This window comes from Eublepharis macularius, chromosome 4, assembly GCF_028583425.1.
Source record: "Eublepharis macularius isolate TG4126 chromosome 4, MPM_Emac_v1.0, whole genome shotgun sequence".
Lineage (NCBI taxonomy): Eukaryota > Metazoa > Chordata > Lepidosauria > Squamata > Eublepharidae > Eublepharis > Eublepharis macularius.
Window position 1 is genome coordinate 20,004,649 of NC_072793.1, and position 1,153,433 is coordinate 21,158,081.

General features: G+C 44.3%; 7 protein-coding genes across 12 annotated transcripts; 3 read left to right on the top strand and 4 right to left on the bottom strand.

Annotated features, from left to right (window-relative positions):
- Positions 1-204,750: 204,750 nt before the first annotated feature.
- Positions 204,751-716,009, bottom strand: SLC39A11 (solute carrier family 39 member 11). Of its 2 annotated transcripts, XM_054978292.1 has the most exons (10): positions 715,936-716,009; positions 713,294-713,427; positions 710,306-710,344; positions 671,476-671,634; positions 552,880-553,024; positions 428,505-428,675; positions 316,063-316,132; positions 211,822-211,920; positions 206,690-206,848; positions 204,751-205,268 (listed from the first exon to the last, which is right to left on the bottom strand). In XM_054978292.1, the coding sequence occupies exons 2-10, from the start codon at positions 713,399-713,401 to the stop codon at positions 205,190-205,192; spliced, it is 1,029 nt and encodes a 342-aa protein (XP_054834267.1). In that variant the 5' UTR covers positions 713,402-713,427; positions 715,936-716,009; the 3' UTR covers positions 204,751-205,189. The 2 variants fall into 2 exon arrangements, with proteins under 2 accessions (XP_054834267.1, XP_054834268.1); XM_054978293.1 differs by lacking the exon at positions 715,936-716,009 and having other exon boundaries at positions 552,901-553,024.
- A 47,807-nt stretch (positions 716,010-763,816) lies between these two features.
- On the top strand, positions 763,817-813,360 carry SSTR2 (somatostatin receptor 2). 2 transcript variants are annotated; one of them, XM_054977848.1, is made up of 2 exons: positions 763,817-763,848; positions 803,802-813,360. In XM_054977848.1, the coding sequence occupies exon 2, from the start codon at positions 803,898-803,900 to the stop codon at positions 805,014-805,016; it is 1,119 nt and encodes a 372-aa protein (XP_054833823.1). In that variant the 5' UTR covers positions 763,817-763,848; positions 803,802-803,897; the 3' UTR covers positions 805,017-813,360. The 2 variants fall into 2 exon arrangements, with proteins under 2 accessions (XP_054833823.1, XP_054833824.1); XM_054977849.1 differs by lacking the exon at positions 763,817-763,848 and adding an exon at positions 797,682-797,764.
- A 9,401-nt stretch (positions 813,361-822,761) lies between these two features.
- COG1 (component of oligomeric golgi complex 1) lies at positions 822,762-840,073 on the top strand. 3 transcript variants are annotated; one of them, XM_054976211.1, is made up of 15 exons: positions 822,762-823,145; positions 823,460-823,701; positions 828,622-828,803; positions 829,730-829,900; positions 830,017-830,173; positions 831,548-831,758; positions 832,547-833,335; positions 833,897-834,043; positions 834,384-834,554; positions 836,446-836,573; positions 837,205-837,313; positions 837,527-837,636; positions 837,734-837,812; positions 838,379-838,419; positions 839,665-839,824. In XM_054976211.1, exons 1-14 carry the CDS (start codon positions 822,771-822,773, stop codon positions 838,394-838,396), a joined length of 2,889 nt encoding a protein of 962 aa, XP_054832186.1. In that variant the 5' UTR covers positions 822,762-822,770; the 3' UTR covers positions 838,397-838,419; positions 839,665-839,824. The 3 variants fall into 3 exon arrangements, with proteins under 3 accessions (XP_054832186.1, XP_054832184.1, XP_054832185.1); XM_054976209.1 differs by lacking the exon at positions 838,379-838,419 and having other exon boundaries at positions 839,665-840,073; XM_054976210.1 differs by lacking the exon at positions 838,379-838,419 and having other exon boundaries at positions 823,469-823,701; positions 839,665-840,073.
- Positions 840,074-840,180: 107 nt separating this feature from the next.
- Positions 840,181-850,467, bottom strand: FAM104A (family with sequence similarity 104 member A). Its single transcript, XM_054976212.1, has 3 exons — positions 850,283-850,467; positions 845,739-845,835; positions 840,181-840,827 (listed from the first exon to the last, which is right to left on the bottom strand). The coding sequence occupies exons 1-3, from the start codon at positions 850,327-850,329 to the stop codon at positions 840,585-840,587; spliced, it is 387 nt and encodes a 128-aa protein (XP_054832187.1). The 5' UTR covers positions 850,330-850,467; the 3' UTR covers positions 840,181-840,584.
- Positions 850,468-851,603: 1,136 nt separating this feature from the next.
- Positions 851,604-859,037, top strand: C4H17orf80 (chromosome 4 C17orf80 homolog). Of its 2 annotated transcripts, none has more exons than XM_054977818.1 (5): positions 851,604-851,904; positions 853,551-855,041; positions 857,234-857,341; positions 857,588-857,704; positions 858,640-859,037. In XM_054977818.1, the coding sequence occupies exons 2-5, from the start codon at positions 853,559-853,561 to the stop codon at positions 858,666-858,668; spliced, it is 1,737 nt and encodes a 578-aa protein (XP_054833793.1). In that variant the 5' UTR covers positions 851,604-851,904; positions 853,551-853,558; the 3' UTR covers positions 858,669-859,037. The 2 variants fall into 2 exon arrangements, with proteins under 2 accessions (XP_054833793.1, XP_054833794.1); XM_054977819.1 differs by having other exon boundaries at positions 851,604-851,860.
- A 22,274-nt stretch (positions 859,038-881,311) lies between these two features.
- Positions 881,312-913,503, bottom strand: CDC42EP4 (CDC42 effector protein 4). The gene is made up of 2 exons (XM_054975286.1): positions 913,402-913,503; positions 881,312-884,074 (listed from the first exon to the last, which is right to left on the bottom strand). The coding sequence occupies exon 2, from the start codon at positions 883,941-883,943 to the stop codon at positions 882,918-882,920; it is 1,026 nt and encodes a 341-aa protein (XP_054831261.1). The 5' UTR covers positions 883,944-884,074; positions 913,402-913,503; the 3' UTR covers positions 881,312-882,917.
- Positions 913,504-941,111: 27,608 nt separating this feature from the next.
- Positions 941,112-1,045,797, bottom strand: SDK2 (sidekick cell adhesion molecule 2). Its single transcript, XM_054976827.1, has 41 exons — positions 1,045,652-1,045,797; positions 1,031,993-1,032,126; positions 1,024,038-1,024,149; positions 1,023,326-1,023,516; positions 1,022,857-1,022,940; positions 1,020,805-1,020,999; positions 1,019,949-1,020,065; positions 1,016,473-1,016,640; positions 1,014,249-1,014,351; positions 1,011,043-1,011,219; positions 1,009,360-1,009,496; positions 1,008,382-1,008,529; positions 1,007,861-1,008,001; positions 1,007,487-1,007,668; positions 1,006,722-1,006,837; positions 999,657-999,852; positions 999,183-999,281; positions 997,178-997,369; positions 994,058-994,179; positions 992,110-992,219; positions 990,288-990,438; positions 988,857-989,094; positions 988,562-988,677; positions 986,940-987,129; positions 985,466-985,564; positions 984,373-984,567; positions 983,015-983,216; positions 982,062-982,165; positions 978,436-978,506; positions 976,162-976,297; positions 973,825-973,926; positions 973,027-973,142; positions 968,620-968,806; positions 960,537-960,674; positions 959,123-959,284; positions 956,946-957,071; positions 953,014-953,178; positions 952,730-952,874; positions 950,578-950,712; positions 950,321-950,447; positions 941,112-943,328 (listed from the first exon to the last, which is right to left on the bottom strand). Exons 1-41 carry the CDS (start codon positions 1,045,795-1,045,797, stop codon positions 942,975-942,977), a joined length of 6,129 nt encoding a protein of 2,042 aa, XP_054832802.1. The 3' UTR covers positions 941,112-942,974.
- Between the last annotated feature and the right edge of the window lie 107,636 nt (positions 1,045,798-1,153,433).

The window sequence follows — 1,153,433 nt, forward strand, 5'->3', positions numbered from 1 at the left end:
TCTTTTTTAATTACAGCAAGCATTCTGCAAGACTGGTGCACAGAAACATTCTTACAATCACATCATCCTAGAAAAACTAAAAATGTGGATCATTTTAAGAGCAGCTGTGCTGGATGAGACCAATCGCCCATCTAGTACAGCATTCTGTTTCATACAGTGGCTGAACAGATGCCCACCTCCCAAAAGGTTTATAAGTAGCGTAGAGGTTTAAGCCTCCCTACTAGAGATGGGCACAAAATGAACCACGGAACAAAATTCTGTACGGAACGGCCGGTTTGTTTGCAGAGAAACATGTGTTCCACAGGACCGCGTTTTTATAGAACAAACAAATTTTTCCAGCTGTTCTGTGGCCGGTTTGGAGTTTCACAGAACCCCCCCCCCTTTGCCGGTTTCAGCCCATCAGCTGAACCCAGCACGTGGTCTGTGAAACTGACAGCCCGGGCAGCAGGAAAAGTGGCTGTCAGTTTCACAGACCCTGCAGCTGGACCCAATGCGGGGTCTGTGAAACTGACAGCCCCTTTCTCCTGCTGCCCAGGCTGTCAGTTTTACAGACCCCATGCTGGAACTGATGAGGGGTCTGTAAAACTGACAGCCCAGGCAGCAGGAGAAAGGGGCTGTCCATTTCACAGACCTTGCACCGGTTCCAGCATGGGGTCTGTAAAACTGACAGCCCGGGCAGCAGGAGAAAGGGGTTGTCAGTTTCACAGACCCCACGCGGGTTCCAGCATGAGGTCTGTGAAACAGCCCGGGCAGCAGAAAAATCTAACAAGTTTTAAAAACTGATAATAAAGATCTCCCTCTATCATTGTCTTCTGCCAGCAGGTGAAGATTTTTTTGCTTCATTTGTTGTTCCCTCACTAATTCTTATTGGTCCTCCACCCTGTTTGTGTTTTTGTATGTTTATATATGTTAAATATGCCCTGAGGATATTATGTTGGGTGGAAAGATGGCTTACAGAGGTTTTAAATAAATAAATAATGACTCTGTTTGCTGCTAGTGCAAATTCCTTCTAGCTAACACTAAGAAGAAACAGAGGCCACCATGTTTTTCTAGTAGTAGTCCTGAATGTACACAGGTAGCTAATATAATCAGTAGCTTTTTAGTTCAGTTGTAGACAAGGCACATCACACTAACTGAATCCAAACACTAACACAAGATATAGTGCCAGAAACATCTGGCATGAAATAGCCCATCCTAAACTCACTAGAGCTGAATTGAAGCGGTTAAAGATTTTCTATTCCTTGGCTCAATCATTAAACAAAAGGGAGACTGCAACCAAGAAAACAGAAGAAGACAGACTTCGAAGAGCAGCCATGAGGGAACTAGAAAAGATCCTTAAAGTTAAGGATGTCTCTCTGGGGACCAAGATCAAGATAACCCAAACTGTGATATTCACGATTACTATGTATGGATGTGAAAATTGGACAGTGAAGTGAAGAAAGCTGACTGGAAGAAAATTGATTCATTTGAAACGTGGTGCTGGAGGAAGATTTTGCAGATACCATGGACAGCCAAAAAGATAAATAAGTGGGTACTAGATCAAATCAATCCTCCCTAGAAGCTAAAATGACGAAATTGAGGCTGTCATTCTTTGTTCACATCATGAGAAGACAAGAGTCTCTGGAAAAGTCAATAATGCTAGGAAAAGTTAAAAGCAATAGGAAAAGAGGAAGACCTAAAGTGAGATGGCTTGACTCAATGAAAGAAGCCACATCCTCCAGTTTGCAAGGTCTGATCAAATCTGTTAATGATAGGCATTTTGGAGGTCTTTCATTCATAGGGTCACCAGAGATTCGTAGGTAGCACGCACACACATACACACACTCTCACTAGCGAGTTCCTATTGGACTCTATAGAATTCATTTCTGAGTAAAATGGTTTGGCTCAAGCTGCCAGAGTCTGAAATTCTTGATTTTTGCTTTATTCCGAGTTTCCGATTCTGTAACACCGAAAAGATCTTCTTCACTGAACTCCCCTGAATATTCCTTTACAAACTACAGGCAATGCACATCTATGGAACTAATCTCACTGAGATGACTCTGCCATTTCCCTAGCCCCTTACATCATCAGGCAGAATGTGCGGAAACAATATTCACTGGCCATTGGCTTACTTCAAGATCGCATCAAATGCACTGCTGAATATCCTATAAAAGTAGCAAGGAGTGATCATCAGACATACAGGGCTTGCGGAAGCTTAAGCAAACTCTTTGTTTCCCAGAATACTTTTTTGCTAGTAACTTGTTAATGAGTAACCATGTATTCCAGACAGGTGCTGTCGGCTAAGCCTTCGGAGTTCTTGTTTGGATGAAAGGTGAGTCATTTCCCTTTTATGTTGGTAAATGAATGATGTATCATGGAAAAGCCAGGTCCTCTTAATAAGAAATGAAAAAGTAATTTTTTCACACACTCACTGTGCATGTTCATACACACCAATTCTATAGGGAGCGACGTTTGGAAATGGTCCTTTGGCTTTTTAACATAAAAAGACCATAAGAATAACTTGATTCTTTTTTTTTAATTTTAGAGAGTTGGTGTGATGTAGCAGTTAGATTGTCAGATGGGGAAATGAGGTTTAAATCCTCACATTCCCGTGAAACTCTTTGTGCCACCATGGGTCAGTCTCTTTCTCTCAGGGTTGTTGTGAAGATAGAAAGAAGGAAGAGAGGACCATGTATGCTGCCCTGAGTTCTTGGAGGAAAGGTCGGATAAAAATGCACTAACTATGCATTTGAGCCAGTAACTCAGTCCTAATTCATTCTTTATGAAATATATAGGCATGATCACGTGTTTGTGTACAAGATGTTTACCACAAGCTCCAAACTTATGTCACTGCTGTTTGACTTGGACCTTTATGAAATTTAACTGCAAGGCACTGAGTAGATCCCTGCAGTATGCAATGAAGATAATTCCTCCCCTTATTAGGGGCCTGAACGTCTCTTAACAAAGACTTAGGTTTGAAATAAGCACCCCTACCTGTTTCGCTCTCTACTAGAGATGGGCACGAACGGGGAAAAAATGAACTGTGTGGTTCATGGTCCGTCGCATTTCACGAACCATAAACCATGAACTTTCATGAACCTGCCCCGGTTTGTGAACCAGTTTGTTTGGTTCGTGAAAACGTTACATCCGGGTCAGCAAATCATCACTTCTGGGTCAGCAGAAGGCTACTTCTGGGCCAGCAGAAGGTCTGCAGGAAGTCCATCCCTGTTGCCTAGGAAACTAATTGATCAGCGCCAGGATGTCTGCAGTGATGAACCAAAAAATGAACCAAACAAACCCGCCTAAAGTTCATGATGGTTCATCAGAAATTGGCTCTGACGAACCACCGGTTCACGAACCACAAACTGGCCTGGTTCATCACAAACTTTGGTTCGTATTTCGGTTCGTGCCCATCTCTACTCTCTACTGAACAACAGCCGTTTTGAACAGCCACTGTGGACAGAATTTCTCCAATACCATGGAGGCATAAGGGACAAAATATATCTACCAAGAGCTAACCAAGCCTTAGGTTCTTTGAATGCAAAAGGGTGCTCCAGAGGGATTATATGACAGCTATCCCAGGGAAAGACAATTCTCCTTGATACCTCCACCTGCCCCTTCAAATCAGGGCAACACCTGAAACTTCATTGGCATCATAAGCTGATGCGGATCAACGAATCACTCTTTTCTTCTGCCCTCTTCAGGATTGCCAACCCAGTGCTGGCACCCAGTGGGAGACTGTGGTGAAGGACCACCTTGTCAAGCAGTGATGGGAAGTGGGGGGGTCCAGGGCATGAGTCCTGGAAGATCTAGCTTCTTCTAACTATACATACATTAAGAGAGATGGTATCAAGAAAGCCAGGACTCAAATTCCCAATCAACCATAAAGCTCACTGGACAATTTTGGGTGAGTCACACATTCTCTCTGTCAGAGTATTGTGAGCAGAAAGATAACTCAAACTATGGTAATTCCCATTACCATGTATGGATAGGAAAGTTGAACAATGAAGAAAGTTGACCAGAAGAAAATTGACTCATTTGAAATCTGGTGCCGGAGGAGAGTTTTGCAGATATCAGGAATGGCCAAAAAGACAAATAAATGGGTTCCAGATCACATCAAGCCTGAATTCTCCCTAGAAGCTAAAATGACAAAACTGAGGCTGTCGTACTTTGGTCACAAGACTCTCTGGAAAAGTTTGTAATGCCAGCTGGAGTCCAACTCCAACACATGCATTATAGTCTAAATTTATTTGTATATTCACAAAATAATAGAAGGGACATAAAATATGCTCTCAACTTCATAGCAGTTAGATTTTATAATTTTTAACTTATTTTTTTAAATCATAAGACATCATCAGTTTCCATCATATTGAAATTTCAATTTTAACAAAGCCAAAGTATTTTGTAATTAATTCCATCCTCTATTACTTAAGAGCTCACACAACTTCACACCTGAAGTTTCATAGGTCAAACCCAGAAGATTGGTTACTTTTCTAATGCTTTCAGTCAATGGAACCATTGAGTGGCTTGAGGGAGCTGCCTAGTGGCTCTGGGATCAACCCAAGATGCAGTTTTCATACTTTTTCGTTTTTGTGTTTAATTAAATTGTATTTTTGGAAAGATGCCGTGGTGCAGAAAAGCAGGGTAAGCATGCAAAAATAAATAGATATGCACACATTTCGTAGAAAAAGAACAGCAGGAACTTATTAGCATAACTCATTAACATATGCCACACCCCTTGATCGGGCCAAAGTGGCCAGGATTCGGCTGCTGCCAGATGGAGGAGTGGCCTGATCAGGGCTGTTTTGCCCCCAATCGGGCCAAAAGGCCCAAAATGGCTCAAAATGGCCATTTTGGGCACGTTTTGGCCTGGATCAGGCCCAAAACCGCCCGGATTGGGTTGGTGCCAGGCAGGGCAGCGGTCCCCCCACCAGGCACCAACCGAATCCTGGCAGTGTGGGTCCTGACCCCGGCCAAAAAGGGCCCCAAATGGGATCCACCCAAGATGCAGTGTTCATACTTTTTAGTTTTTGTGTTTAATTAAATTGTATTTTTGGAACGATGCCGTGGGGAGGAAAGCAGGGTAAGCACACAAAAATAAATAGATATGTACATTTTGGATACAAGATTTCAGCTTATTAGGACCATTTTTTAAAATAAAAACGTCCAAGTTGTTTGTCCAAATGGCTGGTTGTGTTCCTGCCTTATAAGGGATGCTTCAGAGGAAAAACATGTAGACAAACTTCCAGTGAACAAACTTCTTTAGTTTTTCACACTTTGTCAACAAAGCTTTATGAATGTTCTAAACATTACGAGCTCGATGAAGACACCAAGCTCCAGCACCCACAAAGCTTATCCTTTGAACAGGAGGGCCACGCCACTGCTTTTAAGAGTTAACACATCCCTATGGGCCAAGCTACACATGACGAATGACACTTGAACGGCAAGTGGATTGAGTGGAGGGCAAGTGAACAGGGAGAAATACACTTGCCGTTCAAGTGTCATTCATCATGTGTAGCTTGGCCCTGAATGAATCTTTTCGATATAAGAGTTTCTGCAATCTTGTACATTCAATCTGTCTGGCAGAACAGGCTGCCGCAGATCGAGAAGGGTAACTTCCAACCCGATAAATGGCAAGTCTTCAACAATATTAAGGCTTCTCTTCCCCATTCCAGCTTCTGCCATCCACCTTTGCTATAATGACTACTGCTCCTTTAAATAAGTACACGTCAGATCTGACCTGACAAGCTGATTAAAGAATGAAGAAAATCCCCTTCTTGGTTTCTACAACAAGTTGATAAACACCAGGGAGATGTTAGCACTGTCTAAACCACAATGGGTCTGGAGACAGCTCATCTTGACAGAACACCTTGAGGGCTTCTTCATTAACCCCCTTCCCATCTACAAGGAATGGGGAGAGTTTCAATTTAACAGCCGCAGGCATGTCATTTTAAAATTATCTCCCTCCTCTGGAGTCCTGCCTCCCCATCGACATGATGCTTTCTTTGTCTACAGACACCAGTTGAACAGAGAAGTCTTGCAACCCAACTGTCGCATTCCTGTGGCATCCAGCAAATTTTAAGAGAATTTATGATGTTTTCATCAATCCGTTTAGCATTGCATTCTAGCTTCATTCACGTTTATGTGTTTCAGAACCTCAGTATGTGCCACCTCCATTTTTTCCCCAGCCACATTTGGGTTTCATCAAATAAACCTGCTGGTTCTATAATGATTGGTCAATTTACAATGTATCCCAGCACAAAAACCGATATCAGACAGAGCCACCGTCCCACCTTCTATAACAAAGGACAGTAAGTAGAAAAGAGCAAGAGTCCAGTAGCACCTATAAGATGCAAAAAGTCATCCCCTACCACAAATCTTGTTAGTCTTCTAGGTGCTATTGGACTCTTGCTCTTTTCTACTGTACAGACAGACACAGCTATCCATCTTGATCTATCTCCGTGGGAAAAGGACAATAACGTAAGCCTACTCTTACTTAAAATAAGTGCAGAAACGCTGCGGTCTCAGCAGGAGGAGCTTCCAAGTTAAGTAAGAGGGTTTATTTCTGTATTATGGGGAGGGGCTGTGGTGCAGTGGTAGAGCATCTGCTTTTCTCGCAGAACATACCAGGTGCAATGCCCAGCATCTTCAAAGGATCGGGTAGCAGGTGACATGAAAGACCTTGAGACACTGGAGAGCACCTGCAAGTCAGAGCAGACAATACTGACCTTGATAGAAGACTGGTCATGTGCTCATTTTCCTCTTAGGCCACAGCTCCCATGTTTACCATTCCATTCCTTTAGAATCATAGGGTTGGAAGGTACCTCCCGGGTTATCTAGTCCAACCCCCTCCACAATGCAGGAATTTCACAAATACCTCCCCCACACACACACACACCCCGTGACCCCTGCTCCATGCCCAAAAGATGGGGAAACACCATCAGGATCCCTAGCCAAACTGGCCTGCGGAAAATTGCTACCTGACCCCAGGCATTACCCTGGGCATATAAGAGGGGGCCACAGGAACTAACCACTGACGTAACCCTTCCTGCCCTCCCTCTCCTGATCTGCCTAGGCTCACAGAATCAGCATCGCTGTCAGATGGCCATCAAGCTTCTGCTTAAAAACCTCCAAAGAAGGAGAGCCCACTACCTCCCAAGGAAGCCTGTTCCACTGGCTCTAACTGTCTGGAAGTTCTTCCAAATGTTTAGCCAAAAACTTTCAGCCCATTGGTTCCAGTCCAGCCTTCTGGGGCAGCGGAAAACAACTCCGTGCCATCCTCTATATGACAGCCCTTCAAGTACTTGAAGATGGTTATCATATCACCTTTCAGTCGTCTCAGTCATCATGGCCAGTAACTACTCATAGACCTCTCCTCTATGAATTTGTCTAACCTCCTTTAAAAGCCCATGCAAGATTGTTCTGCTATGCAGAGTCAGGAAATCTGGTGCCCTGATTAGGCTGATATAGAGATCTTGTAGAACTTCTATGGATGGCGGGGGCCCCTACAACATGATCAGGAATGGATATAACCCTAACAACCCTCCACTCTCTTCCTCTATGATCTAGGTTATAAGGGAATCAGGTCGGAATAATGTGGCTCCTCCCCTCTGAGCACGCTCAGTCTATGGCCATAGGGAAGAGACTTATGTCAAACTTCTAGTTTTCAAATCCTAGCTCTGTGCTGGTGCAAAGCCCATCAGTGTGATGGCAACAGAGATTGTGAGGAAGCAGCATTTCAAATATTCCACATACATGTAGGTAATACTCGCTTTAGCTAATTGACAAGAGACATTTTAAAGAAAGTTCTGTTGATCGTTTTGGAAAGTTCTATGAAAACATCAACCAGGAGTTAAATCACCCAAGGACCCTAAATACATCTGTTGTTCTCTCAGACATAGTGTGTTCTGTCTGGAATTCTCCCTTAAGGTGCTTCGTGAAGCCACATCTGCCCCCACAATGCCGACTGGAAAATCCCAGCCAGGGAGGCATCACCTTGGACAGTTTCACAATCTAAACTGAACTGCCTGACTCCTCAAATATAAAGAAGGATGCCTGCCCGCCTGCCTTCCTCCTTTATCCTCAGGCTGTGCTTAAATGGAGATGGTTCGTAGCGAACTCACTGAGTTTAACATGTCCATATGAATCACAGAATCTGTGCTGCTTGCACACTTATTTCCTTAATGCTATAAACTACTAAACCCAAGTCAGTGATTTTATAGCAGTCTACGAGAGGGTTAAAATTGAGAGACTTGTTCAAAAGAATGCGAACACAGAGTTAACTCCAAAATAAAAGCGTTCTGGGCTGAATCTTAAGCATTCCTCACCTCTTTCAAACTTATATATAGGGCAGGAGATGGTGGGCACAATCCTAGGTCATTTTCACACTGCTTACTGGCCACAGATCAACATGCCAACCTCCCGGAACGACAGCGTCTTCCTGGCACAATTTTGCGTGAGAACACTCCTGGCGAAATCACGCCAGGAAGACGCTGTCGTTCCAGGAGCTTGGCACGATGTTCTGTGGCCAGTAAACAGTGTGAAAACTGCCCTATTCCCTCCCATGCATACACTGACACACAGGCCACTCTTGTGTCTATTTTGCGAAGGATGAAGGACATACTGTAAGCAATTGCAGAGGAAGGCAAGGCCGCATAGCATAAAAAAGTTTCAAACCACAAGGTACAGGCACAGAAAATGGACATAATCAGAGGTCAGAGCTATATATGTTGGGGGTTCCCAAGCATTTCTCTGAGATAATCATTGTCCTTATAACTCAGGGCTGAACTTTTCTCAATGGCCCAGTCAATTTTTTTTAATAAGTGTATTGCATTAATGCTCGGTTAGCCTCTCCGAAAATTAGCATATTATGTGCAGTATTCAAACCAATGATCTCCTGTGTCCCTCTGAAAATCAGGATCGTTCCAGATATTCAGACAAGAAGTCCATAACCGTGTAAGATGAAAACGTGTAATCTCATTGCTTTGCAGCAGGTCAGGATTTGGAATCAGTCTGAACTGAACTCAGAATTCTCTCTGCTAGCCCTTTAACTCTCACTATCCTACAAAAGAAGGAAAAACGGCCTCCTTATTTCATAGCTCTAAGCAGAGGATTACCAGCCTAAGCAGTATTTTTCCTGTAGGCTACAAGTTGAATAACTTTCCAATTTCAAAATAGGGCCAGCAAATGCACAAGACTATACAGGACAAAGAAGAAAACTACCGTTAAGGGAAGAGAAATAGCCACTGGACACAAGAGAAAGTCTTCCCTTCACACGTATCTTGATTCTTTCACAACCTGGGTTCCCTGGGTAGCAAGACCCTGTGCGTCTCTGGCAGCCTGACTTCCTTGCACCCGTGTGCGCAATGGCTGGGTACCCAAATGATACAGCACACTAACAACTATACCATTACCAATTATTTTTCTTCTTGGTAGTATTATTTCTGTTACTATTCGGCAGACAAGTTAAACAGTGTCAGTAACGTTAGTCACATTAAACACAGAGAGTTAGTCACAACAGACATTTAATCCCTACTTGTGGTTGAGAAGACCCACAAGTCTTAACACAACCAAAGCTCTACCAGCTTTGGAAATCTACCCTTCCCATGTGTTACCGCATTCTCCTTTGAGGCCCAAATCCCTCCTCAGAAATCTCTCAAACACCCCTAATGTTCCCCCTTCATTAGAGATAGGGATGCCAACCCCCACCTGGGGTGGGAGATCCCCTGTTTCCACCTCCTTCCCCCGACCCAATTTACCTGGCCAGCAGAGGGCGCACCCCCAGGGTGCTCCCCCAGCAGCGCAGCGCGCCCCCGGGTGGTATGGCGTACCTCACCATGGTGTGTGCTTCTGTGACCCACAACGGGCCTGTTTGGGGCTGAATTGGGCCTGCGGGGAACGAGCGCAGGAGCGCACGCCGAGCTGCCCTTTGACCTGCATGATGATGTCACTTCCTGGAAGTGCTCTCATCACGCACACCGGGAGCGTGCGTGGACACCGAAGGGCACGGAGGGTGAGTGCCAGGTTCCCAGTCCCCCGTTGGGGGACTCAAGGGACCTGGCAACCCTAATTAGAGATCATGATCTTCTTGTAGGCCTAAGAGTTCTCTTCACATGTCTGGGACCCTCTTCCCCTGCCCAATCCGTCTCTTTCAGGGTTTTACAAATGTGATCTTAGTCCCACGCAATTTCCAGTCTTGAAACAGTCTTCTGGAACATGCCTATGTTTATGTGGCAGTGGCTAGCAAAAAATTGGTTTTACTCACAGGTAGTGGTTTACCTAACAGCTTTCTGGCATAGCAAATTATAACAATTAAGTGCAAATTTAAGCTACCCATCTGAACAAAGCGTCTCTCTCCCCCTCACTCCAACACTTTATCTCCACAATATTTAGAACCTCAATACATCACTAAGAGTAGGGTTGCCAAGTCTATCTATCCTCTCACTGGGAGGGTTGGGGACTGGGCATTTATCTAATGCCGGCAGCGTGTTGATCTTTGAGTGTGTGCACTCTGAAGCCGGCGTGATGATGTCTTGTCCGGAAGTGATGTCACCATGCCGGCCATGAAAGAGCTCCCATGCTCTGGACGGGGCCAATTTTGGCCCCAAACAAAGTACAGAAATGGGCCCGCAGCCAGTGTGAAGACATCACTTCCGGAAGTGAAATCACTATGCTAGTTGGGAGCATGTGCGGTGCACATTCTTGAGGTGCCTGCTGGTGGTGGGCAACCTCCAGGAGCTTGTTCCCTCCCACCAATCACTGGGGAAATTGGCAGACGAGGGGGCAAATCCCCGGGAGTTTGCCTGCCACCAGCAGGCACCTGGGAACCCTACTAAAGAGGCAATTTATATGGAGGCCCAACTTCTTACTGAAAGGTTAAATTCAGGCACTGGAATTAAAGGAATTTCAAACTAGTCAGTCCAGTCAAATCTTTGGTTTATCTTGTTATTACATGAAAATTAGAATCTGGTTTCTGTTACTAGTAAACATTGCCCTGACCTGGATAGTCCAGGTGAGCCTATCTCATCAGATCTCAGAAGCTAAGCAGGGTCGGTGTTGGCTAGTACTTGGATGGGAGACCTCCAATGAAGAAGCAGGCAATAGAAAACCACCTCTGGTTTCTCTTCAGATTGCATACATCTTTCGCCTTTTACTAAAGATGAAACCACCTCTGTTAATCTCTTACCATGGAAACCCCAACAGGGGTCGTCATAAGTCAACTCTGACTTGAGGGCACTCTCCACTACCACACTAGTAAGTGTTAGTGAGGAATTTATATACTGATAGTAATACAATTTCAGTAACTGGATTTTATCCATGAATAATCTGATCTCTATTCCAAAACAATTTATATTATACAACCTAGGACATTTCTACACGGCTTACCTTGTTCCAGAAAACAGCGAAATCTCGCACAAAATCACGTGAGAAGACGCTGTTATCGTGTGAAATCACGCGAGAAGACACAATAACAGCGTCTTCTCGCGAGATTTCGCGTGATTTTTCAGTTTCCCAGAACAAGGTAAGACGTGTGGAAACGGCCCTGGAATTGTGCTAACAGCACACAGTTCTGTACGCCACAAAACTCTCTACCCAAAGTAAATTTCTACTTCCTTTAAATTAGCTGCAGTTAGTCAACCTTCCCCTCATCAGTCATTCGTTTTTTGCAACTTAATCACACCAGATCAGGCAATGGTGAGGCATGGGGAATATCAGACTATATTTAGTAATTTGTTAACAGTAAAGGAAGTAATGGTCTTCCTGTATTGTTTTTCCAAAACCAGACCATTACTCCAACTTTCACAGGAAGATTAAAGACTAATGGAGACATTCTGACGTTACTAAGGGACTATTACAATCGTCTCACCTAGCCAATTTACCTGCAAGAGGATTTTTTAAAAAACCATTTCTTGAGCTTGCGATGACCTCATACTAATGCCTGTCAAGTGAGCCCAGGAGCAGTGGGAAGAGGAGGGTGAGTTCTGATCATCTAAAGTACACACACACACACACACACACACACACACACCTTTTGCAATGCAACAGGAAAACCATGCATCACACCCAACCCTATAAACAGCTAATTACACAACCTGATCCAGTAAATTAGCACAGCAAAAGACAGTCTAATTCTCACAATGGACTCCAAGAGCAGATCAGGAGGTAAAATTAATTCGCATCCTCCATGAGACAGGCCCGCAGGTGAGGATTAGAGCCAACTATGGAGACAGGGTGGAGGAGAAATTTCAAAACTATCCCCACCCTGCATTTAGCCTTTGGATAGAGGCAAACTGGAGCTCTTCCACTACCCTGCCAACATGCAACATATAACGCATTGAATGAGAACAAAGCTTCCAACCTGGAAAGCTTGGATGTTTAAGTATAAAACACAATGATAAAAACACAATTTGCATTCACGTTCTCCAATTAAAATTACTTCCTTTTGGAGAACAAAAGATTCTCCATGGTGCCTTCTCCCTGCTATTACTATTTCTTATAATTGTGCCTCAGAACTGCCTTAGTTCATGCACAAAACATCATTTTTTTTCCTGGAAGATGTATGACCTAATTTCACACGGATAGTTTTATACAAGCACCTTCACATCCTCTGTTCCTATTTGTAAAATCAGAAAAGTCACAATAGCCCTAGAGGTTACACAAGTAGAAAAAGAGGAGATAAGACATTGGCTGATTCTGCACACGTTGGATAATGCGCTTTCAATGCACTTTATCAATCGTTTGAGGTGGATTATTTGTTCCGCACACAAAAAAATCCGTTCCAAATGATCTATAAAGAGGATTGGAAGTGCATTATCCAACGTGTGCGGAATCACTCATTGACACCAATCTTAAGCTTTGGGGAAAGTATACAGGTTTCAAAAATAAAACACAAAAAGAAATCCAGACATGCTTTGGAAAATGCAAGGCAACAGAAACCATCCTGCTTTCATTTTAGTTCTGGTGCAGATCCAGACTGACTCTGAAGCTTCCTACTGGATTTGGGAATCCCCTTGTTTTAAAAACCTTTCTCAATATATGGAACCTCATAAGGTCTAAAAGGCATCCTGAACAACAGTAGGAATCTGAGATCTAGAATAGTAATAATAATAATAACATTTGATTTATATACCGCCCTTCAGGACAGCTTAATGCCCACTCAGAGCGGTTTAGAAAGTATGCCATTATTATCCCCACAACAAAACACCCTGTGAGGTGGGTGGGGTTGAGAGAGCTCTGAGAGAGCTGTGGCTAGCCCAAGGCCACCCAGCTGGCTTCAAGTGGAGGAGTGGGGAATCAAACCCGGCTCTCCAGATTAGAGTCCCGCACTCTTAACCACTACACCAAATTACACCAAACTGAAGCCTTTGAGCTGTGGAAATTATGCATTAAAAATTGTTTTGGATCCAAAATATCTGCCCCCCAAATTAATTTCTTTTCAAAAAACTGAAAACTTGTGAAGAAAAGCGTGATTATGGCCAGGTTGCTCAATTGGTCGTGGGGTATAATAGATAGTTTAAAAAGTGGGGGGGGGGGGAGCTGTCAAGTGCACACGTGCAAGAAATTAATTTATTTTTAAATGTCCAACTTGCATGTGTTTTAAGACCTGCCCTTTCTTTAGGGAAGTCTGTATTGATCAATAGCATTTATATATACAATATCTGAAAACAAGACTTTTAAAATAATAATCTAACTTATAACACTAAACAAAGCTTGTCGTGGGAAAAAATACAACGGGCTCTAGAAAGGAGAGGCCAGGCAGGCGGGTATAGCCTCCTCTTCCATGCTTGATCCCAGCCGGATGAAGGAGGCAGGCATTGCCACCTGCCCTGCGCCTGACCCCAGCCAGATGAAGGAGGCAGGCATTGCCACCTGCCCTGCACCTGATCCTGGCCAGGCGAAGGTGGGAGGACCAGCATTGCCCCCTGATCCGCACCTGATCCTGGCCAGGTGAAAGGAGGGTGGACATTGCCACCTGCTCCGCACCTGAGTCTGGCCAGTTGAAGGGGGGTAGGCAATGCTTCCTGATCTGCTCCTGATCCTGGCCAGGTGAAGGGGGCAGGCATTGCCTCCTGCTCCATGCCCTGATGGCTGCTGGGTGAAGGCGGGGGAGGGTGCTGCCACCTCCTCCCTGCTCTGATCACTGAAGGCAGGGGGGTGGGAGAGAAGAATGAGCCACCTCGCCTGGGCTTCCTGCCATGGCAGTGCCCTCTGGAGGTGCATCAGGATAAAAAGTGAGTCGTCAGCAATACGGCTTGCCTTATATATTTAACAGGATATCTATATTCCCTATAAACTGCTTCACCTCTGCCAATTATAATTTGTTTCAATTGATTAAAATTTACCCGTTTCTAACAGTCACCCTTGGGGTAATACATTGGAGCAATACTACTTCTATATGCTGACCCACAGAAATAGAAGACGGAGGCCAAAACAAGAGGCATGTTGTGCGGGGGGGAAATGCACACAAACTTATTACTGCCTGTTTTTGCTGCAATGCTTCAGTAGCCTTCCTAGTTTGCAAGAAGCCAAAGTTTATTGGTACCTCCAAACCATAAACTATGGTTTCTTACAGACAAACCTAGATTCAAACCATGCCTTTAATCACTGGCACTTCAGTGACCCAGCCATGTTCTTGTCTCTCGTGAGACATCCAGGTCCATGTTCTCAGTCTCATATTCAGCCATTATCAAGGCAATGCCACAGACACTTTCTTCCACTTGTGACAATCTTGTACTGAATCTCTGCACTTCCAGATCCTTGACATTAACATTACCATCACTCAAGTGTCTTCCATTTAGCCATGTTGGTGGGTACTGCTCTCCAGACTAAAAAGAGAGATCAGAGGCCCAGAGCACCATACACCTACTAAAATTCCCACGGCAACCCGCCCCCCCCCGCTACTTTTCCAGAATTTTCTTCAACTTTAACTTTAGTGATTTCCACATCGAGACATCTTCAGACAACATCTCCCCATGTGAAACCGTGAAATGAAGTCGTTACAAGGACTTTACTCCTCTTAAAACAAAACATGATTTAGTTCTTCAGTAATGCACGAAGAGTACGGGAACCTTTTTTGTAAGTGTATTTTAACACACACAGCCACTCAATATAGCAGTCTTAGAATGGTCATAGCCTTTCCAAAAGTATTTGGAATCCACTGATTTATAACTTCCATTTGGGAAAAAAAGGCGTTTGTGCTTTAAAGCAATGCCGTTTTATCCACACACAGTTCTGCCCAACTGAGCAACACTTTTTCATTTTTACACACTTAATACAATGTGGCAGACTGACATGCTTGCCATTTTATTTTTGTTTGTTTTAATTGTGATGAGGAGGGGAAAATGTTAGCCATATATTCACTTATGTGTCAGTTTTCAGGTGCCTTGATTTATTGATTTGGCCAATTCCCATTTAATAGACTCTTACAGTCCCTAGTCAATAGCATTCCTGAGAGGGTCTGCTCTCACCTCTACAGACTCAGGGGAGGGGGAACCAAGTAAGACAATCTGCGCTTGGAGGCCCAGGTTTGATTGATTGATTGATTGAGACCGATTACATTTGGTTTTACTTTTTCAAAATTAAAAGTCTGCAGCCTCAAGATTAGCAGGAAGCAAAGTCCAGTCCAGTCCAAAGGCAAAGCCTGGCAAATAAAACTGCGGACAAAGTTAGCCAGAGTGACAAAAAAACATTCCATTATTTCTTGATGGAGCTACTCAGAAGTCCCCAGTACTTGACCTTTCTCTGCCTTTAGCGAGTTCAGCTGTATACTAAGGGAACACTTCACTTCTTGGTATAAGACTGGTGTAATTTGGATCTAAGTGTGAAGTTTCAGCTATGAAGTCACTACATGTTCTTAGGCAAGCCCGTCTCTCTCTGCTTCTGGGACCTCATCTCAAAATGAGTTCTCTTACACGGGTATAGTGATTATTTAAGGGAGATGCTGGACACATGAGATACATTCACCTATGGTTTGGTGAGGATGATAGTAGATTTGCTTGGATTGTCTTAGATGGCATGCAGAAGTTCCCAGGTTCAATCCTCAGCATCTTCAGTTTAAAAGGATCCGGTAGGAGGTGATGTGAAAGCAGGCCCAGTGCCGGGTTTTCTGGCACCTGAGGCCGGGAGCAGCGTCAGTGCTGTTGCTGCCCCCATGCATGCGTGCACCTGGACTGCATGATGTTGTCATGTGGCAGACAGCTGGGATGGCGTGCGTGCATCCTCCCAGCCATCCCACGCAGTTGCTTTGCGCACTGCCCTGGCCACCTGCTGTGCCTGGCCCACAGCTGCTGCACCTGGCCAGGAGCACGTGCTGGTGGTGGTGGTGGCGGCGGCAGCAGCAGCACGGGGCAGCTGAATGGGAGGGCTGGGAGGCTGGTGTGGCAGGTGGCCAGTGCGGCATGTGGGTGTGGCTTTCCAGCCCTCCAGTGCTGCCGCCGCCAGCTCCACGGTACATGCCCCCACCCCCAGCTGTCCCCAGCTGTCCCCGGAGCCCCCTACAGTGCCTCAGCACTTGAGGCAGCTGCCAGACCTGCCTCTATGGATGTGCAGGCACTGTGTGAAAGACCTCTGTCTAAGACCCTTAAAAAGCCACCACTAGTCAAAGCAGACACAACTGACCTTGAAAGACACATGATCTGATTCAATATGACACACAGAAAAAGAAAGGGCATTGCAGAACACAACAGAAAGCAAAAGATCTCAGACTTTCCGCAGAGGAAATTACCAATTTGCGAACGTTCTGACAATTAAAGTGCACCGTGCCAAATTCTACTGTCATTCATGATTCTTAATTCAGGTAACAGACAAAGTGCATAGTGCTCATTCATGAATAAATACAGCAATAAAAAGATAATGAATAGAATATCAATAGCTGTAGAAAACCAATAACCTCATGTCAAAATCAGCCTGGTAGTATCCAATTAATAAACATACGTAGTTCACATCCAAATCAATTAAACAGCAAACTATTATATACAATGGGTTGTCCTCTCCAGAGGATCTCTCTCTGTTCCTCACTTTCACTGCACTCGTAAACTTTAGGCTGGAAGCGCTTACAACACGAGATAAGTATGATAGAAGGTAAGTACTTGTCACTTCTTTCCTTATATTTGTCTTTGTTCTCTTTCTTTCCAGAAGTAAAGCCTACATTCCGGGAATGATCCAACGCATCAATTATTCCACCGGAGAGAAGCTTCCTGAAGCCGCATGCCAAGCCTCTCAAATGTAATCCACAGTCCAAATAACGCCCAACAGGCTGCTAGCTACAGTCCTGTTTCGAGGTGATCTTTTTCAAGAGCATGATAAACTAGCAATAAATTCCAACTCTGTAATGTTTTCAACACTAGCAGTAGTGCTATCAGGACATATCAGTATATCAGTATCAGTATATCATTTATATCAGTAGTTCTAGCTGTTCTAGGTTTAATTGATTTGGATGTGAACTACATATGCTTACTAACTGGATATTACCAGACTAATGCCGAAACAAGGTTATTGGTTGTGTAAAGCCATCAATATTCTATTTATTATCTATTTATTGCTGTATTTATTGATGAATGAGCACTATGCACTTTGTCTGTTACCTGAACTAAGAATTATGAATGACAGTAGAATTTGGCACGGTGCACTTTAATTGTCAGAACGTTCGCAAATTGGTAATTTCCTCCGTGGAAGGTCTGAGATCTTCCTTTGTTTTCTGTTCTGATTCAATATAAGACAGCCACAGGCTTTCATGAGGCATAGCGCAGAATGTGAATTAATGCATTTACCTCATTTAAAGGATTCCAGTTAGAAAGGTTGGGAAATTCTTTTTTTCCTGCAACCACATAGAGCCAATTCTTAATGGATGTCTAACTCATTATGAGGCAATATCCTATATGTAGGGCCGTATTATCCCATGGCCAAGCCTCTAGGCTTTCAGGTATTTTGGGCCCCCTCCAGCACGTCAATCTTTCACCCCACTACAGCTGACAGCCTGACCCTGGTACGGTAGGTACTAGACCACAGTATACAGCCCTATATCCATTTCAAGTGTCTCCTGAAGAATTCTTTTCACAATTTTCAAAATATGTTTATTGCACAAGTAGAACTCTTCAGGAAAACACATTTTGGGGATACAGTTGTTCAATACTGTAATATTTTGAAGGGAATAAAATTATTATTTATTAAAAATATATAATGTCCCATTTTGGTGCTGATTGGGCCCATTTTGGCGTGGATCGGGCCCGTTTTGGACTGCTGCGAAGTACAGGAGCGTTCCTGTGCTCCGCAGCAGCCCCCAACGGCGCAAGCCAGGGGGCTGCGTGATGATGTCAGTTAAAGTGACATCATCACGCTTGGAGGAGCGCGCACGTGTGCTTTGCACACGTTGACTTCCACATGACCCAACATCATTTTCTAAGGATTCTTAATTTGTATGCTGCTTTGGACAGTATTTGAGTGCCAAGCGTGCATGCAATGCTCACCCAAGGATACTGCTTCTGCACGCTGAGCCATAGAAATGTAAGACCAGGGCCAGGAGAGTCGTGCCTTAAGAGAAGCCGGGCATGCAAGCTTTGCTTTGTTTTCACTGCAGTACTTCCCAGTGGCTGAACTCAAGTGTAATGGGAAACTGTATAATGTTTTAAACCCCTTCAATCACACAACCGGAGTATGTATATTTTTGTGACACAGGGCCAAGCTACACATGCTGATAATATCTACTGTTACATAATGCCTATTGGGGAGAAATCAGGTGCATTCAGGAGGCATATCTGATCTCAGGAGCAAACAGAGAACTGAGGGTTCATTTCATAATGCAACCCCCACCTACCCACGTGGGAAGACGGGGCAGCCCTGGGAACAACGTGGCTTCTGCACTTAGCGCTGCTGGACTTCTATTGTCCACCCAAAGTTGGACACCCAGGATGACACCCAAGGGGAAAATGCACAGCACTCCACAGAGTGCGCCAGTAGATGCCAGGGCCGACTCTGAGCTACACCATCTTTGCTAATGAGAGTCAACCACCTTCTCTGGGAGGCTCATGAACCACAGAGACAATGCTGCTGATGCACCAACCCAGTTGATCTGATGCAATGATGGATAAATATTCTGTACAAGAGACTGATACATGGCAATTTTTTTTAAAAAAATAACCACTTTAATGACTACTTACATCTGCTTTAAATATTTTTCACTTTTTGCAAAAGTGCTTAAAAGTAACACACATGCTTCAAACTCTGTGAAAAGATGGGAGTGTGTGGTGTTCTGCACATTCCTATGTCAGTAGACCAAGTAGGGAGAACAACTCCTGCTAAAAGAGTAAAATAGCGAAGAGTCCAGTAGCACCTATAAGACGAACCATCTTCGTCAGATGCATCTGACGAAGAGAGCTGTGATTCTCGAAAGCTTGTGCTACAATAAAGTTGGTTAGTCTTAAAGGTGCTACTGGACTCTTTGCTATTTTGCTACTGCAGACTAACACGGCTAACTCCTCTGAATCCTTGCTAAAAGAGTACATACCAATATAACAGAAACAGCAGTATCTTGTGCACTCCCTTGCCCGAGTAAGCCTGACTGCAGAGCAAGGGAGGGAAGTTTGTTTAGCACTGAGGCTCACACAGAATCCACACCAATGCCTTACGTGCAACCTACTACTCTAAGCAGTGAGAACTTACAGGGGTAAGATGGCCAGATACCCTCTGATTCAGAGGTCAGTTGTCCTTTTTTTGAGACCTGTCCTCTGAAATGTCACAGTTCTCCTTCTATTAAAATCAGCTGAAATGGCTATGTGGAGTCTCAATTTCTGAACATTCATGGGGTACCCAAAACTACCTGCAGATGGAAGAAGGGCTTCCAAAGCAAGCCAGGTTATTTGGGGTGAATGGTATGTGATGAGCGGTAAGAAGGGAAACACAGCAAGGGCCTTGAAAATTTCTCTATCAGCATGTAATACTTGGATAGCAGAAAGAACTGCCACTAGACAGACAGACGAATTTATTGTATGTGGCCATAGGCCTTTACAAGTTAAAAACATACTTACAGTTCTAAAATTTTAAAATTTCTAAAATTACATTTTCCCTTAAAAATTCACATCCGGACACAAAAATTACCTTTCATTTCAACAGACTGCTTTCTTAAGAACCACATTTGCTCTAGTTTTTCTGGCAGGTAGAGTAAAAAGTACCATCCCGTTGGAAAGAGCTGGCACTATTGTGAGCAGTAAAAAGGTAGTCCCCTGTGCAAGCACCGCATCATTCCTGACCCATGGGGGGACGTTGCATCACGATGTTTTCTTGGCAGACTTTTTGTTATGGGGTGGTTTGCCATTGCCATCCCCAGTCATCTACACTTTACCCCCAGGAAACTGGGTACTCCTTTTACCGACCTCGGAAGGATGGAAGGCGGAGTCAACCTTGAGCTGGCTACCTGAACCCGACTTCTGCTGGGATCGAACTCAGGTCTTGAGCAGAGCTTGGGCTGCAGTACTACAGCTTACCACTCTGCACCACGGGGCTCACTATTGTGAACAGTATTTCTATTTAAATTATAGTAGTGAATGATGTTTCAATCTGCGTCTATACATGTAAATCAGCATATGCAACTTTCGTCCTCTATTTTTGGTCACCCTAGATTTTTTTTTTGTACTGAATGTTTAATTTTTTCAACATTAATTGTTCTGAAAGTTGTGGGGTTTTTTATTAGTCTTCTTGACCAATGTTGTAAAGGAAGAATAGCAGCCTCTTAATTACTACACCATTCTTCAAAAAACAGCTATTTTTTAAACATCTTAATATGCAAAAAAAAAGAAAAATCCAGATCAATCCAAGAAAGAGTTCGTTTATCACTGAATACACCTAGCCAGGGCCCTATCAACACTGCTCTCGTCTCCCACATGTTCTGGGCACAGCCCATCCAAGAACATACCTCAAAACTTTTTGCAATGTATACCAGTTTCATAGCAGATGTGTAGCAGGCAAATCTGGGTGGAAAGGGTTTCCTGAGGGCAGGAAGCTTGAAAACCACTGCTTTATCTCATTAGAATATACAAATTATTTTAACCTCAAACTAATATATCATTTTAACATGAGTAATGCCAAGCCAGTATTATGCGAACGTGTTGCATTCATTTTACTATCTAACACGGGCCTTTTGGGGGGGGGGAAAGAGGTGGTAGAACTCAGTGGGTTGCCCTCCGAGAAAATGCTCACTTGGCTGGTGGCCCTGCCCCCATGATCCCCAGACAGAGGGGAGTTGAGATTGCCCTCAAACTCCCCTCTGTCTGGAGATCAGGGGACGGGGCCACCAGCCATGTGACCATTTTCAAGAGGTTCCGGAACTCCGATCCACTGTGTTCCAGCTGAAAAAAAGCCCTGATCTAACATCACCTTTGCATGTGTGATGTCAGCTCAGACATACAGACCAGCAGAATTCTGTTATTGGCTTTGCTTCCTCCGTTGCTGGCATCTGGTTAAGAGAGCAAAACTCAAGCCATGTCTGTGATATATGGACTGGTTGGCAACCGTAGCATCTAGCGACGTTTGCAATTGGTTTTCAGTCATTCATAAACCAGTTGCTGAAAGTTGGCACAGAAGTCCTCTTCCCAAAAGCATAGCGAATTATCAGAGTCTCTGGTACCAGGGCTTGCCTCTCCCAACTTCTCCTCCACGGGTAGTCAAGAGAGAAGATACAAAATTACTGGCCTCTGAATAGAACCTTCCCATCTCAGGAGGGACAGCTGTGGGAACGGCTTCGTGCTTGGGAGAGTCACATTCCACCTGTGCCCTCCAGGGGTTCCTGGTGACGCTGACAGGAGCAAGTGGCTTCCAGACTTGCATTCAGACACATACAGAAACTATTCAGTCTGACCTCTTAATCCTTAATGGGTTTCCTCCTCTACAAGTTTGGTGTGGCTTCAACCACAAAAACCACACTGTGGGAGAGAAAGCAGGCAAGACCGGCCCAGCAGCCTTATACATTGGGACACATTGCAAGGCAGTCGCTCCCAAACATTTCATTCTAGGAAATAAGAAAAGACTCCAATCAATCACCCTCGAGAGCCTTAAGCCCCACTTTGGTTTGCTTTTAACAACTGCAGTGCTTTGAAGAGGAACCCTGCTTAGTTAGGAGTGGTCAGCCAGAAGAGGCGATGTCTGTGCCTCCACAGGCCTGAAAGGGACTTGCATGAATATCCCACTTCCCATTCCTCACATAGTACCATCTGAAGAACACTCTGCTGTGAGGAAGGAGCCTAAGTGGGAAGGGTGAACTGTGCAAAAGCTCCCGCAGAAGAGGACACCTCAGCAAGCACAGCTTGACATGCGGGTATAGGGAAAGCTGCCCAAACTGAAACTTCCTATTAACATCCTTCTTTCTCTCTGGTCATGCAGAGAGCAATGAAGAAATCAGTACAGAAGGTGATGCTGCAGAACTAGGGATCCCAGACCCCCCGGTGGGGGCAAGGGATTCCCCTGCCCCCCGCTCATACTCACTTACCTGAGCACCGGGGGGACATGCACCTTCCTTTCACACTCCCCCGTGGCGCAGCACGGTCCCGTGCCCCGCAGCTGCCGGGATCGGGCCCATTTTGGCTCAGATTGGGGCCTCTGTGGAGCGCAGGGGCGCTCCTGCGCTCTGCAGCGCTCAAAACAGGCCCTATCCACGGCAAACCAGGCCGTTTTCAGCAGCTGCAGAGCACAGGAGTGCTCCTGCGCTCTGCAGCACCCCATAACAGGCCAGTTTCGGCTTGGATCGGGCCCGTTTTGAGGCGCTGCAGAGTGCAGGAATGCTCCTGCACTTCACAGCACCCAAAAACGGGCCCGCCCAGGGGCCGTACGATGATGTCACTCCTGAAGTGACATCATCGCACCTGTGGGGGTACACGTGTATGCTCCGCACGCTCTCACCCCCCTCTCCCCAAAGGTAAGTGCCAGGGCCCTGTCCCCCGCCGGGAGGTTGAGGGGGCCTGGCAACCCTATGCAGAACAACAGAGGGCAAGTCGGAGAGGAGGGCAAGTCAAGGACCTCAACGAAGGTGAGAAACTTCAGGAGGAGCTCCAAATAAAAGAAGAAAATCTAAGAGGAAGAGAAAGATGAGTCAGAGGGTGCAAGTGAAAAAGAACTGAAGCTCTGTACAGACTGGTTTAACCCAGCTTGATTATAACCTGGTTTGATGACAGTCTTCATAATGTGAAACCCCAACAGATGAGGGTGGGGAATTCACATGGGAGAACAGTCCCCTGGACTGTTCCTGGTACCTTAAGCTTGGTCCCAATTCATATCTGCTCTGAACCGTCCAGAGAAAAATCATTTTAGGAAAAAGACATCTGTGTCTTTTCCTCCCAAAGATAAATTAATATATTTCACTTTTGAAAACCTTAATACCAAGAGCAGGATACATCTACATTTCTTTGCAAACCTCAAAACTTTTAGGGGGAAAAAACAGAGATGGCTAATGTACTAACTATTCTACTATGGGAGCACAAGATTAATTCTGAAGCCCAATTAATTCTATGTTAAAACACTTCGGGCAGCGTTACCAATTGGTTAGTAGACTGTATTGTGTGCCCTTGCCAAATGACGTACCTATCTCTGCATGGTGAATCCGGCAAATTTTCCTGGATTCATTGCTAAATGTGCACGGAGGGGGAACTACAGTGCTTCTAATTGTTGAACTTCGTTTTTCTTTTTTAAAAAAGGGGGAAGAATCCTACAACGATTAAACACATCTTTTCTTTATCTATAGTAACTTCAAAGAGAGACTAGGAATGGATTTTATTTATTCCTCTATTGCATTATTCAAGGGTGCTGGTAGTAAGAACACTGAAAATGGAACTGAGAAGATGGACTGAGAAAAAAATGCGGACCGGAAAAAAGGGGGAGCAGAGCCATGCCCAGGTGTTGAGTATGCACATGTTGTTTGAAAGCATGCTGAATCACAACTATTTCCTCCCATTCCGGGGTAGCCAGTTGTCAAACTACACAAGCCCTTCAGCTCCTCAGGCCCACCAGGAATCCTAAAGCCAATCTAAGCTCCTAATGGGTTAAATAGATGCCTTCGAGCATATACCTTAAAATATACAGGGCCCACCTGGTTAAAATTTCCAAGACAAACATACCATGGAGCAAGCCTACTCTTTTTGCAGGCAGACCACAGCTGTTCAAAAACACTGCTGGTAAGGTTTTGTGCTCCTGGCACCTACCCTGCTTTCAATTTTATACCTTTTTAAAAATGCATGCATGAGTTCAGCAAACTGTCATCAAGGCTCCAAAAAAAAATTGTGAAGTATGGCTCACCAGCAAGGCTGGGTGTAAAACAAACAACCAGCAAGAGCCACTGAGTCTCAGGCGGTCGGTCTATGAAAGCTGGATAGTGAAGAGGGCTGGGCAGCGCAGATGGAGAAAAATCGCACTTGCAGACCTTCTGCCTATGCCGTACGAGGCTGCAAACTACTGAAGAATACATGGAAATAGCTGAAACAGAGTCACCAACTGCTGTCCACCAGGGGGCAGGTGTTCAGTCTCCTGGCTGAAAAAGTATTCACAGAAGGCCCAGTTTGGAGGGCAACTGCATCTCCATAAGTGAACAGGAACCCCTTGCGGCTCGGAGTAAGCAACTTTAAGCTGGAGAACAGTAGAAGTCAAGAGGTCAGAGACTGGATTGTGTCCAGCTGTTTAACATGGATGAAAGAATGGATCTTGCTAAAAAAACAGAATATTGGATTTAGAAGGACATGAACTAAGATTTTGGATGGCATAGGTATTTGTGGTATGATAGAGCTAAGTTTAATGCTGAATTTAATAACCATTTTGTTCGGTGTGCCATTTTGAGAATATGGAATAAATATAAATGGAGAATTTGCACAGAAATACTCCTGTGGGTATCGCCACAAGAAGCCCACTTTAGAAGGGAAACAACAACAACAACAACAACAACAACAACATTGAATTTATATACCACCCTTCAGGACAACTTAACACCCACTCAGAGCGGTTTACAAAGTATGTTATTATTATCCTCACAACCATCACCCTGTGGGGTGGGTGGGGCTGAGGGAGCTCCGAAAGAGCTGTGACTGACCCAAGGTCACCCAGCTGACTTTAAGTGGAGGAATGGGGAATCAAACCCGGTTCTCCAGATTGGAGTCCTGCCGCTCTTAACCACTACACCAAACTGGCAAGTACATTTAAATGGTTAGTGTATCGAGATATGTTAGAATTTTCACAAAGTGAAGTTAAAATGAAATCAAGAGATTTATCAACATAGGGAAATATCTGTCAATGGTTTTCTTAAATGCAAATTATATGATTTTGAGCAGGGCTCATTTCGAGGGGGAACGCACCGGAACACAGTTCCGGCAGTTCTCCAAAGAGGTCACATGTCAGGTGGCCCTGCCCACCTGACCGTCGGCCATTTGGGGCCCGTTTCAGCCTGGACTGGGGCCAAAATGGCCCAGATCAGGCCTCTGTCAAGTGGTGGATCACGCTCTCACTCAGCAGCAGCCCGATCCTGACCATTTTGGGCCCCCTTTTGGCCATTTTCAGCCCCTTTTTGCCATTTTGGGCCCAATTTCGACCCTGAATGGCCGGGATTGGATCCAAAGCAGCCAGGATAGGTGATGTCAGGGGGTGTGGCATATGCAAATCAGTTATGCCAATGACACACTTGCGGGTGTCATTGTGTGGCATATGCTAATGAGTTATGCTACTGAGTTTTGCTAATGAGTTCCTCCAGCTCTTTTTCTACGCAATGACCCCTGATTTTGAGCAATCTAAGACTGAATCTGAGAAGGATTTGTATACAAATGATGAACATGTTATTGCCAAAATGTATGAACTTTTGTTGAAATTTGAGACAGAGGAAGAGCAAGTGAAAGAATGTATGATTACATGAGCAAAAAAATTGGATATGATATATTAATGGAACAATGGAAAAATACGTGGTTAAAAGGGCTGAAATTTACATTCTCCAAAGGAGAATTTGGTATATGACTCCTGAGGAACTGGATAGAATATACAAGAGTTCTTCGAACTTATGCTGAAAATGTGCTCAACATGAAGGATCATTTTATCATATGTGGTGGACCTCCAAGAAAGCAAGGACTTTTTGGACACAAATACAATTACTAATTCAGAAGATTAAAATACAATTGAAACATGAGACCTTTTTGTTGGGAAGAATGGATATGAAGTTGGAAAGAAACTATGGAATATTGTTCTTATATATGGCAACAAGAATAATATACGCACAAAATTGGAAGAGTCCAACCTGTAATGCCTGTAATGGACAAATGATTGATAAAGATGTTGGAATTAGCAATGATAGCAAAACTTCCTTCACTAATCAGAGAGCAGACGATAAGTTCGTTTGTTGTTGAATGGAAACCCGTTATGGATTTTTTAAATGAAACAGATTATAATGATTTGATGACTTGTGGATTTATGGATGAAGGAATGTGGACATCAGAAAAGAGAGCATTTATTTTTAACTTAAGAGTAAGAGAAAATTTGAAAATAGTAACATTTGTCATAGAGAAAATTGGAAGCCTTCTTTTAGTTTATATAGTCTTTCTTTTCTTTTATATATATATAAAAGAAAAAACTATATATATTCTTTGCTCTCTTTGTATGGTTATTGTCTGCTAGCTGATTTCTTTATTCTGCTAGTTTTCGTGTAATTGTATCTTTATGTTTTGTCTTTTTTGTTTTTATTATATAAAATGGTTAATTAAAAAAAAAGAGACCAGAGTTTGTTGTGGTTTTATCCCTCTTAATAAACTGGAAATTCTACCCTCTTGACTAGGGTTGCCAGGTCCAGGTTGGGAAATTCCTGGAGATTTTGGGGGTGGAGCCTGGAAAGAGTGGAGTTTGGGGAGGGGCCTCAATGGGGTATAATGCCATACAGTCCACCCTCCAAAGCAGCCATTTTCTCCAGGGGAACTGATCTTTGTGGCCTGGAGATGAGTAATAATTCCGGGAGATCTCCAGCCACCACCGGGAGGCTGGCAACTTTACTCCTGACACCCCCGAATAATGTAATTAGAATATACCATGCAAGCCAATCTAACTTTAATTTCCACCTTGTTTGTATATTTTGAGCTATTAAGGTACTGCTCCACTTCCATTAGCAAGTATAAGGAAGGTTGATATAAGAGAAGAGAGGCAGTAACCATCTGTATATCTCCTCCAACCATGATAGACATGTAAGGTGGGCATGGTTACATTGCTTTAAAACCCCTGTGCATGTCAAGATAAGGAAGAATAACACAAAATGTCTGCAGAGTAAATGTTTGTTTATATATTCATTTTCCCTCATCAAACTGATTCCTCCTCCCCGGTTGTATTTTAAGAAGTGAACAGTTTGTGGTATTAAAAATCTTACATTCCTTTTAAGATTGCCACAAAGGTAACACTATTTTAAGTGCCAGAGAAGTATTTAAAGCAAAAAGTACATCCAATACCTCTGTGTGGAGTCTGAAACCACAGGTCTTTCGTGGCCTCTAAAAGCCACCCCAGCCATCTCTCTGGCAATCTAATGAGCTATTGGCTTCTTACCACATGGATTAAGTTTTCCATCTGTGTTACCATTAGCAAGCGATGGCTGCAGGCGCCAAAAAACCCTCCTTTCCATCCCCGTTTACACCAGCCTCCATTTTTAAAAAATGCCTCAATATTTGCCTAGACTGTTTTATTTTTTTTTTAAGTGTGTGGCAGAATTTGCTGGATCCCCCCACCCCTTTCCAGAGCTAGTCATCTAATGCCAAACATCTTCACATCCTTGCGGCCATCCCCAAGGCAGAGACCACAGAAATCTTCAATCAACTCCTGTGAACAAGATGTTCCTAGTGCTTGCTTCGTCTCCTGCCCCATCTGCTGCTCAATTCATCCTCACAGAATACTCCGCAGAGCAAATGTTATGTTCTTGGGAGTTATCCAAAAACATACTTTGCTCAAAACGGTGGTCAACTAAGAGGGGAACACCTATAATTTACTATTCTGGGGAGGATACAAGCCTAATAAAACCGTAAAAATGATTACTGGAAAACTTAATGGATTCGGGACCCCCCACCCACCGCCATTGTATAGACAGGAACTCAGGATGCCAACTGCGAGTTGTATCCAAACTTACGTTTCATGAATGGCAGGACACTTCTACTCATACAAGGAGAAGGATAGTTTTTACTAGCTACCACTAGTAACATACATATCCCGATCAGAAAAGAGAAAACTCTACCTTTGAAAGAATTTTTGAATAAAGCAATATGTCTGCTTTTCACTCTTTGCATAATTCAGCGTCTGGTTTTGACAGTTCTGTGCTCAATGAGATCCAAAAAGGTCCTTTGCAAGGAATCCAAGTAATGTGATTCCTGAAACAGGTAACGGAGAGAACAAATGATCAAAGACCACAACAGCCAGGATTTCTGCCCACAAAGGCATCATTCCTGATCTCTGGATAAAACTTATACCTTGAAATTCAGCTCAGTTCAGGTAACACGTGTCTCAGCAGTATTGAATTCCACTGTCCTGCTTAGATCTTATCATATGTGGATATGTAGATAGGGAATCTATCAAGGAAGCACATTATGTTGGTATGCCAAAGAAAGAAAGAAAGAAAGAAAGAAAGAAAGAAAGAAAGAAAGAAAGAAAGAAAGAAAGAAAGAAAGAAAGAAAGAAAGAAAGAAAGAAAGAAAGAAAGAAAGAACCAACGAACCAACGAACCAACGAACCAACGAACCAACGAACCAACATATGAGCAAACGAACGAACACAGTTCTAATGTTTGTGCCAAATTCACAAAAATGTTAATGGGGAGTGTATTCTAGCATGTATTTCTGAAGACAACTTCTACCTTGAGGCTGACTTTATTACTGACGCTGGGAGTTTTGTCACTACATCAAAAAAATGCAAGGCTAGCCCAAAGATGACTTTGCATTCAACAGGGCCAAACTGTAGTACAAAATACTCATACTGCTAGGCATGTTGGCATCTTGACAGGGTAATGGAAATATCAGCTAATAGGGAAAATCATCATACACAAAAGCGTATCACAAAAACAAAGTTACCAGTGAGTGAGTGAGTGAGTTCTCTCGTCACGGCTGAATTCTCCAGTATGGTCTTTGCTCACCTCAAACTGGTCAGGTAAGACGATGCCTACATAAACAATGCATATATTTGCTCAAAAGACTCGTGCTCATTATACACAAGAAGATGTTGGCTCACTGATCTAGCTTGCCATACTGAGTGGGAATCAACCGAAGCCGCCTTCTCAGACCCAAATAATCCGATCTAAACTCAACAGGACGGGAATAACCTATTGTTGATTAAGAGCTGCAATGATTTCTCCAAGAGTTGATCAGAGCATGCTCTATAGCTATGGCAGTTTCCCACTGAGTTTCCTTTGCCCTCTTCTTGGCCTTACGCCGCTTATCCCTCCCCTCCTCCTGCTACACTCTCTCAGCCAGCACTTTCTGTCCAACCGGTTCTACACTTATTTTTGTTTCACTAAGGATTATCTCCATGGTGATGTCCAGGTGACAGCAAGGGGGGGGGACCCACCTGCACTGAGACTTAATCCCTTACAGTGTGTCGAAAAGGAGTGTAGCTATTGTCCCAGAGCCTAGATGTCATCAAACCAACTAAAAATTCAGAGTAAAATAAAAACAGAAATACTCAAAACTGAAGAACTCAAGGACAACGGACCTGATTTTCAAGAAAATGTGGATCCTAGAAACAAGGCCAGACTGGGTTTTTTTGTCCCCCTCCCTATTTAGGCAAAACAACCATGCTGTACTTTCCACAAGTGTTGCATTTCTAATAGCTCTTCTCTGTTATGGACTGATTTTGTCACAAAAGCTCAGTATGCGAGATAAATGGGAGCCGAGTTCTTTTGCAAATAAAACCTTTCTAATGGTTGCTTAGAGCTTTGTGGAATGCTCTTCTTTTTCAAAACTGTCAGAATCATAGCTACAGAGGAAACTTGGAGTTGGAAAATTCAGAACTCCCTGAGGGTTTCTTAACTCCCAAACACAATGCTCCAAGTTCATTACCTGCGATGGAAAGGGGAAAAAATTCAAACGTTCCTAGATGCCCAGGCCACTAGAGAACCTGGGATTATTCCATCTAAAGAAAGAACCTGCGGATGGTGCAGCTTTACACAATAATAAAACATGAGTAAAAGTGACTGGAAACTAGACTACACTGATGACGGATGTGGGATGTTCCCCGTTGGTTCCGCAGCAGAGTAAGAGACTGAAAGGGGGATACGGACCCCGCCCCATAACCCTCAGGGACCAGACATGAATGTAAGCCTTGCCTGCCAAATATTAATTGTGCAGATGTTGGATTCTTGGCAAGGAAGGCAACGTACACTCCCCAAAGTAACAAATAAACACCTCCCAAGTGCATCCTCCAACCAGGAAGTCGAGGATGCCCACAGCCCTTATCTGCTACAAAAGTAGGTGGCAATTCTGCGTCTTGAGCTACATTCTGCACCTGTGGAGTTCCTCCGTTCAGTTCTCGGTCTTTATCTTTCATTGGGGATAGGAAAGCTGTACCAGGAGGGAAGAGCAAGCGCTATTGGCCTGGAAAGCAAGAGAGGGGGATTCTTTAGATGGAAAAGGCCATTTTCCAAGAAAACAGCTAGCTCTCAATCATTAGTGCTCTATTTATTAAGCTTTCTCTCTGTTGCTAACTGCAGTGTAGTAGAAGGATGATCAGATATTCCGTGTCTAAGCAAAATACATTACTGCACTGGCCTCCCTTTGGGGGATCCAACAATGATGGATTGGATCGTGCATTTGTCGCAGCTGTTTTGAATGATATTATTGCATGAGGACGCAAGATTTCTGTATTATTTAAGCATGTTTGATTGGAATCTTTGTAGTCACATACAATTAAGTGCAGCTTTCATTAGATTTTTTCATACTATTTCTGTCCCACTATTTTTTTCCCTACGTGTAGGCTGTTTTCACACGGCCACGCACCTGGAAGATTGCACGAAACTCACGGCATAGAAGCATCTTCCTAGTGCGATTTCCCGGCACGATCCCGTTTAATGGCCCTTTTTCTGACGTCATCGGGCCATTAAAGGGGATCATGCCAGAAAATCGCACTAGGAAGACGTTTTTATGCCATGCATTTCGCGCAATCTTCCGGGTCGCGTGTGAAAACGGCCATAGTACTGTATAATCATTATTACACTGAACTTTTTTTGCTCGTAGGGTAAATACCTACCACGTAGATCTTGAGCGATATGGATATGTATAAAGAAAAACCCCATGCACCTGGCCAATCTGATCCAAGAAACCCTTGTAAAGCCATGCAAAAGGCAGGTACTGCCAGCCAGTGGGGTGGATCATGGTCACACAATGTAAGAATAATTCACAAAACTTACTGAAAAAGCAGACATCTCCCACCAGTTAGTGGTGTTTTCTTCATAGGGACAAGTTTCTATAGTTTCCCTGTTGCTCCTCTGGCGGCAAAAACAGCACAGATGCAACCAGGCTCCCACCCGACAGGTGTCCCCACAGTTTCTCAACCCAGTCTTCTAGCAGAAGTTATTCCTCCTCTGCACCACTCATTTTTAAAAAAAATAATCAGCAATTGAATATTGTCACAACATTATAGCAGTCTTTGTATAAAACTTGCTGAATTCCCAGCTTTCTTTTTTTTTGTTAAGTCTCTAGCCTTTTCATTGCAGGGATACACCGGATCCTTTATATCTCTGCAATGAAAGGTGCGAAAGGCTTACTTTTTTAATAAGTGAAAACTGGGAATTCAGTGAAGTTGATATACAGATTGTTATAACATTATAACAATATTTGATTGCTGATTGAAAAAGCAAAAAGCACTGCACTGGGGGGCGGGATGGAATGGTTACTGTAAGTCAAGGGAACAGCTGCTGTGTGGGCTGGACCATTCTAGCTTTGCAGTGATCTTTCTCAAAACTTCACAACAAAGTAGCTTTGGGAAAGATCGGACTAAAGTCAAAAAGCCTCTGGAGCCCCATAATGCTTTGGGTAAGTGGGGCGGGGGAAGCCCACTTTCTGAACAACATTGAACCTAAGGCTTTATTTACTCTATTTTTATGTCATTTCTACCTCCTCCTTTCTTCTCCATTCTGTTCTCACAACAACCCTACAAGAGAGGGTGTGACTGTGAGTTTCTATGGCAGATTCGAACCCGGATCTCCCAGATCCTCATCTAATACTCTAACCACTACACCGCACTGGTTCTCCACCCACGTGAGACAGATCCGTGTCTGCCCAAGACATTATATAGCATTCTGGGCAGCAGCCAGCAGGAACACCAGCAAAACTGGATTTTTCTCTCATTTGGTTTTACTCTTATTAATGATCGAACAATCGACCAAGCAAAATCTGTCAGTTATCTATGCACTAAATGAATTTGTTTATTAAAATTTCAACACAATACAATCACATTCTGCTTGCAGGCAGTCCCTTCTCTACCTCTTAGAGTTTTATTGCACCTTCATGAATGAGGATTCAGGATTAAAGCTATGAACTCAGTTGCCCTGAATGACCCTCCCATTAGGCAAGGGCCTGAGATAGAAACTCCTGGATAGCAATTTAGACCCCATGTGATCATTACTGCTACCATCCTGATAGGCGATGCTAAGAGCAATGCACCACATGCTTTGAGAAAGTTGTCATTGAAATAGAACTCCATGGCTACCTGTCAGTCCCTGGCAGGTAGACCCCTCAAGCCCATCCACAGTGAACACACATTGGTTCCAGCAGAAATATCTTTATTAGAGTCTATGCAGCTCAGGTCTGTACCCCATCACCGAGTTTGGCAGAAGTGACAATTCAAATCAAGCAATCTTTGTTATAGTTGATTTTCCCGCACTCCAAATGATAGTTAAGGTTTCAGCGCACAAGCCTACAAGAGTTCTGTGAGAATCTATTCAGTTATGACTATGCATCAGGTATACAATACATAATTCCCAGCATCTTGGAAAAGGAGTGAAAACTGGCATCTAGACACACCAAGGTCACAGCTAGCCGAAACTCGCATATTTCTCTAAGATAACTGGGGAGGCCCTTTCTGGGTCCCAAGGAAATAACGTCTGCAATATGGTTACAGATGATCAGAGAGAGTTACACATCGATTTAGTAATAATGCAATATTGCTTCAGCATATTGTGGCACAAGCAACATAACAAACAGACAACCATGGCATGGCTGTACACAGACATGACACTACTATGTAGATGTCCACCACACACAATCACACACACCCCACCTGGGGCAGTGCTTCAGATTAAAATTCGGAAGTGTTAACCACAGGCTTAGCTGTCAAGCAGCGGTCGAATTCTTCTCTGACTTCCCTACTGAAGACAACTTTCATTCCAGCCCCCACACCGTGATGTAGTTGGTTAGCTGGGGTGGAAGTACTTAATGTGCGCGTGCAAGCATAGCCACTGAGAGCTAAATGACAGGAGACTCCCTACATGTGGTGGGTTTGTGCATGTTTACCTGGGAAGTGTAGTCAGCAGAATGATTTGTGACGGCTGCTGCTGCTGGCTTCCTCTGGCTCTTCAGCCAGCGAGGGGAGCCTGAAGCTAGCAGGTGGCTAGCAGCAGCAGTAGGAGGAATTGCTGAGGCTGCGACCGCCACAGCTACTACTCAACCAGGGCTTTTCAGTGGGAATGCGGTGGAATGGAGTTCTAGCACCTCTTGAAAATGGTCACATGGCTGGTGGCCCCGCCCCCTGAGCTCCAGACAGAGGGGAGTTTAGATTGCCCTCCACGCTGTGTGGCGTGGAGGACAATCTAAACTCCCCTATGTCATGAGATCAGGGGGCAGGGCCACTGGCCATGTGACCATTTTCGCCGAGGGTGATTTAAACTTTTAAAAACTCCCCCCTTGTTCCAGCTGCCCCAAAGTGACATCATTGTGCGGTCCTGAGCTCCACCACTGAGTTCCACCACCTCTTTTCCCAGGAAAAAAAGCCCTGTACTCAACCATCTGTTCTCACAGAGAGGGGAAGGAGTCTCCGACTACACCTCCCAGGTAAACATGCACGAACCTGCCACATGTAGGGCGTCTCATGTAGTTTAGCTCTAAAAGCAGGAAAGCAACCAGGGAACTTCTTAAAGCTCTCAGTAAAACTGCTGCTTCGCTGTGGCTTCAACTATCCTAAAGGGCCTACAATGGCCTTTCCTCTCAAGATTCCTGTTTTTATTTTCCCTCTTGGGAGGAAGACGCTTGTTCTACCAGCATTTCACCTCCTCTGTGTCTGGGACACAAATGGAGCCAAAGGAGAAGCTCATAGCAAAGGAGGTGCCAGCATCTTATCAAAGAAAGTGGAGCCCCAATTAACAGTTGACTGAATTGAGGGAATAAACCACAGCCATTGACCTACTGAATCCAGTCCTTGGTGTTCACCAGTGACCAGATTTATAATCTCTCTCAATAAACTAAATAACATTTCTAAGATACATTACCACTATTCCAATGATCAAAAGTACAAGAAACTCTTCATACAAAGTATTAAAAACTATTCTTCCCCCCCCCCCCCCCCCATTCTCGAGGAGAACAGTTATTAAAATCAACCAAATCAAGTTATGATTTCAAGTCCCGGGAGGGAAAGGCTCCCTCCACAGCACACAGCTTGAACAGTCTATAATAAATGGCTCACCAAGTTTTGCAGTATTTTATGGGCACAAATTATTTTTCGGAGCAGCCTAAGTGCTTCGCCCCACCCACTGCGGAGGGAAACAGGGCATCTAGACTTATCCATGGTCACTGGCAGTGTTAAAAGACTTTCCGCACACCTGGCCAGTTCTCCAAGTGGCATTGCCTCCGTTCTCAGCAAAGGTATGAAGTTATCTCTCTACTTGCTTTGCAAATATTGACCTAAGTAGCAGAGGAATTTATCCAACTTTAATGCCAGAACATTTTTTAAAAAGATCAGACAGCATGCATTAAAGGGGTGGGGGGTGGGGGGGAGAAATGAAACTCCCTATTGGGAGGGAAATCTCTTTACTAAAACATTCTCTTTAATCTGAAGTAGACTACAGTCTTAAAGCCCGGCATCCCAGATTCAATCTGAATGTTTGAGTAATTTCTAATCTCATATGTGTGTGTTAACCAGAGGCTTTGGTGCACTGGAGGTAGCACTGGAGAGCAAACCGAGCCCTTGAGCGAGAGAAGCAAAACATGATCCTCTCATTATGTAAAAACTCTTGGCAGCCTTCCTCCATCTATGTATCCTCTTAGCAATTTTGTATCCGGTTTGGGAATTCCAAGAACATCTGCAATTGTCTTTTGCTTAACCACACATCTGCGAGACGAGGCGCATCATGTCCCTACCTGCAGTGCCCTGTCATTAGAAACGAAGCATGCATTCCCTTCTCACCAACGAAACGTATAAACCCCTGGTGCTAAGCCACACCTGGAGTGCTCACCTCTTAACCCTAACCTCCCCCTGCAACTACTGACAAAATAACCCATCACATTCCTGCCGTTAGCTGGGGAGGCAGCAGACGTTGGGAAAAAGAAACATCAGACCATACTGAAGAATGGCTCCCTCCCCAGCTCCTTATACCATATATAGAACCTCAGCCCAAAGAACACCATATCCTTTTAGGAAATTCAGCCAAGCTAAAGACTAGAATTCATGCCTCTACATGCTGCTGTAATGATAAAACATTGTCTGAGATCCGGGCATATTACTGATCTCAGCCAAGTGACAGCTAGAAACACACAGATTTCATTAAAAGCGTTGCGACAACGAGCCACATCACAGAGACAACCACAGCTCCCATTAGGCAGACCTGAACCCAGCCCTCCATCAAGGAAGCAACCAGTGGGGGAAAAAAAGGTTTAACCTTCAAATAGCATCAACGGAAGGCATCAACGGAAAAGGCGGGGTGAGGGAGAAGATAATCCTAAATAAATATCCGAGAAGAGGTGATCGATCAGACCAAAGTCCTAGCACTTAAAACAGGGATTGAGAATACAATTCTCACAAAATCCTTATGAGGCCATAGAGGAAGTTGTGAAATGCTTAACATAACAATAGGCCAGGCCTGCAGCCAAGGAGACTAGTGGGCACTGTCAGACCGCACTGTTTTTCTAAGGCTATCGTGAATCCAGCCTGCTGTCAACTCAGTGGGCAAGACGGCACTGCAGCTCGAAACATGCAGTAGGATTCACGGCATCACGGTCTTAAGCGGAGGAAAGTGAGAAGAGGAGGCGAGACGTTTAGGGCAGTGGACTTGCACACTATTGTCCGCCTTCTTCATCAGGGCCTTCTTAAGTGCCCGGCTCCTGCTATCTTCTTTTCCCTGTAAATGGTTCTGTGCTTTTAGCAGCAACAATGGCAAACAAAACCTCAGCAAGAGAAGCAGTCTCCACCACTGCTCACTCGACTGAGTTTCTGCCATGTGTCTTTTAAAGGCATAGAAACTGTCAGAGTAAGATGGCACCCTTGCTTGCTGTGGTGATGAAGAGCAACACAAGCCAACACACTTTGAAATGGAAATCCTGGGGTCAAACTTGGCAGGTCACTGGGATTTTGTGTTCTGAACTCTCCCTCCCTTTTTTTGGTAAATAGCCCTACTGAACTGTACAATGGAGCAAATGACCACTCTGGGGGTCAGAAAGAACTGCTCTCACAACAACGCCTAATCTGAATTAGGTCCCCGGTGGGGGCAGGGGATTCCCTGCTCCCATCTTCCACCACCACCCGCAACAACTCACCCAGCCGGCAGGCGGGAAAGGCAGGGGAACAGGCCTCCTGGGCATGCTTCTGGGGCGGTGCAACAATGTCACTTCCTGGAAGTGACATCTTCACGCTGTTCTGGGAGCATGCGCGAAGACACCAAGGAAGATGAGTGTTGGGTCCCCCCCTACTGCTGCGAGGGTAAGGGGACCTGGCAGCCCTAGGACTGGGTCAATGCATGGCTGCTGTTTAGAAAGACAAAAAATACTTGGGAACTCTGAACACAGCATTTCTGGTGTTTCATCTAGCCTTAGCCTTTAGACTATTCTGAAAACCAACATTTAAACTATTCAAATAACTTTAGGCCCATTTTATATCTGGGTGGGGTTTATGTATGCTAATCATTTTCTGAATTATAACATAATGGTAATGATAATAACTATGCTTATATACAGCTCTTCTAGACAGATTAGTGCCCCTAGAGTGGTGAACAAATTAATGTTATCATTATCCCCACAAGACAGCTGGGGAGCTGGAGCTGAGAGGAGGGGCTTACCAAGGTCACCTGTTCAGCTCATGGCAGTAGTGGGATTCAAACCAGTGGAGTGCTGATTCGCAAGCAAACCACTTCACCACTGTGCTACAGCAGCTCTCTTTTGTACAGTCATAGTGTTCAGCTGTATTACTTTAAGCAAATACCCAATTAAGGTTACTTTTGATTGAAATAACATACTTTGTAAACTGCTCTGAGTGGGCATTAAGTTGTCCTGAAGGGCGGTATATAAATCAAATGTTGTTGTTGTTGTTATATATCACTCCAGGAAGTGATGTCATTGTGCCAGGAGCACGTGCTCATCAAGCACACTTGCAAAGACCTTTGAAACTTGAGTGCTGGGTTCCCCACCACTCCCAATAGGAGGGAGGGACCTGGCAACTCTAGTCCCAAACAAAAAGCAAGAGAAGGTGTACTGCAGGAAGTGTTTACTGAGTTACAGGTCCAGATGGTGCACATATGTGAGCCAGGCCAGAAACTGAAAAGAGAGGTTGACAACAGAATCACAGAATCACAGGGCTGGAAGGTACCTCTAGGGTCATCTAGTCCAACCCCCTGCAATCATCCCATTGTTTCAACTAAGGGGCAAGGGGAGGTGGAGAGATTCCTTCAGGTACAAAATTGGGCAGACTGCAAGGATGTAGAAAAGTGTGGAAGAAGATCCACCACCACATGACGGGACCACCACAGAACTCTATTTATAACAGTAATAATAACAGTGTACTTACATATCACCCTTCTGGACAGATTAGTGCCACTTTCAAAGCAGTGAAAAAGTGAGTGTTATTATTATCCCCACAATACAGCTGGGGAGCTGATGATAAGAGGGTGGCTTACCCAAGGCCACCTGCAGAGTTCATGGCAGTAGTGGGATTCGAACCAGTAGAGTGCTGGCTCAGAGCCCAGCCACTTAACCACTATGCTACTCAAGGGGAAGTCACCAAGGGAGTTTTGCAGAAGGTTCCTCAAAATGTGGAGTGAGCACGGGTTAATGGCCAAAGCATCCTTTCTTGCATACAACCTCCAGCAGGTCTCTGGAGAGGTGGCATATAAATTTGCTAAATACGAATTTTCTGAAGAAACCTGATGCTACGAACCAGGCAGAGGGACCTTGTTTTGCCCACCCCCAGAGATTTATGTCATGCATCCCCCCACTTCCACAATTTGGCTGCTAGTAAGAGGTGACACTGAAAACCAGTTACATCCAGAACAGCTCATCAAAAAGTGCTGGAGTATCTCAGGTCTGCAAGCCAAAGACAGTCCACAAAGGCAGCAGGGAAAATTAGTGCAGACGGCATAAAAGCAGAAATATCAAAGTCAACCAATCTGAACCAAGAAACAGGAACCAACAAAGGGGAGGATTTCCCTTCTGCCAGGAGATATTTGTGGGTCCCCTGCCTCCAAAGAGGCTAGCCTCCAGACGCTTCTGTTGCATGTGGGACTAGGGCTGCCAGCTCCAAGCTGGGAAATTCCTGGAGATCTGGGGGGTGAAACTTGGAGAAACCTGGAGAAAGTGGGATTTGGGAAGGGAAAGGACCTTGGCATGGCATAATTCCATAGAGTCCATCCCCCAAAGTAGCCATTTTCTCCAGGTGAACTGATCTCTGTGGCCTGGAGACCCGTTGTAATTCCGGGAGATCTCCAGCCACTACCTGGAGGCTGGCAACCCTATGTGGGACTGGTGCGAAGTATCTGCCTAGATAATTGAAACTGCCAGATTAAAGGGTGAAATGACCCGGTATGCTTCTTTCAAACATACAAATTCAAACTCCAAAGACATTAATATGAGCTATATCGGAAAGGAGCTGTTTATTGTTTCAGATTCTCTCATGTCTTTACTATTTTGGTGTTCCTGCTCAGTCATACCAAAAAACAAACAAAAAACACCCTTCACCTTGCATCCCCTTTGCTAAACAGTACTGAGATTGCACCAGAACTACAAAGAGCAAAAGAAGGGCAAGAAGGATTATTTATATTCCTCGGAGGAGCATTAGCTAAGGAAATGATCCAAGATGTTGACTATTACCAAAGCAACTGTGAAGATTTGCTGGAAAGAGTTTAAATGTAGTGCCCCCAGCCCAGTTTAAGGGGAGTCATAAACTCTGACCTTAGCATAGTAACTCATTGTCACTACCAGCCTCTTTTCCAACAGGGTGAGGAGACCTGTGTCTGCATGTAAACTGCGCAACAACCCTCCCCTCCTCCAGTGTAATCTTCCTTGAGGGTCTTAGTAAGAGGTTAAGAGGAGGACAACCCAGGAAGCAGGGAGAAGCTGAAAAATGGGTCTGTGGGGGCAGGATCACTGCACGCTGGCTATAAATCAATAGAAAAACAAAGAAGTAAAATCTCATTTTAAAATCTCATGTGCAAATGGGTGGCTTTGTCTATTGGTTAATATTAGGGATTTAGTATTATGCACAGCCTAAGCGAAGCATTTGATACATTATTAGCAGTCTAGACTCCACTTCCCTCCCCGTCCACTCCCAAACTGCAAACTCTTGATTGCGCGGGGAGACTTGCCAGATTCATAAACTTGCTTCTTGGCGTGGGCATTTCGACTGCTGGTGTGATGTTTGTGGCCATGCAAGTGTGATGTGCAGTGGTGGTGCCCGCATCTCTTTAGCTGGGGGAAGTCTGTGCGGTCTAGGAATCTTGACAAGGCTTTATAGCCACTCAAGTGAATGAATGAAGCATGAATGGAGCAAGCAAAAGAGAAGGTAGAGCCAGCAATGAAGACACGGCAAGGTTAAATGTTCTATTTTATGGATCAGATCTTGTGGCAAATCTGGATGGAAATAGTAAACTAAGGTTCAGCAAGAACTACAAACAATTTCCATGATTAACCATCTTCCTTCATTCGTTCAGATTCTTAATGGCTGTAAGGGCAGCCTTCGTTAAAAGCACAGGAGTACAAGACGGATAATAATAAGTATAAGATTTTGGCTTTCAAGTTGGCTAACACCCAGTCTCAAGACGAGGTCCAATTAAATCCACTGCTAACATAGCCCATGCCGCTCACATCTAAGCCAAAATAAGACTTTCTGTTGTATCCTTACATTGAACAAGATGTACTTGACCGAAGGAAAGTGGCTCTGCCAAATCCAAATGAGTTATGCAAGGTTTGGGACTCCATGAAAGCATGCCATGGTATTATCGAGACTAGACTACTGCAATGCATTGTACATAGGTCTTCCCTGAAAATCAACATGGAGACTCTCATTGGCATAGAATGCTGCAGCTCGGTTATTAACTGGAGATAGGCAGAGCGTGCTTATGACTCCATTGGCTGCCCATCAGTTACCAGGCCCAATTTAAGGTCTTGGCTACCACATATAAAACCATTAATGCCTCGGACCCTCATATCTGTAAGACCACCTCTCCAGCTATGATCCTCCACAATAATTTTGTTCATCTGAGCAGAACCCACAGATGGGCAAGATCCACAAATGCCTATACATGTGCATTCTCTGTAGTGGCCCCTACCCGGTAAAATGGCCTGCTTGCAGAGGTCAGGAAGGCTCCTACACTCCTGGTACTTCATAAACTATGAAACAGAATTGTAGAACCAGTTTGCTGTAGCAGTTAAGAGCAGCAGGACTCGAATCTGGAGAACTGGGTTTGATTTCCCACTCCTCCGCTTGAAGTCAGCTGGGTGACCTTGGGTCAGTCACACCTCTCTCAGAGCTCTCTCAGCCCCACCCACCTCACAAGGTGATTGTTGTGTGGATAATAACATACTTTGTAAACTGCTCTGAGACTGACATTAAGTTGTCCTGAAAGGCGGTATATAAATCGAATGTTATTATTAGTATTGTTATTATTTAGGAGGTCATTTTTAAATGGAAATAGGGCTAGACCACAATAAACAGGCCCAGAAAAATGTAGCATGTTTCTACTGATAAAATCGAAAAGAGTCCAGTAGCACCTTTAAGGCTAACCAACTTTACTGTAGCATAAGCTTTCGACAATCACAGTTCTCTTCGTCAGATGCGAGAGAACTGTGATTCTCGAGAACTTATGCTACAGTAAAATTGGTTAGTCTTAAAGGTGCTACTGGACTCTTTTCGATTTTGCTACTACAGACTAACACGGCTAACTCCTCTGGATCTTTCTACTGATATAATACCATTTTCTGCATTGTTTAAAATGTTGTTTGTAATACAACTCCATTTCAAAATTTCTTCAATTCCTACTATTATTACATTGCTTAGTAAATGTATCATCTTATCGATTGCATTATTTTACACTGAGTAATCGGCCTTGAGTCTCAGTGAGAAAAGCAAACTATAAATAATGTAAAGAAAAGAAAAGAAAAATAAATGCACAGGGTATGTAAAATGTAGCACAATTGCACAGCAGCCTAATCGATTGAGACAATACTACTGTTATGTGTGTGTTACGTGCTGTCAAGTCGCCTCCAACCTATGAAGGAAAGACCTCCAAAAGGTCCTATCATTAACAGACTTGCTCAGATCCTGCAAACTGGAGGACATGGCTTCTTTTATTGAGTCAAGCCATCTCGATTTAGGTCTTCCTCTTTTCTTACTGCCTTCCGCGTTTCCTAGCATTATTGACTTTTCCAGAGAATCTTGTCTTCTCATGATGTGACCAAAGTACAATAGCCTCAGTTTTGTCATTTTAGCTTCTAGGGAGGATTCAGGCTTGATTTGAACTAGTACCCACTTATTTGTCTTTTTGGCTGTCCATGGTATCTGCAAAACTCTCCTCCAGCACCACATTTCAAATGTAGATGACACTTTTTCAGAGTAAAAATGAGCAAAACAAGATGGTTCTCAAGGAACCTGCAGTCAAACTTCCAACAAAGGGTGAAGACAGCAAAGGGACCAGCGGGGAGCTGAGGATGAATGGGCGGCATAAGGATAAAGCAAGCATATGGGAGATGAGGGCTGAGGGGTTAAATGTAAGGCTTTACCGAACAGGTGGCCGAAATGGAAGGAGTCCCCAAACCAGGAATAGCTACACTCTACGACTATGGCCATCGTCATAGGTTCTACCTGTTGAGTGACATTTTTTGCAGTACAGCTCAATAGATTCCACCCTTCATGGCGTTCCAAAAGTTCACTTTGCATGCTTCAGTGACTTAAGTTGGGGTGGGGGGGATGATGGAGGTGACTAGTAACCCATGACTTTTATCTACTTCCAATATAATTATATAGTTTGACATACAAACGGAACAAAGCAACCACCACCTTACAACATTGTACATAATCTGTTCCAAAACACTGAACCCCACCCTCTGCTAGCAAGTTCCACAGCTTAATTTGTATAGGCCATGACCCTGACAAGTATCAGCCAAAATACGCTTCATATCTAGTAGTGCCGATACCCCAAAGAACCTCTTCCTCCTTTCTGCAATGTCATTAAGGCATGTGTGTTCTCCCGAGGAACCTGAACAGGCTCTGTGATGACAAATGGCATCGTAGTTATAGTACAACTCCAGATATGGGCTGCAGGAATAAAAGCAGCAAGATAGATTCTCCAAAGAGCCATAAAACGCTATGTGAGGAGGGGCAAAGTTTGATCTCTCCTTCATCAAAAGCAATAGGGAGGGCGAGACACTAAGAAGAGGCCTGAATTCCCTGCATTGTGCAGGGGGTTGGACTAGATGACTATAGAGGTCCCTTCCAACCCTATGATTCTATGTTGGTCACAACAACAAGACAAAACAAGCAAGCAAACTTATGCTTACTGTGTAAATTAAGTAAGACAAAAGGTTAGATTGCATAATTAAATTTGCAACTAGGCTTTGGAATTCCTTGCTAAACAAAAACGCAGGTGAGGTCAAGAATTTGGTGAGACTAGAAATAGTACTTGGCTACACCCACAGATGGGCATGTATGGAGCAAGTTAACTTTATTTTCTTCTTCCCAAATACCAGCAGAGCTTTCCTTCGCTTCTTGGCACCCACTACAACAGTCCTAAAAGTGAAGCATGATTCAATATAATGCCTTGCTCCATGTCATGGAAGACATATTGATCAAGCCCCCCTTCCTGTTCATTTTTTTCAGAGGAGCAGGCATGTTGATTTGTCACAGTAAAATAGAAATGTGTGGTACTTTAAAGACTAAGGGCCAAACTACAAGAGACGAATGACACTTGAATGGCAAGTGTATTCCTCCCTGTTCACTTGCCCTCCACTCGATCCACTTGCTGTTCTCGTGTCATTCGTCACGTGTAGCTTGGCCCTCACAGACAACTTCTTATGGTAGCTTCTTACAGATGCATGAAGCAAGTCCTTAGCTGTCATGCACATATATAGCTGGGGTATGCATGTGTGTACACACTAGGGTTCCCAGGTGCCCGCCAGTGGTGGGCAAACTCCCAGGGGTTTGCTTCCTTGTCCACCGATTGGCCAATGATCAGCAGGAGGGGGCAAGCTCCTAGAGTTTGCCCACCACTGGTAGGCACCTCAGGAGCACATGCCACACACGTGCTCCCAACTGGTGCAATGACATCACTTTCTGCACTTTGGGGCCGATTTGGGCCCCAAATGAGCCTAATTGGGCATGTGCGTAGCCAGCATAGTGATGTCATTTCCAGAAGTGATGTCCTCACACTGGTTCTGGGGCATGTGGGCTCCCAACCAGCACAGCAATGTCACTTCCAGAAGGGACGCCATCACGCTGGCCACAGCAGCATTCTCCTGCTTCATTTGGGGCCAATTTGGGTCCCAAATGGACCGAATCGGCCCCCATGAAGAGTACGGGAGTGGCATGGTGACATCACTTCCGGAACGGATGTCATCATGCTGGCCTGCAGCCAAATAGACTAGTGGGCTGAAGGTAAGTGCAAGGGACTCCACCCTCCCGACAGGAGATGCGGGGTACCTGGCCACCCTAATACACACAGCATATAGCTATATGCTATAGATATACAAATGCATTCATTGTGTGGGAGGTTGGAGGAAATGGAAGGTACAGTCTAACATTTCTATGTAAACAAGATAAAGACAGTCACAGTAACCATCCAGAATAGAAGTAACAGAAAAGATCACAATCTCCTAGACTTGTTAAGCTAATTTAATACCAGTAATATGATAGGAATCCATTGTTCCAGTAGAGGTTTAATGAGACAGAAATGTATCAAAAAGACTGGCACTAATTTAGCAATTTCACACGGGAGTCCCTCTCCTTGTAAAGCTTTGCTGTTTAAAAGAGTGGTGACTGGTCTTGTCTGCTGGATCAGAGAGAAGGCACTAACATAAACTTGGTCCAGGATGGCCCATACGCTGCATTTCATTGCACCAATCGTGCTCTTAAGCAGGACCCTTGCTACTAGGCAAGCAAAACCCTGCTGTGAATGGAGGCAGTTCACAATCACTCCTAGAGTCTCTCTACACGAGACACCTGGACATGTGTGTCACGTGTCGGAAGATGCCATGTCAGCCAGGAAGCATAGTTTTGAAAGACAGAGCCGGTGGAGATCCTCCAGAGGGGACGGATTCTCTCACAGCCCTCCACTGCCTCTGGCATGCTGGACTGTCTCCCCTTCCAGAGCTTTTACCCTGACACCCTCTCTGCTTAAAACTTTGAATTAACCAAGCCTCGGCAAGGCAAAGGCTCTGGAAGGGGAGACACCAGAGGCGGCAGAGAAAATCCATCCCCTCCAGAGTGATCTCTGCCAGCTCTGTATTTTTAAAACTATGCTTCCCAGCTAACATTGCGTCTCCTGACACGTGAAGAACACGTGTCAAAAGTATTGTGTAGAGAGACTCGAAGATAAGAATGAGGGCAGCTATCTAGTGATTGGAGGGGATGGTGGAGTTTCATGGTATGACCCTGGAGATCCCTTCCAACTCTATGATTCTATGACTAGCTTTCACATGTCGACTTTTCTCTGGAAGTTCCTTAAGACAACAGTATACATCGAAGATCCCAAAAACACACCAAACGTATTAATTTGAAAAAGTGTGTAAAGATCAGCTTAGGCATATTAAGAAATATTCTGATGTCATGTAAGCAGCAAATGAGAAAGTGTTTCCAAGCTGATGGTCAATAGTTCAGACATTGACGGTAATTTCCGCTATGGTACATGTTTTTTGGACCACCCTGTAGAAAAACAACATGTATATTCCAAGCTGTATTAACTCACTCTACTGTCATGGGAGTGAATCATCCCCACAGCCACTGAGTGTGAAGAATTTGCCCCTAAATAGAGGCATTATGTGTCATGAACCTGAACAGACCATAGCATTAAATTTAAACCTATCTACTCCGATATAATGCTGATTACCATATTCTTTTGTTAGAGCTATTGTACTTTTAGTAAAGAATGCAGCAGAAGCGACTGGTTCACTTAAAGCCACTTCCCCAAAAGCAAGAATATTAATACTATTGAATATGAACAGACAACCCATTGTTGCATTCAATGCCATCAATCAAATACAACATTTCAGGTAGTAAAGAGCAAAGGAAGGCAGACTTTTAAACACCCAATTCTCATGTTCCTTGCTGCTGTCTAGTCTAGTCACCACCACCCAACCTGGAAGCACTGATGTGTACCATCAACGAATTGCTTGTGGGATTTTTAAAAATATGGACTTTATGACATTTCTGTTTAAAGAACAAGTGCTTCTTTTAAGAATGGTGGTGGTGGGGAATTCGGCCCACCTGGACGGCAGCACTGCAGCTTGGACAGGGGCCGCGTTTGCAGCCCTGGAAGAAGGAAAGGCAGTTGGGCATTTCCTAGGCATCCGAGGGCTTTGCTGGATGGGCGGAGCCAAAGGCATATTTGCCTGCTCTGTCCTTCTCCGTCTTTGTTGCTCGGTCCACCCACCCTCCCTGTAGCAGTGAAAGATTAGCCAGTTGCTGTTTATCAGGGCCAGGTAGGAATTTTTTCTCCTCTTCCAATTGGCATAAAGAGAGGTGTTTTTTTGCCTACCTTGTACTGCAGGATGGAGTCCTAGTAATTGGTACGGTGGAGCTGTAAATATTTTGACCACTGGCAGGTTAGGATGGGAAAATGAGTGGGACGGTGACCCCCTTGGCACATCCCCATTGGTGGGGAATTGGGGTCTGTTGGGAGCGACTGGTGTGGCTCCACGGCAGCCAGTTGTGAGGGCAGACTGCCACGTGGCTCCCCTGTACAAGTAAGGCCCTTCTGCTGTACGGCAAGGTGCTGCAGGCTTGGAGGGGGAACCATTTGCCTGGCCGGTCAGGTCACAGCCATGCGTTGTATGGCTCACCCCCGCGGCAGTGGGGGCTCGCCCAGACAGGTCAAGGCGGAGGTCATGGGTGACCCCAGGGCTTAACCTGTACCACTAGTTAGTTAGATCCCTTGCTGTATTGACAGTTTATGTTGAAATTAATAAAGTGGCCCAATTTTATACCCAAGCTTTGTGTCTGCCTTTTATTTCGACTGGGGGGGGGGTAATCTGGTCTTTAAAAAATGAGTGGCAGCTGGTTCCCTTCGTCATTTCTTTGAGGACCTATCTGGAAATATGGTAGCCCTACCAAGTTAGGATGGAAGACCAGCTACAGACGTCAGCCTCACAGCCATCAAGAGCAGATACTTGCTGGGAATACGATAGTAGGCTAGAAGCGGATTATCACTAGGGAATTCCAAAGGCCAGTCAGGATATGGGAGACCGCTGTAGAACAGGCCTACTAGAGTATTTCAGTGTACCTGCATGGATCGAATTGTCCTCCAAGGACCCAAAGGAGCCTTAAGTGGCTCTTCCATTGGAGGAACTTTGCTCAGTGACAGGATCTGCCTCAGAACTGTGCTTAGGAGACATTTTGGAATAATCATGAACACTAGCAATACATCTGTTCAGGTTGAGCGGTGACTAGACAGATGTCTCCCCACCATTTTCACCCCACTGCCTGCTCCAACATACCCAAGCTCTGCTCTCCAACCATCACTCTCTGACTGCTTTTTCTCTTCCTCTAGCTTCTTACCAGACAGAACACAACGGGCCAAACTACACAATGCACACTAATTTGTGTAACATTCTTATATCAGGAGCTTTTTGTAAAAAAAACAAAACAAAACAAAAATCAACCAAATATTAATTCAGGAATCTGCATTCAGGATCACAAGAGTAATGAAGAGAGGGTGTGCTTACTAGAGATGGGCACGAACCGAAATAAGAACCAAAATTAAGCACAAGCCGGGCCAGTTTGTGGTTCACGAACCAGCGGTTCGTCAGATCCCATTTCTGATGAACCGCCACGAACTTTAGGCTGGTTCATTTGGTTTGTTTTTTGGTTTGTCACTGCAGACAGCCTGGTGCCAATCAATCAGTTTCCTAGGGGGGATGGACTTCCTGCAGACCTTCTGCTGACCCAGAAGTGACCTTCTGCTGGCCCGGAAGTGACCTTCTGACCTGGATGTGACATTTTCACAAATCAAATGAACCAGTTTGCGAACCAGGGGCAGGTTCGTGAAAGTTTGTGGTTCATGAAATTTGACAAACCACGAACCACATGGTTCGGTTTTTTCCCGGTTCGTGCCCATCTCTAGTCCTTACTTCTCTGTGCAATACAAAGTATATATATCACAAGTCAAGTCACATATGACCAGATCAGGACATTCCTAAGCTCAAAACTACATTTGGAGAATGTTACATATATTCATGATTAACGTCTAAGTTTGGCTCTGATACCATCGTAAAGTATAATTTGGTTTAAATCTGAACAAGCTATGGCCTAACTCCATGGAGGGATGAATACCGAAGTAGATGTCAACAAGAACTACCACAATGGATCACCTGCAATGCAGAATTGAGTCCAGTGGCACCTTAGAGATCAACAAGATGTGTAAGCCGTACACAAGTAGGAATGCAGATGGCTCAGGGATTTCCATTTCTACTTGTGTCTGAAGAAGGGAGCTCTGACTCTGAAAGTCTTGTTGGTCTCTAAGGAGATTCAAATCCTGTTGTTCTACTGCAGACCAACACAGCTACCCACTTAAATTATCCTACAATGCTGAGACCACCCAAGAAATACTGCTGAAGTAGAGGGCCTTTTTTGGCATTTAATGCAGGGGTAGACCAACACACACACACCACTCAAATGCTGATAATGGCACACCAGATCCTTTTGCTCAGCAGCCAGGGCCAGATCTCCACCCAGGCAACCGGGGGCCAGTGGTGCAGAAGGGAATAAGAATGGACCCCATTGCTTCACTAACCTGCACAGCCACCGGCCAAGCCCAAGCCAAACCCCCAAATTGCCAGTGGCACTGCTGGGGGCTTAGTTTGCTCCAAATACAATTCTTTTCTTTTACCTCTATTTTTTTGGCTGGCATATCAGCATCATCACAGGTATCATTGCTAAGTTTGCCAGCATCAGGTTGGGAAATTCCCGGAGATTTTAGGGGTGGAGCCTGGGGGCAGCGTTTGGGGAAGAAAGAGAACTCAGAGAGAAGTCCACCCTCCAAAGCAACCATTTTCTACAGGGGAACTGATTTATGTCATCTGGACATAATCTGTAATTCTGGGCGATCACAAGGCTCCACCTGGAGGTTGGCAACCATAGCAGCTACTTTTTTATAGCACTTCAGCCAAAAAAAGTCAATAACAAGCAATCGTTTTATCCTGTTTTGCTTTACATTAACCCCTGTTCCATGCCCCTGCCTAAAATCAAAAACAAAGCCCGCCAGACCAGAGTCACCACCTATTTACCTGGACAGGTGTTAGTCGTACCGTACAGACATCAGAGAAGTTGGGAGACAGCCAAGGCCTCTGATTAAGATGCCGGGGAAAATAAAACAAGATGAGAGAAACTTTGATTAATAGAGAAGCAACAGCCAGGCCCTGTTTGCCTAAGATTACACAGTGGAATGTGGTTCTCCTTCTTAGCATACTCATTCATTGGGGAAAAAATGAATAAAGGCAATGTCTGGCAAAGTGAACGGAAGGCAAAACAAGGATCTATGTACATTGGGTCAGCATAATCTGGGACAGTGATATGGGAAAGCAGTTCAGAGCTAATCAGCAAAAGGTTTCCGCATTAGACACGAAAGCACAGCCAACAGCACTGCCTTACCTATGTGAAAGTACAACTAACTGGCACAGCATAGCTTCCTGCTAACCCCCTCCATCCCACAAATGCAATTTTTTTTTTAAATCCCTTCTGCGTACAGATATTTGTGGCTTCAGTTGCACTGAGTAGCTGAAAAGCCATTCAGTAGCAGAGATCAAGGCTGAAAATGTATCATCCTGGAACTCTTTGAATGTTGACACGGCCACATCAAGAGTGTATCTTAGCATATATGCAGGGTCTCTCTATCCTACTGAGAGAGAGGGAGAGAGAGAGAGAGAGATTACAGGCACAGCAGTACAGGTCCCAATCTGGAAAAATGTTTGTCCACACAAATGGACACAAGAAAAGTAATGTCAAAAGTGATCTAAAAAACAGAGTTTCAGAACTTAAAGGAAGCCATAATTCAGCCAATTTCCAAGTACTATGGCTTAGCGCTGGAACACATGAAATAAGTGTATGAGCCTTAAGCATCTGCCACGTTCATCTCTCTCACAACTAAGTAATCAAAAAGAGCACAGATTTCAGGTTAGACAAAAGGTCTTCTAAATCATACAATGTGACACTCAACTGTGCTTAAAATCTCTGTCCTTCATTTTACCAGTTAATCCTTGTACTGCCTTTGCATATGGTGTACAAGCCGCAGGTCTTCCCAAACCCCTATGCAAAACACACACACTAAGAATTCAATAGGCCCTGACCTGGATAGCCCAGGTGAGCCTGATCTCATCAGATTCCAGAAGCTAAGCAGAATCAGCCTTAGTTAGTAATTGGATAGGAGACCTCCAATGAAGACCAGGGTTGCAGAGGCAGGCAATGGCAAACCACCTCTATTAGTCTCTTGCCTTGAAAACCCCACCAGAGGTTGCCAGAAGTCAGCTATGACTTGAGGGCACTCCACATTTTTTGCTGATCTTATTATTTATGGACCTGGCATTATACAACCACAGTGCTGGAGGGAGGCATTTCATCCTCTTAGCCCCACAACCAACATGTCTTGGGATGGGGTGCAGGTTGGAAGGACACCAAGCCCGACCACATCTCTGTGGCTTTCCTTTCCAACCCCACGCCCCTACTGCCCTACCTCCCTCGACCCCAGAGCACTGGGATCCCCAGCCCCACCCCAGTCTCCACTGTCACATTCATGGACCTCTCCCCCCTCTCCACCTCATCAACTAATACATGGCAATAAACAACCTAATATATACAATCTGAACCCATGTTGGTCCCTAATTACCCTCATTACCTCCCTCGACCCCCAGCTTACCAGGCATAATTTCCAATACAGCCCCAATTAACTAAGACATAACACATCATGTCATCAATTCACCTCTCCAATTAATATTAGCACATCCTACAATCAGTTCATATCTATAGTGGACCACCCCACCCCCACCCCCAAAAAACAGAGTGGGGGCAAAGTGATAATCTGCAGCAGGAAATGCCAATCAGCAAAAAATTGCCTTCCTTTACGAACAGAAATGACATTCTCTTATAGGAACTGCTGTTGTGCCAACGGAACGGCATCTGAAGATCCAAGGCATTGGGACCAGGGTGTTTTTTCAGCCAGAATGGCCCCGACCAGCATTCTGGCACCTCTAAAAAATACCCACATGACTGGGTATTTTAAGGAATTTTTTAAATGGCCGTTTCAGCCATATTGGGCCTGTTTTGGCCCAGTTCGGGCCCCAAACGGCCAGGATCGGGCTCCTGCTGGGTGGGGGAGGGTTCCCCCACGTAGCAGCAGCCTGATCATAACCGTTTCAGGCCCTAACCAGGCTGCTTCGGGCCTGTTTCAGCCATTTTTGGCCTGTTTCGGCTCAGTTCAGGCCCAAAACGGCCCGATCCTGGCCGATTCAGGTGGGCCCGTTTCAGCCATTTTGGACCTGTTTGGGCCCAATTTGGACCTGAAACGGCCAAGATCGGGCTGCTGCCGGGCAAGGGAGTGCTCTCCCACATGGCAGTGGCACATTCCAGGTCGATTTGGGGCTGCATCGGACCCTCTGTGGAGCGCGGGAGCGCTCCCAGGGTGGCCACAGCCAGCATGATGACATCAATCCCCAGAAGTGACAATCTCCGGGAGCACGCACGCACTCCACCACCTCTTTTCCTAGAAAATAAGCCCTGACTGAGACCATGTATTCTGACACTATCAAACTACTACTAATTAAAAAAATTAAACCTTTCCACCACTAAAATGCAGAAGTTTGCAGGAGACCAGAAGCAATATGTTTTTAAACCTAAGAATATCACATTTCCTAAGCAAGGAAATTAGTTCTTGTGAAAGTGGCTCATTCATTTAACTTGAAATCTACCATCCAAGCTTCACTTTCAGATAGGTGAACCAGTTTTTCTCTGGCCAGAGATGGATTAATGATTTGAACATTTGGAATTGCCACTTATAATCCTGCTCCATAGTACCAAAGGGAAAGTATGTTCTGGTATTGTAACTGATAACCCTTCAAAACAGTAATCGTGCCAGAGGATTGACCCTGTTAGTCTGTGGCATCCAATGAAATGAGCTCTGGCTCTCAAAAGCTTATGCCAAAATAAATTTTGCAAGTATTTAAGGTGCCACCGGACTTTGCAATTATTTAAGGTGCCACAAAATGGGTTTCAAGAGCACGGGCACTTTGTGCAGCAATAATGCAACAAATGTCCCTTATCTGCAAAGGTTGTACATAGATCCCAGTCAGACTGACTGATACAGCTTTAGAGAAGAAGAAATCAAGTACCTGCTTCTTAATCGCCATCTGACTGGTTGTATACACATGCACAATTTCAGACGTCAGATGTGAGAGAATAAGGGTCTAGCTTATTATTACTTCACATCTTGCAGTAATTTGGACTGCCAAAGGATTGTTGCATTTGTAAGCAGCATACTGGAGGAACCTTGTAGCCTCCCAGGCAGCCAGCAGCAAAGGGTGTCATTTCCACCTAAAGCTAACTTTACTTCTAAAACAGAGATTAGAATGGCAAACATGGTCCCAGGAAAATCACTTTAGAAACAGAATCATGATGGGCTTAACTCAATTACGGTCTATAAAATGCAAACTGAAAATTTTTCACTGTAAGAACCTAACAAAAGCCCTGCTGAAAAAGTCCAGGGGGACATCTAGGTCAGCCACCTGTTTTATATAGCAGCCAACCAGCTACCCTGGAGGGCCAGACTGAGTAGGAATGCCAGCCACCCCACCAGTGAGGGCAGGGGATCCCCTGCCCCTACCTTTTACCTCCCAGACCCATTAACTTGCTGGCAGGAGAGAAAGGAGGGAAGAAGCAAGCTAGGAACCTCAGAGCATATGGCAGAATGGTGCACACATGTTAGAGAGACCTTTCATTAATAACACTTCTGGATGAAACATAGCAAAAATTATGTGCTTGTGGCCAATTTGGCACCAAACAGACGCTGGAGGGACTCTGGAATGTGCATATGTGAGAAACACAGATTGGGCCCACCAGCTACACACCACTCCCAGTTTCAAGGTAAGGGGAGGCTGGCAACCCTTAAGCAGGGCACAGAGTCCAAGCCCGTCCACTCATATTGCCTCCAAGCATTGATATTCAGAGGCTTATTGCTTCCCTTTAGCCTTCATAACTAGTAGAGATGGGCACGAACCGAAATACGAACTAAAATTAAGCACAAACTGGGCCGGTTCACAGTTCGCAAACCATGGTTCGTCAGATCTCATTTCTGATGAACCATGAACTTTTAGGCTGGTTCGTTTGGTTCGTTTTTTGGTTTGTCACTGCAGACAGCCTGGTGCCAATCAATCAGTTTCCTAGGCAACAGGGGATGGACTTCCTACAGACCTTCTGCTGACCCGGAAGTGAACTTCTTCTGGCCCAGGAAGTGACCTTCTGCTGACCCAGAAGTGATAGTTTTCTGAACCAAATGAACCGGTTCACAAACCAGTGGGGGGGGGAGGTACGTGAAAGTTCGTGGTTCATAAAATTTGACAAACCACGAACCACATGGTTCGGTTTTTTCCCAGTTCGTGCCCATCTCTAATAACTAGTAGCCACTGATGGACCTCTATGAATCTGTCTAATCCCCTTTCAAACCATCTGTGCTTGTTTGTGTTACTATATCCACTGGCAATAAAGAAGATGTCAATACCGGGCCTCAGTCTCAAACGCATGATGCAATATATACATGAAACTTCTATTATCATTTGCAGGATGCCTTTCCTGCAGCACTAACTAGAAAGCTAGTAAACGTGATTCGGGAAGACTCTGGTTCAAATCTGACACATACATTCAGCAACCTAAGCCAAGCCTACCAGCAGTGGGGGAAAAAACAATACTGACTCACCTTACTGAAAGATTGCTGAGATCATTAATATGATTTACTTTGAAGATTCTGTTCAGTTTTTACTAAGCAACTGTAGGCAGCAGCACAACGCATCAGGCAAGCTTGATCTGTAACACTTCCCAATAAACAAATGCATGACTGACTGTGGGTGATTCCGCACGAATGGTTTTCCCTGCTTCAGGTTCAAAATGACCTCGATTTTTCTTGTGTTTCCACACGTGGGAAGCCAATCCTAGGCCGATTCCAGATGACTAACCTTAAATCGCTCCATGCCGCCCTCTTCCGGATCGCGACGGGGAAAATGCGAAATATCACGTTTCCTCGCGCGAGTTTTGCGCGTCGTCGCGCAAAACTCGCGTGAGGAAACGCGATATTTCGCATTTTCCCCGTCGCGATCCGGAAGAGGGCGGCATGGAGCTATTTAAGGTTAGTCATCTGGAATCGGCCCTAGTAGCAGATTCAAAGTCACTGCATGTTTTGTCCGGTTTTTTTCCATCCTGCTTTCCCACGACTTATTTGTCCATGCGCAGCAGATTAGGGATTTTAATCATGCGGAATTCTTTATCCAATGTTCTCCCCACCCTTGCCCTTTTCTCTCGCCCTTCGAATCAACTTAATTTGATTGGCCAATCATGTTTTCTAAGCTACACCCACTACCCTTTCCCTTCCCCTCTTTTTTAAAAAAAAAATGTAAAAAAACGTTGCAACGTTTCTACAAATCTATGCAGAAACATATCCTGTGTCACATGACAACAGCTGACCAATAACGGGTCCATTTTACAACACGCCAAATTTGTTACTTGTTGCTCGTTGACAGCTGACAGCTTCTGAGGTAGAGTGAAAGTGTGATGGAGGGACTTCAGCGTTCAACTAGTGGTCTAGGCATTTCATGGAGGGAGAAAGAGACCATCCTCAACACAACACCTATCACTAAACCACACTGCTCACGAACAAAGCGAGAAAGATAGATGCGGGGTCATTGGTAATAATTTTCCCTGCAAATGTCAATAGCCAATACTCTTCCACAATATCAGCAGGAAGTGCTCTGGCCTATCCAATATGTTTATTTGATGCAATGTTTATGTGTAGCAACGTTTTTTTGTGAGAAATTTTTTTTGTAATGTGTTGGTTTGATGCAACGTTTATGTGTAGCAACGTTTTTTTGGGGGGGGGAATGAAGATGTGCATCATTCGACACTTCCCCTGGAAAAAGCGATGAGGAATCGATTTTTATCCTGTCAAAAATTCCGCATGATGGACTTTGAGCCGATGAAATGTATGAAACAAAAGCCTAATGTGGAATCGGGGAGAAATGGATTCGTAGGACTCCACCGCAGCATGACTGCTCAGAAAGTCCGATCAAAATTGATCATGTGGAATCCCCCTAAGTCAAGAGGGCCAGCTAATTAGATCTTTGATTGCTTTGTCTGGATTTTGAGCATTCACTCAGCATAGTAACGTGTGTGTGCACATGTGTTGGTAACAAAAACTGTAGATAAACATTTTATGTATCTGGCAAAAATGCCTCAATGGACGTCTTTAAGAAGCCAGTACTGGCTGTTCCCTTATACACAATTAGTACTGCTACTATTCACTCTGTCAGAGGCTATCAGGGACGTGACTGATTTGAGGAAATTTTTCATAGCTTTTAACGTAGAGCATGTAATGTTCCGAAATGTTCAAATTTTATTTTATTTTATTTTTAAAAACCTCTTTCGTGATTAGTAAAAGAAAAGCCGGGGATAGCCAGCGCTTTCATTGCATTTGGCAAATTCCACTTATTTGCTTTCAAGACAGCAGAAGATGCGTAGAGCAAACTGGCTTGCCTTTAAACACTTAATTAGGCATCCTGAAATAACAAAAACTGTGACAAAAGACTTACCCCCTATTCAGTTTGGGCTTAAGCTCCAGGTCTTGACAAACCTGGGGAATGCCAGAGATTGGTCCTCAGATCTCCTATCTGAGATGGGGGAAAAGAGGCTCCCCTGGACTGAATGAGAGTCTTTTATTACCATTTTTAAAATGCCTCATATTCAGCATTTGCGTATATTAAAGTATGTATTCACGTTTTGATAGCCAGAGGACATAGGAAACTGGTGCAACTGAGGGCCAGTTCACACAATACAGAGTCCCTGTGGTGGCCACGAGGAATTTAGATCACACATGCGCTGGGAGTTCCATGCGTCCCACAAGCTTGGAGCCTAATTCTGAGCAGGATTGCAGTGCACTGTGAGAAGGGCTTCACCTGACATGAACCCAGTGAGCCACCCTTGGTTCCACTGAGAAATGTATGAAGAACGATGGCTACATATGTTTTTCTCCACAGAACAAATAATGGCTTCCTGGGGCCATTCCAGGTGGGGAAAACAGCATTGGAACTGGGGGCTGAAGCTCCTTCTCATCGCTGCAGTCCCAATCAGAATTCATCCCCATTCACCTAGGAAGCATGGAACTTCAGCACGTGTGTGGTCCGAAGTCCTCATGACAGCTGTGAGGATAAGCTTCCTTTAAGAGATGGGTGGGAAGAAACCACCAGAGAAAGACTAATGGAGTGGTGTGGTTATCAGACAAGAGCTTCAGGAAAGCAAGCCGAAAGTCTCTCCACAAACGTAGTCCTCGGGTTCATAATATCAATAAAGTATTGCTAATTAGGAGAGTTTTGAGGATACCATGGACAGCCAAAAAGTGGGTGCTAGATCAAACCAAGCCTGAATTCTCCCTAGAAGCTAAAATGACAAAACTGAGGTGATTGTACTTTGGTCACATCATGAGAAGACAAGCTTCTCTGGGAAAGTCAATAATGCTAGGAAAAATGGAAGGCAGGAGGAAAAGAGGAAGACCTAAAACGAGATGGCTTAACTCAATCAAAGAAGCCACGTCCCCCCCCTCCATTTGCCACGTCCCCCCCATTTGCAGGATCTGAGCGAGTCTGTTAATGATAGGACCATTTTGGAGGCAACTTGACAGCACATAACGCTCACTTTGCTAGAGAACCGTGATTCCTGCATAATTTACCAACCACAGAACAGCACAGCGGCAGCGAGGAGTTTGTATCACGTGAATCAGCCCTCAACAATATGCTATGTACATGATCCGGAGGATAGAGAACACACCTGCATTTCTTGTAGCTATGGTAAATACCCATATCTGACTGGAATTTCAAGGGCTCTACAATGTTGATAAAGGGAGCTTTGGCTCTCAAAAGCTTATACTCTGAAAATCTTGTTAGTCTTTCAGGTGCTACTGGAGTTGAATTTGGCTGTTTTACTGGGGACCAACATGGCGGCCTGCCTGAAACATTCTTTATGCCACTGAATTTCTGCACAAGACACTTGTGGCTACAGATCATTGAGTTTTCAGGCTAAGAAGCTTTCCTGGACTGGAGATCCCCCTCAGTATCCGTGGGTGGAAGTTTGGCTAGCAGGGTTTAAATCACTTCCTTTTCTTCATGCCTTTCGTGCTGTGTCGCTCCAAGGCCTCTCCCACTGTTCCTTGCACAGCCTAAAACTTCCCCTCAGTGGCTACTAATGTTACATCCTGTATCAGAAGCAGTCAAAATTCCACAACAAGGTATCATATGTTTAGTAAAAAATGTTCTTAGTGCCCAGTTCTAGGGGCCCTGAGAGGGCTGCCAAGTTCTACTGTTTATCTGAGGCGCTATCCCATGAGTCACTGGTTCATAAAAACAAGTTATGACAGAAAGAATGAGTTTGAGGGGACAGACTGACCCCAAGCCAAATATTACTAACACGGCCAAAAGCTCTGGGACTTCAGAGCTCCATCTTACCCCCCCTGCAGATCAAACTGGTATCCTCAGGCTGAATTTTATTGCCACCAATTTGCTGTTTTAAAACGTTGAACCATTTCATACAATTTTCCCTCTCCATACATATCCTTCTTGTGACTTGTACTGCAATTCCAAACCAATTAAATCTATCAAACAGGTTCAATTATGACTCAGTCTATTTAGACTGGGAGTGTGCAGGTGGGATCTGTTTAGTCTGTCACCTGTGTGCAGCTTGTGGCACATTTTAGGCTTTACTAACAATATGAGGGGGATGACTTTCCAAACCCTAAAGCGGTACTCTACAGCTGGAGTCAGCTGTCCAAGGGGAAGACGCCCTTTGAGAAAATACTTTATCCTATTTTCACCCTCAAATATTTCCCTAGTACTACCATTAACAGTAGCACAACCAAATGTTAAGTTCTTGAGAGCCGCTACCAGTCTGAGCAGTCAATACCGACCTTGATGGATCACTAGTCTGATTCAATATAAGGCAGTTTTATGTGTATGTAGTTTTTTGTGCAGGGCTTTTCTTCAGCTGGAATGCGGCAGAACGGAGTTCCGGCACCTCTTGAAAATGGTCATATGGCCGGTGGCCCCACCCCCTGGTCTCCAGACAGAGGGGAGTTTAGATCACCCTCTGCGCTGCGGCACGGAGGGCGATCTAAACTCCCCTCTGTCTGGGGATCAGGGGGCGGGGCCACTGGCCATGTGACCATTTTCGCCAAGGGCAATTTAAACTTTAAAAAACTCTCCCCTTGTTCCAGCTGACCCAAAGTGACGTTATTGTGCAGTCCCGAGTTCCACCACCTCTTTTATCAGTAAAAAAGCCCTGTTTATGTGTATGTACAACTGTATTAGATCAGCTAAAATGCACTTTCCCCTCTCGCCAAGAATAGCAGGAAATTATTTCTACCTAGGGATGCCAAGTTGCTATTGCTGCACCCAGCACACTCTGTCACAATTCCAAATGTGTCTGTTCAAAAAGGTCTAGACTGAAGATTAAAGGTGAAAGTAATTTCTAAGTCAGGATTAACTAGGATTGCCAACCTTCAGGTGGTGGCTAGAGATCTCCCAGAATTACCACTGATCTCCAGGCAACAGAGACTAATTCCCCTGAAGAAAATGGCTGCTTTGGTCCCTCCCCTCTTCAAACCCCGCCTTCTCCAGGCTCCACTGCCCAAAACTCCAGGAATTTCCCAACCTGGAGCTGGTAACTCTAGGATTAACAGCTGTAAGAAGAGTTACAGCACTGACCAGGGTAGTTCCAGAGTTTTTCCGCACATGAAGATAAGATCTCTTTTCCACACTGAAGTGCAAACAAAAATGGAAAGGTGGGTTCCAGATGACATTTCTTATACCCACTATATTCCCCTTAAAATCTGGCAATGTCTGCTCTAAGGCAAGATCATATTATATATCTACTCAGAAGTAAATGGTCAGCAAAGGCCTTGTTCTTCCTGCATTCTCCCCTTCCACTCTTCTCTTTCTAACCTAATTAATGACTTCCTGTTCTCTCCCCACTTACGATTTCTCTGACTGTACTCATGAATCAGTGGTTAATGATCAGCTAGGGAGGTTAGTGACTTTTTACTTTGTAGCAAGCCAAAATCACCACTCAGGACATCACAGTTTATTAAATTATGTTCATAAAAATGATTTAAAAATCAGTAACTTAGCCTGCAAAGTTTTAAAAAGTTCCTTGGTGCCCCCACCACCACCACAAGAGCTAATAATTAACCATTTAACCCTGATCAATGAGAGCTAAATGACTAGCCAGCAGAGAACAGTAAGTAAATAAGGCGGGAGAGAGAAAGGATTTTAAAAGGGTCAGTCTTCCTTGGGGAACAGCAATAGTTTTTGACTGTCCACATGGGGCACTCTTGAGCTACAAATGTGATTCGTTGGTTTGTTTAGAGTCCACCTTTCTTACTGAGAGCCAAGCTACGAGTGATGCCTGCCACAGGTTGGACACTTGTCAGCTTCCCTCAAGTTTTGATGGGAAATGTAGGCATCCTGGTTTTACAGCTTGGCTCTCCATTACAGCTGCAAGACCAGGATGCCTACATTTCCCATCAAAACTTGAGGGAAGTTGACAAGTGTCCAACCTGTGTCAGGCGTCACTTGTAGCTTGGCTCTTAGATTCAAGGCGGATTATGCTGAAAATGAGTGCAATCAATAGGGTGACACGTCTGAGAGCAATGTAATAGGACTAGGATTGCAGAAATCTGAAACAAGTAGAAATCTGAAACGAAGCACAAGTTCAACATAACATGATAAACAAAGCCAAAAATGGTATTACATAGGTAGAAATGCAATACAGTGAGAGCAAACCAATATATACCCCCGATAGAAAAGAGGCATAATGAAAACATTAGTGGATCGTGCAAGACGGATATGTGAGCCGCACTTTCTCAATGAGGAAATTAATCATCTAAACCACGCAATTCAGGCAAATGGCTACTCCAGAAATGAAATCCGAAGAGCAATCAAACCCAGGATGAATCAAACAACCAAGGAAAAACAGTCTCCTACAGGAAAAGTGTTTTTGCCATATATCAAAGGAATTACTGATCAGATGGGAAAGCTTATGAAACAGCATAACCTTCAAGCAGTATTCAGACCCACCCGAAAAATACAACAGATACTACGATCAGCAAAAGACAGTAGAGACCCCCTCACCTCTGCAGGAGTATACCGTATACCCTGCAGCTGTGGACAAGTTTACATCGGGACCACAAAGCGTAGCATCCAGACAAGAATAAAAGAACATGAAAGACACTGCAGACTTGGACAACCTGAAAAATCAGAAGTGGCTGAACATAGCCTAACTCAAACAGGGCACAGTATCTTATTCCAGGACACCAAAATACTGGACAACACTTCCAACTACTTTGTCAGACTGCACAGGGAAGCCATTGAAATTGACAAGCATAAGCAAAACTTCAACAGGAAAGAAGAAACCTTAAGAATGAACAGAGCATGGTTTCCAGTTCTGAAAAACACCAGGCTAACAAAACACGCTATACTCAACAATAGCCCTGCAGAGAAGATTAGCACATCAAGCCCCAATCCATATGCAAAAGAACCTCCTCAGGATACAGTGAAGCCTCCCGCCATTAGCATTCCACACCCTGGGAAACTCTTACAGGATGACTCAGCTCAACCCCACCCCTCCTGACTAGATACAAATGACCTGCCAACATCTTTTCCACACTGTGACACTGAGAGATCTCTGTCTTTTGGTGCCACACCTCGAAAGATGCCAGCCACAGCTGCTGGCAAAACGTCAGGAACTACAATGCCAAGACCACGGCAATACAGCCCGGAAAACCCACAACAACCATTGTTCTCCGGCCGTGAAAGCCTTTGACAATACATTAAACCAATATATACATTGTGCACGATAGTATTAGGCGACAGTCCCATTCTCTTTATTAATGCATCTTCCTGAACCATTCCATGATGATAACCCTACTATCTTTATAAAAAGTCCCCCAAAACAATTCTGTTTTATATAGTCTGCAGAATGCCAGAAGCATTCTTCCTATCAATTCAACCCTTTCTTTTAATGACTGTGGACTTCCCAAAGCTACGAAATATGTCAATGGAGAGGGGCATTTACACTGTTTTGGCTCGAGACCTCTGCCCGTGTGTCTTTAGAAGCCACTAGCAATAACTTTTTATGGTAGAGGTTTATCGGAGCAATACTATTATTGGGCGGCAACTGTAGCTTATTTTTATAAGGAGCGGCAACAGCCCATCTAAGAGACATCAGTCACTGACAGCTATAGAAAATGATCAGAAAAGGAAGCAGGGGGGAAACCTGTCCACTTTTAGTGCCTTTTCCTTGACGTTCAATATTGCTATCTGTACAGGTGCATTATACAATATTGCTAGCAGGAACTTTGTATTGCCAGAAGATGTCTATGCAAATGAAGGAACACCGCTGTCATGTCTGCACCTCATCCATGCCATTATTTTAAGCTGCAACAACTAAAGGGAAGCCCCCGGAAAAGGACATGTAAATTACAAACCGGAGAGCAATACAAGTAATTGTATATGAAAAAAATTTTTATATATACAGAAGTGCAAAAGTGCAAGAATGTGCAACACAGTTTACAATAGTTTCATGAATGAGGTAGAGTGGTCTGTCGCCAAGAGCAATTACAAAAATTCATATATATACAATGATAAGCTCAATCGAAGGTGGAGAGTGCAACCAAAGGAAAAGGCAGTCCATGTGTCTATAGATGGAATCAATAAGACAAAACTAGCCGACGGGCATCAGCTGTTATTCTCAATTCCCGTTTCGGGTCTTCTTCTTCCAGGGCTAGTCTCCATGGGCTATTAAATAAAACTGCACTAATAAATTCTATTTCTATATACAATGCACCAATCAAAAAACAAGGTCAAATAGTTACTCACTTTCCGTTGCCATCTCTCTTCGCGCCCCACAATCAATTATGCTGAGCACAAGTTAATCGACAGATGATCTGCTCAACGACCCGCCTCGTTATTTATAGTGCCTCTCTTGGGTTACATCATATGTATAATTCTAACAATGGGCATATCTCTGCGAACACTTACCCTTATTTAAAATGTTAGGACCCGCTATCAACAATTACAGAGTGTTATTAAGAAACAAAGCTGGAGGAGCATAAAGAGGGTATCCTAACCCAGGAGGCAAAAATAATCAATTGACTGGTTCAACCCAGTAGGACTCAAGCTCTTCAGCTCAAAAATCCATCTATTTTCGGATTGCAAAAGTTTAGTGTTGCATTCTGTGTCAAGCACCTCCAAAACTGAAACTGACGAGTCTCTTGGATCATTATGACTGGACAGAAAATGTTCCACAAGGGGAGCCTCCCTGACATTATTTTTGATCCTAGACAGGTGTTCCTGAATCCGGATACGTAATTGACGTGTGGTGCTGCCGATATAATTAAAGCGGCAGCCACATTGAATAACGTATACAACGTAGGAGGATTTACATGTAGAGAATCTCAACGGGGGCATCCTCTTGAGGGTTATTATGCTCCGTAGGTCCACCATCAACTTACATACTGAGCAGTCCCTTTAAGGAATCAATCGTCTTTTACAAACGATATATAGATGACGTCATAGCCATTCTTGACTCGTTGAATCTCGCGGAGGACTTTGGGCACTGGCTTAATACTCTTGACCCTAACATACAGTTCTCATGGGAGGGGAATGAACATTGTATTCACTACTTAGATGTTATCATTTATAAAAGCACACCGAGCTCTCTGGGTGTGCGGCCATATAAAAAACCGACGGACAGGAACTCATATCTGCATTATGACTCCTTCCATCCCAGGTGTTTGAGGAACAACATTCCCATTGGCCAATTTTTGAGAATTAAAAGGAATTCCACCAATCAGCTTGACTTTTTCCAGCATAGTCGAGATATGAATCTAAGTTTTGCCTCTAGAGGCTACCCTGGAGCAGTGAGACGATCAGCTCTTAGGAGGGCGGAGTCTACCTCACGTGAAGTACTTTTGCAGCCCAAAACTCAGCAGGGAAATACTAGAATTAAATGGTCTTTGGAGTACACTTCCATGACAGGGGCTATAGATAAAATTATTAAAAAACACTGGCATTTAGTAAGTGGGATTGTTGGATGTGAACAACACCCACTAGCGGGCCTTAGAAGAACTAGAAGCCTCAAGGATATTCTTGTTAGATCCGAATATTGTAGACCTACTCCCGTTTGTTCCTTACCCACAGGACATTTTCCATGCGAGGACTGCTCAGTATGTAATTAGCTTTAGGATACGCAGCAGGGGGGCGCACCAAAGGGCATGGCAGCAGTATCTTACACAAAAATAACCAACTCACTTAACATCAGAGAATCACCCCAAAATATTGCTGTCAAAAGCACTTTATTTCCTTAACTGCTTTAGGTTACACAGTAGGAAGGCACAACAGGGCATGAAAGCAGTGTACTACATAAAGCAGTGTACTACATGGGAAAATGCCTCCCCCAGACGTCCGGGAAGACGGAGGCATTTTCCCATTGAAAAGCTGAAAGCCGAAAGAAAGCCGAAACAAAGCTAAAAGCCGAAAGCCGAAACGGCTGGCCGTTTCGGCTTTCGGCTTATTCGAAAGAGATTCTTCTTTCGGCTTTCGGCTTTAGCCGAAATTTTTTGGCTTGCACACCCCTAGTGATCACTCATTATTATTATTATTATTATCATTATTATTATTATTATTATTATTATTTACCAAATTTAATACAAGAAATGATAAAACCATACAATACAAACAGGAAAGGGATTAAAACTAAACCATAAAAGGCATTATCAAAACCACTCTTGGCAAATTGTTAAAAACCCAAGAATTACAATAAACAAGCATTTAAACTTTGTTGCATTGGGGGAATTACTTCTTTGGCATTTAAAACATCTAAAATAGGTTTCCATATTTCATCATATTCAAATAAAGGGACTGACAACTTATTATCAGGTTGTGTCACTGAAGTATCCAAGAGCTTTAAACCGTTCATTGTCAAAGAATGTTGCGGACAATGACTAGAAACTGAGTTCTTATCAGCTCCTTCCACACACACGTTTTGCTCTAACTTTGCTTTCAAACTGCAGTGCTTTTTTTTAGCATCCATACAACATTATTCTGCTCCTTCCACTTTCCAGATTTTCCCCTGCTTCACTATGATTTTTTTAAAAAGTGCCTTTGCATGCTGTCTGAACAGGAATGTGCGAATTTTTGAAGGTCCAGCCTACATTGATGCCATTTTCCTTCAGTCGGCCCCTTACCACCATCATTTTCACAACTGGAGGGCTTTTAAAAAAACAGCAATTGCTATTGTGCTGTGGTGTGACAACATTATAATGATCGACTGAAATGATCCACTAGTTCCTCTGTACTCTGAGATTTCATTTAAAATAAAAAAGTCTCTAGACTTTTCCATTATCTATTTAGAAAATTTGTATACCACCTCTCCAGTCCCGCTTAAGGTAGATCACAGTTTAAATAGTAAAAACAATAAAATGTTATATTCATAAGAATAAAAACAAAATCAATTAAACCGTTTTCAATCAAAATAATTGCGAAGCTATAAGGGGAAAGATGCAGACATTTTTTGTCCAGGTTGCCTTAAAGGAAATGGTAAACACAAGCTGCAAAAGTGTTGGAGTAGGACAACAAGTTCACCTCTCAGACATAGTGTGGATACCCCACTGTTGTTGTGAATGCCTTTGCATTCACAGTGGCAATGAAAGCAACATGGAGAATTACTGTCAAGTAGATGTATCCATTTTCATTTATTAAAACGTTGCCTTTCTCACCATGAATGGCAATTCTGCTGCCATGTACAGTTAATGTAAGAGCAGCAACAGAACACCCATGGACATTTCTGCAACTTAAGAAAAAAGAGCTCCAATTGATCTAGTCCAGAACTCCCCGACAGGGTGCCCACCAACACCTTTCCTTGTGCCTAACAGATGTTTTTATAAAGTGGGCAGGACCAGGTTGGGCTTTTGCCCAGCAAGGCTCCTGATAGGCCACTGGAGGTCTAATGGGCTGTACAGATTTTTAAACAAATGTTGCTTTGGGAGCAGCTGACACCACAGCACTAGGATCTTCACTGTGTGACTGAAGATAAGCTCTGTGTAAGCAAGAAAATATTTTTAAACAATACGTTCATTTTAAAAGGCATCCTATTAAACAAACCTTCTGCATGAAATGTTGAAGAGCTATTATTAGAGCTTGGCACCACCTCATTTCTTGGGCATTTTTTGGTTGGCTCTGTCTCTTGTGGCAGTCATTTTGTGGCTGTGTCCACCACATGTCATCAGGGCTCATTTCGAGGGGAAACGTGCAGGAACGCAGTTCCGCAAGTTCCCCAAAGAGGTCACATGTCAGGTGGCCCTGCCCACCTGACTCTTGGCCATTTGGGCCCGTTTCAGCCTGGATTGGGGCTGAAATAGTCCAGATTGGGCCTCTGACAGTGGTAGATGGGCCGTTCTCAGACCCTTTTTGCCATTTTGGGCCCTGAATGGCCAGGATTGGGTCCAAAACAGCCAGAATAGGTGATATCAGGGGGTGTGGCATACGCAAATCAGTTATACTAATGACACACTTCCGGTGATGGCAAGGGGCGTGGCATATGCTAATGAGCTATGCTAATGAATTTCTCCAGCTCTTTTTCTACGAAATGACCCCTGCATGTCATGATTCCAAAGGTGTTTGAAGGTTCAAAAATTAGGGGAACCCTCGTCTAGTCACAAAATCTACACATGGTAGGAAACTTCAGGGGTTGAAGTAGCCGGAGAGTTTGACCTGCAAGGATCTGTAAATTCAGCCTCCTTTGGGCTAGTTTACATAGGCAAATTCTCCAGCAGGCAACATATCCCAAGCTGTTTCAGTTTATTTTATTTATTAACATTATTTATAGTCAACCGTATGTGTGATCATGATCACACACACATGCACAAAAGTTCACATGTAATCCAACCTCTCATATAAATGTCCCCAAACTTACACTACCGTGTGTTATTTTGGTTGCTCTTAAAAAGCAATATATGTATTCTGAGATTTTACTTTGGACCGACATGGCTATATCCAGCCTCATGTAAATGAAGTAAATATGCAATGACTTCCACAATCATAGCTGCACTTTCTAAAACTCACAAGAATCACAACAGTGGCTGCACTAGGGATGCCAGACCCCCGCCCCTGCCTCCCACACACCCCTGCTTACCTGGTCAGTGGGGGGAGTGCACCTTCCGTGTGTGCTCCCCTGCGGTGCTGCATGCTCTCATGCACTGCAGCCACCGGGATTGGGCCCATTTTGGCCCAGATCAGCAGCTCCACAGTGGTACAAAATGGGTCCGATCTATGCCAAAATGGGCCCGAAATGAGCCTGATCTTGGTGTAAATGGCCATGGTTTGGGCTGCTGTGAAGGGCAGGAGCACTCCTGCGCTCCATAGCAGCCCCAATCCAGGCCACTGCAGAGCGTGGGCACACTCCCAGGGGCTGTGTGATGACATCACTTCCCGGAGGTGACGACATTGTGCTTGCGGGAGTGCACGTGTACACTCCTCCCCCACCCCCGCAAGTAAGTGCAAGGCCCCAATCCCTCGCCGGAGGTTGAGGGGGCCTGGCAACCCTAGGCTGCACAGACAACAGCCTTCATGCTACATATGTGCAAGAGGACCATTTAGACTGCATAAAGCACAGGATCAGTACACCTGGGGAAATCTTAAAAACAGGTTTGTATGCCTGACCCTATAACCTTGAGTCTCAGGGAGAAAGGCAGACTATAAATAACTTAAAATTACATTAGATAAAATAAACCATGGGTTGTACTTCCTGATTTTACAATTATTTGAAATATAGAACTATTAGGGTTGACAGGTCCCTAATTAGGGTTAGGGTCCCTAATTAGGGTGGATTAGGGTTTCAGCCTAGGATATGAGAGACCCAGGTTCAAATCACCACTCTGCCATGGAAGTTCCCTGCCTAACCTTGGGCCAATTACACTTTCTCAGCCTAACCTACTTCACAGGATTGTTGTAAGGACAAAATGAAGAAGAGGAGAATGGTGTAAGCTGCTTTGGGTCCCCATTGTGTAGAAAGGCTGGGTATAAATGATATCAATAACTACAGCTGAAGATGGGGGTCAAATTAAAGACAGGTTGGTGGGTGGGTAGAAAAGAGAGAAGGAAGCAGGAAAAGGTTTCCAGGAGAAGGGGGAAAGGGAATAGTTTGGGGAGGAGGATAGAGGGCAAAGAGAGGTGACCCCTGCAAGTCATTGCAGGTTCCCCACCATGCAAGTGGGTCCAGCCACTGACACTGCACAACTGGGTCATAATTTTCCCAGGTAGAGACTAGAGATGGGCACAAACCGAAATACGAACCAAAACTAAGCATGAACCAGGCCGGTTCGTGGTTTGTGAACCAGCAGTTCGTCAGATCCCATTTCTGATGAACCGCCATGAACCGCCGTTCGTTTTTTGGTTCATGACTGGAGGCAGCCTGGTGCCAATCAGTTTTCTAGGCAACAGGGGATGGACTTCCTGCAGACCTTCTGCTGACCTGGAAGTGACGTTTTCATGAAACAAACGAACTGGTTCGCAAACCAGGGCAGGTTCGTGAAAGTTAATGGTTTGTGAAATCTGACGAACCATGAACTGCATGGTTCGGTTTTTTCCAGTTCATGCCCATCTCTAATAGAGACTGCCAGGAGGAGGGAAGGAGGGAAAGCCAAAGACAGTGGGAAAATAAAGATAGGTTGGGTGGTGGATGGGAAAGAGAGAAGGAAGCAGAGAAAGAGGAGAAGCTATGGGGGCTGCCAGAGAAGCAAAAGAGGAAGTAGTGGGGAAAGGGAAATGAGATACCCCCCACAAAGTCCTTGTGGTTCCCCCATGCCTTCATGGACATTGCAAAAAAGTTGAAGGCGATGAAGCTTTTTGTCCAAGTGCAGGATGCTAACAGCTTAGACAGGCTCCCAAAGGCTAGACTTTAAGGCCATCTGCATTACTGACTAACAGGACACAAATTAGGCAATTTCCCAAGCCCCGGGAACAAAAGAAACACACACTCTCAAGTCTGTCTAATCAAGCTCAGGGAACCTTTCAGACCTAACTAAGCTAAAGCCTAGGCAGTCTTCCGAGACCCTTGAAAACCCGTCTTTAGTGGTGTTTGTATGCTTCCCTGTAGCATCCAGAGTTTGAGAGAAAAATAAATGAAAATTAGAAGGGGCCAACGGAAAGTACACCAAGAAGTAGAGTTGACTTTGTCAAAATGAGAAAGCTAAAAGGACAGTTTTGGCTCATTTGTAAGCTAGCATTTACGCTGACTGAAGAATTCCCCACATTGGCACTCCGTGGAAGTGAAAAAATGAAGAAAGTTACAGGACACCGAGGACTGATTGGCCTGCAACTTGGTCAAGGTCACACAGAGAGTCTCTGTGTTGGAGTTTAACTTGGCCAGTATGCAAGACCCTTCCTGCTGGAGCAGCCTTCCTTTACACATTTGTCAATACAAGGAGAGACACCGAGTGCCAGAACTCTGAGGCAGCTTCTACCCCAATACACACCTGGATAATATACGCAGCAGAAGTCTGTGCACCAAAAAGCCTGACTAGTTTTACCTCAGTGTTTTCCTACCTAAACCAACAACTGTGCCTGAGGTTATTTGGGGAGTGGGGGGGGGTGCAAATTACAGGGTACATAGTTTCAACACTGACACTTTCTCTCAGAACAGGACAATAAGAAATATTTCCTCACTCTTCTATGGAAAGACAGAAGGGAATGAAAATAAGAGGCTGGAGGAAATGGAAATTCAGTAGAAAGCCATCTGGAATGTTCCCTATCCCAGCCAATGATTGGCAACTGCCAGCATTAACCAGAGGAGGCAGCCATTTTACAGGTTCTTGCTTGCTGCTTTTGTTAACTAGTTTGGAGGGCTAAGATTACTCCCACGGGACTATGTTATTACTGGAGGTGCTGGAGTTTCTGCGTGTGGGGGATAGTGCAGTTTATGTTCACGACCAACGCTCCATCAAAATTTAAGACTGTCGGTAGCTTTCTGGGGAACAAGGGGGTTCTGTCCGGGCAAAGGAGAAACAGTTGCTCTCCTATCCCCTGCACCGCCAGAAGTTTATTACATGTTGCCTATCTGCAGCAGCTTCCATTGTTTTTAAGACTCCTTTTAAGACTGTACAAAGTTAGGGCTAACAGGGGCCGTTTCCACACGGCTTACCTTATTCTGCAAAATAGCGAAATCTTGCATGAAATCTCACAAGAAGACGCTGTTATCGCGTCTTCTCATGCGATAACAGTGTCTTCTCGCGAGATTTCGCTATTTTGCAGAATAAGGTAAGCCGTGTGGAAACGGCCAGGGCCTTTCCCTCTCTCTCGCATGCACACACACTCACCAGAGGAATTATGTCAGCCAAAGAGATCATGGAGCTTTTGACGTTTGTGCCTGTGAGACGGCCCATAGACATTTAGGCAGCTATCTCAGACATAACCATTAGCAACATGCAGAGGGTCCGAGGCTGGCTTTAATTCTGAATTGCAGGTTTATGGGACAGCGTACACCCAAGGCAAGCAGGAGGTTTGTTTACACCACTGAGGGACACAGTTGTTGGTATAGAAGAACACACAGTTCTGTGGTCATTTCCTGTGGTCTTACTCCAAAGAACAGGGCTATAAGTACTCATTTTACTATGCCTGGGACAGCCAGGATTTCCATTTTAGGCCATCCTCTGGGGGAATCAGTCCCTGGGTGAGTTAAAAATGGCAGCAGACACCTGGAAGGCTAAACAGTTTCTGCTCAAAGCTAGCGTGCTGGATTGTTGCTGTCCAAGATCACATCTCCAGTTTTCTGCACCAGCAGTATTCTGCATATTAATACATTTTATGATGTTATACGGATGCTGAGAAAGCTAAGGAGAAGTTGCATCCCGGGTGTCTGCCAGTGCTCCTTGCCCGCCGACCCACTAGTGATGGGCAGGAGGTGACAAGCTCCCGGAGGTTGCTCGCCACCGGCAGGCACCCCAGGAACACATGCCGCACGGACACTCCCAGCACGCACAACGACATCACTCCCAGAAGTAACGTTGTTGCGCCAGCTGCAGGAGTGCTCCTGCGCTTTATTTGGGGCCAATTTGGGGCAGAATCAGCCCCACATGAAGGAGTGCCATCTGCTGGCACGAGGTAAATGCCAGGTCCCGCCCCTCCCAGCGGGAGGGTATAGGGACCTGGCAACCCTAAGTTGCAACCACATGCCACGCTCTGGCCTATTGCTCTCAGTAAACTTCAAGACAAGATGATGTGAGGGGTCTGATCCCACAGAGGACTTCCATGAACAAAAGGGGACAATGTTCAACAATTCCTCGCTCATGTGGCAGACTTCTGATTCCCCTCTCATGCTGTCCCCAGAAGTTCCCTGCACACCAGAAAGAACATTTGCAAAAACATTTTTGGGCTGCAGTGTGAGGGAAGAGGCAAAGAAGATCTATTCCACTGATGGAAATCGGTCAGTGGAGATTTTCAGTGGCCTTTAAGTCACGGCATTTCTTTCACCACCCTGACAAAACGCTTAATTATCCCCAGGGGTCATTTTGTAGAAAAAGAGCTGGAGGAACTCATTAGTATATGCCACGCCCCTTGCCATCACCAGTAGTGTGACATTAGTATAACTGATTTGCATATGCCACACCCCCTGACATCACCTATACTGGCTGTTTTGGACCCAATCCTGGCCATTCAGGGCCAAAATTGGGCCCAAAATGGCAAAAAGGGGCTGAAAATGGCTGAAAAGGATCCCAAAATGGTCAGGATCGGGCCGCTGCTGAGTGGGAGAGTGATCCACCACCCATCAGAGGCCCAATCCAGGCCCCAAAATGGCTGAGAGTCAGGTGGGCGGGGCCACCTGACATGTGACCTCTTTGGGGAACTGCCAGAACTGCGTTCCTGTGCGTTCCCCCTCGAAATGAGCCCTGATTATTCCACTCTGAAACTTATGCATTGCATATTTTACTACTTGGTGATATAGGCTAATTAACAGTCTTCGATGCACATTTTGTGATGCGCACTTCGGACAGCTGTTCCTCACATGATCCTACAAGCTTATGAAGCTACCTTTCGGAGATCCTGACTATTGGCTCAAAGAGTTCAGTATGGTCAATTCTGCCCGGCAGCAACTATCCAGGGTCTTGGGGAAATCCTGCTACTGGATATTATTTTAACTAGAGGAGCCAGGGATCAAACCTGGAATCTTCTATATACAAAGCATGTGCTCCACTGAGTCCCAGCCCCTCCCATCTTGCCCTAGTTACACTAGTTCCAAGACAAGTCAAACCATCTCTCAGGACATTCAAAATTCATCCTTGAAATGCTTTTGAAACCACCTGGAGTGAACTGAGAAATTTCAGAAGAAAAGACACAAGAAAAGCTTAAAGCGACCATTCAAAAACAACAAATCTGTTGATTTTATGTGGAAAAAAATAATAATAATTCCGCAATATACATACATAGAAAACAGACACAGTTCTGAGGGGGGAAATTTCGTGCTGGGGAAAAAATAATAATAAAAGCTGAAATTCCCATTTACTTAATATCCACAATCAAAGCAGGGTGGAAGGAAAAGAAACACAACATGCTGTTGATGAGTTTTCCATTAAGAATGAAAATTTAAACCCCCTCTCTTTGTAATCCAGCCCTTGCTCTTAGCCACGAATTTCTCCCTCCTTAATAAAAATAAGAATAATAAAAAAGTTATATGACTTTAATTAAATGCACTTATTAAAAGAGTGAAATATTTGGAGAGGCTGGCTTTCTTTTTTTAAATGCTAAAGGCACATTTTCCAGCGTGCTGCAGAGTGTCTGCATCCGCCCGCCCCAGGCCATTTTTAATGCACAAATAAATCCCCACCTGAAGTGCTGACAGATTATTATGCAGTGTGGCAGCCAACTAAAGTAAACACCGGGGCAAAAGTTTTAACCTCTTGTAGTCACAGAGCATTCCCCCCCCCCACTTCCTGCCAGCTACTCCAGCATAGATTTAATCAGTTGAGCAAATCTCCCCCACTGCCACCTCTTGGTCTTTCAGGACTCCTGCAGGAATTTCTTCCTCATCCACCCGACTCCCAGGATAAGCGATACACTCAAGTAGCATGGCTTATAAATATTAAACAGACAGACAGACAGATAGATAGATAGAGGGCTTTTATCTGGAAAAAGAGGTGGCGGAACTCAGTGGTGGAACTCAAGACCGCACAATGACGTCACTTTCGATCACCTGGAACAAAGGGGGGGGGGTTAAAGTTTAAATTGCCTTCGGCGAAAATGGTCACATGGCCGGTGGCCCCACCCCGATCTACAGAAAGAGGGGAGTTTAGATTGCCCTCTGCGCTGCACGGCATGGAGGGCAATCTAAACTCCCCTCTGTCTGGAAATCACTGGCCATGTGACCATTTTCAAGAGGTGCCGGAACTCCATTCCGCTGCATTCCTGATAGATAGATAGATAGATAGATAGATAGATAGATAGATAGATAGATAGATAGATAGATAGATAGATAGATAGATAGATAGATAGATAGATAGATAGATAGATAGATAGATAGATAGATAGATAGATAGATAGATAGATAGATAGATAGATAGATAGATAGATAGATAGATAGAGTTGCCATCTCCAAGTTGGAAAATTCCTGGAGATTTGGGAAGTGAAATCTGGAGACCACAGGGTTTGGGGAGCAAAAGACCACAGCATGGTATAATTCCACAGAGTCCACCCTCCAAAGCAACTGTTTTCTCCAGGGGAACTGATCTCTGTGGCCTGGAGATCAGTTGTAATCCTAGATCTCCAGCCACCATCTGGAGGTTGGCAACCCTATATATATCTGGGTCCCTTACTACCATTTATGTATATTTTGTCAAGGAAGGCTGCGATCCATTCAGTAGGCCTGCCCCAGAAACTGGAGATCCATGAAGAATCACAAGGAGGATAAACGCGTACGATTTTTTCTCTGCGCACTGTACAATAAGTAAAAGAGTGTTGAGCTCTGAGGTTAGGAGTAGGCATAGGCAATCTTTTCGACCCAAGTGCTGAAGAAAGCGCCATGCGTCTCTCTGTGAAGATAGCAATGTGCTAGCAAACAAAACAGGGTGGGGACTAGGGTTGCCAGCCTCCAGGTAGCGGATAACAGCTGCCCGTTTGATATTGGATATTGTTCAGACTTTGTACTTCATGTTGATGTCTGTCTCTTTAATAACTTTGTAGCACTGTGCACTTTGAAAGAAATTTTGAATACACTCTTGTTATATAATTGATTAGTCCTGTCATTGCAGTTTCCTTCTGCTAGTTTGCTGTGTTGTTTTGAGCCTCCAGGTAGTGGCTGGAGATCTCCTGGAATTACAACTGGTCTCCAGGCCACAGAGACCAGTTCACCTGGAGAAAATGGCTACTTTGGGTGGCCAATTCTATGGAATTATGCCATGCCAAGGTCCTTTCCCTCCCCAAACCCCACTCTCTCCAGGTTTCTCCAGGTTTCACTCTCCCAATCTCCAGGAATTTCCCAACTTGGAGCTGGCAACCCTAGTGGGGACTGTAATTTGACGGACGAGTCCGAGAATTAATTTTGGACTCAAATAGTGGCTGGACAGGACTGGGAGGCAACGACATGCATAAGCCATGCCTGTTGCCTTCTCTTGTACTGTTGGTCTCAGCAGTGCCTTAGGCAGAGATGTGGCCATGGCTACTAAGCAAAAGTGGTCTACGCATGCATGCGTGGGGGAAGGGGTGCCTATCTAAAAGCTTTACCCAGAACAAGATTTACCCAGCTCTAAATCTCTTACTCCTGAGGTGCTGAGCTAAGTAAGCAGAAAAGTGTTCATTTTGCCCCAAGCCCCGTGAAATTTATGGGGAGAGGCACATTTTATCTCATTCTCCCTATGTTGTATGGGGATATATGCCCTGATCCTGTTTCTGCCAAAGTGCCACAACAGTTTAATTAATTTATTTACATCATTACTTCATTTATACCCTCTCTTTCACCCCCATGGGGATGCAAAGCACCTGACGTTGTTCTCCTCTCCTCCATTTTATCCCCACAGCAACCCTGTGAGGTAGGTTAGACTGAGAGTGTGTGACTGGCCCAAGGACGCCAAGCACGCTTCCATGGTAAAGCAGGGGTTTGAACCTGGGTCCTCCAGATCTGAGTCTGACACACAAACCGCTACACCACTCGGGCTCTCCGTTTAAGCTGTTGGAGTCTGACCATTTCACAGTCGGAAGATCTAGAAGAGAGGAATGTGATTCATCAGGAATTTTCCTCCAGTCCCAAATAGTTCTTCCACCTAGATTCTCATATTAAAAGCATTCTGGACTGATGGACGGGAGAAATTAGGGCTGGGAGGATGAATTCCTCACAATGATGGTTGCTACTGAGGAGCCAGTTTGGTGTAGTGGTTAAGAACGGCAGGACTCTAATCTGGAGAGCCAGGTTTGATTCCCCACTCTTCTGCTGAAGCCAGCTGGGTGACCTTGGGTCAGTCACAGCTCTCTCAGAGCTCTGTCAGCCCCACCCACCTCACAGGGTGATTGTTGTGGGGATAATAATGACATACTTTGTAAACCACTCTGAGTGGGCATTAAGCTGTTTGGAGCGTACAGTTTTGATTCGAAAGACATAGGTACTCTCCCTACTTGGGACAAAACTGGAGTCATCTCCCCCCTCATGGTACTATCAAAATTCAAGAGAAATGTTACCGTTATAATCGGTGCCCACTGAAAAGAGGTTTGCCAGGGTGTCAGAACAGGCTGGAATTCAAAGTACACTTCCCAGAAGTAAGTTTTATTGATTTAAATGGTAATTATCTGCAGTTAGACAAAGTTAGGGCTGTATATACAGGATTAAAGTTTTCAGGCTGTGAGTCACGCTCCTGGCCTTGAAGAAAATACAGATCAATCATGCTTTGCTACCACCGCCAGCCAACCCATGCCTCAGCTATATGCACTTGGATTTTGGATTTTCAATCCACTCTAGCAGAAGTCTTATTTAAATCAGTAACACTAATGAAGAGCAAAAGCATTTTTAGATTGTTCCTAAATTTCTGGAATAGTTGTAATGAGGAAGATAGTGGCACAAATTGATCAGTTCAGAAGCTGCCCTGCAGTTTTTTAAAAAATTACAATTATGCGTAAATATCTACTAAAACAAAATAAAATGGGAGACTGGCTGTCCTTCAGTATCTTAAGACTATGCTAGAAAAAATACCTAACGTGAGGTGCCAATATTGCTATCCAAACACGAGGGATCCAGTTGAAATTATTATTGCCCAGAATTAGATGAATAATACATTGTGAGGAGACATATCATGAAACCCAACGCCACACAACCAGCTTCTTTGAGACTTCCTAAAGGTTATAGTTATATTAGTGGTTGTACTATGAGTGGTTTTCATTCAAATCCAAAGCTTAAAACACCCGAAGGATCATTAATATCCACCTTCATAAGTACCAAGGGCCTACACTTCCAAATTTCTTTTATTTTAAATATTTTATACTACTTTTCTGCTAAGGTTAGGCCAGCCTGTTAATGTGTAATTTGTTACATGGTCAATATTATAGCAGAACTCAAGTCTCAACATCAAAGCAGAACTCCTGTCTAGGTGCCCTCTAGTGGTGGGCAAACTCCTAGCGGTTTGTCCCGTTGCCTGCTGATCACTGGCTATTGGTGGGAGGTGGCAAGCCACTGGTGTTCAACTGCCACAGGCAAGAGACCAGGGCAAGCCCCCAATGGAAGAATTCTGAAAAAAATCTGAAAGAATCAGCTCCATGGGAAGTGCAGGAACTCTTCCCATGTCAGCATGATGGCATCATTTCCGAAAGTGATGTCATCACACGGAGTTCGGGAACACTCAAGGAGCATGTGTGAGGTAAGTACCAGGCCTCCCCTCCTCACGCTGGGAGTATCTAGAGATCTGGCAACTAGAGGTGGGCACGGACCGGGAAAACCCCACGGACTACTGGCCCATGGTCCGTCGATTTTCACAGACCACGAACTTTCCACAGATCAGTCCTGTTCACAGACCGGTTTGTTGGTCCAAGGTCTGTCACTTCTGGAAGTCCTGTCTCTGCCCCCTTCACACCCAGAGAGCCCAAACTCACAAGGAATCATTGGTAGCCTCTCCTCCAACCACCTTCCAAGTTTGGTCAAGATTGCATTTTGGATGTCTGAGTTACAGACCCACAAAGTGGTCACCCCCAGGAAACTTCGAGTAGATACTGAAGTCGCAAATGCCAATGGACTTGCATTGACTAGCAGCACCAAAAAGTTGCAGTGAGGCAAAATCAAACAGAAAATGGTGGGGAAAGAGCCCCCTCACTCACCATACAGACATCTTCCCAGCCATTGACTAAGAAATTCATTCTTGCTCCTTGCTCGCATAGAGAAGAATGGGAACTCTCTAGTTGGCAGGTGGAGCTGTCTATCTACATTTTGAGGGCTAAGATTGGTGTTGCCATGGCTGCAGAATGTCTACCCCTCCATCGCCTAGGGAATTCATTCTTGCTCCATAGAGCAGAATGAGAGCTCTCTGGTTGGCAGGCAGAGCTGCCTATCCAGTTTTTGAGGTCTAAGATTGGCTGCAGAACATCCACCCCTCTGTTTCCTAGGGAATTTATTCTTACTTCTTGCTCCATAGAGCAGAATGGGAGCTCTCTGCTCGGCAGGCAGAGCTACCTACCTATTAAGTTTTTAAGGGCTACAAAAGATCTGCAGACAACCTCTCCATTGCCTAGGGAATTGATAGATCAGCATCAGGATGTCTGGACTCATGGACCATGGAACAACGGACCGGCCCAAACGGACCAGCATTCGTGGAAAAGGTGAGTCCCACAAACTGTGTTCACGAACCATGAACTGGGCCGGACCATGCAAAATTTTGGTCCATTTTCCGGACCATGCCCACCTCTATCGGCAACCCTACTCAAAAGTACCCTTCCTGTTAGTATCAACTACAGACATCCTATATTATCACTCAGTATTCAGGCATGATAGCTAAATGGAATCTCTATATATTCAGAGGCACAAAACATCTACTCTTGTTATTCTTAGAAAAAGAATATGCTGATTTAGACCATCATTTACAGCTCAGTATTGTCTACTCTGACCAGCAGTAGCTCTCTAAAATCTCAGGCAAAGAAAGGTATTTTCCAGGTGTACCAGGAGTGAACATGGGGCCTCCTGCATGCCAATCTTCTGCTCTAGCATTGACCTATGGGCCCCCTCTTCACAGCTGGATTACACTGCTGGACTCAAAGGATCGTGGTTTGATCCTGTAAGCGAGTTCTTATCTTATTAGGTGTTTACAATCTTCTATTAAGAAAATAAAAGTCAAAGAGATTTGACTACCCATACAATATGATGCTAGAGATTTATACCATGAGTAAAATTAGGCATTTCAACAGCTTAGCCATATGTCTGTATGAGTGATTCCGCACATGTTGGATAATGCACTTCCAATCCTCTTTATAGATCATTTGGAACAGATTTTTTTGTGTGCGGAACAAAAAATCCACCTCAAATGATTGATAAAGTGCATTGAAAGTGCATTATCCAAAATGTGCGGAATCAACCACTATTTATAGTAGGTGCACTTCCATATATGGACAGTGGGATGATCTTTTTCAAACGGCCACTGAAGTCAACCCATTAGCTAGTCTAAAACTTAGCTAATTTTTTATTATAATATTTATTGGATTTCTTTTAGTCACTGCTCACCTTAGGGTCTCAAGGAGACTTATGACATTTAACAATATAGGAAGTTAAAAACAACAAAAGAACAGATAATAACAATAAAATGAAAATTAAATTGAATATTAAGATATGTTAAAGAACGATATCAGCATTCTGGAAGTCCCCATATCATCTGCTGTAACCACAGGGTTTAATAAAATATGGGAACACATGGCCATGGAAAAAATCACTGATAGGCTACAACAGACTTCACAGTACCCCAAACCATCAAATTTTGTGGAAAAATGGTATCCATTTATGGACTATCTGACTGTCACTGGCTCACAATCAGACACATCAATCTCCCACAAGTTGTTAAATTTGGAACCTCGACCTTGGGATTTGAAGGGTTTGTAATGTATTAGGACAAGCAGCAATTTGAAGGACTAGTATGCTTTAAACGCAATATAGTAAATAATCATAAAGGTTGGTAATGAACATCATTTAGCAAATGTTGGCATTTTGTCTTGGAATTAATAACTACTGTACTACATTTATGTGTATAAGTATTTACCTCTCTTTTGTTTAGGGTTGAATTTTTAATAAAAGTTTGTTTGAAAAAGAAAAAAAGATACATTAAAGAACATGGCTCAGCACCATGCTGGACTCGAAGGGCCAACCCAAAAACATCTGGCTACGCTCCAAAGGCCAACTCGAACAATTCAGTCTTGCATGCCCTGTAGAAACTAATCAAATCCAACAGGGCCTGGGCGTCATCAGAGAGTAAATTCCATAGGGTAGGGGCCACAACTGAGTAGACCCTTACCCTTGTGACAGCTAACTGAGCTGTCTTGGGGCTGGGCACCTGCAAGAAGTCCCAAGAAGATGATTGACAAGGGCATGGGGGGGTTATAACAGGAGAGATGGTCCTGTAGGTTCGAGGATCCCAGGCCATTAAGGGCTTTAAATGTTAGCACTAACACCATGAATCAGATCCAGAGACTAATTGGAAGCCAGTGCAGCTGCCAAAAAAATTATAGTAATATGAGCTGACCGTGATGTTCTCGTCAGCAACCTGGCAGCTGCATTCTGAGCCACCTGCAGTTTCAAGGGTTTTCAAGAGCAAATTACTGTAATCCAATCTGGAGGTGACCATTGAATGGATCAATGTGGCAAGGTCAGACCCAAACAACAGGGAGCCAGCTAGCAGGCCTGGTGTAGGGGGAAAATGCCAACCACACTACCATGGATGCTTGTTTATCCAAGGATAGCACAGAATCCAACCTTACCCCAAGGCTCTTTACAGAGTCTATAACCTCCAGGTGAACACCGTCGCATCTCAGGAGTGACCCTCCAGCAAGCATCTCAGTCTTTCCTAGCCACATGACTTCCATCTGAGATGGATTCATCTTCAGCCAGCTCCCCTTTAACCAATCAACTACTGTATCTAGGCACTGAGATAGAGCCCTGCTACCAGCCACTTATCCGGCAGAAAGAAGAGATGAGTATCAGCAGCATATTGATGGCGCCCAATTCCAAAATTTCTGATAATCTTGGCAAGATTAGATATAGGTTATAGATATAGGTTTAGATATAAAATAACATGAGAGAGAGGATCAAACATGTGGGATCCCACAATAAAGGTCTCACAGAGAAGACCTCTCGTCTCTGATCGCAACCCTCTGAGAGTGTCCCTAGAGGAACAAAGTGAATGGTGTCCCTCACTCCCAGGGAGGCAAGGCGGCTTTTCATAGACAATACAAAACCAAACTATTCAAAAAGGCTTTTTACTCAAATGGGAGGGCTGCATTGTAGGGATGGGGTCTCCGGTGCTTCACTAACAAGTTGAGGATCATAGACTTCATCACCATTTTTGCCTCATATATTATCTGCTGCTTTAAATATGTACTCCTGTGTACAACCATCGCTCCATGCTGTCTAATGTTAGTCCTAGAATTGATTATGTTTTGCTTCAGTATCTCTGCTATGTCTTGGATCCTTGCTAATGCTATGTCTTTAAACTTGTATACGTTTACCTTATGGTATTGTATTGAAATGTACTTGATACTGATTGGATTAACCTCATACTGTGTAATCCACCTTGAGTCTCAGTGAGAAAGGCGGACTATAAATGACGTAAACAAAATAGATAAATAAATAAGGCAGTCGATCAGAACTGAATGGTCAATTGTATCAAAAGCCACTGAGAATCAACAGTACTGGCATGTCTTTGTCTAGAAGTAAACAGAGATCATCAACCAAAGCGACCAGAGCTTTCTTGGACCCAAAACCAGGCCTGAAGCTAGGGCTGCCAGACCCCCGGTGGGGGCGGGGGATCCCCCGCCCCCACCCTCCCACCCCCGCCCCCACCTACCTGGCCAGCGGGGGGATGCGCACCTTCAATGCGCACCCCCCTGCGGTGCTGCACACCCCCGCGCACAGCAGCAGCCAGGATCAGGCCTGTTTTGGCCTGTATCGGGGCCCCTGTGGAGCACGGGAGTGTTCCTGCACTCCACAGGAGCCCACAATGGGCCCAATCCGCGCCCAAACGGGCTGCGTGGTGACGTCACTAAGTGACATCATCGCACTTGCAGGAGCGATGGGCCCGTTGTGGGCTCCTGCGGAGCGCAAGAATGCTCCCGCACTCCACAGGGGTCCCGATCCAGGCCAAAACAGGCCTGATCCTGGCTGCTGCTGTTCGCGGGGGGTGCGCAGCACCACAGGGGGGTGCGCATTGAAGGTGCACATCCCCCCGCTGGCCAGGTAGGTGGGGGCGGGGGTGGGAGGTGGGAGGGTGGGGGCGGGGGGTACCCCCCTCAGGTAAGAGCCAGGCCCCAATCTCCCGCTGGAAGATCGAGGTTGGCCTGGCAACCCTACCTGAAGCCCAAGTGAAAACAGTCGAGGGCAGATGTCTCATCCAGAAAAACCTGGAGGTTTTTAGCCACTGCTGGTTCAATTGCCTTCCTCAATAAAGGAAGATTAGGCACTGGGCAGTAATTAGCCAGTTCATTTTTATCTAAGAAAGGTTTCTTTAACAAAGGTCTAAAAGGAAGCCTCCTTAAGAAAACTAGGGAAACAGCCCTGTGAGAGAGACATATTAATAATCTGTCACAGAAGACCTCTTGCCACTTTTCCACATGATTTTACCAGGCATGAAGGGCAAGGATCCAATGAGCTCCATAGCTATCAGGATCCTATCAACATTGGCAAGGACGAACAGGCCAAAGGAATCCAAAAAAGAACCAGGTGGTGCATGCAGAGCCCCGTCTAATCACTGTCATCAAGAGCCAGCCCTGGTCAGCCAAGTCTCCTGCCCTTCTTCCCCAGGCCTCACTGCTGCTTGGTGGTGCAGCATGAGCCTGGACATGATGTCACTGCATCAAGGTGATGCTCTAGGATTCACCTAAAACAGGACAGGACTCCACCCTCCACCCTGCATCTCCTGGAGGTTGCCCGTACGAGACTGCCAACCATAGCCCAGCCCATGTTTTCACTTTTGACAAGATGCCACATGCTTTGATAATCCTTGCAGGAGATTTGTTTTTAATGCAACATTCCTTCCTTTTAAAAAGTGGCAATTATGAAGTTATGTTCCCCAAGCTCCTGGTAAAAAAAAAAAACTGGCAGGAGAATTTGAGCTGGAAGCTATACTATTTTTTTGATTTCACAATAATGGAAATCTTCATTGTTATCACATTTAGTAGCAGAGGTTTCCCAACAAGGTGACAGTCTACCTATCAACCCTTTCAGAGAGCTACAGTCTGTATTTTAATAGAAAAGAGTCCAGTAGCACCTTTAAGACTAACCAACTTTACTGTAGCATAAGCTTTTGAGAACCACACTTCTCTTCGTCAGATGGATCTGACAAAGAGAACTGTGGTTCTCGAAAGCTTATGCTACAGTAAAGTTGGTTAGTCTTAAAGGTGCTACTGGACTCTTTTCTAGAGATGGGCACAAACCAAAATACGAACCACCAACACAAAGCCCAAGGGTAGTTCAAGGGTCAAAAACCAAGTCCAAACTGTGGTCAGAGCACGAACTAAATGCCAGGAGTGAGTCCAAAGTCCAAGAGCCAGGTCAGGTACAGTCCAAGGTCAGTTGCCAATAGTGTCAGATCCAAAGGCAGGCACAAGCAAAGTGCACAGCAGGTGGTTGCAGGTAGTTTGACACTTTGCTTCCACGCCTGGCAGTTCCCCCCCCTCCCCCAGCTCAGCTTTTATAGCCAGGCATGGGTTACAGCCAGCTGCTGGGGCTCCATCCTACCGCTACTCATCATTACTCTCCAGCAGCTGGCGTCGGTTCAGCTCCAGCCTCAGCCTTTGTCTGCGGTGTTCTTTAGGCATAGGTGAACCTGGGAGGATGGTAGCCCCTGGCTGGGCTTGCCCTGTGGTGTTAGCAGGCCCTGGCTGAGCTTCCCCTGTGGAAGTCCCTGGCTGAGCTTCCCCTGTGGTGCTGGGGCTGGAGAGTACTGGTGGCTCTGCCTCAGCTGCTGGCTGTAGGCTCCGATTAGCCAACAGCTGTGGCTCCTGATTACCAGCCTCTGCTGAGTCAGGGCCGGCTACATGGAGCTCCTCTTCTCCTGAGGAGTCCTGGCTGGCTACACGAAGCCCCTCTCCTCCTGAGGAGTCCTCGCTCTCACTGAGACCAGACTAGGCCATGACACCTACCCAACATTTTTCATCCTGTGCAATCCCAGTGAAAATTACTATTTCTGGCCACAGAAAATATGCTGTAATTCTAGCAACAAGACTATATATAAAAAAGAGGTACCTACTACAACCACGAAATACAAGGGTGTAAACACAAGAGTGGGTTGACCCAAAAGTCAAACGTAGTCAAGTATTCAAAATCAAGTAAAAATGTAATCATCCTATAGAGAGTAAAAGTACTCCTCACATAAGAAAAGAAGTCACAAAGCAATCAATTAAGTGACAAAAAGTAATTTCTATCAGGAAGACATTCAACAGGTAAGTGAACAATATAGCTGGTGCAATACTAAACTCTAATGTCATACTAAAATGACATTCCCAGGAAGACCTTCTTCAAGTAAGCTTCCACAGTATCATTTGAACAGGTAAGTATTGTATATGTCTTTTATATAATATATCCTTTTATTTTCTCACAGGTGTAACCATTGGTTGCGGGATGCAACCACATCCTCACGAGAGGACACTGTGATTGACTCTCTTACTCGATGGTGTTATAAGTCGTTTACTGTCTTTATTTTTGTATGGTGGATTTAATCTTCTCCCCTGAAGAGGTTGTTACAACAAAACATCGGGTTTCAAGCTGGCGCTGTATGTTGGGCGATATGGGCACGCTTGCCAGCATCCCGCAACCATCGGTTCCACTGTAATTCTAGCAACAGCAATCCAAGGAAGGATGTTTCTGCTAAAATTAAACAAAAAAATCTATGTCTGTGTTAATAACCACAGAGGAATCTGATCACATGAAGATGGACTCACAAGACTGAGGCAGGCTGCAGCCGCTGGAGCAAGTTCTTGGGAACCATAGGCAGCTGTTTCCACTCAAGACAGACAAAAAAGAGAGAGAGTGAGTATAAATGTGACACTCTAGCTGTGTTAGATCAGTGTATATGAAACATGAGGAAAGATGCCCTGGAATTTAGGAGAGCAGCAATCTTCTCCATATATTAAAATACGGGGAAGTATACCAAGTGCCAATAACTGTCAGAAGGCATTTCTGCTTGCAGAAGCTTTGGCAAGACAGACATAACTAATTTAGTGCTGCCTCACTCAGGTATATTAAGCTGTCAGTCTGGATGATAGGAGTTTAATCATCTGCAATAGATCAAAGCCCCACTCACCCCTTTGGTGGGGGGCCCAGCTCTAACACACGCATAGACCAAGGAGATGATCTCGCAGAGAATATATAGCAGGAAAGGCAAGAATGAAATGGAGCTAGTCCAAAATATTAAAGGAGATAATACCTTCCTTCTCATGGGGGTCGTACCTCATACCTTTTCATGAAGATAATGAGAGATCAAAAGTGTCGCTCTTCTTTCCTTCCACTACCAGAAACGCGATACTCACTAGTGCAGGCAAGAACCTTAGTAGACGTGTCAGAGGCACAGGCAAGTTGCGCGTGACTCTTTATTCTTCTTTTTAAAAGAAGGGTGGGTGCTCTCGTCAACAGGAAAGGACTACTGCAGGCTCCAAGCCTGGGAAATGACAAACAGAAGCTTGACAATAACGGCTGGTGGAACACTGTTTTAAGATGTTGCCACACGGGGTCCTCCCTTTACTCGTTCCATCTTATAGTTCATCCATGTCACTGTTCCCAACGAGTGCAGGCTTTTCTCTGTAATAGGCACATTGGGAAAGATCTGCTAATCCCGCCTTCTCATCATGACGACCTTACACACTGTTGGCATCCTATCTGTACACAGGTTTCCAGGCATATCCCCCAATACAGGAATGTGTTCCATAATTTTGAAAAATGATGGCTATGGATCCTACATTTGGGACCAACACACAACCACAGGCTGGTCCTCCAATATTTGCATGTCAAACATGTTACGAAGCAGGCCAGCAAACAATATTCCATCTTTCCCATATAAACAGTAGTATCAGTTTTGCGTTTGTTTACACAGGTGGTTCACAATTAGAGATGGGCACGAATCGAATTATGACCCAAAAACACACAAACCAGGCTGGTTTGTGCTTCACAAACCAGTGGTTCATGGAAGCTTGTTTCCACGAACTTCCACAAACTGATCTACTGGTTCGTTTGGGTCATAAAGGGACAGTTTAAATGGCCATTTCCCCAGGGAAATGGCCATATAAACTTTTCCTCTTGGGATTTGGGCAGTTTAAAGGGCTCTGCTGCTTGCAAACAGCAGGTCCCTTTAAACTATCAGCTGGTAGGCGGCGAGGGGGATCCCCCCCCTCACCGCCTGCCAGCTGATAGTTTAAAGGGACCTGCCACTTGCAAAGGGACCTGCCACTTTAAACTCTCAAATGCCCCTTTCCCTGCTGCTCCTAAGCGGCCAGAAAGGGGCATTTAAACCCCACAAACCATGAACCATGAACTGGTTCATAAACTTGCCCCAATTCGTGCCAGTTCGTGGTTCCTGCTTCGTGAAAACCCACGAACCACGAACTTCATGGTTTGTTTTTTTGTGGTTTGTGCCCATCTCTATTCACAATCTTGTATTACCAGAACAAATACAATGGTTTTCAAAGGTATGGAACACTTTAGTAACTCTCCATCCTGATGAAGAGCATTTTGCCACACTGTCATCACTCCCTCAGAAATCTGGGGAAGTATGAAAGTGGTGAAATGCTTGCCACCACTTGGCAGGATGCGGTAAGAGGACCGGCTTACTCAATGGCTACATACACATCACTGGTTAAACTACCAATCATCTTTGTTCTCCATCCATGTATTCCTGCAATAGTTCCTATGAGATAGGGAAGGCTGCTTCGGCAGGGAATTTTACTAAAGAGGCAACAAGGGAAATACCACAATTCCAGTACAACGTAACATTGGATACGACAGCTCAGCCATCTTCCCCTGAGAAGCACGCTGGTATTTTAACTCAGTATTTGTAATATAAATTTAGCAGGAGTTACAGAGATGGAGAAAACTCCATTACTCGAGGTGTCTGGAAGTTTCCTAAAACATAATTGCTTTTCCTCAGGTTCACACCACCAGTCTATGTTTTCCAAGAACCTCAAAGTAGCCAACCCAACAGAGTAATTACTCCCACACAAGTCACACATGCATATGCCAGCCCTCATGGAAGATGGGAGAAAGGGCCAATAATAACAACAACAACAACAACAACAACAACAACAACAGTGCTTATATACCACTCTTCTAGACAGATTAGTGCTTCACCCAGAGCGGTGAACAAGTTAGTATTATTATTATCCCCACAATACAGCTGGGGAGCTGAGGCTGAGATGAGTGGCTTTATCCAAGGCCACCTACTGAGCTCATGGCAGAAGTGGGATTCGAACCAGTAGAGTCCTGATTTGCAGCCGAACTGCTTAACCACTGTAATAACCACCATACTCATATTTTCTTCAGGAGGTCTTGCCAGCCCCTGACCTCAGCTTTCTGTCAGTCTATCAGGTGTTTTGAGAGAAATAGTAAAGTTATCACACACCCTTTTGTGTGAATCCCATTTGCCACTGTTATACCAGTTAGAGAGTCCAAGGTGTATGAGATAATACAGGAAGGCTGCATGTGCAATAGAGTTCATGGGCAGCAGAATCAAGCAGGAATAAGCAGGAAAACAACTGGAAAGCACCCACAGACTAAAAACAGGAAGATGTTGTACCTCCTTGTAAGTGTCCATCTCCCCACCGTCAAGCACTTTGAGGAACACAGGAAAGTAAAAGGAAGCAGAAGTAAAGGAGAGCTATAAAGTTGTGCAGCAGCCCCAATAGGTTTATGAGTGACTGCAAGGTGCAGAAAGACTTGGCTACATGCCAAACTGAACACCCAATCCGATTGTCCCACAGCATGTCTCTGGCCAAATTCCTTCACCCTTATTTGCACAACCTGCTCATAGTTCCCTCTTTCAAGCATGCTTGAAACAAAGCAGTTTATCCCCAACCATCAGCGTCAGCACCTCACTTCATCTTCTGCTTTCCACCACAGCAGAGAAGATCACAAGACCTCACTGTATTATGCGATCAATCAAGATGGGTAGCCGTGTTAGTCCGTCTGTAGCAGCAGAAAAGAGCAGGAGTCCAGTAGCACCTAGAAGAAGTAGCGAGCTGTGGCTCACGAAGGCTCATATACCACACATTTTGTTAGTCTTATGGGTGCTACTGGACTCTTTTCTTATGTGATCAAGTACCCCTGTATCGGCTGCCACCCTTCCTCAGTAATAAACATAAGCACGAGAAGCGCCAGGAAACTTGATTTTGTGCAGAAGGCGGATGAATTCTGCCACCTGGAAATTGGCATCCTGACCTGCAAATCTAACAAATGTCAAATGGGCATCACAAAGAATTGCCACTGTTCCACTACTCCTACTTCAAAGGCCATGTCTGGAAAGTTACTTCCTGCCCTTCCTGGCACTAAATTGCAGTAAATTGGATCATTTGGCTGCCCTGTAAGTGGTACAGCTGGGATTCCCATGTTGTCTCAGTCCAGGTCCAGGCTTGCTTAACTTCCAAGGCGAAACCACAGAACTTACCTTCAGGCACTTCTGCTGCCTGAAATGTGTAAGGGTATAATAAGCTGCATGGATTGTGAGGGCAATTCTGCTATGGCTATATGCCCCCCCCTCGTCAAACCTGCCATATGAAGGTTCGAAAGCAGTCAGCTTCGAAAGCAAGAGGTGTACAGTTTGACCAATGATAATCATTAATTATTTCAGGAGCCACCTGCAGCTCTTTAATAAGCCTGTGGTGCTTTCCCAGTGTGGCACCGTTTCCATTTTCCAAAAAAGAGGGTGAAGTTGTTGTTAGGGAGCACTTTGTGGTTCTCTCCTTAAAACAGGTGCTGCTAGAGGAACTGGAGGAAAGGTAAGCTGTGAGCTGCAGGCCTTGTGGCCAGGATGAAAGTAAAGGGCCTCCTCTCTCCATCCCTGTGGCCCCCACCCTGTGGAACGGCCTCCCTGAGGAGGTCAGGAGACCCCCCGCTCTCCTGGCTTTCTGCAAACAAAGCAAAACTGAATTATTCAAAAAGGCTTTTTACTCAGATAGGCCGATAATGAGTTAGGAACCAGAGACCTCACCACTAGAGATGGGCACGAACCGAAATATGAACCAAAATTAAGCACGAACCAGACTGGTTCATGGTTCGCAAACCGCGGTTCATCAGATCTCATTTCTGATGAACCGCCACAAACTTTAGGCTGGTTCATTTGGTTCATTTTTTGGTTTGTGACTGCAGACAGCCTGGTGCCAGTCAATCAGTTTCCTAGGCAACAGGGAGACCTGCAGACCTTCTGCTGACCCAGAAGTGATGATTTTTTGACCCAGATGTGACGTTTTCACGAACCAAACAAACTGGTTCGCGAACCAGGGGCAGGTTTGTGAAAGTTCATGGTTCGTGAAATCTGATGAACCACGAACCACATGGTTCGGGTTTTTTCCAGTTTGTGCCCATCTCTACTCACCACTATGTCGTATTGGCTTCCTACTAATACTATGTCTTTGTGAAGCTGTATCTATTTACCCTATGGCATTGTTTATGGAAATGTTCCTGATATTGACTGTACTAATCTCACACTAATCCGCCTTGAATCCCAGTGAGAAAGGCGGACTATAAATGACATGAGTAAAAAATAAAAATAAACCTCCCCTTTGCAACCTCCACATTCATGTCCCAACACTGGGGCAGTTGCTGGAATGTGAGTAACCTTTCTGCAGATAAGAGCGAATAAAACCACCACCACGACAGCCACCCCCTCAAAATGCAAACTGGCTTCATTTTACACCCTCTTCTTCTCCACAGCCAGCTGACCTTTCTGTTGGAGCCTTCGCAATCTCACTCTGCCTGACCTGCTGTGTTTCAGGCTGAGGAGAGAGCAGGAAGGAACAGGGGGAATCACTGCAGATACAAAAGGACTGGAGAAGATTCAGCCATGAAGAGGAGAGAGAGCACTACAAGCACAGATGTATTCTGGTAGTTTAAAACATTATAGCTATTAATATTAAATATATAACTGTACTAGCTTGATACCCATGCTTTGCTACGGTATTTAACTACTTTAAATCTAGTTATAATACTTATGGGTATGTAACATTTTTTGGTTTGTGTGTGTGTTTAGTTGGTTTTGTAGTATAATAGCCTAGTACCCGAGCTTCACAAAGGTGTTTGAATAAAGTGAAGCGTGTTATCCCTATTCAGGAGTCTTGTACCATCTTTCTTCAACTGTCTGCAGTTTCCTTGACCTGATTTTTACCTCAGAACACAGAGTTCCACAGCTGACCAATCAGAGAGAGGGGGGTGCAAAGGCAGGAGCCTGCCAGCCACACAGGAAAGCTGGGCTCCACAGGGAGACTGGCAACCCTAGTCGACTTTGAAGGGAAGACTGGGAGGTGCATTTGACCTCAGAACACATTCAGTGACTCCCAATAGCAACTGCATGCTGTTTCAGATTTGGGAGGTGAGTACCAATCAGGCCGCATACGCAAATGACCTCTGTGTTCCAACTGTCTCCGGGGGGGGGGGGGGATGAGCTGTGGAATGTTGTGAGCCCCAATCAGCCCACATATGCAAATGACCTTGAAAGGCTGGCCCAATCAGGGAAGAGGGGCCAAGCTGGCAGTGGGAGGGAGCGCAAGCAGGTAGCAGCCTGCCAGCCACACAGGAAAGCTGTATCCCTTTGGAAAACACATTTTACCCCTTTTGACCCCCTTAGGGGTGAATTTCTTAAAATCCCTTCTTAGTGGATGTTTACATCATGAAAGGAATGTTCTGCCCAAATTTCATGTTTCTAGGTCCAGCAGGTTAGACTGGGTGTTGATGAGTCAGTCAGGACACTTGTCTTTATGTATAGACAGATCTTACAGTATTGCATGTGTGTGTTTGATGAAGTGGTACATAGGGTACACACACAGTAGTGATGTCATGTGGCTCTTGTGGATGCTGGTAATTGCATGACTCTCCCTGAACCAGTGTGAGGACCACTGATTTATATATTTATACCCAGCTTTTCTCCCCAATGGGAATTTAAAGTGGCTTACAACATTATTGTCCCCTTCTCCACTTCATCCTCCCAGCAACAATTCTTTGAGACAGATGAGGCTGAGAGAGAGAGCAGCCCAAAGTCACCCATGGCAAAATGGGGATTTGAACTTCTCTCAGATCCTCGTTGAACTACCACGCAACGCCATCTGTGCTATACTCATTCCATCCTACGTCACATATTTCAGGAAGATTCATAGCAGCTTATGAAAAACCAACACACTTTTCTGGAACACATGGTGCTCCAGTTTCATGTTCTGGAGCATAGGTCTAAATTCAGTTTGTTCCAATCCAATTCACTTGGAACCCCCAAAAAACCCTTTTAATAATCGCCTAAATGCCCGTTTTCACATTGGTTGGGTCAAGGTTCAGGTAACAAAACGCACTGTGAACCAGTTTCCAAACTCGATTTAGCCTGTGTTTCTAACATATCACAAAGTAGGAAGTCCTGACTGTATGCCAAGAAGAGGTTGGAAAAGTCCCCCTCGCAGTGCAAAGTAAAATAAAATAAAATACAGGTGCGACTTCATCTTTAGGTGGTGACCAATGCTTTTATTTGAAATCTTGGCAAATGAAGTGTACAGTGCATTTAAGAACACTGATTAATCAGGCCTTGAAAAAGTTTTGTATCATTCTTTTCACTTTTAAATTAACCTGAAATCAAAGCTTGTTCTTCCTACACTGTCAAACAAGAATACAAATGGATCTGGGCCATCTCAGTGAAATCAAAGAACATCTACTGTGATTGTTCGTAATGCTGTCCTCTACTCAAATTGCCGATGTTTAATGCAGTCTCCAAGGGGCAGGGCAGGGGAGAGAGCAGAATGTGTGTAGTAGAGGACTGATGATAAGGCTACAAGTATGTCCTTAAAACTCTGAACCCGGGCTGCTGAGAGCCACCATGGGCCCCCAGAAAATGATTCTGACCACCAGTCCATATGACTCTTATTCACACCAAATTATCATACCAAAACAAATCACTTGGCTTCCTGATACCGTGAACAGAATAATAATTGTTCATTAGGTAAGAAATAGTAAAGGAAAGGGAAAGAATTATTAAAGAACAGATTTAACTTATGATTTATGCTGTGCATAATTTGATTTATACTGTGCAGATTGCAATAGGATAGGGAGCAAAACAAAGAGCAAGCAGAATAAAAGATTCCCCAGCTAGGGGAGCCAGCTGGAACACTGAAGTGTGCATATTATCTCTATACTTGCTCAACGTCTATGCAGAGCATATCATAAGGACAGATTTAGAAGAAGGTGGAGTGAAAATTGGTAGAAGGAACATTAACAATTTGAGATATGCAGATGATATGTTATTGGAAGAAAATAGTGAAGACTTGAAACAACTACTGGTGAAGGTTAAGGGAGAAAACTCTAAAGCAGGATTACAGCTGAACATCAAAAAGGCAAAAGTAACCACCAATGGGGAATTACACAATTTTAAAGTTGACAATGAAGAAACCGAAATGGTTCAAGATTTTCTATTACTTGGATCAATCATCAACCAAAAGGGAGACTGCAACCAAGAAATTAGAAGATTGAGACTTGGAAGAGCAGCCATGAGGGAACTAGAAAAAGATCCTTAACAATAAGGTTGCAAAATAGTAAAAAGTCCAGCTGCGCCTTTAAGACTAACCAACTTTACTGAGGCATAAGCTTTCAAGAACCACAGCTCTCTTCGTTAGATGCATCAATAAGGTTATCTTTCTGGAGACCAAGATCAAGATAATCCAAACTGGGGCTTTTTTCTAGGGAAAGAGCTGGGGGAACTCTCACCTGGGGCAACCCCTGGGAGGAGGTGGTGCGCGCATACACTCCGGGAACTGCATGATGATGTCACTTTCAGAAAGTGACATCATCACGCAAGCCATGGCCACCCCAGAAGCACTCTTGTGCTCCATGGGGAGGTCCGATTCAGCCCAGATAAGGCTAAATTTGGCTCAGACTGGGCCTGAATCGGCACGGAACAGGCAGCTCTGCTGCAAGGGAGCACTCTCCCACCCGGCAGTGGCCGGATCTGGGCCATTTCAGGCCCAAAACAGCCCAGATCAGCCTGGAACAGGCTGCTGCCACATGGGAGAGCACTCCCCCGCCTGGCAGCAGCCCAAACCTGGCCATTTAGGGCCCAATCCTGGCCATTTTGGGCCCAAAATGGTCCAGATTGGCCTGGAATTGGCTGCTGCCACACGGAAGAGCACTCCCCTGCTGAGCAATGGCCCAGTACTGGCTGTTTTGGGCCCTATCATGGCAATTTCGGGCCTGAATTGGGTCCAAAATGGCTGAAAGGGACCCAAAATGTCCAGGATCTGGCCGCTGCTGGATGGGGGAGAGTTCCCCTGCCGGGCAGCGGCCCAATCCTGGCTGTTTGGGGCCTGATCCTAGCCATTTGGGGCCTGAAAGGGGCCCAAAATAACCAGGATTGGGCTGCTGCTGGGAGAGTCTTTCCCCACCTGGCAGGGGCCCGATACTGGCCGTTTTGGGGTTGATATTGGCCATTTGGGGCCTGAATTGGGCCCAGAATGGCTGAAAGGAGCCCAAAATGGACAGGATCGGGCCACTGTCAGGTGGGGAAGTGTTCCCCTGGCAGGCAGAGGCCTGATCCTGGCTGTTTTGGCCCTGAAATGGGCCCCAAATGGCCCAAACAGCCTGAAAGGGCGCGGATTGGGGCCAAAACCAGCCTGGAACGGACCGCTGCCAGGTGGGGGAATCCTCCCCCGCCCGGCACCAGCCCAATCCTGGCCATTTTATCCCCACTCCGGGCTGTTTTGGCCCCAATCCTGTCCATTTTGGGCCCATTTAGGGTGACACCAGTCATGTGGGTATTTTAAAGTGGTGCCGCAATGCCGTTCCGGGGTGTTCCAGTTCAAAAAACGGCCTGATCCAAACTATGGTATTTCCCATCACTATGCATGGATGGGAAAGCTGGAGAATGAAGGAAGATGACGGGAAGGAAATTGACTCATCTAAAATGTGGTGCTGGAGGAGAGTTTTGCAGATACCATGGACAGCCAAAAAGACAAATAAGTGTGTACTAGATCAAATCAAGCCTGAATTTTCCGTAGAAGGTAAATTGACAAAACTGAGGCTACAATACTTTGGTCACATCATGAGAAGACAAGATTCTCTGGAAAAGTCAATAATGTTAGGAAAAGTGGAAGGCAGGAGGAAAAGAGGAAGACCTAAAATGAGATGGCTTGACTCAATAAAAAAACCCCACATTCTCCAGTTTGCAAGATCTGAGCCAATCTGTTAATGGTAGGATGTTTTGGAGGTCTTTCATTCATAGGGTCGCCATAGGTCGGAGGTGACTTAGGCACAGAACACGCAGAACACACTATAAATTAAATACAGATCGGACACAAATTACCTGGAAATAAGCCCCATTGAATTAAGTGAGACATCAAGTCACTCTCAAAATGTACACAACTGGAAAAAGTTTCACAACATTTCTATTCAACAAAACAAAAAAAAGGAAGTTCACAACAACTTAAAGATGCTTAATGGGGAAGGAAAAGTGGAAAGATGCGAATAGTATCCTCATACCCTCCACAGAGAGGAGACGGGTTTGTGGAATTTCCAGATGGTGTTTGTTTTTTTTTTAATTATCATTATGGTAGCACAAGATTCCTTTTCGGTTTTGCAAGAACAGACCAATATCACTACCCCTCTAGAATCAATCTCTATTACTGTTGACCTGCTTAGTTTGTGCCAAGATTTCTCTACATCTTAGCCCAAAAGTTTGTTTTCAAGGATAAGGCTGCAATCCTGGAAGAAAAATACTTCTGGGCATGCACAGAATGCCTTCCCCTCATCACTGGAAAACTGCGGTCTCCTTTTTTCCCATATACTGTAATATTTGAATAGCATACTTAAAGATGTTGAGGAAGCAGTGAAATCACTGAATTGTATTTTGAAATCCCACTGTGAAAATAAGAATAAGCTAACTTCATGTGCTCTACCTTTCATAAGAATAAGTTTCTTGAGAGATCAAACCAAAAGTCCGTCCAGTCCAACCTCCTATTTCCCACACTGGCTTGCCAGATGCTTCTGGAATCCCACCAGCAGAGAAGAAACGCTGCAGCCGCCTGCTCACAGCTGCCTCCCACAAGATGTATTTGGCCTCTGAACATGGAGGCTCTATTTAGCCATCGTAGCTAACGGCCACTGAGGGAGCTGACCACCTGCATGATTCCTGTCTAACTCCTTTTAAAGCCTTTTAAACCAGTGGATGTCACCTCTTATAGTAGTTTATTCAATAAATTAATTGTGAAGCATATGATATTGAATCTACTGCCAAAAGCAGTAATAATTAAGTTTATTACGGACAAAGTGTAGCAGTGAGGGAGAAAAAATTCTCTTTATTATTAGCTTGTAAACCTCTATGTTTATATAACTTATCTATCTATATAAGCCTTCATAACACTGTAAAAAGAAGCAGGGACAGCTTTCCTCACCTCTCTCCAGCTAAGCTGATCCTGCCAAAATACCTTACTCTTCTGTAAAAGATCCCGGAAACTTCTCTGTTATCAGCCCTTGATGATTCCCGCTACGTCATCTACATCCTATGCCTCTCCGTCTTTCTCTCTATAGCCATGTGTCTATTTTTGATATTTTATATTTACACACACATACATACATGCCTACTATACAAGATACACTTCTTACATCTGATAAGAAGTTCACAAAAATTCCACGCCGGCCGCAATAATCTTTAGTAAGCAAAATGTCGGCAATCTATCTCAGTTTATCCTTGTACCTTTATCTAACACAAAACCAAAGACAAAATAGGGTGCTGCTTATACCTTGTTGCTGAATGAGAACAGGATTATTGGGAACAGGGCTTTTTTTCTGGGAAAAGAGGTGGTGGAACTCAGTGGGTTGTCTGCATATGGAGCAACTCCTGGTGGGAGGTGGTGCCCCGGTACCACATGCTCGCGCGCAAAGTGCGCACAGGCTCCCAGGACCGCACAATGACATCCCTTTGGGTCAGCTAGAACAAGGGGGTAGTTTTTAAAAGTTTAAATTGCCCTCAGTGAAAATGGTCACATGGCCGGTGGCCCCGCCCCCTGATCTCCAGACAGACGGGAGTTTAGATTGTCCTCCGTGCCACTCCAGCGGTGCAGAGGGCAATCTAAACTCCCCTCTGTCTGGAGGGCGGGGGCGGGGCCACCGGCCATGTGACCATTTTCAAGAGGTGCGGGAACTCAGTTCCACTGCATTCCAGCTGAAAAAAAGCCCTGATTGGGAATGATTTTACTGACATATCTTTTTAAAAGAGTGCCATAGAACATGACACGTAAAGTAGCAAAGTTGTACAAAAGGCCAAGAATCAAATATCGTACCAATACAATAATAATAAAAATGGATTGCTTGAACAGTATTTAAAATGTAATTAAATAAGTCCTAATGATTGGGGGGAGTAGTTCTACCAACCTCAGACTTCATTTATGCTTTAACTAAGAGTGCAATCCTATGGGGCGTTATGCCAGTCTAAGCCCATTGACTTCAGGATTTTCCCCACCCGTACAGCAGCTATTTTTCCTAAGATTATCTTCACAGTGGTTATTTCCTTTCCCTATCACAGGAGGTTTTAAATTGGAACTAGAATATCATAATATCAATATAATGTTATAACCAGGGCTTTTTTTCTGGGAAAAGAGGTGGTGGAACTCAGTGGTGGAACTCAAGACCGCACAATGACATCACTTTGGGTCAGCTGGAACAAGGGGAGAGTTTTTTAAAGTTTAAATTGCCCTTGGCGAAAATGGTCACATGGCCGATGTTCATACCCCCCTGATCTCCAGACAGAGGGGAGTTAAGATTGCCCTCCAAGCCAAGCGGCATGAAGGTCAATCTAAACTCCCCTCTGTCTGGAGATCAGGGGGCAGGGCCACCAGCCATGTGACCATTTTGAAGAGGTGCTGGAACTCCGTTTCACCGCATTCCCGCTGAAAAAACGCCGTTGCTATAACATACATGTGCACTAGTTTCTCTGGATTTCCAGCTCTCTTTTTTTTAAAAAAAAAAGTAAACCTCTATCCTGTTCCAGAGATACAAGGGGAAAGGTATACATTAGCAATGGAAAGCATAACTTAAAAAAAAAAAAAGCTGGGAATTCAGAGAACCTGATACACATGAGTCCCTAGAATTTTGTCCCCCCTCCTTCCCCCCCATTCCTTTGCAGCCCTGTTGCTAATACTGATGGGCTTCTAATATGAAACTAGAATGTGAATTCTAAGCATTCAAAGACTGAATCTTTTCCAGTAAATAATTACAAACTTGTGATTTCTTGCCTGACAAACTATCAGTACATTGAGCTATTTTGGAGACATTTTTTAAAAAAAATCATACCATTCAACAGGTACAAAAATTAAAGTCTGTTGTCTGCTACAAGCACACAGAAAACCTGTATAAATACACACACATATTGTCAGTTACATAAAACTTGGAGAACTGGTTACGTAAACATAATTAGCAGGACTTCACTTTCAGAACAGCAAAAGACTCGTGCTAATCCTGGATTTATATATTCTCGAAACTAATCAGCTCAACACTAGCAAGGCACTTCATACATTAGGGCAAGGAAGGAAATGTTGCAGAACAGATTAATCCAGCCCCTCATTGACCAGCAACTAAAGATGAAGTAGCCTCATTTCACCTGAGATTCTTCAGTGTCCTGAAATGCTCCCAGAGAGAAGTTACATCTCCACATAATAGATAGGAACCAGAGCAATGTAAGAATACAGTCATTGTTGAGAAAGACATAAATATCTTCAGGGAGCTAGGAGATTTTAAAAAAATACTGTACATGAGGCTCAAGTAACATGGATCACGCAGATTAGATGGAAAGCATGATTAAGAGCAGAACTACAAGTGACAAATGACACAGGTTGGACACTTGTCAGCTTCCCTCAAGTTTTGATGGGAAATGTAGGCATCCTGGTCTTGCAGCTTGGCTCTCCGACTGCTGTCCAATGGACTTTTCAACTGTCACTTGTCCAACATTCCGCCAAGCTGCCTACATTTCCCATCAAAACTTGAGGGAAGTTGACAAGTGTCCAATCTGTGCCTTTTGTCACCTGTAGTTCCGCTCTAAGTCTAAAATTGTTAGACAATAGACAGTCTTGCTGTGGAAGAACCAGTAAGGCTTTTACAAGGGGAAGTTGCCACCAATATTTTTGAATTCTCTGATGGGGGAAGAGGTGGGGGAAATCTAGCTGCCATTTTGTGCAAAAGTCCTTCACCAAAGATTCCCAAGAAAACTTAGCAGTCATGGGAGGATCTGCCATCTTATATTATAGACTGGTGACTAGAGAAAACAGGAAGTGGGAAATAGGAACAAAACAAACCATTTTCAGAGCACAGGGAAGTAAAAACTGGGAACTTCCAGGAACTTGTTATTGGGATCAGTGCAATTCAACATTGATAGATTATATGGCAACAAAGTTTACAGAGGACAAATGGTTTAGAAAAGTGAAATCCAGTCCAGATTAGTGTCCAAAGAGGTTCTCTCTAAACTGGATGAGTAGAAAACAAGAGAGAAGACACTAAGCAGAATTACACCCTTCTACATCCATCAAAGTCTTCAAGGGTACAACTGTTTAGGATGGCTCTATATGTGCAGTTCAAAGCAAAGCAAATTGGGACAAAGACCCAACCCAATAGCAACACAGAAGACACAGATGAGCTCACAGTTAGAGCACTATGTATAGTTCTAGTTGGCCCACAGATACAAGAGCAATATTCAAAACAGGGCAATTAAAATGATCAAAGGAGCAGATCACCTGTGTTTGGGGATACTGACTTTGGGGGAAATGAAAATTGGCCGAGGACAAAAAGTTTTATACAATTATGAAACCATATGAGAAGTAAAGTATTCCACACTAGAGATGGGCATGAACCAAAATACAAACCAAAATTCATGACAAACCAGGCTGGTTCATGGTTCGTGAACCAGCAGTTTGTCAGATCCCATTTCTGACGAACCGCCACGAACTTTAGGCTGGTTTGTTTGGTTTGCTTTTTGGTTCGGTACTGCAGACAACCTGGTGCCAATCAGTCAGTTTCCTAGGCAACAGGAGATGGACTTCCTGCAGACCTTCCGCTGACCCGGAAGTGATTTTCTGCTGGCTCGGAAGTGACCTTCTGCTGACCCAGAAGTGATGATTTTCTGACCTGGATGTGATGTTTTCATGAACCAAACAAACCAGTTCGCGAACCGGGGGCAGGTTCATAAAAGTTCGCGGTTCATGGTTCATGAAATTTGACGAACCATGAACCACATGGTTCAGTTTTTTTGCAGTTCGTGCCCATCTCTATTCCACATACATTGTAATAACGCTAGAACTCACAATCATCCAATAAAAGTGATCAGCAATAAGTTCAGGATGAACAAGAAAGGACTGCCACTTCACACAATGTATAAACAACAGATAAAATGTATCATCACAAAATGCAAGAATGGCAATATATGAGAAATGAAAGACAGATAATCAGATCTCTCTAGGTCTTTAATTTTCTTTAAAAACAGCCACGGCTCTTAGCCTATGGCTAGTAGCCCATTTCTTTGGACAGACCTTTGGGTTGGACTAGATGACCCTCGTGGTCCCTTCCAACCCTATGATTCTATGACTGAGCAAATGAGTTCAGGACTGGCCCAAGACATAGTTTACAGGGGGAGGTATTGTTTTATAAAAATAGATAATGCTGGAGAAATGGCTACCTCCCCAATGACACCATGGCCTCAGTGGAAATCTCAGCCACCATATCTCACAGTTGCTTTTATAGAATGGCCATTCCTGGCCTGGGGGTTGAGTTCACGCAATGCAACTAATCTCAGAGGGTCAATACCTATGAACATTTAAAATTAATATAAATCCAGGCATCTGCTTGTCATGTATACAAGATTAATAATCACTGATAAGGAGAGAAAGCATAGTTCACAGGTTAGAAAACCATGAAGGCACTGGGAAGTCCCCATACTAACAAGTAGGAAGAACTCCCATAGCTCAAGATAAGTGAGTGATTCAATGCCTAATCTCTCAAGTGTATCCAGTTCACTTTCCACTTCTTCAATCAAAGGGGATCTGCATAAATTCCTAAGCTCTTATTGCGACTTGCCATACCTCATGCAAAACTTATGAGGTGAATTACCAAAAGTGTAGCTAATTGTTCAGCTAGCATTTGCTTCCAAATCAGCCACTTTTACAAGGTCCTGCCTCAGTACTGGTGAGCATCCCGTTATTAAGAAGGACACTCACAAATCTGTAAAGGCGTTTACTCCTTGATCTGAACACAGGGTCTAGGGAGGGTTGCATTTGGCATGACGAGAACAACTTCCCTATGGTTTTTAAGTATCCTTTTGAGGCACTGCTCATAGCAAAAACACAGAGGATACTGGGGTCTCACACAACTCTCGTACACATTTATTTTCAGGGCGCAAAGCGTAACTCCTCTCATTTCCTCTTCTTCGGCCTCTGCAGCAGTGATGGAGACTCCCTGAAAGAGACTCTTTCAGCAGGCACAGTAGGTAACCTGAGCCACAGGAAGGAAAGACAAAAAGGGATCTAACGCTTAGCAGCCTGGAGTTTTCACCTTGGTGCCTGAGACGAGTTCATGTTATGGTGCTAAGAGCAGAGGGGTGAGCTGCTCGGCGCCCCACCCACCCCGAAATGAGGCAACTAGATCTTTCCAACCGATAGCGTCGCTTCCATTCCTGCCCCTTGGCAGCCAGCCAGAAGCCACTGAAAGCCTAGCTGCTAGGGATACAGGAGGCAGGAGTGTTTGTTGAAGGGATGTACTGTACAGAGTAGTGTTTTCGTCCTCCCTCAGCAGTTTGAGGCCTGTCAGTCTCATTTACTCTAAGCATTAATCTTGCCAGCAACAGGAGCTGTATGAACAAAGCACTGTTACCTTGCCTCCAGAAAGCAACGCAAGTGACCGGATTGTTATCTTTGGGGGCTGCAACGTCTAGGACGAAGAAACGTTTCTATCTTTCAGATTCCTCCGTAGAGCATGGGCTAAAAGTTTGACTTCATCTTTTTCTAAAGGTCTCTTTCAAGCTAAGGAAGCAAGAAAGAGCATGTGTTCATAAGACAAAGTACTGAGAAACAGTGCTACTGCGCACGGACCTATGGTGATAAGATGGAAGAATCTATGATGCGCAAATTGCTTTCAGTAAGACCATAGTACAGTGTAATGAATTAAATTTCATTCAAGAACACCACCTGGCAGCTCTGTTAGAAGGTAAATCTAACCCCCAATATTCCTACCAAAATGTTTACTTTTACATACTCGCCAACAAAGATAGTATATTTACAGCAATGAGATAAAAGCGACCAGAATATAGCATATATAAAATACAGGAAGAGTGTAACAAGACTATATGTGGATACATAATTTCATAACAAACACTAACTTGCAAAATTAAAAGAAGTCCATCAGGACCAATCAAAAACTAAAACATACTAGTGCAATGCTACTAAAAGGCCAGAATATGCCAACTAATATCTAACCATTTAAATCAGGACTTACTATAAGTGGAGATAAGGATTTGCACAACTCCAGACAAAGTATGGCTAAGATGACGTGTTAGATATTACAATCAATTCTTCATCAACATTGCCAGGCAAGATGTGAGAAGATCAAAGTTTAATTGCTTGGGAGCAAAACTTGGCTATCCGCTGAGTGGTCTCTGTACTTTCATCAGACAGAAGCCTATTTATGTTGATCAACTCAGAAGTGTCTGTAGAACGCTCCAGTAATGGAAGGATATGCACAGCGTGGATCACATTATAGAAAGGACAGCAAAAGAGCATATGGGCCGTCGTCTCTGTCTCACCACTATTGCATGGGCATAGTTTCTCTGCCCAAGGGATCTTACAGTATCTGCCCTCGATGATTGTAGATGGCGCCTCAGGTCCTCTTCTACAACATAAGGATAAGACAAAGACTTTTTTTTACTACACAGGTACCTTTCTATGAATCCAGCGAAACTGCCAAGCAGATGTCATTTACAAATCTGTCCTTTAGAAAAGCCCATTAAATCCTCATCTTAGAAAATCAATAGTGGAGCCAAGGCCTTAAGTAAATTTATAGCTATGTCCTGGGCTTTTTTTCTGGGAAAAGAGGTGGTGGAACTCAGTGGGTTGTCCTTGGAGAAAATGGTCACATGGCTGGTGGCCCCGCCCCCTGATCTCCAGACAGAGGGGAGTTGAGATTGCCCTCCGTGCTGCAGCGCGGAGGGCAATCTCAACTCCCCTCTGTCTGGAGATCAGGGGGCGGGGCCACCAGCCATGTGACCATTTTCAAGAGGTTCCGGAACTCCGTTCCACCGTGTTCCTGCTGAAAAAAAGCCCTGGCTATGTCAGACCCTTCAGACCAGGGAGATTTGCCCCAAATGATTAAATGGTAGAGGGAAAAGGGGAACCTGTTCCCGTCGTTTCAGCCACTGAACCATGCTAGCTCTCCCGATAACAATTCAATAATGTTATTGAGAATATGTTGATTCTTCCTATGTCTCTCCTACATTCCTATTTTACCAGAGCTGCCCAGGGAGGAAATTACAGGATAGCAAACACACCACTGCCTATAACAGAAGAATTGGAAAAAAATGAAATCCTGCCCTCAAGTCATAGTTGACTTATAGCTATCCCTGGTGGAGTTTTCATGGCAAGAGACTAAGAGAGGTGGTTTGCCATTGCCTGCCTCTGCAACCCTGGTCTTTGTTGGAGGTCTCCCATCCAATTACTAACCAAGGCTGACCCTGCTTAGCTTCTGAGATCTGATGAGATCAGGCTTTCCTGAGCTATCCAGGTCAGGGTCCAAATAAGAATTAGCTCTCAAAAAATAAATCTACTCACTTATATGGAAACATTGCCACATACAGAAGATGCATTCTGACACTTTGAGAAGCACCACAGTGAAAACTGGTGTCTGGTCATCATAGCATGACAGGCCTACTTCTTGGATTATTTGTTAAACGGAAGAAGTTTCAAGATGCATTCCAATGGTATAAGCAAAACATCAGTTTGTTTGCCACAAACACATCCTAGTTAAATGGGCTCATATAATCCCTTGTCCTTCCTCTTGCAGGGCACACCAAGCTTAGAGATGGAAATCTTCATGGCATCCAAATGAACAAATTGTGGAGACTTCTTTGATCCCCAGTAATTGGGATTCTCAGCCAAGGTTTAATCCTGAATAAGGATTCAACCTTGGCTGAGGACTACTTCTGCAGGATCACAACAAGACCCATCTATTCAAGTATCCTGTTTCTGATAGGAGACAATCACCCCCTCAAACAGAGCATGCGGATTATCCCTCACTGTTCGTGCCCAAGTATCATGTATTCAGAGATACGCCACCTCTGAGCATGAAAGTTCATTTAGCTATCACAGCCAATGGTATGGGACAAAACTATCCTTCATGAATATGTCTAAAACTTTTGAAAAGGATATTCAAATGACTAAGACGAGACCTACACTTTCATTTGTGATTGCAAGTTTTGCGAGTTAATCACACACGGGAGCCAGTTTGGTGTAGTGGTTAAGAGCACGGGATTGTAATCTGGAGAGCCGGGTTTGATTCCCCACTCCTCCACTTGAAGCCAGCTGGGTGACCTTGGGCCAGTCACAGCTCTCTGGAGCTCTCTCAGCCCCACCCACCTCACAGGGTGTTTTGTTGTGGGGATAATAATGACACTTTGTAAACTGCTCTGAGCGGGCATTAAGTTGTCCTGAAGGGTGGTATATAAATCAAATGTTGTTGTTGTTGTTGTTGCAGAGCATTGTTGGCAAATTAGCATCACATTGTGCCTGAGATTCAGTTCATAACGTGAACAAATGTTGGATTTGGTTAGGGTTGCCAGCTCCAAGTTGAGAAATTCCTGGAGATCTGGGGGGTGAAACCTGGAGAAACCTGTAGAAAGTGGGGTTTGGGGAGGGAAAGGACCCTGGCATGGCATAATTTCATAGAGTCCACCCCCTAAAGTAGCCATTTTCTCCAGGTGAACTGATCTCTGTGGCCTGGAGACCAGTTGTAATTCCGGGAGATCTCCAGCCACTACCTGGAGACTGGCAACCCTAGATTTGGTTGATATTTCCTGAATTATTTTGGTATCTCAGGACTCCTGCATCTAAGACACACAAGGCTCTCAAGAAGGTTTTCATTAAGTTTCAACTGCTTCAAATCCTGCCAGAGGTACTGAGAGCTGCCCTAGCAATGCTCTTGCTTAAAAGGGAGCAAACAGGCAGGCAAAAAGGGTCCCATAAAATGAAGGACTTCTGACAATGCTTAATTGGGACCCGTTCTGGAAAGGGATCGTTTGAGAGGGGGAAAGCCAAAGCAGAGAAAGAAGGGATTGCAGGGGAAATTCCATGGAGAGATTAAAGAGCGGCACAAAGACAATCCTGACAGGTTAACAGACAGGTAATATTATGGTCATGTTTGCTTAACTAGGCAAACAGCTCATGCAACCCCAGAAATGTCATATCCTTAATTGCCAAGGGCTGTTTGGGGGGTGGGGGAAGAGTTCAGCTTCCAAACTCACTCAGTAAGCTACAGCCTAGTTCATTGGCCCACAAGCTGTATAAATATCTCAACAGGAGGGCCAGGAGGCCTGTACCACAGCTGATCTGAAGAGACGGGTGTTTCCTGGCCCTGGGCAAGTCAGTTTGTTCCTTCCCCCACAAATTCTAATACTCAAAAGGAGGCATAATTGCCTTCTCAGTGCCCTCACCACCACTATATCCTGGTTCACCAACTTTGTTCTATAAGTGGATCTGCAGAATTCCCACTGATGCTTGCTACCCAAAGCAACTACAGAATGCAATCACGAATACATCACAACTACAGAATGCAATCACGAAACTCAACATCTGGGGCACCTCAGTTAAACAAAAAATGCTAGCAAATATCCAGGTTTTTAAGCCTGACCGAAGAGATGATGCTAGGTAAAATCTCAGAAGCCATCTGGGGCACGGAACTGTGGGTTGGATCGAATACCAGAAGAAGGGAATTTTCATCAACCCTCCTTCCTCTGTAGACTGCCAAATTACCCCTCATGCTGTTCCTGGAGGTCTCTTGCACCCCAGGGGCAGCAATTCAAAGATCCTTATGGGCTGCAGTGGAACAGAGGAGGCAAGAAAGCTTGGTCCACTGACAGAAATCCCTCCACACAGTAGATATTACCATTGGATCCAACTAGAGATGGGCATGAACCAGAAAAAAACGAACCATGCGGTTCGTGGTTCATCACGTTTCACAAACCACGAACTTTCATGAACCTGTCCCAGTTCACGAACTGGTTCGTTTTGGTTTGTGAAAACGTCACTTCTGGGCCAGCATAAGGTCTGCAGAAAGTCCAAACCCTGTTGCCTAGGAAACTGATTGATTGGCACCAGGCTGTCTGCACTGACAAATCAAAAAATGAACCAAATGAATCGCCCTAAAGTTCGAGACAAAGCAAAGATAAACGTCAGAACTACCATTTTGCAACTTCAGCCATGATGACAAGAGATACACAATAAACACTGCCAAAGGGCTTCTGCAGATGCGTGTACAAGCAAGCATGTGTGCATGTGTATCCATAAGGTACCACAAAACTGCAGAATTGGAGGTCTGCCATTCTCTATGAAATACATCTCTTCCAACGGACATTATCCAGGTTCCAGAACCTTACCCGATGAACACTGTTGCCTTTATTATGACAAAGCCAGATTCCATTCCTGTTTGTTGTTGTTCCACCCATCATGGTTTTGCCTAGGGAATTCTTACTCCGGTATGTGAACTTTTGGTTTTCTTCTTGCTGCTATATTTACCAAATGTTGTGTTCCAATAGGTGTTCTATTAGCTCTCATTTAGAAACCTGCCTGACTTATAAGAATAAACATAGAGTTTCTCTACACAATACCTTTGACATGTGTTCTTCACGAGTCAGGAGACACAGTGTGAGCCTGTAAGCACAGTTTTAAATGACAGAGCCGGTGGAGATTGCTCCAGAGGGGATGGATTCTCTCACACCTCTGGCATTTCCCCTTCTGGAGCCTTTGCCCTGCCGAATGTCAGATATGCCTTCAGCATATCCGCCATGCTTCAAGTGTACCATGCTATAGTATTGTGCCTCTGAGTACATGCAGAGTAGAGCCAGAGTTCGTTGCTAACCACTTATCTTCCAGACAAGGTGCTTTGGTTACGAGTTCCTGCCGAAGCTGAGAACCTGACCTTGGATTTAACATAGAGACTGAGCTGAGCTCCTTTTCTCCCCCTTTCCTTCTTCCCAGGCAATGCGTGTCAAAACTCCTAATGGCCTAGCCTTCCCATTGGAGAGTGGGGACACTGACCTATAATTGATCTTGCATTCCAGCCAATTCCATGGTCACAGCATCTTGATACTGGTATCTTTCCTTAACAAAACAACTTTAACTCATACCCTGGAGTGATGCAGTGAAGTGTTTGGGGAAATACCTGGCAAGACCTGACACAGAGGCTCAATTAATTCAAAGTTTTAAGCCGCAAGGGAAGCAGGGTAAAAGCTCCAGAATGGAAGACAGTCTGGCACACCAGAGGCGGCAGTGGGCTGTAAGAGAATCTATCCCCTCCGGAGCAATCTCCGCCAGCTCTCTGTTTTTCAAAACTATGGCCGTTTCCACACCGCTTACCTTATTCTACAAAATAGCGAAATCTCGCGCAAAATCTCACGAGAAGACACTGTTATCGCGCGAGAAGACACGATAACAGCGTTTTCTCGCGAGATTTCGCATGAGATTTCACTGTTTTGCAGAATAAGGTAAGCCACATGGAAACGGCCTATGTTTCCCGGTTAACATTGCATCGCCCGACACTTGATGGACACATGTCCCAGCATCTTGTGTAGAGACACTCATAGATACTACATAGACAACATCATGAAAATGAAGCCTGCAACAACACACACACACTGTTGTGACATTCCGACACTCGCTCTCCTTTCCCCTTGACTACCTTACAAAAGCCACCTAACTCGCCCCTTTGCTTTATGAGTTCTGCATAGTTTACTTTGAAAAGGCATGTTTTACTAAGAGATAAAGGGCGGTAGCCTTGCTTTTTAAACTTGGCCATAAATTCACCTCAAACTTCATTTTCAAGCATTTGCTGGGTTTCATTTCCCTCTTTCCTCCAGTCTCTCAACTGAAGACAAGATTTATAGCTTGTCAGATTTAATCATTTTGCAGCAGGAAAAAGAATCTTTTTAAACCCCTCAGGATAAGACGGGCTTGCCAGAAAACATCTATGAGAATGTTAAGTTGGTCTCTGTAAAAAGGGAGGCACAAGAGACTAAAATCAGATGCCCAGGCACCGACACGTAGCAGGTTTTGCCCTCAACAAGGCCAGGTGAGCAATTTAAATATTAGCTCCACATGTACACTGTTTGCTTTTTCTTTTCTTCCGACACCTTTATCTCCTTCCCTTTCAAGAGTTCCCAGAATCACAATTCTTGCCCCAAATGAGTCTTGCCATAGGTCTTGCAATTAAGGGTGAAGACAGACATTTAAATGTACTACATATTTAAATATAGCAGAAGAGATCTGAACACACAGATCCCTGCCCTGAAAGCAAATTCCTTTAAAGGTAGTGGATGTGTTCAAAACCCTTCCAGCACGCTTTAAAAAATCTGTCTCTCATCGCCGTCCTTAGGGCAAGGCCACAATCCAGTTTCTGTTGAACAAATGAGGCTTGGGATTTGCAAGTATTATACCTTCATTCCTACAGTGCCATAGATATATGCAGCATTTTAAAGTCAGAACGTGAGCAAAAGAAAAAGAAAAAAACGTTTTCCCAAGAAGTCTGCAACCTCAGTAGTGAGAAGATGAGAAAACAGTGGGAAGGAAGAAGAAACAAAACTAAAACAAGGGTAACTGGAAAGAAATGTAGTCAAATGCAATCACACATGCTCATGCCCACTTTCTGTAATGGAGATTTACAAGGAAACTGAGAACCAGAAAAGTTCTAGTGGTTCCCCAGAACCCGTATCTTTAGCAGCCCAGACCCTCCAGGTATCTCCTGAACTGCGGCCATAAGTCATCCACCTACCCCCACACCCCATTGGGACCAAACAGGTCAGTTTTTCCTGGAACAAGAAAACTTAGATGGAATAATTCCAACGGAATAATAATTTCAACAGAGATGGAATAATTTCAGATAATGTGTTGTGCTGAAGTACCCTATTAATCCATATGCACCCACTACACTACAGCTATGCTCCGCACAGCATCACCAGCTGGGTCTTTCCAGCAGGTAAGCAAAATGTATGTCAAACTAAATTCTTGCACTGGGGCACCTTAATAAATTGACTTCAGAATCATCTCTGGAGCTCATGGCTTGCTGCTGGAGGTACCTTGCTAGCCATCGTGAGAAATGGGGTGCGAGACTTAGATGAGGCCTGAGCTTTTCCTCCACCGTCGTTCTTGTGGTTAGCACTATTATTATCCTTTTCAGATAACAACTAGTGGTTTAAGTGTCAGAACGTAAAAGGAAAACACACAGCTAGATAACAAGGCCATTTTATATAATTATATATTGTTGTGAATGTCCATGTTTGACACAAAGCTTCTGGGGTTAAAAAGATTGTAAAAACTCCTCCCCTGCTTTGTGCAATAAACATAACTTCATCTGTTCTAGGTCACTCGTTATTAGCGTTGCCAGGCCCCCTCAAACTCCCGGCAGGAGGCTGGAGGCCTGGCACTTCCCTTGCAGGTGGGTGTGCATGTGCACTCTCAGCAAGCACGATGACATCACTTCCGGGACGTCGATGATGTCACTTCCGCACTCCGCAGTGGCCCAATCGGGGCTGAATCGGGCCTCTGGGGAGTGTGGACATGACATCATCAATGGGCCGAAACGGGCCTGAATCGGGCAGTTGAAGAGGGCGGTAGCGCGCTGTGCTGCCCAGGAGCACACTCAGAATGCTCGCTCTCCGCCCCCCCCCCAGTGGCCAGGTAAGCAGGAGCGGGGGGGTGCAGGGTGGGGGCGGGGAACTAGCAACCCTATTCTTTATTGTGGCACTAAAACAGCTGTGATATCCTGAATCAATATATTTTTAAGATCCAAAATGCTTTGTCGTCATTCATTTTCAGGGAGGAAAAGATGGCTCTGCCCCCTTCTTCCTGCTTGCTACAGTCTCTCAGCCTGGGTTGCCATTTTCCCATGTGGGTCCAAGTGCCAAAGGGAAAAGCTTTTCTGCTATTGGAAATGACTGCTGGGGGGCGGGGGAGAGCTGGAAAGACTGGGATCCTTAGCCAATCTGATTAGTCCTCGCTGGATCCAAACTACCGTCTCGTGGCTTGCACCTGTTTACTGTTGAGGATGCGGGGGGGGGGGACATATGCCCTGCAGAGAAAGGCCGTATGAACACTGGATAGATGGCATCAAATGTCAGACTCTCTTAAAACGGGTTAGGAAACCTCTGCTGCAACTGGGAATTTTGCTTCCTTGGTTAGTAATCCTATCATACTCACAAACCTAACAACCAGTCCATGGCAGGCGGCACCAGCGTGTAGCGACTCTCCGATAGCCTACAAAGCGGGGTTTTGTTTGTGCATGAGGCTGTACCAGCCCTACCCTGCTCCAGTTAAACAAGTACAGTTTACAAGGGGCACCATCTTGCAAATCAAGGCAAGGCTCTTTTAAGACGACCTAGATTTTCCTTGCCTTCCCTTGTCGCGGCAGACGCCTACTCACGGCCCTGTGATTATTTGTTATCATTGGGCGATTTCATAATCTCCAGCATATGATGTCACTGCAGAAACAACAATGTTGCACATTTTTAAAAAAATCCCAGGCTCCAAAGTGATGTGGGAACATGCTGCCTAATATAATTTTTTAACAATCTGTGTATGGGACAGGAATTGTGCTTCTCTCCCATAAATACCACTTGTGCTAAAAAGCTTGAGCCACAATGAAAACAAGAAACCAGAACCAGGTTGTGACAGACTAGTTAACAAAAGCCATATTCCCTAGCTTGACTCTCCCCCTTCTGGATCTTTTCAGGGTCAAAGAGGAGATCTCAGCAACATCTGCAACATTTGTGTCCTCTGAGGGGCATATATTTTCTTTAAAACCCTCAAATTTAATGTAACAAGTTGAGAAAGCCCTACTGACTGTGCCAGTAGATTCACTGGAGAAAAAATATTCCTGTGCAGAAAATTCAAGGATCATGGCTCAAACCTGAGAGTGAGGTTTTAAAAAAATCCACCAAGACAACACCAATGTGTGCTAGCAGTTGCTATCAAGAAGTCTCTCATCTCAGAGCCAAGCTACAAGTGACGCCTGACACAGGTTGGACACTTGTCAGCTTCCCTCAAGTTTTGATGGGAAATGTAGGCGTCCTGGTTTTACAATTTGGCTCTCCATTACAGCTGCAAGACCAGGATGCCTACATTTCCCATCAAAACTTGAGGGAAGCTGACAAGTGTCCAATCTGCGTCAGGCGTCACTTGTAGCTTGGCTCTCAGTGTGGCAGGTCAAATGCAACAGGAAGAAATGTAAATGTGCTTTTAGAGCCAGCCCAAACCATCAGCAGGGTATGTGGCACAGTCCTTATGGAGTTATACCATTTCAGATATGAACATAAAAGGATTACGGCCATTTCCACACGTCCTTAAAAGGACGGGGCACTTGCAGAACGTTGGCAGCTTCTCTTCATGGCTCCAGTTTCAAAGTGGTAGCAGGCTATTTGGCTTCCATTTTTTTGGCGCCTTTTGGGAGATGCCGAAATTGTGGGAAATTGCGTTCTCATAAAAGGCACTGAAAAATGGAAGCCAAACAGCCTGCTACTGCTTTGAAATCTGAGATATGTGGAGTGAAGGAGAAAAAGCCGCCAGCGTTCTGTGAGTGGGCCATCCCTATAAAGGACATGTGGAAACGGCCCATGTATTTGAATTCCTGCCCCCCACCCAATGCCCCCATGTTAAAGTCTCCCTGCACATGCAACTCCCATGATTGGGGGATTGTTGAGCTAGAAGCTTACTGTCTTAACATTCTAGTTCTGAACATGGGCGATGTTAACATACACAACCCCCCCACATGAATATGAGATATCATACAGTCAGTCCCGCTATAACTATACTATATAGCCTACAGATCATTTGGGTCACCTCTTAAACCACATCAAGCAAAGGGAGGGAGGGACCATCACTTCAGCTAGTGCCATACAAGGTTCACAGCTTTCTAGATTCGACGAATAACACTGCACAGCTATGGAGCCTATTTAGCTGCATTATATAGCCAAGTATCTGACGATGCCTGCAACACACCAAGGGTTGATTTCTTTCTGGGGGTACACTCAGGATACCCAGGCCTCAAAAAGATAGGGCAAGCAGTTGCTGGCAAAGGATGCCTCCTTCCCGAACCCAGTTAAGATTTTAAGAGCACCTACAAACTCACCCACCATCATGGGACTCGTTCACTTTCTGGAAGGAAAAGAGATGGGCAGCGATGATGCTAAATGCCCTCCCCAGGTATATTTGCAAGGACCCAACACTACGGGGTTCCAGAGAGTTCTGGTGACTTCGGGCCAAGCTACAAGTGGCGAATGACACAGGTTGGACACTTGTCAGCTTCCCTCCAATTTTGATGGGAAATGTAGGCGTCCTGGTCTTGCAGCTTGGCCCGCCGACTACTGTCCAATGGACTTTTCAACTGTCACTTGTCCAACATTCTGCCAAGCTGCCTACATTTCCCATCAAAATTTGAGGGAAGCTGACACGTGTCCAACCTGTGTCACTGGTCACTTGTAGTTTGGCCCTTAGTCTTTCAGAAGCTGTTCATTTGCTGTTGTAGCGCTGCCACATGCTACTGTAGTGTTGGATGGCGCACTGATCTACTGATATCCTTTATAGGTCTTTTAATTGGTTTCATTGGTTTAATATTTTATGTTTTATTGTGAACCAAATTTCTGCTGGTGGAAATTTAGTCTTGAGCCATAAGGAGGTAAACACATCGGGCGGTCTACAAAAACATTGAAAGAAACTCATCAAGAAAATGGCAGTTGGGGTGGGGGTGAGGTAAGAGACTAATGGTGACAGGCCTGTTAATGGGTGAAGTATATTGGTTACAGTGTCCGTATGGAACTGGGAAGACCAATGTTCATATCTCCAGTCAGCCACACAGCTCACTGGGTGGCCTTGGGTCAGCCTCTCTCAGCATAATTTACCTCACAAGGCTGTTGTGAGGATAAAGTAGAAGAAGAGACAAGTGACGCCTGACACAGGTTGGACTCTTGTCAGCTTCCCTCAAGTTTTGGCGGGAAATGTAGGCAGCTTGGCGGAATGTTGGACAAGTGACAGTTGAAAAGTCCATTGGACAGCAGTCGGAGAGCCAAGCTGCAAGACCAGGATGCCTACATTTCCCATCAAGACTTGAGGGAAGCTGACAAGCGTCCAACCTGTGTCGGGCGTCACTTGTAGTTTGGCTCAGAGATTCATCTACGTGTTCCCAAGCTACCTGGAGCGAAGGCATGATAAAAACATAACAAGCAGTAAGGAGAAAGCTCTCTTTCAGACTCCATCATCTAGCTCAAATGCGTCCGATTATACGAGTTAAGATGGCTGTATCACGAGGCAGTTACTGTAAATCCAGAAGCGAACACCCCCACACAAACTCACAGAGTTAAGGTTCAAGCTTTCTGGCTTTAAAAAAAAATACAGAGATAAAGGAGAGAAGAACTTTTACTTGAACTGTGAGAATTACAGCTTGTTCCCGAAACCTAACAGCCTGATCCTTTGCTGCTCGCAAAATACTAATCGGAAGAGCCTGAAAGCTCAAACAATCGTAAGGAAAGTCTCTTGCCAAAGTTTCTCCTGGCGACGTGGGGCTGGTTTTGTTTACGACTTGAGAGGAAGTGGTTACTGCTCCTGTTTGTTCTTCTCGAGAAAGTTGCCGGGGGTGGGGAGGCCAGAGAAAGATTTCAGGGCTTTTCTTCCCCCTCCAAAAAGAACTTTTTATTAGAAACACCCTGGAGATTTTGCCTTAGATTACTCCGTATCTGGCTTTCTTTTTTGTTTGTAGACCCTTCTGCTGAATTTTAAGCTTCGGTTTTAGAGAGAAAAGGGGAGAGAAAGAAGGGGGCAGGGCTTTTTTTAAAAAGAAAAAAAAACCCTTACTCCTTTCAGCCATAATGAGGACATTCCTCACACTACTTTTCTAGTACAGATGCTCCAAATAACTAGGCTAGAAGAAGGAGGGGGATTATATGCCTAGGGCAAAGAGCCTTTGGGTAAGAGGAGAGTATGCTGCCTACATTCCATCCGACTCCCCATGAAGAATCAGAAATCCCTGGTCCTGCGTATAAAACAACCTTGCCAGCTGGGTATTTGCAGCAACGTAGCCCCCAAACTTGCCTGGGAATCCAGCCTCCAGTCCAGACCCTCCCCAATGCAGGCTTAAATTCTTCCCTCCACACATTGTCTTCTGCAGCCTTTTCACTCTCCCCTATTGACAGAAACAGGTGACAGGCAGCCTCATTTCCTCCAGAACCAATTTTGGCTCTTCGTGAACTGCAGAGGCAGATTTGAAATGCTCCACGTAAAGGTGGAGGGGAAACCTTGCCCTACAGAAGAGTTTAGTGACCAAGTGAAACAGGTTGCTAACAAAACATGCAGGTGCCCATATGATAAAACTGAACGCATTGAACATATGGTTATAGAGTGTCCCTTATTTAATGAGTTGAGGGTTAGCTTTAATTACCCCTCTGCTTAAAAATATGGAACTACCTAATATGAGAGTGCAGGCGACATGGTTATAATTGAATACAAATGATTCTGCTACTTTTTCTGTGGCCAAATATAGAGCCAGTTTGGTGTAGTGGTTAAGAGCGCGGGACTCTAATCTGGAGAGCCGGGTTTGATTCCCCATTCCTCCCCTTGAAGCCAGCTGGGTGACCTTGGGTCAGTCACAGCTCTCTCAGAGCTCTCTCAGCCCCACCCACCTCACAGGGTGTTTTGTTGTGGGGATAATAATGACATACTTTGTAAACCGCTCTGAGTGGGCATTAAGTTGTCCTGAAGGGCAGTATATAAACTGAGTATTGTTGTTGTTGTTGTTGTTGTTATATAGAGGCAATAATTAAACATCAGAGAAATGGTACTAAGGTTCTTCCCATTTTAATTTCTGCTTAAGGCAATAGCCGTATGAGCAGTACTAGACAGACAGAGAACAGGTTTGCATGAATTTCTCCCAACCCACATCAGACAAAGATACTGCACTGTTAGCCAGTTTTTAATTTTTTTTTAAAAAAAGGTTTCTATCTCTCATGCAGTCCCCATTGCATGGAAAGAAACAGAAAAATTCCAAAGTCTGCTTTTCCCTTCTTCCTATTTTCTCTGGCATCTCCTAATTTTGTTAAATAAATAAATAGCCTACACCACTCCATTCTTTAAAAACTAGAACGGAAACATGTTATGAAAAACTGAGGAAATGCATGCAAATATTGACATAACATTGTGGTTCTTACACAAAATGGAGGAATGTTTTGTGCACAGAACATAGGCAGCTCCTAATACAAACAACCGGGCACAGTAAGCAAAGACAGAAGGGGTACATTGAATTGTTTCAGGACCTTTAGGTTGGACTCCTTCCTAAGTTAGCCACTCCCTGAACTGAGTCAGGATTTCAGAATTGCCAAACATCACCGGCAACGCATCATAGCAACAGCAGGTAATTCCCTTTCACCAAAAATGCAAACGGGAAAATCCTTTCATCTTGATCTAAAAAATTATTGGAGAAGCTGTAAACAACGGAAAGGATGGGGGGGAAGATACTCTAGATGATAGGACACAATCTAAGGATGTTCACATAGTATATGTAAATGTGTGTGTTATGCACATTTTGTGCTAAAAAATTAGGCTCTTGTCTTTGCACCTTACTCCACATGCTAGTCACAACTCAGGATGCAAACAGTATCAGTGAAAAAAGCATAAGAGAAATGACATATAAAAATGGCATATATAAACCACTAAAGAGTGATGGTTGTTGTGGATTTTCTGGACTGTATAGCCGTGGTCTTGGCATTGTAGTTCCTGACGTTTCGCCAGCAGCTGTGGCTGGCATCTTCAGAGGGGTAGCACCAAAAGACAGAGATCTCTCAGTGTCACAGTGTGGAGAACATGTTGGCAGGTAATTTATATCTACTCAGGAAGGTGGGTTTGGGCTGAATCATCCTGTAAGAGTTTCCCAGCATACCACACCCTGGGAAACTCTTACAGGATGACTCAGCCCAAACCCACCTTCCTGAATAGATATAAATTACCTGCCAACATGTTCTCCACACTGTGATACTGAGAGATCTCTGTCTTTTGGTGCTACACCTCTGAAGATGCCAGTCACAGCTGCTGGTGAAACATCAGGAACTACAATGCCAAGACCATGGCTATACACCCCGGAAAATCTACAACAACCATCATTCTCCGGCCGTGAAAGCCTTCGAAAATACACTAAAGAGTGGTTTCATTACGTTTCCCCAATACAATGGTTTTATTTCATGTGTTTAAATCCACATATGAATTTAAAATTTTAAAAATACTTTTCTATCTTATAGGTATCAGAGGGGCTTCTATAACAGAACTACAATATAGGTTCAAATACCACCCTTATGCTTATTATTCCAACACATTTCCACATATAAACTCTTACTTCCAGAATACTGTGTACAGTATGTTTGTTTAGTTAAATATGCTATGTTCCATACACTATATAGATATCTTGAGATTGTATGTGAATATCTATATGTTCCTAGTAAGCTCCAATACATATCTGCACAGCAGTTGATAAATTTAACACTGGTTCAAGAATACCCTCTAGTACTAAATATTTTAGATAACAGAGTAAAACTACTATAGGGTCCTGGGGGAGCCTAATAATTTCATTTAATAGTTCCAATGCTGAGGCCCAAAACTTCTCAGCTCAGCTAAACCCAATCCCTGGCTGCCACGCTCCCCCTGACCTGGGTCAGGGAGTCGATGCTGGGAGGTTCTGCTTGCCCCTCCTGCTTGCCTGCTGCCGCTCCTTGCTTCACCGCACCGGAGTTCGGGCTCAGCTACGCCCCAACTCCGGCCGCGGCGCTCCCACCTGACCTGGGTCAGGGAGCCGGTCGCTGAAGCGTTTTGGCTTGCCTCGCGTCTTCCTCCTTCCTTCTCCCTTGCGTCTTCACTCGCTCGTCGTCTTCGCTTCTTCGGTCGGGCTTGCACCGCGTCTTCTGCCTTCTCTCTCGCTCGCCGTCTTCACTCCTTCGTGTCCCGGCGCAGACTGCCAGGTGACGGGGCCGGGTCTGCTTAAAAGCAGAGCCACCGGACCAGAGGGAGAACTTCGCCCTCCAGGTCCGGCAGCTGGCCCCGCCCCCCCAGCAGCCCCCCCCCCAGCTGCTCCGATTGGGCAGCCAAGGTTCAAACTGATTGGCCGCCCGGACCAAGGAGCATGCCGGGGAGGAGGAAGCTGGGCTAGCAGACGTTCCCCCCTCCGCGCCGCCGGCCGCAAAGCCTCCGCCCGGTAAGTCGGGTGTCGGTTCCTTTCATTTAATAGTTCCAATGCTGAGGCCCAAAACTTCTCAGCAAATTCCCAAATTTATCATGGGCCCTGAAGAGTGTTTTTAAAAGACATCTCTTCTAGGCTGTTAACAGGGCTAATACTTTGTTCTATCACTAGGTGTCACTATTTACACTGTCTTATAACGCAGTGTTTCCCAACCATTTAAAACCAAACTGAAATTGGAGGTGCACTTCACATTTTTATGAATTAAAAGGTTTACTTTTAAGCTGTGTTAAAATAAACTACTGGTTTTCAAAAGGACCCACCCTCTATATTTCTGTAAGAGTCATTTTTCTGAGATTATGTCTACTGAGAGCTAATGATTTTGTTGCATATTTGTAAACTAGATCACTGAAATCAAATGTATTTCAGAGATGCAACAGAATGGACTCTTGCCCATGCTGGCTAACTTTAAAAAGCAAAGACAAAGCAGTTATAGTACAGAAAGGACAGGAATAATCAGTCCAGGACTTTTTAGGCTACCAACAACATATATTCATAGCAAATTGTACAGGATCTTAGCAAGAGCATCAGAAGAAATAATCGGGGGGGCGGGGACAAGGTCACACCTCCTGCTGATTAGATGGAAGTGCCGGGTGTAAGGGTTAGGTTGCCAGCTCCAGATTGGGAAATTCCTGGAAATTTGGGGAGGGCAGAGTTTTGGGAGGGCAAAGTTTAGGGAGGGGAAGGCCCTCAACTGTGTCTAATGCCATAGAATCCACAATCCAAAGTAACCATTTTCTCCAGGGGAACTGATCTCTATTTCCTGGAGATCAGTTGCAATTCTTGAAGATCTCCAGCCACTACCTAGAAGTTGACAATCCTAGTCAGGAATGCATTAAAAATTCAGTAAATTTAGGATTTCAGGAGGACCAAGCACCTCTGTGCTGTCCAGCAGACACTCATGGGTTTTAAGGAATGCATACGTCCATTGCCATTAAAAGTAGAATCTTGCACAATAGACGGATGTTAACATATTTTAGCAACCAACAGAGGCAATTAGAAATATTATTTTTTTATACTATGGTGGTTTCTGACCTTCAACCATTATTGTGGCTTTTGTTTAAGTGAAATGCAAACTGATGTTTAACTTGCACACATTTATGCAGTTTAAAATCTATTGAAGTGAGCCAAGACAGTTTGTCGCTGCAAGAGAAGGGCAACTTTTTTTTTCAAGCTGGGGTTTTATCAAATCTCTTTCTTAACTTTTTAAGAATGCCATCTTGAGAGAGTGAAATCAATGCCCCCCCCACCCCCACCACAATTTGCCATCTTATAACAAAGAAGAAAAGTCCATGTTTCCTCTTCAACGAAGGGATCGTTTCTCAAGTTGCTACTTTATTCAGGCAGATTTCTGTTTACTGCCACTCTGCATTCTCCCCACCACGGCTGCATAGCTTTTGCCTTTCAGACCTTGCCAGTTTTGTTCTCCCCTAGAGAACGGAAGCTGGGTTTTGCGGAGAAGAATTTCTGCTCAATTTGCTCCCTATTCTTCATCTCCCTCCACCCCCAGCCCTTCACACTAGAACAACTCTTCTCAGGCCAGACTCAGATTTGATGAAATGGTAAGACAAGACAAAACGGTAAGTTTCTGTCTGAAGAGGCCACTCCTTCAGAGAAAGAATAAAAGCCGTGAACGTGAAGATATTTGTTTGCATGGTCAATCAATAGAGGAATAATCTGACAAGGGGTTAAAAAAACTAGAGGAGAAATCAAGGGTATTTATTGCCATGGGTCCTCGTCCAAACAGGAAACATGAGTGACAGGAATAAAGGGGGGTAACCTTCATCAGAAAACAAAGAAATGCGTGCAGAGGAATGAGATGTCCCTTCGGTATGTCCTCGATCAGGCTCAAAAATTAGAATGGGTGCCTAGCTCTAAGGACCTGCAATCTCTTTCTTTCTGCAATGCACATAACCTGTTCTGAGCCCCTGGAACAAGCTCAAAAACTACATAAAATTGTATTCAGGCTTAGAAATGCCCAGCTGAGTATTGGATTGTCCCCCCTTTAAAATTAAAAGGCCCTTTAAATCAATGGAGAAACAGCAGAGATGTAACCAATAGCAAGACTGAAATGAAGTTCGCTTATTTCAGTCTGAGAATGTTCTGCCAATTGTACGATGAGAACAATAAATGGGTGCCCTAGATGCCACGGAGCGGGATAAACCAGTACCCAAGCAACGCAGAGCATTCTAGAACTCTCCCATCCCAGCAGTGGAGCAATACTGCCCCCTAGTGGCTATAGCTTTATAACAGCTTGCAAAATAACTGATAGTTTGAGCCAATCCCTCACAGATATCCCAGAAAATATTCATAAAGCAGAATCATTAGTTTGCCCAACGATCCAGAAAAATAGGTCAGTATTATCCTCTGATTATGAAGGAGAAGCTGGGAAATAGACATTTGCCATATTAGAGCTGCTTCTCACAATTCAGGAGCATTGTGAATTACATGACGGAAGCAATTAGCTTAACTGCATTTTTCAACAGCTTGGATTATCATTTCCTTCTGCTCAATTCAGTGTGTGATGAAAATTAATAGCATTGTTTGGCAGAACCGTCAGAGTGCTATTTTGCTACTGTGGTAGCTTATGCCATGCATTTTCCTCATGCTCCATTATCAAACCGGGGCCATTTCCACACGCCCCCCCCTCCCGAAAAATGGCGTAAAACTTACGGAAGGGCACGCCTTCATAGCGCGATTTTCCAGCATGAATTCGCTTCGTGGTGCATTTTCTGACGTCATTGCACCACGAAGCAAAATCATGTTGGGAAATTGCGCCATGAAGTTGCGACGTTCCGTAAGTTTTGCGCCCTTTTTCAGGAGTGGGAGAAGATGTGTGGAAACAGCCTGGGTCATGCGAACCGACCCCGCATGACCACTGCCCCCAAAGTATTCTAACCTGAACATTTGCAGATTTCGACACAGACACCAAACTTAACAGATTTCTCTCTGCGGTGGATTTATTTATTTCATTTCCAAATAACCAGAGCATGAAGGAAAGAACTGGGCTACAGCCAGCATGGTAGTAAGTAGATCCCTGTCTACTAGGCAGTTTCTAGGTTGTATTGTACTTCTCCTGCAGCTAAGGACAGCACATTCCACCAAAATTGGAGTATTTTGTGTTGCCACCTCATGAGACGGTTCAGCAAAACACTTCTGAATTTCACAAGAAGGACCAAATTTTCAGAATCCCTTAAAATAGATAATTTATTGGGGTCTGCATGGAGAAAATTTCCATTTCAGTTTCAGTTTTGGGGGTTCCTGAATAATTCTGTTCTATTATTGGTTTGTTCCGTCTGGGCCAGTGCCAGCTCGGATCTGATCTGGGTTTTTTTGTCCTGTTTTCATGAGTTTTGGCCCATTGCATGCGTGCAAGGTGGGCACTGATTGCACATGAGCAGATGCACACTGTCCTTTTCAAGGCGGGTGGGAAATGACGCACTGAGGAAGCTGTTTTCACATACAATCACACAGAACTCCTTCTCGACCATCGACCTACCGAGTTCGAGATCATGCAACACTGGGGTTCCGTGTTTATGGACCCTGAAGAACATTTGGGGAAGGTGCGCATCAAAACAAGTGCTGGGTAGCTGTGCATGCACGCACACATTGTTCTTTTCGAGGGGGAGTTGGAAATAAGGCTCTGTTTGCGCTTAAACCACGTTGTCCAAAAACCCATTAATCCAACGAATTTCTCCTCAAGCACATGAAAATTCACACAACAATGGACCCCAAAAAGGCAAGTATCGGAGGGCACACACAATGGTAAAGTGGCAGTGGCATGGTGCAAAAGCAGGTGAGCACTCCATTGCCAACTGGCGCATGGCAGTGAAGTTAAAAAATAGTCAAAGCATTCCTACTTTAGAGACAAAGCCAATAAATTATTACCTTTGAGTCCCACTGTTATGCCACGTTTCCCTATGCCTTGTAGTTTTGTTCTGAGGATGAAATGCAAACCTTCCTCACCCTAATCTGCTTTTCAGCAGCCTGTAAGTTCTTGTTTAGATACACCTCTGGACTGGCCTTGCACTGTGCATAAAAGCACGCAGAATGGGAGAACTACAGGTTGGTTTTTCCTTCACAGGAACGGAAGTAGAGGGAGGATGGCCTTTCCCCCTACGTTTTACTAGTAGTCAGAAAGGGAGCCTGGCTGCCGGTCTCCCTTTCGAACTAAAATGGTTATCCCAGAGTTTAATGGGGGAGGGGGGGAAGCAGCTCCCTCAGTGCAGCTCCCTTTTAATAATTGCTTTTTTCCACTAAGTTTCATCCCAAACTGCATAACATGAGCCTTTGCAGCAGCCAGGGACCTGGACACTGAAGGAGGCTTCGTCCATCCTCAAACCCACATGTGCAGGTCTGCATGGATGTTCTCTGCATTGTGGGTAAAAACACACAGAAAGGGGTGGTGGCAATGGCAGCACCAAGCTGTCTGCTGCTCTCCTCGCTGGCGCAAAGCAAACCTTTCGCAATTCATTCCCTACAAGCCACTCCATGCCATTGCTCAGAAGCACCAAAGAAAAAATGCACTCATTGGCGTGACGCACATCCCATTCCCACCAACGGAGCTAATGCTAAGGGCTCAGGGTCTCTCCAGACATGCAAGTTTTTAAAGAGTTGGGGGTTCCCCCCCCCCCCGGTTTTTCTGCTCCACGTGGAGAATTCTGTACACATGAAGCAGTAAAAATGGAGGGGGGGGACCTCACCCATGCTATTGTGATATGGGGAAATGACCTGAGCAGGGAGGAGGCAGAGGCACTTTGAAGCCTTTTGGGATCTCCTTTATTTTTTAACAGCTATTTCCCAAAGCTGCAGGGAATTCCAGCTGGGTCTGGGGAACTCAAGACTAGAGATGGGCATGAACCGCATTACGAACTTCAAAAACCCACGAAATTGGCGATCGCGTGATCGCGATCTGGCAGTTCATGATCGTCCACGGCCAACGAACCAGCATTCGGGAGAGGCCTGGTTCGGTGCGTTCGGCCACGGTTCAGGAAACCAGACACTCAGGCGCCATCAATCAATTCCCCTGGAAACGGAGCTGGGGAAATGCCTAAACTCTGTCTGCACTCCTTCTGTCGCCCTGGAAACCCAAATGGAAGACCAGCTTACCTTGATTGGCAGGTCTTCCTTCCAACCACGGAGCTGCAAGGCGGTTACAAGTTGAGAGAAGACACCCAGGGGAGGGAGGGGGAAAGGGGTGTTCAGTAGCCATGGGCACTCCAATCTCATCCTTGCAAACCCTGATAGGCAGCTCTGACGGCCAAACACAGACCTCCTGCATTGCTCAATGGGACCTGTGCTTATAAATAGCCGTGGGCTGGGTTTCACGTTCAGCAAGCAGCAGAGTGGGACAGAGCTCTTGCTTGCCACTTTCTAGCCTTTGGGGAGAGAGACTGATAGTATAATTCATCTTGGATTTTTGTGGGAGTTTCCTGGGGGGGCTTGGATTGGAGAGGGTATAACTCCAAGATCCCTTTTGCAATCTTGTCCAAACTTGGGTGATGGCTGTAGGAGAACCTGCAAAAGATTCCCCAGGAATATGGGCTCTCTAAGTACCACGGGGGCCATTCCGTGCCCAACGAACCACGAACCGCGAACTGGTTCAGCAACAGAAAGTGTTCGTTGCGGTTCGTGACTTCAGGATCGTCGTCAGCACCGAACCACGAACTGCTGGTTCATTAAATTTTTTGGGTTCGTGCCCATGTCTACTCAAGACCCAACTCTTTATAAAACCTGCACTTCTAGAGAGACCCTCAGTCTATCCCCTTCACATCCAAATGGTTGCATGATGAATGCAAACAGACTTGTCATTAAGGAAAACAAGATACTGCTGAACTGCCTGCATGTCTGCTGTGCGATTAAAAACCAAACGACATCAGTACAGCCCCATTTCCCAAATTTGTTTTACCACTCCAGAAGCCTCTTTAATGTGCAGAACCAGCAATGTCTGTATTTTCAGCTCATTTTTATCATTATGCAAACCCCTAATTATTTATGTGTTCATAAAATAACCAGAGAATAATCCCTTTTATAAGTGTATAATACAATTGATAGACTCACAGGATATTTTCCTCACCCTCATGTACCAAAAGTAGTCCATGCAAAGCCTGAAAGGAAACCTATGGGTGGGCTAAGAAATTCAAGCTTCTCTGCTCTTTCCTCTGGTTGCACAATAAATTGTTATGATTTACAAGAACTGCATTTAGGCTACAAATGCAAATAGAAACAGAGTGCAAAGGAACTCGGGAGTTGCTTATGGATTACTTAACAAGATCCATACGTTGTTTCTGTAGCAAGCTTTGCAAAAAGATTTTGATAATCGCTATCTATTCAAAATATAGGAAAAAAATTATTACTTGGCAATCTAGTATACTGCAATGTCCCATAGCTAATCTTCCTCTAACCAGAACATTCACCTAACCTGCTCATGGTGGCCTCTCTTCCACAACCAAGAACAGCTGCCAATTCATGGTCAACATGAGAGCCAGTTTGGTGTAGTGGTTAAGAGCGCAGGACTCTAATCTGGAGAGCCAAGTTTGATTCCCCATTCCTCCACTTGAAGCCAGCTGGGTGACCTTGGGCGAGTCACAGCTCTCTGGAGCTCTCTCAGCCCCACCCACCTCACAGGGTGATTGTTGTGGGGTAATAAAAACATACTTTGTAAACCGCTCTGAGTGGGCATTAAGTTGTCCTGAACGGCGGTATATAAATCGAATGTTATTATTATTATTAACTGACTGACCTACCTGAACTGGAAGCTACTATCTCGTACATCAGTGCCCAGATCACATTGACATAACTTGAAGCAGCACACAAAACAGCCATGACGCCGGAAAGGTGTCCCTTTCCAGAGCTACAGTAATACAGCATGGAAGGGCCCGTTTCAATTAGTGGCGTGGAAGGATTGAGCTCCTCCTCCTCTGCACGGCTACTTAATAATAATAATAATAACAATAACATTCGATTCGTATACTGCCCTTCAGGATGACTTAACACCCACTCAGAGCGGTTTACAAAGTTTGCCATTATTATCAATCCAAATCAGGGCCCCATAAACTGCTCTTAGCTTTTTAAATATGCCAGGAAGCACCAGTAACCTGTCTTCCAGCATCACACATTTTTTGGCCCTTCGGCATCAGGGCGTGCCCATTTATCACAGACAAAGAGAAGAATCAATTATCATTTCTATTAGTCTACAAGCAGTCCTAAAAAATTACAACATGTAGTTTATAGAATACTATTTTAACAAAAGTGCAAAACTGAGCTTTCCTCTGGTCTCTCCACTTTTGCTTATTTACAGCACGCAGGCTCTTTCTTCACACACACTCCACACTTTCCAAGCCCTGCAGCTTTCTGTTCCTGGGCTGTGCCAAAGATTGGCCCCCACTCTTCTACTCCCACCTCAGACCAACAGTCCCTCCCCTATGCCTCATGCTACCAGCAACGTATCTCTTGTCCTAGACCTTGTGGGAATTCCATTTCCAAGCCACACCAACATTTCTAAGACCTCACAGCTTTGCTGACTCTTCCCCCTCAGCAGATAAGATGTCCAACAACATTCCATAGCAGCCAGTGGCCATCATAGGGCAGGGCAGCCTCACCCATGGAGCACCTAGATTTTATTTCACAGATAAAGAAAAGACTGGCTGCTTTACACCTATGTCACATTTCCTGCTATAAACTCAGGGGGGCTCTATCACTTGCTCCTCTGGTTTACCCCCCCCCCCATCAACCCTCGGCTGAAAGATCAACTAGCCAAGATCACGCAGCAAGCTTCATAACCAAGTGGAGGTCCGAACCCAGGTATCCCTGAAGGTTGTTCACCACTCTAATCACTCAACAGCTATTCCTCATTTGTATTTGTTTGTTTGCTTGTTTACTTGCTTGCTTGCTTCAATTTATATTCATTTCAAGAAAACTTAACAGTTAAGAAAAATTTAAAACCACAATAAATACAATATAAATATTTAAAAGTACAAAAGCAGCACAGAAAATCCATTGGTCTCTCACCCAAGCGTCACTGAAAAATACTTAAACAGATAAAAGACAGGTGGTGGGTACTTCTGATAGGGAGGGCCCCCGTTCTTCTCCAAATCGGCCGGCAGGGGCCCAGCTCAGCCCCGACCACACACCTGGTGGAACAGCTCCATCTTACAGTCCCGGCGGAAAGATAGCAGATCCTGCCGGGCCCTGATTTCATTTGACAGAACGTTCCACCAGGTTGGAGCCAGGACCAAAGAGGCCCTGGCTCTGGTCGAGGCCAGGCAGGCCTCCCTGGGGACAGGGACCATTCGTAGATGTTTGTCACCAGATCGAAGCATCCTCTGGGGCACATTTAGGGAGAGGCGGCCCCACAGATACACTGGTCCCAAACCGCATAGGGCTTTATAGGTTATTACCAAAACCTTGAATCTGATTCAGTTCTCTACTGGCAGCCAATGCAGCTGGCGCAGTACTAGAGTTATATGTGCATTACTAGGCACCCCAGTAATGACATTTTGGATCAGCTGCAACTGCCGGATCAGACCCAAGAGAAGCCCTGCGTAGAGCTCGTTACAGTAGTCTAGCCTAGAGGTGACCATTGCCTGGATCACTGTAGTAAAACTGCGGGTTGAAAGATAGGGAGCAAGCTGCCTGGCCTGATGGAGATGGAAAAAGGAAGACCTGGCCACCGCGGCGACCTGAGCCTCCATTTTCAAGGACCAAATACAAAAGAGGAACCCACTGGAACAGAAATCTATATAGAGGGTGATTACACACCAGTAGGCAAGAAACAAATCACAATTGTATCAAAAATAATATAACAGAGTACAATACTCACATACAATAATCACAATCAATGACAAAAATCAATAATGAGTATAAAAACAGGTGCACTCTAACCAGTCATGTGCAGCTGTTTTACATATACTAAATACTGGAGATCCAACAGGAAGACATCCAAAAGGTAAGTCCAAAAGTTCATATGTGTAAATTAATCAGTCAATGCACAATGGATTCTATATCCTTCCAGGTGTAGAAGTGTTGAAGAGCTGTCGCGAAGAAGCCCACGAAGCCTGACAGACAGTGCCGGCTGAATTCCACTGTTTCGTGTTACCACGTCATCAGGGGCAACATCTACCACCTTTAACAGTAATTCAGTCACATTCTCAAGATTACAAAGTCACAGCAATGAGTCAAAGCAATCAGTCAAATAGAGTCTAATTCGGCGTCTTTTCGCCACCTGTTTTTATACTCATTATTGATTTTTGTCATTGATTGTGATTATTGTATGTGAGTATTGTACTCTATTATATTATTTTTGATACCATTGTGATTTGTTTCTTGTCCATTTTCAAGGAGGCATCGCCCCATGGACGGTAGGAAGCTGAGGTCCCATGCACCCGCACCTGTGACTTAAGTCCTGCCCTTCTCCCCAGCGGGAACCTGATGTAACTTAAGCCATTCTTTCCTGGAACAAAAAAATCCCCCAACCCCAAACATATGCTAACTTGCTGAGACCGAGAGAGAAAGAGACCTTGGGATTGTAGTACAGAGCTCAATGAAAGTGTCAACTCACTACCAGAGAAGTGAAAAGAGCAAACTCTATGCCCAGAAAGGGACTGGGGGAAAAAACAGCAAATGTTATGATGCCCCTGTATAGATCTATAATGCAGCCTCATTCGGAATACTGCGTGCGGTTCTGGTCACTGTATCTCAAAAAGGACATTGCAGAGCTGGGGAAAGTACAGAAGAGGTTGCAGCACCTTTTCTCTGAGGAAAGGCCGAAGAGTCTGGGACTTTTCAGTTTAGAAGAGTGATGGCTAAGGAGAGACACAATAGAGATGTATAAAATTACTAGCAACAGAGCCCGTTGTGTGGAAAAATACAACAGGCTCTAGAAAACTGACTTGGCGGGCCCCCACTCTGGGGTCTTGGGAGAGCCACACCACTGCACCTGCCTCCACGGCCCCTCAGAGGCCTGGCACAGGAAGCAGGGAGGCCCAGTGCAGCCCTCCCAAGGTCCTGCAGCGGCTGCACCGCCACACTGGGCCTTTCCACCGGTGCAGCAGCCTCCTCGGGACCTCCGATGCAAGCCGTGTTGGCGACAACTCATTTTTTATCCCCGTAGAGGGGCCTGAAAGTGTGCTTGCACTGGGATAAAAAGTGAGTCATCACCAATATGGCGTACCTTTTATATAGCAGGATGCCCAGAATAGACAGAGTGGATAGAGATAACTTTTTCTCCCTCTCCCATAATACTGTAACTTGAGGGGATTCACTGAGGCTGACAGGCAAAAGATTCAAGAGAAACAACATTTCATTACACAACAAGCGATTAAGATATGGAATTCGCTGCCTGGAGATGTAGCCATAACCTCAGACATCGACAGTTTTAAAGGGGGGTTGGACAGAGTCATGGGGGAGAGATTGAATTATTCGTGACTAATAACCATGGTGATTAAAAGGAATCTCCACATTCAGAGGTTGTAAAGCTCTGAATATCAGAGACCAAATATCAGTGTGAGGAGGCAACTTCAAGAGGCGGCCTCGGCCTCCATGCCCTGTTTTTGGCCCTCAGATTAACCGGTTGGGTGCTGTGTGAGACAGGGTGCTGGACTAGATGGATCACTGATCCAGCAGGTCACTGCTTACATTCTTACGGTCATGTTGCCCTCACGACATCCCTGTGAGGTAGGTTAGACTGGGGTGACTGGTTCAAGGTCACACAGCAGGCTTCCATGGCAAAGCAGGAGTTCACCTAGATCCTAGCCCAACACAACACTGCCTTCCTGCTAAATAAAACCACTGGTTGGCTCTGAGAACAAGCACTTCTGCTGTATATATATATGTGTATTTTAAATTGTGTAAATTTGGATGTTTTTATGGTTTTAATTGGTATTAACTGTCTAATGTATTTTAAACTGTGTATGGTTGTAATCCGCCCTGATCCTGCTGGTATGGGGGAGGGCAGAATATAAATCAAATGATAGATAGATAGATAGATAGATAGATAGATAGATAGATAGATAGATAGATAGATAGATAGATAGATAGATAGATAGATAGATAGATAGATAGATAGATAGATAGATAGATAGATAGATAGATAGATAGATAGATAGATAGATGGATAGATGGATAGATGGATAGATGGATAGATGGATAGATGGATGGATGGATGGATGGATGGATGGATGGATGGATGGATGGATGGATGGATGGATGGATGGATGGATGGATGGATGGATGGATAGATAGCCAAAACAGATTTGTGGCAGAAGGCTCAGCAGCAACCCGAAAATTTATTGGCAGAGTTCACCGCTGTATCTCAGTCCTGGAAACCAGCCTTAGAGTGTGTCTGAAGGATACGCTTGATCTTACGCCTCTGTTCAGCCTCTGCAGCTGGGCTTGCTCCTCCTCACGCCTTGTTTCACTCGCAGAAACGAGGCCGAGTGTTTGATGGATGGGATTATCTCTGCACTGGCACAAAACTAGTTCGGCACCAAGGGCTAGGCACCCGGGGAAAACATTTTTACTCTACCAGGCACTTCCATTTTTAAATTTCAGAGCAGGAGTTGTCACAATGGTTTGATGCTAGCTCTGTCTTCCTGTCTGTTTTTATCTTGTGGTTTTAACTGGCCCTTATTTTAAATGCCCAAGGGTGTTCTATAGAAAAGCAACATACATTTTGGTTAATGTGTAATACTTCATTCAAGAATCCCCCCGAAGGAGGCCTCTGGTAAAGCCCCCGCTGAGAGAGGTTCCAGCAGTTGCAAAATAAACCTTATGCTTATCAACCAGTTAGGAAATTAACTTCTTCTAATCCATTTCCCAACTCTGCTATGTCCACTGCTGTCGTGGGTTGCTTTATATCCAGGCCAGGGCTAGCACAGTATCAAACACGGCATTCAAAGCATCAGTAACAAATTCCCAGCTCTAGCTGAGTAATCAAAACCATCCCTATTGACTTCTTTGTACCCTGTACAATTTCAGAAAACAAATCTGGTTCCTGGACCAGAATCGCCTCTTTCATGGAGGCTTCTTATTGAGATGTTGCTTATATTTCCCCCTACAGCAAGTCTCTCTAGTCCATCCGAGCTCAGTGCCTTTCCATTTTTCTCTTTCGCTTTGGAAACTATAATCCTTTTAAGAGCTCAGATAGTTGCTTTTCAACCTTGGGGACACTAGAGGGCAGGTTTTCTGGTCTTCCATATCAAGAGGCATTAGGTGGCAGCAGAGACCATCTAATGCAGAGAAATATACTGCGTTACATATACAAGTTGTAACCGTACAAGTGGATGATATGGAAACCGATTAAAAAGGGAAATCCAAAAGAGATCACTCCTTTTGTCTTTTTAAATTTTATTTGTTCCAGGTAAAACTAGAAGATCCACACAGAGGTTTATTTTTTTTAAAAAATGAAGGAAAGATCAGTCTTCTAAGCACAGGGGACAAATTTTTATTCCAATGTATTTCATGGGACCAGTTTAAGCTTTGTCAGCTTGCTCCAAAAGAGCAGAGGCAACAGCAACAACAAAAATCCAGCAATGAGTCAAATTGTATGCTGACTCCAAGAAGGGAAGAGAAAACTTGTTCACAAATGACATTCCTTACGATTTTTTGAGAGCTAGCACAAACAGAATAGAAGCTGGAGTGATGAATGCCCCAGGGATTTCTGCCTTTCTCACTAATGCCTACCTTATTCCTGGAGACTGGCCTGGATTGCCCAGGTAAGCCTGATCTCATCATATCTCAGAAGCTAAGCAGGGTCAGCCTTGGTTAGCAAGTGGATGGGAGACCTCCAACGAAGACGAGGGTTGTAGAGGCAGGCAATGGCAAACCACCTCTCTTAGTCTCTTGCCATAAAACCCCAACAGGGGTCGTCCTAAGTCAGCTATGACTTGAGGACACTCTCTGCCACCACCACCATCCCTGGAGAACCCACAAGGGCTTATCACTTCTTGTTCCCCTGTATCCCCCTTCCCCCCATTAGTTCCTCTTTTTCTCATACTGGCAATCCCTATATCCTCTCCCTATTTCTTTCTCTCCTGCCCACTCACCGACCAATCTTTTATCTGCTGCCTCTCCCCCCACCCCTCCGTCTTCAGCTTTATTATTTATTTGCTTCATTTATTCCCCACTTTTCTCCTCAATGGGGAACCACGTCAGCTCACATCATTCTCCTCTCCTCCATTTTATCCTCACAACAACCTGTAAGTTAGATTAGGCTGAGTGTGGGTGACTGGTGCAAGGTCACTGAACACGCCTCCATGGCCAAGTGAAGATTTGAACCTTGGTCTCCCCCCAATCCTAGTCCGACACACTAAACACTACCCCACTCTGGCTTTCCCTACTTCGCTCCCCCTGGCAAAAGTCCAGCCAAGTTACAGAAGGCATGCCATAGCAAGTTATTAAGGTAAGTTGTGTAATGGCCAACACTGGGCCTATCCAAGCTGTACAAGATGCACGGAGGCCCACCACCTCACTTGAGTGTGTTTTGTAAACTGTTTGCTGCTGGGACTGGCCCCAAAGGGCAGGAAGCAAGGAGCGGAGGATTGAGAGGCCCTTCCCTCTGCCTTTTATTGAAAGAAATCAAGGTGTAAAGGCTGACAGTATTGTTGTGGTTTCCTAGCAACTCCCACAATGGCCACATAGATCTCAAAGGGCATTCATTTCTTAACAGTACAGGTGCTGCTTCTATTACTTGGAGATGTTAACCCCCATGTGTGTGTGTTTTTTTTAAAGATTTCAGCTTTTCCTGCAAACTTGGAGCTTTTCTCAGATTTCTAGGAAGACCTGTCTCATCAGTTCATTGCTCCAATGTCTGGATTTAAATATCCAAAGATGGGTCCACATTGAGAATTAGATATATTGATTCTCTCTCCTACATATAACATTCCTGGAGGGTCTCAAATCCAGTCTCATCCGCTTCAAGTGCGCATATATCTTTCAGCATATTTATCTACTTACACAATTCCTTTCTTTATATACATTGGTGGTACAGAATGTCCTCAAGTCAAAGCCCTGAAAACCCGAATCGAAGCCCAGCTTACCTTGATTGAGGACATTGCCATGAAAACCCCAGGTGGGGTTTTCATGGCAAGAGACTAACAAGAGGAGGTTTGCCACTGCCTGCCTCTGCAACCCCGGTCTTCATTGGAGGTCTCCCATCCAATTACTAACCAAAGCGGAACCTGCTTAGCTTCTAAGATCTACTGAGATCAGGCTCACCTGGGCTATCCAGGTCAGGGCATATACATTAATATAAATTAAATAAATTAAATAATGGGAGAGGAAAACTTTAGGAAGACCAGTCTTGGTTTATTCTTCCAGATGCACTACACAAGGGAGAAGGAACGCCAATGGTGCTATGCAGAGATTGACCTGTAAATAGGCAGGTGTTTATTCAAATCTCACCCATGAATTCAATGGACTGTTGAAAGAAAGCTACCGTCCTTAACTTCAGGCCCTCGCTCCCATTGTGTAAAATGGGAATATACAACAGGAAGGATATAAATAAGTAGCTTGGAACTCTTAGGAAAAATCTTATATAAATGCTAACGAATATATTATGTTCATGGCTGCGGGGCCTCAAATTCCTCGGTGTTAAGTAGTCAGCATTCTAAGCCATGAGAGAGTTACTTTGCTTGCCTGCTGGAGGCAAGACTGGCTTCGATTCAAAGCAAACAGCTCCCTGATGATAGCAAGGAGTTTCGCCACAGCAGCCCCTGACAAGGTGGCTCCCCTGGGACAAAGAAACCCTGGAAGGAATGTAGAAGCCTAAAGGGGGAGGGGGGTGCAAAGTACTGGAGGGAACAGACAAAACAGGAGAGGCACCTTTTACAACAAAATGTAGTTTTTATACAAAGGAGTGTACAACAGAAGCATGTCCTCTGGGCAACACCATATTGGGACAATTTATTTATATAATGTCACATTTATAGCCTGCCCTCCCCACGAGCAGGCTCAGGGCTGCTAACAAGAACGAGAACATTAAAATCATCAACATCTTTAAAATCAGTACAATATAATGCAGATACTAGATAGATGCCATACACAAAACGCATGAATACAGCAATGATATAAGCCTGGCGCAGCCTGTGACGGAATACGTGGGAAGGACAGGTGGAGGACAATTCGCCGGCTCTCAACCAAAGGCCTGGCGGAACGTCTCCATTTTGCAAGCCCTGCGGAACTGTAACAAGTCCCGCAGGGTCTGAATCTCGATTAGGAGCGTGTTCCAGCAGGCCGGGGCCAGGGCCAAAAAGGGACAAGAGAAATATTGGCAACAAATATCTTATATACATTTTTTGTACAATCGGAGCTAAAGATATGAAGACCCAAAACAAACATGGGTCTTTCCTCCAAAGATTCTTCCCCCAAAAAATTTCCAATGGAAAAAATTAGAAAGTTTGAGCACTGAAAAATATCCCTATGAAATATTCCCTTTTGGAATCAGTGGAATGCTTTTTTAAAACCAAGTTTTACTCACTTAATAGGTGCAACATGACGATTTTTACATAAAACAATCGACAGCATTAGAAAAGTCGCCTTGTACTAAGTCAGCTCCTGGGTCTGTCAAGGCCAGAACTCTCTCCTTCCACCCTGGCCCTCAGCAGTCTTCAGTCAAAGTCTTCCATATCACCTGATTCCTGATCCCTTAAAAAATTTGAGATGCCTGGGATTGTAGCTGGATAGGGTTGCCAGCCTCCAGGTGGTGGCTGGAGAGCTCCCAGAATTACAACCGATCTCCAGGTGACAGAGATCAGTTGACCTGGAGAAAATGGCTGCTTCAGAGGGTGGACTCTGTGGCATTATACCATACTGAGGCCCCTCCTCTCCCCAAACCCCACCTGCTCTAGGCTCCACCCCCCAAATCTCCAGGAATGTTCCAGTCTGGACCTGGCAACCCTATAGTTGGACCTTCTGCATACAAACTAGACACAAAGTCATGGCCCCTCCAGTCTATGGTTTTCAAAGCCATTTATTGTTCCAGTGTAAATAACTGTGTCTACAATTTATTTTTATTTTACAAAACTGTATCCTGCTTTTTAGCCCTCATAAGCAGACATGGGCACAAACCGCATTATGAACGCAAAAAACCCACGAACCGCCTGATCGTCTATTCACGATCCAGCAGTTCGTTAGTGTCCATGGCCAATGAACCAGCGTTTGTTGGAAGCCCGGTTTGTTGCGGTCGTCCACGATTCGTGAAGCCAGACAGTCAGGCACCATCAATCAATTCCCTTGGAAACGGAGCCGGGGGAATGCCTGAACTCTGTCTGCACTCCTTCTGTTGCCCTGAAAACCCGAATCGAAGCCCAGCTTACCTTGATTGGCAGGTCTTCCTTCCAACCATGGAGCTGTAAATTGGTTACAATTGTTTACATGGGAGAAGACACCCGGAGGGAGGGAGGGGGAAGGGGGGTGTTCTGTAGCCATGGGCACTCCAATCTCATCCCTGCAAACCCTGATAGGCACCAAGATCCCTATTGCAATCTTGACCAAACTTGGGTGCTGGCTGGAGGAGAGCTGGCTAAATACTCCCTGTGGATATGGGCTCTCTAAGTCCAACAGGGGCCGTTCCGAACCCCACGAACCACAAACCACAAACAGGTTCATCAACGGGAAATGTTCATTACAGTTCGTTAGTTTGGGTTTGGCAGTGGCACCGAACCATGAACCATGGGTTCGTTACTTTTTTTTGGTTCATGCCCATGTCTACTCATAAGGCCCACCAAGGCAGCTAACAAATTAAAACCTACATAATAAAATCACATTTTAAAACCATTAAAACCAACCCAAAAAAGAATACCGCCACATCATTAAATCCGCTTACACCAGAATTAAAATACAAACAAAGGCATAAAAACAACTATTAGGGCAAGAGGACGCATCACTAAGAGAACACCAAACAAAAATGTCTTCAGCTATTGGTAGAAGGCGGCAGAAGGGAACAGAGGAATCTCCCTGGGGAGAGAGGTCCAGGAGTTTTGGTGCCATGAGATTCACTTTTTCCTCTGACTCTCAATGTTAGGAGGCAACATCAAGGGAAGGCCTTGGCTTCTGCCCTTCAAATTTTATTGGAGATAAAGAAAATTATGGGATATAACTTACCAACTCCACCTGAATCAGTTTTGCTATCTTACTCTCCAACGTTGAATTGCTCCAGAATAAAAGCCGCATTAATTACAACTCTCCTAGCCATTGCTAGAATCGCAATTGCAAAATAATGGAAGGAGAAACAAGGGCCCGACCCTACAAATGTGGCATAATAGCTTGTGGGAACGTTTCATTCAAAGCAGAATTATGAGTTAGGCCAAATTTGGAAACATCAAAGGTCATTCCAAGAATGTTGGCTCCCAGTGGTAGATTACCTTTCTGAACAAAAAAGTGGTTCCAGCAAATTCATACTTTCGAGATGCGAAATTCTATCAAGAAGAAAGGATACAATTACTTACCCACTACTCTATAGATTTAAACCATTAGAGTATTACATGGATTTTAGTCCCGAAACCCTTTGGGTATATCTTTTAGAGGATAGCCAGAGAACTGTATCTTACGCAGATGCAAAATTCTGTGTGATAGCACTCAGAAAGCAGAATCATTTGAAGAAGGAAACGTCAATTGCTGGGAAGCGAATTAACGAAGTGAGTGAGATTTTACTGTTAGATATATATACATATATATGATTTTATCTTTTATGTATTTACCCATTTTAAGAATTTAAAATCAATGTTTGGTGAATTGTGACTAGAGATGGGCACGATCCAAAAAAAATTAACGATCAAGTTGATCGTGGATCGGCGCCGGCGACAATCCCAGTTTAATGACCTGCACCAAGCATCTCCCATTCCCGATCTGTGGATCGTGGATTGTGGATCGTGGAGGCAAAAGCGGAGGGGCGCCCCACTATTCCCAGCGATACAGGAATGGTGGGTGATGCCGGCGGCATCTGTGTTTGTGTTTGGCCGTCTGTGTTTGGCCATCAGAGCTGCCTATCAGGGTTTGCAGGGATGAGATTGGAGTGCCCATGGCTACAGAACACCCCCTTCCCCCTCCCTCCCTTGGGTGTCTTCTCCCAACTGGTGACTGCTTTGCTGCTCTGTGGTTGGAAGAAAGCCCTGCTGATCAAGGATAGCTGGGCTTCCATTCGGGTTTCCAGGGCGACAGAAGGAGGGCAAACACAGCTCAGGCATTCCCCTGGCTCCGTTGCCAGGGGAATAGATTGCTGGCACCTGAGTGTCTGGATCCCTGATCTGAGCCCGATCGCCCCGATCCAGGCCCCTCCCGATCACTGGATCGTTCGCCATGGATGATAAAGATCTGCTGGGTCACGACTGCGCGATCACCATTATCATGGGTTTTTTTCGATCGTAATGCGGATCATGCCCATCTCTAACTGTGACGGCCTATGGCTATAGACAATAAACTCTTTTGATCTTGACCCACACCTATCATTGCTTACACCTCCCACCCCAATGCAGTCCTTTCTGGGCAATACTTCCTTCTCACAGGCCTGAAGTAGTAAACAGACCCCTATTCTCAGCCACAGGGTAAGTGGATAAATTGGCCAACCACTTTGTAAATAAGTAGGCTCAAACTTGACATATACAGCGGAAACATTCAAAAAAGATATGGAAGGCCATTTTAGTCTTCCAGGAAAATAATTCTAGAGAGGTTACCAAGTTAGGCTGTTGTAGCAAAAACTAACAGGAGTTTTGTGGCACCTTGAAGGCTAATGAGATCATATTCCAACATCAGCTTTTTCAGACTTTTTTTTTTGCACATAAATCTTAAAGTGCTACAAGATTCCTGTTTATTCAGTCTTCCAGGATATTCAGTGGCAGACCAGAAAGCCAGCATTCCAAAAATGAACTTCAAAGGGACAGTACAAAAGAGAATCACGGAATTAGAATGCATCAGTACGTTTGATGGTATTAACCAAAGTTCAGCAGGTCTGACAATTTTATGAGGCCCAACAGGTGTTAAATTGCTTAACGCAATTAAGAAAGCTTTACTGCCAATTACGTCATGCTGTAAAAGATCACTGTGTTTATCTGGGTTCTTTGAGTTTGACAGAAATGCCACAAACCAGGTCCTTTAATGTAGTACCCATTTCTCTTCTCCCTGTATATAACCACCTCGCTGACTGAGAGTTCACTATGCTGACTTCCACACCAAGCATTATTTTATTTATTTATTTATTTATTTATTTCAAATTTATATTCTGCCCTCCCTGCGAGTGGGCTCAGGGCGGATAAAAACATATTTAAAATACAATTAAAAATTAATGTTCATTAAAAACAACACATTTAAAACAGAAGGGTGGACAGCCTTCACAGGGAGGGTTAAGATTTATTCACTCCTTTTTTCCAGGCCGGCGGAAGCCCAGCCTCAGCCATATGCCTGGCAGAACAACTCTGTCTTGCAGGCCCAGTGAAAAGATAGTAGGTCCTGCTGGCCCTGATTTCAGCAGACAGAGCGTTCCACCAGGCGGGAGCCAGGACTGAAAAGGCCCTGGCTCTAGTCGAGGCTAGGCGGGCCTCCTTGGGGCCAGGGACCACCAACAGCTGTTTGTCCCCTGATCGGAGCGTCCCCTGGGAAATATATGGGGGGAGAGAGTCCCATAGATATGCTGGTCCCAGTCCGCACAGGGCCTTATAGATCAATACCAGAACCTTGAATCTGATCCGGTTCTCCACTGACAACCAATGCAGCTCACGTAAGAACGGTGTTATATGCACCTTATTTGGCACTCGTAATAACACGCACCACTGCATTTTGTACCAGCTGTAATCTCTGGGTCAGGCTCAAGGGCAGCCCCGCGTAGAGCGAGTTACAGTAATCTAGCCTAGAGATGACCACTGCTTGGATCACTGTAGTTAAGTCATGGGTGGTCAGGTAAGGGACAAGTTGCCTGGTATGCCTCAGATGGGAAAAAGAGGACCTGACAACCGCTGTGACCTGTGCTTCCATTTTCAGGGAGGCATCCAAGATCACCCCCAGGCTCTTAACCCTCGGAACTGGCACTAACAGTGCCCCATCAAGGGCCGGGAGCCGGAGTCCCAAACCTAATCCCCCGTGGCTCAAGTACAGGACCTCCGTCTTCGTCGGGTTCAGTTTCAGCTCACTCTGCTTCAGAGTTTGGATTTGCTGCTGATAGGAATTGGGTTCTTTGCTTGCGTACACATAGCATTGTGGTGCTCTTATGCACCTTCTAGTAATCACCTCAGTACATCAACTGCCAACTAAAACCCACCAAAAAGCACTTTGTGGCAGGGAAGACTGGGGCAGGGGAATCGCAAAGAAACCTGCCACACGAAAGCCCGGTTGTTGTTGCTGGAACGAATCAACAATTGCAGCAAGAAAATCACAGATCATCATCATAGGGAAGTCATCTTTAAGCACCTAACAAGGATATGGCGATAAATTTGACAGGCTTTAAGGTACTACCAATAATCTTCTCTTGTTTTTGTCTCTCTCTAAGTTCAGTTCAAACCATTGACTAAAGTACTTTTTCATATGTTGCAAGTTCTGTTTGAGAAGATCAGAAAATCAACAGTTCTCTTTAAGAAACCTTCCGTTTATTGAAAAAGGTTTTCTACACCGTTACCCACCTGGGCCCTTTTCACACTACTTACTTGCTTCCAAAACATCACAAAATGTAGCACAAAACCCGCAGAAGATAACGTCTTCTCGTGAGAGTTTTGCGCGACATTGTGCAAAACTCTCGCGAGAAGACGCTATCTTCCACGTTTTTTGCACTACATTTCGCGATGTTTCGGAAGCAAATAAGTAGTGTGAAAAGGGCCCTGTTTCCATTTTTCCACCATGTGATAAAAGCATTGACAGAGGTGTTCCAGCAGAGGTCTCCGCAACACCACAAAGTCATTTCCCTTCCAACAAACTCATTTGGTAGCTCAATTTGTCAATTCCATCAGCTCTTTTTGCACGAGCATTGTGCCAGGAGTGGATAGAATCAGTTTGCCAGGATGCAACAGCTCTTAACCATTGTAAAGGTACAACTTAAACACTTTTGCATTTTTTGTGAGCCTTGCCTTTGGCTCAGCTTAAAAGGGTACTGCTGGAATGGATCCAGGGGACATAGAAAAACAGATGAAGCCTTTTCTAGTGACTTCGTGTCACAATTGAGCCGCAAGCAAAGATTCATGGGCTGAAGTTTTGCTTTCTTCCTTAAGACAAGTAACAACATTGACAAGGAAAGTATTACTTATCTGAGTTTTAGAAGTCTGCCATGGTCCACAAAAGTAGAAGTTATTCAGCAGAAGTATAGCAATGATAATATTGGCTGGGATTTTTTTGTGGGGGAAAAAATATTTGGTTCAATCCAGATCCGGGTATCAGGAATAACATGAATATTCAGCGTCCCTGATATCTGGATCAGATTCTTTAATCCGGTTCGACAAAATCAGAGAATCCCGAATTTCTCGAACCAGTACTCACTACGGGGAAAACCATCTGCAGGGCTGGAGAGGGTATTTTTCAAGCAGACTCCACCAAATTTTACAGGGAACCTACTCCTTCCTGTCCACTAAAGACATAGCCAAGTTTCAGGGAGAGTTGACCCCAGAATCCAATTCTATGGGCCACTGAACACGCTGCCTCCATCCCCTTTCCATTGTTTCCTATGGGGGAAAGAAGTCCATGGCTTTTCAGGGCAAAGAAACCTTAAACAAAGACAATCCCTGGCCAAAAGCCACTCCCAATGCAAGCAGAACCAACCAAGCCCACCAGAATGAAACTGAAGCAAGAGGATGTCAAGCCAAAGAATCCCACCAGAGCCAATGTCAAACCAAAGAATCTCAATGCCATGCTAGGGAATACTACCTAAAACAAACTGGAGCAAGGGGTTCCTTTTCTAACTGAAGTTAATGTGGGGTCACCAAGCTTCCAGAAGTCCTACTGGATATAAACATGGCCGGGCTGGAGGGGATGATGGGATGTTGCCGGGGGGGGGGGGGTGAAGCTCACCAGCCAAGCCACAAAGTTTAAAAGGCAATCAACAGCTTCAAGTGCTCTTTTGGAACTCTGACATGGAGGAAGGAATTCATGACCTTCACAGAGAAAAGCAAAGAGCAAGAGTCCAGTAGCACCTATGAGACTAACGAAGTTTGTGGCAGGGTATGAGCTTTCGTGAGCTACAGCTCACTTCTTCAGATGCAAAAAGCAAGTAGCAGAGGCAGAGCAGCAGGGAGAGGGTGGCTGCATGAGGTATAAAGAAGCAGTGACTCAAAGCACCAAGGCAAGCTCCACAGTAGAGCAGCAGTGTGAGGCCAGTAGGGGGCAGTAAGCAAGGAGGCTGGAAGAGGAGCCATCTTGGAGTATGGGGAGCCACTACACATGAAGGCAATGGGCCAAGGGAGGCAGTCTTGCCTCCCCCCCACACACACCCCTTCATGCCTGGAAAGAAAAGGATTGAAAAAAGTTTGGAGAAGCCAGCTAGCCAACATTTGAAGCCAGCCAACAACTGAATAAACTTAGTTTTATCTGGGCAATCAGAATCCAGTCTCTCGATCAGATTTGGGATTCTCTTCTTTGTCTCCAGTATAGCCAAGTTATGCCAGACGTACATCCAGTTTTTCATTCAGTACATGGATATTGAATCCTTCTGATCCATGTCATTTTCGCTCCCATAGACTTTGTCCATAGGCATTTTGTTTGTGTGTTTGTTCTCTGGTTTTCGCTTCCATGTCCCCTTGTACTGCCTCCTCTTTCATTTTTATTTGCAGATTTTTAGATTCCAATTTAGATTCTTATTATAGGTCTTTTCAGTGGTCATTTTGTAGAAAAAGAGATGGAGGAACTCATTAGCATAACTCATTAGCATAGCTCATTAGCATATGCCACGCCTCTTGCCATCGCCGGAAGTGTGTCATTAGTATAACTGATTTGCATATGCCACACACCCCAACATCACCTTTTCTGGCTGTTTTGGACCCAATCCTGGCCATTCAGGGCCGAAATTGGGCTGAAAATGGCTGAAAAGGTGCCCAAAATGGTCAGTGGTGGATCATTCTCCCACTCATCAGCAGCCCGATCCTGACCATTTTGAGCCCCTTTTCAGCCATTTTCAGCCCCTTTTTGCCATTTCAGGCAAAAAGGGGCTCACTGCCGCCAGCTCTCCTCACTCCTCCTCACAGCCAGAGGGAGCCGAGCATGCGGGCGGCAGCAAGAGGGAGCCGCTGGCAGTTAGAGGGAGTTAGCAGCAATGATAAGCTCCTTGTCTCTCTTGCTGCTGCCAGCACACTTGGCTCCCTCTGGCTGTCAAGTGCATTTAAGGGAGTGAGGGGAGCTGGCAATGACGAGAGGGAGCCAAGCAGATTAGACGAGATGCCTAGAGAAAGAACCTCTGCCAGGGAGAAGAGGGATTCTCTCCCTCTTCTCCCTGGCAGAGGTTCTTTCTCACTACACTTCCCATGGAACCTTGCAGGAAACTGACGCGTGTCCTCCACGCATCCGGCATCTCGTCTGTTTTGGTTCTCAGAAACAACAAGAGCCCCACAGCCCCACATGGTGAGTCAGCATTCCAGTTCATTTACCTATCCACACTTTCATGGGTTAAGACGCCGGACTTCGATGCCACTACTATTGTTGCTTTAAAAGTTAGAACTGATAGTAATCAAACAATATCACATATTTAATGCAAACTGTCCCAGGAAACTGAAGATCATGTAAGACTCTGGGGTTGTAAGTTTATGGAACAACTATTAAGCGATGTCAACAGCATGAGACGGAAAAACATTTGGTCTTAATATATACATGAAATATTCATCTGTATTGTGACTAGTTAGACACTTTCCTATGACATTTGCACCATTGCTTAAAATCCTGTGTTAACTTTTTGAGAACTAGTATTCTGTACCTATAAATCCGCTTGAACTGGGTTAAAAGATATAAAACCAACAATTCCACTGTCATTACTCCAGCAGTTTGAGCCAGCTGAGAAGTTCGAGAAGGAGCTGATGGAGCAGTGCTTCCTCTTGCCTTTCTCTTTCTCAAGCAGCCTGCTCTTTGCTCTGAACTTTGTCAGATGGTCAGGAAAACCTTGCCAAGAAAAATCATCACAGTACATGATCCTATTGAATTTCCGACAAGGGAAAATCAAATCAAACTGCTTCACTCTCGTTCTTCTACTAGCAGTTCATGTCAATGGAAGAGAGAGGAGGCAGCAATTTTACCTGATCACTAAAGATCCCCAAAGTGGGGTACATTTTCGTCACCAGGCTCTTGTTTCCTAGGGTCATTTCGTAGAAAAAGAGCTGGAGGAACTCATTAGCATAACTCATTAGCATAACTCATTAGCATATGCCACACCCCTTTGCCATCGCCAGAAGTGTGTTATTAGCATGACTGATTTGCATATGCCACACTCCCTAACATCACTTTTCCTGGCTGTTTTGGACCCAATCCTAGCCATTTAGGGCCGAAATTGGGCCCAAAATGGCAAAAGGGGGCTGAAAATGGCTGAAAAGGGGCTCAAAATGGTCAGGATCAGGCCGCTGCTGAGTGGGAGAGTGATCTACCACCCGTCAGAGGCCCGATCCACGCCATTTCAGCCCCAATCCAAGCTGAAACGGGCCCAAAATGACCGAAGGTCAGGTGGGTGGGGCCATCTGACATGTGACCTCTTTGGGGAATTGCCAGAACTGCGTTCCTGCACGTTCCCCCTTGAAATGAGCCCTGCTTGTTTCCAAGATGATTTTCAGAACAAACAGCAGACAATTTAGGGATGAAGGAGAAATATCCACTTTCCAAACACTTCCTGTAAAGTTTTGCACTGGCTCTAACACCAACTGCTACTCAGGGCTAAGCTACAAGTGACGCCTGACACAGGTTGGACACTTGTCAGCTTCCCTCAAGTTTTGATGGGAAATGTAGACATCCTGGTCTTGCAGCTTGGCTCTCCAACTGCTGTCCAATAGACTTTTCAACTGTCACTTGTCCAACATTCCGCCAAGCTGCCTACATTTCCCATCAAAACTTGAGGGAAGCTGACAAGTGTCCAACCTGTGTCAAGCGTCTCTTGTAGTTTGGCCCTTAGACTTTGTGGGACTCCAGGATTTAGGAGCCTGAACTAGCACTATCCTGCAGCAGTTGGAATCACTTACCCGAGGGCAACAAAGACAAGCCATCCTCTCCCACCTCAGCCTCACAATAGTTGCAGGGGAGGTGGTGTTTCCTCCTTCCTATGCTGGTCATTTTCTTTAATGAAAAACTGAGAACTCCTCAGTGGCCTCTGTATCCATGCTGGGACTCAACAGCCGTGTTGGGACAAATGAAATACGCTTACCATGTGCTTCACCACCTCTGCAGCCACACAGTCAAGGTGGGTGGTACCAGGTTAAAGATAAAAACTGGTGGAAAAAGAAAGTTGCTCGGCTCCCTCCTGTAAGAAGGGCACCACTAGGATTTCCAGTTCGCAGAACAGGGCTTTAGTTTATGACAGCCAAGCTGTAGCTCTGGGCCAGCATGCACACATATTGATGTCAAGACCTGAAATGCAGCCATGGGGGAAAAAATCCCCTAAACTATTTACTGTTACAGCAAGAGCATTCCAAACCATTTAATGTCATCAAGTCCCTCTTCAAATAGATCAAACAATTTACAGAACGTTTGACCCATCCCAGGTATCACACCCAATTTTTAACAGTGCCAAATCTGAGAATCAAAGACATGAAAAGAAACTGTGACCTGCAAGCAATAAAAAGATTTTCCTTTTAGCTTGATTGCCAGTCCTACAAATGACATTGGCTGAGAAGGTCCTACTGGCTTTTGGGGGCAGCAGGCACAACAGTTGAGTTCTGCCATTGCTAGCTGATACCTGGAGCAGGGCCAGATCGACGGAGGGGCAGGGGGGTGTCTACCCCTGGCGCCACCAAAGATGGGGCACTGGGTGCAGCTGCCAGCCGCCGGGAGCACGTGGGTGGCAGCACAGGGGCTGGGAGGCTGCCTGCACCATTTGCCTGCCCTGCAGGACAGGGGGTGGCCGGCTTGCTGCACACCCCTTGTCCTGCAGGGCAGGTGAATGGCAGCGTGGGTAGCTGGAAGTCCAGCTGCCCCCTGTCCTGCAGGGCAGGTGAATGGCGTGGGCAACTTCCCAGCCACTTGCGCTGCCTCTGCCAACTCCACGGCACGCTGGGGCAGCCAGCGAGCCATGTGGGTGGCACACACAGAAGTGACATCATCACGCAGCGCTGCGAATATGTGCAAGCTGCGCACATGCGCACGTGTGCACATGAGGAGCCGGACTTGCGTTGCCCTGGGCGCTGGCAACCCTAGATCCGGCCTTGATCAAGAGCTCACCCGACCAACAGAAAATACAAGGAAAGGGGGAACTGCAGAAAAGAGAAGATGGAAGTATGGAAGATATTATAAGAGTTACAAGCGGGAGACCCACCAGACTCACAAGATGGAATCTCTCCCGTCCCTGGTCTCTGACCTCCTGCTTCCCGGTCACCACCAAAACTTCTGCCTGCCTGCTTCACATGCAAAAAAATACCACCGTGAAAACTTACTAAATAAGCATCAGTATACTCACGAACAATGCAAAAGTATTTTATGTGTATTGTGTACAAATAAAGACAGACATGCTAATATACTATGTGTCATATATACCAAACTATTATTAACTCCTACACACTTTCATCACAAAAATACATTAAGTGCTAATCTAGTATTATTATACATTGAGTATCCCATGGAGCTAACAAAAATACACAAACGTAGCTCTTTAGAAAATATATGGAAAATAGGGGCTAATATATTTCACTGTATGAGCTGGAAATGTCCACTGATATTCCCCTTATGTAAACATAGATGAAAATTGCTCATTACTCTGAAGGAGAAGCAACCTTCCCGCAGAGAGCATAGTAATTTATATCTTTGGAAATGCCCCGAGGAACTCTGAGACTGTTTAAGGAAAATTCGCCTTTTCCTGGAGGTGCACTAAGGAAAATGTTGTGATCCTATTGCTAACAGAGAGCCAGCTTGAACACTTGGTTTCAGACTTCTTTTCTCAAAGCAAGAATCACACAGACCAATTCTTCTTTACATAGTTTGTGAGTATATTGATGTTTATTTAGTAAGTTTTCACGGTGGTATTTTTTGCAGTTAGTGGCTTTCGTTCCGTGATGTTCTCATTTGACATTGCCTGCCTCACATAGCAGCTCCTGCTCCCCCGCCCCCGACTTGCGGGATCATGTTCTCTTCCTGAGTGGCTCATGGGATGGGTGGGGGAAGAGGTTGCTCCTACCACCCCTAACAACATAAGTGCTACCTACCTGGCTATGGAGGCATCTCCTCCCCCCACCACCAAAGTGGATGCTGAGATCTTGAAATGTAGCATCTCGCGATCTCAGCTTTACCCCCTACAATTTCAGTGGTTTGTCTATTTTTGTTTTTCTGAATTTTTTTTGCAAATCTGTGGGCTGACCCAGGTTTGTAGAACATCCTCAGAGTCTGTACCTGACCCCAGTGTCTGGATTTAGCAATTTGCATGCTGAAGTCCCAGTTCAGAATTAGATACAGGATGAAGCAATAAAGCAGTCTCCATGCCTCCCTCTGCCCACCCTTGTGTGTTATGTGCCGTCAAGTCGTCTCCGACCTGTGGCGACCCTATGAATGAAAGACCTCCAAAACGTCCTATCATTAACAGACTTGCTCAGATCCTGCAAATTGAAGTACATGGTATCTTTTATTCAGTCAAGCCATCTCATTTTAGGTCTTCCTCTTTTCCTACTGCCTTCAACTTTTCCTAGGATTATTAACTTTTCCAGAGAATCTTGTCTTCTCATGATGTGACTAAAGTACGATAGCCTTAGTCAGGGTGGATTTGATTTAAATCAAACTGATTTAAATCACTAGTCATTAAGGCTTGATTTAAATAATAGTTTTCTACATAAAGACTAATTCTTGCTGGTATAACTTTAATATGCAAGTAGATGCCTGCCTTACCGATAGGTAAAGGAACTTCATTAAAGTATTCCAAAACTGGGTCTCTTTTACGGCCTGCTGCCATTATAGGTTTTTTCCTCCAAGGAAAGAATGTGATAAACCTCAGGTCATACACACAAAAGATCCAAAGACTTGTGCAGTATTGTGCTCAAAAAGTTTCACTTTCATTTTGTACTGCTTGCCCCTCCCTCCTCACACTTGGTTTCTTCTTGTGCAGATCTATTCCACTCCAAACAATCAGAAAAATATTGTTTCTATTCACTGGACTTCTTGAAACTTAGCACTGAAGGGGTTGATTCTGTCTTCATAGGTTTGTAGAACAATAGGATTAAGGTCTTTTTCTTAACTCTGTTCATGTTATAACATTTTTGCTGTGAAGAAGAGGCATGTGATCTCTGCTGAGCTGACACAAATTCAGTTTTGAGAACTGCAAAACCAAGCATCTGTGATAATATCTTGTAGGCAGAGAAACTGCCCAATAATCTTACAAAAACCTCTGGAAGAGCATGACATTGTGAATGGATTAATGGAATTTATTTACCAAAAAAATTAAATATATACAGCCTTATTCTACATAATTAAAAACTAATCTTTATTTCATGATGGAATAACCTTTGGATGGTAATATATTTTCCTCAAAAAGCAATTTATTTAAAAAAAATCCGATTTAAATAAAAAAAATCCGATTTAAATTTAAAAAATTGATTTTTTTATTTTTTTTAAAAAATCATTGATTTTTATCCACCCTGGCCTTAGTTTTGTCGTTTTAGCTTCTAGGGAGAATTCAAGCTTGATCTAGTACCCACGTATTTGTCTTTTTGGCTGTCTACGGTATCCGCTAAACTCTCCTCCAGCACCACATTTCATATGATTCAATTTTCTTCCTGTCAGCTTTCTTCACTGTCCAATTTTCACATCCATACATTGTAATGGGGAATACCACAGTTTGGATTATCTTGATCTTGGTTCGTAGAGAGACATATTTATCTTTAAGGATCTCATCTAGCTCCCTTCCATCCCATTGCCTTTATCCATCAATATATCTAATTATCATTGTTGCCCCATCTGTGAATACTTAAAAACAGAGACTGGAGTCATAGACAGACAAGATAGATCTTTTTACAAGCCTGAGACAAAACCTCCAAGGTTGCAAAAAAAATCTAAATCTAATCAAAGTAATAGAAGCAGCACCTATAGCTTTAAGAAACTAATGCTCTCAGTGACTGTTGCCAGGCAACCACAACAGTATTGCTAAGCCTTCTAGCCTTGGTTTCCCACAGGAAAAGGTGGGGACAGGACTGTTTGCAGAGAAGTTTGTTTTGGCCTTTGAGGGGCTAGGCCTGGCAAGTACTAGCAGGTGACTTGCACCATGCAACTTGACACCTTACCAAGGCCTGCCTGCTTGCCAGTAGTGCGAAAGCAGTCACCCCACAAAGCCAATGTAGTGTACTGGTTAGAGTTTCAGACTAGGATCTAGGAGACTCAGGTTTTAATCCCCACTCTCCTTTGGAAGCTTGGTGGGTGATCTTGAGCCTGTCACACACACACAGCCTAATCTACTGTACAGAGTTGTCATGCGGATAAAATAGAGGAATGGAGAATGCTGTAAACTGCTTTGGGTTCCTATTGTGGAGAAAGGTAGGGTATAAATGAAGTAAACACAATATATATAGCTGAAGATGGGGAGCAGATAAAAGATTGGTGGGGAAGAAAAATGGAAGCGTGCAAAGGTGAAGATATGGGGGTTGCCAGAAGGAGGATAAGAGGAAACAGTGTTGGGAGAGGGCACAGGGGGAAGAGAGGTGCCCTCCCCACCCCCCCACCCCGCCTCACATAACTGTGGGTTTCTCATCACATAACTGGGTCTGGCTTTGTGGCCAGCACTGCACTACAGCTGGAACTGGACAAAGTTTGCCCTGAGGAGAGGCTGCAAGAGGGATGGAAAGCTGAAGCCAAGGAAGCAGATAAGAAGGAAGAAGAACGGGAAGAAGAAAAGCAGCAGGAAAAGCAGAAAGGCTACAGGGGCTGCCAGGGAAGGGGAAATTCTGGCCAAGGGGGAGGGAAGGAGGGAAAGATGAAGACAGGGAAGCAGATAAGAAGGAAGAAGAATGAGAAGAACAAAAGCAGCAGGAGGAAAAGAAAGGCCACAGGGGCTGCCAGAGAAGGGACAATTCTCCCTGAGAAAATTCTGGCCAAGTTTAATACATTCAAAAAAATTACATGCCACCTTTCCATCTCTATAGGGTCCCCAACAACAGGTATTAACACAGGAAGGGGGGCTAATAAGAGTTTACTGGGGGTACGCCAAAAGAAACAAACAAAAAAAAGCCTTCACCCACTGGCAAAAGGCAACAACAGAGGGCGACAGGTGACCCTCCCTGGGGAAGGAGTTTCAAAGCTTTGGTGCCCCTACTGAGAAGGCCCTCTCATGGGTTGCCCCCCATCTCACCTCAGATGGTGGGGGCACCCCGAAACAAGGCCTCCAAAGATGAGGAAAGTGGATGGGTACGTTCATAAAGGAGAAGCAGTACATGATGGTTGGAGAGGGTCCTTCCTGAACCCTGGCCCTAAGTCATTTATGGATTTAAAAGCTTGCCACTGGTAATTTGAATGGAGCCCAGCAAGAAACCGGCAGATAATGCAGTATTGGAATCTCTGTTCCCTGCTCCGGTCCTATTAGGACCTTTACCACGACATTCCTCACTGCTTTCTGGACATTTTCTAAAGGCCGCCCCGCACTGTGCAAGTGTAACCCTCATGAGCTAATTGGTTTAGCCCTGTAGGGCAGAGTCAATATCTGCAGCCCGGCAGCCAAGAAAGAGGCTGGTGCTGAAGAGCTTGATAACATTTTACGTGCATTTATCACCTTGAATAAGATAAACAGAAACACGTTGTACGTGAACAGTAAGTGACTAAAGTGGTGTTGTGTGTGTTAAATTTAGTTTGGTATTATTACTGGGATCGTATTATTCTTGCAGGGCTGTAATTCCCAAGCTGAGAGCAGAAGCCTGTGTTTTAGTTGCTTCACAATCAGGAGGACTGTGGCAAAGGACTGGTGGGATCCAAAAAGTTGAATCTTGCTTTCCCTGAATGGTTTCAAAGACAACCAGTTACTTGACAGAACATAAAGATATGGGCCCTTTTCACGCTGCTTACCTGCTCCTGGAACGTCGCGAAATATCATGCAAAAAATGCGGAAGATAGCGTCTTCTCGTGAGAGTTTTGCGCGACATCGTGCAAAACTCTTGTGAGAAGACGCTATCTTCCACGTTTTTTGTGCGATATTTCGTAACGTTCCAGGAGCAGGTAAGCAGTGTGAAAAGGGCCATTGTTGGCTGCAAGGTACTGTTTTTGTTGCACCATACTTGTTGGCTGAAAGGTACTGTTTTTGTTCGGCTAAAAAAACAATAGCAGTATGGTTCTGATTACTGAAAGTTTTGGTGTAAAGAAATGGTCTTAACTTATATGTGTGATGCAAGTTTGGTTCCTAAATTAACCCCCTAGAACCCATACAAAAAAGAGGTCATACAAGTTAACAGTGTTTTATCATGGATGTAACCAACACATGTGGCCAGATCCTTCTCTTTAGGAAAGACTGCAACAAGTGAACTGGACTGAGCTGACCAAAAAGCACTCCTGGCCCACTCTGCAACCTGTTCTTCAGAAACAGAGCTAAAGCCAAAGGCACTTCTAAGCTAGCGCCTTGTCCTTCTGCAGGAGACCAATCCCACCCCAAACACATTGCGTATCTAGTCGAAAGCTCGCTTTATTACTGATCAGCAATATGTTCGAGTTCGACTTCTCGAGTTGGTCTGACCACATATAGCCCTTTACCAGCCCTTGGTACTGGTTTAAAATTAACTTCCGTATTATAAAAACGATGTATTTTGTACGGGGCCCAGTGCAATGTTTCCGGGTTACATGGATTTGGCAACCAGTCTATATTACTAGTCCAGTCTGTTATGAGGCATGAAGCAGGGCTTTTTTTCAGGTGGAACGCGGGGGAACGGAGTTCCGGAACCTCTTGAAAATGGTCACATGGCTGGTGGCCCCGCCCCCTGATCTCAAGACAGAGGGGAGTTGAGATTGCCCTTTAGGCAATCTCAACTCCCCTCTGTCTGGAGATCAGGGGGCGGGGCCACCAGCCATGTGACCATTTTCTCCGAGGGCAACCCACTGAGTTCCCCCACCTCTTTTCCCAGAAAAAAAGCCCTGGGCATGGGAAGATTTACTTCAGGAAAAAGACTGGATGGGAGTAGCGATTTGCGAGGGACTCCCCCCCCCACACACACACACCCTACCATCCGAAGAGGAAAGAAATACTTGAATTCTGCTCCTATTGTGTCAGTAGGAAGATCTATGACTTGGAATACTTCAGTGCAAAAAAGTAGATGACACAGGTTTTAATCCAATAGCCTTTTCAAACCGCCCCAACCCCAAAATAGGCCAAAGCTACATACCAGGTCATTTTCTAGCCACCTGTCCCCAAACTGAATGGGTCACCAAGATACACACTTTAAAAGACCAAAGCTTGAGCATCCCACTTGCCAAGCCCTTTACAAAGAAAGAAGTCTTGATTTATAGCTTGTCTGACAAATTTATCCCGTTATCATACAGAGAAGCGTCACCAATGATTTTATTATGGGGATATGAGTACACACACTACTCTGTTTTGTTAAGATTGCTACTCTTCAGCACAAAGTCTGTATTTGTTTCCCTGCAGGGGTGAAAATAAAGGGGGTTTTGTTGTTTTTTTCCCTCCCCCACCCCCACCTTCGTCCTCTCTTTCGTGGCTTTGAACAAGTTTATTTGACACTTCAGTGAGCTTTGTGAGCAAAGTGCCTGAGGATAAATGCTACCGTAAGAGTTACTTGGCACTAGACAGAGGGACCCTCTTCAGAAGAGAATGGGGGGCTTGTTGAGATGAGGTGGGGAGGGAGGGGTTATGCAGCAAAGAAATCCCAAGCAGCCCTCACAGAAGGGTCTCTGTCCTGGACTTACAATAGAGCAAGGTCTTAAAGACACCAAGAGCTGAAAGGGGGAAAGGACATTTCCCTCCTTTTTAGAAGCATTTTCTTCTTTTTGAGAGAAACAATGGAGTAAGTTATAGAAGAAGAATTTTCTCTATACATTTGTAGGAAGCACAGCAGGAGGGGAAAGGGGGGAAGCAGTTTCATTCACAAGTCTTTGCTGGGAGATTTGTACCTCCCCCAGCCCCACAATTTATGTATTCAGAAGAAATCACCCTCTTTCAAGACCAAGCGTACTTGAAATACACAATGTGAGATGAGAGGCTCTGGTAATAGAGAAATAATCCCATTTCCAGCTGTGAGGAAATCAAATATTGTCCCCCATTTCAAAACTGGCAGATGGACCCTTCAGCTAGAGAAGGTCCTTAGTTTCCCATTATCCTAAGAAATGTGCTGGATAGGAGAGACACTCTAACTTCTACTGATGGCAGGCCCAACTTTGTAAGCACATGTGGATAATGGCAGTTTAAAGGACCATCTTGAGGTAAAAAGTTGCCTAACACAACTTGGGCCGGTACCATAAGCTAAGCAGTCTTCTTTACAAAAATATGGCATATCCTCAGGTATGCATTTTAACTGAGAAAAACAGTGTGTGAGCCTGACATAACCATAAATGCAAACTGTTACCCAGTAGCTAATCCATGATTTTTTTAAAAAAAGTTGGGGGGGAGGGGAAGGAATCCATGAAAACTACCACCAAGCTACAGTTGTATCTGCCACTGCACTAAACCATGTGTTCTTTACTCCATACAAACATCTGAGAGAGTAACAGAGAGGGTTACATTTGGTGACAAAAGTTTTTTTAATCTATGAATTTTCCCTGAGGTGGCAAGTGGGTTATAAACCAATTAACTGTTTAATAATAAGGCTATCCATGAGGGTAGAAATCGATTGCAGCAAGAGTGAAAGAAAGAAAGAAAGAAAGAAAGAAAGAAAGAAAGAAAGAAAGAAAGAAAGAAAGAAAGAAAGAAAGAAAGAAAGAAAGAAAGAAAGAAAGAAAGAAAGAAAGAAAGAAAGAAAGAAAGAAAGTCCAGTGGCATCATAGAGGCTAACTAAATGTATTTCAACATGCACTTTCTTGAGTCAGAAATCATTTCATCACAAGCATCTGGTGAAGTATAAGTTCATGCGGGGGGGGGGATTGTTCTTCTTTAAGAAACCATTGTCCTTTTTAATATTACAAATACCAGGGCTATGTTCATACCAAAAAAGAAAAATAAGCATAACCTATTTCGTAGCACTCCAAATGAAGATGCAGACTGTTCCAGGTTTCTTCATGATAAGGGGAACAGGTCAGAACAACTGCAGGCAGGAGGAATCTTGCTCAATACCTGACATTTCCAGATTTTTTTTTAAAAAAAAATTGTAGATAGCATGTGCTAAGAAACATGATTCTCGGCCTGAGATCCTGGACAGCTGCTTCTAATCGGAATAGAAAATCCTGAAATAGATGGACCGACAACTTGAACTGGTATAAGAAGGTTTTGTATAGTCACATGAGGGCCGCCCTGATAACGGCAGCTTTTTATTTAGTATCAAGCGGTCAGAAACTAAGAAGTGTCAAACAGATGCCACAGATGACTGTCACTTTGGACAAGGCATCAAGGAAAGCACGTGTGCCTCAATGGATGAAAAGCGGAACCCTTCGATCTGTTTGAGGCAAGGGAAAATTCCAAGTAAAAACCAGCAACTGAGCATATTCTCTCCCAGGTCTGCTGCTGGAGCCATCAACACCACCTGAATCTGACTATGAGCAGAACCACAAGTGACAAAAGGCACAGGTTGGACACTTGTCTGCTTCCCTCAAGTTTTGATGGGAAATGTAGGCAGCTTGGCAGAATGTTGGACAAGTGACAGTTGAAAAGTCCATTGGACAGCAGTCAGAGAGCGAAGCTGCGAGACCAGGATGCCTACATTTCCCATCAAAACTTGAGGGAAGCAGACAAGTGTCCAATCTGTGCCTTTTGTCACTTGTGGTTCTGCTAAGTCACTGTGCAGATGAGTGGTGGGGTTTTATATGGGGCCCTGTAAGCTCACTCTTCACAAAAGACCTTGGCCATTTCCACACGGCTTACCTTCCCTCGTAACGACCCGGAACATCGCGCAAAAACCGCAGAAGATCACGTTCTCACGTGAGATTTGCACGACAGTGCACAAATCTCATGCGAGAAAACGTGATCTTCCATGTTTTTTGCGCAATGCTCCGGGTCGCTACGAGGGAAGGTAAGCCGTGTGGAAACGGCCCTTGCTAAGATTTGATTGTAACTCACACTGTCTACTAAACAATACAGACACAGGGGCTTTGGAGAAGGAAGCTGATATTTCTTAGACAAACTGTTTCATCAGCTGTACCTTATCTACATGGGAAGAACAAACTAAATACATTAAAATATAGTCTGACCTAACACTGACACGTGGTGTATAGGAAGGAGAAATAAAATAATATGCATTGAGCACATACATGCCCCTTTGTATAGTGACCACTACCAAAAAATGACATCATAAGAGTGCAGTGTCCTACTCTATGCAATGACTTCACTTTTTAAATTCATGTTATTAACTCTCCCAACCCGCACTCCCAAAAGGCAGCAAGGAAACCTGATTTCTTCAGTATCCAATATATTTTGCTCACTTGTTTTACTTTCATAATCAAAGATTTGGAGGAAAGGGAAAGATTTACTAGAAAGCAGGGCTTTTTTTCAGCAGTGGAACGGAGTTCCGGCACCTCTTGAAAATGGTCACATGGTTGGTGGCCCTGCCCCCTGATCTCCAGACAGAGGGGAGTTTAGATTGCCCTCCGCACCGCTCCAATCTAAACTCCCCTCTGTCTGGAGATCAGGGGGTGGGGCCACCAGCCATGTGACCATTTTTGCCAAGGGTGATTTAAACTTTTAAAAACTCCCCCCTTGTTCCAGCTGACCCAAAGTGACATCATTGGCCCTGGGAGCATGTGGTACCAGGGACACCACCTCCCACCAAGAGTTGCCCCCTGTGCTGGCAACCCACTGAGTTCCACCACCTTTTCCCAGAAAAAAAGCCCTGCTATAGCTAGAAGTCAATGAAAGGACACAGATGTCTCAAAACTGTGACAATAAGTGATAGGAAAGTGCTACATTCTGGGAGATAGTTGCATTTAAACCCATTAATTTCTTTGGGGTTAGGCATAAACCTGAGTTTCATGGAGGGACAGCAGCTCCCTAGACAATTTCTGCAATAACACAATAATCCTGCAAACCAACAGTGCGGTGTTTGTACAAACACAGAAGTATGCATGCATAAAATTACCACCTTTCTATGTGTTCCTAATAAGGATTTTATTTTTTTAAAGAGAGATGTGCATATAGTACATTAAGATCTAGATAAAAGGATTCTAAACAAAAGGTCAAAATAACAGGAGACAAAAACTGAAGAGACAAGGCTCATAATCAACAGTCTAATTTCAAACAAATGCAGATTGATCACAGCGACTGCAACCAACAATCGTGTTGCTGCCACGCCTTCTGACATCCTGCCCCATGGCTCAATAGACACCATAACCCCCTCAACACTGTAGGGGGTAAAGTGGTGGTCAGCAATGGAAAGGGGGGAACTGGCAGAAGCCACCACCACCCTCCCTTTCCACAGAGTTGTGTGTGTGTTATATGCCGTCAAGTCGCCTCCGACCTATGGCGACCCTATGAATGAAAGTCCTCCCAAACGTCCTATCGTTAACAGACTTGCTCATATCCTGCAAACGGGAGGATGTGGCTTATTTTATTAAGTCAAGCCACCTCGTTTTAGGTCTTCCTCTTTTCCTACTGCCTTCCACTTTTCCTAGCATTGACTTTTCCAGAGAATCTTGTCTTCCACAGGGTTAGCTAGGATCTAAGCCATTGCTTGAACTCATTTTAAAGTGATTCCCGGATCCAACTGGGTGGTCAGAAAGCTGACTGAGGAGCCAGAATGGCTGATGGGCAATAAAGAACAGATCCCAGAGATAACGTTGCATTGACGACAAAAGATTCCAGACAACAGAAGCAAGATTTTCATAAAATGTGCTTAGATAGATGTATGGCCTAAAATAACCATACCAGACAAGCAATAAAAAGGTGAACAAATTTTACTGGGGGGAGGATACGCAAAAGAAATGAAAGTTTATCGCCTCTCATCTTCAGGCAGCAACATCTCCAATTTGAAGCCGTAAGATCCAGCTAGAGACTACATTCTAAGAGTACAAAGTACGTCAAACCATTTGCTCAGAAAATAGGCACCTTTACAGAAACTTCTGAAAGGAGTCAAACAGGCACCCGAGGACTCTATTAATTCCCTGAGACGTTGGAAGACCTGGTCAATACATTTCAGATTTTCCTTGGAACTACAGAACTTTTTCATGGTCAAACTTTTTTCCAAAAAAACCAACATGTGAATGAATGTTTGTGTATAACTTAAACTGTTTTCAGAGAGGAAGCTCTCTTGATAAATCATAGAATCATAGGGTTGGAAGGGACCTCTAGGGTCATCTAGTCCAACCCCCCGCATAATGCAGGAAATTCACAAATACCTCCCCCCTCAAACGATTTGAGAAGCTGAGTATACAGTGTCTTAAGCAATATAAAAGATCTATTGTTCTGCAATGTCTCCCTTTTATTAGTATGTATTTGAACACAGATCCCTTTGCATCGTAACACCAAGGGTATAGCCTTGGACTAGTCAATGTCTCTCAGTGTCTCCTACCTCATTGGCCAGTTGTGAAGATAAGAAAGGATAAATCCTATAAAGGATCCAGAGTAGTTTATATGCAAATGCAACCTATAAAGATAAAATGAAGTCGTAATTGCTCTAGACAGGCTGTGGCTCAGAGGAAGCACCTCTTGCTTTGCAGGCAGAAGGCTCCAGGTTCAATCCCCAGCTTCTCCAGTTAAAAGGGCCAGGCAGTAGGTGATGTGAAAGGCCTCCCCGAGTCCCTGGGGAGCTGCTGCCAGTTTAAGTAGACAACACTGACCTTGACGGACCAAGAGTACTTCATGTGTCATCCAGAATCCTTGAATAAGGATGAATATGAACTCTTCTAGTGGAAGATCTCGATTCAAGACTTGGCTGATACATCCTATTGTCAAGGAAGGCACAGATTAAATCTGTTCTCCTGAAACCACAGGCAGTGGAACCAGGAATAAAGAGCAAGTTAAGAAACTCACAATTAAGAATTCACTTTGTTTCCCATTTCAGTTTGGAATTGCTAATGTAGCACAGGGAGACAGTAGGGACTGCTGATGACCATAATCCACACCGAGCACCTTAACCCAAGATACTTCTCAGCCAGTGATTTTGCTCCCTGAAATGAAGTTGATTTGGGAAAGCCGTCTACAGCTACTCTTTCAACCTGGTATCCATCTCTACTCACATGTCTCCCAAGCACCTGGCTTGATACATTCATTCAATGGTGGGGGTGTGGGGAGAAATGGGGGACTATATAGCTTGGTAGATATTTATACCATGTGCAACCTACTAATGTGAACCAGTTTAACTGCCTCCCTCCCTCTCTCCAATTCTGGTAAAAAGCCAAGGATGTCAAGCAGAAATGTTGGAATACTTGGACAACTAGCCCAAGGGTTCTTTTACATAAAGGCGTATCCACACACCCTGCCTTGTTCTGATTACTTTCCTTCAAAAGACACCTCCACTCCCTCGTATCACCAACTATCCATAGATCCAGAGGAGTTAGCCATGTTAGTCTGTATAGTAGCAAAATAGAAAAGAGTCTTTAAGGTGTCACAGTATTCATCCCCCACGTATCTGACAAAGAGACCTGTGATTCTCGAAAGCTTATGCTACAGTAAAGTTGGTTAGTCTTAGAAGGTGCTACTGGGCTCTTTTCTATTTTGCAACTATCCAGAGTTTCATAGCATCAGCAACTTGGAATGGGCTGGGCTTCTGTCATTCAAAAAGCAAGTCAGAAGTACTGCTCGTTGTGCCTGAGGCCCTGAACATGTCCAGTTAGCTGTTTGGATCCCAGCTAACATGCAAGAGATTGTCAAATGGCGCCAGCCTCCTAGTGCCACCTTCTGCTCTCTGTCTTCATACGAACAAGGAACTAGACTGTGAGGGGCACAAAAAAGCAAAGAACTTAAGACAGGCCACCTTTTTCTAAAAGTTCGGCTGAAACCTATACAGTATGCTGCTGCTAAAAGTAGTCAACACACTTAGGCTCAACCAGGGCCTTTTTTTCCCAGCGGGAACACAGTGGAACAGATATTTATCTGCATTCACTCCTGCGTCATGCTGCAATTTCAATTGGTGATTCCTCAAAAGGAAGTATGGTGTCGCGAAGGACAACTCATTGCCTGCATTGCCCAGTAAAATGGGTCAACATTAGTTTGTTACAACCCTGGACCCACACAGATGTCTCAAGGAAGGGTATCAATGCACAAGGGGAAGTTTCACAGACACGTGAACTGCAGAGCTCAGACGAGCTACAGAGATGCGAGTCATTTGCCAAATAAAGGCATGTGCAGATGTCCCCAGAATGGTTCAGAGGTTCTTCCTTGTATATATCCTAACATGGCCTTTCCATAATTTAAGCCTCTTGAATGCTGTAAAGAGAACTGTTTTGTATTCATTAAGACAACAATGTAAATATTAGGAAAAGAACGAAGAGCATTCGTAGCACAGCAAGAGACAACAAATGTGAAGGAATCTATAAGAAATATTTATATTTGCCTCCAGAGAATGAAAGGCAGCAAGTGTGTCATATAAAACTATAACGTATTCCTAATGCTGCCCCAGGTTGCATTGTGCCATTCTTCTGGGGCGGAGTGGAACCGAACCCCAAATTTTTGCCAATTGTAAAAATAAAAAATAGCCCATTTATTCCTGCAAATATGTCAAGTTTACACCAGTTGCCATAGGAGCTGTGTTGCCTTTGGAATCCTTATGAATCAATAAAAACCATTCCTTGCAAGTTTTTCTTTTTTTTAGGAGGGAGAAATCATATAATGGAGCTGGTGTTGTCAGGTAACTTAAGATCAATCACCTTTGCCTCTTGGGCAGGTGAGTCACTGAAGTGTGGCGCTCGTCTGAGAAGGGAATTCTAGCCTCGCACACACCTTCGCTAGAGGGTGCATGAAAGTATACCCTAGTGGGAACCAATTGCTGAGTTAAGAGAGACACCTGAACGAGGATGTGTTGGCTGCATGATGAAAACAAAGACCAATTATATAGAGAGGTGCCTAAAGCAACCATTAGAGCCCATTTACTCGGAGGCAGGGACCTAGTGTTAAGTTACAGGGCAGGATAACAGCACCTGTACCCTCAGGGACAAATCAGAAGGCAGAGAGAAGACAATTAAGACTTATGTTGTACAGGGAGGTATGAAATATGTTGCGGCGGGGTGGGGGGGAGAACAAGACTCCACAACCATCACAACTTAGCAGAACCAGGCTTCTCTGCTCTTCTCTATTAGATTGGACGTTTACATAATTACAATTTCGCCCCTTACTTCCTGCATTTCATAAGCCATAAGTATTTCCTTCCACACATCCGATATAAAAGACCTCGCTCAGGAAGACTGGATGCGCTGCGTCTGACGAATGAACTCTCCTCCATCAATGCTTATATTGGAAGAAAACCATCGGGCTAGCCTTTTAGGTGCCACGAGAGTGCTGTTTCATTTTTTATATTAACTAGATAGAGCACAGGCATTCACACCAGAACCCTTCCACACAAGACCCTTTAATCGCTAGGGCTACAAGATCAAAGCCAGCGTGCGGTTAACAGTCGTACTGAGAACAATACAGAGGTGTCTGTTCTCTGTAGGGTTCTAAAATAGAGCCTTATTCCCCCATTATGAAGGGCTGGCCTTTCAAACGTGGGCCATTTGGCCGCTTCAGCCTTTTTGGATCTTTGGCTGGAAAAGTTTTAAGTAGTCAATAGCCTAGGCTGTTGAAAGATGGCTCACCCCCCCATTCCCCCCTCCAAGCAAACCTGAAAACACTTCAGACTCAAACGCAGCCCTTCAAAGTCTTGCGTGAAACTGGCCCAAGCTATAATTCTTCCAAGAGATAGATCGAGATAGGTAGCCCTGTTTGTCTGTAGCAGTAGAAAAGAGCAAGAGTCCAGTAGCACCTAGAAGACTAACACAATTTGTGGTAGGGTATGAGCTTTCGGGAGCCACAGCTCACTTCTTCAGGATGGGTAGCTGTGTCTGTCTGTAGCAGAAGAGCAAGAGTCCAGTACCACCTAGAAGACTAACAAAATTTCTGGCAGGGTATGAGCTTTCGGGAGCCACAGCTCACTTCTTCAAGATGAGTAGCTGTGTTTGTCTGTAGCAGTAGAAAAGAGCAAGAGTCCAGTAGCACCTATAAGACTAACAAAATTTGTGGTAGGGTATGAGATTTGTGAGCGCTCAAGAAAGCTCCTACCCTACCACAAATGTTGTTAGTCTTCTAGGTTCTACTGGACTCTTGCTCTTTTCTGCTCTTCCAAGAGAGAATCTCCAGGAAGTGACTTTGGGATTTCGTTTCCCTGAAAACCACCAGCTAACCCGCAACCTCCAAGAAGAGGCTTCCCCAAAGAGAGATTTCCCTCCCTCCCGCACAAAGCGGCGCCTCTCCGGGCACCAGGGCAGCGTGCACCGGGTTCGTCTGCTTCACCGAGCGGTTCCATCCGGGTTGGAACTTCCCCTGCGGTGGGTCGGCGCTGTTCCCCAGCTAACGCAGGGACGAAGCTAACGGATCCTGGGAGCAAGTCAAGAAGCGAAACTTCTTGGCTCAAAAGGAAGAGAAAGGGGGTGGAAAGAGGCTTCCCCGCTGTTTGCGCACACTTGCCTGGGGGGTTCGGATGACCCGTCCATTCACACATGCAGGTTTAGAGAAGATCCGTGTTCACATCACTGGAAGGGGGGGCGCTCTTAGAGAAAAGCAGGGCAAAAGGGTCACTGCATAAGAACCATTTTTAACCCAGTTTACTTACCTTCAGTGCATCAGCCACGAGGAGAAATTGGGGGGGAAATTGGCAGCAATAAATATATTCCATATATAAAACCCGGGATAGGTGTCCAAGAGGAATCCGGTGAAAGGGGGAAAAAAACCATCCCTGCGAGGCAGTGAGAGAGTAATCCGAGGGAGGGGAGGCTGCACACGCTGCACTGTTGTCTTCTCTTCCTCTTATCCTGGCGCGGGTCAAAACCAAAGCTGTGCGCCTCCAGCGCTTGGATTCCCTAAGAGGCATCCCTCCCACGCAGGTCTGCTTGAAAGGGAAAGCGACGTGGAGAGAAAAACGCGAGATACGCCCGGGAAAGCGGCGCGAAGAGAGCGATGGGGAAAGGCTGGGATCGCCCTCCTCCGCTGGGAGAGGGCGGCAGCTGTCCGTTCGCAGAAACGGCGGCCGAGCCAGCCTCCTCCTTTGCCATCTCGGGTTAGCCCCCACGGACCGAAGAAAACTTCCATCGGACCATCCAAGCGGAAGATCCCAGAGAGATCCCGGCGCGGCTCCTCTCGCCCTTTGCAAGGAACCAGCGCGACGGAGCTCCGCCAAACCCAGCAGCCCTCGCCAGGGAGCTGCTAACCGCGCCGTTCCGCCGGCCGCACGCCCGTCCGCCTGCCTCCGATTAGCCTGTCCCGAGCCATTCCTGCCTTTATATATCCCGCAGCGGCAAGCGCCTCTGACTGCGGCAGGCGAAGCCAGCGAGCATCACGGGAGTCGTAGTTTTCTTTGCTCCAGAAAGCCTCGCCAAAATGAGTGTTGCCGGCTGTGATGCCTGGAGATCTGGGTATAATGAAATACAGTCCACCTGCCAGGGCACACCTTTGCTCCAGATCCGGGTCCAACAGACCCTCAAAGGCCAACTGGTAACGAGTCCAGTAGCACCTTTAAGTCTAACCCACTTTATTGTAGCATAAGCTTTCGAGAACCACAGCTCTCTTCATCCCCATGCATCTGATGAAGAGAACTGTGGTTCTTGAAAGCTTATGCTACAGTAAAGTTGGTTAGTCTTAAAGGTGCTACTGGACTCTTTACTATTTTGCAACTACAGACTAACACGGCTAACTCCTCTGGATCAAAGGCCAACTAGATTTCCAAGATGGGTAGCCGTGTTAGCCTGTCTGTAGCAGCAGAAAAGAGCAAGAGTCCAGTAGCACCTAGAAGACTAACAAAATTGGTGGTAGGGTATGAGCTTTCATGAGCCACAGCTCACTTCTTCAGATCTGAAGAAGTGAGCTTCAGATCTGAAGAAGAAGCTCATACCCTTCCAACAATTTTGTTAGTCTTATAGGGTCTACTGGCCTCCTGTAGATTTCCAAGGTATGAGCTTCGACTCTCAAAAACTCATATTTTGAAAATCTAGTTGGTCTTTAAGGTGCTGTTGGGTCTGGATCTTCCTTTTTGACTGCAGACCAACAGGGTTACCCACCTGAAACTCTTTTCTTCGGGGGAACTGAGCCCTGCCCTCTGGAGATCAGTTGTAATTCCAGGAGATCTCTAGCCACCAACCTGGAGATTGTCAACCTTACCATCAACCCAAATAAGCCTGGCTTGTTCTATAAAAAAAACCCTGCCTGACTTTGGTCAGAAAAGATACTGGCCTTACAACATCTTTATCCTCTCCTCCATTTTATCCTTACAACTACCCTGCAAGGCAGGTTAGGCTGAGACTGAGTGACTGGACCAAGATCCCTCAGCAACCCTCTATGGCAGAGTGGAGATTTGCACATAGGTCTCCCATACCCTAGTCTAATGCTCTAGTGGATCTTAATTTTTAATATCATCATATATTCTAATAGTCCGTTTGGCCACAATCTGCAGATACTTAAATTTGCAGACTAAGGCCAGGTGGAAAGAAAGGAGCTTTTCTCCACAAACATGAGATTCCCACTCAGTTTTGCAGAAAAATCTAAAAACCCAAAATGGATGGTGCCCCCCCCACCCCAAAGGAACTTCTCTTTCTGCTCTTGTGCACAACGGACACTGCCAGCTCCGCTATTGGTGCCTCTCCTCAATTGTGACACTGTGTGCAGCAGATCTAGTGGCAGCACTGTGGGAGGGGTAGGAGGGGGAACCACCACCACTGGCCCCATCATCACTGTTTCTTTGGTGGAGGAGGAACTGCTGCTGCCACCAGGTGGTGAAGCTGAGGGCAAGGGTGGGTGGAGGAGGAGTCGCCCCCACTGTCATTGTTCAGGCAGTGAAGCTGTAGGCAGCAGGAGAGGAGTTGTGGCACTGCCGTTCAGGCAGTGAAATGGCGAGCAGATGGGCGGGTGAGGAAGAAGTCACATGAGAGGAGGAGAGGGGGTAAGAGTGATAGAGAAGGAATGGGGGGAAAGGGAAAAAAGTGACAGAGAAGGGGTAGGGGAAAGGGGAAGAAGTAAAGGCACAGGGAATGGGATTTCCCCCTCCCGCAACTGCCTTGCAGGTCTTTGATTGTCGTTAGTATGTCTAATTCTCAATATGGCCAGATCTGAGGATACTAAATGCAGAGACTAGAGCCATGAACACACAAGACAGATCTTTTGACAAACCTGAAAAATGTCCTACATTTGCAGAAAAATCTGAAATCTAAAAAAATTCATTGGGGGTTTAAAAACTTTTAAATGTCAATAGGACTGGCTGTAGCTTTAAGAAATGGATGCCCTCAGTATCCATCGCTAGGCAACCACAGCAGTCTTGCCAGAATTCCAGGTTTGGTTTAGGGGCAGGGTGCTTTCTGGGGCAATTTTGGCCTTTGAAGGAGGACACATCAGAGCCAGGCCCAGCAGCAAATACCAGGTGGATGACTACCATCCAAATTGTGTAACTCAAGGCAGTTCTGCTGTTCTCTACTATTCAACAGCGACCACTCCATGAAAGGCAATGGTGTATAGTGGTTAGAATTTCAGACTAGGCTCTGGGAATTCCAGATTTGAATCACCACCCTGCTGTGGAAGCTTGCCAACCTAAGGCAAGGAAGATGATGAAAGCTCCATTGGGTCCCCATTGTGGGAAATGAGGGGCATAAATGGAATAAATAATAAATATAGCTGAAAGGGGAGAGGGCAGATAAAAGGCAGGTTGGTGGGTGGGTGGAAAGGAGAGAAGGAAGCATGGAAAGTTGAGGCCATGGATCTGCTAGGAAGAGGGAAAGAGGAAACTGTACGATGAAGAGGATATGGTTAACGATATGCTCCCTGAAAGTGTGTGTGGATTTCCCACCATGCAACTAGGCTAAGGTTGCCTGGTCCCTTTACCCTCCCAGCAAGGGGCAGAGCACTTGGCACTCACCTTGTTTCACTCCTCACACTCCCGGGGTGGTGCGATGACATCACTTCCTGGAGTGACATCATCACACGGGCTGGGAGCATTCCCGTGCTTTGCACCAAGCCTTTTCTTCTGGGAGTGACGTCGTTGCATCAAGCCAGGAGGCCTGTTCCCCCACCTTCCTCCCTCCCGCCAGTCAGGTGAGTGGCGGGGAGGGGGCAGACACTGGGAGCAGGGAGTCCCCGCGCCCACTAGGGAACTGGCAGCCCTAAACTACGCCCAGTTCAGTGGCCATCACCACACAGCTGAGCCATACAGGCTGCCTGGGGGGAGAGGGAGGGAAAAATCAGCTACTGTGCTCAGTTCAAGGTATTCGTTATTACATACAAAGTTCTTCACAGCTTTGGTCTGGCATACCTACGGAACCTCCTCCCTCCCTATGTTCCTCCACGGCAGCTTCGCTTATCTGAACAGGGTCTCCTGCAGGTGCCAGGCTGCACACGGGTGAAGTCAGCAGCAGCCCGTACACGGGCTTTCTTGTGGTGGCCCCTACGCTGTGGAATGACCTGCCTGAAAAAGTCAGAAGGGCCCCCACTCTCCTCGCTTTCCATAAATGATGCAAAACCGAATTATTCAAAAAAGCGTTTTACTCAAATGGGAGGTCGGTATTGTAGGGATGGGGTCTCAGATGCTTCGCTAATGAGTTAAGGGCTTTAGACTTCATCACTATATTGCCTTACATATTATCTGTTGCATTAAATATGTATTCCTATGTACCACTAGTGCTCCATGTTGTCTAATGTTAGTCCTAGAATTGATTATGTTCTGCTTCAGTATTTTTTCTACTCTGCATTGGATCCTTGCTAATACTACATCTTTTAAACTTGTATCTATTTGCCCTATGGCATTGTTTCTGGAAATGTTCTTGATCTTGTATTGAAATGTACTTGATACTGATTGTACTAATCTCATATTGTGTAATCCGCCTTGAGTCTCAGTGAGAAAGGTGGACTATAAACAAACAAACAAACAAACAAACAAACAAATAAATAAATAAATAAATAAATAAAAATAGGAGCAGATAAAGGAAGGTAGGTGGGAAAGCGAGAACGAAAGGCAGAGAGTGGGAAGGGAAGGGAAGGGAAGTGGAAACATTGGGGGAGGGGGAACTGAGATGCCCCCTGCAAGTCCATTCTTGTGAAAACTAATTTGCATTTACAGGACAAAGCTATGCATGTTAACTCTGAAATAAGTAACACTGACTTCAATGGGACTTACTCCAGGTGTCCCTTGTAGTTTTAATCAATGGCCTTTGTCCCTAATTTGCACTGAAAATTAACTTCTTATATCACTGCAGCACAACACAATTAAATGAGGGTTAAGCTAATTCAAACTTTCATCTAAAAAAAAACATGCCTTGATACATCAACTTGTGACATGGGCCCCAAATCACTACCATACTGGCACATTTTAATGATATAATGTCGTAATAGACGTGGTGGGTTCAGCTACATATCAAATGGGACTCCTTGTTCACCTTAGCCATTCTGATTTTATGGAAATGTTTGATCTTTGGGGAACTAAAGAGATTGAAGCATAACTAAACACAGTGACCAAAGGAGGTGCGTGGAATATAACTGGCTTTGCACAAGTAAGAAATCTACTTGAACTCCCTCTTATATCCCGACCTCTGTTCTTGCAAGTTGGCAAAACTTGCGGATGCGATTATCTTCACGCTCTGTCATCATTAAAAAAGGGGGGGGGGGCAAAACACTAGCTGCATTATCTCTCTGGGTTTCTCTGAGTCATACAAAAGTGGATACAAAGTTCTCCCCTATTAACCCCTACATCAAGTCTCCAGCTTGGCTCTGGTTGGTCTTTTCTTTCAGGAATCATTTTACACCTAAAATCGCTCAGCTTCCAAACCACAACAGCAACCAGTATAGTAAAGACGCCCCCAGTGCATGCACTGTAAATACAAGACAGCAGCTAGGAAGCTGGGGGGAAATAACGGCATGAACTCTAGAAGTGACAGACGATAATCTGATATTTATATTTCTCCTCTAAGGTTTTAGGTAATGCTTAGGTAAGAATTTCTGTCATTTACCTACAGCAAAGTATTTAAATCTTTTTTAGAGCTACATCTCTAGCAGAGTTCCAAAATGAAAACAACCAGATTTTTCCATCCACTGCAAATCAGTGATAGGTATAAAACTGGCCGTGGAAAATCTGCAGACTTTATTGTGTTGTTGTTGTTTTTAAGGAGCTTATAGATCAACAGTGTAGAAGTCAATTCACTTAAGGCTGATGGTTGGAAGCAGGGCTTTTTTCCTGGGAAAAGAGGTGGTGGAACTCAGTGGTGGAACTCAAGACTGCACAATAATGTCACTTTGGGTCAGATGGAACAAGGGGGGAGTTTTTTAAATTTTAAATTGCCCTCGGCGAAAATGGTCACATGGCCGGTGGCCCCGCCCCCTGATCTCCAGACAGAGGGGAGTTTAGATTGCTCTCCATGCCGCTCCAGCGGTGCGGAGGGCAATCTAAACTCCCGTCTGTCTGGAGATCAGGGGGCAGGGCCACTGGCCATGTGACCATTTTTAAGAGGTGCCGGAACTCCATTCCACTGCGTTCCTGCTGAAAAAAAGCCCTGGTTGAAAGAATCCAGCAAATGGATAGCATGGCGGTGATAGAAGTCCATGGCCTTCGTCAGAAGAGTTCGTATGAAATAGAAGAAACAGACTATGACACTTAAAGACTAACAAACGTACTGCAGCGTAAGCTTTCATGAGTTTGAGCCCGCTTGGTCAAACAGTGCAATAATTTCTGACCGGAGTTAGAACAGATGAACGGAACCAGAACCTGTTGGGGCAGAGTAGCGCTCCATCTTGTCCAGTATACTGTTTCATGCTGACCTAGAGGGCCAAAAAATAGGCCGCAGAGGCCCAGGCCGATCCCTGCTGCTGCCTCCCAGCCTTGGTATCCTGAGATTTGCTGCCTCTGTGCGTGGAAGTTGCCTTCAGTCACCAGTGCAAATAGCTGTTGATAGGCCTCTTCTCCATGACTCTGTCTAACCTCCTTTTATCACTAACTATGAGCCAAGCGACAAGAGACGAATTATACGAGGAGGAGCATGTGAAGGGAGTCAAAAAGTTAGCCGGGAAGCTGAGTTTTAAAAGAGATCGGAAGGCTTTGTCAATTTCCCCTCTCTACAGAGCCAGGGAGATGGCTGCTCAGAGGGTTTGTTAATTTCCTCTTTGCCTCCAGAAGACTTTGTCAGTTTCACCTCCCCTTCTAAGCGGCCAAGAGGAAATAAACAAACCTTCTGAGCATCACTCCCTGGTTCTGTAGAGAGGGGAAATTGGCAAAGCCTTCCAATCTCTTTAAAACTCAGCTTTCCAGCTAACATTGCAACTCCCTTCATGTGCTCCTCCTCATGTAATTCATCTCTTGTAGTTTAGCTCTATGCCTGCGGCCATCACTAGCGCCATTGGCCATGAATGCTACAACTTAATTACTCATTGAATAAGTGTTTCTTTTAGAGTCTCTCTACACAAGACAAATTATATGAGGACACTCAAGTGAAGAAAGACGCAATGTTAGCTGGGAAGCCGAGTTTTAAAAGACAGATGGGAAGGCTCTGTCAGTTTCACCTCTCTAGAGATGGAAAAGATCACTCCTCAGAGGGTTTGTTTATTGCCTCTTCTCCTCTCCAAAGGTAAGTGAAATTGACAGAGTCTTCAGGGAGGCAAAGATGAAATAAACAAACCCTCTGAGGAGCGATCTTTGCCAGCTCTAGAGAGGTGAAACTGCCAGTCTTCCAATCTGTCTTTTAAAACTTGACTTTCTGGCTAACATTGTGTCTCCCTTCACTTGAACGTGCACATGTAAGAGGTCTTGTGTAGAGAGGCTCTTGTTGTCAAACAAGATGAGATGCCAGACACGAAAATGGCATGTCAGTTTCTCACAAGTTTTGAAGGGAAATGTAGTGAGGCATCTCATCTGGTTGCCGCCTGCCCCGTGCTTGCTTCTCTCGCCCTGCGCCTGCTGCCTTCCTTCAAGCAGAGGAGTGAGAGCTCTGGGCCTCACCTCACTCACACCGCACAGCTCCTCAGCCACAGAGCAGCAGGTGGACTGGCTCCCTGGCTCCTTCCCATGCGCTCTGCCTGCCAGCAACCCGGGCACTGGATGAGACAAGGGGGGAGCCGTGGCTATTCCCTCGGGGCTTCTTCTTCAGTGGCAGGGAGCGGTGTTCGGCTGTCACTGCCGAGGAGGAGCCAGCCAGCATCAGCCACACCCTTCTGCAGCTGCCATATGGCGGGCTGACCCACTGCCCCATTCTCCACCCTGCTCGGACCTGCACGGCATGCTGCCTCACCTGCCCCGCACCTACTTTGGCTGGCCCCGGTGCCCTCCCAGAAGGGCACTTTCCCAGCCTGGGCTGGGAGGGGGGGCATGTGGGGCTGCTGCACCTTCCTGGGTGCAAAGCTTTGGCATGGCACCGGGCACCCTTCTTCTGCCAGGGCTGGCAGCAGCCGTCAGACAAGAAGCCTCACTACATTTCCTGTCAAAACTTGTGGGAAATTGACACGTGCCGTTTTCATGTCTGGCGTCTCGTCTAGTTTGACTGTTAGTCTACCAGTTTCTTTTAGTCCCAACAACATCCTTGTGCCCCTTAGTGCAAGAGTTACAGGAGAGGGTGAAAATGTCTCTCTATCCTCTTTCTCAACCCTATGCATAATTTTATAAACCGCGAACATGTCTCCCCTTAGCCGTCCTTTTTTCCTAGGTTGAAAAGTGTATACTCTCCCGCCTTTCCTCTTGCTTGCCCTCTTCCGTGCTGTTTCCAGCTATGCATCATCTTTTTTGTGATATAGCAACCAGAACTGCGCACTATTACGCTCACTGATTAACGTCTGAAGAAAAACAAACTAGCCGGTAGCACCTTAAAGACTAACACACTTTTATTCTAGCATGAACTTTGTGGATGAGAGCTCACTTTATTAGATGCATGTGTACACACTCATATTTAGGACTCATCGCATGTGTGTGACACAGTGAGCTCTAGTTCACAAAAGCTCAAACCTGAAGAAAAGCACGTGAGTCTTTAAGGTGCTACAAGACTCCTGGTTATTTTTACTGCAACAGATTAACACTGTTATGTCTCCGGAATTATTACCAAAGGAAAAACAATTGTCTTGGCTCAGGTTCTTGGATGCAGACAATAGTCAAAATAAGCAGGGCAGTTTTTCAAGAAGAAAGTTAATTTAGAGTGTCAATAGCTGCCCAGGGAAATGTTAGGACCCAGGGCAAGCCCTTATGCTGCCGATCACTCGGACATTGTCCCACCCACAGCTTGTGGGGAGCACACACAAGCAGTAGCACAGTCCCACTTCTTCCCAGATCACACTTACAAGGCCCCCTCTCTCTCCTTTACCATATACCTTCCAGGCTTGCTGCAATACGGGCGATTCGTCTGTTCATGGCATGACCCAACACACACACATAACTGTATCCCCCACCCCCAGCTAGGTCAAAAAGATACGTTGCACAACACTTACTGGAGCCCATCTAAAATGACGTAAAATGATGGTCACGATAGCAAACAAACTGTTTCTCAGCCCAGTTTTTAAGGCTGTGATCTAAACTCTCTAGCAACATGCACCGAAGTCAACCGGACAACTTCCAAGCAAATGTGTTGAGGATCAGGGTGTGAGACGAACTTCTATATTCAGCCCTCTCCTAGTTTTCATACCACCCTGAGTGGTATGCTGCATCTTCCTTCCCTTGTCCCATTGGTTCATGTTTGTCCTGTGCTTTTAGCATATGAAAATCTGTTTGGTTAGGCTTTACTTAAAGGGGCTTTTTTATTTTTTGCTAAGCCTCATTCCTACAATGCCTGCAGCCTCCATCATTTCACCGGCCTGACTCTCTTTATACTTAAGCTTGCATGAAGAGACCCAGGACTACCTCTTTCCTGCATATGACAGATATGGGCGCTGGACTGCGACGCTCTCGTTTTCCAAGGAGACCTCCAGGTTAAAGAGAATAAAGGATGGCTTTGAATTGCTCATATGGGCCTGTGGAGAAACCAACCACTGCTAATTCTCTGTTTCTTAGACACATCTGGTTGACATATTCTGATGCCCCCAGGCACTTTTTTGGGTAACCATCCTTAATTTACCTGTTTGATACACACTTTATCTTGCTTTAGCAGCAGTTCTGGTCTGTCCTGCCAGCCCCATCCTGGCCCAATGTAATAATTAAAACATTCACTTCCTTCAGCCCTCCCTTTCCCTTTCCCCAAAGCTCCCCCACCCCATCTCAGCAGTGGTTAAGGAATGCAGAAGAGGAATGCTGTCGTCTTACAAGGAAGTTGGAGAAGGGGGGGGGGGAGGCTATCCCATTTAAAACAATGAGTTTATGTTTCCAGCCAAAGCTGTAGTCACGCAAGACTGTGTGTGCATACGAGTGACTATACTGAAATAGATATAGATATATACACACCCTTCTGAAAACCTTTCAACTCTAAGTATACACTGCAGGCATCCAGTTCGTTGCAATTGGTTTGACAGACACAATACCGTGTGGAATTTGAGTCCATGTATATACAGCTTCTCCTTATAGCACACTGCAAAACTTCAACCCTCTCTCTCAGTTTACTTGGCTAAAACTCTGGTTCATGCTCTGGTCGTTACTGCATTGACTACTGCAATTCCTTGTTGCACAGTTGTGTCGTTTCTGTCTTTACACGGCTGCTGAAATCATCAAATTTATTTTGCTTCTTTCCTAATATATCCTTTCCCATGACCCCTTCTTTTCAGCTCTGTTGCTCTCAACCACCTGAAGATCTGCTGTACCTTTATATTACCCCACTGTTTCTCCTCGTTGCCCCATATGCTTGGAACGCCATTCCAGAACTCATATGTAGTATCACCTCCAAAAATTTCTTCAAATCCTGTATCTTCTGGGAAGTCTTTGACTTATTCTCATTAATTCTCATCCCAGCTCATCTGAACAGGGTCTCCTGCAGGTGCCAGGCTGCACTCAGGTGAAGTCAGCAGCAGCCCGTACACGGGCTTTCTCTGTGGTGGCCCCTACCCTGTGGAATGGCCTGCCTGAGGAGGTCAGGAGAGCCCCCATGCTCCTGGCTTTCCACAAACGATGCAAAACTGAATTATTCAAAAAGGCTTTTTACTCAAATAGGAGGGCTTTATTGTAGGGGGATCTCAGATGCTTCACTAATGAGTTGGGACCATAGACTTCACCACTAAGTTGCCTTACATATTATCTGTTAATTTAAATACGTACTTCTATGTACTACCTGGGCTTCATGTTGTCTAATCTCAGTCCTATAACTGATTATGTTCTGTTTCAGCATTTCTTCAACCCAGTATTGGATCCTTATGTCTTTGCAAACTTGTATTTATTTACCCTATGGCATTGTTTATGGAAATGTCCTTGACAATTTATGGAAATGTCCTTCATACTGATTGTCAGGTCTTGCCAGGTACTTCTTCCAAACACTTTACTGCATCACTCCAGCGTTTGAGTTAAAAATGTTTATTAGATGAAATACCAGTATCAAGACGCTGTAACAAGGGAATGCCTAAAGGAGGTAAAGCAGGATCAATTATAGGTCAGTTTCTTCTCCCCCATTTGGAAGGGAAAGTCAGTTAGGATTTTGGCACTCATCGCCTGGGAATGAGGGAGGGGGAGAGGATGAGCTCCATTCAATCTCCATAATCAGTCCAAGGTCACATTCTCAGGCTTCTGCAGGAACTCGTAACCAAAACACCTTGCCTGGAAGATAAGCAGTTAGAAACAAGCCCATACAACTATAGATATACTCTGCATGTACTCAGAGGCACCAAAGCAAAATACATACGATGCATGGCAGGTATGCTCAAAGCCTATCTGACATTCTCACACTATGTAATCTGCCTTGAGTCTCAGTGAGAAAGGTGGACTATGAATGAATGAATGAATGAATGAATGAATGAATGAATGAGAGAGAGATTTTGACTTCGACTGGGAAGACCCAGATTCTACTTTCCAATCAGCCATGAAATTTACTGGGTGACGTTTAGTTCATCTCCCATTCTAAAGAATCTGTAGTTCTGATGATAAAATGAAGGAGGGGAGGAATCATTCATGGAAGAATGGAATAAAAATTAGATAGATAACCCATAGTTATCCCATTCCTATAGAAAAGAGTCCAGTAGCACCTTTAAGACTAACCAACTTTACTGTAGCATAAGCTTTCGAGAATCACAGTTCTCTTCATCAGATGCCTCTGAAGCCTATCTCTTGTATTTTGCTACTACAGACTAACACGGCTAACTCCTCTGGATCTATTCCCATTACTATAGCTCCTCTCTTTTTAAAAGCCTGTACTAAATAACCTTCTATTCAACTGTTGGCCCAACAGTAGTGCTTTCACTGGCAACAGTGAGAATATAGGACCTTGGTGTCTTTAAAGGCTACTACTTGTACAGTGGGTCCTTACCCATCTTAGCTGTTAAAACCATGTAAGGACCACATAAATGAACCCTTGAGGTCGATTATAAATCTGTCACTAACTCAGGGCACTTTCCCTCAGCCGCTCAAACAGGCTGTTATCGGTCCACTAATTTTTTTTAACTTTATTAAGTTTTTTTTAAAAAAAATATGACAATACCAAACCAACACCAGTGTATATACAAACTTCTCCTTTGTACACATTAACTTAAAATGGAACAATACAAAACCCAAAATATAACAATTCCTCAGGAGCTCCATACGTCTAGAAATTCAATAGCTCTTGACAACGAATGTTAGAAGAAACCATTTCTTTTTTCCTGCAAAAATCGCACAATAGGAAACCAAATTGCTTGAAAAGTTTTTTGATAAGCTTCCAGATTCTGAGTGCCTATAGAGCAATCTGTCCACTAATTAAAAACATCCCTAGACAAAAATGATGAGTCCAATTATTGCCCAGTCTGCAACCACGTTTCCCAGAAACGTGGTTGAGAGAGCAGTAGCTGACCAACCCCAGGTCTTCTTGAGTAACTCTGGTGCTTTGGAACCTTTTCAGTCCAGATTCAGGTCATGCTATGGGACAGAGACAGGTCTGGTAGCTTTACCTGATGATCCCTGCCCGGATGTAAACAAAGGCAATGCTTCTTTATTGCTCCTCCTGGATCTTCAGCCTTTGATACAGTAGACCATGCCGTCTTGCGGAGGCATTTGGAGGCAGAAGTGGATATCAAGGGACGTGCCCTGGACTGGTTTAAATCGTTTCTCATGGAATGTACTCAAAGGGAATTATCTTGTGGGGTTCCACAGGGTGCAGTCTTGTCCCCCGTGCTAGTCAACCTCTATGTAAAGTCTTTAGAAGAACACATTGGTAGCAATCGAAGTGGATACTATCAATATGCAGATGACACCCGGCTCTATATCTCACTGTCCAAATCATTCTGGGATGCAGGAGAGATCTTAGGTCGCTACCTGACAGCTGTGATCAAATGGCTGGACCTTGTTTCTGTACTATTTTGTTTAAACTAGGCCTTCAACCTTTTAGAAAGAGTGATTTCAGCTATCACTCCCAACTTGAGCTAGTCGGGAGTGATGGAAGTCATTCCTGTATTATATTGCCTTCACTCTTAATCGCTGTTGGGAAGCAAGAGGGCCTCAGCTACCACCTAAGCAGCCAGAGGGAAGGGGGACTACGCTGCCATTGCTGAAGCAACGTAGCCAGTATTCTCTTCACTTGCCAGCCTGTGGCAGTGTAATCTCCCACACTCACTGTTAGGTTGGGGCAACTGGACTTCCTCATTGCAGCCGCTTCTTTTCCTGTGCCCCTGCCAAGCCCCTCTGCCACACCCGCCATTGCTAATAGGACAGATGCCATCAGCACTGGACAGCGGAACGCTGTCATCCTCTCTTGTCATCTCCCTGAAAAAAATCACAAAGGGATGGATACTCTCCATCACTGCAAAAAAGTTTTGTAAAAAAGCACACTTCTTTTGCGTCCAGCTCCACATTCCCTCTGTTATCTCCCCGGCTAGGATGTTAAGACTGCAGGCGCCTTGGGGCAGGGACTATTCCAGTTTTTGCTTATGCTATACTCAGGGCTTTTTTTCAGCAGGAATGCGGTGGAACGGAGTTCCGGCACCTCTTGAAGATGGTCACATGGCCAGTGGCCCCGCCCCCTGATCTCCAGACAGAGATCTCCAGACAGCCACCAAGAGTTGATGTGAGTATCCCTGGTGAACTGATAAACGATAACCATCAGTCACTATTAGTAATCCATTATGGCGGCTTTTCCTTGGGCAAGGACTGTTCCCAGACAAGACTAGCTCTTGGCATATCCCACTCAGGATGCTTCAAATATTCCTGAGCTTGCTTAAAAATGATTGTCAATTGGTCAGTTTTCTCTGCTATATTATAAATGGATTCAGAAATTGGAACATACAACTCTTGTAGTGTACTTTTGAGAGGGGGCATGGCTAAGTCATATATATCAAATCATTGCTGTAGCCAGGGGTCATTTAGTAAAAAAAGAGCTGGAGGAACTCATTAGCATAACTCATTAGCATATGTCATACCCCTTGCCATCACCAGAAGTGTGTTATTAGCATAACTGATTTGCATATGCCACACCCCCTGACCTCACCTATCCTGGCTGTTTTGGACCCAATCCTGGCCATTCATGGCTGAAATTGGGTCCAAAATGGCAAAAAGGGGCTGAAAATGGCTGAAGGGGGGCCCAAAATGGTCAGGATCGGGCCGCTGCTGAGTGGGAGAGTGATCCACCACCCGTCAGAGGCCCGATCTGTGATGTTTCATCCCCAATCCAGGCTGAAGCGGGCCCCAAATGGCCGAGAGTCAGGTGGGCAGGGTCATCTGACATGTGACCTCTTTGGGGAACTGCCAGAACTGCATTCCTGCACATTCCCCCTTGAAATGAGCCCTGGCTGTAGCAAGGTGTTTAGCTAATAATTCATCATAAAATCATAGAATCATAGAGTTGGAAGGGACCTCTAGGGCCATCTCGTCCAACCCCCCACACAATGCAAGAACTTCACAATTACCCCCCCTCACACACACACACACACACACTACTCATCGGTTGTATGCCCATGGAGGGATTAATTGGTAGTTTCCTCCAATAGCATATCCCATTGGTTAGGTTTGTCCTTTTCTCCTCCATTTGCTGCAAGGAGATCTTTAAAAGGGAATTAGGGTTATTCATGGAGGAAAAGTCTATGTTATATACTAATAGCCAAGTGGCCCTGACCTGAGGATATTTAAATCCAGAGCCATGAATAGTCAAGACAAGTCTTCCTACACAGCTGAAAAATGTCCCAGGTTTGCAGAAAAAGCTGAAATCTTTTTTAAAAATGGGGGGGGGGGGGTAAAAAAACCCCAAATGATAACAGGAGAGCCTGTAGCTTGAACTAGATGCTCTCGGTGTCTGTTACTAGGCAACCATAAGAGTTTAGCCAGTATTCTGGACATGGCTTCTGTCAGGAAAAGGCTGGAGGAGGGGGCAGGGCAGTTTAGGCCTTTGAGGGGGGATTTATTGGGAACAGGCCCAGCAGCAACCACAATAACACATGACTTGCATGACTCATCCAAGCCTGGTTGCTTGTTACTGTTCAACAACAGCAGCAGTGTAGTGTAGTGGCCAGTGTTTCAGAATAGGATCTGGAAGACCCAGGTTCAAATTGCTACTCTGTTATGGAAGCTCACTAGGTGACTTTGATCCAGTCACACAATCTGAGAGTAAACTACCTTTCAGGGTTATTGTGAGGAGAATATGGAAGCAAGGAGAATGATGTAAGCTGCTTTGTGGAGAAAGGCACATCAATGAAGCTGTTTAGTGGGTTTGAAGGAAAGAATAACATAGGGAAAGGTGAGCCTATGGAAGCTGCCAGGAGAAGGGAAAGAGGAAATAGTATGGGGAAGGGGTTATGGGGAAAAGTGAAGTACCCCTGCAAGTCTTTGCAATTTCCCACCATGCAACTGGGCCTGGCTCAGGTGGCACGATGCAACTGGGCCATACAGGAGTGGCTGGGGGGGGAGGTGAAAAGGGGAGCAAATAAAGGTAGGTGGGAAGCAGAAAAACAGGAGAGGGTATGGGGGGGACAGGGAAGGGAAAGAGGACATGGTAGGGAAAGGGAAAATAAGATGCAAGTCCTTTCAGGTCCCTCACTTGTCTGTGTCCATGGCTTTTTTTCAGGGGGAACACGGGGGAACGGAGTTCCGGAACCTCTTGATAATGGTCACATGGCTGGTGGCCCCGCCCCCTGATCTCCAGGCAGAGGGGAGTTTAGATTGCCCTCCGTGCCGCTCAGTGGCGCGGAGGATAATCTAAACTCCCCTTTGTCTGGAGATCAGGGGGCAGGGCCACCAACCATGTGACCATTTTCTCTGAGGGCAACCCACTGAGTTCCGCCACCTCTTTTCCCAGAAAAAAAAGCCCTGTCTGTGTCTATTAGCCAAGATATCTAAGTGGACTATCCACGTTCAGAACCAGTCACTTCAGGTCAATAACTCCACAACTCCATAACTCCAGGGGCCTCTCATTGGCCTCTGTGGAAAACAGAATGCTGGGAGGAGAGATGGCGTGAAAGAGCTGTGGGTCTGGACTGCCAGGACTCTTCCTCTAATTTTACAAACAACCTGTTTCTGTGTGGTTAGCTTTGACAACTCTCTGAGGAAACAAATACATTAGGAAGCATGACAGCCTGGATTAGGACATGTTTAGGGAAGCTAAACACATTTCATTCATAATACCAGTCCCCTTAAGTCCTATTAAGGTCACCTTTGTAGTTTTAAGAAGTCATCTCTGTGTGTATATGTTTCAATAGTATTGTTGGTTTTTTTTATCCCATGAGTATTAGGTCACTTTTGGGAGGGGGAAGTGCTATCTAATTTAACTTAAAAGGAATTAAGGGCTGTTGAGAGGCACCATATGAACCCCCTCCCTTCGGATTACATAACAGTGGTAATTCACACTGATGTATAAATTAAAAGTATACATTCCAGGTTTCCTTCGTTTCTGAGATATGTAAATAGGGACATGCTAGCAATATCAAGCATTTGACATATGCTGGAGAAAAGAATCTTCTTTATATCCTGCTTCCATATCATAGTATGCATATATCATTTCTTTGATATTTATCAGCTGTATGACAAGGTGCACTGTATGTAATTTAAAGAGATCTTGAACACTGAGAATTTTTTTCCCCTCTAAGAAGTCCTCCTCAAGCAAAGTTAGGAGTTTAGACTTGAAAGGTCGGGGCTATTATGAAAGGGGAATTTGAAAAAAAAATAAAGGGGGTGATTTTCAAGGAGCTCGGTGATTTAGCGTCTCTTTCTTTGCCTCCCTCCTCTCTTTTGCCTCCCGCACAAGGATCTATTGAGAAGCCACAGAACAAACGCTCCCTTATGCAGCTCCAAAAAAAGTCTTCTCTTTGGTCTGTCTGAAACAGCTGCCTCCAAGCACGCTATAGTTACTCATTAACTGGGGGGGGAGAGAGAGGAGACAGAGAGGGAAGGAGCAAAAAAAATTAATAGACCCTATATAAGCCCCCTCCCCCAAATAAATAAATCAGGTGTCCTGGGAAATAAAAGCAAAGAAAGCAGGTGGCCTCACAGCTACCTTGTACGATTGGAGAATGTATAGGAAAGGTGGTCTGATCTTTCTCTGGTGCTTGGCAGCTATAGAAGCAGAAGGGAATGATAACATTGAGGGTAAGAGTAGGGAGAGAGACAAAGGAACCTGATTATTAAAGGGAAAGGGAGACAAGGCCGGACAGAGGGGCACTTGTGTTCGGTCTCGCTTTATGAACTCCGGATGGCTCTCCTCTAGCAAAGTTGTCTCGGCTCTGCCTTGGCTGGAATTTGGCTCCCCCCTCCCCATGCAGAAAATCTCAAACTTTGTCTTAATGACGGAAGAAAAAAGCAATGTAGAGTTGTGGCCAATTGGTGTGAGAATTCGTCAGGATTGTAACTGGATTTTTTTTTTTTACCACAGAAAATGGCTACAGGCAACTGTCCTCCTCAGGCATATTCCAACCCTTTCCCTAAAGTGCAGCTTTTATTTTCTAGTCTCCAGCTTTTTATTAATGAAGATTAAAAAAGTGCAAAGGGTGTGTTTTGTCCAGTGGCACAGAAAAAACAACCCCCAGCGCCCTGCTTTGGGCCAGCGTTCAGCCCAAAGGATGCAAAAACACAAAGACAACACATATTAGGTTATTTGCATTTAGTTTCTTGTTGTTCTGCACAGGTTTATTCCTTAGATTTTAATACTGATAGCTGGTCCATCACTGCATCTGACTTGTAGATCCACTCCATAAGTGGGAGGTTGTGGGCTGAGACCCCTAACAGGTCATCCGGGATGGTATACCTTTGGCAAATGGTGGATAGAAAGCCAGGCCGTGTGGGGTCTTTGAATTGTAAGTAATTTACTGATTGGCAGCTTAAGGAGTCAGAACTGGAGAATTTGATCCTTTTCCAGTATTTTAAAACTGCAAAGACTGGTTTATTCTGTCCCAAGGGTTCCCTATAATCACCCACCTCCCTTATTTCTGATGATCAGCCTGATATGGATTTCTGAATGTGGACTGAACAAACTCAAATATACAAATTACCTGAGCATTATTTGTAAGGTCATGTCCATATTGTTTTTTCCACTTCACATTCATGTCAGAAGGAAAACCACTTCTCAAAAGTGCACATTTAAAGTCTATTTTTCTGTGAAAATTCTGAGGGAAGAGATTTGAAGGAACTTCACTGCCCTGAGAAATACATAGGAAATTTCATGCCACCCAGCACCTCTTGAATGGAGAGTATTGTGGTGGGGATTCATACATAATTGTACCACCTGCTACCTTCGTCCTCCCTTGAAGATTGTTGGCGAGATGTTCATTCGGTCCTTCAAAGTGACAGCGCTGATGTGCATGAGAAAACACGTTTGAGGTTCAACTACGCTGTAGCATAGTGGTTAAGTGGCTGGTCTGCGAATCAGCACTCTGCTAGTTCGATTCCCACTGCTTGCCATGAACTCTACAGGTGGCCTTGGGTCAGCCACTCCTCTCAGCCCCAGCTCCCCAGCTGGATTGTGGAGATATTAACACTGATTTTGTTCACTGCTCTGAGTGTGACACTAATCTGTCCAGAAGGGAAGTACATTGTTGTTGCTGTTGCTGCTGCTGCTGCTGCTATTATTATTATTATTATTATTATTATTATTATTATTATTATTATTATTATTATTATTATTATTTAATGGCTGCTGGTTACTCCAGAGGAAGCAAGCATTGCCCAACAGGAGAAAACAGGGAGGAAAGAGTTCATTCTTTGAGAAGGCTGTGGGAGTTTTTAGAGCCCAGTTTTGAATAGTATTAAGGCCTGATTTATTATCACTGTTATGAACTGCATTCTGCACATTACTAGAAGTAATAATTATGGTTCTCAGACCGTATCTGCAGAACATCACACACCAGACAATTCATCTGGCAAAGAGCGTCTCCTCAAGCACCCTCTTGCTTCATGATAAATAAGCCCACCTTGGATTGTTTATATGTACCTCTTAAAGCCAGTGCTCATTCTTCTCCCACATCAATTTCATCAATAGTTAATTCACTTCAGTCAGGGCTTTGTATGTTTCCAGTTCTATACAAACATCCTGCAATTGATATTGATCGCAAAATCCAGGCCCTTTTCATACTGCTTACCTGCTGCTGGAACATTGTGAAATATCGCGCAAAAAACGCGGAAGATAGCGTCTTCTCGTGAGAGTTTTGCGTGATATCATGCAAAACTTTCGCGAAAAGATGCTTTCTCTGCGAATCAGCACTCTGCTAGTTCGACTCCCACTACTTGCCATGAACTCTACAGGTGGCCTTGGGTCAGCCACTCCTCTCAGCCTAGCACCCCAGCTGGATTGTGGAGAACCTACTTCCGCCATCCTTTTTTTTTCCTTTTAGAAGCAAGTTTCTAGCCCTTGTGAGAACATTGTGGGAAATGTTTGATGAAGTCCCAGAGGACAGACCAAGTCATTGAATGAGATTGCCAGTTCCTCAGCTAAAACAGAACAGAATAAAAGGGGCCAATTAAGCAAGCCTGTACAATGGTACTCAATGCATGTATTTTCTGCAGGTCACAAAAATAAGTTTTTCTTGGCTCAGGACATTTGACCTTGATACACAATTTTATTTTTTAAAGCACATAATACATGAAGCTCTAGCTTCAATGAGATTGTGGGATCTCATGGTACAGTTCGCAGCTCCTGGTTCTTTACTTCCTAACAAAAAACACTGGAATTACAAGCCGGTTCATCCTTGAAGACTGCTTTCTTCAGGGTCATAGACGGCCAGAATATAGGACACTTTGGGCACTAGTTCCACATAGATAGAACTCTAATTCCTTCATTTAAAATATGTTTTGATGCAACATAGATCTATAAACTGGCTAACATCAGTAAAAATCACCACACTAAAACATATCAAACCACATCAAAACACATAAATGTTAGATTGGATATATATGCAGGGCAGGCCCGCCCATTGAGGCTGGGCCGGCAGCCGCCTCGGGTGCTAAGGTGCCGGAGGGGGCACCGACCCGGGGGTGGGGGCACGTGACATGGAGCCCAATTGCCCTGTGCTGCTGCTCATGGCCAGAAGCGTGTGCTGGTGATGGCAGCACGGGGCCACTGAGTGGGCAGCCTCCCAGCCCTCCCCATCCAGTTGCTCTGTGCTGCCGCCACTGCTGGCACACAGCTGCGGGCCAGGCACAGCAGGTGTCCGGGGCAGTGCACAGAGCATCTGAGCCGGAGGGCTGGGAGGATGCATGCCGCCGCACACCACCCCGGCCGCCTGCTGTGGCTGGCCTGCAGTTGCTGCGCCTGGCCAGGAGCATGTGCTGGCGGCGGCAGTGTGGGGTAGCTGAGCAGGCAGCCTCCCATTCAGTTGCTCTGCAGGTGAGGTGCAGCCGGCGGCATCACGCAGTCCGGCACGTGCGCATAGCGGCAGCCTTAAGCTGCCTCAGGCACCAGTGAGGCTGGAGCCAGCCCTGTATATATGGAACTTTTATCAAATTCTACAGGGTATGCACGAAGCGTGAACAAATAATAAAATCAGAAACACAACAGACCAATAACAGTTCAAGATGATATTTGGCAGTCGACAGAAAACAGCAATAAAATAAGCAGAAAGCCTTCTAAAATAAAATAGTCTACATTTGGGTAAAGGAGGGAACAGTTTTCATTTCCATTTTAGCCACTGCCATTGCGAGGAACTGGTGAAAGAGAAAGAGTCTGCTACAGACCAAATTGTTTTGTGGGAGGGAGCTAGGAGAAGCAGATGTGAAGATAAAAACTGGTGTGTGAATTCATACAGGAAGAGGCGCACCGCCAGATAATCAATGCCTTCTGCAACATCAGTTTTCACTTACTTTTTAACTGTTAATAATAATGCGGCATCCTGATTAACTCCTCTGTGGAGTGTGATGCCATTGTCCAAAAGGCTTTGTCTCAAAGCCAAGCTACAAGTGACGCCTGACACAGGTTGGACAGTTGTCAGCTTCCCTCAAGTTTTGATGGGAAATGTAGGCGTCCTGGTCTTGCAGCTTGGCTCTCCATTTAATTGAAGTTTACAGAGCGGCAGTTTATGGGAGAACATGCAGTCGAGAGGAGAGTGCAGGTGTCGGGCTCTCGCCAGGTGCCTCCCTTCCCCTCTGCTGGGTGTGTGTGTGGGGGGGGGGGGGTTCTGTAAACTTCAATTAAATGGAGAGCCAAGCTGCAAGACCAGGACACCTACATTTCCCATCAGAACTTGACGTAAGCTGACAAGTGTCCAACCCGTGTCAAGCGTCTCTTGTACCTTGCTCTCATACAATCACTCCTACACCTCTAACAGTGAGGGTACACAGAGCAGAGAGAGCCTCCAAAGACAGCGTAAGCATTAGCAAAGTTGGAGAAATAATTAGGGGTGTGCAATCTGGGTCCAGGAGCCACAATGCCAGTTCCCTAGGACAAACCCTAGATCCGATCGGGGCAGCCAGACTCTGCTGGGCGAAATTACTCAACATTTCACATCAATAGTACATTAAAAGAAGTGTGAAGAGTTGGGAGACAGAGTCCTAACGGAGAGCAGTTTTAACACCAACAGGAACTTAAGTCTACATATGCGTGTGTGTGTGTGTGTGTGTGTTGAATTATCAACCTTAGGTTCCAAGATGGTGTATAAACATTTTTTTTTAAAAACCACCTCTCTACAAAAAAAATAAAAATATAAAAAATAAATAAAAATATAAAATAGAAACAAGACTTAAATCAGAAGCGGAGTAATATATTAAAAGCTACTAGAATCACTAAGAACCAGGCTGATTCCGCACACGTTGGATAATGCACTTTCAATGCACTTTATCAATCGTTTGAGGTGGATTTTTTGTTTGCTCCAAGGGTCAGAACATTCTAGTGGAGCATATCTGGGTTGGTTCTCTTTGGAGGAGAGAGCACAGGTGGTGGTGGGGTTTGCGTGTGTGCAATATTTGCTTTGTTTAAAATATAAAATTCGGCACAGACGATGGCAAAACGGCACTTCTACAGGGCAGCAGCAGAGCTGCTCCCCCACCTCAGAAATTTGACTCAGGGGTTTCAGCCAATTCACAGCTGTTTGCTTCTTTCTCCCCCCAACGTCAGATGTCAACGCCAGAGAAATGCTTTCTCTCTTCTCTTTACTAGGGGGCTCACCTCCCTCAAGCCCTAACGGCCCTTTTAAAAGAGCCACCAGAGGACCATCTCCTAGTATAATTGCTAGGAGATGGTCCTAGGAATATTGCTATTGTTTTGGTCAAATCACAGAATTTATGGTGATTCCTATTGCAGTATGATGTCACTTCCAAGTTTCCCCGGAAGCAATGTCACACTTCCATCTCTGTGCTCCCACACCATTTCATTGGCTACCACTTGCAGTGTGCTGATTCCATATTAAATATTTCTAAATTATTAAGCCCTACTAGAGACAAAGGGGGCATTTGCACAGTTCAGAGCCAATTCAAAAACAGTTTATGAACACCCTTCGCTGGCTCTGAATAAAATAAGAAATCATTTTCTGTTTAAACCTGTTCCCGTGATGGAGATCAAATGTGGAGGTAGGCTTCAGCCAAAAAACGATTTATGTTCTGATTTATCCAGGAAATGAATAATTTTATCTGGACCCAATTGAAGGGGTTCAGGGTCAGAAGTCTCTTCAACATCCCCTCCCTCGCCAACTCCTGGGCAGGAGCTGCAGCCCTCCTTCTCCAAAATTTATCAGTAGCGGAAACAATGATTGTAGCATTGAAGAGGAGAGATCCCAGTGGGTCTTGTTAGGCCCTTTGTAATTTGTCTGTCTGTCTGTCTGTCTGTCTGTCTGTCTGTCTGTCTGTCTTTCTGTCTTTCTGTCTTTCTTTCTTTCTTTCTTTCTTTCTTTCTTTCTTTCTTTTGTCCAATTTATAGCCCTCCCTCCCCACAAGCAGGATTAGGGCAGGTTACAAGAATATCAAACATTACATCAAATACAATTTAAGTTACAGCATAAAATCACCCTGACCTTGGTAGCTCAGATGAGCCTGATCTTGTCAGTTCTCAGAAGCTAAGCAGGGTTCGCCTTGTTAGTACTTGGATGGGAGACCTCCAACAAAGACCAGAGTTGCAGGGGCAGGCAATGGCAAACCACCTCTGTTAGTCTCTTGCCATGGAAACCACACCAGGGGTGGCTATAAGTCAGCTATGACTTGAGGGCACTCTCCACCACAACACAGCACAAAGTCACATGAAAACAACAATCCATAAAAATATCAGATAAATACAACCAAGAAAAGGTGTCAGCTAACACATCTGAATAAGATGGCTGCAGAGAAGGCAATCAATAGAAATAGATGCATATATCCACCAAAGAAATCCGGGCAGGCAGGGCAGGGCAAAGTGGGCCAAGGAGGGCAGATCACCTCAGCCATAGGGCTGGCGGGACGTCTCTGTTTTACAGGCCGTGAGGAACTGGAACAAGTCCCAGAGGGCTTGGATCTCCACGGGGAGCATGTTCCACCAGGCTGACAAAACAGCCAAAAAAGCCCTGGCTCTGGTTGTAGGGTTGCCAGATCCAGGTTAGGAAATTCCTGGAGATTTGGGGGGTGGAGCTTGAAGAGGGTGGGGTTTGGGAGGGGAGGGGCCTCAGTGAGTTATAATTCCATTGAGTTCACCCTTCAAAGCAGCCATTTTCTCCAGGTGAACTGATCTCAGTTGTAATTCCGGGAGATCTCCAGCTATCATCTGGAGGCTGGAAAAGGAATGCCGGGAATATACAATCAACAAGGTCTTCAAAATTTATAACCAAATTTTTAGTGCAAAGCATGCAAAAGTGCAGTGTGCCAATCAAATAAATATAAGTTATACATACAAGTAATAAATATGAACATTCATTAGTCCGTATTATTCATAAGCGAGCAAATAGATGGGAGCTGCAATAATGCTCCCGCTGGAAATAAGTGGAGAGTCTTCAAAGAGAGGGAAAAGTGATCACAGTCCAAGTCAAGATGAAAAACTGACGTGCCGACAGGATTATGCTTGCATATTATACCATTCCCGTTTCATATTGACAACCTCCTCCTGGGCACAATTATTGGTATTCACATTGCTGGCATAAATTACCCTTTATCACAGACATCCGTGATAAAGGGTAATTTATGCCAGCAATGTGAATACTTTATGGTGAGCTGTTTAAGCTGGAGACTATCATGACGGTGATCTTCCAATAATTGTGCCCAGGAGGAAGTTGTCAATACGAAACGGGAATGGTATAATATGCAAGCATAATCCCGTCGGCACGTCAGTTTTTCATCTTGACTTGGACTGTGATCACTTTTCCCTCTCTTTGAAGACTCTCCACTTATTTCCAGCGGGAGCATTATTGCAGCTCCCATCTATTTGCTCGCTTATGAATAATACGGACTAATGAATGTTCATATTTATTACTTGTATGTATAACTTATATTTATTTGATTGGCACACTGCACTTTTGCACGCTTTGCACTAAAAATTTGGTTATAAATTTTGAAGACCTTGTTGATTGTATATTCCCGGCATTCCTTTTCCAGCCTCCAGATGATAGCTGGAGATCTCCCGGAATTACAACTGAGATCAGTTCACCTGGAGAAAATGGCTGCTTTGAAGGGTGAACTCAATGGAATTATAACTCACTGAGGCCCCTCCCCTCCCAAACCCCACCCTCTTCAAGCTCCACCCCCCAAATCTCCAGGAATTTCCTAACCTGGATCTGGCAACCCTACAACCAGAGCCAGGGCTTTTTTGGCTGTTTTGTCAGCCTGGTGGAACATGCTCCCCGTGGAGATCCAAGCCCTCTGGGACTTGTTCCAGTTCCTCACGGCCTGTAAAACAGAGACGTCCCGCCAGCCCTATGGCTGAGGTGATCTGCCCTCCTTGGCCCACTTTGCCCTGCCCTGCCTGCCCGGATTTCTTTGGTGGATATATGCATCTATTTCTATTGATTGCCTTCTCTGCAGCCATCTTATTCAGATGTGTTAGCTGACACCTTTTCTTGGTTGTATTTATCTGATATTTTTATGGATTGTTGTTTTCATGTGACTTTGTGCTGTGTTGTGGTGGAGAGTGCCCTCAAGTCATAGCTGACTTATAGCCACCCCTGGTGTGGTTTCCATGGCAAGAGACTAACAGAGGTGGTTTGCCATTGCCTGCCCCTGCAACTCTGGTCTTTGTTGGAGGTCTCCCATCCAAGTACTAACAAGGCGAACCCTGCTTAGCTTCTGAGAACTGACAAGATCAGGCTCATCTGAGCTACCAAGGTCAGGGTGATTTTATGCTGTAACTTAAATTGTATTTGATGTAATGTTTGATATTCTTGTAACCTGCCCTAATCCTGCTTGTGGGGAGGGAGGGCTATAAATTGGACAAAAGAAAGAAAGAAAGAAAGAAAGAAAGAAAGAAAGAAAGAAAGAAAGAAAGAAAGAAAGAAAGAAAGAAAGACAGAAAGACAGAAAGACAGACAGACAGACAGACAGACAGACAGACAGACAGACAGACAGACAGACAGACAAATTACAAAGGGCCTAACAAGACCCACTGGGATCTCTCCTCTTCAATGCTACAATCATTGTTTCCGCTACTGATAAATTTTGGAGAAGGAGGGCTGCAGCTCCTGCCCAGGAGTTGGCGAGGGAGGGGATGTTGAAGAGACTTCTGACCCTGAACCCCTTCAATTGGGTCCAGATAAAATTATTCATTTCCTGGATAAATCAGAACATAAATCGTTTTTTGGCTGAAGCCTACCTCCACATTTGATCTCCATCACGGGAACAGGTTTAAACAGAAAATGATTTCTTATTTTATTCAGAGCCAGCGAAGGGTGTTCATAAACTGTTTTTGAATTGGCTCTGAACTGTGCAAATGCCCCCTTTGTCTCTAGTAGGGCTTAATAATTTAGAAATATTTAATATGGAATCAGCACACTGCAAGTGGTAGCCAATGAAATGGTGTGGGAGCACAGAGATGGAAGTGTGACATTGCTTCCGGGGAAACTTGGAAGTGACATCATACTGCAATAGGAATCACTATAAATTCTGTGATTTGACCAAAACAATAGCAATATTCCTAGGACCATCTCCTAGCAATTATACTAGGAGATGGTCCTCTGGTGGCTCTTTTAAAAGGGCCGTTAGGGCTTGAAGGAGGTGAGCCACCTAGTAAAGAGAAGAGAGAAAGCATTTCTCTGGCGTTGACATCTGACGTTGGGGGGAGAAAGAAGCAAACAGCTGTGAATTGGCTGAAACCCCTGAGTCAAATTTCTGAGGTGGGGGAGCAGCTCTGCTGCTGCCCTGTAGAAGTGCCGTTTTGCCATCGTCTGTGCCAAATTTTATATTTTAAACAAAGCAAATATTGCACACACGCAAACCCCACCACCACCTGTGCTCTCTCCTCCAAAGAGAACCAACCCAGATATGCTCCACTAGAATGTTCTGACCCTTGGAGCAGTGAGGATCATGTAACATCACGAGGGTTGCCAGTCCCCCGTTGGAGGCAGGGGGTCCCCCACTCCCATTCTCCACCCCCCGCCTCCGCTTACCTGTCTGTTGGGGGAACGCACCACCCAGGGTGTGCTCCTGGGCAGCGCAGTGCACTCCCAGGGGGCATGGCACGCTCCTGGGTGGCACAGTGTGCTCCCATGCACTGCAGCGGCCGAACTTGGCCCAAATCGGGCCATTGTGAAGTGCAGTAGTGCTCCCATCCTCTGCAGCAGCCCAATTTGGGCCATTTCAAGCCTGAATCTGGCCCGGTTCAGCCCCCCTGAAGAGCATAGGAGCGCTCCCAGGGTGGCATGTGGCCTGCACAATAATAGCACGCAAGTCAGGAGCGTGAGCTCACATAGCGTGCATGCAAGAAGGACACCAAGAGGTAGGTGCCATGCCTCCAACTTCTGGGGGTTGGGGGACCTGGCAACCCTAAACATCTCATGTCAATGGACCTGGACAGAAGATGGCAACTTAGTAAGTAACCAAGATGAAGGACTTGAGAGGAGGAGCACCGCATGAACACATCCTAAGATACAACTTCTGACATAATGATGCCTTTGAGCGTGCAGAACCTGAAGTAAGCTAAAGTCTTCTGTTTATTCCCTGAAGCAACAAGGGTAGTCTTTTTGAAGAAGGAAAAGGAGGGAGAGAAGCAGCAGCTACTGCTGCTACAGTACTCCAAGGGAAAAGAGAGACATTGATGAGCTGGGTTTTCCTTTGAAAACTGCAGCCCCAGATTCTTTGGCATAGATGAGATGAAACAACGCACCAAGTCCTAAATGAGCCCTCTCACTATTAGGCCATTGAATCAATATAGTGTGCGTATTCATTCATTGCTGCAGCTTTATTCAAACAGGCCAGCAGGGTCAACCACAGTGCACAAGGAGGCACACAGCAGTCTGCAAAACGCAAAACGTACGTCTAGCTGCATGAGCAATACTGAGCACAATACTTAATGTGAAAAACTCTGTGATTTCCCTCCTGTCCAGCTGGTGCTTTAGTGAGACAGGTACCTTACGGTTACATTCTCTTGAAAATGTTAAACATCTGGAGCCCAGTATTACAAGGCAGCCTTTGTGCAACGGGTAAGTTATCTGCAATAAACCAGCACTTGTTGCTGAGAGCTTCAAGTGGAAGTTTTTAAAAGAAGAGAGAAAGAGCATGAGGAGGAGAAACACAACACCTTCCCCTGTAGCATATTTCAGACCTCGGAGAACTTTCAAATGTTTCCCAAAGATCAGTAGATGGCTTTCAGGAGCCGCCTCCCACCCCCAGCGCCTCCTTCTCCCAGAAACAGCAGAAAGCAAAAGTGGAAGAGGTCACCCCAAGAAGCATCTTTACAGAAAATGGGGGGGGGGATTTGATGGGTAGCATTATACTTTTGCAACTGCCTGGAACATCACTTTACCCCCATGCAATTGATGGGGAGGGGGTAATCTTGCAGCAAGGAAGGAGAGCTTTGTTGGAGAGAGAGGCCTGCGAGTGTTTCTGTTTCCCTTCTCTTGCGATAAATGAAGCTGGGGAATGCCCTCCCTAAATGCTTCTTTTTGTCAGTTCCACTAGGGCTTCATGAAACGTAAGGCAGTGGAGAAGCTCATTGGTTTTGTTTTCAAACTAATGATGGCTAACTGCCAGGGCTTTTTTTCCACTGGAAGGTGGTGGAATGGAGTTCCAGCACCTCTTGAAAATGGTCACATGGCCAGTGGTCCCGCCTCCTGATCTCCAGGCAGAGGGGAGTTTAGATTGCCCTCCGTGCCGAGGGCAATCTAAACTCCCCTCTGTCTGGAGATCAGGGGGTGGGGCCACCAGCCATGTGACCATTTTCACCAAGGGTGATTTAAACTTTAAAAAACTCCCCCCTTGTTCCAGCTGACCCAAAGTGATGTCGTTGTGCGGTCCTGAGTTCCACCACCTCTTTTCCCAGAAAAAAGGCCCTGCTAACTGCTGTAGAGGTTTGGTATTCAGAACGGCCAGGGAAATGTCCCTGGAGAACTGTCTGAAAGCACAGGTTTATTGCTGAAGCATAGCAGGCCAGGTCCTATTGGGAAGAGAGAGTAATGGAACCATATGCAAAGAGTTTTGAGGCCCCTGGAGGAAGTATGTATCCCCTATCAATGGTATTTTAAATCTTCTTGGAAGCTTCCTTCCAATGGTGAAAAACAGTACAAGTATTAGAATGGGGAAGTTGTGATGCTCATCAATGTCAGAGACAGTCCTTAATATTCCCATACAGGTTTCCATAACAGGAATGGGTGTGGTAGCTGGAGAAATAATTATGTTTTCTCACTGACAAACTTTCCATGGACTAAGGAAATGCATTTTCCAACACAATCAAAGTACTTTCTTAATTTCTGGATTGTCCACAATTTAGTAGTAAAAGCTGGATGTGGCAACCCAATGGTGCCCCTAAAGGGAAAGGACTCAGAAGAATGGCCAACTGCAACTCCATGGGATTAAGTGATTAATTAATTAATCTATCCATTAATTAACTGGGAACCCATTATCTCATCGCCAGCTGTGCTGCTGAGCACTAAGTGTTTTCTGTTTACACAGTGATATATAGACGGGGATCTTCTCATCCTTCCCTACAACTGGGGCTATTTTAATTCTGTCCAGCATCACCATTTGTATCTAATGCTGGCCCAGTCCCAAGGATTAGAGCCGTAAGTGCTCAACCAAGCTGCTGGGATTGTCGAGGGTGAAGGATACTGTCTTTGCCACCAGCTCTGGATAAACTTTGCATCCATCAGCTGCTGCCCCAGCTATTCTGAAGGATCTCAGGGGTACACTAACTCTGCCATAACCAACTCTGCATCATTTTCAATGGCCCATTCTGCACATCACACTTTAAGCCATTGATGCTGAGCGTTCATGCCAATTGGTGCTGAAACGGCTTGGGGTTCCATCATTCTGCACTGCAGGACCTCAAGGTGATTTGGTGCCTGCTGATGAGTTGTGTCTGTTTGGAGCTGCATTTTGTGGGGGCTGGAGCTGATGTCATTTTTCCACATGCATGGTAACATTGCAATGTTGGAATCCACCCCCCCCTTCATTTGCTGATTGGGCTGTGTCATGCCCACTGGAGAGGCAATTGGTGGCAGAGTTCTGGGGGGAAACATACTTTTCGTACTTGTTTCACTCTCATTTTTTTTAAAAACCAAGCCAGGAAAGGGTTAATATGCTGCTGCTTCATTCCCTCCCTGCAGCTTCCCTGTCACTTTGTTTCACAAATGGAATTGCAAAATGCTTGTTTTTTTCCTCTTTGACATTAAAAGAAGCCTGAAACATGCCAGAAGGGAGAGAAAAAGCAGCCATTTAACCCTTTCCTGACATTTAAAGCCAGGAGGAATGAGCAGTAATGTTACAACTCATTCCTAGTTTTGAAAAAAAATGAGTGTGTGATCATACTACCAAGGGAGGAAGGGAAAAAGCAGCCACTTAACCATGCGGAAAACACCAATGTGTCTGTGTTTGGGTGCATCAGCAGCAGCATGCACCTAACAAGGTCCTGAGCTGGTGCGGTTCCACCACACTAGGGATATATTGCACCAATAAACTCTAATTATTTGAAAAGATCAAAACATTTAGCAGTTTCAAACATAGCACTGGTGCATTTATTGGGAGACAGCCAGAAACAGGAAGCCTAAACATTTTACACTGTGCTTGACCACTGACCTTATCCAAAAAATGAACTTTTGCAGACACATACACACTACCACTGAGAAATATACATGCAATCAGCAGAGTGCACATTTCCCAGGCGAGAGATATAAAGGTTCTATTGCTTACTAGATAAGACACTGAGGAATAAGAAGAGTGAAACAATTGCACGACCTGCTTTCTCCAAATTTATCCCATCCAAGACCAATCTCAGTTGATGTCTGTAGGCTATTCGCATAGTTTCATAGCTTCTTCCCACTTTCCCTACCCTCTCATTCTGAAAACATCTACAAAGAAGCCAGACAAGTGACAAAAATGCTCAGCTTCTGCAAAGTAAAATGTCTAGATAGATGTCTGACAACTCTGTGGCAAAGTTCCAGGAACCTGGAAACTGGGCTATGGAAAGCATGTTGAATCTCTCCAAGAATTGTTTAGGAGACCTCTGGGATCTGGTCTTGTGAAGAAAGTGATTTCTGACCCAGCATATCTCCCCCTTGAGAGCTGTAGATTCACGATGGCAATTTATGTGGATGAAGTCGCTGAGGGGGAAAAATGGCCTCGCTCCAATGACGTGCATTGCTGCTATGAGGCAACAGCTGCAATAAGGATCTCACTGGCTCAGACTTTACTTCCTCCATTCAGCTATTTCCATAGGTTGCTCCATGTGAAGAAATGTTCAAGGGCCTCAGACTCACTTGTGACCATTTGCACTTTGTAAGGACAGGTATTCTTGGCTGCTTCACAGAAGAATTTTCCTTCTTCTGTTTCAAGAATACAAGGAAGGCAAACCAAGCCACAACCACCACTACCCAGCTTTGTCTGGTGGCCTCCCAGTGATTGCCCATTTGCCATTCTTGACAGATAAGGATGTAGGGCTGATGGGCTTTGTTGCGCTTGGCTGATCTGAAGGAGGGAAAAGCCAACCATGGAAGCGCACCCCAAAATGAAAACAACGAAGACCTACTCCACTGTGTTTTTGTGACAAGTCCAGAGAAGTGTTGACAGTCTGTGTGCATTCCAAAGGAGATATTTTTAGTAGGATTTGGAACTGAAATGTACACATTTGCCAAAAACACACGGGCAGTGGGTAAATTCGCTCTCTGTCAGATGTGTGCCATTTTTCATTTCAGTGCTAAACTCTGATCCATGAGAACAGAATGTCAGGAGGGGTCTTGGTAATGAGGGAGCAGAGCAGAGCCGGGTGTCAGCTGCAATTCAGTTTCAGATGAAGTTACAACTCTGACACAAACTTCAGAAGCTTAGAAGAAAAAGATAGAATAACCAAGGGAGGTGAAAACTTGGCTGCTGCTCTGTTCTGTAGCGTGACCATAGTACGATACACCTGTCTCCGTCTTTTAGGTAACAGGCAGAGACTTGCCCTGCCAAACAATGGCTCCCATTGTACTGACAGCTTTCACAGTAGTTCCTATTGACTGGGAAGCCCAATCCGTCAGCATTTGTCAGCGCCTATAATATACACAGGCCTCGTTAATTCACACAGGCACAAAATGAACCATGGGACTCCAGGGCCTTTCTGGTCGGCACTCCTTGACACACACAGTTGTCTATCACAGCAACAAGAAATGTCAGGAAAGCTTAACAACCAGGCAGAAAAAAAGGAGTCATATTTAAAGAGGCATTTAGAAATGATGTTTAAAATACTACTCAACTTCGAGCATACTTTCTCCCACACCCCCTGGGGCTTATAGTAGTTTGGGGGCAGGGAATTTCTTTTGGGGAAACAGTGGGCAGTGGGGGGAGAGTTAACCCCCCCCGTACACACACACAAACACACCATGACAATTCAGATCGCTTCCCTGCTACTGCAGCCTGAAATGCTCCCCCCAAATGATGTTCCTAATATGCAGGGGGCCAAAACAAACAGCACGAGGGGTAATTTGAGGGGGGAGGTTATATGTTACTGACATTTTAAATGTTGCTTAATGGAAACAAAGATTGCAGTGGTTATGAAGGTGATATAGGAGGAAACAGGCTGAGAAAGATCTCCTCCTTATAGAAACCAGTTGCGATGTGTTCCTAGCGAATATAATAATATTCGATTTATATACCATCCTTCAGGACAACTTAATGCCCACTCAGAGTGATTTACAAAGTGTGTTATTATTATCCTCACAACTGTCACCTGTGAGATAGGTGGGGCTGAAAGAGCTCTGGAAGAGCTGTGACTGACCCAAGGTCACCCAGCGGAGGAGTGGGGAATCAAACCCAGTTCTCCAGATTAGAGCCCTGCCACTCTTAACCACTACACCAAACAGGGCTCACATATATTAGTTACGGCATTTGGTGGTATGATCCTGACTCCACAACAGACCACCTTGAATCATGCAGACATCTATTCGAGGGGCAGAATAAGTCAACTCTTATGAGAGGAAATGGGAAACCAAGGCAGGTAGTTGGAGATACAGAGAAAACTCACTAGCAAAAAGGCAAAGGGCCACCGTCTGAATGGTGCAGTACGAGTCTACTTCTGAACTGGAAACAAATGATAAAAACCATTCACACAAAAGGTAATTAAGTCTTGGCGAACCCTATCCAAGGAGATGACAGTTAAGACTTCTAACTGTGGAAGGATTCCTCATTAATGAGGTGCTGTGGCTCAGAAGAACTAGAGCACATGGCTTATATGCAAATCCATCCTTGGACTTAATTAATTAATTAATTAATTAATTAATTAATTAATTAATTAACTAATTTATTTTCTGCCCTCCCCACATCAGCAGGCTCAGGGCGGATCACAACCAAGTTTAAAAACATATTTCATCATACATACAATTTAAAATCATAAAACATCCTAAAACATAGATTAAAATACATGTAAACATATTCACACACACACATACACACACATATATATGTGTATGTGTGTATGTAAACACAGCGGCACATAATCCCGACGACTCCCTATTTAGCCATCTCCAGAGTATTTTGCCAGGGATGTATGAGAGATAGAGGTGTCACTAGTAGGGAGGGCATAGACTGTGCTCCCCCGGCTAGGGGGCACCGCCCACCATCAACCATATGCCTGGCGGAACAACTCCATTTTACAGGCCCGGCAAAATGCTAATAAATCTCGCTGGGCCCTGGTCTCCTTGGACAGAGCGTTCCACCAGACTGGGGCCAGGACTGAAAAAGCCCTGGCCCTAGTCGGTGCCAGGCGGGCCTCCCTAGGGCCAGGAATCTTTCCAACTACAAGAATCAGCGAGCAGGGCTGAGAATGACTTCTCTCTCACCAAGACTCTGGAAAGCCGCAGCATGTCAGAGCAGATAATACTGAGTGACTTGCATCAATGGCCAGTATTGGTATAAGGAAACAAATCATGCTCCTGTATTATAGTTCATTCAGTTCAGTCTTCCCTGATCATGCACAGAGAACATCGAGACATACAATGCCCCAATGGGAGTCCCTGATATATACAAGTCCATCATAATGACAGGAAACTTGTCAGTAATGATTATTATAGTTTGCATTTACATACAAACAACGTACCTTTTCCAAAGTGCTTGAAACAAATACATTGTCTACCAGGGCCAGATCTAGGGTTGCTGGCACCCAGGGCAACCCTAGTCCGACCGCTCGCGTGTGCGCACAGCACAGGCAGCTCCCAGCGCTGTGTGATGATGTCATTTCGGTGATGTCATCATGCAGGCTGGAGTGGCGAAGGCAGCGTGCGGGGCTGGGAAGCCACCCGCGCCACTCACTTCCCTGCAGGCAAACGGCATGGGCGGCCTCGCAGCCCCCTGCGCTGCCTTTTGCCTGCCATACAGGACAGGGGGTGCGCGGCAAGCCGGCCGCCCTGTCCTGCGGGGCAGGTGAAAGGCAGCGCAGGAGGCTACGAGGCTTCCCGTGCTGCTGCCCACGCACTCCCAGCAGCTGGCAACTGCTCCCGGTGCCCCCTCCCTGCCGGTGCCAGGGGCAGACTACCCCCTGCCCCCCCTCGATCCAGCCCTGATGTCTACTTACAGCCTTGTTTAGGAAGAGAGAGAGTCATCTAAAGGGCTGTTCAGAAAATTCACTGAAGAACGAAGATTTCAACAGGGGGATTTTTCAGTCCAGCTCATCTTGATCTAAACAAGGCTGAAGAGAGAGGAAACTCAGGGAATAAAATTCCAGGAGCATGAGTCACCCTGGAGTCCCAGAGAGCTGGGCAAGGGGTCACTTATGTACGGCTTAAAGTGATCCTTTTAATGAGGGGAGAGTTGAAGATAGAAATGTGACCTACAGCCAGCCACTCTCTCAGCCTAACTCACCTCACAGGATTCTGTTTTTCATAAGATGTTTTGGTTAGGTCTACACAGGCTTTCTTTGTGGTGGCCCCTACCCTATGGAACGGCCTACCTGAGGAGGTCAGGAGAGCTCCCATGCTCTTGGCTTTCCAAAACAATGCAAAACCAAATTATTCAAAGAAGCTTTTTACTCAGATAGGAGGGTGGTATTGTAGGGAGGGGGTCTCAGATGCTTCGCTAATGAGTTAGGATAGACTTCACCATTATGTTGCCTTACATATCTGTTGCTTTGAATATGTACTTCTATATACTACCTGCGCTTCATGTTGTCTAATGTCACCCCTAGAATTGATTATGTTGTTTCAGCAGTTCTTCAACCCCATATTGGACCTTTGCTATTGCTATGTCTTTGTAAACTTGTATTCATTTACCCTTGACATTGTTTATGGAAATGTCCTTGACCCTGTATGGAAATGCCTGCCCTTGTCCTTGCTACTGATTGTATTAATCTCACATTATGTAATCCGCCTTGAGTCTCATTGAGAAAGGCGGACAATAAATGACATAAACCAACCAACCAAGAAATGATGCGAGGTAGGGTCCATTGGGATTTTATTCCTGGGGGCTCATAGTGGCTCTTGGCAGTGTTGGACTCAAAGGCAACACCTTGAAAGGTGAGCATCCCCCCACCCCCAAAGCTCTCAAAAGCTAAGGAGACATTGAAACATGGCCTTGCCACCAGTAACAACAACAGTCCATAAACTTGTTATATATTTTTGGTTGAATATTTTTTTTCTCCCAAGCATCACTTTTGGTAACAATGGCATATGAAGAGATGAAAGATACATCATGGAAATCCCAGGTACTGTCCCTATTGTCTAAATTAGGATTATCCGAAGAATATTTAAGGAGTTATGACTATATAGCTGCTAGATGTCTAATTAAACAAAGATTATTGGACATAAGTGCACAACAAGATCAGGGGTTGTTGAGTTCAGCAACTCTATATAAACATCTTATATCCCATCCTATAACCCGGCCAGCTTATTTTGATGACCTAACGGTCACAGAAGATAGGACGTCGTTTACTAGGGCTCGGTTGAATATACTTCATTTGGCAGTACTGAAAGGCTGTTACAACAAGACCCCACTCGCTGATTGTGTGTGCTCCTGCGATCATGAATCCATTGAAGATATGTCCCATGTTATGTTTCGATGCCCAAGATTTGTAACTATTTGGGAGAAATATCTTAGAAATATTCTGCAACGGGTGCCAGGGAAGTCAGATCAAGATAAATTGGTGGTGCTGCTGGCAGATAAGGATAAATGGATTACAATGCAAGTGGCAAAGTTTGTAACATCGGTAAACAAAATACAGTTAAGACTATGGAAGTAAGTTTTATTTTACTTGAAGATATTAATAAGTTCCCTTTAGTAGTATGGATGGTATGTTGTTATGGATTTTATGGACTTAAAGATCTTGATGGAGTTTTGTCAATTTTGGTTTAAATTTTATGATGTAGTAATTTGTATTAATAATATTGTACTTTTCTTGTTATTTGCTATGGCTGTGCTGAAGCAATAAAGTATTGAAGTATTGATTGAAACATGGAAAAGTGCACACAACAGGAATTTGATGGTGATGCTTCCAAGATTACAAAGGCCCAGGCATAGGATATTTGTGGCCACACTAATCCAGCGACTCTTCTGGAAAGCTAAACTGCCCAGCCATAATTATGTCAGTCTCTTTGGAGAAAGTGAGGAGAGTGAAAATTGATTTCTTGAACAGGCAGAAGAGAGCAGTTGGGTGAGGTGTCAAACGACTGGCGGGAGTCATCTTTTCTGGCAAGCCTTTGGCTGTTTCCACACATGTTGAATAATGCACTTTCAATGCAGTTCAGCAATCCTTTAGAAGTGGATTTTGTGTTTCACACACGAAAGCCCAGTTCCAAATGATCATTAAAGAGCATTGAAAGTGCATTATCCAATATGTGTGGAAGCAGCCTTTGTTTAAATGAAGTGGAGCAAATTGGTTGGAGACAGCTCTCACACCTAGGCACAGGGTAGCCCCCATCTTAATAATAAGCCAAATTATTTAATGATTCAGCAGACCCCTCCTGACCATTATCTGGATATTCTATGCTCTTGAGAAGTGTGGTTGCCTGTAATGCTGGCAAGATGGGGAAATTGAGACATAAAGACTATTCACGTGAATAATACTTCTCTTGAAGCTCCAGCATTTCATTCTGGTACATTCATTTTATCCCCAGGGCACATGGTGCTTTGTAGTACAATATAAGGGGGGAAAAGTAGGTCTCTGCCCTGAGAAGCATGCAGTTTGAATTTAGGCAGTAGAGGGAGAAGGACAGGCTCAGATTGCAAGTAAATGCAGTGACATAGGCTTTGCTTCAGTGGGGATGATGGAAGCCAGCACTGAATTAGGGGAGAGGGGGTTGAGGAAGGCCTTGAAGTCCAATGGCACGATGCAGGAGCATTTCATGATTGGTTTCTATATGTGTGGGTATGTTTGAATATAAATTGTTTACAATTGACCACTGAGGAAGGCCTTAGGGCCGAAACGCGTCTGGTCAATTTTTACTGTACCTTGGTCTATTTGTGTTGGTCATTGCACTGTACCATCATCTGTACCTTGAGATGTTTTAGCAAGTTTTAGCATATACATATAGCCTGCCATTCAGGCCTTATGTTTTCAACTTGTTTTTAATCTACATTTGTGCACATTTATAATAAATATTTTCTAATATATTTTCAGGTTGTTACTTAACCTCTCTATTTTGTTCCCTTACGACACAGGCATTCCATTATAGATTGTTTGGTCTCTCTTGTAGAGATAGCAGCAACAAGGGCTTTTTTTCAGGGGGAACGCGGTGGAATGGAGTTCCGGCACCTCCTGAAAATACTCGACAATAGTGCTTGAAAATAATATTATTTCAAAGAAACCTGTGTGTTTCTTCCTCATTTCCCTCTTGAGAGTTCCGCCACCTCTTTCCCCAGAAACAAAACCCTGGCAGTGACTAATGCTGTTGCTTATACCAGTCAAAAATTATTTGTGCCAGCATGTAGAGAAACAACAGTGGGCTTTTTAAACTGAGGGAGCAGATCAGGATAACCACATCATCTCAGTGAACAGTCACAACTGTATGAGAACCTTCGTGGCTTAAAACCATGATACAGGAATCTTCTTTTGACGAGTACCATTCTTTATGGTAGTTGTCTAGCAGCAGGAAGCCCTATGGAGGTAATAAGAGAAACTGGAGGAAGAGGAGAAGCCCATGAAAATCACTTATGTCTCCCCCACCAAAACTCCACTCAAGAGCAGAGAGGCAGTTCTGACTCTGTGCTTGTGGCCACCACAAAATAAAATTCCAGGAGGAAAGCACAAAACTTAAAAGTTGATATCCATAATTTAAAAAGTGTCTTACAGTGTCATTGACTTGATCATTCTTGACCTGATACCTATATAGTATTAAGGGCAATTTCCTCTGTTCCTTCTTTATAAGAGTGTGGAGGATGAGGACGGGGAGTTAACATATCAGTTTCCCAACTCCCCTTCTTATATTATTCTTAATTTAGTAAGGCTGTGTTCAGGGCTTTTTTTCTGGGCAAAGAGGTGGTGGAACTCAGTGGGTTGCCCTTGGAGAAAATGGTCACATTTTCCACTGAGCAGCGTGGAGGGCAATCTCAACTCCCCCGTCTGGAGATCAGGGGGTGGGGCCACCAGCCATGTGACCATTTTCAAGAGGTTCTGGAACTCCGTTCTCCCGCGTTCCCCCTGAAAAAAAGCCCTGGCTGTGTTCCACGTTAAAGATTTGTACTCATTGATGGAGTTTTCTTCCAGCTTTGGAATATTTTTTCTCTCCAGGCGAGAGACTATTGTACACTGTTAAGTTCTAAAGCAAACTCTGGAATATAAACAGAAGCACCTTTGAGTTACAGCTGGTAATTTTGTAAAATGGCATAATGACCTGAACCTTCAGAGCAGAGGTTATCAGGAACGTGTTATAGCAAGAAAAATCTGACTATGCACCGTTATTGGGATAGCTACACATCCTATGGGGAGGAGGGTAGAGTATTGTGTTCCCGGCAAAATTGACTGGGATGATCCTGTTTGGCAGGAAGAAGGAGTAACTGTTCTGGTTAGGCAACATCCTTGTCATGTTCACATCCCTGCCATGTTCACATGTCTTTTCTCCTTGCTCTTTTTCTGCTACGCAAGTAAATGAAAGCAGACATGTTCACCAGGCTAACGATCACGTTAGAAGGCTTCCACCTACCCGGAACATTGGAAATTTTGGGGGGAGGGGGTGGGGAGCATGTGTTTACAATTGGGCACTGTTTGGGTTGTGTCTGTTTGGTAATTATCTGCCTCCAAGTGGCAGACGGTGTTTTCACTCCAGGTACCACAAATACAAAAGGAGTAAGAAAATGAGGAAGAACGCTTGGGTTCAAGCATTTCAGAAGCTGACCACATGAAGTTGCCTAATACTGTACCAGACCAGGTCTATTAAAGTTAGTCTTGCCCAGGGCTTTTTTTCTGGGAAAAGAGGTGGTAGAACTCAAGACCACACAATGATGTCACTTTGGGTCAGCTGGAACAAGGGGGGAGTGTTTTAAAATTTAAATTGCCCTCCGCGAAAATGGTCACATGGCCGGTAGCCCTGCCCCCAGATCTCCAGACAGAGGGGAGTTTAGATTGCCCTCCGCGCCACCGGTGCAGAGGGCAATCTAAACTCCCCTCTGTCTGGAGATCAGGGGGCGGGGCCACCGGCCATGTGACCATTTTTAAGAGGTGCCGGAACTCCGTTCCACCGCGTTCCCACTGAAAAAAGCCCTGGTCTTGCCTACTCTGACTAGCTTTCCAGGGTCTCAAGTGCAGGTTTTTCACATTGCCCACTGCCTGATTCTTCCAACTGGAGATGCTGGGACCTTCTGCATGCCAAACTACTGCTCTGCCACAGAGCCAGGGTAACTCCTCGTGTGAAAGTTAAAGAATGACAAGTCCTTGTCCACTTTACAAGAGCAGCGGTGCCCGAACTGAAATACTTTCACCAGCCCGAACTTAAATACGTTCACTTAAATACTTTCAACTGGGGCAAGTGAAACAGCAGGCAGATACTTTCAATCCTGTGGCCTAATCAGGCATTTACTCGCACCACTGTTGAAACCTAAAGCAGGCGGGAGTCTCACAGAGCACTGAAAGCCATCCTCGTTTGACCTTGTGTTTCTCAAACTTCCATGCTACACTGCCCGTGGATGGGAGTTTCCAAAGCAGGGAGGCCAACTATTTAAAATGGAAAAGATTCTCCTAAGTTAGCGGAAGGGGGGCTTCCCATCTTTTCTATATACGTCCAGCAGATCAGAACCTATTCTGACTGGAAAGAGAAAACATTTCTAATTGTAGGAATGGTCCTTTAACATCCCAACATGAACCATTCCCGTTCCTTTTTGTGTGTTCTTTCCTTTAACTTGATGGAAAGGGGCATCATGATTTCCAAATATCCAAAGGAGACACTCCAGAGAACTCTGCAGTCAAGCAGTGGAGGACGCTACCTTTGCCCTCGAGTCAGGAGACAGAAGCCTTTGTGTGTGTGTTTTGGTTTTAATTGCTACCATATTGCCAAGTACAGCAAAGGACATTAAAGAAAAGAATAGAAGGCATTTTGTTTGTAAGTTTCTCTTCCCCCCTCCTTTCCCCACCGCTGTTGAGTGGGGTTAACAGGTGAAACCAGCATGCCTTTATGAGCCGTGACTCAGGGGGTACAATCGTTTTCATGCTGCACAGGGCTTTATGGCATCAGTTGTAATAATGAGATTATTGTTTGGTTGCGTGCAAAGCTCTCAACTCAGGGATTCCTGTTGCTGCCTCCTCCCTAGAAACCGCAACCACGTTAAGCTGCACCTTCCTCCCCCCGCTTCCCTCCCTGGCAGGTAAACATTGGGTACCCACATGAAATCCCTGCAGAGGAAGGCTCCGCCTGAGCCTTCGGTGAACCAGCCACCCAGGCAATGGGGAGAGATAGTGCTGCCTTCAGCATTCCTCGTCACTGACTCAGCAGCAAGAAGAGAGAAAGGAGACGTGAGCTAGGTCATGCCGCCTGGTGAGCGAGGTGATTCACCTGGTGCCTCTCTCGTTTCCCTGTTCACTTCCTTTTCCCCCTGGTGTGCTTAAATCAAGAAAAAGGACAGGTTAATGGCAATTTGGGAGGTGGAAGTAGGCTCTCCACTCTTTCCCCATTGCAGTGGTTTCTTCTGGCTCTATTTCCAATCAGATGGTGGGGGGGAGGGGCTTGCAGGGAAAAGGAAGATCGCTGCAAAAGTTTCTGACAGTCAGGCATGGCAAGGGAGAATGAGCAAAGGCCTGGGTTTCAACTAAACTAAAAAGGAGATGATTGAGACCTATCTCAACGTCCTGATTCTATAGCTTGGACTCACCATGCTTTAGGGAGCCCTTCATGCAATATGAACCCTTCAAGATTAGCAAGAAAGCCCTTGCTGAAAGAATGCAAGGAAAAGTCTAGTTACAAATTGATGCTGTTGATCAAATTCCGAAACTTTTTTTGGGGGGGTGGTGGAAAAGACAAGACATCTGCATGCTTGTGATCACCCTTCTCAACAAAAAAGGAAGCACCCGCTCAATGAGCACAAAATGGGCGTGGGATACCAAAAGCAGGGTAATACGAAAGAAATAAATAACAACTAATTAGCAATGTTACAAGATCAAGTCAAGACGTATTCTTCATATATACGTATTCAGCCAATTCAAAACATTTCGTAAAGCAGTCACAGTATCAGTAACAAATAATCTTTCAGGTAGGAAGACAACCAACAGGTAAGCATACAAGACAGCGAGTGCAACAACATTCCAATTTAGGAAGACATCCGACAGATAAGCTTCCAAATTCTCATAAACAGGTAAGTACTGTATAAGTCCAGAATTAATGCGTATCTTTCTTTGTTGTAGGTGGAGATAATAGTAGCGGGACACTGGCAAACACCCCCACGGCACTCGACATACAGCGCTGGCTTGAGACCTGATGTTTCGGATCACAGCCTCTTCAGGGACAACTAGATCCACCGTACAAATTGTTAATCATTCATAGCACCTACAATTCAATAGTCAAATACAGCGTATATGAAGAATACATTTTGACTTGATCTTGTATTATTGCAAATTACTTGTTATTTATTTTTCCGTATTGCCCTGCTTTTGGTATCCCACTCCTATTTTGTGATCACTCTTTGGTAGGATGGAGTTTGGCCTTTAGGCACAAGATCTGGCGGCAACTTCAGTGCATTAGAACTATCAGACTTCTTTACTAAAACACCTTTGCATTTGTAAAGAAATCTTTAGAACACCTGGGCAATGGTCTCAAAAGCTCAGAAATGAAGCACTCTGGACCCAAAAGTCGTGCGCACGCACGCACACGCACAGACTAACCAATGCTATTTTCTGTGGCTTCTCAAAATCTCCATTCCTAGGGTCAGCTTTGGTTAGTAACTGGATGGGAGACATCAAGGAAGGCCAGGGTTGTTACACAGAGGCAGGCAATGGCAAACCACCTCTGTTAGTCTCTTGCCTTGAAAACCCCAGCAGGGGTCACCGAAAGTCAGCTGTGGCATGATGGCACTTACCACCACCATATAAATTACAATCAAAGGTCCCATATATATCACCTCCCACCATTGCTTGCCAAAATATGAAATACAAAATTAAAAATCCTGCCCACCGCACTGCGATGCCCAGACACACTAAGGCTGTTTCTACAGATGTTTTATCTCTGTCCTGCCTTCCTGGCTCTCAAATTGCAGCAGGTTTGGTTTTTTTTTAAGCATCCACATGTTCTCCTCCTATTGTTCTGCTTCCCCCATTTCCTCAGGTTTGTTCCAATGATTCCCAAGCTCACACTGCTCTGATCATTCTGGAATGATGTCAAAAAGGATTTACCCACTGTGTGGTCAGACAAATATGAATTTCAGACCTTGGCCGAATCCACATTACCTCCGCGCGTCCCGGTGTTGCACTAAATGTCCACGAAACACCCGGAAGTATAGCGTCTTTCAAGCGCGATTTCTGAATCACGCTTGAAAGACGCTATACTTCCGGGTGTTTCGCGGACATTTAGTGCAACACTGGGACGCGCGGAGGTAATGTGGATTCGGCCCCTTTGTGCACATTGGTGCTATTTTCCTCTGTATTCCCTCACATCTACTACCTTCGATCCACTGCCAGAGGGGTTTTGCCAGCTTTTAAAATAATTGGTAGTTGCTTTGCTGCTACAGCATCTGTGATGGAATGCACTTTAAGGAAGGTTTCCTAAGTGCAGCAATCAATTGATTTGTATATTGAGTTGTATATTGATTTTAGTTCTTGTTTTTATCGATTTTAACTGTTCACCGCCCAGAGCCCCTGGGGGTGGGCGGTATATAAATTGAAATATAAATAAAATAAAATATAAAAATAAAATTGCCTGGAATGAGAGCTTGATTGACAGGTTGCTTCTTTCTCTCTGATTGGCCAGTGAGAACCAGCCTTCAGGCTGATAGTTGGTTGCTGACAGGATTTTGTCTTCACAGAGAGGTGTGTGTGAGAGTCCGACAGGGAAGGTTCCCCTCTGAAGGGAGGGGAAAGGAATCTTTTGCTCTAACTGTAACATCATTGTCCTGGAAGAAGAATTCTAGTTAAAAATTCAAAGTATATGTGTCAGCGTACGCTGATGCCCACTTGACACAGACACTACAGAACTTGGAGTGGGGGTGTTTTTGCCAAGAGTGATTAGGTAGTAAGTGGAGACTCTCTTTCAAGCCACGTGAAGAAGGGTTGTATATTCTTAGAAGGAGAAGATTAATTCCTGCTCATTGTCTAAAGGAGGTTCGGCTCTGAGGAGGACCCCGGGACTTTTGTGAAAGGAAAATAGTTTTGAACTAACGTTAGGAAATCTTGAGTTGTCAAAGGGAATTCTGTGAAGAAACATTGTTGCTGTAACTAAAGAATTAAGTAAAACACCTCTCATTATTAAGAACCAAGAACATAAGAAACTAAGCTTCAAGGAAAATATTTTGCCCATTACTTATAGTATAATAAACAAATTCTACCTCAGCCCTTTCATTCCCTGACTACACTTATTCCATCCCTGCCTGTTCAATAAAGTTGTTATTTCTTTTGAATGTTATATAATCTTTAGTGCCATTTCCAACACAATGGGAGAGGGCTCCTGCTTTCCTCCCATCAAGTTTCTGGGCTGGGCTAAAAAGCCAAAATTATAACTGCTTATCAGGGTGGGACAGACAGACTTTCAAGCCACAAATAGAGACACACTACTTGGGGCTGCTCAGCCAAAGCAGGCAAACTTGATTTTTGGCAGGAAAATCCACCTCATAGTGGGGTAGTGAAGGGGGGTGGGGAATTCATCATAGCATCGTAACACTATAGAGATATATCTAGTAATTTTTTTAAAGCAACAAAAAAAAAGGAAAGAAGCCATCTAGAGTTGGGGGGTGGAAAATGGTGGACTGAAGAGGAGACAGAGACTAACATGGAGAATCCCCTCCCCCCTCCAATGATCAGTTGCCACAGGGAATTTTCTCTGTGTAGAAGCAGCTTACAATTTCACACACTAAAACAATGTGTCTAAACAAATGTTATTGAATCCACAATTTCCTGGTGGCTAAAAAAATGCTACCTGAAAATTTACCTCTTCCACAAAGTATTTCTGGCACATTTCTGCATGTGCCAACAGGCTGCTAGGCCTTAGAAAGCACTAAAATGGCACAATCCCCTCTCCAGTGACCTAATCCAGGAGGTAAACACCTGCACTCCTGAACTAGCCTAAAGAACTGAATATTTAGTTTCGCTATTGTCTTTGTCATTGTGTTAATGGGCAGTTACCAAATAATTTAATGTACCACATTCTTACCAGCAACTAAACCTCTTTATAACATAACATTTCAATCATGCTTGTGTAGGGAAATGCCTTCTATTTTGGTTTAAAAAAACAAACTGTCACATTTGTAACAACAACACACCCTCAATCAGTGTCTTTAAGAAGTTCAGTCTATGAATGGGTTGAGGACGCCTTGTGGTTGCTTTGTCAGGTAATTGTTAGTAATGTTGTCAATAAGACATACTGGGTATGTGCTAACTAGACAATGTTAAGATGACTTCCCATTTAATATGGTCATATTGGTAATCAGATTAACACTGGGATTATATTGAACAAATGAAGCTGCCTTACTGAATTAGATCCTTGGTCTATAAATAATAATATAATGATAATAACATTCGATTTATATACCACCCTTCAGGATGACTTAACACCGACAGTCCACTGTATCTAATGACACATGACTGAAGGTATCAGCGTCATTCTCCAGGGTACATGAATGAATTGTATTAGATACGGTGGACTGTCGGTATGCCCCTGTGGAAGTCCGTGGGACGAAATCTGCATTGCAAATAGCCGGCCCCAGTTTGGGCTTGGAATTTTCGGGTTCCCATACACCAAGTCAGCTGTATAAAGCAAAGAAGAGAACATCATTAAAAGATTTGGAAGATCAGTTTGATACTTACCTGGAGACTTTACCTGCAGTCACCTCCTTGACGTTTTAAGATTTTTGAACTTTAGGGGAGTGTGGTGTTATTGATGTAATGCATTAATAATATTGTATGAATTGTTCTGAATCGTTTATTGTATGAATAATTGTGAATTGTATATGACAAATTAGCTTCTGAGCACTTGGACACTTTAAATGGCATGAATTGATGATACAGTTATAAGTGTGTTTTTCTCCCGGGTGGGATATTCCTCCTCATTGATTGGCTAATTCGAACCAGGAGTGCTTCTGTTAGATTTAAGGTACACAGAATAAGGCAGGTGACCATGCCACCAGACTCTTCAGTTCAAGATCCCTGGCATCCTAATGTTCCCATCTTAGTTGTAAGATACCTCTGTCAGGTTCCGGCCAACCTCAACCAGGTCTCTGGAGAGGTGGCATATACATTTTCTAAATAAATAAGTAAAATAAATCAACTGCAGCGCCACACAGAAAATGAATGGCAGCACACTGCATAGCATTAGAGGTTATGAAAGTATAAATGGTGGTCATTAGATCTTTAAAAAGTCACTTCACTGGACCATCAAGAGGTAAGCAAGCTACCACCAGCATTCCTCAGTCTGAGAAATCTCTTCTGATAAATCATGAATAAATGCTGATTATCAGGGGTCATTTTGTAGAAAAAGAGCTGCAGGAACTCATTAGTATAACTCATTAGCATATGCCACACACCCTGACCTCACCTATCCTGGCTGTTCTGGACCCAGTCCTGGCCGTTCAGGGCCAAAATTGGGCCCAAAATGGCAAAAAGGGGCTGAAAATGGCTGAAAAGGGGCCCAAAATGGTCAGAATTGGGCTGCTGCTGAGCAGGAGAGTGATCCATCACCCGTCAGAGGCCCGATCCTGGCTGTTTTGGGACCAAGTCTAGCTGTTTTAGGCCCGATCCTGGCCATTTTGGGCCCAATTCAGGCCAAAACGGGCTCAAAATCAGGTGGGCGGGGCCACCTGACATGTGACCTCTTTGGAGAACTACCAGAACTGTGTTCCTGCGCGTTCCCCCACAAAATGAGCCCTGCTGATTATATATGCTCAGATCTTCCCTTTTCCCTCTCTCCTTCTCCTCTTTTCCTTCAATCAATCCTGTGCATGTTTACTCAGAAATAAGTCCCACTGCATTCAACAGGGCTTTATTTCAGATACATGGTGCATCTACTGGACCGTAGTTTCTCTCAGCAAAAGCCTCTAGGTAGACAATTCAGGTTTTCTGACAGAAAGGCAAGCCTTGATCTCCAATGAATATAGTTCAGACACAAACTCAGATAAGAGAATGACCACTTAAAAGTTCTCTAGGGTAAGTTTCCGCTTTCCTTGTAACATTTCTGAGTTTAATGAGCATGCCGGAACTTCATTTCCAGCTACAAATTAGCGAAGTTTGGCAGAATTTCTAGATGAAACTGGTTGAAATTCCTTTCGGCCAATCCCCATATTCAAGGTATACCAATGAGCTCGTGATATGGAGGCTGTGGTCAGTAGTGTATGTTATGTTGTTCACTCCACAAGGTCACCTCCAGGGCATGGGTGGTAGATTTCCTTGTATTTACAATCAGTGGCGTACACAACAATATCAGACATTTTTCTGTTAGGTTTGGTTGTACCAATTACAGAGAGTGTTGTGGGCTTTTATCACTACAGTAAAGAAGCAGATGTCACCAGAAGCAACACTAGAAAATGGGTCAAGAATCTGATGACGCATATCCAGCTTCAGCTGAACTTGAACGGTGATGCTTGCTAAGAAGATTCATAAAACTTTGGCAGGATAGTTTTCTTTTAAGAGTAGGAATTAAACAGCAGTGTTAAGGGAAAGAACTGAGTCAAATACAAATTCTGGATCTTCTCTTTTATTCAGCCTAATCACGTTTAAGGAGTCAGATCAGTTGCTAATCATTCTGCACGAACCTGTGCCCATACAAGCAGGTACAAACAAAATCTCTAAGGTGCAGAGACAATTCTGTGCAGGGCTTTTTTTTCAGCCGGAACGCAGTGGAACAGAGTTCCGGCACCTCTTGAAAATACGTGTCCGGTGGCCCTGCTCCCTTGATCTCAAGACAGAGATCAGTTCCCCTCATTTCCCTTGAGAGTTCCACCACTTTTTTCCCCAGAGAAAAACCACTCTGATTCTATGGATTTTGGCTGGTAGTAACCGACTCCTGTGTCACCTCTCTTCAACCTTCTCTCCACACCGGCCCTTCCTGAAGCCTGGAATATGGGTGTGGGGGTGTAAACCAAGCAGATGTTGCTTTGTGAGCTTGGGAAGGACAGCATTCTTGGACCAGAAGTTGCTGACCCTTGGATTAGGCACTAATAAACAACAAGCATCTCTTGGGGAACCCTATGGCAACAAATGGGAAGATGGGCTCCAGTCACATGGATTCACAATTCTTTGGGTTTTGTTTGGGGAATAGATGCTACAGGCATAAAACCAGAAGGTTTGAGCTCCTAGAAGTATGTTATGTGCTGAGGCAAGCTCTCTTAGTGGACCTGCCAAGGTGCCAATCAATTCAATTCTCTTTCCGTGATAAAGCACAGCGGTCATCTCTTTTGCTGAGAGCCTTGATGCCTATAGTTGATATGGGAGATTAATACAGAAGAATGGAAAATTCTCACCCGATAATACTCCCTTGTGTCGATCAAAAAAAAAATAGCAAACTGCCTGTGGAGTGTTTAAATGGCTCCATTTGTTTGTGTTGACAGTAAAGGGTAACACAAACATTGCCACAAGCTCTGATCTGTCTTCAAAGTGTCAGCAATGAACTTCGCTGGGTGTGAGATGTCGGAAACAGCACAGTCGATTCTGCCAAGAGAGTAAATTAGTATTTCAAAGAAGCCCTTTTCTTTCCTCTAGAGGAACAAAACACCATAAACCTAAAAGAGGGGTGTCATTTTTCTATCCAGATTAGACATCTTAAGAAAGGAATGGACCTACAGCAGACTGTGCACTTCAAACATTTGCCACAAACACCCTGCCATTTGAAAAATGATGCTCCTTTCCTCTTCAAAGAGGCTGCACTTACAGTATCTACATAGAAAGTTCATGCCCCCATCTCTAAGAGCCCATTTGTGCTACGGATTAAAACTGTTATTACCTATTTCAACAACTAGAATAGCCCAAATTTTTCCAAAGACCTGAAGAACGCATTGGTACACACCATTCCTGTAGAAGGGTGCCAATAGCGGCACATAAGACTTTAATCTCTTCAAGATTGCACCTTTCAGTTTATAGCACATTACAAAATTTGTTTACACACAGCAAAGACATTCACAGATTAGATCTGACCTTTATGGATATGAAAACCCGCTTCAAAATTAGGAAGAATAAAGTGTTCCTTGCAGCTTTACCAATATGCTTCCTACTGCCAACCCAATGGAAGAGGGGGGAAAAGGGGGGGAGGAGAGTTCTACTCCCATGTTTCCTTAAGCCATCAGCACAATATTATGGCAAATAAAAAATGTCCATATAATTAAAGGCAATCAATATCAACCCAGATCAGTACGATTATGACATATACAAAGTTCCAGTTCCAATATCGGATGTGCATTTTGCCCTGACCAACCGATTCTGAAAGTCAAAATGAGGGGAAAGAAAGCATCTCCTGTTATCCAAGTCCAACATCCAGAGACATCATGACCACAAATCCCAAGATGGAGGTCCAGGAAGCCAACTTCCCATTGCCACTGCGAGGAAAAAATGAGAAATATTTCAAAAGAAATCATGATTCCATCCGCTCACCCTTGGAACCAGATGGGCATGAGAATGACACAAGGTAATTTTGTTTCCAGCAAGATCGCCAAATGGACTGCACTCAAACAACGCGGTCCTTGACAGTACATATCACCCGGGCTGCATGTGCAAGCATAACCACTTTCGATATATTGTCGAAGGCTTTCACGGCCGGAGAACGTTAGTAGTTGTAGATTTGTAGGCCATACAGACCGGAAAATCTACAATAAATAACCACTTTCCTTTGCTCATGCAAGTTACTCTATGGGTAGAACTCCCAGTCACAATAGAAAATCTACAACATTGCTAGACTGTATTCGCTATTGCTATTACTGAAAAAATGAAGCATTATTTCCAGTTTGTCTGGCCAATCAGGGTTGGTTGCTATGAGACATGGTGTTTTTCTACCCTGCAGAAATGCTGAGATATTAAGTATTGTCGGTTCTGAAGGAATGGCCTCCTTAACATTCAGAATCAAATCACTTAATTATCATCAAGACAAGCTCTCTAAAGCATTGAAACAGCTATGGAAGTGAGCCTGCATGCTTTCTACCAATCTGAGATACTTGGATACTTAAAGGGCAAACAAGATACGTTCGTGGCAGAGCCATCTCTTTAAGCGTGGGTTTACCCCATTCATGTATGCAGAAGGAACCCAGATTCTGCTACAACCTCCCCCTCCCTTGTTGACCAAGCTTGCCTCCCTTCAATCTATTCCTCGGGTGTAGAGGAATACGAAAAAAGAAGAAAAACAGCTGGGGGCCTGACTGAATGAAGGTAAGTTGCATTTGGGGGGGAAGTGTAGAACAGCCTGTGTGTCCTTGTTCTTAAATCAACCCTCCATGCCTGCACATTATCAGCGACTGTGGTAGACTCATTTAAAGAGATGGGCCTGTTTTCATATCTTGTTGATCCTATTAACCGAAATTTCGTTTTCAAAAGCTGAGTGAGAGGGGGTGGGGGGGAGATGTGTTGAATCCCTGTTTTTATTGCTGGAAATCTGATGAAATTTTTCCTTCCCCACAGTAAAAATTAAACTGAGAGAATGTAACTTTTGATCTTAGAAACAGGCCGATTCAGCCCCCTCCGCTTCCTGAACAGGCTCCTCTCTTCACCTCACTTGAGGCACACTGATGTGAACAAGGGCCGTTTCCACACGGCTTACCTTGTTCCAGAAAACAGCGAAATCCCACGTGAAATCGCGTGAGAAGATGCTGTCATCATGTCTTCTCTCGCAATAACAGCATCTTCTCACGCGATTTCGTGCGAGATTTCGCTGTTTTCCGGAACAAGGTAAGCTGTGTGGAAATGGCCATGGTGAAGGAAACAAGTTGGAACAAACAAATTGGAAGCCGTGGAAGCAGGAGAACCTCACCTGATCTGAGCTTCTGGGATGATGTCATCCATTACCACGTACACCATTGCGCCAGCAGCAAACGCCAGGGCATACGGGAGGAGAGGCTCTGCCAGTCCCATAGCCACAGCACCAAAAACGCCAGCTAACGGCTCCACCATACCGCTCAACTGGCCATACCTGCAAAGGAAACAAATGTCACTGGAGAAGCTCTAAGCAGAAATGGGATGCTTTTGTTTGATGCACACTGGCTCGTTTCTCCTTGTTTCCCCTCAGTCTGCCGCAGTCTAAAAGGCACAAAGTCAACACAAACCAGCTCTTCCCCTCCTCACTGCCAACTCCCCCTCTGGGGTCGGACCAAAAGGGATGTTTATCGGCCTTGCAAAACAAACAGAAGCTTCTCTAAGTCCTTCATGAGCAAACACAGAAGAGGACAATTCCTGTTCTTTAATCTGGAAGGTGGCAAAATGGCACCTGTATCTGTCAACAGTTTATACAGTTTTAGAGTTCATGCATAAAACACTGCTGACCATCCTTGAAATGGAGAAACCGCAGAAGTTGACACAATCCTGTAACAACTCAGGCTTCCTGCTGAGAGCCTAACTAGCTGCACCCCGCTTTTTGCAGGAAGTCCTCAACTCATCCCTAATTTCACTTTGGTGAACCATTTTGATGGAGCATAATGGGATAGCTGCCCCAGCTAAACCAGAGTCACATAGTCAGAACACAAAATACCAGCAAGGTGATCCTTAGGGCCAAGCTACAATGACGAATGACGCTTGAACAGCAAGTGAACACACATGTATTCTTCCCTGTTCACTTGCGCTCCACTCGATCACACAGTGATCAAGTCAAGTGGAGTGCAAGCGGAGCGCAAGTGAACAGGGAGGAATGCATGTGAGTCTGTTCACTTGCCATTCAAGTGTCATTCATCACTTGTAGCTTGGCCCTTAGTCACATGCTATCCCACTGCACTTACAGCAGGGATGGACACAACTCATTTTGCTGTAGTTACATAGGTCAGGGAAGAGTGACAGCAGCAAGTAGAGGAATCGGGCTGTTGCCTTGGAGGGCCAGCTGCCCACTGCAGAGCAACTCCTGCTGCAACCACAAAATTAATAGGGCGGGTTTGCAGAAGAGGTTACCAACTCCTCCAGCAATGTGTATAGAGAGTTACATTTGTCGTTAGATTGAGAGTACGCTCAGTATAACTTTGTTCAGTTCTGCAGTGAAATAACCGCAAAGCTTCCTTGAGGAACTAGACTCGGGGGTCTACCACTGTAGGCTTCAAAGCTGTGTAGGGGGTGGGGGAAGACATTATCCTTCCCTCCTGACACTCTGACAGAAGTTTTCTTTTGGTTTTTATGTGCAAGCAAACCGATCAGGCCTACCACCAGCGCTTTCAGCAGACGTGCCCCCCAAAGCTTCTTTGCGTCTTTAGGCTCAGAGTTTAAACTCCAAGCTCTTCTTCAGAGATCACTTCCACCCTAGCTTTTCAAAGAGCAATCAGAACGCCAGGCTGGCCCAGGGGAAACAGAACGCCACCTCTACCCCAGAAAGAGTTTTAAGTCTGGCCTCTCTTTTTCCTCCTGAGGCACTCAAATCCTCCCCGGAGCTCTTTTGAACCATATCGAGGGGATAAGCTGGCTTTTTAAAACATCCCTGCTTGACTTGAACCTATCCCAATTGTAGCTGTCTTGCTCAGGGTATTCTTTTTTTCCTGCCTTTCCAAGGTAAGCAAGAAAAATACCTTCTCGCTTTTCTAACTGTACCAACTTCTCTGCGTTAATAAGAACTGGGCTGCCTGCCACACCTCTGAGGAACTGATTCAGATATTCTTCCCCCCCCCTCCCTTTAGGTGGACTTTATTTGGTTTGAAAAGAACACTTTTGAAGCAGATGTTCCCAGCATCCTCTGCCCGAGTTCTCTCATACATCATAACACTCAGTATACACACATAGGCGGTAATACATCTTGACAGCTCCCGAGTTCATACCCTTGGCTTTTTCACCTCCAGCGGGGGGAAAGTGGTTTTGAAATCCAGCCCAGAATGAAGGGAAAGGAAACCATTTCTTTAACCAAATTACATGAACTGTTCCATAAGCACATCAAAATGGAGCAAAGAGAAACCACTGGTATGACTGAATTGGTTTAGCATATTATTGCCACATTGATTTCAAGAAAAAGACCCACGGAAGAGTCGAGGAGATTTATTATTTAGAACTAATATTTAATAGTAAGAGTTTTCAAGCTTTCAAAGGTCTACAAACAGAATGAAAGTCATAAAGGTGAATGAGTGTGCACGCATGTATGTAACTGGCCCCTCAAAGTGTAACAACTGAAAGACAACGTCAATGTAGGAGCGTTTTGAGACCTATACAGTGTTGATTCATATGAGACATTTGTGTCCCAGTTAGCCAGGATCAAATAGTAGAGTATATGCATACATACATATACAATTAATGCATACACAATTATATATATATATATATATATATATATATATATATATATATATATATATATATATATATATATATATATATATATATATATATATATCTCACAAGAGAGAGAGAGAGATGCTATTGTACTTATTAAGTGCATAACCTGTGATATAATCTGTGATTGCAATGAGGAGTGGCTTAGGGCTGGGATCCCATAGATATTTCCATGATGGAAGGCATCAAAGTCCCCTGATCTTGAGCTGCGGGGAGAGTTGGATGCCTGCAGGAGAAGTCGGGGGTGGGGAGAATCACCTCCCATTCACAGAAATCACAAGTGGACTCCAGCTCTCTGTCAATACATAATTTTTTGCACTTGAAACCAATTCTAGCCTTTAGTTCTCTGGTACACCTTTTAAAAAGTTCATTTACAACTTTTCCTTGGGGATAGACACTGTAAGCCTCATGAGTGTGCTACAGGGCTTCTCTTCTATGGTCCATACTGAACAGCTTCAGTGACATGTACAGGAGAGCGAAGGAGCCATCAAAGACCACCGATGGAAACAAATGATTTCCCCCCAAGAAGCTGAAACCACTAACAGATGGAGGTATTGTTGCTTATGGTGCAGTCCATGCATTTGCCCCCAGTGCCTCAGATTTTTGCAGACTTCGTATTGTTTCAAACAGCTGCCAAACCTGTCTGAATGGAGACAAGTGTGCACAGATGAAATGTGTGTACGCACCGGGAAAGAGATGACCCTCTTTAATCACTTTTCACTTTCTTAAAAACTATTGCCTGTTTGTCAATCAACCTTGGAAAGAAAGAAACTTTCAAGAATAACTAATGTGCTGAATTAACATGCTGGGTACCAGCAGCCCACACGGGGATCCTTTCACGGTTACAGTCAGTTCAAACAGACCAGCGGGATCACACCAGTGTGACAACCAATCGTAAAGCAAATACCAGTATCTGTAGCATCAGTCACTCATTCTAGTTGCTACCTCTAACTTGAGGTATCTCACCACCCTGATCATGTACACTTCCTATTTATTCTAACTCCTGAATTTTTATCCGGTCCTTCCTCCAATAAGTTAGGCCAACACACGGTTCTCTGTTTCTTATTTTGCCCTCACTGGTACTTTGTGAAAGAGTGACTGGCCCAAGGTCAACCACTGAGTTTCATGACTGAATTTGAACACAGTGCTTTTAGATCATCTTTATGCAGACAGGGCAGTTCCAAGTGGGGATATATGTTGAGCGCAACTTCAGCAAAGCCTGACTGAGTTTGGAATGCATAACTGATCATTCAGATGTGGTGAGTTGGAGCCTGGAGTTATGGAAGAGCTTAAGTGGGTTGCTCAGTGTCCAGCTCTAAAACAAGGCTCCAGACTGGGTGAACGTAGCAACCCCCTGCCTCCTTTCCGCCCCCATCCAGGAACGCAGCAGTGCAGTTTCCAATCTGTCAGTGAGAGGACATGTCCAGGGTCCCCCTCCACTGAGAAATGCAGTGGGGAAGACACGTGGCCCAATACTTCCACTGAAAGAGTAGACATGGGCATGAACCGAAAAAAACCTGAACTATGTAATTCATGGTTCGTTGTGTTCCACAAACCACGAACCATGAACTTCCACAAACTTTTCCTAGTTCACGAATCAGTTTGTGGTTCGTGGCATTTCAAATGCCCAGTGCTGGCTGCTGAAGCCGGTGAGAGGTGTTTGAAATTGACAGCCCCATTCTCCTGCCGCTCATGGGCAGCAGAATGGGGCTATCACTTTCACACACCCTGCACCGGCTTCAGCCGATCAGCTGAACCCAGCACGGGACATGTGAAAGTGACAGCCCCCTTCTCCTGCCATTCACGGGTGGCAGGAGAAGGGGGCTGTCACTTTCACACACCCCGTGCCGCCTTCAGCCGATCGGCTGAACCCAGCATGGGGTGTCTGAACAGACAACCTCCTTCTCCTACCACCTGCAGGCGGCAGGAGAACGGGACTGTCAGTTTCACACACCCCATGTGGCTGGCAGTGCCAACCTGTCTGGCTTCACAAACTGCTCACAACTCTCACAAACCAGGCAAAAAAGTCGTGGAGTTTGTGGAAAATACAACCCCACGAACTGCCTTTTCATGAACCATGAATCGGCCCGGTTCATACATTTTTTTGCTTCGTATTGCGATTCGTGCCCACCTCTACTAAAGAGTAGAAGCTGTGCCAGCAGCTGCATTTATACCTGGGTGGCATGATGCAAATTCTTCCTCAATGTGCCGCCCACCCATTGTCACTCTTTCTTCTTCTAGAGGCACCACACAAAGCACTCCACAGAAACAATTCTTTCCGTTCTCACAGCATGCCTGAAAAGGAGGAAACTGTCCTGCTTCCTCTTTTTCCCGGAACCTTGCATCAAGGGAAAGGTTAGGGACCAATTCCTCCTTGCCACAAACTTACCAATTCTTTTGAGCTGGGATGTATGAGACAGGGAAACAAAGTAAGTAGTTTTCAGTTCTGGCCAAGGATTTGGACAAACAGAACAGGAGGATCACAACCAACCAACCACAAAGTCAGTTTACTTTACGTTGAATCCACAGATACCACTAGCTCCTTTTAGTGTTAGGGGAAGGATCGCTGAGAGCTATTTAAGTACATTTTCAATTCCACTTAGAGGACAGTGCAAAGAACACCCAAGGACAAGGTTTTTGAGTCTTCCTTACCAGAATGCTTTCCATGTTGAAAACCCAGCCCCACGTAAGGGAAGGCTGACAGCAAGCCCTTCGGGAAAGTTCTGAATTCCAATCCCAATAGCTAAATTCCTGTGAGAATAAAACAAAAGCGATTGTAGATACTATACAACAGAGATTGTCTTTGTATATTATGAGGGGAGGAGGAATAAGAGACGGTAGGTTGGGATGGTTGGAGAAGGGGAAAAAAACCTTGTTATTAAACACCCTTTTTTAATGTTCGCATTTTCAGCCCTTGGGGCCTAATGCAATCATGCTAATGCTCTGGCATCTAACTCACGATTTTCATCTTCAAAGTGTCTTACATAAGTTACTCAACCTTAATGATGCCCTTGGGAGGCAAGGAGGAACAGAGGTGGGTGGAGAAAAGACTTGTCAAAAAGAGGCAGATAGCAAGTTTAAAATAGCCCTCTATGTCGAATTCCAAGGAGCAAAAACACACCAGAGGCAGTAACATTTTCTTTCAGCGGAGGGTAGCGTGTTAATCTCTGCAGTCTGCTTTTGTTTTGTACTTAAAAAAAAAAGCAAAACACTAACATTGGCTACTCCCATAGAATTCTAAGGCACAGTGGCTTTACATTGTACATTGATGAGCTGCTCGTTGCTGTATTTGGATCAGGACCTATTTAACAAGCATCTGAACGAAAGGCAGATGTAAAAACAGAGGAAAAAATGGTCCCTTGAGCCAAACTGAGCCAAGCAGCTGACTCAACTTGTTACTCAGACTAAAAGCAGGCCAGATCTAAAAACTTTGATAGGACGTAGGGACTGTTCTGATGTGTTGCTGATATGACCCTTCCTTGCTGATCATGCGTGGTTTTCTCTAGAACAACCTTTCTTTGGCCAGAGTTCAAAGGGAACTCCTGTCTGACTTCCCACATGCGCCTAGTTCAAGATATTTGCAACAACTGAGGTCTGGAAAAAGGAATCTCGTTCCCTCCCACGAATATTTTGTGCTAATTATGGAAGCTTTATTTTTGTGGTGTTATTGTCAAAGTGGGAAGCAGTCAGATTTTAAGAATTTTAGACTTCTGTTCCATCTGGTCATGTACAGTCTTTAGACCAAGAAAGATTTGCATTCCTGGACTGCCAGAGAAGGATGCATTGTTTCCAAGTAAAGTGATTCGTTCTCATATTTTGAAAGCGTCTCTGTTGTCCTTGCATCTCTTTAAGGCAGTACAGCAAAAAATGGAAGGCAAAAACATGCCAAATCACCCAACCGGTGTTAGTAATTTCGTATAACAGAAGAAAATAGATGCTTGGACCAGAAAATGTAACATGCAAAAGTGTCTTTGCCGGTATAAGATAAAGCACTTGCTTACCTTTCAAAGGGGTTAGGAGGTCAAGTATGCTTAGGCTGCATGACACTCCGACATACTGAAGTGACAGTCAATTTGCTGACTGGCTTCAAAGATTTCCAAATGGGTCAAGAAATATAGCGGTTGGGACAGGCACCACTTAGCTGCTGAGCACCATTCTGTTCACCACTGAGCAACATAATAACATAAGAAGAGATTAGATCCTGTTGGATCAGACCGATGACACAGTGGCCAACAAATTACTCTGGAGGGCCGATAACAAGGCAGAGAGGCCGTGGTCTTCCCCGGATCTTATCTCCTGGCATTGGTATTCAGCGGTTTAGACAAAACTAAAAACAACAGATTAGCATTAAGCGTCTCTGAGATGTGAACGCCTAACATTTCCCTGGCACGCACAGTTCAGTGCTCAACTGCTGATGGACAGCAACACAATCTTGCATCAAGGGTGTGTCAACCAACCAAGACTGTATTGTCCTTAACAGAGACAAAAAGATCATAAAGGTGCTGCCTTGCAGTTAGGATGATGTTTTACATGAATGCCGTGTTGCGGATATGATACGGCTCTTTGATCTGAGAAATCCAGACTGAAATCCCTCTACAACCAAAAAGTCAACTTGGCAAGTATGGGCAAGTCGGCAGCTCTGAGTCCAACCTACTTTATCTGTCGTACAGAATCTCTACCTTTTTGCACGCTTTCCCAACAGCAGTACTCTAGCATTCTTCTCACTGCTTTCAGTGGCTAATATTTCTCTAGTCTGGATTGCCATTTTTCTACGCGAGACAGGACAAGTGCATAAACATGCATTATTCTAAAAAAACAGCAGCCCAAAATGAATACACACATAAACACGCACAAAGTTGCCTTATACTGAATCAGACCATCAATCCATCAAGGTCAGTATTGTCTACTCAGACTGGCGGCAGCTCTTCAGGGGCTCAAGCCGAGGACTTTCACATCAACTGGATCACCAATGGTCACTGGAACCAGTAGCAGAAAGGTGACAGCCAGAAGTCAGCTGTCCAGGAAAGGTTCATTTAATGCCTGGTAACAAAACGCCTTCAATACAGCAATACAATGCAATGATAACATGTGGTTCCTAGCATATCAACTAAAAGTTACATTCTGTTTCTTGAGGCTTTCCCAAATCATTTGAAAACATTTTTGCACATCTTTTGACCCTAGCTTTATAAAAATATATGGTTTAGAAATAAGTCCAAAGAAAGTTTCTGTGCTTGAAAATATCAGAAAGGGCTTTTTGTTTCACTCAATCGATTGATAGGATTGGTTTCCTCATAAATAGTCACGAGATTTAGAATAGCAAAATGCTACGAGGGAAAGGTCAACTTGGGAGTTTGCAATGAGCGTTTCAGCCTATCACGACATACCAGGCACGAGAAACAGGCTGCAGACTGGACAAAAATCTTGGCATGGGCACTGCTGAGGTGTTGGTAAGAAAACTGTGGGCTCACCTGGCATGTGTTAAACTATCTGCCTGTTGAATCTGTATCTGCACAAACTTGAAAACGAGGCATTTGCTCTCGTGCAAGAGTCTCCTAATATGGAGACGAAAAGGAAACAAAACCTTCCCTTATTTCATTTCTCTGTTTGATGATGGAATTTACTGATCACAAACATGAAGGATTAACAGCACCAGAAGGCACAGACCGGAGAAGGGCGGTAAAAATCTTTCTGTTTCCTCCAGAGATCTGCCAGTAAGTCTCAGCCATGCCCTATTGTAACCCTATGCCACCCACGCACTTGGGATACATTCTACAATTTCATCTGCAATGGCAGTCTAATGATCCAAAGTGCAGCACAATCTTGGCAGATGCAGTACCCTCCAAAATCTTGGCATTTTAATCAATAATTACATAGAGATCTCAAACTTCAACATAGTGAGGCCCCCTACATTTACAAGGAGAAAAAGACCCAGCCCTCAGACAGTCTGAGCAGTGCCTCAGAACAATACTAATAAAGAAACAGCTTGAATCAGATCACAAGTCCAGCATCCAGGTTCCACAACAGCCGTCCAGATGTCACCGGGAAGAAGGCACACAGGACCGTGGACATGTATCCCTCCTCGGCTGATACCCTGCAATGACGGCTGTTCAACAGTATTCTGCATCTGAATATGGAGGCTGCACGGATAAGAGATGCTGACAGACTTTTATTCATGGACTTGTATTCCATGAATTTGCCTAATTCTATTTCAAAGCCATACAGATAAGGAGATGTTATAACATTTGTGAACTGAACTTCCCCTCCAGAAAATTTCAAAAAGAAATTTTAAAAAAATCAAAATCTATTTAAAACATCATATTAAAAAGCACATTAACAAAAATAGCTAAGACTGGGAACACAAACAGTCACCAGCAGCTGTCTTTCTTTCTTTCTTTCTTTCTTTCTTTCTTTCTTTCTTTCTTTCTTTCTTTCTTTCTTTCTTTATTTATTTATTTATTTATTTATTTATTTATTTATTTATTACTTCGATTAATAAACCACCAATCCTCAGGGGCTCTGGGCGGTGAACATCAGTTAAAATCAATAAAAACAAAAAAATAATAATTCTAAAATCAACATACAATAAACAATAATAAAATAAATTAACCAAGTACATTAAAGTGCAATGGTGGGAAAAAACCCCACCCCAAAGGTGGGAGGCTGACATGGCACCGCCCCCTTCAACCACCGAACGCCTGGCAGAACAGCTCTGTCTTACAGGCCCGGCGGAACGATAATATGTCCTGCTGGGCCTGGGTCTCCACTGACAGAGCGTTCCACCAGGCTGGGGCCAGGACTGAAAAGGCCCTGGCCCTGGTTGAAGCAAGGCGGGCTTCCTTAGGGCCGGGGACCACCAGTAAACATTTATCCACTGATTGAAGGGGTCTCCGGGGAACATACAGGGAGAGGCGATCCCGAAGATATGCTGGTCCCAACCCGCGCAGGGCTTTAAAGGTAAGAACCAACACCTTGAACCTGATTCGGAATTCAACCGGAAGCCAGTGCAGCTGACGCAGGATAGGTGTGTTATGTGACTGGTAGGATATACAGGTCAGGACCCACGCTGCCGCATTCTGGACCAGTTGTAGTTTCCGGATCAGGCCCAGGGGTAGCCCAGCGTAGAGTGAGTTACAGTATAATTGATCAGTATTTCCAAAAGCCATGTTTACCAATGTATGGAAAGCCAGCGGAGACACAGTCAAACCAATTGCCCGAGGGGGGACATTCTAAATTTGCAAAGCTCTGGGTGGCTCCTGAAAAAGCCCCCTTGTTCCAAGGAAAGGCCAGCCTTTCCTCTGAATGGGCTGGCTGCTGAGCTCCCTAGTGATCTCCCGTGTCAGCACGGTTCATATGGGAGCAAGCATTCCTTGAAATCTCCTCTGGAAAAGTCAATGATGCTAGGAAAAGCGGAAGGCAGCAGGAAAAGAGGAAGACCTAAAACGAGATGGCTTGACCCAATAAAAGAAGCCACGTCCTCCAGTTCGCAGTATCTGAGCAAGTCTGTTAATGCTAGGACGTTTGGGAGGTTTTTCATTCATAGGTTGGAGGCAACTTGATGGTGCATAACATATACATCCCTTGAAATGCACTCGACCCAGGCGATTCCATGCCTTATAAGTTGAAGTCAGTACCTTGCACTGGGCCCAGAAACATATTTGGTAGGCCCGATGTGATTTCATCTGCCTAAACATGACACCACTCCAGCTGCAGCAGTTTCTGAACCATCTTCATGGGTCCCATACACAACCAATGACAATTCAGAGGTCATGAGGGAGCAGATCTGTCTCTTCCATTAGTGGACCCAGCGGGCACAATAGCTGAAGCTAACAAAAGGCAGTCCAAGTCATACCTAACACCTAAGAATGCAGGAGAAGGGTTGTTTGCAGTAATACTCTCAAGTTGCAGACTTAATCTTTTAAGGAGAGTGTATCCCTATCTATGACAGCTCTCTACAGTCCTTTCTATGTCTGCTCCATGGGGATTAATTTATTCTCTGTCATCCAGCCCATTAAGCACAAGTTTATGACTGAAGAGACTTCAGTTAGAGAAGACAGGTCTGGTTTCTAGGAAGGAACTACAGTACTGCAAATGCATTTAGCAAAGGGACAGGGACTGTAGACTATACTACTGCGTACTGTCTGTTACTGTAACTGGGTAGTTTCTGCATTCCTTAAAATGTCCTGCTTAACTGTTTGCCCTTGTTTCAGCATTGTTTTCAGCACTGTATCGGGTTTGTGCTTGTTTCCCCTTTCTGTACACTGCATTTGCATAGATGTTGTGAACATCCGTGAATTGCTGGGAACATCTGAAGTTTCAGGTCGGCCACTAGTGAGTGCACACCCCAACAGCCAACACCACATGACGGGGAAAGACAAATCTTATTAGATTTTTATCCAGCCCCTTCCTCCAAGGAACTCAGGCACTGCGCGTGCCCCCCCCCCTCTGATTTTATTCTCAAAACCACGACACTTTCAGGCAGATTAGGTTGAGAGGGAGAGTGGCTGGCTCAAGACCACCCAGATCATTTCATGGCCAAGAGGGAATCTGAACCCCCGTCTCCCCAGTGGCACTTTAACCACTGGGGTCTCTTGAGATACAGACACAGGGATGTGTGTGTGTGTGTGATGCCCTCAAGTCACAGCCGACTTACGGCAACCCTTGGCACAGTTTTCATGGCAAGAGACTAGCAGAGGTGGTTTGCCGTTGCCTGCCTCTGCAGCCCTGGTCTTTGTTGGAGGTCTCCCATCCAATTACTGACCAAGGCCGACCCTGCTTAGCTTCTGAGATCTGACGAGATCAGGCTCACCTGGGCTATTCAGGTCAGGGCATAGATATAGGTACAGGTATAGATATAGACAAAAGCTTGCTGGGTGACCTTAGGCTGGTCACATACTCTCAAACCTTCCCTCTCAGGATTGTTGAGAGACGGGGAAATGGTGGGGAGAAGAAGAATGTAACTTTCTTTGGGTCCCCACTGGGGAGAAAAGTGGAGTATAAATGAAGTAAAATAAAATAAAGTTCTTCAGCTCCATTGGCATGAGCCATTCGCATGACCAATACCACAAGCAATCGTATCTCGGCATCTCTCCTAGAATTATTGTGGCTGAAGGAACTACTCATACCATTAATCAGGAAATAAATGCTGTTTGTAAAATCCTTTGTCTGTCACACACACACATAAATGGGTGTTAGGACAGGTGTGTGTACATATTTTCTTAGAGCGTTTGTGCCGCACAGCATCTAGTCCAAATGAGAACATCTGTGCTTGGACTGGTAGGCAGAAAAAGGACACTCCGATCAGACCACAAAACACATTAGGAACAACTCTCTAAGCCGTATTTTTCTGCCAGCCGTGGGTGACCAGGAAAGTCCACCAGTTTTGATGGATCCCTCCAGAAGAGCAGGGCCTCCTCCTGCGTCCCTCTTAAAGCGGGCTCAGATCTCTTCACAAAGACTGCCTTCATTCCTTTACTCTGAGAAAACTCAGCAGCTGTGAGAAAGATCCTTTTCTGATGCATTAAACACTCGTTTCCTCTTAGTAAAATCAGACTAGTGATGGGGGGGGGCATGAAATCCCTCTCTGAGTTGTTTAAACTTTTTTCAAGGGCTGAGAAAGGAGGAGGCACGGCTGTGAATTTTCTTAACCAGGACAGGCAATTACAATAAAGGGAAGAAGGAGGGAGACACCGGGGGAAAGAGAGTGTAGAGAAAACATCTCTCCTAGAAAACAGTAGAGCCGCTGTCTGCGAGCTTCCCCAGCCCCCACCCCTGCCTCTCCTTAGCACAAAGCAGCTATTACTAGCCCCAACCACAACAAATTAATGGGTGGGAGAGGGAAGTGTGAATGGAGGGGTCTGTACAAAAAGAAACCACAAAGTTGCCACCAAGACTTCCTCCAAGAGAAGGGAAAAGCTATTCTGACCTTTCCCTACAAGCCTGCCTTAAAAGCAAAGAGGTGAGATTTGTATCAGTTTCTATTGGGTTGGTGGGCTTCCCCCCCCCCCCTGGAGAAAGGATGGGTGGTCACAGGTGCAAATTAAGAAACAAGAAGAGATGGAGGAACTGGAGGAAATCTAGGAGCCCCCTAGTTGCTGTACTTTTAGGTTTTTTTAAAAAGTGTATTGGTCTTTTAAAAAATTATATATATATAATGATATATACACACACAAACATACAGGGCATAATATATATATACACATACATATGTATACACACACACACATACAGGGCTTTTTTTCAGCAGGAACGCAGTGGAACGAAGTTCTGGCATCTCTTAAAAATGGTCACGTGGCCGGTGGCCCCACCGAGCGGCGTGGAGGGCAATCGAAACTCCCCTCTGTCTGGAGATTAGGGGGCGGGGCCACCGGCCACGTGACCATTTTCACCGAAGGCAATTCAAACTTTAAAAAAATCCCCCTTGTTCCAGCTGACCAAAACTGACATTATTGTGCCGTCTTGATTTCCTCCACCTCTTTTCCCAGAAAAAAAGCCCTGTATATATATAAATATATATAAAATATATAACACAATCAACCAATCCTTTCCTCCCATAAAACCACCCTCTTCTCGAGGCCTAAACAGAGGGGAGTCTACAACATAGACAACAATTTATTTTAAAAATAAAATCTGACTTTTTGTTTTTGAAATTGGGGCAAAAAAACAGCGCATAAAGTGGTAACAGTTTTGGAAGTGTCTTGGGTGTTTGTGACACAAATGTTAATAAAATCACATCCCTCTTAAATAACTGTTACTAGGCTTGTTAGGTGGGACTTGGCACTTATCAGGGGCGATCTTCTCATGACATCACTCCTGGAAGTGATGTCATTGTGCCTGGCAGTGGGTATGCTCCCAAATTGGCCCCTGTGACATGCAGGAGCATGCCCACTGCTGGTCGCAATGATGTCATTTAAGGAAGTGATGTCAGCTTGCCTGGCAGGAGGCCCATTCTGGGCCCATTTCTTGGGCCTTCCTCCCCACTAGCCAGGTGAATGGTGGCGGGGGGCAGAGGCTGGGAGTGGGGGATCCCCCTTCCCCAACAGGGGATCGGCAGCCCAAACCATTACGATAAAATGGTCCAAGCGTTTTGGGAACTTTGTGATACCCCTTGGGGCAAAAAACCCCAGGGTTCTTCTTTCAGTATCTATGCTAGCTTGTTGTGTATCATTCATAAAACCACTAGAAACATTAAGACGATAGATCTCTCTTAAATGTGGGATACAGTGACTTCTGGTCTGAAAACTTTTTTCTGGATTTTAAACCAGAATGAAAAAGAATAGAGGGTAAGAAGAATTTTAGAGATTAATCAGCATCCCTAAAGAGTATTACCCAAATTGTATGTAGAACAGCCCTAGATTGTACAGGCCCCAAAATCTTTAGGAAGTTTATTGGTTTTGCTGTACATAGGGGAATCAAATGATAGTGCTTTACAGGGTTTCAGCATCGCTAGTGGCTTAAAATCCAGGAAAGCAACTGTGGTTTCTTGCTCCTTTGCTCGCTCACTCAGTTGATCTATCTATCTATCTATCTATCTATCTATCTATCTATCTATCTATCTATCTATCTATCTATCTATCTATCTATCTATCTATCTATCTATCTATCTATCTATCTATCTATCTATCTATCTATCTATCTATCTATCTATCTATCTATCTATCTATCTATCTATCTATCTATCTATCTATCTATCTATCTATCTATCTATCTATCTATCTATCTATCTATCTATCTGGCTTGTTATTAATCTATGCATAATAAACTAAAAGAAAATTATGGGTCTTCATAACAGTTAAAAAAAACACCACATGTTAACTGGGAATTATGTGTGAAGCTCATTGACATGAGATGGTATGAAAAAAGATGACAAGGAAGAAAAAGGGGGTGTGGGGAAAGGTCCCAACAAACTCAACCCAAACAAGCAAGGGAACAAAATAGAGGGGTTAAGTTACAACCTATAATAAAGTATATTTAGAAAGTATTTATTATAAATGTGCACATACATAGATTAAAAACAAGTTTAAAACATAAGGTCTGAATGGCAGGTTATATACATATGCTAAAACTTGCTAGAACATTCCCAATGTATAGATGATGGTACAGTGCAATGACCAATACGAACAGACCATGGTACAGTACAAAATCCAACCAGATGCGTTTTGGCCCTAAGGCCTTCCTCAGTGGTCACTTGTAAACTATTTATAATCAAACACACCCACACATACAGAAACCAATCATGAAATGCTCCCAGTGTTCACTCATTGTAGTCCGCAAAGATGTGAGCCACCTGCCCCACATACATGGTGCCTCTGTATTCACATCAATGCAATACACACTGCGACACATCTATAGAACTGGGATTTGGGAGGCAGGATTACAGGAATCTAAAGATAAATCCCTAAGATTCCCTTTCCCAAATTTCCTTAGTTTCGTTGAATTCTTTCACACCATGTCACTGTTTGAACTGCCACAGGCTAGTCTTAGCTAGATATGGGCACGAACAGAAAAAAAAACGAACATGATGTTAATTGTTCGTTGCCATCCACAAACAGGGACCCACGAACAACCACAAACATGGCCCTGTTCACAAACATATTCGTAGTTGGCTGTTCGTGGGGGCCAGCAGGCTCTCCTCCAGCTATCATCCAAGTTTGATCAAGATCTCTACTGCACCAGTCCCAGAAACCTGATCTGAGCAGGCACCAGGAAAGGTACCAATAATAAATAACAACTTGGTCCAAGAGCCTGGCAGCAGCCCTGGAACTTGAAGAAGTAGATCCCTACCGCACCACTCCCAGAAACCTTACCTGAGCAGGCAGCAGGAAAGGTACCAATAATGAATAATAGCTTGGCCCAGAGCCTGGCAGCAGCCCTGGAACTTGAAGGGATAGATCCCTATCCCACCGCACGCAAAGAAAATTCAAGCTTCAATGCACTCTCTCTATCAAAAAGCCAACAGCAGTTGTCTCTCCCTCTCCACTGTCTGCAAAGCCAGAGCTGGGAGCCCCCCTCCCCCCTGGTCTTTGCTCCCTTGTAACAAATTTGGAGCTCCACACTTGAAAGGAAGACCTGCCTATCAAGCTAAATTGGGCTTAGATTGGGGTTTCCAGGGCAACAGCAGGAATTCAGACGGAGTTCAGACAATCCCTGTCTAAGTTGCCAACGGAATTGATTGCAGGTGCCAGACTGTCTGGCTTGACGAACAGCAATGAATGAGGGTTGCAACAACCACCTGTTTGTTTAGAATGGGGCCTCACGAACAGCTTGTTCGCGCACAGCAGATTGGGCTGTTTGTGGCTTTTTTTGGTTTGTATTGCTGTTTGTGCCCATCTCTAGTCTTAGCTTATCCCTTCATTTTCAGGCCATTTCACAGATTATTCAGCAGTAAAACCTCTAATTATACACTCAACAGGGGCCATGACAAAATCCCAGCTTTCTGAAGAGGGTATTTGAAGGATACACCTGTGCAAAACATACATCTGCTACATTCACATTTTGTACATCTGAAAACAATACGTCACTTGATCCAAGCCCAAAAGCATGAATCTCACTTAACCATGCAGGCTGGGATATTTTTTTCCATAGATCTGCAAATTCTACCAGACTACAAACCGTTCAGATGAAGGTGATAAAAATGAAATTAAATCTAGACAAGGCAGCATTAACACAACATGGTTCTAGAAGAGATTGATTTGCCTATGATTGATCAGGTGAACGGATGCACTTAGAACTCAGATTACTTCATGAAAAGGTTGCTGAGAATCTTTGCAGGTTTTTACTCCTTCTAGGTGGATTGGGGAATGCTAAAGTGATACATTCTTTTATAACTTCCAGGCTTCACTACTGCAGTGCGCTATACACAAGACTTCCCTTGAAGACAGCTCAGCTGGGACAGAACACTGTCATATGGCTACATGCTGTCTAACAATCTGCCCACATATAGATAGGGTTGCCAGATCCAGCTTGGGAAATTCCTGGAGATTTTGGGGGTGGAGCCTGGAAAGAGTGGAGTTTGGGGAGGGGCGGGGCCACAATGGTGTGTAATGCCATACAGTCTACCTTACAAAGCAGCCATTGTCTCCAGGGGAACTGATCTCTGTGCGCTAGAGATCAGTTGTAATTCTGGGAGATCTCCAGCCACCACCTGGAGGCTGGCAACCCTATTAGCCTTTCTGCACTAGCAATACTGGTTGCCAATTTGCGTCCAGATTTAATTCAAGGTGCTGACTTTAATCTTCCAAGCCTACAACATGCATACCTGGGGGACTCCCCCCTTTGCTAATGAACGCTCCAGTGCCAACAGGCCAATTCAAACCAGGTAACAGGGCTTGTTGGTAGTTCCTTCAGTCTCTTAGATGAGAACAGCTGTGGTGAGCAATAGGGCTTTTTCTAACGGCTGCCCTTTCTTTCCGCCATTTCTCCTTCAGGAGGTATAGACAACCACATCACTTCTGTCTTTCTGTAAAAGTTATACAACATTTTTATTTCATTTGATGAATAAGGATTTATAGCTGTTCTGTAATTGGATGATTTTACAGCTTGCCATAAACTGGTCATACATTGCTGTTTTATTATTGTTTATTTGTGGCTTATATTATGTTTATTAAATATTTTAAGAGTTTTGTTGCTAAATCACTTGAAGTGCAGGAAAAGCACAGTACACATTTTAACATAAAAACATAAACAAACCTCTATGGCAGAGAACACTGAAATATATTCCAGGGTTATATGCCTAGTTCCCACAGGGCTGTGTTTCTGAACTGCAAATGTGCTACAAAACAATGTGAACATTCATGACAAACTACAAACATTTGGTTAAAAACTGCAGAGGAAAATCAGAGACAAGATACAGCTTGAAAGCAACTAGTAAATCATATTTGGTAGTTGATATGCAATGGTATTTATTATCTGCCAGCATTTGCTAACATGAAATCGTAATTGGCTTTGGATAGAGGGCCATTTGAGATTACACAAGTGAAGCCTGCAAAAATTAACCATCAAGAAATCCCAAGAAGATAGCTTCAGGTGGACAGCCATGTTGGTTTACAGTCAAAGAGCAAGACCAACTAGATTTCCAAGGCTTCTGAGAGTCAAATCCAAGGATCTTTAACATGCCATGAAATTCCAGCAATCTCAAAGAATTCAAGTTAAAAATGTCACATTTAAAAAACAAATTTGCATTATGCTTTGAAATTTCACACTCCAGAATCTGAATGAAAGACAGCAAATCTAATTAACCACACATTTGCAAATATTTGTTTCATTTGTCTGGGCATGTGATATGTAGATCTGTGCCTTCTGGCCCATGCGGGCAACAAAAAGAGGTACAGAGAAAGAGACATCTCACGAGAACTCAGGTTTCATAAACCTGGTAATATATGTGCAGGCTATTTCCACAGACACCACCCAAAGGTTACCATATTAACAACCTCACCTAAGGATACTAGAGTCCCCCCCAAAAGGATAGGAAGACTGACCTACCCTATACCACTGAGAAAGGAAATTCATGGTAAGTGAACCCATTTTCCTTTCTCTGGTGATAAGCGGTGGATCGGTCTGTACTTCTGGGATGAAGAAAAGCAGTTAATCATAGGAGAGGCCCACGTGCCACTTGAGCTACGCTTAGTAAATACACCCTTCTGCCAAGGAACAGCATCTGAAGAAAGCAAGGTATTAGATGCCAACTGCCAGGAGAAGATACAAATTGATTTGTAAGAGGCTGCTCCACATACACACGCCCACTAGGAGAAGAGCCCTGTCCTTAAGGCAGGATGAAGCAACTGTCTCTAGCGGTGCCAAGTCTCTAGGCTGATATCACATGTCTACAGTGCCCATAATCCAAAATTGTGACGGACAGAATGACTTGTTGTAGGAAGAGCCGCAAAAGAGGCAATCAGTGACCTTCTACGAAACTGCATGGCGGACACAAAGGATTAAAGCCCCTTCATTCCTTCAGGCGTACCGAGCAGGACCGAAGGAGAAAAAAGAATCCCCTCCATCTGATGAGAAGCTATGGAGACTGTAAAATTAAATGCAGAACGTGTCCCCGAAGGGTCACTTGGTGCTAATGGGCAACAGACAAAATTAAATGGGTATTTAATGCCAAATGATGCCTGGCGACCAGATCACCCGCAGAATGGTGCGTCCACCTCTAAGGAGGTCTGTGTAATAGAGAAGTCTGAAGTGGAGACATCTATGAGGGGGCAGAAATGACTCCTTTTGTTGCCGACTCTTTATAACCTTCAAATCTACTTCCACCTGGCAGCCAGTGAGCTTCCTCCCACAATAGCCTGTCTGGATCTAATGATCACGTAACGTAACAACAACAACAACAACATTCGATTTATATACTGCCCTTCAGGACAACTTAATGCCCACTCAGAGCAGTTTACAAAATATGCCATTATTATCCCCACAACAAAATGCCCTGTGAGGTGGGTGGGGCTGAGAGAGCTCTGAGAAGGTATGACTGGCCCACGGTCACCCAGCTGGCTTCAAGTGGAGGAGTGGGGAATCAAACCCGGCTCTCCAGATTACAGTCCCGTGCTCCTAACCACTACACCAAACTGGCTTTCAACATACACACTTGTACCTTCGTAGTGCTATCTCTATTAGAAAAACACAAGCTACAAGCTATGTGAGTCTCACTGATGGCCTCATGCTAGGAACTGGGCCTTCTTAAGCATCCAAGTGCTGTCATGAATGATGGCAAACTACTAGCTGTAGGGGTGGGGGGAGGCTCTCACTTGGGCAGAAAACAAAAGGAGACAAAGAAGTAATGTCTCAGAACCACAGAGAGGGTCACTAAATTACAAAAAGGGACACTATTTCTCCCAGATCCAATCCTTCGCAAGGATGATCTGTATGAGTGGGATCATGAAGTACTCATAGCCATCAGCAGGCTAGCAGAATAGCAGCTTACGTGACACGTCCCTGGAGTGGAGACCTGTCATTTGTTGGACAACCAAAGGACACTAAAGAAACCTTAGTGACTACTTCTAGAAGAATACAGATGAAACTAATGACCCCAAGACAGGCCATCCGTACAGGAATAAATTGGAGAGCATCCAGCGGAAGTGACCAACACTGCTTCTCAAGTAGTCTTGCTGACATGTTGACTGTAAGAGTTGGAGATTCCCTTCCCTCCAGGTGCCCCTGGAAGCTGAAAAGCCCCAGCTAAAACCACACAGAGATTCAGGCAGCTTGCTTCCCTCTCTCAAGTTTCTAGAATTGTCACTGTCTAAGAATGTCACCCCAGCCAGATTCCAAAGCTTGGAACCACTGGATCTACCACCTCATACAGTCTTACATAGGAGAAGCTGTTTGTCCTAAGACAATTCCGATAGAGTTTCCAGCAGGGTCCAGGAGCATATGAGGATAAGATAATGGAGTCACCTCAATGATCAAGAAAAAGGTAACCCACATCCTGTAAGCTCTATGGAAAGTTGGTCCATTTACTTGGAATGATAAGGAAAGTGAGATCTTTCTAAGTCAAGGAACGTTCCGTTGCTCTCACGGCTGAGCAAGGCTTCCCTTCATTGGGAAATCATGGCAGGAGAAAGGCCCTTTCATTATATAAGATTTTTATTTATTTTTTTAGATAGAAAATAGGGAGTAGAAAGTAGAGGGAAGGGGGATAGAAAGAAAAGAAAGAACGAAAAAAGAAGTTACATATCTATTACATTGCACCATTCACTCTAATACATGTCATAGTATTCTGCCAGTCAGCTCTCTATTTGCAAGTTTTTCCGTTTATCTTCTATATTGTCCATAAAGGACCACATCTTAATTGAAAATTAAATTTCTCCAAACTTATCTTGTATCCATTTGTAAAAAGGCTCTCAAATATCATTATAGATTGTACTGTCCAACTCCTTCAATAAACTCGACAATTTGTCCATTTCAGCCGTCTCAAGAATTTTTTCGACCGAGTTTTCTTGTGTTGGGATAGTTGTCATTTTCCAAAGTCTCGCATATGCAATCCTAGCTGTTGTGATTGTATTCAGCATCAAATGCTTTTGCTCTTTATTGACCGGGACCGATATGTGGTTTAATAAAAAAAGTTCTGGTTTCAAAGGTAGTGGAGTCTTGAGTATCTGTTGTAACATTGTGTGCACCATCTTCCAAACTCCACTGCTTTTTTACATGTCCACCACATATGATAGTAAGATCCCGGTGTCTTCTCACACTTCCAGCAATTATTTGACATATTTAAGCGAGATTTAGCTAACCTAATTGGGGTTCAGGAGAAAGGCCCTTTCCAGGGCTACACTGCCTACCCCTGACCATTTCATTGCAGCCCATGCTCACAAGGGATTCTTCACATAACCAACCCAGCCAAGACACATAGTGGCTGCCAGCCATTATCTTGAGCTGCCCGCAGCTATTAATCTCGGACGCTTCTGCCTTATTCTTTAGTAGCCTCTTCCTGCTGCCTCAATATGCTTCTTGCCTCTCATCTCCATTGCTGCTACGTAGTCTCCAGTTAGGGCTGCCTGCTGCTTACTTCTTGCCACCACTGTTACAGGTGCAGTCCTTGGCTCAGGCCCCCCACTGCTTCTTGCCTCCCACCTCTTGCTGCCGACAACAAGGGGTTTAGGTGCAGCTTCTGATACTGAATCACACCAACTCCCAGCTGGAGTGAGTAGGGGAATGTGCAGCCACGAGGCCTCATGCCTTTTTTGAGAAGCAGGCCTAGACTCCTTTCCGCCATCTTCCGGGGCCTGCAGTCATTGCTGCTTCCATTCACAATCTGCCTCTCAACCCAAGCAACAGGCTTTACGCACAGTCTCGTTTGTGGCCCCTCACACTGGCCATGTGGGATTGGGTGTGGCTGCTTGCCGCTTGCCCCAGGCAACGGGCTCAGGTGTGGCCTAGTGCTTCAGCAAGGCCTTCAGATGTAAGTAGGGTTGCCTTGAGTCCCCCAGCGGGGGACTGGGAACCTGGCACTCACCCTCCGTGGTCTCCTGCGCCTCTTATCACGCGCATGCTTTGTGCGTTCCCGGTGTATGTGATAACATCACTTCCGGGAATTGATGTCATTAGGCTGGTCAAAGGGCACCCTGGTGTGTGCTCCCACGTTCACTGAAGGGTTGAATCCCCCCCCCACAGGCCCGGGGGAGGAGGAGGTGGGAACAGGGGAACCCCCGCCCCGGGCGGGGAATTGGCAGCCCTAGCTGTAAGCGTTCCATTGCTCAATTCTCGCAGTTGAAGCAGAAAGGTGAATTAGCCCCTGTGAGGCCTTCAGCTAAAACACATCTTCAAAAAAAAAAGAAAAGAAAGAAAAGGCTGTGAAAATATAATTAGATCTGGATACTCCGCATCCTGTCTTGCTTCTTTGCGACACCCCTCCGGCTTCTGACAGGGATATAAGGATTCAGCTCTCCATTCCTACTAGTATCTGAGAAAGGGAGCTTGACTCATGAAACTCTTGTTGGCCTTTTAGGCGCTGTTGAACATGAAACTTGCCTATAACCTGCTGTCTGCTAGCCAGACAGGCCTGGACTGGGGATGGCTGAGGAAGTTCCTTCTTCTAGAGTCACCAAAAGCCTTTTAGTCCCGCCTGTGACGAAACGGCACTTTCCCAAGAGTACAGACTGGCCCACTCCTTACCACCGCATTACTGCTTTCCCAGGCCTGTGATTCGTTAAAGTCAATTAACTGAAAATGTTATCATTGGCTTCGACAAATTTGTGGTTATGGCCTACAAAGGTAATATCTATTTATTTTTTTAAGAAATTGAGAAGGAGTATAGTATACATATACTGAAATTATTATTACAAAGAGAAAAATACTTGCTTTGGAGTACTACGGTTGCCAACCTCCAAGTTGTGGCCTGGTGCTCTCCGAGAATGTATAGTGATTAAAGTGTCAGACTAGAACCTGGGAGACCCAGGTTTGAATCTCTGTTTTACCGTGGAGGCTCACTAGGTGACCTTATGCCAGTCGTACTCTTTCAGCCTAACCTACCTAGAGTTGTTGTGAGGACACAGTGAAGGAGAGGAGAATGTAAGCTGCTTTGAATCTCCATTGTTCTGAAAGGCTGTTATAACAAGACCCCGCTTGTTGACAGCGTGTGCCCCTGTGATCATAAATCCATTGAAGATATGCCCCATGTTATGTTTCAATGCCCAAGATTTGCAACTATTCAGAAGTCTCTTAGAAACATTCTGCAACAGAGATGTATAGAGAATATGTAAAAGCTTTACCTTTTATAATAGGGACAAAGTATTTGAATAGAGATAATAATAAGAAATAAAGGGGTTATAGTGCTGTTGGGAGTCAAAAACGGGAAAGGGGGAAGGGGAAGGGATGGGGGCATATATATCGATTTAAAGGGTAAATGTAGTTGTATTATGTATTATGGAAATGTATGTTAACCCATTCAATAAAAAATGATATTTTTTTTAAAAAAAGAAATATTCTGCAACGGGTGCCAGGGAGATCAGAGCAAGACAAATTAGTGGTGCTGCTGGCAGATAAGGATAAATGGATTACAATGCGAGTGGCAAAGTTTGTAACATCGGTAAACAAAATACAGTTAAGACTATGGAAGTAAGTTTTATTCTAAAGGTAACAATAAGTTCCTCTTAGTAGGACTTATTACACTATATTATACGCTGTATGGATTTTATGGATTTAGAGTTCTAGATGGAGTTTTGTTAACTTCGGTTTAAATTTTAGGATGTAGTAATTTGTATTAATAGTATTGCACTTTTTTGTTATTTGCTATGGCTGTGCCGAAGCAATAAAGTATATTGGATTGATTGAGTCTCCATTGGGGAGAAAGGTTGGGTATAAAGCAAGCAAGCAAAAAAACCAAATCTCCGGACTACAGAAATCAGCTCCCCTGGAGAAAATGACAGCTTTGGAGATTGGACTCTATCATATCCCACCCAAGCCCCTCTCATTCCCAAATCCTGCCCTCCCCATTCTCCACCCAAAAATTTTGTGGAATTTCCCAACCTGGAGTTGACAACCTTAAGGGGAACAGGTAGTAACCCTATTCCTGTATCCCCTCTGCTAGGTCATTGGCATTGATTGGTAAGGTACAGTAAGAAAATGTACTGATCTATAAGCCTTGCCGCTCTTCTTGATTTAAAGAAATCTTCCATTATATGAATTATTGCATGCCTTAAATGGAGATCTATCCACTGCATCTTATAACCCTGCGTGGCTTGTCTGCCAATTGGCATGGTATCCCCCTGGAAGCCTCTAGTTTACTTTAAAAAAAAAAACTGGCATCTCTGCATATTTGCAAGGTCGAGGCACAGAAAGCCTTCTATAAACCTAAACCCTTGTTTTGAAGGGCCTATTCTTTTGCAGAGCGATTATGAAAGTAGGCTACATATTCTTAACAAGCCCCCTTTCACTGCAGCTTTCAATTCCCTACAGTGTATAACGTGCATGTGTATTCTTGCATGGCAGGGCCCTTAACATACTGTTTTGATTGTTATCGCCTTGCCATGAAAGGACTGATTGTTTTGGGTTCCTAAGATTACATCATGGCTTCCCACTCTGGTTGCCTGTCAAGGTGTTTGATCGGAGCGTGCAGGTGGGAAGGAGTCCTGTGGTAAGCCTTGAGCACTTCCCCATACCTGCCCTACCTGTTAAACACAGCCGCCTTAGCACGCGAAGGCTCTATTCCCCCATTCCTTTCACTGTGAACTCTCATGAAGGGCAGGCAAAGAAAAAGAACCAGGGAGAGGTGATAGGGAAACAGGCTATTTATTTTAGATTCTGAGTTCACAGAATCTGGAGGTATATTTCTGGCTACCTTCACCTAAACTGACCTTTAAAGGCTGTTGGATGGGGGATCTTCTCCAGGACTGAAAGGACATTACTGAAGAACAGTCCCAGATCTCTCCAAAGTAGTCTAACATAACGTCAAGCTGTTTTAGAGTTATCTTTCTTCAGTCCAAAACAAGACCAGTTCACTGAGCCACGTTAAAGTGTATCCTTTGGGGCTGAACAGAAACGAAGGGAAGGGAGGAAGAAGGATACGTTTTGTGAAACTTTTACAGTGTCAAAAACACTCCCTTTGGGCAATTGTTGGGATGTGGCTAAAAGCAGCTGAAAGTGTTCACAGTAAACGTGAGCAAGGAAACCATGGCAGTATCCGATATAGAATGGAACCTTCTTTTGGAAACTTTTGCATTCAAACATCAAGCAGGAAAGGGAACCCAAGAGACAGGTCATTTGACAGTGCAATGATTTAACTCTACATTTCATGTACGTCACACACACACACACCCTACACGAGGACACACACTTAATGGCAGAACTCCTTGCATTTCCTTTAAGCTTCTAGGAGGCGATACAGTTCTGTCCTTCCCATATGCAGTTCTCTTGAACACACAGAAGCTATAAGGAGCCCTACTTATTTCCCCCATACCTCTCATATTACATTTTTATCAGGCACTACGAAGCGCATAATAGGGGCCCTGCGAATCAGGCAGGAGATCTGTATCATTGGGAGCATCTTTATTTCCCAGCGTGTGGATGCCCACTTCCACAACCCGCCCTAAAGAACCACATGACTGCTGTATGCCCTATGTGCTACCCCTCCAAAAATACAGACAAGAAATAACACACACTATAAAATAACTATTAATACTGAACAAAGTGGGAACCCACAAGATATTGCTGGGGGGCACCTCATTTTCTCCTATATCCTGCTCCTCACACTATTCCCTCTTTTTTGTTCTCCTGGCACCCCCCCCCCATCCTCTCCCTTTTCCCTGCTTCATTTTTGCCTTCTATCCAGCACCCAACCTACCTTTTATTTGTCCCTGCCCATCTGCAGGTATATTGATTAATTCTTTACTTCCTCTATACTCCACCATTTTCCACAGAAGGGACCCAAAACAGATGACAAAATTGTCTCCTCCATTTTATCGTCACAACAACCCTGTCAGGTAGGTTAACTTGACACTAGGGGGGGGGGGCGAGGTCACTCACTGAACTTCAGTGGTAGAGTGGATATTTTCACACGAGTCTCTTGGATCCTAATCTAAAATTCTTACCCCTGTACCATGCTGGCTTTCATGTGGTGGCTGCTGTTGAATAGTAGCAGGCCTGGGTGAGTCATATAAGTTGCCTGGTTGCAAGTAGCCCCAGAGTTGCTGCTGGGCCTGGCCCCAATGGGTCTTCCCGCAAGTGTTAAAAATAGGGGAATGCGCCGGGGAAAAAATGACTGATGTAGATCCGGGTTTCAGGGATACCAAAACAATTCAGTAACCCTGAAATCCAGGTCAAATTCTTCAGTCCAGTTAGAGAATCCCGAATTTATCCAGCCATTATTCCCTATGGGGGAAACTATCCGGGGGGGTTAGGGAGTATTTTTCAAGAAAACTTCTCCAAACTTGCAGGGAACCTTACTCCTTCCTGTCAACTGAAGAACCTTCAAGTTTCAGCAAGACTGGGTCCAGGGTCCAATTCTATGGGCCCCTGAACAAAGTGCCCTCAGCCACTCGCCATATTTTCCTATGGAGAAAACATTTTCAAGCCTTTCCAAACAAAGGTCAGCCTTCAGCAACGGCAACCCCTGGCCAAAAGCCAGTCCCGAATGCAAGTTCCAGCTGCAAGCTGAACTAACAAAGCCCAACAGAACCAAAGTGAAGCAAAGGAAACGACGTCAAACCAAGGAACCCCAATATCAAAACAGAGGATCTTCCAAAACTGAAGCAAGGGCCGGGGGCGGGGGTTGATGCTCGCTGAAACAGCCAAGTTTAATGAAAGATTCTTTTGGAGCTCAGGTAGGGATGGAGGGGTGGGATGGGAATCCATCCACTCGGCCTGCCGCCTCCTATCTCCTGCCAGGCTTGCGCCATTCTCCTGCCACGGTGTGAAGCTTACCTCTACTTCACGCCACTTCTTGCTTGCTGACTGCTCTGCTCGCTGCCTGCTTTTTCTCCATGAAGGTGGTGTAGCAAAATACTCTGGCCCATCACAGTTCAGATCCCTGGATCTAATCTGGGATCCACCAATGTGATCCAGCATAACTGGATTATGCTGGATTGGCATAAATCCTGCTTTTTTTTTTGCCAGTTTATGAATCTGTGATTGCACACCTCTAACCAAAACAGCCCTGGAAAGGATCGTCCCTTGCCTTTTGACAGAAACCAAGGCTTGTAGGTTGGCAATACTGTGGTAGGCTAGCAACTGCCACAACAACCACTGAGATCTCAGTGGGCATCTGTTTCTTAAAGCGATAGAAGCTGCTTCTATTGGTGGGTGGGTTAATCCCCAATGTTTTTTTCAGAATTTGTGTGCGTGCGTGCAAACCCGGAGCTTTTGTCAGGTATGTAGAAAGGTCTGGTTTGTCCGTTCATGCGCCCAGGTTCCAGATTTAAGTATCCACAGATGAAGTCATTTGGAGAATGATATATATTTATATGTAATTATAACCTCTTTAACGACCTTATCTGAGCACGTCAGGTTGGACCCCCCCCCCCCGAGCTGAACCTTAGCCAGTCTTTGCATACTTGGAGCAAAGGGAAGGGCTTGTAAATCAGAGATATGCCAGTTTCAAGTTCTCCAGAACTTTTTTATTAGGCTAGAAGTTAAAAAAAACAAAAACATTTCCCTATGTTAAAAGTTCCCTTCAAGTTGCAGGAGACGGGGTTGATTAGAACTTCTTTCTACTACATTTTCCACTTGCATTGAGTTCCATTTGGCATTTAGCAGTGGTGTGCCCCATTCCACCAGACTCCTACACAGAACCCCTACATCGCCACAATCTTTATTTTTAATTTTTATAAACTTTTATTAGGCATTGGCTGATTCCGCACATGTTAGAAAACACTTTCAATGCACTTTATCAATCGTTTGAGGTGGATTTTTTGTTCCGCACACAAAAAAATCCGTTCCAAATGATCCAAGTGCATTATACACCGTGTGTGGAATCACTAATTAACAAAGTACTACAACAACAATAAAACAGTTAATTACAAAATACAAGAACAAACCATCTCAAATAATTAAAACCGTTTTCATAACGATTTCTTAATTTCTGGAATAACAACATTAACACTAACACTAACATAACAATTTCTTAATTTCAGTACATCTCCACAACCTTGATCTAATTATAACCAACAAGTTGTGTTTTAAAAATGAGTTTTACCGTGGCCCCATATAAATGATGAAATTATCCCAAATTCTCCCACCTTTCCTCCCCATCTTCACCACCCAGGATAGGGCTGGATGGCTTGAGAACTCACCAAGCCCAGAGATCATGAAGATACTGTGTCATCCTTGACATGTTTACTTAAAAGTCAGTTTCACGAGACTCAGTTCCAGGTAAGTGTGCATAGCATTGAAGTCTAAGCAACAAACCCTGCAAAGGTGTGCAGGTTTAGAATCTACCTGAAGCTTACAGCACTGTTGGCCAATGAAGTGCCCAGCGAGCTCTGCAAGGGAAGGACGGGCAAACTGCCTTTACTCTGCAGAACCCACTCACTCCCATCTGACCAGCAGCTTCAGGAGCCGTCTCCACCTTGTGCTGGGAAGTCAGCGAGAAGGCAGAGATGGAAGGAAAGGGTGCTCAGACTTCCCTCTGCAGGGGCCTTCCCAGATCAGGCCATGAGCTTTCTGAATGGAGGCTCCAAGCCAGTGCTGCTGGCTGGCTCAGAGCAGGCTTCTGCATGGGAAACCTCTGCAGCCTGTACTTCCCCCGCTTTCTTGTTCCCTCCCTGGAATGAGGCCTGTCGCTTGAGAGAGAGAGAGAGAGATGGGTAAGGCTACTCTGTACTGGGCAAGGAAGAGAACAGGGTAACAGCAAGGAGGCTAAAGGAGGCTCAGGCCTCCCGGTGCAGGAGACTGCTCTGAGCCGGCCAGCAGCATTGGGGAGCCTCCCTTCATAAGAAGCTTGTGGGCCTCTCTGCTTTTCGCTCTCTCCTCAGCAGAAGGCACAAGGCGAAAGGATGAGATGGTCAGAGATCCTAGGGGAAGACAAGCCGGCCATGGAGAAAGGGGAGCAAAACCATCGCCCTATGGTGGCCAGCTCTCTCTTTTCCTGGGTGGCTGCGCATCGTGGTAGTCGTAGTTTTACTCTCTCTTCTCTGCATCCAGCTTGCTGTCATCCCAGCAAATGCCCAACTGCTGAGATAAGTGGAGAGGATGCATATAAAGATGCGGGTGGGGTGGGCGTGTTTGGAGAGGACAGGCCCTTTACTTCCATCCTGTCCTCTCTTTTGCAGCTCAGGGACGGCTGAAGTTCACCCCCCCTCCAGTCCCTCTGGTGACGGCCGTTTCAAGGTGAGATCACCGGCCAACCACAAGCCCCACCAGGCACTGGCCTTGCCCACTCTCCTGGAAGACGGTGCAAGTGTCACCTTGGGAAATGGTGCTCCAAAGAGCCATAGGTGGCATATCTGGGAGCCAAGCTACAAGTGATGCCTTGCACAGGTTGGACACTTGTCAGCTTCCCTCAAGTTTTGATGGGAAATGCAGGCATCCTGGTTTTACAGCTTGGCTCTCCATTACAGCTGAAAGACCAGGATGCCTACATTTCCCATCAAAACTTGAGGGAAGCTGACAAATGTCCAACCTGTGTCAGGCGTCACTTGTAGCTTGGCTCTATTAGCCACTTATGGCTATTCCATAAGGAACTCAAAAGTGGGTTGCAATACAACAGAGACAGCAACTAAAAATAATGAACTGGCCAGCTAACATTGCTACCTCCTCCCCTCTATACAATTCTGCTTTACTTAACAGCCCATTGAAATAGTTTGGCCTTCAATAATTTGTGAACACATGATAGAGTGAATGCCCCCACACCCAGCTCATGTTGTAAGAGAGGCTATTCCTCTCCCTGCCACTGCTCAAAAAGGCTATGCATGGATGGAGCCTGATAAGGGAATAAGGAGAAACTGTTGGATAAATGTAATCGCCACACAGATAGATACATACAAGAAGAGATGGTCCTGCAGGGGCACAGGTCTTGGGCCATCAAGGGCTGTAAAGGTGAGAGCCAGGGCCTTGAATCGAACCTAGAAACGAACAGGTAGCCAATGCAATTATCTTAATAATGAGTGCTGTAGTTCCTGTCAATACACAAACAGCCACATTTCTGCAACAACTGAAATTTCTGAGTTGTCCGAGTGCAGCCCCATGTCAAAAAATAGTCCAGCCTCAAGGCTACTGCAACACGGATCAGTGTGCACAGAACAGCTATGAGCCAAGCTACAAGTGACGCCTGACACAGGTTGGACACTTGTCAGCTTCCCTCAAGTTTAGATGGGAAATGTAGGCATTCTGGTCTTGCAGCTTGGCTCTCCATTTAATTGAAGGTTACAGAGTGGCAGTCTATGGGAGGGAGAACATGTGGTCCGGAGGGGAGTGCAGGCGTTGGGCTCTCATCGGGTGCCCCCCTTCCCCTCCGCTAGGCGTGTGTGTGGGGGCTTCTGTAAGCTTCAATTAAATGTAAAATGTATTCTTTGCCACTGACCCCTACCAGTTTTTTGTTTTGTTTTTTTAACAAGAGTGCTGGGGTCTGATATCTTTTACCTCTCAGCTCCCTTTATATTTGGGTATACATCAGCGTCCTTCAGAAGCCTTTGTTAGCAACAAATAAATGTTAAATATCCTTTTTTTAAAAAAGGTCCACTTTCCATTGCATCTCTGGTGGTCTTTGAGCCTTTGCAAGCCAGACAGCTTTTGCACACTATCGAAATGCCCTTATAAAAAGAATAGGCAAGATCTTGTCTTCGAGGCTTAATTGGCCTTGAGGCCAACATAACAATTCCTGCGTGATGACATGACAATTCCTGCGTGTTCCGCATAACAATTCCTGTGTGAGTGGGAATCAACTAAGTATTATTCTTGTCAATCAGTTGGTGTTGCCTCCTGCCTTCCCCCTTGTGAACAGAGTGCTGGCTAATAAGGTGACAGCAGAAAAAACCAATCCTGGTATTAAGTGTGTGTGTGAAGGGGACCAAGGCAGCACATAGGTATAGCGTGAGCTCTGGCAGTTGCTATGTGTGGAAGATCTCTTCAGATCTCTACAACTTAAATTCAAGGTCCTTCTCAATAATGTAGGCAAAAATGCACATGAGAAGAGCATGGCACAGAATGGATACGGTTTTCTCTTTGTGAACTCATCTAGATTCACAGATTGGCCCCAAACTCCTTTTATCAATTGCTCATCCTGACAAGGATGTACAGTATGATGAGAAGGAAAATTATATCTGTTCAATAGAAGTACATATCTGAACACCTTGCTAGTCTTCTAAAACTTCTGATTCTTCTAGAATGCCTGTTAACATTTTCTATAACGTGTCTCCTGTTCTCTCGTTTGAATGATACCTTCTGCTTCTGAAGTTACACCTTTCTAACCTGAATAGCATTTTCCACGTTGCTATTATTCACACTTTCTCTTTGATTTGGGACATAACAATATTTGGAATCTCATTCTAGGCAGATCACACCTATATTTAAACTACCACCTACTTTATCTTAATATCTTTTTTTCTTCTGGCTTCAATAGCCATCCATAATTGGGTCATAGAAGCAATTTCCTGTTCTTGTAACTTTAGAGGAGGTATCCATAATGATCGATACAGAAAACACAAAAGGGAGTAACGTCGTTTTCGCCATGGGAGCTGATGATGTGGTACTTGACTAACAGGCTCCCATGAAGGGGGTATGGGTGGGGAGATACACATCATGAAAGCCCCTAGCCAGATTTCCCGGTTCCTATCCATCAGACAAAATTTTACCCCTACCAATGAGATCAGAGGCTGATGCCACTCCCAATGTGTCCATTGCACACGACACATAACATGGCCTTGATGGACTCTTACATTCAGAGAAATGAGAATCTGTAGCTCTAGATGTGAAAGAATTTCCTGAGCTCATCCAGCTAGGAAGCAAAAAATTCAAAATAAAAATGGCAGTCCGGCAAAGGTCCCTTTTAATTCCATGTTTATTTAGGGCACATAGCTAAAGATCCCTCAGATTGCCCATTTTCTCTTATAAGGGAGAAGGCCCAGCCAATACAACTCCTTTTCCTAAATGAGGAATTTGGGAACACCTCATTTTGGACTTAGGGATGGGCTTTGGCTCAGTGGGAGAGTATCTGCTGGGCTTACATAAGGTCCCATGTTCAATCCCTGCCAGAGCAGGTAGTAGAAGATGTAACAGACCCTGGGGAACCACTGCCAGTCTGAGTAGACAATATTGACAATACACTCTTCCCACCTCCTGACCAAGGCTTTTTTTCAGCAGGAACACGGTGGAACGGAGTTCCGGCACCTCTTGAAAATGGTCACATGGCCGGTGGCCCCGCCCCCTGATCTCCAGACAGAGGGGAGTTTAGATTGCCCTCCGTGCAGCAGCGAGGAGGGCAATCTAAATTCCCCTCTGTCTGGAGATCAGGGGGCGGGGCCACCGGCCATGTGACCATTTTCCCCAAGGGTGATTTAAACTTTAAAAAACTCCCCCCTTGTTCCAGCTGACCCAAAGTGACGTCACTGTGCGGTCCTGAGTTCCACCACCTCTTTTCCAAGAAAAAAAGCCCTGCTCCTGACTTTGATATAAAGGCTCAGGGAGTCTTCACTCCTACTTCTATCTGAAGGAGGAAGCTTTGACTTTCAAATGCTTATGCCCTGAATGTGTTCTTGTTCTCTAAGGTGGCAATGGACTCTGTGACAATTAGCACCTGGTGGTCTCCACATTTGGTATATATTGTGACTGCATGGCTTTGCTGGCACTGATTTTAGTTAGGGTCTACCCCTGATAGGGGAAGGAGGAGGAGGAAGAGCTGAGGGGGGAGAACTCTGAGGAAAAAAGCTTGCTGGACCGAATGCTGTCCTATTACTTCTGCACTCTGGCCTCTCATTCCCTTCTGTTTCAGCCCCAGCAATATTATTTAAAAGAGGGGACATAAACTTCTATTAACTGGATGGTAGCATGTAGCTCTATGTTCCCTAAGAGGTTTTTATTTCTGACCCTAATAATGTGGTACTCGATATTGAGGTGATTAGAAACCCCTTTCCCACAACTATTTTTACTGGACAGACAGCACACAGATGGAACAGAACAACCAAAGATTTATTTACAGGAAATGTTGTAAGAACAGTTAAAGATATATTGTGGAATGAATAATAAGCCCAAATGTACAGCTGGTTTGCAACTTCACTCCTCAGAGGTTTTGTTTTCCTCACTGGGAGCTACCTTGTTGAACCTGAGCCTAAGTTGAAAAAACAGGCACAGTGGGAAGAAATTAACGGTTTTCATCCAGACAGGGTGTCTCAGCATTTAAGGTTTCTTTGCAATAATTTTACCACAGCTGACAGACTGACAGGCTTCTTTTTAAGTACTTGGCCACTCTTTTGAACCTTCAGAGAACCTGGTCTCGGTACCAGAAGATAGCAGATTGGCCCTTTATAGGCCACTTGTTTAATTCCTTAAAACAAGTGCCTATCTTACCCTGCCCCTCCAAATCCTAAAATAAAAAGCCTAACTCAGCTGACACCGTTGTCCACAACCACAATCTCCAGTCTACAAGAAAATTTAAGACTTCTCCCCTTTATAAAATAACAACAACTGTGCTTATATATCACTCTTCTAGATATATTAGTGCCTCACCCAGATCGGTGGACAAGTTAGTGTTATTATTATCCTCACAATACAATTGGGGAGCTGCGGTGGAGAGGAGTGGCTTACTGGAGGCCGCCTACTGAGCTCATGGCAATAGTGGGATTCGAACCAGTAGAGTGGTGATTCACAGCCGAATCACTTAACCACTGTGCTACAGCAGCTGTGACTCACCCCCCCTCCCATCCAGGGAAGTTCCAGGGGCTCTGATTGGTTGGCCAGTCTCTGGGATTTGCTTGTCGGCAAAATCTCCAGGATCGGTTTAGATCCTTAGAAATAGGCAGAAGTTTGGGGTTGTTCACCACAGACTCAGATCGTGCTGTTCTACCACAGACCAGCACAGCTACTTACCTGAATACTGATCTGGATGTATTAATAGTCTGTTAAAACAGCTTTATGTGTTCATGTGAATCATCTAAGCCCAACTGAAGTTTCATAAAGGCAAGAGTGCTGAATTGCTCATCTTAAGAAAAGCTTAAGGGGAGAGCCTCAGTTCATGTACTTTTAAAAACAAAAGATCAAAAAAGGCTCCGAGGCTGATTGGTAGAAATTTGTTTTGTTAGGAATAGTTGTCTCACTCAGACCATATAACCCAGAGTTCTCTTATTGTATTGTGACTTTCTTTTAAAATGGCTTTTTAAAGCTTCAATTCTTATATGTCCTCTTTTACTTGTATAACTGCTTGATTTATGAGTCATGTACATGCTGAGGGTAAAAGTTCACGTTTCTGTATCTAAGATATACATAAAATTTATTTCGGTAGCTATTTTCCCCAGTTTTCTCTTAGTCCTTTTTCTCCTTGCTTGTTTTTAAACTTAGTGGGTTGACATGGGAGAAACTGAATTTCTTCGCAAGGAATCTATTTTGTCTAGAAAACTACCAATTTGTTTCACTTCGCAAAATGGTGGTGGCAGCATAACAGAATTCTTGATTTCACACCCCTACCTACTGAACCTTCAGTTTCTTTGCCTGAAGGCTCCCCAAATCTTATAGCTATCACTGCTTACACAGCTTTAAGTAAGTAGCTGTGTTGTTCTACAGTAGAACAGCAGGATTTGAGTCCAATGGCACCTTAGACATGAACAAGATTTTCAGGTATAAAATTTCCAGAGTCAAAGCTCCTTTTTTCAGATACAAGGAGTGGAGATCCCTGAGCCTTTATATCATGATCAAGAGTAGGGGGAGGGGTGAAACAAGAAGGGAGTCGGGATGTAAAGTATAACGCAGCCTGATTACAACTGAAATTAGCATCTGCAGTGAGATAAGAATCCTGTCTCTATTTAGCCCTGGACGTTCCATTGTTCTGAACTTGTAAATGAACTCAAATTCAGCAATTTCATATCATAATATGCCCTTTACAGATCTCTGTTTGAGGACAGCCACTTTTAGATCAGCAATGGAATGTCCTGGAAGATTAAAATATTCTCCCACTGGTTTTTGAGTGTTGTGATTTTTAATGTAAGCTTTATGTCCATCTATTATTGTGCGTAGGGACTGACACATTTGTCCCATCCAGAGAGTAGAAGGGCATTACTGACACTTGACATTGGAAGATGAACAAGTGAATGAACCTGCCTGAGATGGTACAACTGGTGTTGTTAGGTCCGGGTTCCAAAGATCACGTTCGTGTTAGGAAGTACATTATTATGAGTGAGAAGTTGTTTAAGATTAGGGGACTGGCTGAGGGCAAGAAAAGGTTTGCCTCCCAATGCTTGCAAGAGAAGAATACCATTGTCCATCATAGGCTGCAAGTAGAGGTGGGCACGATTCAAAAAAAAAAATGATCCAGCTGATCATGGATTGGCGCCGGCGACGATCCCGAATTAACGATCCACACTGATCATCTCCCGTTCCCGATCCGTGGATCGTGGAGGCCAAAGCGGGGCACGCTGCTATTCCCAGCTATGTGGGAAGGTGGGTGTTGGCGACAGCCGCCAGGCCCGGCGGGCACGGGGAGAGGCGACGAGCTGCCTCCCCTCAGGGGGCGGGGGGTCTGGCCACTCACCGGTGGCACGCCCCATGTGCCCGCCCGCCAGGCCAAAAAGGAGCATGCTGGTATTCCCGGCGCAGGCCGGAAGGTGTGTGTTGACGGCGGCCGCCGGGCCCAGTGGGCCCGGGGAGACGGCGATGAGCCGCCTCCCCTCAGGGGGCGGGGGGTCTGGCCGCTCGCCGGCAGCACCCCTCATGTGCCCACCTGCCAGGCTGAAGAGGAGCACGATGGCGAGAAAAGAACGGTGGGTGATGACGGCGGCCGCCGGGCCTGGCGGGCACGGAGAGATGGCGATGAGCCGCCTCCCCTCAGGGGGTGGGGGGTCTGGCCGCTCGCCAGCAGCACCCCCCATGTGCCCACCCGCCAGGCCAAAGAGGAGCGTGCTGGTATTCCAGGCAAGAAAAGAACGGTGGGTGATGACGGCAGCATCTGTGTTTGGCCGTCTGTGTTTGGCTGTCAGAGCTGCCTATCAGGGTTTGCAGGGATGAGATTGGAGTGCCCATGGCTACAGAACACCCCCTTCCCCCTCCCTCCCCTGGTGTCTTCTCCCAACTGGTGACTGCTTTGCTGCTCCGCGGTTGGAAGGAAGCCCTGCTGATCAAGGAAAGCAGGGCTTCCATTCGGATTTCCAGGGCAACAGAAGGAGGACAAACACAGCTCAGGCATTCCCCTGGCTCCGTTGCCAGGGGAATAGATTGCTGGCGCCTAAGTGTCTGGATCCCTGATCCGAGACCAATCGCCCCGATCCAGGCCCCTCCCGATCGCTGGATCATTGGCCGTGGACGATCACGATCCACCGGGTCAAGATCGCGCAATTGCCATTATCATGGGTTTTTTTCAATCGTAATGCGGATCGTGCCCATCTCTAGCTGCAAGCTATTAATGTGGCATTGAATGGGTTTGATCTGAGAGCTGTGCGAGACCACCTGTGGCATTCTGTTGTTTCGTTTGGGCTTGTCTTATAGCAGATTACCCCTTGGTATCATTTTGGTTTGTCAGTCTGTTTCTTTACTACATCAGGTGGGGATTGTAATTCCAAACGTGCCCGTTGTAGATCCTGCGGGTGAGAATCTGTCAGAGGGATTGAAACAGATGTGGTTGTAACGTAGAGCCTGGCTGTAGATAATGGATTGTTTGGTGTGTTTTGGATGGTGACTGGAGGCACATAGGCATGCTTGCTGGTCAGCAGGCTTCCTGTATAAAGTGATTCTTAAGCTTCTGTCATGTATTTGTACAGAGGTGTCTTTAAAAATGTGCTTCCTATATTAATGGTCGGGTTGATGGTGGGGTGGAAGTTCCTGAAGGCCTGGTGAAATTCCTGCAGTGCTTCTTTCCCATGCGTCCAGAAGATAAAAATATCATCAATAATCTCAAGCACACGAGGGGCATTAGTAGGTGGGCGCTGAGAAAGAAGTGTTCCATGTCCACAATGAAAATGTAGGCATCTGATGGTGCCATGTGAGTTCCCACGGCTGTGTTGTTGTTCTGAAGGAATAAATCTTCACCAAATCAGAAATGGTGTGGGTGAGGACAAACTGGCAGAGCTTGGTAGTGAGATCAGCAGTGGTGTTGTCCGTGATGGTGATCCTAATGCGTCCAGAAGATAAAAATATCATCAATAATCTCAAGCACACGAGGGGCATTAGTAGGTGGGCGCTGAGAAAGAAGTGTTCCATGTCCACAATGAAAATGTAGGCATCTGATGGTGCCATGTGAGTTCCCACGGCTGTGTTGTTGTTCTGAAGGAATAAATCTTCACCAAATCAGAAATGGTGTGGGTGAGGACAAACTGGCAGAGCTTGGTAGTGAGATCAGCAGTGGTGTTGTCCGTGATGGTGATCCTAATGTCTTGTAGTCCATCTTTGGGGGGGGAAGCCAGTGTACAGAGACTCAACATCCATGCTGGGCAAAATAGTGTTATCTAGAAAATTGGCAACAGATTGTATTTTTCTCAGGAAGTATGTGGTGTTTCACCCGCAATGGGGGGAATTGATGGCGTAGGGTCTGAGAATGGAGTCCATGTATGCAGACACCCCAACAGTGATGGTGCCCATGCCCAAGATAATAGGACATCCTGGGTGGTCAGGCTTGTATATTTTGGGCAGAAGATAGAAAGTGCCTGGTCAAGGTTCCTGTGGTGTGTCCATATATATTTGTTTTTTGTATGTGTTTGGGTAATTCCTTTAAAATCCTATATAGTTCTCTTTGGTGTTCCCGAGTCGTGTCTGAGGTTAGTTGTTTGTAGAAAGTACTGCTGGAGAGTTGTCTTTCAGCTTCCTAAATGAAGTCAGATTTGTCCATGATGATACCTGCTCAGCTTCTTATCTTATCTAACTACAGATGCTAATTTTCTGCTGGGATATAAGGGCTCAGGGATCTCTACTCCTCCTTTTATCTGAAGGACGAGAGCTTTAATTCTCAAAAGCTTATATGCCCTGAAGGTGGCACTGGATTCAAATCCTCTGCTCACACAGCATATTTTAAGGTTATCTGCCGGAATAATCTTGGGATATCAATGCAGGAAATGCAACATAAACACATTCTAACCTCTTTCCCTGAAAGAAACACACCTTCTTCTTTTAAAATACAGTCTACCTCTATTTCTAAAAATGTGAGATGCAGGAGGACATACACTTTGCAGATCTTCAAATTCTGCACTTCCAGCAGCCAGAATAAGAAATATAAAATTCTTGGAATTCTGAGAAACAAATGGACATTTATAAGAACTTTTAGGAGACTAGATTTTTATTTTTTACATACAGTGTGCTGATTTAAAAAACTCACCTTGGCTGAAAGACCACTGTTTCTAACCAAGGGAACAGTGGAAGAATAAGAATTGTCTTAGATATGCACAAAATATCATGTATTTGTATCTGGAAATGTATGATAAGTCGAGAACCTGGCATCTGCGAAGAAAGTCTCTAGGAAAAAAAAGTCTGGAATGTTGTTGAGGTCAACACAATATAATCATTCAGAGAAGAAAAAAAGGCATTTGTGTCACAGGACTTTCCCCCATGAAACACCAAGATAAGTTTACTGAACACGCTCCATCCTAGACAAAGAGCGAAATTGTATTCCCAGCCCTGTAGGCTGTTACTTGCCGAGCCTACGAAGGACTTGAATGTGTGCTCTGTTGCCTATGTGTTTGCTCAGTCTTGTAGATACATCCTCATGAAATCTTTATGACTGTGTTCAGGGAGAGATCCCTTTTTTCCCTTCTGAAGTTAAAGGAATAAAAGAGGAGGGGATAAATTATGGGCTTCACTAGGTAGCAGTAATTACGTCATTTTTTCCTGGTGCTGCAGCACTGACAAGTGAAGCAGTCTGAAGCATCAAATACCATTGGAGGGTACAGTCCAACAAACAGCAACCACAGGTGGGCAGGATCAGCATTAAAGGCAACCACCGTATTTCTTCAGCTATCAGTCAAATCAGGCCTTTCTGCTGATACTCATTCATCCGATATCTTAAACAAAACGGGCACTTCTGGCACAATAGCTTCTGAAAGAAGCAGACTAAACAAGAATGATGTGTCATAGTAACAGGATTTTTTCAGGGGGGAAGGAGGTCAAAAGCACCATGCAGCACGCAATGACTATTCGTGAGTAAAGGGAAACAAAGATCCTCCTTTAGGAAATATTGTTCTAAATTCCCAGTGTGGCTTAAGCCAAACCCTCAATTAGTAAGACCCATCAAGACTGCTGCTGTCCCCTTTTGGTAGTAATGGGTTGCATCCTCCAAGGTCTGCCAGTGGGGTTCATGGAGGTGGACTTGTATACCTGCACATTCTGCTGCATCTCCCTCCCACTGCAGCCCATTAAGACCCCCCACATTTTGTTCCTGAAGTCAGGGTCCTTTCATGAACAGAACAGGAAGCAAGGCGAGGCTCTGCGGTGGGAGACGGAATCAGAGCAAGTCACTAATCCTACCTCCATCTGCTGCTCTTGGAAGTGCCCTTCCATCCTCTGTAGAGTTCAGGTATTATCAACAATTATATCAGTAAAAAAAAACCAGAGAAATATAGCTCTTGGGTTTGTTAACTATTGGTTGTGCCACTCCCATATGCAGCAGTAATATTAAGGGATGTCTGTGCCAGGCTCAAAAATCTTCTCTATATACACACAAGATACCTTGTTGTAGTCAGGGCTTTTTTTCTGGGAAAAGCAGTGGTGGAACTCAGGACCGCACAATGACGTCACTTTGGGTTAGCTGGAACAAGGGGGGAGTTTTTTAAAGTTTAAATCGCCCTCAGCAAAAATTGTCACATGGCTGGTGGCCCCGCCCCCTGCTCTCCAGACAGAGGGGAGTTTAGATTGCCCTCTGCGCTGCTGAGCGGTCCGGAGGGCAATCTCAACTCCCCTCTGTCTGGAGATCAGCGGGCGGGGCCACCAGCCATGTGACCATTTTCAAGAGGTGCCAGAACTCCGTTCCACCGTGCTCCAGCTGAAAAAAAGCCCTGGTTGTAGTGCACCAAAACATCCACAGCGAGCGTCAGTGCTGATGAATGGAGCATTTGTTGAGACAAAGATAATGGGGGAAAGAACAGCACATGCCTCAAGCTAATCTCAGTGTATGCTTTGCATTGGCATTAGAACAAGGGATTCCAAAAATAGAACACAAACACCTAAGCAATCACACAAGTGTTAGAGAGGAATTAGAGACACTGCCAAGCCTTCATAAATCTATCAGTCTTCCTCAAGACCAACTCAGGGAAATGGGAAACGGGTAAACCTCCTGGAATCAGGGAACAATATTTCACATAAAAAGCTGGTATAGAAATCAGCCCCAACACTTCTCAGTCTTCTTATGTTTATTATCATGCAGCAAGTAATTTCACAAGGTGTTACAGAGAGTGCTTCTGAACTTCCCTGATTTTGGACGTCAAAAAGAGGTTTTAATGTATATGTGTGTTATGTGTGGGAGAGAGAGAAAGAGAGAGAGAGGAATATTACACTTTATCCAGTGTTGTTTACTCTCAGGTCATAGTGCTCAGCAGGGCTCATTTTGAGGGGGAACGTGCAGGAATGCAGTTCTGGCAATTCTCAAAAGAGGTCACATGTTAGGTGGCCCCACCCACCTAACTTTTGGCTACTTTGGCCCTGTTTTGGCCTGGATCGGGCAGTTTTGTCCCAAATTAGGGCCAAAACGGCCCTGATCGGGCCACTACCAGGTGGGGGAACACTCCCCTGTCTGGCAGCAGCTGAATTCCGGCCATTTCAGGCCCGATCCTGGCCATTTTGGACCCAATTCAGGCCCAAAATGGCCAAGATCGAGCCACAAACACCCAGGATTGGTCCTGAAACAGCCAGGATCGAGCCTCTGAGGGGTGGTGGATCACTCTCCCACTCAGCAGCAGCCCGATCCTGACCATTTTAGGCCCCTTTTCGGCTATTTTCAGCCTCTTTTTGCCATTTTGGGCCCAATTTCATCCATGAATAGTCAGGATTGGGTCCAAAACAGCCAGGATAGGTGATGTCAGGGGGTATGGTATATGCAAATCAGTTATGCTAATGACACACTTCCAGTGGCGGCAAGGGGTGTGGCATGTGCTAATGAGTTATGCTAATGAGTTCCTCCAGCTCTTTCTCGATGAAATGACCCCTGGTGCTCAGCATTGCAGCTTAAGGCAAGCTACTCTCCCTCATTCTCCAGCCATTAATAAAGGGATATTTGTACTGGCCTACTTTATATAGGTATTCAAAAGATTATTGCAAGCTTGTATGCTCTGAATGCATGGAATTGTATGGAAACATTTTCTAGAGGAGCCACCATGTTAGCCTGCTAAAGCCAAAATGGCAACAGTATGTTGTGGTACATAACAAGTTGATTATGGCATGCGGTTTTTTTGTGAACTAAAGAACACTTTGCTAGATCGTGTTTTTATATATGATTGATAAAGGAGCAGTGACTGACATAACTGTGCGAGCTGGAATCATGGTACTGGTTAGGGTTGCCAGCCCCCCTTACCCTCCTAGCGGGAGGTGGGAGACCTGGCACTTACCTCTGCGGTGCTGTTCGGCACGCGCATAAAGCGCGCACTTGCTCCCAGCCTGCGCAATGGTGTCACTTCCAAGAAGTAATGTCTTTGCACAGCCCCCCCCCCCTGCTGGCCAGGTAAGCAGGGGCAGGGGATGGAGGGTGGGACCTGGGGATCCCCTGCACCCCACCGGGGGACTGGAAACTCTAGTACTGGTACTTTAGCATTCTAGATCTATTTGCCCAGAATGAGGCTGACATCTAGCCAATAGGGAATGGAACATACACATTTCACTTTACTAGTGGTGGGACAACCAAAGCTGTCACATAAAACCAGCTCCTCAGTGCATCTTCCATAATGACTATCCCAAACAATACAAATTTGGTAGGCCAAGGCTTGTTCTTTACACAGCCTGCATCAAAGTTCTCATGGAGACCTGCAGGGGTATGCCAATCCCAACTCACACACTCCTTGCTGCTTCCCTAGGTCTGCTTCAGATAGTCTGTTGCTCCTCAAAACCCACCCTGCTGTTGCAGTGCTTTCCATAGAAGTTATTCCAGCTGCAGACAGCCACTCAAAACATTCTGCTGATTCATTAGAACTCAAGGGAAAAGACATGGAAGCTGTGATCAGGAAAAAGGATCAGGCCCCTGCTTTCATGTACTCTGCCAAGAAAAATGGCAAATCAAAAGCATGCGTGTTATTTCTCAACTGAAGTGAAGCATGTGCATCCCATAGGACTTTCTATACCAGTGGTGGCCATGGTTTTTGAGTACTGGGTCACAATCACTTTTGTGATAAGTGTCACACTAGTGCAGGGCCAGATCAATGGGGAGCAGGGGGGTAGTCTGCCCCCGGCGCCACCAAAAAGAGAACGCCGGGCGCAGCTGCCAGCCAACAGGAGCATGCAGGTGGCAGTGCGGGTGGCTGAGCAGCCACCCATGCCATTCGCCTGCCCCTTAGGACAGGGAGCGCACGGCAAGCCAGCTGCCCCCTCAGTGGGGCAGGTGAGTGGCACGGAGGGCTGAGCAGCCGCCCACGCTGTCACCGCTCTGCTGGCGGCACGCTCCGCCCCACGTGATGACGCCACGGAATTGATGTCATCATGCAGCGTTGGGAGGATGCGCGCAGGGGGGCGGACTTGGGTTGCCCTGGGTGCCGGCAACCCTAGATCCGGCCCTGCACTAGTGTACCTGTACGCTACACCTCCATATGTGGTCATGTGCGTCAGGGTATAATTGGGTCTCTAGTCTATTAAACCAGGGAGAAGCACAGTATGGATGAAGCAGGCAGGAATGCAGAACTGATTCTATGCTACAGAGAGGCCACCAGGTTCTTTCTTTCAAACATTTTTACGCCACCTTTTCACCCAGCCTGGGGACTCCAAGGTGGCAAGCAGTCAAAATATTAAAGCAACTTAGAACACACACACACAGAGATCTAGAGGAGTCAGCCGTGTTAGTCTGTAGTTGCAAAATAGTAGAGTCCAGTAGCGTCTTTTAAGACTAACCAACTTTATTGTAGCATAAGCTTTTGAGAACCACAGCACTGTGTTTCTCGATAGCTTATGCTACACTACAGCTGGTTAGTCTTAAAGGTGCTACTGGACTCTTTACTATTTTGTGACACACACAATTATACACACACACGTGGTTAGATAATCATATATAACAATTAGACAAAACACAAATGTGAAGAAAGGCCTGAGAGGAAACATGACATTAAACAGAAAAATCTTCACTCGCTAGCAGAAGACAATGGCAGAGGGGGACAGACAAGGGAATTCCATAAATCTGATGCCAGGACCAAGAACGCCCTTTCTTGGGTTGCCACCCATCTAGCTTCAGAGGGCAGGAGCACCCAAAGTAGGGCCCTGAAGATGACCTTAGTGGTTGGGTAGGTTTATGAGAGTCTCTCTACACGTTACTAAGTACCTAGAAACGCTTAAATGAACCTAATTTCACGTGACCCCCCCCCCAACGTTCCATGCACTTGATCGCACAGTCACACTTCAATTTGCTCTGTGTCATATGTTTGATCAGTTCCCCCTCAACTGACTAAAGTATCCCAGCTTCCCCCACATCCATTAATTGAAATGCAGATCTTGACACTTTCTCACACCTTAAAAGAAATGCAAGTTGGCAATTCAAAGGTGCCTACAGTACTTGTTCTTGCAGCAAAAACAGAGCTGAATTGGCGCTTTGCCCTCCGGAATCACTTGCAGATGCAGCCACACAAAGGGAGCTCCCGTGAAAGCAGCATTCAGGTGCACTGAGGAAGAACAGCCTGCATGTGAATTGAGGACTAGACACACAATCCTGCACTTGAGCACTTAGTAACATGTAGAGAGACTCCCAGAGAGCAGGCTGTCCTTAAGGTCTGCTGGCCCCAATTCTTACGCTACAACCTCCATTACCACATTGCCACATACCACGTGACCCAGCACTCAGTGCAAAAAGTATCAATCCTGATTTATTACATTAGAAAATTGGAAAATACAGTTATTTCCTCTCATGGCCCAGAACACACACTCTCTGGCTTTTGGTTGTAAGCCCTTCCAGCTTCACACCATCGTTTGAAAATTTAATATAGCCAAGCCACACAGACAGAACGGGGTCAAGTGTGCAGCTTGTACTATTTTTGGAAATGCCTTAAAAAGGAACCTTCTTTTGAGATGTTGCTAATACCATGTTAAAACACATAGCCTCTACAGCATGGTCACGCAAAAAACTTTATTTTTAATAGAAACGGCACATTAGCATTGGCAAAGCCGCACACAAAGTACACTTTAATGATGCCGCAACCTTAATGCCAAGCAGGTCCAGAGCTGGAGGGAGTTTTAAAGCCTTATAAATGTTATTAAAATACTTTATTTCCACAGGAAAATAATACACATATTAAAACTGGGTGGTCTAAAAGCAAAATTTGGTGTCTGGCCCATCCAGAAGGATTCTCTGAAGCACTTGTGATTTGTTTATTGCTTTGTACTCTGTCATCTGCGCCTCAATCATAAATACATTGCAAATAAAGAAAATGAACTATTTGATGAAAAAAACTGAATCCTACAGCCTGAATTTTAGCAACTACTGGTGGATAGGTTTGGAAAGTAGTGAACGGGACATTTGGCATAGAATTTTTGTGTGTGGAGAACACAAAAACTCTTCATCAGCAAGCACTGGTCATTCTGTAGAGGAAGTGGTTGGCTGATTTTCAAACTACATGGGAGACCAGAGCTACAGATCTCTCTGGTGCTGCGATAGAGTTACTGTATATCACTGAGCTAATATATGTGGGTAAAGAGAGTTCAGGTGTCAAACCCACTACATTAAATGGTTACTACATATAACATTTAATTTAGCAAAAAATTCCCCCTTCCTCCGTAATTTTAGGGTTTTCCAGGGCTTTTTTTCTGGGAAAAGAGGTGGTGGAACTCAGGACCACACAATGATGTCACTTTGGGTCAGCTGGGGACTTTTTAAAAGTTTAAATTGCCCTCGGTGAAAATGGTCACATGGCTGGTGGCCCCGCCCCCTGATCTCCAGACAGAGGGGAGTTTAGATTGCCCTCCTTGCTGCTGCGCTGCCGTGCTGCTGCGTGGAGGGCAATATGAACTCCCCTCTGTCTGGAGATCAGGGGGCGGGGCCACCAGCCATGTGACCATTTTCAAGAGGTGCTGGAACTCCGTTCCACCGTGTTCCCGCTGAAAAAAAGCCCTGGGGTTTTCTCTGTAAAGTTTCTGGGATCATTTAAAGTTCTTCCTGGCCATCACATACAAAGTGTGTTATGGCCTTGGACCCTCGTATCTGCAGGACAGGGTCTTCAACAGGTGCCACCCTGCAAATGGGCAAGATCAACAACTGCCTGTACACCTGCTTTCCCTGCTGTGGCCTCCACTCTATAGAATGGTGTGCCTGATGAGGTCAGAAAGGCTCCCAGTTTTGGTTTTCTAGAAACTATGTAAATGAGAATTGTTCAGGAGAGCATTTTTATAAATGAAATAAGGCTACACTGTGACCGAACGATTCAGGAAGATGCTTCTATTGAGATAACAGGCCTGTGGACGACATTATTAATATGTATTGTCAGTTACTGTATCTTGCTATCATTGCATTATAATTCTACTTATGTAATACCGTTTTTTACATTGTTTATCATGTCGTGTTGTGTAACCCGCATTGAGCCCGCCTGTGGGGAGGGCAGGCAAGAAATGTAAAAAATTTAATTAATAAAATTAATACGTATGCCTTGTTTCCGATTTTTGCAATTCTAGTCGTATTGGATGGCTCTACATCACATTGATTGCACTGACTTACCATGTGTAATCCACCTTGAGACTCAATGGGGAAGGTGGACGATAAATAACATGTATCAATACCACCCCCCCCCCACACGAATATATATCATTCAGGCTAGATAGTAAATATTTTGGAACCCCGCCTTTGAACAACGTGTAATAACTCTGTGTCTGCTTGTTCGTTTTCAACAAAGGATGAAGTGGTCTAATGTGTGCCTGTTTCCAAACAAGACAAATTGGACTACTGTACTGCGAAGCATTCAACAGTATGGACTGCCAAGCTCTGAAAACTCTTTAGAAACTACAGCTTGTCCTGTTGAGAGAGGCAAGCCACTAGGAGCATCTTACTCCAGTATTAAAAACAGCATCACTGACTTCCTCTTAGAGTGTGACTACAAGTGACTTTCTTCACGTGGAGAACACTAGATTTTTCTCACAAGGTTACCTGGGAAGTGAAGTCCGAGTGGTCCTTCCCCTCTCTGTTTGAATCGCTGCCTGAAGAGCCATAAGAGGGCTTCATTTGGGGGCGGGCAGCTGCTACTTTCTCCCAGGGCGTCCTGCGGGCTGCCTACTCCCAGGGAGCAGCTCTGGAGAAAGCAGCTGCGTCGGTGAAGCTTCAGCCGCGGTGACAGTGGAAGAAACTGCAGCCTCTTGTGGCTCTTCAGGCAGCGATTCTAACAAAGAGACCACTCGGACTTCACTTCCCAGGTAACCTTGCAAGAAAAATCTAGTGTTCTCCACATGAAGAAAATCACTTGTATCTTTGCTCTTAGTTTGCAGGACCAGTTTAGGGTGCAGGCTTTTAGTCTGCACCTATGAGTCATTGCCAAATCAACATGACATTCTTAGGTAACTGCCTGCTTTAAAAAGCATATAAAAGAAAGCTCAACCCTGTCCAATGTACAATAATCCCTTCTGCAGCATTACATGAAAATAGCCTTAAAAAGGAACTAAGAATACCCCTACCACCCACACACACACACCAAAAAATGGCCTTCCAACTCACCATCTGAAATAACAGTTTAATTTTTGCTAAGCTGTTGGCCATATGACTGAACGCCTTTAAAGCAAAACAAATCAAAGGGCCCTTTGCTGTAGTCAGCTGAATGAAGAGAACCTGATCGGCTTTTCTTTGGTCTTCAGTTCCCCTCCTGCCACATGCACGCGAGGGAGTCTCCAAGATCATCAGTGTTAGCAAAGGAGGAAGCTCTCATTGCAGAGTATGTGACAATGCCCTTCCAGTGGCTACTAAAGGGCACTGAACAGTGGCTCTGAACAGCCACTCATCGGCTTGTCCAGAGAGAGAAATGCTGCTTCCACATGGGGATGATTCACTGTTGTGCACTCAAGGCCACTGTGGACTCAGGGGCATTCTCAGCAGCGAACAGAGCATCCAAATGCAGAGATTGTCTGTGCTTTCCTTGATATCTCAGTCTACGTGGTAGGTAAGGTAAAAGTAGTCCCCTGTGTAAGCACCGAGTCATTACTGACCCATGGGAGGACGTCGCATCACTACGGTTTCTTGGCAGACTTTTTGTTACGGGGTGGTTTGCCATTGCCTCCCCCAGTCATCTACACTTTACCCCCAGAAAACTGGGTACTCATTTTACCGACCTCGGAAGGCTGAGTCAACCTTGAGCCAGTTACCTGAACCTGGGTTCCGCCAGGAATCAGGTCATGAGCAGAGCTTGGGCTGCAGTACTGCAGCTTACCACTCTGTGCCACGGGGCACTTGCACCATTCTGCGCCACATGGTAAAAGGCATCTAAACTTTGAAACAGCAACCTTAGGGTTAGGCAATAGCTTACACTAAGGGAACTCTGCAGCAATAGGAGCCCAGTTTACTGTTTTCAGGGCTGCTCACGTATCCTGCAGGGGGGGGGGAGTTACTTTGAGTCATCCGCTTACACCTCAATGTTTGCTCTCTTTTAAAAAAATATATAGTACCTGTGGATTTTGAACAACAATCTGAAACTGGGCAGGGAGGCAGAGAAAAGGGGCAGAATAAATCTCAACATTTCCCTCACTTAAAAATGAGTACAATTGTCTGCCAATGAGAGAATGCAACAAAGACTTAGGGCAGCCAGAGTTATGCAACCTCTAAAGACCTGGACCTAGACAATTTACTAACAGATGTAGCTATAAAAGGATCTTTTATAGCATCTTGTACAGTAACAATGTGTTCATTCAAATTCTCTCTCCTCCTCTGAAGGTTTATTTTTAAAACCCCAATGCTGAGGAGGTGAGGAGAGAGAGAACAGGCCACGCTGGCTGCAAAAGACTAAGTCTCTTGTTCAAAGCAAACTTTGCTTAGCATTATCCTGATAAGATAAATACGGATAATGGCCTGTCTCAGTTTTTGTTTTGCTTTAAAAAAAGAAAAAAAAAAAGAACATTAACAGAACAATATCTGAAAGCAGGGAAGAGGCTAAAACTGCTCCCAAATATGAGATCCTGCAGGCTATGACTGAAGAGAAAACTTACCCCACAAAGGCGTAAGCAAACAAAACAGCGTAAGGTACAGGCATTCGTTATGCCTGATGTGAAATTTGGGTTATACATATTTTGATACAGGTCCTGATACAGGTCTTGTATTCGTTGGAACAGACACAGCAACGTAGCAGATAGAGTTAGTTGACTCTTGCTCTAGAGTTAAGTCACTGGGTTGAGAATCAGTGACTTGTGCCACTGTATCCAGGTAGGAGGAGGTCTTCCTGTAACTTGGTTGCTTCTCCCAGCTTTAGACCTGACAATTTGATGTCTCCTTCCAGACTTTAAGTAGTTTCATTCTGTTCTCCCTTGCAACTTTTTCTGCTCATCCACCACAGTCAAGCACTGAGAGTCACACTCCCTTTCTTCTCTAACTGTCCTGGCTAGTGCAGCAAGCATTGGCAAGGAAGCTGGGTAGAGTATTATTCCTACTTCTGGGTCAACAGGTTGTGTTCCTGAAGCTGCCTCTTCCCTAGCCTTTTAAATCTGTCACAGGTGCTGCTGCCATGGCCAGGGGGAAGAGGGGCAGGCATCCACCTTCACCAGTGACCGGACAGGGTGCCCAGAATAATCCTGATGTAGGGGTGTGCAAAGGCACACTGTTTCGGGATTCTCGTTTCGGGTATACCCAAAACGAGAATCTGTTTCGGCAACAGCTAAATCCGAAACGGCAAGCCGTTTCGGGTTTAGCGGTTCAGGTATCGTTTTGGGTTGTTTCGGGTTTCTTTTCGATGGGAAAATGCCTCCGTCTTCCTGGACGCCTGGGGGAGGCAATTTTCCCACCGAATCAAGCCAAAATTGGTGGGGACCTTCCTCTAACTCTGCTATAACAACCCCCAAGTTTCAGACCGATTGGACTTTGGGGGGGGCATGTTATGGCCCCCCAAACCAGGTCCCCCTATCCTTGCCTAAAAAAGGGAAACGTGAACGTATTTTTAGCTTCCTGCTGCTAATCTTCATTATTTCCTATGGGGAAAAATGAAGAGGCAGGCTTGTCTTGCCAGGCCCCCAACCCTCAGCCCCCAACCCTCAGGGGCCCTTCTCCCACCTTTCCTCCCACCCCCCACCAAGGCTCAGCCTGCTCCCACTTGGGGGGCCATTTCATGGCCTCCCCAAGTAGGTGCTCTCAGCCCCCAAAGTCCACCCCCCACAGCCCCACACAAACCCAATTCCCCCCCAGCAGCCACACACAGACTCAAATCCCGATTCCCCACATTAACCCCTCACAGACCCAAATCCACCCCCAGCAGCCCCACACCCATAACCTCAGGAACAGGCTGGCAAAGGCCAGCCCTCCCCCTTTGTTCCCTATGCTGGGAACTTCTAAACTCTCTTTCCCAGGGCAATTCCGCACAGCCCAGGGGTGCCACAATGGTGGGCTCTGTCCCTGGGAAAGAGCACCTGACCTGACACACAGACAACCACCCCCTGACACCCCCACCACCTACAAAGAAGCCTGGCCAGCCTGCCGTACTGTTTCCTATGATGGGAACCAACTGCACATCAAAGAAGAAAACACGAACAACACAAAATAAATTTTTTAAAAAATAATTTTCTCACTTTCAAAGTACAAGTAGGCAAAGCATTATGACACATTACACCAGCAGTCCCCCACACAGAAAAATAACACGACTCACTTAACATCAGAGAATCACAAAAACACAATTCCTGTCAAAAACACTTTATTTCTTGAACAGCTTTAGGTTACACAGCAGTGGGGCACACCAAAGGGTATGCCAGAAGTATCTTACACAAAAATAACACCACTCACTTCACATTAAAGTATCACCCGAAAACACAATTGCTTTCAAAAACACTTTATTTCTTTAACTGTTTTAGGTTACACAGTAGGAGGGCACAACAGGGCATGAAAGCAGCGTACTACACAAAATAATACAGCCCACTTCACCTTTTTTGACAGCAATTGTGTTTGAGTGATTCTCTGATGTGAAGTGAGTTGTGTTATTTTTGTGTAGTAGACTGCTTTTACTCCCTGTTGTGCCTTCCTACTGTGTAACTTAAAGCAGTTAAAGAAATAAAGTGCTTTTGACAGCAATTTTTTGGGGTGATTCTTTAATGTGAAGTGAGTTGTGTTATTTTTGTGTAAGATACTGCTGCCATGCCCTTTGGTGTGCCCCCCTGCTGTGTAACCTAAAACTGTTCAAGAAATAAAGTGTTTTTGACAGGAATTGTGTTTTTGTGATTCTCTGATGTTAAGTGAGTTGTGTTATTTTTGTGAGGTGGAATGCTGGAATGCCCTTTGGTGTGCCCCCCTGCTGTGTAACATAAAGCTGTTCAAGAAATAAAGTGTTTTTGACAGGAATTGTGTTTTTGTGATTCTCTGATCTTAAGTGAGTAGTGTTATTTTTCTGTGTGGGGGACTGCTGGTGTAATGTGTCATAATGCTTTGCCTACTTGTACTTTGAAAGTGAGAAATGTTTTTTAAAAAACTTGGTGTTGTTTGTGTTTTATTCTTTGTTGTCCAGTTGGTTCCCATCATAGAGAACAATGGGGCTGGCTGGCCAGCCATCTCTATAGGTGGTGGGGGAATTTGAGGGAGGGTGTCTGTGGTTCAGGTGCTCTTTCACAGGGACAAGCTGGCACTCAGAAGTATGTCCACCATTGTGGCATCCCTGGGCTGTGCACATTTGCTCTGGAAAACAGAATGTTATAGTTCACAGCATAGGAAACAAACGGAGAAGGCTGGTCAGCCTACTCCTGGGATTGTGTGGGGCTGCTGGGGCTGGATTTGGGCCTGTGAGGAGCTACTATGGGGATTTGGATCTGTGTGTGGCAGCTGGGGGAGAACTGGGTATGTGTGGGGCTGTAGGGGGTGGACTTTGGGGGCTGAGAGCACCTATTTTGGGAGGCCATGAAATGCCCCCCCCCAAGTGGGAGCAGGCTGAGCCTTGGGGCTGAGCCTTGGTGGGGGGTGGGAAGAAAGGTAGGAGAAGGGACCCTGAGGGTTGGGGGTTGCACGCAAAATGCCACCCCTGGCAAGACAAGCCTGCATGGCTGCCTCTTCATTTTCCCCCCATAGGAAACATGGAGATCAGCAGCAGCATCCACAACGTAAGAGATCAGTAGCAGCAAGCAAAAACCTTTCCCTTTTAGGCGAGGATAGGGGGACCAGATTTGGGGGGCCATAACTTGGCCCCCCAAAGTCCACTCTTTCTGAAATTTGGGGGGTTGTTAGAGGGGAGTTAGAGGAAGGTCCCCACCAAGTTTGGCTTGATTTGGTGGGAAAATGCCTCCCCCAGGCTTCCGGGAAGCCTGGGGGAGGCTTTTTCCCATTGAAATGCATTACTAAAACAAGCTGAAATACCGAAACGTTTCGGAAATCGCTGTTTCGGATTACCCGAAACGTTTCGGGTTTTCTGAAACATTTCGGGAAAACCCGAAACAACCCGAAACAGGTTGTTTCGGGTTTTTTTCGGGTATCATATACCCGAATTGCACACCCCTATCCCGATGCCATAGCCAGGTTCCAAAGCCCCCAAACTTCTTGTCCCCAGGTGGTTTGGTGCACATTAATCAGCAGCCTCATTCACAATCTCAAATAAACCTTCTTATGACTTATTCTAGAGCAAGTTTAGACCTGTTTTTAAAACATAATCCCCATGACTACCAGAGAATATCTACACACAGATACAATCAACGTAATGTGGTCAACGCATAACATTCAAGGCATCCATGTTTGCCAAGAATTTCTGTGGAAATGCTCTTTCTATTGAAATGCAGCCTAGCAGCAACCATACACCTTAAACTATTTCCCTTTCTCTGGGACTATGGATATATATTCTGTTTGGCAAGTACTCTATTCAAGTCGCATTGTTCAAAAGAAAATGGCTCTTCTTCCCCAGAGGAGGGTCATCCACCTGCTGTCTGGAATGCAGCCTTCTTTAAAAAGTGCTGAGAGCAAAGGGAGTCCATTTTAATCTGGAGAGGTTCAAGTGTTAGTTCGTTATTCAAAGAACTTCAACAGTTTAAATTTAGTGCTCAGATTCAATACAACATACTGCTGCAAGAAAAGCATAAAGCAAAATATTTTATTTATTTACTGTTTAGAGTCTGCCTTTCTCACTGAGACTCAAGGCAGATTACAGAATATAAAACAGTGCAAATGGTATAAAATAACCAATGACAGGTGTAACGGCTACTTTTAGGTCAGCAGCCTAAAGGTTCCTGGCAGGGCTTTTTTTCAGCTGGAATGCAGTGGAATGGAGTTCCGGAACCTCTTGAAAATGGTCACATGGCTGGTGGCCCCACCCCCTGAGCGCCAGACAGAGGGGAGTTAAGATTGCCCTCCACGCCGAGCAGTGCGGAGGGCAATCTAACTCCCCTCTGTCTGGAGATCAGGGGGTGGGGGCACCAGCCATGTGACCATTTTCGCCAAAGGTGATTTAAACTTTTTAAAACTCCCCCCTTGTTCCAGCGGACCCAAAGTGATGTCATTGGCCCTGGGAGCATGTGTGCACTTTGCACCCGCACATGTGGTACCAGGGGCACTATCTCCTGCCAAGAGTTGTCCCCTGTGCTGGCAACCACTGAGTTCCACCACCTCTTTTCCCAGAAAAAAAGCCCTGGTTCCTGGAAGGTTAAAATGTTCCACCACTGGTTTTCGAATATTTTGGTTTCTGATGTCAGACTGGAAGTGATAGTACATTGGCGCAACAGGCCCCACCTTCAATTGCTCCTAGAGGTTGCTAGCTGCAGCTTGACAATCCTAAACATGGAAGTTAGAGTAGGAGGGAAAAGGCAAGGGTCAATATGGCTGAGCGAGGACTAGAGTTGCCAGGCCACTGCATGGCACCTCCTGGGAGCTTTGGTTCAATGTCATTTCTGGCTGAAAACCCAAACATGACATCAGCAAATGAGGCAATGCTCTTGAATTCCCCATAAACTCTATTGTAATACAATTCCTGTCCTCTGCAATGCTATGCGGAGCTATTCTCATTTAAGTTCATTAAAATCAGTTGACTTATACGGGAGTAACTCTGCACAGGATTGCACTGCAAATCAAATAATTGGCAATGCTGTTCCTAGGAATTTCTCTCGAAATTCATCAGAGCTTCGTCATCTGATAGCGTCTTGGTTTATTGCAGCCCACAAAGCCCAAGATGTTAACCCCTAAACAAAGTAGATGCTGGTTGTTGTGGGTTTTCCGGGCTGTATTGCCGTGGTCTTGGCATTGTAGTTCCTGACGTTTCGCCAGCAGCTGTGGCTGGCATCTTCAGAGGTGTAGCACCAAAAGACAGAGATCTCTCAGTGTCACACACTGAGAGATCTCTGTCTTTTGGTGCTACACCTCTGAAGATGCCAGCCACAGCTGCTGGCGAAACGTCAGGAACTACAATGCCAAGACCACGGCAATACAGCCCGGAAAACCCACAACAACCATCATTCTCTGGCCGTGAAAGCCTTTGACAATACAAAGTAGATGCTGTTGGGCAAAAAGTATCATGCCAAGATGCCTGTACACTGCTGATTTGGAAGGTGAAATGGGGCAAAGGCATAATAAGTGGCTCCTTGTGCTGATTTTTCAACCTTCAATATAAAGAAGTGTCTGCCAGTCAGCTAGTTCAAGGAGACTGCTATCTCCCCCCACCCCCAGCCTCCAAAAATACATCTGTTAGCAGCCACCAAGTTGCCCTACTGAGTAAACTCTGGGTCTGGTTGCTGTTATGCAAAACTGGTACACCAGTTTGTTTTTATACAAAACTGTTCATAAATCTCACTCCAATACCTGCCAGATTTCTCCTATGTCAATAGGATTATGGCCACTTATCTCCTTGGCTGTGATGTTTCCTGCTTCTGTATCTCTACACTACCATATGCCAGACCCTGTTCCTTCTTCCTTCATCCCACCAAAACATTCAACAGCAGTCCATGCCTCAGCTGGTATAAGCCAATCACTATCCCGTTAATATGAACCTAAACCGAGGTTAATAAGCTGTTGGAGAATCGGGCATGTCTGTTTCCATTCTATCACACAGATGATTTCAAGTATGAAGATGGCGCCTCACATCAATGCCAAATTATTAATTTTTAAAATATGTATCCTGCTTTTCTCTCCCTAATAAGAGTCTAAAAGTGCCTTATTTTATCATTCTCCATACCCCGACCTTATTCTAACAACATTCCTGTGAGTTAGTTTAGGGTGGGAGAACGTGATGGCCCAACACTCTTCTGATGCCAGCAGAAAACAGCTATTCTCAAAGATTGACAGCATGGAAATAACATGCCTAAACCTGGAATTAGATTTCTTGTGCTCCATTTTCTGAGGATCTCATTAAGGGTGACTGCAAAACTACCCTGAAGTGGGAGGAACATTTGCCCCAAGAGCCTCTGCACTTTTTCTTATTGCACGGGAAGTTGAGCCGCTTTGCTCAGGTGAACTGAACCCTGGAGAAACAGTTAAAAGCATGCCTTCAGCTTCCATTTTCTGTGAGGCTCCCTTCTCCCCCAACAAAGGCGTCCTCTCTGTAGGCTCAAGGCTACAAAGCTGGCTTATGCTGCACCTGCGTTTTACTGCCCTACCAGTATTATACAGCCCTCTTGCTCGATCCGGCACTCATTGTACTTCTCAAGTTTTTACTACCAATCTGCGGCTGAGAGGGGGGCGTCCCTATCAAAGCAGTCACTCCACTTCCTCAGTGCAGGCTGCTGTAGAATTTAGGAATTTAAGCACGGTTTGATGTAAAGCACTCCACCATCATATGGTTCCTTTTAATCAGTCCCACGAGGCAGAGGCATTTCGAGAGGGGTAAATCAGCTCATTTACAGACATAGCTTGCCCTTCTCTTTACCTTCCTTTTTGGAAGGCAGCCAGTGACCGACTCATTCCTCTGTTCACATCTGGAGAGAGCTTTGCCTGCACTCCACAGGTTGCTAGGCTCAATTGGACCATTCAGGAGCACCCACTTTATATGGGAGTCTGTTTAATTCTTTCATGTGTGTTACCATACACAAACTTTGTATATGGGTTACGATGGGAGAATCTTGATAATACATTGAGTAGACGAGCACCACACATTCGTTGCCTCCAATCTCCTTGGAAGTCTCACAAGTAATGAAAACATGAACAAGGTCAATATATTGTCGAAGGCTGCTGGCAAAACGTCAGGAACTACAATGCCAAGACCACGACTATACAGCCCGGAAAATCCACAACAACCATGAACAAGGTCATTCAAGAGCACACAGCTCTATAGTAATGGAAAAGAGGTTATGTGGCAGCAGAATGGTGATCAAGCCTTTAGCCTATGACTGGGCAGTCAGAAAGGCCTCTGGTTGCCACTGGCTAGGCCGATCTGTTCTTAATGACTGGCACTTGCCATTAGCTGAGCTGCTTTTACCCGAAGAATTGTGGCCTGTTGGTGCCTCAGAATACTATGGCCTGGGGCAGAACGGATGGAAGGCCTAGGCAGAGAGAAATCGAATAGGCATACCCCCGAGAAGTGAAAAGCATATGTGATAAGGAACAGTGGAGGAAAGGAAAGCTGACGTCCACATTGAGGTAATTTTTGGCTGCAGGCCTCTAACTATATGGCGGGAGTCTTTAAGAAAGTCGTTTGGCAGAACAAAGAGTTAATTAACAGCCAGAATGGTATAAGAATGGATGCTGAAACGAACAAGAAGGGCATCTGATTGTAATGTCAAGGAATCTTCCTTTTAGATTAGAGCTCACACTGGCATAAAGACCAATGTTTGTCCTGGGAACAAACAACTAGGTGGAGGTATTAAATGGAAGGCGCCATGGCAACAAGGAGTGTCAGCAGCAGTCATTCTGCAGCTTTCCGTATGCACTTACTGTACAACTGTATTAAACAAACCTCAGTTATATGAACTCATTTTGTGCTTTCCATCCGCAGGCCACATTTTCTCATTATTCCAAATGTTGCATATATTGCTTTGCTAGCATTGTAAAAGGTTTATAAATCCTTCTGATACTGCTTGCAGACACAAAGTACCTTTATATCGAAGGATGTTAAGATACACAAATGAGACAGGTGCTTAATTCTAACTGAGGTAGTAAACCCATGTCCGGGCTGTACCACTTCAGGCTACAGGTGGAGGCTCAGGTGCCTGAACATTCCATCACACAAAAAATAAATTATTTGAAATCTCTTCATACACAGAACTGAATGTCCAGGAGAAGGCTCCTAATCTTTTTTTTTTCAAGTAAAGATTTTATTTAAAAGAAAATATATGAATAACAATAGAAAGCGCACAGAAGCTTATATAAGCACTACACTTGAATCAGATTTAAACTAACAGAAAAATATATTCAAAGTATATAACAGTACAGCTAAATTATATAGTAGTTCTCCTCCCCTTTCCTTAGTTGCTTATATCCAGACTTTAACAATGATTTTTAATCAGTCATCTCTTCTGTATTTTATCTCTATAATATAATTACCTTAATTTATATAATCTAAGAAGACCTTCCATTTTTTCCAGAATTCCGATATTGGTCTATTGTGTACATAGGAAGTTAATTTGGCCACTGATGCATATTCAAACATCATGTCAGGGCACGAATCTGTTTTCCGTTTTGCTACATATAGTAGTCTCGCGGCTGTCGCCATGTACCGGAAGAGATCTCTCTATTCTTTTGGAGAAGGTTTCTAACCTTATTCTTCTCCCTGACGTGCCAGTTGTCTATGTACAGGGTTTTTTGTAAGGATATAAATGTCTCTGAAAAGGCCAGACACACATTTACCACCTCAGTGAGAAGGTTTTCAGTGCAGAGTTGATTACACAGCATAACGAAACACTTCTGTATAGAAGAGCATTACACATATAGGAGTTTTAAACTTTCCCCAGCACAATATTATGTATTGATGCACTAACTGAAGAACTAATCTACTGGATCTGTTTTGGATCGGATTCTAGTTACGAGGCAGAGCTCTCTGCATGCTTCCTCCTTATCTCTTCATTGACAGAAGCAAGGAAAGATGGGGAGGGCTCTGATACACGGCGTGGGAGATCCTGCCATGGACTTTTTGCAGCCATGGAAGGTAGTTTTCTGTGATCCTTCATGTTAGGCCTGTGGGGTCTGGGGTCATTGAAACAGCACCCCTAAATCACAGCTACCTGGGGAAAAGCACCTCACTTGATGAAGGAAGGTGGTCATATGGACTCCAGTAATGGCAGGGGCAGAGTTTGAGGCCCCTTGACACTTTGCACAATGATGATATTATTGCCAGGGGGGACGTCACATCACAACGTTTTCTTGGCAGACTTTTGTTACGGGGTGGTTTGCCATTGCCTTCCCTAGTCATCTACACTTTACCCCAAGGAAACTGGGTACTCATTTTACTGACCTCGGAAGGATGGAAGGCTGAGTGAACCTTGAGCTGGCTTCCTGAACCTGGCTTCTACCAGGATCAAACTCAGGTCGTGAGCAGAGCTAGGGCTGCAGTACTGCAGCTTATAACTCTGCACCACGGGGCTCCATGCACGCCTCCCCCACCCCCGGGTCAGTAATGACTCAGTGCTTGCACAGGGGACTACCTTTGCCTTTAAAAAAAATATATTATTGCCAAAAAAGAAAGACCGAGGAACTTAATCAGTTTTCAGCCCTCTTCAAAGTTTGGATTAATTTTCAACTGCCCAGATGTTTAACAAATTAGTCTGGCTTGCTCCAGATACCAAAGCAGTCTTTGGGTGGGTCTACCACCCCTCACTAATGTCATTTGAACATCTTTCTTTATTGCAGGATCCTGGTGATGACAAATGAAAGGCTTGTTTTCAAGTACAATAAAAACATCTCTAAACAAGGCATTGTAATTAAATGATGGCACCATGTTGCTTCTTTATGAGTTAAGACGAAGGATGATCCATCTATATGCCAGAATTGTGAAGGGGAAATTTAACGCTGGTACGAGTGCAGAATCTGGGCACTGGGTGGCAGCAGAGAAACATCAAAGAAACAGGTGGCGACAGAAGTACTATACACGAGAGGCAACAAAAACCCATCTTGATGCACAACAGACAGTCTGGTCAGATCCAAATTCTCATAAGCTCTTAATTAATGATCTTAAGGCAAGTTGCCTCCTGTAACCTTTTTTAAATGAGGGAGTCTAGAAGAAATGAACACCGTGGAAATGCTGGGCAGCATTAAGAAGCTCAAAAACCAAAGATTCTTCAAGGCTTCTGAATCGTGATAGCTTTCTGCCACTAACTCTAGGGCATTTCAGTCTCTCTGGAGCTGCAACAATTTATTGCTGGCTGTGTTTGCTGAACAGGAGGGAGCAATGCTATTCAATACATAGCTGATCAGAATTCTTTACTACCTTGGTCACCAAAATACTTTAAAAACACCAGGCCACATTCTGAAATCGTGCGGACACTGGCTTAACAACCTCCACCATCACACTTACATACCACTCTTCTAGACAAAACAGTGCCCCAGTCAGAGCAGTGGACAAGTTAGTGTTGTTATTATCCTCGGGGGTCATTTTGTAGAAAAAGAGCTGGAGGAACTCATTAACATAGTTCATTAGCATATGCCACACCCCTTGACCTCACCAGAAGTGTGTCAATGGCATAACTGATTAGCATATGCCACACCCCCTGATATCACCTATCCTGGCTGTTTTGGACCCAATCCTGGCCATTCAGGGCCGAAATTGGGCCCAAAATGGCAAAAAGGGGCTGAAAATGGTCAGGATCGGGCACTGCTGAGTGGGAGAGTGATCCATCGCCCATCAGAGGCCTGATCTGGGCCGTTTCAGCCCCAATCCAGGCTGAAACGGGCCCCAAATGGCCGCGAGTCAGGTGGGTGGGGCCACCTGACATGTGACCTCTTTGGGGAACTGCCGGAACTGCTCCTCAAAATGAGACCTGATTATCCCCACATTACAGCTGGGGAGCTTGAGCTGAGAGGAGTGGCTTACTCAAGCCCACCTACTGAGCTCATGGCAGCAGTGGGATTCAAACTAGCTGTGTTGATTTGCACCCTGACCCCTTAATAATGTTACAGCAGCTCTTTTAACCCAAGACAACAGAGGTTTATAAATTTATGCATTCACTTCACCACTATACTACAGCAGGTCTTCTACTAATGAACCCAGCTGCACAAAAGCCATTGTAAACGGCAATTGCTTCTGGAGATGAAACGCTTTCTAAGGTTTCCTTCAAAAATGTGAGGGATGTGAGTTCTAAACACTTGCATCCACTAGCATGTGGATGCCAGGACTGGTTCAGTCCAACTTTATTGTAATGGTCTCAGTTGTATTGATGATCTTCAGTTGGAGAGGCCCGACGAAGTGGACAAGCTGCTTAGAAGTGTGTGGCCTACAATGTTTAGACACTTGTGGCCCACGGCTTCCAGCTGTTTTGAGTGAACTGAGTGGGTCCCAGAGGGGAAAAATGCCTTCCAGACATTTTGAGAGAAACTGTCATGAGACATCTCCACCAGAAGGCATCTCTAGACCCAAATGACTTAAGTAACTATTACCCAGGGTCCAGAATTTCACTCTTGAGCAATAACTCCAGAGAGGTTTCCGTGTTATCCATCTTTTTGGTGTAGCCAGTTTGGTGGAATGGTTTGGTGGAGTGGTTAAGAGTGGTGGGACTCTAATCTGGAGAACCGGGTTTGATTCCCCACTCCTCCACTTGAAGCCAACTGGGTGACCTTAGGTCAGTCATAGCTTCTCAGCCCCACCTACGTCAGAGGGAGATTGTTGTGGGGATAATAATGGCATACTTTGTAAACTGCTCTGAGTGGGTGTTAAGTCTTCCTGAAGGGCAGTATATAAATCAAATGTTGTTGTTCTTCTTCTTGTTGTTGTTATTATTAGTATTTTAAAAAACATTCATGATTCTGCAGGCAGTATTACAGTTTAAGAGGCAAATTCTGATTTTCAGCAACTGGATCATGTAATACTGTAATCTGCTCTTCAAAGTCTCAGCAAAAGGCAGGGGGTTGTGCTCTTTCCCCTCAATCCCACCTCCTCAGAACACTCAAGCCTGGAGTACACATGCAGCCAATGAGCGGGTATGATTGAGCTGTACCACTCCAGGGCACAGGTACCCGCCCTGCCATTAAAAAAAGAAAAGAAAAAAGAAATCAGCACTTCAAGGGGAAAGCCTCGCTCCTTTCCTGTTGTTTCTGCACTTTGGAATTGCTAATGCAAAGAAATGTGAAAACCAGAAAACAAAACTAAGAAGTGCTCCCTCGTCCACACTCTGTAATGGTGCAGTCCTTTCTATCACCTCAGTACCACTTCACTTCTTTCTGCCAGCATGTGCAGACCAGGCCTATGTAGACTTAGGGCCAAGCTACAAGTGACGAATGACACTTGCCTGGCAAGTGAACAACTCACGTGTATTCCTCCTGTTCATTTGCCATTCACTTGCACTCCACTTGATCAAGTGGAGTGCAAGTGAATAGCAAGTAAACAGGGAGGAATACACACGAGTCTGTTCACTTGCCAGGCAAATGTCATCCTCAGAGCTTTTTTTTCTGGGAAAAGAGGTGGTGGAACTCAGTGGGTTGCCCTCAGAGAAAATGGTCACATGGCTCGTGGCCCCTCCCCCTGATCTCCAGACAGAGGGGAGTTTAGATTGACCTCCATGCCAGCAATCTAAACTCCCCTCTGTCTGGAGATCAGGGGGCGGGACCACCAGCCATGTGACCATTTTCAAGTGGTTCCAGAACTCTGTTCCACCGCGTTCCAGCTGGAAAAAAGCCCTGGTCATTTGTCACTTGTAGCTTGGCCCTTAGACAGGGAGCTTCCCCTCCCCTAATGTCTGGCAATCCTGTCTTTCCCCTTTCATTCAGCACTTTGGCTGTTCACCTCCCATGAAAAGGACAAAAAAAAAATCCCTACAAATGCACACATGGGAAGAATCAGTTCATGTTTTCCACTTTTTGTCATGGGATACCTGGGACTTGTCTGTAGACATGTTCCTGAATCCATGGCTGAATGCACCGACCTCTATGCAAACTGGGGGAAAGAGTTTGGAGCTTTGCCATGCTTCCATGTAAACACTCACAGTAAAAATATTGAACACCTTGGCTATCCCAGATGGCTGGAAGATCCAAGAAGCCAGCTGCTAGCATGCCTGCTATGACTGTTCGTGTATTCAGGTGCACTAACATGATATACAAATCACAACACTGAAACTTGAGGTGACAGCACCACAGAGCGTTTCCTAGGCAGCAAAGAGTTTATTATGTATACAAGAGTTCCTTCTATGCTCACTTCATTGTGTTACCACTATCTTGAAGGAAGTGTGATAAATGTACAGCACTGCTACGCTTTTCACCTCGAGGCATGTATCTGAAAATATCAGATGCTATTATTCTGTTCCCAGTTTTCACCTGCCCATACTGGCGAGATACTTGCCTTAACTAAATTTTGCCATTTTTCAGGAAGTGTCTTTAGATTAAACCACCATGGTGACTCAAGAGCACAGCTGAACAACCATCAGAAATAAATCGGTGAGGTCACTGGAAAAACACATGGTGATTTACCAGTGCTTTGCCATAAAGAGAATGTAATATTTGAAAATTAGGGGAGGGGGGGGAAGCTTTTAAAATAACCAAACATTCAAACTGAGGATTCCTGTACATACCCCTAGCCAGGGCTCTGAATAATGTGAGCTAAAAATAATCAAAATTAGGTACTATAGTAACTCAGATTTTGGGCTATGACAGCTGCCCTCTTCTGCAACTCACAATGCGTCAGCCTACAGCCAACACTAGTATCTCACTTGTCTACACATAAGATGGGGAGAACTAGAGGACTATTTTGGTGGGCACAGTCCAGGTCTGTAGAAGCAATGCTAAAACATTTGACTGAACCGCTTATGGCTGATTCCGCACACGCTGGATAATGCACTTTCAATGCACTTTATCAATCATTTGAGGTGGATTTTTTTGTTTCGCACACAAAAAAATCCGTTCCAAATGATCTATAAAGAGGATTGGAAGTGCATTATCCAACGTGTGCGGAATCAGCCTATATCTTGACTATATAAACACATGAAGCTGCTTTAAATGGAGTCAGACTATTGGTCTATCAAGCTCAGTATCATCTTCTCTTATTGGCTCTCCATGATCTCAAGCAGAAGCCTTTCACATCACATACAACCTACGACCTGATCCTTTTCTTAACTGGAGATGGTGGGGATTGAACCTTCTGCACGCAAAGTAGATGCATTATCACCGAGCCATGGTGTGACAGAATTGATATAAAAATGTCAGGATTGCCAAATGCATCCAGCGAGAGGCAAGTAAAGGCTTGACACAACAGTAGGAAGGGAGGATGATTGACAGGTCCCTTCCCCCCTTATGTGGGTAGCCTGAGAGAGAGAATGGCAGTTGGTGTTAGAATAATGAGCTGACAGTTGGTGCTAACAAAATGAGGCATTGACAGTTGGAGTTCTGAAGAATTGGGGGAGTTGGAGCCTGGCATTGATCGGACACAGAGGATCAGCCTCTGTGTGAGGAAGACAGGGAAAAGCATACCCTTACAGTAAAAACAAGAGCCCCGTGGCGCAGAGTGGTAAGCTGCAGTACTGCAGCCCTAGCTCTGATCACGACCTGAGTTCGATCCCGGAGGAAGCTTAGTTCAGGTAGCCGGCTCAAGGTTGACTCAGCCTTCTATCCTTCCGAGGTCAGTAAAACGAGTACCCAGTTTCCTGGGGGTAAAGTGTAGATGACTGGGGAAGGCAATGGCAAACCACCTCGTAACAAAGTCTGCCAAGAAAACGTAATGATGCGACGTCCTCCTGTGGGTCAGTAATGACTTGGTGCTTGCACCTTTACCTTTATCTACAGTAAAAACATCAAGTTTATGAAGCACTGTTAGTACATGGACTAAAGTGGGAAAGACAGCACTAATTTTTACTGAGCCACAAAAGATCTGGGAACTTGTAGTGGGCCAAGGAAGTGGGTAGAAAGGAGTCTCCCCTTTGGTCAAAGGAAAAGGGTTATAGCTTTGATATAGCTCTACTCCTGGCCAGCATCTGAAGAGGGTTTTAACTCAGTGGAGTGCCCTGAGGTCTACAGTAAAAGAGAAGGCGTGCTGTGTGTGTGCATAAATTGGAACACCTAACCTGTGAAGGGGTGTCCAACAAAGAAAGAACTTTACTTTAAAGAGTTCAAGTCTGATAACACCAACCTCTCTCATTTAAGTCAGCAGCCTAAGAAACTAAACCATACCAAGTCTACTTACTTCAACTTTTAAGTACCTGCCTACACTCCTACTTATCCAACCTATTTGTAAATAAACCTTCTGTTTCCTTTTAAAACTCCATAAGCCTCGTGCGCCAGTTTCATTTCTAAGGGAAATGCAAATCCCTGATCTTCCCTCTATGTAATCTTGGCTGGGTAACCATACAACCTATACATTTCTTACGGGTGGGACAATAAAGATAGTTGAAACTACAATCACAACCTTGTTACTATAGGCTTCCCAACCCAGTAAACAGCTTCATACACTTTGGGAGGAAAATTTTACTTCAGAATAGGGGAAGGACAGTCCAAGCTTGAGCGAGTCAAAGGTCTGCGACACATGGCTTTCCCCAATGTTGGCCAGGAAGCCAACTTCTGCTGTATTATAAGTAATCTTCGGGTTTTCTTGCTTCTGTCACGAGACTAGAAAATTAGCTTCTATATTGCTTTGTCATTTCTCCCTTCAGCGATGACCTTTTTTAAAATTTGTGTGCCTTGTTTATTGCCTTCTGAAACAACAAGCCCTCTGTGACAACTAAGATAAATGAGCATGGTGTGAAGTCTGTAATTCTGTCATGAAACTGTATCGGTAGATCTTTCTTCTTCCTGATCTCATACATCAAGTAGACTTAGGTGAAGCATCCTACAAATCCGTTTTTGTTTTATAGCTGATCAAAAATCAGGGTAGGTCTGCCTTTCCAAATCCTTCTTGTCACAGGTGGACACAGAACATGTCTTTTCACCTATCCTATTATAAACAGTGACAGCCCAGACATGTTAGGGACCTAGGATGCCACCCAGCATTTAATTAGAGAGGGAAAAGCTACTAATATCACACTTATTCACTTTATATTTTCCAGCTGCCTAGTCTGGGTGATCAGACAAGGGCAATAAGAAAGTGGGACAGGCTCAGTGACCCTAAGTAGAAGGAAAGAAGCTGGATTCCACCTGGGTAGTGGTTGTATGTGAGAGTAAAGAAAGTCCCTCCTCTCACATCAAATGCCACAGAACAGTCAAGGGACAGCCTCAGGGCATCTGCACCATAGACTTTACCCTTCAATACAACTTCAAGGCCAGACTTTCCCTCATCTCTTTGACCTCTGGTCATGGGATATGTGATACGAATGTTCTAAATAAGTCAATATGTATAAATGTGCACCATGTCTATGATTAATTAGGAGGGCTAAGGCATAGAGTAGGTCACTAGGCAGAAATATGGTCAGTGATGATCTCACACAGTGTGAGAGAAGAAAGGAGACACAGATATGGGTGAAGAGAACCAGGGCTCATTTCGAGGGGGAACACGCAAGAACGTAGTTCCGGCAGTTCCCCAAAGAGGTCACATGTCAGGTGGTCCTGCCCACCTAACACGGCCATCTTGAGCCCATTTCAGCCTGGATTGGGGCTGAAACAGCCCGGATCGGGCCTCTGACAGGTGGTGGATCACTCTCCCACTCAGCAGTGGCCAGATCCTGACTATTTTGGGCTCCCTTTCAGCCATTTTCAGGCCCTTTGCCATTTTGGGCCCAATTTCGGCCCTGAATGGCCAGGATTGGGTCCAAAACAGCCAGGATAGGTGATGTCAGGAGGTGTGGCATATGCTAATCAGTTATGCTAATGACACACTTCTGGTGATGGCAAGGGACATGGCATATGCTAATGAGGAATGCTAATGAGTTATGCTAATGAGTTCCTCCAGCTCTTTTCCTACGAAATGACCCCTGAAGAGAACCATGGGTGGGACAGAAGCCTAGCGAGTCATGCCTCGGTTCAGGCTAATGCAGTGCCCAAGGCCAGTTCTGCTAAAAGTCCTCCATCAGACTTGACTCCTGTCAAGTTGAAAGTGAGGCAAGATAAGGCAAGTCAGAGGTTAAGGCAGTCTGTGTATTAGCACAAGATGAAGGAACAACAGAGTTTCCTGTACTCCGCTAATCAAACAAGTACACCCAAAAGCCTTTGTGTGGGTGGGGGTGGGGGGTTCAGATGGAATCGTCTCACCTGCTCTCTAAAAGACCAATGAGATTTCCAGGGTATGAACTTTCAAGAGTCAAAGCTCCCTTCTTTAGATACATTTAGAAGTCTACATGTATCTGAAGAAGGCAGCTTTTACTCTTGGAAGCTCATACCCTGAAAATCTAGTTGGTTTTTAAGGTGCTACAGGACCTGAGTCTTGCTCTTCTACCGCAGACCAGCATGGCTGCCCACCTGAAACTGACCTACATGGGCACTGATTGTTGCTGCAGCTGGTCTTCCCCCTGCAGTTCCCTCATTTGGTCCAACCTGGGTGGTGATGGATAGACTGAATTCCTGCCTGACACTCCTCAGGCTCTTGGTGCAGAAGAACTCACTTGGACTTGAGTTCTAACATTTGCCTCTGGGGCCCTAGCAAGTGTATATAGTTAATCATTTCTGAAACGTCTTTGTATCGCTGCTGATTCCCTAATTGCTTGCCCATTAAGGGTGTTTGTATTCTTATGGTTCAGACCCCACCTATCCCTAACGTTTAATAGTCATCTCCCCCTCCTACCCAATTTCAACTGCTTACTAAGTTCTTATTGACCAGGCAAAATACCAGTTTCCCAACTGGTAGCCTTTCCTGCCTTAAAAAGCATTACAAGCTCCCTTGTTGCACAAAGTGAGACCCTGTTAGGAGAACAGACGTAGAACATTCTGCAGGCACACAACTGTTCCATTCTTCTTCTGCTGGACTAAAGCCAAGCAGCAACTGATAGATCCCTCTAAGGCGGAATAAGTCCACTCATTAGCAGCAGTTACTGTGAAAGAAAGCAATCCACTAGGGGGCAGCTACACCATGGCCGTGTCCACACTACTCACCTTCATCCGGAAAGGGGCGCAACGTAGCAAAAAACCCACGGAAGATAGCATCTTCTCGCGCGAGTTTAGTGCGACATTGCGTAAAACTCACGTGAGAAGACGCTATCTTCCGTGCTTTTTTCGTGACGTTGTGCCCCGTTCCGGATGAAAGTGAGTAGTGTGGAAACGGCCAATTTCTCCAGCTCAAAGTAGATTTTGTAGCAGTCCTTTGGAGGTCCTTATGCACTTACAGGCCTAGTCTCTCCACCAAATGTTAGGGTACATCTCATGTGGCAGTTTTTCCATGGTGTTTTCAACTGAAAATCATATAGGGGGAGGACACAGTGTAGCTGAAAGGTCAGTCACTAGTTGCGCTTCATGGTGGCTTTCAGGAGTTTGTTTTTTAACGTAAAATCTTATCCTTCAGACTTCCCTACAAGAAGTCTAGATATGTCTTGCACAGTTCCTTTTTCCAGACATTCTTTGGTTTCCACCACAATCTTGACACTCTTCAGTTGTACATAGGTACAAGTGCATAGGTTCAGCATTAGTTTTGGCAGGGCTTTTTTCTGGGAAAAGAGGTGGTGGAACTCAGTGGTGGAACTCAAGACTGCACAATGATGTCACTTTGGGTCAGCTGGAACAAGGAGGGAGTTGTTTAAAGTTTAAATTGCCCTTGGTGAAAATGGTCACATGGCCGGTGGCCCGACCCCTTGATCTCCGACAGATGGTGGGGCCACTGGCTACGTGACCATTTTTAAGAGGAGCTGGAACTCCATTCCACTGTGTTCCCGCTGAAAAAAAGCCCTGAGTTTTGGTGTGTGTGTACGGGTAAAACTACAAGATGAATACATAACTCCAAGACGTGGCAAAGACTGCAAATGGAAAATGTAGAAAGATGAACAGCGGTAAGCAAGGGACAAAATGGTAATGAAATGAACATGACCTGAGCATTAGAAGGGACTCACCCTGAAAAAGAATGAGCTTCTGCCACCCTCACACGAAGCGTGTGCACCTGTTGTATTCATTGTCTTACACAAACCCTGCTTTGTTTTTCTCTGCAAAAAAACCCTGCGTGAACCAGCTACACAGCCATTTGTCCTCTAACAGGCAATGACACTTCTCTCCCTAACCCCTCTACCATGACATAGTCTAATGCTGCTGTCTAGTCATCCTCCACATTGCTCTACAACAGAAACAAACCACCAGAGGAATCAGAAGAGGGAAGAAGAAGGGTCAAGATAGGGAAAAGGAGGGCGCATCTGCCAGGAAAGCAATCTTCCCCAACACTGGTGGTCCCAAGAGTGCCATAAACAGAGCACTACTGTGGTTTGGAGGGGAAAGTGCTGGGAGGCCTGGGTAGGTTCAAATCCTTGCTGGGTCCCTCCATTGGGATGAGCCATTCTCTGCCCTCAACTTCCCATCCGTGAAACACCGCACACTTCCCAGGAAAGACCAAAGAATATATTCTAGAGCAACTGCTAAGCACTTTGCGGAATTTAATGCCCTGTTATTGACAACATTCATCCAAGTTGCATCTGAGAACCAGACAACTCACGGCAGTTAACTTACAGCTCAACAATGAAACCCGGTGCCTTTAAAACTGCTCTGGGAGTTTTATTCAGGTTATTTTTAATATGCATATGATATGGAGCAAAAAAATCTCAATCTCAACGCTGCGTGAGAGAACTAATTGGGCTCACCACCCCCTTTCTTCTGAACCACTGAAGACCTACAAAAGAAAATTCTGTTCTCCTTTTGGAATATCAATGCATTACACTGCCCAAAGAGACCATTTGCTGAACTCTCAGATCAATGCCAAAAGTGTATCTTAGAAGCTACTACTTTGTAAAATGCTTCCAGAAACAAAACTCCAGGAGGTATTAAAGCAAAAGTCAGGCTTCCAGACTGTATTTATTAACCTCGCTTTCCTTAACCTATTTTTATTAATAGGCTGAGTTCTTCCATTCTTCCATATCTCAGTTCATTGCAGAACCAATGAATGTTTAATTAAGATAAAGTACTGCACTCCAAAAAGGTGAAAAAAAAATGGCTCAGAACTGCTAGCGGAAAAGAAAAATGCTCCTATGGTATTCAAATGCAGATACAGCAGAGGACTGATACATATTCTACTTCTTCTACCCACAGCTATTTTTAATGAACAGCTATCATTGCTACCGATAATGCACCATGTGCTGAACATTTGTTATCAAGGAAAGATTCACTAGACTGCACTCATGAAGCCAGCCATGCACTTTCAAATAAGATGTGCTCTTGCCCTTGTGAATGCTGGAGGTGACCATAAAAGGGGCATTGCATACAAGCCCTGCTCACACGATGCAGTTACTGGATTGACAAGCAAATTTTTCATTCCGTATTTTCCAGGCAAAGCTCCAAGTAGCAAAATCTAAATTAGCATTCTCTCTAGGTTAAATAAAATATTCCTTTATTCCCACACAGATTTCTGATGAGGGGCTGATGAGATCAATTGAGCAGCACTCAAGATGCTTTTAGCAGTGAAAGAATATCTGGAAAACAACTGCATGCGTGCACACACACAAAGATTCAAAGGATCAGAATATTTAGCCAGGTCTCTAGAGTTGTGTCTTAGTTCTCCTTTAGACTAGCCGTCTGTCTCTGGTCTATCTTGTTGCAACTCATCCATTGTAATAGTTCTAGAAATGGATAACACCAAAAAGTTTGCAGTGACCTGCTGGAGGTAGCACAACTCTCCAACCTCTTGTATGCCACAAAATATTTTATTTCTGTTTACTTGCTTCACTTATACCCGACCTTTCTATCAGTGGGGACCCAAAGAAGCTTACACTGTTCTCTCTTCCATTTATTCACACAATAACCTTGTGAGGCTCTCCAATACAACATTCTATAAAATACTACCTTCTGACCCTACGGAGCAATACAAAAGAGAACTCAATAAAATATTAAAGACTCTTCCCGTGGACATACAAGAATGCATCCATACGGACACACCCCAGGAACCACGACCAGGAAAATTCTACCTACTACCCAAAATCCATAAACCAGGTAACTCGGGACACCCCATTGTCTCAGGAAGAGGCACTATCACAGTAGGAGTCTCAGGATACACGGACTCTATCCTCAGGCCCTATGCCACCAGCACACCCAGCTATTTACGGGACACCACTGACTTCCTCAGGAAAATACAGTCCATTGACAACCTACCAGATGACACCTTCCTAGCAACCATGGATGTGGAGGCTTTATACACCAATATCCCACATGCAGATGGACTGCAAGCCATAAGGAATATTATCCCGGACAAAACCACAGCACACCTCACCACTGAACTTTGTCACTTCGTACTCACTCACAATTACTTCGAATTTGGTGACAACTTATATCTACAGATTAATGGCACAGCCATGGGCACATGCATGGCACCACAATATGCTAACATATTCATGGCAGACTTGGAGCAACACTTCCTCAGCTCCCATCCACTGGAACCACTACTATACTTAAGATTCCTGGATGACATCTTCATCATTTGGACCCATGGGAAGGAAGCCCTTGAGAGATTTCATCAGGACTTCAACAACTTTCACCCTACTATCAACCTAAGCCTGGACCACTCTACACAACAGTCACACTTCCTGGACACCACTGTACAAGTACATAATGGACGGATAAATACCACCTTATACCAGAAACCAACAGACCGATACTCATATCTACATGCCTCCAGCTACCACCCTAAACATACCACTCACTCGGTCTATTGTCTACAGCCAAGCCTTATGTTACAACCGTATCTGCTCCAATGCTCTTGATCGAGACTCCCACTTAAGAGATTTACAACAAGCATTTTTGGGGCTACAGTACCCACCAAATGAAGTGAGGAAACAAATCAACAGGGCCAGACTAGTACCCAGAAACAGTCTACTCCAGGACAAACCTAAAGGAACTAACAACAGAACACCACTGGTTGTCACCTAGAGTTCCCAACTCAAACCCATCCAATGTATCATCAGTGAGCTACAACCCATCCTGGAAAATGATACCTCTCTCTCAGAAGTCCTGGGTGGAAGACCTTTCCTTGCCTACAGACAGCCCCCCAACCTTAAACGACTTCTCACTCACAATCATGAATCAGCCAGCAGAGTCACCAGCACAGGTACCAGGCCCTGCAACAGACCCAGATGCCAGCTCTGCCCCTATATCTACCCAGGGAATACAATTACAGGACCCAATGGCATCAACTACACTGTCTCTGGCTCTTACAGCTGCTCATCCTCCAATCTGATATATGCCCTCATGTGCCAACAATGTCCTTCTGCTCTGTACATTGGACAAACCAGCCAACCTCTACGCAAAAGAATAAATGGACACAAATCTGACATTAGAAATGGAAACGTCCAGAAACCAGTGGGAGAACACTTCAATCTACCAGGACATTCCATCAAAGACTTAAAGGTCGCTGTAGTTCAACAGAAACCTTTCAAAAACAAAATCCAATGGGAAGCTGCTGAATTGTAATTCTTATGCAAATTTGACTCTGTCAAGCTGGGACTGAATAGGGACTACGAATGGTTATCTCATTATCACAGGTAACTGATTTCCTTTACAGAGGCGGGGTCAGGGGGAGTCCAGAGGCACCTGGCGTGGGCTTTCAAGGACCACAGTTCTCTTTGTCAGATGCATCTGGCGGGGAGAACTGTGATTCTCGAAGGCTTGTGCTGCAGTGGAATTGGTTGGTCTTGGAGGTGCTACTGGACTCTTTTTGATTTTGCTACTACAGACTAACACGGCAAACTCCTTTGAACCTTTACACAAGCAAACTGATCCCCACACCAAAAGGAGCTGTCTGCATCTCCATATCAAAGGAGTTGTTTACATCCCCCCTCTCCTCCTCCTCCCCTCCCCTCCCCCCTCCCCTCCCCTCTCCTCCTCTATATTTGACCAGTTTCCTTCTGCCCTCCATGCATCTGACGAAGAGAACGTGATTCTCGAAAGCTTATGCTACAATAAAATTGGTTAGTCTTAAAGGTGCTACTGGACTCTTTTTAATTTTGCTACTACAGACTAACACGGCTAATTCCTCTGGATCTTGTGAGGCTGGTTAGTCTGGGAGGATGAGACGCCCACGATCAGCCAGCAAGTTTCTGTGGCAGAGTGGATTCAAATTTTATCAAAGAGGTATCTATAAATCTTGAAAGTGTATGCACAGAAATTTGAAACTGTTTGATCCTTTCCCATAAATGAATGCAAAAAGATGTTTGAATGTAATGGGATACAGTGGCTGAAACCAACTGAGAGGTCCAAGAGAACGAGGTCCAAGAGAACGAACAGAGCTGCACGCCCTCTGTCCATCTCCTATGCAGTCATCCAGTGACTCTTTCAGTACCAAATAGATTCCAAAACTCTGTGCTGGCGCACAAGAACACACTGAGTGAGAGACTAAAGTGTCACTGAAGAAAGTAATGCCAAACAAGAACCAAATGGTCTACAGGAACCTGATAGATAATAACAATAATGCAATTTTAATGAAAGTACCAATGCAGTGAGTGCAAAAAGTGCAAAGTAAGAATTCCAATCTATATACTCCAAAAACACTAGGGACTATCCATCTGCACGCGTGTAGCCCCAATGCATGGAATACAGTCCATACAACACATGTATAATAACATACATATAAATACAAAGATCGTCTTTCAAAATGTACAGTTCCAACGGGTTGTTTCTTCTTTCTTGCAGGCAAACCTGCCAATAAAGGGTGAAGAGGGTCCAACGGGGGCCAGAAGGTCGATAAGGAAGCTCCCGGGCTGTTGGCAACGGGTGCGCTAGCAATTTAGACAGCTCATTTCGCGGTGTATTGCTTTGTCAAGCCATTCCTCTATTGCATCATCTTCTCCAAACAGCATTTTAACCAGCATTGGTAAGTTTCTTCCTGAGTGTTGTATGGACTATGGGCCAAGCTACAAGTGACGAACGACACTTGAACAGCAAGTGTATTACTCCCTGTTCACTTGCGCTCCACTCAATCCACTTGCCGTTCAAGTGTCATTCGTCACTTGTAGCTTGGCCCTGTATTCCATGCATTGGGGCTACATGTGTGCAGATCGATAGTCCTTAGTATTTTGGGAGTATATATATTGGAATACTTACCTTGCACTTTTTGTACTCATTGCATTGGCACTTTCATTAAAATTGCATTATTGTTATTATCTATCAGGTTTCCGTAGACCGATTGGTCCTTGTTTGGCAATATTGTGAAACCTGTCCCTACTTGTTTGTGATACTGAAAAAAGTAAGCCACTATACAAGATGCATCAACCATTCGATGCCTATTGGTGCCAGCATATCATAAGCATCATCAACCTCTAAGGTGAAGGGAAGGACACACTAGGATTGTCTGATAAGGCTGTGCTATAGTGGACAGGTGAAAGAGGAATTGCAGAAGCATCATAACAGCCAGTATATTTATTACGGTCAGAGACCAAAAGTAATAACATACAACCTACAATCGAGGTAAGTCATATTATTTACAGAGCTGTCCAATAAAATTCTAGAGTTCGGATTCTTAAATATTTAACCTTAAGACCCGAGTTCCCTAAAGCCAAATTGTTAAATACTTAAATCCCTAAAGTTATAAAATATTTAAATATTTCCCCCTATAAAATACTTCCTGATCTGTACGGCCTGCACAGCAAATTTTGCCACCTTTAAAGTAATTTCTTGTTCCTTGTCGGCTAAAAGTTTATCTAGATAAAATCTATCATTTCTTCCCGGGAACTGATTGCAGACTGAGTTACGAAGATTGCTCTAATATTTGGATAAAGCTCACACTCAAAAAGTACTTGTCCCCTTGTTTCTATTGTCCTGGCCCCACATATGCATACTCTTTTCTCGAGTGGTTGTTTTGTGTATTTAGCCGCTATGACCGCTGACGGTAACATATCCATTCTAAGGAGGATGACTGCTCTCCTATAGTCAGCTTTATCCAAATTTTGTAAGAAGCATCATAACTGTAAAGATAGCACAGTCCTAGACGTGAGTCCTAACTGACTGGATAAAAGGGAAGGCAGGGCTCTAGGAAGCAATGTCACTCTAAGCATCTCACAGTTGCAAAGTGACACTTGCTCGTTCTTCCGATAAAGAAAAAGAATTATGAATCTTCTCCTTTGCCTCCCCCCACACCCATGTTTATCTGTTTGTTTCCACTGTCCGCATGCCTGTTGCTAATTTTTCCGCAGTTTGATACCATACTAAAAGAAACTCTGGTCATTCCTGGACAATGGTAACAAATCACCTTCACTGTACCATTAGAGCCGATTCTTTCTAAGCAGGTTTAATCAAGGCTTTATTGTGCAAGATGAAAAGGACAGGTGAACAACTGTAAAGGGGCGAAAGGAGCAAGGCTCGCATTTCATGCGGGTTGCAAACGACAGCCAATGGGAGAGGATGGTGTTTTTACTACTTTTGTTGATCTCGTCCTATACCGAATGTATCTTTTTATGGAATACATTCTCTTTTGTCATCTGACTAAAGCCACTTCATTGAAAGGGTGACCATCAACAGAGCACTGCTATCCATTTCATTTCTGAACAGGTGCAGAAAATGAAGCCTTCCTTTGCCAACATTTCATTACAAAGACCTGGAGAAGGAAAAAGGCGGGATCTCTGTTGACCAACGTATCTTATTAAAGGACCACACTGATATGGATCTTGAACTATAAAGTGAGTCCATCCAGGATTGTTCATTTACCCGTGACCTTTGAAGGGAGTTAAAAGGACTAAAAAAAGGCATGTTTTAGACAGATCGCTGTGGTGCTTTCGCATGGTTCAAGCAACCTTTAGAAGAAAAGCAGTATTTGAGTCCAGTGGCACCTTAAAGACCAACAAGATTTCAGAGTGTAAGCTTTCAAGAGTCAGAGCTCCAGACATTTGATAGCTTACACTCTGAAAATCTTGTTGGTCTCTAAGGTGCCACTCGATTCAAATCCAGATGTTCTACTGCAAACCAAATATGGCTACACCAAATATGGCTTAGGAGAAAAGTTTCTCTTACCCTGAATAATTTCAGATCCTGACCTTTAGGAATTTTATCTCTAAGCCTGTTGCTTAGAGATACAAATACAACAGAAACATGGAAAGAAACAATAAACTTACAAATCCTTGCCAGTTCCAGGGTGGCAAGGGGTGGGTCAAGGAGAGTAGGGAACCAAGGTCTCTGCAGGACAGCAGAGGTGACCGGCTGAAACAATGGAGGCATACCAAATATTTCACAGTAAGGGTTCAGGTGCCCTCTACTGGTCCTAGTGGACATAACAAGGAACCATAAATGCATATATACCTAAGCTCCCACCAGCAAGGGAGAAGGGGCAGCTGTGACCCTGGATAATCATGGCCACCATTGGAGAGCCTACTGATTTTCTATGCTTGCAAACAAGACAAACACATCTAGAGGTTCTGCCCAGTAATGAACTCCTCCCTGGCAAACACCTGGAATACTGCACAGGTAGATGGGGGCTCTGGGGGGCAAACGGATAATGGGGCAGGCCTGAATGGTTAGGATGCTAGTCAAGGCCCTGCTGGACATGTGTTGTGGGAAGACCCTAGAGGTATGGTCTAGGGTGAGGCAAGTTCACAGTGTTCCCTGATCTGGAGCCCCAAGGCATTGCTGCCTAGGTGATGAGGCCCTTGTGGAGGCAGACATTTTATCCTGCAGGTTCTCCAGCTGTACAACAGCCCAAGGTTCTCAATTTGTGGGGGTCTTGGGTAAGGGCCTGAGGAAGAGAGACAGAGGCAAAGACATTGGATGGGAGTCCCCAAAGTTGTACTTAGTGACCAGGAAACCAACTTCATGAGTCAGACTCTCAGGGAAATGCAGGCCCTCCAAAAGATAAAACCACTGAAGACCTCAGTATACCGTCCTCAGGGTTAGCGAAAAGGTTCAATAGGACCTTGAAGCAGATGTTGCAGTGGTTGGTGCAGTCAAAGCCACCTGTTAGCACTCCTGCTATTTACCATAAGGGAAGTGCCACAGGCATCCTGGGGCTTCCTCTCTTCCAGCTGCTTTAGGGACAGCACTCCCATGGCAGGTTAGACCTAGAAAAGGAGGCCTGGGGGGAGCCGGGCAAAAACTCAGTTCAACATCTGTTGTAGCTGAGGGAGGAGTAGCTTGGACGGGACGCAGCAGGCCCAGAAGTAGGATTTTGAAGCTTGGAAGTTGCGTCTGCCCCTGGGAGTCCCAAGTGGGCCAGGGGGTTCCGGTACTGCTCCTCTCAACCACAGTCACGTTATTTGCCCAGTGGCAGGGTCCCTATGAAGTGATATGGCAGGCGGGGACTGTCGATTCTGAGGTGCGGTGTCCTGACACTCACTCAGAGCAGTTTACAAAGCGTGTCATTCATGATTATCCCCACAACAATGACCCTGTGAGGTGGGTGGGGCTGAGAGAGCTCTGAGAATCTGTGTCTGACCCAAGGCCACCCAGCGGGCTTCAAGTGGAGGAATCAAACCCAGTTCTCCAGGTTAGAGTCCTGCACTATTAACCACTACACCAAACTGGCTCTGGAGGACTCCCAGTTAACTAAGCAGCAGCAGTAGGCAAAGGATCTGGAGAAGTTCTTTGGGACATCCTATCACTGGTATCAGGAGGACCCACTGAGCTCATCAGGACCGACTGCATTCAGACAGGCTCCAACAACAAGAACAACAGCAGCAGCAGCATACAACAGACAGTTTATACACTCCCTCCCCCCCACTCCCTATGGCTGTTGTCTGGATGGGGTTATTAATGAGGAGGCAGACAAAATGCTGTTACGGGGGGAATCAAAGAATCATATAATCAATGGAGGAGTACCCTTGTCCTGGTGCCCCAAACCTGATGGTTCCCTATAGGTTTCTGTTGACTGAATTCCATGTTTTGTTTTGATGCCGACACTATGCCCTGGATTGAGGACCTGTGTCCCGATACAGACTCACACTGGCAGCATGCGAGGGAAAACTCCCAAGTTGTCCGAGCAGGGCAGCACCCAGTTCCACGGTTCAGGCACCAACTGGGCACACTCACGGCTTCAGGTCCAAAGGGGGATTCCAAAAACACATCCACAGGAACAGGCCAAGGTCAGGGACAAGAGAATCAATTCCAAACACGGCAGCAAGGTCAGTAGTGAGCGGACTCGTTGCTTCCACGCAGCCACTCCCTCTTCGGCTGCTTTTAAGCCTCACAGTGCTCAGCACCTGCCAGCTATCTCAGTCCTGCTCCTGCGAGCACTCATCATCACTAATGATGCTGGGCCGGTGCTGTGCTGCTAGCCTGGCACTGCGCCTTCTGACTTGGAGGGCTCTTCTAGCCCTCCTCTGGCAGCGCTCCCGAGGCTCTGGTGATGAAGGGGGAGAGCTGGCCTGCACCTGGCTTTCTGTTGCCAGCCCAGGGCTGGGAAGCTGAGGAACCGATGTGCTGGGACCTGGCTGTGGATCAGTATCTGAGCCTTCAGAGCCTGCCTCCTCCTGCAGTGCCTCTGCCACTGGCTGTGGATCTGGGTCAGGTTCACCAGCTGCCTCTTCCTCAGAGGAGTCCTCTGAGTCTCTCTGCTCCACTGGGCCAGGTTGGTCCATGACATCATCCCCCTCCCCATGGGTCCCCTCCCCATCTGAGCGAGGACCCGGCTTTTGCGGATATGCCTGATGAAACCGACGGAGCAGGGCTGGGGCATGGATATTACAGGCGGGTTCCCATGACTGTTCCTCAGGTCCATACCCTTTCCAGTCAACTAGGTATTGGAGGCGTCCCCGTCGCCATCGGGAGTCCAGAATCTGTGCGACCTCATATTCCTCATGTCCCTGTACCATGACCGGTGGTGGCGGGGCTGCAGAGGGGCGTGCAGGATCTGGAGGGGAAACTGGGACTAGCAGGGAACGATGAAAGACAGGGTGGATCCGAAGTGCCGGTGGAAGTTGTAACCGGTAGGCCACTGGATTGATTTGGTCTATGATGGGGAATGGGCCTATGAACCTGGCGTCCAGTTTTCGGGATGGTCGCAGGCTCTTTAAATGCTGGGTCGAGAGCCAGACCTGATCCCCAACCTTCAGGGTCTTCCCCGGTCGCCGTTTCCGGTCAGCAGCCGCTTTATATGCTTGTTTGGCCTGCTGTAACTGTTCCTGGAGGACTTGATGGAGGGCTTGAAGCTCCTGGACGAGATCATTAGCCGATGGGACCATTGAATCGGGTGCGACTGGAGGGAAGAACCGGGGGTCGTAGCCGTAGTTGGCCATGAACGGTGTTTGGTGGGTGGAGGAGTGTACTGCGTTATTGTAAGCAAATTCTGCCAAGGGCAACAATGCCCCCCAGTTATCCTGTTGATGGTTGACATAACACCGTAAGTACTGTTCGAGCGTGGCATTCGTACGTTCGGTTTGGCCATCCGACTGTGGGTGGTATGCTGAGGAGAGGTGTACTTGAGTCCCTAGGAGGGAGTGTAGGGCACGCCAAAACCGCGAGGTAAACTGGACTCCTCTATCCGAAATCAGGTGAGCAGGCAGTCCATGGAGTCGGAAAATGTTATGCAAATACAGCTGGGCCGTTTCATGAGCAGAGGGAAGGCCTGTACAGGGAATAAAATGTGCCATCTTTGTGAGTAGATCCACTGCCACCAGGATGCTTGTGTGGCCATTAGATCTGGGGAGATCAGTGATGAAATCCATAGACAGAGCTTGCCAAGGTCCTGCAGGAGTTGGCAATGGTTGTAGCAGGCCAGGAGGTTTTCCAGGCTGGTCTTTGGCCCGTCGGCAGGTCTCACATGAAGCCACATATCGAGAGACATCGACTTGGACCCGAGGCCACCAAAACTCTCGAGTCAATAGGTGTAGGGTCTTGTGCCGCCCAAAGTGTCCAGCTGGTTTGGCATCATGCATCAGATGTAGAATTTCCGACCGTAAAGGTCCTAATGGTACATAGACCCTGCCATGGTGGGTGAGCAGCCCCATCTGCTCCGCAAAGTCAGTACGTACTGTTCCCAGGGAGTCCTGGAGTGCCTGAAGTTGTTTCATTGCAAAGGGATCTCGTTGTTGCTGTGTCTTTATCCTCTCTCTGAGAGGTGGCATGGGTTGCACCGCTGCAAAGCTATCAGGTGGCAAGATAGTAGCTAGTGGTCGTTCCCCTGTCAGTGGGGCAGCGTACTCAGGCTTCCTGGAGAGGGCGTCTGCCCGCTTATTTTGCGAGCTCGGAATATAAGAAACAGTGAAATTAAATCTGGAAAAAAACAGAGACCATCGAATCTGTCTTTGATTCAGCCGCCGCGCTGTCTGTAGGTGCTCCAGATTGCGGTGATCTGTACGAACCTGAACAGGGTGACGAGCGCCCTCCAGGGGATGACGCCACACTTCAAATGCAACTTTAATAGCCAATAGCTCCCGCTCCCAGATGGTGTAATTTTGCTCGGCTGGTGTGAGCTGCCTGGAGTAGAAGGCACATGGTTGCACGGTCTTGGTAGTCATCCCTTGCTGCAATAACACTGCTCCAATAGCTGCGCTGGAGGCATCTGTCTCAACTACAAAGGGCAGGCTAGGATCTGGGTACCTCAGGAGTGGTTCAGTGGCAAAGTGGGTCTTCAAATTTTGAAAGGCCTGTTGAGCTTCTGGTGTCCAGCGAAACGGCTCTCGGGGGCGTAACAGCCTTGTCAGAGGTACTGCTAGGGAGGCAAACTCAGGAATAAATTGTCTGTAGTAGTTTGCAAATCCAAGGAAGCGTTGAACATCTTTACGATTGCGCGGTGCTTGCCAGGATAGCACGGCTTGGACTTTCTGGGGGTCCATAGCAATCCCTTGAGGGGAAATCTGGTGTCCCAGAAATTCTACAGATGTGAGGTCAAAGGCACATTTTTCAAGTTTGGCATAAAGGCCATGTTGTCGGAGCCGATGCAGAACCACACGCACATGCTTAGTATGGCTTGCTGCATCCTGAGAATAGATTAGGATGTCATCTAAATAAATTATGAGGAACTTATCAAGGAGATCTCGGAATATATCATTCATTAAACGCTGGAAGACAGCGGGCGCATTACACAAACCAAAGGGCATTACCAGGTACTCAAACTGGCCGTATCTGGTGGCAAAAGCGGTTTTCCACTCATCGCCCGGACGTATGCGCACCAGGTTGTAGGCACCACGGAGATCCAGCTTTGTATACACCTTGGCTCCCCTCAGACGCTCTAGCAGCTCTGGAATAAGGGGAAGGGGGTAACGGTCCCTGATGGTGATCTTGTTGAGTGCCCGATAATCATTACATAGCCGCAACTCCCCGCTTTTCTTTTTTACAAACAGGACAGGAGCAGAAGTGGGTGAGGTAGAAGGACGAATGAATCCCCTCTGTAGATTTTTAGTCAGGAAATCCCGGAGGGCCACAAGTTCCGGCTCCGATAGGGGATATAGCCGACCTGCTGGTAAAGGGGCTCCAGGCATCAGATTGATGGCACAATCATATGGTCGATGGGGTGGTAACTGATCAGCTCCCTTTTCCTCAAATACATCCCGGAGATCTGTGTATTTTTCTGGGAGGCCTGGCAATGCTGGGTAGGTAGCTGCCTCCAGGGCAGCTGGGTGAAGCTTATGTGGGCATGGGTCTTCAAACTGTAATTCCTGTTTAGTCCAATTGATGATTGGATTGTGGAGTTCCAACCAAGACATCCCCAACACAATGGGAAAATGAGGCATTGTAGCTATATCAAAACAAAGGCGTTCCTGGTGACGTTGCAACTGTAGGAGCAGCGGTTCAGTTTCCCGTGTGATGGGCCCCGAACGCAGTAGTCGGCCATCAATGGTCTCCACTAAGCTGGGTGTCCTTTTAGGTTTCAAGGGGATTTGATGCTGGGTAGCGAACTGGGCGTCCATATAACACTGGGATGCACCAGAATCTATCATTGCGTACACCAAGAGCCAACGTGCATCTGGCAACTGCAGCCTTACTGGCATCAGAAGGTGTCGAGGACCGCTGGGTAGGTCTTCGGTTCCGGCAACATGCCACCCCTCTGATGACCTGTGTTGGGATGAGGCTTGGGGTTGGTTGCTGGTGGTAGGACGGTTTTCCTTCTCTGGACAGCAACTGGCATAATGCCCCACACCTCCACAGTACAGGCAGAGATTCAGAGCATGGCGTCTGATTTTCTCTTCTTCAGACAAGTGAGGATGAGTAGTCCTCATTCTTGGGGACCCTCCTTCCCTCTCTTGCCTACCAGGAGCCCCATCCCCCACGGGAGCAGGGAGAGACCAGCATGTTTTCTGCCGTGGCCAGGCCGCTTCCTGTGCCTGTTTCCGACTCTCCAACCGTCCATCAATCCTCAGGCACAGTAAGATTAATGCCTGGAGAGTCACAGGCCGCTCCACCCTGGCCACCTCATCTAGTACCTCTTCAGACAACCCCTCAAGGTACTGGTCTATTAGGGCAGCTTCATTCCAGCCCAGGTCCAGAGCTATCAGCTGAAACTCTGTTGTATAGGTGGCCACTGTTCCCTTCCCCTGCTTGAGGTTCCTAATACGCCGGTTAGCCTTCTCAGCCTTCAAAGGGTTGTCAAATATCATGCTCAGGTGAGTCACAAAGTCAGCAAAGTTATTTAACAGGGGTGAGTCAGCAATCAGCAGTGGAGTAGCCCATCTGGCTGCCTGCCCCTTTAAGAGGCTCAAAATGAAGCACACCTTCGTTCTCTCATTGGGAGAGTCATGATCACGAAGTTCTATATACAATTTACATTGAGCAAGGAAAGCAGGAAATTCTTCTATGTCTCCAGCAAACTTTTCTGGCACACTCACAGGGCATTTTCCCCGTGGGGGCGTGGAGCGGGCTGTTAGTTGCTGTTGAATTGCAGCCAAAGCTTGGGTGAGCTGCGTTATCTGAGCCTGTAACACCTGGCTTTGTGTAGCCATAGCACGGGGCCAGCAGCCTCCTCCATCCCCCAGCTGGAGGAATGTGAATTGGTGTGAGGTGGAAGCAAACTGTCCCGATACAGACTCACACTGGCAGCATGCGAGGGAAAACTCCCAAGTTGTCCGAGCAGGGCAGCACCCAGTTCCACGGTTCAGGCACCAACTGGGCACACTCACGGCTTCAGGTCCAAAGGGGGATTCCAAAAACACATCCACAGGAACAGGCCAGGGTCAGGGACAAGAGAATCAATTCCAAACACGGCAGCAAGGTCAGTAGTGAGCGGACTCGTTGCTTCCACGCAGCCACTCCCTCTTCGGCTGCTTTTAAGCCTCACAGTGCTCAGCACCTGCCAGCTATCTCAGTCCTGCTCCTGCGAGCACTCATCATCACTAATGATGCTGGGCCGGTGCTGTGCTGCTAGCCTGGCACTGCGCCTTCTGACTTGGAGGGCTCTTCTAGCCCTCCTCTGGCAGCGCTCCTGAGGCTCTGGTGATGAAGGGGGAGAGCTGGCCTGCACCTGGCTTTCTGTTGCCAGCCCAGGGCTGGGAAGCTGAGGAACCGATGTGCTGGGACCTGGCTGTGGATCAGTATCTGAGCCTTCAGAGCCTGCCTCCTCCTGCAGTGCCTCTGCCACTGGCTGTGGATCTGGGTCAGGTTCACCAGCTGCCTCTTCCTCAGAGGAGTCCTCTGAGTCTCTCTGCTCCACTGGGCCAGGTTGGTCCATGACAACCTGCTTGAGAAGGGGTAGATTTCACAAGGGGTATTGCCTAGCCTGGCTAACAGGGAAAAGATGGCATTCCTCACCTCTCGGAATGTGTAACTCTACACCTGAATGCCCTTTGGCCAGCATGGAGCTGCCACAACTTTCCAATACCTCATAGATCGAGCCATAGGTGACATTCAATGAAATCCTGATTTCACCCATAGTTGTCTTCAGCCACACATGGGAATACCATGTAGAGCATCTGTGCCAGGTCCTACTGGCTTTGTGGTGCATTGGGCCAACAGCTATCTACAGGGCAATATCTGGGCTTCCAAGTTAGCGACAGGGAAATCTTCCCATTGATGGAAAAGATGTGGGAGTTACAGGATTGGCCTCAACCTGCCACCAAGAAGGCAGTCCAGCAATTCCTAGGCCAAGCAGGATATAGTTGCTGCTTTCCCCCCATTTTCCAGCCAAGACTTTCCCACTCATAGCAACGATCAAGGCCTAAGTACTTCAACAGGTGCAGTGGTCTGTCAAGGCAGACCATGCTTCAAGCTGAAACAGGATTTGTGCTTGCTGCCCGTGCTCTGTGCCCTGGATTTTTGCCAAGCTCCAAACCAATATCTCCTCCATTGGACTAGGAAGGAAAATGGCCTCCATGTCGGTGAGAAAACCTGAATTTTCCCACCCACACAGCAGCCATCCTTTACTGTGACCTTTCCCACACTTCAGTGCAAACCAGGTTTGAGAAAGATTGGAGAAAAACTGAGGAAATCCGATGAGACGCATGAATGCACCACAATGCTGTGGGGAAGCTAAAAAAAAATTCTGCTTCCCAAAAGCACTGGGTTCAGGTTCCGGTTTATTATTACAGTCTGCAACCAGCACATATAAAACTATTTGCAAATCAGTTTAAAAACAGTTAAGACTGGATACAGGAGAAGAGCAATACATAAATATAAAAGAAAAATAAAATCATCATAAATGAGTTGTTTAAAAGGTTAAATACATTCAGTCTGCCTTATGCGATTTGCGTTGCTTGTAGACCTGGGCACAGAATCTTGCTACTTGACGTGTTGTCTGGTGATTCCGACCAGACAAAAGATAATCAAGTTTGATTTTATTTGAACTTCCAGGGAATCTTTCTACTAATGGACTGATGGTTTCCGCTCTAAGTTTACTGTGACTTGGGCAGCTGAAGAAGATGTGCTCCATTGAGTCAATTTCTCTTAGGGGACAGGAGCAAAGCCTAAGAGAGTAAGGGACTGCACTGAATCCAGGGCAGATAACCCATGAGGAAATGGCAAGGCCAAATCGAGGGGGGGCAGGGGGTAGTCTTCCGCCAGTGCCACCAGGGAGGGGGCACCGGGAGCAGCTGCCAGTTGCCGGGAACGTGTGGGCGGCAGCGCAGGCAGCCTTGCAGCCCCCCGCGCTGCCTTTTGCCTGCCCCGCAGGACATGGGGCGGCCGGCTTGCCAAGCGCCCCCTGTCCTGCAGGGCAGGCAAAAGGCAGTGCGGGGGGCGGCAAGGCCGCCCGCACCATTCGCCTGCCTTGCAGGACAGGGGGCGCATGGCAAGCCGGCCGCCCCATGTCCTGCGGGGCAGGCGAAAGGCAGCACGGGGGGCTGCGAGGCCACCCACGCCATTCACCTGCGGGGAGGCAAATGGCATGGGCGACTTCCCAGCCCCACATGCTGCCTCCACTGCTCCACCCTGCGTGATGATGTCACTGAAATGACGTTATCACACAGCACCGGGAGCGCGCACGCACAGTGCACACACACAAGGGGTCAGACTAGGGTTGCCCTGGGCACCGGCAACCCTAGATCTGGCCCTGGGAAATGGCCAGTTGGCCACTGTTTCCTGCTTGTCCTTGCAACCATGATAGCAAACTAGTCCGTATCCGAATACCTAAAGATTATATAAGAGTTGTGGCTGCTTGAGACAGGTAAGCCGCAAATAAAAATGAGCTCTATATTCGCAACACCTCAACTCCCTCCCCTGTTCTCTGGAGATCTTCTGTAATACTCTCAAGCCTCTGCAAAAGAGTGAGAACAGAAGTCACACAGTGAGGTGAAACCAAATCCCAGCCATTAATAGTCTCTGCAGCATTTGTATATCTCAGTAATTGGATTGAAAATATTCATCTCTGGCAAACGGAGACCTCAGAGATTTCTGCAAGCTAAACCAAGTGCTCCTCTTCTGTATATCTAACCCAGGAGAACAACCTGGCAATTTGTTATTCCACATCTGGGTCAGATTCCTTAAACCATTAGAGGCATCTGCTTAAAGATTTGATCCTAGGGGATGTGACTAGAGGGAGCTCCTGCTACGAAAGGAATGATACCTTAACCCTTTCAGCCTCAGGGAAAACCCTTTTAGTATCCAGTAGTGACTACCTTTTGCAGTGCATGACATATTGCTGGAACTAAGTAAATGTTAAGAACCAGTAGACTTTGAGTCAACACACTTTAAAGTGGCTCCCTACAATGAACGGGAGCTTTATTTGGATTATCTGTAAACTTTTCCTATTTGATACCCACAAGGATATAGAAACGAGTTCACAGAGTTCCAGCATCATCTAGCATGACCTCCCCACCCCAAAAAGACAGGACAGAGCTATACATTTCTCAGTGGCTCTCCATAAATTCTATAGGGCAAAATAAAAGGCAAAATGAAAGAAGGCAAAAATGGTGCCTCACTCCAAACACAGAGACAACCAGTGCAGGATTTAGCCCTCGCCCCAATGGCTGTCATTTACTAAACTTGATGGAAGCAGAAGGCCAGGGCTGTCAGGAGGGGAGAAAGGGGGGGGGCACATAATTTCATGTGTAGCAGGTTCTTTGAGTTCAAAGCTTTCCTTTAAAAAAAAATCCCTAGCCCTTTCTGTTTGTTGAGCTATGCCTTTCCCCTTGTATATCCACAGTGGAATGGGCTAGAGTATTACTTCAAACAAAAATGAAATATGGGGATTTAGCGAAGCCGATACACATATTTGTTAGAACATGCTATCAATATAATTATATTCTAGTGCCAAGTCTCTTTTGGTGGGGAGGGGGAATGGCAGCTGTGGGGACATGCTCAGGGAACTGGCTGCCACGTGGGTAAGGACAATCCAAATTTTCCGATCTACACAGCAGCCACCCAAATTTTACTGTGGTCTTTCCCAAAACGTAGGAGCAAAGCCGGTTTGAGAAAAGCCAGCAAAACCACGGGAGAGGCACAAATGCGCCATGATGCTGTGGGGCAGCGGGGGGGGGACGACCCCTATTTCCCAACAGCATGGAAGCTGAGGCAGATAACTCATGGGGAAGTAATCAGAGGGCGGATATTTTACTACAGAGAGGCTGAGTCAAACACTTGCCTTTTCTGAGATGCCGCTAAGCCCATCAACCAAACCACCACTGCAGCAAGGCAAGGCAGCCCCCTCTTATTGTCAAGTTTGGCTTCATTACTTCTCGTCCTTACCCTGGTTGGGAAATTAAAGCATCCTTAATTATTTATTTTATTTACTTACTGTATTTCTAGACTGCCCTCCCCATCAGATAGGCTCAGAGCGGTGTAACAATTTATAACATACAGTTTAAAAACAATGAAAATATTATAAATAAACATTAAAACACTATTCCACATACAATAAAATTTCTCAATTGGCAGAATAGGCAATACAATTTCTTGATTGGCAGAATAAATATTAAAATACAGCATTTTAGGCACAGGGCTTGGGTCTTACATCATGCCCTGCACCACACTTATGAGCTCCTGCATGGGTGGTGGACGGTCTTCAGTGGTACGGCCAGCGAGAGGACAGCCAAGCACCCACCAAATGCCTGGCAGAACATCTCCGTCTTGCAGGCCCGGCAGAAAGATAACAAATCCCACCGGGCCCTAGTTTCCTCAGACAGAGAGTTCCACCAGGTCGGAGCCAGGACCAAAAAGGCCCTGGCTCTGGTAGAGGCCAGACAGACCTCTCTGGGGCCAGGGACCATCAGCAAGTGCTTAGTGGCTGATCGAAGCGACCTCCGGGGAATATATAATAGTAGAACAACAAACCTTTGTAAAGATTATGAACAGTCAAGTTAATATTTCCCCACAATCTATCAAAGTTATGATAGGATGATTTCCCCCCTCTCCTCCTTTTACATGTATTAATCTTTATTAGCAGTTATAAATGTGGAATAATGAATTCCTTTCAGGATTAAACAACACAAATATTGCAGCTGAGGTTTATGACTATAATCTGGGCTTGTGGTTTTAAACAGATCTTGGTTTAGATTTAGTTAAAGCATATGTGAAGTCTGAGATTAGTACGTAGAATGACTTGCCGTTCCCAATAAGATGTAACAGAATTACATTTTAAACAGTGTTCAAGTAATCAGTTATTATTATTGCTATTGTACTGTTAGACATATGATACTTGGCGTTTTAGAAATGCAGCTTGGTTACTGCAGGCATGAAGCTTCATGTTGTCTGACAAACAACTTAATCTTTTGAAAAGATATGTCAGTAGAAATCAATCCCAGCGACTTCAGTGCTTTTCATTTAGCATTATGGTATAAACAGTACTGTATTTATTTTGCTCCTGGTTTTGTGCAAGATAAAGGTACAAGGGTAAACTGAGATAGAGGTCTTACTTATTAAATATTATTGTGACATGAAGTTTTGTGAACTTCATCAGATGTAAGAAGTACATCCTGTCTTGACAGAGGTGTGTGTGTTTATGTATGTGGATGTAGAAATAAAATTACAAAATTAGACACATGGCTAGAAAGAGAAATACTGTACACTGAGCGTACAAACTTAGTAGATAATACTGTGGGAATCATCAGACCCAAAGAAAACGGCCATATCTAGAATCTTTAATAGAAGAGCAGGGCATTTGGGGAGGATTGGCTTGGCTGGAGAGAGGTAAGGAAAGCTGCCCCTGCGTCTTTTACACAGCTATGATGGCTTGTATAGATATATAAGCCAGGGCTTTTTTCCAGCTGGAACGTGGTGGAACGGAGTTCCGGAACCTCGGCGGTGCGGAGGGCAATCTAAACTCCCCTCTGTTTGGAGATCAGGGGGCGGGGCCACCAGCCATGTGACCATTTTCTCCAAGGGCAACCCACTGAGTTCCACCACCTCTTTTCTCAGAAAAAAAGACCTGATATAAGCAATATAAAGACAGAGGCTTATAAACTAATGAATGGTACGAAGAAAACAAAGCATGAGAATTTTTTCATCCATAGTGAACTTGATCAGCAGGAGGTTCAGAGCAGCCCAAAGGAAATACTACAGTGCACACAGTACAGTACAGTACAGTGCACAATTAATTGATTGAATAAACTACTATAAGAGGTGACATCTGCTGGTTTAAAAGGCTTTAAAAGGAGTTAGAGAAAAATCATGCAGGTGGTCAGCTCCCTCAGTGGCCATTAGCTACGATGGCTAAATAGAGCCTCCATGTTCAGAGGCCAAATACATCTTGTGGAAGGCAGCTGTGAGCAGGTGGCTGCAGCGTTTCTTCTCTGCTGGTGAGATTCCAGAAGCGTCTGGCAAGCCAGTGTGGGAAACAGGAGGTTGGACTAGACAGATCTTTGGTTTGACCCACCAAGCCTCTTATTTTATTCTTATAAAAGCTGGAGCACATGAAAGTTACTTTATCCTCATTTTCAGTGGGATTTAAAAGTACAATTCAGTGATTTCACCGCTTCCTCTGCAACTTTAAGAATGCTACTGAAATATTAAGGTGCATGGGAAGAAAGGAGACCGCAGTTTTCCAGTGGTAAGGGGAAGGCATTCCGTGCATGTCTAGAAGCCTGTGATGAAACTCCTGAGCTAAGCCCTAGAGAAATCTTGAACAACTGAATAAGAAAACTCAATAAGCAGTTTGACAGTAGTTGAGATTGATTCTAGAGGGGTAGTGGTGTTTGTCTGTTGTGGAAAACCAAAAATAAACTTTGTGCCGCCATTTGAAAAAAAACAAACATCTGGAGGTTCTGTTAACCGTCCTCCTCTAATTTGTTACACAAAAGGTGTCCTTCTGCCCTTACCCAAATTCTTCAGAGCAAAAGGAGGAGACAGACAAGTGCTTCTTTCAAAGACTGTATTGAATATTGCAATATGGGTACCCAGCTTTCAAAGGAGCAATGAGTACCAAAGAACATAAAGTTTACAAGCAGTTTTAAAGACATTTTTTTTCAGTACAAAAGGAACTGCCTGCAGATTAATTTGCAATTGGTCATTACTAGAGATGGGCACGAACCAAAATTCAAACCAAAATTAAGCATGAACCAGGCTGGTTCATGGTTCGTGAACCGCAGTTCGTCAGATCCCATTTTTGACGAACTGTCACGAACTTTAGGCTGGTTCGTTTGGTTCATTTTTTGGTTCGTGACTGCAGACAACCTGGTGCCAATCAATCAGTTTCCTAGGCAACAGGGGATGGACTTCCTGCAGACCTTCTGCTGACCCAGAAGTGACCTTCTGCTTACCCAGAAGTGATGGTTTTCTGACCCAGATGTGACGTTTTCACGAACCAAATGAACCGGTTCATGAACCCGGCGCAGGTTCATGAAAGTTCACGGTTTGTGGTTCTTGAAATGTGATGAACCACAAACCGCATGGTTCGGGTTTTTCCCGGTTCGTTCCCATCTCTAGTCATTACATACATCTGATCTCTACAGTTCTTTCAACTGGCTACTTCTCAGTTCTCTAACTAGTCTCGTGATCAATGTAACTTTTTCATTCCCCTTATTTGGTCACTACCTGTTGCTGAGTTGAATTTCTCACTTTTGCTGACTTCCAAACTTTAGAATCCAGAGTTATAGATATAGGGAGTGAATGTGCTCTTCTTGTATCTATTTCTCCCTTCTCATGAGGCAATAGCCTAAAGAATGTGTGGCCTTATCTACGTTCCCTAGGCAACTGAGAAAAGAGAAACATTTTCGGCCAGTTATTATGTTCTGAAGCAACTTTCAGCAAAGATGGAACAGTGAAAGAGAGAAAGGGGGGGGGGAGTGCAAGCACTATTAATTCATTCTAAGAATATGTATATGAAAGTATGAAAGATTATAAACCCTTATAATAAAAGGAATATTAAAAATCTTAACTCTACATTATTGAGGATACAACTGACATTTCATATATCCCCACTTTTCTTTCACCGTCAAGCGTCTTTTCATTGTTTTGAACTTGCTTCTTTTGTTTTGGTAAGTGGAAATATTTTAAAGTATTTTTCAGATGAGTACATTTTGAAAGAGACTGATGTCTTACTTCATTCAATGGGGCTTAATACTGGGTAATTTCTGTCTCGTCTGTATTTAATTTATTGCACTCTTCAGTATTCCAGCAAGACTCCCCTGGCTGGGGAGTCTTTTTTATTCTGCTTGCTCATTTTCTTTTTTTTGCTCTGTACCCTACTGCAATCTGCACAGCGTAAATCATAATTTAAGTAAAATCTATTTCTTAATGATCCTGTCCCTTTCCTTTATTGTTTCTTACTTAATTAACAATTATTATTATATTCATGGGATCAGGAAGCCAAGCGGTTTTTTTTTTTTTGGTATGATATCGGTTTGGTTTGAATCGGGATCTGGAATCTTTGTCCATGGTGGCTCTAGACAGCCCTGCTGAGGGTTTACCGTCCATCTCCTCTGCTCTTTAGAGTAGATGAACCATCTTCTGTTTATAACCATGGTACTCCCCACAACCAAGACTCCCATGATTAAGAGGTGAAAAGCCACAGAGACTATAGCTGAGATGGAAAAATATTCTGCTGTAAAAGGGGACCTATGTGCTGAGAAGAGGAGAAAGCACTTTGTGAGTAGAGCTCAGCAGTTCATTCGTGGAGGGGGTCTCTCTCAGCAGAAACTGTCTGGAAATTTAGGTAATCGATCAGTTCAATAAACAACTGCTGTCAAAACAATGTAATAACCAGCAGGGGAAACCTTACCCACAGAGGAATAGCTCATATACAGCAATATTATAATGAACCATGTATTTCCAAAGTGACAAGTGCATAAGATGAATAAATAATTCCTTCCTATAAATATAGATCTATAAATAACAGTAATTACAATATGTGTATACAATATCCTCCAGTACATCCAATCCACATAATAAATACAATAAATACAGTATCAAAACACATGCATGGGTGCATGTATAAGGCCATTAGTCCAAAGCAAGAATAGCTGTTCTTTCCTTCTTTTGCAGAGACACCAGGATGAAGTCTTGAGGTGACCAAACACCATCCTTGGACGACATGCAGGTAGATATCAGGCCAACTTTCCACTTTAACAATAATGTTCTTTATGTTCCTTCTACAGGTCAGATACTGCAAACAGGTGATATCAAAACCCTACCCCTCGACAAGCAGCCAGCCCATTTAACTCATTTTGTTTAAATACCTTTTTAAAGGGCGGAAAAAATATCCAGCGACTCTCCTCCTGATCAAAAGACGCCACACTCCAGTAGCAGAGTCTCAATTGACAGCCACTTCCCATTTATAGGAAGGAATTATTTATTCACCCCATGTACTTGTCACTTTGGAAATACGTTTATATGATTCATTATAATATTGCTGTATATGACATATTTCTCTAGTGGGTGGGGTTTCCCCTGCTGGTTATTGCATTTGTTCCCGGAGGAGCCTCTTTTTGTTGTTTCACATGTCAAAACAATGTACATAAGGTAAGAACAGGAGATGCATTAAGAAGTCATGCTGGATCCAGCTAGGATTGAAAAACTCGATTAAACTTTTGCTCGTCATTTGCAGCTACTGGTTTCAGGCACATGTTAGTGGCTCACTCACAAAAGAAATAATATAGTATGTTTGTACGTGTTTACTTAATTATCTGCTACTGCTAAAACATGCTATTGGGCTTAATAAACAAATTTTTATATGCGTCTAAAAAGTAGTATACACAGTCTTAATCATGTTAGAGGTGGAAAGCCCTGGTGATCTGTTAGCTAATTGGAACCACGAAGCACAAGGTCACACCTCTATGTATGTAATAAAAATGGTCATTTCCTTGGTTGATCAATGAGATCAAATAATTTGGAATTCTCCCACGGAGTTGCTCTACACAAGACATCTTACATGAATAGGATCAAGTAAAAGATCTTACACTTGTTCTCCTACTGTGGATACACATGCACTGCTAGGGAGACACAGTACACAGAAAGAATGTAAGACCACACAGAAAGTAAGTCCCCGTGGCATCTGTCTTCTGGGTTACAGATCTAGACATATGTTCTAGGCAGGGCTTTTTTCTGGGAAAAGAGGTGGTGGAACTCAGTGGGTTGCCCTTGAAGAAAATGGTCACATGGCTGGTGGCCCCACCCCGATCTCCAGACAGAGGGGAGTTTAGATTGCCGTCCACGCAAGGGTAATCTAAACTCCCCTCTGTCTGGAGATCGGGGGGCAGGGCCACCAGCCATGTGACCATTTTCAAGAGGTTCCAGAACTCCGTTCCACCACTTTCCAGCGGGAAAAAGCCCTGGTTCTAGGCTCTTCATGTTTTCCTATGTACCTCACTTGTGGAGGTACATGTTCTCTGTCCTGATCTCCCCTAGTACCAAATTAGATTTATGAAGAACAAGATCTGCTCTAAGTGTTGATTTGGATGTCATGTTTCTTGAAGCAAATTGACTCATGAACAATTCTTAGGCTCCACAAAACTTGTTTGTGTTAAGAATGTACGTGGTTTGCTCCCTCCCTCCACCCACTTCTCTCCTTGTGTGTTATTTTGGATGAATTTGTTTTGTTTTATGTATTGTCGAAGGCTTTCACGGCCGGAGAACGATGGTTGTTGTGGGTTTTCCGGGCTGTATTGCCGTGGTCTTCGCATTGTAGTTCCTGACGTTTCGCCAGCTGCTGTGGCTGCCATCTTCAGAGGTGTAGCACCAAAAGACAGAGATCTCTCAGCTTACAGGATGACTCAGCTCAACCCCACCCCTCCTGAGTAGATACAAATGACCTACATCTTTTCCACACTGTGACACTGAGAGATCTCTGTCTTTTGGTGCTACACCTCTGAAGATGCCAGCCACAGCTGCTGGCGAAACGTCAGGAACTACAATGCCAAGACCACGGCAATACAGCCCGGAAAACCCACAACAACCATTGTTTTGTTTTGTTAGAATGGAGACACCTAGACAAACTGCAGTCTGTTTTTTCCTGCACAAATCAGAATTAAATTGTTGTTTCCAACCACTGTTCACAGGGAAGAAACAAACTCAAATTTGCTCCCAGTCAATCACTTTTGCAGGCACTGCAAAGGGCTGCTGACTCCTTCACACCCTGGGGGAACCTTGATCAGGGGCCCACAGGATTGGAACCCTTGGTCCAATTCACTTGAAACTCAGGGGTTCTTTACTAGACAGGCAGTCCTTACTCTACAGTAATTTTGGTGTCATTTAGTTGGACCTCTTCTCTCCCAAAATTCCCCATAGGGAATAGTCTCAGACCAATGACAGGGGAGTCTACAAAGGAAGCCTCCCACATTTGGGGAAAGAAAACAAACAACAGACCACAACAAGGAAAGATGGCAAATGCAGAGTGTTCAGCAGAAAGGTAAAATAATGTTACTGAGTCATTGTAGTAGGAAAATGAACGCAACAGGATTTTTTTTTAAATGACAGTGGCTGGTAGGAGCTCTTCTGGTAGACTGCTGCTTGATGGCCATTTTAAGAATCAGCAGAGAGGTGTGGCTGTGCAGAGAGGCACCTACTTCAGGGTTCTGTAAAACTGAACACCTTTGCTTAATCTGCTTGAAATTTTGGTGATCTCTAGATTAAATTTGCATTCTGTGCAAATTTGGTGCCATCATCTTTATAAACTGCTGCCCTAAAACTTCATATAGGGCATTTCCATACGTCCTTAAAGGGATGGCCCACTCACTGAACACTGGCAGCTTTTCTCCTTCACTCCACACATCTCTGATTTCAAAGTGGTAGCAGGCTGTTTGGCTTCCGTTTTTTTCAGCACCTTTACAGGACGCAGGAAAGTGTGGGAAATTGCATTCTCAGAAAAGGCACCAAAAAAACGGCAGCCAAACAGCCTGCTACCACTTTGAAATCAGAGATGTGTGGAGTGAAGAAGAAAAGCCGCCAGTGTTCAGTGAGCGGGTCGTACCTTTAAGGACGTGTGGAAACAGCCATACATTCCCCATGGGAAACAATTGTCTTGAACTCTGGAACCTGAAAAAACACATGGATCTGAATCTGAACCAGTAACATTCTACCCGGAAATAAGCAATCACCATAAAAATCCCCACTCCAAAGCCCCGTATTCGAAATTATAACAATTTTTTTCATCACACACCCCTAATTTCCAGTGAAGCTCATTCTAATTTTGTATTTTTGAAAATAGGGTATTAAGCATGCAGTGTCTGAAAATTGTAATTCCTAAGAAGAGGATTTTGGTAGTGGCCCTAAAGCCTTGGAATGACCTTCCAGATGAAGGGCAGCACCTATAATGTACACATACAGCAGAATGAGATAGGAGAATGGGCTATACCACTTTCAATTTCTGGCGGGGGCAGACTCACTTATTTTTAGCACACCCATGTGAAAGAAACTCCCTTTAAGTATAAATCAAGCACATAAGGAACAGGCTGATCTCTCTCTCTCTCTCTCTCTCTCTTTTTTTAATATGCTTGTCCGGGGTGGGCCCTCCCCCCCTGGACTGGACCCGACCCCCCACCCCCTCGGGAGCCCACCACCAGCCACCCGAGCCCCGCCCAGCCCCCCAACCTACCTGGGAGCCCACGGCACAGGGTTCGGAGGGGATGTCGACCCTCGGCTTCCCGTCCGCGCTCCCGCTTGCGCCCCCGCCGCCGCGGGAGCCGTGAGACCTGCCGCCACCGACGCAGCCTTCACAGGGGCAGCGGGGCCCGCCGCCGCCGCTGCGAGAACCGCCGGGTCTGCCGCCGCCGCCGCCGCCGGGAGAGTGGAGCCCGGCGTCGCCGTTGCCGCGGCGGGGCCGGCTGTGGCCGCGGCTGCCTCTCGCGACCGCGGAGCGGCCGGAGCCGGGCTGGCTGCCCGGCGGGACGACGGCCGCGCGGCAGAGAAGCGGGAGCGGCGGACGGAGGAGGGTAGCTCCGACGCCGCCGCAGCCGCCCGGGGAGGTGGCTCCGGGGCGAGCGCGGCCCAGCGCGGGGAGGGGGAAAGCCCGGATGGGGCGGGCGGAAGGAGGGACGCCCAGCGAGACATCCCCGCTCTGGGTTGGCTGGATGGCTCCTGGGAGGGCTCCCCGGTCTGAAGCGGCACCGGGGATTGGTGAAGGGTGGTGGAGGGAAGAAACAGGCACTAGAGAGAGGGCAGGGGGAGGAAGGGTGACGGAAGGGCAGGGGAACCAACCAGGCGGGAGTAGCCAGGTGTTAGCGACTAGGGCAGATGAGCCAGGGGAGAGGGTTGGTGGAAAGCCAGGGGGCAGAGCCAGGAGGGACTATAAGAAGGGAGCTCCCAGTGACGCCGAGGAGGAGACGGCTAGTTGGAAGGTTGGACACAGAGAGAGAGCGAGTATATTCCAGAACGCCAGATAGGAGGCAGAGCTTGGTGCTTGAACCACTGCCCCTATCCAGTCTGAGGCCGAGGGAGCACCTTCAACCTCCCCCTGGTGGTCACCCCCGGGACGGCAGGACGCGGGGAAGGCGCGGCCGGCGGGGCGGGGCCTCACAAACTGGTGGAGAATGCAGGCACTGGCAGCCCCGTGAGGCACCCGCGCCCGCACCTGCCCACTCCAGCCGGCTGGAGCAGCCCCCGACCCCTCCTGCGCCCGGCGGTGTTGAAAGCGGCGAGTGTGGAGACCCCTGCCGAGACTGCAGGCTCCACGATGGATCTCACGCAGTTTGGCCAGTGGCTGGCCGAGCACCAGGGGCAACTATTGAAGGAGGTGGCCCAACAGCAACTGGATGCGCAAGCCGCTCTCGCGCGTCAGCAGCAGGACGCCCAGGAGAACCTCATCCAGAACCTTCAACAGGCGTTGGCCGGCGCCGGGACCGGGGCCGCCGGAGGCGCCGGACCCAACCCCAGGCCGCCGTTCCACCTCGCTAAGCTAGGCCCGGAGGATGACGTGGATGCGTTCTTGGAGGCCTTCGAGCGTACCGCCGAGGCGGCAGGGTGGGCACCGGGCCATTGGGCCTTCATCATCGGGCCTTACCTTACGGGGGAGGCGCAGGCCGCCCTGAAGGCCCTTCCCAAGGCCGAAAGCGCGGACTACGCGAGGCTTAAGGAGGCGATATTGGATCGCTACGAAATCACCCCGGAGACTTACCGGCAGAAGTTCCGGTCCATCGCCTTCCAGAAGACTGACCGGCCTCGCACCCTGGTGGCCAATCTCCAGGATGCCGCCTACCGCTGGCTGAAGCCCACCTCGGATGACGGCCGGAGGATTGCTGACCAAGTGGTCCTCGAGCAGCTGCTCCAGGTGATTCCGACGCGGGCTCGAAACTGGGTGGCCTATAATAAGCCCGCCACCCTGAAAGAAGCCACCACGCTGTGGGAAAACGTGATGGCCGTGGAGCCCCGGGAGCCTGGGAAGCCGGAGCCCCGCCCCGGCAGCGACGGGAGCCGCAGCACAGGTGAAAAGGGGGGACGGGCGCGGGCGGGACCCCGGCACCCCGCCCCTGCCCCGCTGAATCGAGCAACCGGAGGACCCTCGGCCGGGCCCCGACTAACTCTCCCGTCGCCCGTAACCCCCGCTACGCCTAAGCCCGGCAGCTCAGCTAGGGAGCCGGGAGACAAAGGGCCGTGCTTCACCTGCGGGCAACGGGGGCACTGGAAAAGAGAATGCCCCCTCATGGAGTGCGACCTGGGCTGGGACACGGCCTTGCCCGCAACGAGCCGGGCCCCCCGGCCTCCCCCTATGCTTGTCTTGGTCTTGGTGATGGGTAGGAAGTTGACGGCACTCCTCGACAGCGGGAGCTCCGTGTCAATGATCCGCTCCCACCTCCTGCCCGCAGACCTCCCGGTGGTCCGTCAGGCCGTCATCGCCTGTGTCCACAACCATGTGGAGGAATGCCCCGTCGTCTTGGCCCCAGTGACGTACCGGGGCCAGACCTGCGAGACGCCCTTGGCCCGGGTGCAGGCTCTCCCCTACCCAGTCTTGCTGGGGAGGGATTCCCCCCACTTCCGCCCCGCCATGAAGACGGCCCTTCCCCCGGATCTGGAGGAAGTTGGGGAGGTCATGGTCGGGGACGACGAAGGAGACGCCGAGGGACACCCGGAGGAGAATGGAATCGGGGATGTCCCAGCCCAACTCCGCCGGGGATGGGGAACCGAGCCCCGATTCGCCGCCGCCCAGGCCGAGGATCCCTCACTGGAAAGCCTACGCCGGATGACCGCGGTAAGTGAGGGACGGGTCCTTGATCCCCGCCGAGCAGGACGGCTACCGCGGGTCATCCAAGTAGGAGGGCGCTGGTACCACTTAGTGAAAGGAGGACCAGGGGAAGTGGCCCAGCTGTTGGTCCCAGCTGCCTACCGCCCAGAGGTCCTCAAGGCCGCCCACGACCACCCCTGGAGCGGCCATCAGGGTGCGCGGAGCACTGCGGCCCGGATTGAAGCCCACTTCTTCTGGCCGGGGCTAACCAAGGAGGTCAAACGCTACTGTCAGGCTTGCCCGCTGTGCCAGCGGCAAGCCAGCCGCTGTCCAGCCCGGGCCCCGTTGGCCCCGCTACCCATCATCGAGGAGCCCTTCTCCAGAGTGGCCATGGACTTCGTTGGCCCGTTGCCACGGACGCCACGGGGAGCCCGTTACATCCTGGTCCTGATGGACTATGCTACCCGGTACCCTGAAGCCATTCCCCTGCGCGACATGAAGGCCCCGGGGGTCGCCCGGGTGCTGCTGCGATTCTTCGCTCAGGTAGGATTGCCCCGGGAGCTGCTGTCGGACTGCGGGAAGCCTTTCACGGCCCAGCTCACCAGACATCTGTGCCGTACGCTGCAAGTACGACAAATCTTCACCAGTGTCTACCACCCCCAAACCGACGGGCTGGTGGAGAGGTTCAACCAGACCCTGAAGGCGATGATCCGCAAGTTAGCCCATGACCGCCCCCGCCAGTGGGATTTGTACATAGACCCCTTGCTCTTCGCGGTCCGCGAGACACCCCAGGCCTCTACGGGATATGCCCCCTTCGAGCTCCTGTATGGGCGGCGACCCCGGGGGATACTGGGACTGGTGGGGGAGCAGTGGGCCCCGAGGGCCGACCCCGAGGGCCGACCCGCCCCCGAGTATGTTCAGGACCTCCAAGACCGGCTGGAGACCTGTCGGGCCGCCGCCCGGGAACATCTACGGGAAGCCCAGCGGGCCCAGAAGGCCTACTACGACCGGGGAGCCAAAGCTCGGACATTCCAGGTGGGGGCGAAGGTCCTTGTCCACCATCGGGTCATGGGGCCGGGCCCAGGGGCCCCGTGGCGGGGACCCTACCCCGTCACCAAAGTGCGGGGACCCCTGTCGTATGAAGTCCAGTGCGGGCCGAGCCCCCGACACCGGAAGAGACTGCACATTAATGACCTGAAAGCCTGGCACGAGGCGGAGGCGCACCAGTGCAACCTGTCGCCCGACCCCCTAGAACTCCCCGCTGGCGAGTTGCCGTGGACCCCGAGCGGACTCGCCGAAGAGGAGCCCGTCCTGGACACGGACCTCCAGGACGATCAACGGGCGCAGGCGAGGGCAGTGATCCGACAGAACCCAGGTCTTTTCTCCTGCCGACCGGGCCGGACCACTATGCTGTCTCACCACATACCTACACCCCCGGGGCAAGTGGCAAGGACCCCCTGGAGGCCACTCCCTCTAAAACGGTGGGAAGTCGTGGCCAAGGAAGTGGAGGACATGCTCCGCCTCGACGTCATCGAGCCCTCTCGTAGTGCGTGGCGGAGCCCCATCGTGCTAGTGGGGAAACCAGACGGCTCCGTACGCTTCTGTGTGGACTACCGGCAGGTCAATGCCATCGCCACCTTCGATGCCTATCCCATGCCCCGGGCTGACGTACTGATCGACCAACTCGGAACGGCGCGCTACCTGTCAGCCCTGGACCTCACGAAGGGGTATTGGCAAATACCCATGGCACCCGAAGACCGGGAGAAAACGGCCTTCGCGACCCCCCAAGGCCTGTTCCAATTCAAAGTCATGCCCTTCGGGCTGCATGGGGCCGCCGCCACCTTTCAACGCCTCGTGGACCAGGTGCTGGCCCACTGCCAGGGATTCGCCCGAGCCTATATAGATGACATCATCATCTTTAGCCCGGACTGGACGTCACATCTACAGCACCTGAGTGCGGTCCTGGCAGCCCTAGCCGGGGCCGGCTTGCGAGTCAACCCGCGCAAGAGCCGGATCGGGTTCCAGGAACTCTCGTACTTGGGATTCCAGGTGGGTCGCGGGGTCTTACGCCCCGTACCCGACAAAGTCACGACGTTGGAGCAGAGCCCCCGTCCTCGAACCAAGCGGCAGATGCGGCGCTTCTTGGGGCTGGTGGGCTACTACAGTAAATTCATACCCCATTTCGCCAGCCAGGCCAGCCCACTCTCCAACTGCCTGCGCAAGGACCAACCGGCTACCATACACTGGGACCCCGACCGGCTCCGTGCCTTTGAAGCCCTACGCCGGGCCCTGTCAGAGGCCCCCGTGTTGCGGAACCCCGACTTTGAGCAACCGTTCCTCGTACACACGGACGCCTCCGACGTGGGGCTGGGGGCGGTCCTCTCCCAGGAAGTCGACGGTCAAGAGCACCCCGTGTTGTTTATCAGCCGGAAGCTGCAACCGGCAGAAGTCAGATACGCCACTGTAGAGAAAGAGGCCCTGGCGGTGAAGTGGGCAGTGGGGGCACTTCAGTTTTACCTTGCCAACAACCCCTTCACCCTGGTCACGGACCACGCCCCCCTGCTATGGATGGCCCGCATGAAGGACCACAACCCACGGGTTCTCAGGTGGTACCTCTCTCTGCTCCCTTTCAGCTTCCAGCTCCGACACCGTCCGGGACGGCTCCATGCAAATGCGGACTACATGTCGCGAATCCCGGAACATTCCACGGACCAGGAGGCTCCCGACCCCCAGGGGGTGTGTGTGTCCGGGGTGGGCCCTCCCCCCCGGACTGGACCCGACCCCCCACCCCCTCGGGAGCCCACCACCAGCCACCCGAGCCCCGCCCAGCCCCCCAACCTACCTGGGAGCCCACGGCACAGGGTTCGGAGGGGACGTCGACCCTCGGCTTCCCGGCCGCGCTCCCGCTTGCGCCCCCGCCGCCGCGGGAGCCGCGAGACCTGCCGCCACCGACGCAGCCTTCACAGGGGCAGCGGGGCCCGCCGCTGCCGCTGCGAGAACCGCCGGGTCTGCCGCCGCCGCCGCCGCCGGGAGAGTGGAGCCCGGCGCCGCCGTTGCCGCGGCAGGGCCGGCTGCGGCCGCGGCCGCCTCTCGCGACCGCGGAGCGGCCGGAGCCGGGCTGGCTGCCCGGCGGGACGACGGCCGCGCGGCAGAGAAGCGGGAGCGGCGGACGGAGGAGGGTAGCTCCAACGCCGCCGCAGCCGCCCGGGGAGGTGGCTCTGGGGCGAGCGCGGCCCAGCGCGGGGAGGGGGAAAGCCCGGATGGGGCGGGTGGAAGGAGGGACGCCCAGCGAGACATCCCCGCTCTGGGTTGGCTGGATGGCTCCTGGGAGGGCTCCCCGGTCTGAAGTGGCACCGGGGATTGGTGAAGGGTGGTGGAGGGAAGAAACAGGCACTAGAGAGAGGGCAGGGGGAGGAAGGGTGACGGAAGGGCAGGGGAACCAACCAGGCGGGAGTAGCCAGGTGTTAGCGACTAGGGCAGATGAGCCAGGGGAGAGGGTTGGTGGAAAGCCAGGGGGCAGAGCCAGGAGGGACTATAAGAAGGGAGCTCCCAGTGACGCCGAGGAGGAGACGGCTAGTTGGAAGGTTGGACACAGAGAGAGAGCGAGTATATTCCAGAACGCCAGATAGGAGGCAGAGCTTGGTGCTTGAACCACTGCCCCTATCCAGTCTGAGGCCGAGGGAGCACCTTCAACCTCCCCCTGGTGGTCACCCCCGGGACGGCAGGACGCGGGGAAGGCGCGGCCGGCGGGGCGGGGCCTCACAATGCTGATTTCCTTTTTTAAAAAAACATGAAGAATCATTAATAAATTATGCCCCCCCCAATCTGCAGCAAGAAGCAGTAATGGCCGCTCTATCACCCCAGGATTTGGCACATCAGCCTCCTTTGCTGGGTTTCTAAAATAAGTGGTGAGGCTTTTTTTTTACTCTTGGCAGTTGCTAGTTAAACTGTGACATGCAAAGACTGAGTTTGCCTGCTATTGATGCTGAACTGTTCTGTGAATTTACTACCTGCTGTTTTTTTCCAGATACATTACTGCTTTAGAGCTTTATTGTTAGCATTTTGTTGATCTGGCTTTCATAAGATGACTAGAATGACAGAAAAGGTTGGCTATAAATACATTAAATAAATAAATAAAACAGCAACAGGGAAGAAAGTCGAAATCCCCACACTCTTCTCTTCCCCGTCCTTTGATAAATACGCCTAATCAGCAGACACAGGCAGCAAAGGAAATGCATGTGCCTCTGGGAGGAGACGCCAATTAAGAACGGGTCGTTAAAGCCATGCTAATTTCCCAATCTAAATATCGGCAGAGCGATCTTACAGTCCTCATGGCAGAAAACCGAACATGAAAGCAGCAGCAGAAAGTGCTGAACTATTTCTTGACACAACAGGCCCTTTGAAGTCTACCTTACCTGGACTAATTATTTAAAATTGATAGATTCTTTGTTTGCACCGTTTTTATTCTCCTGGGGAGAAAACAAGCAATCCATCTAAACAGCATTTCTCTCTGATTCCCATAATCTGTGGGAACAAGGGAGAGAGAGGGCGGGAAAGCTGGCAGGATAGAACAGGCATAGCACATAACCGCGGTTCTCAAAGTATAAAGCACAGTTATTGAGGAAGTACGTGCAGGTTTTTTGCTAGGGATGCAAAATACCTCCAACATACTCCAATGCCCCCAACCTAGTTTTACGTATATCTTCATTGGTCCAATGAATGCAATGTACTACCTCTTTTCCTCATAGCATCACTAATTCTTGTATGAGCTTTCTTCTCCTGTCAAAGTTTATTGCTAGAGGATAAAGTGGCAAACCTGTTTAAAACCTCTTAGCTCCTTTAGGAGTTCCTACCTATTTAAAGCATACTGTGAAGACTGCGTCCTTCCTTTTGTGTTTAATTGTGCCAGTGCTGGGAATAACAGGTACTGACCTGGCAGAACACTCTGTCCATCGAAATTAGAGCCCAGCAGGATTTGTTATCCTTCCTCCAGGCCTGTAAGACAGAGATGTTCCGCCAGGCATATGGTTGAGGCTGGGCCAGGCCTCCGCAGGCCCTGCAGGAGGAGAAAGTGAAAGATTTTAACCTCCCTGTTAGATCTGACCGCCACTTGTTTTAACTATTTGATTGCTTGTTAACAGGGCTTTTTTTCATCTGGAACACGGTGGAATGGAGTTCTGGAACCTTTTGAAAATGGTCACATGGCTGGTGGCCCCGCCCCTGATCTCCAGACAGAGGGGAGTTTAGATTGCCCTCCGCGCGGCTCAGCGGTGCGGAGGGCAATCTAAACTCCCCTCTGTCTGAAGATCACGGGGCGGGGCCACCAGCCATGTGACCATTTTCTCCAAGGGCAACCCACTGAGTTCCACTGCCTCTTTCCCCAGAAAAAAAGCCCTGCTTGTTAACTATATCAGCTGCTGCCTTTGTTTTCACCCAAAGTGATGCTAAATGAATAGCTAGCAGTGATTGCTGCCATCTTGGTAATTTATTCTTGATAATTTATTGTTGTCAATCACTGACTTAGATTTTTTATAATGTTTTAATGATTTTAGGGAAAATTTTAATGATTTTATGGAAAACTGGATGGTATTGTGTTTTAAGTGACGTGACCGCCCTGAGCCCACTTGCGGGGGGGGGGGGCGGAATAGAAGTCAAATAAATAATGAATGAATGAATAAATGAATGAATGAATGAATAAGGTGATACCACTGTGGAGGGAGGTGTGGCTCACTCTGTATTTGGTGATGGCGCACACCCACATAAGGACCAAGTTTGCAGTTTGGGGGTATTGTTAAGGCTTGTAAATGATGGTTGGCAAATACATGACCACCTCAGAACAGGTTAATCATTATTCACACTTTGTGAATCAATGGTACCATTACTAACATTAGTACATGTACAAAGTTTTGCACAAGTTAATGGATCAGGAAAAAAGTGGGTTATGGGTATACAATCCTGTAGTACCTTTTGCTTGGTTGAAAATCTGATGGGAGCAGTTCAAGAAGCATTTGATATCTATTCCTTCTATTCCAAAGAAAACACTTTTCTCAGTTGAAGGAGAGTTAAAAAGAAAAGGCGTAGTGCATTTCATTTCCTTTTCCTCTTAAGGGCAAGGATGTGTGTGCATTTATTTTGGAAGAGAGGATCCTATACATTCCCTATAAATGTGGAACACACAAAAAATTCTGCTGGAAGAGCCCAGTATGGTTCTGGTTAGAGTTTCAGACTAGGATCTGGGCAGCCCAGGTTCGATTCCCTGCTCTGCCACAGAAGCTCGCTGGGTGACCTTGGGCCAGTCGCACACTCTTAACGTAACCTACCTCACAGGGTTGTTGTGAAGATAAAATAGAAGTAGGGTGCCATTCCCCCACCCAGGACAGGAGATCCCCTGCTCCCATCTTCCCTCCACCCCCACTTACCTGGCCAGTGAGGGGGAGGCAACCCTGGGCTGCGCACCATGCCCCTGCACTGACAGCAGCCCAATTTGTGACCTGCAGCAGGCCCGTTTTGGGCCGAATCATGCCCTGCAGCGGGGCGATTCAGCCACTTGGTGAGTGCAGGAGCACTCCCAGGCCACCCTTTGACCCATGTGATGATGTTACTTCCTGGAAGTGACATCACGCCAGCCAGGAGCATGCACACGTGCTGCATGCAGGTGCAAGAGGAGAACACAGGGACAGAGCTAGGTAAGAGCCAGGATCCCAATCTCCCGCCAGGGGAGTAAAGGGACCTGGCAACCCTAAATAGAAGAGAGGATAACGTTGTAAACTGCTTTGTGTCCCCATAAAGGATAAAGTGGGGTATAAATGAAGTAAAGAAAGAAGGAAACTTTTTATTTTCAGGTAAAGTGGGGGGGGGGAGAGAACCTACGGCAGGTTTTTCTTTTGGCATTTTAACTCCACGGGCTTATCTCATGCTTGCCTGTATTACAATAGAGGCTTCCCTTGAATCCCCTTCTGCATTTATTTGGGGACCCAAAGTAGCTTACAAGACACAATTTAAATAATGCAGTCAGAAGAGATAAAGAGCATAATAACCACATCCTACACTTGTTACCAGAACTGGTCTCCTTGCAATAAAATGATTTGTGGGGGGAATTAGCAAGTAAGGAGAATGGCTATTCAAGAAGCCGCTAACTGCAGGGATCTATCACCAACTTCTACAGGATTCCCTCCCTTATAACAACTGAAGCTGGTGCTTAATATCAAGCAACAACTTTTATTAAAGGACAAAATTGCATGCACATACACTCAGAATTATGGGGGTAAAATAATTACACACACACACACACTGAGTCCTAGGAAGCTTAGCCAGAAGGTGGGAACAGAGAGAGGGAGCAAATATATCTACCTATCCAATGAGCAGGGAAGTCCGTGGAGGGAAAGCTTCAAACATCCAGCGTTCTCGGCCAAGGGAACAAGAGGCTTAGGGTAAACCTCAAGGAAACAGCACTTTGGATCCAGTAAATGTGCACTATTTGAATGAGTCCAGGGCTCTACCTTTATAGGTAAAATGTGCTCTGAGGTGGGAGAGCCCACCTAGCCATCAGAACAAAGGCTCCAACAGTCAGTTCCTGGGTTTGGCAAAAGGTTTGAGTGCCTTGATTGGTAGCTGCCGGGGTGTGTGAAAGCAAATGCAAAACATGTTCTAGCGCTGTACAACAGGGATAGTTTGTTAGTGAATTCCACCAGAGCTAAGTTGGTGGATTTAGGTGGGGACTGTACTTTCCCAGGAACGACTGTATGTACTTATGTATGTCATTTGATTAGCTCCTCAATCATGGACAGGAGATCTCATCACGGAAGAAGGGAACGGAATGTGTTAAGTGGGGATGACTCTGCGAGACGTTTGTTGTACTGGATTCCTTTGGGGCTGGAGGGACTGCAAATCCAATCACCTCTTAATCACTCCACATTCCTGTGCAACATTCCATGCATGCCGTGTTCTCCCGGGTGGGACTCAGCAACTGTTGGAGGCTCTCTGGTGGCAATACAACGGCCATCTTAAGTCCAGAGGCCTAGTGATATTTTTGATACCGCAAGCAGCCATAGTAAAATAGCTATTAAAATGGCGGAGGCCGGGCTGACCACTTACACACTGATCCTGGCCCCATGGGGGTCCTCACTAGGTGTTATGTGTAATGTCAGTCTGCTATGAGAACTTGCAGATGGCACTTGTGAGATCCCCATGGGTGCTAAGATTTGCTGTGCCGTAGGACCCTCATTCTGACTGGGATTTCGGTGTGGCAGAGGAGGGTTCTCCCCACATCATTTGCCTGATCCAAAACACCCCATAGGGGGTTGCATGTTACCCCAAAGGGCAAATAACAGGATTGGGAAAATGGCTCAGGCAGGAAGGCTGAAGTCCCTTGTCCCCTGTGCCACAGTGTCTACTAGATAGAATTGGGCCCCACAGACGTCAATAGTGTATAAAGAGCTTCTAGAGATGGGGCCTTCTCTGCTGCCGTGCCCTAACTGAGACTGCCCTCCTCAAACATATTTGCTACTTTAATATCTTGCAGGCGCCTACTGAAAACTGATTTTATTTCATAAGCTTTTGCTGGGATTTAACTGTAATAGAGTGGGTTTCACCCCCCTCAATAATACTGTTGGTTTCAGATTGAGGCACTTTTGTTAGACCGTGGCTGGAAACAGATGAGATGCAGGAGGCCTGTGTTCGGATCTCTCTGTGTTCTGATTTTAAGTTAAAAACATCTTCTGCAAATTAGGATGTTAACTGTCACTGCCCACAGAGACAAAAGTTATGAAGGGGAACATGGATGACAAACTTTTTTTTAACTTTATCACCTTTTTAAAAGTCTGCAGTCTGAACTCCACCAGAATTTTAGTACAAAGAAAGGAAACTCGGGTATGTCTTTGACAATATACTTTCCAATATGTCACAGAGGAAAATGGGAACTCTCCTGAACAAGTGTGGTTGGGACTAGGGTTGGTAAACAGTTTGAGGGTCAGCACGATCCAGGCTGAAATGGGCTACAAATGGAGAGAGCTGACCAGAAGTAAATACAAGCAGAGACTCCAGATGACAAAACCATAGCTTACGTGGCAAGCAAAATAACACAAATTGTGGTTGTATCATTAAGAGAACATGGGCCACATTTTACAGCTGAGAAAGATTAAGGCACAACAATGTTATTTAACCCACATCAAAAACTTTAAACACGGAAATAACCGTGAGATGTTAGTATCTCTCAGTATATGCAAACTGCCTTTCCTTTACTAGCAAGTATTTACAGCCTCCCCTGTGCCATCACAGAATTAATCAGTTTACAGCGTCATTGTCATGATTCCAAATTAGCTGGGCAGTTACAATTAGCTTGTAAACTTCTGCCTTTCTCTGTCCAGACAAAGCTATTGAGTTCTCATGAGACTTTTGGGGATTTTTGTGCCTAGATGCTAACTGCTCAAGGGGGAGGGGGGAATCATGCTCCTTATATCAAAGGGCATATGCTTTTATCCCCATTCCTGCTAACTTTCCCCTCTATGGATGTACCCATGAACTTAATGGATCTCTAAATAAAAACCTTTTCATCTAATGCACTGGAGTGCTTGCTGTGAGAGGTTTGGGGGTCTATCCGCCATGGACTGCCATCCCTAGAGCTGACATTCATAATATATCCCCCAAATAGACCACAGTGCCAGCACCTCTCCTTTTAGAAACAAAGCACTATCCCCACTGCTAGCAAACCGTAACCAGAAAATGAATAATTCCGCTCCTTGGCACACAACAGTTTTGCCCCATCCTTCTGCCAGCAACTTTTCACAAAGTAACTTTTAAAATACAATTTCCCCATCCTCTTTGTTGCAAGCTCTCCTTGCCATTTCTCCCCACTTCCATGGATTTAATTTATCCATTGCTATGACTTAACCAATCTTAAAAAAAAAAATACAAGAGCCAAGTCCTGGAACATAAGAATAAAACTACCTCTGAAAATGTGTAGAGTACATTTCCCTCACCATCAAATAACTGCAGTCTTTTTCATTCCTACACAAAACCATGCACAACCATATTCTCTCATCCACCCGTGCAGAATCACATAGATGTCAGTGCCATTGTTAGCAGCCCTATCCCTTCTCCTTACTGAAAGGGCAGCTTATGAATATGACATATTGCAAGTCCCTTCCTCATGTGCCTAAGCACATGGCACTGCCTAGCCAGGCAGGGCAGATGCCAATCCCAGCTAGAGTTGGAAAATTACCAGAAGGCATGTAAGGCTGACTAGCTGCTCCTCCATGGCCTGGAGAAGCACTTAAGTAAAACAAAAGAGGTCTTCCAGGAGTTTCTGCATACCTCGCCAATGCCCTGCCTTACCTTCATCACCCCTCCTTCCTAATCTGGGCTATTCAGGGACCTGACAGCCTCTCCTATCCGGCAGTCGCAGGACATCAAGCGCCTTTCTCACCTATAGTTCCTCCCAGATATGCTCAATCAAACCGTCCCAATTTATTGTTTGAAGCCATCAAGCTATCACTTCAGAGGCAGAAGACGTAATTCTGCCCCAGGGCATGTTTCACACTATAATTAAACTGTCCCAAGCTCTATGCTGTGTGTATGTTCGGGACCCATCCACGCACCCTCAGATTGTGCCTGAGCCCTCCCTTCTCTTACATGAGACTCTAGCCATCTTGCGGACTTTCTCTCCTTGGTAAATATCACCTCATCCCAATTACTCTTTCCATTTCCTTCCTATTTTCTAGCTAGCTCTGTATGTACACTGTGTGTGTTCTCTGTGTGTGTTTGCTCTTGTTGCTCTGTTCATAAAGAAACCTTTCCTGTTGAATACCCACCTGTTTACTTGAGAGGTCTCTAAGGGAATGATCCTGATATATATTTGTGGAGATCCTGCAGTTACGCCCTCTCACTGTGTCTCCTCGAATGCTAATTCCCCCAACTTACATTGAGACCCCTCTCATTTAGGATAACACCATACAACAATAGCCTACTGAAAACCAAGCATTTTTTCCCTGCAACCAGAGTCAATGAATGTACTTTGGTCTGCATAAGATACATCTAGGCTTGCCAGACTTGAGGTGGAATTTTCCTAGAATTACAACTGAGGTCTCCTGGAGAAAATGGATGCTTTGGAGGATGGACTCTATGGCACCATATTCACACTGAGCTCCCTTTCTTCCCTAAAGTCTGCCTCCCCAGACTTTGCCCCCAAATCTGCAAGAGGTGGCAGCTCTATATAATGCACATAAGGTCACAGATCGGCCCTGAAATCAGTGTTTATCTAAAAATCTAAAATGTTGTCTAATAAAACTTGTGATACAGTTACAAACATTTGGCTGATAAAACACCAGTTCTAATCAAAATATTCTTGGCTGGCTCTATTCCTAATCCCAAGGGATACTTTTACACACCCAAATGTGATGTTTTCAGCTTTTCAGGAAGGAAAAAAAATGACATTTCACTTGCAACCAAAGCTCATATACAAGACTGCCCTAAACACAATGCTGATTTTCAATAAGCTATTTCATTCCAACGCTGGACAGAGTAATAATCTTAAAATCTATTTTTGTTGCGTTTGAGAACGTTGTTTCCTGCAATAGTTTTTGTAAAAACATCCTTTTCAGTGTGTCTATCAAGATCAAACTGAGCAGTCAGACATCTGTTTATCTGGTACTTTATGTACACTTTTAAAATAAGCAAATACACATTTACATGTTCAAAAAGTAAACCAAGTAAGAAACTTGGTTGTAAGAGGCAAGCACTGGAGTTTTCAGTAGCTCTCATTACAAGAGGTGGAAGGAGGGCAGGGCAGACTAATTCTTTTCAAGATAAGATTCAGGCAGGGCTGAAATTACATTCTGCTGATAACAATCTGGTCTGTATGACTATTATCGTCTTATTGATTGTTTGCAGCTCAATTTGTGCATGCAGCAATGAAGGAACAAGAACGTGTCTTTAAAGATAGGGTTTTAATTATTGACTCGTTTATACCCAGCAGACTCAGCCTGCTAAAAAGAGCCCCACCAAGAAGATGACTTGTTTTCCAGGGATGTCAGGTGCTCATTTGAACATGCCGCCCGGCACTTTAAGGAAGAAAGAGAATTAACAGCAGTGGTATTTCCATCCACTGCCCCCCTGCTCTAGTGCTGCCCTCAGATAGTGCTTGACTGCACACAGATAAGCAGCAGCAACTGTTCAGCGTTGCTTTCAGAGCTAGGGCATAAACCAGCATCTCAACACTCTGGTTGCTGAATTCATTTGCCAGCAGGACAAAAAAGGAACAGATCCACGGGAAGCACAATACAATTAATTGTACCAATTACCAATCATTCACAAAATGTATTGAAAGTGCAAATGCTATGGATAATTCGTAAATATTTCATACAATCTCATTCCATACATATATATATATAAATAGATCAAACAGGGAACTTTTCTTGGGTACATAGTAACCAACTGGGTACAATATAAAGTCTCTTAGAATATAGTCCTCCCAAGTCCTCCTTGATGTTAACAAGCGGAAACGGAGTTCCAGACCAGGCCCAATCTGGGGCCGGCTACACGCTACAGATTTCGTATCAACTTCCTCAGGAGCGTGTGGTCCGCTTCAATACAGGAGGCACACACATAATTCGAAAAGACCCGGAGCGAGGCGGCATTGCTTTCTTTCTTGGACGCAAGAGAGAAAGCAATGCCGCCTCGCTCCGGGTCTTTTCGAATTGTGTGTGCGCCTCCTGTATTGAAGTGGACCACACGCTCCTGAGGAAGTTGATACGAAATCTGTAGCGTGTAGCCGGCCCCAGATTGGGCCTGGTCTGGAACTCCGTCTTTCAGCTTCACCTTTTTTCCGCTTGTTAACATCAAGGAGGACTTGGGAGGACTATATTCTAAGAGACTTTATATTGTACCCGGTTGGTTACTATGTACCCAAGAAAAGTTCCCTGTTTGGTCTATTTATATATATGTATGGAATGAGATTGTATGAAATATTTATGAATTATCCATAGCATTTGCACTTTCAATACATTTTTGTGAATGATTGGTAATTGGTACAATTAATTGTATTGTGCTTCCCGTGGATCTGTTCCTTTTTTGTCCTGCTGGATTATTACGGGGGCAGCCTTTGTTTTCACCTTGAATTCATTTGCCAAGCAGGAAGAGTTACTAACCTCAAGGTGAGGCCTGGAGTTCTTCCAGAATCACAACTCATCTGCAACTGCTGAGATCATTTCCTCTGGAGAAAATGGCACCTTTTCTTTTCCCAAACCCCACCCTCCTCAGTCACTGCTCTCAAATCTCCAGGAATTACCCAAGATGGAGCTGGCAACCTTACAAGTGGGAGGGGATGTCCAGTTCCCAGAAACTCTGCCAGTCTTGGAGGCCGTGAACGAGCGTGCAGAGGGAGCCTAACACATCGCTGCTTCAAAGTCATCTTTTCCTATCCTGCCTTCCCACCAGACCGACTACTACAGTTTACAAAAGAAAAGGGTTGGTCTCCCGCTCTCCCCTTCGAAGAAGCACCTGTAACACTGCCGCCTCCTGCGTTTACTTCCGGTGCCATTTAATTTACCGTTTGCCCAGCACAAGGAGAGATCTTACATGCACAGAAACAAAGTTATAAAATGCAAAAACCACATGGTAAGCTTACCTGGCACTTTCCAAGGTTGCAGATGCTGACTTTCCAACAGCACCAAATCCGACGCCAACTGCCAAACCCTCTGAAACACAGCAAGAAAACACCAGTTACTTACTAAACCACCAGCAGTGGGTTTGTCAGCTAGAGGGCTATCGCCGTTCGTTTCTCCCTTGAAGCACAGCCAAGTGTGCTGAATGGTTTCTAAACCCTACTATTTTTTTTTCTACCCCAAAGTTTAAAAAGTCCCACTATTGTTTGCAAAAGGCATCAGTCTGCTAGGCTTGAAAAGATGCATTTCAGAACTAATTTCTGCAATCAAATTGCTTCCTCGCGTTGCAGTGGCCACACAGTTTTGTAAACAAACAACTCACTTGTTAGTTTTGTAATCTGAGAAATTGCCAGCTGCTATTTTTTTCAATTCATGCAAGACCACATGAGAGCTCATGACTTTTTATGTGTGACCTTGTGAACACTTGGGAGTTAGAAGGTAATGGCAGTTGAGTACCCTGAGACAGATTTAAAAGTTGCCATTTGTCTTATTCTGAGGAAAATAAACCCATTTGAAAACACACTGGGGCCACAGAACACAATGGCCGATTCCACACGGCTTACCTGAAGCCGGGACATTGCGCAACGTTGCGAATCATGCCGGAAAAAACGCGGAAGATTGCGTTTTCTCGTGTGAGTTTTGCGTGATGTCGCACAATCACGTTTTTTCCGGCATGATCTGCAACATTGCGCAACGTCCCGGCTTCAGGTAAACCGTGTGGAATCGGCCCTTAAGTGGACTTCTATTGAACTGGCATTTTAGCTGCGCAACTTCGGTGAATGATAAAGTTAACCAATTAAAAAAAAAACCTCTGCTTTGAAAATATTTGTGTGACAAATCCTAGGTTTGACTCAGGCAGAGAAAAGTTTCTACCCGACATGCTCACTGGTCCAGAGAAGTTCCCAGGGCTTCATCTCTGCTGAAATCAGCTGCAACTAGCTTGTCCCATTCATTTCAATAAAACCAATTCATTTCCCTGGACTGGGATGTAGACAAGAAGTCCAACATCAGGAAAAAGTTTAAAACCTTTTAAAATGCTTGTCTTTAAGGTGCCAGAAGACTCTACTTTTGTAAGAACAATATTATTACTCTTTAACTATAGGCAGACCTGATCTTCTGAGAGCCAAACTACAAGAGACGAATTACACGAGGAGGAGCACGTTAAGGGAGTCGCAATGTTAGCCGGGAAGCCGAGCTTTAAAAGAGACCGGAAGGCTTTGTCCATTTCCCCTCTCTACAGAGCCAGGGAGATGGCTGCTCAGAGGGTTTGTTAATTCCCTTGCCTCTCAAAGGTGCTGTCAGTTTCACCTCCCCTTCTAAGAGGAGAAGAGGAAATTAACAAGCCCTCTGAGCAGTCATCTCCCTGGCTCTGTAGAGAAGGGAAATTGACAAAGCCTTCCAATCTCTTTTAAAACTCAGCTTCCCGGCTAACACTGTGATTCCCTTCACGTGCTCCTCCTCGTGTAATTCGTCTCTTGTAGCTTGGCTCTGAGCATGTAGTTAATTATTACATTCTCTTCAATAATCCAATTTTAATAGCTGCTGCGCCAGTAAAATTAACGCAAAAGATTAGACATTGAAGACTGCTGTTAGCACAATATCATAAATTAACGCAAAAGATTAGACATTGAAGACTGCTGTTAGCACAATATCGTAACTTGTAACAGCCAGCGTCGAGACTACCCTCAAGAGATCAGTATTAGTACTGACATCGATGTCATCAAACAAGAAATACAGCATAATTCAATTTCATTTAGTTGGTTAATTTTCAATATGCTAGAGATGCAGGTTTTGGTGCAAAACATTGTGGTGTGACTGTTATTAGGAGTGAGCAGGAGCAGGAGCATCACCCCCATTATGCAGTCACTCCATTGGCTACCTATCAGTTACCGTATTCAATTCAAGGCATTTCTCCTGCACACGGGAGAAATCAACATCAGCTCATACACGGGCAATCTCTGTGGTGGCTCCTACCTGGTGGAACAGCCTGCTTGAGGAGGCCAGAAGAGCCCCTACTCTCCTAGCTTTCCACAAACGATGCAAAACCAAATTAATCAAAAAGGCTTTTGTATTGTAGAGAGAGGGGTCTCAGATGCTTCGCTAATGAGTTAGGGACCACAGACTTCACTACTATGTTGCCTTATGTTCTAGCTGTTGTTTTAAATATTTGCTCCCATGAGCTAACTGTGCCTCATGTTATCTAATGTCATCCCTAGAATTGCTTACGTTCTATTTCAGCATTTCTTCAACTCTGTATTGGATTTCTGCTAATGCTAAGTCTTTGTGAACTTGTATCTATTTACCCTATGGCATTGTTTATAGAACTGTCCTTGATATGGACAGTACTAATCTCACACAGTGTAGTCCACCTTTAGTCTCAATGAGAAAGGCGGACTATAAATGACATCAACCAATCAATCACACACAAAGCTTTTCGTCAGGCATTAATGATCAAAACATACCAACTTGCAAAACTATGTAGTACAAAGTGGATGAAGAGGAAGAAAAGTGGGTAGGCACTTTTCCTCATTGCTCCAAATGGTTTACAAGAAACAAACAAATGACGTCTCCAGAAGCACTCCTTATTGCTGAGTGGAGTATTTTAGCCTCTTCTCCCAGGAAGAGAAGCTTTAATGTCCGGAGGGTTAAACAGGGAGGAGTCTGGTGCTGTTCCACCTCTGGTTCAGGTTTATTATGACAGTCTGCCACCAGCACATATAAAACCATTTGCAAATCAGTTTAAAAACAGTTAAGACTGGATACAGGAGAAGAGCAATACATAAATATAAAAGAAAAATAAAATCATCATAAATGAGTTGTTTAAAAGGTTAAAATACATTTAGTCTGCCTTATGCGATTTGCATTGCTTGTAGACCTGGGCACAGAATCTTGCTATCTGACGTGTTGTCTGGTGATTCCGACCAGACAAAAGATAATCAAGTTTGATTTGTTCCACCTCTGATGGTGGAAAGGCAGTTCCTTGAGTGGTGGTTTCTTTAGCCCCTCCTCTATGACGTGAGGTCTTCAAATTCCAGAGAGCCAAGTTACAGGGGACAGAAGCCTAATACTGCAGTAAACAGGGAGCACGTGGATATGCTACACTTATTGTGCCACTGCAGCTACGTTACTGTAAATCCAACTTGGGTGGCACAGAGATTAGAACCACTGTGCAGCTCAGTGGCTTTGCATTTAAGGCAATTACTCCCTATCTGAAACTTCAAAGAGGGAAAAATGAGGTTTGGCACTTTTCTTCAAGCAAGTCCAGTATGGGAGAATGAGGGCAAAATTGCATCCTGTCCTGATAATGCGCTTCAGGTGTGCCAGAATTGCTTTGGTTTTGGGGTCAATAGAGTCATCCGACGCAAGTCTGGATTCATCAGCCTCAGTGACTTGGGAAAGAGGAATCCACATTAGGCGTTAGGCAGCATTAATGCACAAGAGAGGAATATTTGTCATGTGCCAGCTTTGAGGATTTTTAATTATTACCGCATAAGAGCTCAGCATGCACGAACAGAAGCCCCCCTAGCAGGTGCATTTACGTCTCCACAGGGTGGAAATCAGAACTGCCTTAATTACAATTGCGGTAACTGTTAATAGGAGAGGAAAGCATTTCGCCTTCAAACAGGTGCAGGAAATCGGCAACGTGACATCATTATGTGTTTTTGGCTTTGTCCCCAGAGGTGACTCTCGAAGATTAGTAGCTCAACTCCCTTCCAGACGCCTTTATTTCCTTCTTAAAAAACCAATACCCTAAAGGTATGAGGAAGGGGGCAGAATGAATTTTCAAAGAATAACACCAGCATTATACAACCTTCTCTGCAAACTTCACTTGTAAAAGAAACCGGAATGTATTTATCATTATTCTGCTTTCAACATCAAATGAGAGGAGAGAGAAAAAGCAAAATAGGGCCACAGTGCTTATTTGAATATGCAATGGCCAAGCGCACAACCACCAGCACCCCCAAGGCGGGGAGGGAACTGATCATTCAGCTAGCTGTTCAGATGTCTCTGACAGAATCTGGATGTGTCTGACTTGCATAGTTACAGATTTCTTGCACCATTAGATGGCTCCTGCACAGCAATCCTTCCTCCCCAAACTGGCCAATTGTCTGTTGTCTCCACTGGTTCCAATTTTAAAATGCACACAGTAAAAATTAAAGAAAAAACTTACTTGCAGTTTTGGGATTGAGAGTTACTATTTAGATGGCTCTGTGTGGGTTTGGTGTTAGCCCACAAACCCTACTGATCTTGTGATCAGTTCTTAAAATCACCTCTTGAAAAGATGCTGCTGATTGTGCCAGCAAGAAAAGCAGGCAAAACATTCTCTCTGATGCTGGTCATTAGAATGCAATCCACCATGCAGACACTAAGAGCCAAGCTACAAGTGATGAATGACGCTTGCCTGGCAAGTGAACAGACTCATGTGTATTCCTCCCTGTTCACTTGCCATTCACTTGCTCTCCAAGTGGAGCGCAAGTGAATGGCAAGTGAACAGGGAGGAATACACGTGAGTCTGTTCACTTGCCAGGCAAGCGTCATTCGTCACTTGTAGCTTGGCTCTAAGAAAGGACGAACTGTAAGCAATTCCATGCTTTATACCAACTGTAGTTGTTGTGGATTTTCCGGGCTGTATCGCCATGGTCTTGGCATTGTAGTTCCTGATGTTTCGCCAGCAGCTGTGACTGGTATCTTCAGAGGTGCAGCACCAAAAGACAGAAAGCCTGTCTTTCGGTGCTACACTTCTGAAGATGCCACGGCGATACAGCCCGGAAAATCCACAACAACCATCGTTCTCCAGCCGTGAAAGCCTTTGACAATATATTTATACCAACTGGCCAGTATTATAATCCAAACTGCCATCAGACTGCAGCATACATGGCTCTTCTTCAATAAACAGATGGTTTAGTTTTTGCACTGGACAACAGCACTTGCACCAACCAAGTGGTTGAGATTCAGAGTAAAGCTACTCAGCATGGTGCTATAAGATCTACAAGGAAAGCTGCAGACACTTTAATGTAGCATCCTACTTCAAGGTAGCATTCACTCTGTATTAACCCATTGCCCACATAATTCTCTGGCGGCTAGAGGTGTTTTCAAGCTCCTCTCCAGGAAATGTTTTGAGGTTGATTCTACAATTACTTAGCAATCACAGTGAACTTCTTTCTCCCAGGAGCATACAGGTGTAAATGTAGGAACTTTGGCAATACTGGGATACCAACTCAGCTAGGGAGCGTAACTCTAAGTCAGAGAACTAAGTCTACAGAAAGTACTCTATCTAATCCAATCCAGATGATGACTTAAAACATGCATTATACACATTTTCTGGTTCTTGGCATATACCAGACATAAGCTACAGTAGAAAATAAAGAGATTCTGGTTATCCGTTATTGTAAGGGATGCTTTTAGAACATTTGGCTTGAAGCAAATCCAGAGCTGTTACTCTGGCTTTCTGGTTCATTACTGCTTAGTTCAGAGTTATCATCAAAGTCAAATAAAAATCATTAAAATGACTTCTCTAGTCTGATCAAATCTGAATTCAGATTCTTGTTGTATGTTTCTCCACATCCAGTATGAAGTGGATGTCTGTTCTTTCCTTTTTGTTTGGGAGTTGATGTGTCTGTTATAACTAACACTCATCAGTTTCAGTAGTCTTTAACTTTTGTCACTTTTCTCTAGATATCCCTTCACATCCCCACCCAGCCCCCAAATTGTTTGTTTTAGGAAAGATGCTACTTACAGCATGATTAATCCAAATTCAATTTGGGGGGGGGGGGGGGCAGCAAAAATGTATGCTGTCCTCAGAATGAAAACAGTCCCAGCAGCCCCACAGAATTTTGAGAATGATGCCAAATTATATAGGAATTGAAAAGTTAAACAAAGAGTTACAGTAGGCTGTAAAATAATGGGTTCATGCATTAAGGAGGGCTTCCATCTGAATTACTGAAAAAAAATTAATAAATATTAATTTATATTATGGGATAATAAATATTATGGGATATTATGGGATTAATAAATATTATGGGATAACACACATGTTATATTACAGGGCTGTATCTTTGCTAACTGAGACAAAAACAGGAACCACAGTACTCATGTTTCACTCAGCCACTAAGCACAAAGTCTTTCTCATTTTTCTGTATGAACCAACTTTAAGAGCTAAACTTTGCTCAGGGAAAGGGGCTGTCAGGGAAGAGAAGCCGTGATGGGAGTATGACATTCAGCTTATTGGTTACTATGTCCTGCCCCAGCTTCTCTGCTGTGGCTTTGCACTCTCCTGCTAGGTCCTAAAGAGATTTATCTCTTCCTCAATTGCAAAAGTAGTTCAGAATAAAATCAGAAAAAGAATCCTACTGGACCAAACCAATAGCCCATTGCCATGTCTGCATACCATTCATGCCCGCCATTCATATGTTCTCTGTTCCCTGTATTGATTTGATTATACGGTGTACCTATATGCTCTCTTATTATGCTCATGCACTGTAACCATTATATTCATGCCATCTCGAGCTTGCCTAAAAACGAAAGTACTGAATGCTGAACCTGTTATCTCTGAAGCCTGCTTGCTGACCTTGTACTAAACTGTAACTCTTCCGCAAGAGACAGAGGGAGTTGAATTCCTTGTAATCTTCTGGCTTTCTCTGGCCAGACAAAGCTATTGTGTTTCTCATGAGAATTTGGGGTTTTCGCGCCTTGTTGCTAACTGCCCCAGGGGAGGGGGGAATCCTGCTCCTTATATCAAAGTGCACATGATTGTATTCTCATTCCTGCCAATCTTACTCATCTTTGGAAGTACCTGTGAACTTAATGGATCTCTATAATAAAACCTTTTCATCCAAGACCCTGGAGTGCTTGTTGAGAGGGGTTTGGGGATCTATCTGTCATGGACTGCCATCCTTAGAACCGACACCCATCTTCTCTGGTATCCTCCTCTTGTTGCTGCCCCCTCCCAGCAACTGGTATCCAGAGCCATTCTGCCTCTGAACCATGAGGTCCCATTCATCCTAAGGGCTCGTTATAAATACATGAAGCCACCCTGTCCTGAGTGAGTAATGACTAGCACCAGCTCTCCAGAGTCCTAGATTAAAGTCTTTCACATTACTCGATCCTATTAGCTGGAGGTGAATCTGGGATCTTCTGCATGCAAAGCAGATGTTCCACCATTGAGTCATGACCACAGCCCTCCTGATGGTCCTCTTGCCCATGGACTTGCCAAATCACCTTTGACGTCATCAATACATCCCACAGCAACAAGTTCCACCAGTTAATTATTTGTTCTGTGAAAAAGAACAATTACTGCACCGGGATGTCTTTGTGTATCTACAAAGACAGAGAGCAAGAATACCAAACATCCTTCCTTGCTTGGCATGGCTGATGAGCAGCAGGGCAGCGATAAGAGGTAACTTAATGACAGAGACAACTCCTCCTTAGCACAGGCTCTTCCGTGATCTCTCTCTCTTCTCCCTGCCTGGTCCCAGCCACCCCAATCTTGGCAATCCATCCTCTGTGTACACGGCTAAAGCTCTCCTTTGCCTTCTTTCTCTTCCCCTGTCCCAGCCACTCCTCACTCCCAACATTGGCTTTCTAGTGGTCTGTACATTTGCTGCACACACTAGAAATGCTTCCTTTTTTTTTTGGAACTTACAAATTTTATTAAAACAAAGAAATTGAAGTAAAGTAAGTGCATAATATAAAAGTTATACATATTCTAAATTAGTCTGGCCGGGGTGGTCCCCAGCCCTAAGGAAGCCCGCCTTGCTTCAACCAGGGCCAAGGCCTTTTCAGTCCTGGCCCCAGCCTGGTGGAACACTCTGTCAATGGAGACCCAGGCCCAGCGGGACATATCGTTCCACCACGCCTGTAAGACGGAGCTGTTCCGCCAGGTGCTCGGTGGTTGAAGGGGGCGGTGCCATGTCAGCCTTCCACCTCTGGGGTGGGGGGGTTCTCCCCACCATTGCACTTTAATGTACTTGGTTAATTTATTTTATTATTGCTTATTGAATGTTGATTTTAGAATTATTGTTTTCTTGTTATTATTGATTTTAACTGTTGTTCGCTGCCCAGAGCCCCTGAGGATGGACGGTTTATAAATCGAACTAATATAATATAATATAATATAATATAATATAATATAATATAATATAATATAATATAATATAATATAATATAATATAATATAATATAATATAATATAATAGTCAGTGAACTGAAATTTATACAGTCTTACACAACCAGTAAGCATATAAACAATATAGGTATAATAGCTTTGGGAGTAAAACAAGCAACACATTCAAATTTCCTTAAACCTAACTATGTCACATACTAGAAATGCTTCCATGACATTGACTTCCACCTGCGGAATTAAAGGTGCATCCCAGGTCTGGAAAAGGTTGCAGGCCACTATTCTGCACAACTGTGTCCTACTTTACCTTTGACAAAGTATTTCAACTGAAAAGAGGTAAGTCAGGGTACATCCAGATATGACATAATTGTAACGGTGAGGCTGCTGTGGATGCGCATTTCAGTGCAATTCACACAGTGCTGTGGATGCGCATTTCAGTGCAATTCACACAGTGCTGTGGATGTGCATTTCAGTGCAATTCACACAGTGCTGTGGATGCGCATTTCAGTGCAACTCACCCAGTGCTGTGGATACGCATTTCAGTGCAACTCACACAGTGCTGTGGATGCGCATTTCAGTGCAATTCACACAGTGCTGTGGATGTGCATTTCAGTGCAATTCACACAGTGCTGTGGATGCGCATTTCAGTGCAACTCACACCGTGCTGTGGATGCGCATTTCAGTGCAATTTACACAGTGCTGTGGATGCGCATTTCAGTGCAACTCACCCAGTGCTGTGGATATGCATTTCAGTGCAACTCACCCAGTGCTGTGGATGCGCATTTCAGTGCAATTCACACAGTGCTGTGGATGTGCATTTCAGTGCAATTCACACAGTGCTGTGGATGCGCATTTCAGTGCAACTCACACCGTGCTGTGGATGCGCATTTCAGTGCAATTTACACAGTGCAATTTCTCCCCCAGATCAAGCTGAGGGAAATTTTCTTCTGGTTTGCTGCTGAAGGCGCTGATTTCAAGCCCTTGCCTTAGTCGTGAAGCCAGCTCTTCCTCCTAACTTGGTCTTGTTTCTGCACAGTAACAAAGCTGTACCCAAGGAGTTGAACAAAAAGAAATGATTAGCTACACATGCAAGGGGTTGCAGAAAAGAAAGGGATTCCTAGAGTGCAGGAAGCTGCCGTGAAACCACGCGGAGCAATGATGTGGAAGAGGCAGTCAATATACATATGCCTTTTCAGCAACCAGAGGAGGAAGCAAGCAAAGGTTCCCCCTGCAGCAGAAACATCTCTTCCTTGCCGGTATTTCTGAACATAGCCTCAAGCACACAAGGGCCACACAGTACCAACAGGAGCAGATGAAGGGAAGACTAGGCGCTTTAAAGAGAACTCACGCCACTTCTCCAGTGGGAGCCCCCAAGAGTGAAGCTAGGTAGCTTGCATTAATGGAAGTCAAACACGAAGTGCAAGTACAAAGAAAACACAAAGAAGGGAAAATGGAGTTCAGCAGATGGCGCAGAATGGGAGGGGTGCTTGTTGGGTGAAAACAGCAGGGAGGCAAGAGAAGTGATAACATGCACCAGGTGTGTTACCCAAAGTGTAAATTAGGAAGGTAATTAAGAACAGAAACTGGCAGCAGAGGCACACTTGGCTCAGGTCACGGACGTGCAAAGGGAGCCCCTTGAAATAAGGGGTCAGCCAATTATGGCTATGACAAGCAATAGCCCCTTCTGATGGGAAGGAGAGGACAGGCCTACAGTGGGAGGGAAAAAATGAAGCTGGTGAGCCAGCCTAATGCGGATGAGCTGAGCAAGTCTAAAATACGGTAAGCCGTTTTTAAAAAAAATAGAGGGATCCTTCAGCTCAGCAGCGTCAGTGATGGCACCTACATTGTGGGTCAGCTTGCCTGAGGAAGTCAGAAAGACCATTGACCTTGAACCGTTCTACAGAATGTGCAAAGGAGTAACATCCAAGAGGGTCTTTTTAAAAAAGAGATTAGAATTGTACCAAAATGGAAAAGTCCAGCAGGGCATCTTTATAATGGGACAGGATTGTAGCCCTGCGCAATTATTATTGGAGGTATCACCGGCTTTTACTGCACTGTCTTATCCCTTTTAATCAACTTGTTTACGGTATTTATCTTGCCTTGGTTTTTTGTTTGCATCATTCTCCAATTCTGTAATCCTAGTCCAATTGTCTTGTTCATTGGTTGTTTTATGCTTTTTGTTGGCACTATTTTATATCCTGCAGCCCACTTGGAGTGAGAAAGGCAGACTGTAAATACGTACGTACACATGTACGCACATACATATATAAAATAAAAGTTTTGCTCCCAATCAAAATATATGTAACTATATACTTGGAAGATGGAGGCTAAATGCCTGTCTAAATTACTGTCACTTACCTCATTTTAGTATTGCCTCTAAGCAGGGGTCATTTCGTAGAAAAAGAGCTGGAGGAACTCATTAGCATAACTCATTAGCATATGGCACGCCCCTTGACATCACCAGAGCCGTGCCATTGGCATAACTGATTTGCGTATGCCACACTCCCTGACATCCCCTATCCTGGCTGTTTTGGACCCAATCCTGGCCATTTAGGGCCAAAATTGGGCTCCAAATGGCAAAAATGGGCCCTAAATAACCGAAAGTGAGTTGGGGCCGAAACGGCCCAGATTGGGTCAGTGCTGGGCAGGGGAGGGTTCCCCCACCCGGCACCGCTCCAATCTGGGCTGTTTCTGCCCCAATCCAGGCCAAAAAGGGCCCAAAATGGCCAAGAGTCAGGTGGGTAGGGCCACCTGACATGTGACCTCTTTGGAGAACTGCTGGAACTGCGTTCCTGCACGTTCCCCCTCAAAACGAACCATGCCTGTAAGAATGCTTAAGAGTTCCTCACTGTACCCTCAAAGTTCTCCAAGAGGATAGGATGAAGTGAGCAAACAGGAGGAAGGTGCCAAAAGACAAAGGCCTTGGCTGGAATCAATTGCACAGCTTCTCTTCACCAGCAGTTGGGAGGTAATATCGACAAATGATTAATACCGACAAATGATTAATAATCTCCTGAAAGTATCTCTCACCCTTGGAAGTGTACCTAGGATAAAATACGCGCAAAGACGGTGGAAGAAAAAACTCATGATAATGAAAAAAAAAAGAGTACTTAAATGGTATGGATAGAAAACAGTTAATATTTGTATCCTCGCTTCACTTTCGAAAGTGTTTCGTAGTGGCAAGGACCCACAGAGGTAATATAAATTTCTTCTATAGCTTTATTCATCTATTTTACTTGAGTAGGAAAGATATTACTCCACCAGGGAGATTGTTCACTGGAAGGATGAAGGTGAAAAGATATAATCTTTGTCTTCTCTCTCCAATCATATTGAGAATCGCATCAATCACTTATACAGTGAAGATTTAAAACTTAGCGCACATCATCTTTTCTTCTACGAAAGCACTTCTCTGAAAAATGACACTGCAGGGCCAAGCTACACATCTGCAAAGAGTTCCATGCAACTTCCCTCTCCATGGCTTAAAAAACCTCTGTCTATATAAATAAAAGAGGCATTGAAGGCTGCAACTGGAATGAAATGGTCAATTTACAACAAAATGATAGGTAGGAAAAAGAGGGTGGTTAACCATCTTCTGCCAAATGTTTTTCCTTTCAGAATAATTCTCCCTCCAAACTCCTCTTCCTCCTTTAGGAGAAAAGGCACAGATCCTGATAAAGAGAGAAGTAGGTCAAGGGGCCTATGATTTTTGAGTGAGTGAGAGTGCCGTGACTCGACGATAGCTGTACCCTGGCGGGCAGGGTGAACGGCAGTTTTAGAGAAAAGAGGGAAAGATTTTGAGCCCGTCTGTGTGTATCTCAGAGATAGAGTTTATTCTATCTAGGTCAGGCAAGCTGCGTGGAAAGGCCTGAGTGAATCTACATCTGAGTGGATGAGAGGTGTGTTTTTTCTGTGGAAGATTAGTCTTTGTGATGAGATCTGTGAATATACCTTTAAGAATATATAATTATTTTTGAAACCACCAAGCTTAAGGACCATTCTGAAACCAATATGCTTATCAAAACTCTGCACCCATCATGCTTATGTGTAGCAGAGAGTGCTGTCAAGTCATAGCTGACTTATGGTGACCCACGGTGGAGTTTTCATGGCGAGAGACTAACAGAGGTGGTTTGCCATTGCCTGTCTTGGCAACTCTGGTTTTCATTGGAGGTCCCCCAACCAAGGACAACCTTGCTTAGCTTCCAAGATGATCCTCCACCCAACCAGGGGACTAGCAACCCTATGTCTAAGTCAGACAAATTGTGTGGGAAAGCCTGAAGGAATCTATATCTGTGTGGATAAGAAGAGTGTTTATTCTGGTAGTGAAAATCTGTGTGGAAAATAAGTCTTTGTGACTGGATCTTGAATACGTCTTTAAGAAGAGATGACTATTTTTGAAACCATCATGTTTATGAACCTATCCTGAAACCCATATGCTTATCAATACACTGCAACCATCACAATTACATTCTTATCAATAAATTCTATTTCTAAGCAAAAGAAGACCCTTTTTTACATCATAGCCATTCCCATGTGCTGACCATTCCGTCATATTGCTATTTATAACAAAGCTTCCCTTTAGTGTCAGTTAAAACAGAGGAGGTCTACGGCGAAAGCCTTCAGTGGCAACAAAAACTTCTTGGGAAGCTTTAACACACGGGTCACACAAACAAGGCAAAACACCACTGGTGGTATTAGCAGCAGGATTCAAACCCTGCTGGGATAAGCTTGGGTAAAACAGAGGACACTTGAAGCTTTTTTGTGTGGGGAAAAAAAGGAGTGTTGGTTGAGTAAAGAGTCCAGTAGCACCTTTAAGACTAACCAACTTTATTGTAGCATAAGCCTTTGAGAACCACAGCTCTCTGTGAGCTGCTCTGGTTCTGACCAGAGCTCTCCTGAGATAAAAGTTTAAGGTAATGTAAGGAGGAACAGTAATTAAAGGTTCAAAGGGAAGGCGGATCACAGTCTTGTTTGACGCGGCAACCCTGGGTCTGGGCATTCCTTTGATCCAAATGCTTCAGAGGAAGATTGCCTCCTTTCTGGACCCAGACATAGGACATGAAGACCATGTTTCAGCCGGGTGCGCACTTGTGAGAAGGCTGCAAAAGGGCATCGAGTCCTGCCTGCAACCTTTCACAGAGAACAAGGTGCACATGCTGGCAACTATATTTGACCTGTGCATCAAGGGCAGCATCACTGAGTAGGCCACGAAGCTCACTAGCTTGGTTTAGGTTCATTACTGCTTGGTTCAAACAGATGAGCTCTCTTCGTAGATGCAGCATATACAGGGCAAGAGGTGCCCCTATGGTCACTCCTAAGATGTTCATGGAGCTGGTGGTTAATGGTTATTGGGGAGGCGCTTGGCCCCTCCGGGAACATGAGGCATACAAGCTCAGATCTGGGGAGACAATAGTCAGAGACTCTCTCTCAGAGCCAAGGAAGATGGGGTCTGGTCAAACCTCTTGAGGCTCAGAGGCTCTTCACATGCCCTCCAATTTTCTAGCTTTCAATTTTGAGAGTGAGTGAAGTACATTCTTCTTGGGCCTCCATCCTCTCTCAGTCTGTGTTGAGAATGTGGGGGAAAGTGTACTTCTCCCATTAAAACTTAGGTAGAAAACCAGCAGGACTGTTTATCCAGTTGGTACACTATATAAAACCCACACTTCAACTTGGAATCTCCCCACCACCACCACCACCAAAAACCAAACTGACCCAGCTGGAATATTTCTTGGGTGTTGGCACAATTCTGTGCAGAAAATTTAGAAAAATGGCTTCCAAAATGTAGCATACAGAATGGACTCGATGTATGTGCCAATCTTTTAAGACAAGCAGAAGCAAACCTACAGAAGCACCACAGATGAAGCTACCGCACATGTTGTTGGAAGGGGTAAAACAGAACAGGAGGACCATTGATGAAGAGTACCTTCTGCAACAGATGGCAGAAAGAGAACTTGGATCACCCAAATTATCCCCCACCTTCTCATTTTCTAAAGCCTTCCTTGGGAGAGGGATCTTATACTAAGTTACTACTCTGTGTGTTCTAGTTTGCCATTCCTACTCCCTGCTCCAGTTCCCAAATGTACAACACACACACACACACACACAAAGGACTGCAGATCTTAAAAACACTTCAATAGAGAGGTGTGGATCCCCCGCCCCTTGCAGGTTAAGACAAGCCTCCCCTCAAAGCACCATAGCATCCTCAAACTGTAGCCAGGAGCCCAGGCATTGATAATGCCCCCCAAAGGGCTAGAAAAATGGCATCTCTCCATGACAGGATAGAAAAAATAGTGATACACAGGCCCCTTTGTTGTTCTCTTCTTCCTGAGAAGAGATCACTTTCTCAGGGCTTGAATCAGAAGATCAATTAAAGATTAGTGCGATGTTTCTGGGCATAACCGCCTGTGCTCTCAACTCCAGAGAAAGACCTTGCCACATCTTGCTACCTCAACTCTCACCTTGCCACAGCGCCTGGAGTCAGAACACCTACATTAAACAATGCTCTCAGTAGACCCAAACCATGAAAAAAATTGAGCTAAGGGCCTCTTTACGTATCGCATATTTAGCTGTACAGCTATTTTATTAAGCGAACACCACCAAATTTGACAAACAGGGTTTGAAAATACAAGTGAAAGACAGGCACATTGGCTTCCTCTTGAGCGCACAGTTGTTGGCAAAACTGGTTTTGTTCTTGTGAAATGGCCGACATGTTCAAACCCAGGAGTCTAAAATTCAACTCAAGCAACAAATTGCTTATAAAATAACACTTAGAAATACCCAGAGTTCTTGCCTAACCTATCACATTGGTAATTTATACCAATTATCCTACTCTTTTGAACTGATCATAGCAGCTTTTGGATTTACCATTGCTTCTTTGCCTTGGAAACGCCCCAGTCCTAAATTGCCAAATTTAAAATGAGGATAATGATCCTGACATAACACATGGCCATTAACTTTTATACAGAAGCAGCCATTATAACACAATCGAGCATTTAAAAAAAAACTAATGAACAAAAGTATAAGTATATAAGAGTTCCAAATACCCGTGAGATTGAGATTAAGCCCTTAATTAAGACTGTCCCCTCCACCCATGCACACTATCTTGCATAATTAACAGAAGCATGAAATTGAATTAAGATAATTTGATGGTGGCAAAAAAGAAAAAAAAATGCAATCTCACTCTGGTTACTGGGCTGCTTTGAACGTAAAGCTGCTTCCCCGCTAACTGCACAAAATCCTGCTGCTTAATTCCCTCGACTGAGAACACAAAGAACGAGTGACTACAGATACCCTTTAAGCAGAGAGTGCTCAAAACATACACAACTCCCACGTTTGTGTGTAAAAATATAACTGAGCCTGTAAAGTGCTTTCACGACCAGTCTAGATGTTTCTATGTAGACAGTATTAATTTGTACATGAGAAATACAGAAATGCATCTCGGTGTAGACTTGCCATGCATTTAAACGCACAGGTGCTACTCCTACGTATCAGCTCATATGTCTTGGCCAGTACATGTAAAACCTGTATCCTTGACGATCAGTTAACCCTTTGATCATACACGCCAGCCTCCTGCTACTACATTACAAGGTTCTTTGGCAATACTGAACACTCTACATAATTTGTAATTTATAAACTGACCTGCCGTTTATATTTTCCAGTATTGAGATCACTCCTGTAACCAGCTTACCTTCCACTGAGGATTACCACTTTTATGGGAAGACACCTATCATTGTTGCACAGCAGGCAGAAATTCAAGACACTATCTGAGAGGCAATAGGTACGTTCCCATGGCTTTAAAAGCCTTTTATGCCAAATTGAGCTCTCCTTTATGGAGTGCCCATATGGATTAGTGCAGTCAATCACTCAATAGAGGGAGTACAATCTTATTTCCTATGGAAAACTCTGGGTCTTCCAAAGTTTGTCCCATACGCCGCAATCTGTCTTGAAACCGGACAGATGTTGTTGGAAACTCGGGCCTGGCTTCTAACAATCAAATTCTGGCTTCGCCTTCTATTTAATCCCGACTCAAATTCCTTTACTTTTCTAATGCTCTCACATTTCCACGAATTCAAGTGGTTGGAACTAATCCACAAAAAAGTTAGGTGTGTGGGTATATCTTTGGAATCACTTTACCTTGCATCTGCGCCAACAGCCTTTCAGACAATTAAACGGAGGCTCTTAGACATTCAGTTCCAGTGCCTGACCAAGGCAGCTAGGAAAACCTGTTCCCCAATTCACTTGGGACTGCCTCTGTCATCTGGCCAGTTAGCCGCCTATTTCTGCTCTCTAACTGATCCCCTTCTCCTCCCCTTCTCCCCCCTCCTCTTCTATATTTGACCAGTTTCTGTACCATGCATCTGACGAAGAGAACTTGATTCTCGAAAGCTTATGCTACAATAAAATTGGTTAGTCTTAAAGGTGCTACTGGACTCTTTTTGATTTTGCCATCAAAGAAGGGCACTAATGCTGTCCAGATTCAACATACTGCCTTCTGCCATGTTCGTTGGCAGGTGTCGACGGACCCCTTATGAACTCAGAAAATGCCCTTGTGGCCTGGGTGTCATTGAATCGGTTCACCATGTTCTATTATACTGTTTATTTTATTCTAAGACCCGAGACAAACTTTTGAACTCCCTTCTTTATTCATGGTGCGGCCTTTCTGATAATGTCAAGGTCCAGTGATTACTATCTGGTCACAACTTTTCTATAACCTCTAACGTGGCTAGTTTTCTTCTATCTGCAATCTGTATCAGGGAAGCTATCAACTAATTTTAATGTACCCTTTTTCGCTCTGACATGACAATAAAGGTTGTGTGTGTGCGTATTAATCAATGTCAGTTTTCATAAATAATCATCCACAGGAATGATCATACTAGTAAATTATCACATCCACGTATGCTCCTTTCTGAAGAGGGACAGGTTGGTCAAGGGACTCAACACAGACAGGTTCTACTGCCATCCCTATGTTCTGTCTTAAGCAAGACGCTTCCCCTACACAACACTTGGCCTCCTTTAGCTACTCGGATAGTGATGAACTGGGACAAGGTCATTATTGCATTCTAAGACAACAGCCAACATAATGCAGCATAGACCTGTTGATAAACATGGACTGCTAGAGTAAAATTAAGTCCTGACTACCTGTTAAGTGTTGTGAAAGTTCAATGTTAGTAGGCACCACTGGAGCGAGACTGTGTTTAGTTTTAAAACCATTCAATCATTAACCCAACCCAATTAGCCCATTTTAGATGCTAACAGCACTTGTGTTCACTTCTTTCCCATTCCATTCATTTCAGATCAACAGACCCTCAATATCAGCCCACAATGCACCATCAAGGTGTACTTTCAACACCTCTGTTTTGAATTGTGAGCAGGCACCATGTTTTGAAGGAAAGAAACAGCTTATCTGAAAGCATATGCTCTACCTAGTGATTACTGTCACCTCGGCAAGAGAATGAAGACACTTGCCAGCTGATAACTTTCCATGCCTTTCCCTATCCATTCTAACATGTCAGTTGTCAGGAAACGGTAAGTAACAAAGTAATCAATGCAATTAGGTTCTTTTGTCAGTTAAAGAATTTAATCCCAGGCAAGTAAAACCTGTTGCAAAACCATTAAGAAATCCATTCTTGGCATTTCAGTCCTGAAGGAGAGAAATACGATCAACCTGCTTTTCAGAGGAGCGACAAAATCCAAAGCCTTGCATAAGATTGCTAGTGCACTGAGTAGAGCCAGCACACCGTCCACAAAGACTATTATGAACAGAACATGTTGCTCATGTACAGCATGTGCACCACTAGAGCCAGGGTTTGTGGTGCCTGCGGCCACCCTCCCATGCGCACGCGAGAGCGCACCCCCCGACTGCATGATGATGTCATCACGTGATGACATCATCACACAGAAAAGCTGGGCCCATTGGCCAGCAGGTGGCTGGGGTGGTGCGAGGAGGCTGGTGTGCCTGGCCAGCGGCTGCTGCGCCTGGCCGGAGGCATGTGGCAGCGGCAGCGCAGGGCTGGCGCCCCTCCGGCACCCCCTCTGGCCCTGCAGCACCCGTGGCGCCTGCCTCACTGGTGGCACCAGCCCTGAGCATGTGACAAAGCAGCATCCCACAGGGTTGCCACTCCTCTCAGCCCCGGCTTCCCAGCTGTATTGTGGGGATAATGATAACACTAACTTGTTCACCACTCTGGGTGGGGCACTAATCTGTCTAGAAGAGCAGTATATAAGCACAGTTATTATTATTAAGAGCTGCTGTAGCAAAGTGGTTAAGTGGTTCAGCTGTGAATCAGCACTCTGCTGGTTTGAATCCCACTACTGCCATGAGCTCAGGACAACAGGGTCAGCCACTCCTCTCAGCCCCAGCTCCCCAGCTGTATTATGGGGATAATAATAACACTAACTTGTTCGCCGCTCTGAGTGGGGCATTAATTTGTCTAGAAGAGCAGTGTATAAGCGTGTATAAGCGCAGTTATTATTACATCCATTGTCTTGAAAACACGTTTCAGAATACAGTGACTATGTGGTCAAACTTCTTCCACCACACTTTTAAAATGTTACATCTATCTCCATCCATACAGAACAGTAAGCCACAGTGAATGTTCTCTCTATACTTAAGTGGAAATTTAAAAGTGTTTGTTGTCAGAAGTTTAGCTTCTAGACACAAAAGGCTTATAGGAAGACAAAGCACAAAAGAGGGGGGAAATCAATGCGATTTACTAGTGAGATTTTTCTTTTCAAGTCCGAGGATCAATGAAAACAGACGGTGGCACAAAGCTGCTTTACAAAAGCAATAAAGGGTTATGTTTGAAAGCAAAATTGAGGTGACATTATATGGTACAAGACTGTAACTGGAAACTTCTAAGCATTCAGAACAAATGAGAAAGGTTTGTTTATTTATATCATTTCTGAAGTTCTCTGGAGTTAGTCTCATGATGATCGGTGCTTCTCCCCTCCTTTTCTCTAAACATACCAAGATGCTCTTTTTATTCTTCCACAAGATAATTTGAGGGGGGGGGGGACAACAAATGAATTCTGTGTGCTTCCTCCTTTTTGGAAGCTAGGGTTAAGATATGGGCCCTTTGGGATGTGATCTTTAAAGCTTAAATTGTACCGTAACAGGAGACAGAATTATAGCTTTTCCCAGTCACAGCCTTGCTTGATAAGATGAGCTAAATATTCAGATTATTTAATGTACGAAATTTCCTCGACACTAGCGGGAAATGGATAAATCAAAGACTGAAATTCTGACCTAGTTACTTTTTGAATTTTAAGTTTCGAAATATTTGGGTTCCATATACCAGAATCTCACATTTATGTATTTAACGAATTCAGTGTTTTACATGCTGCCCCTTAACTGTCAGACTCCTGGGGAAGTGAGCAATATAAAAAACTAAAAGTAGAGAGATTGCATTTCCCCTAAAGGAGCAGGTTCATAGCTTGGGAGTGGGTGGGTTGCTACTGGATCTGAGACTCCTATTGGATAAATGGGTGGCCGTGGTGCCTTTCACCAGCTTCAGCTGGTGAGTCAACTGTAGCCCTTCCTAGGGGGGAAGGAGGATCTTGCCACTATGATACACATACTGGTAATATCAAGATTAGATTGCTGCAGTGCACTCTACATGGGGCTACCAACAGGTAACCAACTGCACCACAACCTTGTCTGGATTGACCTTCAGTTTACTGAGCCCTCATCCAGTGCATTATCATCTCGAGACAACAGTTCAAAACATCCACAGCTTTATCTGACTCATCCAATATGGAGTAGTTCTCATTGTACTCCACGCACTGTCAGCTCTTTATTCTAAATCTTCAAATAACTAACCCCAATGAGATCGTGTAGATGTTCAACAATATAGGAGAAGAAGGCGACTGCCACCCCCAAAGTGTCAGGGGGCTGTCCAACTAATTATTCCTCAGCATCAGCTTCTAGAGCTAATCTGCTACAGCGTAATGGACCCATTGGAATGTGGGGGAGGTGATATCCATCTCAATAAGCCAGTCAAGAAGGAAGCCATGGTATCAAAAGCCACTGAGAGGCGAGGAAAAAATCAACAGTGACATATCTCCCCTGTTACTCTCCCAGGTAAGATAGTTCATCAGGGTAATGAAGACAATTTCAGTTCCAAAACTGAGCCAGAATTTAGCTTGAAACTGATGTAGATCAGAGGTGCCCAGCCTTTTAAAGCCTGCAGGCACTTTTGGAATTCTGGCACAGGGTCAGGGCCGGTGCCAGGTTTTCTGGTGCATGAGGCCAGGGGGGCGGTGGGGAGGAGCTTCAGGACGCTCCTGCCCCTGCACGTGTGCGCGCATGTGCACCCATACTGCGGGATGGCGGGCAGCTGGGCAGGAAGGCTGAGAGGCTGCTGGCCCATCCAGGCACAGTGGGTGGCTGGGGAAGCGCGTGTGCATCCTCCCAGCCCTCCCGCTCCGTTGCTCTGCATGCCGTCCTGGACACCTGCCACGCCTGGCCCGCGGCTGCTGCTCCTGGCCGGGGGCACATGTTGGCGGTGGCAGCAGCGCGGGAGAGCTGGGAGGCTGCAGTAGCTGCGTGGCAGGCGACCGGGGCAGCGTGTAGGCAGCTTCCCATCCCTCCCAGTCAGCCACCCACATGCTGCCACCGCCAGCTCCGTGGCACGCGTCCCCGCCCCCGGCGCACCCCCCCCCCAGTGCCTCAGCGCTGGAGGCAATCACCGGGCTCGCCTCAATGGAGGCGCCGGCCCTGCACAGGGTGGTGGATGCAACTACAAAATAGCAGCTTCAGATGAAACCAGCCACAAAAAGAGAGGGAAGTTATGCATAACTAGGGTTGCCAGCCTCCAGGTGAGGAGGCCTGGAGATCTCCCAGATTACAACAGGTCTCCAGATGACATTCCCCGGAAAGAATGGTTGCTTTGGAGGGTGGACTCTCTATCATTATATCCTACTGAGGTCCCTCAGCTCCCCCAACCCCACCCTTCCCAGGCTCCTATGCATAACTCTAATTGTAACTTCCATAATCTCCTGCAAGGTTTAACTGTCCTAGAACAATTGCTACTCCAATGTGTTTGGGCCACAGTATAGAAGGAGAGTTATGAGGACACATAAAGGACATCTGACTATTATTCCCTTGCTTACTAACCTACGGGGTTAGAGAAATTTGGCTCAAAATTTCCAGTTTGGTGTAGTGGTTAAGAGCGTGGGAATCTAATCTGGAGAGCCGGGTTTGATTCCCCACTCCTCTGCTTGAAGCCAGCTGGGTGGCCTTGGGTCAGTCACAGCTTCTAGGAGCTCTCTCAGCCCCACCCACTTCACAGGGTGATTATTGTTGTGGGGATAATAGTAATAGAGAATAATCGTGACAACCTAACGAAATAAACACTTATAACAACTGCAAAAATGTTCTTATTGTTATTGCAGTTGTTATTCTTATTGTATGTTTTTGTATAAAGGTTTCTGAACATAGAAAATAACGTCGGTGAGATAACCATCTTTGAAAAAGACCCTGAAATGGGACACACACACACCCAAATGAACCGGTCTGCCTGTTAGATGGTATAAATTCCAACCTGCATGTACTTGGACCTATACTTGAAGTTGGATCCTCTGAACTTTTTGAGTGATCCTAAGGAATAGTAATGGACTTTAAAAGTAACAACTGTTTACAGGTAGTATCATCATTGCTTTGCACTAGCACTTTATGTATAGGTCTGTATATAAAGACTGTGTGTATTGATATGTATAGAATGGCAAATTGAACTATGCAATAACAATAAGAATATTTTTGCAATTGTTATAAGTGTTTATTTCGTTAGGTTGTCACGATTATTGTTCCCTATTGCTATCTCTTCTCGTGATTCTCTGCAATTGGTTACATTGTGGGGATAATAGTAGCATACTTTATAAACCACTCTGAGTGGGCATTAAGTTGTCCTGAAGGGTGGTATATAAATATATTATTGTTATTGTTATCATTGTTGTTGTTGTTGTTAAAAAACTTTGATGATAGTGAGAAATAGCGTGTATTACAAAGCTAGGCCAAAAAGATCCAGAAGTGCTATCTATCATATTGAGCTTATATTCATATCTTCTGATTTACGGTTCTATTTTCGTGGCATGTTTGGCAAGTATTCACTCAAAAAAACTTACTGCCATTCCTAGCAAGGGAAAGAAAACTTGAATTTGCAACAAACTTTTTATACCCAGCTTTGACCACCAGTATTAAGACAAACTAATTCGGGCGCTTGCCTGTTTCCAGGAAGGATTTACCTTTGTGCAGCTGCAGAAACTCCATTTTTACACCTCAACAGCATCAAACTCCACAGATTTTAGCTCGGCAGATGGAGATCGCCACAAGGTTAAGAGGACTTCATCAGAGATACCAACAGCTTTTGCTTGTGGAGTGGTACCTTGGGGTCAAAGGGGTTAGGATTTTTTAAAATGTCCTCTTCAATTGATGACAACAGATGGAATAACATCTAGTAGAACCTATTTCAACGGTGTGCTTTATTACTATTACACTAAAAACTGAAGCTTTAGTAGAAAGCTAGTAGCCAACAGGTATCCAACAGCTATTTGATGGTCAGGTAACAGTTTAATCAATAAAATAAAATTCTCATCAGAGGTCCATATTGCTAAAATGATGATCAAAGAGGAACTGTGGGTTGAAAACTAAGCTGCCACAGCAAGCCCAGAACAAATTGAAAATGTTTATCCCTTTAGTCAATGCCAATGTGTTCCTCGGTATTTTTGAACAATGTTCCACCGCATATGCTGTACACAGCAATCAAGACTGAATCAATTCAGGATGCCTTATGGGACCACTGTGGCCCTATTATACATTGATTTCCCATTTATCATGGCTTCTTAACACCTCATTTACTATTCTGCATGTAATTAAGTTACATTATTTGCAGGATTATTGCTTCAGGTTTATACATATTAAACGATTGCTGCTTGGCCATGGTGTCAGAAATACAACTGGCATTAAAAAGAAGTTACTACTGTGGGAGCATATGAGCTGGGCAGGGTTTTTTTTTAAAAACAAATCAGTCTTTTACATTTGAACCTTCAGAAGGGCAGTTAATTATATTTTTCTCTCTGCTCTCCTGGCTTTGGAGTGGGGTCTCAGTTTCTCATATAATGCAAAAATCTGTTCACCAGTAGAATAGAGCCTGACTACGGCATTTAAGCATTCTGGCAGGCACAGAGCAATCAACTCCAGAAGCAAATTAGTTCAAAAGATTAAAAATCAGATTTATTTTTAGGAAATTAGATAATGTGGAATTCAATAAAGCTGGCTGGAACACAAAGGTTTTATTCCATGATCGTACAGAGGGACTATGCCTCAGTTTCCTGGTATATAAAAATCCTTGGTATCTGAAGAAGTGAGCTGTGGCTCATGAAAGCTCATGCCCTACCACTAATTTTGTTAGTCTTCTAGGCGCTACTGGACTCTTGCTCTTTTCCACTACATAAAAATCCTTCTTCATGTAATTTAGGTTATGTACAGATTGGAGCAGCTCTAGACAAATAATGTCTCATACTGACATTAAGTTAAAACACAGAGGAAAAGAAACAGTCTGTCCTCTGTCTTTAAAAAAAAAACCCATTAACCTTCGATTGTTATAGCAAGATTGCCCCTGCATACTGCTAGGCCCCGAGGACACTTACAGCACTTATGACTAACATGCTGGCATATCTCTGAGACTCATGGGTATAGCCTGGAGATGTGCAGATGTAGTGTCCTGGCACAACTGCAACTGCTGCCAGTGCACAGCCACCACAGCCACCTGCTAGCATGCTAGCAGTGTAACCCCCTTACACTGGCATGAGGTGAGCCAGGGGGATGCACAGCAGGAGTTAGTTGGCTCTCTATGGTGCCCTAGGCTGGGAACTCTCTCGAGAAACAGCAGAAAATTACACCATCAAATATGGTGCCCATGGTGGCCAGTGAAGGCAAACCCTCCCCAACTACGATGACTCTGGCCACCGGAGCGCTTGGCAGGCAATATAAATCCCAGTCCATGCATGCCTAAGCCAGATGTCAAGCCACATGGCACTGGACTACATCAGTGAGTCCCATGGTCATTGGAAGCATCTCACACCATGGTGGTGGTTCACTTCCACTCAGGAAAAGGATGCACTATATGAAAACACTAGTCACCCACACAGCAGATAGTTGGGGGAGCAGCCACAGAGGGCCAGTAACACCCCCAGGCGGATGCTACTTTGCAGCCACAAGGCGCATTCTGATTTCCCTCTACAGGCAGGCCAACCTGCAAGATCTGCAACAGCAGCATGCAGCCCAAACCCACTGTCCTGGGAAAGTGGTTAGAGCATGGACTTCAGGGTAAACAGACTCAATCCCAACCCCCCTGGATTGGGGCCAGGCAGCCATGTCAGAAAGCCCTGGGGCAGATGGCACCACATATGGACTGATCTCACAGCCATGGGTCCCATAGCTACCATAGGGCCCAACTCAGGAAACTATCTGTAGAATTGCTGCCTCAGGGTACCATTCACCCCTGAGCACACCCTATCCCTGATGTACACACCGATGTCCCCTCCTGTAACCTCAGTCTTCCTCTCCACCAGGTACCCACCTGCCAACCTTGCTGCCCGCTACCCAGCAGCCTAGAGAACCTCTATACATGCACACCCACACCAAAAACCATTAAGCCCATAGAGGTCAGCCACAGTTGTAGGTGAGATGCAGAGCCCATTTCCCCTGGGACGCGGTAGGTGGACAGGGGTCAACTGGTGGTTGCACATTTCCACCACCGCACCACCCTTGGTTCTGTTCCCTCTGCAGACGAAACCACTCCAGTGATCTGTGGACATTGCTGCCCTGCTGCTGGAGTCTGGACCTGCACAGGGCAGCACCATGACCACTCCACCGGGCCCTACCGAAACCGTAAGAACATGGGAAGAGCCCCGCTGGATCAGGCAAATGGTCCATCTAGTCCAGCATCCTATCTCACGCAGTGGCCAACAACAGAGCACAGAGGCCGAGACCTTCCCCTGATGTTGCTTCCTGACACGGGTATTCAGGGGTTTACTGCCTCTGAATGTGGAGGTTCACTTTAGTCACCATGGCTAGTAGCCATTGATAGACTTATCCTCTATGACTCCAATCCCTGTTATAAAGCTGTCAGTGTCTGAAGTTATGACTACATCCTCTGGTAGGGAATTCCACATCTTAATCACTTATTGTCTAAAGAAGTGTTTCCATTTGTCTGCCGTGAATCTACTGTCTACCAACATCATTTCATGCCCCTGAGTTCTAGTATTATGGGAGAGGAAGAACAATTTTATAATTTTATAAACCTCTATCATGCCTCCCCCCTCCCCCACTTAGTCATCTCTTCTCTACACTGAAAAAATCCAGAGGAAAGGCGCTCCAACGCCCTAATCATCTCGGTTGCCCTCTTCTGTACTTTCCCCAGCTCTGCGATGTCCTTTTTTGAGATACGGTGACCAGAACTGCACACAGTATTCCGAATGAGGCTGCACCGTAGATCTATACAGGAGCACTGTAATATTGGCTGCTTTATTTTCAATCCCTTTCGTAACAATCCCTGGCACAGAGTTTGCCTTTTTCTCTGCTGGGGCATGCTGAGTTGGCACTTTCCTCTATAACCCCAAGGTCTCTTTCCCTCTCGGTCTCAGCAAGTTCAGACACCATTAGCAGATACTTGAAAATGGTGCTGTTTTGTTCCAATGTGCCAACTCACCGAATCTGTGGAGATCCTCATAGAGTTCCTCACAGTTGCCTTTGGTTTCCACCAGCCTGAATAATCTCATGTCATCTGCAAACCTGGCCACTACACTGGCCACTCCCATTTCCAGATCATTTATGAACAAATTAAATAGCACTGGTCCCCATACCAATCCTTGGGCAACCCCACTGCATACTTCCCTCCATTTTGAGAACAGTCCATATATTTCTACTCTCCGCCTCCTGTCGTTTAACCAATTTTTAATCCATAAGAGGACCCATTCTCTTATTCCAAGACTATTATGCTTGCCCAGGAGTCTTTGGTGAGGAACATTGGGTCAAACTAGATGCGCAGGTTTTTAAAGAGTTGGGTCTGGGTTCCTCAGATCCAACTCGAGTTCCCTGCAGCCATACAGGATCTTTGGGGAATAGCTGTTAAAAAATAAAGGAGAGCCCAAATAGCCTCAGAATGTCTCTGTGGGAGGAGAAGGGGCTCCTCCCTCCCCTCTCAAGCAGCTTCCCCATGTCAAAATAGCATCGGAGGGAGGTTTTTCCTGCTCCTTGTGGAGTATTCTGTGCTAGAGATGGGCACAGAACAAAAAAAACAGAACCACATGATTCGTGGTTCGTAGCATGCCACGGAACATCGAACCACAAACTTCCGACTTTTCCCCAGTTTGTGGTTCGTTGTTCCGTGGCACTTCAATCGCCCTGCACTGGCTGCTGAAGCCGGTGTGGGGCATTTGAAACAGACATCCCCTTTCTTCTGCTGTCTGGCAGCAGAAGAATCAGTCATTTCACAGACTCCGTGCTGGAACCGGCAAGGGGGTCTGTGAAATGACAGCTTCTTTCTCCTGCTGCTGGGGCTGTCAGTTTTACAGACCCCACACTATTCCACCACGGGTTCTGTGAAACTGACAGCCTCTTTCTCCTGCTGCCCGGGCTGTCCATTTCACACACACACACACACCCCGTGCTGTGGGTCTGTAAAATGGACAGTCCTGACAGCAGGAAAAACGACCTGTCAGTTTCACAGTCCCCGTGCTGGAGCTGGCGCGGGGGCTGTGATATGACAGCTTCTTTCTCCCGCTGCTCTGGCAGCAGAAGAAAGAGGCTGTCATTTCACAGCCCCCGCGCCAGTTCTAGCGCGGGGTCTGCGAAACTGACAAACTGACAGCCTGGGCAGCAGGAGAAAGAGGCTGTCAGTTTCACAGACCCCGCACCAGTTTCAGCCCATCAGCTGAACACCCTGCAGGTTCTGTGAAACTGACAGCCCCTTTCTCCTGCCCAGGGGCTGTCAGTTTCACAGACCCCGCGCTGGGTTCAGCCGATGGGCTGAAACTGGCACGGGGTCTGTGAAACTCCGAATCTGGCTGGAAAAATTCGATTGTTCTGTAAATACGTGTTCCCACAGAACATGTGTTTCGGTGCAAATGAACCAGCCATTCTGTACGGAATTTTGTTCCATGGTTCGTTTTGTGCCCATCTCTATTCTGTACACATCTAGCCTGCCCCCCTGTCAAAAGCCTTTTGAAAGTCCAAATAAATAATGTCTACTGGGTCACCCTTATCTACATGCTCATTCACTTTCTCAAAGAACTCCAAAAGATTGGTGAGGCAGAACCTGCCTTGACGGAAGCCACGGCTTTGTTCCTCTTTGTGCCTAATGATTCTCTGATTACAATTCCTATTAATTTGCCTTGGACAGATGTTAGACTAACAGGCCTGTAATTTCCTGGTTCCCCTCTGGACCCCTTTTTAAAAAATCGATGTAACATTTGCTACTTTACAGTCTGGTACAGTGACTGGTTTTAATTATATGGCTTAGTAGATCAACAATCTGACACTGCATTCTTTAAGATCTGTTGGGTGCATGCCATCAGGACCTGGAAACTTATTGGTTTTTGATTATCTCAACAGGTCTAAAACTTCATCTTTCATCAATATAATTTGATTCAATTCTTCAGAATCTATTCCTGAAAATCATGGCTGTGCCGTGGGTACATGCACTATACTTTCCATATTGTACACAGGTGAAAAGAATTATTGAGCTTCTCTGCCAACTCTCAATCTTCCTGTAGCAATTATTTTATTACTTGGTCATCCAAATGCCCAACTGCTTCTCTGTCTGATTTCCTGATCTGGACACAGTCAAAAAAATTTTTATTGTCTGTATTAATGCTTTTTGCATGCATTATTATTAACTTACACTTATTTTGCTAGCCTCTGTGCTCCCTTCTGTTCACTTCATTGGGACAAGATTTTGCTTTTTATGGCTATCTTGACTTGGGTTGTTAACCATGCAGGCATTGTCTTAGACTTGGCAGTACCTTTCCTAACCTAGGGAATGCACCCTACCTGGGCTTCAATTAAAGGGAAAGGTAGTCTCCTGTGCAAGCACCAAGTCATTGACTCATGGGGGAAGTTGTATCATGATGTTTTCTTGGCAGACTTTTTACGGGGTGGTTTGCCATTGCCTTCCCCCGCTTCAATTAGTGAGGTTTTAAATAGCATCCAAGCATCCTCTAAGGATCAGACTCTCTTGTGTTTCTCTTTCAGCTTTCTTCTTACTGTTCTTCCATTTTGTAAAGTTCCCTTTTTTGAAATCAAATATTATTGTTTTGGACTTTTAGAGGTATCTTCCCATTGACATGAATGCTAAACTTTGTGGTCACTGTTCCCAACTGGTGCAACTGGTGCAACATTCTCTACATCTCTCACAAGGTCCTGAGCCCCATTCAGAACCAAGTCCAAGATGACTATCCCTCTAGTTAGCTCTGTTACCAACAGTTCCACTGCAGTCATTTATGATGTCTAAGAATCTCATTTTTACGGCATGACTCGAGCACATGTTTACACAGTTATGTGAGGTTAGTTGAAATCACCCATTATCACATTATCTGCTAGTGTGTGGGGTGGCAGGGCCCCCTTTCCCATGTCTTTCTTCCTTTTAGTGGGCTGCTGCCCCTCTTCTGTCTGGCAGGGCCCTGTGCCTTTAAGGTGGTTGGTAGTATATGTGGTGTAGGCGTGGCCGCTCCCCACAAAAGCAAAGAATTCCTCCAATGAATATCACAAGGCAAAAGAACAATGTATTGTCGAAGGCTTTCACGGCTGGAGAATGATGGTTGTTGTGGGTTTTCCGGGCTGTATTGCCGTGGTCTTGGCATTGTAGTTCCTGACGTTTCGCCAGCAGCTGTGGCTGGCATCTTCAGAGGTGTAGCACCAAAAGACGGAGATCTCTCAGTGTCACAGTGTGGAAAAGGTGTTGGCAGGTCATTTGTATCTACTCAGGAGGGGTGGGGTTGAGCTGAGTCATCCTGTAAGAGTTTCCCAGGGTGTGGAATGCTAATGGCGGGAGGCTTCACTGTATCCTGAGGAGGTTCTTTTGCATATGGATTGGTGCTTGATGTGCTAATCTTCTCCGCGGGGCTATTGTCGGGTGTAGAGTGTTTTGTTAGCCTGGTGTTTTTCAGAACTGGAAACCATGCTCTGTTCATTCTTAAGGTTTCTTCTTTCCTGTTGAAGTTTTGCTTATGCTTGTGAATTTCAATGGCTTCCCTGTGCAGTCTGACAAAGTAGTTGGAAGTGTTGTCCAGTATTTTGGTGTCCTGGAATAAGATACTGTGCCCTGTTTGTGTTAGGCTATGTTCAGCCACTGCTGATTTTTCAGGTTGTCCATGTAGTAAAATCATTCGGGAACAGAAGCTTCTAAGAGAAGAGTAGCAGTAGCAGACCATAGTTGATTTATATGTGGCTTATGACAAAGCACATTGTGCGAAATGGGGCCTAATTTCCAAGCCGGCAAACCCGTTGCCACCTCCATCTGGGAGTTTGGGAATTCTTCACAACTCCTCGGTTGACATTGGCTTACTGTGCCTTACAATTGAGTGCCTTATATTTGAGTTTCGATAGCAAGAACATTAAACTTCTTTGTACGTGGTCCTGTTCTTCATCTTCACCCCCTTGTCCATCTCAGCTGCCTTGCCACACCCTTGTGATGTCTTGTGACTGTGGCAGCACAGTTGCTAGGGATGCTAGCACAGTCAGATCTGCTGCTGGGTCTTTTTCCATGTGCTCAGCCTCTGTTGAAACTTTTTAGGGAATGGACCACTAGTGCTGCTGTTGTGCTGGCAGCTGGCTGCCTCCGCCTCAGCAGCCCTCACGATTGTGTTGTTAGTGCTGGGTAAATCATGGATGACGGCAACGGCAGAATCATTTCAATTCTGCTTGGTAACAAAGCTCATTAACATTTTAAAGAATTGCTCAAAAGTTGTGTAAAAGAGAATTGGTGAGTGAAATTATTTGCAGAACAATTGTCCATCTTTTATAGTTTTTTTGTTTGAAAAAGATCATAAGATCCCCAGATATATCAACAAATAGAGTAAATCCCTGGGCCATGAGACAGACCCAAGAGTTTGGTTTTATTTATTCTCATATGATTCCTCTTTTTCTGTATACTGTATACTGTTTAGAGTCAAAATGTTATATCAATGGCACTTAACCTCTGTTAAGAGTTGTTTAGATATATAGCAGTCACTGTAGTCACTGCTGGTATCGTGACCGACCAAATGCAAACTACTTACATGTGTGGTGGTACTGCACAAGATCCAAGTGAGAGCCAGTTTGGTGTAGTGGTTAAGAGTGCAGGACTCTAATCTGGAGAGCCAGGTTTGATTCCCAACTCCTCCACTTGAAGCCAGCTGGGTGACCTTGGGCTAGTCACGGCTCTCTGGAGCTCTCTCAGCCTCACCCACCTCACAGGGTGTTTTGTTGTGGGGATAATAATGACGTACTTTGTAAACCGCTCTGAGTGGGCATTAAGTTGTCCTGAAGGGCGGCATATAAATCGAATGTTATTATAATGTTATTATTATTATGTATGCTTGCCAACTGCCTATCTTCCTAGTGACCTGAGAGGGTCCATTGAATTTGTCTTATCTAATTAGGTAATTGCATTACGACGAGTATACCAGGGTAATGTTGTTAACAGCAAGTATAACATTTACTAAGATTTGTAAATCTAAGCTACAACCACCGAAACATGACTGGATTGCTAGATCAAAGGAAATCATTATGCTGCTAAAATTAACAGCGCTGCAAAAATCTCAATGCAATGGAAGAAACATGGAATCTAGTGTTTAACAGAACTGGGCCGCTTCAATGACAAGACTCAAATCCTTCATGATGTACATTGTTCTAATAGATAAGACACTGCCATGTATGTGTTTTATATGCATATATTTATACATTTTAAAGGAGAATTCCAGCCACATTAAACTGACCAAGATAATTACAACCATCAGCTCTTCTAAAAGGAATGGAATTTCCCAACAATGCTCAGTCCAGCATACATCCAGATTGTGGAACATGAGATATTAAGCCATGCTTAAAACATCGTATGACAGTCTTGAGGACTTTAATCTGTAGCATCAAAGTATCAGGCTGGAAATTAGCCTAGTGGCCATGTGTTCAGGCTTTGGAGTCCTATTCACTGTGGCACCATAGGGAGCAGAGTGCAATCTTAATCCCTGTAACAGGAAGGAAGCCTTTGGATTAATCAAGCCTGGCATAAACATGAGAAGCCTGGCCTTCTGCCTGCTGCTTCAGGCTCCAGCAACTGACCTGAAAATCCCAGGGCTGGCCACACACACTTTAGGTCACCACCGGGTCTTAAAATCTATAATAAAGTTGGCTTTTCAAAACAACCCAATTCCATGTTGACTTCACCCCAAAAATGCTGGGAAAGTTTTGATATTACTGTCTCTATGTTCACTTAAAAGTGGGCTTGTAAAGATGCTCTCCATCCAACGAAATACATGTGATGGTAACATTTGTAGGTATTGAGAGTAACAGCTTTAGGACATCTTTTCTCGCAATGTTTGTCAAAATCCAGGCAGAGAGTCATGTGTGCACACACCCATGCCATTGATGTATTCTCTGATCTGATGTATTGATCTGATCTGTTCACTGTATTGATGTACTGTATGATTTCATGCCATGCTCACATATTGTGCTTTGTAATGTAGCCACGTAGTCATGCCATTCTTGAAAATGAAAGTACTAATGTTGATTTCACAGGGAAAGTAACCAGCCTGTTATCTCTGAAAATATGCGGCGCTGGCCTTGCAGCTGGAACCAAAAATGTAACCATTTCCCAGGGGAGAGAAAAAGACTTTGATTTCTTCGTAATCTTCTGCCATTTCTATCCAGACTAAGCTATCGTGTTCTCACGCAACTTCTTAGGTTTTTGCGCCTAAATGCAAACTGCTCCAAGAGAAGGGGGGAAATGATGCTCCCTATATCAATAGTGCTTTTGCCTCTGTAATCATTCCTGCCAACTTTCCTTTCTATGGATGTACCCATAAACTTAATGGATCTCTAAATAAAGACCCTTCAACCAATGCACTGCCGTGCTTACTGTGAGGGGATTGGGGGTCTATCTGCCATGGACTGCCGTCCCTAGAGCTGACACAGAGTATATTTCAGACATCACAAGTGATGTAAAGCCTTTTCATTTCAGCAGATATTTGGTTACTAAAACTACTGATAATATAGAGATATTTTACATGTATGTTTTTTCCCGTTTTTATCTTTAATTACTGCTTATTTTAAAAAATACATACTTTAAAAAAAAACCTTTCCCAACTCTTTCCAAATAAAGCAGCAAAAAGTTTAAATACCTACATATATTATATTTTATATAGCAGACAAAGGCAGCTGGTTTCAGTAAGAACTCCTGGTGGTGGTGTTAAAAGGAATTTTATTGGTGGAGCTGACTTAAGGCTTGAAAGGTTCGCTCCTTATTAAAGTCTAGTTGCTTAGAAGGTAGGTGAGTAAATTCCACATCGCCTTAATGGAATAGGCGATTCAACATGCCTTGGACATTGGAGGGCACTGCATGACTCTTTATGGGTATATGTAACTCCCTTGATAGTAAGCTGGTTCTCTTTGTCTAAGGTGGGAATGCCTTCTCCTCTGTGTTTGTGTCTCTTGGAAGATTCTTCCTTTTTCTTGCCTCATAGCCTTCCAAAGGGGAAGGGTGTATTCTTCAGAGCTCCTACCATGAAGGCCTCCTCCACACACCCACCTGCAGCTCTGATGTCAGACAACTGGCCGTGCTATATAGGGAACATGACTTTTCAGACTAGGACTCTTTATAGGACTAAGACTATATATTTTGTCTTTTATACAGTTTGACTGCCTGAGGATTAATTACTGCACATTGGGGGAAATGCTTCTGACTAAGCAATTCTGCTACCTCTCTACCAAATGAAATATAACTATTTTTTAATACATCTGTAGAAGAATAAGGTGTCTACAAGGCCAGTTCTGCCATAAACAGATGCCTGGACTAGGAAATAGAAAAATGAGGGCAATATGTGGAGCCTTTTACGTAGGCAGCTTCCTTACATGAACAAAGCAACAGTGATCGAGAGCCCATTATGTGAGAAACAGACATACAAAGTCAATGAGAATATCACAACGGTATTTCCCCCTTCTATCATCCAAATGACTGAATAGTCATGAAACTCTCCCTGAATGGAGTCGCCATTCTCTGGGGTGAGGGTGGGGCTAGAGATGCCCCAAAATTACAACTGATCTTCACACTACTGAGATCAGTTTCTCTGAAGAAAATAGATCCAGAGGAGTTAGCCGTGTTAGTCTGTAGTAGCAAAATGGAAAAGAGTCCCGTACCACCTTTAAGACTAACCAACTTTACTGTAGCATAAGCTTTCGAGAACCACAGTTCTCTTTGTCAGATGCATCTTACAAAGAGAGCTGTGGTTGTCAAAAGCTTATGCTACAGTAAAGTTGGTTAGTCTTAAAGGTGCTACGGGACTCTTTTCTATTTTCCTGAAGAAAATGGCTGCTCTGGAGCATTATATCCTGCTGAAGTCCCCTCCCCAAACCCTGTACTTGCCAGGCTCCATTCCCAAGCCTCCAAGAATTTATTAACACAGAATTGGCAACCCTACCACTGCATATACTTTATACCACCAAAGGGTAAGAAGGGATCCCCTCAAGATGCCATCCTAAACATATTCTCCCCCCCGCCCCCCGCCCCCGCCCTCCATGATGGTTCTGTCTGTGCTGTGGCATCCAAGTCCTCTGCTTTCTCAGTAGGCGTTTGAAAACTGTTCAGTATTGATGAATCCTTTCTACTTGGTTTCTAAGCAACCGTACAACTGACTTAGACTGTCAATGTAAGAAGGCAAAACAAACCACACTTATATTTATGCATCTGCTGTTAGAACCAATTCCCTCTCAGAAAGGCAGAGCCTGAATAATTATAAAGGGCAAAGGGCATATTGCCATCAAGATGAAAGCCACTAGAAAAAGGAAGGGGAGGAACACAGCTTTGAGGTGTGATGTGATCGTCTCCAGCTTTAACAATTAGGCAGCTTTGATTAAAGTTGTGTGTTATGGAGTTAATGCGAAAGTTTCTCCTAAACTTTTCTTCTCTTTATAACCTTGAATAGTTCATGTATTTAGAACATTGTGCCATTACTATTATTCCTTTTTATTAGGCGTCCTTTATTAGTTGCGAACTCATTTCATGCCTCCTGCAGCCTGATAAGATGTTCCCTGCCAGGTGCCTGGAATGTAAGCTGTGCTTCTCCTGTACTCGTGGGGCTTCCATCTACCTTCGGGGAGGTCCTACACAGAAGCAACTAAACAACTGAATTGAAAGCAAGATAAATGAAGAAAAACTTTGAAATGAGAAACTCTGTGGTTGGTAATGAGAGCAGGGTAACAGGGCTACAGAATTTCCAAGACCTCTCACCTGCACAAAAGTCCCTAAAGTGAAAAAGATGATTGTGGCAGACTCCAAACCTAATGCTTCAAGTAAAGTAGACAGCTTGAAACATTGCTGTGATAAACACATGGAGAGATATGACTATTAGCCAGGGCTCATTTTGAGGAGGAACACGCAGGAACGCAGTTCCAGCAGTTCCCCAAAGAGGTCAAAACAGGTGGTCCTGCCCACCTGACTCGCAGCTATTTGGGGCCCGTTTCGGCCTGGATTGGGGCCGAAATGGCCCAGATTGGGCCTCTGACAGGTGGTGGATCACTCTCCCACTCAGCAGCGGCCCGATCCTAACAATTTTGGGCCCCTTTTCGCCCATTTTCAGTCCCTTTTTGCCATTTTGGGCCCAATTTCGGCCCTGAATGGCCAGGATTGGGTCCAAAACAGCCAGGATAGGTGATGTCAGGGGGTGTGGCATATGCAAATCAGTTATGCTAATGACACACTTCCGGTGATGGCAAGGGGCGTGGCATATGCTAATGAGTTATGCTAATGAGTTCCTCCAGCTCCTTTTCTACGAAATGACCCCTGCTATTAGCCATGACAGTCAGAAGTGTCCACTTGGCGTTCAGAGGAAATATGCCGAAGCAAATGATCAGGGATGGCAGTAACTGCTGTGCCCTGTTTATTATCTTCTCAGAGCTAGCTGGCTGCTACTGAAGAAAGGCTACCAACGAGGTTTGATTTTTGGTCTTATTCTTGGGTGGGGCACTTATGTTCCTAAGGCTAGAAATACGCCCTTACAATTCCCTTAGATACCAACCTGCAGGAGACAAAGGGTAAGAAACAAATAATGGAGGGTAAAAAGGTTAAAACAGTTTGAGGCTCCTCCCCAGCCAGGGCTGCCTCCTGGCTCTCCACCACTGCTGGGGGTCTCCCCTGGTCTCAGATATGGGATCAGCCGGCTGGATTACATCATTCTGAAAAGCTGCTTATTATCCCTGGAGAGGGGACTCTTGAGCTTCACAACCGCTCTCTCGTCTCCTCCTTGGCCAGGTGAAGGAGCCCTCCTTTTACACCATCCCTCCCGGCCACCCATCAGGTGATTCCCCACCACAGCTTGATGCTGCTCTGCAACACCTGAGCCAGGGGCTGCAGCACTACCCTGCTCTTTCCCTGGCTCCATCCTCTCCTGGGAACCTCCAGCCCTACCCCTGTCTCGCTGGCTGCACTGCCCCTAGCTGTAGACAGCTTTTGGGGCCAGCACTGCTGCACTGGTGATCCTGCTGCACTGACTGAGACATCATCCAGAAGCCCTGCCAGTTGCAGCTCCATCGAGCGTCCCCACAGTTCACTGCACCTCCCTGTAGCTCTAGGTTCTGCCTCGCCATCCCTGGGGGCTCCTGTTGACATCTCCAGCTGGGTGAACGGGGGCCCTGATGGCTTGCAGGGTAAGCAGTGGTGAGCAGTGCGATGGGGAGTCAAGTGGGGCCCCGGCCTCTTGCTCCGAGTCCAAGCTGGGTGTTGTTGGTAGCTCCAAACAAACAGCAAACATCAAATATGGAGATGGACAACAACTGTAAACTTGGGACATTGTAAAGATCATGCAAAAACTGAATCCGAAGTATCTTTCTGGAAGTTTATACTGAGGGATGTTATATCCAAAGTCTCGTTCTGTTTAACAGCAATAAAGCGTTTCATACAAGATTTCAGGAATCACCAAATCCCAGTTTCCCAGCTTACATGAAAAATGAAAACTTTATAAATAAATAAATAAATAAATAAATAAATAAATAAATAAATAAATAAATAAATAAATGAAATTTTACTTTTACAAAAGAATTCCTAAACATTTCAAACGTGTATTTTCTCTCACATTCATTTAACGTCAGAATAACCAACTTCAATAGAAAGCCATTCTTATTAAGGGTTTGTATGGATAGCACGCTCCAAATTCCTCCACAATGTAGTAATTGGAGAAGTAAACTGACAGGAAAATTGCATTTCCCCCATAAAATATACTGTGGTTTAGGTATTTGGAAAATGCCAACTCTCAGCAACAGAAGCAATATCTTGAATAACAGTGTCTGGATCACTTGCGGCATATGAATGATAACTGGGCTTTGACTCCTAAATGGTCTGTACGAACTCTAGGAATACTCTTTTTCCATTAAATGAAATAAAATGCATCAGATTAATAAACTTAAAAGTCTTCCCTGTTATTAAACAGCAAACAATATGTAAAGCAGGACTTCCCATGTTCCTTGGACATGAAATGACGTGTAAATACCAAGCTTGGCTGTAACTGATTATTTAAAGCCTAAAATAATTGCCTGCCTTTTCAGCATTCAAAAGCAGACAGCAGCATTTAGAGAGCTGCAAATTACATTAATCACTTTCCCCAGGAGCATTTCTGAAGTTGTTTAGCACAGAGTGAGTAAATGAACACACATCCTTCTGGAAATTATTACGGAATCTAACCTTTTGTTAATTTGTTAATCTCCCTCTCTCGACATTCAACTATATTTCCAATACAAATATGTTTCATAATTTATAGTCTTTGGCACATCGTTGTATTGGCTACTTACGTTTGTGATTACACAGTGACAGAGGTCAGCCAGTTTGGAATCTTTTAAAGGCAGCTAATGGACATGGAGCAGCAACCAGCTAAATGCACGAAAAATTTATGATCTCGACAAGCTTGAAATTATTTTTTGTGTCTCCTTCTTCCACTACTTGGACCTCCAAGGATATGCAACTGAGATGACCTGCATAAATTTTAATCACATCATCCTGCCAAAAAATTATGTAGTACTCTAGTTGTCAGAACATGTTCTCTCCAAGATCAGATTAAAGCCGTGAGTATTCACATTTTGCAAACCACACATTTTTTGACCTTTTTGGTCTTTAAATGAGATTCTATTTCGTCCCGTCTCTTCAGGAGACAAAGCTGAGTGAAGCAGTACAGGAAGATGAGAAAGGGAAACAGCATAGGATAAGAACGAGGTAGCAGAAGCAGTAAGGACTCTTAGGACACAGCAGGCTGGGTTTCTGCTCCATAGCTCATGATGGAGAAAAAGGTCAACAGAGAGGGGACTCCTTGGAACTATGGCCATTGAGGAATCTTGTGTGCAAGAACATGTGCTATTGGGATTCTATGGCTGCTAGCTCAAAATACTCCAGGGAAGTCCAACACCTAGAAATCATATAGTGAGGGGGCATGAGTATACTGGGTGGGGGTACATATAATCTCAAACCGAGAAATTCACTGGGCCCTCCCATGGTCCACTTGCTACTGAGGCAAATTTCCACTCCAAACAGAGGCAGCAACCCCCAGAACAGTATAAAAAATCTCTCCAGTTTTCTGCCCAAATGTTCACATATTGCTGGAGGGACATTAAAGGGGAGATTTAAAAAAGAAAAGAAAAAGAAATAAGCAAATGGTCCAGGGAGAAAGTACAGAGTAGATGAAAACCATTTTGTTCAAGAAGGGATTAGTTGACTAAGCTCTCAATATCTTGCAGCTTACCATTCCCTATGACTCCCCAGGAATAAATAAAAGCTCTTTGCACATTTCCCCTTCTCTCCCCACAACAAAAAAGGCCAGAGATGCGCTTTTAAAATGAAAGCTAGGAATTCAGAGAAATGGTAGGGCATATTTCCAAAGAAGCATTTTCCCCATGTGCTCCCTGTAGCTCTGAGCCTGCTCCATTATCCCTAAACTATACAAACATACTATCTATATATTACTAGACCCTGCTAAACTCTTGTAATTTATGCCAACGGCTGATTTTATGCTATTATCTTCTTGCCACATCTGCAAATGAGGTTAGAAATTACTAAAAACTATAATTATTTCACATTCATTTACATAAATAATTCATACCCAACCTTTCTAAAATATGCCCGTAGCAGTAAACAGAAAATAAGACAATTTAATCACTTGGCACTATGCAAACAACAGCTACATGCAAAGATTGCAGGTTCCCAAGTCTATCAATATCTGTAGGCTTCTCGATACCTAGGGAATATATCTTGCTAGCATCAATTCATATACAGTATAATTGCTTTCCAGGCACATTCCTTCATATATTAATTTCACTTGGTATAACAAGTTCCAATTGATTTCAACACCGGTTGAGATTATCAATAATGTTTTTACTTAATAATACCTCAAGCTGTAGAAAAAGGATCGGAAAGAAGAAGGGAAATGAGGCTGGAGTCCCTAAAACACAATGCTCTGTGCTTTTTTTTATTCTTTATTCCTTATGCCCAGAATCTAGCAGAGCTGATTAAGTGCCAAAAAATGGTCTGACGGAGGATCCCATCTTTGCACTTAGCAACAATGGACAGTTCAGCCATTTACTGATTTAGTGGAGGCAGTAGTAAGAAATCAAAGGTTTACTAAACCATTATTAGTCACGGTTACTTAATCGGATTCTTTTAATAATATGAATTGAAATCTCTCTATTGGGAAAGACTGCATCCAAGCGATATCATGAAATGGACTGTGAGCTACATAAGATTGGTGAAGGAAAGAGTGACTGATTCTATGTGGCAAATACACAACTGAAAATTCATCATGCTTTAGTAATTTCTTGATTTAAACTTGAATTTTACATAATTACATTTTACCCTGGAAGAATGACCCTGTCACTCTGATTTTTTAAATTATTTCATACCTCATATGTAAATGTCTGCTTAGTGAGAACCCACTTCATTGCATCTGAAGAAGTGGGCTCTATTCTAAAAAAATCTGGTACAGAACACCACAGCTCAATTACTACCTGGAGCTAGCTGGAATGCGCATGTTATATCTATTCTGTAGCCACTCCATTGGTTACAGAATAATTTCTGAGTTCAGTTCAAGGTGCTGGTTATTACCTACAAAGCCCTTCATGGCCTTTCCTGACATGCTCTGTTGTAACAGCTTCACTCATCTGAGCAAAACTTTCTCAAGTTGCCATTCTGCAAAAAGGAAATTTGCCCAGACCTGAGCCTTCGCTGTTGTGATTCCTACTGGGAAGAATAGCCAGGGCCCCACATGGGGAGGCACATACATTTTACTGAGGCTCAGAGAGCCAGAGGGGTCCAGCTAGGGTTACCACATCCCTCTCCCCTCTTGCCGGGAGGGTAGGGTCCCTGGCACTTACCTCATGTCAGGCATGAGGTAGCCCTGGGCTGACACTGTGATGTCACTTTCGGAAGTGACATCACTATGCTGGCCGCACAAGCGCTCCTGTGCTCCCCAGGGAGCCAATTCAGCCCCAAATGAAGCACGGGAATACTCCCGCAGCCAGTGCGATGATGTCACTTCCAGAAGTGACATCACTGCGCCTTCAGGGAGCATGCACATGGCGCGTCTTCCCTGGGTGTCTGCTGGTGCTGGGCAACCTCTGGCGAACTTGCTGAGGTCTTCCCCAGGATATAATCCCCATTAGCATGAGGGGGAAAATTAGGATAAACTGTAGTTCATGCCTGAGAATATTTATAAAAAAATATTTCCTTGTATCTATTGCCTAGATCTTGTGAAATTTGCTGGAGTAGGGTTGCCAGGTCCCCTGGAGCCCAAAATGGGAGCTGGGGGCTGGTTATATCCAGACGACTTATCTTGCATGAGCCCATTTTTGCAAATCAGCTCTGCACGCAGGGGCCTTTATTTCCTTGTCGCGCTGAGAATGATGTTATTCCCAACGTGACAAGCACACTGTGGGGCTCCTGGAGGCATTCCCTGTGTCTCCCTGCCCCCTGGCCAGGTGAGAGGTAGGGGGGTGAGGCTGGGAGCAGGGGATCCTGCTCCCAGCCTGCTCCCTATGCTGAAGCCAATCAGAAGCTGTTTTAGAGCAGCAATCTAAGCAACATTCTGAACCGCTGGGCCTCCTGAATCTATTATATGAAGGACTACAAGTCTCAGAGTTTCTTGTTGCATAGGCAGGAGGGAGGGACACTTGGTGGGAAGAGCAAAGCAAAGCACCATCAGTCTGCGGGAGCAAGTGCTGCTGCTTCTTCCTGTAGGATTTGCAGGTCCAAAATAAAAGTACGTGCCAAATTCACGCACAGTCACAGACACATGCTCCATGCTGCCATGTCTGGTGGTAGTTATAAATACCAATCAGGCAGTCAGAAACATAAGGAGGCAAAAAAAGAGAATAAAAAGAAGCCAAAGGAGACCAATCTATGCTCCAGTATTTCAAATCAGACAAGGCGTTTCTGCCGTCAGGCAACAATACAATAACTAGAGAAGCACAGGAAAATCAAGATGAAAATAATTTCAATACAGTGAATAAGTCTGTGGCAACTAATTTTCAGGGAAGCATGCCCTATGGATTCTTTGCACCCTGCCAGTGAGTGTGGAAGAAGCTGAAAGAAGTTTCAGCAAGCTACAATGGGACAAGAATACTTCGCCATCATATCTACTGAGTATGAAGTTGCAAGAGAAATTGACTTTGGTGGTTAAACTTCATGATTTTGCAATGAAAAGGGCCAGAAAAACAAAGCTTTAAAGTCAATTAGCCTAACGTTTGCAACCACATTGGTCCATTAGAATTAAAAAAACAACAGGAGAATGACCAAAAAGTTACGAAGTATTTAGCAAACTTGTAGGACTCTCAGGCTGGGTGTTATTTTTAAATCAAAAGCTGGCAGTTTTCAGAAATGTACAATACATAACAGTAATTTCAGAATTAAAACTCTTTGCACAGTTCATGAGATTGTATGTATGGGATGAGAGACTGTGGTGTTGGTGCAAAATGGGCAGGGGGGCATAATACAAGTTTGTACCAGGCCTGAAAAAATAATGCTTGGACTTTGAGACTAGCCTAGGGTTGACAGGTCTCTATATCCTCCTGGCAAGAGGGGGAGGGCCTGGAATTTACCTTGTGCCATTCTGTGTGTTTGGTTTCACACGCGCTCCCGGCACTTGGATGATGTATCACTTCCAGGAAGTGATGCCATCATGCCAGCCACGGGTGTTTTCTCGCCCTTTGCATGGGGCTAATTCTGGCCTGTTTGGGTGCACGCTTTCCCAAGTTGCTTACTGGTGGTGGGCAATCTTGGGGTGGGGGGTACTATATGTTGGATTTACTTAAGGATGGCTGGACCAGTCAGACAGCCCTTCTTTTTCTTATTAACAGAGTGCCTCTCCTGAGCTTCAGCGCAACAGCGTGGCCTAAACTAGTATTAATAGACTATCTGACAAATTGCACACAGAGAGCTTCTCCCTTGAGTTAAAGAACCAATAATGGTCTATTTATTTATAGAAGCAGTGCTTTTTTTCTGGGGGTATGCAGGGGTACGCGTACCCCTAAACATTTTGTGAATCTAACGGGAGAAAGTAAAAAAAAAAAATGTTGGAATTCCCGCTAAGCCAACTCCAAACGTATTATGGATATTTATGTGATTTGTTACGTTTTATGTAGCGTATGTTGGCAACAAAGATGTTTAGTTATATTTAAACTCACTAGGAGCACCATTCGTCTTACAAAAAATGGAACGTCTTTGAGCATTGAACACGCCACCGAGATGGCTGACATAATTGATGATTGTTAGGGTGCGGATAAATACAAACAAGTCATAGAATCATAGAGTTGGAAGGGTCCATACAGACCATTTAGTCCAACCCCCTGCCCAGTGCAGGATCAGCCTGAAGCATCTCTGACAAATATTCATCCAGCCTCTTCTTGAAAACTGCCAGTGAGGGGGAGCTCACCACCTCCCTAGGCAGCTGATTCCACTTTTGAACTACTCTTCTCTAAGTCTTTTCTAAGCCACTTCGAGCTCTGGTAGTTGGAATCTAGCACGGTGATTGGTCACTGGTCAGTCTTGTTGCTACCCCCAATGGTGGCGACCAATTTGTGTATTTCTGTACGTTTTGCGCAAAGAGTTTGTCTATACCGAAACTCTTTGGTTGTGCGCACGTGTCACTATAGAGGGACTAGGTTGGCATATTGATACCCATAATTCTCATCACCGACAGTCTTCTGACGTCATTTCCTTTCACGGTGTTTCCTGAGTCTCAGATGGAAGCGAGTGTTTAATCTGTGAAGTAGTGTGGTGTTTTACTGATGAAAGTTATTGTGAGCTGTGTAATATGAGGTAATGCATGTTCTTAGTAATTTTGTCCATTGACTGCATTTATTTTTTCCAATTTGAACTATAAAATGGTGATTTTCTTGAGTTAAACTGAGAGTACCCCTAAACATTTTTTTAGAAAAAAAGCACTGTATAGAAGTACATTAACTTAGGTATCGTGGAGAGAAAAAGTGGCTAACTAATCTAGCTAACTAGGATGGCTTCAAATTGATAACGGGCCATCTACTTCATTTGTCCCAGGAGGAGATACCATGGTGCTTCTCCTAATGCATGCAGGGAAGAGGAGGAAGGAAGAAGAAGGAAAGAAGGAAGGAAGTTCCCTTGGATTGCATTCTACCAATCAGAGAAAGTGAGTGATAGTAGAGTAGGCAGGAAGGAGACTGATACTAGCCTATCTATCTGTCTAACTCTATGGTTCTTGTCTTGAAGGTGTGAGCCAGAGACATTGCCAGTCCCTTTTTCTAATACTAAACACCTCCCACCGATCACCAGTGTTTGGGGGCAATGGGGCAAACCCCAGGGAGACCAGCAGGCAACTGGGAAGCCTAGAATAGCCCGAGGAAGTCAAAAAGGCACCAACAATTTTATTGTTCCACAGAATGTGTAAAATGGAACTGTTCTTATACTAGAACATTCTTATAAAGAGAACAGGAATGTAGTAAAATGGAATTGTTTAGGAGAGCGCTTTTCAATAAAGGGAATAAGGTTGTAGTTTAATTGTCTGTGAAAAGCTGTAGGCAGCCACTTGTATATTTGATTTCCCATGACAAACTGTCATTTTAAAAAATGCATTTCATAACAATACCACTGTCAAAACTTTTTTCCCCTTTCTCCCCCTCATATTACATTGTTTATTGGATGCATTATTCTGGTTTTATTTCATTATTTCTCTATGTAATCCAATTTCATTGCATTATTGTATTATTTTACTGATCTTATTGTATTGTTTTATAATTCTCTAATCTGCCTTGAGTCTCAGTGAGGCAGACAATAAAAGAAAAAAACCCTAATTCTTGAATAACATTTGTGTTAGTCTTTAAGAGAGCTACTAGATTCCTTTTTATTTTGCCTGCGATAGCTTTAAACAGTTTTATTCCTCCAGCAACATGCACTGCTATCCGTTTGAATTTTAGATAAACATTGGGGGGGGGATTCCATTTAGTATGGACATGTCTTCAGTAGAGTTATGAAAAGGCAGCAACTCCAGTTTAGTGATTCAATTTGGTGAGTTCTGCACTGGAAACTAAGAAAAATGATGCAGAGGGAACACTGCTTTACTCCCGCCCCCCCTCAGTTATTCAATGTGAATTCACTGAAGTAGGAAAACAAAGTCACTACCTGGGAAAACAAAGTCAGTTCCTGTAGTGGCTTACACTGTAGTAAGCCACTACAGTTCCTGTAGTGGCTTAAAGCTGGTCCTAGATCTAATTCAAGTATAAGTTAATGCAAAGGTGCAACTACTGCTCAAAGGGGCAGCCACACAGCCTGTTCTTTCCCCTCGCCCTGTGATTTATTGCAACATTCCAAGTTTCATGATCTTTCAACATGGGCAATGAAGTCGAGTGTGGATGGAGAAATGCAGAACGTACTGATGTCACAGTGCAAAGAATGTTCTGCCAGACAAAAGGAGGTATGGTAGAAGCATGGTAGCTATGTCCAGAAGGGCAACTGTTTCACTTGATAATAACGATCACTCTTTTAGAGGAACCAGTACCAACTGCTTAGTCCTCCAGCTCAAGAACAGAACAAGGTCCCATCTCAACTTCTTACAACAGAAGTCTCTGCTGCCTTACCAACCTGCAAGCAGAGCACTTTCTCTCCACCCTACCTTTCAAAAGATGGTGCCAGCAGAGCAGAATAATGATTCTGGTTCTTTTTAGTTTGATAATAATACATTAATTCTACTCCAAGTTCTTATGCAGCAAATATACAGACTTCCCTTCGGCAAGCAGAAAAGATTTTTTTTGCAGGTGACTTTTGTCATATTTCACTTGGCTCATTTCATGTGCTGTGCCCCACAGCGAAGTCCATTATTCACTGAACATCTGCCTATAAATATAACTCTACTTCATAGGAAAGTACATAGAGTCATATGTATTATTTCATGGCCAGTGTCTAGCCTTCAGCAAGGGAAGGCTTTATTGATCTATGTAGGCAAAGATCAAGATTGCTCCAGTTGCACACCACATCTATCTTCCCCACCTTCAGTTCTTCCCATAAATAATCTGAACTCCATCAGTATAATAACTCCAGGTGATATTAAGATCCACACATTCCAAGGGGGAATCTAAATCAAGGAGGTTTGGGGGGGTGGGGGGAGGTTTATTTAAAATAATCTGAGGCCAAACTTGACATATTATCAGTAGACCCATTTGTTTAAATGAATCATGTGAACTGGGAAACGGGGAGGGGTTAGATTGTTAGAACAGAAAGTGCGCAAGTGGAGATAGCTCCCCCCACCAATGGTTCATCGTCAAGTAGTTTGTCTTTAAACAGTTCTTTCCATCACCCCATTGCATCAAGGTGCAAAATCCATTTCACGACTATTTATACCTACAACTGACAGCTGCTCTTATTTTGGCATGCGTAATACAGCCTTGTTAATTAGATCTCATCGCTCTGTTTCTTAGATTACATGACGAGTTACCTATCTACAACAGTGTCTAAATACATAAAAACTATTTTCAAGTTGTAAAGAAATGTGTTCATTGCATGGATATGCACTTCCCCTTCTCTAAGTGATGTAAAGTTCAAGACACCACACTCTTTCCCTTTTAGAGGGAAGTGCATGATGAGAGCCAGTTTGGTGTAGTGGTTAAGAGTGCGGGACTCTAATCTGGAGACCCGGGTTTGATTCCCCACTCCTCCACTTGAAGCCAGCTGGGTGACCTTGGGCTAGTCACAGTTCTCTGGAGCTCTCTCAGCCCCACCCACCTCACAGGGTGTTTGTTGTGGGGATAATAATGACATACTTTGCAAACCACTCTGAGTGGTCATTAAGTTGTCCTGAACGGTGATACATAAATCAAATGTTGTTGTTGTTATTATTATTGGGTCTTTTCAAGAATCTATTGATTAAATTTACAGGTTAAGCAGATACTATGGGAGGCATAAAACCAAGTGCACTCAGGCAGTGGTGCTAAATTCATAGCAACATCTGTCCCAAAGGAACAATATCATCTATTATTCATTGCATTTATAACCTAGCTTTCTTCCACAGTTAGGGTTGCCAGGTACCTCTCACCTCCCACTAGCAGAGCTGGCACTTACCTCATGCTGCTCACAAGGATCCACTTCCAGGAGTGATGTCATCAAGCTGGCTGTGCAAGTGCTCCCGTGATCCACATGGGCCCAATTTGGCCTCTTTGGAGCCCAAATCGGGTCCAAACGAAGTGCGGGAATGCTCCCGTGGCCAGCGCAATGACTTTACTTCTGGAAATGACGTTGCCGTGCTGGTTGGGAGCGTGCATGCGGCATGCATTCCTGAGGTGCTTTCCAGGAGCTTTCTCCCTCCCTTGGATCGCTCAGTGAACAGTGAATGAGAGGGCAAATCCCTGGGAGTTTGCCTGGCACTGGCAGGCACCTGGGAACCCTATCCCTGGCCTGGCAACCTTATCGCTGCTTCACTACAACTTCTCACACTTTGTTGCTAAGGTTTTGTCTTCTTGGAATATTCTGCACAAAATAAACTGTTACTCAAAGTCCAGTTCTCTAGGCACAGCCAAGCTCTAAATGGTTTAGTGCATTGCTATAGAAACGTAATCAATAAGATAAGCTCTTCAAGTATTCAAGAGTTTTTTATTGATGTCAAGCAGCCTCTCAGATTCATCAAATTTATTCCAACTTATGCAATGCTTCTCCGCTGATTCAACTTCAAGGGTAACATGAAGGTGGATCTTGGCCCAAACCGTGTCATCTACACATTAAGCAGAATGATTCTTTATACCACACCATTAAAGCAACAGCAACTGTAATGAAGCATGTCCTATGCATCAGGAACATGGGGCCACAACTCATTATTAAAAGTTGCTGATCAGAATTGCTTGCTTTTTAATTGTTTTTGTTGTTGCAAGCTCTACACATCTGTTCGAATTTTTAAAAGTATGACCACTTTTTCTTAAATGTAATGGTTTAGCAAGTTCAAATGAGGAAACTGAAGAATCAGTGGAAAAAACCTACTTGTTACCAGGACTTTTTTCCAGCTGGAACGCAGTGCAGTGGAACGGAGTTCCAGCACCTCTAGAAAATGGTCACATGGCCGGTGGCCCCGCCCCCTGATCTCCAGACAGAGGGGAGTTTAGATTGCCCTCCGCGCAGCAGCAGCAGCAGCAGCAGCGCAGAGGGCAATCTAAACTCCCCTCTGTCTGGAGATCAGGGGGCGGGGCCACTGGCCATGTGACCATTTTCCACCAGGGCGATTTAAACTTTAAACCCCCCCTTTGTTCCAGCTGACCCAAAGTGATGTCATTGTTCCACTGCTTCTTTTCCCAGAAAAAAGCCCTGCTAATTTATAGCTGCCAAGTTCATAGAAATTATACCGCTACAAGCATCTCAAACAAACAAATTGGCTGCTGACTCTCAAGCTCATGATCTATTTCCAATGTGACACTCGGGTTCAACAAACTGATTTTGTGCTTAGTTTCTACAACATTCTTATATGCTGAAATACGAGAAAAACACATAAAATATTCAAGGAATATGGTGTGGGGGAAATTTCCCCCCCAAAATGAGATTCTTTTCACCTGCTTTCTTATTTCTGTTTTAGTGACATCAGATTTCAAAAGTTACCCCCGTACAAAGAATCATACTATTTGAAAAGATTTCCAAGAATTAATTGAAGTTCTCAGCCTCACCTAAACCCAAATCCGTTCTCAATCAGATCTTTTCATTCACCTTTCATATTTAAAATGAAAATGTGGGTTTTTTAAAAAGCAGAAAAATACTTCAACATTTCACAGAGATACAAAACCAGGCAGGGATGTAACCCAGTAGATATCAACATCTGGTCTATACTTCAAAAAAAAAGCTGTTTAATGGAAGGCAACTCAAGATGCCTAGACGGTGGAGAGGCAGACCCAAGAAAATGTACCATTTTCACAACAGACGGTGAACTCAGGTTACGGTGCTTTCTCTTGCTTTCTTTACTGGAATATAAAAACTGATCATGGATGAAAGACTACACATCCACTCAAACACCTCATGTTTCAGAAAGAAAACCTTTTCAAAATTAAGCAAATGTATTAGATAATGGGGAACAATATTGATTGGAGTCGGCCGTAGGGACCATATCACTCCCGACTTGGTCGATCTACACTGGCTCCCAATCTGTTTCCAGTTCAATTCAAGGTGCTGGTGCTGACCTTAAAAACTCTATATGGCTTGGGACAAGCATATCTGAAGGACCTTCCTTATGAACCTGCCCGATTACTATGGTAATCTTCTGAGGCCTGCTTCTGCCCTCACCCCCCACTCCCAATCTTCTGAAACTAAATAGGTGGAAACCAGGGAGATGGCCTTCTCAGGGCCAAGCTACAAGTGACGAATGACACTTGAACGGCAAGTGGATTGAGTGGAGGGTGAACAGGGAGAAATACACTTGCCGTTCAAGTGTCATTTGTCACTTGTAGCTTGGCCCTCAGTTGCAGCACCAAAACTCTTGAATTCCCTCACCAGAGAGACTCATCTACCTGCTTCTGTTGCTGTCTTCGTTTGTTTCATCTGGCATTCCCTCAGGAGTCCCTCCTTCCTGTCCTATGTGTTAATTGTTTTTAAATGTGTCTTTTTAGGTTAGTGGTAATTCTTTTAATAGTGTGTTTTTGTTTGATTTTAATGGTTTTAAGATGTTTTTATTCTTATGTTTTATGTTCTAATCTCTTAGCCACCTTGGTAGCCCTGAAGTTGGTAGAAAGGTGGAATATAAACAAACAAACAAACACAATGCAATACAATACTCACATAGGATTCCTAAACCCTAGCTTAAGAAATTCTTGGAAATTTGGGGAAAGTGCTTGAGGAGGTGGAGCCTGTGGAGGGAACTTTGCAGGGATCAGTCTAGGACTCCTGTTTCTCCTACTTCATGGTATACCATAGAGACTTACCTCAAAAACTGCCATTTCCTCCAAAGGAACAGATCTCTGTAGTCTAGAGAGCAGTTGTAATTCCAAGCCCCATCTGGAAGTTGGTTACACTACTTACAAGAGCAGATTTAAGTCCACTTCCTAGAAAGTTCTTAATCAGCGTATCAATATTTTTTTAAAGTTGATTAACTGATGCCTTGGGAAATCTCTCTGGAATATAGTATCACTAAGCAATACATTATGCTAACAGCATTATTTAAATTGCCTTACAATGCCAAAAAAAAAAAAATTAAAATGTTAATATGGCTGACACAGGTTCATGGGACAGTGTATTTCAAGATTAAATGGGTTTGCCTCTACAAGTAAACATTTATAGCCCAGGTTTCCATGGTACAAATGGTCTCCCCTACAGTTTTCTTAAAGTGCATGCTGCTCTAGGTCTACTCAGTAAGGTATAGCTGAAGGACATAACAGACAATAATAGGATGTTAGTATTTTCAGTAAAGCAGCAAGGTTAACTGAACCTTTCTATGGACAAACCTTGCATAATTTGTCACCTTTTTGCCTTAACTCATATGAGACAGAATAAACAGAGCCTTGATAAAGCCAGAGGAAGGTGCGAACAACCCCTCTTGGCCATTTCCACTGGAGATAACCACTCAGAGGGAAGCCAGAAGTTCCTCCTTGTCCATCATAGTGCTCCAATGCCAAATGGAGTATTGGTAAGATACACTGTTCTTCTGTGTGACAGCAAGTCAGGAGAGGGACCCATGTTCCACATCGTGTCCGATGTAATAACTAATTTGGTCCTGAGGCAGCCATGGAAGACACACAGCATAACCAAATCAGATTATAGGTGGTTCTGGTGGTGCAGCCTGCGCCTCAAGAACCATACCTTGGAACCCGCAGCCTGCCTACCCAAATTATCACCCATATCAATCAAAGTCCTGCCTCATCAACTATCCCAGAGAGAGCAGACAACAGCAGAGGCACCAGAGTGCCGAGCAAGATCTCCTGAGCAAGATTCCAGCTTTCAAAATCCCCCAATAAGTGATTACAGAACCAGTTTAAGGAGATAATATGGAGGAGGCACAGTGAATCTTTGGATGTTCTACCATAAAGAATAGCAGGTTCTATTCTGAATTCTATTAGACCGAGCTATTAGCTTTAAGAGTTATCTGAGATCCTGCAGTTGATGTCCAGCAAAACCTGTCTGGTTACCTAATCCATGTTCTGGCTTCTGGATCTACTGACAAACTTGCTCTTCTGTACCATACCTCAAGAATTTCTCCTGGCTGTATCATTCCAACCCAATTCACAATAAAGCACATTAAAGAGCCTTTTAGCCTTGAAGGAGTTTGCAAGTTTAAGGAATAGAGGATGTTTCTGTGCAAAGCAATACATTCGTAAGCGCAGGTATCTCTCATGCACATAACTGATTTGCAGCCTAGGTTTCAGTACTGTGTACGTAATCTATGTTCTTATAGAAGCATGACTAATTCAAAGACCTAAGACCTCTTTCAATTGATAACATTTTATGATCTCATTAAAACTTCATTTTTAATATTATTGTGACATAAAAACAAGTAGTTGAGATTTCAGTTAATTTTTAACATGCTTACGGGAAGCAGGGATGACCACTTTGCTCAAAGCACAGGTTGGAAAGCCTGACTCTGAAACTCACATACCATGATTTCTCAGTGTGGTTTGTGACACTGTCATTCAGATCTAGAGAGTTGGGAATTCAGCAGGTAAAGTGCAATTCTTTCTATTGTTTCATCTTACAGGACTGCTGCAAAATTAATGAGCATATAAAGCACTTGGAATGCACCAGTTCAATATTTAGTATTATTGCAAAGATTAACTGTCTAAGGTGAAATCCTGCAGTTCTCCTGCAGAGGAATTTCAAAGGGAGATTAGAAAGAGAGACTGCCGAATTGCAACTGATAACAAAGCTCAAGACAATGCATCCACCTGGACTGAATCAAGACATTTTCTTCCTGTCTTATTACCGATGCTCATTTCTCCACACCCAGTACCCCTCTTCATACCCCGCCCTATTCAATCACACCTGCCTTATTCATTCACTGGCTATTATCATTCAGCTTCTGTAATCACTCCACTCTCCAAGATATAAGGACGGATGGACTCACATTCTAGCTGTATCTGAAGAAGTTAGTGGTGGCTCACGAAAGCTCATACCCTGTCACTAATTTTGTTAGTCTAATAGGTGCTACTGGACTCTTGCTCTTTTCCAGTGAAATCCTAAGCAGAGTTACTCCAGTATAAGCCAATGGAAATCAATGGGCTTAGACTGGAGTAACTGTGCTTAGGATTTTACTGTATGGAATGCATCCGTTTCCTTTTCCAAAGTCAGAGTACCCATAAACAGGAGAAATAATCTAATCTCCGCATTAGCATAGTTAGGGAATAAAAGCTCTTCAGTTGATTTCTTCCTCTGCTTGAAGCCTTGCTATCTCACACAGCACCACTGGAAAAGTAAAAAAGTAAACGGGCAACCTGGACTAGTGTTTTGGAATGATAAAACAGCCTAGCACAATAAAGAGAGAGGTGGAAGGGGAACAATTCTGGCCATTGCACATATGCTTGTGGACAAGTACTCATGGATTGCTTTAAATTCTTTTTCAAAATTCTGAATTAGGATTACAGAAGTCTTTTAAAAAACCCTACACGGTGGATTTTTTCCACTTCCTTGTCAGAACCAGGGATCCCAGACCCCCGGTGGGGGCGGGGGATCCCCCGCCCCCGCTCCCCCACTTACCTAACAGGTGGGGGGCGCACACCTTCCCTGTGCACTCCCGTGCGCAGCAGTCATCAGGATTGGGCCGTTTTGGCCTGGATCGGGGCCACTGAGGAGCATGGCAGCGCTCCTGCGCTCCGCAGCGCCTGAAAACAGGCCGATCCATGCCAAAACGGGTCCATTTTTAGGTGCTGTGGAGTGCAGGAGCGCTCCTCACTCCACAGTGCCTCAAAACGGGCCTGTTTCAGCACGGATCAGACCCATTTTGAGCCCCTATGGAGCCTGGATGTGCTCCCAGGGGCTGCACAATGACGTCACTTCTGAAGTGACGTCATTGTACCTGTGGGGGGGGAGCACGTGCACACTCCCTCTCCCCGAAGGTAAGTGCCAGGCCCCTATCCCCCGCCCGGAGGTTGAGGGGGGCCTGGCAACCCTAGTCAGAACCCAAATTATTCTTTTGAAGAAGGAATGGGTTTATAGCCCTTATGTTTGCAGAAAAATTAATGTGAACACATGGAGGGCTGTAACACAGCAATTAAGAGTAGGAAAGAAGAGCACCTAAACCAGAGAAGATGCCTGTTTGAACAGCAACCTGCAGCCTATGTAATTTACCATAGAAAGGCAACTACAAATGTTGATTATTTAACCAACTGGACCGATGCAGGGGTCCTAGCCGTCATTTTCATTCTCTTATAGCCTGTGCTCTTCCACAGGACCAATGGCACAACTTATGAACCACCAACTGTGCACTGCAGCCTGCCAAATGTCTGCCAATTTCCCATGCACCAACACATGTTTTTGCAAATCTTAGGCAGACAGCAAAAACAGAAGGATTGCTGAATGTGGCTGGTGGGGTCAGGTTACAAGTTCATGACTGGAAGGCACATGAGATAGGAACCTGGTTGAAGAAAAACACATGTAGTTGTGGTCAGTGCTTTGCATGGAACATCTCAGGGGAACCTTATGTATGCCATTTTGGACTTCCATGATAGAAAAATGGCAGGAGGTATATGCACGGCTTTTTTCCAGCTGGAACGCGGTGGAACAGAGTTCCGGCACCTCTTGAAAATGGTCACATGGCCAGTGGTCCTGCCCCCTGATCTCCAGATAGAGGGGAGTTTAAATTGCCTTCCGCGTAGGTTTTTAAAAAATCATTTATAGGTTTTAAAAAAACGATCCCCTTGTTCCAGCTGACCCAAAGTGACGTCATTGTGCTGTCCTGAGTTCCATCACTGAGTTCCACCACCTCTTTTCCCAGAAAAAAAGCCCTGGGTATATGTAATAATAAAATTGGCTGGGCAGGCCTACCCTTCAGCTAACAACCTCCCAAGCTTCTTGTTCTTGATACCTCATCCTTACTTCTCAGCAAATTGTTGGACATATGTCAGGTTCCTTCCCTCCTAACGAACAAAACACTTGCAACCAGGGTAAAGACTGCAAGCAAACAGATCATGCAGAATGTCTAAATTGTGTAACTTACTTCAAAAGCTAAAGTTGAATTTCTATTCATTGAAAATTAAGCCCCTTTGGGCTGTTGCTTTATTATGAAAATAAATAAATCACGCCGAGATGTGCCAAAATGTTTAGAAAAAATCAACTTTGTAGAAATTAAATGATGAAAGAGTCACATATTTAGTTTAGAATTCAGTTAACGCCGAGAAGACAGAATGCAACAGCTTGATCAAATGTGAGCGGAATTTAATTCCAAGAGATACAGGAGTGGAATTATGCACGAGATCCTGTTCTTTGTGCAAATCAAAAAGATTATGTGACTGGCAACAGATTGAAATATGAATGTAGCGATTGCGTAGGAGTCCTCAAGGCTCAGAGAGTCATGAATTATGATGATATGTTAAGCTATGACAGCCTAGTCAGTACCGGCTTGTTTCGTGTCCGGAGCTTAGTTCCAAGAACCGCACATACACCAGCATCCTTATAATAAAGCTTCCTCCACTTTCCACCGCAACTGATATCCAGCTTAGCTGATCAACTATTAGGTGGTATTTATGCAGCTCTTACTTTGTAGACTGTCTATATCACCCAGACCCACTGAGCACTAGCTCACATATTACATATAACAGCAAATCCCAATCTACCACTGAGAGTTATCTTGCAGCCAACAACTCTGGCTCTCTGAAGCGCACCTGTACAATGCAGGAGTTTACAAACAGGTGCTCTGATTGGATCCACACTTGACATAGTTAGGTGTGCACATAAAAATGCTTTGGGTCCCCATTTGGGGAAAAGGTGGAATATAAATGAACCAAATAAAATAAAACATCTTAGGGTGCATGACAGCTCTAATTCTGTAGTTGACAAACATTGGTCCTTAGTCTACGATTGACAGTGGGACACAGCAGAAGCTGTGTGCAATTTTGGTATGCCAGTGCAAAGATGTTCTGGGAGAACAGCAACCTTTCTCAAGGTAGTTTCCTGAACCTGTGGTTTTGTGTTGAAACTAGAGCTAGGTATCCATAAAAAAGGAAATTTCTACATCAAGGCAATCCAGTTTTCCCCCTAAAAAGACTCAGATTCTGAATTGTGATAAAATTATGTAAATAAAGCATACTTGTTCATTTTGCATAATTAGTTCTGCTTCCATTACCTAAGAAACCGGCTCAAGGAGCTATGCAAAACGGTGAATCCCTAATGTCTTTTTACTGGAAGGCTTACTTACGCACATTCTGACTTGGAATTTCACCAGAAATCCATTTAGGGCAGAACAACCATTAGGCTAATAAGCCTCTAGGCCTTAGGCCTTCGTTTTTAGGCTCTGTTTCCCAGCTCACTCACTAAGCTAACGGGATGACCTTGGGCAAGCCATTCTCTTGGCCCCACACAGGGTTGTTGTGAGAAAAGAAGGGAAATCTACGTGTGCTGCTCTGAGCCCCTTCTCTAGCTGCAGCCATATTCTAAGCCTCTGAAAAATCCCCCGTAGCGATCACCAGTACAGCATCCTTCTCTATTGATCCAAGCAAGCGGGACATCCCTTCCCAAGATCTCACTGCACACTGGACTGAGAAGGGGCCACAAGAATGCAGGCATCTGGATGCTCTTCTTTGACAAAGTGTGCAGAGACCAGGCAGAGTTATCTGACCAAATACATGTTTATGCGAAGCTCAAAACAGACTATCGAGTAAGAATGGCTCATCTATTTCTTCTAAGAAGAAAATGTACAGCCTGTTTTGTGACACCAAAATATTGGAAATATCCTGTAAAGGTTTCAGTGGCTGGAAAAATGCTTCATGCATTGTGAATCATATCAAGTGTGAGCAGCACACACTGTCAGTTGGCATGCCCCAAAGAAAGTCATTAGCAGAACTGATAACCAGCGGGAATCAATGGGAAATGGGAAAACCAGGCTTTGGAAGTTCATGCTTATTGAAAGAATGTTCTCAGACATGGAGGGGGAACCACAGTTTTTCTAGCCGAGCACGGTCTGCCACATTCTGTGGTTCAGAGGAGAGCAATGGGTTAAATAAAAGGACAATTATTATGGTGTTCCGGAGACGTTGTTCTTATTGATATCCTGAGTCAAGAAACGATCCACCAATAAACACACTTTCTGGTTCACATACAATCCAAATGGAGGCCTTTGAATTGCCTTCCACTGCCCCCACATACTTTTTGAGGTATAACCCCCAGAACCCTCTCAGTTGGGCAAGAGGACCTCAAAGGTTCATTCACCACCAGACCTACAGACTACAAAGAGCAGTTTATTCCTGACAGATATCCCAGAGGCACGCAAGGTTTCTTCATATTGCCTCTGTTCCACTTAGTTTTATCATCAGGAACATCCATTTTCAGGACAGGCTCATATGTTTATTTTATGCACACTTTCACACCCTTAGATCATTAGAACAGTATTACTTAATAGGAAATGGTAGACTCTATATGTTTTAACTATGTTGGCTTGATTTATTTGAAATGGAGTGTTTGTCAATCTTCTACTGTTCTTTTACATTTTCACAGTCGTTTTCTTCTTAGTTTGTGTAACCTTTCCTATTCCCCTATTCATTTACCTAGTTGTAATAATATTGGAATTCTGTGTTTAATTCTTGTCATCTTATTTTTGGGAACCATCCCAGTTTAACTTTAAAGGGCCCTCCAAAATCTGGTATACGTTATCCGGTTTGCATCTGTGTGTGCTTTTGACATGCCCGGAGCCCTCCTTATGTCAAGGGGTAGACACGTGTAGATCATTTGGTTAACTGTACAGCGCTTTGGCTGATTACATGCCATGTGCTGTACTCTTTCTCAACCTCAATGGCAAGTCTGACAGAGATTGTCGCTCTGAAGCAGCTTCATTTTTTAGATCTGTTCAAGAATTATACAAATTTCTCTCAGTCCATCATTGCAGGATTCTGAGAGATTCACAACCAAACAGATACCTAATGCCCAAATCTTTCTCAGGGACACTGTTGGCTGGTAAAGAATGCTGGTGACTAATCAAGGCACTGGTAACTTACCATGAGGTAATTTCCTACACCTTCTTCCCAGTTATGGTGGTGAAGGTTTAGGCCAGTAGGCTTTCTGAAGGGCTGGAACTTTGCTACACTCTGAGCCCATCCCCTAACACAAAGTCTCTTCCGATCAGCTTGTTCCTAAGCAAATGTTTTTCTCCTTTAGTGACTTTTCCCAGCTATACCTTATTGGGAATGAACAGCAAGTGTTTGAACTTGAGAGACCAATTCTCTAGTACAGCTCACTTGTAAATTAAGCATCTTACTCCCTTTACTCCCATTTGCAAAAATTGGGCTAACGACCTTTACCTATTTCACAGCAGGGACGCCAAGGCAGTTAAGCAGACTGAGGCCTTACAGTAATAACTGAGATTGAAACAACCAAAGTGTATTCCACATTACCACAGTTTGACCGTTCTATAGCTAAAAACTGGTCAGGCAATATTATTCAAATACCCACCAGAAATAATGTTTGTTTGTTTTTTAAAGTATCATTAAGTCACAAAGACAACTTTTAATCCTGGGCAGTGCATGAACCAAACCTGTTGGGTCATATTTTGGTCTAAATGGTCACCTATTTTCCTTTCTACCTTAAAGAGAACAGGTTTAGGACAGGATAGGATAAGTGAAAAGACAGCATAATATTTTCCAGGATGGAGTATATCAGAAGTTCAAAAGGGAAGCAACGGAATAAATAGGACAAAGGAGTTACTTAGTAAACAGATATAGCTAAGGCCCAGCAACAGAGAAGAAATAAAACACAATCATGTGTTTTTTAAAAAATCTGTATTAACGTCAAATCCAGATTGCAAAGAGGACACTGGTACCATCCTGATTTCTCAGGATAACCAGTAACATTCTGGTATTCCAGTTTGGGTTTGTTGTTGGGTAGAGCAGGTCTAACCAAAGGAAATAATGGGATATTGTTTCCTAAGGGTGAGAGGCCAGAGTTACCCACAGGAAATAATAGGGCCATTCTTTGCTGAGCTGACCTGGTCTACCATCCATGGGAGACTCCTGCAAGGCAGCCAAGGCAATGCAGGAGCTTGCTAACCAAGCCTCACAACGCTTCAGGAGACAGCCCAATGGCCTGCCGTTTTCCAGCTGTGGAGGTGGGCTCTGCCGCCTCTGATGTCAGCAGCGGGAAGAAGCCTCCAGCAGGGACAATGGGGCATAGGAAGTCTGGGCTGGTTCAATCACTCTCTCCTTTTTAAAATTTAAAGGGAGTTGCGGGAAGCTGTCCCATTTCCCCCAAAACACTCCCCAAACTCCAGGAGAATTAGCCTGCAGCTAATAAAATATAGCCAGCAGTTTATCCTGGTACAACAACCACAGGGTAGGACAAAGCTTAAGCAAGATGGACTTTGTATTAAAAAAGACATTTTCCCTGTTGTCCCTAAAGAGGCTTAATTTTTCAGTCAGCAGCAATACAGTTATAGCCATAGGCTTTAAGCTAATCATGATCCACAGTTTCTGGTTCTCACTACTGGCTTCTGCATAGCTTTCTGGAGAACAGACAGAGGAATCCTACAAGCCATTTCTTTTGTCTGCACATACATAAGAACACTGCAAAAAAAGGAGGGGGGGGCTCACTGTTTTGTAAAAAACACGATTGGTTCCCCGCAGAAATCAAACTGCTCAACCTGCCTATTTTTAGTAATAGTTTTGGTCTAAACCCTGGTTAAGTTTCTAAACATACAGCGAAATTATGGCTTAATTTGCCCATCAAAGCTTTGCACCAAGAGTGTATGCAGGGGTCTGTGCCAATGTGCAAAATCAGGAGCAAGGGAACTGCTGTGCCCAGCGTTTGCTTGACTCAGACGTAACACCTGTAATTGATAAAAGGAAGCTGCATCTTGTCCCACTGGTCCCTGATCTGCCTTCTCTGAACCTTGCATATTCAATTAACTCTGCCATCTATATATCAACACTTTCATAATCATTCTGTTACACAATCAGAATTTTAGGACTCTGTTCCTTAATGCATCCCAAATTAACTCACTTTTTAAAATGTTGTAACTTGGGGAATACTCTAAAAGCTCAAGTGGTACTTTTTAAAGTTATCATTTCAATTTTGCTTAAGACCTGTTCCCAAAAGTCTCTTTTTAAAATTGTGCCATACTATTAGGCACGGGGCAAATCTGCTTTATCATGAGCACATCACCAGCAATTACTATGGTTATTTTTATAGCACTGGGATCTTTTTTTTAAAGATGTAATTTAATTTGTGCAAAGTAAAGCATTTTGTAATGATCTTCTTTCATATTAAAACAAGGAAGTGATGCTGGACTTTAATAAACAGTTTTAACCAGATATCTGCAATAGAGGGCCTTACTGTTCTTTTACCTGCAGAAACCCAGTAAGACTTACACTCCAGATGATAAATCCTTAAATTCCTAATAAATTTTTAATGTTCACAATCTGCCAAGGCTAGGCTGGATATTTAATCAATATATATAACTCTCAACATGGCCAAATCTGTGGAATACTTAAATCCGGAGACTGAAGTCATGAACAAACAAGACAACTCTTTCTACAAGCCTGAGAAAAGCTCTACATTTGCAGAAAAAAACTGAAATCTTTTAAAAAAAAACCTGCCCAGAAATATGGGGGTTAGCCCCTCAAAATAATAGTAGAAGCGCCTGTAGCTTTAAGAAACAACTACCCTCTATGGCCATTGCTAGGCAACTACAAGAGTATTTCCCACTGAATTCTTGGTTTCAGTAAAAGAGGAGGCACAGCCCTCTCCAGGAGTGTTTTGGACTTTGAGGGAGGACTCATTGGTGCCAGACCCAGCAGCAACCCCCAGGTGATTTGCTACCACCCAACTTGCATGACTCATTTGGGCCTAACTACTTACTACTGTTCAACCCCACAAAAGATAGTGTTGTATAGTAGTTAGAGTTACAAATTAGGATCTTGGAGACCTATCTTTGAAATTGTACTGTGTCATGGAAGCCTGCTGGGTGATATTGGGCCAGTCATGCACACTCAGCCTAATCTACCTCAAATGATAACATGGGGGATAGAAGACAAATGTGAGCTACTTTGGGTCACCTTTGTGGAGGAAACTGGGGTATAAATGAAGTAGATAAATATAATAAATACAGTTGAAGATGGGGGGGCAGATAAAAGGTAAATTGATTTGTTTGTGTGGAAAGGACAGAAGGAAGCAAGTGCCAGGGGGAAGGAAAAAGGAATTAGAGCGGGGATGGGAATATGTGGAAAGAAATGTGCCCTACATAAGTCTTTCTGGGTTTCCCACCATGCCACTGGGCTGAATCAGCAGCCAGCACTCTGCAACTCAGCCAGGCTTTTACCAGGGAGTGGGTGATGGGTGGGAAAGAGAGGGGGTGGCAGGAAAAGGGGAAAGGCTATGGGAGAAGGGGAAGTGGGGAAGGGGAAAAATGAGATCCCCCCTAGCGAGTCCCTCTCTTGTTTTATTCAGTTTTATATAGTTGTCAAGATGAAATGAAAATGAAATTTTTCAAGACGAAATTATAAATGGAAGTATTAAAACCAATAAAAACATTACGTTCTCATTTTTAAACCCAACTGTAAGTAAGGTTGCCAGGTCCCCTGGGCATGAAAGAGGGGGATGGAGGGCATGGGGGGGTGTCTCGATCCAAAGACATAATTTGCATGCTCTCACAGTACATGTGTGTTCTCTGGAACTCTTCCACATTGTGTCAGGAATGACATCAGTCCAGGTGCAGCACAGAAGTGCCAGGTTGTGTCAGGGCGCCTCGTTCCCTTGCCTTTCCCCCTGCTGGCCAGGTGAGAGGTGACGGTGGGGGGCAGAGGCTGGAAGCAAAAGATTCCCCACCCGGGGAATAGGATCTCTAATTGTAAGACATACGGCATCCTTCCAATCATCTTTAGCACTGGAACTCTAGGTAGAGTTCCTTTCGAAACCCACAAAGTGCTTAGGATTGCACAGTAAACCTAGTTACAGTATATTTTTAGTAATTTTCCAGCATTTTAAATAGAAAATTTACAATTACACAGAAATGATGGTAGTAAAAATTCAGGACTTTAAAAGGTATTTAAAATTTGAGACATTAAAATATAAAATTAAATTTAATATACAGTTGAAAAAATTAGTAATTTCACATCAACTGAATCTCATAATAACAACATGGTGAGGTGGTGGTGGAGACTGCCATCAAGTCACAACAGACTTATGGTGACCCCTGCTGGGGATTTCAAGGCAAGCGACTAACAGAGGTAGTTTGCCATTGCCTGCCTCTGCAACCCTGGTTTTCTTCCATTCAATTACTAACCAATACCGACCCTACTTAGCTTCTGAGATCAAATGAAATTGGGCTTGCCTGGGCTATTCAGGTGAGGGTTAACACTGATAATCATAATAAAATTCTAATACCACTCCCATTCATATGCTATTCCTTATGTCGTTTAGCTATGTGGAAACAGATTTTAAGTATGATGCATAGAAAAACAATACATTTGAGGTAGATCCAAGGGCATGCACACAACTATGGTGGAAGGGTAGTCCAATTATACTGTGGAACATACCCTAGGGCAAGATTATGTCTTCTTCCCCTCAAACTATAACTTAATTATTGTCTCCGGTGTGGGACAATGAACAGGTGAGCTGTCTCCAGGGTGAGACAATAAACTGGAAATGGAATGTTTCCTCCCCGTAGAGGTGTTCGATGTATTGTCGAAGGCTTTCACAGCCGGAGAACGATGGTTGTTGTGGGTTTTCCGGGCTGTATTGCCGTGGTCTTGGCATTGTAGTTCCTGACGTTTCGCCAGCAGCTGTGGCTGGCATCTTCAGAGGTGTAGCACCGAAAGACAGAGATCTCTCAGTGTCACAGTGTGGAAAGGATGTTGGCAGGTCATTTATATCTACTCAGGAGGGGTGGGCTCATTTGGAGCCATGGGGAGGAAGAATTGATGGGGTTTTTGAATCATCTCAACAACATCCACCTGAACATACAATTCACAATGGAGAAAGAAATCGAGGGAAAACTCCCATTTCTGGATACCTTGGTCATCCGCAAAGCAAACTTTCAGTTAGGTCACAAGGTCTACAGGAAACCAACTCACACTGATCGGCACTTACACAAAAACTCCAATCACCACCCCCGACAGAAAAGAGGCATAATGAAAACATTAGTGGATCGTGCAAGACGGATATGTGAGCCGCACTTTCTCAATGAGGAAATTAATCATCTAAACCACGTACTTCAGGCAAATGGCTACTCCAGAAATGAAATCCGAAGAGCAATCAAACCCAGGATGAATCAAACAACCAAGGAAAAACAGTCTCCTACAGGAAAAGTGTTTTTGCCATATATCAAAGGAATTACTGATCAGATGGGAAAACTTATGAAAAAGCGTAACCTTCAAGCAGTATTCAGACCCACCCGAAAAATACAACAGATGCTACGATCAGCAAAAGACAGTAGAGACCCCCTCACCTCTGCAGGAGTATACCGTATACCCTGCAGCTGTGGACAAGTTTACATCGGGACCACAAAGCGTAGCATCCAGACAAGAATAAAAGAACATGAAAGAAACTGCAGACTTGGACAACCTGAAAAATCAGCAGTGGCTGAACATAGCCTAACTCAAACAGGGCACAGTATCTTATTCCAGGACACCAAAATACTGGACAACACTTCCAACTACTTTGTCAGACTGCACAGGGAAGCCATTGAAATTCACAACCATAAGCAAAACTTCAACAGGAAAGAAGAAACCTTAAGAATGAACAGAGCATGGTTTCCAGTTCTGAAAAACACCAGGCTAACAAAACACTCTACACCCGACAATAGCCCTGCAGAGAAGATTAGCACATCAAGCACCAATCCATATGCAAAAGAACCTCCTCAGGATACAGTGAAGCCTCCCGCCATTAGCATTTCACACCCTGGGAAACTCTTACAGGATGACTCAGCTCAACCCCACCCCTCCTGAGTAGATATAAATGACCTGCCAACATCCTTTCCACACTGTGACACTGAGAGACCTTTGTCTTTTGGTGCTACACCTCTGAAGATGCCAGCCACAGCTGCTGGCGAAACGTCAGGAACTACAATGCCAAGATGACGGCAATACCGCCCGGAAAACCCACAACAACCAAACTGGAAAGGTTTGATAAAAAAAACTTCCTGGGCAAAGCTAAAGTTATCAACGATGATGATGACCCGTGATAGATAGGTGGGTGAGGCTATCAGAACCCTGAATTGCCTGAAAATGGGCGAGTGGGTAAGGGAAGGTTGGTAGGGTGTGTTAAGATGATTAATTCAGGAACTCCAGGAAGACTCTATTGTCTTAAGATCTTTGCACATCTTCAGGGCGTGGGGGCTGAAAGCTGGCCTTGCCTAACATCTCACATGCTAGTAACTTTCCATTCACTGGCTAGCATCTGGCTTCTATATTTCTTCCTGGCTTGGGCAGTATTGTGTGTTTAAAACACACACACAGAGGGGCTTATGGCACAGCCATATTCATAAGCCTCCTTAATATTGTGAGGGCAAGTCTGAACGCTAACAAATGTAAAAAAAAACACACACACAGCAAACATACAGGATAATTAAGAAAATAAAGGCGGAAAGGGGGAGAAAGCAGTTTCGAGAGGGTGATAGTTACCCATCTTGAAGACAGTGGTTCACAGAGGCAACAGCAAAATAACCAGCATTTCACAAGAAGGAATGAAGCCCAAACAGATGTGGGGGTGCGTGGACAGGTCCAGAACACCCACACTGGTGGCTAGGGAGTCCAATTATAGGGCAAAATGCCACCTGGAGCCAGTTGCCATCATTGCCCCCAAAACAATAACTTAATGGGTTGTCCAGAGGTTGGACAATAAGTTGGGAGAGGTTTGATGGTTCCTATCTGAGGTAGACTATTGGTGAAAAAGTGTTTGATGACCTTTAAAAGCACCAGTTGGGAAAAGCTACCAGGTTTGCTGAATAGTTGAATAGAGTACATGGGTGTGGGGAAATAGAATCAGATGTTGACAAGATGTCAGGAGTTTCCTAGAAGCCTCATCGTTCTAAGTTATCATCTTTCTCTGGGGCATAGAGGGGCGTCAGTTAATCAGCCGTTCTGACTTACACTCTGGTAATTTTCCAGGCTCCCGCCTGGATGGGGCCAGGCAGTGCCTTGGACTTATGATATATGAGGAAGAGGCATTTATGATATTCCGTCCATAAACTGCCCTCGTAGCGTGAGGAGGGGTCTGACTGCTAACAGAAGGGCAGAGGTGCAATTTACACAATATGAAGTAAAGGAAAAAGTCAATAAAGTTTGGAGTGGGAGGGGGATTTGCTTGTATGTTGGTTGTTCCATGAACTGCTTGTTTTTACAAACTGTACTGATTTGCAGCAAACATTTCAAATAAAATGATAATTTAAAGAGATTATAATTTTACCCAACAATGACAAATTTTCAGAGAAGATGCTTGTGTCTTCTGAGACTTTTTTCTACTCAACAAGATTATCGTTGCCCACTTCCTTTAAGTTACATGATACTTGCAATTCATAGACCTTTTTCTCCATCTAGGAAACAGCAGAGTGAGTCCGATCTTCAGTTTTTGTATATGAAGTTAAGAGAATGAGCTGTGATCCAAAGTTAACCCAGTTGTGCTGGGGGGGAAACCACATTTGTCACCCACATGAATTTTTTTTTTTTTAAAAAAAAATCTGCATACATGCTTTATTACACATAATGTATTCAACTTCTGCCAGTTTTGGAAAGGCCTAGGCTAAAGGTATTGGATCAGACCACTTGAAATATAAATTGTATCATGATTTTTCCATTTCTGTTCTTACTGTGAAATCACATAGCCTTTATGATGAAACCAGGTACCAAAGGTGGGCTTTCTCAGAACACTGCAGAGTAGAAGATTGGGTTGCCTGCCTCCAAGGATTTCTCTAACAGAAATATCAAGACAACTATATTCATAAATGGTATGAGAACAGGGTTGCCAGATGGTCTCCTTCAAAGAACCAGAGCCTGAGCCCGTTTGCAGGGAAGGTGGGCTAGAAGCCGAATGAATGAGTGAATGAATGAATGAAGAGAGGAGCCCCCAGCACTCACCATTGGCAAGATCCTCCCAGCTCCCAGGCCCAACATGATATCACTTCTGGAAGTGATGTCATCATGCTAGGCTGCACAGGCCCCAGCCCTCAAGTCTCTCAGTGGTGGGGCCAACCCAGCCCTCCCAGGGGCATGCCCCTCAATGGGGAGCAGAGAGGCAGGGGCCTTGTGAGCCCAGCCTGTGAGCAGGACTGGCCCCCAGGCCAAGTCCACTCCTGCCTGTTCTGCAGCAGCGAGTGGGTCAGCTTCTTCTGCTCCCTCCCATTCCTTGCCTTTCCTTTCTCTTCCCCCTCTTCATCTCCCTCCCCCAGGTGTCCGGTATTTTGAATCTATGCCTCCCCAGATAGTCCAACAAAATACCAGACTATCCAAATAAAACCGAATACCTGGCCACCCTACGTAAGAAGCACTAGGAAGATGTGCCCAATGACAGGATACAATAGAGCTGCACTAATCTACACCACTATGTTAAAATTAAGTATGTCACCACTACATACAAATTATGTGCAATATAAATGATAATTGATGGTTGTTGTGGGTTTTCCGGGCTGTATTGCCGTGGTCTTGGCATTGTAGTTCCTGACGTTTCGCCAGCAGCTGTGGCAGATGCCAGCCACAGCTGCTGGCGAAACGTCAGGAACTACAATGCCAAGACCACGGCAATACAGCCCAGAAAACCCACAACAACCATTGTTCTCCGGCCATGAAAGCCTTCGACAATACATAATTATAATTGTAATATTACATCCATCAATTTTCCAAAACAACAAACTCTAACAATCTTAATTTATTTCAGTTTGTTGACAAGAAATGATTATATGACAATAGTTAAGATTTGAAAATGTGTTTTAAAAAATCAGTAGTTCAAATTTCATGACTCACTCCTGTGGCTTAAGAATTCTAGTCACACCAAACTAAAAATATGAAGACAAAAAAAAGTGTTGCCTTTGTTTTGTTCTACAGTACAATGCCTCAGAGGAAATAAAACTCATGAGGGAAAGCTTTGCTCAGTACAAATAGCTATCAGGACTAGTCTTGTCTGGTAGGGATGAAGAATTCTCCAGCGCTGTAAGCACAATCCGATCTTGGAAAGAGGGATGAGACCATAAAGGGTCACCAATTTAGTGAGTGCTAAATGCATAAAGCAAGTTTGAGAAATGGATGTGAGAAAAGCATATTAACAAATGTCAATAGCTCAAATCATGCAACCTCAGCAATAAGTCCAGTTTTTTTATGTTTTACTGAGGAACATAAATCATGACACACTCTAGCAAGAGTGTCTGAAGATGTAATATATAAATCAAAATCCAGCCAATGGTAGACATGGTTAAGTCTTGATAATTTTAACTGGTGAGTGTATGCTTAACACTACCTTAATGATAACCACACACAAAATGTTACAAGTTTCATTCGATAATCTCTGGAAACACAACGAAGAAAGTCTATTCTCCAAAATAACAAATTAAAATATAACTGCGTAAGCAATACAAATGACTATAAGACCAGTCCTAGCTGTGGACTTTTAAGGTTTTTTTGTGGGAAGATTTAAATGTATTTACTCTACGATTGTTTAATACAACACCTTTGTGTCCACTCTGTGCACGGTCAGGCGCTTTGTGTTAATTTGTCATACTTATGGAATGCTTTATATGAAATTGTACCACTGAAGAAGGCCCTTGTGCTGAAACATCTCTGGTTCTGGTTCTATAGGTAAAGGTAGTCCCCTGTGCAAGCACTGAGTCATTACTGACCCATGGGGGGACGTCGCATCACGACGTTTTCTTGGCAGACTTTGTTACGGGGTGGTTTGCCATTGCCTTCCCCAGTCATCTACACTTTACCCCCAGGAAACTGGGTACTCATTTTACTGACCTTGGAAGGATGGAAGGCTGAGTCAACCTTTAGCCGGCTACCTGAACCCGGCTTCCGCCAGGATCAAACTCAGGTCGTGAGCAGAGCTTGGGCTGCAGTACTGCAGCTTACCACTCTGCGCCACAGGGTTCTATACATGCATACATTCTATACATGCAGAGAAAAATGCACAAGACTGATTTATATTTGAAAATTGTCCATTTGAATATATGGTGGTATGGAACTAATATGTTGAACCACAGTTACTGCTTTTAGCTAATTATTTTTTCACTTTTGTGGGTTTGATTATATTAAATACTGGTCTTATATTGATTTGTATTGCTTTCACAATTATATTTTAATGTGTCATTTTGGTGCAACTTCTTTGGTTACCCTCCTTTTGTTGGGTTGTTTTCTCCCCCTTTTTTGTCTTCTTTGAAAGTCTATTCTGTTTTACAAAGCCCTTACATCTCCTTCATGGTCAACAATTCTACTTCCATATAACATTGATTTAACTATAGGAATCAGTTGGAGTCACATGATTAAAACTAAGAGTTAGTCCCACCAGCCAGAGTCCAAGATAACATTATCTGTTTGCCTGGACTGAGTACGGGCATGTGAGGAACTGGCTGTCTGAGCTGTTTTAGCACAAACTGAGATTGCTGGCAAAGAGATTGATGACTTCTTCCCTCTGTACTTACCAGGAAGTTGCAGTGGAACTGGGGCTTGTGGCAAACTATTTTTTTTTTAAAAAAAGAGCTGTTTAACAAGGGGAGATAAATGAGTACCTACTGAGGATTTTTAAAACACACGTTGATATATTTATTTTTAGAAGCCACGTATCTAAAGTTTGTTTTCTGTTGCCTTGGTGACCAATTTTAAATCATACCGAAGTAGAATCAGCAGTCAGAATCAAACTAGACTTTCTCCAGCAGACCAAAGACATGGAATTCAGATCAATTGCTTTATACCATTAAAAAAGGTGAAGGCTAGACTTGGTTTGGAGGGAAAAGCACTTGGTGGGAGCAGTTGGTGAGGGGAGTTGCTTTATTTTTCCTCAGCCACTATTGCCTGGTCCAGGTTGCCGGACACACGTTTTGGAAGTTGAAGGGTTAGACGTGCCCCTTCTGCCCTCCACTTCTCCCCTCTGAACTATCCCGCCCCCCTGTTGCTTTTTAGATTCATGGAAACAGATATTCCCAGATCAGGGTTTTCACCTAGGCAATTCCTGGAGATGTAATTTTTAATTTAATTTAATTTATTGTATTTATATTCCGCCCTTCCCGCTTTTGCAGGCTCAGGGCGGATTTCGGAGGTTGGACCCTGCAGAGAGCAGGGTGTGAGGAGGAACCTCATCTGGGTAGGTTGGATTTCGGAGGTGGACCCTGCAGAGAGCAGGGTTTGAGGAGGAACCTTATCTGGGTAGGGTGGATTTCGGAGGTGGACCCTGCAGAGAGCAGGGTTTGAGGAGGAACCTCATCTGGGTATAATGCCATAGACTCCACCCTTCAAAGATGCCATTTTCTCCAGGGGAACGAACCTCTGTCACCTGGAGATCAGTTGTAATTCTGGTAGATCTTCAGCCACCACTTGGAGGTTGGCAAGCCTATGTTCACCAAATATCTCATCTATTCCTTAAGGTTGTGACACTCCCTGACAAACACACACATATAATTGTCACTATCAATTGCCAGAAAAAAGGGAAATGCTAGCCTTCATTTTGTTTTAACTCTTAGTATTTACTCAAATGCAAGATATGATTTTTTCTGAGGTATGCCACACATGCACGCACGCACACACAAAGCAAAGGGGGAGAAATCTTACATTTGTATACAAGTTACAGTTATGTCCAATAATATGTGTGTGTGTGTGTGTGTGTTTGTGTGTGTGTGTAACATTTTAAGGGGGGCTGACTTCTCTTCAAGTAAATACGGTAGGCCCTTTGTGCAATTTTGTGATTATTAGCCACGTTATGTTAATGGAAAGTCTTAGAGCACACATTTATAAAATAAATGAAATTCTGATTCCTCTGTCTTTAAGTCCAGCTGTCTAAAGCTTTCAGTTTTACTCAACTCATTTCACGAACAAGCAGCTTTAGTTCTCAAAATAGGTTGCTTTAAAATTAAATACTTTCACTGCAATTCTGCTCACCATTCCCACAATTAAAACAATTACAAAGGGAACAGCTCGCCGTACAAGGTTCTCCAAATTACTGTTTCTACCGCTTCCTTGCTACTTGTCAGATCAAATATAGATGAGCATCTCTTTTTCTATGAGTGATAGCCTAGTGAAGAAATTATTCATCATTTGCCACATCACGATGTCTGTTATTGCTTTGATTTGACTTTTTTTTTTACTTTTAAGAAATAGTAGTATTGATGTAAAGTTATGCTGTGCAATCCATCCGAGAAATTCAGCTACATTTTTGAAGTCACTAACTATAAACATTCCAGACCCTCTTGACAGCTGTTTCATCATGTCATCAAGAAAGAAAGCAAACATAACCAGGTTCACTAATTACAATCTGATGATCCTAGAACCCGCAAGCCTCTCTTTGAAAAAGATCAAAAACAGACTATAAACTATTTAAATGTGCTGCAATGCGAAGTTTTTGACAATCTACAACATTTGCATTGTGACACCATTAAAACTGTCCATCTCTGCTTTATGAAGCCTTCAGTCCTATTTCTAACTGCTGAATTGTATTCAAACACAGTAGAAGGAAATTCTCCAATCCCAGTGCTGTTTTACCGGATTGAGCTTGCTTTCCTTGTAACTGGTTTTTTTATCTTCTACAGATTAGGTCAAAAATATTTATTGTTATATCTCAGTATCAACACAAAGGATTTGTTTTTTAGGGATCTGCATGGTTCCCTCTGTGGCTGCTCTCCTATCCTTTTTGAAGCTCGAGCAATATGATGTGTTCCACAGGGCAACAATCCATTTAACAACATAATGGACCCTTGACCAACATTAACAGTTCCCATAACGGATCATGTCATGAAACATCCATGAGATCATATCCAGAAAGAACCAAATATTCACTGTATATTGTCTTTTCACTACTATTTAGAATCACCAAATTCCCTATCCACTAGTTTCTTATGGTTGGGCCATTTCTGTTCTCCATTTATTTGGGTAACCAACAGCAATTAGGCTGTAAGAATTTCTGTGCCACAAACCACAATATATATGATTAAGAGAAGAGAGGCTCACAGTTAAGTTCAACACAGACTTAAGAGGCCAATAGTTAAATAATATATTAATTGGACTGTCTCCAGAGTAAAATGTTCCAAGGTAGTCTATTACATTTTAAAAGGTAATGAGAACTACTTTTACAAAACCTAGAAATACCTTCACAATGTGTTTATGCTTGGTTCTGCAAAAAGGTTTGCTATTCATTATTATTTATTTCAGATATTTATGCTCAAGAAGGCTTAAAGTAAATCAGAAGGACTTCAACAAATTAATTAAAAACTAATTGCAAAGAAACCAGCTAGTAAAATAATTTGCAGCACTGATAAACAGCAGAGTACTTTTCAATACTAAAAATTTTAATTAAAACTTCTAAGTTATCTGAAACCAGCAAGCGACAGAACAAGGTCAATTAGTAGAAATATCTTATTAAAATAGCCTCTTAAACCCAACAGATTAAATAGTATCAGGGCAGTATTAGATAGTTGATCGGATCCATCCAACTTTTTCACTATAGCCCTGGTCCCACATTACTGTTGTCCATGATCCTCGGAATAGCCTTTTTGTTGGTTAGAAAGGACCCTCCCTTTTTAACCAGTGGAAAAGCTGTTTGGATACAGCCTAGTGTATAGAATTGGAAAGAAACATACACATAAAATAACAGCCATTCAACAACCCACAGCATGCCTGACAGAACAACTACATGTTAACCTGTGCAGAAAACCTAGAAGGCTCAGAGGCATGCAGGCAGATGTGGGGAAGGCATTCCATACCAGGGCACCACAAATAAATGAACTGTTTAAACAAAACACAAGAAAAAGACCTTGAAGCAAATTGTTTCAAGTAGAGACGGGCACGAACCAAAATATGAACCAAAATTCGTGACAAACCAGGCTGGTTCGTGGTTCGTGAAGTTCGTCAGATCCCATTTCTGACAAATCACCACGAACTTTAGGCTGGTTCATTTGGTTCGTTTTTCAGTTCATCACTGCAGACAGCCCAGCGCTGATCAATCAGTTTCCTAGGCAACAGGGGATGGACTTCCAGCAGACCATCTGCTGACCCAGAAGTGACCTTCTGCTGACCCGGAAGTGGTGATTTGCTGGCCTGGAAGTGACATTTTCACAAACCAAAACGAACCAATTTGTGAACCGGGGCAGGTTCATGAAAGTTCAAGGTTCATGAAATGTGACGAACCATGAACCGCATGGTTCGGTTTTTTCTGGTTCGTGCCCATCTCTAGTTTCAAGGCACCTGACTCCATGCTTTCCTCATCCAATCCCCTGTGATTCTCACTTCCCAGGCGTATCTTATAATTTGTCAAGCTTGTGTTCTCAAACCTTCTAAAAATCCAGCTGTATCTTGCAGCTGCCTTGCCAGTCTGCCTGTAAATGGTGGCCTTTGAGTTCATGCCTGGCATGTGCCCATCTATGGAATTTTTGGTATTCTAATAAGGCTGATATCTATTGATGATTATAATGAAGCTTCAACCACCATTTCTCAAATCAAGTATCATGACCTACTCATAGATTCTAAGAGACTTCTGGGTAAGCTGCATAGCTGCAAGTGGAAGCACTGAAGACACTGATTTCACAAGTACTTCTGGAAGTCTCTTTATAACCTGGCAGTCAGATTGATATAAGTGGATTTGGAAAAAGTACAACAAAGTTTGTAAACCACTGACATAAAGAATTATGTAAATACTATAATCATGGTTTTCTGAATGACTGCCTGTTCTATTCCTGACTTCTCCAATTCATGCTCTCTTAAAGCTCAATGACTACAGGTGAAGATTAATCTCAGCAGCCCAGAAATCTGTGCTGCTGTTGCAAAATAGCACCCAACCAAAGCAACTGAAGTCCTACTTGCCAAGCAATTCCCACAAGGCTGCCCTTACTGTGACTGGAAATTATAGCTGCGCACAGTTATGCCAGCTAGTATCCAGTGGGGTACTGCACGAGTCAGCCAGAAAAAACAATGCCCCTTGCCCCCCATCTCTGCAAACCACTTCAATTGCAGAAACAGTTGCAACTGTGTGATATTTCCTGTATTTATTTAAAACGTTCCTATGCTGCCTTTCCACTCAAACAGAATATACAAGGAGGCGAGCAACAAACATCAAAATATTGCAACATTAAAAAGCATTTAAAATTAAGTATATAGAGAGTAATTCAATAAAAACATATAAACACACAACACCAAAAACCAGGGAGGAGGCCAATAACAGTTACTGGGGATGTGCCAAACATAACCCCCCAAAAGTCTTCATCCACTAGAAGGAGATATCAATCAAGGGAGACAGAAGAATCTCTCTGAGAAGCGAGTTCCATAGTCTGGTGCCTTGACTGAGAAAGACATTTATTTGGTTATCACCTATCTTGTCTCAGATGGCAGGAGAACCTGAAGCAGTGCCTCCAAAGATAGCCAGAGCAGATGGGTAGGTTGATACGGCAAAAGGCAGTCCTTAAGGTATGTTGGCCCAAGCCATACAGGGCTTTACCTGCACTTTGAATTGGGCCGACGAACAAACTGGGAGCTAGTGTAGATGGAACCAGACTGGTTCCAGTGAACATTCTGGCTGCAGCATTCTGTATTAACTGTAGCTTCCAGACAATCTTCATGGGCAGTCCCATACTGCAATAAAGCTTATTGCAGTAATCTAATCTAGAAGTTATCAGGACAAGCATCACAGTGGCAAGAATCCACCCCCCCACCTCTAGGAAAGGCCAAAGTTGGTAAAAGGCACCCCTGGTAATCACTGCCAAATGTGTATCCAACAGGAGGCTCGGGTCCAGGAGCACCCCCAAGCTACAGACCCGTTCCTGTAAGGGAAGTGCAACCCCATATAGAACAGGAGATAACCCACTTCCTAGGTCAGACCTTTCCCCTAACAGGGGCACCTCTGTTTTGTTTGGACTAAATTTTAATTTGTTAGCCCTCATCCATTCCAAAACTGTCTCTGGGACAATGTTCAGTTTCCACAGTCTCCCTGGACCTGCCGGAAGCGAGACCGAGTTGAGTGTCATGTACATTGATAGCAACTCAGTCTAGATTTCCAGATTATCTCTCCCAGTGACTTTACATAGAACTTAAAGCAAGGGGGACAAGATGGAACCTTACAGAACCCTGTAGGCCAGAGGCCAAGGGGCAGAGCAGCAGTCTCCCAGCACCACACTTTGAAGTCTATCTTTACAAGACAGTGCCTCCCAGTCTCAACTCCAAAAGGAAGTCCAGAGCGATACCATGATCGATGGTATCAAAGCCACTGAGAGGTGCAGGAGAATTAACAGGATCACCCCTCCTCCATCTGTCTCCCAGTGTATGTCATCCCTCAGAGCAACCAAGGCTGTTTCAGTCCCTTAACCAGACTTGAAACTATACTGGAACAGACCCAAACAATCTGTTGCATCCAGAAATCCTGGAAGTTGTCCAGCCACCACTTGTTCAAGAGTAATAACATTTGAGACTGGGTGGTAGTTAATCAACTCTCCTGGGTCCAGAGTAGATTACTCTAGGAGTGGACGCACTGCTTGCCCACTTGAACGCAGGAGCAACTACCTCATGTCTCAGGGAGGCATTCATTATCTCCCAGACCCAGTCCATCAGCCCTCCCAGGCAGATTTAAGAAACCAGGAGGTGCAAGGATCAAAACAGCAGATGGTAGGTCTCAAACTTCCAAGAATCCTGTCCGCATCCTCAGACTGGACAAGTGAAAGGTATCCCACACAACTGGACCAACAGGCACTCTGGGGCTGTCTGATCCCATCACTGCTAATGTAAAGTCCAAGTTGGAGCAGATGTGAGAGATTTTATCTGCAAAGTGCTTAGCAAAATGATTGCAGCAGGCTGCAAAGCAGTCCAACCTCCACTGGTAGGCCAGAACCCAATACGTCCCTGACCACCTGAAAAATTCCACAGGTTTATGCTGTGCAGATGCAGTGGTGGCAGAGAAATATTGTTTCTTTGCTGTCGTTACCACCACAGGGTAGGCTTTAAACTGAGCTCTAGCCCATGCCTTCTCAGATCCATCCCAAGTCTTTCTATGCTGTTGCTCTAGCTATCTCCCTTGTCTTCTCACGGTCCTCAACCGTTCTGCAAACCAAGCCTGGCTCCTTAGACAGGAGAGAGGGTAAGGGGAAGCTACCATGTCATGGCTGAGTCATTTCCTCATCCCAGAGGCAAAGCGGGACATTGACAGGAACGGAGACCATTTTAGCAGGAAAGTCCTCTAACGCCGTCTGAAAACCAAACGGATCCATACAGCTACAGGGACGGATTGTCTTAACCAATACATGATTTTCAAGGCCACTTACAGTATAAATCAAAAAGGCAATACAGAAACAGATTAACCAATAAAACCCCAGAGCTGAGACCACATAATGTCATCACGTATTTATATAATACCATAAAAGACATCCCCCAGCAATGCAATTAGTCTTTTGCATAAACATGCCAGAATCATGCTGACTCAAGCTTCTGGTTCCCACAGCTTGCCCATGTATCTCTCTCTGATTGGTGAAGCATAGGAACATACACTGGGGGCTTCTTTACTTCCCAAACCCAAACTATCAAGAGTATTTAATGGCTCATTTGCTAGAAAGTGAATTATTCCTGGACCATTGTGCACAGATGTTTAATGTAATCATGGCAGTGAGGTAGAGCGCACTGAAACCATTTTTCAATGGACTTTTATTCCAGCAAAGGAAGACGCTCCGTCTTAATTGGCATTTATTGTTTCCTTAGTGGCTGCATTGTTTACAAAACAGAGATCTCTCTCCTTTTGAATATCACAGAAGAGACTGAGACAATTATGTGGACAGATTACCCCTGGTTCCTGCTGGTGAATGAATTCTTGAAATATGAGCTGCTGTCAAGAGACCATTAAAAGGGACGGAGAACCCCCTCCAGTCCCTTAACATTCCAATTTCCAGCATGCCACAATATATCATTACAGGAAAGAATAGGGGAGCTGTTTCCTCCACAGCACTCCATCGACAGGTTACAAAAGTCTGGTAGGATTCATATGAGAACTGACCAACCATGTCCATGTAATACATGAACTTCCATTAAAAGTTGTTGCACTGCAGCTATTATTCTCACACTGATGCTACTTCAGCTGTCTCAAGGCCTAAGACTGTTCCTGTCTGGAGTTTCCTTCTTAGAGAAAAGAATAAAGTCAATGTTTGGATGAAAAAGGTTTATGCTGAACAACATTAAAAGATGCACTGGTTTTCTCTATGCTTTAAAAGCAAAAAGCAGCATTCAAAGGCATGCACCCACATTGCTTCTGAACTACTACTCACACAGCGCAGGAACCCATATTATCCACATGGTGGATCATGGAAGCTAGCTGGCACCCTTGTCTGCTCTGCATATAATTTTTAATGAGAACTGGACCTTTTATATATAAATGCCTATGCAAGTTTGCAGGATCTGTCTACTTAATAAAAAGGGGCTAGATGGGACATGCATGTTGGTATGCATATGCAGCGGTTCCCAACCTTTTTGGTACCAGGGACCAGTTTCATGGAGGACAATTTTTCCATGAACCGGGTGGTGGTGGTGGTTTCGGGATGATACAATTGTGCACTTTATTTCTATTATTACATTATAATATATAATGACATAATTATACAACTCACCACAACGGAGAATCAGTGGGAGCCCTGAGCTTGTTTTCCTGCAACTAGATGGTCCCAACCTCGCCTGCTCCCTGGAGCTGGCTCTGCGCCCGCCCGCCACTCACCTCCTGTGCGGCCCAGTTGCTAACAGGCCACAGACCGGGACCAGTCCATGGCCCGGGGGTTGGGGACCCCTGGCATATAGCACCAATTCTCATTAAATATTAGAAAAAAGAGATAATCAAGAAACAATTAGGAAATTGATGGCTGTTGTGGGTTTTCCGGGCTGTATTGCTGTGGTCTTGGCATTGTAGTTCCTGACGTTTCGCCAGCAGCTGTGGCGGGCATCTTCAGAGGTGTAGCACCGAAAGACAGAGATCTCTTAGTGTCTCATTCTCAGTGAGAGATCTCTGTCTTTCGGTGCTACACCTCTGAAGATGCCAGCCACAGCTGCTGGCAAAACGTCAGGAACTACAATGCCAAGACCACGGCAATGCAGCCCGGAAAACCCACAACAACCATAGTTCTCCGGCCGTGAAAGACTTGGACAATACAATTAGGAAATTCTTCTTCTGACTAAATTTTTATTCTCCAAGATAAACTTCAGGGCTTTAGCAAGCTAATTTCCTCTCCCCCGCACCACCCATCACATCCTTCTCTCAGCAGCCCATGCCTTATGGAATATGCTCAGTCCTCATCCGGCTTTTGGGGGGGGGGGGAATTTAAATATTTTTCTGGATACTAGGGGAGTCCCTTGAGCATGGAGAGATTCCTGCCTGAGTGAGGGTAGTTTGGTTTTGTCGTCATCCAAATGAGTTACCCCTCCCTTTCCTATTAGACACAGTAGCTGGGGATTAGTGAGGAATCACCGGGAGAGGGAATTCCCCTTCCTACTCCAAGAATCTCTCTGAGGGCCTTAAGTAAGCTAATGCTGCCGCTTTTTTTCCTTTGGTGCTCAGCGGTTCTCAAAATTCCATCCCTTCTGGAACACATTTACTCCTCCAGTCCTCAGGTCTTCCCCACTCTTTTCTTTTCTACTCTGGCAGTGGGTCTTCAGGATCTTGGGTGGAAGAGGTTTTTAACGTCACCTACTTCCCAATCCTTTCAGTTGGAGACGCCAGGGATTGAAACTGGGAGCTTCATGACTTTTGACATGTCAAACAAATGTTCTACTACTGAGCCATGGTCCCACTTTCAGGATATCCTTGCTTCATTATCTATACAGAGGACATCCAGTTTATTAGTAAAATAAACTTTTCAGATGAGCGCTTTTAATAAAGGGAACAGGGTTGTAGTTTTTTTCCTATTCATTTTGCATTATTTATTGGATGCATTAGGCTGCTTTATTTCATTGTTTCGCTAACTACAGTAATCCAGTTTTATTGCATTGTTTATTCTATGAATTATACTCATCTTTTTATAGTTTATATACTAATAGCCAAATAGCCCTGATGTGTGAATACTTAAATTTGGAGACTGGAGCCATGAATGAGCAAGACAGATCTTCCGACATGCCTGAAAAATATCCCGCGTTTGCAGGAAAATCTGAAATCTAAAAAACAAACACTCCAAACTTAACTCACCTTTATCCCTTAGAAGCTCCTTGATACATAGACCTTAAGCAGCAGAATTATTTAAAACTATTGCTTAAGGGATATAGAGACTGAGATCAATTTCGCAACTGCCAGTGTCACTTTAGAATCTCTATCATTTAATAAAACGGGTATTAACTCGGACGCACAAAAACTAGATCAGTCTTTTAAAAGAGTAACATAATGCAATCAAAGATCATCATAAAAGGGACATTCCAATAGCATATGTGGTAGAGAATCAACCAAATCAGAGGAGCACAAACAGGTCCTTTCTGCATAAATTAACATTATAACTGCCTTTTATAAACATAGAAGGGAAGGCATTTAATATAGCAAGAAAGAACTAAGGTAATATGAAAAAAGAATGCCAAGATAAAGTCTTTAACCTGTTCAACTTCAATACCTCCAACGGCGCATGAAAATAGATTAATTTTCTTCTTAGAGAAGATCATATTTGATTTATGATCATTTATCAACATACTTTCCCTAGAGCAATACTCAAAGATTTTTAATGATCTTTGCCAAAAAACAAAACAAAACACATTGGTTTTTTTTTAAAAAAACTCATATGATAAAAAGAGAGCCTCCAGCTTTAATCAGGTGCTCTAAGTGGCTGTTGCTAGGCAACCATAACAGTATAGTCAGTATTCCAGGCTTGGTTTCTGTTAGGAAAAGGAAGGAATTAGGGAATGGAGGGAGGCAAGCATGTCAAGTGCCAACGATGTGGGGGGGGGAGATGGTCATGCATCCACAAAGTGGGGAGGGGAGGCAGGCAAGTGCCAATAATGGGGGCAGGAGGTTGGGGGACCAATCATTCAGAGATAGGTGGGTGGGCAGAGTGGGGAGTCACTTGCCACCACAGCAAAACTGGAGGTGGTCAAGCTGGGTGGGGAGCAAATTTTACTGATGGGGTAAAATTTCAGGTAGGCTTGAGGGGAGCTGCCACCACCAAGACAAAAGCTGGGGGGGGGAGATGAGATCCCCCCCAGTGATTCTTGCAAGTCCCTACTTGTCATGTATCTAATTCTGTATCATGCCACAGAGTATATGATCAGTAGATCTACAAAATGGAGCTAAGGACAGATATGGGGATTTTACTTCAAACCTGCAAGAACTCCCAGGTTTACAGTAAAATCTTAGTTAAAAATAAACCTTGGGGGGGATTAAAACTCCCCAAAAAAACAGAAACAATGCCTGTAGCTTTCAGGAAAAAATGCCCACTGATCTCTCAGCGGCTATTTTTGAGGTTGCTAAGCCACCACAACTATACTACTGAATCTTCTAACCCTTGGATTCTGTAAAGCAAACTCAACTTGACCCAGGAGCAGTAGTCACTTTGCCAAGGCCTGCAGCCACCATACAATTTGGCTTGATCTGCAGTGGCCAGATCTCAACTTGGCTAGACTTTTCACAGTGAGAGGCTGCCATAGGGAGAATAGGAGGGCAAGCTGAAACAAGGGGTGGTGGTGGTAAAGGTAGGATGGATGGTGAGTGGTAAGAGGAGAATAAAGAAGAGGAAGGGAAAAGGGTTTGTAGGCTGCCAAGAAAAGGAAAGAAGTAGTAGTACAGGAGGGGGATACAGGGGGAAATGAGATGCCCCCTGAAAGTCCTTGCAGGTCTCCCACTTGCTGTTTTACAAATCTGTAATCGTCTTAAGTCTCAACAAGAAAGACAGACAATAAATAAAGTAATAAATAAAGACGTGCCAGTGTGATATAGTGGTTAGAGTGTCACAGGAAGATCCAGGAGTCCCAGTTTTGAATCTCCACTCTGCCATGGACACTTGCAGTGTGACCCTGAGTGTCATACACTCTCAGCCTAACCTATCTCAAAGGGTTGTAGTCGTGAGGATAAAATGGAAAACTATTTAAGCTGTTTGGGGTTCCCATTAAGGAGAAGGGCAGGGTATAAATGAAGTAAGTAAATGAAATAAATAATGACACATACTGCTTGGGGAATGCATAAGAACTGGTCTACTAACAGTATATGGTTAGGAGTCGGTTCTTGGCCTTTTGGCTAAGATCAAGTGTAGTATCCCTGACCTGGACAGCCCAGGTGAGCCTGATCTTGTCAGATCTCAGAAGCTAAGTAGGGTCAGCCCTGGTTAGTAATTGGACGGGAGACCTCCAAGGAAGACCAGGGTTGCAGAGGCAGACAATGGCAAACCACCTCTGTTAGTCTCTTGCCTTGAAAACCCCACCAGGGATCGCCGTAAGTCAGCAATGACTTGAGGGCACTCTCTACCACCACCAAGTGTTACTGTTAGCAAAGGGATGGCGTTTTCTGAGACTACGCCACAGTTCATTTCAGCCTGCAGGTTTATTTGTTAAACTAAGCACTTGCGCAAGTGTTGAACTGAATGCAAGCAAAATTAGCTCACAAGAGAAGGAAATTTTCTGCAGCATTCAAGAACAGAGATGAAAGAGATAGCCGAGAATTATTAAGGCTAAAAGCTTTAGACCATCATCCTATCAGCAGAACACAGACACAGCTTTACCATCCCTGATGGAGCAAAAGGGAAATGGGAAAAGCTCCAGGCCATGAAACGGAGCATTCGAAGTTATATTATTTTTAAATTCATTTAAAGTTAATTTAGTGCTTGATAAAAAGTACTTAACATGATCCCCTGGAAATGAAACCTTCAATATTTCCAGAGAACAGGCACAACCCTGGGGCTGTAGCTGCCTGAACAAGAGCTTCTGGTTATTCAAAATTTACAAGAATATATCACTGTTGCAAATATCAAGTTCCGGAGCTTCAGCATTTTATTTTAATATAAGGGATATTTGTAGGGTTGATTCGAGGGTTGGGGAGGGTATGTAGAAATAACCCTACATGAGTTGTCCTCCTTTTATAGATACCTTGTACATACAATGGCTAGCTTTGATTGCAAGCACTTTATTCTGGGTTCTAGAGAATGGTGAGGGATTTTACTGTTATATAGTGCACCCAGCAACACTAGTAAATGCCCTGATTCAGTCCACGGAGGTGGTCTTGAGCAGTCTTGAGCTGGAGGCACCTAGGATGAACCCTGTTTGTCAGGCTTCATGGTTTCCATGGCAACCATTATTGTAACCCATAAAGTATACAGTCTAATGTATGAAAAAGAGCAGAGGACCACTTAGATGGTCCATTCTCAGGACTTATGGATGTTCACTGTGAGGCACCTGAGGTCTATTCTTTCTGTTGCAGGGGCCATTTCTACCTGGAGCAGAATGAGGTGTGCACTATCCCAGTACAGATAGGATCTGGTAGATATGGGGGTGGGTTTTATCAAAGATGGCCAATATTGGGCAAGGTTCCTCGCTGCCTGCCCAACACCCATAGCATCCATAGAGTTGATGATGCAAGCACCTTCCCCACCTTCTCTCTAATGCTATGCAATGCCAGATGAGTGAAGCACAAATCTGCCTTCCTGACCACATTGTTGGAGGAAGAGAAAATTGATTTGGCTTGCATAACCGAGACATGGTTGGAAGAAAATGACGTGGTGTTCCTGTCCCAGCTAACTCCACCAGATTGTGTGGTCCCCCACCAACTCTGCATAGCTGACAGACAAGGTGGTGTTGCTGTTGTTAGACGAGACTTTCGACTTCTGCAGACTTCTGGTACAATCTATACCAGGCATTAACTGCATGCTCCTTATACTGGGGACTAAGGATAGGGTGGGTATTCTACTAGTCTACCAGCCACCTACCTCCCCAGCAAGCACCCTGTCTGAGCTGTCTGAGCTGTGCTCAGGAATGGTGCTGGAGACACCTAGACCTCTGGGTGACTTCAACATCCATGTTGAATGTGCCCCAGCAGGGCTGGCTCAGGATTTCATAACTTCCTTGGCAGCCCTAGGCCTCTCTCAGTTAGTGAGAGGCCCCACACATGAAAAGGGCCACCCACCTAGGACTTAATCTTTTGCTCTGAGCCTTTGAAGGAGGGTCATTTTTTGGAACTGGAGATCTAGGCTGAACCATGGATTGACCATTACCGGGCAAAGTCAAGGGTGAATATAGCCCTCATATTCCACAAAACGGGGAACCCAGCTAAAATGGCCCAACCATGAAGGCTCATGGTTCCTTCTGGATTCCAAAACATGCAGGGGAATTTAGAATCCCTAATATGTTCTATGTTGAGCCTGTAGTGGAAGCATGGAATATGAAGCTCCTTGAAGCCATTGACAAGACTGCTCCTCATTGACCTCCCCCACACTTGGGGGGAAGCTAGCCCCAAGGTTTACTACAGAGCTAGTTGATCTAAAGAAGACCAGAAGATGTCTGGAAAGACACTGGCAGAAAACTTGTGCTGAATCTGCTAGATTAGGCTACAGAGCCCATTGGAAGACTTGTGAAGCAGCAGTTACTTTTCTGCAACCACTGAATTGGCTAATTCATGTCCACCCCAATTGTTTAAGCTATCTTGGCATCTTTTGATCCCTAAATCTGAACCTTCACTGGTTCAAGAACAGACAGTTCGCTGCAACACTTACAAAGTTTTCTGCTGATAAAATCGCTCAAATATGCCTGATCTGGATGCCACTTGTAATACAGGTGAGCCAGAAGTAATGCTTAACACAACAACAAGTCCATTTCAGAATCATTTTGACCTAGTCACAGAGATGGATACTGGCAGAATTCTAGCATCCGTGAAGGCCACTACTTGAACTCTAGATCTTTGCTCATCCTGGCTATTAAAATCCCGTAAAGACCACATAAAGAAGTCCTTGATGTTTATCATAGATCAGTCATTAACTCAAGGCATCTTCCTTCAGCCTCTCAAGGAGGCAGTCATCTGCCCACTATTTTTTAAAAAAACCATTAAACAAAAATGATTTAGCCGATTATCGCTCATTCTCTATTCTGCCCTTTTCGGGAAAAGTGGTTGAGAGAGCAGGAGCTGACCTACTCCAGGCCTTCGTGGACAGCTCTGGTGCTTTGGACTCGTTTCATTCTAGTTTTAGACCAGGCTACTGGACAGAGATGGCTCTTGTGGCTCCAGTTGATTACTTCAGCCTTAATGTCGACAAAGGCCATGCTTCGTTATTGTCCCTCCTGGATCTATCTGCAGCCTTCGACGCAGTAGACCGTGGCCCCAAAAGGAGCAGGTGCATAGGTTGAGGGTGCTGCTGGACCCAGGATTCCTGCTGGATAAGCAGACGGTGGCAGCCAGCTCTTTATGTGTATGGGTCTATGTGGGTTTTTTGCACAGTTTTATATATACGATGCAATTCAAAATTTGTTTTAATGCTTTGACTGTTGGCTGCCTTGGGGATCCAGTGTTGTATAGTGGTTAGAGTGCTGGATTACAACTTGGGAGAACCAGGTTCGAATCCCCTATCTGCCGTGGATGCTTGCTTGTGTGACCTTGGGCCAGTCATATTCTCTCAGCCTAACCTATCTCACAGGATTGTTGTGCGGATAAAATGAAGGAAGAAGGTGGGATGTAAATAAAAATAAAATAATATAAAATAAATCAACAAAACCTAAGAAAGACAGAGGTGGTGATAGATATCAGCCCAGATCTACTTGGTTAATAGACCTGTTTCCAAGAATTCCCTTCCCCTGCAATCAGTGTTGTGGGAAGTAGATTTAATGAAGAAAAAATTTCATGTGCTTTTACCTTTACCTTTACTATTGCTATGCATTATTATTCTCAGGAGCTAATGTAGTATTTGTAATGCAGCTTGCAAGAGAAGAAGACTTGAAACAAAATGACAAAAGTAGAATGTATGTTATATATGTTAGTCACTGTGAAGATTGAGACTGTGAAGCTTGCTATAAGGTAGTTACACCTGCACCTGTACCTGCATTCACTATTAATTAGACACTGCCTAATAGGTTGATACAGAAACTTCTTAGTAAAGCTGCCTTATGTTAAATGTAACAATAGGAAAAGGGGAAAGAAAATGTGTTACTGAAAGAAGGAAGCTAGCTGTGAATTAATCAAATTAGCAGTACCTTTCAAGGCTGAGAAGAAGCCACAGAGAAAGGGGAATGGGTGCTAAATGCAACCACAAGCACATTCCTCAGGAAGGGAGAGCGCTCCCCTCCCACGGAACCCAGAGAAACAATCTCTGCCTGTAGCATACACGGTTGCCGAAAGCGACATTGGGGCGCCCTTGGTAAAATGTTACATGGGCCAGAGAGATGGATATAATGAAAAGCCTATGAAAGAGATGTGTGGGAAAGGAAGAGAGATGTTCCTTCTAAACATAAAACAAGCACTGGTAAGATAAGCAATGGCAATCGGGAAATATTGTAATTATGCTGTTGACCAAAGTTGTTTCTTCCAATAAGAATACCCCTGGACTATCATATCATGAGAGGTGGTAGCCCACTTGAGCCAATGGGGACCACAGTAATATTTGAGCCAATAGAACAACAAATATTGTAATTAATCAAAAGGTATAAAATGCTTTGCACAGCTATTGTAGCTTTGATGAGCGGTGGACACAAGGGAACCCTTTACTCTCTGTGTAACCTCTGCTCCTCCACATTTAATAAACGTAGTAGACTTGCTTCATTCACAGGACTCTGTGTCTGTCTCTACTTAAGATTGGCTGAGAGACATTCAAACCACAGATTGTGTGGAACAGTGTCCATTGCTTCTTCTGTTACAGGGGCAGAAGAACTAGAACTAGCTAGCTAGCACCACGACTAGTGGTCCACTCTGGGGAGTGATCAGCATATGCAAGCGCCTCGCATCCTCTGTCCCATTCTTTCTAGGCTAGGAAGGTAATGCTTAATTTGACAAACCTGACTGAACTGATAACACATGCCAACATACATGGATTCCTCAAACAACCAATCAGTGTATACAGTCACACTGCCAATAATCAATGTTGCTATTATGATCGGGAGGGGGGGCTTCTCACTCCCACCCTCAGTTGCTCTGGTAGAGCTGCCACCACTTAAACTGAAACAGGTTTGATCCTTCACCAGTTGTTTGGGGGGAGCTGGGGAGCCTCTGAGTGTGTGCAGAGTTCTAGCATGTGGCGGAGCAAAAGGCGTATAGGTGAGGACTGGACACACCTTGACTTAACCAAAGAAAGATCTAATTTATACTATAGTAGTCTATAAAATAAATAATGTACCAAAATACATAGAGAAGGAGCAGTGCACAGGTCTACAGCTAATGAGAGAAAGAAAAATGAAATCTGGCGGCTTAATCTCTAACTGTCCCTTTAGAGTTACCAAATATTATCCGAGGCATCCCCTGCCGGGATAGGAGTCCAGTACTTGGAAAGGTGAAGGTGAGCCCACCTTTAGGACCTTCCAGGGCTTTTTTTCAGATGGAACGCGGAGGAACCGAGTTCCGGAACCTCTTGAAAATGGTCACATGGCTGGTGGCCCTGCCCCCCTGATCTCCAGACAGAGGGGAGTTTAGATTGCCCTCTACACCACGGCGTAGAGGGCAATCTAAACTCCTCTCTGTCTGGAGATCAGGGGGAGGGGCCACCAGCCATGTGACCATTTTCTCTGAGGGCAACCCACTGAGTTCCACCACCAATTTTACCTGAAAAAAAGCCCTGGGACCTTCCATTCTCCATCTCTTGAACCACATGCACAAAAGGCTGCAGAGCCTTTCTATACCCTCGTTTCCCAAGTAGATGGTGACGGAAAGGAGTTCCCTCCCTTGAAACCAGTCTCTCCCAAACTCCATGGCAAGATGACCCTTTGTCATGTCAGCATTGTTTCTCATGCCTCTATTTTTATGATGGTATCAAAAGGCTAAAACAATGACCACTAGAACATCATCTCTTGATTCGTCCCAGGATTTCAGTTAGAGCAAATGGTGTTTATTGCCTCGTCCTTCCTGCTTTCCCAGGACTAGATTTGAAAAACTGAATCACTGGCCAGTTTGATATAAAAGGCCTGCCGATGCATGCTCTCATCATGACAGCTGACACTGGCACATAATAAAATATGCTGGCAAATTCTTTGACACAGAGAGATAACAGACATATATACATGAGCAAATGTTTTTTTTAAAAGCTGATGTCCTGTATGTTGTTTTGTTCCAGTTATTACCAATTTCCTTCCAGTTGTCATACATTTGGAAGGGCAGGAAATAACAGAACTGCTTATGACAAGTTATTATATGAACAGGGTGACAGTAGGAAATGATGCACTGGGAAGTTCAAATTAAACGGAAGATGGATATTTATGTGTCTCTTCACACAATTCCCTCTGTGTGCTTTCTTTACCCCTACTGTGCCTTACAGCAAATTTTCATGAGGTCTCATTCTCATTTACGAAGCTTTAGCAGAGAATGTGCATGGTCTTAAAAAAAGGTATGTCCAAAAAAAATCCTGCCTCTTTCTTCAAAGGATGAAGCAGAACAACGCAGCCTCCGTTTTCCAGCAGCCTACTCTGCTAATTTGGCTTTGGCTTTTTGCATTATTCAAGACAACGCACGAAGAGAGAAACATTTTTTTTCCAAATACCCAGCTGTTATCATAGGCTAGAAGAATGCACAAATGCGCAGCTTTTTATGTAAAGCAGGTACTTGTTTATGCAGCATGTATTAATACATTCCATCAGTGTTGCATCTCTGCGCCTGGACAATTCTCCTGGTGGAAATCAGAAAGGGGAAACCAATAGGCCTTGCTCCTCAAGACCAATGATTCAATCGGCTCTGAGAGAGAGCTATGCCCATGAAAAATCTATCCATGTGATTGTCAGACATTAATTTTCAACTGCATATGAAGAGCTACCTCTCTTTCTGCTGCTACAAGAATATTTGATCCTGTCACAATTTAGGAACTGCTACTCAAACAAAGTGAGAGTTTGATTTCACCATCTCTTCCTCTTGGCTCCCCGTAATATGTCAGCTGCCTGAAAATTAGGCTGTCCTTATATTCTTCATTAGGAAGAATTAGAGTACATTCAGAAGGATCAGCAGGTCAGAGCAATTCTTTAAGGGCTTGGAAGGGGGACAGGCATGGGGAAAACTGAATATTTTGTGGCTAGGAAGAATCTCTTGCTGTTAAAATGAATATATTACCCAAATTGAACTTCCTGTTCCAAATGTTACCAATTCATATAGATGAGAAGATCTTTTAAAAAATGCTAGAAAAGTATAAATGATTTTGTATGGAATGGGAAGAAACCAAGAATAAGATTTAAAATATTATAAGATGATAAAAACCAAGAAGGGTACCAAATATTAAACTGTATTATCAAGCAGCAGCACTAGTTTGGATGTCTGATTGGATTATAAATCCGAACAGAAGAAATATAAAACTGGAGATAATTGATACCAAAGAAGGAATTCATAATTATTTATCCAGAGGAGTTGGCTGTGTTAGTCTGTAGTTGCAAAATAGTAAAAAGTCCAGTAGCACCTTTAAGACTAACCAACTTTATTGAGGCATAAGCTTTTGAGAACAACAGCTCTCTTCATCAGATGCATAATTATTTATGGAGCAAGAAATAATTGAAAACTATTCAAAAACAAGACGGCACTCAGATTTTGAGGGATGGACTACTAAGAATATGTCTTCAATGCAGAAATAGATTAAGTCCACCAACAAATACTCCACATGCAATGATTTTTTTAAAAAGAAGCATGTATGATAAAAAATTATTTCCCCACTTCCCTAACCCCATTCCCTTATAGTAGACTTCCCATTTCATATATAATTCTACAACCCTGAATATTACCTACTTTTAGAAGTATCTCTTTAAAAAAACCCAAACAAAATCAACTGTTCAAACTTTGCCTATGTGACAGAATAAACAGCAGCGCTTACAAAAAACATGGGGAATGCAATAAAGAATGTCTCCAACCTCTACCACCAGCTTGAATAAGCAGCCTCTTGTTGCATTTACACAATAGGACGTAATTTTAAAGAGTGTTAAGCTCACAAAGAGTACCTCTGGCCCATCCCTCTCTACTTTCTTCAGTTTCTCCTAAACCATTCCTAGAAGACATTTCATATAATTTATCTCAAATTGTGCACTGTACATACTGGTGGACATAAATGTTTCCACTTTTGAACATAACTCCTTCACTCCAGTCTAAACCTATCACCTACCGCATTCTTCATCAGCTCAACCTACTCCTTCACTGAAGTTCAGCCTGGAACACTAACAGAAATTAAAGACCAAACTTTTGTTAGATCTTCTCAGGTATGCCAAGCGCTTTCTCGTTCTCCTTTATGAATTCACCTGATCTGTCAATTGGCAGCTCAGCGTTCTTTTCCTCTCTCCCGCCTCCTCTTGCAATAATTATCAAACAGTAACCCAAATCAGGAGGAGAGATCACAGGTACCAGTCTAATTTTACAAGGACCCCAGAGAAGACAGAGAGAGCGAGCAAAAAAACCTGAAAAAACCAATCACCCAGGTAACAAACTGATCAATCACATCTCCCTTTCTTTTTCAATTGCCACATCTGATTTGCTGGAGGCAAGAACAATGTTAGTAGCAAAGAGAAATCTTGGTAACTTGGAGAAAAACCTAAAAAATATGTGACAGCTTGCTAACTCTTGCAAGAGCTACTCTTTAAATTATCAACAGATGGTCTTTTGGCTTAGGCTACCTTGTAACTTAACACCTGGATGAAGCATGCTTGCTTGCTTGCTCTCTCTCTCAATCTCTCTCTCTCTCAATCTCTCTCTCTGCTGGTTAGCTTTTATGCAAGTTCTGCTCCAAAGCTACGCTGTTCCCACAGCTGTCAGAGAAAAGATCCTTCGCCCAGTGTTCAAAACCTGAAGCAACAAAAATAAAAAGGGAAATTCAGGGCTTGGTTTCCCTGGCAACATTATCTTCTTTGCAAAGTACCTCCTGTAACTAAGCAACAGGGCATTCTCCCAAGTCCTTGGCAAACTGAACCCACGGTTCTATCCAAAAGCAAAAAGGTAAAGAGAGAGACACAGAGACCTAGGGTAGCATCCCGTCATGGGCTTTACTGGGAACTAAGTGAGTGATACGTTTATATGGAGGTAGCTTCCTATGGAAATCAATTAAACCACAAGCAAGCAGCCTGCGATTGGTTTCTGCCCCTCCGTGCATAAGAAAGGTGTTTGCCTCTAAGACCTTGGTCTGAGCTGGCAAGAGGTTTTTAAAAACTCCACTCAAGAGTTCTCAGGTTCTTCCCAGTATCCACATGCTTTTCTCTTTTTGTTAACTATGGCCATTTTCACACATCATTAGCATCGTGCAACATTGACGGACTGCTAGCGTCTTTACGGCGCAGTTTCTGATGTCGCTGCACCACGAAAACGGAATCATGATGGGGTGATGTCAGAAATCATGCCATGAAGTAATATATTATCTGTTAGTTATGTATAATTTTGAAACCAATAAACTTTATTTTAAAAAAAGGTATCACGCCATGAAGATGCCACTGTTCCATGAGAGTTGCACAATGTTAACGATGTGTGAAAACAGCCTATATATCCAAAGACTCAGTGCCAGATCATACAGTATTTATATTTTTTCACTGGTTTCAGCGGAAGCCACATTCCTTTTTAATTTTTTTTTTATAACTTTTTCTTCACCAAAACTTACAAACAATAAACTATTTACAGTAAAAAAAAGCGTTAAACATGCCTTGGAAGGGATAACAAAATACATAACCAGTAATTCAGCTGTTTCTTTACCATACATAGTATACTTAGGTTACACTAATGAAACTATAAAAAAATGGGTTAGAGGCATATGGATGACTGTCATTGCTCATGTAATTTAAGAACGGTAGCCACTGCTCGTAAAAAGTTGACTGGTATTGTGAGTTGTCAATGGATTGCAAACGATGGGCTATCTTATCCATGATAAAAATGTCCCATAATTTTTTTTATCCCAAATTGATATACATGGCAATTTTTCTTGTTTCCAGGCTGATGCCAAGAGCATTTTTGCCGCTGCGAGCATTGTAAAGACCAAGTTTTTTCTAATATTGTGGAATCATCCCAAAGGCCTAAAAGAATTATTTCTGGGAGTTTGGGGATTGTATACCGTTTTTTTTTTTAAATTTTGCTATGATTAGAGTCCAATATGCTTGAACTTTGGGGCATGTCCACCATAAATGAATATAATCCCCTACTAAACCACACTGCTTCCAACAAAGCGGGCGTATGTCATTGTTAATGTGGTGGAATGGAATGGGTGTCATGTACCATCTTGCCATTAGTGTAAAAAATAACATTTTGATGTTGATTACTTTGGATTGTAAGGTCTTTTCTGACCAGATTGTCTTCCATTGGTTCTCTGATAGAGTAATGTTGCAATCTTTACTCCATTTAAATTGGTATTTTGGAGGGATATGATTTTATTTTGAATTTAGGATATTATAGATTCTTGCTATCAGGCCTTTATGTTGTGATTGAAAGTTTTAAGCAAGTATTTGAATTCAGTGAATGTATGCTTTGGTAAGGTTTTTAATAAAGGTCATTCTAGCAAGCGATTAAGTGGTAAGTATTGGAACCATGGGATTGCAACCATAGTATCTTTTTCTAGTTGCAGTTTATCCAATAGGGTGCCCTGTTTGGTAATATCTACGATTCTTGTTTTGTTCATTTTCTTCTAGGTTTAATGAAATACCAGGCTGAAACCATGATTGGTTAAGGAAAGACGATAGTGGTGAGATATATGGAGCTAAATATTGTCTCTCTCTGTCCCGTATTTTTAAAGTGGTATTGAGAAATGGGTTGAGATGAGTTTGGTGAGGCCTATTTTCGGATGCATCCATATTACATCTTTTATATCATTAGGGCTTATATAGAAAGCTTCAATGTGGATCCAATCCAAGTTTTCAGAGGAATTTAAAATCGCTACCTGATTTGCCAGCTGGGAGGCTTCATAGTAATATTTTAGATCTGGGATAGCTAAGCCCCTATTCTTTAGGGGACGTTTCATTATCAAGTAGTTTATTCTTGGGCGTTCGTTTGTCCACATAAAGTTGTTTATAATTGTTTGCCAAATTTGAAATTCCTGATTGGTAGGTGAAATAGGAAGCATCCGAAAGTGAAATAAAAATTGTGGGAGGATCATGGATTTCACTAGGTTTATTTTTTCTATCCAGGATAGACTCAATATGGACCAATGTTTATTTTTTTCCATTAATTTTTTGTAAAAGCACTTTATAATTGGATTCTTTCAGTTGGTCTATGTTAAGGGGAATCTTATTGCCCAAATAATTCCAATCTTTATGTGCCCATTTATATTCATAATTTATGGCTAACTATGTTTGCGTGTCTAAAGTTAAACATAAAGAATACATTTCTGACTTTGCTCTATTTATAAGCCTGAAATTTGGCTAAAGTCTTGTAAGGTTTCCTCAAGGGCTTTGATAGATGTAATTGGTTGAGTAGTATATATAACCATATTGTCCGCAAAAAGATATTTTATACACATGATCTTTAATGGCAATACCCTTGATATTGGTATTTTAGGGGGCTCAATTGCTAGAGCAAAGAGCAGTGGAGAAAGGGGGCAACCCCTGTCTGGTGCCACGTGTCAACTTAAAATAGTTTTATTTTAATTTGAACTTTTGGTTCTGAGTAAAGTAACTGGATTGTTTGAAGAAATGTATGACCAAATCCCATTTTAGTTAAAAGAGCTGTTAGGTATTTAGTTTCTAAGCTGCTGAAAGCTTTTTCTGCATCAAGTGATAGTAAAGCAGCTTCTATGGAAAGCCACATTCCTGACCATAACTTTTCCCAACCAAGCTGGGATCAAATTCAAGTACTGTACCTGTCACCGAGTGGATCATCCCCACCCCGTTTCAGACAACTTTGAGAAGGGTCTCAGTTCTATCGTGGTGGAAAGTGTTGTCAAGCTGCAGCTGACTATGGTGACTCCACAGACACAGGATTTTCATGACGGGATGTTCAGAGATGGTTTGCCATTGCCTGCCTCTGCCTAGCAACCCTGGTCTTCCTTGGTGGTCTCCCATCCAAGCATTAAGCAGGGCTGACTCTGCTTAGCTTCTAAAATCAGATGAGATAGGGCTAGCTTGGGCCATCCCAGTTTGATGGGCAACATTCTTGTACAGCAGAACAGACAAAGGGAGGAACTACTATACCAAAGCAGGAAGGTAAGCTCAGAGTGATGTTTGGCACCCTAAGCAAGCCAAGCAGAATTGCTCAGGAGGCAGAGGGGAGATCTGACATCCCTAGAATGGTAGCATTAGCTAGTGGGTAGTGGCTTGCATTTTTCCATCCCCTTGCAGCCAAGCAAAGTTACAGAGAAGATCACAAACAGCTGTTTTGCTTACATTCTATAGAAGCTGAAAATAAGGAAGGCTAATTATGCTTCTGAGTCTTCATCAAAAGGGGAAATGTATTTATCTCCCATTGGGAGATACATATGCTACCCCTGCTTTGGGAGACCCAGAGAAGTGGGTTGGAAAACTTTCCATGTATAAGGATTCCTTGTTTCATGAACTTAACAACATCGAGTGGATGCCACCAAAACAGAATATCAGGTAAGCTTGGCCATTTCATAGTTATAATTATTTCTTTTTTTAAAAAAAAGAAGATGATGATCCCTACTAATTGTATGAAAAAGAAATATCCTTGGAAAACCCACATCACTGGGGAGAATGCACCCCCCCCCTCCCCAGCTCATCATCTGAAAGTAAAAGCCCCTTGAACATCTTGTCTATTAAGACAGCTAAGATGTCTGTCTACTGCAGGTTCTTTAAGTAGAAGGTAGCAAGCAGGAAAAGAAAACCTTGGAAGACATTCAGACTCCTAGCAATTCGTTCAGCAGATGACCTCAGTGACATATTTGTTTCTGATATGTATGTACTGTATTCACGGTCACATTTAAGATGTTGACTTGTAAAAGAAATATAGATGGATTGCTGAATGATTAATGTTATTTCATAACTTAGTCACATGTGAATTGGTTTGAACCTCAAGCTAAATTTCCACCAAAAGAAGGCAACAGGCTGGTGTTGGCTGATTCCTGCCTCTGGCTAGAGGCTTTCAACTCCCCCTTCATATTGTCCTAGAGGATCTACATCCCGCAGGAGAAGCATTTCAGTGATTATTTTGAAAGATCAGCATCAGTAGTTGCTGCAACCATGTCAGCAGAAAGCTCCGAAAAATGTTTAAGCAGTAGAACAAAGGCATCGTATTTTAATCAACAGTTCCCCATTCCCAATTTTTCCATGACTGAAGAATGCCATTGATCCAGTGCTCGCTTTTTCTCAAAACAAAACTTGTATTTGGAATCAGAATAATGTTTATTGCACGTGGCCAAAGGCCATCACAATGGAGCAAATTGTATGACTTCATCAGCGAGAGCGAGTCGAGCAAACTGTTTCACCAGCAACAATCGCTACAGTTAACTTGCACTGCATTTTAAGTGCATTTATTTGCAAAATTTATATTCTGCCTTTTTGCCCAATCAAGGCCACCAAGGTGGCTAACGCTTAAAACCAAAACAATATAAAGTACATAATAAAACCTGTCAAAACCAAAATTAAAATACATCTATAAAAGCACAGCAAGCATAAGATACATTGACTGAAAAGGAAAGTATAAATATCTATTTACTATACTTATAATTCATTTCCAGCCAAAGAGAGATTCCCAAGGAAAGTTGACGCAATTGAATGTACAAGAAATGGTGCTTGGGGAGGCATTTGCTAGCAGGGTCTGTGTCCAGGCATGATGGAAGGATGCTGGCTGCTTTCTTTTCTCCTTCGGGATCTGAATGGCAGTCGGTACCTGAGAGGAGGGAGTTTTTCAGCGGGAGCTGAGGCCAAGCATAATTTGATGGTAAACAAAATAGGTTGCCACCATCAAACATTTCAACAAAAAATGCACACACAACTATGTGTGCATGGCAGTTGGTGGTGGTGGAGAGTACCCTCAAGTCAGAGTTGACTTATGGCAATCCCTGGTGGGGTTTTCATCGCAAGAGAAGTGGTTTGCCATTGCCTGCCTCTGCAACCCTGGTCTTCATTGAAGGTCTCCCATCCAATTACTAACCAAGGCTGACCCTGCTTAGCTTCTGAGATCTAATGAGATCAGGCTCACCTGGGCTATCCGTTAGGAAAACAAAATATGCTGAGTCAAGGACAACACCCCCTAAGGAAGTGGTACTGTCTGTCTTGAACACATTCTACAGTTAGATGAAGAGTTCACCCCCACTGACTTCCAAATTATAGTCAAGAAGGCATTGTCAAACTGTTCTAGTATAAACAGCTCTCAATAAGGTACTTTGGAGATGAAATAAAAGTTCTCATTGTTGAAGGAAGCAAACAAATCAGGACTTTTTTCATGTCATGAGGAAACAGTCAACTATGGAACAGCTGATTGTATGACACTTCTGTCTAAACTCTCAGGCGGCTGCTACATATTACTTTTCTGACTCTTCAAAACAGATTACAAAATTAGATACGCAATGCAATAGTATTAGTATAAGACAAACCATAAACAATGCAATAACTAGATTACAAAAATTAGAAAAAATAGCAAAATAAGATAACACTTGCAGACATTGCAATAGAATACAAACCTAGCCCCTTTATAAAAGCATCCTTTGACCAATTCCATTTACTGCAACTCATTCCCTACATAAAAATGAAACAATTCCACTAAATGCATTCTACAGAACAACAGAACTGTAGGAGCCATCTTGACCTCCTCAGGCAAGCCATTCCACAAAGTGGGGGCCACTAGAGACATTTTTTTGGTATTGGCTGCTATGGCTCTTAAGCATTTTCAGGGTGGCAGTTTAGAAGACTTTGCTCAGATAAGCATAGCTGTTGCAGTGGCGCATACTAGAAGAGGCAGTCCTTTAGGTACGTGAGTCCTAGGCCATGAATGGCATTATTCAACAGCCTTTTGAGACAGATTAGGCTGAAGGGCAGCAAGTGGACCAAAGAGCTTCATGGCTAAACCAAGTTTTTTTTTTCTGGCCAAAGACAAGCAGTCTAGTAACTACATCACACTGGCCCTAGCCACTGCTCTCTAGCCATTCTTGTCTGTGCCTCAACATTTGGGTATTATTAACCCGAACAAAACATTTTATCTAAATAAACTGGAATCAACCCTATGGATTTCCCATTAACATTCTCACTTGCTGTCCACCCTCCCCTATTTACTACTCTTTCAGGTGTGGTCCATCCAGGCTCCCATTACATTCTCAAAGGCACCTTCCTCTTACACATCAATTGACCTACAGACATAAATTACCTGTCCCGTCCAGGATCTATCACAGCACTACCTAGGGGGCTTTTGATCAAAAAGATAATGATCACATTCTCTTTACTCATCAGGCAATGTCGGCAAAGTATATGAAAGATTAAAATCTTTTTGGCACACAAGGTTACATTTATAAATCCTGGGGCATGTTACTGTAATGAAAGGCCTTTAAATAATGAAAAGTGCGATATCCTCTCCCCCCACCCCCCGCCCGCCACTAGTAGCTATTTCCTGTAGAAGCTTTTGTAAAAGGAAAGCTCAACCTTGTCCAGGATTTAATAGCCACTTAAATTCAACTTCCCCTTGAAAGGAAAGAAGACCCTGACATACTGGAATAAGCGTTACAATATTAGGTCAGGGATATTGTCCCTTCTACTCAACTCATCTTGCTTCTCACAACAAACATCTTCGCTTGGGGAAGAAATTTAAAAAGAAACAGATTGACTCCTCTTCAAACAATGAGGTTCTGGTCTTAACATTCTGGGGAATGAAGTGGATCGCCCCTGGCGGTGCTGTGCATTCTCACTGCAAATTCCCCTGCAGGATGTTATCACCGTAGGGATGGGCTGCCTTTGTTTGTGAAGGGGCTGGTTTGTGTGGTACCACTGATTTGAATACTTGGAGTTTGCACAATACATTGAAACCTAAGCCCTTGAAAAGCATCTGGGAAAAAAAGAAGAAGAAATTCCAAACTTTGTTTCTGGCCAAGACATATAATAGGAGGAGTGTGAAGAGAAGTTCTGAGAGACACTTCTCCATCTTGATTCCTATGCAGTCCTTCTCGAAGAAGGCCGAGAAAAACTGGCAAATCAGTGCACATAGATAGTCACCCATGAGCAAACGGTTTTACTGCAGACGCTCCCTTCCCTGAGTTTCCTTCTTTAGATCCATGGTATGAAGGCAGCAGAAAACAGAAGCTACAAGCCCCAGGGCTCCGTCTGACTGAGGCCTATCTCCCCTTACTGCTTCCAGATTGGTCTGTTGGCATGACAGCAGAATTAAAGATGGCAGCAAAGTGCCTTAGGGGCATGGTGATAGCGGCAACAAAATGGCACAGACCAACTGGCACTTGACCCAAGGGTTCCGAGGGTTCAGTTTGACTTGGTGGAAAGCTGATTGCTCTAGCAATAGCAGACACACACGTCCAAAGGGAATCTAATCAAGTTTGCTCACAGGAAAATAAAAACGTAAGAAGTGCCCTGCTAGATCAGACCAGTGATCCACCTAGTCCAACATCCTGTTTCACACAACACCCAAACAGTTACTCTGAGGGCCAAGAACAGGGCATGGAGGCCGAGGCCTTCCCCGATGTTGCCTCCTTGCACGGGTATTCAGAAGTTGGCTGTCTCTGAATGTGGAGGTCCCCTTGGGTCACCATGGCTACTAGCCACAAACAGACCTATCCTCCATGAATCTGTCTAACTCCCTTTAAAAAGCCATCTATACCTGTGGCCATCACTACCTCCTCTGGCAGTAAATTCCATAATTTAATCATTTGTTGCGTTAAGTGGTATTGTCTTCTGTCTGTCCTGAATCTACTGCCCACCAGCCACTTCTCTCGGTCCCAGCTCTGCAACTGTATTGTGGGATAATAATAACACTGACTTTGTTCACTGCTTTCAGTGAGCACTAATCTGCCTAGAAGAGCGGAATATAGGACATCATCATCATCACCATCATCATCATCACCATCATCATCATCATCATCATCATCATCATCATGGCTTTTTTCCAGCTGGAACGCGGTGGAACTGAGTTCCGGAACCTCAGCAGCGCGGAGGGCAATCTAAACTCCCCTCTGTCTGGAGATCAGGGGGTGGGGCCACCAGCCATGTGACCATTTTCTCTGAGGGCAACCCACTGAGTTCCACCACCTCTTTTCCCAGAAAAAAAGCCCTAATTATTATTTCCCCCCTCCTTAGTCATCTCTTTTCTAAACTGAAAAGTCTCGTACTCTTCAGCCTTTCCTCAGAAGAAAGGTGTTCCAACCACTTACAGTGAAACCGATGGGCTTAGACTGGAGTAACTCTGCTTAGGATTTTGCTGTTAATCATCTTTATTGTCCTCTTCTGTACTTTTCCCAGCTCTGCAATGTCCTTTTTCTAATACGGTAGCCAGAACTTCACACAGTATTCCAAAATGAGGCCACACCATAGATCTGTACAGGGACACTATAATATAGGCTGTTTTATTTTCAATCCCTTGCCTTTTTCAGTATTGCAGCACACTGGGTTGACATTTTCATTGAGCTATCCACTTTTACCCCAAAATGTCTTTCCTCTCAGCTCAGAAAGCTGGGATCTTTTGCTCCAGTGTACACTGCCTTACACCTACCTACACTGAAATTCATTTGCCCCATTATTGCTCACTTGCCCAATTTGTGGAGATCTTCCTGGAGCTCTTCATAGTCAGCCTTGGTTTTCACCATCCTGAATAATTTTGTATCATCTGCAAACTTGGCCACGACAGCGCTCACCTCCTGTTCCATATCATTTATGAAAAAATTAAACAGCACAGGCCCCAATACCAATCCACTGCTTACTTTGCTCCATTGAGAAATCTGTCCATTTATTCCTATTTTCTCCTTTCCTTTGTTTTGCCAGTTTTTAATCCATAAAAGGACCCATCCTCTTATCCCACAACCTCTAAGCTTACTCAGGAGTCTTTGGTGAGGTACCTCATCAAAAGTTTTTTTAGAAGTCCAAGTATATAATGTCTACAGGTCACTGTTATTTACAAGTCTGTTCACTTTTTCAAAGAATTGTAAAAGTTTGGTGAGGCAGGACTTCTCTATGCAGAAGCCATGCTGATTTTCCCTCAGCAAGATTTATTCCTCTATGTCCTTAATAATTCTATCTTTGATTATGGTTTCTTTTAATTTGCCTAGGGCAGATGTTAGACTAAACAGCCTGGAATTTCCTAGTTCCCCTCTGGATCTTATTAAAAATCAGTGTAACATTTACTACTATCTAGTCCTCGGGTACAGTTGCTGGTATTAGTGACAAGTTACATATAGGTTAGTAGGTCAATGATTGGACATTAAGTAAAACTAAGCTGCAGCTGCACAATAACCTGACATTTCCTGTGCAGGAAGAAGACAATTGGGAAGGCAGGCGAAAGTGGCAAAGCATTTCTTGAGATAGTTGTTCTTCTTTTCTGCATATATGCCCCCTAATCTGAAGCAGGATCATGGCCCATACATTCTGGAGTGACACAGGCAGGGCTTTTTTTCTGGGAAAAGAGGTGGTGGGAACTCAGTGGGTTGCCAGCACAGGGGGTAACTCCTGGCAGGAGGTGGTGCCCCTGGTACCACATGCACATGCGCAAAGTGCACACACGCATTCAGGACTGCGCAATGACATTACTTTGGGTCAGCAGGGAAAAGGGGAGGAGGTTTTTTTTAAATTTAAATCGCCCTCAGTGAAAATGGTCACATGGCTAGTGGTCCCACCCCCTGATCTCCAGACAGAAGGGAGTTCAGATCACCCTCCTCACCATGCGCGGAGGGCGATCTAAACTCTCCTCTGTCTGGAGATCAGGGGGCGGGGCCACCAGCCATGTGACCGTTTCCAAGAGGTGCCGGAACTCCGTTCCACCGCGTCCCGGCTGAAAAAAAAAGCCCTGGGCACAGGCAATAATTTGTGGTCACTAAGGAATTTCCCCAAATTAACAGGTTATTTATCAGCTGCTCAAGATGCGGATGGTGTTTGAAGAGAATGAGCTCCTTCGTACACTTTAGCTGTTTTCTGAAAGGTAACATACCAGCCTGCTTCCATGGAGATTTCAGATATTATTATTAATGTATAGTCAACTGGGGTATTGATATATATTCAAAAAGAGGGAGTCACCATCTTATCTGGTTGGCAACTACTAAGAGAGGTCATGTTTTAAATTTCACAAGGGTCAAAGGGTCCTTTCAGTAGAGAACGGCCAAAGTTCAGTGCTTTGCCTTCAGAAGACACCAGGTTCAGTCCCTGACATGCCCATTTTGAAGAGCCATTGCCGGTCAAAAAAGATCTTTCAAAGTAGATCTACCATCAAAGTAGACACATTCTATTCAAAGATCTTAAATGCAGCCAATAAGCTTCATAGTGATGCATAACATCAGACCTTTCTACTCAAGAGAAAATGTAGTTTAAAGAAACTAAAAATTGTGAGGGACTATGCATAAAACCATAGTATGATTTTTCCCTTCTTAAGTGCATCCATAACTTTTTAACGGGAAAGAACATCATTTAGACTTTACACGTACGCCTTATTGTTATTTGTAACAGACTTGTCACATTTTAATTCATTTCTATTCCTTGCCATAACAACAGCCCAAAGCAAAAAAATTAACCTGAATAAATAGATCCTGATTAAAAGTATAATTAAAGACATTAAGGATATGAATTAGCAAGCCCTATTCTACCGTTTGGCATCCCCCATCCATATCAATTTGTACTCTTCATTTGCTCCTGCCTTACAGCAAATTAAGAAACCTTTGCCTCAATTGCTGCAGCTAGTAAAAACATGAACCAGGCATATAAAGCAGATTGCTCCACCCCATTATCTTCCCAACATGCTAACTACTAGCAGCATTACCTATAATGAAAGGAGTAACCTCTGCCAGGAATTACAATCTCCCCGCAAGAACAAGGCTTTACCCAAAACAGAAAAGACCAATGCCTTACGCACTAAATGAAAGATGTGGCAGGCAAAAGAGAGAACTGCAAATGGGCCCATTAGCAAATCACCTGTTGTTACTCAAGTTCTAGTTATGAGTTTGGTAGCAGATGAGGAAAAAATAAAGTAAAAAAACAAGAATCCCTATGCCTCTAAATTCTTACAATTTTAGAGAACCCCTAGTGCTCTCTTTTTGGAAAATGCCTAAATGGACATGACATGGGAGACCTAACCAAATCTTCTGCTATTTTTTTTCTTTACTTCAAAACGGCCTCCTGTGTCGCTTTTGGATTTCTCCCCAGCAGGTTTAATAGCAGCTTGGCAGGGGGTCAGAACAGGGAAGCAACATATAGGCGGAACCTTCCCTCAAAATGCCGCTTTCTGATCATATCTGCACCCTCACAGGGACTGCTTTGAAGTAACAGAAAAAAACTTTGGGAGAGTCAGTCAAAACTCCCTTACCATACCTGTTTTGGCTCTGAGTTGGCTGTCATTTCTATGTTTGTTTAGAAGCTAAAAAAGACACAGTTCTTAAAACTGTTTATTTTGAAGGCAACCATGACTCTGGACACAGACCTTTTGGGCACTGATCATTAGTGATGGGCATGATCCGCATTACGATCGAAAAAAACCCATGATAATGGCGATCGCGACCCCGCGGATTGTGCTCGGCCACGGCCAACGACGCAGCAATCAGGGGGGGGGGGCTGGATTGGGGCTTGATCGGGGCAATCGTGCTCGGATCGGGAAGACAGACACTCAGGCGCCAGCAATATATTCCCCTAGCAACGGAGCCAGGGGAATGCCTGAGCTGTGTTTGCCCTCCTTCTGTCGCCCTGGAAACCCCAATGGAAGCCCAGCTTTCCTTGATCAGCAGGGCTTCCTTCCAACCACAGAGCAGCAAAGCAGTCACCAGTTGGGAGAAGACAGCCAGGGGAGGGAGGGGGAGGGGTGTTCTGTAGCCATGGGCATGCCAATCTCATCCCCGCAAACCCTGATAGGATCGTGCCCATCTCTACTGATCATTGTATTTCAAAATCATTTTGAAAAGTCCTTGTCATGTAGCTTTGTAAGGTCTTCTCCACATATACCTACAGCCAGGGCTCATTTCGAGGGGGAACATGTAGGAACACAGTTCCAGCAATTCTTCAAAAAGGTCACATGTCAGATGGCCCCGCCCACCCAACTTTCAGCCATTTTGGGCCCGTTTTGGCCTGGATTGGGGCCGAAACAGCCTGGCTTGAATCATTGCCGGGCAGGGGAACCCTCCCCTGCCCAGCACTGACCCAATCTTGGCCATTTTGGCCCCAAACCAGGCCCCAAAGGACCCAAAATGGCCACTTTTAGTCATTTAGGGCCCCTTTTTGCCATTTTGAGCCCAATTTCGGCCCTGAATAGCCAGGATTGGGTCCAAAACAGCCAGGATAGGTGATAACAGGGGGTGTGGCATATGCAAATCAGTTATGCTAATGACATGTTTCTGGTGATGTCAAGGGGTGTGGCATATGCTAATGAGTTCCTCCAGCTCTTTTTCTACGGAATGACCCCTGCCTACAGCATGCAAAAGGTACTCTTCTGCTGTGTGATCCCACAGCGCTTAATTAGGTATTTGAACATTGGAAAGACCTGGGCAGGAGCATTCGCAAGTATCGCTGGGATCCTGCCAGACAGCCATTCTGGTGAGAAAGACCTAAGTCAGCAGGCCCTGCCCACAGGATTCCCGCCATTCACATAATAACAGAACAATGTGGTTGCACACTGTGGAGAATTAGCTGTCACAACGTGCTATGCGTGCATGCAAGAGCAAGAAAAACAAGCACACAGAGAGACGGAGGCGGCAGTTCTCCTAGGAACACATGCATAAGTGCCACTAAAAAGAAAAAAAGGAACTTCGAATTATTATCACTGTGTAAGGAATGATACAGCCTGCAGCAGAAAGAAATTAGTGAGATGGTAGAGAGCTCTCAGGTGACACAATGGGCAGAATGACACTTTGAGCTGCAAGTGAATGTGCCTCCCTCCTCTAGAAGTATTCCCTGCAAACAGAAAGCTAATATAGCAAGAGGCCAGCTAGCTCAGTACTTTTTTGCATGATGTGTTACTCCAGAATGGTTGTTTTGGGGAGCATTCAATAATAGCATCCCCAGCTAACGGTCTGAAGTAGCTAACCATCTATTATCTCCTCAAGATTTGCTTATGCCATTTTGCTGCATGTTTAGACCAGGTTAACGGGATGGGGGTTAAACGTTCACAAACATGCACAATGTTGTGATGTGGCCTGCCACCAAGCTGTGTGAAAATATTTGCCATCTGATAAATCACATAGAGATTCCCCAGTCAGCCCTTAAAAGTTAGTCCATGTTTTCCTGGAGTTAGTGCCGTAAGACAACCAAAATGCTCCTGAGCATCTTACGACATGAACAAAAGTCCAAACTGCTCCATGTTGACAGCACAGTCGGCCAATTTGAATTAATTTTAAACCATCAGAAAGTGCTGGAAGAATGAAGTCCAGCACAAATGTTGACATCTGTTACTAAAGCAGTTGGCAGGGGAGGTTATTTAAAAAGGCAAAGGTTTTAAAAGAATCTATAAGAGCAGAAGCAGGGCCAAGAAAAAATCAATGAGCATTTCAGCATCTGGCTAAACTTCGGTTAGTCACCTGAGAGGTAAACTTGGCCATTTGCCTGTCACTGGAGCTTGCCTAATGCTCAACAGACAGAAACCATGCCTCTTCCAATTTTTTACAGGCATTTCAGTTCTGGCATTACTGAGAAGTTGCAGCTTCCCAGAACAGCTGCCTACATTTGCAAGGCAACTAAATATCTGATTGGAGGGGGGACTCTGTAGTGTTTAGATGTGATGTACAGAGAATATGTGTAACTATTAAAAGGTAATTTGCACACTGAAAGTGGCCAATAGTAGTCATCTGCTTAAGAAAAATAGTTGAGAGGATGGGGGTGGGGTCACATTAAATCTGCCACACCCTAAAATGCCCAAAGAACTTCCCCCACCCCACTCCTTCATTGTTTTTAATAAGTTGCAAACGCAGAGTAGGCAGCATGTTGGGCAACTTCCTCAAAATGGGTCTGACTCACCCTATCCCTACCATGTTTTCCCCACTGCTCTTTGTGGTACTGGAACTGAATTCTACTGCAGTCTCGTTGGGTCAGAACTAGGGGTGCACACCCCCAAAAGATTCGGGTTTCCCGCTTCAGTTATACCTGAAGCGAGGGGGAAATCCAGAATTTAGCTCGCTTCGGTATGCTCTGTAATGATTCGGGCATAGTGAAGTGAGGGGGAGCAAACCCCTCACCTCCACCCCCTGAGACATGTGTTCTAGATTTTCACATGTAGAGAGTGTTCTTCATGTGACAGGCCTGACATAGAACCAGTATGGATAACTACATTCTGTTGGTTGAGCTCATTAGGAAATAATTGCCCATATCGGAGGTGGATGCTTCGCGCAGGAATCTCCCAACATTTTGTGATTGGGGGTGGAGGGAGGACCCTTTCTCAAAATTCCAACGTGCTCTCAGGCTCAACAGTGTTGAGGACTCCTGCATTTGCCTAGTGTCACTAAATCTAAAATTTGATCTCCTAGAACAGATTCTCAACAGCAGGGGAGGGAGAGCTTCATAACTTGAAGCATCCATGTACGTGAGTCAGTCTTTTGCTTACTAATCCATAAGAGTCACTAGATAGAGATCTGCAGGCAAGAGCTTTGCAGACCTTGACAGTGTCATCAGTCTCCGGAACTTTAGCGCATGGGAAGATCAAGCTTTCTGCTAAGGTATGAGATTCATTAGCCTTTTTGGTCATCTCCCATAAGTAAGTCATCCAAGTAAGCGGGTACTAGATCAAATGAAGCCTGAATTCTCCCTAGAAAATGACAAAACTGAGGCTACTTTGGTCACATCATGAGAAGACAAGATTCTCTGGAAAAGTCAATAATGCTAGGAAAAGTGGAAGACAGTAGGAAAAGAGGGAGACCTAAAAGAAGCCACGTCCTCTAGATAAATAAAATAAAATAAACCAATAAAAGAAGGCACGTCCTCTGAGCAAGTCTGTTAATGATAGGATGTTTTGGAGGTCTTTCATTCGTAGGGTCGCCATAGGTCAGAGGTGACTTGATGGCACACACACACAGATTACTTAAAAGCCCTCACCCCAAACAGCCCCCAAATGAATGTGGTTGGAAGACAAAGTAAAGGAAGAAGCTTGCTAACTTGGGGACAGTACAGGGCAAGACAAACACTGCCCAGGCGCTGATCTGAAATACAGAATAGGAGGATGCTGCTGCTCTCAGACCGTTTGCAACATTATGGAAAAGAAGCAACACATTAATGCCATGACCTTTAAGGAACAGGAGATCATTTCTAGGGTTTTTATAATTGTTTGAAGGCAACTTTGTGCTCTATGGGAACATACAAAGGTTAGGCAGCCTCTTTCCAGAACACTCTCTCCAGCAACAGGGAGATTATTGTCATTAACCTATTGCTGGGAAGGTGGGTGAGCACTTTGTTTTCTCCTTTACAAAAAGGTTCCTTGCTCCCCCCCCTCCTGAGTGACAATAAAAATAATTCACCGCTGCCCAGCTGACAGAGCAGCAGGGCAGCAAGTCACAACTGTACACCCACTCCCCCCCCCATACATCCTTCTTGACAGTTTTCAGAGGATGGATGAAGTCCAATTACAATCTCCAGCTCCAACACAAGTGACCTTTAAAGTGTTAGAAACCGAGACGCATCTTTGAAACTCGCTGCTCCTGGCTTCAGCCATCACGCTGTTCCTGACCTCTGAACAGCAGCAAACGATGCCTTCCACCTAGCTTTTTTTTTTTTTTTGTCCTTAAGCAAACGTATGATGGGCAGAAATTCAGCAGGTGCACCTTTTCCCTTCTCTAGGCCGGGGAAGCTTCATCAATTGAACAGCTGCCTAGCACATCACTATTAGGGGGACAAAAGTTCCGTCAGAGAAAATGATAGCGACTCTGCTCGCCGGCAGCGATGCTGAAGAATTGCTACAGCTTCGTAATGAGCTAAAGTCTGGGAATGGAAAAAAAATCTGAAGAGCTTCAGAGAGATATACCACCCCCCAGGTCCTCTGGATAATTTAGGTAATGGCATAAAGACTGAAATCTCTGGGGACTTTCATGCCTGAACAGAGCTAGAATTTTGCAGTTAAGCCTTTTCCTGGCCTGGAGCTTAACATAGGGATGATAGACTCTTCCTTAACTGGTTCACAGGATAGCCCAACTAGTTACTATTAATAAAAACTACATCCTGGTCTTTGCTAACAATATACGTTGATAGAAAAGAGCAAGAGTCCAGTAGCATCTATAAGACTCATAAAATTTGTGGTAGTGTATGAGCCTCCGTGAGCCACAACTCACTTCTTCTGTATCTGAAGAAGTGAGCTGTAGCTCATGAAAGCTCATACCATTAATATAAGTGATTCTGGTTTTACTGGGGTTTGCATTAAAGGAAGAAGGGAGCTCTGACTTGCAAAAGCTAATACTCTTTATTTTTATTTTATTTATTTTCGATTTTTATTCCGTCCTCCCCTCCTCCTCTGAAAATCTTGTTGGTCTCTAAGATTCCACTGGACTCAAATCCTGCTGTTCTATTGCAGACCAGCACAGCTACCCACCTAAAGCTCATTGAAGCTAATCTCTTAATAATTTTAAAACAAAAAGGTCTAAAATATTGCAATGTAGCATCTGTCATTATTTTACCTTTTTTTCTGGGAGAACAGTTTGAGAATACCTTGAAGCATAAATGTCTCTGTGTGGAACTGTAGCACATTATAATGAGTGATTATAGTCAATAAACACATGCTTGCCTCCAGTAAAAAGCAAATATTTTCTTTGTGTAATCTGAAAACAATCCAGTCTCAACATATCCTTTACTTGATGAAGGTGTTAAAGGTTGTTTTTGTTGTTTAAATTGGACCACTCTTGAAATTTAGCCAATAGTTTACTAGGTAAACTACTCTAATCATTAAAGTGGAACACTTCCCCTCTGCTACTGGTTTCATTGAGCTCTAAGTGCTAAATATAAAAAAATTGTTAAGGACTGCAACCTCTGAGATCAGTGACATAGCCAATACAGAATAGGATCAGGCCCAACATAAAGGTAAAGGCATGGAGTCATTACTGGCCCATGGGGGACGTCGCATCACGACGTTTTCTTGGCAGACTTTTTACAGGGTGGTTTGCCATTGCCTTCCCCAGTCATCTACACTTTACCCCCAGGAAACTGGGTACTCATTTTACCAACCTTGGAAGGATGGAAGGCTGAGTCAACCTTGAGCCAGCTACCTGAACCCGGCTTCTGCCGGGATCAAACTCAGGTCATGAGCAGAGCTTGGGCTGCAGTACTGCAGCTTACCACTCTGTGCCACGGGGCTCAGAGTGGCCCAACATAAACAATTCTTAATACTCTTTAAACCAAATATACAGAAATCCTATAAAGATTGGGATGCTGTTGCTTTTTGCACATGTGGTGGAAATTAAGTTTTGTGTAAACATATTAATTGTACAACCTCTGTCTTGAAAATGAGATTTGTGATCCGAAGTTGTAGATTTGATACTCTGATGACCAAAATAAGGAAAAGAGTTTTATGGAAGACCTCCATCAGAGTGCCTTCAGAAATGAATGCTGGTAGGACAGAAGTTCCTGACTGCCCTAATGTAATAATTCAACTCTAGGTCGTTTGCACACGTCCTAAATTATACGCTAATTTTGTGCTATGATTCTGTTAGCTATGATCCTGCTATCATGACGCACCGTTCACATTGCCTTGACTTGTGCTGCTTCGTTGCGCTTCCAGAAGTTCACAATCCGCAGAAAAAGTGCAATTGCAGGCAGCGGATGAGCTCGCATCACAATTGACCAAAGCACCTTCCTGCCCATTATGCCTTTTTTTTAAAAAAAGGAACCAAGGTCACAGTTGCCAGGAGCCCACAAAGGCTTGTGGGATTCCTGGTCATGGGCAGAAAAATCTTTTCCTGGGGTGCAGAAAACGAAAAAGGAGGAGGGGTTGAGCAGGTGGTCTCTGGAGAAGTGTTTCCAAGTGTTCTCATGCAGGCAAAAACCCCTGCTAAAGAAGCGGAATAAATGGGAAATCTGTGTTCTTGAAGAAAGCACAACGATTACGAGAGGATGACGGGTTTTCACAGGCAAATATATACTCACAGGTGGATATATACTCACAGGTGGACAGCTGTGAGTATAGTGGAACAATTGCAATACTATGGTGCCACAATATGGACGTGTGAAAACAGCCATTGTCTTGCAGCTAGACACGTGACCTCATACTCGGTTGTCTATCTACCAGGATGCACCCTCTTTACATTTCTAGATTAGGGTGATAATGTTCTTGAACTAGCCACAATCCATATGTCATGTTTCAGCTGCTACATGCTAAATACCTGCAAGAAGAAGTTTCTTTACCCCACCACCTTCCTTATGAATCACGCAATTCACTCAAGACAGGGAAATCTAATCACAAATCATTCAAAAGTACATCCGAAAGCTTCAATGACACTGGGAAAATTGCCTTGACCAAAGACTTGCAGACATCCCAGTACTCAATTCCACTTCCTGAGCACTTACGAAAAATGTGAATATATCTCAATGCAACCTATTTCTCATTCATTCACTGAAATGGTTGCTTCTCTTTCTTGAATTCAAAAGCTGCTTCATGCTTTGTCAATGAGAAGTAGCACTGCTCTACTTCCCAAATGTAACTCATTACATTCATAACTACCTGTGCAATGTGTACACTTCTGTTCAAACAGAATATAAAAAGTACCAAGAACAAAGTTAGAAAAGTATAGGCTCTTCATTAAGCAGGATATATATCCCCTCCAAAGGCCATTTTGTTCATCAAGATATTCTGAATGCAGGAACAAGGCATTTATTCCTCTGAACAGGCAACTAATACAATAAAACTTGTGGGGATGTGACACTTGGAATATGTAAGTCTTCATCACTTTCTTTCTTTAAAGCCCTTTAGTATTCAAACGACTAGATTTTCTTTTTAATCAGTAACCATGACAGCTCGATTTAATCAATTACAATACTTTATCATTTATATTTTGGTCATTTTCTAAACAAAGGTGTAATTCTCAAAGGTCAATGTAACCATGAAAGCATATTGAATTTCAAATGAGAAGGACTTTAGGCTAGATTCAATACCCATTTGCTTTCTTGTAAGGACGTGGCAGGTATGTAGATATCACACTGCCTACTGTATAGGGCTAATCTGAAAAGTCAGCCTCCATTATCAGTGAAGCAGCTGAAAAGAGACATATTGATTTCAAGGTCTGTAGCTGCAGATGAAAGTACTTCAGAGGTTACCTCTTCAGGAACAAGCGTTTCTATAAAACAGAGTTGTAGTTACCTGTAACTGTTGTTCATCGAGTGGTCTTCTGTGCAGGCACACATTGGGACTGTGCAAATGGAGGCCAGCCACAGAGAAGATTTCTAGAGTTCTCTAAAAGACTAGGAGTGCCCTTCCTCCCTTTGGTCATAGATCCAGAGGAGTTAGCCGTGTTAGTCTGCAGTGGCAAAATCAAAAAGAGTCCAGTAGCACCTTTAAGACTAACCAATTTTATTGTAGCATAAGCTTTCGAGAATCACAGTTCTCTTCGTCAGATGCATGGAGGGCCCTCCATGCATCTGAAGAAGAGAACTGTGATTCTCGAAAGCTTATGTTACAATAAAATTGGTTAGTCTTAAAGGTGCTACTGGACTCTTTTTGATTCTTCCTCCCTTTGGCACTTTCCCGCCAAAAACATAACATGCCCAGGAGGAGGGGCACGATTCCCTCAGTTCTCTCCCTGGAGCTGCCGGAGACCCCCCCAGAAACGAAGGTTCCAGAAAATTCACAGCAGAGCAGGAGGGAGGTATGTGCACTTGCACAGAAGATCACTCTATGAACAACAGTTGCAGGCAGGGCTTTTTTTTCCAACTGGAACGCGGTGGAACCGAGTTCCGGAACCTCTTGAAAATGGTCACATGGCTGGTGGCCCTGCCCCCCTGATCTCCAGACAGAGGGGAGTTTAGATTGCCCTCCACACCACAGCGCGGAGGGCAATCTAAACTCCCCTCTGACTGGAGATCAGGGGGCGGAGCCACCAGCCATGTGACTATTTTCTGCAAGGGCAACCCACTGAGTTCCACCACCTCTTTTTCCAGAAAAAAGCCCTGGTTACAGGTAAGTGCAACCCTCTTTTCATCTTTGTGGCTTCTGTGCAGCCTCACACTAGAAGAACAGAAAACTCACTTACTGAAGGAGGTGGGCGTGAAGCTCTCAAAGAGACTATGGAGGACCACCTTCCCAACAGATGCATAGTGTCTCATTGACATTCATCCAGAGGTGCTTCTAAAAAAGTTGGGAACTCTCTACAAGTGTCCTTGCCAAGTACAAGCTGGGATGCAGCAAGGAAAAAACACATCTGTGGGTGAGCTGTGCTAGGTAAGGAGCATTGAAGAGTGATATGCTCAAGGGAGAGTGGGATAGCCTCTCCCAACCCACAAAGGAAGGGTCTCCCTTGGAGCCTGAATGACTAATACAACTGATAGTGTTGTGAGACATGACGGCTGAAAGCTAACCTGTGGTAGAGAATCCTGGCCAGGGCACTGGACACATTAACACTCTATGTTAGTGGGGGGACATAGGTTAGAAACCTCATTCCACAGATGGAAGTGCTGTACACTAAAAATGAAGCACCAGGGAAGTAAAAAAAGTTAACAGTGTGTTACACTCCTACTTTAAATGTCTTTGGAGATTCAATAAGGAAGAAGAAAGTTAGAGTTGAGTCCCAAATGTAGTTAATAGCAGCAGAAGAAGGGTCCAAGTTCTGCTATAGCCTCAGTAGAGACTCTTACCCACTTAGAAGTGCAAGATACGGTAGTCAAAGGAGCAACAGTTGCCGCTTGGAAAAAAACCTGAGACTACTGCTGTAATGCAGGAAAAAGAGCTGACCCAAACTGCAAAGATCATCAGCGGGAGCGAAAACATAGCAGGCTCGCACTAGGATAATGAAAATAGTGAAGCAGGTGTGATGGGGCCAAAGAAAGGACAGACAGCATGCATCATCAATTAACCTTGTTCTGCTAGCAGAACAATCTGTGCAGCAAAAACCAGCCAGGAGATAAAACATAAAAACAGATTACCTTGCCAAGTGGATTAGTAAGGGCATTCCTCAGTGACTGGGTCACTGGCAGCAAAGGAGCAAACAAAAGTGCAAGCCATGGGCCATCACAGTGTGTCACAAGGCCAAATAGCCCATGCCTCCAATCAGAACATCTAGGAATTGGTGCCAGTTAGCTGAGGAAACATTATTGCAATACATTGCAATGACATGGTGCATTTACAGTAAAACAAAAGACAAAGAAAGGTAAGGTATGTCTAGTACTTCTGGGGAAAGTAGTAGTAGTAGTAGTAGTATGACAAAGTCATTTTGCAGAAAACCCGGAGCCACCTGGAGGCACACCCTCATAGTAGGGCCCCTATACCATAGGGGCAACCCCTGAGATAGCACTAAATCTCAGAGCTACGGCATCACTAGAGTGCCCTGGGAATAACAGAGCACTGAAAGCATGAATGGTGCACACACGCTCTGTCTAGGAAAGAATAAAACAAACTTGCATAGCCCATGAAGTGTGAAACTAAAATGGAAGACCGCATCCTGCCAAGGTGTGTCAGGTATAAAAGAAGGTAGAAACACTGAACCATCTTAGTAAAATGTGGATCGACTAAGTCTGAAAAGGCAAAGGAAACTCTTTTTCAAATAAGGAGTACTAAAAAATAACACCTTTTTCCAGTCTCGTGGGGAATACTGAACTGAATAGTTCAATTAATAGGAGGACAGGCGACTTCTTCTGTGAGGAGAGGTGGGGAAGACCTTGGGTCTTTTGAGCCCATAAAGTAACACAGACATGAAAAAAATGTAGGAAAACTGTGAATGGTGGACAAGGCAGCAGGCCATTGAATTTTTACTTTCTCGTATAGAGTAAATCATCAATAAGGATTGACAAATGAATTTAATAAAGGATCTGACAGAAAGCCTGTTCCTCTCCATAGAGTGTTGTCTGTCTGGACTGAAGAATTCAAAGTCTCTGTGTGAAGTCACAGTGACAGCCACTAGTGTTTTTTTTTTAAAAGTCCTAGCATGGACTAGGGCAGCCCAGCTCCAGATTAAAGGAATAGACTTGTCATATACACTACAGTTATATGCTGTGAAACACACAGATATCTGAAGGAGTAAACTGAATTCACAAAAGCTCACAGCAAATAAATGTCAGTCCTTAGGGCTTTTATCTTATTCTACAAAGATGCAATCTGCTATTAGAGATGTTCAATGGCTTTAGTCAATATCCTTTATGCCCCAGGATAGAGTTAAAAGGGGGTGGTAAAAGGGTCATAATGACCTGTTGATGAGCAGCTTAAAAGAAAAATTGCAGCAGGGGAATTCTGCTTCCCACATAGGCTAACAGTTTACAGCATTCACAGTCTACTAAATTAGAGATGAAGCACTATTTAAGCAGCAGGCCATCATCAAAAACAATGATGATCACTGGAATGAAGTATAAATTTGTTAAAGGATTGCAGCAGGGACCCTGACAGCAGTCAATTCAATGAAAGTTTGAGCGTCAAGGACTTCTTGCCCTGGGGCACACTTTCTTAGTAGAAACATAGACACCCTTTAAAAAGATGGTTGTGAAGTTTATCTAAACCCTACCTGTCTGCCCCAGTGGGGCCTGAAAGTGGATATAACATTACTAAAATGGATATAACATACTAAAATCTGGAGCAATTCCAGTTCAAGTTTTGCTCATGCCTGTGTAAACTGGTTGAAGGATTGCTAGGAGAGGCCTGAGCCAGGCCTTGTGTTCTTTTCTTTGTTTCTGCTGAATGAAGTTATTCTGTGTTGACTAAAAGAGACACTCTGCATGTTCTTAAATGACTGCTGAATCTTACTGCAATGAGGAAGATCCAGCACCATTCCCTGATAGGAAAAAAGGAGTGTGGGCATTTATGAAACCAACAGGGAAAAAACTGCTTTCAAATAGCATTAGGCTTAGAGGTGCCTGCTTATCATTTCTGTTAAAACTGAAGCAGCTGAAGATGTATTGTCGAAGGCTTTCACAGCCGGAGAATGATGGTTGTTGTGGATTTTCCGGGCTGTATAGCCGTGGTCTTGGCAATGTAGTTCCTGACGTTTCGCCAGCAGCTGTGACTGGCATCTTCAGAGGTGTAGCACCAAAAGACAGAGATCTCTCAGTGTCACAGTGTAGAGAAGATGTTGGCAGGTAATTTATATCTACTCAGGAAGGTGGGTTTGGGCTGAGTCATCCTGTAAGACTTTCCCAGCATTCTACACCCTGGGAAACTCTTACAGGATGACTCAGCGCAAACCCACCTTCCTGAGTAGATATAAATTACCTGCCAACATCTCCACACTGTGACACAGAGATCTCTGTCTTTTGGTGCTACACCTCTGAAGATGCCAGTCACAGCTGCTGGTGAAACGTCAGGAACTACAATGCCAAGACCACGGCTATACAGCCCGGAAAATCCACAACAACCAGCTGAAGATGGTTTCAGGCTGCGGGACACCTGGAGGTGTCTCTCCTCAGAGCCCACACAGTCAAGGGAGTGGAAGGTCCAATTTAAGCTGGCAGGTAGCCAAAATCTTTAGAAAAAAAGCTTCTTAGTCTCCAAATGGAGAGATCTGCTATGCTACACCTACAGGAATCTCCCCTCAGAGCTGACACAGCCAAGGAGGGGAGGTGCCTTTATCCAGGAAGGCATGCAGGCAAAGCTTTTGGGAAAGAGTCTTGGAACCAAGGTCTCTGCCAGGCCACAACTCCAAGCTTCTCCCCTTGAAACTGAGGGGGCAGGTGCCTTTAATCAGGCTGGAATGCAGCTGCAGCCTTGAAGGAAGAGCCATTAAAAGACTTTTTTTCTATTTTAACTCTGACTCTAGTGTGGCACTGCTCCGAGTCGAATAGGCTGTATGAGCAGTATCATTAAAGTAAATAGAAGGAAGAGCCATTGTGAGAATGATCTGACGGGTCACACCTCTGGACTTAGCCCTTGGTCCTCAAGGGTGCCAGGGAAGCAATCAGGTTGGCATTAAACCACAGCCCTGAAGAAGAGCCGTTGTGGGGAGGCTCTGATAGGCCACACCACTTGGTGTTGGTGGAGTCATAGCTGACTTACAGCGACCCCGGCAGGGTTTTCACATCAAGAGACTAACAGAGGTGGTTTGCCATTGCTTGCCTCTGCAACCCTGGTCTTCGTTGGGAGGTTTTTCATCCAATTACTAACCAAGGCTGACCCTGCCCTTGGTAATGAAGGGTGCCAGGGAGGGAGCAGGTGCCTTCAATCAGGCTGCCATTTCCAGCATCTTGAAAAAGCCTCTCTTGAGCCATAATGATGAAGGGAAAGACAGAAACTTTTCTTCTTTAAATGTAGTTGTATTCTTCACTAGAACATTTATTGAGAGTTAAAAATTTTTTAAAGAAATAATTCTCCTCAGCCTCAAAGATGAGGTGAGGGAAAAGCAGAGAGCAGCAATGGAGATTCACTCTCTGTGGTGACAAAAGAGAAATGAGGGAATAGCGCCCCTCTTCTCGGTCATGTGATGTTTTGACAGGAAAGTGCCAAAGAGAGGAGGGGTGCTCCTAGTCTTGTAGAACGCTCTGGAAACCTTCTCTGTGGCTGGCCTGCATGTGTGCAATCACAGTGTGTGCCTGCACAGAAGCCATGAAGATGAACCAAAAGTAATTTTCTCCCACTTGCCCATTTGTTGCAGTGATAATACAGCACGTCAACAGGAAACAACAATGAAAAAAAGCAACACAGCCATTCCGAAATCTGCGTAGATCCATGATCCAGTCTGGCCTGCCCTTCACCGCTTCCCGAGGCTCTTTTCCTGCTTCGTGTCTGCCCCTCTCAGGACTACTGCTCTCCTCCTCCATCGACTCATTTCTTGACACTGTGGCATCCACACACTACGTACGTTTGATGTCCTCCTAATCCAGCCCCTACCAGCTGCGTATCTGCTCCTTTTAAGGGGGAAAGCACAGTCCCCACCACTCCCAGATGCCTGACGCTCCAAACAAGGAAAGACCAGGAGGCCTGGTTTTCTTCTCAGCAGGATGAGCCAATGCATCCCAACCCAGAAGAATATTATGTGCATCCCTCACCAGACTGCGCAGATTCCTCCAGCAGCATTTGAAGAGCCGTAGACTTCAGACAGACAGACAGACAGACAGATTCTTACCAGGGATATTGTGTATTGTTATTGCTAAGATGAGAAGCATGATCCTTCTCCAGCTGTTGCTTGCTGGTGCTGGGTTGCAGTCCCTGAGCGTGTGGGACAGAGCAGGAGCATCTGGCTGGCTACTTCCGGCACCTTTCCTCCTCTGGTAAGGTTCCCCATTTTCACCTTTGTCTAGACAAGGATGGAAAGAAGGGAAATCTTTAAAATACGATTAAAATGAGAAACAGGGAAGAAATAAAGGATAGACTTGAGAAACAGCTTTTCAGGTTGCAACTGTGAGTGAACAAAATGTGTAGCTCCCTGGACAGCTAATGCTCACAATCTCATTCACCAAACAACGCCCCCCTCAACAAATAAACAGCCAATCCACAAGTGAAGTGGGACAAACCACCACTGACAAGGCTAAAAAGTCACTGCAGAACTCCACATAACTAAATTAGATATAATTTTTTTTATTTTATTACCCAAACAGCTCAGGCCAGCATATGCCACCCCCCTCACTTTATCTTTATAACAACCCTGTGAGGCAGCATGGGCAAAGCTAAGAGAGAGTTGGCCCAAGATAATCCATTTGCACATGAAGTGGTCAAATCATACATTTTCGTTGCAGAACTGTAATCTTCATGCAGTTCTGTTTAAAACAGCAGTCGTCATTCGGCTGCCTTCAGATAATGCCACGAAGCCTTATTTATTATTATAAACTCTATAAAAATCCGTCAACGTCAATAGCGTTTAACAAGTGAGGGGCCTCTACCTGAAAGGGGCTTAGTATCTAAACTTTGACAGTGCAGAGAGAAGAAAAAGGATAGGGGAGACTGGAGGGGTCCAGGAAACAAGAACGATCCACACACATTCAGCTACTCTGTTGTGGTTATGTGCTTTCCTGTTTTCTAACCAAACGAACAAACTCCTCCTACTCTGCCTTTCCTCCCTGGTGGGGCATTTGCTGAAAAGGTTCCCCTTAGGGTTGCCAGCCTCCAGGTAGTGGCTAGAGATCTCCCGGAATTACAACTGGCCTCCAGGCCACAGAGATCAGTCCCCCTGGAGAAAATGGCTACTCTGGGGGATGGATCCTATGGAATTATGCCATCCCAAGGTCCTTTCCCTCCCCAAAACCCACTTTCTCCAGGTTTCTCCAGGTTTCACCCCCCAGATCTCCAGGAATTTACCAACTTGGAGCTGGCAACCCTAGTTCCCCTTGTCTGAGATGCTGATTTAAAGTAACGATATAAATTAGGATAGTAAAAAGAGCAGAACAGGCCACATCCTGAATTGAGATAAAGAAATTCTTTCCAGTTTAGCCAATAAAAGTGAGGAGCAGTGAAATAAAATTACAAAGGTAGTTGTTCCTGAACTTTACACAGGTGACAGCGACACTTGGGCTGCAAAGAAGATCTGGCATTTTAAATGCGTTTTCAACTCTCTCTTCCCCCACCCTACATAATTTTCCTAGCAGGCTAGCAAGTGCCAGAAGTCGTTTGAAGCAGGCTCTGAATTAATGCCAATTGCTTCCCATGCCATTTCCAGGCCAGTTTAATGGTAAACTGTCATATTGCACTTAACTTGGTGGCCGTTAAGAATCTGCAGCATAAAAAGGCTATTGCAAATGAGCACATGAAGTAACAGGGAAAGGGCACCTTCTTACTCTTGACTTTCTACCCAGAATAATAATTTCAAAAGAGAAACGTGGAGGCAGCTTTAAAAAAATTCATCAATACAGTTTTAAAAAACCCTAAACTCTGGCCTGGCAAAGTTCTCTGTGTTAAGTTGCTCGAGTCAAGGAAGAACACAACATGAAGAAGATTAAAACACATTACAATAAACAGTCTCCCCTGAAGCTCAACAATGTTACATTTCAACAGAGCTAATGACATAATGTTAGGGTAAGTCTGTCTAATAAGCCATAAGAAGTTACTTGAAGCAGCACTAAATAGGCCTCTTTATTGCCTCAGCGATCACAGAATAAAATCCAGGTCCAAAAGAAATAAGGCAGAATCCAGCAAGTCAGGCAAAACTACAGCTAGAAGTTGGGCAGAGTTACTGGGCAGTAAGTTGCACTGGATACCATAGTGCTTACTTCAAGGTAATAATGTTTATCTTTGTACCAAATGTCCCATGGGGAAAAAAATGAAATGAGTTCAGGTCTACACATGCAGCCAAATGAGGTGGTCATAAGGCATCAAGAGTGCTAAACTGGGAACATGGACTGTACCATTTCGGACCACAAGGGAGAAATTACATGTTTCAAAGCTCCCTGTCCCACCTGTCACATTAATATTTCTTTGTAAGTGGACTAACACAAGATGCAGAGGATTAGAATATATTTTTTTAAAAAAATTGTAGAGAGTTTTTAGGTGGAACATTAAGAATGCAACACCTCTTCCTCAGCAGTCTGGACTCTGGAGTGATATAGGCCATTCTACCAGTCTTCAGCCGCATGACTAATTTTACTCTCTCCTTCTCTCTCTACCTTATACTGCTTCATAACTTATTGGTATTAAGCAGATTTCTAAAATATAAAAACTAGACCACATTTAAGCAGCTGTGAAAATTGATCACAAGTGCATACAATTTCAGATCTGAAAGAGTGATGGGTCTATTATCTTCTAATGAAAGAGGTCATGTCTCCATACAATCTATATGTCGGAGTAAAGGAAAAATTAAAAGATTCCTAGCTTCAGAAAAATAGCTGCATTAAAAAGTCACATGATATAGCATGCCCATACTACCTACACCACAGTCGTATACTCTCAGACTATGGTACCTACTTGTCTGAAATATATTCCACCAGCTCCCCCCATTGCTGGAAAGTAGGCGGACAGATTGGTACCTTCTTACATTGCTGGTGGCAGTGTCCACGTATAGCTGACTTTTGGGAAACAATCCAACGACAAATTACAATCATTACATCATACAATATACCATTAAAGCTAGAATTAATATTCTTAGACATTTGGAAAGATCGAGAACTTCCAACTATTAGGCAACAATTAATTTCATCATTGCTGGTTGCGGTAAAAACCTCTATAGCTCTTCACTGGAAGTCTCATAAGTCTCCTAGCTTGAATACTTGGTATAATAAAATCTGGGAGCAACTAATTATGGAAAAAATAACTGATAGATTGCAACAAAAGGAAAAGCCACACTGTACAACAAATTTCTAAGCAAAATGGAAACTGTTTCTGGACTTTTTGTCAAATAATGAATTGTTATTAACAAAGCTTCCATACCAAACGATTATTAATCTGGATTTATAATTCTTCTTGGTCAAGACTTATTTAAATAATTCATAGGAACTGCTCTGAATACCTACTTTATAGATCTTTGTTTACCCTTTCTTGAGAAAACAGTTATCACATGTATAGTTGTTAATGGCTTTTGCACATCACCTTAGTTGTTAATGTTCTTGTTCTTGTTATTATCATGTTATGAATATATTATTGTATTAATAAAGTCTTTTTTAAAAAAAAGAATATGGTACTTATGATACCTCCCTTGCAGAAATCTAGATGGTTAGGCATTTAGTCATGCCAACATAAAAGCACACCTATACCGAGGAACAGTCAAATATGAGCAACAGTCAGGAAGCTGAAAAGATGGATGAATACCAACAAACTGAGTACAGCAAACATGTTGTGTTCTACAAATCATGCTGTTATAGTCATACCTAAATAAACGGTTCTTCATTATATGCTGATGGGTGCTTGTCTGGTAACTGAATAGAAGGAGTCCAAGGAAAGATTAAGGAGCGGAGATAGTTGCTCTACAAGTTTATCTCAATGGATGTTGGAGTGTATGATTTTAACTTTAAGAGAAAAAGCCTTAATCCAAGCCTGAGCTTCAAGATATGATTGTCCCAATTCAGCTCGGAAGGCTACCTTGCTACAGAATTTAGAATTCCAGAGAGGGAATGTAGGAATTTAAGGAGAATTGAATCAAAGAACATCCCTATTTTATCAGTTTAAATACCTGCCCTATATAAGCTTCGCATGGCCACCTTGACACTGGCGTTTAATGGCAGCTGGAATATACTGAGCCCCAGATGAATAAAAAAAGCAACAGATGATATTTGTTGCTACTGTAGCTAATCTTTTAAAATGAACAGCTAGCACTGACCAAGTTAATCTTTGATCAAACCAAACTCCTAAGTATTTAAAATAGGGGATCATTCGTATTACCATGAATTTGCCACTTATGGTGTGCCTGAATTTTTTTACCAAATACAATGACATTGGATTTTTGATAGCTGACTATCAGGCTTTCTTCTAGACAATAAGAGACAAAAGCCTTAATCAGAGACAGGAGTCCTGAAGTTGATCATGATAGGATAACTGCATCATTGGCAAAAAGTAAAATAAGAACTTTCACATTAGTAATAGATGGAGAATAGCAATCCTGGGTGTATCATTAGTATACAAATTAAACAATAAAAGGATCAGCACACACCCCTGATGCATTCCCTGCTGTAGGGAGATTACATTGGAAAGCTGACCGTCTGATCCATAATGGATTTGTACAGTGGGGTTAGAACACAGAATCTCAATCAAAGCCAAACGTCTCTTGTCGGTAGATGTTGATTTTAGCTTATGCCAGAATCTGGCACGAGCTACTGTATCAAAAGCCACCTTCAAATCCACAATGGCAGCAGCAAGAACCCTCCGGCTCTTACTTGAATATTTGTTGATTGAAAACTGTAGTGTCAAAAGATGACCTTCTGTACCAGCCCCTCGCTTAAAACCGATCAGTTTCCCTCCCCAGGATTTTATTTGTTTCCAGCCAGTCCACAAGTCAATAGTAAAGAGACAGAGCATAGAGCTTCCTGGCCACTGATAATCAGCCTGTAATTGGATTGGTCCACTCTGTCACCCCTCTTATAAGCTGGTATTATGATAGCATGTCTTCAAAGAGATGGCATGACTTTGGTCGCATTTATCTGGATTGAAAACATTTGCAAAATATATCCTTCCATCAAGAGATACTGGCTTTAAAAAGTTCAGAGGGAATTAGATCTACACCAGAGACCTTCCCATTCTACATCTGAAAATTTTTTAAAAAACTAATTTTGGATGGTCAAACAGGGGGCCACTCTGGTAGTTCAGCTAAATTCCAAATTACTCTGATAATCATAGTTACTGCAAGGGATAGCAAAAATATTAACAAAATGTTCCTTCCAGGTTTGAGAAGGAATATGGGATAAAAATTGACTCCTAGGATGTAAAACAGAACTAAGCAACTTCCAAAATTTACCCAGATTTCTATTATTTCTAGCCGTTCTGATTAGCTTCTGCCAATTATTAAGGCAAGCTTCTTCCTTAGTCCTGCATATAGCTTGTCTATATGCCTTTTTCCAGAAAAGAAAAGGTTGTAAGGTATTTGAAGAGCTAGTACATTTATATCCCATAAGTGCCTGATAGCAGACTTTTTTTTGACACTTAACATGCCAGGTCAAACCAGTAAATTTGATATAACTTTGTAACAGTTGTCTTGCACACAAGATCCTAAAGTGATTTCTATTAAAAGGGTATGACATTTATCTGAGAAGATCAGAGTTCTACACAAACTATAGTTTTCAGATCTTCATTTTACTGGTCCCAGTGTGTTATGAGCTTAACAAATAAGCATAAATGACTATTTTGGATACCGAGATTGTTAGGCAAACTTATTAATAGAAGTAAGGGCATATGAACACTGGTAATAGTCTTCCCCACCTCAAGACAGTTTACCAAATCAATCAGAAATAAGAAAATAATCTATAACGCTTGCTCCAAAATTATTTAAATATGGTCTATTCTCTCCTTAAGGCCATTTAAAATAATCACTTTTCTACTATCTACAGGTATGGTCATTAATTTACCAGATAGGTTGATATTATTATCTTTAGAAGATCTATAAGGATAATTATGACTTCTTGTTACCTCCATTGATATTGCAGAGATACAGAATACAACTTATGTGTGCATTAAAATCGCCAGCAAAAATAAAAGATGCTCTGGGATACCTACACGTCAAATAGTGTGTCCATAGTTGTCAAATTGATCCCAAAGAGTGATAGTGGACTTGAAAAAGTAACCATTTATTAAGACCAATTTTAAGAAGCTTATCTCAACAAGCATTGTGTTTGCCCAAGGGGGGAAATTAGGAAGTGGAAAACTTTTAAAGTATGATGATAAGGATGTTATGCACAAACTTGTGCCTTAGGTGTCCCTCTCGCCAATCACAATAAGAGACACACACCACGGAGTCCTGTAGAATGAAGCAATATATGATTGTTTAATTTAAACAATGGAGGAGCCCATTTTCACAGGAGTAGGTGGTCTCCTTGTGTCCGGAGCTCATCAAAATTACAATAGAAATACAGGCAATTAATACTTTCAGATAATCATAACAATATTACAGTATTCTAATATTTGATATCTTATTGGCTCGTAACATATCTAGGGTCAGTTCTGATTTGAAGATGCAATTCTGGGCTGGCCTCTCTATTTGGGGGAATTCCAGTCTTCACAGTTTTTTTTCCTCTGCCCTCATTTTGGAAGGACACTGTCTAATCTTTTACCTACTTTCTTCTTGGCATAATACTTTCAAGGGCGCCAATGAGTCTCAATCTGGTGGATAGGAAGGGATGTTTTCCTATTCGTGCCCTTTTCCCCAGTTTCTTATCAGCTTTAAGGAAGATAATACCACAGGTGGCCAAAACCAGCTTGCTGCATCAAATCAGTTTTCTACAAAAGGTTCTCTGGTACTGATTTCTATTGGAATCTATAGAATAATATAACATATAAGTGCAGCCCTAAAAGCAGTATATCAGTTCTTACAGAGTTTCAAGTCTTCTTGTTTCAAGTGTCAAATTCTTACAGGTTACATTACAAGTACTACTTAGGCTCCTAAGCATAGAAAAAGTGCAAAGGATGTAATACTGAAAAAGCATAGGTTTAGTATATAAAAATAAGTATATAAAAAACCTCCAAATCTATATCCATCAAGGATCTCAAACTAAGGAGACCCCCTGTAGGCCTTCCTTTGCGGCCAGACTGAATAGCAACAAGTGAATAAGCTTCCTTCTTTCCTTCCCACCAGTCTACATTCATCTGCCCTCCATTTTCAACTATGTTTATTTACTTTATTTATATCCCACCTTTCTGTACAACGTGGACACAAAGGAGCTTACACCATTCTCCTGACCTCCATTTTATTCTCACAACAAATCTGTGAGGTACTTTAAGCTGAAGAATGTGTAACTGGCCCAAAGACACTCCGGGAGCTTCCACGGCAGAGGAGGGATTCAAACCTGGGTCTCCCAGATCTGGGTCTGAAACTCTAACCACCACACCATACTAGTTTTCATGAGATGGCTGCTGTTGAACAGTGCAAGCAGCCAGGCCTGGGTAAGTCATGTAAGTTGGGTGGTAACAAGTCACTTGGTGGTTGCTGCTGGCCCTGATGAGTCCTCCCTCACGGGCCAAAGTAGCTCTGGAAAGGTCTTGCAAACAGAAGGGCTTGACTTCCAATCCATAACATGTTTGCTCTTCCATCAACTCTCACCAGCCTTACTGCCTTTTCCAGTGAGTCCAGTCTTCTCATGATATGACCAAACACGCAACATTATTGGTGCTTTAATGTCTACTGGAACATAATCGTTGCCCACCTCAGCAGGAGATGGAAATTGTCCCCCATTGGGAGGAAAGGTTTACTTATCAGTAAATCTGCATCCACATATCAGCCCATCTCTTGACAGCATTATGGGAGAATTGACCATGTTTCTAGTGCCACCTCCGTCCACTGCCCTGTTATACCTCCTACATCTTTAATATAAGTCAGTCTGTGATTTCTGATTGTTTCTTCATTAGCGGGATTTAAGTTCAGCACAGAGCCTAAGGCCAGGAAACCACTTTAAAAGAAAAAAAGGAAAGTGATGTAAGCAACCCCACAAAATCAGACGGTGAGAAATCAAAATAAAAGGAAAGCCACCTTGGGAGAGGAAGCAACCACCACTGTGTTTCTAAAGGCGGTCCTCAAGTCTTTGCAGTTTGTGCTTTTCTACACTAAACACTCCATCTGAAAATATCAAAGGCATGCTCGTTCCCACATAGTGTTACAGTGGCTCAAACAAATCTGGCTGCCACTGAAAAGTAATTCCCTATAACATACTTGGCAGCATGCTACCCACTCAGCAACACATTCTCTGTTTCTCAAGGGAGAGAGTTTCTGCAGTCTAACAGAGCTGTCAATCTCCTCCCTCTTGTCATCTGCAGATTTTGTTCTGGTTGTAATTGTGAGCAAAACAGTCCTTTGCATTTCAATCTTCTTGCCTGAACAGGAAAGATAGGGCCATGGTTGTAAAAACGGCACAGTCACTGTTCAGGTGATAACGTAGAGCATCTTCAGGCCATGAGGTATTAGAAGAGAGGACATATTTTGCTTGATCAAGTAGATTTGGAGGAGCTACACTGCAGGAAAAGCAACTGTCTATGGCTGAGTAGTAGAATCGTTCCTAATAAAAGTGTGTTAAAAATGTGTCTTGTATTTGTTCCGTAGGAAGCTGCTCAGCCTACAGCATCATAAGGAGCTGTCCAGCAGTGCAGGATTTGCCATCTTTCCAGCATAAGGTTGGCCAGGAAGGCTATTTCTAATGACAGCCTAAAAGGATACCAAGTATCCAAACAACACATTAATTACCAGATAATTTCCTCAGCATGTCTACATTCCAGCTTTCATCAGGACGGCCTTCTCTTTTCAACTCTAGCGCTAGGCTTGCTTCTTCACCAGACCAGGTCTTAATGACTACAGTTAGAAGATGGATTATTCCTTCACTTTGTCATTTGGTTTTTTGACACAGTTCTACTGCTGTGGCTTTAACCTCTGGCCACCTAATTGACTATGCCAACTGAGCTACTTTTAGGCCAGTACTCCAAAAAACCAAAGAAGCAATGCATTTATTTATGTAGTAGATCAGTAAAGGACTTTCTTCACTATGTTCTGGCTTGTCCTTTGTATGAGGAACCCAGAAAGAAATCTCTGGCCAAGGTCCTAAATAACATACACTCCTTCTCTGACTCCGATAAATTACTTTACATGTTATCTGACACAGATGCCTCTGTCTCCTATAAAGTGGCACTTTTTGCCTTGTCTGCTAGGAAAATAAGAACAAGCGCAGTATCTAAGAAAGCATCTCATCGGTCTGAGCGGTAAATCCGGGTCTTGCTTGTGCTCTGAAGAATTGTAATGTTGTCTGTTATTTTAGAATATTTTAAAATTTTATGGTTGTAATTTGCTATATATGTTTTGTTTTGTAAAGACCAATGGCTATATACAATAAATTGACCTCCCTCCCTAATGACCTATTTATATTGGCAACCCCAAATGAAACCCAACAGTTGTGATTAGAGTAAACGTATTTAAAGAAATGGTTTAAAATTGTAAAGAAAGGGCATCAATTTAAATCATGCCTCCAACTTCCATTGAAACTTAATAACAAGTACTGTCTACTTGGACCGGCCAAAGATCTCCACGGTCTCAGGTCAGAGGTCTTTCACATTACCTACAGCCTAACCCTTTTATCTCAAGATTCTGGTGATTAAACTTGGGGCCTTCGGCATGCAAATCAAATGACCGACTACTGAGCTATGGCCTCATCTAACTGATATAGTCTCTAGACAGGCATGCATACTGATTTGCTGCTACAGAAATTAAAATATAGCTGCTTGCAACTAAATAGTGCATACACTGGAGCTTCTGGCTGTCTGGTCCACATGTCGTTTCCGCTAAATAATTTGTATCTAATTAAAGAAACAGGAGTGAAATTTAGGGATTGTGTTTGGCTCTTTCTACATACATGTAAATGGAGTATGATCACTTTAATTGGAAACTAAGTGCCTACGACTTTACAAAACTGCTGGTAGTTCCCACACAGCACACTGCTTCAACATGAAAACATGGAAAATAAATGTTCAGACTGTTTAACAAAATCTAAATACTCCTAAATTGCACAATGGTTTCAGCTAAGTATATTTATTCTGGCCATAAACCACAACAAACGTCCAAACTGTTATTTTTATATAGTTAAATACATAAACACAACAGTTACCAAGAGACAGACAGAAAGAGAGGCTTTTTTCCTTTAAAAAGAGGTGTTGGTACTTTCAGTGTTCTCTGCCTTTGGGGCCCAAAAGTTGTGGGTACTGTGTACTGGTGTGTAACAGAAGAAAAAATACCCTGGCTAGATTGATCAACAGACAGACAGACAGACATCCTCCTTCTGAACAGGAACAATTCTCATTGTTATATCTACGAATTAACCCATAATACAGAACAAAAGATGACAAGATAAAAACAACATTAATGCAGACAGCAATCAAGCTGAGAAAGCTCTGTCACGATTTTGCCAGCAATTGGCAAAATATAATAAAATATTGTACCATCTTTTAGTTTAGTTATATCCCCCCACACACACCATCAGATGGTCCTACCCCAGTTTACATACTTCTTTGCCGCACTCGCAGTAGTTGGAAAGGCCAAGAAGGTAGAGAGAATGTCCCTCATATCCCTGTACCTTGCCTCTTCCATCATCAACTGAGGGGCACATTAAAAACAAAGAAATCTAGTTCTCAAGATGCCTAATATTTTGAATTCTGATGTCTTGGCAACTGTGTTTCCAAGTATGAACAGGACACCTTACACAATGTTGCAACAGGTGAGGTTCTGAGGCAGGAAGGAATGACAGGAGGGCCATTCCTACTGACTGGCCTGACACTATCATCATAGCAAAGCAACAACTGCATGGAACCTGGAAAAGGACAGCAGGAAGAATTTGAGCCTTGGAAGACTTCCGGAGTCCATCTCTTAAGGTCTCATTGCAGCCTGATGTTACAAGCAACCGAAGCTTATACTCAGTACAGGCATCGCAATCTACACGTCATGCTTTAAAGTTTTATTTATTTTTATTTATTTATTTATTCAATTTTTAGCCCACCCTCCCCGTGAACAGGCTCAGGGCGGGGTACAATAGAATGCTGAATGAGCATTTAAAATATATAACATATATAAATAAGATTTAAAATTCTAAAGCATAAATACTTAAATACCTAAAACAACTTATCAGATGGCGGCCCCCAATTTCCCCAAACTGAACATAACAATCCAAGAGGAGTGGGTGGGGGACGTAGTTGATCATATTCTGGTGACAGCACTTATGGGGGGCAGATGACTTTGTGGCCCCTCTAACGGGAGACCAGTAGGGAGGCACTTAAGCAATCAGAAGGTCAAAGACTGGCCTCAAACATATGCCTAGTGGAACAACTCCATCTTACAGGCCCACCAAAAGGACACAAGATCTTGGTGGGCCCAGGTGTCCTCCGACAGAGACTTCCACCAGGTTGGGGCCACGACTGAAAAAGCCCTGGCCCTGGTCGAGGCCAACCAGGCCTACTTGGGGCCACGGTCCACCAGTAAGTTTTTATTTGCAGATCTTAATGCTCTCATATTTTCCCCCAGTTTGTTCTTTCACATAGAAAAAAAACAGGCTCTGCCCCGTGGATTCAGTTTTAAAAGACTGTGTGTAGGCTTGGAAACACTTGTTTGTATTACATTCATTTTACACAAGGTTATTTTTAATGGCAACTTAATAGAGTTGACTTCAAAAAACTGATTTAAGTAAAAATGACTTTTAAAAAGTAATCTATTTTTATCTATCCTATTGTGATGAAAAATTAAGAAGAAAGCTGAGCTACAGTAGTTTCAGGTGAAGGTAAGATGAAATGCTCGTGTAGAAAATTACACCAGCAGCCGCTCAAGTAGTGATTATCTGCCAGTCATCTTGAGTACTGGGCTGCTCCTTTCTTGAATGGTGTTTTGGAAGCACACACTTCACTTCTGCTTTTAAGAGGGCAACACATAGTTGCAGGAGATAAAAAAGGTCAACAAAGCATCATCAAGGTATGCTTGTGCTTTCTTGCACATCTCCCCCTGAGGATTGATATAGTGTTGCTTTCTGTACTCATCTGCCTGCTCCTGTATTCAGAAAAAGGGCAAATCCTACCAAATGACATGGGTAGTTTTCTTTTAGAGCTTTGTATTGCATGTGGAAGGGTTCAAAAGTTGACCTAGAGTTAGAGATGGGCACGAACAACAATACGAACTTTAAAAAGCCGCGAACAGCCCAATCAGCTGTTCGCGAACAAGCTGTCCGTGAGGTTCCATTCTAAACGAACTCTAAATGAACAGGTGGTCATTGCAAGCCTCTATCGTTGCTGTTCGTCAAGCCAGACAGTCTGGCACCTGCAATCAATTCCCTTGGCAACCGGAGACAGGGACTGCCTGAACTCTGTCTGAACCCCTGCTGTTGCCCTGGAAACCCCAATTTAAGCTTGATAGGCAGGTCTTCCTTTCAAGAGCGGAGCTCCAAATTTGTTATAAGGAAGCAAAGAGCAGGGGGGAGGGGGGCTTCCAGCTCTGATTTTGCAGACAGTGGAGAGACAGTTGCTGTTGGCATTTTGAGAGAGAGACAGGGAGAGAGCATTGGAGCTTGAATTTTCTTTGTGTGTGGTGGGATAGGGATCTACCTCTTCATGTTCCAGGGCTGCTGCCAGGTTCTGGGCCAAGGTATTATTTACTACTGGTACCTTACTAGCTGCCTGCTCAGGTAAGGTTTCTGGGAGTGGTGCGGTAGGGATCTACCCCTTCAGGTTCCAGGGCTGCTGCCAGGCACTGGAGCCACACTATAAAACAAAAGGAAGCTCCCTTAGCAACAACCTGAGTAATCAAAGTGGAAACCCACAACTAAGGGATACAGTCAGTCAGGTTCTGAAATTCTAGTGTATTAAAGTGGTGCAGTGCAATGAATAAATAACAATACTGTTATAAGCATATCAAATCACATAAACAAACGATGTGCAATAAACAGCTCAAAATCGGCCAGTACAGAAATATCCAATGGTGCAATCAAGTTCATATCAGAGTTCAAAGCAGAGATGAAACATAGACAGCAAACCAGAGAAGCTGTGAGGACCCCTCGTTCCTGTTCAAGGTAAGTTCTTAGATAGATGTACTCTTCTCATTTTCTTTCAACAGGTGGAACAAGGAGATGGAACACTCTGCAGGACCGAGACCTGACAAGGAACCGGTCATCAACAACGCTTGTGTCCAGACTGCATCAGGGGCCAACAGACCTCCTCACCAAACATCTCTGAGAACTGCAAATGTATAATCAGAGGAGTTAGCCGTGTTAGTCTGTAGTAGCAAAATCAAAAAGAGTCCAGTAGCACCTTTAAGACTAACCAATGTTATTGTAGCATAAGCTTTTGAGAATCAAGTTCTCTTCGTCAGATGCCTGATCAAATCTGGGCAGATACAGAAGAGGAGGGGGGAAGAGAGAGAGAGAGGAAAGAAGGGGACATAAATCACAAGGGGACAGAATGCAGTTAGCATGGAGGCAATCAAAACATTCCTTTGCTTGGAAATGTAAACATCTCCTTTTGGTGTGCAGTCAGTTTGCCATATTAGTTTGTAGCAATGAAAGTATCCAATTCCTATGTAGTATAAGCCTTCGATAACCACAGCTCTCCCTGCCAGCTGCATCTGACAAAGAGAACTGTGGTCCCCGAAAGCCCACACCAGGCGTCACTGGGCTCCCCCAGATCACGCCTCTGTAAAGAGAATCTGTTACCTGTGATAATGTGATAACCATTCATAGTCTCTATTCAGTCCCAGCTTGACAGAGTCAAATTTGCATATGAATGCATATGAGATGATACCTCTCTCTCAGAAGTCCTGGGTGGAAGACCTTTCCTTGCCTACAGACAGCCCCCCAACCTTAAACGACTTCTCACTCACAATCATGAATCAGCCAGCAGAGTCACCAGCACAGGTACCAGGCCCTGCAACAGACCCAGATGCCAGCTCTGCCCCTATATCTACCCAGGGAATACAATTACAGGACCCAATGGCATCAACTACACTGTCTCTGGCTCTTACAGCTGCTCATCCTCCAATCTGATATATGCCCTCATGTGCCAACAATGTCCTTCTGCTCTGTACATTGGACAAACCAGCCAACCTCTACGCAAAAGAATAAATGGACACAAATCTGACATTAGAAATGCCAACTTCCAAAAACCAGTGGGAGAACACTTCAATCTACCAGGACGTTCCACCAAAGACTTAAAGGTCGCTGTGGTTCAACAGAAACCTTTCAAAAACAAAATCCAACGGGAGGCTGCTGAATTGGAATTCATATGCAAATTTGACTCTGTCAAACTGGGACTGAATAGAGACTATGAATGGTTATCACATTATCACAGGTAACAGATTCTCTTTACAGAGGCGTGATCTGGGGGAGCCCAGTGACGCCTGGTGTGGGCTTTCGGGGACCACAGTTCTCTTTGTCAGATGCAGCTGGCAGGGAGAGCCGTGGTTATCGAAGGCTTATACTACATAGGAATTGGATACTTTCACTGCTACAAACTAATACGGCAAACTGACTGCACACCAAAAGGAGATGTTTACATTTCCAAGCAAAGGAATGTTTTGATTGCCTCCATGCTAACTGCATTCTGTCCCCTTGTGATTTATGTCCCCCTCTTTCCTCTCTCTCTCTCTTCCCCCCTCCTCTTCTGTATCTGCCCTGTTTTGATCAGGCATCTGACGAAGAGAACTTGATTCTCAAAAGCTTATGCTACAATAAAATTGGTTAGTCTTAAAGGTGCTACTGGACTCTTTTTGATTTTGCAAATGTATAAGAATTTCACTGCTGCCGCTGTTACAAACTTCAGCGGCAGTCTGTCACACCTCTCTTAATTGGCCGTGCGCACGGCCAATTAAGAGAGGTGTGGCAGACTGCCACTAAAGTTTGTGAAATTCTTATACATTTGCAGTTCTCAGATGTTTGGTGAGGAGGTCTGTTGGCCCCTGATGCAGTCTGGAAACAAGCGCTGTTGATGACCGGTTCCTTGTCGGGTCTACCCAAGTTATTCAATAGTGCTTACTCCCAGGAAAGCTTTTATCAAGTTTAATTGATCGAACAGACCACTTGCACCCCATCCAGCCACACTTTTTCTCACCCCAACTGACTGTCCTGGTGGTGACCTGATAGGGGTGAGGAAAACAGATCAATGTTTGGGTAGCATCACAAAAAAAATGAACTCAAGCACATTCCCCTTTCTCTCTAACAGAGTTAATTAGTTAGTAAAACGTAAGGGCTGTCTCCCCTTGGGATCCAATTGGTACAATGCCATTAAGGAAAACAAGATGCTGCCAGCCCACGGCTGGCCTGCCTGCCTGCCACCACTATGTAGTAAGAACCAAAACAAAACACACAAGCTTTTTGGTGAAATGGTGGCATTATAACTTGGTTTCCTGGATTTGGTTCACTGTTCTGGAAGCTGCTTTAATGAAACTAAACAGCGCTTTCTGGGTGTATATCCAGCTCCATTTGTTTCATTTGCACCTCCCTATTAACTACTACACCACTCTAGCTCTCCTCTTCACACTTAAGAAATTAAAATATCTATCTTAAGATATGTCAGTATCACTGTAAATGGTTATATATCTGCCGGTTTCACCACCTAACAATCCATCAGTATTTCTCACTCTTATGAAAGAAGGTGTCATTGGTCTAGCCACTCTACAGTAGTTCAGCCATGGATCCATATCGATCAAACGCAACATCTGATTCCTACAGACTGCAATACGTTTAGCATTTTGACAGGAAATAACAAAACCCCTCTTTTCGTTCATTTTGTTTCAAGTAAAAAAAAAAAAGCTGCATTACATCAGTTCTCCATGAAAAATTGCACGCACACACAATTTGCAACCCACATCACAAGTGTGGCTTTGTTCAGTTAAGTGCCCTCATCAATATCCGTACCTACCTGTTGCCTGTTCTCTCGCCATCAATCAGCCTAAGAGAGGAGAGGATCTTTTGAACCAGAAATTCCAGTGAATGCCTCCCTTAATAACCAGCTGTTTAAGCCCATTTAATGAATGAAAAATCCTACCCATCCAATCAACAGATGCTTGTCATGTCAAAAGGGCCTCTTATTATCTGCTGGGAGGAGGAATGGGATTTCTGAATACACCATCACACCAGGCAATTGCTTATGCTCCCCCGCCCGAGTATATTAAAATCAGCTGCTTGAGTACATGCTTAATGCTGCTAAAGACAGCTACGTACTTAAAAAGGGGAACGTACACACAGTTTGTGTGTGTGACAACTAGCTCTAGGAATAATATTGTCGAACAGAAATTTCCCACATTATGTGCAGGGGCGTACTGTGATCCCAAGGCTCCCATCTCAGAGAGGATACTGTTTACAGCACCTTTGCATGTTTTATGAGTAACCTTGCCCCCTTCTAATGAATCTCTGCAAAAGACCAGACAATTCTGCTCCATCTTTGCATCATATGTGACTGAATTCTTCAATTACGCTCAGTGCAAAGTCTGCTTTCTCACCGAGACTCAACGCAGATTACACAGTGTAGGTCAATACAATCAATGGCTGGGACGGGACATTCAATACACAATACAATAGGGTATGGATTGCAGAAATTTAAAAACAAGCGGAAATCCAATAAAGAGCTGAAAACAATGCTGAAACAAAACGTAAGCAAACTGACATGCCGTATTACACAACACGGAACGATCCGGCAGGAGCATACCGACAACAGTAAATGGTATGCAGCAGTATAGTCTATAGTTCCTATCTTTTTCCAAAACCTCATCACCAAACTATTTCCTTACGGCACCTTGAGTCTCAGTGAGAAAGGTGGACTATAAATAACTTATAAATAAAATAAAAATAAATCCCAAGGAAAGCGTGCTGTGCCGATCATAAAGCTTGTTTGACTATTTTCATTTGTGTGCTAAATGCATTTTGAGATGAGAAGGCAGAGAGAGAGAGAGAGAGAGAGAGAGATCATGCAACTCGAAAGCTGCCTACTCCATGTTATGGAACTTTTTTCCTCTGGAGACTTGCCAAGGCATTTGCTAAAGCACTAAAATACCTTATTTTGGCTGTTTTCAGTGACTAATGCCAATTTAGTGTTATGGTTTAAACTCATCATATTTTATAGCTTATATATTAATAGCCAAGTGGCCCCGATCTGTGGATGCTTAAATCCAGATATTGGAGCTTTGAACAGACAAGACAAATCTTCCCATTCAACAGAAAAATGCCCTAGATTTGCAGAAAAATCTGAAATCTAAAAAAAAAAAAGATTTAAAAAAAAAAACGTAAGAGGAGAGCATGTAACTTTAACCAGATGCCCTTAGTGGCTGTTATTAGGCAACCATAACAATTTAGCCAGTATTCCAGGCTTGGTCTCTGTGCCAGGTCCCCCCCCCTCTAACTTCCTGCTGGGAGGGTAAAGGGACCTGCTAAGCCTACCCTTACAAGCCAGGGCATCTGATAGCTCAAAGAATGTTGTCACCATAGGCTAAGAAGCCTTGACCTAGGTAGCCCAGGCTAGCCTGAGCTCATCAGAGCTCAGAAGCTAAGGAGGGTCAGCTCTGGAAAATACTCAGATAGGAGGCCACCAAGGAAATCCCTTGAAAATTCCCTTGAAATTGTCTTGAAAATTCCATAGGGTTACCATAACATAAGTGGGCTGCAATTTGACGGGGGGGGGGGAAGGCAAAGAAATATTTTTTTGCTTTCATATTCCCACCCCACACAAATCACCCAGTATCTTTCCCCTTGATATTCTGCATTACTTAAGATCAACCCATTTTACTAATAATTAATTAATCCAAAATGATCAATTATATTTACCCTTCGATCACTTACACAAGATCATGTTTCTGTATCCCTTTGGCATTCAGCCAATCATAACTACCGTTGTCTGGTTCTGTTCTCACAACTGCTGAAGCTTAAAGTGGACTGCAATTCCCACTTCACTCAATTCTACCTCTTAGTTACTACAACAACAACACAACAACAACATTCAATTTATATACCACCCTTCAGGACAACTTAACACCCACTCAAAGCAGTTTACAAAGTATGTTATTATTATCCCCACAACAATAATCACCCTGTGAGGTGGGTGAGGCTGAGAGAGCTCCGAGAGAGCTGTGACTGACCAAGGTCACCCAGCTGGCTTTAAGAGGAGTGGGGAATCAAACCTGGTTCTCCAGATTAGAGTCCCGCGCTCTTATCCACTACACCAAACTACAGATCACGGATTCTAACATAAAGCCCAAAAAATGCACCAGGAAAGATGCACAAAAACTTGGTACAAGACATCTAGTTAATATTCAGGTTAGTAACACAGAGGTTGAGGGTTAATTAGCCCACTGCCAATCAGAGAAGAAGAAAATTGTTCATTTTGCAATTTGAAGAAGAAGAAAAACCCAGAAATTTTGGTCAGCACTTTTACTTCCATTTTTACAGTCAGGCAACAATGAAAACCTGGCCCTCTGCATGTTCATGTTCAACTCCCTCAGAGTTCAGTGGGGCTTACTTCTCAGTAAAAGAATGCATAAAACTACAGCTCATGGCTCAGAGATATATAACACTCAGGGTCAAGCTGAAAGGTTATGCTGAAGTTTATTAAACAGTTATTATATATTAATTCCACATCAGAGTTCAGTAGGAATGAGTCAAGAGACTCACAGCAAGGTTCAAAGGTCTGTTGCTGGATAGATTCAAGTATAAATTGCCAGGACTGGGGGGGGGGGAGCTGCATAGGCTCAAGTCCATAAGCCATTCATCCCCAGCCACTACTGTGTTCCTTGGTGGTAGAAAGTGCTGTCAATTGTAGCTGACTTATGGTGACCCCGGCTGCGGTTTTCAAGGCAAAGAGACTAACAGAGATTGTTTGCCATTGCCTGCCTCTACATAGCGACGCTGATCTTCTTTGGAGGTGGGACAGGTGAGCCTCTGGTAAGAGAGATGAGTGGGTGTGTCAGTCGCTGGGTCAGGTGGTAGCTATGGAAAGAACCAATAGCTGAAGTGGCAAAAGCTTGCGTGGCTGGCTGGGCAACATCTGAAAATGACACCAAGTTCTAACTAGGCATGGGCCCGAACAGAAAAAAAAAATGAACATGGTGTTCGTTGCCATCCATGAACAACGAACACTGACAAACATGATCCTGTCACGAATATGTTTGTTGTTCGTGGGGGCCAGCAGGCTCTCCTCCAGCCATCAAGATCCCTACTGCACCACTCCCAGAAACCTGACCTGAGCAGGGAGCAGGAAATGTTCCAATAATAAATAATAGCTTGGCCCAGAGCCTGGCAGCTGCCCTGGAACCTGAAGGGGTAGATCCCTATCCCACCACACAAAGAAAATTCAAGCTCCCATGCAATCACCCTGTCTCTCTAACAGCAGCTGTCTCTCCCTGAAAGCCAGAGCTGGGAGACCCCCTCCTCCCTGGTCTTTTCGTCTCGTAACAAATTTGGAGCTCCAGTCCACACTTGGAAGGAAGACTTGCCTATCAAGCTAAACTGGGCTTAGATTGGGGGTTTCAGGGCAACAGCAAGAGTTCAGACAATCCCTGCCCTGAGTTGCCAAGGGAACTGATTGCAGGTACCAGACGATCTGGCTTGATGAACAGCAACGAACAGGGCTTGCAATGACCACCTGTTCGTTTAGAACGGGGCCTCACGAACAGCTTGTTCGCAAACAGCCGAACAGGCTGTTTGTGGGCTTTTTTTCGTTCGTAATGCTGTTCGTGCCCATCTCTAGTTCCAACCACCTCTACCACCGTTACTACTAAGGAGGTTTTTCTGATCAGGCCAATAAGAGTGAAAGAGAAAGAAAGCCCTAGCATGGCTGTTTTGCTGCTATGAATCCTAGACCTTTGGTATGATAACACCACACACAGAAGGGGGTTTACACTGCATCCACTGCCACTGCCAACTATGTGCCTGGGATGGTGATGTGAATGCATTTTCCTCAGCAGTGCTGCCAGTGGACAATATGCAATGGCATCCTGCAAAATTAGGCACCCTGGCCAACCACCTGAGTTGAGTTTTTGGAGATCTAAACCTGCACTGACTATTTCCTCCACTCCATGAATAGCAACGAAGCCTTTGGCAGCACTCAGACTTTTATTAAGCACTCAGAGCTCACTCCTAGATCAGGCCAAATGATTTGCTACAACAGAAGCTGTCATGATCTGGCTGTGCCAGGAAGGCCTAGTAAGGCCTCAGAAGCCTGTTACCATTGGGAATAGGCCTGCCTACAATTCCCAGGAGCCCCTGGGCCATTTTGGCGCTCTTCTGGGCCAATCAGAACACGGGGGGGCTGGTGCTATATAAGTCTGGGAAGAAAAAAGCCTGTGTGCTTTCTCCCAGGGAGCAGGCCAGAGGAGGTTTCTGCTAGGAGGAGAGGCCCTCATCCAGGTAGGGTGAGAAGACAGGCCTGGTAGACAGAGGGACAGTGAGTTCAGTCACACTAGGGCCTTTTTGTTTATGTTGCTTTCACCCATCTATTGTTGCTAAGGTACTTTGTTTGCTTGTTTGTTTGATATTAACTGACCTCCTTGTTGTTACTCTGCTGGGTCCTCACGCCCGTTTACTGGCCAAGATACAGAGGTCAGAAGGGTTGGGAGGGTACTCTGGGCCTTCCCAAGGGACCCTAAATCCCAGAGTGGTGGCAGCGTAAGGTGGCTCGCCCCACCTGAGGCTTGACAGATGCAAATAGGAGTGTGCTACTAAGGTACATGACAGAACCTCTGTCACTCGTCACATAAGAGCACCGTGTTCTTCTTTGTCTCAGCTGAGATGTAGCTAAGTGTCACAGAATCCCTAGCCCTCTCATAGTTCCAAAGTAACTGCTGACTAGCACTCTTCCCGCAATGCACCAGAATGGTAATAAAACTGCTATCTTCCACTGTGGTCATCTAATGTAGCTAAGCAATACCTCCTATCTATTTTGTATAATTTAGTGCCAGTGATACAGCTACCTGCAAAATGCACAGGTAATAGAGTCAAAATGGAAAAATGTGTAAATCATATAGCAACCAAATGCCTTCCACAGCCCACTTGAATCTAACGTTTATCCAGGACAGACATTCAATCAAGAAAAGCCTGGGTCTTTATATCTATCTTGCTGAATATGGGAGCTATTTTCTCAGCAGTGGAGGTTGCGAGTTGGCAGGGTGAATACCTCAGTACGTACGTGCGTGCACACTCACGCGCACACACGCACAAGCAAAGTGCGTGTGTGCGCCCTTCATTTTACAATTCTGTGCAACATCTAGTTTAAAACAGGTGATCTGAACAGTAAGAGAAATACATCATGATCTTTACAATTTTTTTTAAAGTCTCTCTGCAGAATCTGGCAGGTATACTAGAAAAAAAAATTCAAAACAAAATCATAATATTTAAGAAGAACTCTGAGAAAGACAGGCAACCTTGGGTCAGTCACAGCTCCCTGGAGCTCTCTCAGCCCCACCCACCTCACAGGGTGATTGTTGTAGGGATAATAACATACTTTGTAAACTGCTCTGAGTGGGTGTTAAGTTGTCCTGAAGAGCAGCATATAAATCAAATGTTGTTGTTGTTGTTGTTGTTGTTAGGAAAACTACAAAAAGCAGTTGAGTCTTTTAATATATATATATATATATATATATATATATATATATATATATATATATATATATATATATATATATATATATATATAGGGTGAGTATAATATAAATGTTTACATTTTCCAAGTCTGCCCTTTCTTAAGCTATTAAATAATCAAATAATATTAAGTAGAGTAGGGTTAGACATTGGCAGGGTGGATAAAAATTAATGATTTTTTTAAAAAAATCGGATTTTTTAAATTTAAATCGGATTATTTTGATTTAAATCGGATTTTTTTAAATAAAATGCTTTTTGAGGAAAATATATTACCATCCAAAGGTTATTCCATTATGAAATAAAGATTAGTTTTTAATTATGTAGAATAAGGCTGTATATGTTTAATTTTTTTGGTAAATAAATTCCATTAATCCATTCACAATGTCATGCTCTTCCAGAGGTTTTTGTAAGATTATTGGGCAGTTTCTCTGCCTACAAGATATTATCACAGATGCTTGGTTTTGCAGTTCTCAAAACTGAATTTGTGTCAGCTCAGCAGAGATCACATGGCTCTTCTTCACAGCAAAAATGTTATAACATGAACAGAGTTGAGAAAAAGACCTTAATCCTATTGTTCTACAAACCTATGAAGACAGAATCAACCCCTCCAGTGCTAAGTTTCAAGAAGTTCAGCGAATAGAAACAATATTTTTCTGATTGTTTGGAGTGGACTAGATCTGCACAAGAAGAAACTAAGTGTGAGGAGGGGCAAGCAGTACAAAATGAAAGTGAAACTTTTTGAGCACAATACTGCACAAGTCTTTGGATCTTTTGTGTGTATGACCTGAGGTTTATCACATTCTTTCCTTGGAGGAAAAAACCTATAATGGCAGCAGGCCGTAAAAGAGACCCAGTTTGGGAATACTTTAATGAAGTTCCTTTACCTATCGGTAAGGCAGGCATCTACTTGCATATTAAAGTTATACCAGCAAGAATTAGTCTTTATGTAGAAAACTGTGATTTAAATCAAGCCTTAATGACTAGTGATTTAAATCGTGATTTAAATCGTGATTGATTCAGTTTGATTTAAATCAAATCCACCCTGGACATTGGGTTGGAAAGCAGTTGGAAGTCTATAGTAGAAAGGGGGGAGGGAAAGGGTGGGGGGGGGGAAGCAGTTGAGTCTTGAAGGTTTGAGAGAGAGCCCATTTCTCCTCTATTCAAAGAACACCTGCAAAGAAGAAATCCTATCACATTATATCTGATAATGAAGTGATTAGGAAAAGTGCCACACCAACCCTCCTCCCCAAGATTGCATTGACAGGAATTTCCTTTTCTGTATCAAAGAAAATATGGCATCATGAGAAAAAAATATTGGAAGGACCACTGACCATGCAAGCATTGATGGAAGAAAAGGCAGTCATTCAGATACATACATCTCAGACCATGAAGATTATTAAAAGTCATAACCAGCTCCTTGAATTGAGCCGGGCAACAGACAGCCGCCGAAGCTGTTTCAAAATTGGGACTGTATGTGCAGAAATACCCACATAATGATAAGACGATTAGAAACTAGCAGGATACGGTCAGAGCTATGTTGATTACACAGAAGAACTATATACATTGATTCGAGTCACAGTCATGACATCTTATGCTGTTATACTTCACTTTGTTTTACCTACACATTTGCAAATTGTGAAGAAACGCAATGAATTCTCATTCTTTGTAGCCATTCTCACGCACACCCTAGAAGCACATGTATGAGGGGGGTCGTGGGATCATTCTTGTCCACCTGGCCCCCTTAGATGTAACATGTAGCAGCACATACATGTGTAAAGTTGAACATACCTGTGTCAATAACCTGAAGCTTGTACCCTCCATAGATTTTGTCAGATAAAGGTCTACCTGTTACTAGGCCTAGGAGAAGAGGGGTTACTACAGGACATATTCAATGCACACAGACAAGCTTAGCTTAAGATCAGATAAGACAGAGATGAGCTGGGATCAGATGGGTGCAACTGCCTCCCTGAAAAAAGGAGAAAACCTAGGCTGCCACTCCTCTAACTTTCCGAAAGGGATGTAATACCTTTTTATTTTATTCTGTTTGGCAAAACAGCTCAGGAAAGCAAGACTTGGGGTTTATTGCTTTGGCCCAAGTAGAACAACAACAAAACAAAAGAACCTACTATGTCAGCAACATCACAAAGAGGAGGGGAAAGACTATCGTTATAAAAGTATTCATTGCTCAAATAATTGATAAAACTCTAGAATTTTCATCAAACCTTGAATAAGCAAGGCTAGAGTTCGCCGCCCTAGCAATCACTATGGCTGCTGCAGAGAGCTTACGCAAATAAGGATATGATGGAAAGTAAGGAACTTAGCAAAAACCGATCACAGTGAGCAAACACAAAGTGGTTCAAGCCTTTGCAGTACCTTTAAAACAGTTTAATTAATGTTCTGGCTAAACCGTGTCTATCCCTACACTCCGCCCTGAGCCTGCTGGTGTGGGGAGGGCGGAATATAAACTGAAAATAAATAAATAAAATAATAAATAAATAAAAACACAAAATGAACTCTTGCTGCTAGGTTCCCAGAACCTTACCCAACTCACATCACTGGAAACAAACAAACCCCGCTGCAATTTGGCACTTCCCCACCCACTCACAATTTCAATCACGCTTGGTTTCACAAACCCTGCTAAAGAAAGTGAGGGCTTAGATCAGCCTACCTGCTGTCCATTGGCCTGCTAAAATGGCAGCTTGGGCCCAATCTTTACACCAAAAAAATGATGTGTTAAAAAGGAAAAGTTTAAAAATAGCCTGCTTGATATTGCCAAATGTGGACAAGCCAGCATGCTAATAAATATTTGATCAGCTGCAATTTTATCTTAACTGGACTATTAAAATTAGTTGCAAAGCAAACTTCCCTTGGCCCTTCTAAACAATATGTATTTCAATGAAGCAATGAATATAATTACATCAAACAATGGCTGGACTCAAATATCAATAACAGATCGACATTAGCTCTTAAATTCAATGGTAAAGGTCAGCCTTGTTTGTTGTATTTTTAAAGGACACTTCTACTGTACCCTGTTTTGGATCAATTATATTAGCATTAGAACTGCAATATTATTTCACCTGACAAATTTAAAAGAACTGATAGTTAAATCCATGTAATAAGATTGCTACTACAGATAGGATAATAACTGGTTTCAGTGGGAAGTCAATGAATGAAATTATAGGTGGTGCCAAGCATATTTAAACAGAACAGGGAACACAAAGACAATATGCATGTGCGATCTTTTTCTCACACAAGCGCAAAAGATGAACATAAGCACATTACCCCAATGTCTACTGGCAAGCAATTTTTTGAGTACAGCTAAATAGAGTGTAGCGTTTCCAGCCTGCAACTTAACTTCAGATACTTCCGTTCTTCAAAAAATATTCATATTCAAATTTACATTTTTTAAAAAATCAGAAGCCAAAGCAATAAATTACAAACCAAGTAAATGCACTATTGCTTTAGCATGCAACTCTAAAGAAACCCCAGAAGACATTCCTTTCACTGCATTAATTTATTTAATAAAACAACATTAATTTGTATGGACTACGCAACTTGTCAGAGCTCAAATGCTAGCAGAGGAGGAAAAATGTAGCTTTTCTTGAAACTTTACTCCCCCCTAGTATTTATTTAAGCCCTTACAGTTTATGACATTGGTGGCTTTCTAGTCCTTGCTGATGGTCACCAAAGGAATTACTACATTTCCAAGCACGTTTCTACCAGGGAGGGACACAAATCTCTCGCCATTTTTTAATAAGGGGAATAACTGTAAGACAACTTCTACAACGGATACAATCAAAAGTCTTTAGTGCAGGCACTACCAATTCTTGCACTTAATGGAAAATGTCCTCACACATGTCTGAGAGTTCACACTGCATGTACCCCAGTAGTCTTAGAAGAACAGGCAAGCCACCACAGACATGCACTGGAGGCAGGTTGCAAGTTGTCTAAGGGTTCTCACTTAAATTGGTTTATACCCCTGGAAGAAAGGCTACCTGATGCATTGAAACTTGCTCCCAAGCCAGCATGGTTGGGACTGAAGCCTCAAAAGTCTGCCCCACTATGTTCAACGTCACTTCTGTGAAAGCAAGACCTAGTCAATACATAAGAATAAAATAGCAGAATAACTGGAAGGTTATGCGCTGGTGCCATATTTCTGAATGTTCTCATTTAAAAAATAAATAGAATAATGGCATTGCAGAAACCAGGTTGGACTACAACTTCTTTCCTTGAATGAACTAAGGTGCTTTTTTCTTTTGGTTTTTGTTTTGGTTGGATAGTTCTTTCCCTAAGAGTGTGTGGCAGAAGAGCATCTTATTACCTGTTATACATATACTAGCCTGATGCCCGTGGTTTGCTACGTTATTTAACTACTTTAAATCCAGTTATAATATTTATGGGTATGTAATATTTTTTGGTTTGTTGGCAGGGGGGAGGGTGTTGAGTTGGTTTTGTAGTATAATAGCAGAGCACCCGAGCTTCACAAGTGTTTGAATAAAGCAAAGTGTGTTGATATCGAAAACTGATGAAGTGAATTTCGAAATGTAACATTTATTGAAAAGCTTTTTAAAAGGAAAAGATTGTAGTGCAAGAAATCAAGTGAAAAATACATAAACTGTTTTTTTTCTACTGAAGGACCTCTTTGTAGACCACATTGGTGGTTTTCCCCTCAGGCGCTAGGATCACCAGGCTTCTAGGTGAGCTCACTCTGGAGCAGGCCACATAGAACTGCCCATGTGAGAAGCAGTCCTCCCTCAAGTCAATTCCTGCCACCTTCAGTGTCTACCCCTGGGATTTGTTGACTGTCATAGCAAAGCAGGCCTAGAGGGGGAATTGCAGTCTCTTGAATTCGAAGGGGTTCTCTGATGGTAGGAGTGGTATGCGTGGTATGAACACCGACTCCCCCCCCCCAAGCACTGCCAGTGAACAATGTGGCCTCGATGATGTTCCTGTGGCGGGCTTTCACTCGCAGTCTGGTGCCATTGCAGAGTTTGGGTGGGTGAGGTTCTGAAGCAGCATCACTGGAGCCCCCACTTTGAGGAGAAGCTTGTGGGCTGGGAAGCCAGGAGGGCTGAGTGTGTTGAGAAACTCCATGGGGTAGAGGACTGCGTCATCCATTTACACCACTGAGTCCACAGATTTGTACTCTATTTCTGCTCCTTCAAGGGAGTTGTGTTGGCAGCCTTGTCATTCTTGGGGATCTGAATGACATTGAATGGCATGTCACAGATCCGTACTCCATTTTGAATGAGTTAAGTTGTGTTTCATTAATGAGGGCAGCCTTGTTGATCTGGGGGGTCAGAATGGCACGCTTGCACAACCAGTCCATAGACTTCTCCGTGATAGTGAAGATATCAAGGTATATCTTGGCAGTTAGGTCTGCTAGGGTTGCCACTACTGTGCTCAGCCCTGCAGGGATGGTCACCTTTCCCTTGGACTCGGGACTTGCTGGTACTTGACTACTGCTGCTCAGTGCACCACAGGAGTATGATGTGCATAATTCTTTGCCGCATCTCTAAGTTGCTTCCTCCTTTTAGCATTGGTATATCTTGCACAATGTCTGCCAGGAAGCTTCATGGGGGCAGTAAGAGGTGATAGCTGCAAGAGGTGTGAGGTGGAGTTGGACTGAGGGAGGGGTGGTGTGGTGGGCAGGTTCATGTGAGAGGTTTGCATTGAAATGGACCCTAGAAAGGTCATGCATCATCTCCCCATGAACATTTAAAAACTCAGTTGCCATACTGACTGTTATGTAAAATTCCTTTTCAGGAGTCTTGGATGTCTTTCTTCAACTGTCTACAGCTTCCTTTACCTGATTTTTACCTCAGCACACAGAGTTCCACAGCTGACCCATCAGCCTGCCAGCCACACAGGAAAGCAACCCTAGAGGGGAAGACTGGGAGGTATATTTTTACCTCAGGACACATTCTGTGACTCCCAATAGCGACTGCATACTCTTTAGAATGTTGAGGTGATGACGAATCAGGCCACATATGCAGATGACCTCAGGGAAGAGTTGGTAGTTGGTGGGGGCGGGGGAAGGAGAAGCCTGCCAGCCGCACAGGGAAGCTGTATCCCTATGTGAAAACACATTTTACCCCTTTTTACCTCCTTAGGGATGAATGTCTTAAAATCCCTTCTTAGTGAGCCTCTACTTCACAAAAGGAAAGTTCTCCCCAAATTTCACGTTTCTAGGTCCAGAGGTTTGGGCTGGGCATTGAAGAGTCAGTCAGGACACTTGTCTTTATATATACAGATTACCCATTATACCTGGGATACCCAAATGAAACTAATACAATGAAAAGGACAAAGTAGCATCAAAGGGTTGTATGGATTTTTCTTGTTGTCTTCCAAAAATGGTAATCTTGCTTTTTAAAAAAGGGAATGATATTGATTGCGAAGTTTTCTGGAAATAATTTTTCTAATGCTCAGTTAATAACTCCTAGGGCCAAGCTACACATGACGAATGACACTTGAACGGCAAGTGGATTGAGTGGAGGGCAAGTGAACAGGGAGAAATACACTTGCCATTCGTCATGTGTAGCTTGGCCCTCAAATGCATAATAAACAGGAGGGAGAATTTTTTGTCGGAATTTTCAGCAAGACCACATGAAATCCCAACTACAAATGCATATATAAAATGCCCTATTTGCAAAGAAATAAACAAGAATTAAGCCTAAATAATCAGGAAATCAGGAGAACACAGTTGCTTTAGTAATCAAAGGATTTTGGGGGGGAAACCTAGGAAGGAGGAAAGACAGCCACTTATTTTTTGGAATGAAGCTGTTACTACAATTAGAGCAAAGCATTGGGAGGCTGTACTCAACATTCACAGGATATATGATTGTCAGTAGTACATATTCCCCTCCCCCCTCCATCTTCTGTAACATTTAAAATAAAAACTGAATATTTCTCTTGATGTGACATTATTGAATTTCCCAGAAAAGCTGCAGGGCTTAAATTCTGCCAAGAATTTAATTATGTCCATGCAGCCTGCTAGAAAGATTTAAGTTTTTTGTATCCAACCAAATAAGTCAAACAATTTTAACAAACAGAATACAAATCTGCAAATGTAGCAACTAAAAGAAAAGCAATACAATCAATATATAAAATAATAAAATCTGCCACCCCTCTTATTTAAAATAACTACAACCCTACAATTTACCATATATGCCGATATAAATTCAGACCCAGGCTCAAAGCCAGCCACATTTTTTTTAATGCGCAATTTAATCCTAACTTTCATGCCTGGAAAGAGAAAAAAAAAAGCTCTAACGGCAGACATCTCAAAATATGTAATTTTTAAAAATGAAATATTTTATTTTACATTATTTCTTACTGAATTTGTGAGCACTGATTGCAACCTCATCACTGTGTTCAGACACTATGTAGAGAGATTAACAGGCAGAGGCCATCACACCTATACTAGGGTTGTCTTTTAACTCAAAAATGAAATGCTCATTCCTTTGAAAGAATAGGTTTTTTGTACATAAAGTTCTGCTCTGGCTTATTCCGTGCCTCCAACAACAAATGATTTGTGGAATTAACACCAACAAATAAGCACTTGTAGAGTAAGTTCCCTTTAACATCTTTCATCCCAAAGACCCTTCCTACATAGCCTCTAAACTACGACACTTAGGGACTGTGACCTTACAAATCTGGTAGTCTTCCATAAACAGTGCTATATTGGCAGCAAATGCAAAATCTGATATTTGAGACCACAGTCCAATATTTGGTTCAGTATACATTCTCTCTCCGAACAGATCAAAACTAAACTTCTTTGTTGTGTGTGTATGCGCTCACGCACACTGCAGGAAAATATTTAAAACTTCTTTTGAAAACATTAGAGAGAAAGCAAATTGCTTCACAGAAAAGTTTGATTCCACTGCCGCTTCAAGAGAACTGAAAGCACCAAAGATTTTTGCTGCTGGAAACATCTAATAATTACTATGCAGAGGCTCACTAGATACCCCAAACACAAATTATTTAGGATAATTATATACATCTTCTCTGTCTCCTTACACTTTCATGCTCCAAGGAAGGTAAAATCATCTATATAAAATAATTTTCTATTAAAGTGATTAAAACACACTGTTATATAAACAAGTCAGAGCCCGATACCTATAACCTTCAAGCTGTCTCATAAGCTCTCTTAAATAGCTCTTTTACAGCCTCAGTTGGAAAACCCACAGAGAAGTGCCTGCCTCATCCCTTCTGAGAGGGTGGTTGTAATGATTTCAAGTAAATGTGTGCATGTATCTTTAAATGCTTGGTGTGAGATAGGTGGAGTGGGGGTGAAAGAGAGGGATATGATTGGTTGATGACAGAGTGGGCGGAGTGAATGCAGTTTGAGACTGAGAGTGGAACTACAAGTGACAAAAGGCACAGGTTGGACACTTGCCAGCTTCCCTCAAGTTTTGATGGGAAATGTAGGCAGCTTGGCGGAATGTTGGACAAGTGACAGTTGAAAAGCCCATTGGACAGCAGTCAGAGAGCCAAGTTGCGAGACCAGGATGCCTACATTTCCCATCAAAACTTGAGGGAAGCTGACAAGTGTCCAACCTGTGCCTTTTGTCACTTGTAGTTCCGCTCTGAGAGTGAAGAGAGAAGGTTTTCAGTCAGAAGAAAGCAAGCTAGCTGTGTGCTGCCTGAATATGTTGAAGTGTTTATGAGAGAAATATGACCTGTGTGGAACCTGAACTGAGCATGTTTGTGAAAGGACACTCAGTCAGGGAAAGAGAGGCCAGCTGTGTGCTGCCTGAGCAGGTTTCATATTTCTGTGAATGAGTCAGAGAAAGAGAGGCTAGCTGTGTGCTGCCTGAGGAGTTTTAAGCGTTTCTATGAGAGAAATATTGAGTTAGAGAAAGAGGCTAACTGTGTGTGAAGTCTTAGAAGAGATCAGTGTGAATGAGGTTATAGGAAGTAACTTTAAGAACCGAGAACTACATTTATGAAACCAATACGCTTCTTGACTAAATAAAAGTTTATTTTGTTTTGTTATATCCCAGTGTAGCTGTCATTGTTATCTCCCATTCCTATCCTCAGGGCCACATAGAACTACAAAGGAGCCTGACGCTTAGGCACGTTACCAAAGGGAAAACTTAAATAAAATATTTTGGAATAATAGATTCCTGGTGGCAGCAAACTACCCAGAGGGTGTAAGGGGAAGATTAAAGGCAAAATCCACCCCAAAGAAAGTAAAGGTCATAACAGTGTTCCTTTCACACAACAGCAGAGATGCAACAAAAGCAGCCTAATCTATAATGGATCATATTCTCACAAGAGAGAAGACTGTTAGGAGACCCTGTTGTGAAGAACACAACTGCTGCATAGATTCCTATCAGATTCACAACAAGTGAAATGCTCTTTCAATGGTCCTTCAGCAATGAAGATTTCGGGAAAATATGAGATCTTAAAAGAAAAATCCACTGGTTAAAACTCTCAAAATAATAGCAGCACTTGTAATTTTAAAAAATGGCCCTTTGAAAGGCCATTGTAGTGGATGCTAGACAACAGCAATAGTATAGTAAAAGGCGGGAGACAGGGCTGTTTTGTCCTTTGAGGGAGGAATCATTGGGGCCAGACCTGGTAGCAACCCCCAGGTAACTAGCTGCCATGAGACTTGCATGACTCACCCAATTCTGGATGCTTGCAACCAGTAGTTATCCCACGAAAGCCAGTGTCATGTCTGTACCCCTACATCCATTCCACTGTTCTATATGTTGAACCATTGCTAATGCTGTACCTTGATTTCATTTTACAAATGCTCTAACCATCACCTTCGTTTCTCCCTCTAGCATTCTGAGAATGCAGCTGTCTTATTTGTTCTTTCTTTGAAGCTCACAGAAGTGACCTTGCATTGTCTGAAATGTTACAGTTTACTCTCATGCATTCCCAGACCCTTCCCGGCGCAAACCTGTGGTCTAGGTGGGAGGGGGGAAATGAGTGGGCATTTAGAGTTGTACTTTCCTCAAGTCTCTATTCCTATCAAGGAAACATGTACTGCTTAGATGCTTTCTTGCCTCTTGAGTAATTCTATGGACATATATATGGAAATGATTTGATTTCTGAATAAAACCATTTAACCGAGAGCTTGGACTTCTTGTTGCAAAGGTATCAGGGACCTGTCTACCATATCCTGTCATCCATAGCCTGACAGCCAGTGTGGTGGAATGGTTAGAGTCTCAGACTAGGATCTGGGAGACTCAGGTTCAAATCAGCTCACTAGGTAACCTGGGGTCAGTTATGCATCCTCAGACGAACCTACCTCACAGGATCAAAAAGAGTCCAGTAGCACCTTTAAGACTAACCAATTTTATTGTAGCATAAGCTTTCGAGAATCAAGTTCTCTTCGTCAGATGCCTGATACAGAGACTTGTCAAATACAGAAGAGAAGGAGAGAGAAGAGGCAATTAGGGGGAGGGAGCAATCAAAACATTCCTTTGCTAGTATATGTAAACATCTCCTTTTAGTGTGTGTATCAGTTGGCTTCAAAGGAGTTTGCCCTGTTAGTTTGTAGCAGCCAAACAGCTAGACCATCCAATTCCAATGCAGTATGGGCCTTCGATAACCACAGCTCTCCCTGCCAGATGCATCTGACAAAGAGATCTGTGGTCCCCGAAAGCCCACGCCAGGTCCCACTGAGCTCCCCCAGACCCCGCCTCTGTAAAGGAAATCTGTTACCTGTGATAATGTGATAACCATTCATAGTCCCTATTCAGTCCCAGCTTGACAGAGTCAAATTTGCATATGAATTCCAGTTCAGCAGCCTCCCGTTGGATTTTGTTTTTGAAAGGTTTCTGTTGAACCACAGCGACCTTTAAGTCTTTGGTGGAATGTCCTGGTAGATTGAAGTGTTCTCCCACTGGTTTCTGGACATTTCCATTTCTAATGTCAGATTTGTGTCCATTTATTCTTTTGCGTAGAGTTTGGCTGGTTTGTCCAATGTACAGAGCAGAAGGACATTGTTGGCACATGAGGGCGTATATCAGATTGGAGGATGAGCAGCTGTAAGAGCCAGAGACAGTGTAGTTGATGCCATTGGGTCCTGTAATTGTATTCCCTGGGTAGATATAGGGGCAGAGCTGGCATCTGGGTCTGTTGCAGGGCCTGGTACCTGTGCTGGTGACTCTGCTGACCGATTCATGGTTGTGAGTGAGAAGTCGTTTAAGGTTAGGGGGCTGTCTGTAGGCAAGGAAAGGTCTTCCACCCAGGGCTTCTGAGAGAGAGGTATCATTTTCCAGGATGGGTTGTAGCTCCCACGTTGGATGATACGTTGGATAGGTTTGAGCTGGGAGCTATAGGTGACAACCAGTGGTGTTCTGTTGTTAGTTCCTTTAGGTTTGTCCTGGAGTAGACTGTTTCTGGGTACTAGTCTGGCCCTGTTGATTTGTTTCTTCACTTCATTTGGTGGGTACTGTAGTCCCAAAAATGCTTGTTGTAAATCTCTTAAGTGTGAGTCTCGGTCGAGAGCACTGGAGCAGATACGGTTGTAACGTAAGGCTTGGCTGTAGACAATAGACCGAGTGGTATGTTTAGGGTGGTAGCTGGAGGCATGTAGATATGAGTATCGGTCTGTTGGTTTCCGGTATAAGGTGGTATTTATTCGTCCATTATGTAGTTGTACAGTGGTGTCCAGGAAGTGTACCTGTTGTGTAGAGTGGTCCAGGCTTAGGTTGATAGTAGGGTGAAAGTTATTGAAGTCCTGATGAAATCTCTCAAGAGCTTTCCTTCCCATGGGTCCAAATGATGAAGATGTCATCCAGGAATCTTAAGTATAGTAGTGGTTCCAGTGGATGGGAGCTGAGGAAGCGTTGTTCCAAGTCCGCCATGAATATGTTAGCATATTGTGGTGCCATGCGTGTGCCCATGGCTGTGCCATTAATCTGTAGATTAATGTTGTCACCAAATTCGAAGTAATTGTGAGTGAGTACGAAGTGACAAAGTTCAGTGGCGAGGTGTGCTGTGGTTTTGTCCGGGATAGTATTCCCTATGGCTAGTAGTCCATCTGCATGTGGGATATTGGTGTATAAAGCCTCCACATCCATGGTTGCTAGGATGGTGTCATCAGGTAGGTTGTCAATGGACTGTATTTTCCTGAGGAAGTCAGTGGTGTTTATTCGTCCATTATGTAGTTGTACAGTGGTGTCCAGGAAGTGTACCTGTTGTGTAGAGTGGTCCAGGTTGTGAAAATAAAATAGGGGCAAGGAGAATGAGATAAGCTGTTCTGGGTCCCCAATGTGGAAAAAGTAGGGTATAAATGAAGTTAAGAAATGGGCTTTAACATCAAGAAAAGACTGTCTGAAAAAGGGGCCCAAAATCCCTCCAACGAAATGGGAGGCGTTGTACAACTATCTATAAAGAAAGAAACATGAAGGAAGAAATGTTGGGCTATAATTCTAAATAAAATTCAGGTTGTGAGTGGGGGGGGGCAAAGGTAGGTTACTGTTAGTTCCACACTGCAGGAACCCAAAGCTCTCAGCCCCTCCCATCCGTTTATGAAGTGTCCAGGGCTCTGAGAGCAAGAAAACACAGCTAAACCACTACTTTTGGCTTCTGAGGGTGGGATTTCAAATTAAAGGAGGGAACAGAAATGTGCAAAACAAAGAATGGGATGGGTTGCTTTTACTGCGGCAGATTTTTTCCCGGTGTATTTTCTTACCCTGCATCTATCAGACAGATACGCAGTGAAGGCAGAACAAGAAGAAACTGATATTCTAAATGAGTTTTCATTACATCAGATTTGAAAGAGAGTACGAAGCCTGGCTGCTCCTGGGCTGATGACAGACAGAAAAATTTATGATGATACTGAATTCCTCCACATATATTCATCCATTTCCCCATCCCAGAGAGACCCCCCCCCTCAATAGCTTTCATATTATTGATTGACCAGACAAAGGCACTAGAGAAATCTTCAGACTTTATTAAGCAATGAAATCTTTTTGTGAATCCAGAGGGCTTATTTTTTCCAATCCAACCTGGGAGCAGTAAACAAGCTTCCCAGATATAACCGATGATAAAACAGTCAGGCAATCTCTTTTGTGAGAAAAGTAGCAAAAAAAAAAGGCAAATCCCAACAGAGCACAATTGGCTTATTACAAATGACCCTTAATAGTATCTCACAAATTATTCATAAAGATTATCCAGTAACGGTGGGTGTATGAAGCAGCAATGAAAAAGATGCTTTTCACAGAACGGTAGTGCTTCTAAATCAAAACCTGTTCCTGGCACACAGATTTTGACCCTATATATACTAAAACTATCTGCAATTGTATCATGAAGATCAGGATTTCCTAAGAGAGGGGCATCTTCACACACACACACACAAATCCTGATGACACGGGATAAGACAAATGAAAGAAACTGCCAATGACTAGCTTTACTGAAATATATAAGACCCATAAACTAATTCTTAAGGTTCTGCAATGGTATAAAAGGAGAGCACCTCCAAGTTCAGGTACAGTCTTTATATACCGTATACTAGTGCAGGGCTCAGCATATCCTAGGTGCCAGGTCAGCATGGTGCATACACATTTCATTGTGGTGCCTAGAATTTTCAGCAGTGATGCTATAATAGTGTTTCAGCAAGTCTCAGTGACTTCTAATTTCACAACAGAGTGGCTGATTCCGTACACATTGGATAATGGAAGATTTAAATACACTTACCGTGAAGCTTCCTTTCTCTGTGGCCTGGGAGGGGGTCAGTCTTGACTGATGGGAAGTAGCTCCTCCTCTGTTTCAGGGTCGGTCGAATCAGACGATCCCTTAGGGGAGGGCTCTTCCCTGGCGCACCAGTTGTTCTCCAAGCCCCATAATTCTGCTGCTTTCAAATAATTTCTTACGACTCTTCAGCCGTCTGCAAACACACTCAAACACTAACACAACATTTAACCATTAAACAATAACTCAGAACCACTAACTTGGGTGGGTTAGACTGACCCCCCCCCCCAGGCCACGGAGAAAGGAAGCTTCACGGTAAGTGTATTTAAATCTTCCATTCTCCTGTGGACTGGGAGGGGGTCAGTCTTGACTGATGGGATATACGTCTAGCAGTACCCCATAGGGCGGGTCCAATTAGTTCACAGAGCATGCTGCAGCACCCTCCTTCCAAACGCCGTCTCAGCAGATGCCATTTTGTCAACCCTGTAATGTTTAGTGAAAATATGCACGGATTTCCATGTGGCCGCCCTACAGATTTTGTCTAGGGATGGGAACGCCCTATATGCCGCCGATGTAGCAGCCCCTCTCAGAGAATGAGCCGTAATACCTTCCGGAGGTGTCAGCTGCCTAGCCTTGTATGCCATCACAATACAGTCTCTAAGCCACCTCCTCAAGGTGGCCGTCGTCACCCTGTCCCCCAACAAACGCTTCCGAAAGGAGATGAACAAATTTTCCACCTTGCAAATGTGCCTAGTTCTATCTATGTAGTAGCTTAGAGCCCGTTTTACATCTAGTTTATGCCATTCTCTTTCCTTATCATGTTTGGGGTTACTACAGAAAGACGGTAGAACAATATCCTCCCCCCTGTGGAAAGCCGAATTGACCTTAGGGATGAAGGTGGGGTCAGGTCTGAATACTACCCTATCGTTATGGAAAACACACACCTCTGAATTGATTGACAACGCCCCTATCTCTGAGACCCTTCTAGCTGAGGTAACCCCCACTAAGAACAGGGTCTTGAGTGTTAGTTCCTTAAGTGGACAAGTTGCCATAGGTTCGAAGGGTCCACCCATAAGTGCCCTTAGCACGACATTCAGGTTCCACGTGGGGAACCTATGGACCTGGGGAGGATTGATGAGTATGGTTCCCCTCAGAAATCTCCTGATGTGTGGATGTCTGGTAAGCGATAGTCCCTCATTAGAACCCCTGATCGCAGATATGGCTGCTATTTGTCTCTTTAAGGTACTTGTGCTAAGACCCTTATCCAGTCCCTCCTGGAGGAATAGAAGGATTTCTTTCACTGAAGCGAGTAAAGGGTCAGTGTCTCTTTTCCTACACCAGTTGTGGAAAGTTTGCCAAGTTTTACTATAGCTCAGGGGTGGCCACACTTGCTTAATGCAAGAGCCACACAGAATAAACCTGAGATGTTTGAGAGCCACAAGACATGATGCATTGAAGGGACTTCAGAGGAAGAGGCGGGTTTGGGGGAGTGCCGTGAAATGACATCACAGGAAGGGGTGGGGTTTTGTCACAGTATGCTGGGAGTGACATCATCAGAAGGGGTGGAGCTTGGGAAGGACTACCACCTAACCTTTGACCTGGAAGTGACATCACAAAAAGTGATGTCATCCTTGCAAGGCACCACCTCTAGAGTATTCTGGCTAAAGACTCCAGGTTTTTTTTTAATTGGAATTGGCAACCCTAATGTTTTATTGAAAATGGGAAATACATGGAAAGAAAGAAGGAAGGAAAAAAGGAAAGGGAGGGAGGGAAAGACATGGAAAGATGAAAAGGAAGAAAAAAACAGACATGGAAAGAAGGAAGGAAAAGACAAAAAAGAAAGAAGATATGGAAAGAAGGAAGGATAAAAAGGAAAGAAAGAAAGATAAGGAAAGAAGGTATGGAAAGAAGGAAGGAAAGGAAGGCATAGAAAGATATGTAAAGAAGTAAAAAGGAAGGAAGAAGGGAAGGGAAAGAAGGAAAGAAATACACGAAAGGAAGGAAGACATGGAAAGATATGGAAAGATATTAAAAGAAGTAATGAGAAAGGAAGGGGAAGATTTTGAAAGGTATGAAAAGATATGGAAAGAAGAGGAAGGAAGGAAGGAAGATATGGAAAGGGAAGGAAGGAAGATATGGAAAGGTATGGAAATATATGGAAGGAAGGAAGGAAAGAAGGAAAGAAGAGAAAGGAAGAAAGAGGAAGGAAAGAAAAAGAAAGAAAGATGGAAAGAAGAAAGAAATGGAAAGAAGGAAAGAGAAAGGAAGGAAGGAGGGAAGAAAGAAAAATCAAGGAAGGAAGGATCACAAAAGCAGAGCCACACAATCTTAAAGCAAGCACATGTCCTCTGAAGCAAACACATTCCCTGCTCCGCCATGTCAGCTGTCCTGCACACACTTATGGGTGTGCCAGTCCTCCGTGCAACTAACGAGGCTTCCACCCATGCAAAAGCCCCCCGGCGCAGGCTGTGCTTCATGCCATGAGCGGCTCTCGGCAGCTGCGCACTTGCCTTCTCGGGAGTAAGCCGGAAAGCAGGAAGTCCTGGGCCACCTCTACCTTGGCGCTTCCTCGTCGCGTCTTCACTCCTCTCTTTCCCCTTCCCCCCAACTGCCCTTCCCGGGCGCTCGCTGAGAGCGCGGGGCCGACAAAACTCAGTGCTTGCAGAGGAGTGCCCATCAAAGCGAGGAGGGGTGGGCTGTCCTCAGCCCTGGCCCACCCCTTCGTTGCTCCAGCGTTGGGAAAGGGGAAGCACGCTGGGTGCATAGATCGGGTGAGCGGCTGGTCGGCTCTGCCCCTTAAAGGAGCCTGGGGGAGGAGTGAACTTGCAAGCCTCCGGGAGCCGCCAAATAAGACTTGAAGAGCCGCATGCGGCTCGCGAGCCGCCATTTGGCCACCCCTGCTATAGCTCTTATTCATTGAGCCCTTCCTTGATGCTAACATGGTAGCTATCACTCTGTTCGTGTACCCTAGCCTTAAAAGTTGTTCCCGCTCAATCTCCAGGCTGTCAATTTCAGGGACACTGGATCTGGGTGTAGTATCTCTCCCTGGGACAGAAGGTTCACCTGTTGCGGTAGAGTCCATGGATCTGCTCTGGAGAGCCGTCTCAGTTCCTGGAACCAGGCCCTCCTCGGCCAGAATGGAGCAATTAATATTACCTCTGCTCGCTGCTGTAAGATCTTTTGTAGTACTCTGTCCAGGATCTTTATTGGAGGAAACGCATAGAGTAGCACACGTGGCCAATCTTCGTTTAGTGCGTCCATGCTGATCGCTTCCTGTTCCTTCCGTCTGGTGAAGAACTTCGGAAGTTGCGTGTTCCCTGCCGTGGTGAACAGGTCTACTCCTGGTTTCCCAAATCTCTGACACACCTGTAGAAAGACCTTGTGGTTCAGCTTCCATTCTGCCTGGTCCACTCTGTTTCTGCTCAGCCAGTCTGCAATTGTATTCTGTACGCCGGGTACATGTATCGCCTTGATGGATCTGACGTTCTGCTCCGCCCAGTGCATGATCTCCCTTGCCTCCTGGTTCAGCTTTTTGTATCTGTTTCCGCCTTGTCTGTTCACGTATGCCTTTGCGGTCGTGCTATCCGTTTGTATTAATACATGATGACCGGACAGTACCTCTTTGAGTTCTACTAAGCCCTTCTTGATGGCTCTGAGTTCCAGCCAGTTTATGCTGTTTTCCTTTTCCTGTAGTAGCCATACGCCTTGGGCCATGACTCCCTTTACGTGTGCTCCCCATCCTTTTTGACTCGCATCTATAGTCATCACTATCCTCACTCGTTCCCTCAAGGGGGCCCCCTCTTTGAATCTGTCCAGCATCAGCCAACAGCTCAGTTCCTCCTTCAGGGAATCTGGGATCCATACACGCCTGTGTCCCTTGTTCGCTATGATCCGTTGAAAGGGTCACAACAGACTCTGTAAAGGGCGGGGGTGAAACCTGGACCACGTCAGGTTGTCCTGGCAGGATATCATCATCCCAAGTGCCTTGGCTAGAAGCATGACTTCTACTTTTGTGTCTTTCTGAATCGCTCTTATCAGAGACCTGATCTTCAGTTGTCTCTCTTCCGAAATGAAAGTCCTGTATCCTGATTGTATCTATCGTCACTCCTAAGTGATTTATTCTCTGTATCGGTACCAAGCTGCTTTTCTCCCTGTTGATCACGAAGCCGTGGCTTTCCAAGCAGTGAATGGTTGTTTGGATTTCCATCATCCCCTCCCCTGAGGTGGGGGCTTTTATCAGGATGTCGTCGAGGTACGGAAAAAGAGCAATTCCCTGCAATCTGAGAGAAGCCATCAGGGTGACTAGCACCTTTGTGAAAACTCTGGGAGAAGACTTGAGTCCGAAGGGCAGTGCCTTGTACTAAAAGTGTTCCCCATTGTACGCGAAGCGGAAGAACCTCCTGTGTGTTCCCCTGATCGGAATATGAAGATAGGCCTCTGAGAGATCTATGGAGGCCAGAAAGTCCCCTTCTGTATCGCTCCCGTGATTGACCTCAGTGTCTCCATCTTGAATTTGTGTGAAGTGATGAACTGATTTAGCCAGCGCAGATCCAAGATTGCTCTGATGCCCCCATTTTTCTTCGATACAATGAAGAATACTGAGTACACGCCTTTGTTCCAGTAAGGTGTCGGTACTGGCTCTATGGCCCTTATAGTCAAAAGGTGTTGAATCGCTTCGGTGATCTGTACGTATTTTGAGTTTATGGAGTTCTTTTGTATGTGAATAACACGGTTTGGGGGTTTGTTCTGAAATTCCAGTAAGTAGCCCTTGGATACCGTCTCCAAGGCCCACCTGTCTGTAATTGTTGCTCGCCACTGGTTCGAGAATTCCTGTAGCCAACCCCCTATTAATATGACTGGGAATCGGCCATAGTCATGCTTGATGAATCTTCTTCTGTCCCTTGGGCTGTTGACCGGTTTTACGAAAGGCAAAGGATCTGTTGTCATTCCTGGGTTTGCTTTGCCATTTACTCTTGTAAGATCTCGATGTGCTCTGTCTGAAGGAACGTTTAGGGTCACGAAAGGAATGTCGATCCTTAGTTTTAAAGTCCCTTTTCTTCTACGGAAGCACCCTTTTCTTTTCTGCGTTTTCCACCAGATATCTGTCTAGAGCTTCTCCAAACAGTTTGGCTCCGGTGAATGGGATCGCAGCCACCTTGCTCCGTGCCGGGGTGTCCACATCCCAGTTTCTCAGCCAGGTATTTCTTCTTGCCGCTACGTTAAAGCCCATTGCCCTAGAAGACATTTGGAAGGCATCTAGCATCACGTCAGCAGCATAGGCCACTGCTAGGGCTATTTTCTTAACCTCGCTCTTCAGTTCCTTCGGTACATCTCTGCCCGCTGCCATCAGGTTCGATGCCCAGGTGAAAGCTGCCCTAGCAAATAGAGAACCAGTAGCCAAGGCCCTGAGGGAGGCTGCTGACGCCTCAAAATTCCTCCTCAGTGATTGTTCTATCTTTTTATCCAATGGATCTTTGGGCATTCCCTCAGAGTCCATCGGGAGCACTGATGTAGTTGCCAGGCTAGTAACTGGATCATCTACCACCGGCAGTCTGATCTTCTTAGTAGCCTCTGGAGCTAAGGAATAAAACTTGTTAAACACAGACTGGTACACTTTGGGTTTAGCTGCGTTTTCCCACTCTGCTTTTAAAATGCTATGAAAATTAGCAGGTAGGGGAACTCCAGATTGAGAATTCCCCACCTTAGGGAGAGCCTTCTCTAATCCCTGGGGAAATGCCGGGTCAGGATCCTCTTTTCCTGTATTTGTCAGTAATTTTCAAAGTCCTCAGAACCTTGGGAAGCAATTTTGTATAGATTTCCTGTGGGAAAAGTCTGGTTTGAATAACACCTGTAGCCTCCTCCTGTTCATCAGAGAGTTCCCATTCCTCACTTCCAGAATGTTCTCCTGAGCTCTCTGAATCAGACTGTGGTTGCTCAGATAGACTAGAGTCTTCATCAAAGTAAACAGCTCTATGCTTGCGTCGTTTGGCTCTGGGGGGAGTAGCAGAACGATGAGCTCGAGATTTCTTACTAGGCCCAGGTCTAGGTCCTCCCTGTTTTTCTGTTACTTGGCTCTTAAGGGTGTTCTTAATTTCCTTTAGGCCCTTATCAAGTTCCATTCTGATCCAGGCCAAAAGGTTGTCCTTTGCCTCTGGTCCTGCAAGATCTAGCTGGCTACCCCCCTGTCCCCTTTCACAGAGGCCCTGATGGGACAGATTAGAGGCAGGAGAACTAGAAAGGTCTAGGTCTTCAACCATTTGTGATGTAGACGTATGACCCTCCATTCCCTCTTTGGCCGCCATTCTTGCCAAGGGTTTTCCCGCCTAAAGGGAGAAAAGGGAGGGGTGGAGGGGGAAGAGTGAGAGAGAAAGAGAGGGAGATAAGGGGGGAACAGAAACAATACAGGGGTCTAATCAGGACTAAAAATTACATCCTTCTGAATGGTTAAAAACCTCCCCTGCCTTCCTTTACATGAGAGTAAGTCTCCTCCTCACCCAGGGCCCTGAGGGGCCGCTTACTGAGCTTCTGTTAGATGTAATGTTTTCCCTGCCACCGCTTCTGCAGGCGTGCTTTGGGAGCTCTCTCTCACACTTTCTGCGCGGCCGTGTTTCTCTCTCTCTCCGTCTGCCGCTTTTGTGTGCTTTTCCCTGCCGCGGCCGCTTGCCACGTTGAGGGGAAAAAATGGCATCCTCTCTGTGCCCAGAGCACACTTGCTGCCGCTGCGTCTCCACGCTGGCCACTCCACCCCCGTTGCTTCTCTCTCGCCTCCGAGGGTTGTCGGCGTTGCTTCCCGTCGACTGTGGTCTTCCCGTTGTTGCGCCGAAGGGAGAGGCGGTGGTGGGGGGGGGGAGGGTTGTTGTGGAGGGACAAGCCCTTCCTTTTCCCCTGAGACCTCTATGTCTCAATTGCCGCTTCTTCTTTCCTTTCTTTCCTTCCTTTTTCTTCTTCTTCTTCTTCTTCTTCTTCTTCTCTTTTTTTTTTTTAATTTGGGATCGTTGCTCCGAAGAGCAACACGATTCGACTCCCTGCCAGAGCAGGGCCAGTAAAAAACTGGCGCGCCAGGGAAGAGCCCTCCCCTAAGGGATCGTCTGATTCGACCGACCCTGAAACAGAGGAGGAGCTACTTCCCATCAGTCAAGACTGACCCCCTCCCAGTCCACAGGAGAATGCACTTTCAATGCACTTTATCAATCGTTTGAGGTGGATATTTTGTTCCGCACACCAAAAAATCCATTCCAAATGATCTATAAAGAGGATTGGAAGTGCATTATCCAACGTGTGCAGAATCACTGAGTATATGGCTGTATGACATAGACATAAATGTGCAGTTCTTCTCACTGCTTGTTTATATATAAACTTAACATCACACAAGTCAATGGTGGTGAATAAATTTATTTCTTAAGCAGCTGCTTTTTATACTGGTTCCAATATTATATTAAACAGAACTTTTTAGAGCAATAATGGAATTATGGGATACCAGGGGAAAGTTAGGATAGGATTAGAGGTTAGGTTTCTGTTGTGGTAACAGGAACCAGGCTTACTACAATATTAATTTGCATGTTACATTTTTGTCATGGCTGTAACAAAATTGAGTGAAGGATGAGGTTTTGTGGTAAAAAATCATTAGAAAATTTGGTCATTAAAACACAACACCCTGAAGGCTGGGTCCTAAAGCCAAAGAAAATTTGCCACAACCTGCATTAGAGACAAAGATCTGAAGACACAGGTTGTTGTCCCGGACTGCCTTGAGCACCAGCACCTTGGAAACAAGCTGCTCCATAAAACTGACTAAAAATGGGCCAAACTGCACCAAATGCGAAAATAGAAGATTAACAGTAGGAGCCCAGCAACTCCAGAAGTTTCCAATCAACCAAAGCCTCCACAGAATTGACCTGGACAAAAAAAAAGATACGCTAACAACAGGAAAATCTCAAATGCAAATTCTAGAAAAGAAACCTGCACAGCAGAAATTTGTTGTGAAGAAAAATTGCACTGAGTTATGGTGGGACCAAGGAGGTCTGCTACGCCATATGAAATGGCTGTCCCTTGTACACTGCTTTCCCCCTGCCCACCGAAGTGGCACTGCAACGATACTTCCAAGCGGTGTCATCAAAAAATAACTCATCGGTTCTATAAAGTGTATGTCACTGCAATATAAAGCAAGTAAAACATATTCTTTATTTTAGAAGTCTCCAGCTGGAAGACACTGGATCAAATCCAGTGCCCTGACTGGTACTGCCCAATCTACCCCAATTTGCCAATCCAGAGGAAAGAAGAAGGCATGGCATAGCATCTATAAAGACATAACCTGCTGCCAATTCTCACTACAGGACTAGACTGGAGGCCCTGGTCACCCATTCCTAGCTCCATTCCTAAACAACCTCCTCCGAAATCTAGCTGCTCTAGCTTAAGAGCCAGCAAAGGTGGCAGTCTGTGCAAAGCTGGAAGAGGAGCAGTGGACAAAGCCTTCAAAGGAGTGAAAATTGCCTATTTTACAAGTGTTTAATGCCAGTGAATGTCTAGCTGTGCAAGGAAATACAAAAGAATGGTTTAAATTCGACCTCTGTTCGTTTTTCTGAATTCTAAGCTTGCTGCCACAAATAGCAATTAAGTGAATACAGAACGAGCCTACAACCACATGTGCGTATTGCCATTTCAACACTACAGAACACTGCTCATACTCAAGAGAGATAAGAAAGGCATGAACAAACTGATCTCACTGTACATGGATTACAAAGAGCTACGGGTTGCAATTTTGGACACAGTCTGCAGGTTAAACCCAGTCTAGAGTTACAAACCACACTGGTATTGATAAGCATTAAGAATTTTTTTTTAAAGAAATTGATTGTGAGCTGCAAAAGAGTTTAGGTGTCTGCAATAATGGGCTTGTGGTTTGATTCTGCCTGCCTACTCCATCCATGGCTTGATGTCATTGTCATGAGGAAGTTTTCTTACAAAGAAGTGATGATGATGAGAACACATTCTTTTATACATAGAACATTCAGTATGACCCCAATCCAGATAACTGAAGCCCTAGATAATTTTAAAAGGAAAGAGGGGGAAAGCATACTCCAAAGCAAGCACTCTCCACCTGCCCCCTCACCAAGTTACTTCCAAATCCCTCCGTGTAATGACTGGCATAAATCAAAATGAATCATGTCCAGGGTTGAGCAGTCCTGGCACCCCGGACCTGCCCCCCTACCTGAAAGCTGATGGGAAGCCAGCAGCAGGCGCAGGGAGCACCTGGGAGGGGGTGCAGCTCCAACCAGCAGAAAGGGGAGGGAAAAGGGAGACAGAGACAGAGACCAGCCAGGGGCATGCCACCCAACCCCATCCCAAAGGGCAACAGGCACCCACATCTGTCCAGAGCGGCAAGAAGGGGGTAGAGATACTAGAAGCCCCTGCCCAAGCCCTAGGGGAGAAAGAGGCAACCCAGCCACAGGAAAGTGGAGCAGTTCCCAAGCCCCAGAGGATCAGAAGGAGCAGGTGGAAGCCAGCCAGCCCTACCCCCCAGTGGGAGACTGAGGGCCCTGACAGGGGAAGTAAGGACAGCCAGGAGTGGGCCAGGGCAAAGGGAGAAAGTACAAGAAATAGGGGGAGCCAGCCCTCAGACAGACAGACAGCTACCTTACCAGTAGGACAGCAGAAGCAGCACAGGGCCACGCCCCATGCTGCAAACAGGGAGGAAGGGAGTAATAGAGACCAGCAGAGGCTGCTGGAAGCTCAGAACAGGAAGCTTGGCAGCCAGCCAAGAAAGCACAGCTGTAGCGGTCCAATGCAGCCAAACTAGCCACCCCAGGTGCAACTGCTTGAGGCAGCCCAGGCCAATGCTGGAAGGCAAAAGAGGGTTGTGGTCTGGCTGGTGGAGCCTGGGAGGAGGGGCAGGATATAAATCCACCCACAGGGTGTGGTGGGTTGTGTAGGAGTGAAGAGAAGTGAGAGAGTGCAAGGAGGCAAGTTGATGAAGGAGGAGATAGAGGAGAGTAAGAGTGGTGACAGGGTCAGGTTGAGCAGGCCAGCAAGTGGACTGAGAGGGAGCCAGGGTGAGGTATACTGCCCCTCCTTCCACAGAGCAGGGTCCTGTAGTATCCCTGACACCCCCCTGAAATTGGAGCCAAGCATGCTGGTGCCCCACCCAGTGGTGTCTGTGGCGAGCCCTGACAAATCAAAGGTATTAAATTCCCAATGATCTGGTAGTCAATTAAAGAATACTATAGAAAATGCTGTGATCTGTGCTGCAATTGCAAAGTCATTAACATTTCTTGTTGTCTTGTGTTTGCAGATACCCCCTTCCTGTCTTGATGCTTCATTAGCCCTGAATATTGATGACAAATGTTTCTGAAGTTGTTGCACTTAATTCCAATAGAATACACACCCTGCAGGAGCCTTCTCATTTAGTTTCCAACAGAAACAGGTAGGAGTTCAAGGTTGGCTCATCCAACCAAAGCATTGATAAGTACATAAGACACTTTGCAAACAACATAGCTAAAGCATGCATCAATCAATTGGTGGGGTTGTTTGAAAATACGTAGGCTGAAAAAGGTGGATTTTTAATGAGGATTCTAGTAGACCCTCTGTGCAATCCTATGCAGACTTAGACTGGAGTAACTGTGCAGTACTGCACTGTCATTTTCTGTCTGATCTGTGCAGGATTTTGCAATTCATTAAATATTTCCAAAATGACACAAAGTGTTATTAATTGGTTAAAAACAGTAATGTGTTGTTGGGTTATTCCAAAAACTGATAATAGGCAGATCTATAAGCAGCTGCCACACAAACTGTCACTAGAAACCATCATAGCATGCTTTACATGGTTGGCTAGGAGCCCAACAGTTTCTCCTTCAAGAGGCACTACGTTTATTAACTGATTGCAAATTTAATTTAACAGCCCAAAAAGCTCAAGAAGCAAGTTATTTTCACAAGAATATCAAACGGCCCCTAGCATTCCTGGTCCTCAAAAGCTATATGGCAATAAAGGCCACACTAAAATACCTACAGGCAGGGCTTTTTTTCTGGGAAAAGAGGTGGTGGAACTCAGTGGGTTGCCAGCAAAGGGGGCAACTTGGTGGGAGGTAGTGCCCCTGGTACCACATGCGCATGCGCATGCGCAAAATACGTGCATGCTCCCAGGACCGCACAATGAGGTCATGTTGGGTCAGCTGGAACAAGGGGGAAGTTTTTAAAAGTTTAAATTGCCCTCGGTGAAAATGGTCACATGGCTGGTGGCCCCGCCCCCTGCTCTCCAGACAGGGGAGTTTAGATTGCCCTCCGTGCCACTCCCGCGGTGCAGAGGGCAATCTAAACTCCCCTCTGTCTGGAGAGCAGGGGGCGGGGCCACCAGCCATGTGACCATTTTCAAGAGGGACCAGAACTCTGTTCCACTGCATTACAGCTAAAAAAAAGCCCTGCCTACGGGTCCTATCTCTCATCCTTATATTTGGGATTCATGTACTTCTGGCCCAGGAATCTATGCTCTCTCCTACCCTCATGCCTGTACAGCATTTGCTGGAAAGAGGAACACAAAGCATCACAACTCGTCATCATGCAGTTCTCTCTGCTCTTCAAAGCACAATTGTGGTGTGCTAGAAAAGGTCACCTCGTTCATCTTTCCAGGCAACTGTAGTCACTTATGAACTCTACTATTACTGATTCCCTGTCCCAAACTACAAACATATTCCAGGCTTCATAACTCTCTCATATTTGTTATACAGATATCCCACAAGGTAGAAAAAAAATTACAATGGAACATTATCAGTCCAAAAAGGCATCCAAGTGAAATGAGGTTCAAAAACAAAACGGGAGGGAAAACTTTCTTCTGTGAGAGCTATGGTAGAAGAATGGCTAAGAGAACAGGAGGTCTCTGGTTCTAATTTCACCTCTGCCAAAAACTTGCTTGACAGCTTCAAGCAAGCCACGTTCTCTCTGCTTCAGCAGTCACGCTCATATCGGGGAAGATACTTGCCTATGCTACAGCGCTGTCACAAAGTGCACAAGGTAATGTATGTGAACACTGAAACCATAATCAATTCATTACGCTTTGTAATATTGTAATGCAAAATGCAACACAGGCAGTATTAGAAATTGCACCAGTCTCTAGATGCTTGTAATGTGACGGACTTTATATGCTCCAGTTACCTACAGGGAAAAGGGAAGAGGGAGATATGTAATATCTCAGACTCTACCTGCTTCCATGCCCCCAAAGGATACCAGGATTACTGCACAGGATACAGAGAAGGAAATTGAAGGGGAAAGAAGATCCAGCAATTTCTTCAGTATACAGGAACATCATATATTCCCTTGGCCATTTTGTTTGTTCTTTAAACTTAGAAAGAACCTATATGTAAGCCCCATATAGGACCTATCTACAATAACACCCAGCAAATGTGGTGGGATGTGACCTACAAAAGAAACTAAACCAGGTTTCAGAAGGTGGTGGTGTGTCAGCATGACCGCTACAGTCCCTTAATGGAGAGGAATGGGGAGTAGCTAATTTAAAAATCTAAGCTGCTTTAAATTTATTAAGCAGCAGGGCTTTTTTTCTGGGAAAAGAGGTGGTGGAACTCAGTGGGTTGCCAGCACAGGGGGCAACTCCTGGCAGGAGGTGGTGCCCCTGGTACCACATGTGCACGCTCCCAGAACCACACAATGACGTCACTTTGGGTCAGCTGGAACAAGGGGAGGAGTTTTTTAAAGTTTAAATCATCAGCAGCGAAAATGGTCACATGACCGGTGGCCCCGCCCCCTGATCTTCAGACAGAGGAGAGTTTAGACTGCCCTCCACGCCGCTCCAGCGGTGCAGAGGGCAGTCTAAACTCCCCTCTGTCTGGAGATCAGGGGGCAGGGCCACCAGCCATGTGACTATTTTCAAGAGGTGTTGGAACTCTGTTCCACCACATTCCAGCTGAAAAGAAGCCCTGCTAAGCGGGCCTTTTCCTACTTGTAGTACCCTTTAAGGCAGTGATAGAGGGGGTGTCATTACTGGTGAGAATATCCCTGAAGGATTGGGCCACAGATTCTCAGTCAGCCCTAGTCTGTGCATTCTAGATTGCCATATTCCCCACCCACCCCCTAAAATTCCACCCTCCTTTCTGGGATGGAGCACGGTCTGACAAACGCTCTCAATTTCTCGTGCTGCCACTATACTAACCCCAGGTCTAAACTTCCCCATCTGAGGGGAAGACAGTCATTTTTTGAATAAGGCAACATACTCATGGGAAAGAGAATCTCTCTTAGGCTTCAATACCTCATCTTACAGCTCCAACTACCAAACAACCTCTGCTTCAAGGTACAAGTTCCTCTTACACAGCCCACCTGCCCCTTCATGCTAAAGATTGAAGGATGCAGGAGCCTAGTATTTGTAGGCCCTGTTTCAATTTTTTTTTAAATTTCTAAGCCCTGTAGGAAAGCTGAGCCAAACCTCTGATTTTGATACATTTTGGATAATGCAAACCCAAAACTTGGCAGTGCAGGCCCAACCAGGTCCCTGTCATCAGCAACCTCCTTTCCTCTACGTGATTAACCCCAGGTTAGATGGGGGCACTTTTGCTTACTTGTGATAGATGTTTCAGAATAAAGAAGATGCAACCCTATTTCTTCCTTTAATTATAATTCCAAATGGTTAGCAGCTTTCACGTATGCCCTGTTTATGCCACAGAAAAGCAACGAGCCAGGAAGCATTCATTCGTCAAGAAAACAAAGGGCTGAATATAATAGCTTTGTGAAGAGACACAAAAGCAAGAAGAAAACTCATAATGTTAACATTTGGCCCAGCTGCCCAGAAACAAAGACTGACTGCATAAAATCAGAACTACTGAACTCAGTTATGCCCCCCCCCTCCCACCCACCCAACTCCCATAGGGATTCTATGGCAATATGCTCAAGTAACCCAGTTTTTTTTTAACATTTATCAATTTTTATCCCATTCAACCTCTACCTTGAAGATGATTCAGACACTGCTGTTGATGTAAAATGCAACAGCCCATCTGTTACAGAGCACGCTGCAGGCACTTTACACCAGTTTTGCAATCCATACATTGGTGGCCCGTTTCTGAGTCCACTTCAACGTGCCGGTGCTTACCTGCGAAGTTCTTCAAAACCTGGGGCCTACATACCCGAAAGGGCCATCTCTACCAGTATGAGCCCTTCTGGCAGCTTCGTTCAACAAGAACAATGTCTTTTCCTTGCCCCGATCCACACAAAGGGAATCTGTGGCTACCCACTTGTGGGCTTTTTCAGTGCCAGCTTCCATGTTGTGAAATAGCCTCCTGGTGGAAATCATACCTACATCTCTCTTGCGTTTTCAGAAGGCTAGTAAAGCAGAACTCTTTAGAAGCGGCTTTGGAGCCTGCAGATGGTTTCTTCATAAAAGACAGTGGTCTGCTAGTTTTTTGCTGGCTGTTTTAATTCTTTTTTTTAATGTATGTTATTTTGTGCTGGTTTTATTGTTATTATCTGCCTTAGATCCCAGCTACCTGTGAAAAAGATAGGCTTACAAATGTTTCAAATAAATACATTCATATTGCTAAGGAGATCAATATAAAACAAGTAGTGAAACTCCACTGAAGCCTCACAGGAACCCTTGAGGCAGGTTAGGCTGAAAGACAGGGACTTGTTCAAGACCACCCAGTGAGCTTCATGGCTGAACAGAGACCTCATTCCAAGCTTCTCTGCTGGAGTCAAATATTCCGGCAGTAACAACACACAGGCCACCACCCCGGACAAAGAACAAGCCACGGAACTGATATAAGACTACTGTCACCTAAAGCTCTGGAATTCTGTCTAAAGAATCACAACAAAGTTGCAGGCTTTGCGGCTGTGATTTAAAAAATATTTCCCCCACAATATGTTTTTTTCTGACTGACTGGCTTGGCTTGTAGAGAGCCAACATAATGGAGTTGTTACACTGTTGGGCTAGGGTCTGGGAGACCCAGGTTCGAATCCGCACTCTGCCATGGTAGACGCTCGCTGGTGTCCTGTCTGCATACCATTCATCCATGCCATTCATATATTCTCTGCTCTCTGTATTGATCTGATCACTCTTGTACCTGTGTGTTTTCATGTCATGCTCCTATAATGTAACCATTATAATCATGCCATCCTTGGCCTGCCTGAAAACGAAAGTACGAATGATAAGAGAAAGCAGTCAGCTTGTTATCGCTAAAAGTATGCTTGACCTTGCAGCTGCCCTGTAACTTTTCACAGGAGACAAAGGGAGTTTGGTTCCTTGTAATCTTCTCCCTTTCTCTGCCCAGACAAAGCTATTGTGTTCTCCAGAGACTTTGGGATTTTCACGCCTAGTTGCTAACTGCTCAAGGGGAGGGGGGAATTGTGCTCCATATATAGTGCATATGCTTGCACAACCATTCCTGCCAACTTACTCAACTATGCATGTACCCATGAACTTACTGGATCTCTAAAATAAAACCTTTTCATCCAATGCACTGGAGTGCTTGCTGTGAGGGTTTGGGGGTCTATCTGCCATGGACTGCCGTCCCTAGAACTGACAGCTGGCTGGCTTGGTTGACCCCCATCTAACCCATCAGGGTTTTCAGCTCTTATTTCGTAGAAGAGTCTGCCCTGTCTTTTCACATCCTAAGGACTGTAAGAATTTTATTATGATACTACATATGATACTACTATGATACTAGTAATGATACTACGTATCTAAGCACTATAATGTTTCTAGATATTTGATACCTGAGGCAAACTTCATTGTTACATTCTGACAGGTTTGAGTCTTCCTGCCCTGCATTATATATCCTCTGAAAAGCCTATTCCCGCCTACCCTGAATTTCTACCTGACTTCAAATTAGAAGCAGACATGTCCAAAGCAATTCCTTGCAAAGTTCAGCACAGGACACATTATTGTGCACTGACTGGATAATCCAATCCACAACTGACACGAAGATACAGTGAAACTACATGCCTAGAATCAGGACATTTTTTCTGGGGAAAGAGGTGGTGGAATTCAGTGGTGGAACGCAAGACCGCACAATGATGTCACTTTGGGTCAGCTGGAACAAGGGGGGAGTTTTTTAAAGTTTAAGTTGCCCTCAGCGAAAATGGTCACATGGCTGGTGGCCCTGTCCCCTGATCTCCAGAGGGGCGGGGCCACTGGCCATGTGACCATTTTCAAGAGGTGCCAGAACTCCGTTCCACCGCGTTCCAGCTGAAAAAAAAGCCCTGCCTAGAATGTAGGTTCTAAGCGAAGGCAATACTGAAGAGGTGATTCATTAAGAAAAGAACCACATGACGCTGCCTTTTACTGGATCAGACCGCTGGTCCATCAAGATCCAGCCCATGAACGCTAATGCCACAATAACTATATCAGTCTTTAAGGAGTCAGAGGACACTAATATTTAAACAACCAAAGGGCAAATGAGATGGCAGGACCCAAATGTAGTAAGTATGCATTGCTACAGCAAACAAAATAATGTGAAAAATAGCAAGGAGAGGGCAGGAAAAAACGGGAATTGAGAAAGCACTGGTGAGAAATTTCTTTGTTGAAAACCTATGGTGTGTTATTGCATTTAACTGGCTGAATGAGTCTCCCTCTTCAAAACAGTAACTCATGATAAATTTCAACAGCTTCTTGTGTGGAAACCTTTGAAGAGAATTGGTTTAATATATTTTATACCAGGTTCTAGACACTTAATACTGCTTCATTTCAGAAAGAATTAATTATGGTGGAACGTCAACTCATAGCAAGCCAGGGCTTCTGACTGCACACCAAATGTCCTGATGACTGAAAAATCTCATTACTTGTTTAATGCTAGTTACAAATGGAGCCAGATGGGAACATGGTCAACTTACAGTGCCATTCCCAAGCATAAATATACCTGACTCAGTTCACTAAAGTCAGTGGGCTGAGAAGGGCACAACTCTGTTCAGAATGTATGTATGTGGTGCCCTCAAGTCACAGCTGACTTATGGCAACCCCCTGACAGGGTTTTCATGGTTTTCATCAGAGGCGGTTTGCCATTACCTGCCTCTGCAACCCTGGTCTTTGTTGGAGGTCTCCCATCCAATTACTAACCAAGGCTGACCTGGCTTAGCTTCTGGGATCTGACGGATGAGGCTCACCTGGGCTATCCAGGTCAAGGACTGTTCAGAATACCACTGCCAGATTATTGAAGCTTTGAAAAAGAAAATGACACATTGTAAAACTTTATCCTTTCGTACTGGGGTAAAAATTGGAGATGTTTAGAGACCGGTTAGACCCTGAGGTTCCGTACTACAAGAAGAAACATATGACCCAGGGAATCAGGGCCCATTATTCTTGCTCGTACATTAGAATGAAGGAAAAATATCTCACATGGACAAACATCGAAATACAGACTACTCAGACTCATTTGTTAGGTCAGAGGTACATAGCTAAAACAAAAATAATAAATAAAAAATGAAGAGTCTGTGTATTCCAAGCAGGATAGCCTCTTAATGGCTCAAAGTTGAAGCATAGCTTAACCTCTTAATAGTGTGGACGTCTTGAAAGGAATGGGCCACCCACAAAGTTAAATATTTCATTTCATTTCTCCCTGAATAGTGAGAAAAACTGGTCCTCCTGCTAATTTGTATTCCACAAAATGCAGAACTAGCCACCTGATAATTTCAGCCAAATTTACATAAGTAAATGCAATGCCTGCTAGATTATAAAAGGCAGAATAAACCACCGCCCCCGCTGCCCCAGATTAGATCTGCAGTTACGAAAGCGTTTAGAAGAACGAATTTAATCTAAGGCTTCTCACTGTGCTAAGCGATGCTTACACACAGAAGACTACATCTCAGCTAGGAACGTTGAAAAGCAGGTGGCAAAAACAAAGACTCGCAGCCCAAAGGTGCTATAGCCACATAAATTCAAAAAGGAGCCGGTGCTAGAGATACTGATCTCCCACAGTCCACCATAGCCTATATCAGGGCTTTTTTTCAGCAGGAACACGTTGGAACGGAGTTCCGGCACCTCTTGAAAATGGCCATATGGCCAGTGGCCCCGGCCCCTGATCTCTAGACAAGGAGTGTTGTCTGGAGATCAGGGGGCGGGGCCACCAGCCATGTGACCATTTTCGCCGAGGGCGATTTAAACTTTAAAAAACTCCCCCCCCCCATGTTCCAGCTGACCCAAAGTGACGTCGTTTTGTGGTCCTGAGTTCCACCACCTCTTTTCCCAGAAAAAAAGCCCTGGCCTATATGAAATGAATTCTAGTGAAGCTGAGTGCTAGTCTGCGTCAAACACCAGCAGGAGTCTTGTGGTACCTTAAAGATCAGATAATATTTATTCTAACTTAAATTTTTGTGGGCTCAAGCCCATCAGCAGGGTGATGGATAAGATCAAGCAAACAACATCTCATGATAAATTTACCAAATGAACATGAAAATTAGGCCTAGAGGGTTTTTAACTCTCCCTTTACCCACAGACTTGTGTAGTTAGATTTGGGCATGTTATGGTTGAACACTTTCGGAGAAATTTTCAGGGCATGAGAAGTTGTATGGGTGGCAGAGAAAACAGCAAAGTATAACCTAATGTGTCTCTTAGGTTCATCTGCATGACTAAAATAATCCCGGAACATACGGGCAAAAATAATCTTTAAAGTGCTCCTTCTCTAATTCCTCAAGTATGTTTTGGGTGATGGCAGCTTTAATAATTGTTACAGTTCAAACAAAATGAAGTCTTACAGTTAAAATGTAAACAACAGCAACAACAACAATAATAGATATATTATTAGATGTGTGTGTGTTAGGTGCTGTCAAGACAGTCACCTCCAACCTATGATGAACATAAGAATGAAAGACCTCCAAAACATCCTAATATTAACAGACTTGCTCAGATCTTGCAAACTGGAGGATGTGGCTTCTTTTATTGAGTCAAGCCAACTTTTGTTTTAGGTCTTTCTCTTTTCCTACTGCCTTCAACTCTACTGATACTGGAAGTTAACTGTTTATTAGTTGACTTGATGTTTGGAAAATTTGTGACGGCCTATGGCTATAGACAATAAACTCTGAGTGATTCTGCACACGTTGGATAATGCACTTCCAATCCTCTTTATAGATCATTTGGAATGGATTTTTTTGTGTGCGGAACAAAAAATCCACCTCAAACAATAGATAAAGTGCATTTAAAGTGCATTATCCAACGTGTGCGGAATCAGCCTCTGACTGACTACTGCCTTCAACTTTTCCTAGCATTATTGACTGTTCCAGAGAGTCTTGTCTTCTCATGATGGGATCAAAGTACGATGTTGTTCCGAGCATCATGTGTGCGGGCCTGTATCACAACAAATCTGATTACCAGAATGGTGCCACAGGACTTCCTTTCATTTGCTGTATAACAGAATGACATTGCTACCCTCTGGCATTTGTCCAGATAATTTATCTACACTGGATTATCAAGCGTAGGCTTCATTACAAAAACATAACATCTCTTTCTCAATTAAAACTCAAACGAAACAAACGGCAGGTCTGCAGAACAGAACATGTACCTGGTATGGCTTGCAAAATTATTTCTATTTATATGCATGTCTTTTGAAACGAACAGAAGACTGAAATAATGGATACAGAAGCATGGCAGGGGACAGCCTTCCCACAGTAAAGAAGTAGTCTTTAAAATTTAACCCAAAATTCAATGTTGCTGTTTTTGGTCATAACAACAAAGCGACTTAACATAGCAAATTAAAGAAACATTTACTGCAATTTGTTTTTTTAATGGTAACACCCTTTTATTCTGTGTTTTTCTAACAACTCAAATTAACTACAGATATGGCTCAGTTTTGTTTTAGTTACTGTATTATAGTCAGCCCTTGGCTATTCGCCTGAGAGAAAAATCCTCAATGTTTTCCATGTGAAAAAATGGGAGGGAGAGCACTACAGCTTTAGCCAGGAGAAAAACCCATTGAAAATCCATTTAAATTTTTTGAAAATAAAGATTACTTCATCTGTTCTTGGGGGAACAGAGGCTTACAAAGCTCTGAAAGGAACACAATGAACAAAAGGTCTATAATTATAATCTAGTTGCATTACCCATCACAATATTGCTTAGAAAGACACCATCTGAGACAGTAGCGGTGGTGGAAATTGGGAATTTCAAATACTAATCAGTTACTTATTAAATTAACGTTTAGTAAAGCAATCTCACCTGTTTTCAAAGCAGCTCCCTTCTACAGACAACATAACTAAGATGTCACATAGCTATACACTTGCATTGCTAGCAGCTCTGCTAGGTTTCTAAAGAAACAAGGGCAAATGAGTTACTGAACCATTACTGCTCCTTCCTTAACCCTACTGCATATGCAGTCATGCTAAACAACAACTGTCTTTTTTGTATGTTTGTTTCCTTTACAGGACTAATAGTCCTTTACAGGACTAATAGCAGTGCAGAAAGGGAAGGTTTGATATGTGAAATCAAGGAACAGTGGAAGCATTAAACTTCCATAAGCAGGGCTTTTTTTCTGGGAAAAGAGGTGGTGGAACTCAGTGGGTTGCCAGCACAGGGGGCAACTCCTGGCAGGAGGTGGTGCCCCTGGTACCACATGTGCGCGCGCAAAGTGCACGCATGCTCCCAGGGCCAATGACATGATTGTGTATTCACAATCCATAAGCCGCTTCAATACACTGATAGAAGGCATAGTCCAAGCCAAAAGTCAATGAACCGTGAGTCCAAAAAAGTAAGTAAACCAAGTATGCTGAGACCAAATTGAATAATCCAGTCTTCTTTCACAGGTGTGGATCGTATATGGAGATGCAGCACGACCAGATGACGTGAGGAGCTGCCCGACAGCCAGGGCCGCCTGTTAGCCTGCTGTTTCGTTCGAGCCGCTTTTCTTGCTTTGACTGGTTATGTTGCTGCACATTGCTGCGTGATTAACTGTGTATTTGTATGATGCAGGAGAGGTGTATATCCCACCCCTGAGGAGGTGACTGAATAAAACAGTAGGCTTTTTTTTCTGGGAAAAGAGGTGGTGGGACTCAAGACTGCACAATGATGTCACTTTGGGTCAGCTGGAACAAGGGGGGAGTTTTTTAAAGTTTAATTGCCCTCGGCGAAAATGGTCATATGGCTGGTGGCCCCGCCCCCTGATCTCCAGACAGAGGGCAGTTTAGATTGCCCTCCACACCGCTCGTCATTGACTTTTGGTTGGGACTATGCCTTCTATCAGTGTATTGAAGCGGCTTATGGATTGTGAATAATTGTGATGTTTTTCACTGTTTAATGTGTGGTTTGTGGATGCCTTGATTTCATTGCTTTATAGTCCTTTGATAGATTATTTTGATTTAGTCTTGAATACAATTGGTTTTATTAATTAGTCATTATTGCTTACTGTTTTCCTCCACGTATGGTGTTCTCCGTTTGTAGTCGTGCTACCCTGCAGTTGCAAAGCAGCTGCCGGAAATGGCTTCTTTTTTTAAAAAAAAAAGGAGAACCCCAACAGGCTCAGAACGTTGCCATGGAGCCATTTTCCTGGGTAAAAACAGTATGAGGGGGAGATATTTGCCCAGTTCTTCTGCTCCATGTGCCCAGAATATTCCATGTGGAGCAACAGAAACAGGGAAATATCTCTCCCCCCACCCCAGGACTGTTTTCACATGCAAAAACTGTTGGTGGGGAGCCAGGAGGCTCCCCCCACACACACACACACAACAGTGTTCGGAGCCTATTTGAGCCTACAACTCTTTTCACATGGAGTTTTTGCAAAATTGCACATGCATAAAGATGCTGCTGATTCACACACACTGGCAGCCATTAGTGTCACTGTGGGAACTACTGAGATTAACACCAAAGGGAAGGATTTTATTAAACACATCCTTTATCTATGACTGATTTACACGTTTCGTTACTGATCGTTTAAACATTTGTCTGCTGAGCTGTCCATCAAAGATTCGGGGGGGGGGGCAGAAGTCAGGCTGTGTGAGAACATGCAATGTGCAAAAAGCCAATCTGCATGGTTAGAAAGGAATACAGTGACACAATGTGCTGAATAACTATGAATGTGTTTGATGAACAGCTGAACCAATCGTGAAAAAACCAGGTCACTTTTCACGACTGCCAAACAGGACATGAGCTGAAATGCTGCATGTTTGAGCATCCCAAGAAGTCTACCCTTCTTCCTTCCGAATGGTATGAACTGGGCACCATTGTCTTCCATCCACAATTAACATTTTGCTTCTCCACCAGAAACCTCAGTGTCATATTACATTAACACAATAGCTTACTGGAAAACGTCCAGCTTTTGCCTCTTTTTGCTGTTTCTCAACGTACATACATATACACAAATTCATAAACAATAAAGATGTGAACAAAAGACGTTGATAGATTTCATTCTTATTGCTCTCTTTTTTCTCTCTCTCTTCTCACCAAACTCTCCCTGCTGGAAAAAAGTTAAATACAGCCCACTTCTAAATAAGAACATAAGAACTTAAGAGAAGCCATGTTGGATCAGGCCAATGGCCCATCCACTCCAACATTCTGTGTCACACAGTGGCCAAAAAACCAGGTGTCATCTGGTGATCTGCCAGCGAGGAAGGGACACTAGAAGCCCTCCCACTGATTGCCCCCCCCCCCAAAACACCAAGAATACAGAGCATCACTGCCCTAGACAGAGAGTTCCATCTATACCTTGTGGCTAAGAGCCACTGATGGACCTCTGCTCCATATGTTTATCCAATCCCCTCTTGAAGCTGTCTATGCTTGAAGCTGCCACCACCTCCTGTGGCAGTGAATCACATGTGTTAATTACTGTTTGGGTGAAGAAGTACTTCCTTTTATCCATTCTAACCCGACTGCTCAGCAATTTCATTGAGTGCCCACCATGAGTTCTTGTATCATGAGAAAGGGAGAAAAATACTTCTTTCTCCACCTTCTCTATCCCATGCATAATCTTGTAAACCTCTATCATGTCACTCCTTTGTCGTCGTTTCTCCAAGCTAAAGAGCCCCAAGCGCTTTAACCTTTCTTCATAGGGGAAGTGTTCCATCCCCTTAATCATTCTAGTTGCCCTTTTCTGCACTTTTGCCAGCTGTTGCTCACAGCTGGCAAAGTTTGTTTTTTTCCTTGACCACATGGACCTCAAAGATGTCTTTGCAAAGTTAATGATGGCTCTGTAGAGGGACTGAGGCTGTCTCAGCTCACAGGTTCCATTGTGTGGGCAGATAGCCCACTACAGTTGCTCTCCTGGAATTAATGTTTATTCTCACAGAACCATTCTCCATTATCTCATTATGAGCTTTTCACTCATACCAACATGATTTTTAATAGCTTTTGTCATTATCTTTGCACCGAGCTGATCTTGAATGTCACAGAAACCTCGGATATCAGTTTGCACTGCAATAACACTAAAGTGCATCCTTCATCCTTGGGTTTTAGAGGAGACTATTTTCTAGGGAAAGGAAATTCACAGGTCTCATAGACAAAATTGGGTATTGGGTAGGGAGAGACAGAAGGGCCAAAATGCATGGCAGGAGTCCCACTGATTTCTGAAAGACAATGATGTGTTTCATATTAATCCTCCAAATCTAAAAAAAAAACAAACACCCTGTTTTCTCTGAAGGAGAATAAATTGAGACTAAGCATACTGCATGAAACCTATTGGAGATGAAGCTACCAATTCCCACGCAATTCAGTGAAATGACTGTCTCCTTCTGTTCTGAATTGAAGAATGGCCTCAACCTCAGAACCAGCCATGGATAAACAAGCAGACGCTGACCCTCCTTCTTGCAAGTGAAGCCTGAATCGATGAGAGAAAATCAAGGACAGTCTTAGCTAATGGTAGCTTCTATCCTCTCAATGCTGCTGCCCCATCTGCCACCAAGCTGCGAAGCGCCCCCCCCCCAAACAGTCCTTGCTGCCAGCCGGCACTGCTATCAGCTAGGCAGGGTGAGGTGTCAACAGCCAGTATGCACATTCCTACCCCCACCTGGGGCCCAGGCATCAGTGGGCTGCTGCGTGTATGCCATCGGGGGCATGGGCAGTGGCTGCCTGGGTGGGTGCCGTGCACATCAGCCTTAAACACTGCAAGTGCCTGCTTGGGGTAGCTTGGGGTGGCCCAGGCACGGGGAAAGGGGTAGCCGAGATTCTAGTGTTCCAATCTAGACTTTATCCTGGGGTTCTGGATATCCTGGGGTTCTGGATATCTGGAAAATCAGCATCAGCTGCCGTGCTGTTTATATAAATATTTGCAACAAAAATAGAGGCATCCACAAGGGATCTGGTCAATTACACAAGCTACACAACTCCCAGGAACAATGTCAATCAAATACACAGTGTAACAAACCTCAAAAAATACTCACACAATTAAATTATCTTCTATATAAAAGTATCAATTTATATACAAACTCGTATGATAATTTTACTCTCTCTCATTAATGGACAATTATAATTATGATCATAGACCGTATAAGTTTAGATAGTCTCTTAGTGCAAAAATATACAAAGTTCCAATTACTTGGTCATGTGGATGAGAATTCTCAGGACTTTTCAGTGTCTTCAGTGCTTCATATAGTGTTGACTATTTAAGAATCCAACCAAGATTTGTTACACTGTATATTTGATTGGCATTGTTCCTGGGAGTTGTGTGGCTTGTTTATATAAATATAGCTAGTCTACAAATGCATCTCAAGTTATGGTAGCCAACATTTTAACAAAAAATAAATAAAAACAGTCTGCATAAAACAAACATAAAATATCTTATTAGGTCCCAAACACTAATTACGAGAGTTGTGTTTTACACTGTTATTCGTGAAAATTAAAACGGAGGAGCAGGGAAACCATTTCAGGGCCACAGAAAAGACCTTGCATGTACCCTCTCAAAAAATGAGCAAGCCATTGTATCCTGACAGCAAATATGGCAGCTGGTACAAATGTGAGAGAAAACTCATCTGATTAGCCTCTTCAAAGGAAATTTTATCGGAGCTCATGCTTGCTCCACTCAACTCTTTCTCTCTAGTTGTGGCGTGCCTGATCTCCCGAACAAAAAGGCTGGAAGAAAAATAAAGTCTTATGTAGCAAAACGTGTCTTTCTAAGAAATTGATTCTATACGTATATCTCTGTCTTATAAACATGCCCACATGTTTATAAGACAGAATGGGGAAACTTCCCTCTGGCAAATTCATTTTATATTAAAAATAAGCTGCATGAATGTATCTAAAGCTGCCTTATGACCAATCTGTCTTGCCTACGCTGACTGGCAGTGGCTCTCCAAGGTTTCAGGAGGATGTCTTTTACATCACCTTTTCCTGATCCTATAACTAAAATCTACCAAACACGTAGCCAGCTTCAGCCTGTGTTTCAGTCTCCAGGTTATCTTCTTGACTCTCCTCCACCTCCCAGCAAGAAAGGTGCCCTCCCTATCATGCTGTGTCTGTGACCAGATGGCTGCGAGGGGCAAGGCTATCCAACAATCGAATTTCTGAGTTCAAAAGTCAGAACAAACTACAACTAGTACAAACTGTGATTAACAAAAGATTTCCAAATCCTATTTTGAAGCCCCGGTTTATTGAAAACAGCTTTTTCCACAGTTCGCCCAAACCCATAAATGTCAACCTCACTTTCATTCGTTTCTGGACGAACCACAAATAAAAGAAAGGAGAAATGTCTGGCCGCATCTAGGCTGTCAAAGCTAAAGTGCCACTTTCAGTGCTAATAAAAGTGCAATAGCAATATAGCTCTAGAGCTGCAAAAAAGTTCTCCTTGAAGAGATGGTTTCAGTGTTTCTTTGCCTAGTGCTGCCCAGCACAATCAAATTGCTTTCAGCATTAGTTTAATGTTCTTGTATTTATAGCACTACAGGCCAGAGTGAAGAACTCTAAAGTGCATCCGTATACTAGTGCCGCATTAAGAAACCCTGGCAGTGCCATCAACCCTAAACACGATTTCCCAGGATAATGAGAATGTTATTCCATGGCACGCTGGGCATCCATAGAGATGTATTTATTTAACTTTGTTGATAAACTGCCTTTCTCGCTAAGACTCAAGGCAGACTACAAAATATAGAAAACAATTATGCCGCATAAGACATCCAGTAAACAATGCAATAACACTAAGATTACAGAGTAAGAAAACAATGCAAACAAAAAGCTGCCTGAAACATGTCACACAATAATGCAGAAAGTGGATTACAGCGTGGTAGAAGATAACACGGTACAAGCAAGAGGATACATAAAACATTGCAACAGACTACAATCTTATTCCCCTATAAATGTGCCCTTCTGAGCTGTTCCATCATGCTAGAGTTCTGATCCTTTTATCAAAATGCCTCTCTGAACATTTCTGCTTTGCACAATCTGCAAAATGATAGAAATGTGGGGGGCCGTCCGGATCATTTCAGGCAGGACATTCCACAACAGAGAATTCACACATGCAGGCTGTTGCTGATCTCACCCATTTGCAGGGTGGCACTTTCGGAAGATTTTGCTCAGATAAGCAATGCAGCTGAGCATGACAGGAGAGGCAGCCCAGCAGGTATGTGAGCCTAAGGCCACGAAGGGCTTTGTAGATCCCCAAATCTGCACAGCCAGGGGCATTCACTTTCTCTTTGCACTGGGTGGGGCAGGGATGCCAGGTGTTTTAAAGACCCCTAATAATTCATGAAAACTGGAGAGTAGATGGCATATATAAAAGATTTTAAAAGGCACAACACATATGCAAATAGCTCCTGCCGCTTTAATGAGGCACATCTCCTAAATCCACTCCCGGCACATGCCTAATAAAGCCAGAACACAGCGTCCGGCCCAATCAAACCTAGAAATGTAACAGGCATGCAAGGACTCGTGGATACATTTTTCTTTCCGCAACTCCGTGAAGTTATTCATTTTCAGACCTTTAGTGCCAACACAACCGGCCACTAACACTACAGGATCACAGAACTGTGTTTCTCTTGCTTCAGAACCAATTGGGTGGCCATAAAACAGATCAGTTTCACACAATTTGGGGGGGGGGGGATTTACCTGGCAATTCTAACAGTAAATCGCATTTTAAATGCTGGTTGAAGAACAGGCTGGATAAAGTTACACTGTTTTATATTTTTTCTGTCTAAAAGCATCACTTCAAAGTCATTAAAAATGTATTTAAAAACTGCAAACAAGCGGCTTCTTTTCTTTGATTGGTGCAAACTGAAGGCGGCAGCAAAGGGCTTTAAGCTAGGAGGAGTTAAACTTCTGGCTTAGTGACTGTTCTCCATCCAGCATTAAAATCCTTGGCCATTATTTTTCATCAACTGCCTTCCCAACATTCCACCACTTCACTGCTGGATTGCTCCTATGCAAAGGAATCCAGGAGCGAACAGGAACTACGGTGCTAAACGAAGCATTCCTGGAGCACTGCCCCAACAAATATTTAACCCTTTCCCATTGTGATGACTAAGACAATGCCTTGTAGTTCCAATTAAAGTCCTATTGCATTAGACATGGAGTAATATATGTATTTGGGGGGGGGGAGTGTTGAGCATACAGATTCTAGCTACATTAGTGGTAAGGTAAGAGCTCTCGTGATGAGCCACAGCTCTCTGAAGAAGTGAGCTGTAGCTCACGAAAGCTCCTACCCTACCACCAATTTTCTTAGTCTTATAGGTGCTACTGGACTCTTGCTCTTTTCCACTGCTACAGACAGACTAACACAGCTACCTATATAGATTCTAGCTAGTTTGTGCCTCTTGCCTATACGGATATTTCCTGGGAAGGTACACTGTGGCAGTGGTGTGACCTCAGCGTTCTCTAAGCAAACTGAGGGCTGGGATGCCTAAAGCAAGGATGAGACTATGCTCATGTATCATTTTGTATGCATGATCATTTTGACGGTAATAACCAGCAAATGAATCATTCTCCCTACTCTTTCAAACAGCACATGGGATTAATATTAACAAGAATACTAAACAGTGAAGCACATTTGCAAGTTCATAAATGCTAAAACATCCTGCTCTGTCTGTTCCCAACAGCAGTATGGGAAGCACTACGGCACGGCTGCTTCTATAACGGCCAAGCAATATTTAGAGTAAATGACTGGGGGAGGGGGGGAGGGCAAAGTGGCCAATGTGGCTGTTTTCAAGGCATTTCTGTTCTTCGTGGCTCCTCATGCTGCTACTGGAAGCAAGGATCCAGCTTTACTCCAAAGCAACGCCCCTCTCAGAGTCAGCTCTGGAATGCACAACAGAAGAGCAGCAGAGTAGAACCAAGCAGAAAAACTCACAGAGGAAAAAAGAAGCAGCCATAGTTGAGCAAAAGATAGCAGCAGCTACATTCATTCATCAAATCTTTATGCATACCCCCCCCCCAGGGTTTTGCATTTTTAGAATACTAACTGAAAACACTTTGAGATGTACATGTGGTTAGAACAGGAGCAGGGAGACGGATTCCAATTCCCACCCTGCAATGACATTGACCTAGTCTCTCTCTCTCTCAGCCTAACCCACCTTACAACCCGGTCCTACCTTACTGCAGGGAAAGAATGGGGGAGGATCATATATGATATGCCCCCCTGGGAACCCTGGCAAAAGAGCAGGATAAAAATCTAACGAATGAATTAACAAGTACAATGTCAAGGGATAAATGGGTTGAAATAGGAGTTGAGTTACAAATAAGAATGAGGGAAAGGCCAGTATTGGGAAACCTTATTTTTTTATTGATTTCTTCTCATGATTTTTGTAATTCCTCTGCAGGCAAGAAACCCTTATGCTGCTCTTCTTTCTCTACTCTGATTTAGCTGTACCAAAAACTGAAACTAAGTTAGTCGAAGCGATTGTGCTACCAAGTGTGGTGGCTTCTGCCTGATGGAATCGCTAATCAGGTGGGCGGCTGGCTGGCTCAGGAGAAAGAATGAGCATCTGCTTGGAGGCTTTCGCTCTCAGGAAGTCACCGTAATTGGTGGCAAACTGTTATTCCGCCTCGCTGATGAAGATATCAGATGATGAACTGCCACTTCTTCTTCAAAGCTTAATTGGCAATGAAAACCTGGCAGAAGACAAGGATTATTAAGAACAACAGTACAAAGCTGACATTTAAAAGATGCTTCTGGCCTGCATCCTACGCTAAACATATCACCACTCGGTGGCATCACCACAATTTTTACCATCACTACATTTTCCAGCCAAGTCCTGCCAGCCTTTCTTCTACCGCACAGTAAATAATGACATAAAGGCCAGTACATCTTTTCACCTGGTCCTACCAATGGTGAGAACTAAATGGACTCACAAAAGGAATTTACCACCGTCCGAGGGGAAAATAAACATGACATTCACAATCAACCTTAACTTGCAAAGCTGTTTTCATGCCAAATGTGCTCCAAAGCCAACCACAGTCAAAGCTCATTGGCTTTGGATCATTACTTCATGGCGGTTTTAGCTTTCACATTTGTTCCGCGGTGCTTGTTAGAATGATAATGGCTAAGCGTGACATCTGTCGAACACTTACTCTGTTTTTTGCTGTTGTTTTACACGATGATATTTACAACACTGGCAGATATTTGCTGAGTTCCTTGAAGCCATATAATGGCTCAGTTATTTGAAATTATTTATGAATATCATGTTTCCATCCCATTTTTTCGGTTTCTCATGTAAACACGGAGAAGTATGCCAGCTGCTCAAACATGCAGCGTCAGATCCCTTCTCAGCTACCGAGTAACTCCAGAAAGCAAACCTCACACAGTACACGCAGCATTAGTTCAGCTCTGCGTACAGGCAAAAAAAAACCCTACTTGATGGGGAAAACCCTACCCATTCTACCAAATTATGAAGATTTCACGATAGTTGCCATGAGCATCCAATGCCATTAGAACATCAAAAGAGGATTTTGCTATGGGTCTAACATCTGGGAGTAGATGTTCAGAACAGACGCTTGCCAATTTTGCGTCAGATTTTCCTTCCACAGCAGGGAGTCCCAACATGGTCCCGTGAGTGCCGTGATGCACACTGCCTTTCCTGGCCCCTGCCAAATGTTTTTAGAAAGTGGGTGGGGCCTGGTGGGCCTTTTGCCAAGCAGGGCTTAGCCACTGGAGATCCAATTGGCTGAGCACATTTTTAAAAACTTGCTTCAGTAGTAGTTGCCACCATAGCACAATAATCTTACCTTCAGTCAGGCACTGAAGCCGTGTATATGCAAGAAAATATTTTAAAACAATATGTTTATTTAAAAGGCATCCTGTTAAACAGAGCTTTCTGCCTGAAGTATGGAACAGTTTCTATTAGAGTTACGCATGACCTCACTCCCTGACATTTTGTGGCTGACTCTGCCTCTTGTGGCAGCCATTTTGTGGGTGGCCCGGCCTCCTGTGGAAGCCATTTTGTGACAGCACCCACTACCCTATGTCAGAATTCCAAAGGTGCATGAAGGCTCAAAAAGCCTCTGCTAGGGTTGCCAGGTTCCCTTATCCTCTGGGCAGAAAAGACCTGGCATTTACATTAGTGTTGTCCTTGCACGCATGCTTCCGGCCTATGCGATGACATGACTTCTGGGAAGTGACATCACCGCGGGGCCACATGCCACCACTGGGAGCGTTCTCACGCTCCACAGGGGATGAATTGGGCAGTATAGAGAGCAGGAGCACTCCAAGGCCCATTGTGTGGCCCCAGCAGTGCTCCCGCTGAAACTTGGAGCGCTCGTGCACGACATAGCAGCCTGACTTGGGCTGAATCAGGCCCGATTTGGGCCGAAATTGGCCTACTGCGGCGCATGGGAGCATGCCACGTTGCCTGGGATCGAGCCCTGGGAGGCATGTTCCCCTGCCTTTTCCCCCACCAGACAGGTAAGCAGGGGCAGGAGGTGGAGGATGAGAGCAGGGGATCTCCTGCCCCCAGCAGAGGACTGGCAACCCCATTGAAGACCCCTGCCTTATAATAAAGGGTTCATTAGCCTCTGACACAAGAAAAGGGAATTGAATCTTAAGATCTGAATGCTTCCAAATCCTATGAGAAGATAACTGTCCATTCGATTGGAGTGAAGAAAACTGTGACAAAAGTGCACCATTTGTTGAGAACATGCCTTAGCTGCTAACGTGAGTCACTCGGGTGAATGTCGTTAAAGCAGCTATAATATCCTGCACATCTAATAGGCATATTATTGATATGGATTTTGAACCGTTTTAATTTTGCAATGGACAAGAGTAAAGGGGTAATAAAAATCACCTGCTGATATAGCAAGCTGTTTTTTCACACAAAAAAACCCCCCAAACACACCAAAACAATTCTATTTGTTGAAAGGAGGTTCTCTTTTTAATCTATCATTTATTTTATGTCCCTCAAACAGAGGAGGATGACTCAGCCTGCAAAATAACATTAGATCTCCCTCCCACACAAACTCACATGAATTCAGCTAAGCACACACAGAAAAACCAGAAATCCACCAGCTGATTTCCTTTATACCTTGAACCACCTGAAAGGGCCATTTTTATAAACCCCTCACACACTTTTACAAGAGAAAGAGATCAAGAACCAAATCCCATTCAGCACTGCACCAACGTGTACTCTGGGTGACACCAGTAAAATCAATAGCATTAGCCTATTGTTACTCTCTTGACAGAGTCAGATCTTAGTAATGGAATAAATTTGCACAAAATGAACGTGTAGTAGGAGGCATTAAAACTTTAATAGGAACTGCACACCAGGGAGCAATATAACTTAGAGCATGTGAGCAACAGCCCTAAATATTAGTAGAGCAATAATTCTACAAAGCTAGAGTTGCCTTCTATGTACGCCGATGGTGTTTTATACACACACGCACACACCAACATCCTACGGTCTGAACCGCTTTGCAAAAGATATGATGGTGGTCTTAACAGAAAAGATTGCACCACAAAAGGTACCTGGAGGGAAAGCTCTGTACGTTATCGCAGGGTCCTTAAACAGCAGGGAGTACGTGAACACAGATAGCCACACAGAGCAACACAAGCCTTATATATAATCAGTTCACACTCTTTGGGGCCTTCTAAAACCCACGGGTAAATTTTTGGGCAGGTAATTAAGTAAATGAAAATCCTTAAAAACCATTCAAAAGATTGGCTGCACCGTGATGGCCCCCACATGGATCAACTCATTTAGGATTTCTTTTAACCACAATGATGCTTTCACCAGTGTGGCATTGCAAATTTCATTACTTTAAAATACAGAAGCAGAGAGATAAAAACTGGACGGGCAAACTAATGGGAGATGAAGTGCAGACAGACACTTGATGGGCAAAGTAGGACAGCTAGTCAGGGAAGGAATTAGGAGAAAGTTAGTATAATATATAGGCTACAGAGCAGGGCTTGGATGTGAAGCACCCAAGCTGAAAAACTTGAGTTAAGCTCCTTGAAGACAGGAATGCAATAAATAAAAGAGAGCAATATAGCACACCTACATACACACACAAGAGCAACAGAATGGGAAAGCAGCAGATTGCTGAGGGGAAAGTGCTCAATAACTATCCTCATTCTACAAAGAGAAGATGGAAAAGGGCACAAAATAAGCCCCGCAAGAAGAAAGGGACACTACTGTTTTGAATTCAACATTCCAGGCAGAGCTCAGATAAAAACAACTCCTTTCCAGGGGTTCTCCTGGAATGACAGCTGATCTCCAATCTACACAAATCAGTTCTCCTGATGCAAATGGTAGCTTCAGAGGGTAAACTCTACAATATACCATAATTTCTAGATGAAATCCCTTCCCAAATTCTCCCGTCCACAAGCACTGCCCCCGAATCTCCAGGAATATCCCAGGCTGAAGTTGGCAACCCTAGCAGAGGAGGGAGAGTGCAAACACAACAAGAAGCAAGGTTCACCATTGGCATCAAGCATCTTTGTGATATCTGAATGTAGTTATAACTAGTTCTGAGCTCTAGAGAGAAATCAAGGATTCTGTTATTGTACAACCTCATGATATATGCTGTTCTAGCAGTACTGGTATCTCCTAAATTTATACACTCACTATATAATTGAGTCCTTTGAAATCATCTTTTTCAAAGGCTGTCACATTCACAATGAGGCACACGTGTTTGGTTAGGCCAAGGTTTTCATAAGACACTATGACAACCGCAAGGAGATCTGAAATTCTAGCTGGCTCAAAATGTTCAGGAGGACATATCTTAGATTTGGTATTCAGAAGACCACTGGGAGTGGTGATATTTTCGACAGTTACTTTGACATGGTCAGATCATTATTTTGTGCATTTTTTTGCATTATTTTGTGCATTTATGGGTAGCTAACTGTATCCTCTGCAGGAATGTAGGCCTATTAGGGTACATTCAATCCCCGAAGCCTTGTAGATAACGATGCTTTTCTTTTTCTGTATTTATGAACTCAATCATAAAGTATGGCTTGCTGACAAATAACTACCGGGAAGGTGTTAGATTTATAAAGCCCTGCACTACAGAAGGAAGTGTTATCTGACATACAGTAAAATTAATCCTTTGTTAGTTACATACACACAAGAACAAAGAGATTAAGATACCTATCTAATTACACACTGTTGTGAATTCAGTGCTGCAGATTTACCGAGTTTAAAGCCATCCACAGCTTTGGTTCTTGTGTCTTTGAGGAGAGAGCTTAGCCTCTCTCTGCTTCTTAGCATGCCCAGAAGGCCAAGTTTTATCACATAGTAGCAGCTGCCTCAAAGAACATCTCTACTAAGCTCTGGGGGAGCAGGAGGGAGGGAAGTCCAACTTCAAGAATGACTACAAGGCCTTTTAAAGAGAAGCAGATGGTGACGAATGTGTTTGAGCTTTAATACTTACCCCAGCTAATGAAGCCCCTGAAAATCATACATTTAAAAAAGCTTTTGCAGCAAATCAGAATGATCAAAGAATTCCCCACACTGCTTTGCCATTTCAAAGGGGGAAAGCCACTCCTTCCGCACTGCTGATTTCCAGAAGGGTGTTACAACCCACTTACGTATACCTTTGCTGCCTTTTAGCTGTTAGGGCATGCACAAATCTCCATGGGCACCTGAAGAAAAATCGTTATCTCATATTTTGAAGTGCGGCCTAAGAATTCAGGCCGTGAGGCCTGGCAGATAAACTCCTCAGCATGTGGTTGCCATGGGGAATAGGCAGCCCGTGTTCAAAACAGCAGCACACACAGGGGGAGTCAACTGGTTTTATTTATGTACGGTTAGTGTTCCCCTCACTTTTCTACTAAAGACAAGACAGTACTGGAGACAGCTTACAAAATTAAACCAATAAAAACATCAATAAGACCGTGGTACAGATCCAGCAATAAAACATAATTTATCAAATAGACCTTTACCTTCAAATGGCACCTAAGAGATGATAAAGTAGGCATTACAGAAAAGGCCTGGAAAAGCGGGGCCGCAAAGAGTGGAAGAAGCAGAACTTTGTGGCAGATTATAACTGGCAAGCAGGTTCATATGGCCGCTGCTTAGGGCTGGCAACTATGGGTTGGGAAATTCCTGGAAATCTGTGGGTACAGAATGAGGAGGGCAAGGTTTGGGGAAGGGAGGGACCTCAATTGGGTATAAAGGCATAGAATCCACCCTCCACGAGCCGCTGAGGCGGCATGCTGGGGCGGCGTGCAGAGCACGGAGCAGCCTCCACCCACCACCCCAGCGATCCGCCGGCCAATGCCCCCGGCTTGCACTGCGTGATGATGTCATCGCGTGATGATGTCATCATGCAGTCCGTGGCGCGCGTGCACTATATGCACATGCGTGGGGGGATGGCCACAGGCACCAGAAATGCTGGCGCCGGCAGTGGTTATAATTCTAGGACATCTCCAGCCACCACCACCACCACCACGGAGGTTGGCAACCTTACTGCTGCCACCATGCAGTGAGCGCTATATGCACTGGCTCTCAGAATGCTAATAAACTCCCAATTATGTCCCCCTGTCAAGACATGCTAAAAACCAATCCACAGAGAACTCTCTGCTTGCCAGACACAGTCCAAAGGATCAGTCAACACACATAGGTTGGGGAGGAACTCAGTATGAATAAATCCTAAGCAGAGTTACTCTAATCTAAGCTTATTGATTTCAATGGTCTTAGACTGGAGTAACTCTGCTTAGGATTTCACTGAAAATATTTTACAATCACAACTGATGCCTTGGAGACGGGATATCATATGATCAAGTTCTAATTCAGAGACCTGGGGAAAATGCGCATTCAGAAATTAAGAATTCAGAGATCTGATCTAAACAATCAGAAACAACTGCAGTGAGAGATCTAAAATTTGGAGTGTAGGTAGACAAAGGGAGATCTAATTCAAGAAAGGGACAAGAAACATGGGCTGGAAAAGTTCATTTTAAGAACTCCATGTGCCAGGATACAGAAAAGCTTCAGCAGGCAAAAGAACAATGATATGAGAGCATGTGACACACCCTAATATTTGCAATGACAGAGTTTCATAAATAAGGAGTGAAGGACAGGGTGCTTACTGTAGAGGCCCACTCGCTTGTCTTAAATTTGTTTTGCTAATTCAACAGCTTCATATTGGGGCCACCTTTCAAAAAGCTCTGTTAAGCTAACATGCAACAAGATCAGCAACAGAATGACTTAGAAGTCTAAACATGCTCAACAACACTCCTCACACACACGGGATTCCTAATGCTGCCATTTTAATGTTTGGTTTATGTCCATTTATTCTTTAGCATTAGGTTTGTTAGCAGGGGACAGTATATATAGCATTGAAAGATAAACAGATGAATGCAAAGCTGATAATATGGTGGATATTAGTGAACTCCACAAGTACTTCTCAAGCAGCTAGGGGAACAGAATTGGCACCAGGCACTGCTGCAACGGTCTAATGGCTAGGCTTGAGTTTCCAATGGGTGATTCCATTTATTTGTGTGGAGACGGGTTGTTTATAAGCACCTTCTGGGCTGCCACTCAATGCTTTATATATTTATTTATTTATTTATTAAAATCCTTTCTATGCCAGCTTTCTACCCAAATAGGATCACTAAGATAGTGAATAGAGGTGGGCACGAACCGAAATATAAACCAAAATTCATCACGAGCCAGGTCAGTTCGTGGTTCGCGAACTGGTGGTTTGTCAGAGACCATTTCTGACAAACCACCATGAACTTTAGGCCAGTTCGTTTGGTTCCTTTTTCGGTTCATCACCGCAGACAGCCTGGTGCCGATCAATCAGTTTCTTAAGCAACGGGGGGAGGGGCTTTCTGTAGACCTTCTGCTGCCCCAGAAGTGACATTTTCACAAACCAAACGAACCAGTTCACGAACTGGGATGAGCTCGTGAAAGTTCATGGTTTGTGAAATGCAAGGAACCATGAATCGCACAGTTCAGTATTTTCTCAGTTCAAGCCCACCTCTAGTAGTGAACATCAAAACATTTCAACAGAGCGTTTAAAATAGCATATATATGAAACAGCCCTGATTTGGACAGGCCAGGAGAGCCTGATCTTGTCAGATCTTAGAAGCTAAGCAGGGTCAGCCTTGGTTAGTAATTGGATGGGAGACCTCCAATGAAAACCACACTTGCAGAGGCAAGCAATGGCAAACCACCTCTGTTAATCTCTTGCCATGAAAACTCCACCAGGGGTCACCATAAGTCAACTCTGACTTGAGGGACAGATTTTATTTTTCATATATAAAACATTTAAACAATGCAATAAAATCAAATAAACACACCCTGTGATAATTTAAAAAAAATTTCATCACTATGTAGGAAAAATTTGGCTTTCTTCAGACTGGTACAATTTAAAGATCAAGATGTTCATGCCAATACCAATTTTTACAGTGCCACCACTAAATTGTGAGATTGCTCCTGAACAAGGGCCACCTCTCAGCCTTCCACCATCTTGGCGGGACATCCACAGGAGTCCCCCCAGGTGTCAGATGGGGAAAGGTGCTGGGATGCATCACCCCTGGTTTCCCTCTTTCCTTGGAGAGCTGTCCAGAGTTAGGGCCAAAATGTCCTGTCTCCTCAATCTGATTCTGGAGCTTCCCTTTTAACCCCCCCCCCCGGATCATTTGCCTGTAGTAGCCCTGCACCCCACCCCCATCTGCCTTCCTGTGGCACCTTACTGGCTGAGAGTAGGCTGGTGATTCTCTGTTGGTATGTTGATTCCAAGGCGATTCTAAGAGCCAGGACAATCTCTGGTTGAACATAGGCTCCAGGGTGATTCCCTAGTGTGATGTCTGCTTTGGGATGATTCTCTGATGGGATGTAGGCTCCTTTGCTTCTGCAGCACTGAGTGATGACATCATTCCCTGGTGCCTGCCTGACTGCCATACCAGCAAACATAGGGGGGTTTGCCATTGTCTGCTGGGCCCATCACCTCCCTGCTGCTGCTTTCCCAGCCCACTGGAAGCCTTCATTGCCATCAAGGATGGTGAGTGGGGTGGGAGGCAGCCATTCTACCATCGGCTGCTTGCGGGGGGGGGGGGGGCAGAGGTGGCAGGCTGCCATGTGCCAAGCCCAGGCTGGCTGTCAATCTCGGACAGGAATTAAGATGGTTGCAGACAGTTAAAAGCTAATCTCAAAATGAGGTGTGGTTCAATTTTTACAAAGAAGGGAGGATTTCCTATAGAACATATTCTGTTAGCTATTTCTATAGAATATATTCCATGTTTGCTATGAAAGACAGTGTTTCCCTGGGTTACAATATTGTCTCCACTCTACCCTTATTAAAATACAGCTTCTAAATTCATTAAGTCTGTATGCCTTTTCATGCCATTTAGTTTAAGCCAGTAATACACAGTCTCTGTAGGTCTCCACAGATAACTCACAGAACCTGCCAACCGATTGTTCCCTGGAGTCAACAAAGTTCGCATTGCTTACGGCTTTTCCTGTAGTAAGAGAATTACTCCCCCATGAAACAGAGGATGGACTTGATTTGAAACAGGAAAATTATCAAAAAACCAAGCTTTATATGGCTCATTTTTCTGAGTTTTTCTTTCCCTGGAAGAAAATCCTTCCACTCGTTTGAAGCAGAATGGGATCTGTACACCTGTAAAGCATTTCAATAATTCAAATCTCCTCTAAGCTAGCAAGAAAAGTTATGTCTCACTTCTAGGCTTCACTTCCCCAACTTGAGCCCAACTGCACAACAATATTTTTATGGACTCAGGTTTTTTTTCCGATGAATGCCATTTGCTGAAGTGCTATTCCAAGGAAGTAATTGCTTCTTGCTTTCAGCCTGTTTTCTGGTGAAAATAAACTGAAGTACAATGAATCACACACACCATGAAGGCTTCAAAAACATCCAGAGGAGATTTTTGTGCTAACTGGATACAGTCTTTCGGAGTTATGAAACAAGTCCAAGAGGGACAATGATTTCTATTTCTTCTCTCCCTCTCTCACCCAGCTTTCTAAGGATTCTCATGCACCTGCCAACAAACCAACACTTGTAGCATCCCCTCATGTCTCACCCATTTTTTAAAAAATTAAATCTTAAATATTGAAAAGCTGCTGCAGAATAGGAAGAGGAAGCGTGTTACAGAAAACATTAATTTCCAAATCACCTATGCTATGCACAACCAGTTTATGGCGTGAAAATCCAGAACATATCCCCCCCAAACCAGAATTTGAGAGAGAGGAATAAACATCTAAACAAAATAAATAAACAAGCAAACTGAATGTGTGTACACTATGGGCTTACCACTAAATTACACGTGTTCATACACACATTAACACTCATACACACATTAACATTCTAAATGGGGGACTGGAGCCACACTAAATTTTCTGCTAATGGGGAAGGGTAATTTCTACCCATTTCCATCTCCTGCTGCAGGGGTGCCTCTCACGCCACCCCTAAGGGTCCCTTTTCCCCCAGGAGCAGCATTTTGGAGAACTCAGTGGGCTGTAGCAGGAGAGAGGGGGCAGGAACTGACTGAAGTACCTTGCATGAGTGAAAAATTTAGACTGGATCCAACCTGGGGAGAGAGAAGGAAGCAAAACTGAGATGAACTTGCATGTTATCTTCCAACTTCTGTTTGGGACATCTCTTCACATCAGTCCCTACTTGGAGATGCATAAGCATGTATATGTACCAATCCCGATCTCATTGTCACTGCAAGAGGTGATCTGCTTCACACACACACGCGCGCGCACGCGCGCGCGCGCGCGCGCGCTCCTGTCATGGAAACAAGCAGCCAGAATGTGCTGGGCTGGGACTACATGTGATGGGCCGGGCCAATGTGAACGATACAGGGGCCTTGTGGCTGCCACAGGGACTTTTTAACCACACTCGCACTGGGAGTTCCATGTTTCCCAGGTGCATAGGAGCTAGGAACAACAGCACAGCAACAGCACACATGAAAAAGGCACTTCAGCCTCCCTCCCTGTGCAGTTTTTACACATTGAAGCTGCTATCTGCTCCACTTGAACTCTTACATATGACGACAGCAATACATTACATCAGGGGTGCCTTATACTAGCTTCAATTAGACAGCCAGCCCAGTTGCAGCCTCTCCTAGGCAGGAAAGATATGGACACTGTGGTGCATGCTCTGGCTACATCTAGATTTGGGGTTGCCAGCTCTGGGCTGGGAAATTCCTGGAGATTTTGTGGGTGGAGCCTGGGGAGGGCAGGGTTTGGGAGACAAAGGACCTCAAAACAGTGTAAAATGTCATAGTGTCCACATTCCACAGTAGCCATTTTATCCAGGGGAATGGATCTCTGTTGCTTGGAGATCGGCTGTAATTTCAGGAGATCTCCAGCCACCACCTGAAGGCTGGCAACCTTATGACTAGAGTAGACTAGTGCAATGTTCTCTATGTGGGGCTTCCCTTGAAAAGGTATTCAGAAACTACAACTGGTACAGAATGCCACAGCCATGATGTCGCCTTTAGTGGGCCACAGGGAACATATCATTCCAGTCTTAACTCATCTACACTGGCTCCTAATTTGTTATCGGGCACAATTCAAGGTGCTGGTGCTGACATTTAAAGCCCTATATGGTTTGGGACCAACATACCTGAAAGGCTGACTACTTCCTCATGAAAGCGAATTATTCAAAAAGGCATTTTACTCAGATAGGAGGGCTGTATTGTAGGGTGGGGGGTCTCACATGCTTCACTAATGAGTTAGGGACTACAGAGTTCACTATGTTGCCTTACGTACTATCTGTTTCTTTAAATGTTATTTAAAGCTACCTGTGCTTCACGTTGTCTAATGTCAGCCCTAGAAATGCTTATGCTCTGTTTCAGCATTTCTTCAGCTCTGTATTGGATTCTTGCTAATGTTATGTCTTTGTAAACTTGTGTTTATTTACCCTATGGCATTGTTTGTGGAAATGTCCTTGATATTGGCTGTACTAATCTCACACTGTGTAATCCACCTTGAGTCTCAGTGAGAAAGGCAGACTATAAATGACACAGACAGACAGACAGACAGACAGACAGACAGACAGACAGACAGACAGATAATGATAGGACTTTTTGGAGGTCTTTCCTTTATACGGTTGCCATAGGTTGGAGGCAACTTGATGGCACATAACACACACATTTATTTTAATACAAATTTGTTTTATTTTAATACAAATTTAATTTATTTTAATTTCTAGTTTTAAAATATTTAATGATGTATTAATATGTTGGTTTTAATGGCTTTTAAGATAAGATTTTCTTTTGTATGTTTGAATTTGTTAGCTGCCTTGGTGGCCCTATGAGGGCAGAAACATAGGGTAAAAATCTTGTTAATATATAAATAATAAATTATGCAGACAGCAGCATACATTTCCAAATGAGGCCAATACCTACTCCCTGAGGCTGTTTCAGGTTGGAAAAATGGTACAGGAGGAAGATGCTGAAACCACTTCTTCAGGTGTTGTATGATACAAAGTTCTCACGGTGGCCCTAAGGACTCTTCTTCAAAATGGAAGCTGACACATCCCAAAGTAGTATCAACCATCCACAGTTTACCCCAGGAAGGATGAAGGCCTTGGTAGAAGCCTTGACAGAGGATTAGCAGGGGCTCCAGAAATAAGGAAATTCTACGTAAGTTGCAGGATAGGACCTGCTGCTGGAAGAGGTAAGTAGGGAATGCCTTCAGGGAGGCGGGTACTGGTGGAGAACTGAGCTGAAAGAAGTATCTTTAGATACCTGTAAGTCAGTTTTATTACCTTTTACAGCAACCAAAGTCTGCCTTTCCCAAGATTGCTGAAGGCAGACTACAAGCAAGGGAGATAGCCAAGAACCATCACAGGATCAAAGATCTTCCAACATGTGGGGTAGAGAAAACATAGGTCAGACTGAAGACACTGTACAGAAGTCCCCCAAGAATCAAAGGAAAATATCACTTCTGTCAAGCTATGCTGTACTGGTGTTCACCATTCAAGGGCTACCTGCAACACCCAGGCCCCCTTTGCCCTCATTGCACGGCTGAGAATTCCCCATCACAGACCATTTTAGGGTATAGCCTATACTGGGTGGAAGGAAATATAGAGGAGAGAGGTAACAGGGTGAGTAAGGAGGAAACATTTCCCCATGAAGAAAACTGACCAATAACAGCAGCACAGGAAAGACTATCTTTGGATGATACTTTTTAAAAAAATCCTCTGGCAAAAATCTAATATGACGATATAGCTAGATAGATAACATTCAAATTATGGCATGTATCCCATTCTTGGTTGGCAGAACTTCCTCCTGCTTAAGAAGCCTTCTTCCCACTTAAGCGGCTCTTAATTCCAACTTAAGTTGGAAGAAGGCTCCAAACATTGCTTAGTAGAGTGGCAGGATACATGCTGATGTGTGCCAAAGCAAGCCCTTTCCCTACCTATCAGCTACTTACAGAAATAACTATAACTACAGCACACATTTGAAACTGTACAATTTCCTATTCTTCTTCCTCACTCCTCCTCATCCCTCTCAGAACTGGTGCTGCTTTAGGCCACTTCTGTGCACGGCAGCATTGTGAATTTCTAATTAGAGATGGGCACGATGCGCATTACGATAAAAAAAACCCACGATAACGGCGATCACGCGATCGTGACCCGGCAGATCGTTATCATCCACGGCCAACAATCCAGCGATCAGGAGGGGCCTGGATCGGGGCAATCGGGCTCGAATCGGGGATCCAGACACTCAGGCACCAGCAATCTATTCCCCTGGCAACGGAGCCAGGGGAATGCCTGAGCTCTGTTTGCCCTCCTTCTGTCACCCTGGAAACCCCAATGGAAGCCCAGCTTTCCTTGAACAGCAGGGCTTCCCTCCAACCACGGAGCAGCAAAGCAGTCACCAGTTGGGAGAAGACACCCAGGGGAGGGAGGGGGAAGGGGGTGTTCTGTAGCCATGGGCACTCCAATCTCATCCCTGCAAACCCTGATAGGCAGCTCTGGCGGCCAAACACAGACGGCCAAACACAAACACAGATGCCGCCGGCATCACCCACCGTTCCTGTATCGCTGGGAACAGTGGGGCGCCCCTCCGCTTTTGCCTCTACGATCCACGGATCGGGAACGGGAGATGCTTGGTGCGGGTTGTTAAATCGGGATCATCGCCGGCGCCGATCCACGATCAGCTTGATCGTTATTTTTTTTTATCGTGCCCTTCTCTATTTCTAATACAGCAATCTAGATTGTAACATACAAGGCAGTGCCCCTTGTCATTGCCAATTCTAACTGAAAAGAGGCAGGTCTATCACAGTAAGATGCTAGCATACAGGTATCCCCTATTGCACACCATCCATGATAAAATGCAATTTATGTCTACTAAAACATATTCCACTAGTCAGGTAAAGTATGGCTCTAACAGAGGCTCATGACTCATCCCAACCACCAGTACTTTGTTTTCAGCTCTCGTTCCCCCTCCTCCACCCCCATTCAGATTCATATAACATAATGGCACATCTAACACAGTTTTTCCCCAATCAAAATGCAGGAAAACAAACCACGCTTTTGGGCTTGTTGGTCTCATGGCTCCCTAAGTGCAAAACACTCTCCAAGCAAGCACAGACAGTTACTTGAAGCAAGCAAGCAGACATCAAAGATATGAGGTGTCAAACTGTAATATAAAGAAGACAGGTAAAACAGAAAACACACACACACACCAACCCTTTCTGAAGGTGTGCAAATGTCACTGAAAATGGGTGATGGGGGAATCCTCATTGTCAGGCATTATATCAAACCGCTTATAACGTTATTTGCAGAAAACAGGTGGGAGTGCATAAAAGACGTGTTTCACACAAAGAAGTTTCCTCCCTTCCATGTCCTTATATGACTTCCACCGCAGGACAAAGAGCTTCAGGGGGATGGCTTCAGAAAACAGCAAGGACAAAACAGGCAAACCCACATCATGGCAAAAGCTTTAATCCGGCCCCTGCCCCAGCTTCTTGTACGGCTTAAACTTCTTAAAAAACTGTAGGAGATCCAACCACAACTACACCTCTTTCACCTTGCTGAGCCTTTAGGGAGACCCTAAGCATCCCCATTCTTTGCTCAAGAGAGAACCGAGAGCCAAGTGACTTTTTTCACACGTAGAACACTTGATCATTTTCGCAAGTTTTCCTGGGAACTGAAGTCCCAGTGTCCTTCCCCTCACTGTTAGAATCGCTGCCTGAAGAGCCAGAGAAAGCCGGCGGCAGCAGCAGCTTTTGCAAATCCAGAGCAGCTCCCCGGGAGCAAGACGCCCAGGGAGAAAGCTGCAGCTGCCCGCCCCCAAAGATCGTTGAGAGCAGGCTTGTGACTGGAGGAACGATTTGCAAAAGCTGCTAACGCCGCCGGCTTTCTCTGGCTCTTCAGGCAGCGATTCTAACAGAGAGGGGAAGGACACTCGGACTTCAGTTCCCAGGAAAACTGCTGCTGCTATACAGTATGTAACAGGCATCCAAAGCCCCCAACCACAAAGACTGAAACTGTTACATTAGTACAGATTTTTTGCAATTTCATGACAAACAACTCTTTACAGTGGTGCTAGATGAAATTGCGGTGTTCTCATCAGACCCGTCTCAAATTGAACTAATTATCCTATCCATATCCTTTCTTTTATTTATCTACAAACAATACAATGAGGAAAGCCAATTTTAGAGCCGCTATCATATACACGATCATAAAATAACCATGATGGGCCAACCTATTATTTCAAAATGCTAGTTTGTCACTTATATAAGAGGAAAACCACTTTCCAAATCCACTGTACTGTAAACATAATTTAGATAAGGACAGGCTGAATTTTCTCAAGATTTTATTTTTTTATACAAACCTTTTATAGTGTTGACTCATCCAGACTCGCTCTGAATTTTCATTTGAACACAAAGAGTAATGCTTTGAGAAATGGATGAGACTAGGCAGTGTGGTTCCCGTTGGCTTGAAATCTGCTTAGGACACACAGCAGGTATACATGTAACATGGCCACTGTCAGGCTCTGGGTGACAGAATACAGCAGACAGATCCCTGGTTCATTATAGCAAGACACAGGTCCTTGGTTAAATGACTTCTATTCAGAAATCAGATCTTTTCCATATTCAGGTCCAAAGGTCTACTTAGGAGTAAGGTAAGCAACTAAGTAGTTCTAGTAGAAGTTTGACAAGAATGGCAACGTGGAAAAAAAACATCCCTTTTCTACACGACTTTCCTTCCCCCTCCCAATGCCCAAACAATTCATTGTTGTCTTTTCTGTGTGAGAACATGGTGCATATTTGTGCTATCATGCCACGAAGAGAGAAGACATATCATAGTCCAGAAGAGAGGTTCAAAGTTGTAAACAGACAGCCACCTGGGAACGTTTGAGACTCCACTAGAATACTAGCAACAGAAAATGGAGTTACGTCAGGCAACTAAGCATATACACAGCAAAATTAATACTGGCATGGATGAATGGGCACAGACAAACATGACAGCTACATCCAAGTGAACATCTAATAGGGATATGATGTACATGGCTTTCATGAGTGCGGCGCATTGGAGTCAACTCTGTTTTGGACACTTGAAATGTTTTCCTAAAACACAACAAATTGTTAAGCACACTTTCAATAAAATAGTGCTAAAATTACCTTCCTGTACAACCCCAAACTCCTTTGTCCAATTTATACTAAGGTTTAGTATGCTTCCCAAGAATGTCTTGGCTCAGAAGGGACCGGGTTTCAGGCACTCCTGGTTAGATTAATGGGGCACAGGCAAGGGAATACAACTAACAGTGCAAACCTCTGCAGAATTACACATTTCTTACTCCAGTGAAGTCAATGGACTAAGGATTGGACTATAAATATTCTATACTTGCAGGACATACAGCTGTTCCAAAAGGGACATCTGCGAAGAGGTCTTTTTTGGTCATCAGTTTCTCAGTGAACTGAGATAAACTGTACCAATTAGAAATCAATTAAATTTGGTAGCAGCGTTACCAAAGGATGCTACCAACATTCGGCATTCATGATCACCGCAGAGGAAATGAATAACTATACATCATGCAGATTCCAGGATAAGAGAGAAGTCCCTCACAATATGGAAGCTTCTAAAAGTTAACACTAACTGAAGCCTGCATGATGTGGGGGGGGGGACCTAATGCTGAGCCAAACCGTGTGGAACATCATTGGCTGATTCCGCACATGTTGGATAATGCTCTTTCAATGCACTTTAGCAATCATTTAGAAGTGGATTGTTTCACACATGAAAAATTCAGTTCCAAATGGTCTCTAAAGAGGACTGGAAGTGCATTATCCAACGTGTGCAGAATCAGCAATTGTTAGCTCCTCTAAAGCATGTCCTCCCTTTTATGTGATTTTCACATCTCTTTGTGAAACACGTTTGGGCATTGAGAAAACTCATTCCCATCATCAAAGCAGCAAACTCTCGTCTTTATTCAGACAGCCACAGCAGAGCAGTTGGGGACAAAATGAGGATGTACACCAAAAGGAACATGTTGCCCATACATACTGCATTCTTTTCAGTGGCACATGCATTTCCTGTCCACAGTCTGCCTCAAATAGTCATGCTTTGCCGCATGAAATTAAAGCAGGGTTTGGGCAAAGGCCTCCTGGCTATGCAATATTGGCAGTAAATTAAACCACTAGTGCAGCGTGACAAGACAGGGAGCACGAGCTCCGTGGTCTGAACAGAGGGACACATTCCCTACTGCACCCTCCCTTCAGAGTAAAGGCAACTGGAGAACTTTATTTGCCATCCGTGGCATCATCTGATGGCAGTGTGCTACTGAGACATCTGTCCAGCAATACCATCCTCCTGTTCACCGCCCTCCTCCGGCCCTGCAGCAGGCACCATCCTCAGGCCCTACAGCACCACCTCTGTCAGTACCTTGGCTGCAGATGCTTCTACAGAGCTCCAGGCCACCTTCACCGTTAGGACAGCAGCCATCAGGCACAACACTGGGGAGTAGCCTGCATCCACCCAGCTGGCTCACCCTTCTGCTGCAGTCGCCCAGGCCAACCTCAGCCAGCAGAACAAGCGAGCAGGCACAGGCCCTAAGCTGCCAAGGGAGCCACTAGAGAAGCTCCAGAAGCAGCAGGGGTGAGCCAGGCAAAGAACACAGCAAATACTCCCCCCCGGGCTCGGATGAAGTAGGTGGGGGCAGGAGACTGCAGAGTCTACCCAGCCCTCCCATCAGATAGGCTGGGTGAATGGCCACTCAGGGAAGCTGGGTGAGGATTAGGAGAAGATCCAGGAAGGTGGGCAAGGTTTTAAAGTCAGGTTCTGTGAAGGCCGAGGAGGAATTGCAGGGAGAGACAGCAGGAGCGTGCTGTCACTCCCAGGGCAGGAGAAGGAACAAGGTGATCCAACCCCCTTTCCTGCCCATCTGAGGCCGGAGGACACCTGCCTGGGGAATTGGCAGGATAGCAGAACATCAGGTGGGGTTGCTGGTGAAAGAGGAGCCTCATAACATCATCAAGTGTGGTGATTGTTGATGGGCTGTCATCATGCCTCGCGCATGAAAAAGCCCGTTTATGTTTTTAAAAAAGAACTAGCCATGCTTCAACAGGTTCAGTAGATCAATGGCTATGAACAGACATTAAAAATGCACGCCTGCAAGAGGTGTGTGATTGGCAGTGAACATGTTCCTACTACTCTGAAACATCAAATTTTGTAGCAAAGATTGAACAACATGAAGGGGGAAAAAATGAAAGTCCCATTGGAAAGCTGTAATTTCAGAACTCCACGCTGCTTATACAGAGCAATTTATGATAAAGCAATCATTAGCACTAGAAATGCATCTGCTTATAAGATGTTTACAATGAAAGACAAGCATTTCAGCTTCATTAAAGCCAAACATGCCCTTCATGAGAGCAGAAAGCAAACCAGAGGACATGGCAGAGCAGCCCTGATTAATATGGTTCTTATCGGCAAACACCACCTGGGTTATGGCTGCTCCATGCTTTAGAAGAAGATACACCCTCAACATGCTTTTCAAATAGGATTGTCCCTGGTGTCAATATTTAAAACATTTCAAAGCCTAATAACTCTTCTTATTCAATTACTTTGCATTTATATTTTACAATAAAGCGGAGTAATCTTGACAACTGAGGGTCTACAAGTGAGGAGCTCTTCCAGACTAAGCCACAAAATGGCAAATATTTGTCCCCGACTGGTAATGTTTATATTCCCTTTCAATGGTCTTATCTGAAACAAATGCTGAAGAACTCTTGAGATATACATTTCCCTTTCTGGCATTACAGCCGGTGAAACGGGGTGTCCCCCTGGTTACAGAAGGAATTCTTAACCTTTTCCACAGAGTTGATCTCAAGCGTTAAGAATATTGGTTCAAATTGTCAAGCAACAAAAGTCAATAGTAGAAATTATAATCGTCCACCATTCTAGAGCTAGTCTATGGAAGAAGATCACATAGCCAGATAATGCAAGGACTTAAGAAAGCAAAGAGCAATCCGCTAAGTAATGTTACCCAATTTGACTTCATGGATTCTTGATCTAGTGCATGCAACACCTTGAGTTAATCTCCAACTCTATTAATGTAAGAACCACCACAATCTTTTGTTCTCTGTCTTAAGAAGGGACCCATGTCTCATTTATTGCTGGAGTGACATTCAACTAGAGGCTGCCTCTCATATTCACAAAGAGAGAGTGCCATTTTTTCCTTTCCATTTTTTTTCTGTTTGGTATCTCAGCACTATCTAAACTAACCAAATTTAGCCTGCAAAAATCCCATTTTTTTTTTCATTTTAAAAATGCAACTACAGTGTTTGTCAGCAGACACTGAAACTTCCCTGGCCTTTTTTACTGAATATCCAGCCTGACAGAAGAGTTCTACAGAATGCTATTTTGTGATATTTTGGTTGGTCCTAATAAAAGATATGACATGACTTTTGGTCTACAGATAGGGTTGCCAGCCTCCAGGTAGTGGCTGGAGATCTCGCAGAATTACAACTGGTCTCCACGCCACAGATATCAGTTCACCTGGAGAAAATGGCTACTTTGGGCGGGGGGACTCTATGGAATTATGCCATGCCAAGGTCCTTTCCCTCCTCAAACCCCACTTTCTCCAGGTTTCTCCAGGTTTCACCCCTCAGATCTCCAGGAATTTCCCAACTTGGAGCTGGCAACCCTATCTACAGAGAAACTTTAAAAGCATCACATTTCAACATGGAAGGGTTACTTTACTGAGCCTCCAGAATAACTTGACACATAATGGGAAATAAAAACAGCCACTGGGCTAAGTGTCTGAATCAGTATAAGGTAGCTTGCTGCATTACCATCGAATGGGACAAGGTTGAGAGTGGATATTCCAGATCTTCAGGAAACACAATGTGGCAGACATCAATAAAGGGCAGTGCCAACACTGGTGCTGCATTGCCACCTGGATTATCAGTTGCTGAGACAGAAGCAAGGACACCTAGAGGAGCCAGGGCTATATGTGCAGGACTTGATGGCAACAAACTTTGAGATGATCCAGACCCACCTCCCTCACAAGGTTATCTTCATCAACACCAGGGCTTTTTTTCAGCTGGAACATGGTGGAATGGAGTTCCGGAACCTCTTGAAAATGGTCACATGGCTGGTGGCCCCGCCCCCTGATCTCCAGACAGAGGGCAATCTAAACTCCCCTCTGTCTGGAGATCAGGGGGTGGGGCCACCGGCCATGTGACCATTTTCTCCGAGGGCAACCCACTGAGTTCCACCACCTCTTTTCTCAGAAAAAAAGCCCTGACCAACACTAATTGCTGGCCAGGGCTATAAGGAGGCAGGGAGGAGGCCAGGCCTCCCCTAGTAATTGCTCATGCTACCTTAAGAAGTGGTATACTTGGGTATCTTCTTTAAATACATAAAAACTGTTCACTCTCGCTACTTCTGAACTTAGGAGGCCTAAGAAACAATTTATTTCCCTAACAAAAATGTTATGGATGGAGACCTTTTGAATCTGACATTGTGACACTGATCCACAAAGGGAGCATATAATCTGCTTGTGCCTCACACACACACCCTTTCCCACATACCCTTTACTCCAAACGGTAAGGTTTTCCACTGTTGATTAAACGTTGGATAACTAAACAAATTCATTAGGTGAGCTCTGTTTTTCAGTAAGGAAGAGAATGATTCAAAGGGCTGTATGTTTTAAACAGCTACTACCTAAACAATGTATTACTGCCTCAAGAAAACAGCACTTTCTGGAAGTACTCTTAACAATAAAAAGGAGTGTGTAAGAACACCTCCAGTCTCATTGAGACATTTGTACAGCCTTCGCTAGCCCTCTGAAAATGCTATGTGCATGTGCAGTGGATTAAAATGCAACACAATATTTATTCAGATGAATTATAAGACATGCAATCCTGGAAATCAGGTGTACTTTCTGCCTTTTTAATCTGGGAGAGCAGCAAGGCCTCTATCAACAGTATACTGAAGCAGCCCAGGTGCTATCCAGCAGTGTAGTGTGTTGGTTGGGATACAGTTGTTTCTTGCTGATTTTTTTTTTTTGCACATCATAGGCTGCTGCTGATGGTCAGGTTGCTTCAACACACACACACGCTTGGTGGCTTGGTAGGCCACGGGGAGACTCTTGTATAAGAGGACAGCAGACATGGGCTCAGGGGGGAAAGCCATCAAAGGGGAGGGGCAGACTCGAACAGAAAGTCAACCATTCTTCTGTCAGCCTGTGCTTCAGGACATTCAAAAAAAGTATTTAAAAAAACTGCAAAAAATAAAAAATCTCCAAGCACTTCTAGGTTGTGCTTCACATGGTCTAATGTCAGCTTACGTTCTGTTTCAGCATTTCTTCAACTCTGTATTGGATTCTTACTAATGCTATGTCTTTGTAAAATTTTGTTTACCCTACAGCATTGTTTGTGGAAATGTCCTTGAAATTGACTGTATTAATCTCACACTGTGTAATCCGCCTTGAGTATCAGTGAGAAAGGCAGACTATAAATAAATAAATAAATAAATAAATAAATAAATAAATAAATAAATAAATAAATAAACAAATAGGTTACGTTTCTCTAATGTGATTTATATGGGGATGCCTGTGAAAGCGGTCTGGAAATTTAAAGTGGTCCATAATGCAGCAGCTAGTCTATTGGTGGAGGCTGGATACAGGAATCCTATTATTGTTGTTGTTGTTAATAATGATGATGATGATATACCATTCTTCTAAACAGATTAGTGTCTCACCTTGTTGTCCAGCCCAACAGTTAAGATTCTCTTCCCAAGCAGTGCTCTGTTCACTATGCCACCATCAGCAGAGCTGAGATTATTATTATTATTATTATTATTATTATTATTATTATTATTATTATTATTAATAATAATAATAATAATAATAATAATAATAATAATAATAATAATAATAATCCAATCCTAGCCATTTAATCGTGTCCGATCCTTGGCTACTCTGTAGATCGTATCCCTCCAGGCCTTTCTGTCTCTGACTGCTTCTTTCAATTCCTTCATGTTCAGTCCAGTGTCTTTCATGATGGTATCCAGACAGCGGGTTTTTGGTCTTCCTCATTCCACTCACCATATAATAATAATATACCACTCTTCTAGACATTTTAGTGCCTCACCTTGTTGTCCAGCCCAACAGTTACGATCCTCTTCCCAAGCAGTGTTCTGTTCACTATGCCACCATCAGCAGAGCTGAGATGGGCAACAACTAGAGAAAAGGCTTTTTCAGGGATGACGCCTTCCTTTTGTGGCTCTCCTGGAGCCTATCTTAGGATCCAAATCAAAATGTGTCTTTTTGCTCAAGCTTTTAACTGAGGGGTTGAAAAAGCTGTTTTTCTGGTATGCTTTTAGCATGAGGAGAGTTGTATGAATATTATTTTAGGTTGCTGAGTTGAGTTTATGCTGCTTTGAGCCCCGGCTTGTATTTATGCTGTGCGCTTTACGATTTGATTGTGCTCTTCTACTTTATGAGGCACACTTAGCCAGTCTCTGTAAAAGTGGCATATACATATGCTAAATCAAATCAAATCTAGAAGTTATTTTATACAAGGGTTGGCAAGGTGCTACATTCACGAAGCTATATTCAAAGTAGCAGAAACATGAAAGTCATAGTATTGCCTACCTATACCTACCCTGAAACTCCCAGGGAACGACCTTGAAAAACATTTAATTAACAAGATCAGAAAGCAGTACAAACAGGTATTCTTATACAAAACACTGGATCCATTAGACTAATTCTTTTTCAGAAAAACTCCATCTTGGCAGTAGGGGAAACCTGCCAAACCTTCAGAGGTTTATTTTCAAAATCCTTCAAAGATTTACTTCCCTGCTGAACCCTCCCGCTTAAAAGCTCCATCGGCTTTCTTTTTTGATAGAACAGTTGCAGATGAATGCCCGGTCCAAGGATTCAACGAGCAATTATGGTGCAAACAAGACTCTTAGCAGCATCGTCAATATCTGTATTTGGCAATGGCTTTATCTGAAAAGGAAGAGTGAAGGGGGGGAAATACAGCATTGATTTTAGTCAAAAGGCATAGTCCATCATCCTGTGCCATATACCACGTGAAAGACCTTGATCTAAGACTGTCATCCACTGCTTAATTTGGAAGGCCAAATTAAAACGCTTTAAACTGAAAGACCAGCAGAGGGTACATTATTGTAGCAACGCCATGAAAGAGCAGGGAAAGACCAAGAAAATCAAGGAGAACGCCACCAATAATTGTGTGCAAAAGAGAGAGATGAGCAAAGAAACTGATTTTGATTATTTGCCACCTGAAAGAAACAAGCTAATCTGCAAAGCCAGATACTTATGCATCCCGAAGACAGATAGTCAAATATGAGAAAAGTACTTGGTGTATTACTAGCACAGGAGTACCTAATTTCCTAGAATGGTTTTAGGAGTGAAACAGATGACACACAGAGACCTGTAATCACACCTCTCAGTAACTTTTTAAAAAGCTTATAGGGAAGGGCTCAGATTTCATGAGAGTAGTTGGAACTTGCGGAAGGGGTTATATATCTTCCTTATTTAAATCCTCTCCAAGCTACTATTAACTACAGAAAAATAAAAGGCTAATTGCAATCGAAAAGGGAAGCTTTTAGCGCTGAGAAAACTGCAGGAGGAAGAGTGAAGCACTCCCTCCTCTAGAGTTGCTGCTCTGATTAAAACTGAAGCTTTCCCCCAGCTGCTACGGAGTTTTAAAATGCTGGCCAATCCGCTCAAAGATTTAATAGGGTTTCTCTGACCAAGATGGCATTGCATGTCAAAACAACAGTGCTATTAGACACCTATAAAAGTCATGCCCTTGGATCGGCTTTCTCGGTTTTCTAATTCCTTCCTTTCCAGTTTGCAGAGCACAGAACCACTTCATGGAAATCAACACCGAGTAGGAAAATGCCACTGACAGGCATTATCAACGGACAGCACAAAGTGCATCTCCTCCAAAGACATGCAGAAGTTTCTACCTATTTGCATGTGTGGACCCCCATCAATCATCCTAAATTATTTTTAATTGCAAAGGAAACCATGGAGCCCTAAAACACCATCACATCCCTACCAGGACTCTTGTAATAATGTAAGGCTAAAACCAGTCACAGATTAGCTGCACATATGTGCACTCTGATGTCAATTCACGCACTTTCTGCACAAGCACACAACTATTTAGCACCCTATCACCGTACAAAGTATTAAATTAGGATCACCAATTCTGGACCTGAATTTCTAACCTCTTTCTCTATAATTTGAAAGTTCTCCCAATATAATTCCTCCTATTAGACTCCTGTGGCTATGGCAGAAGTAGATCCTCTTGAGACGCAGATACAAAACACAGCTATTAAAGGCTCTGGGCTTTCAACACTACTGGCAACCGTTTTATCGAATAGGTCCATGATAGCATAAAGTAATAAAAATACACAGCATGCAGTTAGATCGCTGTGTTTGTAAGCCAGCTACACTGAAAACAGTATCATCATGTTGTTTACCACTGATTCAAGCCAAACACAAAAGGAAAATATCCAAAGGTACTGCAGAAGACTGGCTTTATTTTTTTTAAAAAAACAGCCCAAGATGACTCATGCTTATATCCAGGGCTTTTTTTCTGGAAAAAGAAGTGGTGGAACTCAGTGGGTTGCCCTCGGAGAAAATGGTCACATGGCTGGTGGCCCCGCCCCCTGATCTCCAGACAGAGGGGAGTTTAGATTGCCCTCTGCGCCCCTCCAGCAGCACGGAGGGCAATCTAAACTCCCGTCTGTCTGGAGATCAGGGGGCGGGGCCACCAGCCATGTGACCATTTTCAAGCGGTTCCGGGATTCCGTTCCACCGCGTTCCAGCTGGAAAAAAGCCCTGCTTATATCTTTTTTTTTAAAGGGGGTGTGTGTTATATTTCTTCAATTGCTTTCTCAGTTGCTTTGTCTCTCCATGGAAAGCATGATGAAAGAACCTGCTCTCACTTGAAAGAAGCAAAAAGGAAAAAAAAGCATTTTAAAGGCATTTTCAAGCTTGAAACATGTCAGGCTACATTTAGAATAAAATCACTCTTCAGCGCTTTTGGAGATTTCCTTCTGGTTTCATCACAGATGAGTCCGTGACTAGGGCACAGCTCAACAGTAAAACAGATATGTTGCATGTTTTAGGATTAGAGATGGGCACGACCGGGAAAATGGTGGTTCATTGTGGTTCGTCACATTTCGCAATGAAATTGCCTGGTTCGTGAGCCGGTTCATTTGGTTCATGCGTACATCACTTTGGGGGCTGCAGAAGGTCTGCAGAAAGCCCACCTCACCCCACCCCCCACGTTGCCTAGGGAACAGATTGATCAGTGCCAGGCTGTCTGCAGTGACAAGCCAAAAAATGAGCCAAACAAACCACTCTGAAAATCATAGTGGTTCGTCATGGGTTGTCAGAAATGCCCTCCGACAAACCACCACTTCATAAACCAAAAAACGGCCCAGTTTATGACAAACTTTGGTTCGTATTTCGGTTCATGCCTATCTCTACTTAAGATCAGTCCCCACCACTCCAGGCTTAAGGAACAAGTGCTGGGAAATACCTTTTGCTGCCTGAATAACTGAAGAGCTGATCAGAGTACATGATTAGCGAGACAGATCAAAGATCTGACCTAGATTTATATGTTTATGCCTCATAACAAATGAATTGGATGAATAATTAGACTAATATGGAATTCAAACGTCATTTCATAAAAATAGTGAGACTACAATGCTTTGTTTTGAGGTAAAGCTTCCACACACAAAAAAGAGACATAAATTATTGCAGTTTTGTGTAGTGGTTAAGAGCATGGGACTCTTATCTGGAGAGCCGGGTTTGATTCCCCCCTCCTCCACTTGAAGCCAGCTGGGTGACCTTAGGCTAGTCATGGCTCTCTGGAGCTCTCTCAGCCCCACCCACCTCACAGGGAGATTGTTGCGGGAATAATAATAACATACTTTGCAAACTGCTCTGAGCGAGCATTAAGTTGTCCTGAAGAGAGGTATATGAATCAAATGTTCTTGTTGTTGTTAAACTACTGCCAATGTAACTGTTGCAAAGCAAAAGAAAAAAACCCTTAGTTTTGCTTCATTTTGTGAGTTCTGAAATTTTCTCCTTCCTTAATCTGCTGGTGTTCTCGGAGACCCAAGAATCTATCTTTAATTTCTCATTTGTGGAGCATCATACAACAAAGTTAAGATAATTTCATATCCCTTCTTGGATAGGAAATTACATAAAGGAAAATGCACACATCACTGTGTTTAATGAATAAAGCTGAAGTACCCAGCTTTGGACAAGTAGTGTTTATTGTAATCGTTTATCAAGTTGCCCTGATTGAAATTTGAGATTTTATAGTGTTTTTGCCACCCCCTGTGGCTTCAATTTTGTTTATTGGGCATTGATATTTCTTCAGACTGAAAGCTTCCTGCAAAAAGAGATGGAATCAACTGCCCTGTGAAGAGAAGCAATATGCAAGGCCAACTATCACTACTGCCATTTCTACCATTCACCACTACTCCATTATTTATTTTACTGCTATTGCACTTTTCAGCCAGATTGGCTCCCAATGCAATTTACAATTCAAATAATGGCTGCTGTTCAATTTGACTGATGGAGTAGCATCGTTATCATTTTAGAGAGAAGAGGGACCTCGACCATGCTGGAAAGAAGGATTCTTCCGTGGTTGATCATCAAATGAGGAGCATTGATTCAAAAGGATTCTTCACCCTCATTCCACCCTTGAAGAATTCTACATGAGTCCTCTTATTAAGGTTTTGGTACTCTCCCTCCATCACTCAGAATGCAGTCCACACCTTTCACGTGCAGTTATTCAAGGACCAAGCATACCTCTTTCCAGGGCTTTTTTTCTGGGAAAAGAGGTGGCGGAGCTCAAGACCGCACAAGGATGTCACTTTGGGTCAGCTAGAACAAGGGGGGAGTTTTTTAAAGTTTATATCATCCTCGGTGAAAATGGTCACATGGCTGGTGGCCCCACCCCCTGATCTCCAGACAGAGGGAAGTGTAGATTGCCCTCTGTGCTGCCCCAGCAGCGTGGAGGGCATTCTAAATCCCCTCTGTCTGGAGATCAGGGGGCAGGGCCACTGGCCATGTGACCATTTTCAAGATGTGCCAGAACTCTGTTCCACCGCGTTCCAGCTGAAAAAAAGCCCTGCCTCTTTCTAAAGAACGTAAAGGGAGTTCTAGATTTCTTTTTGTTCTTATTACTTAGTTGTTTATTTAGAACTGGAGAAGGCCTTGTCCCTTATGTTGGCATTTTGGGTAACTAGTTGACCACTCTGGATGCTGAAATAGATGGACCACCAATCTCATCCACCAGGGCTCTTCTTGTGTTCTTCTGTCATCTAGAACATCCTTTTTTTTCCAAACTGAAATGAGATGGGGGGAAGATATGGTAAATCTAAGAATAAGTGGAGGGAAAACGTACTTCTTCAAACCCAAAAAGATTTATGGGATTGATAGGATGACTGATCGCAAGATACATCTGCTAAAAGATGAGAAGCACAAAGAAAAGGATTTTCAAAACCATTTACAAGGTTACCTAAAAGGATGAATAAACTGAGACTTTTTGCTTAGTCATGTTTTTCAAGTCCGCTATCTACTTACTAGTCCTTTTATTCATATTAACCTCTTTTACATGTGTACCAAAGTTGCAAGGCAACTTCTTCCCTGTAGAGCTAATCCGGGCAGTTGCACCATGTGCCAACACCACACTGATGTGGGCAGAGCCTAATTCCTGAGTCTTTCCGAACCTAATAACACTGTCTTTCTCAGCAGGGTGCTGATTGGGTATGAAAGGGATGATCCGAAGTATTCATGCATTCATCACCGCTTTGTATGCGAGCACCCCAGGAAAGTGACTCGGAAGCTATTGTAACCATACGCCCACCAATTTAGTGTTTTAAAATTCAAAATCGCCATAATTTACATTTCATGTCTGAATGGTTTAGAATGTCATCTTTGCCACTTCCAGCCCTCAAATGTAAAATCCACAAAAGTAATTGGCAGACTGCATCACTGGCACTCAGTGCCACAGGTGACAAGGAGCGATCACAAGAGCAGAAGTTAACACAGAGTCACATGTCCTGGCCGCTTTTGTGACATGGTTCGTGGAGATCCTGTTTTCTCAGAACTGCCTGGCAGTTGCACATCAACACTACAGTTCTTCGCCTCTGGACATCTGCTCTCTTGCCGCAGCCATCCCTCTTTGCTTGCTAGTTTTTTAAGAAGTGTGAAAATTCATATGCTTGGAATTGAATTTCTCAAATGACTTATTTATCCCTTTAGCAGTTTCTTCTTGTTTTTTGCCCTCCTTTCCCCCTTTTATTGGTAACCTGTGGGATTTGCAATCTGAAAATCAAGCACTAGCTCCAAGCAGGTCTACAAGAAGCAAGCAAAATCTCCAAAGGCATAAAAGTCCCTCAAAAAGCTTCTAACAACAGTATTACATGGGGTTTACAAGCCTGCAGGACACACACACACTTTGTATAGTGTCTCTATCAAGTTTTGGAACATTGCTACTATGAATTAGGAATACTACTAAGCAGGGCTTTCCTTCTGGGAAAAGAGGTGGTGGAACTCAGGACCACACAATGACGTCACTTTGGGTCAGCTGGAGCAAGGAGGGAGTTTTTAAAAGTTTAAATCGCCCTCGGTGAAAATGGTCACATGGCCGGTGGCCCCACCCCCTGATCTCCAGACAGAGGGGAGTTTAGATTGCCCTCCGTGCCAGTGGCATGGAGGGCAATCTAAACTCCCCTCTGTCTGGAGATCAGGGGGCGGGGCCACCAGCCATGTGACCATTTTCAAGAGGGGCCAGAACTCTGTTCCACCGCGTTCCAGCTGAAAAAAAGCCCTGCTACCAAGTCCCCACATCACTGAATGGTGCAAGTACAGCATAATGATACAAGGTTTACCTTCCTTTACATGACAGCACCCTGAAGACGTATATTAGTAGTTTTATTGAACATACAATTATGGAGTGTCTCATATTTGATGAGCTGAGGGCTAGCTTGATCTTCCGTCTGCTTGAAAATGTGGAACTACCTAGCGTGAAAGCCCAGGTGACGTGGTTGTTATCAGATACAGATGATTCCATTACCCTTTCTGTGGCAAAATATATAGGGGCAATAATTAAACATCAGAGACATGATACCAAGTAAGGTTCTTCCCATTTTAATTTCTGCTTAAGGCAATAGCTGTAGAGCTGTACTAGATAGACGCTAGATAGTTGTTTTATTTACAAATACATACATGGAATATATCTCCCAAAACTAAAGGGGAAAGGGATTTCTACTACTGGCACCAATGGCAGAATTATTAGAAAGAAAACAAGTTGCCACAGCCCTCCGATCTGGATCGGTCAGGCTCTGGACAGCAGCCCTTTTGAGCCCAGATAGGGTGGAAGGTTAATCCCTTCTTTGTATGCATACAGTAGCTGTGTTGAGGGATTCTCTGGACACATGCTGAGAGCTCACTATGACACCGATATGGCCAGGAATACAGGGGAACAATTGCTGGTCTTGACCAAAAAGATTGTGGAGGACAGAGCTCGTGTAGCCTCTCAGCTAAACATGCTGAGACCTTTGCACAGGGGCAAGAAACAAAGAAGTAACTCAATTGTATAGCCTTGTGTGTAGAAGCCATCTAACCCATATGAATGGATACCCTGTTAGGACCAGGCACAGAAATGTCTGAGAATGACAAGGAAGTCCATCTGCACGGACATAAAGATATACTTCAAAGATAGAGCGTTTCGGTTGAGGACCAACAAGTTTTCCTATGTATGAGAAACTTGTAATCCCTATTTTTGAAGAGAGTTTGTTATAATGAGAAGTAACAAGAGTGGAAGTTTTTATGTCTTTAAAGAAGAAATCCAAGTATAAATAACTTTATTTGGTGTTTAAAGTTATAAGATAACTTATCAAGCTACTGTTAAGAGATTATTTTTAAAACCAATAAATATGGGAGGCTGAATTGACTGGGAGTTTTCCCTCAGAAGTGGAACCTTGCTTGTGACCTGCTCATCTTTGGGTAAGATATTTTTATGGACTCGTGTAATTGCTGTCCTTTAATTATCTACATAGCAGTAATGGATGGTACAATTTTCTGTTGATTTAGTCTATTGTTAAAGACGCATACAGTTATGCTGTAATAAAAATTTAAAACGGAAGAAAGTATTTTCTATACCCATAACAAACCAAAAGCATTGTTGAGGTGCACATCTTGCCAGAAATTAAATGATCTGATATAGGAAAGCTAACTAAATGTCTAGGTTTTCTCAACTGCACACCTACATCTGATATAACAAGATAGGTAGCTGTGCTAGCCTGTCTGTAGCAGTAGAAAGGAGCAAGAGTCCAGTAGCACCTATAAGACGAACAAAATTTGAGGTAGGGTATGAACTTTCGTGAAGTGAGTTGTGGCTCATGAAAGTTCATATCCTACCACAAATCTTGTTCGTCTTATAGGTACTACTGGACTCTTGCTCTTTTCTACCTATATCTGAATTAGGCCTGACCAGAGGCATCCAGAACCCTAAAAATGATGCCACAGCAGCAGTAGATTGGGAATATAAACAGGCAAGCAAAACTACAAAAGAATGTTCAATTAGACGTTTTTGAGGGCCTCTAATATGCTGTTCAAGGCTTCTTGTAGACTTACTGGGAACAGTGGCTTGGTTGATGGTACAAAGAAATGCAGAGGAGCGTGCGTGGAAGAAAGTAAGGAAGAGCCTTTTTTATGCACTCATGTAATTGCTCTCCTGTAATTATCTATGTAGCAGTAATGGATAGTATAATTTTCTGTTAATTTAGTCAATTGTTAAAGGTGCATACAGTTATGCTGAATAAGCTCTAACTGCATACTGTATGCTGAATAAGCTCTAGCTGTATTTGTGTCTCCTCTTCTCATAGGTCTCATCATAGGGTCTTCAAGGTAAGAGATTAGCCGAAGTGGTTTACCATTCAAGCCATGGTTTGGGATGCTGAAAGATCAACACGGAAATACAGTATCTGATCAGGACAAAATAAAGGACAGATGGAAACAATACATTGAAGAACTATACAGAAGAGATAGAAATATGACAAATACATTTGACGAAGAATTTTTCGATGAAGAACCAAAAATTCTAGAAAATTAAGTAAAAGCTGCACTCAAAGCAATGGGGAGAAACACTGCAACTGGAGTAGATGGGGCACCAACAGAGCTATTTCGTGCTACAGAAACCGAGTCTATTAAAATATGTCAACAAATAATGGAAAAGAAAACAATGGCCCACAGACTGGAAACGCTCAGTCTACATTCCAATTCCAAGAGGATGCCAAAGAGGGCAACAACTATCAGACCATCACGTTAATTTCCCATGAAAGCAAAATGATGCTCAAAATTCTTCGGCAAAAAGACTCTTACCATAGCAAGAAATGCTAGATGTTCAAGCTGTATTCAGAAAAGCAAGAGGCACTAGAGATTGCGCTGCAAATTTATGATGGCTAATGGAACATACCCGGGAATTTCAGAAGAAAAATCAGCCTTGTTTTATAGATTACAGCAAAGCTTTTGACTGTGTAGATCATAAAAAGCTATGGAGAGTCTTAAAAGAAATAAGGGTGCCACAACATCTGATTGTTTTGATGTGCAATCTGTACTCTGGACAAGAGGCTACTGTCAGGACAGAATATGGGGAAACAGAATGGTTTCCAATTGGCAGGGGTCTCAGACAAGGATGCATGTTATCTCCCTATCTGTTCAACCTTTATGCAGAGTATACATAAGGAAAGCTGGATTAGATCTAGAAGGTAGAGTAAAAACTGGTGGAAGGAACATTAACAATTAGAAATATGCTGATGACAACACATTACTGGTAGACTACTTCAGTGACTACTAAAGAATTACACAATTTTAAAGTTGACAGGAGGAAATTGAAATGGTTTGAGATTTTCTATTCCTTAGCTCAATCATCAACCAAAAGGGAGACTGCAATGAAGAAATCAGAAGACTGAGACTTGGAAGGGCAGCTGTGAAGGAGCTAGATAAGATCCTTAAAGATAAAGATGTCTCTCTGGGGACCATTACTATCTATGGATGTGAAAGTTGGACAGTGAAGAAAGCTGACAGGAAGAAAATTGATTCATTGGAAACGTGGTGCTGGAGGAGAGTTTTGGGGATACCATGGACAGCCAAAAAGACAAGTGGGTACTAGATCAAGTCAAGCCTGAATTCTCCCTAGAAGCTAAAATGACAAAACTTAGGCTATCATTCTTTGGTCACATCATGAGAAGACAAGATGCTCTGGAAAAGTCAATAATGCTAGGAAAAGCGGAAGGCAGTAGGAAAAGACCTAAAACGAGATGGCTTGACTCAATAAGAGAAACCACATCTTCCAGTTTGCGGGATCTGAGCAAGTCTGTTAATGATAGGACATTTTGGAGGTCATTCATTCATAGGGTCATCATAGGTTGGAGGCGTCTTGATGGCACATAACACACACACACACTTCTCACAGGTACTTAAGGACTGGGCAATTCCAGAGGCATGAGCCAACAGCTCCTGTTCAGCTCTTAGTCTGAGGGCCATAGCCTAGAGCTGGCTACAATATCTGAAACAGAGATAGAAGACAACCTGCTCTTCATTCAGAAGCCTTTCCTCCCCTCCCCTCTCCTGTTTCTGTTTGTTCTAATGCCATGATTGAGTTTTATCATAAACGTGGTCTAAGCCCCTCATCTCTGTGAAACCACCTCTCTCCCTATATTCCATCATGCCAGCTTCATTCATCTGAACGGGGCCTTCTGAAGATACCACCCTGCAGCTGGGCAAGATCAACAACTGCCTCTACACATGCGTTCTCTGTGGTAGCCCCCACTTTACGGAATGCCCCGCCTGAGGAGGTCAGGAAAATTTCCACTCTCCTGGCTTTCCACAAACTATGCAAGACTGAATTATTCAGGAGGGCTTTCTACTCAGGTTACAGAGCTGTGTAATAAGAAATAGCTCAAAGAGACACCTTAGTAAGGGACATGGACTATAGACTAGGCCGTCTTGTACTGTTTGCTGCTACAGATACACTCCTACTGGGAAAGTTCAACATTGATAAAGATGTCACGTTAATTACTTATGCTTTAATCCAGAAAAGGTTCATTTGTTTTCAGCTTTATGCTAGTTTTCAAATTTGCAAATACTATTGTATTTGTTTTCACTGAATGTCCTAACTGTTGATCATATTGTATGTTTGCTCTATGAATGTCTTAGCTATTGATAATATTGTATTCACTTACAGTATGTAATCCACCTTGGATCTCAGTGAAAAAGGTGGACTATAAACAAACAACAATAATAATAAACTAGAGAATACAACCTACCAACACATTCTTTCAAATGGCCTTCATATTCTTGAAATTAACACTTCACTTACTTGACATTATCCCCTTACTCTTCCTATCTTATTTTTCTCAAGATTAAGCCTTTCCTTACTCTTCCACAATTCTTCATAGGTCCCCTAGTTTATGTATCCCACCCCTTTGTCCCTCTTTAGTATGCACCTCTAATCTTCGAGCTTGTCTGTCTGTTCCTTTTGAGATGTAGAAGCCAAAATGCATTATGTGCCCATTATATGTCAGGGACATCTCTACCCATCCCCAGCTGTGGATCCAGATTCCATGCTTGCTGAAAGCCGTGTGCACAACTCAGTGCTTACAAAGCAGCAGATCAGCTGCATGTCTTTTGAACATGCAGCTGATCCTGATCCTGCACTGGGCAGGGGGTTGGACTAGATGGTCTGTATGGCCCCTTCCAACTCTATGATTCTATGGTTCTATGATTCTATAACATTCATGTCAGAAACTGTCTGAATCTGTACAATTTCTTATGTGCCAAAATTATTAATTAATGTTTGCAGCTGCATTTTGCTATGGATCCACTCATTTTATTATCCCAAAGTTCTTTTCTACATTGCTCCTGCCCACCATTCACTCTCTCTAATTTTGTAGAAAGGATCCTAAGAGATAGCATCATGGCATTCATCATGAGAGAACAATGCCCTTTCCTTGTGGTGCCCATTTTAATAAGCTCCCTAGTTAAAGAGATGTACTAGTATACCTCATTATAATGATTTTGCAGATAGGAGAAAACTTCCTTTGTACTACTATCATTTTAGTTTTGATATTTGTATTGGGTCGGATCCAATGAGTTCCTTGTACCAAATATTCAGCTTCGGCTTGCAGCTCTTCCTCGAAAACAGCCACTTAAATGGAAGAAGGCTCCCTAATGTAGGATACTGTCCTCAATGTTTATCTTATGGCTGGTTTTTAAGATTATGTTTTCATCATTACTTTTATTATTTGCTGTCAATTGCTCTGGGAGTTTGACAATAGAAAAGCAATTAAAATATAAAGAATTTTCAACAATGGACTGCCATACTACGTATTGAGGGTTTTACTTTGTCGTCAACCAGGTTAATGCACAATGACAAGAAGAAGCTAAACTATACTCCAAAATTACACAGTGGACTATTTCTGTGTCAAGAAACTCTTTATGCTACCCCTGCCTACTAGGTAACATCAGGAACTTAAATCTATTTTTTCCACTAGATAGGAATCGTATCCTCAGCAGATGGCAATTTCAAAAGGAAGTCAAATTGATACGTACAGGATTATGCGGTAATGTGGCGTTTTCCAAGTACCTAAAGATGTGCAATCCCGACAGAATATGCCAACTTCATTATTATGAAAATGGAACACTGAGAACAAAGCCGCTGTTGTGTTCTGCAAAAGGAAACTATGCATTCTGTAAAACATTTCAGATTAATGGATATTTCGAATGCACACGCCTGCCTCTTGAAAATGATTACAATGAATCAAATGTGCTTTTATTGCTGCAAAGTGTAGCCTAATCACTCCCCACACTACTCAATTATTGCCTGCTAATCTATAGCAACAGAAACGCACAAGACCATTTCTAGTTTGATTTGATCTTTCCATCTCATAGAGGCAAAAGCACAGTAGGAGACAAAATGGGAAATTATATGGTGAGCCACTGAAATGACTGGGAGGAGAAAAAAAACTAATTTCAATTAATGTGGGACTGAGAAGCATCTTGCCCACGATTCTACATTTTTTCAGAAGAATGGAACACGCAGAGAAGAATTAAATCATATGAATTAGAACTGTTCGTCAAATTAAGTCAGTCTTAATATTACTCTACGTAACAAAACTTTGAGATGTACACATCCCTCCCTTGTACTTCTGCACAAAAACCAAATGAATAAAATCTAAATCCTATCAACAGGAGATGGGAAATCTGCAAACAAAACATTCGTAAGGCAATGACGTGCTTTGTTACATTTGCATACTTCTGGCTGCACATGCGAGGTCACCATATTGTAGAGTATTAAATTTTTGAACAATCTTGCTTAAAACTATAGGACAGTAGAAATGCTGAGGGTCACAAAGTAATGCCCCTTAACATGGTTTGTGCAAAGAACAAAAGTGCATCCACAGACTGGGAAGAGATTAATTGGAGAACTGGAGGAGGCCATCCAGTCACATCCAGAGCATTTCTTGTACCCCATGTAATGACCTTACTTAAATAGTTACATTTATACCACTTCCTAAGAGGAAAGCCTAGCAGCTCACTGCACAGATGAATGACTAAAACAGTGTCAAAGAAGACCTGGTCATAGATGCAGAGGAGTTAGCCGTGTTAGTCTGTGGTAGCAAAATCAAAAAGAGTCCAGTAGCACCTTTAAGACTAACCAATTTTATTGTAGCCTAAGCTTTCGAGAATCAAGTTCTCTTCGTCAGATGCATGATACAGAGACTGGTCAAATATAGAAGAGGAGGGAGGAGAAGACGAGGACAGAGAAGAGGCAATTAGGGGGGGAGGGGGAGTGAGCAACCAAAACATTCCTTTGCTAGTATATGTAAACATCTCCTTTTGGTGTGTGGATCAGTTGGCTTCAAAGGAGTTTGCCCTGTTAGTTTGTAGCAGCCAAACAGCTAGACCATCCAATTCCGTATGAGCCTTCGATAACCACAGCTCTCCCTGCCAGATGCATCTGACAAAGAGATCTGCGGTCCACGAAAGCCCAAGCCAGGTGCCACTGAGCTCCCCCAGACCCCGCCTCTGTAAAGGAAATCTGTTACCTGTGATAATGTGATAACCATTCATAGTCCCTATTCAGTCCCAGCTTGACAGAGTCAAATTTGCATATGAATTCCAGTTCAGCAGCTTCCCATTGGATTTTGTTTTTGAAAGGTTTTTGTTGAACTACAGCGACCTTTAAGTCTTTAATGGAATGTCCTGGTAGATTGAAGTGTTCTCCCACTGGTTTCTGGACGTTTCCATTTCTAATGTCAGATTTGTGTCCATTTATTCTTTTGCGTAGAGGTTGGCTGGTTTGTCCAATGTACAGAGCAGAAGGACATTGTTGGCACATGAGGGCATATATCAGATTGGAGGATGAGCAGCTGTAAGAGCCAGAGACAGTGTAGTTGATGCCATTGGGTCCTGTAATTGTATTCCCTGGGTAGATATAGGGGCAGAGCTGGCATCTGGGTCTGTTGCAGGGCCTGGTACCTGTGCTGGTGACTCTGCTGGCTGATTCATGGTTGTGAGTGAGAAGTCATTTAAGGTTGGGGGGCTGTCTGTAGGCAAGGAAAGGTCTTCCACCCAGGGCTTCTGAGAGAGAGGTATCATTTTCCAGGATGGGTTGTAGCTTACTGATGATACGTTGGATGAGTTTGAGCTGGGAGCTATAGGTGACAACCAGTAGTGTTCTGTTGTTAGTTCCTTTATGTTTGTCCTGGAGCAGACTGTTTCTGGGTACTAGTCTGGCCCTGTTGATTTGTTTCTTCACTTCATTTGGTGGGTACTGTAGTCCCAAAAATGCTTGTTGTAAATCTCTTAAGTGTGAGTCTCGGTCGAGAGCATTGGAGAAGATACGGTTGTAACGTAAGGCTTGGCTGTAGACAATAGACCGAGTGGTATGTTTAGGGTGGTAGCTGGAGGCATGTAGATATGAGTATCGGTCTGTTGGTTTCCCGTATAAGGTGGTATTTATTCGTCCATTATGTAGTTGTACAGTGGTGTCCAGGAAGTGTACCTGTTGTGTAGAAGACCTGCATTCCCTTAGGAGGTTCTCGTCCTCTGCTAACTCTCAGGGTCTATAGCTGTACTGTTCTACATATCAAAGCAGCCTGGTCTCTGATACAAAAGATCCTGGGCGGAGAATGTGAGCAGTGAGGGACATGGAAAGAAATTCACGAACTCATCTTGAAGACCTTGAATTGCAAAGTCTGACAACTCTAAAACTACCAGGTAAGGCTCATCTTCAGATATTACTGCAAACTTTCTCTATACCTAACAGACCCCAGCTCACACAAAGAGATTTTTTAAACACATGTGGGTGCTTTTTCTTGGATACTAGGAACTAAGAAAATTGAGAGTAAAAGATGGAAAGATCTGTCAAAAGGTGGGCAGTTGGGATGTGAGAAGAATGAGAGATGAGCACCCAGGCTGCTATGACCTATCAAATCAGACAGCTCTCAACACGGCGCTGTTTGATCTGATAAACAAGCAAATGGGCTAAGGATTTTCATAGTCAGTAGCAAAAGTAGCATTATGTTTCCACAAAAAGTATGCCACAGGGAACAGTCTTTGGACATTAACCATTGACAAATCATTAAAATTCTAAAAATTAACAATTAAAAGCTGCCAAGTGGAACAAAACTATGTTTTTGTATTTGGGTTCCATAGGTTCCTTCATTCCACAACAAAGAGGGGATATTTAACCGCACATTTTTACAAGAGCTACTAAAGTGAGCTACTGGAGTGCTTTAAAAAAAAAAACAAGTTGTAGAAAGATAGCCATGTCAACCTACAGTAGAAAAATAAACAAACAAACAAGATTGTAAAACATTTTGCAGACTAACCTTCATTTTGGCATTCATGGGCTACATTCAACTTATGAGATGTCCGAAGTGGTATATAATATAGATAAACAGAAGATAAAACAGCACAAAAATGTTCTATAGATACATTACTGAGCTACTTAAAAATGTGGGCTCATAAAAATGTTCATCTTGAAAGTAATATTAAATGTTCTACATATTCATTACTAAGATGCATCCATATCCAGGATCAGAAAACATGAGACAAAAAACAAGGTGCTATTGGTAGGAGAAGGCCAGACTCAGGAAATTGGTTCTCTCTTGTTGTAGATGGGGTTGCCATCTTCCTAAAGGAGCAGTTTCGTAGCTCAGGGGTGCTCCTGGAAATAGGCCTCCTATCGGATAAAAAAATGGCAGCACCCCACCCTGTAAGGTGAGTGGGGCTGAGAGAACTCCAGAGAGCTGTGACTAGCCCAAGGTCACCCAGCTGGCTACAAGAGGAGGAGTGGGGAATCAAACCTGGCTCTCCAGATTAGAGTCCCGCACCTCTTAACCACTACACCAAACTGGCTCTTCCAGCAAATCTACTGATAAAATGAATTATGAGTACAGAAAGGTTTTCACTAAGGCATGCCTAGATATTCTACTGCTTGCAGTTTTAGAAGGCCATTTCAATAGAATTCCGTACAATGAAAGACCTTGCCCTTGTGATTATAGGACCACTGATGATTTGTCTGATGTCACATTCTGGTGTCCGAAACATGAAGCTGAGCACAAAAGATTTCCAAGGACCACTATATTTTGTTTTCCAGTAAGGCCAGATCAGGATACACTAGTATTACTATTGGCAGATAGGAATAAACGCATGACTTTCTGAATGGCAAGGCTTGTGGCCACTGTCAAAAAGATAAAGATGACGATTAGAGATGGGCACAAACAGCAATACAAACAAAAAAAAGCCATGAACAGCCCAATCAGCTGTTCGCGAACAAGCTGTTCATGAGGCCCCATTCTAAACAAACAGGTGGTTGTTGCAAGCTTTGTTCGTTGCTGTTCGTTGCTGTTCATCAAGCCAGACAGTCTGGCACCTGCAATCATTTCCTTTGGCAACTTAGGCAGGGATTGTCTGAACTCCTGCTGTTGCCCTGGAAACCCCAATCTAAGCCCAATTTAGCTTGATAGGCAGGTCTTCCTTTCAAGTGTGGAGCTCCAAATTTGTTACAACAAGGGAGCAAAGACCAGGGGGGAGGGGGGCTCCCAGCTCTGGCTTTCAGGGAGAGGCAGCTGCTGTTAGAGAGACAGAGTGAGTACACTGGAGCTTGAATTTTCTTTGTGTGGTGGGATAGGGATCTACCTCTTCAGGTTCCAGGGCTGCTGCCAGGCTCTGGGGCCAAGCTATTATTTATTATTGGTACCTTTCCTGCTGCCTGCTCAGGTAGGGTTTCTGGGAGTGGTGCAGTAGGGATCTTGACTTGGATGATGACGGGAGGAGAGCCTGCTGGCCCCCACAAACAGCCAACCCTGAACATGTTCGTGAACAGGGCCATGTTCGTGGTTGTTCGTGAGTCCCTGTTTGTGGATGGCAACGAACAACGAACATCATGTTCGGGTTTTTTTCCCTGTTCATGCCCATCTCTAACAACGATGAGGCATGTTTTTGTAAGCACAACTGATCTGCACACCAATTGCTCCACTCTGGGTCATAAACCATTGGACTATAAAGTATATTATTATCATTGTTCGTAATTTATTTTAAAATGATTATTATATATTTTAATTTCTATGGAAATGTACAGAAATGAGCTAAGGCTTATGTGCTAATGCGATAAAGACTGGCTGACTGTTTCAAGTACCCCTGCCATCTGAGGCTAGACAGGTGGTATCTCAAGAAAGGGGCTTCTCGGTTATGGTGCCAGAATTTTGGAACTTCCTCCCCAGGGAAATTCATCTGTCTCTCTCAACTGTTGTCTTCCACCAATGAGTAAAGAATTTTTTGTTTGGCATACTCTTAATAACTGTTCCTGGCCACCTCCCTGGGTTTTGGCATTATATCTGTTTATATGTTTTTACTGAATTATTTTAACAGTGCAATCCTAAGAAGAGTTACTCCAGTCTAAGTCCTTTGATTTTGATGAATTTAGACTAGAGTAACTCTGCTTAAGATTGCATTGTAAATGTTTTAAATATTTTAATGCCTGATGTTTGCTGCCTTAAGGACTCGACTTGGGTAGAAAAGTAACATAGAAACATTTTAAATAAAAGACAGAAAAAAATTCTATCAGTGTACCAGTATGCAGAAGTACCCATTTGGACTTTCTTATCTAGAGTCCGCCTTTCTCACAGAGACTCAAGGTGGATTACACAGCATGTTGATTTATTTTGCTGTTTTTACCTGCGACTAAATCAACATTTTAAAGCGTAGCTACCCATCTTGTTTTCATGTGATATTTACTGATAATTCTCATTGATGGGCAAATGGTTTTATTTACTGTTTTTACTCTTGTCTACTGCCTTGGAATCCTTACAGTTATGTGACAGTATACATAATTCTAATAAAATCTGGTCATCTCTTATTTAACCTAGCACAGCGCAAATACTGCTACTGGGCCCATTTTCAACTGGACTGCTTGCCTCAGAGCACTGATTTCATTAAGCTATCTATTAGAAGGTGCATTGAGTATCTTATTTATTCTCAAATCGCTGAATCAGGAACAACAATAAAATGCACTAAAATGGGTTTGTCCTGCTCTCCAAATGATCATTAGCCTGGCAAAGGGAAGCAGTGCTTGACTTACTTGAAGGAAAACAAAAATCCATTTGGCAGGCAAAGGGAATAAAATATTTGTTTAAAAGCAAGCAGAATCACTGGCAAAAGCCTTGTAAGAACCAGGGCCAATAACCGGAAACCCACTTGGCTGAGGGACTGAGATTGGCAGCTGGGCTGGGTTAGTAAGGCTCATTTAGCTACCAAAAGTGAAGAGTTTCAGGTTGGTACAGCTGTCTATGGGATTATTTCATAATGGAAAAGATCTTGGACCATCTAACCCAGTTAGAATCCCCAAATCACAAATCCCACATACTAGAGCTATGGCTTCCAATTCTAGAATATCTTACAATTAACGGTTCTATGGCACAGACATCCACAAAAATGGATTATTATAAACTGTTAGCTTATCTATGGTCAAGTTGTAAAGGAAAGAGTGTTTTCATTTTGTGCCAGTGATAAGGCTTAATTTATGTTAGATCCAGGGCTCATTTTGAGGGGGAACGCACCGGAATGCCATTCCGGTAGAACCTCTGAAAAGAGATCACGTGGGTGGTAGCCCCGTCCACGTGATTCCTCTTCCTCCCCCCAGCAGGTGGTGGCAGTGGCAGCAGCAGCAGCAGCACCCCATCGCCACCCGGAGAAGGCCCCGCAGCCAGCAGGGCCTGTCTTCCCAGCCTGCAGGCCGGCTGAGGTGGCACACGGCCGGCAACAGCCTCCAGAGCAAGTCCCGTTGTTAGCGGGTGCTGCTGCAGCCTGCATGGCCCGTCCTCCCGGCTTGCAGGTTGGTCGAGGTGGCGCATAGCCACCGCCGGCCTCCAGAGCAGGCCCTGCGGTCAGCCGGTGTCACTGCAGCCTGCATGGGCATTCTTATGGGCCTGCAAGTGGTGGTGAGTATATCTCCCCACCCCGAGTATCTGTGTTTTGCTGGCTTTGTGAGCTCTAATCTGTCTAGAAAAGCACTGATGTTCTTCTTACTGTATGTTCTCCCTCCCCAGATGTAAAGTGTGCACTTGCAGCATTTATTTTTAAAAATCTGTGCATCACTTCCGGTGGTGTCAGGGGGAGTGGCATATGCTAATGAGTTATGCTAATGAGTTCCTGAAGCTCTTTTTCTACAAAATGACCCCTGGTTATATCTGTATAAAAATATTAGGATTGTCTACCGTTGTTTGTATATGTTTTATTATTAATAATTATAAGCATTCAAGGCGTTATAATAATTGGTTAATTTTTGTAAAACTCTTGTGAAATATGTAATAGTTAATGAAAAATTATAAAAGTTACAGAAAAAAATGTAAATAAAGAAAAAAAAACTGAAGAGTGGGGCAAATTGGGAATATCAAGTTAACTCCAGAAAAGACATCTCTAGTAGACCAAAGAGTAGGCTAAAGGGGACAGGAATCCAAAGCAAGGAAAGCAGAAAAGGCCAGAAAATTGTGACCAAAGAGAGAACTGGGATCAAGCCAGGCGAGAAAACTCAGGAACGAGAGCATGAGTAACTATTGCTGCACAGATGCTGCCCGGAAAGGCATCCCCTGTGGCAGGGATGCCCTTTAGAAAGATCAGGATGGTATTTACAGAATCGATGATATACAGAGTAGCCATCGCACTGGGCATGTGAAGCAGAGGCCGAGATTCCTACTTGCTTCCCTCCCAGCTAAGAGCTTGTAAATGTTACAGCGGGAGAAGGGGGTAGATCACGTTCAGCACCATCCCCACAGCAAAGCCTCTCAAAGCACCGGCAGCCACTTAGAGGGTTGTGCTTGTAAGGTATCTTAGGAATGATCTGGAGTCTGAGTGAATGAAGAGAGTATTCCGGAACTACAATTTTGACAGAAAGGAGAGAAACAGAATAGATAAGAATAGACAGTAAACAGGGAGGAGGGACTTCCTGGACAAGGCAGGAAGTAGCCTAAGAATACCAATCTGGAGACATGCAAGAAGGACAGAGGAGAGGCAGAAAGGAGGATCTTATTTTGCTGTCTGTCAGATTTGCTGCCCCCTGCAGGTATTCTGTGTCTTCTGCCTTCTCTGTACACAAGACATTATATTTCCATCAGTGCTAAGAATCTATTCAGATCTGGGTAGCCCTCTTAATTAACTTGAAAAGGCAAAGAGGTCCAAGGCTCCTGTAAGTCTGAAGCTTCTGGCTAGACAAGGCCTTCTCCTTTAGCCAGAAGTCTGGTTTACATGTACGTATATATTTACCTTAGTGAACTGTTATCAAAGGATATGAGGGGAAAAAACAAGCACCATTGCAAAGAGACAGACAAATACTTCCAAGGAAAAACTGTTCCAAGTGTTCAATTAAAAGAAATCAAGAAATCTGCAAGATTTTCCTCCTCTGTAATTTATTAAGCACACCAACCCATCCTTTTGAGTTTTGCCTTCTTGGCAACTGAACGCACTTTCCTCCATTCTTCCTATCAAATGCACGCCTACAAATGTGCCCAGCATGTCTGTAACTCAGCACTGACATGTGGCAGAGACAGGGTTTGGATCCAGAGATCAGTCAGTAGATGACACTGGCAGCTATGGATCTTCCCCTCGTTCTCCTCCTCTTAGCACTGTCAGAGAAGGCATGATTTTGCTTTTTGTCCCATATGGCTATTAGCCCACCTATGTCCCATGTCCCTGGGAATCAAAACTTTCAAGGGGTCAGAAAGATTGCTGTTGGAAACGGAACATGGAGAAGATCTATAAGCCTTGTGCCCACAAGTCACTAGAGCCAACACAATGCAAGGGCTTGTCCACAGATTTGTACAGTTCCCCACATTTGGGAATCCACTTAATACTAACAGCTCTCTCAGCAACCAGCATAACACAGGTGCTCATCTGAAAAAGAACTTGAGTACCTATGAGAACTAAAGGATGGAGCCTTGAGCAGTAAGAGTGGTTTCTTAACCATTTTTTTCAACCTGTGAAAATACAAGCACAGATTATAAATCCTCACATCTAACCCCCAAGTGTTTGCACAACCCCAAAGGCACCTGTTTAATCCTTCTGCTTCTTCTACATTCAAAGAGGCCTTCTGCTGCCCAGACAAAAGCGTCTATTTTAGCCTGCCATTTATTTTATGTACCATCTCACCTTTCTTATGTTGTAGAGATTTTCTGTGTAACAGATGGTTTTATGAAGCCCCCAAGCACTAAATAATCGAGGGAATGAAATTCCCTTTCTGAAATATTTCTTGAATGTGATTGTTTCTCTAATAGTCATTCCCCATGTGCTTCTTTTTTTTAAAAAAAAAAAGATTATTTTGTCTATACTCCACCCTTCTCCCCAAAGGAGACTCCAAAGCAGCTTACAACATTCTTCTCTCCTCCATTCTATCTTCACAACAATCCTCTGAGCTAGGTTAAGAAGAGTGTGCGTGACTGGCACAAGATCACCCAGCAAGCTTCCATGACAGAGCGGGGATTCGAACTAGGGTCTCCCAGATCCTAGTCCAACACACTAACCACTTCACCATGCTGGCTCTCTAATTGCTTGACAGCCCACAGAAGCCACATGCCACAGTCATCCCGCCTTAGCCACAACTGATCGATTCACTCCTATGAATCTTCAGGAGGCTCATTTTCATTGCCCCACAGCTGGAATACATTTGCATCACCAAGAGACACCAGCAACATGCTGCAGGGAAGAGATGCCAAGAGTTAATAATCAAATACGAATTACTCTGAATAAATTAATTCTCCACTAATGAAAAGCCCACGGATCTGTCCTTGAGTGAAGCCTGCGCTGCTCACCACTCTGAAGTGTAAGATGGAAAGATATACAATCTCTGTCATCTCAGCTCCTCAGTGGTAAAGGAAGGCTTTGTATAGATAGTCCTTTCCCCCCACAATGGTACCTAAGAACTCCATGGTATCAATTCTCCCAGCATTTTTCCTTATAAACTCCAAACCTTGGAAATGCAAAGTATCTCAGTATTCCACCAATAATAACAACAACAATTTAAAAAGGCTCACTCATACATATAGCTGAAAATAGCTAAGAAAGCACATATATCTGCATAGCTACCTCTGTTTTGGTTTGATGAGAGTGTTATTTCAAAGACAGTATTTCATTAAACCAAGTATTTATGGATATGCTGAGCTCAAGGGTAAAATCAGTTGCTTGCAAGGAAGGTCAAGCTGTGTATCTCATTTCAGTGTTTTAAGATTCAAAGGCTAAAACCACCTGTCTGCATGATCCATTGCACTAAAAATCCAGATACAGTGGTGGTGCCTTTTCCAGGTCAGCAACATCAGAACTTCAGTTCAGCAAACTCTTCCCCAAACACATTCAGAGAAGACCCTGATGATGAAGATGAGATCAGGCGGGTGAAAGTCATATATCATGTTGATAGGTAGTATTAACACTTGACCAACAAATATGGACTGTTGCCTTTTATATTAAATAACTATGTGGATTATAACTGCATACCAAATAATTATAGGATACAGTCTGGAAAGTGACATAGCACATAGGTATACACAATGTATGCTTCATACACTAATAACAAGGTATGTTTTGTATTCCCTATATGTTTAGTTTGCAACTAGAGATGGGCACGAACCGAAATACGAACCAAAGTTCGTCACGAACCAGGTCGGTTCATGGTTCGCGAACGAGCAGTTCGTCGGGGCCCATTTCTGACAAACCGCCATGAACTTTAGGCCGGTTCATTTGGTTGGTTTTTCAATTTGTCACTGCAGACAGCCTGGTACCAATCAATCAGGTTCCTAGGCAACGGGGCAGATGGGCTTTCTACCCTTCTGCTGCCCCAGAAGTGATGTTTTCATGAACCAAACAAACTGGTTTGTGAACCAGGGCAAGTTCATGAAAGTTTGTGGTTCGTGAAATACAATGAACCATGAACTGCACAGTTCAGTGTTTTCCTAGTTCATGCCGATCTCTATTTGCAATTTTTTACATATACTTTTCACTTCCTCTGCCCACTTCGTGCTCTAGATGAGGCAAGTAGTTTTAATACGAGTTTTCTGAAGGACTGCATTTCCCCCATTCAATTCCGCCTATTCAGTAAGATCTGCTTTAGAGATATTTCTCCAGAGACACCCGCTACAGTAATTAGGTGTGGCAACACAAGGATCTTTTCGGTGGCAGCATACATTTTACGGAACACAGATCTGTGAAGTGCATGCATTAATTTTCTCACTGGCATCAAGGGAAACTTCATGCCTGTGGTACTTCTCCTTTAGAGCCTTCCCAGATGTCTGCAGTATCTGAGTTGTTCAATCCATTTCAGCCTACCTTCAGCTTTAACACGCAATATAAATGTGGGAAAGCAGATTGCCAAAAAACACTCCCAAGAAGTCTCCCTGTACAAGGAAAGCTACCAAGGAATATTCTCTCAAAAGTTTTAAGCATTCTGTGTGTATAGGAAGAGACCTATTACACCAAAGGCACAGGTTGCTTTGTTGTAACGGCTGTCCTTCAAGTAGTCAACTGTGCCTTCACACTGATGAGTTTTGTGCCTACACAGAACAGTGATCCAGAAATTTCTAGAGGTAGCTTTTTGGTGTGAAGACATCCTCCTCAGAAACACAGCCTTGGATTGCATGTGCTCCAAGGGGAAGGAGTTGCATCTTCCAGCTTAGTGCTTTCCTAGGCCTAAGAGCATGCTGCAGCAAGTTTAGAACACCTGCTGTGGGTCATGTGAATGCACAGGTGACCACCTGGTGGTGGATGAGGAGCTTCAGGAAAATAAGATCCAGATGACAACTCACCTACACGAGGCATCTACCCTAGCTCAGACATTTAAGACATAGGGATGGATGAAAGTAGACAGCTGCGCTCCACACAGTTCTGGAAGGGGGACCCCTCATGTGAAAGCTAAAGCTACGACCTCTCTAGTAGAACTGGACTTCATTCTTCCTGGAGGCAGTGTTTTGGCCAACATAGCATAGCTCGATAGCTTGTACTGCCCGTTTGTCAGGATGGGAAGCTGAGCCTGAGAAAATATGTTGTCATGACAGGTTAGCTTTAAGAGCTGACTCATGAGTAAAATCAGTCTCACATGCTTGAGAAGGGTTTCAGTAGGCCAATTGTCCATGCCTGTGTGACCTTGGCAAGGCTTGTGTGCTCGCATGTCTTATCTCTTCTCATAAGTTTCTCGGGAGAGTAACTGTTAATTGGTGTATTTGTAATCCGCCCTGAGCCTGCTGGAAATGCAGGGAGGGCGGAATAAAAGTCGGAAATTAATAAATAAATAAATAATTGGTGTTATGCCCTGATTGGTTGGATCTGCTTTAAGACATGACTGTTTTCAGCCACGGGGGTGGCTCCCTCTCCTGTTGCTGCTGGACCACCACTTTGTTCCGAACATCATGATCTGGGAGATCCTTTCAACAGCATCTGCTTTTCTCTCCCAGCATTGAAAGATCAGCTTATCATCTTGTGGATTTATTGGTGAGGCTCAGCTGCAGAGTTATTAGCCAGCCAGTTCAAGTGACTTAGTTAAGTTAGCCTTAAATTAGCTCTAGTGAAGATACATTGTTTTCTGTATGTATGTGCTTGCAAAGCTTGACTGGGTAACACCAGCTTTTGTGTTAACTGAGAGCCAGTTTGGTGTCGTGGTTAAGAGCGCAGGACTCTCATCTGGAGAACCGGGTTTGATTCCCCACTCCTCCGTTGAATCCAGCTGGGTGACCTTGGGTCAGTCACAGCTTCTAGGAGCTCTCTCAGCCCCACCCACCTCACAGGGTGTTTTGTTGTGGGGATAATAATGGCATAGTTTATAAACCACTCTGAGTGGGTGTTAAGTCATCCCGAAGGGCGGTATATAAATCCAATGTTGTTATTATTATTAACCTTCTTAAATGTCTTAAAGTAAAAAAATACCCTTCTACCTTGTCTGTTTTTTTTTTTTATTCACTGTCTCTAAGCACCGCATGTGGTGTCACCTGGGCAAACTCACCCTCTCTTTCAGGCTGAAAAGCCTTAGTGCGCGGAGCTCCCCTGAGTCTCCAGTCTCCCAGGAGTCTGAGCAGCCAGTTGCTGACTCAGGGCGGGAGAGAGACAAAGGAGGGACTCCCTGACACCACTGGCTGGGGCACTGCGCCGATACTGGTTTTCCTTTCTTTTGGCCAGAACAACAAATGAACTGCCTGGTATGTTGCCCCAAAGGCGCTGTCCTGTCCCAGATAAAAGGATTAAGCTCCTGACATTCAGGAAGCACCCAGTTTCTGGAGATGGAGAAGGAAAAAACACAGGCAAGACTATGTAGCCAGCCAGCCAGCCTGAGCATGTATTGCTATGAGCAAAAGTGTGAAACTATCTTAATACTACTTTGTCCATGTGGAAGCAAATATAAGGAGAATCAGAATGTAAAGCACATAGTTCAGAGGCTCATCGTGCTGGTGGTAACCAGGGACACGACCTTAAGAAGTAGAGGCATGTGGTTGCCAGAGGTTCAAGTGACCTCTTCATTAACAATACTGGGGCCAGCTGTAGGTCCCATGCAGGAGAAGGAGTATGCAATTGAACAAGGGTCCCCAATTGACTCCTTTGCTGGTGCCCACCTAGTGCTTTTAGAAAGTGGGGCAGGGCCAGGTTGGGCTTTTGTCCAGCCACTGGAGATCTGATGAAAAGACATCATGATAAACAAAGCTTCTGTATGAAATGCTGAAGAGTTACTATTACAGTTACGCATAACCTCACTACTTGACACTTTGTGGTTGGCTCTGCCTCCTATAGTAGCCATTGTGTGGTTGTGCCCACCACCCTGTGTCAGAACTCCCATAAGCTTGCAAACTCAAAAAATTGAGGGGCTCCTACACAACAGAACACATTCAAGTGAGACCCCAAAACAACTGATTAACCAACCATCAGAGAAGTTCTCTTAACATAGAAGCATAGAGCTGGAAGGGACCCTAAGGGTCATTTATCCCAAATTCCTGCACAATGTAAGAAATTCCCAGCTACAGATCCACTCCCCCAGTGACTCCTGCTCTATGCCTAGAGGAAGGCAAAAAACCTCCAAGACCCTGGCCAATCTGGCCTTGTTGACCCCAAAGTGTTGATCAGCATTACCCCGAGCACACAAGAGAGGGCCACCACAAGAGAGGGCCTAGCACCTGCTCATCCCTTCCTGCCCCTCCTCACAATATTCCTAAGTTCATACTGACTCACAATATCAGCATTGCTGACAGATGGCCACCTAGCCTCTGCTTAAAAACCTCCAAAGAAGGTGGCCACCTCCCAAGGAAAACTTATTTCATGAAGGATCTGCTCTGTCAGGAAGTTCTTCCTAATGTTTAGCCAACTTTTGTTGATACAGCCCATTTACCTTTTAAGCTACCACATCACACTGCTATCTCATGCTTAGTGCATGGTCTACTAAGAACCCTAGATCCTTTTCATATGTACTACCTTCTCTTCACACACCAGTTTCTTCAGTTGTTAACTGAATCTGAAGGTTTCCACACCCAATCACAGATCTCTTCACTCTCCAGAGCTACTTCTCTGTTTGACTGGGATGGGAAAATCTTTTCTCCTTAGAAAATCTAACCCCTTTCTTTGGCCCTTTCGGGAGTCTGCAACACTTCCCAAACCTCCTTGTCAACTTTCCTCAGTTCTCCTGTCAGTGTTAAAACTGCTCTCCGTTAGGACTCCATCTCCCAACTCTTTACACTCAATCAATCAATCTCTCTCTCTGTGCTATGTCTGAAAATAGACAGCCATTGCTACCCAATCAAATCCCTTGAAGTAGCCTGTCAGTCAACGCTCTCCGATTCTGTGAGGGATTAATCCTTAACAGTTCTGCAGCTGTGTGTGTACAGCCCTTCCAGGTTTTTTAAAATGAGCAATGTGCCACAACTACATACACCCTCATTCAACCAGGGATTCAGAACAATCTGGAATGAGAAGTTAACCCAAAGCATCTCACTCCTGCGAATAAGGTGACCCATAAATCCATAAAAATGGTGACCCACCCAAGGTCAACCCAAGGTTTGTGGGCACCCTAGGCAGACGATGATCTTGGTGCCCATTTAAGTCCCACAATCCATTTTCTACAGTGTCCAACCAAATGCTTTTAAGAAATCAACAAGGGTTGCACAAAGGGCATAACTAACTCCAAGCAACTGGCATTCCAGAGTAGCCTTTGCATTTGAACAGCTCCTGCCAACTCTCCAGCCTCTCCCTCCTACTCCTTCCAGATACTACAGCAAAGTTACTAATTGCCCATTATTGTCCCAAACGGAGGTGGAAGGCAATAATCTGAGAAGCTGATAAGGAGGATGAGGACAGAAAGAATGATGCAAAAGGCAGAAGGGGCCATTAGGGACAGCTGGCCTATGACCCACTTTCTTCACCCATTTGCCACCCATTTTTGGGTCCTGACCCACAGGCTGGGAAACAGTGAATTACAGAAAGGTGACAAAAGGGTGTTGCAAATGAAATAAAGAGTCTAACAGCACCTTTAAGACTAACCAACGTTATAGTAGTATAAGCTTTCGAGAACCACAGCTCTCTTCGTCAGGTTCTCTGCAACTCTGCAACATGTAGTGCCCAACTAACTCCCTACCTCAACAGTCTAATCCTAAACAGAACTACACCCTTCTAAATCCACTAAAGTCTATAGGTTTACAAGGGGGTAGTTTTGCTAAGGACAGCAGAATTACTCTCCTATGATTATTCTGTTGCTGCACTCAAAGGAGAATTATGTTAACCCTCAGGCTACCACTATGAAATTGCATTTGTTTTCAAGAGTCAAGAATCACTATTTTAAAGACAACTTGATGATTCAGCTTCTCTCACAACACTTGCTTCCCTCAAAGACTGGAAAATATCGTCTGAATGTCGGGTGTAATAATTGCATTTGACATTTAAAACTGGGACCTATGGCATTTTGACGTTGAAGTCTCTTTCCGCATCACAGCTGACATAGCCCAGAGACTAGGATGTAAAGGCATACTCAGTATCAGTTATGAAGAATACACTTAAAATATTATAATTAAAAAGGGTGAAAAGAATTCGGCAGGGATTTTTCCACAGCAAAATTTTTCTTTCCTTGCAATACCTCTTTTGATTAGGAATCCAATAACTCATTCAGCATATGATACTAACAGGGGGCCAAGCAATATTTTCAAACTGTGGAATACATTTTCCCAACTACTTTTTTACACTCAAGCACCTAGAAACACTGTCTCTCAACCTCTCCTAAGAAAGAAAAATAAACAGCAAACGAAAATGAATCCATAGCCAGCAGCTCCAGTTCCGCAGCATAATTAAGAAACCCATCAGAATATGTGCATTTGGCACAGCAAAGCACGTCATAGGGCTGTGCGATCTTGGTTCAGGATTTGGGGGAAAGGCTGGATTTTTGCTGATCTGGCTAAATCCGGCTTTCCCAGATCCCAAACCAGGAACCTGGATCCAGATCCCAGAAAAATATCTGGGTTAATTCGGGTAGAGCCAGTTTGGTGTCGTGGTTGTGAGCACGGGACTCTAATCTGGAGAGCCGGGTTTGATTCCCCACTCCTCCACTTGAAGCCAGCTGGGTGACCTTGGACTAGTCACAGCTCTCCGGAGCTCTCTCAGACTCACCCACCTCACAGGGTGTTTTGTTGTGGGGATATTATCAAGCATATTATCAAGCACCAATCCATATGCAAAAGAACCTCCTCAGGATACAGCGAAGCCTCCCTCCATTAGCATTCCACACCCTGGGAAACTCTTACAGGATGACTCAGCCCAACCCTAACTTCCTGAGTAGACATAAATTACCTGCCAACTTCTTTTCCACACTGTGACTCTGAGAGATCTCTGTCTTTTGGTGCTACACCTCTGAAGATGCCAGCCACAGCTGCTGGCGAAACGTCAGGAACTACGATGCCAAGACCACGGCAATACAGCCCGGAAAACCCACAACAACCATCAATAATAACATACTTTGTAAACCACTCTGAGTGAGTGTTAAGTTGTCCTGAAGGGCGGTATATAAATCGAATGTTGTTGTGTTGTTAAATATGGGAAATGTTGCTTCAGCCTCAGGCTGGCTCCTTCCTGAGCTTTTCCTCCTTTTTTCTTAAAAAGGGAGGGGGAGGAGGGAGGGAGAAGGAGGAGGGGAGGGGGAGTGATGCCTTACTAAGTTGCAACAGAGTCACTTGCTTCAGTATACTTGAAAAATGAGTTTACTTGAAAAATGACACCCCCCCTCAGCCCCTCCCCCGGATAGGTTTCCCCACAGAAAATAATGGCCGAATAAATCTGGGATTATTTAATAGTGTCAAACTGGATTAGAGAATCTTACCTGGATTTCAGGGAACCTAGATTTTTATTTTGTTTCCCTGAAACCTGGATCCAGATTTCTTGGCTTTTTTTTCTGGTGCACACACCTATGTCTGTCTGTCTTTTTGTGCACACCCCTAGATCAGACATGATGTGACACAGTAAACACCCACTTAAATCAAAAGAAACCACAACAAAGTCTAAAAGGAGATAACTACTTGTGCTCAAATTCAGCTTTCGTTGGTCTTGCCTTTTCAGAAATATTCTTTTTCCTCATCTACAAAGGTACGCAATGCAATTCTTGGTTGGGGGGACAGGGGCTGGCAGCATGCCACAAGCAAAAAATAATCACTGCATAACAGCAGATGCATACAACCACATGGCTACCATTAAGAGCAGATACGCACAGGGTTTTCTCATAGCTGCTCAAACCAAGTTTTGCGAACAGACTGTAAATCAGCCTTGCTATGACGACATCTAAGATTTCATCTATAACGTGTTCATTGCAATGTACCATCCTGGGGTTACTACAGCCTCTGTTGCCTACATATTTTTATACTTCCAAAGATTTTTACTCATTTATTCCTTCCTCCATTTGAAATCTTTCCCCAGATCAAGTAACAATGAAGAATAAATGTCAACCTTTCATACATCCAGTTTAAAACAGCCTTTCACCTTTTTTAAAAAAATAAAAAACCTTTTCTCCTATTCAGGCTTCTCTTCTATTTCTATTAGCTTCAGAGATCTTCTTACAACCTGTGCCCTTTGCCAATATGACTCTTTTTCTCTGAACCTTCTTCTAGAGTACAAGTAAGCTTTATAAAGTAAAAAGTTTCAGGTGGGCAGCCATGTTGGTCTGTAGTCAAAGAGGTTCAAAAGCACCTTAAGACCAACTAGATCTCCAAGATATGAGCTTTCAAGAGCTTCCAAGAGTCAAGCTCCCTTTGTCAGATACAAGGGGTAGAAAAAGGTAGGAATCTTTATAATCCAGGCCAAGGATGGTAGGGGTATTGTAAATTAGAGTGTCAGAAAGTTAGCTACAATACATGTTATAATTAGCTTGAAAGAGCAGTGGTGCAAAGGGCAGAAAATCAGCATCTGTAATGTGAGAAAAATCCTATTCAACCCTGGAGAACCCATTGTTCCAAATTTGCAAATAGACTCAATTTCAGCAATCTGGCATTGCAATTTTCCTTTGAGGTTTCTCCGCCTGAGAACTGCTACTCTTAAATCAACAATAGAATGTTCTGGCAGATTAAAACATTCTCCCACTGGTTTTCGAAAGTTGTCATTTTTTTATATCAGATCCATGTCCATTCATTCTTTTGCGAAGGGACTGACCTGTTTGTCCAACACAGAAAGCTAAAGGGCATTGCTGACACTTGACAGCATATATAACATTGGAAGATGTAAAATGCCGCAGCTAGTCATGCCATTGAAAAGATTCGGTGTTAGGAATTCCTGAGACATAATCTATGATCCAAGACAACCATTCTGATTACTGAGAGTGGAAAGCAAAAGTTATTTCACCGTAACAAAACAGGACCGGTACTGGGAAGATTTGTGACAACAGTCGCAAGACTTACTCTGATCTAGGCAGAAATAACTTCTGGTTTTTATGGAGCAATCACCCACATACAAATGTAATGTGTTCACTGAGGAAGAACAGATGACAGAGAGACCCAGACAGCAAGTAGTCTATGGATGTACTGAAGGCAATTAAATTATGTTCCTAAGTATCCAGGAAATGTGGCAAAACAGAAAGAAGCAGAAATATAGCAAGTCAAATAAACCTCAGGCCTAGACCTACATCAAAATTCTGCTTCTGTCACCTAATGAAATACGAATCTGCTTCACACCAAGGCAGGCCAACTGGTTTATTGTTGTCCGCCTGGACTACCAGCAGCTCTCCAAGCCCTCAGACAGGGGTCTCCTCAGCCCTGTATTCAAAGATCCTTTTAATTTGAGGTGATAAGGTTGGAACCTTTTACATGTGATCAGGGCTTTTTTTCTGGGAAAAGAGGTGGTAGAACTCAGTAGGTTGCCATCAGACAAAATGGTCATATGGCTGGTGGCCCCTCCCCCTGATCTCCAGACAGAGGGGAGTTGAGATTGCCATCTGGAGATCAAGGGGCGGGGCCACCAGCCATGTGACCATTTTCAAGAGGTTCCAGAACTCCATTCCCCCCACGTTCCCCCTGAAAAAAAGCCCTGCATGTGATCTAGTGAAGAAAGGACCTTTCCACATAACAGTAAAGATTTCTCACAGGCAAAGGCATTTCAGTTGCTAAATGTGCTTCAGAAATCTCTAAGATGATCCTCAGAGATAACTGCATAGCTCAAGAAAAAGCAAGTCCCAACTCACCCTTTCAGAGCCTAAGTACTGCTAACTGCATGACAGATCCTTTCATACTGCACAGTTTTGCCACTTATTTCAGTAATTTGGCCAATCGATGAAAGGCCATGGCATTGTCAATGTTAATAAAAACGTATATGAATTACTTACCGCTTCCAGTTGTGCCAGTTAATATATTACACCTGGGGGATAGTTAGTATTTTTTTCCCATTTTACAACAATGGCCATTTTAGCTTTAGCCATGTGGATCTGGATTTCCTGTGTCATTTCTTTACAACCACCTAAGATTTTTATTATAGCTCCTTTTTATGTTATCTGAAACTCTTATCTCACAACCAACACACCTCCTTTCCCACACACAGAGTTACAAGTATTCTCTACTTTAATCAGGCTTATACCTCAAGAACACATTACTTTGCTTCATGCGGGTCTGATTCTTTAAGAATGTCATCATGTGTGCACACACCCATGCTATTTGTGTATTCACTATTGAACTTTATTGATCTCTCTGTTCTATTGTATTGGTTTCATGCCATGAGCATATAGTTGTGCTTGTAATGTAGCCACATAGTCATGCCATTCTTGCCTGTCTGAGAACGAAAGTTTTCACAGAACAAGTAACCAGCCTGTTATCCTGAAAGCATGCTGCACTGACCTTGCAGATGGAACCAGAAATGTAACCGTTTCCCAGGGGAGAGAGAGAGAGATTTTTCTTGCTTTGTAATCTTCAGATGAAGCTATTGTGTTCTCATGCAACTTCTGAGGTTTTTGCGTCTAAATGCAATCTGCTCTAAAGGGGCAAAGGGAATAGTACTCCCTATATCAATACTGCCTTTGCCTGTATAATCATTCCTGCCAACTTTCCCATCTATGGATGTATCCATAAACTTAATGGATCTCTAAATAAAAACTTTTTCAACCAATGCACTGGAGTGCTTGCTGTGAGAGGACTGGGGGTCTATCTGCCATGGACTGCCGTCCCTAAAACTGACAAAGAATTGGCCTGTTTGGGGCCAAAACCAACCCCATGCAAAGTAGGGGAGCACTCCTGTGAACAGCTTGATGATGTCACTTTCAGAAGTGATTGTCACATCCAGCTAGATGTGCACACACCACACGTTTGCCTAGGTTGTCTGCCCATGGGCGAGTACCAGGCAGCTGGCTAACTCCGGCGGATCACCAGCAATTGTTGGGCAGAGGGGCAGATCACTGGGAGTTTGACCGCCATTGGCAGGCACCTGGAAACCCTAATAAGAGTACTGATTTCAGAAGAGATTCATATGGTTAATGGTTTCAACTTAGGTATAGATCCTTAAATGTTTATTCACAAACCCAGTTACAAAGACTTATTTTCCACACGCAGTTGCCACTTAGGAGCTCTGGGTACAAGCATACAGAACATAGGTAGAGGGAATAAGGGCAGGAGGAAGGTGGAAGGGGCATGGAGAAAAAACTCAATGCAGTCTTGGGAACTTCCAGCACAATAGGATCTCTGGTAGAAGAGATGGGAAAGACCTTGGACAGCCGCTGTTGTCGGGACTTGAGTGTACAGAAATGGGCTGACTTATAAAAAAGCTGCCAGCAGGTTTACTTTCTGCACAGGTGCCCCAAGCCAGAGCACCGGGTTTTGGGTGGGGGGGGTTGTCAATATATTTTTTTAAACCAAGTGTGTCCATTAATTTTGTCGGAACCATCTAGCAACCCGATCAGCAAGAAGGTTTCTTCAGGCTTCTTGCTCAAGAAAAGGAACTTGTTTCCTGAACTCTGCAAGAAAGAGTCTACTAAAGGGGGCTGAATTAGTTCAAACATTTATTCATTTTAAGTAGCTATATATTGGTTAATTTGTTTCATATGGCCTTGGTTTTGTTATATCATGGGACATAAATGTTTACAATGTTTCCCAAGGGTATTTGTACCATCTGAAGGTTCTTATCCTCATAGGAAAATGTTATGGCTGTTGTAGACAGACCACAGCGTGGGCTGGATCCAAACTAAATTGGCAAGTTCCACTAATTCCCTCTTCTCACTGCAGACCCCTCATGCCATACCTCAGAGTCCCTTATCCCCCACAATCAGCATTCCATGGAGATCAGGGTACTTTGGAGGGGCGAGAGTCAGGAAAGTTTTGTTCTGCTGACAGAACATTTGATCTGGATCTAACCCACTACAAGCTAACTCTAACAAAATAAACCTGACACAAGTTCCAGTGAAGAAGAGTCCAGTAGGACCTTTAAGACTAATCAACTTTATTCTAGCATAAGCTTTCGAGAGCCACAGCTCTCGAAAGCTTATGCTAGAATAAAGTTGGTTGGTCTTAAAGGTCCTACTGGACTCTTTGCTATTTTGCTACTGCAGACTAACACGGCTAACTCCTCTGGACCAATGAAGAAAAGGGAATTTAAACAGCAGCCCAGATGTATAACTTCAAAGTCTTGTATTATATTTTGTGAACGCCACTCTCTCTCAACTGGAAAGACCATCCTGCCAGAAGTACAGAAGAAGCTTCCTTTAAAGTGGGTATGTAATACTAGCATAAGCCAACACACAGGCAGTACCACTTAAAGAGACAATACTTCTTCCAACCGTGTCTTCATCTGGCAGAAACGGCGTATCAAGAAAAGATACCTTTCAGCATCAAATGGCTTTAAGAAATTGAGAAACAGAACAGTGTATGAATCATTTTAAAAAATGGGTCAGCCTGTTAGGACAGAATAGGCCATTAGCTCAAGTTTCTTCCTTGTGCCCAGAGATCTTGAGTCACCTCCACACACAGCTAGCTGAAATGGCTCTTAAGCATCCATTTAAAAAGGCTCTGGTATTATCATTCTTTAGTCACAGAAATATCACATTTACAGAACACAGGCAAACAAACAGTCTCTCTTGCTCTCACTCGTTCAGTTGCCACTTCATATTTCCACCCTCTTGCCTTTGACCCAATTCATATTTTATCGTGAGGTAAAACGGAAAATTTTTTCTCTTCTCTAGACAATTTCCACGCCAACTGTATTGACCAGCTCTCGTTTAACTGCAAGAACAATGCCATCATGTCTTGGTTTTTAAAACGTAAAGTGCAGATAACGATCCATCAATGATTAATATCAATAACTGTATTAGCAAGAAATATCCATTAGATCAGGAAAGGTTAAAATACCCCCGAAATTTTCGTAAGAGCACAGCTTGAAAGTTCTTGAAAGCTTTAGGAAAAGCGACATATTAATAGATTCACTGACAGTCCTCACTTTTTCAGTCACAATTCATTTTGTGAAAATACAAAGTTAATTCCAGTCAGCCAGAAAGCAAGAAACAGAAACGTCACCGAAGAAATAAAGAGTACCAACGTCTGCCTGCATGCATCTTGTTTCCCCCCAAAAGAAGAAAAATCTTTTCCCCAGACAAAGAGAAAGCCAAACAACCCATAACGGAAAATTTGCTTCCACATTTTCTTGTTTACAACTTAAAGCAGTCTGTTATCTCCACAGAAAAATGCAAAAGTCCTTGGGGGGAAATGCTTTATTTTCCAACAATTAAATCGCAATTTAGATTCAGAGCTGTTATTTTTGGAAGGAAAGTGTTTTAAGATTCCACCATATTCATGGGAAATTGGAATGCAAGGCAACACGGAGGGCTTCATCACTGGCCACCCATGTCTTCTGCTGGCTACGTGACCAACTATGGACAATGATAAGGGCTAAATAAAGCTTTAAAAAAATCACAGTTCCATTTGAAAACTATTATATTGCAGTACAATGCAAACGAATCCATGGGTACTTCTACCCAGAGGGAAATAAATCTGGAATCAGTACTTCTCCTTTAAAGTAGTAAGTGCTGTTGCTGGATTTAAAGCTACCATTATTGTGTAGAAGTGCCTCAAGTAGTCAATGCTTGGTTTTATGGAAATGTTGGTGCTTCCCCATATAGCACAAAATTACCCCTTCAGTAAAAAGAGAAAATGCTTAAATGCTTTTTGTATTAAAAGAACTTTCTTGCGGCACAAAAGCCAGTGACAGATAATGTTGCAGGCAATCACTCCCTGGACAGATTTCTACAGTCAGAGCATAATTTAGGACTAAAGAAGTGACCTGGGAGATGTGAGTGAGTTTTTGCTCAAAACAGCTACCACAAGAGAAAGAGTCAGACTGGGGTCAGTCATTGCAGGGGGACCCTTTACACTTCATGTCACTGACAGGCAACTAGATTCAGGACAGACAAGAGAAAGTACTTTTTCACACAAGTATACCACATCATGCGGAACTCACTGCCGCTTGATGTGGCAGCCACAAACTTCGATAGCTTTGAAAGAGGGGTAAATGATGCCTGTTAATCTTTAAAAGCGGATTGGGCATACTCATGGTGGATAGGCCCCTCAATCACCATGAACTATAATGGCTAAATGGAACCACTATATTCAGAGGCAATATATCTTGAAATAACAAATGCTAGAAGGGGCATCCACAGCAACAGAATTTTGGCCTCTGTGTCCCTGTCTGTGAATCTTCCCTGGTTTATGGAAAATAAAATGCTGGATGGATCTGATCCAGTAGTGATCTTCTGGATTGGTTCTGTTCAGCTAGATCATGCCTTCACCTCAAAATACTATTTACCTTGAAGAGGCTACATGCAGGTATGCGTAACTGTGTTTTCCACCATGGAACAAATGTTGGGGGGGGGAGGTGAAGTTGAAAGGGCAACCCACCACACCCTCTCTCCATGACCCCCCCCCCATTTCAATCATCTGCTCGCCATCCTATTATTTTAGACTTTAAAAAAATACGGGAGATCTTAATCACTGATCTCCTGTGTCACCTCTAGAGTTTGGCTCTTAGTGCTGAAGTTTTTTTGAAAGATAGGGAGGTAAGCACATAAGGTTCAATTCAAATTACTGAATCTAAATTTTGTATCGTGTAGGAATATGGGGCATTATGAATAACAGTACTATTAGGTTTCTTCACTCTTATGTGAATTGAGACAAAGCACATATATGTTTGGGGGAGCGGGGAATTAATTTCTAAAACAACTGCTCAGATTTTCCTGTAGCAGCCCATTTAATAAAGGCCAAGAACTACTGAGGATCTGAGACAATCTGTTTGGATATGTATAAAAGTACCGCATTGTCAATGTACAACACCACAGACAACTAAGGGCTGCCAGTTTTTTGTGACCTGCAAGCTAGTACTTATGTAAAAAGCTTTAACTGACACCAGCAAGTGACGTTCGCCATTTGTTTCGAAGTTTAGGTGCACGAGAGTGTTCCTTTTCCAGGTCACATGCATACTCAGTCACACTACATGGATCTTACACTTCTGTCAGCAGCCAATACTAAATGGAAACAAACTGAAATTGTAGTTTTAATGTAGAGGTAAAAGCTAACTGATTTTCATCAAAGGAATGGTAACAAATCTTTTAACTATGGCACGTTTTGCCAAAATTAGGATGCGGGTTTTCTCCGCTCTGCACAGCTCTCATCTTAGCCTACTGCATCTTTGCTTAAATTGCAGTGAACAACCTGTTCAACGTTGAGCATTCATACCTTGAACAGTTGCATACAACAGGGAATTTGAGCAGAAGCACGTTGCTCATCTTATCAGGTCAAAGTGCTGAAGGAAGGGGAAAGGAGGGTAAAAATTCCGTCACATGTTTTAAAAGAGGCCGGTTAGCCCTAATTTAAGGAACGACAGAGCAGCCAACTGAACAATAATAACATTCGATTTATATACCACCCTTCAGGACAACTTAATGCCCACTCAGAGCGGTTTACAAAGTATGCCATTATTATCCCCACAACAAAACACCCTGTGAGGTGGGTGGGGCTGAGAGAGCTCCAGAGAGCTGTGACTGGCCCAAGGTCACCCAGCTGGCTTCAAGCGGAGGAGTGGGTAATCGAACCCGGCTCTCCAGATTAGAGTCCTGCGCTCTTAACCACTACACCAAACAGCAGAAGGTCATGCAATCATGGAAACCTGTGGAGGTGATTTGGAGGAGCATGAGAGAAAGGAGAAGCAACCTCTGCTCTGCCCAGGCACCTAAAAAGCAGCGAGAAAGTTCTTTAAAACCGATTTTAAACACACACACGCATTCATTACTTCTATAAATGTAAGATGTGTGTGTGTGTACTCTTTTTTCCATCTTACCAATTTAGTAACAAGTAACAACTGTATCAAAATTGGCCTGATTCCCATAGATGGTATATGACAGGATGCTTGCCTGAAAGTAGTGAAGTTCTACCTATCCGGATGGACAACTCCGTTTCGTACTCCTGACTGTGGACTGGTTGGTGCTCATACTTCTCTTTCATCGCTCTTGAATCGTAGCCCAAAGCCAGCGCTGTATGTGGAGGTTCATGGATACCCTGGAACAAAGAAATACAGAATTCTTCTTGGGTTTCTCTTTACACACATTTTATGCGGATCCCTATGCTGTATGATTCAGTGCCTTGACAGACATTTAATAAACATGTGGCATGTTATCGTTGGTTGCTCTGTTGTCGGTACATACAATATTATTGGCATAGATACTGTCAGAAAACTACCTGGAGCTGGGGTGTCTGGCAATGTTACTTATGGGTGGAGACAATTAAACAGTTCTGCAGGAGTCTCAGAGAAAGCCAGTAAGTTATATTTCCCTACACCACAGGGGCATAAATTTTGCAGAGGTGGGGGACAGCAAGGCTCAAGCTAGACTTGTCATCACACAGGGTGGGGGAACTCCCGCCTTCACCAGCTGTCCCCCTCACCTGGCCAGCAGGGGGGGAGAAGATGCACACGCACGCACTCTCATGCTCCCCAGCTGCGCCAGCAATGGAGGAGCTACAGGGTGTGCTGAAGCCCAGTTTAATAAAAACCACCACTCAGCATGCCCCACAACTCCTCTGTCAAGCTGGAAAATGAGGTCATTTTCTGGCAGGATAGGGTAAGTACCCTGCTGCCCCCCCCCCGGTCCCCAGAACCTCTGCTTTGGACTCTTGGCCCTTTGGCAACCCTAGCTCAAGTCTCCCCTAAGATTCCCTGGCAGGGGCCTTGCCCCCCTCCCCAGCTCAGACCGTCAGGTTCAGTCAGTCATGTTCATCTTTGTAGCAACTTAGCATGTTCATAGGAGGAACAGGGCTGATTTTGTTTGTTTGCAAAGTTGGAGGGGGGGGGCTTCAGTGGGTAACACTGTCTGAAGAAACAATACAGAGACAGAAAGAGACGGGGGTGGGGAGGATGAACAGAGCCGGTGGGATCCATCTAGCATTCAGGTCTCGGTGGCTGGACTGGAAGAATATCTCCTGTAGCCCACAACACACACACTCTTGATGTTAAGTAATAGATCAAAATAATTATGGTTTGCCTTTGCAGATGGGATAGTAATAATTGGAATATTACTACGTCCCTTAGACAAAGGAACCATTCTATTTCCATTTAACTTTCAGCTGCGGGTGGGGGACTGGTTTCCCAAAGGTGGCATCTAGGCTCTTCTTTAAAGAAATACTTCCATCTCCATTTTATACTTAGCCTGATGCATTTGGGGGAATGCACAATCCTGTTCCCAAATAATGGAAGATGTGTGTTGAAGGCGGGTGTGTGTGTGTGTGTGTGTGTGTGTGTGAGTGAGTGAGAGAGAGAGAGAGAGAGAGAGAGAGAGAGAGAGAGAGAAGCAGCCTGTGGCCCAAGCGGTAGAAAGTTGCTTTTGGTATCCTAGGACCTCCTGTAGCGAAAAAGAAATGGAGGAGATAGGGATATTTTAGCTTTTTTTAAGTCTGTACAGGGTAGGGGAAGAGATATAAAGCTGGTTCCCCAAATATGGGAAGTTGAAGTGATTCTGCTGTCCTTGACCACAGTTCAGTCAAACAAATGATCCCATACTTTTAGGCCAGGGTATCTGAGAAGCAACCTTGATTCTCAGCATAATTTAATGCACAGGGAGTGGTGGACAGACCTTTAAGAGCACTAGGAAGCATCCCAGGGTGCTGACAGCCTCCTTCCCAGCTCAACTGGGCTGGACCCACCCAAGTCCCACACAAGGTGGGAGAGGCAGTGGCCAAGCCCACCTGAGCCATGCACAAGGCAGCTGAGCTGATGCCTGATTTAGCCTGTGAAAGGTGAGGGAGGCAGCAGCAGAAAGAAGTGGGAAAAAGGGAGATGTCATGGGACTTTCAGGGAAGGGAAAGAGGAAATAGTGCATGTCCCCAACTTGTATATATCATGTTAATGTCAAGAAGACCACAACAAATCTTGAGTTGGTGACCTGAAAGACATTAGGCAGTAATTACAACTGTGCACTCCTGCATATTTACTGCAAAAGTAGAGAACTACATTATTATTACAGCTATAGTCCAGAATTAATTGTGCAATATATCTCAATTTATATTAAAAACTTTTGGATAAATTCAGTATAGGGCATTAAATCCCAAACAAGAAATTTTGGTGTTTATAGTAGAAACACAAGACTAAGACAGAGGAATCTATTAGTGAGTCAGTCTGCAACATAAGTATAAAGAGAGAAGCATATAAAGCAGCAGGCCTGGATGATTACAGTGCAGAAATTCATATAACGCTAAAGGCACATCAGATTCTAAAGTAAAGAGATTTATTCTTTGTGGGAGGCAAAGCTTAGTTTAATTTAGAAACCAGATATCTATTATAAAACATTAAAATCTATTCCAGATGATACATCAATGCCAAAAAGGCATTTGACAGATCATAATGGTCATTTTTGGAAAAGATTATAAAGTTTGAATTTGTGCTGAAGATGCTAGACTTAATATACAGCTTATCTTTTGCTAAGATTATGATCAACGATCTAGATCATTTTATTAGAAAGTCTGCATCTTCTATGTGCAAAGTAAACAAAGTAAAGTTCTTAACAGTTACAATGATATTGGAAGATAATCTGAATGGGCTAAAAGCTTAACTTAAATTGGCGTTTTATATTTACTTTTTTCAAGTAAGTTAACTTTTTTATGGAGGAACCAATATAACTTTTGGGAGCGGGGAAATCTCATTCAGTTTAAAGCCTGAATTGTCGAAACGATACAGAACTTATGGAGGATTAATTGAGGGAGAAAATTTGATTGGTTATCTTGGAACACGTGTTTACTGTGGTCAGAATTTGAAGACAGCATGACTATAAAGCATACAGAGTTAATTCTGAGATAACCAGACAGAGAAAATACTGCAGCAATACTAGAGTGTCATTTGGTAATACTCATACACAAGAAGATATTCTGGCTGCAACAAGATTAAATCCCATGAAAATATAAGGAAAGATACAGGTGTTCCCTAATATATCACCTTATACTTTTCAGAAAAGATCTGAAAACTGTAACAAAAATGAGAAATAAGAAAATAATTTATAAGTGAAGAACTCTGTTTTGTTTCTGTCAGACAAAAGCAAACAGTGTAACAAATATCAGTTGAGCGAGGGAAAAATTTTGTAAAATAAATGAACTAAAAGCCATCTCCTGATAAATATTGTAAATCTAAGATGGATTTTTGAACGTGAATTTGATTAATGTGAATTGAGAAATTTTTAAAAGGGGAAACTTTTTTTCTGAAACAGTAATAAGAAAGAGCAAATGTGGGAATTTTACAAGATGCTCTTATTAAATGAGACACTGCCCCAAAACTAAAAGCTAAAATTGACCTTCTTTTTAAAAAGGCAAATGCAATTATAGAAACTTCAGCTGTCTCAGTACAGGAAGCTGGTAAAGCCTACTTAAGAGATGAGATTATCAGCATTAATACTTATTATATAGTAAAATGGGGGGGGAAAGAAAGGAATTAACACTTTAAAACGCTTAGAAGGCAGAAAGCAATCATAAAGAAAACCCTAATGAGACATTTCAGGCACTGCAATACAAAAAAAGGTACAATCAAGATATTAGATACAGAAGAAACCCAAAAGAAAATGTTATATACAAATCAAGGCATTAAGAAAGACGTTAAAGACCACAGTGAGATGCCACAGAGAAGATTACTTCTTATCCATATGATAGGACAGTAAATTATGATATATTATTTGGAAAGCAGGGATAGGAACAGAACAGCTGGTGGTGTCATCATTTATACTACAAGTAGGCCTCTTACATGACACAGAAACTATTGGTGGGAAGGGGCATGTGAACGGGGCAGTGGCAAGAACGCAGCAACAGCTAAAACACTCGTAGCAAAGCAGTGAACAAGGTGTAGTTACCACCTTCTGAAAGAGGGTTGCCAACCTCCAGGTAGTTGCTGGAGATCTCCCAGAATTACAAACCGATCTCCAGGCAACAGAGATTAGTTCCCCTAGAGAAAACAGTTGCTTTGGCAGGTGGGCTCTATGGCATTATAGCCCACTGAGGTCCCTCCCTTCCCTAGACTTCACTCACAGAATCTCCACGAAGTTCCCAACTTAGAGAGCTGGCAACCCTCTCTGAAGAATAGAACATCCGCCATGAAATGTTAATGCTTAAAATTAAGGTGCTTACATGTAAGTATTCAGGGGAAATAGCAGATATTAACAACCTTTTTGCTCTCCAAGCTTTTTATCCAATGGTGTATACATGCCGACCTTGTCAGTATTATGAGAACATAGGAAACAGAACACACACATACATGTTTCAGATAGTAGGCAGAAGGCGAGTATTGTAAGATAATTTTTTGTTCATCTATGTGTATTTTAAATGCTTTGCTTATAAATGTAAAAAAAATAAATCAAAATCAAGGCATCCATGATGAGGTCTGCCCACTTGTATGAGCAACTAGGAGACCAGCTCTTTGCCACACCTTGTTGCCCCTCAGCATTTGCCTGGCATTACCCTCCATTACACAGAATAGTTAAAAAAAAATAACGATTCAAGAAAATAGCAATTAAAGCAAGGCTGGAATCACAGTACTGTGCACATCAGCACGGTATCAGCCACGTACACGGAGCAAATAAAACCCCAAACAAATATACAATGAACCACTGAAACAGTAATGAGATGCTTGATGAGTTAAGGTCACTCTAAAAAACAAAATAAAAAGGAGAAGGTTAGAGATGAATAATAATACTCTATTTGCATAATGCATTGTGACTGATGATATTCCTAATTTTCTACTGATAACACATTAGCTAGCCTTTTTAAATCACTGTTTAATCAGGACAATGTTTCCACTTCCATTAGGCCAATGATTAGAAAACTACATGAGAAAGATCAGAACTATATCAGAATTGTATTGTTTTATTTTTAAATACAATTATGGTAATATTTCTACCTTCCCTACATTCTTCAGTTGCTTCATAAAGAAGAGTCTTACCAGACAAATATCAGCATCCGTATTGTTTCAATTCCCTATCCCATGAAGCTGGGTAGAAAGCATACACATGCTTCAACAATCAGAGAAAGACAGAATGACCAAGGTCACACAGTCTCTTCTCTATGCAAGACATCTTACACGACGACATTCAATTAAAGGGAGACACAATGTTAACTGGGAAGCGTAGTTTAAAAAGACAGAGCCTGCAGAGATCGCTCCTCAGACGCTTTGTTAATTTCATCACCTCTGGAAGGGGAGGTAAAATTGACAGAGCCTTCTGGGAGGTGATGAAATTAACAAACCCTCTGAGGAGCGATCACTGCTGGCTCTGTCTTTTTAAACTACACTTCCTGGCTAACACTGTGTCTCCCTACACTTGAGCATCCTCATGTAAGAGATCCCGTGTAGAGAGACTCTCAGTCATGCTAACATCGGCATGTATGAATTATGGTGCCAACCCAACTGAAACACGCAAGCTTAAATGCTGCCTATGCTCCAAATCCACACCACCCAGAACAAAGAACACGTAGTCAAATCCCACCTGAAGCCAAACAGCCCACAGAAGGAGCTGTGATCACAGTATGTTGCCTGCCCAGCCTTTTCAACACAGCAAGTCACATAAGAAACTTGAGACTCTTCTTGTCAAAACATTGACTTCCACTCACCACCCAAGAACTTCACATACACACCAAAGGCACATTGCTAATTTCACTCACTACCAACTTGGGTACTTCCTACTCACAACCTCAATGAGCCCATAGCATCTCTTCCTGAATCAAATGTGGGACTCAGCAAACACTGCTTTCCTATACAAAAATGAATACTTAAGGGAATCTTACGTTACTGGCCTAAGAAGCATTTTATGCTTTTCTTTTAAAGCATCCAGAAGAAAGAAGAAAGGTGAAGAGAGACAGATAAGTCCAGTTGAAGGAACTCACAGGGCAGAGCCAGTCCATATCCCATCCACACGCTGTAAGCTCAATGACCTAGGACACTGGATGGACAGAAAGCAACCATGCAATATCAAATACAGTCCTTCAGCCTACACAATGGAACTCAAAGAATCTGACTACTTGGCAATCTTGCCAAGTGGGACAAACCATATGAGGATATGACAAAGAACTTAAATTAATATAACTTCTTCCCTTTTAATGGCAGTAAGGAGTAAATGGGCACACACGAGAGGCAGAACTAACTTGCCTCTAATGACACATCTGCTGTCATGACCAGGGCCGGCATGCCCATTGAGGCAGGTCCAATGCCGAAGGGGGCGCTGGAGGGGGCACTGGGGTCAGAGGTGCGCACCGCGGAGCTGGTGGTGGCAGTGCTGGTGGCTGAGCGGGAGGGATGGGAAGCTGCTTGCACGCCGCCCCGGTTGCCTGCCGTGCCTGGCCCGCAGCTGCTGCAGCCTGCCAGCCCTCCTGCCCCACGCTGTCATCGCCACCAACACACGCCCCCAGCCAGGCGCAGCAGCCACGGGCCAGGCACGGCAAGCGTCCGTGGCGGCATGCAGAACAGCAGAGTGGGAGGGCTGGGAGGACACACATGTACCTCCCCAGCTAACTGCCACGCCCAACTGGGAGCATGGGCAGCCTCCGCATGTCATCCCAGCCGCCCGCCGGCCAATGGGGCCGGCTTGCTGCATGATGTCAGATGCAGTGACATCATCATGCAGTCCGAGGTGCGCGCACACACACTCTGTGCATGTGCGTAGGGCAGCCTCAGGCACCAGAAACCCTGGCTCCGCCCCGGTCACGACCAGTATATGGATCCAGAAATATCCCTTCAATGCAGTCAAGTCATCGCCAAGGTTCCAACACAGCAATGTTGCCACTGCTTCTCTTTCAGATCTCACTTCCACTAGCACAATCTCCCTTGGTTGATCCTCAACCTGTTTTTATCCAAGTCAGTTCTTGCTAAGGAAATAACTGTACTCTCGAACAGTACCATTTCAGACTGCAAGTAAGGCTATGATTGAAAGCTACAAACACACCCACACCCACCCACCCACCCACCCACCCACACACACACACACACACACACACACACACACAGAGTCCTACAGACTTGAAACCAAAATACGAGGAAGAAAACTAGGCTAGAATCCTGACATCTAATTTTTTATATGATTAATGTATTAATATTGACAAGCAAGGGACACGCGGGGTAGGGAGGAGACATCCGATTTTCTCCTGTATACTCTCCTCCTCTGTTTCCTGTCTCCCTTCCCTGGTAGCTCCAAAACCTCTCCCCTTTCCCTGCTTCCGTCTCCAAACCCACCCACCAACCTACATTTATCTGGCTCCAGCTTCAGTTTTCCCTCCTTCCCTATCCCTAGCTACCTGTACTTGGGAAAACTATAGCCCATTTGTGCGCTACCAAACACTGGGCCTAGTTGCATGGTGGAGAACCTACAAGGACTTGTGAGGGAACCTCAGTTTCTCCAGCATTCTCCACCCCACATCACTTCCTCTTTCCCTCCCTCCTGGCAAACCCCCATATCCTCACTATTCCCTACTTCTTTCTTTCCTTCCCATCCACCAACCAATCTACCTTTTATCTGAACCCATCTTCACCTACATTTATTATTTACTTCATTTATACCACACTTTTCCCCCAGAGTGGAGACCCAAAGCAGCTTAAAGCATTCTCCTCTCCTCCATTTTATCCTCACAACAACCTGGAGAGGTAGATTAGGCCGAGAAGGTGTAACTGGCCCAACGTCACCCACAGAGGTTTCACGGCAAAAGTTGTCAGTTCTCGGGATGGCAGTCCATGGCAGATAGACCCCCAAACCCCTCACAGCAAGCACTCCAGTGCACTGGAAGAAAAGGTTTTATTTCAGAGATCCATTAAGTTCACAGGTACATCCAAAGATGGGTAAGTTGGCAGGAATGGGGTTACAAACAGTTGCACTTGGATATAAGGAGTATGATTCCCCCTCCCCCTTGAGCAGTTAGCAACTAGGCGCAAAAATCCCAAAGTCTCATGAGAAACACAATAGCTTTGTCTGGGCAGAGAAAGGTAAAAGATTACAAGGAATTCAACTCCCTCTGTCTCTTGCGAAGAGCTACAGTATAGTACAAGGTCAACAAGCAGACTCCAGAGATAACAGGCTCAGCGTTAGTACTTCGTTTTCAGGCAGGCCAAGGATGGCATGATTATAATGGTTACGATATATGAGCATATGAGAGCATACAGGAACACAGTGTGATCAAATCAATACAGAGAGCAGAAAATATATGAATGGCATGGATGAATGGTATGCAGACATGACAAAAGGGGCAATTCGAACCTAAGTCTCCCAGATCCTAGACTGAAACTCGATCCACTACATCATATTGACTTTTGTGGGGCAGCTGCTATTGAGCAGTAGTGAGCAGCCAGACCTGGGTGACCCATGCAAGTCTTGTGGGGGTGAGTTGCCCAGTGGTTGCTGCAATGCCTGGCACTATGAATCCTCCTGTCAAAGCCAAAACAGCCGACCCCTACCCTTGCCTTTTACAGACAGAAACCGTGGCTTGAAGTTTGGCATTGCACCCTAGCAACAGCCACCGAGGGCACCTGTTTCTTAAAGCTACAACTGCAGGGAATTTTAACACACACACATACCCATGTACTTTTCTTTGGATTTCAGATTTTTCTGCAAACCTGGGGCTTTTCTCTGTTCCAGAGAAAGATCTGTTTTATCTGCCCATGGCCCCAGTGTCTGGATTTAAGTACCCACAGACAGAGAATTAGATATCTTGAAACAAATATCGTATGAAGGAGCAAGTCACAAGTCCCTCTCTGAATCAGGCTGAGCCCAGACTCGTGGTTATCGTATCAGTGAGGATTAGCACTTTACATCTGCCAAACTCTCCTGTTAAAAGATTCTTCTGCCAACAGACAAGGGCAGACAGACAGAATGACCTTCATTCTGCATCTGATTTATTACCAGTGCATTCCTGAACTTAATGTGTGTGTATGTAGGGCCAGATAATGGAAGCATACATTAAACAGGCTTGTCTTCATGAGGAAAAGACACGTGTCACTTAAGAGATTTCCTGACAGCACTAACTGCACTTCCCAATGCAAGACCAGGATGCCTTTCTTGGCAGCCTCACAGGCCAGCCCCCCTCCAAGGATTACCATCAGCTCAGCTCCTTCTCCAATTTCTCCACTCTGCACCTCTGCTCCTTAAGTCTTTCACTGTTCGGGGGTATCTCCCCCAACAGTAATACCATCCTACATCCCTCTTCCTCCGTCAATGCTCTGTGCTCTCACCACACCACACTCTTCCCCTCCTCCTCATCTTGCCCCCCAGGGACTGGATCAGTTCCTTTAATGGGAATGTCCCACAATGGACTCCGGATTTGACCGGCAGAGAACTAAGACCTCCTCAGCCACCTAAGATTGCCATCTTGGTTTGCTCTTATCAGATATTTGGGCAAGCAGATCACCACCCACAGCCAAAAGCCTCCCAGTGGCAGTTGGCTCTCAGCCCCCTAAAGCCCCATTTTGACCTCAAGGGAGAAGCAGGAGGCAGGTGGAATGGCAACACAGCCTCAGCTCCTTGAGGCATCAGTGTGTATCTCAAACACATACCTCAATTGATTAAAAAATTTGTATCTATTCATCCACGCTTCCCCCTCCTTCTGCAGCCGCTCTGGGGATTAGAAGACCCTCAGGAAGAGCACAAGTGGCAAAATGTGGCCTTCTGTCAGAGCAATTACATGGTTGGATACATGCCTATCTTCCTGACGAAGCAGTTAGAACTTCCTGACAGTTAGAGCAGTCCCTCAGTGGAACAGGCTCCCTCAGGAGGTGGTGGGCTCTCCTTCTATGGAGGTTTTTAAGCAGAGGCCATCAGACAGCAATGCTGATTCTGTAGGCAGATCATGAGAGGGAGGGCAGGAAGAGCTACATTAGTGCTTAGTTCTTGTGGCCCATTCTTATATGCCCAAGGAAATGCCAATCGCCACCTTGGGGTGAGGTAGCAATTTTCCCCAGGTCAGTACGGCTAGGGATCCTGACAGTGTTTTGCTGTCTTCTGGGCATGGAGCAAGGGTTACTGGGTACGTGCGGGGGAAGGGGAGGTAGTTGTCAATTTCCTGCATTGTGCAGGGGGTTGGACTAGATGACCCTGGAGATCCCTTCCAACCCTATGATTCTATGATTCTATCTCTACAATATAAATTAAGGCAAAAGTCATGCAAACTACTTCACGATATATTTTTGGTTCCCCATTTTGACTTCAACTCTTACATGAAGGTTTACTGTGCCAAGCCTTAGGGACCCGTTTATACAGAAAAAGAAAGTAATCAGAAGATACACACCTACTCATAATTGCTTAATGGCAACAGGGTTACATCCTGATTTTGCAAAGGAAAAACATACAACTCTGGAAAACCTGAACTATTAGTGACCTCCGACAGGGCATTTCATTTATTCCAGCTGAGATAGTTCTGAGTCATTCAGATGCTGTTCCCCACACAGAATCTTTAATTAGCATGTGTCAGTAGGTTAAAACAGGCATAAAGAAAGGGGAGAGGAAAACTACCCCACATTAAATCGGCTTATGTGGCTTATTAGACATAATGGAAAGAGCCACAGGGAGTTTGTGCATTTGTACATTACTGGTCTTGGAGGAAAATATCTCCACAGCTGGATGCAGATGCTGTAGCTGGAACATGATGGTCCAGATTTGTTCATGTTGCATCACCACTAACAATTACAAAGTTGCCTGCCCTCCCAAAATGGCTGTGTTTATGCCAGACCCCACTCACGTTATAAATGCAGCAAGGTGTGCTAATAATATAGGCATACAGTTATATGGGACAGGTTCAAGACTTTTTCCCTTGTTGACTCCATTCTCTACACCTCCATTGATCCTCAATCTACGGCTGCTCTTGCCCCGTGGCACAGAGTGGTAGGATGCAGTACTGCAGCCCAAGCTCTGCTCACGACCTGAGTTCGATCCTGGAGGAAGCTGGGTTCAAGTAGCCGGCTCAAGGTTGACTCAGCCTTCCATCCTTCTGAGGTCGGTAAAATGAGTACCCAGTTTCCTGGGGGTAAAGTGTAGATGACCAGGGAAGGCAATGGCAAACCACCCCGTAACAAAAACTCCGCCAAGAAAACGTCGTAATGTGACGTCCCCCTATAGGTGAGTAATGACTCGGTGCTTTCGACTGCCTTTACCTTACAGTTATATAGGACAGGTAAAACACAAGATATTTTCCCTTGTTGACTCCATTCTCTACACACACACACCGTTGATCCTCAGTCTACAGCTGCTCTTGCGATTGTGATGAGGAAGACTCAGAACAAGCCCCAACACACTTCCTACTGAAAGCAGAAAATTCACAGGTGGATCCATCACACCCTTGTCAAGTAAGTCACCTCTGAATATTAAATCAGAATGGGACAGACTTAGCCAGATTAATGGTACAATCCTAAGCAGAGTTACTCCAGTCTAAACCCACTGAAATCAGTAGGCTTAGACTGGTGTAACTCTGCTTAGGATTACACTGTAAAACACTAATGCAAGATGGAGGAGGATTTAATTTAAAACCCAGTGGGTGTTTTTGCTTTCATTCTTTAAACAGTTTGCCATGTGGTGCTGTGGGCTGCCCCTGTACAAATGCAAACCCCAAACCACCTCCATGCACATGACACTAGTTATATGATTCTCTGGATCACAGCCAATAGTAATAAAGCATATCGAGAGAGCACTTTCAAAAATGTAAAGCACTTCACATACAATTTAGTACCACTATGTGAACTTCCTTAGGGTTACTAATGGGCTTACCTCAAGACAGGCTGTCAAGGTAGATTTTGGCCTTCAGACATTCTCCAGAAAACCACTTTGCTGCTGCACCCAGTTTGGAGCTGCATACTGCAATGCCAATTTTCCTATGCTACATGCAAAGCAGCGGGGACAGGGGCATTTAAACCAGTGGATCAGCTGCTTGTCGGGGAGATCCCGGACAAGCAGCTGATCATTTAAACAGCGGGGCTTGGCTGCCCAGCCAGGAGTTCCCGGCCAGCCAGTCAAGCTCCACTTTTTAAATGGTCATTTCCCCACTGCTCCCAGCGGCCATTTAAACAGCCCCACTGTTTAAATCATCAGCTGCTTGTTGAGGATCTCTCCGACAAGCAGCTGATCCGGAAGGGTTAAATGCCCCTTTCCCTGCTGCTGCTAAGCGGCCAGAAAGGGGCATTTAAACCCCACGAACCATGAACCGGTTCGTAAACTTGCCCCAGTTCATGGAAGTTCATGGTTCCTGGTTCGTGAAAACACCACGAACCACCAACTGCACAGTTCGGTTTTTTCGCAGTTTGTGCCAACCTCTAGTTGGGGTTGGGGGCAGAATGCATGGCCACAATGATGAAGATGGAGACAGTCCAGTGGACACAACACAGCTTCCAAACATCCTCATATACAATAATGTAAAAATAGGAGCAATAATCATTCATGATTGGTTTGTACGTTTCTTACACATAGAAATTTTCACAATCTACACACAGGGAAGGATCTCATGGAAGAGTTCAGCAGATCAAACAGCTTGTTTCCTACCTCTCGACTAGCGACCTGTTTACAGTGATCCAAGCAATGGTCATCTCCAGATTAGACTATTGTACCTCGCACTACACAGGGATGCCCTTGAGGTTGGTCTGGAAATTACAATTGGTTCAGAACGCAGCAACACACATCCTCACTGGGACACCAATTTGGACACATATATGAACTGTCCTGTACCAGCTGCACTGGTTACTGATTGAATTCTGGATCAAGTTTAAGGTTTTGACTATGACATTCAAAGCCCTAAATGGACTGGGACCTACATACCTACGGGACCGCCTCTCACCATATGTTCCCCAGAAGACCCTTCGTTCAGCCAACCAACATCTTTTGGTGGTCCCTGGCCCCAAGGATGTTCACCTAGCCTTGACCAGGGCCAGGGCCTTTTTGGTGGAATTCCCTCTCCGTTGAGACTAGGGCCCTATAGGTCTTATTGCAGTTCCACCAGGCCTGTAAGATGGAGATGTTCCACCAGGCCGATATAGTTGAGGCTTGGGTGGGCTACCTGATCGGCCTCTCTACTGTGGCCTTGGTTTAGCTGAGACATCTGCAACCTGCCCTCTCTACTCGAATGAATTCCCGATGAGGTGTATTAACATCACACATTGCCGCTTGGATGTGGCTTTAATTTTTATATCGTGTATTATAGGGTAAAGGTGCAAGCACCAAGTCATTGCTGACCTATGGGGGGATGTCACAACACGACGTTTTCTTTACAGACTTTTTATTATGGTGTGGTTTGCCATTGCCTTCCCCAGTCATCTACACTTTACCCCCAGGAAACTAGGTACTCATTTTACCAACCTCAGAAGGATGGAAGGCTGAGTCAACCTTGAGCCGGCTACTTGAACCCAGCTTCCGTCAGGATCGAACAGGTCATGAGCAGAGCTTGGGCTGCAGTACTGCAGCTTACCACTCTGCGCCACGGGGCTCTGTATATCTTATGTTATATTATTGATTTTATATTGTATTTTCTGTTATTTGAATATTATTAATGTTGTTACCTGCCCTGAGCCCACTCGCAGGCAGGGCAAGCTAGAAATGCAGTAAATTAAATTAAAACAAATTCCACATGCACCATCCTTGAGCAAATGGAAGCGCTAAAATTGTTCCTCACTGTCTATGCTCCTAAAGTGAAAGTGATTATATCCTCCAGTACCTTTTCCACATGCACCAGAGATGTCGCAGGATATTTCTTCTGATAGAATTTAACAAACGAAACAAAATCATGCAGACCATCTGTCGTATATTCTATTTCTCCATATGCATATGATTGTTCGGATAAGCGCTGTATGCTGCTGCAGCCCTTGCTGTCATGGTACTGAAGAAAGTACATTTTCCTTCTGCTCATAGATAGCTGGATGCAAGCCACAAGCATCACTTCGCAGGCTTTTTTTTTAATGTGCAAAGTGGACCTCAAAACAACATCTCAAAGCTTTACCTAACATCTAAATTATACAAATGAAAAAGAAAGGAAGGCTAATCGCATATTAACTGCTTGGATGAAAATTTATAATTAATAGGAACAACTAAAGAAATCTGATTTTTTTTTTTACACATTGAACAATATTGTAAAGAGAGGAAGGGAAACAGATCAGTTTATGATGGTTTAGTAACAACATCCCTAGTGCCACTTACTGTGCTGTCTCTCCTATCTGTAATGACCATGTTCACGTCAACGAATTCTGCTTTTATTATCAATAAATTGCAGGGAAATAGATTCATAAAGCCAGTCTACAGTTATGCTGCATGGAGGGAACAAAATTGCCGACATATTTCCTAGTAGGAATTTTTAAAAACACTTTATTGAGTTTATTCTCTTCTGCTACATTTATCCACAAACTGCTAGTGAGATCCTATTAGAACAGAAGCCACATAACAGTCAAACAGGGTTTCTTATTTATATAACAAAAAAGAAAATTATATTTAAACTAGCAACAAAGCCCGTTGTGGGAAAAATACAATGGGCTCTAAAAACTGATTTAGCTGGGCCCTGCTGCAGGGCCTTGGGAGGGGGCGCCACCATGCCGCCACCTCCACGGCCTGCATCAGGCGGCTCCAGAGGCTGTGAGAGCTGCCAGGGATGGCAAGCCCCCTGGAAGACTCCTGTTCCCTACAGACGCCTGATTTGGCCCCAATTGGGGAGGAATCAGATGGCTGAAGAGGCAGGGAGCGCTGCCGGGGGGGAGCAGATGGCCTGGCATGCTCCTGCATCCGGCAGCTGCCCAATTCGGCCCCAATGGGGCCAAATTGGGCAGCTAGAGCAGCGGGGAGCGCTGCCTGGGGGGGGGGGGAGCGGCCTCCTCAGCAAGCCCTGTTGCTGAGGATTGACCTCTTATCCCTGCTAGGGGCACACGAGCGTGCCTGCACTCTGGGATAGAGGTGAGTCATCAGAGACACAGCTTCCCTTTTATAGGTACTGATAAGAACTTCCCTCCTCTTAAATTTAGACAAAGGCAGCGCTTTCCCAAAATGCAAGGCACATAACAGTATCTTGGAAAGTTCGTTGTGTAGAAAGTTGTTTTTTTAAGTTACCATTTTCCTGAGTAGATACAAATGACCTACATCTTTTCCACACTGTGACACTGAGAGATCTCTGTCTTTTGGTGCTACACCTCTGAAGATGCCAGCCACAGCTGCTGGCGAAACGTCAGGAACTACAATGCCAAGACCACGGCAATACAGCCCAGAAAACCCACAACAACCATCGTTCTCCGGCCGTGAAAGCCTTCGACAATACATTTACCATTTTTACATTCTCACCCTGTTCGGGTGTCATTCTCCCTGCCCTCAGATAGGAATATGAACCCTTTTGACACCAAGTATATAACATATACATACTTTTTATGACCCCTCTTTCCCACCCATCTCCTCTGAATTCAGCCTGAATTCAGGATGTTCATTAAAGAACCCATAGTTCACACCTCTAGACAGTTTATCAGTATGGGATCAGCAACGGAGGGAAGCGCTAACAATCTAGCTCCCTGCTGTTCTTTTGGATTGCCCTCTTGCTTTGTCTGAACTTGGCAGAACTAGTAACAACCGCCAGGAGTAGAAGAGAGACTGTACTCATACCTACAAGAAGTGATGCTGCAAAAAGCCAGGTCACAACAGAGAGATCCAGGGCCTGGAAACCTTTTTGGCCCAATGTTACTATCAAGATTCACCCCTGGACAGCACCAGAGGGCAATGCTAGGGGGGTTTGTCCTTCTGCTACGTATTTCCAGCATAGAAATCTGGAGAGGGGTAACTATGGTTTCTGGCATTTAGCTGCCCTGGTTGCAGTGCGAAGAGTGGGTTACTTACTGATTGGATGTTCCATTGATTTATGTACCAGAACTGTTGCTATTAATCATTCATATCTGTATGAGCCAATAGGAATCATATTCCATGGGGAAGTAAAACTGTTGCAAAACACAGTTGGGGGGGGGGGGTAAATGAGAGAGGATGCAGCAGTTTGTAGGCTCAAGCGATAGGGGTTTCATTTAAATAGATTCTCTTACACTGGCAAGTGTAAATTAATATTGTATGCTACGTGAGGGGCTAAAGAGGAACTTTGTTTCTCATCTAAGCTTTTATATGCCACTTTTTTCCTCACAAGTAACCCAAAGTAGCTTCCAAAGAACAAGGAAAAGATGGTTTAAACAAACAAAGGTGACAAAACAAAGTATGCAACACAGCTCTTGGGCTGGTCTTGGATCCACTGGGCCAGCTGACTCATGGCCACAGGTAGTAAGTGAGGGGCTAAAAGTCCTTTGGGTCATGCCCTTGGGCTCACCACCTCTGGCCATGCTCAGGCTTTAATACCTGGAAACTGGAAGGTAAGCAGAAGCTCAGCCTTGGTCTTGGACAGCTGGCCGAGATCTCTCAAAGAATTCTTATAACTGCTAGATTTCAAAGAAATAATGGCCTTTTTGTTTGGAAGATGTTTCTGAGAAATACGTGGCATCAGGACTGTTTTGTGTATTGCGATTTGGGACCGGGGGGCAAAAACAACCCTGGGAAAGGGCCCCCAGGCATTGGTCCACCCATGGCCCCACACCCCACCGAGGTGGGAATGAAGGAGGAAGAGGGCTCATATTCAAACCCCGCACCCCACAGAGGGAGGAAGGGGAGGAGCAAGTTCACTGCAATTTCCACCCAGCCTACACCCGTTGGCTTTGAGAAGGGGGCAGGGTGGTTTGTGGCAGCTCACAACTGCCTGCCACACACTTCACAAGTGGCCACCGGCTCCAAAGAGCTGGTAGCAAACTGCAGCAGCTCCCACTCACTTAATGTGAGGCAGGGAATGGATTGCCAGCTCATGGCTACAGCCCATCCTTTTCGCTATTTTACATCTATTACCTTGCAGTGCCTTTCTGCACCATCCCTAAGACACTACACAGTGCAAGCAGTGGTTGCAGATACCTCCTTGGTAACCTATCTGCTTCTTCTGGGGAAGAAAAAATAAAGGAGGAAGGTACAAAACTTCTAGCACAAAGTCCATCAGGCAGTGAGTGTTATCAAAAAGAATGCAAAGGAAGCTGTAATGGCTTATCTCCTTGGAAGCTGACAATACGAAGCTGTAATGACTTATCTCCTTGGATCATGGACTTCACAGCTAAGACTACACCTTACAATCTGAACTTATCTAGCATATGTATATGTTAGAAACGAAAGTCGTTAGGTTTCAACATCAACTGCGATCAGTCTATGTCAGGAATTGTACTTTTCTCAAAGAAAAGGCCTCTTCTTGAAGGAAACATGGACTTTAAAAAAAACAGAGAATGATTGGATTGGACATCTATTTTCAATAATTCTGAAGTAAATCAAAAAGAAATTGAGACTGAATGAAAATATTCAACATAAAGTTGTTTCTGTCTCTAGCACACTTGTCTCCTCTTCACTGGACACACAGCCTTCCTCAGGAGCAGCATCCAATGTTTTCTTTAATGGCATTTGAATGGGAGTTTTTGAACACCGAAAGTTACGTTGGTGAGATAACCATCTTTGAAAAAGACTCGGAAACGGGATCCGCCCCCCTCAAATGAACCGGTCTGCCCAACAGATGGTCTAATCCAACCTGCATGTATTCGGACCTATACTTGAAATTTAACCCTATCAACTTTTTGAGTAAATCCCAGGAACTTTAAAAGTATGAATTGTTTATAGGCGATACCATCATTGTTTTGCACTAGCACTTTATGTATAGGTCTGTATATGAAGACTGTGTGTGCTAATATGTATTGAATGGTAATTTGAATTATGAAATAACAGCAAGAATAATTTTATAATCTTTTTTAAGTCTTTATTTCGTTAGGATTTCACGACTATTGTATCTAATTGCCTCCTCTTCACTAGCAGCAAAACCACTAGCTGAAATAGTTCCCTAGCTAAAAAAAATGATGCTTTGAAGACTTTCTGGGTAATAAAATGCCATCATAGATCTCTGCTGATACATCTCTGGAGTGAAAATCTCACACATCTCCTAGTGATATCCCTTTCACAACCCTGACAGAATCCAACTGGGTTTTTCCTGATGCCCTGAAAAGAAAACCTCGCACTACAAAACCAGGGCAACTAGGATAATTTATTCAAGGTTTTCAGCATAAAACCTGATTTTAAAAGCATCTACTGAGTTAACTAGTTGTATCTTTTTCTTGGGGGAGAGGATTTGAGAAAGAAAAAAGGAAACTTTATTCTTGAATGTGAACAAATGTATGACACAGTACACAGTCCAACAATTAGGATTCTTGAGCTCTGCTTCCCACCCACTGGCCAGGTAAGCAGGGCTGGAGGGTGGCGGGTGGGGGCAGGGGATTCCCCACCTGGGTAGGGGGATAGCAAGCCTAAATGTACCAAATGCTGAAATAAAAGGGGGAGACAATCAAGATATCATAGTAATCACAGCCAAAATTACTTAACAAAAATTCCATTTTCATTTAGAATGTTATGGTACATAGATATATTTTGGTTTACGCAGAGATATTTCTCGGGGCAGGGGTGTCACAGAAGGGAGGCAATTAACATAAAATGTATTAACATCCAGAAAGGCTGTCTTTTAAAATTTAGTAGTTGTATATCAGAGGTAATATAGAGACCGCTTATTGGCAAAGGAACAGCAAGCAGCAGGAGACATTTTAATAACTACAAAAGACTACCTACATTATCAATATTTGTAATTCTCAACATGGCTCCATCTGTGGATATTTATATCCAAAGATTGGGCCCATGAATAAACAAGACATATCTTTCTGAAAGCCTGTGAAAAGGTTTGCAGAAATCTGAAATCTATTCCCCCACCCCATCATATTATAGAAGCAGCATCTGTAGCTTTAAGAAAAAAAACCCCTCAGTGGCTAGGCAACCACAACTGTTTTGCTAGAATTCAAGTCTTGGTTTCTGTCAGTAAAATTTCACATTCCCCTGTATCTCCTTCCCCACACTATTTCCTCTTTCGCTCTTCCTGGTACCGTCCCTATGCTCATGTTTTCCCACATCATTTTCTCCTTCAAACCCAATAAAAATCTTACCTTTTATTTGCCCCCCCCTTTTATCTTCACCTGTATTTCTTAATTTACTTCATTTATATACTGCTTTTTTCCACAATGAGATACAGGGATTGTATCACCTCAGTATTTTAAGAGCTGCGCTGCCTGTCCATTTGTTTTGAGGAACAATTCAAAGTGTTCGTTCTTACCTTGAAAGTTCCAAATGGCTTGGGCAGGTACTTCAAAAACTGCCTCCTCCTATACTGTCCAGTTTACCAAGTAAGATCTTCTTCACAAGTCTTACTCTGTGGCAAGGTCTACTCTAAGCAGCAAGACAGGTAGTGTCAGTTCCTGCCAGGTAGATCCTCCAGCCCCTCTCCAGTAGAAAAGCTTTATTCAGGATTTTACAGTTCAGGTCTGCACTCCATCACGGAGCTTGGTAGAAGTGACAAGCAATCTATGTTATACTTGGTTTTTTCCCGCGCTCAAATAACTGTTAAGGTTTTGGCGCACAAGTCTACATAGGTCCTGTGAGAACCCATTTTAGTTATGGCTAGATATTCAGTACACAATAATATATTCCCAGCGTCTGGGCGAAGCAGCAAAAGCTGGCTTCTGGACGCTCCAAGGTCAGTGCTAGCTTAGAGGTGCATATTTCTATAAGATAACAGGAGAGGCCCAGTCTGGGTCTCAAAAGTAACACTTTGCAATAAGGAAAGAATACATCAGGTCAGTAATGAGCATTGTGGTTACAACATACAGACAATCATGGGATGACTGTACACAGACATGACATTTAGCGACCAGAGAGGGCTTTTTTTAGTGGTGGTATCTCACCTTTGGAAGGGCTTGGACTAAATGATACAAGAGGCATCTAGAGAGGAAGCAATGTATGTCTGACTTGTCGCTGGACCTCTGCCAGCATTGCACTGGTCATTCACTCACTCTTCCATCCAAGTTGACAGCTTTCCATGCTGGTGACCCAAATGGGACCCAGCCAGACTCTGAAGTTGGTGGAAATGGGCACTGAAGCTGAACTAGGCTTCATTGCGCCAGCCTTCACCCACATATGCACAGGTCTAAAGGTCAAATGCAATGCTGAGCAATATGCTGCCATATGTTCCCTTCTGCATTTCTAACACCTCCAACCATGCAAGAAAGAGTGGGCCAGAGAAGATGAGCTGCTAGAAGCGGCATCCAGACTCTGTAGCCACAGTCATTAAGGAACTAAAGCTGGGAAGACAGAGAAGTAGCTAAATCTAAACACCCTCCTTTTCAAGGGCTAAGACGGAAGCTAAGAGTCACAGAATGAGACAGCTCCTTGGAGGACAGCGAATCCAAGCCCCTATTCAGAAAAGTAAATACAGAGCTATAGCATTACCAGATAGCTGTGTAGCGTTTGCTTGAGAAGTCCAGTAATGGAGGGCCCACACAATGCCCGGCCCCTAAATGATTGTTTCTGCGGTCGATACACTCTTACCATTAGAAAGAGGGGGGGAAACTGACATGCCTTAGCTAGCCCCAGCATGCTAACAGCACTTAGTTACCAACTGAGATGCCAGACTCTAAAAGAGGAGGAGGAGAAATATTGACTACAGATCGCAATTCTTGTCCTTACCATCTCCCTGGCTCAGGCTAGCCTTTTCAAGTGTTAGGAGAATAACAACACAGAACTGAAGCCAAACCTTATGCCATGTTTGCTTGAAAGCAAGTCCAACTGAGCCCAACCGAGTTTATACCCGGGTAGGTATTTACAGAATTGCAATCCTCACCTAGCAGGAACTGTTCTTCAGAGTGGAAAAGAGGGAGAAGAAGCAAGTTAATATAGACTGAATTGCCTTCTCCCTACCCTCTTTGCTGCCTGTAACTCTTGTCCACCTTCTGCATTGGACAAGCATACTGAAAGGGCAGAGACACAAGAATGCCGACAGACAGCAACATTCAGGCCCCTGACATACACATATGAATGAAGCAAGAGAATACAGCAGGAGCACAAAAGGCACAGGAAGAAGGTGTGTGTGTGTGCGTATGTATGTGCGCGTGCGTGCGTCCTCTTCAAAATGATACCTATCTTCCATTACACTATTTCATTAGAAATAATGGTGTTACAATGGGCGTAGTCTTGAAAGAGGCATTCTATGTTGTTGGAAACCATACAGTTTAGAATTGTTAACATTGCTTAAGTAAACTAAAATATATTTAAAACTGTTATGGGTCTAAGGTTGCCAGGTCCCCCACCCCTCCCAGCAGGAGATCTGGTGCCCATCTCCTACCTTCTCCTTTTTGGTAAACACGCTCCCAGCTTGTGAGATGACATCACTTCCAGAAAGAGACATCATCGTGCGGGTCACAACCTGCCCTGTCATGGTCCCCAGGGGGCCAACTCAGGCTGAATTGGGCCACTGCGGAATGCAGTAGCACTCCTGTGCTATGCAGCAGCCCAATTTAACACAATTCAGGCCTGATTTGGGCTGCTGCAGCACACGGGGGTGCACCCCGCCACCCAGGGGCACGCCCCTGGAGGTATGTTACGCCCTGCCAGCAGGGGCATGGGGTGGAGGGCGGAAGCGGGGGATACCTCGCCCCCGGTGGGGGACTGGCATCCCTATAACATGGCACAACATATTGACAGAGGTAGCCTCACCTAGCATCTAAGACACACGTCCCAGTCTTCCTTCTACCTGTTCATAACACGCTATTGCACAATATATTTAAAACGAATACATGCGAGTATAGAATAGAAGTGGCAAATATTAAGTTAAAACTAGGATTCTAATTTGGAATCATTTGCAATGAAAATGTAGCGGTCATCACCAAGGTTTACTTAAGGTTGCCAACTGCCTGAAGACAAAAAAATTGACCTCTCCACTTAACAGGAGCTTAATTGGATGTAATTTACCTTCATGCCAGGAAAAGTTTCAGTTGCCCTTTTCCATGTCTCATCCGACTCTAATCTTACTGAAGAATAGCAGCTAATATGCAAGGCATACCATCTTTAAAATAAATATATTAAAATGAATTGCAGAGGAACTGAAATGCAAGGAGGGGCAACTTCCTACATTATGCAAGTTACAGTCAACACCGACTGCCAAGAGTCGCCCAAAAGGGCAGCAGGAAAGGGCTCAGAAAAGACAGCACTGGGGAACAAAATAGATAAAATTATAACTGAGTACAAGAAGTTGGCAAGCAGGAGGTATACACAGAAAACTACAACAGGTTTAGAGAAAATGGACTCTTAAAACCGGACAGCAATCCTCATACAACAAAAAAACTGGGAAGCAAGGGATGGCTTATTGGAAAGATGACAAATTTTCAAAAGTATGAGGGCCTCTAGACAGTCTGGATCACTTAATTTCCTTTCCAATGTTTTAATAAAAGTGATCTTATTTTACAAAAATCTTATGCCTTTTCATACCAGTTTTAATTAATCTGAGACCACCACAACCCTTTGATTCTATATTCAGAATCATTAATGGAAAATGAACTTCCCATGCCGCACACGCTTGGAAAAGAATCACCTTAGTTACCATGAATTGTGGAGTTCAGGGATAACAAAGACAAATTAAGTGTTCTTGGGTAAACAGTTAGAGAGACAGTTTCATAACCAGATATGCTGGTAGCCAGCACCTGTAACAGTTCTCAGTTCTAGCACACAAGTGTTCCTCTGTCATATTCTGCCCACAGTCAACCCAGGAACGGAATTCAGTGTAAGCCCAGCCCATGTAATAAGTATTATCTTGGTGTCTCATTTAATATTTTACCTGTAAAATGTTAAATCTAGCAACTAGTCCTGGACCCATTCCAGTCTGGCTTCCGTCCTGGCCATGGGATGGAGATGGCCTTGGTTGCCCTCACAGATGACCTTCGCAGGCATCTGGATCAAAGCGGGTCGGCGCTACTTGTGTTACTCGATCTCACAGCAGCATTTGACATGGTCGACTATGACTTGTTGGCCAGCCGTCTCGCCGACGTGGGGATTAGGGGGACAGCCTTACAGTGGCTGGTCTCCTTTCTCCAGCGTCGGGAACCGAGGGTGGTGCTCGGGGGAAATCTATTGCTCCGTCACCCTTTGGTGTGCGGGGTTCCGCAAGGGGCGATACTCTCCCCGATGTTATTTAACATCTATATGCACCCCCTCACCCAGTTGGTGTGGAGGTTTGGGCTGGGTTGTCATCAATACGCGGATGACACCCAACTTTTTCTGTTGATGGACGGCCGGCCAGACACGGTCCCAGACAATCTGGCCAGAGCTTTGGAGGCTGTGACGGCATGGTTGAAACAGAGCAGGCTGAAACTGAACCCAGTGAAGACGGAGGTCCTGCAGCTGAGACAGGGGCTGCCAGATGTTGGGATCCAGCTCCCTGCCCTGGATGGGACACCACTGGCAACTTTGTCAGTGGTGAAGAGTCTGGGCGTGCTCCTGGATGCCTCCCTGTCGATGGAAGCTGAGGTCACGGTGGTTGCCAAGTCAGCATTTTTCCATCTCCAAAAGATCAGGCAACTTGCCCCTTACCGGATGCCCCAGGACCTGGCTACAGTAACCCATGCAATGGTCACCTCCAGGCTAGATTACTGTAACACACTCTATCCTGGGCTATCCCTGGGCCTGATCCAGAAACTACAACTGGTCCAGAATGCGGCGGCTGGGTCCTGACCTGTATATCCTACCAGTCACATATTACGCCTGTCCTGTGCCAGCTGCACTGCCTTCCGATTGAATTCCGAATCAGGTTCAAGGAGTTGGTTCTTACCTTTAAACCCCTGCGCGGGTTGGGACCAGCATATCTTCGGGACCGCCTCTCCCTGTATGTTCCCCGAAGACCGCTTTGATCAGCAGATGTTTACTGGTGGTCCCCAGCCCTAAGGAAGCCTTGCTTCAACCAGGGCCAGGGCCTTTTCAGTCCTGGCCCCAGCCTGGTGGAACGCTCTTGTCAATGAAGACCCAGGCCCAGCGGGACATATTATCATTCCGCCGGGCCTGTAAGACAGAGCTGTTCCGCCAGGCGTTCAGTGGTTGAAGGGGGCGGTACCATGTCGGCCTCCCCACCATTGCACCTTAATGTATTTGGTTAATTTATTTTATTATTGTTTATTGTATGTTGATTTTAGAATTATTGTTTTCTTGTTTTTATTGATTTTAACTGTTGTTCACCGCCCAGAACCCCTGAGGATGGGTGGTTTATAAATCGAAATAATAAATAAATAAACTACAGTAGATTAACAGAAATATTTAGAAAATTAAATGTCTGGGTTTTTTTCTTTTAATCATGAATTTTTTTACACGTGCATGCCATTACTTTGGTCACATCATGAGAAGACAAGATTCTCTGGAAAAGTCAATAATGCTAGGAAAAGTAGGAAATGCTAGGAAAAGTAGGAAATGCTAGGAAAAGCAGAAGGCAGTAGGAAAAGAGGAAGAACTAAAATGAGATGGCTTGACTCAATAAAAGAAGCCACGTCCTCCAGTTTGTAGGACCTGAGCGACTCTGCTAATGATAGGACATTTTGGAGGTCTTTTATTCATAGGGCAGCCATAAGTCAGAGGCAACTTGAAGGCACATAGCACACACACGTGCCATTAAACAGTACAGTTATTGGATCTGCACATATTTCTAGCTCATGTTTAGTATTGTGGCACTAGTCTGGATTATGGTGGGTGGAGAGCAATGACCTCATATCATCTGTGGCACCCCCCTCCCACCTTCTTCTTGATTTAGAATTCTGCCCTGAGTCACCATCTTCGATGTAAACATAAGTTCAGGCATTTGACTTCTGAATACCAGTTGCCACAGGGTTGCGGGTAGGTGTACAAAGAACAAGGAAGGATTGTTGCCTTTGTCCTTCACTTGTGGACTTCCCCGAATCACATGGCTGGCCACTGTTACAAACAGGATGCTGGACTAAAGGTACCCTTTGGTCTTGACAAGTGTAGCTCTTATTATAATGATTAATCTGAGGCACAAGAAGTTGCAAAGTTTGCAGGATATATGTCTAAAAGGCTTCGCCAGACCTTTGAGGGTGAATTCAAATCAGTTCTCCTCCATTTGGTATCTCTTCAAGCAGAATTGAATCTTGCAATGAGGTTAAAAAGAAATCTTATTACCAGTATAATGAGCTAACAGCTCATTATGAGTAATTATTCTATTGAGAGAAAAGTAAGAAACCAGTGATAAAGCTTTCTTTTCCTTAAGGGAAAGTATTGTAATATTCTGCATCTTGCCCAGTTCACATTCAATCTATTTTAGGTGCTTGAGTAACCAAGTGCTGCCGAAACCACGTATTTCATGGCGCTATCAAAAAACGCCTTGCAATTCCAGGAATTCAAATTACAACTTGCCAGAATAAATTTGAGGTTACATTAGTGCTAACAGCGATGCAACAATATGGTTTGGTAGCTCGTCAGCTCCGGATAACAAATTCAGGCCTCGGCTAGGTTTGGAGGCTGGGTGTCTCTCTTAAACAGAATTTCTATTGCCTTCACAAAGCCACATTATACAATTTCTAACTTTGATTAGATTAGAATAGGTTTCTAGGATGACAATCCCCCCCTTAAAATACAAACAGGAAAGATCGTGTTATCTTTCTGTCACTGATCATTGCCTTGTTTCATCAGATGCCTTAACGCCTTTGACAGTCAAGAAAAAGATCTGCTGGCTGCATTCTCCTGGACAGTGTGAATAGCAAGCTCCTAAATCTCGTCCAGGGGTCCAACGTATGCTTAGACGTCTCAAAGATCTCAGAAGCTGCTCCAATGGGAGTCTAATTTCAAGCCCATGGATTATTTGCTCCAGATAATATAGACAGCTCCTGCTTCCCAAGCTGAGATCTCCTGAACTAGTCTTAAGGCCAAGTCTGAAAATGGGTTACTCGGGCAGGAAGGAGAAGAATGGCTCTTCCAAAACAATAAAAAGAATGATGTGTGGCACAAAAATAATGACGCATGGCACGCATGTTTATCCTGCAGTACTCGACACAGAAAGGGGGGAAAGTTACACTGGAAAAATAGCACTCGTTATGCATATCTCTTTATGCGATGCAGAATTATGAAGCATACACTGCCACTAATATTATGACTTCTAAAGGCTTGAGTGTATGGAGGATAGCCCTAACCGTGGCTAGTTGCCTTTATAGCTAAAAATGGAATCTCCACATTCAGAGCGGTACACACCTGATTCCCAGTAGTACGCATAACCTTCCATGTCTTCCATATGAGCTTAATAAGAGTATTCACTTGGCCAATGGCTTACACAGCCCTGGACTACATGGAGCTTTGAGAGTTACCCTGTAGCTGCAGAACTAGAAGGAAAGACCATCTGGATGCAGTCTCTAGCCAAAGGGCTACCGGAAGGATGTATGCACTCACACACATGTTCACTCCCAATAAGACCTCCAAAAGAAGTACCAACAGCCTGATTCCACTCACCAGCCTGAAGATCGATAACTTTCTCAACTCCCTTTGAGAAAGAATTTGACTGCAATTACGCTTACCCCATGGCCCACTATTCAGTCAGAGAACCACTGGAAGGTGGCATCTCCTCTGTCCAAGCAACAGAGATGCATAATTTCCAGCCGCTCCCAAAGTAATCACTTGTAAGACGATGACTGCTTCAGAACAGGGAAATTGTTTATCATAAAAGCAAATCTTAAATATCTGTAGAAACTTCTTTGAGTCTAAGGGATGAAGTGGCATATAAACAGAATGAAGAAATAATTCAAGAATGAAATCCATACATTCTTCTGAAATCAGAGTCGTTAATTAACTGCTTTCACACAGGCTGAATAATGCACCTTCGATACACTTTAAACGTATTTGAGCAAACACGTGCAAGTGCATTTCCCCATATCACACAGCAAAATCCATTGAAAGTGAATTGAAGGTGCATTGCTCAGTGTATGTGATAAACAAAGAACCCTGGCCATTGATCCTTATGACAAGTGCATTTCAGTTTAACATCAGAAGCCATATATCGGTGTTACTCTTCTGGTTTGATAAGTGTTTGGGGCTATGGTCCAAAAGAGGAAGCAAGTGTTAGGACAGCTGGCAGCAGGGATATAGTGCAGGAGCTGTCCACTGGAATCAGGAATGGGAAGGGAGGCAAGCAAGGTTTTGGGGAACTAATCACTGTCCGCATGAACATATGAAGCTGCCTTATGAAGCTCCCTTGGTCCATCAAGATTAGTATTTTCTACTCAAACTGGCAGTGGTTCTCCAAGATCTCAAGAAGTTCTCATTCACATTACCCACTACCTGATCCTTTTAAACTGGAGATGCTGGGGATTGAATCTGAAACCTTCTGCATGCCAAGCCCCAAGCAGGCTAGAGCTGTCCAGCATGTTGAACAAGCAAGGGTTGGATTCCAACTGAAGAACCATAGAATCTGATGGCTCCAACTTGCTATTATCTGATGAGCAGCTCAGACCCTGCCATGAGATCAACTTCCTTGTTCTTGAGTAGTACTAGATGATTAGATCCCTCAGTCTGCTCTAGGTACAGATCTCTCCTCTGGAGGTGGATGAGCCCAGTAGGCTGTCTTGTTCTCCATGAGCTCTCCAAATGAAGTTTGCTGCTGTGTGGAGAGCCCAGAACTTCTGCCTCTGGGGATCTTGAGGTGCCTGGGGCCTTATCATGAACTGTGTGTGTGCACACAGTTCATGATATCCTTCTCTGAGGAGGCTCCATCCCATTGTAATGTTGAATCCTGGGTAGTCTTGCCGGTATTATATGCAACAAGAAAACAGATATCTTGGCATGAACTTTTTCTCCCCCAAGTGACAACACCGGTGGCTGTGACAGGTTTTTGATTGACCATTTTAGACGGACAGCTTAGAGAAGTCCAAAACATTTGCAACAAATACAAGGAAGTGCTGCAGGCTATACAGCATAGGAAGCAGCAATGCTCTCAGATTAATTTGTCAGAACGATGCTCTTGTTATTTTTAATTAGTCTGGCAATTTCATGCCTCCCACAGCCCCTCTCTAATACTTCCCTAACTGACATCCACAAATGGAACAGAGTATCAAAATGTCCTGATTAATGTTATGCCGCCTAAAAGGTCATTTTAATCTGTTCAAAACAAGCAAAACACACCAAATAAGTTCTTTGGAATCAAGCAAGATCAAAAGGGGCTGGAAAGTGCTGTTGTCATGTGGAAGAGGAGACTAAGCTGAGGGCATCAGAGAAGCATTTCTTCTAAACTGCTGCTACTAGGAACAATTTGCTGAGGATGCCAAGATAAATCTAATTCTTCAAATCAAAACAGTGAAGTGTAAATGAAGGCTCTTTGTCAAGGGACACGCCTATTTATTCACAAAGGGTGGAACAGATCTGCTTTTACTATTAAAGACAAACCAACACAGAGGTTTGTATCAACAGACCCAACAGCTTGGCCAAAGACAACAAGAATTCACTTCCCTGTTGCCTCAGCCCAAGCAACCCATGTTGAGAGGTTCTCCAAGGGAGTACCACGTCTTCCACAGTTCCATAATGATGTTAAAGATGTCTTTGGGTTCTAAGGATACAAAAGGTTCTCCCCGCACTGAACATGATGGTCACAAGGCTGAAGGCTAAGCCTTCGTGCAAAAGTTCACGCATACAAACGGCAGAAGATCTGGTAACCTTGCAAATCTAAAGCGAGTAAATATTAAACTAAGCATCATCAGTGTTGAACCACATTATGTGTAAAGTGCTACCAAGTCACAGCCAACTTATCGTAACCCCTGCTGGGGTTTTCGAGGCAAGAGACTAAAAGAAGTGGTTTGCCATTGCCTGCCTCTGCACAGCTATCCTAGATTTCCTTGGTGCTCTCTCATCCATGTACTACCCCAGGCCTACCCTGCTTAGCTTCCAAGATCTAGAAACAGAAGGAGGTCCCCCCCTCCCCAGGGCTACAGCATAGTTAAACAATCAAGCAAAACTAGTAGCCCAAATCAATTAGGAATTTAAGAATTTTATAAATTTTATATAGTTTTAAAAAGTGCAATTAGGAAAGTGCAAAGCACTCAAAGTACTCCTACAAATTTCTATAGGCAGATATTCCACATCACATTCCAAGATTCTCACAATAAATATTTAAAAGAGTCATAACAATAAATATTGCAGTGTTTATGTACATTTCTATAAATAATTCAATAAATAAAAATTCAAATTGGCTGCAAGAATAATAATGCCAATGATACCAATCAATGTTCTCCTTTGTATTGCAGATACACCAAGATAAGCTGTTCTTCGAAGACTGTGATAGCAGAAGGTAAGTTGTCAACCCAGTTGTCAAAGTTTGAACTCCAGGTACATCAATATGACTCATTTCCTCTCTTTTCAGGTAGGATCTCAAATGCAATATTTGGTGCACAAAACCAACCTCAAGAGCCCCACCCAAAAGATGTGACAAGATGGCAGTAGAAAAGAGCAAGAGTCCAGTAGCACCTGTAAGACTAACAAAATTTGTGATAGGGTATGAACTTTCATGAGTGAAGAAGTGAGCTGAGGCTCACGAAAGCTCATACCCTACCACAAATGTTGTTAGTCTTACAGGTGCTACTGGACTCTTGCTCTTGTTTAAGAGAGGCTGCTTTCTGAAAGGTGCCCATTGGGGCTATTAAAGCCACAATCCTGTTGGTTTCAATAGACTCTGTCTAGCATTGAGCTCCATCTAAGAGTTTGTATGCACACTTGTACAACTGTATTGGAGTAAGCTCTGTTGAACACAGTGGAACTAAGCTTGCCTCTTATTTGACTGCGTTGGCCCTCACTGACATCACCTCATGGCCAAGCCTGATTGGCTACATGGTTCCAAGACATCATATGAGCCAGTTTGGTGTAGTGGTTAAGAGCGCGGAACGCTAATCTGGAGAATTGGGTTTGATTTGGCAGTATATAAATTGAATGTTATTATTATTATTATATTATTATTATATTCACCGCAAGATTTTCTGAATAGTGAAGGAGGAAAAAAGCACTCTTTTTTTTAAAGATACACAAAGCAACGAGGTGAAGGTAGGGGAATGGCTGTGGATAGGCACGAAACAACCCGCAAGAGCACACATTTTTTTTTCTCCCCAAAACTGGGGGAAATTCAGCACACTTCTTGTTAAGATTTCCATCCTTCAAAGACAGTTGGAGGCAGAGTTCACAGCAGACATTAATGTGTTAAAGGGGGGGAAGTTTTGGAGGTGGGGAGTTGAGGAAGAGAGGTCTGTTAATTGCATCATGAATAGGTGTGAATCCTGTCTTCCAAAAGTAAATTCTCAGTGTAAGTCATAGAAACAGAACAGTTAAACATAATGGAGTCTCGAGAGATGTCAGCTGCTCAAAGAAATAAGCAAAGTAATGAAGTAGGATAAATAGGGTAGATACTAACCACTCGTCAAAAATTTCTATGAAAATTAACTGATATTTGTGCAAAGTTATAGTCTGATAAAACAGGTCAGGAACGGCCAATTGAGATCTCTAAAAAGTGGGTCCTATTTACCTATAGAACTATGAGAGATTTAAAGAGTAAGAGTCCAGTAGCACCTTTAAGACTAACCAATTTTATTTTATTGTAGCATAAGCTTTCGAGAATCAAGTTCTCTTCATCAGATGCCTGATCCGAACTGGTCAAATACAGAAGAGGAGGGGAGGGGAAAGAACAGGACATATATCACAAGAAGACAGAATGCAATTAGTGTGAAGGCAATCAAAACATTCCTTTGCTTGTAAATGTAAACATCTCCTTTTGGTGTGGAGTCAGTTTGCCGCAGTGAAGGTATACAATTCCTATGTAGTATAAGCCCTCGATAACCACAGCTCTCCCCGCCAGCTGCATCTGACAAAGAGAACTGTGGTCCCCGAAAGCCCACAGGCACTCAGGCTGAGATAATTGACAAACAAAGCCCACACCAGGCGTCTCTGGGCTCCCCCAGACCACGCCTCTGTAAAGGAAATCTGTTACCTGTGATAATGTGATAACCATTCATAGTCTCTATTCAGTCCCATCTTGACAGAGTCAAATTTGCATATGAATTCCAATTCAGCAGCCTCCCGTTGGATTTTGTTTTGAAGGGTTTCTGTTGAACCACAGCGACTTTTAAGTCTTTGGTGGAATGTCCTGGTAGATTGAAGTGTTCTCCCACTGGTTTTTGGACGTTTCCATTTCTAATGTCAGATTTGTGTCCATTTATTCTTTTGCGTAGAGGTTGGCTGGTTTGTCCAATGTACAGAGCAGAAGGACATTGTTGGCACATGAGGGCATATATCAGATTGGAGGATGAGCAGCTGTAAGAGCCAGAGACAGTGTAGTTGATGCCATTGGGTCCTGTAATTGTATTCCCTGGGTAGATATAGGGGCAGAGCTGGCATCTGGGTCTGTTGCAGGGCCTGGTACCTGTGCTGGTGGCCCTGCTGGCCGATTCATGATTGTAAGTGAGAAGTCGTTTAAGATTGGGGGGCTGTCTGTAGGCAAGGAAAGGTCTTCCACCCAGGACTTCTGAGAGAGAGGTATCATTTTCCAGGATGGGTTGTAGCTCCCTGATGATACGTTGGATGGGTTTGAGCTGGGAGCTATAGGTGACAACCAGTGGTGTTCTGTTGTTAGTTCCTTTAGGTATGTCCTGGAGCAGACTGTTTCTGGGTACTAGTCTGGCCCTGTTGATTTGTTTCTTCACTTCATTTGGTGGGTACTGTAGTCTCAAAAATGCTTGTTGTAAATCTCTTAAGTGTGAGTCTCGGTCGAGAGCATCGGAGCAGATACGGTTGTAACGTAAGGCTTGGCTGTAGACAATAGACCGAGTGGTATGTTTAGGGTGGAAGCTGGAGGCATGTAGATATGAGTATCGGTCTGTTGGTTTCCGGTATAAGGTGGTATTTATTCGTCCATTATGTAGTTGTACAGTGGTGTCCAGGAAGTGTACCTGTTGTGTAGAGTGGTCCAGGCTTAGGTTGATAGTAGGGTGAAAGTTATTGAAGTCCTGATGAAATCTCTCAAGGGCTTCCTTCCCATGGGTCCAAATGATGAAGATGTCATCCAGGAATCTTAAGTATAGTAGTGGTTCCAGTGGATGGGAGCTGAGGAAGCGTTGCTCCAAGTCCGCCATGAATATGTTAGCATATTGTGGTGCCATGCGTGTGCCCATGGCTGTGCCATTCACCTGTAGATATAAGTTGTCACCAAATTCGAAGTAATTGTGAGTGAGTACGAAGTGACAAAGTTCAGTGGCGAGGTGTGCTGTGGTTTTGTCCGTGATAATATTCCGTATGGCTTGCAGTCCATCTGCATGTGGGATATTGGTGTACAGGGCCTCCACATCCATGGTTGCTAGGATGGTGTCATCTGGTAGGTTGTCAATGGACTGTATTTTCCTGAGGAAGTCAGTGGTGTCCCGTAAGTAGCTGCGTGTGCTTGTGGCATAGGGCCTGAGGATAGAGTCCATGTATCCCGAGACTCCTACTGTGATGGTGCATTTTCCTGAAACAATTGGGCGTCCTGGGTTACCTGGTTTGTGGATTTTGGGTAGTAGGTAGAATCTTCCTGGTCGTGGTTCCTGGGGTGTGTCCATATGGATGCATTCTTGTATGTCCGTGGGGAGTGTTTTTAATATTTTATTGAGTTCCCTTTTGTATTGCTCCGTGGGGTCAGAAGGTAGTATTTTATAGAATGTTGTGTTGGAGAGTTGTCTTTCTGCTTCTTGTATATAATTTTGTTTGTCCATGATGACAACTGCTCCGCCTTTGTCAGCTTCCTTGATTACGATGCCAGAATTATTTTGGAGGCTGTTTATGGCCTCTCTTTCTCCACGGCTGAGACAACACCTAAAGCAGAATCTCAGCCGTGGAGAAAGAGAGGCCATAAACAGCCTCCAAAATAATTCTGGCATCGTAATCAAGGAAGCTGACAAAGGCGGAGCAGTTGTCATCATGGACAAACAAAATTATATACAAGAAGCAGAAAGACAACTCTCCAACACAACATTCTATAAAATACTACCTTCTGACCCCACGGAGCAATACAAAAGGGAACTCAATAAAATATTAAAAACACTCCCCACGGACATACAAGAATGCATCCATATGGACACACCCCAGGAACCACGACCAGGAAGATTCTACCTACTACCCAAAATCCACAAACCAGGTAACCCAGGACGCCCAATTGTTTCAGGAAAATGCACCATCACAGTAGGAGTCTCGGGATACATGGACTCTATCCTCAGGCCCTATGCCACAAGCACACGCAGCTACTTACGGGACACCACTGACTTCCTCAGGAAAATACAGTCCATTGACAACCTACCAGATGACACCATCCTAGCAACCATGGATGTGGAGGCCCTGTACACCAATATCCCACATGCAGATGGACTGCAAGCCATACGGAATATTATCACGGACAAAACCACAGCACACCTCGCCACTGAACTTTGTCACTTCGTACTCACTCACAATTACTTCGAATTTGGTGACAACTTATATCTACAGGTGAATGGCACAGCCATGGGCACACGCATGGCACCACAATATGCTAACATATTCATGGCGGACTTGGAGCAACGCTTCCTCAGCTCCCATCCACTGGAACCACTACTATACTTAAGATTCCTGGATGACATCTTCATCATTTGGACCCATGGGAAGGAAGCCCTTGAGAGATTTCATCAGGACTTCAATAACTTTCACCCTACTATCAACCTAAGCCTGGACCACTCTACACAACAGGTACACTTCCTGGACACCACTGTACAACTACATAATGGACGAATAAATACCACCTTATACCGGAAACCAACAGACCGATACTCATATCTACATGCCTCCAGCTTCCACCCTAAACATACCACTCGGTCTATTGTCTACAGCCAAGCCTTACGTTACAACCGTATCTGCTCCGATGCTCTCGACCGAGACTCACACTTAAGAGATTTACAACAAGCATTTTTGAGACTACAGTACCCACCAAATGAAGTGAAGAAACAAATCAACAGGGCCAGACTAGTACCCAGAAACAGTCTGCTCCAGGACATACCTAAAGGAACTAACAACAGAACACCACTGGTTGTCACCTATAGCTCCCAGCTCAAACCCATCCAACGTATCATCAGGGAGCTACAACCCATCCTGGAAAATGATACCTCTCTCTCAGAAGTCCTGGGTGGAAGACCTTTCCTTGCCTACAGACAGCCCCCCAATCTTAAACGACTTCTCACTTACAATCATGAATCGGCCAGCAGGGCCACCAGCACAGGTACCAGGCCCTGCAACAGACCCAGATGCCAGCTCTGCCCCTATATCTACCCAGGGAATACAATTACAGGACCCAATGGCATCAACTACACTGTCTCTGGCTCTTACAGCTGCTCATCCTCCAATCTGATATATGCCCTCATGTGCCAACAATGTCCTTCTGCTCTGTACATTGGACAAACCAGCCAACCTCTACGCAAAAGAATAAATGGACACAAATCTGACATTAGAAATGGAAACGTCCAAAAACCAGTGGGAGAACACTTCAATCTACCAGGACATTCCACCAAAGACTTAAAAGTCGCTGTGGTTCAACAGAAACCCTTCAAAAACAAAATCCAACGGGAGGCTGCTGAATTGGAATTCATATGCAAATTTGACTCTGTCAAGATGGGACTGAATAGAGACTATGAATGGTTATCACATTATCACAGGTAACAGATTTCCTTTACAGAGGCGTGGTCTGGGGGAGCCCAGAGACGCCTGGTGTGGGCTTTGTTTGTCAATTATCTCAGCCTGAGTGCCTGTGGGCTTTCGGGGACCACAGTTCTCTTTGTCAGATGCAGCTGGCGGGGAGAGCTGTGGTTATCGAGGGCTTATACTACATAGGAATTGTATACCTTCACTGCGGCAAACTGACTCCACACCAAAAGGAGATGTTTACATTTACAAGCAAAGGAATGTTTTGATTGCCTTCACACTAATTGCATTCTGTCTTCTTGTGATATATGTCCTGTTCTTTCCCCTCCCCTCCTCTTCTGTATTTGACCAGTTCGGATCAGGCATCTGATGAAGAGAACTTGATTCTCGAAAGCTTATGCTACAATAAAATAAAATTGGTTAGTCTTAAAGGTGCTACTGGACTCTTTTTGATTTTGCTACTACAGACTAACACGGCTAACTCCTCTGGATTAAAGAGTAAGGAAATCCAAGTTTCTGTTTAAGCAATGATGACATGTAGCGTTTAATTTCTTAATGAGTTGTAGCTAATTCCACACTTTCACACTATATATTCCCTGAGGGGAGGGGTCAGTAGAACACTGACTTTCAGGTCTGTAATAGTATGTTCCTACTGGTTTCAGGACACTGTGATTTCTTAAGTCAGATTTGTGTTCATTCATCCTCTCACACAGAGATCGACACATTTGTCCAATGTAGATACAGTAGAAGGGCATTGCTGACACATGATGGCATATATTAAACTGGATAATGTTCAAATTGAGGAGCCCAGGATGGTAGATGTTACTCGGTTCCATCACAGTATTACCCAAGTGGGGACAAAGCTGGCATCCAGGTCTGTTGCAGGGTTTGATTGTGTCTCTGTTGAGTGGTTTATGGTTGTTGGCAAGAAGCTGTTTTAAGATCGGGGGGGGGGGGCTGTTCACTGGTTATCTTACTAAAGGGGAAGCAGGGGGGATGAGAGGGAGATGTGTGCATGCACACATGCACACCACCAGAGGGGGGAATCTCTCTTGTTGGGGGGAACATTCCGTTTAAAATAGATACATGGAAACAAAGTCTCTTTGTCTATTTCAAAGTAACACTCTAGTAACAAAGTAACACTCTAACCGCAGGGCTGTATAGAAATGGCTGCTTTCTTTCTCAGACTCTTTCTTACAGGCTGACAGCCCTCCGACTGAAGAGAAGTCAGTCGGAAGTTTATTTGCTTCCGGATACCAAGTGAAAACTATGGGTTCCAGCCAATAAGCACTCAATGTTGAAATTTAAGACTTTGTTTAAAATCAATCTAATCAATCTTGAAATAGTCAAATAAGCAAGGATCACAAAGATACAAAAGACCGTTCCATATGTCAATGATATCAGAAGCAGACATGCCTGTGTCATCATCCCTTATTTTATCTACCTTACATAGAGATAAAATACAATTTTAAGAATCTAACCAAAGCGCTATCAGAAAGATCCTCACACAACCCAAGTGAAACTCTCATGACCATATCAAAACCTTTTAATTCATCACTTCTCTTGGCATGTCATGAGTTCCTCTCTGAGCTGTAGAAGACCTGTGTCATGAAATAAATGTAATGAACTTCTGAGCATCCATCGGACTATTTTAATTCATCCCTTTCCAAGGACGGAACAGAAAGAACTTAGCTTTGCAAGTAACTTGTACATATTTTGCAAATATAAAAACAAAAGCAAATTATTGGGCCTGCTTTTTCTTCCCAACCAGTATCTGTTTCACACCAGGGTCTGTGACACCTCCCTCTTTAAACAGCATACTTTTCCCACAGTAACTTGCTTCCCTTGAAAACTTCCATCAGCCCTTCGTTAATCAAAATCTGCAACTGGTATACAAACTTTGAGAGCGAGAAAATTCTGATGGCCACAGGTACCTTCTAACTGCAGTAGATTTCAGATCTTTGTGGAGCCAGCAGCAGAAACAAAGGTATAATGCTTTTGAAGTTGTACAAGACCTATTTCCAGATTCTGAACTTGATGATCAGAGATAATGGTGTCAAGGATGTCATCAAACAAGGCATGTCAGAAAACACACAACTATTTATTTATTTATTCATTTTATATCATATTTGTATTCCGCCCTCCCTGCAAGCGGGATCAGGGCGGATAACAACCTTAAAATCATTTTAAAACGTTCCATATTAAAACATTAAAAACATATTAAAACTAAAGGCTTTGTGATATGATTCTTCAGTAGGTGCTGGAATGGGCTTTGAGACTCCCAGTAACTTGAGGACAAGACTACATGTGATGCTAGATTCCCACAACTAAAACTCCAGTTGTGTATATTTTGTTCCCCAAAAGCATCGATCAGACCAGATACGGATGGCTGCAGTACTGAGAAAGGGACAGGCTGCCCATGAGGATTTCCCCAATTGAAAACCTTTCCCCTCTAAGGCTACTTTAAGTCCTCCTAGGGGGAAAAACCCAGGTATCTGTACTATACCTTTATTTTGCTACTGGTCTAATTTCCCTACTGGTACTTATTTAGTTAGTTCAATTGTTTACTGACATACTTCATTTGTATCCTGCCTTTCTCCCAATGGAGACCCAAAGAAGTGTACATTGTTGTCCTCTCCTCCCGTTATATCCCTAATTCAAGCCAGTGAGGGAGGTTAGTAGGTTAGAGAGCCAGTTTGGTATAGTAGTTAAGAGCAGTGGGACTTTAATAGGGAGAATCAGATGTGATTCCCCCACTCCTGCCCTCGAAGCCAGCTGGGTGACCTAGGGTCAGTCACAGCTTCTAGGAGCTCTCTCAGCCCCACCCACCTCACAGGGTGATTGTTGTTGTGGGGATAATAATGACATACTTTATAAACAGCTCTGAGTGGGCATTAAGTTGTCCTGAAAGGCAGTATATAAATCAAATGTTATTATTAGTCTGAGACTGTGTGACTAGTCCAAGGTCACCCAGCAAGCTCCCATGGCAGAGCGGAATCCTAGTCCGATACGCGTAACTACTACATCACGCTGACTATCTTAAGTGGACTTAAAGCCCATAACCTATATTTCTCCCGGCCCCATCTGCTTTTTAAAATCAAACACATCTGGAGTCCCAGTCATGGAACCTCATTGCCACACATACCTCTGCACCAAGAGCCAAAGAATACCTCTTCTCAAGAATGCATGGATAAGCCTTTAGCTAAACAAGCAACTGTGATGGACTCAGCTTCAGAGGCTGAGATTTCCTGTCAGTGAGCATATGATTGACATGTTTCGTCCCCCCCCCCCAAAAAATGGGGCTAGCCTGAAATGGTAGTTGGGGATGGAATGTTGGGGAAGCTGTCAGTTGGAGTTGGAGGGAAAACAAGGGAGTGAAAGGGAGTTGGAGCCTGGCTCTAGACCAGAGAGGGTCAGCCCGAGAATCCTCTGTGAGAGGAAGTAATGTTTGTGAAGCACTGTTAGTCCTAGGACTAAAGTGGGGAAAACCAGCACTAACTCCTATTTAGAATCAATACATCTGGGAATTATAGAGGGCCAAGGAAGTGGGTAGAGAGGAGTCTCCCCTTCAGTGCCAGGAACAGGGTTATAGCTCATAATGCCTGCCCAGTATCTAGGAAGGGTTTGTCTCAGTGGAGCACCATTAAGTCTCGAGAGGAGGGGAAGTCATGCTGTGTCTGTGCTTTGAAAGTAGGGCATAGGAATATGATTAAACAAAAGCAACAGTTATTAACGGAAATAACAGACTGTGAGGTAACAAGTAAGGTGAGGTACTTGGGAATTGAATTGACTGCAAAAAATATAGATCTATTTAAGAATAACTATGAGAAATTATGGACTCAAATAGAGCATGATTTGATCAAATGGAATAGGCTGAACTTGTCATGGTTGGGAAGAATTGCAGTAATCAAGATGAACGTGTTACCAAGAGTTATGTTTCTGTTACAGACGATACCAATCATTAGGGACTCCAAGCAATTTGATAAATGGCAGAGGAAAATATCAGAGTTTGTGTGGGCAGGCAGGAAGCCTCGAGTGAAAATGAAAGTGTTACAGGATGCAAAAGAAAGAGGGGGAATGCAACTGCCAAACTTGAGACTTTATTATGATGCAATCTGTCTGGTATGGTTGAAGGATTGGATCACATTGAAAAATCGCAAACTGCTGGCCTTAGAGGGATACAAAAAATTATTTGGATGGCATGCATACCTATGGTATGATAAAGTAAAAGCAGATTCTATGTTCCTGCATCACTATATTCGGAGAAGCCTCTTCACAATTTGGAAGAAGTACAAAGAATACCTACAAGAAGGAATTCCCTCCTGGGTGGTTCCATATGAAGTAATAGATCCAAGAACGGTCGATAATGAACAACAGTGTTTAACGTATAAGGAGATAACTCAAATAGAATCCTTTAAAATAAGAATAAGAACGCAACAAGAGATGTCTCCAAACTACGACTGGTTTCAATATAGACAAGTTAGAGATCTTTATTACTCAGACTGTGCGAAGGGAGGGATAAGGATGGAAGACTCAGAATTAGAGAAAGTAATTTTACAAGAAGACCAAAAGGAAATTTCTAAGGTCTACAAAGTGTTGTTAAAATGGTATACTGAAGATGAGACAGTCAAAGTGCAAATGGTGAAGTGGGCTATAAACTTTAACAAAGAAATAACAATGGAGGCATGGGAATACTTGTGGAAACATACATTGAAAATCACGACATGTACCAATATTAAAGAGAATATTTACAAAATGATTTACCGTTGGTATCTGACGCCAAAGAAGATTGCGCTAGGGAACTCGAATATGTCTAATAAATGCTGGAAATGTAAAAAACATGAGGGATCAATGTATCATATGTGGTGGACTTGCGAGGTAGCTAGGCAGTACTGGGGGGAAATAATAAGAGTAATGAGTGAGATTTTACAATTTCAAGTTAACAAGAACCCAGAACTCCTGCTACTGAACTTGGGAATGGAAGACATCCCAGCACAACATAGGACATTGATATTCTATATGACGGCAGCAGCCAGACTTTTGTATGCGCAGAAGTGGAAAGTACAAGAAGTGCCAACTACTGAGGACTGGATTTACAAATTGCTGTACATGGCGGAGATGGACAAAATGACAAGAAAACTGAGAGACCTTGATCCAGGGCAGTTTAACACGGACTGGGGAAAGCTGAAACAATATTTGGTGAAAAAATGGGAGGTGGGAGGAGAACTGTGGCAGTTTGAAAATTATTGAGGTACACAGGAGGAGAGAAGTGACTATACCGAGGGGGTGGAGAGTTAATGGAAAAATTCTAAGCAACTTTATATGATTTTTAAGTATTATATTAAGTAGCAATAGCGTTGATACTATGTGAATTAATGGGATAGAAATTAACTAATCTATATTTTTTGGAAAGATAACCGTATAACATAGAGTGAATATATACATACATACGTAAATTCAAAGATAGGTCTAATTGTTAGACTTATGGTATATGTATAGATAAAGAACAACATATAGAACAGAAGCCTAAGCAAATGACAATAAGTGTGTATAATAAGTATGTGTATAGAAGTATTGGAATTGATGTATAAAGGGGGGCAAATTGTTTGTCCCATATTGAAGAGAATAGAAGGAGTAAGATAAAACACAGGTTATCAAAATGAATATTATTAGTAGTTTTAATGAAGAAGATAGATTAAGAGGATTTTATTTATATGACAATTTATATGACAATTTATATGTGAAAGGAAGTGGAAATAGTGCTTAGAAGAATCTGAAAGTATATTATAATAAACAAATAAAATAAATATGAAGGAGTAGAGCGAAAGTGGATAGGGGGTTGGAAAACTGTTGGAAGTCAATAAAAAGGGGGGGGAAAGGGAGGGGGTTAGAATTAGAAAAAATTAAAGAATGTGATTATAATTGTTATTATATGTTTCTAATCCAATAAAAATTCTTTAAAAAAAAAAGAAAGAAAGAAAGTAGGGCATTTGTGAAGCAGTGTCAACCTCTGAAAGAAGCCAGCAACCTAGTGTTAAACAGAGTGTTTTGTGCCTCACACCAGTGAAGTTGCTGTATAAAAACCTTCCCGTTACTTAAGTTCAAATATCTGTCTACCTGCCTTTTGACTTTAACCTTCTGTAAATAAACCTTCAGTTACGTTTTGAACCTCCCCAAGCCTTGTGTGCCAGTTTCTGCTAAAGGGAAGCGCAAACCCCTGATCTGTTCCCTACTAAGACTTGGCTGGGTAACCATTTTTAATAATCCTTAAGGGTGGCCCTTGGATGACCAAGGCGTAAAAGGATTACTAAAGGGTGATAGGGAAATGGCCGAGAAGCTGAATGCGTTCTTTGCTTCTGTCTTCACTGTGGAAGATAAGAAGTGCATGCCCACTCCAGAAGCACTGACTTTGGGAGGGGTTTTGAAAGACCTGAGTCACATTGAGGTGACGAGAGAGGAGGTTATGCGACTGCTAGATAATTTAAAAACTGATAAATCACCGGGCCCAGATGGCATACATCCAAGAGTTCTGAAAGAACTCAAGTGTGAACTTGTAGATCTCCTCACAAAAATATGTAATCTGTCATTAAACTCTGCATCTGTTCCTGAGGACTGGAAGGTAGCTAATGTTGTCCCCATCTTTAAAAAAGGTTCCAGGGGAGATCCGGGAAATTACAGGCCAGTCAGCCTGACGTCAATACCGGGTAAGTTGGTGGAAACTATTATCAAAAATAAAATTAGTGGGCACATTGATGACCAAAAGCTGATGAGGAAAACTCAGCATGGGTTCTGTAAGGGAAGATCTTGTCTCACCAATCTGTTAGAGTTCTTTGAGGGAGTGAACAAACAAGTGGACAAGGGAGACCCGATAGATATTGTTTATCTTGACTTCCAGAAAGCTTTTGACAAAGTTCCTCATCAAAGGCTCCTAAGTAAGCTCAGTAGCTATGGGATAAAGGGCCAAGTCCTCTTGTGGATCGAAAACTGGCTAATTAATAGGAAACAGAGAGTGAGTATAAACGGGCACTTCTCACAGTGGAGGGTGGTGAGCAGTGGGGTGCCACAGGGGTCGGTATTGGGTCCAATGCTTTTTAACTTGTTTATTAATGATTTGGAATTGGGATTAAGCAGTGAAGTGGCTAAATTTGCAGATGACACGAAATTGTTCAGGGTGGTGAAAGCCAGAGAGGATTGTGAGGCACTCCAAAGGGATCTGTCGAGGCTAGAAGAGTGGGCATCCATGTGGCAAATGAGGTTCAATGTAGCCAAGTGCAAAGTAATGCACATTGGAACCAAAAATCCAAAATATAAATACAAGTTGATGGGGTCTGAACTGGCGGAGACTGACCAAGAGAGAGATCTTGGAGTCATGATAGATAACTCACTAAAAACGTCAGCACAGTGTGCGACTGCCATAAAAAAAGCTAATGCTATGCTAGGGGTTATTAGGAAAGGGATTGAAAACAAATCAGCCGGTATCATAATGCCTCTGTATAAATCGATGGTGAGGCCTCATTTGGAGTACTGTGTACAGTTCTGGTCGCCACACCTTAAAAAAGATATCATAGCACTGGAAAAAGTACAGAGAAGGGCAACTAAAATGATTAAAGGGTTGGAACACTTTCCCTATGAGGAAAGATTGAGGCGCTTGGGGCTCTTTAGCCTGGAGAAAAGACGACTGAGGGGAGACATGATAGAGGTTTACAAGATAATGCACGGGATAGAGAAGGTCGAGAAAGATGTGTTTTTCTCCCTTTCTCACAATTCAAGAACTCGTGGGCACTCTATGAAATTATTGAGCAGTCGGGTTAGAACAGATAGAAGAAAATACTACTTTACACAAAGGGTGATAAACACATGGAATTCGTTGCCACAGGAGGTGGTGGCAGCTACAAGCATTGCCAGCTTCAAGAGGGGACTGGACAAATATATGGAGCAGAGGTCCATCAGTGGCTATTAGCCACAGGAGATAGATGGTATTCTCTTTGTGGGGAGGTGGTGCTCTGTTGTCTTGGTGCTGGAAGGAAGGCAGTGGGAGGGCATCTGGTGTCCTGGCCTCACTGACAGTCCTTTAGATGGCACTGGATTTCTAGCCACTGTGTGTGACAGAATGTTGGACTGGATGGGCCACTGGCCTGATCCAACATGGCTTTGCTTATGTTCTTATGTTCTTATGTGGGACAAGAAGGGAAGTTGAAACTTAACAACAACCACGCTACCAGAGGCTTCCCAGCCCAGTATACAGCTTCATAGGCTTAAAGAGGAGAAGTTTTACCTTAGGGTAGGGGAAGGTCAGCCTAAGCCTGAGTTGGACGTGGGTTTGTGACAGCAACAATCTTCACAAATATGGAAATAACAAATGATCTGAAACGTAAAAGCTAGAGGCCAGATCTCTAGCTAGTACAATCAAACACAATTCCACTGAACTGCCCCTTTCTGCATCTCCTCTATTCACCTTTTAGCTGAAGAAAGTTCTGAAGCAAGGAATCACTTTGTTCATTTTCGTCTAGGAGAAAATATGCTCCTGTTGTCATAACATACAGCAAAATATATAACAAGCACTAATGGGGGGAAAAAACCATAGGCTATAAATGTAACTTGCCTTTAAAAAACTGCAATGTTCATTATGCTTTGAGAGGCTAACACCAGGAAGTAGTAATAAGTCATAAATTGATTGGTCCCAGAGGCTCGCTCATTTCATTCTTATTAAAAGGCAAAAAACAGTATTTGCTTAAAGCCGAGGAAATGGGGGGGGGGCAGTGTTTACAGAAAATGTACCAAGGGAAAAGGCAACATAGTGACCTGCTCTATAAACTAAATTTTCAAGACAGGGTTGAACATCTGGAAGCATGGGATTAAACTGATGCTATAAAACCTGCAACAGGAAGGGGAAGGGATCCAGGGATAAATCTGGACCAAGAGGAAAGAGCTGTCCCAACACTGGTAAACCAGCACTTACCACAGGACAAAATGACACAATCACTCTCCCTGCTCGCTCAAGATCAGTGAAATACTAAGCAGAGTTAATCCAGTCTAAGCCCATTGTTTGTCTTAGACAGCTGACGAGAGACGCTACTTTTCATTTTCAAAGTTCTTGCTTTTCTACAAGTAAAATCCCTTGGTCAAAAGAAAGTTAGATATCATTGCTTCTTTTCAATATACAGTTTGTTGTTGAACAGACAACATACACAAGACCCAGATCTATAAACGTTTACAAAACACTGAGTGCATGGTAAGGAACAAGTTCATAGACAGTTGACTACTCATGATAAAAAGAGATTTTTTTCCGGGAAAAGAGGTGGTGGAACTCAAGACCGCACAATGACATCACTTTGGGTCAGCTGGAACAAGGGGGAAGTTTTTTAAAGTTTCAATTGCCCTCAGCAAAAATGGTCACAGTGCAGAGGACAATCTAAACTCCCCTCTGTCTAAAGATCAGGGGGCGGGGTCACCGGCCATGTGACCATTCTTAAGAGGTGCTGGAATTCCATTCCACCGTGTTCTCGTGGAAAAAAAGCCCTGATAAAAGTTCATTAAAACATTCATCACCCTCTTTCCATAGCTGTTCCAAAGTTTATGATTACCTTTTTTATCTTTTTGCAGGCAATGCAATCTTATATAGAGTTATTCCAATCTAAACTCACTGAAATCAGCAAGCATATACTGTGATAACTCTGCACAGGATTGCACAAAGGGCCTCATTTCCACTGTCTATACTACCACTTTTTAAAAACCATTCTATGCTGAAGTTAATTGCTACCAGTCTCAAATTCCTATGAAACCCTCTATTTGTGAACTGCTCAAAGGCGTCATCTCATATCAAGCAGCGAGTCAGCTGTTCAAGTATCCATTATGCTGCATATCCATTACACTGCATTCTATGTATGCATGCGCTATTAAGCACTTTTCAGATACATTTCATATGCTCCCTTTTCACCACTGCATTAAAGACAGTTTACAATTCCAAACACAACCTACATACAACATAATATACACAAACGGAAAAGGGGAGAGAAAGGGAAGAGGGCAATGATCAACTCTTACGATCCTATTCCATAATGAACCGATAGAATAGCCACTTGAAGGGAAGAGCTCTGGGAAGGGAGAAGCAAATGGGAGTTGGTCTCAGGCACGCTGATGGACAGTGAGTGCCTCTTCCTCTGATGCAGCCAGATGGAGTAGGACAAATGACAAAGTATTTAAGAGATGTTCTTTATGAACTGTAGAGGAAACCAGCCCCCCAAAACTAACCCATGGAAAAGCAGCAAACAGCCATCTATCTAGTCTATTTTCCACCTTTATTTTCCCTCCAGCACTTTGTACCACTAGAGGACCCAAACTAAAAATCTTTGCCAATGCCTTGAAAAGAGAAAATAAGGAATGGAAAAGCCTTCTAGCACACCAAAACCAACGCTTAGAAAAAGCACACTGGAGAAACAGCTTCTAGCTATGCATTCTTCAGAGGCACTTTGATAGTCTGTTGTAGATCAACAATCTTTTACAGGTTAAAATGAGTCAAAAGTGAACACCCTAAGCTTTGAGATCTGCCTGAGATAACCAAAGAACAAAACTGATTTGAGATGGCAATCTGTCAGTATATGGAGCCGATCACTAAAGAATGGGTTCAGTTTCTGATTCAGGGCAGAATCCCATAGGCATTCCCTGTATTTTTCATGCTGGTCAACCATCTGTCCCTACCCATCTACGCAGCTGGACAGAACAAATACAAGACCAAATAAGACTTCTATGGTTTGTACGGCTGAAGTAACATACGCTCCAATTGTCCCTCTTTAGTCTCTTCCTTCTGGTACCCAGTTCTAATATTGGTCCCATTATGTCCCTATAAGGCCTCTGCAGTCAGTGAAATTTACAAATAAGTTTGCATAAGAATGCAGCCAAGATTACTTTCAGATGAAAGAAAGGGGAGACAATATCTCCTGGTTTATGTAAGAGTACTGTCCGTGCACACTTATTTCTTAGTAAGCATGTGCACAACCAGGCAACAAGCATTCATTCTCTCATTTATTCATCTCCTTGAATCATATATCCTGCACTCGCAACCGGACTTCTTAATACTAAGATTATCAAATATTCATACATTCTTAAAAAAACTGTCACGATCGGTTTATTAACAGTGTAGTACAGGATAAGCACAGCAGACAGTCTTCCACAATGAAGCAATGACAGTTGGCGTGGACGAAAGAGCTGAATTTCTGTGACTGATGCGCACTTGGTTCATTTTGCCTACTGCATTCTTCTTCTGGTGACCAACGGGAAAAAGAAGAGAATGTTCGGAAATCCTGAGAAACCATGCATCTCTGAGCCAAGCTACAAGAGATGAATTACACGAGGAGGAGCACCAAAGAAGCAGGGATTCCTCCGTGCAACAGCCTGCATTTGCATCCCACCGTTAAGAGTCCCTTCTTTCCTCTCCTGCAGCTTTTCCCAGGCAGGAGGAGCAGAGATGGGGGAACCGCCCCTGCTGAGCACCTGCAGTAATGAAAGGTCCAGATAAAAGCTGGGGCATCTCCCAGCACCACCTGCCCAAAGGAGGACTCTGCAACCAAGGCCACTACGAAGCACACAGAAAGCATGGACCAAATCCTCCAAGTGTCTCTAAAAGGACACCAAAGAGGTCATGAGTTTATATATAAGGATGGGGGGGGGGTTGTGAGGATTTTAAGTGTGTGTGTGTGTGTGTGTGTCTTTAAATGCTTGGTGTGGTACAGATGAAGAGGGGGAGAAAGAGAGGGTGTGGTACAGATGAAGAGGGGGAGAAAGAGAGGGATGAGTGAGTGAGATGATTGGTTGAGGACTAAGACTTTCGGCAGAGTGAACTGCAGTTTTTAGTTACTGAGTGGAGACAGAACATTCAGTCTGGGCAAAGCAGGCAACCTGTGTGGAAGCTTCAGGGAATTCTCATTCTAGTTCAGAGCCAAGCTACAAGAGACGAATTAGACAAGGAGGAGCACGTGAAGAGAGTCACAACGTTAGCCAGGAAGCTGAGCTTTAAAAGAGAGTGGAAGGCTTTGTCCATTTCCCCTCTCTACAGAGCCAGGGAGATGGCTGCTCAGAGGGTTTGTTAATTCCCTCTTTGCCTCCCAAAGACTCTGTCAGTTTCACCTCCCCTTCTAAGAGGAGAAGAGGAAATTAACAAACCCTCTGAGGAGCTATCTTTGCTGGTTCTGTAGAGAGGGGAAACTGACAAAGCCTTCCGATCACTTTTAGAACTCAGCTTCCTGGCTAACATTGCGACTCCCTTCACGTGCTCCTCCTCGTGTAATTCATCTCTTGTAGCCTAGCTCTGTGAGAAGTGCTCCCCAAACTGAAGTCAGATTACTAATACTTTGCAGGCATTGCAAAGGTACTTCCTGGCCAATATTAGTTTTGACGGCTATGTGCCAGTGTGATATAGAAGCTAGAGTAACAGACTAGGATCTGGGCAACCCAGGTTTGAGTCCCCATTCTGCTGTGGAAACTCATTGGGTGACCTTGAGCCACTTACATACTCTTAGCCTAATCTACCTCACAGGACTGTTGTGAGGACAAAATGGAAGAGAGAAGAATGATGTAAGTTGCTTTGGGTTCCCCCTGGAGAGAAAGACAGTGTATAAATGAAGTTAAAAAAATTTTTTTACAAAAAATAGTATGCTAACATGCTATTGACCCCATTGCTCCTTGTCAACTCCTCTGGGCCTTGGGACAGTACCATGGTTTACCACGGAGCTGGCTGACCTGAAGAGGGCCAGAAGACATCTAGAAAGACACGGGCGAAAAACTTGCCCGGAAGCTGATAGAGATCGCTCCGATCAGCGAATAAATATTTACTTGTGGTCCCCGGCCCTAAGGAAGCCCGCCTCGCTTCAACCAGGGCCAGGGCCTTTTCAGTCCTGGCCCCAGCCTGGTGGAACGCTCTGTCAATGGAAACTCGGGCCCAGCGGGACATATTATCGTTCCGCCGGGCCTGTAAGACAGAGCTGTTCCGCCAGGCATTCGGTGGTTGAAGGGGGCGGTGCCATGTCGGCCTCCCACCTTTGGGGTGGGGAAGGTTCTCCCCACCACTGCACTTTGTTAATTTGTTTTATTATTTGTATATTGATTTTAGCTTTTGTTTTTATCGATTTTAACTGTTCACCACCCAGAGCCCCTGGGGATGGGCGGTATATAAATTGAATAAATAATAATAATAATAAATAATAACACACAAGAGGATCTATGAAGTGGAAATGAAAGCAGCAAAGACGTTATTTCTCAGCAGCTATTATTGTGTTGGCCAGTTCAAGAGCATCCTAGTTGTTCAGGATATCCAGACACCTCCTAACCCCTGAATCTGAACCTTTACAGGCCCAAGAACAGACAATTAGCTGCGAGGCCTTTGCTAAGTTTTTCACAGATAAAATAGCACAAATACGCTCTGATCTAAATGCTAGCTGCAATGCGAACAAGATAGGAGAAATGCTTAATACATCATCCGGCCTATATTTGGACTGCTTTGAACCAATTACAATGACAGACCTTAACAGGATCCTGGCACTACTTGTGTGCTCGTTCCTTGCCCATCTTGGCTGTTAAAATCAAGTAAAGATCACATTAGAGAACCACTGAGATTTATTGTACATCAATCACTAACTCAGGGCTCCTTCCTCCAGCCGCTCAAACAGGCAGTAATCCATCCACTAATTGAAAAACCATCCCTAGACAAAACTGATGTGGCCAATTATCGCCCAGTCTCTAATCTGCCCTTTCTGGGCAAAATGATGGAGAGAGCAGTAGCTGACCAGCTCCAGATCTTCTTGGAAAACTCTAGCGCTCTAGACCCTTTCCAGTCTGGATTCAGACCAAGGGCATAGGACAGAGACAGCACTAGTAGCATTAATGGATGATCTCCATCTGAATACAGACAAAGGCCATGCCTCCTTACTGCTCCTCCCGGATCTGTCTGCAGCCTTTGTCAAAGTAGGCCATACCATCCTGTTGAGGCATTTAGAAACAGAAGTGGGCATCAAAGGATGTGCCCTGGACTGGTTTAAATCGTTTCTCGTGGAACGGACTCAAAGGGTTGCCATCAGAGATCAGCTATCTCCAGAATGGGAACTATCTTGTGGGGTTCTGCAGGACGCAAACTTATCTCCCCATGTTATTCAACCTTTACATAAAACCTTTAGGAGAAATAATTCATAGCTATAGAGTGGGATGTCATCAATATTGCAGGTGACACCCAACTCTATATCTCGCTATCCAGGTCCCCACAGGATGCAGTAGAAATCTTAGATCGCTGCCTGACAGCCGTGGTGAAATGGCTGAAAAATAACAAATTGAAATTGAACCCAGACAAGACTGAAGTGATGCTTGTTGAGAAGGCAGAGATCTTGAAAGACACTGTACTGCCCACTTTTGATGGATTCCATCTGACCCTTACAGACTTGGATAAGATCCTAGAGGTTATACTGGATCCAGCACTACTACTAGAAAAACAAGTTAAGGCAGCCACAAAAAATGCTTACTACAATCTCACTCTAGCCTGGAAGATGGTTTCTTACCTTGACACAGCCAACCTGGCCACCTGGATCCATGCTATGGTAACATCAAAACCTGACTATTGTAATGTACTATACGTTGGTCTCCCATCTAAGTTAACTAGGAGGCTCCAATTGGTGCAAAATGCTGCTGCTCAACAGTTAGCAGGAGCAAGAACATCACTCCTACAGTTAGTCACTCCATTGGCTACCTATCAGTTACCGTGCTCAATGCAAGGAATTGATTATTACATACAAAGCTCCTCATGGCCTTGGCCCGGCATACCTACAGGAACGCCTCCCTCCCTATGTCCCTCCACGGCAGCTTCGCTCATCCGGACAGGGTCTTTTGTAGGTGCCAGCCCGCACACGAGCTTTCTCTGTGGTGGCCCCTACTCTCTGGAACAGCCTGCCTGAGGAGGTCAGGAGAGCCCCCACTCTCCTAGCTTTCTGCAAATGATGCAAAACCAAATTATTCAAAAAGGCTTTTTACTCAGATAGGAGGGCTCTATTGTAGGGAGGGGGTCTCAGAAGCTTCACTAATGAGTTAGGAACCATAGACTTCACCACTATGTTGCCTTGCATATTATCTGTTGCTTTCAATATGTACTCCTATATACTACCTGTGCTTCATGTTATCTAATGTCAGTCCTAGAACTGATCATGTTTTGTTTCAACAATTCTTCAACTTTGCATTGGATCCTTGCTAATGCTATGTCTTTGTAAAATCCTATGACATTGTTTATGGAAATGTCCTTGACACTGCATGGAAATGTCCTTGATACTGATTGTACTACTCTCACACTATGTAATCCACCTTGAGTTTCAGTGAGAAATGACATAAATAAAATAATAAATAAATAACTTTTTCACATAAGTGGGTATTCTCAACATGGTGGATTTCTGAACAGCCCAGTCACCAAATCCAAATCCATGCAGCCCTCTACAGAGTGGCAGCAAGTGAAGGGGCTGACAGCAGAAGCACTTTCAAGACCCAGATTTAACTTAGAATAATTTGTGAGCAGCTGCGAATGATGAAATTTATCCTGGGCCAGGATTAGTTTCTATGACACTAGAACCCAGATTGCAGTGGAGCTTCTCATCAAGAGAGAGCAAAGGGGCTTGTAACCACTTGTGAGCAATGACACTTCAGCATTCATTATCATCTCAAGAACACTTCTATTCACGGCAGTGAATAGGAATAAATAAATCCAAGGAGCCACTGTTATTTCAGCAGGTGCCTGCCCTGCAAAGGAGCTTTGTTGTTCCTCAAGCAACTCTCCCTGGAGTGCAGCTAACTATCCAGAAATCTGAGGCCGCACTGGCTTCTTTCAGTATACAGTCAAACAGAACAAAGAGAAAGGGGGAAAGGGGTCTGCCACAAACCCAGGTCAAACTCAGGCTTGGACTGAGCTTCCCCTACCCTGAGGTAAAACCTCCTCCTCTGTAAGCTTATGAGGCTGTATACTGGGCTGGGCAGCCTTTGGTAATGTGGCTGATATTGAGCTTCAACGTTCTTCTTTGTCCCACCCTTATGAAAATTACAATTTGGTTGCCCAGCCGAGTCTTTATAGGGGACAGATCAGAGGTTTGCGCTTCCCTTTATCAGAAACTGGCACACGAGGCTTGGGGAGATTCATAAAGGTAAATGAAGATTTATTAACAGAAGTTGAACTCAAGAGGCAGGTAGGCAGATGTTTGAACGAAATGACAGAAAGGTTTTGGTATAACAACTTCACTGGTGTGAGGCACAACACATTCAGTTACAGGCTGCTTTTAGAGGTTCACACTGCTTCACAGATGTTACACTTGTCAAGTAAAAGCACAGCACGACTTTCCCTCCTCTCTAGACTTAAGGGCGCTCCAAAGAGACAGACCCTTCCCAGATCTTGGGCAGGTGTTATAGCTGTGAACTATAATCCTGTTCCTAGCACTTAAGGGGAGACTCCTTGCTTCCTCCTTCCTTGGCCCTCTATACTATTGAGTCTACATAGGGGGGTTTATGCTGGTTTCCCCCACTTTAGTGCTTCACAAAACACAGAGGACTTCCTGGCTGACCCTCACCGTCAAAAGCCAGGCTCCAACTCCCTTTCACTCTCTAACTCCCAACGGACAGCTTCCCCCAACATTCCATCCCCAACTGCCATTCTAGGCCAGCCACAAGGGGGGGAAGGAAACCTGTCAATCATGTCTTACTGGAAATCTCAGCGTGTAAAGCTGAGTTCGTCACAGGGTCACATGATGCTTTCCTCCCCAGTTTTAGGGGTATCGTTTTTCACAGGACCCAATGCCATCACCACGCTTGACATGCTTGCATAGTCACTGCATTGATGATTTTTGACAGGCTGTAGAACAGATGCTGAAGATAAGCAGTGCAGGCTTTTTTTGTTTGTTTTTAGACCAAAGAATTAACTTTACATTATTGTTACACTGATATCTCCTGAGTTACCAGATCATCCGACCCTTTCCAAATCAAGCAACATAACTGATTTTGGAAAAAAAGGATGAAGTTGTAACTAGATATGGAAATGTTAAATGAGCACGAAATGAAAATCGGGTTTTTGCACACAGGTACAACTCAAACTGAGTTATGCTTCTCAAGTTTTTTTGGAGAACATATATTCTTTAATGGCTCAGGTCTATAAAGTTACCAATCCCATTGTAAATTATAGGTGCAGAATATAACATCTCAAACGAAAATAATATGCTGCCTGCTAGCGAGACTCCAATAATCTAGATTCTCGCAGTTTAGGGGAGTTTTACATGAGGTATGTTTCATGTCATAGGCCTGCCAAAATTAGCCGCACATTAATGCATGTTTGGTCCTAAATCAACTTGTAGATTTGTGTACATGCAGACACCATCTAAACTGCTAAAGCTACGTCAGGTTTTTTTGTTTTTTATTTTTTTAAGAAGAAAGATTAAAATAAGGCTGGCCAGAACAGAGGGCAGGAGGTCAGAGTGAATTTATCCCTTTTCCTGACTTAACTTGCCCAACTACGGTTTATGTTGTGGGGAAAATATATCAGCTACACAGTTTGACTGTTAGGCAAACTTACTTAGAGCCAAATTTTTAAGAAAACCAAAAAGGTTATTGTGCTTCCTCGTGTCCCCTGTTCTGGAGGCAATAGCTAAGAGCTAAACTACAAGAGATAAATTACATAAGGACACTCATGTGAAGGGAGTTGTGATGTTAGCTGGGAAGCCGAGTTTTAAAAGACAGAGATGGGAAGGCTTTGTCAATTTCCCCTCTCTACGGAGCCAGCAAAGATGGCTCCTCAGGGGGTTTATTTCCTCTTCGCCTCCTAGAAGGGGAGGTAAAAGTGACAGAGACTTCAGGAGGTGAAGAAGAAATAAACTAACCCCCTGAGGAGTGATCTTTGCTGGTTCTGTAGAGAGGGAAAATTGACAGAACCTTCCCATCTATCTTTTAAAACTCGGCTTCCTGGCTAACATTGCGACTCCCTTCACGTAAGGGTCCTCGTATAATTTGCCTCTTGTAGTTTAGCTCTATGATAGGCGGCATCAGTTACAAATGCTTATATTAACTTTCATTTGGCTCAATGGGAAGCCAGAACAGTTAAGAACGTAAGAGGAACCCTGCTGGATCAAACTAGCAGTCTAGTTCAGCAACCTGTCTCACCCAGCAGCTAACCAACTGCTCTGGAGAACCAAGAAACAGGGCACAGAGGCCAAGGCCTCCTCCTGTGCTGTTGCCTCCTAACACTGATATCCGGAGTTGTTGTAGCTGGTAGCACATGTTAAATGTAGCTGTACAGGTACAGTGGCTGTAGCACAGTGGTTAAGTGGTTCGGCTGCGAATCAGCACTCTACTGGTTCAAATCCCACTACTGCCATGAGCTCAGTAGGTGGCCTTAGGTAAGTCACTCCTCTCAGCCCTAGCTCTATTGTGGGGATAATAATAACACTAACTTGTTCATTGCTCTGGGCAAGGCACTAATCTATCTAGAAGAGCGGTATATAAGTGCAGTTGTTATTATTGTTGTTGTTGTTAGCATGGGGAGACGTGCCCTCATCATTGCAACCAAGTGAAAATTTTTATTCTGCCAGGCTGCGAATCAGCACTCTACTGGTTCAAATCCCACTACTGCCATGAGCTCAGTAGGTGGCCTTAGGTAAGTCACTCCTCTCAGCCCTAGCTCTATTGTGGGGATAATAATAACACTAACTTGTTCATTGCTCTGGGCAAGGCACTAATCTATCTAGAAGAGCGGTATATAAGTGCAGTTGTTATTGTTGTTGTTGTTGTTAGCATGGGGAGACATGCCCTCATCATTGCAACCAAGTGACAAATTTTTATTCTGCCAGGTGTCCCCTCCCCACAACGTGCATTATGTTTCAGCACCATTTGCAACTCATTGACGATCATGCCCAAAGTATTATAGCAGGAAATTGTTTACCCAGATCCCCAGAGGGATAACTAGCACACTCCTATGAATTAATTACTCCATCAGTGCCATTTACGAACACAAGAAGGGGAAAGGATACAGTTTCAGATAACCTTATTTTAACTACTAGGGCTCTACTAGCTCTTTGTAACATTTTATTTTCAGCTCTCACGGGAAATTTTGAACAAGATGCTTAGCAGCATGAAAGAGAAATGCTTGATTCAGAAACAAACCCTGTTTCATCAGTAAATTTCTAACATTTCCTTTTTAAATGCATGAAAATGTACTTTAGGATTACTTTCCTCGTAATATTTTAGTGTCCCGCAATTCACGAATCCTGTTTTTCACACACTGCCCTTTGTGTAGAGCAGAGATTATTTATGTTTCTGACAACAGGGCTTCTTTACAAACCAATAAAAGCTGACAAATGCATAAGTGAGTCATTAGAAAATGAGACCTGCAGTTCAGCTTCCCTCCTACTATTCCTGTGTCTGTGTTTAGATTTGTTTCAGTTCAGTTCCGAAAGGTTAAGCCAGACTCAAATTTCAAGATCAGTAAAAATAAGCTTTAATTTTTGTAAAGGCTTTGCAAAATATTTACCAAAGCATGTTTGTTTGTTTAATTGTGCTGCAATATGGAAGCTGATGCTCTTTTTGCAACTAGGACTTTCCTTGCAGGGATTGCAAGCAGCTATAACATTTACAATGGGGATTTCGCAGAACTGAAAAAGGACTGCTGGCCAATTGGGGATTTAACCTTATAAAGCAGTTCCCCACCCCAGCGTCTCAGCAAGAAGTTCTCTCTCACTGGCATGCAACCCTGGTTGGAAGACTGAGGTGGGGAAGCGTTCACTTTCCCCCCTCCAATGGCCCTGTGCAGTGGGATGCTGGATTCTCCTTTCAGTGGCTTGCCACCATCCCCAGGATATTTGCAGGGGGCCCCCCCTGCACTCCCAACTAGGGACTTCCCTTTGCACCTAAGCAGTTGTCCAAAGTTACAGTTGCTCCCAATAGGTACTTAGCAGCATCGGTAACTTTATTATTACAAAGGCACACCTTTAGGGTAACACAGTATAGACTAGGGTGCAGGTTAAGGAAAATAAAAGGAACATAGAAAGGTTGCTTGCAAAAGCAACTTACAGTTGTTGAGCACCAGTTCCCCTCCCCGCCCCTGTAACAGAAGTTGATGGGTACATGCGTCTTAGCCCTCTGCAGGTCCATGCAAACACACACAAGTAGCCTCTTTTCATGATCCCCTACATATGTCCAGAAGACATTACCCAATCTGAGCTTAGGGTTCAGAGTCTCACCAGCCTGCCAATCCAGGTTCTCCAGCAGCAAGGTGGCAGCATATAAGAGTATGTTGTTTTCTCTTCCTGGCTGTAAAGTAATCCAAACAGAACAACAGGCTGGATCTCAGCCTGGATTCAGCCTCCATGACTAGAGATGGGCACAAACTGAAAAAAAACTGAACCATGCGGTTCGTGGTTCGTCAAATTTCACGAACCACGAACTTTCACAAACCTGTCCCTGGTTCACAAACTGGTTCATTTGGTTCATGAAAGTGTCACATCCAGGTCAGAAAATCATCACTTCTGGGTCATCAGAAGGTCACTTCCGGGTCAGCAGAAGGTCTGCAGGAAGTCCATCCCCTGTTGCCTAGGAAACTGATTGACTGGCACCAGGCTGTCTGCAGTCACGAACTAAAAAACAAACCAAATGAACCAGCCTAAAAATTCGTGGTGGTTCATCAGAAATGGGATCTGACGAACCGCGGTTCACGAACCACGAACCGGCCTGGTTCGTGCTTAATTTTGGTTCGTATTTCGGTTCGTGCCCATCTCTATCCATGACTCCACTTGGGCTCTTCATCACCATATATGTCAGCTCCATCTCTGCCCTCACCCTCACCCTGCCACTGCTCCCATTTGTCCCATTCATGACAAACCACTTGCAAACCTCTTTACACCTCCAACATATCACTTCCTTTGTTAAGCAGCAGCAAACACAAGTTTAACACTGCATGTGGCAGGGAACCATCCTATATCTATATCAGGTACGGGGCATTCTTCTGCAGACCTGGAGGACCCGTTCAGTTTGCAGAAAAATGAGGAGCCCTCCAAAATGGAGGGGATTAAATCCCTCCCTCCATAAGCACTAATGGTGCACAGGGAGAGGAGGAGGGAGAAGAGCCAGCTGAATAAAATGGCTAGAGAGCTTGTCCCCAGCTACCAATGCTTGTCAACTACAACTTGAAGGATCTGCCAAGCAGGTAACAATGTAGTAAAATGGAATGCAGGTGCAAACGTATCAGCAGACTTAAATTAACAGATGAATTCTAGAGACAGAATTCTGTTGTAAAGCATGTCCTAAAATATCTTTCAAATTACTCTCGGTTTTAAAAAAAAAAATTAATGACAAATCACAGTAAACTGGAGAAAAGAGGGGAAACCTATCTTACCAAACCCATGCATGTACAGACATACATCTACACACAGATCAGAGTTTCCTACATTTCACTTATAAAATTACATTAATATTTTTCTTCATTACTTTACAAAGTACAGAGGCCTAGCCTTGCTCAAAAGCAAGAGTGATAAACGTTCAAGGAAACAGCAAATTCAATCAGCAGAAATGAAATTTATCCTCCTTTCCTTCATCTGCATTCATTGTGCAGACTACAAAACACCATTATAAATTCATGGTTCTTTCTGCTCGATGCCTACATGTCCCATCATGCCTCATTAACAAAACATTGAGACAATTCTGCTTTCTTCATTTGTTAGTGTTTGTTAACAAATGCAAGACTGTGGTGCAAGAGGGGCACGGAAAAGCAAGAGATACAAAAGACAAGACTGAGCTATTTTTCAAAGAACAGAATCCTATTTACAGGCTTAATTCAACAGGCAAGCAGCAGCAACCATTAAAATTATTACAGGGAAAGAAGACCATGAGGAGCCATTGTACTAGAAATTTAGATGGTTTCAAATGAACATTCCCTTGAAAGTAAAATCAAGTAAATTTTGGTCCTGCACATCAAATGAAAGATTGCAAAAAGTAAAATACCAGCACCATGTGGACAAAGCTAAGCTTGCTGAAAAAAAATACAGCACACACTTTATGTCAAATATCTACTACATAAAACAAAATAAAAGGAAAGACTTCAAATTCATCTTACCCCAAAATATTGTGAAAGCCGTTTCAGAGAAAACATATGGAAACAGCTGTAACAGGGAATCCTTGAACTTAGGTCTAAGAATCACACCCAGACCCTACACCCAAGTCAGCACTTGGCTTAAGGAACGAAAAGTTCAGAGCCTGCGGCAGAGAAAAAGGAAGATTCCCGGCCTATGTGTCATAAAGGTGATTTGGTAAGTTGCGTTTAAGGACTGGGCAGAGCCAGTTGCTTAAAGACCCTCTAGTGAGTATCTGGTAACAAAGGAGAAGTTAAGCCAGATGTGGTTAAACTGGCCAAGGTGTCCATGAGGGTCTCTTCCATGAATATATGGGAAATTGAGAAACAAATTACACAAAGTAGTATTTAGAAAAGAAATTTCTGCTTGAAGCAACATTCAAAAATAGACTGGAAAAAGATGGAACAGGATGGGTTAGAAACAGTTAAAATCTTACTTATGCTTTTGCTTCACATGTACATCTTAAAAGTTTGTCAAGCTTGGACAAATGCAATCCAGAACATGTGCAGAAAAGACAGTTGACAGGAGAACTGAACTTTTTATCTCCCCGCTGAAAGCAATATAAAAAATTTTCTTCAAGAGTGAACCATAGCCAATGGAACCTCAAAGCAACCCAGGGAGAGAAAGCCCAGAGAGAAAGATACCATCCCAAGAAACTAAGTTCATTTCTATTCTCTCCAACCACAGCAGGAGCACTGCTAGCCAAGAACATGGGTACTGTCTTCTTCTTTGCTACCCCTGAGAAGACCAGGCAATATAGAACACAGCTGTGATCTCTGACATAAAATCCTCCTGCTATGTTCTATGGAGGGAGGGGAGAGAGAGGAGTGATTTGGCTGTCCTGTCAGGAGGGAGGGGAAAATGTACTGATAATATGCAAGCCTGAAATCCTAAAAATCAGTAGTGCATGTGTCAAAGAGGGTCAAAGAGTTGAAGGATCAGGATACTACTTTTGAAGTGATCAGGTGGCCACCCTGTACCTTCAGTTCGTATCCTTAATTCCAGTGGGTGGGGTACTATGATGTGCTTTTACTTGATTATTTCCATTGCTAGTGTAGTGTGCTACTGTGCTTCCAAAACTGGTTTGATTCCTAAGTTTAACCTGGTGTGTGCATCGTTGGTCTTGCTCCCACTAGACTTCTGAAAAGTGCAACACAGGCGGCATCAATAGCGTAACCAAAATAAAGAACCAGAAAGAAAAACCTGAAAGATGCGCAACAGTTTTTAAAGTATTAAAAATACACATATAATGCATGTAACGGTATATTCTCTGACAGCTTAAGAATCAACCTTAACAGCAGCTTCTCTGGCTCATTAAATATAATGTGTTAAGGGTGATAATCAAGGAAAATGAGAAAATTGAGTGGTATGCTAATTCCACGGATGGGGGAAAATTCAATGAAATCAGGGCTTGAGCACTGGGGAATACAGAAAGCAACACAGTCCAAGAAAATGTAGCTGGTATTTGAAAAATTGAGGCCCAATTCACACAAACCAAACTTAGCAATAGAATTGCTACTAGCTGGGGACCAGTGAAAACTCACAGTGAAGGAAAATTCCCATAACCCTACATTGGCTCCCTTTCTTCCAAGCCCATTTTCTCCCCCCCATTCCCACTTACCATTTTCTCTCCTCCTCCTCCTCACTCCTGATTCTTTCCTCCAAGCTGCCTTCATGCTGGAGTTGCCCAGGCCCAGGCTCTACTGCTGCAGTTGCTAGGCAACCCCACAGTGCGGACCGATCTCATGAGTTCACTAGATCTCAGTCAGCACTTTCTGTTTGGGGGGAAGGTTAATCCCCCAAGTTTGGGGATTTTTCTGCAAATATATGCGTTCCCTCAGTTTGCAGAAGGGATCTCTATCTGTACATGGTCCCACTATGTGGATATTCTTTACTCACATGCTAGGGCCATGCTCAGAACTATATATTGCTAGCCCAGGTAGCAGCAGCATCTTGAATCTGTCAAACCACAAGAAAAAAAACTGCTCCCTTGGCTTGCCTTAAAATTGTTTCTTAGTAGCTGCTAAAAGAGGGGGGGGGGCAGACAGAAAAGGCCATGCAGCAGACAGACCTCAATAATTATGCCATTTCCCACAACTGCACTGATATGTCAAGGCAGGCTCAGGTCTGGTTTTCATCTGACAGAAGAAAAATACAAGCCAGAAACCAGCAGGTTTTGTGACCACGCAAAAATACCCAGAACTCTGAAGAAAATGTCTAGCTTCAAACTTGAGAACACTAGAGAAAAAGAAACCCGTTTTTCCTGTTTAAAGATGCCGAAAGCAATGAGACAGTGAGCTCAGCTTGAATGGGTACTATGGGTCAAACACACAGCAGTTGTGGCTCCAGTAAAAAAAAACTTTCCTTATTATATACCTTGATGTCCCTCCACATATCTTAAATTAACTCATCAGGGACAGATTTTGGACACACTCAAGCTTTTATGCAAAATCTGCTTTCATGTATACACAGAACAAACAATACAGCCAAACGTCTTCAGGGCAAGCTCTTTAAACTCTGGGTACCATAGTCTTTCCAAGAGGCAAAAAGGTGCAGAAGCTAGTAATATATGTGATTAAAGGGACCTTTCTATTCACCAATATCTATGTTTACCACATGTTCTGGTAATATGAAAATGGACGTTGACCTAATTAGACTCCAAATCATCCAGAGACGAGTAGACAAAACTAACTGGAGCTTTCTACCTGCAGTACCAAAAGGTGCATTGCTTCTACCAAGTCAGTACCTTCCAAAATCTCTGACTTAGGGCCAAACTACAAGTGACAAATTACACAGGTTGGACACTTGTCAGCTTCCCTCAAGTTTTGGCGGGAAATGTAGGCAGCTTGGTGGAATGTTGGACAAGTGACAGTTGAAAAGCCCGCTGGACAGCAGTCGGAGAGCCAAGCTGCGAGACCAGGATGCCTACATTTCCCATCAAAACTTGAGGGAAGCTGACAAGTGTCCAACCTGTGTCATTTGTCACTTGTAGCTTGGCCCTTAATCAGAAGAGAGTTAGGAAAATGATTTGCCACCAACAATCATCATCTTCCCACCCATGGAGGCTGTACTCTGGCACCCGAACCACAGAAAAGTAATCTCTAGCCACACTGAAGAGTGGGGTTTGTCCTCTGGAAACAGACCTGTTACAAGGCCCTCTTATCTGGGTGCAGTTCACCCAAGACCACTAGGAGACCTGAAGGAAGTTGCTGTCCTATCCCAAGATACATAACACATGAACAATCCCTTGGGCTCTGTCTTACTCTTTATCCAAAAAGCCGAGAGAGAGAAAGAGAGAAAGAGATTTGCTTTAAATCCCATACCAAGAAAGTGACTGATCAACAAGCTAGTACCTAAAAGTTGCCATGTCCAACCACCATGCTGGATTCTCGAAACAAATCCAACAGCTTATGAAGTATGCTATCAGCTGGTATCCCCAAGACATTGCAGCAAACTCAATCTGCACTGGATAAATAAAACTAAATGTCAGACAGAAGATCTACAATATTCCCCAGGCAGAAATGTAATGATATTAAAAAGTAACTCTAAATTTCTACTTACAGAGACATTTCAGCCTTGAATTTTCTAGCATGTGTTCTGGATGGAAAGGTAAGGACAAGGAGAAATCACTATCTTTGACATGTTTCAACTCTTCTGTCTGAGCCAAAAGACTGCCACAGACCTCTAGGACCTGGTGCCATAATGCAATTGGGCAGCTGTCTGGATTCTGCTGCAGCAGAATCTCCCAGAGCAGCTCTTCTAGTATCTCTGTAGAGACCTACCAAGCTGAGTAACTCTTTGCTACCTCACCAATCATGCCTTGAACCCAGCTCAACAACTTCCCTGCTCCTTGCTCTGCTGGACCAGTTTCATCACTAAGACAGAGGGCTGGATCTACCAAAGGAAGAAGGAACGTTTGTTGATTCCTACTCCTATTGCAGAACCCACTCCCCATTTGCCCCTCAAGCTCTTCCTGGGGGTCCTATAAGCTGTGCCAGTATTATTGCCCCCATATTGCAGAAGGGAGACTGAAGACAAAAACCAGTTTGCCACCCAGGAGTTTTAGTGCAGAGATGAAATGCAAACTGACAACTTCCCTGAACAGCTCGGTGTCATTATGGTACACCAGCATCCAGTGATACCTATTCAGCACATCTCTTGCCTTGTCCATACAGTCATCTCCGCTACATAGGAGCAAAGAGTTCCACTGGTTGAACTCTGATTGCTGTACTGAACCAGTGTAGAGTAGTGGCTAGAGAGTTCACAGCTACAACCAGGGAAACCAGGGTTCAAATTTTGCCAAGAATCTTGCTGGGTTACCTGAAATCAGGCACTCAACTTCATCATGTTTTGTAAAGATAATGGAGGACAACCATGTATACCTCTCTAAGCTCCTCGGAGGCTGAGTGGAATTAAAAAAATCAAATAATCAATATAATTACATGTAAAAATGCAATGTGTGTGTAAACTGCCATCAAGTTGCACCTGACTTATGGTGACCTCTACTGGAATTTTCAAGGCAAGAGACTAACAGAGGTGGCTTGCCATTGCCTACCCAGAACCTGGTCTTCCTTGGTAGTTTCTCATCCAAGGACTAACCAGCACTGACCCTGATTAGCTTCTGAGATCTGATGAGATCAGGCTAGCCAGGGCCACTCAGGTCAGCGCAAAAATGCAATACTGGACACTAGCCCCAGTTATCCCAGCAGATTTGCTAAATCATATGTTACTTTGCAGCTCACGGCAATCCCCTTTCTGTTGCAAATCATCTTCAGGAGTGTGTATTTGGCAACGGAAAAAAGGGGTGAAAATTGAGTCTTTCATTACGGCTGCCTTCTGCCCGGGCAACGCTCCTGTCAGTAGGGTAAGGGTCCGAGAAAAAGCAGCGGGATGTAAATGGCTAAATACTACCCCTCCTCTCCCCACTTCCTCCACTGTAAAAGGCTTTACAATGGAAAAAAGGGCAATCAAGGTAACAAACATTTCTTACTATCACGGACTACAGTTTTTGGCCTGTTTATGACCACTTGACTTTTAAAAGATAATGTATTCTGACTGAATGTATGAATTTTCTGTTTTCAGAAAACAACATATTCTGTTCCCTTAAGCCTGTTTATTAGGATTGGGGATACAACAGATAAGAATCGCTATCTATTTATAACTCCCCTCTTCAACAACACTTTTCATGTAATGAAGGCTGGAAATCCAGTTTTGCTATCAGATGGAAACTCTAAAGGCCACAGCACACACGTAAGTACTGTAGTATATTTAGGGCACCTCTTGATTTGTAACCCCTCGATTTAAAACCCTGTGAATATTAAGACTAGGACCAACAGTAAAGTCAAGCAAAACACACTTTAATACCAGTTACACTCAGGGTTGCCTATTAAAGAAAAAAGAGACTAGAGTCCTCTAACTAAGCAGTTGTTAGTGGCAGCATAGACAAATAACATTTGGAAATATTTTTTTCTGCTAATCTTGCTCCCTTCTGCTTTTAATTAAAGCAATAAAAAATTCGGCGCGCCCCTAGCATCTACTTAAGCTTAAAAAAAGCTAAATCAATAGATATAAGGATTAAAACGATAATTTTCTCCAGTTATTCACAAAGAATTCATAACTACAGAAAGCAAGCTCCAGAATATAGCTTAAAAGCCTATCAGCCACTCGCTAGCTGTACTGGTATACCTATTATTTGATTTTACTCCCTCTCCCAATCTGGCACAGTTCCTTTCTTTGAACAGCAGCCAGTACTAACAAGACAAAGTATAATAATAATTAATCTGAGTATTGTCTATCCCAGCTTTAAGTTTATTAATTGGGGGTGTTTCACTGATAAATCACCACAATTCCTAGAACCTCACTGACTTTCAGACCCTATATCCTGCTCCAAAGACTAAGAGCAGAACCACAAGTGACAAAAGGCACAGATTGGACACTTGTCAACTTCCCTCAAGTTTTGATGGGAAATGTAGGCATCCTGGTCTCGCAGCTTGGCTCTCTGACTGCTGTCCAATGGACTTTTCAACTGTCACTTGTCCAACATTCTGCCAAGCTGCCTACATTTCCCATCAAAACTTGAGGGAAGCTGACAGGTGTCCAATCTCTGCCTTTTGTCACTTGTGGTTCTGCTCTAAGTTACCAAGCTATAAGGCCAAGAACAGAATGGCACAAATGTTTAATATTACATCTAGTAGCACATGTCAAGCTACGCACAGGTGCTGGCCTACTGTTTACCCTTATTCCTTCTCTTGAAAATCTTAAGAAATTGTTTTCATTTTTTAAAAAAAGGATTGGATGTCACTGTTTCAGAAAAGAATGGTTTTTTATATTCTTCCATTTTCACCCTCCAAAAATTGAGAATGCTACTTACAAGATAGTATATACATCCATATTTACTGATATGAACACTGCCCGCGCCTTGATAAACACAGCAGGTGATTCTCCATTAGCAGAAGTGTATAAAACCAGATCACAGAACAGCAACAACAAGGATCATTCCAACTTTCTCCCCCCCCCCCCCACCTTGAGTCAAAAATTTAAAGATTCCTGATCTGGCTCTAGCCCATAAACAGAATTCACAGTGATTCATCCAAAAGGCTGATAACTACATAGTCCTCAGGAACAGGAACATGGATCTATCCTAATCATGGAGAACAGAAAGTTTTAGGATGTGCTTCAAGCAGTGAGTTTAGGGTTCTGAGAACTTGATAACCAATTGGAATTCTTATATATAAATGTTCGACTTGTGATTATACTTCACGCTATAATGGTAGGCTCTGGGAATCCACATGGTGGCAGTTACATAAGGAGAGATCATGGATCAATGGTGATCTGTTTTGCATGCACAAGATCCCACATTCAATCCCTGGCACCTCCAGTAAAAAGAATCAAGAGGGAGGCAAGGAAGACCTCCACAAATTATAGTAGGAGAAATTATTTTTTGAAAAGAGCCCTAATTCTGCACATTAATTAATTCCATTTTTATCAAAATTTATCAAATTTGCATTGACTTTTTCATTACATTGTTTTCCTCAAGGAATAAAACAGACTCTACAATATGGTTATCATATAGCACAGACATCTAATTCAAGTTAAGAATTCACTGGCAGTCATATCAAAGTTTCTAGAATGCCTATCAACCATATAAATTGATTCTTCCCTCCATTACAACCCTCTAAATAAAAGTAACTGTCATATCTAGTGCACGAATACTTATTATAGTCTGGTCTTGCAAAAAGCCTTGATAACATCAAACCATAAAAGCAAGCCACATTATGATAATGCATGTGACACTAACAACAATCACAGACAAAATGTCCGAAGCCCTGACTTAATAACTGGAAACAAAGAAATCTAAGAGGGTATTTAAAAGCCTTTTGTCAGTTTATCTATAACTAATGCAATATTATACAGAGAACATTTCATTCACTGCTAATTACAAACCGCTTTGATAAGTCATAATTCTTGCAAATTGCAAAACAGGAACTTTAGTAAGTCACCACTTTTCCACTGATTAATTTTAGGAAGGGCCTGGAAAATAAATCATATCTTCAGCCAAATAAAAAAGTGGAAAGATGCTGGTGGATTTTCTACTGGATCAGCACAAACACATGTGTTTTTAAACATAGCTCTGTTCTCAAGATTGCTTATCACCCTGATTTTTGAAGACACGGACACATTCTCGACTCACACAGCCATGTCTGAAGATGCATTAAAAAGTAATGTGACAAGGACAAAAGATGCATCTATTTGCGTGGGGGGGGGGGGGGTGTCCGTAGAGAGATGTGAATTCAAAGGGTTTATTACGGGTTTATTACGGTCACAAGACCAGCCAAGTAAAATACAGATTAAAAGAACAGTTTTTAAATACTTAAAATGGGTAAATACATAAAAGATAAAATCATACATATGTATATATATCTAACAGTAAAAATTCACTTACTTTGTTAATTCACTTCCCAGCAATTGACGTTTCCTTCATCAAGTGATTCTGCTTTCTGAGTGCTGTCACACAGAATTTTGCAACTGCGTAAGATACCGTTCTCCGGCTATCCTCTAAAAGATATACCCGAAGGGTTTCGGGACTAAAATCCATGTAATACTCTAATGGTTTAAATCTATAGAGTAGTGGGATAATTAATTGTATCCTTGCTTCTTGACAGAATTCGCAGTGCAAAAGTATGTGTGTGATATTTTCGACCACTTTATTTGAACAAGGACAACAGCACTGCTGCAAAGGCAGGCGGGAGAATCTCCCATACAAAACTGCAGAGGGGAATTAATTTAATTTAATTTAATTTAATTTATTATATTTATATTCCGCCCTCCCTGCTTTCGCAGGCTCAGGGCGGATAACAAATACAAACATGTTTAAAAACATTTAAAAACATTAAATAATACATTTAAAAACATTTAAAAACATTAAATATCACATCGTGCAGATGTGAATTCTAGAATCACGCACATCTTTTGCTACAGGCATTTCAAAAAGGGATAGCATAGTTGCTGCCCTTCCACATGACAAAATTATGGTTACTTTAGAAAAACCCTTGTATATTTGTGCATTGCAAATTTAGTTGTGTTGAAGTCTTTCCTAAAATACTGCAAAGAAGCAGTTGCATACAAATCATCACACAATTCTAATTTACTTCCCCCCTCCGAAGCTGATTTAAATTAAGGGCAACATTCAGCCAGTATGCACATGAATATGGTTGGTGAGCTCGTGCATGTACCTTGTGCCTCCTTCCCTCATGAATAGAACCCTGGTCAGAAACCAAGTCTGGTTATATACAAATGCAAGCACATGGGTTAACTCTAGTTTCACACTGCAGACCAGTATTTAACCCAGTCTTCGAGTGATTCTGCACACGTTGGATAATGCACTTCCAATCCTCTTTATAGATCATTTGGAACGGATTTTTTTGTGTGTGGAACAAATAATCCACCTCAAACAATTGATAAAGTGCATTGAAAGTGCATTATCCAACGTGTGCAGAATTAGCCTTCAAATCACAGTTTGTGGGGGAAAGGTTAAGCCCAGTTAACAAGGGTACTTGCAGTAATATAGCATAAGTAACCAGGATAAGTTTCTAAACAAGATTCCTTTCACAAAAGGGAGGAGGGAAAGAGGAAGGATGCATGTACCTGGCAAGAAGGTTGGTACCTAACCCGGACCAAAGCATGTCATAATATCTCAATGCAGTCAAAGCCAACTTTAGCACCCCTTATCTACGCTGTTCATTTTCTCCTCGAGGGAGGGAGGGAGACATTGCCACATAAATTGTTACATAAATATTTCATCAACCATTTGCCGCCTCAGTGCTAAGGCAGAAGCTTCATTCCAAATCCCTTTGCCCCACAGAGCACAGAAGCACCATGGAAAACAGCTGGCACATTGTTACTGAAAATAATGATCACTCCAGATAGAAATTTAAGATGGGAAACTGCATATTCCACACCTCTTATCACTGACAAGAGACTTGCTATACTTATTAAAATGAGGGAAAGGGGGAAAGGGGAGAGAAACCTTATTCAAGAGCTTTTTTCAAAAAGTTGAAATTATTGTGAAGAATCGGAGACATAGGACACAAAGCACCGTAAGTGAAAAAGCTACCGGGGATGAATTTCGCCTAAACAAGACTTCAGATGTGAATCTCCAAACAATCTTCAAGAATTAAGTTTGAAGTACTGCACACACCAACAACCACGCATCACTGGTTTCTCCCTACCACGCCAGCTGCCACAAACTCCATGACCACCATTTTGAAATTAAGGCTCAAATATATTATTCACATCTAAACACTGCACCTCTAATAATGTAGGGAGGGGAGGGGAGGACAAGGGAAAATGTGGTACCCCTGTAAGTCCTAGCATGTTCCCCACAACACAAGTGGAACCTGATCAGCTAGCACTATGCAATTGGGTCTCAATTTTTCTGGGTAGAAGCTGCTGGGGGAAGGACAGAAAGCTGAAGACGGGGGGCAGATAAAGGTACGTTGGCTGGCGCACAGGAAAGGCAGAAGAAAGCAGGAAAAAAGGACAGACTGTCGGAGCTTTCAGGGAAGGGAAATAGTCGAGGACAGGGAGGGGGATGAGATGCCCTCCACAAGTCTTTGCAAGACTGGCACTTACATGAATCTAATTCTGAGATTCCCAAGAGGAGAAGGGAATTTGTGAGCCACAGCGCTGGACGCACATTAATCCCTCAAATTGTGGTTTGTTTCTGAGTGATGTGCAAATGCAGCTTATGTGTTTTTCACCTTAATAAGATAAATTTAGTATATGTCAATTCTAATTGCCTAAATTATGTGCATAAGCAGGCTCTGCAGAACAAACCACTGTATTATCCTGAGTGCTGCGCTGCTACTCTGCTCAGAAAACATCTTACACTTGCGTCATCACAACTGCCAAAGAAAAGATACAAAGGAAGCATAAACAGCTGGTTTTTAAACAAATAAAAATACTTGTGCTATATGATAAGGCTGAAATTATGTCAATGAGAGTCTTCAATGGAGGAGGAAGAGATTATAAACTTTTAGTTATTTACAATATTTCTATGCTGTCTTTCCACCCAGTCCAAGGTCACCAAGGTGGTAAACTTTTTAAAAAAATTAACATTTCAAAAATAAAAAGCATTTACTAGTACATAAATAAATATAAAATATTTAAAATAATTGTACAAACAGTAATAAACAAAAACAGAAAAAGAAACAAACGGAAAACTTGCATTTCAGTTTATTGTTACAATCCAAGATCAGAAATCAAAGTCATCGACAGACAGACATTAAATTCAGGTCATAGCTATAAAAATAGACTATACATAAAATACGGTTCTTTATTAAATTTCTAAGACAAAGTCATATTCTTCTGCCTAATTAAGCATGCCAGGGCACAAAATCTAGCTACTTTAAAAGATATTTCATTATAATGGTCACCAAGCAAGAGTGAAATATAAAATTGTGCAGAAGTGGGATAATATATACATTCCTAACGTTCTGGTAAAACTGACAGTATAAGAGGATATGTTCAGTTATTTCTACCATGCCAGAGCGGCATGGACAGAGACATTTCTTGTATGGAACCCGAGTGTATCTCCTATCCAGAAGTGCAGAAGGAAGGACATTAAATCGAGCAAGGGTAAAAGCTCAACGATGTTTGGGGAATTCCAGCATATGGAAATATGGAGGCAAAACAAAGAAAGAAACAGAGAGGAGAAATCAACAGTTAGCAAAGGAGCACCAAACAAAATAAGACTTTTAATCTAGTGATAGAAGACAATGATAGAGGGAGACAGATGAATCTCCCTGGGGAGGCAGTTCAAAAGTTCCAGCACCCTACCCAAAAAAAAAGCCCTTTCTTGGGTTATCACCGATCTTGCCTCAGATAGCAGAGGAGCCAAAACAGGGCCCGCAAATACGATCAGAGTGGATGGGTAGGTTCATATGAGAGGAAGAGGTCCTTCAGGCATGCTGTCCCCAAGCCATATAGTGCTTTAAAGGTCAATATCAACACCTTGATATTGGCTTGAAATCGTGGGTTTAGAGAATATATCTCATACACAGGCCTCGAACACTCTGGTCACATTAAGTGAGCCAAGTTTAAATGGTGGCAGTGTATATAGAGGGAAAGTAACCTCTAAGTTCCCTATTCCCCAATAGCCCTGGGTTGTAGCTGGGTGAAGGGAGATACATACATGCAATTGGCTGCCTGTCTGGTGCAGCCTCTGGAAGGAGACAGAAGACCCTGGCCATTTCCACACGTCTCCCCCTCCCGAAAAATGGCGCAAAACTTACGGAACGACACATCTTCATGGCGTGATTTTTCATCATGACTTTGCTTCGTGGTGCATTTTCTGACATCATCGTGCCACGAAGCAAAGTCATGTTGGGAAATCATGCCATGAAGGCGCATTGTTCCATAAGTTTTGCGCTATTTTTCGGGAAGGGGAGAAGACGTGTGGCAATGGCCCCTGTGAGGATTTGGGTCAGGGCTCTCTGCCTACTATAGTGGAGGTGGTGACCCAGTCTTTGCCAGCCTGGGAGGCCCCAAACTTGTGAATGGACGTTTAGTTGGCAGCTTCTGAAAGGCTGTGAGAGAGGACCACTATACTATGGAAGCAGCCCTGCTCCCCCAACGTCCTTCCCTATTTTTATCCTTGACCCCCTTCATGCTTTACAGCTGTACAGCATGAAGGGGGTCAAGGATAAAAATCTCGGCTGCTTTCAACCTATACAAAATATCACTGGACACAGTCATGGGCAGCAGCTGGGCCTTCAGGGAATAAAGCCAAAAATCTGACTTATTTCTGGCTTTCGTTTATTCCTCTCCAGGCTTCCAGATGCTTCACACACAAAATGAAACAATCTAAAAAGTAACAATGCCCAAGGGGGAGACTGACTTGACAGCACAGTTGGCATCCATAAAGGAATCACAGCAGCCGTAGGACACCTGTACCAAATACTGAAAGAACTGGGTATAAGAAAAACCACATGATATATTATAACGTGTCTTTTTATTATGATTATTCCTATTAGATTTCTGCGCCATAAAGCACATACTAATGTAAAGAGAGTATTTCCTAAAACCACACACAGAGACAACTGCCCTCAATTTGCTGCTTCCGTTCAAAGGGAGTTGTGCCTCCTTGTTCAATTCAATTCAATTCAATTCAATTCAATTCAATTCAATTCAATGGCATACAGCCTCCTTGTTTACATCTACATGGCTTGGTAATACGCTGAAACGGAGAGGCTGGCCCGGCTGTTGATATGAAAGGGAAGCTGGCTAATGTCACTCTTGGCCAGACCTCCTGATAGGCTGAATCCCTCCTGATGCTAATCCTTATCTAAGGAAGACCAGAGCTGCTAATAATAATAAGAGACACAAAGCAGCTTGCTCAGGTCTAGGGAAGCTCCTTCTCATTAATAAGATCAACTAGCACGGAAGCCGAAACAAGTTGCAGCGGAGCACCAGAGCAATATCCTTTCCCCACGTCCTCCGGTTTGCAGGATCTGAGCAAGCCTGTTAATGATAGGACGTTTTGGAGGTCTTTCCTGCATCGAGCAGGTCGGAGGCGACTTGACGGCACACAACACACGCACCCCTCCTCCCCCAAGTAAATGAGCCACGGTAACAAAGCTGGTTTGCAGTCCTCCGCAGATAACGGTTCTAGAAACGCACCTCCTAACAGCTGAAACCTTCTTCAGACTTGCGTTCTTTATTTATCGGCAGCATATGGGCAATTTATGTTCTTGAGTTCACTGCATTCACTGCTGCATATAAAAAAGGAAGGGGGGGGAGAAACTAATGGTGAAAGTACTTCAAAAATAAGGACGTTAAGTAAAGCCTGCTGGAGCAGACCAATGGTCCATCTAGTCCAGCAACCTGTTTCAGACAGCGGCGCCGGAAGCGCTCGAACATTCCTGACTCCTGTCCTGCAGTGTCAAAGGAAGAGACCACAGAAGCCAAGGACTTCCTCAATACTGCCTCCTAGGACCGGTATTTAGAGGGTTTGTTGCCCTCGAAGGCGAGGATGCCTTTACTAGCCGTTCTCCATGAATCTGTCGAATCCCCCTTTAAAGCTGTCTCTGCTCCTGGCCATCACTACATCCACTAGCAGTGAATTCCGCAGTTTAATTACTGACTGTAGCTATTATCTGTCAGTTTCACTGAGCGAAGAACAGCCAGCTCCCTCTAGCCACTTTCTCCATCCCAGGCGTCATTTTATAAACCTCTATCACAGGGGTGGCCAAACTGCGGCTCGGGAGCCACATGTGGCTCTTCTAGACATATTGTGCGGCTCCCGGAGGTCTCTGAATATTGCTGTGGCCATACATTTTACTTTAGTTTAGTTTATTTCCCTCTCTCCCTTCCCTCTTTTCTTTCCATGTCTTTCCCTCCCTCCCTCCCTCCTTCTTTCTTTCCATGTCTTTCCCTCCCTTTTTCTTTTTCCTTCCTTCCTTCTTTCTTTCCATGTCTTTCATATTTTCAATAAAAAATGTTGGGTTTGCCAGGTCTAACTCAGAAAATACCTGGGGACTTCAGGGGTGAAGCCTAGCAAGGATGTGACATCACTTTCATGATGTCACTTCCAAGTCAAAAGTCAGGTGATGGCTCTTCCCAAGCTCCACCACTTCCAATGATGTCACTTCCAGCATACTGCACAAAAATCCCACCCCTTCCTGTGATGTCACTTCAGGACACTCCCCCAAATTCACCTCTTCATCTGAAGTCTTCAATGCATCATGTTGCAGCTCTCAAACATCTGACATTTATTCTATGTGGCTCTTACATTAAGCAACTTTGGCCACCCCTGCTCTATCATATCCCTCCTTAGCAGGATTTTTTGTTCAGAAATGAACTCCATCTACCGAACTCATCCAATTTAGAGAGACCCTCCTGTAAGCTCTTCACAATCCACTTTGGTTTTTACCATTCTGAATAATTTGGTATCATAAGCAAGCATGATTAATAATAATAATAATAATACTGCTCACCCACAATTCCAAATCACTTATGAACAAATTAAATAGCACCAGTCCCAATACAGATCCCACTCACTTCTCTCCACTGCGAGAACTGTACATTTATTAAAAATAGTGGCCGTTCAGCTTGTTGTGTTTATATGCTCAAAACAATCTATACGGAATTGTGCCAGGCAAAGCAGTGCTGAAGCCTTACATGAAGAGTAGAAAGAAGGACAAGGCTGTGGTGGGAAATTATTGACCTGAATTACCAGTCCGGCACAACCAACACAGGAGGAGAGATTGGTGCACACATCAACCTCATTACCAACATGAGCTTCAGTTGCAGCCATGATGCAACAGCAGTAATCTCTACCGTCCTCAGCAGCTCGGCAGACAACATTGTTACACACAATTCCTCCCTACAATTGTGCTTGTTGCCATTTCAGCTAGAACACCGGTTTCTGCCAATTAGGGTACAAAGATGCAACATACTGAAACTGCGTGTCTCTGATCATCCAAACCCATGTTAGTCTTCAAGCACTAATATGCAGAGAGGGAACATGGTTCAGGGAAGAAGCACACTGTTCTACCACACTCTGCTCAGGCCTGATTCAGATATAGGCATGCACATACAACAGCCTAAGCATCTAGTTAGCTTTCCTATATCAGATCATTTAATACCCGGCACGAGGTACACCTCAGTAACTTTTTAGGTCCACTTGCGGGTATAATACACAAGTAAATACTATCAGAGAATCTGCTTCCATTCTAAGCTTTTATTAAAACATAATTATTCAACATTCTTAACATTAGCTAAATAAACAAAACATCATATCATCTTTCATTGCTACATAAATCATTGTAGTGGCGGAAAGTGCTGTCAAGTCATAACTGACCTATGGCAACTCCTACCGGGGTTTTCAAAGCAAGAGACTAACAGAGTTGGTTTGCCATTGCCTGCCTCTGCATAGCGATGTTGGTCTTCCTTGGTGGTCTCACATCCAATTACTAATCATGGCTGATACATAGATCATTAGAGAAGAGCAATTACATGAGTCCATAAAAGTTTCTTACCCCAAAGAAAAGCAGATCATAAGCAGGAAGATCCTTCTTGAAAGAAGCTCCCAATCAATTCCACCTTCCATATTTATAGGCTGTTAGAATCATCTCTTAACAATAGCTACCTGTCTCACTTGATAAGTACTCACATTCTTAGCTAAGAAATTATCGTAAGTAGAGGTGGGCATGAATTGTAATAAGAATTTTTAAAATGCATGAACTGGGCTGGTTTGTGAAAACGTGGTTTATGGGTCCGCGTTTTCCACGAACTCCACGACTTTTTTGCCTAGTTCATGAGAGTCGTGAGCGGTTTGTGAAGCCAGACAGGCTGGCACCGCCAATCCATTAATTCCCACACACCTGCCAAGTGGCAGGAGAAGGGGGTATCTGTTTCAAACACCCCATGCTGGGTTCAGCCGATCGGCTGAAGGCGGCGCGGGGTGTGTGAAAGTGACAGCCCCGTTCTCCTGGCGCCCGTGAGTGGCAGGAGAAGGGGGCAGTCTGTTTCAAACACCCCGCGCTGGGTTCAGCCGATCGGCTGAAGGTGGCGCAGTGTGTGTGAAACTGACAGCCCCTTCTCCTGCCACCCGCAAGCGATCGGCTAAAGGCAGCATGAGGTGTGTGAAACTGACATCCCCGTTTTCCTGCCATGATGAACCACGAATCACGTGATTCATTTTTTTTTATTCGTGCCCATGTCTAATCTTAACTTCAAACACCATACAAGGTTATCTATCCTTGAAATAGCTTCTTAAAATATATGAAAATGGTTAGTTCATTCTTGCTACTTTTTATCTTAACGAAGTCTATGTAAAATTGTGACTACATTCTCATGCATGCAATTTGGTTGGTTTTTTGGCCCTCATCCAGTAAACCCATCCTTGAATCATATCTTCATTCTGTGAAGCTGGACATTCTTGCCATTCTCTGACACTGAGTGATTCCACACACGTTGGATAATGCACTTCCAATCCTCTTTATAGATCATTTGGAACGGATTTTTTTGTGTGCGGAACAAAAAATCCACCTCAAACGATTGATAAAGTGCATTGAAAATGCATTATCCAACGTGTGCGGAATCAGCCAGTCTCTGCACCTGTGCCTCAACATACAGTATCAATTGATATGTGTTAGACAGCTCTTCTAATCTACACAAGGCCATACATTTGTGTTTCTCCTTCGTTCCATACCCCTCTCCAAAGCTATTCTATTCTGGGATTCTTGACTCCCTTTGGGGTCTGTTTAGCTGACAGACCAGGCTAACTCTGTTTCTGTATGCCTCTACAACCTCTACAATCTCCTTGGTTGGATAGCTGGGAAAATTATTTTTCACAGCTATTCAGTGATTCTGAAAAAAGGACTGACTCAGCTGAGATTACTACAATTAACTCAGCAGGTTTATCATCTCCCTGGCCCCCTGTGATCCCCTGCAAAATAAAGTCTCTAATATCTACAATTAAGAATAAGGCCCCGGGTGGGGGGGAGGGATTGTAATCCCTCCTGACATGCTTAGGGCCTTTCAAGACTGGTGGGCATCAGTTCTAGTCAATCTATTTAATCATGTAGACAGAAGCGGTAAGCTCCCACAGGAGTGGTCCTCCTCCAACATTGTACCCATTTATAAGAATGGGGAATAAAAAGACTCAGCTAGTTACAGACCGATAAGTTTACTAGATGTTATAGGTCAACTTTACTCAAGGCCTCTTTTATCAAAGTTAGAAGATTGGGTGTCCGAAAATGGCCCATTGGAACCAGAACAAATTGAAATCAGGTAGGTCATTCAATCTTAAGCCATTGCTTTTTATTGCAATGTTTTAACAACAAATATGTGAATGGGCTATCCAAGCAATTGTATGTAGTGTTTATTGATCTCAAAGATGCTTTTGATTCTATCCCAAGACAGTGTGTATGGGACAATTAAATAAGTTGAAAATTGACAGTAGGTTAATAAATCAAATTAAAGCTCTCCATACCAACACCATATCTTAAAGTAAGATTAGGAATTTCAAGTCAATTGTCCAATTCAATTCCATCTTAAACAGGCATATACCAGGACTGTATCCTGGCGCCTTTGATTTTAAACTTCTACATAAATGATATGGTTGAATACTTGTCAGGAACACAGTATTTTCTGGTTAGGCTTGAAGAGAAAGCCATTTCATTACTCTTTTATCGAATTTATTGAAAGTCAATTATTATTGAACAATTTATTGAAAGTCAGTTATGACAAAACTAAGATAATAGTCTTTAGTAAAAGGCCTTATTTACATAAATGGATGATGGATGGCAAACTTTTAGAACAAGTGTCCTCTTTTAGATATCTCGCTGTAATTTTTCATAGCTCCGGTTCTTGGTCAGCGCATATTGAGCATGCAAAGAGGAAATCTGAAAAGGCTATACTGGGCATCCTTAGATTCTATAAAACAAGGAGAGGCTATTTGGTACCTCCATTGCTAGAAATCTATAGGAGCAAGGTATTGCCACAGATATTATATGGAGCTCCAATTTGGGGGACTGGAATTCATTCAGAATAAGTTTACTCATGTGCTATTAGCAATCTCTGATTCAACATCAGCAGCCATAACTAGATTGGAATTTGCTTTATTGCCAATATCAGTCTCAGCCCATAATTATTATTAGTTGAAAATTCGGTTTGGGGTAGGTACATGTCTCCTAACCACAGCTTACAGGAAAGGGAAAAGCAATCCGTGGCAAAGTTACATAATGAAATTGATAGCCAAACTCAGATTTTCAGAAGACTACTTTAGAGGGCTTGACTTCTTTGTGGCAAAGTAATTAATAAAATAAAGTCTGCCATATATAAGAGTTCAGATGGACGTCGTATTCAAGTAACTCGAAAATAGCTCCCCTTTATAAGCAACTTGCACCTTCTTCCTTGACTCTTCCATCTTACCTTAATGATTTACTTAATCTTGAGCAGAGGAAAGCTCATGGTTGGATACCTTACAACTAGCAATGGTAGGAGGTTGTTATAATGCAATCCCATATAAAGAACGTGTCTGTCCTTGCAATCAGAATTCTATCAAACATCTCGACCAAGATTTGCATTAGAACGTGAACGATATCTTGGGGATGTGTTATTATAATATCCTTGGGGGAGCGGACAGAGTAACTATATTACTTGCCAACAAAAGCAAATGGATAATGATGCAAATAGCAAAGTTTGTTCCAGGGATGATAAAGACCTTATCAAAAACATCTACTGTTATTGTGGTTGATGGATAAACATGTGCTTTGTTGACTATTTAACTGAACTGCTTGAACTGATGTTCGTTTTGACTCAAATTTTGTTGGGATCCAAATGATTGTTTATAAAATTGCATTGTATGTCAAAGTTTTTACTATTATTATGATGACTGAATTATAATCCTGATGTTGTCAATTGCTGGGGCTGGGAGCTACTGCAATAATGTTTATACTGTTGCTGGTCAAAATCCAACAACTGTTCCCCTATATTTCTGGCTATATCGGTGATAACATGCTTTGCATGCAGAAGACCTTCGTTAAATCCCTGCCACCTCTAGTTAAAGCATTTCAGGCAGCAGGTGTTGGGAAATACCTTTTTCTGCCTCAGACTCCTGTTTCAGCCACTGCCAGGCAAAGTAGACAGTATTGAGCTAGTTGGAACAATCATATAGTATAAACAAAGCCAGTTTGCAAGTCCAGGTTTAGAATGTTGACATATAGGGTGAATGCTTGACGTTGTTTAGAACAGTGACTCTGAACCAGAGGCAGCCTTGCTCCATTCATTCCAAACAAACCTTTCAGTTTCAGCGCTGTGCTCTGGCAAAAAAGGGGGGGGGGATCCTGCAATAGAAGTACTTTTGTATAGTACTGATTGCCTGGCACCTGTGTATCTCCCCTTCCCACAATCCCTCAATAAAATTCCATTTTGATGTGAATTGATAAACGAATGTTCGCACAGCAATTCTAAAAGTGGGCAGACATTTTAAAGTGCTGAGGACAAAGAAAGACTGACAGCTGAGCCAGTATTGGATTGACTGAAATGAATGTCTGAGATGCATGCATGGCTGGGGGGGGAAGCCAGATTGAGGAATCCATTGTGAGCTCCTAATATATTAACATCTGTTTTCACCCACAGAGATGAAGTACAAAGATATTTTGTAACAGCAGCCTCATTGACAAGGAGACATGATCTGTCGCAGGCCAGTGCTGAGAGGGGGAGAAGAGCTAGGAGGCAAGGCGACAAAATACACCAGATGACCATGATGGACTTAAAAGAGGCCACAACTTTATTGATTTACAGCTTGTGGAGCATTGGTGCTGCATAGGGCACTGATCCAAACACTGACTGACCCACCAGCCAGCCGATGACCGCCATGCCTCCTCCAACCCCTGCTGAGGGGGGGGACCCATGTGATGACATTTAGTGGGGTACCAGGTGTGTGTGCATGGCTGGGTGGATCCCCTGCCACCTGGGAGTGAGGCAGAGCTGACAGCCCCTGAGCTGGGCATGCACCTGCCATGCCCCACTTCCTGTAAGGGAATCCCCATAATTAGGAAACTGAGCTCACAGGCCCTGTTTCCCCCATACAGATCGGTGCCCAATGCCCACACCACCTGCTTTCTCCAAAGTTTTGATGAAAGGGGATGATAGTCATGATAGAGTGGGATGATAGTCATGAGCCAAATGTTGAGGGGTGGGGGTTGCCTCCATGTTAAAGAAGGGGGCAGTAGACCTGCATGGAAAGCACACTTCCCAGGTCCTCAGCCCTCTTTCCGCCCCTCGATGTCTGGGCCAGCCCGCTTTGATTGGCTGGCTCTGGCATTTGAATCTGGGCTGCGCAGGCTCCCTCCACCAAGGCCGCTGGAAGCCCGCACCTCCCTCTAATGTGGCGGCCACCCTGCATCTTGCCCTCCTCCCACACGGCTGCAACTGATCCCCCCCAGTTAAGTCTGAAGGTCTGCATATCTCTCCACATGCAAAGAGCAAGACATGAAATAGCTCTTCAGAAGGCTCCAATTAGGGGTGCAAGACCCCTGGTGGGGGCGGGGGATCCCCTGCCCTCACCCCCCACACCCTGCCCCACTTACCTGGCCAGCGGGGGGCACGAACCCTCTGTGTGCGCTCCCCTGCAGAGCTGTGCGCTCCCATGAATCGGGCCCATTCTGAGGCACTGTGGAGCGCAGGAGAGGTGCTGCACTCCACAGCGCCTCAAAACGGGCCTGTTTTGGCCTGGAGTGGGCCCATCTTGAGCCGCTGTGGCACGCGGGAGTGCTCCTGCGCGCCGCAGCGTCCCAAAACGGGCGAAATTGGGCCTGTTTTGAGGTGCTGCAGAGCGCAGGAACGCTCCTGCACTCTGCAGCATCTCAAAATGGGCCCGAACCGTGGGCGCGTTTTGGGCCACTGTGGAGTGCAGGAGTGTTCCTGCGCTCCACAGCAGCCCCCAACACGAGCCCCTGCGGAGCGTGGGCACTCGGGGGGGCACTGCATGATGAGGTCACTTCCCACACACCCCACAGAAGAGAGGTAGGAGCCAGGCCCCAATCTCCCGTTGGGAGATTGAGGGGGCCTGGCAACCCTAGCTCCAGTACAACTATGTCTCGCCACCTGCTGGGTTGGGTGCCGTGGAAAATATATGGATTTCAATGCAAACAGAATCTCTTGAATCACCACACTCTACAAGTCCTACCTCCTGATGTACAACCGCCTCTACAACCTCCTCTACAAGCCTCACAATCCAGATCTCAAGTCCTACCCTGTGACCCTGCATGCAGATGGAAGATGGGTAACAACCAGAGGCAGGACTTTGTCACGGCTGGCACCTCACCTTTGGTACGCCCTGCCCTTGTGGCTCACCAGGCCAAAACAGCTCTCTTTACCTAGCCATTTAACTAAGGACTTCCAAGTGTTTTCTGGTCTGCTCCTAGCCTGAAGGTATGAATATTATTTTAGACTATTCTATGTGTTTTGATGACCTGGCTTTCTTTTATTGCTGGTTTTCTTTGGAACATTTTTTAGTATTGACTCGGATTGTTTTATTAATATGTTTTTAAAAAAAAAAAAACCTTGATTGCTTGGTTTTCTTTTATTGTTGCAAGCTGCCTCAAACAGGTTCTGCAGAAACAGTGTGCCAGTTTTCTAAACAAACAAACTTACAGTCCAAGCAGTGCTTACATGGAAGGGCTGGTAAGAACAAGCTGATGCTTCAAGGAGAGACGTGGGAGGGCCTTGGGATTCTACCAAAGGTTTGGTATGTGACCCAGCATTGGCACAGCACAGGAACATCCAACATGAGGGCAGCAGGCTGAGAAAAAGAAGCTTATGCCAAAGCACTATGGAGGGGCCATGCCATCCTGTCATGTCTGCACCCCTCCATGCCATTATTTTCAGCTGATGTGTTGCCACGAACCATTGTACTGTGCAGAACCATTGTTCTATACTGTGTCTTGATATCATATTGCAGATGCCATAACTTTCCTTGCATTCACAGGCCTGCTGTATCCAGAGTGTCTTATCTCTTGTGCTTTGAAGCTCAGTGTCTCTGATCTTGCAAACCTTCTAGTTTCTCAGGGGAAAGAAGAATACCGTGATTCATTCTTAATCTGTTGCCTCTCTCCTTTGTCTAGACGAAGCATGTAAACTATTTAGAGAGTTCACAGAACTTCGCGCCGAAAGTTATGTTTTCCTGTTGGGAGGGGGGATGTGTATTTGGAACCTATAAGAACTATAGCTGTTACAGATTTTGTTATTCCTGTCAACTTTCTGATGAACCTGTGGACAGATCTATGAACATGAATTGATTCCTTGAATAAAGCCTTTTCAACCAAGACCATGGAGTGCTTGCTGTGAGGGTACAGGGATCTATCTGCCATAGCCTGTCATCCATAGACCTGACACATCCTCTGCTTTCTATCCTCACAACCTGAACCACAAGTACTGAATACTTTGAGGTGTAAGACAAAATTTGCAATGTATTGGAGGCTTCAAACAGGAGCTATGAAATACTGATTTAGAAATCGGTATTTGATAGTTAACACTAGCTGAAGATATAGAAACGCCAGGGCCAATTCTAGCATTAAAATCTCCTCACAAGATGAGACGTGAATTGGGAAAGCGGAGAGCTAAAGTTTCAAGGGTGTTAGATAAAATATCCCAAAATGTTCTCCACATTCTGAACTTTTAGGCGTTTGGGAGGAAAGTAAATATTGACACAAACAAGAGAACCAATGCATTGACCTTGGATCTATGAAATACCAATATTCACTTTCTTCCCCAACTACTAGCTATCCGTAGGAAAAGATGCCATATTCTCAATTTGAAGCATCTAACGCATGCGTGCCCTTGGGTCAACATGCCTCCAACAGGTTTTCTGCCTCCAGATGTCCAGTTATCACTCCAATATTCAAACATAATCTGTAATAGCTGCGGCTTCTCACCACTCCCTCTGTTCCCACAGACGTGTTAGCACAGTGATTCTCAAAGCAGCACGCTCCTTTTTAAAAAAAACTGCATTCAGTTCCCAGAGGCTGCAACTCCCATTAAAATGCCACGTTTCCCACCAAGAACAGTGTTTCAGCAACACAGGCAGTGCCAACAACAACTAATCACTTCTCAGGCAAAGACAAAACAAGCTGGAGTGTGGAAGAGGGGGGGAAAAGTTGTGTTGACATCAGCGTGTAGCTCGCATATCCAAAACAAACTCACATGGTGTGATAACCAGTTCCTCCTCATTTTTACCATCTTGTTTTGCAGAATCTGATCTGGTCATTCAGAACAATCATTTATCGTGCTTTTAAGCCTGCAAAAGGGCCGTGGTTAAAATATGTAGCATACGGCCATACCTGCACAGGCACACTCCTTCTCCCGACACAGCTGGCTTCCAAGGTGGAGAACAACAATAAATTCCTCACTCAACAGGGTCAAAGAAATGTAGCAGTGCTGGAAGGAGGGATATTTCTGAATTGGTGAAGAACTCAGCACACGAGAAAAATATTAATTGCCAATTCGATACAGCCCATACTGTTAAAATGTCAGAGATTATATGGCTAAAGCTATACCATCAAATATATCACCGTTATATGGTCAAACTGCACTAGATAGAACCGCACTAAAAGGCTACATCAAGTGTGAAACAAAAAGCTATAATCTTTAAGCACAGAAAGAAACCAGGCTGAAGTTGATTCCATTTCCTAATTTTTTATTTGCCCTGACCTGGATAGCCCAGGCAAACCTGATCTCATCAGGTCTTGAAAGCTAAACAGGGTTGGCCTTGGTTAGTCATTGGATGGGAGACCTCCAAAGAAGACCATCGTTGCAAGCCACCTCTGATAGTCTCTTTGCCATTTTTTTCCCAAAGTAAAGATTTTATTTAAAAAGATGTAACGAGAGAAAGTGTATAGAAACTTATACAAACACTACATTTGAATTTGACACATGCTAATAGAAAGATATATTCAGAATGTATAACAGCACGGCAAAATTATATAACTCTCATCCCCTCTCCTTAGTTGCTTTTACCCAAACTTTAATGTCAATAATTTTTAATCAGCCATTTCTCCTGTGTTTTACCTTTGTAGCATCATTACCTTAGTTTATCTTAGTCTTCTTAACCTAAGGAATCAAAGAAATCTTTCCATTTTTTCCAAAATTCTGCTGTTGGTTTATTGTGCACATAGGAGGTTAAATTGGCCAACTATGTGTATTCATACATCTTGTCTATCCACTCCAGCATGTCAGGACACAAATCTGTTTTCTATTTCGCTGCATGTAATACTCTTGCAGCTGCCACCATGTTCCAGAAAAAATCTCCCTGTTCTTTTGTAATATTATTCAGTAAAATGTTTAGTAACAAATTCCTTGAGTTTAGCTCAAACCTGAGCTTGAGGACCTTCTGCATATCTTCATGATTCCTTACGTCTCCACCACATATGATAAAATATTGCGTCCGTGCATTGACAATGTTAGTCTCTTACCTTGAAAGCCTCAACAGGGGTCACTATACGTTAGCTAAGACTAGATGGCACTTTCTACCACCACAGTTCTTTATATGCAAATTCAACCTCAAATATAATGGATACTTAAAAAGCTTTGCCTTCCAAAATAAGCTGTGGACCACCACAAATCATATACCCCCACATCCTGGGAACTCTGCTCTACAACTAGGTCTATGCTGTTTCCTGTCCAAAGCCCAGTTTGGGCACTAACTGCTCCAAAGCAGGATGCCTCTGGACAAATATAAATTCAGAAACTGGGGTGGGGGGAACTATCCCCCAAAATGATCTTTGAACCATTTAAGTTATAATTCCCCAGATTCTGAAGTCTGGAATTCACTGCCACAGGAGGTGGTGGCGGCTTCAAGCATAGACAGCTGCAAGAGGGGACTGGATAAACATATGGAGCAGAGGTCCATCAGTGGCTATTAGCCACAAGGTATAGATGGAACTCTCTGTCTAGGGCAGTGATGCTCTGTATTCTTGGTGTTTTTTGGGGGGGGGGCAATCAGTGGGAGGGCTTCTAGTGTCCCTTCCTCACTGGCAGACCACCAGATGACACCTGGGTTTTTGGCCACTGTGTGACAGAGTGTTGGACTAGATGGGCCATTGGCCTGATCCAACATGGCTTCTCTTATGTTCTTATGAATTGCATTGGTGCTCGGTCCAAACACTGGTTCTGACACCAAGAGCTCCTAATCCGGGTTGCCTCCAAGGAGCTCACAGGATTACATTGGGAAGAAATTTTGAATAAGGAACTGGAACAGCTGCATGTCCTTTGTACCCCAAAGTAAGCTTGGACTAGCACTTATCACTCAGACACACACACACACACACACACACATATATATATATATACATACATACATATACATACACACTATCCTTCCATGTGCTGGGGAATACCCAGAAGAAAAAAAAATATATATATATATACACACACACACACACACATATACACATATATATACATATATATATACATATATTCTGGGTATTCCCCAGCACATGGAAGGATAGTGTTTTGCGATAAGTCTAAAGGAATCTCATGAGACTTACTTCTGATTAAGCTGCATAAAGATCAGAATTCCGCACTTCTCAAAATTAGGGAAGTAAAGAAAACAGGAGCAACAAGAGCTACACTTACAGATGGCACAGTTTCTGATGTGAAAAGTATTTGTTTATATAATTTGAGAATTGTCAGATATTATTTCAGTGCCTTGATGAGACCTGGCTCGTTTACAGTAAGAGATTCTACTCTGCAATAAACTCACTTTAAAGATTCTCAAGGCATGTGTTTTCAGCCTCATCTTTAAAACGGCAAAAATTAACTTGACGATCAATTCCATCTTTAAACAGGTAATGAAGGGTCCAATGCTAAAAAGCATGACTATGAGAACACTTCCAATCAGGACTTTCTGGCAAATGGAATATGGGTTAATGCCACGGCAAGCTTAGGCTACGTGGATATAAAACACTAGGCTGGATCCCCATGATAATTTTCGCTTACGAAAGGCATTTCCATCCAAGATGCTGCTCCTGAGATTTAGGGGACCATCAAGGAATGGCAAAAACTACCCAAAGTGATACGATACAATAACAAAAAGATTTGTTATTATTTCTCCGTGACTGTAAGATGCAGATGTTCCACCAGGCTTATGGAGATTGAGGCAGACGAATCATCCAACCGGCCCCTCCCGATGTGGGGGGTTATGTGCCCCAACCTGTATTTATTAAATCTCAGCCACCCTGTCCTGGGGATCTTAAGGATTTTAGCTGTAGGGTGCAAGGTGGGCTCTCTTAATATGTTTTTATTGCTGTATTTATATGACTGCAACCAGCATTTTAATTGTTTTTACTATATGTATTTATATCTTGTTAATCCACTCTGAGCCCACATGCGGGGAGAGCAGACTACAAATTAAATAAATAAATAAAATATGTATTGATGTTATTGTTTTATGATGGTAACTGCCAAATGCATTCCATTAAAGGTATTTGATTGATTGATTGATTGATTGATTGATTGATTGATTGATTGATTGATTGATTGATTGAGTGAGTGAGTGAGTGAGTGAGTGAGTGAGTGAGTGAGTGAGTGAGTGAGTGATTGTAACTGCTATTTATTGTGTGTGTGTGTGTGTATATACACATATTTATATATATATATGTGTGTGTGTGTGTGTGTATACATATATACATTAAATAAATTAAAATAAATTAATACATTAAAAAAGCACCCACCCTTTTTGTCTATACTACATCAAAAGAGACTACAATACATACTGAAGAGCAGCCTGATTCATGAAGGATTTGTACAAATCATATTTGCTATCAATTCATTTTGGGTTTGTTTTTTTTTAAAAACCTTTTCATATTACATATGTTCCTTTTATTATATTCCTCTTCTGGTTTCCATCAGTTTCAATGGGAAAAACATATCCATCTGTAACATTTCCCCTGCTATCCATCTTGGATGAAATTCTCAGGGACTGTACCCAAGGCATCTTCCCTGCCAAATTACAGGCAGTCGTAATGTTAAAAATCCCTGTTTTACAGACAATTACAATTTTTGCTTACAGAGAGGGCATAAGGAGACATTCGGCTAGAAGACAAATAGCGCACAAAAATAAGTCATAATAAGATAATGGACACTTAGCTATTTTAGGCAAAAGACCACCAGTTTATGCTTAAAAGCAAGGAGGCTTTATTTTTTTTTTAAAAAGTGAAGGGTATTGATAAGGAAAGCCAAACATTGCTCCCTTCCCGCAGTTTACCTCACTGTGCTAACATACTGAAAGCATTTTTTCCCATTCAACTTTGCTCACTTTTGATATTGGAGATAAACGGGAAGAAAAGTATTTCTAGCACGGGAGTATAGTGAGACCATGGCTGTTTAAACCTGTGGCCGGGCCCCTAGGCTCTCATGTATTTCAGACCCCCTTCAGCATTTCAGTCTTCTGCCTCACTGCAGCTGACAGTCTGAATCTGAGAGCCAAACTACAAGTGACACCTGACACTAGTTGGACACCTGTCAGCTTCCCTGAAGCTTTGATGGGAAATGTAGGCAGCTTGGCAGAATGTTGGACAAGTGACAGTTGAAAAGTCCATTGGACAGCAGTCGGAGAGCCAAGCTGCAAGACCAGGACACCTACATTTCCTATCAAAACTTGAGGGAAGCTGACAAGTGTCCAACTAGTCTAAGGCATCACTTGCAGTTTGGCTATGGTTTGGCAGCTGCTAGACCGCAGTACATAGGCCGACATTCATTCTGAGGTTCCCCTGAGGAATTCCAACTAAAATTTCTGTCAGATTTTCAGTGCGCAAGTAGACCTTTTCAGAAAAGGCCATATTGAGGGTATGAGTGTGCAACACTGTAATATCTTGAGGTGATCAAAATTCTAAGTCCTCATAAAATCCTCATAAAAATATATAATTTGGAGATAAATGTGTTGATATAAGGGACAATTTGTTTCCCCTCGGCTACGAAACAATCATCTTTTCAATAGAGGCTATATAAGAGAATCAATTAATTGATATTTATGTATAGGTGTGGCTCAGGGGAAAGGGACACTAACAACAACAACATTTGATTCATATACCGCCCTTCAGGATAAAACACCCACTCAGAACAGTTTACAAAGTATGTCATTATTACCCCACAACAATCACCCTGTGAGGTGGGTGGGGCTGAGAGAGCTCTGGAAGAGCTGTGACTGACCCAAGGTCACTCAGCTGGCTTGGAGGAGTGGGGAAACAAACCCAGTTTTCCAGATTAGAGTCCGGCCACTCTTAACCACTACACCAAACTGAACTGGGGCGGGGGGATGAGTGCCCAGTTTTACTCAGCACAGTAGCTGTTTTTAACCATTATTCCAAATCACCATGCTCCAACAAGCCTGTGTGAAAATGTATGCCTCTGAGCATGGAATGCCTTTTGCTCACTAATGAATAGCTACTGCCAAGCTCCAGTCCTTACTTCCCCCAAAATCTAGGGTTCGGGCTAAAGAACTGAAGGTGCATAATGCTTGGATGGGTTTAAACTCCAGGACCTCTCATTACAGAAAAAGAAGCATGGCTGAGAGGCATAAGATCCAGGATTTCTTGTCCACCACCTCTCAATATGGAACAAAAAGCCACTGGGAGAGGCCTTGAATAATCCTCACTCTGAATGCTAAAAACTCTACCATCTGTACATGTCTAGAGCATTTTCCCCTCACTACTCAGTCGCCCCTCACATTTTCCAACCTGAACATGAATTTTAGGATGGTGTTACTGATCTGCAGGCAGGTAGAAAACGGGGGCAAATCCACACTCACTCATCTTCTGCTTATCTTGCGCTGTCATGGCAATTGCCTTTATTCCGCTCCCAGGCTGTGCATCCTCACATCCACCCTTCCGGTGTGTCTTCATGGCACAATCAGTTCTCCACACGCCACCGAGTACAGCGTTACTGTGGGCAGTTCCATCCTCTGCCATCAGAATTGACAGCGCACATCACTTCCCTTTTTTTTTTTAAAAAAAGGGGTCAATTATCCAGTATACCAATATCTTGAATTTGTTTCCCGCACCTGCCGTTCACTGGAGATGACCGTTGTTGGAAATACAGGATTGCTCAGCTTAGCACCTCGCACTCTTGAAAATTGGGGAACTCAATAGGGAAACGGTCCCCGTGTGACATGTGCATGCTCCAGTGACCGTTTCTTTTCCCGCGCAGACCGCTGCTCACTAGGGTTGGTTTACCGGTATACCGACCATTATACACTGTTAAAAAAAAAGGGAAGAAAACGGATTTCCGCAAATATCACGTGGTTTGGAGGGAAGGCACAATAGTGGCGCGGTGATGGCGGGGCACACACGGAACGGGAAAGCGTGTGAGTATCTGCGTGAATAGTGAGCTGCTTGCGAAAAAGCTGCAGAATCGAATAGGTAGTGTGGATTCGGCCCAGGAATCTCCCATTTAAGTAATTAACACACTAACAACCTTCTCCCTTTACCTTTCCCAACACATTTTTTAATCTTACACCCCTCTCCCTAGCTAATGACCTGCGACATCTTTGGAGAGAAAAATATAAGCACACTTTCCATTTCAAGATGATGTTTGTGCATCATTCTCAGGGAAGCAGGTGGATCTCTCTCAAAGTCGTCACCTAGCTTGACAGCTTCTAACACTTCTGTGCATGTTTGCCTGTGATAACTAAAGCACATATAAACTTAGCATGGAAAGAAGTAATCTGGTACCAACAGCTAAACTACTTTTTGTATTTAGCATGTAGTTAATATCAGTGTTATTTTTTTAGTGGAATGAACAGCCCACCTCTTCAAAGCCTCAAGATTATGACTATGCACATTCACAGAAACCATGTGGTACAATACCCAGTGGTGTGTAGAGGTACTACTGCTATTCATCAGGTACCACCCTATGACATTACTGGAACCAAAACAACAGAGGCTCCCCTGGTACAGAACTAAAGCAAACGGTGGAAAGCCACAACAAAGAGGATCAAGGAACAGTCTAGACGAAGTAAGATATGTAAATATTGATATTCGTCTACAATAGATATAGTATGAATATATGAAAGTGCAATGTGACTATATGCTATTATACACACTAAATATATAAAGAGAATTCATAAAAGTTCTAACAAGATATGTAGCAATCAATCCACATTCTATAATAAATATGTAAGCAAATACAAAAACGTAGAACATTGGCCAGAGTAGTATATTCAATATAATATAATAAATATAAGTCCAAATATTTGTACACAGAAATGAAGTTTCATTCTACATATTTCTTTACAGGTGCACAGAAGATGGGTGCTCTAGAAAGAAACAGTGCTGCTGTCAGGGTTCCACCCTCCCCAGCGACATAAACTGTAACTCAAATCCAGAAACAAAGTCTGATCTCTTTATCTTTCTTTTTCAGGTGGGACCACAAACGGAGAGTGGAAAAATCTCCAAAGTCCCAGGAAGGGGCCGGCTAGTCTTACTCTTGTTTCATACAAGTACTTTGTCAGGGGTCATATACCCAATCCACCATACATGGATCGACAGAAAAGCCTAAATTCACTCATGTAACAGAATCGGTGCACCACAAGATCTCAGCCGAAAGCAGAAAGAAAAGTTCTTCTAACCTCTCTGTTCCTTGCTTCTGCCAAGTTTTTCACATGTGGGAATATGCAAACCGTGGTCTGAATAGGAAAAGTCCATTCTACAGCTCTCTTCTCCCTCATTCTCCTCAATGTACAGATCAGGCCCTCAACAAACTAGTCGACTTGTCTGCTCATATAAATTCAAAACCTACACTTTATACCACATGCAATGGTAGCTCCTTCCATTAGTACAGGAAATGTTGTCTTCCAAGTTATCTCCTGGTATTTCTAAACATATTTTGAACTGGAGCAATTTTTTTGAAAAAGCTCAAACCCGGATACAGATTTCTAGTCCCCTGAATACTCTGAATTGTGTCCAAGTCCACAAAAAAGGGTGGGCAGAGAAGAGAGAAGTTTTTTAGTGTGTGTGTGTGTATGTGTTTCAATTTATATTCCACGCTCCACACATTTCCAGCAGGCTCAGGGAGGATAACAGGCACATAGAGTTAAAATATAAAACAATTATTATAAATTAGCAACCATGAACATCCAAAAATATTACACAATTTAAAATACATATAAAAACCTGAACATAACAGCACAACTGACCAGCCTAAGTCATCTTCAGAAAATCTTCGTAGTAAAAAGATTATTTAGATGGGGGGGGGGGTATTTGTGTGGTGGGGAGGGCCCAATCCACCATCAACCGGCCAGGGGGACTCCGCCTAGCACCGCCCATATGCTTGACGGAACACCTCTGTCTTACAGGCCCATCAAAGGATAACAAGTCTTGCCGGGCCTTGGTCTCATCAGACAGAGCGTTCCATCAGGCTGGGGCCAGGACTAAAAAGGCCCTGGTCCTGGTTGATGCCAGGCGGTCCTCCCTGGGGCCAGGGACCTTTAGCAGACCTGCCTCATTTTTAAATAAGGCTTTATTTATTTCCTCAACAGTTTACACAGTCGGAGCTAGCATCCCGCTCTTCTTGAAGGTTCTTCAGCATTAGAAAGGCATTTTGTCACTCAAAATTCAAGCATGAAGTCCAGCATTGCTTTCTAAGAGCTTCTACCAATGTGATCTGCAATTTGCCCGAATGCCATCTCTTCTTAATACCTCAAGAGATCAGGTAGCACATTAAAGGAACTTCCCCTCCTTTGAACAAGGATTTCCTTCGACAGCAAGCAGCCGTTGTACTATGCGTATTATGTATATACTACCATACTATATTTTTTCTCACTGTACCGTAAAGCAATTTTCCCATTGTTGACACATTCAACACCTTCCTACTTGCAATCGCTCTTGCTTCTCTTGCTGTCATTTTAAAGACAAGTTTACACATCTAAGGCATACTGATAAATTTGAGCCCACGTCAATGCAGAACTGATGAAAATGCTGAGGAACTATCAAAGAGGCTCTAGGTGTGTAGACAAGAATTTCTGATGCCTTCCAAGAGAACCATCCAGCTGAGTTAAGGTTAGCCTCGTGAAGCACTGGAGACGCAAAATGGATCCATAAAATCCAGATACAGCAGAGCTTCGGATACAGCAGAGTCTTAAAAACTAAGCATATTCAAGCAGTTGAGGAAGAGGGAGTAGTGAATTCAGCTAGAATAACCAGTGATCTACCTCATGCTGCAGTCATTTTCACAACTGTACACCAGATGCCCCAGGAGGGGGCAAAAAGACTAAAGACTCCCCTCATGGCTTTCCCACAGCAACGCATTCAGAAATACTGCCTCTGAACATGGAGGTCTCATTTAGCCATTATGGATAACCACTAACTTCCATGAATGTATCTAACCCCTTTTTAAAGACACCTAAGTTAGTTGCTTTTGCCACATACTGAGGTGGCAAGTTCACAAACTTATTATCCGCTGTGTGAATCAGGATTTTGTTTTTTCATAACTTCCTTATATTTTATTTGTTCAAATATTTATGTCCCACCTTTCCTTGCTCATTTTATCATGGTGGCAATCAATTCATTAAAAGTAACCAAAGAAATCAGAACATGTTCCAACCAAAAAACATCCTTCCCAGTGACATAAACTGTAACTCAAATGTATATTCTTCCTAAACATCTGAAGAAAAGGAAGTGACCTCATATCCCCCAAGAGCTGTGTGAGATGACAGAGACAGTACTAGCTCTGACTAGGGTTACCAGCCTCCAGGTAGTAGCTGGAGATCTCCCGAAATTACAACTGGTCTCCAGGCCACAGAGATCAGTTCACCTGGAGAAAATGGCTACTTTGCGGGGGGACTCTATGGAATTATGCCATGCCAAAGTCCTTTCCCTCCCCAAACCCCACTTTCTCCAGGTCTCACCTCCCCAGATCTCCGGGAATTTCCCAACTTGGAGCTAGCCACCCTAGCTCTGATGGAAGACTGATCCAACTTAAACAAAACCACACCCTTCCTTCAAACCGCCACCCCTCATTTTATAACTTCTTTAGTAGCACAGACAAGAAGAAGCCGCCGCACCTGACAGCAATTTTAGTGAAAGGCTGAGGATACCAGTTAAATCCAGCATTAGAGTGTTGAATTAGGATCTGGAAGTCCAAGGTTCAAATCTCTACTCTCATTTATTTATCATATTAAAATATCTGTACCCTGCCTTTCCTCTCAGGCCAGTCACTTTCTCTCTCAGCCTAATTTACCTCACAAGGTTGTAAGGATAAAATGAAGAGCAGATAAAACGTAAGGATAAAATGTTGTAAACCTCTTGGGATTGCCACTGGGGGAAGAGTGGGGCATAAATATGTCATTATCATAAAGTGATCTAATAGGCTCCCTTAAATTGTACTTTTAGCCTTCTTCTTGCCAATGTACTACTGTGAACATTTCAAGAGCTCAGTACATATGATTCATCTAAAAAAAAGACTTGGATATTAAGTCCTTCAGGGTAAAAGCAACATAAAATTTTAACACCGGTAGTTAAAATTACAGCCACAGAGAAACTGAAATATGAGAAATTAGCCACAGTGTTACAAAACTGCAAAATTTGAGGTGTTTGGGAGAACATGGTTAGACTCATAGCTAGGCACTATTCATGCCCTAAGATGTGCAATCTACCTCTAGAAAATGAAAATGGGGTGGTCAGGAAATAGGAAAGACTAGCTATGTTCCCAACAGCCCTGTGACCACAACACCATTTGGTGCTTGAAAGGAGAAATTTTATTCTCTAACACCTCTGACACTATCATTTTTCAAAAGTCCACACCAAGACCGTGGCAATAATTGAATTTCACAGACTTGATAGGCGTGAGCTGCGATGCAAAGAAAATCTTATGATAAGAGGGGGAAACTAATCTTCTATATTGCCTACTCGCCTCATCTGGTGAGGAAATAAAATCTTTTATCAAGTCTACAGACCCCCAAGAAAATAGTAAGAAATGAGTATTCCAAGCCACTCTCCGGAATGTAATGTTTATCTCATCTTAAAGGCAAAAAAGGAAGGAGAAAGAAGTCAGGCTCTTGTGCTTCAAAGCAAGACCAGCGAGGTGGGGCAGCTGCCAGGGCCCTTGGCTTTTGGTCGACTGACTCTCTACTCACACATTTCCTCTGATGCCTGCACTCACGCTCTTCCATTGCCTTCCGCCATTTCTGATCCCAGCTGCAAACGCTGCCTAGCGCTACTGGAGAAAGGCATGTGGGTGGTGCACAAAGCATAGCAGTGACACTCCTAGCAGCACACAACAGCCAGCACCATCAGGGAAACGGCATGCCGCACACACCGTCCAGCACCATCAGGGAAAGGGCATGCAGGCAGTGTGGGCAGCCGTGACTGCAGGTGGTGGGAGAACTTGCAAGTGGGCAAAGGAAGGACACAAGCCAATGGGGGCACGTGGGTAGGAGGGCAAGAAGGGAAGCCAGTTAATGGGCATGGGAGGGGGCTGACCACTCTCTGTAAAGCTGGCCAAATGTTCTCACAGTCTCTACATAGGACATAGCTGAGGTATTACACGTAGCCAGTGTAGTATAGTGTTTTGAGTGTGTGTAGTGTAATGTAGTGGTTAGAGTGTCAGACTAGGATCTGGGAGACCCAGGTTCAAATCCTCGCTCTCCCACAGAAGCTGGCTGTGTGACTTTGGCCAGTCGCACACTCTCGCCCTAGGCTACCTCACAGGCTTGTTGTAAGGATAGCATGGAGAAGATGAGAATTTTGTCAGCCACTTTGTGTCCCCATTGGGGAGAAAGATGAGGTAAAAATGAATTAAGTAAGAGTTGGACTAACATCAGGGAGATTAGCTCAAATCCCCAAATTGCCATAAAGCTCACTGGGTGACTTTTGGCTTGTCACTCTCTCTCTCCGCCTGCCCTAACCTACTTCAGAAGCTACTGCAAGGCTAAAATAGAGAACGGAGAGTCTTGAACGTTGCCTCGAGCTCCTTGGAGGAAAGGTGCAATAAAAACGGACTACACAGATTATATACAAAATCCCCATCAGAGATGTAACATTTAAAATGATGACTGTTAAACATTTGAAAACTTTTTTCCTCACAGTGAAACAGAGCAACTATTTTGCTTGCCTTAGCTAAAATTAGTAGGACCTCCAGGGAGCAGAAATAACAATTGTGGAAGCTTCAGCTGGTTCCTGGTGGCCAATTTAAAACTGGTACTTCTTTACTCCCTAAAGCACACCGATATGAATCTCTGAAATGCTTTCCATCGTCACTTTTATTAAACATACGATCCTCTTATACCAGGAGCGTATCCACTGTGCTTGGCGTTAGCTCTCCAGATAGTTATGGGAGGTCATTTACAGCCCCACTATCCATGTTCTTCTTAAAAAATCCAGGGACTTTGTACATGGAAAGCTTGTACTCTGAATGTTGAATTCTTAGGTCTCCTGCTTATTAATTCTCTTCAGGTCTGTACTGTCTCAAAGAGCAAAGAAATCACTCTGTTTCAACATGGTCAATACTGGAAACCTAAACAAGATCCCAAAGTTTGTGCCTGGCAACAAAGAACAAACCACAGTTTCTCACAAAACAAATCTGCTTAAGCAGTTGTCCTCATGGGTCAGGCAGTTGTGAGCCAATCCAATATGGCTCGGTTGCATTTCAAATTAGACAATAGACTAGAGAAATCCAAATTCAGATTTGAAAATATTTGGAATTTCTGAATAATGCTGTATTCAGAACAGTTATGAATACCTCCAAATCCAAATTTTATAGTCGTGTCTGAAGAAGGGAGCTCTGACTCTTGAAAACTTACATTCCGAAAATCTCATTGGTCTCTCAAGGTGCCACTGGACTCAAATTCTGTTTTTATATAGTTCTGAATAATTCATAATATGCAGAGTCCTACTAACTCCTATAAAGCAGGCTAGGTTAACTGCAAGAGGAAGAAGCTTAAACCTATTCAGCACACAGCCTGGCCAGGCTGACTGAGAAAGACAACTGAAATATTCTCCGGACAGCCCTCTGGTGGGGGCAGAGAACTCTGGGTCCCCTGACCGGTGTTGCCATGGTTACATCAGAGGGAAGACATGGCAGAAGCAGAGGAATACATGCATAATCCCTGCAAGCTCAAAGAGACTGTCCCCTTGGATTGAAAAGGGGTCTATCTGGGGAGATTTAGCCAAGTGAGTGTGATGCCTTGTCTACCAATCATTTTTCAGGAGAGGGAAAAAAGAAAGATAAAACTATCACAGTTATGTTGTAAGTGAAAATATATATAACCAATTAATAGGAATTACCGAGCTACAGTGGATCTACTGTTTTTTATTAGACCGTTCAGGACAAAGTTTATATCTGTGCTACAAAACCACTATCATTTGTGCATTTATTTTATTTAATTTTTAATTTTTATTTTTGAATTTTTTTAACAATATGCAATAGTAAAAAAACAAATATATAACCATAAAACCAGTATGAATATAAACATATGCTCGAGACAGCGTATCAATTGCCTTGGCAGTATTTACAATATATGTGGTAAGGACAACGAAAGAACATAAAATTTAATAAATTGCTATAACTGTGAGATTGTCAGGTATTGACTGCAAGTATTTGTTTTGCTTTCCCATATAGTCCAGAAAAGCCCACCATTTCTCATAGAAATTGGATTGGAAGTTCTGGTTCTCAGCGGATGAGATGTGGTCCGTGATTTTCTCCATTGTGAGAAATTCCCATAATTTATTAATCCAAGACTGTATTGTGAGTGGGACTTCGGATTTCCATGATTTTGTGATTATGACTTTGGCCGCACTGATCATAATTGAAATCAGATCTTTTCAGATTATGGGGATGTCCTCCTTTCCCCACAAATTAAGAAAAACAAGTTCAGGATGCGGTTGAATGACATAACCAGTTATTTTCCCAATCATGTTGAAGATCAGGCTCCAGTAACGTGAAATCAAAGGGCAATTCCACCAACAGTGGGAAAAAGAGCCTGTTTGTTCGCAGCCACGCCAGCATGGTGGGTCGTATGATCATTTGTGCAATTTTAATCAATATCAGAACACTACAACACATATGGAATCTATGTAAAATATGCACACAGAATAAGATACGTTTAACGTGGCCTTTCACAGACTGGAATGGGCACTGGGGAAACTTGCAGCCAAGATGAAGTCATTTCACTCAAGGCAACAGAAAATGAAGCACATGTCAAATCTTCATCATCCAAACAGATGCAGATAGAGCATCCAGGTTGAGATATGAGGTCTCTGTTATGACTTCTTATTTGTGTGTGTTTCTAGCTTGCTCAATTCCAAAGGTTCAGGAAAAGTAACAACAGTAAAATCAACATTCAACAAACCCAGTTTAGAAGACATATGCATTATTCTCGTATCACATACAGCATCGTGACACATTATATTCTTAACTATTTCTCATGTGCAAGACTCTACTACAATAAAAAGCATGTTGATGGAAATGAGTGAACATAATTTGGTTTTTTATAAGAAAAACAGAATTTCTACCTTTTTGCTCCACCATCAGTAAGCTACTTGAAAACCAAGATTGCCACCATCTTTATGTTACAGTCAGCGGAAACGATAAAGAGAAGGATACAGACTGTTCATCAGTGGGAAAAAACTAGCTGAGATCACAGAAGAAAGTAATTCCCTGTTTCTCAGTCCATTGCTATTAGCAGGTCTTCCCCTTACATTATTTTTATATAGCTTTTTTTCTTTCAAAAATGTGCATCAGTATCTATAGAACTCCTGCACAACCACTGACTCACCAAACTAAGGGTAGCCTACTAGTTATTAGGCACGTAACACCCCCCCCCCCAACTGACCCACCCTGTTTCCGCCATCCCATGGAGGATGCAGAAAGAGAAAATTTACTGAACTTCTAATGAGCCACAGTACATGGATTGGGAATGATGTTTCACAAAAGAACAAAGATATGCACACAGTTTTAATAGAACAGGACAACTTTTGTTATCTTTGCCAGATTACATTTTTCATCGTGCACTTACTTATAACAGAACTATTTGACAGAATTGAGACAGGGAAAGGAATTCATTCTTGATATTTGACACAGAGTATCCAAGTACAAAGAGTCAGCATGGTTTAAATGTTAGAGTAGGGCCAGAGGGATCTACATTAAAGTGTGCTCAGTAGGGTTACCAAGCTCCAGATGTTGTCTGGATATCTCCCAGAATTAAAACTAATCACCAGACTACAGAGGTTAACTCCCCTGGAGAAAATGGCAGCTTTGGAGGGTGGACTCTATGACATTATACTCCCTCCCCAAACCCTGTCTTTCCCAGGCTCCACCCCCATATCTCCAGAAATATCCCAGCCCAAAGTTGGCAACCCTGCTGCTCATCCATGAAGCTCCCTGAGTGATGTTGGGCCAGTCATGCTCTCAGCCTAACAGATCCCACAAGAATATTGCAATGACAGAAGGAGACAGGGTACAACCATGTTTGCTTCCCAGAGTTCCTTGGGGGACACGGTAGACAAAAAAAGGAGGAGGAGAAAAGGATAAATACATAGTTTTAGACAGGGCTTTTTTCTGGGAAAGGAGGTGGCGGAACTCAAGGCCGCACAATGACATCACTTTGGGTCAGTTGGAACAAGGGGGGAGTTTTTTAAAGTTTAAATTGCCCTCGGCGAAAATGGTCACATGGCCGGTGGCCCCACTCCCTGATCTCCAGATAGAGGGGAGTTTAGATTGCCCTCCGTGCCACTCGGCAGAAGGGAAGACAATCCAAACTCCCCTCTTTCCGGAGATCAGGGGGCGGGGCCACCGGCCATGTGACCATTTTTAAGAGGTGCCAGAACTCCGTTCCACCGCGTTCCCGCTGAAAAAAAGCCCTGATTTTAGACCTGCTCATGTTTCAACATTCATTTTTAGGAAGTACCAAAAAGGTGATAACACTAATTTTATAAACAGGATTCCTTTTGATGGTCATCTTTACTATGAACCAACATGAATTCATCTGATGAAGAGAGCTGTGGCTCTCGAAAGCTTATGCTACAATAAAGTTGGTTAGTCTTAAACATGCTACTGGACTCTTTAACTATTTTGCTACTACAGACTAACACGGCTAACTCCTCTGGATCTAGGAACATGAATTCAGTTACTTAAGTTTCCATTTTCCTTTCTCCAGTTGTGTGTGCCTGAAAAACGTGGAAGTGGCTGAACCTTTGCACAGAATGCCTACGGTACAAAAATGTCTACAGCCAAGTCTGTTCCTTTGGCTATGAGCATCTTCAGTGTTTATGCTGTCAATAACCTTTGCTTTAGTTTCCTAAATTACAGATTGGAAGAAGATTATTCAAATACTATGGTACCTTGCAGATATCAAACCTGGTTGAATTTAACTGAATTTAGAAAGTGAAAGCAAGTCTTAGACATATTCCAGCCAAGAGAGACATACTTCTGTTCGGTTTGCTCTACTGCTTGAATGGGTATGAATTGCAGAGTTTTGAAAGCAGCAATATTGCCAAATTTGCCATCACAAAGATGTGAACATCTCTGCAAAGATTTTTTTTTCAGTTTCTGGGTAAAATTCAGAGGAGTTAGCCGTGTTAGTCTGTAGTAGCAAAATAAAAAAGAGTCCAGTAGCACCTTTAAGACTAACCAATTTTACTGTAGCATAAGCTTTCGAGAATCACATTCTCTTCATCAGATGCATGGAGGGCAGAAGGAAACTGGAATTGGATAGTCCAGGTGGTGGTGCTGAACTCTTTTTGATTTTGCTGCTACAGACTAACACGGCAAACTCCTTTGAACCTTTACACAAGCAAACTGATCCCCACACCAAAAGGAGCTGTCTGCATCTCCATATCAAAGGAGTTGTTTACATCCCCTTCTCCTCCTCCTCCCCTCCCCTCCCCCCCTCCCCTCCCCTCTCCTCCTCTATATTTGACCAGTTTCCTTCTGCCCTCCATGCATCTGACGAAGAGAACGTGATTCTCGAAAGCTTATGCTACAATAAAATTGGTTAGTCTTAAAGGTGCTACTGGACTCTTTTTTATTTTGGGTAAAATTCATTTCTCCAATACCAAGGGCTGAATGCCAAATAGGCTCTGTAGAATTTAGTGAAAATATTGTTTCATTATTGAGTCATTGGGGGGGGGGGGAGGCTGAGGCAATTGAGAACCTCAGCTCTAACTCATATAAATAAAAATGTAAGTTGAATCTTTCAGTTCATTTTTCCTCCTACATTTCCTTTCTGCTCTCCCTCACCTCACCTGAAATCTCGAGGGCTAGAAAAGATGCTTAAAATACAGTTGTCAGTTCTATGAGAGAAATAGATCAGAATTGGCTACAATCTCCCTCAGCAATCAGCTTTAGGAGGATGTTGAAAATAACACGGTGACATGTTTCATGACCGTTCTCTCCCTGCTGCCAAAAGCTTTTAAAGAAGTAAGCACATCACGTCTGGAGCTTTAACAACTACAATCTGTTTTCAAGTGCATAAAGATACCTACCATGGATCCTCAAGAGCTCTCTACGGTTTGTACTAAACTTCTTAAGTTTATAGCACAAACCAGGCACTTCACATCATTTTAATAAACTAACCCATTAATTGGGGTCAAATAAATTAAAAGATACTAATTTAGAGTTTTTGCAAGAATTATTCGAAAGGTTATTTCCAGGCTCTTGAGATAATGAATACATTATGGTGAAGGCAGGCTTAAAATCTTATGAATAGCACCAGATTATGCAATACCTCATCTAGGTATTTTCTTTCCTTACTAAAACAATAGTAGATTAAATACATTTACAAATTAAAACCAAAATAATGAACAATCCCCATATCCCTCCCTTCCTATTTGGAGCTAAATCCAAAAACAAAATGCCAAATTCTTGTGTTTCCTCAGGCCAAAACAGATGTGACACTGGGAAAGCTGTCTTTTGGCTCTCCTAGTTTTTGTCACATAGTTCTATGTGGTCATCTGGAAAGTCTGTACATTGGTACAATATGAGGTCAATTGATAGATGACTAGATATCTAGGTGCTCCATTTTTATGCCCCCCCAATACACTCGCATCATCTTAGTGCTACCATGTACCATTTTAAAGAGCAGTAAGATTCTTATGTTTTATAGGAAGACAGGCATTACGTTGTGAAGAACTGATATTATTTCTTGAACAGGGCATAAAAGCAGTCTACTACACAAAATAACACAACTCACGTCACCGTTTTTGACAGCAATTGTGTTTGGGTGATTCTCTGATGTGAAGTGAGTTGTGTTATTTTTGTGTAGTAGACTGTTTTTATGCCCTGTTGTGCCCTCCTACTGTATAACCTAAAGCAGTTAAAGAAATTGTGTTTTTGTGATTCTTTAATGTGAAGTGAGTTATGTTGTTTTCGTGTAAGATACTGCTGGCATGCCCTTTGGTGTGCCCCCCTGCTGTGTAATCTAAAGCTGTTAAAGAAATAAAGTGTTTTTGACAGGAATTGTTTTTGTGATTCTCTGATGTTAAGTGAGTTGTGTTATTTTTCTGTGTGGGGGACTTCTGGTGTAATGTGTCACAATGCTTTGCCTACTTGTACTTTGAAAGTGAGAAAATAATTTTTTAAAAACTTTATTCAGTGTGTGTTTGTGTTTTATTCTTTGTTGTGCAGTTGGTTCCCATCATAGGGAACAATGGGGCTGGCTGGCCAGCCATCTCTGTAGGTGGTGGGGGAATTTGCGGAAGGGTGTCTGTGGTTCAGGTGCTCTTTCACAGGGACAAGCTTGCACTCAGGAGTGTGCCCACCATTGTGGCACCCCTGGGCTGTGCAGAATTGCCCTGGGAAAGAGAGTTTAAAAGTTCCCATCACAGGGAACAATGGGGGATGGCTGGCCAGCCTGCTCCTGGGGTAGTGGCCGGTGTGGGAATCTTGGGGAGGGTGTCTTTGGGTCAGTGTGGGGCTGTGTGGGGGGTGGATTTAAAAGGGGGACTGTGCCTGTGGCCATAGATGCCACATTCCGTGGGTTCCTGCTGTGGGAGATTTTCCCATAACAGGAATCAATAGAAAGTGGCTGGCCACAGGACAGGGGAGCTTAGGTTTTGGGGAGGGTGTGTGTGGTATTTGGCAGTTTGGGTGCAGGCAGGCTGTGGCTGTGACCACTGGCAGCCCCAATCCCATGTGTTTCTGTGGTGTGGAAGTCTTCCCCACAGTAGAAAGACAAAGTGGTGTGGCAGGAAAACCACCTTGGGGGGGGCATAAAATGGCCCCTAAAAGTGGGATCAGCTTGGGCCTTGGTGGAGGGTGGGAGGACAGGTAGGAGATAGGCCCCTGAAGGTTGGAGGCATTTGCATGCAAAATGCCACCCCTAGTCAGACAAGCCTCTCTTATGTCCCCCATAGGAAATAATGGAGAAAGGGGAGGCTAAGAGCAGCATCTTTGGGAGGCCATAAAACGGCCCCCCAAAGTGGGATCAGCTTGGGCCTTGGTAGAGGGTGGGAGGACAGGTGGGAAATGGGCCCCTGAAGGTTGGGGACATTTTGCATGCAAAATGCCACCCCTAGCCAGACAAGCCTCTCTTATTTCCCCCATAGGAAATAGTGGAGTGGAGGTGGATAGGGGCACCTTTTTGGGAGGCCATAAAATGGCCCCCCAAAGTGGAACCTGCCTGAAACTTGGTGGAGGATGGGAGGACAGGTGGCAGCAGGTCCCCTGAAAGTTGGGTGCATTTTGCTTGCAAAATGCCACCCCAAGCCACCTAGAAAGATGACTTGTTTTTCCCCATAGAGAAACATGGAGAGTGTAGGAGGATGTGGGGTACCTTGTTTGGGGGGGGGCATAACATGGCCCCTCAAAGTCCAATCTTTCTGAAACTTGGGGGGTAGTTAGAGGAGAGTTATGAGAAGGTCTCCACCAAGTTTGGTGTGATTCGGACAGCAAATGCCCCCCCAGACTCCTGGATAGCTGGGAGGTTTTCTCATTGAAAACAATGGCCGAAACGTTTCGGCAATCTCTGTTTCGGTATTACCAAAAATTTTCGGTATTTAGAAAAAGTTTCGGTAATACTGAAAAAAAACGAAACGGCTCTGATTTAGTAACTTTAACCTAATCAGAATACCGAATTGCACACTCCTATTCACGAACCGGGGCAGGTTCAGGAAAGTTAGTGGTTTGTGGTTCGTGAAATGCAACCAACTACAAACCGCATGGTTCATTTTTTTCCGGTTTGTGCCCATCTCTATTTGGGATTGGCTGGGAATGCTCTCTGCCCCTTCCTTGCAAGGGTCTGGTTGGAAGGGAGAGGTGCCATTTCCAGGAAATACAATCAAAGAAAAACACGTGTCATGCTGCATGGCTGGTAAGCATTGGAACGTGGGGGGGGGGACAAATTTTTTTTTCAGGGAGGGGGTTTCATTAGTCCAAGCATCTTGGATTTGTGTTACCATTCTGGAAAATCAAGATAATGATTCAAAGCAGTAATTTCTGTGTATATCTTCAGCTCGGGAGTTTTGTTTTGCACACCCCAGTGGGAACCAAGGATTTGTGCCAAATACAGTTTTTCATGAAGGACTTGAAGTAAATGAAGGAAGCAACATCACACAGGGGTTCTGGGAGGTAGTTTTGGCCATAAGGGGCAGCAAGGGAGGAAAGTAAATGATGCATGCTTTAGTCTTCATTCTCTGACAATATCCATTTGATTGGGGCTTCTTCCTGTCACTTGCTTATACTTCACCATCACTATCATGAACCTTAAAAGTGCAATATATTCCAGAGTGCTGTCATATTTTGTAGCAAAATGAATTCAAGAAACAGGATCACCACCACCAGGCAGTAACAGATGGCATGGCGTGCCGACAAGGATTTCTTTGCTTCTCAGAGTTCAAAACATGCAGCGCTTTCAGCAAGATTAGGGGGAAGGTTAGTGGTAAAGCTGTATAGCAGAGGTCAGCTGCTAAATGAATAAATGAATTTATTTGTGGTCAGGCACCATTACAATGGCAATACATCCTTGGCAATCAATAGAATAATTAAATCCAGTGTAAAAATGTAAAAGCTGCTAAATGCAATCGTCCATAGGCAAAGAGAGAAAACGTGCTACTGTTGATGTATGTGAAATGTACAACTTTTAGTGTGATGTTTTTATTATATGGAGGCATACACTAGATCATGATGACCCAAGCAGATGTACTGTTTAAAAGGGGCAGGAGGATGCTGAAACAGCTAATCTTTCACAGACAGTATCATGAGTTTTCAAATTGCTAATCCACCACCAATACCCTTTGAAGAAGCTGAGACTTAAAACTCATGAACACCGATAACTTTACTCTTCTGTGGTTGATGCTGGCCGAGCCAGAACCCATCCCACATCAATATTCATCCTGCCTCTCTCTCTCCTTCTTTTGAGCTACATGCTTTGGCAATAACCCCTCTGTTAACTCAGGGCCAAACCACAAGTGACAAATGACACAGGTTGGACACTTGTCAGCTTCCCTCAAGTTTTGATGGGAAATGTAGGCAGCTTGGCGGAATGTTGGACAAGTGACAGTTGAAAAGTCCATTGGACAGCAGTCAGAGAGCGAAGCTGCGAGACCAGGATGCCTACATTTCCCATCAAAACTTGAGGGAAGCTGACAAGTGTCCAACCTGTGTCATTCGTCACTTGTAGCTTGGCCCTCAGTTATCAGAGTTTCTGTACAATTATACTGTGCTACCTAAGGCTATATTGATCTACCGTAGGTTCAATTTCTTTCTCAATGTGAGCACATAGTACTGGCAAAAGCTACATATAATCCAACCATTTAATACATAGCAAAGAACCATACCCACAGCCTCAGAAGGTTCTGAGGCACCTGTTTTACAGAACTTACTCTTCACTGCAAAATATCCAGAGGAGTTAGCCGTGTTAGTCTGTAGTAGCAAAATAGAAAAGAGTCCAGTAGCACCTTTAAGACTAACCAACTTTACTGTAGCATAAGCTTTGGAGAATCACAGTTCTCTTCATCAGACGCATGGAGGGTAAGAAGAAACAGGTCAGATATATAGGTGGAGAGAGGAGGGGGAGTAGATGCAATCAGTGGCTTCTGATAATAGGATCAGTTTGCTTCTGTGATAATGAAATCAGTTACTTCTGATAATGAGATAACCATATATAGTCTCAATTCAATCCAAGCCTGACTGAGTCAAATTTACATATGAATTCCAATTGACTCAGTCAGGCTTGGATTGAATTGAGACAATGAATGGTTATCTGATTATCAGAGTGAACTCCACCCATCTGGGACATGAAAGGTTAAAAGAAGCGCTCAAGCCAGGATCGGGAATAAGGGCGGAAAAAGACCGAGGTTTGTCTTGAACAGCTTCTATTTTTGATGAACCAGCAGGCTTGTGTACGTCCCAAAGACTGGATGCCAGGATACCTCCTGTGACTGCATGGCATATATTCACCTTATATGTTTTATTTTCATTCTTAGTTTTGCAATACCCTGTAGAGTGCTGTGATATACTTTTCCTATGTACCTGCACTCTAGCGGCTAAAGCTTGTGCTGTAGTCAATAAAGATCTTTCTCTTTTAAAATAGATTTGTGTTCCAAGATTCTGACCTTTGTGCCGGGCCTCTTTTTCACACAAAGGCTACTGACTCGCGGTTGGGCTAGGTTGGATAGGTGGGAGCTAGAAGCAATACATCCCCCACTCATATGTACAGAGCCCAATCTGCTCCTCAAGCTGCAGGTAAACAAAGAAAAAGGCAGAGCTTGACTGGTGGCAAGTAACCCATAGAGCAGGTGGAAGGGGAAGCAAGTGAAACACGTATGTTTCTCCCTCCACCATTACAGATCTTGGAAGAACCACTGACCCTCTTAACTGAAACTTAATTGATCCTGGGGAACAAAAAACCAATTTAGCTCCTGTGATGGTGGATATGACAGGGTGTAAAGTAGATAAACAGTAAATTGAAGAAGTTTGTATTTAAGGAATATATTATAATCAGGTAACATCTTGAACACTTACTTCAAGGAGGATACCATATGATAGCTACACGCCAGTTTGGTGTAGTGGTTAAGAGCGCGGGACTCTAATCAGGGCCGATTCCAGACGGCCCTCTGCCTCCCGAAACGTTGCGCGTCGTCGCGCGTTGTCGTGCGGAAAACGCGAAATATCGCGTTTTCTCGCGCGAGTTTTGCGCGACCTCGCGCAAAACTCGCGCGAGAAAACGCGATATTTCGCGTTTTCCGCGCGACGACGCGCGACGACGCGCAACGTTTCGGGAGGCAGAGGGCCGTCTGGAATCGGCCCTGGAGAGCCGGGTTTGATTCCCCACTCCTCCACTTGAAGCCAGCTGGGTGACCTTGGGTCAGTCACAGCTCTCTCAGAGCTCTCTCAGCCTCACTCACTTCACAGGGCTTTTGTTGTTGTGCGGATAATAATGACATACTTTGTAAACTGCTCTAAGCGGGTGTTAAGTTGTCATGAAGAGTGGTATAGAAATTGAAAGTTATTATTATTATTAAGTTCTTATTCAGCTTGGACGTTAACAATTCAGACACCAAAATACATACCTGGGCTTACTAAGAGGACTACGGAGGTTCTGTTGGTTATAAGGAATTCATTGACTCTTGGTTTCTTTGAAGACCCCTCTGGAAATATAGCAGCCTCACCTAGTGAGGAAAGGGGACTACAGCACTGCCTCTGTTGTGTATATGTGTGCTTGTAAAATGTCATCAAGTCGCAGCTGACTTATAGCACCTCACGCAATGATATTATGACATTATGACATGGTTTGATCACATGAAAAGACCTGGAAAGCTAGAGCCCTATTTCACATTCAACCAATGTCAGTTTGAGCCTCTAAGCACTTGTGCTTTAGATTAAGGTAAATCCATCTTTTATTAACAGTGGCTTACGCCATATTGTGTTTCAATACATGGTACATTACTCCATTTTATGCTATGCTCCGGCTCACATAAAGTGCTTTTTTATTACCTGATCCAGCAGTTTGTTGGAGACAAGAGCATTTTAACGTGCTCTTCCAAAAAAATAACAAAAAGAGAAATAGGCCTCTTTTGAGCATGAAATGGAAGTAGTACAGAAAAACAAGAAAGCCTACTTACGAACATATGTACTGATAACAAGAACAATGCCCTGAACACCAAAATGTGAAACTTACTGTGTCAACATAATTTACAGCTTGGGTACTATAAACCATGAAGCATGGAAATACAAAATATCAATATAATACCATCATACCCAATTTATTTTATTCAGAAAATGTATATGCCAAATCTCCAAAAGACTGCTCCTATGACCATGATCAATATACAGATCGATTATGGAAGTAGCCAAAAAGCTGTTTTGATCAAGTCTTCAACACGAGTTTTAAAATCAATAAGTATTAACTCGTAAGAAAACCTTGATAACAATACTGTATTGTATCTATCTATAACATGGCTTGAGCAAAATAAAGACTATTGAATGTCATACACCACCATTCTTTAAAAATCATAAAAAGCAATCAATCATTCTACCTGAATTTTCCCCCCCAAATGTTACTCATTCTCAAATAGAAGCGGGAGCTGTAATACAAAACAAAAAATTATGCCATTGGCAAGCTTTCTATCTGTGAGGTTATACTATATGCATTTATTATACTGCATTGAGATTGATGTTTCCTATCAACACAGCAAACCTCTTTCCCTTCTCTATGTCAGGATGAAAAAAAAAAGAAAGGGGGGGGTGGTCAAAAATAAAATCTCTCTGTTCTGCAGCAAATATAATACAGGGGTTGGTAAGGGAATTCAAAGCAATATTAGGATGCTCTATTGCAAGGGTAATTTTAATGAGGATTTTAATAGGAAATTCTAGAGGATTTCCTCTGATGTGATTGACAGCTACATTGGAATGTACTGATATCAAAAGCTCCACAATGAACTCCAAATGTATGAAGGGTTTGGCTTGGAAATATTGCTAATCCTTTTGCTATTGGAGTTTGGAACAGAGCAAATCTATCATCCCTTTAGTTTTCAGGCAGAGAACTGGTATAGTTTTTAATTAAACTTAAGAACCTAGGTGTTGTTTTAGCCACTGGGTTTTTCATTAAACCCTCATACAAATTGTCCAATGAGGATGAAAAATCAGCCATTAATTCTATCAGGGCAGCTAGAACAAACTTTTAATCATGTGGTTTTTAAACATTAACCATTTATGATTTCAGGGACATCAAAACACAACTATTAGCTACTAAAGCCATTAGACCTGTGCTAGAATGCACAGAAGAATCCATCATTATTCACTGGAAATTTCCACAAATTGAAGTGATTTCTGTCAGTGCAAGGGACTATCTTGCCCCTCCACTGATACAGCTTCCCGTTGTGGCTGGCAGGCTGCTCCTCCACCTCTCCCCCCACCCACCCACCCCGCCAACTGCCAACTTGGCCACTCTTCCCTGAGGTCATTTGCATATGCAGCCTGACTGGTCATCACTCCAACATTCTAAACAATATGCAGTTGCTGTTGGGAGTCACTGAATGTGTCCCGAGGTAAAAAAACACCTCCCAGTTTTCCCCTCTAGGGTTACCAATCTCCCTGTGGGGCCTGGCTTTCCTGTGTGGCTGGCAGGCTCCTGCCTGCTCGTACCCATCCCTCCCTGATTGGTCAGCTGTGGAACTCTGTGTTCTGAGGTAAAAATCAAGTAAAGGAAACTGCAGACAGTTGAAGAAAGACACTACAAGACTCCTGATAAGGGATTTTATATAAAAGTCAGTATGGCAACTGAGTTTTTAAATGTTCATGGGGAGATGGTACACGACCTTTCTAGGGGCTGTTTCAATGTGAACTTCTCACATGAACATGCCGAAGTGCCCACCACCCCTCCCTCAGTCCAACTCCACCTCACACCTCTCGCAGCCATCACCTTTTACTGCCCCCAAGAAGCCTCCTGGCAGACATCATGCAGGATACACCAACACTAAAAGGAGGAAGCAACTTAGAGATGCAGCCAAGAAATATGCACATCCTACTCCTGCGGTGCACCGAGCAGCAGTGGCCAAGTACCAGCAAGATCACCCCAAAGTGCACAGAGCGGCAGAGTCTCTCTATGAGCAAAGCAGTCCTGGAAGATGAGTAGAGAGGCGCTCGCTTCCATGGAAGGTCAAGGATCACACAGGCATGGCATCTGATCCTTCACTACCTTCAAGCTGCCTCTTAACCTCATCCATGCAGAAACACCCCTGTTCAGCATCTCAAAACAAAGCAACATGGCCCAAGTGCTGTGGAACTGTAAGCTCATTGTTTGGGATGAGAGCACCATGGCACTTAAGGGGTGTTCTGAGGCACTGCGCATAACCCTCAAAGATGTCAGGGGCAACGAGGGAGCGATGGGGGGAGTCACAGTGCTGCTGGCTGGAGACTTCTGGCAGACTCTGCCAGTAGTCCCAAGGGGAACTCAAGCTGACGAGGTTACCGTGTGTGTCAAGGAATCGTATCTGTGACCCCTCATCAGGAAACTCACTAAGAAAGAACATGAGGGTCCACTTGAGAGGCACGGTGTCCACTGGGAATTCTCTGAACTCCTACTAAAAATAAGAGACGGAGAGTATCCCGAGTCCAAGGGAAAGGTGACCATCTCTGCAGGCCTGGGCACAGTAATGACCACTCTAGCAGACCTAAAAGCCACAATATACCTTGATATCTTCACTATCACGAACAAGTCCATGGCCTGGCTGTGAAAGCATGCCATTCTGACCCCCAAGAACGACAAGGCTGCCAACACAACTTAACTCCCTTGAAGGGGCAGAAATGGAGTACAGATCTGTGGACACAGTGGTGTAAACGGATGACGCAGTCCACTACCCCATGGCGTTTCTCAACACGCTCACCCCTCCTGGCTTCCCAGCCCACAAGCTTCTCCTCAAAGTGGGGGCTCCAGTGATGCTGCTCCAGAATCTCAGCCCACCCTAATTCTGCAATGGCACCAGACTATGAGTGAAAGCCCTCCACAGGAACATCATCGAAGCCACATTGTTCACCGGCAATGCTCAGGGGGAGTCAGTGTTCATACCACGCATACCATTCATACCATCAGATAACCTCTTTGACTTCAAGAGACTGTGGTTCCCCCTCAAGACCTGCTTTGCTATGACGATCAACAAGTCCCAGGGGCAAATACTGAAGGTGGCAGGAATTGTCTTGAGGGAGGACTGCTTCTCACATGGGCAGTTCTATGTGGCCGGCTCCAGAGAAGCTCACCCAGCAGCCTGGTGATTCTAGTACCTGAGGGGAAAAGCAACCAATGTGGTCTACAAAGAGGTCCAGGAGAAAAAAAAAAGTTGCACGTATTTTTCACTTGATTTATTGCACTGCAATCTTTTCCTTTTAAAAATCTCTTCAGTAAGTGTTACATTTCGAAATTCACTTCATCAGTTTTCGGCATCAACACGCTTCGCTTTATTCAAACACTTTTGTAAAGGTGGTTGTTGTAGGTTTTCCGGGCTGTATTGCCGTGGTCTTGGCATTGTAGTTCCTGACGTTTCGCCAGCAGCTGTGGCTGGCATCTTCAGAGGTGTAGCACCAAAAGACAGAGATCTCTCAGTGTCACCCTTTGGTTTTTTACGTTTAAAGTGACACTGAGAGATCTCTGTCTGAAGATGTCAGCCACAGCTGCTGGCGAAACGTCAGGAACTACAATGCCAAGACCACGGCAATACAGCCCGGAAAACCCACAACAACCATCGTTCTGCAGCCGTGAAAGCCTTCGACAATACTTTTGTAAAGCTCGGGTACTACGCTATTATACTACAAAACCAACTCAACCTCCCCCCACCCACACACACACACACACACACACAAACCAAAAAATGTTACATACCCATAAATATTATAACTGGATTTAAAGTAGTTAAATGCTGTAGCGAAGTATGGGTATCAGGCTAGTCATTTTATAAACGGGGGAGAATTTCGCTGTGGGGAGTGTCACCTGTTTTGGATTTCAACATACAAGGATGGATCTAGTGAGCCATGGGTATGAGGATCATGAAGCCTTTCCTTCTCTCCTGCTGCCACCCTCACATTCCTTTCCAACACCAGGAAAGTTGATTCTTGGATTCAGAAAACCCATGAGGCCTACCAGCTACTAAGGCCTGAGGGATGCACTGTGCAGGAGGTAGAAAGCAGAACAGCCTTGTCCACCATCTTGTGTCAGAGATCTGCATTTGTTAGCATGGGTCACTGGATCCTATTGCATCTCTATACATTTTTTCTGCAAATATTTTATTTTCAAAAGTCTTTAAAAGGAATGTAAAACTTCCTTCAGATCCTGTAAGAATTATCTTATAAATGCAACTGTAGTTTGGAAAGCCTGCATCTGATTGAGTCTCGGGGGTCTCGCGAAAGTATATCAACAATCAGTGTTCTTGGTTTTTTACGTTTAAAGAGTATAGGCCTATTTGCAAAGACAGCAACTTAGATTTTAGAGCGGGTTTCCAGCTCCTGATCTCTTGTACAAATTCCCAAATAGCCTTAAGCTAATGACACTCTCTGACCAACTCCGCACACCCGCACAAAGCAAGCATAAGCACTTTCATCATACAATGCAATGCAACACACCTGGGAATCATGCAATTTCCTACAGAGAAGTCACTTCTGTGCAAAACACCCTTCCATTTAATAAAATTTGGGAGAGCAGAATTTGAAGCTTGTTGACCAATTTACCTTTTATTCACAAAATCAAAACTATCGCTGGACTGCCCTCCGATAGACTGAGATGCTGACACTCTTCAATACGTGTCAGACATTATGTTCCTCATTTAAAAACCCAATTCTACCCATTCTTTCCTTCCCTCCCACAGATTGCCCAAAGCTGTGTCAAAGGGCTGCAGGAAATTGTCATGGCTCCATGCCAAATTAACAATGAAAGGGAGCTTTGGCCAACTGCTTCCATCACTCAAATTCAATTGGGAGATTAACACAGAAAAGAGGAAAAGCCAAAAGTGATGGACAGCAATGGGCCTGTGATACTAAAAATACCTCAATATTTGGATATCACAGCTACTTTGGATATCACAACTACATGATGCAACAAGCAACCTCTTCTCCCTGCACTGCTGTCCTTCAAAAACACGTTCATCCCCTACAAAGCTCCATGCTCCTTCAGTACAAGCTTAATGTTTTATACTTTTAGAAACAATACTGTACGTGCTACAGGTATTATACTTGCTTTCCAAAATAACTGCATCAAAACAAATGCAAAATATAGATGCATGCCACAGAGAACTTGCAACTAACTGGCTCTGGTTCGTTATAGCATGCGCCTGTATGAGAACTTGTGTGTTTTCGCAGCATTATATACAAAACAGACCTCAAGGAACTGAAGTTATTTTATCTTTTCACAACTGTGCATTCCTTGAAAAAATTGATCTAGAAAACAGACGTTTCTCAACTCCCTCTAAAATTTTATTTCCAATCATTGCTTGGAAAAGATCTCTCATCTTTCAAGTAACTTCTGAGTCTTCCTTTAGAAATCTTCCATCTCTCGTTGAGGGGGGACATGATTGCTCTCTTTAAATATTTGAAAGGCTGTCATTTGGAGGCGGGCAAGGAGCTGTTCCAGTTGGCAGCAGAGGGTAGGACCCGAAGCAATGGGCTTAAATTACATGCACAAAGGTACCGGCTGGATATTAGGGAAAACTTTTTCACGGTCAAAGTAGTTCAAAAGTGGAATCAGCTGCCTAGGGAGGTGGTGAGCTCCCCCTCACTGGCAGTTTTCAAGAAGAGGCTGGATGAATATTTGTCAGAGATGCTTTAGGCTGATCCTGCACTGGGCAGGGAGTTGGACTAGATGGTCTGTACGGCCCCTTCCAACTCTATGATTCTATGATTACAGTGTTCAGGAGTCAAAAGATGTGCCCACGGTTCCAGTTGTATGCTGAGATGGGCAAAATCCCCCTGGTTTTGAATTTACCAGCTCTCTCGGCAAGCATCAGAAAAAGTTTGTTTCCTGAATATTCTCCTGGCTTATAATGTTGGCAACTATATGCTCATGGTGGCATTTTATTCTGGAAAGGGTATTTTGTTTTTGACTTGCTCTGCAGGCATTCACACGCCACACTGAAAAGAAACTGCCATGGCTTGCTTGGTTGGTTGATCTCGTCACATAGTTCACAGTAGTCAATAAGAAATTTATTGTTCTATTTGGATTATTGTAAGCTACACTGAACACTTGGAAGGGAAGGATAAAAGCTCTTTAAAAGTATATAAAATAAATATATGCGAGCACCTGCAGCACTGTGGAACTTTGCCACGCAAAGATGACTAATACATTTGGATAGTTGTAAACATCAACGGTTTCACCCGTTGCAGAGAACCGTCTTCTCGATATGATAGGGTTTAGCAGGAAAAGAAATGGTCCAGCGACCCGTAAAAATGCAGGTCAATTCCAAATGAAGAGCACCACATAATAGCATGGAATTAAACTAAAAGGCTTGGCGGAAGGTACTGACAGATGCAGATTTTTGCCACATTCCCACCCAACTCCGGAAAATTAACTCCTGAAGTTGTAGGGCCATACGAGAGCCAGCCATGCAGATGAAGGGGCTTCAGTGAGCAGAGGGAAAAGGGCATAAAGTTGCCTCTCCTCCCTTCTTCTATCAGCAGAGTTGAACTGGGAAGAGGGGACTATTTTCATCCCACTGCAGCCCCCTGACCTGCAAGCAAATGCCACGACTCCATGAGTCAGTTCTCCAGGGCTGGGGGCGGAGGCACACTGAAAATCTGTATTCCTTCTGCTGACAGACTGCTGGATCCAATTCACTTGCTATCAAGTGGTGGCAGTTATTGCCATATGAACACAAATTTCACAGGGGCGGCCATGTTATTCTGCAGCTGCCAAAAAAAAAAAAATCTCCTGCTTGCTCTCACACAAACAAAGGCATACCTAGGACTCCACACCGTCTCGAAGCGAAAATTCTATCAGCAGAGGCTTCATTAGTCAGCAGCAACCTGTTAGCTTCAGCTGGCTGGACAAAAGAGGGGGGGAGGCTGCCTTTGGATAAAGTCTATGAGCCAAGCTACAAGTGACACCTGACACAGGTTGGACACTTGTCAGCTTCCCTCAAGTTTTGATGGGAAATGTAGGCGTCCTGGTCTTGCAGCTTGGCTCTCCATTTAATTGAAGTTTACAGAGCAGCAGTTTATGGGAGGGAGAACATGTGGTCAGGAGGGGAGTGCAGGCGTTGGGTTCTCACCAAGTGCCCCCTTTCCCCTCCGCTGGATGTGGGGGGGGGGGGTCCTGTAAACTTCAATTAAATGGAGAGCCAAGCTGAAAGACCAGGACGCCTACATTTCCCATCAAAACTTGAGGGAAGCTGACAAGTGTCCAATTTGTGTCAGGCATCACTTGTAGCTTGGCTCTATGTGAGGCTGGTTGCTTTAAGAACCACTAGCTCCTATTGTGGTAGGAGCTAGTGAGCTAGTTACAATACATAACTAGGAAAGACACATGTGGCCCTTTTGGATGTCAGAGAGACAGAAAAAAGGAGTAGCCAGAAGGAAGTCCTCAATAATATTAATATAATAACATTTGATATTAATAACATTCGGTTTATATACTTGCCTTCAGGACAACTTAACATCCACTCAGAGTGGTTTACAAAGTATATTATTATTATCCCCACAACAACAAATGCCTTGTGAAGTGAGTGAGGCTGAGAGAGATCTGAGAGAGCTGTGACTGACCCAAGGTCACACAGCTGGCTTCAAGCAGAGGAGTGGGGGATCAAACCCGGTTCTCCAGATTAGAGCCCTGCCGCTCTTAACCACTACACCAAACTGGCTCTATAGGTAACAAAGGGATATGTAAGATAGTAGAACAGACAAGAGGACCTGTCCATTTTACTAGTTCTACTGCTCCCCCTACCATCTCCCTAATACTCGTATGCTTGTCCTTTACTTTCAACACAATGACCTCTGCAGTATTATTATGGGACACAGGTCAAAGAAGGCACATTTTGATGATGTAAGCTGCTTGCCATTTGATTAAACATTATATAGAAAGGGGGATTATTAACATGTTTTTATCTTTAAGGAAAGTCTAAGAGGACTATCCTAAAGGACAAATTAATTAGTTTACTGGGAACATGTTGCAAAAAGGCAAAAGGCTAAACCAAAGGTAACTGCTTTGCTCTTTCCATTTCACAACAGAAATTTGCTCCAATGTTAAGCAAGGAAAACCAGACAGTACTTGAAAGTATGCAGCTTGTTGTTCTTTCTGCTTTCTATTTGCTACCATATTTATCTAGTTTAGATACACACACAAAAATTCAGCAAATCCAAACTGGGAATACTGAACCAGAGAGGGGGGGAAATCAGTATTCCCTGAATACCAAATTGATTCTCCAGTTCAGTTTGGTAACATAGTAGAAATTCAGTAAAATTTGGTTATTGTTTCCCATGGGAAATTCAATGTAGGGGCTATCCATTGGATGGGGGGGGGCTGTCATTTTTTCCAACCAGTCTTCACTAAATTTGTCAGGGATCTACTCCTGACTTTCCTCTAAATAACCCCCAAGTTTCAGGAAGATTGGACCCCGGGGGTCAATTCTATGAGCCATGAACAAGGTGCCCCCAGCCACTCCATTGTTTCCTATGGGGAAAAAGTCAAAGCTGACTCCCACTGCAAAAACACACTGGGGCAAGGCTACCATGGACAAGGCACACTCCCAAATGCAATCTCATCCCAGAGAAAGCCCAATAGAACCAAACTGAAGCATGGAAATGGAATCCCCTCAGAACCAACATGAAGCAAGGAGACCAACTTCACATCAGAGAATCACATCCATTCCAACCAAACCAAACTGAAGCAAGGTGACACCTTGCACTTATGGCCAGGTACTGCTTGGTTCTGTTCTGTGGTGTTCCCCCACTGGCTGAATCCAGTGCCTGGCTGCTGTGAATGACACTGGTTCTGGGGGGATTCCATTCCCTTGTTTCAGTTTGCTTCTGTTGGGCTTAGGTGCAGCAGTGTCCTTTGAAAAATGCCACCCTAAGCCCAATGGACAGCCTCCAGATAGTTTTCCCCATAGTGAATAATAGAAAGTGGCTAGGGGTACCTTCTTTGGGGGCCCATAGAATTGCCTCCCAAGGTCCAATCTTCATGAAAATTGGGGGGGGGGAGGTGTCCTTTAGAAGACAGACAGACATAGGTGTCCTGCAAATTTGGTGGATTTTAGTTGAAAAATGACCCCCCCAACCACATCCACCCACCCACCCACCCACTTTGCAAAAAAGGCAGGAACTGCTGTCTTTGGTTGGATTCAGGGAACAGCCCGGCATGTATTACCAAATTTATCAAATTAATTTGGTAAAACCAAGTTTGGTATTCTGAACCTGATTTGATATTCATTATTTTCATATAGAATACCCAGATTTTACCAAATCAGCTAAAATTCGGTTTTTAATTCCAAATACCGAACCAAATCGCAAATCTCTATAACATGGGTTCTTTCAAAAGGTTGGATATAGACTAAACTAGCAATTTCCACCAGTTCTCCCTTCCCACCACAGACCCCACTCATATTATTTGAATCCAGCAGCACCTTCAGATGCCTGAAGAAGGGAGCGCCGACTCTCGAAAGCTTACACACTAAAAATCTTGTGGGTCTCTAAGGTGCCCCTGGACTCAAATCCAGCTGTTCTACTGCGAACCAACATGGCTACCCATCTAAGGCAGAGCCCACTCATGTCATTCTTCAGGGTCTCCAGTCTCCCAAGAGCAACATTTGAGTGGGCTGCTGTGGGTATGCACAGAGGTTCTAGCCTGTGGATGGAAAATCTGGTCTGAATCCAACCCAAAGACACTAAACCTGAAGTATGCATCACAGCCTCCATTCCTACTCTGTAAAGAGATTTCCACTGATTCCTCTCTTACTGCCCCCCTTCAACCCATATGATGTTCCTGGGACGTCTCCTAATACATAGGGTTATAATGGGGTAGGGAGGGCACAGAGGATTGAAAGCGGAGGAAGGAAAGCTGCCATCTATGTACTGCAACTCCGCTCACACTGCATAACAGCCAAGCCCAAACCACCAAATGAGAAGAAAGATCCCAGAAGAGCCAACTCCAAATCTCCTTTTGGTTTTTTTTTAAAGTGCTGCAAAACAAACAATTTAAAAGCAGGCAATGCTTTTCATTCACATAACCCCAAAGCAAACAGCAATATAGAACATGCAACCTGTCAGAGAGATCCTTCAGAAACATAACTTCATTATGTCTTCTGCAGAAAATGATATCCAGGTGTCTATCCAAACAAAAGCGGCAGAGGGTACAGCCTCTTCATCGGCTTTGTTTTGTCTATGGTCAACTTTGGGAGGTTGGGGGACTTTTAAACCTCTAAGAAATGAAAGGTCAATCAGACATGAATGGAACGTAAAAAGTACCATAGCAGAGTCCTACCCAAGTGTGCCACTTACGTTCAACTGATGAGAGAGGGGGGAGAATGGCACAAGTGTTATTAGTTGCACCTAGGAAGGGTAAACTTTGCCTCAACTATTCCACTGGGTAACAATATTTTTAAATTTATTTATTTATTTTTATTATTTCGATTTATAAACCGCCATTCCTCAGCGGCTCTGGGTGGTGAACAACAGTTAAAATCAATAAAAACAAGAAAACAATAATTCTAAAATCAACATACAATAAGCAATAATAAAATAAATTAACCAAGTACATTAAAGTGCAATGGTGGGGAGAACACCCCCCTCACCCCAAAGGTGGGAGGCCGACATGGCACCACCCCCGTCAACCACCGAACGCCTGGCGGAACAGCTCCATCTTACAGGCCCGGCGGAATGATAATATGTCCCGCTGGGCCCGGGTCTCCATTGACAGAGCGTTCCACCAGGCTGGGGCCAGGACTGAAAGGGCCCTGGCCCTGGTTGAAGCGAGGCGGGCTTCCTTAGAGCCGGGGACCACCAGTAAACATTTATCCACTGACTGAAGCGGTCTCCAGGGAACATACAGGAACATAAAGTATTTATACACTCCCTTTTTCTGCCAACAGGCGTCCAAAGCACCTCAAAATAAGTCAAATGCAATAAATATAGTACAACATTTTTATTTTAAAAAGGAGTTGTAGAAGGAGGCGGCATGGGGGTAGGTGATGATGTGTACTGTCATCTCTCCAGCTGCTGCTCTTTAAAAGTTCTGCAGTGGCAAATAGGTCCCAGCCGCCCAAAGCAAGCTGCCAAACAACCAAGGCCAGGTAGCAGTAGATGCTTTTACTCTTATGGGGTGATGCTTTTCTCCATCCAGGTGGAGAGAGGATCTGCAGCTCTTGGTTCTTCCTGGCAACAGTTAAAAGTGATGAAAGAAGTGGGGGGAGTGATGATGTAAACAGTCCTCTTCCCAATCGTCAGAAGTTACTATTAGATGTCAGATATAACCTGAGCTATTTCTTAGCTAAGATATCTGCCTAGATAAGGTAAGGCAACTTTCAAAGCATGGACCAGGATTCCTTTACCAAATTAAATGTAATCCAACTATATAAAAGGCAAACTGTGTTCCTGACGACTTACTTCTTATCCCCACGGAGGCGCAGTATGCAGGGATAAGAAGCGAGTCGGGGCAAAATGGATTGCTTTCCCGCTGTCTCCTCAGAGCCTCTAGAGGCCCAGAAAGGTCTAGCATGGCTGCCTCGGGACTTCCGAGGAGCCCGCCCCCACTACCACCACAGAGGAACCCGCTACAGCCACCGCTGTACCCAAGGAGCCTGCTGCCTCTACAGGAAACCTCAGTGCGGTGGCGAGGCCCTCCTAAGGTCCAACAGCAGCCAGGGGTGGGGCTGCCCACCTTCTCCGCAGGGCCTTGGGAGGGCCACGCACAAGCTGAGTGGCAGCCAAGGGGCCGGAGGAGGAGGAAGCCCCCAATCTCTTCCCTGATCCCCCCCTTGACTGATGCTACAGGGGGAGGCACGGGGGGGGGCACTGCTAGGGCTCATTGTATTTTCCCAGACAACGGGCCTTATTGCTAGTATAAATATATATTGAAAGCATAGGACATCCCAGCATCAGCCTTATCTACAGAACACTGGCAGCTGTTCTCAAGCACATAAGACCTATTATCTGTTACAATTCAAGTTTGCTTAAGCTAGAGGTTGCATCAAGCAATATGCTGAAGGACGATCATCATATCTAAAGGTGGTGAAACTACTAGCTGTGATATTTCCCATGAAACCACCAAATGGTTAAAGATTAATTATAACTCTATAGAAAAATGCTTATCAGCTTTTTAACTGTGCATTCATTGATAATTTGGTCCACATGGGATGTCAACACTGGTATACAAAACCAATCATGGGTAATTGTTTGTGTTTATCCTCCAAGTTTATTTTAGTTTGCCACAAGCATGCATATTTTTAAAATGTAACTCACTATTTAACTCAGGTATTCTGAATTTTACAGAAGCTTATACCAGAAACATGAAAACTGTGTTATATTTCCCTGCCATGTACCCTTCGGAATAAAGCTAGCCAGGGTTTATCTGTACCATCTCAAGAATACTTTTCGTAAGAAGAAAATCGAAAACTCTATCTAACAATAGACTGTACAAAAATGTACTCTTTTCTGATACCTGTGACTGTCCTAAATCTTCTCAAGCTCTGATCTTCCCTGCAAAAGACAGTTGCAATTGTTTCACCATGGGGAGTGCTTGGTTAAGGAACCCTCCCATTCTCCCATTCATGCATCTGATGAAGAGAACTGTGGTTCTCGAAAGCTTATGCTACAGTAAGGTTGGTTAGTCTTAAAGGTGATACTGGACTCTCCCATTCTGGTAGAGCCAAGCTAGAAGTGATGCCTGACACAGGTTGGACACTTGTCAGCTTCCCTCAAGTTTTGATGGGAAATGTAGGCATCCTGGTCTTGCAGCTTGGCTCTCCATTTAATTGAAGTTTATAGAGCGGCAGTCTATGGGAGGGAGAACATGCAGTCAGGAGGGGAGTGCAGGCATCGTGCTCTCACTGGGCACCCCCCTTCCCCTCTGCTGGGTGTGGGGGGGGGTCTGTAAACTTCAATTAAATTCAGAGCCAAGCTGTAGGACCAGGATGCCTACATTTCCCATCAAAACTTGAGGGAAGCTGACAAGTGTCCAACCTGTGTCAGGCATCACTTCTAGCTTGGCCCTCAGTCTCTTTGTTTCAGTGCTTCCTCAAAAGGTAGCTGCTTGGATTTCGCTTGTTTTTTATCCTGTAGCCTCAACTGTCTGTTTGGGGAAGGCAAAACCTTACAGTCAAGACACTTGGAAGGAGCTAAAGGGTCAGCTACTTTCCTGGGCTTTCGCTGACATGCCCTGGCCATTCCTTTGACAACTACTTTCTCACACTCCAGCAACACAAACTCTTACAAACCATATGAAAACTGCATTCTAGACACTACAAAGTAGCCAAAATGAAAAGACCTTTTTCTCACCTCTAGTAACCTCTTGAACTTTTCACAAATCTTGTAGACACACACAACTACAGGCCAAGAAGATTCCTTAAGCAGCATGATGCCCTCTGTGGACAGGGGGACATCACACCCGGGGTCCATGGGGTCTCGAAAGCACCAGCCCAGTCACTGCTTTCTTGCACATGTTGTTTTATTGAAAGTTGACCAATCCAAGCACCCCAAGGTGTGGACAGCTTCACCCACCTCAGGGTTACAATACATTACAAGAGAGAAGAGCCACAACACTATAACATACCTCCTTGCCTAGGAATCTCTCTGAAAAAAACTCCTGTCCCTCTTGCTGGCTTCCTCTTCTTCCCTCTTCTCCTCCTGGCTGGCTTGGGTTTCCCCTTTCTGCCTCTGCTCCTCTGCCCCTCTCCCTCCAGCCAGCCTTCTCCCTTTTTATAGCCACAGTTCCATGCCTGGTCCTTGTTCTAAGCTGTTTTCTGCTCCCTAGCCAGCCTTGTTCTCCATAGCCACATCCTACCGTAAACCACCTGGGCCTTGACTGACTGACTGACTGACTGACTGACTGACTGATAGTTCACCTTTCTCACTGAGACTCAAGGAGGACTGCACAGTATGAGATTAGTACAATCAGTATCAAGTACATTTCAATACAGTATCAAGGACATTTCCATAAACAATGCCATAGGGTAAATAGATACAAGCCGGGCTTTTTTTCAGCTGGAATGCAGTGGAACGGAGTTCCGGAACCTCTTGAAAATGGTCACATGGCCGGTGGCCCCGCCCCCTGATCTCCAGGCAGAGGGGAGTTTAGATTGCCCTCCACACCGTTGGAAAAAATACTGAAGCAGAACATAATCAATTCTAGGACTAACATTAGACAACTTGGAGCACTGGTGATACATAGGAGTACATATTTAAAGCAACAGATAATATGTAAGGCAATATAGTGATGAAGTCTACCATAGACTCAGTACCATTGAGAGCAAGCAGTGATCCAATCCGAGATGTACACAAAGGAGATGTCAACATAACGGAGCCATAAAACCACAGTCATTCCTGCTCTGATATTTGGCCTCCATTCATTCGTTCTTTCAGAAGTTCCGGGACATCTACTACTGCATAGACCTGCTTCAGCAACATGAAGAGTTGTACACTTGCCATATACTACTTAACAAGTTTTTTTTTTAAATCCTGATTTGAATACGGTCACTACTTTCTGCCTCCAAATCAAGGAACTGAATTTAGCACATTCACTTTCAGCTTTCTCAATAAGTACAAAGCAAAAGCAGTACGCAGCACACCCAAGCACATCAAAAATGGTGCCCCCTGGCCCTTAAAGGTTGAGACCGTAGCGGCTACTTACCAGCCAAGGGAGAAGGAAGTCCGCAAAGTACACAAACGCCGCTCCCAAAGTGAAGCCAACTACAACAGGGAAGAACGCAAAGGCTCCAAACTTCCCAGATTCTTCAGCCAGCTCAATGGCAGGTGCAAGAAGGGACCAGTAAGAAGCAGCCAGCATGACCTAAACAACAAATGAAGATTTAATACTACTGAGGTTGAAATATGGTCGCCCTCAACACTTAAATCAGAACGTTGTGGAGGAAAGATTATTGCTAAAAACATCATTCTCCATATATGAACATAGATCCAGAGGAGTTAACCGTGTTAGTCTGCAGTAGCAAAATAGCAAAGAGTCCAGTAGCACCTTTAAGACTAACCAACTTTACTGTAGCATACGCTTTCGAGAACCACAGCTCTCTTCATCCCCATACATCTGATGAAGAGAGATACGGTTCTTGGAAGCTTATGCTACAAATAAGTTGGTTAATCTTAAAGGTTACTGGACTCTTTACTAAAGTAGATGAAGGTGAGCCTAAAACCATCCCATTTTAGCTAGTGGGCCCAAGCGGTCGGGGGACTACGTGGAACAGAAGAGCTTTCTTCCTTCATAAATTCCAAAACTCATTTATTTAACTTCTAACTATACACAGGCAAATATACAGTGAACGGAAGGAATAATAAAACATAAACAGAACCCCCTACTCTATCTCCCTCATGCCCTAATTAGATGTTGTGTAGGGCAGGCCCAATCCTTTGATACCTGGCGTTACACTAGATCTACCTCTCCCCTCAGAGCCATCTCTCCCTCAACTCTCCAGCCACCAACTGTCAACTTCCAACTCCCACTGACTCGCTACAATAAAGTTGGATAGATGCATCTGATGAAGAGAGCTGTGGCTCTCGAAAGCTTATGCTACAATAAAGTTGGTTAGTCTTAAAGATGCTACTGGACTCTTTGCATATATGAACAAATACATAGACTTATGGTAAAGCCAATGTTGGGCCATAACTCTTTTTTACTATTACTATGCCAAAAAATTCAATAAAGTAGGCAAAGATAAATGTAGAACTTTACTATGCTACACACATGCACACACACACACACAAACACAAAGACAGGATAGAACGTTAACTTCTGTTGAATAGATATGGGAGCAAGGGCCCCATTAACAGAAAGTTCAACATTTCTTGAACCCTGCATATTGGATTTCAGCTGGTTTACATCTTTGCACATTTGCCGTTATATACCCATTACATTGTTTACTGAAATATTCGTGAAACTGACTGTACTAACTCACACTGTGAAATCCACCTTGAATCTCAGGGCCAAGCTACAAGTGACGAATGACACTTGAACGGCAAGTGGATCGAGTGGAGCGCAAGTGGAGGGCAAGTGAACAGGGAGAAATACACTCGCTGTTCAAGTGTCATTCGTCACTTGTAGCTTGGCCCTCAATGAGAAAGGCAGACTACAAATGATGTAAAGAAAGTTCTGCTATGACAGTACTGGAGAATCCAATTTAAAAGTATTTACTAGAGGGGTTTTTTAATCCCATCTTTCTGATGATAGTTGGAATGTCGACTGATGATATTTTTGAGATGGGGAAATCCAAAGCATTTTTTCTGATTAAAAAATGTGTCCTAGAAATCCGCCATAGCAGCTTGATTTCAACAGTCCGCAGAGTTTGTTCACCCCGATCTTTTGTTCTTTCTTTCCCAAAATCAATACTCCCCCCCGATATGTACTATCTTACCATCCCACGATACTGCAGAGCTTTCTTGTTTGCAGTACTGAATATTATACCCACAATGGCTTTACAGGGGAGATTTCTGAATAGACCTTATTCCAACAGAATTTGCCCTTGTGGCCTTAACAGGATTGATACATCCTTTCACGCCCTGCTCGAACACAGGTTCTTCAAAAATATAAGGGATTATTATATTAAGCCTTTAATTAACCAACAATCCTCTTATACTCCAGAAACCTTGGCTCTCTTGCTTAGCGATAAGGATCCTAAATTTACCTTAGCAATTACAGAATATGTCTCATTTCTTTTAGCCCTTGCATCCAAAAAGTAAGAAATAAGTATTTCCCACTGAATCAGGGGTCATTTTGTAGAAAAAGAACTGCAGGAACGCATTAGCATATGCCACACACCCCTGACCTCACCTATCCTGGCTGTTTTGGACCCAATCCTTGCCATTCAGGGCTGAAATTGGGCCCAAAATGGCAAAAAGGGGCTGAAAATGGCTGAAAGGGGGCCCAAAATGGTCAGAATTGGGCTGCTGCTGAGCAGGAGAGTGATCCATCACCCATCAGAGGCCCGATCTGGGCCATTTTGGGACCGAGCCTAGCTGTTTTAGGCCCGATCCTGGCCATTTTGGGCCCAATCCAGGCCAAAACGGGCCCAAAATGGCCAAAAATCAGGTGGGCGGGGCCATCTGACATGTGACCTCGTTGGAGAACTACCAGAACTACGTTCCTGCACGTTCCCCCTCAAAATGAGCCCTGCGCTGAATCAATGATCTTCTAAGGGAATAACAGGAAAGGAAAGGAATACCACCTTTCTTCCAAATAGCTAGTCTACGAGGTCTCTCCTCACCCTGCAATTTAGTTGTACAACAACCCTGCGGGTATTATTAGACTGAAAAGTAGGGAATAGCTTTAACACCGCAATCCTACCTAGAGTTACTCCAGGTAAAACCCACTAAAATGAATGGGCTTAGACTGGAGTAACCCTGCAAAGGATTACACTGTAAATCACCAGGTGAGCTCCATAGCCAAGTGAGGACTTGAGCTCTGATCTCTCAAGGTCTAGTCTTATCACGTGATCACTACATGGCGCTGGTAGTACATGAGCTCACCATCACAGTCTTTGCAAGGAGATCTTTGCTTTGGGGTTTTGTACTGGGATATTAGATATTGAATGAGACCCGCAAGTAGCTACATCATCGTACCAAAAATACTTAATTCTATACTCCTAAAATGGGAATAATGCACTTTGCAACTTGTTCCTTGGGTATCCTATTTCACAGCATTATCAATGCTTAGTTTTGGATATGATTGTCAATACGTAATAGCGTGTTTGTGTTTGCACATGGTTGGTTTTTGAAGCATGTAGTATGACGATCTGTTATATGGTCTGTGTTTTATGTTCCAGTTCCTCTTACTGTTTATTGTTGTCGTTTTGATATTGTTATTAAATAAATGCTTTTTTAAAAAAAAGCTATTGAATGAGAACAATATTTGATGGTTCCCTCCTGCGCTTTCGGGAAGCTCAACTGTGAGATTTTATTTTTTTTTATTAATTTCATTGAAATTTTTAAGCAAATTAATAAAAAAGAGACAAAAAACGTATCTAAAAGAAAAGAAAAAAAGAAATTAAGAATAAGCAATTTTCTCTGTGAAAAGATGTAAGTATTACATAGTACATCCTAACTCCAAATTTACCCTTACAATCAATATTATAGCATAACTCCAAATTTACCCTAAATGACTACTTCTCCTTTCCCTCTAAACAGCAGTGAGATTTTATTTGAATGCACAAGATCCATGCTTTGTAGGTTCAGAAGCAAATCTCACCCACCCCCTGCCCCCCTCTACAATGAAATGACTGAGAAACAGTGGAAGAGCGGGTGCTCGGTCCACTGCATCACACTTCAGAAACATGAACCACATGGGGCTGGTTTCTAGTTAGCTCATTATTTGACTGCAGATACCATGGACTGAAATGCTCTTCATTCTTTCCAGAGATTTACTTGCAGAGTTGTCAACCTTGTGTGAACCAGCGGCATAGCTGGATCCTGAGAAACAAACCAAATTCACGTAATACCAAGATACTGTGAAAAAAAAATGAAATGAGCAAACCCAGCTCTGCTAAATCCCTGTTCAATGCCATATTTTCTGAATCACACCGTTTGCACTGAGGTATTGATTGTGTTCTCCTTTGTATTGTTAGAAAATGTACTCTATCACGTCTTTAAAAAGGAAGTAAGACACCCTATTCTCAGTCTCAGTCTTACAGTCTCCCCATAGGAACCCCAGAACCCCAGATAAACATCTGCTAAGGGTCCCTGGCCCCAGGGAGGCCTGCCTGGCATCGACCAGGGCCTTCTCGGTCCTGGCCCCAGCCTGGTGGAATGCTCTTTCTAATGAGACCAGGGCCTGGCAAGATTTGTTATTCTTTCGCCGGGCCTGCAAGACAGAGCTGTTCCGCCAGGGGTATGGGCAGTGCTAGGCGGAGCCCCCTGGCCAGTAGATTGAAGAATATGCCCTCCCTACTAGCAGTACCTCCATCTAGCAAACAGTCCCCAGTATGATGCTCTAGAGATGGGTGAAGGTCGGTCAGTTGGTTGCTGTGCCATTATGATGATGTGTATATATGTATTTTTAACTGTGTAACTTTGACTGCTTTATGGTTTTAACTGGTATCAATTATTTAAGGTGTTTTAATTGTATATGGTTGTAATCCGCCCTGAGCCTGCTGGTGTGGGGCAGGCGGAATATAAATCGAATAAATAAATAAATAAATAACATGAATGTACTTCACATTTACATCACTTCAAATTCAACACACATTTTGTGTAACATAGTTTGTGAGACATTCTTTTTTAATTAGTGATATCTTATGAAAACAGGTTTTTCCAAAGGGATTTTGTGGCCCGTGCAGTCTGAGAACACCACTGAAGGCTTTCATATCCACAGCACCTGAGAGTGCACTCATGTTGAGCCATGGAAAATTCCCTATTTTAATGAAGAGCAGCAGAGAAGCTTCCAAAAAGCCATTCATATACTTCTGTGCTTTAGCCCCATTAAGTTTCAAGACCAGTTACAGTAAATGGCATTCACAAGATCATCTAGTGTAGACCGATTCCCCTGCATTCCCCCTCCTCCCATTATTTTAACCACTATGAAGCACACAGAAACCACGGACCAAATCCTCCAAGTATCTGTAAAAGGACACAAAAGAGGTCATAAGCTTATATATAAGGACAGGAAGGGGATTTGTGATTATTTTAAATGTGTGTGTTTTTAAATGCTTGGTGTGGTACAGATGAAGAGTTGCCTTCTAGTTCAGTTAGGCAACCTGTGCGGAAGCCTGAGGGGATTTGCCTTCTAGTTCAGTTAGGCAACCTGTGCGGAAGCCTGAGGGGATTTGCCTTCTAGTTCAGTTAGGCAACCTCTGTGGAAGCCTGAGGGGATTTACCTTCTAGTTCAGTTAGGCAACCTGTGCGGAAGCCTGACGGGATTTGCCTTCTAGTTCAGTTAGGCAACCTGTGCAGAAGCCTGAGGGGATTTGCCTTCTAGTTCAGTTAGGCAACCTGTGCGGAAGCCTGACAACCTGTGCGGAGTGAAGATTAGTCTTCACTCATCATCAGGGCTCATTTCGAGGGGAAACGCACAGGAACGCAGTTCCAGCAGTTCCCCAAAGAGGTCACATGTCAGGTGGCCCCGCCCACCTGACTCTCAGCCATTTTGGACCCGTTTCGGCCCGGATTGAGGCCGAAACGGCCTGGATCAGGCCTCTGACAGGTGGTGGTTCACTCTCCCGCTCAGCAGTGCCCCGATCCTGACCATTTTGGGCTCCTTTTGGGCCATTTTCAGCCCCTTTTTGCCATCTTGGGCAAAACTTTGGCCCCGAATGGCCAGGATTGGGTCCAAAGCAGCCAGGATAGGTGATGTCAGGGTGTGTGGCATATGCAAATCAGTTATGCTAATGACACATTTCCAGTGCTGTCAAGGGGCATGGCATATGCTAATGAGTTATGCTAGTGAGTTCCTCCAGCTCTTTTTCTACGAAATGACCCCTGCTCATCATGAGTTCAGAAGTACAGCTGAGCTGTATCCCAATTTAAGGAGGAATGCACTAGAAGTACCACTATCATTTTCTCTTTCTCTCTCTCTTTTAAGGAGATGGAGAAAAAAAGAAGGGAAAGGAAGACAGAAAGCAAGAGAGAAACAGAAGAAAAAAGGTCTTAGGAGAAGAAAGGTGCCCCTTGCTTTTCTTGAAAGCTGGACGTTAAAGATGAATCCAGGAACCAAAAACAATTGAGGACTATAATCTTAAACTACTAATGCTGCATTTCATCCTACCACATGGGGGGGGGGGAATCTTCATTAAATGAATAAGATACAAGTGTAATATTTTTAAAATGACAAAGATATGGGAAGTGTACAAATCTCGTGGATTCTACCAGCAGGAACTCTTAAGGACATCAACAAGAATTTGACGTGCAAGTTTAAATAGTCCTGTCTTGACAGCATGCGTCTGCCAAGAATATATAAACAGTGAGCCCTAAGAAACCCTGCGTTTTTCTCTGAACTGGACTCAAACCAGAAAGCTCACTGCCAAAGCAGCAACAAGAAATATGTTGTGCTTATTCCACTGAGAAGTAATTATGTCACAATAATCATTCCAAATAGGTGGTTGGGGACTACACAATACTCAGTTTTAACAGTGGAGAGCCAAAACTGCCTGTGATGTTTAAGGAAAACTAGCCACTGTACACTCTTAGACACATTTCAAAGAAAGCAATCACTTGTTTATGGCCTCTTGCCCAACCCTAAATGAAACTAGATTCAAACTATTCCAACTTCTCTTAAAAATTCTGCAAGCTCCTTCCCAGCTCCTGTTACTACTCTGTGATGCCAACAGTAAGTATGAAAAAAACTGATAAGTATCTGGGCCTTTGTAAATACTTTCACCTTTTGTGTAGCTCACTGATCACTACTGGCAGGCTGTAATGCACAACTAATTCACATCCTTAACCAAACTGGATTCCATTAGTAGCTCTGTCACCTTTCTTCTGGTTAAATTCTTTTTTAAACGAACAAAAAGTTAAAGATGGAAAGACAAATATACTTTAATTGTTAAGTGCATGCCCGATGGGAGGGAGAGAGGGAGGGAGGGAGGGCTTTTTTTCAGCAGGAACGCGGTGGAACGGAGTTCCGGCGCCTCTTGAAAATGGTCACATGGCCGGTGGCCCCGCCCCCTGATCTCCAGACAGAGGGGAGTTCAGATTGCCTTAGGGATGTGCAGGAGTTGATTCGGGTTTCCCACTTCAGGTTTCCCACTTCTGGTTTCCCACTTTCGGAAATTAAGGTACTTTACTCGCTTTCTGTATGCTCCATAAATATTCGGAGCATACTGAAGCGAGGGGGGCAATCCTACATAATATATGTAGGGGTATAATCCTACATCAGGTAGGGGTATAATCCTACATCAGGTTAAGCACTGCTTTGCCATCAAATATAGCACTAACAAACTTGGTTCTTTTTCCTGTCTGGAAGGGTTTGGGAAGCTTCCACCCCTAGTGTGGGTAGTAAAGGTAAAAGTAGTCCCCTGTGCAAGCACCGAGTCATTACTGACCCATGGGGGGACGTCGCATCATGATGTTTTCTTGGCAGACTTTTTACGGGGTGGTTTGCCATTGCCTTCCCCAGTCATCTACACTTTACCCCCAGGAAACTGGGTACTCATTTTACCGACCTCGGAAGGATGGAAGGCTGAGTCAACTTTGAGCCAGCTACCTGAACCGGGCTTCCGCCAGGATCGAACTCATGTTGCGAGCAGAGCTTGGACTGCAGTACTGCAGCTGACCACTCTGCGCCACCTTTGCTAGCACAAACTTCCCCTATCCTTGCTGCATTGCTGTTAGCGCAGATACTGTTTCTGTGTTATGTAGCATCTGTAACCAGGATTATGTAAATAGAGCATATTTGCAAATACAATTTGTTGACAGAATCAAGCTTTGAAAATATTTTTGATGTTTATAGATGCCGCATCACAGAAAGGAAACAAAAGCTTGACAGAAGCCAAAGCAAGCAACTAAAGTCCCTCCCCCCTCCGAGCATCCTGATACACAGAAATGAAGCAAATGCTGCTGAAGATGTCTGCGATATTTCTCACTGTCTTGTGTAATAAGTCAGTGGGCATTGTAGTCTTCATAGTTCACATCCTGGGACTCCCTTTTAACCTCAGCCAGCAATATGAGGCATGCGTAGCTCCAGCAGGGTACATCACATGTAGAGATTCCAGCACGTCATAGGGCTTTTTCAATGGCCAGACGTAGCATCTTTCCATCAGCAGTAACAGAAGGCTGGTACAAAAAGGTGCCTCTGAGCAGAACTACAAATGACAAAAGGCACAGGTTGGACACTTGTCAGCTTCCCTCAAGTTTTGATGGGAAATGTAGGCAGCTTGGTGGAATGTTGGACAAGTGACAGTTGAAAAGTCCATTGGACAGCAGTCGGAGAGGCGGGGAGGGGGGAATGCACGTTCAAGAATGTAAAAGAATTTAAAGAATTTAAAAGAAGTTTAGGGCTCATAGCTCCACGTGGTATAGGAGTGTGATGGAATGAGACCACTGCAGTGTACGGCAGTCGACCCAGTTTTGTCCAAGCAGCCCTAAAGCTGCCTTAATTACCTTATCAGTGACTCACAGCACAAAACCTCAGAAGAAGACGATGAGTTTCTTGAGCAGATTCCACTCCCCCCTCCCCAAAAAAATTTGCTGTAAAGACGGTCGGAGCAGAATAGAAAACCAAAGAGTGCCAATTCTAATTTCCAATACCTGGCAAGATAAAGGGGAGGGGGAGGGGGAGAGGAAAAAAACGCCTGAGATGTGTGGCTGGATTCATCTGATGCGTCGAAGAGAAACAGAAATTATTCTGGCACCTCAGGGGCTAACAGGTTTATTATTAATACTACTACTGCGGCAGAAGCTTTCATAGACTACAGCCCACTTAGTCCAGAAACGCATATGCCGCAGGAAATCGAAGGTATTTTTGAAACCAAAGATACTTTTTTCGGTTACCGGGGGGGGGGCAATCTTCCTTTTTCTCCCTTTGGGTTTCATCAGGGTTCTGTTTCCGTTCAGACTGCCTCAGCCTCTGGGAGGGGGGAAGGGAGCATTCATATTTGATAATTTCAAAAACGGCTGCAGGGAAGCAGAGCCGTGGAAGAGGAGTGTGTGATTTGTCAGCATTGATGCCAGGCATAATAAGACAGCGGGCACACAAATTAATTCCAGAATCGAAGAGGGAGAATGGATGGTGGTAATTGCATCTACCCAGCGATAGCCAGTTGGCACGTTAAGTGCTGGAAACTACAATTTTTGCCAAAATGCTGAGAAAAATTTACTTACTTTTTGTTAATATATTGTAATTTCAGCCCACCCTTCCTTCACAAGCTCAGGGTGATGCACCTAGTTCTCCCCTCTCCCTTGTGAAATGGGCTAGTCTGAGAGCCACAGACCCAAGATCAACCCGTGAACTCATAGATGAATGTGGGTTTCAAACTGGGTAATCCAGGTCCTAGCCTGACATGCTATATCACGCGAGTTCTCCTGCCTCTATCTTTGCTCCAAGTGGCTTTATAGTCCAAAAATATAAAATGCTACCATAAAAATGGCAATAACTGCTATAACCATTGTCCAAATAATAATCACAAGATCAATCCATTTAATGGTACCCAATAAAACAGCACTTGCCGCATAACCAGGAAAAGGAACCAGAAGAGCTCAAAAATAACGTCCACAGCTTTGAGAATTTGGCCAGAAATGGCGCTCTTCACAGTTCATCTGAGAAACGATTCCAAAGGGTGGAAAAGGCTGAAGATCTTATGGAGCAGATGGGTGGGTGGGTCTATAAATTGACTGGTGCTCATTCAAGCAGGTGAGCCGTAGATCACGAGGGGTTTTATAAATTAAAACCAGCACCTAGAATTGCATCCACCAACATACGGCAATCAGTATATTGATTGTACAGTTGGTGTTTAATTTGAGTGCCACCCAGTCCTTTCCTTTCCTCTCCAGCTCCTTTGATCCAATGATCTTGAGCAGTGGATATGGAGTCTTTATTTCTTTAAGGAAAATATGGAGGAGAGATACTTGGCCAAAGCCAGCACGATCCTTGGGTTTCTATCCACCAGCACATAAGGGACTATATTGTCTTTTGGTACAGTCGGAGGTAGTTTATTTAAGATAAAGAATTATCCACAGTTTACGATAAGAATTACCTTTTCCATGTCGCATTTGAGTGCCACTCAATCAAAAGATCAATCCATTTCTAAGTTCTGCACAACCTGAAATGTCCAGCTGCAAGGGGATACCTGCGTACAGTGCGGTGCTGTAACCTGCAGGTTTCAGAAGCTTGAATCAGCGTAACTAAATCAGCAGCGTTCAAGTGGACCTTTGCTAAATACGATCAACCATGTGTCTGTTGGAGGGCCCTCTCCGGATCTTGTCAAATCACACAGTGACTTTTCAGTGGGAGACACCCCTCATCCAGAAAGACTTTTAAGCGACAGCCTGATTATAATTGGTGTCCCTTCATAAATATTTCATCCAATTACCGAATGTTGAAGTCTACAAATTCTTGCTTGTCGGGAAAAGAAACACTACAGCTGTCAGGGAGCAACCCAGCTGCAGAGCAGAAATTCCGCTGCTGTTGTGAGACTGTTCCATACTTTGCTCCACAAACGGGCAATGTCATCAAGCAGATTATCATTTACACACTTTAGATACCAAAGTAATATTCTCTTTTCATCCCCTGCAAAGAAGAATTTGCAACTGTAATTAATTGCTGGTGATCATGCTTTTGTTTTCATTACATGGTAATTAAGTTTACAGAGCCTCTTATCTCAGGCTTTACCAGCTGTCCAGGAAACCTCTGGTACACTGCGTTCCTAGCTCATTTAGAGCCCTGAAGAATGCTGAATAAAACCCAGCCTCCAATGTTCTGTCCTCACCTGCCACCACGGTGCTTTTGCTAAGATTAACCCTCCAAAGCCTAGTACATGCATGCAGCAAAATAAGGCAGTAAACTGAGTTTTCAGACGACATGTAGGAAATTGTTAATGCCCCCGACTATGTGTGGTGGTGGAGAGTGCCCTCAAGTCATAGCTGACTTATGGCGACCCCTGGCGGGGTTTTCGTGGCAAGAGACTAACAGAGGTGGTTTGCCATTGCCTGTCTCTGCAACCTGGTCTTTGTTGGAGATCTCCCATCCAATTACTAACCAAGGCTGATTCTGCTTAGCTTCTGAGATCTGATGAGATCAGGCTCACCTGGGCTATCCAAGTCATGGTCCTCCCCCCACCCCCATGTAAACACTCAGGGCCAAGCTACAAGTGATGAATGACACAGGTTGGACACTTATCGGCTTCCCTCAAGTTTTGATGGGAAATGTAGGCATCCTGGTCTTGCAGCTTGGCTCTCCGACTGTTGTCCAATGGACTTTTCAACTGTCACTTGTCCATCAATCCACCAAGATGCCTACATTTCTGATCAAAACTTGAGGGAAGCTGACAAGCGTCCAACCTGTGTCAGGCATTACTTGTAGTTTGGCCCTCAGAAAACTCCATTAGCATATAGGGGTGAAAGATTCTAGCTGCACTTTAGCACGTGCTAGTTTTCCACTTACAAGGAATTATCATTGTGAGGATGTATTGTCGAAGGCTTTCACGGCCGGAGAACGATGGTTGTTGTGGGTTTTCCGGGCTGTATTGCCGTGGTCTTGGCATTGTAGTTCCTGACGTTTCGCCAGCAGCTGTGGCTGGCATCTTCAGAGGTGTAGCACCAAAAGACAGAGATCTCTCAGTGTCACAGTGTGGAAAAGATGTAGGTTACATCTTTTCCACACTGTGACACTGAGAGATCTCTGTCTTTTGGTGCTACACCTCTGAAGATGCCAGCCACAGCTGCTGGCGAAACGTCAGGAACTACAATGCCAAGACCATGGCAATACAGCCCGGAAAACCCACAACAACCATTGTGAGGATACTTTTAAAAACCGCTGTCCCTGACACACAGTGTTAAGCAATACGGTCCATCTGACCAACTCAGACCTCTGCCACCTCAGTACCACCACCCAGGGCTGTCCAGTGAGGACCCTTCACTCAACCTCTGTTTCTAGATTCAACTGGCTTTTGCCCGGGCACTCTCCTTTCTGCTTAAAAAAGGAGGGAAATGAGACAGCAGACATTTTCCCTTCTTTGCTTTGGGATGCTTTATAAATCATTTAAATGTACTGATTCCTTTTAAACCCCGCTGTATTCTATAGTCATTGAGGAATAAGAGGCCACACTTTGTTGATGCTTTGCACATATGAATCGTTAAAAAGCATCAAAAAAGAAAGCTTCAGTAACTTAACAGAGACTGGGTGAATACAAACTACCTTACTCCAAAGAGGATAGGGACGTTTGCCTCTTAAGTATGTGCTGAATTGCTACAATGCAAGCAACCATTCAGTCGCTGCTGTCATACCACCTTTAGTTACTCTCCGGTGCAGTTAACACTACCTATCCCTCCATGCCCTGCTGCAGCATTTCTATAACTACTTTCTGATTTTTTAATTACATACCTAAATTGGTGGATCAGAGGTTAGAAAGCCATTACTTGAATAATTAAAATAATCCACAACCATTTTCTTTGAGCATTTTTGACCTGGGGATTTTGTTTTAACCTTTTTTAAAGTGGTCTCTGTTCATGTGGGGCACTATCTTCACAAAATGAAATAGCTTTTTTGGATGGGGAAATCCCAAAAGAGCTGCACTTTGCATATAATTCTGATTTTAAAGTGACACATACACAAAACCCCCTACGTAGGACAAATGTGCAGAAATATCAGAGAAAGCCAGGTTATTTTCAGGGGCAGGATGGTATCCCCTTGGAAAGATCTTTGTTGGCTGCCCATCTGTTTCCAGGCACAAATCAAAGTGCTGGTTTGAGGACAGGGAACATGAAGGTTCATCTCCTTCTGTCCAGATCCTTCTCTCATGTTCTGCTTTCTGTGTCCCTGGCTGCAGAGGTAAGGTAAGTGGCAACCTGAGACAGGGCTTTTTTGGTGCTGGCACCAGGGGCTGGCACTGAGGCTGCCAGACTGCATGATGACATCGCTGCATGTGATGTCATCACACAGCAAGCTGGCCCCGTTGGCCGGCGGATGGAGCGCGGAGGCTGCCCCCGCTCCCAGTCAGACACAGCGGGTGGCTGGGGAGGTGCACGTGCGTCTTCCCAGCCTTCCCACTCCGTTGTTCCGCATGCCACCCCAGATGTCTGCCACGCCTGGCCCGTGGCTGCTGCGCCCAGCCGGGGACGTGTGTTGGCAGCAGCGCAGGGTGGGGGGGCTGGCAGGCTGCAGCAGCTGCAGGGCAGGCACGCCAGGTGGCTGGGGCGGTGCACGAGTGGCTTCCCATCCCTCCCGCTCAACCGCCAGCGCTGCTGCTGCCAGCTCCGCAGCGTGTGCCCCCTCCCCCGGCACCCCCTGTGGCACCCACTTCAGTGCTCGAGGCAGGTGCCGGACCTGCCTCAATGGGCGCGCCAGCCCTGGCTGGCACCTCACCTTTAGAAATGCCCTTTCCCTCGATGATTGCATGGTACCGCCTTTGCTTCCCTTTAGGCCCCAGGACAAAACATTTCTCTTTGCTCTGGCTTTTAGCTAAGGAATTCCATCCTTTCACAACCAGGGTAGTGTAGTGGTTAGAGTGTCAGACTAGGATCTGGGAGACCCAGGTTCAAATCCCCACTCTGCCATGGAAGCTTACTGGGGAACCTTGGGCCAGTCCCACTCTTTCAGCCTAGCCTAGCTCACCAGGGTGTAGTGAAGATAAAATGGAGGCGAATAGAATTATGTATACTGCTTTGGGTCCCTATTATTATGGAGAACGGCAGGGTAAAAATGACGTAAATAAGTAAATATCTAGATGTTTTATGGTCTGCTCCTAACCTAAATACTGTTACCAATATAATTTTGATCTGTTCCATTTTATGTTAAGGCCTAGATTGCTTTTATTGTCTGTTTATACTGGCACAATCTTTTATTGATTTGGATTGTTTTATTGGCATGGTTTGTTTTTATTGTTTTTACTGTGTTTGGCTTTATTTTATTGTTGTGAGCTGCCTCAAGCAGGTCTGGAGAGGCAGCATACAAAACCTCTAAAGAAAGAAGTTTCAGGGCAATGTTTCTCAATAAAGAAAAAAATACCGATACATAAATGAAAACTATGAACTAAAAATATCTTGCAAAAAACTATTTTAAATTTTTCCAAATATAGACAACACTTGGCATTGTGAAATCTCAAAGTCGTGGAGAAATCAGAGGGAAGGCAAAGAATATTCTAGAGTAAGAAACTAACACTCAGGGGAATAAATTCCTCCACCCATGTCACCCAATATACATTACTCTTAGAGCCAAGCTACAAGTGATGCCTTACACAGGTTGGACACTTGTCAGCTTCCCTCAAGTTTTGATGGGAAATGTCGGCATCCTGGTTTTACAGCTTGGCTCTCCATTACAGCTGCAAGACCAAGACGCCTACATTTCCCATCAAAACTTGAGGGAAGCTGAGAAGTGTCCAACCTGTGTCAGGCGTCACTTGTAGCTCAGCTCTCAGAATCACTGGACCTCATAGGAACTGGGGGAAAGACTTTCTACTCGATATAGATCCCAACTTCTACCACACACTGGAACACAGGGCAGAAAAAAAATTACTTTTTTTTTTTTAGTAAAGCAAATGATAGAGCAACTACGTGGTAGAAAACCCTACCCTGGGGTAAGCTGGTCATCTCTTATTTTCTCCTCCTTTTTGAATTGAAATCCATATGCTAGCAAGTTCAATTGTGTGGCACGTGCTTCTCACTTGGCTATATTTCACTGCTGTTTAGGAACAGAACCCAAAAGGCAGAATTTATTTCCTTTGTAAAGAATCCACTGCTGTTTGTTCAAAAGCTTTTAATTTAGATTTGCCAAGGCACAGAAATACATCGTTCTTGGCCAATTCTTTCATGCTGAAAAAACAACGAATATTTGAACACAGCAATACACAAGCAGCACATTTCCCCCCCTGGATAGGACACCGAGTTCTCTGAGGGATGCTAAAAACGGTGACATTTGGTAGCGCTCTCGTCCAACTTGTTCTTCAAAAGCGATGGTGCCAGATTAATTTCAAATTTCTAGCATCTGGGCCAGTCAGCCCTGATGGAAAGAAACAGAGCATAACATTCTTGGCTTAATCACATTCATCTTTGCCATTGGAAAGGGGGGAAATTCAGTGAGTTAACCTCATAGTTAGCAGGGAAGAAAATAAATTTATTACTTATGCACTGCAGCCGACTCAATAAAAATATTTACCAAACTCATCATTATTCCTTGAATAAGGTTAGAGAGCAATGTGTCCAATTTTAAACATCTGAATTTGGGTGCATTCTTTTAATTTAATCCCATTTTTATTCATATAACCAGGGCTTTTTTCTGGGAAAAGAGGTGGTGGAACTCAGTGGGTTCCCCTCAGAGAAAATGGTCACATGGCTGTTGGCCCCGCCCCCTGATCTCCAGACAGAGGGGAGTTTAGATTGCCCTCCGCACCGCTGAGTGGCGCAGAGGGCTATCTAAACTACCCTCTGTCTGGAGATCAGGGGGCGGGGCCAACAGCCATGTGACCATTTTCAAGAGGTTCCGGAACTCTGTTCCCCCGCGTTCCCCCTGAAAAAAAGCCCTGCATATAACACCATCTTCCACAAAAGCCCTAACATGTTCCTTGCATCTGGTTAAAACCTTAGAAATAGCAGACAATATTTGTCCCCTAAAAAGTTGCCCCAAATCTCATCATTGGTCTCGCCCAAATGCTGGAAGGGATGTGGTGAGGAAGGTAATTTCTCTCACTGTTGGTGGAAATGCCAATTCTTAAGAGGAATTTTGGAAGAAAGTTCTTAAAGAAATCCAAATAATGACAGGCTATTCCATTCCATTGTCGCCAGAAATCATTTTCCTTGATCAATGGGAAACAAACCCGGTCCACATTCCTTTGATACGTAGGGACCTTATAGCAACCCTATTGGTTGCTGCAAAGAGTGCCATTGCGACCTTATGGAAGTCTAAGCAAGTCCCGACGACTGAAAATTGGCTCACAAAAATTTGGGATCATTTTATCTCTGAAAAATTGGCTGATAAGATTTATCAGGCAGAGCATTTTCCATATAGTATAAATTTTGTGGAGAAGTGGTTTCCATCCAGTTCTCCAGTAACAGTTCTCCAGTAACAGTTCTCATCCAGGTCTAAAGTTCTTTCAGGTTTAGGAATATGTTTAAAATGTTTGTAAATTTCTGTATTTCATCACTTTGCAAACTTTTTCATAGTTATGTACTAGTTATCAACTCTCTCAGAAATTTTGTAATTATGAAAGTCTGACAGTTTGAAATTTTTGGAATGTTGTAATTTTGAAACTGGGAATTTTAAAAGTTTGGAATTTTGTAATTTGTTAGTTGTTAGTTGTATTTTACATTGTACAAATTCTATTTAATCATTGTATGGAGAATAAGTATTATCAATAAAAATTATTTTTTAAAAAAGAAAGAAATAGCAGACAAGTGATGCCTCTCACTAGAGCAGTGTTTGTTGTGGAACAGGAACACAAATTTTCAAAGCATTAGAAGGAAATGAAAGTATAATAGAAGCAAAGAATCACACAGCACATAAGCGCAACATGGAGAATAAGCTAGGAGAGCAGGCTGGCCAGAGATCTTCACCACCCAACATCAAAAAGCTTCAGGGTTGAAGAAAGGCCAGGGCTTCTGCCAAGATTAATTTGCTCACAGCGCATTTGGTAAGAGATTTTGTGACAGATTCAACCATTACCACCATTTTCTTCCACTCACAGGGAGGTTTCAGCTACACAACCAAAAGAACTGAGGGATTCCTTAACGGTCACTTGCTTTATAATTTATATTCCAGAATCTAAGACCTTTCAGGTCATTTTTGCATTCTATATTTCACTTCCATATAAAATGAAACCTTCTGATGCCAAAGGTCTTCAATACCATTTTATCAAGACCAGCCGACCTATTAGCCGCCAGCTGTAAATGAAGAGTACTTAACCTCAGTGAGAGGGCATGCTTAAATCCTACTTAAATCAACAGACTTTAGAAATGCCTAATTTTGTCTGGATTGCGCCACATGGCTCTGAAACAGGAAAACCTCAAGTGCTGCACACGCACGCTGGGCTGGCAGCCAGTACTGCCACCTGACAACAGTCCTTTGAGCCACATGGCCCCCTCTGGCCTTAGGTAATACTAGCCAGGACTTCAGGAAGCTGTAGGTCAGGGGTGGGCAATTGTTTTGGCTCGGGGGCCACTTTGTGGGAGCGGAGGTTAGCGGAGGGCCAAACTTTTTAAAATGATTGCATTCATTAGTTAACTTTGCATTTCAGAAAAGGTATAAATTGTATCATAAAAATCAATAAATATAAATTAAACAGTGGTAGTTTTATTCAATTTATTTATTGTTTTACTGTTGCAAAGACAAAATTGAAATTAACCAGATCAACCGGAAAAGCGCGTATCTACACTGCACATGTGTATTGACATAGCCGTCCTAGTGGAAAATACGAGACAAATCTTCGGTCGCGTACGGGAAGGAAATCTCGGTTCAAGGCGGATTTTTCTGTCTTGGCAGGCCACAAAAAACTCTGTAGCGGGCCGCATGTGGCCCGCGGGCCGCAATTTGCCCACCCCTGCTGTAGGTTAAAGGGAGAAGCAGAAGCAATCTCATACTTCTCTAGATCGAAGCCTTTATCTCCTGCCTTCCATCCTCGTGTTACCAACAAGCCATTGTCCTATCTATATACATTCAGACAGGCTTGTTGTGGCTGCAGTTGTTATGTATGCCTGCACACCTGCCATGATTGTATTTTGCATTTTATAATGGTCCATGCTGTTTTGTACCATTTGCCAGAATTATATGCATAAATCTGGGTGATCATCTGAGAGTGTCTTAACTTCTGATATTAATTGCAGGAGAGCCAGTGGGTCCCTCCATTATCTGTTGAAAACATGTACTTTCACTTTTCTCTCCTTGGAGTGAGCTGCTAGCAGCAAACATTGTAACTTTCCCAGAGACAGATTTCCTTTGTACTTCATGTGGTCTAAAACTACTTTGTTCCCATGCAACCTCTTTGGGGTTGAGCGCCAGAATGTCAACGGACCTGGGAGGGCGGGAAGTTTTCCTATAATAGCCAGATCTTTCTTTGAATTGTCACTTCTGCCAATTTCGACACCTTCAGGTGAACACCTGTACTGTATGGATCTCAATAAAGCTGCTTCAACGGGAACACCTGCGTGTTAACTGTGGAGGGCCTGAGGGACCTAACTGCCAGGGACTGAAAGCAGTTTTCCTTATTTATATACACTCAGACAGGCTTGTTGTGGCTGCAAGTTGCTTTTCCTTATTTTATTCTCCTTGTGAATCTTTTACTCATCCATCAATATTGGATTGCTGACCTAATAGTAGCAGTTATTCTGCAGAGGAATTTCAAACGGAGATTAGAGAGACTGCCAAATTGCAACTGATAACAAAGCTCAAGACAATGCATCTACCTGGAATGAATTGAGACCTAGGCTTCTTGTCTCATTACCAATGCTAATTTCTCAACATTCACTACCCCTCTGCATACCCCACCCTAGTCAATCTCGTCTGCCATTGTCGTTCACCAGCTATTATCATTCGGCTTCTGTAATCACTCCACTCTCCAAGATATAAGGACCGATGGACTCACATTCTGGCTGTATCTGAAGAAGTGAGCTGTGTGACTCACGAAAGCTCATAGTCTACCACAAATTTTGTTAGTCTTATAGGTGCTACTGGACTCTTGTTCTTTTCTACAGCTACAGACAGACTAACATGGCTACCCATCTTTATCAATAGAGGAGTCATCATTTCCAAACATCTAACAGCCAGATCGTGAAGGCACCCAGGAATTGAGTGAGAATTAGGCACCAATTGCTTCAAATTAAAATGATATGCTTTTCAGGGTTAAATAAGGAGAAAGCTTCATTTCACAACCATTTATTTTTAATCAAAGGGTTTGGTCCTGACTAAAATTTCAGTAATGAAAGTGGAGGGGTAATGTCCAGCAACTGGTTCTTCCTTCTGCAGGCACCTCCCTCCGACCGTTTGCCTCCTGAGGGCTCTTGTCCTTCAGGAGCAGCATTTAGGGAGATCAATGGGTTGCAACATGAGGCAGGAAAGTTGTGTTCCACTGACAAAAGTGCCTTGCGTAAGAGGAAATTTTAGTCTGGATACAAACCCAAAGAGCTGCAGCTCATTACAGCGCCATCTCAAAGCGTGAGAAAATGCGGCAGCTCTGCAAAGCCGTGAAAGAGAGTATTCCACACCTAAGAGCTTCTCTCTTCTCTGTGAGCCTCTCTGCTTCGGCAAGTGAAAAGCAAGCCAAATGCCGGCAAATAAGGAAAAGTTAGGCTTCGGGGCTTTTCTTTACAGTATTCTCTAAGGGATCCCACAAGGGCTCTAGTGAGGCAGATTTTCCTTTCTGCCTGAGCCCCCAGAATTTATATTATAGCAATCCTCATCACCTTTCTGTGTCACCCAAAAGCTGTAGTTTTGCGCACATGCAAGGAAGAAACCAGAAAGAGATCAAGAGACAAAGGAGAAACAGATAACTATTGCTTTCTCACTCATGTAACACCACAGCCTTCTTTTGGCGAGTCTTGCTGCTGGGTGAGTAATTCTCTTCCCCCCCTCTCTCAAAAAAACATCAACCAGAAAGGCCCAATGGACGAAGCGTGAAGTTAAAACATAGGAAATTCCGGGAGGAACCATTAAGTCCTACTGAGAGCCCAACTAGCCATTTTAAAGGGCAAGAGTCCAGTAGCACCTGTAAGACTAAGAGCTGTGGCTCACGAAAGCTCATCCCTACTTCAAATTTCATTAGTCTTATAGGTACTACTGGACCCTTGCCCTTTTCTACTGCTACAGATAGACTAACATGGATACCTATCTTGATCTACAGCCATTTTAAGAGACCCCTAACTGCCATAGCTCTATATATTGTCAAAGGCTTTCACGGCCGGAGAACAATGGTTGTTGTGGATTTTCCGGGCTGTATCGCCATGGTCTTGGCATTGTAGTTCCTGATATTTCGCCAGCAGCTGTGACTGGCATCTTCAGAGGTGTAGCACCGAAAGACAGAGATCTCTCAGTGTCAAACTGCGGAGAAGATGTTAGCAGGTAATTTATATCTACTCAGGAAGGTGGGTTTGGGTTGCGTCATCCTGTAAGAGTTTCCCAGGGTGTGGAATGCTAATGGAATGCTAATGCTTCACTGTATCCTGAGGAGGTTCTTTTTCATATGGATTGGTGCTTGATATGCTAATCTTATCTGCAGGGCTATTGTAGGGTGTAGAGTATTTTGTTAGCCTGGTATTTTTCAGGACTGGAAACCATGCTCTATTCATTCTTAAAGTCTCTTCTTTCCTGTTGAAGTTGTGCTTGTGCTTATGAATTTCAATGGCTTCCCTGTGCAATCTGACAAAGTAGTTGGAAGTATTGTCCAGTATTTATATTGCCATAGCTCTGTTCTTCTCTTCCTGTGAGCATTTACAGCATGTTTCTCTGCATTGTTATTATCAGCATTTCTTGCCCCAACAGCCAATCGTCTGAAGTGGGGACAAGGAAGCACACAGTTCGATGACATTATGCCATGTTTTGTATAAAGCCGACACTACTAGGGAGACGGGCATGGGAGAGCAGCAACAACTCTGTGCCGCTTGCAACATCTACTTAGGGCCCCAGCTCAAGGTATTTGCCCGATATCCCCGTTCAAATTGCCCTCACTGGCACAACAACCTTCTCAAAGGCCATGTGCAAGGATAAAAGGCACTTGCACAGAACTGTCTATGCTGCAAAGCCCTACCAAGGTGATAACAGAGCCTGTGCTCTAGTCAACTTTTGGATGGTGGAAAGTACTAGTGTCAAGTTGTAGCCAACCTATGGCGACCCCTGATGGAGTTTTCAAGGCAAGAGACTAACAAAGGTGTTTTGCCATTGCCTGCCTCTGACTTCTTTCCCATGCAATTACTAACCAAGGCCAACTCTCCTTCTTCTTTTTTTTTTTACTGACAACGTAAGAACAGCCCTTTTCCCACAGGTCATTCTAAAAAACAGATCAAGCCGTGTTAATCTGCCTGTAGCAGTAAAAAAGAGCAAAAGTCCAGTAGCACCTATAAGACTAACAAAATTTGTGGTAGGGTAGGAGCTTTCGTGAGCCACAGCTCACATCTTCAGATCTGAAGAAGTGAACTGTGGCTCTAAAAACAGATAATTCCCAGCTGCTTTCACCTTGCAACTGAAAAAATATTAGTACCCCTTTCTTTTGTGAGGAGGGGGAGGAAGAAGAGAACAGCAACTTGAGCAGGATTGCTTCCCGTTTAAATGACAAAACGGGAACATCCAGGGCAGTATTACATGTAACTACATTTCACCTTTATTTCAGCCCTGCACTCCATAAACTCAGAGGAGTTAGCCATGTTAGTCTGTAGTAGCAAAAATAGAAGAGTCCAGTAGCACCTTTAAGACTAACCAACTTTACTGTAGCATAAGCTTTCGAGAATCACAGTTTTCTTCAGATTGCATCTGAAGAAGAGAACTGTGATTCTCGAAAGTTTATGCTACAGTAAAGTTGGTTAGTCTTAAAGGTGCTACTGGACTCTTTTCAATTTTTACTCCATAAACTGAGATTCGGCCTACCAACCCCACAACACTGTAGTCTGTATGCCCTGACACCCCTTGAGGAATAGAAAGCAGGTTAAGACTCACTGCAGTGGCATAAAGCAAGGTACCAACAGACCTGCTAATTCATAGCAAGAGGTAATTATTCTTATTATAGCAATGCATCAGATTCTGATATTTACCATTTATTGAGCAATTAGTCTTTACAGTAATAGGCCATTTTATAAAGCCCAGCCAAATCATCAAATAAAAAATCATTATAGCATACAGCTGATATATAAAATAATTTGGCAGACTCCTGGCATTACATTTCGGTAAGGTTATCATTATCATTAAACAACATTAACTTCCAAAAAACAAAAAGCCCAGCTCTAATAGTTAAACTGAAAAATGGAGCAATTCTATCGGTCACGGATTGATCTAATCAAGTATTTTAGTTTGTCAAAGGGCGATGATTTAATTTAGCAACAAAGCCTCACAGACAAAACAACACATAATGATCCACAGGGCTTTTTTTCAGCTGGAAAGCGGTGGAACGGAGTTCTGGAACCTCTTGAAAATGGTCACATGGCTGGTGGCCCCGCCCCCTGATCGCCAGACAGAGGGGAGTTTATATTGGAGGGCAATCTAAACTTCCCTCTGTCTAGCGATCAGGGGGCGGGGCCACCAGCCATGTGACCATTTTCTCCGAGGGCAACCACTGAGTTCCACCACCTCTTTTCCCAGAAAAAAAGCCCTGATGATCCAGAATATCACTACACTGTAGCCCCAAGGACAGAGTCTTATTTCAGGCTAGACTTCCCTATACTTCCCCAGTCTAGTATTATCAGGGATATTGTGTGAAATCAGTTTCGGGTGGTAGCCATGTAGGTCTGTAGTAGGACAGCAAAATTCAGGTCCAGTAGCACCTTGAAGACAAATCTAGTTGGTCTTTAAGGTGCTACTAGACCCAAAGGTTGCTATGTGAAATTGAACGGCTGTAACAACTCTTTTCAGTTAAGCAGCTAAAATGCTCTAAACGTTATTTTGGTCGTGTGAAAAAAATCTAGAGGCAAAAATTTCAGCCACACAATCAATGTTTCAGTATTTAGCCAGTGATCTAGTAGACAGCTGAGCTTTTCCACAGCAATTCAGAGAACCCATGTTGATCAATCCACAGTGACTGATAGTTTTGACTACTGAATGACCTCACTACGGCTCACGTTGGTAAAAGTTTAAAGCCAAAATTATCAAGGATAATAATTCACTTCCTTATTACTGACAAAGACAAAATGCTGATTTGATATGGAGTGCTTATATGCTAAGAAAATTAATTAGTTAGAATTACAAAGCTAAGCTCTTCAGGAAAGGCAAAATCTCTTGCCGAGTATCAACATGCATACACACATACATACACACACAATTCTTTACTGAAAAAGGAAAAACAGAATTTACCAGAAAATATTTATGGTTACATCTTGAGTCAACTGTAAGAAGTTTTCGTATCTGTTTACTTTCAGAAATTTAACATAAACTTAGAACATTTTCATGCCGGAAAAAATGTGGGAACACCACTTCTTCGCCCAATGTAACAATCTTTATTTCAGAAGTAGCATTACACTTTCAATGGTTTTAGCCAATGCCATTCAAGAGGGAAAAAGGGTAGGATTCATGAACAACTGAAGTTTATACTGAATCGGTAGGCTGCATGGATATCCCACTTAATTCTTACAGAGACTGGAAACCTAGTGCTGTAATTTTTACCATTAAAAAGGTAGGCCTACTCATTACTAGAGGTGGGCACGAATAGGAAAAAAACCTGAACACAATGTTCGTTGCCATCCACGAACAGGGATTCATGAACATCGATGGCCATGATATGTTCACGAACATGTTCGTAGTTGAAGGTTCGTGGGAGCCAGAACGGCCCCCTTGGGACTTAGCTGAACTTGAGCCGGAGAAAGGAGAGTCCATGAGTCTCTCCCTTTCATGTCATTTTCTCTTCACAGTGGCAAAAACTGGACTGTCTGCTGGAAGCTACTTTGAGGGGTTACAAACTGACCTTCCCAATGTCCAATACCCACCAAATTTGCAGGGGACACAGTCCTCACTTTCCTCTGAAGACCCCCCCCAAGTTTCAGAGAAACTGGACCCTGGGAAAGCCATGATCCATGGGTCCCTCCCTTTCCTGTCATTTCCTTTTCACAGTGGAAAAAACTGGACTGTCTGCTGGAAGCTACTTTGAGGGGTTACAAGGCAGAAGGAAAGCCAGAAGGAGTTCAGACAGAGTTCAGTCCATGCCCATGTTGCCAGGGGAATTGATTGAAAGGCGCCAGACTGTCTGGCTTTACGAACAGCTGACAAACACCATGAAGAGGGCTTGGAACGAACATATGTTCGCCAGGAAACGGGGCCTCACGAACAGCTTGCTTGCGAACAGCGGATTGGGCTGTTCGTGGCTTTTTTTGTTCTTATTGCTGTTCGTGCCCACCTCTACTCATTACTGATCGATCATTCTTAGAAATGTAAGATAAGATCCTACCATTCTGCACTCCAGAATGCTATGTATGTAGCTGAGCAAAGTGGTAAGATCCAATCCACTGCAGCTAAAACAGATGTCTACTTAATAGACTTGCAAATAGGGCAGTTGGAACAATATCCTTTCCCAAAAGAACAGAGGTTGGTGGAGTGGGGGAGAGAAGGGTGTTAGTTCTAAAACAGACATTGTTTTATACTGTATTACTTGCGCATAAACAAAACAGACAATAAAACCGCAAGGTCCAAAAATCAGCTTTTCATTTAAACTCGATTAAGATGTTCCTAACAAAGACAACGAGGGACTTCCCTTGAGAGTAGAAACTAGATATGAAGCCATACTTAAAACAATAGCATCGCCTGGATTTAATATTTCAAAGCATCCTACAATGATAATATTTTCAACTGCAGTTGTGCATATACTTTTAAAAAAGGTTACTTATTTCTAGCTTAGAACACATGCAGAGGGAAAACATACAGTATTTTTTATTTATGGCATGGAAAGGCAAAAACCTAAACACCATTAGGGATGCAAAAGAACACCTGAAGCAGTTTATAGAGAATTAATGAACTGCCATATGCACGTCAAAGGAAGTTAAGCGCACGCTTCCAAAATACTTCCTCGTATTGCTCTGGCTCTCTGTTGGGAACTACCTGTCTGCTCCAATAAAACTCAAAGAGTTACCTAAGGCAGCAGCCTTCTAGCAAAAGTTTCGGGCTAGGGAAATGATGAGAATGTGGCGGAAGAATGAGCAAAATGCAAGCGCATGTGGAGATTCAAAGAAAACAGCCACAGCCAGGAATCACCAGTCTAACTATTCTATTCAGTAAAGCTCAGGACATGCTTGCAAAACTCTCACTGCCATTGAAGCAATGATAGCAGAGAGAAGTTATGAAGTAATAGACCCAAGAACTGTCGAGAACGAACAGCAATGCTTAACCTACAAGGAGATAATACAAATACAATATTTAATGCCAAAAATAAAATCAGAAGAAGAATTGTCTCCTTGTTATAACTGGTTTCAATACAGACAGATTAGAGATCTTTACAAATCGGACTGTTCAAGGGGAGGAATAAGAATGAAAAACTCAGAATTGGAAGAAGTAATGCTACAAGAAGATAAGAAACAAATTTCAAAGATCTATAAGATACTTCTAAAATGGTATACTGAAGATGAAGTAGTGAAAGTACAGATGGTGAAGTGGGCAATCAAATTTTCATAAGGAAATAGCAATGGAGGCATGGGAGCACTTGTGGAAGAACACAATTAAGATTACAACGTGTACGAATATTAGAGAAAATGTATACAAGATGATATACAGATGGTACTTAACACCGAAGAAAATTGCGCTGGGGAACGCTAATATGTCAGATAAGTGCTGGAAATGTAAAAAGCACGAAGGATCACTATACCACATGTGGTGGACTTGTGAAGTAGCGAAGAAGTACTGGGGAGATATAATAGAAGTAATTAATGAGGTGCTACAAACCCAAATAAATAAGAACCCAGAACTGCTGCTACTAAACTTGGGGATGGAGAATGTTCCAGTGCAAAATAGAACACTGTTATTTTATATGACAGCTGCAGCAAGATTACTGTATGCACAGAAATGGAAAATGCAAGAAGTACCTACTGTAGAGGACTGGATTTATAAATTGTTGTACATGGCAAGAGATGGATAAAATGACAAGAAAACTCAAAGACCTGGATCCGGGACAGTATTTGGCGGACTGGGCGAAATTGAAACAATTTTTGGAAAAAAAAATGGGATGTGAAAGGAGAACTGTGGCAGTTTGAGAATTTTTAAAATACGACATTTTAAATAGAAGAGAGAAGTGACTTTACCATTATACCAATTTATATCTATTTTAATCTAAGCTTGGACTATAGTATAGTAGAAAAGGGGTGAAATTTAGAACTGATCTTGTAAAGAATAAGACAGGGAGGTTAGGATAAGTAATATCTTTTTTAGAGTATATGAATAAGGAAATAGTTAAGTAAATATATTGATGGGGTATACTATATATACTATAATGCTAGTGGATCAGATTGTATATTATATAATGAATGTGTAGTATGGTGTTGTATGCTGTGCCACATTGGTGGCAGGGCACACAGTAGGGGCTTTAATACATATTATAATGATAGTATATTTGATAGAATATAGGTTTAAAAGAAATAGAATATGTTTAAATTGGGACTTTTGTTATATATTATATTATACTGGTCTGCTATATTGAGGGGTATAAGATTTATACTATATTGATAGTATAACTGACAGATGCATATTATACTGATAGAATATTTGATAGCATATTTGATAGAAGTATATTATATTGATAGGATATTTGATATATATGATAGAATACCTGGGGAAAAAATGTGCTTAGAGTAAGGGATTTATTAAGTAATAAGAGGGGTTAAGGGTTGGAAAGCTGTTGGAAGTCGATAGAGAGGAGGGAGGAAAAGGGTGGGGGTTAGGGTTAATTAGATATTGAGGGAATGTATGTATTGAATTTGAAAAAGTATACTCACCAATAAAAAAATTTTTTTAAAAAAAAAAGATAGCAGAGAGAAGTAGAGACAAGTGAAGGGTCATATCCTGTATAACCCAGGCTGAATCCACACATCCCGGCGTTGCACTAAACTTTTGCTAAACTTCCAGAAGTATAGAATCTTTCTAGCGCCATTTCTGACTCATTGCGCCACAAGTCAGAAATTGCGCTAGAAAGACGCTATACTTCCGGAAGTATAGCGAAAATTTAGTGCAACACCGGAACATGTGGATTCAGCCTTAGTTTATAGCTCATCTTTCTCATTGACACTCAAGGCATATTACAAACAAAGTATGTATTTATTTACTTCATTTAAACCCCACCTTTCTCCCAAATGGGGACCCAACGAGACTTAACATCATTCTCTTGTCCTCCATTTTGTCCTCACAACAACCTTGGGAGGTAAGTTAAGCTGAGAGCGTATGACTGGCCCAAGGTCAGCCTCTGCTAGAGCGCTGCTGTCACAGGGTCTCTTCTCCCTGTCGGCTGGTTCTCCATGCGGGGGTGGCATAGAGGGGCAGTGCCCGGATCAGCAGCCCACGACTGGACGTACTTGTGAGTGCCACTCAGAGCCATCAATGGCTGCTGTTGACTGACTAGTGGATGTTGCCAGGCTTGCTATACTATCTGTGTCTGGAAGCGGGGCATGCATTGTTGTTTCCCCTGCAGAATGGGTTTAGGGAGCAGAGCAGCGGCACTGAGCTTATACTCATGGCCAGATGATTCTGCCACAAAGGTCCTTATGACTGTGAAGGGATACCAACACCTACATTAATACTGCATAGGGTTTTCTTTTGTCCCCCCAAAATTGACATTTATTATTTATTTATACCCACTTTCTTCCCAATGGGGACCCAAAGTGGTTTACATCATTCTCCTCTCCGCCATTTTATCCTCACAACAACCCTGTGGGATAGGTTAGGCTGGGAGAGAATGAACTGGCCCACTCGCCCAGCCAGCTTCCATGGCAGAGTGGGGAATCGAACCAGGGGCCACCACTCTAGCCCCTGCATCACCCTGGCTCTCATGCTCCTGTAATTATTCAACCTCATTATCAAAGATTATTTTAAGCGGCTCATAATGTAGCAGAACAACATGCACCTCATGATACCCATTAGTCCTAGAGACTATGAATGGGTTTGCCCTTCTCGTGTGGCATGATTTCTAACCACTGCGATATGTAATGAACTTAAACCTATGTATCTGACAAGCACGAGTCTCATTAAGCAAGTATTTAGAGTAAAGGCTATCTCAATAAACTCCTCTGATTTACCTCATAAGGCACACAGATGAAAACGATTGCCTTTTGTGCAGAATCGGGTCTTCACACACACAAAAAGACAATTCTAGTGGGGATCCTATTCTGCATGAAAGTGACAAATGGACCGTTCCAGAAAGGCCTTTTTTGATAGATGAAGGCTGAAAAACCTATTCATTGCAAAGGTCAGAAATGATTACTTCCGCAGGCTCCTGCTCTGCTCCAGTGCTTAACCAAAATAAACCTGGGAATACATTTTTGGCATGCCCATTCTAGAACAGAACCTCACAGAACCTTTGATCCCCTCACTTTGGCAGCGCTTGGTACAATTTGGTAGCAAAACTGCTAAGGAGCTAGCATTGACGGCAGCCTTCCCAGAGAGGGCCACAGGGATATTGTACAAGAACACAGCTCTGTAAATCAGCCCAGTCCAGTGACAGTGAGGGTGGAAATACAGGTTACGAAGTAGCTAGGGATGCTCAAGTGAATTTCATTTCACATATTCCCCCACGTGCACTTGCTTGCACAGTCACCCCTCAATTTGCTCCAGGTGAGTACATTCCTGTGTTGATATTAGTTCCTCCTCAACAGCTAAGCATATCCCAGGCTGTATACAACTGCCAAATCCCCAGTTTCCCCCCACCTCTCACACCTATTCATTGAAATGCAGATCCTGACACTTTATTGCACCTTAAAAAATGTAAATTGGCAAGTCAGAGGAGCCTAAAGTACTTGCTCTAAGGTGTCCATCCCTGAGAGCTGTCATGTCTGTGTACAGCCATGCCATGATTATTTGGTTGTTATGTCACTGAGGCCACAGTATATGGAATGTCTAATGCTAACCTGATGTATTCTCTCCTTAGCCATGTTCTTTCCATGTTATAATTGTTACTTTTCCAGACCCAGGATGGGCCTCTCATATTATCTCACAATTTGGTAGCAATTATTATTATTCTTAACAACAACAACAACAACAACAACATTCAATTTATATACCGCCCTTCAGGATGACTTAACACCCACTCAGAGCGGTTTACAAAGTATGCTATTATTATCCCCACAACAAAACACCCTGTGAGGTGGGTGGGGTTGAGAGCTAGAAGCTGTGACTGACCCAAGGTCACCCAGCTGGCTTCAAGTGGAGGAGTGAGGAACTAAACCTGGTTTTCCAGATTAGAGTCCTACGCTCTTAACCACTACACCAAACTGGCTCTCCTAGCTGGAGACGACCTTGGAGTCTCCAGATACCAGCTTTTGCTACTTTGCCCAGATGCTGGGAACTAGGGCTGTGCTATTCGGGTTTCGCTTCGGGTAAAGATACCCGAAGTGGACCCAATTCGGCAAGCTTCATTATTCCCAAAGCAAAGCTTTCCAAAGCATTAGGAAATGCTTCAGAAAGCTTCGGGGCTTGTTTAAAGGGCCCTGCCGCTGCTTGCAAGCAGCGGTGGGGCCCTTTAAACATCAACCCCCCTACCTCCCCCCACCTACCTTGCAGTAGCTCTGGGCCAGCTCCTCTGCTGCCACCCCGCTGCCAGCCGAGCCTGCGGGATGGTGGGGAAGGCTGGAGCCACCTCCTTCGGCCCTTCCTGCCCCTCAAATGCCATGGCACACTGGCGCAGCAGTGGCCATTTGAGGGGCAGGAAGGGCTGGAGGAGGCGGAGAAAGCCCTTCCTGCCCCTCAAATGGCCGCCGTGTCACTGGCGCGCCATGGCCATTTGAGAGGCAGGAAGGGCCGGAAAAGGCAGCTGGCTGGCTCCAGGCCTTGCTGCCTTGTGCTGTGGCTGCCGCCACAGCAGCGGCGGCGGCGGCAGCGGCCCACTGCCCAGCTGATGACCCTCCTGCCGCCAGGTAAATGGGTGGAGGTTTGAGGGGTCTCCCCAGGGTTGGGTGGGGGGTGGAGGGGTCTCCCCAGAGGAGTGGGGGGTAGAGGGGTTGCCTCAGGGAGGGTGGGGAGTTCCCCCCCCCTCGCTTCAGTATGCTCTGAATCTTCACGGAGCATACCGAAGTGATTCCTGAACCCCGAATCTGAAGCGGCTTGCCGCTTTGGATTTGGGGGTATTCTGAATCGGTTTCCCACTTCAGGTAAACCCAAAGCAGGAATACCGAATCTCCCCACCCGTGCACAGCCCTACCGGGGAACCTATTATTGTGTACTTACTGTTTAGCCATAACTATAAAGGGTTCTCACAGGACCCATGTAAACTTGCGTGCCAACACCTTATCAGTTGCTGGAGTGCAGGAAAATCAAGTATAATACAGACCGAGTTGGGAGGCTCTGCCCTCCCAACTCAGTCATGGCGTTTGTACTTGCTTGCAAATGCAATCACACAAAGGGAGCTCCCGTGAAAGAGACATTCATGTGTGCCGAGCAAGAGCCTGCATGTGAATTGAGGACCACACATAAAATCCTGCACATAAGCATTCCCAGGTAATTCGCAACATGTATTTCCACTCTGAGTTAAGGGTCCATCTTTTCATACAGAGCAGACAAACATACATGACAACCAACACTCAGATCCTACGTGGAGCTTGGCAGCAAGGAGACAAACACAATTAGAAGCAGATTTCAGAACTTTTTTGGGCACATTTAAATTCCATATTCGCTCTAGATACTTAGAAGGCTCACTTTTCAAGTCTGTAGAAGCATTGCTCAGTGATTAGCAAATCCATAACTTGGAATTAACTTTTTGGGCATTCTTTTGATTGGCTAACGATCATGCATAAACTCTGGAATCAAAGTTAGCCCCTTCAATGGTAGCCAGAATTGTCAAAACAAATCCAACAAACACAAAATGCAAAAATGGACTTTTACAATGACTACATCAAGTTGGCAGCATACTAGTTTTTGAGACTTAAATTTGGAAAGCGTTGTTTGTTTCATTACTCTACACAAAATGCATCAAGTACTCAAGCTTCTAAACCTAGTCAGAACTCTCTGTAATAATCAGCAGAACAGAGTATAAAAATTCATTTCACACATGATTGATTAACTGCTGGAGTGTGCTGCATTTCTCTAGAAAGAATGAATGGTCATAAAAAAAAAATTAACACTCTTATTATTTGCCTAAATCATGTGTAAGTTCTTCCATCACACAAAGTAAGGAGCTTATGACCACCTCATCAATTTTAGCTGCATTTTGGTCAAGACACAGGTATAATATTTAAAAGGATAGCAGCAAGCGAAGAATGCTCGTCCATCCGCAAGAGTTTCCCTGTGTCTAGATATCCGGCATTGTTTTTTTTCTTCTTGTGCTGCCTGCCCATAAGTGGATCATCTGGCAAAAAACTGCCTAAAACCACTGGACAACCTCCTTTTACCTGGCAATCCAAAGTATTGTCATCAACAAGGAGTCTTATACCGGAGGCAACACTAGTGGCAGCACTTCCTCTTTTGCAATGAATTTACCTTGTTTTCTCCCTGTTGGTAAAAAGCCATGCTCTTTAGGGGAGCTTTCAGGTTCCTGGTTAGTTTAATCGGCTGCCCCATGCCACTTGCCGATTTTCATAATGAGCTTTGTTTTGTAGTTCCTAAAAACACTGGCTGCTTTTACATTGTAATGAGTTAAGTTTACTTTATCTGGAGGCCACCTTATACCTGTATCACTCAGAAGGCAGGATAGAAATACTTTAATCAAACAAACAAACAAACGTACATATATATATTAAAAAAAAAAAACCATCACTGCCCCAGGGAAATAACATGTACTAGCTAAAGTTTCTAGGAGAGATTTAAGGCCTAGAGTTGGGCATGGCCATCTGACTAGTGCAAAAAAAGTTCAGCCAAACTGACTAACCAAATAACGGTTAACTATCGAACACAGTAATTCTGAATGGTTAAATAAAAGAGTTCCACTGAAGTTAAGTTTCCTGTTAGTGGGACAGATCCTACTCCCATCCCACCACTCCACTGAGCAAAGTTTATCTATCTACTGGAAGGACGAAGGTTGGTCACTGACATTGCTAGCATATCTGAAATCCATATTCTCCTAAACCAATGTGAAGCCATGAATATTACTTTGCTTCTATTTTTCTTATTCTAGAAACGCAAACTGTTCGGGGAAGTCTGTAGGGAGGCCTCTTTAGCCACAGTGGAGCCAATGCATCAAGGTTTATGAACCTATCCATGAATCTGATATTCCACAAAGACGTTCTGCAAAAAAGGAACAGCAGGTCTCTGCCTACTCTGAGAGCAGGGAGGCCTCCCTAAACAGAATGATGGATCTCATCCTTCCCCATCTGTTCTCATGAGTTTTGACAGTGACATTATCCTGATCAGAACAGTCCTCTAGTTTCAGCAGGAACTTGATGTGGGATAGATGGACTGCATTCATCACCAGGAAACGGACTCTCTTCGTCTTGTCGTTATGGGTTCGCGTGCCCTGCATAAATATTTCCTGACTGAAAACTCCCCAGCCTGAGTGTCAATCGATCGAGGGGTCCTCACTTGTGGGAGATTTCCTTGGAGAGGCGATTCAGGTCTTTCTACCCGCTAAAGGACTGCTGGACTTGAGAAAGCATTCTGAAACTGGCACTAAATCCCTGAAAGAGAATGAGTAAATGCTGGAGTAGGCACTTGGCCCACAGAATAGGTTGGTGGCGTCTACCAGTACCCCTCGGAGGCTAGCCAGGAGCATGGTGCCTTCCCTTGATGAAGGCTTGACCAGTGTCATGAGATCTTGTCTCGTTCGTCCTGGGTCAGAAAATCCATTCCCATTAAAATATCTAGGAGATTCCCAAGTAAGTCATGGGGAGACTTATTGGAATATGATCTATCTTGCTGCTTGGTGACTGGGGGTGGGGGATTGGTGAAAAGGTCTGATTGCTTGCTGAACAGCCATTGCAACAACCAGGCCACGATGTTGGATCTAAAGGCTTTTTAGTTTAAGTGATGCTTAAAGGAATCATTAGACCTCTTTTGTGACTATATTCTGCTTTTTTCGGGGTCAAAGGGAGCACTTTCTTATATTTAATCTCAAAAGAAACCTCCTTGAGTGAGTTGCCAAACAACGCACCCTCAAGAAAGGGTAGAACGCCAGGTTTCCTTTGCATGCTCCATCCACATGTTAATGTCTGAGGTTGCATCTAACAACTGTCAAGTAGGTTATGGCCATCCTAGAAACAAAGCGCGTTGAGGGAAAAAATACAACAGGCTCTAGAAAGGGGAGACCGGGCAGGCAGGCTTTCCCTCCTCCTCCATCACTGATCCTGGCCGGTGAAGGAGTGGGGTGGGCATTGCCACCTGCTCCACACCTGATCTCAGCAACATGAAGGGGTGGTGGGCTTTGCTACTTGCTGCATGTCTGATACAGGCAGGGTAAAGTGGGGCAGGCATTGCCACCTGCTCCACTCCTGATCCCAGCCGGATGAAGGGAAAATGGGCATTGCCTTCTGCTCTGTGCCTCATTATGGCTAGGTGAAGGGGGACAGGCATTGCTGCCTGCTCCAAGCCTGATCCCAGCTGGGTGAAGGGGGTGGGTATTACCACCTGTTCCTTGCTGGGCAAAGGAAGGAGCGAGCACTACCTTCTGCTCCTCACCTGATCCCGACAGGTGAAGGTGGATGGTGGGCTTTGCTATGTGCTCTGCTCCTGATCCCAACTGGGTGAAGGGGGTGCAAGCATTGCTACCTTCTCTGCTCCTGATTCCGCCAGGTTGAAGGGGGGCAAAGATTGCTGCCTGATTGGCTCCTGATTCCGACAGGGTGTAGATAGGGTGGGCATTGCTGCCTGCTCAGTGCTTTACTCCAGTAGGTTGAAGGAGGCGGGCATTTCCACCTGCTCCACTTCTTGTCCTGGCTGGATGAATGGAAGAAGGGAATTGCCTCCTGCTCTGTGCCTGATCCCACCCAGGTGAAGGCACTGGGCAGGCACTGGCACCTGCTCCACTCCTGATCCCAGTTGGGTGAAGGGGGTGGGCATTGCCATCTGCTCTGCTCCTGATCCCACCTGAGTGAAGAGGGGTGGGCATTGCCACCTGCTCCACTCCTAATACCAGCTGGGTTACAGTGGGGGGTGGGCATTGCCACTTGCTCCGCTCCTAATGCTAGTTGTGATAAGGCGGGGGAGAGGTGTCCATTGCCACTTGCTCCGCTCCTAATACCAGCTGGGTTAAGGAAGGGGTGGGCATCGTCACCTGCTCCATTCCTGATCCCAGCTGGCTTAATGGGGGCAGGCATTGCCACCTGCTCCTCTCCTAATACCAGCTGGGTTAAGGTGGGGGGCAGGAATTGCCACTTGCTCCACTCCTAATACCAGCTGGCTGAAGGGGGCGGTGGGCATTGCCACCTGCTCCTCTCCTAATACTGGCTGGGTTAAGGCAGAGAGTGGGTATATCTACCTGCTCTGATCCTGATCCCAGCTGCGTGAAGGTGGAGCATTGCCACCTGCTCCGTTCCTAATATCAGCTGGGTTAAGGTGGGAAGTGGGCATTGCCACCTGCTCCACTCCTGATCCCAGCTGGCTGAAGGGGACGGGTACTGCCACCTGCTCTGCTCCTAATATGTGCTGAGTTGATGTAGGGGGTGGCCATTGCTACCTGCTCCGCTCCTAATACCAGCTGAATTAAGGCAGGAGGCAGGTATTGCTACCTGCTCCACTCCTAATACCAGCTGCCTGAAGGGGGTGGGCATTGCCACCTGCTCCACACCTAATACCAGCAGGGTTACGGTGCGGGGAGGGCATTGCTACCTGCTCTGCTCCTCTTCTCTGCCTGGGCTTCCCACCATGGTATGTTTTCTGGAGCGATATGGTGACCTACCTGGGCTTTCCTCTGCGGCAGCGCCCTCTGGTGGTGCACTAGGGTATAAAGTGAGTTGTCTAAAACATGCTTACTCAATTATATAGCAAGATCAAAAGTTGCAAGGAATTAAGGTTGGCACTGGTCATGAAGACTGATATGAATGCTACTTTGTCAAATATTTTTGAAGCTTATAGTCTAGCAGAACTTTGACTAACTGCTCCCTATATTAGGAAAGAAAATGAGGGGGCAGTGAAGGCCCTAACAGCCAACAGTTTTTTATGATTTTAATACAGGGCTACTCTATTTTTATCCCCCACGGGGTCACAGAGGTTCCCCTCCTCATGCATGCAAAGAACAACCTCCAAGCAGCCTGAGGCCACAGCTTCTATGAGGGTGTCTCTGATGGTGTGTCTGTTATATCTTATCCCTAGAAACAACATAATATTTCCTGGCAAAATTAAAGAGTTCTGTTTGTGACTGAAGAGGCTGAGCATTCTTTTAATTAAAAGATCCTGGGAAGGGAATGGCATGTTCTTTATTTCCCCCTTGAGGAAAAACCTCTGTTAAGCCTTTGGGTTTGGAAGAATTTGCTGCTATAGAAACGTCTGGTTACTCATGGCACAGCTGAAGCACATATATGGCTTTGTTGAGCATGACTAGGAATGTCAATGTCATTCGGCCATTGTCATTCAGCTTCTGTAATCACTCCATCCTCCAAGATATAAGGACAGATGGACTCACATTCTTGCTGTATCTGAAGAAGTGAGTTGTGGCTCACAAAAGCTCATCCCCTACTACAACTTTTGTTAGTCTTATAGGTGCTACTGCAGTCTTGCCCTTTTCTACTGCTACAGATAAACATGGCTACCCATTCTGAAGAAGTGAGTTATGGCTCACAAAAGCTCATCCCCTACCACAACTTTTGTTAGTCTTACAGGTGCTATTGGACTCTTGCTCTTTTCTGCTGCTACAGACCGACTGACACAGCTACTCATCTTGATCTATCAATATAGGACTCATTATTCCCAAACACTTATAATAACAATAATAATAACAACAACATTCGATTTATACACCACCCTTCAGGATGACTTAACACCCACTCAGATCGATTTACAAAGTATGTTATTATTACCCCCACAACAATCACCCTGTGAGGTGGGTGGGGCTGAGAGAGCTCCAGAGAACTGTGACTCGCCCAAGGTCACCCAGCTGGCTTCGTGGAGGAGTGGGGAATCAACCTAGCTCTCCAGATTAGAGTCCTGTGCTCTTAACCACTACACCAAACTGGCTATCCCCGCAACAATCACCCTGTGAGGTGGGTGGGGCTGAGAGAGCTCCAAGAAGCTGTGACTGACCCAAGGTCACCCAGCTGGCTTCAACAGGAGGAGTGCGGAATCAAACCCAGTTCTCCAGATTAGAGTCCCACACTCTGCAATATTCAGTTAATCTTCCCTTAGAAGAAATTTACAGTGCACTCTGAAGACTAACCAACTTTATTGTAGCATAAGCTTTCAAGAACCACAGCTCTCTTCATCAGATGCCTTGTAATAAGCACTACTTTTACAATAGATCCAGAGGAGTTAACCGTGTTAGTCTGTAGTTGCAAAATAGTAAAGAGTCCAGTAGCACTTTGAAGACTAACCAACATTATTGTAGCATAAACTTTCGAGTACCACAGCTCTCTTCATCAGATGCATCTGATGAAGAGAGCTGTGGTTCTCGAAAGCTTATGCTACAATAATGTTGGTTAGTCTTCAAAGTGCTACTGGACTCTTCGCTATTTTACTTTTACAATGTAACAGACCAAAGTTTGGCTTCCTTTGAAGTCCCACAAACAATAACGTGAATGGGTGTAACTTGGGTAATTTAGACATACTGCCAGGCCAAGCAGCAACAAGCACTTGGCTCCATAATTGATATTCATGTGTATTCTCTGCTATTCGACAAAGGCTCACTTGTCCATTAGCAAGCTTGCCAAGACTTAAATGGGAGCAGCAGGCCCCTTGAAAAGATGCCCTGCAGCAGCATCTGTTACACAAAGAAAGATAAAGCAGCAAGATGCCATTCAGAAAAAAAAATGCCACTGTGCCAGGAAACGTGTTCAGCAGACACCAGCTACACAGCTTTCTACCACTGCTCCCAACTGGAAGGTATCTTGGAATGCCATCCCCATGTTGTGATACCCATAACAGGGTTAAAGAGATTCTGCAAAGTATAAATGTACACAAGAGCTGAAATAAGGCCTCATAGCCAATTTGAGCAGAGAAGGCCGGCCTCTGTACTAACAGGGACCACTGTTAATTTTGTGGGTGCTGGATCCTGCCTCAAGTGTACCTGAAATTCAGTAAGTGGCAACTACAAGGCCTTCTTCACAGTAGCATCTACTTTCTGTGTGGGGGGGAATCAAATTAAAACACCCAGATTACAGCTGCTACTCAGGCATAACAAATGCTTTGCTGAAGAGAAACTCTCTACCTGTGTTTCTGTAGAATAGCTTACATATAAGCCTTCCTACTAGCTAAGCAACACATAAGACATCTCTCTTTCTTCAAGTAGTAAAACAAGCTAAGTAAGAATGACAGCATTCCAGATACTCATTTCCCATTCAATTTTTCAGTTTCTTCCCCCTAAGGGGAAAACTCCCACATTCCTTTTCCCAACACCTGAAAGTTTCCAGAAATGTTACATCTCTGGCCGCTACTTTATGTGGCTTTGAGTACATAAGTAAGTTAATCTCTATGTTGCACCAATATAGATAAAAGCACATGACAATAATCAATACTAAGCAATACTATGCCCTGTACTTGTATTCTAAATGAACTTTCAAACTTTGCATGAACCGTCTGTGTGTTTTTTTCTCTGTGTTAGGTAATTCTAACAGGTGTGCTTGAATCTTTTGACAGTTAATTAAAATAGTGGACTCTATCGAGATTAATGTTCCTCTATCAGAGATTCAACCAACAGTGATCTCTCAACTTTTTCTGTCATTTCTCAGAGATTTATAGTTTTGTTCTGCAAGTTTGAGTATAACGTCATTTTTTACTAATTGGAAGGTTATACAATAGAAACTACGAATATTCAATGAAGCATCAGACCAATTATCATTTGTTTGTGCTATCACGTGAAAAGCTCTTAGATATTTGCATATGATGATGTATAAAAATGCAAATTCAGATAGAATGTCAGAGCCCTGATGGAAGAAAACTCTTGAGAGAATTTAGGTGAGAATTTATCTTTACCTATGCATTTCATAGAAACGTTGATTATGTTAAACTTGGTATTTATTAGGAAATGTTAGCAAACTTATTTCTTACTGCCTGTGTTCTGGTTTTATAGGATTTATATTAATAACCAGGGCTTTTTTTCAGCAGGAACGCGGTGGAACAGAGTTCCGGAACCGCTTGAAAATGGTCACATGGCTGGTGGCCCCGCCCCCTGATCTCCAGACAGAGGGGAGATTAGATTGCAATCTCAACTCCCTTCTGTCTGGAGATCAGGGGGCGGGGCCACCAGCCATGTGACCATTTTCTCCGAGGGCAACCCACAGAGTTCCACCACCACTTTTTCCCAGAAAAAAAAACCCTGTTAATAACGATTTATATTTTAATTACTTGCTTCATTAAAAAACTAGGGTGTATTTTCAATAAAGTGAAATAAACGCTAGACAGGTGTCTGTGTGTTTGATAAAGAGTTGCAAAGCAATATTGAACCCTATATAAAATAAATGTACTGATAAACAGGTGGTTCAAAGAACTTATCTGTTTGACAGGTCTAAGAACTAATTGCTGAAAGCTTTCCAAGAGAAAGATACATCTTTCTTTTGGTTAAGTAGAAGCTTAGTTTCAGACACGAGCAAAAGCTCGTTACATCTACTATTAAGAACTCAAAAACATTTTTAAAAGGAGAAAGGATGCCAGAAGGGTCAAATTAAAAACACAAAAATCTAAGCAACCAACACTTACCTTGGGAATTCAACCTCTGTGCAAAGGGAAAGTATTACCTAATGTCTGAGACAACTACGTCTACCCTCATTACACTGACACTCGCCTTACTCACTAGGAGGTATCAACGCAGGTCAAGACATGAAGCCTGTTACCCAAATTCTTCTGATATCTCACGCAGATATGACAATATCTCGGGCAGTTATTCAAGAAACATTAATGCAACAAGGCAACTAAATGAAACTCTGCTGGTAGCTAAAGAGACCACATCAGGACAGCCCACAGAACAGGTTAATAAAAAGAGGACTGTGATACTTACCCCTGCAGCAAAGCCCAGGCTGCCATCCAGGATCCGTCTCTATAAATTAAAGAGTTTCCAATAAGCATAAAGAGCTAAGGTATGGCAGCTTACCGTACAACAGCATCACTACATACAAAGTTCTAGCCAGGGCTTTTTTTTCAGCTGGAACATGGTGGAACGGAGTTCCGGAACCTCTTGAAAATGGTCACATGGCTGGTGGCCCCGCCCCCTGATCTCCAGGCAGAGGGGAGTTGAGATTGCCCTCGTAGAGGGCAATCTCAACTCCCCTCTGTCTGGAGATCAGGGGGCGGGGCCACCAGCCATGTGACCATTTTCTCCGAGGGCAACCCACTGTGTTCCACCACCTCTTTTCCCAGAAAAAAACCCCTGGTTCTAGCAACGATTTGGGGTGGGGTGGGGAAATCAAACGTCTGAATGTGGACTGGATTACCTGGTGCAAAGAGCTAGTTCAAGATGGGGACACCTACAACACTCTTCCCTATCCAGATACTCTGTCTGCTATTCTATTACTTTTGTATTTTTCTCTTTACAGCATCCTACCACTCAACAGTGTTCCCTCAGTGCAGGTAAGAAAACTGATTGGTATATGGCAAGCACATCCATGTGTGACGAAGGATTTCAGCATGTACTCATGCAAGCTTCAATATTAAAGAAAATATCTGCCGATCAGTGTGACTTTTGCCCTTTTCCATCTCATGCAAAAGACTTCAGGCTCTGCTCTGTGTTGATCTTGGGGGTCCCCTTTCTCTCAAGAACAGCATTTCGAGGGAACATCAGGAGGGGAGGAGACAAGAGCTGATTCCACACACGTTGGATAATGCACTTCCAATCCTCTTTAGAGATCATTTGGAACTGAATTTTTCGAGTGTGAAACAAAAAATCCACTTCCAAACGATAGCTAAAGTGCATTGAAAGTGCATTATCCAACGTGTGCGGAATCAGACAAATTCCTTCCATTCCTGCTGACAAATTCCTTCCATTAGTGGAGATTCTGCATGAAATCCAGCCCACAGGGGACATTTTTTAATTACATCTATCAACGTTTAAAATGCTAGAAATGAACAGGCAAGGTAAGCAGAACTCTTTTTCTACAATAATCATGCCAAAGAAAAAAGTAAGAAAAAATGATGCTAACCAAGGCAAACTGAGGTTATTTTTTAAAGCACAGGTCTGCCAGAAGAGTTAAACATGAACTATGTGAAATGGATTACGGCATCGACTAATCTTCTTTACCTAAACTCGGAATGCCTACTTCTGACAAACAATTCAGTGGATTCCACAAGCTTCTTCCAGTAACCTAAATCTTATTTGGTCCGCTTTAGTTGACCTCTCAATCATAGCGCTTGATTATTCCTCATGAGGATTCTGAAGTGACTCCACTGAAAAGCTCTGAGCTTGAAAAGCAGTGCAAGGCAGAAATGTCGGTGGCACCAAATCTGTGTTGGCCCATTACTACATCCAATTTATTCCTGGATGCTGTCAATGTATCTGGAAGAGGGAGAGGTGCGTGCTGCCTCTATCTGCATACCTAAAGCTACATTCAGTTTCTAAAGACGGGGTTTCGATATCTAATAGTCTCTCAACTGTCATGATATTAAGACTTGAGCTGTAATATTTGGATATGTCTAAAATGGCTCTTTTTGGGCTAGAAAGCAATATGTGAACCTCATGCCTCAATGAGCTTTAAAGCACGCAATTTGTTCAATAAGACCACATTTTACTTCAAGCACAGGAGCTTCTAGGAAACGGAGTTGCTGCAATGACAGTTTCCTGTATTTAGTTCTGCTTTTCTTCAGAATTTCAGTATTAGACATCAATAAGCAGTGACAGCCACAAGAATAATCTGTCCCAATATTCATTATTCTATTCCCACCAAGTGGATTTCACTTTGCCAATCTTTACAGCAGCAGTGGGTACAGGCTAAACAAAAAAGTGCCGTTCCTTTAGAGCTGTATCTTAAATAAGTAATTTTGAAACTTAAATATTTATAAGGTAAGAAATAAAACTAGTTTGACATTCACTTGCTATTTTTTTTTTTGCAAACTCTTGTTGTCTCCCCACTCCCATCACAGAACCAAAGATATTGAAAGATAGTTTCGAAAGGCTAAGCTCTGAGGACACACAACTGTCACTTAGAAGGAAATTGCAGTACATCTTACAAAAATCATAAATGAGTAAAACAATCTCTTTGGAAACACTGAAGGTGGATCAGAATCCATCTACCTGCAGTTTCGCATCTTCCATGTAATATTAGCAACAAAGAGGAGGCCTTTCTTTTCCAGAAAAAAAATCTGTTTAGCTAATAAGGGCCCTGCCATGTACCCTTAAACTACCGCTTTTCTTACCCAGAGCTAAATTCTTGGTCTATCAGTCACAAATACATATTCTGAAATCGAGAAGATTGTGTTTTTGTTATCTGCCACTGATAACCGTGTGTCCTACAGAGTCTCTCAGTTTGCACTTGCAGCCAAAAAGCTAAGATCTAAGGTGGTACTGAATGAGGCTGTTTCAAGATTCCTGGGATAGTGTGGTATACTGTACTGTTTTAATTAATTTTAATTAACCTTTTCAAACTGTGATACTGGATTTAACTGTTTATTAGTTGATGTTTGGAAAATCTGTGACAGCCTATGGCTATAGACAAACTCTTTGGTATTGGTACTGGTTTTCTGCAAGAAAACTTGGCTGCCCTTCTAGAACTTGAAAAAAATTTAAGTCCAACGTTTATTGGGGCAGTTTTAAATTTTATTTCAACCGAGAATTGTAAAATTAAAGCTGCCTTGTTTAAAAAGATCCAAAATCGAAATGTGAAGTTCCTTTCATTCACGTGGCCAGTCGTCTGCTATTGTTAACTCCTGCTCACCCCGACGCATTTACTCACTCACTCGCATTTACTTCACTGAAACTGATTGCAAAAAGCTGAGGATCCCATTTGGCGTTTACTATATTTCAATCTGCACAAAGAACAATGAACCGAAGACCCACCTGCCCACTGGAAAACACAAACACAAGTGCTGAACCGGCAGCTGTCAATCCCCACGTCAAGAAGGTTCCTAGTAGTGCTTGTGACACTGGACTGTAACCCAATAACATACTGAGTACGCCTGAGATTTGATGACCTAGAAGAGATAAAGCAGAACAGTTTCATATTTTACCCAATTTTATTCTTCTCTGACAAGTACTGTCATTTTCATATGTTTTTCTAAAGTACACCTGTCGATCCCATTGTTAAAACAAAAAAAATCTGGCCCTTTATATTACAACTCATTTATATCTTACCAATGAGACAAAGCAGTAGGAATGAGTAAGGAAAACACAAGCTCAATTCCCACTTCCACCACGTGACGCCTGACACAGGTTGGACACTTGTCAGCTTCCCTGAAGTTTTGGCGGGAAATGTAGGCAGCTTGGCGGAATGTTGGACAAGTGACAGTTGAAAAGTCCGTTGGGCAGCAGTCGAAGAGCCAAGCTGCAAGACCAGAACGCCTACATTTCCCATCAAAACTTGAGGGAAGCTGACAAGGGTCCAACCTGTGTAAGACATCACTTGTAGCTTGGCTTAGGCAACCTCGCTCTCAACGACACTTCCCCTTGTAAAACGGCAGAGCATCTGCAACTCTTATATGCACATTTATCAGTAAGTAAATTCCATGAACTGAAACAAGACTTACTTCTGAGTAAACATGCTTCGATTGCATCATCAGTCTCATGGGGTTGTCGCAGGGAATGATAAATATAAACGTATAAAGCATTTCACATAGTAAAGGAACTCTGTAAATATTATAAAATCATTCAGAGAAAATGTTAAATTCAGCCCACCATTACCAGTTTTGTTTCATTTTTGTTGTCTGATTTTTTTACAGAGCCGGGCAAATTGTACATTGTACACAAATTGTACACAACCAGCAGGGATGCAGAAGCTCTGTTGACAAGTTACAGTAAAGGCACATACAGTCCATGTACAGTGTACACTTGACCTTTCTTTATAAATGCATTGAATAAATCTCATGTTACGTTCAACGCATGTGCGGCTGAATGTGTGAATGAAACCACATATTTTTCCAGGTACTAGTCCCTGGTTTCATTTGTAAAGCGAACATACTGTTTTGTAAAAAACAGAGGTACACACATACATGCAGGATTTACATGTGTTTACTGTAACATGTGAACAGGACTGGAGATACATTCTTCTCGTGTGCAATGATAATGCGCAAACTCAGCTATGGGGCAGGTTGTACATATGCTGCAATGTTCGTAGGTAAAGAACATCTTAAAATAAGCAAAATTTTGACCCAGCCCCTATGAAAAATTCAAACTTTCCACAAGTTATGCAAAACTGAATGGGGGCTTTTTTAACACAGGTAATAGGACTGTACTGTAAGGAAATGGTTCAGAGAGATAAATTAGTAAAGGACAGGGACTATAGATTATACTACTGTGTACTGTCTGTTGCTGTAAGCATGCTCTTACTGGATAGTTCCACGTTTGTTTAATATGTCATGTCAATTTGCTTACATTTTGTCTCAGTATTGTTTTGAGCTCCGTATCAGATTTCAACTTGTTTTCAAACTTTTGTAATCCTAACTTTATTGTATTGTTTACTGACCCAGCCATTGATTATATTGACTTATACTGTGTAATCCACCTTGAGTCTCAGTAAGAAAAGAGGACTTAAATAACATAAATAAATAAAAATGATCCAGACAATGCAATGCAAAACTCTTTTAGGCCCCACTGGAGCCTAAATGGAGCTCATTTGTTTACCTGCTACTGAAATCAATGAGAGGCAAAAATGCTTAACTGGCAAGATTGTGCTCTTCTTTAATTTACCACAGAAATAATCTCAGCACCAAGAAATTTTCATACACAAGGTCCATTGAAATGCACGTGCTTACAACAAAACAAAACAAAAGGTAACCTATTCAAGGGACACGAAGCAGGCAACATCTTTAGCCTTCACGCCCTGACACAAAAAGAAATACAGAAAAATTACAATGTGCAATGTTATTTCTCTAATTAGGCACATCAGAGTGCAGGGAATAGCAAAACAGGCATTTGTTAAAATATCCAGTTACAGAGATTCTTCAGGTCAGATCTGGAAAACATCATAGTGGACTGCTTATCTAGTCTTACCAAAACTGCCCTAAACTATTGCAACAACTTGTACGACGCCTTTTTTCAACTGAGCATCTTATCACCACACCTGAAGAACGCTACAACAGAATGGTTAGCAGAACCGTAAGCATACTGGGTCAAGTTGCCGGGACTTTTTCACTTCGGCTTAGTGTACAGGCTGCAGCCAAATGAATGAATGACTCTACTGATCACATCACAAGAAACGCATGCAAAGAAAAATGCCACTTCTACATATCCTTAGTTTTGCACAGCCGTAGAGAGTTACACTTAAGCATACTTATTAGCCAAATATTCTACAGTCGGACAATCTACTGACCTCTAACCTCAATAAAAAAAGAAACTTCCGAACTGCAAAGGATTGTATAAGGATGTGATTTTACTTTCTGAAAAGTACTGCTAGAATTAATTTCTGATTTTGCTAATAAGCTTTTTCCTATACCCCCTTACACACACACACACACACACACACACACGAAAAAAAATCAACTCACTAACTGCACCACTTGCGGGAGACCCAACTTGCTGCAAAAACACCGCAGAAAACCCAAATCCGGCAGCCACTTCCTGGTTCCTCTGTACACGTGTCTCTCAAATAGACGCAGCCCCGCCTACTAGGACTCTTCGGCCAATGGCAAAGCAGTCTGGAGGTGTAGTGTGGATTTTGTGGTACACGTCTCTTGCCTGAATAAAAAATGAAGCGGGAGGGAGGAGGGGAAGAGAATCATTCCGTTGTCATGGTTTTCGGTTCTGTGTAATATTCCAATAGGGCTGTCAAATCCTTTCCAGGCCTCATTGGTTACCATTGCTGGGATTGTCTCCTGGCCGTGTTTATGAGCTTCTCAGTGTAGGGTTGCTAGCCTCCTGGTAGCGGCTGGAGATCTCCTGGAATTACAACTGGTCTCCACGCCACAGAGATCAGTTCACCTGGAGAAAATGGCTACTTTGGGGGGTGGACTCTATGGAATTATGCCATGCTAAGGTCCTTTCCCTCCCCAAATCCCACTTTCTCCAAGTTTCTCCAGGTTTCACCCCCCCCCCCCCCAGATCTCCAGGAATTTCCCAACTTGGAGCTGGCAACCCTATCTCAGTGCCTCATTTTGGGGGAGAGACTACAGGGGAAAAGCTCGGTTTTAAGCATAAGACTGTAGCCAGCAGCCGGGCAATTGTGCCATCATGTCGCCTCCGACCCTATGAATAAAAGACCTCCAAAATGTCCTCTCATTAACAGACTTGCTCAAATCCTGCAAGCTGGAGGACATGGCTTCTTTTATTGAGTCCAGCCATCTCGTTTTAGGTCTTCCACTTTTCCTAGCATTATTGACTTTTCCAGAGATTCTTGTCTTCTCATGATGTAACCAAAGTATGATAGCCTCAGTTTTGTCATTTTAGCTTCTGGGAAGAATTCAGGCTTGATTTGATCTAGTACTAGGGTTGCCAGCTCCAAATTGGGAAATTCCTGGAGATCTAAGGGGTGAAACCTGGAGAAACCTGGAGAAAGTGGGTTTGGGGGAGGGAAAGGACCTTGTCATGGCGTAATTCGATAGAGTTCCCCCCCCCCAAATGGCCATTTTCTCCAGGTGAACTGATCTCTGTGGCATGGAGACCAGTTGTAATTCCGGGAGATCTCCAGCCACTACCTGGAGGCTGGCAACCCTATCTAGTACCCACTTTTTGACTGTCCACTCTCCTCCTGCACCACATTTCCAATGAATCCATTTTCTTCCTGTCAGCTTTCTTCACTGTCAAACTTTCACATCCATACCTAGTAACGAGGAATAGCGTAGTTTGGATTAGCTTGATCTTGGTTCCCAGAGAGGCATCTTTAATTTAAGGATCTTTTCTAGCTCCCTCACAGATATTCTTCTGAGTCTCTAATTGGTTCTAAATCTTGTCTTGGAAACGATCAGAAATGTGCAAGCTCAGTAATGCTCCTGAACAAGGAAGTGTACACATATGCTACATGATGATAACAGTCAGCCCAAATAAAATGTTTTTAGGTTTTAACATAGTCTGCAGCAGTAGATAAGCATGGCTTGAGTCCGATAGCACCTTAAAAACCAACACAAGTTTCCAGGGAATAAATGTTGATAGCAAGACATGATCAGAAGTGGCTTTCCTTGGTGATCTTTCCTTCAAATGCTGACCAGGGTTGAACCCTGAGATCTGATGAGATCAGGCTAGCTTGGGTCATCCAGATCAGGGAGAAGTAAGGCATAGTAGAAAGAGCCCTCAAGCTATTGCTGACTTATAACAACCACTGCTGGGGTTTTCAAGGCAAGAGAATAACAGGTGAGTTGCCACTGCCTGCCTCTGTAACCCTGGTCTTCATTAGAGGTCTCCCATCCAATTACTAATCAAGGCCAACCCTGCTTATACAATATCATAAAAACCACAGTATGGGACATGTCTAGTACATTTTTTACCCCTCCTTTTCTCCATGGAGTGTACATGGTTCTCCTCTCCCCATTTTATCCCCACAACAATCCTGTGTGATAGGTTAGGCTGAGAGAACGTAGCTAGCACAAGGTTTATTTTCTAAATAAATGTTTTTAGTTTAGCAAGAACATTTAGACAAGTATGTTGTGAAATGGGCATGTTTTTTACAACATCATGGACTCTGCCACTGTATGGAGGTTGCCATTTTTTTCCTGACAAGGATCCTATGCCTTTAATAGCATATGGATGCCGTGTGAGACTCAATACACTAATTGACTGTCTTGACTTTGGCATGTTGGAAGTATGAATTAATTTCTGTTTAAGGTGGTTAAATGTTGCCCCTGATGACGTGGGAAACACGAAACAGCGGAACTCAGCCGGCACAGTCTGTTGGGCATTGTGGGCTTCTATGCAGCAGCTCCACCTGAAAGAAAATACTTATTATCAATCTTGATTGACTTTATTCAAATACTTGAAATCTCTGTACTGACCTGTTGGATGTCTTCCTGTTGGATTTCTTATATCATATATGTTAGTCAGCTGCACATGACTCTGGTGCACCTGTCTTTATATTCTTACCTGACTCATGTTACTGATTGGATTGACTATGAGAGTTGTACTCCATTATAGTATTTTTGATACATTTTGTGATTACTTTGTCCCTACTGGTGTGTTTTCACCTTGCTTAGTTACCTTTACCTTTGCCAGTGTGTTCCTCTTTTGTTTTTGCATTTTAATAGCTGCACAGCAGGCAGAAATTCAACAGCAAAGCTTCCCCACCACCATGCCAGGAAAATCTGTGCAGCAGTGGTACTTTCCTAGCAGCAGTGTGAACCAGCTGACACCGGAACGAGATGAGAGATCACACCACAAGTCTAGAAGATGGGATCCTTGAGCCATTTGGCCAAACCCTTAACCCTTCAAAGGAATCTAAGAACATAGAACTTCAAAGAACATAGCCTTCTTCTTACTGCCACAGAAAAAGTGGAATGCTGTACAAAAAAAGAGAGGAATTAACATAATTTAGCTGCCCTTTATTGATGTATGGAATGTCTAGCTCTGGAGTTGAATGGTGAGCAATGGAATCCAGAGTTATGCCCTTCTAAATCCATTGGCTTCAATATGTTTAGAAGGATGTAAGGATGGCATACATCCCACCCACCCCAGCACAGTCCCAATTGAAATCAGGGCTGCACATGTGTGCAATGTACCTTTTACAGAGGGATGAAGATCAATCATCTTCATCAGGTCCGTTTTGGCCCTTATCCTATTTGTTGTCAAACCGCCCTGAGCCCGTCTGATGGGGAGGGCGGTCTAAAAATGTAATTAAATAAATAAATAAATAAAATAGCCATGACCGTTGATGGTGCTAGAGGAATACATAATGCAGGAATTCCAAGGTGCAGCTTTTTTTCCTGATACATTAGCTATAGTTTAAAAATGTAATAAACAGTTGATTCCAATAACAAAAAAAAATGGTTCCTTAGTGTGCAAGCTTTTGAAGAGAAGACAGTTCTTTAATTTGGAAAAAGGGCAAATATCCAGTTGCTGCAGAAGATCAAGAAATACAACTAGAAACCAGCCGGATTTATTTATTTAATGACTTCATTTATACTCTGCTTCTCTCTCCAACAGCGATCCAAAGCAATTTATACTGTTCTTTCCTCTATTTTATCCTCACAACAACCTTGTGAGGTAATTTAGGCTGAAAGCGTGTGACTGATCCAAGATCACCCAGCAATTTCCGTGGCAGAGCAAGGATTTGAACCCATTTCCCAAGATCCTCACCTGACATTCTAACTGCTATACAACACAAAACCCCCAATTTGTGCTTCTGCTAATAATCTCTGTGGCCCTATCCAGGTATTAGACCACTCATGTCCCATGCCGACTCAAAGGTTACCATCTTTATTCCCTGATAAGAGTGCATCTAAAAGAGACATATCTTGAAGAAGCTCTTGTCAAAGAGAATAATGCCACATCCATTGAATGGTTATATATTAGGCTGTTTTTAAAAATAATTGATCAGGAGGAAAGAACTGGCTTCCCCTAAATGCGTCACCAAAGCCTTTTATTTTTTCCCACAAAGACAGGTACAAGTTTTCAGACCCCTGTGACTGGCTTATCTGATCATTATTTTTGCCATATGATAGGAACATCGTGGAATTGTTGTGGGGGCTTGTTTGCTTGGTTGGTTTAAAGGAATTCAGGGAGCGTCCAGAATAAGCAGTGATCCTTTAAGACTGCACTCCTAAGAAATCTTTCCAGGAAATAAGTCCAATTGAACTCCACAGGATTCACTTCTGAATAAATAAGCACAGGACTGGACTGTAAGAATCAACTTTGGAAAAACAAAGAACATCTGTAAATTTGCCTGTTGAAACTTATGGCCTCTGCTGGAGCTCTCCATCCATGTGTGGAATTCACTGGAAAAAACAGGCCCTCTCCCCACCCACCATGATCCGCCCAGGTTTCATGTTTGATATGTACACAGGAGAGCAAGAGCGGGATGCAAAGCCTCACCTGCTCAGCTATAGACAGCAGCGCTAATGGGCTGTCGCTTAGCGGAAGCCCCACGCGAATCGATTGCACATTTGCTCACAATTAAGGGGAAGACAGAATAGCTGACCCTGTTGAGCCAATTGGCTCTGAGAGTCAATAGCACAGCTTGATAACTGGACGGTCGCTACAGTAACATCCCTCTTTGCTTACGATTTGGCTGCCAGCTCTAACCGAAGCAAACGCCCTGCTCTCTCATCAGTAAACAACAGTGTGTCCTGTTCCAGCTCTCAAGGCAAAGAGGAGAGGGCAACAACTAAGGGACTGAGGCTAAACGACTGTTAAAAAAACTCACACAGGGCATCTAAATTCATATCACATGTGCAATTATGCTCATAAGTAGCTGATTCTACAGGACTGATTGGTTTGTAAACAGAAAGCAGGTAACGGTAGCTTAGGGGCCTCTAAGTAAGAGCCTGCTAGGTAGCCATTTATGACTACATTTTAAAAAGGCAAGTGTTACGGAAGGGAAAATGCTTATTTGTGCAGTCCGCTCTTCTCTTAGCCTTTACCTCTGTCTGCAGCTGGCTTGTTAAATGAGTTAATAAGGGTGCAAGCAATGAGAAAGGAAATTGATCGAATCAGGGATATTTGAAACAGCCTTGACCTTTTTCTGGGGAAGCTAGCCACATTGCAATTGCGAAGCTCCTTGAAGGATAAATGTTTTTAACAAACAAATATTGAGAAGTGTCACAACTTATAAGTCACCAAATCAAATACTACTCACAAGCTAGGAGTGGTGACTGGCCAATGGTTTGGTTTCAGACACCTGACTGGTTGGGTTGCCTGATGGGAGGACTACAGAAACAGTGGGTTTGTTAATCACCTGGCAGGCAATAAGCCATAGCTCCAGAACTAGTTTTTTCCTAACCACCTTCTCTAGATCTACCAAGCTGAACATGACCCAGCTAGTGTTGCCTACTAGCTGGGTCACTTATCTCCAGGTGGTGGCTGGAGATCTTCCGGAATTACAATTGATCTCCATGCTATAGAGATCAGTTCCCCTGGAGAAAATGGCTGCTTTGGAGGGTGGACTTCATGGCTTTATACCCCGCTGTGGTCCCTCCCTTCCCCAAATCCTGTCCTCTCCATGCTCCATAACTCAAATCTTCAGGAATTTCCCAACCTGGAACTGGCAACCTTATGCCTACTGCCTGGAGGAAAGTATCTTGTCCCTTTAATAAGAGCTGAATGTGTGAAAAGGTGGAACCTTTTCATGACAGGGAGCTTAATAACATCCACAGGCAAATAACAGCCCATTACACCTATATTAAATTTATTTATTTATAATAATAATAACATTCCATTCACATACCGCCCTTCAGGATAACTTAACACTGACTCAGAGCAGTTTACAAAGTGTGTTATTATTATCCCCACAACAATCACCCTGAGAGGTGGGTGGGGCTGAGGGTTGCGCTACAAGTGACGAATGACACTTGCCTGGCAAGTGAACAGACTCATGTGTATTCCTCCCTGTTCACTTGCCGTTCACTTGCACTCTATTTGATCAAGTGGAGCGCAAGTAAATGGCAAGTGAACAGGGAGGAATACACGTGAGTCTGTTCACTTGCCAGGCAAGTGTCATTCGTCACTTGTAGTGCGACCCAGAGATTGCTCAACTGACCCAAGGTCACCCAGCTGGCTTCAAGCGGAGGAGTGGGAATTGGGAATCAAACCCAGTTCTCCAGAGTAGAGTCCCACCGCTCTTATCCACTACACCAAACATATTCATTTATGTCATTTATAGTCCACCTTTTTCATTCAGACTCAAGGCAGATTACATAGCATGAGATTAATACGATCAGTATCAAGGATGTTTCCATACAGTGTCATGGACAGTTCCACAAACAATGCCACAGGGTAAATAAATACAAGTTTACAAAGACGTAGCATTAGCAAGGGTGCAATACAGAGTTGAAGAAATGCTGAAATAGAACATAATCAATTCTAGGACTGACATTAGACAACATGAAGCGTAGGTAGTATATAGGAGTACACAGGGCTTTTTTTCAGCTGGAATGGGGTAGAACAGAGTTCCCTCTTGAAAATGGTCACATGGCTGGTGGCCCCGCCCCCTGATCTCCAGACAGAGGGGAGTTTAGATTGCCCTCCGCGCTGCTGAGCAGAGGGCAATCTAAACTCCCCTCTTGTCTGGAGATCAGGGGGCGGGGCCACTGGCCATGTGACAATTTTTGATGAGGGCGATTTAAACTTTAAAAAACTCCCCCCGTGTTCCAGCTGACCCAAAGTGACGTCATTGTGCAGTCCTGGGAGCGTGCGTGCACTTTGCACGTGTGCATGTGGTACCACCTCCTGCCAGGAGTCGCCCCCTCTGCTGGCAACCCACTGAGTTCCACCACCTCTTTTCCCAGAAAAAAAAGCCCTGGGAGTACATATTCAAAGCAACAGATCATATGTAAGGGAACATAGTGGTGAAGTGAAGCGAAGTGGCAAAGAGACAATACTTTTTTTATATAGGCAGTTGGCAACTCTGCCTCCCCCCAGACATATATGTGGGCTGACAATTCACCCTTAGTACAATCTTAGATAGACAGAAAATACTGGACATTTATTAAATCCCTAGGAGGATTCAGTCATGGCCTCAAGCTGCATATAGTTGTGTCTTGCCCCAAACCTTAGCAGTTTATTGTCCAGAGGATTAGCATGTTGTGTGAAACCAAATTGTATAGATGAGTAATAGCATCTTCCTGATTTGTAGTATCTAGCTGACTTGGAAGATATGTGTGTGTGATAGCAGAGAGACTGTTTTTCTCTCACTGTTGTACTGAGGACATTAGTTCGCATCATCTAGCTTAAGCCCTGACTGTGAACAGAAATTCAAATACTAGACAAGACTCCCTGTCTCAGTTTATGACAAAAAATCCTACCTTTGAGAATAAGCTACACTGCGTAGGATGTGGGGCCTAGAGACTTCCTGAATTAAACTGATCTCCAGACTACAGAAAATGATTTCCTCAGAGAAACTGACTGCTTTATATAGCGATTTTAAATTCAGGTTTTTACGTTTGTTTCTGCTGTAAGCTGCCTTGAGTACCATCAGGTAGAAAGGGCACTAACAAATGTTTTAAATAAAATACAACAAATAAGTAAACTCTACTTCATTTCCATGAGGAAAAAATGCTCTGTCCCTTCCATAGAGGCAAAATGTGATGTTACCTCACCTAAGCTTGTTAGAGCACCTTTCTCCTTGCAGAAGAGCAGCTTCTTCCATTCATTATCTGTGGATTGCAGGACTTCCCCCACACGTACAAATATAATGGTGGGCATATGATATGATATGCTCTGAACTGAATGTCCAGGCAAGTTGTAAGAAATTAATCACTAATGAAGTGGGGCGTATCACTCATTCTGCTCTTGTGCTGTTCTCCAGGCTGCCTGCTTTGCACCATTTCCCACGCTTTTAAAAAGTCCATTATTTTGCCCCATTAACGCCAGTGGGAATGCCTCCTCCACTTGGATTTCTCTTCACTCTTATTTCTTGAGATCTGTTTGTGTTTGTGTGATAATGAAGTGGACATGGCTGATGAGTAGAGATGGGCACGGAAGAAAAAAAACAAACCACGTGATTCGTGGTTCGTAGAATTCCACAGAACATCGAATCACGAACTTCCAACCTTTTCCTAGTTTGTGCTTCATTGTTCCGTGGCATTTCAATCGCCCTGCACTGGCTGCTGAAGCCAGTGTGGGGCGTTTGAAACAGACATCCCCTTTCTTCTGCTGCCTGGCAGCAGAAGAAAGAAGCAGTCATTGCACAGACCCTGCGCTGGAACTGGCATGGGGTCTGTGAAATGACAGCTTGTTTCTCCTGCTGTTGTCCGTTTTACAGACCCTGCACTGTTCCAGTCCCCTGCACTGTAAAACCGACAGCCCGGGCAGCAGGAGAAAGTGGCTGTCAGTTTCACAGACCCCACACTGGTTCCATGGTGGGGTCTGTGAAACTGACAGCCACTTTCTCCTGCTGCCCGGGCTGTCCATTTCACAAGACATCATCAGGGGTTCTGCAAGAAATCTTGGAATAAAAATGTTGAAATACTGTGAAAAATTCCAAATATCTCTCAAAATACCATGGTTATTAGGGTTATATCAGCTGATTTATACACACGCACACAGCAGCTCTTTACAAATCCATGTCCTTGACAATAATTTAACAGTGATTGTATTGCATTCTCCACCACCAATTTGTGGTGCCCTGTACATATTTTGATAGGTAGGAGTTCCTTGGGATTTTGAAAAATTAATTCAGGAATTAGATCTCCTTATCTTGGTGTGAATTTCTATCCCAAATTATTCCTCCATGGAAAAGGGTTTGGGAAACACTGGTCTAGGAAATAGGTAGCACATAGGGATCCCTTGTTCATACACAGGCCGTGAAATTGCCCATGTCTTCAAGGACCCATGGTCCTCTCTACAATTGCGCCAACGTAGGCCCTCATCGCAGATGGCATGTTTTAGGTATGGCATCCTTCTGACCCACCCAGTAATAGCCAGTTTCCCAACCTGCCCACCTAAACAAACAGTAATCAGCAAGCTTGCCAGGACAACCATAAAATGATAGACAAACTCTCCCAAGAGGAAGGAGTCTTGCTGGAGCTTGGGAAGTCTCACAGGGCATACATTATGTACCATACTGTTTTTAAAGGGTTGGAAGAGCAAAGAGGATTAGCTGTTCTGATTGGCACAGGAGAGATAGAAGCAGTGGCCTCAGGTGACAGAATGTTATGAGCCAGCACTGCTAAGATCAATACAAGATATTTGCAAGGAATCAGCAGTCTGGATAAACTATAACTGTGAGCCCAATCCTACCACGCAAAAAAAAAAAAGAGCAAAAGTCTATTGCTAGTAAAAGTACGGGGAGTGAAATCCCTTTGCTAATATTTCATTATAACTGAGACAAGGCAGACTGTTTGATTTTAGTCAAAAGCCGGCAAACATTTATTGAGTAACTCCCTACTACACAGCAAACTTACTAGCAATGTACAGTGATCAATCCTCTTAGAAATAAGCAGGATAATTGACAGTTCCATACAATTACCAAAGCCATGGAACAATCCTCAGTAAATTTTGCTGGCAGTCTAAAAAGTAATTCTCTTGGGTGCATGGAGGAAATTGACCCAGCCAGAAGCTGCTGCTCAGACTTTGGAATGTCATCTTCCAAGCATTCTCTAATTAAGCATACTTTTTATAGCATCCTATACACAGCGATAGCATGCAAAGCTGATAAATCTTGGCTTTCATCCAGGATTAGTAATAGCCCATCTGTGTGTGTGTGTGTGTGTGTGTGTGTGTGTGTGTGTGTGTGTGTGTGTGTGTGTGTGTGTGTGTGTGTGTGTGTGTGTGTGTGTGTGTGTGTGGTGCTTCACACAGGTGGATCATTGCCTCTTGCTAGGAGAATTAGATCTGCTTATCTTGGCGTGAATTGGCGTGGGACTCTAATCTGGAGGAACAGGTTTGATTCCCCACTCCTCCACTTGGAACCAGCTTGGTGACCTTGGGTCGGTCACAGCTCTTCGGAGCTCTCTCAGCCTCACCCAACTCACAGAGTGATTGTTGCGGGGATAATAATGATATATTTTGTAGACCACTCTGAATAGACATTAAATTGTCCTGAAGGATAGTATAGAAATCGAATGTTGTTGTTGTTGTTAAGGTGCACTTGTTGCTTGTTATGCTGACAGAAACAAAATGGATTCTGTTGTGCTAACGCAGCAGTGTGGAGGCTAACATGGCAAGTATTTCTCCCTTCACTTTCTTTACTTCATTTTCCTAATGGGGACCCAAAGTGATCACATTCATCTCCTCACGACAACAAGCCTATGTGGTAGGTAAGGCTGAGAATGTGTGTGACTAGTCCATGTTCTCTAAGCTAGATTCCATGGCAAAGTAGGGATTCGAACCCGTGTCTTCTTCATCGTAAGCCAACACTCTAACCACACAACACCACACTGGCTTTACCAGCTATTACATTTGTTTTCTTTTTGCTGGAGAGGGTTGAAATATATTGGAACGCCAGGCAGCAAGCTTTGTAAAAGTCACAGGTGCCCCAAATAAAATAAGGAAATATTTAATTTCATTCATGTACGTGATTATGCAGCTTTCAACAGAAAAACACTATAAACAAAGAACTGCTACACCCTGGGCTGGTCCTGGACTCAGTGGCTGGCTCAACCAAAGGCCAGTTTAAGAGTCAAAAGGCCAAGAACCCTTCGGCACTTGTTTGTAAGAGTAGCTGAGACAGAAAAGGAAAAGCAAATCTTCCCACTCTTTCTTTCCCTTATTACTTGATATAAGGCGTAAGGAAGACATTTGGAGACACAAGGATCCTTTTATTTGAAGCAGGGTCGGTACCAGGATTTCTGCCTGAGGCTGGGGGCAGCTTCAAGTCTGCTCTAGCGCACGTGCGCACCCGGACTGTGGGGCGGTGGATGGCTGGGCGGGAGGGCTGCTCGCTCAGACAGTCCTGCACTGCCACTGCTGGCATGCACTCCCAGCCAGGCACGGCAGGTGGCTGGGGCGGTGTGAGTGCATCCTCCCAGCCCTCCTGCTCCATTGCTCCGTGTGCCACCCTGTACGCCTGCCGTGCCTGGCCCGCAGCTGCTGCTCCCGGCTGGGTGTGTGTGCTGGCAGCGGCAGCCTAGCATGGGAGGGCTAGGAGGCTGCAGTAGCTGCGGGCCAGGTGTGGCAGGCAGCCAGGGCAGTGCATGGGTGGCTTTCCATCCTTCCTGCTCAGCCACCCACGCGCTGCTGCCACCAGCTCCGCAGCATGTGCCCTCGCCCCTGGCGCCCCTCCGGCCTCAATGGAGGTGCCGGCCCTGATTTGAAGGTAAGTATAAATCAAACTACATACTGCCATACACTGATAGTCATTCACCCTTCCATGTCTCCTCTTCTGTTTGTCCCGTAGCTATGATTTACAAAATAATAATGATAATGCTTAGTGTTTCCACTTCATAGGTGAGCGTAATAAGGATGCCCCATATATTGGGTCTTCTATAACTAAATATCACAGGGATGATCAGGAAAGAGACAACAATCAGAAAGAGTATGGTGTAGTGGTTAGAGTATCAGGCAAGGGTATGGGAGACCCAGGCTTAAATCCCTATTCCGCCACAGAAATTTCCTGATGATTTTGGGCCAGTCATACTCTCTCAGCGTAATCTACCTCACAGGGGCCGTTTTCACACGTCTTTAACAACGCACAAAACTCATGGAACGAGGGCATCTTCACGGTGCGATTTCCGACAATTCCAGTTTCTTGGTGCGATGGTGTCAAAAATCACACCATGAAGACACCCTCGTTCCATGAGTTTTTTGTGATGTTAAAGACGTGTGAAAACAGCCAATGTTGTTGTGAGGATAAAATGGAGGGGAGAGTCCACGTTGAGGAGAAAGGGTGGTGTCTAAATAAAATAAACAATAAACAAATCAGGGGCAACCACACACTTTCTGTAATGTGTAGACTGACACGAAGCTGAAGTTGGTTCCCAGTTCCCAGTTCCTTATTTGCAGTTCCTAATTCCTTATTCGTTATTTGCAAAGCCAAAGAAAAATATTGTGGGAAAACTGAAAAGCTATAACTCCAAAATAAAGTTTGCAGGGGCACGTATTATACACCTGCATATTCATAAGACTCAGCACTCTAAGGGGACCTACACTGGGTCATCCTACAATACCCAGATCTTGAGTAAACAGCTTCAAAATAGGATTCCCACAGAACATTTCAATAAGAGGAAAGGGGCAGCAGCTGCAGCAGAAAAATACTTTGGATCACCCCAAATCGCACACCCCTGAACTCCAGAGACTGTCCCTTACAAGAGGACATGTGCTGGTGCTGATCCAGTCTCTGGTTCTGGACCTAAGGCCTCGATTTTGTGGCCTGTCTCCAAGCACCCAGTATTAGACATGGCTTTGAATAAGGAAGTGGTGAAAATATAAGCCCTCTGAAACCCCAATCAATCTTTGGATCACCTCAAATCACACACCCCTGAACTCCAGAGACTGTCCCCTACAAGAGGACATGTGCTGGTGCTGATCCAGTCTCTAGTTCTGGACATAAGTCCTCGAATGTGGACTGTCTCTAAGCACCCCGTATTAAACATGGCTTTGAATAAGGAAGTGGTGAAAATATAAGCCCTCTGAAACCCCAAACAATCTTTGGAGCAATCCAAATCACACACCCTTGAACTCCAGAGACTGTCCCCTACAAGAGGATATGTGCTGGTGCTGATCCAGTCTCTGGTTCTGGACCTAAGGCCTCAAATGTGGCCTCTCTCCAAGCTCCCTGTATTAGACATGGCTTTGAATAAGGAAGTGGTGAAAATATAAGCCCTCTGAAACCCAAAACAATCTTTGGATCACCCCAAATCACACACACCTGAACTCCAGAGACTGTCCCCTACAAGAGGACATGTGCTGGTGCTGATCCAGTCTCTGGTCCTGGAACTAAGGCCTCGAATGTGGCCTCCCTCCAAGCTCCCTGTATTAGACAGGGCTTTGAATGAGGAAGTGGTGAAAATATAAGCCCTCTGAAACCCCAAATAATCTTTGGATCACTCCAAATCACACACCCTTGAACTCCAGAGACTGTCCCCTACAAGAGGACATGTGCTGGTGCTGATCCAGTCTCTGGTTCTGGACCTAAGTCCTCAAATGTAGACTGTCTCTAAGCACCCAGTATAAGACATGGCTTTGAATAAGGAAGTGGTGAAAATATAAGCCCTCTGAAACCCCAATCAATCTTTGGATCACCCCAAATCACACACCCTTGAACTCCAGAGACTGTCCCCTACAAGAGGACATGTACTGGTGCTGATCCAGTCTCTAGTTCTGGACCTAAGGCCTCGAATGTGGACTGTCTTTAAGCACCCCGTGTTAGACATGGCTTTGAATAAGGAAGGGGTGAAAATATAAGCCCTCTGAAACCCCAAACAATCTTTGGATCACTCCAAATCACACACCCTTGAACTCCAGAGACTCTCCCCTACAAGAGGACATGTGCTGGTGCTGATCCAGTCTCTGGTTCTGGACCTAAGTCCTCAAATGTGGACTGTCTCTAAGCACCCTGTATTAGACATGGCTTTGAATAAGCAAGTGGTGAAAATATAAGCCCTCTGAAACCCCAAATAATCTTTGGATCACTCCAAATCACACACCCTTGAACTCCAGAGACTGTCCCCTACAAGAGGACATGTGCTGGTGCTGATCCAGTCTCTGGTTCTGGACCTAAGTCCTCGAATGTGGCCTCCCTCCAAGCTCCCTGTATTAGACATGGCTTTGAATAAGGAAGTGGTGAAAATATAAGCCCTCTGAAACCCCAAATAATCTTTGGATCACTCCAAATCACACACCCTTGAACTCCAGAGACTGTCTCCAACAAGAGGACATGTGCTGGTGCTGATCCAGTCTCTGGTTCTGGACCTAAGTCCTCAAATGTGGACTGTCTCTAAGCACCCTGTATTAGACATGGCTTTGAATAAGCAAGTGGTGAAAATATAAGCCCTCTGAAACCCCAAATAATCTTTGGAGCAATCCAAATCACACACCCTTGAACTCCAGAGACTGTCCCCTACAAGAGGACATGTGCTGGTGCTGATCCAGTCTCTGGTTCTGGACCTAAGGCCTCGAATGTTGCCTCTCTCCAAGCTCCCTGTATTAGACATGACTTTGAATAAGGAAGTGGTGAAAATATAAGCCCTCTGAACCCCCAAACAATCTTTGGATCACCCCAAATCACACACCCCTGAACTCCAGAGACTGTCCCCTACAAGAGGACATGTGCTGGTGCTGATCCAGTCTCTGGTTCTGGACCTAAGTCCTCGAATGTGGCCTCCCTCCAAGCTCCCTGTATTAGACATGGCTTTGAATAAGGAAGTGGTGAAAATATAAGCCCTCTGAAACCCCAAATAATCTTTGGATCATTCCAAATCACACACCCTTGAACTCCAGAGACTGTCTCCAACAAGAGGACATGTGCTGGTGCTGATCCAGTCTCTGGTTCTGGACCTAAGTTGTGTCTAAGCACCCTGTATTAGACATGGCTTTGAATAAGGAAGTGGTGAAAATATAAGCCCTCTGAAACCCCAAACAATCTTTGGATCCCCCCAAACCGCACACCCCTAAACTCCAGAGACTGTCCCCTACAAGAGCACATGTGCTGGTGCTGATCCAGTCTCTGGTTCTGGACCTAAGTCCTCAAATGTAGACTGTCTCTAAGCACCCAGTATTAGACATGGCTTTGAATACGGAAGTGGTGAAAATACAAGCCCTCTGAAACCCCAATCAATCTTTGGATCACCCCAAATCACACACCCCTGAACTCCAGAGACTGTCCCCTACAAGAGGACATGTGCTGGTGCTGATCTAGCCTCTAGTTCTGGACCTAAGTCCTCGAATGTGGACTGTCTCTAAGCACCCCGTATTAGACATGGCTTTGAATAAGGAAGTGGTGAAATTATAAGCCCTCTGAAACCCCAAACAATCTTTGGATCACTCCAAATCACACACCCTTGAAGTCCAGAGACTGTCCCCTACAAGAGGACATGTGCTGGTGCTGATCCAGTCTCTGGTTCTGGACCTAAGTCCTCAAATGTGGCCTCCCTCCAAGCTCCCTGTATTAGACATGGCTTTGAATAAGGAAGTGGTGAAAATATAAGCCCTCTGAAACTCCAAATAATCTTTGGATCACCCCAAATCACACACCCCTGAACTCCAGAGACTGTCCCCTACAAGAGGGCATGTGCTGGTGCTGATCCAGTCTCTGGTTCTGGACCTAAGTCCTCGATTGTGGACTGTCTCTAAGCACCCTGTATTAGACATGGCTTTGAATAAGGAAGTGGTGAAAATACAATCAATATAAGCCCTCTGAACCCCCAAACAATCTTTGGATCACCCCAAAGCCGCGACCCCCGGGGGCCCCCGGCCCGCCGAAGGCGGGGCGGGGGGCGTCGGGGGGAGCGGCGCAGCCGCGACCCCCGGGGGCCCCCGGCCCGCCGAAGGCGGGGCGGGGGGCGTCGGGGGGAGCGGCGCAGCCGCGACCCCCGGGGGCCCCCGGCCCGCCGAAGGCGGGGCGGGGGGCGTCGGGGGGAGCGGCGCAGCCGCGACCCCCGGGGGCCCCCGGCCCGCCGAAGGCGGGGCGGGGGGCGTCGGGGGGAGCGGCGCAGCCGCGACCCCCGGGGGCCCCCGGCCCGCCGAAGGCGGGGCGGGGGGGCGTCGGGGGGAGCGGCGCAGCCGCGACCCCCGGGGGCCCCCGGCCCGCCGAAGGCGGGGCGGGGGGCGTCGGGGGGAGCGGCGCAGCCGCGACCCCCGGGGGCCCCCGGCCCGCCGAAGGCGGGGCGGGGGGCGTCGGGGGGGAGCGGCGCAGCCGCGACCCCCGGGGGCCCCCGGCCCGCCGAAGGCGGGGCGGGGGGCGTCGGGGGGAGCGGCGCAGCCGCGACCCCCGGGGGCCCCCGGCCCGCCGAAGGCGGGGCGGGGGGCGTCGGGGGGAGCGGCGCAGCCGCGACCCCCGGGGGCCCCCGGCCCGCCGAAGGCGGGGCGGGGGGCGTCGGGGGGAGCGGCGCAGCCGCGACCCCCGGGGGCCCGGCTGTCTTTGTCTTTGTCTTTGTCTTTGTCTTTGTCTTTGTCTTTGTCTTTGTCTTTGTCTTTGTCTTTGTCTTTGTCTTTGTCTTTGTCTTTGTCTTTGTCTTTGTCTTTGTCTTTGTCTTTGTCTTTGTCTTTGTCTTTGTCTTTGTCTTTGTCTTTGTCTTTGTCTTTGTCTTTGTCTTTGTCTTTGTCTTTGTCTTTGTCTTTGTCTTTGTCTTTGTCTTTGTCTTTGTCTTTGTCTTTGTCTTTGTCTTTGTCTTTGTCTTTGTCTTTGTCTTTGTCTTTGTCTTTGTCTTTGTCTTTGTCTTTGTCTTTGTCTTTGTCTTTGTCTTTGTCTTTGTCTTTGTCTTTGTCTTTGTCTTTGTCTTTGTCTTTGTCTTTGTCTTTGTCTTTGTCTTTGTCTTTGTCTTTGTCTTTGTCTTTGTCTTTGTCTTTGTCTTTGTCTTTGTCTTTGTCTTTGTCTTTGTCTTTGTCTTTGTCTTTGTCTTTGTCTTTGTCTTTGTCTTTGTCTTTGTCTTTGTCTTTGTCTTTGTCTTTGTCTTTGTCTTTGTCTTTGTCTTTGTCTTTGTCTTTGTCTTTGTCTTTGTCTTTGTCTTCGTCTTCGTCTTCGTCTTCGTCTTCGTCTTCGTCTTCGTCTTCGTCTTTGTCTTTGTCTTCGTCTTCGTCTTCGTCTTCGTCTTCGTCTTCGTCTTCGTCTTCGTCTTCGTCTTCGTCTTCGTCTTCGTCTTCGTCTTCGTCTTCGTCTTTGTCTTCGTCTTCGTCTTCGTCTTTGTCTTTGTCTTCGTCTTCGTCTTCGTCTTCGTCTTCGTCTTCGTCTTCGTCTTCGTCTTCGTCTTCGTCTTCGTCTTCGTCTTCGTCTTCGTCTTCGTCTTCGTCTTCGTCTTCGTCTTCGTCTTCGTCTTCGTCTTCGTCTTCGTCTTCGTCTTCGTCTTCGTCTTCGTCTTCGTCTTCGTCTTCGTCTTCGTCTTCGTCTTCGTCTTCGTCTTCGTCTTCGTCTTCGTCTTCGTCTTCGTCTTCGTCTTCGTCTTCGTCTTCGTCTTCGTCTTCGTCTTCGTCTTCGTCTTCGTCTTCGTCTTCGTCTTCGTCTTCCGCCCCTCGCCCCTCGCCCCTCGCCCCTCGCCCCTCGCCCCTCGCCCCTCGCCCCTCGCCCCTCGCCCCTCGCCCCTCGCCCCTCGCCCCTCGCCCCTCGCCCCTCGCCCCTCGCCCCTCGCCCCTCGCATGGGGACAGGGACGCGGACGGGGACGGGGACGGGGATGGGGATGGGGACATTTATTTTTGGCATCCTCTTCTACATGCAAAACTTAAAACTTTTGTGGTACAAAGTTGTAATGTTATAAAATGGTAGAAATGTCATAAAATTGTAATTTTTCTAACAATCTAACTCAAATAAGTATATAGATAATTCAAACAGTATAGCTTCTATAATCATATTAGGCATAAATATTAAACATACCTTTTAAACATTAAGTAAAAAGTATTAAATACTCAGTAGAGATGGGTCGAAGGTTTTATCTTAAATCCTGAGCAGCTTGAAACCTTCAAGTGAGAATTGAAAACACGTTTCTTTTTCAGAGAAACTGTTTGTCAGTGCAAAATAAATGGGATGGATGTTTTTGTTGCACTCTCCCAACCAGGAGACAGACTCCTCCTAAGAGTTTAATGGCTTCTTTCATTAACAAACGCTAGTCTTTTTCATTAAGTGAGGTATCAAAATCTAAATGTTTCCTTACATAAAACATAGAAAAATAGAACAGATGAACACAACAAGAATTAAGTTTCCTAACATTTCTTAATGAAATCTAACTCAGTCAGATTAACGATGAAATGCATTCAAGTTACCGTAGCACATATTACAAGGGTAACTTTCCTGCCTAGATCTTCATGTGATTTCTTTTGCCTAAAACCCTGATCTGCTATTTGGATTTTTTATATATTTTATATATTTTTTTATATATTATCTTATGCAGAAATCTAAGATCTCTTCATATGATAACATAGATAAATATCAAACCAATCATAATTTAATTCTTTTTTACTATTTCCAATCATGTGACATTCTACCTAGCCAAAAGTACCACTATGCCCAGCTGCAAGATAAGAGCGATGGATAGTAAAAATGACAGGAAAAGTTACATGACCAGATCATCCTTGGTCTCTGCTAACGATTACAGAACATTTATCTGATACTGTTCACTATTTTTAATTGGCTGTCAAAGATAAAGAAGCACCAGTTATACACCATACTAGAAAAAGAACTACAGTGAAGTTCATACAGCGTTATTTAGAATGCATATGTTTCACTAAGTATGTGTTCTAAACCATAATCAGGAGTCTACTGGTTTGAATCCCACTACTGACATGAGCTCAGTAGGTGGCCTTGGGTCAGCCACTCCTCTCAGCCCCAGCTCCATTGTGGGGATAAGAATAACACTAACTTGTTCACTGCTCTGGGTGAGGCACTAATATGTGTAGAAGAGCAGTATATACGCACAGTTATTATTATTATTTATATTTCCATGACGCCATCCCTTGACCTGTGAAATTAAGTATTTTCATAAATATGAAAGTGATACAAAATATAAATGCATTGCATAATGTGTGAGTGTACATATACAAACTTTAAAAATTGTATTGGATAATACCGCAAAGTATGATTACTGAGAAAGCTGCTTTCACTGCTTTCAGTGTGGAGAGCTGCTTGTAGATCAAAACAACCACGCGAGCTGTCTTCATGCAGAGTGCACTTGATTCTCTTGGCTTTCAATTCTGCTTTCGTTCAGCATGGGTAAATCAATGTGTCAGCAGTAAACATTTGTATCACTCCTCTCTGAATGACCTTTTAAATTTTACTGCCTATCGTGTCAAAGCAATTAAAATTAACAATACAGTTACTAAGCTGTTAAGATCAATTAATGGCTTTTAGGCTTTATTTATTGATCTAGTGACATCTTCAAAACCCACTGGTAACAGACTATACATACTTCTCTTCTATCCACAATATATACACAAGGATTGATTACATAGTCTTATCTTCTAAATTACATATTTAAATGACATATTCTTATCTCCTAAATTAATTAGTCAAACTCATTACGTCAAGGATTTGTGACAAGTTGTGGACAGACTATGCTTGGACAGAATGTACACTGAGAATAATGGACATCAAACAAATTGGAAACTAAATAAATCACTTTTATTTAACAAAAATTTCTTCTAAAGTCTCTTTAGAAATTAAACAATAGAAACAAATAAACTATGTGGCATTCCTCAAATCCACGTGTAGGATGCTATGGAAGTGGTACTTAGAGGGAAATTAATCTCCATTGCCTCCTGTCATGAAGAGCAAAAAGAAAACATTAGAAATGAAATTATATCTAGAATAAGAAAACTAGAAGATGAACAAAAAAGGCCGCCCAATCTATAAACTTACTTGCTTGAAAATTAAAGGAAAAAACCTCCTCACATTCTATACAAGCTATTAAAGGCACCCAGGAAAAACTCAAACTAATTCTGTAAAGTTGAAGGCTTTCACGGCCGGAGAACGATGGTTGTTGTGGGTTTTCCGGGCTGTATTGCCGTGGTCTTGGCAAGACCACGGCAATACAGCCCAGAAAACCCACAACAACCATAATTCTGTAAAATTAGCCAATTTATTTTCTGAATACTACCAAACCATTTGTACATCAGACAATCCTGACACTAATCATATTTTAAATTATTTATCATCACAGGAAATTATTTGGAAAACAACTCACAAGAACATAAACAATATCTGGACCAACCAATCACAACAGAAGATGTTACAGTCACTATCAAATCCTTGAAAAAAATAATAAAGCTTCAGACAGGGATGGATTCCCTGCCAAATTTTTACAAAAAAATACATTCACCTACTTTCAACTCCACTAAATGCCACATGCAACTCTGTTATGATAGGAGGTAGCATCCCTCTATCTTGGTCAGAGGCTGAAATAGTAGTTACTCCAAAAAAGGACAACGATATTAGAAATACTAAATCTTCTCAACCAATGCCCTTACTGAATCAATACCAAAAGATCTTTACAAGCATATTTGCCAAAAGATTGTCTAAATTTAAATAACCAACTACATTCACCTTGACCAGACTGGCTTTATGCCAATAAGGAATCTTTTTGACAATACACGTAACACTTTAACTATAATTAATTTCTGTGAAGCATACAAAACCCCTGCATTACTTCTGGCCTTTGATATACAGAATGCATTTGATTAAGTTGAAATACCATATCTAAAACTTGTACTTCAAAAAATGGGTTTTGGCAACCAATTCTAAAATGCCATTAATGCTCTTTATCTTTCTCCAAAAGCTACAGTTAGGACTAACAATGTACATTCGATAGATATCCATATAGCAAGGGGAACTAGACAAGGCTGTCCCCTTTCCCCATTTCTGTTTGCCATAACTATAGACAGGGACGGTGCTACCATTAGACCAACTAGGCAGCCGCCTTGGGCACAGACCTCAAGAGGGGCATAGTTTTATACAGATTACTTTCTTGAAAAAAATGCAACTGAGAAAACCTATTGAGCACCCCCTAAATGGCCCTGTCCACAGACATTAAGCAGCTCAAAAGCTCACCGTGATGTTTATTTATTTATTTATTTATTTATTTGATTTATACCCTGCCCTCCCCACAGATGGGCTAAGGGTGGCCAACAACATTAAAAAATACATTAAAATCACAGAAACATAAAATCAATAATATTTTTTTTAAATGATTAAAATAGTCCAGGAGCAGGCTATTTAAACAAATATTGGGAGTCTGTATACAGGCATGGCAGATGGCTGAGGGCAGCTCCAGAAGAAATGGTGGTCTTAGATGGAAGAAGAAGGACACTCGCTGGCACTCAGCCAAAGGCCCAGCAGAACATCTCCGTTTTATAAGCCCTGCAAAACTGTAACAGGTCCCACAGGACCCAGATCTCCAGCGGGAGAGCATTCCACCAGGCCAGGGCAGAAAAAGCCCTCGCCCTGGTTGAGGCCAGATGGATGTCCTTTGGGCCAGGGACCACCAGGAGTTGCTTGTCTGCAGAGCGCAACACCCTGCAGGGGACGTAATGGAAGAGGTGGTCCCGCAGGTATGGAGGTCCCAGTCCATGAAGGGCTTTAAATACCAAGGTTAACACCTTGAACCAGATCTGGAACTCCACTGGAAGCCAGTGCAGCTGGCACAGCACATGATGAATGTGCGCTTGGATGGGCATTCCGGTAAGGATGCGTGCCGCTGCATTCTGGATCAGCTGTAACTTCCAGGTCAGGCCCAAGGGCAGTCCAGGATAGAGTGAGTTGCAGTAGTCTAGCCTGGAGGTGACCGTTGCATGGATTACTGTGGCCAGGTCCTGTGGTGAAAGATAGGGCGCCAGTTGCCTGCCCTGTCGAAGATGGAAAAAGGCAGACCTGGCAACAGTCATGACCTGGGCCTCCATTGAAAGTGTAGCATCCAAGGTCACACCCAGACTCCTCACCATCAGGGAAGGTTTCAATTGTACCCCATCAACAGCTGGGAGCCAGTTCCCAGCTCGATTGCCCCATGATCCAGACACAAAACCTCTGTCTTCAGGGGATTCAATTTCAGGCGACTCTGTTGTAACCATACTGTCACAGCCTCAAGACCCTTGACCAAGGAATCCAAAGCAAGATCGGACTGGCCATCTGTAATGATTCCAAGTAAATGTGTGCATATATCTTTAAATGCTTGATGAGATAGGTGAAGAATGGGGGGTGAAGGAGATGGATGAGTGAGTGATATGTGTCAGGCTATGGCATTCCAGACTTGATAGTCTGTTTCACTCCCTTCTGCAAGAAGACGAGGTCTTTTGATTTCGAAAGGTTTCTTGTGAAAGACAGCATTCAAGCCCAGATGTGCATATTCCAGGATTAGAGATCCTGGCCGAGCAAAGCGTTGCTAGGAATGAATCATAGAGTAAAGGTTGTTACATTTCACACTCCCGGAGCCCAGCCTCCCCCCCAAGTTCATACAACAAAACTTCTCAGAGGTGCGCTGAGCTGGCCAAGGTCGAAACAGCAGATAAGACAGGATCCTTTCCCATGGAATTGGCTCCTTGCAGGTGTTGCCTGGAACAGCAGATAAGACAGGATCCTTTCCCATGGAATCGGCTCCTTGCAGGTATTGCCTGGAGGGAAAGAAGTCTAAACACTACATGATTAAATATGGCGTTACTTAGGTTAAAACAGTTTCTGACAATATGATTGGTTGAGGACTGAGAGGGTGGGTGGAGTGAATGCAGTTTGAGACTGAGAGTAGAGAGAAAATTTTTAGTCAGAAGAAAGCAGGCTAGCTGTGTGCTGCCTGAATATGTTGAAGTGTTTATGAGAGAAATATAACCTGTGTGGAACCTGAACTGAGCATGTTTGTGAAAGGACACTCAGGGAAACTTGAGAGTGTTTGTAAACTGTTATTGGTCAACAGGTCAGGTGATTTTCTTTCAGGGTCAAGAAGACAGAGGAAGAAGAAGATTCTCCATTCAGTTATCCCAGCTCTTTGTTTGTAACCAGTAGTGAGAATGTAGCTCCAGGCATTTGTTATTTTGTAGGCAATCCTGTTAACCTTTTTTCCTTTAGAAGTAAATGATTTTAAAAGCTAAACTCGTGTGCTGACTCTCTATTGATTCAAGATCCATTGCACCTCTGAAGAAAAGCTATTTTTTAACCTTTTCCCCCAACAAAGTGGACCAGTTGAAGTAATTATTAAGGTGAAAAATATGCTAGCGATTCATGTATATTGTTCTTTGAATAACAGCAGTATGGTATGGCTTTGGATAGGCAATATGAGATCATTAACTCTTGAAAAAAACAAACCTTATGAGTTATATCATCCCGCTTTCAGATAATACTGCCAGTCATTGCTGCATCTCAAAATAGTCTAGGAGACTCAAAGTTATCTCAGAAGTCTCAGTCAACTTGAGAGGAACAATCCTTACTGAAACTACTCCTTTTTAGCTCTCCAGAGAGCCAGCTAAAAAGAAGAAAGCAAACAAACTAAGTAACTGCAGACAAAAGTATCTCCTTTTCAAGTACAACATAATTCTCTCTCTCATTGTCTCACAGCAAACATGAGAAGGGGGTGGGAGTAGAAGACACTATGTTGTGCCAGCCAGGAAAAAGGTGGGGAAATAGCTTCCAATGCTACAAAAAGAAACTTTTCAGCAACTTGAGGAAGCCAAGCAAGAAGTGAGAAGGAAAACAAAAGGGAAAAGGTGGGAAACTGCCTCCAGAGCTAAGAAAAAAACCCACTTCTTAGAGCAAACTGTATCCCAGCAACACCAAGAGAAGAGGCAGAGTGGAAAACACTAAAATCTTCACAGCTATTCTGCTGTGTCTGGAAAGAAAAGGGCAGAAAGTCAGCTTCATGACTGCAATAAAAGGGAGGAAAGTAGGGAAATTCTGCTGTAGCAATGCGCAGAGCATACTTGCTGCAGAGGAACAAGTGCAGGGAAAAATACCTCTGCACTAGAACCTACAACTATATAGTCAAGCTTTTAAGGTTTCCTCAAAATTTGAAAATCCTTTAAAGAGTTACGATGACCTCATCCAATCCTTAAGGCCACTTTTGGTAGGTGCTCGAGAGGGAAAACTGGTCAAGACCAATTTGTCATCTAAACCTTGGTTTGCTCAAAGCTGTATTTGTGCTAAAAATGCTTTAATCTATGCCTATAAGTTAGCACTGAGAGCTGATGAAAAGACAAGACAGGATGCATATCATTCTCTTTCATTTTTAAAAAAGAAATATAAATCACTGGTTGCCCGCTGTAAGAAAGAACATACCAGAAAACTGTGGGCCAATATAATTGAAGCAGCTACGAGCAAAAACTCAGTGGTGTTCTGGAAACTAGTGTCAAACCATGCCTCCACAGCCGCCTCCCCCTTGGCTTCCTGTATCCCCCCAGATAAATGGACTTTTTTTCCAAAAAATGTATGATGATCTTATTCAACCCCCTCCTGCCCTAACATTAGAAAATCTGGCCAAATGCCCCCCAGTTCATGCCGAAGAGGTAAAAGCTTGTATTAGCCAGTTAAAGAATGCAAAAGCCCCTGGGCTTGATGGAATATCTCCAGAATTACTAAAAACAAATAAGGACTGATGGGCAACGTTCCTAGCCTCCCTATTTACTTATATTGATGAAACCGGCTACATCCCCAATGATTGGGGAATGGCTATAGTAGTCCCCTTCCATAAGAAGGGAAAGAAGGAGGATCCATCCAATTATAGACCAATCAGCTTACTAAGCATTGTAAGCAAGTTGTCTACAAAACATCTGCTGGAGAAATTTTTAGACTGGCTAGAACAGGAGGATATAATTGCTGATGAGCAAGCTGGGTTTAGAGCTGGCAGGTCAACAATAGATCACTGCCTAGTAATGCAACACCTTGTAGAGAAATATGCTACAGGAGACCAAGCATCACTTTACTGGGCATTTGTTGATTTAAAAGCAACTTTTGACACAGTCTCTAGAAATAGACTTTGGAGGAAACTGCAGGCCTCCTCTACTGATAGGCAACTGCTGTTCCTTTTGGGGGCTATGCACAAGCAAACTGCCCTGAGTAAGGTGCAGCCGAATTGGGCATTTGACTGACCCCATTCAAACTTACAGGCAGGTGTGCCTTCTAGCCCCCTTTCTGTTTATCTTCTACATCAACAATTTGGTAAACCTTTTGAATGACCCTGGATTGCACCCTCCCAAATTAGCAAATAGGCACATTCACGTACTGCTCTATGCAGATGATGCTGTATTACTTTCTAGGACCCCCATAGGGCTGAAACGAGCTCTAAAAAAATTCTCCCAATTCTGTGATACTGAACACCTTCTAACTAATTACCAAAAAACTAAGATCCTGGCTTTCGGTAAAAATCCAAAGATCAGACGATGGGAGCTTCAGGGGCATCAGTTAGAACAACTTACCAGCTTCAAATATTTGGGTGTAGTTTTGCAAGCCTCAGGTACCAAAACAACACATAGCAGCTTCATTGCTGATGTGGGAGAAAAAACAGCACACGGTATACTGAAATTCTATCGATCACAAGGGGGGCAGTATGTACCGGCTGCGCTCAGATTGTTTAAAGCCAAACCATTGGCCCAATCAGTATACGGATCATTCTTGGGGCTGCCATCCTCCTCTTTCTCTCAACTTGAGAGAGTGCAGTCCAAATTCCTTAGAGCTCTATTACAAGTGCCCAAATGCATGCCTAACTCATGGGTTAGACTGGAAACAGGAATGTTAAGGGTTGAGGCCAGAATCACCATCCTTTCAATTTTCAAATGGCTGTCAGGACATCTAAACCCGCAAGGTCTGCTCCCTCTGTTATTCCAAGACAATCTAATTGGCAAAAGGCGACTCTGAAATCCCTGGGAAAATTGGGTCTTTCCCCTCAAAGTTTGCTAGTCATGGGGTTAGACCGAGCAAAATCACTCATTAAGCAGAGAGTGACAGACATTGAAAGACAAACATTTTCTTAGAGCACCAGGTTTTATTTCTTCAAATACTACTAAATATATTGCCGCTCCTGCAGCCTATTTTTACTTTCCTGAATCCAGTAACTCCAGAAAGGCATTTGCTTTAGCTAGAAGTTCAACTCTACCCTCTGCCGTCCTGGAAGGAAAGTTTAAAGCTGTCCATTACTCTCTTAGGCTTTGCTCCTATCCCCTAAGAGAAATTGACTCAATGGAGCACATCTTCTTCAACTGCCCAAGTCATAGTAAAATTAGAGCGGAAACCATTAGTCCATTAGTAGAAAGATTCCTTGGAAGTTCAAATAAAATCAAACTTGATTATCTTTTGTCTGATCGGAATCGCCAGACACCACATCAAGTAGCAAGATTCTGTGCCCAGGTCTACAAGCAACATAAATTGCATAAGGCAGCTTAAACTACTAATTTACGATGATCTTATTTTTTTACTCTTATATTTATTCATCGTTCTTCTCCAGTATCCAGTCTTGACTGTTTTTAAACTGATTTGCAAATGGTTTTATATGTACTGGTCACAGACTGTAATAATAAACTTGACTTGACTACCTCTGCACTAAGAACAGCAGAAATACCTGAACCTACTTCATGGGGTGAATTATCCTAGCTACCACCAGAAGAAGCTGAGAAATGGAGAAAAGCGGAGGGTGTGGTGTCGGTGTTGAAGAGAATGATAGCACATTGAAAGAGCTCCGTCTCTCCCATGCCTGAAATTTAAAATTTATGTTGGAAGGGTAAAGTAAAAATATTTACCCTTCCAACGTAAAGATACACTAAGAGATCTGAAAGGCAGATTCATATTTATTAAAGGCACTATAGAAAACCAAACTTACACATTTGGCTCAATTTATGCCCCAAACCAAGCCAGCCTAATGAAATTCTAACACAAAGTTCATTAGAATACACATGTACCACTTAGTATAATGTGCTCTAAACCATATTTTCATGACAAACCCACAGAAACAGCAGCAACATAATCTAAGAGTATAATGGACAGCAACAAATAGAAACAGAAGGATTAAAACTATCCTACTCACTAGGTTGGAGGCAAGTTCTGACAACAACAGGGCCAACAACAAAGATTCTCAGGTCAAACTCCATGGTCAAGTAACAGATTCCCAAATCAAAGACTGTGACCCACCAAGGCTCAGGCAGCCAGAACCTAAGCACTCACCAACAGCCAAATCCAGAATACCACAATTGTGACTAGCTAATCCCATGCTAGCTGCGGCCTTATAAAGGGAGTTTCTCCTACAGGTGAGGCTGGGTTCATTAAGCTTCTTTCTCCAAACTGGCTCATCTCTGCTACTCAGGAGGAGTAGATCAGATCCTCTACTGGCTCTCCTGACATTTCCTCACCAGGGGGAAGGCCGTGGGCTGCCAGGCATGCGCTTCTGTGCTTGGTCCATGCCTCTGCCCTTACCCTCAGCCTTCACTGCTCCTGGGGTTCTTTGGGAGACAGTGGCAGTTCTAGCAGCAGGCAGGTCCATGCTAAGGCCGCCTGTCTTGATGACACTGTGGTTGCCAACCCTCCTGGAGATCCCCACAAATTACAACTGTTCTCCAAATGACAGGTTTTAACATTCTCCGAGACATGGAGGCTTCTTAGGATGGCCTATGTGGAATTATACCCCACATAGGTACTACCTGACAATTGATGCCAACCCACCTAGAGAACTCTGAGAGTTACAAATTATACCCCACTGAGGACCCTCCATATTATGATTACCGTACCTGGAGATCTCCTTCCATTTCAGCTGAACTCCATATGTCCTATTTTACCTAAATTGGAGACAATGGTGGTATTGGGTATTGGCAACTGAGTGTCTGAAGCACCTCCTTACAGTAGTTGCCAACTTGGGGTTTCAGGGGGCTTATATTTTCACCACTTCCTTATTCAAAGCCATGTCTAATACAGGGTGCTTGGAGGGAGGCCACATTCGAGGCCTTAGGTCCAGAACGAGAGACTGGATCAGCACCAGCACATGTCCTCTTGTAGGGGACAGTCTCTGGAGTTCAGGGGTGTGTGATTTGGGGTGATCCAAAGATTGTTTTGGGTTTCAGAGAGCTTATATTTTCACCACTTCCTTATTCAAAGCCATGTCTAATACAAGGTGCTTGGAGGGAGGCCACATTCTTTTTAAAAAAAATTTTTTTTTTATTGGATTAGAAATTATATAAATATTCAATACAATCTTTCCCCTTTAAATAATTTCAATTCTAACCCCCTCCCTTTCCCCCCCTTTTGTTGACTTCCAACAGTTTTCCAACCCCTTGTCTATCTTTTTTCTTACTCATTTCAAACTTACTTCATGCTATTAAACCTATACTTTCATTCTCTTCTAAGCTTATATATTGTATTATAACACAATGCTATCTTTATTCCCTTTCCCTTATACCTTATAAGGTTAACTATTACATTCCTAGCATATATTCTTTAATAATATAACATTTTATCCATTTTCTATTCTCTTACTTAATCACCCTATTCTCATCAATATGGGTCAACCAATTTGACCCATACTCCACATGTTTCTTAATGCTTCTATAACACTATATACATTCAATATAAATCAATTTAACTTATATTCTATATGTTACTATATACTTCTTTCCCTTTTCCACATTGCTTATATTCAATCTATTTATAATATAGTTTATCTATTATACCATTATATGCCAGAAATATATTTGGTTAACTTATACCCTTGTAGTTCTTATAATAACACCTCTATTGTTTAATACTATATATGGTAATAAAACAAAATAATTGCTTAGAACTTCTTGTTTAAATTCCCTCCCCCCGGTAGAGTCACTTCTCTCTTCTTTTATTGTATTTCAGTAATTTTCAAACTGCCACAGTTCTCCTCCCACCTCCCATTTTTTCCTCAAATATTGTTTCAGCTTCTCCCAATCCATATTAAACTGTCCTGGATCGAGATCTCTCAATTTTCTTGTCATTTTGTCCATTTCCGCCATGTACAGCAATTTATAAATCCAGTCCTCAGTAGTTGGCACTTCTTGTACTTTCCATTTTTGCGCATATAAAAGTCTGGCCGCTGCTATCATGTAAAATAACAATGTCCTATATTGTGCTGGAATATCTTCCATTCCAAAGTTCAGTAGCAGCAGTTCTGGGTTCTTATTAACTTGAAATTGTAAAATCTCACTTATTACTTCTATTATTTCTCCCCAGTACTGCTTAGCTACCTCACAAGTCCACCACATATGATACAAAGATCCTTCATGCTTTTTACATTTCTAGCATTTATTAGACATATTCAAATTCCCTAGCGCAATTTTCTTTGGTGTCAAATACCAATGATAAATCATTTTGTAGACATTCTCTTTAATATTGGTGCATGTTGTGGTCTTCAGAGTATTTTTCCACAGGTATTCCCACGCCTCCATTGTTATCTCTTTATTGAAATTTATTGCCCACTTCACCATTTGAACTTTAACTGTCTCATCTTCTGTAAACCATTTTAACAACACTTTGTAAGTCTTAGAGATTTCCTTTTTATCCTCTTGCAAAATAACCTCCTCCAATTCCGAATTCTCCATTCTTATCCCTCCTTTTACACAGTCTGATTTATAAAGATCTCTAATCTGTCCATATTGAAACCAGTCATAACTTGGAGACAACTCCTCCTGCGTCTTAATTCTTAATTTAGAAGATTCTATTCGTGTTATCTCCTTATACGTTAAACACTGTTGTTCATTATCGACAGCTCTCGGATCTAATACTTCATATGGAACCACCCAGGAGGGGATTCCATCCTGTAGGTAATTTTTGTACTTCTTCCAGATTGTAAAGAGGCTTCTCCGGATATAATGGTGTAAAAACATAGAGTCTGCTTTTACTTTGTCATACCACAAATATGCGTGCCATCCGAATATTTTTTTTGTATCCCTCTAAGGCCAGTAGTTTGCGGTTTTTCAGTGTCATCCAGTCTTTCAACCACACCAAACAGATTGCATCATGGTAGAGTCTTAAGTTGGACAGTTGCATTCCGCCTCTCTCCTTTGAATCCTGCAATACTTTCAGATCTGTGTGATTTAGAGTGATCCAAAGATTGTTTTGTGTTTCAGAGGGCTTATATTTTCACCACTTCCGTATTCAAAGCCATGTCTAATACAGGGTGCTTGGAGGGAGGCCACATTCGAGGCCTTAGGTCCAGAACCAGAGACTGGATCAGCACCAGCACATGCCCTCTTGTTACGTGCAAAATTTTGCACCTTTGTGGTTCATTCTCCCTTTTCTGACCAACCACAATAAAAATTAAAATAAAATCCAGGAGTCGTTCTTGAATTGAAGCAAAACAGATGGTTTTTATTTACCCAGTGGATGAGCTCTTTTTCTTACACAGAAGTAATCAGTCTCCTTGTGTGTAAAGGTTCAACCCCTTACAATAGAAGCGTAGAGCAATTACTACTTTCAGATAATCATAACAATATTACAATATTCTAATATTTGTTATCTTATTGGCTCATAAAGTATCTAGGGTTAGTTCTGATTTGAAGATGCAATTCTGGGTTGGCTCTTCTACTTGGGGGAATTCCAAATCCTGCAACCCCTTATCTTGTCCTCAATTTAGAAGGACACCATCTAACCTCTTACCTACTTTCTTCTGGGCATAATACTTTCAATAGTCTGTTGGTAAGGGATGTTTTTTTTCTCTGTGCCCTTTCCCCCAGTTCCTTCTCAGCCTTAAGGAAGATAGGCCACAGGTGGCCAAAACCAGCTTGCTGCATCAAATCAGTTTTCTACAAAAGGCTCTCTGGTACTGATTCCTATTGGAATCTTATAGAATAATATAACAAATGTATAATATTTTATAAGTGCAGCTCTACAAGCAGTATATTATTAGTTCTCAGTTCTTGCAGAGTTTCAGCATACTTCTCTTGGTCTTCTTGTTTCAAGTGTCATATTCTTACAGGTTGCATTACAAGTACTACATTGGCTCCTGAGCGTAGGAAGAAAGTGCAAGGCATATAAGTGATATATAAAAGTAATATATAAAATCCTTTTTCTTCAAATCTATATCCATCACTCTTGCAGGGGACAGTCTCTGCAGTTCAGGGGTGCGTCATTTGGAGTGATCCAAAGATTGTTTTGGGTTTCAGAGGGCTTATATTTTCACCACTTCCTTATTCAAAGCCATGTCTAATACTGGGTGCTTGGAGAGAGGCCTCATTCGAGGACTTAGGTCCAGAACCAGAGACTGGATCAGCACCAGCACATGTCCTCTTGTAGGGGACAGTCTCTGGAGTTCAGGGGTGTGTGATTTGGGGTGATCCAAAGATTGTTTGGGGTTTCAGAGGGCTTATATTTTCACCACTTCCTTATTCAAAGCCATGTCTAATACAGGGTGCTTAGAGACAGCACATTCGAGGACTTAGGTCCAGAACCAGAGACTGGATCAGCACCAGCACATGTCCTCTTGTTGGAGACAGTCTCTGGAGTTCAAGGGTGTGTGATTTGGAGTCATCCAAAGATTGTTTGGGGTTTCAGAGGGCTTATATTTTCACCACTTCCTTATTCAAAGCCATGTCTAATACTGGGTGCTTGGAGAGAGGCCTCATTCGAGGACTTAGGTCCAGAACCAGAGACTGGATCAGCACCAGCACATGTCCTCTTGTAGGGGACAGTCTCTGCAGTTCAGGGGTGCATCATTTGGAGTGATCCAAAGATTGTTTTGGGTTTCAGAGAGCTTATATTTTCACCACTTCCTTATTCAAAGCCATGTCTAATACAGGGTGCTTAGAGACAGCACATTCGAGGACTTAGGTCCAGAACCAGAGACTGGATCAGCACCAGCACATGTCCTCTTGTAGGGGACAGTCTCTGGAGTTCAAGGGTGTGTGATTTGGAGTGATCCAAAGATTATTTGGGGTTTCAGAGAGCTTATATTTTCACCACTTCCTTATTCAAAGCCATGTCTAATACAGGGTGCTTGGAAGGAGGCCACATTTGAGGCCTTAGGTGCAGAACCAGAGACTGGATCAGCACCAGCACATGTCCTCTTGTAGGGGACAGTCTCTGGAGTTCAGGGGTGTGTGATTTGGGGTGATCCAAAGATTATTTGGGGTTTCAGAGGGCTTATATTTTCACCACTTGCTTATTCAAAGCCATGTCTAATACAGGGTGCTTGGAAGGAGGCCACATTTGAGGCCTTAGATGCAGAACCAGAGACTGGATTAGCACCAGCACATGTCCTCTTGTAGAGGACAGTCTCTGGAGTTCAGGGGTGTGTGATTTGGGGTGATCCAAAGATTATTTGGGGTTTCAGAGGGCTTATATTTTCACCACTTGCTTATTCAAAGCCATGTCTAATACAGGGTGCTTGGAAGGAGGCCACATTCGAGGCCTTAGGTGCAGAACCAGAGACTGGATCAGCACCAGCACATGTCCTCTTGTAGGGGACAGTCTCTGGAGTTCAGGGGTGTGTGATTTGGGGTGATACAAAGATTGTTTTGTGTTTCAGAGGGCTTATATTTTCACCACTTCCTTATTCAAAGCCATGTCTAATACAGGGTGCTTGGATGGAGGCCACATTCGAGGCCTTAGATCCAGAACCAGAGACTGGATCAGCACCAGCACATGTCCTCTTGTAGGGGACAGTCTCTGGAGTTCAGGGGTGTGTGATTTGGGGTGATCCAAAGATTGTTTTGTGTTTCAGAGGGCTTATATTTTCACCACTTCCTTATTCAAAGCCATGTCTAATACTGGGTGCTTGGAAACAGGCCACATAGGAGGGCTTAGGTCCAGAACCAGAGACTGGATCAGCACCAGCACATGTCCTCTTGTAGGGGACAGTCTCTGGAGTTCAGATCTGGGGGCATTCTATTTTGAAGCTGTTTACTCAAGATCTGGGTTTTGTAGGATGACCCAGTATAGGTCCACTTAGAGTGCTGAGTCTTCTGAATCTGGAGGTGTATAATATGTGCCCCTGCAAACTTCATTTTGGGGTTCAGAGCTTTTCAATTTCCCCCCAAGATTTTTCTTTGGCTTTGCGAATAAGGAACTAGGAACTGCGAATAAGGAACTGGGAACTGGGAACCAACTTCAGCTTCGTTAGACTGACAAAAAATCTACGTAACCAGTTCACGGCATAAAAGTCGTCAGGTAAATAAGTAGTAGTCAGCTGTATATGGAAATATAGGCAAAAGAGTTACAGAATATAGACTCAAAGGCTAGTAAGATGGTCACTGAACTGTAGTGGCGAACGAACTTCCAAATCTTAAACAATATACACGGAAACTGAGGACCGTCCTAGATGTGATGGTGACAGTTGAACAGGGACCCGCCTCTTCAAAGTAAATTTCTCCTCAGCCAACCTCCCATGTGGGATGTGTGATCAACTGGGGGAAAGAGTGTGAAGAGAGGGGGCTGCAGGGAGAGGTAGAGTTCTATCTCACGCATTCCAGTGGAGCCCCATTGCTTTGTGTGGGTGTAGTTGGTGCCAAGGTGTACTTCAGTTCATGGATCTGCCCTCCATCTCCTCTGCTTTAGCCTGTGTTTCTTATCACTCATGGGAATCCTCTTGTAAAGTGACTGTGTTTTAAGACTGTTGCCTTAAACTGTTCCAAAGTGGATGAGACACGGCATGTCGGTATCTAAATTAACTTCTTTCCCTGATGAATGTGCCAGAAAAAATTTAATCATGCAATCTTATTTGCAATTTTATTGCGCCTAAATCTACAAGAAAAAAGTTATTGTCAGTTAAGCAAATTAGGTTCTTACAAAGGCATAAATAATGAAAATTGTTGTTCAGTGGAAATGCCAGTATGTACATGATAAAACTGACTAACCCTTTCCACTTGGTACTCTTCTTTTTTCTATATAAGGCTTGCAGTCTATTGCTACGATGTCCACTGGCTCATAAGATCTTTAGATACTGGTCAGAAGGCTGATTGGAAAAGTAATGGAAGATGGTGGGCTAAGACTCCAAGCCTGCCCTCCCCCCAAGTAGTTTTCTGAGAACTGCTGCATTTTCCCCATGTGTTCCTCTGTGCATTTCTTTTAACAACAGCAGCAGCATTTGATTTGTATACCACCCTTCAGGACAACTTAATGCCCACTCAGAGTGGTTTACAAAGTATGTCATTATTATCCCCACAACAATCACCCTGTGAGGTGGCTGGGGCGGAGAGAACTCTGAGAGAGCTGGGACTGACCCAAGGTCACCCAGCTGGCTTCAAGTGGAGGAGCGGGGAATCAAACCCAGTTCTTCAGATTAGAGTCTTGCTGCTCCTACCCGCTGCACTAAACTGGCTCTGGGTTGGCAATCCTCAGGCCCAGGACATCCAAGTTTCAATGGTAAAAGAAACACACATGAAAATATCTATCTATCTATCTATCTATCTATCTATCTATCTATCTATCTATCTATCTATCTATCTATCTGTCTGTCTGTCTGTCTGTCTGTCTGTCTGTCTGTCTGTCTGTCTGTCTGTCTGTCTGTCTGTCTGTCTGTCTGTCTGTCTATGACTCAAGGATAATTACATATTGTAAGTTAATAGGAGTGCATAAAAGGAAACAAATGTCTCGTAAATACACTGTCGTGGTCCAGTCTGGACTGGATGACTTCTCTGGAGGAGACGAGCCTCATGTAACCAGCCAGGACTCCTCAGGAGAAGAGGAACCCCGTGTTGCCAGCCTAGCCCTGACACAACAGAAGCCGGTGATCAGGAAGGATCAACAGCTGCTGGCTGATCAGAGTTCACAGCCAGCAGCTGAGGCAGGGGCACCATCACCCTCTGGCCTCAATACCACAGGGGAAGCTCAGCCAGGGACATCCAACACTACAAGTGAAGCCCAGCCAGGGGCTTCCACCACTACCCCAAGTTCACCCACACCCAAAGAGTGCCGCAGATAGAAGCAGAGGCTAAAGTTGCAGGAGAGATGGCGCAGTGCTCGCCTTCTGAACTGACACCAGCTGCTGGAGAGCAAGGATGAGTAGCATCCGGAGAGCCCCAGCAGTTGGCTGCAAACCATGCCTGGCTATAAAAGCCAGATTGGAGGAACTGCCCAGTGTCGAAGTAAAGTGTTACCTACTTGCAACCAGTCTGTGGTGTTTATAGCATGCTTGTGTCCACTCCTGGACCTGATGCTATCGGTAATTGACCTTGGGCTGGACTTAACCTGGCTTTTGGAATCTGGACACACCCCTGGAGTTTACCTTGTGCTCTGACTATGGATTGAACTCCTAGGGTTGCTAGGCCCCCTCAACCTCCGGGGGGGGATAGGGGCCTGGCACGTACCTTGGGGGAGAGGGGGTGCATGTGCGCAAAGCGCACAGCCCCTGGGAGCATGTCCAGGCTCCGCAGGGGCTCAAAACAAGCTCGATCCATGCTGAAACGGGCCTGTTTTTGAGGCGCTGCAGAACACAGGAGCACTCCTGTGCTCCACAAGGGCTCAAAATGGGCCCGATTTGCACTGAAACATAATGGGCCCGATTCCCACTGAAACAAAATGGGCCCGATTCGCACTGAAACAAAATGGGCCCAATTCGCACTGTTTTGGGGCTCTGCGGAGTGCAGGAGCTCGCCTCCACTCCACAGCGCCTGAAAATGAGCCTGTTTTGCCACGGATTGGGCCCGTTTTCAGGCACTGCGGAGTGCAGGAGCATTCCTGTGGTCCGCAGCAACCCCAATCTGGGCAAAACGGCCCCGATCCCGGTGGCTGTTGCACACGGGAGCATGCAATGCCGCGAGGGAGCCCGCAGGGAAGGTGCACACACCCCACCAGTTAGGTAAGTTTGGGCGGGGCGAAGGAGCAGGAGCGGGGAATCTCCCACCCCCACTGGGGGTCTGGGATCCCTATGAACTCCCCCTTGGCTTTGTGTTGGGGCTCAGACTTTGGACTATCAGCTTGGACAGGCCCAGCCCATGACATATACCCAGAAACAGCTGTTTCATTTCATTAAAGCAGCTTCCAAAATGATGATCCAAACCAACCAATTATAACAACATTCTCCAAAAAGTTTCTGTGTTTCCTTTCAGTTCTTACCTCGCATCAGCAGCAGCAGGCACCACGTCCACACAGCAGCATCTTGTTTTCCTTAACGCCATTCACCAATCGGATCCCAAGGGGGGGGAGAACCCTTACATTATCAATTAGCTCTGTTGGCAGGAAGGGGAATGTGCACAATGCACAGGGGTGCAACTTTTTTCCTGTTGCTACCTGGGCGATGGCATTGTCTCCCTGCCTATTGGGTCCTTGCAAAGTGAGACCCTCCCCACTTATCGGCTTTGGAAATGTTTGGAAAGGGGAATATGAAGACTTCATCATAGACTGCAATTCTAAAGACACTTCCGTGGGAACAAGCACTATTGAATATCATAGGACTTACATCTGAGTAGAACTGTTTAGGATTGCTTTTCTCCCATCCTGCAAAAGATTTGCATATTCTGCCCTTCCAAAAACAATCCTGCCTGCCCACAGCAAAAGGAAAACTTATGGGAAAAACCCAGGTCTGTTTAGGCAGGGTAGGGGGCAGTTTCAGACAATCATGCTGCCTGCCTGCCTATAGCTATGCAGTTTGGGGGTGATTAATGTGAAAGCGTCTCCCTCACTGAGGGAACAAAACTGCAAAGTACAAGGAAATACGACACCAGCAGAAAACAGCTGGATGCAAAGGTAATACTTTATTGGCCCTATAAGAGAAAACTGAACATTAAGCAAGATTGTTTAATGCCGCCATCACCCCACCACCCCTTTGAATTTCCCTCCATAGTGTGCTTCTGTAGACAATTGGCTTCTTCGAGGGCAGGGACGGGGATTGTTGTTGAGTGTGTGATGTCAATGGATCCCAATGGATCGATGATTTAGAAGAAGGTTTGTTTTCTGTGTGATTTTAGTGCTGTTAAGTGCAAAACCAGCTGCCCCAAAGAGCCAGGGCATTGTAAAGAATGGGGCTGAAACTCTTGATAACAAAAAAAGAAACCCCAAACTGATTAGATCCGAGCCAGCAACACCTCATCCAACCTCCCACCCCCATAGTGATACAACAATTCCTTCAGAAACTCTGGATTTGAAACGGAAACAAATTTTAATGCACACCGCTATAAGTCAATATGATCAATGTCTGGGACATTAAGTAAGTAATACAATATAGTACGGATAGCAAATGTGTGGAAAACAAGCATAAACCTGAATACACAGCTGAAAGCAAATGCTGAAACAAAACTTAAGCAATTTGACATGAAATAATAAACAGTGCAAAAACTACCCAGTAGGAGCATACTTACAGTAACAGTAAATACACAGTAGTACAGTCTACAGCTTCTATCCTTTTTCCAAACTTTTCTCTGAACCATTTCCTTACAGCATAACTGGCTATTTGGCTGGCGACTTCAGATGAGCAGCTTAATAACATTAATAATGATAACGTTCGATTTATATATCGTCCTTCAGGACAACTTAACGCCCACTCAGAGCGGTTTACAAAGTGTGTTATTACCCCACAACAATCACCCTGTGAGGTGGGTGGGGCTGAGAGAGCTCCAGAGAACTGTGACTCGCCCAAGGTCACCCAGCTGGCTTCGTGGAGGAGTGGGGAATCAAACCTGGCTCTCCAGATTAGAGTCCCGTGCTCTTAACCACTACACCAAACTGGCTCTCACCAAACTGAAATTAAATATTTCCTTATTTTATTTGGGGCACCTGTGACTTTTACAAAGCTTGCTGCTTGGCGTTCCAATATATTTCAACCCTCTCCAGCAAAAAGAAAACAAATGTAATAGCTGGTAAAGCCAGTGTGGTGTTGTGTGGTTAGAGTGTTGGCTTACAATCAAGAAGACACGGGTTCGAATCCCTACTTTGCCATGGAATCTAGCTCAGAGAACATGGACTAGTCACACACATTCTCAGCCTTACCTACCACATAGGCTTGTCGTTGTGAGGATAAAAAAACAGAGGAGAGGAGATGAATGTGATCACTTTGGGTCCCCATTAGGGAAATGAAGTAAAGAAAATGAAGTGAAGGGAGAAAAACTTGCCATGTTAGCTTCCATACTGCTGCGTTAGCACAACAGAATCCATTTTGTTTCTGTCAGCATAACAAGCAACAAGTGCACCTTAACAACAACAACAACAACATTCAATTTCTATACTGTACTTCAGGACAATTTAATGTCTACTCAGAGTGGTCTACAAAATATATTATCATTATCCCCGCAACAATTACTCTGTGAGGTGGGTGAGGCTGAGAGAGCTCCGAAGAGCTGTGACCGACCCAAGGTCACCCAGCTGGCTCCAAGTGGGAATCAAACCGCCAAGTGGGAATCAAACCTGGTCCTCCAGATTAGAGTCCCACACTCTTAACCACTACACCAAACTGGCTCTCACCAAACTGAAATTAAATATTTCCTTATTTTATTTGGGGCACCTGTGACTTTTACTTCACAGTCTGGCCACTTCAGATGAGCAGCTTAATAACATCAGTAATAATAACATTCGATTTATATATCGTCCTTCAGGACAACTTAACGCCCACTCAGAGCGGTTTACAAAGTGTGTTATTATCCTCATGACAATCAACCTGCAAGGTGGGTGGGGCTGAGAGAGCTGAGAGAGCTGTGATTGGCCCAAGGTCACCCAGCTGGCTTCAAGTGAAGGAGTGGGGAATCAAACCTGGCTCTCCAGATTAGAGTCCTGCTGCTCTTAATCACTACACCAAACTGACTGTCATCAAACAGCTTCTGATGCTGTTTGTGTGGCAGATCACACTTCCTCTGCATTTTTAAAAACCTGGTAAATATAGGCACACTCTGACCTGGATGGTCCAGGTACCCTGATCTCATCATATCTTGGAAGCTACGCAGGGTCAGCCCTGGTCAGTATTTGGATGGGTGGCCACCAAGGAAGGTCAGGGTTACTATACAGAGGCAGGCAATGGCAATTTACCTTTGAACATCTCTTGCCTTGAAAACCCTATAGGGTCGCCATAAGTTGGCTGTGACTTGAACACACACACAAATGCAGGCACTCCAATAAACCTACACATTATCTTCATATGTTACACAGCAAAGCCAGTTACTCACATTCACCTGCCACCTTTCTTCCTTATGTGGAAGTATAATAATCCTCACATTCTCTGCTTGCCCCTTCTTCCATTGAGGAACCTGAATAGTATCCACAGGCACTCTTTGTCCAGCTACTTCACATTACATTCCTAAATTTTATATTTATTTCTTTATAGCATTGGTAGTTTGCCTTTCTCCCAGAACAGGACCCAAGGTAGTTCACACCCCTGGCTACCATTTCTATATTTCTGGGAGTCCTCTGTTTGGATGATTGGTTGTTAGCAGTCAGACCCCTCCTCACTGCTATGAGAATAGTTTATAGAAGAAGTACCATAAACACCCTTCCCTGTATATCATAAGTCCAAGGCACTTCCTGGCCCAGAGCGGATGCCAGCGAGGCAGGAGCCTGGAAAATTACCAGACTGTGAGTCAGAGTGACTGACTGACGCCCCTCCATACCCCAAAGAGAGACGCACAACTTAGGACAATGAGGTCTCCCAAGAAACTCCCGACTTATCTCATCAGCACTTGATCTCCTTTCCCCTCACCTACTTACCCTAATCAAAGCTATTCAGCGCACCTGGCAGCTTTTCCCATCTGGTACTCAAAGGGTCATCAAGCACTTTTCCACCTATAGTCCACCTCAGATACAAACCACCAAACCTCTCCCAACTTATTGTCCAACTAATCCATTAACTCAATCCATTAAGTTATTGTTTTGGGGGTGAAGATGTCAACTTGCCCTATAACTGGACTCCCCAGCCACCATGTAGTTCTTAACCTTGGATTTCAGTAGAGGTGGGCAACTGGTGGACTAGACTCCAAATAATTCTGGACCTTGAGTTCATGTTTTGTGGAGCAACAACCAAGCTTCAGTGAAAAGTGCACCTGCCTCTGGAAGAAGGGAGCCAGGGTCTGACCCATCCAAGACAGCACTGATCACCAGGTGTTGGCTTAGCCTGCCTATTCTAGTTACTTTCTTTCTAGCAACCTTTCTGCATTCCACTTGGCATAAAAGGTGTACTTGGGTGACCTTTTTATATTATATTCTTTTTATAATATACTACAGGGGTGATCTTTTAATACTATTTTTGCACAGTTTCACATTTTAATTAGATTTCTCAGTAAATTTTGTGCTCAGTTCCTTGTGAAATATTACATTTTTTTTAAGTTGTTAAAAGTAGCTGGCTGATGAGCAAGCCGGGGGGGGGGGTGGACAGGATAAAAACCTTAACAGCCTAAATCCAGACTCGGAACAGTAATTATTACTCTTAAATGGGGTTTTCTTATACTTTGGAAACAATCCAAAAGAAGGGTCAGTCCTGGACGCCAAAATTGCACAAGATTGTGTCGCCACAGATTGCAACGGGCACGAACTTTGCCCTGCTGTAAGAAATAAAAGCAAACGTTAAAGGACTGATTAGAAAACTCTGCCAAGGGACAGGAATTGTAATTGGCATCAGATCTGGCAGTCTTTGAACTGGCCTGTGCATCTGGCTTCAGCAGCCACTGGACCGACCGCAGTAAGAAGGTGAAAATCTTTAGCTCCACTTCCAGAAAAACTCCATTTCCTGCCCGTACGGCTGAAGTTAAGGATCTGTGAGCAGGCTGAGCTCCCCCACCCATCCCCCAGGAGTAGATAGACCTACTTGGCAAAGAGGCATACGGGAGTGAATGAAGCCAAGGCTACAAAGTGGATGGACACCGATGAGCATTGACAAATTTGGATATTGGGTAGTAGAACAGGCACCTTCAGAGACGCTTCTGAAGCTGAACAAGAAATTATTGACTTACAAAGCCGGCCAGGGAGATTCAGAGCAAAACAGGGGCTGGTGCAATCAAATTGGAAAGCATTGAGCTTGTCTCTCCTGTGTCCTTGAGACAAAAAGCAGTCACAGTCACTGCCTGAAAGCAGTGAGTATGTTGTCAAACCACAGTGCTGTTAAGTTGGTATAAAGCTGCTTAATTCGGTAGTGTAGATGGGAAGGATTCTACCGTGAAGCACAAATGCAGTACAATATAGGGCTGGGGGCTGATATAATGGGGAGTCACTCAGGAGGACTGACATGCTTGGTGCCTCAGAGAAAATTTATTAGCAGAAAGTGTCCACACGTGCAGCGGAATGATGCCATACAGTCATACAATCGAATTTTTTTTTAATTACAATTTTTATTTATTTTAACATTTCAGACGTACAGCTTATAACATAAACATTCAATGTAACTCAGCAACATATTTTGCAAACATTAACATTAACAATTAAAGTAGACATTTCCTTGATAAGTTCTGTACTGGTATTATACCTGTTCTTATCATTAACCATATTTACAATCAACAAAATTATAAAAAGTAAAAGAATCCATCTTTTTACTTCGTTAATAACTTGTTAATCAGTGATAATATCCCTCTTTGGGAATCGCCTGTAACATTGTATCGTTGCATGTTAGGTGTTCCAGAATCGGGAACCACTCTTCCAAAAATTGGGATTTATATTTCTGATTTTCATACTGAGCTGTATGGTTTGCTAATTTCTCCATTATAAAATACAGTCACATTGTTGAATGCTCTATTGCACTGAAAAGGTCTCTTCAAGTAAAAGAACACACACTGGCAGGGAGCATGCTGGGACTTTTTTTTTAAAGCAAGATTGCATTTTTTAAAAAGACACTGCCCACCTACAGCCTCAAGTGTCAACATCCACTCTGTCGTCTTGGAATTCTAATATTTTATTGCAACTGCGAACCAGACTCATGGCTTACTGTGGTGCAGTGGTTAAATTGCCAGTCTAGGCTGTAGCAGAGCCACGTTCAGACCTTCACTCTGCCATGGAAGCTTGCTGAGTAACTTTGGGCCGGTCATTCTCTTTCAACCTAACCTCCCTTGCAAGGTTGCTGTGTGAATAAAATGGAGGAGGGGAAGAACAGACACTGCCCTGAGCCCCTTGGAAGAAAGTTGGCATAAACATGTACTAAATAAATAAACACAGAGAGAAAAAGACACCACACCCAAAAGACTGGAGGAGTTGGGTTTTTTAAAAAAATTAATATTGAGAAACATCTGGAGTACCAGGTGATGAGCTGAAGACTGGGGTGTTACCACTCATTCAATATTAACCGAGTGTGCTTATAACTGTTTTTCTATCTACTTCTTTTTGAGGTTATAGGGATTCTTTTTTTTAAAAAAAAGTCAGGCTTTTTGCCATATAAGCAGGGACTTGTTAGTCTTGGGGTGGAAATTCCATCCTCTCACCCCCACTTGGTTGGCTGGCTACTTACCAGCCAGTCTGCCCACCAGTGGTATTGCTGCCACCACCTGCCTAGCTCACATGGTGATGGCTGCTGTTCCTGTGACCACAGGGGGTGGGAGTGGCTTCCACTTCCCCCTCCCCCCCGCCTGCTTGCAGTACTGCCACCTCTACCTGCCTGGCTCATGCGGCGGCAGCAGCAGTGGGTTCAGCTCCCCCTCCTCACCTTCTGCGTGCCTGTCCAGCTTGGGTGGCAGCACCTCCAACTGCCCGCCTCTTCCTCCTCTCTCCATTTCTGGCCCTCCTCACCCTTCTTCCTGCCTACACATTCACAAAAAACATACATCTCTTGCGGGCAGAATGTAACCATTTTTATTACTTTTCTCATTTTTTTGCAAAGTGGGAGGGTGGGTGGGGTGTCTTCAAAAGAATACTAGTCCCTATCTGAACCTGGCCCCCTTCTCTGTATCTATCGATCCACATAGGGGCCAGTTTCAGCATTACATATAGGATAACGGTCAGCATTAAATCTGACATTTGTTCTCCATTTTATTTACCTGTGCTGTGTGTGCCTCCATACAGTGCTGTAGCCAAGAAAAAAGGCTCCTGGTCATTATGGATAAAACCTGAATTTACAACATCCTGAACAGAGCCTTTCAATGAGATTTAGGCTATGGCACATTTAAATAAGCAGAATGTTCAGTTTATAGAGTTTGCCAGCTTTTTAGTTAGCCCTCTGCTACTGCTGTACCTTTAGCCCCATTTTGATGCACAGGCATCAGCCGGTGGTAATACCTGTGCAGTGAAAAGCTCCAACCTGTGGATTTTGAAATGTTAAGCTATTAAAACCCACAAACACCAGACAGTGTCTTTCATGATCAGTTGGTAACCCAACTTAACAGCCTTCTTTAGACTTCTTAGTTCTTGCCAAAGGCACTTGGCATTTCAGGGCAATGCCAGAGCAGCTTGTTTATTTTCTGTCTCTCCGCTGGTTTTCACTGGGTTGACATTTTATTATCGAATAGCGTGCTGAATTCTGAGCTCATTTGCCCTAGGAATAAAATTTTGTAGTCAGTCTGGACTCTTTTGCATTAATGTAAGCCGTGGTAATGTATATTACGGACCTCTAATAGGAAATACCTTCTAAGTAGCAATTAAATGATCAAGTAATTCTTGGCTTTATAGGCTCCAGGAAAGAGATTAATTCTATTTGTGTCCAAGGGGGCCTGGTGGTGATTCAGAGTCATGGCCCATTAAGAAAATGAGTAAATGCAAAGTTATACTTCTCTCCTCCTTTCTCTCTGGGCAATCACATAATTAAATAGTATTGCTCCCTTGCACCTGGAAAATACAATTATTTGGAGGGAAAATAAAAGTAAGACAGGAAAGTGCCATTAAGGGCACTGAGTGTTACAGACCTTTCCAGATGACTGGAACAAATACTCAACTGTGGCTTATTTGTTCCATTGCGGGATTCAAGGGAGTCCTGTTGTTTTAGGCGGATGACATTTTCCTAATACTTAAACCAGAATATATGACTGCAGAGGAAACACAACGCTTTCCTCAGTGAGTTGGAATCCTAACTCTCACAAATTAAGCAGATGAAATTTCTCCCGGGGTTGGGTGATGCATGGAGCTAAATAGGAGGGTCCACCATGAACTTGCTGAATTGCTGGGTCATTCTCATTGAAGCACAAGAGTAGGTCCAATTAAAAGGTTCTCATGACATCACAGATAATGATTTTTCCCAGTACACACCGTACTGTGATCCTAATACACTGCTTAGCAATTAATTTTTAACAAGAGCCGTATTTTAAGTTAGGCAAGGGCTAGAGGTCAGAGAAGCATTAGTTCTATCCAATGCCTTACACCGACATGAACAAGACAGAGTCAGAGGACTTGTCAATTCCCCCCCACCCATTACCCATCTTTTCTTTAAAGGCAAACATCAGCTCAGTTATAACCCCTCCCTCTCTTTTATGTGAACTAGATATTATTCTATCGATTTTGGCATGGGAAACAGCACCATTTCCCTTCCAAAGGTAAAACACGACAGAGATATCCTGTGATATCCTGCACAGACACAGAGCTCTCTGTCCCCAAAGAGAAAGAGGACACATGTACAAATCAACAGGAATGTAAGCTTGTGGGGAAACAGAACTATATTCTCTAGTACAGTAGCACATTCTCACTAGGCCATTAACATACTGAAATGGCTCGTTGCACATCTAAAACCTGCGAGACGACGCACGCTTCCAGGAAGCCCTAAGCATAACAGCCCTCTCGGTAGCCTCCTAGGGGAGACAGATGATCCTGCTAAATCAATGATGTTCTCATTATGCTTCTCCCTTGCCCTTCCTCTGTAATAACAAAAGATTTCATTCATTTGCCAGGGCGATAACCCAGATTGCTCCGAAGATCGCATTGAATAAGTGCAGCTTCATTAGCAATGGAGCACTCCGCTCTGCTGGCGGAACAACAGCGTCTAGATGATGCAAAATGCATCTGTTTTTAAAAATGAGGCAAGAGGCGTGAGATTACCTGTGGGAGATCTTACCTTGAGGTAGTGGGTCAGACTCAACTCGTCTTCGAATCCCATCCTGATCAGTTAGTGCAAGAGTCAGACAAATGGTAGTCCGTGTTTCATACAGAATGGTCTATTTCAGAAAAAAACTACTTAAGGGCGGGGAGGATCTCATAATAAGCCTAGTAAGGAGAAGGTGGAAAGAGAGAACTTTTCCTCCCACTCCTATAATACTAGCACTTTGGGGGCACTCAGTGAATAGATTCGCTGTAGATTTAGAATCAACAAAAGGAAGTACTTCATTGGTTTGTAGCCCTTTACCGGCACTGTTCCGTACTTACTAATTTGTCGTGGATGTGAGTTATTGGTGTGGTGAACATCCAGATTACACATTACTGCCTCATGAAGTTTTGAGCACGAAATGGGTATTGGAAATATTGCTGGTTGCAACCCGTAGCAGAGGAATATGCCCAGCTATACATTGGAATACGTGTTCTGGATTTAATACCACCCTTCTGGCCATTGTGCAATACGACTGAAGAAAAAAGAGTCTATTGACCCATGCACTATATGATTGAAGCAAAACGAATCAATTGATTTATGAACTCTTTGCATGTATCAGAGGACTATATCACACCACTATTGTTGCCAAGTAGACCCCCTCTCCTGCTTTAAGGCCCGCCACGAACTGCATTGCTGTTTTACTGCTACACCAGAGACTGCCTTGCATGTGTGCACTCTAGTACATGTGTCAGTTTCCTGCCTGCCTGCTAGTTATCCTGCTGTTGCAATAGACTGTGTCATTTTCCTGAATCCATGTCTGGACAACTACACTAAGGACTCTCTTTCTGGGCAGCCCTGCCCAGGCCTATATCTGGACCTTCCTGTGTGTTTAGACTCCACTACACGTGTGCCTCCTGCCTGCCTCGCCATCTCCCACGGGCTGTGCTTGGTCCCTGCTATGGACTGTGTTTTACATGCTGTTTCCCTGCCTCCATGGAAGCCTGCCTCACCTGGGCCCCAAGCTGCGCTGTTAGCAGCCAGGTGCCAGCCGGGGAAACCTCCAGCGAGCCTGACAGGCACCCCCTGGCCAGTTCCCGCCTGGAGCCTCCCGCAGGCCGGTCACTGAGCTTGCCCTCGCTACCAGGCAGCCTGCTAGCAAGCCCCAGCCATGCCCAGCTGGCAGCCATGTTCTTAGGCAGCTAGAAGACCCAGAGAAGCAGCCTGCTTTGGGAAGCCATTTTGGAGAAGCGAGCCGACCACGTACGCAGCGGCGAGCCTCACCCTGCTCTGCATATCTTAATAGCCGCCCCGGAGAAGAAGCTAAGAGCTGACCATCCCAAGCACTTAGAGAATGCATCTGAAAGAAACCTCCGCATTCCAGAGTTGATGACATCGGGACAAGCCCTGTCCGCTGGAACACCCATTCAACACGCCCGGATCTTCCCCTCCCTCCTTTGTCCCCTCTTCCTAAGGTGTCACTATGATACAATCAGAATCCTAAAGTGGCCCATCTAAGGCATTCAGAAAGCCATTAAGAACTTTGTCTTAACCCGTGAGAACCACAAGGTACAGCACCAGCCCCAGGGTACGTTTTGGGGTATATAAGCCAGCCTCTCAGGCCACATGGCGTGTGTCATTCCTCTCCTGATCCCAGCCGGTGCGTCATCCTTATCCCGACCCCCTGCTGTCACTCTACTCGTGGCTCTGGTGCTGGCATCAGACTACCTCGCTGCAGTGTCTCTGCTCCGCTTCAGGATTGTAAGTATACCCAACTTCATCGTGGAGTACCTGCTAATGCGACCGTCTCTATTTTCCTACCTCTATGTTTCCTAGTTCTTGTATGTAACCTTGTATGTGTGTGCAAGTTCAGGCAGACACCACATTACTAGTAAAGACACGTTGTATTGTGATTTAGTCTGCCTCTTTGTTACGTGAGCGTCTGGAGAAGGGACCTTGGTATAGATGGTTAGATCCACGCTAAATTTAGTTCTGGACTGCTAAGCTAATTCCCCATTCAAATAGAGCAGTTCCGGTAACACTATATTGTATCTGAGCGTATATATGGGTTCACTTTGATATCTATTCTATACATTTGTCTGTGCACTTTAGCTATTTAGCAAATATAACTAGTAAAAACTTTTGTATGCATTTGCAAAAATTGTTTTGAGTTGCTTCTATACACCGGCTTTGCTTTGTGTTGTTAAAAATGACATTTGACAAGGTTTATCAACAGCTATTGTCTGTAATACCTAAATTGGACCTCCATGTTCAGAGGTAGTATCATTGCATGCCAGTAGCTGGAGGGGAGGCACTGTGGGACGGCTATTGACTTTTTACCCTATTTGGGGGCATCAGGCAGGCAATTGTGGAAAACAGAATGCTGGACTAGATATACTTCTGGTCTGAGACAGCAGGACTATAAAATGTGGTTATGTTTAGAAGTGTAAGAGCCCCGTGGCACAGAGTGGTAATCAGCAGTACTGCAGTCCAAGCTCTGCTCACAACCTGAGTTCAATCCCGGCGGAAGCTGGGTTCAGGTAGCCGGCTCAAGGTTGACTCAGCCTTCCATCCTTCTGAGGTCGGTAAAATGAGTATCCAGTTTCCTGGGGGCAAAGTGTAGATGACTGGGGAAGGCAATGGCAAACCACCCCGTAAAAAGTCTGCCAAGAAAACGTCGTGATGCAACGTCCCCCCATGGGTCAGTAATGACTCGGTGCTTGCACAGGGGACTACCTTTACCTTTTATGTTTAGAAGTGTTATGGCAGAAGTAAAGGGTGCTGAGTCCTGGGCGACATAATCCACAGGAAAATGTTCATAGTATCACAGCTTTACGGACCTTTTTACGGCTCTGAAGTTACATTTTCAGTATCTGCAAGTCTAGAGTAAACAGAGACGCTGTGTTGACGAAAGGGATTACTTTGTTTTGCTTAGGTGGAACTTGGCAACTACCTTACAGTTGGACCACAAAAAGAGAAGAACAGATTGGTCTGTGGAATAGGACATTATTAATTCCATTTTCCCTTTGAACTCTGTCGTCAAGATCTGGAAGCATCCACCATATCATGAACAGGAGGGGGTGGAGATAACACAATATGAAGGCTGAACCCACACACCCGCGGAGCGTCCCGGCGTTGCGCTAAATGTTCGCTAAACACCCGGTAGTGTAGCGTCTTTCTAGAGCGATTCGCTAGAATCACACTAGAAAGACGCTACACTACCGGGTGTTTAGAGAACATTTAGCGCAACGCTGGGACGCTCCGCGGGTGTGTGGGTTCAGCCAAAGAAGTCCTCTGTTAAACTATATACACATCACCAAAGTTGCAGCAGTGCAGGATAAATAACTTTAGAGTAACATCAGCATTTGGGCTGTAAATAATTAACAAAAGATTGACAGAATTGACTGCTCTAGACACTGGCCACTTCTATATATCAGCAGACCACTGGAGTTTGGAGAAGGTGCAAAGACAAAGGAACCATACAGGTAAGTCCTGTTCCTTCTGGGATTATTAGACCTAGTTGTTTTCAACCATTCACCTGCTACCTCTGTAGAAGAATTATAATGGTTTGAGAAGGCATTGCTAAGGAAATGAACATCTGTAAGCACTAATACTGGTTAATTGGGGCCTTGTGGATTTGTGGAGGAAAAAGGTGATACTGAACATCCTAAAAGAGAAAAGCCTGTACAGATGAACGCTTCTGTTAATAAAGCTACTAGCAGCTCACATTTCCCTACTGCTAACCAAATCCAACACAATTCCTGAGGAGTTAGCCATGTTAGTCTGTAGTAGCAAAATCGAAAAGAGTCCAGTAGCACCTTTAAGACTAACCAACTTTACAGTAGCATAAGGTTTCGAGAATCACAGTTCTCTTCTTCAGATGCATGGAGGGTAAGAAGAAACTGGTCAGATATATAGGTGGAGAGGGGAGGAAGGAGTAGATGCAATCAGTAGCTTCTGATAATGAAATCAGTCGCTTCTGATAATGAGATAACCATTCATAGTCTCTATTCAATCCAAGTCTGACTGAGTCAAATTCACATATGAATTCCAATTTAGCAGCTTCCTGTTGGATTGTTTTTGAAAGGCTTCTGTTGAACTGTGGTGATCTTTAAGCCCTCCCTTGGGTAGAATGTCCACTTTTTTGCATTTAGAAAGGAAGGTGATGTCTGTTTGTATTTGTGCCAGTTTCTTCATGAGCTTGATGGATCTCCTCTCCATTTGGCTGAATGTGATGCTTTCCATGGTCATAGATCCAGAGGAGTTAGCCGCGTTAGGAACACAATTCCTATTCTTCATATAATTTTACAGGGCAGAGTTAGCCTTGCTCCTGGGAGATAGATGTGCTGTGATGTGTGAAGACCTGTTGTTGTTTTTTAAGATGAATGGATACAGCCTCTAGATGGGGGGAAATAATAAAAATATTCTGTATTGGAAGAAATGCAAAATGGTATAAGTAGGTGGAAGAGAGATGAAAATTTATGGACAATGAATGCAAACGCAAAATCCAATAGCTGCCCATGACACTATTTCAAGGACCATCTCTACAAGAAACCCCTGTGAAAGTTGTGCTTGCAGGGCAAAAAAAAAAAGGTTAACTAGACACCCCAGCTAATGTCTTGAATACTAATAAACAGCAGTTGCCACGCAACCGGAATGCTTACTAGATGTTCACGAAATAAAGAAGATACTATTTACTATGAGTTATTCTGCACACTTTGGGGATAATGCACTTACAATCCTCTTTATAGATCATTTGGAACGGATTTTTTCATGTACGGAACAAAAAATCCACCTCAAACGATGGCTAAAGTGCATTGAAAGTGCATTATCCAACGTGTGCGGAATCACTCTATATCTAAGCATAGAAATATCCTAATGGGCTAATTACAGAGTGAGTTTTTAAAGACAACAGCTGACATCCTTACATGGGATGTATTGCCTACCAGAGGTCTTACAAACAAGTTGGCTTTTAACCTGCCCAAGCCCTGCCTCTTTTTTGCTGCTATATATAAGGCAAAATTCATGCGCTGCAGAGGCAAAATGGTAGGCAACAAAAATGCACTCCCGCATTATTTAGTCCCACATCACACATCGTACCATATGAAACTCTGAGAATCTGGGGCTGTGCCCATCGTGATAGTCTTTACATCAGTTTAGGTGGACAAGTAGAACAGGGCGCTTTGCTAGCATGACAGCGAACAACACAATCAGTGTGACCCTGTATGCTCAAAGCTTTTATTGAGACGTGTAACTCAATTTATCTTCCATCTAATGAAAGGAAATGCTCACAGGTTCTCTCTCATCCATCAATGGCCTAGTCTCAGATCTATAGCTCAGCAACCTTGCTACATCATGTAGGTCCAAGGATATGGTTGGAAGGAGTACAATATAGCCGTTTTGCTGAAGCTAAGCAGGTCTGTGTCCAGTTAGTGCTTGGATGAGAGATCTGTTAGGAAATCTCTAAATAAAGGATGCAAAATATAATAATGAACCTTCATAACCAAACCATGGATAAACAACTGTCCACTGTACAACATACCACTTGAATTAGCATAACATTAGCATGAATTAGCATAACAAAGCAATGGTACTGGAATCTGTCCCTCTGTGGTTGCGGTTTCTTCTTTGTAGTGCTGGAGACTGGGACTATATTAATATAATTGAAATCCATGGTTAAGGGTAGATTCATTGTAGTCATCCCACAAACTTTAATAACTAGGTTCCAATCCAACCTAATTATATAACTTCTTTGGCAATATAATAGTATGCCTCAATTAGAAAAGTGAGTTGAGCTGCCTTTTCGGGATATAACAACATCACAATCAACTCTGAGCCTGAAATGTAAAATGAAAGTAAGGTATGGTTCAGCAGCCATAACTAGTCTAAAGTACTAATCGTGTTGATAAAGGGAAACATTTTTGCTTCCAGTTGGTAAGTGAATTGCTTTTCAGTTTGTTCAGGGAGTAATGTTTGCCTTTGCCTGAGGGCCCTGCCTGGTTGAGCTCTGATAGTTGGAGAAACTGAAAATATACAAGCAACTTCTATTGAGGGTATCTTTATAAAAATGACATTTCAGGGCCAAACTGGACATGTGGCTGTTTAAAGTGTTGGGCTCGGGGTTTCCAGCTCATGTTTTCTGCAGCCACACAGCAACTGCAGGGAAGGATTGTTTTAAAAATAAAGGAGAGTCCATTTGGGCTCAGAACACAGGCACAGAGAGGGGGAGCACTCCTGCCTTCCCCCTGGGTGGGGGCAGTTACTTCCTAGCTTTTGCTTTTCCACATGGAGTGTTCTGTGCACACGGAGCAGCAAAAACAAAGAAATAGCTCCTCCTCCCGCCAGCATACCTTAGATGTAGAAAATAGATGGGAGCAGTGTTCAGAGCCCAAACAAGTTCTCCTTCATATTTTTTTAAATAGTAAAGAGTCCAGTAGCACCTTTAGACTAACCAACTTTGTTGTAGCATAAGCTTTTGAGAACCACAGCTCTCTGTTCTTGAAAGGTTATGCTACGACTAGGGTTGTCAGGCTTCCCGGTGGGAGAGTGGGGCCTGGCACTTACCTGCAGGGGTGGGGTGATGCGCATGCACAAAGAATGTGTGTGTTCCCGCGAGCACGATGACATCACTTCCAGGAAGTGACATCATCACGCAGGCCCTGGGAGCGCACCCATGCTCCGCAGGGGCCCAGATTGGGGCCACTGCAGAGCGTGGAAGCGCTCCTGCCCTCCACAGCGGCCCCAAACGTGCTCATTTTGGCCCTGATCGGGCTTGTTTCAGGACCATTTTGGCACGGTTCAGGCCCATTTTGAGCCTGTGCTCCACAGTGGCCCGACACAAGCCTGATACAGGCAAAAATGGGCCTGTTTTGGGCCACTGCAGAGCGCAGCAGCGCTCCCATACTCTGCAGCAGCTCAAAACGGGCCTAATCTGGGCCAAAACAGGCCCAATCCAGGTGGCTGCGGTGCACAGGAGCACACAGTGCCACAGGGGAGCGCACATGGAAGGTGCCCTCCCCCGCTGGCCAGGTAAGCGGGAGCAGGGGGTGGGGGGTGGGGGTGGGGTATCCCCCACCCCCGGCGGCGGTCTGGCATCCCTAGCTATAACAAAATTGGTTAGTCTTAAAGGTGCTACTGGACTCTTTACTCTTTTGCAACTACAGACTAACACAGCTAACTCCTCTGGATTTATTTATTCTAACAGACATTCCTTGCAGGTGCATTGCAGTTGCAGGGAACCCGAGTTGGGAAATATGGAATCAGCTCATTTAAATCCTGTGCCTCATTTGTTCCTCAGAATCTGTGTTATTGGAAATGCATATTCTCTCTACTTTCAGTGCAGAACTAGAGTTATGCTTAATAGCAATTAATATTAATTAATGATCTCCAGACAACAAAGTTCAGTTTCCCTGGAGAAAATGGGTGCTTTGAAGGGCAGACTCTGGGGCATTATTCCCTGCTGAGCTCCCACCCATCCCCATCTTCCCCTCCCCAAATCTCCAGGAATTTCCCAACCCACAGTTGGGAACCCTAGCTATCACCCCGATGACTCCCTTGGGAAGACAGGCACTAGAATTACAGTATTTTGTAAGATTTACTTATTTACAAATACACAGGTTAAACACACAGGAAGGCACAAATAGACAGCCACAGGGCAGTAATCGCTACCCTGTCAGAGAGATCTTGAATCCTCAAGGTGTTCAGTCAGCTCTAAGAGTAACTGTCTGCTTTTTCCTTTGTCCAATTTACTATCTAAAAACTGTTTCCTTTACTCAAACACAAACACAAATACACATACAGACTTCTGCTCTTTCCATCCAGTCAAGTGCAAAGCCCACAGCGTCTAAATCCAGATGAGCATTTAGAAAAAAACTAATTCCTGACATTCAAGGCCCTTTACAGAGATACTTATCCTACTGTATAAAAGGATAACCATGTTCCAGACAACTCACTTCCTACCCTGGTGTAACTCCAGAGGGCGGTGCCATGGAGGGAAGCCCACAAGAGGAAGCCCATCCCTCTGAGAGCACGCCGCTGCGGGAAGCCCAGGCAGGATCAAGTGCGGAGCAGGCAGCAATGCCTGCTCCTTGCCTTCACCCAGCTGGAATCAGAAGTGGAGCAGATGGAAATGCCCACCCTCGCCTTTACCGGGCTGGGATCAGATGCAGAGCAGGCAGCAATGCCTGCCCCCCCTTCACCCATCTGGGATCAGGAGTGGAGCAGGTGGCAATGCCCATCCTAGCCGTCACCCAGCTGGGATCAGGTACAGAGCAAGTGCCAATGCCTGCCCACAACCTTCACCCAGCTGGGATCAGGAGTGAAGAATTCAATATATAAATAGAATGTTATTATTATTATTATTCACCCAGCTGGGATCAGGAGTGGAGCAGGTGGCAATGCCCGCCCCCAACTATCACCCGGCCAGGATCAGGAGCAGAGAAGCTGACAATGCTCACCCTTCGCCTTCACCCAGCTTGGATCAGGAACAGCACAGGTGGAAATGCCCTCCCCTTGCCATCACCCAGCGGGAATCAGGCATGGAGCAGGAGGCAATGCCCGCCTGCCTTCACCTGGCCAGGATCAGGCATGGAGCAAGTGGCAATGCCCGCCCGCTGCCTTCACCCAGCCAGGATCAGGCATGGGGCATATGGCAATGCCTGCCCCCCCTTCACTCAGCCTGGAACAGGAGCAGAGCAGGTGGCAATGCCCACCCACCCCTTCAGCCCGTTGGGATCAGACGCAGAGCAAGCAGCAATGCCCCCCCCTTCACCCAAACAGAATCAGGTGCAGAGAAGGATTCAATGCCTGCCCCCTTTCACCCGGCTGGGATCAGCCGTGGAGCAGGTGTGCCCACACCCCCTTCACATGGCCAGGACCAGGAGCTGAGCAGGTGGCAATGTCTGTCCCCCACCTTCACCCTGCCGGGATCAGTCACAGAGGAGGAGGAGGCAATACCCGCCTGCCCACCCTCCCCTTTCGAGAGCCCATTGTGTTTTCCCCCCACAACGGGCTTTGTTACTCATAGTTATTAAAACACATTTCCCTTTCTTTTTGCATGGCTGAGCCACAGTCATTAGAGGCCATTCTACAATAGGACAAAGGTGTAACATGGGTGATATTGTCATGAGCTAGGAAACAATTAACTAAGGCTAATAATTGTAATTAGACCTAAGAGACTGGGATCAAGCAACAATAGTTTGTAACGGCAATGGTAGTACCATCAAACACTAAATGATGTTACATGGCAACAATCAAATGATGACAAATACGGATCCCTAATTATATTTGATTGCCATATTTAATATCAAATACAGATATTTAGAGAATATTCAGCAAATATTCAAGCAGTCAGACAATATCTGAATGCTTGAACATAAAGAAGTTGGACATAAAAATTCATTAAGAATTCCAAGAAGAATTTGTAAATTCATTTCAGTTCTTCTATTGTTACATTTGTATCCTGCTTCTTCTCCGAGGATCTTATATATTTGTGTGTGTGTTTGTGTGTGTATTTATATAACAGCCCATCGGCCCCCACCCTCTGCCAGCCCACTTCATTGTGATTAGCCACTCATTAAAAATGAGTGGAATAGAAAATCAAGATGGAGGAATCCAGGAAAGAGATCGAGCCAGAGTTTCAGCAGTGCTTTGATTCATCACATGTGCGAAAAAGAAAAAAAAGAAAGGGCTGGCGCTGTGATGTCATCAACAACAGCATTGGTGACGAAAGCACCAGCACTCATCAATCCCCTGACCAGGGCTTTTTATCTGCCGGAACGCTCTGGAATGGCATTCTGGTAGTTCTCAGAACTGCCCTCCTGCTCCTGGCCATGTCAGGATGAAACGGGCCTGAAATGGCCAGGATCGGGCCTGAATCTGCCTGGAATGGGCCACTGCTCGGTGGGGGAACACTCCCTCTCCCAGCAGTAGCCGATTTCTGGCTGTTTCAGGCCTGAATTGGACCGAAACAGGCCCAAAATGGCCCTTTGGGGCCTGAAATGGCCAGGATTGAGCCCAAAGCGGCCCGGATTGGGCTTCTGCCAGGCAGTGGAACAATCCCCCAAAGGAAATAACCCAATCCTGGCCATTTGGGGCCCAAAATGGTAGAAACAGGCCCCAAATAGCCAAGATAGGGCCCAAAACAGCCAGGATTGGGCCGGTGCCATGTGGAGGAATGCTCCCCGGCCCAGCAGTACCCCAATCCTGGCCATTTTAGGCCCAATCCTAGCTGTTTGGGGCCCCAAATGGCCAAAACTGACCAAAACCAGCCAAGATCAGGCCCAAAATAGCCAAGAATGGGTCGCTGCTGGGCAGGAGAACACTCCCCAGTCCCACAGCAGCCTGATCCTGGCTGTTTGGGGCACAAAACAGCCAAAATGGGCTAGAAACGGCCAGGATTGGGTTCAAAACAGCCAGGATTGGGCTGCTGCCAGGCAGGGGAGTACTGTCCTGTGCAGCAGCAGCCCATTCCAGGCCATTTTGGGCCTGATCCTGGTTGTTTCGGGTCTCTTTTGGCCCAATTTGGGCCCAAAATGGCCAGGACTGGGCCCAAAATGACCAGGATCAGGCCACTGCTGAGTGGGGGAGTGCTCTCCCATGTGGCAGCAGCCTGTTCCAGACTGATTTGGGCCTGATCCTGGCCGTTTTGGGCCCATTGTGGCTCAATTTGGGCCCTAAACTGCCAGAATCAGGCCTGAAACAGCCAGGATCAGGCCACTGCCGTGCAAGAGAGTGCTCCCCTGTGATACAGCGGCCTGTTCCAGGCTGATTCAGACGTGAGTTGGGCTGAATTTAGCCTGATCCAGGCCAAATCAGGGCCCATGTGGAACACAGGAGTACTCTCAGGGCGGCCACGGTCTGTGTGATGACATCACTTCCTGGAAGTGACATCATTGCACGGTCCCGGGAGTGCGCACGCTGTGTGTGTGCCCATGTAGCAACAGGCGTGCCACCTCCTCCCAGGAGCTGCCCCGAGTGAGAGTTCCCCCACCTCTTTCCCCAGAAAGAAAGCTCTGCCCTCGACACATTTTGACACAGTGCAGATGAAAAAGAATGGCACCACACTGACCAAACATGAGAGGTGCAAAAGGGCCCAGACAAGCTGATTCCATGCCTTTCAGCTTGCCTTCTTTTTTTAAAAAAAAAATGTGTATTGGATGGGTTAACATACATTCTACCAATCATTTTACAACATGTTTTCCCATTATATTAATATATGTAGCCCACCCTCCCCCTTCCCCCTTTTCTATGTTGACTCCCAACAGCACTATGACTCCTTTATTTCTTATCATTAACTCTACGTTACTTTCATTTGTCCCTACAATTAAAGGCAAAATTCTAGCTTATTCTTTATCATTACGTTTCTATAACTATCAATAGACTACTCTTATCTTATCAGATCCCCTTTAATTCCAAATAAATTTTGATTTTGATTTTTCCCCATTCTATAAAAAAGTTCACCTAAATTTCTTCTCATAACTTCCTTATCAATCTATTCATTTCCACCATATACAACAGTTTAAATCCAATCTTCAACCTAATACAATTTGTAATAAAGTGTATAACTTTACACTTTAACTTTAGGTTCAATCCCTTAAATAGTACTTATACCTTGGAACTAAAAACTTATTCCTTCAGGTAATTCCATCTGTAGTTTCATTCTTATATTTCTCTCTCTCTACATCTTTTGCAAATAAATTTTGCTTTTACATTTTCCCCAATCTATAGAAAGAAAAAGTTTTTTTTTTACTTAAATTTTGTTCTCCTTATTTTCTTATCAATTTGTTCATTTAGCTTTACATTTTACGTTTTTCAATTTGTTCATTTATCTTACATTATCAATTTGTTCCTTTAGCTTTACATTTTTACCATAAATTCAATCCGCTAAGTAGCTCTTGTAGCTTAAAGCTGGAAACTTAGTCCTTTAAGTAATTTCCATTTGTAACTTGAATCTTGTACTTCTGCCTCGTTTTCAGGCTTCATCTTCCACTTGAACAATATTGGTCAAATCCACATTCACCCATTACCCACATGTTTATCGGATATCTTCCGTTTGCCTCCAATCCGTGATTTTTTCCTCTTCGTTCACATTCCTGCTTCCAATCCGTCTTTCTCGCGCGTCCCTCCAGTCACACGGCCGCTCGAAAACCGCTTTTTGGGGCGGGACCTTTTTTTCTCGCCCATTTTTTTAAATTTTTTTGAGCGCACTTTTCCCTTATTTCGATCTTGCCTTATAAAGAAACATCATTGAAGATAATGATGCCTCTCTTTCCCCCACTAACAGCACTGATGGCTCTCTCCCGTTTCTTTTTTGGAAATTTGGAAGCATGTGGGAAGCTTTCGTGGGCATTTCCTATGCAGGACAGTTCAGTGCCTGAATTTTACTGAAGTTTCACTTCCTTGGAGTGTCATTATTTTGATATTTCGTAATTTCGATATTACAGTAATATAAAATAAAAAAAATAAAAAACAGTTAAAAAGGAAGTTTCGCGAGTCCGTTCTGAGGATGGATTCACCCCAAAATGATTTTTCAAACTACCAGATTTGATTCAGAAACAGCATAATCAATAAATCCAATGCTATGAAGTCAAAAACAGTCTTTTGCAGACTACGGAGCACTTGCAAGTTGAATCAGCCAATAGGAACTCTCGGAACAGCCGGAGAGACAGGAAGGGGGGTGGTTTTTAAAAAAACTACGTAAATTGCGCATTGGCCCGTTCACGGCCACCGTGAAACTCCCGTTGAAAACCTGTGACCACATATTCGGGAGAAATGCGAATGAGATGCGTTTGTTTAATGAGGTAATGTGACCGGCACTCGGGATTGCGTGGGGAATGCAGGGAACATGCGACTTAGAATGAGTAATGTGGATTTGACCATTATCTCTTGGTAAATTCTTCTGTTGTACATAACTGGAGTTGACTCTGTATTCCATGTTTATTGTTAACTCTTCTGATTGCTTCCTTAAAAATTCTGCCAAAACTTCAACGATTTGTTCTTGCACACTTTGCGTTGTTACCCCTAGCATATCGTGAATTCCCAGCTTAATGGCTGTAGTTTTGTACTCAATTACTGCCACACGTTCTTGAAACGCTTGTTTTTCAACTTTTAAACTAGATGTCAAATCGGTGGTTTTTTCCTCCATCTCTTGAGCTGTCTGCTCTTTTACTTGTAGTTCATTCTTCACCTCCTCTTCTGCTTTTAGTAAATCCTTTATGTTTTTAATCAAACTTTCTTCCATTTTCTGCATAGATTGGCTTAATTCTTCATAGCCCTCTGTAAATTTTTTCTCAGCCATTCCTATGGCAACCTGCCACTCCTTCTCTACTTTCTTCATGGTTCTATGCTGGTTTCTTCCCCGCCCCAAATATCCTTTTTATCTTTTGTTTAAAAAATCCAAACTGCTTTAATCTCACCAAATGTCGGGTGGAGAGTCTCTATGGTAATATATTGTCGAAGGCTTTCACGGCCGGAGAACAATGGTTGTTGTGGATTTTCTGGGCTGTATAGCCGTGGTCTTAGCATTGTAGTTCCTGACGTTTCGCCAGCAGCTGTGGCTGGCATCTTCAGAGGTGTAGCACCGAGGCAGCTGCTGGTGAAACGTCAGGAACTACAATGCCAAGACCACAGCTATACAGCACGGAAAATCCACAACAACCATAGTCTCTGTGGTAGCTTGCTTCGTCCTTTTCCCTTCCGGAATGGTGAGTATCCACTTCCTTTTGTCCTCTTGTTGCTATATCTCGTGTTTTTTCCTTTGTTTTCCTTCCGAGGTCTTCTTTGCTGTTTCCACTTCCTTCTTGCTCTCCAGATTAAGCCTCTCTAGGCAATGTCACTCGTTGTTCTTCATGCATTCTACCCTCTCGCGATGTTTGCTCCGCAGCTTCTCAGCCTCCTCCCCTTTTTTCACTGCCAGTTATCTCTTCCAAAACTGCAGGTATGCATAAACAAAAATAAATTTCACTTCTTTTGCGCTTTATAGTCTATCGAATTCACCTTTTCCTTCAAAATGCCTTGCTCCTCTCTTGTTCTATCAGCTCAGTCCACAATTTTAACTTTTAGTTAAATCTCTCTTCTCATTTTAAGTCCAAAAGCAAGATAAAGATCTTTTACCTCCATTTGTTCTGTTTGGGTCTTTGTGCTGTTTCTTTCATTTCAAATTGGCCAAATCTGGTTCTGAAGCTTGGTTTCTGGCAACCTTATGCCAAACAAATGATTCAAAGAGTACTGCAGAGATTTTAGCTCACCCCTCTCTGAGGGGACCTCAAGGCAATGAGGAAAATCCTTTATCCCGGACTTCCCCCGCCGCCGAGCTCACTCTCTCTCAGGGTCTCGTAGCGTTCTAGCTCCTCTTCTACCTGTAGAGGAGTGGCAGCAGGTGATCTAAGCACTTAGCCTGCCCAAACAGTTACTCTTGACGGTCCAGCTCCCTGGACCGTGTCTGGTCGCCATCATCCAAACCGGAAGTCATCACCTTTCAGCTTGCCTTCTGAGGAGTTGTCTTCCTGGTGCAAAAAGGGCTTAAGGCAACCCTGTGAACATGAAGGCCAAACAAGTATTTGAATCAATGTTTCCCACCCCATCTATGTCCTCTTTCTTTTCTTAAAGCTGTGCTATCCTTATAGGGGATGGAAGGCACACATGCTGTTATGCAGTTCAGAGGCAGCAGGAATTATAACTAGCTGTTGATATCAAGATACCATGACAACAATCATTTTCTGATTTTCTTTGAGATTTTAGTCTCTCTCTGTTCCTGACAATGAAAAATGTGAAATAAGCTTACTCTGAAAGCAGTTACAAAGTTGAATTCTTAAATGTATGGGGGTTGAAAGTGGGGGAGGCAAAGCCCAAACAAGAATAAGTAAGTTTGGGATGGCTGCCAACAAACACATAAAGCCCCTGACTTTCTATCAACAAAGGTAGGAGTAGATAACTTTGTTACTATCAGTGTGGCATGGTATTTTACAAATTAAAAGAAGACGACCCTGCCGTTAAGGAGCTGACAATCTAAGGCCCTTTTTTGCCATGGCAATTTTAGCTGCATTTGGCCCCATATCTCTTTGGGCTTCCTTCTGAATTGCCTTCAGATTTCAATGTAGCGTTTCGAGGGTTCTCTTCTGATTTTTCTGCCGGCTACATCCCTTTATTTACAGATACTTAGGCTCAGGTTCAAAGGGGAAGGAGAATGAAGCGTCCTGGATGGCAGTTCCGGATATAAAAGGCAGTAAGAGAGAAAAAACCCTGCCACTGTTTAAAAGAGCAGATTATAAGAACGAAACTATAATTCAGATTTGTGAATTACCTGGAAAAGAGTGCTTCTTTTGAAGCAGACTTTCTTTTATATCACTTCTGTTCATAGTCCTAAAATTTTTAAAAAGTAAAAAGGCAAAAATAAAGGAGAGTGAAATGTAGGGGGTAAACCATTTCTCTCCAGCTACACCTACCTCATTAATTCGTACAGAATTCTTCCATGGCCATTAAACGTGGATTTGGATTTGTTTTTTCTCCAGATGTCAAGGAGAAAGCGATGCAGAGAGGCAGCATATCTACTGCATGCTAAATAACACAAGGTGCAGGTTTTCTTTCTCTTCATCATTTTAGAAATTTTACACATAGCAGCAGGAAACGTGATTTGCAGAAAAACTTTGCCTCGGTTAATTAGAGTTGCCAGCTGCCTCAGGAAAAAAGATACCCTGGCCTTTTAATAGATGCTTAATGAAGTTATTAACCAGTCGATGTTTGCTAGGTACCTTCATGCCAATGAAAAACGTCAGCTGCCCATTTGCACGCATTAAGTCTCTATTAAAGGTAAAGGATATTTTTCTCCGGGCCAGTTGGCATTCCTATTAGTCATAAACTGTGTTCAAACATCACAACTAATTGCAATTGCGCATGAACATCACTTGCTGCCCTGTTCATGAGTTTCCCTCATCTTCCCTTTGGTTTGAAGAAGATCCAAATTGCCTTGACATCCAAATGAAGGGGCATTGGCAAATTGATGCTTGTTAACTGCCTGCAAACTATTATTCTAAATTATTATTATTTATGTCATTTATAGTATGCCTTTTTCTCTGAGACTCAAGGCGGATTACACAGTGTGAGGTTAGTACAGTCAATATCAGCAACATTTCCATAAACAATGCCATAGCATAAATAGATTTGAAAGAAGTTCACAAAGACATAGCATTAGTAGGACTCCAATACAACATAGTGGTGAGGTCTCCGGTTCCTAACTCATTCGCAGATCATCTGAGATCCCTTCCCTACAATACAGCCCTCCTATCTGAGTAAAAAAGCCTTTATTAATCATTTGGTCTTGTATCGTTTGTGGAAAGCCAGGAGAGTGGGGGCTCTCCTGACCTTTTCAGGCAGGCCATTCCACAGGGTAGGGGCCACCACAGAGAAAGCCCATGTATGGGCTGCTGTTGATTTCACCCATGTGCAGGCTGGCACCTGCACTAACTGAAGAAGTCTCTCACGTTCATCCACCCCAAGAGATCTGCATGCATAAGCAGACTTCTAAACACCTTTCCCTGCATCTCGCATCAGAGGCAGAAACTGGGTGTGCATCAGAATGTGTACCTTACTCTAGAAGTTGCCTGCCTGCTCGGTTGGAAATGCAACTGAGTGTTCATCTAAATGCACATCCCCCATTCACTGTGCTGCAACTGGCCACCCCTCAATAGCTTTCCAAAGTATTGATACAGCTGGATTTGGGGGAGGGTTTGCTAGTTTTCACAGTTAATTCAATGTGCAGGGAAAGAATTTGCACTTCTAAAGAGTTCTTTTGGTTAGCAGCTGCCATTGCGTCTGTCCTAAACCTTCTAAGACCCGGACCCTGCTTCCACCTCCTTGTCCTTTCCTCATCTGCTCCTCCCTTCCTTAGAACCCTCTTGGTCACCAGCTTCTGCGGCACTTCAGCCGCTCAGCTTTTCCTTATGTACAATGGGAGAGCTGCACAGCACCCATTGTGCTTTATGGATTGGATAATTGATTACTTTAGATTTGGCCTCTAAAGCAATTCTATTTGGCCCACACCCACTACATTTTAATCAAGATCAGGGCTTTTTTTCAGCAGGAACACGGTGGAACGGAGTTCCGGCACCTCTTGAAAATGGTCACATGGCCGGTGGCCCCGCCCCCTGATCTCCAGACAGAGGGAAGTTTAGATTGCCCTCCGTGCCATGGCGCAGAGGACAATCTAAACTGTCTGGAGATCAGGGGGTGGAGCCACCGGCCATGTGACCATTTTCGCCGAGGGAAATGTAAACTTTTAAAAACTCCCCCCTTGTTCCAGCTGACCCAAAGTGACATCATTGTGCGGTCCTGAGTTCCACCACTGAGTTCCACCACCTCTTTTCCCAGAAAAAAACCCCTGATCAAGATCATTCAGAAAGAAGTATATGGTTTTATAATTCTAATTTTATCACATAATTCTAGGTGGGAAAAGGACCACTGCCATTCTGCCTCTTGAAGGGATTTTCAAGTAACGCATGAGTTTTACAATTATCTTCATGGCCTAACTGACAAGCTTTGACATTCATAGTGTTCCCAGATCCATTGCAATCAAAACATGCCTCCCTGGGCCACTGACGGTGGAAACACCGGCTTGATTTCAATGATTGGAAGTGTTCCCTGGCAGTTTGTCTCTGGACTTTCCACCCATTTTCTCAGACATCATTGAACTCTACACTAGACAACCAAGCAGCAGAAAAATGAAAAGAAATTAATCTAAATCTTGTTAGTACTCCTAATTGTTATAGTAAAACAACTGAGTTTTATCCTGGCAGAAGGCGGGTTCAAGTAACCGGCTCAAGGTTGACTCAGCCTTCCATCCTTCCAAGGTCAGTAAAATGAGTAAAATGAGTAAAGTGTAGATGACTGGGAAAGGCAATGGCAAACCACCCCGTAACAAAAAAGTCTGCCAAGAAAACGTTGTGATGCGATGTCCCCCCCATGGGTCAGTAACTAATGACTCGGTGCTTGCACAGGGGACTACCTTTACCTTTAAGATACCTTGTGGGGAGACTCGCATCTTAAATATTATTTTTTAGCTCAGTTTGAAACACCAGTCCAACATCCCTTATTCACTGGGACCAAATCAACAGATAAACTGCTACCCCTCCACTGGAATGTATCAGTTGTCTTATAGTTGAATGCTCATAGTATATATTCCATACAGCAGCAACTGGCACCCTCAGAAATCTAATTACAGAAATGTGTCAAATGCTTCAGCAGGTGCCGAGGAAGAAGCAGGTGCTAATGTGCTCTGAGGTATGGAATGAGAGCATCTAAAAACCTGTAGCTAATATCACCACCAACTATGCCATATAAATATAACCTGAAATACAAAGGGGTAAGCCTAAAAACAAATGTGACCAGAGCACAGTGGAGTCAAGGAAGAGCTAAGGAAATGGTTACCACAGCAGCCAAGTTGGAATCTTCACAGGATAATTTATTTCATTATATTTTAACCGTATTCATTTCATTTATACCCCATTGGAGACCCAAATTGGCACACGTCGTTCTCCCTCCTCCATTTTATCCCCACAATGGAATCTTCCACAATGATCTAATCACGCTTGCATCTGACCCGTTTTCCCACTTTATTTTCCGATAACTTACATAACCAGGACCGGCTTTTTAAAAAAGAGGTCCTGCTTCTATGCCTTTAATAACAGCCTGGTACGATGATTTTTAATAGATACCACTTTTCCTGTTATGAAGTTAGTGATAACAAAAGCTTCACATGCTAAATTACTGTATATCGGACAGCTGTTAAAAGCCCAGGTGAAGAGCCTGTAAACTCTTCACAACCTAAAAGTTAATGGACATTGGGGAGCCAGCCAGCAGTACTTACTGTTTTACCATTCGCAGGCAGTAGAGATTGTTATGAAAGGATAAATGTGCTTTTAGAATAACACAGGATAATTGTTTTCATTATATTTTAATCGTATTCACTTCATTTATACCCCATTGGAGACCCCCAATTGGCACACGTCATTCTCCCCTCCTCCATTTTATCCCCACAACAACCCTTCAAGGTAGGTTAGGCTAAGAGTGAATGGGCCAAGGTCACCCAGCAAACGCCTGTGGCAGTGAGGGTTCACATCTGGGCCTACCAGAGCCTCATCAGACACTCTAAACACCTCACCCCATTGGCCTTTAATCTGTGGAATAATAAGACAGTGGGGCAATTAGATCATGTTACATCCCAGAAAAGGAAGAACAATTTAGAATGATCCAAAGGAAGCAGAGTCTCAAGGGCCAAGCTACAAGTGACGCCTGACACCAGTTGGACACTTGTCAGCTTCCCTCAGGTTTTGATGGGAAACGTAGGCATCCTGGTCTTGCAGCTTGGCTCTCCAACTGCTGTCCAATGGGCTTTTCAACTGTCACTTGTCCAACATTCCGCCAAGCTGCCTACATTTCCCATCAAAACTTGAGGGAAGCTGACAAGTGTCCAACGTGTGTCATTCATTACTTGTAGTTTGGCCAGTCTCATTTCCAGTATGTGACTAACCTGTCAGAATGCCTTGAGAGACTATTTGCCTGCTTATTAGTAGCAGCCAAGGACCCTGGAAGGTCTTGTATGGGGATGCTAAAGTCAGTCAAGTCTTGATAAATGTCACTTTCCTTTCAGGAATGTTTTTACATCTGTTTATTTAGGGAGCAAATAATCAGCCAAAAGAAAAGATGGGGTATAAATACTGTAATTAGTAAATAAAAATCATAAGGCTGTAAGCCTCACTGAATTCAATTCAACAAGACGGGAACCACAGAGAAGGGCATGCATTTCACTGCTATTTCATATGAAAGGCGAAATGGCAGGAATTTTATACATGGCTCCAAATTTTTCAAGAAACACAACACTAACCTTTAGAAAAATAAACAGAGAGAAGGAGACTAAAACTGTTTTTGTTCTGTGCTCCCTTCTGTCCTCCTTGGAATTGGAAACAAATCCTACTATATAAAAGGCAAACTGCTTTGGGGGCAACTCACTTTTTATCCTCTCACAGGTGCACTCTGACCTCAAGGCTGCTGCAAAGAGCCTGCTTGCCGCTGCGAGAGGGCCTGGCAAATTGACGGCCTGAGTACTTCTCCCATAGACAAGTGGGCACTTCTCAGCAGCCTGGAGGCCAGAGCAGGAGGGCACTGAGTCAGGTGATTGCCTCCAGCGCTAAGGCACCAGAGGGGGCACCAGGGCTGGGGCTAGGGGTGCGCACCACAGAGCTGGCAGCGGGGGCACACGCCATGGAGCTGGTGGCAGCAGCGTGCAGGTGGCTGACCGGGCGGGATGGGAAGCTGCCCGCGTGCCACCCTGGCCACCTGCCATGCCTGGCCCGCAGCTACTGCAGCCTCCCAGCTCTCCTGCGCTGTTGCCGCCACTGCCAACACATGCCCCCGGAAGCAGCGGCTGCAGCCCAGGCACGGTAGGCGTCCAGCATCGCGCATGGAGCAATGGAGCGGGAGGGCTGGGAGGACGCACGCACGCCTCCCCAGTCACCCGCTGTGCCTGACTGGGCCAGCAGCCTCTCAGCCCTCCCGCCCAGCTGTGCGCCACCCCGAAGTCTGGGTGTGTGTGTGGGCGAGGGGGCAGGAGCAGTCCTGAAGCTGACCCCCCTGGCCTTAGGCACCAGAAAGTCTGGTGCCAGCCCTGTGTTGAGGGGAGGTGCAGGGAGGAGTGCCTGGGCTGTCGATTCGGCAGCGAGAGTGGGAGGGCGCTGAGGGGAAGAAGAGCAGAATACAAATTAATCTTTGCGTAGGCGCATTGCCAGGAGAGGGCCCACCAAATCAATGGCCTAAGCACTTCTCCCAGTGCCTCACCTGAGGTTCGCTGAGGAGAAGTCCTGAGGGTGCTAGACACTTGTCCACACTTGCCTGGGAGGGGGCCCCGCTGGATTGTATGGAACTTATTCTCCCCTTCCTAAAGAGGCCTGGCTGCAATCCTGAAGGCAGCTTCTTTGGAGTAAGCTCTACTGATTGTTATGTTTCATGAATAATAAAAAAAAAATGACCAACACTTTTCTAGAGCCCGTTGTATTTTTTTCACACAACAGGCTTCGTTGCTAGTCGTTTCTGACAGAGCCATTTTACCTACTCTGGGGCCTAACTTTTTTTTAAATTTGCTTTTCCCTTCAAAGAGTGAGTGTTGAGGCCTCTAAAATACAGACACCCCAACTTACCCAGCTCTGGGTACCTGGTTGAGGCCAGCACAGCCATTTATTTATTTTACCAGCTGAAAACCTGTGTACGCTTTCTGGGAGCATGCCCTGCTCCACATGCATAGGATTGGACAGATAGATTAGAGTCTGCTCGGTTTCCAAAAACGTATGAGCAGGCTTTATGAGTTCAACTACATTCAAAGTTGAAAAGATTAATAGACACCAATTTTAAATAGTGCAGAGTGGAAGAAGAAGCAGACACTCGTTGACCCAGCTTAACTGCTCTGCTCTCAACCCCCCTGCTGTTCTTTCCTCTGCTAACCTCTGATCCCAAGGCATAGTAAACAAGGCTTTGTGGTAGGCTACTAGGCCCTAGAAACTAGGACTGCCCATCTCACTTTTCCTCTTTCTCTTATCAACCAGCCTTGACTATAGCGGCATCTTTTTTCTAGGGTGGGGGGAGCTCACACCCTCGGGTCAATCTGAGGGGAGACTCAAGCCCTCTCTGCCACACCCCCTGGGGTATTTGGTAGGGTTGCCAGCTCCAAGTTGGGAATTTCCTGGAGATTTGGGGGGCGGAGACTGAAGAGTGTGGGGTTTGGGGAAGGGAGGTGCCTCAGCGGGGTATAATTCCATAAAGTCCACCCTCCAAAGCAGCCATTTTCTCCAGGGGAACTGATCTCTGTGGCCTGGAGATCACTTGTAATTCTGGGAGATCTCCAGCTGGCAACCTGGGGGCTGGCAACCTTAGTACTTGGTTACAGCTTTGGGGTTTGATATGAAGGTTGCCAGCAGGCCTGGAGAACAATGTCCTGTCCTTTTAGCAGAGATTTTATGCATAGAAATGCATAGAAGCTCTTCAGGGCATGGAGATGAATAACATAATATTGTTCCACACAATGTGTGGTCCGAATGTCCCTCAGCCAATTATAATAAGAGAAGAACGCGGAGTCCTGTAGATGAAGCAATCTATAACCGTTTATTAAACGATGGAGGAACAATGGTTACACAGAGAGTAAAAGGTCTCTTCATGTCCAACGCTCATCAAAGCTACAATAGCAGTGCAAAGCAATTAATATCTTTTGATTAATTATAATATTTGTTATTCTATTGGCTCAAGTGGGTGACCACCTCTCATGATACAAGTGTCCAGGGGTATTCTTATTGGAAGAAACAACTTAGGTCAACAGCACAATTACAATATTACCCAATTACCATTGCTTATCTTATCTGTCCTTGCTCTATCTCTAGAAGGAACATCTCCCTTCCTTTCCCACACATCTCTTTCATAGGCTTTTCATTCTTTCCCATTCCTCTGGTCCATGTAACATTTAGCAAAGGCTCCCCGATGTCGCTTTTGGCAACCTTGTGGGTTTCAAGCAGAGAACATTTCTCTGTGTTCTGTGGGAGGGGAACGCTCTCCCTTCCCTAGGAATGTGCTCAAAGTTACATTCAGCACCCATTCCTCTGCTTTGTGGTTTCCTCCCAGCCTTGAAAGGTTCTTTTAATCTAATTAACTTGCCGCTAGCTTTCTTATCTCAGTAACACGTTTTCTTTCCCATTCTTTCTGTTGCTACATTTTGCATAAGCAGTTTTACAAAGAAGTTTCTCATGAACAGGTATTTGGCAAGCGCAATCTACCTGGTAGCAAGCTTCACAGTATCTGATCTCACTTCTCACAGTAAGTGATTCTGCACATGTTGGATAATGCACTTCCAATCCTCTTTATAGATCATTTGGAATGGATTTTTGTGTGTTCGGAACAAAAAATCCACCTCAAACAATTGATAAAGTGCATTGAAAGTGCATTATCCAACGTGTGCGGAATCAGCCAGTGATTCACATACATTCTGCTTTGGTCTTTTGTTTCAAGTCTCATTTTCTTGCAAGTTGCGTTACAAATACTACATTAGCTCCTGAGAATTATAAAAGTGCATGACAATAGTAAAAGGCACATAGAGGTACATAAAATCTCTTTCATTAAATCTACTTCCCACAATATGATAAATAACATCCTATTAAACCTCTATTAAAGGGACATAACAGTGTTCTCCAGGCTAGTTGGTATCCCTACGAATTGATACGAATGTTTTTCCTGCTATAAAAGTGAATAATGATATATTAGTTTTCCCCCCACTGCTTTACCAGAATAATAATAATTTTTAAAAATGGAAGGAGGGCTGGGGGAAGATTTCCACAGGTATTTGTGAGGAGAAATACATCAATTGCTGCTTTTGCACATGCTAATTCATGAGAGTCATGCAAAGTGTTTCAAAATGGTAACACTTTTAAAAAATATGATCGTATGCATCCTATATTCATGGGCTTTACCCTGATAAGCTATTTCTGTTGGCCTTTTTAAAAAAAAGTCACATGAACAGAGATCCGTTCAAAACAGTCTGTTACAGAAGTTTTGGCAAGTAAAAGTTAACCTTTTTTAAAACGGGAGATAGTATTGTAGCTTGGCCTTGACTTTTCTTCAGAGAAGCTGTTTGTGTCAAGGGCAACATTTAAAGGGCTATGTCAGCTGCCTCTATAAACCCAGCACCATCTGCTCTTCTGTGGTGTTCACATCAAGGATTTTTTTTAAAAAAAATGAGCCTGATTTGGATATTCATTTTTCACTGTTTCTTTGGGAAAGGTCATTTTCCTGCCTGATGAGTTATTTATTGTGCTGTTTATTATTCTTTTGCACGCCTGAGACCCTACATCTTGACATTTTGTGGCTTTCTAGCTGCAAATTGGACCTTACTATTTTTCTCCGGGTGTTAATTACTAGCCTGGCCTTCTGCATCTCTGTTCCAACCTGCCCTCAATTTCCAGGATTCTATTGTCTCGTTGATAAGTGGTGAAGGAGGAGGAGAGGAGATGAAAAGCCACTACTGAATTGCCTGTGAAATCTCAAACAGTCCAGAAAAAAGGTCATCCTTCTAACTCCAGTCTCTCCTCTTTGGTTTGCCTGTCTCGAGCAACTGTTACTTGGTAACTGACTCTTGTAGACAGGCAGGCTGCAAGAACTCATCCCCTCTGTCTCGTGATTTGAAAACATCACATTCAGGTGCTTAGACAGTCCTTGTTGAAATAGCACTTGCTGTTTTTCTTACAGTAGAGTTCAAACATGCTACATATAAGCAGAGCTGTCTTTACTTCGTCCTGTATCAATTACAGCATCATGCCCACGTTTTGTTAGAAGCTATTAGCCTGTCTTTAAAGGAGAGCTACCTTCCCACCCATATAGTTCTTGTGATGATGGGGTAAACTGCAGAGCTGCAACCGCACATTGTTGTATATTGTGCTGTTATTGTGTACTGAGCCTGGAGCTCAGAATGATTGCAGCCCAGAGTGATTTCAGCCAAACAAAGCTCTTTATTGCAAGCCAGAACAGACAACAGCAGACACTACTCACTATACACTACAACACTCAACAGAAAAGACTGAACAGAAGCCCTCAATATATATACAGAAGCTCCACCCCAAGAATAACTGATAGCCAATGAGAACACATACTTTACAATACCATCATTTGCATAAACTATATACAATGCATGAAGTGGGCAGCCACTGATTGGTCTTTATTATAGAGGACCGATTGGCTGCTGCCTTGAGAAAGTAACCAGTGATGTTGCAGGGATTACGGACCAATGAGAATGCAGGCATTGGGAGCCTTGACTGAACCTTAAGATCAACACAGTATAGTGCATTACAATCAATACAGTAAATACGTTAGAGGCCTTGCTCGGCCAACTCAACCCAGTACACAACAGCTGTTATTGTACTGTAGAAATAATTTGTAGCTAGATAGTCATCTCCACCCAGGAACTTCCAGTCTGAAACGGTCGCTGTTGTAGATGCCGCTCAGAAGCTAACTAAAGCCGCTAGGAGTGCCAGCTAAGGTGTAGAAAAATGTCCTGTGCCTTTAATAGAGGCATAATGGGATGCTATTTTCCAGGTGATGTTGTTAAACACTATGCCATAAAAACCTTCATTCAAGAGACAGGATAGTTTATTATTTTATATATTTATTTTATTTATGTCATTTATAGTCCACCTTTCTCACTGAGACTCAAGGCGGATTACGCAGTATGAGATTAGTACAATCAGTATCAAGTACATTTCAATACAGGATCAAGGACATTTCCATAAACAATGCCATAGGGCAAATAGATACAAGTTTAAAAGATGTAGTATTAGCAAGAATCCAATACAGAGTTAGAAAAAATACTGAAGCAGAACATAATCAATTCTAGGACTAACATTAGACAACATGGAGCACTAGTGGTACATAGGAATATTTAATGCAACAGATAATATGTCAGGCAATATAGTGATGAAGTCTAAAGCCCTTAACTCATTAGCGAAGCATCTGAGACCCCATCCCTACAATACAGCCCTCCCATTTGAGTAAAAAGCCTTTTTGAATAGTTCGGTTTTGCATCATTTACGGAAAGCCAGGAGAGTGGGGGCTGTCTTCTCTGGGATTGCTGGCAACCATAATAGCAGGTAGCTGGTGGCAGAGGTCCCTGCAAATAAGCATCCCAGCAGAGGGATATTTAAACAGGCTTAATGTTGCTTGAAAGTAAGCCCCATGAAGATCAGTGGTACATAACAAAACGGTTTGTATTGGGCTGCCCGTTCTGAGAATCTTGACGTGCTCCTGTTATTTGTTCAGCTTGCATTAAACTAATATATTCTTGCAGCATCACAGCAAGATGGATAAGTCAAGCTTTTATCTCGAGGGTAGAAATCCCAACTATTTAGTTTGTGCTATTCATACCTGTCCCCGCAGTGTTATGGCTACATGCATCTTAGTTTCCCCATGAAGCACCAACTGCGATTGGATTGCTTTTGCAAACAGAATTCTGACCAGATTGTTATTCCAACAGAAAGGGGAGCAAATGTTTTTCTCCCACCCAGGGCTTTTGGGGGGGGGGGAAGAGGTGGTGGAACTCAAGACCACACAATGACGTCACTTTGGGTCAGCTGGAACAAGGTGGGAGTTTTTTAAAGTTTCAATTGCCCTCAGTGAATATGGTCACATGGCCGGTGGCCCCACCCCCTGATCTCCAGACAGAGGGGAATTTAGATTGCCTTCTGCACTGCTACAGCAGCTCAGAGGGCAATCTAAACTCCCCTGTCTGGAGATCAGGGGGCGGGGCCACCAGCCATGTGATCATTTTCAAGAGGTGCCAGAACTCCGTTCCACCACATTCCCGCTGAAAAAAAAGCCCTGATGATGAGAAATCTGAGCCTGAAGGCTCATGTCCTACAATATCTGGTGAACTAGAATCTCTATTCAGAAGAAATGTTTTCGATGCAACTTTGGACAATGTCATCTGCACATTAGAACATAGATTCAAGGTAACATTCAGTTCTGTCTTACAATATGTGACACTTGAGGAAAGGTGGACTGGAAGTAGCTTCTAAATGTCTACTTTACGAGTGTCCCACAGATCTTACTGAGAATTTTTTTCTTGGGAAATGTTGCACCTGAAAAAAAGCTCTTCAGAACAGATACTTTTAGAAAAGAATATGAACTACTCCTGCTTATATTATTAAATGACATTTACAAGAAATAACTGCAACTCACTTTCAGTGAAGTGCGCATAGCCCTATGAATTTTTACACACCACCAGAGATTTCGACAGAAGCTGAAGGAAGTTTCAGGAAACTAGTCCTCATCAAGAACTGTAGGCATTCTACAATGGGGCAAGAACGGTTACGACACCTAGCCATCTTGTCTATTGGGTGTGAACTTGCATGAGAAATTAACTTTGGGAGGATAATTCATGATTTTGCAATGAAAATGGTCAGAAAAAGGAGGTTTAAAAAATGAAACTTAAAAAGTGATCGGCCTAATGTTTACAGCCATGTTGGTCCATTATTATTTTTTAAAACCAAGACATTGACAGGAAAATGACCAAAAAGTTATAAAATAGTTAGCAAACTTGTAGGATTCTCAGGCTGGTTGTTATTGTTAAAGCGAAGGCTGGATTTTTTTTTCCAGAAATGTAGAATATGTAACCGTAATTTCAGTATTAAAACAAACTTTTTTGATGGCTCGTGAGATTCTATTTATGGGATGAGGGACTGTGGTGTTGATGGGAGGGGGAGCCCATATTGCAAGTTTGTACTTGCTTGGTCCTTCTAGTACCACTGGCAAGGACTTACATGATCAGGGCTTTGGGGGGAAAGATGCCTATCCATATCATCTGCAGTACTTGAAGGCCGCTACAAGAAGGTCCCAATGGCTGAGCGGGTCTGTCCGTGCAAGGCAGGGAAAGTAGAAACAATTGAGCATGTTATACTTGCCTGTAAGTTCTACCACAAAATATGTATAAAATATATCCAACCTGTATTGAAGAAACTTTCAAGCTCCTGTTAGGTGCCGATCCCCAGATCATGTTGGCTAGTGCTAGTTTTTTAGCCGCGGCCTGTAGAATTCGCAGGGAATGTACAACGGAGTAACATCTGGTTTTATCCTTAATCCTGAAAGTCCACACTTTTGTATTTATATTGTCAAGCTTTTATACAGTTATTTTTACAAGTGGTGTATTTTGTGTATGATACTCACTAATGCTTTTACAAATCTGTATTGGTTATTAACTGTAAATAAACCGATTGATTGATTGATTGCCTATCCATCTTTTGAAAGGATGGTCTCTCAATCACCTCCACTGCAGGTTAAATCTAGACTTTGAAATGCCATGACTTTGTAAAATATATACAGAAAAGGAAAGACACAACAGAGAAATGAATTAGAAACACAGTATTTTCCTAAATCTGGGACCCTGCGCATCCACGCATAGGTGCAACCGCCTTTCTCCTACTACATGAGCGCAAACTAGATATTAGAAACATAACTGTACACTGCAAAGTAAAGGTCCCCTCACAGTTCAGCATGCACTTTGTTACCATGTACCAAAATATGCACATGTTAAAACCATAATGTTATAGCTACACAGTCTCAGCCTAACCTATCTCACAGTGGATCTATCAGTCAGATGCAGTGATAGATTGGCTATCAATATCAAAATCTAAGGCAGCTCCTTGGTATAAACTAATCAAATTTGACCAGTTAAGATCTCCCTACCTAGCCAGTATTTCTCATTACAACCTCAGAGTCTTTCACTGCTCTGCGCTTTCAGATGATGCAGACAGCTCTTTTGGCAGGGCGTTATTCTCACACCCCTATGGAACATCGCACCTGCATTTGTGGATCATCTAGAGTGGAGAACCTTTCCCACTACCTAATTTATTGTCCATGATATAGTGTACCCAGAACTAAATTTTTGACTAGAATCCTATCAGTGACAAACACATACTCTGAAATCGAGAAGATTGTGTTTTTGTTATCTGACGCTGATAATCATGTGTCCTATAGAGTCTTTCAGTTTGCGCTCACAGCCAAAAAGATAAGATCTAAGGTGGTACTGAATGAGTCTGTTTCGTGACTCCTGGGATAGTTTGGTATACTGTATTGTTTTAATTAATTTTAGTAACCCATACAAACTGTGATAAGGGATTTAATTGTTTATTAGTCAATGTTTGGTGAATTGTGACGGCCTATAGCTATAGACAATAAACTCTTTTGACTTGACTTGACTTTGTTACCGTGTACCCAAAAATGCACATGTTAAAACCATAATGTTATAGCTACACAATCTCAGCCTAACCTATCTCACAGGGTTGTTGTGGGGATAAAATGGAGGAGAGAACGTCAAAGTAATCCACTTTGGGTCCCTACTGAGGATAAATGAAATAAATAAATAGGAAGAGAAGTCTCAAAATGTAAATTTGGATCAAAATATGCAGGAGGGAACTTCCAACAGGTTACGTTTCTCTGTAGGAGGAACCTATAAGACTCATAGCTTCTTCAGGAAACATGTAAAATGGCCCTGTTGGGCAAAAGCTGGAGGCCAATGTCATAAATCCTGCACGTCAGAAATCAATGCACGTCTGTTCCCAAAGCTAGTAACTCAGCTGCCTGGTGGTGGCGATTTCCCTGTATACTACGACATTTAGAAATAACAGCTGTTGGCACTTAAAGACCAGCACAGAGTGGAGATCTTAATATTTTAAGCAAACTGCATACTGTTCCCTGTTTTTCCTTCCTGGAGCATCCCAAGAGTTGACTTCGTTATAAAAGTGGTGGCAATCTAGCTCTCCCCAGTTGAGAATTTAGCATGAATGTGCTGGAGCCATCTTTGGTACAAGGAAAGAACAAAGCAAATGAAAAGCAAACATTAAAGACAGAAGGATTCAGGAGGACCAGGCTGATTTAGATCAAGAGGGGATCCGCAGCAGGTGGATATTGTACTACGGTAATCATTCTCCACCTAAATTTTCTGGTCTAGAAAAGAAAATTCAGATAGTGAATGAGTACAATAGCACCATATCTGTGTACATTCTCTGCAATGTAAAAAGTGATTCTGATTTTTTTTGGTAGGCATGCCACAAGAAGAATATGATAGGTAGCTGTGTTAGTCTGTCTGTAGCAGTGAAAAGAGCCAGAGTCCAGTAGCATCTATAACACTTGTGGTAGGAGATGAGCTTTCATGAGCCACAGCTCACTTCTTCAGATACAAGAAGAACAGCTATTGATATATCCAGGGCAGGCACGTCCATTGAGGCATTGGGGGCAGCCGCCACGAGCGCTGAACTTAGAAGGAGGTGCCGTCCCTGCTCGCCTCTCTGCTCCTTTGCTGCTGCTGCTCGCCTCGGCTCGGGTCCCGGCAAGCTGGGTGCCCCAGTGGTGCAGCAGCGAGTGGGAAGGTAAGTGGGGAAGCAGTGACATCATCTCACAGGGCCGGAGTGTGCATGCTTTGCATGCGCTCGCAGAGCAGGTATCTCGCCTCAGGCGCCAGAAACACTGGCGCTGCCCTTGGATATAACCCAGGGAAGACTGGACAGACAACTGACATATGGCTGAACTACTGGCCGTTTTCACACTGCTTTCTGACCACAGAACATCGTGCCAAGCTCCTGGAACGGGAGTTCTCATGTGAAATCGTGCCAGGAAGATGCTGTTGTTCCAGGAGCTTGGCGCGATGTTCCATGGTCGGTAAGCAGTGTGAAAACAGCCATTGTTCTGGCTTCTCAGATTGGCTGAGGATGCAGTCTCCAGACTTGAAACATCCAGCCTGCTCTACATTCAAGTAGGAGACATTCTGAGACAGAATGTAGTTTGTGCATTTTAACACAGGAGGAAAGCTTTGTCTGAGCAACTCAGCCTCTGCATCTAAGTCTAAGCAGTTTTGAACTGGTGCTTGTTATTGATGTGTCACAGAAATATACAGTGCACATTACACTTAGTGATGCACATGTCTTTTAGTGAACTCTGTATGCACTTTACTGTAGTTTTTTTCCCCTAGCGTGTTGTATAATTATACAGGTGCTCCTTCATATTTGACAGCCAATTAAAAACAGTAAACAGTATCAGATAAATGTTCTTTCATAGCAGAACGGACCGATGATGATCTGTTCACTTAACTTTTCCTGTCATCTTTACTGATTTATCTCTCTTATCTTGCAGCGGGACATAGTGGCTGTTTCCACACATGTTGAATAATGCACTTTCAATGCACTTTAGCAATCCTTTGGAAGTGGATTTTTTGTTCCACACATGGAAAAGCATTTCCAAATGTTCACTAAAGAGTATTGAAAGTGGATTATCCAACGTGTGTGGAAGCAGCCAGTGTCAGTTTTCGACGAGGTAGAATGTCACATGATTGAAAACAGGAATAATTAATTAAATCTCAAACCAATCATAGTTTATCAATTGCTGTCACATGAAAAATATCTTAGAGTTCTGCAGAAGATAACGTATAAAAATGCTAACTCAGATCAAGGTTTTTACTGAGAGAAATCTCATGAAGATAAAAGGAAGTGAGAAACTTACTTTTATAATGTGTGTTATGGGAACTGCAAAGCATTTCATAGTAAATCTGATTGATTTGAACTTAAGATTTAATTGAGAAATGTTAGGAGACTTGATTTTTGTTGCCTTTATCTGTTCCATCTTTTTAGGTTTCATCTTAATCATTTATGTTTTGATATCGTGTTTTATTAAAAAGACAATAGTTTATTTTAATAAAAGAAATCATTAAACTCTTAAGAGGGGTCTCTGTGTCTTGGTGGTAAGAGTTTTGCAAGAAAAACCCTATAAATTATTTGAACTGACAGTTTCTGTAAAAGGAGTGAAAGCTGTTTTTAGGTTTCCCTTCAAGGTTTGACCGCTGCTCAGAATTTAAGATAAAATCTTTTAATGTGAACAGTTAAAAGCCTTAATGAGATGCTGATAAGCCCTCTGTTACAGATAGAAAGAGCATGTTTGCACTACAGCTTTATCAAAAGTGCCACCTGCCACCTTGGTACTGTCCATAAGTTTATAAAGTAAGCGAATTCCTGCGGTCAAAAATATATTTTATGTCCTTCCATAATTCCACTTCCACTTCACCCATTCACACTGCTTAATTATAGAACAAACTGATTTATTGTCATTGTAAATGGGTTGCCATCTTATTTCACAGCAAGGATTCGTGGAAATTTAACAGAAATTCAACAGGTCATGTTTTGCTCCATTTCTCTTCTGGGGAAAAGAGCATCTGTTTCTACCTATGGCTGCAACTCTGAAACGAATTATTTTAAAGCCTTGCTTTAAAAACAAGGAGTCAAATGGACCAATTGCCCTCTTCATGCTAGTCCCATATTGACTCATGTGCTATCTTGACAACTTCCTTAAGTGCCACCTAAGTATGTCCATGTGGTCTCTGAAATCTCACAGATGATTGTCCAATAGCGGGGCTAGCCTCTTGATTTTCTGATTGCACTTACCCTATGTCTGGCTAGGTCTTCCATCTTTCAGTGAAGTCACTCTATTTCTTTTAATTTCAGGTATGTAGCCGTGTTGGTCTGTAGTAGAGCAGCAGGAACTGAATCCAGTGGCACCTTAGAGACCAACAAGATTTTCAGAGTAAGAGCTTTAAAGAGTTCCCTTCTTCAGATATAGGGAGGAATAGATCCAGAGGTGTTAGCCATGTTAGTCTGTAGTAGCAAAATAGAAAAGAGTCCAGTAGCACCTCTAAGACTAACCAACTTTACTGTCACATAAGCTTTCGAGAATCACAGTTCTCTTTGTCAGGGAGGAGTAGAAATTCCTGAATCTTTATATCCCAGTCAAGCACCCATCTTGTGGCTGGGATATAAAGGCTTGGAGATCTCTACTCCTCCCTGTATCTGAAGAAGGGAGCTTTGTCTCTGGAAAGCTCAGACGCTGAAAATCTTTTTGGTCTCTCGCGCTGCTAGACTCGCATCCTGCTGTTCTCTTGCTTTTGTGTTGGCCCAGATTATGGCAAAGCAATAAGGAAGATGGATGAAGCTGAAGTTGGTTCCCAGTTCCTATTCGCAGTTCCCAGTTCCTTATTTGCAAAGCCAAAGAAAAATATTGTGGGGAAATTGAAAAGCTCTGAACCCCAAAACGAAGTTTGCAGGGGCACATATTATATACCTCCAGATTCAGCAGACTCAGCCCTCTAAGTGGACCTATACCGGGTCATCCTACAAAACCCAGATCTTGAGTTAACAGCTTCAAAATAGGATGCCCCCAGAACAATTCAATGAGAAGAAAGGGGCGGCAGCTGCAGTGGGGAAAAAAACTTTGGATCTCCCCAAATCACACAGCCCTGAACTCCAGAGACTGTCTCCTACAAGAGGACATGTGCTGGAGCTGATCACTTGTGGAGGGCTTCTCATTTCCCCTCCCTGCTATTTCCTCTTTCCCTTCCCTGAAAACCCCCATAACCTCTCCCCTTTTCCTACTCCTTTCTCTTTTTCCCATCCACCAGCCAACCTACCTTTATCTGCCCTTCTGTCTTCAGCTTTCCTCCTTTCCTACCCCAGTTAGCCTCTCCACAGGAAAACTATTGCTCAGATGTGCGATGTCCACCACCAGGCCAGGTCAGTCAAACACTGCCAGCCACCTGGCCAGACCCAGTTGTGTGGTGTGGAACCAACAAGACACCTCATTTTCCCCGTGTCCCCTTTCCTCTTCCTCCTTCCTGGCACTCCTCATATCCTCACCTTTCTGTGCTTCCTTCTCTACTTCCCATCCATCAACCTACTTTTTATCTGTGCTCCATCTTTAGCTATCTTTATTTAAACTCCATCTTTAGGGTTGCCAATCTCCAGAATTGCAATCCAGATATCCGTTCCCCTGGAGAAAATGGCTCCTTTGGAGGTTAGACTCTATGCATTATACCCTGCTGACGTCTCTTCCCTCCTAAACCCTACCCTCCGTAGACTCCACTCTCAAAATCTCCAGGAATTTCACAACCCACAGCAGGCAACCCTTTCCACCTTCCTCTTTAATGAGGACCCAAAGCATCTTATATCTTTCTCCTCTCCTCCATATTATCCTCACAACTACCCTGTGAGATAGGTTAGGCTGAGAATACGTAAATGGCCCAAGGTCACCCTGTTACTGGAATTGATCTCCTTGCAAGTAGGGGGAATTGGCGACAAAGAGGACGGCTATGCGAGAGGGCTAACTGTGGGATAACTCCACCCGTTTTTACGGGGTCCCTTCCCCAAGGTAGCAGATGAGACTGGTGCTTTTAAAGATAAAGAGTGATGCTTTATTTAAGGATGGAAATGAACACACACACACAAGAAGCAATTAAAAATGGTTTCTTACACACACAGAGTCCTAGGAAGCTAGCCAGAAACTGTAATATAATGAGGTAGGGGGAAGTATATTTACCTATCCAGAAGAGCAGGGTAGACCACAGAGGAAGAAAGCTTCAAACGGCCGTATTCTCGGCCAGGGAAGAGAGCTCAGAGAGAGAGACTCATGTTTGGGTGAGCTTGTACAATTTGAATGGGGCAAAGCTCGGGTTTTTATCAGGCAAAACATGACCCGAGGCAGGGGAGCCCCCTCAGCTGTTGGAACAAAAACTGTAAAAGTCGTCTCCAGGGAATGACAAAGATTTGAGTATCTTTGATTGATGCCGCCAGGGAGTGTAAAAAGAAATAAGTCTCTCCTGCTGCCTCACAAAGGGGAAGTTTGCTAATGGATCTTCCTGGAGCTGTGCTGATAAATTTAGATATGAAAATGCATGTTCCCAGAGACAAATTATAAATTTATCAGTGCTGATTGATTGTTTCTTGATCTTAGGGTGGGTGTGCACTCATGGAAGGAGGGTATCAGAATGTGTTCAGTGGAGTGACTCAGTAAGGCCCTTTCTTATCACAGCTCACACCCACAGCTGGGGAGGCAGTTAATCAAATCACATCGATCCTCAGCATTTTGTATGAACATTCCTTTTGTGCCTTAATCTCCTGGGTGGGACTCAGCAAAGCTGACTGAAATTTCCCTGCTGCATATAAGGCTGTATTAATCCAAGGTCTCTGTGATTTTTATATCACAGAGAGCTATTAAACAGCTATTAAACATGGTGGAGGCCGAGGCCAACTGCTTATAACACAACAAGCTTCCGTGACAGAGTGGCAATTCAAACTTGGCTCTTCCAAATCCTAGTCTGAAACTCTAACCACTACACCACACAGACTTTTGAGGGGTGGCTGCTCTGGAGTAGTAGCAAGTAGCTGGTCCTGGGTGAGTCATGCAAGTTGGGTGGTAGCAAGTCACCCAGTGATTTATCCTCCTTAAAAGGCCAAAAAAACCCTGGATAGGTAACTACCCACTCCTTGAGCCTTTTACTGACAGAAACCAAGGCTGGAAATAGGGCTGTGGTTTCCTAGCAATGGCCACTGATGGCACTTATTTCTTAAAGCAACAGGTGCTGCTTCTATTAGTTTTGGAGGGTTAACCCAGCCCTGTATTTTTTTAACTTTCAGGTTTTTCTGCAAACCTGAGGCTTTTCTCAGGTTTGTAGAGAGCTCTGTCTTGTCTGTCCATGGCTCCAATCTCCAGATTTAAGTATCCACAGATGAGGCCATGTTGAGAATTAGATATATTGATGAGGTGAAATCAGCAAAAAACATAGAATGCATTTTGATTCTCTTCTTCCTTGATGGAAATCAAGGCAGCACAGTTGGTTTGTCCCTCTCATTTCAACTTCACAACAACTCTGTAAGAGAGAGATTCAGTGAGGAAGGGTGTTCCACAAAGTTCACAGAATTCAGAGGTCAAAACATATTTTTCAGAAAACAAATGGGACATTTTCCCTTCTTCTTCAAAACGGTTTCCTGTAGAGTGCAAATACACCATCAAGTGCTTGGGCCAGCAGCTAGTAATAATAACATTAATTTGTTCAGCGCTCTGGGTGGGGCACTAATTTGTCTAGAAGAGTGATATATAAGCACAGTTATTATTATTAAGAGCTGCTGTAGCACAGTGATTAAGTGGGTTCGGCTTTGAATCAGCACTCTACTGTTTAGAATCCCACTACTGCCATAAGCTCAACAGGTGGCCTTGGGTAAGCCACTCCTCTCAGCCCCAGCTGTATTGTGGGGATAATAATAACACTAACTTGTTCACTGCTCTGGGTGGGAAACTAATCTGTCTAGAAGAGCAGAATATAAGCGCAGTTGTTGTTGCTGTTGCTATCTAAAGATCACTGTGATGGACAGTTCTGGCTCCAACTCTCCTGAGAACCAACCAATGAGAGTGGGTAGAATGCTGGGCAAATGAGAGAGTCCGTTGGAGAGAGTGAGGAGCTGAGAGAAGATTTTGGACACTGCTGAGAAAAGGCAGCAGAGAAAGATAGCTGGCTCTTAATCTGTTCTGTTACTTTGCAACCTTCCCTCTTTAATCTCAGTTTCTTTATGAGTTTAAAACCATTCACTCATATGTCTCATCTTGTAAATCAAGTTTTGTTTTGTTTAACCCTGGCTAGCTTGAAGTTGTTGGCTGAGAGAAAATACCACACACACACAGACCTCAAACACTCTGGTCATGTTAAATGGGCCTAGTGAAGTAAATGGTGGCCCGTGTATACAGGGAAAACAACCTCTTCATCTTCCTTTCCCCAATAGCCCTGGGCAGTAGCTGGGTGAGGGGAGAGAAATACAGGGAATGGAAGAGGAGAGAGGGGACCCTGGGAGGAATTGGACCAAGGCAACCTGCCTGCTAAATTGGAGGCTAGGCAGATGACATGCGGCGACCAGCCCTTACCTGCTTGAAAAGGTAAGGGTGGCAGGGTGTGTGTGAGAGGCTGGGTCTGCCATAACCCCCTTTACTAGAAGGTGTCGGATGCAGGACCAAGGTCCTTTCCCATCTCTCATGAAGTCAGTCGGCAAGGCCTGTACCTACGATGCGAGTTCCATACCCTCTTCTCCTGCTTGGGGTGTTACCTGCCTGAGGTGGAAGGAACAGGTGATCAGAACTGGCTGGGAGGCCGTGAGCCGCTTACCTCTGCTCTGGCCTCTTCTAATGCCAACTAGATCCTGTGGCAGTGCGGTCAGGGGTTTTTGAGAAACACACGTCCCCACTGCTGCCGACTCTTATCATGGCATAAGATGCTAACAGTGTCTTGGAGGGGACACTAAGGGACACTGCTCCTTGGCAGCTGTAATTCTGCCCCCTCCCCCATCCTACCTCCTCCCACGTCGAAGGGTCCCCCCCCTTTTATGGAGACATTGATCACTTTAAGGATAGAAAAGAGTCCAGTAGCACCTTTAAGACTAACCAACTTCACTGTAGCATAAGCTTTCGAGAATCACAGTTCTCTTTGTCGGACGCATGCTGTGTTTCTCGAAAGCTTATGCTACAGTAAAGTTGGTTAGTCTTAAAGGTGCTACTGGACTCTTTTCTATTTTGCTGCTACGGACTAACACTGCGAACTCCTCTGGATTTAAGGACAGACTGTCTCCTCCCCTTCTTCGAGGGCTTGAACTTTCCCCGATTGCTGCAGACCTGGCGCGACGCAGCCGTGGGACGAGCAGCAGGGACAATTAATCGACGGGAGGAGCGGCTGGAGGGACGAGCTGCTCGCCGGCTGCTACAGCGGGAGGCGCTTTGCCGGCGTTGCCGTGCCTTGAGCTCCCTCTGCGTGCAAGCATGGAAGCTGCTGCCCGCGCTGGCTTTTTCCTCCCGCGTCTGGAGGCTCGCATAGAAGCAGGCGCCGCGGCAGCCGAGAGTCGCACCGAGAGGCGGTCCGGCTCCCCCTGAGCTCCGAGGGGGCGCCGCGGCGAGGGTTCTCCGGGGCGGCTCGGCCGTCGAGCTCAACGCGCGCGAATTGCGCGTCTGCCCGGGAAAGAGGGAGGAGACCCGGGAATGGTAAGCGAAGCGGTCGCGGCAGCCGCTTGTAGTGTGAGCTGTGTTGGGGGTTGATGCGTGGAAGGTGGACGGGGAGGGTCCGAAGGGCAGCGACAGGTGGCGACTTCGGGGGAAGGGAAAGCTCAGAAGACTGACCGACCTGCCTGGATCCAAAAACTTCTGCTGGCAGATGTGCACCTTGGAAATCCGGGTGTTGCTTTCAGATCATGTCCTTACCAGGAGATTTGATGCTTTCCTAGCACTCTACTTAGCTACGAATATGAAGGCACAGCGGAAGACTGCCACCCGCCCCCCCTTTTTCCCCAACAGAAACATTAGAAATTTTAGTGAGCATTGAAGAGATCATGTTCTCTTTTGGAATGTTTTGTTCACTCGACATGTGCAGTATGAAGGTGTTTATATAAGACGATGTGCAGTGTGACAAAATTATTATTCCTGGGTAGGATAGATACAATATTTTCAAGAATGTGACTAATTTTGTCCAGTTAATGTGCTTTAACGTATAAGATGGCGATACACTGCTGAAGAGTTCAGTGTTATAGTCTTCTTAACTTGATCTCCAAATGCTGCTAAGTTTTAATGTGACTGTATGGAATGGTCTCAGTATAAACGACTCTCTGTCTTTTGTTTCCTACAAAATTTGTTTTCTCTTTTCAACTTTGTTTTTCCTACCTCCCAGATGAAAAAAAATAAGATACATGTGCTAAGGTTGCAAGAGTGTTGCAATTTCAGTGCTTTCTCTTTAGTGCAGGGTTTATTTGCAACTTTGAGCACAGAAGACAGAGGCATTTATATTTTAAAATGTTTCAAATATGCCAAGGAGTACAATTTGTATATGTTAAGTTATATGTTAGATCAGTTAAATACATTTAGGTTTGATGAAAGCATTGCTTATATTTCATTTTCTCACTAATTTTCCACCCCCAGCCCCCTCTAACCAGAAAAAGTCCCCCTCCAAATTTTCCAGAAATCTTACATCTCTATTTAGCTTTAGAAGAAGGGCAAAATTAATGCTACGGTCTTGTGCACACTTACTTGAGAGTACATCTAATTGAACTTGGTGTGATAAACTTCTGAATAAACATGCCTAAGGGCTGGATCAAGATTTGGATCCAGTAGCACCATAGAGACCAACTAGATTGCCAAGATATGAGCTTTTGAGAATCAAAGGTCCGTTGATCGGCTTTGACCCTCGAAAGCTCATACCCAGGAAATCTAGTTGGTCTCTAAGGTGCTACTGGACCCAAATCTTGCTCTTCTGTTGCAGACCAACATGGCTACCCACCTGAAACGAAGAACAGGACATAATGCTATACTTTTATGTGGATTTGCTTGGCAGTGAATCCTATTCAAAACACAAAAATCCTGTGACACCTTTAAGACTGATTTTTAATATATGTTTATAGAGCATAAACTGTAACAGCCTATAAAGTCTAATGTTCTGTACATTTTAAAAAGTCTTAAAGGTGGAACAGGAGTCCTTTTGTATTATTTTCAGTGAAGACTAACATGCCCACTCTTAAGTAATCCTTAAAAGCAATGAGATTTATTTCTGAGTAAACATTTGGAGGTTAGGACATCATGCATCCCCCCACCCTAAGAGCTGGAGTGTCAAAAGATTTTTGTTCTGTGGCTCTCTTCTTCCACCTGTTTTTGAAAATCTGTAGAAGGAATGTCTTTATAATACCTGCCTTATATTCAGTGTGAATTTGTAGTTGTATTGAACTTGCCCATTAAGCATAGTGGGAAATTCTAAACAATCTGTAGGATGTGGGTTTTTTTCTTCATTTGGGAATTCCCTACTCCATTTCTGAACTTGCCATATTCCCCCATCTGCTTCCCAACCACCTCCATCTTTTTCAGCCAAGCTTTCTAGCAGCTGTGATCATTGGTTTCTTTACTAGGAGAAGGAGCTGTGAAATAAAAATGTCACTGGTTCAAATTGACCCTCAGTCACGAACTTGCTCGGTATCCATAGGCAAGCCACTATTTCAAAACCTCTAGGTTGGCACCTTTAGCTATTATGCTGCTGTATTGGTCTGTAGTACTGACAAGATATATGTAAAGTGATATGAACACTTGATAAGCATTATAGGAATAGAAAATGTTATTTATTTTCTTTCTTCCAACACATTCTACTCTGCAATTAACATCAGCAGTTCCCCTGATGGGTTTATCAACTCTACACCATTTTTCATGTGCCAAGTATTTTACTGCCATTTCCTCACAAAAACCACACAATGCAGATCTTCGACTATTTTTCGAAATGGGGAACTGAGACAATGTGTCTTACCAAAGGCCATGTACAGAGTGTATGGCTAAACTGCAATCTCTAGCATGTCTTCTCTTCCCAGTGTCCATCACTTGAATCACAATGGTCATAGCCATGTTAGTCTGTAGTTGCAAAATAGTAAAGAGTCCAGTAGCACCTTTAAGACTAACCAACTTTATTGTAGCATAAGCTTTTGAGAACCACAGCTCTCTTCGTCAACCTGATGACGAACCACATTAGGAGCGTGTTTGTGTGTGTATGTGAGAGACAGAGCAGTTGGTTTCTGCTCTAATTAAGAGCCAGATACTAGCCAGATACAGGCATTCTTAAGAGGGAATGAATGCTCGTGAAGACTGGGACTAATAGCGTTGGGTAGAATAGAATATTTGGTTTTAGCAAGTCTGCTGGGCAACTTTTTAAAGGCATGTGTATTGTTTCGGTAAACATTTTTTCTGGAAAACATCAAAATTGATTTCCTCTTGGGGCATAGACTTTTCTACACTTTGAGGTTTGGGGTGCATCATGAAATCTATAGCAAATCCATGGTATTCAGGATATGTGATAAATAAAACTTATGTTCCATAAAGACAAATCCAAAGATGGTGGTTGGATAGAGCCATCAATTGCTGTTATCAGAATGCTTAGCGTCTAAGCTTTTAAGACAGAGTGTGTGACTAAACTGCAACACAGTCAAGCACGCTTGAACCTACTAGTTTCAAAGCAAGTAACTTCATGTTGGATTGTGGTCCCCATCTTAAAGGGGGCTAATGATTATTTTGATGAGAGCAAAGTAATAAAAGAAAGAAAATTATATTTTAAATTAGAGCTGTTTGCTACCCAATTAAGAAGAAACCTAGAGATCAAAGCAAACAACATAATTTCAGTATATTACCACCACCACCAAAAAGACAAATAGAGTATACGGCTTTACTGGAAAATAAATACAAAATAATATAGAAAATATCACAGTTCTGTTAATTAAATAGATCAGTGGTACTAGGTGTAATTCTGGCCATTCCACCTTAGCATTATATAATACAATTAGAAAAGGTGCAGAGAGAGGTTAAAGCTCAGCAAAAGCTCTACAAAAAGAGCTAAAAAGATCACAAACCTTCTGTTTAGAATAAGACTGATAAAAAGGATTAATAGAGCAAAACTCTACTCATATATATATATATATATATATATATATATATATATATATATATATATATATATATATATATATATATATATATATATATATATAACACTGGCAACAAAGCCCATAGTGGGAAAAAATACAACGGGCTCTAGAAAGCAGAGGGGGAGCAGGTGAGCATTGCCTTCTCCTCTGTGACTGATCCCAGCCAGGTGAAGGGGGGCAGGCATTGCCTCCTGCTCCATGCTTGATCCCAGCTGGATTAAAGTGGGAGGCGGTCATTGCCATTTCCTTTGCTCCTGATCCTTGCTGGGTGAAGGTGTGGGGTGGAGGTGGGCATTGCCGCCTGCTCCACACCTGATCCTGGTAGGGTGAAGGGGGGGCATTAACTCCTGCTCCACGTCTGATCCTGGCTGGGTGAAGGGGTGGGTGGGCCTTGCCTCATGCTCCACTCATGTTCCTGGCAAAGTGAAGGCAGGGGGCAGGCACTGCCGCCTGCTCCACTCCTGATCCCAACTGGGTGATGCTGGGGAGGCGGGCCTTGCCACTTGTTCTGCTTATTATCCCAGTTGGGTGAAGGAGGGGATCAGACATTGCCACTTGCTCCACACCTTATCCCAGCCGGTTGAAGGCGAGGGGCAGGCATTGCCACCTATTCCACTCCTGTTCCACTCTTGGGTCAAAGGGGGCAGTCATTGCCCACTGCTCTGCTCCTGATCCCAACTGGGTGTTGCTGTGGGAGGGCAGGCCTTGCCACCTGCTCTGCTTATTATCCCAGCTGGGTGAAGGTGGGAAGCAGGCATTGCCACCTGCTCCATGTCTTATCCCAGCCGGGCGAAGGCAGGGTTCAGGCATTGCCATCTGCTTCACTCCTGATACCAACTGGGAGATGGTGGGGGGAGGGCATTGCCACCTGCTCCGCAGCTGATTCTGGTGGGTTGAAAGTGGGTGGGCATTGCCACCTGCTTCGCTCCTTATCCCAATAGGTTAAAGGGGAGAGTGGGCATTGCCTCCTGCGCTTCACTTTATCCTGGCCAGGTGAATACAGGGTAAGGTATTGCCACCTGCTCTGCCCTGATCCCAGCTGGGTGATGGTGAGGGGTCATTTCCACCTGTTCCACTCCTGATCCCACCTGGAGATGGCGGGGGGGCAGTGCTACCTGCTTCGCTCCTGATCCTAGCTCAATGAAGGCAGGTGGCGGGCATTGCCTCCTGCTCCCCTCCTGCTCCCAGGCTGAGTTTCCTGCCATGGTGTGCTCTCTGGAGGGTCAGGCTGCCTCACCTGAGCTTCCCTTCATGGCAGTGCCCTCTGGTGGCACACCAGGGTAGGAAGTGAGTCATCTAGAATATGCCTACTCTTTTATATAGTAAGATACAATGATCTGAACTAATTTTGTCCACTGTAATTACAATGTGGGAAAAAAATGCTAGTGGAGTTAGTCAATCACTACTTCTCTAACAAGATTCATTTTATTGGCTGCTCCCAAGTATTGCATGCACATAAAACGTAGGTGGAGTTTGCTGTACATGACATCATGCTTGAATGGAAAAATGGATGTCTTGATTTGCTCATATAGATTTAAAATGCTAGGGAAAAGTTCATGAGTAGGAGGGGGGCAATATTAGGCTCTTAACTGCCAATACGTTGTATGAATTGGCTTAAGACGTAGAGTTAAAAGCCTGCGCAAGTGCGATCTAATCATGATCTTTCTATGAAATCGCAGTCTCCCTTACTTAAGGGTTTTGCATTAGGCGCAGAATTCTAAGCCAAGAGGCCTCCACAATGCCTCGTAAGGGGACAAGAAGGAACAATTACACAGCCCCCTTTCCACAACCACCAACCCTTAGGATAGACATCCCATTATCTCTCAGCCTCAGGCCTCCATCTACAGTATGGGGATAATGAGAGAGTTCACAAGCTGGTGTGATGTAGCCGTTAACAATGTTATACTTGCAGCCCTTTTCTCTCAGACTTATCTACCTCATAAGGTTTTGTGTGTGGGGATAAGATAGACCTATGGATGTCACCCTGAGCTTCTTAGCGGAAGTGTAGCATTCAGATATGATCAACAGTACTAACCTACTATACAGGACTATTGTAAGGATTACTGAGGTAATGTATAAGAGGTGTTTTGATCATCCAGCACCCTCCCCCCCAGTCTATAAATGCTAAGTATTGATACTTTTGTCAAGACTGAGGAGGCCTAGGGAAGATTATGTCCCAGGGTTCAGTTTCAGGACCAACCCACCCCCTTGTGCCATTGCTTAGTCCTGGTTTTTGGACTGTATATGCAGCCACAGGACTAGGCTGTTTTTTCTTCTTCTTAATGATTAACCCAGAGACTAACATAAGGATGTATTAATCTGCACCTTGCCGTGTGCTATCTTCTGTTCTCCTGGAGCTCTTGCTTGGCCCCAGAGTCAGTATGCTGTAAGAAATTCCACTCAGCGTGACTAAAGAAAAAATCTAGATACCTTGGAGGAGATAGTGGCTTCTGTTGAGGAAACCTGGTCTCTGTTAGAGAAAGACTGACTTATGCCATGAAACTTATGTATCCTGCCTTTTTCATTATACCGAGACAAGCTAAGCCTTATTCCCTCTTCATTCTGTGTTTCGATTCCAGATCTTTCCACTCATCTGGGAGCACCCTGAGTCAACTGACATGACCGTTTTCTTTGCCTGAAGTGTTTTCCTGGCACACGGTAACACCAGTTGCACCATGGACCTGAAGTATGACTTGCTCAACACCACAGTGTTCTGGTTTCCCTCAGCCTCTCAGTTTGATAGTTTCTCCCCAGAGACTCCTACCACGAACACCTCCATAAACATCACGGGCAACCACTATGACCTGACCAGCAATGCCATCCTCACCTTCCTTTATTTTGTGCTTTGCATTGTGGGACTGTGTGGTAACACCCTGGTCATTTATGTCATCCTCCGCTATGCCAAGATGAAGACGATCACCAACATCTACATACTCAACTTGGCGATAGCCGACGAACTGTTCATGTTGGGGCTGCCGTTTTTGGCGATGCAGGTGGCTCTAGTCCATTGGCCCTTCGGGAAAGCCATCTGTCGGATTGTCATGACTGTGGATGGCATCAACCAGTTCACCAGCATCTTCTGCCTCACAGTAATGAGTGTTGACAGGTACCTTGCTGTAGTGCATCCCATAAAATCTGCCAAATGGAGGCGGCCGACAACAGCAAAGATTGTCAATGTAGCTGTATGGGGCATTTCCCTTCTGGTCATCATGCCGATCATGATATATGCCGGAGTTGCCCATAACCATGGAAGCAGTAGCTGTACCATCATCTGGCCAGATGAGTCTGGCGCTTGGTATACTGGTTTCATAATCTATGCCTTTATTCTCGGCTTCTTGGTCCCCCTTACCATCATCTGCCTTTGTTACCTCTTCATTATCATCAAAGTCAAGTCCTCTGGTATCAGGGTGGGCTCCTCTAAGAGGAAAAGATCAGAGAAGAAAGTTACCCGGATGGTGTCCATTGTGGTGGCTGTTTTCATCTTTTGCTGGCTGCCCTTCTACATCTTTAACGTCTACTCGGTCTCGGTCTCCATTGTGCCCACCCCGGTTCTCAAGGGCATGTTTGATTTTGTTGTGGGCCTCACCTATGCCAATAGCTGTGCTAACCCTATCCTCTATGCCTTCTTGTCTGATAACTTCAAGAAAAGCTTCCAGAACGTTCTCTGCCTGATGAAAGTCAGTGGCATGGATGAAACAGATAGGAGTGACAGCAAGCAGGATAAATCCAGGTTAAATGAAGCCACAGAAACCCAAAGGACACTGCTCAATGGAGACCTCCAGACAAGCATCTGAAAGACTTCTGCAGCTGTCCAGTCATCTCCTTCCTGCTTCTTCATAGAAGGCAGCAGCCCACGGCAAATCAGGTCTTTCTCCCTTCTCTTAAGGGAAGGGTCATGCATGAGATGGATTGGTTCGTGGAGTAGGCTTGCTTCTCAGTCAAGGAAGGACATTTTGGAAGGTGTTAATTTTAAAAAGCTAATATGTAGGGGTAAATAAGTCCTGAAGCATGCACAAATATGTGTATGTCTGCACACGGTGTAATCATGCATTGAGAGAATCCCTACAGCATATCTACAAGAGTGATTTTGAGATAAAAACCCCTCACAGATTTTTCCAGTAAGTACATGGACTACAGTTTTATACTCTCTATTTCCAATTTCAACTAGACTTTTTAAAAAAGGACTTGGTTGAATCAAATACATGTCGGCCCCCTAACGAAGCCGAGTGAGACATAGGCAAGAGGTTGGCATTCAGAAAAGTTATCAGCCTAGGAAAGCAGAGACCTGGAAACTCCCCACCTTCAATCTGTAGGTGCTTCCAAAGCACAGCTTTATGTGCTGTTGAGTAGGCAAATGTTGAATATATATTTCTATCAAAACTGAAAATCCATACGGCCATAAGGCAATGTGTGTGTGTTTAGGGAGAAGAACTGATATCCACCATCTTGGTTACAAACCCATTAATGAAATGGTATCTTCAGAGTTAGGACTGGAAACTTTCATAGCTTAAATCAGTGCAGAAAATATATGGATGCTGTTGGGGAGAGGAGAATCTCTCTCTCTCTCTCTCTAGCTATAACGAGATCCTTTATCATCATTTGACAGAAATGATGTTTTGCCCTGTTTCCATCCCCGTTACAAGGCCTCTTTAATTGTTTTTGTATTTAAAGATCTGCTGTTGATAGGATGTGTACTGTCAAAGCATTAGATTGAATTTCTAGTATCTGTCAGTTGAATAAGAATGATCCACCTGGGATGGGGTTAAAATTTACCTTTTCCGTCATGGCCCAGTTCTCCTGATCCTGTACCAGATTGAAAAGACATATAGTACCGTTCCTTCTGTCCCTTACTTTTCTATTAGAATCAGAACCGAGCAAATTTACAATCACATGATGATAGCTTATATGTATCCAATAGCAATCACAGGTCAAGTTTCAGAGACAGAGCGTTAAGATTGCCTCTGACAGATAACCACAGTTTCTTAAAACAAAAGCAAGACCAGTAAAAAAAATCTGGCCAGGGCAATCAAAGACCAGCCAAACTGAAACTCCAATTCATATAAGGAAAAAGCCTTTACAATACATTTTATTTATTTATTTGATTTGATTTATACCCCACCCTCCCCACAGATGGGCTCAGGGTGGCTAACAACATTCAAAAAATACATTAAGTCACAAAAACATAAAATCAATAATAATTTTTTAAAAGTCATTAAAATAGTCCAGGAGCAGGCTATTTAAACAAATATTGGGAGTCCATATACGGGCATAGCAGATGGCCGAGGGCAGCCCCAGGGCAGCCTTTCCCCAAGAGGAACTCTTGCCACAGCGGTTAGGCTACCACAGCTGTTAACACTGGCACAGGGCAAAGTCGTGTCTGTTTCTGGGAGGCTTTTTTGGGATACCAATGAAGGACAACTAAGTGTCATTTTTTTAAAAAATAACAGAATCAGAGCAGAGTGAACTCATACACACATACACTGGTCATTTGATGGCTTGTATGGATAGAATAGCTAACATAGGGCCAAACTACAAGTGACGAATGACACACGTTGGACACTTGTCAGCTTCCCTCAAGTTTTGATGGGAAATGTAGGCAGCTTGGCAGAATGTTGGACAAGTGACAGTTGAAAAGTCCATTGGACAGCAGTCGGAGAACCAAGCTGCAAGACCAGGACGCCTACATTTCCCATCAAAACTTGAGGGAAGCTGACAACTGTCCAACCTGTGTCATTCGTCACTTGTAGTTTGGCCCATAGATCAAGCATCAGAGGGTATATAAGGATTTTCTCACACAACAAAATATCTCTGCCCCCACCATGACCTCCCAATGGTGCTTCTACTCTTGCAGAGTTCTGGTATTCTTCAGAATGAGATGCTATTATGGCTGGATCTAAGAGCTGCATCCATTGTGCACTTTCTCACCCCAACAAATATAGGTGCGAGCAGGGCTTTTTTTCAGTGGGAATGCGGTGGAACGGAGTTCTGGCACCTCTTAAAAATGGTCACATGGCTGGTGGCCCCGCCCCCTGATCTCCAGTGAGGGCAATCTAAACTCCCCTCTGTCTGGAGAGCAGGGGGTGGGGCCACCGGCCATGTGTCCATATTCGCCAAGGCAATTTAAACTTTAAAAAACTCCTGCCTTGTTCCAGCTGACCCAAAGTGATGCCACCACCTCTTTCCCCCCCCAAAAAGCTCTGGGTGCTAGAAAAACATTTGCTTCCCTTTCTGTTGGAATAACAATCTGGTCAGAATTCTGTTTGCAAAAGCAATCCAATCGCAGTTGGTGCTTCATGGGGAAACTAAGATGCATGTAGCCATAACACTGCGGGGACAGGTATGAATAGCACAAATTAAATAGTTGGGATTTCTACCCTCGAGATAAAAGCTTGACTTATCCATCTTGCTGTGATGCTGCAAGAATATATTAGTTTAATGCAAGCTGAACAAATAACAGGAGCACGTCAAGATTCTGAGAACTGGCAGCCCAATACAAACCGTTTTGTTATGTACCACTGATCTTCATGGGGCTTACTTTCAAGCGACATGAAGCCTGTTTCTTGTAGGGCCTTAGTAAACCTTAAACAGCAAATTGTGTGAATAGTTTTAATGCTACCCAAATATGAGTCTTCTTCCAGAGCAAAAAAAAAAAAATCTGGAGAAACTGTACCAGCGTCTTGTCCTAAGGACAGGACCTTCCTCTTTGCTATCTGAGCTTGTTAATATATTACATTTTGGTGATATGAGCATCTAACAATCCACGTGGTTGTAATTATCTTATAAATCTGAGTTCAGTGTCAGAATCTGGTACCTTGTGGGAAGGAAGGACAAGTCTTTAATTCTATTTGAAAATGATACAGGCCGTATCTGGAAAAAGTTCAGCATAGAAAAGAAGTGGATGGAGCTTCCATAAATCAATGACAGGACTCAGTCATTCCACTGAGCTTGCCAGCTCTCTTCTTCTTCTTCCCCATTTCCACACTGCCCAAAGGGTGCTATTTCCCTTTTCTAGCCATATTTCTGATCGTGTCATTTCATAACTTAATGAAGTTTTGCATTCAGAACAAAGTATACAAATTGAGTAAGATTTAATGCAAAATTCTTCCGTTCGTTGCCCTCATTCTAGCCAAAGTCTTTGGGTTCCCTGGCAGTACAACCAGACTTCTTTAATGAAGAGTTACTCTAGTTCCTATAAGAGTTACTGTTAGTTCCTATAATTACAATGAAACATAAAACATACCCTATCAAGGAAGCCGCAGACAGTTTAGCCCTGTGATGTGTGAACGTTATCATATCATCTCTTTGCTCTGAATGGTTTGTCCATAAGATTACTTGCATATTCGCTGGTAAGTCTTGGGCTATTTAAGAATAGACTATTAAGTTTTATGGCCTCGGAGATATCAAAATGACTTTGCATTATTACTGGGTTCAGGGCTAGAAGCAAACAATACTGCTCTGGTCTTGCACTGTGATTTTTACTGCTAACCATAGGCATTTGAAGCCATGAGTAAAGGAACTTCATAAGCATAATCTTGGCAACAGCCAAGAATTTAGTGGCATACTGTTTGATTTCATCCATCCAAAATATCTGGATAAACAGAAATAGGGGCCAGGTAGGAAATGGGGACTTGTGGGACCACAGGGGGCTCGCTAGTGACATCATTCTTGTTACTGGTGATGCACTGACATCATTCCCATGTGCCAGGAAGTGATGTCTGCATGTCACCAGGGGATGCTCTGGTATTTGGGAAAAACTCTATGGTTTAACTTGACATCACTTCCAGGCACACTGGGAATGATGTCAGTGCATTAGGATGCTGCCAATGTTCCCTCTCCATGTCCTGCCATTGTTTCCCCAGCTGGTGAGCTTCGTTGCAGTGGGAAACACCCATTGGAGGCAGGGTATCCCCCACCCTGACCAGGGAGTTGGAAAATCTGATCAGAAACTTGGAAATACAGAATGCTTAGGGCATTCATTCACATTACACTTCTAATCTGCACAAACAATAATAAAATGCATATAAATAGCATAGGAGAGGTCCAAATGTGAACTAAACCGTAATGTGTAAAAATTTTCTTAGTTCTTATTTTACCAGCAGACTTTAATTATGTTTTGGATTCTGATAAAGGTTTAGTATTAGTGATTCTGTTAAACCCCATGACCAGCAACTAGTTTTACAAGGACTCTAAGTTGGACTTCCATCATTTTCCACACACCTCTGGTACCTTCAGATTGTCAGCTAGGGGTCAGTTAATACTCCTTTGGAGTATTGATACTTCTTTGGAGTATTAACTGTAATGCAAGTTGACCTTGTATTACAGTTGCCAAGTCCATGTTGGGAAATTCCTGGAGATTTGAGGGAGGAACCAAGAGAGAGGAGAGCCACAGCAGAGTATAATGTCATAAAGTCCACCCTCCACAACAGCCATTTTCTCAAGGGGAGACATCTCTGTTACCGGGAGAACTATTTTATTTTATTTTATTTATACCCTGCCTTTCTCCCCAATGGAGACCCAAACTGGCTCACATTGCATTCTCCTCTCCTCCATTTTATTGTCACAACAACCCTGTAAGGTAGGTTAGGCTGAGAGATCAGCTGTAATTCCAGGAGATCCCCAGGCCTCACCTGCAGGTTGGCAACCCTACCTTGCGTTGAAGTCCCGCATAATACTAAAATTATTTCTTGTGATCACAATGCCGTCACTGCAACTTCCTTTTAAAAATGGGGAAATAATTAAAAAAACATTTTCACACATCTTTACCGTTGCGCAAAATCGCGCAAAACTTACAGAACAACGGCGTCTTCATGGCACGATATTCCATCATGATTCCGTTTCGTGGCACAATGACATCAAAAATCGCACCACGAAGACGCTGTCATTCCGTGAGTTTTGCACGACGGTAAAGATGTGTGAAAACAGCCTAGATTTTGTTCGTAGCACAATTTCTGTGTAACATTTTATGCCTCCCCTCAAACGGCAGGAATACTAGATGATCTCTTTTGGAGTCACAGAGGACATGTATCCTTTTGGCCTCTTTATTAAAGGAAGTAAATATTAACTAAGGCTTTGTGAGGATTGTGTAGGTTACGCCACTGAGGATTAGATGAGAGAACAGCATGGTACATTAAGATGAAAAATGGTCTTGTGGGTGCTAGATAGACTGATAGATCCAGGTGCTTGCGGCTGAATGTTATGGTCATCATATTGCTTCAAAATGGCTTTAGGGGCTTAATATGAAAAGAGTCACATAGTGGTGTGTATAATATATGCAAGAGCGGGGGGGATATTTGCTTCCGCATCTCTCTTGTAATTAAAATACAGTTATCAGAGTCTAACTCTTCTACTCAGAGATTTGTATATCTTTGTGTAAACATTCCCTTGGCCTACTTTTGTCGCACACTGTGCAATGGAGGACCTCGTGCTGTAGGTAGACAATGAAAAGCTCTACAAAGAACTCCAACCAAGGCTGCAGCCTGCCTTCATCGCTGGATAGGGCTCCCCTGTTTTCAGAAAGATAATGAATGTTTTAAAAACTGTCATTATCAAAACTTTCTCGAGCCTTTTCATCTGCATGTCTCCTACAGTCTCTCAGTTGTTAGCATTAGAAACATAAATATGAATAGTTGTTTAGAAGCTTTTTAAAATAAATAGTAACTTGCTTAAGTTATCCCTGTGCTGGTATTATCCTTAAAGTATAATGGTGATTGCCATCTTGAAAAATCCTCCAGAGGGAATTTTATGTAGGAGAACTTGGTAGAGGTTTGGTGCTCTTGGGGAACAGAAGCTGCCATTTATATTTTTTTAACCAGAAATTTTCCTGTTCTAAAAAGATGTGCTTATTCTCCCATATATTAAAAGGCCTGGGGTTCTGGGAAAATATTTAGACAGGATGAACTGGTGATTCATATATAGGGTTCCCAGGTGCCTGCTGGTGGTGGACAAACTCCCAGTGGTTTGCACCCTTGCCCGCTGATCTGCCAATGATCAGCAGGAGGTGGCAAGCCCCGTGGAGGTTGCCCACCACTGGCAGGCATCCTAAGAGCACGTGCAGTTTGCGCACTCCCAAGCGGTGCAACAGTTCCACCCCAGCCGCAGGAGCATTGCTGCGCTTCGTTTGGGGCTGATTTGGGCCGCAAATGGGCTGAATCAGCCCTGCATGGAACGCTGGCATGATGACATCACTTCTGGGGGTGATGTCATCATGCAGATGCTGGAGCGTGCATGAAAAGCAGCACATCACTGGCATAAGATTAATGCCAGGTTGCCCCCCCTCCTGCTAGGAGGATAGAGGGACCTGACAACCCTATTCATATAGGGCTGTGGGTCCACTTGGGTTATGGCCTCAACATCAACAGCAATGTAGGAAGCTGGGTAATAAGTTCAGTGGGGCCAGATATCTAAGGAATGAGCAGCAACAGCCAATGTGACTTGGAGGCCTGAATTTGCCGACAGGTATGAAGGGAAATAACAGGGCGCCCCACTGGTCTCTGCGAGGGAAGCTTGCTTAGGAGAATGGCCAACAGGCAAGGAGGAAAATGCCCTGCCCCTTAAATAGAGATTTAATGCATGGAAACAGGCAGCTGAAACTTTTCAGGAAATAGAGGTAAATAACATGCTATTAAGCCTCTGTTAAAGGGACAGACATTTTCTCCAGGCTATTTGGCAATGCTGTTGCTTGTGTGTCAACAAGAAGGTTAAAAAGGTGTTGACAAGCCAAGTTGGATGAAAGAGCTGCAAAGTACAGAGGCAGATCAAGGTGGTGTGGCATTTTAGCATGTTGCCTAACAGACCTGGAAATTTTTAAAATCCCCTTTTAAGAAACCAGTCTCAGGATCACACCTGCTAAAATTTTCTCTGTAACACCACTACTAAAGGCATTGGCTACTAAAGGCATTGGCACGCACACCACTAGAAATCGCTGCTCTACATAACTTGCTTACTTAGCCCTTTTGGATACCGTTTTATTTTCCTCTTTTCTGCTTGTGTCACAATAACATGGAAACTGTTGGGTTCTCTGGTAAGAATTTCTGGCTTTGGAAGATTCGCCTTGTGGGTCCTTTCTGGCCCCCTATAATTCTATAATCTAAAGGCTTCCAAATCCATCAATTTAAAAATCATTTGAAACATTAATTTCTGGATGCTAAAAGAATGAGAATGGCTGGGTTTATTCTCACAAACCTTTGTTCCATTGGAGTTTAAAGTCAAGATCATTTAGGGTCTCGCCACATGAGACAAAATGTACTCGAATTACATGGGTAATTCAAGTGTATTTTGTAATCCGAGTGTAATTCGAGTGTATTTTGTCTCATGTGGTTTGACCCTTAGACTCCTGGGCTAATAAGAACTGGCCTTGCAAGACAACAGCCACATTCAGCGCTCCCAACACAGAGAGTGCTTATTCGTGGATCCCAAACAAACTCCCAAACCGTACACATCTGTTTCACCTCAGTAGTGTTTTAAATTCTTTGAACTAAGGAGAGTGGTTTTACTGTCCAGATACTTCCTCCTGTAAAGAATTCCTCTGTGGCTATTGCTTTTAAACAACAGCTTCCTCTCCTCAGCTCAATAGCTAGCAGAAGAGTTTCTGTCTCTTGAAAGCACATAACGGTTGTAAAGGGAATTTGTCTGAGCCACATCCATTGCTTTTAGCTCTCTAGTGGCCCCAAGCGGCGTGAAGGGGAGTAGCACCCTTATTTAATTTCACAGCTGGTTCTTCTACCAAGCGCTTGGGGCTAAGTCATATGCATTCACACACTTTGTTGGATGTCCCAAGGATAAGGAGGCCAACTTACATACTTGAGATAGGGCCAAACTACAGGTGATGCCTGACACAGGTTGGACACTTGTCAGCTTCCCTCAAGTTTTGATGGGAAATGTAGGCAGCTTGGCAGAATGTTGGACAAGTGACAGTTGAAAAGTCCATTGGTCAGCAGTCGGAGAGCCAAGCTGCAAGACCGGGATGCCTACATTTCCCATCAAAACTTGAGGGAATTAACAGATGGTTAATTAACTCAGTGCTATCTCAACTATGCCTCTGGGGTTGCCAACTCTAGGTTAGGAAATTCCTGGAGATTTGAGGGTGGAGCCAGGGGAGGGCAGGGGTTGAGGTGGGGAGGGACTTCAGCTGGGTGTAATGCCATAGAGTCCATGCTCCAAAGCGGCCATTTTCCCTGGTGAATAAATCTCTGCCACCTGGAGATCAGTTGTAATTCCAGAAGATCTCCAGGCCCCATCTGGAGGTTGGCACCCTTATGTCTCTCATCAGATTGTAGCAGTATTGAGAATTTTCAGGCCTGTAGAAGAAATAGCATTGGCATCCTTAACAATCTGTAGACCTTTCTACCATTCCTTTAAGGCCGTGGATTTCAAACTGCAGTCCAAGTAACCCTGGGATTACAAGAAATGTTATCAATGGTTTCTAATAAAGAAAAGTGCATGTGGGCAAATTAAGTGGTCAACTGCTTGTCCACAATTTCTGTTCCCTTTCCTGGAATATACAATTACCAGGTCCTCTGGTGGGGGTGAGGGATTCCCCACTCCCAGCCTCTGCCCCCTGCTTTAGGGCTGCTTCGTAGACTATGAATTATTTGTGGCCAAAAAATAAATAAATCTGTTCTTCATGCATCTGGGCATTTTTTGTTATACAGGACTATTTTTATGAAGGAAAAATGTAATTACAAAGCGGCCCTAAGTATCTGATAGCAGTCGTTCTTGAGGGTTGTGCCATACCACCTTTTGAGACTTCACAAACTACATGTGGGTTCCTACACAATTTGCCATGTTCTATACATTAAAACAGTTCCTGAGTCTGACAAAGGAACTCCAGGAACAAGAGGAATAGGGACAGATCTAAAATTATCTCAGTGTCCCCACCTGCTAAAAACAACATATTACGCTGGAGGGGAAGAGAGAGGGCATGGTGTTCCAATAAACTAGCCATATGAAACCATGTTTAAACAAAACATAATTGCAATAAAACCATAAAACAGTTTTCAAGCAATATTTCCAAATGCCTAAGAGCTTTTGCCACACTTCCTCAAGAGAAGTAATGACGGGCTGATGCTAAAATAAGGCACAGCGGAAGCCACTCTATTCTGAGTAACTTCGAATGGCAAACTTCAAACAGAAGAGGTTATAAGAAGCCTTCTCTTGTTAACTGTGGTGATCAACCTCCAAATGGTGGCTGGAGATTTCCTGGAATTACAACTGATCTCCAGAGTCCCGTGGCACAGAGTGGTAAGCTGCAGTACTGCAGCCCAAGCTCTGCTCGCGACCTGAGTTCAAACCTGGCAGAAGCCAGGTTCAGGTAGCCGGCTCAAGGTTGACTCAGCCTTCCATCCTTCCGAGGTCGGTAAAATGACTATCCAGTTCCCTGGGGGTTAAGTGTAGATGACTGGGGAAGGCAATGGCAAACCACCCCGTAAAAAGTCTGCCAAGAAAATGTCGATGTCCCCCCATGGGTCAGTAATGACTCAGTGTTTGCACAGGGGACTACCTTTACCTTTACCTACAACTGATCTCCAGAAAACAGAGATCACTTCCTCTGGAGCAAATGGCTGCTTTGGAGCGTGGACTCTATGACATTATACCCCACAGAGATCCTTCTCTCCTGAACCCTTGCCCCTCCCCCAGTCTCCATCCACAAAAGCTCCATGAATTTCCCAACCAGGAGCTGATAAGCTTCTTGCACAGTGAGACTTGTTTGAGCGGCTACAAGATCAGCAGTAGGCCACACAGAGAAAGGATCAGGCTTTTGATACCCTCCAAGCACTTTGGCATTTGTTCATTCTCTCCTGTTCCAAACATACTATATGAGTTATCAGGGGGGAAAAATTCCAATGAATTCTAGCCTAAATTTGAATATTGTTCTTGGGCATATTAATATTGCATGCTGCCTCTTCCACTCTTCCCTAGCCTCTTAATAATTTTTATCCGTTGTAGATAATAGATTTTCACTGTGGAACCGTGTTATATCACAGTATACTACCCACACTAATAGCTAGGAATTCCACACCTATAATCCCAGATTATCTAATGAATCCTTCATGCATGACCCATTTTTTTCCCTTTTGCTTTAGAAGGAGAAAAATGGGGGGAAAGTATCACACGTCTAGTCGACTGCAGCAATTGTACATTGTCCCAGGTGACACTTCTCAACAGGAGAGCAATATAATTTGATATTACATATCTCAATAGGTTTTCAGTTATAGACAACACACTGAGAACTTGTAAGTCACTAATGTTGGTCTCAATGACAGGATGACAAGAACTGCATTTCGAATTGTAGTGTGATGGTGTGCTCTGCTGTTGAGGTTAAAATATTCTAAATTGCATTTGGACTTGTCGGATTTTCTTGGGGATGTTACTGGCAGGGCTTTTTTCTGGGAAAAGAGGTGGCGGAACTCAGTGGGTTGCCAGCACAGGGGCAACTCTTGGTGGGAGGTGGTGCCCCTTGTACCACATGTGCACACTCAAAGTGCGTGCACGCTCCCAGGCCTGACTTTGGGTCAGTGGAACAAGGGGGGAGTTTTTTAAAGTTTAAATTGCCCTTGGTGAAAATGGTCACATGGCTGGTGGTCCCGCCTCCTGATCTCCAGAGAGGGGAGTTTAGATTGCCCTCTGTCTGGAGATCAGGGGGCGGGGCCACCAGCCATGTGACCATTTTCAAGAGGTGCCAGAACTCTGTTCCACCACATTCCCGCTGAAAAAAAGCCCTGGTTACTGCCATTTAATTCATTACATGGGTATACATGAAACAAGAGGCAAGACGTTGGTTTGGAGAGAATATATAGCTTGCTGAATAGCAAATACCTACCTTATTATTGTAAAATAATTTATTGTTTAATCAAAGGGTTATTACGATGTCGTAAAACAACAATAAAAATAAAGCAATTTCCTTCAGGGGGGACTTTAGCAAGGCATATTCATACAAATGGATTTCTTAGAAAATTCATAACATCGATTCTATGAACAGTCTCCTCAACTTCTGTATTGCTACTGTAAATTTAGTAATGCTGTAATGTTACATTTTTTTCTTGACTGTGCAATAGATATTCTATCTAGGATGATCGTTAGCATTTGACAAAAGAGATCAACAGCCCAGATATCAATTTCATCCTTGGCACGTTGTATATGAAACAATATAACGCAGTGACATAAATCTTCTAAGTTATGACTGTTGACATAATCACTGATTTCATGGTACCTTACAGTGGCATCCCTCATCAACTCTGAAATCAAAGTGATGAAAACTCCTTATGAAATAATCTAGAGATTAACTTGGGAAAGGTCCTCACCCATTCATGTGTAATTAGTGTATCACAAATTTGGTTTTTGATTTTAAAAAGGGGATATTTGCAGCTGGTTTCTTGGCTCCAAATTAAGTTAAACAAGTGAGAAACATTACATTTGGGGAGGGAAGCAGTCCAACCACAGCTCAACCTAATTATTTCCACAAAACCCCTAAAGCTTTTCAACTGAACATGTTCGTATTTGCCTTGATTCCACATCCTAGATGGCAGTTTGTTTCATTGCTGAACTGCTCAAAGTTGTGGCATTTTTCTCACTATTACAGTGAACCTGCCTTCTTGCACCCTGCTCTGTTTGAAAAGATGACAATCCTAGGACAGCTCTTTGACTTAACTACACATATACCTGCTAAGGAAACCTTAATTATACTATTGCTGTTTTGTGATTACACATCACAAAACTGTCATCATCACAAAACTGCCTATGGTCTTCTTTCTATACTCAGAAAAGACTGAATTTGTGATATCTAAAAGTGCTCTCTCTCTCTCTCACTTACCCTAAACACACTGACTTAGAATGACGCACCACTGAAATCAATCGGACGGTAAGATTGAGGTACCAGGTAAACACTTGTTTACTCAGATTTGAAGATATAACTATTCTTCATACTACCCATATGACATGTACAGACATTTATGTTTCTTGTATGTATTATGTGTGTGCTTGCTGTACTATATGCTCTAATAGCTAAAACTGTGACATCAGAGTTACAAGGACTTAACCTGTGCCAGCTTGGTTTTACTTTGTTCTCTTTGGCTATGTACTTTTATAAGGTGTCCTTGGTGTGAAACTTGGTTTCTGCAACGGGAGACTCATTGTAGACTTCTCTGTAGCCGATGGAAGCTCCAAGCTGGTTGGGAAAGATTGTGAATGGCAGCTAAGAAGTAACATTCTGCAAACAGAGTCTGGTTTTCCAATAAAGTTGTGTGAATCAAAATCATTTTCTCCGTTATAAGAAAGAATGTAACAAGGTCACCTGAATGTTAGAGCTTTAGGGTGAACATAGGCTTTTTCTTGGCTTAGTTTACCACACAATGCTGTGTGATAAACCCCGTGGCGCAGAGAGGTAACCTGCAGTACTGCAGCGCATGCTCTGCTCACTACCTGAGTTCGATCCTGGCAGAAGCTGGGTTCAAGTAGCCGGCTCAAGGTTGACTCGCCCTTCCATCCTTCTGAGGTCGGTAAAATGAGTACCCCAGTTTCCTGGGGATAAAGTGTAGATGACTGGGGAAGGCAATGGCAAACCACCCCGTAACAAAAGTCTTGCCAAGAAAACATCGTGATGCGATGTCCCCCCATGGGTCAGTAATGTCTCAGTGCTTGCACAGGGGACTACCTTTACCATTTTTACTTTTAGGCTTTTTCTTGGCTTAGTTTACCCCACAATGCTGTTGTGAAGATCACACAGACAACCATTACTTTTTGCTTCTTGAAGGAAGTAGCATAAGAATGTAATTCCTAGATATAACACCAAAGAAACAGAAAAGTCCATGGGAAGGAAGTGGAGGGGGAATAACGCCTTCTCATTTTTACTACACTCTTGGAATTTGTTTTTTACATGTTAAGCCTGCCCCCCCCTTTTTGTGTGAAAATCCAAGTGTTATACCACAAGCCATACTGTTGCTTTGAATGAAAAGAAACATTTACACATATATGTGCTACATAATAACATACAATACAATGTTTCTATCCAACCCTGATATTCCACATTAATCAACAATATGCCGTGTTGTATTTATGGGCTGCAACATATAAGTGTATTATCTGTGCCAGATGTTTTCTGAGAATTTTTTTCACAAAAGGTGCTACTATGGTCAAAACAACAACAACACCCTTTGGTGATTTTCTTTTCTTCAGTCTCTTTTAAAAAGCCTGCTCTCTAGACTGCTTCTTGAACTTGGGATATAGCCGATTGGAGGGTTTGTGAGTGTATCTTCTGAGAAAAAAACTTCTCAAAACAAGTCGAGTGCGCACTCACCTCTTTGAATTGCTGCCACCTTCTCTGAATCCCAGCGTCACCCAAAGACATGCATTGGATTGTGGGAATGTTTATGACTCTTGAGCATTTCGGGATGTTCCACATGCACACTCTTATTGCTCATGTGGAATCAACAATCAACATGACAATTGTAATTTATGCTAGAATGCATATGAAAACCGTTCCTTAAAAAATTTGAATGTGCTGGAAAATAACATCGCTGGTGTGTTTTCCACAAGGAGGGAAGAGCTGTGAGGTTTTCTACTATTAAAAAAAAACCAGTTGATGTAAAAGTATTGATAACATAGAGCAGAACCACAAGTGACAAAAGGCACAGATTGGACACTTGTCAGCTTCCCTCGAGTTTTGATGGGAAATGTAGGCGTCCTGGTCTCGCAGCTTGGCTCTCCGACTGCTGTCCAATGGACTTTTCAACTGTCACTTGTCCAACATTCCGCCAAGCTGCCTCCATTTCCCATCAAAACTTGAGGGAAGCAGACAAGTGTCCAATCTGTGCCTTTTGTCACTTGTGGTTCTGCTCATAGTCACATCTTTATAGCAATGGTTATAAGGAGCACTGAAGTGAATAGAGCTATTTAAAGAGAAAGTTCTCATCCATTTGCTGCCGTCCTGCTTATCCTGGCCATTTGAATGTCGCTGAGTATGTGGCATATGACAAGGTAAAAAAGAAAAAATTACCTAATTAGCACTGCACCCCTAAAGTTACACACTTCTAAATCCATTGAAGTCAATGATTTAACTCTCTTTAGAATTGGGTTGTAATCTTATGCAGAATTACCTGGGAGTAAGCCCAGTGACCACAGAACAACTCCATTCCAATAGTAATTCAAATTGGGCTGCCAAGTGCAGTATTTGAACTATTCCCCCTAAACTAATACTGCAGAGATTAATGAAGCTACTCTGCAGTGAATGGCTTGGAAAGTACTTCAAGTGGCTCTCTTTAAAGCACTTACGTTAACTGAACCAGAGTGAATTTGCCTTCTGCTGATTCAGAGTTCATAGGACCCTAAAATCTGTTGGGATTTTTACAAGTGTCATTCTCTTCAGTCATGAAAGAGTTAATTTGTTTGTGTTTAGTTAGAGACAACTAGTTTGCATAAGACCAGTTAGATGTCGAGTTGTTCTTCCCACCAGGGTAAAGGGGGAGTTGCATGCTTAATTAATAGATCTAGGATTGATTATTGGCTGACCAGGTTTATTGGGGGGCAATTGATATTCTTCCCTTTACTCAGGACACCATTGCTCTACAGTTAGTTAGACCGTTATCTTCAGGATGTAGGAACTGAGAGCCAAACTACAAGTGATGCCTGACACAGGTTGGACACTTGTCAGCTTCCCTCAAGTCTTGATGGGAAATGTAGGCAGCTTGGAGGAATGTTGGACAAGTGACAGTTGAAAAGTCCATCGGACAGCAGTCGGAGAGCCAAGCTGCAAGACCAGGACGCCTACATTTCCCATCAAAACTTGAGGGAAGCGGACAAGTGTCCAACCTGTGTCAGGCGTCACTTGTAGCTTGACTCTAAGTTAGCTCTTCTTTATTTTATCTCCAATGTATCCTTTATTTTTTCCTATATGTAGTAAACATTTATTTTAGAAGCTGAACACGTCTGTGATTCTTTATCTGCTGTGCAAATTCTCTACTCTGCAACGATACGTATCCAACAAAATCTCCTTCACATAACTACATTTCTGTATTTTCATCGCAGAATGTTGCCAGTTTGTCAGGCATCATATAACTAGGAATGGGTACTTCTTAAGTAAAAACTTCTGGGAAGTCAATTTATGTTTTAAGATTGTTTTGCCCCTTCTGGTAACATGTCCTAGTTCAGCATTTGTGTTGATGCAATGGTTGATCCTGTCTCAAACAGGGTCAACCATCGCATCAACAAAAATGCTGAACTAGAACATCTGCGTCCTAACTCAAAAGGTTTCTTTCAGGAAATGGATGTGAAATTGGACATGCCAAGTGGTTGCTTGAATCAATATGCGTTAAGCCTTGATAATACAGGAACTTCAACAGGAATCACTGCTAAATAGACAAATCGACACTGGTTCCAATCCGTCCTTGCATGAAGCAAGAATACCTTTCAAGCTATTGATGTATAGCACTTGGTTAAGATTCAATAAGGCTAATGGACGTTTATCCTTTGAAAACGATGGGAATAAGACTCAAAGAGGTTTTTGGCTCATAGAACACTATTTTAAAAAAACAGCCGGGAATTGGTGCAACACAATTGCATTAAGAATACGGAAGCCACCGTCTGAAGATTTGGTGAACAGTTGGATGTTTTCGGAGTATGAACAAAAGGTCAAATTGTACATGAGGGACCACATCTGTAACTCTTGCTTGTTCTGATCCACTTTGAATATATAGTTTTGTATTTATATGTTATTAGTTTAATACGTTAAGTGTGGCTTAGTCAATAAAACTGTTTAAAATTGGTTCATATGCAGGTTTTTTAAAGATTCTCAGTTTCTTCCTTGCTTCCTTTCTTCTTTAATATGGTATGTTATAGAAGTTCTTCTTTTTGGCTCTTGATGCGGTCCTCTTACACACTTCATTTTACTATCTGAATATTCCAAGCTATTAAGTCCCCTGCCAGTTTAAGAGCTGAGTTTGTGCACAAGTGATAATTTTTCATCGGAATTCCTGGCATCTGTTTTGAAGGCTTTGTTGCAGGGAGTCTAACCAAATGGTTGTGATTCTCTCTCCACCTAGTGGCTTAGCCAAGCAGTTACATAGACACTGCTAAAAGAACTTTACAAGATTGCGTCATGGTGTGTCACTTACATCATCGTTTCTGCTCATTATCTGTAATGCTTCAAACGTCTGCAAAATGTATTTAACTAGAGAGAATAGTAAGGTAAAAGAGAAATGAGCAAGCACACCAAGAGAATTGATCTCTTTTATCATACCACGTTCAGCAGCGTCTATCCTACTTCGGCTTCACTGACCCAGATCTCTGACATGGACTTTTAAACTGGCCTGTTTCAACATTAAGAACAAGCCGAAGGCCTGAAAACTTAAACACTTTTGTGCATAAACTGAGAATTATGGCTACAGCCCATCCATTTGCGAAATCATGCATTTCTTACTAATCTTGTGCAACTTTTTTTGAATGGAAGCTAGCTAGTGAAGATGGACAGCCTTTCAGAGCTGGAATACTCATCGTTCATTAGTTCAATATGTGAATGGGATTCTATGTATGGGGAGGGGGTAAAGATTGATAAAGGGATATAGGGACAGAAGGGAGATCACAAACAGAAACAAGTATATTAAAATTGCAGAGAGAACTACTAAATAAATACTTGTGAACCCTTAAAAGACTAGCAAAATTTTATTTTCATAAGAGCGCACTGTATGAGACACACTGGAGGAAACATTTACTTGGCAGAAACTTATAAGCAGAATTACAAATGGAAGAGAGTAAAGTGTCCAGGTGCACCTTTAAGACCAACTTATTTGTAGCATAAGCTTTCGAGAACCACTGCTCTCTTCGTCATCTGATGAAGAGAGCTGTGGTTTTTGAAAGCTTATGCTACAAATAAGTTGGTTAGTCTTAAAGCCAGAGGAGTTAGCCGTGTTAGTCTGTAGTAGCAAAATAGAAGAGAGTCCAGTAGCACCTTTCAGACTAACCCACTTTACTGTAGCATAAGCTTTAGAGAATCACAGTTCTCTTCGTCAGACGAAAGCATAAGCTTTTGAGAATCACAGTTTTCGTTGTCAGATGCATCAATAAAGTTGGTTAAAGGTGCTACTGGACTCTTTTCTATTTTAGTCTTAAAGGTGCACCTGGACTCTTAATTATTTTGCAACTACAGACTAACACGGCTAACTCCTCTGGATTTATGACAAATGGAGCTGTTCGGAGAGAGACCTGTTGGGAAGGGTTGCCAGCCTCCAGGTGATAGCTGGAGATCTCCCGGAATTACAACTGATCTCCAGGCAACAGACATCAGTTCCCCTGGAGAAAATGGCTGATATGAAGGATGCACTCTATGGCCTTACACCCCACTGAGGCCCCTCCCCAAACCCCGCCCTCTCCAGTCTCCCGGAATTTCCCAACTTGGGCCTGGCAACGTGTGTGTTGCTAAGGCAACAACCGGGCGCTTGAGGAGGCCAGCCCTAAAGATGGCGCCTGGGGGCGAGGCCGTTCCTTGCCCTCTTCCAGGATGGCGGGCGCGACACGTCACGGGCGGCGGCCAGTTCCGGGCGCGGGGCGGGGAGGCGGCCGCGATGGCGGCGGCAGCGGCGGAGGCGGCGGCGCTGGAGGCCCTGAAGCGGGGCGGCGCGGGGGCGGCCGAGGCGCTCTTCGAGGCCCACTCGGCGGCGGAGCTGCGGGCGGCGGAGCGGCGGCTGCGCGCCGGCATCGAGGGGAAGCGCGAGGAGCTGCGGCAGATGGTCGGCGAGCGCTACCGGGACCTCATCGAGGCCGCCGACACCATCGCCCAGATGCGCCTCAGCGCCCAGCGCCTCCTCCAGGCCGTGCGCGGCCTCCAGCAGCGTCGCGCCGCGGGGCCAGCCGCAGCCCCGGCCGGGCAGGCGCCCTCCGCCCACAGGGGCCGGCGAAGCCCCGGGGGGCCGGCGAGGGAGGCGGGGGCGCCGCCGCAGGTGGGGGCCCGGGGGCGTGGCCGCGAGGGCCGGGTGGGCGGGGCCCGTGAAAGGGGGCGGGGACGCTTCTGGGGCTTAAGTGCTCTATAACAGTTGGAGACGTTCAACAGGTGAAGCTGCCTCGCCCTGCCTCTGTGCTGGTGACGCGTGACACCACTCACCAACATTTCTGGAAAAGAGCAAGAGTCCAGTAGCACCTGTAAGACTAACAGAATTAGTGGCAGGAGATGAGCTGTGAGCCAGCCCCTATAAGACTAACAGAATTAGTGCTCAGGAATGTCTTTTACAGCTTATGCATATTTTTCTCTATCCAGACTGTACAGTCACAGGAAAAGTTCCATTGCTTGGCAGCACAGATTCAACTGCTGCTGCAGGTCCCTGAGAAAATCTGGAGCGCGATGGAATCTTCCCAGTACTTACAAGCCACACAGTTGTACCTGCTGTGCTGCCACCTCCACGGCCTCTTGCACTTGGACTCTTCTGGCACCCGCTACAGTCCCATCCTGGCACGTTTCCCTATTCTTGTGCGGCAAATGGCAGCGAGTAGCCATTTCCGGTAAGCAGCCTACCGATTTTGTGAATATGTCATCTCCTGCTGTTGTAATGTCTTCTTTTAAACCGTGGGTTTTCCTAGCCCAAGGAGTGAAAATGGAATGGTGGACATAAAAGGCATATTGCTGGGATCCAACAAGCCATCACTGGAAACCACGGATGGTTGCAGCTGGTTTCCCCTCTGTTGGGCCGTCCTTTTAGTCCTTGAGAAACTGTCCCCAGGGCTGCAGTACCCACAGGCACTAATTGTCCCATAGATCAGGAGGCTGCAGTGGGAGCGGTGGGGAGGAGGAGGCAGAGGCTACTGTCTCGGGGTTACAGATGGCTGCTGGAGAGAGAGAAAAGCAAATCTGCAATCCTTGCGCTGGATCTAACCCTTTATATCAGGGGTGGCCAAACTGTGGCTCAGGAGCCACATGTGGCTCTTCTAGACATACTGTGCGGCTCCCAGAAGTCGCTGAGTATCGCGATGGCCATACATTTTATTTTAGTCTAGTTTATTTCCCTCCCTTTCCTCCTTTCTTTCCATGTCTTTCCCTCCCATTTCTTTTCCTTCCTTCTTTCGTTCCATGTCTTTCATATTTTCAATAAAAATGTTGGGGTTGCCCGGTCTGATCTGGGACCTTTGGGGGTGAAGTCTAGCAAGGATGTGATGTCACTTTTGTGATGTCACTTCCACGTCAAAGGTCACGTCATGGCTCTTTCCAAGCTCCACCCCTTCCAATGATGTCTCTTCTAGCATACTGCGCCAAAACCCCACCCCTTTCTGTGATGTCACTTTCAGGACACTCCCCCAAACCCACCTCCTCATCTGAAGTCACTTCAATGCATAATGTCTTGCGGCTCTCAAACATCTGACATCTGTTCTGTGTGGCTCTTACATTAAGCAAGTTTGGCCACTCCTGCTTTATATCTTCTGGGTGACAACCGAGACACTATAGGACTGCAACTGCATCACTAAGCATAGAACAAGATAGCCAACTCATACGCTGCTAATTTCCACACAATTCTGAGAATTTCTGTTTTCCAATTTCTAGCCCTTAGCGTTGCAAAGAATTCTCGAAAAACAACAGGTGCAGCTCTTCATTCTTTAGTGGGATAGAGCGCTTTGCTCCTTAGTTCTAGGGCAAGGTGTTATTTTGGTCTTCCTAATCTGTCTGTACAACCCGGATCTTGCTAGTTTGCACAGAAGGAAGGAGAGACCAAGTTCAGGAGCTTAAGCAAACAGCCTTTTTAAAAAACAGATACTAAAAAGAAATGCAAGAATGAATGGGTGCTGTGGTTGCATTTCTCCAGGTTGAAAAGCTCATTCCAGGAGTACAACAGGGCGTGAGTCCAGTGGCACCTCAGAGACCAACAAGATTTTCAAAGTGCGAGCTTTCAAGAGTCAGAGCTCCCTTCTTCAGCTTTGACTGTCAAAAGCTTACACTCTGAAAATCTTGTTGGTCTCTGAGGTGCCACTGGACTTACATCCTGCTGTTCTACTGCAGACCAACATGGCTGCCCACCTAAAAATATCATTCCAGGAGTAGACCCAGTGTGGATGGAGCTCCAATCAGAGTTGCTGCAATAGTACTAACCGCTTGCTTCCCCCCTTCCTTGGACCGCAGACTCTTGGTGCCATAAACAGCACTTCTGTATAGAAACGTAGACCTGAAAGGGATCCCAAGGGTCAGCTAGTTCAACCCCCTGCACAGTGCAGGACATTCACTGCTATTTCCTCCCTCACCTTCCCCAGTGACCCTTGCTCTATGCCCAGAGCAATGCAAAGAACTTCCAGGATACCAAGCCATTCTGGTCTGGAGGAAAATCCCTTCCTGACCCCAGAGTGGTGATCGCCATTACCCTGGGCATGTAAGAAAGAGCCACAATAGCCTAGCGCCGACTCATCCCTTCATGCCCTCCCTCTGCTGATCTGCGTAGATTCATATTGAGTCATAGAATCATCATCGCTGTCAGGTGGCCATCTAGTCAGAGGGTCCAACTCTGGGGCAACAAAACAACTCTATGTGACAGCCCTTTAAATACTTGGAGGGCTAAGACATCTCCTCTCAGTTGCCTCCTCTGCAGGTTAAACACACCTAGCTGTTTCAACCTTTCCTGATAAGACTTGGCCTCCAGACCGCTCACCATCTTTGTTGCCCTCCTTTGGACACATTCTAGTTCAACATCCTTCTTAAACGGTGGTGCCCAAAACTGAACACAGGAGGTCTAACCAGAGCGGAGTAAAGCAATGCCATCACTTCGTGAGATCTGGACACTCTACTTCTGTTGATACAGCCTAAAATTGAATTTGCCTTTTTAGCTACCACAGCACACTACTGACTCCTTTTCAGTGTATGTTCTATTAAGACCCCTAGATCCCTTTCACATGTACTGCTGCCAAGTCAAATCTCCCCCATCCTATAGTTACGCCTTTGATTTTTCCTACCTAAGTGCAGAACTTTACATCTATCTCTGTTGAAATTCATTTGGTAGTTTTAGCCCAGTTTTCCAGCCTGTCAAGATCACCTTGAATCTTGACTCTGTTTTCTACTGTATTTGCAACCCCTCCCAATTTAGCATCATCTGCAAGTTTAACAAGCACCCTCTCTATTCTTTCATCCAAGTCATTTAGAAAGATGTTGAACAACGTAGTGCCCAGAACAGATCCCTGAGGCATTCCACTTGTCAGTCCTCTCCAAGAGGATGAGGAACCATTAACGAGCACTCTTTGGGTACGATCTGTCAAGCAGTTACTAATCCACCTGATAGTAGTAGGATCCAAACCACATTTTACCAACTTGTCAACAAGAATATAATGCAAAACGTTACCAAATCCTTACTGAAATCAAGATAAACTATGTCCACAGCATTACTTGATCTATCAAAGTAGCAGCTCTCTCAAAAAAGGAGAGAAGGTTAGTCTGACATAACTTGTTCTTGAGGAACCTGTGCTGGCTCTTGGTAATCACAGCTGTCTTTTCTAAATGCTCAAGGACTGACTGATGATTTGTTCCCAAACCTTTCCAAATATGAATGTCAAGATGACAGGTCAATAGTTACCTGGATCCTCCTTTTCCCCCTTCTTGAAGATGAGGACAACATTTGCCCACTTGGAACAGCACATATTTTACACCAATACCTGGCTGATACTTAGGTCTCTGGTGGAAACTTGTATCAGCTCAGCGAGGCCAATCAATGATAACATGTGATCTTTATTATTGATTGTGTCGTGTGAAGTTCGAATAATAATAATAAAAAAATAACTGTGTTTATATACCGCTCTTCTAGACAGATTAGTGTTTCACCCAGAGCGGTGAACAAGTTAGTGTTATTATTATCCCCACAATACTGCTGGGGAGCTAGAGGTGAGAGGAGGGGCTGACCCAAGGCCACCTACTGAGCTCATGGCAGTAGTGGGATTCGAACCAGTAGAGTGCTGATTCATAGCTGAACCACTTAACCACTGTTCTGCACGACCTTCCTCCCCATCCCTCCTTCCTCTCTCCTTGGATGGGAAAGCAAAAAAAAAAAAGTGGGGGGAAGGGGGAGAATCCAAGCCACACTTTCAGGATGCAGAGTTCTGCCAGGTGGGTTCTGCTGGGATTCTGCTGTTCTGTTGGACTTAGTTCTTTTGGGGAGGCTTTGAGTCAGTGGTTACTCTTGGATTATTATCATTATTCTGGAGAAAGCATTTGATTTCCTCCCCCCCTCCATGGAGAATGGCTGAGGAAACCTTGTTCAAAGGTCCATTGAATTGGACCCTGCGATCTGATTCAATTGGATCTTGGGGGGGGGGTCTTTAATGGGCAAGGGGCTTTCACTATGGTGCAGTTTTGGTGTAGTAGTTTGCTTTGAAAATAAACTCTCCAGACCCTCGGAAAGACCCAATTAATTCAAAAGGCCAATACTGGTACCACTGTGAATCCCAAATTTGATTTGGATTCTCTAATATACCCAATAAGGTACATTCCCCAAATATACTGATACAAATTTTTAAGGTATATTTGGACTAGATATATTGAATCGCACATCCATAATGCACAATCTTAAAACAGAATTACTATAGCTAAACACAACGGCATAGTGGGTCTGGCTTCAGGCCTTGGATTAGCACGTGACAGTGACAATAGAGGAGAAGGCAGTAGGAAAAGAGGAAGACCTAAAACAAGATGGCTTGACTCAGTAAAAGGAGCCGCGTCCTCCAGTTTGCAGGACCTGAGTAAGTCTGTCCACGATAGGACGTTTTGGAGGTTTTTCATTCATAGGGTCGCCATAGGTTGGAGGTGACTTACGGCACGTAACACGCACAGTGACAATATAGAGTCTAGACACTTTTGCACATTATAGGCATTCACTTGAATGTCGATTAGATTTTGTACTCTGGTGGAGATTTTGTAATCTTTTGCAGCCATTAATTAAATCGCTTTAGAGCTGATGAATTAATAACTCCAGGTATGACCCTCACAACTATACATTTTCTCATTTTAAGACTTTATTTTGACATTAGGCAGACCCTCCAGTTTTTGCTTTGAATATACAAAATTATCTTACGTTTAGGCAGACCATTGAGCCCCTCTGGTTAAGCCTGCTTCAGTGAGCAGGGGCTCACTCTGAGGCAGAGAGGGGGTTTTCCCCCCAAACCTGCAGTTTAGTATTGTAATTGGAGATGCCAGAGATCGAACTAGGACCTTCCGCATACAAAGCAGATGCTACCTGAGCTACCGTTTTTAAGTTTACTTTTTTGAGGAATGCAGAAGGACATACTTTGTAAACCGCTCTGAGTGGGCATTAAGTTGTCCTGAAGGGCAGTATATAAATGGAGTGTTGTTGTTGTTGTTGATATTATTATTGTTGTTACTACTGCTACTACTACTACTACTACTACTACTACTACTACTACTACTACTACTACATTATTATCTCCTCCTATGTCCACTAGGTCCACTATCCTACAAGAAAGCAAGTCACTGTTGAAATCCCGGACTGTTTCGGATCAAGCAGTAGCAGAAGCCTTATGTTCGGTCATGCTTCTTGAAGATAGCTCTCCACGCCAGGCTCTGGCAGACTTCCTGCTAGCCAGGAAATCTGCAATTCAGCAGCTTTTGAACCAGCCCCATCATGGTAGGCACAAGCATCATTATCTCCTAGATCAGTGCAATATGTTGTGCCCCCCCATCCAGTGGAGGTTTGGCTCATTTTTCATGGCCCTTTTCCCTTTTGTATCACTATATCGAGGGTAAAGTTCAATATCAAGGATGTAAGTATTATCTCTGTAAAGCAAATGCTGCCTGATGAGAGCCAGTTTGGTGTAGTGGTTAGGAGCGCGGGACTCTAATCTGGAGAGCCGGGTTTGATTCCCCGCTCCTCCACTTGAAGCCAGCTGGGTGACCTTGGGTCAGTCACAGCTCTCTCGGAGCTCTCTCAGCCCCACCCACCTCACAGGGTGTTTTGTTGTGGGGATAATCATGACATACTTTGTAAACCGCTCTGAGTGGGCATTAAGTTGTCTTGAAGGGCGGTATATAAATCGAATGTTGTTGTTGTTATTATTATATCTAACATCCTCGGAAAAGATACTATCGGCAGCTCTGGGTCAATTTAAGCTGCTGTGGTGTTGATTCCACTTACTATTCTGGATAATGCATGGATGTTTCACTTCTAAGGTGAGGCCCTTTCAGTTACTGGAACTAGAGGTAATAAAGTAATTGAACTGGACCTAAATGTAAATCAATGCTTCTTCAGAATTGACACTGAGGGTACAGGGGATCTTCCCCCTGTTGGCTTTCTTCATAACTGGCTGCGTGATCCGGCATTCTTGTATCTAACTGATAAAATGTAGATGTTTACTGTTTTCCCCTGCTTTGAAATATTTAAATGTCAAGGATATGGAAATTCATTGAGTTATCTAGCTATCGCTTTCTTTTTGTAAGCAGTACAATGAAAGGCTTATCTGTCCATGGAAGCAACGCCTCTGCCTTTCACAGCAGAGAGTCATAGTTGCTGAATAAGAAAGTGCCACTCAGTAATCCGCTATAATTTCTAAACAGATGCAGGCATCAAAGCACAAGTCTGCTCCTTGGTGGAACTCCTAGCCACCACACTCTATCAAGCGCACGCCCTCTTCTACACCTTGCCAGAGGGGGTGCCCTCGGACTCATCCCTCCCATCTGGCTTGCTCTTCTCAGCATTGGAGACCATCACAAGCCAGCATCCAGCAGGTGAGCAGCAGGGGAGGTAGTGGCAGAGATGCTGCAAAGGGGCGTCCTTTGTCTGGTTAGGGCCCGGTTCAGTCTCCAATGAACTAGTCTCTTCTCCTGCTGTGCAATTCTCACAGGCAAAGGCATCACCGTTTTGAAAGAAGAAACCAAGCTGAGCACCTGGTTCAAATACTTGCCTCCTTCCGTAACACAGTTCCAGCCAACCCTCAGAACTCTGGCACATCCCATTAGCCAGGATTACCTAAGAGACACGCTGCAGAAATGGATCAACATGTGAGTTTGCAGGGACCATCTCTTGCTGGAAGCATTTGTCCTTGTTGCCCGGTGGGAAAGCAGGTTGTGTATTTCCTTGGAGGCATATGGTTATGGGAGGTACGTAGCTGTCGGGTGTTATGCAGCAAACACCGTCTCTGTTCTGCCAATTGAGTGAATTAGGCAAGACACACAACTTGCCCAAGTGTAGATGCAGATTTTCTAACTATTTTGGAGTTTGATCCTTTACTGACCATGTTGGAGATGTACTGCTGCTTGGCAGGGTAGAGAGAGAGGCTATTTATTGTTACCTGGGTCCCATTGGCAGCCCTAGCACTGTGTCCTAGTTTTCTGTAGCTACACAAGCGCGATTGAGACAGCAGCTGACTTTTTTTTTATTACCACCAAGAGTCCTCCACCCCTCTGACCTCTTAAGAAGAGGAGGCTTATGGTGCAGTGTTTCTGAACCCCCTTCCTCCCAGCACTCTTGTCCGCAGCACTGATGAAAGACGAGCACCTCTTTGAATTCTCTGGCCACCATTCCACCAATCAGCCGCTCACGACACAATGCAGCTGTTCTAGCACATCACAAGAGGCCACCTGCAGTTACAAGGCTGTAGACCCTTCCACTTGGCCCAGCACAGTTTGTTCAGGGAGAGTGCGGCTTTCTATGTATTTATTAAACATACACCCCACCTTTCCATTAACGTGCTCAAGGCACCTAACGGAACTCAATGGTGCATCAGTACAAATTTAAAAACCTGTGAGCTGGCCCTTTTCTCAGCCACAAGCTGTTCATATGGGGTGGGGAAATCCTAACCATGTTTTTCTATTGACAGAAGATGCTTCCACCCGCAAGAAGGTGGTGGTAGCTTTCATCTTCAGCGATGTTTTTGGGGATTCACCGGCTCCAGGGCAATGATTTCGGGGAGCATAACAGGAGAGGAGAGTTTGCTTCTGCTTCTTTTGCTCTGATCACACTTAATGGGATTCAGGGCTTTTTTTCAGCTGGAACGCAGTGGAACGGAGTTCCGGAACCTCTTGAAAATGGTCACACGGCCGGTGGCCCCGCCCCCTGATCTCCAGAGGGGAGCTTAGATTGCAATCTCAACTCCCCTCTGTCTGGCGATCAGGGGGCGGGGCCACCGGCCACGTGACCATTTTCTCCGAGGGCAACCCACTGAGTTCCACCGCCTCTTTTCCCAGAAAAAAAGCCCTGATGGGATTCGTCCCATGGTGAAGTGGTCGTAGTACGTCTGACAATGGAGAGACGTCCCTGGGCCCTTTCTCAGCCGAATCAGTGGGTGTTCTCTCTGCCTGCAGCAGGGATGGCAGAATTGGAAGAAACTAAGGGAGCTGTCCATTGAGCATCTCACCGTCCAGCATTTCTTTCAGGTGCAATGAAGATATCACAAGTGGGATCACCAGCTTGCTGGTTTACGTGAAGAGCTTGAAAGGTCTGGCTGGGATCCGTGATGCAGTGTGGGAGCTGCTCACCAGCGAGTCCATGAGCCAGAACTGGGAGACGGTGTGTTGCCGGCTCCTGGACAAGCCCATTTCTTTCTGGGAAGATCTGTTGCAAGAGCTCTTCTTGGACAGACTACAGGTGAGAAACTGGTAGAGCTTGGCTAGGTAGCTGTAGCCTATTAGGCATTTGGCTCAAATTTATTCTGAGCCAAGGAAACAGAGTTTACTGGGGGGAAATGGCTCCTCTTCAGCGGGACTAAATCAGAACTGTTAGTATCCGATTTCCTCTTCGGTTATGCACGTATGCTTGTGGTATAAAAAGAACTCGGTTCCTAAAAGTACTGATGCTGCACATTGCTGAGAGCGGCATTTTAATTTTAGGGCTGCATTGAGGGGGGCGGAGATGAGAAGGCGTGCTCCGCTAATGAAAGTGCTTCCATGGGTGGAGATGCTCGGTGGTATACAAGCCATAGGGGGGAAAACTTGCTTCCTATGGAAAACCTGCTTGGCGCCCGTAACAAACCAACTTCGACAATATATTCGACTTCCTGTTTGTCGATCTCCAGGTGTTTCTGTACGACTTGCTAAGTCTCGATGAATGCATTCCTCTCCCCTTTGCATATCTTTGCCTGCCTATATCCTTGCCTTTTTCCTAGGGAAAGGAAGCCTCAGCTACAGGCTCCGTAGCAAGAAATCGCCCATGTCGATCAGCTTGCTAACTCCGAGTAGTCAGTTTCCATTTTGAGTACAGCCATGAGAATCACCTGGGGGGGGGGGGAGGTCAAGCGGCAGATCTTAAGGGCATTTCTCATAACCTTCAGTATTTCTTGCTACCCTGTAAAGCCGTCCTAATGCTTCTGGTTGCTGCTATGGTGAGTGGCTACGCCAGCTTCTGTGTCTCTGAGGAATGAGCTTTTTCTTTTCCAGACTCTGACCAAGGAAGGGTTTGATGACATCGCCACCAGCTCCGGGGAGATCCTTATGCTGGCTGTACAAGAGCTCGAGGCGAAGTTCGGCACCTCTGCCCCCAACAAACATACCCTGTATGAACAGAACATGGCCTCTTTCTTGTGGTCAGAGAGTCCTAACGACTTGCCGCCCGACGCTGCCTGGATCACTGTGGCGAACCGCAGCCAGTTCACCAAGAGCGGGCTGTCCATGAAGGCTCAAGCCCACAGCCCCTGCGTCCAGAGCTTCTGCAGCGCTTTGGACTCCAAACTGAAGGCTAAGCTGGATGACCTTCTGTCCTACTTGCCGTCAGACTCCTCCGTATCCAAGGAGACGCTGAAAGGACAGTCCTGGAACTCTGCCTTTGACCGGTACGCCGACACAGGCACGGTGGAGGAGCTGTTGCGCAGCCGCTGCATCTGCTGCGTGGATTACGTGCTGGGCAGCGTAAGGGAAGAGCTGTGTCGCGCTCAGGAGGTGCTCCAGGGGTGCCCAGATGCTTTGCACAGCCCCACGTTAAACACTGTCCTCTTCATGGCACGGCTGTGTCGGTCGCTCGGGGAATTGTGCCCACACCTGAAGCAGTGCATTCTGGGTAAATCGGGTAGCTCAGAGAATGTGACAAGGGAGCCCTGGCCTCTGAAAAAGGTGGGCAAAGGGAAAGTTCAAGAAGTGAGTCCCATAAAGGCCAAGTGGCAAGAGCTGAACGAACGGTTGCTGCAGGATAGCCAGTCTGCCTATCGAATCTGGAGCAGTGTCGTTGCTAAGGTGAGTGACTTCTTTGAGGGATTTTCCTTTTCCTTTGTGATTTGATTTGGTAGATCTAACATTGCTGCTTCCCATCTTACAGAAAGCACAGTGGCTTATTGTGTGCACCAAGACCTTGCCAGCGTACAGCTGAAATCTGTAACGGCATCAAGACAGAAAAATGTCATTAGGCTGACATTAGCTTTCCAAAGGGTTTTGATAGAATGTGGGGTAGAAGAACAGGATATGGCTGAAGTCAGAGCTCCTGACACACAATTCTTCTCACCTTTCCTTGATATTGGCCTCTGCCTCCAACAGACAAATGGTAGTTTCTTTGTAGAGGTACCAGTTTAAAATTGGAAAGCTGCTAAAATCAGTTTAGAATTGGAAAGCTACTAATGAGGTCTCAATACCAAATCTTGTCTTTTTGCAGAAATTTCAGATTTGCAAAAAGACATTAGATGTTGGACGTGCTTGCGATTGCTGTGCACAGACTCCTTATATGCCCAGAATCTCATTCAAACAGAACGAGATTGCATCTGACCCTGTCCTGTTACTGATGTTGTTTGTGTTTTATGCTAGGTCCTGGTTCAGAATTTCACACAGTCCTTACTAAAGGATGAAGCTGGGTCCATTTTAGCAACAGCTACCAACTGGGAGGAAATTGAAATTGAGGAAGAGACTGAGAGTGGAAGCAGTATTAAGTCTAAGATACGACTTCCTGTCCAGGTGAGATTGGGGGGGGGGGGGAGCAAGCTAAAATATAACTAATAGCAAGAACTCAGTATTATGAATAAAGGTCAGTCTACACAGTCTTTAGTATATATATGAGGGAAAACTGGCATGTGCGGTCACCCAATAGCCCCTTAGTAGGCCTCTAGTTTACACACCTGGGGGAGGAATTATGAACCTGCAGCCCAGTTCTGCACCCCAAGGAACTGAGGAACAGGATAAAAAAATGGCGTCAACATAGTGATGCTCTAGGAATTCAGGGGACCCACCAAATAAAAACCTTCCTTTCAAGAAAATGTAATCTCTCTACCTGTGCACTATCTGATGTTATTTGCAGCCCTCCTGGAGTGTCCAAGCCCTCCTCTTCAACTTGTGCCAAGAAGTCAGTCGAGTCGGTGGTCACACCCTTCCAAAGGTCACCTTGCAAGATCTACTAAAGATGTGTATGACTGAAATATTAGCTGGCTACGAAAAACTGTCAGAAAAACACACAAACGCACAGGAAAAGGTGTGTGGCTCTGGTCTGTGGGCTACTGTAATGTTGGATCGGGGTATTTTGGAAATCCTGGTACAAAGATGGGGTTGAAAACCTGGGAAATTAAAGTCTAAAGTAAAGTAAAACTGTTATGAATCCCCCTGCTTCAGTTTTAGTAGATGGCGGGTTATTTTTCTCTCCCTTTCCCCGCCCCCAGTTAACCAGGAAAACTCCAAGGAGTCTGGGCGTGTTTTGTGGGGGGGGGTGTGTGTGTGGATCTTTGACAACCTTGGATGGAAACAGTTGTCACACATTTCCATTATTGCTTGTGTCTCTGGTTTCCCAGCAATTAAAAATCAAATGATGACCCTTGATCTATTAAGCCATTGTAGATTGTGAGGTCTTTGTTCTGTCCTAGAAAGCTGGACAGCGTTGGAATAACTTGAATATAATTTTTTCTGGGTCAGACCAAGCTAGGATTATGTCTCTTGTAAAGACGTCAGTCTGAAGCAAGGGCTGGTCAAACCGGGTATTTATAAAGTCCCGTGAACGTTTTTAGAACACTTCTGGCTTATTGACAGAACCATCCTTCATGAAGTTCAATGACCCTCATCATTTCTAGATTCAGGATGCACCTTTCATTTATTTACATATATCTTGCGCCTTTCTTCTGTTGTTGTGTAGAGAGTTTACAGGTGGTCAGGGGTTCAACCAGACCCACAATTGGCTTCAGCGATTGCACTGCATACCCTCAGTCTGTACCCTGGCTGCCAACCCAGGACATCTTTCATACTGCATTACTTTTTGTCTAGAACTCTCCTTTTCACCTTTATAGCTTATTTTTTGAAGAACGAAAGTGGCATCCCGCTAGCTGAAGTCTAGTACAGTGATACTTTAAAAAAAGAAAATGTAATTATGCTATTAGCCTTTGCCGATAGTTCACGGGAGTTATATGATCTCTAAGTGCCAGAAAAATCACCCCTTGAGCCTGATGCTAACCAAGTTTAATCCTGAATAAATCTCAGTGTCCAACAGGTTTACTTTCAAGGATATATTCTTAAGATTGTGACTCTGCAACTGCTGCTTAAATTGTCCTTTAGATTTGCCCAGTCACACGGGAGCTGTTTTTCCAAACAATTGAGGACCATGTATCTGAGAACTGGATCTGGGCGACGCAACCGTAGGGGAAGGGCAGATCATGCAGTTCTTTCCCATGGAACTGATACCGCGGGGTTTGCCTCGCAGGCCGTGGCTCACGTGTGGCTGCGAGTCATCTGAAGGGCACCCAAGTTCACATGAGCAGCTGTTGGTGCACTGTTAAGAGAATGCTCCCCCATTAGCCTTGTTCTCACTCCCGCATGCACGTACAGTCCTTGTGTGTGAGAGAGATGGATAAGGAATGTGGTTCTTCAGACAGCAATGTCAAGCACAAGATTTTATCTTCGTATGAGTTAAGATGAGCCTCATCAACGTTTTTTGTCATCAGATTCCTTCGTTTTTAGTTATAGAAATGTTTTAACAGATCTGTCCTAATAGCTAGAATGCAAAAGACATGACGGGATCTCCAACTCCCTCCAAAATTTCTGAAACGTCTTCTGTTGATGCTTTCGTGCCTTTCATCACCCTGCATCACTGGCGCAAATACTGAAAAATATACAGCAGGGTTTCGCTGCCACATTGGCTCTCCATGACAACGCATGAAAAATGGGCACAGGTTGGACAATTCAAGGTTCCCTGTTCCCTTTTTCAAAAATCCATGGGATGCAAGCAGGGGAGCCGACAAGTACTGAATCTTGTAACAGAGAGATTTAGAGAGGGTGTTGACTAAACTTCCTCCTCAAAAAAGCGCACAATTGGGAAACCAGGCATTTACTAATGAATAAACTATTTAGATATCTCTCTTTGCCCTGTTTGTTCTCTGCAGAAAAAAGGAATGTTGCCAGTCACTCAGAACAGGGCTTTACAACTCTTATATGATCTTCGGTATCTGAACATAGTCCTGACCTCAAAGAGTGAAGAGTTGAAAAGCAGCAGAAACAAGCAAGATTCCAGGTGCAGTACTCTGGCAAGGACTGAGCAGGGATACTTTTTCTCACCCGTTCTGCTCTGATACTGTATTGTGCATGCATTTGTTGGCAAAAAAAGAAACATGGCTAGAAAATCACAGTTCCAACAGGGTGTTGGTCTACTGTAGCAAAACAAAACATGAGTTTTCTAGAAACATCCCCAAAAGATAGTTACCTGGAAATCTGAAATATTGACAGCCCTGTATGCCTGGTTTAGTAGCGGTTTTGCAGTTCTGACTACAAAGACACACTAAGGATTAATGATACCTCAAAGTGATGCAGATCTGCCTGTAAAATATTTAAGTCTGGATTTAGCCAAGGCCGCTTGGCTGGCTACAAGGACATCAGCTGAAGGGTGACTGAAGGTTAGGCTGCAGCTTTAAATAATAGAATGCGTTTCTCGCTACATTAAGGAATTGAGCAATAGCTGGTTATCTGACTACCGTGTAATGGAATTAAGATTAAGCACCTGCTTTTTTGTGTTTACACTTTAGTTTCAATTGTCAGTGAAAATATAACTTCTGGTCCGTATGCATGATCAAGTATTTCCCAATCCAAAAACAGATTTTGTCTATGATTCAGGATTGCAAACCGGACATTTTCCTGTCTCATTTCAGAATTGAGAAACAGACTGACTTTCTGGAAAGCTACATAGATCCCTTTGACTTGGATGTCTTCACCCCACACTTAAACAGTAACCTTAACCGCCTGGTGCAGCGAACCGCTGTAAGTTCTGAAGAAGCCTCCTGCAGCAATAGGATGTAAAATGTGTTTGGCTACAGTAGTTTTAGACAAGCATCTCAAAGTAAGCACAGATGTCAATGAAAGAGCGTTAATGTGTTTAACAGCTAGGACAGGACACACACACAATCCACTAGGAATACTTGGCAGCTGAAGTTTCTGCCACTGAAACATTCCAACTTCCTTCTTGTCCTCTAGGTCTTATTTGGCTTATTAACCGGGGCAGAGAACCAGTACACCAGCCGAAGCAGTGCTTTGACTTCTCAAGAGTTACACAACATCCTACCTCTAGCATCTAGTCAGATCAGGTAGGCAACTCTTGCTACGGTCAATAGAAAGTACTCCTTGGAAATGAAGCAGTTAGGAGTGAGAAAGTTAAATTCTTACAATTTTCGTTTCCTTAAGGTTTGGGCTCTTGCCACTCAGCATGTCAAGCTCTCGCAAGACTAAATCAATTCTAAGAAATTCTGAACATAAAGCTCAGGTTGGTGTATATTCTAATTCATATTTTTTCCCTGTTCTCTTGTCCAATGTTGTGAGAGCACGAGTCTTCTATTTTTTTTTAAATCTGTTATACTCCCATTTTTCTCCCCCATGGGAACACAAGGTGGCTTACAACATTCCCCCCCTTTCCATTTCATACTCACTCTATGGTAGGTTAGGCTGTGTGTGTGCAACTGGCCTAAGCCCACCCAGCAAGTTTCCATGGAAGATGAGGAATTTGGGCCTGGGCCCCCCCTAAAATAATTTCCCATGGAGACAAAAGTTATAAAATCACGTGTTCCTAGTAGAATTCCCTTTGAAGAGGCTCCCATATTACATTTTATAAGTGTTTTCTAGGCTTGGAGAATAATCCACTCGGTTTTACAGAGTGATAACTGACCTTTTGGTTTAAATGGGTTGACAAGAGTAAATTGCAAGAACAGGATCTATTGTTAGTAGAGAGTTGTACATCAATCTGCCATTCAGTTTTCTTACATTGCATTTAAAAGTAGTGTAAAGGAATACCAAAGGGGTAGCCATCTAACTGTCTTGTACCCTTCATTCCAGTATGATGCTGACCAGTAACTCCTGAAGAAACCTTTGTTGGGGTATCAAAGTTTGTGTGAATTGAGTGGCTTTTTGTTTGTAGATTTGTGTTAGAACTGCATTTGTGGAAAGCTGTTGCTGTGATAGAACCTATTTCCTGTAGCGTACAGAATCCAGTAGCTTTCTGCCAAGCTGGTATTTGAGAAACTGAATGCTGCAGTAGCAGCGGTTATACTTTTCCTTGTGTTACTATGGACCTAATAGGTGCTGAAGGCATGGACTGATTGTTGAGGAGACAGCATGGTAACGGCCTGATGTGTTAAAGACAAAGAATCTAACACTGTGCACTACTTTGCACTCTCCATATTTAAAAAAAGGAAAATGCTAATTGCATCCCTTCTCTAAAACTGGAATTTCCACCACAGGTTAACTTTACACAGCAACAGCCACCTTCTAACAGCCAGTTTTCTCACTCTTCCCTTCCCCCAAGTCCTCTTTGCCAAGCTTTCAAGGCATTTTTAAGTGCTAATTGTGCATTTTTTCCCGGATGGAGTTTTTTGATTTTAGGTGTGTATGACAAGATTGCTTTTGACTATTTTGTTAGCTAAACTGTGATTAATGGTTTTAGAAGGGACTGGCTTGATTCCATTTCTATGTTGTAGTTATGCTTTTTTATTATACTAATGATGTGAACTGCTTTGGATAATATTTAGGAGCGTGCACCTGAGAAAGATTCGGGTTTACCAAAGCGGGAAGACAATTCAGGATAACCCGAATCCTGAAGCAGATTCAGGTGTTTAAACACTTCGATAGGCTCCATAAAGATTCAGGAATCTTTATGGAGCACACCAAAGCTCAAAGCAGCACTTTTCTTGCAGTTTGCAAACAGCAAGAAAAGTGTTGCTTTCAAACTTCTGGTCCCGTCGCTTTTTTCAGCTGATGGAAGGGGGGAGGAGGGACTGAATTGGAAACCCAAAGCGCACATCCCTCATAATAGTTTTTTGGAAACTATTTTAAATAAACTGGAAGTAGCTAGAAGTCTGTTTCAGAAAGACTCTGACATCGAGCATGAGGTTAAAAAGGCAGTGTTGGCCCTCCCAAGGCCTCCTGTCAGACTCACACAATGGGGAGGGGCGGGGCTGAGATCTACCTTGGGGCAGAACCTCCCTATGCCTGTATCAGCTGACTGGAGAACTGGCTGGGGCACAGTTATCCCAGGTAGCTCCTAACCAGACACCTGTCTGCACTCCAGATTAAAACTAATAACATTAGAAAGGCAATTGATACTATTTTGTTAAACTTGACAGATTCCAGCTCCAGCTCTTACAAGAGCAGAAGAGACATTCCAGCCTGGCTCCCTGTTCAGACAGCTGGCCTCAGAGGAGGAAGACCCACCAGCATCGTCTTTGTTTAAGCTTGGATGGCTTTCCAGCATGACTAAGTGATCTAATAAAATGTGAACTACTACGGTCTTGACACTGAGAAATAACCTTCAAGGCAGATAGCTGCTATTCTACAACCTCAGTTAAGCAAATCAATTACTTGTAGGCTCTGTGGTTTAGGCAATTTGAAGCTAGTACCAAGTTGTGTTTTTAAAAGGCCACATGTATTCACAAACACAAAACCAACCCAGATTCTGTACATAAGCAAAGCAATGGCTCCTGTCTAGAACAGTTACAGCAAGGAAATAAAATAGTTATATTCCTGTTGACTTCAGTACAGCCGCCTCCTCTACAGCTTCTGATCTTCAAAACTTCCATTACTAATTATTCTAACAGCCTTAATATACCTTCAGTCTTTAAAAAGATTAATTTACCATAAAAACATATTCACTATTTATTGAAATTAAAAAAGACTTATAAAACTGAACACAAACGTTTGAAAGGTTTTACATAAAGCATCAGTTACTAATTAACAGATTAAGAAGTCAGACCGGACTCAGTATGCACTCCTATAATACACAGGCGGATTATCAGACTCACTTTGACGCCAAAGATATCCACCCTTCCCCCTGCCCACAGCATCCTATAAAAATTGCTCCAAAGCCCCTTTTGCATTGCAATAGTGCAGCAACCACAAGTAAACAACTGCCTGTTGACCTGTTATTCCAAATACAGACTGAGAAGGCAACAGGCATTTTGTGCAATTTTAACAAACTTTTTAAGTCGAAACATCCCATCACACAGTGCCGTCCCCCCTCGCAGAAGGCAGGGGACTGCCGGTCTCATCATGTCGGGGGGCGGCCCCTGTTCTGTAAGCTGTGGAAGTGCGCTTCCTTCAGGATCTGGTTGATGTGGAAGTACGGACCTTGGCATAGTGCAGACGGCTCATGGAAGGACTGAGGAGGGGTGGCGGGACTTGATCCTGGCATCACCTGGTGGAGGCTGGTTTCCGGCCCGCTACCTCTGTCGGGACTGCTTATGCTGCTGCTGCTACAGGTGCTGCTGCAGCCACTCTCGCTGCTAGAGGACTGCGGAGCAAAAGATGCATAAGAAAGACCAATCAGACTGCTTCTCTAGCAAGTCCCAGCAACTGACAAAGGGCACATTCAACTGGAAGCTTGTAAGGGGGGAGGGAGGCGAACATGCAGTTGCTGTCTTATCTTACCCAACCCACACACTGCATTTCTCAGAGGCCAGAATTTCATCTCCATAGTATTTTCATAACCTCTGCTGAGGGTTGACATTTTTTCAGTTGCCTAGGCTTTGTAGGAATATTATTGAAAATGAAAAACTGATGACACCCCCCAAAATTCCCATCTATAACAGCTGTTTCAAGTTCTACCCCATGCATTTGAATTTTGACACCGATCCACTATACGTTCCAACACGAAATGCAGAGAAATAATTATGCACATATTGTCAAGTGTTTTACCAATTTACACATAAATATCAAATTCCGTAATGGCATATACACAAGATACAAGGATGGCGGGCTTTGCACCCATCCTGGTTTTATCTTTTTTTATCAAAAATGCTTGTGTGTGGTGGTCTATTTCATCCAAGATTACTAAGCAGATATATAAAGCAGATGGAACTCACACCATATAACGTACTATGTTATCAGTCTATTTCAGTGGCAGACAAGTGTTTTGGCACATGCCCTTGACGGCCAGCAATGTGTACCCGGTTAGACATATTGTGAGCAGAGCCCCAGTGGCACTGCCAGGACCGCAAGGAATCACCTCGGACCTCCCTGGCAGCAATGCAGGTCCAAGAAGAAATTCTAAGTCCTGTCCATCACTTTCTCTTACCCCACCAGTCTCAGCAATTTCAGCATATCAAGGGCTTGCTATGGTTGCTTGAGCACAGAAGCAGTCCTGTATGTTTAACAAAATGGTCTGGTGTGGTCTGTGGGTTGCTAAACTCTGGCTACTTACCATGCATCTGATAAAGCAGATGCAGGATGATCTAGGGGCGTGCACCGATTATTAAATCCGATTTTTTTTTACCAAATAAGAGAAAAAAATCAGAATTCTCTGAATTCCAAACTGATTCTCTAATCCAGTTCAAGTATTACTGAAAAATCTGGTCATTGTTTTCTATGGGAGAATCACTCTGGGAGATGTCTGGCGGGCTGTAGGGGTCATTTTTCAACCAAATGTCACCAAATTTGGAGGGTTCCTACTCATGACTGTCCTCTAAAGATTCCTCATTTCACGAAGTTTGAACCCAGAGAGCCCATTTTATGCCCCCCCACCAAAGGTGCCCTAACCCATTCTTCATTATTTCCTATGTAGAAAAATATCTGGGAGCTATCAAAGGGGCTGGGAGTGGCATTTTTCAGGTAAACTCAACCATTTTCCAGGAGACAAACTCCTGACTGTCCTCTAATGACCCTCCATGTTTCAGGAAGATTGGACTTGGGGGACCAATTCTATGAGCCCCTGAACAAGCTGCCCCCCAGCTACTCGTTTCCTATGGGAAAAAGTCAAAGCTGACTCCCACTGCAGGAACACACTGGGGCAAGGCTGCCATGGCCAAGGCACACTCCCAAAAACAAGCTGAGCTGATCCCTGAGAAAGTCCAATAGAACTAAAGCCCATGAATGGAATCCCCCCCAGAACCAAAGTGAAGAAACGGGATCAACACCACATCAGAGAATCACACTAAGTCCACCCAAACCAAACTGAAGCAAGGGACACTGTTGCAACTTAGCCCAACAGAAGCAAACTGAAGCAAGGGAACGCCTTGTGCTTGTGGCTGGGTACTGCCCAGTCTTGTTCTCTGGTGTTTCCCCACTGGCAGAACCCAGTGTCTGGCTGCTGGTTCGTCCTTAACTTTGGTCTTAACATGAGTCTTCAGAGAACAGTTAGGAGTAGGTGCCCACCCACCAAATACGGTGATGTTTGATTGAAAAATGACCCTTACAGCCCACCGGATAAGCTCCCAGAGTGATTTCCCCATAGAAAACAATGGTCATTAAAAAAAAAATCGGTAAAAATTTGGGATACCTGACTTTTGATTCAGAATGCCTAGATTTTACCAAATCAGTCGAAATTCAGCATTTTAATCTGAATCCTGAACCAAACTGCACACCCCTAAGCTGATCAACTTATTCCACAATGAACAGATCTGTCTGTAGTTATCACTCTTTTTAAGTTAGAAATGATAACATACTAGAGAACCAGTAGCAAATCTTAGCATAGCCTTGATATGACAGCTACACAGCTGAAGAGGAAAGTAAGCACCAGGTACCTTCTATAATCAACTATAGCATCATGCACTACTGTTCAAAGTAAAAAGATACACGTGTATTATGCCTGTTATTTAAAGGCAATATCAGTATTTCTATATATAAATATCTATGGTAAAGTTAAATACTTCCAAATAACCTCCATATTCAATTACAACAAGAGATACCAATATTAAAGGCCATTAAAATACAGCATAAGAAGTCTGCATCAATCCTGATATGATTCCACTGCACAATGTTCATTTAGGATTCTGCAGGCGTCAGTAGGAGCTTGGAGTGAGATTCCCGAGGGGAAGCCCTGAAAATATCCCCTGGAAGACCTCGGGATCAGCAGTTATAAAATTATAAAAGGTAGCTATGTTCAGGGTAAATTTAAAGATGAAGCTGGTTTCCACGAACTGGTCTACTGGTTCGTTTGGGTCATATTTAAACGGCCATTTCCCCGAGGAAATGGCCATTTAAACTTTTCCTGCCGCTTGCAAGCAGCAGGGCCCTTTAAACTATCAGCTGGCAGGTGGCAAGGGCGGGATCCCCCCTGCCACCTGGTAGTTTAAAGGGCCCTGCCACTTGCAAGGCAGGAAAGTGCCCTTTAAACTGTCAAATGCCCCTTTCCCTGCCGCTGCTAAGCGGCCAGAAAGGGGCATTTAAACCCCATGAACCACGAACTGGTTCGTAACTGGCCCCAGTTCTGTGCCAGTTTGTGGTTCCTGGTTTGTGAAAACCCACGAACCACGAACCTCATGGTTTGTTTTTCTTGTGGTTCATGCCCGTCTCTAATCTAGACCCATTTCAAGCCTGGGTTTGGGAATGAAACTACACTCCAATGTGTGGGAGGAACAGGACAAGTGTGTCCCTGTCGGTTCTAGATCTCAGTGACCTTTAAACTTTTGCGGTAACGATCACACAATCCCTCTGGGCCAATTTGATGGTGATAGAGACTGTGGTTACCACCATATTTTGATGCTTCTGTTACCATGTGTCAGATGACTAGCTCAAGTTGATAGGGAATTGCTGCTCAAGCCCATGGCCCTTGAGGTATGGGAATGTGCAAAATCCTACCTTACTTTCCATGCTCAATATCTACATAAAAAGTTGCTGAGGAGGATTCAGAGTGAAGTGCCACCAATATTAAGATGACATTCAACTCCCCATTTCATTTGATTCTGGACCACTACCTGGAAACAATAATGGGCTAGGGGTAAAGGCTAAGAAACTGAAGCTCAACCCAAGTAAGACAGGCGCTGTTGGTCAATAATATGGCCAGTTAAGGATTGAAGAATCTGCCTGTTCTAGGGCACACTTCTCTTCAAGGGAAGTCTGCAGCTTAGTGTGCTATTAGAATGAGGGCCACAGATGGGTATCTTTTCTGTAGTATATCTTCTCTAACACTTAATATGTTTACCAGCTTCAACTAGTATGCCATCTGCACTCCTTCTTTCAGGCACAGGATTTGGCCATGGTTATCCATTTTCAGATCTCATCTAGGTTAGATATTATAAAAGAAGGAACCCCTGAGTTCAGAGAGGAAATCCTATCCCTCTGCTTGCCATTTCTTCCACTCTTGTCCCCTGGGGGAAAGCTGATGGGATTGGTCAACTCACCCAGCCAGGCAAGTGATAGAAGAGGGGGGCTTTCAATTCAATCGTATCAAAGCTTCTGCCAATTAACGGAGCAGTGGCAGCTTGGGAGAGGGCTCCAGTGCATGATTTCAGCTCCAAGCCTCCCACCACTCTCTCTCCAAGGTTTCCAATCCAAGCCTCTTCTGCTGGCCTCCGCTTGCCACTCACCCTGCTGCCATGCCTCCTCTTCCCACACTGCTGTTGCAGCCCCTCACTGCCTCCGTCGCTCCACTTCCTGCCACCATTTTCTCCCTCCTCCTTGGCTGAACCTTTTATACAATATCTTGTAAGGCTGACCATGATCTCTTGAGAACTCAGTTGGCTCTTTTTTGCTTTTAGTTGTTTTCCCTGTTCTGGATTTTTTTTAAAAAAAAAAAAAGCTTCCAGGGATTTTGTAGACAAATCCCCACAATTTGTACACGTGTGGATTTTTAAATCTGCACTCTCAGGACAAGTTCAGAATTAGGTATAAAGAAGCATACTTCCCTAGTGTTGAAAAACTATACTGACTACTAATTCACTTCTGAGCCTTATTCAAAGTACTTATTACCATTTAAAGTCCTAGATGGCTTGGGATGCTCTCACATGTACCTAAGCATCAATTAGGATCATCTTTGGAGGCCCAGCTACACCTTCTCTCATTTTGTCCAAGATGCGGCAGACCCTGCACTCAGCTATGCACATGACACTGACTTTTGAACTTCTAGCACATTTGAAAACTCGTTTGCCCACATCTTTGGTTCTTTCTCCCTCACTTCCTTTTTTGTGCAGTTTGGAGAACATTTTCCAACTAATTTTATCTTTCAATTGATGTGTATTAGACAAGATTAATGGTGAGGACTTTTTATTTGTTGATAACGTTCATTTCACTTTATTGATGCTTTATTGTGATCCGGATTTCATTTTAATTATAAGTCGCCACAAGAACTATCTGACTGAAGGGTGGAATAAAAATTTTCAAGCAAATGTCTTTTTGGATCTACATCCATAACTGCTCCCACTGTGCTCATTAGACACAAATTCCCAAAGCAATACTAGCTCAGCTCTGTGCTACAGCAAAGTCTTACCTCAGTATCCCAAGAGTCCTGAAAAACACTATTTCGGCTACTGCGCTTTGTTTGAGGGATATGCCCATCCTCCTCTGCACCATTTCGTCTTCTTTTCCTGAAGAAAGCAATGGGAGACGTTACTATAGTTTGTACCAGTATGAAAGCGGGCAATGGGGAAAAAGGACTCTGGCACCATCTCAACTCAAGAATTTTTGACCTGAACAGAGGCAGAAATGGAAGAATGCAGAAAAGTAGGATGCAAGACTCCAACAAATCTCTGGTCAACGGATCTTAAAGGTGAAGAGAAAGACATCCTTTTGTTTTACAGCACAAAGATTGCAAGTACTGAGTGGAAAACAGGATCCTAGGCAGGAAAGGCTGTTTGATACCTCAAGGGCAGCAGGAAGATATCAAAACATGTTCCTTTGATAGTCACCTGAGCTCCTCACACAATGATCTAGGTTTGTAAGATAAAATAAACTTCCTTTGTATTTCACTTGCAAAGACCATTCTGGACACAGCTATTGTCTGCTCCAAAGATCCATGTACCATCTCCTATCAAGCCATTAAGCTAAAATTCAACATCTACCCCAGATGATCATCTTAGAAATATTCAGGTACCCCTTCCCTAACACGTTATCCCTGTTAGCCACTCACAGCTTGGATCCTCAACTCCACACCAATAGGTCTTAAGTCCTCACTTGTAGCAATCGAAGTGCAGCCCTAAATCCACTGGTAGACAACCCAAGTTTATACCCTCAGTCCAATGGGACCATAATAGCTAGTTTTGCATCTAACTTGACCAATGACCAGGCTTCATCGCTGATGCCCAGGTAAAATAAGATATATTTAAGAGAGGCTGACCAAGCCTCCCCCGCAATTTTGTAGATGGCCCGCTAAACCCTCTTTCACAGCAATGTGGACACAGCCAGATCCTCTTCAAGATCAAGTAAAGTATGATTTGCTTTCTTCTTTTCTGCCTCCTGTATCCCGCTGGCCCATCTTTCAATGACAGCAGGTTTCTTCCTCTGGGTTGTCTCTGAGAAACACACCCTAATTTCAATTAGGTACTTGGTTTTAAGTTGCTAATGTTAACAGAACCATATTGGTTTTCATGTCTTTTTATACAGATTTCTCAGGTATCAATCAGGCAAGTAATACATTACTTTCTTACTAAGTATTCTGTCTCACCCTAGAGATTTACTGCATCAGAAATGACAGCTGTGTGGACCCAAATCAAAAGATAATAACATTAATAACATAACATTCGATTTATATACTGCCCTTCAGGATGACTTAACACCCACTCAGAGCGGTTTACAAAGTATGTTGTTATTATCCCCGCAACAAAACACCCTGTGAGGTGGGTGGGGCTGAGAGAGCTCCGAGAAGCTGTGATGGACCCAAGGTCACCCAGCTGGCTTCAAGTGGAAGAGTGAGGAATCAAACCCGGTTCTCCAGATGAGAGTCCTGCTGCTCTTAACCACTACACCAAACTGGCTCTCTGATCTACCATGATCTACCCTAGTGTTGTAAATGTGTGAAAAAGGAGACAGCCTTAATGTGGCAGATAGGACCCATGGACTGATTTGGGGAGAGAGCAATAAGAGATGGTGGATATTGTACTTTTGTTTAAAGTATGCAGCCATGACTCACATATTGTAAATACTGCTTCTAACTTGCTTAACAGTTGTTTTTTCTTCCTATGCTCACTAGTAAGAAAGAATTTTGGCCTGGAATTCAGAAGACAGGCAGAAGACTGAGCTGTTTCTTTTGATGCTAATATGAGAACACCTCTTGTATCTCTCAATTTCCATTCATCAAAGATACAGATGAAGAAAATTCCCTTAAGGTTATCCACCTTAAAATTAGTTCACAGACTGATCAAGAGTCTGAGTGCAACACCCAAGAATTCTCTAAAGCCTTAGCCGCTTCTAAAAATAAAACTGAACGTTCCAAATGACATCTGGCTATATTAAAGACAAGCAGTCGCATTTTCATAGTCATGTTCAAGTAGATCAGAAAAGTGTAAGAAGTTTGTAGATATTAAAGTCCAAAGAAAGAAGTATTACATCTGAATAAACACATCTTGGGCAGCACAGATGTCCTCACTTTGTCTGAAGGACTTATCCCTAGCATCACCCCCTGCCCCCAACCCTTCACACTATACCTGTTCTGTGTATTGTTTCGTGGGATATTCTTAGTGATGTTCCATACTAAAATTATTGGTTCAAACTAGGAAAAAAAATTTAAGCATCTGGTTCAATAATCTCCAATTATTTGCTGTTTCAGTTTTTGGCTGTATCTTGCCATACTTTTATGACATCATAGTTACATCAGAAGGTTAGGGGATAACATTACATGACATGGTTTTGCTCAATTAAAAAAGCCAACTATAACACATTTTCCTTTGATTAATAGTATTACGACACATATACTGAATAAGCCCTATAAATCTCATTACAGTGTTATGCCTAAAACATATACTGATGATGGTGGCAACGTCCTACCCCAGCACTGTGACCAGTCTCCGGGGAACTGTAAGGTCCAAAGAATTAAGCGGTGGTTGGAAGAGGACTTTCAGGCTTTTAAACAGGAAGGGAAAGAGCATTCAACAACAGGATATGCATAATTTGATCAGGTGTGCAGAGATGACACGCTGCATAATTATCATGTAGAAACCCTGCACGGTTCGTGGTGCAGCACACCTGTTCAAATGTGCTCAGGGACATTCTGCACACCTGGAAAGCAAACCCCCAATTCAACTCTTAACTCAGCCATGACATTATTTGTAATTATTTAGTACATTTTTACTCCACCTTCCTCATAGGAGATCTGGGTGGTATACCTCTGCCTTTCTTCATTTTCACAGCAGCTACTAGGTAGATTAGGTTGAGAGCAGGCACCTGCTCGAAAATCTAGCAAACTTCTGGGAAGAGTGGAAATTCAAATCTAGGTCTCCCAGCTCCTAACCCATCACTCAAGCCAGTACACTGTTCTCGCTCTCCGTAAACTGACCTGAAGCAAAAAACTTCTTTTCAGCTCAGTCTTTTATTTACAATGTGATGATAACACCAACCTGGTTGACAGGGCTGTTGTAAAGGCACATTTGAGATACTGTAGAAAAGAGCAAGAGTCCAGAAGCACCTATAAGACTACACATCCATGTGGACTCACATTCTAGCTGTATCTGAAGAAATAAGCTGTGGCTCATGAAGGCTCATACCCTACCACAAATGTTAGTCTTATAAGTGCTACTGGACTCTTGCTCTTTTCCACTGCTACAGACAGACTAACACGGCTACCCATCTTGATCTGTCTCTATTTGAGATACTAAATGTGAACTGTTTGGTGACAGCCAGTTTGGTGTAGTGATTAAGAGCAGCAGGACTCTAATCTGGAGAACCGGGTTTGATTCCTCACTCCTCCACTTGAAGCCACCTGGGTGACCTTGGGTCAGTCACAGCTTCTAGTTCTCACAGGGTGTTTTGTTGTGGGGATAACAACAACATACTTTGTAAACCACTCTGAGTGGGTGTTAAGTCATCCTGAAGGGCAGTATATAAACTGAATATTGTTATTGTTTTATTTATGCCATTTATGGTCCACCTTTCTCACTGAGACTCAAGGTGGATTATACAGTGTGAGATTAGTACAGTCAGTATCAAGGACACTTCCGTAAACAATGCCATAGGGTAAATAAACACAGGTTTACAAAGACATAACATTAGCAACAATCCAGTAAGAGTTGAAGAAATGCTGGAACAGAACATAAGCAAGTCTAGGACTGACATAGGAGCACATATCTAAAGCAACAGATAGCAGGCAAGGCCACCATATGTTACATATGCCTTAAATCTATGGCCCCTAACTCATTAGCGGAGCATCTGAGATCCCTCCCTACAAAACAGAAGTGGAGAAGAAGAGGCAGCCCAGAGCATACGGTGGTGGAGAGTGCCCTCAAGACATAGCTGCCTTCTGGCGACCCCTGGTGGGGTTTTCATGGCAAGAGACTAAGAGAGGCGGTTTGCCATTGCCTGCCTCTGCAACCCTGGTCTTCTTCGGAGGTCTCCCCTCCACTGACTAACCAGGGCCGACCCTGCTTAGCTTCTGGGATCCGACGCGATCAGGCTCCCCTGGGAGATCCAGGTCAGGGTTGCAGAGACAAAATAAAGAGGGCTGGAAAGCTCTGGCGAGGCAGGCCCATGACGCAGCAAACGTGCGGGGTCTGGCCAAGGCCTGGCCAGGGAGCCCTCCCGGGGCACCGCCGTGGCTTCCACGTACTCAAACGGCGGTGTAACCACCTGCCCCGCGTAGGGCTCGCTCGGATTGGGTCCGCCGCGAAGCGCAACCAGCCAGGCGGCTGCGGGCTGGGCCCGGGACCGCTGCGCCGCCAGCCCCCCATTCGCCTCAGGGCGGCCCCCCCTCCTTCCTTCCGCCCCCTCCCCGCTCAACCGGCCCCTCCTCAGCAACCCCCGAGGGCCGCTCGCGCCCGCCCCCCTCCCCGCCCGCGATACGCTCGGAATGTCCCTCCCTCGGCCACCGTATCCCCCCCCCCTTACCTCTGCCTTGCTCCCCGCTCGCTCGCCAACGCTCCCCGGCAACTCATGGCCTGGCCCAGCCGGGAGTCTCAGACCCAGAGCCGTAGGGCGCAGCAGGCCCCGCGCCGCCGCTCCCAAACAATTCGCCCCTTTCCTCCCCCTTCCTCAGTCGCCGCTTCCGGTGTGCCAACCTCCTGCGCAGGCGCACTGGCAGCGGCCAAGTAACCGCCCCGTCGCCCTCTTTGGGTAGCTCTCAGACGCAGAGGAGCCTTCGGCCACCGCCACGCAGGCGCACTGTCGCTGCGGCGCACCGGGCGGACCTCGGCTCTCGCTGGCTGTGCGCAGGCGTGAAGGTCAGGAGCACGTTTACGTCATAGAAAAAGCCTGTCAGCGGACTTCACGGGCGCGGAGCGGTTTCGGAGTGAACGTCACAGAGCTGGGGGCGGGGGGGAGAGAGAGAAAAGCCAGGGGGCGTTGTGCGCAGGCTCGGGCCGCGTAGCTCCAGATCTGTGTGCGCTTTCTTGTGAATCTGAGGAAGGGGGCGGTGGCTCACGAAAACTCATCCTCTCCCACTAATTTTGTTAGTCTTAAAGGTTCAGATCTGAAAAAGTGAGCTGTGGCTCACCACTAATTTTGTTAAGTCTTACAGGTGCTACTGGACTCTTGCTCCTTTCTCAAACTCCCTTCCCTTCACCTCCGCTTGGAAGTACAGGACTTAATAATATCCAGAGGAGTTAGCCGTGTTAGTCTGTAGTAGCAAAATCAAAAAGAGTCCAGTAGCACCTTTAAGACTAACCAATTTTATTTTAAAATAAAATATTTTAAAATAAAATTGGTTAGTCTTAAAGGTGCTACTGGACTCTTTTTGACTTAATAATATGGCTTCCTTAGTCCAAGGCAGATTCTTTTGGCATATTTCTGCACCATTCACATTCATTTTTATTTATTTATGTCATTAATGGTCCGCCTTTCTGAGACTCAAGGCGGATTGCACAGTTTACAACGTTGCAAGTTAACAAAGACCAGGCATTAGCAAGCATCCAATACAGAGCTGAAGGTATTCACATTTGCCGCACAAATGGCAAACCTGCATTTGAAAGAGCATGGAAATGTTGCATTGCACCCCCGGGAAACGTTACATTGCTGCCAAAACACTGCACTCCCGGATTTCTACTCCGGCTTTTCTGTCAGCTGTTCCTATGGCCGCTCCAATGGGGGAAAGCAACGGCGTCAAAAGAAACCAGGAAGTCCGGATTGCAGCCAAAGGAGCCATCAATGTGGGTTCCCGCACGCACATCTCCCAATGCACCCGTCACGCTGCTCTTTCTGGTAGAATAAGCTAAAAACGCGCATCGCAGGTACGCAAGGCAAAAGGACGTTAGATGACAGACGCGCATTTTCCCCGGCTCTGCTGCGTCGGGCTTAGCCTGGAAAGGTCACGTGATAAATGAGCCGCGCTCTGCGCAGGAGTTTCCAAGAACTTTATCATCTTAACCCACTTTCGGTTTCAATGGCGGCGGGGCCAAAAGGGACTACAGGCAGCCTGATAGCGGCAGTCGAGGAATGTGGTGCCTGCCCTTAATGAAAAAAAGGATTGAGGTGGGTGGCCGGTGGTTCCTGCAACTGAGCCTTCGCTGATCCAGGTACGGGGAGAAGACCTGGGGTGGAGTTTCCACGAACCTTGCTGCAGCGATTTTCTTGGGAAGATTGAAACTCAGCATCACTCAGCAACAAAGGATCCCACAACAATTGGACAAAAGTTTCCTGTTCATAGATGCAAAGAAGTTAGCTGTGTTAGTCTTTAGTTGCAAAATAGTAAAGAGTCCGGTAGCACTTTTAAGACTATCCAACTTTATTGTAGCATAAGCTTTAGAGCACCACAGCTCTCTTCGTCAGATGCATCCACAATAAAGTTGCGTAGTCTTAAAGGTGCTACTGGACTCTACTACGTTTCCTGCTATTTCTCTTGCACATGGCCTGGTTGATTTGCAGTGTTTTTAAAAATTTATAAATACTTTATTTTCCAAACATTTATACATGCAACAATAACCGTAAATAGCGTCACTACAACAAGTGTACATGATAAACTATAAACAGCAGATTTATGAGAATGGAACTGGATATTATATTTTGTTATATTATTACCGAAATTAGATATCATATTGGCATTGCGAATTAAGATTTGTAAGAGATTCTTTTGTTTTATTTGTATCTGTTCTGCAGGTGGTTTTCAAGAGCGATTTAAACATGTCTGGATACGACTACTATTAATAACCACAAAGCATTCCAAACTTGATAGTCTTCAGTAGTATCTTACATATAATTGGGGAGATGCATAGTTTTAATGCAGAACTGAGCTAGAATGGTGGTACTTTGGAAAAAAAAACCTCATCCTTTTTTACCTTCCAAGGGTCCTCACAGCTTCCAAGGTACCATAGCAGTAATATTAATGTTAACCAAAGGCACAAAAACATGAATGTTGGGATGCCCACATTCCTGATATTAAGCCATAAAGCACAGTTTGACTTTCTCCTATATAAATGAGCACAGATGTGCGCTGCACGGGACAGATCTCTATGGTTTTTATAGGCAGGCTAGCACACTTGTTAGCAAAATGCAGATCACAGCAATGTACACAAACTTCACAGTAAAATTCAATACTACTACTACTACTACTACTACTACTACTACTACTACTACTACTAATAATAATAATAATAATAATAATAATAACTGTGCTTATATACTGCTCTTACCAGAGCGGTGAACAAGTTAGTGTTATTATTATCTCTACAATGCTGCTGGGGAGCTGGGGCTGAGAGGAGTGGCTGACCCAAGGCCACCTCCTGAGCTCATGGCAGGAGTGGGATTCGAACCAGTAAAGTGCTGATTCTTAGCCGAACCACTTACCCACTGTGCTTTGTTGTTCTATGGTGCAAAAACATAGATCCATGGTATGTATCCTTGTGGGTTTTTTTTTTAAAGGAAAGCAACAAACTCCGCTATCTAGATACAGCTTGCATTCATGTGCAAAGATCATAATTTTAAAAAGGCATCCGGCACCACTGCAGGTTTCCTTTCACCATCTTTTCTGTTTTATTCTCACAACTCAATGAGGAGAGATCTTCTAGGGAGCTTCAGCACTGAGGACAGATTTGGTTCTAACCCAACACCGTAACCACAACATAACACTGTTTGCAATAAACCTATAGTTGTTCTCATTCATCACATGGGAACTCTAACTGTAACAAAGCCTACCATTTCCACAGTGTCTTGTTTTTCTTTTCAGACAGAAAGATGGCAACCCGCCCTGCCGCAGTAGAAATCTGTCCTTACTGTAAAAAGCCATTTAAGCGTCTCAAGTCTCACTTGCCCCATTGTAAGATGGCAGGAAATTCATCGTCTGCCATTATCGCCCATGAAATGTCTTCTCCCATCTCAGCCGCTGGTAATTCTGCCACGTCTGAATGTCTGAACGCTAAGAAGAAGAAAGGACAGGTCAAAAATACAGAACCGGCCTCCAAAAAAGAAAATAAGAAAATTAAACCTGAGACGATGAGGAATGAAGGGAAAGCAAAAACATATTCCTCAGAACCGATAGATATAGCTGGGGCTGCACCCGTTAGCCATCTTCTTCCACCTCTGAGAATTAAACATTCTGCTCACAAGTCACAGAAAAGAGAAAATGGCGCACCAAGAGCCCCAGGAGAGGACCCAGCACATACGGAGGCAGCTGAGGAATTACTTTCAAAAACAAAGCTTTCCAAAAAGCCCCCCAGGATACAGAAAGGCAGAAGTAAAACTACCTCAGAAGAGGAGTTTGCATGTGGTATCGTTCATGAACCATTGATTCAAAGCAGTAAATCTACTTTTGAATCTCTTGGCCAGCTAATTAAAAACCTGTCTGCAAAACAGAGAGAAGCTGAGGAAGGATATGAAAAGCCGAGTGTATCCGGCTGGATGGATTCTTCTATGGGTGATCCTCAATCCGTTCTTCCGGGAACTAATGACGAAGTCGAACTAACGATTGAGAACCATCGTGTGAAAGTACTGAGGAAGAGACATGGTATTCAAAAGAGCCCATCAAATGAAGCTGCCGTGAGCAACCACAAAATGGGACACCGGCCTGTGGAATCGTTGTCAGCTGGCGCAGAAATGCCATTGGCCAAAGAGAAGCAAATTAACACAGGAACAGAGAATAGAGAGAGAGGTTTAGGGCCTGGGCTTGTTCGGAACAGCCGGAATGGAGAGAGAGGAAATGCTGTGACTTCCGTTAAAGGGTCTGACAACCGTTTTCTGAACAGCTACGGAATGGTTGCCCGTGCTCCTATTCAGCAGGCTGCAGGAGTAAAAAAGATGATGGGCGAAAATCAGTTATCTGTTATTTCTCCCAAAGAGTCTCTAGCTTCTCACAATCCTGAGTCGAATCCCTATCCCACATTTACAGAAACTCTTCCAAGAAGAGGCAATGATGAAGTATCTAATGGCTACCTAACTTGTTTAGAAAAAGATACGGCTTTAGATTCTGAGACCGTTGTGATAACCAGTGGCAACAGCTCAGGGGTATCTTTGAAACCACCCTCAGTTCATACATTCGAAATGACTGCTGCCCAAAGGTTATTATCTCCGAAGAGACACTTACAGCCAGGTTCTTTGGGACTGGAATGGTTTCCAGAACTGTATCCTAATTATCACAGCTTGTTCTCAGAGAAGCACACTCAATGGGACGCCAGAATCCCAGAAACTCGCGTCATCATTCTCCCTCGTGAAGGCTGGCAAGGTAAAAATGGGTCGTTTTCAATCACTGATTTCTAAGAGGGAACATTGCGTGGTGCCACCCAAGGAGCCAGTTTGTTGGCTCAAGTATGTGTGTACACACAGTGTACAATATTATTAGTTTGTTGTTTTTTGCTTTACCGAGGTAAAAACTCCAGGATTATTATTACTTGTCCAGGATTATTCTTACTTGCCTTGTGGCGCAGAGTGGTAAGCTACAGTACTGCAGCCCAAGCTCTGCTCACAACCTGAGTTCGATTCTTGTGGAAGCCAGGTTCAGGTAGCCGGCTCAAGGTTGACTCAGCCTTCCATCCTTCCGAGGTCAGTAAAACGAGTACCCCATTTCCTGGGGGTAAAGTGTAGATGACAGGGGAAGGCAATGGCAAACAATGCCATAACAAAGGTCCGCCAAGAAAACGTCGTGATGTGACGTCCCCCCATGGGTCAGTAATGACTCGGTGCTTGCACAGGGGACTACCTTTACCTTACCTACCTGACCCAGGATCTCTCTAGGAGTCTTTAGTAGGTCCTTGCCGTCACCAACTTCTTTTTCTGCTTTTTTGGAATCCCTTAGTTCAAGAGTATGTATGAATCTCTGTTGCATTTGTATTGAGGGTTGCCAACGAGCATGGAGAAAGCATCTTGTTCCTTTATCAGAGGCTTTGTTAGATGTTATTTACCTCCGTGCCAGGAAAACTGCCCGTTTTCATACATTACTACAAAACATCAACTGTCCATTTCCATACATTAAGCCTCTGTTAAAGGGCCAGGACGTTTTTCTCCGGCCCCATTGGGAACCCTGTTGTCTTGCTCATGTACACTAGGAGCAATTTTAAGAAGTGCTTTATCTTCCATTTCCATTAATTGCTGCCCAACATATGGGTACAGCATGGGGCTATGTAGTGCCCATTCGTTTGCTGACCCACGTATGGGTTGCAGTACATTATCTGTCCTCTTCCCTCCCCCTGTTTGTTGATGGGCAGGTATCTGGAATTGACCCTGTCTTGGGACAGTTATTAACTATTATGACGAACGGTTGTTTTATGAATTGTTTTAATATTTGTATTATATTTTTATAACTGCTGTACCTCGCCCTGAGCCCACTAGCAGGAAGGGCAAGTTAGAAATGTTGTTGTTGTTATTGTTATTGATTATGATGATGATGATGATGATGATGATTGGGAGTCACAGTTAACAACACTTGTAAGGCATATACACCTTGCAAAGTTATATCCTTGAATTGTATCGTCCTGTTATTCTCCAAAGAATCCCTGAAGTGTACTTTGTGCGGGTGTTGATCCCTCAGAGAAGTGTCAACACCAGAGTTCCCTGGGAGAGGGAATGGCTATTAAACCAATTTAAGTCTGTATTATAGACATGCCAAGTCTGAATCAGCAACCTTGGGGTGTTTTCTCCTGAGTAGCCCTACTGTCTGTCATAGTTCCAGCTGCTCCCTTGAAACAGAGCCCTTTCCAATAAGCTGACCTGCTGCATCAAAATGGTTTATTTTCTCGGGGCTGATTAAAGCTCTTCCCAATGCCGGTTGATCTGCGCATGAGGAAACACTCTACCTGCATCTTACTCATGAGCAGGGCTCATTTTGAGGGGGAACACACAGGAACAAAGTTCCGGTAGTTCTCCAAAGAGGTCACATGTCAGGTGGCCCCGCCCACCTGATTTTCGGCCATTTTGGGCCCATTGCGGCCTGGATTGGGGCTGAAACAGCCAGGATAGGTGATGTCAGGGGGTGTGGCATATGCAAACCAGTTATACTAATGACACACTTCCGATGATGGCAAGGGGTGTGGCATATGCTAATGAGTTATGCTAATGAGTTCCTGCAGCTCTTTTTCTACGAAATGGCCCCTGCTCATGAGCAATTTGTAGGGGAGGGCAGTTGGTTACTTGAAATGGAGCTTTTCTCAGTCAGCAGATTGGATGTTACCTTCCGTGGCAAACAGATTTCAGTCTCTATTCATACATTACACACAACTTGACAGGGAAGTGGGTTGGTCTTCACGAGGAGTCCAAAGTCCCTCGATCAAACTCAAAAGTGGAGTTTGTGACTTTTTTCCAGGATATTGTGCAACCAGCATCACCTATTCCTAAGATTTAGGAAGCAAATTTGGTCCCACCCCTGCCAACTCAAAAAGTGAGTGCATTCGAAGCAAAAGCCTGGCTGTTTCTCTCTCCTAGTTCCGCTGGCAGAAAGGCGCCTGATGGATGTCAAGCTCCAAGATTTGCCGGCTTGGCTGGCTGCTTGCAACTCATCTCCCCGCGGGATGCTTAGAGCGACTTGCAGAGGTGAGAGCAAATGGTCTTTCAGTCCTGTGTAGAGACGGGCGAGGGTTCTGCGGCAGTGAGCTGGAATGGCAATTGAGGTTGACTCAACAGCCCTTCTTGTTTTGTCTTTTACTTGCCACTATTTTAATGTTGCATTTATTGGCTCTATGGATATGCCTGAAAAGCAGGCTAGCAGTCTCATAAATGAAAATAAATAATTTCGGCAGCCGTGCTCACAAACCACGCCGTGTCTTTCTTCTTAAACAGCCTGGAATGGATATTACAACAAGTACATCAATGTGAAAAAGGGTGGAGTGGCTGGGATCTCTATGCTGCTGCTCGGCTACTGCGTCCTCAGCTATGCCTGGAGCTATGAACACATTAGTAAGGCTTCTTCCTTGGCATTTCTTTTCTTTTCACAAAAGGAACTGTGTTGGGGGTGCTTGGAGACAGACGCCCTGAGTGTGCTGCCAACAGGGCTTTCCCTTCCCAACGAACCTAAGGTTGGTTCCCAGTTCCTTATTCGCAGTTCCTATTTCCATATTCATCAAGCAAAACACAAATATTGGGGGAATTTTATTTTGGGGTAGGAGACATTCTCTGGACTGCTGAGTTGTATGATTTGGGGTGATCCCAGTATTTTGGGGGGGGGGTTACCCAAAATTTTGAGAATGCAGCTACCCCCTTTTCTGCTTATTGATTTGTTCTGGGGGCACCCTACTTTGAAGCTGTTAACTCAAGAATTGGGCTTTGTAGGAGGACCCAGTACATGTCCACTTAGAGGGCAGGGTCCACTCGATATGGAAGCGTATGTGTGCTCCTACGGTCTTTATGTTGGGATACAGAGCTTTTCAGTTTCCCCCAATATTTGTTTTTTGCTCTGCAAATAAGGAACTAGGAACTGCAAATGAGGAACTGGGAACCCACTTCAGCTTTGTCCCTTCCCAGTACCCGGGGCATGAAGTCCTCGGGAAGGCAACAGCCCATTTGCAACTTCAGAATAAAGATTCTTATCCTGATTTAAGATAAAAGAGGCCTCAGGAAGGTGCAGTTGACCTTGGGGCCTCATTCTGCTGATACTGAGCCTTTAGCGACCATGCTGTTCTCTGCCCCCCATCCTCAAATGTGGAAAGGCAACAGAATGAGTTCCTGGAAGACTTTTGCTTAATGCATGTAGTTGTTTTGTGACAATAGAGTCTCAGGAAATTGTAGACTTTTAAAGAGAGTGGGGCAGGATATTCTTAAATTAGAAACGCCATCATTCCTTCAGTATATATAACAAGTGTAACTCTTCTGCTTTTTTCTTTTCCTAACAACAGAAAAGGATCGGTGGCGTAAATATCACTGATGAGAATGAAAGAAGGTGTGACGGAAGGCCTAGTGCGTTCAAACTGACCGTACAAGTTGCGCGGGGTTTGTTCTGGCAGCAACAAGAGATGTTGAGGAACGCTGCAGGGCAGTTTTCATGCTAAGACGCACACCATCAGTATTTATATTTAGTAGCTACTGTGACACCCTTGGATACAGTAGAAAAGTGAGGAAGTTGTCACTTGTGGCCTGTTGTGTTGGCCTGAGAAGAGACACTTGCTGAAACACTGCTGTATGTAGTACCAAGATGTTTCCAAATGCCTTCTGATGGCAATTAAAGAAACCTTCTCTTCCGTTACGTTTGAAGTACAGGAAGACAAATTTCACTTTGTGAAAGTTGCTGATCGTAAGTGGGAATTCATCCAATGTGTGGAATTAAAGTCCTATCATTTTCTGTTGAGAGTGCTGCAGGGCTCTTTCATACCCAGTTCTGTAAAAGAAAGTGTCAATGAGAGATGAACTGGATGAGACATTATTTACGAGTTCGCCCTGAGTCTCGTCAACCAGATGTGTGGCGGGAGTGCTGTGCTTGGAACTTAATTCCCAGGCATCTGTTGGGGGGGGGGGTTGGATTAGGATCACGGGTACAGGAGGCTCAAGCCCACTCCACCCCTATTTTCTTGATTTGAAGTAGTTTTGGGGCTCTTGTAGGGATATTTTCAATTTTGATTAGCAGAGTAGCAGATAAGCGCATTGGATAGAATGAGAACACACACACATACTCCAGTTTAGCTCTATAAAATAGCTTACTATATAAAGGATAAAAGTTTACATCGGAATAAAATAACTAGACTGCATCTTTGCTAGCTAGAGAAACTGGCTTAGTTTGAAGAAGACTGGAGACTGAAAAAGACTATTACATCCTAAGAGTGAGTTTAGACGGATGAAGACTGAACTGAGCAATAAAAATTCAGGATATCTTTCTACTTAATTGCCCTGCCCCCTAAACTGGTTGCCTGATAGAGAATCCTAATTCATTAAGAACAGAGACTCCCCTTTCTATGGCAGGAATCCTCACTCGAAGCCTAAGTGGTTACATGTAAATAGGTTTACTAACTAAGTAACACAAACAGTTTAACTGTTTCATGACTAAATGCAAACACTTGTTAATTCCTAAAAGATCTGCTGTTTGCTCTGTTGGGGAATCGTATGCATATCCTTCCAGTCCATGTAGGTTAACCCCAGCCCCGGTGCCAGGGTTTCTGCCGCTAGAGGCCAGCCTCGCGTGCGTGCCCCAGACTGTGATGATGTCATCACGTGATGACATCATCACTCAGTGCCACCGGTGGGTGGCTGGAGCAGAGCAAGGAGGCCGCCTGCGCACCGTACACCGCCCTGGCTGCCGTCCCTGGCTCATGGCTGCTGCGCCTGCCCGGGGGGCGGGAGGCAGCAGCGGTGCAGGGCTGGCTGGTGGTGGCATGGGACGCACGCCTCTGCCCCCGGCACCCCCTCTGGCGCCCCCTCCGGCCCCACGGCGCCCGCGGCCCCCACCTCACCGCCTCAACAGTGGCGCTGGCCCTGGTTAACGCAGTGCAGCAAACATTGGCTGGTTGGGGTGGTTTTTGGTCCGGAAAATGGCATGGTGGGGAGACTTAATCTCCTCTCCCCATGGTCCCAGACCACATTTAGATCTCATGTACCTAGGAAATAAGTTCTAAAAGTGGAAATCCTAGAGCAGGCCAACAGAATACAAGGCATACCTGTAAACAGTGTAATTAGGCTAAGAATACATAGTTGATAGAGTTCAGGAGAGCCCTGGACTGGTTTGAGAAAAAGCTTGAGGCTTGAGCAGCTAACATTTTTTTCATAGGTAACGAAGCACTCTCATTTTCCTTTTTGCATGCAGCATACATGTGTTGTGATCAGGGCTTTTTTTCAGCTGGAACACAGTGGAATGGTGTTCCGGCACCTCTTGAAAATGGTCACATGGCCGGTGGTCCGGACCCCTGAGCGGCACAAAGGGCAATCTAAACTCCCTTCTGTCTGGAGATCAGGGGGCGGGGCCACCAGCCATGTGATCATTACCGCCGAGGGCTATTTAAACTTTAAAAAACTCCCTCCTTGTTCCAGCTGACCCAAAGTGACATCTTTGTACGGTCCTGAGTTCCACCACCTCTTTTTCCAGAAAAAAAGCCCTGGTTGTGATGCATTTTCATAGCTGATAGCCAAGGTTTCTAAAACCTGATACCTCTTCTCTCCCCCTCCCCCCCAGCCAATGATACTGTAACAGGTGTGTGTGTGACCTCTGCAGGTATCTACTGGATAATGTGCATCTGATTGCATATGGATGAGAAATTGGCTTTCTCAAATGCCTATCTTTAAAGGAGTTAAAATGATAAATGTGTAGTTCAATAAAGAGTGAAGAAGACTTATGCAGCTCTTTCAAAAGAAGTGCAAATCTACCTGTTCCATATCAATGACCTGCCATCATGACACCTTTACTAGCACTTCCTTGACAGAATGTGACAATCCTGTTTTTTGGAGGGGGGGGATGACAATATTTCCCTCTTGCTGCAAGACTTACCCCTTCCATTGTAAGAACACACAAATTGTTTTGGCGGGATAGAGGCCTGCACGGATCTGAGGTGAGAGCGCTCGACCCAGGTGCCAGGCAGGCAGGCAGCTCACCGGTAGAGCAGGCGCAGAGAGTCCAGGAGACAGGCCGAGGTCAGAGTGCAATAAGTCTAGCAGATAAGGGAGTAGGCAGGAGAGAGAATCCAGGAGACAGGTCAAGGTCAGAGCCCAATAAGTCAGTTCCAGACAGGGCAAGATACAAGGCAGGATTAGGCAGAGCACTACCAGCAGCAGAAAGTGGTGAAAAAAGTTGCTTCCACACTGGGTGATGCCCAGCCTCTGCCTTTTATACTTCTAACTAGGTGCAGGTGTTGGTCTTTTCCTCTGATAGCCTTGCCCTGCGCTTTGCCTGTAAATGAGCACTCTTCCGTCGTTCCCACACAGCTGCCTTTGCCTTGTTCTTCCTTCTCTCAGCTGGCTCAGGTTTCTCCTTAGCTCTGTAGGAGTCTTCCTTCACAACAGCCACCACAGAGGTTCCTGGCTGCTCTTCCTGGGTTTCCTCTGGAGCTACAGCTGGCTCCAGAGTAGACCCTGCTGGCTCTTCCATCTCTTCGTCCTCTGAGGAGGACTCTGGGGCGAGTGGCAGGGTGGCAGCGCAAGGTTGGTGCACAACAGGGTGAGGCTGACTCACAAAAGCACCACTGTTAATTATTGGGTAAATTGTTCCTTTGCTCCAACAAAGCACATGTGCTTTGAAGGCTAAAGTGATCCTACAAGAGCTACAGAATCAAGTACTACTCTAAACCTGTTTAAGCATTAACTTCTCATGGTGACTGTGTTCTGATATGTAATAAGAGTCTAATGCATGTAGGATCCCCTAGTGCAACATGATACTAAAAACGTTGACCAGCACTTGTAGCTTGCAATGTGGGTTTTTGTTCCTACCATTAAGCTTGCAAGCCCCTTGGGTGGGAATTAGCCAATTTTTTTTTGTTCCATCACTCCTAGTTCCCCTTCTTACAGCCCCATCACACATGGGCACCCCGTCCTTTTTATCAGTAGAAAGGATCCAACTCCCTGTAAATAATGATATAATAATAACAGTGATTAAAAAGTTATCAATAGAAAAAGTTCTACACACACACAAGGGCCTATCTTTGTCTTGTGTGTATTATGTGCCATCAAGTCATCTCCGGCCTATGGCAACCCTATGAATGAGCGACCTCCAAAATGTCCTATCATTAACAGACTTGCTCAGATCCTGTATACTGGAGGACGTGGCTTTTACTGAGTCAAGCCATCTTGTTTTAGGTCTTCCTCTTTTCCTACTGCCTTCCCCTTTCCCTAGCATTACTGAATTTTTCAGAGTCTCTTCTCATGATGTGACCAAAGTACGACAGCCTCAGTTTTGTCATTTTAGCTTCTAGGGAGGATTCAGGCTTGATTTGAACTACTACCCACTTATTTATCTTTTTGGCTGTCCATGGCAGAACTCTCCTCCAGCACCACATTTCAAATGAATCAAATCTTTGTCTTAAATCTGTGCGAATACAGAAGAAGATGGAATAGATTCAACCAATGTACATTGAACAGATATCCCAAACTATTCAATAGTTACTATAGAAATGACCTTTAAAATGTACTAAAGCTGAGCAGGCCAACATTAATAATGCTTTGTTCCATTTCTGGAAGAAGAAATCCATACCATTAACTAGCTCAGATGCCCTTTGGGTAAAACCTTCCCTTTGCAGGCAAAAGAGACATGCTGATTTAAATCAGAGCTGACTCTTTTGTACCTGTCAGAGCACATTTATTTTCCACTTTGGAACACAGTAGTTGTGGAGACCTCACACCTACAATTAATTGCTGGGCCTATAATATAGATACCTTACTACGAGCACGCTTATGACTAGCAGGAGGTATATTCTTACCGTATTTTTCACATTCCTGTGCAGCTAATTTGTGCTCTTTCAATATAATCATAAAGCTTTTCCTTTTGACTTCATGCTGCATTTTTTTTTCAAAGAATGATTTGCTGGCAAGCTGATCTGTAATACACTTTTTGATGGGGAAGGTGCAAATCTATGGAAGGATAAAATTCACAGAAATGAAACTTGAATCAAACGTTCGGTTCAAATAGCCAGAACATAGGAATTGGTTAGCTTTCTCCTAATGATGATTATAGACTGATCTAGACTGAATTAATGTTTCAAAGTGGTCTTCATTTCAAATCCTGGTTTAATCATAGCCTTAGGCAATTTCTAAACCTCTGTTCCCCCTACATAAAACAGAAATTGCAAGCTAGATGTGCGGAAGAAGAGGTCCACATTTATATATTCATGCATCACGTGAACACATGAAGATGCCTTACTGAATCAGACCCTTGGTCCATCAAGGTCATTATTATCAGTATTCATTTTCAGGTGTTTCATGTCACCTACTGCCTGTTCTTTTCAGCTGGAGATGCCAAGGATTGAACCTGGGACCTTCTGCATGCCAAAAGGATGCTCTCCCATGCTTACCCACAGCCCCCGCTTTGTTCATAAAAATGGAGCATGCACATGAGATAAGCTCTGCTCCTCCCCACCTTTCTTTGCTTTACTCTAAGGTTAGCCAAAACAAAGAGAGAATCACGGTAGAAAGCACAGATAATAGCAACACAAGCACTGTGATAAACTAACTGAACAGTACAATGTATCCAATTAAAGCAATAAACAATAATTATAAAGAAAAAAACAATCTCATGTAGTATAAGATATATATTATAGCTGCCAAACTCTGAGGCTAAAGTACAGCAAGAAAGGTCATAAGCTTATACAACTAACATTTTCAAATACAATAAAGTGCAAATGCTTCAGTAATAAAGTGCACATGCTTCAAGTACAATCAATAGCAATGAATATAAGCAAGAAAGTGTCCAGTGCTTGCAGATGTAAAGTGACAGTTCCTCGAGTTATACAACTAAATGTGTCTAAAGAAAAATTGTCCATCACATTTAAAGGAGGAAATGTTCCAAGGTTGAGGTGTACCTGCAACGGGGGTGCTAGTGTTTCCTTCCCGTTTCTGTATTCCTTCTTCTGGCAGTAACCATGAGCAAATTCTCAATACAAAAAGAGAGAACATTTCCAATACATTTCAAGCAGAAATCATGGCAGCAGTCATGTACTTGAAGCATTTGCACTTTATTATTGTATTTGAAAATGTTAGTTGTATAAGAAAGTACCTTACTTGCTGTACTTTACATGAGATACTACATGAGATTGTTTTTTCTTTATAATTATTGTTTATTGCTTTAATTGGATACATTGTATTGTTTTGTTAGTTTATCACGGTGCTTGTGTTGCTTTCATCTGTACTCTAAAGTTAGCCTTTTGCACTACGTGTACAGCCCTCGATGAAGCAAGGCGAAACAGGTTGCAGTCAGCTAGCAAACTCATAGGGTCAGAGTTGTTGGATGTAAAAGGCATTCTTGTGAAGACTGGCGTTTGACATCTGCAAAAAAGAAGATAACATCCACTAATGAAAACGTTTGTCCACTACAAGACTTACCTAGTGGTCTGTTGGTTAAAAGGACTTGATAGGAAATTGACTTTCCTGGTGTTACAGTTGTATACTGGATATAATCCTACAAGCGTTCCATATTTTTGTACATTGGAATATTTGTAGGTACTTATTGTTATTTATTGGGGTATTATTATATGTAAAAACAGGTATTGGATGTTTGCACTAAGAGCACTTTAGCATATTAAATGAGATCTATAAAATTCCATGCCAAAAAAGGTCTATAACAAGTTGTTTATGTTTTGTTTGCAGTCATTCTTCGGTGAGTTTCTTTCGTTTATTATTGTACTCTATTGTGAAGGCATATTCTCTCAACTCAGCAGTACTTCAAACAGTAGAGCACTATGAGATAAGGCTAAAAAAAGGCAGCATTTAGTTTTCCTTACCAGGAAACTCTGTTACTGGTAAACAATATCTCTCCCCATGAATACATATAGGTCCCCCTATCATCTAGTCTGATTCCTGGCTGGGAATCAGTAAGATAATGACTTTAAACAGTTCTGGAGACCATGTTACTCTTTCTGGGAAATCATCAAGGGGGAAAGTAGGACTCTTATTGAGTTGTTTGAGAATGCACAACTGACATGTGAAACATTGCTACTGCAATCGACTGTACTGTTTGAATATGAGAAAAGCAGCCCAATAAACTGGCTCAAACTGTTCAACAGCCAGCATCTGTTCAAACACTCTCGCTTTCCAGCCATTCATTTGCTTCTTTAGATAGGGCTGTTTGGGGGTTGCTCTCCATCCATCCCTTATCCAATCACAAAATAGCTTCAATTTATTCACGGTTATTTAGGCACAAGAATAACTCTCGTGTGTCTGGTTCAAATGGAAAGGAGAAATATGGCTGGATATCATCTGCATGCTAATGATACCCAATTCCAAAACCCAGAAGTTTCATACAATTTTTTAAAAGTATGACAGAACAGGACCTGTGTGGGAAAGAAAAAAAAATCAGCAGGATAGGAGAGGAAACGGCAAAGAAGAGACCCCAAACTTTTGACTCACATAGCCAGTCCAGAAGAATGCCGTGATCAAGGGTACAGAAGGGCCACAGAATGGTTCAGGAGAATCAATGAAGTCACATACATTCTCCACCTCTGTCTCGCAGCTGAGATGGCCAACCAGGGTGATGAAGTTAGTTTCAAGGTCCAAACAGAAGTTGTGATCCAGACTGAAACAGGATTAGGTAACCTTTTTAAACCAGGAGTTCAATGAACTACTCAGCCAGCATGGACGTCTTGGCTGGAAAAGATGGATATAGTTCCCCAGCCCATGAAGTTCCATTTTTTTAAAAGCACTTGCTTATAGCATCATTCAAACTGCATGAAACAGAACCATCCCTTGATGACGTATTTCATATAGACTCAAAAGAGATTATGGAAAGACCCCCGAGATTTTTCAGCTGGGGAAAAAGGGGCAGCTAATTAGAGAATTTCTGTAGACAATAAACATCTCTAGAGCCTGAAGCACCCAAACATGGACTTGTTAGCAGTCAGACCCCTTTCTCACACTAAGAGAGCAGTTTATGAATGGAATGTCATAACTGCCCCTCATAAATCCAAAGCACTATCTGGCTCAGAGTGGATGCCAGCTGGGCAGGAGCTTGAAAAAGTACTAGAACATAAGTCAGAGTCGGTTGACTGACTGATGGCCCCTCCATGCCCCAGAGAGATGCAGAGAGAACATTTCCTAAGAAAACCTCTGTCTAATCCTATTAATGCTCCCCCCTCACCCTTATCCTAATCAAAGCTATTCAGCAAACCTGGTAGCTTCCCCATCCAGTACTTACTAAGCCATCAAGCAATATTTTCACCTGTAGTCCATCACAGACAATCACTTCAAGCATCTCCCAACTTATTGTTCTACGTCTGGACATACCATTAAGTTACTATTTTGGGGAGCAAGATGTCAGATTGTCCCAGGGAATATTTTGCCCTATAATTGGGCTCCCCAGCCATGTTCGTGTGCTCTGGATCCATCCACACACACCAAAATTCATTTGGGCTTCTCCCCATTGTAAAACACTGACTGTTTTCACTGTGGTCTCCTCAGACCCCTCCTATCCTTGAGTTTAGTAATTATCGCCCTCTCTGAACTACTTTCTCCCATTTTCTTCCCTAATTTTCCTAGTTAGCCTTGTATGTGTGCTGTATGTGATTTTCTGTTCTGGCTGACCATCTGCCTGATTTATGAGAGTTCTCTAAGGGAATAATCCCTGTAAACATTGGTGGAGATTTCTAGTTACCCCCTCTTGCTTGTCTCCTTAATGCTAATTCCCCTAACTAATGAAGGGGACCTCCTATTTGGGTAACAGACTCCCCAGCTGAAGCCCCTTTGAAGCTCTTTCAGTTTTTCATCTATCTGAAAACAGCTTTCAGTTTACTTTGTTGTCTTCCAAAATCCAGTATCATTCTTCAAAAATATGTATGTACTTTGCACATGTCTACAAGACCATTATGTATTTAGATTTTTATACCGCCCCCACCCTGTTTCTCCCTAGTGGGGACCTGAAGTGGCTTGTAACATTATTCTCTTCTTTATTTATCCTCACAACAACTCTGTAAGCAACATTACATTGAGACACCCAGTTGCAGCGTGGCAATTTGAACCTGGTTCTCCCAGATCCTTGTCTGACACTTTTAAGCTCTTCAACATATTGGTCCTCATTCCTTAAGTCCTACTGCAAGACTTAAAACTGATTAAGAATTCCTTCATAGTAATAGAACAGCAGGACATGAGTCCAGTGGCACGTTGGATACCAACAAGATTTTCAGAGTGTAAGCTTTCGAGCGTCAGAGCTCCTTTCTCCAGATGTTGGTCACAAAGATGCCACTGGACTCAGATCTTGCTGTTTTACTGCAGACCAACATGGCTACCCACCTAAACTATTTTCATAGCAATACCTTCTGTGATATGCATAGAATATTACACACTGAGAGAGAGATATCCATGCTGAATGCCACACAATTATAGAGCTGCCTTCCCTTGGATCAGTGTTTGTTGTAATATCTTTTACTCAGGTTGAATCTGTGAGTAAACTAGATTAGATAATATATTTTTATATGATTTTACACATTTTTCTATGATCAGTGCGCTCAGCCAGTGGTAAATAAGACTCTGAAACTTGCAATGCAATCCTAAGCAGTTACTCCAGTCTAAGCCCATTGATTTCAATGGGCTTATTCTGGAGTAACTCTGTTTAGAATTGTGCTATTAAAGGGGTTTTTTTTCAAATGCATTTCATTGCAAAGATCCAGAGGAGTTAGCTGTGTAGTCCGTAGTAGCAAAATCGAAGAGTCCAGTAGCACCTTCTAAGACTAACCAACTTTACTGTAGCATAAGCTTTCGAGAATCACAGTTCTCTTTGTCAGATGTGTCACGCATCTGACAAAGAGAACTGTGATTCTCGAAAGCTTATGCTACAGTAAAGTTGGTTTGTCTTAGAAGGTGCTACTGGACTCTTCGATTTCATTGCAAAAGCTTTAATCGAGCAAGTAGCATCCTGACCCTATGAGGAAACAGATTTTATTTAGAGATCAGAAGTTTCTTTAATTATATTAGCTGTTGCTTTGAAATTACTTGCAGTTTTATGCTGGAATGGTTCCAATACATCCCAATTACCTTTATCAAGATGTGATTTGAAATTTTGCAGATGGCATCTAAGACAGAACAGGGAAATAACGCTAGCAGGTGCAAGGATTCCAGTTAAAAGCCCTCAAGAGTTTACTGAGAACGGAGCCTCCTCTGCAGTTAGTAACAATAGCCTGCAGATGGTGACAGTGTACCAGTAAAGAAGAGGAGAAAGAGTATATGGCTGCTCTACATAAAGTCAGAGAAAAGTTGTTTAACTTGACAGAGATGACAGCCGTCTGTTTCATTTATCTACTGCAGCAAGAGCTCCATGTATTAGCAGAGCATTTCTTCTGCTAAGAAATTTGCTCAGGGACTCTACCAATATGCTCATGTAATTTGTGCACAACTGATGCCCCTCCCCCCTTTTTTGCAATACTCAGCTTCCAAAAACTGAGCGCTTAAATAAACTATTTTCTTTGTAGCACAGTCCCTCACTATCTCCTTGTGAAAGTACTTTTTTCACTAATTCAGAACTTAAGTCATCCTCTGCTTCCCAGCACCATGAGCAACCGATTCCTTGGTAGTTGGTTTTTTTTCACTGTACACCCAACAAACAGACATCCACCCAGACACAAACCCCTTTACCTAGCTGTTGGGACTTGGTAATCCATCTTTCTGATACCTAGGAAATTGTCAAGGGGCTGTGTCCTGAGTAGAGATGGGCATGAACAGCAATACGAACTTTAAAAAGCCGCGAATAGTCCAATCTGCTGTTCACGAACAAGCTGTTCCTGAGGCCCCATTCTAAACAAACAGGTGGTCGTTGCAAGCCTCGTTCATTGCTGTTCGTCAAGCCAGACAGTCTGGCACCTGCAATCAATTCCCTTGGCAACTTAGGTAGGGATTGTCTGAACTGTGCCTGAACTCCTGCTGTTGTCCTGAAAACCCCAATCTAAGCCCAATTTAGCTTGATAGGCAGGTCTTCCTTTCAAGTGTGGAGCTCCAAATTTGTTACAAGGAAGCAAAGAGCAGGGGGGAGGGGGGTTCCCAGCTCTGGTTTTGCAGACCGTGAGGGAGAGACAGTTGCTGTTGGCATTTTGAGAGAGAGACAGGGAGAGTGCATTGGAGCTTGAATGTTCTCTGTGTGTGGTGGGATAGGGATCTACCTCTTCACGTTTCTGGGCTGCTGCCAGGCTCTGGGCCAAGATATTATTTATTATTGGTACATTTCCTGCTGCCTGCTCAGGTAAGGTTTCTGGGAGTGGTGCAGTAGGGATCTACCCCTTCAGATTCCAGGGCTGCTGCCAGGCTCTGGGGCCTAGCTATTATTTATTATTGGTACATTTCCTGCTGCCTCCTCAGGTAGGGTTTCTGGGAGTGGTGCAGTAGGGTTCTACTGGGAGATCCCAGTGCGGTAGGGATCTACTGGGAGTGGTGCGGTAGGGATCTTGATGGCTGGAGGAGAGCCTGCTGGCTCCCATGAACAACAAACATGTTTGTGAACAGGTCATGTTCATCAATGTTCGTTGTTCGTGGATGGCAACAAACGACGAACACCATGTTTGGGTTTTTTTCTGTTTGTGCCCATGTTTAGTCCTGAGCAGAGTCTAACTACTTTGGTTTCTTTGCAAAGTTTATATCTCTTGAGAGTCTTGATTTCTCCCGAAAAGATTATTCTCTGCTCTTTTGTGTCTCCAATTGCACCCCCTTTATTTCCCTCTCATGCCACCCATTCTGCTGGACAGAAGAACTACACGTGAGGACAATGTTCAGCGGGCCGTACTTACCCATCACTCCAAACAATAGCTGGCCTGGCCTCCATCCACATGGACTCCATGGAAAGGCAAGATTTTCAGGGAGCTCTGTTTAGAAGGGAGCTCTGACTCTTGAAAGCTCAGACTCTGAAAGTCTTGTGGATCTCTAAGGTGCCTCCGGACTCAAATCCTGCTCTTCTACTGCAGATCAACACAGCATGGCTACCCACCCCAAAATATCTCCATGGAAAGAATGCAGTTTGTATCTGTGTAGAGAGGGTATTGGACTGCACACCCACGGGCCACCCTTCCAATGTACAACTCCTTCCATTATATATCCAGCTCATCATTTATTTATTCAAAACACTTTCATCTTATCTTCTTCTAGGTTTAGGGTGGCTAATATAGAAACAGACAATTGCTAAAATATAAGAATCCAGCACTAAAATCCAGTAACCCTCACCCCATACCGCAACAAAACAACAATAACTGTTATCGGCCTCCTCCCTGGTTTTTGGTGTTGTGGGAGTTATATTTTTTAAAATTTCCCTCTGTATGTGTGTGATATGTTTTTTAACGTTAAAATGTTTTAATGTTTGATGTTCATCACTTTAGTCACCCTATTTGTGTAGAAAGTTGGGGTAAATAAAAATAAATAAATAAAAATATATAAATAGGTAGGTAAAAATGGCAAGATCAGCAGCCAAAGGCCTTCCGGGAATAAATATGAAGATAGTTCTTGAGCTGATTTTCTGCCCACCTTAGATTGTGACCATTCCCATCAATAAGTGATAACACTAGAATTGAAGAAAATGGCCTGGAGTCAGGTGACTGGGTTTGTGGCTTGTCTTGCCACCTGGCTTCTTCAACACAGGATGCAAGCCTGCAGAGTATTAATGTAGTGACCATTTTATAATCCTATGTAATACCTTTTCATCTCTCAGAACTCACAAGTCTAAGGAATGAACTGTAGAAGACTTCCAAGTGCAGCTCACCACGATCAGAAGGTGACAACAGCTAACTGTTTCCACTTTTGTCAGGAGGCATAAAAATCTAAGGCTGGGTAAGCGGGTGCTAAAGGGTAGGGATTATGCCTGAATGTCAGCCGCACAGTGTAAAAAGGGTAATTAACAGGAGCTGGTTGGTTAGCGTAACACTCTTGCTAGCATAGAAATAACAAATTTGGAGAGTAAATATTCCCAAATAGTAAAAAGTCCAGTAGCATCTTTAAGACTAACCAACTTTATTGTAGCATAAGCTTTCGAGAACCACAGCTCTCTTCGTCAGAGGCACCTGAAAAAAAGAGCTGGGGTTCTCGAAAGTTTATGCTACAATAAAGTTGGTTCGTCTTGAAGGTGCTACTGGACTTTTTACTATTTTGCTACTACAGACGAACACGGCGAACTCCTCTAAATATTCCCAGTGCTTCTGTTTCCGAGATCAGTATAATTTTATTAACGTGTATTGTTGAAGCTGTTCCGAGGGTGCCAAACAAGGTTGCCAACAGGCCCAGAGAAAAATGTCCTGTTCTTTTTAATAGATGTTTGATATGTTGAAATGGAAACCAAAGATTTTCATGGTATGGAAGTAAATAAAATCATCTGGTAAAGAAGATCCCATGAAGACTTTATTAAAGAGGCAGGACATTTTTCTTCAAACCAGTTGGCAATCTTAATGGTAAGTGATGTGATTTTAGGGTGCTGTTAAATAATTTTTGTGTATTATACCTTGTATCTTCTAGATCTCTGAGAAAAACCTTGTTTAATTATTGTTATAAATTTAATAAACCTTTTTAAAAACTGCTCAGTTATCCCAGTAAGCCGACTGGGCTTGGAAGTGCTTTACTTTGGTTAGATCATGTTTCTGTGAAAGAAAAGGTCATGGTTTCGGATAGGCCGGCATTCTTTAAAAGTTCATCTGGCAAACAGAGTTCCAGAAAGCATTTAATTTTACATTCCACTCTCAGCAGTGACCACTTGGCACTGCCCAGGCCCTTCTTGGAATCTGAAGCAATCTCCCCTATTCATTGTGCTATTAAGAAGAGAGCAAAATACCCTCTTTAATTGCTTGCTCAAGAAGCCCATAGCAAGCTTTCTGCTCTGTAGTGCATTAATGTTGCCAGTTAAGAGACTGGAAGTGACCGGAGTCTGAAAAAAATGGGATTGTGTGATGTTCTATTGATCAATGATTGAAGGTGACGAGTCCCTTCTTGTTGGAATAGAGGCGAGTCAGTATGCCTGGGTGCTGGGGAACCCTATATTTTCCCTTTACATTAGAAACAGGTGGTTCTTCAGAGTTCTGCGCATCGATACTCCCGCTCACGTGTGGCTGGATTAGCTTGCCACTTGTAATAGGGAATAGTGTTATTGAGATTAGGTTCATATGTTTTCTACAAGAATGAAAGTGAATGTGAATCAGCTTTAATAAAAGTGAGTTTTATTTGTTGCAATATAGTGGCCTGGAGAGTGTTTCATCGCACACAATTCCACGCTTTCCTCACTGTGCATCTCTGCATTAACTAGCCAATATCTTCAATACTCCATTGGCCATCCCATCTCATTTTCTACTACCATCTGTGCTCCACATTGCAAGGCTACATAAGTAGTCAAGAGAATCAGAGCTCTTCTGAAAACTTCAAAGCCACAAGAATCAGATTTGTCGTTCGTTCGTTCGTTCATTCATTCCATGCTACAGTCCCAGGAGCAAGTGCTCTTTTATGACTCCCAGTCATGGCTATTGATTAATCCCTTGGTTGCAAAGCACCAGCAGCAGAGTAGACATGGGCACAAAATGGAAAAAGCCCGGAACAAGAGTTTCGTGTTTCGTCACGATCCACGAATTGTGAATCACAAAACTTCATAAAATTGACACGTTTGCAAAAACGATTCATTAGTTTCATGATTCTTAGAACCCAGGGCATTTCAACGTTACCCTTTATACCTGGAGATGCCAAACTCACAGGGTGACTTCAGCAGGGAGAAGCCCTAAAACAAAACCAAAGGAAGCAGCAAGAGTGTGAGTCCTCAAAAGAGCAGAGAACGAACCATTGAGAAGAAACAAAGACAAGCAAATAAAAAGGGGAGGCCTAGGCTCCAGAGCCAGGCCAAGGCCTGAGACTAGGGTGGGATGGGGTGGAGGAAAAAAGGCACCCTCACCCAAAGACCTTCCCACAGCAAGGCCAAGAGCTGGAAATAAGAGGCTCTCTTTCAGTCTCTTTAAAGCAGTAGCAGCCAAAAGCACAATCCCAAATCCTTCCACACATTCTCCTACTCCAATCCCAGCAACAGGTCCTCCTCCCTCTCCCTCTGTCTACTGGAACTGAAACACAAGGCAGAGAGAGTTGCCTTTTATAAAAAATGCTGACATAGAGCAGAACAGGAGGTCTGTGGTTGGCTGACAGACCTACCTAACAGGGTTTGGAGGGGTGAGATTGGTGTGCCCATGGCTACAGAAGGCCCACCTCCTTGGTTGCCTAGGGGACTGACCCCCAGCTCCTGGCTGTAAAGGGCAGAATGGAAGCTCTCCAGATGACTAGGAGAGTTGCCAATCAAGGGTCAGTGGGCTATGATTGGGGTTTCCAATGGCAACAGGAGGTCTGGGCCCATTGTTACCTAGGGAATCAATGGATTGGCAGCAGCCTGTCTACAATTACGAATCATTCACGAAGCTAACGAAACAGGACAAAAAATTGCAAATTTCGTGATAACCGTGGACCCACAAAACGCTGTGAATATTGTTGATGCAGCATAGTGTATATGATACTCTGAGATCTTTAGGGGAATGGTGGGACAGAAACGAGGTACGTTGCCCACAAATGCAGGCCTTGACATTTCCTTAACATGACCGAGTTTCAGCCCTACAGGACAGGGAAAAGTAACACAATGAGGTGCAGGCAAATCCCACTTGACTAATCTTTTTCAACTATCTCCAACAGAAAAATTAGACGGTTGGGGGAAACTCTAACTCATTTTCTCTGTTGGAGTGCAAGAAAGGCATTACTCATGAAAAAATACGTGATGTGAAGATTTCAAAGTAAAAAATCTACAGCATTAGAGCACGATGTCCATATATGCTGTAGGATAAATACAACATTTTCATGCATAGAATTATTAAACGTGGCTAAATTTCACTAATAACGTGTTATAATACACTATTGAATAGTTCAGTATTTTCAGTGACATATAGTTTTATATAAAGATGCTGCTAGTCTTATTATGCCTGTATGTGACTTTAACACCCTTAAAACTACAAAGTATGTTTTTTCTAGCTTCAACTTTTATTTTTTCCGAATTCTCTGATGGCAAGGCTAATATGCACGTACTAAGGTAGTATAGATTAAAACCAGTGCTTTTTTTCAGCTGGAACGTGGTGGAACGGAGTTCCGGAACCTCTTGAAAATGGCCACATGGCTGGTGGCCCCGCCCCCTGATCTCCAGACAGAGAGTTTAGATTGCCCTCCGCCCTCCAGCGCAGAGGGTGATCTAAACTCCCCTCTGTCTGGAGATCGGGGTGGGGCCACCAGCCATGTGACCATTTTCACCAAGGGCGATTTAAACTTTTAAAAACTTCTGCCTTGTTCCAGCTGACCCAAAGTGATGTCATTGTGTGGTCCTGGGAGCATGCGAGCACTTTGCGCGGGCACATGTGGTACCAGGGGCACCACCTCCTGCCAAGAGTTGCCCCCTGTGCTGGCAACCCACTGAGTTCCACCACCTCTTTTCCCAGAAAAAAGCCCTGATTAAAACCACTTGAATTTCTCTCTCCAGCATTGGGTATGTTTGTAATTTTGCTTGTAGGAAACTAAGTATTTTAAGCTTCATAAATACACCAAATAGTACAGTTTTATATTCTAAGTTATAAATGATACATTTTAAATTAAAGCAGTAAAATAAGTTGAGGTTTGATAAGAAAGTTTACCACCAAAAGCTTCTCTCTCTCTCTCTCACACACACACACACACACATACCCAACCTTTTCTGATAGCTTCAACATTTTCAGAAATTGTCCAGAATGCTGCTGCTCATGTCCTGATGGGTGTTCCGTACAGGACACACACCAATCCTACAGCAGCTTCACTGGCTTCCCGTGGAATTCCGGATCCGTTTCAAGGTGTTGGTTTTAACCTTTAACGCCCTAAACGGATTGGGACCAGCATACCTGAGGGACCGTCTCTCCCCGTATGTGCCCTGGAGAGCGCTTTGTTCAGCGGGTAAGAACTTACTGGTGATCCCTAGCTCTAGGGAGGCTCGTTTGGCCTCGACCAGGGCCAGGGCCTTTTCAGTCCTGGCCCCAACCTGGTGGAACTCTCTGTCTGAGGACACTCAGGCCCACCAGCATCTTGTATCATTTCAGCAGGCCTGCAAGATGGAGATGTTCCACCAGGCTTACGGTTGAGGCCAGCGTCAGGGCCATCATTGAGCCTCCCACCGGTCTCCGGTATTCGAGTACAGCTCGTCTGTCTGTCTGTCTCCTCTTTGTATGCTGGGGGCAGGAAGGTGTAGCCAACCATCGGGGTTTTTTGTATATATATGATTTTAATTGCTGGATTTTACTGTAAAATTTGTTATGCAATTGTATTTTATGACTGTTGTACCCCGTCCTGAGCCCACTTGTGGGGAGGGCAGGTTAAACACCGAATAAACTAAACTAAACTAAATTGTACATCTTCAATTCTTCTCAGCTACTTCAAGAAACGATGATTTGACCATAGCACCCCCCGCCCCATAAAGTCCTGGCCAATTACCAGCCAAACTCCACGGTTTCTTTTGGGGGGGCTAAGGTGCTTCAGCAGTATTAAGGAAATTTGTAAAGTACTTCTCCATACTTGCTCATGGAGGCTCATATTTATTTATTTAGGACATTTGTATCTTTAGGTATATCTAAACGATCCATCACTGATTAAAGCCTTTGAATTAAATCACCCAGGGCTTTAAAACCCAGAGTCGGCAGTATGCTAATGATAAGCAAGATTATATTTCATTAAGTCAAGAGCTAGGAGCAGCCCTCTCTGTCTTGAACCTGTGCCTGGAGGCAGTGCCTAAGCTGGTGAGAGGAAGCGAATCAAAACTGTATCACCGCTGTTGGTAGGGAACACTCATGTTCTGGCTTGGACTGATTTACCTGCGTTGGATAGGAGTTAGGTTATAATTTCTGACCAGATGAAGAACATGGAATGTTTTATTTATGTTTGAAAAATATTTCTGCCTCACCTTTTCCATTGACCTGAGCAGTTCAAGGGGCTCCTACATGCAGCCTTCCTTTTAGAGAAGCAAATTGGCATTGTTGCCACATCTGCTTTCTTTCATTTGCATCTTATTTATTGACTGTCCTCTTTTTTAAATTCAACAGACCTGGCCCTGAAAACCAGTGCCTGTATTCTATTTAAGACATGGAAGCGTCAGCTAGTGGACAATGGAGGCGTTACTTTAAATAATAATAATGCCTGCCCTTATATACCGCTCTTCTAAACAGATTAGTGCCCCACCCAGAGCAATGAACAAGTTAGTGTTATATTATTAGTTTTATGCTGAGGAGCTGAGACGAGTGGCTAACCCAAGGCCACCTACTGAGCTCATGGCAGTAGTGGGATTTGAACCAGTAGAGTGCTGATTCGCAGCCAAACCACTTAACCACTGTGCTACAGCAACTCTCCACTGGCTTTTACAGCTTGATATAAGGTCCTTTGTGGTGTGGGACGCCATCTGAAAAAGTGCTTCTTCCTATGTGTGTCCATATACCAGTTAAGATTTGTTCAAGTGTGTCTATCAGGTGTGCACAAGAAAGACACATTTTATTTATTTTTAACCCGCCCTCCCCGCAAGTGGGATCAGGGCAGGGGACACTGATTAAAATATAACTTAAAATCAATCCTAAAAACAGCAACAGGTAAAATACTGTACCCTTTTCGGGGAAACCAGCGGGAGTGGACTCTCCCTACCCCTTGTAGAGGGAGACCGGTGGAAGGCTCGGCAATGATGGGCTAAAATTAGCCTCCACCATATGCTTGGCGGAACATCTCTGTCTTACAGGCCCACCTAAATGACACAAGATCCTGGTGGGCCGAGTATCCTCAGACAGAGAGTTCCACCAGGTTGGGGCCAGGACCGAAAAGGCCCTGGCCCTGGTAGAGGCCAGCTGAGCCTCCCTAGGGCCAGGGACCACCAGTAGATGTTTTCCGGTTGAACGAAGTGCTCTCTGGGGCACATACAGGGAGGGACGGTCCCTTAGTGGCCATTCCCTTTTTGTGAAACGGCCTGAGGAGCCATAGAAAACTTCCTTATTGTTATTTGGATATGGCAAACGACTGTGCTGTTTCACCAGGCTTTTGAATAAGTAGCAGTGCTATCCAACTATTACTGCGGCTTTAACTTTTTTTTATTTCGTGCTTTATTTTTAGGTTTTTAAAATGTTGTCTGGTTTTGTGAACACTGCCTTGAATTCTAGAAATCCAACTGATAATTTTTTTTTAAAAAACGTATCTCCCTTGTATGAACAACATCTCTCATTTGACACGGTTGAGGCTACCGTGGGAGCTCCTAAATTGCCTCCCAGTCAACTGCTTGTATGGATTAGAAGCTGAGTGAAGCATAAGCTGCGTTCATATACCGCAAACAGGAGCAGTGTCTGTTGTCCAGTGGGTTGAGGTGGGCCGGTAGAATAATCAAAAGGAGCAGCGTGTCGTGTGTTTTGGTATGATTGTTAAGGCCCAGTCTAGCTCTGCCCAAATCTTCAGCTTTGTCCCTTTTCTAGAAAGCCTGTAAAAGGCAAATTTCCCTTTTGTCCAGCCGTGCCCGCTCTGCCCAAATGCATTGGCTGGTTAGGAAACAGAAGGCTGAGCAGCCATTCAGCTGAGCGCATGGGCCTCCCCCAACCAGCTGCCACTGTTGTTCTTTCTTTCCCAGAACAAAGAATCAGTGTCCCGGGCTAACATTTCCATTGTGTTGAGTCCTCTCAGATTCTGCATTGTTCTACATTCGCTTGCACAACAAGGACTCGGCTCTCCAACATGCTGGAAGGGTGTCATTGCTCTGTGCTATCATTCCACAATTCCCCATCATTATCCACACACGAGGTTTAAACCAGCACTGGAGCCAGTTGTTTACATTTGAAGAACTCCCTCGTTCAGACTTTATTCGGGGCTGGAAGACGCAGGAACCTGACCCCTTGGTAATCTGACGTGCTGTGATGGTAGCCTGAGGCAAGTATGTTCCTGGCTCCATTAGGGCACTGACAGGCAGCGCACACCACTCCTTGTGGTAACGACGGATGGATAATGGCACAGAGAGGGCCAGAAAGATCAGGTTGCCACCTGCCTCCTCCCATAATGTAATCTTATTTGTTAAAATTTGTCTCACAAGCTTTGCTGTTTGTACCTCCACCTTAGGGCTGCCAGGTCCCCTGGTGAGGGCGGGGGATCCCCACTCCCAGCCTCTGCCACTCACCTGGCCAGTGGGGGGAAAGGTCCAGGGAACAGGCCCAGGAGGCAAAAAACCCCTCCCTGGGCCAGGGCACAGTAGGCATGCTCCTGCCAGGCGTGATGATATCACTTCTGGAAGTGATGTCATTGTGCTCTGCAAGAGCGCATCCTTTGCGAGCAAGAAGAGCACCCTGGTAAGTGCCAGGTCCCCCCACTTCCACCGGGAGGGTAAGGGAAACTGGCAATCCTACTCCACCTTCAGAAATGAGGTGGATGGCAGTTAGAGGCAGGGCTTTCCCGGTAGTGGCACCTAACTTGTGGAATGCTTTTCCCCTTACAGCTTGCCTCTACCTCTGTTGCTTTCTTTTATGCACCGGGCCAGAACATTTCTGTTCATCCGGGCTTTTATTTAAGGAGTTGATTTTTAAAATTATTTTAGTCTGGAAATATATTTTAAGCTGTCTATGATCTGTTTTTATGGTGTATGTTTTTATGCTAGGCTGGATTTCCCCCCTTAATGTTAGATTTTCATTCATTTTTTTAATGCTTTGTTTTTATTATTATTTTGTAAAATACCTCAGGCAGGTTCCCGGAGAGGCACTATAAACGTTTTTTTAAAAACATAAATGCAATTCTCATTGGATAGGAAGTTCCAAAAACCATGGCAGCCTAGCTCTCCATATTCCCTCTAAGTCCAAAGCTTACCTAGTATTTGGGGCTCTACTGAAGAGAGACTCCTTACACGAGAAGACAGGACACTAGCCACCTATTTTTTTTTAGTGACAGTGACCCGGAGTCAGGACCCTAGAGAAACAACATCCCACAACTGGCACTGCCACACACTACTAACCTAAGCAGAGTTACATGCTTTAAAGCCCACTGAAGTCAACAGGCTTAGGAGGGCGTAACTCTACACAAAATTGCACTGTCAGAGATACAGCTTTAAAAAAAAAAGTGGATAGTTTTTTTGTAGTCAAAGATTTTCTACATGGCAACTAATGGGGAGCTTTGAGGTGGGGACATGATGGGCATGGCATCATGTCCATAGCGACATCACTTCTGGGGAAAACCCGGAAGTGATGTGAGGTAGCTCTAGAAATCTTTAGAAACTTTATGGCAAACCACTAGAGGTTCCTAGAGCTAACCATCATATTTTCTGGGTTTGTCGTGGAAGTGATATTGCAGTGCGTACAATGCTGACACGTTTTATAAAAAAATTAGCAACCAAGCCTGTTGTATAAATAACATGCTCTAGAAAGCCTGGTGTCCTGGCCACACACTCAGCTCTCCACACTGAGGCTCCTGCGGCCGACGTGGCCAGCTGTTCCCTCGGCTCTTGCTGTCCTCGGGATGGCCTGTGTTGTCCCTGGCACTGCATAGGCTAGCAGCTGAGGCCCTGGAAGGACCAGTGTGGCTCTGGCGGCTGCTCGGGATGGCATGTTTTCTCCCTGTGCCCAGGCGGGTGGCCGAGGCCCAGGAGGGATCAGCGTGGCATGTTTTTTCCCTGTGCCCGGGCTGGCGGCTGAGGCCCAGCAGGGGCTGGCTCAGCTTTGCTGGCTGCTCCAGCTGCCACTTGGGCCAGCGTGTTTCCTCCTGCTCCTGGGCCGGCACAGCTCCGCCAGCTGATCTAGTAGTGGCTTGTGGTCTGGCATTTCCCCCTGCACCCCGGCTGAGTCCGTGGGTGTGGACTCCATCTCTGGGCTCTCCCAGTCAGGTAAGTCCATTGCCAATGACTCACATTTTATCCCCACGAGTGCACCTGCGCGGGGATAAAAAGTGAGTCGTCAGCAACACGTTTTGCCTTTTATATCGTAGGATGCCTTCCCTCATCACAGGCAACATGTGCTGCCAGGGGGAAGCCTCCTGATGTGGCAGTAGGCCTGGCAGCCCTATGCTGTAAGCAAGTCTGGAACTGGAGAGAGCTGGAATTCTTGTGAGAGTCATCTTGGTTAAAGGAAGAGGATGTGCAATTCTTAAACAGTAATGAAGTAAATAAAAAAGGGAACAGTTACACGGGGACTGTTTCTGTGCTTGCTGTCATGTAGTAGTGCTACTCAAAGATTACTCCAAGTCTGAAAGACTTGTGATCTGACAACAACATAAGGAGCCCCCCCCCTGCCGCCTCCAAGAATTCAACAAATCCATTTTTATTGCTTGCCTAGGAATGTAGACACAGGGGGACTGCTGAGCCATTAACAGATTATCATGCCTGGTTAACACAACAGCCCGACTCTTTGCAATACTGGTAGAATCTTTCCTAAGAGCAAGAACACTGTCTCTACAAGCTAATGCTGTAGAGAGGCAGGAGAGGAACCATCCAATGAATTCCAGAGTCATTGCTCCTAGTAGACCATCTTTGGCCTCAGAGACTGTTGTTTTGACCAGACTTGCCGATACTACAACCAGACTAGAAAGGAGATAAAAGACAATAGGTAAAACAATCGATGGTAAAATCCAGCACCACACAGTTCTGAAGTAATGTAAAGAAAAAAGAATTTGATTTATATACCGCCCTTCGGGACAACTTAACACTCACTCAGAGAGGTTTACAAAGTATGTTGTTGTTATCCCCACAACAAACACGCTGCGAGGGGGGAGGGGTTTAGAGTGCTCCTAGAAGCTGTGACTGACCCCAGGTCAGCCAGCTGGCTTCAAGTGGAGGAGTGGGGAATCAAACCCAGTTCTCCGGCTTAGGGTCCCACACTCTTAACCACTGCACCAATGTAATAGTGCAAGTTAATTGAAACCGACTGTTAACTCTCACAATTTACAAGCAAAAAAAATTGGAAGATTTAAGAATGATTTTTCACTGTCGTTTAATTTTTTTTTTTTTTTTGCATTTTAAAAGTCCTCCATCAGACGAACAGAACAAATACCTGTACACACGCAACAGAGTCACAATCCGAGAGTGGGAGAAAGGCTGATCTCAAAGGGGCAGGCAAACCTAATACACAGTATAAACAAAGTAAGGCAAAAAGTTAGTGTTTAACGCCCAGCAAAATGCAAATCAATGCAACAAAAATGAATAAAAGTGTTGATAGGAGTGTAAGGAGCACCTCCTCCAAATAGCAGTCCTGATCGTCGTCTCCATGGGGAGGAACAAGCAAAGCGGCATCTCCATTATTCCTGGAACAGGGAGTGCCACGGTTTTTGTGCTTTGGTCAGCTTTGCTGATATTCTAAAATCTCAACTAAGGAAAGGATTAAACTAACAAGTTAGGCTAATTCTGGACTTTCCGTTTACATGTGTAAATGTGCAAAGTCTCCACTGAATGCCTGAGCCACAAACACATTTTTCAGGACATCCTATCTGCTTTCTTAAGAAGGAAAAGCATGGAGAAAGTAGGCAGAGAAAGGTTTTGATTTCTCTTTAGGGGAAGGGGCAGCTACACTGGGATTCCATTCTTGGAATTCAGCTCACGTTGGGGAATTCTAAATACTCTTTAGTAAGGAAAACTTAGCCAAGAATCTGCTGCTATAAAGTTCTGTACATTGTCACCATCAAGAGTGGTATTTGCTTAGGGGCAGAAAGGTCTGCTTTTTAGAAATGCTACCATTTTGACTATTCTCGTCTTGGGATCCCCTAAAAATACTGAATGAAGGTTCCAGTGTTAAATGGGGAAAATAATGGATGTGCATTTCCCTCATTTCTTGCTCCCAGCAAGTTCTGTCCACTTCACTCTAACAGTAACAACAACCCCAAAAAAAATGTCCAGTTTCGAGTTTGCTGTCCTTTCCAGGGGCCTGCCCACTGAGAGAATTCTTAGCATCTAAACATTTGGAACGTCTGGCTATTGAGAGTGACTGGCTTTTTGCTCTTTACAGATATACATCATCCTGATGTCCTATGCTAGGTCCAGAATAGTATCCTCCTGGGCAATAGAAAACAAGTTTCAAGACCTAGTAAAAATTTAAACAGAAATATATATATATATATATATTAAAAAGAAACTAGTGTTTTTGAGCTTTGTTCTAGTATTTCAGCTCTATATTGCTTTAAACAGGGAGTAGATAAGTTAACAAAAAAAAATGGGTATTTAAAAGTTCCTCTTCTCACATCGGAGAGTTCTCTACCGTAAATTAAGTTTCTCCAAGTTTCCTTAGCAATTTCTTTTAGTGACTCTAAGATCACAAGAATGAAGTATTTTTAATATAGTATTTTCAACTTGGTCCCCTTTCTCTCTCCCTTTACCAAAAAAAAAAAAAGAGGGGGGGGGGACCTCATTCATCAAGCAAAAAAAAAATTCCTTTTTTTCTCCAACAGCCTGCTTAAGGGAATTAAGGTGAAGAATGGCAAAGGATTTTATTTCATTTCATTGAAGGCATTGCAGAGAAAGATGTCATTTATTGCAAAATCAGTTGCACGTGGTTGCGTCTCCAAGTTTAAAGCCTCCAACAACTTTTCCTTATACTCTTATCTCGTCATCTTCTTCATCCATGAAGGAGAATTCTTTATCTGGCTGTTTAGAAGCCTCCTGCCTCACATCCTCTGGAATGCCGTGGTTTTGTCCTCTGGAGGCAAAGCACCGCTGTTCTTCCCCCACAGATGCACAGCTGGAAACGGAACTGCTGTCCATTGTCAGACGACTTGTTGTGCTGCGGGCTGAGCCAGGACTGTACGTCGCTGCTCTGTTTTCGTTACAATGAGCCAAGGATTCTTGTGCAAGTTTGCTTTCCTGGCTAAGCCAGTGTGCTGCCGATTCCTCCACAGGACCTGCCTCTCTTTGGGACTCCTCTGCCCCTTGGTAACCGGAATCTTCTTGCTCCCATGGGTCCTTATCCATTATGCTCAAGACATCCCCCAGCATGGAGGGCCCAAGGTCAATATGGAAGGACATGATGGACTCTGCATGCTTCAGGCCATAGTTGTTCTTGTGCATCACCAGGGGCAAGTCGGTTATGTCACCAAAGTCCCGTTCTTCCAAGCCGGGGCTGTGGGGTCCTGAGCTGGGGGCTGCCATAGCGCCATTCATGTGTCTCTCCTCAGGGCTTCTCTCCTCAGGTGCTTTCTTGACGGGACTGGAGGAGAGGCTCTTGGGAAGCTGTTTCCCACCGGTCTTGTCTGCTTCCTTCTCAGTGAGCTGAGGGAGGGAAACGGCATTCTTCACAAAAATAGCAGAGTCCCTCAGAGAGCCCAGCATGTCCCGTCGTTCGCCACGTGTCACAGACTGAGACCGCTTGCTACTGCGGAACTTGCGTGACAGCAGGCCGGATTTGGATGAAGAACTGGTCTCCTCAGCCGCTTCCTGTTCACCCTCACCAGCCTTGCTGTTCAGGAAAGAGGTGTCACCAAAGGCATCACCAGCACGGCCCACATGCATGGTATGACGAAAATCGCCCAGGGGAGCACTGATCATCTCTGCTGTCAGATCCACCCGAGACCGACGTTTGGAGTTTGCAGAATTTGACACCAGCTGCTTTAAAATGGGCATGTTGGCAGTGCTCGAGCCCCTCTGCACAGAGCTCAGTGTAGGCCGAGTGATTCTTTCCAGTTCCAGAGAGGGCAGGCAGTACTCTCACAGCCAGGCCTCAAACGCCTTGTTGGCCCTCAAATAGTCCAGTCCTAAAAACACAGACAGAAGAAGGGAAAGAGAGTTAGGTCTCGTGAAGGTATTTGTTCAACACAACATTTACACCTTTACAATATAAAAAGATAATCCCAGATTTTATTATGCCATATTGTGATTGAGGGGTGGGTGGGGTTTTTTCCACAGGGGAGCTACAATAGCCTTAGCTGTGGCTAATAATGAGGCTTAGAGGGCGTTACACAGATTTTCACCTCTTCCGATTGAAATGGGCTCAGAAATCACAACATTCCAGAAAAACTGATCGTTGAGGAAATGGTTTTTGAGGAGTTTGGATTCCCCCCCCCCTAAAGTTTTTTTTCTCTCCTAGTGTCTGTGGAAAGAGGAGAGATGGCAGTTAGCTGAAGAGAGAAATAAAACATTTTCCTTGGAAAAGCTATTCAAAGTTGTCTTTGCAAGGACAACACGGAGTATCACTGTGGATCACAGTAATCTTATGACACGGAGGCATTGCCTACCAGGAATCTCGCTGTGTGTTATAGTAACATCAAAACATTGGGGTTTTTTCTACCAGGGATTACGGTAACTTCAGGAAACTGAGTTTCAGGATAAAACTGTATGATCTGAAAACTTTTTGAAGTATTTTATTTCTCTTCGTTGGCTTAGATCCCCATGTAAAGTTTTGCTAATGGAAGGGATGTCTGATAGCAAAATGAGACTTCCTCACGACCCCCACTTGCGCTGTACCCCAAAATGCTCTCCCGGGGAATAGGGGGCCCTCAGGAAGAATATGAAGAGGGAGCTGAAAATCTGCAATGGAAGGGGAAGGTCAGTGAAACCAACCTCTCCCTGAGTTAGTGAATGTTGACTGTGGTATCCAACACCTTATCTGCTTACTTCACTATCTGTTCTTAGTAAGGCTAATAAACCTTAAGAAGTTTTCATTTAAACATTAAATGTATTTACACATCACTGCTATGTATCCCACACGGTTAATAAGATTGTCATCATAAAGTAACCGTTTAACTGTTTTACAATTCTGTCTGAATTATTGTCCTTTGATCAGTTCAGACTAGGGGTGGGGGCAGGGGCGAGATCAAGCCAATAGTATGCACTTCAACTTAGCCCACAAGTGCCATGTCCTAAAGGCAACATTTGGGTTATACTTTGGACTACAGATGGGCACAAACCGGAAAAAAAATGAACCATGTGGTTCGTCGCATTTCACGAACCACGAACTTTCATGAACTTGCCCTGGTACACGAACTAGTTCATTTGGTTCATGAAAACATCACATCCGGGTTAGCAAAAGGTCTGCAGGAAGTCCATCCCCTGTTGCCTAGGAAACTGATTGATCAGCGCCAGGCTGTCTGCAGTGACGAACCAAAAAACGAACCAAACAAACCAGCCTAAAGTTCATGGCGGTTCATCAGAAATGGGCTCTGATGAACCACTGGTTTGCGAACCACGAACCAACGCGGTTCATGTTGAACTCTGGTTCATATTTCGGTTCGTGCTCTTCTCTACTTTGGATATGATTCTTATAACTGAAAGAGAGAATGCTACCTATGGCTCATACCCTTGTACACAGATGAGGGTGGTTTCATGCCACTGAAAAGATAATGATAGTAGAATATGAAAAAGTAGACCACTGTGGCTCAAAACCTCATTGGTGTTGGACTCCACTAGCTTGCATAAAAGAAAGGTAAGATAAGCGATTATGCAAAAACCATGAGGGCAAGGAGTTCTGCTTAGGGTGCAGAGGAAGAGAGATGCATAGTTCAAAACAGACATGTCTTCTCCCTTGGCAAACAATCTTCTCCCTCATATCTGATTTATTGCTCGGAGGCAGTTTTGCAAGCTCAGTGGAGCAGCCGCAACAGACAAGAAAGGAATGAGACAGAAACGCACGGCTGTCTGTTCCTAGAGTCCATGGCTAAAACACATTTGCAGTAAGCCAAGCAATATCTGAGACATGCTTCCTAAACCCCATACCACAGGTCACACAAGAAAATTGTTTTTCCATCCCCCTCTCCCATTAAGTAACTATGCTCAATTCACTCTTGAGCTTCCCATCTACATTCCTGGTTCAGTTTCCTCTGCAACCCCCAGATATATAACATACAGGTCAGCGGCTTCCCAAAAGGCTCAAGAATGACAGCCAACTTCTCTTAATCTTAAATCATGAGATTTGGCGTATGCCTTTTGGAGCCAAGACCTCTTCAATGCTTCATCAGCGACTGTCTTTTCGAAGTCTCTGGCTGAGTACGGATGTTAACTTTTCGCATTCATTGTACACAGGCTTCTTTTACTTTCCTGTCAGTATTTTGTAGTCAAACTGGTTTTGAAGATTTCAGCAGTATTTCAAGGAGTACCCCCCCACCTCCAAAATGCTGAAAGAGCTCGCTGCAGCATGGCAAGTACAATTAGATGTTATGGAAATCAACTGTATAGTGTTAGTGCCATCGCTTGTGATGAATAAACTCTTCCTGCACTATGTCTAGAAAAGATTAAGGTTTCATATTCTTACGCAGAAATGTTTACATAGTATACCAAATATTTATTGTGCAGCCATTAAAATAAAATGCGAATCTCCTTATTTCCACATTGGATTATTTAATCATTCAAGTATTTTTTAAAAAATTGTATTTCTTTGAGTTGCATGATTCCCTCCCCTCCCCCAGTATTCTTCCTGCAATAAAGGCTTCTGCCCCTCTGCAGTTATACTTGCGAGAGCCAGTTTGGTGTAGTGGTTAAGAGCGCGGGAGTCTAATCTGGAGAGCCGGGTTTGATTCCCCACTCCTCCACTTGAAGCCAGCTGGGTGACCTTGGGCTAGTCACAGTTCTCTGGAGCTCTCTCAGCCCCACCCACCTCACAGGGTGTTTTGTTGTGGGGATGATAATAACATACTTTGTAAACCTGTCTGAGTGGGTGTTAAGTCGTCCTGAAGGGCGGTATATAAATCAAATTCTTTTTCTTTACATTACTTCAGAACTGTGGTGCTGGATTTTACCATCTAATGTTTTACTTACTGTCTTTTATCTTCCTTCTAGTCTGGTTGTAGTTATCAGCAAGTCTGGTCAAAACAACAATCTCTGAGGCAAAAGATGGTCTACTAAACCACTCTGAGTGGGTGTTAAGTCATCCTGAAGGGCGGTATATAAATCGAATGTTGTTGTTATTATTATTGTATGCACATACAAACTACTGTTTCAAGGTCAGAGTTAGTGCTGCACTAACACAGCAAGTCTCTCTTGTTGCTCCACAGCAGTGCTCAGTGGCTTCAGATACCACAAACACACTCAACACTCTTCAGAAAGAGGGATGTGTGAATAACTGGATAGTAAATGAAAAAGATGAAGAAAAAGCAGCCACTTTCAGGTGATACACCTGGCTCTTGAAATGCAAACAACTAAATTGTTCCCAAAAAGGAATATGAATTTGTTGGTCCTTTGAGGAAAGGTACCAGTGTAGGTATTGGTATAGGTTTATATGATGGACTCCCCCCCTTTACTCCCCCACTCTGAGGCTGATTTTTCTGCCCAAATCCAAGTCTGCTTTGGCTGTACAGTCCCAAGTGGTGTGTCTCTATTTGTGGTTGTAAAGTTTGTTTTGTGTTCCACCCTGATAAGCCATTATAATTTTGGCTTTTTAGCCCAACCCAGAAACTTGATGGGGGAAAAGCAGGAGGCCTCTTCCTCTGTGTTGGAAATGGCACTGGAGAGAGTATAATGTTCAAAAGAGATAACAACTTTATTGAACAGGCAGGGATGGAATAAGGGCAGTCAGGGAATGATAGAGCTGAGGTAAAAATTTGTTGGTAGAACAGAAAACTCTAGGTCACAAGCAAAATAGTTTTCTTGAAACTTAGTTTCTATGTTCTTAATCCTTAACAGTGAGATGTGTTTTGTTTAATACTTTGGTTACAGAATTAATGTTTCTTCACAAAGTTCCCTTTTACAACTCAGGTTTTCTGACGATAGTTCAAAACTGTTTTCCCTTTACAACAGACCCAGGGTACTCCTCAGAGCCAACCTCCCTCCTTTAGACACAGAGCAGGAATTAATCTTTTTTTAAAAAAACCTTCTTCATCTAAGAAGATACAAGCCTTCTTCACTTGGCTTGAAATGGAGTCTCCACTTACTACCCACTCACACTTGCCAACACGACACCCCCAGTTTTATTGTAGATGTGTAAATAAGTTTCAGCTTCTGCTGGCTTTTATACTTGGAATTCTTAACTAGATGGTCATTTATACACATCTTAACTTGATGGCCATTTAGATACACAATAAGTGTTGTGAACGAGCTCCACCTGAGACCCCGGAGAGCTGCTGCCATTCAGTGTAGACAACACTAAACTCGATAAACCAATGATAAGCCTACTGAGAAGGGTGCAACTCCGTTTAGGATTGTACTGTATATGGGCTATGGAGATAAAAAGGGTTTGATATGATCTTGAACAATTTCCTGGCCCCATGATCTTATGAAGCCGCTATACTGAGTTAGACCAGCTAGTTGGTCGAACAAATTAAGTATTGATTGGCTATTGATTAGAGGGAACTTTGACTCACGAAAGCTTATTGTGTAAATGGGTTCCAGCTTCTGCTGGCTTTTATACTTGGAATTCTTAACTAGAATCCCTCCTCAAGACAATGATGTTCCAGTTAGGGCAAAAGATTTCTTTCTCCTCATTCCAGAGGAGAACCTGTCTGACCTTCACTGTCAGACCTTCTCACCAACTGTCATCCTAAAGGCTTTTTCAGAGAGAGGAGGGAATAGCCTGTCAATCAAACTCTCAATCCAGGCAATTGTTAACTGTTTCCCTTCCAGCTCTCAGATTGCTGCACTTAGGAAACTTTCTTTAAAGTGCATTCCATCGCAGTTTATTAACAAGAAACCAGCAATCCAATCTAGCTTTCTCCCCCCACCCCAAGGTAGCAAGGTGGATGATGTAGTGCATATTCTACAGATGAGATATTACAACTCTGCATAGTTGTGACAAAGCAGAAGAATTTCTCAGACAGTTTAGCTACGGCTCAGATCCTTTTTAGTACTACTAATGAAGCCATGGTGGTCAATCCCTGTCATACCAAAGCCTTTGTTTCCTATGCCAGACCATTCAGACCAGTCTATTGTCTCCACACACCGACTGACTCACTGTGACTGTCTCAAAATTATCAACACTGTAGAATTCCCAACCTGTAGATTAGTGGAAGGTAACAAAAACCTAGTTGTTGCTATGGATCTAAAAGAGACCCAGGAACCCCTTGAGCCATTGTTTTTCAAGCTGCCTCTTGCGCAAAATGAGATTCCTTCTTTCAGAGATATCTTGAATGCAGGAGGCTCAGACACAAAACGGTAGCTTCACCTAAACTGACCCTTACTCTTGATTGCTTTGTTGTTAAAAAAAAATGAGCGAAATACTTTGACGCATCTACGACAGAGAAATGTCAATTTGGATCCCACAGCAGCAAAAGAAAAGTTTCTGCCATTTTGAACCACCAGTTCTCCCATGAATTTGAAGAAGTTTAAAAGCAAGGAGAAAGCAGCTAGGAATACAGAGCATTGCTTTAAAAAGACAAAAGGTTTCCATTTATTACTTACAAACATTTCTGATTTTAAAGAAAGGGCAGCTCTGGAGGCTGGTTAAGGCGTCCTCAAGCTTTTAAAAGTTATGTGGGGAAAGAGAAGACAAGACACTTGGGATTTAGGAGTGAATAAAAAGCAGAAAGACACAGATGCGGAACGAATTGAAAACAGACAGCAATAAGGGCTGCAAAGAATTTTTTAAAAGCCCGATGTAAAGTGAGAGTTGGGTTACACGCACTTTACAAGAACTGAATGGAACAAAGGTGCTTAGTTAATACAAAAGGTTACCAGCTCACAGGATGGCTCTTCCTCTCCCTCTTCTCACCATTATTAAGGTTTTAACAACAACAGCATTCAATTTATATACCACACTTCAGGACTACTCACCTACTCAGAGTGGTTTACAACGTGTGTTATTATTATCCCCACAACAATCACCCTGTGAGGTGGGTGAGGCTGAGAGAGCTCTGGAAGAGCTGTGACTGACCCAAGTCCACCCATCTGGCTTCAAGTGGAGGAGTGGGGAATCAAACCCAGTTCTCCAGATTAGAGTCCTGCCGCTCTTAACCACTACTACCAAACTTATCTCTCATTTGCCCATTCCTATGAGAATATCTGAGATGGGGGTAGGTGGGTGGGCTTAAAGCTAGAGCAGAGCTAAAAGACGTGAGGAAAACTTTCTTGCCCCTTTAAAAGCGCCTCTCTTCCTCTTAATTTTATAGATATATGTATTGTTAGTGTGTCATGTTTAGAATTGTGTGTTTTTTCTTATTCTCTCTGTTTATTGTTTATTATGTAATGGTGTATAGTTTAAATAAAGAAAATTCAAACTAAAAGCGCCTCTCTTATGTGACAGGGAGGAGGGGTTCAAAACAGGAGAAGGAGAAACATCTGTCTACAGTAAGGCAACCAATGCTCTCTAGCCCTGACTCAGTTGTAGTCCCACACAGGTCTACACCACTTATAGCATCTGGATAATGAGGACAGCTTCCCCAATGGACTTGACGGCTTCAGAATCTGGATATGAACATGCGTCCCAATATGCATACTACTACTGAGAATATTGTAATGGGGACAGAGGATGTCCATATTCAGATGGATATCTAGGATGTTCCAGTCTTGCACTGAAACAAAATTGCCATTTAGCAAGATGGAGACACACTGTTGAGTCACCAGAGCTGCCTCAATAAAAAGGGCACCCTCTCCCCAATTTCGGCAGAGGACGTAGCACTGGTTCGTTTGCCTTCAGTGATGCTCTCAGGCAGTGGCGACGCAGTGTCACATGACATCACCATCTCTAGTGCATGACCCCCTCATTGGAGAGGAACAAAATCTGGTTAGGAAAAAAGTAATGCTGGAGCAGCGTTGGTGGGGCGGGGTGAGAAAAAGAGTTGCAAAGAGAATCAGAAAGGGCAGAATTTGGGAGGTAACTTTCCTTTTTGCCTTTTAAATTTTCAACAGTGAAGATAAAGTACAGCTCTACTATTAATGAGTTCTCATAGGTTTCGCCCAAGACTGATCGTGGGAAAGAATACAAGTGAGAATTGCCATTCTTCCTCAACCACGTTTACTCAGTCAACACAAAACGTGCTAATTTTAGAAGTACAAGGCATGTGTGTTTAGGACGGCTCTGGGGTTATGCAGCTTGACCTACGGTAGTGGAAACACAGCTTGGTTTGATTTCAAATGACACTGCTGAAGCCAGTTAAAATCTATGTTTTCCTAACCCTGCTCAGGTCTATGCAATAGGGCCTACTCCCAAGAACGTATTTTTAGAATTGCATTTTCTAAACAATTTTTTTAAACCACTTTGAGAATGTATTTGACCATGACAGGCAGGATATAAGTTTCCTAAGTGTGTGAATTCTTTTTTTAAAAAATTACAGTATATTCACACAGATCCTGCCCCACCACACACAGACACACCTTTCCATGCATACAGAAATTCACTCATGCACACACACCCCAGTCTATTTTTCTCACGAGCACAAACAAACTTACCTGCACACCCTGCCAGGCAGTCAACAGAATTATTTTGAGAAGAGTGGGCTAAGTGATTACAGGCATAACCCCAAACCCAGGAGACAAAGTACTTAGGATACCAATGAAATCATATGTTGGCATAACTCAAAGATAGGCCAGCATGTCGGGAAATTTACCAGCACCATGCCAGCATGTGTAACCTCAACACAAACGTGAGCAGCACTGGGGGAGCAACAGGGCGTAGCCCCTTCAGCTAGTATCTTGGCACCAGTGTTACATTATGCTGGTGAGAAACCTGCCATGTCTAAACACTGCCACAAAACTACCCCCCTCCCCAGCTCAGGATACTGATTAAGTCTGCAGCCAAGCACAGCTTTCCCACACAGCGTATAAACCCCACCCAGGACACTTATCGCAGATGCCAGGGAGCGCAGCCTGGGGCTACATCTCTCCAACCTCAAGTCGGGCAGGCTTAGAACACAGGTAGACAGAGTTTGTCAATGTAGTTCTGTAGCTAACATAATACAGGTCTCGAACCAGGAACCTCGTGCATGCTAAGCCAGTGTGTTTGCACAGCGCTACACCTTTCTCTAAATTCTTCCCCGCCCTAGTACATATGGCTGGTTTTGTCTCCAGGGCCGTGAGAGGATTCCAAATGCCCCATGTTGTTTAAGTGGGCACCCAGGAAGAAGAGACATGTGGACAGAGCACTGTTCCAGAATGCATAGGGCACAAGTTCTAGGCCTTCCTCTTCCATCTATTTTACGGCTGATGGTCTGGTTGTTGGCCCAACAAGTGAGCTTTGCCTTTTTGTCCGCATCCCTCTTGGTAGGATTCAGTCCCCTACCACTTATTTCCCACAGAGGATCTTTTCCCCTGGAAGCTGCTGAGGAGATGAAAGGAATGCCATCGGTGTACATTCAGTGGTGTGCTCTCTTGTGGCCCTCCTAGGGCCTGAATCCTCCTCGTGTTACAAAGATGGCTGCTTCTCCTTAGCCACCCCGTCCTTTATAACCTGAACTCTTGCCTGGGAGGGCCAAGGGAGAAAACAAAGCTGTGTGGAGCCCTCTCTACTAGTGACACCTCCATCTCTCATACACCCCTGAAAAATACTCTGGAGATGGCTAAATAGGGAGTCATCTGGATTATGTGCCGCTGTATTTACACACACACACACACACACACACACACACACACACACACACACACACACACACACGTGTGTGTGTGTGTGTGTGTGTGAATATGTTTACATGTATTTTAATCTATGTATTAGGCTGTTTTATGATTTTAAATTGTGTATATGATGAAATATGTTTTAAAACTTGGTTGTGATCCGCCCTGAGCCTGCTGATGTGGGGAGGGCGGAATATAAATTAAATATAAATAAAATTTCACGGGATCCTGAAAATCACCGTGAATGGGGATAAGCACGGCTTTTTTTCTGGGAAAAGAGGTGGTCGAACTCAGTGAGTTGCCCTTGGAGAAAATGATCACATGACCAGTGGCCCCGCCCCCTGATCTCCAGACAGAGGTGAGTTTAGGTTGCCCTTTGCGCCTCTCGGCAGTGCGGAGGGCAATCTCAACTCCCCTCTGTCTGGAGATCAGGGGGCGGGGCCACCAGCCATGTGACCACTTTCAAGAGGTTCCGGATCTCTGTTCTACTGTGTTCCAGCTGAAAAAAAGCCATAGGCAAGAGGATAAAAACATTTCTTGCTGCAGCCACAAAGATCAGCATGCTTTGCTTTTATTTTTATTTTATTTATGTCATTTATAGTCCGCCTTTCTCACTGAGACTCAAGGCGGATTACACAGTATGAGGGTAATACAATCAGTATCAAGTACATTTCAATACAATACCATAAGGTAAACAGATACAAGTTTAAAAGACATAGCATTAGCAAGGATCCAAGACAGAGTAGAAAAAATGCTGGAGCAAAACATAATCAATTCTAGGACTAACATTAGACAACATGGAGCGCTGGTTGTACATAGGAGTACATATTTAAAGCAACAGATAATATATAAAGCAATATAGAGATGAAGTCTATGGTCCGTAACTCATTAGCAAAGCATCTGAGACCCCATCCCTACAATACAGCCCTCCCATTTGAGTAAAAAGCCTTTTTGAATAGTTCGGTTTTGCATCATTTACGGAACGCCAGGACAGTGGGGGCTCTTCTGACTTCCTCAGGCAGGTCATTCCACAGGAAAGGGGCCACCACAGAGAAATCCCTTACCAATCAGCTGTACGCAGTGGGGGAAGGTCCAAACAAACCCTTCAAACAGCCTCCAATAGCAACAAGAACAATCCTGGGTAATTCTTCTCACTTGGAAATACTATACAGACTCCACAGCCACCACACAACTACCACCACCATCTTCCATGAATATTTAACCATAAACAAAAATTCAAGAAAGGATGGACAAAAACTTTACTGAGCCTTAGAAAAATGATGCCTCCAAGATCAAGAAGCACAACTACAATAGAACGTATGCTAGATAGCATTGGAATATTATTAAGAAGTCAGCATTGTCATTTTAAAGAAAATATGTAAGTAAAAGGTAATGATAAGATACGGTTAATAATGAGTTTTTCTTTTTTCTGTTAAAAGATAAGAAGTAGAAATAGGGTTGAATTCGGCACGTGTCGTTTACTTGAAAATATATACCTTAAATAGTCTCAAATATTCTAGTATTTTTAAAGGTTGTGATTTGTGTACTCTGTACATTGATAATCCTTGCAGCACACAGCTTTGCATTTGCTTTTCTTGTCCCCTTTCTTTGTTTTTCTCTCCCCCCCCCCCCCGTATCCCCTTTTCGGTTTTATTAAAAAATTAAAATACAAAAAAAAAAAGCGCAAATACATCTGAGGAAGGATTCAAACTTTGAAGTCCACTAGCTGCTGAAACAATCTCCAAGGCTGTAGGCATACCCATTGGGCAATCAAATCTCTCTAGCTATTAAAAAGGTGTTCCAGTTTACGAAAGGGTGGAAACTTCTACTTTTTCAATCAGGCTTACTCCCTGCAGTGCCTCTACAGTCACTCCCATTAAACAGGAGCCTCTATCCCGGTCCGTTGTGCTTGGCGGCACGTCCTGGATTCCTTGGCTCCTCTGTGCGAGCCGGAAAATCCCAGCAGGGAGCATTGGGGGTGGTGGGTGGACTGCTCAGCCTCCTCATCTACCTTCCTGAACAACAGCCTCCTATGTTCATCCGTTCTGCAGACTGCTTCAAGGGAAGATAATTCTCGAAGGCTGCACAACCGTTTTCAAACTATCAGTTTTAAACCGAAAGCGCCACAGCAGTATTTGCGGGCTGCGGCCAAGGAGGCGGCAGGAACGTTTCAGAAGCGAATGCGCTTCCTGCAGCCATGCCTGTCACCCTTAGGAACCTTTGGGGTAACTTGGCCATTATAGCTAGAAAAACTGCTACGCACTGGAATTCCAGAAATAATGACTACCATACATACCTTCTCCAAAGATAGGAGCATTTGCAGCGTATTAGTAGGTACTGCGCTCCCTTATCTCAACTTTGTGCTGAGCTGAGAAAGCGTAAGGGAATGCAAGGAATCACAACCGCAGGGCAGCATTTCATTTAATCTTAAAAATCTATGCAGGAGATCACAAGCCAGGTTGTGGAAATGAAAGTATCTGAATACAAGAAAGAAAAAGTATTAAGGAATGGGAGGACACATTCAGGTTCTGGGCTGGTCTGCAGTGGAAATGAAATGCAAGAACAGTGTGTCTTGCAGCTTTTTCCCATACAAAGATTAACATGCAAAGGTTTGGAAATTGAGCCACACCAATTCTGTATCTCTTTGGTCAGAATACATTTACAAAAATAAATTAATGCCTGGCTAGGAGAGGCAGAGATTATGAAAGCTGTGGCTCACGTGTAGATGGGAAATAGCCAGATAAATTTTGGGGGTGTGGGCCTAATCATACATTGTTATTAGACTAATGTATCACAATTATATTCTGTTCCAGTGTTTTCTTCTACTTTGTACTGGATTCTTGCTAACGCTATGTCTTTTAAAACTTGTATCTATTTACCCTATGGCTCTGTTTATGGAAATGTCCTTGACACTGTATGGAAATGTACTTGATATACTGTATGGAAATGTACTTGACACGGATTATACTAAGTTCGTACTGTGTAATCCACCTTGAGTCTCAGTGAGAAAGGCGGACTATAAATGACATAAATAAATAAAATTAGAGAGAAACTGTGTCTTTACTTCAGCAGAACCTACTTAAAAACAGGTAACTTTCTGCAAATTAGGTTTGATGGAAGCAGTGGATTTCTGAGTAGTATTTTAAGGGCCCTCCATCTTCTGCACTAGCTAGATAAGTAGGAGCCACAACAACAACAACAACAACAACAACAACAACTGAGCTTATAGACCGCTCTTCTAGACAGATTAGTGCTTCACCTAGAGCGGTGAACAAGTTAGTGTTATTATTATCCCCACAATACAGCTGGGGAGCTGAGGCTGAGAGGAGTGGCTAACCCAAGGCCACCTACTGAGCTCATGGCAGTAGTGGGATTCGAACCAGCAGAGTGCTGATTTCCAGCCGAACCACTTAACCACTGTGCTAAAACACTGGTCAATTTTAATATAGGCTTACTTTTTACCCTACTTTTCTCCCCAATGGAGACCCAAAGTATCTTATTATTGTTCCCCCCTCCTCCATGTAGTTCTCACAATAACTGTGTTGAGGTAGTTTAGGCTGAGTGTGTGTGACTGGTCCAAGGTCACCCAACAAGCTTCCATGGCAGAAGGGGGGGGGTTAAACCTGCCCCCCCCGGTTCCTAGACTGACACTCTAACCACTACACCAATTTCTCTCTATAGATTTGCAGAACGTAACTTTATGATATAGATGAAGAGACTTTGAGCTGCGATATACATTATCTCCATGTAAGAAAGGGGCTATAGTCCTCCACTCACAAGGCTGAGAGGCCGGAAGGTACCCCTAGTCTGGAATCTCTTTGGAACGGGCTATGTGAGATGCCTGAAGATGCAATCTAGCCAAAGATACACTGTTGTAAAGCACATGCTTTCATCTTCCCTATTAAAATCAATGAACCCAAAAAAAGATTTAAATTTGGTTGAGTTGAATCCAGAATGTGCTCATCATCATCAAAAGTAACCTGTATTTGAACTGTGTGAGAGGGGATTAATTGCTGATTGCTGGCAGCGGAAGAGAAAGTTAAGTAAGGTCACAGCGCACTGTGGCTTCAGCTGAGACTGCGCTTTCGCACTCGAGCTCAGGTGCTTCCCTGGCACACAGAGAGGTTACCTATGGCCATGGCTCCGGTCCACATCTCCTTGTCTACAATTTATGAAGAGCTGTTTCTTACACACGTACCCTTCACCCTTCCCTGTTGCCCTTCCCCTTCCCCTCCAGATTCTCCAGGCGCATGGCCTTCCATTCCCCTTCTTCTGCATATCACAAACCGAGGACTTACCACACTATGTTTTAAATTGTCCCTTATACCAGGAACCAAGGGGAAAATTTCTCACAAATATTTTATCTAGTCTCCATCATCTGTCTGACTTTGATAAATTAAATTTTATTCTTTCAGATACAGACCCTTTTATTTCGAATAGGATGGCCCTCTATGCCCTGGCTGCTAGGAAAATAAGGGCAAATGTGGAAGCCAGGAGAGTAAACACCTGACATAGATTAGAAACCGTTCGGTTTTAATGTTGGCTAATGTTTACATTTTAGGCAAAATGCATTTTATAGTAATTTTATTTATATCTATGTAACTATATCTGTAGTCTTGTATTTTTGTTCTGTTTTTAATGAATGATTTTAGATTGTGAAGGCCCATGGCCACATACTATAAATTCGCAAATCCGCATATCACAAACTGGCCCTCAAGCCCCTTGTTAACTACTATTTTTACAGAAGGATGTCTTCCCAGGGAGGCAGTTCTCTCCTAGGTAGTGTACCAGCAAGCCCAGCCACCCTTTGCCCTTTGCCCACTTTACATTACTTGGAATCAGGGGAGGTGTAACAGCAACAGAAGCGCATTCGCATGCTAATGCCACAAGGACTACGTTTTCATCCCTGGTAAGTGCAGAACAACTGCAGAAAGGGCGATGGGTCCAGAATGCAGATTCTCGAAAGCCTTGGCTTTCATTTGGGGGAAAAAAAGAGAACAAGTTTCTAGCCTTTATCATGGCAGAGAGATGCTAAAAAGCATGTAGGAAATGTCCGGTGAAGTCTCACAAGCCGGAGAGATGGAAGATTTGTGTTTGTTGTCATTTAGGACTGCGACTCCCTTGCCGATGGCTAGCAAAACTATGCCAAATAAGTTCAATCCTCTGTACAGAGTACAGAAATCCACTTTTCTTTGGGCAGGATCTGGATTTCTTAAAACACGGCCCCATTTAAATGGTGCATTGCAGGGATGGCTGGTTCCAAAACTGAATTCCCCTTTATGCCTGGCTTCCTTGGAAGGAGCTCCTCCACACTGGATCACTCAGGTCTTCCCTCCCACTGAAATGGCTTAAAATGTTCCAAGAACAGTAAAAGTTGTGTGTGTCCTGCAGTTAGGAGGTTAGAAGGCATCCCTCAGGGGAGTGGAATCAGTGCACAGGCATTTGTCAATTCCTGCCCTGCGTGTAAAGAGAATTATAGAAGACAGAGGCAAAGTTCTGCTACTTAGACTTCCCCTGCACTACCAACCTTCTGAACACCAAATTGCAGGGACAGCTTTTTTCAAAACACCTTCCCACAAGTGGGGGGGGGGTGCTATAAATTGCTCCCATCCTGCCAAGCTAGGGCTCCCCTTTGGTTTCATTGACCCAAAGCTGCTCCAACGGAAGCCCTACATGAAAGCTAAATGAAAGGCCCCTTTTCAGAGGTATGATGTACTTCCAAGAACATACACATCACATCCAGCCCTTGCAGCTCACATGCTCTGATGACTTCAGCCTAGGATGGCCACACCCAGTTCTCATGATTGACAGGAGAGGCTAGATGACCAGAGGAGGCTGCCAAGCTATTTTTGTATCAGAACCATTGAGGGGGTCCCTCAGGAAGTTGTCGTTTCTAGTCCAGTTAGTCTCTCAAACGTTCAACGGTTGCGTGAACTGCCATGAACATATCCTCAAGGGATGCCTCTCCATGTGACATGGTCCATTACAAGTAATTACACAGGGCAGAATTAATTACTTGCAGTAAAAAACGATGCTGATCTACAGCGACTGAGCTTTCAATCAGAGATAGAAAGACTCACTATCCCATCTCTGTGTTGCATGTTGCAAAAAGTTTTTTTAAAAAACACACACATCATAATTGATGTCAGGGTAGAGTGGAAAAACCAGGCAAGCCAGGCCATAAGAAAAATGACCCCACAGCAGCCTTAAGAACATCCCTGCTGGCCCTGTGAATCACACAGGACCATCAATGTTTACAGAAATCAGCATGGAGAGAAAGGATCTGCAGCTTGCCCTTTACTTCAAGGCTATGTTCAAAGCCAACCCATCTGCAGTCCAATGACTGCCGAACAGGCCATTTAAAGCCAACTTGTGAGTGTGATGAATAGAAAGGGTTCTGCCTTTCACAACCAACAGCCAATGGAAGCTGACAGACTGTCTGGGCCACCTGCAGTTGAGATCCATTAGAAGAGGTAGAGAGGAGAAGGATTTTATGGTGGGAAAGGAAGCAGCAGGAATAGCTAGCTGCTGTCACCTGTTATATTATATGATAGCCAAACACTGTTATGATAGGGTGGGATGATGAATTCACAGTATAAGAACAACGTATCCCTATGTTTGAATCACTCACTCCTAGGTTGTTAATCTTGTAAATAAAAGTTAACTCTATTTTCCTCTGTTTCACCCTTGCTGGCTGTATAAGGGATCAAGGAAAATGGTACACACACAAAAGATATTCTGTGACCAGAATATCTTTTGTGTGTACAATTTTCTTTGATCCCATATACATACAGGGCCAGATCGAGGGGGGGAGCAGGGGGGGGGGTAGTCTGCCCCCGGCACCACCAGGGAGGGGGCGTCGGGAGCAGCTGCCAGGAGCACGCAGGCAGCAGCACAGGCAACCTCACAGCCTCCCACGCTGCCTTTTGCCTGCCCCGCAGGACAGGGGGCGGCCGGGTTGCCGCGTGCGCCCTGTCCTGCAGGGCAGGCAAAAGGCAGCGCAGGGGGCTGCGAGGCCGCCCGTGCCACTCGCCTGCGGGGAGGCGAATGGTGCAGGCGGCTTCCCAGGCCCGTACGCTGCCTCCGCCGCCCCACCCTGCGTGATGACATCATCATGCAGTGTCAGGAGCGCGCGTGCTGCACACACATGCAAGCTGTCAGACTAGGGTTGCCCTGGGCCCTGGCAACCCTAGTTCCGGCCCTGTATACATATACGGAACTTCATGGTGGCAGCATATAAGGGGAAGTAACTTTAACAGCCCTGGGATGTACTTGGCAAGAGGCAGTGAATATAGGGAAGTGGCTGCCCTGAGAGAAAGTGAGAGAGGACCTCATGTGTGAGGAAGGCTTAGGGCTCTCTAGAGAGCCAGTTTGATGTAATGGTTAAGAGCGTGGGACTCTAATCTGGAGAACGGGGTTTGATTCCCCACTCCTCCACTTGAAGCCAGCTGGGTGACCTTGGGTCAGTCACAGCTTCTAGGAGCTCTCTCAGCCCCACCCACCTCACAGTGTGTTTTGTTGTGGGGATAATAATGGCATACTTTGTAAACCGCTCTGAGTGGGTGTAAAGTCATCCTGAAGGGCAGTATATAAATCGAATGTTATTATTATTATTTATTATTATTCTCTGCCTAGTAAAGAGAGACAAGACAGATGGCAAATTGTAACCCCCCTTACCTGCCTGAATTCCTGAACTTGAGGAAGAAAGTTTTTGTATGGGGGGGCCATGTGAGGAGATAGTGAGTTCCACAGAAACTTCCACTGAAGAGGCAAGACAGCATTTCCTTCTAGGGTTGCCAGCTCCAAGTTGGGAAATTCCTGGAGATCTGGGGGGAGAAGCCTGGAGAAAGTGGGGTTTGGGGAGGGAAAGGACCTTGGCATGGCCAAATTCCATAGAGCCCACCCCCAAAAGTAGCCATTTTTTCCAGGTGAACTGTTCTCTGTGGACTGGAGACAAGTTGTAACTCTGGGAGATCTCCAGCCACTATCTGGAGGCTGTACAAAACAACAGAGGCGCTCCCGTGGGGAACAAAATACTGAAAAGTAGACCGGCTTGAATGAGACTAGAATGCTATGAAACTGAGCTATTTCTATATAGCTGGGGTATTCAAGAGTGAAGGAACTGCTATTTAAAATAAATTATGGTATCTGAAAAAAGAGGAGAACAGCTACGGATTATACTTAGCTATTTCTAAGGGTTTTTTTAAAAAAAATTCTCATTTATTCTATAAAACTATTGCACTGAGAAAGACCATCGCTTATCTTCTTTTCACAAACTTAGTTTGGAGGTGACTTTGAAGACTGGGTCCCTAAAGTATACAAAATCCCTCCGTTTTTGAGTGGCTTGAACTAATGTTAACTGCTTGTAATCATTCCTAGACTCCATTTAATTCCTGGGATAAAGAGGAAGAGCATAGAGTGGGGAGAAGAATGAGAAGTAGCACGGGTTGCCCTGCAGCATCAGCAGATGCATAGGTACCTCCCCACTTTGTCTTCTCTTCTGTCTGCCTGGCTGTCCGTCTCCCTCTATGGCAGCCCATTCTCCCTTCATTGCTGCTGCATTCTCCTATTTTCTGCACAAGTCTCCCTGAGCCAGGCAAGAGCAAAAAAAATCTAAAGGACTTTGGCTTTCACAGCCCCTGTCAACAGTGCTGCCATTTTCTTTCTGGTACCCCTTGCACAATGCAAGATGACAGACTATCGGGGACGATTATTATGAACTCGCCCGCTTACCCAGATTCCAGATCTGATTCTTTCTACTTACCTTGAGAACACCATTATTTTTCAAAAAACAGCAACACTCGTCAAGATTTAGAGATGGGCATTTTTCTAGCCACATTTGGGTTAGCGCTTCTAACAGACACAGACACACAAGCAAGCTCTGGATTAATCCACTAGGTCTGCAACGTTCTAGAATGAGATGTACAGAATTCAGTTTCTAGAACTATTGCATCCCAAAACTATCTGAAAGAGTCTCAGAGCTGGACCACACGATACGAATTACACAAGAATGACACGAAAACTTACCTACACGTGTTCCCACATTGTTTTCAACTACACGCGCCAGGATTGCAGGAACTCCATCGAACCTGTGTTTGCGGTGGCACGGGTTTTCTCCGCATACCTCCAAGATATCCCATCATGCATCTCCACTTTGCACAGATAGGAAGCGGAAGATATAGGAAATAAGGATGCTCTGCATTGCCGACTTACTGATCGTGACTGCATACACATGCTGTCGCGGCTACACTGGAGCAGAAAATTTTGAATGCGTGCCTGAACCAGGACATGTGCTCATCGATAGAATGCTGGACATGGGCATTTGGGGTAAGACAGGACTCCTGACACTCGCTCAGTCTCGTGTAATTCGTATCGTGTGGTTCGACTCTCAATAGAGTTTTGACAATAGAGTAAATAGGCAGTCTTGAACCAAGATGTCCCCCCACCAGGAAACAGATGGGTTTATTCCTTACTTGGCCACTGTGTCACACCACCAATTGTTTCAACCACCACTACCTACCACTTGTCTGTAGAAAATCCAGCCATGTACAATGTTAAAAAAAGGGATGCCCGAAGGATTTTGTCTGGCAGTGAGTAAGAAATACCTGGAGGCTCCATTTGCTCCTTTGCTGGCCAGTCCCATGATTAAGTCTCAAGCCAGAGGGGGCAGCTCTCTCCTCACACACAGAGTGGAAAAAAGAATAGAGCCTCTTGTTTCAGTCTGTAGCTGAGTGCAAAGAAAGACAAGATCCTGTGACAATCACGTTGCAGCCCTGCAAAAGCTAGAGGGCGATTGAAGCTTCAGCAACCATCTCCTTATGATCAGTACAGAAAAGTCTATCGCACACTAACACATTTGGGGGAAACAAAGAGAGACACACAAAAATGTGGGCAGTTTCAAAGTCTAGGCAGCCCATACTTTTAATTTTTTTCACTTCATTTATACTCTGCTTTTCTCCCCAGTAGGGACCCAAAGCAGCTTCCATCATTCGCCTCTTCTCCATGTTACCCTCACAACAGCCCTGTGAGGTGGGTTAGGCTGAAAGTGCATGTTTTTGGATGTGCAGGGTGCCTAGCCTGATCTAGTCAGGGCAGAGGGGCACTTCATTAGCCAGCCACCCTTAGACGTTAAGCAAAGTAAGCGGCCACAAAGGAGTTACAGAAGTCACTTAAACCAGATTAAAACTGACCCATGGCATGGCTTGGTATTTCAAGAGTCCTTAAAATAGCTGCCAAAATTGGACCTTTCCAAATGCATATCCAATACATGCTGCACCCTGAAGTCAGAGCAACCTCTTCTTGTTGCCATTACACACCAGAGAATCACATAGCCAAGACCCTGAGTTTGCCATAGGGACCTGAACGATCAGACTGAATTTCCAACCCCCCCCTCTCCCTGCCATATCATTTAGTAGGACTCACCAAGTGAAACCTGCTCACCGGGTAGTAACATTCCCTGTCTCCAATTTGCATCTATTTCAGCTACCAGCAAGGGCAGAGAAACTTGTAACATAACAGACAGTAGAATTCATAGGACGAATTGCACTAAAGGGTACAGCCAGGGGATGGAGAACTTGCTGCGCGAATGCTGGACCGCAGCATAACATCCCCACTGAGCCTCGGAATTCAGCAGCAAGGCACGTCTTCCATCAGGCTAACTGTAATGCTTGCCCAGTATTCATCATAAACTTTGCCTAATCGCATGGAAACCTCCCACAGTGGCCTGGCCAATGGGAGCCAGGACAGAGAACTCTCAATGAGATAGGGACAAGTGCTTGCAAATGTCCTTTTCAAAATGGGGACAGCGCTCTATGGGGAGATCGTTTGCAACAACATGTGTCCAGCAAACACGTTGATGATGGTTTAAGAGCAGGTGCACGCAAAATAGAAGGAACACACAGCAACACCACAGGGGATACGGAAAGAAGAGAGTAGCTCAACCATTTCTCTTGTGCTCTCTTTTAAGTCCTCTGTAGGCAAAGCTGTATCCTAGAGTATTGCTCTACCAATGTCTTTCAGGAAGTGGGAGGCTTTCCCTGCCTTCCCGAGGGAACATGTCGGTACAGAAGCATTTTCCCATGCTTCCCTGGGAACTGATATTAGTTCACAGTTTTAAAAGGCACGATTTTGAATTCATTTAGCCACATGAGGTTGCTTTATACCAAGTCAGACCATTGGTATTTATCTACTCTGACTGGCAAATAGTCTCCAGGGTCTCAGGCATAGAAAGATCTCCCTCCACCTGCTACCTGGGATCCTTTAACTGGAGAAATTGGAAACTAGACCCAATGCACACAAAAGCATGTGCTCTGCCACAGTTGTCAGAATTCATTGCCACATAGGTCGCTGGCTGCTTTCTCAGCACATGCCAACAGCAACTATTACTGGACTGGATTGCTGAGATCGATGGGAAAACTAATTTACAGGAAAGACAGCCCTTGCTTCAAGCTTATCCTCTATTTAAAGAGACATATCCTGCAGCCGATGACAGCCCACTCTCCCCAAAAAGGCTTATTATGGCTTGGGAAGGGGAAGGTCCTAAGACCGACAAAGGCCTTTTCCAAGAGCTAAACTCAACCAGATAGAGAAACACGGACAACATTTCTGTGGTAATTATAACTGTGTACTGTCCACGTATATTATGAGATGGGAAGTTCTTTTTCTGTCCCCTTCCACCCTACATTATGCCACACGATTTCCCCAAACAATATGCTACAGCTCTTCTTAACCATGTTATATATAATGTACCACTCAGAGGCATCCTTGAAATGGGTCTCATACCCGTAATCTTCAACAGAGAAAGACAGTCCCGTTGCCCCTGCTTTCTGAGTGAAAAGGTTTTTTTCTCCATACTTATCCTTGCCAGAGAACGTTCCTCACAGAAGACACACCAGATGTATTCACACACTCCTAAAGATACTTATAACTGGAATGTTAGAACGTCCATTTTATCCTCTTCACAAGCAAAGGAATGCAGCTATACCTTTATGGACAGGTACAGGACCCTGGAGCAAATGTTTATCTTTCCTCAGACCAGTGGGGGGAAAAAAGAGAGAGAGAGAGAGAGAGAGAGAGAGAGAGAGAGAGAGAGAGAGAGAGAGAGAGAGAGAGCTTCTCACTCGCTGGCTTTCCCCAACACAAAGTTCTATGCTCTCCCTTGCCAGCTAATAAATGCATGGCTAAAGCTGGAGAAAGGCCCAGAAGGGTCTCTGGTCCATCTGGGATCATAAAGCAGCTCTTTGTCGAAGCCAAGTTTTGATCAGAGTCACTAGAACATGGACTAAGCCTTCATTTCTTTTCAAACAGATCAAGAGCTTGTGGAATGACCTGCCTGAGGAAGTCAGAAGAGCCCCCACTCTCCTGGCTTTCTGTAAACGATGCAAAACCGAACGATTCAAAAAGGCTTTTTACTCAAATGGGAGGGCTGCATTGTAGGGAGGGGGTCTCCGGTGCTTCACTAACAAGTTGGGGATAATATACTTGATCACCATTTTTGCCTCATATATTATCTGCTGCTTTAAATATGTACTCCTATGTACAACCGTCGCTCCATGCTGTCTAATGTTAGTCCTAGAACTGATTGTGTTTTGCTTCAGTATCTCTACTCTGTCTTAGATCCTTGCTAATGCTATGTCTTTTAAACTTGTATATGTTTACCTTATGGTATTGTATTGAAATGTACTTGATACTGATTGGATTAACTTCATACTGTGTAATCCGCCTTGAGTCTCAGTGAGAAAGGCGAACTATAAATGACGTAAATAAATAAATAAATAAAATAAATAAAATAAAAATTTAAGACATGAAGGCAGGATGTGTCTTCTATATTAGCTCTGCTTAATACTACCACCTTTAGATTACCTTTTTAAAACAACAAACAAGTGCCTGAACCCAAGGAAGTACAGATAGGGTTGCCAGCTCCAAGTTGGGAAATTCCTGGAGATCTGGGGGGAGAAACCTGGAGAAAGTGGGGTTTGGGGAGGGAAAAGACCTTGGCATGGCATAATTCCATAGAGTCCACCCCCCAAAGTAGCCATTTTCTCTAGGTGAACTGATCTCTCTGGCCTAGAGGCCAGTTGTAATTCCGGGAGATCTCCGGCCACTACCTGGAGGCTGGCAACTCTAGTGTCATAGCAGGCAGAGGGCCAGAGAACCAGGGAAGCTCTCTGTAGGCTGCCACCACTCTGGTACAGGTTTCCACGGAAGGGCCCAGCATACCAAACTGACCCCTTTTGTTTACTTGTTTCCAGTAGGTTTTATATTACATATGGCTGAATGAGATGTGAGGACCCAGGCAGAATAATAAACAACTTTATTTTAAAAAGGTTTAGTAATAACTGGTGTTCAAAACTTTGTAAGAAAAGAAAAACAGTAAAGGCTGGTGAACAAACAAAATAAAACATCCTAATGTACCTAACTAGACTGTACACTTTACTAGTGAAATTGATTGTCATTTATTGTTATTTATTGAATGCACACTAAGAGCACTTTGCACCTTATATACAAATAGAAAATTTCTATTAGTGGAGTGTGGAACCTTGTAGTTCTTTTACACCAGCATTTGCTTCGTTTGGCATTTTTCACTACCTGGAGGCTGGCAACCCTAAGTACAGAGCACATTTTAGCAACTTACAGCCCTAACAGAACTATCTGTCTCTTGTTTGATCACTTCTGAATAAAGAGCTTACTAGTTCTTTACTTACTAGCTCATTAAAAAATATATCCACATTATAGCTGAAGAACTTAATTGTTTATGCGTATATTAAAATTCTTCATGAGAGGAGCTGCTGGATCACCTAGACTCATTGCATCAAAGTTTTGGTCCTGCCCTGGGTTTTACCAGTCTAACCTCATTCCTGACCCAAAGACAGGCATTTAAATCAAAAGGCAGCAGAGACCAAAGGACAGAAAGGGCGGGTTGCCCAGGCAGCCTGTGATGGGAGCGCCGGCAAGGAGGCTTAAATTTCAGCAACCAAGCTTTGCAAACAAACACTTCAGCTTATTGATCAGTGGAAACTACCCCATTGTATGACGGCAGGTGAGGAACTCGGATCGCAGCGAAAGTTAAACTTTCCCTTTTTCAGGGAGATTTTAGCAAGATATAAAGCTTGGATCTTAAGACACAATAAAGTCGGAGGGGTGTGTTCATACAGCATGACTCCCCCAAACAGAGTTTTTAAAACAAATACTGGTTTACCAAGGAACAAGTTAAAGGAATAAATTTGTTCCTTTAATTCGTTCCTTTTATTAGTTTATCAAGGAAAGAATTAAAGGAACGAATTACTGGTTTAACAAATACTGGGGAACGAATTAAATCAATTAACATTTGTTTGATGATGTTGAAAGCTGATGATATAAAGAGGGAAAAACCTACCACCACTTCTCAGTCAACCTAAAAGACTACCTGTAACATTTGGGATTTTTTAAAAAAAAGCCAGTTTTCAAATATGCAGAGGAGTTAGCTGTGTTAGTCTGTAGCAGCAAAATCAAAAAGAGTCCAGTAGCACCTTTAAGACTAACAATAAACAATAACAATAAAGTTAGTTAGTCTTAAAGGTGCTACTGGACTCTTTTTAGTTTTCAAATAAGAAGTATTTCCTATTACAGCAATAGAGCCAAAATGTCAGATAAATAAAATACAGTAATGGAGCTTAAAAAAGGCAGATAAGTTTTCAAAATTTGACACAAGATGGACATGGTGTGTCTGAACAACCACCACAATGGCAGGCCTCAGGCGAGTTCCTGATCTTTCATTAACACTGCCAGTGAATCAAGAGGACAGATTTTTAATCTTTCATTAAATGTGTACTTTGCTGAGAGAGCTAGAAGCTGAGACTGACCCAAGGTCACCCAGCTGGCTTCAAGCGGAGGAGTGGGGAATCAAACCTGGCTCTCCAGATTAGAGTCCTGCTGCTCTTAAGCACTTCACCAAACTAGGGACACATTTGCCACAAGCCTCTAAGGACTGGCTGCTGTTAACTATCCAATTGCCTTACATTCTTGTCAGTACAGAAATATCCACAGTTCTAACTGGAGTAAACTATTACCTCTACGGGGCAAGCAGAAAATCCCAGGAACTTTATTGGTAGAAAGCATGTTGCTGTGGATATAGTACCAGCAAGGCTTTTTTTCAGGGGGAACGCGGCGGAACGGAGTTCCGGAACCTCTTGAAAATGGTCACATGGCTGGTGGCCCCGCCCCCTGATCTCCAGACAGAGGGGAGTTGAGATTGCCCTCCGCGCCATGTGGCGCAGAGGGCAATCTCAACTCCCCTCTGTCTGGAGATCAGGGGGCGAGGCCACCAGCCATGTGACCATTTTCTCTGAGGGAAACCCACTGAGTTCCACCACCTCTTTTCCCAGAAAAAAAGCCCTGAGTACCAGACTATACTGATCCCTGAAACAGTCAAGAGACAAACCACAGCCACAGTTCTCAAAGCAAAAAAAAAATAAAAAATGACCTATATGCTGGCAACTAAAGAGCAGCCCAGAGGGCTGGTAGCTGCTCTTTAGGCTCTGGACCACTCAGACAGCATGCCCTAGAATTGATGCTGCTCAGCAGAGGCCAGCTGTGTCAGCAGAGCGAAGCCTTTTAAAGGAACCATTCCACTGGGCATAATAACCTACGACCAGACAGTCAGGAACGGCATTACAACAGCACCCCCGACTCTGATGCCAGTGAAAGTAAACTAGGCAAGCGAATGTTTACAGCCTCGCAGAGATTAAAGCTGGCCGTTGCTCATTTGCATGCCATATTTTGATTTAAGAGAAATTCCAGCCATTTACGGAACAACAGCCATTAACTGTACACCCATTTATAACAGGGATTCCAGATAACAATACAGAATTCTCCTGGACTGTCTCCACACCCCAAAACTTGCCAGGAGCTTTTTCCTCTATGGTTGTGAAAGAGAAGTGTATATTTGAAGCACAGCACCAGCGGCAGTGGTCATCTTTCACACATACAAATGCACACACGCCTTCACACAAAATGGTACTAGCATGGCATTAAAAATTAGCACTATTTCTCAGTGTGTAATTTTTGATGAGATACTTTTGAATAAGAGTGGAAGACTTTGGAGTTCCTCGCTAGAGTTGGTCAAAAACTGATCTGCAGGCTTATGGGGTAGTTTGCACACCGTAGGAAAGGGTTGCTGGGTTAACGAATTTCCAGCTTGGTAGCAGCGTGAGAAGGGAGCATAGAAGGGCAGCGATATAATACCATGAAGAAATAATGCAAATCAGCTTACATTTTTTTTAAAAAGGTCACATAGACCTCTGTTGATGCCAGTGAATTGTGTGTGTGTTTGTGGGAGGTCATGATTAGAATAACCGCCTCCATATAAGGACGGAAAAACCAGGAGATGAATTATTTCAATGGGTCGACAAGCCCTAGCAGATTCTCCATTACAACCCTCATGCAAATGTGTGTGTGTGTGTCTTGTCAAGTCGCCTCCAACCTATGGCGACTCTATGAATGAAAGACCTCCAAAACATCCTATCATGAACAGACTTGATCAGATCCTGCAAACTGGAGGACGTGGCTCATGCAAATAAAGCTGGAATAATACTGACTAGTTGGTGGAGAATGACCATGACTAGTACTTATTCCAGCACTCCCACGCAGACCAGTGAGTCTACTCAGTCAGCAAACACTGCAGTAGGCCAGTATGATAAATTACTGCTCATTGTCAAAACAGTCAGCTGCTTCCAAGGAGGCCCATGCCAAACAAAGTTCCTTCAGGATGTGGCCTGTTTGGCCAGCTGCTTGAGGTTCATATGCATTACAATGCAGACATGCTCCAGCAGGCAATCATGTTTTCCAAGCAAGAACAAGCATAGCTAGATGCACATCTTTTCACAAGGAGTAGGTGAACGGAGGAAAGAGGAAACATCAAGTGCTGGGCATCAGCACACAGGACTAGCGCAAACTAGATTGAACATAAGCATGGGTTTGGGCACAGAAAAGCCCAACTGAAGGAGATTCCAATTGGTGCAAAATGCTGCGGCTCAACTGTTACCAGGAGTGAGCAGGAGCATGAACATCACTCCCATCTTGCAGTCACTCCATTGGCTACCCATAAGTTACCATGCTCAATTCAAGGTATTGGTTATCACTCACAAAGCTCTTCACAGCCTTGGTCCAGCATACCTACGGGACCGCCTCCCTCCCTATGTTCCTCCACAGCAGCTTCGCTCTTCCGAACAGGGTCTCCTACAGGTGCCACCCTGCACATCAGCGAATCAACAGCAGCCCATACATGGACTTTCTCTGTGGTGGCCCCCACCCTGCGGAATGGCCTGCCTGAGGTCAGGAGAGCCCCCCACTCTCCTGGCTTTCCGCAAACAATGCTAAACCGAATTATTCACAAAGGCTTTTTACTCAAACCGGAAAGTTGTATTGTAGGGAGGAGTTAGTTCCTAACGAGTTAGGAACCATAGACCTCCCCACTATGTTGTATTAGATTCCTACTAATGCTACGTCTTTGTGAACTTGTATCTATTTACCCTATGGCATTTTTATGGAAATGTTCCTGATATTGACTGTACTAATCACACTGTGTAATCTACCTTGAGTCTCAGCGAGAAAGGTGGACTATAAATGACATAATTAATTAATTAAATACTGCACCATCTTTGCCATTAACACGGGAGGTTTGGAGCCAACTACCACAATAGCCCTATGGTCCACATTACTAGTAACCCCAGTTTCTGAATCACTTCAACGCAGCTTAGGCAAAGTGTGGTGATGAGCCAAAAAACCAGGATGTCTTAACCCATTATTGCCTTCCCATGAATTCAGGGATTTATGAACTTTGTGGCTCTCTTGGTTAGATGCAACAGCGAAACGGGAGAGAGTCAAGAGTTTATTGCATTTTTAGCTGTTCTCGAGGTCACAATAATGACCAGCCTTAAAGGAGGGGGGGGGTTATGCTGCAACCACTGCTTATCAGAGCCAAGACGCTGCGGAAAGATGAAACAGGCATGCCCACCAACCTCTGTTCAGGCTGCTTCTTCACAAATAAGCACACAAATATATCCCTCTGTAGGAAGCTACGAAGGGAAGGATCACTGAGTGTCAAGCAGCTGCCACACAATCCTGGGCAGCTTTTCAATAAGGGAGGCTTCGCAGTGCACCCCGTTTAGGGTCTCTACTGGAGCATGACGGCTCATGCCAGCCAGCTGGAGCACCAGGTTGTTATGCCGCTCTTCAGGACCGGGGCTCATTTCGAGGGGGAATGCTCAGGAACGCAGTTCCAGCAGTTCCCCAAATAGGTCACGTCAGGTGGCCCCGCCCACCCGACTCTCGGCCATTTTGGGCCCATTTCAGCCTGGATTGGGGCTGAAACGGCCCGGATCGGGCCTCTGACAGGTGGTGGATCACTCTCCTGCTCAGCAGTGGCCCGATCCTGAACATTTTGGGCCACTTTTTGGCCATTTTGTGCCCAATTTCGGCCCTGAATGGCCAGGATTGGGCCCAAAACTCCAGGATAGGTGGTCAGGGGGTGTGGCATATGCAAATCAGTTATGCTAATGACACACTTCCTGTGGTGGTAAGGGGCATGGCATATGCTAATGAGTTGTGCTAATGAGTTCCTCCAGCTCTTTTTCTACAAAATGACCCCTGTTCAGGACCAATTTCTTCCCTTAAAGCAGCTGGCAGCCAAGGTACTGTCAACAAAGAGTTTACATTATCTTACCATCGAACGAAAGATAAAAGCCAGACACAAGTTGGGAGTTCATACCCATTTGCTAATTAATAATTAGACACCAGAGACCATGTTTGCCACGACTTGGGACTCGCCTACACCCATTTATACTGCCCAGCTCTGATTATCAGAAGGATGGAAAAGTTTCCCAAGCTTGTATTAGAAAGTTGAAGAGTCCACCTTTGGCAGTGTTGCAGAGATATTAAGAAATCCAGCCAGAGGGAAAGAAAGAGGTCCTCAATATAACCCATATGAACGATCTGGACATGAAGGAAGAGAAAGCTCAGTTCCTTTAAATAGCTTTAACTGTCGTTTCAATCCTTAATGTAGCAGACTGGGCCAGGATCCAAGCTTTGAGATGCATAACTTGCACTGAGAGGAGACATTTATGAGTAAATGTGCACAGCACAGAATCCAAGTTCAAGGCAACCTTGCGAAACATGGGGGCTGCCACTTGGTTTGAAGTCCTGTGATATCCTGTACACTGGAGAACTCTGAATCTCACCCCCAACCCCGAAAAAATCCCATGATTCAGACAAAGATAGATTCCGCACACATTGAATAATGCACTTTTGCTATCGTTTGGAAGTGGATTTTTTGTTTCACACTCGAAAAATTCAGTTCCAAACGTTCTCTAAAGAGGATTGGAAGTGCATTATCCAGCGTGTGAGGAATCAGCCAAAGTCAAGGAGAGTTTGATGAAGTTAAAATGCCTTTGTGAAGATTGACTGGTAACTAGGACAAACGGAAACCAGTCATCTTTATGCTTTTTATTAGGCCCCCACTTGAACACAGACACACACAGAGCTCTGCATGTGCTTTGCAGAAACTCAGCAAAATAATTCACAACATCTGGGGACCTCGGGCCTGAACACATGTGAACGTCCCACTGCTAGCAGTTAAAGAAGCATCCCTGTCCAGATATCCAACACAGAGCTTGACAAGCCAGCCAGGTACAGGGCTGGTTTGGTAAGCGCCCTGGAGTCAGCCCGAAGACGTTCAGCCACAGTAAAGGAGACAAGTTTATCCTCTGTCTGTCACAGGAGCGGATCTAAACACCACACAACAGAGCCACTCATACAGAACTTGGCAGGACAGTCTGAAATTTAAGCAACGGGGATTGGGGAGGGGGGGAAAAGAGTAACCCTAGCAGCTCCCTTTGTTTGCCTCTCTAGTTCAGAGCGCTTTGTGAAGCTGAATTTCAATAAGCCAGCTTGGGAAGGAGAAAGGGAGGGAGGCAGCAGCCCCTTTTCATGCAGACACCTCGGAACAAGCACAAGGGGCCACAATGCCACCATCACGGCCATGTTAAGAGGGGAAAGGGGCGGATCTTAGGAGGAGGGAGAATCTCATAGCCACAGCAGAAGCAAGAAAATAAACTGGTGACTGGGAGTTTCTTTGCGGGGGTTAAGACTATGCATGGCTTGGATAGCCCAGGTGAGCCCGATCTGGTCAGATCTCAGAAGCTAAGCAGGGTCCGCCTTGGTCAGTAATTGGATAGGAGACCTCCAGCGAAGACCAGGGCTGCAGAGGCAGGCAATGGCAAACCGCCTCTGTTACTCTCTTGCCATGAAAGCCCCGGGGGGCGGGGGTGTCGCCAGAAGCCAGCTATGACTTGAGGGCACTCTCCACCACCACCACTATACATAACGCCTCCCTTTGCACAACACCGAGTTACTTTAACAGGAAGGGGGGGTGGAAATGGCCATCTACAAACGAACAGAGATTTCAAAAGCCAAACCCAGCTTTCCCCTCTGGACGAGGAAGAGACGGGGCTCCAACCTCAGGGCTTGCCTGCTCCTCTTCCAGGGGCAGCACAGCCCCGATCCAGACAGACCCACCTATATCAGGGGCCACCGAAAGCAACCCGGCTTCAAAGCCCCAAGCGCCAGCCCCCAGCAGTACCTTCCGCGGAGCCTTGGAAGAGGAAAAACAGGCTGGGGAGAGAAACGACCCTTTGTTTGGGCTACTTCTCCGTTTAGAAGATCGCCAGAAAGCTGGAGGCGATTCTCCCCGGCTGGCTCTGAGAGTCCACCTAGGCAAACCCCAGGCTTGCTTAACATGCGACTTCCTGGAACTCTCTGGCTCCGGTCTTTGCACACAACACACACACACACACACACACACACACACACACACACACACACCATGAACCGCAGTACTCGTCTCCTATTCATTCACAGGGATTTAAAGAGACACGATCGGGGTTTTTTGTGGCACCTCAAGACAATGGGTGGAAAAAAAGCTTTCTTCACTCAATGCACTCACGCCTCTGACGAAGAGAGCTGTGATTCTCGAAAGCTTATGCTGCAGTAAAGTTGGTTGGTCTTAAAGGTGCTACTGGGCTCTTTGCTATTTTGCTACTACAGACTAACACGGCGAACTACTCGGGATCTATTCTTCACTCAAGATGCAATCTCTTTAGGCTCGCCAAACACCGCAACCCCGAGAAAGCGGCTAGAACGACTCCAAAAGGAATTGTTATTCCTTTACATCCAAAAGGAATTGTTATTCAGGTCGGCTATTCATCCGCCCCCCCCCCTCCTTTCTTCCCTTGGGAAGCGACATTGATGAGGCAGAATTGATGGGAGTGGAAACAATAATCGATGCAGGAGGCCGGGGCGGCGGACTTTTACAACAAAGAGATGCGCCATGCTGCGCCCGGCGAGGGGCTCTCGTCTTTGGGGGGAATCCGCTCCCAACGGTAAGCAGCTCTTGCTCGGACACAATAGGATCCCCCCTACACACACTCACCTTAAAAAAAAGATTTTGGGGGGCTATCTGGACATAAGGCAAGGCATTGTCAGGGGGTCTTTTTAAAAAGGGGGGCTTTTAGCAAAGCTAGAGCGGGGAGGTGAAAAGAGAGCCCCCCCCCCGCCCAGGAAAGGCGCTCCCTGCCTGCAAAATCTCCTCGCAGAGGGAAGTTGACCGAGCAGCAGCAACGCCCGCAGGCGCGGACCTCCCCGGCGCCCTTCCTCTGCTCGTTGCGCGTCTGCTGAGCCCCCTTTCCCCGCACACGCCCCCCTCCCCCCGGCTGCAGCCCTGCAAAGCCTCCGGACTTGCCTTTGTCGCCGGCTCAGCCGCTCCGCGCCCATCTTCCCGCCCGCTGTCCAGTTCCGTGGGGCGCCGCCTGGGCTTCGCTCTTGCTCCGAACTGAGCCAGCCCGTCGCCCCCCCCCTCCCCAGCCGGCCACTCAGGCAGCGGTGACGCCGCCGCCGCCAGGGGCCAATGGAGCGACGCTACGTCGGCCGCCAGCTCCGGTCTCCTCCATTCAAAAGCGGAGTGCGCCGCGCCGGCTCTCCGTTGTGCCGCGGAGAGGAGGTAAAAGGGGAGTGTCGGATAAAGGGGATTGGTAGGTGGCTGCTGGTTTCTCGGCCAGGTGCTTGAAGGGAGCTTAGAGAGTGAGGTGGAGAAGAGGTTGCCAACCTCCCGGTCCAGAGGCGTTAGCCGTGTTAGTCTGCAGTAGCAACATAGAAAAGAGTCTAGTCGCACCTTTAAGACTAACCAACTTTACTGTAGCATAAGCTTTCGAGAATCACAATGGAGAAATTAACACTGGTATTGAGACAGGAAGTCAATGTCTTGATTCAGGTGAATGCATTGTCTTGAGCTTCCTTGTCAGTTGCAAGTCAGCAGCCTCTCTTTTCAGTCTGCTTTTGAAATTCCTCTGCAGGATAACTGAAAATATTCCTGGTTTGGGGTGGCATGGACAACTTTCCTGATACAGCACCTCTGACAAAGAGAGCTGTGGTTCTCGAAAGCTTATGCTACAGTAAAGTTGGTTAGACTTTAAGGTGCTTGTTATGATCTTCACTTTCTTTAGGGTGGATTCTGCTTTAATCTTTCCCTTCACACCCTCTGGGTAGTTAGCTGCCACCAGGAATATTAAATTCCAATATATTTTATTTAAGTTTTCCCTTTGGTAACGTGTTTATGCTTCGGGCTCCTTCGTGGTTCTATGTGGCCCTGAGGATAGGAATGGGAGATAACAATGACTGCTACTTTGGGATATAACAAAACAAAATAAAAGTTTATTTTTTAAGAAGCGTATTGGTTACATAAAAGTAGTTCTTAGTTCTAGTTGCTTCATCCAAACTCATTCACACAGATCTCTTGTAAGGCTTTGCACACAGTTAGCCTCTTTCTCTAGGCTCTATATTTCTCTCACAGAGAACTCCTCAGGCAGCACACAGCTAGCCTGTTTTCTTTTCACTCTCAATTCTGTCTCTCTCAGGCGCACACACAGTTTGCCTGCTTCGAATAGAATGAATATATAGTCTCCCAGACACACTCAGTTCAGGCTTCCACTCAGGTTGCCTTTCCCTCACAAATACATGAACACACTCAGAGCAGGACCACAAGTGATGCCTGACACAGGTTGGACACTTGTCAGCTTCCCTCAAGTTTTGATGGGAAATGTAGGCATCCTGGTCTCGCAGCTTGGCTCTCTAACTGCTGTCCAATGGACTTTTCAACTGTCACTTGTCCAACATTCCGCCAAGCTGCCTACATTTCCCATCAAAACTTGAGGGAAGCTGACAAGTGTCCGACCTGTGTCAGGCATCACTTGTGGTCCGGCTCTCAGGCGGCACACAGCTCGCCTCTCTTGCCCTAACTGAATCTTTTTCTCTCCCTCAGTAACTGAAAACCGCCTTCAGTCCGCCCACTCTCTGTCATGAACCAATCATATCACTCACTCATCTCTCTCTTTCACCCCCACTCTTCACCTATCTCACCAAGTATTTAAAGACATATGCACCCATTTCTTGAAATCATTACAGTGCTACTGGACTCTTTTCTATTTAACCTCTTGGTGGCGGCTGATGATCTCCCAGAATCGTAACTGATCTCCAGCGAGGCCACAGAGATCCGTTCCCCTGGAGAAAATGAGGTTTCATCTCATAAAAAGAGGTGTTTTTCACGTGTAAGTTCAGCTGTGTAGATACTCTATCAAGAAAATAGTAAGGAGTCCAGTAGCACCTTTAAGGCTAACCAACTTTTATTGTAGCATAAGCTTTTGAGAACCACAGCTCTCTTTGTCAGAGGTGCTGTATCAGGAAAGTTGTCCATGCCCCCCCAAACCAAGAATATTTTCAGTTATCCTGCAGAGGAATTTCAAAAGGCGATTGGAAAGTGGGGCTGCTGACTTCCAACTGATAAGGAAGTTCAAGACAATGCATTCACCTGGACTGAATCAAGACATTGACTTCCTGTCTCATTACCAGTGTTAATTTCTCCACACCGACTACTCCTCTGCATACCCTACCCTATCCAATCACACCTGGTTTTTCATTCACTGGCTATTATCATTTGGCTTCTGCAATCACTCCACTCTCCAAGATATAAGGACAGATGTGGACTCCCATTCTAGCTGTATCTGAAGAAGGGAGCCGTGGCTCACGAAAGCCCATACCCTACCACAAATGTTGTTAGTCTTATAGGTGCTACTGGACTCTTAATATGTTCAGCAGATGTTTTAAAAAGAATGAATAGTGTGTTCTTTGAGTTTGCCCTTTCATTTCTAAATATTTAAATTACCTTATAAGAGCCCCAGTGGTCAGCTGCAGTACTGCAGCCCAAGCTCTGCTCACGACCTGAGTTCGATCATGGTGGAAGCCGGGTTCAGGTAGCTGGCTCAAGGCTGACTCAGCCTTCCATCCTTCCGAGGTCAGTAAAACGAGTACCCCATTTCTTGGGGGTAACATGTAGATGACTGAGGAAGGCAATGGCAAACCACCCCGTAACAAAAAGTCTGCCGAGTAAATGTGATGCAACGTCCTTTACCTTTACCTAAATTACCTTAGGCCAAAGGTTCCATTGATAATACTGTCTATCTGCCAAACTAATTACTGGCAAAGCAGATTTCAAAGAGTTTCTACTCGCTACGTAGTCAGTCCTTTCCCTATACTTTAGCCTGGTGGCCTTTTGCCAAAAGTGCTCTATATTCTTCCATCTACACTTGGAGAACTGCCACTGGAGAGGGTTAAAAGAGAATCCCAGTCTGATGTGTCATTTGGAGACAGCTTTTATTGCCTTCATCACTAATTCCCGCACAGAGACACCGAGCTGCTGGAGTTCAACACCAACATTGACTCTTGGGGGATGCGGAGGAAAGCACATGTTTGCAAGAAAGGAGGATTCCACTAGCCCCATACTCAGCATGCTTGTGTTGTTCTATTGAACTACATCCAGCCAATCATGGAGGATACTGATAAATGATAAGTGCATAAGGGCTGCCTTGCTATTCTAGTTGCATATTCTGTCTCCACCAGCCAGAAGTTCATGTGCTGAACACGCCTCTTGTTTGTTCCTGGCATCTGCTCTTCGGAGGTACGTGTATGTAAAGTGCCTTCAAGTTGCACCTGACTTATGGCAGCCTTAGCAAGGGGACTTTCATGGCAAGTGAGAAGCAGAGGTGGCTTGCCGTTACCTCCCTCTGCAGAGTCTTCCTTGGTGGTCTTCCATTCAAGTACCAACCTTGCTTAGCTTCTGAGATCTGAGCATACTGTGCTGCCTTCCCTCCCTTCTGAGATATACTGCCTCTGAATATATAGAAGCCTGAGCCCAGGTTAAGGGAGAATAAATGTGCCTATAGTGATGCAGCAAGTAAGAGCGGATAGGGAAAACACTAGGGTTGCCAGCCTCCAGGTCGTGGCTGGAGATCTCCCGGAATTACAACTGGTCTCCAGGCCACAGAGATCAGTTCACCTGGAGAAAATGGCTACATTGGAGGCTGGACTCTATGGAATTATGCCATGCCAAGGTCCTTTTCCTCCCCAAACCCCACTTTCTCCAGGTTTCACCCACAAGATCTCCAGGAGTTGGCAGCCCTAGAAAACACAATCGATTCAAGGACTCATACAGGGCAAAGTGGTCCTTGCAATATGTGAGTTCCGTGTTGTGAAGATCTTTAAAAGTAAGCACCAGCACCTTAAATTGATAGCAGAAGCTAACAGCCCACCAGTGAAGTTATTTTAAAACTAGTGTGGTGCGTTTATATCAACTTGTCCCAGGTTGCATCCACACATAGGTGGATATTGCTATTCCACATAGGATAATGGTTGTTAGATTGCAATGATAGTGCAACAACCAGGAATGCGTGGATGCAGCCCCATTTAAGGAGCAGCCATATTTTGTTGTCTTTAAAGGCAGGCCCACATAGACAATGTTACTTCCGTCCCACCTCAAGGTTACAGGAGCACGGATCAACATGGAGACGTTGGCGGAGTCCAAAAGGGAAGATGGCTGATAAACAAGAAAGAAGGCACTCTTAGCTGCAACGCTAACCTGTTTCCCCCCAAACTAGGCTAGGTTAAAAACATTCCCAAGTTCTTAACATGATGGCCTTACCTCATCCAGAATAAATGGATCACACCCTTACGACCCAACATCACCTCCACCTTGTTTGGATTAAGCTTTGGCTTGTTCTGTCTCAGCCATTTAAGCACAGGTCCCAAATACCAGTTGAGGACAGAAGCGGCTTTATCTGAGGCGCTTAGTCTGTGAAACGTAGGCCTGGGTGTCATCAGCCTATCGGGAAGATCTCATTGAGTGGCCTAATATAATATTAAACAGCATGGGTGATAATGTTGAAGGCTGTGGGACTCTCAGCCAGTTCACAGACTGTTGATTCAGCTTCCCCCAAAGAAACTCTCTTCATCTGGCCGGTCAAACAAAATCTAAATTATTACAGAGCTATCCTTTTAATCCATAATTCATTTTTTCAAATGGAGCAGTCAACAATGTTGACAGCACAGGTAGATCTAACAGGATCAAAAGAGAAGAACTGCCCTTGTTTAGTTGTAAACAGAGATCATCCAGCAGAGCAACCACAATCCCCTCCATTTCTAAACCGATTGATTTAGCGGAGGATGTGTGTCATCCAGGTACGCCTGCAATTGCTCTCCCACCACCTGCTCAACTACCCAGCAAAGGAGGATTATACACCAGTCTGTAGCTGGCCATGGCCGTCATCACACGGGCCCTTATTTCGTCAGTTTTGCACTAGAAATAGTTTCTTCTGCTATCGTTATTAGAATGGAATCTCCCATCTTTTGACGACTGTTTGCGCTTCCAGTCAGTCACATTAAAAGGGAAAAGCGCAATTCGATGGTCAGTCAAAGTGCCTCTGGAAACGGGGCCCTAAAAATCCCGCCCCTTCTTAATTTTTTTTTCCGCATATTTGCGCTATATCACTCTTCTATTATACTAATGTTGTGCTGGGCCAACCCAAAAGCCAACCATGATAGGTAGCGGAGGTTTCCTGCCCATGGCAGAATAGTGCTATAGCGCTATAAGGCTGATGTTTTTTTTAAAAAAAAAATTACTTTGAGGCTTAATTGCGGGTCGCGCTGGGGCTTGTGGGAGTGTAGGGCAGGAGAATCAGTGTTAGGTGAGACAGATGATCAGGGAGAGTGAGCGTTTTGGTGTTGCAAAGCATTCGTAGTCGATCCAGGGCATTCACGTGGAAGTGGATAAAGACGACATAAAGAGTCACAAAGCGTGAATTGGGGAGAATGGCGAAATCGCAAGAGAGCCAGAATAAGGTGAGCATTCAGCGGGAGATGGCACTAGTTTGGCGCTAAATTTATGGCCGTGTGACGACGGCCCATATCCCCCATTAATGAAGAGTTTTAAAATAAGCTTTAGGGGCAGTCCCTCCATGAATGATATATTTGCTCTTTTGGCAATGAGAACTTTCATCCCCCCCCCCCCCCCCAGTATAATTTCACTAACCAGGATGGGCAGGGATTAAAACGACAAGAGGCTTCACAGCTTTAAAGATCTTGTTTACATTGGTTGGGGAGGTCCACCTAAAACTATGAATAGAACTTGAACGATTAGATGCTCTCAGTGCTTTTGTTATTGGATCTATCTTCAATCTGGCATCTGTTGGATCAGATAAGCAAGATTTTATTAGCAAAGGACTTTGCAAAAAAAAAAATCCTTCATTTCAAAGTTGGTGAAGGACTGGACCCAGCTGACTTGGAAATGCTAGCTGGAAATAACAGTTCTCTTAAAACTTGTAGATTTTTAATGTATACTTAGATTGATTTGGTATAGTTAGTTAGGAGTCTCTTTCTCATGGGAAAATGAGACATAGAGTGTGGGTGTCCCAGGCTATCCATTAGACCAAGGGAGGGATGGGATCTCGGATCTTCTGATCCTCTTTTGGGATCACTGGCAATATTTATTGATGCTGTCTGAAGAATGAGTCTTGAGTTCCAACTCATTTTAACCAAAAGTTTCACATAGCTTAGAGAGTGGCAGTATGGCACGGCACAGTTATGTTTGTGTGAGACAAGGCCGTCAGGAGACATTAAAATCAATCTCCTAAACTGGGTTGGTGGGAAGAACTAAAGGACATCAGAGTTCATTAGAGCCAGTCTGTGGTGAAGCTGAAACACTGCCTCTGGGGCAGTAGCCACTGACTTGGCAGCGAGGCAGTGCACAGGCCTCGGGCACGGAACCGTTTTAGAATCCCACAGTAGGCACGTGAGTCTGCTGCAGCTAGCGGTTCAGTTCAGAAGAAGCAGGAATTTAAAAGTCCTTCAAGATCCCACTCCTGAGATAATTTCTTTGGTTTAACTATTTTGCAAAGCACAGTGGAAAAGAACTAGGGAAGAAAATAATTAAACAGTGCTATCTGAAACAAAAATCACGCACACAGAACTGTCCATGGTGTCTAAGTAATAATGGGGCCTATGAAATATTTGCACAATGGCCTCATCTAAATAGACTCGATGGACACCTGGGGAATATTTTTGGAATGACCTGATAAAGGTGGGTTTCATTCCCTAATATGTTGTCTTACAGAGGTTTTAAAGAGATTAGTGAAGCAGTTTTAATTGGTCTGTACTTCCCAGGTGCTATTGAATTTCCAATGATATGGTAAAATACTGTTTATCTAAGTGCTTTGGGAGATACCTAAAATATTTTGGGTGAATAAAAATGGAAGCTCTGTTTATACAGGGACCCTCTATTATTCTCTCTCTCTCTCTCTCTCTCTCTCTCTCTCTCTCTCTCTCTCTCTCTGTGTGTATGTCTGTGTATAATTCAAATAATTTGGATTTTTAAATTAGTGTTATAGTGTTATAAAATAAAGAAGTCGCCGTACACATGTTGATGGGCTAGAGACTTGTCAGTTTCGTCTGTTGATTGACTAAGGAAACTTACAAATTTTTAAAAAGGCACCCATGTTGTAAGTTTTCCTTGTTGTTGGAAAAAAACACCCCAAAAGAGTAGACTAGAAAGTACAAAAAACATGGAGGGAAACTCTAAAATATCAGGTGGGATTCAGGGCCCTCAGCAGAGGTTTTGTGTTAGTCATATTGCAGCCTTTTCCTACTGTCAGTTGCAAGGAGGTTTTTTTTTTAAGGCAGCAATGTTATTTAAATTTTTAAAAAATCAGGGAAAAACTGGATTGGTTGCTGTTCAGCTAACCAGCATGCAGGAGCATAAAGGGGAGGGCAAAAGGTAGGGCCAGGGCTGGCCTCACACTGAAGAAAGAATTCTGCACTTCAAAAAAGCCATCGTTTGACTTCGCTAGGGCAAAAAAAGTTGGGGTATGTGTGCAGGGAGAAAAGCCAGGGAAAGATGCAGTCTTTCCCCATACAGAATGCAAGAAATCTGAGAAGCGGTTTGGAGACTACATTTTTACCATGTGTGCAGAACTCTAGTGAGAAATTGATGCATTATGTGGCCAGAAATGATGAAAAAGCTTCATGAGGAAAAGACCTAAGATAAAGAAGTTGCTATGCACTGAAAATGGGGCTGAAAATGGCCGAAAAGGGGCCCAAAATGGTCAGGATCGGGCCACTGCTGAGTGGGAGAGTGAACCACCACCCGTCAGAGGCCCGATCCAGGCCGTTTCGGCCTCAATCCAGGCCGAAACGGGCCCAAAATGGCCGAGAGTGAGGTGGGCGGGGCCACCTGACATGTGACCTCTTGGGGGAACTCCTGGAACTGCGTTCCTGCGCGTTCTCCCTCAAAATGAGCCCTGCTTGGAATTCAGATAACATCCGACATCTATAATTACAGTGCTATAGCGCTATAACCCTAATTGCTATCCATTAAAATATAAAATAAAACATGCTGGAACTGGGTGAGAAAATAAAAAAGGCGGCACTGGAAAAAGCACCACTGATGCTGAAAACGGAAGAAAAAGGCTTTAAAAAAAAAACCAGCTCAGCCCTCAAGCGGCTTTGTCTTAAAAGTTATTTTTTTTTAAAGTTAGCAACCATCAGCCAAACTTGTGCCTGAAATGGCACAAAAAATCCACTCCACTAGCAATCAAAAGCCAAAAAAGGTTTACAAAGGTTATGTGAAAAAGGCAGTCTAAATAGTAATCGAGAGTTTCACTGGTCGATAAGGCATACGCTCGACAGCCAGCGTCCCAAATCATTTTTGGTAGCCTAGTTGAGGTGAGTCTTTTGTACAGTTGTGACCTTATGACAGTATTTTGAAGGTGTAAGGCATTTAAATTATTCAGAGGAACTAAACAACTCCCTCCTCTGTCTTTGGAACTTGCTGATGCTACAAAAATAAAACCATTTTATTCGATGACTGCAACAGTTCCAGAGGCTTGTTAAATTATCTAATAGGGTCAAGATGAAGTCTCCTGTCAGGTACGAAGGGTGGTGCGGCATCTTGATGAGACGGGTTCTTGCGCAGGTGAAGGGAATTCTCCGGTTGGTCGAATCAAATTCCCTCTGAGGTGATGTGATGTGATGCGTTAGGCTGTGCTATGGAAAGCTTAAAGGAACCGCTATCCCTGGTGCCATTATGGTTTGTTCACCTCTGCCAAAACAAAACTTGGAATTTGCTGCCAGAGAGAGAAATGTCATTTTTTTCCCTAACAGAATATGAGGACCATTATCCAGATCCATCCTTCCCCTCTCATTAGCAGTCTTCTGAGAGCCAGCCATGCCCCGAGATTGCTTGGTTGATTTGCAAGGGGCAAGCAAGATTGCTTGTCTCCTTGTGTATCCCAAGAAGTATACCTCGAATGAATTCAGTCATCCTAAATTCTAAACTCTTTCATTTAATGCTGTGGAAGGGAATGACATGGATATAAATAGGATTGCCTCTTGTACACCAGCACATACCAGAAGTGTCTGAAAGAGACCGCCTTTCTATTCATCATGTACTTCCTCGCAAGAGCTCAGTGTGGCATATGTGGGGAGTTCCTCATTATTATTCTCACAACTGCCCTCTGAGTTAGATTGCACCGAGAGAGAATGCCTGGCACAAAGCTATTTAGAGACATTCATGACTGATTAGATTTGACCCTGCGTCGCCTCTGTCCAAGTTCAATACCTTAATGTCCACACCACACCAGGTCCTATTCCACAGCACTGCAGTTGCGGGTTTTTCTTCTAACAGTCTACTTCCTCGGTGCTGGCTGCCTTTCCAACTACATACTAAGCCAATTGCCTTTTACCAACAAGACCATACAAATGGGGGTGTCACGGCAGGCAGGGGGCCAGAGAACCAGGGAAGCTCTCTGTAGGCTGCCACCACTCTGGTACAGGTTTCCACAGATGGGCCCAGCGCACCCAACTGACCCCTTTTGTTTACTTGTTTCCAGTAGGTTTTATATTACATATGGCCGAATGAGACGTGAGGACCCAGGCCGTATAATAAACAACTTTATTTTAAAAAGGTTTAGTAATAACTGGTGTTCAAAACTTTGTAAGAAAAGAAAAACAGTAAAGGTTGGTGAACAAACAAAATAAAACATCCTAATGTGCCTAACTAGACTGTTCCTAGCTGACTCCTGGTGATCAACTCAAACTATCTCACCCCATCTGGATGAGGGATCCCTCCATCTGCTCACTAGGAATGAACACTCTCCCACTCTGGCCCCTTAGCCCTCTGGCAGGAGACATGGGGTGTGGCTCCTACCTGCCCACACTCCCAGCTTGCATGATGACATCACTTCCGGGAAGTGCATCGTTGTGCAGGTCATGGGCCACCCTGGGAGTGCTCCCATGCTCCCCAGGGGGTGAATTGGACTGCTGCAAAGTTCGGAAGCACTCCTGTGCTATGCAGTGGTCTGATTTGAGCCTGATCCGGCCTGAATCTGGCTGCTGCGGTGCATGGGAGTGTGCTATGCCGATCAGGAGCACTCCTCGCCACCTGGCGGTGCCCCCGAGTAGGAGCGGGGGATCCCCTGCACCTGGCGAGGCACTGGTGTCCCTATTCAGACATTATCCCCCTGCTTCTCTATTGGTACAATTTTCCCCTCCAAATCCCCTCTTAACCAATCACAGGGTCCAAAGGGAAATGTAGGCCCTGTAGTCACTTTAGTACAGGCTTCCCCAGAGCCACTAGGCCTCACTATATAAGCCCAGGCTCATACTAGGGGGAAATGAGGTCGTATTTTTTATGACAGCTTGTGTATTCGTGTGAATGTGGGCAATCCAGGCTGAATAAGCTCACTGAACAAGCTTTGTCTTTCCACCTAATTTACGGAGCAAGATTGTTACCGTGAGGATAAAATTTGGCTCTAAATTCCTTGGATGGAGAGTTAAGATTAACAAATGTTCCAAGCAGACAAGAAGAAAGAAAGTCTTGTTCATAATCCTTCTGTACCTGCAATCTCTATATGGTGAAGCCTCTTCTTCGGAGGTGTGTAGTCAGGGTGAGCCAGTAGTGTCCTGCCTCACCTGGATCATTGCTTCCTTCACCATTCTTTTTAAAAACAGGTTTTAAATCGGTGACATTTCTGTTTAAAGAATGGGAGTGTTTTCAGGATTTTCTTTAAATGAAAAATGGAAGTACCCTAAACACCATCCACCCACTTGGCCTGCAAAAATCTGTTCATCCCAAATTCCCCTTCATACAGAGTAATCACTGTCATGCTTAACTGATACTGAAAGACAAAATTTCCCTTAGCTATTATGCTTATGCTATTATGGCAGGGTGTTGAAAGTGGGTAAGCGGTAAAGAGCATATTTTTATATAAAACCGCTTCCACTTTCCCCTTTTTAAGGACACCACCCTGACACAGAGTGAATAAAAGATGGATTTTTTTCTTTACGTGCTCACTCATGGGTGAAAGTGGTTTCAGTCTTAGATATTCTTATAAAAATCTCCCTTTTAGTTTCTTTCCATATCATCTACAGGGCAGATGGGCTGCCTGTTGCTGGATGGGGCGAAGTCCAGACTTCTACTGTTTAGCTCAGGCAAACATACCCATCAATAAAACCCTCCCAAGGTCCTGAGTTGGTGCAGTGATTGAGGAAAGTGCTCGCATTGCTTGAGAATGCATATCCAGACAATCCCATCTGATTCACATATGGGTTAAGTATTCTGGTTGGACATAGTCCTTGCCAAGCATGTATTTACTGATCATTTTCTCAACTCACTGCTGTGGGAAAATGGAAAGTTAAAGATGGCTCATGGAAACAGAAACTTTATTTATTTAAAACATATCTATCCTACTTTATCTCCTCCTAGGGTCAGGGACGGATCTATGGTTGCCGGTGCCCAGGGCAACCAAAGACCGACCACTTGCACATGCACTCTCCCAGCGCTGCATGATGACATCACTTCCGTGATGTCATCACGCAGGGTGGTGCGTGCTGCCCCGTGGCAAGCCAGCTGTCCCAGGCGCGCTGCGGAGCTGGTGGTGGCAGCGCGAGTGGCTGGGAGGCCACCCGCGCCATTCGCCTGTCCTGCAGGACAGGGGGCGGCCGGCTTGCCAAGCACCACCTGTCCTGCATGGCAGGCGAATGGCACAGGCGGCCTCCCGGCCACTCATGCTGCCGCCGCCTGCCCCACAGGATGGGGTGCACAGCAAGCGTGCCCCCTGTCCTGCTGCCTGCGCGCTCTCAGGGCTGGCAGCTGCGCCTGGCGCCCCCTCTTTAGTGGTACTGGAGGCAGACTACCCCTCTGCCCCCCCCCCCGTTCATCAAGCCCTGTCTAGGGTTGCCTGGTCCCCTTATACTCCCAGTGGAAGGGGGGGACCCAGCACTCACCTTCGGAGTGCCCTAGCGCATGTGGTCCTGACATGGCATGATGAAATCGCTTCTTGGAGAGATGCCATTACGTAGGCCCTTGGGAGTGCTCCCAAGCCCAAATCGTTTGGGTTACAAATCAGCCTGGCACGAAGTGTGGGAGCGATCCAGGCTCTGTGTGATGACTTCACTCCTGGGAGTGATGTTGTCATGCCCACTGGGAGCATGCCCTGCGAGCCCCATTTGCTTGCCTTTCCCCCCCAACAGCCAGATGAGTTGTGGGGAAGATGGAGGCTGGGAGCAGGGGATCCCCCACTCCCACTGGGGGACCATCAATCCTATCCTCTCCAATTAAAGGGAGCTAACAATATAACAACCAGATTGTGAGGACATAAAGATATATCTAATTTTCAACACGGCCAAATCTGAGGCTACTTAAATCCAGAGAATGGAGCCATGAATAGATATGACAGATCTTTCTATCAACCAGAAAAACACCCCAGGTTTGTAGAAAAATTTGAAATCTAAATAAAAATACATTGGACTTAGTTTAAAGCCCCAAAGTGATTAAAGAAATGCCTGTAGCTTTAAGAGATGGTTACTATCAGTGGTCATTACTAGACAACCACAACAGTTTTGCCAGCATTCCAGGCTGTCAGTAAAAGGCAGGGGGAGGGGTCAGGAGGGCCTTTTCCAGAGCTGTTTCAGTCTTTGAGGGAGGACTGTTTCGGGCTAGGCCCCACAGCAACCACTGTGCGACTTGCTACAACCTGACTTGCATGACTCACCCACGACTGGCTGCTTGCTAGTGTGCAACAGTAACCAACCAACGAAAGCTGGTGTAGTGTAGTAGTCAGAGTTGCAGACGAGGATCTCAACTCCCCATTCTGTCATGGAAAATCACTGGGTGACTTTGGGCCAGTTACACATTCTCAGCCTAACTTACCTCAGAGGCTGAGGTGGATTGGCGATTAAAGCACCAGGACGGCTGAATCCCCCAAACCCAGGAGGACAAACCAGAATCTGTGTGTCGCGCACAGGGCTGGGCTCAGCAGGCAGGAGGCCCACTGGTACTGCAGGGCAGAACACAACAGGCAGGAAGTCAGTAGTCCAGGAGTCAGGTCAGGTGTCAGAGCCAATATGTCAGTCAGAGAGAGGAGCAGGCAGAAGAGTAGTCAGAAAGCAGGCCGGGGTCAAAATCCAATCCAACAGCAGGGCAGGGCACAAGGCAGGGCAAGAGCGTCCAGGCGTAGAGCTCTGGTAGCAGGGAGTGGCGAGCTGAGTTGCTTCCACGCTTGGTTTCCTCGGCGTCTTCCTTTTATGCTGTCCTAATGAGGAACAGCTGTTGCCTCTCTCTCTAACATTTCAGTTCGGTGTTGCGCCTGTAAACGGGCGCTCCTTCGCCTATCCAACAGAGCTGACTTATCTCTATGCTTCCTTCTTTCAGCTGGCCCCAGGTGCTCAGGTTTCGCTTTTGCCCTGTGGGAGTCTTTGTCTCTTACAGCCTCTGTGGAGGTTTCTGGCTGTTCCTCATCCCTGACAGTCTCTGCAGAAGCTCCAGGCTGTTCTTGCTGAATTCCTCCTGGAGCAGCAGCAGTGGTTTCTGACTGCTCTTCCTCTCCAATAGCTTCTGCAGGGGCTTCTGGCTCTAGAGAAGACCCTTCTGGCCCTTCCTGCTCATCTTCTGAGGAGGACTCTGAAGCAATAGGTAAGGTGGCTAGCCGGGGCTGGGGCTGACTCATGACACTGTGACAGAAGGGCTGAGCCTGGCCCACCTGAGCCTCATACAAGGCAGGGGAGGCAGAGGAGGCAGTTCCTGGCTCATTCAGACCCCACATGAGGGAGAGAGTGATTGGCTTGGCTTGCCCAAGCCTTCTATGAAGCAAGAGAAGTGGCACCTGGATCAGCCCCCACAAGGTGAGGGAGGTGGCAGTGGCACCTGGTTCACCCTCCCCAAGCCCCTGTGAGGTGAGGGAGACAAGGCAAGGCAAGGTGGCAGCACCTGGCTCAGCTCACCTCAGCCCGGTGTACCGGCGGAGGCAGCATGCGCGGCTGGGAAGCCACCTGCGCCATTCGCCTCCCCGCAGGACAGGGGGTGGCCAGCCGCCCCCTGTCCTATGGGGCAGGCAAATGGCATGGGCGGCCTCGCAGCCCCCCGTGTTGCCTTTTGCCTGCCCCGTAGGACAGGGGTTGCACAGCAAGCCAGCTGCCTCCTGTCCTGCGGGGCAGGTGAAGGGCAGCGCGGGGGGCTGGGAGGCTGTCCGTGCTGCCACCCGCGTGCTCCTGGCAGCTGGCAGCTGCTCCCGGCACCCCCTCTGTGGCGGCGCCAGGAGCAGACTACCCCCCTTGCCCCCCCTCGATCCAGCCCTGATCTGCAGAGCTTTCATGTATCAGTTGTACACGGTTGGCATGCCTTCAACAAAAGCTCAAGCTGTCACTCTTTTGGTCATGTTCAAAAATTCAACCCATTTGGAACTTGGTGGTGCTGGGCTGTAATATACCCCTTGACTCAAAAGTTATTCCATTGGGTTATGTAAAGGGGCATGTTGCCCTTTCAGAACTGGTCTTCTTGAGCCTACTCACTACTGCTAAATTGGCCATAGCAGCAAAATGGAAACGTTAGCACCACCTGTGGGGGATGTGTGTGCATGTGAATGGTTTCGCCATGTGTGGAACGCTGCCTTATTTGTCAGGCTATGGGTGACAGGATATGGCCGACAGATCCCTGTACCATTGCAACAAGAAATCCAGGCTCTTGGTTAAATGGTTCTATTCAGAAATCAAATCATTTCCATATATATGTCCATAGGATTACTCAGAAGCAAGGTGAGCCTCTAAGCAGTAAGAGCTAGGTTGACAGGAATAGTAACATGTGGAAAAATCCTTCCTCTTAACCTACACGTTTGCTCCTTTCTCCCTCCCAACAGTAAACAGGATTTTGGCACGTACCCATCCTGGGAACATCTCACATGTTTGTACTATCAAGTTGAGTCACCGAGAAAGCAAGACATAGCAATACACAGGAATGAGTAGTATACAAGGTCATGAGCACTGGAAGTTTCTACAGTCTGTTATATAAGCACCTGCAATAAGCCTGTGAAAGAAACAGTTAGGGCATTGGCAATATGATATCAAGTTACAGCAGGAAACACAACAGGTTTGCATCACTATTGTCATGGATGGGGTCCATACATTATTAACACAGCAGCAAAGGGGCCGGATAAACGTTTTCAATGTTCAGAAAAATTTATTCATTGTTTAGTATTGATTATAATGTTTTGGAATAATAAGAGAGGAAGTGTTTCCTTAGGCATTTCATGAGTTATTATAATGCCTTCAGCAGAAAGCGAAACTTTAGTATCTTTTGCATCTCTCCATGTATTTTTATCCAGTATCTTCTCACCTATTTGCATGTCCACCACGTATGATAGAATGTTGCATCCCTGAATTGACATTTCCAACACCTTCCACTGGAATCCTTATTAGTTTTTGCTAGTCCTTAGGGGTAATATAGCATCTGTAAAACATATCAATTCTCCCTTAACATTTGACAGTCTGTAAATTTAATTTCTTTAGTCTATAAATTTGCCCACTGGCTCATAGAAATACTTTCTTCAAAGTTTTGCACCCGTTTTATCATACAGTGTTTAACTTGTTCTGATTCTGTGGCATGTTGCAATAGGATTTTATATACTTTTCCTAATAGGTGTTTTGACTCTCCACTAATTAGTTGTTCAAACACTGTTTTCTCTCTTAATTGGCCACCTTTTTTGGATAGTTGTTCTTTGAGTTTGAACATCATTTGATAGTACGGCAGCCATGAGAGGTTTTTTTCCCTTGAGTTTGAATTTCTTGCCATGCCTTTATTTTTCCTTGCTTATCCATCATATATTCATTATTTACATAATCAGTTTTATTTCTCATGGTAATATCAGCCAGTTTTGTGTAGTGGTTAAGAGCGAGGGGACTTTTATCTGGAGAACCGGGTTTGATTTCCCCCTCCTCCACTTCAAGACAACTGGGAGACCTTGGGTCAGTCACAGCTTCTTGGAGCTCTCTCAACCCCACCCACCTCACAGGGTGATTGTGGGGATAATAATGACATACTTTGTAAACTGCTCTGAGTGGGCCGTATATAAATTGAATGTCGTCATCATCATTATCGGCATCTATTGTAGATTTTATCCCCAACTCCAGGAAAAAGGGAGGGATGTTCCACACAGTGTATGTTAACCCTAGCAAGTATTGCTTTATATTTGCTTCTCTAGCCAATCCTACTATATTGTTCCTTTGCTGTAAAATAACTTTCTGTGATGCCTGTTTAAATTAGACTCATAGTTGCGGGGGGGGGGAAGCTTTTTAGAAACCAAAGTGCTTGGCCCACAAATCTAATCCCCTCAGTAGTTTAGCTCAGGTGCCTAACCAATAGAGGCAGGCAGTAAGGAGCGAGCTGGGCACCTAAGGGGATGAGACCGCAATTGGGTGTCATTTGCTTGCAGCAACAAATTTACCTTGAACAACAAATTTACCTCATGGTATCTTCCAGGATTCCATTCCACTCCTACCATTCAGCTTAAAGTAGGGCAATATATTCTATTGATTGTGCTGAACAGAGCTGAAAGGCACTTTGCAGGCTGCTTGTTGCTAAATGGAGCTCATCCTCTATGTAGGGGAAAGCGTGGATTCTGTAAAATGGCTTTGTAATATTTTCCGCTGCATGCGTTTGGTTGCCTGTGTACTTGTTCCTGTATGCACGAAGAAAGTGCTTTCCTATCTCTGTGCACATAGCACAGACTTCTCCCCTACGTGGATTGGTACTGATTTAAGAAAAAGTAGACCTGGGATTTCAAATTGCAGGGGAAGTTGATTTCCTTCTCATCTCCAGTGCATAATGTCAGCCCCAAGTGCTATTTTGCTTCATGAGAGAGTAAAAGAGATTTGTTATGCAGAGGATTATTTCCCAGTCTTCAGAAGTATTAGTTTCGGGTGGGTAGCTGTATGCATTGGTCTGTATTAGAAGAGCAAGAGTCGGGTCCAGTAGCACTGTAAAGACCAATGATATTTCCAGGGTATGAGCTTTTGAAAGTCTGAGCTCCCTTCATCAGATATGAGGAGTGGAAAAAGGAAGGAGTTCTTATAATCCAAGCAGAGGGTAGGAGGGGTATTGTGAATTAGAGTGTCGGGAAGCTAGCTGTAATACATGTTGTAATGAGCTAGATAGAGAAGTGCAGAAAATTAGCATTTGTAATCCTATTGTTTCCAATTTGCAAATAAACTCAGTTTTAGCAATCTCACATTGTAATTTTCCTTTGAAGTTTCTCTGCTTGAGAACTGCTTCTCTTAGGTCAAAGATGGAATGTCCTGACAGATTAAAATGTTCTTCTCCTGGTTTTTGAATGTTGTGATTTTTGAGACCAGATTATTAACTGAAATAAAAATTTATTTTTGAAAAGAATAACCTCAACGCCAAATGTTCCCACTTCCCTCTTTATCACCTATGATGGACACGCCCCCCCCCTTCACTCTGCCCACTGTGAGGCAGATTTTCCTACCAAAATCCAGTTTCCCTGCTTTGTCTGAGCAGCCCCAAGTAGCATGTTAATATTTGTGGTTTGGAAAAGCCTGTTTGTCCCACCCTGACACGCAGATATAATTTTGGCTTTTTAGCTAGGTCCAGGAACTTGATGGGGAAAAGCAGGAGCGCTCTTCCTTTTTGTTGGAAATGGCATTGGAGACTATATAACATTCAAAAACAAATAACTTTATTTAACAGGCAGGGATTGAGCAAGTGTAGTCAGGGGGTGGAAATGCAGAGGTAAAGTTTTGTTGGCATTACAGAATACACTTTATGTAATAGGCCAAATAGTATCCTTAAAGCTTATTTTCATATAGTCTTGGTTCTTAACAGTGAGAGGTGTTTTACTTAGTAATTTAGGTGCAGCAATAATGTTTCTGCAGGAAGTTTCCTATGATAGTTCAGGTTTTCTGGAGTTAATCACTTTCTTTGTGCACTTCACTTGCTCTTCTCTTGAAACTAGAGGATATTTATGTCTCCTGAGTAAACTAAAACTGTTTCCCTTTCACAATAGACCTGTAGTCCTCAGAGCCAAACCCCCTTCAAAATTGGGCTGGAATTAATCTCCTCCTCCTCAGATATAACCCCTCTTCTTTTTGGCTTGAAAGGAGTCTCAACCTACTACCCAATCACTCTTGCCAAAACACACTCTATACACACTCTCTGGTGTCTGTGTAAAGCATACTTCAGCTTATACTGGCACTTAATCTTTGAATTCTTAGATAGAATTCTTCCTCAGGACTGTAATACTGCAGTGAAGGCAAAGGAGTCTTCTCTCTTCACTCTAGAGGTGAACCTGTCTGACTTTTCTTGTCAGACTCCCTGGCTCCAAAATCTTGTCAGAAAACCAACTGACTGCCTCCAAGCTGGTTCTAACTGACCAATCAGAGAAGAGGAAGCAGCCTGTCACTCAAGCTCTCCATTCTAGGGCATAGTTAACCAATCCCCTCACAGATCTCTGATTTTGCTGCACTTTGGAAACCTGCTGTTAAGTACAGTTTGTCACACACCCCAGACCCAACCAGCTTCATTTCCAAATTCCTTGTAGCCACCACTTGAATAACACATGTTCGACTTTGGCAAGGTTTACAGCTGTAAACTCAGCATTTTCCCCCTAATCCCTCCCAAAGTGAAAAGTTTGTTCTCTCCACCTTCCCTTCTTAAATTTAGAACTATGGCTTCAGGAAACATGTGCTTTCCATGTGTGACTATGTGCTAAGAAACCATCAATAAAATGAAAGAATGTGGCTTTTATTTTTTAAAAAAGGAAGGTGGGAAGATCCATCTTATAAAAGCTGGGAAAGAGCATATATCTCCAAGCAAGAAGGAAGAAAAACAATTTTGCAAAATAAACCCACAACAGAATAACCCAATGGGCAGTCATCTGCAGATGTGTTGCCATGGAGACAGAAGATGCTCGGCCCAGCTGCTGCAAGGCTGTGGGAGAAGGGGAGGGCAAGGCCTCCTGGTGGGCTCTGAGTTGCATTCCTTCTCCTCTTCCCCCCACCACACCAATCTCTTCTTATAAAGGATAATCCTCATGGCCGGAGCAGCAGCATGTGACGAAATCTTTCTTCCTAGTGATGGGATGTGTATATGTTGAAAGAAAAGCTTGCTTTACAGCAGGATCGGTAGCAAAACCTGCATTCTGATTTCCTCTGCTAAGCTCATTATACAACAATCAGTTGAAACATAGCTTTAGTAATTATGGCCTGGAAAGATTTCCATTCAAAGATGGTTTTCATTTAGGCAGGGTATGCAACAATGAGAGCATTTGTGATCACAAATGGTCTCCAGAGAAACGGCCATCTTAAAGGGAAGCCACGTGAAGTAAAATTCTCTTATAGTCCACTGGAAAGGTAGAGGGGAATAGGGACCCATAGTCTTTTAGGGAAAGGCAGACGGGGATGGATTGGCATATTCACCTACCCAAGAGAAGTCTGCAAGGCATACTAATATGTGTATGCATTTTGCTACCTTCTCTCTGCCGCTTTTGGGTGGTGTGATACTGTTAAGCATGTTATATGATGTTATTGTTACGCATGTTATAAGATGTTACTGTAAGTAATTTCTGCATTTGTATGTTTGTGTGAATGTGAGCATGTGTGTGCCAGGTTTTACCACAATATGAAAGATAGTATGTATAAATGGGTCTACTAAAAAGCATCTTAGGGCACAATAACCGTCAAATACTGGCAGCCAAATCTCTCCTAGCGGCTAATTGGAAATCTCCAAAAACCCCAACTATTGATAGCTGGTTATATAGAATCTGGGACTATGACATCCAAGAAAAGAGTCACGATTCCATATACCAAGCACAACTTTTCCCAAAGGAAACAGATTTTATGGTAAAATGGCTCCCGTTTTTTGATTATTTAATATCCATGCACCCACCAAAACACCTATCGTTTATTTCTTTAAATTTATGAGTAACTAGATACAATTTATTTATGATAAGGGAAAACCTCTTTTCTTTTCTTTTCTTTTTTAAAATAAATAGTAGTATGGTGGTTATGGTTATCGTATTTAGAAATTGTTTAGTTTAATCCAATGTACTTTCCTTTGTATTGTATTATAGTTTACTTTTATAGTGTGTACTCTCTTTGCTTGTTTATTTGTAGTATGTTGTTATATTGTTAATAAGAAGTTAAAAAAATAACCATCAAATACAATAAAATCAGTCAACATCTGTAAAACTCATTAAAAAAAGCACAGCCAAGAATATTCTATTTTACACAGTGGCCATCCAGTTGTCCTAGCACTACTTTTCAGAGGTTCCATTTAGACACCATGGTTACTGGTCATTTTTTTACCTCTTCATGAATCTGTTAATTCTCTTTAAAAACCATCTGTGGTCGTGATCATCAATATATCCCCTGGCAGTCAATTCCATGACCGATTCCGCACGGCTTACCTGAAGCTGGGACGTTGCGGAACATGCCGGCAAAAACGTGATCTTTCTCGTTTTTGCTGGCATGTTCCGCAATGTCCCACAATGTTCCGGCTTCAGGTAAGCCGTGCGGAATCGGCCCATAAATTAATTACTCATTGCATGAAGAAAGTAGGAGGAAAAGGTGCTTTAGGGAGAAGTAAGGTGGAGGTATGAAACCACGGCTAACCGTCTATTAAAGAGTTTTGTTTCTACTTTTAGTACTATCTCTATCTCCAATGGTATTTCTTCTGCTACGGGCCTTTGCCACACACTTTTCTTTTAAAAAAAACCTTCCTTGTAATAGGAACATCCATCTATGGAATAAGACAGGATTTCTCTTTGACTTTGACCCTCTTCTCGGGAAGGGCAGATCATGACCTTTCAGCCCTGCTTTTTAATGGGTTGCAGATTTGCCAATTAAATTACCAGGCACCAAGGCAGCTGCACTAGAGAAACATTTATTACCTATTTCCTGACTCCTTTCAAGTGAGCAGCCACATTATCCAAACCAGAGGCCTGGCCTTTACACCAATGGTTAATTAAATCCCAGTCTCTAGAGTGCTGGTTTGCCACTTTCCCCTCTCAATAACAATAGTGGGTTAATGATGGGATTGGTGTTAGAGCAGAGAGTGCCCCACCCCGAAACACATGAGATTAGTTTTATTAAACTAATAGAAACTCCGCCAAGGTTGGAGGGCTATATAACTGGACACACAAGTCAGTCAGCAGAGCTGGTTCTTTCCTACTCACCTTATAACTAGGCAGTCCTGGGTTAACTTAGTAGCTCTTTCTCATGCTCTGCCCATTCCCCATCCCCTCATTTCCCTGAATTAATGTCACATGGTGAGTAAGTAATCAGGGAACATTGGTCTTTCCATCAACATGCCCAATCAGGGAATGCTATGTAAGAAGGAACTTCCATTAAGTCCTGTCCAAGGGCTGTTTCACACATTTGCTTTCTCTATATGATTACTGTACACAGGGCTTTTTTCTGGGAAAAGAGGTGGTGGGACTCAGTGGGTTGCCCTCAGAGAAAATGGTCACATGGCTGGTGGCCGCGCCCCCTGATCTCCAGACAGAGGGGAGTTTAGATTGCCCTCTGTGCCGCCGAGCTAAACTCCTCTCTGTCTGGAGATCGGGGCAGGGCCACCAGCCATGTGACCATTTTCAAGCGGTTCCGGAATGCCATTCCACCGCGTTCCCACTGAAAAAAAGCCCTGACTGTACACATGATGAGTGGCAGCTATACGAACGGTCTCAAATGAAAAACAAATGCTGTCAACAATATGCCATATATATCTATAGATATCTCTCTAGATCTCCTTATCCTTTCAGCCCCAGCTTCCCAACTGTATTGTGGGGATAATAATAACACTGACTTTGTTCACTGTTCTGAGTAGGGCACTAATCTGTCTAGAAGAGCGGTATATAAGCATAGTTAGTAGTAGTTGTTATCATCATCATCATCATCATCATCAACCAAATCTCCTGGTGATGTGGTAGAGGTCCTGAATCACTGCCTATTTGCTATGGCTAAACGACAAACAGTGAAATCCTAAGCGGAGTTACTCCAGTCTAAGCTCATTGATTTCAATGGGCTTAGACTGGAGTAACTGAAAGAGTGAACTCATTGAAACTAAATCCTGACAAGACACAGGTAATGCTGGTTGGGAAGGCAGAAATCTTGAAGCACATTGTGCTTGTTACTTTTGATGGGATCCGCTGATCCCAGGTGTTATAATGGAACCAACACGTTCATGGAGGTGCAAAAAACATTTTCTTCTCCTACTTTGACCTGGCTGATTTGGCCACCTGGATCCACACCGTGGAAACATCAGGACCAGACTACTGTAATGTGGTCTACATAGGTCATTCCTTGAAGTTGGCTCAGAGAATCCAGAAGGTGCAAAATATCACAGCTCAGTTATTCTCAGGAGCTCGGTGGAGCCTGCATATTGCTCCCATTCTACAGTCACTCCATTGGTCGCCCACAAGTTACTGGCCTAATTTCAAGGTTTGGGCTGTCACGTACAAAGCTTTTCATGGCCTTGTGCCCTCACGAAAGCTTTGCTCACTTGAGCAGGGCTTTCCGCAGGTACCAGCTTACAGATGGGCAACACTGATAACTGTCCATACATATGTTTTCTCAGTTGTAGCCCCCACATTATGGAATGGCTTACCTGATGAGGTGAAGAGGGCTCACGGTCTCCTGGTATTCTCCAAACTACACAAAACGGAATTATTCAGGAGGGGCAATAGGGCTATACTGTAACAAAATGGTTCAGAAAATTGCATTGGTAAATGGATCGAGACTGTGGACTGGGTATAGGATGTCCTGTCTGTTGCTGTAAGTATGATCCTACTATGTATTTCTGCATCATTTACCATGTCATGTTAATGCCTATGTTTCGTTTCAGCTCTGTTTTCAGATTTCTGCAATCCAAATCCTATTGCATTATTTATTGGCTGTCCCATCCTATTGGTCGTATTGACTGACACTGTGTAATCTGCCTTGAGTCTCAGTGAGAAAGGTGGACAACCAACCAACCAACCAACCAACCAACCAACCAACCAACCAACCAACCAACCAACCAGTCAGTCAGTCAGTCAGTCAGTCAGTCAGTCAGTCAGTCAGTCAGGGCTTTTTTTCAGCGGGAACTCGGTGGAACGGAGTTCCGGAACCTCTTGAAAATTGTCACATGGCTGGTGGCCCCACTCCCTGATCTCCAGACAGGGGGGAGTTTAGATTGCCCTCTGCGCCGCTCCACCAGGGGCACCATCTCCCGCCAAGAATTGCCCCCTGTGCTGGCAACCCACTGAGTTCCACCACCTCTTTTCCCAGAAAAAAAAGCCCTGAAATAAATAAATAAATAAATAAATAGAGGCTGCATCCACATGATGAGGATGAGTTGCTTTAATAGCTGCTGTGAATGCAAAGGCTGGCGGTGGAGTTTTCTGCACACTTTCTTCCATTTTTAAAAATAAACTTTCCCTTCCACCCGTTCCACAGTGACATGGTATCGCCTGCCAGGGATGCGGTCATCACAGCCACCATGGTGACTAACCGTCCCTTTTTCTTCATGCATGTGCAATAGCAGAGTATCGGCATACTTCCATTTCTCTTGCAGCATCTCCTCCCCAGTTCTTTCCAGGCAATTGGGACAAAAACTGCTTGTACCTTTCCCCTTATGCCTACAACAAAAAAAGGCCTGGAAATGTCATTTTTTTAAACACATGAAAACTGGGACTTTAGAGAAACTAAAATTTGCAATGGTCATAGATACGGCAATATATTGGTATAGTGCTATAGAATACAAGCAATTACAGTTTTCTTTTTAAAAAAAGGCCTATGATGGCCCAGAAGGTGAAAAAATAGAAAATGTCAGCAAGGGGCTTACAGTGGAGAAATGGTGCAGATGTGGGACCTTTACTGCAAGAAAATGTGCACTGTTCTTTTCACATGACATGCTGTGTGCTTGGACTCCATTCTTTCCATTAAAGATGGGAGTAAAGCAGGTTTGGGGAAGACAGTATTAAGAATGGGAAAAGCTGGAAAGCGGACAGTTGGAGCTTGACATAGTGTAGATGCTCTGCCCTCCCCAAAGGCTCTTGTTTGGAAGCTAAGGTGGAGAAAAACCTCAATGCGGATGCGCTAAGTATAATTAATCTGTGGTTAGAATTTGTGACAACTCACATATGGAAAACATCACTTGCTGCTGTAATGATCTTGAATATGCCTGCATTAAACCAGCCTTCTGATGCAGTTGTGTTCACTGTTTTAAAAAGCATCTTTTGCAATTTCTGGTTTTATATAGTTTTTGTTTAAATATAACCATTTTCCTCCTGGACACGTGCACAGCTTCCAGTGCAGTTACTCTTTAACAGCTGCAGGGATTTCACATAAGGGATAAGAGTTATTCGGCTTTCCAGAAATCTCCTCCCTTTTTATTACCAGATGACAAAACCCACAAGACATTAAAGGCTTAAGAAGGCCTTCCCACACGGCAATCTGACATTTGAGTGCAGTTTCAGTCCTCTGGGAATCAAGGCCCTCCCAGTTGCATCTCCAGTCCCCAGCTGGCAGGCAAAGTAAGAAAGGGGTGCACTAATGATTCCCTGATGCATGTCATCAGCAACGTTTAAGAAAAAATTCAATTGCACATGCATGTGTCTTGGCCATTGCACACATTTCTGTGGAAGCATGGAGACAGACAGCATGAACTAGCTTAAGTATTGCCTGACAAATATACAATGTGCACATGGATGCTGGTTAGTAGCAAAGTTATGTGTGGAGTACCATTTCTTGTGTGCTTTCATATGAAAATGCACAATGGTCTTTAGACACATTTGTTCAATGTACATTAACCACAATGCATGCATGTAATGTTCTTCTGCATGTGCTATGCCAAAAGCACTTCATCTCTCGGTCTGTGTTCTGAATCACGTTAGATTTGATTCATGTATTATTAAAGAGGGGTGGAAGCAGCTTGTTTGCAATATGGTCCCAAAGTGCTTTGGTAACGTCTGTAAATGGGATGTGGGTTGGCTTGACGTGGCTTCTTCCTTTGCTAACATCATTCTTTGGTGAAGCATTCGGTGAAGCATTCGGTGAAGGGTTTAATTCTTTTCAGATTCTGAAATGACTGATGTTAATTATGAAGGTGGTACCAGGGAACCATGACACATGGGGAAAAAGTGGTTGGGTCATACAGTTGCTGGTCACCTGGAGTAGATCTTTCTAGAACGGTAGTTCTCTTTGGAAGAAAGATACCTGGATCTCATGCAACATATGGAATTATACTGCAATCCTAAACTGAGGATTGCACATCTAAGCTGATTGAAGTAAATGGCTTAGAAGGGTGTAACTGTTTAGGACTGCACTGTATGTACACTAACTGGCAGAAATTGGAAACGTCATTATGAGAGACATTATCCTCATTCAAAGACTAGCATGAACAAAATTGCTATCCTAAAGAAGTGCTGGGTGGCGCCAGGTTCCATGATTTCTTTGAAGATGGTTCTTTTTGATTGGCTTGAGCATCAGTGCACTTCTAAGCAGAGTTGCACTCTTTTAGGTCTGTTGAAGCTCATGGGCTTTCTAAGGTATAATCCCGTTTAGGATTGCATTGTGTTTTGTTCAGCCCTTTTGTGCTTGGGTGTGTGTGTGTCTGAAGAGATATGTAAGTGCCGAGAACTCCACCAAACAATTCCTTTATCGTAACAAAGCAATATTGGCTCGCATGAAAACAATTCGGTACCCTCTTCCATTTGCTGTCAAAGGGAATTAAAGAAGTAACACTTTTCCTCACACATTTCCAATAAGCCGGGTCAGCTCTCTCCTAGTTTTGCCTTCACATTCTCTGTAGACAGCAGCGACTATAGTTCACAAAACACTCATGTTGCATTCTTACCATTTTCTTCACAACTAGGGCACGTTGAGATTTCTATTTTAACCTCAGAGGAAAGCAGTGGTTCTGAAAAGCGACTGCAAATACAGCCCAGAAAACTAGGACAGTCTAGCTAGCCCAATAACCCTACTAAAGGCTTCAACAGAAGCACAGGAGAAAGAATGTTACGGAGAAGGAAAGTTATGGAGCTAGAGCGGGACCACAAGTGACGCCTGACACAGGTTGGACACTTGCCAGCTTCCCTCAAGTTTTGGCGGGAAATGTAGGCAGCTTGGCGGAATGTTGGACAAGTGACAGTTGAAAAGTCCATTGGACAGCAGTCGGAGAGCCAAGCTGCAAGACCAGGACGCCTATATTTCCCATCAAAACATGAGGGAAGCGGACAAGTGTCCAACCTGTGTCAGGTGTCACTTGTGGTCCCGCTCTTAGTCACACCCTCTCTGTCAGTGCAGGGATTCTGGAGCAGATGAACATATGTCGAAGAAAAGGCTGCTCTGCCTATGTTTTGACAATATAAATGTACAGTCTGTGAGTTAGTTTAATTCTATTTTGAATTAAATTTGGCAGCTGTCAGTAACAGCATCAAAGGGCTCTAAAAAGTGTTTTTGCCATCATCATTACATAATTTTTCAGTACATGCTGTTGCAGTATCTTACGGTTCAGTTAAGGAACACATGCAAGATATAGAATGAAACCCTCAGAAACTGTTCAAATTGCATTTTGACTCTTTATTAAAAGGACCCTACGTGCCAGGCTCAACTCTTTGTAACCAGGCTCCGAAAACAAATGTGCAAATAAAGGCATGGGGTGAGGTGAGAGGGTTATATATGGAAACAGATTCTTAGCACTCCCGGGAAAGAGGGTATCCCAGCGGGAGCACCGTGCTCGTTTTTGGGATCCCCTTTTCCTCCCATGGTTCCCGGACTCCTTTTTTGCTCTAGACCATGACTCTCTTGGAAAAAGAAAAATGGCCTCCGCAGCAGATGTGGGGGCTCAGTAGGCACTCTGTGTGTGTTTACGTGTATTCTGCTAGGCCCCAAACAAAAACAAAAATAGCCCCCCACCTGTCTCTCCCATACCTTTGTGCTAAAATAGAATTTTTAAAAAAGGAAAGGAAAAGAGAGAGAGGCTAATCGTTTCGATATATCACTTCATCGGCACCCACCCTGCCCCCTCCCTCTCCCACACTAATGTTTGTGAGGGGGTGAATAATTAAAAAAATAACCTATATAAAAGGGGAACGAGGAAAAAAAACTTTTCTTCTATGGAACTGAAAAGAACATTTAGTTTGGATAGCAGGAAGAGAGAAAATGCTGCCATGAGGCGTAAGTCAGCCCCCTCCCCCATGATCCAATCTAAAGCCAGCACCAAGGGGCCGCGCAGCATTTAAAAGCTCAAGTTTATATCTTTTCCCTGAAAACCTCCTCAAATTGCACTTGGATTGGATTGGGACTTCCTCCCTTCCCTTTCTCTCTCCCTGTCCAACGACGTGAAGGGGGACAAAAGGAACTGAGAAGAAATCAGGGTGCCGGGAGACTCTCCAGCCCTGTGGGATGGATTCTGCCGCGTGGCTCAGTTTGGCTGTGTGCGCTCAGCTCTCCCACCAAGCCCGGGGGGGGGGGCAGGCACTTTCCAGTGAGGTGATACGGATAGCGTGTTTCTGCCACAGGACAGAACACTTGGCTCCTTTGAACCCTGCACCTTCCTCCCAACTATTCTCAAGCGCACTCTTCTAGCGTCACATCTCAATGCACAAAAGGAAAAATCGCACTGTTTTTCTAATCAGCACCGTTCAGCTTGGCTAACTTTTGCAAATGTTCCAGCCTGTAGTGGAAGAGCAGAAGGGAGGCAAAACTAGTTCTGAGAGGAGGTGCTGTTTCCCTGCAGAAACTGTAATAATCCATTCGAGAGGGCTACTGCGACTGGGATTCTCTCCAGTGTCATACTGGTTGTGTGTTGGTTCTGGAGTCTTCCTTTCTCGTTGGTCAGCTGTTAGCTGTCCGGTGCATGTTCCCACTGGCCAATGTTTTGCACATCACCCTAGCGAGCCTCGCGTCGAGCTTCCTGGCGCACTGGCTGCAGTGGCCCGGCTGGCTCATATTTACAGCTTTTGGAGCCCTCACCCGTTCCCCTCCGAGGAAAACTTTGGCTGGAGAAAAAAAAATCAAACTCAAAACGACTATTCTGAGAAACACCAATTCACAATTTCTTTCTCTGTCTAGCAGGACAATCTGCAAGGTGGTGGTCAGCAATGCCAAACATTGTCTTAAGTTTGGGGGCTCCCATATATGTATTTTTTTTTACCCTGTTGCCTTCCTTCCTCCAGCTCCAGGCCCACAAACAGGCTTGCTTCCCGTCTTGTTCCGGGCGCATGTTTGCAAACCTGTCGTTCCTTTGAGCACTGTGCAATACTAGAAGCAGCAGCAGTAAATGATTCCAAACTCAACTAAGACGGATTGTCTCCCACATGATCTTTCCATCACCTCTGAAAAAAATAATAATTCTGGACCAAAATGTTTGCCGTTGTTGTTGCTGTTATTAAACCCATTATTTTTCTTCTTAAATCTTTTTTTTCCCTCTTCTTCTTTCCTTTAAGAATGTCAGACAAAGGAAGAAAATCCAGCAATAGGGGCTCTGGACCCAGGGGCAAGGCTACTTGGGGGTCGGTAAAGGGTGCTCTGCTGGCTAGGAGGGTTGACCGGAGTTTGTGGTGTTGGAGTCCTACTCGTTTTAGGTCGGAAGAGACTGCCTTGTTGGGTGCTGGTGCTGTTGGACATGGGGCAGTGGTCGGGGTCCCCGGAGTCGCTCTCCGTGTAACTGTAAGCCTGAGCCCTCGAGATGCCCTTCTGCTGACGCCGCCATGAATTGTAGTAAGTAGGGTCGCTGATGTAATGATTGACAAAGGAATGGGCTTTCTGCTGGTTCTGATCCACTTCGTACTCGCTGTCGCTTCCCTGTGGAGTATGAGGGAAAGATCAGGAATTTAGTAAAGGGTTAAAAAGCATGTAGAAGCATACCAGCTCGGCAGGTTGATGCTGCGAAGAGATTAGTGTGTGAGACAGTCCGCCCTCTCCCTTTGAGTGCTTGATAGGCCTGTGTCAAAAAAGACAAAGGGCCGCAGCTGAGCTCAGATCCTAGCAAGGGAAGTGGCTGTTCTTAATCAAATACGTAGCAACAAACATCCTGTATAAAAAGGGAGTCATTTGAGAAGTATGCTGCAGTTACGGTTAGTCTCGAACTCCCATTTGCTTGCATACACGTATCTCTCAGGCACACACACATGTCCATGCACACTAACACTAACAACAACAGCAGCAGCAGCAACAACAACAACAACTGAGCTTAGAGACCGCTCTTCTAGACAGATTAGTGCTTCACCCAGAGCGGTGAACAAGTTAGCGTTATTATTATCCCCACAATGCAGCTGGGGAGCTGGGGCTGAGAAGAGTGGCTTTCCCAGGGCCACCTGCTGAGCTCATGGCAGAAGTGGGATTCGAACCAATAGACTGCTGATTTGCAGTTGAACCACTTAACCACTGCGCTACAGCAGCTCTCTAGAGCAGCTCTAGAGCTGGAAACATTAATCCATTGAACTCCTGGATCAACTAAACAACATTTTTAATAGATTAGTTGGGGACAGCCACTTTTCGTCTGTGCCAGCAAATAAAATGGGGGATACAGGCTACAGTTATTCTGTTTATGATGCATTTGCTTTCAAGGGGGATGAAGAAAACATTAAAGATGGCAGCACTTGAGTTTTAAATTTAAAGTTTTATTGCATTCCAATCGGTGAAAAAGCCACCGGTGTTAACCTTTTGGTAATATGAATGTGGCAAATAATTTATGTTTCAGTCTATTGACAGTCTTAATATGCACAAACTGCAGCAGTGTACTAAGCGGAATTGCTGCGTTTTTACTTATCACATTTGTACCCTGCTTTTCTTCCACAGAAAACTCAGGTGCAGATGGAGGGTCTTTTGGAGGTCTCCCAACCAGGTACTCACCAAACCAGCCCTGCTTAACTTCAGCCATGCGGCTATATCAAGTGCCATCCAATGCCTTTCTGCTGGGACATTTCTTGCATTCACTTCCATACAGGAAATGTAATTTTTGTAGCATTTTGCAGGATTACATGAGATACAAAGCGCTTAGCACTTTTTCACCGACCAGAGGTGAAAAATACCAACACAGAACAAATTAGGAAAGAATATCTGGCAGCCTTACTCATTGCCACCTGATTTAAACTTGATTATGACTAGATAAAAGAATTTATCCCATGGGATCTTGATCTTGCTCAAGCTGGGCTGCTATCTGTGTAAAACAGTAAAGAACCCACTAGCACCTTTAAGACTAACCACCTTTATTGTAGCATAAGTTTTCGAGAACCACAGCTCTCTTCTTCAGATGTGTCTGATGAAGAGAGCTGTGGTTCTCGAAAGCTTATGCCTCAATAAAGTTGGTTAGTCTTAAAGGTGCTACTGGTCTCTTTACTATTTTGCAACTACAGACTAACACGGCTAACTCCTCTGTATCTGTGCAAAGCAGCTATATGTGCTTAGTTGGTGTGCCAGTGCAACACCTACCTGAACTATAGATCCTTGGCATGCCAGCTAAGCATGCATAGATCCTTTTAGGGTTGCCAGTTCTGCCTTGGGAAATTCCTGGAGATTTGGGGCAGATGACTGGGGTGAGAAGGGAGCCCAGCTGCCATATGATGTCATAGACTCTGCTCTTCAAAGCTGCCATTTCCTCCAGGGCAACTGATGCCAGTTGTCTGGAGATCAATTGTAATTCTGGGAGGTTAGCAACTCTATTCGCATGGGCAGCAGCCAGGTTAAACCCGACAGTGCAAAATTCTGCAGGTGTTTTTGCTTCACCAGTCTGACATTTAAATCAAGCTTCAGTTGCCAGTCCTAGGGGGTCAAAATGAACCAAATACACCCCCAATTAAAAGCTGACAAGCAGTAAACTGTAGTTCATTTCTTGCGTCTACTCTCACCCTCTATATTTCATGCCCTCTGAGTTTCTATGGCTCATGTAACAGCCCCATCATTCTATGCAGATATAGATGATAGAGAGCCACGTAATTTTGTTTTTTTTAATCATTGCAATGGTTCATATTTAATCATGATGAATCTGACGATTTTATGATTTCAGAAACCCTTGAAACCAAGTCATTGGTTTGTAAGCCCTTGATGCAGGGAACCTCTTTCCCCACTTATAAAAGGCATCATCAACCAAAAACTCTGTCCAGATGGACCTCTCTCTCTCACACACACACACACACACTCATACACACAAACACACACTCATACATACACACACAGAGGAGGTGGAAGAAAAAAGATCTAGCCAGGGCAATGCAGCTTTGGCACAGTTCCCGCCTTTTCCTGCTCTCCGTAATTGAATTCAGCTTCTCCATTTGCAGAGGGACAATAGGGACCATTCATGCGAACCTTCGCCCCAGCCAGGGAAGCGATCAAGTGGCAACTTCCAGCCAGTTCAGCTTTTAACAGTCCCTCCAAGGTACTCATTCTATTGAGGGATAATGGAGGAGGAAGGGGATCTTGCCTCCTGAACTATTGCAAAGACAAGGAGAGACCCCAAGGCCAAAGTGAGTGGGATGAAAGCTGCATGTTACACATCTCCAGAACAGGAATGGAGGGGGAGAAGTGGGCTGGCCCCTTGTCTCAGAGGCTATAGCAGCAAGGTCAAACACATGCCCAAAAATTCCAAGATCAAAACTGGGCCTTTGAAAAGCACATCTGGCTTGAAAGTGTAGGACGCCTCCCCCTCCCCAGTCTCTCATATACACATTCCACAGTACTTTAGAAAGGAAGGTTAGACCCTCACTTTTATACAACACAATGCAGGATTTCCAGGTATCTTGTAATATACAGCACCAATTTTAGGAAATTCACGGCTTTCTGGGCCACACCAAAAATCCACCCTATCCTTCTCTCCTTGCAAAAACAAATTTACAGTGCCACAGATCCAACGTCACTTTCTGATCCTATGCTCCAAATCTAGTGTTTTCACTAGAGAGGGGCACAAATCGAAATACGAACCAAAGTTCGTCACGAACTGGGCCATTTTTTGGTTCATAAACCAGTGGTTTGTCAGAGCTCATTTTCTGATGAACTGTGAAGAACCGCTATGATTTTAGAGCGGTTCGTTTGGTTCATTTTTCAGTTCGTCACTGCAGACCGCCTGGAGCTGATTAATCAGTTTCAAATGCAACAGGGGGAGGGGCTTTCTGCAGACCTGCTGCCGCCCTGGAAGTGACATATTCACAAACCAAATTAACTGGTTTGTGAACCGGGCAATTTCGTGCCGGTTCGTGGTTCGTGAAACGTGATGAACTACGAACTGCCATTTTTCCGGTTTGTGCACATTTCTAATTTTAACCCATAATACACTCAGAAACAGACCTCAAAATTAAGAAGACTTCACGTTATACAGTTCTGAGAATTCTTCCCTTGTGAAGTTTACACTGGCCGTTTCCACACTGCTTACCTTGTTCCAGAAAACAGTGAAATCTCACGCGAAATCTCACAAGAAGGTGCTGTTATAGCGTCTTCTTGCGAGATTTCGTGCAATAACCGTCTTCTCGCGAGATTTCGCTGTTTTCCGGAACAAGCTAAGCAGTGTGGAAACGGCCACTCTCTCTGCTCAGTTCCATAGTTTCCCAAGTCCACTGTGTGGATTGCTAGGGATCAGGATGAATTGTGCATGTGTGCGTTGTGGATTGTGAAGATTCACTGTACCCACACACCCAGGTTCCCCAAAATACCTTAAATACAGCACTGAACTGGAACCAAGGAAAATTGGCTTCAGTTCTGAGTTCTGCCACACAGATGCCTTCTGTGACCTTGGCAAAGTCACTTAAACTGGATCCTTTATTTGATCACTCAGAGGAGCCCTGTCCCAAGTAAGTGTTACGGCTTCAGTCATAGATTGTTTAGATTTTAATTTTCTTTCTGTTTATATAAAGTAGTTGATTCCCCTTTCCCCTGTTAGAAACTAAAACTTCCTGTGGTGTTAATAACAATTAATGTCTCCACCACTATCATTGCTTCTATCAGGGCTTTGGCCCTGGACCAAGAGCTTATTTTCATTCAGAAAAAAGCCTGATTTCTGAGCAGCTCCTTCAAGCTTCCCTAAACCTTCTTTTCTGATGGGTGGAGAGGTCATCTGCAAGTCTGGTCTACACCAGTGGAACTATTATAAAGCCCAACCATTAATAAAATCTCTTGACCAGATCAGACCAGGCCAGTGGGCAGCAGCCTCTTTGTGGAAGTTCGAGCGCCAGATGTGACAGCCTGAAGGAGCATTTACTTGCAGCAGCAAATCACAGATCTATGGCACTTCATTCTAGGGCTTTTTTCCTGGGAAAAGAGGTGGTGGGACTCAAGACCACACAATGATGCCACTTTGGGTCGGCTGGAACAAGGGGGGAGTTTTTTAAAGTTTAAATCGCCCTCGGTGAAAATGGTCACATGGCCGGTGGCCCTGCCCTCTGATCTCCAGACAGAGGGGAGTTTAGATTGCCCTCTGTGCCGCTCAGTGCAGCTTGGCAGGCAATCTAAACTCCCCTCTGTCTGGAGATCAGGGGGCGGGGCCACCAGCTATGTGACCATTTTCAAGAGGTGCCGGAACGCCGTTCCACCGTGTTCCCGCTGAAAAAAAGCCCTGCTTCATTCTCTTCTGTAGCCTTCTGCAGGGCATTAGCCGAATTTGAACCCTGTTCCCAAATTCACTTTTCATGCCCTCTATTACCCGGGGCTCAAATCAGTCCTGGATAGATTTCCTCTGGACATATTTGCAGCAAGGATCTGTTGCCATGACAGCATTCCCTCTGCTTGCCTAATTGCCCCAGGGTGCCCGTAGTAGCCCAGGCCCTTTGGCAATGATTCTGTTCCTAAGGAGAAGACAAAGGAGCCCATTTTGCTTTAGTCTGGCAGGAATGGCAGCTCCTGTCAGCCTCAGAACTGCTAGTGCCTGTTGCTGCTGGCAACAGGGCAAGAGAAAGAAAGGCCTGGCTGTAAAGCGATGTGGTCCCCAATCCTTCTGACAATCATATGTCTGCTTCTTCCTCCTCTGCTGCTATGCTGCTGGCTCCTCTGATCCCCATTCCTTCTCTAGAAGGATGTAGAGGAACAAATACATTTTCAGATTTTCGCTAGGCTGGCTGGCTGTCTACTATCCCAGATCATTTCGGATTCAGTCGGATTAGTATCTTGTTCAGCCTGCAGTTGGCTGGGGGCCATATTTTTCTTCCCGCTCTGTACTCACTATCTTGGACACTCCTGCTCCGTCTGAATAATGCTCAAGAGAGGAGGGGAAGCAGAATATATCAGCAAGGGTTTGGGCAATAGGAAGTGAAGCAAGGATTTTTACCAGTTTATTAAATCTGGTGTAATTGCTCCATCCCACTGAAAGGATTACAAGCCCCACCCCAAATCCTAGGGTGGCATCCTGACCTGCATTTGCTTTAAAAGTCACATAACAGCCTGTTTGACTCTGACTGCCCCCAATACATCACTGTCTTGTAAAATGCAAATACATCTGCAAATGTTGCATTACAAACATCTACCTCATCCTTTAATCGGAACTGATATTGCCACTACACAAACATGTTTATCAATGTCACCAGTTCCTGAAATTTAAAAACAAAGAAACAACTGGACAGAGTCTCTAGAGAGAGATTGTAGAGAGGGGCCAGGAGCTAAGGTGGAGTTGCAGCCCAGCGGTTTGGAGAAGGCCTGGGGTGCAGCCCCAGGGGAGCGTTCCCCCTTTCTTTTCTGTCAGTGAGCCCCAAACCAAAACACATCACCAAGGCCTGGGTTTTTAAAAAATTGTCGGTGTCTCTAATTTGTATGTACCTCACAGAGGTGAACCAGAACATACCCTTCCACACAGGAAAAGCTTCAGCAGGCACCAGTTATTTTTAGATGGATGTCCACAAAACAACTGCCACCCCGCTCTTCCAAAATCAGTGTCTTTGATACCCGAGCCCATTAGTCCAGCAGCCAGCACCAGAATCTTGTAGATTCTGACTGGCATTGGCCCAAGGTTTCCAGTGAGGCAAAATGTCTTGCTGTGCATGTGCAGAGACCTCTTCATGTAGCTGTTTGACAATATGTGTCACTGCACCACATTAGAGGAGAAAGCTTCTGCCTATTTGTAGCAAAGATAACTGTTTCAATGAAGTCTTCTGAGACTAATCACAAGCAGGGCTCATTTGGAGGGGGAACGCGCCGGAACGGCATTCCGGAACATCTGAAAAGAAGTCACGTGGGTTTGGTCCCGCCCACATGATTCCTTTTCCTTCCCACTGCCTCCCCACTGCCCGTGTCTTTAGCAGCAGGCAGTGGCGGAGGCAGCAGCACCACCTCCTGGATTCTCTGGTAGGAACCTGGGGCGGGGGGGGAGCTGAATGGGGCAGGGGCGGCAGCGGCCGCATGGCCCGTCCTCCAGGCCTGCAAGTGGTGAGGGCTCTGCAGAGGAGGGTAAGCTGCTTTGAATTCATTCTGCTGCTTTATTTTCATCAGTGTGTGCATGTGTGTGTGCAAGCAGGGCTGCTGGGGCTGGCTCTCCAGAGGAGGGTAAGCTGCTTTGAGTTCATTCTGCTTTATTTTCAGGAAATACCTGGAGATTTTTTGGGAAAGGGACCTAAGAGGTGGGTGTTGCCTTCTGACACACTTCCGGTGGTCAGGGGGCATGGCATATGCTAATGAGATATGCTAATGAGTCATGCTAATGAGTTCCTGCAGTTCTTTTTCTACGAAATGACCCCTGAGGACAGGATCCTTGTGATTCTGTTAGTTCATTCTGGGGTGGTTCTCCTCCCCTCCCACCCAGCAAAACTCAGCGGCATCCCGAGTACTTTGTGCTTTAGGTCAGCGGGCGAACCTCAACCCCACCAGCCTCCAAAGTGGCTCACCTGTGAATCGGAGATTTCGGAGGGCTTCTCAGTGAGGCTACTGCTCTCAGCTGGGATGAGGTCATTGTACTTGGTGACATCCTCATCTGAGTAGTGCAGGGAGCCGGGGCTCGGCCGCGGTGGGGACCTCGGGAGAGACATGGAAGTGCTGAGATTTCATTCAGAAAGGGAAAGCATTTAGTGTGGAAGAGCACCCTCCCAAGTTAAGCGTGTCCCACTCTCCTCTGTTCTCCTGCTGCTTGAGCAGCCTCTAATACCTTGTGTAGATGCCATTCTTCCGGCAGAAGGAATTCTTCACTGACAGGCGCCGGTTATTCAACTCCAGAGCAGGAAAGCTGCTCTCATCCAGGCTGACCATCTCCCCATGGCCAAGCGCATTTGATTTGGAATTGCTTCCTGAAAAAGGCCAGGGGAGCAGAAAATATCAACACTCGGGGATTCCTCAAGGGGATAAGCCAGCTGCTAAGTCTATTTCCAACTCAACACTGGTTTCCTCACTGTATCACGGATGGCCATCTCAGGGTTTAAATAATGGCAAGATAGAACAATAGGGGCCATAAAACAACAGATTTTTTTTTTAAAAAGTCCTGTGAGAAAAACAGGACTTGGCGTCCATCTTGAAGGCAGTGCAGAGAGCCTTCTGAGGCTACTGATCAATAAAGGGAGAAAGTCTTATTAAGGACATAAGAAGAGCCCGGCCGGAATGGACCAGTGGTCCATCTCCTCCAGCATCCTGTTTCACACAATGGCCAACCAGTTGCCCTGGAAGCCCAACAAACGGGGCACAGAGGCCAAGGCCTCCCCTTTATCTTCCTCTCTATGTTCACATGAGAGTTATTGTGTAGCTTACTCGTGTCATTGACAGACTCTTTATGTTCAGGGGCGCATTTAGCACTTTAACTCTGGTCTCACACACACACACACACACACACACACACACACACACACGCACACTATCATTAATTGATCCAGTTCCCTCTCAGTGAGAACCCCACGGCAGTTAAAGCACAATTCGTCCTTGTGAAATGGAAATAACTTTTAATGAAATCGTGACCTCGGGTACTATGCTGTGACTAAAAGTCACTAACTCTGCCTTCTGAAACCAGAATCCTTATTTCTCCATCAGACACTTTATATCTAATAAGTCTCATGATGTTCACGGAATCAGAGATAATGATCTCTACATATGATGGCACTAGCAACAAAGCCCATTGTGTTTAACAATACAATGGGCTCTAGCAGGGACCTGTGAGGGCCATGACACCCTGCTGCATGGGCTTGAGAGGGGTGCTGGGCAGCATGGCCCTCCAGAGAAGCCTGCCATGGGGCCATGTAGCTGGCCAATTTTGGCTCATTTGGAGCTGAAATTGGCCCACTGTGGAGTGCAGAAGCATTCCAGGGGCCATTGCACTGCTCCGGCAGCACTCTGGCTCTTGAAAATGGCCTCCGGAGGGTGGGGCCACCCACGCTGGACCTTCCCGCGGCGGTGGCCTCCTCCAGGCTGGGCTGGCGTGCTGGGCCTTCCTGCGGTGCTGGCGGCCACTCAGAGGCCTGGTGCAGGCACACTTGCAGGCCCCTCAGAATGTGCCTGCGCCAGGATAAAAGGTGAGTCATCGCCAATACAAGTCGCCTTTTATGTAGTAGGGTATGTTTCTTTTCTAAACAGCTCTATATAATTCTACAGTGTCCTACATGAAACAGCCCTCTGAGCTAAGAATAAACTTTGTGAATCCTTGTTCCCAAGAATGCCATGTTCCATCCCCACCATCCTCTATCCAGCACATTTATCTAAGAAGAATGTCTTGATTTCCCTCACAGAGTAAAGCAAACATAGCCACATTCTCTTGCCCTGGTGACCCCTCCAGTCTTTTGGCTGCCTCTGGCAGTGACGGAGACATAGAGCTGTTTATTTAACCGTCAGCTTGCAGTGGCATCAACAAAGCCATTGACTTCCTCCACTCCGATATCCCACATTAGGGTACTTTAAAGGGAGTTTCTCAGGATAACTCAAGAGTGTAAAGGACAATCAAAGCTAGTTCTTGCATTTGTGATTCCTCTTCGCCACAAAAAAGAAATAAAGAATATTTTTTTAAAAATTGGCTGAAAGTTTTAGTCCATTGCTAGCGGGAAGAACGGATGATTAGAATCCACGTAGCTTGGCCATTCTCTGCAGTGTAACGAGAGAACCGTCTGGGTGGTATAATAAGTACGGAAGAGGCTTGGAGCCAGGATGTGACAGGCAGAGGGGTGATATATTAATTAGAGTTAAGAGGGTGGGAAGAGAGAGATGTAAAGGCTATTGATCACTGGAAGTTACTGGGGCATCTGCCATCAGCTCATATTCTGCCCTCAATATATATATATATATATAGTGTCCATATCAGAGCTTTCTTGGGGCAATATTGGCACCCACCTGAGTCTGACTTCTTGGCATATTTCTTGCTTTGCCCACGGATGATAAGGACAAAGACCAGCAGGAGGATGAAGATGAGTCCCACCAAAGCAATGACCACCAGGAACCACCACTCTTCATAGAAAGGATTTGCTTTTTGAGCTGCAAAAGAAGCAAGCAGCACAGACCGGTCAAGAGCCCTTTCCCTGCCGCACTAAGGTACGGCTGATCGATGGTGTTTTTATGGTCCCAGTTCAATAAGCGGGAGATGTAATCTAAGGCAGTGGTATAACACTGTTACCTGAGACTGATGGGGAGGGAGCACTAGGCGTCCCATAGCCATAGTCATTGACAGCAATGACACGGAAGTCATAGCTGACACCCTGTTTCAAGATATCCATGCTGAAGGTATATGAGGTCACTTCCTTGGGAATGTCCTTTATAAGAATGTCCCAGAGCCCCTCATCTGGAAGAGAAAGAACAGAGCAGTCAAAACAGGAAATACACATGTGTGTGCTTAGGCATGCATCTGTTCATTGAATAAGAATATGTACATGTACACATTAACAAAATACAGAATAATGAGGATAAAATTCTTGTCTGGTGCCCCAGGAAGTGGCAGTTGACCATGGACAACAAGCTCTCCCGTTGTCAAATATGTTGCAATAATTCCTACAACCAAGTTTGTAAAAAAAGTTTTTAAAAAGTTTTATTGATTTGTGCAAAGCAAAGCAAGAAAGAAATTAAAAAAAAACCCTTAAAAAAACCCCGAATGCCTGCAAACCTATATGAAGGCTTCTATAAAAGATCTCGAAATTTGGTTCGAAGGACAAAGTTGCAAGTGTGTACGTTTGTATAATGATTTGCAAAATTAGCATGATAGGTGTATCAGTGATCCTTATTTTTTTTATACATTTGAATAAGCCTTAGTCAAATAAAGCTCGAGTAACACAAGTCAACTGTACCTGCACTCACTTCATGTGCACATAAAAATGTTAAACAATGCAAAGAAACTAAAGAGAAGCTAAGTGATAGGCCTATGTCCTACAAGGGGATAGAAAAATGTCATGGTTTTTAAACTATACACCCATGCACATATATTCCAGGAAAGAATTTCAATTCTGCATCTGTGTGACAGAGCAAACCCAAAAAGTGAACTAAATTGTCTCTTGAGTCGCAATCTATCCTTGTTCACAGAACTCAAGGAAAGATGCCTTGCTGACGTGTGCACTAAAGAGAATAGCAGACAATAGTGCTTGTGGATCCTCAGGTGGGTTTGGTACCAGTGTGAGTTCTGAAGGGGACATGTGTCCTTCAATCCACTGAAGGTAATTGGATTTTCACCAGCTGGCTGATAAGCAGGGCTTTTTTTCAGCTGGAACATGGTGGAACGGAGTTCCAGAACCTCTTGAAAATGGTCACATGGCTGGTGGCCCCGCCCCCTGATCTCCAGACAGAGGGGAGTTTAGATTGCCCTCTGCTGGAGTGGCACAGAGGACAATCTAAACTCCCCTCTGTCCGAAGATCAGGGGGCGGGGCCACCAGCCATGTGACCATTTTCGCCGAGGGCGATTTAAACTTTTAAAAACTCCCCCCTTGTTCCAGCTGACCCAAAGTGACATCATTGGCCCTGGGAGCATGCACACACTTTGCGGGCGCACATGTGGTACCAGGGGCACCACATCCCGCCAAGAGTTGCCCCCTGTGCTGGCAACCCACTGAGTTCCACTGCCTCTTTTCCCAGAAAAAAAAGCCCTGCTGATGAGAATACTGTTGGGACTTTTGTTTAAGCAAATAACAAAAAAGACTTGCCAGCAGCCTCCTGGAGTTCACTGATGTTTCCGTGCTTGTGTCCTCACACCAGGCCTGGCCATTGAGGTGGCAGAAGGCATTTTTGAACACACAAACACATCGAGCTACATTGTCCTGAATCAGACCCTTGGCCCATCGAAATCAGGATTGCCTCCTTAGACTAGCAGCAGCTCTGCAGGGTCTCAGGTTTCTCCCACCACCCACTACCAGGGATTGAACCTGGGACCTTTTGCATGCCAAGCAGCTTCTACACCATCGTGCCATGGTTCCTCCCCGTACATGTGTTCTCTGGATGCTCTAGGAACCTGATGAAGTGTTATGGGCAACACACTGTCCACCCCCCTCCAAGACAGACCACATGGTTGCCTCTGTGCTCCCTGTCACCTAGTTTCCCTACCTCCTGGAATCTCTTCCCAGTCCTCAGTCACCCTACGTGAGCTTTCTTGTCAATGAAACTGGATTATGAATTATGGCATTCCCTGATCACATGTATGCTCCAAACCACCAGCTGTGGCTTCATGGCCAAATCATGGAACAAAATAAACAAAAATATGTAATACATTCATATTTGTAAACCACTTTACATGTTTAGAAGCACTATAGGAATAGGTAACAAGGGTGCAGAGTTGTAGGAATGAAAGTCTCGGGTAGGGATATTCTGGGAAATAAAGGAAAAGAACGTAACGATGGATAAACTTCATGATTCATTTCATATGAGGTTAAAAGCTCCTCTCGCATGCGTTTGCTCCCACTTTTCTATATTATAAAGCCTGCACTGAACCTACATTTGCTTTCTGTCCTGCATTAATAGCACGCGCACACTTGTATTCAAATAGCGCAAGGAAAGCTCAAAGCTGCTTTTAGTAACGTGTGAAAATGCCCCGGGGTTGCGGCCTAGGTCTTCAACACACGTTGCGCCAGGTTAAGGTGCATGAGCCTCAGTGGCAATTAACAGCCTCAGTGACCTGCCATCTGGTCTGTCCTGTGGTCTCTTAGAGGCTGTTACTCAAAGCAGCATCATTGAAAAGCAAGTGAGAGGCCATTTCAAAGCACTGAGTGATTTATTCCCCTGCATCTGCCCTGCTCTTGGCCTGGGAGTTCATCAATCATTCCCTGCCGTGGAACAGTGCATTCCCCCAGAGTTATCACCTTGTAACTGGTGGGGGTGGGAGAGACAGAGTGTTTTATGAGCCAGTGTCCTCTTGGGGATGGAAACCATCCCCCAAAGTAGATCCCTACAGGAGACTTCAAGTCTATGAGATTACATGCACCGCATTCAGGCCATCGTACTGTGCTGGAGGAGTTGGGTTATAATGATACCTCGTTCTAAACAGAGTGGCATAGATATAGAAACTGACACATATTGAGGAGACTTAATTCAAATTAGATTGTCTTGGTGTGTGTTCCTGGAGTCTGGATCATCATTACATCCAGTCCATGGCACTGATATGAGAAGACAGGGAAGCCCAAACTCATTAACTCCAAAACCGTGTGCTGGAATTCCCTAACATGCCACAGAAGAGTTGCTAGCATGCTTTGAAAAATACAATCATCAGATAATTAAAGGTTCCTGCAAGCTCCACGTACCATCTGCTGAGGATGCTGTCCACAGTTATCAAGGTGGAAAGCCACATCTAAGGGAACAAAGCAATGTACCGACAAAGAATCTTACCAAAAGTATATGATGTGAAATATTTTTAATTTTTTGAAATATAAAGTGGCGCAGTGCATATATAACAATAAATAGATTCATACAATTTTATACTAAATTCACAAGGATAATAACATAACACAGCATCCGGCCAGCTATAGGAATTTCTCTTGTTCCAGTGAAGGTAGTTGGAAGTTCAACAGGGAGATGCCAACAAAGCCAACGCTAAGGCATGGAAAAACTTGGAAAACCACTGTTCCTGTTGTAATTGTTTAAGTTGTTGCTTTCATTTTACTTTGTCTTGACAGGTGAAACAAGGAGATGACACAACTCGAAGGACCGAATTGCACTGCGCCACTTTATATTTCAAAAATTTAAAATTTAAATTTAAAAATATTTCACATAATATACTTTTGGTAAGATTCTTTGTTGGTACATTGCTTTGTTCCCTTAGATGTGGGTTTCCACCTTGATAACTGCGTGCTGTTTCTAAGGGTGCTTCTCTTCCTTTTCTGACGATGTCGTCCACAGCATCCACAGTAAGTGGGACGGCCCACGTTCGGACAATCATAGTAGCCACACAGTTAGGGTGATTAAACCATTATTTCATATTAGGTTGAACTGTACCAGTCATTTCAGGCACTGTTCTCAGCTCTCCCATTTTCTGCCTCATGTTCCAACTTCAGTATTGTTAACAGTTGCAGTTTCCATGGCAACAAAGACCATGACAGGGCAGCCAAGGGGCTGTGGACCAAGAACAATACACATACCTGAAGGCCGCGCCTCGATAACGTATCTGGTGATTGGCCCTTTGCCTGGATCGCCACTTGACCAGTGGATGGTGATGGCTGAGGCATACCTGGAGATAAAGGGCTCACCTGGGGGACCTGGAGCACCTGGGAACCAAGCCAAGACCCATTATTAACAGAGATAACATTCTGTGGAGCAAATAATAGGAGAATGAATCATTCACTTTTTGAAACGTCACATCTGAGACGACAGATTTCTAGTATCAGCCCTAGGGAGAACGCGCAGCTAATTTTACTTCGAAATCTACATACCTCTTTACTAGTAGCTGCTGAGTGCGATAGCTACTCTATGGAAATCGAAATCCAGCCCTACAATTGACATCTGGTACACAAAAATTTGGGATCACTTTACCTTAGAAAAATTATATGATAAAATTTATCAAGTACACTTTCCAAAAACTACAAATTTTATAGAGGGATGGTTTCCATTCTTTGAATATCTTGAAAGTAACGGTTCTTTACCTGGCCTAAAACTCTTTCATAAGTATGCAAATATGTGAGTTATCATTATGTTAGATATTGTAAGAATACTCTCCTTATAAGCTGTAGTTAATTAGTTATAACTTCTTGTATTTTAATAAGTTGTTTGCTTCATTGTTATCTGTTACTAATTCTGACTTTGTGTTTTGTAATGTTTTTTGTGTTATACATCTTCAATAAAATTTTTAAAAAAAGAAATCTACACACCTTGAAGATTAGGTTTATAGGAACTTTTTATAGGAATTAAATGTGTTGGTCTCCTAAATCCTCTATTAGTATAGCATTTTGGGGAAGGAGAGCTAGTATTCAAAATGGATTCTTGTATAGTCTGATTGCTACATGTACACTCATACATTTTCTTTCTCTCCACATGTGTACTCATGGTGGAACTTCCCTCTCCCACCAGTAGTTATCCCTCCAAATAGGCCCCTGCTTGTCAGCTAGTTCAACCTTGGCCTACTCTTTTAGACCATTTGGTAACTAGAAGTAAATGGCAGAGCTTATGTACTAAGTTACTTATGATGTAACTCATTCTTTGTTGCTCACTCTCAGCTATTAACAATATGAAGGGTATTAACACAATTCCTTGGATGATTTCTCAACTGCCAGGTCTGAATAGAGGAAGTCTGGAACCCAGAAGTCACCCTCTGGGCTGACAAAACCGAATGATGGAATTTTCATCTCGCATATCTTCCGCTATGGAACTCAATGTCTGCAGGAAGTCATCCATTTAGGAACTGAGCAGACCGAAATCTACTGCGTTTCATGCAAGTTGGAATGTTCTTTCCAACATTCTGTGTTGGCCATTCAGTTCCCATACAGCTCACAGTTTGTATGGAACAGTCACATGATGTGGTATCTTAAGTTAGTACCAGAGGGTCTTTATCAAGTATTAACTGGGCCAGTTCGGCAATTTGTGCCAGGATCTGTTTTCAAAGTAGGGCTGCCAGCTTCAAGTTGGAAATTCCTGGAGATCTGGGGGTGGGTGGGGTGAAACCTGGAGAAACCTGGAGAAAATGGGCTTTGGGGAGGGAAAGGACCTTGGCATGGCATAATTCCACAGAGTCCACCCCAAAAGTAGCCATTTTCTCCAGGTGAACTGATTTCTGTGGCCTGGAGGCCAGTTGTAATTCCAGGAGATCTCCAGCCACTACCCAGAGGCTGGCAACCCTATTTCAAAGCAAGAAGGAATAACAAGAGGAAATGCCCCTGAAGGTAAATTTCGTTTTCCTGAGGAGTCCTATGGAGAATTCCCACACATCAAGGACCAGGAGAAAGACCTCTGAATCAGAAGGTGATGTTTTCAGATAGATTTGAGCATTTGGGACCTCCTCTTCTACAAGTTAAACATGGGGAAATATCATATGGGGACTGCGGTAACCTTTGCGAAGATCCCTGGTAGTCTAAGTAGCGGAAAAAGAAACCAGCAGGGTCAGTGCAGATGGAGTGGTTCAAAACAGAGACTCCTATGGAAAATATGCCGGCACGTTTATCTTTACAGGAATGTCTTCCTTTCTTCTAACTTTAGAGAAAAAAACAATGCAAGGTAACAGCTGCTATTTAGACAAGTTCTGAATATGATTATACACAAGCTTGCAAGACCGAGACAAGTGTGTGGAAAAGCAGACGAAGAAGGCCTGCTTCCCAGGCTCTTGTACCTTCTCCAGGCCCCGTGGTAATGTTGGCTTCTACTTCAGGTCCATAGGTGAAGGTCTTGGCTCTGATTCGGAACCGGTAAGTGATGCCTTCTGCCAGGTCTTTGACCTTCAGCCAAAGAGGGCTGTTTCCCTTCACGTCCACGGTAACAATCTTGCTGACCCCTGCAGGATAGAGGAGAGAGGCTTAAATTTGAGACACCCAATCCCATCACCTTCCACTTGTGTCCAGGAGATTTTAGTGGCAGTTATGTTGCTACAATACTTCCACGTGCAGCTCTCTTAAGATCAGGGCTTTTTTTCAGCAGGAACGCAGTGGAACGGAGTTCCGGAACCTCTTGAAGATGGTCACATGGCTGGTGGCCCCGCCCCCTGATCTCCAGACAGAGGGGAGTTTAGATTGCCCTCTATGCCACAGGCTGCAACGCAGAAGGCAATCTAAACTCCCCTCTGTCTGGAGATCAGGGGGCGGGGCCACCAGCCATGTGACCATTTTTTCCGAGGGCAACCCACTGAGTTCCACCACCTCTTTTCCCAGAAAAAAAGCCCTGCTTAAGATTAAGTTTATAATTTAAAGCCTCTTTTGTTTTTCTTCAAGGCAGATGGCTGCTTCTGAATCAGAAGTCAGTTATAAGGCCAGCAGTGCCATCCTAGGCAGTTACATTCTTCTAAGTCCATTGAAGTCAATGGTCTTGGAAAGACATTACTCTGCATAGGACAGGGCTATAGAAATGGCAGCACAAATCAAGATTGCTATTTCAGCCTGGAGGCTATTTTTATAATTGTTTTGTGTTTGGAAAAAAAAGAGTAATTTCTAACAGTGAAGGAAAAAATCACACCAGAAATAGCCAATTTTTACAAGAAGAAGAACATATAATGGAATGTTTTGGGAGGGTGGCCATTTTGGACTGCAGTAGAACAGCAGGATTTGACTGCAGTGGCCCCTTAGAGACCCACAAGATTTTCAGGGTGTAAGCGTTCTCATGTCAGACCTCCCTTCTTCAGATACAAAAAGAGCTCTGACCCTTGAAAGCTCATACCCTGAAAATCTTGCTGGTCTCTAAAGCGCCACTGGACTCAAATCCTGCTGCATAAGGTAGAATATTATTGTTAAATTTCTCCGTCTTGAATAAACAGTGCCTAGCTCACTAAGGTTATTATCTGGCACTTATTTTCAACAATTTCAGTATGAGAATTAAAAAGTGCACCTGAGCTTGTGCCCAAATCCTTTACCTCACTGTTGGGGAGCCACAGTTAACCTATACTCCTGGGATTAGGAAATAAGAACTGCAGGCCCGAGGTCTCCCCCCCCCCCGACTCGCTACAGTCATGCTCATTAGATATACTGGCCATGGAGCTTAATTAGCATTGTCTGCATCACCAATTCACAAAGAGATGGTGCTTCAATGCCCCTCACCATCCACAGGCATGCAAGGTTCGTAGATGAGCCGGTAGCCCTCAAGGATTCCATTGGGGAAGAGAGGGGGGTCCCAAGACACGTTCACAGAGGTGGTAGTGAGTTCACTGAATTTAATGAAGCCCGGAGCGCTGGGGGCTGTGAGGAAAGAGACAAAGGAGTCAGAGGCAAGAACAGATGCTACTTTCCCCCATTAATACCAATGCTTTTCGATGAATAGTGGTATAGCCGTCAACCATTAATCTCTAGGAGGAAGGACAACAACCCATTGAAGGAAATCCTGCCAGTCCTTGAATACTAGTGACACTTTGCATAGTCGATAAAGAAAAACAAGGCTGCTTTATTAAACCGTGGGGAAATGACTGGATGGGTGGCGCAGGTATTTGGTGCAGGAGCAGCTGCGAAGGAAAACAAAGGAAGGACACATGGGTCAGGACAGGAGCTTAAAAGCCTAGTATGGTACTCTGGGACAGAGTGGCCCAGGAGACCAAATTCCCTGCTTTCTGAGAAGGGTCTTGAGCAACTGACTTGTAATCTGCATAAGAATATCAGGGGCAGTCGTGGGGAACTTGGAATTCAAACCAGTGTTTTCCTTTTAATCTTAATGGGAGAGCTGGAGGAACATTTGTACGGGAGAAACAGTACGTTGGAAGGTCTTAACTAGAGATGGGCACGAACCAAAATACAAACCAAAGTTTGTCACGAACTGGGCCGGTTTTTGGTTCACGAATGGGCATCATTTCTGACGAACTGTGACGAACCGCTATGATTTTTAGAGCAGTTCGTATGGTTCGTTTTTTGGTTCGTCACTGCAGACAACCTATCACTGATCAATCTGTACCTAGGGCAACAGGGGGATGGGCTTTCTGCAGACCTTCTGCAGCCCCAGAAGTGACGAACTGACGAACCAAACGAACCAGTTCATGAACTGGGCAAGTTCATGGCGGTTTGTGGTTTGTGAAACGTGATGAACCACGAACTGCAATGAACAGCCATTTTCCTGGTTCATGCCCGCCTCTAGTCTTAACCCTTTCCCTGCCTCCTGATTCTCTCCTGCAAATACCTCCCCACTGCAATTTTAGATCTCCACCAATTTGAGTGCTGAAATCAGACTGGCTTAAAATGGCTCTTGAGGGCACTTCTAGAGGAGAATCGAAAAGCAGAAGCATCCCTCCCAGATCTTTCTCCCTGTTTCACTTGACAAACTTAGGGGTTCAGGCCAGAGACCAGGTTCTGCAGACCTGTAAATAGGGTCAATAATATTAATAACTGTAAAGCACTAGAAAAGTGCTAGAAAAGATTAGAAAGTCAAAGGACTATTGTTCCTCTGAGAATCCTAGAGAGGTAAAGGTGCTGATTCCTCTGCACAAGTTAGTTTGACAGTCTGGTATGCAGAAGGAGGAGGGGGGAAATGTTGGGATAAAACATTTCCTCTGTTTTTCTTAGGCTGAAAAAGGAGGAGGGAGAGGTGTACTAGATTTCTCTTGCTTCTGGCTGTCTGATCTTTCCTCTGCTCTCTCCTTGCTGCCATCAATCTGGTTGATCTAATTTGCAAACTCTGTAGTGTGGAAGAATCTGTATCACTGAGCAGGAACCACAGCTTCAGCCAAGTGTGGAAGACAGGTGATACTGCAGGCTGGGATGGGAAAGTGGAGGAGCTGATGAAGGGCCCTGAAATGCCAAGAGAAGGCAAGAATGAAAGCTGAGGCAGACTATGGAAATGGGTGCAATTGTGGAAGCTGGTGGCTGGAAACTGCAGAAGGATGTGGAGTGGAAAGTACGGGAAGCTGGAATGACGCTTCTGTGAGGCGAGGGCCAGGGCTTTTTTTCAGCTGGGACGTGGTGGAACGGCATTCCGGAACCTCTTGAAACTGGTCACATGGCTCGTGGCCCCGCCCCCTGATCTCCAGACAGAGGGGAGTTTAGATTGCCTTCCGCGCCGCTGACCGGTGTGTAGGGCAATCTAAACTCCCCTCTGTCTGGAGATCAGGGGGTGGGGCCACCAGCCATTTGACCGTTTTCTCCGAGGGCAACCCACTGAGTTCCACCACCTCTTTTCCCAGAAAAAAAACCCTGGTGAGGGGTAAACGCCATGTGAGGTTGGCGATTTTGTGATGGAATCCTCAGCATGTGTCATGTCAACTGCATAACGCAGCTGTGGTGAGGATGGGGTGCATTGGGCCAGATCCACACATAGTGCTAGGGAAGGGGGGAATTTATAGGCTTGCCCCTGTACCATTTCCTGTATTTGAAATGCCTACCCAGATGTTTTTAGCCCTCTTATAAAAACAAGACAGGCAGCCTGTCTTTCCCCCCTACTGATGCTAAAAGCAGCTAGGCACTACCAGTTGGGGAAACAATGCAGGGCAAAGAAATTCTTCCTCCTTCCACAGTGCTATGGTGCCAATTCAGATTGGCTCCTTTTGCAGCTGCTTTTCACAGTCAAATTATACCACTGAAGATCCAACAAGCTTTTAGAGGACACCAAAGTCCGAATGCCATGGATCACATGAGCTCTGCATTATTCACAGCCCCCATCTCTTGATATTTTGTCTTTCCTCTTGCGATAGATGGACTTTATGACTTTATTTATTTATACTCCACTTTTCTCTCTAATGGGTACCCAGAGGGGCTTACATCATTCCCCACTCTTCAATTTTATAATAACAAACCTGAGAGATGGTGACTAAGACCACCCGGAGATCTTCCTTGGAGTGGGGGTTTGAACCTAGGGTCCTAGGCCAATGCTCTAATCACTATGCATGCTGGCAGGGATTCTACTCCAAGGCCAGTTCTGGCCACAGAGTTGTTCTGAAAATCTCCCCAAGTGTACATATAAAAAACAATGTAGTTTTTAAACATGTATGGTAGAAGCAGGGCATTTTTTCAGCAGGAACGCAGTGGAATAGAGTTCCGGCACCTCTTAAAAATGATCACATGACCGGTGGCCCCAGCCCCTGATCTCCAGACAGAGGGGAGTTTAGATTGCCCTCCGTGCTGCCGAGCGGCACAGAGGGCAATCTAAACTCCCCTCTGTCTGGAGATCAGGGGGTGGGGCCACTGGTCATGTGATCATTTTCACCGAGGGCGATTTAAACTTTAAAAAACTCCCAGCTGACCCAAAGTGACGTCATTGTGCGGTCCTGAGTTCCACCACCTCTTTTCCAGAAAAAAAGCCCTAGGTAGAAGCAAACACAAATCCTAAAATAATACCAGAAGCAAAGCTGAATTCAAATGTCTAGTTTTCTAGGAAAGCTTTAAAACTGTGCTCACAACTGTAAAATGTCTTGCGGTTGAATAATTCCAACATGTTGTCTCTTAAAGTGATTGAAATGGGACTCCTTTGCATGTTTACTGTTTGGGAAATCTATGCAGGTGAAGACGAGCTGCTGCAGCTATTTTTTTCCTCCTGTCCCTGACCCCATGCTCTGCTGCTGTTTCCCCTGACAACTAGTGGCCTTCGAAGACTCTTCACATGTTGGCTTTGTCTCGGGAAATAGTTACTGCCTTAGGAAGCTTGTGACATTTGTGTGAAATTAACAAGAACCCTACTGGGATGCTAGGTTACAGAGTAGGCCCGAGCCAGACCCAACAAAAGTGAGAAAACCAGAAAGGAAATTAGGAGATTTTTTTCAAAAATTACACTTTTGGGGACTTGTTGATTTTCTGAGATTTTGGATACTGTTATAATTGTGCCTTCTGGCTTTTTCTGTACTACTTTAACAAGAACACAAAGCCCTATATGCAGAGGAGTTAGCCGTGTTAGTCTGTGGTAGCAAAATCAAAAAGAGTCCAGTAGCACCTTTAAGACTAACCAATTTTATTGTAGCATAAGCTTTCGAGAATCAAGAACTACAATAAAATTTGTTAGTCTTAAAGGTGCTACTGGACTCTTTTTGAAAGCCCTATATGTCAGCCTCAGGTTTTTCTTCTCTTGATTGGAAGTTAGAAAAACCAAACTCACAGGCCTGTTGAGAAGGCAAACAAGCTGTAAAGCATTTTTCACATTAACAACTCTATAAAAACTACTAATGGAGTTGTGTTAACTGATCCAGATGGCTCAAGGAAGTGAGCCAAGTCACATCCTTTGTAGGAAGAGAAAACCTCCTAAGGTTGCTGGCCAAACTGACTGTAAAGAAAATGTGTTCCCAGCCTCAAACATGGTGAACAGTTAGACCCAGAATCACAACAACTCTCTTTTGATTTCCCCAACAATAATGTTTCCTTGGTTGCTGGACAAAATGACCTGACTAGTTCTAAGAGACCCAAATAAATATACTTTTTTATTTTTAACTAAGTGCAAGTGCTGTAAGTGCAAGAACTTATAACATTATATTACTACCGTTTCAAATATAACAGATTCTCCTATATAACCAATGCTATAAATACAGTGATAGGCAATCACAATCCATCTGTACATTTAAGAAGTCTATTTGAACCTTAACACGAGGCGAGTGTCCATGTCCAAAATGCAGAATGGGAGCAGCTTGTTTTTTCTTCTCCTTTACAGGCAGAACATTCCAGGAGGAAAACAGAGGAGGCAAAATCTCCTGGGCAGTTGGCAACGGGCACACCAGCCTTGGTTATATCCCGTTTCGCGTTGCTTTTTCAAGCCAAATTATTTAACGTTCCTTCTTAACAAAATCCTAACAAGCATTGGTGAGTATCTTCCTATGGTCATATCTTCCTATGTTAAAAATAAAAAAAGTATATTTATTTGGGTCTCTTAGAACTAGTCAGGTTCTTCTGGTTGTTTTGCTCTAATAAGGGACTCCCTCCTTTTTGTTTGCCTGTGCTGGACAAAACGGCCTGCTTGACCTATATTCCTTCTCATTCTCACAGAGAACAAGTTTTTCCTCAGCTGAAAGCTAAGTCTAGCTATCCTTACGCTGCTGTCATCCCCCACCACACAGCTGCAGAAGCCTCAACTGTTCTGTCAGAAAAAATTATTCATGGGCCCATGTGCTTCCAAGTGCCTGTCACCAATCTTCCCCCGCCTCCCTCTGCAGGTCAGAAAGCAAACATACAACCTGCTTCCTAACAAGAAAGCGACATTCACTGTCATTTGTTCATGACGAGGTGCACAGTTTTCCAAATAGGCTTATTAAATATTTGTCCCAGGAAAAGTTTAAAGAGTGCAAACCTCAGACTTTCCCATGGAAAGTTTGAAAGGCCAGCCAACACAACCACATTTAGCATATTATAACTGTGTATCATACGAAAGCTAAATAGTAAAGAGTCCAGTAGCACCTTTAAGACTAACCAACTTTATTGTAGCATAAGCTTTCGAGAACCACAGCTCTCTTCGTCAGATGCCTCTGACGAAGAGAGCTGTGGTTCTTGAAAGTTTATGCTACAGATGCATCTGATGAAGAGAGGTGTGGTGCTGAAAATGCATCTGACGAAGAGAGATACGTCTGACGAAGAGAGCCGTGGTTCTGACGAAGAGAGCTGTGGTTCTTGAAAGTTTATGCTACAGATGCATCTGATGAAGAGAGGTGTGGTGCTGAAAATGCATCTGACGAAGAGAGATACGTCTGACGAAGAGAGCCGTGGTTCTGACGAAGAGAGCTGTGGTTCTTGAAAGTTTATGCTACAGATGCATCTGATGAAGAGAGGTGTGGTGCTGAAAATGCATCTGACGAAGAGAGATACGTCTGACGAAGAGAGCCGTGGTTCTTGAAAGCTTATGCTACAATAAAGTTGGTTAGTCTTAAAGGTGCTACTGGACTCTTTACTATTTTGCAACTACAGACTAACACGGCTAACTCCTCCGGATCTATGAAAGCTAAACTATGTGTAAAATAGTTGTCACGTGCTAGCTAGCCTTGGGCGACCTCCCCAGAAGCGAGTTTATGAAGATGTACATTTCATCCCTGGATGAACTACTGCTTCAGCTGATCAACTGAGCTAGCTGTATCTAATTAGTTAAAAGAGCAACTCGTTATCCCTATACTAATTCTTATGATTTCTAAGACAAGAAGCTTCTACAATTGCATCTCGCGCGATGATGACAACGGCTCTCCTTTTCATACCCCGCCAATGGGCAACATCTTGAACCCTCTGAGTACTTTTCTCACCAAAGCATCAAGGACAAACAGAGAGACCATTGTGTCAAGGCATTACAGAGAACGCCTGCTTGTTTTTTGCTTTTGCTGAGTACATTCAAAACCAGCGAATCTGTTGGAGCTGCAGTTTTAGAACTGAGCAGGGGGCCTGCAAAAAGGGGAAATGGGAGAAAACATCCTAACACGCTTTGGCTAAAACCATTGGTATGATTCTTCTCATGCTCCTTCATGCCGTGCCAAGAACAACGCCAAGGATCCGAGGAGAGGGAAGCCAGTAAGACAGAGTCCAATACAGACTCTGCTTCCTCACTGCACATGAGGAGCTAAAGACACAAGCCTAGCTCTTCATCAGAGGCTTTGGTTGAAATAGGGTTTCCCCAGCCAACCCCACCAGCTGTGGATATGGCCCATAAGCCTCTACTAATTTCCTTTCTTGTTAGCTTTGATCTCTCAATGTGTAATTTGAGGATGTTGTGAAGTGCGGAGCTGGAAGGAAAGGGAGGGGAGCAGGTGAGGCAAGGGAACAAAGCAAAGGCCTGTTGAGGAAGGAGCACAGAAGCCCACGCTGAGCTTCTGATTACAGGGGCACATGTGTCTTTTGTCAAGCATCAGATACAGCTCGAGGTCACCGGTTCAGTAATTGTGCTGGATCTCAGCCTGGCGGCTTCCCCTGTTTAACAATTCAACACCAGCAGCAGACTTCAGCTCGGTAGTCAGTTCTGCTAAGTTGAACAGGCAGGGGCCTGAAGCACAGAGGACCTGGGATTATGGGGCAAACTAGGTGAGAGCTACATCGGGGTGCTATAGGCTGCAAATGAACAACTAGGAGGAGGAGGAGATGCTGCCCTGACATGATAGAGAGGGAGATGCAGACTGCAGTAAGGAGATGCCACAAAAGCACCCCGGCTTTACAGATTTATTGCTTTCACTAAGATATACAAATTACACACAGTCTCACCTATGAGTCTGAAATCTGAACGAGAGATCAGAATTCTGGGTGTATTCCATAAGCATGTTATTTGGGGACTGGTACCCTCTGATTTTCAAGCACACTGCCTTATTTATTTATCCAGAGGAGTTAGCCGTGTTAGGCTGTCATTGCAAAATAGTATGGAGTCCAGTCGCACTTTTAAGACGAACCAACTTTATTGTGGCATAAGCTTTCGAGAACCACAGCTCTCTTTGTCAGATGCAACCTGCATCTGACGAAGAGAGCTGTGGTTCTCAAAAGTTTATGTTACAATAAAGTTTGTTAGTCTCAAAGGTGCTACTGGACTCCATATTTATTTATTACATTTTGTTTATAAATATAGTTATACTCAGGGCTCATTTCGAAGGGGAATGCGCAGGAACGCAGTTCCCCAAAGAGGTCACATGTCAGGTGGCCCCGCCCACCTGACTCTCAGCCATTTTGGGCCTGTTTCAACCTGGATTGGGACTGAAACGGCCCAGATCAGGCCTCTGACGAGTGGTGAACCACTCTCCCACTCAACAGTGGCCCGATCCTGACTATTTTGGGACCCTTTTTGGCCATTTTCAGCCCCCTTTTGCCATTTTGGGCTCAGTTTTGGCCCTGAATGACCAGGATTGGGTCCAAAACAGCCAGAATAGGTGATGTCAGGGGGTGTGGCATATGCAAATCAGTTATGCTAATGACACACTTCTGGTGATGGCAAAGGGTGTGACATATGCTGACGAGTTATGCTAATGAGTTCCTCCAGTTCTTTTTCTACAAAATGACCCCTGGTTATACTGCTGCCTTTCCCATGGTCAAATGTTTTTGAGGCAGGAATCGATTGTTTTCATTGTACTTTTCCTGTTTTTGTTGAAGTTGTGATATCAAAGTAGCTCGACAATGACAGCAGTAATCAAACACTTTTCACCATAAGCTATGTTCCTCCAGGACTTTTTCTGATCCTGCTACTTGACAATCCCTTGAAAGAATGAAGAATTGAGCCCAGCCCATTTTGAGTGAAAGCTCAAGCAGCTGCAGTATTTCTCCCCGTGTACCCCACCTGCTTGCTGGGTCCTGCCTTTGATGGGGGCACTGCGGGGCCCGTCACCCGCAGCGTTGAAGGCCAGGATGCTGACCAAGTAGGCCGTGTAGCCAGTCAGATTCTTGAGTTTGACGCCATTCTCTGGCAGGAAGAGAGTTTTCACCCGTTCAGTTTCATTCTGTCGCTGGGCCTCCCAAAAATAGATCTGTCGGGTTGGGGAAATGGGATGAAAGCAGAGGACATGTTGAGGAAAAAGCAAAGGGAACAAGAAGAGGACACGGAATGGCATGACAGCACACCTCTCTCTTTCCCTCTCGCTCTCTGCACATCATATGAAACCTGTGATGCTCTTTCCTTACAAAATGTGTTTTCCAAATTAATACTTTCTTTCTTTCTTTCTTTCTTTCTTTCTTTCTTTCTTTCTTTCTTTCTTTCTTTCTTTCTTTCTTTCTTTCTTTCTTTCTTTCTTTCTTTCTTTCTTTCTTTCTTTCTTTCTTTCTTTCTTTCTTTCTCTTTCTTTCCTTCCTTCCTTCCTTCCTTCCTTCCTACTTTATAATTTGTAGTTTTAAATTGTATGAATTATATGAATTATCTGATGTAATTTTAAATTTGTGTGTAAATTGTGTTCCGCCCTGAGCCTGCTGGTGTAGGGAGGGTGGAATATAAATCTAATAAATTAAATTAAATTAAATCCCTTGCATTCTAGGTATGCTGGGGCTACAGTCTACAAATGACACTTCCCCTGTTACTCCCAGTTCTCATTTCTGGATCCTCCAGCATTCTGATCCACACTGTTAAGTGACTCTTAAGCATCGCTGAGTGATGCTGATAATCCTGATAAACTAATAAACTGGATCAACTAATTATTAACATTATCTTTGTTCTGTCTTTTATCTAATTAATACAGTCATGGCTTAAATTTAACTAAGCTTGGAGGAGTAGCATAACCTGAATAAAGGTTCTCTTTTCTGACAATAAAGGAAGTCCAAGACAATTTAGATGTGATAAACAAAAGCAGATATTCATTGTGAGAAGCAACAAGCATTTTAATAGTTTATCTAAGCTATTAAATTTCAGTTCCTCTTGAAAAATATCAGGCTGCAAGGAAGCCTGGGAGCTGTGAGTTATTTGTTGCATATTAACAAGCAAATCATGGTATTTGTATTAAGGCTTGTAATTGTTTTTGCTGATACAGAACATAAATTTGTAACATTATCTTGCATATTTTGTATTTTTGCATATTTAACACATTTTTAGATACATTTTCTGTGCCCCCTATTGATTAATCAATGTATTTAGTCTTACAGTTCTAATTAAAAGGCACCATCTCAATTCACTTATGGAAAACCAGATTTACAGTGCAATCTTAAGAAGAGTTACTCCAATCTAAGCCCATTGAAATCAAAAGGCTTAGACTGGAGTAACTCTCCGTAGGATTGCACTGTTAGAATATTGGTGAGGGTTTTCTTTCTTTCCTTCCTGTGATTATTTAGATTGCAGCTCAGGCCCGCAAGAACCCTTACAAAACCATATTCCACCTAACCATTGTCCAGTCCAGTTCAGAGAAACTTCATGTTCCTTTGTGTAAGAAGTAAGTTAAGTAGTCCATGTTGCCCTGTGGCTCACAATCCTTGTTAAAAAGAAACTGCATTTTCTAAATGCACCAAGAACAACATAGCAAACATCATTTCTCTCTTGCTTTGCCTTCAAGGCTCTATATGCCCACACAAATTCCGAAAGTCAGTATAAGCTTGAGCTTCTCTGACTGAGGAGAGGAATAAGGCTTGTTGTAAAAGCAATGGCGATACTTTATCACCATGTATATTTTGGTCAATCTAGTCTTGGCTGTCAAAATCTAGTTTGGACTCCCACAGTAACAGAATATTGCAGCTCGATTACTATTGGGAAATAGGCAAAATATGCATATTATACCTGTTCTACAGTCCTTCCATTGGTTACTTATTAATTTCCAGGTTCAATTCCAAGTGCTATTTATTATCTACAAGGTCCTTTGGTGAGCCGAGCAAAGCTGCCTGCAAAGGTTAAGAGCAACAGCTGCTCATATTTGAGCATTTTGTTTTCTGTTATGATTCCTGCCGGGTGGAATGGCTTGCTTGGTGAGGTCAGAAAGGCTCCCACACATTTATCATCCAACAGTATGTGTCAAATTGTTCGAGAGGGAATTTTTTTTAAATTAAGGAAATAGGGTTGTAGTTTCATGCTTGGATGCTATGAACAAGTTCCCTGCGTGCCAGATAGTCTCTGCTGCAGATTGCTCTTCCTCTTTTGCTAAAACCTTCGTTTTCTAGGGCCCCTTGAAAACCATTGATCGTGGACAAATGGAATGTTTAGCAGAAGAGGAAACGTGTCCTGTGACAAAAGCTACCTACTGCATACAGAAATTGTTCATAAGATGCAAGCCCTCCAGGGGAAGGTTTTGGCAGTTTTTATTGCCTTTTTTATAGCCCAGGTGAGCCTGATCTCATCAGACCTCAGAAACTGAGCAGAGTCAGCCTTGGTTAGTAATTGGATGGGAGATCTACAGCGAAGACCAGGGTTGCAGAGGCAGGCGAGGGCAAACCACCTCTGTTAGAGCCAAGCTACAAGTGATGCCTTACACAGGTTGGACACTTGTCAGCTTCCTTCAAGTTTTGATGGGAAATGTAGGCATCCTGGTCTTGCCGCTGTAATGGAGAGCCAAGCTGAAAAACCAGGACGCCTACATTTCCCATCAAAACTTGGAGGGAAGCTGACAAGTGTCCAACCTGTGTCAGGCGTCACTTGCAGCCTGGCTCTTAGTCTCTTGCCAAGAAAACCCCACCAGAGGTTGCCATAAGTCCACTATGACTTGAGGGCACTCTCCACCACCACCATTGCATTTTTTTCCTTAAAATTTTTTTTATTGAAATTGTAAGATCTATAACAACAGCGAGATAGCAATAAATAGCGATACCACTGCATTTTTAATTGCATTTTTTTAAAAAAAATTGTTATCTGCCTTGAGTCTCAGCAAGAAAGGTGGACTAGATACGGAGTAAATACATTTATTCAAAGCATAACCTGCTTCTTACAGTCACAGAAACTTATACCCAGCTAACACCACATTATTTTTTCTTAGCTGGCCAGTGAAGATTTACATCTGAGCTCTTCAGAGATTTGGTATGGAAAGGAAATTCTTTCCTCTGCAGGGACAGGGGAACATTAGGATACCTTCACCCCTGACCCGGGCAGTGCAGCATTAGGCAATCCGTCTCCAGTTCTGGCTCTTGGGGATGAATCAAGAATTGGGTGATGAACAGTGCTCTTCTGAAGTCACTCTTGGGTGAGCTCCAAACTTCTACAAAGAAGCTGGACCATCCCGCCGAGCCATGAAGTCAAGGCGCCGAAGAGACGGCAACAAGCAGGCTCCATGGCAACATTTCCCGGCACCCTTGTGGTTTCTTAGGAAACAGAACAGCAGCGTTCCAAAACTGCAGTTCTGCTGGCTTGCGGGGCCACCGATTGAATGTATCGAGCCAAAACAAAGAGTGGCTGAGCAGGGTTTGGCCAGAGACCACTTTTAGCTCCTCGGTGCCATTGCGGGATGCCTTGTCAACTGCCACAACATGGGGGACAGATGGGTGTTATGCTGGAATGACACATAGAAGCTGCCTTCAAATAAAGCCACATGCCATATGGTAGAAAGCAGTGGCTCCTCAGGCACGCATAGGCAAGGGACTGAAGTCCAACCCAGTTCCCTGGAGCATGCATAAAATGCAAATGGCTGGAAAGATGCACCTGCCATCTACATACGCTGCAGATATCGAGGTTACATAAAATGTTTTGTGTAACTCCCCAAAACACTGGCCTTGAAGTGGTCCTTAGCTTTAATAGAACGGAAGCATCCCGGATGGAGCGCAAGAGATCGAACTGCAGGCTTCTGTTTGAAGCTCAATGCTGTCACTTGCTGGCAGAGCGTGGAACTGCACTTTTCCCCCAGAGGATATTCTTTATTTCTTGTTTATTTTCCCTCTCTGATACATAGACGATTTCTGATATAATTATCCTTATAAATGAACTGAGCCAGAATCTCCTCTGACTTTAAAAAGGGCAGAGAGTACACTCTGAAACGCTGTAAGATACCTGAAACTATCTACCTCAACATCATGTACTTCTCCATTGCTTCAAGCACTCCAAACAGGTTAGACTGCATCATCATCATCATCATCATCATCAATAATAATAATAATAACAATTTTACTTATTTATTTTGAGAATTTATATGCCACCTGTCCAGCACCTGCTCAATTACATGGCAATATGGTTCTGTGGTAGTGGCAGGAGACGCCGCAGCCTCCAGCCTCAGCAACAGAGGTGATGCCGATTCTTATGCCCAGGTATGCCCATCCATACATATCTCAGAACATTCTCCCCGCTGCCTGGTACCTTATAGCCTTGGATGTCTCCGTTCTGTGCCTCTGGAGGTGGGGGCTCCCATGTGATATCGAGCTGGGTGGCTGTGGCACTTTGGATGACCACATTCTGTGGGGCAGCCGTGGGTACTGAAGAGAAAGACAATGGAGATGCAAGAACTGCTTGGCTTTGAACCAGAGGGCTGTCTCTGAACACCCCATGGCCCGCACTGGGTTTGCTGATCACTAGTTGAAAGCAGGGCTCATTTCAAGGGGGAACGCACAGGAACGCAGTTCTGGAAGTTCCCCAAAGAGGTCACATGACAGGTGGCCCCATTTTGGGCCCGTTTCGGCCTGGATTGGGCCCAAAATGGCCAGGATTGGGCCTAAAACAGCCAGGATTGGTCCCAAAACAGCCAGGATCGGGCCCTTGACGGGTGGTGGATCACTCTCCTGCTCAGCAGCGGCCCGATCCTAACCATTTTGGGCCCCTTTTTGGCCATTTTCAGCCCCTTTTTGTCATTTTGGGCCCAATTTCAGCCCTGAATGGCCAGGATTGGATCCAAAACAGCCAGGACAGGTGAGGTCAGGGTGTGTGGCATATGCTAATGAGTTATGCTAATGAGTTCCTCCAGCTCTTTTTCTACGAAATGACCCCTGGTTGAAAGCTTCCTCTTTGTTAACTGAGGAATGGGGCCTGAATATGGGTAATGCAGTGTCTTTGCCACCTCATTCAAGCAAAAGCCCCCGGTCTTAGCCTTGGACTTTCAGAGCAGGGAAGCCTATAGCGATGTGGGAGAGGTTGATGCCTGCAAGGAGACATTTGACTTACCAGCCTCCCCAACGAAGACTTCCTGGGGTGAGCTGGTGGGACCCTCACCCACAGCATTGTAGACGCTCATTCGGATCTCATAGCGATGGTGTTTGTTGAGATCTGCAGAAGCAGTGAGAGGCAGAGAGAGAAATCCCATCATGGAGCTGGAAGAAGATCTCCTCTCCTAGCCATGTTTCACTAAGCTCCCATTTTCTCATTCTGCGCTGCATTCATGCCCCTAGCCCCGTGTTTGAGAAGCAGAAAGGATGTGACTTGAAATATTTATTTATTTTACTCCATTTATACCCCACCATTCTCCCCAACGTGGCTTACCTCATTCTCCTCTCCTCTATTTTATCCTCACAACAATCTTGTGAGGTAGATTAGGCTGAGAGCGGCCCAAGGTCACCCGGTAAGCTTCCACGGCCCAGTGGGGATTCGAACCTGGTTTTCTCAGATCCTAGTCAGACACTCTAACCACTACACCAAAATGGCTCTCTGATCTCACAGCTCCCTTAAACTCCAGATTGAAATCAAGAGCAGTGCCACACATTCTGGGCCACCCATTCTTATATCCCTCCTTTTTCTCCTGTCCCCGCGTGGCATTCCCCCCCCCCCGCCACTTTCCCTTCTTCCACGGCTCTCTTCCTGACACTGTCCTTTAAAGAGGATGACACGATGGGGATAGAGCAACGGAAGAAAACTACTTCATTGCGCAGTAAGAATAGTAAATGTCGAGGTTTAGCTTCTGACCTATGGCTGCCTAGCATCAATTCTTTAAAAAAAGCAACTTCAAAACCCTCATGATTGCGCACACAAGCTTACCAAGGTGAAGGTAGTGTTTGCCCTAAGACTGAGTCAGTAAAAAGGCCTTTAATATCCAGAGGAGATTTCCCAAATTCTTAATGGATCTAGTCCTTATTCTCCTCATTCTACCCACTGCCCTAAAGTATTCCATAAAACGTATTCTTCCCCTCATTATTATTCTCTTAGTACTTCCTTTTGTCATTACTCCAACATGAAAAGTGCCATCTTGGAATTTTTTTTAAAAACTATTTTGACTAATGTGTACTGCATGTCTGTGATCCACATTCTGTTAATGTTAAGTGATACAGAACCGTGTACTTTTTGTATACTCCAAAATTTTACATTGCTGTAGCACAGTGGTTCGGCTGCGAATCGGCACTCTGCTGGTTCAAATTCCACGACTGCCATGAGCTCAGTAGGTGGCCTTGGGTAAGCCACTCCTCTCAGCCCCAGCTCCCCACCTGTATTGTGGGGATAATAATAACACTAACTTGTTCATAGCTCTGAGCGACGCACTAATCTGTCTAGAAGAGCAGTATTTAAGTGCAGTTGTTGTTGTTGTTGTTATTATTGAAATTTGGCAATTTGGGCTTGTAACTGCTAGCAAAACCCACAATCTGTGTACATGGGAGCCCTCACAGATTCACGTCGCTAATACCGAAACGAGCTGTTCCCCAACCACATCCATGTGACTGGATCCTAAGAGAGACCAGCAACACAAACAGAAAGACAAATGCATAGAGAAGACCAAGCGCCCACTTACTGTCCAGCTCGTACTGTGTGAGGGAGGCCTCAGTCAGGTTCCGCATGGCGTATGTTGCTGTGAGGTGGCAGGTGGTCAGAAGGGAAAAGCAGTCAGTGCAGGTTAGCCACATGTAAAGAAACAATCTTGACAAGGCAAGCGGGACTAAGAGACATCACTGGGGAGGAGCAAAACAGCTAGGAGAGAAACTCACAGCAAAGAACGTACAGGAGTCTCCAAGGAAGCGAACGAATACCCAGGGGAGAAGTAGCAACCAGAGCTACCACGCAAGACAAACGCAGCTACCTAGAATCAGCAGTGGGCACGACACAGCATGACCGGGACACAACCTTCATAATGCTCAAGTGGCCTGAGGTTCTGGACCTGGCAGTTCAACAGGGAGGGAAAGCCTCCCCGAGAGAAAGCCCTCCCTGGTCTTAAAAAGAGATTAAGCTGATAGGATCGGACCCTCTGCCAGCATACTGGGAAGATCCACGTTTCCCATGGCAATTTGTCCAAATGTATGGGGATCAATACTTTGTTACTGCAGGACAGCTTGTGAATGAGTATTGGGCAGTTTGCTATTGTATGAAGGGCTGGCAGCTCTGGATGCATTTGTGTTAAGTGTTCAAACATGTTTACTACCGGGGCTTGTTTATGGAGGATCGCCGCTCAGGATTGATGGCCATAATGTATTGTTGCTATAGAATCTAACCGATCTTTACACAGAGGCTGCAATGGGTGCTGATCTCCCCCGCACACCTTCCCCAGTTACTGCAAACCAGTCTACCCACAGGCACACTCACAGGTCAGTTCTGTCCATTTTGCACTGGGACTGCCGATGCTGCGTGCAATGAAACCCCGCAACCCTTCGTACGTCAGCTCTCGATAGCGGATACGGAAGCCTAGCAAGATGCCATTGATTTTGTCCTCTGATGGAGCCTGGGCAAGGGGAATCAGAGAGTCAAGGAGGGCCCCGTATGCTAAATTCCCTCCCCAACCCACAGCATAATCAGCACAATGTATCAAACCACACCTGGCTCCTTCCTGCCTTCTAATACTTGGTGAATCCCAGTTTTGCAGCCCATTCAAGAAATGGAAGAGAGGAGCTGATGGAGACAGGCAAGAGATGCCTCAAAATGGTTACAAAATCATTATATGCCAAATATAAAGCAATGAATGGGTGGGATATAGTATCTGCAACCTTTATTTCAAGCGTCCAGTCCATTACAGAGTTCCACCCCTGCACACATACATACCAACTGAGGTTTCTTGCCCTACTCTGCAGGGAGGATCACACCCTTGGATTTTTTTTTGATGCCCTAGAGGAGCTATGACTTTGATGTTCACCGCCACCTCATACAAATTCAATATACAGAAAAACATGAAGTCTAGAATGAACTTTTACCTTTATTTTCTTGGCATTTGAAATGGAAAAGGTAAAAATAATCATAGATATTGTGTTGATTAAAAAACCCCTATTTTCATTAAATTCACTTCTGTATTCTAACTTTGGAGTTCCTTCAAGTTCGGCGTCCTCGGAGTTGACTTATATGGGCCAGCCCTGATCACCTTTCTTCTGCAAGCTACGGCACTGTAAAAAATTTGGCATGCAAAGTTTCAACACTGAAACACTCCATTGTGACTAACAGTGAAATTCTAAGCAGAGTTACACCAGTTTAAGCCCATTTAAAAACATTTAAACTAGAGTAACTCTGTTTAGGATTGCACTAATAATGTCCTTTCTTTTTGTTTTTTGGTTACTACCACACTGAATAAAGAACATGGGCATGAGGGTAAATCCTGGGAACTAGAAACAGATCTGAGTGCACACACTTGGGCTGTGTTCACATGGATGTTTTCCTTCACTTTGGCTACCTTATTGCAGTACTGTTTGTTCTGTTTCCATATTTCTCCCACTTGGTTGTGATCTTTCCTAAACCTGGATTGGTACAATCTTTTTAGGAAGACAGCAGTCAAAGCAATTTTTGGACATAGTGTGGATGGGAAGAAGCATATTTTTTCAACCTGCCCACGTCAAAGAGCCCCGTGGCGCAGAGTGGTAAGCTGCAGTACTGCAGCCCAAGCTCTGCTCACGACCTGAGTTCGATCCTGGCAGAAGCCGGGTTCAGATAGCTGGCTCAAAGTTGACTCAGCCTTCCATCCTTTTGAGGTCGGTAAAATGAGTACCCAGTTTCCTGGGGGTAAAGTGTAGATGACTGGGGAAGGCAATGGCAAACCACCCCTTAACAAAAAGTCTGCCAAGAAAATGACGTGATGTGACGCCCCCCCGCATGGGTCAGTAATGACTCCGTGCTTGCACAGGGGACTACCTTTATCTTTACCTATGTCAGCACCCTTCTCCTTTCTTCAGTCGCTGTGGGGACTGGTACATTCTTGCAATGGATTGTTATTAAGTTATAGTGATCTAGCACTTTTCAATTTTTAAAAGGCCTGAAAAAGTCCTCTAGAAGCGAAGGGTGGGATTGGCAGCCACTGAGTGCTGAGGCAAGGAAAGTGAGAAGAAAGTTTCTGTGGGTACTCTGTTGCCACTCCCACTGCCTTTGTATTCGCAGCAACAAAGACAGCTATAAAGAAAGTCATGTTGAAGCAGCCTTGGATAAAGTCTCATGGCCTTTGTTCAGGCTTGCTTATCTAAGGGCCAAGCTACAAGTGACGCCTGACACAGGTTGGACACTTGTCAGCTTCCCTCAAGTTTTGATGGGAAATGTAGGCATTCTGGTCTTGTAGCGTGGCGCTCCGACAGCTATCCAATGGACTTTTCAACTGTCACTTGTCCAACATTCCGCCAAGCTGCCTACCTTGCCTATCAAAACTTGAGGGAAACTGACAAGTGTCCGACCTGTGTCAGGCGTCACTTGTAATTTGGCCCTAAGGTCTGTACTCCAGCTGGTCCCGTTCTTGTAGTATGTGATGCAGAAAAGTTATACAACGTAGGAATGTTTCCTTAGTCAGAACTTTTTCAGCAAAAGGTGACAGCTCCCTCCATTCCAGCACTGCTAGCCAAAGTTCCAACGGGGTGGGTGTGTCTAATAGAATAAAAGAGAACGCTAGCCTACCTGCCAACGGATCAACACTGACGTGGTGGTGTGTGGCGTCACAGACAAGATAGTGGGAGCTTCCTCTGGGGCTGAGAGGGGAGAAGAAAGACGAGTAAAACTCAGGAAGAACTGAACCACTTTAATCTATGTGGTGGCAGCAGCAGGCTATGGACACAGAACTTGAAATAACTACTTGGTATTGGTGGTGAAGACCAACCTTATTACCAGGGCTTTTTTTCAGCGGGAACATGGTGGAATGGAGTTCCAGCACCTCTTGAAAATGGTCACATGCAGAGGGGAGTTTAGATTGCCCCTCTGTCTGGAGATCAGGTGGCGGGGCCACCAGCCATGTGACCGTTTTCGCCGAGGGCGATTTAAACTTTAAAAAACTCCCCCCTTGTTCCAGATGACCCAAAGTGACGTCATTGTGCGGTCCTGTGCTGGCAACCCGCTGAGTTCCACTACCTCTTTTCCCAGAAAAAAAGCCCTGCTTATTACCCTCTTACAGCTTATTGGTTGTAGTGGATTTACCTTGTCTTCTACTTAGCCAGGTCCATCCATATCACTGTCTACATTACTCCCACCTCTGTTTCTTCTACTCATCTTCCATTTCTCCTATTGACCCTTAATTTCCTCACAGATTCAGGTTCAAGTCTCCCTGTAGGAACAGCTGCACCAGCTGTGGTCATTTCAGTAGTTCCCCCTGGCTGTCCCTTCAATTGACACTGCGTGTACCACAGCAGCTAGGAGCTGATCGTTTAAAATCCTATTTTATAGAACAGCTTGCCAGAACACATTGTTATCAGTGTTACACATAGCTTATAAGGCTATATTTTTTCAGGGGGTCTTTACTGAGAATGAATGTTATCTCTGTTCTTCTGTCAAGCTGTGCTCCATTGGCTTAAAAAAAAAATTACCTATTGAAGAAATTCTTATATTATTCTTATGTAAACTAGGCTTTTTAATCCTACATATTTTGTTTTTGGCTAAAATAGCCCACCTCTCATGTGGAATGCAGGTTAGAGCGTGATTGGATCCAGCCAGCTTTTTCATTCGGAGGCTCATGACCTGCCCTGTGGACCCTTGCCCGTCATGGCTGACGAAGGCCAGCACTGATGGGCTTTGGGCTTCCCTGGAGGCCATTGTCAGTCTTTCCTTAAGCTCCAGGGTTTTTCCTGGAGCATTGAAGGAAGCGGTGATGCGGTCTCTCCTGAAGAAACCATCTTCAGGAGACCCATTGAACCAATGGGTCAACCATTGACCCGACCAATTACCGCCCAGTCTCAAAGCTCCCATTTCTGGGTAAGGTGATTGAGCTGGCAATGGCGGAACCACTGCAGGTATTCCTAAAGGACTCCTCTGTCCTGGATCCATTCCAGTCGGGCTTCCACGCTGGCCATGGAACAGAGATGGCATTGGTCACCTTCACAGACATCTTCACAGACACCTGGACTGAGGTGGGTTGGCACTGCTGGTGTTATTGGATCTTATGGCAGCATTTGACATGGTTGACTGTGATCTGTTGACCCACTGCCTCACTGATGTGAGGATACATGAGATGCCTTACACTGGCTAGTCTCTTTCCTCCAGGGTTGGGGACAGAGGGTAGAGCTTGGGGAGCAGTTGTCACCGTGCCACCCGTTAGTGTGCAGTGTCCCTCAGGGGGCGATACTCTCCTCGATGTTGTTTAACATCTACATGTGTCTCTTTGCCCAGATGGAGTTTGGGTTTAGGATGCCATCAGTACGCTGATGACACCCAACTTTATCTGTTGATGGACAGCCAGCTGGATTCTGCCAATCTGTCTGGGGTTTTGCAGGCTGTGAATGGATGGTTAAAACACAGTCGACTGAAATGGAACCCTATGAAGACAGAGGTTCTGCACCAGGGTTGTGGGCTTCTGGGTTGGGAATGTGGCTTCTGGCCCTTGAAAGTGTGCCACTTGCGCCTGTACCAATGGTGAGGAGTCTGGGCCTGGGCCTGGATGCCTCCTTATCAAGGGAGGCCTAGGTCATAGCAGTTGCCAGGTTCCCTTTTTCCTATCTTTGCCCGATCAGGCAACTTGTCCCTTACCTTCTGACCCATGACCTAGCTGCAATGATCCACACAACATTCACCTCCAGATGGGATTACTGTAGCTTGCTCTACACTGGGCTGCCCTTGGGCCTGACCCGGAAGTTGTAACAGGTCCAGAATGCAGCGGCACATTTTGACAGGGACTCCGTTCCGATCACACATAACATCTGTTTTGTGCCAGCTACACTGGCTTCCGGCGGAGTTCCAGATCAGGTTCAAGGTTCTGGCCTTAACCTTTAAGGCCCTTCGTGGACTGGGACCGACATACCTGCGGCACAGCCTCTCACCTTACATTCCCCAGAGGGTGCTCCGTTCAGCAGATAACCATCTCCTAGTGATTCCTGGCCCCAGGGAGGTTTGTCTTGCCTCGACCAGATCCAGGGCTTTTTCGGCCCTGGCACCAGCCTGGTGGAACTCTCTGTCTGTGGAAACTCAGGCCCAGTGGGGCTTGCTATCATTCCACAGGGTCTGACGGAGATATTCCACCAGGCTTATGGTGGTGGAGGTGGGTGAATTTCTCAACCAGGTTTGTGTCTCCTCCTGGTTTTCTTGTCTGCCTAACAGCTTGCTACCCCTGCTCCACAGGATTTGAGATTTGAGACTGGGATTGTGCATGTGCACTCTATAGTGGATGCTGTTTTATTAAATCTGAAATACTGATGATTTTATTCTGTATTGTATTATTGCTGTTTATCTTTTTATGCGTATTCCTTATTGTTGCAAAGCGCTCTGCGCTTGTACGCAGGGAGAGTGAACTATAAAGTCAACAAAATAAATAAATCAATAAATAATCTATTTCTGCATATTCCAGCTGCCATCCCATAAGGCAGGTAACATGATACCCAGCATAACATTTTTGGTGGTCAAGGAGGGTCTCCTTCTCACTTTTTCATTGTCAGAAAAGGTGGTCATAATCCAACCCCGTCGGTTGTGCATCCCACAACTTTGAGCCTGAACTTCAGCTTCTGTTTTTCAGTTTCAACGTAGACAATGTCACTACTAGGGCTTTTTTTCAGCTGGAACGCAGTGGAACGGAGTTCCGGAACCTCTTGAAAATGGTCACATGGCTGGTGGCCCCGCCCCCTGATCTCCAGACAGAGGGGAGTTGCGATTGCTGAGCAGCAGGGAGGCCAATCTCAACTCCCCTCTGTCTGGAGATCAGGGGGCGGGGCCACCAGCCATGTGACCATTTTCTCTGAGGGCAACCCACTGAGTTCCACCACCTCTTTTCCCTGAAAAAAAGCCCTGGTCACTACTATAGGAAAAGCAAACCAAGGAAAGGCACTAGCCCATCCGACAAGACTTGGGGGGAAGATCTGTGACATAGCTCATTGAGGACAATTCATGGATTAAGCGTGAAATGAGTGGCTCAAAGGAGGAGAGGCTAGAGGTTAGAGGAGATGACCTAAATGCAGTACTGGGTAGCTCAAAGAGGACTGGAAGAGGTGATCACTCTAGCCATGTACATTGCAACAACTTCAGCTTCTAGACAGCCTCATTCACAAAGCACACGTCTCTATTCCTACAAAGACAAAAGAAGCAACCCGTGATGCAAGGTGTCCACTTACCAGCCTGCAGTGTGGTGAGGGACTCTGACTCGTCACTGTACTCGCTATCGCCAATGTCATTGGTTGCCTTGACCCGGAATTTATAGGTGGTGAAAGGCTTCAGCCTGTAAGAGGAGTACATGATGCTTGGCTTGGCCTCAGAGGAATCATCCAGGGCCAACCCCTCTGGCTATCCTCTCCTTGCCACACCAACATCTCTCAACCCAAGGCCAGCAAATTCTTTTAAAGCACTTCAGAAAAGCCATCTTGGCCTCTCCCTGTGTGATCTGGCCTATCCCTGATTACAGAAGGAAGTAAGTCAGGTTTTAATTCATCTCTGTCTGAGGAAACTAGGGCCTGGCGGGATTTGTTATCTTTCCGCCGGGCCTGCAAGACGGAGATGTTCCGCCAGGCATTTGGTGGGACTGAAAAGGGGAGGGGTGGCAAACCCCGTTACAATCTGGTATGTAAGAAAGGACAAGCCCACGGGGAATATTCCCCGTGGGCTTGTCCTTTCTTACATACCAGGCATTTGGTGGGGGCTGGGCTGTCCTCTTGCCGGCCGTACCACTGAAGACCGTCCACCACCCATGCAGGAGCTCATAAGTGTGACGCAGGTCATTATGTAAGAGCCTAAAATGCTGTATTTTAATATTTATATCTGCCAATTGAGAAATTTTTATTGTATATGGAATAGTGTTTAATGTTTACTTATAATGTTTTTACTGGTTTTAAACTGTATGTTACAAATTGTATGTTGTCACACCGCCTGTCTGACGGGGAGGTCTAGACATGCAATAAATAAATAATTTGATTAAAGGACTACAGGGTATTTTTTCAGAGCAGAAGATAAGTGCAGCTCCTCTGGTTAGAACAGCCACTCTTCCACGGGCAAAAACCGGACAGTTGTCCCAGGCAATGCCACTTTTGTTTCTTATATAAGCCTCCCTGTACTTGAGAAGTGGCTGACTCACCTGTTGACGATGAAGGACGTGGTGTTATGGCCGACAGAGGCAGAATGTAGCACCCATTTCCCATCAGGGATTTCCCGTGTTTGCACAGTGTAATACCGGACTGGGGAAAGCCCATCACTGCCTGGTTCCCAGGATAACAATACGGTCCTTGCTTTGACATCTTCCTGCAGCACCACTGGCTTGCTTGGAGGTTGGGGACGGTCTGGGGAGGGGAATGGGAAGAAAGGCACAACTTACTGAAAGCTGGAAACATGGAGTGGAAATGAAAATGGACAATGGCTGGGCAGAATCACTAACACTTGAGTGATGATGCTACTATCACCTAGGACGGATCTTCAGTGGATTAAGGTGCACAAGGAATTTTAAAGAAAAAGACTCCCTTCACTGGTAGAGTATGGACACACATCTTTACATTCACTATCCAATCCAACCACATAAAGTTTATGAAACAGAAAAGCCATATTCCAGCATGCATTCACTGGATCCCTAAGAAGCCCAGTTTTTGATTTTAAAAGGGTGCTTTTGCCTGATAAAAGAAGTGAGCCATTTTGCATTTTCATCTTAGTTAAGGCTCTTCCAAAAGAGTACCACTATATTGTCTCTGTGGTTCGAAACAGCTATAGGCAAATGAGGAAACTCACAGGCTTCCAATACTACTATTGGTTAAAAAGAGGGGAGGGCGCTTTTAAGATATGCTGGAATATCAGCCCAAAGATGCATACCTCTGAATGCCATGTCTACTTTGGGCCTAAGGTGGAAGAATAATAGACTATACCACTTCAGATTGCTGTCAAAATGTGGGGGTGGGGATAAGGTGATATTATATTGTCTTTTCAAATGTCCCACCACATTAAAAGAAACCTCCTTGAATTTAGATCCAGAAAAGCTGTGTTAGTCTGTAGTCGCAAAATAGTAAAAAATCCAGTAGCACCTTTAAGACTAACGACTTTATTGTAGCATAAGCTTTCGAGAACCACAGCTCTCTTCATCAGATGCATCAGACGAAGAGAACTGTGGTTCTCAAAAGCTTATGCTACAATAAAGTTGGTTAGTCTTTAAAGTGCTACTGGACTCTTTACTATTCTTGAATTTAGTGAGAAAAAACGTACAGCACAGTCTTCTCCTTACAGTGCAGAAAAATTTACTGAATGCAAAGAGCTTCTTAAGATTAAAGATCTGATCCCTCTTACTTGCTATGAGTAAAGAAAGAGTCTGGAATTGTACCACCTTTAGTTACTACTTAGGTGTAACACGTCAAATGACGCTCAGTCTCATGCCGATTCCACCAAAATGCACTGGCCTTGTTGCCTACCGCTGACCTCCCCCAAAGCCCTTATGTCCCTTCCTGACACACTTACCTCTCTTCTCAGTGGTGACTACCAGTGCCTCTGCTGCCTCGCCCCAGCCCTTCCGGGTCTGAGCCGTGATACGGAAGAGGTAGGTGGACTCAGGTCTGAGACCGATCGCTGTAAACTGACGGGCACTGGGATTGAGTATTTCCACACTGGCTGAATTGGCAGTGGTGGTGTTGAGGCGGTGGGTGATCTGGTATGCTGCATAAGGTTGGAACACGCTATTAGAAAATGCTTGTGAAAAGACAAACCGTCCTATATCTTCCTCCTTATTGCAAGCCAAGGGGGGGAACATCCATCTCAAAGAACCAGTTTGGTGTAGTGGTTAAGAGCAGCGGGACTCTAATCTGGAGAACTGGGTTTGATTCTTGACTCTTCCACTTGAAGCCGGCTGGGTGACCTTGGGTCAGTCACAGCTTCTAGGAGCTCTCTCAGCCCCATCCACCTCACAGGGTGTTTGTTGTTGTGGGGATAATAATAACATACTTTGTAAACTGCTCTGAGTGGGTGTTAAGTCATCCCGAAGGGCAGTATATAAATCAAATGTTGTTGTTGTTATTATTAAAGGAAGTATTTCTTGTTATTCTGCCCTTCCTCCAAGGAGGTCTAAATGATGTATATGGTTCCCCCTGCCTTGTTTTACCCTTTACAATAATTGTGTGAGGCTGGGAGAGAGAGACAGTGAGGTCACCCAGTGGATTGGCCATTTTGGCCATTTTGGTGTAGTGGTTAAGAAAGAGCGGCAAGACTCTAATCTGGAGAATTGGGTTTGATTCCTAGTCCTCCACTTGAAGGCAGCTGGGTGACCTTGGGTTAGACTCACAGCTCTTCCAGAGCTCTCTCAGCCCCACCCACCTCACAGGGTGATTGTTGTGGGGATAACATGCTTTGTAAACCGCTCTGAGTGGGTGTTAAGTTGTTCTGAAGGGTGGTATATGAATTGAATGTTATTGTTATGATATCCCTCAAAATTCCTCTAATAGCATTGACTGCTGCCCCAAATAGCAGGCAGATAAAGGATACAGTGTCAGTTGCAAGAGCCACTCTGGCCAACCATCTCTGTGGTGCATGTAGGGGGGGGGAGGTGTTACTCACTTACCCAGAATGATACCATTGGGAGCAGCGGGGGGCTGCCAGATGAGCCGTACAGAAGTAGTTCTCACTTCAGGGAAGAGAATGCCAACTGGAGGCCCAGGCACTGCAATACAGGGAGACAGAATCCGATGACGTTATCAAGGAACAGAACTTGAAAAAGAGGCATTGTTCATACTTAGAACCAAGTGGCAGGGGAAAAAAAAGGTATGAAACTAGATATATATGGGCGTATGAATAGAAACATTTCCAAGAAATAAAAGCTTTCATGGAGCATTATCATTTACCTACAGGTTAGCTGATTTATTAACTCAACAAAGGGGTTATACTAGAATCACTGAGAAATAAAAATCTCTGTCTCTCATAGTCACTGTATGCATGTATGAATTTGCACATAAAAGTACATAAAAGGAGATACAGAGCTAGAAAACAAAATATTCCTTTAGAAATATGGAAAAACACATACGCTCAAGTACACAAGCGTTCGTTCAAAGTAGCAAAAAACACACATACCCTGAACAGGTTAGGTACAGATGGCTGAAACAGATTTGGATTATGCAAACACACAGAAATGAAAAAACCCCGAGAACAGATTGGCATGCACGTACACACACAATATAATCATAGGCACAGTACAAGAAAAGGTGATATCCCATGCTGTATTTATTTTAGAATTGGAGATATTTTTTATTAAACTGAGTTTTCAATAATATATAATTAAGGTTCTACAGTGAACTTAGTATATCCTAAGATATAAAAGGCAAACCGTGTTGCTGACGACTCATTTCTTATCCCCGTGTAGGCGCAGTACACAGGTATAAGAAGTGAGTCAGGAGCAAAACCTTTTGCCTTCCTGCCTCCTCCTCAGGGCCTCCAGAGGGCTGGAAAGGCCCAGTGCAGTTGTAGGAAGACCTGCTGCCGTGGCTCCTGGCCTTTCTGCCACCTCAGGGCCTGGTGCAGTGTGGGGCTGCCCAACTTGGCATCCTGGCAGCCTGCTGCGAGGCAGCCCAGCCTGGTGGCCCACTGCAGGGTGGCCTAGCCTGCTGCAGTGCAGGTCGGTGCAGTGTGGCCTGGCCCACTGCGGTGTGGAGTGGCCAGGCACGGCAGCCCACTACTAGAGCCGGAGGAACTCTAGAGCGCTACAGCCTGCCGCGGCCTGAGGAACTCCACTGCTGCAGAGGAGCCCACCACTGTGGCAGGAAGGCTCAGTGTGGCCACGAGGCGGGGGTGTGTGTGTGTTCCCTGCTACTAGAGCCCATTGTATTAAATCACAATAGACACTGGCGCTAGTGGGATCATAACCCCATAATAGTTTGGGTTGCGTTCCTTCACAGCCCAGGCATGTGTTACAAGGCTTAGACTTTGCTTGATCTGTGTGGCCCTTACAGATCCTCTTATTCTATTCCAGAACTTTCCTCTTTTTCTGGTTTACCACACTTCCCTCACACGCCCAACCAAAAGATGGATCGCTGGACACCTACCATCATCCAATGTGCGCTCGAGGATGGGTGGATTGCTGGGCACACCATCACCAATGCGGGTGAAAGCAAGCACTCGGATCTCGTATAAGACGTACTTGCCCATGCCTGTGAGTTGGGCACTCCTTGAGGCATTGCCCTCCACCACCCAGAACTGGGCTCTTGAGTCCGAGTCCTTCTCCTTATACATGACCTAAAAAAGAAGGGACAGAAATGACGGAGGTGAGAGAGTGACGGAAAGACAGACATATGGACAAACTACGGGTCCTAACAGTTGCCCCCAAATGGTCCTTACTGCTGTTGTCCCCAACAGGTCCTTACCGCTGCCCCCAAATGGTACTAAGGGAAGGAGAGGGGACTCATAGGTTAGTAATATGAGAGTCCTGAATAGGAAGGGAAAGAGTTGCAGGGCAGAAAGCCGGGCATTTTGGAAATACCTCAAGCTTAAGATCAGAGTGGGAAGTTCACTGAAGAAGGAAGAGACTAGAGCAGGCCAGAGATGAAAGAGTGAGGAAAGAGGAAAGGTTTTACTTAGGCCTGCCTTTGCTAGCTAATAAAGTATCTGGGGAAATAAAACAAAAATGGTCTTGAAAAAAAAACTCAGATAAGCTTGAGGCATTGTGGGCTTGGTCCACTTTGGTGGGTAAAGTATCCATACTTTAGTATTAAAAGGCAGGATCTAGGAAGCTGCAACTGGCCATCGTGTTATAAATATACACACATCGTGCAGAGTTGGAGGGCCTCTGCTGGGCTACTGCACACATGAGACGCCAGATTTAAAGACAAGGACACTGTAGGTGGAGATGGAGTGAAACAGGAAAGGATGGGAAAGAGGAGCACAAGGTTGGGATAGCTGTGTGGAGGGACAGAAGGGTCTGTATCAGGGGTGGCCAAACTTGCTTAATGTAAGAGCCACACAGAATAGACGTCAATGTTTGAGAGCCACAAGACATGATGCATTGAAGTGACTTCAGAGGAGGAGGTGGGTTTGGGGGAGTGTCCTGAAAGTGACATCACAGAAAAGGGTGGGGTTTGGTGCAGTATGCTGGAAGTGACATCATCAGAAGGGGTGGAGCTTGGGAAAAGCCATCACCTGACCTTTGACTTGTAAGTGACATCACAAAAGGGACATCACATCCTTGCTAGGCTTCACCCCCAAAGTCCCCAGATATTTTCTAAGTCAGACCTGGCAACCCCAACATTTTTACTGAAAATATGGAAGACATGGACAGAAGGAAGGAAGAAAAAAAGGAAAAGGAAGGAAAGACATGGAAAGAAAGGAGGTAAGGGAGGGAAAAACATGGAAAGAAAGGAGGTAAGGGAGGGAAATAAACTAGATTAAAATAAAATGTGTGACCACGGTGATACTCAGAGATCTCTAGGAGCTGCACAATATGTCTAGAAGAGCCAGATGTGGCTCCTGAGCTGCAGTTTGGCCACCCCTGGTCTATATATTGAGACTAAGGATCCAGGACTCAGACAGACAGAGGAAGATGGTGCATCTAGGTCTTGGATGAAAGGGCTTCAAGGTCGTCTTGAGGGGCACTGCCAAATCTGAGTGCCTGCAAGGTAGTGTAAAAGAGAAGGCAGCCCTTGAGGGAAAAGACAGTGTTTCTGATACTCACCTTATAGCCCAGAATAAGCCCATTTCGGTCAGGTTCAGGAATATCATTCCACCGCACCAGCATAGAGGTAGAGGTGGTAGCCAGGGCGGAAATATTGGTTGGTCCGGAGGAAGGCACTGTGTGCATAGAGAATGGAAGGTCTTCAGCAACCAGTTCTTCTGAGGGGGTTCTGTAATAGCTAACACTTGGGGAGGGACCCATAGAAAAGCCCAGTTCTCCACGTGCAAAGTTCCAGATAGGTAGTTATCTGGACCTGCCCGATTATCTCAAGATGAGGAGGGGTTAGGGAAGGTACCTGACTCTCGGGTTCGCCCCACCACAGTCGGACTCCATGGCCCAGGCCCGATGGCATTGAAGGCCTGCACCTGCACACGGTACTCAGTCCATTCTTCCAGATCTTCAATGGTGAATTCACGTTCCACCCGGTCATGGATCGTGTGGGCCAGTGTGCGGCCACGCCCATCTAAGCGTGAGTAGCGCAGGCGGTAGCCGACTGACTCAGGGCTGCCATTGTATTCTGTTTCTGGCAAGGGCTATGGGAATAAAGAGAACATCATTGCTGGCCTTCAGCCTATGTCTTTTCAGAATGCTTATGATGAAGTTGTTATCCTAATTCTATCTAAGGTGTGCCAAATCTTGTAAAAGTTATATACTTTCAAGGGGTTCCTCATAGAACCTGTGACACTCCAGAGAAAACTGTCAGAACTTTTGATTCCTTTCTTTTCTTATTTCGGTGGCCCTCTTTGTCCATCCTACGTGATGGTGACATGCCAGGTAAGCAATCAAATCAATCAATCAAAGGGTTTATTACGGTCACAAGACCAGCCAAGTAAAATACAGATAAAAAGAACAGTTTCTAAATTCTTAAAATGGGTAAATACATAAAAGATAAAATCATATATATGTATATATATCTAACAGTAAAAACTCAGTCTCTTCGTTAATTCACTTCCCAGCAATTGGTGTTTCCTTCGTCAAATGATTCCGCTTTCTGAGTGCTATCACACAGAATTTTGCAACTGCGTAAGATACAGTTCTCTGGCTATCCTCTAAAAGATATACCCGAAGGGTTTCAGGACTAAAATCCATGTAATACTCTAATGGTTTAAATCTATAGAGTAGTGGGATAATTAATTGTATCCTTTCTTCTTGATAGAATTCGCAGTGCAAAAGTATGTGTGTGATATTTTCGACCACTTTATTTGAACAAGGACAACAGCGCGGCTGCAAAGGCAGGCGGGAGAATCTCCCATACAAAACTGCAGAGGGGAATGCATCAAATCCTGCTCTAGAGAAGGCCCATCTACATCTTTCGTTGGTAATGTCCGAAAGATATGGGGATATGGTGTAACTCAGTCCTTTTTTAAAGCTCTTATAGCTTAGAGGAAGCATTGCCTCATCATTTTGGGACTCTATATTAATTAGTCTTTGGGTGATTAAAGCTTTTGCTTTGTTGAGTCCCATATCAAACAGGGCTACCAGGTCCAAGCCAATCAGTTTAATTTTATCAGCTATCTTTGAGCATCATGTAGGATATGGGTCAGAAGCTAACAACGAGGGAATGAAACCCTTTGGCTCAAGATGAATTATTGTGTCAGGTAAGCAGTGCCAGGGGGAATGAGCCCAACTGTGATTCAGCCCCATTAGCTGTTTACTTATTCCCTGGATACCTCCCACTCCCCTGAATTAACCACAAGTTCTAATTTCTTCTTCTGCCCCTGCTCACCATCCATCGGAGCCAGAGGCTTGTTTCACTGGCTGTGCGTAGTGTAATATTGGCCGGAGACACATCAGGTGGGGCCTGCAATGTCTGGAACCTGCGGGAAGGCAGGCTAGGTGGGCTGGTGCCTACGATGTTCACTTGTCGCATACGGAAGCTGAGAGGAGGGAGAAAATGGATTAGTGCTCGGAGGGTCAGCGAAGTGACATGGGAAAGGGCCCCAACCCAAAGACTTGAAAATTTCGCATTTATATGCTTTGAGCTTCCTTCATCATTTTGGCTCCACCCCAATACGATAGTACGGAGAGCTACCTAGAGCACTGAGTCTTCTCCCCAAGGGTGGAATTCAGAGAGGGCACAGCTTGGGAATCTCATCTGCCTTTTTCTTGGTTTAAAGCTAAAGGTAGTCCCCTGGGCAAGCACCGAGTCATTACTGACCCATGGGGGGATGTCACACCCTTTGCTTCTAGAGGACTTTTTCAGAACTTTTAAAAATTGAAAAGCGCTAGATCGCTATAACTTTATAACTATCCATTGCAAGAATGTGCCAGTCCCCACAGCGAATGAAGTAAGGAGAAGGGTGCTGATGTAGGTAAAGGTAGTCCCCTGTGCAAGCACTGACCCATGGGGGGACGTCACATCACGATGTTTTCTTGGCAGACTTTTTGTTATGGAGTGGTTTGCCATTACCATCCCCAGTACACTTTACCCTCAGGAAACTGGGTACTCATTTTACCGACCTTGGAAGGATGGAAGGCTGAGTCAACCTTGAGACGGCTACCTGAACCCAGCTTCTGCCAGGATCGAACTCAGTGAGCAGACTTTGGATTAGGTTAATAGGAAACAACAGAAATATTTAGATAATTCAATTTCAGCTTAAGACTCACCCGACTCTGCCCAGATTCCTGCTTCTCATTGTGTGCTTGAGGCACATTATAATAATTTGGATTTTTGTCGATGGTAGAGTCCTAATACCAGCAACGGGAGCCTACTTCCTTTTTGAGCTAGAATTCCACCCATGCATGCAAGTGCTGCTTTATTAGGCCAGTCTTTCAGAACAGTCTTCTCCCAGATAAACCTCCCTCACCCATCCTTCCCACCTGTCATCTTTCTTGGAGGAAAACAGACATCTTGCAGATAAAGAGAGCCAAACGAAGGCAGGCTACTTGCTTGGGAAACTAAAGTCACATGACCACAGAAGCATCTGCAAGAACCTGAGTAGGCACCTGAAATCTCAGCCAAAGTCACTGTTTGCCAATACAAAAGAGCAGTAAAACTGCAGGAGGAGGTATGTGAAAAGTTACACAATGGAAAACATTTAATCAAGTGAAATCATATCTTTAAAGGGCAATACACTGAATCAATTATTCAATTAATAGTAAGCCTATTAACATATTTATAGAAAATAGCAGCCATCAATAAAGCAGCACAATTTATATACACAGAACATTCAATAAGTGCTCATATTCCAACGCCTAAGGATCTAAACCAAAAGTCTCCTGTACAGCATGTCTGCCAGTCATTCAACAGGCACAGTGTAGATCCAAATAGGACGGCGAGTTAATGTCCTTCTGGTAAGTACTTAGTTGTTATAGAAACCTGTATAAAGAGTTCTTAATTTAAATATACTTATGGTGTGCTGTTTTCTTTACAGGTGGTGTGAAATATAAATGGGTCGGATGGGCGATGTCTTTGGATACTTCCTCTTGTAGTTTTCTGCTCTATTGTATTGGCATAATTGAGGAGGAGAGCCTCTCCTTTCTCTTCAAAGTCACTGTTTGGGCATTATCAACATTCTTCCTTTCTTCTTCACCTGGGCAATACTCACCTGTAGTAGGTGTAGGGATTGAGGTTGGGCACCTCCATGGAGCGAGCATCGGGCTCATTAGACAGCTGGTGGATAAGGGTCCACTCTTCGCTCTCACCAGTTTGACCCACCTGGAGGCAAGGAAGACACACGAGCAGGTCTGGTGCAGCATTAGTACTGCTCAGATGACTGCCTGTTTCCCCTCCCTCTGATATCAACACAAAAAGCATTTGGCAAAAGTTTAGAACTTGGTGTTTGTTTTCCTCAAAATCTGAAAAGCAGGGTAATATTTAGCTTATTTTTTTTACACCATAAATAAATATTTTGGCCAAAAGGGATTACAGAACTTAATAAATATTTGTGCAAATAAATTACCATTTTTTTAATCGTTATTGTTTACTGAATTTGTTGGTTACCTTTCCAAAGAGAAGAAATCTGTTTATGCAAGGCAGCTCTCAATAATAAAAAATATACAAAAATACAAATCAACAAAATAAATAGTAGATTAACAATGTCGTTCTAAATGGAGACACATCTTTCCATTCTTCCACACAGATGACCTCTACTTTTCCATAGCTTCTGACATTTCACCAGGTGTTGCTTCTACAGCTATTTTCACAACATGAGCTAGAAACTTACTTAAACAAAAATAATGAATTCTGGACCCGCTTACAAAGAACAATGGTGAATTAGAAACACCTTTCTTTGCTTATGGCTCCTATTCTTCATTTGCTCTTTTCTCTATTCTACATAGTCATGTTCTTCTATTCTACCTTTCTCTTTGCCACTCCAATCTTCAGAGGAAAAAATATTTAAGGTTTCCAAAGTAAATACACTAGACAAAATAAATTACAAAGTACTTTTTCTTCCTTCTCCCGTAACAGCAAAACTTGGGTTGACCCAAAGGAATAGATGATAATCAAAAAGGAAAACTCACCATAACCTACTAACCACTCCAGTCTCAGATACAAGATTATATTAGATACAATGAGTCAAAATTACAATATACAAAGCAAAGAACCATTATATAACAATTACATCATTTATAGAATAAGGCTTCTTCCACACACGTTGGATAATCCACTTTCAATACTCTTTAGTGAACATTTGGAACTGCTTTTCCATGTGTGGAACAAAAAATCCACTTCCAAAGGATTGCTAAAGTGCATTGAAAGTGCATTATTCAACGTGTGTGGAAATGGCCTAATTTTGTGAACCACATACATTTCCACTAATTGTAATTTTGACTCATTATATCTAATATAATCTTGTATCTGAGGCTGAAGTAGTTAGTAGGTTACGGTAGGTTTTCCTTTTTGGTTATTGGCTTATTACCATAACTCTCTTTTGTGTTGTGGTCCAAAAGAATAGATGAGCAGCAGACAAGCAAAGCAAGTCCTTCATTCCATGCATAATTTCAGAATTTGTTGCTACAGGATATTATGATTACCACTAACTTAGATGTCTTTAAAAGGAGACCTCACAAATTCTACCAACTACTAATAACTAAGAGCTTTTCCGCACACGTTGGATAATGCACTTCCAATCCTCTTTATAGATCATTTGGAACGGATTTTTTTTGTGCGCGGAACAAAAAATCCACCTCAAAGGATTGATAAAGTGCATTGAAAGTGCATTATCCAACATGTGCGGAATCAGCCTAAATAGAACTTCCATATTCAGTTGTGGGGGTTGACTAGCGGGGAAAGGGTTTTGCCTTCATGCCCTGCTTGTGAGCATCCTGAAAGCATTTAGCTGGCCTCTGTGGAGAGCAAGACGATGGACTATTTGGTCTGATCCAACAGTGCTCTTATGTTCTTAAGTACATGAAAAAAAACCCTGTGTAATTTATTCTGAAAGCAAAAAATTTGGATTTCATGCCACAGAGTTTCAACTTTGATTCAGCAAATGTTTTAAGCACTGGAAAGGAATGAATTAGCTTCCTGACGAGTCCCTGCCGTAGGGTTACCTGAGCTTCCACTTGCCATCTGGAAATAGATGTCTTGCCGTCATAACCAGGGCGGAACTGAAGTGTGACTGAGCGGGGACCAATGTTGGAGATGCCCAGGTTGGTGGGGGGGCCTGGGAGTTCTGTAGACAAAGAGAAAACAAGGATAGAACTTGGCTGCCTGCAGCCTCGGGATGAGACACACTGGACAGGCCGCTTTTCAAAGTAAAAACAAACTTGTATGGAATCCTGAGGAGGGAAAAGCAGCTTGGGAGGGGCAATTCAGAGTGGAGGTCCAAGGAGCTCAAGTTGGTGATGTACATTGTTTTGTGCACCTGCATTTCATTCTTTTGACAGCCCTCAAAGGTAGAGTGGGCTGAGAGAAAGAGGGACGGTCCCGAAGTCACCAAATGCCACGGACCAGAGAACGGACTCCTCCTCAGGCCAAGCTGAAGCTGGTAACTCAGAAGAGGCAGCTGAGCACCTAACCAACTAACCCCTCGGGCCTCTCAAAGACCAGAACCATCTTGCTGCTGTACAGGGCTTTTTTTCTGGGGAAAGAGGGGGTGGAACTCAGTGGGTTGCCCTTGGAGAAAATGGTCACATGGCTGGTGGCCCTGCCCCCTGATCTCCAGACAGAGGGGAGTTGAGATTGCCCTCCGTGCTGCTGGAGGGCAATCTAAACTCCCCTCTGTCTGGAGATCAGGGGGCGGGGCCACCAGCCATGTGACCATTTTCAAGAGCTTCCGGAACTCCGTTCCACCGCGTTCCAGCTGAAAAAAAAGCACTGCTGCTGTAACTGGTCAAGGCACCTTTAAATACTGGTAATCTGCTCCTTTGCCTATATCTCTACGATGTGCTGTTAGCTCCAGCTGCTGTAATTTGCTTCCTGCCTTGATTCCTGGACCTAGACTTGAGCAGGGCACCCAGCAAACTTTGTGGTAGAATGAGAATTCGCACGAACTCCCAGATGTGGATAGCCCTGGCAAGTCCAATCTCATCGGATCTCGGAAGCTAAGCAGGGTCAGCCTTGGTTAGTAATTGGATGGGAGACCTCCAGGAAAGACCAGGGTCGCTATGCAGAGGCAGGCAATGGCAAACCCCATCTGTTATTCTCTTGAAAACCCCAGTAGGGGCCATCATAAGTTGGCTATGACTTGACATCACTTTCCATCACCAAAACTCCGAGATCTTCGTCTGACACTTAAAACAACTACATCACACTGGCAACACCACTTCTCCCTTCCTGGGGCTGCTTTTTCCTATGAAAAGCTTCCCAAATTGGGTTTTATAACCCATGTACATTAAGTGCCATAACTGAGACCAAATGGACAAAGGTAGCAGACAGGCACTCTTGCATCATGTCTGGACCAAGGGTTGAGAATCCCTTCCTCGAATATCTTTTAAATTATAATTGATGTTAATATTGATTTTTAACCACTCTACACTAATTTGGGGGACTGTTTTTGGCTGAACAGTTGAGTAAAAATGCAACAGAAAAAAAATGGTTTGCCCTCAGGCCTAAAGAGCCAAGAACAGATAATTATTTTATGTAAATAAGTAAATAACCCTGACTCCATCTGAAAAGCAAACATAAAGGAATAGGAACGGAAGGAAAAATGGATTCTCACTGGTGGTCAGCAAGATGGGTTATTAAAGATGTGTTATAAAATGCTACACCCTTGGTTTATGCCTAGCCAAGGCAACAGCCTCAAACAACTGTTTGAAGTGATTCAAATATTAATCAAATTCAAACTTCGCATCCCATGAAGGTCACAAGGGGAGCTGTCAATGTTTTCTGCAATTTCATATTCATTACTTTGATGTTTGTTAATTTAATAAATCTGAAGCATGTGAGTGGTTGGTTGTTGTCAGACCGCGAGAGGCATGTTGTCTGCTCACACGGATGAGGCCCCACACTTGAATTAATTGAATTACTCAAACGAACAAACAGTGAAACTAATTGAGATTGGCAAAGTCAAAGTTCGCTCAGACAAACTGAATTAAATCAAATTGGAAAAGTCTATCTGTTCATGAAAATTCATCTTCTAAATTCTGCTCACGAGAGCTTGAAAAGACTGGATGTGGGTTCAGTCTGGCTCAGTTGTCTCGGCTAAGTTTCTAATAGCTGGATGCCATTTGGCAATTGAAGGTTAGGGAAATCAGTTGATATATACAGAAAAGGGCTCCCAGTTATACATTCCATAGTGGTTTGGCTTGTGCCCGGAGCTGAATTCCCAGGCTGCAGGAACCAAGGCAATGAATGCTACGTGCCCAGCATTCCAATTTAAAGCCCTGGCAAGGAATTCAGGATAGGTCCAGAAAGGAACTCTGCCCCAAATATTTGCGATGTCTGCCGCTCGATTCTTGTGCAAAAGATGAAACGATCACTTACCCCAAACCCACAACCTATTACATTGCTTAAAACCTTTGGTCTGATCCCATGTTTAAGAGGCAAATCAGAGGCTGCAATCAGTTAGATGATGCTATAATTTCTGAGAAATGCAGTTTCTTTACAGCAGGCACAGCGGGCCAAAAAGGCATGCAAGTTTGGGATGCACCGCACAGGTAAAGCAAAGCAAAGACAGGGCTGCTGATTTAGGACCACAATCAGTCCATGTCTGCTTCTGTTGTGTGATTCTCCCACAACCATCAGCACGAAATACTTTTTTCTTGAATAATCGAGTGTTGTTTTCTATCTCCTTAAAAAACAACAACCCTTCAGCGAAGATGTCAGAGAATTCCCTCCCTTCCCATCCCTGCAATAAGGAATCACAAATAGTGGAGACATGGGTGTGAACAACCCATATCATTATTTGAACTGAGTTTCTTAGAGTTTGAGTTGCACTGGGTTGGTCAATAAATTCCTGTTTACACCTATTATTGAACTTGGAGTACATACGCCGAACGATTTAGCAATCTCCATCCAGGCCCTTGAATTTAGCTGTGTTTGTAGGAGGACAGAAATGCCTATCTATACATTTATTACTATTTTAAAGAACTATGCAATGAGCTGTGTAGAGTTGGAATTTCCCAGACAAACGGAAGCTTTCCACGGGGGAAGAGGCTGCAGCAACTCCTGCCCTGTCTGTGCTGCAGTCTACTGCTCTGTTGCAGGCAGAGCCTGTGAGCCGAGCTCACCTGGAGGGACCCCTGAAGAAATGGTAGAGGAGGAAACCTGCCCCTGTCCTTTGGAAGTCATGGCTGCCACTTCGATGGTGTAGGTGGTAAGGGCTGTGAGGCCTGTGACACGGTATTCCAGTGTGACATTAGGCAGGTAGTGCGTTACACGTGTGTTCGTGCGATTGTATTCCTCCCAGGAGATCCGGTAGCCTAAAACAGGACCCAAAACATAGACATGTAAAAAATTGTACAAGTTTCACCTCTATCCAGGGTGCAGCATTATTATCATTATCATTATCATCATTATCATTATTATTATAGTTACACACAACACAATCAATAATAAAGACCTTGTGTTATCATTGATTGGCCTTGCTGAGCTGATACAAGTTTCCACCAGAGACCTAAGTATCAGCCAGGTATCGGCGTAGTATGTACGCTGTTCCAAGTAACACCATCTTTTACAGTTCTGTAGGTGTTATGTCAGAAAGCTGCAGTTTTTCCAAATAAGTTACAAAAATTTTCAAAATAGTTCCCAGTGCCCCGATGACATTGGGGACTACTGTTGTATCCTTCATCCACAGTCGGGTGGTTTCTATTGCCAGATCTCTATATTTAATCATTTTTTTCTTGTTCTTTTTCTTCGACTCTGGCATCCCCCAGAATTGCAATGTCTGTTATCCAAACTTTTCGATTTTCCACAGCTGTTATGTCTGGTGTATTGTGTTCATGGTGTCGATCAGTTTGTATTCTAAAATCCCACAAGATCTTAACTTGATCATTTTCTAACACCTTTTCCACCTGATGTTCCCATGAATTCTTTGATACTGGCAGATTATCCTTTTTACTCAATGACCAAAGAATCCGCTTTGCGACCCTGTCATGTCTAGCTTTGTAGTCCGTCTGTGCAATTTTGCTGCATTCACAAATAAGATGGGACAAAGTTTCATCTTTTTTCCTGACAAAGTCGACATTTTGGTTTTTCACTGATTTTCTGAATTTTGGCTTTCATAACATTCATTTGCAATGCCTGTTCTTGTGCTGTGAAGATCAGACCTTCAGTTTCTTTCTTGATTGTACCCATTTTCAACCATGCCCAGGTTAGGCTGTTGTCACTTTTTCCTTCAATATTTTTTAGATGTTGCCCATGTAAGGGTTTTATCTTCCAGCCATTTAATCTATTCTCAAACTTTCTTCTTCTTCTTCTTCTTCTTACTATTACTATTACTCAGGGCTTTTTTTCTGGGAAAAGAGGTGGTGGAACTCAGTGGGTTGCCCTTGGAGAAAATGGTCACATGGCTGGTGGCCCCACCCCCTGATCTCCAGACAGAGGGGAGTTGAGATTGCCCTCCTTGCCGCTGAGTGGCGCAGAAGGCAATCTAAACTCCCCTCTGTCTGGAGATCAGGGGGTGGGGCCACCAGCCATGTGACCGTTTTCAAGAGGTTCCGGAACTCCGTTCCACCGCATTCCAGCTGAAAAAAAGCCCTGCTATTACTATTACTATTACTATTACTATTACTATTACTATTACTATTACTATTACTATTACTATTACTATTACTATTACTATTACTATTACTATTACTATTACTAACAAGCCCAACAAATCTTGTGGTCATTAGGCTATACCAGCTGGCCTTCTAAGATGCTGGTTATGTCACCTCTGTGCGCTTGATCTCTTATACTGATCCTTGAAATCTATTTACTGCAACCAGATGGGATCCAAGAAGATTGAGACAAACAGATGTCAGGGTTCTGGTGTCCAAACTCTTCCCTGACTGAAGTGGAGTTGAAACCAATATGGCTCCTAGGCTGGAAATTCTCCTAGCTAAATGACAACATGATCCCCAATGTAAAGATCAGCAGTGCAGAAGCCTAAAAAGGAAGTACAACCCTAAAGGCTTTGGTAGAAATGTAAGAAAGAAACATTTCAAAGAGACTTTTTCCCTATGTGCATAATGGGAGGGTTAGGATTAGAGGTTTCCCCCTTGCCTTCCCCGACTGGCTAAAGTTATCTCTTACCTGTCAGGATGCCATTCTTTTCCAGAGGCTCTTGCCAGCTGACTTTCAGAGATGTGTCCAGGATCTCACTGAAGCTGAGGTGTCCCACTGGACCCGGAACTGGCCAAACAGACAATCCCACCACCCAGAGTGTTAGAACGGAAGAAATACCCTCTTAATGTCTCAAGAAAACAAAAACGGGTATCTGCCAATTACAGACAATTCTCGGGGAACAGATTCTGGGGTTGGGCGAAAAGGTGACTGCAGAAAACTCAGGAAAGATGGAATCAGGGGCCTTTGGAGAGTCCATACCACCTCAGTAATCGAGAATCCACCTCCACAACTAAGACAGCGATGGATTCAGATGTCTAGGGTGGAAAGTGATGTTTAACTTAGGTTGGCCAGTGAGTCAGGGGTGTGGGGACCCACATTTTCATGGGCATACAGGAACCTGTAAGCTGTGCCTGTGCCCAGCTCCAAAGGGAAGGGCCGTACCATCCTCATGGGTGCGCACCAGCTGCGGTGGGCTGCGGGGTCCATCGCCTGGTGTGGTGAAACACAGCACTGAGGTAAAGTACTCTGTGAACTTCTTGAGACCTGTGACGTAACCCACGTGGATATTATCTTGGAAGTTAGGCCGCACCGTTGCCATAGTCATGTCTTCTTCTAGTCCTGGTTCCCAGGCGATCAGCTACGGGAGAGTGAAAAACATCAGGGTACCAGTTAGATGGAAGCAACTACTTATAAAGAGTGGCAAGAGCAAGGCAGTGAGTGATCTGGCAGAATAACCAGACTGGGACCAGCATACCTGAGGGACCGCCTCTCCCTGTATGTACCTCAGAGAGCTCTTAGATCTGCAGGTAAACACCTACTGGTGGTCCTTGGCCCCAGGGAGGCTTGGCTGGCCTCAACCAGGGCCAGGGAGTTTTCTGTCCTGGCCCCAACCTGGTGGAACTCTCTGTCAGAAGACACTCGGGCCCGCCAAGATCTTGTATCTTTTTGGCGGGCCTGTAAGACGGAGATGTTCCACCAGGCATGTGGTTGAGGCCAGCACTGGATCCATCTAATTAGCCTCCCTACTGGTCTCCTGCCAGTGTGTGTGGGGGGGGGAGCATTTGGTCCATCTGCCCCCCATGCTTGAGGAGTTAGAGTTTCACCAACCCACACCTCCACCCTTTTCTTCCCTTATGTATGGTGGGCAGGGAAAGGGGAAGGGTGCCCCATCTGGAATGCTGAAATCTATGTTTGCAGTGAGATGTATTTTATTGGATCTATTGTAATTTAGTTATGATTGTAACCCACCCTGAACCTGCTTGCAGGGCGGGCGGGCTAAGAATCTAATCAATCGATCAACCTGGGAGCTCTAAGGTGTGCCACAAAAGTTGCTTCCAATTTTAACTCTGCCATGAAAATTTTTTTAGAAATCAACAATCAGTGTAAGGCAGCTAATAATTTTTAACTTTCAGACAGTTAAATGCATTAATGTAGGAAAGATAAACAATCAGTGTGTCCTCTTCGCCAATAAAAGTGACAAACATAGCATACTTAACTCAAAATACTGAAATCAAGGACCCTAATCTGAATTTGCTAGGATATTTAGACTTGAGTTCATGTGCCCAGCCACACGGTCAGAGAAGAACGATTTTGGAGTCTGAGCACAATCTTGACACAAAGAAAAGAAATCCAACAGGTCACTCTTATTTCAGAGCGAAACTCACGGCTGATACAATGAGGCACAAAGAAATAACACGTGCCAAATTTAAGGACTCTCAAGTGGCAGAGAATTGACTATGTGCCTGTGGTTAATTTTGCAATAATTCCACCTGCACTTGGTGCAAAAATCATAGAAAACTGTATGGGAATTAAAGCGTAACCTTGCTTGGATCTGAACATAAATAACCACTGGTAAGAACCAACATGTTAAGTGCATCTAAATTAAAGCAACTGCTGTGTCAAAATACAATACAGTAAGAGAACATCAAGAAGCTAATAATTTCCTACAATATAATAAATGAGTGAGCTCTAGAAAGGCCTGAAAATAGCTTATAATAATATGAATATGGTGGGTAATACTAATTTTCTGCCTTTTGTTTTCCTTCCTAAAGGTAAGCATCAGGTTACATGTTAAATACAAGTTAGCTGGAGCGCGGTGGTGCGCGCCTGTAATCCCAGCCTGAGCACGGGAGGCTGAGGCCGGCGGATCGCTTCAGCTCGGGACTTCAGGACTGCAGCAGCGTAACGTCAGTGGATGTCTGTTTCTGTGTGTGTGTGTGTGTGTGTGTGTGTTAAATACGAGTTGAGTTGGGATGTTCCTCCAACCCAACTTGTGTTTAATGTATTGTCTAATCCGACCCATGGACTCTACCAACGAGCCTCAACAATGCAGTGGGTGCTCTCAGACAATCTGCTAAGCCGGATAAGGCTCATGGAAGTGAAATGGTCACTCCTAGGGCCTTGGCTCTAGTTTCAATAAATAGGCACCACTTCTGAGTTTGCGTCTGACTTAACCACTTCCTAAGCAAAGCTGCCTTCCCCCCGTTCCACTGCGTTCACATTAGCTCTCAAGAGGGCAGTATCTGGTAGGTGTAACTACAGGCTGTGTGAATGAAATACATTCTGTAAATAGACATATTTCCGGCTTTTTAAAAGGGAAAGACAAAGAGCTGTTATGCTCTTTGTTTCTGAATTGTCCCCTGCAGCCTAGTCATTATGGCTAATGCCCTAAGTGAAATTGACCCACTTATTGTGGTTGCCTAAATTCAAGGATAAGAAATTATAGGCTAGGGAAGAAATAAAGAAATAGCCATTTATTCTTAGACTATTTTGCATTCTGTAATCTAAGTAGTTATTCTTATTATTACTGCTTAGGGTATAAATAGAAGTGCTAGTGCATTTATCTGTACAATTGGGTCATTGTAGATGATTTCAATAAATTGTGCACATAATGGTTGTTGGTTTTTGTGAGATGATACCGCCTTAATAATTTTGGCGTCTAGAGACACACCAGTGCAGCATATCCCAATAGTGACATGGACTCTCAAAACTGTCCGACACTGACCAGTGGAAAAGAGCAAGAGTCCAGTAGCACCTATAAGACTAACAAAATTAGTGGTAGGGTAGGAGAAGAAGTGAGCTGTGGCTCACGAAAGCTCCTACCCTACCACTAATTTTGTTAGTCTTATAGGTGCTATTGGGCTCTTGCTCTTTCCCACTGCTACAGACAGACTAACACGGCTACCCATCTTGATCTAGATTCTGATCAGGGGTAGGAATTTTGAACAAGTGAGGTCCACTAGCCACTTCGGCCTGTGCAGTGCTCTCACTGAAGGTGCCTGCCCTGAATTGTAACTCAGAGGGCGTACTAAGTTCAAGAGCCAGGATATCAATCCCAGAACAAAAGTTCCTTGGAGAATGCAGAGGCATCCAAGAATCAGTGGTACCCCAGGTAAGGACATACAGCTGCTCTTTGTGGCATTTATAGCTGATCACAGTCATCAACGTTCAGCTAGCTTCCTTGAAGAATGGACTTGTTTTATAAACCTGAGTCTCCATGCAGAAAACCCTGCATAAGCACTTGTCTCTAAATGGCAAATTCTGCAGTGATTCTCAACCCTATTAGATACGTGCATCCCACACTGGCTGGCAAGCAACAGATGATCATATTATACATGGCTGACTTTTGGCTGGATCTACATGCATGTGTAAGGAGCCCCATGGCGCAGAGTGGTAAGCTGCAGTACTGCAGCCCAAGCTCTGCTCACGACCTGAGTTCGATCCCAGCGGAAGCCAGGTTCAGGTAGCCGGCTCAAGGTTGACTCAGCCTTCCAACCTTCCCAGGCTGGTAAAACGAGTACCCAGTTTCCTGGGGGTAAAGTGTAGATGACTGGGGACGGCAATGGCAAACCACCCCGTAAAAATCTGCCAAGAAAACGTCGTGATGCGACGTCCCACCATGGGTCAGTAAGGACTCAGTGCTTGCACACCTTTACCTTTACCTACATGCAGGTAAGCAAGTTTCTGCAGCTGGACTCAATCCCTGCTGCCCTGTTACTCAAAGGGTTACTTCAGAGACATAAGAGCTTTTAAAAAAATCCCCTTCTCTGACTTTCAGCTCCTCTGATCTTTCCTTTATCTGTGGTTCTTCAAAGACATGCGGAGAGAAACTTGCTGGGATTAAAGTCTGGCAATTGTTGGAGTGAAGGAGAGGTGTGTGCTATAGGGGCAAGGGATCAGTCATGGAGTGATCGCTATTTCTCTCCTCAGAAACCTGCCTGGGACTAAATTTGTGAGACTGGCACAGCCTGCAACTAAAAGAAGTCAGGTTAAAAGCAGCCTGGTTTTAGCCCAGACATTTTTTTACTAATGAGCTTGAAAACAGAAGTAGCTGCCTCCTGTACAGGCCACTCTCTAAGGAAACGTAAAATAGTCCTTAGTTTGCATGTATTCTAAGGCTTGGGGGGGGGGGAGTGATGGAGATTAGCCATTTGGGCCCAGGAAAGAAGGTGAAAGAAGATAATGAAAGGGGGGGGGGGGAAGCCCTCCACAACTGGAAAAGAGGGGAACCCAAAGAGAGGAGTTTATTTTTTTTTAACAGCAACCAGAAAACACAAATACTACCTTAATACCAGCCCAGCATAGTATAGCCCAAAGCCTCATGTGTGTGTGTGGAGGCTGGGAAACCCTATTTTGTGTGCTGGGTGCAGCTTGCGGCCTGCCTGGGGATGCCAGAGAGTCTGAAAGCCAAGCTACAAGAGATGAATGACACTTGCCTGGCAAGTGAACAGACTCATGTGTATTCCTCCCGGTTCACTTGCCATTCACTTGATCAAGTGGAGAGCAAGTGAATGGCAAGTGAACAGGGAGGAATACACGTGAGTCTGTTCACTTGCCAGGCAAGTGTCATTCATCACTTGTAGCTTGGCTCAAAGAAGTAGCCAAGCAGTGGGGTGATATGGGAATGAAGCATGGGTTGCATTTGTGGGGTCTGGAACGAATAATGGCGACTTGTTTCAGGGCAGAGCCACAGCCACCCACTCTGCTTTGCCCTCTGCTTTCTTTTCCCAAGAGGATGTAGCCCCTTAAGGAGGTCGAGACTGCTTATCTGCTCCAGTGGTTTTTGAAAGACATCGCAATGGTTTAAATTATGAACCGGTGCATTCACTTTGGATGTGGGAGACAAGGCTCCCAATCTCTCTGCAGCATGGCAAAAGCTGTTATTTTTCATTTTCAATTGCTCTGACTATAAAATAAGCATCGGAGCAGCCTCCCTCCCAGATGAACTGCCTGTCATGCTGAAATGGTAAGAAACAGGCTGCATAAATGGTTAACCATAACAATAGTAATCATTAAAAAAAACCTGACAAGTGTTCAGGTACCCTGCTGGTTCTTAAATTGTTTCACTCAGTTCCTCTCTTTTATTTGGTGCTGTTTAAATATCAATTAATAGCAAAAAGGAAGAGTTAAGTTTTAATAAGTATGTGGACTTATCCATCCAAAACAATATTCAACACAATCTGCCTGATTAACTGACGCTGATAACAATGCATAATCAACTACTGTGTCATGGTGTTACATTCAAGGATGTTTGGGTGTTTAATTGGCACGGTGCAAAATAGCCTATAGCAAGTTAATTAGATATAATTAGGCCTCCAAAAATACTAATCAAAAATACTAAGTGGCATTTAATAAGTATGTTAAGTATCCTTCTTAACGCTGGTTATCTCGTTTGGCGGCAATTAAATTCCCGAACTTCTTTGGAGTAGATTAAGAAACAAGTTTTAATGTTTTAATTCAATTTAATTAATGCAAATTTGAATTAATTACAATTTGGAATTGAGCGCATGATGCAAAGTTCCAGTGTAAATGTTATATCTTAGTAAATGTATTTTAATAGAAAAGTTTGGAACAATAAGCATAACTTTAAAAAAACAAGTCTTTTTTTTTTTTAAGGCTGGTTATGGAATAACAGTGAGTTAAGAAGGTCATTGAAAGGACAGATATATGAAATTGGAGGCTTCGGTGTCATTGAATTTATCCTATCTAGCAGTTGATGAAATTAAAGATAGTGATACTTCATCAAGGAAAACACTGAAATAAACACTTTTTACCTTACTAATTAAATTGCTATTTCAGTTCGAAGCTAAAGGGTGCAGTAGCTTCCCCCATAACGAGAAGCACATGTTGAAACAGCAGCCACGAAGATAGCTAGTTTATAGAAAGAGTTCCAATCTCATACGATAGCCGTCTATGAAATTATATCATTACGAGTTATTACGAGAGTGCCAAATAAGGCGCATATAACACCGTTCTTACGCGAGCTGCATTGGTTGCCAGTGGAGTACCGGATCAGATTCAAGGTTCTAGTATTGACCTATAAGGCCCTGTGAGGACTGGGACCAGCATATCTACAGGACCGTCTCTCCCCATATATTCCCCAGAGGACATTCCGATCAGGGGACAAACAGCTGTTGGTGGTCCCTGGCCCCAAGGAGGGCCGCCTAGCCTCGACTAGAGCCAGGGCCTTTTCGGTCCTGGCTCCCACCTGGTAGAATGCTCTGTCTGCTGAAATCAAGGCCCGGCAGGATCTACTATCTTTTCGCCAGGCCTGAGTTATTCTGCCCGGAATATGGCTGAGGCTGGGCCTCCGCCGGCCTGAAAAAAAAAGGGGTGTATAAATCTTAACCCTCCCTGTGAAGGCTGTCTGCCATCCTGTTTTAAATGTGTTGTTTTTAATGTACATGAATTTTTAATTGTATTTTTAATATGTTGTTATCTGCCCTGAGCTCGCTCGCAGGGAGGGTGGAATAGAAACCTGAAATAAATAAATAAAATAAAATAAAATAAAAAGAGACTAAAGGTGACTGGACATTATGGCAGGTATATCAACTTGTTCATGGTTGCCTGAGCCTTTTACTGTCCAGGGAGAAGATGGCTTACATGGTAGCACACTAGACCCCACAACCATCTCTGTATATCCAACCTGCAACAGACAAGGTAGGAATGGCAGGAACAGCTAGTCATGTAAGAGTTATAGGCAGGACAGCAGTAACTGGATGGCCCAGAACAACTCCATGCAATGATTAACCCCCCCTAATGCAGCCAACGAAAAGAGACAGACAGACAGAAGAACAGACAGAACAGCAGGGGCGCTTGGCCTTTCCTGAAGCGAGGCTGTAGAGCGACAGAGCTTCTAGACAATGAGGGAATGAGGAGTATAGATTCCCATCTTACTAACACGAGCTGTGGAGAAAGAAAGCCACACGGAGCCTGTCGAAGCGAGGCCTGAAACATCTTATACCAATTCTGACCTTATTTAGCCTTCCTGAGGCAAAATAACCACCCGGCTACTGATGTTAAGAGGGCACGCGTCAAGTCCACATCCTCACTTACCTCCACACAGAGTTCAATTGTGGAACCTACTGACAACAGCTGTGTCTGTCCGCTTTGTTTCACAAACAATCAAGAAATGCTTCAGCCTAGTATGTGGGGGTAGGCCATAGCTTGAGGCTTTAAGCAAGAAACGAGAGAGACACTTTGAAGGGCTGCCTGTCTTCACCTTACCTTGTAGCCTTGATTTATGCCGTTCACAAATTGTGGGCTGGGTGGGTTCCATGAGAAGCGGATGGTGGTGGAGTTGGTGGCCTCAGCCTGCACGTTACCTGGAGACACTGTGGGAACTGTGGGAGAGGAAGTCAAAAGGAAGCCACTCAGAAATGTATGGCGGGCTGGGCAAAACGGTGTACAGAGGCAATGCAGTTCATACAACCTGTCTGGCTAAGCAGCTCCCTTTGTGTTCGCTAGCTCTACATTCAGAATTAAGGGCTTACATGGTGGGTGTGGATTCTGATGCCCTGAGCTGTATTCATTCATTCATTTGTTCGTTCGTTCGTTCATCCGTTCGTTCCATATCTTTTCCCCAATGGGGACCCAAAGCAGCTTAACATCATTCGCCTCCTCTCCATTTTATCCTGTAAGGTAGGTTAGGCTGAGAGAATGTGATGGACCAAGGTCACCCACCAAACTTCCCTGGCAGAGTAGAGATTTGAACCTGGGTCTCCTAGATCATAACTTGACATTCTAACCAGCACAACACCCTGGTATTTGTCCACCTGCCATCAATAGCCCGCATGCACGCACACACACACGATCTCCCCCCCCCCCCCGCAAACCTGCAGTGTTCCATACAGCCAAACCAAGATGGCAAGATCTGCTTGGCAGGGAGCTACATCTTTAGGATTGTTATAATTTTTCAGACCCCTGTAGCCAAGTTAATTAAAAATATCCAGATCCCTCCTCTTCCTCCTCCTCTTCCTCCAGAAAACGTACCACCCTGTAGAGTCCACTCAGTGACTTTGGAACTGTAGACACCCAGTCCAGCGCTGTTGTATGCGGCCACCTCAATCTCATAGTTAGTCCAGATGATCAGATCCTCCAATAGCAGGTTGTTTACATCAGCATTGGTGATGTTCCTGAACTGGTAGCCCACAGGAAGGCCTGCCAGGCAAAATCTGGACAAAGGAACAACATACAAAATATCAGGCCAGAACCAATGACAAAAGCCGTAGGGGTGTTCTCACCTTGTGGAAAACCCTCTGACCCCCCCCATTTCTGACCGAGCTATGGGAGATTCCAACCGGCTCATGGGATTCAGTTGGAGGCAGCAGAACTGGAAACCTGACGTGGTGCTCATGCTTGCTCACCTGATGATGTACCCCTTGAGGATGCCATTCTGGTGGTTCTCTGGTGGTGGCTGCCACTGGATCATGATGGACTGATTGGTGCGGCCGCTGGCAATGACATTCTGTGGGGGTGCCGTGGGGGGTTCCTCAGGGAGGGAAACCCTGATAAAGGGAAGGTAATACAAGAGGCATGTTCTCTGAGTTGGGTTAAATTCTCCAGTAGTTGTAGGCAATGCCCACCTCAGCCATGCCACAGTAAGTGTCCCGTTATTGTTCTGTGAACATACACAGCCCGCTTCTCAGTGTGTAGACATATCTTTTCACTTTTACCTCACATCTTGACAGAATAAAGAGGGCAGAGGGTTAGGTTCTTTGTGTGGTTATGCCACACCACATTGGATGCCTCACTGGGGGTGCTTGCCCCTCCCCGTCGAACACAGAGGCAGCAAAACCAGCCCACTCTATGTGCCCCCCTCTTATCTTCCGCAGATTGCGTCGCACATGCAACCCCCCCACCCCCGTCTGTGATATGCCCACCTCACCTCTCCGTGTCCTTGCTGAACTGTCCTTTGCCCACATCGTTGAGAGCACACAGCCGGAACTGGTACGAGCGGGCAGGAACGAGGCCTCTCACCAGCACTGAGACGACTTCAGGGTCCACACTGGCCATCAGCACCATCCAGGGTGCATCTGCCGGACACAGAGAAAGGGGTAAAGTGGAGCAAGGGAGAAAGAAGAAAGAAAACAAGGGGGCTCCATCCCTCCCATGCTTCTTTTAAATCCTCTATACAGGACTTTTCATGGACTGGACTTTGTTCAGGAGAAACATCCGTTCCAAACTATATTCAAAGAAGCATCAGAGAATGGAGGAAGCTGTGCAGCTTTCATGGGAGAAGAAAATGACACAGTCACAGCCCGGCTGATGGATGAGGGAGAGAGCAGCGTGGTCCTTTTTTATGGATTGGCTCATCATCTGCTGAGCGTAAAAACAGGTTCTCTTACAATTCAGCAGTGTCTAATACATACCCTACAATAAAAAGCGGGTGTAAAGCTTGAAAATGAAAGACCACCAACTGCTAAGGTCCACTAAATTGCCAAAAGGCCTCAGAACCAGCCTTGGCAAGAGTCTACAGAGAAATCCAAGAACCCCTGGGTCCATCATCATCTCTCACTCACTCAGGGCCAAGCTACAAGTGACGAATGACACAGGATGGACACTTGTCAGCTTCCCTCAAGTTTTGATGGGAAATGTAGGCGTCCTTGTCTCGCAGCTTGGCTCTCCGACTGCTGTCCAACGGACTTTTCAACTGTCACTTGTCCAACATTCCGCCAAGCTTCCTACATTTCCCGCCAAAACTTGAGGGAAGCTGACAAGTGTCCAACCTGTGTCATTCGTCACTTGTAGTTTGGCCCCGAGTTTCACATCAGCTTTGGGATAGGATTCCAGCCCAGCTCTGCCTGTCACAGGCTTCTGACTGCACCCTGACCGCTCTGTAGGATAGGAAGCTGAAGCGCCTTACTGTTCTCGGAGACCTCGAGGATGTAGCGCAGCAGCGGGCTGTTTCCATCGAATGGCTTGGTCCAAGTCAAGTTGATGGCCCGTTTCTCTACAGTGCTCAGCGCAGCCATGGGGTTTTCTGGTGCATGTGGGAGCTGCCTGGTGAGGACAATGGTAGAAGAAACCAATCTTAGAAACTGTCAGATGAGAGAACCCCAAAGACAAGAGCGCTGCCCATTGGCAAAGAGGAACGATTTGGCCACTAAGCCACATTGTGTGCTGTCATGGCTGGACTGGTTACCATCCTCTGGGTAGCAGGCATCCTGTTTAATCACATGGCAAGGATGGATTGAAAACATGGTAAGAGTTCAGAGGTGAAAGTGTTATGTGTGTGCAAAGGTAATTGGAGGCCATTTATCCTGTCCAGCTAACAATGCTGTGCGTCTTCATAGATATCTGCTGCAAGGGGAGGAAGTCCTACATCCTAATGTGTTTTCAGGTTAGATTGGCCTGGGCCCACAAACATGCTGGGAGAGGCTGCTACTCAGCTTCACGTGCACATCCCATGGTTATGTTTTGTAACCCCATGCTTCAGGGAAATAACGGGGTCATGAGGGAAGAGCTGACTGCATTCTGTGAGAAAGACCCGTGGCAATTGCTTGTTCATACATCAGCCCCTGCAGTGTGGGACTGAACTAGGTTTGCCAGCCTCCAGGTAGTGGCTGGAGATCTCCCGGAATTACAACTGGTCTCCAGGCCACAGAGATCAGTTCACCTGGAGAAAATGGCTACTTTGGGTGGTGGACCCTATGGAATTATGCCATGCCAATGTCCTTTCACTCCACAAACCCCACTTTCTCCAGGTTTCCCCAGGTTTTACCCCTCAGATCTCCAGGAATTTCCCAACTTGGAGCTGGCAACCCTAGACTGAACCATGCTAACACAGATTCTGTGGTGCTTGGCATGCCTGTGAAAGGCATGTGAGTGCATAGGGCCTTGGTATGACATAGGGCAGTGGTTCCCAACATGGAGTCCATGGGTGCCAAGGTGCCTGCCTGGTGCCCACCAAGTATTTTTTGAAAATGGGTGGGACTAAGAGGGGCTTTCACCCAGCAGTGCTTCTGATGGGACACTGAAGATTTGATTGGCTGTGCAGGTTTATAAAAACGTTGCTTCAATAGCCCCTGCCACCACAGCACAAAAATCTTAATTGTTGACTGAAGTTAAGCTGCAGCAGCCGTTGTATGGCAGGCTCCACCTCCTGTGGCAGCCATTTTGTGGCTGCAACCACCACACTGTATGCGATTTCTGAAGAGGCCTACAGGCTCAAAAAGGTGGGGGATTCTGACCTAGGGGATACTGGGGATTTGAAGCTAGTTAGTTGTACAGTGGATCCCAAAGGAAGGAAAGTCAATGGAGATCCATGTCTGTGTTCAGTTTGTAGCAAGGTTGTTTCTGCAACATTTATATCAAAATGAGCAGGGCCGTTTTCACACATCTTACTGGCTACGCAAAATTGCACAAAACTCCCGGAACGATGGCATCTTCCTGGTGCGATTTCCTGTGATGACTCTGGTTTGCGGAGTTTTGTGCGATTTTGCGCAGCTGGTAAGATATGTGAAAACTATCTATGTTATTCTGGAGGATGTGTGGGAAACTGTTTAGGAGCCCTGCTCACTCCGTGCCTTCCTTTCTTGGGCCTTACCGGACTCGCAGGTGAGCACTGCGAGAGTCGTTGCCTCCAGCAGACACCACCCGACAGGTGTAGGTGCCAATGTCGCCGGACCAGGTCTGAGCAATGTGTAACGTGCCTGTATTATCCAGTCGCATGCGTGGCACGTTCTCCACATTTATCGCTGTGCCGTCCTTCTCCCATATGAACCTATGAAGAGAAAGGGGGGAAGGGCCTTGCCTCTTCATGTGACCAAGTTTATTCCCCTCATGATCTCCCTCCTCTTTTCCAAACTGGGGCCATTTTCACATAGCCACGAGCCCGGAAGATTGTGTGAAACACACAGCATAAATACAAACAAGCTTCCCTCACGTAGTTTGATCATCACTGCTGATCTTCCCCAGCAGAGCTTGTTGAGTGGTTACTAGGAAGCACACCCCGTTCACACAAGGCAACGGGGAGATCCATCAGGCCCGGAAAGTGCTTGGCGCGAAATGGGAGAATGGGTGGGTTCTCCTTCTTTGGATTTCTGCATCTTCCCACTCACATCTATTGTCATTTGCCCTCATGTCTGCTATTTCCCTCCCCTGTCAGCAGGCTTTTTGCTGGCTATTTTTGGGCTTATCAGTAGTAGATATATCAATATGGAATCCTAACTATGTGAGTCCAAAGAAACACCCCAAAACAAAAGCTGTGTAATACTTTTTTTAGGGTGAACAACAACAAAACACATACAGAGAGAACCGTGTGCTAGCGTTTGAATTCTCCAGAACTTTTCATCAGGCTGGAAATTTAAAACTAAAAAAAAAGAGGGGAGGAGCTTGAAGCATAAACTTAACCTTTTTAAACATCCAGCTTGGTAAAGGGCTTTGGTGATTTCAAATCTTATATACTGCTTTGTATTATTTGGTTGTTCATAACAACAACAACAACATTCGATTTATATACTGCCCTTCAGGATGACTTAACACCCACTCAGAGCGGTTTACAAAGTATGTTATTATTTACCCCCACAACAAAACACCCTGTAAGGTGGGTGGGGCTGAGAGAGCTCTGAGAGAGCTGTGACTGACCCAAGGTCACCCAGCTGGCTTTAAGTGGAAGAGTGGGGAATCAAACCCGGTTCTCCAGATTAGAGTCCTGCGCGCTTAACCACTACACCAAGCTCCAGATAATAAAAAGGATGACATGTATTTTGTTTATCTGGATGGAATAGGTGACTCAGCATGCCTTGGACATTGGGAGATGCTGCATGTCTCTCTGTGTATATGGGTAACTCTCTTGATAGTAAAGTGCTTCTCTTTGTCTAAGGTGGGAATGCTTCCTGACTCCTCCTCTGTTTCTGTGTCTCTTGGGAGATTTGTTTTTCTTGTCTCATGGCCTTCCATAGGGGGAAGGATGTATTTCTTAGAGCTCCTGCCATGAAAGCCTCTTCCACAGACCCACTTGCAGCCTCAGCACCGGACTATCTGGCCGTGGTATTTATAGGGAAAGTGACTCTTTAAGCTAGGGCTCTTTCTTTCTACTCCAAAATATTGCCATGAATGGAATCTTCCTCAATAAACTGTAAGTTCTATCTTTCTACAATTTGATCTCCTGAGGATTAATTACTGCACATTGGGGGAAATGCTTCTGACTAAGTAACTCTGCTATCAAACGGAATATAACTATTTCTAATAGTAAAGAGTCCAGTAGCACCTTTAAGACTAACCAACTTTATTGTAGCATAAACTTTCGAGAACCACAGCACTCTTTGTCAGATGCATCTGACAAACACAGCTGTCGTTCTCGAAAGCTTATGCTACAATAAAATTGGTTTGTCTTAAAGATGCTACTGGACTCTTTACTATTTTGCATACAGATTAACACGGCTAACTCCTCTGGATCTGTTTCTAATAGATCTGCCTGTACATTTTTAGCCATTTTTTTTGTGGATGATAAATGGGAGGTCAGCCACAGTACTCAGCTATTCTGTCTCTCCCATTGTACCACACCCTTCCATACTCAAGACAGCGTACAACATTCTCCCTTCCCTCATCCAATCTTATGAGCTTGGTTAGGCTGAGAGAGCATGACTCATTCATGGACACCCAGCAAATTTCACAGCTGAGTGGGGGATCAGAACCAAGGCCCATAAGATCCTAGCCCATCCCTTTAGGGGACTCTCCTGAACAAGGATATAGCTAGTGTTCAAGACTAGGGTATATTATGATATTTTTTTCTTCACCCCACAGTCACTAAGGCAGGCACCAGGTGGCAACAGAGGCCCGTGATTTCGCACAGGTGCTCCTCTCATTCTTTTTCCCTGCCTGAGTTCTTGAAGCATGTAGAGAAGTAGCTGGGAGAATCTTGGCTACAAATCTTGGGCAGGCATTTTGCTAAACACAAAACTGACTATTCTCAAGTTACACAGTTGCTCAGATTTTGGCCTCTTCCCCAGTACATGGTTTGTACAAAGAGTGATGCCAAGGCTCGAATTTGCATGAAGCTACGTTAGCAAAAGCTAGGAGATTGCTCATCTTTTACGAGAGATACCCAAGCAAAGGTACCAACAGCCCTTTTCATGTGTTCCAGTCTTAAACTCTGTCATGGAAAACAAGAATCAGCATTGGTTCAAAGCAGGGCTTTTTTTCTGGGGAAAGAGGAGTTGGAACTCAGTGGTGGAACTCAGGACCACACAATGACGTCACTTGGGGTCAGCTGGAACAAGGGGGGAGTTTTTTAAAGTTTAAATTGCCCTTGGCAGAAATGGGCACATGGTCAGTGGCCCTGCCCCCTGATCTCCAGACAGAGGGGAGTTTAGATTGCCCTCTGCACTCAGTGGCGCAAAGGGCAATCTAAACTCCCCTCTGTCTGGAGACCAGGGGGCGGGGCCACCAGCCATGTGACCATTTTTAAGAGGTGCTGGAACTCCATTCTACTGCGTTCCTGCTGAAAAAAAGCCCTGGTTCAAAGGAATCTTTGTCTACCTACACACAAACACGTTTAAATCCATAAGAATCATCCTGAAGGCAAAGCATTTTTACCCATAACCGGCTTTCCCCATGTCTCACTGGGGGCTAAGCAGACTGGATTTTATCTACCTTGACTGTTTAGTATCTCTGCGTCCTCTGAACAGATTGCTCTTGGTGTGTCCTTTTCCACTTCTTCCCCACCTTCCAATCCAATGGTCCCATCTCCATCTATAGTCTCTGCCCTTCACACCCCACACCCCATGTAGAGCAGAACCTGGCACATACCGGACTACCACACTGGGGTCATTGGTCACTCCACAGGTCATGGATGCTTTGGTGCCTTTGATGACGCTTTGATCCTGAGGGGGGTTGGTAATCCTTGTCCGGGCTGGGGTGGGGTGGCGAGAGAGAGAGAGAGAGAGAGATCACTCAGGTGCAGTAAGGGCAACCGTTGCCATGCAAGGCCAGAGATTAGTCTTCTGGACTGCTGGTTCAAAGAGCTCCCCTTCTTCATGCAAGAATTTTAACGGTCACAAAAGAATCTGGTGATTTTAACAGACTCATACAATTACAGACTTGCAAAGCGAGATCATGCGCTCTCCTGTTTCCCCCCAAATCAATGGGCACAATCATGACTTCGATAAGCACTGAAGCTCCAACGCAAGATGCATATCACAAAGGAAGCATGCTGCCCTCCTCCAGACCGCAGTGACCACTGGTTGTGAACTCAGCCATTCACTCCTACCCATAAGAACTGCTTGAAACCTCCATAGCTTTTCAGCCACTGCAGAGAAGGCTTTTCATCTTATATGTTATGTACCAAACTCTCTATCTAGGGAAATCTATGTGCCTGTTGACAGGGGTGGGTGGGGTAAAGAAGCCCAGATATGGTAAGATTCTCTTTTGATAATCGCTCTGCGAACAGGTCCTTGCGAATTCTATTTCCCCAGAGGGCTGAGGAGCAGAACAAAAGTTTAACTAATTATTTCATCCACCCACAAATTCCCAGAGCAGACTTGTCCAAATATAGGTTTCCTAAAGAGAGTCTTTTTCCTTAGACAGCCAGTAGGGGGCACTGATTCACCTCTGCCTAGAGCCTGGTGGACCTAAGCAATTACAATTGTTCCATTAGATACAATTGAAAGGGAGCAGATATACTCTCAAAACAAATTTGATGCCCATAATCCACATGCACCAGTGACTTCATGTACTGGTCCTTGGCCTGGCTACACGGTAACCTGACCTGGAAAATAAGGTTTGTATATTTTCTGTTTTGTTCTTCCTCTTGTTGGAATGGAAGTATCAGGCATTCACAATCTTGTTTCTTAATAAATCCTGCATTTTTCTGATTTCACCAATGCACTTTTAATAAACTGGATTCACATTTTTGAGCGCTGTGTGTGTGTGTGTGTGTGTGTGTGTGTGTGTGTGTGTGTGTGTGAGTGTGTGTGTGTGTGTTGGAACTAGGCAGTGGTCATGGACCTGGCAAAAGCCAGGTTTAGCTTCTCTTAAAAAAATCAACAGATGAAATTAGCAAGTTATCTCTGTGAACAGATGCACAGTTCTAGCAAGGCAGGGAACAAAAGAGGCTGAAAGAGGAGGGATAATCAAGAAGAGCGAAACTGTGAGACTTCTGTCCAGACTTACCGCGCGACTGTGTGTCACTTTACTGACATATCACATTTTTGTACACAGGGGGAAGAAAACCTCAGCAAGTGGAACGCAATGTCGCAATGTCAGTCTGTGTGAGTATCAGCAGCACAGTGGAAAATCTATTGTTCTGAATGCACACGCAGACTGATTCAACCCATATGTTTTTGGGACTTGCATATGTGAATGAGCGATCACAGACAGTCCTAGCAACATGGGCAGAACTTTCAGCTCATCTGTTGTCATCTCAAACTTTATCTGCGTCACTTCCATTCTAGTAATCGAGTTACCAAAAAGCTAAGCGATGTGTGTATGAATCAGCCCTTTTGACTCTCAAATGCCTATTTATTTTCAGCACATTTTCTGTAGCTTTTATCATGAAAACCCAGCTAAGAACTGGCAGTCAAAGCGGAAGATATTTTAATTTCTGATGGAGTCCTGACGCTCTCCAAGACACAGATGAAATAACATCACAGATTTCCCCCAACTCCTGTCTGCACAATATCTGAAAGGCCAGTTTGGTTTATCTCAGGGCTTTTTTTCTGGGAAAAGAGGTGGTGGAACTCAGTGAGTTGCCCTCGGAGAAAATGGTCACATGGCTGATGGCCCCACCCCCTGATCTCCAGACAGAGGGGAGTTTAGATTGCTCTCCATGGAGGGCCATCTAAACTCCCCTCTGTCTGGAGATCAGGGGCCGGGGCCACCAGCCATGTGACCATTTTCAAGAGGTTCCGGAACTCTGTTCCCCTGCGTTCCAGCTGAAAAAAAGCCCTGGTTTATCTCATTGCAGTACTGTACCTAGGACCTGCCTACAAAGCAAGCAAAGAATATGGGGAGGCCAATATAGGAACCCCCTTACCCCAGACAACAAGCTCAGCGGATGCCTCGTCAACACCGCGGGAATTGGTGGCCAGGCAAGTGTAGCTGCCAGCATCTGAGATCCGCGTAGGACTGACTAGGAGGCTTCCTGACTCCAGTAGTGTAAAACGAGGAAGTTGCACTGAACCGCTAGCCAGGATTCGCTCCCCTGTGAAGGAAAGAGGAAGGGTTCGTTATCAGGCCAATGATGACTTGCCTTCAGTGGCTTTGTATTGTGATTACATCTTCACTACAATGCCTTCTGAAGGCCTAAGCATCAGTGTTGCTCAGTGGTCAGTTCGTAGAAAAAAAGCTGGAGGGACTCATTAGCATAACTCATCAGCATATGCCACACCCCTTGATATCACTGGAAATGTGTCATTAGCATAACTGATTTGCATATGCCACCCCCCGACATCACCTATCCTGGCTGTTTTGGACCCAACCCTGGCCATTCAGGGCCGAAATTGGGCCCAAAATGGCAAAAAGGGGCTGAAAATGGCCGAAAAGGGCCCCAAAATGGTCAGTATCGGGCCGCTGCTGAACAGGAGAGTGATCCACCACCTGTCAAGAGGCCCGATCTGGGCTGTTTCAGCCCCAATCCAGGACGAAACGGGCCCAAAATGGCCGAGAGTCAGGTGGGCGGGGCCACCTGACATGTGACTTCTTTGTGGAACTGCCAGAACTGTGTTCCGGCGTGTTCCCCCTCAAAATAAGCCCTGGTGTTGATCTTAGATCAAGCAGTACCCTCTTTCTAGAGAATGGAACAGCAGACTTGGGGGAAAGGGTCCTTTTCTCTACACACACTTGTGAACTTCAGCCTTGCTATTGGCTTTATTTATTACATTTTATCCTGTCCTTTGTCCAGTGACATCAGGGTAGCGTACAAAGTTCTCCCCTCCCCAGATTACCCTTACAACAACCCTGTGAGGTAGATTAGCCCGAGAAAGAGTGATTGCATGGCACAAGTTCGCTCAGTATGCTTTATGGCAAAGTAGGTATTTGAATCTGGGTGTCTGTGGCTATATGTTCAATATCCACTAGGGGCTGAACACTCAATTTATTCCTGATTTTCTAAGCAGTCAATCCCCAAGCATTAGAATTGAATTGGATATGGTTCTTCTGCATGTCTGCCCTCTCTCTGCATTTTTACAAATGTGGAGTAGGTTTATTTTGTTCTGTACATGCCTTAAATAATCAAGATGTTAAGGCGAGGGTGCTATCATCATCAACGATGTCACATCACCCTCCTTTTATTTTTTTTTTGCACATGGTTATGTTGATTGATTGATAGATCTATCTAAGGCCAGATTTTTTTAAAAAAGATTGAAAATGAACACGCAGGAAGTCTTTGCGTGAAGAAGCCTAAAAGAGGAGCAGCGCCACCACCCCTATCTAAGCCCTCCTCCTATGGTCCAAGATGAAGACATCTGTCTGAGCTGACCCAGAGCCGGGAGGTAGAGGCCAGCGCCAGGAGGACAGACTGATCTCTGTTAGGACAGAGCCCAGAGCAGCAGTGGTTATGTCAGGGCTTTTTTTCAGCTGGAATGCAGTGGAACGGAATTCTGGAACCTCTTGAAAATGGTCACATGGCCGGTGGCCCCGCCCCCTGATCTCCAGACAGAGGGGAGTTTAGGAGATCAGGGAGCGAGGCCACCAGCCATGTGACCATTTTCTCTGGGGGCAACCCACTGAGTTCCACCAATTCTTTTCCCAGAAAAAAAACACTGGGTTATGTGTTTTTCAAACTACACTGCTTTTTCTGGCACCAGAAGTGGCCTCCCCTCCTACCCTGGGCTACTGGGGCTGTTGAATTTCTTTTTTAAAAAATCATCAGTTTCATATTGCTATATCGACCTAACTTTGTAATAAAACATGCTGCAGGTTCTCTGCATTCCCAGCTTTCATTTTTTTAAAAAAGCAAGTCTATAGCCCCTTCCCTTGTGGAGATATAAGGAAAAAGGCATATCTCTGCTGGGGAAGGGGCTAGAGAGTCGAGACTCCCTCTTTTTAATTAAAGCTGGGAATTCAGAGAACCTGCTGCTCCTTTTATTACAACATTCGGTCAATATAGCAATATGAAATTGGTGATTTAAAAAGAGCAAGTCTCTATCCCCTTCCATTGTAGAGATATACCTTTTTCCTTATATCTCTGCAATGGAAGGGGTTAGAGACTTGTTTAAAAAAATGAACCTGCTGCACCTATTATTACAATGGTAGGTCGATGTAGCGATATGGAATTAACAATTTTTAACGATGAAAACAAAATGAGGAAGGGGAAAAGGAAGGGGAAAAGAGGAGTGCTTTGATTATGATGAATGTCAAATCATCAAAAAGTAGGCTGGAGATGGGTGGGGCAAACAAAACCAAAAAACATTAAGCATGACAAAAAAAATTGACTCAAAATCAGTATCCAGTAAAAGATACAAAGGGTTTAGTCGTGATAGTCTGTAGCTGCAAAATAGTAAAGAGTCCAGTAGCCCCTTTAAGACTAACCAACTTATTGTAGCATAAGCTTTCGAGAACCACTGCTCTCTGTGTCTGATGAAGAGAGCTGTGGTTCTCGAAAGCTTATGCTACAATAAAGTTGGTTAGTCTTAAAGGTGCTATTGGACTCTTTATTATTTGCAACTTTACTATTCAGAAAAAGATAGGACTAAAAGTGGTCTCCAAAGAAGTGGAAAAAACCTGGGGGGGAAACCAAAAATCTCAAAGCGAAGACTAAAGGCAAAAAATGTATGTGGGACTTGGGGATTAATCAAAGCAGTATTGGACTAGAACCTATGGGGGGAAACCCTGTGTGGACAACCCTCAAATCGCACTGGTTTTCACTGGTTGTAGGAATTCAAGGGCCCCATAATAATGCAAGTCCATTTTCTAGCAGATTTTCGTTTAATTTTCAAAGTGGCCTGGGGAATGGGGAGGCGGTGAGGGATTTAGGACGTGTGTCAGGAGGATTGCACATGGGTGTGCAAAACTGACGGGCATTGCCACAGATGCACAGGCCTGCAATACTAATGGACTTCGGGGCATATTCAGCACTGTGGCATCTCATGAGATTTTTTTGCAGAGATCATGTTTCCTTGAGCCCCAGGAGGTCTTCGTGTTCCTAAGAGTAACTCTGCCAGCATTGTGAAATAGTCTTTGTTCCTCCTTTATACTCCGTTTGCTGGTTCCTTCTCCTTACAGCACAAACTTTTAACGGCCGCTGGGATGAAGCCAGCTTTTCTGAAAGGAACTCTCTGAGCTATAGCACAGGTGGCCAAAGCCACAAACCGGCATCTCCGGATGTGGATACAGGAGAGGGCTGTCCATGTTGTTTGAGCTTTTAGGAGACCTATAGCAGGTGATTCGTGTTCTCAGCATCAAGGGATGGGCTATAGGTACAAGCTGCCTTTTGTGAGGAATTCTTCCTTCCGTGCCTGGCCCAGCCTGCAAAATCTATGCCAAGATCCTTATTACACTCTTCTCTGTTACCTTTCTGCCAGGTGATGGCTGGTCTGGGAGCCCCTGAAGTCTCACAGCTGAGCACCACGGCCATCCCGTCAATCACCGTGCTGTCCAGAGGTCCTTTGGTTATGTTGGGGGCAATGCCTGCGGCAGGGAGAAAGGCAAGTACAACTTCTACAGAAAAGGTTCTAGATTGCCAAGCGGTCAGCACAACTGAACATTATGTTTGCTTTCCACCACGTTTCTTTGAGCTCTCCAATGAGGCACTACTTGAGCTGGAGAGAAGGTAAAAATAGTTAGGAAGCGCTCTAAATAATCTGAATATCTGATACTCTGCCTGTAGCGGGTACTTGGCAGTGTTCCAAACTATCCTTGCTCAGTCCTTCTCTTCCCAGAATGGTTCTGAATCCTGGAGAAAGGAGTACAGGCTTTCTACAGTCCCGGCACTGAAATAATATAATATCACTGCTAAGGCAGTGGAACAAAGAATCTCATAAAACATCCATTCTGCTTGCTGAAACACAGAAGGAACCATCAGTCTGTAGTACTACCATCATGGTCTATGCAAATTTCTTTCCACTTAGCAAACTTTCCACTTTTGCAAACTTTCCATTTTGCAAACTGATGGTTCTTTGTCAAGGTAAGACACTATTCCCTCCTTGCAAGATCCTCGACTAGAGCTCTATCTAGCTCTCTGCAGCATATCAAACCCTACAGAACTTCCTACTCTTTGCTTCCTGCAATAGAACTTTCTGACTATCTACTCTGCTTCTAGCAGCTCAGCACCAGGAGTGGGAAGCCCTGCAGGGAACACCAGGGGAGGGGGGGAGAGGAAGGGGGCTCCAAAAAGCAACCTATAAGCAAAGTGCTTGCTGACACCTACTGGTGACGGCTAGGTACGTGGAGGATTGCACCTCTCCAGCAGCATTGCGGGCGAAGCACTGGAACATGCCCGTATCGTCTGGCACCAGTCCACTGATCTGCAAGCTCCCATTGGCAAGGAGCCGGAAACGAGAGAGCTTCTCCACTTGAAGCAGGGCTGCATCCTTGTACCAGAACATGCTGGGTGGAGGTACACCTGCAATGCAAAGTCTGGCCGTTAGAGAGCAATGGAGAAATGAAAATTCACTGTTTCATACACCGCCTTCCCTTCCCAATAGATTTGCCATCACTGGATTCTGGAGATGGTGCATAGGTATGTGATTATCTGGGTCTAGCTAACTGCTGGCTATCACAGAACGTCCCTTCTTGTATACACCTACAATCCTGTTCATTTTTCTACTCCAAGGATCACGCTCAGAAAATTCCTCTCTTGCCATTACATGCGAATCTAACTAGTGCCACAGGAGAGGAGGATGCCTGAGAGAACTGGAAGGATTTACAAATGAACATAGAGAAATTCCCTGTCGTCGTATTCTTCTCATCCTTCCAGCGGCTCAGCATGGTGTTCCTGGCTCATCTTTCTCCCATTTCCCCATGCAAAGAAGGTCAGCTTGAGAGAGCGACTTAACTCCGGACCACCCAGCGGGCGTCATGGCTGAGTGGATGATCCGAACCCGGGTCTTTCCAGTTTTAGTCTGGAGTTCTAATCTCTACGTCATGCTGGCCTCATCTTCTTCTGGTCCTCCCACCTCTAAGTACCTGTCTCAATGGTTGTTGTGGGTTTTCCGGGCTGTATTGCCGTGGTCTTGGCATTGTAGTTCCTGACGTTTCGCCAGCAGCTGTGGCTGGCATCTTCAGAGGTGTAGCACCAAAAGACAGAGATCTCTCAGTGTCACAGTGTGGAAAAGATGTTGGCAGGTCATTTGTATCTACTCAGGAGGGGTGGGGTTGAGCTGAGTCATCCTGTAAGAGTTTCCCAGGGTGTGGAATGCTAATGGCGGGAGGCTTCACTGTATCCTGAGGAGGTTCTTTTGCATATGGATTGGTACTTGATGTGCTAATCTTCTCTGCAGGGCTATTGTCGGGTGTAGTGTGTTTTGTTAGCCTGGTGTTTTTCAGAACTGGCAACCATGCTCGGTTCATTCTTAAGGTTTCTTCTTTCCTGTTGAAGTTTTGCTTATGCTTGTGAATTTCAATGCTTGTGAATTTCAATTACAGCCCGGAAAACCCACAACAACCATCGTTCTCCGGCCGTGAAAGCCTTCGACAATACCTGTCTCAATGTTTAAACAAATTCTGGGTTGATTTAAATGGTGTGGCCATAATCTGAATTAAACCCAGAATTTCGCAATGCATTGTAGTAAAACCAGAGAATATGGGGACCTCCTTGGGGCCTCCACATCCCACAATTATGCTCCAGCACAGAAGGAACAAATAGACAAGAACGCAGCTCCTCCGAGATGTTTACCGTCCTATTTTTAAGATCAATCAATTACGAAGCCTCCACATTTTCCTTTAGCAGCTCAACAACCTGGCCAGACTATTCTTAGAAAACGCTTGCTAATTCTAAACCTCAGGTCTGTATCTTGCAATTTAAGATCACAGTTGCGTCATCCGCTTTGGAGCGGTCTCAAGGTGCTCTGCTCCCTTCCACTGTGCATGCACGTGCTGATATTTCAGCTGCATATGAAACGGCCATCCGGCACAGGGCTTCTGTTTTCGGCTGTCGGCAGCTCAGGCAGATGTCAGAATGTCACATTGGTTTTGTTTAGATTGTCTTTTCAAGGTTGTCCTTGCCACTGGATGGGTAGAAATGCTATTTTCATATGCAAGTTTAAAACAAAGGAAAAAGGGGAGCAGTTGCCTGAAATTCTACTATCTTCTCCCTTACGATGGTGAAATGCTCCAGGTGAAGTTTTGCCGGAGTACCAGTTACTACAATTGCCAAGTTTCTAGCTCAATGGGTGCTTGAATGGCAAGATTCACAGACTTGGCTTGGGCTGCAACAAAAGGGCTGAACTAGATGATTAAGAAGTGAACCAGGAAAAATTACCTTTGGCTTGACAAGGAACTTGTACCACCTTCTCCATCTCAGCCGTGATGTGCCTGTCTGGTTCTTTGGTAAACTGAGGCGGCTCTGCAACAGAAATCCCAGTTGTGGAACTGGCCAGACTTCCTCCATTTCAGACTGTCAGCTGAATTCCCACAAGTAAAAGTTTTGCAAGCTTCTCAACCCCAATGATTTTGGGCAGAGTTGTCAGGATCTAACAATATCAGAACCTGTGTTAAGGTCCCCAGACTCACGGCACTGTGATCATTTGAAGCCGCGGCACACCAAAGCTAGTTCAGTATTGCCTACTCTGATTGACAGGCAGAAGTCTTTCCCAGTCCCTGCTATCCGAGATCATTTGACGTGCCAGGGATCAAACCCGGGACACCCCTGCAGATAAAGCACAGGCTTTTCCACTCACCCACAGCCTCACCATGTCTACGGCATCATGGGACTTCCTCCCCATGCTTACCCAGCACAGAGAGGTAGGCTCCCCGAACCACAGAAGGCACACTGCTACTTCGCAGCACAGCCTCGCATTCATAGTAGCCGCTGTCGCTCACGGTGGGATTGAGGATGGTCAGGCGCCGGTTGTAGTCACTGATGCCACTGGACACAGGCACCCCGCCCTTCTTCCAGATGATGTGCAACTTGATGAGTGGCCTGGTTAGCAAAGAAGTCTGTGAGAGGGGAACCCCCATTCCCACGGGCCCCATGTCACTGGCTAACCACCTTCACTCTAAAGATCTGTACAGCCTGAAGGAACTCCTATCCAGTATTCCACTTCAGCTTTGCAGGTATCACTGTAAACAGACAGCCGGTGGCAGAGATAGGAGGGAGCTGTTTGTGTCAAGCACTGTTTCTCAGTTATGGGGGCCGGCTGTATACTGATGGCATTGTGAGAAGATAGTTGTGGCCCACAAAGCACCAGAATGCTAGCAGAGGTCATCTCACAATCTCCGAACAGGCTGTTTCCCAGATCATATTTTTGACCATGAACTTGTGTTCTAGTCCAATACAGGAGAAGACGGAGAGGCGGGGACGGAATGCTTCATGGGTCTGATGTTCTACTGAGAAGGTTTGTAAATGATCACAAGACCACCTTCGAAATGCCAGCAGTCCTGACAGCTATACCTTCCAACCACCCAGCTCCACAAGAGGATGGCAGTCAGGTCGAGACTTACCTGGCATTGGCCACGCACTCCAGGATCACCTCCGAGGTGCCAGCGATTACACTGGTGTTGCGAGGTGAAATAATGATGGTTGGTGCAATGGGATCAGCTGGTCCACCGATATCTGGGGAGGGATGAAGAGACCAAATAGAAATGTTCCCAAGTTGCAGTGCATGCAGAAGGCAAGCTGGCCCTTTAAGAATGCTGCCTTCTCCACTGAGGACTGACTGCTACTGAGGTACACCAGGCAGCTCTGAGCATCGGGAAGGAGATATCTCAACAAAGGGATTTATGTTAGAGCTGATTCTTCATTCTTTGGCTAAAACTTACTATTTCTCCTTGACATGCCCAGCTTCCATAACCATATTGAATGAAATCACTATCACACGACATTGGTTTAACAGATTCCCAACATGCCTATTTGTGTTATACTGTAACTTTTTGCATAGGCATATTGTTCCTTCCAAACTCTCAGTTCTGCACCTATAACCATCCCAGTGTCTTCTCTCTCATGGCCCCCAGTGCACTTAAAATGCATCCATGACTAAGGGACAAAACAGAAGTAACGAAGACCACAAATGTCCATCCCTCCGTAAAAGCTAAGTCACACACGCAATATACCCTTGACCGATGGATGGCGATCCATGATCTCCATTCCATTTGTTTTGAACCTAATCTCAAAGCTGTGTGAATATCATACTTTGGTGGGATCACAGAAAAGTCATCTATTATGGTTCCAGTTCCTTATGGATGAAAACATGCACAATCTTAAAAGAGAGCGAAGTGGCCACATCAGAATTTTAATAGGAGACAGCACTTCAGTGCTTTGCCTAGCCCCGTGCCCCTTTTCATGACCAGCACGAGCAGAATAAACGTTCATTATGCAGGCAGTAAACATTGCGAAAATTTGTGCCGTTTGCAGTGCTCTGTGCTCTGACTTTATTATTTGGCACAAAGTTGGTAGAACTCTGAAATCTCCCTTGCAGGATGGCATCAAATTACCTATATAAGCAGGCCAAGATTGGGCAACCAGTTGGCTATTCTATCAGGCACTTAACAGCGGCTAAAACCAGGATTCATTCTGCCCCTCACTTGCCCAACATTCTTCTTACCCCTCTGCTTGCTACGCTCACTCCCCCAAAGCTTTTCTGCCTGTCACCCACCAGTGTGTGCAGCATAGCCTCTACCCCTTTGAGGCTCCCATTCTGTGGCAAAAGAAGTAAGATGTGCACAACAGAAGAAGGTGCATTGATGTACTCCCTGTGCCACTCATCCTTGCTTCTTTTTCTACTTGCAGCATTGATCCTAATTTTCCAAAGGCACCGCAAGGTGAAAGTACGAGCGGCATCTCAGGGACTCTGATTTTTCTCACCCACAGATCCAGAGGAGTTAGCCGTGTTGGTCTGTAGTTGCAAAACAGTAAAGAGACCAGTAGCACCTTTAAGACTAACCAACTTTATTGCAGCATAAGCTTTTGAGAACCACAGCAGAGCTGTGGTTCTCAAATAGCTTATGCTGCAATAAAGTTGGTTAGTCTTAAAGGTGCAACTGGACTCTTTACTATTTTTCTTACCCACAGTTTGCTTATGTGGTGATGGAAGTCAAACTCTTGTAGCAAGTTGCTAAGACAGAGCTGAACACATGAAGCTTCCTAATCATCAGTCTATTGGTCTATTAAGTGCTGTACTGTCTGTTCTCACTGTCACCCATATTGAAGGGTCTCGGATAGAGGAGATCTTTCCAATCACCATCTATCTGGTCTTTTTAGCTGAAGGTGGGTCCTTCTGCACGCCAGGCAGAAGTTCTGCCACAGACCCTCCCCATTAGGTGATGAACAATAAAGGTTTTTAAGCTGTCCCTTCAAAGCTCCATAGATTTCAGTCTCTCAGAAGGAATGTTAAGATCCTGTACCCACCTCAACCATAAAATTCTACAGAGATGTGCCACCTGCTCCCCGTCCCTAGCTGGGCATCAGCAGGTGGCATCGGGGATGGAAGCAGAGACAGAGAGAGCACGGGAGAGCAGCAAAAGTGGCAGAAGCAGCAACAGGGAAAGTACATAAAGCAAAATAATTGCAGTGATAAAGCCACCCCTCCTCCCCTTCATGTGTTGGCTGGGATCACAAGGTTGCTGATATAGCTGAATCCATAAAGACGTGCACTATGGTGTTTATTACACACTGAGGTACAGCGCTCCAGATTAATGGGGCAAAGAAAGGGGAGGGGGGGATATAAAGGCAAGTCCGGGAGACATAAAACAGCTGTGAGGTAAACATCTTCTGGAGAGGCTGAGGAATCATAGGGACGACTCATGTGAATTTCGAGGCTTTGTCGGGAGGCAGAGATCAAGGCCATTCCCAAAGAGATGAGAAAGGGAATTCAAGAGTGTTAAATGAAAGAGGAAACTTAATGGCTCCAGAGGTGTTGTTTAGGGGAGTCCCTGAAGTGTTACAGCAGGAGGTGGGGGGGGGCAGAGGGCTGGTTCTGAGGAATTAGGGCAAGTCTCCTATTAACTTGAAATTGGGAGAAGCAGAAGGCATGTGCTGGTGGGGATTATGGAGAACTAGGGCCAAGTTGCTTAATATTTAGCAGGTTGAAGTGGCCTGCCTCAAGCGATAGACTTAGGGGGGCTATGAGAATGCAGCAAAATGTCAATTATTTAGTTGTTTATTATTACTATTATTACATATTCATCACCATGGTTTGTGCGCTTGTGCCATTTTGAGTTTCTTTCTCAGGAATCAAAAGGACTGTCTTTGTGGGGAGTTGACCAAGTTGATGGGGGTGGGGGGACAAAGGGTGGCAATAGGGTCGTCCCAGAAGATTAAACTATGGCCGTTTCCACATGGCTTGCCTTATTCTGCAAAATAGCGAAATCTTGCGTGAAATCTTGCTTGAAGACGCTGTTATCATGCGAGAAGACGCGATAACAGCATCTTCTCGTGAGATTTCATGCTAGATTTCGCTATTTTGCAGAATAAGGTCAGCTGTGTGGAAACGGCCTATCTATAGGATTGTGTCAAATCCAGATTTAGGAAAGCAGGATCCAGAGCAGTGCCAGAGCAGGTTGGTGAGCAGATGCATGGCTGCCACACAGAAGCCCCTCCCTGTACCCAGGTGGAGCCCGATCAGGGCTGGAGCTGCCTCCAGGGCCTGCACTGCCATTCTGGCACTCAGCAGGGTGTTCCCTCGTTAGCGGGCACTCATGGCAGCTCTCCAAGCTTTCTGCCGTGGCTTCCTACTCTGGCAAGTGCATGTGGCAATGGGGCAGAGCCAGGCACCTACCAAGAACAAGCCGATGGAACACCGTCCCATCTGCCCCACTGTCCCATCATAGCCCCAATGGTGGCAGCAGCTGTTCACGAGCAAGCCTCAGAGGAGGTTGACCAGGCATAATTCAACTCATTGCGAGGAATCCTACCTGCCTACCCACGTCCTCACTGCTCTCCCTGGCGTTCTTTCCCTCATCTCTGTTGCTCCAGCCACCCATCTGTCCTCATGCCCACCATTCTTCAGGGAATGGCGGTGACAATGGCAGGGAAGCGGAAACCCCTTCCCTCAGCAGCAGCTCTCCCTCTTCCAATGTCTCTCACTTGCAGCAAGGCAAGGGAATACTGCTGGGTGGTGCCAGACTGTTGTCTGTGCAAGTGCAGGTGATGTTCCTCTGTTTGGAGGGAAATTCACACAAACACCTCTTCATTTCCCCCCAAAGTTTTCAACTTTTTCTGCAAATTGGGGTTTCCCCTCAAGTTTGCAGAACTATCTGCTTTCTGGCTCCATGGTCCTGATTTGCAGATTTATGTATCTGCAGATGGGAGCATGTTGAGAATTAGATATATTGAGTTTGAATCGAAGGACTTTTCTAAACCTAATGAGAAGATAGGACAGCATGGACCAATAGGGAGGGAGAGTCAGATAGCAAGGGCTTGAGGGCAGAATGTGAAGATGGCTGGGACATAGGGTTGCCAGCTTCAGGTTGTGAAATTCCTGGAGATTTTGGGGGTGGAGCCTGGAGAGGGTGGGGTTTGGGTGGGGAGGGACCTCAGCAGGATATAATGCCAATAGAGTTCACCTTCCAAAGCAGCCATTTTCTCCAGGGGAAGTGAGCCCTTTGGCCTGGAGATCAGTTGTAATTCTGGGGGCTCTCCAGCCACCACCTGGAAGTTAAATACTACAAACAAACCACACTTCCCGGAGTGTATAGTTAAAGATAGTCCATTAATTAGTTTCAAGATATTGAACAGTATATTAAAGTGACAAAGTGCACAAAGTATTCCACAATAATAAATAACAATTCACATACAACCAACAGTTAACCATACATTCAATAATCCAATAAATATATCAATAAATAATTCAATCAATATTCCAATAAATACCTTGCGCGTAGATACTTACAAGGAAATATACAAGAGACTCTTTAAGTGTTCATTGTTTCTGGGACTCTTGGATTTTGTATGAACGGTTGTAGTTTTGAAGTGATTTCATTCTCTCCACCGGTTGGACTGTTTTGCAACAATTGCATGTGTATTTAGTGTGGTATTTATTGGAATATTTATTGAATTATTTATTGATGTATTTATTGGATTATTGAATGTATGGTTAACTGTTGGTTTTATGCGAATTGTTATTTATTATTGTGGAATACTTTGTGCACTTTGTCCCTTTAATATATGGTTAAATATCTTGAAACTAATTAATGGACTATCTTTAACTATACACTCCAGGAAGTGTGGTTGGCAGTATTTAGTCCTTTGTTTCCAGAGTAGCCCTCGTGGTTTTACAATACCACCTGGAGGTAGTCAACCTTACTGGGACACTGTCAGCATGCATTCTGGGAGTCTCTCGGGAGAGCATATTACGTATGCTACATTCCTTCAGCTTCCTTTGCTCTATCCTGCAGTCAAGTATCCAGGAAGCGGAGAGATTGTATGGATAGCGGGAGAGGCAGAAACAGGGACCTCAACCAGTGATGTAATTAGAGCCTCCGAGCTCTTGCAGCCGAGGCCCAAAGTGTCTAAATAAATTCGGAGCCAGCAGAAATGTTTAGTCAGCACCAGCCACAGCTTCGCCAGAGATTTACTGCAAATTAAATTTGGGCCCGAGCCAGCAGAAGCGATGGAGAAGCCAGATGCAAAGAGACGCCGACAGCAGCCTGAGCTTCAGGGGCCTCTTGGTCTACATGAAAAACAAGCAGGACGGAACGTACATCCTTGGCCCACCTCACTGAGCCGTAGCTCTCAGAACAAACACAGCTTTATCTTGATATCGCAATGCTTCAAGATCTTTTATATATTCTCATGTGGTCCAAGATGACACAAGGCCCTCATACTCAAGAACAGAGCACTGAGGCACGGAGAGACTAACAGTGCAATCCTTCATAGAATTACTCTTGCCTAAGCCCATTGAAATCACTGGACATAGACTGGAGTAACTCTGCATAAGGCAGCGTAAGTGAGATTGGGACCATGGTGCAAGAGCTCTTTCCCTCCCTTTCCTGACCTGACACTGTCTCAGGTTGCCAGGTCCCCTCACTCCCTGGCAGGAGGTGGGAGGCTTGACACCTACCTGCTATCCCCTGGTTGCATGCGTGCAAAGCGTGCATGCTCCTGGCCTGTGTCATGATGTCACTTCTGGGAAGTGACATCACATGGGCCGTGGGCCACCCTGGGAGCGTTCCTGTGCTCCACAGGGGCACGATCCAGGCCAAATTGGGCCCAGATCGGGCTGCTGCAGTGCCTGGGAGTGCACTGTGTGGCCCGGGAGGACACTCTGGGAGGTGCATTCCCCCCACCAGCCAGGTGAGCAGGGGCGGGGGATCCTCTGTCCCCAGCGAGGAACTGGCAACCACTTGCCCAAGTCATACAAGCAGGCCGTGGAGTACCTTAAAAGAGCCCCAGCTGATGCCCTGATCATTGGGTCATTCATTCTTTTGGAAGAGATAAGGGTCTCTGTGTTGCAGCATGAGGGTCATTTGGTGGATGGAGAGTTTAGACTTGGATGGAGGAGGTAACATCCAAACTCTAGCTATATCCTGTGGATTCATTGCATGAATTTGGGCTAGAAAACACACTCCCAACTATATACGTAAAATAGGCTTAATGGTGACCTACCTCAAAGGGTTGCTTTGTGCGAAGAGAAACACAATAGAGACTGGAAGGCATTTTGTAGATCAAGATCTCTAGCTTCAATGAGTAACAGTGGAAGCATGGTCAGTGGCCCAATCGTATGCATGTTTTCTTAAGAGAAAGCCCCACTGCATTGATGGGATTTATTCTCAAGCAAGGGTGAACGGTATTTCACTGCTCTGAAGGGGGGAGCTGGATTGCATGCCTGTACAAACTTCCAGAAGTACACACAGTAGTAAAGCTATGTAGTGCCCTCCTATAAAATGGTTGTTTCCGTCAAACTGCAACATGTTTCTATAATGAACTATCCTGATGCTGATTCCAATAGACTCTCCTAAACCTGATGAAAAAACAAGCTAGGCATCGCAAAGGAGACATCTAACAAGTTCTTCTCCAGGAATGCTAATACAGGGTTGAAGGGAGAGAACATTTTCAAGACAAAATCGATGAGAAAGAGGGGTGCTAACCCCTCCTTCGCTTCTCCCCTGCTAATGCTGCCTTTCTCAACAGTTTTTAATATTTTCCCCCTCCTCAGCTGGGTTCTGAAATGGGAGGTGAGCTTTGCTGGGGAAGAAACAGCCTCAGAGGGCTTTTGCAGGGGAGAATTAAAGAGTGCGCAGTAAGTCCTCAAACGCAAGCATTCCCTCTCGCCCCCCTGATTACCCCGTTATCCTCCCTGATAACCTTGAAGCTGGGATTATGCATTGGCCAAGATAAGGGACTGGATCTACTGGAGCCTTTCCAGAGACAGAATGATTTCTGTTTGGTGCAACTTGCTTGCACCCCTGCTCCCCTCATCTAGCATGTTTTAGGGCCAATTCACACATTTCAAAGTCTAAATGACCGTCATGTGGTCAAGCATTCCCTCTTGCCCCCCTGATTACCCCGTTATCCTCCCTGATAACCTTGAAGCTGGGATTATGCATTGGCCAAGATAAGGGACTGGATCTACTGGAGCCTTTCCGGAGACAGAATGATTTCTGTTTGGTGCAACTTGCTTGCACCCCTGCTCCCCTCATCTAGCATGTTTTAGGGCCAATTCACACATTTCAAAGTCTAAATGACCGTCATGTGGACTTTCGACAAGTGTATTCTCAGAATCCTCTGCTGGGAACAATTCCCAGGTGTGTGTGGAACCAATCTGGTTTAGGAGAATGGGCATCGGCCTCCCTCCCTGAGACCTTTTCCTCACATGAAACAGCCCTTGGGAGCCACTGTTGGGGAAATGTAAAGGTATTGATAACTAAGCTTGAATTTCATCAATGAAGCAAGCAGCAATTCCCTGGAGCCACTTCAGCCTGGGAAAACAGCATAGGGGCCATTTTCACACTGCTTACCAGCTACGGAACATTGTGCCAAGCTCCTGGAATGACAGCGTCTTCCTGGCGTGATTTCGTGCGAGAACAGTGTGAAAATGGCCAGGGTCAAAGGCTGGAGGCCCTTTTCTCTGCATGCCTGATCTTGATTCGAAACTAGTCCATATGTGCCTGGGAATTATGTTCCCATCATGACACTCCAGGTGCATGTCTGATCTAAAATACCTGTGGCAGGCATGTGTCCACCATACGTAATGTGTGAATCAGCCTTCAGTATCAGCATCATGGGCCCAAGTACCTGCTTTCAAAGCAAGGTCGGTGCCTTATTTTTGGCAGCATTCCTGCATATTAAACAACCAAACGACCAATAGATACTCAAGGCTGTTCCCGCCATGGAATCTCCATACTGAGGTAAACTACTGCTGAATTTCTGACTGCCTTCCAACTTCTAAGGACCCACAGGCACAGCCAGAAAAAGAATATGGCAAATCAAAGGACTCCACTTCACACCATGCAGCACTTACTCTCCACTGTTAGTGTGATGGGTTGGCTGGTTTTATTGTCTCCATTTTTGTCATTCACAGCCTGAACATAGTAACGTCCAGCATCAGGTGCTACTGTCGACAGGATTACCAGAGTGTTCTCCAGTGTGATGGCTCTGAAGGGAATGAAGAATTGTTTTAGTACTAGGTAGGCATCTCAAAGGCAAGAGAGATCCCTCCCTTTAATAAAAGCTGCTAAGAGAGGTGTGTGCCCCCACTTATCCAACCCTCTCTTCTGTTTCCCTCCATTATCATTCAAGTCCAAACACAAGAAGCCCAGCAGGCAGAATTATGGCCAATCTAATCGCACAGCAACAGCTTTTGCACTCTAAGTGCTTACAGCCTGTGAATATACATGTGATGTCACATACTTGTAGAAAACGTTGAGCCAGTTTCTGCAGTTGCGTGCATGATTCCCCCCCCCCATGTAGATCTGCGTACACACGTATGTCCATGGCCAAAGAAGCAAATAAGATGGGAAAATCTGAAATATACTTCAACATCTTTCCATCTGGGAGTTCTTCGGCAAGGTATTATGGTTCAAAAATGCAGGCAACTATGTAATTCACAATGCAAAGGTTGCAGTCAGATGTAGGGGCTGCTCTTTTGGTTCAGGTATGATTCCTTGATCTCTCACCACTCACAGACTACTTCACTATGCCCGTTTCCACATGGCTTACCTTGTTCTGGAAAACAGCGAAATCTTGCACGGAATCGCACAAGAAGACGCTGTTATCGTGCAAGAAGACGCGATAACAGCGTCTTCTCGCGCGATTTCGCACGAGATTTCGCTTTTTCCGGAACAAGGTAAGCCGTGTGGAAACGGCCTATGTCTGTGAGTGCACACACACATTTGCAACACATTGGTTAAAACAGATGTGCCTCCTTGCTGGATCTGACACAGCTTCGGGCAGAATCTTGGCCTTTAAAAACATTTTCTTCCAGCATTTGGCATGACTGTCCGTTTATACATTTATTTGGTGCCTTTCTTTAAAAAGTACCAAACTTGAGGCATTGCTTTGGGAGAGAGGAAGAATTGTTTTGTGATTGCCACAAGGACCAGCCAATTAGCACTCTGCACAGCCTGAGGCATAGATGCTTCTGGGCTTGATTTAATTTGGGAATCTTTATGTCTGTCCAAAAAGAAGCGAATAAACATCTACAGTGGACTCAAATTATGTATGTCTGATTTCACCCACAAATGGATGATCCGGTCTCAGCAAACATTTGCAATATATTGGAGTCCCTTTTACCTCAGATAAAAAAGGGGGAGGGATATTCCCAATTTCCTGTTCCCACCTTTAAATTATCTCAGGGACTAAGCATTGAGGAGGCAGAACAAGTTAGGTGTTCATAGATTAATAGTTTCTTATATATATATAGAATGATCTAATCTGCTGGAGACATAAAATGGCTGAGGGAGGGGGGAATATATTTTACCATTAAATTTGTGATAAAGCAGCTTTATCTCCTCAAACTGCCTTCACAAATAGAAAGGCAACCAATTCAGTTCCTGCATAATGGAGGTTACATATTCAATTCCAGAACGCTCTTTGTACGAAATAAATCTAGTAGCTATATCTGTTGAGTCTATGAGGGCACGGGTAGGTTGTGTTGGTTGCTGTTGTTTTTGAAGCGTGTGTGCACGTTTTCCGCTGTATGCATAAGTGAAGTAGATTTATGAACTAAACAAGATGCTCGGAGAAATGATCAGTGTTTCTTTGGTTTGCATGTGGGGAAAGATCAAGGGGCTTTCTTTCTGGAAGGTGAGAACGGAACTAGGCTGTTTTCACACTGCTTACCAGCCACGGAACATTCGCACGAGAACTTGTGTGAAATCGCGCCAGGAAGAGGCTGTCATTCCAGGAGCTCGGCGCCATGTTCCATGACCCGTAAGCTGTGTGAAAATGGCCCTAGCCTCGTAAACTTCCTTGTCAATGTTTTTAGCGTAAGCAGGCATTCATTTGGCTTCTGCGGATTTCCCCCTCAACCATGGAGAAGAGATGGGGAGCAGAACATAGGATTGCACACGTTCTCTTCCCTCTAGCATACTCAGCCCCTGTTCGCTCTTAACCATGTGACTTCTGCACCAACATTCACAATGAACAATGCTACTAACCAGGTTATGTTTGTAATTTAGGATTTTAAATTAGGTTTATGACTGTACAAGCCCACAGGGAGTGTAAAATAGGTTGCGCAGATGCTGCCCTTTATCTTTTACCTGCGCAGACAGGAACATTTTCAAGCAGGCAGGCTGCTGTGACCGGCATTCATATGAGTTTGTAATCCCTTCCTATTGTAAATATCAACTGTGTGCATATGCTGTACCACATATGGTACCTGTGTGCACACAGCTATTGATAGGTATATGTATAATACATGAAACACAATTTATTACAGACTGGCTGGCTTTTAATACAATCTCAGGCTGGATAGATTCACTAAGAACAATATAAGAGAATTAAGTTACTCAATGACGGAAATATTGTTAAGTTTTTAAAATTTAATTTGTTGTCAAGACATGTAATAGAAGATGAAGTTCCCAGTGTTATTAAGATTTAAGTGCTACTGGGATTGTGAGGAATTAAAAAATGGCAACAAGGAAAGAAAAACATGGTAAATAAAGAAGGTTAACTCAATCTTCAAGTCTTGTTCCCATGTTTTCAATGAGCATATTATGCCACGGTAAAACACAGGTGGTGACTACCACCCTTAGGCATGGCGAGTGGTACGAGTTCTGCGGAGAGCAATGGCAGGAGCTGCTTGCACCATCCTATGGCCACCGTCCAAAAGTGCACATGGATGACACTGGACCGGTTATGCTGCCTTAGCTTAAACTACCCCACAGGGTTGTTGTGAGGATAAAGTAGAGGGAGAGAGAACCATGTATTTACTTGTTTATTGATTTCATTAACTGCCTTTCTCCTCAATGGGGACCCAAAGTGGATTATAGTATCATTCTTGCTTTCTTCTATTTATTCTCACAACGATCCTGTGAGGTAGGTTCGGCTGAGAGTGTGTGGCTGGCCCCAGATCACACAGCGATAGGGTTGCCAACCTCCAGGTGGTGGCTGGAGACCTCCCAGAATTACAATTGGTCTCCAGGCAACAGAGATCAGTTCCCCTGGAGAAAATGGCAGCCTTGAAAGGTGGAGTCTATGGTATTATACCCAGCTGAAATTCCTCCCCTCCCCAAACCCTGTCCACCCCAGGCTCCACCCCCCCAAAACTCCAGGAATTTACCAACCAGGAGCTGGCAACCCTGCCCGGCAAGCATCCATGCCAGAGCAAGAGTTCAAACCTGTGTCTCCCAGATCCTTGTCCTGCACTCTAACCACTATACTACACTGTATGCAGCTCTGAGCTCCTTGGAAGAAGATCAAGAAAAAATGTAACAAATCAACACAATAAATGTGCATGCATGACATGTCCGCTCGGAATAGCTGAGACATTCACACGTTTAGAGGGATCATGCGTTCTACCACCCTCCCGTTGGTATTTAGTTACACTTGTTAAAGACGTCCTTATTTTTTTCACCTTTGCTTTCTACAACTCATATTCTCTCCCCGTCTGTTTCTCAAAAGGACTTTCTCTCAGCCTCTTGGCTGATGAAAGTGCCGCCTTATCAGTGGCACTCCTTCTCTTCTTTTCTTTGCTCCTCTTGCTTAACTCGCAGGCGGAGTTAAAGGTGTCCTTGCCCGCTGAGCGTACTGATTGCCGAGAAACCCTTTTTACATACAGAATAGCAGCCAGCAGTTTGAACTGGATTCCTGGAAAGTAGCTGGGATGTTAAAACACGACAGCATGCCAAATTAGGTGAGGACAGCGCCGAAGCGAAAGTTGTAAAGCTGCAATCTTGGTGGGAAATGCCACAACCATAAACAGAGGGGAAAGGTTTCCTTCAACAAACATTAACACGGCTTTTTAGATTAACTGGAGAAATACCTTGCAGGACTGCAATCTTTCACCAAATGACTCCAAATTTATACAGCTAGTTCTGCCATACTGTGTGATGGGATATACGTATACAAAGTTCAGGCTTATGTAAAAGAAGTTTCAAAGAGGTGGCTATGAAAAACTGCAATCCTAAACAGAATTACACCCTTCTAAGTCCATTGAAAACAATCGGTTTAGGAGGGTGCTGTGGATTGGGCTCCAATGGAGGGATTTATTTCTGTTGTGTGTTGCAGCAATCATATGGGCAGCTCTGTGCCAAAGCAGCTGCTATCAGAAGCAGAAGCCAGGTATTCTCATGGCAGTACTGGGACCAGCCCACGGGTATATTACCTTTGTAGGAGTGACTGTAGGTGTTTGTTGGGATTTTGATACCAGCTACCTTTTAGTCTACACACAGGGCAAGGAAAAATGTAATGAATCAATTCAATCAATGGGCGTGCACAACATGTGCACTCCTCTGATCAAAACTGAGACACTCACACGTTCAGAGGGATCACGCATGGCCCTACCCTCCTGCTGATATTTAGGTATGCTTGCTAAACATCCACACCGAAGAGAAATGATGTAAATAAAGGCTATCCCAATCACAGAGCAGTTACGGCTTTCCTCTTTTTCACATTCCCGTTTTCAGAAAACCCATCTAAATGGTATGAATCAGTGTGATGTAGGAGCTGGAGTGTCAGACTAGGATCAAGGAGGCCCAGGTTCGAATCTCGCGACGTCACACAAAACTCTTGCGAGAAGATGCTATCTTCCGTGTTTTTTGCGCTATGTTTCGCGATGTCCCGGAAGCAGGTATGTAGTGTGAAAAGGGCCATACTTTCAGCCTAACCTATCTCACTGAGTTGTTGTGAGGATAAAATGAAGGGGGAGAGGAGAACAGTTTAAACCACTTCGGGTCCCCATTGGGTAGAAATAAATAAATGATTGTAAGCAAGCTTTGTCCAATAACTCAGGCCTGTGTGTCTGGATACTTGCTCTGCTTATCAAAAAGTAAATGTTGTTCCTTGGTGCGTTTCATAAATTCTTTGATTACAGCTACATTATGCTAACTAGATACACGAATGGTTGGTGTCCCTTCATTGCAGTTTGGAGAGCCAGTGGGCGATAGGGGTGAGAATGTATGTTGGAGACAGGAGATCACAGGGGTGGGTCTGGACACTGAATTACTTGTGGGGGGGATCCTCTTGGGCCACTGTCCTGAGAGGTTCTTTCCTGTCCAATTTTACGTTTGCCTCCCCTGAGATCCCCAGGGGTTGGGGGTTGTGTTTTTGGCATTTTTTTTTAAAGCGGGGCGGAACCGTTTATTGATGAGCTTCACGCGCGGTGGCCTCCTCCCCTCCGACGGCCAGTGGGCTCCACCCAGCGCCAGGCACGGGTCACCCGGTCGGGGCCAGGCCAGGCCAGTCCTGCGCGCAGCCGCTGGGCTCTCGGGGCGACGACGGCTGCAGGCCCCAGCAGGGAGTCCCCAGCTTCGGTGCTCGCATCGTGGGCAGCTGGGCCCAGTAGGGGCGGCTGTTTGGCTTCCGGTCCGGCCTGAGTCGAGGCGCCCTGCCGGGGCCCTAAGCCTCACCCTTGGCCGCTGGCTGCGCCTCCGCCCCGGGGCCGCCCACCCACGCCTCCGCCTCCGCCTCCGCCTCCGCCTCCAGCTGCTTCCGGTGCCACTGCAGGAGCGGCCAGTAGATGTAGAGGCTGCTGGCCACGCCCACTGCCGCCGCCACCAGCGCCGCGCTCCTTTGGCATTGGTTTTAACTGCTTACAAAGAACACACACATGCATGCACGCGCACGCGCACACACACACACAAGCATGCATGTATCAGATTCCTCACTGCTTTTTTGTCTCATTTGTCTCAAGTGTTAGGTATTTTAGCAAATCTTGGAACTCTATCCCAATAGGTATTCAACGGCTTAGCATCAGTGGTGAATGAAGTCAGTGTTTTCTTTTCTTTTTTAGATTTGAATTTTATATATTACCTTGTACTTCTTGAATCTCATGACCCTCTTGATGCATCTGTTTTTTTTTTTTTAATGCCTACATAGTGAATATCTGCTTGTTGCATGAAAAGATGCGGGCTCTAGTCCACTGGAATAAAATGTTGTTAGTCTCTTTGGTGCCACTAGACTCTTGCTTATTTTTGCTACAGTTGACTAATACGGTCCCCTCCCCCCCGAGGTTAGGCAAGGGCTGGGAAGGCGGAGATTTTGAAGGACATTATGCCTCCCCATTTTCAGTGCGGTTCAGCCTAGACATGGGCATGAACCGAAAAAAACCGAACCACGTGATTCGTGGTTTGTTGCATTCCACGAACCAGAAACCACAAACTTCCATGACCTTTTCCCAGGTCATGAATCGGTTCATGGTTTGTGGTTCATGGAATTTCAAATGCCTGGCGCCGGCTGCTGAAGCCAGCACCAGGCATTTGAAACAGACAACCCCCTTTTCCTGCTGCTTGTGGCGGCAGGAGAACGGGGCTGAGACTATCACACACCCCAAGCCAGCTTCAGCCCATCGGCTGAAGCTGGTACAGAGTGTGTGAAGCTGACAGTCCTGTCGGCAGGAGAATGAGGCTGTCAGCTTCACTCATCCCACACCAGCTTCAACCCATCGGCTGAATCCAGTGAGTGGTCTGTGAAACTGACAGCCCCTTTCTCCTGCTGCCTGGGAGGCAGGAGAAGGGGGCTGACAGCTTCACTCACGATCAGTGGTGCCAGCCTGTCTGATTTTACAAACTGCTGATGACTCGCACGAACCGGGTAAAAAAAGTCGTGGAGTTCGTGGAAAATGCAGTCCCACGAACTGCGTTTTCATGAACCATGAATTGGCCTGGTTTGTGTGGTTTTTTGCTTCGTATTGTGATTTGTGCCCACCTCTAGTTCAGACTCACAGGCTCAGTTAAAAGCCTAGGGGTTAGACTGGATCCAGCACTACTGCCAGAAAAGTAACTTAATGAAAAAAAAATGCCTTCTACAAACCTAGTCTAGTCTGGAAGATGCCCCTACCTTGACATGGCTGATCTGGCCACATGGATCCATGGCATGATAACATCAAGATCTAACTACTGTAAAACACTCTATGTAGGTCTCGCCTCAAAATCAACTCAGAGACTCCAGTGGGTACAGAACGCTTCAGCTCGATTATTATCAGGAGATGGGCAGAGCGTGAATATTACTTTCATTTGGCCATTACCCCATTAGGGTTATTGCAAACAAAGCCCTTCATGGCCTTGGTCCCTCATATCTGTAGGACTGCCTCTCTCCCTATGATTGATCATGTCAGCTTCACTCATCTGAACAGGGCCTTCTTCAGATACCACCCTGCAAATTGGCAAAATCAACAACTGCCCGTACATGTACATTCTGTGTGGTGGCCCCCACCTTATGGAATGGCCTGTCTGAAGAGCCCAGGAAAGCTCCCACTCTCCTAGCTTTCCTCAAACTGCAAAACTGAATTATTCAGGGGGCAGGTAATAGGATTGTGATGTAAGGAAATGATTCAGATAGATGTGTTGGCTCAAAGATAAGGACTGTAGAATATACTACTGTGTACTGTCTATTGCTATAAGTATGTTCCTACTGGATAGTTCCACACATTTTTATATGTTATGTCAATCTACTTGTGTTTTGTTTCAGCATTGTTTTTCAGTATGGGATTTCTGTTTGTTTTCACATTTCTGCTATCCTTAGTCTATTGTACTGTTCACTGAATGTCCCAGTTGTTGATTGTATTGACTTATGCTGTGTAATCTGCCTTGGGTCTCAGTGAGAAAGGCAGACCATAAATAACATAAATAAATAAATACAAATAAAATAGTCCAGTAATTCCATACATCATAAAGGCACAGCTGGGAAAAGGTCCATTTAGGTCATTGTACAGCATCCTTTGAGGCTTCACGGAGATGGTGATTCTAATGCAAACAGAGCTGATGGGAGGAGTAAGGAGACACAATTTTAGGGGCCCTGATCCCCTTGGGGCTGACACAGATAGGGCCGTATTATTCATAAGGCTGACTAGGCCGAAGCCTAGGGGCCCCGCAGGGACTAGGAGCCCGTCAATTTTTTTTTTTGCTGAGGCACACCCCCACATAAATTACAATTATTTCTCTTCTATAACCTCTATTAATAAGATAATTAACTGCTTCCTGATTGAAGTGAAACAAATGGTCTCTTATATTAAAACAATTATCCATAAATTATATGTATATTAATAAATAACAGAAAATTTTATTCACTTCAAAATATATTATTGAACAAGTATCCCCCGAAAATGTGCTTTCCTGAAGAGTTCTACTCGCACAATAAAAATATTTTAAAATCGTGAATAGAATTCTTCAGGAGACCCTCAAAATGGATAGAGGGCTATGTACTGCGGTCTAGTGCCTACCGTACCAGGGTAAGGCTGTCAGCTGCAGTGGGGTGAAAGACTGAAGTGTCGGAGAGGGCCTGAAATACCTGAAAGCCTAGGGGCCTGGCCATGGGTTAATATGGCCCTGAAAACTGAGAAAGTTCTGCAATTGGTTTTTATTCAAATTTGGTCTGCTTGTTATGAGGGTGTGGGGCCTGAGGGATTCTTTATCTAGATGCCCATGGCAGCTCTGGGTGGCTCTTGCTAGCTTTGTGTCAACCTCCTCTAGAGAAAAAAACCCCAGTTCTCAATATTCCAGCATATGCTAGCTGAGCCAAGAATTAGCCTAGGATGAAGCTGCGGAGGTAGCAGTAAACTTGCTTCTCAAAAGCTTTGTCAGGTGGTGCAGGGAGAAAGTTTAACCACTATTCCAGTCTTCTCAAGACATCTGTTCGCTTTCTTCTACATAAGTGAATGTTCACCACTCAGTCCAGCGAGGGGAAAGCCAAGCACTGCACCTGGAACCCGGTTGTGGTAAGAAAATTGCCCACCACCTCTGCCACTGAATGGCTCAGCCCTCACTGATGATAGGTCATGTATGTGCAATATGTTCCTGTGGACAAGACACCCAGCAACACCCTGTACCCCCAGCAGTCCTTGCAAAGTATAAGTGCTCCTTCCACATACACTCACAGCAAGCATTTTGCCAATGAAAAATGGGAGGGTAGATAGAAAATAGCTAATAAGTGATTAACTCTACCCACTTCTCAGGGTAAGGTTAGCATAGTTTTGGCTGTTCTGATGCAGCTGATATTGGACCATCGGATAAGGCTTGTTGGTGACTGCCAGAGTCCACACTTGGCTCATCATAACATCTCTTAGAGTTAATGTTTGCACTAGATGCGGTTTCATCACCCCATACTCTTCTCTCCTATTAATTATTATGCACATGATAGAGGGCTCACTGGAATATGGATAAAGTTACCTGGATCAAGGCTTGAGTGAATTATTATTATTATTATTACTACTACTACTACTGCTACTACTACTACTGCTACTACTACTACTACTACTACTACTACTACTACTACTACTACTACTTCGATTTATAAACTGCCCATCCTCAGGGGCTCTGGGCGGTGAACATCAGTTAAAATCAATAAAAACAAAGAAACAATAATTCTAAAATCAACATACAATAAACAATAATAAATTAACCAAATACATTAAGGTTCAATGGTGAGGAGAACCCCCCACCCCAAAGATGGGAAGCCGACATGGCACTGCCCCCTTCAACCACCGAACGCCTGGCGGAACAGCTCTGTCTTACAGGCCCAGTGGAACGATAATATGTCCCGCTGGGCCCGGGTCTCCATTGACAGAGCGCTCCACCAGGCTGGGGCCAGGACTGAAAAGGCCCTGGCCCTGGTTGAAGCGAGGTGAGCTTCCTTAGGGCCGGGGACCACCAGTAAACATTAATCCACTGATCGAAGCGGTCTCTGGGGAACCTACAGGGAGAGGCAATCCCAAAGATATGCCGGTCCCAACCCGCTCAGGGCTTTAAAGGTAAGAACCAACACCTTGAACCTGAATTAAAATTTTTTGTTGGAGTTAGGAACACAGAAAGCAGATAAGACAGGAAAATAGATAGAACTGAACGAATAAGAAATGAATCTATAGAAACAGGCAGTTTCAGGTATGCAGAGAATTGGATATTGTTTGTGTGTGTGTATGAAATGAACAGAAGACCAAATATCTAGTGGACATACAGAACTAGATGTGCCATTCTCTGGACTGTGGCCATGTGTATACCTGTAACATGGATATATACGGAACATCTATCTGATTTCACACATTTTCTTTGTGCTAGATAAGGTTATGTTAGTCTTTGTCCCCCTTAACTTCATGCCCTTTAAATGAGCTTTGCCTGTAAGCACATACGCAGATAGCTGGTTGCTAGAAAAGCTTCCAATCCTGAAAAATGATCCTTCACTAGAGGGGTAATGCTGTACCGCACTATGAATGTGTCTGTCTGTGTAAGGAGACATGGCAATTTTTCCCCCTTTCCTGAACGGAATATTACAACCCTTAAGAACGAGAAAATGCCCTTTCTTACATCTTTCTCTCCCTAGCTTTCTTTTAAATTCATTTTCTAGATGATAAACAAAGCCATTAGTTTATCAAGTCTATCTCCGAATGTTAATGTGATGCACCCGAGACATCTGTTAAACATCCTTAATGTTAGTTTAACAAGGACATATTCAGCTGCATTCCCTAGCACTTTGTCCCATTAAGATGGGACGTGGCAGGATTCTCTCAGATAAACGTCTTGGCTAATGTGTCTGCCTTATGTCTTTCCTTTGGGGTTGCAGAGAGCAATTTGCTCGTGATTTTCTTATAGGCCATGTTGTCTACCTTGTTCAAGAATGGGCCTCTTTCTGAGGGTGTTAGGAAGGCATGATCTTAGCCTATCAACAGTTATGCATTGCTGTGCCATATATCTGTAGACAGACAGTCTGCTCATACCTACCCTCACATCTAGGGCATCTGTATCGCTTCCCACTTCTCTGTAGAATGTTCATTGTTTTGAGCAAACATGGGGGATCTTGCAAGAAGATAACAGGTGGACGCAATGAAATACAGCCAATGTGGAGATGGCTAGTGTGGCGTAGTGGGGATAGAGTTAACTAAACCAAGTTCAAATCCACTGCTTACTCTGAGGGATCTAGAGCCAGACATTCTTTCTCAGCCTAACTTAACTCACAGGGTTGTTGTGGGGATAAAAGAGAGGAGAATCATATATATTGCTCTGACCTTCTTGCAGGAGGCATGGAATAAAAACGGAACAAATAGATAAGGAGAAGCAGAGAAAATCTAAATCCTCATCGTAACAGTAAGGAAGATGCAGAGAATTTGGCAAGAATCTCTGAACTGGGCTTTTTTAAAAAGAAAGTTTGTGTGTAGGGGCATGTGTTAAGATTGGGGAAAGAGATTTTGCCTTCGTTTTTAGGTGTTCAAGGTCACATTCACTGTTCAGCGAGACATGCCAAATTCTCTTCACCTTCCTTACTATTGCAACACGGTCAGAAGGTCGTTTGCAATCTTCAAGAATAAGGAAGCACAAATATAGTTTCTTCTAGGGCTTTTTTTCAGCTGGAACACAGTGGAATGGAGTTCTGGCACCTCTTGAAAATGGTCACATGGCTGGTGGCCCCGCCCCCTGATCTCCAGACAGAGGGGAGTTTAGATCAGGAGGTGAGCCGATGGCGGTTTAAACTTTAAAAAACTCCCCCCTTGTTCCAGCTGACCCAAAGTGATGTTATTGTGCGGTCCTGAGTTCCACCACCTCTTTTCCCAGAAAAAAAGCCCTGGTCTTCTAAGATAACAGAAGTGCCTAGCTGCAAGAGCCCAGCTGTTCATCAGATGGGAATCTCCCATTCACACACACACACACCACTTTGCTGGGAAGGAAGACCCTTGAACTCTCTTACGAATAACAATCAGCTGTAATTGCTGTGATATGGTTGATGGAGACAATAGTGGCTGGAACTGGTGCACGAGCAGCACTCTGTGATACCTCAGAGGCAAGGTGGGAGCACGAGCCATTAAGCAGAGTGGCTCCTGGGGGGACAGTTAGCTGGCAAATGTGATAGAGGCAGGCAGCCCAATAGGGATCTGTGTGCAATACTCCCAGGATGAGAGGAAGAGGCTTGGAATAGGAACTGGGATAAAAAGACACAAGTGCCCAGCAGAGAATTCTAAGACGAAGGAATTTGAACTGTGCAAGAAGTTTTTCTAAAAAAGAAATTGATGAGAGGAAAATAGTAATTCTTCCAACAGAGGAAACCCTGTGTAATGATAAACCATGGGTGTATGTATATGCGTTTTGCTCTGTGCGTAATTAATCTGTTTTGGATGTGACAGGGGACGCGACACATACTGGAATTGCACTGAATTGTGCTTTTTGTTCCCTAGCAGGTAAATCTTCAGTGTAGAAAGAGAGAGTTGTCCTTGAAGTCGGGAAGGAAGTAAAAATATCAGATCCAGTTCACAGGAGTCAAGTTCAAACCCCTTGTGTCATTCTGGAAGAAGCTGTCCCACTGAGGACAATGATGTGTTAATGATCTGCTGTGATGTTTTTACCTGAAGTGTTTTAATTATTATGCTGCCTGTTTTACATTTCTAATGTGATCTGATCTGAGCCTGTTTTTCAGGGAGAGCATCATGCAAGTGCAATAAAATAGATAGATAGATAGATAGATAGATAGATAGATAGATAGATAGATAGATAGATAGATAGATAGATAGATAGATAGATAGATAGATAGATAGATAGATAGATAGATAGATAGATAGATAGATAGATAGATGGAGGGATGGAGGGATGGAGGGATGGAGGGATGGAGGGATGGATGGCTTTCTGGACTGTAGGAAGCAATGCTGCAGCCCCTCTGAAAGACAAAGTAGAGGGGCTATTGAAGACAAATCTCTCAGGCTTTCAGGTGCAAAGGATTACATCATAGCATAGCTTCTTAAAATGATGGAGCACGAAAAATCTTTCTGTCTCATGGCTCCCACCTTCAAAAGGAAGGATGTGCAGTTCCTTAGAAGGGGGTGCTGGAGTTCATGCACACAGACTTGGCCACCACCAATGACAGATGGCTTTGCAGTTTGAGGCAGAGTTTGGATACAGAGTGTGGGAAAGACCGAGAAGAGAGAAATACTAGATACTACAATAGTACATGTCCCTTCGTTTCCAGTTTGATTGGAGAAATCCCTTAATTTCTGCCTGATCTGCCAGTTGGGTGGGGCAGGCCCTACTCACAACAATAACAGGAACAAAAAAGGGGCATGACTTGGCACGTGGGGCTGGCCATGATTGACAGGGCGCACCGTGAACCTGGCAGTGCGAAGGCACTGCTGTGCAATACTGATGCTTGGCCTATGGTTTCACTTCCCTACGAGCATCATTGGGTGGCTTGTTGTAACGTCCAAAGAAAGAAAGGAGTGGGCATTTGGCTCTGTTATGGCAAATTGCTTTTCCAAACTTTTGGCAGGCCTTGCCTGTATACAGTGAGCATGCCACTTGAGGTTCACACCTCACTCCACACAATGAACTCTTCCACACTCATTTGAACTGCATAGAGAGTTTTCTCCCTGATGAACACTGGCTTGGCTTTTGTCTGCACTCCAGAATCTTCCCACATTTGGGCCTCTGCACAGGACTGCAATGTAAATTGAACCACCGCCTAAACTTAAGTTGGTCAGCAACAACTGCGGCAATACAGCCTTTCTGCTATGAAAGCGGTTCTTGCCATGGATATCATTTTTAAAACTCACATGCGGCTGCTGGGGGGAATTTTCCGTCCATCACGGAACCACGTGACCTGGGGGCGAGGGAAGCTGGCAATTCGGGGAGCACGGATGACTGCAGCTTCCCCATGTGAGACACTCTGCTGCTTCTCGCTCTCTTCAAAGCTCCCCATATCTGCAAAAGAAACAACAGTCAATGTGTCGTCTCCAAGAGCTCAGACCAAAGGCAGTCTCAGGCTTACTCTTGGCTCCCCAAACCTAGTTCTAAAGCATATATAGGTGGTACGAACTTTGGTATAGGCATTACAGGAGCTTCAAAATGATTGGAAACTGCCGAATATCAAATCCATGCTTCGGAATTTGCTTTCAATGTATTTACTGCAACAGGATTTTTGTAAGAGACAAAAACTGACTGCAGGCCATCCATGCATCTAGGGTTGCCCAGTCCCTTTACCCTCCTGGTGGTAGTGGGGAGGGACACCCGGTGCTCACCTTCTTTTTGCTCCTTGCATGCGTCTTTTGCATGCCCCTGTGCCTGTGCATTGATGTCACGTCATCACACAGGGGTGCACGCAGGGGTGTCACGTCATCACACAGGGGTGCATGCACACGTCTCAGTGGACCGATGTGGGCCCCCAGTGGGCCCAATTTGGCTCGTTTGCGGCCAAAATTGGCCCACTGCACTGTGCAGGAGTGCCCTCAGGGTAGTGCAATGACGTCACTGCCGGGTGTGATGTTGTCGCACCACCCTGGGAGTGCATCTAGGATGCCTATTCCCCCGCTTTCCTCTCCCACCGGCTAGGTGAGGGGTGGCAGGGGGCGAAGGGTGGGAGCAGGGAATCCCCCACCTTGAGATGCTTAAATGCAATAGAGGCCTCCGTAGAAGAAGCACTAACATATACTGACACGCAGCAGAGAGAGAAAAACAACAAGTAGGTTGAACTGCAAGAGAAAACATTCAATAATGCTAAACACTAGAGAATGCTCCACAGCTCCCCCTAGTGTACGAGTGGACTGAACTACTTTTCCAGCAGTGTTTACAGTAAGTAGACTCTTAGAGTGGAACTACAAGTGACAAAAGGCACAGGTTGGACACTTGTCAGCTTCCCTCAAGTTTTGATGGGAAATGTAGGCAGCTTGGCGGAATGTTGGACAAGTGACAGTTGAAAAGTCCATTGAACAGCAGTCAGAGAGCCAAGCTGCAAGACCAGGACGCCTACATTTCCCATCAAAACTTGAGGGAAGCTGACAAGTGTCCAACCTGTGCCTTTTGTCACTTGTAGTTCTGCTCTTAGTCTCTGGCTTCTCCAACAAAAAAGGGGTGAGTGGAGAACCGTAACTGCCACCCTGAGCTCCTACGAAGATGGGTGAGAAATAGAAAGAGCCAAGGAGGTCCAGTCTAGTTCCCTGCTTGGGTTGCCAGCCTCCAGGTGGTAGCTGGAGATCTCATGGAATTACAACTGATCTCCAGGCCAAGGAGATCAGTTCCCCTAGAGAAAATGGCTGCTAAGAAGGGTGAGCTCTATGGTGTTATACTCCACTGAGGCCCCTCCCTTCCCAAACCCTGCCGTCTCCAGGCTCAAATCCCCCAAATCTCTAGGAATTTTTCAACCTAGACCTGGTTACCCTATGCTAGCCACTTAATGTCCAGTTACTATGCTTTATTCGCCCTGTTTTTACAGATGATCCAGATGTAAAACCTGTTACATTTTGGTATTTTGTGAGTTGCTTTGTTGTATGTGTTAAAGCCTCCTTTCTGGCCTTCTCACCTTTCACTCCCCCTCCCCACTTTCTAATGCCATTACAGCTAGGGTTGCCTGATCCAAGTTGGGAAATTCCTGGAGATCTGGGGAGTAAACCTGGAGAAACCTGGAGAAAGTGGGGTTTGGGGAGGGAAAGGACCTTGGCATGGCATAATTCCATACAGTCCATCCCCAAAAGTATCCATTTTCTCCAGGTGAACTGATCTCTGTGGCCTGGAGACCAGTTGTAATTCCGGGAGATCTCCAGCCACTACCTGGAGGCTGGCAACCCTAATTACATCATCAGACTGTCCCATCATGAAAGCTCTTACCTGACCATAAATGTTGTTAGTCCTATAGGTGCTACCGCTCTTTTCTACTTCCATATGGACAGCCAAAGCATTATTAAGGCTTCCTAGCACTGCTATGCCCACAATTTTTGTGTTGTTTGGCATGGTGGTCACCTTCCAGTCTGATTAATTACTTCCTGTTTTCTTGGAGATCCTTATCTGCTGGCAATCATGAATAAATGCTTGATTTCCATCTCAGGAAGGTGGGACAAGGGGGCTTAAGAATTGGGTTTCATTGCACAGCGAACCAAATCACCGGTCTTTGGTTTCATCATTTCTTATGACTATGATAGTTTTATAATGATAATAAGCAATACAATTTTTAAGAAGTATGAGCAGTGACTTTGGCCTACTACAAAGGGAAAAAAACACCCAGTAATTAAGACTCTCTCCCTTTCACAACCAGACCTGATAATAGGGTTGCCAGCCTCCAGGTAGTGGCTGGAGATCTCCTGGAATTACAACTGGTCTCCAGGCCACAGAGATCAGTTCACCTGGAGAAAATGGCTACTTTGGGGGATGGACTGTATGGAATTATGCCATGCCAAGGTCCTTTCCCTTCCCAAACCCCACTTTCTCCAGGTTTCTCCAGGTTTCACCCCCCAGAACTCCAGGAATTTCCCAACTTGGAGCTGGCAACCCTACCTGATAATCATGATAATCAGCATTTGAATGCAGAGAACAAAAGGCCAGGCCCAAAGAAAACAGTAATTAATTAGTGTGAAAACAATGCAAGCGACGGAAAATTGCAGGGAGAAGCAAGACTTTTGCTGAAGGGGATGGTATTTCCCCACAGACATATAGTTAGATCTTGCCTCTGGGGAGTGATTTTTATGGGGAACACAGCCCTTTATTAAACAGTGTGGGGAAACCTCAATTTTAATTCCACGGTAGTTGTGTGCAAAAGAGGAACAAGTGAGTCGCCCCCAAAACTCATTGTGTGGAACCTGCCCCCGTGAGACCTTACAACACAAGTACAACAACCAGGGTCACAAAAATTAATCATGCAAGGTTGATATAAATTTTTGTATTAAATCCAAAGTGCAACAGTGCAGAGGTGTAATATATCTCAAACAAGATTTAAAGTGCATATATATACAAGAAGAGGTAGTCTATCGGGTAGACAATAAATATATTTCTATATACAATGAATATTCTGGTGGTGGGAGAGTGTAGACAGATGGAAGGATGCACACAGGAAATTTCCATATGTCCAAGAGTGGAAAAAGGACGTGTCCAGAGACACCTAGCCGACGGGCTACAGCTTGCTATTTCCAATTCCCGTTTCGGTCTTTCTTCATCCTGGGCTAGACTCTATGGACTATAAATAAAATTAACCCATCAGTAATAAGCATTATACACAGCCTGACCAATGTAGCTACTGGTTTACAATCTAGGCAATTAAAAGTTTCCTTACTGTCCACTGGCATCTCCCCTCACTCCACACACCATTGCAGTTCCAAGTACACCGATAGTTACAACTAGTACCAGACACACCCCATGTTTATATAACAAGCCTAGGGTTATCCAATTAGGGAAAAAAACCTCTTAAAGGGGCAGTGTCAGCAGGACACAAAACAGAAAAGTAACCAATACAGCACAAATGCAAACATGACAGAGAGGCAATACATGTACAATTAATCCATATACAAGGCAAATACAGAGAATGGACCATAGTATATACATATCAGGCAATCATAGATGGAAACACCCTGCTGTTTATCCTAGGAAACAGGAATAATCCATTGTAAGATTTAAACCCCCCGGCGTCAGGCTCTTGAGTTCAAAAATCCACCTCGCCTCCGCTTGCAAAAGGTGCTTGGTGCAATCATGCATGGCAGGTGTATCACATCTTTCCAAGACGGAGACAGACAGCTCCCTGTTGTCAATATGCTGCGCTAGAAAGTGTTCCACTAGGGGTGCCTCCCTGGTACAGGTTCTTATACGTGACATGTGTTCTTGTATTCGCACGCGTAATTGGCGTGTCGTACTGCCCACGTAATTCAAATGACAACTGCATTGAATTATATATACTACATTAGATGATCTACAATTCGAGAAGCAAGGGGAGTGGCCTCTTCTTGGTGTTATTAGTTTAGACACATTAACCATCAGAGAACACACGGAGCAATCCCCACATGGGAAATGCCCCCCTGGAAGGGGGCGTACCTGTCTGGGCATACGGTATTCTGATCTAACAAGAAAGTCCTTCAAGCTCCTTGTGCGCCTAAGACCCGCTCTGGGGGGGTTCTCGCAACCGGCAATTCCACCCACCAAATGCCAATGCTGTTTCACAATTTTATTTATAGCACCTGAAAAGGGACTGTGATCCAGTGCCCAAGTAATGCTGGAATTAGGCTGTCGATTCCTAGGCTGGAGGAGCGTATCGCGAGATGTTAACTCTGCTCTCCTAATTGCCGGGGCTCTTACATTTACCGGATATCCTCTAGAGGCAAATGCTGAATCCAGGTACCGAATGTGTTCCCTAAAGTCAGCATAATTGGTGGAGTTCCGTTTAATCCTAAGGAACTGCCCAATCGGTATATTACTTTTCAAATGTTTAGGATGAAAAGAATCGAAGTGTAAAAGAGAACAACGATCCGTGGGCTTCCTAAAGGGACGCACTCCCAGGCTGTGATTAACAAATCACAAGGTGAAGTGATCTTTATAAGATAGAATTACAAGGATGAATAGGCTCTACCCCCCTCCCACCCCCCAAATCTCTAAGAATATCCAAACCTAGATTTGGCAACCCTAGTAGAATTGCTTTATAAAGGCATGTACGATTTCTGATCCTCCAAATTTAATATATCCACTAGCTGATGTATAGCAGTCACACTAATAGGTGATTGATGAATCTCCTGTTTTTACAACAACTAGGAGGCCACAACAATACAAGTCTTCATTGAGCTTGATGGTCACCAGTTGCGCAGGCTTGTCTTAATATCTTGTTTTGGAAAGGAGCAGCAGTTAAAATGCCAAAATCTGTCTTTGAACGCTGGATTTCTATCCACATATATTTGTGTTCAAAGCTGGAAAAACTCCCAAGTTCTGAGTCACCACGGCACCTAAAAATCTGACAGCCTTTCTCACATTTCATTGGCTGAGCTGTTAGTGCTGCTTCTCACAATACGTTTCAGGTGTGGTAACGGATCGCCAAGTACAAAACACATGTATGCAGTTCAGTTATAAAAGGCCAGAGTGTATTTGCAAACTGCAGCTTTCGCCTTGTGAAATATAGGTAAGAAAGGGCCTGGTACATTCAGGGTCACTGCTGTGTGTATTTTGAAAAGGGGCAATTTATACACACAAGTACCTTTTACAAATTGCATAAGTCTCATATACTTAGAACTCTATACCCCAAATACAAAGTGAATTGGATGAAGCCAGTCACGATGGACAAATCAGCCACTCTATCAACCGTTCAGTGTAGTTTTTCCTATAACTGTGCATATTTTTCATTGCACAGGCAGCACCAATGATGGTTTCATGTACTTTAAAACAGCAAGAACCTGCGGGAAAAGCCAAATGCCTTATTCTCCCCCACTCAAGGCTGTTATTTACACATCCATTCATGTAAGATACCCTCCTCATACATCGAAACTCATTCCCATACCCTTAAAATTGCCAGACACTCCTTTAAAGCTCATATCTCATATTTAGATAACCTTTCCCTCCTCACACATTTTTACAACCACCAGCTGCGATGCTAGAGAGATGGAAGTTGGTGCCTCTCCACGGTGCAGCTAGTTTTGTGTGTGTGTGTGTGTGAGGGGGGGGGATTTATAGCACCTTTAATAATAATAGTACTAATGACAAAATGGGGGGTTTGGGGAGACGTTTTATTGACTAGCTTTAATTGCTGTAATTAAAAACGTGTAAAGAATCTCTTTTTAATGACTTGGCCATTAGCGTTAGCGCAGCTGCCTGATTAATTTCCCATTAACTGCCTGATTTGCCACCAACCTTGAGGGGAGGGGCTCATGAGGGAGAGGAAGATGAAGAAGATGGAATGAGATGGGGGGATTTGGATCTGTAGATGTGTCTCACAGGGTATTGGTTAAATTTACATCAGGCTGGGAAACTGGCGTAGGCCGCGCATGTTTGGTTAGCGTTCAGATGTCTTCACCCTGCAGATGCAACTTGATTTACAAACTTTTGTCAGAGGAACATTCGTAGATTTTCTTTTTCCTGTTTTTGATAGTGATTGTTTCCTTTTCCCAATTTTTTTTTGGGGGGGGAGGGGGTGTTATTTCTCTTCCTGACAGAAAGGCAGAGAGGCATGAAAGTCAGTATACAGAATCTCAAGTTATCACAGTTAGAGATGGGCACGAACTGGAAAAAACCCAAACCATGTGGTTTGTGGTTCGTCAAATTTCATGAACCACGAACCACAAACTTTCATGAACCTGCCCCTGGTTTGCGAACCAGTTTGTTTGGTTCATGAAAACTTCACATCCAGGTCAGAAAATCATCACTTCCGGGTCAGCAGAAGGTTTGCAGGAAGTCCATACCCTGTTGCCTAGGAAACTGATTGGCACCAGGCTGTCTGCAGTCACGAACCAAAAACCGAACCAAATGAACCACCCTAAAGTTCGTGGCAATTCATCAGAAATGGGACCTGATGAACCGTGGTTCGTGAACCACGAACCAGTCTGGTTCGCGCTTAATTTTGGTTCGTATTTCAGTTCATGCCTATCTCTATTCACAGTACTCTTTTAGGCTGTGAACAACAGGGTGCTCCTTCTCTGCACCCCCGCCCAGCCTTTCCAATGGCGGTCAGGATTTTAATTTTCTCTCGCTGCTTTGGCTCATAGATCTTCATTCCCAAGAATGCTGATGAGGCACCGAGTCCATTTAGGATGATTCCTGATGGAAATCGCTTCTAACAAGGAACGTCAGAGGGAGGTCAAGCCTCCATAGCTGAAGATGACTGCCTTAGGGCTTCCAATATCTGTAATTTCATTATGAATTTTGTCACTAAGGTGGAAATTTCCTTAAAAACTAAAACTGCAAAACTCATTAGGGCTTTAAAAAAACATTTATCCCCCACAACTATGTACATATAGCTAAGTGCACAAGAGAAAGTAAGAGCCACAATGTAGAAATTAGTCCTGCTAATTTCTTCACAGCACGATCACGGAACAGCAGCTCAAAGGATCACGGTAGCAGGGAAGGTGAGCTTAAGTTATTTCACTTTTTAAAAAATAACAGAGCCGTGAGATGGATGTAAAACCCCACACACCAACTACGGGAGCCAGAATGGTGCAGTGTTTTGAGAGCCGAACTGGGATCTAGAAGACTGAGGCCCTGGTGGCCTGTTGGGTGAGCTTGGGTCAGTCGCACCCTCTTAGCCTAGCCTTCCTCAGAGGGTCAATTTTGTGAGGATAAACTGGAGGAGAGGAGAACAACGGTGTAAATTGCTTAGGGAGAAAAGCAGGATATAAACATCTAAAATACATTTTAAAAATAAAAATGGTTGCTCCAAATGAAATATATCTGCTCGCTCAATTGAAAAGCAACCCCCCCCCCCCGAAATCTCTGGATTTCTTTGAAGTACCTCATATATCCTTGGAAGTATGACTCAAAACATTGTCTCTCTCTCTCTCTGCAGCTGTGGGCAAAGCATACCAAGGGGGCAACATCAAAAACAGAAAAACAGGGAAGGCAAGCAGGGAGGAACGGCAAGCGGAAGAAGCAGGGCGGAGCAGTGTGCCTGTTGTGGTGCAGCCCTGAGACCAGCAGCAGAACTCCAAGCCATTCTTCCATCAGTCCCGTTGCTCTCTTGCTCCTGACCCCCCACCAGCTTGCAGCTCTCCTGTGAAGCGTCTCTTTCATTAGGATTAATTGCATGGCATCTCCCTTTCCAGGGCGGCACTTTTATTCCGCAGCTGAGCACCCGTGCGTGACTGCACAGAAAACCTCAGAGGCGCCTGTCAGCCTTGCCTTAAACCTGAATGAACGGTCCTTCCCCGCTGCTACCTTCCTCTGCCTGGTGGTCACGGCTCCTTTCTCTGCTTTCTTCTCCGCTCTTGGCTCAGCAAGTCTTCCTCTTCCTCCCCGGGCTTTTGAAGTCCTCCCAGCATGCTCTGATCTGACATGCAGAATCTGTCATCCCCAGCCCCTTGCAGAGTGGGATCTGCTTCCCTTCTAGCCCTGATGTTAACCTTGAAGATCCCGGGGAACCTCAGAAGAGGAATAAGCCAGGGCAACAAGAGAAGTTAAGGACCATTTGACATCTTTTTTAGGGGCAGAGATGCCCTCTCACATACAAACCCAACCACTAGGCAGACAACATGACTCTGCTTGCAGTGTTGAAACTTTTCCTGGAGCAAAAAGATACCACAGAGAGGTCTTTCCATGCCACAGAACTACATATAGTAAAAGGCCTCTGGAGACAGTACTATGTGGCAGCATTCTATTGGGAACAGTGTTGTGTAATGGTTAGAGTGTTAGGCTAGGATCTGGGAGACCTGAATTCATATCCCCAGTCTGCACTGAAACTTGCTGAGTAAGTTTGGGACGGTCACACTCAGCCTAACCTACCTCACAGGGTTGTTATAAGGATAAAGTGGGGGATGAGAGAATAGTGTACACTGCCCTGAATCTCTTGATGGAAGGTCAGGATACAAATTTGCTGGGAAAATTCCAGGGTCACAGAGCAAAATGTTTCCACCTAGCAAAGGCTCCATGGGACCGAGGCATGATGTATAGCTACAGTGAGGGACGGACAGAGAAATTCATTAGTAGGCCACTTGTCCATTTCTAGTGCACTCCCTGGTTGCTGGGAATCTCACAATGAATACTGGACTAGGTGGAGCTTAATAACATCATCATCATAATAATATTCAATTTATATACAGCCCTTCAGGACAACTTAACGCCCACTCAGAGCAGTTTACAAAGTATGCTATTATTATCCCCACAACTATCACCCTGTGAGGTGGGTGGGGCTGAGAGAGCTGCAAGAAGCTGTGACTCACTCAAGGTCACCCAGCTGGCTTCAAGTGGAGGAGTGAGGAATCAAACTTGGTTCTCCAGATTAGAGTCCCGCTGCTCTTAACCACTACACCAAACTGGCTCTTTTAGTGTGATCCCTCAAAACCCTTCTGATATTCTTAAGCAAGAGAGCATACGGAACACATGTTAGTTATACCCCATTTAAGAGATCCCACTTAGGCATTCTTGCTTTGTACATTTAACATGCATCAGTGGACCATGCAAATTCTAATAAAATGCCAGAAAAGCCTCACACAGTCGAAGTCTGCCCACCTTTCTAACAGGACACGTGCAAAGGCCTACTCAAATTTCACTTCTAGAACATTCCATACCTCCATATACTCTCAGGACCAAACTACACGAGACGCCCAACACGTGTCGGGTTCTCGCAAGTTTACCTGGGTAGTGTAGTTGGGCCAACAGCAGCAGGATGGGAGGGAAAGAGTGAGCAGAAGGAGCCCAGTGCTGCCAGGTAGCTAGCAGTGGCAGAGGGAGGCCACATTAGAGCAGCAGCAGCAGCAGCAGCTGACAGGCAGCTTGCAATGGTAGAAGGCTTTCTTCAGGCTCCCCTCGTTCACTCTTTCTCTCCCTTCCTTCTGCTGCTGGCCCAACTACACTACCCAGGTAAACTTGCAAGAACACAACACGTGTCGGGCCTCCCGTGTAGTTTAGCCCTCGGTCAAAGCCCCCAGGCAGTTTTCCAGTGCAGACAAGCTTAATATATCTCCTATAGGAGAGCACATCAAAATAGAGTTATGGAGCATTGCTAGATCCAAGGTAATTTCTTTAAGTTACTTCCTCCCACTGGGTCTCATTCCCACAGAACTGCTTCTTCCCAGACACACACCCAATGGCTGAGCTGAGGCACGAGGTTCCCCAGCTAAATGCCTCGGGAGCCACCCAACTGATCCTGATTCTCCTGCCAGCAGAAGATTTTTCATCCATGTTCCGGCCTCTTTCCCAAATGTCAGAGAGACCAGGGCTGATTTATATGGGAAGCTTGTCCCTAAGTCAAGCAGCGGTGCTGTAATTGTTATAAACATTGTTTGCTTTCCTTCCTTCCAGAGGGTGCTGCTGAAGAGAATGGCTGGCTTTTCTTAAAAGCCATCGTAGGGATTTAACACCACATGGTGTTAAACAACATCCTTAGGCTGGCTTCTCTCGCACAGAGTTCTCTTAATGCTGGTTCCCCTAACCTGAACTACCAACCCTAACATGGGGGGGGGGGAGCTTCACGTCCCCCTAGTCCAGCAGCCAAACCATTCTCGTGCTTATCAGTCCCGTCTTGCCTTTTCCCCCGTATTGCTATCTTTCAAGGAATGGAAGACTAGCTTCCACACGAAAAGGGAACATTTCTGGTTTTGCTCGTCAGGAAAAGGTGTGAAAAATAGGAATGACGTCACTATCTTTAAAAACAAAAGTAACAAATAAAAAAGAAGAAGAAGAAGAGACTTTTCAATGTACTCTAACCTGGATGGAAGAGACGTTGCTTATAAGCTGTACGGTTCTGTGATTTGGCACCACTACAAAAGGTCAGTTGATTGTTGCCGGAGGATTAATAAAGGGTGATAAAATTGGAAGGTGACTTCTCATATACTGTGCATGGCGACAGAATTCCCTTTCATTATTGAAACAGCCTGCAGATGGCTGAATGGTGTCCTTTAGAAAGCCCTCTAATCTTGATTTTAAGAAGGTGAAAAATGCCCCGTTTGATGATGTGGTTCATCACTCACAGTATTAAAAGACCGTGCCTTTCTTTTAATTTGCATTTCTCCACCTTCATCTTCCAGCTGCTGGTTCCAATTCCATTTCCCTCTGCTCAACTGAAGAGCCCTTTAGCACCCAATAATTTCTCACCTAACATTTGTTCTCCAAGGGCCATCCAGATCGAGCTGTCTGATGACCTTGATAGCTTGTCCCATAACTACACAGGGATCAGCTGCGGATGAAACATGTTTCTAAGGAATAATCTATGATAATTATTAAGGACGAGAGGAAAGAGGAGCGCAACCCAGGCTGCCTAAACTATCCTTCAAATAATTGTTTCTTGATTGTGATGTAGGAAGAGGGTATTATGTACAAGCTCAGAAAAGCAGAGGTGCTCTGAGCTTGAAGCCAAATAGTGGCCGTTTCCAGATGGCTTACCTGAAGCCGCTCCATGCCGCAATGTTGTGGATCGTGCCGGGGAAAACGCAAAATATTGCGTTTTCTCATTGCGCGAAGTCGTGCAAAACTCTTGCGAGAAAACGTGATATTTCGCGTTTTCCCCAGCACGATCCACAGCATTGCGGCATGGAGCGGCTTCAGGTAAGCCATCTGGAAACGGCCAGCATTTCAGTACTGACTACTGGGTAACCAGTAGCACCTTAAAGACTAACAAGATTTTCAGGGTATAAGCTTTTGAGAGTCAAAAGCTTATTCTTCAGATATTATAGCATTTCCTCTACCCAACCAAACCTAGGAACTGTAGTTCTTTGAGAGGGTGCTGGATATATCTAACAAAGGTCTCAACCCTGCCAAACCACAATTGCCAGGTTTCTTTGGAGGAAGCCATAACAATTAGCTTGGTACAAAATCAACTAAACTCGGTTTTATAATGTAGATAGAGTCAAATAGTTCAAGATAACTGGGTGGATTGACAATTGGTCGGGCTCCTGGGCACATTTGAAGGACGAGCACTCCTGCTTCTTGCTGTTCAATTAAGGGCCTATAAACATCTTACATGCAAATATGCAACCAAAGCTTATGGAGGGAGCAATGTTGATTGGAGGAGTGGACAAGGAGTAGGGGATGCTAACCTTTTCCCTGTTAGCCCTTATTCTGTGCTAAATCTCGGAAGCTGATTTTCTTTACAGAAAGCAGCCATTTGCTTTGTTATACCTGTATGAGTATAACATATAAGCCAGTTTGGTATAGTGGTTGAGAGCAGCAGGACTCTAATCTGGAGATCCAAGTTTGATTCCCCATTCCTCCTCAACTTGAAGCCAGCTTGATGACCTTGGGTCCGTCACAGCTCTCTCCAAGCTCTCTCAGCCCCACCCACCTCAAAGGGTGATTGTTGTGGGGATAATAATGACATACTTGGTAAACCGCTTTGAGTGGGTGTTGAGTTGCCCTGAAGGGTGGTATATAACTCAAATGTTGTTATATAAACACTCCTCTGCTGAAGATGGAAATTATGATACTTCCATCACCAGGGACAATGAATAAAGTCTGCTACTCTTCTAAAAGTCTTTTGAATCTCCTCCTCGATCTCATCACATTTTGCCCCATTTGAACCATCGTTGATTTCTCCTTTATGATTTTCTCCTTTATAACAACAACAACAACAACAACAACAACAACAACAACAACAACAACAACAACAACAACAACAACTGCATTTATATACTGCTCTTCTAGACAGATTAGTGCCTCACTCAGAGCGGTGAACAAGTTAGTGTCCCTTGACCGAAGAACGGTACACTCCTTGTATCTAGGATGGTCGTCCTCTTCCACCGAGCGCGCAGCTTCGGGAGGGACGCACATGGAGCGGTGAGGGAGGAAGGGGACACCCGCCTAGCCAGCCAGATCAGCCGAATCAACCCTGGCGATCAATGGGGTGACAGATGTTGCAGCCAGATCGTCCTCACATCCAGGTTAGTGTCATTATTATCCCCACAATACAGCTGGGGAGCTGGGGCTTAGAGGAGGGGCTTACCCAAGGCCACCTACTGAGCTCATGGCAGTAGTGGGATTCCAACCAGCAGAGTGCGGAGTCGCAACCGAACCACTTGACCACTGTGCTACACCAGCTTCTTTGCCACCCTCCTCCTCACACTTCAGACTCCTGCCATAAATTATGGACGTTTTGAAACCCTTACATCATAGGATGCACCATCACTTACATGCCACCTGCACTTCTGTTTGCCTTTGCAGCAGGGCTCCCATGCGATTGCGCACGATGCAGCGGTAGAAGCCGGCATGGGTGCGGTCCAGGGATGTGATCATGTACCTTGAGAGAGAGGCACACAGAAGAGAGAGAGAGAAAGCGAGATGACTACATAGATCAATGCGGTACACAATCAGCGAGGTACATAGCTAGGGCAACTGTAATCTCGTACATCTGCTGATAGGCTAACTGTGAATTATGTTGTCTGCACGGTGGTGACATGGCTGGCACCCACACAAGCTTTTGTTATTTACTTGCTGTTTGACTGTGCAGCAGCTTTTATATCCCATTGGATGGACGAAACATTTAAAAAAACAAACAAATTAAAACAGTAAATTCTGCTATGGTAGGGGAAAGATGGAACAGTCAGACAGCAGCCAAAGATAGCAACAGGTGAGTCATGCTGGCAGCAACTGGTTTTACATAGTGAAGAAACCGGCCTTTAGGATACCCTACTATTTTATCCAGGATGTTTTGGACTTTATTTCCACAACAGCCTCCCAGGTGGAAAAAAAAAGAGATGCATGTTAGTTAGCTGTTGGTTTGAACCATAATAGGTCCCTTCTGTTCTAGCCTTACGATGAGATGGTGTTAAAGCCTTCTGGGAAATCGCCACAGTGTTATAGATGAAACAAGCTAGGAATGCATAGACAAGCAACGTTAAGGAAGGGAGGCTGCCTGAAAATCACAGTTCTCGGGCACGGCTGCCATCCGGCGGTACAAGCAACCATGGATTCAGAGTTGGCATCAGGGACTCTGATCTGTGGATAGCAGAACAGCCTGTGGAGGCAGACGGTGTTCCTTCTGGAGCTACGATAAACGTTGGTCAGTACTTAAGGCATATGTACACTGTCACAAGTGTGTATGACGGTTTCGTGCCAATGCACAGTGATTTGTGAATTGGCTTTCCACTGCGTCTCTGAATGAGAGAATCCATGTGTCATCCCAGGCCAATTGTCTGGAGGCGTGTACCCTCTGGATCCGCAGTGGGCCAGGGCTGAGTCATCATATACCTGAGAACTCTTTTCTTCACCATGGTTCAATGAACTTTGCAAGCATCCCCCTCCATTTCTAGCAGGAAAAGAAGAGCTTTAAAACAATACAAAGCATTTCTGGGAAAACGTTAACCCCTACAAAACATCTCGGGTCCTTTGTGGTAGGACATGTACACAACGGAAAAGGCCAGTATCAAAGGCAGCGTTTTGGGGGAGATGTAGGGCTGTTGAACTCCTGACTTTTCCTTGCCGTCTCCGAGCTTCACAAAGAAGCATGAACACATCTCTGCTCTGTGCCGCTGACATTGTAAAGCTTCAAATGAAGCAAATCACAGGAACAGGCGGTGTTATTTCAGGCCCTGAGGCATTAATATTCCTCAGCCCTGCTTAAACTGAGAAAAGGAATGGAAACTGACTCATACGTTTAGAGAAGGAAAAGCAGCTGTAATCCTCTTCTCCACCCATTCACCATTGTCAAGCTCCCAAAGCCCCATATATCCTATTTTGTCATGGCATTCCTGCCTGCCCCTCCCCAGTAAAACATGGGAGGGTTTTTGCTGCCTTCTATCAAAATGGTTCATGACTTGCACATTGGGCAGAAGAGAAGTCTGTAAGAACCTAGAAGCAGCCACGCTGGATCAGTCTATCTAACTAGCCTCTTGTTTCACACAATAGTCAGCCAGATGTTCCCAGAAGACATACAAATAGGGCTCAGAGCCCCCCCCCCATTGTTGCCCCCACCCCGCTTATGTTCTCAGAAGGTTCCTGCCTCTGAACATTGAGGTTCCATTCATTCATTCTGAGTAATAGCAGTCAGTGGGTTTATCCTTCATGAATGTGCCGAATCCCCTTTTAAAATCAACTAAACAAACAGCCATCATGCAGCAGTGAATGTAGCGATGGCCATTATTTATTTATTCATTTATTTATGTCATTTATAGTCCGCCTTGCTCACTGAGACTCAAGGCGGATTACACTGTGTGAGATTAGTACGGTCAATATCAGCAACATTTCCATAAACAATGCCATAGGGTAAATAGATACAAGTTCACAAAGACATAGCATTAGCAGGAATCCAATACAACATAGCGGGGAGGCCTCTGGTTCCACCCTAACTTATTAGCGGAGCATCTGAGAGCCCCTCCCTACAATACGGCCCTCCTATCTGAGTAAAAAGCCTTTTTGAATAATTCGGTTTTGCATTGTTTGCGGGAAGCCAGGAGGGTGGGGGCTCTGCTGACCTCCTCAGGCAAGGCATTCCACAGGGTAGGGGCCACCACAGAGAAAGGCTGTGTACGGGCTGCTGTTGATTTCGCCCATGTGCAGGCTGGTACCTGCAGGAGACCCTGTTTGGAAGAGCGAAGCTGCCGTGGAGGAACAAAGGGAGGGAGGTGGTCCTGTAGGTATGCTGGACCAAGGCCACGAAGAGCTTTTTAAGTGATAACCAATACTGTGAAGATTCAAAGCAACAGGAGGTTGTGAACATGACAAAGAGGAGTGTGAACCTGAAAGGGGCTGAAGGGAGAGTGGGAAACTTTCCCCTGTGGCAATCTGGAGAGACAAAATTAATATTGGGCATTCATTTATGTATTTTCTCTGCAGCAATGAGAGAAACCAGGGGATGGAAGCTCAGAGGAAATAACTAAAGAAATTCAGTGTTGGCTTCCAGCCCCCGCACCCTTAAATTTAATCAAGTATTAAAAAAAAGGCCGGAGGCTCCTTTGATACGAGCTTGTTTGTTCTTTCCAATACACAGTTTAAATTAAACTTTAATAATGAGAAGCAATCATCTAATGGCTGCCTTGAAGTCTAGAGACACTTCTTCCTCAGCACATACATGCTGCTTTGTGCCTGTTGTCAGCAGAAGGTATCACCCCCTGGATAAAGAGGGCAAGGGGTCGTCAACTGAGCATGTGAGCTGAGCACCTGTCCCCGTGACGCTGGCACCACGACTGCTCATGCAATGACTACACGCTGGGTGGCTTTGAAGAACAAAGGGAAAGAGGATGATAGGAATTTGGCTTCAAGGCATGAAGATGAGATCTACTCTTTAGTTTGCAAATGCCCAGAGTATACAAGAGACATTGGCAGCCATGGTGCTTAGAACACCATTGCCTAACCATTAGCACTGGAGACCAACAGGAAGCCAAGGCCTGACTGGACATGGGTGAGTGCATACATTGGCCTAGCGCTTCTATTGCTGCAATTATGACATGTCCAAGGTTACCAGGACTGCAGGCATGATATAGAGGTTAGCAGGGGGTTTTTTTCCCCTGGGAAAATAGGTGGTGGAACTCTCAAGAGGGAAATGAGGAAGAAACACATGGGATTCTTTGAAATAATATTATTTTCACGCACTATTGCCGAGTATTTTCAAGAGGTGCCGGAACTCCGTTCCACTGCGCTCCCGCTGAAAAAAAGCCCCGGAGGTTAGGGAGTTGCCTTAGGCTTGTGTAGACCCAGGTTTAAATGCCCCTCTTGCTATGAAACTCACTGGGTGACTTTGGATCAGTTGTTCTTCCTCAGCTTAACCCATCTCATTGGAAAGAGCAAGAGTCCAGTAGCACCTATAGGAATAACAAAATTTGTGATAGGGTATGAGCTTCCGTGAGTCACAGCTCACTTCTTCAGAAGCGTGACTCACAAAAGCTCATATCCTGCCACTAATTTTGTTAGTCTTCTAGGTGCTACTGGATTCTGGCTCTTTTCTATTGCTACAGACAGACTAACATGGCTACCCGTCTTGATCCATTTCATTGCGAAGAAGGTTGGGATAGAAATGTTCAAGCAAGTCTCCCACTTTTCCGGCCTTGGACCCACTTAAACACAAGAGGCTACCATATTTTCTTAGTCACTGCCAGGTTGTGATGTGTAACTATTGCTAGCCTGACCTGCTGCTAAGGTGGAAAAAAAACCCAGATGCAACTATGGAACATTAAATTGGGAATAAGTATCATAGACAGAAAGGGAAACAAAAGTACGGAAGCTATCATGGCAGTAATGATATGAGCAGAATTAGATGATACCACTCCAGCTCACAAAAGCAAATGTGAATTTACCCTTAGTATTTATATCACATGGAAAGTCTTTCTCTAACCCTCAAATTCCTATTGCCTATGTTGACTATACCGTCTCTACAGTGTTAGCCTCCGCTCTATAGTTTTCAGCCACCTCTTCAGCAGAGTCCCCTCTTATTTGTCCCATGTGGCCTTCCCATCACATCCAGGTTGCACCTTTCTTCTGTTTCTAGTGTGCCTTACCAGGGCTGCAATCCTAACAGTGCTTTCCTGGGAGTAAGCCCCAGTTAATGAAATGGGGCTTATTTCAGAGAAGACCTGCTTAGAATCACTCCCTTTGTACTACAGAAAATAATGACTGTTTTGTGGCCTGCAGTGAGGTTCCCTCCAATGCTCCATTCTCTACACGCAGCCCCAGGTTCTCAAACCATTCCACTCCTTGAATGTTGCACTGTTATTTCTTGTCTTTCCATATCACCAGAGGACATTTTGTAGAAAAAGAGCTGCAGGAGCTCATTAGCGTAATTCATTAGCATAACTCATTAGCATATGCCACGCCTCTTGTCACCACTGGAAGTGTGTCATTAGCATGACTGATTTGCATATGCCACACCCCCTGACATCAGCTATCCTGATTGTTTTGGACCCAATCCTGGCCATTCAGGGCCGAAATTGGGCCCCAAAATGGCAAAAAGGGGCTGAAAATGGTTGAAAAGAGGCCCAAAATGGTCAGGATTGGGCCGCTGCTGAGTGGGAGAGTGATCCACCACCTGTCAGAGGCGTGATCCTGGCCATTTCGGGATCAATCCTGGCTGTTTTGGGCCTGATCCTGGCCATTTTGGGCCCAAATTTGGCAGTTTCGGCCCCAATCCATGCCAAAATGGGCCCCAAATGGCCAAAATTCAGGTGGGCGGGGCCACCTGACATGTGACCTTTCTGGAGAACTACCAGAACTGTGTTCCTGCATGTTCCCCCTCAAAATGAGCCCTGCATATCACCATTTTCATCCTCTCTCCCTATATCAACACAGATGGGGGGGTCCCTCCTATTAACTGCAAAACAGCTCTCCCTTGGAAAGTGCTACCAAAGAGGGTTTGCGTAGGCTTGGCTTTTTGTAATGTGAGCTTTGCTCTACTTGCTCCACTGATAAGACTTAGCCTCAATCCACGGCTTTATCGCTTCCTTCAGTCCTGCCGCCCCCTTCTTGCAAACGTAAAGCCAATGCATTGGCCTGCACCCCCTGCCTGACCCTGCTGAACCATCACTGAACTTATCACCCCGAAAAGCTCACATCAGTCTTGAGCAACTCTTTTTCTTTTTTCCCGATGAATTACATCTTTGAATTCTGTCGGTCTACTGGAAGAAGCTTTAATTCCCAGTGGCTGTGCTCCAGCTTGACATTTACTGCGAGGAAAGGCTGCAGGTTCCAGCAAAATCTCCTCCTAGCAAAAGACTCCGTGTGATATCTGGACAGAACTCTAAGCCAAAGAGGCTGGAATAGGACATCAATAATCAAAAAGCTGTCAGAGCTACGCACCAGCTCTGCCCTCCCCACCCAGTTCTGATAACACCCAAATCTCTTGCAAGTTGATTAGAAAGCCACAAGCTGAGTTCATCGAAGAGCAAGACACTGGGACAGTTATCCAACAGCCAATTTCAGTACAGACAGACAGACCCCTGAAATATGTGATCACAATCCCTGTACTACTGATAGGCAAGGTTGGAATTGTTTGCTTCAATTCCATCTTGAGATTGCCGCGTTCTGTTCTGTTACCACGGAGGTGAATGTCCCAACTGAACCTCTTGGTGGCAGCACAGGATTCCATACTCAGAAACCAGCAACTGGGTTAAAATAGGTCAATGGCCATAGGAGTTTGTACCGGAAGTTTGTATCACTCTGGCTCTTTCCTCAAGGCCTTGATGTTGGTTCCTTATTGATGGAGAGAAAAGACAATGGAAGAGTTTGAGGCAGGCATGCCAGACGCTAACGGTGTCCCCCCCCCACTCCCTTTGCAGTGATGAAACCAGGGAATTCATTTGTTAACAGCTTAAATGGGCTAAGATATTAATTGGCAGAGAGCATCACTCTACAATAAGTCCCGGGTCACCTCTGGGCACTATGTCAACAGCCAGATAACCAATGTTATTAGCAATGCCTAAAAAGGGGTTTTGCTTAATGGCCTGTAATGAAACACAAATCCATTTTCTGCAGAAAGGATTTTCAAACTTTGTTCTAGGCAACCTAATTAACTGGGGCAGGGGGGAATCAAGTATAACAGACAGCTTGACTGTCAGTGTTCACCCTCCCAGCTTGGGCTCAAGCCCAAACAAATCACTGGAAAAAAGGAGGAGGAGGATTATTCCTGCTGGAGATCTCCTGGAATTACAAGTGATCGCCAGACTACAGAGCTCATTCCCCCCTGGAGAAAATATCCATTTCAGAGGAGCCTATGCATCAGATCCATACTGAGCTCTCCCCACCCTCCTTAAAATCCACTCCAATGTTCTGTCCCAGGTGCATACTGAAAAGCTTGGATGTGCACATGGCATTAGAGGGTCTTTGGGGCTGCAGTGCTCTAGAATTCAGGATGTCTCTTACAACGCACAGTGAATATGGCTCATAGACCTCCCACAGTAAAGACAGATGTAGGATTTTAAGAGGAGCAATGCCTGGTTCTTCACTCTTGTTGTGGTCCTGGATGTATCATGTACCCTGCAGTCATATGCACCACCCCAAAGTCTTACCCCTTCCCTTTGCATCAGGCAGATTATGGTCTAGTTTTATTTTCTTTAAGTGGCTGCTTATATTCCATCCCTTACATTACTGAAAAAATTCAAGAACATTTTAAACAATGCAAGTCCTGAAAAGACTAGAGAAGAATTTTTGCCGGTGATGTCAGAGGTGCTAACCAATTACCCTCCCTCCATCATTAGCCTTGCCAGGTTTCCACCAACAGCGGGCAATCTCCTGGCAACTGTAGCCTCTGCTCACTGGTTTCTGGCAAGAGATGGGAGGATACAGACTGCCTGGATATTGTCTGCCATTGGTGGAGGCCAAAAGGCAGGCCTGGGAAATGAGAGCCCACACCCCTGGCTGATGATGTCACTTGCAGTGCGGCCTGCAAGTGACAGCATCACTTCTGGGTTGCACTGGAAGTGACATCATTGGCAGGCACCATGGACCATGCGCTTCGCATGCGCATGAAGTTGGGAACCCACTGCCACCCCACCACCACCCCGCTCCTGGCAACCCTGTTCCATTAGCCCAAATCACTGCAAAAAACTGCAACATTTTTTTTCTTGAACTTCCACTGGAAAGAAAAATGTGCACTTGTTTACAGAGCAATGGCAGCACCATCAAACGGCCTCTGCTGCTCCCCAGCTGTGATTTATGTCTTCACCCAGGAGTCTTCATATGAGCTAGATTATCCTTGAGTGACAACTCTCCATATTCGTTCAATGGGTAGCTCTGTTAGTCTGTAGCAGCAAAATAAAATAGGAATCCAGTGGCACCTTAAAACATAATTTATTATAGCTGGGGCTTTTTTTCTGGGGAAAGAGGTGGTGGAACTCAGTGGGTTGCCCTCAGAGAAAATGGTCACATGGCTGGTGGCCCCGCCCCCTGATCTCCAGACAGAGGGGAGTTGAGATTGCCCTCCATGCCGCTGAGTGGCGTAGAGGGCAATCTAAACTCCCCTCTGTCTGGAGATCAGGGGGCAGGGCCACCAGCCATGTGACCATTTTCAAGAGGTTCCAGAACTCCGTTCCACCGAGTTCCAGCTGATAAAAAGCCCTGATTCTAGCATCACCTTTTTGTGAGTCAGAGCTCACTTCATCAGATACATTACAATGTACCTCCATTAACGCTACACTGTACCTCATAACTATTCCCTGCTTCCCGTTTCTCAGTAATTGGTGCACTGCAGCCCTGATTCACACCATGCTAATTATCCACATGAAGTGGGAGCCAGAGTCCCCTCCTGTTCCTGATCCAAGCAGTATACATGAGTGCCGTCCCAATCACCACACCTGCTTCTTTAAATTAAGCGGCTGAAGTTTTATGCCTTTAATGCCACATGAAGCATGATATGAACACACAGCCATCCACAGTGTTCTATGGAGAGATGCAACTACTGTAGCTCACAAGCTTGGAGAGACCATTTGCCATCACTGGACTAGGGAGGCTACAGTCATGTAATACACCAGGATTATTTTTGACATACCAGCCCAGGGCACCCACGGCACCCACCACTCTATATGTCACTGCTGTAGCACAGTGGTCAAGTGGCTCGGCTGCGAATCAGCACTCTACTGGCTTGAATCCCACTTCTGCCATGAGCTCAGTAGATGGCCTCCAGTAAGCCACTCCATTCAGCCCCAGCTCCCCAGCTGAATTGTGGGGATAAAAATAACATTAACTTGTTCACCGCTCTGAGTGAGGCACTAATCTGTCTAGAAGAGCAGGATATAAGAACAATTATTATTATTATTAAGAGCTGCTGTAGCACAGTGATTAAGCGGTTCGGCTGTGAATCGGCACTCTACTGGTTTGAATCCCACTACTGCCATGAACTCAGTAGGTGGCCTTGGGTCAGCCTCCCCTCTCAGCCTCAGCTCCCCAGTTGTATTGTGGGGATAATAATAACACTAATTTGTTCACCTGGGTGAACAAATGCCTGGGTGAGGCATTAATCTGTCTAGAAGAGCGGTATATAAGCACAGTTGTTGTTGTTGTTGTTGTTGTTATTTCATTGTAAGGCATGGAAATTAAGAATGTATTGGTAGGTGGAAGAGCAAGTCTATGTGTGGATGAGAAGGTAACTAGACAAGGGGGGAGATGGCATGAGTACAACACAAGTCCCAAAGCAAAAACTAGGATATCAAGGAGGTTTATGACAAGCATAAATTAAACCTTAGGGAAATCACAGCGACACATAATATAGTAGCCATCTTAATTGCTCAGATGATCTGAGTATGGGGATATTGTCCAAAGGTTACATCAGTGGAAGGCCCAGTTGCTCCATTTGTCAGGAGTTGCTTTATACTAGTAAAAACCAAAGATGAGCTACTACAGCGGACTGGTTCTTCTCTACTGCTTACTTACGCGAGTTACGCCCCATCAAGATTTCCAAAAAGAGAAAAATGGAAAATAGAAATAGGTATTATTTTTCTTTGTTCTTTCTAACTTTTGTTGTTTTCTTTTTTTCTCTCTTCTTTCTTTTTCTTTTCTTTCTTTTTTTATCTTCCCTTTTTCTTGGGATTTTAATCTTATCAATAAAATAAAAAAGTATTCAGAAGAAAAAAAAAGATTTCCAAAAACCAAGCAAGACTCTACACCATCCACTGGGTAAGTGCATATAACAACAGCACAAGCAGAAATGTTTGGGATGCCCCCCCCTCCCACGAATGTAGAACTCCCTTTCCTCTGAGAGTTCTCAGAATGTTTCAGAAAGTATTTTAAAGCTCTCTTGCTCGCGATGGCTTTTGCAAGTTGACTGCCTAGCACTTCATATTTTAATGGGCCTTTTATTCCAATGGATGCCTTTGGGATAGGATGGAAACTGTAACTAGGATATGTGTGTGTGTTTCTTCAGGACCAATGCCTGCTCTGCAACCTCCCTGTCTCCTTAATTGTTAGTGCTGTGTTTTCCCCTGCATATGAAATGCCACAAGCTTACAAGATGTCTGCAAACTATCTCTGAATTTAAACGAAACATTTAGGTTTCACGGATTCAAGTGACAGCGCTGGCAGTGTGGAGATGAGCCAGGAAACAGGGGGTACCTCTGCAAGAGCCCCCCTCCCGTTAGACACTCACCTGCTGCCTTATTCCATGTGTGCCTCAGGTGTGAACATCAGACTGCTTGTGCCACCTGCTGAAGTAATGGGGCAAGGGATTTCTGGCAGCTGGCTTGACAGAAATGTGAGGATATATGGGGTTTCTAAAGCCAAAGACATCCAGGGACTGAATCTGTGGATGGCTGCAGTGATGTGGAGGGAGCATCTTCTCCCCTCTCCACTCACATCTGTTGTCGTGCACCCTTTCAGCAGTGAGTCCTTGAGTGTCAGTGCTGATATTTAAAATGATCCTTACTTGCTTTAAATAAGATATTTCAATTCCACCAAGCTGTCAGGAGCTGAGGCGGACACCGGGAGTAATGGGCAGAGTCTCCTTGTATTGTCCTAGTTAATAAATCAGCCACAACACTGAATGCAGACAAAGATGGAGATAGAAGGTGAAAATTACACACACAACATGCAGAGGTAGTGCACAAGCACCCATATACACACAGACCACACATATATATATAGCTAGATTCCTGGCAAGGGAAGAACATATGCTGCCATCCACAGTTACACACAAACACACATCCTAGGCAAGCCAAGGTCCTGTGCAGATGTAACCCTTATCCTCCCCATTTTAGTGTCTCTAGATGCCATCTGTCTTCCTCCTACTCAAAAGGAGACTGTGGCTAATAAGCATGATGGGAGCCATTGGCACACAAAACAACTGCTGGGGAAAGCAGTCCAACACAAGGACAATTCCATCTCTAACAAGATGGGTTAGGTCCATCCTGGTCTCTCTATAGCCATCCCATAATGGTAGGGGATGTAAGACAGTCTGTGCATTCACTCCTTCTAGGGGCCAAACTAAAAGTGACGCCTGACACAGGTTGGACACTTGTCAGCTTCCCTCAAGTTTTGGTGGGAAATGCAGGCGTCCTGGTCTTGCAGCTTGGCTCTCCAACTGCTGTTCAACGGACTTTTCAACTGTCACTTGTCCAACATTCCGTCAAGCTGCCTACATTTCCCATCAAAACTTGAGGGAAGCTGACAAGTGTCTAACTAGTGTCAGGCGTCACTTGTAGTTTGGCCCTAGGTTGCAATTCCAGTTTCCCATGGGAGGCCATTTGCAATATCCTTTGGACACAGCCAGGTCCCAAGCCTCATCTACAAGAGCTAAGAACTGCTTTGCCACTCATTCCCAGCGACGCTCAACTTCAGCCCCCTTATATCCCCCAACCGTGAGTGTTGAAAGAGTCTTAAAGGTCACCAGTGTGCAATGAACAGGAATCAGATATTGGGATACAACCCTACTATTTTATTTTATTTTTCACAAACCTGCTATTTTATAGTATTTGAGCTATTTCCCAGAGCTCAGAAAATTACTTGGGAGCTTTGGAGATGAGGCATCTCAAACTTACTTTTTAGTCTATTATATGCAATATATCGTATCATAGCACTGAGAAGGAAGTTCAAACTGCTCTCCTCCTTCTAAGTGCTGTCAAGATACCACTAGCATATCCTAAGGCACTCCTTAGCCTCAATCTGGTAAGGTTTTCAGATTCTAAGCAATGATACTGCAGTGGTTATCTTCGGCAAACTCACTCAGTTCCCACGTAGGATGCCATTCATTTGGGGGTAGTTACAGCATTGGTAGGGTTTATATTTCAGTAACATTACCCGCCCCCCCACACAAATTATTTCAGCAAAGGATGAATTTAGAAAGGGGTTGGTGGGAAGTGGTGCCACAGATCCACAGGTCTTCATTGCAAACAATCTAGTAGCTATTCAATTGTTTGATGTTAAAAGTTTATATATTGTTATAGTCAGGGCTTTTTTTCAGCTGGAACGCAGTGGAACGGAGTTCCGGAACGTCTTGAAAATGGTCACATGGCAGGTGGCCCCGCCCCCTGAACTCCAGACAGAGCGGAGTTGAGATTGCCCTCCGCGCCACGGAGGGCAATCTAAACTCCCCTCTGTCTGGAGATCAGGGGGCGGGGCCACCAGCCATGTGATCATTTTCTCGGAGGGCAACCCGCTGAGTTCTACGACCTCTTTTCCCAGAAAAAAAGCCCTGGTTATTGTTAAAATTAAAATAAAGTGTTATTTAAAAAAAAAAAGGATTCACCATGGTACGACAAACAGTATGCACCTGGCAAATGCCACAAGGCAGTTTTGTCACAAGTCACCCGATGTCTTTGATAATAATCAGATGGCATCTGGGAACAGCAAAGCTTAGAGAGCTTATATGACTTAGTGGTGTGTTGTTACACGGAAGAAGGAAATGGCAAACCACCTCTGCTCCTCTCTTGCCTGAAATACTCCAGGGAGGGGGTGCCATGAGTCAGTTGTAACTTGACGACACAGCGTGTTCTCCTTCTTCTTCTTACTATTTTTTCACCCTGATACCCACTCAGTTCACAGCAAGTTGCATCCTGAAGGTATCACCAACTGATTATGGATGAGTATTGCCATTATATGCTACCTCCTGATCGCTGCAGTCTTTCTGCTACTGATCCCTCTCTCTCCATGCTTCTGCTTAGCCCATGCATGAACATGGGCATTTTGTGTAGCATTTTGCACTGCACACTCTCCCCATTGGGCTCTCTGAGTGAACATTGCCCATATGGGATTGATCAGCCATTCAGAAACTTTCTCAGCTGTCAGCAACGATCACTGGGGCACAGCAACCCCACCAGTCAAGCCGATAGAGCTCTCCCAAACCCAAAACACGGGGGGAGAGAGAGACAGAGAGAGAGAAGCTGGCCACAGCTTTTCAGTATTTCTCTTCCTTAGAGTTCTGCATTGATCATGAGAACATGAAAATGCTTGCCGAGATCTCACTTCAGGGTTGATTTGTGAATGCAGAGATCATGGGCAGAAGGGGAATTTCGCAATTGAGTGTTCGGTACAGAGAAGCATTCCCTGCATTGTCAAGGTGACTATGCTGATGACTAATATCTGTGCCATGTACAGCTGAAGTAAATTTGCACATAAAGAGGTAAGTGCATTTGTTGTGGAGTGCCGGTACCTTTCATCTCAAAGTACTCGTTTCTAGTCTGTGAGAGTATCACGCCCAGCAGGTATACAAACAGAACAATACAAGAGCCACCTGTGTGTACGTATACTTGTATTTATAGCATCCTTTTGAAAAAAGTAAACATATGCTCTTGCTAACAAACATGTTTTTGCACATGCATGCTTTTGCCCAGTGTGCCATCCAAGAAAAGCACATGTGCTCAGATTAAGTTAAAAATGATACCCTGACTTAAAGAAAGAGTACATCTTGCTCAGTGTCCAGGGGGACCGGCGAGTGGGGCTGATACAAATCAGTATGGCCAAGCCACACATCCCACACTTTTGTTGGTATAGTCTAGTGGTTGGAGTATCACCTGCCACGGAAGCTTGCTGGGTGACCTTGGGCTAGTCACACATTCTCAGCCTAACCGTCCTCACAGAGTTGTTGTGGGGATAAATGGAGGAGAGGGGAATGACGTAAGCCACTTTGGGTCCCCACTGAGGAGAAAGGCAAATAAAATACTCTTCTCACCTGTTCCAACCAAGTTATTTCCAAGGAGATCTTGATAGCTAAATGGATTTGAGTAAAAGACAGAACCCCAAATGCTTATCCCTCTCCCCAAAATCACTTCTTCTTCCAAAAAACACTTCATCTTTAACCCAATATATGCTGCAAGATCATGAATTATACAACTTGCTCTGAATTGGTCTTCTCCTCTCCTTCTTCTCACCCGGAATACCTGCATTTACACAGCATACAGACTCACAAAGGCTCAAAACACACGAGACAAAATACCTAGATTCAACTTGTGTTCTCTTACCTAAAGGTTTGCCGGGAAGTGTAGGGATCCTTGTAGCTTAAAGTTTAGCATTTACAGTGCAGGCGTCCTTGCAGCTTAAAGTTTAGTACTTACAGTGCAGGTGTCCTTGCAGCTTAAAGTTTAGCATTTACAGAGCAGCGAGGAGGGAAGTGCAGGCGTGGGCGCCTTTCCTCCCACTCTCAAGGTGCATCACGGCATTTCCCTTCCCCTCACCCGGCCTGACCCTGCAGAGCGATGCCTGGCTGCACTGGGAGACTTTAAGCTGCAACGACCCCCGCACATCCCTCTCTGCTGCTCTGTAAATGCTAAACTTTAAGCTGCAAGGACACCTGCACTTCTCCCTGCTGCTCTGTAAATGCTAAACTTTAAGCTAGGTATGGTTGCTGTTACAGTAAACATGCTGGATTAGATGGGTTTGGGTCTGAACCAGCAGGTTCTTCTTATATTCCTGCTGTCATCTGCCATGCCCTGACCAGCAGTGGCTCCCCAGCTTCTATGAACGGATTCTTTTAACCGGGGCTTTTTTTCTGGGAAAAGAGGCGATTCAAACCCAACTACCTCTGCTCTGTCCCACTTGTACTAAACATTATGAATTTTTATCTTTTTAGATATTTATTTCTCTTCCAAATCTTACCCCCCAGTAATTTCTCTTGATATTAAAGTATTAAACATTCCCTTCCCTTCCACTTCCTTCCAAATATTCATTTCCCTACGCGTTTAATGCAACACTGTCACTCCTGCCTTCTGGGCAAGCTGATCCACCCGATGAAGTATGCACTGTCTACACAGGCTAAGATCCAGGGCTTTTTTTCAGTGGGAATGCGGTGGAATGGAGTTCTGGCACCTCTTGAAAATGGTCACATGGCCAGTGGCCCCGCCCCCTGATCTCCAGACAGAGGGGAGTTTAGATTGCCCTCTGCATCGCTCCAGCGGCATGGAGGGCAATCTAAACTCCCCTCTGCCTGGAGATCAGGGAGGCAGGGCCACTGACCATGTGACCATTTCCGCCAAGGCAATTTAAACTTTAAAAAACTCCCCCCTTGTTCCAGCTGACCCAAAGTGACGTCATTGTGTGGTCCTGAGTTCCACCACTGAGTTCCACCACCTCTTTTCCCAGAAAAAAAGCCCTGCTAAGATCAATTGACAATCTTTTCCACCATCCCCAGCATTCTATTCCTCCCATTAGTTTAGCTCAGGGGCTATCTACTGTTAGGTTGGATTGTGGGTAGGCAGATAGATATGGCCTCCCAAACAATTTTGGCTCCTGGTCAATCTAGAAAATTGTAATCATGGTGTAATAAAAGGTTTGGCACAATTTCTTTTGTAAGGAACAGAAAAACAGAAAAATGCCAATGTTACATTCCTCTTTGGGATTTTGTATAAAATGTTCAAGTTATGCCTAGGACCACGTACTATACAATTGGGAAGATGTTCCTGCTTTATGGTGTCACATTTATCATGGGACCAGAATACAATGGTGAGGGAGTCAATTTGTGTGGCAAACTGCACTTCCAGCCGATTGACTGCTGCTGAGAAAGTGAACACATGAAATTACTTTATAAGGAGTTAGACCAATCTTACCCAGCATTGTCTGCCTTAGGTGTTGGTGGGTTTGCTTGGCTGTAATTGTTCACTGCATCGGTACTTGAGATGAGATACTGCAGACTGAACCTGTGCCTTCTGCATGGAGATTACTAGGGATGAGCACCCCCCCAAATTTATTTCAATCCAGATCCAGGTATCAGGAATACCATAACAATTTGGTATCCCTGATATTCAGGTCAGATTCTCAAATCCGGTTTGGGTTTATTAGTGAATCCTGAATTTATCTGGCCATTATTCTCTATGGGGAAAAATATCTAGCGGGCTTGGCGGGGGGGAGGGATTTTCAAGACAAACTCCATCAACTTTACAGGGAACCTACTCCCTCCTGTCCACTAAAGAACCCCCAAGTTTCAGCAAGATTGGACCTGGGGTCCAATTCTACGGGTCCCAGAACAAGCTGCCCCCAGCTATTCTCTATTGTTTCCATTTACAAGGCTTTCCAGGACAAAGAAACCTTAAGCAAAGGCAACCCCTGTACAAAAGCTACTCTGAATGCAAGCCCCACTCCCAATGCAAACTGAACCAACAAAGCCCAACAGAGCCAAACTACAGAAAGGAAGCCAATGTCAAACCAGAATCAAAAAGAGTCCAGTAGTAGTTGGTGCTACTGGACTCTTTTTGATTTTGCTACCACAGACTAACACGGCTAACTCCTCTGCATCTAATGTCAAACCAGAGAATCTCAATGTCAAACCAGATAATCCCAAACTGAAGCAAAGGAGGGTGGGGCTTGCCAGGCAAGCCTCGGAGTTTAAAGGTGGCTGGCAGCTTGAAAGGCTCTTTTGGAGCTCGGGGGTGTAGGCAGGATTCCACAGACCTCATGGAGAAAAGCAGCCAGCAGAGGCAGAGCAGCAGTGAGAGTGGTACAAAGTGGGTCAAAGTGCCAAGGCAAGTTCCATGGCATAAGAGTGTTGTGAAGCTGGTGTGATAGACTGCACTTGAAAGCAGGTTTCCTATGTGCAGCAATTAGAGATCTGGGAGGGAAAGAGTTAACTCTTGCTTGGAAGAAGGAGCTTGAGTAACATACTGTTTCCTCCTTTCTGATTGGTCAGTTAGAACCTGGCTGAAGGGCTGATAGTTGGTTTCAGACAGGATTGTTCAGTTTGGGAGTGAGTCTGACAGGGAAGGTCAGGCAGGTTCCCCTCTGGAGTGAGAGAAGATGAAACTTTTGCCTTAACTGTAACATTACTGTCCTGAAGAGGAATTCAATTTAAGAATTCTTAATATAAGTGTCAGCAGAAGCTGAAGCCCACTTGACACAGTGAAGAAGATTAATTCCTGCCTAGTTTCTAAAAGAGGTTTGGCTATGAGGAGGATGCCAGTTCTGTTGTGAAGGGAAAAGTTTTAAACTAACTTCAGGAAACCTGAGTTGTCATAGGAAACTCTGTGAAGAAACATTGCTGCTATAAAACACCTCTCACTACTAACAATCAAGAAAATAAGAAACTACAAGGAAACTATTTTGCCTGTTACTCAAAGTGTATTCTGTACTACCAACAAAATTTTACCTCAGCACTTTCATTCCCTGACTAAAGGTAAAGTTAGTCCCCTGTGCAAGCACCGAGTCATTATTGACCCATGGGGGGACGTTGCATCACTTTTTACGGGGTGGTTTGCCATTGCCTTCCCCAGTCCTCTACACTTTACCCCCCAGGAAACTGGGTACTCATTTTACCGACCTCGGAAGGATGGAAGGCTGAGTCAACCTTGAGCTGGGCATTTGAACTCGGCTTCCGCCGGGATCAAACTCAGGTTGTGAGCAGAGCTTGGGCTGCAGTACTGCTGCTTATCACTCTGCGCCACAGGGCTACAATCATTCCCTGACTACAGTTATTCAATCCTTGCCTGTTAAATTAAGTTATTTCCTTTTGAACATTATTCAGTCTCCAGTGCCATTTCCAACATAAGGGTAGAGCGCTCCTGCTTCTCCGCCTCAGGTTCCTGAGCTGGGCTAAAAAGCCAAAGTTGTATCTGTCAGGGTGGGACAAAGTTATATCTGACTGTCAGGGTGAGCCAAACAGACTTTCAAACTGCAAAGATTAACGTGCTACTTGGGGCTACTCAGCAAAAGCAGGCAAACTGAATTTTGGTGGGAAAATCTGCCTCACAGTGGAGAGGGGAAGTGAAGGGGGAGTCTGTCATGCTGGCAGGTGACAGAAAGCAGCAGGCAGAGAGGCTGGGAGAGGAGCCTGCTAGGAGCATGGGTTGTTATGAGAGCTCAGGTCAAGGGAGACAGTCTTGCATTCTCCAACTATGCCTGGGGAGAAAAAAAACTTGGAGAAGCCAACCCACAGTGTTTGATGGATTAAACCAAATAAACTCCGATTTATGTGGCCCTTCAGAATCTGGCTTCCTAGACCTGATCTAGGATTCTCTCATTTGAACTGGCATAGCTGAATTATGCCAGATTAACATATATCCTACTATATAACCGGTATATGAATGCTGGATCGCATACACCTAGGAATTTTGTGCTCTACCCCTGAGCTGTCAGAGGCCCTGGTTTACCTGAAGAGAAAGGCAACACCCTTGCTGTGCAGATACATCCTAAGCTTAATTTGGATTCCAATATTTATAGTGCTGCCCTTTATAAAATCTTAAAGCCTGGAGTTCCAAAGGGCAACCATAAAAATACTATTTCATGCTGTCATCTGTTGGGTTTTAAATCTGCTGCCCGTGCATTTAATTAGGCGGCTTTAGAATTATGAGAAGTGCTTCTTGTATATCTTCTACACATTGCTCATCAGTGTATGAGGCGGTAATGCATACAAATCAATAGACAAATAACTATAGAAGGACAAGTCAGGCAAAGATTCATGAATAGAGTGGGATGGGGTGTGTACACTCAAAATATTTGTAAAATAGTAAGTCTGGATCAATGGAAGTGTAAACGGACACTGCGGACCTATTCTTATGATCCTGACTATGTTTTTCAGGCAACCTGTCACATGCTTTGATGGTTTAAAGTGAATTCAGCCTGGATCCATTTTCTGCAGCCTCCGCTTTTTCAGAAGTTTCAGTGGTGTGTCAAAATGCAATTCACGTCTGAACAGTTTACATGTCACAATGAACCGTGGATTGGTGTTAAAAGAACAAGCCCGGTTTATTCTCCCTCCACTTTCCACCTCAGTTTGCACATGGTCACTTAATAATTTCCAGACTTGCTGAAGAGTTTGTTGTGTCTGATGGTAGCATAGTTTCCTCTCTGCACCCCAAAGCAAGGTTAAAGTAAGGTTTGGAATTCGGGAGTTTAAGGCATAGATTGTGGCTTAGATACAATGACGAACAATGGTTTGCTGGAAATGATTGCTGAAATCCCAGGCAAGGCTAGAAGAACGAGGCACGGGGAGTGACAGTGTGAGCCAACAGATAAACCAGGTAAATTTCTCTACAAACAAACCGTGGCTTGTCATGACATGTGAACTGACCGTTTGACTTCTGTGCACAGCTTCAGCATTTGCAGGCCCATACTCCGTGCACTGCAGTCCTAAACAGAATTACACCCTTCTAAGTCCATTGACTTCAATGGGCTTAGAAGAGTTTAACTTTGTTTAGGATTGTACTGTCAGACATTTAAACAGGATCACAGGGAGCTGCACAATATATATGTACACAGTTATGCAGAAATCAACATTTTTGGTATACAGGGAGTTGCATTTATCAAGATCCTACTCACGCCGCTTGCATATCTTTGGTTAATGCAATAATCCCCTGAACCCTTGGAAATACAGGCTGCATACAAGGAGAGTGCTCAGGATTCAGTGGGGTTAGCCTCCTTCACCATTCTATCCAACCTCTGTGTCTCTGGGGCTGCCGGGCTCCTTTCTCTTCATTCTCTTGCCTGCAGAGCGCTTCAGACAATGTTGAGAAATCTCCTTTGGCCTCTAACTGGGAGAATTAAGAGACTTCCTACCCCTCCTGTCAGGTCCACGATGTGAGCCACCCCAGCAGGCCCAATTAATGGGCTCCTTCACTGCGCCTGCAGAAGTTAAGAGGCCATTAAAGGAGGCTGGGATCCCCCCCCCTCCTTTGCACACCTGAAAGCATGAAAATAACCCTTAGAAAGGAAATAAATTATCCAACTTCCATGGCTTTTTTGTTATTAACCAAATAAAAGGAGAAGAGACTTTGTTGTACAACGACGGCCGCTTGCTTGCACAAGCTTTTATCTGGTTAGGTTTAATTTTGGTTTGTCTCTGATCTGCTCGAGCAAAAGGGTTGTCAATGATTCTTGACAAAAGGCAGCACAGAAGCTCCTTCTGCACAGAGAGGAATTAATTGGGGACGGGAATGTGTGAGAGGTGTCTCCGAAAGGTTACTGTGCCACTGCCTGTGTGTATGCGCTGTGGGGCATGTTCGAGCTTCATATTCTGCTTTGTTTAAGGGTTCCATCATTTCGTGGTTCCCTCCTTCCGCCAATTTCCCCCCCCAGCAGCTGCCTTTTGGGGGGGTTGGTTGCAACTAAGCTGGCCTCACATAGTGTGAGGAAGCCAGATTGTTGTTCTAAGCTCTCCAAGACTCCCTTTAAACATCACACAAATTCACAGCTGAACTAAACCAACTATCGTTAGCGTGACTGTCTGAATGCAGAGTTAGCGTATGTCAAACCAGGATTTGAAGCTGGGATGGGAAACTGGTTTCATGTGATGTGCACACACAGACGTCCTGGTTTAATCCTGGTTTGTTCCTTGGCTACAGACTCTCAGGGGTTCACCATGTCCATTCTGCCCCCATTTTGTGCATCGTGCCCAGATCATTTGGCAGTGGAAAGGTAAAGCTTCGGCACGAAAGGGCAATGCAAGAGACAAGACTCAATCACACCCAGTCAGCTCCACGGCTATTATTCGGAGACGTTTCAATCCAATCAGAGTACAATACCCTGTTGCCTGGTCTTGATCAGGCCTAACAAAAAAGACCTCTGGAGATCTCAGCCTGTAACTAAAGGAAACTACTGCTGATGATGCGTTTCTTTGAAAAGTCCTCTACTTTGAAAACGCCACTTAAAGATGCTTCTTCTTTGACTGGAGCCTTCCTTCTGACCAAGCCAATTCAGAGGTTTGCTTCAGATATTCCCACGTCTCGCCAACCCCATGAAAACCAAATGTTTGTCTCTATTCAGCAGTACCCTTGGACATAACTTGTCTTTCACTCCCAGTCTCACTCCACAAGCTTTTATTTCTGGACCTTTCTGGACTGGTACCCAAACCACCACCTGGATTTCTACTTGGCATCCTTGCCAAGCAATTCCTCGTGGAATAAACAATTACTGAAAAAGGTGGCCCTCAGATCTGATAACTGTGGGTTCTAATGTTTGCTAAGCAAATGCAAAGGTGTGTGTGTTGGCAAGGGGGAGGAATAATCTGTTCCACCCAGTAAAATGTCTTGTATCAAGGGGTCTCAACCAGCCAACCTCAAGTTACAGAATTAACAACATTTAATAAAAAGTGTCGGGATTAGGGTTGCCAGGCCCCCTCGATCTCCCAGTGGGAGACTGGGGCCCGGCTCTTACCTAAGGGGGGGGGGGATGTGTGCGCGCACGCTCCTGCAAGTGCGATGATGTCACTTAGTGACATCACCATGCAGCCCGTTTGGGCATGGATTGGGCCCGTTGTGTGCCCCTGAGGAGCGCAGGAGCGTTCCTGCACTCTGCATGGGCCCACAACAGGCCCAATCCATGCCAAAACAGGCCCAATCTGCACCCATTTTGGCATGGATCGGGTCCATTTTGGCACAGATTGGGCCCATTGTGGGCCCCTGCGGAGCCCAGGAACGCTCCCATGCTCCACAGGGGCCCCGATCCAGGCCAAAACAGGCCTGATCCTGGCAGCTGCTGTGCGCTGGGGTGCACAGCACCGCAAGGGGCCGCACATTGAAGGTGCACATCCCCCCCTGCTGGCCAGGTAGGTGGGGGCGGGGGTGGGAGGGTGTGGGCGGGAGATCCCCTGCCCCCACCGGGGGTCTGGCAGCCCTAGTCGGGATCCTTTCAAAACTTTGGCTGAACTCCAGCACACATGAGCTGAGCTTGCTTATGTCCCACTGATTTTAATTAGACGTAAGTTGGGGGAAAATATTGGACATCAGTCATTCCTTGTGAAGTTTGCAAATTTTGGGGAACAGTTTTACAAAAATGATGATAATAAAATTGTGACGTTTGTTTTAGTTTCAATGATTATTGTTAAGGGAGGATGGCTTTTGGAAAGTAAGGGAAATGTAACCTTCTGCCTTATTAGCAGGGGTGGAATGAGAAGTGAAAATGACCCTGAAGCAGTCTAAGAAGTGTGGCCCCTGTGGTGCTACAAGCCAACCCTGCAGGGAACACTCAGCACATGGGTACAAACACTGGGGGTGTGGGTGTTAGCTTCCCCATGGCTTCTTTCTAAAAACTGGAAGCAGGGAGGGAAAAGGCAATTGGTGAATGGACATCAATTACCATTGCTAATGAAGGCTGTGAGCCAAGTAGAGCTGAGACTATGGCAAAGTTGGCAGAGCTTGGTTATGCTTGTTCCTGGCCAGCAGTGGCCCTCTGGGGCAGAGACCTACCAGGATATTTTCCTGTAAGTTAAATAGCCAGTCTGCCCTGGATTATTAGTGATAGGTCAAGGCTCAAAAATGAAGACTGGGGTGGACTTCGATTTTTAGGCAGCTGCCATCCCGCTAATCCATTTCAGAGCTGGGTTAAATTCCTGTTAAGCTTGAGCTCAACAGGGATTAGTTTTGTGTCTTTCCAGAGCCTTCATTTCCGTACAACAACAACAGCAACATTTGATTTATATACCGCCTTTCAGGACAACTTAATTCCACTCACAGCGGTTTACAAAGTACATCATCATCATTTTTTTAAAAAAAATTAAACATTATTAACTTTTGAAACTTTAACAAACATTTCAATTACAAGTCAAGCATTAAAAAAAAGACCAATAGATTGTGAGGTAGGCTTATAACTCAATAGACCAACATTCAGCCTGAAGTACCCCAAAACAAAAAATAAACTAGTTACAGAATAGAGTTCTAATAGCTTTGGTATAAGTCTTTATCTAATACCAACATATACAAAATCCAAAATCCAATATTTATAGGGGATAGAATAAACTTATTTAAGTGGACATCCATATCTTATAATTGGAACGATTTGGTATAACATTATGGATTCTAACTGGATCCTAGTAAGTTTGCATACAGTAAAATTTAGAGAGTACAACATCTCCAATAAAAAAACCATTTCAAGTAACTTGAGACATAATATAACTTTCCTAAATCCTATCATACCATATTTCAAGTTTTGCAGAGTCTTTCCAACGAGAAGCAATAGTCTGCCTGGCTGTGGCTACCAACAAAGAGATAAACCTTCTCTTGCATTTTTGCACTGCAATATCTGGCCAGTGATCTAAAAGCAAAAATTCGGGACTAAGAGGAATATCCACACAAAGTACATCATTATTATCCCACAACAATCACCCTGTGAGGCAGGTGGGGCTGAGAGAGATCCGAGAAGCTGTGACTGACCCAAGGCCACCCAGCTGGCTTCAAGTGGAGGAGTGGGGAATCAAACCCAGTTCTCCAGATTAGAGTCCTAGCGCTCTTAACCACTACACCAAACTGGCTCTCCTGAGGTGAAGTTGGGGAGGGTGGTGGTAAACACTGTTTCAGCCATGCACAACAGCATTTGGGCCTGGCAGGAACCACAGGAAAATGTCATCCCCCTTGGTTACTGATGTAACAAACTTCCACACGTGCTCATAATTTTGCTGGCAGTCCCTAGATATTGCTGTGAGCAGTCCAGGTAAATTTGGGAAAGGAAGTGGGTATCACGGATTGCTTAAGAAAGACTGACTTGGACAGGACCAACTTTAGTGGCCTACATTTGCAGGGCTGTTTGTATATATTTATGTGGATTATATGTACAACAAGATGAAGAGGACTGTGGATCTCGAAAGCTTATGCTACAATAAAGTTGGTTAGTCTTGCAGGTGCTACTGGACTCTTTACTAATACCCTGCAAGTACATATATGCAGGTTATGAGACAAGAAAAGGTCAGGAAGAAAAATGCCATGCTGGGGGAGAGGTAGAAACACGCCTGTATCTGAGGGCTGGTAGGAAAAAGGTACAAAGGCTGATTTAATATTGCACACAGGACTATATCCTGATGGCAGGTTTTGAAATGTCAATTACATTGGACCCTGCTGATATGCTGTGACAGGACAATAACTATGCAGAAAGCGGTCAAAAGCTAGTGCCAGTGGGAGGAAGAGGGAACACAATATCCTATCCTCCCATTTTTTTCCTCAGTTCAGCCCATACAATGGCTGAGGCAATAAAGGGAAGACCTCGTGTTTCAGGGAAGCTGCAAAATGCCAGGACCGTTTTGCTGAGAGTGGACTATCTATATATTAAAATCAGGTAGCACGACTATGTCTGTGTTATTTCTTTTTACGATGCTGCAATATACATTTCTCATTAAAAAAGTACCTCAGAAAAGCAGACAGAGAGTCAATGTCAGCTCCGGCTGTCGGTGGTGTTTCAGTCCCGGTGGCGAATGGGATTCTTTGAACCCGTGATTCATCTAGCCCCTTCCCCCAGAGCCAAACTTGACATCTCTTTTTGGGTTTGGGTTTCCTAAACCCAACTCAGGTTCCTGAGGGGAAATACCTCCCCTCTATGCTGTTTCAGGATGGAGAATGGCTGGGGAGGTGAGGCACAAGCCCTTCCTCCCACAGCAGTAGTATTCCAAGACCAAAGGGGCTCTGGTTTATTTTTTAACTAGTGTGATACTCGTGCTTCACTATGGTACTTAACTACTTTAAATCCAGTTATAATACTTACGGGCATGTGACATTTTTTAGTTTGTGTGGGGTTTTTTTTTAGTTGGTTTTGGAGTACAATAGCATAGTATTCAAGCTGTACAAAGGTGTCTGAATAAAGCGAAGCGTGTTATCCCTATTCAGGAGTCTTGTACTGTCTTTTTTCAATGGTCTGCCGTTTCCTTTACCTGATTTTTACCTCAGAACACAGAGTCCACAGCTGACCAATCGGGGTGTGTGTGTGTGTGCGCAAGCAGGCAGGAGCCTGCAAGCCACACAGGAAAGCCAGGCCCCACAGGAAGATTGGCAACCCTAGTGAACTTTGAGGGAAAGACTGAGAGGTGCATTTTATGTCAAGACCCATTCAATTACTCCCAGCAGCAATTGCATACTGTTTAGAATGTGAAGGGTAAGGACCAATCAGGCTGTATATGCAAATGTCCTTGAAAGGCTGGTCCAATCAGGGCATTAATAAGTCAGTCAGGACACTTGTCTTTATATGGTTTTAATTGTATAATATATGGTGTTAGCTGCCCTGAGCCTGTTCATGGGGAGGGTGGAGTATAAATTTGATAAAATAAAATAATAATAAATAGCCATTCCCCCCAGCTGCAGTGTGGCTGTGGGAAATCTGAGTTGGGTCTGAGGAAGCCAGACCCACTCCTTAAAAAAGCAAATGTCCAGTTTGGTCCTTAGTCCATCCAGTCTGGGGTAAACCCAATTCTAATTGATATCTCGATGGATAATAGCTTAACTAAGCTACTCTTGTGGGCCCATCAGAGGAAACTAAGCAGCCCCAAAGTTCAGGGCCATTAGAAACCCTTATGCTGCCACTAAACATTAGTTCCCAGGGTTCAATGACATGTTTTAAGTCTCCACTTATATACACTAAATTGGAATGACACAAGCTGGTGGCACTTCCTATTGAAGTCTGAGAGCGACATGCAACATGCCGAGCAGGCGATTAGGCTACCTACCCACACACGCACAAACGAAGGTCCCCCTGAACAACCTCACAATGCTTTGTTTAAAAGAGGGTCATGAAGTATAATCACTACATCTATTCTTAGGGAAGATCAAGCTGGCAAAGTCCTGCTATGCTGTTCCTTATTACTGCCCTATTTCCACCGAATGAGAAAGAAAGAAAGAGACAGACAGACAGACAGAGCACTTGCTGCTCTCCTGAGGGGGTATATTCCTCCAGGAGCAGTGATTTTGCAACATAATCAGTCCCTCAATAAGCAACTACAAAGATGGTGAATGAATTTGAGCATTGAAGCTAACTGCACTAAGCGATGGGGAAAAAAAGTGGGTTTTGCCTAGAGTGGACTTCCTTGCAAATATAGCAAATGTTGCTTCTGAAATAGTAGTGTTGACTTCGGAAGACTTCAGGGTGTGCTTTAGATTTTAAATAAGATGATTTCTGAAACAAGTCCTGACACTGTCCATAACTCAGTATTGATTAGACTATTGTTCTTACATAGCCTACAGGAGATAATTAGGGGTGAACAAAACCTTACAGGTTCAGAAAGTTTGGCAGCATAAAAATACAATGAATGGACAAATAAATGCAGCTGAACTTGAGAATAATCAAACTAATTAAAGCTCTTTCATGTTCCTCTTTAGTCACCTTTTATACAGGTGTCAGAATATCTGATTGTTTTGGGTGTCCCCCAAGCCGTTCAAATAAATGGGGTTATAAATTTTGGTTAATGGGAGCAAGCATTTAAATTCAATCTGCAAACAAAAAAAGAAAAAAAGAGAGACGACTTTATTCCAGCCCTCATTTGTTAAATTCAAGGGAAAGAAGAGAAAAATAAAAGCTCTGAAGCATGTTTCCTTGTGCACATGTGGACCCTTCAAATAAAATATTGCCAGGTTGTTTTTTAAGGAAGCCAATAAGAAGCCGGAACAGAGTTTGGATGAAGTGTCCTGGGCACAGCCTCTCTTATTAACATGCTGCCGAATGACTAATTAATTCTAGTGGGGGACATGCGTTTGAATAGTTATTGTGGGATAATGAAATGTCAAGTGAGCACTAAGCTTTTGCTAAGTGTGTTTTTAAACAGCTCCTGGCATCCGATACACACACATCCCCAACACCTCCACACATCAAGAGGTGTCCTCGGCCTGCAGCAGCAGGGGCTTCAATCAATATGTTTTTAACAATCCCCCTGGTATTTAATCAGCATGTGCTAACCGTATTATTGAATCTTGATTTGAGGAGACTGCTTTTTTTGACACACGAGGATGGAACTGTTGCCGCTGCTGAGCTGCCAACAAGCCGCGCCGTTTTCCCTCCCTCCTCATGTGGGTGGGAAAAATCTCGGGCCTTGTAAATCGCCAGCTCAATTGGCCCTGCTAGGACAATAAGTCATTTAATAATTTATACATGTGCATTAATCTGTCAGGGCTTTTTGTGGAACGTGGAAAGCAGGGAACAGCGGAGAGAGAAGAAGAGAGAGGCAAAGACAACAAAATGAGGATTTCAGTGCCAAAAGGCAACACATCAAGGTCAAGTGGCGAAGGCCGCATCATTTGTGCATTGTGGGCAGGATGTTAGTTCTCTTGTACTAATGATTTGATAACAGGGACTACATGTCATAATTTAATTATCTAGAGGCTTGAAAAAGAACAGGGGGCAGTCACAAATTTTCTAATTTTTATAACCAAATTGACTAGTGACACCTAAGAGACCCTGACACACAAATCAACCCAGCAGGAATCAGTTGTCCTACTGCACGAGTACAATCCATACAGTTCAGCATTCAGGAAGAAAAGCAGAGAGCAGTGCACACAGCTCATCCTCCCTGTACAGCAACACCAGGCCATGGGAACACATCCAGAACATACGGAATAAATAGCCCAGTGCGTAGAACACTGAGCACGATTTTAGTCTCAGCGTGGAAGGCAGACTTTAAGCGAGGCAAACAAATAAGTAGGTGAATAATGAAAAGCGCTAGGTACAAAATGCAGAATTCAGATGCCCTGTCAAAACAAATCTCCACAAAAGCTGTGTTGTGTGAATCTGGTCTTCAGGCAACTATGCCAACAAAACACCCCACGAAATGAATAAGGTTACAGACAATGAAGAATTCTTCGGACTGGAATCACACTGTTCTGTGTAATGAACAGCAGGCTGCCCGTGGTAATGAGCAGGCTTGCAAGAGGGGCTGATCGTGGGGGCTGCTTGCCTGAGGAATATTAAGGAGAGGCAGGGCCTTTTTTCAGCTGGAAGGCAGTGGAACGGTGTTCCAGAACCTCTTGAAAATGGTCACATGGCTGGTGGCCCCGCCCCCTGATCTCCAGACAGAGGGGAGTTGAGATTGCCCTCCGCGCCACGGCCATGTGACCATTTTCTCCAAGGGCAACCCACTGAGTTCCACCACCTCTTTTCCCAGAAAAAAAGCCCTGGGGAGGGGGGAACCAGCATGCACATATACTGGGCGTGCCAACCTCCAGATCAGGCCTGGAAACCTTCCCGAATTATAGCTGATCTCCAGGCTACAGATATCACTTCCCCTGAAGAACATGGATGCTTTGGAGAGTGGACTCCATAGCATCACAACCTGAGGTCTCTTCCCTCCCTAAAGCCTGTGGTCACTAGGTCCCATTCTCAAGTCTCCAAGAATTTCCTGTGCCAGAGTTCTCAACCCTAGCATAGACACACCAGAGCTTGTGAATGGAGAGAACAGTAAGGTGACCTGCAAGGGAGATTCACAACACCCACAGGGCAATTGTATGTGTATAATGTAAAGTCTCCCTCCAGATGAGGCCGTGTAAGGTTGCCAGCTCTAAGTTTGTTTGTTTTTAAATTTATTTATGTCATTTATAGTCTGCCTTTCTCACTGAGACTCAAGGAGGATTACACAGTGTGAGATGAGTACAGTCAATTTCAAGGACATTTTCATAAACAACGCCACAGAGTAAATAAAGACGTAGCATTAGTGGGAATCCAATAGAGAGTTGAAGAAATGCTGAAACAGAACATAAGCAGTTCTAGGGCTGACATTAGACCACATGAAGCACTAGTAGCTCATAGGAGCACATATTTAAGACAGCAGGTAGTACGTAAGGCAACATAGTGATGAAGTCTATGGTCCTTAACTCATTAGCAAAGCATCTGAGACCCCTCCCTACAATACAAACACCTTTTTGAATAATTCGGAAATTATTCCTGGAGATTTGGGGGCTGGAGCCTGGAGAGGGAAAGGTTTAGGGAGGGACATCAGTGGGCATAATGCCATACAGTCCATCCTCCAAAGCAGCCATTTTTTACTGGGGAACTTATCTCTGTGGCCTGGAGATCACCTCTCATTCCAGGCATCCAGCCACCACCTGGAGGTTGGCAACCCTATCTGATATCCCTTGACCTCTCTACTGCTCCCAGATCAGCCTAATTCCCTTGTCTTTTCCTTGCTAGTAGATCCCTTTTGTCTTACTTCCTTTTTGCCTAAGCTTATCCATTCCAGCTTGACATGTGCTGGATCCTTGGCAGATACGGGTTCAAGGCAAGCTCCCAGCACAAAAATTGCTCTCACAATTAAAAGCCAAGAGACATGATACAAAGTCCATGAATTCCCCGTGTGGACTTGTGACAGACGTAGAGGAGTTCCCGACTGAAGAAATTAATTCATAGGCACCTGTGGGCTTTATTTAGATCAGGTCTGCGGCACACGAGGAAGTGGAATTTAAGCCTTTCTTCCATGCCATATGAAACTCTCCCTGAGCACTACTAATCCCTATTAGGAAAATTACATGTACTGATGGCTACAAATAACTTTCCCCAAGAGGGCAAATAACAATGATGTAATAGTATACAGTGGTCAGTTGTCGATCGCCCTTTTATACAACCTGCCTGTTCACGGCCGACGATGTTCTCAAGGAGGAGCCAATCAAGTAGACGGTGTAACAAAACGGAGGCATATATTTTTCCCAAGATGGATAATAGTCTAACGGGCCGATAATTACTTGTGTCATTTTTATTCCCTTTATTATAGATAGGGACAATTATTGCTCTTCGCCATATATTGGGAATTTGGCCTGTCTGGTTAATGATAGTAAAAATGGGTGCCAGAGTATCGCACCACCAATCAAGGTTAGATGAGAAAAATTCCAGAGGTACCAAATGTGGCCCAGGGGCTCTTCCAGACTTCATCCCCCTAATGATGGCTCCCAATTCCTCTTTTGTTATTGGTAAATTCTCAGGCTGTTTCGGCATAGTATTCATTGAATAATTTGATGAATATAATGCCGAGAAGTATCGTTCCCATACTGGGGCGGGGGGGGGGGATGCAGAAAGTCGCTAGTTGGCAAATAACAATACCCCTGGAGTGTTTCAGATCAGAAAAATGGCATAGGTCCAATGCCATGCTCCCAGTCGGCATCAGTCCTGTTTACTCCTAGGAATTAAGTTCCCAGAACCCATACAGGCCTTCTGCTGTCTTGTCTGACGTTTGGCCTTGAGAATTAGTCAGAAAGGGTCAAACGGAAGTGGTGTATAGCACACAATTTCAGCAGTGCTTTTACCCTGGATGTGCACTTATCACAGCTGTGACTCTCACACAGCCTGCTTACCAGGACTGGTCTCTCCCCCCCCCCTGTACGAGAACAGAATTTGTACAGTGCTAACTGGCCAGCTGTTGTGTCATTCGTAAGTCAACATCTCTTTCCTCTTCTTCAGAGCTTGGCTCTGCACACTGCTGACCAGCTGGCTCTGGTGTGAGTCAGGAAGGTGCCCTCCTGCCCAGCAGATCTCAAAACGGACAAAAATGGGAGGGTGGAGGGGGGGCAGTGTTCAAACACATAAATAAATCTTTTGATCAGAAGCACTTAGAGAACAAAGAGGACAGACTGCCTAATGCATGACAGAAGAAGCAATCATTAGCTTTTGATCTGGAGCCAGCGATACATGTGGTGCAGGATGGAGCCAAGGCAGGGAAAAGCAAAAAAAAATGTTTCCAAAACCACTCCTGGTTTTAGATGCATCTGCACTAGACCTAATATTGTCAGCTCTCGTGATTTTGTCAGGATGGCTTATAAAATAAACACACTCCTGTTAGAAAGCCAATGTATGGTAGCGGCCGTGTTCGAAGCTAGGGTTGGATTCAAATTTAGGGTTGCCCGGTCTCCCGATTTAGCAGGAAGCCTCCTGCCAGTAGCCCCAGTTGCCCAGTTGCTTGGAGCAATGCCAGGGGAATTTTTAATTTTTTATAAGCAACATCTACTGTATTGTTATATTATTTTCGGGAAAAACTCAGACATGACATAGAGAGGCAGCGTATGCCACACCCCCTCCATGTCCCCGCCCCACTTGGTGACCTTGGTCCACACACTCTTTCACCCTTATCTACTTCTACAATTGGCTGGCCGCTGGCCGGAGAGGGTGGAGGTGGAGGTGGGGGAATAGCATTGACCTTTCTGGCAGGAACCCGGAAGTGATATCGTTGAGTCTGCATGATGTTATAGGATCCTTGAGTGTCACGCTGACATGGTTATGTCGTTTCTGAGTCTGCAACGACACTTGTCTTGTTCATTTTTTACCCTGCTACCCTGCTGAGCAGTGGCAGCGTCAATAGGAGGATAGCAGGAGGTGTCCTGCCACAGTGCGACCTGATAAGATTGTCTACCTTCCAGGAGTATTATGAGGATAAAAAATTCAAGAGGGCAGACCCATGTATACTGGCCCAAAGTCCCTGAAGGAAGAACAGGATAAAAATTTGACAGACTTAGCTACGCTTTCATTTTTCTCATTTTTTTTCTTGGGTCTCCACTAGTCATAATCAAATATCTATATCTCAAAATCTCTTTTTTTGTCTGGCATCGTTATGATCTGATAAAGTTTGAGTCATCATAATGTAGTACAAAAAAAAAAAACCTATAACAAAATCAGTAACATTTGAAGTATATGGAGAATGTGCAAGGTATAGGTAGAAAAAAAATACATCTTCATTGTTCATATGATACATTTACTGCTTATGACTGTCTGGGACCCTGTAATTGTGTACACTCAAAAGTCAGTTGCTGCACACTTTGCTCCAAAATATTTGAGGGCTTTGAATTCATAATGGGCAGCCTACCTTTGGCAAGAACAGCACTGCACCTCTTGTCTTGAAAAAATCTTTTAAAAGCACCAAAATTGCACTAATTGAGAGCCAGTTTGGTGTAGTGGTTAAGAGCGCAGGACTCTAATCTGGAAAACTGGGTTTGATTCCTCACTCCTCCACTTGAAGCCAGCTGGGTGACCTTGGGCTAGTCACAGCTCTCTTGAGCTCTCTCGGCCCCACCCACTTCACAGGGTGTTTTGTTGCAGGGACAGGGCTCATTTTGAGGGGGAACACGCCGGAATGCAGTTCCGGCAGGTCCCCAAAGAGGTCACATGACAGGTGTCCCTGCCCACTTGACTTTCAGCCACTTTGGGCCTGTTTCGACCTGAATTGGGTCCGAAATGGCCTGGATCAGGCCTCTGATGGGTGGTGGATCACTCTCCCGCTCAGCAGCAGCCCAATCCTGAACATTTTGGGCCCCTTTTCTGCCATTTTCAGCCTCTTTTTGCCATTTTGGGCCCAATTTCAGCCGTGACTGGCCAGGATTGCGTCCAAAACAGCCAGGATAGGTGATGTCAGGGGGTGTGGCATATGCAAATCAGTTATGCCAATGACACACTTCCAGTGCTGGCAAGGGGTGCGGCATATGCTAATGAGCCATGCTAATGAGTTCCTCCAGCTCTGTTTCTATGAAATGACCCCTGTGTGGGGATAATGATAACATACTTTGTAAACTGCTCTGAGTGGGTGTTAAGTCATCCTGAAGGGCGGTATATAAATCGAATGTTATCATTATTATTACTAAGCCTCAAACACAGTAAAAGGGGCAGAGTGGAGATAATACCACATTGTAATGGAAAGCAGGGTTCTTGTTCAGGCAGAAAGCTCTTGGGCCAAGATGATACTGGCAGCTTCCGTACAAAAAAGAAGCCAGAGCATTGGGGGAGAATTGTTCATGTAAGGATTTCTATTTTCCTGGGTAAGCTGTGTGTCTGCTGAAGCTAATATGTGAGTCAAAGACCTAATTAAGTTTGCCTCTGACAGAAGCTCTTGGGGAGAGATGGGAAATCCTTTAGGTGACTTCTGGATTCTCGAACCAGATGTGACGTGGAGCCAAAGGAAAGGCAAGAAGGGAACATTTTGGAAGAGACAGATGTGCATTCAATACTTCTTTACCTAACCAGCCACCCCTGCTCCTAAGCTCATAAAGCCATGCTAATACATACCTCCAGTAATTTCAAGTGCCAGAACTCTAATAGGACAATCTCATGTGGTAAATTACCAGTCCTAACTAATCTGCATGTTAAATTCCTTGTGCAAGAAATAAATATGCTCAAATCACCAGAGAAGCTCCTTCGGACGGGGAGGATTTCATTAAAGACATCAAAACGGGCTGATTTGCATGTTACAATTCCTCACAGGAGAAAAGAGCCCTGCCAGCCCACTGGAGAGATTAGAGCTTGGCAAATTATATTTTCCTAGGGATGGAGAAGTGCATGTTAGAAAAAGGGCAGTATCAATGAGGATATATGGTGCACAGGGAAGGCCATTGGGGAAAGAGGAGGTGGGACTTCAAGTCTTCTGACCTTGAGAGAGGTCATGCTTTGATGGAAAGGGAAACGAATACTCTGAAGCATAGCATTCCTCTTGTCATGGCTTACTTGAGATAATCTGAACAGTCTCCCTCTGACCTCAGAAATCTATCAAACTCTGTTTCCAGCGAGTGAAATGCTAAGCTGGAAAATGGGTGTTTTGCAGAGGCTGCCACCGCCAAACACAACAGGTGGGAGACAAAATTAGATCAAAGTGTTTTCTGTTAGGTCCTAACCTTGACAAATCTCAGCAAGTCTGTTTGTTAAAACCCCAGCCAGAAGCAAACCTTGGCAGGATCCCACGTATGTCACCGGGGAATCTCACCAGGCCTTTTTTACACGGCCAGAGATGCTACTCGGCAAGGAGGAAAAGAAAAAAAAAACACCCCACAGACACAAAGCCTTTGCTGAATGAAAGGCCTATGCATGCAAAAATATGCTCAGAGCCAACACTCGCTTCTGAGCCGCCCCTCCCATCTCTCCCCAGTCTTTTAGTCCAAGAGCCACGTTACGGAAGGAAAACGGGAAAAGAGGTTGCTATGGAAACAACGCAAATGTTGGAAGATGGGCTCCTTTCTTGAAGAAAAAAACCCCCCAACTTATTAGCCTTCAAACGCCATAATGAGTAAAGTGAGGCTCTGCACAGGGAACGCTGGGCTGCATGCTGTGTTAATCAACTTACACGGATGCTTCATTTCTTCACACTCCTTCCTTTACTGGCATTAAAAGACACCTGCTCTCATTCACACAACATCTGCAAGTTAGGGAAGGAACGGCAGAGCCAAGGTATAGGGATAATAAGGAGCGACAGTCCTAGGAAACCGGATGCCAGTGTTTGGAAGACGGATGCCAGGCAAGTGTCACAGGAGTCAGGCAACATTGCTGCATCACAGGCTCTTTCACCTGAGATCCCTGTGGCAGTACAGTGCAATGAGATGGGGGTCAGAAGTAGAGATGGGCACGAACAGCAATACGAACAAAAAAAAGCCACGGACAACCCAATCTGCTGTTCGCGAACAAGCTGTTCGTGAGGCCCCATTCTAAGCGAACAGGTGGTCATTGCAAGACTTGTTCATTGCTGTTTGTCTTGCTGTTCATCAAGCCAGACAGTCTGGCACCTGCAATCAATTCCCTTGGCAACTTAGGCAGGGATCATCTGAACTCTGTCTGAACTCCTGCTGTTGCCCTGGAAACCCCAATCTAAGCCCTATTTAGCTTGATAGGCAGGTCTTCCTTTCAAGTGTGAAGCTCCAAATTTGTTACAAGGGAACAAAGAGCAGGGGGGAAGGAAGCTCCCAGCTCTGGCTTTGGAGATAATGGAGAGGGAGAGACAGTTACTGTTGACATTTTGATAGAGTGCATTGGAGCTTGAGTTTTCTTTGTGAGTGGTGGGATAGGGATCTACCCCTTCAAGTTCCAAGGCTGCTGCCAGGCTCTGGGCCAAGCTTTTATTTATTATTGGTACCTTTCCTGCTGCCTGCTCAGGTCAGGTTTCTGGGAGTGGTAGAGTAAGGATCTTGACCTGGATGATGGCTGGAGGAGAGCCTGCTGGCCTCCACAAACAGCCAACCACGAACATGTTTGTGAACAGGGCCATGTTCGTGGCTGTTTGTGAGTCCCTGTTCGTGGATGGCAACAAACAACTAACATCATGTTCAGGTTTTTTTTTTCTGTTCATGCCCATCTCTAGTCAGAAGTGATATGGGCAGCTGCTCCAGGGATTAAGCTATGGGTACAAAAACACGGCTATCATCACCAGCCCCTCTCCCATATCACAGGAAAAGGAAGCCTCTAATCACATGATAATTCATCTAGAAACACCATGGCTGTGCATAGATGACAAAGAGGCACAGTGCTCACAGTACGCACATTTAATGCTCAGTTTCACTCGGTCTCTGGTCAAACTGTGTTGCATGTTTCAGTAGCACTTCGAAACCTTCCTTGTTTTACATTGTACTCTGCTTTGGGTGTTGTCGGTCAGTGAATCTGCATCTGCTTTGGGTGCTCTTTATGGCACAGAACATGGTTAACAAAGACTGAAGCAAAATTTGTTTGTTCGATTTACAGTCAGCCTTGCTCACTGAGGCACAAGGTGGATATCACTGGGCAAGTCAATATAATCAACAGCCAGGACATTCAGTGAACAAATTCAATAGGGTATGGGTTACAGAAATTTGAAAACAAGCATAAATAAAAAACAATAATCCCAGGGGAAATCTTAAACGAGCTCCCAGCAATGCCACCACCAGCAATGATATACTACATTAGGATAAACTCCTATTGGACTGTACCTGTGTAATCACTGGTCACAAGCAACACATTTCACTTCTCCCCTTACAAAGATGCTGGCCTTGAATGGGGTGTTGCAGGCTGCTCCTCTGAGCCTGAACACACAGCACTCCCTTCTCTGCCAGTGCTGGCTACCTCCACCTCTCATTGATTCTTACCTGTGCAAGTACATTCAGGAAACTCTACCCACTGCAAGCAGTTGCTGCCACCACCATTGTAATCGCTGTACAGGGCTGAATGACTAATCTGAGCCAGCTGTGTCTATGGCCGCCACCACCAAACCCATTGGGGAGGATGGGCCAAGCTGTCCCAAGATGAATGCCATCAGGGCCGGTGCCACCATTGAGGCGGTGAGGCAGGCACCGCGGGTGCTGAGGTGCTGGAGGGGGTGCCGTGGGTGGAGGCACGCACCATGGAGCTGGTGTGCCTGGTCTGCAGCTGCTGCAGCCAGCCAGCCCTGTGCTGCCACCGCCGCTGCCACCAACACACACCTCTGGCCGGGCACGGAAGCTGTGGGGCAGGCATGGCAGGTGTCCGGGGCGGCATGTGGATCTTCCCCAGTCACCCGCTGCACCTGGCTGGGAGCGCGGGCAGCCTCCGCGTGCCATCCCAGCCACCCACCGGCCAATGGGGCCGGCTTGCTGTGTGATGACATCATCACACAGTGACGTCATCACACAGTCCGGGGGCGCGTGCACATAGGGGCAGCCGTGGGTGCCAGAAACCCTGGCACCGCCCCTGAATGCCATCCTCTTGTTCATTCTGCCACTGTTAATCATCACTGTTCAACATCATCTCAGATAAACAGGTTCCTCTTTGCTATTGCTTGCTGCCACAGACATTGATTGACATCATGCAAAGTGAAGCAGCTGTTTCATATAATTTATGTGTGGGATTGCACTGTGCATAGAAGTTTTTGAGCTTCCTCTATGCAAGCATCTACATGGGCAAAATGGATACATTTTTTAAAGAAGGAAAAAGTAAAATGACGGGGCAGGTGTTGAAACTGGAGCTGGTAAATACATATTTCCCAGCTTTAAGACGCACTCTCAGCCGCAAAGTAATCCAAATGCCTCAAAACGAGCCATCTGGTCAAGAAACAGCCGGTTGGTAATCCTAAACCACATATCCTTGAACAGCTTTGGACTGAATCAGGTTTCACTGCTCCATTGACTTCTATGGGGCTACAGGAAACAGCTGCAATAGGAATGAGGAAATCAGTGTTCCACCATGGAGCAAGGTTTCTCACTTCCGGCTCTGCATCAGTGCAATCACAAAGCCAATAGTAGTAAGGAGAAATCACTCCCCTTGCTGTACTGAAATGATAGCCGAGCTCATGAAAGAGTCATTCTGACAGGAGATACTGTGAGCTTGTATAAACATTCTGTTGCTAGACGGAAGCTTCCAATTTCAGATAAGTCTCCAATATTGGCCACTATCAGATACTTAAGAGGAAGTTTCAGGTTTCTGTGACAAGAAATACAGTCCATTTTTTTTTTGGCTGCAAATCTATGTACCCAATCTGAGCGCTTACACTGAAGCTTTATTTCAGGATACTGGTGATGAGAAATATATTTCACCTCTGCACAACCCCTAAAAATAGGAACATGCCCAGGTGGTAATTAAATTTGGAAACTAAGAGAGAAATAAGTTTATTTTTAAAATCTGAAGCCCGGCTCTAACAGCCTAAACACACTTTCTACGGAGCAACCGAATCAAACTCAGTAGGTCTTACTTCTGAGTATAATGCTAAGGACTGGGCCCGCAACATAGATAGCAATCATTACAACAATCGAAATACAGCACGAAAAGTGGCAGATTCAATACTGGCAAATGCATATATGATCTGCATGTTTTATATATATATACACAAACATTTGTAGGAAAACCTGGTGGTATGGGTATTTATTTCTTCATGGGTAATGGACCAATGCACTCTCACAAGCGAGGGAGGAAAAACTGTTCCCACTGAAGTGGCTGATGATTTTGATGATTTTAGTGCTGGGCTCACAATTATGATGTTTTTTCTTTTTACTGCTGTCATTGTTTGTTTTGAATTAAGAATCAGTACATCATTTAATTCAACTATTTGTTTATTGAATGGAGGCTTTTTTGCGTGTTTAGTTTTTATTTCTGTTTTTGATTATTTTATACGGAAGTGTTATGCTGCTGTTAGCGTTTGTAATTTTTGTTTACTGTTTTATTTTTTGTATTTTCTAATGTTTTGATTTTTGTAAACCACAGTTACACAGTTCAGTAAAAAGCCAAGGTATAAGAACTGCATAGGAACTGTAAACAAACAAGCAAATTCCCAGATGCTACATAAGCATGTCACAAGATCACAATCATTCTGATACTTCAAAGGAAAGCAATGCAGATATAGATGTACATTTTTAATATTAATCCATATTCCAATGTTCATTTAGGCACCATTGAATGTGATGGATTCATGTGCACTCCAACTGCTCCTATTCAACAGGGACTATCCATATTTCTGGTATCTATTCCTTGGTAGTGTCCCTGTGTTTGCCTTTTGATGATGCCCTTTTATTATTTTAGAGTCAATACTATCCTGCTTAGAGCTAAAACACACAAGACAAATTACACAAGGACACTCAAGTGAAGAGAGACGCAATGTTAGCCGGGAAGCTGGGTTTGAAAAGACAGAAGGCTTTGTTGATTTCCTCTCTCTACAGAGCAGCAAAGATCACTCCATGGAGGGTTTGTTTATTTCATCTTTGCCTCCCAGAAGGGGAGGTGAAACTGACAGAGACTTCTGGGAGGTGAAGAGGAAACTAACAAACCCTTTGAGGAGGGGTCTCAGCGGCTCTGTAGAGAGAGGAAATTGACAAAGCCTTTCAATCTGTCTTTTAATAGCTTCCCAGCTAACATTGTGCCTCCCTTCCCTTGAGCATCCCCATGTAATTCGTCTCATGTGTTTTAGCTCTTACTCTTCAGGGTCTCGGTTCCTCAGAAGTTGCATCGTGGAGGAGGAAGCAGATGCACCATCTCTAGTAGATGCACATAAATACTAAAGCATCATCCAGCGTGGAGCCTCCAATTTCACACACTGCAACTGCTGAAGTATGTTATAAATTGTTGGCAACGTGTAGTTTTGCTAACATATACAGCCATCATCTTTTTGGCTTTGAAATAGGAGGAGGATTACAGGTTATTACAAATTATATGGATACAAAATACAGAAAGGAGAGTAAAGCCTTCAGCAATGTGTAGCACGTGTCAGGCAGCAATCACTGGTATGAGAATTGAGGGTTTTTTTTTTAAAAAAGCATGCTCCTATTTTTCTCTATGAAATGGAAGGGAATATGAATGCATGTTTAGATATAGATAAGAAAGTGACCGTCATCAGGACCCCTCTTTATTACACATGACTAGTTGTACATGAAATCTGGATTAGGGCAAGTGTCTTTTAATCCTGTTTCTCCCACAATCAGGAAATGAGCATGAAGACTGGATTTTTCTTCCCCTATTGTAATCTGTGTTGATAATCAAGAGAAGATTCCTGGCAACTAATCTGGAACTCACAACAGAGTAATTTAACTGGATGAGAATGTACTAATAATTTTTTTAAAAAATCCATTTAAAGCTTCTATCCCTACGCTCAAGGCACCTGACACAGTACAGGGATATATTATATTACAGGATATAATGAAAGTAATACCATGCACTTGATGAAACAGATAGAGACAGTTGTCAACCAGCACAGATACAAATAACAAGATCACCTGCAGTATTGCATCACAGGAGGTCCTGTAATGATTTGTTGTTGTTGTTATTATTGATGATGATAATAATAATAATAATAGTTTACAGAAAGAGGGAGATTTTGAGAACAACTGACAGCTGTATATTATCTAGCAGAATGTCCATCTTCTTTCTTTCTGCAGACGTAGAAGTCTGGATAGGGCCAGTTGCATGAGCCAAAGGGTGAAAGCCAAAGGGCACTTGGGCTTAGCTTTTTGCCCAAATTGTGCAGTAGGAGGCCTAAGAGCAGAACCACAAGTGACAAAAGGCACAGATTGGACACTTGTCTGCTTCCCTCAAGTTTTGATGGGAAATGTAGGCATCCTGGTCTCGCAGCTTCGCTCTCCGACAGCTGTCCAATGGACTTTTCAACTGTCACTTGTCCAACATTCCGCCAGGCTGCCTACATTTCCCGCCAAAACTTGAGGGAAGCTGGCAAGTGTCCAACCTGTGCCTTTTGTCACTTGTGGTTCTGCTCTAAGACAGACAGCCAAGTAAACGAGGATAAACCCTGGCTGTGTTTGTTTTGTTTGCTTTCTGGCTTGTTTAAATCATGTTGTTTAATTTGGTTTGTTTTGGAAATTTTTGTAAGCAGTTTGGGGTCCTTTCGAGAGACCCAAAAGCCTCAACAAACAAACAGTCCCTTCTAATTGTTAAACCCTGGTGGATCTCACCTCAGGAATTCGACTGGTGAGACTGGTCATTTTTTTACACACCCTGGTAACCGTAGTAACTGAGATACAACTACATATGAGGGCATCCACAGGGCTGAAGCGATTTAAAAATGCTTTGAGGGCCTGACCCAAGTGCTGAAACAGCCATGGGAGGAGGGAGTTGTTTTGGCATATGAAAAGATACAGGGGTGAAAGAAGAGAATCTCAGCCCGCTATGGGTCAAACCACACAAGACAAAATACACTTGAATTACACTCAAATACACTCGAATTACAAAATACACTCGAATTACCCACATAATTCGAGTGTATTTTGTCTCGTGTGGTGAGACCCTATGCTGCAGGCCCAATTTGTCTCTTACAGTATTTTTAAATAGCTTTAAAATGGAAGCCGTGGCCACGGGTTTGACCCATGGACACCGTCATGTCTAATTTGGCCCTGAGAGAATTCTGAGTAGGATTTGCCCTGGCAGATCTCAGTCATGAGGAAATTCGTGTGCAGACAGGTGATCTCTCAGATCGGTACTGTTCAAACCTGAAAGAACTCAACCCCTTTCCCATTCTGAGGAGGTGAGTCTAATGAAATCTAATTGTTGTGAGAACCTAGGAGAGAAGGGCTGTACATTTCATATCCAGTCTCACCAAATACCGGATAAAGTTGAGAAAATGAAGGCCCTTTTCAGGAGCAGCTGAGTGGCTCTGAAGGCCAGACATTCCACTGCTATAGATGTAGCAGGCAAGAAAGGAAGTCATTGGTTCAACCTTTTCCCCCAACAATGCCTTGCCCAGCCATTTATGACCATGTCAAAAAAGGACAAAACTCAGATAAGAAAAAGGAGTCAGAACCAGGAGCCCATACTCAACAGAATGAAAAACCCGCTTCCTCTTTCCCAGCAGGCCTTGGAATGTCCTAGAATGGATTGTCTAGTCCTGGAGTTTTCTGGCCCAGCCAAACAGGAAGAAGCACAGAATTGTCCAAAGCTGGACACAACCCACAATATAATGTATGCAATAAATTACATAAAATACAATACAAATATTAAATGGTAATATCAAATCAATATAATGTGACTGAACTCAGCTTTTATGGGACCCACTGGGACGCTTAAGATGAGGGTTGTTATTGAAAACAAAAATTTCCTTTACACAACTTCAACGAGGTCTGGAGGTAGGATCAGAGGCATATCCCAGTTGCACGGCAACTCTGGGGCCAAGCCTAGTACAAAATGTATTTATTCGCTTCAGGTGCACAGCTAAAAAAGTAAGGGGAAGAGCTGGCTTTGCTTTGCTGGCAACTGATCCAAAAGGTAAACAAATGGTTCGTTCAGTTTTTTTCTCTAGTCAGCTGGTAACCCTATTAAAGAGCCAGAGATAAGATCTTGACAGTATGTTGCACTGTGGAGTACAAGAAAAATACTGACTCTTCACGGAGTTCCTTCCCTTAGAAAGCTTCTAAAGCTCTCCGACCAAGATAAAACAATTAAATCAACCTGGATTTTTTAGATGTTTTTTAAAAGGTGGTGAAAATCCTGAAGGCTTGGGCAGATGGAAGAGTGCCCACTCCCAGCCTTAAAGCAACCCCTCCTGTTGCAATCCTTTGTCTGAGTGCCTCTCTTTTCCTTGTACTGATTATCCATGAATCTACATAACCTGAGTTGTGTTGGCAGCCATCGCTATTCTTATATCCATCCTTTCTTCCCGTTAAATAATAATCACTGGATTATGAACTTTCACTCTGTCAATATATAGCACATCATATAGCCAAGGTGGGGGGAGGGGAGAAGAAAATTCTGAGCAGATATTTCAACGTGCAGCTAAGCGCCTAAGTCTGCTGGACTTAGAACTCAGCAGCCCTGAGCCCATCTGTGGAGAGGGCGGGGTATAAATCGAATCAAATAAATAAATAAATAAATAAATAAATAAAACTCTCCCTGAATTTTAGTCTGCATGTCCATGTACGTTTGGAGATTCCTCTCAGGGAAAACTTCTGAGGAGTTCTGAGGGAAGCAAAAATACTGCAAGACACGTGGATTTTCTTAAGGGTCCAATACATTTCTACACTGAATGTCAGCGAAGAGTACTGCTCAATTCTGACTTGCATGGCCACCACAACGATGTATTTGGTAGCACGTCAGGCATTCACTGAAGGCACTAATGTCAGTTTCTAAGTGGGAGGGGGGAGCCATGTGGTGCCAACCAGCTAATTGTGGTGCCACTAATAGCTGGGTTGCAGTTCCTGTTCTCAGGAAAGTATGTAAGACCATGTATTTCATATGGCTTTGGGTTGAGTTTGCTGTTTTTGTGTGTTATCTTTAGAACATCAGTTGGGCTATGAAAGAGTTTGTCAATTCAGACTTTATAACCCATTGATATATTGTTAGTGTTGATGATGTTATTGCTTTCTCTTTCTCTGCTGGCATGTTGTTTGGTGTCTTGAGTCCTTGGAGAAAGTTGGGGCATAAGTATTTTCAGAAATAAGTCAATAAATAAATACATTCAGGGGTTCCATTTTGACATTCTCTGCAGCTTGAAACAGCTAAAACAGTTTATGTGGGCACATGTGGTTGCCTTCTCATGAAATGCAGAACTGAATTTTCCAGCGGCTTGCCACCAAACCTAGAACTAGAATGGAACCTCTGGTGTGAGTTACTGCTGTTGTGAACTCCCTTAAAACCATGATTAGTGGGTTGAACAGGCCTTGGCCAAAGACTGTGGGGACAAAAGAGAAAGCAAACTCAGGCACATCAAGCATACCACTGAGATACCACATCCCGAGATTTCCGTTTTCAGTGTGAATTCAGTCCTATGGTACAATTTACACCCACCAAGAACTGGAAATAGCTATGATTTTCACCCATCTAGCACGTGTTCATAACACAGTATCTGAAAGTTTGTTGAAGGAGGCAACGACTGAACAAAATGACTCCTAACTTTCACCTTACTTTTGAACAGTATAATTCAAGGAAGCTGTTCAAAAGTAAGGTGAAAGTAAGGAGTCGTTTTGTTCGGTTGTTGCCTGGATAAAACAGTTTATGTATAACTAGCAACAGAACTCGTTTTTTAAAAAATGGGCTCTAGAAAACAGAGTGCAGGAACACTACCAAGGCAGTGCAATGGGCCTTGGACTGCTCCTGCACTCTACACTGGGCCAATTTTGAACCCAAATGGGCCCAATTTGGCCTTAAATGGGCTGAAATTGGGCCACTGCGGAGAGCACTCTATGGCTTGTTGTGCCACTCCAACAGTGCTTCTGCGCTCTGCAGTGGCCAGATTGAGACCGAATTGGGCCCATTTGGACCCAGAGGGATGCGCTGCCACACCTGGCCTTCACGCCACAGCAGCGCCATACTGCCGATGACTCACCTTTTATCCTGGTCCTCCTACGCAGAAGCACCAGGATAAAAAGTGAGTCGTCGGCAGTACAGCTTACCTTTTATACAGTAGAATTTGCATGCTTAGGCTGTGGCTCTATCAGGTTAGAGATTCGAATACTTCTTCACATTAAAAACTTCCTCCTTGTGGAAAGCTAGCATGAAGGGGAGAATTGTTGTAAGAAAGAATGATGTCCTAGTTTTCTCCTTGTGGAGATTTTTGATAGGGAGCAGTTTTTCTGAATGAGATTCTTACCTGAATTCTGAAGCAGTACTGTCCCATCAAAGCTATACCACATGCAAAACATGGAAATAATCTCTCCATTATCTGAAGTGAGCTTAGGAGGCCCCATATTTCAAGTTCTTTAATGAATTCCAGGGACTATGACGGAATCACATCTTCGATTTCTGATTGGCTAGGATTACTATATAAACTTCTACTTCTGGGAACCATCCAATCCTAGTTATTCTACATTGCTGCTTGTAATGTGAGAGATCTTTGCTTTTCTCCTGGTTGCAAGGTCTACTTGACCTTGCGTCTTTTGCTTCAACCCTGGCCTTGCACTGCTGATTCTCTAGCCACGGGCAAGACTGTTTCTGTGAACTGCAGTTTTGCTTAGACAGCATCAAAATCTTCTTTCAGAATGCTTCCCTGAAACAACGCCTAACTAGCATCAAGTCTGTACTCAGCCAGGATTTTTGTCACTTGGCTAAGCAGGTGACAGTTCATTACAAAGTTAACTATATGGATATACATTTTTTCTTTGGACCAGATACCAAAGTTACTCTCTTTTCCACTGATGCCCAAGTCCTGTTAATGTAGGGTAACCTAGCTAGAGATGCTGTCAAAATGGACTACATCTCTGAGAGCATTTCATCTTAGGTGAGAGCAGAAAGATGGTGCCAAGAGTCCCTCCCCCCCGCTTTTGCTGCCTACTGAGGAGGCATAAAGGTATTTCCTCTGGTAGAACATGATGACGTTTTCATTTTTTTCCACTGTAGAATCTAATCTAGGAATTCTGCATTGTATCTCCCACAGATCCATGCCCCGAGCCGATTGCAACAAACTGATGGTGGAAACCCTAGGCAGATCTCACAAGACAATCAAATGGAGGATTGAAACTAAAGAAGGCAAATGCCATCCTAGTTTATGGTTGGACGGAAGGTGGTGCAGATATCTTGCTGAAGCTAAGCAGAAACGTAGCAAGCTTCTTCCGCCCATTATTTCTTCCCTTCTTCTCCATTATCTCAATAGAGCCAGTGCAGTGAAACGCTTGAATTTGTTTCTATGAGTCCTGGATTCTTCCAGGTCATTGCTCTCACTGGGTAAATCTAGGCCAATATCCTACCTCATAAAGTTCTTGTGAGGATACATTTGCAGGGAGTGTTCCTGAGTCTTTCCCTTCCTCAGCCCAGCCAGTTGCAGGGAGTAGAGAAGTGAAGAGATCAGCCCAGCCCAGATGTGAAGGGAGCCCGAGGCCACCAGGCTTCAGCTACCTACATGGTGGAGGAGAGGAGGAACCACTTTCCAGGCGCCTTGCAGTTCTTCCCTGCTACATTTTGTCTTGTTGCTGCTGCTATATTTTTTAAAAAGTCAGAAGGTGTGTACGTGTCCGGTGAATGCTGGGTATTTCAGCAGTCCCATAAATGTATGCAAGGGATCAACAACAGGAGATTATACAGATGAATCCAGCTACGGGGGAGTATCTGCTACCAACCAGTGGCAAGTGGGTATAGGCAGAGATTGGTGGCCACTTGCCATGCTGGGAGCTCCCCCCCTATCTTTTAATACTTCCTCAAAACAGCAGCGTAACTTTCTGTGTCAGGGGCCATTGCTCACCGGGGGATCCCTCTTCCTATTTCAGCAGCCACGGAGCACGTACAGGTAAATTCAATAAGCATCTCATTGAAAGTTATAAGTTCCCTTCAACAGAGTCCCATGTGCTGAATGGCAGGACTAGAGAATGAACGTTCTCTCTTTTTGACAAGGACCATTCCCTTTCTCCAGTGCACTCACACCCAGACTGCATGTTCCTCCTGTTGTCCCTTATGTCAGCAGCACCCTTACTTCAGGGTAAGGACCTGTGTGGGGTCTCCCTCCACTTCTCCAAGAGAAGTGGCCTCTGCTTGACTCTGCCTTTACCCTTGCCTCTGGATGCACCTAGCTACCTATGTTTCTGAACCAAACTACACCAGTGTGGTGTAGTGGTTAAGAGCGCGGGACTCTAATCTGGAGAACCGGGTTTGATTCCCCACTCATCCACTTGAAGCCAGCTGGATGACCTTGGGTCAGTCCCAGCTCTTCCAGAGCTCTCTCAGCCCCACCCACCTCACAGGGTGATTGTGGTGGAGATAATAATAACACATTTTGTAAACCGCTTTGAGTGGGTGTTAAGTAGAGATGGGCACGAACAGGGGAAAAAAATGAACACGATGTTCGTTGTTCGTTGCCATCCACGAACAGGGATTCACGAACATCGACGGACATGACATGTTCATGAACATGTTCGTAGTTGGAGGTTCGTGGGAGCCAGAACGGCCCCCTTGGGACTTAGCTGAACTTGAGCCGGGGAAAGGAGAGCCCATGGGTCTCCCCCTTTCATGTCATTTTCTCTTCACAGTGGCAAAAACAGGACTCTCTGCTGGAAGCTACTTTGAGGGGTTACAAACTGACCTTCCCAATGTCCAATACCTACCAAATTTGCAGGGGACACAGTCCTCGCTGTCATCTGAAGACCCCCCAAGCTTCAGAGAGATTGCACCCCAGAAAAGGCATGATCCATGGGTCCCTCCCTTTCCTGTCATTTTCTTTTCACAGTGGAAAAAACTGGACTGTCTGCTGGAAGCTACTTTGAGGGGTTACAAGCCAGAAGGAAAGCTGGAAGGAGTTCAGAAAGAGATCAGACAGTCCATGCCTATGTTGCCGGGGGAACTGATTGAAAGGCGCCAGACTGTCTGGTTTATGAATGGCTGACGAACGCCATGAAGAAGACTTGGAACAAACACATGTTTGCCTGGAATGGGGCCTCACAAACAGTTTGCTTGTGAACAGCAGAATGGGCTGTTCGTGGCTTTTTTTTGTTCATATTGCTGTTTGTGCCCATCTCTAGTGTTAAGTCATCCTGAAGGGCGGTATATAAATAGATGATGATGATGATGACTCTATTACTTTAAAATAGTTTAGCCTGCTTTTCTCTTGCACCACACATCCCAAAGGGGCTTATAAAAGTAATAACAACCATCAACGGCCTAACATCACGAAACAGTAATAAGAAAATAACCCCACCCCAATGCGAGCAGGATTTTGGAGAGACAGCACGAAAATCTCCTAGACAAATAACTATCCCCATAAATATCCTTAAAGAGCTTCAACCCAGAATTCCAGTGGATATACCATCAAATCTCACCTATACAGCTTAACTTTTCATAGCTTTCTGAAACCCAGGCTTTTCTCAGCACCTCTGGAAAGCCATTCCAGAAGAAAATAATGGCCCCAGAAGTGTCTGAGGCATTCTTGATTGCCCTCCAGGAAGGAATAACAACAACATAATAATAACATTCGATTTGTATACTGCCTTTCAGGACAACTTAACACCCACTCAGAGCAGTTTACAAAGTACATCATTATTATCCCACAACAATCACCCTGTGAGGCGGGTGAGGCTGAGAGAACTCTGAGAGCTCTGACTAACCCAAGGTCACCCAGCTGGCTTCAAGTGGAGGAGTGGGGAATCAGACCCAGTTCTCCAGATTAGAGTCCCACTGCTCTTAACCACTATACCAAACTGGCTCTCAGTTCAACAGAAGCACTTGTGACATTGAATAGAGGGGCTGCATTGGCTCAAATGCCCCCAGTACGGCTTGCTGCTTGGCGGCCTTGTGCACGCCAAGTAAGAAGGTCTTCTCCCAACTCCCCCTCAGCTTGTTCTCCTTCATCCTCTATCGTTTAATTGCTGCATTCCAGCCATGTCTGCTTCTTGTCTTTGACCCCATATTCGAAGCCTGTATTCCCAAGCAAGCGAGAGTTAATAAGATCTTCCCCCTGCTCCCTGGTGACTGCTGCGGGCCTAGCTAGACATACTCTCTGCAACTAAGCTGCTCTTCCTCACATGGGCATTTCCTTTATCCCCTTTCTTTCCCTTGGCCTCAGTAACAGTGGCATTGGCCCTTCTGTAAAACCAGCGGATGATCAGGTTGTACCCTTACAGTGAATGTGTGATCAACATGGGCCCATCTATGTGACAGATAGAGACACAAAGAACAAAAAGAAGAGGAGAACTTGTTCAGGCTACGACACCAAGCACCACAGCTTCTACAACCTACATTCCCCATCCCAATCTCACCACTAGCTCAAGAAAATCTATAATGCAATTACATCTGTTTGACGCCCGTGTGAGGTGAAAAGAATCTCCCCGTCGGCAGCGCCATTCACTGCTAATTGCAATGCGCCTTTGCTAAGGGACAACTACGGAGCAATTTTGCCAAGCGCAGAACAATCAAGAGAAGGAGAGTACTAAATACTTTTGACTTGTGCAATTATTCCCCCTCTCTTCCTCGAAAAAATAGTCAAAATTCCCTACAAAAAACTCCCCAACACCCTGAAATGCTGTTTTCTGAAATGAACCCCTAGGTATTCTCTTTATTTTCACAAAATGCCTCACAAATGCAAGAGTTGCAAAATACCAAGAAGAGAGAGGCGGCAGCAGGCCCTGCCCAGCTCAGAAGAACAGGGGAGGCTACCACCTTGGATTTCAGGTCACGTTCCAGCATCTTGCAAACAGCCCTTAGGGGAATGAATAGCTGTAAAAGAAACATAGATTTGTAAGCTTGTGTGATGTGTGCCTCAGTGTACAGCACCAAGTCCTTCATACTCAGAGAGACGAGGAGTTCAGTGAATTGGGTATACCTCCAGGTGACGTAGGGTTGCCAGATGAGGAATTCCTAGAGATTGGGGGGGGGGGTGGAGCCTGGAAAGGGTGGGGTTTGGGAAGGGGAGGGGCCTCAGCAGGGTATGAAGCAATAGAGTCCAACCTTCAAACCAGTCATTTTCTCCAGGGGAACTGATCGCTGTTGCCTGGGGATCAGTTGTAATTTCAGATCTCCAGCCATCACCTGGAGGCTGGCAACTTTAAATTGTAGCCATAAGTGACCAATGGGTTTGCCAGTGGAGCTTTATTTGAGGAAAGGCAGTTGCACCTCCACCTCTCAGAAACTGTGATATAAACTATGTCCTCCTTCATAAATACCCAGATATTAAATACATCAGGCATGCCAATATTGTACCTCTCCTGTGCCCTACCCTTTTAACAGCTTCTAATATATTTAGTTAGATATTTATAGCCAACTTTTCTAATGAAGATTCAAAGAGTCTTACAACATCCTTCTCCCCTCCTCCATTTTATCCCTGCATAAACAACTGTGCGATTGTTGCGATTTGGTTTCCACCCCAGGCTCCACTCTTTCTTCGATCACTAGTTTCCACCAGGCCTGTAAAGCCATTGTCTATGTGCGCAATACCTTCAGAAACACCAGATTTGTAGAGTAAGATCCAAGTCCAATTGCACCTTAAAGACCAACTAGATTTCTAAGGTATGAGAATCTAGTTCAGTGAGTCTGTCATGTTCAGCGAGTCTGTGTGGAAAATCCTGAGTGAATCTGTGTGGGTGAAGGAAGTGTTTATTCTATCAGCGAAGACCTGTGTGGAAAATTAGTCTTTGTGACTAGGTCTGTGAATAAACATTTAAGGATCTGTATCTAATTTGAAACCACCAAGCTTGTGAACTATTCAGAAACCAATACGCTTATCAATACTCTGCAACCATTACACAATTGTACTTATAAATAAATTCTATTTGTGGTTAAGCAAAACACCTGCTTCATCTGGAATACAGGATCCCTTTTTTACTTCACAACCAACCCTCTATGCTGACTATTCTGTCATAGCACCATCTATAACAAAGCCTTCCTATAATACAAAACAAACTGAAGAGATCTAAGGTGAAAGCCTTTTGTGGCTGTGAAAATCATTTTGACACACAAAGCAAGAAGTAGGGAGGCAGTATGATACAGGCCATTTCAGAGCCTTATAGTGAGGTGCCATTACAAGAGTTCAATATACAGGTCACATAACGGTGGCAAAACACCCTGTATGGGCTGAAAATCATTGCTTCAAAGGTCATCAATCTGAGATTTGGTATAGCATAATGGCTAAGAGTTTGCACTGTGACCCAGAAAATCCACCAGTTCAAATCTCACCTCAGTTATGGACTGATTACATGGCCTTAAACATGCTGCTATCCTTCACACACACACACACACACACACACATAATTGAATCCAGTGAGAAGTAATATCATTCTGCAGACATATTTGTTCAGATAATATTGAACTTCATTTAATAACTATATACAGTAAAGCAAACAGCAAACTATGAGAGAAAACTTGTTCATGACTTGTACATAAGATAGACAGTTACAGTAACAGACTTTTTTTTTTAACTGACACAAAAGGCATGTTCATTCACAGCGGGGAGGGGCTAGTTCAACAGCAACAGATAAACTGACACTATACAAAGTATCAAGCCCCCTTTCCACGTGCAAGTACTCTTCACTCTCTCTATTCAAATTAGGCTACAGTGATTTATTCCAACATGAAAAACACACACAAGTGCTACTGGGATGTACAATGACAATAATACTAATATAATCAACAGTGTAGAAAGCTTCTTAAACGAGGAAAGGTTCCATGTTTTAATCATCCTTGGAAAGGAGTGGTGGAGATGTGTGTGTGCATGCATGCATGCATCTGGTCTGCTATAAAAGTATTTTCACAAATTATACTACCCAATAGGAGTAGACTTTCCTTCATCTGTAAGTGAAACAAAAGAACCTTTTTGCTGCTAACGTTCACTTATTTTTTTAAAAAAAACTCCTTTACTATTCTGCATCATATCAACAGTTTTCAGACATTATTAATGAGAGATTTCAAAGCATTCTTATAATCACTTGAGAAGCATCCTAGGTGATCTTATCTGCAGACCAAATGAGCAGCTGATCTTTCTCAAGTACCTCCCATTCACCAATATAATTCCTGAAACAGGAAGCCCAGCTAAGTGGCAAAGTCAGGACATGTTACCCCATGCGGAAAAGGGACCTCCCCTGCGATCAAAGGCGGCCCTCTCTTTCCCCAAAGGATTAATATGTTTCTAAACCCGTTAACTTTTAATTACTGCCTGAGCAAGCTGGCTGAGCGCCATCTACATCTCTATTAAAATTCAATTTATGCCCATCATAACTAATTCTGCCGCCCTAGCTTTCTCACCGGCAGCCTTCAATTTCTAGACAAGATGTCCGAAGCCTCGTCTCACTGCATTAAATCCAAATCTCCAAAGGGGTGTGATGTGTGTGTGCGCGCGCTCCTGCTGCAGGGCTGAATGAAGGAGGAAGCAGCAGGTTGGGCCTTGAATGAAAGAGGAAATGGGCCAGGCTCCCAGAGTGATTTGCACAGAGCTCCTCTGCCTCATTAACTTCATGGAGATGAAGGGTTTGTTTGCATAGCCTGTTCTTCATAGGTTCCATTTATTCACATTTTAGGTCCACTTAAGGGCCCTACACATAACATACAACCAGTGTTTGCCCCAGCAGGCATATAACACATGGAAGGCACATGCACATGCATTTGAGAAAATGTGTGTATGCCGATATTCATAGTTGCATGTGTGTTCCTACATTATGTCTTCCATCCCCCCCCGTCTAAAAGCAAAGTCACATGGTTCCCATCCTCTGCTGAAAGCTGTTAAATTCACACTGTCTGCATACTTAAGCTCTGCGCAAGTTCAACTCCTTGCTAACACCTTTTGGAAGCAATGGAAACAAGAGTACCTCCCAACTCTACAATGCCGATGCAAGTGGGAGAAGTCTGAGCCCAACCTACGAGAAGGTGATGTCATCCTCCTGAAAGACAAGGACGCTCCTAGGAACTCGTGGCCCATGGGAGTTATAGATCGAGTTCTACCCAGCGCAGATGGGTTGGTCCGCAAGATTGATGTTCGTGTAGCCAGCCACGACGGCCCGAAGATTTTCACCAGACCGGTCACCGAAGTGGTCCTGCTTGTATGGAAGACTGATCTTGAAGACTGAAGCTCAAGCTTTGCATGCCACTGTGTTGCTTATATGTTATATTTAGCCCTTATTTGCCTAGTTATGAACATAGTGCAGCATACTGTCACTTATTCTTAGCTTATATTTGCTTTGTTGTGAAAATAGTGTTGCATGATGTATATGCTTAGACTTGTTAGGATACTCCACTAGCCTGCATGTTGGGGTGGAATCCATAGGATCCAAGGCGGGATCCTACTGTAACTGCAGCTTAGAAAGCCTCAGTATCTGTGTAGTCAGAACTATGTGCTGTCCCTTTAACAATTGGTACTCATGGGAATTGTAGTCCCCCCTTCCAATATAGAAGTTTATTGTAGGCTTCCTATGAAGGTGTTAAAAGTTGGTGATCCTCTTCCTCCCTTTGTTTGAGATCTTACCCCCTCAAGCAAGGATGCAACAGCTATCATGAATTTACCACTTGTCTACAAATAAGAGGCCTGATTGTTTTAGAGCAGCAATACAACAGGGGCAACAGTGTGAATTCTACTATGAAACATCCCCTTCTCCGTTGGCAGAGCATTTGAGATGATGAGAAAAGTGAGAAAGATCCTGGAGTCCCATCTACCCTGTCCAGTAGCCCAGGCAGTTTAGTAGGTGAGAAGTTACAGGTGGGAAGTAACGCTGAAGGCATAATTGCTGTCTTTGCAAACCTCTTTAGGAGCAGGAATTAGGACTGTTTTCCTGGTCTAGCTTGATGGAAAGCTGGTGCTGTGAAAGGTTCTTCTGTTTTTTTTCAATGTTTCAGGAAATGGGGCAGGGAAAGGGAAGGGTGAGCTTTCCCACTCCAAGCCCATAAACTGGTATTTTTCAAACTTTTTACAGTGGAATCTAGTTCTAAATTTACTGTACATTTTGGAGCCCACTTGCTCAATAACTCCATGCTATTTCCCCCCTTCCCAACATAAAATACATCAGACAACATTGAACAAGATTCCCCCCCCCCAACTTTAGCATCCCACTGTATAAAAGGCAAACTGTATTGGCGACAACTCACTTTTTATCCTCGCGCAGGCACATTGTTGATGATTCTGGTCTTGAGGCCGCTGCAAAGTGCCCACTTGCCGCCAGGAGGGGGCCCACTGAATTGACGGCCTAAGGACTTCTCCCTGTACCTCCCCTCAGTACCCTCCCACTCTGGCCGCCAGGCTGCTGAGAAGTGCCCACTTGCCACCAGGAGGAGCACTCAGTCACTTTTCTTTCAGCATTGATGACTAATTGTTATGTTTCATGAAAAATAAAAAAAAATGACCAACAACAGTTTTCTAGAGCTCATTGTATTTTTTCACACAATGGACTCTGTTTAGCATTACTGAGCAACGGGCTGAATTTCATGGCCATTTTGCAGACTATGCTGAAAGAAACTGAAATTTGTCATCTAGCTTCCCACAGCCTTCTCTCCCAGATCACCCTGTCCCTCTTCTTCCCTCCTGATCTCACTATTCACTTGAGAACAAGTTGTGTCCCACTTCTGGGTCCTGACACACAGTTTGAGAACTATTTCCCTAGTGACTAGGAATGTGAATTGTGAGTCAGGAAACTTCTGGCAGAAATCTTCCCTCTCCCATGAACTCACTCAACTGTTCTTTGGCAAGCTACTCTCTTGCTCTCTCTCAACATATGCAATATGAGAGTAATAGTTCTGACCTACCTTACATGATTGTTGTAAGGCCAACAAGTTAATGTGAGAGCCAGTTTGGTATAGTGGTTAAGAGCGGCAGGACTCTAATTTGGAGAGCCAGGTTTGATTCCCCACTCCTTCACTTGAAGCCAGCTGGGTGACCTTGGGTTAATCACAGCTTCTAGGAGCTCTCTCAGCCCCACCCACCTCACGGGGTGTTTGTTTGTTGTGGGGATAATAATAACATACTTTGTAAACCACTCTGATTGGGCAGAAAGTTGTCCTGAAGGGCAGTATATAAATCAAATGTTGTTGTTAATATACTTATATTCTATATCAAAAAGAAAAAAAAAACTATATACATGCTAAGTATTATTATTATATCTTGAACAACTTGTCTGCAATAAATAACCATTGTTTTAGCCCTCGTGGGGTATGACTTGCCTGATCAGGTTTGAATCCCCGCTCTGCCATGACCTTGGGCCAGTCACACTTTCAGCCTAACCTACCTCACAGGGTTGTTAGTATGAGGGAGGAAGATGGGATATAAATGAAGTCAATAAAATCTCCTTCCCTCTTGGGATGGTAAGAGCTCTTACAAGGATTCATCCCTGCCCCCCTCATTATACCAAACCTGCGTAGAGACAAAAACAGGTGAGGAGGGTGAAAATTGCTGAGTATGATGAAGTCAGAATGATGAATGGGGCTTCATTACAGAAACAGGGACGCCCTGCTGTCAGCAGTGTGTTGGACCTTTGCCTCATCAAGGTCTTAAGGAGAAAATGTTCAACGACTAGCAGGCCACCATGTGAGGTATTCAGTTTTCATCAGGGCTTTTTTTTCTGGGAAAAGAGGTAGTGGAACTCAGTGGGTTGCCAGCACAGGGGGCAACTCGTGGTGGGAGGTGGTGCCCCTGGTACCACATGTGCATGCGCAAAGTGCACGCATGCTCCCAGGGCCAATGATGTCACTTTGGGTCAGCTGGAACAGGGAGGGAGTTTTTAAAAGTTTAAATCGCTCTCGGCGAAAATGGTCACATGGCTGGTGGCCCCAGCCCCTGATCTCCAGACAGAGGGGAGTTTAGATTGCCCTCCGCACTGCTTGGCACGGAGGGCAATCTAAACTCCCCTCTGTCTGGAGATCAGGGGGCGGGGCCACCAGCCATGTGACCATTTTCAAGAGGTGCCAGAACTCCATTCCACCGCGTTCCAGCTGAAAAAAAGCCCTGGTTTTCATACTTCAGAAACTTTAAAGAACAAGCTGATCCAGTGTCTGCAAGAAATTCCTCATAGCTTACGGTAACAGGCCTCAGTATGTATGGTGAACTGATGATGTCTGGTGAAATAGTCACAAAGCTGTTTTTAAAAAAAGAACTGTGAAGAAATCAGTCAGGAAAATCAAAGTATCCTATCATTTTGATTTTACTTATTGCTCAAGGTTAAAATAGCTCAGAGCTAAGTGAACAAGTAAGCTAAGTCCAGAACCATGATAAAAGGACCGTCCCCCCCACCCCCAAAAGTTACAAGCCAATTAGGCTGATCAGTGCAACAACTATATTTTATACTGGATCCCTTCTGTGAAAAGGGATTCCTGGGCAGAAGAAAAGTCTATTATAGTTTAAGGAAAGGCTGGTTTTAAAAAAAGATTTACTCAGTAATTAACTATTACATCACATAAAAATGACTGTGACGAAAAAAGCTTGTTGCCATCTGTGTTGATCGGAGTTCAGCTTTTAAATCTATGTAGGGAGTGGTTCTGGGGGAAATGGCTAAGTAATTGCAGAGCACAATTACCTTTGGTAATTCAGGGTTCAAATCTGCAGACAACTTTATAAGTTTGTTCAGGCTGACTGAAAGCCACATTAATACTGCCCATAACGTTAGCCAAGGTACATTTTTGCTTCTTTTCTATTAGTTGTGTATATTATTTTTTTATTTCTGTAAACATTTTCTACCGTGCGCGTTCAAGGAGGCTATCAACAACATGGCTGAAGACTGAGATGGTGATCAATACTGGCCTCTCAGAATTTTGGCTCTCTTGTTTCTGCATAACAGTAATTTCTCACAGAGGAATCACATTCAATATAGATAAAGCAGTGATATCCACTCACTGCCTGGGAGCCACATGTGCCTGTAGATCTCCTGCACACTGTAACCTAAAATAGCAACCATTCCATTTTCCGGGAAAATGAGCAATTTCTTTAGAAATTGAGATGTTTTCATCATTACTGTGGGCTCAAGATAAAACTAACAGTATTATTTTTAAAACATAATACAAATTGTCCAGGTTTTAGAGATGGAGGGGTCCTGTGTATGAGGCTGGGTCAACATATGCTGCTGAATGAGGTGATAGAATTGGGCACACCACATTTGAACACTGTTGCTAAAAACTTGCATACTTGTACCAGAAATCTGACTTGCAAATCCTTCCCATCACTCCAGATGCACAAGGTCTGCCTATTCAACAAATGTGGTAAGCAGGACTTTTTTTCAGCTGGAATGCAGTGGAACAGAGTTCTGGAACCTCTTGAAAATGGTCACATGGCTGGTGGCCCCGCCCCCTGATCTCCAGACAGAGGGGAGTTTAGATTGCCCCCCATGCCACGGTGGAGAGGGCAATCTAAACTCCCCCCTGTCTGGAGATCAGGGGGTGGGGCCACCAGCCATGTGACCATTTTCTCCGAGGGCAATCCACGGAGTTCCACCACCTCTTTTACCAGAAAAAAAGCCCTGCTGGTAAGAGACACCCATACATGCTCAGAGGTGGTGGTGGATAGTGCCCTCAAGTCATAGCTGACTTATGGAAACCCCTGGTGGGATTTTCATGGCAGGAGACTATCAGAGGTGGTTTGACATTGCCTGCCTCTGCAACCCTGGTCTTCGTTGGAGGTCTCCCATTCAATTACTAACCAAGGATAATCCTACTTAGCTTCTGAGATCTGATGAGATCAAGCTCACCTGGGCTATCCAGGTCAGGGTATGCTCAGAGATACTCTGGTAATTAAAAATGCTATATTGTAAATATGGGAGGAAATGTGCCATCCTATAACTCAGTCTCATCAGATCTCAGAAACTAAGCAGGGTCGGTACATGGATGACAGACCACCAAGGAAGACTCTGCAAAGGAAGGCAACGGCAAGCCACCTCTGCTTCTCACTTGCCTTGAAAACCCCTTGCTGTAAGTCAGTTGTGACTTGACCAGGGGTCATTTCATAGAAAAAGAGCTGGAGGAACTCATTAGCAGAACTCATTAGCATAACTCATTAGCATATGCCATGCCTCTTGCCATCACTGGAAGTGTGTCATTAGCATGGCTGATTTGCATATGCCACACCCCCTGACAACACCTATCCTGGCTGTTTTGGACCCAATCCTGGCCATTCAGGGTCGAAATGTGGCCCAAAATGGCAAAAAGGAGCTGAAAATGGCTGAAAAGGGGCCCAAAATGGTCAGGATAGGGGCGCTGCTGAGCGGGAGAGTGATCCACCACCCATCAGAGGCCCAATCCGGGCCATTTCGGCCCCAATACAGGCCAAAACGGGCCCCAAATGGCCAAGAGTCAGGTGGGTGGGGCCACCCGACGTGTCCTCTTTGGGGATCTGCCAGAACTGCATTCCTGCGCGTTCCCCCTCGAAATGAGCCCTGGACTTGAGCACACTTTACACACACATTGTAATTATATATTATTTTTCGTATGTGTTTGAGATGGTGGCCCGGGCATATATTTATCATGTGACTTTTTTGGTGGATGGAAATTGTGAATGTGATTCTCTGTGCTCTCTGGTGCAAGTACCTCTCAAGTAATGCATGCAAATGGTATCTTAGCAACATATTGAGGAATGGGTAGGTGGGTGGCCCCTACATGTGTCTATTCCACAAGTTCAGAAGGACACTTTGTCATTCAACCTGCTGGCTTTCTAATTTACAGTGGCAGCCAGTGGCAAAATTAACTTTTGCACTGATGGTGGCAAAATCAATACAGTCAAGTGATCTGCACATACTTTAGCATTGTGGTAATGCTACTTAGTTTAATTGTTTAAATACACTTTAATCTTAATAATGGTGGTGGAGAGTGCCCCCAAGTCATAGCTAATTTATGAGAACCCCTGGTGGGGTTTTCATGGCAAAAGACTAACAGAGTTGGTTTGCCATTGCCTGCCTCTGCAACCCTGTTCTTCGTTGGAGGTCTCCCATCCAATCACTAACCAAGGCCGACCCTGCTTACCTTCTGAGACCCAACAAGATCAGGCTTACCTGGACAATCCAGGTGAAGGCAAACTTAATAATAGCAAAATATATACACAAAATCCTTAAAGCGTTTGGATCTTTCTACCACCCATTTGCTGATCTTTGTATAAACTCTTCAGGCATGTTAGAAATTGTGTAAGAGAACTAGGTTACTTCTATTTGCTATTTACCACTGAGGTGAGCACTTGTGACAGCACAGAATTATACTCGGGGAATATGTAAGCACTCTAAATTAATCGATTTAATTAAATTTAACCAGAAACTATCATTTCTTCCTGTCCACCACCAAACAATCCACCGTCTGATGTGTTATCCCTGGCTGGGCTAAATGATCAAAGGCAGAATGGGATTAAATTGAACAAGCACGTTTCTAGACTCTTGTAACATGTTGTGTTCCTTCGAATCACAGATACTTCAAGGGTTGGAATAATGCAGAATTGGACTTGAATGGCTGAAGGAAATGAAGTGTGCACTAGAGTAGAGGCAGGTCGAAGCTCCATGAATGCATAGAGTTTCCATGATATTCTGTACAAGTATGCAAAGGGCTTAGTTCATTAATTTTTGGACACTCAAATTTATTTCAAAATCATCAGTGACCAATGGCTTTTCAGATTATGTCATTAAGTGTATGATAGGACTTTGAAGCCTCAGTACTGCTGCAGCCCCCCTTACCTATTCCCAAATGTACCCAGCATGTTAAGACTTCTGTTAGGATCTAAATCAGTGTTTCACAGGGGTTCCCTGAGCAATCGGCCAAGAATTCAAAATTTGTACAAAAATAAACAAGACCCAATATCAGACTGAAAGTAAACCTCATATTGACTTTGGATCTGAACCTTATTTTGAAGTTTAAGTAAACTTTGCTTAGATATTTTGATATTTATGGAAAACGATAATACAAAAAGAAAGGAAAAAACCTTCACTTTTTTCTTACGATGTAAGCTAACAGCATTACAGATTTATTCGCAAAGAGCTGATCTATATATACTTAGCAAGCAATTGAATTGATCTATCCCCCCATCAACGTTTGCTGGCCTGTAAATGTTTTCATACGTAGGGGTTTCTTGACATTTGGAAAATTAATTTAGGGGTTCCTCCATGGAAAAAAGTTTGGAAACACTACCATACTAGATTCAGAGAGCCTTAGTAGAGATATCAAGAACCATGGAAAACTCATGTGAAAACACACACAGCACACACACAAACTGCCTTATACTTAGTCAGAACACTGGTCTATCTAGTTCACTATGAGCGGGACCACAAGTGACGAATGACACAGGTTGGACACTTGTTAGCTTCCCTCAAGTTTTGATGGGAAATGTAGGCAGCTTGGCGGAATGTTGGACAAGTGACAGTTGAAAAGTCCATTGGACAGCAGTCAGAGAGCCAAGCTGCGAGACCGGGACACCTACATTTCCCATCAAAACTTGAGGGAAGTGACAAGTGTCCAACCTGTGTCAGGCGTCACTTGTGGTCCCGCTCTAAGTTCTGCTTAGCCTAGCACAGCTCTCTAGGGTTACAGGGAAAGATCTTCCCCAACACCTATTTTGTGAGACATAAAGTGGAATTCTAGGAGACCTGCTGTTTGCAAACCATATGCTTAATCACTGACCTACAGCCCTGTCTACATTTCCCAAAGTGTCTGAGAGCCTTGTCTAGTGAGTCTAACAAAGGCCCACTATGAACATGTTCTAATGCCATTGGGTAAACTTTAGGGTAGACGACAAAACAACAGGGATGGATTTCAGGTTCTTACACATCGGACTTGATCTCTGGACAACGGTTTATGGAGTTTGGACGCAGTGAGTTTATTATTTGAACCCACCAAATCAAACCATATCCGCATTGCTTCTCCGTATCATCTACATCCCTTTTATTGATGCTGTTGTAGTTGTAGGGAGGAAAGAAAGTCAGGCAGGGGTTATTGAGGGGAAAAGAAAGATTGGGTGGAGGCTTTTGGCCAAAGGAAGTATGAAGGGAATTGTGAGGAGAGACAACGGCAGAAAACGGGCATATATTACAGTAAGCCAAGAGGAAATTGAAATTGTTCACAATTTTCTATTCCTTGGCTCAATCATCAACCAAAAGGGAGACTGCAATGAAGAAATCAGAAGATTGAGACTTGGACGAGCTGCTCTGAGGGAGCTAGAGAAGATCCTTAAAGATAAAGATGTCTCTCTGGGAACCAAGATCAAGATAATTTAAAGAATGCTATTCCCCATTATGATGTATGGATGTGAAAGCTGGACAGTGAAGAAAGGAAGAAAATGGATTCATTTGAAATGTGGTGCTGGAGGAGAGTTTTGTGGATACCATGGACAGCCAAAAAGACAAATAAGTGTGTACTAGATCAAATCAAGCCTGAATTCTCCCTAGAAGCTAAAATGACAAAACTGAAGCTATGGTACTTTGGTCATATCATGAGAAGACAAGATTCTCTGGAAAAGTCAATAATGCTAGGAAAAGAGGAAGACCTAAAACGAGATGGCTTGACTCAATAAAAGAAGCCACGTCCTCCAGTTTGCAGGATCTGAGCAAGTCTGTTAACGACAGGGTGTTTTGGAGGTATCTCATTCATAGGGTTGCCATAGGTCGGAGGCGACTTGATGGCACATAACACACACATACACACGTGCACACACAAGCCAAGAGTTATAATAGGGAAAACATCAGACGAGAGGAGATTAGTTAATGAAGATCACTTAAACCCTCTATATGGTAACAGTGGTCTTGAGGTAGGAGTCCTGTGCCATTAAGGCAGACTCTCTGCTGAAGGAGTTGTTGGCTGAACACACCAGTTGCCCCTAGAAAGCACTACCAGGACAGCTGATTTAGAGAATCAGGGCAGCCCCACCTGGCTGCATAAAGCTTCAGCGCCTGGGCCGACTCATAGAATCATAGAGTTAGAAGGGGCCTTACAGACCATCTAGTCCACCCCCCCCCCCCCGATGCAGGAACAGCCTAAAGCATCTCTGACAAATATTCGTCCTGCTGCTCTAAGAAACACGTCGCATCGTGAGAAGACAGAGCTACTGATTGCTACCCTGCCTCCCAGTAGCTGCTGCTTTAGGAACCGCACTTGCACCGTGTCACATGCCATTGCTCTCCCCATTCTCACTGGCTGACAGCTTGTCTCTCTTGGCAGTTGACTTCACCTTGATCTGACCTGGGACACTGGCCACCAGCAAACCTTGACCGTTTCAAAGCACAGAGGCTGGCTAAGGGCGGATTCCTCCCTCTCCATTCTTTTATGCGTGCTCATGTAAATGCAGCAGGGATTCTAAAGCCGGACACAAATATTTTGTGCAGCAGCTTGGCGAATGCTAAGAATTTAGTTTCAAAACAGAGGCCTCCAGATGGCTGAGCAAACGGATTTACTTCACAAGAGAGTTTACTAGGTCCTATGGAAAGTACTTATGCCAGCACTGCCAACAGAGGTGTAGCAGCCATGTGGATAGATCTTTATGCATCAAAGGGGAAAGTAGATTAAAATGTTCAGCCGAACCACGGAAAAGTGATTTGAAGGGCAACCGTGCTGCTCACCAAGCCTTTGAATTGGGCACAGTCTGCTTTAATAATTATGAATATAAAAATGGAACAGTTGTGAATTCATCCATTCTGGAATTTAAAGGAGCCTTAGTGGCTCTCTTCTGACAAAACCTTTAGGATGGCTGGACGTGTTTATGGGTGTACACATGCTTGCGCATGCAATATAATCGTGGGAAGAAATGTCATTGTGGTGGCAGGCCCAAACTGAAGGTCAGGACACAATTGCACACGTGTGCAGCCAGGAAGGCTGAGTCAGCAAGGTTCCCAATCATGTGGAGAGAATTGTTCCCGTTTTTAAAATGTTGGCTTTATATCCTCTTTTTTCTCCCCAGTGGGGACTCAAAGTGCCCCACTTCCTTCTCCTGACTTCCATTCTGTCCTCATGACAACCCTGTGAGATTGATGGCTCAAGATCATCCAGCGAGCTTCCACGCCAGAGTTCGAACCTGGGCCTCCCAGACCCTAGCCCGACACTTTAACCACCGTGCCACGCTGGCTCCATATTTCCAATGAATATTTCAAATGAATGCACACAGGTTGGCAGAGGATGGGGTATGCTTTTGCAATCCCATCTCCCCCTGCACATGTTTTGTGCGCATGTTCATTTAACCTAAAAGATTATCTGAAAAGGACTCTTGCTCAAGTGAAACCAGGCCGTGCCGATCAGCAGATTCACCAGCAAACTAGGCCAGACACAGGTCTGCACTGGATTTGCCAGAGGAGCAATTCAGTTTCTGTGTTTATTTTTAAATTTCATATTGTAAGCTCCCCAAAGCACATTTTAATGAAGAAGCAGAGTATAACAATGTCAAATAAATAAATACTGGTCAGAACATAAGCATATAAGAGACCAGTGGTCCATCTAGTCCAGTATCCTTGACAGATTTCATCATGGGTGCAGCTACGCCTGGTGCCCTGCCACCTGACCGGGGGGTGGGGCTCAGAGGCACCTTGCCTAGACTCAGGTATCCTCTCAGCCACCCCTTGGCCTATTACGCCTCTTGCCACCACTCTGTCTCTCTCCACTCCTTCATATTCTCCTCCTCCTTCACTCTTTCTCTCTTTCTCTCTCTCTCTCTCTCTGTCTCCCTCTCCGCTCCTAAACTCTCCACCCTGCCTTCCCCTTCCTTCTCCTTTTTATGGTGCCTTCACGGGGGTGGGGGGAAGGATCCTTCATCTCCCTCAGGCGTCCTCCTATCCCTGCATGGGCCTATTTTGCAGACTTGATGGACAGCTGCCTGGAGGGTAGGGCTGGATGGCTTCCACCCGCCAGGCCTGACCGGCTGTGGCTTGGGTGCTTCGCCTCCTCCTCCGGTGATGGGGTTGGGTGGGGCCCCGAGGGTCGCTCTTGTTGTGCATCCCAGCTGCAAGGTGGCTCCGTCCAAGGTGGCTCGGCCTGTGGTGCCACCGTCTCCTGCCACCCCGCTGGCTTTTGCCTCAGGGCGGGCGACCTCCCTTTCTGTCCCGTGTCAGCGACCTTGGTGGCTACATCCCTGGCTCCCGGCCTTCTTCCATCCCCTTCTACTGGTAAGTCCGGGGTGGGGGTAGGGGGCTGGACCTCAAGCCCCAGACAATCCTGTTTCACAGAGCAGCCAGCCAGTTGCCCTGCAGGGTAAACCGGGCATAGATGCCAAGGCCCTCCCTTTCTGGTGATGATTCCCAGCGTTGGTGTTCAGAAATTTGCTGCCTCTGGACATGGAGGCTCTTTTCAGTCAATGTAGTAGCCATTGGCTAGTAGCCATTGATGGACTCCATGAACCTGTTTAACACCCCTCCCCGCTCTTAAAGCTGTCTATTCTCAGGCCCATCATTACCTCCTGACAGTGAATTCCACACTTTAATTACTTGTTGAGTGAAGTATTTCCTTTTGTCTGTTCTGAAGCTATTTCTCAACAATCTCATAGGACGCCTCCAAGTTCTAGTATTATAGGAGAGGAAGAAAAAAGTTCTCTCTATCCACTTTCTCCACTCTATGCATAATTTTATAAACCTCTATCACGTGTCCCCTTAGTCATCTCTTTTCTAAACTGAAAAGTCCCCGACTCTTCAGCCATTCCTCAGAAGAAAGGTGCTCCAACCCCCGTAATCATCTTGGTTGCCCTGTTTTGTCCTTTTCTCAACTCTTCTTGATACAGAAACCAGAACTGAGCTCACTTTTCTAAATGAGGCCATGCCATGCCTTTATGCAAGGGCATTACAGTGAAGGGAGTCGCAATGCTACCTGTGAAGCTGATTTTTTAAAAGACATGTTGGAAAGCTTTGTCCATTTCCCCTTTTCTAGAGCCAGCAAAGATCGCTCCTCCGGGCGTTTCTTTATTTCCTCTTCACCTCCTGAAGGCTCTGTCACTTTCTCCTCCCCTTCTAGGAGGCGAAGAGGAAATAACTAAATCCATGACAGCCCCACTATGGTTGTCCTGTTCTTTGGCTGAGTATCCTGGTAAAAACAGTCTGGCTTTCTTGCAGTCACAACCAAGTTAATTCCAAAGAGGTTCTGCATGGCAAAGGAATTTAGATCTCTGGCTTGATTAAGACATACTTGTGCAATGATGCCTTGAGCAAGGAACCAGAGGAGTTAGCCGTGTTAGTCTGTAGTAGCAAAGTAGTAAAGAGTCCAGTAGCACCTTAAAGACTAACGAACTTTACTGTAGCATAAGCTTTCGAGAACCACAGTTATTGACACAGATGCATAAGAACATAAGAGAAGCCATGTTGGATCAGGCCAATGGCCATCCAGTCCAACACTCTGTGTCACACAGTGGCCAAAAACCCAGGTGTCCTCAGGAGGTCTGCCAGTGGGGAAGGGACACTAGAAGCCCTCCCACTGATTGCCCCCCCCCATCCCAAACACCAAGAATACAGAGCATCACTGCTCTAGACAGAGAGTTCCATCTATACCTTGTGGCTAATAGCCACTGCATCTGATGAAGAGAACTGTGGTTCTCGAAAGCTTATGCTACAGTAAAGTTGGTTAGTCTTTAAGGTGCAACTGGACTCTTTCCTATTGAGCAAGGAAGTTTTCCTTTGCCTCTCTTAAGGGAGACGTGCAGCTGATGTCCCCAGCGTGTGACCTGGGGCCTGGAACCAAAAGGCCCTTTTCAGCAGTGGTCAGTGAAGGGACTGCAGAAGTGGCTACACAGCCTGTCTTCCTGGGGTCCTAGAGCGAGGAAGTGTTTCTGTGACAGCAAGATACCTTTAAACAGGAGAATGGCTTATCTCAGGCTGAATTATTGATTAAAATGGGGAGGTAGTGTGCATGCCCACACAATGTGTATATACACACAGAGAGAGATGAGGAGAAACTCTTGGATTAATTTAAAGACAAGCTGAAAGTGCCCATGACTCCACAACACTTGCTTTCTTTTCAAATTATTAGCAGGACCCGAGTGGAGAGAGGGAAAGATGGAGGTAGGTTTTTGACAGGTCTCAGAAGCAGGATGGAGAGATTGCTGTCATCCAGGTGGCAGAATTACTAATAAATGATAGATAAATGATAACAACCCGAACAGAGTGTAATTAACAAGCTATTTGAAGAGAGAACAACATGAGAAAAGCACCAGGTCTAGGAACAGTTATGAGGACAGGAGCCTTTCATCTTCCGTGTGCCCAGACAAAACAGTAGCTAATTAGCAGAGAAGGATGAGTGCTGTGCAAATTAATAAGCGGTGAGTCCCAGCTTGACAATTGTGCTTGTGCGGCTGGTATCTCGTCATGTTTATTTCACTAATGCAGAAGGTGACATCTCTTGGAATCAGTGGACTAGGGGAGAAAAGATAAGTTTCTGTCAAATTAAAGAAGTCAAGGTTAACCCTTCTGTTTGAGGAGAATAACTTTAAAAAATTTATAATATGAGAGACACAGATATTGAAAGAAAAACAGGTGTTTTTGGGGGGAAGGCCTATAATTAATAACATGATATTTATAAAAATTTTCATTGCTGCTCACGGTTGCTACAAGTTGGCAGCCTGAACTGGAACAAGAGTAGTAACTCCTGCTGTAGTTTCTAAGACTGTCTAGTCCATCACCATGAGCCCTTTTCAGCCATCAGGAAGGTATGTGTCTCTCAAGCTTAATACAGCTATTCTTAGCAACTGTGTAGAGCCTTTAAACATTCCAAAGTGCCTCATGTAGATTACCTTGTTGCAACCATTAAAACATACGTGCACACAATTATCCTCATTATCACAGATGGAGGTCTGAGGCTGAGAGAGAGAGAGAGAGAGAGAGAGAGAGGCTTGCCTACTGAGTTTATGACAAGTTGAGATATGAACTAGGGATCACCTGGTTTGGCAGCTCAGAGACAAGAAACAAGAGAAGAGTTACATGAGGAGCACATGAAGGGAGTCACAATGTTAGCTGGGAAGCTGAGTTTTAAAAGAGATCGGAAGGCTTTGTCAATTTCCCCTCTCCACAGAACCTGGGAGATCACTGCTCAGAAGGTTTGTTAATTTCCTCTGGAAGGCTCTGTCAGTTTCACCTCCCCTTCTAGGAGGGGAAGAGGAAATTAACAACCCTTCTGAGGAGGGATCTTCCCTGGGTCTATAGAGAGGGGAAATTGACAAAGCCTTCCGATCTCTTTTAAAACTCAACTTTCCGGCGAACATTGCAACTCCCTTCACGTGCTCCTCCTCGTGTAATTCGTCTCTTGTAGCTTAGCTCTCAATCTCTTAGCCACTTTTTATTTTAGTCATCTTGTGAACACTGTAATACTTGTTCAAGTCAAGGGACCACAGATGAGACTAAAGCCAACGGCGTCAGCCAAGGTTGGATAAGTATGCAGAACAAAGGGAAAAGAAGCAGGAGAATAACACAGGCCTACAGCATGATTTAAAGTCTCAAAAGCCTAAGAGGTATGTTCTTTTGCCCTATCGCCTTCAACAAATAAGCAGGGACGAGATGGAAGATTGACTTGCTGAGGGAAATTCAGATGGCTCTGCCTCATTGAACCATAAAAAAAAACCTGGACTAGGAGAAGTGAAGAGTTTCTGTCTCCATGAACAAGCGCTCTGATCTTTTGCAACCGAGAACTGTAGAAAAAGAACAATTGCATAGAAGCGGTAAACACTTCCAAATGTTTTCTTCTCATCCCTTTTCTACCTTTTCTCATTGAGAATTTGATCTGTTTGGTTTAACCATGAGGAGACTCAGGGGCGGGTATGATCAATATGTATAAATATTTGAACATGGCAAAGCCACAATTCTATAGCATGCTGTTCAATCTTGCAGAGGGCTAACAAGTTCCAGTAGCTGGGAGACATAATTGGACAAGCTTAAAATAAGTGCATTTCCTAGCAGCGACAGTAATTAAAACACAGGAATGGCTCACTAGAGGAGGTAGGGAAAGTCTTTAAATCAAGACAGGATTTCTTCCTAATAAAGGAAGTTTAAGACAGCCAGGATCACATCGTTTGTAAGATGTCATGCTAGAAATGATCACATATCTTCTTCTGACTGTGAGGAGCAGGAAACTTCAGAATGGCAGAGCAGAAACATTTTCTGAGGGAAGTGGATTTTAAATTGATGTGTGCTGGTTGCTGCTCATGGGTCTTGAAAAATGCAATGAAAAGTGAGTTTCCCCTGATGTCCTGATCCCCGATGCTTACCTCGTGCAACTCTCCATCTCTGCAGTTTGTTCTTCAACCAAATGGTGGAAAAAAATAATCAAAATCAGAGGTATTGGTCCATTATATAAAAAATAGCCAAACAAGGATAGTAAGACAACAGCTGTATTAGGACTAGAGATGGGCATGAACCTGAAAAAACCCGAACCATGCGGTTTGTGGTTTGTCAAATTTCACGAACCACAAACTTTCACGAACCTGCCCCTGGTTCACAAACTGGCTCATTTGATTCATGAAAACGGCACATCTGGGTCAGAAAATAATCATTTCTGGGTCAGCAGAAGGTCACCTCCGGGCCAGCAGAAGGTCTGCAGGAAGTCCATCCCCTGTTGCCTAGGAAACTGATTGATTGGCACCAGGCTGTCTGCAGTCATGAACCAAAAAACGAACCAAATGAACCACCCTAAAGTTTGTGGCGGTTCGTCAGAAATGGGATCTGACGAACTGCAGTTTGTGAATCACGAACCGGCCTGGTTTGTGCTTAATTTTGGTTCGTATTTTGGTTCGTACCCATCTCTAATTAGGACCAACTCAAATCTACAGTAGGCTGTTCAAGGTTTAAAATTACAATGGATTCGTCCTTAGGCTGGATGTTAAACAAACACAATCTTAAAAAGTGGATAGAGAGATGTTTTTGAAGATATGCTGTTAAGCCCTATCTGTAATTTATTTCACTCATAAGATGGGCATGGAGGAAGCCCTCTGCTTAAGAAAGGAACGCTTAAGATGGAAACGGAGGAAGCACTCTGTGATGTGCAAAAGAAGATCTGAAATAATATTGAAGTAATAGGCAAACTAGGACAGTGAAACAATGGTATCTGCCTCGTTGTTAATCAACAAAAACAGCAGTTGTCTGGCAGCAAAATATTTATTAATGGCCACTTCTTCCATTCAGCAGGAGCTTTGACTTTAAGGCCCATACACATTTGAAGAATCGGAGTGCATGGGAAATAGCCAAATAGCACAATTGTAGGCTTTGTTTGTGGGATCAAATATAAAACCAAGAACAGGAGAAGGAATTTGCTTTGGTTGACGGACCACCCTTGTCTAAAAATGTGACGTCACAATGATGTTTACTTCTTCAAGTAGGTCTTTAAGCACTCCTTCTTCAATGATGCTTTACTTCTTCCAGGGAAGTTACAGAGTTTTAGTGAAAAGCCAAAAAATATAGGGAAAGGGCTCCTGATCGCTATTTGTGAAACTGTTTAGCTTTGAGGGAAGGGCAGAGTTAGTGTGGCTGAAATAGGCATTAATGTCATTTGCCCGAGGAGTTCTCTCCATTTAGGCTTTCAAAATTCATGAGCTACAAGTCCATCAACCTCTGGTTCTAGGACCTGACTGATCTGTCCATCAATATATCCTTGTTTGCCGTGGACATGGCTGCTCTAGGCCTTGGAAAATTTCATGCTTCTTATATTCTGTGCATGACCTTTGCATGAGACAAACAACAACTGAACATTCCGCCCCCCCCCAATCCACCTTTTCAGCTGTTCCACAAGAAAATAAATTGATTAAAGGCCACGAATGGTTCTTGTGCGCAAGCTGAGATTTGCAGATGACACATGCCCCAAGGGCTTTTGCTACCATGGGGATAATGACAGACAGCAGCCTACAGGGACAGAGCCGGAGGAGGATGGAGAGGATGTTCACTGGAGTTGCACAGAGCCCTAGAGAGTAAACAAAGGCCATTCGAGACATACCTGTATTCTAAGGAGAACTTGGTTAGCTCCCTGTTGTCGTGCAACCATTTGAACTCCAAAGGCCAGCTGCCTTCTGCCATGCAGGTCAGGACCAAACGGTTCCCTTCCAGGTGGACTTGGGTACGCACCGGTTCTGTCTTGAAATACGGGGAAACGTCATCTGCAAAGAAAAGAGGAATGGAAAGTTTAAAACGTGTTTTCTTCCTAAAATTCCCTAGGTATAAATAGCATAAGAGCTTCTGTACAGGGCCAGACAGTCTACTCCATTAACGGACTCAGGGTTGGATGCTTCAAAGGAAAATGAATGAAAAACTAAAGGGTAAATTATGGTCTTCATCACTACTTTCTGGCAGCCAGAGGTTTAGGGACTACCTAAGAATGATCATGAATCTCTAGCAGTAGCTGGGGCTCACGAAAGCTCATACCCTACCGCAAATTTTGTTAGTCTTATAGATGCTACTGGATTCTTGCTCTTTTCTACTGCTACAGACAGACTAACATGGCTACCCGTCTTGATCTATCTCCGTGAATCTCTAGATCATCCTGTCAATGGATTACTCTCAATGAATAAGCAACAACAACAACAACAAAGGTATAAAACAGAGGGCAGAGCAATGGGAAGAGAAGTCATCCCTCCCTCCACACATATCAAAGTTGTAGGAATCCCTAAAAGTTCTTCAGCATCCCTTTTAAGTGGGATGTGTTAAGAAATGTCGTTGCCTTTGATCCTCCAAAAATTATCAAGGTACAATGTGGATGTCCAATTGTCGTTTGGTTATTGTTTGCAGCTGTTGTGGTATAGTGGTTGGTTCTGGATTAGGCTCTGGAAATCCAGGTTCAAATTCTCACTCTGCTGTGAAAGCTTGCTGGGGAAACTTGAGCAGCACGAGCCCTAGAAAAGAGAAGGGCCCTTTTCACACTACATACCTGCTTCCAGAACATTGCGAAATGCAGCGCAAAACCCGCAGAAGATAGCATCTTCTCGCGAGAGTTTTGTGCGACATCGCGCAAAACTCTCGCGAGAAGATGCTATCTTCCACAGTTTTTGCGCTGTGTTTCGCGATGTTCTGGAAGCAGGTATGTAGTGTGAAAAGGGCCAAGGTCTCAACTCTTGCATAGGCCCTGTGAAAAACTGAGCTCTGAATGCTTGGTGGTTGGGGGCATGGCCAATAAGCATTGCCCTGAACACCCTCCTCCATGAAAGACTAAAGGTTAGAACACATGAGACAAACTTCACGTGAACAGCACTTGATTGGTCCCGCAATCATTGCTGGGAATGGTAGTCTAACCCCGCCCCCTCCGAGCAAAGTGGGTTTTCTTGCAAAGAACAGCTGCTCAACTGAAGATTCTCTTTCAAAAATCCAGTCAGCTGATTTTCTTTTGGCTCAGAGATGGAGGTGGGGTGGGGGGAATCCGAGCAGCGATTTCCTGCTGGGAGAATAAGAATGGGAGGGACTGGATTTCTCTCGCACTCGCAAAACATCTCGGCTTTTTTCCTGTCTCTTGTTACATCATTCCCCATCTCCCCACCCCCATCCAAAGTTCTCAGAGGGTTTTTGAAAGAGAGAAAGTGTGTGTGTGTGTGTGTGTGTGTGTGTGTGAAACTCTCCCTTCCCTCACCCGCTGAGAATCACGTTGAGCGGATGGTTTTTTAAACTACAGTTCCCAGGAATCATTGCAGGATCTGACCCTTGCCCATGAGTATCATGTGTTTTGACCCTGAGAGTGAGTGGAGAGGACAAAACTGGGAAATGCCTGAAAAGCAACAGGATATTTCCCACATGTACTTGCAAGCAAAAATAACAGGAAGGGGGCAAGGTAGATTCTAGTGGGAATCCACTATATTTCACATTAATGGCTTGTATACTTGGGAGTAAGCCCCAATGCAACCATAAAACTGCAGGTTTGTTAGTGAGCATTAACTCCCCACAAATTATAGGTGTCGATTTTAATAAGTTCAAGCCCCTTCTCCTCAGATCCATTTAGAGTTGGATCTGCATACATTGGAGAAGACACAGGCAATTCTGCCATCAGGCAAGTGGTTCAGTCTCACAGAATCAGGTTCTGCTGATACAACAGGAGCAACAATTATTATTACTTTTTACATTTGAATTCCACTTCCAAGAGCAGCATACTTGGGTCTCCCTCCCCTCCACTCATGATCCTCGCAATATGCTACTTGCCATGTTGTCTGTAAGGGCCAAACTATACACTTGTGTTTTCAGTGAGCTGGGTCTGATTCCATGCAGCCACACGGAGAACCCAACGGGCTCAGAATGCCACTGTGCGGGGATGAAGGGCTCCTGCCTCCCCTAAGCCATTTTTCCACATGAAAACAGTGCTGGGGGAGAGGAGTCATTTCCCCATTTTTGCTGCTTCATGTGCACAGAGTACTCCATTTGGGCTCTGTGTGGCTGCAGGGAACCTGAGCTGGATCCAGGAAAGCATTATAAACATGAATGGGAATATCGCCTTAAGGGGCAATATACAGATTAGCACATACTTATAGTCTCTGTACATGCTACAAGATTTTGCAGGGTTCTGGTTTATGTGTACCAAAGCTGAAAACTTGCCTGTGAGCCTGTCAGTCAACAGGGCGACAGCAGTCATCTGGAGGATCTACATGTGGTTCAGTAGGGTTGCCAGATCCCTGGGGGTGGGGGGAGCAACCCAGGGGATGGGGCACCATGGATGGGGAGTCACATGGGAGGAATGCACACATGCTCCAGGGTGCCCTGTGTTGCGTCAGGAATGTCATAATTCCTGGCGCAACGTAAAAGTAATGGGTCGTACCAGGAGCCGATTGATGCCCCCAGCACTGCGTTCCCGCACCTTTCTTCCTGCCGGCCTGATGAGAACTGGTGGAGGGTGGACATTGGGGGCAGGGGGTTCCGTGCCCCCACCGGGGGAATGGCAAGTCTATGCAGTTGCCAGCCTCCCGGTATGCATAGACTGTAATGTCTGAAAAGTGCTACGGTGAATATGGATTGTAACAAAACTTGTACATTACAAGGGGAGACTAAGATACAAAACCCTGAAACCGTCTGATCAAAGTTGCTCATCAATTGGCTGCGTCCAGCTTTTTAATGACTTAAATAAAGGGTGTATAACCTGGTAGAGCTCCGTTTTGCCAATCTCAATAGTGTCAGAATAGAAAAGCAATGGTGTTTGGTTTCCATGGCAAAATATTTAACAAGGTCATTCAGAACTGGGTTTCAAAAATAGCACTTTTGTTTTGAAATACAGAATCATCCTTTATCAGATTATACTGTATGCATAATGCATTTGTGCCAATGGATAGAAACAGCATTCTGCCCATCTCATGGCACGGTTGCTTTATTACCCAGTGGAAGTGGCACTCATTAGGGGAAGCAGATGCCTTCCCCAGCAATAGGGAACTCAGCTGCTGCTACTCCTATAAAGCAAAGCCACCCAAACCCCCTCCTACACAAGACTGGGGTCCACTTTCAATGTCATTAAGCCAAGTAAAATTTCAGCCACAAACATTCCTCATTAAGCTAACAAGAACTTGCAAATAAGATGCCTCGAAAGTTGTTTAACTGGAGGGGAGGGTATAGAAACAAAAGGAATTCACAACAGAAGACTGGAGGGTGGGGTTTTTTTGTCTTTGGATGCTTTAAAAAGTCTAGATCTATTCACAAAAGTAATGTTATGGGGGGCAATGCATTCCGAATGAAGGAAGGGCTCCCACAAATGTAATGTTAGACTTGCCCTTTGCATTAGTACATCTCCACAGATGGAAAGATAAGCATGGAAAAGCATGCCAAAAGACTGGGTACAAAGAAGAAGAGCATTGGGACCTGTGCTGCATACCTAGGGTTGCCAGATTCCCTTTCCCTCTGGGCAGGAGGTGGGAGACCTGACACTTAGCTTAGTGCTGCCCTGGCATGAGTACTCCCGCCCTGAGTGATGATGTCATTTCCGGGAAGTAACGTCATTGCACAGGCTATGTGCCGCCCATGGGACCACTCCTGCGCTCTGCAGCAGGCAGAATCTGGTTGCTGCGGAGCATGGGAGCACTGCAGGGGCAGCACGACGGGCCTTGGAGTGCCACCTTGCTCTGCAGTGGCCCAATTTGGCCCAAATCGGGCTGGATTCAGACTGAATTGGGCCAGATTCGGGCCGAATCAGGCTACCGCAGAGTCCGGAAGTGCTTCTAGGGTGGTGCGACGGGCCCTGGAACGCTCCTGCAATCCGCAGCAGGCTGAATTGGGCCTGTTTTGGCATGCAGAAGCATGCCGTGCCACCTGGGAGTGCACCTTTCCCCACCTTTTCCTCTGCTGGCCAGGTAAGCAGGTGTGTGTGTGGGGGGGTGGAGGGTGGGAGTGGGGGATCCCCTGCCCCCAGTGGGGGACTGGCAACCCTATGCATACCTCTCTAAAGCATCCTTGATTTTTAGGGGCACCCACCTTGCACCCTCCAATACTTCACAGAAGGAAATAATGACATGGTTGTGAGGCCCCTATTTGTAGGCCAAGGATCATTGTTCAAGTCCCCCCCCCCACTATTATCATACATTGCTGAAGGTTTTTTGCAGCCTACTGTTTTCATTTACTCTCAAACAGTTATGTCTCCCACTGACTGGTTAAACTGATTGGTTCTGTTGGTTAAACACATATTGGAAAAACAAAAAGTTAACAACAGTTCAAAATATATCTCTAAAACTGCACTACATTGAAAAGGAAGGCTAAGCACAGCATGGTGGATGTGTACGCATTTACACCTTCTCTGTTCTAGAGCAAGATTCCGCCATCCTATCCATGCAGAGATTTAACTTCTAGAGGAGATTGAAGGCGCTGCTGAACCCCAAATAAGGACAGCTTGAGCAACTCCCCTAGCAAAATTTTAACAAGGTATCCAGAACAAGGCAAAAACAGGGGTAGTGATTTTAGCAAGGAAAGGCATCAGAGAATAGGAATTCTCTCGCTGGAGAACAGGAACAGATAGAGCAGATGTTAGCTCGAGCTAAGCTACCCCTGTGTCTCTTAATACCTTTGGAAAATACCTGTTTCAAACCGGAATTTACTCCTGGTTTCACCATGCTCTGCCATGTAGCTACACTCTGAGTCTCTTGACATGAGACCTCCTACACATCCTACAAGGATTCTCAAGTGTAGAGGGAATGCAATGCTAGCTGGGAAGTATAGTTTAAAAAAACAGGGCTGAAGGCTTTGTCAATTTCACCTCTCTACAGAGCCAGTAAAGATTGCTCCTCAGAGGGTTTGTCAATTTTCTCTTTTCCTTCCGGAAAGGGAGGTGAAATTGACAGAGCCTTAGGGGAGGAGAAGATGAAATTAATTAACTCTCTAAGGAAGGATCTCTGCCGGCTCTATTTTTTAAAACCACCCTCCTGTAGAGAGGTGAAACTACGCTTCCCGGATAACATTTTGTCTCCTTACACTTGAGGGTCCTCATGTAAGAAATCTTATGTAGAAAGACTCTTGTGTTCTTGCTATCAAAACAGTGACATTTGGCTCATCATAAAATTTCCTGCCAGCAGAGGGAGCAGCAGGAGCCAGCCAATAATTTCCCTCCTGAGTTTGCTATGAAAGTGTTGCCATTTCTCATAGGTGGGGGTGGGGGTGGGGGGGGAGGAGAATATGACAATCATTGCCTTGCTTGCACAGCACACCTTAAATCATTTGAATGCATGCAAAGTTAAAAGTTTCACCGATGACCAGGGAAGAAAATACAGAGTGACATATCATGTTGTAGTCAGGCTACTGGCAACATTTCCTGGGGGGAAGCAAGAAGGAAAAACGAATATCTTTATAAAGTTAGGAGAGGACAGAAAGAGCCGACAAAACACAGGGACATAAAATGAGGTGAGCAGTTAGGGTGAGAAAGCAGCAGGGCAGGTGGCTGGGTGGGCTAATGGACAGAGAGAGGACATCGCTCCTTTTGAATACGCTCATCTACTGCAATGCATGGCGGTTAAGGGAGGCAAATACCATGCTCTGACTATTACAGGCATTGAAACAGTTCATAACCCCATCAGAGAAACAATTAGCATCCATACCATCAGATAAACATCCAGTCCCGAGGGTATACAGTAGATGGAATAATCTCATTCTCAGCAAAATATTGCTATATCGGTAGCCAGGTACTTACAGGCATTTGCTTCCCTTTTATTATATTGGCCTTGTCAATCTTTTCCTTTGCTGGTTTTTCTTTGATATGTTTGGTATATTATATATATATTTTTTAATAAAAAGTATTTTTTAAAAATGAAATGCATGGTGGTTTTAAACTGTTGGCCAAGTCATCCTTCCCATCAAAATGAAGCAAAATGGCAAAGAGTCCAGTAGCACCTTTAAGACTAACCAACTTTATTGTAGCATAAACTTTTGAGAACCACAGTTCTCTTTGTCAGATGCAGAGAGCTGCGGTTCTCGAAAGCTTATGCTACAATAAAGTTGGTTAGTCTTAAAGGAGCTACTGGACTCTTTACTCTTTTGCGACTACAGACTAACACGGCTAATTCCTCTGGATCAAAATGAAGCAAGGTCTCTTCCTATTCCCCTCATCTCTCCCCATTATTCACCTGGAGACAATTTCTTTTGCCATTAGGTTGAACCAATAATATTACCCCTTTCCACTGGCCAAACCCCAGCACTGCCTCTCATTTGCTTGTCCCCTGATGGGAGCAGGCGATCTCCTACTCCCAGCCTCCACCCCCCTCCACCAGTCTCCTGGCCGGCAGGAGAAAAGGCGTGGGGCCGATTTTTTAAAGACTTACTAAAGGTGAGTGCCCACCGGGAGGGTAAGGGGACCTTGCAAGACTGCTCTCATTGGCTGCTCTACAGATAAGTCTTCCCCTCCTACTGGCAGAAGAAAGAATAAGAAGAAAGCAGCCCTCTATTTTTAGCATGCACTCCAGGGCCTGGGAAGCCAACATCTCCTTGGTCTGTGGTCTGGCAATGCAGTAATGGGCTGGGTGCTCTCTCTGTTACTCCCTTTGGTTGGCTAGACAGTACAAACCATACTGAGTTAAATACAGTAGTTAACCAGCTGACTCTCTGGGATGGCTTTAGGGAGGAAGTTAAAAGCTCACCATAGCTGGGAATGCTAACTGCTGTTGATAAAGATCTTTGGAGAAAAAGCTGGTCTTCAAGCACCAAATATCAAGCTGTATTGTTGCTCAGTATTATTTTGCAATCCCAATCTTTTCTATGGGGTATAATTTCAAATAGCAATGGCATAAAAAAGAATCTTGGGGATCCCCAAAGACACACTGCCCCATTTTTTTTAGCAAAGAGTGTTCCCACCCTCACCCCCCGCTTTTGCAAATCGACCTACATAAGTTACTATTCCATAAATATTTTGAATAGCTCACCATTTGGTGGCACACTGACACCCAGAAACAAGGAAGGAAAAGAATAAATTATTTTTTCAACTTACAAAAAGAGTTGTTGTTTTTTACTTTGTCACTTGGAGACAATTACTCCTCACCATCAGCAACCAGGCACGTTACTGTCACCAAGCCTGGGGGCTTTCCACTTCTCCCCGTGATAAGAAAACAAAGTATAGTCCTATTTGCTCACATATTTTAAAATGTTCCCAGATTTCCGCTTAATGAAAACTTGATTTTCAGGCAGGTAATCTCTGTGACAGAAATATTCAGGGCTTTTTTTCAGCTGGAACGCAGTGGAACAGAGTACCGGAACCTCTTGAAAACGGTCACATGGCTAGTGGCCCCGCCCCCTGATCTCCAGACAGAGGGGAGCCTAGATTGCCCTCCGTGCCACGGCATGGAGGGCAATCTACACTCCCCTCTGTCTGGAGATCAGGGGGCGGGGCCACCAGCCATGCGACCGTTTTCTCTGAGGGCAACCCACTGAGTTCCACCACCTCTTTTCCCAGAAAAAAAGCCCTGGATATATTTAAATAAAGTTGCCAGTTGCCACACCTGCCAGTTGTCCTGAAGGCGGTTTATAAATCAAATGTTGTTGTTGTTGTTATTGTTGTTGTTGTTATAGGGTATCCAATAAGTAATTGCCTCCAGTAATTGTTCTGGAAACAATTACTTACTGGATACCCTGTGGGACCCTGTGGCTGACTACAACCCCATGTTCTTTCTCTCTTGCAGGTACCAAACAAGGCCACAGGATGCTGCTGGCACAAGCTCTGTCCAACAGACCGCTAGCCCCGTCTGTTTCACAATGCTTTTTTCAAGGGCTGCTTCAATTATTTACAAAAAATCAACAAGACCTGGATGTCCGTGCATCAATGAAGTGACGGACAATGCTGCCATCGTACTAACCTATGAGCAGTGACAGGAAAAAGGATTTGGGGGAACGGCATCCCTATATGAAAAACTCAAGATTCTGCATGCACAAAAATGCAAACATTGAATTGGCCTGCTCATAGGTATTTTAGTAACTTACTTTGCAACAGCTGAAAAACGGCGTATTACATGAGAAATCTAAGCCTAGAATATGTTTTTGAATGCTGAAACGGTTGCTGGGATGAGAAAGAGCTGTGGGTATGTTCTTCCTTAGGCTGTTTCTCTAGAAGATAACTGTATGCAGATGCATAGCACTGGACCCGCCGCTATTATTTGCCGCACTAGGGAAAACAGAAAAACATATCTATTGCCCCAGATATCAGTTATTGTCAAGCCTCCAATGAGCCTCAAGCAAGCCACAACAAACCAAAGAAGCTCCACAACCAACCACATGTCCCGCCGTGACTGCACCAACTGATCTTCCTGTTAGCTTTATTTGCCTTGGGGATGGGCAGTGCTATTGCTGCCATTATTTTATCTACAAAGGGAAATGAACCATATACATATGCAAGAATGATCAGGATTCTTACAAGCAACGGAATCCCATTTTCCAAGCCGACACACCCACATGCAACAGGGGTAGCATTCTGTGCCATGTCCTCAACAAAGACACAAAGCCCTGACCTCTCTACCATCTCTGCTCCTACCTGAGCCATTGAGTTACCATATCAACAAGAGTTGGAAGTCCATTTAAGATTTTCTCTAAGCTGCTTTGCTTCTTTTTATTCTAAGCTGGCTCGGTGGCATTTTTGAAGCCGTGCTGGGTTTTTCAGATAGAGGGTGGAATGGAGTTTAAGGGGTGGGGGCGGGAATGAGAAGAAGAGGGAAACAAGAAAGCCCAGCCTGCCATTTTATTTGCTAAGTAAAACTGTAAGTTGAAGTGCATGGCTTCATTTTCTGTTTAACAAATGGAATTCCTTTTTACTTCAAAGGCACATTCATATTTCCCAACAGCTTTCAAGTGTACTTTGAATTACATTATTTTTACACATACCAAAAAAATAAAAATAAAGCCCCAACACCCTCCCTAGCTTTAGTTCCTGGCATCAATTTGTTATAAAACAATAACATTCCAGGACCTGTATGATTAAATTCCTCTTTTCATGTGGGACCAATTCAGAAAGAAGGGGAAAGAAAGAGCCACTTCAAGCAACAAACAGCACACTCACTACACACGCAAAAAGCACAATGTTAAAAAGGTTTAAGCTTTGCAAAACCCCCACGCAGGGCAATTTGCTGCGAGGTATGCATTTATATTTTATTGCTTCTCTTGTCCTCTGGGGCTTTTTTGGAAGCTGAACAAACGAAAGAGTGTCAGCTTCAAGGTGGTAAAACGTTTGAAGTGAGCACTTTGCTCCAAAGGTATCACGGTTTTGTGCATGGGTTGGGGACCCGACAGCCCTCAGAAAGGAAAATAGAGTCAGAATAATCTTCATTCACAATTGTACTGTAGGACTCCCCCAAACTACAGTATCTTAGCCTTATCCCATATTACAAAGAGGATACTCCGATTGCTCTCTTCTACCCCTTAGCCCCAGCTTAACTAGGTGGCAAGGACAGGGCCATATTAATCCATGGCCGGGCCCCAAGGTTTTCTTTCGGGCCTCCTCCGGCACTTCAGTCTTTCACCTCACTACAGCTGACAGCCTGACCCTGGTACGGTAAGCACTAGACCACAGTACAAAGCCCTATATCCATTTTGGGGGTCTCCTGATGAATTCTATTCACAATTTTAAAAATATTTTTATTCTGCGAGTAGAACTGTTCAGAAAAGCACATTTTTTTGGGCGGGGATAATGGTTCACTACTGTAATATTTTGAAGTGAATATTTTTTAAAATTATTTATTTAAAATATATAATTTATGGATCATTGTTTTAATATAAGAGCAAAATCAAAAAGAGTCCAGTAGCACCTTTAAGACTAACCAATTTTATTGTAGCATAAGCTTTCGAGAATCAAGTTCTCTTCGTCAGATGCCTGATCCAATTTGTTTCACTTCAATAAGGAAGCAGTTAATTATCTTATTAATAGAGGTTATATAAGAGAATCAATTAATTGTAATTTATGTGGGGTGTGCCTCAGCAAAGAAAACTGATGGGCCCCTAGTCCCTGAGGGGCCCCTAGGCTTCGGCCTAGTCAGCCTTATGATTAATATGGCCTTGGGCAAGGATAGGGAAGTCTGAGCTGGAACCCACTTGCCGTGCCTCTGACTTCCTTTGCTCTCAGCACATGCTGTGGACACAGGGGCGGCGGGCCTATTGAGGCCAGGTAGGCGGTGGCCGCAGGCGCGGGGTGCCGGAGGGAGCGCCGGAGGAGGTGCGGAGCGCAGGAGCGCGCGCCACAAAGCACCAGCCTCCTATCCCTCCCACCCTGCGCCGCTGCCGCCGCCAGCACAAGCCCCTGGCCAGGCGCAGCCACCGCGGGCAGGCATCTGCGGCGGCGCAGGCAACCGAGCGGGAGAGCTCGGAGGCCGCCCGCCGCAGCAATCGGGCCGGCGGCAGCGTGTGCGCTCCCGTGATGATGTCACGCGTGACGTCATAACACAGGCTGGTGCGCGCGCACATGCGCGCGCAGGGGCGCCCAGCCAGCCGGCTGGCCACGAGCGTGGTAAACCCTTGCACCGCCCCTGTGTGGACAGCTGAGCTCACACACTGCTTGGCTACTACTCTGGCTGCCAACTTCTTCTCCAGTAGGGTTCCAATGCCTTTAATGTTTGCCTAAGCACACACAAACTTCTACCCGCAAAGCTTCTCCACTTTATCTCCTTCCCAATGCCAAAAAAAATACAGCTGTTGGATTTATTGACTGTCGTGAACTGCTTTAAGGTACAGGAGCTCTACAAGAAATGAAAAGCTGGCAACCCTTTATTACTGCTATGGAGAATATTGCTGTGCCACAAATATGTAACATACAATACCAGACAGCCTTGGAGAGGCTATTTTTTCAAGTTTTTGTTGGATAACGAAAGAGGAAAGGTTTCTTCTCTGCAATTTGTTGCTTTTCACATGTGCTGCATAATGTTTTATTTGACTGGGCAAGCGTCGTCCTCCCCTTGCCCCCTTATTTATTTTATTTCAGGTATTATCAGACCCATATGTCAAAGAAAAATAATCAGCTTGGAAAAAACATCTGAATTAAAGTTGGGAAGGGATGCTTAAAGACATTTAAGTCCTAGTTTACTCTTGTTTAGTGGTTTCCAAGTATGTTTACCTATATATAGAAAATTGGTGTCAGCTACCTCTGTGGATTTCAAGGTACCAATATTAAATCTGGTGAGCGTACTCCACTTTAGGTACATTTTCCAAAGCCTGTAGTTTATTTCCTTTCTACAATAGAATTTGGGGCAGTCATAAACTGAACTTTAGTTTTCAATGGATCACCAGAAGAAACGATCACCATAATGGTGAGTTAAGGTCACCCTGAGGTCATTTTAACACATGAGAACACAACAAAGCACGTACAGAGAAACAAACAAAACAGCAACACAGTTTTAAGAACACGTGTACATCTTGATGCAGGTTTTAGTGGGGGCATAGAGCTGAACTACAAGAGATGAATTACACGAGGAGGAGCACGTGAAGGGAGTCGCAATGTTAGCCGGGAAGCTGAGTTTTAAAAGAGATTGGAAGGCTTTGTCAATTTCCCCTCTCTGCAGAGCCAGCCAAGATGGCTGCTCAGAGGGCTTGTTGATTTCCTTTTCATCTCCAAAGGCTCTGTCGGTTTCACCTCCCCTTCTAGGAGGTGAAGAGGAAATAAATCAACCCTCTGAGGAGTGATCTTTGCAGCTCTGTAGAGAACTGCAAAAAACTTTGAAAACTCAGCTTCCTGGCTAACATTGTGACTCCCTTCATGTGAGCGTCCTTGTGTAATTCGTCTCTTGTAGCTTACCTCATAGTTTCTAGCAAAAAGTTCCTGTTCTCTGTTACTGAACTGGAAGAAGCAGCAGCAGCCTAAGCAGGCTGGCTCCAAGCAGGGGGCGGGCGGGCAATATGCTCTCCAGTGGGCCCGCTCTGCACATGTACACACATGTGTGAACGAATGTGCACACAAAGACATACACTGGTGTCTCCTTTGACAATGTCGAAAGGGCTTAACAGAGGTCAAGATTGCTGAGTGCTTCCATTACTGGGGTGATCTCCAATTTCTTCCTGGCAGCAAGTGCATAGGAAAAGACTCCACTGTTGTGCCCCAACATAGCTTGTAAGGGAACTGTGCTTAGATTCTCCCCTAGTTGCCTCTCCCTCCTGGATATGAAAGACTGCAATGTTGCATCAGAAGGGATTCAGGAAAGGAGCTGTGTCCCAGCTTTCTTTCACCCCCCAAACCTCCACTGCTGTACGCTGACTAGCCTGAAGAATCACAGTTGGCTTCGTTCCCTTGGGTGTCCCTCCTGGAGAGTAATGGAAGATTGCCTCAAAGGCCACTGAGGCACGGCAGGAGTTGCTGGAGTGAGATCCCATTCCAGCTGGAGTGGACATTGGTGGGAGTGCAGCATGTGCTCCTTCTATCCACCACTACCCAGCATGTCAGGGATCAGCTCTGTGGCCTTAAGCATGCCAACCCCTGATATCAGACCAGGAGTGATGTGCAGCAGGCAGAAGGCATTGCTGTGTTGATTAAGCAATGGAGGAAGGAAGATTCATAGAGGTTATATTAGGCCTGGCCAATCCAAAGGCTTCATGCTGCCCAATAGTCACAGGGGCCATTGCTGCACACTCATGTTTCCTTCTGGGGTTTGAGCACCTTCCCACAGTGTTAGAAAATAGCAAAGAGTCCAGTAGCACCTTTGAGACTAACCAACTTTATTGTAGCATAAGCTTTCGAGAAACAAAGCTCTCTTTATCGGATGCTGACGAAGAGAGCTGTGGTTCTTGAAAGTTTATGCTACAATAAAGTTGGTTAGTCTTAAAGGTGCTACTGGACTCTTTGCTATTTTGCGACTACAGACTACCACGGCTAACTTCTCTGGATCTATGATGACCACAGTATTAGGAAGCCCATCAGTCTCTGGGTTTAAGCCAAGGAACTCCTGATACCTAAGAGGGAGTTAAACACCCAGCTATTCTTACAAATTGGATACAGCCCATTTCAATTGTTATGAACAGCAGATGACGATATGGGAGACAAAGAAAGAACAGTTGAGTGCAAATGTATTGGATGTGCCACGAGGCATTACCCTATCGACTACAAGACAGCGATATTGGGCGGGTTATCCTAAATGAGCCAGTGACATTTGTTTCCCTTCTCCCACTAGGTGAAGTCAGTGCTCTTGCAGTAATTCCAGTTTGCCTCCCTTGTCTTATGGGGATACATTGATATAGAGGGATCTAATTAAAATGGCCAATCAGAAAAGTGAAGACCTTTCTGTGTACTGGCTTGCAACTGAAGGGATGATTAAAAGGAGCTACTAGGCGAGAACTGATGGGAAAAGAGGCCATAGATTGCATTTAAAGGGTTGGCTGGGGGAGAGAGGGCTGGTTTGGAAAAAGATCTACAGTAGAGCTTGTGCCGTAAACTCTCTAGGTTTATCACAGCAGAAAAGCTACAGATGCACCGAAGAAAATAATTAAAGGCATTTCAACTCTTTGCAGTCACTCAAGCAGCGGCAAAGGCTTTTGATCTCTGTCACATTCTGTCCAACTTTCGTCCCTGGTGGGTTTAAAATTCATCCACTAAACACATCTTTTATCGGTTCCAGACTCCAAAGACTCACCCACTAAATGGTCTCTGTGATGGCGGCTGAAATACATTTTGATTTCTACCTTTTTTGTTTTCCCTTTCTGTCTCTAAAGGGAAAAAAAAATACACAGGCCTCTTTTAACACTTTGTTCTCTCTGGAAAGTTGGGTACTTAGCCTGAGCAAAGGTTCTGAGGTGTTGCGAAGGCAGGAAGGAAGGAAGAAAAGGAAAGTGATGTCAATTGAGAAAAGCGTCCTTGGTCTGTGGGGCACCCCATGGTGCTGCATTCTCGCAGAAGAGACCACTAATGGAGAAGCCCTTGGTCCCGACAATTACCCTGATGGCTGAGCAATGGGATGACTGAAAGGGCCCATTTCCCACCTTTCTGGTTTGAAACTCTTTAGGGTTTTCCTTCCTATAATAGTAATGTTCTAAGTGGCAAGATTAAAGACTGCAGTCTTCAAGACATGTATTACTGCTTCCTGCAACAGTTGGGTGTGCTTGGCAACCAGCAGGGGCTTGGGGTCGGGGGACTTGGGGGAGTCCCCCATCACCACACTTCTGGGGAAAACCTGGAAGTGACATCATGTCACTCTAGGATTTGACAGAACCTCTGTGGCAAAACCATAGAGTTTCTAGTGATTCCTAGAGTGTCACACCACGTCACATCCAGGTTTTCCCTGGAGGTGATGTCATGCTGGCTTTTTTTCTTTCCCACAGCTATTCTGAACAACCATACTCTACAGTGTGTTCAGGGATCTAGTGCCTGTTCCAAAATGGCAGCTTGCAGAAAGAAGAGGTAATCTTTTGGTTATATTCTCTATAGAGAAGATGGAGTTATATGGAGACAGGGAAGAAGACTGCATTTGCGACTTCATGGGTGGTGTGGAATATCATGATAGTAGTAAAAGCAGCATAGGATAGTTACTAAAAATTTCCATGGGGGTGTTAGGAAGGTCCTGGCGGAGGACAACTAAGGGGCTGCAAGAGCATGTGTGGTCCTGGTGATTGTACTAGGTTACAGGCTTGGTAAAATGGGGCAGTGTTAGATTACTCATGGCTTCACAACACGATACCGTGATGATAGCCTATGTTGCCTATAATATAATCTCTTCCATGAGTCATGACGGAAAGCAATGATCAATGTAGTCGAGGACAATTAATTCTACAGAGCGCACATGATTTGTTGTGACAAACACACTTGATATACTTTCCATGTCTATCCAGTGCATTTGATTTACGGCTGCTGTAGGGGGAAAAAAAAAGAGGGAGCAATTGCCAGGTGCTTAATGCCTGTGCATTTAATTAAGGTATGGGAACTTGGAGGATGTCTGAGGCTGCCCTTTGACCCTCAGAAGAACACTGAAGTGCTTTTATGTGCGTGAGCTGGTTGCCCGTAGCTCTATACTGAAAAGAGATGCAAGTTATTGTCATAGAGAGAAAATGCATGGAATCTCACTCTCTACTGCTTGCCTTGACTTTTCAAAGGCAAAACAGTGGCCAGTACAAAAGACGGCAGCTAGACCCTTCTTTCAGGCATGCTCCTTTTCTTACGGGGGCAGAGGATGTGTTGGGAGCACTCCCTAGATGCTGATACAATCCTACACTAAATCCAAAGTAGCTGTGCTCCCCTCCTGTTCTGGCAATTGGACAAATGAGAATACTACATTCCCTCACGGTTTCTCCTCACTCTAATAGCCAAGCTACAAGTGACACCTGACACAGGTTGGACACTTGTCAGCTTCCCTCAAGTTTTGGCGGGAAATGTAGGTGTTCTGGTTTTACAGCTTGGCTCTCCATTACAGCTGCAAGACCAGGATGCCTACATTTCCCATCAAAACTTGAGGGAAGCTGACAAGTGTCCGACCTGTGTCAGGCGTCACTTGTAGCTTGGGTCTCAGTTTTTGGTCTGCCTCCACTGGGTATATATAACAAAAAGGAAGATTCACAATGATCCACCATCAACAGCCTATTACAATCCATAACATACAGTAACAATGTAAATACATAACCTCCATTTCTGACTTCCGTTTCCAAGAGAGAGGTTCCAGTCTATTACCATGTGCTTCAGAGACTGTAGTAGCTGTACAATTCAATAAGGAGCCTGGCTTGATCTTTTTGTGTGTGAACTTTCTCAAGAATGCCACAGGCTTTGCTTCATAATGTGTGATGTCTTTTTTTTTACTTTCTGAACAGGAACCACCATGGTTGTTGTGGGTTTTCCGGGCTGTATTGCCGTGGTCTTGGCATTGTAGTTCCTGACGTTTCGCCAGCAGCCGTGGCTGGCATCTTCAGAGGTGTAGCACCAGAGATTCAGAGGTGTAGCACCAAAAGACAGAGATCTCTCAGTGTCACAGTGTGGAAAAGATGTAGGTCATTTGTATCTACTCAGGAGGGGTGGGGTTGAGCTGAGTCATCCTGTAAGAGTTTCCCAGGGTGTGGAATGCTAATGGCGGGAGGCTTCACTGTATCCTGAGGAGGTTCTTTTGCATATGGATTGGGGCTTGATGTGCTAATCTTCTCTGCAGGGCTATTGTCGGGTATAGAGTGTTTTGTTAGCCTGGTGTTTTTCAGAACTGGAAACCATGCTCTGTTCATTCTTAAGGTTTCTTCTTTCCTGTTGAAGTTTTGCTTATGCTTGCGAATTTCCCAGGAACCACCATGTTAATGACCTAATTGGATGACCCAATAGGATGTGGATGGTGGATCGTTGTGAATTTAATTGATATTTTGCGCTTGCACCTTATATAAACACTTGGTGGTGGCGGAGAGTGCAGTCAAGTCAGCTGACTTATGGCGACCCCTGGTGGGGTTTTCATGGCAAGAGACTAACAGAGATGGTTTGCCATTGCCTGCCTCTGCAACCCTGGTTTTCACTGGAGGTCTCCCATCCAATTACTAACCAAGGCCATCCAATTACTGACCTACTTCACTTCTGAGATTTGATGAGATCAGGCTCACCTGGGCTATCCAGGGCCATTTTCACACTGCTTACCCGATTGTGCAAAACTCCCGGAACGACGCACCTTTCTGGTGCGATTTTCCGTCATAACTCTGGTTATCACGGGAAATTGCACCAGGAAGGTGCGTCATTCCGGGAGTTTTGCACGATCAGTAAGCAGTGTGAAAATGGCCGAGGTCAGGGTATATAAACACTTACAGAGCCACAAGTAAAAATTGTAATTCTTTAATTGCTCTTTACGTGTTGCTGAAGTGAAACTTCCATTCCCAATGAAGTGTTTATTGTGGGGGTTCTCTTCTTTATTGTTATTTGTAGTGTCCACTGGTTATGTGGCAGTGAGGCCAAGAGTCTATCCATTAGTCTGCTCAGGAAAGAGCAGAAAGCAGCCAGGCTGTGCCTCGGGATCAACATGGCCCTTGCTTCCCTCAGGAGTGATCTCCAGCTACAGTTGACTGTAGGCCTATTCCGCACACATTGGATAATGCACTTTCAATGCACTTTATCAATTGTTTGAGGTGGATTATTTGTCCCGCACCCAAAAAAATCCATTCCAAATGATCTATAAAGAGGATTGGAAGTGCATTATCCAACATGTGCGGAATCACTCGTATTTGCTGCTGGAAGACAGAACCATGCCAATCTAGATGACCTCAGATTTGATTTCACATATTCCTCCCAGTGTTTGTGTGTGTGTGGAAAGGGGACGACCTAAAGCGGAGAGGTTTTGATATCCTTTTGCCATGAACAACTCCGTAGATCCAAAAGCATCAGTAAGTATTCAAGCATCTTCTTTGTTTTGCGAACGAAAACTGAAGATCTCTCTCATTGTTTCCCTGATAGGCATTTAGAGTGCACTGAGAAGAAAATGGATCTGTTCTCTTTTGAAAAATGTATATATATATAATACCACCAATGCAACAGCTTGGCAGTGTACGAGGGAAAGAAAACATTCCATACAGGTACAACCATAAAACAGCTAATAAAATCAGCATACAATTCCTGCAACAACAAGAAGGAAGAAGGCAATAAAATCAGCCTTCACTTTATCACAACCTGCTAGGAAGCAAGTTAAAATGAAAAGGACTTGCACAGTTAGTCTGTGTCACACCGCGAGGCTTGGGTACAAACTAGCCTCCCCCCCTCACAACTGAGAAGGCCTCTTTGTTTTTTCTGACAGTATATAGAAGATAACATCGGGGAACCTCTCCATCTGAACTCAAAGAGTAGAACATACTCAAGGATTATTTCATACAGGTTATCGGACCGAAGTTTCAAGCAGCTGGGAAGCAGGGTTTTTTGCCCTCTTCTCTACAACATAGTGGGGCCACTCACACATCTTGTTGTCCTTGTTTTTTCTGCTATCTTTCCCAAACCTGCTTTGCTGTGAAGCTTTGCTGTGAAGCATGGGTGGCTGTTGTAGGGTGCAGAAAAGTCCAGACTTCCCACCCCGTATTTTGCCTGCCATTTCCTTCCTGCACCACGGTATTTTTCCATCAGCAATTGAATATCGTTATAACAACCTGTGTACTGGGGTCTCTGAATTCTCAGCTTTCATTTTTTTTAAAAAAACAACTAGCCCCTTTTGTTTTAGAGATATAAGGGGAAAGGCATATCTCTGCAATAAAAGGGGCCAGAGCCGTACTTTTTTTAAAAAAACAAAAGCTGGGAATTCAGTGACTCATACACTGATTGTTATAATGTTATAATGATAATTGTCAATTTTAAAAAAAAATGGATAAGCACTGATGGTGTGGGCAGGGATCTCCCAGAATTACAACAGATCTCCAGATGACAGAGGTCAGCTCTCCTGGAGGAAATGGGTAGACCCTATGGCATTATACCCTGCTGAGGTCCCTCCCCTCCCCAAGTACTGCCCTTTCCAGACTCCACCCCCAAAATCTCCAGGGATTTTTTAACCCCGAGCTGGCAACCCTTGCAACAGCGAACCTACACAGGCCTGTCCAGATGTGGAAAACTCCAAGGAAGCAGCCCTTGAGATCTGTATTACTGTGGCTGTGCGATGAAGCAAGCTGGCTATCACTCTCAGGAACAGAGACGAGCTAGGGAGGTGACAGCAACCTTGCAGCAGCAGAACAATAAAATAGAAGTGACATCACTTCCAGCTCTCAGTGTTGAAAAGAGGCACCAGAATACCAAAGAGAGGGTGGGAGAAAAACATGTGCAGGAAAGGGACTAGGACTGCAATGGCGTTGTACAATGCATGACATCACTTCCAGCAAAAACTCAGGAAATGACATCATTGCATTGCACTGAGGTGTTAGGAATCCAACAAATCTCTATGGTTTTTCCTAAAGCATCACTGCAACACAATAGGCTTGTCATTGTGGGGTGGGATATCTGCCTCCAGATCCCATTGCTTCCTGGCACTCTGGTGGCTTACGGAGCAAAAATATTTTTGAAAGTTACTGTCAAGTGATGGTGTTATTATGTTGCTCTAGGAATTGCCTGAAACTTTATGGTTTCTGGTGCTTCTTAGAACAATGTGACATCACTTCCAGTTTTTCCCCATAAGCAGCATAGTGCCGATGCTTCATGTCCCTGCACCCCTGGACCAATTGCTGGCCGCCCTGAACCAGTTACCAATTGCTGGCTGGCAACTCTACAACATGGTGACGTCGCTTCCATTTTTCCAGCCAGAAGTTTTACTATAGTGATTTGTTGGATTCCTAGAATATTGTAGCAATGTGGTGATGTCACTTCCTGTTTCCTTGGCTAGAAGTGACATACACCACACAATACCATTTTCCTCTCCCGCTTTTCTCCTATTGCTCATTCAATAAGCAGCAGTGGGGGCCAGGAAGGATCAGCAGAAAAAGGGTAAGTGGTATCTCTAAAAGGGGCCAAGGAATAACCATTTCAGATACTGGTGAACATATGCACATGTGAGGAAGGTAACAGACATTTCTTCAGATACAATAAAGATTTTTTAGTCATAGGTTCTGACCCCCATACATATGTATAAACTACACTGGGGTGAACCCTCATAACCATCTATATTATCTTACCCAGGTGGTAAGGAGATAAAATATGTGACAGAATGTGCAGCATCTCAAGACTTTAAGAGACTTTTGAAAAGTATAGTTTTACTAAGTCTATGGAATCTGCATTCTCACTGTAGGAATACTGAACGACTAGCTGATTCCTACGAAGAAGTTTTAGTGCAAAACACACAAAGATTTTTTTTACTTGAACATTAAAATATTCTTCCTTATTTGCACCCTAAGCCTTTTGGCTTGTTTTCATTGTTTGTCTTTGTTGTCCTTTTGTTAGTTCATTTTGTTACACATGCTTTTCTCTCTCACCACATTTCAAGCTGAAGAAGTCAAATAAATACTCCTTTATTATTTAAGATATTTATATGCCACTTTTCTCCCCAATGGGGAAACAAAGCCATTTACAACTGGCATGTTAAATCTAAGTGCTTTTTAGCATAATTTATTCCTCAATTTCATCCTCAGAACAACAACTTTGTGGGGTAGGTTAGACTGAGAGAGTGAGAGAGAGCTAAACTACAAGAGATGAATGACATGAGAACGCTCACGTGAAGGGAGTCGCAATGTTAGCTGGGAAACTGAGTTTTAAAAGACAGATCGGAAGGCTTTGTCAATTTCCCCTCTCTACAGAACCCTCAAAGATAGCTTCTCAGAAGGTTTGTTAGTTTCCTCTTAGCCTCCCTAAGGCTCTGTCAATTTCACCTCCCTTTCTAGGAGGCGAAGAGGAAATAAACAAACCCTCTGAGGAACAGCTCTGTACAGAGGGGAATTTGACAAACCCTTCTGATCTGTCTTTGAAAAGTCAGCTTCCCAGCTAACATTGCAACTCTCTTCATGTGAGCATCCTCATGCAATTCATCTCTTGTAGTTTAGCTCTGACTGATCCAAGATTGACCCGCCAACTTCCATGGCAGAGTTCGGGGATTGAACCTGGGTCTCCCAGATTAAAGTCAATCAGGACCAACCAATTAGAAAATGGTGAGAAAATAAAGACTCACAGGTTCTTATCTTATAGAACAGAAGTGAAATCAAAATGGCTATTCGGATTGAATGAGCAAGCTTGAGAAATTTGGTCTTGTCCCCAGACATTTGTGATGCATACCGCAACTCCTCTTATTCCACAGACTGTATTACAGTATAGGGACATAAAAAGAGCAGTTAGTGGTGGTGCCATGAATGTTTGGGTAAAGTGCTTCTTGTTCCAGACACCCAACTCTCTTCAGCAGGTTTCTTTTATCTGTAGCACAAAAGGTGTCTCTCCCCCCCCCCCCACTTTTTACTGATTCTCAAATAAGATTAGTTCATTTGTTACACATGCTTGTTTAGTTAATGATTCCTGCCAACAAAAATTAAGGCTCTTTAGAACCGAAATGTTGAGATCGTGTTTCATATCACATCGTAGGTTTTTAAAATATATTTTATTCATTGTGATTGTAGCAAGGCTGTGTTTTATCTTTTATTGATTCCTATGAAAGAGTGTGTGTCAGAGTTAATACAGATAAAATAATTGGACTGGATTGTCTCCTTTTATACAGGGCAAACCTTCTTGATCGTCTCTGGGCAATTGCTCTGGAGGAAAAAAATGCGGAGCAGCTGCCCAGGATTAACGTAGCAAATGCTTTTGGATATAACACGACTGACTCCAGGTACAGAGTGGGACTATTCTACCTGGACTCATTTTTGTAACATCTTCATCATACAGTGGCATGACAAGCAATTCAATTAGACAGAGTACACACAAAGGGGCCATCTGATTGCATTTGCATCTAACCTGATCCTTTTAAAAAAGAATATCAAAAGCTAGTCAACTAGGTACTTCAAAGGGTCACATATTTAAATGAATTCACATTCATCAAGGCTGTATTGCATAGTGGTTAGAGTGCTACATTATGTGGAGACCTGGATTCAAATCCTGACCCACCCATGAAATTCACTGGGTGCTTTTTTCTCTCTCCTTTTTTATTGTACTGCTGTACGCATTAATGTTGCCTCTACATACAAACTATACTTCATGTACATATACATATAGAATAAATTTAGCTATCCATACATCCGATACAAGCTTGTTTCCCCCCTTTTCTCCCCCCCCCCCCACAAGAGGAACAACCATAAGAATCATCTGCTTTATATTTTAACCATGAGCACACGCTTCGGAGTTTCGTTAATATAATTTGGTTGGTCTCTCCTCCTCTTACCCATCTTATATATCTAGACCATTTCTTCCTTATCGTTAACGTCTTATTTTCCCATGTCTTATCCTGTTTTAGTATCGATAAAATGTCTGATTGGTTCCATCCATATAGATACCAATTCCATCTTTCCAAAGTCCATTTAGAGGCATCTTTCCATCCATACACTATTACAGCATGAGCAGCTATAATCATGGCTTTTAACAAGTGCTGTCTATTTTCCTGTGCTTGTGCTCTTGACCTAGTCACTTGCCTAAGGTTGTGAAGAAAGTAAAACAGAGAAGAGAAACACATCCAGTGCTTGAGGTCTTTGGAGAAAGGATGGGATAAAAATGTGATACGCACATAGGGTCCGTATGACAGGGATAAGTCACGGTCGGTGCCTTTCATTCTTATTAAAGCTAGATCTTGTGGCTGAGCCCAGAATTTCTAATTCATTATTCGTAACTACCAAGTTCCAGATCAGTTAAAGCAAACTAATAATCTTTATAAAGAAAGGCTGCAAGAGAGGAAAAGATTTTGAGAAGTACCGTTTGTGGGAGAAGGGACTATCTGAGTGTCTCTTTTCTTAATGGCCCCCAATTAGGGTTCTCCTGCCTAGAAAGCTGTTAGTTTGACGGAGTGGGATGTCTGCATTGTTTCTTGTGCTGTGCCATGCGGCTTGAGCAGATAATCAAAGCCAATTCAGGGCCCCATTACGGAAGAAAGCCATTGCTGCCAGCCCTGGGCACAACTGCCCGGTAATTGCGAGATCCGAGGGGGAAGATTGTGCAGCTGGGGAAAACCTATTTAGCAGATTATTGGGAAAAGAAAGGGAGTCACTCTGAAAATAAACAAGGTGAAAATGGATTGGCTATGAATTAGTGGCAAAGTGGAGAAGGCATAGAATACAGATTGGGAAGATGGTGCATAGCCACTTCAGGAGCAAGTGAAAAGATGCTGCCGAGGCTCTGCACTTGGGCCCACCCCTTGTTGGCGGGAGAGGGCACAGTTTGCCCACCGACCTCCCAGCCCTCCTTCCTCTACTGCACAGGCTTGGAATATGCTTGATTTGAAACCATCTTGTCTGAGGCTTTTTTTAAGAAAGCTCATCCTCGGAGGAAAGTAACGAGGCTTCTGAAATTTGTATACATTTAAATAAATTAAAGTATGCAAATATGTAATGAGCATTAAGGCTGCAGCTAATTTACATCTTTTCCAGCATGTAATTAGCCAGAATCTGCATATCATTTGGATGAACACAGCATATGCTAAACTACAGCATTCCATTTACTGTACAATATTCTTCTGTGAAAAATGTGCTCCATTCCTTAACCATTCTTCCTAGACGAGAGACGGGAGCAAAAGGATTTGACCTTGTTTTTACTTCCTATTCTTTTTGTTGTTCTTGATCTTGTATAATTTTATTTGGCATTCACATTTTTACAGTATCCAAGTGCCATTTTTTAAAATGAAAGCTAGGATTGTAGCTGTACGTAAGAGCACCGGGGGGGGGGGGGGCTATCAAGTGTCTAGGAATGGTACATCACATCTGAAGTATGTATTTTGGAAATTCAGGCTAAGGCAGAATCGAAGGTAGTATTATAGAGGTATCTAGGGGTGTGTAGTCAGGGTCCAGGGCTCAGGGGGGGAAAGCCAGATGTTAGCCACCCAGCTAAATCCAGCTTCCCTGGATCCAATTAGAGAATCCTGGATCTGATCTGGAACACCAGATCAAGACCCCCAGATAAATCTGGGTTAATCTGGGAACTGCAGCTTCAGCCTCTTGGCTGGCTGTTTCCCTTGGCATCTCCCGTGTTTTTTTTCTAAAAGGGGAGGGTGGATGAGGGAGGGAGAGTGAGGTGGGGAGGAGTGAGGGAGCGGCCAATCCGTGCAGGAGCTCTCCTTGCCTGCCTGGCTTCTGTGAGTGACACTGGTTCAGTCGGGCTAAGTTGCAACAGTGCCCCTTACTTCAGTTCGGTTCTGTTGGGCTTTCTCTGGGTTGAGCTTGCATTTGGGAGAGTGCCTTTGGCCAGTGGCAGCCTCGTCCTTGTGATTTTTTTGCCTGAGAGCCAGCTTGGGAACGTTTCCTCCATAGGAAACAATTGAGAGTAGCTGGAGGCTCCTTTTTCAGGGAACCACAGAATTGATTGGGGTCCAATCTTTCTGAAACTTAGGAAAGGATAGTGAGTAGTAGGTTGCTGGCAAATTTGGTGGAGTTTCTTGAAAAACTACCCCCTCCCCCCCAGGCACCCAGATAGCCCCCAGAGAATAATGGCTGGACAAATCTGGGATTCTCTAATCTTGCTGAACCAGATCAGAGAATCCTTCTGAGATTTCAGGAATCCTAGATTTTTGGGGGGATCCCTGAAACCCAGATCGGGACTTCCTGTATCCTTTTTTGTGCACACCCCTAGAGGCATCATCTCCTGTGCTATGTACACTCAGATCAGGATCATCTCTGCTAAACCAGGTTTTTAGGTTGCTGTAGCATTGCAAAAACTGTTCGACCAGAGAGAGACACAAGAAGTGTTAGATCACATCGAGAAAGCCTGTATTACACATCTTTCAACACTCTCAAAAACCACAGGGTCTCTCTTGATCTGAAAGATGCTAACTGCTGAGAATCCAATCCACTCTACGCCCTCAGTAGTATATTCCAGTTTACTCTCATTTACTCTCAGACCTGGTCCATATAATGTTCTACGTAATTTGTGAATAAAAATCCACTGTTGTAAATGTCATGCTGTGTCAGCTTCACTTTTTAAACCTGGATTCACTAATTTATACATTTGCTGCCCAGGTTACCGTTTGAACTTTTGATGGCACCAGAACTCAAAGTGAAAGGCTCTTTGAGTGTGATTCAAGCCTCAAAGTTATGTATAATGAGAATTCTTACTAGGCAGTGGTTTTCCCCAAGAGGGTGTATTTATTTAAATTGCTTCTCACTTGGAGGTGAAAGGGAAGAAGGAACTGGCAAGTCCCTCTGTTTCCCCCATCTTACCTCTGTTTGGAGAAAGCAAGCACAGAAGAGAGCAGAACATAGAAAGATTTCACTGATTTACTGCAGGATCTTAGTAGAACAGTAGCCAGATGGTGAGTGATTCCGCACACGTTCGATAATGCACTTTCAATTCTCTTTATAGATCATTTGGAACGGATTTTTTTTGTGTGCGGAACAAAAAATCCACCTCAAACGATTGATAAAGTGCATTATCCAACGTGTGTGGAATCAGCCTCTAACTGGAGAAAAACAGGTGCTCTGAGATCTAGCTGCCCTTGCTTTCCCTTTTCTCAACCAATAGCTAGGATGGAGAGAGCTCAGAGAAGGAAGCAGCAGGATGCAGGTAGTGAGGGCAACAGAGCATCAACAGGATCTTGCTTAGCCGTACCCCAGTCTGGAGGGCACTGAGTGCCATGGGCCAAGCTGTGGGGAGGAAGAGAAAGCCAAGCTCTCTGCTCAGGGTAGTAAAAGAAAAAGCAAGGGCTGTGGGGAAATACAATGGAGGAAGACAAGCGATGAGAACTTTGGAACTCTTTAAAATAGTGGGGCATGCATGCAGCAAGGAAGTAGCAGAAGTGATAGTATTTGGGGGAGGGAATGAGAACAGAAAAACAGAAATGACAGTGGTACCCAGTTTTTAGGTACCTCCTGGCTTGTCGGCTACAAGAAAGAACTGCTTCCTCCTCCAACCGTCCACTAGCCCAAGAAATCTAAAAAAGCTGGAATCTGCACAGCTGTGGATTATATGAATTTTAAACTCATTTAAAACAATAACATCAGACCCTCTTATAATTTGGTCTGCTTAGATTGCCAGAGATACCTTATTTTTTTTAAAATTCCCAAATGGAAACATGGTTCTCATTGCAGAGCTGTAGTACTCCATCGGGCAGACACTACAGAGCCTCACTGTTTGGGTTCTTCTGACATGGTAAACCCTGAGTGGGTCCCTGAATGTCAAATCCCAGGAGGAGCGCTTCAGAGAGTCCCACTGCTACTCTAAGCAAACCTAGTGCAGTGGTTGAGCCAAGCAACACTCTCGTATCCGAGGAATCCTTCGATGTTGCTTATTTCCCTGAACCAGATCCTTTCCCTCTTGTGTCTGGGCCACTGAGTGACTGACTGAGTCCTGGGGAGAGGCTGTGGCTGAAATCCCAGGTTCAGCCCCTGCTGAGTGGTGGAGAGTGCCCTCAAGCCATAGCTGACTTATGGCAACCCCTGGTGAGGTTTTCATGGCAAGAGACTATCACAGGTGGTTTGCCATTTCCTGCCTCCACAACCCTGGTCTTCGTTGGAGGTCTCCCATCCAATTACTAACCAAGGCTGTTGCAGCTTAGCTTCCGAGATCTGACAAGATCAGGCTCACCTGGGCTACCCAGATAAAAGGACTGGAACTGGGGAAGACCTTTTGCAGACTGAGGCCCTGTAAAAATGCTGCCAGGCAGAGCAGACAATCCTGAGCAAGCTGAACCAGTGCTCGGATTCACTCTAAGGCAGCCTCACATGCGCCTAAGTTTTCTCCAATGAACTACTTCACTAAATTCCTTCATTTCATTCCAGTCTGGTCTTGAGCATTTCCTGGATCATCCTCCGTCTCTCTTTGCAGCCATCTCATGTGCTCACAAAGATGAGATGCTAATTGTGGCTGCATTCCTCCTGGTTGATGCTAGCCCTGACTTTCCTTTCCTTTCCCCTTTGTATGGTTGAGTGGCGAATGAATCTTTCCAGCCGTACAGACAGCACATGCACAGAGATTGTTTCATTATGATAGGAAAGCTCAGTCAGCTCCTCCTCCATTTTCTCTCCTTGTCCTTCACCTTCAGGAGGAGGGGGGTGGGTGTCATTTAAGGTCAATTCTTCAGGTACGCCGTGATCAATTGCAGTGTGGTGAACAGCACGAGTTTCCCATCCCAGTGGAATAGCTCACCAATTTATCTGTAAAAATGTTGATCTGAATACAGCAGCTAAGGCTGAGGAGAAAACGCCACTCAGA

Bases quoted from the DNA above. Each gene is read 5' to 3' on its own strand.
- SSTR2 (XM_054977848.1), top strand. From the start codon at position 803,898: ATGGACCTGAAGTATGACTTGCTCAACACCACAGTGTTCTGGTTTCCC.
- FAM104A (XM_054976212.1), bottom strand. From the start codon at position 850,329: ATGAGTTGCCGGGGAGCGTTGGCGAGCGAGCGGGGAGCAAGGCAGAG. The intron at 845,836-850,282 runs GTAAGGGGGGGG...TGCTTTCTTCAG, and splicing joins GAGCGGGGAGCAAGGCAGAG to GAAAAGAAGACGAAATGGTG. The intron at 840,828-845,738 runs GTAAGACTTTGC...TTTGCTCCGCAG, and splicing joins AGGACTCTTGGGATACTGAG to TCCTCTAGCAGCGAGAGTGG.
- C4H17orf80 (XM_054977818.1), top strand. From the start codon at position 853,559: ATGGCAACCCGCCCTGCCGCAGTAGAAATCTGTCCTTACTGTAAAAAG. The intron at 855,042-857,233 runs GTAAAAATGGGT...TCTCTCTCCTAG, and splicing joins CCCTCGTGAAGGCTGGCAAG to TTCCGCTGGCAGAAAGGCGC. The intron at 857,705-858,639 runs GTAAGGCTTCTT...TCCTAACAACAG, and splicing joins CTGGAGCTATGAACACATTA to AAAAGGATCGGTGGCGTAAA.
- SLC39A11 (XM_054978292.1), bottom strand. From the start codon at position 713,401: ATGTTATTGGGTTACAGTCCAGTGTCACAAGCACTACTAGGAACCTTC. The intron at 671,635-710,305 runs GTAAGTATCACA...TTTGTTGTTTAG, and splicing joins GCCTGGGCTTTGCTGCAGGG to GTCATGCTGGCTGCTTCTTA. The intron at 553,025-671,475 runs GTAAGTAGCCGC...TCTTTGTTCCAG, and splicing joins ACTTCCTTCTCCCTTGGCTG to GGTATCCATGAACCTCCACA.
- COG1 (XM_054976209.1), top strand. From the start codon at position 822,771: ATGGCGGCGGCAGCGGCGGAGGCGGCGGCGCTGGAGGCCCTGAAGCGG. The intron at 830,174-831,547 runs GTGAGTTTGCAG...CATTTCTTTCAG, and splicing joins CTGCAGAAATGGATCAACAT to GTGCAATGAAGATATCACAA. The intron at 831,759-832,546 runs GTGAGAAACTGG...TTTCTTTTCCAG, and splicing joins TCTTCTTGGACAGACTACAG to ACTCTGACCAAGGAAGGGTT.
- CDC42EP4 (XM_054975286.1), bottom strand. From the start codon at position 883,943: ATGCCCATTTTAAAGCAGCTGGTGTCAAATTCTGCAAACTCCAAACGT.
- SDK2 (XM_054976827.1), bottom strand. From the start codon at position 1,045,797: ATGGGGAGCTTTGAAGAGAGCGAGAAGCAGCAGAGTGTCTCACATGGG. The intron at 1,020,066-1,020,804 runs GTAGGTGTCAGC...TCCCTGCCGCAG, and splicing joins CACGTACCTAGCCGTCACCA to GCATTGCCCCCAACATAACC. The intron at 950,448-950,577 runs GTATTAGAGGCT...GTCTCTCCCGAG, and splicing joins AAGAATGGCATCTACACAAG to GTCCCCACCGCGGCCGAGCC.